Source organism: Galleria mellonella, unplaced genomic scaffold, assembly GCF_026898425.1.
Source record: "Galleria mellonella isolate WM207_F2 unplaced genomic scaffold, CSIRO_AGI_GalMel_v1 utg38, whole genome shotgun sequence".
NCBI classification, from domain to species: Eukaryota; Metazoa; Arthropoda; class Insecta; order Lepidoptera; family Pyralidae; genus Galleria; species Galleria mellonella.
In genome coordinates, this window is record NW_026442090.1 from 44,037 (window position 1) to 1,033,627 (window position 989,591).

Below are 989,591 nucleotides of genomic sequence, written 5' to 3' on the forward strand. Positions count from 1 at the left end.
GTGTTTTAATGGATTACAATGGAATATGGAATGGTAACCCCGCCTGCGCTAACAGTATACGCTGGCGGGGCACCAGTGAGGGATGATAGGTGAGGATGAAAAGGCTGAGCATGAGTATGGAAAAATATAGATGAATACAGTTGAATTCAGCACGATGGTTACTAGAGAGGACCACGTAGAGGTCGACCTGACAGAGTATATTGCTAGCAATGGGACTGCTAGTCCGCATTAATGACAATCCCTTTGCTCCCCAACAGGCTATGTTAGTAGCAATGGGGCCGCGAATCGCCATAACTACGAGGAATAAATTAATCCCTTGCCCCAATACCGTCAGTACGTGTAACTGGGGGAAAAAGGATTATTAGTATTGGAGACTGAGAATTCTATTGCTAGCAATATACCCAACTAGGTCGACCTCCTCGCGGTTCTCCCTGGAAACTATCATGGTTAATTCATCATGATGGGCTAACTGGCCTGTTTTCATTCTCATCTATCACCTTCACTGGTGCTTTGCTAGCGTATCCCTTTAGCGCAGGCGGGGTTACCACACCATTTTCACCCATAAAAAAAAGTACGTGTAACTACGCACCTAAGATCACCAGATAATATTTTTATCATCGTATGTTGGAGTTTATGTAACCCCCAAGAATTAAGTAAACAAAAAAGTACTAACATAATTTTATATATCCGCTTTGTTTATTTTTAAGTAATTATAATTAATTGTGGTTAAACACAATGAGTTCATTGACTGATAACGGCTTGTTTACAAATTACTGATAAACATAATTATAGTGTATTTTACCCGACTGTCGAAAAAGGATGTAAACGCCGCGTGCTCCCGGCATAGAATAGGCCACCCCTTCCTTTCCCGTGAGTGTAGTAATAGGTGACTAAGGAGGACAAGGGATGGACAGCAACGTCCCTCTTAAAACATACCTGAAAGCCTAACTGCAGTTACCAACCCGCCTGTCAGGCGTGGCAACTACTGGCAAAACTCCCCCTTATGGAGAAGGCTTATGTTCAGCAGTGGACAGCTAACGGCTGAAATAATAATAAAAAAAAACGAAAGAAGGAGGGTTATGTTTTTCAAAAATAGGAAAAATTGTGTAAAACGTGTTACTCCCCCGATACCGGTCAAAAACTACTGATTTTTTTATGCAACTTAGAATGGCAAACAAGCTGACGGCCCACCTGATGGAAAGTGGTAACCGTCGCCTATAGACATGAGCAGTATCATGGACATAACAGAGTACACTGTTTCGCTCATGGGGTACCCCCCATGCGTCGCCATTCCTGAGGACTCAGGTGTTATTACTCTGTACCCTGTAAATTCACTACCATACCCCACCCTTTAACCGAAGCACAGCCATGCAAACACAACTGCTTCACGGTAGAAACACGAATGGGGCAGAGGTACCCAAGCAATCGACTTTTGTACAAAGTCTCCCTCTAGTGAATAGCATAGCATATGTTTATTTGTTTTTTTATGCAACTTTGAATGGCAAATAAGCTGACAGCCCACCTAATGGAAATCGGTAACCGTCGCTAATAGACATAACAAAGTATGCTGTTTCGCCCATGGTACTCCCCATGCGTTGCTATTCCTGAGGAGTGAGATGTTATGCCTCTGTATCAGCATCTGACCATATAATTTGATGGTCGAGATAAGATCAGGTTCTTAAAACATCAAAGCTTAACTGCGTGGCACCTGATATGTATCAGGGCTCCGCAATAGGTCAGTTAACTGTAAAAATATTTATTAGGAAATTGTTTAGTAAACTCGAGGAGAGGTACCGTCGTCGTCAGGCGACGAATTCAATAGATAGATAGAGATAATCACTACGCTCCTCGTTGTCTTTAGTATTATAAAAAACCTATTTTTCTTTTCCTAAATTTTGGGACCTTACTAAATATTTTTGAGGGGGGAAGGGATAGTTGGTAATAGAGGCTAAGGGCCCCATTGCTAGCAATATACCCAATCAGACCTTCCCGTGGTCCTGCCTGGAAACCAACGTGCTGAATTCTAAACTTATTCATCGCGATGGGCTAACTGACCTATCTTTTCATTGTCACCTATCATCCCTCACTGGTGTCCCGCCAGCATATACCGTTAGCGCAGACGGAGTTACCATACCATTATCATACAGTAAAAAATTAAATATTTTTTACCAGGTTTCGTGGAATTATTTATATTGTGAAAAGTGTGTGTAAAGTGATCCGTGACTGTAAAATGTTTAAGAAAGCCTGTACTAAGTCTACCATAACATTTGGAAATCTTTAAAGGTAACAATAGTGAATATATCTGTCTATATATAACTATGGTAGATACACAAAACGAACAAAGATCCCCACGCCCATTTATTATTAGGAAAGGTGTAGACTTTATTTCACCTTAGAGGCCGATAAATGTATTTACTTTTAAGTTACCGAAGGAAATGTAATATATGTAGCGATTTAATTTTCTACGCAGCGTAAAAAGTATAATGTGTTTTTTTATTGAGCAAACTTCGGCCGTAAAATAGCAAATTAATGAATTGATTCTAAACTGCCGGCTTTGGGGCCTAAAATCGCCACTTTGGTGCGTCGAAATAGGATCTAATTGCGAATCATACTTGCAACTGAATTCGCAAAGATTATTAGGTTTGAAAAGTAGGATATTGTAGTGAAACTATAGAATACAAATTTAAACTCAAAGCTTCTCCAAGATATCTTCATCAGATATTTTATATACTGATTCACGCGAGTAAAGCCAAATTAATAATAGCTACTTGTAATTATTTTCCTTAATGTTTTCTACTTTTTTAATTATACAATATTATCATACCTAATTGTACAACAATTAGTCCATTACCCTAAGGTTGTCTTGAAAAGATTGCTCTCAGCAATAAGACCGCCTTACTCTACCTATACAACTGTATCGTTACATTTATCAATTGTCTTGTTTATTCCCTATATTGTATAATGCAGATAAAATATACTCACTTATTTATTCATTCAAAGTCGCGCACAACAGCTAGTAATATCTATATTATGAAATTGCACATATGTAAAATTCCAGGCCGCAGTATAGCGCGACCCCCGCTAAAAGGAATGATGACTTGAAATGCATTGCAGGGAGTCAGTAGATGCAGGTGGCTCAGGGCCGTTCTTTATGGCATTCTATGGGGAAGACTTATGTCGAGCAATGGACGGATGATGATGATAAAAATTCCAGTATTATTAAAAGAACCTAATTGCTAATTTATCAAAACAGTATGCCATTTTAAAATTCCTTGTAAAATTAGCTGAGTTGTAAATAAATTGTTATTCCGTATGATTCATAATGAACGACTAGAGTGGCCGTTTTATCTTCCGGTTCAAATTTTTTTTCATTAAACGTTTTATCAGTCTATAAATATCTTAATTGTTTACAAGTTACGCCCGTGATATTATACATAGATGGATATTATGCTTGCGAGAATGAGGTTTCAAGTTCGATTGTTGGTCGAACCATTTTTAAAAAAGTCATATTTGAGTAATCCAAATTTCTGTTCTTGTTATATACATATATACAAGTATCATACCATAACCATCAGCTGTTAACTGTCCAGACTGCTGATAGCAGATTTTTCCCATTGGTTTTAAAACAACACCCCCCTTGGTTTTACCAATAGTAACCACTCTTGGCAGGCGAGTTGGCAAACGCAGTTAAGCTTTGGTGATGTTTTAAGAAGGACTCTGCTGGTCTTCCCTCGACCATTAAATTCCCTTAGTCGTCTCTTACGACAACCACGGGAAAAGAAGGGGTGGCCACTCCTATGCCGGAATCACATGACTTATATTGCTTGCAGATTATTAAGGGTCGTGACTAGGTCACTGTAGGTAGGTCCTGAATAAGTGAGGAAAAACAGCAAAAGGAATGGAGGACTTTGAAGAGTCTTAGACATTCTGAAAAGTTCTTAAATGACAATGTTGAGGGATGGGATAAACTCATCTACAGCGGTGGCAGACAACAGGCAAGACTCATTATGGGTGCCCTAACTGGACATATGCCAATAAGGCATATACTTCACAAGATGGTTCTATCTTCGGACACACTGTGCAGACTGTGCGGAGAGAAATCGGAATCCATTGAACACTTGATGTGCAACTGCGATTCGTTGACAAGCATGCGTATGAGTCTACTGGGAACAGCTTATTCAGAGCGAGGGGACTACAGATATCTTAAACCGCGTTATATCGTTAGGGTAACACATAGGATCTATGAAATGATGGTATAAGGCAGGGGGAAGCACAAAAGATCCGTATGAGTCGACGTGTATCGGCTTAGCTGACCCCATATGCGAAAAATAAGATAAGAAGGTTCGTGACTAACTCGCAGCATCGACCTTTTTCTAATAGTGTTCCTCCATTTATGTCAATCTTTAGCATCATGGTGGGCATGATGGAATCTATTATATAAAGATTTAATTGGTTTATCTTGAAAGTGTCATCATAGTCGTTGGCCATTCACCCTAACAGTCACCATTAATTGCCCCAGCTTTCGATCTACTTTTCAAGCGATGAATCTAAGGAAAATTAAAATCCTGCGAAGCCATACAGAGGATAGTCCTCTCTATGGCTTAGCAGGCTACTAAATTTCCCTGATTGTTATTTTTTTCAATCAAAATTAAATAAATATTGCAAACTCGAAATAACATGTTTGTTTGTGGTTGTTCAAGTAAATATAATTGTGTATACAACTAACTTTCTCTATGTACATATATTCAGATGGTATTGATGGTACCAGAGGGAGATTTTGTACAAAAGTCGATTGCTTGGGTACCTCTGTCCTATTCGTGTTTCAACCATGAAGTAGCTGTGTTTGCATGGCTGTGTTTCGGTTTGAAGGGTAGGATATCGCGTGAATTTACTGGGTACAGAGGAATAACACCTGAGTCCTCAGAAATGGCAACGCATGGGGGGTATCATGGGCGAAACAGTACACTCTGTTATGTCCATGGTACTGCTCATGTCTATAGGCGACGGTTACCATTTTCCACCAGGTGGGCCGTCAGCTTGTTTGCCATTCTAAAAAAAACAATTTGCAACAGAAAATATATGGAAAACAAAATAGAAAATTAGGAGTTATGTAATAAGAAATAGAAAAGACGAGCGATCGATATGAAAAGAATGACTGCGAAAAGTAGGTGAAATACTCGCAACTATGTACAGTTTAATAAACCTACTTGAAAAGAAAAGGAAGTAATGATGTTTACAAGTAGCTGTGAGATGAATCTGTACAATATTTATTTACAAATGCCACAAAAAAAAGTATAATAAAGTATTAATCGGCATAGACATTTACTTATAGTGTAACACTACGCTACTAGGGAAGAACATATGCTTATAAGAAAGAGCATTCGGATTTTCTTTATTCTAAAATACATATCTAACGCTAATCAGTAATGTGGATAGACAATTTAACACAAGCACCTTGTTAATATCAGTGCCTGTGGCCAAAAAGATTGTTGGTAATAATATCTAACAGACATTTTTGTAATAGGTCGACTTCCACGTGGTTTCCCCTGGAAACCATCGTGGTGAATTTTAGATGAACTCATCACGATGGGCCAACTTACCTACTTCACCTTCACCTATTATTCCTCACTAGTGTCTCGTCAACATATGCCGATTGCGCAGTTAGGGTTACCATTGCATTTTCATCCATTGTAAAAAAAATGTCGGTGCCTACAGACAAGTAGTAGCAAATATGTTTTTTTGTAAAATTTATTGTTAAAATATATGTAAGTACATAATCATCATATCGTCATAGTCGTAGAATACTGACGGATCTTACAAAGATTACATATATAGATCCGTCAGTATTCTACGACTATGACGATATCAGGTGTTAACCGTCCACTGTTGAAAAACAATAAATTAACACATTACAATTTATGAACGAATTTTACCAGAGAGAGACTTTGTAGAAAAGTCGGTTGCTTGGATACTTCTGTCCCGTTCGTGTTTCAACCGTGAAGCAGTTGTATTTACATGGCTGTGTTTCGGTTTGAAGGGTGGGATATGGCGTAAATTTACAGGGTACAGAGGAATAACATGTGAGTCTTCAGGAATGGCAACGCATGAGTGGTATCATGGGCGAAACAGTATACTCTATTATGTCCATGGTACTGCTCATGGCTATAGGCGACGGTTACCACTTTCCATGAGGTGGGCCGCCAGCTTATTTGCCATTCTAAGTTTGTATAAAAAAAAAGAGCTACCTTTCCTTGTTCGTAAGTGTCTTTAGAGACGTTAAAACATCTCAAAAAGCCTAACTGAGATTGGCAACCCGCCTGCTAACCATGGCAGCTACTGACAAAGCAACTCTTATGGCGAAGCCTTATGTCCAGCAGTGGACAGTTAACGGCTGAAATAATAATAATAATAAAAATTTCATTATTAATATAACCAGATTCACTCGTATTATTTTGTTTTTTTTTTTATTATTCTTTATTAACCACATTACAATACATGTATGTATATTTTTTTATTCTAGAATGTTCAACTAGTTTCTATAACATTCGGACCTCATAAATAGAGTAGTTATAACATGAACACTAGCCTGTCTTGATCAAAAAAAAAAACTACACATGTGAACTTTCTATCAAATTTCTACGGAACTAATCTGAGAGTACCTATATCCATTCAGATAAAAAATAATTTTCCAAGTCGGTTTATAAATAACAGATTTCTCGATTCTTTATTTGAAGTCGATTAAAAAAAAGGTTACCATGATTTTATTATGATTTTAACTATGTATTAAAATTCAATATGTACAAAAATTGGTAACAATAAAATTTACAAATAAAAATATTTGCCACTACTTATCTATAGGCACCGATATTAACTAAGTTATCATCAGCCATTAACTGTCTGCTGGACATAATAGATAGGACTCCCTTTATGGGACAGGCTTATGTCCAGCAGTGGACATAAGCCTGTCCCATAAAGGGAGCTTCGCTAGTAGTTGCTACACTGATATGATAATGATGATATATATATATATATATATATATATATATATATATATATATATATATATATATATATATATATATATATATATATATATATGTATGAATATATATATATATATACATATGAATATAAACTACATATACATATATGTAGTTACTTTTATAGCATCAAGTGTTTTAGCCAGATAATATTGAGTTTCATCTTTAGCTGCACGGTTTTTACCCTTGAACATTCTAGAGTTTTTCTATTATATTCTCAAAGATTGGCTATAAGGACATCTTTTAATATTTCAATTTAAAATTATATATGCACAATAAAGATTTTACAATACAATACTTTATAGTCATTAGTTACGCCTTTAAGTCGCAATAAAGTAACAAACAAATTTTCATATTTATAATATTAAGTGAAAATTTTATTTTTAGTCGCAAAAGAGATAGTAATATAGCCTTGCAATCCTTAGAGACTAAATTAAACCAGTCTAGACATGTATTATATAAATGAACTCGACTCCGATATAAATCAATCACATGCAAAATTGAGTATTACAATTTTAGTACCTATTTACTGATAGAACACTTGTAATTTGTATAATACAGAAATCCATTTTTCAAAGATTGCATACTTTATTTATTTACTTTTATTCATTTTTATTTATTTGTTTATTTTACACACTAATAATACATAAAAAGTATGACAGTAATATAGTAGAGAGTTGTATGGTACATCCAAAACCCATCACGGGAAGAATGGAGACTGAGAGTGGGCGCGCAGCATATAGGGAGTCACCCTTGGATGGGTCTCTGGCGGTGTTCCGGTAGACTTCAAAGCGTGAACCCGCGGTACCGTCGCTATTATGAGACCCATCTACCTCCCAAGGTATATCGTCAGGTTATTTAGCCGGTAGGAGTCCGGCAGTACCCACACGGTCCCTAAGCTGTGTGGGTCTGCATGATGCATTTTTCCTTACGTAAAAAAAAAGAGAATTGTATGGTTCTACGAAAAATATAAAAGCATTCATTGACATTCCAAGTATCGTAATAAAAAATACAAATTCCTACCATCATTGTCTTGTAGTTAAAAATAGAAATCGCCAGTCTATTTATAAAACAAATTGATATTTTTCCGTTTGCGATTTCATACTTTATATACTAAATTTATTTCACTGCCCCACTTCACTCATCGAGATTTGAATCTCAACTTGTGTCCTAAATTGATTCAGAAATGATCCGCAGACTGTATAAACTCATTTCGTGCCGACAATCAGTCATTTTTAACGCTTTTTTTAATTCAAATATAGAATTATTTAAAAAAAAATGCGTCATTTGAGGTATTGCCAGTATTCACTGTTTACTAGTATTATTTCTTTTTTTTATGCAACTAAGAATAACAAACAAGCTAACGGCCCACCTGATGGAAAATGGTAACCGTCGCCTATAGACATGGATAGTACCATGGGCATAACAGAGTATACCATTTCGCCCATGATACCTCCCATGCGTTGCCATTCCTGAGGACTCAGGTGACATTCATCTATACCCTGTAATTTCAATGCCACATCCCACACTTCAAACCGAAATAGCCATGCAAACTCAACTGCTTCAAGGTAGACACACGAATGGGACAGAGGTGCCCAAGCAAAACGACTTTTATACTAAATCTCTCTCTGGTAAAGGTTCTTAAGAACTGTCATCATCATCATCATCACATCAGTCATTAATTTTTCACTACAAAACATAGGCTTCCCCACTTGGAAGGTTTTGCCACGCTTGGCGGGCGGGTTGGCAGCAAGGTTTAGGTGGTGTTTTTAGAGGAACACTGCTACGCAGCCTTCGACCATTCTCTTAGTCACCTTTTACGCACGGGAAAAGAAGGGATGGCCCATTCTTAGGCCAAGACAACATGGCATAGAACTGTGTATAATTTAATTTAAAAATTTAAAATACAATTAAAATATTACAAAAAAGAAAGTATTTTTGTGGTATTCGCGCACACACTGACGAATCATTTCAATGTGGTTTTATAATACAAATTCACTCACACAAGAATAAAAAGTAGGGCTGTATCTGGCCTGTCGTATTATATTTCGATTTAGCTTCTTCCAGTGTTACGTTAGATATGGATTAAGACGCCGAGAAAGCCTATTCATTACCGACATCTGGTCTCATTTAGCGAAATGTGTCGAACTCAGCTAATGGCGGCTAACGCTGTTATGGCATATAAAACTCGGATATTAACAGCCATAAGCTTTCATAACCCAAGATTGCCGTCTAAGTAGCTTTGGCAGAAGCGAATCCCGTCTGACCCGGTTGCTTTTGCATGACGTTAAATGTTATCATTATAATCTGCTTATATTACTCTAAATGGACGATGTTTTTTGTATATTACTGCGTATACTTTTCTTTTAATTTCGGTAATAAAATAATAATATAAACTTGATTACTTTGTTCAAGTTACTGGTATTTAGTAAGTCGAATTTAGAACAACCTGATTCGAGATTTAAATTACCATACAATACCACATTTTGCTTCTTAAAAAGAGGCTTCGATATTGAAAAGATTTGAATTTAGAATGCAAAAATGCGTAACCATAATTATATTTTAGTTAGCAACAAAAACTTTTTATTTCACGAAAAAAAAAAGATAATATTTATAATAATCATAGAATTAATATAAATCCAAAACGAAACTAAGTACTTATCATTTGCAAAAACAATCAATTAATCAAGCCTTCAGATAATCTGCGAAACCCTAAGCTATTTGGGTAATTCGAGGACAAAACTCAGTCTATTGCCTTGCCGTCGTTTCGCAACGAATAACTAAAAAGAATTACGAAAATCGGACCATAATCATAGTTGGCAACGTATTTGCGTAACATAGCCATAAAAATAATTAAAATTAGAAACTAGTTTCACATTTCTTCTTTGGAAAACTTTCCTCTTCTGTCAATTCTCTGCAATTTGATTAAATAACTGAATGAATAATGAATGATAATTTTATTTGCTAGAATTCAGGTTAATACATTAAAAGTATTTAATGTTAAAAGAAAAGACTCTTTGCAATCAATTGTGTGGCGTACAAATATTTTATTTGGAACTTGTTCTTAAAATTTTGTATTAAAAGACTATTTCAAGTGAATTAAAATATTTCTCAATAAGTCAATTGTAAAGTTTCTCGTTAAATTTTTTGTCGGTCAGACCTCTGTATTCTGTAATATTTAAATTGCCTTACCTATTTCCACCGTTAAGTAAATACATATATACGTACCTGTGATTTTTATCTGAGATAGATAACCAATCACAAATTATGATTAATTTACACAGTATTCTGTAATTACCATATTATTATTTGTTATTTAAGGGAGACTTTGTACAAAAGTCGATTGCTTGGGTACCTCTGTCCCATTCTTGTTTCAATCGTGAAGCAGTTGTTTGCATGGCTGTATTTCGGTTTGAAGGGTGGGATATGGCGTAAATTTACTGGGTACAGAGGAATAACATCTGAGTCCTCAGGAATGGCAACGCATGGGGGGTATCATGGGCGAAACAGTATACTCTGTTATGTTCATGGTACTGCTCATGTCTATAGGTTACGGTTACCACTTTCCATCAGGTGGGCCGTCAGCTTGTTTGCCATTCTACGTTGTATAAAAAAAATGTTATTATATATGTCTTTAAAAAAAATAATAAAAAAATATTTATATCTATTAGGTAATCCTATTTTTATTTATAGTAGGTCATCAACAAGTATGTCATATACTTAAATAGCAGTACAATGTTAATATACAGATATCAATTACGTTGTGAGAATTTCATTAAAACTCCTCAAATAATCTCACGAACTAATATTATTTTTTATGGAATATCCTCATGTGAGTCTAATGTTTTGTCATTTTTAAAAGACCATAAAATACCATGAAACTTCGTAAGGCCTTTCCCTGTTCTGTTCCATATGAATGACAATATCTCAACAAGGAAAAAATAAGGAAATAAAATACTAAAGTGTACGGTAATTATTTATTTTATACAAACACTTCAAACAATAATTATAAACGCTAAAAACGTTTTAAATATTCAATATACAAAAAAGAGTTTCTGCAATGGTTAAAGCAAAAAAGTTGGTGGAATAAGAAAAATCAAAATTTAACAATATTCTTGAAAAAGCTAACGTTATATAAACAAGCATATCTGAACCATCAAATAAATACGAGTATATACAATCGAAGCCAATGAGGTTAAAAAGTAATAATTTATGTACTATAACTCTCTTTCGTTTTGAATTCCTTTAACCACTTTTTACATCTCTGGGTATAAGCTTGACGTCCAAATTTGTTGGTCTCACTTGAACTTGTTCTTTACGATATTGAATCGCATCTCCATTTATAATCGATTTCACTGTAAAATGTCTAAGTAAATATATCAAACCAGTTTTCACTTGCAATCTTGCGAATCTAACACCAATGCATACCCTATTGCCTTTTCCAAATGACAGAAATGTGTTATTATTATGAGGACCCTCATTTGCAAACCTATTTGGATCAAATACATCAGGATTTGGATAATATTCAGGATCGTGATGAAGATCGTATATAGGAACTACTACACTGGTGCCTTTTTCGATTGGTATTTTACCCACAGGTAGTACTGTGTCACGTACACAGAATCTATTTAAAAATCCAATTGGAGGATGCATTCTTAAGCTTTCGTTTAATACGTTTTCTAAATATTCCATTTCCATTACTGCTTCGTAAGTCAATTTTCCGTTATATTTTCCAAATGTTGTATCTATTTCATCGTGGACTCGTTGAAGGTATTCAGGATGTTTGCCTAGTTCATATAAAGTACTAAATACCGCTGTGGCACTAGGTTCTACACCCGCATTAAAGAAAAAGAATGCTTGTCCTGCAAGCAGTTCATCAGTCGGTTCTAATTTGAGTCCAGTATCGCGATCTATCATGGTTCCTTGTTTTTGCAAACTCACAGCTTTATCAGCAAAGTCGTGCTTCTGTACATTTTCTTTTTCTCTTTGACGAATAATCTTTTTTATGGCACCGATAAAAAAATCCTCGTATTCTGCGAAAATCTTTATACCAAGTAGTTTCGCTAGCCACGGACTGAAGTTAAAAATAGTGAACTTAATATTAATCATAAACGTAGACCGGAATGCTTTCTTGCCGATCTCTAAGAATGGCGAATCAAATACCGATTCTGTTACGATTCCAAAAACAGAAGCACATATGGCAGCACTGCAGAACTGTAGCATCAATTCATATGTATCCTCATTCCGTTTCTGTTTATTCTTCTTTAGATAATTTATAAAGTCTACAGCACTCTTGTCCAGTATGTAAAACATGTTCTTTAATTTAGCACTTGTGAAGAGTGAAGTCATATTCTGCCTCATTAACTTCCATCTATTACCATTCATGAATAACAGATTGTCGGCTAGATGGTCATTCTCGTTCATATTGAGACCTCTGTCACTGAAGGATTGAAAGTCCGTTTGCAGAACATGTTGTATATTAGTTGGATCGATTACCAGCACAGTTGGTCTGAAAAGGGTACCTATGCCCACAGCTGGATCCTTGCGAAACTTATTGTAAAACTCCGATACCAACAAAAAGAATGGCCGTTTACCAATTATAAATTCTCCAATAACGCCGAAATATTTGTAATCGTTTTGTACTTTAATTCCACGTTTGCTCCAATAATTATTATACTTTATGTATACATAACAAAAGGATAATATTAGAACAATTATATATAACAATAATATTTGTAAGAACATATTGTTTACGTCCACTGCTTTGGAGCGTGAAGATAAAAATGTTCGATATTTGTAACATACACGAGTATTTATACATTTATCAGGAGACGATTTTGTAAATAACAATGATAATTAAATAATTTTTTTCTAAAGTCTCGATATTATTATATAGCTAATTAGCGACACTACAATATATGTTACTGTAACAATCCAATATTATTTTCTAAATTAATACTAACAAATATTAAATTGGCTAATTGAATTTTAATATTTTAGTGTACCTTTTCTGTAATGTCGTCGCCTATTTTAGTTTTGCTTTTTTTTCTTTTATTCACAAAATATATCGAATAACAAAATTATATGACTTAATTTAAATTAATAACGAAGTACTTTTTGCACGGAATAATTACAAATTATATTTAAAAATTTTGGCAAGAAACGAGACAGGGACTTGAGATACGATAAAATTAATATGATACAAATAGGGAAATGAGCAAAAAGAAATTTCGTAATTAAATTTATGAAAATCGATTTAAATTTATATTTTATTTTTATTTCACTTTTGGAAAATATGACTTAAACTGTACACAATAATTTTGATTTGGATTTATATAATCTTCTCATTTTTTAATATGTTTAAAGACAATAATTCAAAGAAACTGTCCATGACATTAAGTAGTAGTAATACACATATACAAATACACTACAACTTTATGTGTAGTGTATTTCTACTAATGTCCGAACGAACTCGGTTTCAGTTTCGGCTAATTTCGGCTAAAAATTAGCCGAAACTTTCAGACACGCCGAAACTTTGTGCGTCTGTTTGTGTTATGTGTGTAGATACACTGAAAGTTGCTAATTGAACGTTTTTTTTAAGTTTACTTCTAAGAGTAAGTCATAATTTTAACATGTTTTTACATATAAATATATTTGACATATTTGTTACATACTTTAATTAGTGTTTATTATAACCCTTTAACTATTTGTGTGTTTGTATAAATAATTGTGTAAAAATACACTAGATTTCAGTATAGAAGAGAAATTTTAAATATGTTTTAGTAAGTTTCGGTTTTGGCCGAAACTGAGACCAAAGCCGAAAGTTCGGTTTCGGTTTCGGCTGTAAAGCCTATTACGGTCGGACACTAATTTCTACAGACTACTAGATGCACTTCAAACACGTCACTTTATTGAATACAAACTGTATATGACCACTGTATACGCTTACCGCGTATATTATAAAAAAAAAAAAAAACTATTAACCACAGGTTGAAGGCAGAAAATGGGAAAACATCTATAAAGTATTAGAATACATGAAATCAAAAGTGGATTGCCTGGAGTACATCGAGATAAAACTTTACAAATACTAGGTACTTATTAACTGACCGCGATATCACAACGTCTAGCGGTAAAGTCGATCCAAAGTCATTTTCTCTTGAGTGTTAACCTCTAATTTGTTATCTACATATTGTACTATTACTATATTATCTTCAACCGACTTTTAAAAATACGAAAGTTCTCAATTCGGTTGTATTTGTTTTTGTTTATTGTCTCATAACTCCGTCAGTTTATTTGTGTGTTTGTTTATTTATAGAAATATCAACAACATATTGCATGGATACTATAATGACATGATATGTATTTTTCCTTCTGGACTTGTTCTATTCCATTATCGCTGTTATATCTTAGTTATTTGTTAATTAAAGTGTGAAAGATAATAAATTTAATTTATGTACATTTATCATGATAATATTAAAACGAATGAAGTTTTAAATCTTTAAGTCATCGTGAATTGTAGAACGTTCTTTACTTTGTTATATAACAATTGGTAAACGATTGCTATAGCATATTTTTTATTACTAGGTATCTAAATTTTAGATGGAGCGTCGAGTATCAAATATGACCCTAAATTGATGAGCCAAAATTATGTACATTAAATGTTATATTTATTTATAATTTTGTAGAAGTGGCGAGCTTAATGCTTAATATAGCATTATCTACCAGCTAACCATTAGGTAAAAACAAAGTATAATAATAATAATAATACACAAGAAATACACACACACATATATATATATATATATATATATATATATTATAGCCATATTAGTCATAAATCTAGTTACTACTCGAAGCCTAATGTTAACTGTTCGACACCTAAACTGCCGAATGATTAACACTGGCTCAAATATAGGCGCATATACCCTAAAATGAAGCATCGAGAATCAAACACATGTTTAATTCATACGCCTTAAATCTAATTTTACTTGATTTTAAAATGTTATTTTTATAGTTTTGATTGAAAATATGATGAAAAATGTATTAATGCTGTTATCTATTAAAATATTAAGATCATTTACAAATTAATTTTATTAATCCAATGCACCATCATTTACTCTCTCCGTTTGGTATGAAGGTAGCGAATGCCACCAGACACGAAATTCATCCTTTATATATATTTTAATGTGTGTAAAAAAAAAATAAAAAAAAAAAATTCCATCCCCCCTTAAAGTTTCTAAAGCAAAACATTTGAAATAATTAAAGTTATAAAGGTATATATTACTGGAAAAATAAAACGATCCTTCTGTCCAGCATTGTTTTTAACAAATTATTAAAATACCACCAAAACAAAGTTAAACGGTTCCAGTTTTTAACTACAATTGTTACTCGAAGTAAGAATTGTTTAGTAATCATTAATTCTGACTCGTTCGTTGCAGCTCTCTCGCCCCCGCCACTCAGCACGTATAACACGTCGTCACTTTATATATAGTTTTAAAATAATACCAAGTACCTTTGGACTTTACATCCACTATAACCTGCATACCATAGTAAGATATATAAATACTATACATTAATAATAACAACTATTAGTTCGCTATTTCGTTTGTTGAATGCAATAAAAGTAATTTTATCTCGTAATCTGAAATTTCTTAATTCGGTTATTTTTTTTTATTATATTTATTACCTCGTAACGTCGTCAGTTATAAACCAAATTGGAGAATTATTTTTATTTCTGAAAGGATATACTTACAGATTTGTTCCATTACAATTTTATCGAAATCAATTAAGTAGTTTAATTTTTTAAATAAAAATAACTGATCGTGCCACAATTGAAATCGGTTTTTTGTGGAAAACAATTTTATATTCATTTTTTATTTATTTATTTACTTGCTCTGTTTTGCATCACTTAAAGAAAAATTTTGGTTTTAGCATTGCATTTAATCTATGATTCTGCCCGTCACCGAGAAATACAAATCGTTCTTTAGAGTAATTAGGAATATTCATGAATGGAGTGTGAGTTAAACGTGTAAATTAAAACACGCGTCAGATCAAGGTTTTTTATCAGATTAAAAATTATCTGTATATAAGTGACTGACTATATTCGAATGGCAAACAAGCTGACGGCCCACCTGATGGAATGTGGTAACCGTCACCTATAGACATGAGCAATACCATGGACATAACAGAGTATACTGTTCCGCCCATGATATCCCCCATACGTTGCCATTCCTGAGGACTCAGGTGTTATTCCTCTGTACCCTGTAAATTCACTGCCATATCCCACCCTTTAAACCGAAACATAGTCATGCAAACACAACTGCTTCACGGTAGAAACATGAAAACGACTTTTGTACAAAGTCTCCCTCTTGTCTGCTCTCTGATATTCTTAAACAATTTACCTAGACATTAAAACGATAGTATACTTATATAAAAAAAAAAACAATCACTTTATGAGAGTAATATTTATTATAATTATAATATTTCAGATTCAAATTAGAAATAACGGTTTCATATCAATTTATTACAATCTTACTTTAGTATAATTATATTCAGATCAGCAATAGACAATTAACAGCTAATATGATTATGATGACAATTTTACTTATTAGGTCTGGATATGTGTGGATATCGCCGTGTAATCCCGTCATAGATTAGGCCATCCCTTTCTTTCCCATGGACGTCGTAAGAGGCGATTAAGGGAGAGCGAGGGATGGGCAACAGCGTCCCTGTTAGAACATCTCCGAATCCGAGACTCAAAAATGTTTCTCATTTATCAATCCCAGATCCTTAGTAAAAAGTACGTCAATTTAAACTGACAGAACAAAAATAATATCTTAAAAAGTGTACTATTAGTGTGTTGAATTATTAATTCGAACACATAGTTACAAATAAATTATTAATTCGTATTGAAACCAAAACGTATATATTTACAGACATGAACGAATGTTCAAACTGACGGCCCACCTGATAGAAAGTGGTAACCATCGCCTATATATATATGTATATATAACGTCTACAGCTAATACTCATGACCGCTATTTAATTTCTTTTTTGTATGTATCAATTCTATCTCAATTCACACATGTTGTCTAGGTATAAGTTTAACATCCAAATTACCAGGTCTCACTTGAACTTGTGCCTTCTTATATGTAATTTTGTCGCCAAGAACTTTTGATTTAACTGTAAAATTACGAAGTATGTGTACTAAACCAGTTTTCACTTGAAGTGTCGCATATCTCATACCCACACAAAGCCTATTACCTTTTCCAAAAGGCATATACAAAGTGCTACTCTGTAGAGAATCATTTTCAAACCTGGTAGGATCAAACACAGTAGGATTAGGATAATATTCAGGATCATAATGTATATCAAATACAGGAGTAATTATATTAGTGCCCTCCTTTACTGGTATATTACCCACCGGCAGTACTGTATCACGAACACATTTTCTAGTTAAAAATCCGATCGGAGGGTACATTCTCAGGGCTTCTGATAATACATTTTCTAAATATTGCATTTCCATCACTGCTTCATAAGTCAATTTACCATTGTATTTCTCAAAGATGGCGTCTATTTCATTATGAACTCGTTTAAGGTGTTCAGGATTCTTTCCCAATTCAAATAAGGCACCCAACATACCAGTGGCGCTTGGCTCAACTCCAGCATTGAAAAAAAAGAATGCTTGTGCTGCGAGCAATTCATCAGTCGGTTCCAACTCTAGTCCTGTATTACGATCTATCATTGTACCTTTCCTTTGCAAACTGACCGCTTTATCCGCAAAGTCGTGTTTCTGCATATTCTCTTGCTCTCGTTGCCGAATAAGTTTCTTTATGATACCAATAAAGAAATCCTCGTATTCTCCAAATAATTTTATACCTAATATTTTTCCTAACCATGGACTGATGTTAAAAATAGTAAACTTAACATAAGTCTTAAAATTCTGTCGAAAAAGTATTTTTGTAGTATTTAAAATTGGTGACTCAAACACAGATTCACTCGTGACTCCAAACACGGACGCACCGATAGCGACACTGCAGTATTGCGACATCAGTTCAAAAATATCCTCGTTCATTTTTTCTGGATATTTGTTTAAGTATTCGATGAAGTCCACAGCGCTCTTGTTCATTATATAGTACATATTCTTCAATTTAGCGCTCGTGAACATAGAAGTCATGTTCTGCCTCATTAGCTTCCATCTGTTTCCATTCATGAACAGTATATTGTCTGCCAGAAGATCATCTTCATTGATATCGACTCCTCTATGATTAAAGGATTGGAAATCTTGTTGTAAAACGTGTTGAACATTCGTCTTATCTATTACAAATAGGGCAGGATTAAGAGAACCACTCAAACCCACTGCTGGTTCGTTGCGATACTTTCCGTACAGTTCTGATACTAATTCAAACATGGATCTTTTACCAACTATAAATTGCCCAAAAATGCCCAATTTAAAATTATCTTGTAACTTGACTCCACGTTTCTTCCAATAGCTCTCATTATATTTCTCAATAAAATAATATAGAAGTAAAATAACAACACTTGTTAATACCAAAAATATTGGTGACATTTCGCAACCATTCACTATTAATAAGATTTAAGAATAATGAATATAAACAAATGCAATCGAGTATTTATACTGTAAATATATCTGTCTAGTCTTATCTTATTATACTAAAAAAATAATCATGATGAGTCTGTACATTTAACATTTTAATAGTCAGAATGAGTTCGTTAAAAATTATCACTGACCGCTGTGGGTTGACATAATTGTTACGTACTAAAAATATTTAAAAAGCCCCTTAAATATTTTGAGTTTAGAGCTACAAAATACTGAAGATGTAGGTGCTACAATTATAGATGTATTTAAGGGAATGGGGGATCAGGTAGATCATGAACACCCCATAACTATCTAGTATCTACCTCAAGATGCAAACGAAGCTTCAGAAGGACATGACTGAGAGCCAGAAATGTAGATAATTTTAAATACGTCCTTAATTACAGCTCAATCAAGCTTATGAAGCTTGATTGAGCCCCTCATCTCTAAAGTTTCTAAAGCAAAAATTCCAGTTATCTATATAAATTGAAATAATTACGGTTTATATATGTATACGTATAAATTACAAAAAATGACTAAACGCGAAAAAGAGAGTCCAATTTACATTATATTACATATTACAGAAAATTCCTTTTCTTTTTTCCTCAATCCTTTCCTCCATACCGCAGGAAACCACCAACAAATGCATTTGTGGGTGGTTTCCTACCTGACGTCAACCCTCTTAGGCATGCAATGCCAAAGAGGGTTGACGTCAGGCAGGTGGTCAGTCGTAAAACTAAAAAACCAAATCTTTTTGTAATATGAATAAAACCATATTATGCCGACCCCAAATAATAATTGGGGTAAGGGTAGGAAGATGATGATTACAGAAAAAGTAAAAGGTTTCTTCTATGTAGTACCGTTCTTGATAAATTATCAAAAACGTCCAAAAACAAAGTTATGCAGTTTTTAACTACAATTGTGCCCCAATATAAGAAGTTACGAATTTTATTATCTAAACTTATAATAAATCTGTAGAGAGGTCAATTCTGTACATGAAATATATTTCCAAAATAACTATCAGGGTGGTATCAAAAATGCAATCAGTAAAATTTTTGTGTCTGTCTGTATGTTTGTTATAGAAACAAAAACTAGTCAATGGATTTTAACTCCTGGGCAGGTTATATTATATTTTTCATCACGCTACGATCAATAAGAGCAGAGCAGTGAAAGGAAATGTTCGGAAAAGAGGAAAGTTACTCCGTTTTTAAGCTTCCGTCGCGTGTGCAGCCTAAATGGCCACTTTTTAAAATGTAAAAATGTCCACCCGTGCGACGCCGGGACGGGCCGCTAGTTGTTAATAATAACTGTTAGGTCTCTATTCCGTATGACGAATGCAATAAAGGTCATTTTATCTGCTATTCTGGATGTTTTTAATTCGGTTATTTTTTTATGTTTGTTGCCGCATAACTCGCTCAGTTGCAATCCGATTTGGAAAATTATTTTTTTAGGGATATACTTACATATTCGTTCCATTAAGATATTATCACAATGGGTTTATTAGTTCAGTTTTTTAATCAAAACTGGTTGTGCCACAATTAAAACCCCCATAAGTGTCGCAAGAGGCGACTAAAGAACCTTAATGATCGAGGAATGGGTAGCAGCGTCCCTCTTAAAACATCACCAAAGTTTAACTGCGGTTTCCGACTCGCATGCCAAGCGTGGCAACTGCTGGCAAAACATCCCTTTATCGGAAAGGCCTGTGTTCAGCAGTAGACAGTTCACGGCTGATGTGATAATGATGATAAAGGTAATAATACTGGCTGGGATTATAAATGTTACATTAAAAATATAGATAAACCTATTTCTACTTAAGTATAAAATCGTATATGGTAAGTATATATGCAAATGTATAATGTTATTGCTATAGAAAGATTGGTAGGCGTAACAAACATATATGTATCACGCCTGCCTCATATTGGGATGGTCAAAAACACTGGACCGATCCCAACAAACCTCTTTTGTTTCCTCCACATTCACCAATCTATTCATACACACAAGAAATGTAATAATTATGTTACCCACATTTAACTATGTTGTACGAATCTTGGACATTGCAAATATGAGTGAGTTTATATTCGATATTGTAACGTCTTTTATAAATATTTAAGTCAAATGAAGTTATTTAACTATCCACTGAGATATAGGCTTGGCCTAGTTCGGTGGTTAGTAGATGTAACTAAATGTAATTTATTATTCAATAAAGACAGATATTACCATTATTATTTGTTTTCTTTTCTTTTTTCTTAGCATTTTATTATTATTATTTTTATACATGCTTTCCAGTTATGGGTATTTTTTAGCACAGCATATGACCACATGATCCTGAGCAAACACAGAGACAATATGGTCCATGAATACGGTCAACCGAAAAGAGAATGATTTACTCACGATCACGGTTGACCGCACAATACGGGCTCATCGTCAACAACATATCAGCCTTTTACTCCTTCCCCCTGGGGGTTTTGCCAGTAATTACCACGCTCGGCAGGCGAATTGGCAACCGCAGTCAGGGCTTTAGAGATGTTTTAAGAGGGACGCTGCTGCTCATCTATCGCCCTCCTTTAGTCGTCTCTTACGACACCCACGGGATAGGAAGGGGTGGCCTATTCTATGCCAGGACCACAGGGGCATGCAGGCTTACTGAGTGCTTAATCACGCTACATTTGAAGGATCCGGGGTTATAGGATGAACACGTTGAAGACAAAGCCATTCCACATTTTTACCGTACAGTTCACGTAAAAGTTGGCAAACTTACTTGTAAGCGAACGCGGGCGGTCTACAGTGTATGTAATCGCTGGCCCATCCTCGTTGTGTGATATCGGAAAGGGAAAAGTGGAACAAGAGAATAAAGTTCTTCTGAGCACTCCCCATAGAATAAGCAGTAGAAGATACTGAGGGAGGCTACATCTCTATGTAATTTTAGACACTTTCCTTTAATTCTAAATACCTGTACTTTAGCTCTTCTTCAGCACATTGTCTATTTGGTCGACATACGTGCATCTAGGGGCCCTACCGCTATGTCCATTAATTCGTACTCAGTAAACCTATTTCGTAATTTTTCCTTCATTTATCCTGTACAAATGGTCAAACCAATGCAACGTCCCTTTTCGATCTTTGTTACTATATTGTTCTTCGGTCCAAATTTCTACCTAATCACACTATTTCTATGTACCCAAAAAAAGGAGAAATGACTTATTGTAAACACTTAAAACCTGATAGATTTACAGATTAAATTCAACTGGCTTCAATAGATACTAAAATGAAAAACAGAACAGGCCAGTTTGTAGTGATGTGAACTGAGTTTATCAAATTTTTCAAAGACTGCTATAAGTTCTCAAAAGATTTTTTTTTCTAATATGTACATTACGTAGTTTCTTTAATAACTCTAAACCAATTTTTATAATTCTTTTACAATCTGTAAGATTTAATTTTATCAAATTTAAAGAAGCTGATTTATTAATCAGCAAAACGAAATCCTTGCTTTTTAAATCAATCCGATAATAGCAGCTCTGTGGGGTTATTGAACTATTTATCAAGGTATTAAAATGATTATATACTTGTAAAAAAACAATCACTTTATGAGGGTAATATTTATTATTATTGTATTCTTTCTATACATATTACTGCCTAATATGATTAGCTGGATGCGCCATGTCCGTATAGGAAGCTCAAAAATTTTTACTACTTATCAGATCCTTAAGAATAATACTTTCATTTTACCTTTTTTTTATATAAAATTATATAATTATATAAAATTATGGTAGCAAATAAGCATACGGCCCGTCTGATGGTAAACGGCGTTACCGTAGTCTATGGACACCTGTAACACCAGGGATATCACGCGCGCTTTACCGGCCCTTAAGAAACTTTAATACACACTTTTCGAAAAATCCCATGCTGTAGTCTCTAGGGAAAGCCTCAACATGAAGATCATTTCACAACCTGAGTATTTGCGGGAGGTAGCTCCTCTGAAACTGAACAGTGCGTGACCATTCTGGTTCTGAGATGTGAAGATAGATAAATGACTAGTAGTGGTGATGATAGTGAAAGGTGGCTGTAGGCATCATATTGAAAAGTTCTTCAAACACAATCCGTTAAACAGGCAGTAGAAGTTGCAAAGAGAAGGAAAATCAAACTGATAGAACAAAAAGAATATCCTGAAAAGTATGCTAATAATTTAGATTTATCCTTGTACGAATGTTTACTTGTAAAATATTGTGATATTTCGAATACATAAATTCAAATTAATGATTAATTCGTATTGACAAACCAAAACACATGAATATTTATAGATTGATTAAGTGTAACTCAACAAGGTTATCGCCAGAATTGAACGAATGTTGTATAACGTACTAATTAATTTAATATTTACAGTGACATGTATATCTATATTACGGAGTACAAATAATCACAATTTTGAAAATTTTAATGTTTTCATCGATTTTTGGCTCTGACCGTACTTGATCAAAATTCTGACATTCCAAATAGACGTCACATCAATTAGAATGTACAAGAAAGTAGAAAACGTCTTCAGCGCATTAAACATAAGTGCATACTCGTGACCAGTATTTAATTTCTTTTTTCTATGTATCAATTCTATCTCAATTCACACATGTTGTCTGGGTATAAATTTTATATCCAAATTACCTGGCCTTACTTGAACTTGTGCTTTCTTATATATAATCTTATCATCAAGAACTTTTGATTTAACTGTAAAATTACGAAGTATGTGTACTAAACCAGTTTTCACTTGAAGTCTTGCATATCTCACACCCACACATAGCCTATTACCTTTTCCAAAAGGCATATACAAAGTACTATTCTGTAGAGAATCGTTTTCAAACCTGGTAGGATCAAATACAGTAGGATTGGGATAATATTCAGGGTCATAATGTATATCAAATATAGGAGTAATTATATTAGTACCCTCCTTTACTGGTATATTACCCACCGGTAGTACTGTATCACGAACACATTTTCTAGTTAAAAATCCAATTGGAGGATACATTCTCAGAGCTTCTGATAATACATTTTCTAAATATTCCATTTCCATCACTGCTTCATAAGTCAATTTACCATTGTATTTCTCAAAGGTGGCATCTATTTCATCTTGAACTCGTTGAAGGTGGTCAGGATTCTTTCCCAGTTCGAATAAGGCACCCAACATAGCTGTGGCACTTGGTTCAACTCCAGCATTGAAAAAAAAGAATGCTTGTGCTGCGAGCAATTCATCAGTAGGTTCCAACTCTAGTCCAGTTTCACGATCTATCATTGTACCTTTTCTTTGCAAACTGACCGCTTTATCAGCAAAGTCGTGCTTCTGCACATTCTCTTGTTCTCGTTGCCGAAGAAGTTTCTTTATGACACCAATAAAAAAGTCCTCAAATTCTCCAAATAATTTTATACCTAATATTTTTCCTAACCATGGACTGATATTAAAAATAGTAAACTTAACATTGGTCTTAAAATTCTGTCGAAAAAGTATTTTTGTAGTATTTAAGATTGGTGACTCAAACACAGATTCACTTGTGACTCCAAACACAGACGCACCGATAGCGACACTGCAGTATTGCGACATCAGTTCAAAAGTATCCTCGTCCAATTTTTCTGGATTTTTATTTAAGTATGCGATAAAATCCATAGCACTCTTGTCCATTATATAGTACATATTCTTCAATTTAGCGCTTGTGAACATAGAAGTCATGTTCTGCCTCATTAGCTTCCATCTGTTTCCATTCATGAACAGTATGTTGTCTGCCAGAAGATCACCTTCATTGATATCGATTCCTCTATGATTAAAGGATTGGAAATCTTGTTGTAAAACGTGTTGAACATTCGTCTTATCTATTACAAATAGGGCAGGATTAAAAGATGCACTTAAACCCACTGCTGGTTCTTTACGATACTTTTCGTACAGTTCTGATATTAATTCAAACATAGATCGATTACCAGCTATAAATTGTCCAAAAATGCCCAATTTAAAATGATCTTGTAACTTGACTCCACGTTTCTTCCAATAACTCTCATTGTATTTGTCGATAAAATAAGATAAAAGTAAAATAACAACACTTGTTAGTACCAAAAATATTGGTAACATTTTGCAACCATTCACTATTAACGAGATTTATGAATAATGAGTATAAACAAAATCAATCAAGTATTTATACTGTAAACATATCTGTCTAGTCTTATCTGTACTTAATTATAATAAAAATATAATAATGATAACATTTTAATAGTCAGAATGAGTTGCTAAAAAAATTATCACTGACCGCTGTGGGTTGCCATTTAAAAATAACTTTTAAGTTCAGTGCTACATGATACTGAACACGTTGATGTACTACTATATACGTATTTATGGGGATAGGGTATCGAATGGACCGTAAACACCTCAGATCTATCGGGGGGAAAGGAATTGTTAGTAAGGAGACTGAGAATCCCATTGCTAGCAATATACCCAACCAGGTCGATCTCCTCGCGGTTCTCCCTGGAAACTATCATGGTTAATTCCTGATGAATCCATCATGATGGACTAACTGGCCTGTTTTCATTGTCATCTATCACCCTTCACTGGTGCTCCGCCAGCATATCCCATTAGCGCAGGCGGGGTTACCATACAATTTTCACCCGTCAAAAAAACCTCAAATCTATCTATGTAGTATCTGTCTCTATATATGAATGAAGCTTTAGAAAGATATGTCTGAAAGTGTATGTATGTAACTTCCGAACCGATACGACAACATAACCTTCAAGAAAAGAACATATTCCTTTTTAAAAGGCCGGCAGCACAACAGCAATGCCGTTGGTGTTGTGGGTGATCGTGGGCAGCGGTAGTCACTTAACATTAGGTGAGCCGCATGCTCGTCTGCCCCCTGTGTTGTAAAAAAAATTCATATTCATAATAATAATTTTAACTCAACCAATCCCGTGAAATTTGGTATTCATGTAAGATTAAAGGACATATAACAATTTTTATCTGTCTCGGATCAATAAGTCTAAGTACAAGGACAAGGCGACAGCGTGGCTAGTAGTAGTTAAATAATTGTAAACATTTATTTTCGTCTTTGTAAAATATTGTTATCAATAATAGTATTTTTATTGTTAAAAGATTCATAAGTACATATTGTATTTTAAATACACGATCGGGACTAAACGAAAACCTTGATAATAAAAAAACCACTGTCGTGACCACGACATAATAGAACCCACGACGAAACATCGGCAATAAAGAAACAAATATGCAAATACTACTTACAACGCAAAAGTTTAAAATGAACTAGTACACATTATATTTTGTTGAGTACCATTTTAACATTAAATAACTACCAGTTTAACTTACATATAATTTGGTTGAGAAACCTAACTGTGGTAGGAGCTATGTAGTACGTAGTGCCAAAAAGTAACAAATAATCTTTGTAGATTTATGTAGGTATTAAAACGTTAAAATAAATTAAAACAATCACTTTGTAATCTTTCAATTCCAATTTATAAATATCAGTTTAAATCAATACAACTCTAACAAGTCTAACTGTGGTTGCCATTTCGCCTGCCAAGCGTGGCAACTGCTGGTATAATTTCCCTTATTGGGAAAACCTATGTTTGTCAGTGGACAGTTAACGGTTGACATAATAATAATTTACTTTTCCTGAAATATTCATTTTACATATTTGGGTATAAGTTTAACATCCAAATTACCTGGTCTCACTTGAACTTGTGCTTTCTTATATGTAATTTTGTCACCAAGAAGCTTTGATTTAACTGTAAAATTACGGAGTATATATGCCAAACCAGTTTTCACTTGAAGTCTTGCATATCTGACACCCACACATAATCTATTTCCTCTTCCAAAAGGCATATACATACTACTATTTTGTAGATTACTATCCTCAAACCTATTTGGATCAAACGCAGTAGGATTTGGATAATATTCAGGGTCATAATGAATATCAAATAGAGGAGTAATTATATTAGTGCCCTCCTTTACTGGTATATTACCCACCGGTAGTACTGTATCACGAACACATTTTCTAGTTAAAAATCCGATCGGTGGATGCATTCTCAGACTTTCAGACAATACGTTATCTAAATACTCCATTTCCATTAGTGCTTCGTAAGTCAATTTATCATTGTATTTTTCGAAAGTAGCATCTATTTCATCGTGAGCTCTTTGAAGGTGTTCAGAACTCTTTCCCAATTCAAATAATGCACCAAACATAGCTGTAGCGCTAGGTTCAACTCCCGCAATAAAGAAAAAGAATGCTTGTGCTGCGAGCGATAAAGTCTACAGCACTCTTGTCCATTATATAATACATGTTCTTTAATTTAGCACTTTTGAACAAAGAAGTCATGTTCTGTCTCATTAACTTCCATCTGTTTCCATTCATGAATAGTATATTGTCTGCCAGGAGATCACCTTCGTTGACATCGATTCCTCTATGGTTAAAATATTGGAAATCCTGTTGTAGAACATATTGAATGTTTGTGGAATCTATTACAAATAGAGAAGAATTAAGAGAAGCACTTAAGCCCACTGCTGGCTCTTTGCGATACTTTTCGTACAGCTCTGATATTAATTCGAACATAGATCGTTTACCAGTCACAAAATGTCCAAAAACACCCCATTTAAAATGGTCTTGCAGTTTGACTCCGCGCTTCATCCAATAATTCTCATTGTATTTATCAACGAAATAAATTAAAAGTGGGACAATAACGATTATTAACACTAAAAATATCGGTAACATATTAACACGGTTCACTTTTTTGCAGAATATTTAGAAAATTTGTCAAAACAGAAGACAATCGAGTATTTATACTATATCTGTCTAGTCTTATCTATAAATCCAAAATATATATAATACAAATGTGATAGTGTGTTTGTTTGTTTATTACTTAATGCTTTATTGACTTTACTAATCATTATAAAATTTAGTATACATATATTTTATTGGATGATAAATGACGTAGGCTATTTTTAGGTTCTTCAAAACCACTGACCATTATTGTCAGTGGTCAACTATAAATTTTTAGCGTTAAGTGTTATGGGCTTAGAAAATTTACCTCCTGAAACTGTTTTGTTTTTTTAGTATAAATCAAATTGGTCACAAATTTATCTCATAATATCATAGATAATAATAGTTTTATAAATGTTAATAAAACCTGAACAAATATAAGTTTAACGTTACATAACACAGATCTTTACTCGTATTTTACCTCAAATAAAAATGTATCGGAAGTTAATTCTTAATGTCGAGTACATCTTCAAAGATATATCTGTTACCGATCAATATGTAAGCCTTACTAAACCTTACTAACATTATAAATGTGAAAATGAGTTTCTTTGTTTAATTGTTACCTTATAGCGTCTTAACCGCTTAATCAATTATGAAATTTGGTATAGAAGTGCTATATTAGATGAAAGACAGTCACACGGATAAAGCCGCAAACTAAAGCTACTTATATATAACACGTGAAAGTAAGAGAATTTGTATGCTTTTGATGGCTTTACGACTTAGTAAATCTTCATCATAGGAAAAGAGGAAGACAAATTTTTATCCAAGATTAAATAACATAAGGTTACATATACAAAGTCGCGGTGTTAACTGGTACGTATATAAACATAGGTATTCCTAGTAGTCTTCAAAAACATTGTTATCTATAATTATCAGGAGACACTTATCGTTATCGTCTTGTCTATGTTTTGCTTTATCTATAACTGAGATAAAAATCAGTTTACCTCTTTATTTCTCTTTGATTCTGTTCATCATCATCGTCATATCAGCCGTTAACTTAACTAACCTTCTTTTTCATTCTCACTTATCATCCCTCACTGGTGCCTGGGCAGTTCTAATTATAATTCCCTTCTATCACGTTAACGCTGCCTGCGGTTTATCATTCCATTATCATCCATTAAAAGAAAACTGCCCACCGCTGAATCTGTCTCTCCTATAAAGGGGATTATGGCAGTATTTAGTACAAATTTTCGATACCAATTTATAAACAGTTTTATATCATTACACTACAACTTAACAACAACGATTCAATGTGTCTAAGATTCATGTAAAAATATTGCAATAGATTTGATTTGATTCATTTATAAATAAAAAAATTTACCAAATTTATACCGTTCTAAAAAAAATATCAGTCCAGTAATTAGAATTTATACAAAAATATAACACCTGGTAAAAGCATCAAGCACTTTGTTATAAAATATTACATATCTGGATATAAAGTCATCCAAATTACATGGTCTTACTTCAACTAATGCTTTCCGGTATGTAATCTTATCATCAATAATTTCTTATTTAACTGTAAAATTACGGAGTACAGTGAAAACTACTTTGGGATACCAAAGTAGTTTTCATCGAAGTCGTGCATATCTAACACCCACACATAAGCCAGTATCTTTTTTAAAAGGTACATACAAATTACTATTGTGTAAATTATCCCATTCAAATCTAGCTGGATCGAATACAGTAGAATTGATATAATATTCAAGATCATAATATACATCAATTATACAAATAATTACATTAGTGCCATCATTTACAGCAACCTTTCCCAAAGGGGGCGGTAACGCCCCCTTGTGGGCGCTGCAGGCCTAAAGGAGGGCGGTAAGAAACCCAGTGATTTGTTGATCTTGAAGTAATAATGGTTTTTAAATAGATGAAAAAATGGGGGCGCTAAAAAATAATTTATTCTCAAAGTGGGCAGTAGACAAAATAAGTTTGGGAACCCCTGATTTACAGATACCTTTTACCCATTAGTCGTGGAATCTTATGCATATTGTCTAGTTAAAAATCCGACTAGACGATGTATTCTCAGATTGTCAGGCAATACATTTTCTAAAAACTCCATTTCCATCACTGCTTCATAAGTCAATTTACCGTTGTATTTTTCAAAAGTGGCATCTATTTTATCATGAACTCGTTGAAAGTGTTCAGGACTCTTTCTTAATATAATAATAATAAATTATTTGCTCGAAATGTGGCGTGTACAAATGATCTTAACTGATAACAGAGCTACACATTTAGTCTTATCTAAAGGCATGCGAATTGTGTCACAGTAAATGTTAGTAGTTTTAGTGGCTTACATTTTTAAAATAAAAAATCAATTTTATTTTAAAAATGTAAGCCATTTTTAAAATAAAAATGAGCTACATTTTTACGCAAAGTATTACGTAGCTGTCTGTCATATACAAATTTATTAATTTTAGTACATAACATATTTGTATGGAGCTTCCAATTACTATTTTCATCCAATATGATATATCGGATAGGTATTTTACTACTTTATCTTAGGAGATTAATTTGTTTCCATATTTTACTGTTAGGTTTTTTTTTATAGAATTGTAATTAGAAAACTAGACATATTTTTTGTTTATATTTTCTGTGTATTTATACATGTTTTAATTGGCGCTAACTCTTTTAAATTCAATTCTAAATAACTACTCTTGTTAAATAATCCAGCAATGTTTTTGGTATAGTATGTTTATCTTACAATAATCATAACTAGTATTATTATCGAAAAAGGGGGTAGTTTGATTACAAGATAAAATAGTGAGATAAAAAGGCTACAGCCAAAGGGCGCAAAAAAAAACAAAAAATATTTCTGTACTAAATTTAATTAAGTAAAAATACAATTAAAATATTAATTATAACGTATAACATATTTTAATGTTTCAAATGATCGATATGTGTACCAAGAGTGGCGACAACGGCCGTTGGTTCTTTCCATGAATATTGCGAATCCCACGTTTCCGCAGATTCGACATCACGTGTCGATGGAAGGTATGATGCGCTGTATCCAGGCCACTGCTTAAGCAGCGGTTTCCGTGAATTATAGTATCGTAACGGGTATCATTAACACAGCGCTTATCTATCGTATCATGGCTAGATGGTCTTTTTGGGATTTTAGAGAAATAATAAGGAATTGTTCCTTTTACTGGTGGCGTTGCAGTGTTTGTGATATGTGGTAAAGTTTTGGTGTATAGTTGCTTTTACTTAAAATATTCCGTCGGAAGTAGAAAGGTATTGTACCCTTTTTTTCTATTTTTCTTTTTATATACCAGAGGGAGACTTTGTACAAAAGTCGATTGCTTGGCTACCTCTGTCCTATTCGTGTTTCAACCGTGAAGCAGTTGTGTTTGTATAGCTGTGTTTCGGTTTGAAGGGTGGGATATGGCGTGAATTTACTGGGTACAGAGGAATGACACCTGAGTCCTCAGGAACGGCAACGCATGGGAGGTATCATGGGCGAAACAGTATACTCTGTTATATCCCTGGTACTGCTCATGTCTATAGGCGACGGTTACCACTTTTCATCAGGTGGGCCGTCAGCTTGTTTGCTATTCTAAGATGTATAAAAAAAAATACTTTGTTTAGAATTTTTTTTTTCAAATTATGAATTTCCTGTCATAGTCATTACAGTCAATTGTAAAGTTTATTCTTTGAAATATTACAGATAGATAATTAATATTAGAATAACAATTTGTTAAGTCAAGAAAAATACAATTATTAAAGTATTGACTAGTATTTTTAAACATATAATTCAATCGACGTTCGTCAAGATATTTATTATAATTAACACTTAATGTTCTAATATTTATGTTTTTGAATTTATTTAATATTGGCATTAATTCTATTTGCAACTTCGTGGGATCGCTATTCTTTTCACTCAAGCAAAGGATAAGATAGTTATCTGAGGAATCCATGATAGTATTACAATCTTGGAGAATTCCTTCTATAGGTGCAAGAGATTGTGTCAATGAAGTTATTTTGTATTGCTTACATTGGGTATTTTGTCTAGAATAAATTAAACGTAATATTGACAGTAAATTTTTAATAAATAAATCTTTATTTCACTCTTTGTTACAATATAATGTGAAGTCCCTAACTCCCGAGGTAGGTATGAAAACACCTGTGTTTCAGGAGTTAACGCCCTCTTCCATATGTTGTTGTATTACATTTTTAGTAAGACAAATAATATGAAACAGAATAGTACTAAATACACAAACAAAAATTACAAGAGAGCCCACAGTTTTGGAGAAACAATAATTTATAGAAATTTATGCATTTATGCAAATTGTAATTAAACTAAAAAAAATAAAAGGTGATCACATTAACGTGAAATATGCATCTGTTTTGTGTTAACCAATTTCTCCAATCGCAGATTCTATGAAAATAAATAAAAATATACTAATTTCATATTTGTAATACAATAAAATTCATACAGGTTAAAAAACGGCGTAGGGTAGGGAATCACAAAATATGATTAAATACTAAGTAAGATGTGTCTTGAAAAAATTTGTAAAACACTATGCTATGAAAAAGAACATAGGCTAATTCCAAAACAAGGTTCATTTTAAAAACAATGATAAAATAATTAGTTGTTTTACTTTTAATACTAAATCACTTAACATATAATGATAAATAATGAGATACAACTAACAGCTGAAGAGATGCTTTCAAATCCATCTTATACGCAAACAGAGACATTGAAAACGATGCAGTAAATGCAGTTTAAATTTTAACTTTACCTAATTAACTCTATGCAATCAACACAATATAAAATAATATTAACATTAATTTTATTCGAAATTTAAGATTGATATGAAAAAATCAAATACTTCTTGCATTATTTTTTTTTAATTTTATTTACAGTTATCTACTTTTCACATTTTTGTCCAAACTTTCATCAAATGTTTTATTTGTGATCATTTTTTTGAAAGCACTTTCTGTAGAAGTATAATTATGTATTATTTTATATGATTCAATCGAAATATTTGGATCTGTTTTTGTTTTTATATTCATGCCTATAAATTGTTTCATTATTTCTAAACTTGTATTGTTTTGTTTTTCAATTTGTTTAGATAGAGAAGCTATCATATCACTGAATTTGTTTTTGTAGTTTTTTTCCCTAAATACATTTGTGTTATTAACATATTTACTTTCTTCCAATTCATTGGTGTAGTTGCTTACATTTGCATCAATAGTTTCATTTCTCAATTCAATTGTATTATTTTTCAGTATTACTTCAGTAGAATTTAGTAAATCAACATTTTTATCGTAGTGTATTGGATTATTTAGTTCTACATTCAAATCAAATTCAGTCTTATTTGTTACTTCTACGTTACTTTCTATCAAATTATTAATTAAGCTTTCCAGCGAAAAATTATTATTATTTGCATTGGAATCTTGTTTTTCTATTACATATAGAGTATTCATATTCATGCCGTCGTCGTCGTTTTTCTTTTTTATATCTCTTTTAAAATACTTTGTAGAATAAAAAGGTTTGGTTCCAAAATCAGAATGTGCTAGAATTTTATTTCTCTGCCTTTCTCCAAATTTATCTCCAAACTTCTTTTCATAATAGTATTTTTGTGTATTACCGTTGATATGTTTATTTAGAGGCCATCTTGTTTTTGTTACATCTATTGCTTCCACCTTATATATATTTGATTTCATATTATTCACTTGTTTTCTAAGGTCATATCTAAAATCTAATTTAGGTACTTTTCTGTTATTATAAAACATTTTATATCTTTTGTCAAAAGAATCTAAATGTAGATCTTTTATAAGTGTCTTATCTTTAGGTACTGTAAAAAATATAGAAAAAGTAGTTATATTAGAATAGATAGATAACAAAAATAAATAATATTTTAGTTTTTTATCTTTGTATTATTTATTTAATTACCTATTTATATATTTTTCTTATACTTATAACATTTTACATGGCAAAATAAATAAATATAATGGTAAATAATATTATAAATGTGAAAGTGAGTTTGTTCGTTAGTTATAGCGCTTAACCAATCACTATGAAATATATCATGGTATATATGGGATAAAGGAGGATATATGTAGGCTACTTTTTACTTTACTCCCCGGTCAGTAAACATTTTCCGGTCACGCTGATGACGTCTCAGATATGATCATCATCATCATTTCAGCCATTATCTTTCCACTGCTGAACGAAGGCCTCCCCCATAGACCACAAGAAACGGTCCTAAACCACTTTATCCACTAACTCCCTCTAATTGATAACTTAAGGTCATCACGCCATCTAGTGGAGGTCCTCTTACAGTGCGTTTGCCTGTATGCGATCGCAACTTAAGAACCTGTCGTCACGTCGTTTTCTGCAAATCACAAATAAAAGCTAGTTAATATATAAAATGTAATATAATACCCACCTAAGTTCTTTTCCATATATTTTTCTGACAGATACTGCGTTTTCGGATCATATTTATCAACTAGAAACATAACCGGCCTATTATTTTCAATCTGCGTTTCTTGGTATGGCTGATTGAGTGATCGGTCATTATTAACATTTTTCCTGTCTGCCTTTTTCAAACATCCGTTTGGGTAACAATACGTGGGTTGATCAATACACATTTGCACGCACACACAAACTGGCGGCGCCTGGTGGAATTCCGTGAAAATTATATTGAAGAAATGTTCCACTAATGCTGTTTTATTATTGTCGCAAGATACAGCATTTGAGACTAGCTTCCTGTTCACACTGATGTATTGGGCTGTAAATTTAAATGTATTAATAGTAAACAATTGATGAATTTAAATTTTACCATGTGGTCCCTGCATAGAATAGACCATATCCATACCGTTCCGTTCCCGTGGGTGTCGTAAAAAGCGAGTAAGGGAATTTAATGCTCGAGGAATGTGAAGGAATTCGTCATAAAAGATCACCAAAGCCTGCTAACTCACCTGCCAAGCAACTATAGGCAAAACCCCCTTATATGGGATGGAACTTAATGATAGAGGCAACAGTATCCCTCTTAAAACATCTTCAAAACGTAACTGCGATTTTCAATCCGCCTGCCAAGCATGCCAACTACTGGCAGTTAAAGGGTGATATAATGAAATAAAATTAAAAAAATCAAAAAAAGATTTATATTTAATCAATAGGTACTTACATTTAATAACTGTTGATAATAAACACGCTACTATAGCGACTAGCTTAGTCATCGTGACTTGTCTGTCAAATAAGTTATTTTCTTATCACAAAGTCTGAAATACATAACGTTTTCATTAGGTTTTGCTCGCAATTTAGAATGTGTTAGAATTTTGGAAATAGGCAACCAATTCTCTCTGATCTTCAACCAATTTTGATAATTGTGTAGTGCTAATTCCAAAAAAAAGTTGAAAGAAAAGCACAAACTTTTCGCTAAAGATGATCTACTAAACAGCGAAATAAAAAAAATTGATAACTGTATATTTAATGCAATGTAAAATGAAAAATAATCCAATAGCCCACCTGAGGGATCATGTTAACCGTCGCCTATAGATATAAATTACTCTATCACACAATACTACATCACAGAACACAATAATACATTCACATAAAAATCACAGAATACTCTGTAATGCCCACGGTAACGCTCAAGTGTTCCTTTTTTTATAACGAATTTGACAAGCATACAGCCCGTCTAATGGTAAACGGTCACTATACCCTATGAATGCCTTCAACACCAGTGGTATCACATGCACGTTGCCAACCCTGAAGAAACCTTAATACATCCTTTTTAAAGAACCCCATTCTCTTGTAACATTTAGGAAAACCTCGTTAGTGAGCTGCCTGAGCATTCACGAGAGGAAACTCCTTCAAAACCACACTGTACGCGACCATTTAGATTCGAACGTGTGAGGTTGAACTACCTGTCGATAGCGAGCGGAGAGATGATTAAAGGTGGCTGTGGGCATCATTTTGAAAATCTTCCAGAACACAATATGTTATACAAATGGATTGAATCTTTTGCTATTCCTGAAGGCTTTAGTATACTGTAACTTATCCTATTTTTAATATTATATATTATATACACTATACTCATAGGAAGTCTTTTTTTACCTTTTACCTGAGTAGTTACTATTTTTCTACGCACGTTGGTAAGGCATGAAGTCTCTGATGAAAATGGTGTTACTGAAACGAACCAAGCACCTCGGTATTTGGATAATAAAAATGCGGCAAATTCGAATCTAACACGAATACCGAGGGTTCCGTTTGTTTTTCTGTTTATACATATAATATGTGAATGTTTGCAAGGATGTCGGAAAAACCTCTATCCAACAACGAGGCGAGGGAGACATTTCATCCCTATGCAGTAAATACTCGTATTCCACTTATCCACATAAAGCGCATTACTTTTTTGTTTCTTAGACGTATCGACCTTTGAACATTGAAAGTCGTTCAGCGAGCTACGGAAAAAGCTATGTTTGGAGTTTCTCTTAGGTATCGAATCCGAGTAGAAACCGAGTAACCAAAATTACCGACATACATCAAAGAATTTGCAATCAGAAGTGCCAGTGAACTAGTCATATCTGTCGTAAACCGATGACCATTAGAGTAGACGTGTTTTAGAGTGGAGATCGCAAATCGACAAGAATAATGTGAAACGAGCTGCGGCTATGGACGAGCCGAGACGAGATGCGGCGGTGGAGCGACGAAACACGTAGGGCTACAAGTAATAACTGGCAGTGAAGAGCAGAAGATTGTGCTCATTGGCGTGCCTTATCAGGGGCCTATGTCCATCGGTAGACTGCAGTATTCTACTATTGTGAAGATGATTATTTGTGAATTAATGTGAATTTACAGGGTACAGAGGAATAACACCTGAGTCCTCAGGAATGGCAACGAATGGGAGGTATCATGGGCGAAACAGTATACTCTGTTATGTCCATGGTACTGCTCATGTCTATAGGCGACGGTTACCACTTTCCATCAGGTGGGCCGTCAGCTTGTTTGCCATTCTAAGTTGTATAAAAAAATACATCTATCTATCTAATTTTTCTTCTTAATATTACCCTTCAAGCAGGAACTGAATGAGGGAAAGAGATTGCTAGCAATAGAGATTAGCTGTATTGCCAGTAATGTTTCCTATTAGATCGACCTTCACGTGGTTCCACTTAGAAACCATCATGATTAATTCTTGTCGAATTTCTCACGATGGATAAATTGATCTACCTTCATCCTCACCTATCGCCTCTCACTGACAACCCGCCAGCGTATACCGATAGCGTAAACAGAGTTATCGTGCCATTTACACACATAAAAAAGTAGGTACTGAATGTATAAACGAACGCCTTATCATATCAATAAATAATTAAATCAACACTTAAGTTTACTAAGTTGTTAATAACAGATATATAGAACACAGTTATTAAATGCGTAACGAACTCTAAAAACGATCTGACAATGGAGGAATTACTGTAAACAAAATACCCATCCTGTTGCTAAAAAGTGTAGACATCAACATGTTTCATACAAACAACTTATGACTTGTGTATACGAATACATACATATGTGACTCTCCTGTCTCCCAATGGGGTAGGCAGAAACAATTGAACGCCAAATGCTTCGATTCAAACAAGCCTCGTGTATACGAATACTTTATATAATTGTTTGCAACTCTCGGCCGTTGTTCTTTGTACGCACCCCAACGCTGCATGCGATTGCGTGCTTGTCGATTACTATCGGCACCGCCGGTTCGCACATGTACTGCTCAGTTTGCTCCCACTTATCAGGCTATTTCTCTGCTCAATTCTCTGAATGCTCAGCAGCCGGATGCTGATATATTTAATGACAAAATATATATATATTTTTAAAATGTTGTTCAAAATTTTTAAATTTGTAAAATAAACCTATGGCTCAATACACGTTTTGGGACACTGTAAGTGTGGTGAGAGTACCTGATAATAGATGGACGTTTCAATGTACGAAATAGACAGGATCACGAGGTAAAAGAAATGTTGGTAGACCAATAAGACAATGGACTGATGATATAACAGAACATACAGGACAAGACTGGTTTATGATAGGCAGAAACAGAGAAAGATGGAGGAGGCCTTCACCTAAAGAGGGGTCTATATCCAAGAATCGAAGAAAGAATTACACTAACAATTAGTTATTAAGAAAAAATATAAAATAGATTAGATACTAACAATACTGTAAATATATTAGGAATATAGAAATAAATAAAAGGATTTATTATTTATTATTGTGGTGAGTAATTTATTTAAATAAATAAATACTTTGCTAAAAATCTCTTCAATATTATGTTATACAGAATAAATTATAAATAATAATTTCTTATTCATTTAATGAAACTGTACATTTTACTGTAAAAATATCTTAAAAAATTTTGAAACGGATTGAGCTAATCCAGCTGTACACACGTATAATAAAAGTAGGTAATATTTTTCTTTCATTGCATAACATACGGGTGCCTACACATAACGTGCAGAAAAATAGATAATCCTTTCGGAAGTCGTTTAATAATAAGTTTATTAGATGTTTAATGTTTAAATCACGGTCACGTTTAGTTTTTTTTATGACTGTCTTTTTTTTATACATAAAACGATGAATATTAGAGACGTGCTAATTCCATATAGCACTGTTTATTTTTCTATACAAATAAGAATGCCAAACAAGTGTTTTTTTAATGGATGAAAATGGAACGGTAACCCCACTCGCGCTATCGGTATACACTGGCGGGGAACCAGTGAAGGATGATACGATAGGTGACCATGAAGCAGGTCAATTAGCCTATCGTGGCGAATTCAACAAGAATTGTTCGCGATGGTTTCCAGGGGGAACCACGTGGAGGTCGACCTAATAGGGTATATTACTAGCAACGGGGCTGTCAAACACTATTGCTAACAATCCCTTTCGCCCCTACCAAACAAGTTGATGTTCCACCTAATACCTGTAACTGTTATTTTATCATCATCATCAGCATCATATCAGCCGTTAACTGTCCACTGCTGGGCCTCCCGCTTAAAGGGGTTTTGCCAGTAATTGGCACGTTTGGAAAGCGGATTAGCAATTGTAGGTAGGCTTTTGCGTTATTTTAAAAGGAACGCTACTGTTCATCCCTACATTATTAGTTCCCTTAGTCTCTATTTTGACTGCCACGGAAAAGCAAGGGATGGCCTATTCTATGCCGGAATAACATGATTATTATTTCGCTAAGTGCTATAAGTTTGCGGTCTAAAAATTCGATATTTTTATTTTTAATTCTTATAAAAAAAAATTACCTATATTTACATTATATTTTGAATAAATTATTGATTGGTTCAAACAGAAGAAGATACTTTTAAGCAATATGTGACATCTAGTCCAATTCTACACCAATTTTGACAATTATTTTGCATTAGATTAAATTTACTACCACGTCATAGAATTCTTACTATCCTGGTCTATATACCCTTATAATAATAATAAAGAGAAAAAAATTGATTTTTGTTTGTTTGTTATGAATAAACTTAAAAACTACTCCAATTAATTTTAAAAATTCTTTCACATATAGAAAGCTACATTATCAGCGATTAACATATACTATTTTTAGAAATTCTACCCGTGCGAAGCCGAGCCAAATCGTTAGTAACATTATAAATATGAAAGTGAGTTTGTTTGTTAGTTCTTAGAGCCTGAACGGCTTAACCAATCGATCTTTAGGCGACGGTTATCACTTTCCATCACGTGGGCCATCAGCTTGTTTGCCATTCTAAGTTGCATAAAAAAAAACTTTAAAAAAATATTAATTAGAATAATATACTGCACATCTCTAATAGTTAACAATTACTTTGTGAGTGTTTGTGACTAAAGTATATAAAAAGATATTTACATTATTATGACATTTGTTAAACATTCATCTACGTAGATATGTTCGTCGTAATTACATTACTAATTGTTCTAACAATTATAATTTATATAAATTTCATTGGAAAATACAATGAAAAGTATTGGAAGAAACGTGGAGTCAAACTTTACGAAGATAACAAAATTTTAGGGATTTATTGGAAATTGTTGACCAAGAATCGTGCTTTGTTTCTACAATTGAGTGATATCTACAAACAATATGCAGGTGATCCAGCTGTAGGTGTCGCCTCTCTGTTTACACCAACTTTGTACGTAATAGATCCTGAAAATGTTCATCATGTTATGCATACAGATTTTCCAGCATTTAACCATAGAGGTTTCATAGTAAATGAAGACGATCCCTTATCTGATAGTATTCTGCAAATGAATGGAGTTAGGTGGAAGCTAATGAGACAAAACATGACTCCATTGTTCACTAGTGCTAAGCTTAAGAACATGTTCTACATAATAGAAAAAAGCAGTCGAGACTTCGTTGAATATTTAAAACAAAACCCAGATAAATTAAAAGGTGATACTTACAACACGCTAACAATTTTTTGTTGCAAAGCGATAGGAGCAACTGTTTTTGGTATTGACACAAAACCTGAAATTATTTCACCCTTTTTTAAAGCAATCAGAGATTCTTTTCGTCCGTCCTTATGGAATAGCACTAGATACACTATTATGATGGCAAGCCCGCGACTTTTTACACTTTTACGCCTAAAGCAATTAGCAACATTTAAAACATTCTTTATTAACGCCATCAAACAAATACTACGACGGAGGGAACAAGAGAATTCAAGGAAATACGATTTCGCTGACATATGTGTTAGTATACAACAAAGAGGTATGATGACAGATCAAGATACAGGATACGAGTTAGTACCTACTGATGAGTTATTAGCTGCTCAAGGTTTCTTCTTCTTCTCTGCTGGCGTTGAACCAATAGCCACAGCTATATTTAGCGTTCTTATTCAATTAGGAAAGCATTTAGATATATTGCAACGTGTCCAATTAGAAATTGATGAGATTTACAGAAAATACGATGGACAGATAAGTTATGATGCAATTATAGAGACTGAGTATTTGGACAAAGTGATTAATGAATCTTTAAGGCTACATACTCCAATAAATTTTATAATCAGACATTGCGAAAGAGAATCAGTATTGCCAGTGGGAAATATTAAGGTCGAGAAAGGAACTAAATTGTATCTGCCGATACGCGATTTTCATTTAGACCCGAAGTATTTTCCAAATCCACACACGTTTGATCCAGAGAGGAATTTAATACAACATGGAAGTGAAACGGTTTATATACCCTTCGGAAAGGGTCCTAGAGGATGTATAGGAGTTAGGTATGCCCGGCTACAAATGAAAACCGCTTTGGTACATTTGTTGCAACATTTTAATGTTAAAACTATTACGAATGAAAAACAACCCAGCTTTATATGCGATATCTTTCAATTAAGGTTCAAAAATATTGATGTGAAATTATCTGCACGGATTTGAATATCACAATACATGCTGCAAATTATAAGCTGAATAATTAAGTATAATAATTAAGTACAATTTCAATGAAGATATTATGCGAATCAATTTTAGAGCTATAAAAATTATATGTAATATATAAAAATTAAATAAAATACTTTTAATATTTGTATCAATTTTCATTGCTACTTTATTAGTTAGCTGAATTTTTTTGTTTGTTTTTTTTGTTTTGTTTTTGTTTTTTTAATCAATACTAGATCATATTTTAGAATTTTGCTTTCCAATGAATATTCCTAATGAATATATATATAATAATTCGAATACCCCTTTTGAATCCCCTAAAAAGTAACTATTTCAAAAACTATTTCAAATTTTAAATCGATAGCATTAGTAGTAACAGCGATGTAGTGCTACGACAGACTGGCGAACGAACGGACAGACGAATAAAATCGCTCCATACGAGTTCCTTTATACCCGTTTTGGTACGGGATCCTAAAAATAGTAAAAAAGGTACAGGTAGATATTTCACTGTAGAATTAAAAGACGAGTAAAACTACAAAGACGGCCATCATACAAATTCTTAGAATAATTATTATTTTCTATTATCCTAACTAAATAACTCTTATCGTTAAAGAATAAAGAGATGTCATATTGCAAAGATTTCGTATGCAAATACGTTGTACACTTACATATACGATAACAACATTAAAACGATAATTTGTAGACAAATGTATAATTTGAAACAATTTGTTATTTTTTTATGCAACTTAAAATGGCAAACAAGCTGACGGCCCACCTGATGGAATGTGGTAACCGTCGCTTACAAACTTGAATATGGATGTAATAATATATACTGTGTCACTCATAATACCGATTATGTGTTATATAATCGTTCAATTAGTGATCTTCTAGTGTACATTACACACCGCTGGAGTCTTAGTCGCATACAATACGATTTAAGAGAAGTTTCCTCCTGCGAATGCTCAGGCAGTGAAATGAGCTTTTTGCTGAGCTTTTTTTTAGATACTACAATATAAATTTCTTCAAAAAGAGTGTATTAAGGTTTCTTAATACACTCTTTTTGAAGAACTTCAACTAAGAACCCAAACTAAGATAAGGGTCAACAATGCGAACGTCACATCCCTAGTGTTGCAGGCGTCCATAGCTTGCAGTAATCGTTTGTCATCAGAAGAGCTATATGCTTGTTTGCCAATTGCTTCGTCTTAAAAAATATAATATTACAGTAAAGATTCATTATTTATATGACTTAAATTTATTGCAATATTATAGGAATTTATTGCATTATACTTATTGAATAATAGATAGTACATTCTGATATCTCTATTACACACAACATTAATAAAGTCGACCTGTTTTTGGCAAAGCATTAACACAGTCTATCTATTTAAAGATATATTATGACGTATTTATTACTCATCATTCTAGTATTATGACTGTATAGTATAATTTTGGTGCCAAGATAAGCATAGATATTGCTTATCATTCCTTAGTTGAACACTGCTATGAGAGAGACGTGAATAAAACTAATTATAATAGTGATTTTGTGATATTTGTATATTTAACTGTAAGTACCCTATATATTATCATCAATATAAAAGGCCTGGGCTCTGATTATGTGATAAAGAAGATGAAGAAATAATATGAAATATCACTACTTTAAATCTTGTAGTAAAATTAAAAGAATCTCAGAAGAATACTTTATACCCAATATCTCTGAAGAAATAAAGCCAAATATGTTAGTGTAATAAAAAGAAAATACAAAATAAAATATATCAAGGTATCAACATGAAGTGAAAGTACCAGGGACATAGAAATTAAAGGCAGCAATTACTTGTCATGCCAATTCTAATTGGGTGGAATCTCTCCCTTTGGTACTGCTTGGGATTAGGAATGCATACAAGGAGGATCTTCATGCTTCATCAGCCGAACTTACACACGGAGAAACACTTAGGCTACCAGGAGATTTCTTCCAATACGAGGAAAGAACCATCCCAGATGTAACTGATTATTTGTCACGAATACGTTCATTCGCTAAAAGGTTACAGCCCACAGCCACATCGTGTCATGGCAAAAGATCTGTTTTTGTGTATAAAGACCTCAAAACAGCCACACACGTATTTCTTCGGGACGATACTTGTCGCAGACCTCTAACACCTGCTTACACTGGGCCACACGAAGTATTAGAAAGGACAGACAAAGTCTTCAAAATACTTTTACGTAATAACCCTGTCACAGTATCTATAGACCGAATAAAGCCAGCTTACATATTGCATGACATTAACACATACAAGAGTACAACCACACCAGACACACACACATCTAGTAATCAATCATCAAGCAATCACACACAAAACAATCATAACACAACACACAATACAAACACTTCTTCCACAAATTCGCCACAACACACTACGACAAACAAAACTGGAAGAAATGATATCCGCAAGACGAGATCAGGTCGTACTGTTCACTTCCCTAAATATTATCGCCCGTGAGACGGTCTCTGGAGGGGGTGATGTAGCATACTTATAAAATTATATATTTTATTTATTTTGTAAAAACACGCAGACAAGCGTAAATATTTTATATATATATATGTAATACGGTCGGTCGCGCACGCAGCTTGTTTGATGTACCTATGCGCGCGCAGGACGCGCAGGCGCTCGGCGACTACGGGTTGCGCGCGCAGGCCGCGCATGCGTATATCAAAAGAATTTTGTTGTTGGCGCCACGACACACATATCGTCTTAATATTATACCTTTTTTATATTTTCTATTGTTCTCCTTCTTTACAATTATATTACTATTATTACTGTATTAATAAACGTTTACATTCTACAAATATCATTCTCTTAATTTCATCCGCTTTAAACATATTATTGTAGGCTATTCTTCTCATAAGACAACAAACCCAGGCTCAACAATGAGTAAAAGTAGTATCCCAGAATTCTACTTTACTACTGGATGCAACATATGTCTTCATGCCAAATCTCTAACAGAGTACACATGGAAAAATGAGTATCAATAAATCTTTTGGCTCATCCGCTTTCGCCTTATTCGATATACCATATATACAACACTTTAACAATACTGAGCTTTTCATACTTCCTTGTTGTATTTGATAAGATTTTTGTATTCCCATATTGTTCTCACATAAAATTTATCACGACTAAAGTCACTGGTTTTTTTTTCTAATTTATCTAGAAATATAATTTTAATGGCTTGCAAGCTGATAGTCTGCCTTAAAAAAAGTGGTGCCCTTCACTTATAAGCGCATAGATTAAAGAGAAAGGCAGGCAATACACCTGCAATTTCTCCAATGTTGCGTGTGCTCATGGGCGACAGAAGTCACTTATCTCTATTTATACTCTTCATTTAAGCTGCATGCTCGTTTCCTCCCTGTGTTATATTACAAAAAATATACCACGACGTACATAATACTCCACTCAAATTGGCATCATACTATGTTTATCAAATAAACAGTTTTTTTACAATCCGTGATTCTTGATCAAAGAACAATATTACCAGATGGGGGATATAAGGTAAATCTTTCTCATTGTCTTCTTTCAGAGCAATGCCGTTCACGAGGCACTTGGACGCGTCGTTCCCCCGCGTATGGGACCGTTGGGAGGCAGACGGCACTAGCTGGACCATAGAGGACCTGCCTCCTGGTGACGAGGACGAGGCGCTAGATATACTGCTGAAGTATCAATGTCCGGAAGAAATTCTGTTGGTGTTAAATAGTCAGTTTATTCGATATCTATATAATAAAAAAGCTGATCCAACAGATGTCATTGGACTAGTTTATATGGGTATAAGAAACAGGGATTTATTATATTTTAGTCTACAATCATTCCATTTAGTCTCTTTATAAGAACCATCCTTGAATTTTTCAATATGATGCCTTCAATATGACGGCACCTTCTACCATCGACAAAGAGTTGACCCCCATACCTTAGTACCTAGCTGATCACCTACAGCACGATTTCCAAGATGTTTTCTCCCACAAACGCTCAGGTTATGGAGTGAACTCACTATCAAGATTTTTCTAAGAGACTCCAGCATGAGGTCCTTCAAAAAAGGGATAATGAGGTTCCTTCAGGGTCGACAACTCGCGCGTAATTTGTCTTTTTTATGATTTACATTAGAATGGCAAACAAGCTGACGCCTCTTCTGATGGAATGTAGTAATCGTCGCCTATAGACATGAGCAGCACCATTGCTGTATAAGCATCACAGAATATAATATTATAACTATGGTACCCCTCATGCATTGTCATTCCTAAGAACTAAGGTTTTAACCCCCGCACCATATAAATTCACTACCATATCCCACCCTTCAAACTGAAACACAACCAAACACAGCTGCTTCATGGCAGAAATACGAGTGGGATCAAAGTAACCATTGCGTACCAATACATACCAATTTACCACGTGATTCCAGCTTAGAACGGGCCACCCCTGCTTCTCCAGTGCGTGTCGAAAATGGCGACTAAGGTAACTTAGTCGAGATGGGGAGAAAGAGATTGTTAGTAATGAAGACTGAGAATCCTATTGCTAGCAATATACCCAACCAGGTCGACCTCCTCGCGGTTTTCCCTGGAAACTATCATAGTTAATTCCTAATGAATTCATCATGATGGGTTAACTGGCCTGTTTTCATTCTCTTCTATCACCCTTCACTGGTGCTCCGCCAGCGTATCCCGTTAGCGGTGGGGTTACCATACCATATTCACCCATCAAAAAAAACTTAATCGAGAGATGAGCAGCAGCGTCCCTCTTAAGACATCACCAATACTCAATTGCGGTTGCCAAACCGCCTGTCAAGAGTGTCAACTGCTGGCAAACCCCCCTTTTTGGAACAGACCTATGATCAACAGTGAACAGTTAAAGCTGATATGATAATGACAATAAATACATACCTACTTGAATGGGCCACCGTTTCCTTTCTCATGGTTATCTTTAGAGGCGACTATGGAAACTCAAAAGCCGCGGGATGGGCAGTAACGTCCCTTTTAAAATATCACTAAAGTCGAACTGCGGCTGCCAACCCGTCTGCAAAACGTAGCAACTACTGGCAAAACCTCCTTATGAGGAAGGCCTATGTTCACCAATGAACAGTTCACGGCGGATATGATGATGATGAATGACTACTTGGTGTATACATAGCTTTGTCATCCAGATATGCTTGGCGATCCAGTAAGCTTAGAAACATTATGCCAAGTATTTCGGTATTTCTTCCAACAACGTCTCACCCTCGCTTGCTACGCACAGTCGGGCGGTGATAAGAAACTAGTAGCGCTCAATGTGTGCGGGGTGAAGATCAAAGGAGAAGAACTAAATTTTGAGGTTAGCAATTGTTGAATATATATTATTTAAACTTTAATATTAGCAGTATTGTAGCTAGATTAATTATTGTTTTTTGTAAACTGTAAGAGTATATATTAATGTTTTGTCTTCTTGTGGCATTGATTTAGTGTTGAAACTTAAATTGTAATTTTATTTATATTGATTTTAATTTAACATACACATGTATGACTTTTCTATCATTCTTATTTATCTTATAATAGCTTTGTTGACTACCTATAATGCATGACCCAAAGTGTGCACTTGGTGCCAGTAATGATTATTGTGTAAAGTTAAAATTATATAATGTAATAAGTAGTTAAAATTTAACAAGTATATGTAAATTCAATGATTAATATTTGCATGCCATTTGATATGACGAAACATAATAGACATCATGTAAACTTGACAAATGCAACATCTTATCTTTTTTTTTATACAACTTAGAATGGCAAACAAGCTGACGGCCCACATGATGGAAAGTGGTAACCGTCGCCTATAGACATGAGCAGTACCATGGACATAACAGAGTATACTGTTTCGCTCATGATACCCCCCATGCGTTGCCATTCCTGAGGACTCGGGTGTTATTCCTCTGTACCCAGTAAATATCTACAATGTTTCTGGCAAATAACTTTCATTTTATTTAGACTATATCTGTTTATAAAAGAAATGTTCACAATTGTATTCCTGAAGATCTCGCCGTATGTGCTCCGGTATAGAATGGACAACCCATTCCCGTAGGTGTCGTAAAAGGCAACTAAGGAAGGGCGAGGGATGAGCAAACACGTCCCTCTTAAAACATCTCTAAAAGCCTAACTGCTAACCCAACCCGCCTGCCAAGCATGGCAACTACTGGCAAAACTCCCCTTATGGGTAAATCTTATTTCCAACAGTGGACAGTTAACGGCTGAAATAACAATTACATCTTTATGTTTCCAGTCTAAAGCAGATAACTTCATAAACCTATTACAAACATCATTGTATCTTGACGCAAAAGCAAATAGTTTGGAGTATTTGGATATAGATAAGGCTCTAATTGCTGTGGGACTTGTTGTGCGGAAAGAGTACAGAGGAGCTGGGCTTGGATGCAAACTTCTGGCTGCGAGGTATTTACTGCCTTACATAGAAATTCCATTAAAAATAACATTGCTAAGTGGCAATAGGCTGGTCACATAGCTCGAAGAACTGACAACCGATAGAGAAGAAAGCTTCTTGAGTGGCGAGCCTATACGGGCAAATAATATAGGACGATATCCGATTAGATGAAGTGACGACCTCTAATACATTGTAGGGAATCAGTGAATGCAGGTGGCTCAGGACTTCAAATGCAATCTTCCTTATGGCAATGTATGGGAGAGACCTATGTCCAGCAGTGGACGGATAATGGTTGAAATGATGATGATCATGATATAAATTCCATTATATGAAAATAGATGTTTTTTTCAATTGGTGATAATAGAATCTTTGGCCCTTCTGTACTAAAGATACACGCTGGCGACCAATGAGAAAGGATAGGCGAGGATGAAAAAACAGGTCAGTAGGCCATCGTAACAAATTCACTTGAAATTAAACACGATAGTTTCCAGAAGGGAATACGAAGAGTCCTAATATAGTGTATTGCTAGAAATAGGACTACAAACTTTCATTACTAACAATCTTTTAACCCCGTTATGCTTTCGTTTGCGAATACTTACCTTATAAACTAAACCTATGATTCTAATTCTAGTTTTAGCTATTTAGACTTAGTGGTATTAACTTTGTATTGACAGTCAATGAGGACAAACGTTTTTATTAGTATAATTAGGATTGGGTCCACAAAAAAACTTCATTTGGGGCATAATCTGTTATTTTGATTTAAAAATTAAACTACCAAACTGATTTTGATAAAACTTCTATGGAACCAATTTATAAGTATGTCCTTTCAGATAAAAAAATAGTTTTCCAAATCGGTTTAGAATTGACGGAGTTATGAGGTAAGAAACTTAAAATAATATAATAAAAACAGGGTACATAGGAATAACAACTGAGTCCTCAGGAATGGCAACGCATGAGGGGTATCATGGGCGAAATAGTACACTCTGTTACGTCCATGGTACTGCTCATGTCTATAGGCGACTGTTACCACTTTCCATCAGGTGGGCCGTCAGCTTGTTTGCCATTCTAAGTTGTATAAAAAAATAAAATAAAAAAAATAAAAATATACAACCGAATTGAGAACCTTTTGTTTGAAGTCGTTTGATAAATATATATTTATTTACAGAATGCCTCTATGCAGATTTCTCGGTATTAAAGGTACTGCCACTACGTTCACCAGCATACCGGCACAGAAATCTGCAGCGCGCTGTGGCTTCACAACTATATTGGAGTTGACCATCAGGGAACTAAGCGAAGCAGGATTCAATTATCCGAAAGACGATAATAGAATACTCAAAGTTATGGTGAATAAATATGAATGACGCTAAATTATTAATGTTATTCTATTGTATTGTAATTTTTTTATTGTATATACTTCACATTAGATATATTAAAAAGATTTAATAAACAATGAAGCTAAAAGAAAACTAAAAAAAACTCTATCATTCAATAGAAGACAAAAATTTTACAATTAAAATGAAACGTACCATTCCATAGCTATGTATATTACAAATTACAATAATAAATAACTAAATACACCTACATATATAAATATAAACTTACACTGAACATTTCTTGAAATAGTTTGTATCTATTTATAACAAGTTTACTACTATAATCTTTTGGAGGATACAATAAAGAGTATCTGTCTATTTACACACACACTCACGAACACACACACACACACACACACACACACGTGCGCACACACGCACGCACGCATGCACACGCACGCACGCTTCACACATGCACACATGATATTAAAGGAAATAGTAATAGATTAATACTACCATTATGAAATATGTTTCCAACAGATAATTTTATGGAAATCTCAAGTTGAAAGTGATTTATTTTATTTCTAACTAGCTTTAGCCGCAACGTTGTAAGCGTAGAATAACTCTTAAAATCATAAAAACTGAAACGTTCTATAGGTCTATTTTAACTATTACAGTATTTTGTCACTCTTTCAAATTGAGAAATTAGTGCGAAAGAAAAGGACAAAACAGTTCAATAGTTAAAATAGGTTTTTGAGAAATTTGACGTTTTCATGAATAAGAGGGTAGATGAATAAAAAGAAAACCAAGGAAATAGTTGCTTTTTTCATTGATTCTCCTAATTATTCACGACTACATGACGTATCATCATAAAATATACTCCAGGTTTTAAACCAGACCTTTAGAAATACAATTTTATAACCACGGCCAATTTGCATAGGTGTTGTTAGAGGAGGGGCCAAGTGGGCCTTATTCACCACCGAATCATCTAGTGCCCACCTTAGGATCCGTGCGAATATTCAAAAAGACATATGCGCTAATTTTAGGGACTAGTCTACAGTATGAGTTCTTCAAAAAGGATATATTAAGTTTATTACTAGGAAACAATAAAGAGTACCTATCTATCTATTTAAGGTCCATGTTTTGCCACGAATCTCAAAACGGACGACAGAAAGAAAACCGCTTTTTTTAATGTTCCTACTTTTAGCTTCCATGTCTTATACCTTCTTCTGTTTCTACCTTCATTCATATATTTACCTCTAAACCGTTAACAAGTAACAAAATTGCCAAAAATGTTTTCCAAAGTTCTTCATAGCCATTTTACTTTTCTCAAAAAAGTTCACCAAGAATTTCTTTTCTACTAAACGCCGCGAACAGAAAAAAAAATTACCCAAGATTGCGAAAACGATATCAAATTTGGCAACACTGTCTTTAGACATCCTAGATATAGAGGAATTATTTTCTTACCCCCTTATTCATGAGAATGACAAACGACTTAGAAATGACTCTCATAATCCAATTTTAGCTATAATCAATAGCTGTACTTTGTCTCTTTCTTTTACACAAAATTCCCAATTTGAAGGAAAGTGACAAAACGGTGTAATAGTTAAAGTAGGTTTGTAGAAAATTTTAGTTTGTATAAATAAGTTTTTATAATATGTCACCAGATGGAACTAGTAGTCAGTACAGAAATTAATTTTATTACTATAAATAAAGTTATTAAAACTACAGTAACAAAGTGTGATTTATTTAATCTTTTATTAGATAGCAATCCAAGATAAATTTCTCTTAAACATCACCCATTTAAAAAAACTTGTCAGAGGCTCTTGAGATAAAATTCGGTTGTATTTTTAAGGAATTCCAAAATAGTCGAATACTGTAAACAGCTGAATTGGCACGTCACTAGTGCCTGCTACTTACTCGCAACAATTAGTAAGATTCAGATGGGATATAGACTTTTTCCATCTCATTTACATAAAATTAAACTGAGCACTTCATCAAACTGCTTTTTGCGCCACAGAAAAAGCATATTCACAACATATAATTATGTAATACCCGGATTTGCTTTACAAAGACTTGCTCTGATAGATGACTTAATAAGTCTATGTAGGGGGGAAGGGATTGTTAGTAATGCAGATTATCAATCCCATTGCTAACAAGATAACATAACAGGGCGACCTTCCCATGGTCCCCCCTGCAAACCATCGTGCTGAATTCCAAGTGTATATCATCACGATGGGCTAACTGACCTGCCTTTCATCCTCACCTATCATTCCTCACTGGTGCCCCGCCAGCGTATACCGTTAGTGTAGGCGGGGTTACCATTCCGTTATTATCTATTAAAAAAAAGTTTATGTAAAAATAGAGAGATAACCCGCCTCCTGCCATCTATCGTTCAGAACACTGATACTTATCCAAATATCAATTAATTTATCCTTCACATTATTTAAACACTGTAATTACATCAATATGGATTCAATTGTATAAATTATTCAAGAAAAATATTCGCTACAATAAAAGTAATAAATATTAAAGATAGGCTAAAATGGAAACATCCAAAGCCGAAAAGCTATCATAAAAAAAAATATTCGCCGAGCAAACAGTTTGAATATAGTTCGTTAACAAAATTGTTTAATAAATATAAAACTTGTGCAGAGACGAAATAATACGTAGTGAAATATTGTGTAAGTTCTTTTAATTACTACAAAATAAGGTAGAATTATTTTTCATACGCTATGGGGACTTAACGCGAATAAACTGCACGGGCTGCCAGAGGACACCGCTTAGTTCAATCCTATCGTGACCACGACGTGATGCCACCCACGTCGAAACATCGACAATAAAAATTAAGTATGTAGGTACTATTTACCTGCAATCGCGTCGCGTAAAGTCCCGATAGTGTATTTAAAATATATAACAACAACGCGAAAGTTTAATATTAACTAAGGTAAAGTTTACATATGTATTTATTTATTTATTTTGTAATACTTTATTGTAAAGTCTTAAATTATAGAATATTGTAAATTGATGGAGACAAAATAAATATTAGCTAATTAATTTATATTATTATATGTATCACGTCTCCCATATTTAGAACTAACAAAATTTTTCATCGTGCCTCCCACCAAACTGTTTATAATTACTCCTCTCCATCCAAAGGTTGCCTGGAAGAGATCGCTCTTAGCGATAAGGTCGCCCATTGTTTTCTCATTGTGATTATTTCTTGTAATTATTTATATTTATAATAAGTTTACTATTGTAATCTTTTGGAGAAAACAATAAAGAGTATCTATCTATCTGTCTAAGAAAAAAATAGAAAAAACATTAGGTGCTACAATTACAACACGAGCAAATTGATACAGGACTGCTAATACATCTAAATGTATTATATGTGTACACATAACTTAAAATAGTATGTTATGTTAGTTTTGTTTAGCACATTAAATTATAGTGATATAATAATTATTTTAATAAATATACTATAATACCACAATATTGTAATATACAATTTTTTTATATTACATTAAATGACAATCTAATTGGCCACCTAGTGGTAAATACCAATTGTCATCTATTTAAAAAAAACTTTACAGAATATACGCACTGACCCTCAATGTGCTTCCATTATAAACTAAGGTATTATGCCTTTTTCCCAATAATTTTACTGCTATATTCCCACTCTTCAAATTTAAACACAGCCATGCAATAGTTTTTTTTAACGGCAGAAATACTTCAAGACTTTTATGTTAAACTACCCTCAATTGTGATGTTTTGTGGGTATATGTAACTTAAACACTAATAGATTCTTATGCTTAAAAAATTTATACGTTTCGTACGTAATATACTCGTTCTTTTTGTCATTACATAGTTTATAGTATTAGCTATTATACAAGTATACATATACCTTAGATTAGATAGTATCTCCATAGAAATGTTTCGAGAAAAACGGATCAACTTGTTCATACAATTTTACGTGATAATAGCTATGAGTAATTCCTTTATAGCGTCTATATTTAATTTGTCTTATAATTTCTGCATCTTCTTAATGTGTATAAACTCATTTTATTTATTAAATAATTCGTCAAGATACATTTAATACGTAAGTGTATAGAACACTGACAAAAGAAACGAGTCGGCTAATTTGACAATTAGCTGACAAAAAGTTGACCCGTTTTTCTCCCGAGGCTCGATGCTCATCTATATAATCTGAGATATATACATACTTAAATATAACAATTCAAGGTTATATATATATATATATATATATATATATATATATATATATATATATATAGAAATTTTTTTCCATATTATATTAAGTTGTTATTACTTTTAACCTTTTTTTTATACAACTTAGAATGGCAAACAAGCTGACGGCCCACCTGATGGACGGAGCGGTAACCGTCGCCTATAGACATAAGCAGTACCATGGACATAACAGAGTATACTGTTTCGCCCATGATACCCCCCATGCGTTGTCATTCCTGAGGACTCAGGTGTTATTCCTCTGTACCCACTAAATTCACGCTTAGTGTATGTAAGAGTTATAAATCATTGAAATAAATAAATAAATAAAATACAGTTTGCAATAACAAATGCAAAATTTCTGATGCGTAACATTCAAATCAATATGACGGTCATGTTTACATTTACAAAAATTGTAAGTAAATGTTAAGTTACTATATTACTAGTATTACTAATCTATTAAAAAAACTCTAACTACACTATGTCTGTAGAAGAATATTTAAGAAAAATTTATATAAGAGGTATTTCAAACAATCTAAACTGACCAGAAATGCCCCTCCATTTTCTATTCCTGTCGTTTCAACAAACTATAGACAAAACAGTTATATGCAGCAAGCAATGAACGAGTTTAATAAATTAAATAGACAGTTTATTTATTCATTAATTAATTTTTTTTTATACAACTTAGAATGGCAAAGAAGCTGACGGTCCACCTGATGTAAAGTGGTAACCGTCGCCTATAGACATGAGCAGTAGCATGGACATAACAGAGTATACTGTTTCGGCCATGATACCCCCCATGCGTTGCCATTCCTGAGGACTCAGGTGTTATTCCTCTGTACCCAGTACATTCACGCCATATCCCACCCTTCAAACCGAAACACAGACTTGCAAACACAACTGCTTCATGGTAGAAACACGAATGGGACAGAGGTACCCAAGCAATCTACTTCTGTACAAAGTCTCCCTCTGGTACTGGTTATTTATTACTCACATGGAATATACATGAGTATATTGGACCCCGCACTAGGTGAACCTGTATCGAGAGAGTCTATAAAGGGATTAGCAACACATGGGGGGTATCATGGGCGAAACAGTATACTCTGTTATGTCCATACTACTGCTCATGTCTATAGGCGACGGTTGTCACTTTTCATCAGGTGGACCGTCAGCTTGTTTGACATTCTAAATAGCATAAAAAATATTTTAAAAAATCAGAATAATTAATATACTATTATTTTTTATTTTAGTAAGATAGTATAATGTGTACAAGCAGATGAACCTTCCTGAAAGTATTCTAAAGGTGCTCATGCTCTTAATGGATCTTCCAGAGCGATGCCGTTCAAGAGGCACCTGGACGAGTCGTTCCCCCGTGTGTGGGACCGCTGGGAGACGGACGGCAATACTTGGACCATAGAGGACTTGCCTCCTGGCGATGAGGACGAGGCGATAGATATAATGCTCAAACATCTATGTCCCGACGAACCGTTGTATATATTAAACAGTTAGTTCACTTAGCTACTACATCACCTATATATATATATATATATATATATATATATATATATATATATATATATATATATATATATATATATATCCGATCCGATCCGCCCCAGCTTCGCACGGATACGCATTGCATCACATCGCATTAGAAACCTCTAAAATTAACAATGTTTCTCTACTATATTATGCATGTATTATACATATAAACCTTCCTCTTGAATCTCTCTATCAATAAAAAAAACCGCATCAAAATCCGTTTCGTAGTTTTAAAGGTCTAAGCATACATAGGGACAGACAGACGGGAAGCGACTTTGTTTTATACTATGTTGTAATTATTTTAATTCTCTCCTCAGAGTTACTGGACGACCCAGAAAGTGTACAAGAAATGTGCAAAACTTGGCGACTCTGCTTCAAACAGCGCATTAGCCTCGCTTGCTACGTGGAGTCTGGAAGTGAAAGGACACTGGTAGCACTTAACGTGTGTACAGTAAAGATGAAAGGGGATCGAACAAACACAGAGGTATGTTTTTGAATTGGTGATAATGGAATGGTAACCCTACCTGCGCTACCGGTATATGCTGGAGGGCTACCAGTGATAGATAGATGAGGTTGAAAGCAGATCAGTTGGCCCATCGTGAAGAATTTAACAAGAATTAATTACGATGGTTTCCAGGGAGAATGGAGGATCTATTAGAACCCATTACTCACAATCTTCCCCCCCCCCCCCACCCCACCCCAACACAGAGGTTAGCAACTATCAATATAGTTGACAATTTTTTTATGAAACATTTCTATATTAAACATATCCATGTCTAATCACCAGCTTGTTGCTATTCTTGGCAACAAGCTGTTGATTAGACATGGATATATCAGTGCCACTCCGATATCTATATATTGGATACCTCTAAACATTGATGGCAGAAATAATTAGATAGATAGATAGATAGATATATCGTTTATTTGTTTGTTACTAATCACACACAACATGTTCATAAGAATAGATAATACATAAAACAACATAAGATTTATAAAATTGTGTTATTATGTGTGATTAATTAAGATTGTATTCCATAAAAAAAATCACTTCAATTATAGCAATACCAGTTATTTTTTATTTTAAAATAAACTACGATACCGATTTTGTTAAAATGTCTATGAATGAATGAATGAATGAATGAATGAATGGTTTATTTTCTCTTCACAAAAGGTAGAATAAAGTGACAACTTGAGGTACAATTTGATATGAAGACCCATTTTGTGAGAGACTGGTGCTTGCGGTAGGTTTAGAAGAACCTGTGTTACAAGTCACCAAGTCTATGGGACTAATCTATTTAAAAAACGAACAGAGTTTCGTGCCTCCAGTCAAACTGTTTATAATCACTCTTCTTATAATTATTCAAAGGCTTTTACTGCGACAACAATTCATGAAAATATATAACATCAATAAAGGAAATAACAGTAATGGAATGATAAGACAAAAGTGAAGAATTTATCCGTCCACTGCTAGAAATAGGCCTCCCCCATAAACTGCCATAGGGAACGGTCCTGAGCCAAGAAACTACGAGAATAAAATCAGATCAGTTGACCGATCGTGGCAAATTCACTAAAAATTAATCACAATGGTTTCCAGAAGGAACTACGTGGAGTTCGTCCTGATAGTGTATATTACTGCCAATGGGAACCAAAACCCTAATTAATAATGGGAACCAAAACCCTAATTAATAATCCGTTCTCCTTTATTTTATCAGGTACGAGGTGAAAACTACAAAAATGCTCAGCAAACACGTTTATACCTGGAGTCAAAATTAGATATTCTAGAACATTTGAATGTGGACAAGGCTCTCATTGCTATGGGATTGGTTGTACGAAAAGAGTACAGAGGAGCTCGGCTTGGAAGCAGACTTCTGGCTGCAAGGTAAAATACCTAAAATAGAAAAACCTCCATAGAACTAACGTACAAATATCCTACACAGGGGGAGAAAGGGATTGTTAGCAAAGAAATTCGACATTGCTAGCAATATGCCCTATCAGGTCGACCTACACGTGGTCCCCCTGGAAACCATCGTGAACAATTCTTGTTGAATTCGTCACAATGGGCTAACTGACCTGCTTCATCCTCATCTATCATCCCTTACTGGTGCCCCGCCGGTGTCTACCAATAGCGCGGGTAGGGTTACCATTTCATTATCACCCATTAAAAAAAATATCCTACACATTCTCATACAAAAACTATAATTAAAACTGCTCCAAATTATATTTTCTAAAGATAAAAAAAATCTAGAAATCCTTATCATTATATCAGCATTTAACTGTCCACTGCTGAACATAAGTCTGCCCTTGGGGGGTTTTGCCAGTAGTGGCAACGCTTGGCAGACGGGTTGGCAACCGCAGTTAGACGTTATTGATGTTTTAAGAGGGACGCTGCTGCCCATCCCTCGCCCTCCCTTAGTCGCCTCTTACGACACCCACGTGAAAGAAACAGAAGGTCCTTTCTATGCGGGGACAACACGGCATGTTTCTATCTATATTTAGCTATAATATAATAAAACGGAAGTTTTTATAAGCAATTTAGAATGGCAAAGAAGCTGATGGCCCACCTGATGGAAAGTGGTAACCGTCGCCTATAAACATGAGCAGTACCATGGATATAACAGAGCATACTGTTCCGCCCATGATACCCTGCATGCGTAGCGACTCCTGAGAACTAGCGGAATAACGGAGTTATTCCTCTGTACCCTGTAAATTCACTGCCATATCCCAATCCAACGTCAATACAACTGTATTGACTTAATCTATTTGTTTACAGAGAGCCTCTATGTCGATATCTTGGCATTAAAGCTACCGTATCTACCTTTACCAGCATAATTGCCCAAAAGGTTGCAGTGCGAAGTGGCTTCACAACCATTCTAGAAGTATCCATCAAAGAACTGAGCGAAGCAGGATTGAAATATCCCAAGGAAGATAATAGGATAATCAAAATAATGATGAAGAAATATGAATGACGTCAGAACAAAAGATCCTGAAAAAAAATATTACATATATTTTATGCTTAAAACGAAATGACAATTTTATATAATTTAAAATTGGACACCACAAAAAAAGAAGATTTCAATTGTGGCAAAAAAATATTTTAGAATAAATTAATGAATTGAATGTGAAATTGAGTTTGTTTGTTTTGTAATAGTATCTTAACGGCTTAAGAAGTTACTATAAAATTTGTTATATAGGATGGATATAGAATACTTTACCACGAACACTCAGGTTGTGGAATGAGCTCCCTGCCGATGTTTTCCCAGGAGATTACAGCATGGGGTTCTTCAAAAGGGGGGTAAAGAGGTTTCTTCAGGGTCGGCAACGCCCGCGTAATACCTCTGGTATTGCAGGTGTTCATAGGCTACGGTAACCACTTACCATCAGGTGGGCCGTATGCTTGTTTGCCACCACAGTGGTATAAAAAAAAATCTTTTATCCCGGTCAGTGAACATATCCCGGTCACGCGGAAAAAGTCGCGGGTAAAAGCTAGTAAACGTATAAATCATTCGTTCACCTGTAAATATAAGACACCGGGAGAAAAGGGATTGTTAGTAATGGAGACTGAGAATCCCATTGCTAGCAATATACCCAACCAGGTCGACCTCCTCGCGGGTCTCCCTGGAAACTATCATGGTTAATTCCTGATGAATTCATCATGATGGACTAACTGGCCTGTTTTCATTCTCATCTATCACCCTTCACTGGTGCTCCACCAGCGTATCCTGTTAGCGCAGGCGGGATTACCATTTCATTTTCACCCATATAAAAAAAAAATATAACACACCAAGAGTCCTAAGATACACGGTTGTAACACATTTTTAAATCTTTTTCTCTCTCTTTCTCTCTCTTTTCGTTTGGCTTTTTGTTTGTACTTTTTGCTTCAGTAGGTATTTTCCTGTCTTATTTTCTTTTATCTTCTATTCTGATTTATCATCATTAGAATTAAGAATAATAATAAAATTATCTATTCAGCTACAAAACATAACAATATTAATGACAACTTTAAAATAATAATTCTGTGGCAATAACTGAAATGGTCACCACTCAGCTTAAGCTGCAGCGTGGTGTTACAGCGCTGTTTTTCAGTGGGGCCACCACTCGATAGGTAGCACTCGAGAAACAGGATTAAGTCTATAATATACTTTATACATGATATCAATATTATATATAAATATAATTATATATTATTTATTGTATAAGGTATACGATACAGCAAGATATAATGAAGATAAATAGAATAATTATGTATTCAAATAATTATAATGCAAATTATGTTATTATATTTGTGTAGCTAAGTATACACTGTGATTTGAAAAAACACAAAAGCTTTTATTAGAAATATTTTAAAGTATAACATTTTACAGTTGCGTTTGATTTTTAATGTTAGGAATAAAATTATTTCACTGCATAAATAATTTCGTGGAAACCTGATGGCTTTTTCACGGAACCCACTTTAGGAATCGATGAAATAAAATAAAGAATAACTGAGTAGAAAATTCCTACATTATAAAGTCACTTAAAATAATATCTTTTTTTAGTGTTTGGAAAATTGAGTTGTGGCGCATAAAATGTGTTGTGAATCTGGTTAACAATATATGTACGTCGAACAAAATTAGCCACTAATTATGTATCATTATCATTTATTACTTTATAAATGGTTGTGCCGTAGCATACAGATCTGTAATGTTTTACAACAAAAATTTGTTGTGTCCATTTAGATAAAAATAATATGCAAGATATATATTTATTTTTTTATACAACTTAGAATGACAAACGAGCTGACGGTCCACCTGATGGAAACTAATAACCGTTGCCTATAGACATGAGCAGTACCATGGACATAACAGAGTATTATGTTTCGCCCATGATACCCTCCGTGCGTTGCCATTCCTGAGGACTCAGGTGTTATAACTCTGTACCCAGTAAATTCACGCTATATTCACCCACCCTTCAAACCGAAACACAGCAATGCAAACACAACTGCTTCACGGTTGAAACACGAATGGGACAGAGGTGCCCAAGCAATCGACTATTGTACAAAGTCTCCCTCTGGTACATAGACTAGATTTTGTATTTCTAGTATATTGTCTTGCATAAGAGCGCTGATATTGATATTTTCTATGATTCAATAGATGTAATATTAAGGAAACTCACAAAGGCAGATCATGCTAGCTTTAATAAAACACAGCAATCATGAATAAACTTGTTGTTTAACAATTAACGTACATATATACATAACATGATTTGGCAGGAGTAATGCAAAACTGATTCTTGCTAGATTATGATTTTTCTTCTCTTCTTTTTTTTTTTTTTTGCTTCAATCTATTTTTCTTATGTAACGCACATTTATTGGATTTTTGCTATGTCTTGATTATTGTTAGTAATAAAAGTACGTCAATTAAATTCTGTATATTACGTTCGTTTTTTATCAGTACTTGTATCAGATCTAATTTTGTATTTTTTTTTATTTTGTAATCTTATATAGATAGAGGATCTCCATAGAAATGCTTCGAGAAAAACGGATCAACTTTTTCATACAATTTTGCGTGATAAATAATTATTAGTGGATTCCTTTATAACGTCTATATTTTTTTTAATGGATGATAATGGAATGGTAACCCCACCCGCGCTATCGGTATACACCGGCGGGGCACCAGTGAAGGATGATAGGTGAGGATGAAGCAGGTCAGTTAGCCCATCGTGATGAATTCAACAAGAATTGTTCACGATGGTTTCCAGGGGGAACCACGTGGAGCTCGACCTAATAAGGTATATTGCTGGCAATGGGGCTGTCAAACTCCATTACTAACAATCCCTTTCCCCCCCATAACGTCTATATTTATTTTGTCTTATAATTTCTGCATATTTTTTTATGCGTAAACACTCATTTTATTGATAATATAATATATAATAAATAAAATATATAATACGCCAAGATGCATTTTATGCATAAATATATAGAATACAAAAATAAATATAATAAAAAAGACGAGTCAGCCAATTTGATAATTATTATAAGGCTTTGAAGATGTTTTAAGAGGGACGCTGCTGCCCATCCCTCGCTTTCCCTTAGTGGCCTCTTAGGACACACACGGAAAAGGTGGCCTATTCTATGTAGACCACACAGCAATACTTTCAAATTGGTCCTATAGAAATTTCATCAAAACCGGTTCAGTAGTTTGAGTTTAATTCAAAATAACTGTTATTGCCTCGACTGTAGTCACTTTGTACAAAAGTCGATTGCTTGGGTACCTCTGTCCCATTCGTGTTTCAACCGTGAAGCAGTTGTGTTTGCATGGCTGTGTTTCGATTTGAAGGGTGAGATATGGCGTGAATATACTGGGTACAAAGGATAACACCTGAGTCCTCAGGAATGGCAACGCATGGGAGGTATCATGGGCGAAACAGTATACTCTGTCATGTCCATGGTACTACTTTTGTCTATAGGCGACGGTTACCACTTACCATCAGGTGGGCCGTCAGCTTGTTTGCCATTCTAAGTTATATAAAAAAAAACTTATTTTTGTGACAAAAAATCTACTTCTGTTATTTAAGTTCCGGATGACATCAAACTTATCATTCGTAAGGGAATTTAAATTCTATTTCTTACTTAAAACACACATTCATTTACCATCGATACATTGTAAGTAACCTATAATTCGCCGATATGTAGCTCTGTCCTAGTTCTGACAGTACACAGTCATTGTACAAGGTGAAACAAGTAATGAATGTACTATTATACAATTCAACACTGCAATCATTCGTGTGTACGACATCACTGTGGTCACCACTCGGCTATCTTATCAATACTTTTTTTGCATTTATTATATATATAATAAATGGAAATTATATTATTTATATAAATATTGTAGTAGTATCTTCATCAGTGTCGAGGTTACATATGTAAGTACATATAATTTTAATTATTTGTATTCATGTAATCGCTTTACCATACCAGCCGTTAACCCTCATACCCGGGGGGAAAAGGATTGTTAGTAATAGGGTCTAATTGACCCATTGCTATACACCCAATCAGGTCGACCTCCACGCGGTTCCCCCTGGAAACCATCGTGGTTAATTCTAGTGGAATTCGTCACGATGGACTAACTGACCTGCTTCATCCTTATCTATCATCCCTCACTGGTGCTCCGCCAGCGTATCCCGACAGTACAGGCGGGGTTACCATTCCATTATCACTCATTAAAAAAAAAACCTCATACCCTACAGCCTAAATGGTCGCGTACAACGCGGTTTCAGAGATGTTTTCTCCCACGAACACTCAGGTTGCGGAATGAGCTCCCTGCCGAGGTTTTTCCAAGAGACTACAGCATGGGGTTCTTCAAAAAGAGGTTTCTTCAGGGTCGGCAACGCGCGCGTAATACCTCTGATATTGCAGGCGTTCATAGGCTACGGTAACCGCTTACTATCAGGTGGGCCGTATGCTTGTTTGCCAAATCAGTGGTATAAAAAAAAAAAAGAAAATTACACTGCTGAACATTTGCCCCCACCATAAGGAGGGCTTTGTCAATAGTAGCTACAATTGGCAGGCGGGTTGGCAACCGCAGTTAGTCTTTGGTTATGTTTTAAGAGGAAGGCTACTGTCCATCCTTCGACCGTAGTGATTTATCATAACTCACTTTGAATGACTATTAATAAAATTCATATACAGCCAATTCGATGACCGGTCTAATAAATCATTTCAAATTTCGTTTTCACAAAAAAATCTATTTTTTATACGACTAAATTATTTATTTATTTAGTTTATTTAGGATAAATTAAATACATATTACATATTTACTAAATGCTAGCCAATTATATTTATCCCCTAATGTGGAAGTAAATCCTATTAATTGCAAAAAGAATTATCAAAATCGGAAAAGAATTGGCGATATAATAAGTAAAAACATACGTATACAAATAAAAAGGGTTCAATTGAAATACTCTTTTTGAATTGAAATTATCATTATAATTAAAGATTGTGGCCCAGAAAAAAAAACGACTCAATTGATCTAAAAACTAAATGACTGAAACAATTTTGATAAAATTTCAATGGGACCAATTTTAGAGTATAAAAATTCTTTGGTATATGAAATCAAAAAAAAATTTTAAATTAGTTCACAACTGACTAAATTTTACCAGAGGGAGATTTTGTACAAAAGTTGCTTGCTTGGGCACCTCTGTCCCATTCGTGTTTCTACCGTGAAGCAGTCGTATTTGCATGGTTGTATTTCGGTTTGAAGGGTGGGATATGGCAGTGAATTTACAGGGTACAGAGAAATAACACCTGAGTCCTCAGGAATGGCAACGCATGGGGTGTATCATGGGAGAAACATTATACTCTGTTATGTCCATGGTACTGCTCATGTCTATAGACGACGATTACCACCAGGTCGGCCGTCAGTTTGTTTGCCATTCTAAGTTGTATAAAAATAAATTTAAACTAAGTTTCATTCAAAATATTTGTATATGCAGAATTCTGCGGTGGGATCTATGTTATGTAAGTAAATTATACAAGTGTCTATAGGCGACGGTTACCACTTTCCATCAGGTGGGCCGTCAGCTTGTTTGCCATTCTAAGTGGAATAAAAAAAAAACATAAAATAACTACAACCGAATGGCGAAACTCCTTATTTTTGAAGTCAATTGAAAATAAATTATTTGAACTACTAATATTATAAATGTAAAAGTGAGTTTGTTTTCATTTGTCTGTTTCCTATTAATATCTTAACGACTGAAACAATCATCATAAAATTTTGATGATGCCATGTACCATTTGGGTCACTGCGACACACTTGTTGAAAACATATTTACATACTTCATTTTTTGTTTTATATTTAAAAAAATGTAAATAATCTGATTGTATAAACTCATTTGTTAATTTACGTGTGTCATAAATGGCTCAAATAAAGTGTTTATCTATCTATCTACCATTACGAATCGGAAAATGTATTTTTTTTTTTTTTATACAACTTAGAATGGCAAACAAGCTGACGGCCCACCTGGTGGAAAGTGTTAACCATTAACATACGTTATATTTTTTACATCCTGGTCGTGTGGACAGAGTCGTAGTTTAAAACTAATTAATTAAATATAATATCTAGATGTGTAATTTATAAAATTAAATTCGAATTGTATAAATACAAGGGTCGATCCTAAGGCGTCATTTCCCTAAACCTATCTCTAATTGAAATTTCAATTTGATATTCCAGCGAAATCTTTATTCTAAAAAGCGATATAAGCTAACTTTATAATAGATTTAAGTCAAAATTATCATAAATTTAGTTCATAATGGTCCATAAAATAGTAACTTCGCGAAATAATCAAATTAAAATATTAGATTAAAAGTTAGGTATAGAGAAATGGTGCGTCAGAATCGATTGCACAAGGTACATAAATAGAAGTTAATGCAGTTAAGTAACTTAATTAATTAAAGTAACTAAATAAACTAATTAATTAATTTCCCATGTATATATAGATATCCAAATCAATTTAAATATATTAATATATATATATATATATATATATATATATATATTAAAATTAATTTAAATAAATAAGTATATTTAAATATGTGACAAACAAGTAGGTATATTGCACCGCAAGAGACAAGCGACTTCTTCAATATGCACCGATAAACAACAAGATATTTCGTAAATTATTAGACTACCCTCTTATTCATAAAATCTAAAATGTGTTACAAACCTATTTGAACTGTTGGAATGTGTTGTCACTGTCTTTCATATTGAGAAATGAACGTAAAAGTAAAGGACAAAACAAGTCAAAAGCTAAAATAGGTTTATCAGAGGTTTGACGTTGTTTATAAATAAGGGAATAGTACTTAGTAGACATTGTAAATATTGCGTGTTTGCATTGAAATGTAGCTTTATAAAAGTCAATGTTTTACTTCACAGAGCATAATGTCAGTGGTCACAAAATTGCTATCAGTCCAACACAAGAGCAAGAGTATCTTTTTTTATATAGTTTTATCTTTTATATATTTATATAACATTTTAAGTATTTCTTTTTTATATTATGTGTTTGCTTTTAATGAATTACTCAAGCTGTGCACATAATGTAATTTGATTATAACCTAGCCGAATCACAAATGTAATTATTACTTAAGTTTTTTATGGTTGTAATCTGTTTTAGGTGCCAATAAAATAAAAAAAAAAACCCTAACAATTTTTAAAAAAGAATTACGTTTATTTTGCTAAGACTACTATTAGAAAGCAAACTGCGCACACTATTCATCGCTCTATCTATACTCAAATAATATTGTCTATAAACGTCTCATAATTTATCAAAGATAATTTTACTTTTAAGTATTATATAGGTACTTGTTTTGGGTCTAATAGTAGATCTATTTCATCCACAGCAATGCCGTTCATGAGGCACTTGGACGCGTCGTTCCCCCACGTGTGGGACCGTTGGGAGGCAAACGGTACCAAGTGGACTATACAGGATCTCCCTCCCAGTGACGAGGACGAGGCGCTAGATATACTGCTCAAGCACCTATGTCCTGATGAAGTATTGTGTGCACTAAGTGGTTGGTTATTTATTTATAAGTCATTTGTTCTGTCCCACTTGTTTCTGCTGCGAAACAGCTTTGTTTTCAAGGGTATGTTTCGGTGTATTTATTTATTTAGGTTTACCAACAATTGTTTCCATAAAATAATGTAAATATACAATTATGGAGCTTAGAACTAAGTGTAACAATTTTTAATAGGCAAACACAGCATATATTGATACATGTATAACAATAAGTACGGAGAAATATATATATATATATATATATATATATATATATATATATATATATATATATATATATATATATATATATATATATACAACTATTATTAAATGCTTAACAACTAACAACTAAAGCCATTATATCCATAAGCAGATCCAGCAGCACGTCTCTTTTTATATATTTATAGATATTTCGTACAAAAACAATTGGAGTATCAAAATTAATATCGACCTGGTCACTGCAGCTATTTATAATTTTACAGAACCTAAAGTAAGTAGTGTAAAAGGGAATATGGCAGTGAAACCACAAAATACTTGTCATAATACTATCATAATCATTATTAGCTGTTAAGTGTCCACTGCTGAACTTAGAGCTTTCCCATAAGAGGGTTCGCCAGTAATAACCATGCTTGGAAGGTGGGTTGACCACTGCAGTTAGGCTTTTGGTGTTGTTTTAAGAGAATTGCTGCTGTCCAACCCTCTACCATTGAAAGGGAAGAAATTGTTAATTATGCGCACTACCAGTCCCAACGCTAGCAATATACCCTGTCAGGTCGACCTCCTCGTGGACCTGGAAACCATCATGACTGATTTATTGTTCAATTTTTAATGACTTATCGTCACTGGTGCCCCGCTGGTGTATACCGATAGCGCAGACGGGGTTACCATTCCAAAAAACCTTTTTATTCCCACTAAATCCATTAATAAAAGCCTTCTACCATTAAATTCCCTTAATCACCTCTTACGTTACCCACTGCAATGGAAGAGGTGGCCCATTCTATAACGAGACCGCTCAAAAACTGAGTCCTGAGGACTTAGGTGTTATTCCTCTGTATCCTGTAAATTCACTGCCATATCCCATCCTTCAAACCGAAACACAGTCATGCAAACAACTGCTTCACGGTAGAAACACGAATGGGACAGAGGTATCCAAGCAAACGACTTTTGTACAAAGTCTCTAAATATTATCTAATATTATTCTATTATAACCTCCTACTAGATATAATCAACGATCCAGTCAGTGTGCAGTGCATATCCAAAGTATGGAGGTATTACTTCCAGCAGCGCACTACACTTGCATGCTATGCGGAGTCGGCAGGCGAGAGGAAACTGGTAGCACTAAACGTATGCGCAGTAAAAGAGAAAGGGGAGGAGCTGAGTATGGAAGTTAGTTACTCTAATTATTGTGCACCATGCATGGACGTAACAAGGGGCAGCGGTAGGGGGGCTAGTGGGTATTGAAAGGCAATGCCTAACCTTAAAAGGCCCAATGCCCTACCTTAAAATGAAAGAAAATTAAACAGATTCACTTTTTCGAAGTCACTTAATTATGGCTTTTGCCCTATCAAAAAGTTGTTTTGGCCTACCTTAAACTTGGATTTAGCTACGGCCCTAACACCATGAAAGTCACTGTATATTCTGAGGGGTACTCACTATCGATGTTAGTAATGCGGACTACCAGACCCATTGCTAGCAATTTACCCTGTCAGGGCCTTCACGTGGTCCCACCTGGAAGCCATCGTGTTGAATTCCACTTGTTATTCATCACGATGGGCTAACTAACCTGCCTTTTCACCTGTCATCCCTCACTGGTGCCCCGCCAGCGTATACTGTTAACGCAGGCGAGATTACCATTCCATTATCATCCAATAACTTATTTTGGGTGGTAGGGGGTTAGAAGGGATTAATAATCAGAAATTAGTAGACCTATAGCTGGCAATGCATCTTATTAGGTCGACCTCCTCGCAGTTCCCCTTGGAAACCATCGTATTTAATTCCAAGTGAATTCATCACGATGAACTTAATGACCTGCCTTTTCATTCTCACCTATCATCCCTCACTGGTGCCAGTTGAATTTTTTATGTTCATTGCCTCATGACTCCGTCATTTAAACCGATTTCAATAATTCTTTTTTTACCTGAAAAGATATCACATCATCATAACAACCTTTAACTGTCCACTGCTGAATATAAGCCTCCCTTTTGGGGCATTTTTCCAGTAGTTGCCACGCCTGGCAGGCGGGTTGGCAACCGCAGTTAGACTTTTGATGCTGTTGTAAGAAGAACGCTTCTGCCCGTCCGTCAAACATAAGTTATCTTAGTCACCTGTTACAACACCCGCGGGAAGGAAGGGGTGGTCCATTCTATGCCGGGACCGACAAGGAAAAAAGGATATACCTATACCCAGTTTATTTCCATAGACATTTCATCAAAGTCGGTTAAGTAGTTCGGTTTTTAAATCAAAATAAACTGTTTAATTCCATTAAAGTCCAATTTTTGTGGAATAAATTCTATTATCGGATTTACATACACTCACATATTAGTAACAATGCGTGAATCATACACAATCACACTTTGGAATCCACTTCTAGCAGTAGCACTTCCAAATACGACATCGTAACCTTCAACAAAAGGGCATATTCCTTTTTAAAAAGTCCGGCAGCACACTGCTATTACTCCAGTGTTACGGGTACTCACGGTTGCGGGCGACGGTATTTCCTTACCATCAAATAAACCACGTAGTCATTTACCCCGTGTGTTATAAAAAAAAACATCAATGTATTGACCACAGGTTGTAGGCAAGAAATGGGAAAACGTCTATAAAGTATTAGAATACATGGAATCAAAAGTGGACTGCCTGGAGTACATGGGTCTGGACAAGGCGCTCACTGCTCTGGGCCTCGTAGTCCGGAAAGAGTATAGGGGAGCGAAACTCGGGGCCAGAGTTTTGGCTGCAAGGTGAGTTGATATTTTGTTTCATGGTAAAATTATTAAACTAAAATTGCTCTCACATATTTATTTGTACCTCGTGCTGTTACTTGTACTACCTTTTGTAAAGAGATAAATCAGTCATTCATTAACATTCTTTTAAATTAAGTAGAACACTTAATTATTCGACCGAGTGAACTGAACCGAGTGAGTGAACTCTTTTCCCAAAGAAAAAAAAAGCTAAATATTTTGAGCCACCTATTATTATAAATTAAAATGGACAATTTCATATTTATAACGGCAGTAAATATATATATATATATATATATATATATATATATATATATATATATATATATATATATATATATATATATATATATATATATATATATATATATATATCTTATATATAAAATTCTCGTGTCACGGTGTTTGTTACCAAACTCCTCCGAAACGGCTTTACCGACTTATGAAATTTTGTGTGCATATTGGATAGGTCTGAGAATCGGCCAACATCTATTTTTCATACCCCCCAATGATAAGGATGGTGTAATTTTTCCATTTTTACTTTATAATCATTTAGCATTGAAAAATACACACAACTTTAAATTTTCATCGTTTTACGATCAACCCCTGTCTTTTAATCGCGATTTTTATATTTAAAAAAAAATGGAAATTAAAATATTCTGTGTTCTATACTCGTATTGTTTGAGAATCACGCCACAACGATTGAACCAAATTAGATGCGGTTTTCTCAGATTTATTCATGAACTTCTAACTTAAAATCGGGTTTATGTTTTACCTTGATACGCTATCTTAAAGTGATGACCTACTTCAAAAATCTAAGCATACGAAGACTCGGGCAAAAGCTAGTTAGTAATAATATGTTTCATAAATTCCTTATAGGGAGCCTTTATGTCAGCATCTCGGTATAAAAGGCACGTTAACAATATTCACCGGGATAGCTTCACAGAAATCGGCGGTTAGCTGTGGCTTCACATCAGTACTGGAGGTGTCCATCAGAGAATTGGCCGAAATAGGATTGGACTATCCGAAGGATGATAATAGACTAATTAAATTAATGGTGAAGAAGTACGAATGAAAGTGATTTACGAAATTTACTAGCTTTTTATTTCTTTTTCTATTCTTTCCCCATTTGTTTATTTCACATATATATATATATATATATATATATATATATATATATATATATATATATATATATATATATATATATATATATATATATATATATAAAGATTATATAAAATTCTAAATAAAAAGACGATGTAATATTTGTATATTGGAGAAAAATTTATTACGTGTATTTACATTATATTTTCTTTGCCTTCCTTCCTTACGTTTGAAAAATATTTCAATAGTTAAATGTATCGACTTTATGATGTAACTTTTAAATAAAATTAGTTAAAGATAAAATAAAATGAAAAAAAAAATATAAATAAAAAATTGTGATAAATTATGTTTATCGCTGTTTTGTTTATTTTTATATCTTATCTTTATGGTTTTGTCAATTTATGTAACTAAGATTGGGTCAGAATTCGCCAAATTAAATAAAATAGTATTAAAATTATCGGATATAAAAAGTATTTAGCGATTATTACATTACCGTTTGATTATCAGTCGTCTCTTACGACACCCACGGAAAAAGAACGGGTGGCCTATTCTATTCTGAGACCACATGGCAACATATATGTATGTATGTATAGTTAAATAAATGAATTTATTTACCAGAGGGAGACTACAAGTCGTTTGCTTGGGCACCTCTGTCCCTGTTTCTACCGTGAAGCAGTTGTGTTTGCATGACTGTGTTTCGGTTTAAAGGGTGGAATATGGCAGTGAATTTACTGGGTACAGAGGACTAACACCTTAGTCCTCAGAAATGACAACGCATGGGGAGGTATCATGGGCGAAACAGTATACTCTGTTATGTCCATGATACTGCTCATGTCTATGTACATAGGCGACGGTTACCACTTTCAATCAGGTGGGCCGTCAGCTCGTTTGCCATTCTAAGAGGTATAAAAACAATGAAACAAACCATAAATAATATACAATTTTCATTAACCTTATTTACAATAGCAGTCGCTACTTGTAACAACAACGCCATACAAAAAAATTATCATAATAATATACAATTATTAAATTATAATTTTAAAAATATCTGGAATAAACACAAAGATTTTTGACGCCTAACACATGGTGTGATATACATCACACCCTGTGTTCAGATACCTGAACGACAAGTGTATACAGGGTGTAATGGACAGGTTGGTCAAAACGAAAACAGCTGATTCAGATGAACGGTCTGAACGGTCAGATGGCGGATTACTTTCCCACCGCAAATGCACCACAGCCATATAATTAACGATTCTCAGTTTTGACGCCGCGCAATGTATTTGAAATTTTACGACGTACTGAAGTGCACGCGACCCGAGATACCTACACAGCGCGCACTAAATATTTCCCAACTTGCTCACACATTCGTGTTTCTTATAATAGTGTCTCGTTTTGATTATTATTGTCATTGAACATCAAATTTACTAACCCTTAAATACCTGAAGTTTCAAATTTGATACCGGCGTTTGCATTGTTTCGTTGTTAAATAAATTTAAATATTTGAGATTACCGTAATGCCTAAAACATCAAAAATGATACCAAGTGTTTTTTTTTTCAAAATTAATATTATATATAAAAATATCGTTTTGATTTTTTTTACTATATTTCCCCATTAGTAAACACAGTAAAGGGTACACTTGTATATTTTTTAATTTGATTTAAAAATCAGGCTTTTAAGGGTTAATACCATCATTACCTTTATCAGCATCATTTTATTAGGTGTACATATGTTAATATATAGCAATATCTATATATTTTAGTTACAATATACTATATACTAGTCCAATAACGAATAAATTAAAAGTCTCTTATTCAAAAAACAGTATTGCATAACAGATTTGTAACATATTAAAAAATAGATATCCGACCGATATAGACGATATCGAAATGGGTGATAGATAGATAGATAGATACTCTTTATTGTTTCCTCCAAAAGATTACAACAGTAAACCTATTATAAATATAAACAATTACAAGAAATAATCACAAAAAGAAAAACAATGAGCGACCTTATCGCTAAAAGCGATCTCTTCCAAGCAACCTTTGGATGGAAAGGAGTAATTATAAACTGTTTGATTGGAGGCACGATGAAGATCCTATTATTACTAAATATGGAGATATAATACATGTAATAATGTAAATATATATCCCTACTGTGACCCTTTCTTCCGCCATCAATGTCAGAGGAACCCAATATATAGATATCGGATCGATATGCATATTACCCATGCCTAGCATATATATATATATATATATATATATATGTATATATATATATACATATATATATATATATATATATATATATATATATATATATATATATATATATATATATATATATATATATATATATATATATATATATATATATATATATATATATATATATATATATATATATATATATATATATATATATATATATATATATATATATACATATATATATATATATATATATATATATATAATCTATGACGGAGAGTATTGGCACAATTTTGATATTACTGAACGTCACTCAATGGATAGTATAATACATACATAATGTATGGGACAATATCATTTACCGCTGACACTGGTCAGTGTGGCACATCTTCGCATATCAACACTTATGAATGCGTACATAGCTTTATATTTGTCGCATTGTAAACATGTGATCAGTGTTTTTTTTTTGATCTTTTTCATGACGCGACCCCCTTATTATGTAAAAATATCTTGCGACCCCCTAACCTCCACGGTTTCATATGTGTATTGTGTGTTACCTTTTTATTACTCTATGGGAACAAAGGGTCTACCATGAAATTAAATTCCGAATTTTCGAACTCCATTTCGTGTTATTTTGCATAGCGAAATCGGTGCAATAAATGGAACAAGTCATTAGTCATAAATCCTACCATGATAATCCAAAGAAGCATAATTTTAACATTTTTAAAAGATATGTATTATGTAATTTTAATATAAAAAAATTGTGTTACGTTCGACCCCGAAATTTCTGAAAATTTGACTGACTGACTAAATACGGGCGCATTCACGGTATATGTATAATTGCTACATTTAATACTTACTATCATTTTGTTAAATTATTTTTAATTATAACAGTTATAACACCTGTGATAAATGATAGGAGCGATTTTCACTCGTTATGACCTTTGATTATAATTGAAAGTGATTTATTAGTTTTATGATAATCAGCCTTTACGACCCAGTCGGCCATCTACAACGAATTTTATTTTACTATTAAGCGAGCCCAGCCGAAGAATCGCGAACAAATCCGAATTCAGTGACCATCTGTGATTTTATTTAGCGTTACTTTGTAGCAGTCAATATGAAGCGACTTAGCTATAGTGATGTATGATTTCGCGTATCTTATGATGTATTTCTTTTTTTACAAGGGAGTGGCAATCTACTATATATCATACATAATCTATAGCAGTACTATATGTAAGCCTTCGAATGTTTAAAGGAAACTCGTTCGTATCATTTATCACTTTAGGTCCAAATTCCAGTATACAGGGTACACACTGTACCTACTGTGAAACGCACGGATTACTGCATGATTGCACGGGATATCGACCAAGCAACATCATTTTAAGTTCTTTATCTTTAAATATGTTCGTTTTACAAGGCAGTGATGTATTCTGTTAACTTAATATTCTGTGATAGTACTGTACATAAACCGTCAGATATATGTACAAATAAAATTCATACATATCACTTAGCTTTTAGGTCTAAATTCCGGTAAACAGTGTTCATGCGGATCAGGCGGCGGGTCATCGGTAAGGTACGAACTTAAAAGTACGGGCGCACATACTGGAATCCCACGGGATACCAGCCAAGCGGCGTCCCGGGCCGATAAGGGATACCGCTTCAAGTCCGCGAAGCACACTGTGATATCCTCGTCGCTGTACGGGGGCCTGGAGAATGATAAAATAAAAATTATGTTCACGACTGTAATGTAAAATGTGGCAGTCAGAGGGATTAATAATTGTAATTCTTCAGCTGGTTTCAAAAGCTTGTGTAAAAATATAGAAGTGTCGTTGTATGCTATTACAGTATAGTGTAAATAATGTATTACATTTGTTGATCCTTCGAGCCGGATTATTTAATATTGGTCTAGCGATAAATTTTGTACCTTTATGTATATATTTCAATCTGTATTTATGTTACTGTATTTTGCTTGCATTACTCAATTGTCATTGTATATTTTTGTTTCTGGTACAATAAAGAGTTAAATAATAATAAAGTCAAAAAGCTAATATCACAATAATTTTATGGTAACTGAATGCCTCTATTTGCCATTTACTCTGCGCCGTGCTCCAGCAGCTGTGTAGCGTATTGTATAGTAGTGTAATGTGGTAAAGGGCTTTTTTTATTGATAATGGAATGGTAACCCCACCCGTGCTATTAGTATACACCAGCGAGGCACCAGTGAAGGATGATAGGTGACGATGAAAGCAGGTCAGCCCATTCTGACGAATTCAACTAGAATTAATCACAACGGCTTCCAGGGGAAACCACGTGGAGGTCAACCTGAGAGGGTATATAGCTAGCAATGGGACTGATAATCCGCACTACTAACAATCTCTTCTCGCCTGTGGTGCGGCGGTGAGGGTAGGGAGGTGAGTACTAACGAGTGGTCGGGCGCGGCGCCGCCGGCGACGGTGACGAGGCGCGCGAGCAGGCGGCGGCGCGCGGGCGGCACGTGCAGCAGCGCGCGCACGCCGGCCAGCGGTGCGGCGGTGCGGCGGTGCGGCGGTGCGGCGGTGCGGCGGTGCGGCGGTGAGGGTAGGGAGGTGAGTACTAACGAGTGGTCGGGCGCGGCGCCGCCGGCGACGGTGACGAGGCGCGCGAGCAGGCGGCGGCGCGCGGGCGGCACGTGCAGCAGCGCGCGCACGCCGGCCAGCGGTGCGGCGGTGCGGCGGTGCGGCGGTGCGGCGGTGCGGCGGTGCGGCGGTGCGGCGGTGCGGCGGTGAGGGTAGGGAGGTGAGTACTAACGAGTGGTCGGGCGCGGCGCCGCCGGCGACGGTGACGAGGCGCGCGAGCAGGCGGCGGCGCGCGGGCGGCACGTGCAGCAGCGCGCGCACGCCGGCCAGCGGTGCGGCGGTGCGGCGGTGCGGCGGTGCGGCGGTGCGGCGGTGCGGCGGTGAGGGTAGGGAGGTGAGTACTAACGAGTGGTCGGGCGCGGCGCCGCCGGCGACGGTGACGAGGCGCGCGAGCAGGCGGCGGCGCGCGGGCGGCACGTGCAGCAGCGCGCGCACGCCGGCCAGCGGTGCGGCGGTGCGGCGGTGCGGCGGTGCGGCGGTGCGGCGGTGCGGCGGTGAGGGTAGGGAGGTGAGTACTAACGAGTGGTCGGGCGCGGCGCCGCCGGCGACGGTGACGAGGCGCGCGAGCAGGCGGCGGCGCGCGGGCGGCACGTGCAGCAGCGCGCGCACGCCGGCCAGCGGTGCGGCGGTGCGGCGGTGCGGCGGTGCGGCGGTGCGGCGGTGCGGCGGTGCGGCGGTGAGGGTAGGGAGGTGAGTACTAACGAGTGGTCGGGCGCGGCGCCGCCGGCGACGGTGACGAGGCGCGCGAGCAGGCGGCGGCGCGCGGGCGGCACGTGCAGCAGCGCGCGCACGCCGGCCAGCGGTGCGGCGGTGCGGCGGTGCGGCGGTGCGGCGGTGCGGCGGTGCGGCGGTGCGGCGGTGCGGCGGTGCGGCGGTGCGGCGGTGAGGGTAGGGAGGTGAGTACTAACGAGTGGTCGGGCGCGGCGCCGCCGGCGACGGTGACGAGGCGCGCGAGCAGGCGGCGGCGCGCGGGCGGCACGTGCAGCAGCGCGCGCACGCCGGCCAGCGGTGCGGCGGTGCGGCGGTGCGGCGGTGCGGCGGTGCGGCGGTGCGGCGGTGCGGCGGTGAGGGTAGGGAGGTGAGTACTAACGAGTGGTCGGGCGCGGCGCCGCCGGCGACGGTGACGAGGCGCGCGAGCAGGCGGCGGCGCGCGGGCGGCACGTGCAGCAGCGCGCGCACGCCGGCCAGCGGTGCGGCGGTGGCGGCGGTGCGGCGGTGCGGCGGTGCGGCGGTGCGGCGGTGCGGCGGTGCGGCGGTGAGGGTAGGGAGGTGAGTACTAACGAGTGGTCGGGCGCGGCGCCGCCGGCGACGGTGACGAGGCGCGCGAGCAGGCGGCGGCGCGCGGGCGGCACGTGCAGCAGCGCGCGCACGCCGGCCAGCGGTGCGGCGGTGCGGCGGTGCGGCGGTGCGGCGGTGCGGCGGTGCGGCGGTGCGGCGGTGCGGCGGTGAGGGTAGGGAGGTGAGTACTAACGAGTGGTCGGGCGCGGCGCCGCCGGCGACGGTGACGAGGCGCGCGAGCAGGCGGCGGCGCGCGGGCGGCACGTGCAGCAGCGCGCGCACGCCGGCCAGCGGTGCGGCGGTGCGGCGGTGCGGCGGTGCGGCGGTGCGGCGGTGCGGCGGTGAGGGTAGGGAGGTGAGTACTAACGAGTGGTCGGGCGCGGCGCCGCCGGCGACGGTGACGAGGCGCGCGAGCAGGCGGCGGCGCGCGGGCGGCACGTGCAGCAGCGCGCGCACGCCGGCCAGCGGTGCGGCGGTGCGGCGGTGCGGCGGTGCGGCGGTGCGGCGGTGAGGGTAGGGAGGTGAGTACTAACGAGTGGTCGGGCGCGGCGCCGCCGGCGACGGTGACGAGGCGCGCGAGCAGGCGGCGGCGCGCGGGCGGCACGTGCAGCAGCGCGCGCACGCCGGCCAGCGGTGCGGCGGTGCGGCGGTGCGGCGGTGCGGCGGTGCGGCGGTGAGGGTAGGGAGGTGAGTACTAACGAGTGGTCGGGCGCGGCGCCGCCGGCGACGGTGACGAGGCGCGCGAGCAGGCGGCGGCGCGCGGGCGGCACGTGCAGCAGCGCGCGCACGCCGGCCAGCGGTGCGGCGGTGCGGCGGTGCGGCGGTGCGGCGGTGCGGCGGTGAGGGTAGGGAGGTGAGTACTAACGAGTGGTCGGGCGCGGCGCCGCCGGCGACGGTGACGAGGCGCGCGAGCAGGCGGCGGCGCGCGGGCGGCACGTGCAGCAGCGCGCGCACGCCGGCCAGCGGTGCGGCGGTGCGGCGGTGCGGCGGTGCGGCGGTGCGGCGGTGAGGGTAGGGAGGTGAGTACTAACGAGTGGTCGGGCGCGGCGCCGCCGGCGACGGTGACGAGGCGCGCGAGCAGGCGGCGGCGCGCGGGCGGCACGTGCAGCAGCGCGCGCACGCCGGCCAGCGGTGCGGCGGTGCGGCGGTGCGGCGGTGCGGCGGTGCGGCGGTGCGGCGGTGCGGCGGTGCGGCGGTGAGGGTAGGGAGGTGAGTACTAACGAGTGGTCGGGCGCGGCGCCGCCGGCGACGGTGACGAGGCGCGCGAGCAGGCGGCGGCGCGCGGGCGGCACGTGCAGCAGCGCGCGCACGCCGGCCAGCGGTGCGGCGGTGCGGCGGTGCGGCGGTGCGGCGGTGCGGCGGTGCGGCGGTGCGGCGGTGCGGCGGTGAGGGTAGGGAGGTGAGTACTAACGAGTGGTCGGGCGCGGCGCCGCCGGCGACGGTGACGAGGCGCGCGAGCAGGCGGCGGCGCGCGGGCGGCACGTGCAGCAGCGCGCGCACGCCGGCCAGCGGTGCGGCGGTGCGGCGGTGCGGCGGTGCGGCGGTGCGGCGGTGCGGCGGTGAGGGTAGGGAGGTGAGTACTAACGAGTGGTCGGGCGCGGCGCCGCCGGCGACGGTGACGAGGCGCGCGAGCAGGCGGCGGCGCGCGGGCGGCACGTGCAGCAGCGCGCGCACGCCGGCCAGCGGTGCGGCGGTGCGGCGGTGCGGCGGTGCGGCGGTGCGGCGGTGAGGGTAGGGAGGTGAGTACTAACGAGTGGTCGGGCGCGGCGCCGCCGGCGACGGTGACGAGGCGCGCGAGCAGGCGGCGGCGCGCGGGCGGCACGTGCAGCAGCGCGCGCACGCCGGCCAGCGGTGCGGCGGTGCGGCGGTGCGGCGGTGCGGCGGTGCGGCGGTGAGGGTAGGGAGGTGAGTACTAACGAGTGGTCGGGCGCGGCGCCGCCGGCGACGGTGACGAGGCGCGCGAGCAGGCGGCGGCGCGCGGGCGGCACGTGCAGCAGCGCGCGCACGCCGGCCAGCGGTGCGGCGGTGCGGCGGTGCGGCGGTGCGGCGGTGCGGCGGTGAGGGTAGGGAGGTGAGTACTAACGAGTGGTCGGGCGCGGCGCCGCCGGCGACGGTGACGAGGCGCGCGAGCAGGCGGCGGCGCGCGGGCGGCACGTGCAGCAGCGCGCGCACGCCGGCCAGCGGTGCGGCGGTGCGGCGGTGCGGCGGTGCGGCGGTGCGGCGGTGAGGGTAGGGAGGTGAGTACTAACGAGTGGTCGGGCGCGGCGCCGCCGGCGACGGTGACGAGGCGCGCGAGCAGGCGGCGGCGCGCGGGCGGCACGTGCAGCAGCGCGCGCACGCCGGCCAGCGGTGCGGCGGTGCGGCGGTGCGGCGGTGCGGCGGTGCGGCGGTGAGGGTAGGGAGGTGAGTACTAACGAGTGGTCGGGCGCGGCGCCGCCGGCGACGGTGACGAGGCGCGCGCGCTGGCGGCGGCGCGCGGGCGGCACGTGCAGCAGCGCGCGCACGCCGGCCAGCGCGCCCGCGCCGCCCGCGCCGCGCGCGCGCCGCCAGCGGTGCGCCGCCCGCGCCAGCGCCAGCTCCGCGCCGCTCACCGCCGGCAGGCTCGTCGCCGCCGGGTTGCCCCACTCGAACTCCTCCTCCTGCACATGGAAAAGGAAGTAAAGGAATTATTAGCAATGGAGTTTGACAGCCTCCTTGCTAGCAATATGCCCTATTGAAGGAAGCGGATTATTAGTAATGGCGTCTAACTGACCTATTGCTAGCAATATACCCTACCAGATCGACCTTCACGTGGTTCCCCCTAGAAATCATCGTAACTAATTTATCGTTGAATTCGTCACAATAGACTAACTGACCTGCTTCATCCTCACTTATCATCCTTCACTGATGCCTTACCAGTGTATACCGATAGTGCACGCGAGGTTACCATTCCATTATCACCCATTAAAAAAAAGCATGAACAAAATAAATGAAAGACAAGTTAAGTATAGACATGAACAGTATCATGGATATAACAGAGTAATAACAATAATAAATTTGCTAAGATTAGCTTATTTGAATCCCTAAACCGAAAGTGACACAGTAGAATGTTCCCGGACCGGAAGGAAACGTCCGGCGGCGCGGCTGCGCGGCACGTAGGCGGGGTGCAGCACCCAGCGGCCGGCCGCCACCGAGCCGAGCATCTTCTCGCTGCGGCCCGGCGCCGCGCACAGCAGGTGCGTCGCTGCCTCGTCCAGTTCCGAGCCCTCCGACACTTCGCCGCCCAGGCACCGGATCATCTCCACGATCTCTTCGCGGTTCTGGTTACAATTCATACTCAATTAATAAAATATAATCCCCACCTTAGATTATATAAATAGAGTGTCTCCATACAAATGCTTCGAGAAAAGCGGATCAACTTTTTCATACAATTTCGCATGATAAATAGTTACCAATGCTTCCTTTATAACATCTATATTTATTTTGTTTTATAATTTATACATATTTTTAATGTATAAAAATTAATTTTATTTATTAAATAATTAAATATGGATACGTCAAGATATAAAGTATCTTTAAAAGTACGCAAGTATATAGAACACTGACAAAAAACGAGTCAGCTAATTTGACAATTAGCTAACTAAAAGTTGACCCGTTTTTGGGATTCGATACTCTATCTATATAACCTAAATATACCCCACGGAGGGAATGGGATTGTTAGTAATGGAGACTAAAAATCCCATTGTTACCAACCAGGTCGACCTCCTCGCGGTTTTCCCTGAAAACTATCATGTTTAATTCCTGATGAAATCTAGTGGAATTCGTCACGATGGGCTAACTGACCTCATCCTCGCCTGTCATCCTTTACTAGTGATAGCGCGGGTAGGGTTACCATTCCATTATCACTCATAAAAAAAATCCCGCTCCCCCAGCGTACGATACGTATCAGCTCTTCCCCCAAACTATTGCAGAATGCCACCGTCTTCATCAATTCATCATCATATCAGCCTTTAACTATCCACTACTGAACATAAGCCCACCCTTGGAGGGCTTGCCAGTAGTTGCCACGCTTGGCAGGCGGATTGGCACCACAGTCAGGATTTAGAGATGTTTTAAGAAGGACGCTGCTGCCCATACCTCGCCCTCCCTTAGTCCATTCTTACGACATCCGCGAGAAAGGAAGGGGTGGCCTATTCTATGCCGGGACCCACACGGCCAAACTAAATATTATTACAACAGAAATGAGTCGTTCTTAGAGTGAGCTCGTATCAGTTAATTTTAAACTTTCGCGTTGTTTACACATATTTTAAATACACACTAGGGACTTGAAGGGTGCCCGAAGAGACTATGCGATCTGCCTGATAAAGACTCCGCTCATTTCAGTACTGTTGTGACCACGACGCAGTAAAATCCACGTCGAAACATCGGCAATAAAGAACAGACATGTAGGTACTATTTACCTCCGTCGGAGATGTGGTGAGTGCGAAAGCGAACCCATGTCTCCGACATATGGCACCTCGAGGGTATATCGTCTGGTTTTTGGTGGGTACACTCCCACCTTACGGGAGATTCCCACAGTACCCATTCACCTCCCACGAGGTGTATAGGTCTGCATAAAGCATTTTCCAGACAAAAAAAAAGGTACTATTTACCTGTTTTTTATCTTTTATATCGTGTTGTTAAGTCCCGATTGCGTATTTAAAATATGAGCTCGTATCGCTAACTTTCAACTAAAAATCGACTGTAAAAACCCATTTTTCTATAATACATTGAATAATAAACTTACATCAACATTGGAAGACAGCATGAATTTTTTGATTTTCGGAACAGGCGGTCCTTGCTGTGGTGGGGCGGAGTTAGGTGCGGACGCGGGGCCAGAGGCGGCGGTGGGCGTGGTGTCGTCCCAGCCCACCGTGTTGGGTTGCGACTCGGGACCTGCTTCCGGCTCTGGCGCTGAAAATGAACGAGTATGTATCACTCAATTTGCTATTTATACCTGACTAGGCCACATTATCTTTTTACTTGGGTTTTTAAACAATAGGTAGAGTGGCGTCCACTGAAACATTGTTACATTAACTTACATTACGTTCTTACAACAACTTTGTACAAAAGTCGATTGCTTGGGTACCTCTGTCCCATTCATGTTTCCACCGTGAAGCAGTTGTGTTTGCATGGCTGTGTTTCGGTTTGAAGGGCGTGATATGGCGTGAATTTACTGGGTACAGAGGAATAACACCTGAGTCCTCAGGAATGGCAACGCATGAGGGGTATCATGAGCGAAACAATATACTCTGTTATGTCCATGATACTGCTCATGTCTATAGGCGACGGTTACCACTTTACATCAGGTGGGCCGTCAGCTTGTTTGCCATTCTAAGTTGCATAAAAAAAATCACATAACAATCAGTTACAAGTGGATATACATTAGTAAGCAAAGGCAAGACAATTATGGACACTAAGACAGAAAGAAAAGAAAAAAATTTATAATAATAATTAAAGAATAAAGATTTTAGAAAGTTGGATGCATTAATGTTTTTAATTTTATCATAGTTAAGCTTCTGAAGCCACTCTGCAACTCTATTTTTTACACATACATAAAGATGCCGTCTTTAAAAAAAAAACGTTCACGCTCACTTTTTTACTTTATCCGAGCAGTAAGTACTTTATATTATTCTCAATTTCGTGTATAATATAGTATATGTCATATATGTGTAAGTATATTTGTTATTTATATATATTTATTCATTTATATATGTAATTTTAGTATGTATGTATATCAATAATTACTAGTACCGCATTCGAGTATTCTGACACTTTCCTATAGTTGACTGGGAGAGAATGCTTTTAGCATTAAGTCCGCCATGTACACATATTTGTACTAATAAATAAATAAACAAAAAATGCCTCGTTTAGAGGTGAAACACGTGTTCTAAAACGTGCGTGAACAAAACGTCTAATATATAAGGTCGTGGAACTTCTGGTAGTAATAGTGGTGGTCAATCTTCGAATGTTGGCAGTCACACACATACTAATGGTAGCGAAATTAAACAAAATAATTCTAATCAAATAACCAGTGATAAGGACTTCCGCAAGATAAAACCCAGTTCAGTAAAATAATGATAATAAATTATGCACACATTTTTTTTTCATCTGTTATAATTTCAGTTTTTTTTTTTTAGTGAGAGAAGTATTGTAACACACCTGGCGCTAGTGAGACCGAGTCTCTAGTGCGGCGCGATCGCTGCGAACTCAGTTTGTTGGCGAGTGCTGCATTCAACCGCTGCAACTGAGCATCCACCGCGGCAGGCAGCGCGCTAGAAGCACTCGTGGTGCTGGTCGCACTCGCTGCGCTTGCAGCGCTTTTTTCGCTGACATCCTGATCGTTGTTGACACCACTGCCAGCGCTCTAAGAGAATACGTTAATTATTTTTTTTTTATACAACTTAGAATGGCAAACAATCTGACAGCCCACCTGATGGAAAGTGGTAACCGTCACCTATAGACATGAGCAGTACTATGGACATAACAGATTATACTGTTTCGCCCATGATACACCCCATGCGTTGCCATTACTGAGGACTCAGGTGTTATTCCTTTGTACCCAGTAAATTCACGCCATATCCTACTCTTCAAACCGAAACACAGAATGCAAACACAGCTGCTTCACGGTTGTAACACGAATGGGACAGAGGCACCCAAGCAATCGACTTTTGTACAAAGTCTCCCTCTGGTATTATTATTGTATTATTGGAGGGAATTAATATTAAATACATTTCTGTAAATAACAAATGTATTTGTAGAAAGCTATAGGTATATTAATGTAATTTTATTTTTTATATATTGTTCATTTATTTATTAATTTAATTAGATAAATATATTATTGATACGTAATTTATTTGCATCACTTACAACACACAAGTAACATCAGCTATTGGTGCACCAGAGGGAGAATTTGTACAAAAGTCGGGTGCTTGGGTACCTCTGTCCCATTCGTGTTTCAACCGTGAAGCAGTTGTGTTTGCATGGCTGTGTTTCGGTTTAAAGGGTGGGATATGGCGTGAATTTACTGGATACAGAGGAATAACACCTGAGTCCTCAGGAATGGCAACGCATGGGGGTATCACGGGCGAAACAGTATACTCTGTTATGTCCATGGTACTGCTCATGTCTATAGGCGACGGTTACCACTTTCCATCAGGTGGGTCGTCAGCTCGTTCGCCATTCTAAGTTGTATAAAAAAATGTTTAAAGAAATAAAACAAAAAGTATACAAGAAAATTAAAAAACAAAACGAAATAACATAAAAGAGATTACACAATTTCTCGTGAATGATCCAAAATAACACAAAATGGTCACAACTCAGTTTATTGCTTTGCCCTCAAAAGAGCAAAACACATTAAATAAATTAATTAATTAGAAATTATCTTGTGATTTTCCGAAAGCGACTTCGCACATAAATTCAATCATTTAAAACCCAAAATAATATTGTTACGTAAATGAAGAAGGACAAGCTTACTTGATCCAGTGACAGTTTTGCCATTTTTGCTGGAGGTGTCTCTGCATTTTCCTGTAATGAAAAAAATGGAATACTTTCAATTATCATTCATACAAGCCGTTAACTGTCCACTGCTGAACATATGCCTCCCCCATAAGTACTAAAATCGCCTATATCTGAATAAACCCTATTAACTGCAAAAGTAATTGTGAGAATCTATTTATGTATGTAAAAATGTAACCAAACTGTACTGGAATCAATATCAATAGGAGCGCCCAGTAATTACGTGCGAGCACGTAGACGGCAATTATTCGATGTTCCATTACGAAGAACAGAGTTGGCTAAGCAAGCTCCCCTATCTCTTGCATTGAAACTACGCAATGATATTTTGAGCCAGTATCCGCAATTGGATGTATTTGCCTCCAACTTGCTGGAGTTTCGTCGAGTGACCACAGAGTATTTGTGTTCAGACGTTTTTTGTTTGAGTTAAATCTTTTTATATTATTTTTGTTATTTTTATGTAATATTCATTTTTATATGTTATTGTACTCATGCTTTCCTGGGTGAGCGTATTGGAAGACTGTAAGGCTCACCCAGTGGATGTAATAAATAAATAAATAATGGGTATATGGTAAATATAAAAAAAAAATCTAAAATCAATTGAAAATGTCAAATGGCTAAATAATTATGTATTTAATTATTTTAACAAATTGTTAATCTTTACAATCTGTATCATTCTTTGAAGAAAACAACAAAGAGTTTTAATTCATCGATAAAAAAAATTAAAAATGTACAATCTATCTTCTTAGATCTTTTTTTTCAGTAATTAACAACTGACTTCAAAAAATGAGGTTCTCAATTCAGTTGTATTTTGGCGCCTGATAAGGTATATTGCTAGCAATGGGACTGGTAGTCTGCATTACTAACAATCCCATCCTCCCCCCTCAATATTTATTTTATTTACACATACACTAAACAAACTTTTCGTTTAAATAATATCATTAATTAGATACAATGTCTCTTTAAGAAAAATAATATAAATTATACATGTTAAATATAACAAAACAACATAATAATTATTACTATTTTTTTTATCTTCTACTATTAATTATTGTTTTTTTTTTATTTTTATTTTTGGATTGCGTAATTTCAGTGGAATGTATTTTGTTTAATTATTTAAACACATATCGGTTGGGAGCCTGGTGATCTGTACTACAGGTTTTAACCTATTACAGACACCAGCTCCTCACAGCAGAGTTCCATATTAATTTTACTGTATCCTAAATACCTATGTGTAAATTTGTTTGTGAGGAGACATAAATAAATATATTATTTTTTAAATTTTACAAAAATTCTCATCTCCCCTCTTAAGGAGAGAAGATGGCAACTAACCCCCGGCAGCACAGTCGGCCGGGGTTCAGGGCCCCAGGGAGAGAAACCGGCGTACAATGCGGGCAGTATCTAAGAGCACCGCCTTCTGCATCTTTCCCGGGAGTGAGCCGCCTCGGAATCCCAACCGTCTGAGATGTTGTTCCAGACTGGTCGGGATAAGACCATTCACCGACAAAACGATTGCAATGATTTCGGTGGACACCACCCCCCACATTTCGGTCACCTCGTGAACCAGGTCGAGATATTTTCTCTTTTTCTCAGTTTCGGCTTTCACGAGGTTCTCGTCATTATTATTATTATTAATAATGAAGATTACACAATTATATAATAACATTACTATTTCACTTTAAAATTAGAAATAAAAAAAAACATAAAAAAAAAACAAAACGAATGTAGCAGTGTTTGTGCAAAGGACCTAACTAAGCATATGTCGCAGTTCCATATCTGAAGCTACGACACTGATTTTCAGTAGGCCCTAAATACGTGACTAAATAATATAACCAGTGTCTCATAGTTTGTACCTGTTGTTGCAGCTGCAGCTTGCGGGGGTGCGCGGTGTCGGCGGGCGCGGCGGGGGGAGTGGCGGTTGTGCCGCAGAACTGCTGCAGGTAACGGTTGCGGATCTCCGACAGCGGCTGAACACCAAACGGGATTAAGTAACAGCTGGCCAAGTGGGTGAGGTATTGTTAGTAATGACGACGCTAGGTCGACCATATGAGAGTGGTCTCTGCTGACAATGACGTAGAGCGATGTAAGAGTGGTCAAATAGTACGACAATAATTTGCCGATATTTTTTTTTATACAACTTAGAATGGCAAACAATCTGACGGCCCACCTGATGTATTCCTCTGTTACCACTTTCCATTAGGTGGGCCGTCAGCTTGTTGGCCATTCTAAGTCGTATAAAAAAAATAGTTTATCCATGTGAGAGTAATCTACCCATAGGATTCGCCTGTACTAGTGATCCGCTGATGTAAGACTTGTACTTTTATAATATAGCAACTCACGGTGTGTTGTTCGTGTTCGCGGTGAGCGGTCGCAGCGGGCAGCGCGTGCACGACGGCCCAGAGCCGCTTGCGGGCGGCGGGCGACAGCCCCGAGCCGGGCCGCAGCGCCGCGCCGAACGAGCTGTCCGGCGTCTGCGGCTGCGCAGCGACTGCACACCGCAACCGAACAAGGGGGAGACAGTTAGTAACTTAAAATAATTAAGCATTAATTAATTAATTAATAATTAATAAGTTATTAATTAATTAGATAATATTTAATTATTTACCAATTATTCAGATATCAATTAATTAGTTTAATTTATTGATTGATTAGTCGATAATTAAAGAGTCATTAATTAATTGGTTATTAATTAATAAATCTATATATATAGTCCTTAAAACCCTAATTAATATCATCTGCAGCGTTTTCTAAAGTGGGTTCCGCGAAACCTAGGGATTCCGTAAAAAAGTCACCAGGGCTCCGCGAAATTATTTATACAGTGAAACAAGCTCATTTTTCACTTTAAAAATTAAAAAAGACTATAAAATGTTTTATATTTTTAAAATATTTCTAATAAAAGCTTATGTTCTTATTTAAATTACAGTGTTTTTGATTTGTAATCATTTGATATGGGGTCCCATAAAATAAAAGGTATTTGGTGGCTTAACAATTTAGATAACACCTGATCTAATTAATTTATCACTATTGACCAGCTCACTTCTCGCACACACAAACAACCTACTTTTCCTCACTGGTGACCTGCTAGCGTGAATTCCAAAACGCAGTCGTAGTTACTAACAAGTAATACTTATATCTGATAACCCAATATAAAAGACTAAATGTTCGTAAAATAACTTTATTTAAAAAGCAGGATCATATTTCTTAACATAATCATCACCGTAATCAAGATAAAATTAATTTAAGTAAATATTGTCTATAACGATACGACGTGAGCTCCCTGCCGAAGTTTTTCCAAGAGACTACAGCATGGGGTTTTTCGGGGGGGGGGGGGGGGGGGGGGGATAAAGTGGTTCTGGTATTGCAGGCGTTCATAGGCTACGGTAACCGTTTACCATCAGGTGGGCCGTATGCTTGTTTGCCACCTCAGAGGTATAAAAAAAAGATACCAAAATTGACAAAGATATTACATAACATAATAAGAAAAAATATCTTTTGTAATTGTCTGAATAAAATATATACAACTTTTAACCAGACTCATACAAGCTGGTTGTTAAAAAAAAAAAAACAAGAATGTCACTCACATGGATCAACTGGGGTCCGTATGGGGTCGGAGGGCATCTCCCCGCGACGGACGGCCTGCAGGCGGCGGCGCGTGGTGGGACTGAGCGCTTGCAGGTTGGGCGTCGACAGCGCCTCGTCCAGCGGCGGCGTGCGGACCGCGCACTCACCATCTAAATATATGCAAACACGTTTAGAACTACCACCACATAAAGACACACATAAAGACATGGTATAACAAGGTTGCGGATGATCGGCAACTAAAGTGTCACCGATCATCCGCAACGGTACGCTATATATGTATATCAAATTCCATACTATTTGCTACTCTCGATCACACTACACGAAACAATGGTGGTATAAATGACCATTGTTTATTATATTATTTTATATTATTATTTATTATATATAATATATTGTATGTTTGTATATTCATGTGTATGTTGATGAGATTTCAGCAGAAGGTACGCTGAAAGATAGTAACTAAACTCAACGTATTGATGGTATACTAACCATTAGCAGCTAGATCCTTCAGTTCGTGCGGCTGCTTGGGTGTGTCCTGTGTGTCGCCGCCCAGCAGGCCCTGCCGCGCCATCGCAATGTACCGCGACGCCGGGGACAGATCGTCTGGGAACACAACAAGCTGGCTATATCTACCGGAGGAAGACTTTGTACAAAAGTCACCTGCTTGGGCAAGTACAACTTGTCCCGCTCCTATTTCGGTTCGGTTCGATCTACAAGTGCAAAATTAGGCCGAATCGCTATTAAACAATATAAGCCTTTAACTGTTCACTGCTGAACTTAGTCTCCCACTAGAGGAGTTTTCCCAGTAATTTGCCACGCTTGGCAGGCGGATTGGTAACCGCAGTTAGGCTTTGGAGATGTTTTAAGAGGGACACTGCTGCCTATCTCTCGCCCTCCCTTAGTCGCCTCTTACGAGAGTCACGGGAAAGGAAGGGGTGGCCTATTCTATGCCAAGAACACACAGTATACAGTAAAGAATGTAAAATAAACAAGTGACGTGCCAAAAAAGAGTCAATTTAAAACACAAGACCAAGTAAAAAACATCTATTTCAATTGGAGCATTTGGGATGCCATATCTTCTACCTATCCCAATGGGAGACGGGAGTGACGTATATGCATGTATACTGACCCACAGGAACCTTCGTTTTGGGAGTATCCTCTTTACTGAGGAGCGAGACCCGCCGCGGCGCCGCTGCAACTGGTGGCTGCATTACGTTCTCTTTGTCAACGACGGCGGGTTCCTCTCGAGTTGTCTCCGCCGCTGGCTGCTCTTTTGGTTTCTCTGGTGAGGGTGGAGCTGAATCAACAATAGTAAACCTTTATTATGGCACGTTAATGTATAGAATAGAGGTAAGTAATATATAGCAAACACCTGAGTCCTCCGGAATGGCAATGCATGGGGAGTATCATGGGCAAAACAGTATACTCTGTTATGTCCGTGGTACTGCTCATGTCTATAGGCGACGGTTACCACATTCCATCAGGTGGGGCGTCAGCTTGTTTGCCATTCTAAGTTGTATAAAAAATTGCCTTCTTCATAGTAAGTAGTATATGTATAGCAAATTTTATATTGATCGGTTAAGCCGTTATAAGGTAACAAACAAACTCACCTTCGCATTTATAATATGAGTAAAATTGGTTTGTCAGCTAACCTACCTTTTGTCTCACCAACGAGATGGTCCCTCTCGCTGACCCTCCGTCCGAGTTCAGCGCAGGTCAGCAGCCAACTGGCCTTCACAGCCGGCAGTCCCCACTTCACCGCCCCCAAGTATTTGTCCCCAGTGGGGGTGGGACAAATTAGGTGGGTAGACGCTAACGCGTTTGCGGTATTACGCCGACAGAAACGCAGTTGGGTTCTAGTAAATATAAACATACATTTTTGACAAACTTTTCCTTATAACGCAGAGGGCAACCGAGCATGCAGCTGACCTGGTGGTAACTACCGCCACCCACGAACACCCGCAACACCGGAAAAATTGCGGGTATGCTGCCGGCCTGTTAATTTAGACTATTATCTTGAAGGTTACGACATCGTATCAATTCGGAGAAATTGATTCCAAAACGTCGTTATGCGTGGAAGAAAGTAGCTTGACAAATGCACGGTAGAAGACTGCCACTCATCCAGATAGTTAGGATGAAACTTTGGTCCATGGCGGGTTTTTTTTTGATGGGTGTAAATGGATTGGTAACCCCGCCTGCGCTAACGGGATACGCTGGTGGAGCACCAGTGAAGGGTAATAGATGAGAATGAAAACAGGCCAGTTAGCCCATCATGATGAATTCATCAGGAATTAACCATGATAGTTTCCAAGGAGAACCGCGTGGAGGTCGACCTGGTTGGGTATATTGCTAGCAATGGGATTCTCAGTCTCCATAACTAACAATCCCTTTCCCCCCTGATCCATGGCGGGTTGTACGGTAGTGAAATTCAGCAGCAGGTATCCGAACAATTCCTCAGAACAGACAACAATCATCATCATCATATCAACCTTTAACCGTTCACTGCTGAACATAAGCCTCCTCCATGGGGGGTTTTGCCAATAGTTGCCACGCTTGGCAGACGGATTGGTAACCGCAGTCAAGCTTTAAAGATGTTTTGAGAGGGACGCTGATGCCCGTCCATCGCCCTGCCTCAGTCGTCTCTTACATCACCCACGGGAAAGGAAGGGGTGGCCTATTCTATGCCAGGACCACACGGTCAAACTTAATAGTATAGGGGTTTAACTAATAATAATTCATTTAATTTTCTTTTTTAATTTTTAAACCCTTCCTTGCATAATGGTGGAAACGTCCATCATAACATTGAATGACCAAAATTATATAAAAGAACAATTTCACTTTAAGTTGATCGTGTCTGGATACCTTTTTAATGTCCATTGCAGAAAAAAAAACATAGCTGTCAAATTTATTATTTTAACCATTTTTCCTTTAATTTTGAACATGAATTATATCACCTTGATTTATTTCATCAATAAAAAAAATCATACAAAGAAGGGTTAAGTTACTAAACTATTACTGATACCAGTAAGAAATTTTTTATGCAACACAGAAAAACAAACGAGCAGTAGCTATCTGAAGGAAAGTAGTGACCATTTAATACACATGAACAGCACAATAGTTGTCTATGGTGACAATTATGGGTTACCATTCCTAAGTACTAAAATGTGCTCAGAATTCCCTCAATTTACAAATCGTTCGACTAATAAAAAACAACTTACGTAGCACCGAGCAATTTGGCCAGTTCGTCAAGGAATGCCCTCTCCACCCCGCTGTAAGTGCTGAGGCTGGCCACCACTCCCTGTAAAGGAGGCGGTCCCGACCACTGCGGCAACTTCACGGGCCGGTGGTAGTACTGTATAGGCAGTAACTCTTGCTGGGAGAGGCAGTCTTTCTGTAAATAATATGTTGATATTTTTATCCTTAGAAATGGATGAATTTTGAACACTATTTAATATAATATGAGTACATTGTTAAGAGCGTCAAACACTAGATGAAAATTTGTTTTTTTATCCGTATCTGTCAAAGTTGACATTAATTAAAAAGTTTATGTGGAAGACAAGGCGCAATTTAATTTTTCGGCACAGCATCAGCTGAGCCGGTTTTTTTGCCTAATATGGGATACTTTTTGTATATGTTTTCTATATTTTATATTGTAATTGTATGTTTACTGGCATTAATGTTACTATTCTAAAAAAAAATCAAGTGTTGATAATAGAAGCTATACACGATTCCATTATTGTATGTACTCAATTCCTTTGCCTAAATAAATGTCCACATGGCCAGTATTTTTTTTTTGCTGGGTGGAAATGGTATGGTAACCTCGCCTGCGCTAACGGGATACGCTGACGGAGCACCAGTGAAGGGTGATAGATAAGAATGAAAACAGGCCAGTTAGCCCATCATGATGGATTCATCAGGAATTACCCATGATAGTTTACAGGGAGAATCACGAGGACGTCGACCTGGTTGGGTATATTGCTAGCAATAGGATTCTCAGTCTCCATTACTAACAATCCCTTTCCCCCCAACATGGCCAGTATTTAAACAGTACTCACGATCCAGAAGACGGTGACAGGCTCGGCGGTGCGTGTAAGCAGGTCGTTATCATCGAAGTCGAGCGGCACCAGCGTGTACGATCCACCCGCGCCCGCCGCACACAGCACACCGCCCGCCGCGGCCACCTCCGCGCCAACCTCGCTGATTGCCTCCTCGTCTAGCGCTTGCACTTCTATCTTTATACCTAGCCAGCAACAAATTCATTACATTATATATATATTTTTTTTTTTATACAACTTAGAGTGGCAAATAAGCTGACGGTCCACCTGATGGAAAGTGGTAACCGTCGCCTATAGACATGAGCAGTACCATGGACATAACAGAGTATATATATATGGCCGTGTGGTCCTGGCATAGAATAAGCCACCCCTAGGGAGGACCCTCTCCCTCTTAAACCATTTCTAAAGTCTGACTGCGGCCGCCTGCCAAGCGTGGAAACTACTCTACAAATTCACTGCTTCGGGGGGGAAGGGATTGTTAGTGTGTTAATTATGCAGACTACCAGTCCCATTGCTAACAATATACCCTACCAGGTCGACCTCCACGTGGTCCCCCCTGGAAACTATCGTGCTGAATTCCAGGTGTATTCATCACGATGGGCTAAATGACTTGCTCTTTCATCCTCACTTATCACCCCTCACTGGTGCCCCGCCAGTATATACCGTTAGCGCAGGCGGGGTTGAACACGAATGGGACAGAGTCTCCCTCTGGTGATTATATAGAAATATAAAAAATTCTATTGTAACCATGGCAAATATAAAAGCAAAAGAAAGAAAAAGGACGAAAGCCTTCTGTTGTGTGTTACATCAAAATAATCGTGTGTGTGTATGTGTATATATATATAATATCTTACCAGCAAATATCTGTTCTATCTCCTCTGTAGGATCCTCTGTCGCATCTTCAGTGATGTCCGGCTGTTCAGCACCTTCAGCGACTACTGGTGCTGGCTCAGGAGTTTTCTGCCGCGGGGGCTCCGGTTGCACGTTTTCTATTACAATAAACAAGTTTATAAAAATCATAACTATCCTTTTTGCTTCATCGTAGTCGGGTAAATAACATAATTTGTTTCTTAAAAAAAAAGTTTTTGATTAAAAACCCAAATTCAATAGTGACAAAACAAGTTATTTTTATTTAAAAAGTAAACTATGTATATATCTGTAAGTATATCTTTCCGCCGTGTCGGTCCCGGCATAGAATAGACCACCCCTTCCTTTCCCGTGGGTGTCGTAAGAGGCGACTAAGGGACCTTATGATGAAGGGGTGGGGAGCAGCATGCCTCTTAAAACATCTGCGAAAGTCTGATTGTAGTTGCCCATCTACATGCCAAATGTGGCAACTGCTGGCAAAACTTCCCTTATGGGGACTTATGTTCAGAAATAGACAGAATAGACAGTGGACAATAAAATAATAATAATAATATCCTTTCAGAGAAAAAAAGATTTTCCAAATTAGTTTATAGCTGACGAAATTATAAGGAAGAAAACATAAAAAAATACAGACATACAAATACAGGCGGGCCGTATGCTTGTTTGTGGCAAATGGCAAGCTATCGCAATAAACAAATGCTCACGGCTCAAATAGTGGTTGACGAGTTCATCTTCTGGTTGTGGATCGGGCGTAGGCTCGGGTCCCGGCAGGTGCAGCGCGGGCCGCCGCAGCAGCTGCAGGTTGCGCCGGGACATTGGCGATTCCGGCTCGGCGGCTGGTTTACTTGACTTCACCGGGGTAGTTGCTTCTGGATTTAATCGGTACTGAGGAGGAAATACGTGAGATTTTATAAGAAATTCGCTTAGATAAAACATTTCATAGGTATCACGACTAATGCGGTAGTCGTCATCGTATCACAATACGTTATTTGACTGATTTCTGGATAAGATCTCAGATTATTTAGTGGTATTTATAGATCCCCAAACCCAAAAAGTGATTATTTTTAATTCAAACAAACATTTTTTTAAAAAGCAGCAAATAAAAAAGTACAACTTAAATAGACCGCCAAAACGCAACTTTTTAGCAATATGGCGTCAGTGACGTCACAAGGAAGTAAACAAACATCTAGTGTGATACACGAGTTTTTATTTTTGTTAATCTTTACTGTTTCTCCAAAAAGAAAATGAATAAATATTTTGTACACTATAGTGTACACAAATATTATAAAGATTGGAAAAATGTTCTTTAGTGTGCCAAAAAATTCGATAACACGCAAAAAGTGGTTGCAACTTGTTTATAGAAAGCCTAATGTTATAGTGAATGATTAAAATGTATTCTTTTGCTAAGATCATTTTGATGTAAGTACATAATAAACAATTCGCTTGGAACCAACATTTTTTATTACATTAATATCAAACATTGATCATTTAAGATTATTTTCTAGGGTGAACCTCCCTAAAAAACCCTCAGAATATGTTTTCTCAGTGTATACGCCTTTAGTAATAAAGGACAAAGATTTAATAATAAAACAGTGGATAAATCAGTGTTGCCGTTCGATGAAGTTCAATCACTCATAAATACCTCTGTGCATAGCTAAAAGCTCTGTTCACGTTCGGGGGTAGATACCGACAATTCTGTAGTAAGTACAGCCTACTCTTAAACTTAAGGAACCTTATACATATACATGTACATAACGTAACACGGACACTTGCATAGTGACTGTAATTATACAGTTACATACCGGCGCCTCGTCAAGCGGACGGCCGGCACGCAGGCTGTGCAGCAGCCAGAGCGGTGACAGCAGCGCGGCGGCGGGCGCGGCGGCGGCGGCAGCGGCGGCGGCGCGCCGCGGCGCCAGTACGTGCGTCACTCGGCGCGCCGGCGCCGCCAGCCGCACGCCGCCGCCACGCGCCACGCATGCAGCCACGCGTTCACCGCACGCGCCTTCTAGCCCCGTCACCCAGAACTGATAATCAAACAAATCAATAAATAAATCTATTATTTATTTCACTCCAATTTTTTTTTATACAACTTAGAATAACAATCAAACTGACGGCCCACCTGATGGAAAGTGGTAACCGTCGCCTACAGACATGAGCAGTACCATGGACATAACAGTACACACACATACTGTTTCACCCATGATACCCCCCATGCGTTGCCATTCCTGAGGACTCAGGTGTTATTTCTCTGTACACTTTAAATTAACGCCATATCCCACCCTTCAAACTGAAACACAGCCATGCAAAAACAACTGCTTCACGGTTGAAACACGAATGGGACAGAGGTACCCACGCAAACGACTTTTGTACAAAGTCTCCCTCTGGTCTATTTATTTATACTTGTACAAAGTTGTAGCACTGGGATATGGCAGTGAATTTGCAGGATATAGAGGAATAACACCTGAGTCCTCAAGAATGGCAACGCATGGAAGGTATCATGGGCGAAACAGAATACTCTGTTATGTCCATAGTACTGCTCATGTCTCTAGGCGACGGTTACCACTTTACATCAGGTGGACCGTCAGCTTGTTTACATTTTATTGCCATACAGTCATGTCAAAATTACAGAGAGAAGGTGGAATCAAATAATACTTACACAAAATCCATCAAAAATGGGTCCAACCTTCTTTAATATACTCATATCGAAGTTTTCAAACTCTGTCTCTATCTCTTTATCTAGATCTGGCTCATCGCTTGCCCTTTTTAGATCTTGAGACAGCTGAAAGACAATTTTCAAATATTAGAGAACATCCTTTCATGTACATAATACCTATACAAATAATAATTAAAAATTCCATAAAAAAAAACACACCAACTTCGATCGCAGCAAAACCGCAACAAAAATTTCTATGGGACCATTTTAAAAGTATATTCTTTCAGATAAAAAAAAAAAGAATTTTCCAAATTTATAAATTTCAAAATTACGAGGTTACCTTATAAACATAAAAAAATCAACCGAATTGGGAATTTTCTTGTCTTTGTAAATCAATTTAAAGCTGGGAAAGTCGTGAATAATTTCATTTACCTTAATTTTCCCAGATAAACTGGTAACATCGGTAGCTCTCGATTCGTCGACAAAATTACTCGGCGGCCTCAAATTTGTGATACGTGAAAAGTTTAAACCTGTGAACAATTGGAGTTATATTTAAAGAGAGAAATATAAGGAGCCTTGGCCCAGGAAATGTACACTATGTACGAAAAAGCTAATTTGAAAGCTGTTCAATATTAATATTTTTTTTTATACAACTTAGAATGGCAAACAAGCTGACGGCCCACCTGATGGAAAGTGGTAACCGTCGCCTATAGACATGAGCAGTACCATGGACATAACAGAGTATACTGTTTCGCCCATGATACCCCCCATGCGTTGCCATTTCTGAGGACTCAGGTGTTATTCCTCTGTACCCAGTAAATTCACGCCATATCCCACCCTTCAAACCGAAACACAGCCATGCAAACACAACTGCTTCACGGTTGAAACACGAGTGGGACAGAGGTACCCAAGCAATCGACTTTTGTACAAAGTCTCCCTCTGGTATGTTTTCATGTTTTCTAAAAAATATAACTTTGTTTCTTGACACAACATAACTCAAAAATTTTGTAATTTTGATTAACCAATGTCTATATAGATATATAACGGGAAATTAACAAACTCTCTGTATATATAGACATAGGATTAAAAAAAACGTAAAAATAGTTTTAGTAATTTTGAATGACTGAATGAGAGGGAGACTTTGTACAAAAGTCAATTGCTTGGGTACCTCTGTCCCATTCGTGTTTCAACCGTGAAGCAGCTGTGCTTACATGGCTGTGTTTCGGTTTGAAGGGTGGGCATATGGCGTGAATTCTGTGAACATGAATTCTGAATGGCGTGAACAAAGTCTCAAAAATGAAATGGTATCCTAGCTTATACTATTGATATACATTGGCAGGCCACCAGTGAGGGATGATAGGTGAGGATAAAAAGTCAGTTGGAGTATTATCACTCACTCATGTCAGGCAGACGGTGCTCGGCGAGAGGTGAGGACGTGGAGGCGCCAGCCACCTTGTAGTTGACAACGGGCAGGGCCACCCCCCGCATCGCGGAGTCCTTCACCCACGACGGAAGCACACACGCCTTGCCATACTCTAGGGCAGCTTTATACTTCTCACTGCCTACCCCTTCCCTGTATAACAACCATATTATTACAACCTATTCTATTTTTTTTTTGTTTTTCCAAAAGTATACAGCATGGAGTTCTTCAAAAAAGGGGTTTTATTTTTTGATGGGTGAAAATGTTATGGTAACCCCGCCTGCACTAACGGGATACGCCGGCGGAGCACCAGTGAAGGGTGAAAGATGAGAATGAAAACAGGTCAGTTAGCCCATCATGATGAATTCATCAGGAATTAACTATGATAGTTTCCAGGGAGAACAGCGAGGAGGTCGACCTGGTTGGATATTTTGTTAGCAATGGGATCCTCAGTCTCCATTACTACCAATCCCTTTCCCCCTCAAAAAAGGGGTAAAGAGGTTTCTTCAGGATTGACAATGCGCGTATAATGCCCCTGGTATTAAACGTTAATAGGTTGCGGTAACCACTTACCATCAGATAGGTCGTACGCTTCTTTGCCACCTCAGTGTCATAAAAAAAACTTATTAAACTTCCATTACTCAGTACGACTTATTGCCCATTAAAGGAAGTTATTAATCAACTATTTTAATTTTTAATGTCAAAAATTAAAAGATTCCTAATTTAATAAATAAATTAGGAATCTTTTATTATTATATTTTAATGTAATAACTACCGATTTAACTTACAGAGTATACTGTTTCGCCCATGAAACCCCTCATGCGTTGCCATTCCTGAGGACTCAGTTATTCCTTTGTACCCTCTAAATTCACTGACATATCCCACTCTTCAAACCGAAACACAGCCATGCAAACACAACTGCCTCACGGTAGAAACACGAATGGGACAGAGGTGCCCAAGCAAACGACTTTTGTACAAAATATCCCCTCTGATAAAATTAAAAAATTATATACATTTTAATATTCCGTTGCGTATAATCGGCGGCCGAAGATCAACCTAATGTATGAAATAAGTATAAAATATTAAGTTCAAATAAAAAATCAATCTATTAAATTACTCACTTGGTCAATACAACTACATCTGTAGTCTCACTTTGAAAAGCTCCAGAGAATGTTCCACCGTAGTCGTTGACAAGCTTCATGATCATCAGTTTGTCCCGTTTAGTGATGCCGGAGGTGGTGACCTGCAGGTTGGCGAACGGCGGCAGTCGGTGGTGGTCGAAATCTGATGAGGAGCCGGAGATATTGGCGCTGAGGGACGCCTCCCAGACACCCTGAACCCAGCTCTCTGACATTATCGGTATGCCTTTCTCCACTGATTTCTGTAGTATGTAAATTTATTATTATTATTTCAGCCGTTAACTTTCCACTGCTGGACATAAGCCTTCCCCATAAGGGGAGTTTTGCAAGTAGTTGCCACACTTGGGAGGTGCATTGGCAACCGCAGTTAGACCTTTAGAGACGTTTTAAGAGGGACGCTGCTGCCCATTCCTCGCCTTCCCTTAATCGCCTCTTACGACACCCACGGGAAAGGAAAGCGTGGCTCGTTCTAGGCCGGGGCACACACGGCGAGTATGTAAATTAAATTATTGATGAATTATTAAACTAACTAAATACGAGTCAAGTTTGAGAGTTAAGAAAACCATTGTCCTTACTAACATTAGAAACATGAAAGTGAGTTTGTTTCCTCTTAGCATTGTAATGGCTCAAAAAATAGTCTGAGAAATTTTGTACACATGTACATAATAGTAGAGTTAGAAAAGGAGATAGACTATTTTTTATAATGGGCAATCAACACAATTCTGGTCACGCAGATAGAGTCGTAGCTAAAAGTTAGTTTCGGAGACCACTTTTGCATTCATGAACCTCAGTGGGTTCATGAAAAAGTACTTATAATAGATGAGCTTGTGTGAGTACAAGCTTGCCAGTTACATGTAACTTTTTAAACTAGGCCTAATTATGTAAACGTAAATTATTATATATCTATTTTAGTAAAGAGTGTATAAGATTTTTATATTCTCATATAAACCGTTAACTCCACTGCTGAACTTAGACCTCTCAGATGAAGAGACTTTTACCATTAGTAGTAATTTCAGTTTGAAGGGTGGAATATGGCAGTGAATTTACAGGGTACAGAAGCATTACATTATACTTTAGTCCTCAGGAACAGCAATGCATGGGTGATATAGTATAGTACGTTATATCCATGGTACTGCTCATGTCTAAAGGCGACGGTTACCACTTTCCATCAGGTGGGCCATCAGCTTGTTTGCCATTCTAAGTTGCATAAAAAAAAAGTGACAGGCGTGTTGGTAACCGCAGTTATGCTTTAGCGTATTTTAAGAGGAACGCTGCTGCCCGTACCTCAACCGTTAAGTTCCCTTAGTCGCCTCTTACGACACCCACTGGAAAGAAACAGATGACCTATTCTATGCCGGGACCACACGGCGAAGGTAGAAAGGGATTGTAAGTAATGCAAACTACCCATCCCATACCATTGCTAGCAATATACCTTCTCAGCTCGACCTCCATATGGTCCGCCTGGAAACCATCGTGCTGAATTCGTTAGCCCATCGTGATGTATTCATCACGATGGGCTAACTAACCTGCCTTTTCATTTTCACCTATCATCTCTTACTGATGCCCCGTCAGCATATACGGTTAATGCAGGCGGGGTTGCCATTTCATTATCATTTATTAAAATAAACCACATAGGGAAAAATTTAATAATACTCACAATGTATTTATCAGACAGTACTGTGTCCGATACGAGATGTGTGGTATCATCAGTTAATACTGTATTATAAATTCCTCCCATCCAGTGTACCTTCTTTTTTATAGTTTCCTGAAATAAAATTTGATATGTCAAATATTATTTATTTATAGCCATTTTACAGATTGGACATTTTTAAAAGTTGTATAAAAAAAAATTTTTAAAACAAAAATAAAAAAAAATTCTTTGAGTCTCTCCTATCATACTGCTACAGTATGTCTAGATGTTATCACCATCATATCAGCCTTGAACCATTCACTGCTGAACGTAAGCTTCTCCCTTGGGAGGTAACATCAGTAGTTGCCATGCTTGGCAGGCGGATTGGCAACCGCAGTTTTGGCTTTGGAGATGTTCTAAGAAGGATGCTGCTGCCTATCCCTCGACCTGCCTTAGTCGCCTCTTACGACACCCTCGGAAAAGGAAGAGTTGGCCTGTTCTATGCCGGGACCACACAGAGGTGTGTTATATACTAGATATTAGAAAACATATAAATAAGAATAGCTATAGCTATAGCTTCTATGTATGGCAATTAATTTCTATTCCGCAGTGTATAACAGAAAAGCAATATCTTATACCTTTTGTTGTTTAGACAGTCCACTAGCGGTCACAACCAAGCCTCTCATAGCCACGGTGAAAACTGGCTCGGGTCCAGACGGTATTGGTGCCCCTTCTGTTAAGCAGCATGATAAGCACCTTGGACCCACTAACCTAAAAAATCAGTTTTTTTTTAAACAATAAGCTATTTTACTAAATTAGGAATGTTATTTTGTGGAAGTCCACATCACAGGTTAAAATTAATTTGTTTAATTCTACTATTTTTATTATAATTTTGTTTATATCCAGTTTTATGACTAATGTGTCATAAAGGATCAATTGTGTCATCACGCAAATGTGAAAATGATTCATGGCTAAACATAGATATAAATTTGATTATGTATTGACTGTAATTCAGTTGTATGTTTTCCAAAAAATAAATAAATGTGCCATAATAATTTATATTGATTTGTAGAACTTCTACTAATGGTAATAGTATTCACTAATCATTTGTTGGCAGTCCCACGCATACTAAAGATAGCAGAATTAAACAAAAGAATCCTAATCTACTAAACAATGAGTTATTCCTGTGAAGGAAACCATTAATCCAGAATATTCATTCTGTACAAACATAGGCAAGTTTCTGGTTAATTCTTCTCAACTGGATCTATTCCATAAAGTAAATGGTAGAGTAAAAAAATTGTGGCACAATTGAGAAAAAAAATCCTACACAGAGATATTACCTTTTGACTGCCCTGATTAGATTTCTCTGACAAAATATGTTATGTCAACATATCAATTTACAAATTTAATTTTAAATTTGTAAATGTTATTTATTTTTAAATTTGTTAATTAAAAAGTTATATATTATATTAGTTTAAAATATATATTTTTAATTTAAGCCAAACGTATAAGACGTGCCTTGTTGTCTTGATCAGCCTTGTCATGATCAACGTCTATCACTATTATGTTAACATTAAATGATCTACATCTCTTAATGTTGTTATAACACTAATATTAAATTTATAAAAACATAAAATAGTTAAAAAATTAACATCCTATCACCGGGCTTTGGTGTGTCTAAAAGAAGGGCTTCAGCTTTCATAAGTTACCATGTTGAAATGCTATGTATCCTAATAATAGTTAAAAAAAAATTATACATTGAATTGAATATACAGTAATCCCCCCTATTAGACAATACCCTTATAACGCGTTTTCATTTTACGCGATTTCAATCCTTCGTATGACACCGATATTCCCCCATATAACGCGGGGATGAACCCGCGTTCTATGGATAGTTTCCAGGGGAAACCGCAAGGAGGTCGACCTGGTTGAGTATATTGCTAGCAATGGGACTCCCCCCCTTTCCCCGTTCCCCCCCCCCCCCCCCCGTACAATCGCATTATACGAGAATACCCCTACAACGCATTTAATGCGGAAGGAATTTACCATGTATATAGGGGGGGGATTAATATAATCCTACCATATGTTCTTATTCATAGACAATTAAAATACTTACAAACATTTTGTCATCCTCAGCCTATCATACAAATCGCCATCAAACTGAGATAACACAAACACATCCTTTTTTGTTAAGCCTTCAAATTTATTCCACTTGGTTTCATGCACCCATTGTGCTTGCAGACCACCACCACAATGCTGCTGGCAAACCTGTAATAAATATTTATACTTATTAGCTGATCTAATAGCTAAAATATCCCTTCATGGGATAAGTCTATTTTGTATTATAACACAGGTGAACTATGTGAGTTAAATAATAAGGCCACCTTTGAATTTTGCCATTAGCAAATTTTTAGGGTTCCGTGCCTCTAAAGGAAAAAAACCGAATCCTTATAGGATCACTACAGATGGACAAGCCGACAACTGGTCGGCTTATCCAGCTGTCAAGACTCTTTTTCTTAGATACATGTGGAGGTATCAAATTAAAATAATATGATATATTCAGATCTGCAATCTCTTAAAGCAGTAAAAAAAAAATCAAGATTCTAAATTGATACAATTTGTAGTTGAAATTTGATGATCTTGTACAGAACCCTGGAACCCTCATTGTGCAAGTCCCACTTGCTCTTGACTGGTGTTTTTATAACCTAATATTTGTGTGAAACTTTAATGTACAATAAAACAGACAAACATTGTTTAGCATCCATATATTTTTTCTTATCACAATAAAAACTTGTCTCAAATTGGAGCATCAATACAAATACTTACAAAATTTCATTAAAATTGGTTAGACTAGAAATTAGCATGAACAGACATCATTACAATTTTTTAATATATTAACTATTTTATATATTAACCATCGGGCTCATACACATTGTTACTAAAAGTGCCACACACGAATCAGTTGTTGTTTAGCGCACTATAGAAAAATTATTAAAATTGGATAATTTTTGGAGGAGATACAGTTTTTTTGTAAATGACATCAATAGAACAAAGATTTCTTTGGTTTGGTAATCCTAGTACCGACACCAATCTCTCACAAAGATTGTTTTTAAATTGCAACCTATATAGCTGTAAATTTTATTATGTTGTCATTTTGTGAGAGAAATAAATAAATAAAAAAATTTGCAAGCCAGTTTGAAATTTAAAATTCGGCACTTTTAAGTAGATATAAGTAAAAATCAATGACACTAAAACAGTTAATATGATAGAAATGGGATAAAGCCCAATGAGATAGCTAGAGAAGGCCATATGAGGTAGATACATATGTGTAATTGCTTATCTACAACAATTTTGAAATCTTTCACTGCATAATTAAATTTCTGTGCTGCTAAAGGTTGACTGGGAGAGAATGCTATATAGTATTAAGTCCATCTTTTGTACTATTTTTTTGTAAAATGATGAATAAAAAATAAAAAAAATAAACACCCATTCTTTTCTGTTTCTTAATGGTTAAGTTCCAATAGATAAAATTTTTAATAACATCTATTTATTTAACACTTTATTGCACCAACATAACAGGATTTGTTGAACATTTTTCAATACGTATAGTGTAGTACAAAAGGCGGTTTTATTGCCATTAATATGAGACCAATGGAGAAAAAAATACATTTCTAAGTTGAAGTTGATTCAGATTAAGGTTTATTGGGAGAGGTTTGAGAGATAACAACTTTTGCACTTTGTTAGAGAAATATTTATACATTATTCAATAAAATAGATAAAAAGAATATATATGTTACAAATAAAAATAAAATAATTTACTTGACTTGTTTATTTTATTCCCAGACATAATAAATAGGTAGATACATACATCAATACATATTAAGAAGGAATAATAAATACCACGCGGACAATGTCACGGGCATCAGTTAGTAATCAGTAAACATATAAAAAACGCGGAATTAATTGAACTACTATTAGAGAGAATAAGTTAGGAAGGACAGTAAACAGGCTGGCCAGGGATCAGTGCATTTTGTGTGCCTATTGCACCGGCATACGCTGTAGTTATGAAATGAATTAGAAGCCAAAATATACTCACTGTACCTCAAGTATGGAATTCATGTTACTGAAGAGTAATAAATAGAAATACTTACTGTGTAAGCAAGCTTTAACTCCGAATCGGTGCAATCATCTTCACTTCGACAATTTTTTGGTATTATAAAAGTAACTTGTATGTCCTCCGCCATATCGACTTTATGTGACAATGACTAATTATTGACTAACGATAATCATCATATCAGAAAGTTGATCAAAACAATTTATTTTAGGTTGGAAAACAACCAATATTGAAATTTTGTTTACAATTTCCCTCTATTTTTGAACATATGAATGAACGAAATGAACATATTTCATTGAAATGTCAATTAGTATGGTCGTCTAAAAAGAAGGGAGAGCACGAAATGAACTATAAATGAATGATTGAACAGTCACAATGTGAATGACATAGACTATGAATACAATTATTTCTTTCTACAGGAAATAAAACTAAAAAACAGAATTTTATCGATAAAAGTTTCGATTTTTAGTTGCAAATACTGTCGCCAGTTTATTTTTCTTATTGTTTTCGGCAAACTATTGATCACCAAGTAGCCGAATTGCTTAATATTTACTGTCAATCTTAATTTCTTAAATGACCTATTTTGGCTCCCATATTGATCCAATGTGAGATATAATATATATTAGTCCAATAGTCCACAGTTCTTTAAATTTTAGACAAGTATGCTACAGTCTTTCAGGCAGAAACTATGGCCATAATAAGATGTGCAGAGCTAAATCCATGTTTTAACTATATAATTAACAATATATTCTATATTTACTTAGTTAGTGAAGCAACATTACTTGCACTTGACTCATTTTACCAGAGGGAGACTTTGTACAAAAGTCGTTTGCTTAGGCACCTTTGTCCCATTCGTGTCTCTACCGTGAAGCAGTTGTGGTTGCAAGGCTGTGTTTTGGTTGGAGAGTGGGATAGATGGGTAGTGAATTTACAAGGTACAGAGGAATAACACCTGAATCCTCAGGAATGGTGACGGCGGGAGGGGAGAGTGTATTATAGGCGAAACAGTATATTCTATTATGAGCATGGTACTGCTCATATCGATAGGCGACAGTTACCACTTTCCATCAGATGGGCCGTCAGCTTATTTGCCATTCTAAGTTGCATAAAAAAATTAATTCAAAACTTTTTCAACAACTGCATAATATTATTAAGAGACTTGGGCAGTAGAAATAATCGTCAAATTTTTTTTTTTCTCTTAAAATTATTAAAAACACAGTCCTCTGGCTTTTCCATTACTGGGTCTCTTACTTATAAGTAATATTTAAAAAACCTTATTAACACTATATAAATTTGGCAATTAACATCTAAACAATGAATAGTGCATTTATATTTTTTTTACAAAACTAGATCTCATTAAGTCTTTTTTAAACTTAATAACATTATGTAAATGTTGTCTGAAGTTTTTTTTTAAAGAACTTTTTTCTCTGCGAAGAATTCTTTACTACATTTTAAAAAAAAACCATTATGTTTATAAATGTTGTCCGACGAGAAATTAAATATAATTGTGAAGTTGTTAAAAATGTTGTAAACGCCAGCGAAGCACGTTTTATTTTAATATCCGAGATTGAGAATAGTACTTATGCTGGGAAATCGTATTTTGGTCATTATGTATACATAACTGTATAGAGTACTCTGGTAAATGATTTTAAATATATTTGTTAACTTAAATATATTTCATACTATTGATTATTTTTATGATTTATGTCCAAAGTTATTGGTAGCTTCATAATGAATTGCATTTCAATAGTTTTTTAAATATTATATAACTAAACTAAAATAGACAGTTCTTTGGCTACAGTCTCCTGCCTGGCAAAACGAAAGGATATGCTAGTGGATTGTAGATTTCGTATATTGGTCGTTATGCACTAAAAATGATAGTTATTTTCCTAAACCAAAATATGATATTTTTACGAAAATAAGAAAAAAATTTGCCCGTACATAATTAGCATGGGCCATTACGAGTTTACAGAGAATAGACACATAGAGATTTACACTGACAATTCATAATGTCAATCAATTGTGACGCCGTCAATCAGATAAATTTTAATCTGGTCAATAGGTTATAAAATGTGTTTTCTACCAATTTCCTTTATTTAATAAATCATTTAAATTAAATTAAGATTATTATTAAATTAAACATTTTTAGTCGACAATAATAGTAGCCATGTTGTATGATGATTTCAAACCTATCGTTGATCTTGTACTAAACAACTGGACGGCTTTACAACTTGCTGTGGAACATGGAATGGGTGCTCCTGGCGGAGAAAAGGTGTGTCTTTTATTATTATTAATAAAAATAGGTAAAAAAACTTTTAAGTTAAACGGTTTTATTTTATGTGCACTGAAAAGTACAAAATAAATAAATAGTTACTTACCTATCAACCTACGTAGGTGATCTCGGTCATTAATATCTCTGATGATAGTGGTTGTCATAACATGAACCATGTCAGCGGCCGAAAGGCAGTTCATGAGAGAACACTAACACCAGGGTTTGCTTGGTAGGTAAACTAAGCAGCCCGCACTATAACAAGTAGGTATTTTGACCTTCTAGTTCAGAAATATTTTAGTACTAGGCAGAATAGCTTTTAGGCATATTAGACTAAAATAAAAACGTGGAGCCCATTAACTATTTCTGTATTACTTTCTACTATACTAAGTGTGGATTGCATCGACTTATTATAATCGTCATCATCATCATCCTAGCGGTTTATCCCGGTCGCATCCGAAACCTCATAGCTCCGGAGTCCAGGGTCCGCTGAATCGACTTACTATAATCGTAACTGAAGGTTTTGACCATCAATAACCAGCCGTTAGGACCTCACCAGCGAATGCTGAGCTCATGATCTATCAAAGTATAATATATGCTCTGCTATAGGTATGATTTCAGAGGGGCCCCACGTTTTTATTTTAGTCTCATATGCCTAAAAGCTATTCTGCCTAGTACTAAAATATTTCTGAACTAGAAAGTCAAAATACCTACTTGTTATAGTGTGGGCTGCTTAGTTTACCTACCAAGCAAACCCTGGTATTAGTGTTCTCTCATGAACTGCCTTTTGGCCGCTGACATGGTTCATGTTATGACAACCACTACCATCAGAGATATTAATGACTGAGATCACCTACGTAGGTTGATAGGTAAGTAACTATTTATTTATTTTGTACTTTTCAGTGCACATAAAATAAAACTGTTTAACTTAAAAGTTTTTTTACCGATTTTTATTTTCTTGTTTTTAGTATTTAGTGAAATTGTTTACCGAATATTCCTCATTCTATTTAATTCATTCAGTGCATCATTATTACATGGTTTCTTACCTGATAATTTAGTACAATCTAATTCCTCAATACATAGCCCTTCCAGAGACTTGACTCGACTTAGAGCCACGTATGCTTGTCCTTCCTCAAACCATTTTGAGCCCAAATATACTACTGCATGGTCGACGGTGCTGCCCTGCATTTTATGGACGGTGAATGCCCATGACAAAACTAAGGGCAACATCCTTTTTCAGCCGTACCATAATTGAATTTTGCTGGAAACTGTATGGCTTTAGGGTAAATAATGTGCATGCCGTCTGTGCCAAATAAAACTGATGATATATCTGTTTCGTACATTTGGGTTCGACGGAACTGAGGGCAAAAAATTTCTGTAATGTGGCCTATAGCGTCATTTACCAATCCTTTTGTAACGTCAATGTTGGACCGCAACATTACTTTTGCACCTACAAATATTTCAAGTACTGATGGTAAGCCTCCAGTCTTATTTATATTTGTTGGTATTTTTTGTTTATTGTTACCATGTTGTTCCCACGATTAAGGGGCATTTTGACGGTCGACCGCCCCCCCCCCCCCCCGTAGTCCAGTAAAGGGGCAAGGCTTAATATACAACAAGATGCGCCCAATCTTGAGGGGGAAGCGCTTACGACATTACATTTTTATCCACCCTAATGCCATACAGTCCTCGGCACGTTTTAACCTTTTAAAACGCCCGTTATAACTACCGCTTACTAACGAGGTATCTAATTACCTATTTTTTTTATCTGTCCCTCTAACGTCACACAATCTTAGACGCAACTGTTCTCGATACGACTAATCATGCCCCCACCTAATACGCCATTTTGTAACAGCGTCCATCTTGAATTTGAAATTTTGACATAATGACAGTATTCTGCAGTGTAGTCCTATTATTTGATACCCATATTGTGGTGGTTGTGGAAAAATATGTACCTAGTCCGCCATATTGGAACGGCGTCCATCTTGAATTTTAAATTTTGACATAATCATCGTGTTTTACTAGTGTAGCCCTTTCATTTGATACCCATATTGCGGGGGTTAAGGAAAAATATGTAATCCGCCATTTTGTATCGGCGGCCATCTTAGATTTATAATGTTATTGATTTTATTATATTGTATTGTCATCTAAATTAAATGTGTGTACCAAATTTCAGATCAATCTGACAACGGGAAGGTGCTTAAATTCCAATTTCTAATTTTGACCCAAATAAATAAATACCGTACGGGTCGAGCTAAATAAAACCGTTTAAAAATAGAGAATGCTCTCCACATCGTATGCTTGACTTAAAACAATACTCGGTTCAAAAAATCTATCTGTATTTATTTGAACGGGCAAATTTCATTAAAATCCATTCATTATTTAGGTCTCGATATTTCAAAAATGGTCGAGTATTCTCTACGAAAATATCCTTAATCCAGTTTTATGACAGTTAAAAGTTCTCCACTTCTAAACTGTAATACTGATTTTTAAACATATTTCACTGTTAGGTCAGTGGATATCCTCAAATATAAATTCATATTTAAATCATCTTTATTCGAATATAATTGTTTACAAACACTTTTAAATCATAATTTTTTGTAAATCTACTATAGGCTTCAGAAAATTGTTGTCTGCTTAGAAGAGTTCATAAGAAACTCAACAGTTACTCTTTTAAATCTCTGTTAACATTATGTGTATTTAAGTGTGCTATATCTAAAATTACATGATTTAAAAAAAATAGTGAGTAATAGGCTTTGTTCAATAAATGTTTTTAATAAGAGTTTTAAATTTATTTTGAGATCCAAAATATCCTTCATTATCTTATTATAATATTTAATGCCTATTTCTATGAAAGACATATTGGTCTTTTATCTAATGGTTAATAAGCTGTCTGTAAAAGATACTTCAGAACAGTAGCTTTGAATTTGCATCTGATGTTAAGATTATTGAGATGGCTGTTAGTATAATACTTATGGAATTATATATTTATACCCACAAGGTTTTTGGCTCGTTTACATGTCATCATGCACCTACCAAAACATGTCTGCAAGGTCCTATACTAATGGGCTTTTAAATGAAATGATAGCAGAGTGTAAATGTTTATAAATAACTTTATAAAAATATCAAGGAGAAATGTGTGCACACTCTATAATCAGCAAGAAGATTAGCCCGGAGTTGCCACCTTGCACTCTGTGTTTGTGTCTTCCCTCATCTGTCTGTCATGTGGTCTGAACATGTCCGTACATGTTATAAACTCAATGTTTTTTGGATTCTGGGGGATATGCCATTATACAATGGCAATATTAATATAACACTGAGTCAACCTGGTAGTCAAATGCCAAATGGCTATATTAGTGAGTAAAGGTGTCCCTGACGAACTGTTAAACTAGCTTTCAGACATTCCCTATGAGGCTGGCATAGTCATCCAGGTGTACTGAAACCTTAACAAACTTAGAATAAAAAAAAAATTCAAATTTTTATCTATGAATGCAATGTACTCTGTTCCCCTGCTTGCTTTTTCACCCTAAGAATGCAAAGAAATGGTGATGCATTGTATTCTTACTGTCACACAAATTCAATATATATCTATACACACACATTTAAATATAATGCCATTCCATATTTAAATTACAGACAGCACAGTTGATGGCAGTGTACATAGCTCGATACTGTGTGGAGAATATTGTAGACAGAGATGATCTCTCTGAACTCATTGAGGATTTGATGGACGAGGAGTTTGACACTGTATGCCATGATAATTCACCTAAAGGTATAATGAAATTAATGTTTAAGGAAACATTCGTTAATTATTAATTACATTATTTTAAATTATGAACGGGGGGGGGGGGGTCTGGCAAAATCTCACCAAATCTCATTAAATGGGTGAAATGAAATTTATTTGCTAGAAACATTGTAGAAAAGGTGAGAAGTGAATGCAAATCTAATGTCAAGTTTCCTACTTCTTGTTTCACTAAAATAATTAAATTAAGGAAACTGCATTATTATATCAAATAAATTTATCTAAAATGTTATTTGTATACCTTGAGTAAAGGATGTGAGAGTCTACATGACAAAGGAGGGTGGGGGGGGGGGGGGTCTGTATTAAATAAAAAATAGTTTATGCAATTAATGGATATCCCCTTATAGTATAATCATTATATTTATAAACATAAGGAATAAATAAAGTTATACTTATTATAAGAATTAATCCATTATTTGAATGGTTCAGAAAAAAAATAACAATTATATTTATTCCTTTGAGTATAATTAAAAAAGAAAAATATTAATTTATCAAATAATTGCATTATTATGGCATTGTTGCTTTAATTTCAGAAATAGCCTCACTGTTGTTATTGTTCCTTGGAATGTTGAAGAATGGCCAGCATGATGAGGTGAGAGCTCAAATTGACGCTCTGCCGAAGTGCCAGAAATGGCTAAGCCAACCAATTCATGACTCTGTTCCGCCACAGGTGAGTTATTTCTGTTCCTTCAAAGGTCTTGGTGTATCATCCATGAACATATTTAGTAGAGCTTAAGGGTGGGATCACTGACACCCTAAATTGTTAACAATTTTGAATTGGCTATTGAGGGAATAATTCAATAGTAGGGGAAGTAATTTGGAAGACTGATGGCTATTACTGATTGATTTTTATGAAATTCGGTTCAGTTGTTAGTTTTTAAACCAAAATAACTGGTTTTGCCACTATTGATTTGTCAAATGTCAATTGTTTTTTTATAGAACACACTTTAATTATGTATATATTAATATGTGAAGCAAAAATTTTGTACCCCTTTTTATGAAAATTGTGTGGACCAAGAAGTATTAAATTTCGCACACTTACAGTTTAAATAGAGAAGGAGTATAAAATGCAATTTTTTTTTATAAAAATACATAAATTAATAACAAAAAATTACACACACTACAATGTATTTACAATGTAGCCCCGTCTGCGCTAATGGGATACTCTGGCGGGGCACCAGTGAAGGGTGATAGATGAGAATGAAACAGGCCAGTTAGCCTATCATGATGAATTCATCAGGAATTAACCATGATAGTTTCCAGGGGGAACCATGAGGAGGTCGACCTGGTTGGGTATATTGCTAGCAATGGGATTTTCAATCTCCATTACTAACAATCCCTTTTCCCCCACTACCATGTATTTGATACACATATACATATATACTCTTTTGTTTATTGTTAAAGTCAATGGTCAAATTGAGAATAGATTAATATTGTTTGTCTTTAATATTATTTGTCTATAGTCTTACTGAATGTGAAACATAACCATAATAAAATCATTTATCACAATATATGTTGTGGTCGAATTTGGACCACTAGGAGACCAGTAGTTATTATAATAATGCACGTAAATTAAACAAGAAGTTACTATTAAAATATGTTTTCATTTGTTAACTTCATCCTTTCAGTGTCATGGAAACCCAGATGATGACACTACGAGCAGTAGCAGTGAAGAGGATGACTCTGAAAATGAACAGAATGACGATGAAGCTTCATCATCAAACATTAACCATGGTCAGGAACCAATGGATGAAGATGTACAAGTTGAGCCAGGCTGGACCGTAGTACGGACAAGAAGGAGGAAATAGGGATTGTTTATTTTTAATTGTTGTATTTTGTAACTATTATTATTTTATTTATATGTTGCATCATCTGTTAACTGTCCACTGCTAAACATAGCCTCCCCATAAGGGAGGTTTTGCCAGCAGTTGACATTTATATGAATCATGAAAATACCCGACCAATAAGTTAACCCAACAATGGGGAGTCAACTAACTTGACGTCGTAAGAATAAATGGATTGGGTAGATACGACTCTCGTGTATTTTACTTGAATATACAAATAAACATCTAATGTACAGGACTTCCAAGGTATGAGTTTTTCATTAAAAAAATTGAAGTTTGTGTGTACGTAGTCATATATACTATTGTCTGTGGAATTTCTGAGTCGATTGGTATTTGTATTTTTTTTAGTGAAGTTGAATCCAAGATGGTCTCGTGTAGTGTTGTTAGAATTGATGTTGGTTGTTATGTTTAAATAATATGTGTATGAATACAAGTCTATGAATATATACAAATATATAATATATATATATATATATATATATATATATATATATATATATATGGTGAATATTGTTTCTGGTGTGTAGTAGGTGAATGTCTATGTAATCATGTGTTACTATTATGGATATCTAAATAGAGGAGATGGATAATGTTGAGCATTTTGTATGGGAACCGGATATCACCGCTCACTTGTCATATGACAGATGTCAACTTGACACAATCCTTCAATCTAAGAATTACCATTGTAATTAATCTACCACTCGGTATGTATAACAGTTTTTATCGTCGGCGCAATTGCAATGACTACAAAATGCTTATTAATAGGGCTCATTATATTTTCAAAATCTATATTTTTTTTATTAATATTTAGAAATTTAGATAGGCCTAAGACTAAGTTCGGATATTTTTTAATATCGAAACAATCTGACTCGAACTTATTATATCGATATTCGATAAATTTATCAAACACTATTACGTCAATCACTAAGCTCGGTAATAAAACAATATTGAATTTAAATATGGAATTATTTTAAAATTCATTTAAAAATAGAAACTAGAATAAGATTGTGAAATTATCGGTGGAATGTAATTCCTTGTGTTAAGTTTAGAGGCTCTCTATAAATAAGGAAACATTTACCTACCGACATCAAAAAGGAGGTTCTCAATTCAGTCGTTTTTTTTATGGTTGTTGCCTCATAACTTCATCAGTTCTAAATCGATTTGGAAAATTATTTTTGTTTCTCTTAAAAATATTATTACAAATTGGTCCTATAGAAATTTTATCAAAAGTGGTTACTAAACTACTGAGTTTATTATTAAAATAACTAGTTTTGTCATAAATAAAGTAAATTTTTTTTGTATGACACGATCTATAATTACGTATTGTAATAATTTAAGAATTGCGGAGCATCTCAGACAACCTTTGCGGAAAGTAGATGGAATGTGTATGAGGGAACATCGGTCTATTCGCTCTTATAAAAATATTATTCGTTATCATCTATCTGTATATGTCTATAGTTACAATAGACAATATTAACTTGTAAGAAATCTCAAAGAGTTTATCAGATTATTTATTGTATGTATTTAGTAAGAAATGAGACAAATATTTATTCTTCTTTATCTATCTGCTAATTGATCAGCCTTTTTGAACAAATGGCAAACAAATGTATGGATATGTTTACGCTACCTGAGATATAATGAAACAGCAATCTCAGCGTCTTTTTTCCATATATGAGGTGGCGAAAACGTATCTACTGGTTCATATCCCATTTGTTTTGGAGTGTAAGTTAAGTAGACAAAGTAAAATTATCATGTGAACATATATGGAAAATATAATATGTATGAAATTGATTCAATAGTGGCATGGTCTCCTAGTCAATTGACATAATGTGTACTCATAGATAGAGGCAATGTGGATCCCCATGGTTACGACCTTGCAGTCTGAGGGACCTCGTTCCTTCAAGCTTTTTTTTTTTCACTTTTTTAATTGTTTTACGTAACCAAAAAGCTTTATTCCACCATTACCCATAGAAACCTAATCCGAATCTAAAATCCTCTAGGTTTTAGTCTACGTGTGTGTATGTGTAGGTTACATTTCGTGAAAAACATGTGTTGGATTAGAAAAAGAAAATTGAAATTAATGTTGTTGTCATTAAGGTTCTATTTTAGTAGTTAAAAAATGTATTAACATTTAAAAATGGACCTCTTAAAATAAACTACATTTATATTCCCAAGGAATTCCTTCCTGAAATTTTTGAATTTTTTATCCAATGTTCCATTCAAAGATAATATTCTATTTTTTATTACAATACTAGGTATTTTCCTAGTGTTTCTCGTGGTACTATTACCCACTTATCTACAGCTGTTTTAAGTAAAGAAATAACTCTTAGTTCTATGTATGGATGTTTACAAGAAATAAAAAACAATATAAATGTATAAGATCATAGGTAGTTTTTTTTTTCTTTCACAAACGTATACCGCTCGCCATAATGCTAAAGCTCCACAGAAATCTAACCATCATCACGCGACATTAAGCTGCAGTTTATTAATTTCGCCATCACATTATCTGTCTGTACTGACCCTTAGGATCTGAATAGATTGACAAGGTAACAACAGTTGTGATGTGATCCCATCATCAATTCACTGTGACACCAAACATTCATATACTATACCAATATCTGAGGAAATTTTAGTATTGTGATAGTTAGTAATCCCATTTTTAGCAATATAGCCTGTTAGGTCTATCACCACGCGATCACGAAAACCATCATAGTGAGTTCATCACGGTGAGTTAATTGTTCTATTAACATCTTGATCTATCATCATTCATGGATCCTCGCCAGCGCTGACGGAATATGCTGGCGAAGCACCAGTGCGGGATGATAAATGAGAATGAAAACAGGTCAGTTAGTCCATTATAACGAATTCATCAGGTATTAACGCATGGAGGTCGACCTGGTAGGGTATATAATTCTCCCCCCTTCCCCCCTCCTCATAAACAGGGTTACTATGCAATTTGCATCAAAAATAAATTTACTTAAAAAAAATTTGCACGTTCAAAGGAAGTAAAAATCACATATCATACTGTACATCCTTTCATACGTGCAGTCTATGGGACAGTTATACCTAAAAATACTATAGCGACCTTCGTATTCTATATACTAATGTATTCAGGGACCAATGGCATCCTGAATATGATTGTAAGCAGGTTGGACTGCTCTTATATTGGTCACTGTTGTGCTATTTCAAATGAGATGCATCAGTGGTTACCAAAAATTAGATTTTTTTTTTATTTATTTATTTTAATTTAAGATGTCCTAACAATAGGCTAAGATTATGTTATTAACAAATTAGGCAATTGTGGTCTGAAATAATAAAGATTATTATTGTTATTAAAAATAAAATTTACTTAATTTATTGATGAGAAAAATTATCAAATTTAATCCGACCCAGCTAATGGTTTGCCCCCTGCCGGATCTATTACTATATTCACAGAAAGGAAAGAAGTGACCCATTCTATGCCGGGGCCACAGGGCAATTCTTGTACATTGGTAATATGTATATGGAGGTATTTTGGAAATTTTGCGGGCAAAATAACAAGGAAAAATATTAAGATTTTCATGTTCCGTAAGTATGGAAACCTTAATCCTCAGGAGTAATAATGTATGATGTGCATATATCAATGGCGTCACAATTCATTTTATCATGTTCATGATATTGTTCATTCATATGCTATGTTGGCTATTTCAGAGTGAAATAACATTTTGCCTGCAAGTTGTTACGTGTCTCATCTAGCTATGTATATTGTGAAGATTAAACAGATAAACCTTCATTTGGCAGAATCACACTATAAAATGTATTTTTAGCAAAGAAAAAACTTCGACACCATTCATTTTATATTTAAATTATTACTGTTCTCCATAAACAGAAATAGAACGCAATAAAAAATTCATGCTTCGTAAACAGTCCCTCTAATGTCAATATAGTTGTCACGTTTCAGTTCAAGCTTAAGTCACTTCAGATAAAAACCGTTCCAAGAATCTATGCAATTAGCTCGTTAAATTGAAAATTTTACACTATAAATATTATCCTCTGGTCCGCTGTTACCATGACCGTACCTTGATCAGGAATAGCGGAGTCGCCGAGGATTGGGGGCTGTTTTCTTATGGTGTTTACCCGTAGAGGGGGTGCCAGTAGTACCTCAGCTTGGCAGGTGGTTTGGCAACAGCAGTCAGGCCTTTGGTGATATACGGAGGACGCTGCTGCCTATCTTCGATCATAAGTTCCCTTAGTCGCCTCTTACAGCACCCACAGGAAAAGAAGGGGTGCCCCATTCTATGCTTGGACCTATACGGCTAAATATAAATGGAAGTAAGGTTCTAGAGCGGCCACCCTTTACGGGCAACGCAGTGTAGTACGGTCACCACTAGATGAAGTTATGGCCTCAAATGCATTGCAAGGAGTCAGTGGATACAAGTAACTCAGGACCGTTCCCTATGGCAGTCTGTGTCGGAGGCCTTATTTCTAGTAGTGGACGAATAATGGCTGAAATGATGATAACACTATAAACTGGCTGACTATTCTATGATATCTATATATAGCGACATTTTTGAGAGGAACATATTATAATCTAATGTGTAGATGTAGCATAAATATTAATTCATTTTATTGTGTTAATAATTTTAGATGGTTGCATAAAATCAATTTACAGTTTTATTCATATGAGACTCAAACTATAGTGCTGACTCTTAAATGAATTAATGATAACTTAAAAAAGAAAAGATTGTCAATGTCAATCATTTGATGTCAGCTTTCAATTCCTTCGGTTTCATTTTTCATTTGTGGAAATTATACATTTTCATAATTATCTTTTCGCCGAAAATAATAATTGAACATTTATGTCATAAATAATAAGTAGAAAATATATTCCAATGCCGTTAACAGCCCGACAACGTAGTATTCATAATAAAAATGGAGCGAAAAGGAGTGCAAGTTTCAATAAAGGGAAACGAAAAGCGAGCGAAGGGTAACAATGAATTGTATTTTATTTATTTCCAATTTACATACATAATTACAGTGTATTCTCTTTATCTTTACGTTACGCTAGTAGATAGTTTTATAATTTAGTTAAAACTGAGGTTTTATAACTCGCTTTATATATGCTTTCTTTTGCGCTAAATTACCGCAGTTTGGCGCGTATCCAGGTGTCGACACGCTCCGAGCGAGGTAAAGAGCTTTTGCGTGACGTTATTTGTTTACTGTACCCTTTTATATACAATACACATAACTATTTTAGCTTTATTAATAGCATGATATATTATTCATATAATTTATAAATTGGTTGATTTTGTTTACTGTATTTGTATTGATATTGCAGCAGATATTTATCTCTGCATATTGAATTTGAATAACAAATGTGCATGGTGTTAGTTGATGATGTTTTGATAGACATAATAAACACATGTTGCTAACAGAAATTTAAAAGAGTAACTGTTTTTTGCTGGTTGTGCTAGTAGATGGCAACATTCCGAACCCAACAGTAGAATCATAAAAAAATATAATTTAATAGGGCTTGTAAATAAGTCTTATTGAATAAAAATGTTTAGGATTTGAATTACTATTAGATTTTATGTAATTTAGGATTATTTTTTTGATAGTGGTCATATTTTTATAATCATAATCATTTATAGATGTGAACAGTACCCTTATTATCAAAGAATAAACTGTAATACATTTGATACTGATATATAGGGATGTATTGCCTGTATATCCCTCTCTTCTGACTGAAACAGCATACAAGCATATGTTTAGCATCAAGATATGGATGGGATAGAAGTAACCAAACAAACAGTTTACATACATTTACATACAGCAATAGAAGGGGAAATAGTTATGGGGGAAAAGGAATTGTTAGTAATGGGGTTTAACAGCCCATTGCTAGCAATATGGGTATATTGCTAGCAATGGGTATGTTAAACTCTGTAAAACTGGGGGGAAAGGGATTGTTAGTAATGGAGACTGAGAATCCCATTGCTAGCAATATACCTAACCAAGTCGACCTCTTCGTGGTTCTCCCTGAAAACCTTTGTTATTACTTCTTGTGGAACTTGTCATGATGGGCAAACTGACCGGTTTTCATCCTTAGCTGTTATCTTTCACTGGTGCCTCACCACTATTATAGTGTATACAGATAGCATGGGCTGGGTTACCATTCTATTCTCACCCAATAAAAAAATATAATTTGATATCAACATATTGTATTTATATATTGGTTGAACAATGGATATATTAAATAGTAGTTTTCTAGTATATATTATTGAAATGAGATGAATACAGTTTAAGTGAATATAGATATCTGACTAATATGGATATTGTTGAAATGGATGTATCTTTTTTCCACCATCAATATCCAGTGCAGTATCCAATATATAGGTATTGTTTTGATGGGTGAAAATGATATGGTAACCCCGCCTGCGCTAACGGGATACGCTGGCGGAGCACCAGTGAAGGGTGATAGATGAGAATGAAAACAGGCCAGTTAGCCCATCATGATGAATTCATCAGGAATTAACCATGATAGTTTCCAGGGGGAACCGCGAGGAGGTTGACCTGGTTGGGTATATTGCTAGCAATGGGATTCTCAATCTCCATTACTAACAATCCCTTTCCCCCTAATATATAGGTATCAGAGAGGTACTGATATTACCCATGTCTGGTTTGTTTTATAGAAAACCCTCACAACAAAAGGTATTTTAGCTTCAGAAGATAAAAACAAATTTATAATGACCCTATAGTAGGTATATAGACATACTGGTTATTCATTGAGGATTTGTATATCAGTCTAGTCCTTTACTTTCTTATATTAGTCTAGAAAAATGTTCATTGCAGAGACAGACAGACAGAGAACGAAGTCATGTGATTGTCTGGAAGACTTATTATGATTATCTTAGATAATTTATTTTATATATACATTTTATTTCAGAGAGTTCCTCGTAACAAATGCACCTACTGATCTACGTAGTATTACTTACCCTGGCGGTGCAGTGGCATTGGTTTTGCTACTCACTGCCCGGCTCTTTGCTGCATATTGGGGACACATATCAGATTGTGATGAAACGTACAACTACTGGGAGCCATTGCATTATTTAGGTGAGATTCTATATTATCATTCAGTCTCCTATATTCAAGTATTTGCTTTTGCTAAATATAAGTGTTATATAGATGATAAATATTTTTATAATATCTGTTAATGACATATACATAGATAGATATATAATTTATTTGTATTACTTATAGCATGTAAATTACAACAGACAAAAAGACACAAAAAGCGAGGTAAAAGAAACACATAAAAAAGAGACAGCATGGGGTTCTTCAAACGGGAGGTAAAGAGGTTTCTTCAGGGTCTGCAATGCGCGCATAATACCTCTGGTATTACAGGTGTTAATAGGCTATACCACTGAGGTGGCAAATAAGCATACGGCCCACCTGATGGTAAGTGATAACCATCGCCTATAGACGTATACTGTTTTACCCATGATACCCCACGTGTGTTGCCATTTCTTAGGACTCAGGTGTTATTCCTCTGTACTCTTTTAATTCACTGCCATATCCTTCAAACTGAAATACAGCCATGCAAACACAACTGCTTTACGGTTGAAACACGAATGGGACAGAGGCACCCAAGCAAATGACTTTTGTTCAAAGGCTCTCTTTGAACCCTATTATAAATCCTTTTTCCCTTTAGTCGAGTGTATTGAGAGATTGATATAAATAAACTACAACTAACTGTACTTTTTCTTCATGCAGTATATGGCAGTGGCCTTCAGACATGGGAGTACAGTCCAGTGTATGCGATACGATCATACATGCCACTGTGGCTATTTGCTGTACCGGCCAAAATATTGTCACTGATGGTGTCGCCAGTTACAGTTTTCTACTCGATACGTGCCCTCCTTGCAGTGCTCACTGCATGTGCTGATCTCATGTTTTACAAGTAAGTTTTGAACTTTTTTGACTTAGAATGGCAAACAAGCTGACAGCCCACCTGATAGAAAGTGGTAACCGTCGCCTATAGACATGAACAGTACCATGGACATAACAGAGCATACTGTTTCGCCCATGATACCCCCATGCGTTGCCATTTTTGAGGACTCGGATGTTATTCCTCTGTACCGTGTAAATTCACGCCATATCCCTCTCTTCTAACCGAAACACAGCTTATTATACCTCAATGGTGGCCAACAATTATTAATTCCATCTTATGATTAAGGTTACTGATTAAATAAATTTTTAAAAATTGCCTATACTCATATTTAGCTAATGTTGCCTATAATTGGTTAAATGTACGACATCCAATTCTGGTGCTAATCATATTGACTGATATTTCTATATCATCATGTATACTATATATACTCATCATATCAGTCTTTAATTGTCCATTGCTGTACATAGACCTCCCCCTTAGAACAACTTAGAATGGCAAACAAGCTGGGCCGTCAGCTTGTTTGCCATTCTAAGTTGTACAACCTGATGGAAAGTGGTAACTGTCGCCTATAGATTGCCGTAAGTAATGATTAACCCACCTTTATTCACTAACTCCCTGCAACGCATTTGAGATCGTCGCTCCATCTTGTGTGGGGTTGTCCTATACTGCATTTGTCTGTACAGAGTCGTCATATATATGCTATGGTGTCTAGAATTTAGTATGAAACTGGTTAGCACTGTATTTTTTTTTAATGGATGATAATGGAATGATAACTCCGCCTACGTTAACGGTATACACTGGCAGGGCACCAGTGAGAGATGATAGGTGGGTACAAAAAGCAGGTCAGTTAGCCCATGATGTTGTGAGTGCGAAAGCGAATCCATGTCTCCGAAATATGGCACCTCGAGGGTATGTCGTCTGGTTTTTGGTGGGTACGCTCCCGCCTTACGGGGGGGGGGGATTCCCACAGTACCCATTCACCTCCTACAAGGTTTGAGGGGCTGCATAAAGCATTTTCCAGACATTAAAAAAAAAGGTCAGTTAGCTCATCGTAATGAATATATCTGGAATTCAGCTCGATGGTTTCCAGGGGAGACCACGAATGTAGGTCGACCTGACAGGGTATATTGCTAGTAATGGGACTGATAGTCTGCATTGCTAACAATCCCCTTTCCCCCACAGTTTATGACTTTTCTTTCTATTAGTGTATTGTGTTTTGCCACTAATGATGTAATGGTAAAAATGTGACAGGGCGGTGTGTCACGAGTTCGGGGTGCAAGTGGGGCGCGTGTGGCTATGTGCGTGGGTACCGGCGGCGGGAGCGTGGGCTTCCAGCGGAGCCCTACTGCCAGCTGCTTGGAGCGGAGCCCTGGTAGCTGCAGCGCTCGCCTGCTGGTGGCGCCGTCGCCTGCCTCCCGCCGTGCTGCTCACTGCAGCCACCACACTGCTCAGTAAGTTTACATAGTTTATAATTTTGAATTGCCAAATGTTATTTCGCCCTGTAGAGGAAATAAACTGGAATAAACAACACATATTTACAAAATTGAGTAAAAATCGATTGTGGGAATACGGAAAATAGCGTAAAATAAATATTGTGATATAGAATTTTTATAAGTTACGTTAGAGACTCACAAATAATATCATACTTTACGCAGTGTCAATAACCTCCGACTCAAATTTCCCACTCATTCTTTTTCCTTTTATTCTAAATCCTTTACTGTTCAGGCAGTTCATCTATGGAACTCACTACCTACCTCTATTCGGTGTGCTCAAACTCTTACTAGCTTCAAAACCTCTGTTAAATCTTACTACCTCTGACTTTAGTACTATTTTCGTGTGTTTTCTCTTCGTTTTCCTTCGTCATTTTTTTTTCTGTTGTATGTGTGCTGTTAAGTATGTGTATGTTATGTCTATATTTAATTGTGTATATATTATATATGTATGTGTATGTATGTATGTATATATGTTTGTATATGATAATATTTATATAATAGTGTGCCACCTACCCTTTGTCTTTTTCTCAATATCCTCTACCCAAAGGTTGTCTGGAAGAGATTGCTTAGCGATAAGGCCGCCTTTTGTATCACTTCTCATTAATATTTTCTGTATTTATTATTTCTCTTTTTAATTGGTGCAATAAAGTGTAAATAAATAAATAATATAATTACCTACGTGACGACAAGTAGTATTGCTTATGTACATACCATATATGGTTAATATTATGGATATCTCGGGATATAATCTATTTATGACTTCTCCTGTATCCTGGTCACGGCACCAAAATGTGTCTATCAACAAAAAATAAATAAAAAGCCATAAAATAATAATGACGTAGGTGTGACTCATAAAACTCATTAACCATTATACTAGAGGGAGACTTTGTACAAAATTCGTTTGCTTGGGTACCTTGGCGAATTTACAGGGTACAGAGGAATAACACCTGAGTCCTCAGGAATGACAACGCGTGAGGGGTATCATGGGCGAAACAGTATACTGTGTTTTGTCCATGGTACTGCTCATGGCTATAGGTGACGGTTACCACTTTCCATCAGGTGGGCCGTAGTTTATTTGCCATTCTTAGTAGCATAAAAAAACATTATATAATTAGTATGTAGGTGTGAAAGTACTATATACTGGACATTATTTTTCTAAACAGGTTGGCCATTCACTGCTCTCCTAGGCGTACCAATAGCAATAGACATGCTGCTCATCAAGCGTCAGTTTGTGGACTTCTTCAAATGGTCCATACTGTCCCTCCTCTTAATCCTGCTGCCGACCATCGCTGTGGACTCGTACCATTACGGTCGACTGGTGATAGCTCCGTGGAATATCGTCGCGTACAATATTTTCACTGAGCACGGCCCTGACCTGTACGGAGTGGAGCCGTGGACTTATTACTTTGTTAATGGATTTCTGAATTTTAACGTGATATGGGTGAGTGTTTTTAAATTTTCATATGAAAAAGGATATTTTATCATGTACAAGTATTATAAAATACACTCACGACTGCCAGAGGGAGACTTTGTACAAAAGTCGTTTGCTTGGGTACCTCTGTTCCATTCGTGTTTCAACAGTGAAGCAGTTGTTGGGATATGGCGTGAATTTATAGGGTACAGAGGAATGACACCTGAGTACTCAGGAATGGCAACGCATGGGGGTATCATGGGCGAAACAGTATACTCTGTTGTCCATGGTATTGCTCATGTCTATAGGTGACGGTTACCACTTTCCATCAGGTGGGCTGTCAGCTTGTTTGCCATTCTAAGTCGTATAAAGAAAAAAAAACCTTTTATTAAATGAAAAATTAGACATTTAATAAATGTTGCTTCTTATGATAAATATAACTGTCGTCTTTGGATTAATTTGGTTTCTTCATGGTTCATCATCAGAGAGTTGAATTGAAATTTTAAATTGTCACAAAATTTTCGATGTAAGTCAGATTCGAACTCATGAGCTTTGTCATAAGTCATGACTTACAGTCATCTAGATCACATAAATGACTTAGTCATTCTGCGATAATTTCTAAAAAAAAATAACTAATTTTGACTGTATAAAAGAACTAAATATAGAAATAGCAATGGTAAACATTTTTCTATAGTGGGCAGTACCTATACACTACACCTGTGTTTGTTATTTTATTAAGGTAAAATGATTTTTAATATCTTAACTTTAACGTCTATAATTCCAGGTGCTTGCTCTCTCATGCCCTCTCTTACTATTGGCGTGTACAGCGATCACGCCGCGGTCGACCGCGCGTGCTTCCTTCTGCGCTCCGTACTGGTTGGATCTGATGCCGTTGGTGCTCTGGTTAGGAGTGTTCATGATACAGCCGCATAAAGAAGAGAGGTTGGTATAACAATTCTTGATTAAACTATTAATCCGTCATACTCGAGAACAGATCTTGATTCCTCACAGCACATAAGCAAGTTATTAAAATTATTACCGTAATCAATTGGATATGTTGCTTAAAGTTTTACCTAAATGCCGTCTGCACAAAATCAGTAATTCATTCTATGGTAATTGCATAAGATTTTATAATAAACTGCCGGAATCTGCATTAAATCTGACAGAGAGGCAATTCAAATCTTATATTAAACAATTTTTATGTAAGAAAGCCTATTACAGGATAGACGAATTCATAGATGACAACATATCAAGTAAATAATTAGTTTATTAGCATACAACGTTATAATTTTATTTTCTCATTGCTTTCTTGATTTAATTGATTAATTTTAGAAATATGAAAGCGTAGCGGTTTTTTGTATTAATTGCCGCATGCATTCTTATGTAAAATGTGAATACTATAACTATCAGATGGCAATTGTGAGTAGCTTTGACGTGGTCTAGTGTTTTGAGTAGTCATGCTCACTAAAATGTCCAGACTTGTGGCGGCGTGGTGGGCCGGGTCATTGGGCTCCCTAAAATATGGTCGAGCGCAGTGATGGCTGGCTCATCCGTCATACTCGTGAACGGGTGCTGCTTGTAGGGACTGGTCTGCTCTAATCACTATGACTGATTTCCTCTTATTAATTGTTTAACCAGTTGGTTATGTATTCAATTTTTTTTTTCTTTTTTGAGTATTTAATTGAATTAGTGCTAATTGGTGGTTTGTATTCACACAATTAAACTTAAAAATGTAAAATAATAATAAAATTATTTAAAAGAGCATCACGCAAGTTTCTTGCTCGTTCTTCTTGTGATGAGACAGCTTTCCGAACGAGCGGTAAATTAAAAAAAATGTAATGACTTTTCAAAAGTGCTTCAATGTAAGTTTATTTGAATAAATGATTTCTATTCTATTCTAAAGAAATGTGATAACCAACAGTAAATAAATATATATATTTAATATATTTCACTAGATTTTTCAAATTGTCATTGTATATTTCTATTTTTTTGATACAATAATAAGTTAAATTGATAAATAATTCGCCTACAGCTAAATGTTAGTTGTTAAGTAAGTAAAAATAAAAGTCCAATTTTTAGACTTCTACCATAGACAATTTTTTTAAATTTCATTTTTATCATAATAACACGACATATGATCATACCATACCGAGTGAACACACGACATGTGGGGGAGAGAGATAGTAACAGGGCCTAGTAGCCCAATTGCTAGCAATATGCCCTAACAGGTCGACCTCCACGCGGCTCCCTTTAGAAACCATCTTACTTAATTATTGATGAATTGGTCACGATCCGCCAACTGATTTGCTTTCATCTTCACCTATCATCTGTCACTGGTACCCAGTCAGTATATACCGATAGTTTGTTTATAAAAAAAAAAACAAGACATGTGACCTCTTTTAAAAATTAAAACATTTTAAACCTTTCTTTCAGATTCCTTTACCCAGTGTACAGTATGATAGTGCTGGCTGGTGCGATATCGATGGACTGTATACAGAAGATGACATTTGCGGTCGGCACGGAGTTGTTCAGGTGGAGGAAGGAGCGAGAGAGACGCCATTACCTCGCGTACACCGGCCCGCTTATGGTCATGTGTGTTGCATTAGCGGCCGCTGGTGGTGAGTGCTTTTTGACTTTATTATCACTCTATGCGTGTATTTACTGTTCAATGTTTTATTTTTAGATGTCACTTAGAATGGAAAACAAGCTCACGGCCCACCTGATGGAAAGTGGTGACCATCGCCTATAGACATGAGCAGTACCATGGACATAACAGAGTATACTGTTTCGCCCATGATACTCCCCACGCATTGCCATTCCTGAGGACTCAAGTATTATTTCTCTGTACTCTGTAAATTCACTGGCATATCCCACCCTTCAAACCGAAACAAGCATGCAAACACAACCGCTTCATGGTAGAAACATTAATGGGACAGAGGTGCCCAAGCAAACGAGTTTTGTACAAAGTCTACCTCTGGTAAAATTCTCTATATAAATAGAATCTATTAAATTTCAAGGCCTTTATTTATAAAGTATAATTTAGAAAAAAGTTAATAGGTCTTTTATGGGAATGGGCATTAAATGTTATAATAAGATACCAAAGGATATTTTGGATCTGCCTTTTAATATGTTTAAAATTGTTATTAAAAAACACTTATTGAACAAAGCCTATTACATATTAAACGATTACTTGAATGACAAATGTGTATGGTGTTAGTCATTCATGCATGGGCTTTTAACGACCATTTAATTTTAGATTTAAATAAATACATATAATGTTAACAGAGATTTAAAAGAGTATTTGTTGAGTTTTTTGCGTTCTCTTCTCAACTGATAACGTTTTGAACCCTGCAGTGGATTAAACAAAAATGACGATTAAAAAAAAAAGTGTTTGTAAACAATTCTATTCGAATAAAGATGGTTTGAATTTAAATTTGAATATTAAAACATACATAGCTATATATATCTAAATTAAATAAATAAATAATAAAAAAACGGTGGCACTCCAGAAGTGTCTGACAGAAATAAAAATTTGAACAATTACGAATCGTCAGATGTGTCTGTTACGGTAACAAAGTCGCGAGTTCAATGGATTTTTCCCGTCTCAAAAAATACACTACGCGTCTAAAGAAATTTTCACTTCAAAAATAGATTACAATAAGTGTATTAAATGCATTTTAAAATATTTAATTATAATTATTCACATTGTTCCCCTATTCAACGTGTCTTAAGACATATTTATTAATAATCAGCGCCTTACTGTCCGGCTCGACCCACTGAAACTGCGCAGAGATGTTGCATCTTTGTGCATCTTCTATTCATCGGATGGTAAGTGACTACCGCCGCCCATGATCACCCACAACACCAGCGGCATTGCAGGTGTGCTGCCGGCCTTTAACAACATCTCTACGCAGTTTCAGTGGGTCAAGTCGGACAGTAAGGCGCAATCGTGTAGGATCATGTTTTGGTTCCATAAGTCATCATTAGCAACACGTACTGGTTAAAGAATGTAAATAGAAATATATAAATAATATATATTTGCAGGAATATCCCGTATAACGGCTCTGTACACCAACTACCACGGACCCATGCGGCTGCTGCGGTCGTTGCCCCCTCCACCGTCTTCCACGAACTCTCCTTACCTGTGCTTCGGTAAGGATTGGTACCGCTCGCCGTCCAGCTTCCACGCTCCTGGATACAATGTGAGATTCATACCGAGCGAGTTTACTGGGCAGATGCCGGCTCCTTATGCTGACTCGACTAATGGTGAGTGAGATAACAGTAATATTTATTTAATTACTTTATTGTGTAAATTTCACAGATTTATGTTGTGCCTTTATGTTTCTCTATTAAAGTAAAAAAAAAAAAAAAAATAACAGAATGGTTGAAAGAACGAATGTAGAGGGAGATTTTGTACAAAAGTCGATTGCTTGGGTACCTCTGTCCCATTCGTGTTTCTACCGTGAAGTAATTGTGTTTGCATGGATGTGTTTAGATGTTGATAGTCAACATCTAAAAAAAAAATACTTTTTACAAAGTAATTTTTTTACTGACGTATTAAAAAGAATAACACAAAAAAGGAAGGAAAAATATCATACACTTTTTTCCTAAATAAAATGGATAAATTAAAGAAAAAATATACACATGATATTCTTTTTTTTTTTTTATTTATTATATATTTTTTATTTAAAGTCAAAAGAACTTAGCCTATACAGTCTTTATGATAGACATTTATTACTTTAACACATCATACATGAATAACAAACAGCACAGATAATAAAACTTATAACTAATAGTATAGTAGATATAAAAAAGGAAGAATAAATGTCTATGTTTACTTGTTTCCACAGATTATAATCTCCAACTTTTGAAATTCGAATAAATGCTTCATGTTCTCTTTACAGCAACTCGACTCATTCACCCATACTTCAACGACCTGAACAAGGGTGACAACCGTACTTATCTCCGACCGTCGCAGTGCCACTACCTCGTCGACTCGGATATCGGGAACCCCACTAGCCTCGAACCTGCGTACCACAAGCAGTCCACGTGGGAGATAGTAGCCTCAGTACCTATACTAGACGCGCAGAGGTCGCACAGAATCTTCAGAGCGTTCTATGTACCCGTGTTGTCTAGTAAAAATAACGTATACGCCAATTTATATTTATTGAAAAATAAACTATTGGTAGGTTGATTAGAGTACAATTTCGATTGAGTATCAATAAATAAATATAGGATAGATAGAAGCGTTTGTTGGTTGTTCTTGTGGTGAACGTAACACTCGACTTTTTAATGTATTTCGTAAAAAATATAAACAGTACAGATCTCTTTAAGTCTGTACATGTCGTGACTATAGTTAAAGAAGTCGCTGTAAGAACTCTAGTCATTAAATTAAGCAAATATAAAGATATATAATACGATACAAAGCCAAACAGGATTTTAATTATTTATTTATTAAACTTTATTATACCAAGAGAGTGTAAATAGCGGACTTAACACCATATGGTGTTATCTATCAGTCAATTGTAGACAGGAATAACAGAAAATGTAATTGACGGCGTAACGTGATGAACAATATTAAAATAAAACAGTAATTCAACAATAATATACATATAATACATTATATACATATAAGATTTTTTTTATACAACTTAGAATGGCAAACAAGCTGACGGCCCACCTGATGGAAAGTGGTAACCGTCGCCTATACACATGAACAGTACCATGGACATAACAGAGTGTAATGTTTCGCCCATGACCCCCCCCCCCCCCCCCCCCCCCAAGCGTTGCCATTCCTGAGAGCATTTATTCATTCATCAGGTGTTATTCCTCTGTACCCAGTAAATTCACGCCATATCCCATCCTTCAAACCGAAACACAGCCACATTCTGTTTTCCTGTCCTCTCTTAGTGGTGTGGTGGTAACACTGCATCACTTTCCAGTGTTTACAAGTTCGAACCTCGTACGATACAGATATTTATCTGTTTGTATTTTAAATTAAACATATCAGTCATTAAAAAGTACAAGCTCTGTTTTGTTCAGCTCTAGATGTCGCTGTGTGAGGTATCCAGGATTTTTTTGTTTATTTATATGTGTACTAACAAAATTGAGATAATTTCTCTAGGTTTAGACTGTAGTTCAGTCTTATATACTACATTGAGACTTATTAAATTTGCAATAAATAAATCTATCAACTATAATGTTTTGTCACTTTCTTTCATAATTAAGATTTTAGGTCGAAAGAAAGGGACAAAATACTACATAGTAGATATCGTAGATTTTTTATATTTTTACGAATATGGGTAGTTAATAAATATAAGGGTAGAAGATTATAATTTTTAATTGTATGTGCAATATTTTTGTTACCTATTGCTATTGTAAGATTTTATTTAGCGCTTCCATTTTAATGCAAGCTTCCAGTGAAATAATTTCCATTAGATGGCGCTACTGGTAGTTGACTTTATTTCTAAAGTGGCCGATGGGCGAAAATTTTACCACCTTAAAAATAAAAATTAAAAGAGAGATTGTTTATTTTTTTTTATACAACTTAGAATGGCAAACAAGCTGACGGCCCACCTGATGGAAAGTGGTAACCGTCGCCTATAGACATGAGCAGTACCATGGACATAAGAGTATACTGTTTCGCCCATGATACCCCCCATGCGTTGCCATTCCTTCAAACCGAAACACAGCCATGCAAACACAACTGCTTCACGGTTGAAACACGAATGGGACAGAGGTACCCACGCAATCGACTTTTGTACAAAGTCTCTCTCTGGCCTTAAGGTGATTTAATTTAGGGCTCTATTACTTTTAAAACATAATTTTTTTTTTTTATATATATATATATATATATATATATATATATATATATATATATATATATATATATATATATATATATATCATCCCAAAATAGACAAGATATATTAAATTGGAATATTTCTGGAATTTTCTTTTTTTTTATATACACTGTACATTGACTGGCCCATGCTCTGTATATTTCTAAAGCATCTCTTATACGTTCTTTAGACTAGTAGCGCCATCTTGCTTATTATGAAGCCCCAATTGGCTTCCAACAAGTTGATTATTTATATTTTCAAAAATATGTACTTATTACACGTGTGTTTTTTATACATTTAGTAAATTATTGTGCAAATTATTTGTAAGATAATGCTTACAGATTGTGGATACGATTGTGCGGCAATAGAAATATAGAGGAAAGACCGCGTCCAGTGGGTCTACCATGAAACCTAATTCCGAAGTTTCGGATTTGAATTCACATTAAATTGAAGGTGATAGTCAGAAAGTAATGTTTCATTTGCTATACCAATTGTTCGGTTATTATAGAGTGTCTGAACAAACTGTATTTTTAGGTACTGTAACTGTATTTTTAAGTAAACTTTACAGTTTTTCTTTTATTCTTTTAAAGTCTTGTCTCGTTCGACTTTGAAATTTCGGAAAAATTTCATGGTATGCTGCATGGTCTACACGACAGTTGTCTATGGAAAATACATACATCAGCGAGACTTTATAGAGATACTAGCTGACTCGGCAAACGTTGTTTTACCATATACATTATTTCTAGAACTATACATGAAAATTTCTCGTACTACAATTATTATATTCGATTGCCATCTTGCAACCTTATTAAAGCATATAAAAATCGCGATTAAAAAACAGGGGTTGACTGTAAAAGCGTGAAAATTTGAATTTGTATGTATTTTTCAATGCTAAACCTTAATAAAATGAAAATAAAAAATATTGTCAAAAAAATAAAAAAAAAATTTAAGGGTGGGTCACTGTTATCATTGAGGGGCATGAAAAATAGATGTTGGCCGATTCTCAGACCTACCCGATACGCACACAAAACTTCATAAAAATCGGTAAAGCCGTTTCGGAGGAGTTTATATATTAGATGATTTTGTATCACAGTTGTATCAATCAATGAAAAAGTGACTTTTATACAATGAAAAGTCGAATAGATTATTCGACCCATGTAATCCTATTAAGGCTTACGATTAATCGTGTAATTCGTGTCGTAGAGTTGGTACAGGCATCCGAGTGCTTCTTGCAAGTTTTCAAACATACTCAATACCATCAGAGGGAGGGGAATTGTTAGTTATGTAAATTGATGACTCCATTGCTAGCAATATCTATCAGGTTCGGATTGATACCTGCTGCTGATTTTCACCACCGTACAACCCGTCACAAACTAAAGTTTAAAGTAAAACTAAATCGCTACACAAAACATCTTAATATTCCTGTCACGGATATGAATTAGCAGCGAACTTTAAAAAAGGGCGAGCATAAGAGATCGTCGAAAGGTTGTAGTGTCACAGGCTTAATATTATTTATTAAGACGTGTTTTAAAATTAAATAAACATATTTGATTACAATGTACGATTGTTGACCATTTTGAATTTCGACGACGTGTTTTTAACATATTTGCATTTTTATATTTACACTGAAATAATGTAATTTTTACTGTAGAATAATTTATTGTAATGCAAATGATCATTACTGAATTAAAATTAATTTATTAAATAATTGTGTTTTATTAGTGCCTGAGGTATGTTGTATTTATGTGCATTGTTTTAATACATATATAATGATTACGTTAAAAAAAAGTATAATTAGAACAATCTTTTACAGGGTACAGAGGAATAATACCTGAGTCCTCAGGAATGGCAACGCATGGGGAGTATCGTGGGCGAAACAGTATACTCTGTTATGTCCATGGTATTGCTCATGTCTATAGGCGACGGTTACCACTTTCTATCAGGTGGGCCGTCAGAAAGTTTGCCAGTCTAAGTTGCATAAAAAAAATCTAGGTCTTTTAATGCGATGGAAACTTAATGGGTTTTTGTTTTTATCGATAAAAATGCAATGGTAAACCTGCCTTCGCTATTGATACACGCTGGCGAGGTACCAGTGAGAGACGATAAGTGAGGATAAAAGCAGGTTCGTTAACTCATCTTGATGAATTTAACGATAATTAACCACGATGATTTCCAGGGGGAACCACGTGGAGGTCGACCTGATGGGTCATATTGGACTATTAGAATAGGATTTATGATGAACGAAATGTTAAGCTCCATTTACTGGGTCGATTATGATACGAACAAAAACACGAAATTGAGCCCGAAATGTCGGAATTTCATTTCATGGTAGACCACCAGGTCGTGGGTAAGGAGGAATCGCCTGCACGCGAGGAAGAAGAGCTATAGGGGTTCGGTAGAATTCGGAAGCAAACTCATGGCTCCGGCACTGTACTACAGCAAAGAGGCGGAACACCGTTGGATTCTAACCGTTAGGAGCCCGACAGTATCTAGTCTTAAAGAATGATGAATCTTTGTTTTTTAAAAGAAGTGTAAATTTAGGTTAATTTCTTAACCGTCTCGTTTTTTAATCACAATACTATTTGGTCACGAGAATCATGGCCAACAAAATTTTTATTATTTAGTTAGTTTAGTAGGTATTAGATGTAGTTAAGTAATTGATATTTTTTTTTAATTTTTAAATAATTTATTTTGTTATTATCTTTGATAACATTTTATTTATTTGTGTTTTTTTAAATTTCTTGTGAGTTTATAATGAGGGAAATAGTTCATATTCAAGTTGGCAGATGTGGGAATCAGATTGGGGCTAAGGTAACGTAACAGTCTTTACATAAGGCACCTACATTTTGAAATTGCAACCTTTAAGTATGGGGGGAAAGGGATTGTTAGTAATAGAGACCGAGAATCCCATTGCTAGCATCATACCCAACCAGGTCGACCTCCTCGTAGTTCTCCCTGGAAACTATCATGATAGGCTAACTGGCCTGTTTTCATTCTCATCTATCACCCTACACTGGTGCTCCGCTAGCGTATCCCGTTGGCGCGGACGGGGTTACCATTCCATTTTCACCTTTAAAAAACCCCTTAAGTATGTTGTTACAACTAATCAATGAGGGATATACTCGTAGTATCAGATAAAGATGTTTTATATAACATATCTGCAGTTCCATTCATGTTTTTACTGCCAAACAACTATTCTTTTAAGGTTTTGTTGCAATATGGAGGGGTAAGATGCTCAGGATTGTAATGCGTAACACCATTGACGTCATTGTATAATTTGTAATGTCTGGGGTGCTGTTTTATTTTTTAATGGATGATAAGGAATGGCAACCCCGTCCGAGTTAACGTTAACGGTATACGTTGACGGTATACGTTGACGGGGCACCAGTGAGGGATGATAGGTGAGGATGAAAAGGCAGGTCATTTAGCCCATCGTGATGAATACACCTGAAATTCAGCACGATGGTTTCCAGGGGGATCCACGTGGAGGTTGACCTGTCAGGGTATATTGCTAACAATGGGGGTGGTAGTCCGCATTTTTATCTATCCCCCCCCCCCCCTCCTCTGTGATACTGTTCATGCCCATGAGTGACACATCACTTTTTATCTGATAGTCTGTTAACTCTATCAGCTAGATTATTATTCCAAATTGCTTAAAAAATAAAAAAATAAAACTACTAGGAAATTTGTTAACAGAGTTCTATATAAACCTAGTTAGTTTGTTTACTAAGCGTACATTTTATTACAGTTCTGGGAAGTTATATCAGACGAGCACGGAATAAATCCACAAGGCTGTTACCAAGGAGATTCTGACCTTCAACTCGAACGCATCAACGTTTATTACAATGAGGGATCTGGTACAAAATACGTCCCTAGAGCTGTTCTAGTTGACCTCGAGCCTGGCACCATGGATGCGATTAGAGCCGGACCATTCGGGCAAATCTTCCGGCCCGATAATATAGTTTTTGGTGGTACGGGCGCAGGCAATAATTGGGCTAAAGGACATTACACAGAAGGTGCAGGTTTGCTTGAAGTGGTCCTCGACGTAGTGCGTAAAGAAGCTGAAGGTTGCGATTGTTTGCAGGGATTCCAAGTAGTGCACTCACTAGGCGGTGGCACAGGTTCAGGAATGGGGACGTTGCTGCTGGATAATTTAAGCGAGGAATATCCAGACAGAATAATGGTAACATACTCCGTGGTTCCGAGTCCTAAAGTTTCTGATACTGTCGTGGAACCATATAATGCGACTTTGTCTCTGAACCAGTTGATAGAAAGCTCGAATCAGTCGTACTGCATAGACAACGAGGCATTATACGATATTTGCTTCAGGACACTCAAATTAATGACGCCGACCTACGGAGACTTGAATCATTTGGTGTCTGCGACAATGTCGGGCGTGACCACATGTCTGCGTTTTCCAGGACAATTAAACGCTGATCTGCGTAAGTTAGCAGTGAATATGGTCCCGTTTCCGCGGCTACATTTCTTCATGCCAGGCTTCGCGCCGCTTACGTCTCGCGGCAATCAAAAATACCGCGCGCTATCCGTGCCAGAGCTCACGCAGCAGATGTTCGATGCTAAAAACATGATGGCGGCCTGTGACCCGCGCCATGGACGGTACCTCACCGTGGCCGCTGTCTTCCGTGGACGGATGTCCATGAAAGAAGTAGACGAGCAAATGCTGAACATTCAAAAGAAAAACAAGGATTTCTTCGTTGAATGGATTCCACACAATGTAAAGACAGCGGTATGTGATATCCCGCCCCGTGGTCTTAAAATGTCTGCTACTTTTATCGGCAATACGACAGCGATACAAGAGATATTTAAAAGGATCTCTGAGCAGTTTACATCTATGTTCAGAAGGAAAGCGTTCATTCACTGGTACACTGGAGAGGGGATGGATGAAGCAGACTTTACTGAGGCGGATAATAACTTGAGCGATCTTATATCTGAGTACCAGCAATATCAGGATGCCACCATTGATGACCAGGAATTTGAAGAAGAGGAAGAAGGGCCAAATGATGAGAGTGACGAATGAGAGGTTTTATGTATTCAATGAAAATATTATTTATGTATTTAATAAAACAGTATTCGAATTGAATATTTATATAGTAAATACCAATGCCAAGGTCTGTCTACATACTTAAAATGTGCTATATACCTATGTAATGTTGCCTTACGGTTGACTTTTCGTGATTATGTCCGTTTGATATTATTTGCTCCACAAAAAACAGCAACTCGCATACCTAATAAAGAATTAACAAGGCAGTAGACTATATATTAAGGGAATAAGGGAAAAAAGCAAAGTAATATGCCTTATTACGGAGTAAAATATCCATTGGGGAAGGGCGAGAAAGGGATCGTTAGTAATACGGACTACCAGTCCCGTTATTAGCAATATACTCTGTCAGGTCGACCTCCACGTGGTCCCCCTTGGAAATTATTGTGCTGAATTTCAGGTGTATTCATCACGATGGGATAACTGACCTGCCTTTCCATTTTCAGCTATCATCCCTCACTGGTGCTTCGTCAGCGTATACCATTAGCGCAGGTGGGGTTACCATTCCATTATCATCCATTGTAGGTGGTAGAGCCACGCTGTAATACCATATGGTATTGCAGCATGAATGGGCCGGCTCGACCGGGGAAGTACCACACCCTCACAGAATACCGACGCTAAGTGGTTGCACTTTCAGTGCGATCACATTCCGTACGGTGAGTGAGGGAGTCCGGAGGCCCATCCCATACCCATCCCATACCCATCCCTTTCCTATTCCTAAAATCCTTTCCCCAACCCCGTCCCCCTATCTTACAACACGCAACCATGGCAGTGGAATTAAAAAAAAATAGCATACCCCAGGGAGGTACCAGTAACCATGTTGCTGGAGAATCCTCTCTCGAGCAACCACGCTCGGGCTGCCCTGCGTATTCTGGGGGGGGCAAAATTCCGCTCTTTGGAACCAAGGGCAAACGGAGCAAGATTTCTACGGCATCCCCTTCGCTCAATGTGAGCTTCTGCAATATCAGGGGATTACATTCTAACCTAAACGCTGTCCACCACCACCTAGAAACGGCGCGGCCGGCATTGCTCTTTCTAACGGAGACACAGATATCCTCTCCAAACGAAACTTCATACCTGACGTACCCGGGCTATAAACTTGAACATTGTTTTGTTTCGCGTGCCGGTGTATGCGCGTATGTCAGAGAGGATATCTGCTGTCGCCGCCTTGGAACTCTTGAAGGTACGGACCTGTCTATTTTATGGCTGCGCGTAGACTGCAATGACCATCCTCGCGTCTATGCATGCCTATACAGGTCCCACAGCGGTAACATCGAAACCGACCAACTCATTGAGCACGTCCAAATGGCTACAGATTCCCTGCTCGAACAGATTCCTTCCGCTGAAGTCGTGATTCTTGGCGATTTTAATGCCCACCATACCGAATGGCTTGGTTCACGTACAACCGACTATGCGGGAAGATCTGTTCATGACTTTGCTTTGGCTTATGGTCTGACGCAGCTTGTTTCCTCGCCTACGCGAATACCTGATGTGTTGGACCATTCACCTTCACTGTTGGACCTTCTGCTGACCACCCACCCAGACAACTATGTGATTTCCGTCGAAGCTCCGCTTGGATCGTCGGATCACAGTCTGGTGCGGAGCGAGGTGCCTCTCATGAGTCCGATTCCACCACGTTCCACGGGTAGACGTCGTGTCTGGCACTACAGGTCAGCGGACTGGGATGAGATGCGGATTTTTTTCGCATCTTACCCATGGAGGCGGGTTTGCTTCACACTGGATGATCCTGACGCCATTGCCGATTCCATTGCTGATGTGGTGCTTCAGGGAATGGAATTATTTATTCCTAACTCTGTGGTGCCCGTCGGCGGGAAATCCCAGCCCTGGTATGGAGCCTCTTGTAGAACAGCATCTCGTCTGAAACAGGAGTGCTTCCTAACCTGGGCTAAAGGTGTGGCGTCGCGAGATCCTAACACCAGTGCTCTCAAAAAGAAGTATAACTCTGCCTCTAGGTCTTTCAAAAGAGTTATAGCCACAGCGAAGTCAGAGCATATCAGTAGAATTGGCAAGAGATTGGCTAGTTTGCCCTCTGGGACTCGAGCTTTCTGGTCTCTTGCCAAAGCTGCACAAGGGAATTTCTGTAAGTCATCTTTTCCACCATTGCGCAGGGAGGATGACTCGTTGGCCCAGAACGCTAAGGAAAAGGCCGATCTTCTTGGATCCATCTTTGCGTCAAACTCGACATTGGATGACGGGATGAAATCACCACCGACCATCACGTGTTGTAGGAGCTCTATGCCTGACATTAAATTCACGCATAGCTCAGTGCGTAGAGCACTTTTCTCCCTCGAAATCCATAAGTCGAGTGGGCCCGATGGTATTCCTCCAATTGTGCTTAGGACGTGCGCACCAGAGTTGGCTCCGGTTCTTACGCGTCTTTTTCGGCTTAGCTACTCATCGGGCATAGTCCCAAAGTTTTGGAAGACTGCTCTGGTGCATCCGATCCCTAAAAGGGAGATCGCTCAGATCCAGCTAACTATAGGCCCATAGCTATCACTTCCTTATTCTCGAAGGTTATGGAATCCATCATTAACCGTCAACTGCTCCGGTACCTAGAAGAGCACCAGCTGATCTGTGATCGCCAGTACGGCTTTCGACAGGGACGTTCGGCTGGTGATCTTTTAGCTTACTTAACACACCGATGGGCAGTGGCAATCGAGAGTAAGGGAGAGGCCTTAGCAGTTAGTCTGGATATCGCGAAGGCCTTTGATCGGGTGTGGCATAGAGCGCTGCTTTCAAAGCTACCTTCATTTGGGTTGCCTGCGAGACTGTGCATTTGGGTCGCCAGTTTTCTCAAGGAACGTAGCATTAAAGTCGTAGTCGACGGAGCATGCTCTGATTTAAAACCTTTGAATGCTGGTGTCCCGCAAGGCTGTGTACTATCTCCGACTCTGTTTCTTCTGCATATCAATGATATGTTACAGATAAGTAATATTCATTGCTATGCAGACGACAGTACAGGAGATACATTATATACCGGTCATGCAAAGATCTCGCGGGCACATACCGATGAGTGCCGGAATAGACTTGTGTCTGAAATCGAAACTTCACTCCATCAAGTTTCGATCTGGGGTGAACAAAATCTTGTCCAATTTAACCCCAAAAAGACACAAGTCTGCGCGTTTACCGCAAAAAAGACGCCGTTTGTCGTATCTCCTCACTTTCAGGGCACTTCCCTTGATAAAAAGTCGAGTCTAGGAATTCTGGGCGTTGATATATCTTGCGACGTCCAGTTTTGCGGTCATCTGGAGGAGAAGGCTAAGATAGCTTCCAAAAAGTTAGGAGTACTCAATAGGGTGAGACGATATTTCATGCCAGAACACCGCCTGAAATTATATAAAGCCCAAGTCAGGCCGCATATGGAATACTGTTCTCACCTGTGGGCAGGAGCGCCACAGTACCAACTCCTTCCGTTAGACCGCATTCAAAGTCGGGCGGCTCGAATTATCGATAGTCAACGCCTTACTGTCCGACTCGACCCACTGAAACTGCGCAGAGATGTTGCATCTCTGTGCATCTTCTACCGAATTTATCATGGGGAGTGTTCTGAGGAATTGTTCGGATTGATACCTGCTGCTGATTTTCACCACCGTACAACCCGCCACAAACTAAAGTTTCATCCCAATCATCTGGACGAGTGGCGGTCTTCCACCGTGCGTTTTTCAAGGCACTTTCTTCCACGCACAACCATTCTTTGGAATCAACTTCCTGCAGCAGTATTTCCGAACCGATACGACAACATAACCTTCAAGAAAAGAGTATATTCCTTTTTAAAAGGCCGGCAGCACACCTGCAATGCCGCTGGTGTTGTGGGTGATCATGGGCGGCGGTAGTCACTTACCATCAGGTGAGCCGCATGCTCGTTTGCCCCCTGTGTTGTAAAAAAAAAAAAAAAAAAAAAAGAAAAAATTATCCATTATAAATTGTCAAAATTGGTTCAGATTTAACAACTGTGTATCATATGTACCTAGCTACAACTACGATTTAGAATAAGAATCAAGAATTTAGAAACCAGAACTTAATCGATACAAAACCAAAAGTAAATAAAATTTGGTCAAATTGTTTACTAAAATTAAAAAAAAACAGGCACCAAGACATCTTACGCAAATTAATTGAGTGATGTCGACTAAGTGACTGTGTGATAGCAAATGTTCTTAGATAAAAAGATATATTTATTAAGCAAAAAACCTAATTACATTACAATTAAAAATTATAAAACATATCAAAATTCATTCAAATTGGTTTACTCAAGTGGCTACATTTTTCTCCTACCGATACATTTACCGGCCTATCTGATTAAAACTATGTTGGCATTTGCCATTTACCAGCAAGCGGATGTTACAATGCTATTTGTTACAGTTATATCAGAAATAAAGTAATTAAACAATGCAAATAAACAGGCAGAAACCAGGTACCAGTCATCATATCACAATAATCTGGAACATTAGACTAAGATAACTCAATATTTGAAATTATAAAATAGTTTATTCCAAACAGTGTACACAAAAACATGGTTACATTTACGACTTAACACTATGACAGAAACAATACATTGGACAAAACACGAAGACAATCATTCTTCTTCCACTTCCTCATCAAACTCCCCCTCGTCATCAGCCGTGGCCTCTTGGTACTGCTGGTACTCCGACACCAGATCATTCATATTGCTCTCTGCCTCCGTGAACTCCATTTCATCCATACCTTCACCAGTATACCAGTGCAGGAAAGCTTTCCTTCTAAACATAGCTGTAAACTGTTCGGATATCCTCTTAAACAGTTCTTGAATAGCTGTCGTGTTTCCAATAAAGGTTGCGGACATCTTGAGTCCACGAGGCGGTATATCGCAAACAGCTGTTTTGACGTTATTCGGGATCCATTCGACAAAGTAGCTGCTGTTCTTATTTTGGATGTTTAGCATTTGCTCGTCCACTTCCTTCATGGACATCCGTCCACGGAAGACAGCGGCTACTGTGAGGTATCGTCCGTGACGCGGGTCGCAGGCCGCCATCATGTTTTTAGCATCGAACATCTGCTGCGTGAGCTCTGGTACGGACAGCGCGCGGTACTGTTGGCTACCGCGAGAAGTAAGCGGCGCGAAGCCAGGCATAAAAAAGTGTAGCCGCGGGAATGGGACCATATTAACGGCTAGCTTACGCAAATCCGCGTTCAGCTGCCCTGGAAATCGTAGACACGTCGTGACGCCCGACATCGTGGCAGATACCAAATGATTCAAGTCTCCGTATGTCGGCGTCGTCAACTTGAGTGTTCTGAAGCATATGTCGTACAAAGCTTCATTATCTATGCAATACGTTTCATCCGTATTTTCTACCAATTGGTGTACTGATAAAGTGGCGTTGTACGGTTCTACTACAGTATCGGATACCTTTGGACTGGGAACTACTGAGAAGGTATTCATTATGCGGTCTGGGTATTCCTCTCTAATCTTCGAGATTAACAACGTTCCCATACCAGATCCAGTTCCGCCACCAAGCGAATGAGTCAATTGGAAGCCTTGCAAGCAGTCACAACCTTCTGCTTCTTTTCGAACTACATCGAGAACTGAATCCACCAATTCTGCGCCTTCGGTGTAGTGGCCTTTAGCCCAGTTGTTGCCTGCTCCGGATTGACCAAATACGAAATTGTCAGGCCGGAAGATTTGTCCAAAAGGTCCAGAGCGCACGGAGTCCATTGTGCCGGGTTCGAGGTCGACGAGCACGGCTCGGGGTACATATTTACCACCGGAGGCCTCGTTATAATAAACATTGATGCGTTCGAGCTGAAGATCAGAGTCACCTTGATAGGCGCCGGTGGGGTCGATGCCGTGTTCATCAGAAATCACCTCCCAGAACTGCAAATACATTTGAATAGCGCAATTATCGTGATTCTCTTATTTGTTGTAATTACTACGATTACTACAATCTTAAATGTTATATCTGTATTATACAAAATATTAAGAATTAAAAAAAAGTATGAATCTGTTGAGAATTGATAAAAAACATCAATATAGGCAATTTGAGAACTTTTCATACAGTTGATAATACATCGTAAGGGATAATTTTTTTCTCGATACTCCCCTGCTAGCCCAATTCATCCGTTTCGCCATTTTAAGATTTTAACCTAAAATTGACTGGGGGAAAGGGATTGTTGTCAATGGAGTTTGACAGCCCCATTGCTGGCAATATGCCCTAATAGGTCGACCTCCACGTGGTTTCCCCTGGAAACCATCGTGAACAATTCTTGTTGAATTCGTCACGATGGGCTAACTGACCTGCTTCATCCTCACCTATCATCCTTTACTGGTACCCCGCCGGTGTATTCCGATAGCGCGGGTGGGGTTACCATTCCATTATCACCCATTAAAAAAAAACCTAAAATTGACTATTACGAGATTTTTAAAATCCTTTGAATGGGTACCTCTGCCCGATTTGTGTTTCTGCCGTGAAGCAGTGGTGCTTTGCATGGCTGTTTTGATTTGAAGGGTTTGAAATAAGTCTTTGTACCCTGTAATTTCACTAAATTACAGGGTACGTAGGCATAACATCTTAATACTTAGGAATAACAATTTTTTTATTATTATTTCAGCCGTTAACTATCCCCTGTTGAATATAAGCGTTTCCATAAGAAGAGTTTTGCCAGTAGTTGCCACGCTTGGCAGGCGGGTTGACAACCACAGTTTGGCTTTTAGAGATATTTTAAATGGGACGGTGCAGTCCATCCCTCGCCCTCTTTTAGTTGCCTCTTACGACACTCACGAAAAAGGAAAAAGTGGCCCATTTTATTTCGGGGCGCATACGGCGTAGGAATAGCAATGCACGAGTAGTATACCGTGGGCATCCCAGCTGTGTATGTCTACAGGTGGCCGTTAGCATCAGCGGCGGCCTTACCCATTGCGAGGCTCCGGGCGATAGGTTTTTGCGAAGCCCTTTATCTTTCGTGAAAAATATGTGATGCGAAACTAGGTCTGGTTTTTTGATTTAGGACATTTGTTATGTTTGACGAGAAATGGTAATCAAATAAAATTTGAGATATTTAATTATTGGAAATTTTCCATTGACTCAAAAAAATCTTATTTTCCATTGTTTATTGTTCATTCGCGATTAAAATGCCTAATTCGGGAAGTTTTTACGACTTGTCACTAGACAAAATGCCACTCACTGGTTGTTTAAAATTTGCTTGGGTTGTTACGACCCTACAAGAGCGAGGCCCCGATCAATTGTCCTGTTCGCCACCCCTAAGACCGCCGCTGGTTTGCACTCAACCTCAAGTTGGCTGTCAGCTTGTCAGTAGCTATCATAACGAAAATTGAAATGCTAAAACATTTTAAATTAATAAATTTCCATTACCTTGGCTCCAATTTGGTTGCCACATTGTCCAGCCTGGATGTGCACGATTTCCCTCATCGTAAATATTTCACAAATAATTTAATACCAAAAATGTAGTAAGTTTGAATTTTGTTGCCGTTAAAACAATCATAAAAAAATACTAGAAAAAAAAACTTCTGTGTAATTTCAATGGTGCATAATACACGAAATTTTATTCAACAATGAAATAGAGAATATTTTTGTTTTTTATTTAAAAAAAATAAACAGTTCCATATTTGAAACGAGTGTAGTGCTATGCTGCCTGTAATATTTATTTAACACAAAAAAGAAAGAGATTAATTAACCTTTTTTTTAATCGACTTCAAAAAAGGAGTAGGTTTATTTATTTATTTATTTACACTTTATTGCACCAAGTTAAGAAAGAAATAACAAATACAGTAAATATTAATAAGAAGTGATACCAAAGGCCTTATCGCTAAGCAATCTCTTCCAGACAACCTTTGGGTAGGGGACATTGAGAAAAAGACAAAGGGTAGGTGGCACACTGTTATATAATATAAATACATATACATACACACATATATACACACACATATATTACATATATACACAATCAAATATATACATAACATACACATACTTAACAGCACACATACAACGAAAAAAAAAGGAAAACGAAGAGAGAACACAGGAAAATAGTACTAAAGGGAGAGGTAGTAGGATTTAACAGCAGTTTTGAAGCTAGTAAGAGTTTAAGCGCACCGAATTGAGGTAGGTAGTGAGTTCCATAGGCGAATTGCCTGAACAGTAAAGGATTTAGAATAAAAGGTTTTCAATTCGTTTGTATTTTTTGGTTTGAAGAATTTATTTAATTAGAATCTTGTCATTTTTTCCCATCAAAATTGGTTTAATAGTTTAGTTTTTGAATCAAAATAATTAATTCATGGTTGTGATGAATAAGTTTTTAAATTACAATAGTGAAGTCAACATTAATAGGCAGTATCAATAAAATGTCGGTGTTTTTTTTTGTGAAACAAAATTTCTTTTATAACACAGGGGCAAACGAGTATTTTTTTTTATACAACTTAGAATGGCAAACAAGCTGACGGTCCACCTGATGGAAAGTGGTAAACGTCGCCTATAGACATGAGCTGTACCATGGACACAGCCATGCAAACACAACTGCTTCACGGTGGAAACATGAATAGGACAGCCAACCCAAGCAATCGACTTTTGTACAAAGTAAACACCCATAGTTAAGTACCCATAACATAGTTAAGTACCCATAACATAGTTAAGTACCCTCTGGTAACATTGATTTAAAATGTACCACTAAATCCTTCAGCAAAATTTTTCTATGGGGATTAAAATGGGGGTGTCCATATTTAGTATTACGACTATAATCATAATGAAAATTTGTGATATTTTCGTCAATTCAAAACCAATTCTGATGATTCTTTTTGCAATTTTTAATCATACAAATTTGGCTAATAGTGTTTTATCGTGATAAAGTGTATGTAGTCGTTATACTTAGTCTATGAATTAAAGTAATTTTTTTCCAGCAAAATCTAAAGATAGGTATTATAATTATTACTACAGGTTTTTTCAAACTGAAAATCTGTAACACAGCGACCTTTGTGATCTTTTGTGCTCGCCCTTTTTTAAAGTTCGTCGCTGTAAGGCTTAGTTCCTTTGTCGTTCGCTTCATCTTTTAACCCTTAAAAGCCTGATTTTTTTAAATAAAAAAATATATTAGTGTACCCTTTACTGTGTTCACTAATGGGGGAAAAATAGTAAAAAAATCAAAACTATATTTTTATATTTATTTTGAAAAAAAAATTGGTTACATGTAAACAGCCAGCTATTAAAATAAAATCGATTGTAGGCGTCCAATGCGATTTATAACCCCGGTATCAAATTTGAAACTTCAGCGACATTTTTTTTATCTCAGTATATGTAGTGTTTTTTTCAAAAAAGATATATTGCTTATGTATAAGTGGGCTACAATTATGATTATTTGCTGTGGCATTTCATCCTCTGCAAACTGCTAACACTTTTTAACGATAAGCCTAGTTGGGCCATGTGCTTATTTAGTTTGCAGTGTCCTTTGAGAGCCCTTGTTAATACACTATTTTCTTTGCCTTAAGATACGTTATTGAATGTTGTCCGTTATTTTGTTTAATTACCTGCGCGAGAAATTTCAATGAAATTTTATTAAGCTAGTTTTGGCCACAACATGCATGCATTTTGGTTTGAAAAGCGGGATAACCTGAATGTTTGTTAATAGCGATCAGAAAGTTGGTTGAAATTTACTCGAGCTCATGGCGAAGTACGTAGGTACCAATCGGTTGCATAATTTAATTCAACTACTTAGTCATATGTACGCTAGTTACTGATGCAACGTCTTCACTATTATGATGAAAACGAGAAGTATGTTCGGATAAATTTTAATTAGGACAAACACAAGGACATACACAATTGAGTAAATAACCAAAAGGATCCTATTCCTCCTCCAATCCTTCGCCTTCTGCTTCCTCATCAAACTCGCCCTCGTCGTCTGCCGTAGCATCTTGGTATTGTTGATACTCAGACACCAGGTCGTTCATGTTGCTCTCCGCCTCTGTGAATTCCATCTCGTCCATACCCTCACCGGTGTACCAGTGCAGGAAAGCTTTCCTCCTGAACATCGCCACGAACTGTTCAGCCATCCTCTTGAATATGCTCTGAATGGCTGTCGTGTTACCAATGAATGTCGAAGCCATCTTCAAACCTCGAGGTGGTATATCGCATACAGCAATCTTCACATTATTCGGTATCCATTCCACGAAGTATGTACTATTTTTATTTTGAATATTGACAAGCTGTTCATCAACTTCTTTCATCGACATTCTACCTCTGAATATCGTGGCAACGGTCAGGTATCTTCCGTGTCGTGGGTCACACGCAACCATCATATTCTTGGCGTCAAACATCTGTAACGTCAACTCTGGGACTGTCAGAGCTCTGTATTGTTGAGCCCCTCTCGAGGTCAAAGGCGCAAAACCAGGCGTGTAAAAGTGGAGGCGGGGGAACGGTACCATGTTCACAGCCAGCTTTCTCAAATCCGCATTCAACTGTCCAGGAAACCGTAGACAAGTCGTGATGCCGGACATAGTGGCACAAACCAAATGATTTAAGTCGCCGTACGTGGGCGTTGTCAGCTTCAGTGTCCTGAAACAGATGTCGTACAGCGCCTCGTTGTCCAAGCAGAATGTGTGGTCAGAATTCTCCACTAGCTGGTTCACTGCTAGCGTGGTATTGTACGGCTCCACAACGCAATCCGATACTCTCGGACTGGGAAATACTGAAAAGCTTAGGAGAATTCGGTCGGGATACTCCTCTCTGATTCGGTTGAGTAGAAGTGTACCCAAACCAGATCCGGTGCCGCCTCCGAGCGAGTGGGACATCTGGAAGCCTTGGAGGCAATCGCAACCTTCAGCTTCTCGCCGGATAACGTCTAAAGCAGATTCTATGATCTCAACTGCTTCGGTATAATGACCTCTTGCCCAGTTGTTGGCTGCGCTGTTCTGTCCATAGACAAAATTGTCGGGTCGGTATAGACAGCCGAAAGGTCCAGATCTTACTGCATCCATGGTGGCAGGCTTAAGGTCAACAAGCACTGTTCGCGGGACATACTTGCCACCAGACGCTTCGTTATAGTAGACATTGATACGTTCAAGTTGAAGATCTGAGTCGCCGTGGTAACATCCGCTTGGATCAATACCGTGCTCATCGGATATCACCTCCCAAAACTGCAGACAAAAAAACAACTTTTAATATACAAAAGTCATCATCGTTTTCCTAACCTTATCCCAATTATTATTTGGGGTCGACGTAATGTTTTTCTCTTCCATTCTTCTGAATTCGCAGTCATTTTTGCATTCATTTTCATTCTGGCCACTTTCACACAGTCCGCCCATTTAATATAGAAAAGTACTAATAGAAAAAGTAACATGAGTCCTCAGGAATGGCAACGCACAGGGGGTATCATGGGCGAAACAGTATACTCTGTTATGTCCATGGTACTGTTCATGTCTATAGGCGACGGTTACAACTTTCCATCATGTGGGCCGTCAGCTTGTTTGCCATTCCAAGTAGCGTAAACGAAATACTACAATTAGTCACGTATTGCCAAGTATAGGCAAGAGCTAGAAATTGAAAGCTAATTCGATCTTGTTGCATATTGATTACCTTTTTACAAGCTTTTTATTTAATTTTTTTTTCATTGGAATAACGACGAGAGTCTGTTCAGATTTAGCGATTGTATCAGGTAACCCACATACAAGAAAAACAAAATATCGGGCATTTCCTTCCGACAATCGTTACTAATATATTACTAGAAATGTGAAATTGAGTTTACCTTATAAGACTAATGATTTAATTTCACTATGAAATTTGATATATACGAGACGTACTGTATGGGCTAGTCAGTACATATACTCGTATTCCAGTCATGTGGGCCAAGTCGCCGGTAAAAGCTAGTTAGTTAGTTAGTCTATAAGAAAACGTAGTACATACATACATATCTGTCACGCCTGTCTCCCATTAGGGTAGGCAGAAACAATGGAACGCCAAATGTTTCGCCAAAACGTAGTCTTCATTCGTATAGTCTTATTAAAATAGAAGAGGTTTCATTGATACTAGTTATGTCTTTGTGCAGCAGCATCCTTCTTAAAACATTTCAAAAAGCCTTACTGCGGTTACCAACCTGCTTGCCAAGCGTGGCAACTACTGGCAAAACTCCCATTATGGGCAAGGCTTATGTTCAGCAGTGGACAGTTAACGACTATAATAATAATAATAATTTCTTTGGGAACTAACCTTACCACCGATCTGATTCCCACACGCTCCAGTCTGAATATGAATGATCTCCCTCATCTTGTAAATTTATCTTCTAGCTTCGGTTACTTGTAAAATTTATCGGAAAATTTATCAAAAGTTTCTTATGCAGTTGAATCTTAACATTAGCTTATCAACTAATAAAAAAAAAATATATAAAAAATCTTGATTCGTATCACACTGCGCGCATGACGAATTTCAGAAAAATGAACTTGGAAAAAAGACGAGCAGCAGTCAAGAATTTTAATCTAGAATTCTAGAAATTTAAATTAAATTTAAGAATAAATAGATAATTGATTTTCAACCAGTATCTCATAATATATATTTTTAATTTATTTACAGGCTTAAATTACTTTTCGGTACACGAAGTGCATGTATGCATGTTTTTTTACTATTTTTTTTATTATATTCTTTATTAAAATTACATGTTTTTTTAGATTGTAATCTAATATTAATATTTTTATATAAATTGTGCCATCTTACACAATAGTTAGTTTATTCGTAAAATGTAATGCTACTGAAGTGTCACTTCAGGTAGGTACTGTCCAACAAATTCCGCGCGCTTCCGCAAGATGGCGCGCCGCTGTTTTCAGGGGGCTTGTTTTGTTTTCAGCGCCCGCACTATTGTCATGGCGCTCGCTCGAAATGTCAGCGAGGTAGCGACCCCGAATACAATGTAAATTCTTAGATAATTCTGTATGATGTAGTTATATTTGATATGTGAAGTGTGCATAGTGTGCGAGTGCTCGCGGAGTGATGTCAGTGGCCGACGGCGATGAGGTCGCGCCAGAGAAAAAAACACCGTTCCAAGATGACACGGACAGTGATAACGATACTGAGAGGAAACCATTGCTCCGGAGGATATCAACCAGTAAATGCGTCGGTAGACTGGTGAGTTGAACGCCTTTTATTTGTTTGGCCAATTGTTTTCTGGCATGCGAGCAAGGGCGTGCCAGACGAGACGGTGGCGGGGGGAGGGGGGCGCGACCCATGTGCCCGGGCGAGCGGTACAAATTTCGAGGATCAATTTTTTAACGATATTGTTTGTTTGGGCATTCTAGTTAATTGTATGTTTAGATCGTAACGAGGTGAAGATAGGTAGACGACCTATTTAGCGCCTAGCTACTGGAGTCTGGAGCCGGAGGTTTGCTGCTCTTTTGAGCGGGTAAAAAACTTAACTTACTATTTTTTGTTATGATTCTACCTATAGTATTGATGTTTACTTTTCTAAAGTTCCTTATAATTAGGAGTTCGTTTACCTCTAATTACATAATAGAAACTGTTATCCAATAGAAATCTATTTCAAAGATTAAAATTTAACTATCACTATAGTTAAATTTTAAGAGATTGCGAGAGATTTCTCTAGCAATTGTTTCTTTTTTAATTTTGTTTATACATATTCACCTTAACTATTAGACTAGAAATAGTGTAAATACTTAATAAATAGACAATATCTTATGTCAAATTCAAATGAAATTAAAGATTACGATATTTATTATAAATAGGTTTTCCCAAGAGACTACAGCATGGGGTTCTTCAAAAGGGAGGTAAAGAGGTTTCTTCAGGGTCGGCAACGCGCGCGTAATACCTCTGGTATTGCAGGCGTTCATAGGCTACGGTAACCGCTTACCATCAGGTGGGCCGTATGCTTGTTTGCCACCTCAGTGGTATAAAAAAATAAATAAATAAAGAATGAAAGGTATTATTAGATAGATAGGTAGATATTCTTTATTGTTTCCTCCAAAAGATTACAACAGTAAACTTATTACAAATATAAATAATTACAAGAAATAATCACAATGAGAGAACAATGGGCGACCTTATCGCTTAGAGCGATCTCTTCTAGGCAACCTTTGGATGGAGATTAGTAACGCGAGCTACCAGTCCTATAGCTAGCGACCCTATAGGGTATGGTCGACCTCCACGAGCTCCCCCTGGGCTAATTGACCTACCTTTTTATTCTCACCTATCATCTCTCATGGGTGTTCCGCCAGTGTATACCGTTAGCGCAGGCGGGATTATCATTCCATTATCATCCATTAAAAAAAGCACTCCCATAAAGAATGATCCTAAGTGATTTGCATCCACTGACTTGCAATGCATTTGAGGTCGTCGCCCTATCTAAGTGATAGGTCGCAACGCAAACTCAGGATGAGTTTGCGTTGCATTCAAGATATATTTTCTCCCATCGGTTATCAGTTCTTCGAGCTATGGTCAGCCCATTGTCACTTTTAACTCAAATACCGTTAAACGGATGAAATGTTTTTTTTTTATACCACCGAGGTGGTAAACAAGCATACGGCCCACCTGATGGTAAGCGGTTACCGTAGCCTATGAACGCATGCAATACTAGGGGTATTACGCGCGCGTTGCCGACCCTGAAGAAACCTTTTTACCTATTTTTAAAGAGTCTCATACTGTAGTCTCTTGGAAAAACTTCGACAGGTATTTGAATGAAATTTACTATGCGAGTAGGTTACATCTTATTTAATAGATAGAACGTGAATATCGTCATCATCATAATTTCAGCCATTATCCATCCACTGCTAGACATAAGCCTCCCCTATATAATGTATATAGAAAAAAAAACGCTAAAAACTGAGTCACAGGGATATTAGAAGTGAAATAGGACACATCCAGATTTAATTAAATTTTTTTGTTTCGTTCTATCTGTTTATCTGTTTGTACGGGCTAATCTCCGAAACTGTTTTTTTTAATGGGTGAAAATGGTATGGTAACCCCGCCTGCGCTAACGGGATACGCTGGCGGAGCACCAGTGAAGGGTGATAGATGAGAATGAAAACAGGCCAGTTAGCCCATCATGATGAATTAATCAGGAATTAACCATGACAGGGGTAACCGCGAGGAGGTCGACCTGGTTGGGTATATTGCTAATAATGGGATTCTCAGTCTCCATTACTAACAATCCCTTTCCTCTCCGAAACTGTTGGACCGATGTAAATGAAATTTTGCATGGTGATCTACATTTTTGGGTACTATTAATCACGGAAAATTAAATAGTTCCCGTGAGATAGTTAAAAAAATTGTAGTAACTTATACAGCTTAATACACAACCTACTTATGTAAAGTCACTTTCACCTAAGGCAAAGGGGGAACGACACGTCATTTGTTAATTTTGGTCCAGTATTCCCAGACATAATTAATAGGTAGGTGCATACATCGATACATACTTAAATACTAAACAGGAATAACAAATACCACGCGGACAAAGTCGCGGGCATCAGCTGGTTTCTAATATGCGTGGTGCTCTAACAATGGTAGGTAGGTCCCGTGCCGTCCGCCACCTGTCAATCTTTATGTTTGCACGCGTTCCATTTTCATTCAGTCCATTCATTTGACTACAGTCCATTGTACGGCCAGTAACAATAAGTAAATAATACTCACATATCAAACCGTGCTTTTATGTCTTTCGCTATTTTTCAATATTATTAAAAAAAAATATATATCATCTTTCAATTTGAGATACGAGTATATGTAATAAATACACATAATAAAATGGTACTTGGAAGGGGGGGGGGGGCTTTATGAACGCAATAGGACTCAAAACAATGATTTTTAGAATTTTTGTCTCTTTGTCTATATGTCTGTTTGTCTGTACGTTTGTGCACGCCAATCTCAGAAACAGCTTAACCGATTTGAATGCGGTTTGCCCCACTTAACATTTTGTGTTTGTTTTATTTCGATCGGTTTATAAAAAAATAATAAGTTATATTAAATCTAAAAGACCAAATATATAAAATGTTATAAAATAACTGTTCAGTTGAATTGGCTGAAACTTTTTTTTTATTTTAGGCATTGATTTTCGAAAATTCTGTCTACTTGTGCGAAACCGGGTCGGATTGCTAGTCTATAATGAGTTTACTATAGTAATGTTATGGAGGAAACAATAAAGAGTATCTATTAATCTATTTATTTATCAATATATATATAATATAAATCTATTTTAACATTTATACTATTTTGTCATGTTCTTTCAAATTGGGAATTTAACTCAAAAGAAAGGGACAAAACAGTTCAATAACTAAAATAGGTTTATGAGTAGTTTTTATAAATAAATTATAAGGGACAGTCTACATTCTATTTATTAGTATAATTTACTTTTTAATAATTTTAATTAATTATAATTAAATAAACATTACATAAATATAAATAAATAAATGAAATACAATATAATCGAAGTGCAGGGAGTCAGTGGATGCAGGTAGCTAAGGACCGTTCCCTATGGCACACTATGGGGGCGGCCTATGGTCAACAGTGTAGAGCCAACGGCTGAGATGATGATGGTGATGATGAAGAAGCAATCGAATATTAATTAAAATAATTTTATTATAAACTCCTTGTTGGTTTTATTTTATGGGTGAAAACAGCATGGTAACCCCACCTGCGCTATCGGTATACACTGGCGGGGTTCCAGTGAGCGGTGATAGGTGAGGTGTTGAGGAAAAGGAAAGTCAGTTAGCCTATTGTGACGAATTTTATGATAAATAAGCTATATATTGGTAGGGTATATTGATAGCAATGGGGACTTATCTCTTCATTACTAACAAACCCTTTCCCCCAATCCTTGGTGGTCAGGTACGCGTACCCGATGTGGTATACTGTTCTATTAAAAGGATTACATATTTTTATTAATCTGTCATGAAATTTTGATTTACATTTACGTACAATAACAAAGAAATTATTGTTCTATTCTCTATGAAGTATTTAATTAAATACGAGGGAAGGGGAGGAAACATTTTTTAATAAATGATAAATGGTATGGTATGCGTTGACACCAGTGAGCGCCTCATTGGTGCTTCGCCAGTATATATCAAAAGCGCAGGGGTTACCATTTCATTATCATCCATTAAAAAAAAACTATAGTCTACTAGACTGTAGGTTATTTTTTTAAATTTTAAACTACAGTAAGTGCCACAGACAGATTTACCAGAGGGAGACTTTGTACAAAAGTCGATTGCTTGGGTACCTCTGTCCCATTCGTGTTTCTACCATGTAGCAGTTGTGTTTGCATGGCTGTTTTTCGATTAGAAGGGTGGGATATGGCGTGAATTTACTGGGTACGGAGGAATAACACCTGAGTCCTCAGGAATGGCAACGCATGGGGGGTATCATGGGCGAAAGAGTATACTCTGTTATGTCCATGGTACTGCTCATGTCTGTAGGCGACGGTTACCACTTTCCATCAGGTGGGCCGTCAGCTTGTTTGCCATTCGAAGTTGTATAAAAAAACAGAGCAGTGCGTCCCGAATTGCCGTGTAATCTTTCGGTACATCCTATTCGCCCCTTACATTCTGTAAGTACCTGCGAAGTTTATATCAAAATCCGTCATCAAGCCGAGCTGTCAAAGTGATAGTACTCGTGTTCAGGGCACATTGTCCGCGTCAGGACGTCCGGCGGCCGTCAATCTGTGTGTCCCAGTTTTGGAGCATCTCCCAATCTCCAACCTATTCTGTTCGGTTGACGGATCGTTGAGTTAGGCACCCTATGTACAGTCGCTTTCATACACTACTTAATGGAGTAGTTTATAATTTAATATTTTGTTATTTAAATAATATTTTGTAAACAAAAAAAAAACACAGAATTTAGAAAAACCAGTTATTTTTATTTTAAAACTAAACTACTAAACAGATTTTGAAAAAAATTCTATGGACTTAGAAAGTAAAATTGCAATTGTGTTCCGCAAAAAAAAAATACTTCAATTTTGGCAAACCAGCTATATTGATTTTAAAACTAAATTTTTTTTTATGCAACTTAGAATGGCAAACAAGCTGACGGCCCACCTGATGGAAAGTGGTAACCGTCGACTATAGACATGAGCAGTACTATGGACATAACAGAGTATACTGTTTCGTCCATGATACCCCCCATGCGTTGCCATTCCTGAGGACTCAGGTGTTATTCACACCTCATTAAAACATAAATGAGTACAACCGAATTGAGAAACTTTTACATTTTTGATACGTTGAAATAATTATTAAGATTTGTTTATTTATTTATTCTTTATTGCATAATAAAATTTTGTACAAAAGGCGAGCTTAATGCCATATGGCATTCTCTACCAACTAACTATTCGGTAAAAACAGAAAGCGTATGAAGGGCAGATGTGGTGAAAAATATGACACACAATTATATAATAGTAATGTACTGAAATAATTTATTAAATAATCTATCTTATACTTATAATAAATCCGCCAACATTGAAACGTTCCAATGGCCTTGATATCGCTTTTCCATGTTGGCAATATCCTGATGAAAGCGCTGGCTCAATTATCGGAAAGAAATCCAAATGCGAATGTAAAAAGTGGATTTTCAAGGACATGTGCAACAGTTTTTGGAAAATATATTTGCAAAATAACTATCTTTACCTTCTAGAACCGAGTCGGTTATCATTATTTCTTATTTGACCTACAAATATCGATATCTTGGATGCATTTTTGTTCATTGCGAAATTTTTCATGCAATGGCGGAATAAGTTAACTAAAGGGTCATTTTTAAAATTTTTGTCTGTCTGTCTGTATCCCATTCGCAAATGAAGCAACAAAATTTCGTGTAGCCTAATTGTAGTCCGAGCAGCAGAGCTACGACTTTCAAATCCCCGCAGATTTGCCATTGGTGTTTATCATACTTAATCCGCAACAGAAGGGTTTTCATGTTTTCATAAGACTCTTTCATATGGACCGCGTAACCAATAGGAATCGAAGGTAAAATATTTCGGTTATGTAACAAAACAGCTTTCAAGCTTAACTTCGAGCTATCTATGAAAAGTCGCCATTCATTCTGTTTATACGTAATTTTAAAGCTTTCATCAAACCACTAACATCTATACAAAAAACTAAACTTTCAGCCATTTCAAAATATTGCGTTAAGTTTTTTTGTCTAGTACGGAAAGGTAATATTCACACCACTTTCTAATATTGTTAGTCTCGATCCTAAAAGTTCTGCTTTGTTCTTGGGCAAATCTAAGTCCCACAAGATCATTTAATTCGGCTTGTGTTATCCTGTGTGGCTGTGATGACGTACTAGGTACTTCGGATTCTGACATTGAAGAAATTGATGGTGAAGTAAGTGTAATTTCATCTTCCTCAATATGAGGACGTTTCGGAATTATTGCTGTGCGGCAGAGGACGAAGCCGATACATTCGGATACACTATAATGATTGATTCTCGCCACTGCATTGGCACTGCAAATCGAAATGATGGTTTTTTGCCATTCAGCCAATTTCTTAAGCCTGTAGCACACGGATTGCAACAAAAATGTGGAACCCAGCTTTTATCCTGATGTTTTATGCTTTCGTTAAAATAGTAATAATAAGCTTTTTTTATTGCAGGTGATATTGAACACTTTTGCTTATTAAATATCACTTCACCACAAATGTAACAAAAATTGTCGGAATTGTTTACACATTTTCGATACATTTTGCTATAAATTATACGTATTTTTTTTTATTTTTAATACTTTTATCACTTAGTAATACAGATCACTTTAACTAAACATAATATTTTTAACATTCGATGCCGACTAAGTAAATATAATCAGCATTATCAAGTTCAGTGAGGGTAGAATCATTAAATTCGGAAAATGTCAAGTATTGCAAAAACTCAAACTAATAAATCACTTTCACTTGTCAATTTGTATTCAGCATGGGTAGTTGAGTAGAAATTTGTTAAAATTATTTCGAATACTTTTCCGTTGTAGACCTGTGTAATCTATCTATACTTATAATAAATCTGTAGAGGGCTCAATTCTGTACATGAAATATATTTGCAAAATAACTATCAGGGGGTGATTAGTGATCGATACTGATGCCGAAAATGCAATAAGTAAAATTTTTGTCTGTCTGTCTGTATGTTCGTTATAGAAACAAAAATTATTCTCCATACTCCTGGGCAGGTTATAGTATACTTTTCGTCACGCTACGATCAATAGGAGCACAGCAGTGAAGGGAAATATTAAAATTGTTTACCCGCGCGACGCCGGGACGGGCCGCTAGTTATTTAATAAGATTGTGTTAACATTGACTTCAATTGTGGCACAACTAGTTATTTTGATCTAAAAACTAAACCACTGAACCGATTTTGATACAACTTTTATGAGAGCAATTGTAATATTATTTTTAAAACTTATGTTCATTTTTTATTCGTTGTCTAATATACATATTTGAGGGGAAAGGGATTGTTAGTAATGGAGACTAAGAATCCCATTGCTAGCAATATACCTAACCAGGTCGACCTACACGCGGTTCCCCCTGGAAACTATCATGATTAATTCCAGATGAATTCATCATGATGGGCTAACTGACCTGTTTTTATTGTCATCTATCACCCTTCACTGGTGCTCCGCCAGCGTATCCCGTTAGCGCAGGCGGGGTTACCATTCCATTTTCATCCAATAAAAAAAAATATACATATGTAACGGGAAATTAATGAACTTACTGTGTTTTTGTCGTTTCCGACAATCGTTTCGACTTTATCCGGTAGTCTTCTTCAGGGGACGTTTGGCGTTTTGCGTCACAGCGTCTCGCCTCGCACTGCGGGCCGCAGATCGCAGAGCCCGTGATGACGTCGATGCGGGCGGGGGTGCGGGCGGAGATAGCGGTGTTCAGAGACAATGGTGTTTTTTTGTTATGGGTGATGATGGAATGGTAACTTCGCCTGCTCTAATGGTATACACTGGCGGGGCCCCAGTGAGGGATGGTAGGTGAGAATGAAAAGACAGGTCAGTTAGCCCATCGTGATGAATACACTTGAAGTTTAGCACGATGGTTTCCAGGTGTGACCACGTGGAGGTCGACCTGGTTGGGTATATTGCTAGCAAATGGGGCTCTTAGTCTCCATTGTTAACCCCCTCGAGACAACGGTGTTGTCGGAGATGAGTAGCTGTATTTCGTATTTCGCGAAGTTATCGTTGACTGTGAAGGACTCACATCTTCTCTACTGCTCTCTTCTGTGTTGTCCAACAAAGTCTGTCACGCAAAGCTCACTCTATCTTCTTTCGACTACGCCAAAAACGCAGTGAATTCATTGTTTTTTCGTTACATATGTATATAAGAAAATTAACGCTATATAGGTACATCTCGCTGGAGGTACTATATATGCAAGCAACTGCTTAGGCGGCTCCAATTGCTTAAATAATTAAATTGATTTATTTTCTTTTTCTTGTTGGTAATTTTTTTTTTTTGCCTGTAATTTTTGTTATTGGTAATAAAGGATCTATCTATCTATGTATAAGGTCCAAGGACAACATAGCCATCAAGAAAAAAGTATATTCCTTTTGAAAAGGCCGGCAGCACACCTGCAATGCCGTAGGTGTTGTGGATGACCATGGGCGGCGGTAGTAACACTTTATTGCACCAATATTACAAGATTTGTTGAAGAATTTTCAATAAGTATAGTGTACTACAAAAGTCGGTTTTTTTGCTAGGCAATCTCTTCCAGACAATCTTTGGGTAGAAGGAATTCAAGAATAAATAGGTAGGTGGTGAGTTATAAAAATAGATCTAAATATGTGTAAATAAGCAAAATCATATTTATAAATAAATTCATACATAAATATATATACATACTAAAAATATACAACCATAACATTGGCTGTGTTTCGGTTTGAAGGGTGGGATATGTCGTGAATTTACTTGTCTTTGTCCAGGTATTCTATATTATAGAATACCTAAACAATACGTATTGCCAATAACAATTACATTGTATTCCTCCATCGTCACTTTACGAATCCAGTTTGAGGCCATTTCGTTATAAAATGGCGGTGTCGCGGCAATAAAAACTTTACGAGGTCGTTGCTCTCTTTCTGGGTCTATCTAATTATTATAGGTCTAGTCTTCCTAGATTGATAAGCTACATTTATCTAACAATTCGTATAAACTATTCAACGGCATGGAATTAATGTCGTATCGTTCTATCAATCGACCTCCAAGTATAATTATATATAGATAATTTCTAAATAAAAAAAAAACAGCGAAAGCGCGGTTAACCTCCAACTCAAAATCCCTACTCATTCTTCCTCTTTCTACTCCAAATCCTTTTCCTTGTAAACAGTTCATTTGTGGAACTCACTCCCTACCTCTATATGGTGCGCTCAATTTCTGGCTATTTTTAGAAACTTAGTTAGATCCCACTACCTATCCTTATAACCACTTAGTCCTCCTTATTTTCTACCATAATTGTGTGCGTTATATATGTATGCTTTTTTTTATACAGCTTAGAATGGCAAACAAGCTGACGGCCCACCTGATGGAAAGTGGTAACCGTCGCCTATAGACATGAGCAATACCATGGACATAACAGGGTATACTGTTTCGCCCATGATACCCCCCATGCGTTGCCATTCCTGAGGACTCAGGTGTTATTCCTCTGTACCCTGTAAATTCACGCCATATCCCACTTTTTAAACCGAACCACAGCCATGCAAACACAACTGCTTCACGATAGAAACACGAATAATGAATATTTATTATATAACTAGCGGCCCGTCCCGGCGTCGCACGGGTGGACATTTTTACATTTTAAAAAGTGGCCATTAAGGCTGCACACGCGACGGAAGCTTAAAAATGGAGTAACTTCTCCCGTTTTCCCAAAATTTCCCTTCACTGCTCTGCTCCTGTTGATCGTAGCGTAATGAAAAGTATACTATAACCTGCCCAGTAGTATGAAGAATAATTGTACCAAGTTTCGTTAAAATCTGTCTAGTAGTTTTTGTTTCTATAACGAATATACAGACAGACAAAAATTTTACTGTTTGCATTTTTGGCATCAGTATCGATCACTAATCACGCCCAGATAGTTATTTTGGAAATATATTTCATGTACAGAATTGACCTCTCTACAGATTTATTATAAGTATAGATATTTATTTATTAATAGAATAATGCATATTTATTGCTTGTTTACGTTTTGTCTTAATTATTCTTAGTAGTTAAAGTGCGTTAGTTAAATTTTAAATGCTATGCGCGCCTGTTACAGTTACTTATATCAGATCTAACTTTATATATATGTATTTCTAAAATATAATACATGTACTATTGGTGTGGCTTGATAAATAAACAAACAAATAACACCCTCAAGGTTAGTATTAAAGAAACAATACGCTTTTATGTAATTAAAAAAAATACGAACGCAAGAGATGAACAGTCCCCCGGGAGTCCGGGGCGGCGATATAGAAAAGATTCCGAAAACAAAGCGAGCCCCTCAGATGGGCGTCTGAGATAAATAAATAATGCAGCTCTCCCCGATATAAAGTTGTCTGAAATAAAGCTTTGACAATAGGGTAACTGGACAAAAAAATATTGTGATATAGCTGTGTTTGTGTTCGCGTAAATTTGGAAATATACTTGTACTTTTCAATTTTTCAACTCTCTTGTTGTATTCAAGTTTGGGACAAAAAGTATTCTGTTTTGTACAAGATGACTTTTGAGGCAATCGATTTGGGATTAAATAGAAATTTCGCCGAGTAATCCTCAAATGGATGTTACATGTTACTTCACCATAGATTACGACTAGATTAGATTTACCAGGAGGAGACTGTGCAAAAGTCGTTTACTTGGACACCTCTGTTCCATTCGTGTTTTTACCGTGAAACAGTTGTGTTTGCATGGCTGTGTTTCGGTTTGAAGCGTGGAATATGGCAGTGAAGTTACAGGGTACAGAAGAATAATACCTGAGTCCTCATGAATAGCAACGCATGGGGGGTATCATGGGCGCAACATAATACTCTGTTGTGTCCATGGTACTGCTCATGTCTATAGACGATATTTACCACTTTCCATCACATAGTAAGTGACTACCGCCGCCTATGATCACCCACAACATCAGCGGCATTGCAGGTGTGCTGCCGGCCTTTTAAAAAGAAATATACTCTTTTCTTGAAGGTTATGTTGTCGTATCGGTTCGGAAATACTGCTGCTGGAAGTTGATTCCAAAGAATGGTTGTGCGTGGAAGAAAGTGAAAGAATTCGTAAATAAATAAATTAGAATACGAACTCTTTAGAAAAAATAAACATAATTACAACACCATGTACCTATCACTCATATATGATAACCGCCTTCGCATGCAGTTACTTGTATGAAGCCCTTACATAATCAATCACACGACGTCTTATGTTCACTTTTGTTTAAAAGGGAAATTTTATTTTTCTAAACATATCATCGACTGACTTCGTAAAGAAGGTAGTTCTCAATTTGATTGCATGTTTTTTAAGTTTTAACATCATATCAGCCTTTGACCGTTACGGAACCAGACGTTTCATGTTTACCCACACGAAACAGTACAAAAGTAAATAAATGCAGCACTGTACATGAAACCATCAGGAGAACAATTGTTTATTCAGATGAATTTGGCAAGGATTTAGGTAGTTTATTATCGAACTGCCTCTCGCAACAAGTAATAAATAATTGTTTTCCGGGATCAGGTATATATAAGATTATAAAAAATATAGTAAATGAAAAATATGATATTCACACGACCCTAGTAATAGCGTTAGGGAATTGTTTGCATATGCGTAAATCTGATATAGTTAATTTAATAAAATCATTATATAATATAGTGGAGCTTGGTATAGGTAAAATATTATTATGCGCATTTCCCTACTCTCAATCCCTGACTAATGAACAGAATAAGTTCATTTATAGTATAAATAATTTAATTTATTCGATGACATATCATTGTAATGATATATTTTATTTTGAAAGTAACAAATTTGTTACAAATTATTATATGACGGGAGGTAATTTTTATCTTCCTAAAAAACAAAAAAAGACTATTGCTAGTTTACTAGCGTATAACATTTATGATCCCATTATAAGTAGTATAACGGGTTTAATTAGTAATATTAGTAATTATACTAATAATGTGACATGTGTTAATTTAAACTAACATCTACGACATTGGTTAAGCCACAGGATATGGTCATTATTCATCAAAATATTCGTGGCTTCTCCAGCAAAGAATTAGAATTAAGTCTTTTCTTAGAATCTAACAATGTACGGGTGTTATGTCTGACAGAACATTGGCTTAAACAATATGAAATAATTTGTCCTTTTGAACATTATAATATAGCTAGTTTTTTTGCTAGGAACAATGTCATTCATGGCGGGTCAATTATTATTTTAAAAAATGATGTAGAATATAAAAACCGTCAAGACATTGTAAATATTTCTATTGAGCAAACAATTGAACTATCTTGCGTAGAATTAGTTACTTGTATAATAATTTGCGTTTATCGTCCGCCATCGGCTTGTTTTGATTCTTTTGAACTGGCTATGGAGGAAGCATTGAGACGAGTCGCACGGAGGAATAAAACATTATTTGTATGTGGCGATTTTAATGTTGATTTATTATCGGAATGCTCAATAAGCTTAAGATTGATTAACTTATTTAAATCATTTAATTTGCACAATCTTTTTTTAGAACCCACTAGGGTCGCAGGAAATTCTGCCACTTGTATAGATAATGTTTTTTGTAATTGTGAAGTAAAGGTGAAAATGAATTTCGACTGTCTTGGATCTGATCATTACGGACAAAAAGTTATAATTGAAACTAAGGGATCCAAAGGGACTCAAACAATTACATGCAGACAAATAACACAAAAGAATTTGGCACGTTTTAAAAATAAAATTGAACATAAAATATCTAGTGTCATAGTACCTCAATATGACCCGGACATTGTATGTGAACATATTTTTAATTTAATTGAACATGAAGCTAGCAGTGAATTTAAAACAAAAACATTTTCAACTAGTGTAAAATCAAAGTTTTGTGACTGGGCCACGTTTGGTATTTATAAGTCTAGGGCTAATCTTTACGAACTTTACGAAAAACGAAGCTATATATCCGATCCCTTATTTCATGAACATGTAAAATCTTATTCGAAAATATTTAAAAAGGTTTGTCATACAGCTAAGTCTCTCTATTTAGGTAAAATAATAACTAAATCTAAAGATAAAATAAAAGCCACTTGGAAAGTAATAAATAGCGAAACTAGAAAAGTTAATTTTCAAAATAGCAAAATAGCTTTAAATATTAATAACAAATTGGTAAATTCCGACACAGAGGTCGCGCATACATTCGAATCTTATTTTACTAATATTCCATTAATTACGACACAGGCTCTAAAATCTTCCCCGTCTGCTGCTGAAACTTTACTAACAGACAATGTTAGCAAGTCATCAGCTGTATTTAACTTTAGACATACATCATCAGTAGAAATAATGAAAATATTCAAACAACTTAATAATAAAAAAACAGAGGATCTATGGGGTATATCTGTTAAAATACTGGATAGTATAATGGAAATTATTGCGCCCTCTCTTGCTTTTATTTTCAATAAATGTATAGATGAAGGTAAATTTCCTAACATAATGAAAATTAGTAAAATCATACCGCTTTTTAAATCTGGAGATAGGAGTGACCCAATAAATTATAGACCTATATCCATACTCCCAGCACTCAGTAAAATTTTTGAAAAAATAATCCTTATGCAACTTGTCAGTTATTTCAATTTAAATAATTTAATCCACAATAGTCAATTCGGTTTTTCCAAAGGTCGTTCAACTACAGACGCAGGTGCAGAGTTGCTTAGATACGTATTTGCTGCATGGGAAACTAAAATGGATGTGATAGGTGTTTTTTGTGACCTTTCTAAGGCTTTTGATTGCGTTGATCATAATACATTGCTAAAAAAACTTGCTTTTTATGGCGTCAAAGACAATGCTTTAAATTTAATAAAATCTTATCTATCTGATAGAATACAGAAAGTGAAGATTAACAACGCTACGTCTGACGGGTCACTTGTGCAAATGGGTGTACCTCAAGGATCTATTCTCGGTCCATTTTTATTCCTAGTTTACATTAATGATCTCCCATATGCCATGCAGGATAGATGCGGCATAGTATTGTTTGCAGACGATACTTCATTGATTTTTAAAGTTAATAGAATGACTAATAATTATGACGATGTAAATAGTGCTTTGCGGCGTCTCCTGCACTGGTTTACAACTAACAATCTTATGTTAAACGCTAAAAAAACAAAATGTGTTAATTTCTCTCTATCTAAAAGTTTTAATACTAATTGCAATATTAAATTAAATGACGAATCTCTCGAATTTATAGAATCTACTGTCTTTCTAGGAATCACACTAGATAATAAAACACAATGGGGTGCACAAATTCAAAGCCTTGCAGCGAAACTAAGTTCAGCAGCTTTTGCCGTGCGTAAAGTTAGACAGTACACTGATACTGATACTGCTAGATTAGTCTATTTTAGTTATTTTCATAGTTTACTCTCTTATGGAATATTACTATGGGGAAAAGCGGCAGATATTAAGAATATATTCATATTACAAAAACGTGCCGTTCGAGCGATCTACTGTATGAAGAGCCGTGACTCATTAAGAGAGAAATTCAAAGAGGCAAATATTCTCACCGTTGCTTCTCAATTTATATATTCAAATATTCTATATGTTCATAAAAATCTTGACTTATTTCCAAAAAACAGCAATATTCATAATATTAATACTAGATTTAAAGACAAACTTGCTGTCCCCAAGTATCGTTTAGAAAAAGTTAATAGGTCTTTTATGGGAATAGGTATAAAAATTTACAATAAGATACCAAAGGATATGTTGGAATTACCCTTAAATAAATTCAAAACATCTGTTAAATCATATTTACTGAGCAAAGCCTATTACTCACTAAACGATTACTTGAATGACGAGTGTGCATGGCAATAGTTGTTCATGCACTGAATTTTCATTTAATGTTAGACATAGACACCTATATAAATATACATTGTAAATAAACTGGCTTTAAAAAAAAAAGTAATTCAATTGAGTTTTTGCCAGTTCTTCTCAATTGGATCTATATACCGAACTGGACGGTAGGGTAAATATAAAATTATAATGTAAAAATTTGACGTTCATAAGCGGCTAAAATGTCCTACATGAATAAATGATTTTTGAATTTTGAATTTTTTGAATTTTGACTATTCACTGCTGAACATAAACCTCTCCCTAGGGAGGTTTTGACAGTAAATGCCACGCTTGGCAGCAGATAAGATACTCGTCAAGACGAATTAAACGAGCCCAAACTTGATGAGGTTGCGTCGTTTAATTACGGAGTTCCTATGGCCATCTTCCAGCTACAATATCAGATCCTGGTTACCATCTAGTATCGAAGTACTTGTCAAGACGACTAAAATGAGCCCAAACTCACTGGGGTTGCATCGTTTAATTGCGAAGTTCCTATGTCATATTAATTATGCATTGTCATCTGATTTGTACTTGTTAGAGTCCAGTTAGAATAAGCTAAGTCACAATTAAAATCGAAAAACAGAAATACACATAGTCGCTTATTAATCACAATAACATGCCAACATAATGTAGGTAGATCTCTAGCCGCAGGGTTGCCATTAAAATAATTAATTGTTACTCAAATGTTAAATATTTTTTCTTCAAGCAACCGCAGTCAGGCTTTGGAGATGTTTTAAGAGGGACGCTGCTGCCTATTACTTGCCCTTCCTTAGACGCTTCTTACGACACCTACGGGGAAGGAAGGGATAATTAGTTTTGCGTGAAAGAGTAACAAACATCCACTCATTGTTACAAACTTTCGCATTTATTTTATTAATAGGATATCAGCGTGGTCAGAAAGTGAGGGGAGGGAAAGGGATTATTAGTAATCTATTATCTAATACAAGTAAATTTACATAACATACTCTAACAGGTCACCGTGCGGGGAAAGGGATTGTTAGCAATGAAGTTTAACAGCCCCATTGTTAGCAATATGCCCTATTAGGTCGATCTCTACGTGGTTCCAGAGGGAGCCATCACCAGTGAAGGATGATAGATGAGGATGAAGCAGGCCAGTTAGCCCATCGTGACGAATTTATTGAAGAATTGTTTACGATGATTTTCCTCTGCTTCATCCTCATTTATCATCCTTCACTGGTGATGGCCCCGCCGGTGTATATATATAATTATCGATTTCTGTGAAATTCATCACTATTGGCTGATTGAGCTGCATTAATTCTTACCTATCATCATTCACTTGCCCCTAGCTAAAGTATAATAATAACACAGGTAGGGTTACCTTTCAATTTTCATCCATTTAAAAAATAAAACCGGAAAGTTACGAACGAATAAAAGATCAGAGTTTCATAAAAGAATAACACAAAAGTTTCACAAAAGAAAAAAATAATAAAGCGCCTTACCATTCAATTAATAATGTAATATGATCATGAAGTAGTTTGTCGTGCCGTCTTAACTTGAACCACGTTAGCCTCAAACGATCATTTATTCAGGTGACGCCTTCCCCGAAACTTGGCCATGAATGTTAATTAATTTTGGTCACTGCTTCTTAACTTGGCGAGTTTATTTTTCATTTACCATTTAAATACCTGAAACGGATATAGAAGAAACATTATTTTTCCAAGTAGCATCAATATGCAAGTAAATTATTACCTAGAATTCCCATTTTATAAACTAATTTATTCATTAATTTTAAACTTCTGGTGTTGTTGACAAATATTTTGAATATACTGTCGGGGCCCAACGCAACTGCAGGTAAACAGTAATAAAATACTATTAAACACTAGATGGAGCTGTGTGACCCGAAAATTCTGATGTATGTTGGTACACATGTTTTTTTTTACGCATATGATCATTTGTTTAAACGCAGTGCAGATACTGTGAGTGTAGTAGGGCTGGGTAATATATTGCAATGTCTATATATTTTAGATACAATATATACTGGTCCAATAACGAATATGTAAAGTCTGTTGTCCAAAAAATAATATTGGATAACAAACTTTTAACATATTTGAAAGTAGATATCCAACCGATATGGGCGATATCGAAATAGATGATGACCTTTTCTCCGCTATCAATGTCCAGAGGAACTTAATATATAAATATCGGATCAGTATCCATATTGTTTTTTTAAATGGATGATAATAGAATGGTAACCCTGCTTGCGCTAACGGTATACGCTGGCGGGGCATCAGTAAAGGATGATAGGTGAGAATGAAACGACCAGTCAACCTACCATAATAAATTCATCAGGAATTAACCATGATAGTTTCCAGCGGGAACCGCGATGAGGTCGACCTGGTTAGGTATATTGCTAGCAATGGGATTCTCAATCTCCATTACTAACAATCCCTTTCCACCCAGAATAAGGCATTATGCCTCCATACCTCGTACCTTCACTACTATATTCCACTATACAAACCGTAGCACAGAGAAAATCTCTCCTTCAGTAAATGGAATGACAGAGTTTCTCTTTTAGTTTTTGTTATTCACATAAATCAACATTTCCATCATTGATTGTTGATAAATGAGTCCTTTGATCTCACCACCGCGCATCATTACCGTTGCCCACGCGTCACGATAACCAAACTCCATTCACAAATGACAGTCATCAATTATAAACAATTTAAAACAGACATCAAACCGTTAAAATAAATTTATTATCGTCCCAAGACGTGTTGCGTCTTCTTTTAAACTCTTTTACGATAATGTGATAATTTGTATCTATCCACAAGATTGTAAATTCCATAGTGATGTAAATAGTTCTCTTCAGAGTTTTGTAGTCTATATTATAGATTTTTTTTTAATACCCAGGGGGCAAACGAGCATGCGGCTCACCTGATGGTAAGTGACTACCGCCGCCCATGATCACCCACAACACCAGTGGCATTGCAGGTGTGCTGCCGGCCTTTTAAAAAGGAATATACTCTTTTCTTGAAGGTTATGTTGTCGTATCGGTTCGGAAATACTGCTGCTGGAAGTTGATTCCAAAGAATGGTTGTGCGTGGAAGAAAGTGCCTTGAAAAACGCACGGTGGAAGACCGCCACTCGTCATAGATAATTGGGATGAAACTTTAGTTTGTGGCGATAGATAGATATTTAGATAGATAGATGCACTTGTTTCCTCCGAAAAGATTACAGTTTCAAAAATGTTCACACTGAGAAAACAATGAGCGGCCTTATCGCTAAAAGCAATCTCTTCCAGTCAACCTTTGAAATTATACTTTAGGATTCGATCCACAAAAAGACTAATTTTAATGTTAGCAATATTAGTTATATTGACTTAAAAACTAAATTACATAACTGATTTTGATAAAATTTCTATGGCATCCAATATGAAAGTATAATCTTTCAGATAAAAAAGGAATTTTCCAAATCGGTTTATAAATGACGGAGTTATGAGGTAACAAACAAAAAAAAAAAATACAAATTAATTGTTTTTTGAAGTCTATTGAAGAAGAAAAACATTTTTTTTATGATATAGGGGCAAACGAGCATACGGCTTACCTGATGGTAAGAGATTATCTCCGCTCATATGCACCTGAAACATCAGAGGGACTGCAGGTGTTTTGCCGATCTTTTAAGAAGGAATATGCTCTTTTGTGAAATGTTGCGCTGTCATATCGGATATGTTTAAAATTACTGCTGCTAAAAGTTGCTTCCATATTTTGGTTGTGGAGAACCGGTACTTAGCCAGATGATTAGAATGGAACTTTAGCTTGTAGTGGTACGGTGATGAAATTTAGTTGGTATTAATTCGAATAATTCTTCTCTGAACACTCCCCATGATGTGTGCGATAAAAGACGCAAAGAGATGCAACGTCTCTATGCAATACCAGGGGATCAAGTTGATAAATAAGTTGTTGGTCATCGAGAATCCGAATCGCCTGGCGTTGTATATTTTCCAGTAGAAGAAGCTGAAATTTTAGTTTCTCCAACCCAGAGTCGAGAACAGTATTCCACGGTTTTGAGCTTTATATAGTTGAAAGCAATGAGCTTGCGTGAAATACCGTCTTACTTATGCTGAGCACACCTAACTTTTTTAATGTTATAAAATAGCTTTTTCCTCCACATGATTGCAAAACTGGACGCCGCTGGATATATTAACGCCAAGAATCCCCAGACTTGGCTTAATATCAAGGAAAGTGTTCTCAAATTAGGGAGACACGACAAATTGAGTCTTTTTTGCTATGAACTTACATCTGTCACAAGTCTCTGTGTCTGCTTGGAGTTACATTGGACAAGATTGTCTTTGCTCCAGATCTTTATAATTTTGTTACGTCTATTTGATCATCTGTCTTTATGACACAACATCTGTTCTTATTAATCGATTTAAAAATATATATACATTACACATAAAGTGATTACTTTGTTAACTCAGAATCAATTTCAACGATTATACTATTTTTATTCTCAAAATTATCTGTCAAAATCTTTTAATTCCATTTTAACATAATACTTGATTGTTGTTTCTTATGTTCTTAAAACAGAATTAAATTTGAAATTAGGTAGCCTCACTATATAGGCTCACGATGCACATAGTTTATAGTAAGTATTTTTATTTATTTATTTATTCATTAGAATTTATTACACATATGTGTAGTACATGGCGGACTTAATGCTAAATGCATTCTCTCCCAGTCAACCATAGGTAAGTGTCAGAATACTCGAATGCGGTACTAGTAATAATTGATATATATATATATATATACAAATCGATATATATATATATATATATATAGGTGTATATATATATATATATATATATACACTGAAATTCACATATATAAACAAATAAATATATATAAATAACAAATACACTGACACATATATAAAATATATTATATTATACACGAAGATGAGAATGATAGACAGTACTTACTACTTGTATAAAGGATAAAAGTGAGCATATCTTTCTGTGGCTAAGAAAATCGTTTAATGTTATTTAAACGTGGAAAAGATCTTGATATGTTTAATTTACAACCTCAACTCGATTCGTAAATATAGATACAGCAATATCCATAGATGATCTCGTCAGCAAACAAACGTTCGCAACTTTTGGAAGCGAAATAAATACGCGACTCCACTTTTAACTTTGATTGAAGTAAATATTTATTTCTACTTTAGATGGGGACACATGGGGAAATGTAAATAATGCGGGACTTTCTAAATTCTCTGTCGCATCAGAAGGTGGGTATATGGAAAACGTGATAATTAGGGGAGTTTTGGAGGGAACGGTTGAGGAATTTAAATTTTTAAGCGTATACGTTGTGTGTAGCACGAAATTACTTTTTGAAAGTATTTTTTAATATTATTATGTTTTTAATATTCATAGATCTAGACTAGAATTTGTTTACAGGGACTCTGAATCATAGTTATAAAATTAAATTAAGCCAAAAACTCTTTTGCGTATATTGTAAACTCTAAAATAGGTGAAGCTTAGATTGTACAGATAAAACGTCGAGTATCAAAAAAGGGTTAATATTTAGTCAACTAATAGTTGAATAGACATTTTTTTTAATCAACTTAGAATGGCAAACAACTGACGTCCCACCTGATGGAAAGTGGTAACGGTCGCCTATAGACATGAGCAGTACCATGGACATAACAAAGTATACTGTTTCGCCCATGATATCCTCCATGTGTTGCCATTCCTGAGGACTCAGGTGTTATTCCTCTGTACCCTGTAAATTCACGCCATATCCTACCCTTCAAACCGAAACACAGCCATGCATAAACAACTGCTTTACGGTTGAAACACGAATGGGACAGAGGTACCTAAGTAATCGACTTTTGTACAAAGTCTCCCTCTCTCCCTCATATATTTTTATAGCCGTTTGGTGCCTGTCACCCCTTTCTTTCGTCGTAATATTTCGTCTTAAAACGTCACCAAAGCCTACCTACGACTGTTAAGCGTAACAACTACTGGCAGAACCCCTATAAGGGAGGTTTTTGTTCAGCAGTGGACAGTTAAAGGCTGATATAACATGATGACGATTTTTTTTAATTAACCACGCAATTTTTTTATTGTTGCATGTAATTATTAGAAATTACCCATATCAGTCGATTTTTAAATTTGAATTAGGAACTATTGGTATGAAGCATAAACGAATACAATTCGGTTGTTTGTTTTTTACCTCATAATTCCGTCAGTTAATCGATTTGAAATTTTTTATCAAAATCGATTGAGTAATAATAACAAAAAATTAAAAAAAAATTAAATTAAAATAACTGGTTTTGTCACGTTTCATGTTTTGTCGGATCATTTTAGGTTTCTTTTATGGGACTCAATCCTTATTTGATATAATATAAATATATATCTAGTAGCGTTGAGATTTAAAAGGGGCGCTACTGAGCGTCGTTAGAAATTTGCCCAGGGCCATTTCTATGTAATTGTAGTCGACGGGGTGAGAGGGTGTCAAAATCTTGCCCAAGGCGCCATGCATACTTAAGCCGTCCTTGATCTTAAGACAAACATGCGCTGCGATTTATTTCAAAAGAAATGTACAACGAAAGAGAGATATTTATTATTTTCTCTCGTGAAAGTCAAAGTTGATATTTGTCACACAAACAAAACTCTACATGATGTATTAACAATATTACAGTGAGAATGAATCATCAGTATCAATTAATGTCAATGTTTCTCAGTTTGGCGTCAAGCCAGCGTGTAAAAATGTCCATTGGTATTAGGTACAAAGAGTCGTCGGTCATTGAACTGCATTACCAGAGGGAGACTTTGTACAAAAAATTGCTTGAGTACCTCTGTCTCATTCGTGTTTCTACCGTGAAGCAGTTGTGTTTGCAAGGGTGGGATATGGTGTGAATTTACAGGGTACAGAGGAATAACACCTGAGTCCTCAGGGATGGCAACACATGGGGGGTATCATGGGTGAAACAGTATACTCTGTTATGTCCATGGTACTGCTCATGTCTATGGGCGACGGTTACCACTTTCCATCAGGTGGGCCGTCAGTTTGTTCTGCACACAACTGCTTCACGGTTGAAACACGAATGGGACAGAGGTACCCAAGCAATCGACTTTTGTACAAAGTCTCCCTCTGGTATTTGCCAACGATGGACCAGCTCTAATAAATTCTTAAAACGTTCTTATATTTAACGGTTAAAATTCAACCGTTTATCCGCCGCTTAATGTTGCTTGACAATAGTTTTACAAACAAATACAACTGATGGCGATATTTTGGCTTAATAGCAGCAATAAACAGTTAAAGGGTTTACTACTATTTTTAGTAGCACTTTAGAGCTTTTAGTGACTTAACGTAGATAAATAACAGTTGATTTAGAGATACTTAGCGGTAATCTCTGTTCTCATATTGACTGCAATCACTTAGATATGTTATAGATAGATAGATAGATACACTTTATTGTTTCCTCCGAAAGATTACAATAGTAAACTTATTATAAATATAATATAAACAATTATAAGAAATAATCACAATGAGAAAGCAATGGGCGACCTTACTGCTAAAAGCAGTCTCTTCCAGGCAACCTTTATGGTAGATGGAGAGGAGTGAAACAATTTGATCGGAGGCACGATGAAAAATTCTCTTATTTCTAAATATGGAGATGCGATATATGTAATAATATAAATATATATCCCTACTCATTATATATATATATATATATATATATATATATATATATATATATATATATATATATATATATATGATGCACATTTATTGGATAACAACATTTTGTCTTGATTATTGTTAGTAATAGGTAATAGTAGTATGCGGCATGGATTTTTTTTTAATGGATGTTAATGGAATGGCAACCTCACCCGTGCTATCGGTATACGCCGGCGGGGCACCAGTGTAGGATGATAGGTAAAGACAAAGTAGGTCAGTTAGCCCACCGTGACGAATTCAACAAGAATTGTTCACGATAGTTTCCAGGGGGAACCACGTTGAGGTCGACCTAATAAGGTATATTGCTAACAATGGGGTTGTCAAACTTCATATATATAGGTCAATAGGTCACCCCTATCTTTCCTGTGGGTGTGGGACGAGTGGGACAGAAGTGCCTAAACAAACGACTTTTGCACAGTCTTCCTTTGATAAACTACTACTAAAAACTAAAATTCTAATAATAGTTACTAACTTACTAACTATATAGAGAGAAATTGTAGTTATAAATGTCCTATTTAAGGGACGTATTCCAACCGTGAAGCAGTTGTGTTTGCATGGTTGTGTTTCGGTTTGAAGGGTGAGATATGGCGTGAATTTACTGGGTACAGAGGAATAATACCTGAGTCCTCAGGAATGACAACGCATGGGGGGTATCATGGATGAAACAGTATACTCTGTTATGTCCATGGTACTGCTCATGTCTATAGGCGACGGTTACCACTTTCCATCAGGTGGGTCGTCAGCTTGTTTGTCATTCTAAGTTGTATAAAAAAAAGGGAATATTTTGCTAGTGAAACACAAATTTAGCTAATAAGCATCTTTAGATATATAGCACTGATTACGTTTACATAGTACCGAAGAGATTCTTAAGAGGCCCGCCTAATGGACTCGGGGAGGTCCGGTCGTCCATTACTGTGCTGTGACGTCATCGCCTAGTCATATAGAGAAGTAGTTATAATGGAAAACGTTTCCGTTAATTATCATAACTTTACTAGTTGCCTTGGGGAGGACTCTTCAAGTGGATATATTTTCAACCGGCTCCAAAATAGGTTTTCAATTAAATTGTATTTTTTTTTCGTTATGTTTATTACCTTATAACTTAGTGAGTTCAAAACCGATTAGTAAAATTCATTTTTTATTCGATAAGACATACTTATAGATTGATCCCATAGAAATTTTATCAAAATTGGTACAGTACTTTAGTTTTTAAATCGAAATAAAGTTAGTTTTGTTGCAACTGAAGTCTGTTGTTTATTTTTAATTGTAATTAATTTAGGTATTCAAGACTCTCATGACCTCTTATCACGGATAATGGGGAAAGAATAGTCAGTAATGACGATTAGCAATTCCATTACTCTCAATAAGTCTTGTCAGATCGACCTCCACGTGACCTTCCTCTGGAAACCGTCATGGTTAATTCCTGCAGTCATTACTCTATTTGGTAATATATAGCTTTGAAATAAAAGTTTGAGGTTTATGAACTTCTGTAGTCTGTATGTTTGACATACATATATACTATACTATTTTTTTTATGGACGATAATGGAATGGTAACCCCGCCTGCGCTATCAGGATACGCTGGCGGGGCGCCAGTGAGGGATGATTGGTGAAGGTGAAAAGGCAGGTCAGTTAGTCCATCGTGACTAATTTAACGATAAATTAATCACGACCTGATAAGGTGTATTGTTAGCAATGGGGAGGTTAGTCCCCATTGCTAACAATCCCTTCCCTTCTATATACTATACTTGTTGTAGATGCATAATATATGCATCTAAAACAAGCATAGTGATTAATACGGATTAAGCCGCCGCATACAACTAGTATTAAATATATACTGTGGAAATTCGTCTATTTTTACGTACGACTGTAACACCTAAACTACTGAAAATCATTGTGGTTTATTCCTAGTGAATTGAGCAGAATGGGTCAACGGACTTTATCTTCCCCGACTATCCTCACTGGTACCCCACCATTAATAGCACAGAGTAGAGAATACGCAGAAGGAAAGCTTTTTTGATATGCCTACAAATTTTTAAAGGTTGTCACAAGAAAGGTAAATAAATAAATAATACGTATTTACTAGAGGGAGACTTCGTATAAAAGTCGTCTACTTGGGCACCTCTGTCCCATTCGTGTTTCTATTGTGAAGCAGTTGTGTTGGCATTGCTGTGTTTCAGTCGTCGTTTACTAGTTTACTTTTATAAATTTTAAGTCGTTTACTTTTGTACAAACTCTCCCTCTGGTGTCTTACGTGTTTTAAACATACATACCCACTTACTTGTAATGAATGTTTTGAAATATAATCAAATATAAAACTATACGGGTATTTTTACGGGAGTTTTTAGGTTAATTACAGAAAGATACGTTTTTATTTTATGATTGTTCTTGAGACTGTACAGTGCAGTTGAAAATTTTGTGCAAGTAGACGTGCGTTGTACAACCCTCGATTTGTCGTCACTGCGCAAGCCGGTATAAACCGGATTATTTCAACAGAGCTTGTGCGTTAGTAACCTATGTGTACAAGCATTGCTTACTTTTTTTATAGGTGAAAATGGAATGGTAACGCCGCCTGCGGTAAACGCTGGCAAGGCACCAATGAGATATAATAGGCGAGGATCTATGCAAGTCAGTTGGCATATCGTGGCGAATTTCAAAAGAATTACGATGGTTTTCAATGGGTTTAATAGAGGTTAACCTGATAGGGTATATTGTTAGCAATGAGGCAGTTAGACCCCATTACTAACAACCCGTTTTCCCCCATCATCGCTTGCTTATTGTACTGTTCTTATCCCAGCATATTTCCAAATATATTATCTTCTGGGTATTACCTACTCTATGCCAATAGCGCAGGCGGGGTGATCATTAATCAAAAGTCTCAGGCATAAAGATCCTACTTCCAAGATTTATTTACAACTCTTGTTTAATCTTAGAAAGGAAATTAGAACAATGTCTACGAAGGAATGGTGTTCTAAAATTATTTGATCACAAAAATTTTTTCGCGAACATTTCACCAAGAAGGAAAATCGAATGCAAATCGTGTCCCGCGAAAAACTTTTTGCGGAGGTATTAATTTTTGCGGCTTCTGAAGACGCGTCTTTTTTTATTCTTTTAATCCTTACTAACATTATAAATGGGAAAGTGAGTTTGTTTGTTACCTTATAGCGCCTTAACGACTTTATCAATTATTATGAAATTTGATATACATCTATTCGTTTGACCTTTAATAAAAATATCTGGCCGTTTTTTTTTTATATTCATATATACCTTTTTGAAAATAGAATTATATTTATCTTTTGTTTTACTTTCACTTGTGTCACTATTCTGAACAGAAATGCACGTCTTCTAAAACCTGATAGAGACCAGTGGTAGACTTTGTACAAAAGTCGTTTGCTTGGACACCTCTGTCCCATTTGTTTTCCTACCGTGAAGCAGTTGTGTTTCGGTTTGAAGATTGGGATATGGCAGTATATTTACAGAGTACAGAGGAATAACACCTGAGTCCTCAGAAATAGCGACGCATGGAAGGTATCATGGGCGAAACAGTATACTCTGTTATGTTCATGGTATTGCTCATGTCTATAGGCGACGGTTACCCCTTTCATCAGGTGTGCCGTCATCTTGTTTGTCATTCTAAATCGCATAAAAAAATCTCTTTTCATTACTGGTATATACTTACTACCTATATGGGATGGAAAAGGATACAAGCTATTTTTTGTCTCTATCATTAAATATATCCTGTCAGTCTACCATGAAATGAAATTCCGAAATTTCGGGCTTAATTTCGTGTTTTTGTTCGTGTCAAAATCGACCCAGTAAATGGAGCTTAACATTTCATTCATCATAAATCCTATTCTAATAGTCCAAAGAAACGATATTTTAACCTTTTTAATAATTTTAAACAGCATGTATTATGTAATTTTAACATTAAATTTCTGTTTCGTTCATCCCGAAATTTCGGAAAATACTTCATGGTAGGCCCTCTGGTTAGGTACGTAGACCAATTCGCAGGGAAAAGCTAATTTAATATAAAAATACAATATTAAAGATCTTTACAGATACTTATTATTACAAAAAATATTATTTTTTTGTACATTAGAAGATTTCTTTGTTACAGAATATTGATGAATATTCATATTTAAATACCAGAGGGAGGCTTTGTATAAGATTCGTTTGCTTGGGTACCTCTATCCTATTCGTGTTTTTACCGTGAAGCAGTCGTGTTTGCATCTCGGTTTGAAGGGTGGGATATGACGTGAATTTACAGAGTACAGAGGAATAACGCCTGAGTCCTCAGGAATGGCAACGCTTGGGGGGTATCATGGGCGAAACAGTATACTCTGTCATGTCCATGGTATTGCTCATGTCTATAGGCGATGGTTACCACTTTCCATCAGGTGGGCCGTCAGCTTGTTTGCCATTCTAAGTTGTATAAAAAAAATTAAAAATATTTCCAGAAGGAACACGGGTTGAAAAATGACAAAAAATTATGAGCCTTGTTATCTGAAAGTAGATATTTTATCAAAATTGATGCATCGGTTTAGTTTTTAAATCAATATTTGGTTTTATTATATCTCAAGTTGTTTTTTTTTATTAAACACCATCTTATTTATTTGTAATATTATTTGATAATAAGTGTTTCGATTTAGAAGAAAAAAATATTTTTCTAGTAAGCAATGCATGTATTGCGGTGTAGGTACATCAAATTTCTGTAAATATATAATATAACGGAATATTTTACTTCCTTTGCCTTAATTTCAAGTACTCTAATTAAAAAATGTTATGCAGCTAGTACGAGTAATTAAAGCGCTGCATCGCTAGCGGGCGTCTGTCGTACAGTTGTAACAAAAGTGCTGCAGCGAGAACTGCCTCTGGCGCTGACCATAGACTAACTTTTTGTATAGATATCACAATGTGTCTTTAAGTATTTTAAATATTTATTTATTTAAAAGGCGGACTTAACACCATATGGCGTTATTAACTAGCCAACCGTAGACAGAAATAACAAAAGATATACCTAATTGAAGGTACAAAGAAGTGAGCAAATAGAATAAAAAAAAATTGTCTTTAAGTAATTTAAATATGTTAGGTAAATAGTAATTTAATATTACTATGAACATAGGCCTTCCCCATTAGAGGCTTTGCCAGTAGTCGCTACGCTTGGCAGGCGGATTAGCAACCGCAGTTAATTATTCACCTGAATGCCTATTGTGAATTTTACAAAGATTTATGTCATGAGTGTTTTTTATGTTTACGTCAATAAATTTGGAAATCTTAGTTTGGTCAATTGTAATAATTGTAAATTTTTGCCTCTAATTAAGTTCCAAATTCTTGATCCCTGACTATCCCTGGTTTAATTTCTGTCTCTAAATAGGCTAAAAAGATTCTACTGGAACTTTGTCAATATATAATCTTAGTGCCGCGACTCTGCATTGCAGTTTGTCTGCAGCTTTGCGCTTTGAAAAAGGTACTCGTGCTGTACTCGTGTAACGCTGAATTTTTATATAGATTGTAATATTTTGCGTCGTCTATCTTGATCTACGTCTGTGGGCCTAACAAAAGAGCATATATTCAGCGACGCAAAAAAAAAGAAATGTGTAACTAAAATATATGTGAGGTTCCGTACATTCATTTTATAATAATTAACGTTTTACCAAAAACGATTGGCCGAATGTGACACTATCTAAACTGGTGAATCAAAAAAAAAAACAGGAAATTTTGTATGAGTATAAATAAGATAGCTAAATGAAAAAAAAAAAATTCTTCACGCGGTTGTATTAACCGCGTTTAATATAAATCGATTACATTACAAAAAGAACCCTAAATCTCTGGGAGTAACGGATATTTTTCTTATCAAGAACATGTTACCTTCCATCTTGTATTTTTAAACAATATTTTTCTTGTAATATTTTCACTCCGCCTCGAGCCTACGATAGCTATCTACTCGTATGTGTTTAGTGTAAGATATGTATCGCTCGCAACGAACATTTTCTATAACGCTTAATGCCTGTGTAGATATATATATATATATTTGTTATTTATTTATATATGTTTATTTGTATTTGTTATTAATTTATACTTGTTATTTATATATATTTATTCGTTTATATATGTAATTTTAGTATGTATGTATATCAATAATTAGTAGTACCGCACACTAATGAATAAATAAATAATATATATATATATATATATATATATATATATATATATATATATATATATATATATATATATGTACAACGGGTAATTTTATGAATTTACTATGTTTGTCGTCTCCGACAATTGTTTCTACTTCTTCCAGAGGGGGGAGGGATTTTTAGTAATGTGGACTACCAGTCCGATTGCTAGTAATATACTCTTGCAGGTCGACCTTCACGCGGTTGCCAATCCGCCCGTCTAAGGGGACCCTTATGTTTAGTAGTGAACATGCCATATGCCCTTAAACCGAAATATAGTCATGCAAATACATACATCTGCTTCACAGCAGAAACAAGAGTGGGACAAAAGTACCCATTCAAACTACTTTTGTACAGTCTCCTTCTGTTATATTAGTGGCATATAAAAGTATCTGCAAAGCGAATCCTATTATGATTCATGTACTTTTAGCTCCCAAGTTCTAGGATCAAACAAAAAGATGTTCTATGATTAGTGGTATAAGTGCGATTTTTATTCGCAGCCCGTGGTCAAGGAGGGTTACCTGATGAAGCAGACGCGCAGCTTCCAACGCTGGCAGCGCCGCTACTTCAGACTGCGCGGGCGCACGCTCTACTATGCCAAGGAGAAAGACGTGAGTACATATTTACAGGCATCTATCCCTTTCGGTATTTGGTTTTTTTTTGCGATGGGAGAAGGGGGGAGTTAATGGCGAGCCGTCAGGCATTCAGGGGTTTAGTCACTTTTTCAAGAGTTTTTGTATTGTATTGTATTATTAATTTACATTGGACACATTGAAAGATTTAATATGCAATTTTTAAATAAAGTTTTATTGACGTTCCGGTACCAAAGTTGGCGTGTAACGTAACATATAAATCAATTCGAAAAAAGAAAATTAAAATAAAGGATAAGAGAAAATCAATAAAATGGCAGCTTAATGCTGAGGTAGTTACTATTTCACTGTTGCGGCACATAAAACTACGTACAAGTTTCTGTTTCGCTTATAAATTCATTAATTATGTGCTTATGGTGGTGAATAAAGTGCTGTATGGTCTCAGCATAGAATAGACCACCCATTCCTTTCCCGTGGGTGTTGAAAGAGTCGACTAAGGGAGGGCGAGAGATGGGCAGCAGCGTCCCTCTTGAAACATCTCCAAAGCCTAACTGCAGTTGTGAAACCACTTGCGAAGCGTAGCAACTATTGGCAAAACCTGTAAGGGGGAGGCTTATGTTCAGCAGTGGACAGTTAAAGGCTGATATGGTGATGACGATGATGATGATATGTTACGCACGGTTATTATTATTATTACTCACAGTATGGACGCCGAACGGTCAACGCTAGGTTCTGAGTAGCGATCTTATTAGTCTAAAAATGAAACACGTGTCGCAACATGTGCGTGGACTAACTGCGGTTGCCAATTCGTCTGTCAAGTGTGGCAACTACTGGCAAAAACCCCCAAGGGGGAGGCTTACGTTCAGCAGTGGACGGTCAAAGGCTGATATGATGATAAATGATTAATAAAAATTACGCAAGCCTTGAATATGATATTTATATTCTTTACCTTGTAAAATATATATATATATATATATAAAATATATATATATATATATATATATATATATATATATATATATATATATATTATACAACTTAGAATAGCAAACAAGCCGACGGCCCACCTGATAGAAAGTGGTAACCGTCGCCTATAGACATGAGCAGTACCATGGACATAACAGAGTATACTGTTTCGCCCATGATACCCCCAAGCGTTACCATTCCTGAGGACTCAGATGTTATTCCTCTGTACCCTGTAAATTCACACCATATCCCACCCTTCAAACCGAAACACAGCTATGCCAACAACTGCTTCACGGTAGAAACGAATGGGACAGAGGTACCCAAGCAATCGACTTTTGTACAAAGTCTCCATCTGGTATTTGTATATATATGTATATAATTCATTGAAATTATGTCCACGTCACCTCATGAATCACTCCAGTGTCCGTTTCACTGATTCACAGCGTTCACAAGAGATTTTACGCGAAAATTGCAAAATGAATATTATTTTAATTTCACGGGAACAGTTCAATTTTTAGAGTGACATAACTGGAGCGACTGTTACGTGTATCAACTGATATGTATTTTGGTTAGTTCATATTTTTAAACACCCGTTTCCCGCAATTTCTCCAGTGATCTTCTATTTTCGAATGACTTCAAAAAGAACACGCTCAATTCGATTATTACCTATTTTTTTTATACCACTGAGGTGGCAAACAAGTATATGGCTCACCTGATTGTAAGCGGTTACCGTAGCCTATAAACGCCTGCAATACCAGGGGTATTACGCGCGTTGCCGACCCTGAAGAAACCTCTTTACCTCCCTTTTGAAGAACCCTATATGCTGTAGTATGAACGGCCGGATACTGCAACAAATGAGTATGCGGTCAGCCCCCGAACTGGCGACCTCTGCTATCTACCGGTCCCGAATTCGAGGGACGACCGATCACCGGCCGTATTTTTTTTTTTTTTATACAACTTAGAATGGCAAACAAGCTGACGGCCCACCTGATGGAAAGTGGTAACCGTCGCCTATAGACATGAGCAGTACCATGGACATAACAGAGTATACTGTTTCGCCCATGATACCCCCCATGCGTTGCCACTCCTGAGGACTCAGGTGTTATTCCTCTGTACCCAGTAAATTCACGCCATATCCCACCCTTCAAACCGAAACACAGTCATGCCAACACAACTGCTTCACGGTTGAAACACGAAGAGATGACACACGGCGCCTATGAAAGCACATCAATCACGTAGTTGCATTACACTGTGCAAAAATGAATTTGCATGTATTTTCACAGCATCGTGTGACACAGCGTTAAAAACAATATTAATATGGGCGTATATTTTTTCACCTCGTCAAAATCGTTTGCTGCGATAACATATTTTGCATAGAAATTGCTTCGTAAATCGTGTCAGCGAATAATATTGGATATTTTTGATATTAAACGCTTCGAGTACATAATTTAGGTGTGACGATTTAGTTTTTACATGACTGTGCGTGTAAGCATGGGTGATATTGGTACTGCTCCGATATCTATATATTGGGTCTTTTTGGACATCGATGGATCGAAAACAAGGTCATCACCCACTTCGATATTGCCTGTACCGGTCAGATGTCTTTTTTTTATGCAACTTAGAATGGCACTTGATGGAAAGTAGTAAACATCGCCTATAGACATGAACAGTACCATGGACATAACAGAGTGTACTATTTACAACACCCACGGGAATGGAAGGGTGGCCCCATTCTATGTCGGGGCTACACAGCATTATTAGTCTGTAAAAAAGGTACTAATTACATATTAAGTTTATAATTTCAAATAAGCGTTTCAGTATTGTTTAAATAATGTTTTTATTTAAATTTAAACAATTTGTCTGTTGTTCTCTGAACAATCTGTTTAAATAATATGGAATTAAATATAATAATTGGTGACTGGCAAATACGCGACACTGCGTTCTAAATCTGAATATTTATAATTTGTTTACAAAAGATCATGTCATTTATTTGAGTGTGTTCACAGTTAAAGTACCAGAGGGAGATTTTGTACAAAAGTCGATTGCTTGGGTACCTCTGTCCCATTCGTGTTTCAACCGTGAAGCAGTTGTGTTTGCATGGCTGTGTTTCGGTTTGAAGGTTGGGATATGGCAGTGAATTTACATGATATAGAGGAATAACACAACGTCCTCAGGAGTGGCAACGCATGGGGGTATTTTGGGCGAAACAGTATACTCTGTTATGTCCATGGTACTGCTCATGTCTATAGGCGACGGTTACCACTTTCCATCAGGTGGACCGTCAGCTTGTTTGCCATTCTAAGTTGTGCAAAAAAAATCCACTATAGGAAGAATACTTTAGGTAGTAAATTATAAATACATGATTATGCAAATAATCGACGAAAACCCGTGAGAAAAATAGGAAGAGAGCATTTATTGTCTTTCCAAATATTGTCTCCGCTCAGATCAGAAGGTACAACTTTTAATGGAAAAAAAGCTACCAGGGAGAAAGAAAAAGAATTCAGTGAAGCATCAAAGGAATAAAATACAATATAACGTCATTATAATTGTACGAAGTCGACAATTTAAGCGACTTATAACTTAGCTTATAACTAACTTATAATGTTGAAGATCAATTCTTAGTAATTTGAATGTAACCTGTATTTTTTTTGTGTTTATAACAATACTAGTTTTTGCACGCGATTTCGTTCGTGACTGGTAATTGTTAACTGATCGAAATAAAAAGTAGCCTATGTGCTTTTCTGTTATTGTTGTAAGAGGCGACTAAGGGAACTTAATTTAGCACACAGTAGGTATATTTATGTGCCGTACGTAAAAACCTCGTAGAGTATAACATGTCTAGGTATCATTGAGTCACAGATTTTTTTTTATACAACTTAGAATGCAATCAAGCTGACGGCCCACCTGATGGAAAGTGGTAACCGTCGCCTACAGACATGAGCAGCACCATGGACATAACAGTACACACACATACTGTTATGTCCCCATGATGCCCATGAAACACAGCCATGCAAACACACCTGCTTCACGGTTGAAACACGAATGGGACAGAGGTACCCAATCAATCGACTTTTATACAAAGTCTCCCTCTGGGTCTCCTTCCCGTGGCTGTTATCTGTTATCTGGTCGACTAAAGGAACTCAATAGTAGAGGATAAGGCAGTAGCACCACTACAGCATCACTACAGGCTAAATGCGGTTGCCAACCGCCGCTTTTTACCGTATATATATATATACAATTAACGGTTGAGAGGATTGGAGGATATAAATGAGTACGACAAAATATAGGGATAGTGTAAACTGTGCAGGAAAAGCCGCGGGCAACGGTTTTAATTAAATTCGCTTTCCAGTGATATGCCCGCCGGCAATTTCTTTTTTCTACCACATTAATGTAAATAAGAGAATAAATTGCTTGAATGGATATTACGTTCATGTTGTTTGTTCTTTTTTTTATTAACATAATGCCAGTGATTAAGATTTTGCTAAAAAAATGTTCATCTTCTTACAAAAATAATGTTGATACTGTGCCTTCAAAGTACATGTTAATGTGGGAATCTCAGAATGTTTTCTCTGTGTTTCAACCTGATATTCCTTTGAGAAAAATATGTAATTTCGCTAATAGAATACGCTTTATATTATACTAATGTTTTTGATCACACCGTGTATGGATATTGGCTAGTTCTCATGGTTTCGTTTACACTGATGAACGACAAGTCTTACATAGATTCCCTACATTGTAATTATTTTAATTTAGAACGTGGACGAAATATTTCGTAGATACTGTACATTGTAAACATTTGAATTTAGAACGTATTTCAAAGATATCCAATTTTGTAAGTATTGTAATTTTGAATGTGGATGAGATATTTCATAGATACTCTATATTGTAGATATTTGAATTTAGAACGCGGACAAGATGTTTCATAAATAGCCTACTAATATTGTAAATATTTAAATTTTGAAAGTAGACGAGATGTTTCGTAGATACATTCTATATTGTAAATATTTGAATTTAGAATGTGGATGAGATGTTTCGTAGATACCCTACATTGTAAGTGTTTGAATTTAGAATGTGGACGCAATGTTTCGCACATAAACTCTTATCAATAATATGAATATCGAATTTTGAACATGCGTATATTAGCTTAGCAGCTTAGCAACAAGTAGGTTTTTGTATTACAAAGCAAAATGGTAGCATTAATCGTCATAAGTTTAATACGGGACTAATACAAGGAGACACAAAGACCTATCAATTGGAAAAAGAATTATGAAAACCGATTTAGAATTGGCGACAAAAAAAAAAGAATTTAAATGTATTTAGAACCTCCTTCGTTTGAAAGTCGAATAAAAACAGACCACTTTTTTTTTGTAAAATTATGTAATTTTTAGAATTACATATTTTTTATACATACGCGGATATAGCTTGTTTACATTATCTTTATATACATATGGAGATATGATGAAACCATAGTTAAATTAATACACAATATCTAATTAATAGATAACCTTCAAGCTCTGAAGCGTTAGCACTACTTACTATTAATTTGTAATTTAATCAAATTAATATAACATACACATAATTGAATACGAGTCATTACATAATATATTACGTACATATATGTACATATATATATGTACATTGGTTTCTAAGCGGGTTTAATAGGATCATTATGAAATAGCTAAATCTGCTAATACCAGTTATTTGCATATATTCAGTTTCCAAATCATTACACAATTATTGATATTATAAATACAAAAGTGAACTTATTACTTTGTTTGTTTGTTTATTAGTTATACTACTGAGGTGGTAAACTAGCATATGGTCCACCTGATGGTAAGCGGTTACCGTAGCCTATGAATGCCTGCAATACCAGGGGCATTACACGCGTGTTGTCGGCTCTAAAGAAACCTCTTTACTCCTTTTTTTTGAAGAACTCCATGCTTAGGTCTTTTGAAGAAACCGTGATAAGGAGCTCATTCTATAATCTAAGCATTCTCTCTTATACGCGACCATCTAGGCTCTAAGGCATGGAGGCAAGCTCCCTGCCGATGGCGAACCGTGCAATGCTAGAAAGTGGTCGTAGGCATCATATTGAACAATTCCTCTGAACACAGTCCGTTGTACAAGCGGTAGAACTCGCAGAGTGAGGCAAAATCTCTCATAAGACTTAAGGGTTCGATACGACAATTCTCATAGCTCGTCGCTGCACTGAGTCGAAGGGTTCAAGCTGGTATCTAGGTGCTCCCGCCTAGGTATATTGCTAGCAATGGGATTCTCAGTCTCCATTACTAACAATCCCTTTTCCCCCTCCTTTGGGTTCAAACTAGTATCTAGGTGCTTTCGTCTATAAATGACAGCGATACTCCATGTGGGACATGGTCAGCCACTTGCGTAGTCCATAATAATCTAAATTTTAATAGCATGTAAACTATCATCATCATCATTACCATCACCATATCAGCTGTTAACTGTCCACTGATGAACATAGGCCTCTCCCAATTTTTTTTAATGGATGATAATGGAATGGTAACCCTCCTGCGCTAACGGTATACGCTGGCGGGGCACCAGTGAGAGATGATTTATTTATTTATTTATACATTATTCACCACACTTATCACACACTATCCCAAAACGTGTAGTGAGCCATAGGTTTAATTTACAAACTTAAACATTTTAAACAACATTTAAACAAAAAAAAAACATTTTAAAAATATATGACTGCTGAGCAATCAGAGAATTGAGCAATAAAATAATAAGTAGTAATAAATGATAGGTGACAATGAAAAGGCAGGTCAGTTAGCCTATCGTGATGAATTCAATTGGAATAGAACACGATAGTTTCCAGTGGGAACCGCGAGGAGGTCGACTTGACAGGGTGTATTGCTAATAATGGGGCTACTAATCCCCATTTTTAGCAATCCATTATCCCCCCTGACCTCTCCTTATTAGAAGGGTTTTGTCAGTAGTGATCACGTTTAGCGGGCCGGTCGGTTAGGCTTTGGAGATGTTTAAAGAGGGACACCGCTGGCCATCTATCGCTCATTCAGTTCCTTTAGTTGCATCTTACGACACCCACGGGAAAGGATTCGCCCATTCTATGCCGAGATCCCACGGCATTATAAACTATCTTGCATAAAATTTTATCACTTACAATTTTTTTTAAATGTAAAAATTAAGGTCCATAAGATTATGTATATGTAAAAATAATTAAAGGAATGTGGTCCCACAAAAAAAAACCGACTTCAATTGTAACAAATCCAGTTTTTTTTTATACAACTTAGAATGGCAAACAAGCTGACGGCCCACCTGATGGAAAGTAGTAACCTTTGCCTATAGACATGAGCAGTACCATGGACATAACAGAGTATACTATTTCGCCCATGATACCCCCCATGCGTTGCCATTCCTGAGGACTCGGGTGTTATTCCTCTGTACCCTGTAAATTCACGCCATATCCCACCCTTCAAACCGAAACACAACCATGTAAACATAACTGATTTACGGTTGAAACAGTAATGGGACAGAGGTACCCAAGCAAACGACTTTTGTACAAAGTCTGTCTCTGGTTGATCTAAAAATTAAATTACTGAACTGATTTCGATAGAGTTTATATGGGATCAATAAGTATATTCTTTCATATAAAAAAAGATATTTTCTACTTCGTTTAGAAGTGATAGAGTTATGAAGTAACAAATGTAAAAAAAAAATACAACTTCGGTTGTACACAATTCGTCGTGTATCTCCTTTTTGAAGTCGGTCGATAAAATATTATTTCGTATTTGACTGTTTTACTTTATAGCTACAGCGCTACGGCGTAGAGGGATTACGCACGTAACCTTCTACGTCGTAGTATACACGTATTTAGAATTCCTTGCTACGATGCATCTTAAACTAATGCTGTTTTGATAAACAACCTTGTTAAGTTTGTACTTAAAGGTGTTTACCATGACGTGTAGATTACTATACTTATTAATATTATATGTGTGAAAGTGAGTTTGTTTGTTTGTTACCTTATAGCGTTTAAACAACATAAATAATCACTATGAAAATTTGTACACACCTATGGTCTATGGGATTCTACTTATTAGTCAGTTATCATATTACGGTCACGTAGACGAAGTTGCAGGTAAAAGCTAGTATCAAATAATACTACTATTAATAATGCGAAAGTTTATAAAGATCTATAGATGGATGTGTGCTGTTCTTTCACGCAAGAACTATTGAACGGAATTCAATGAAATTTAAAAAAATATAACCTGTCAGTATATTGATAGGTTATATTTTTTATAGTAAGACCGATTAGGATAGATTCACACTGTAATACCGAATCGGTATTACTGATCACGGTTCGTTCCCGGTCCGAACTCGGTTTGGTAAAATATTATCAAACAAAAAACGGTGTGAACCTAGCCTTAAGCCAGATTCGCACTATAATGCCGGTGACAGTTAGATCCTGGTCTGGTGCAATATTATAGCTAATATATCCCAAAGAGAGTGACGTCAGGCAGATGGCCGGTCGTAAAACTAAAAACCAAATCTTTTTGCAATATGGATAAAACCAGAATAGAATAGAATAGAATAGAATAGAAAATCATTTATTCAAATAAACTTACATTGAAGCACTTTTGAAAAGTCATTACATTTTTTTTAATCTACCGCTCGTTCGAATATTATACCGACCCCAAATAATAATTGGGATAAGGGTAGGAAGATGATAGCTATATCCCGCGGGTTTGCTCGCGTGTATTAGTACGTACATATGGTATTCTGTGTGCTAAGTTAGAATATATTCTACACATGTATTCAATTTCAATTAAATCCATTTAGTAATTTTTGCATGAAAAAGTAAAAAAAAAATCTATTCGTCTATCTACTGATCGTTACAAACTTCCGCGTTTATTATATTAAGATTATCTATCTGTTCTCGATTATGAAAAGTTTGTCTGTAAGAGATTGCTCTAGCTATAAGCTCGAATTTTGTCTATAAATTAAAATGAATATTAATTGAATTTTCTAATTGTCATTATATATTTTTATGTATTAGATGCAATAAAGAATTAAGTTAATAAATATTACATAAGAAACAATATGTACATTCATATTACCCATTCAGTTCAGTTCCGTTCCATCTCGAAGTGTTTATAGTTACCGAACCGAAACCGGGAACGAACCGTGACCGGCGTTGTAGTGTGAACCTAGCTTTACATTGCGAATCTAGCTTTAATATTCGTCTGAAAACTGCCGAAGTGAGGATCGGGAGTACACCTGCCCGAGCCCAGACTGCTGGGCGCCATTCCCGGCCATGCCCGGCACTATTCGTCAGTCGCGCTTCAGGCGCCGGCCAACTCGGACGTGCTTATGTCGCTCGCTTTCGCGCGCGCAACGATCAAACAACCACAATCATTAATGAAACTCTCTATGAAAACTTATAATTTGCAATAATCTATGCCTTACAGTCTATGTGCGCTTATTCTAAGCCTTGTGTATGTTACTGTGTTCAGTGTTCCCCACTTGTTGTACGCTGACCTGGTTTTTATTCTGAAACTATTACACAATTCTGTAATATATACTCCCGAAACGGATATTAATGTAAGTAATAAATTATATGTATTATTATTATTATATGAAACGCAATAATTATAACACTACACGACTTAATATAAAACGTTGAAATGTCACGGTACATATGGAGTTTCGTAGTATTTAGTTCAGTTAAAAATATAATATAGGTGAACTATATAATCAAATGTAATTTTGAATGTCATAAGAACATGTTACGTCTACGATGTACATAACTGTTCAGAAAGAAATATCTAATTTGATTTTTCTAAAGTGTGATAAAAAAAATTATTTTACTATTACGTTTGTAATAATCGACGAGAAAAAAATAATAGTAATAAATTATTTTTTTAAATGTTTTTGGAATCATAAATGGAAGGGCCGAATTTAATGTGTTTTTTTTACATTTAGATTCTATTTCGTCGGGATAGTCATAATTATTAAAATTTTATTGCTATTCTCTGATTTAGATGAAGAAATAGGCGCCAGTTGTGCATATAGTAAAATGTTATTTTTAAATTAATCTTAAGTTATTTCTATATAACTAGCTTTTGCCCGCATATTCGTCCGCATGACCGGAATGTACCTATTGATTGACCGGAATAAACAGTAGCACATGTCCCATCTATCCCCTCTATCCCAAGTAGTACAAGTGATTCAGATTCAGATTCCTTATTTGCATTATACGTGGTTACATTAGATGTTCAGTTGTGTACACTTTGTTTCACCAAATTATTGGTATACAAAATTTATTATAATACTATAACCTAGTTTTGTACATAATATATGTATATTAAAAATAATTATCATATGATTAAATTAATAGACCATTATTATTTAGGCAGTAAAAATAAAATACAAAATTAATATTCATAATAAAAAATAAATAAATAAATATTGCAATTGATAATGTATACCATACTATATATATATATATATATATATATATATATATATATATTATAATTTTCAGTGAAACTTAAATATATAAGTGAATTTATTTCTTACCTTAAACTCGCTTAACGACTTAACCAATCATTTTGAAATTTACTATACACCTGTTATGGGATGCAGAAGGATATAAGTTTTTTTTTATCCCGGTCAGTAAACCTATTCCGGTTACATAGAGGAAATCGCGGGTAAAAGCTAGTATCTATTGGTAGTAGTATTTCTCGACTCGTAACACAGTCGGCTGACGTCTATCCCGGCTGGGAATATTTGTGAGCATTATTTACTTATTTATTTTTTATTGCTAAGTACAAAGCCTTCTAATGTGATAAGGGTTGAGTTATGACATTATATAGCTCATTTACTGTCGACAAAGACTAAGACTACATTAGCGTAGATAAAAGATTATTGTTTTATCTATGACATTAGCAGTTCAGTACACACTACTACACTGCCTTTAGAAAGGGGGGGGGGGAAGACCTTTTATAATAGATGAAAATGGAATGATAATAGGAAGGATGAAAGATGAAATGACTGAGCTACAGTTGGGCCATCGTGGTGAATTTAGTAGAAATTAACCACGATGGTTTCCAGGAAAGGCCATGTGAAGGTCGACCTGTTGAAGTATAATGGATGCAGTCGGGATGCTAAATTCCTAACAATTATCAATCATTATTAATGGGGCATACCCCAGGCACTTGGCACACATAGGATAGGGTACACCCTATCCTATGTGTGCCAAGAGTAAAGTCAAGTAAATTGGCGTTTTCAACTGACCTGACCTTGTACTCACCTACCATTTCTCATAACGACAAAGATATTGTACTCTTAATTGTTTCTTCCATAAGATTACCATAGTAAACTCACTATAGATACAAAAAAATACAAGTAAATATTACACTAAGAAAGCAATGGGCGGTCGTATCGCTAAGAGCGATCTCTTCCAGGCAACCCTTTGGTTGGAGAAGAGAAATTAATAACAATTACATAATACATACAAAAATAATAATAAAAAAAATAGGCAACATACTAGTTAAAAATATATTTTTATATATTCCATAAAATGGCGGCCATATTTGCACGAATGCAAATATGGCCGCGAAGATATCAGATTTGCGTTTAACCGACCACATGGTGAATTCTCATCATATATCATTCCTTATTCAATTAAAAAACGTTGGAATTTTTAAACGAAATACCCACACATGTGAATAATTTGTTAGGGCTGTCAGTTTTTTTTTAATGGATGATAATGGAATGGTGACCTCGCCCGCGCTATCGATATACGCTGACGAGGCACCAGTGAGGGATGATAGGTGACGATGAAAGCAGGTCAGTTAGCCCATCGTGACGAATTCAACAAGAATGGTCACGATAGTTTCCAGGGGGAATCACGTGGAGGTCGACCTAATAAGGCATATTGATAGCAATAGGGCTGTCGAACTCCGTTGCTAATAATTCCTTTCCCACCAGGGCTGTCAGTTACCCCGGCTACTCGTTACGTTAGTACCAGTTTGTGACAATGCACTAGGTACTTATAGTGCGATAATAAAACAAAATTTGAAAAAATTACGTCCTTGAAATATTATATATTTAATTTATACTATTAATAATTACCCGTTAGATTACACACTAGTTGTTTTCTTTCTAACTGCCTTGGGTTGACTGGAAGAGATCTCTTTTAGAGATAAGCCGACGCTTGTTAACAAGTTGTTAAAATAATCTTTATTATTTTGACAACTTGTTAAAAACGCTGTATCTTTTGTTTAAGTGCAATAAGGAATATACGTATATATAATTGAAGATTTTGTTTCGTAAAAAAACCGACTTGAATTTTAGTAAAATTTTGATTTATAAACTAATCAACTGAAACGATTTTAACAGACTTTCTATGAGACCATGTAAGTATATTTTTTCAGATCAAAAATAGGAATTTTCTAAATCGTTTTTTAACTAATAGAGTTATGAGGTAAAAAACATAAAATACAACCGAATTGAGAATCTCCACCTTTTTGAAGTCGGTTGAATGTCTGTTTCTATGTAAGGATATATACTCGTAACATAAACCGTAATATGTATCGGTATTTATTAATTTCATTCATTTACATCCAAACTTTCGATGAAAGATGATTCCTCCTTTGTTGCGGGTGGTCATGGACGGCAGTAGTCATTTACGTTACAGTTACGTTAGCCGCATGCTTGTTTACCCTCTGTATCATGAACATTCTTTTTATAATGAAACGGTGGATTATATTAAAAAAACTTAATTGTCTATATACATACATATAATAAACTAATAAGTTTAGTATATGTGAAGCAGTTGTGTTTGCATGGCTGTGTTTCGGTTTGAAGGGTGGGATATGGCGTGAATTTACTGGGTACAAAGGAATAACACCTGAGTCCTCAGGAATGGCAACGCATGGGAGGTATCATAGGCGAAACAGTATACTCTGTTATGTCCATAGTACTGCTCATGTCTATAGAGAACGCTTACCACTTTCCATCAGGTGGGCCGTCAGCTTGTTTGCCATTCTAAGTTGTATAAATAAAAAAAAGAAAATTAGATATGTACGTTTTAAAATAAAATAGTAAAATTCGTTTCAAAGTAAATGTATAACATCCTTCATCCACATTTACATACGTACATATCTGTCACGCTTGTCTTCTATTAGTATAGACAGAAATAATGATCAAAACTCTTCGATTCAAACAGATCTCTTTCGCTTCTATCACATCTATCAATCTTTTGATACACGCTCGCCGGTTACTTTTAATTTAGCCCTTCTTCAGCACGTCGCCTATTTGGTCGACATACGTCTATCTATCTAGGCGTCGTAATTGTACATGCATAATGATAGACCTTTGTCATAAAGCGAAACCGGTCAAGGATCTTATAAATAAAAAATTGTGGAATAGTGCAGTTATTTTTAAATGAATAAGCTCCCTGTCTACGTTTTTCCAAGAGACTACAGCATGGGGTTCTTCAAAAAAGGGATAAAGAGGTTTCTATGGGCTCGGCAATGCGCGCGTAATGCCTGTAGTATTGCAAGGGTTTATATGCTTTGGTAATCGCTTATTATTAGATAAGCTGTATGCTTGTAAGCCACCTCAATAGTATAAAAATTATTATACATTTAAATTATTATACAATATAATGTTTTTACACACACCCACACACACATACACATATATATTTTGGTATCTATCGTCTCCAAACTCATCCTGTGATGTCTATAAGTTCAAGCAAACATCTACACTACGTTGCTTGAAAATCCCTAATTATCTAGGGGATAGTAAACTGTTACTCGTTAGTGAATAGCCTTAGGAAATTGGTAAGATGTTGTTGTCTTGAGCTAACGAACGATATTGCATGTAATTATTCTTATTTGCTCACCTGTGATCTTGTCAGACTAATTTTATGCTATTTAAAAAATAGCCTAGCTTCTCGCTTAAATTGAATCTCTTTACTCGATTGCTAGTTAAAAGAGGGTACATTTAATGGTCAGTCAATTACCTGCTTGCCCAGCATGGTGACTTATAGGCAAAATTCCCTAATAATAAAGACAATGTTGTAGCTCCCAGTGCGAAAAGTTGAGGATAGCTAGTATAGAAGATAGTTTAGTACTTTACTATACGACCTTTATAAAGGGGGCCGGGAGGGGGGGGGGGGCTTTTACTAATGAATTATAATGGAATAATAATCTCAACTATGGCAGACGTGTACGCTGGCGAGGCACCATTCAGAGATGATGAGATGATATGAGAATGAAAGCCGTCACTTATCGTGACGAATTCTACAAGAATTAAACACGATAGTTTTCAGGAGGAACATACAGTAATATACCTTGTAATCTTACCTTCTTGTTATACCCTCCTCATTCCCTATAGATTTCAAAAATACGATGGACTTAACACTATGTCGCCCATAAAACCCTTCAAGCGTTTCCTTTCCCGAGGACTAAGATGTTAAGCTTTTATAACCTTTGTAATTTTATTGTCATATTCCATCCTTTAAATTGACACAGCCATGTAAATACAACTGTTTTTTTTATGCTACTTAGAATGGTAAACAAGCTGATGGCCCACCTGATGGAAAGTGGTAACCATCGCCTATAGACATGAGTACCGTGAACATAACAGAGTATACTGTTTCGCCCATGATACCACCCATGCGTTCAAAGTTTTTCTCTGGTAAATCTGCTTGGATATCTCTGTTCCACTCATATTTCTGGCCTTGTGGTCCCGCCATAGAATGAGCTACCTCTTTCTTTCCCGTAAGTGTTGTAAAAGGCGATTACGGGAACTCATTGATCGAGGAATGGGCAGTAGCGTCCCTCTTAAAACATCACTAAAGCATAAGTTTAACCATTAGTTATAAACCGACTTGGAAAATTCGTTTTTTATCTGAAAAAATGTACTTACCGATTGGTCCCATATAAATATTAACGAAAACAATTCAGTAGTTTAGTTTTTAAATAAAAATAACTGCTTTTACTATAACTGAAGTCGTTTTTCTGTGGGACATAATATTTAATTATATTTCACGTTTCCGACGTGTAACTTTAACAATATTATTGATCAGCTGAAATTTTCGCGAACACTTTTTTGTCAAAGTAGCAAGTAATAAAAAATTATCCGTGCAATCACAGCGAATTTTTTCTAACGAATCGGCTTCGTAATCCGATTAGTTGATTCGAATATTACGATATTGGCCTCTACAAAGAGTCGCCTGTGAGAAAATTGGATCATTGTTCATACTTTCATACCAGAAGGAGACTGTACAAAAGTCGTTTGCTTGGGCACCTCTGTCTTATTCGTGTTTCTATCGTGAAGCAGTTGTGTTTGCAAGGCTGTGTTTCGGTTTGAAGGGTGGGATATGGCGTGAATTTACAGGGTACAGAGGAATAACACCCGAGTCCTTAGAAGTAGCTATGCATGGGGGGTATCATGGGCGAAACAGTATACTCTGTTATGTCTATGGTATTGCTCATATTTATAGGCGACGGTTACCACTTTCCATCAGGTGGGTCGTCAGCTTGTTTGTTATTTTAAGTTGCATAAAAAAAACTTTGTTTTACCATACCAGAGGCAGACTTTGCACAAAAGTTGGGCTCAAATTTTCGGGTACCGCTGCCCCACCTGTTTTTCTCTCACCATGATCATCCTCCTACCTTTATCCCAATTTTTATTTAGGGTCAGCGTAATATGTTTTTCACTTCCATTCTTCTGTATTTGCAGTCCTTACCATTTTCATTCTCGTTCACTCCCATTCTGGCCATATCGTCTTTCACACAGTCCATCCATGTCTATTTAGGTCTTCCTCTATTTTTATAGTCATTTACATTCATAATTAATATTTATTAAAACATGCTCACACCTCAGAAAATAAAACGCAACCCTTATAGGATCACTTTGTTATCTGCCTGTCTGTCTATTTGTCTGTTAAGATATTTTTTCCTTAAGAAGGCGCATTTGATGATCTCATACTAATTTATTTCATTACGAACAAATGCTGATTTAGTGATGGCAGAAACATCAGACAGCAGGAGTCAAACCAGCTCCACAATACACTGGCTTACTGTATAGAAATGGGTCAACCAAAGATGAAAAATGATAAGGAATACAAAGTTTATCAAAGAATCATTAGAGACATTTAATCGATCAATCGATTTTTTATTTGTATTGCTGTTGGATATCAGCAGACCACAGACCAATAGCAATCTATTCGATGGGTGAAAATGGTATGGTCACCCCGCCTGCGCTAACGGGCTACGCTGGCGGAGCACCAGTAAAGGGTGATAGATGAGAACAAAAACAGGCCAGTTAGCCCATCATGATGTATTCATCAGGAATTAACCATGATAGTTTCCAGGAGGAACCGCGTAGAGGTCGATGTGGTTGGGTATATTGCTAGCAATGGGGTTCCTAGTCTCCGTTACTAACAATCCCTTTCCTCCCAACTAATAGAAGTTAGGTCGGAAATGGTCGGGTCTATTTTAATTATTAGTTCTATGGTAACATATTTTATTCTCTGTACAAAATCGTCAAGCCAGTTCCGTCATATACACAGATTAAAATTGTAACGTCCCATAAATTACTGAATCTAAATTAATAGCAATTATAATTTTAATTATTTATTTCTCTCCCACCCCGCGTAATGGGGATGCGTATCACTTTGATCCCTTAAATAATTGAAAACAGAGGATAAACAAATTACAACGCTCTAATGCCTCTCAATTAAAAATGTTTCGTTTATTTTAATTAGGAGAAAGAGTTTGTTGCGTACACCTCTTTGGTGTAATAAAAAATATAAATGTACTTAAATAAATATCACGTTTCGTTATACGTTTATATATTATATGTATATTTTTACATTAATCCCGTGCCGTGTCTCCGCGTTGTTTTGTGTGTGTGCGTGCGCGTGAATACGTGCGTGCATACGTGTGTACATGTGTGCGTGTATACATATGTGATAAGATGACGATTTAAAAGTGCTCGTAAACGAATCTATTTAAATAAAGGATGATTTGAATTTATACACACTCAGCACACATATACACTTTTACACATACACATATACACAAACGTGAGTGTGCACGTGAGAGAAAGAAAAAAGAGAGAGATAGAGATAAAGATTATCTGCATAAAACGACATAATTGACATTTCTTTTTTTTATTGTAGGTACTTATATTTGTTAATTATACTTCGTTTAATTGTATATTTGTACTATTTGGCTCTATGCTCTATTTACATAATCTAAGATTACAACTGATATGGAGCGTTTTTTTGATACATGTATATATATTTTCTTGCAATAACTTAGCAAGTGCAGTCTATTTTATTAGAACTTAACAGAAAAAAAAACAACTTTGATGAAATTGAAACACTTTTAAATAAAATTAGTAACATATCGAAACATTGGACATTAGCAGATTGTCTTATGGTCAGGTCAATTATTTTCATTAATTTATATTAAAATTAGATGTGAATAATAGTGGTACCGCTCTAATATCTATATATAGAGTTTTTTGGACGTTGATGGCGGAAAAAAGGTCATTACCCATTCTAATATGGCCTGTACCGGTCGGATATCTATATTTATTTCGATTGAATTCTTTATTTCGTCATTAAATTTGATATTTTTGTGCATTACACGTTTTTGTATTTTATGCACGAAAAATTATTAATTCACTCTTGCGCCACCTGCTCATTTCTATCTGTTCTCCTTTAACCAAAGGTTGTCTGTAAGAGATTGCCCTAGTGATAAGACCGTCTTTTGTAGCTTTATGTGTATATTTCAATCTGTGTTTATGTTACTATATTTCACTTGATTTATTCACTTGTCATTGTATATTTTATTTTTATGGTGCAATAAAGAGTTAAATAAATAAATAAATACTGGATAACCTATTCGTTAATATTCAATTCAAGATATTCGTTGTTGGGCAAATATATAGATATTGTAACTACTATAAAATATATAATTATTGCTATATATTGCTCATCCCTAATTGAAACACACTATAATTCAGTATAGGTACGCTTGATTTTCATATAAATTAGGGTACTTGCGTTATCTTTATTTGGTACTCCCATCGTCGTGACCAGAATATGTATGTTCATTAAATCGAATAAAAAGTAGCCTATTTCTTGATAAGTTGAGATGTTAAGGTGTTAAGAGGTAACAAACATACAAACTCAATTATACGTTTGTTATATTTTTATTTTAGTATTCCATAATTTCTTTATGGCAATGGTTCATTATTTATGGCTATTGAGGAACCTTTTAAAAAGTCGTTTGTTTCAAAGCTCATTAATTTGTTGCTGGCTAAGACAGTTACATTAACTTGAATGGCTCTTTGTTGGAAATTTATTTTAATTTAAAGCAGTTTCAAGTACTTCAAAGCACAGTAAAGTGTGCTTGTAAAAATAAAAATAAAATATATTTACTTGCACGAATTTTTATTTGTATAAAAATTTGATGTCTTCAATGAAAGGAAGCTTTTTTTCAAGTGAACATTTTTGAATAGTCCTTTAAGATTTAGCGCCTATTCGAAATGCAATTTTAGGTGTGAAGAATGAGCAAGGAACTTTTTTTAAAAAGTAGTTTTTTTTAATTATAAATTTAGCGCAAATACAAAACCATGCAGTACCAGATAATAAAAAAAAATGGCAAAAGAATATGAAACTATTTTTTTTTTAATTAATAATTGAAAAGAAATTGATGAAACAATCGGATAATACATACTTACACACAAAAAATATAATAATAATAATAATATTGTTTGTGTGAATGTTTTACATTCGTGTTTCAACCGTGAAGCAGTTGTGTTTGCATAGCTGTGTTTCGGTTTGAAGGGTGGGATATGGCGTGAATTTACTGGGTACAGAGGAATAACTTCTGAGTCCTCAGGAATGGCAACGCGTGGGGGGTATCATGGGCGAAACAGTATACTCTGTTATGTCCATGGTACTGCTCATGTCTATAGGCGACGGTTACCACTTTCCATCAGGTGGGCCGTCAGCTTGTTTGGCATTTTAAGTTGTATAAAAAAAAAACTCGATATATAGAAAATTCTACCGTGGGTTTGGAATTTCGAATATACGGAAAACTTCTTTTCCAAATTTCGAAGAAGCAATGTGTATCTTTGTGTGTGTGTAAATGGCTTCGCACGGTTTTATTTATAAGTAAATGACATTACTCGCTAAAAATGTGGTTTTACTCATAGACAAATAGAAAAATAAATTGGTATTAATATGGCTTCAGTAGGCAATTTTTTAATATTTTTTAATTATAATCGTAATTTTCATAGGAATCTCTATTTTTTAGAAAATAATAGTCTATATTCGTCATCATCATCATATCAGCTTTTAATTGTCCACTGTCAAACATACGCCTTCTCCTATAGGGGTTTTGCCAGTAGTTGCTATGCTTGTCACGCGGATTGGCAACCGCAGTTAGGCTTTAGAGATGTTTTAAGAGGGACGCTGCTGCTCATCCCTCGCCCTGCCTTAGTTGCCTTTTACAACATATATGGGAAAGGAAGGGGTGACTTAATCTATACCTATACTATATTACTTGTTAATAATGTAGCTGTAGACTATGCTAGGTGAAATAATTTAATAAATCAGTTGAGTAGTATTTGAGTTTATTCATCACAAATAAAAAAATACTTTCCGCTTTATAAACTTTATAAATAGGAAAGATTTGAGTTTAGAAAATTCTCCTTGATATTTACAGGTCATTTCAAATAGCAAAGTTCGTTCGTAATTAGGTAAAGTATGTAAGATGTTAACATGAATTAACCGATTGCTAAGAACGTAGGCTAATTGACGCAAAATATTGTTAACGTATTGTCGAAACACGTTTCACGGTGTTTTTTTAATGTATGATAATAGAATGGTAACTCCGCCTGCGCTAATAGTATTCACTAGCGGGGCACCAGTGAGGGATGATAGGTGAGGATGAAAATGCAAGGTCAGTTAGCCTTGGAATTCAGCGTGATAGTTCCCAGGGGGTCCACGTGCAGGTTGACTAGACTGAGTAAATAGTTAGCAATGCGACTGTTAGTTTGCATTACTAACAATCCTCCCCTCCCCCTCCCCCACCCCCGGTTCACGGTGTTAAGTGCCGACATCGAGCTCTTTCATGTTTAAAAGAAATCACGGAAGTATCTGTAATCACGTTATGTATCATGTTTAATTTAATACAGGATTTTATTAATACGTACAGGTATAAATGTTGACAATGGAATTGTTATCGGCTTATGCTGGCGGGGTACCAGTGAAGAATGATAGGTGAGGATAAAAAGGGAAGTGCGTGAATGCCGACCTGGTGAATAAACAGGTCACCGTGTTTATTTGAATGAAACCCAAAAAGTTTTTTAAAGGTTGACAATGGAATGGTAACCCCGCTTGAGCTATTGGTTTATGCTGGCGGACCACCAGTGAAGGATGATAGATGAGGATAAAAAATGGAACTGCGTGGATGCCGATCTGGGCATATTATTTGGCATATACCTGGGCGTAGGGCATATTGCTCGCAATGGGCCTGTTAGTCCCTTTACCAACAATCCCTTCCTTCCCCATCGGTTATCTGTTATTCGAGCAATAGGACCGGCGCATTACCATATCTGTAACGGGCGATAAATATCTCTAACTACGCCATTAGATACTACTGTCGTAAGCATATTTGTTCTTGTATTAATATTCTACTCGTGTACGCTAAAGTAATTAAGTTTCAAACGCAATAGTTTATAAAATAAATTGGCGTCTGAAATATTATTAATTGAATTTATTATCTCAAATGTCGGCACTTCATTTAAATTCTCTATAGTGTTCTATAACTCTTTACTATATTAATTAAAATAATTAATAAAATAACCAATGGTATAACATTGTTATCTATCTGTCCACATGTTATTAGAAAGAAAGAAAAGGAAAAAAAAATTAGTGACATACATAGATATTACAAAAGGTAACAAAAACAAATTTTGTACAACAATAAGTTAATAACAATGTTAGCAAAGGCGAACTTATCTCTAAAAGAGATTTCTTCCAGTCAACCTAACACAGTGGCATAGGAAGTAGTGAGTGGGCAGTAGTAGTGCTAAACAGAAATTAAAATAAATATTTATATAAATTACAAAGTACATTACCAAGTTTCGTTAAACTCCGTTGAGTAGTTTTTGTTTCTATAACGAACATACAGACAGAAAGACAAAAATGTTACTGATTGCATTTTTGGCATCAGTATCGATCACTAATCACCCGCTGATAGTTATTTTGGAAATATATTTCATGTACAGAATTGACCTCTCTACAGATTTATTATAAGTATAGAAGAAGAAGATTAATCGTATGAAAACTCATAATGTTCAGACGTATAGTATGGTATGACATTGAATAAATATATAAGTATTTCTGTAGTTGCCAAAATGTACTAATATATCATATAAAAATAACAATTGAAGGTAATTCTGAATAGTTATATTGAGTATACATCATTGTAAAGTTAACATCCTTTACTAAAATATTTGTTTTAAAATTTAAAAAAAAAAGAAAAAATGCGACTCAGTTCTTTTTTTCAGAAGGAACATGTATGTATGTAAGTGTTGAAATTTTATATTTTTCAACAATTAGTGTTATTCAAAAGTTGTGCTCGGAATAGTAATTGTTTATACAAAGAACTTTATTTGAGCAGTAAGTGCTTTATATTATTCTCAATTTCGTGTATAATATATTATATATCATATATGTGTAAGTATATTTGTTATTTATATATATTTATTCGTTTATATATGTAATTTTAGTATGTATGTATCTATCAATAATTAGTAGTACCGCATTCGAGTATTCTGACACTTCCCTACGGTTGACTGGGAGAGAATGCTTTTAGCATTAAGTCCACCATTTACACATATTTGTACTGATGAATAAATAAATAAATAAAAACGTGAGATTTCTGGTGTTCCGACTGCGGTAATATTTGTGAACTATTTAACTTTTAAGGCACAACTCTCAAATATTTATTTATTAAAATTTTTTTGCACAATTATATAATAGAAGTATGTGTATATATGGCGGACTTAACACCTATCAGCGTTCTATACCCGTCAATTATGAGGCAAACAGAAAATTTTGTAGGCATTTACTACTAAAATAAAATAAAAAAAAAATAATAATTAATATTTTTTTAGAAGATAGAAGATGCAGATGAAGATGTCTTTAAACGCTTACTGTTTCTACCTAATGGTTAGCTGGTATAGAATGTCATTCTACTTAGCTGGTAAAGAATGCTATGCATTAAGTTGGCCATTTGTATAAATTTTATTGTGCAATAAATAATAAATTAACAAACAAATAGACAAATAAATAAATATACTCTGTGAAGTTGTCCTCCACGCGGTTCTCCCTGGAAACCATCATGATTAATGCATCACGATGAGCCAACTGACCTGCTTTCAGTCTCGCATGTCGTCTTTAACAGGTGCCACGCCAGCATATACCGATAGCGCTGGCGGGGTTATCATTCTACTATTATCAATAAAAAAAATTGTCCTTTGCTTTTCTTGCACAAACATACATGTAGAATTGCATACAATAGATATTGGCCTTCATTATTCTTTATATATAATAAGTTCGTTAACAATTTTTTTTTGTTGGATAATAATGGAGTGGTATCCCCGCCGGCGCTAACGATATACACTAGCGGGGCCCCAATGAGAGATGACTAGTGAGGATGAAAAGCCAGGTCAGTTAGCCCATCGTGACGAATTCAATAATAAATTAGTCACTATGATTTCCAGGGAGAGCCGCGTGGAGGTCGACCTGATAAGGTATATTGATAGCGATGGGGATTAACCTCGCCATTACTAACAATCCCTTTCCCCCAATTTTTTATTCTATCTTATAGATAGAATAAAAAAATTGCGAGACGACATTTCGCAGCCCGAAAACTCATTTTTAGGTTCAGGCGTGTGAGGTTAAATTCTATAATACTTTGTTCTTTATAATATACGAGACGAGACAAAAGGCATCTGAATTATACAAATCAGAATTAATGTACAAAAGTTTATATATAATATATACATTCTGTTTGTGCATCATAAATTATACAAATGTATCAAACAGGGCCCTGATTTGCATGTACTTGAATACGTTCTATCTGTTATCTACAGATGCCCCTTTGTCTCCCATAAATTGTGTTTCAAACAAATTAAAATGTACGGAGTTTGCCTGATGTGTCACAAACAAATGATGTTGGAACAGAGCCCCTGTCAGGCCACAGGCAGGCAACTTTTTAAGGTAGAAATGTTTATATAAATTCTTTGTTTACAAACGTCCGTAAGAGTCTATTTTTATTTCAATACTAGCTTTCACTCGTGGTTTTTGTTTATGTAACTTAGAATGGTGAACAAGCTGATGGCCCACCTGATGGTAATTGGTAACCGTCGCCTATAGACATGAGCAGTACCATGGACATAACAGAGTATACTGTTTCGCCCAGGATATCCCACATGCGTTGCCATTCCTGAGTACTCAGGTGTTATTCCTCCGTACCCTGTAAATTCACTGCCATATCCCATCCTTCAAACCGAAACACAGCCATGCAAACACAACTGCAGAGGTCACCAAGCAAACGACTTTTGTACAGCCTCCCCTTCTGGTAAATGTCCGCGTGACCAGGATATGTTGTTTTAGTATTTTTTTTTTAATTGTTGTCATTGTTAACTTTATTTAAACTGCATATCTTTCATGTTGTATTAACACGTTTCAGGGTATCAATATTGTCCAATGTCTTGTATGTTTATAATTAACTATATAATTTTTTTATTATTATCTGTTGTGTTTTCCAAATAAAATAAATATATAAAATTTCTACCACAGCCATTACTGAGTAATGTACAGGTACCGTGAAGCAGTTGTGATTGTATGGCTGTGTTTCGGTTTTGAAGGGTGGGATATGGCGTGAATTTACTGGGTACAGAGTAATAACACCTGAGTCCTCAGGAATGGCAACGCATGGGGGGTATCATGGGCGAAACAGTATACTCTGTTATGTCTATGGTACTGCTCATGTCTATAGGCGACGGTTACCACTTTCCATCAGATGGGCCGTCAGCTTGTTTGCCATTCTAAGTTGTATAAAAAAAACATAATTATTCCAGCCATTAGTGCACCTCAAAATCCCAAATTTCCTGATCAGCAGTCTTCTAAATGCTGATCTGAAATTATTATAATGTCTTTGCAACTTCTAAAAGGGAATTAGGTAGGTATCTAATATATACGATGTCTCCAAGGTTAAGGAATCGATTTTGGTTCAAATGAGAACTTAAATAATCCCGCAGATTTCTTTTTTTGCTGCGGAATTGAGTTCTTTTATTATTGAATGGTATGCCATTAGCTAGACTAACTTTATCACTCGGTTATTCTTTTGTTGGGGACCCATTTATTTATATTTATCCATATGAGTAAAAATCTGTAAGTGCATCATTTTAGAACGGATACACCAATTTGGCTATTTTTTTGTCATGTTTGCAATTGTCAGAATAGGGTTTTTATTAAAGAAAATGTTTGAAAAATCATATGGAAAAGTAAAAAAAAAAACCGGGTTATAAATCGTCATATAAAAATTAGTATAGATATATCATAAATTAGTAAAAATTTGATGTCATTTTCTTCATTCACCCGTGCGAGACCGGGGCGTGTAACTAGTTTCATACAAATAAAAATATGAAGAGTCATTTCTGATACGACTGATTACAATAAAAAAGAAAAAAAAATATTGCGTCGTAAAAAATAAAATAAAGGATATTAAGTATATATAGTAGTAGATAATTAATTAATAAATGAATAAATAAATTAATAAAAATTAATTTGATGCCACTAAATAATTTAGTAATTTAATTCTATTTTAATATTTTTTAAACACAAAGCATGCTGTGTTTGCCTCAATATGTAGGAACAGTTAGCCGTTATCCACTACCGAAATGTTTCGCTAAACCTTATATTGGTGATTCTAAATAAATAAATATGTATATAAATAGATAATTTCTACAAGCGATACCAGAGGGAGACTTTGTACAAAAGTCGATTGCTTAGGTACCTCTGTCCCATTCGTGTTTCAGCTGTGAAGCAGTTGTGTTTGCATGGCTGTGTTTCGGTTTGAAGGGTGCGATATGACATGCATTTACTGGGTACAGAAAAATAACACCTGAGTCCTCAGGAATGGCAACGCATGGGGGGTAGCATGGGCGAAACAGTATACTCTGTTATGTCCATGGTACTGCTCATGTCTATAGGCGACAGTTACCACTTTCCATCAGGTGGGCCGTCAGATTGTTTGCCATTCTAAGTTGTATAAAAAAAAGCGAATAAAATTGTCATTTATTCATTTATGTATTACTAAATTAAGTGTTATATTAAGGAAGTCGTTATAAGATATTTATTAGAGAGATTATAAGATATATATAAAAAGAAGTTATTCTATTACAATTGTTTTGTTTAATTCCGCTACCATTAATATACGTGCGCCTGCCTGCAATTGACGGTTGACTACCATTAGTGGAGGGTCTACGACCTTCCCTACCGGTCATTAGCGTTAATCGCACTAGTTACCGCTCTAAGAAATATATATTTCAAGGGAATATATGTATATCTAAACTATATATTACTAGGTTTTACTCGCGACTTGGTCCATGTCAGCTAATTTGGATTTTTGTCTGTAATGAATAAACCCAAAGTCTATTTAATCTATTTTAGAAATACTTTCACTTAAGCTAGAATATTTTTTTTTTTTTGATGGGTGAAAATGGTATGGTAACCCCGCCTGCGTTAACGGGATACGCTGGCGGAACACCAGTGAAGGGTGATAAATGAGAATGAAAACAGGCCAGTTAGCCAATCATGATGAATTCATCAGGAATTGACCATGATAATTTCCAGGGAGAACCGCGAGGAGGTCGATCTGATTGGGTATAATACTAGCAATGGGATTCTCAGTCTCCATTACTGACAATCCCTTTCCCCTCTAAGCTAATATTAAGCTGTATTTAATTTTTTGTTTATAATGTAACCCAAAATCTATTTATTCAATTTTAGAAATACTTTAATTTAAGCTAATATTAGCTATACCGTCTTTAAAAAAAGCGTTCACGCTCACTTTTTATCTTTATCCGAGCAGTAAGTGCTTTATATTATTCCCAAATTCGTGTATAATATAGTATGCATCATATATGTGTAAGTATATTTGTTATTCATATATATTTATTCATTTATATATGTAATTTTAGTATGTATGCATATCAATAATTACTAGTACCGCATTCGAGTATTCTGACACTTGCCTATGGTTGACTGGGAGAGAATACTTTTAGCATTAAGTCCGCTATGTATACATATTTGTACTAATAAATAAATAAATAATAATAAATAATATTAAGCTATATTATTACCAACGGAGTAACATATCAAAATATCAGTTTTGAAAATTATATCTACGATTTAATTTCCGTGCGAAGCCGGGCCGGATTGCTAGCTTACTGTTGGAAACAATAAAGAGTATACAGATATTTGTTACAACCAATTACAGTTTACTAATGAAAACTATTCCAGGAGTTATCCTTCCCGGTATGAGGTAATACCCCGAAACGGATTCCAATTATTTCCACGTTCGACTGACTGCAGATTGTTGTGTTGGGTATGACAGTACGTATAGAAATCAGTTCCGTTTGTTATTATCTCTTCTAGACCAAGAGGAAAAATTTGATAGTTTTTTTGTTTGTTCGTTTATAATGGATAAACTCGAAAACCATTTTTTTTTTATTTATTCTTTATTGATCACATTACAAAAACATGTCTGGTACAAAAGGCGGACTTAATACTATATAGCATTCTCCCAGTCAACCTTTGGCAAAACAGAAATTTTATTATGCGGTGAAAAAAATTATAACATATACAATAGAGAAGTACTGCACATTATGATTTATATATATATATATATATATATATATATATATATATATATATATATATATATATATATATATATATATATATATATTATACAACTAACCTACATACTTATAGATTATATACGATAACACAAATACCGATTTTAAAAATTCCTTCGCCGATAGAAAAGTACATTAACGGCTAGTAATATAGGTTGTATATTATTTAAAAAAAAATTGAGATCGTACGAAATTTATAATAATGTGCAGCTCAAAGTATCAAAAATTTAATATTCAAACTACATATATATATAGACGAAACTTTACTATACTTACATATCATTAGATACATCTTGCGCCAAATAACTACCGTCATTTTCTTTTCTCCTCTACACAAAGGTTGCCTCGAAGAGATTGCTTTAGTGACAAGACTGCCTTTTGTACTTTATAAGTACAATCTTAAGTTTTACCAGTAAATCTTGGGATTTACCAACGTGAGTTGGTAAAAATGAGGATTTTATAAAAATAAGATCATTTTTGTATCTTTCACCAAACCAAATTTAACCTAACCTATCTTTCTGACCACACACACACACACACACGCGCGCACGCACGCACGCATGCACGCACGCACGCATGCATATATACTCTTTTGTTTATTGTTAAAGTCTGTAGTCAAACTGAGAATAGATTAATATTGTTTATCTTTAATATTATTTGTCTATAGTCTTACTGAATGTGAAACATTGTTTTGAATTTTTATTTTTCTTTTTATTTTTTTATTTGAATAAAGTTACATAAGTTTGATCTTACAAAATGTATTTACTTCCCTTATTTTGCTAAATAGAATTGTTGAAATAGTGGGTGCAATTATTTTTTACTGTTGTTTATTTCATACAAAATAGATACGACGATTCTTATGTATAGTACTTGCCAAATTGCGAAGCAGTTTCTTGGCAAGATTAAGTGCTAATATTAATTTATTACTTATGTCTTATATTGATGGCATTGTACTATTCACTAATTCATATATAAGAATATTAATATTATTAGCGCAACATTATTTATTTATTTATTTACCAGAAAACCAGGAATACATTAGTGTAAATAGAAATAGTCTAGGATTAAAAACTAAGCCACTAATAGGTTTACAAAAATAGTAACAGAATGGATTAGAGGCACTACACACGAAGCAACAAAACAGGAATAAACAAAAACAAAATGTATGAAAAAGTAAAGACTAAATATAAATACTTGACTAAAATGTGGCCTTCTCATCAATTTATTGTAAATACACACTTAAACAGTCTATGAATCAAAAAATCGCTTGCTCAGTTGGTCTCTTATCATCTAGTGTAGGATCTGCGAACTATGGCCCGCGGGCCAAATCCGGTCCTCCAGTGCCATCAATCCGACCCGCGACAGCTAACGTCTTATTATTGTAACTATTGCTTAGGTCACGCACTTTACGACTAGTCCCAAGTAATATAATAAATGGCAGAAAAATTAAAACTATTTTGGCTCTTGGAATATACTGGAAAAATCATTATAGCCCTAAGGAACATAGGCCACCCCAATAAGAGTGGCGATATATGCTAAGTTCCATAAAGTGGGCCGTTAGTATGTTTGCTGTTTAAGGTTGCATAGAATGAACAAAGTTGATGTTCGTATTAAATTCGTTCTCACGAATGCATTTGAATTCAAATCTCGAATATAATTTGTAATATTGAACGCCTCACAAAGTTAATGGATAAACAAATCCAATCCATCAGACCTGTCGTCGTGTAAGGAACAGAATGCTGGGCCGTAAATACGATGGATGAAAGACGAATACATGCGGACAAGAGGTGAATATTAAGATGGATGTATGGTGACAAGGAATGACAGAATAAAGAATGAGCGTGTACTAGGAAGCCTAAAGTCGCCTCCGAACAGAGAATTTGCAAATTAACTAATAATAATAATAATAACGCATAATAATCATTATTGCCAATTTTTTTTATACCACAAAGGTAGCAAACAAGCAATCCGTCAGATGGTAAACATGAACGCCTGCAACACTAGTGATGTCACGTGCGTGTGGTCGAATCTGAAGAAAGCTTAATATATTTTAACTTATTTAGTTGTAATCTTATTTATATTTTATCTGTTAAAAAGGTTGTTTAATTTCACGTATTTCTCAATAGTATTGTTTGTATTTGTGTATTTCCTTTGCTTGTACTAAGTATTAGTACAAACTTTACTAGCTGATGAAATATTAAATTTTTATTTAATTAGAATTATTTTGTTTAATTCCGCTATTATTAGTTACGCTAACGGTATACACTGGGGGGAAAAGGTATTGTTAATAGTGGGGATTAGTGGCACCATTGCGAGCAATATACCCTGTCAGGTCGACCTCCACGTGGTTCCCCCTGGAAACCATCGTGATTGATTTATTGTTAGATTCGTCACGGTAGGCTAACTGACCTGTTTTATCCTCACCTATCATCCCTCACTGGTGCCCCGCTAGCGTATACCAATAGCGCAGGCGGGGTTACTTTTCCGTTATCATCCATTAAAAGAAAAGGTATACACTGGTGGAGCACCAGTGAGGTATGATAGGTGAGAATGATAAGGCAGGTCAGTTAGCCCATCGTGACGAATATACCTGGAATTTAACGCAACGGTTTCCAGGGAAATCACGTGGAGGTCATCCTGATAGGGTATATTGTTAGCTGTGGGGCTGATACTACGCATTATTGGGGGAAATGGATTGTTAGTAATGGGGTCAAATAGCCCCATTACTAGCATTTTAATGGGTGATAAAGAAATGGTAACCCCGCCTGTGCTATCGGTAAACGCTGGCGGGGTAACAGTGAGGGATGATAGGTGGGGATAAAAGCAGGTCAGTTAGCCCATCGTGACAAATTCCACTGGAATTAACCACGATGGTTGCCAGGGGGAACCGCGTGAAAGTCGACCTGATAGGGTGTATTGCCAGCGTTACTAACAATTCCTTACCCCCCGCCCCATTACTAGCAATATATCCTAACAGGCCGGCCTCCACGCGGTTCCCCCTGGAAATTGTCGTGTTTAATTCTAGTTGAATTCGTCATGATGGACTAACTGACCTGTTTTCATTCTCATCTATCACTCTTCACTGGTGCTCCGCCAGCGTATCCCGTTAGCGCAGGTGGGGTTACCATACCATTTTCACCCATAAAAAAATATCTTTTTCAATAGATCAACAATCTATGTAAATTGTATTATTGTATCGGCCTTTAACTATCCACTGCTGAACATAGCCTCCCCCATAAGGGGGGTTTAGCCTGTAGTTGGCACGCTTGGCAAGCGAGTTGATGGGCTAACTGGCCTGTTTTCATTCTCATCTATCACCTTTCACTGGTGCTCCGCCAGCATATTCCGTTAGTGCAGGCGGGGTTATCATACCATTTTCACCCATCAAAAAAAATCCCATCCCCCCCTAACCATTTAATGGTTTGCAGCGGTTTTATCTACGTTAATCTACATCATCGATCACTGGAGATTTATTATAGATCGCTAAGCACTTTCTCGGTTCTGGGATTAGGTGTCCGAGTACTAATGGCCGTGCCCTTAATCGGCCGATATTAATTATGCGGCTTAGTTCTAACAAAGTGTAATCTATGTAAGTAGACTTTCTGAAACATATTTCAACTTTAATCTGTAACGTTTTTTTTTTTATTTTATAAAATACCATATACTCTAGTGTTGTTTCATAATATTTTTTTTTTCTCTTCGTGAATCCGGTCTTATATTTTTTTTTAATGGTTGAGGATGGTATGGTAACCCCGTCTGCGCTATTGGTATACACTGGCGGGACACCAGTGAGGGATGACAGATGAAGATGAAAGTAGATCAGTTAGCCCATCCTGACGAATTAAACTAGAATTAGTCACGATGGTTTCCAGGGGGAACCGCGTGGAGGTCGACCTGACAGGGTATATTGCTAGTAATAGGGCTATTTGACCCCATTACTAACAATCCCTTTCCCCCCACCGGTCTTATCTTGTATTGTATTACTTAAATGATAATTGCGTATTTTCATAAAATTTCAGCTGATCCAACTGATCGGTTATTTAATATGGTTATAGACTAAGATAAAAGAGGTTTTTCCTAAAGATTACAGTATGGGGTTCTTTAAAAGAGGCTTCTTCAGGGTTGGCAACGCACGTGACACCCCTAAGCAGTGACACCCCTATTGCAGGCGTCCATAGATTACTGTGATCCTTTACCATCAGACAGGCTGTATGCTTGTTTGCTTTTGCTTTGCGGTATAAAAATTACTATATATATATATATATATATATATATATATCCTTAATCCTAAGCATTACACTAAGTATATAATTATGAGAAAGACCTATAGGATCATTTAACAATCACAATCTTGAAGTTTTATGTAAGCAAGAATACAATATTAACTTAAATAATGGAACTTGAAATGACTTAAATTTACTAAGTAACAATAGCTAATAATGTGACTTGAATCCAGCGCCGTTATTATGGAGTTTTCCCTCGGGGATCTACCAAATTGCCATGCAAATCTCATAGCTATTATTCGAGAATGTGGCTTTATATTGACCTTGCAAATACCATTGCGAGATACAAGGCAGCCATAACTGAAATATAATATTATTAATACAAGCGCGGTTATACTATTCATGTTTATGGTGCCTAGCTGAATAATAATAATCACACACCGCGATAATCTTGCCTTATATTCGTTTCCCTAAGTGCTCTGTAAACTAGATTCATATTTGTCTATGCTTATTGAACTACGAGTATATGAGCGACATCACTAGCGTGTGTAGTACATCACTATTAATAGTAATTTATTTATTCTCCACACTATTAAAAGACTATAATTACATCATACTATGGATTCCAATATATAAAATTTTCGAAAAGAATATTTATTACAATAAAAGTAATGTAAATTAAAGATGGGCTAAATGGAAACATCCAAAGCCGTAAAACTATCATAAAAAAAAACTTAAAGAACGTTCTCGCGCCATTTTTAATGTCAAACTTTTTTTACAACTTACTTATTTTGTTACTTATATACTAAATAAAGGAAAATAAAAAAAAATATTTATCATTTTCATCACTTAATGATCATAAACCGATAATTTGGTTTTTTAAGTACCTACAATCACACCAATGGCCCGGATCTTAAGCTAGGTTAAATTTATTTACATAAATATATAAACATAGACAGATCGATCCTGGCTTTTGATATTCTATTAAACAAAATTATAAACTATATCATTAATTAAATTCGTTATACATTCCAAGAGAACGCTGTGTCTATTATTTTGCAAGGATTCCAAAAGCTTTGATAAGCATTCATTAAATTAATAAATTGTTTGACATTCTAAGTTGTATAAAAAAAAAAATTTTTTTTTAGTTGTTTTGTGAACCAAAATCTTAAATTCTTTATATCACAAATGTGATAAACATGTATAAAGCCCCTCCGAAAGCAAATAGTTGTCGAAGTTTACTACTGACGTCTTCGACTCGAGTAGGTCACGTGCGCGTATGCGACCTTGACTTTGAAGAACTCCATACTATAGTCTCTAGGGAAAACCTCAGCACCAAACTCATTTAACACTTTAGTCATTTCAAATGAATTTGTTTGTTCATCACCTCTTGATGCTTTAATAGATCAAAATATCGTCATAGAATTTGAAATATAACACGTATATCAAAGTAGGTGATGATATTTTTACTTTAAAGAACTATAAAGGTTACGTTTCATTTTATCAACACCCAACAATAAGTACTAATTTTACACACACAGAGACACACAGTATCTTACAAATTATGTCACATTTATCACCACATCTGCCCTTCATACGCTTTCTGTTTTTACCTAATGGTTAGCTGGTAGAGAATGCCATATGACATTAAGCTCGCCTCTTGTACAAAGTTTTATTGTGCAATAAAAGAATAAATAGATTAGTACATTTACAACTAGCGGTGTTTTGGGCTTCGCTTGCGTGAATCAATACATAAATAGTGTCCTATGTGCTAATACAGTATCTATCCTATCTATGTACCAAATATCATTTAAATCCGTTCAGTAGTTTTTGCGTGAAAGAGTAACAAACATCCGTCAATCTTTACATAATTCTTATTATTTCTAATACAGGTTTAACATTTTTTTTTTATACAACTTAGAATGACAAACAAGCTGACGGCCCACCTGATGGAAAGTGATAACCGTCGCCTATAGACATGGGTAGTACCATGGACATAACAGAGTATACTGTTTCACCTATGATACCCCCCATGTGTTGCCATTCCTGAGGACTCAGGTGTTATTCCTCTGTACCCTGTAAATTCACGCCATATCCCATAACGATCGATGTAATAGATGTAATAGGTTTGCAACATGACAATCGAATATAATAATTGTAGTACGATATATTTTCATGTATAGTTCTAGAAATAATGTATATGGTAAAACAACGTTTGCCGAGTCAGCTAGTAAATATATAAATAAATAAAAAAACATCTGTTGAAAGAGAAAACGTTATTTATTTTTAAATGAGTTTGAAAAAGGAACAAGGTTATAGGTAAATTGGTCTTATTATTTTCTATGTTATGCAATATCTTTGCTGATTGTGAAGGGATTTTTATGATTGTTTTTTGTTTTTCAATGTAAAGGAGATTAAGACTTTTATGTTATTTGAGATTTCATTCTTGAAGAAAATTTTAAAATTGGAACACACACTAAATAATTAGGTAACTTTCATAATTTTTACTACAAGATTTTTATTAATAACTAGCGGCCCGTCCCGGCTTCGCACGGGTGGACATTTTTAACATTTTCCTTCACTGCTCTGCTCCTATTGATCGTAGTGTGATGAAAGTATACTATAATCTGCCTAGGAGTATGAAGAATAATTGTACCAAGTTTCGTTAAAATTGGTCGAGTAGTTTTAGTTTCTATAACGAACATACAGACAGATAGGCAGACAAAAATTTTACTGATTGCATTTTTGGCATCAGTATCGATCACTAATCACCGCCTGATAGTTATTTTGGAAATATATTTCATGTACAAAACTGACCTCTCTACAGATTTATTATCATCAACATATCTAGTCCACTGCTGAACATAAGTCTCCCGAAAAAGGATGGTTTTGCCAGTAGTTGCCACACTTAGCAGGCAGATTGGCAACTGCAATTAAGATTTGATAATGTTTTAAGAGGCCTTAAAACAGATATCCAACTGATATGAGCGATATCGAAATGGCTGATGACCTTTTTTCTACCATCAATGTCGAAAGAAACCCAATATATACATATCGGATCGGTATCCATATTTTTTTTAATGGATGATAATGGAATGGTAACCCCGCCTGCGCTATCGGTATACACCGGCGGGGTACCAGTGAGAGATGATAGGTGAGGATGAAGTAGGTCAGTTAGCCCACCGTGATGAATACGTCTGCATTTCAGCATGATGGTTTAAAGGGGGAACCACGAGGAGGTCGACCTGACAGGGTATATTGCTAGCGATGGGGCTACTAATCCCTATTACTAACAATCCCTTTTCCCCCCAGTATCCATATTACCTATGACTAACTAATACAATTACCAAGATAATTTTACTATCTTAAAATAACATTTAATAACGTTAAATATTTAATATAAATTTACAATAATGTCTATTTATCTATCAACTAAATTTATTGCTTTTATTTAAATAAAATAATGTAAATTAAATTAATGGTCATAATTTATTTTTTATGTGTGTAGTATATTTTCTTCAAAGAATATTATGTAAACAAATATATTTGAAGAAAGAGTTACAATCTCATAATAAAGTTTAATCGCCCTTTAAAAGTTTTTATTTTAGTCACTTTTGAGGCCACAATGCTATTTGCGGTCGGACATGAGACTTTTAATATACCACAGTTATTTCCATCGGTGTTTCTAGAATTTTCTACAATTAAAAATAACGATTCTCTATTGTTGAATTCCGTTTAAATCCAAATTTACGAAGTTCTGTAGAACTGTACACAATTTTCGAATACTTACCCATTGATTTTATTTTATGATACAGTTTAAAGTGAAACAAAATTTATCTTATATATTATATAATGGAAATTGAGTTTGTTTGTCTATTTGTTACATCTTGGCGTATTTTTTTTTGATGGGTGAAAATGGTATGGTAACCCCGCTTGCGCTAACGGGATACGCTGGCGGAGCACCAGTAAAGGGTGATAGATGAGAATGAAAACAGGCCAGTTAGCCCATCATGATGAATTCATCAGGAATTAACCATGATAGTTTCCAGGGAGAACCGCGAGGAGGTCGACCTGGGTGGGTATATTGCTAGCAATAGGATTCTCAGTCTCCATTACTAACAAACCCTTTCCCCCCCCTCTTCGTGTTTTTTTTTTAAATGGATGATAATGGAATGGTAACCCCACCCGCGCTATCGGTTTACCTACACCGGCGGGGCACCAGTGAAGGATGATAGGTGAGGATGAAGCAGGCCAGTTAGCTCATCGTGACGAATTCAACAAGAATTGTTCACGATGGTTTCCAGGGGGAACCACGTGGAGGTCGACCTAATAAGGTATATTGCTAGCAATGGGGCTGTCAAACTCCATTGCTAACAATCCTTCCCCCCCCCCCCCCGTCTTGGTGTATTAACGAATAAATGTATAATACTACAAAAACACGAAATATAAATTGTAATATATAACGTGCTCACACGGAAGAAGTCATGGGTTAAAGCTAGTATGTCTATAAACATGCATTCCTCGTTCTAAATTCAAATATACAATATATTAGTATGTATCTTCGAAACGTCGTTTATCAGTATGCATTTATTTATTTATATTCCTTTGTACATTCTTTTAATATACATATTAGGTTATAACAAAAATGTATTACTTTGCAGTATGGTTCCGGCATAGAATAGGCCACCCCTTCCTTTCCCGTGGGTGTCATAAGAGGCGACTAAGGGAGGACATGGGATGGGCAGCAGCGTCCCTCTTAAAACATCTCTAAAGCCTAACTGCGGTTGCCAATCGGCTTGCTAAGCGTGGCAACTACTGGCGAAACCTCTCAAGTGGGAGGCTTATGTTCAGCAGTGCTCAGTTAAAAGCTGATATGATGATGATGATGATGATGAACCTTTTTTCCAATCTACTTCAAAAAGAAGGAGATTCCCAATTCGGTTGTACTTTCTTTACGTTTGTTACCTCATAACTCCGTCAGTTGTAAACCGATTTGGAAAACTATTTTTTAATCTTTTTTTTTATATAATACAACTTAGCATGGCAAACAAGCCGACGGCCCACCTGATGGAAAGTGGTAACCGTCGCCTATAGACATGAGCAGTACTATGGACATAACAGAGTACACTGTTTCGCCCATGATACCCCCCATGCGTTGCCATTCCTGAGGACTAAGGTGCTATTCCTCTGTACCCAGTAAATTCACGCCATATCCCACCCTTCAAACCGAAACACAGCCATGCAAACACAACTGCTTCACGGTAGAAACACGAATGGGGGCAGAGGTAACCAAGCAATCGACTTTTGTATAAAATGACCCTGAATGAAAATCTGAAAGGATATATATACTTACAGATAGGTCTCGTAGAAATTTTATCAAAATCGGTTAATTAGTTTTTAGTTTTTAGATCAAAATAACTAGGTTTATCACAATTGAAGACGGTTTTTTTAGGTGGGACACTTTTTTCTACGGAACAATATTCAATTCCATTATATGTATTAGTACATTACTGCAGCGGCCAGCAACTGAGACATTGATGGACGAACGACATACAAGAGTCCATCACTGCCTAGTTGTGCCCAAGACTTGTATAGTACTTTTCTCAACCAATGCGCGGAAATTAAAAACACAATTTTACTTTTTAAGTTCAATGACGAATAACGAACAATAATAATTTTTCACGCGCCATAATGTTCCTTTGTTTTTTTTTTTCAATAAATAGCTTTCTATTTGCAAGCCAGTTCGAAATTTAAATAAAACTTTTTATTAGTTGTACTCCTTGGTAGCCATGTTTCGAAGTAAAAGGTCATTCCATTTTTAAATTACAGGACAAATATGAGTTTACATAGTAATTTATCTGGCCGCAAAACACGACAGGTATGGATTTTCATACAACTTTTGCCGGCTGCTGCCCGCATGTATCTGGCCATTACGCCAATTTTGATTTATCTCTAAGAAGATTGTCAAAATAATGCTCATATTTCCAAGCATGTTTGAGAAAAGTATATATATTTATACTATTACACGTATAATATAATATATTTATACTGGTGAGTGGGTATAGTTATTGGAATGTTCATAACTCAAGCTCAACAAGTGCCATCTATCACGTGCAGATGTTCCAAGCTCCCGCAGAAGCCATAAATAAAATGGGACAAGACAGTTTCCTACCATATTACGACCTCGGTTGTACAGCAGTTAATACAATAACCTCACATTCTGATAGTCACACGTTCGATTTCGGTGTAATAATAATTTTAAATTTGTAATCAGAGGGGCTACCATGAAATGTTTTCCGAAATTTCGGAGCCGAATGAAACACAAATTTGATGTTAAAATTATATAATACTTACCGTTTACAAAACATTAAAAATATGAAAATATTATTCCTTTGGACTTTTTTGATAGGACTTATGACGAACGAAATGTTGAGCTCCATTTACTGGGCCGATTTAGGTATGAACGAAAACACGAAATTGAGTCCGAAACTTCGGAATTTCATTTCATGGTAGGCCCATAGGTCAGCCGTGTGGTCCCGGCATAGAATAGGCCACTTCTTCCTTTCCCGTGGGTGTTGTAAGAGGTGATTAAGAGAACGTAATGGTCAAGGGATGGACAGCTTCGTCCCTTTTAAAACAGTATTCCTTAAAAAAAAAACCCAGTAGAGGAAGGCTTATATTCAGCAGTGGACGATTAACAGCTATATGTTATGGTACTCGAAACGAGGATATCCGCAAAAGATCTAAAGGAACCGACATAGCCCGAAGGATAAGCAAGCTGAAGTGGCAATGGGCTGGTCATATAATTCGAAGAACTGACAACCGATGGGGAAGAAAGGTTCTTGAGTGGTGACTCCGTACGGGCAAACGTAGTGTAGGGCCCTCCACTAGATGGAGTGACGACCTGAAATACATTATAAGGAGTCAGTTAATGCAGGGGGTTCAGGACCATTCCTTATGGCAGTCTATGGGGGAGGCTTATGTCCAATAGTGGACGGATAATGGCTGAAATGGTGATGACGATGATGATGGTATGCTACAGATATAGTCAGGTTTTAATTAAACTCTATAAAAATACACATAAAAAATTTAAAAAAAATTTGGCTCGAGTTCAATCAATAAAAAGGGAATATATGTAACTATTACTTATAAAGGAAATTAAAGCAATTGAAATATCAAATTCTAAAAATGATGTGAAAATATTTTGCCTTCAAACAGAAATAAATGTTAATAAAATGAAAAAAAAAATAATAATAAAAGAGTTTGTTTCCATGAATCGATATAGGTTTTTCTCTTTTTTTTACGATAAAAAGGTCGCCGCCGTGTTCTGTCTTCCATCATTATTAAATGTACGCGAAATATTGAATTACTTACCTCTCGGATGAGGAAAATAAAAATTTGCTTGAGTGTTACAACCAGGACATTGGGTGACAAAGAATGTATGCGAGGAACGGTTCGGAATTTATCGGGCGATGCATTTTGATATAGCAGTTCGACACTAAAAATTAATTTAGTAAATACAAAATATTTATAAAAACTTATTCATAAAAACCAAAACGTTCTTGAAGTCTTATTTAAACTATTAGAGTATTTTATCATTGCCTTTCAAATTAAAAAATTAGAACAAAAGGAAAGGACAAGACACTTCAATAGCTAAAATAGGTCCATAAGAGGTTTAATATTTTTATGAATAAGGGAAAGAGTCTATTTCAGTAGAATTTCAGTATTGTAAATGTAAAACTAAGAAATGACTCGACTATAACGCGGCCTATGGATGTTCAATAATATAAAGTAAAAGTAATAAAGTATAAAATATAGTAAAATAAAAGTAACAAAGTAGAAAATCATGTCAAATAAAAGTGATATAGTATAAAATAATGTAAAATAAAAGTAACAAAGTATAAAATCATGTCAAATAAAAGTGAAATAGTATAAAATAATGTAAAATAAAAGTAATAAAGTTATGTAAAATAAAAGTGATAAAGTATAAAATAATAAAAAATAAAAATAATAGTATAAATCAAAAATCGATTAATTGGTTCATTCATATCAGCCGTTAACTGTCCACTGCTGAATATAGGTAGACTTTGGCAACCGCAGTTAGGCTTTAATGAAAATTCTTTATGCCTTGACGGACATACTTACAGATTGGTCCCATATTTGTTTTTAAATGTCGATTCAGTAGTTCAGTTTTTAAATCGAAATAACTGGTTTTGTTACAACTGAAGTTAATTTTTTTTATACAACACAATCTTAATTATTTTAATCGATCTATTAAAAATTGATTTATTTGAATGATTAGATAATGTAAGAAGAATTGATGGACAAATTTTACATTGTTATTAATTTATTTACATAACATTAATATAACATACTTACAACTAATATAACATACTTTCTGTTATTCTGTTTTTTTTTTTTGTAATAACAAATAAATAAAAATAATATATTTATTTACTTATATGCTTTTGTACATTCACGCAGCAGGTACGTATCCCTACTTTTAATATAGATATTAGGTTATATAAAAAATGTAGGTACATAGGCGGACTTATCCCTTAAGGGGATTACTTCTACAGTCAACCTTGAGAACTCGAATGGAGAAAATATCTATAGAGTTCATATATAAAGCATAACATATATGGTGCAAAAATGAAATGATAAATAGTTATTTGTTAAATATTTCCTAAATTCCGAATGACATGACAAATTAAAATGGATTCAAACTATTTTAATCTTCGCTTAATTAAAAAGGTTCCTTTTTGAATTAAATAGACTTGCAAAGCGTCCATTTAACTATATTAATGGCCACGATAAAGCCAAGGTCAACATGAAATTAAATGTCTTTCCGTTACATCTTATAGGGATACTCGTGCTTGGCAACAAGAAGAAAAAAAATATCCAATACATTAATAATAATGATTCTCATTAATAATTTTAATAATAATATATAATCATCAATATAATCTCTAATATATAAAATTCTCGTGTCACGGTGTTTGTTACCAAACTCCTCCGAAACGGCTTTACCGATTTATATGAAATGTGTGCATATCGGGTAGGTCTGAGAATCGGCCAACATCTATTTTTTATACTCCTCAATGATAAGGGTGACCCACCCCTAAATATTTTTTTTTTATTTATTTTGACATTTTTCTTTATTTTTATTTTATTATGATTTAGCATTGAAAAATACGTACAAATTGAAATTTTCACGCTTTTACGATCAACTCCTGTTTTTTAATCGCGATTTTTATATGCCGCAATAGGCGATCGAATATAATAATTGTAGTACGATAAATTTTCATGTATAGTTATAGAGATAATGTATGTGGTAAAACAACGTTTGCCGAGTTAGCTAGTAATAATATATAATTATTAATAAAATTTATGATAATAATATAACATCCTTATCATTTTCATCCGTTATCCGTCCACTGTTGGACATAAGCTTCCCTCATACACTGCCTTAATTATTAAACTGTCTATTAGACCTCATTACTAACAATCCCTTTCCCCCCAGGATGTATGGACTATGGAATTTGGTATACATGTACTATATAGGATGGAGAGGGGCATACGCTACTTTTTATTCCGATCAGGCATATCTATCTGGGTCACGCGGGCCAAGTCGAGAGCAAAACTCAGTACTTAATGATTTTAAATACATTTATATTATACAATATTCTATAATGATATACGACTTTGTACAAAAGTCGATTGCTTGGGTACCTCTGTCCCATTCGTGTTTCAACCGTGAAGCAGTTGTGTTTGCATGGCTGTGTTTCGTTTTTGAAGGGTGGGATATGGCGTGAATTTACAAGGTACAGAGGAATAACATCTGGGTCCTCAGGAATGGCAACGCATGGGGGGTATCATGGGCGAAACAGTGTACTCTGTTGTGTCCATGGTACTGCTCATGTTTATAGGCGACGGTTGCCACTTTCCATCAGGTGGGCCGTCAGCATGTTTGCCATTCTAAATTGTATAAAAAAAAGTCAACTTAAATGTATAAATTAATATATAACTTTTTTTTATTTCTCTAATTGTTAAGTGTCTTTTTTTGTTTTTTTTTTTTGTAAATTTTCTAACATTATTTCGCCTTCAGTTAACAGAAAAAAAAAGTTTTTACTCTCTGGAACTTGACACGATTTTATCATCGCGATATAATGGAAAAGTAAAATTTGGCCATTTTTATAGTCTTTTTTTTATAATGTTGCCATTTGGATAGAAAAATTAAACGCATTCAGTAGGTACATAAATATACATGCGGACGAAGTCGCGGGTAAAAGCTAGTTTGCCCGTAAATTGATGATTTGTTGTGTGTAGGTATTACATCAAAAGAAAGCAATTTCCAATAAACCGAACGAGGAGAAATAAAAAAACCGAATGTCACGCCACTAAAGAGACATAAAGATGCCTTTATAGATGTGTAATCACAGTAATGCGGGACACGGGGGACATGGTCCCGTGTGTTTGCCAGAATCATCCAATTTAATGATTAAGCAGACTCGAACGCAATTTAGATATTAGTCGCCGTTAATTAGAGAAGTTTCGAGTTATTAGGGGCAAGAGGGCGTTATTGTAGGTTCGTGGTTGTTCAGTCGTTGACAAAGAACTTGTCAATCAAATACATATACATATATATATATATATATATATATATATATATATATATATATATATATATATATATATATATATATATATATATATATATATATATATACTCATATACAGGGTGGAAGGGACAAGTTGGGTAAAACGAAAACAGCTGATTCAGATGATTGATCTGAATCAGATGGCGGATTATTTCCCACCGGAAATGCGCCACAGCTATACAATTAACGATTATTAGTTTTGACGCCGCGCAATGTATTTGAAATATTACGATTAATACGACGCGGTACCTACACCGCAACCAATGATGCTTCTTCGTAGGTAGTTTCGTACGCTTGTGGCGTTGGTACCACACAGCTGAACCCGCGCGTCGAGGTAGGACTTTAATACAAATATTAATTACATTGCTGTTTTTTGGTATTTCATAGTATTTCCCTATTGATGGTTATTATTTTTTTATATTATGATATGATATCATAGATTATATGATTTTAAGTGAAAAAAAAAGCAGGAAAAAAATTTAAATTTTCTAGAAAGAGTTTCCACTGATTTCCAGTTCAGAATAATGGTCTAAATTCCTTGTTCTAATTTTTGCCAACCTGTCCCTTTTACCCTGTATATGTATCTATAGGTTAAAGTATATATTACTAGCTTTTATTCGCGCCTTATTCCGTGTACCAGGAACAAATGTGTAGATAGACAAATTTTTTAAAAAATATTTTTCTGATATCTATTACTCTTATTAAGAGCTCGTTTTTATCAATTTTTCTTAAAAGTCTCCCATGTACATAGTTTAGTTATAATTTTATTACATTAAGGTACAAATTTTGCAAATATCCAATTCGAAGAACCGAGAACCCAGCAAACTTTTTTTAAATCGAATAATACAGTTTACAACCGTGTAGATTTCTGCATAGAATAGGCTACACTTATTTTCCCAAGGGTGCCGTAAGAGACGACTAAAGGAGCTTATGGTGGAAGGATGTCAACTCGCTTGCCAAGCGTGGCAACTACAGGCTAAACCTCCCTTATGGGGGAGGCTATGTTCAGCAGTGGACAGTTAAAGGCCGATACAATATTACAATTTACATAGATTGTTGATAAAAAGATATTTTTTTATGGGTGAAAATGGTATGGTAACCCCGCCTGCGCTAACGGGATACGCTGGCGGAGCACCAGTGAAGGGTGATAGATGAGAATGGAATCAGACCAGTTAGCTCATCATGATGAATTCATCAGGAATTAACTATGATAGTTTCCAGGAGGAACCGCGAGGAGATTGACCTGGTTGGGTATATTGCTAGCAATTGGATTCTCAGTCTCCATTACTAACAATCCTTTTCCCCCCTGAAAAAGATAATTCCTACCTTAACAATAATATCATTCCTACTAATATTATAAATATGAGAGTGAGTTTGTTTGTTACCTTATAGCGCCTTAACGGATTGGTTAAGCCGTGAATTTTGGTATTAAATTTGGAATACACGTACTATACGGGATGGAGAAGGATATAGGTTACTTTGTGTCACGTTCAGTAAACATATCACGCGGACGAAGTCGCGGGTAAAAACTAGTATAATATATTTCGATACAGTGATGTGCTTATTATTATATATTCAATATCGATACGTACGTGTAAATAGATGGATAGATAATTTATTTACATTGCTTACAGCACGCGAATTACAATACAAACATACACATAATACACAGTAAAAGAGATAAAAGAATGAAAAACAAAAAAAAGCTAAATATATAAAACAACAATTTCCTTTTTTTTATGTAATTATTTGTACATTTTTTCACCGCATAATCACATTTCTGTTTCGCCAAAGGTTGATTGGGAGAGAATGCTATACAGTATTGAGTCCGCCTTTTGTACCAGACATTTTTTTTTTAATGTGGTCAATAAAGAATAAATAAATAAAATAACAATGCTATCAAGATAAAAAATACTATATAATATTTAAACCATTTCATGCACCATGGAATGAGCTCCCTGCCGAGATTTTCCCAAGAGACTACAGCGTGGGGTTCTTCAAATGGGGGGTAAAGAGGTTTCTTCAGGGTCGGCAACGCACGCGTAATACCTCTAGTATTGCAGGCGTTCATAGGCTATGGTAACCGCTTACCATCAGGTTGGCCATATGCTTGTTTGCCACTTCAGTGGTATAAAAAAAAATAATTGACGTATACGAAAAAGGATCTGTCCAAGTACTACTGATTATGGGCTACTGTTCTACGAGTCGATGTACTAAATTCTCTTCAGAATGTTCCGCCAGCTATTATTCTATTATGAATTCAATCGTCCAATTTATCGGTGAACTTCCATTGTCTTTGTTCAACTTTACTAAGCTTCTGTTCGCCAACAATATTTACATTTTAAATTTGTTATAAATTCAATTAATTTCAGAACGCAAATCGTGAAGTGAAACAATACGCCAATTTGTGCTTTCATAAGAAATTAAATACATAGATACAGTGGTAAATTTATTATACCATAGATACGAATTTAAATACTACATTTCGTTGACAAAACGTAATGAAATTTTTAATGATAATTTATGTAAATTTATGTAAACTAAAATTTCATCCCAACCATCTGGACGAGTGGCGGTCCTTCACCGTGCGTTTTTCAAGGCACTTTCTCCCACGCACAACTACTCTTTGAAATCAATTTCCAGCAGCAGTATTTCCGAACCGATACGACAACATAACCTTCAAGAAAAGAGCATATTCCTTTTTAAAAGGCTTGCAGCACACCTGCAATGCCGTAAGTGTTGTGGGTGACCATGGGCGGCGGTAGTCACTTACCATCAGATGAGCCGCATGCTCTTTTGCCCCCTGTGTTGTAAAAAAAAATGTAATACATTTATTTAATTAGTACATCAATCAAAAATTTTACTAATTAAGTGATGTATCAGTGTTTTTTATTATTATTATTTCAGCCGTTAAGTGTCCACTGCTAGACATAAGCCTTCCCCATAAGGAGAATTTTAACAGTAGTTACCATGCTTAGCAGGCGGGTCGACAATCGCAGTTAGGCTTTAGAGATGTTTTAAGAGGGACAATGCTGCTCCTTTAGTCGGTTCTCACGATACCCACGGGAAATGAAGGGGTGGCCTATTCCATGCTGGGACCACACGGCAAGTACACATAGAGACGACAGTAAACGATCGTGCATCGGTCTAGCCAAATCAATTTGTAAATTAAATAAAGATTTTGATAATAACAACATTAATACATTTCAAAATGAACGAACATACATACAATATTTCGTGTTTTCAAGGTTGACTGGAAGAAATCCCTTTAAGGGATAACTTATCCTAGTTTTGTCATAACCTAATTAATATTTATTGCTACTATATTATATTAGTGAATGTACAAAAGCATATAAATAAATAAATATTCTTAATATTAATTCATTTCGCCTTGTGGTGCCGGTATAAATTAGGCCATCCCCTTCCTTTCCCTTGGGTGTCGTAACAGGCGACTAAGGGAATGGTCGAGGGATGGGCAGCAACGTTTCTCTTAAAACTTCACCAAAGCCTGACTGCGATTGCCAACTCGCCTGCCAAGCGTGGCAACTATTGGCAGAACCCCAAATAGAGGGAGACCTACGTTCAACAGCGGAAAATTAATAGTTGATATGGTAATAATAATTAATAACATTGTGTATTTAAATCTATGATAATCTATACATTCACCGCAGACGGCAACAGAGCTGAATTTACATTTTATCATACAGGCCAGACGCATCAAGTCAGTTCGGCGTAACTCAATAATTCTCCAAACATTGGCTGCTAGAGGTTTATCAGTTTTCCACGAAATTAGATTGTGGCTTATAGAAGCAATTTTCAATTAACGTTTTTATTTAACTCGTGAATTTATTATTATTTCCTCCCTATTCGTAATATGTAAATTTTGACAAAAAATAAAAAAAAATATGATCCATTCCATAAACAAAATGCCCCCATAAGATATAGTCTTGTCAATAGCTGTCGCGCTTGACAGGCGGGTTCGCAACCGCAGTTTTTTTTTATGGGTGAAAATGGTATGGTAACCCCGCCTGCGCTAGCGGTGTACGCTTGCGGAGCACCAGTGAAGGGTGATAGATGAGAATGAAAACAGGCCAGCTAGCCCATCATGATGAATTCATCAGGAATTAACCATGATAGTTTCCAGGAAGAACCGCGAGGAGGTCGACCTGGTTGGGTATATTGCTAGCAAAGGGAATCTCAGTCTCCATTACTAACAATCCCTTTCCCCCTCGCAACCGCAGTTAGGCTTTAGTGATGTTTTAAGAGGGACGCTGCTGCCCATCCCTCGACTATTAAATTCCCTTATTCGCCTCTTACAACACCCATGGTAAAAGGAGTAGTCCATTTTCTGCTGGGACTACACGGCAATGATTTTACGTTATTCTCATTTGTTTCTCGATTATAAAGCCTTTCGGAGTAGACATGGTTAATATGGATACCGATCCGATATCTATATATTGGGTTCCTCGGGAAAAGTTATCACCCATTTCGATATCCCATATTTTTTTTTTATACATTTTAGAATGGCAAACAAGCTGACGGCCCACCTGATGGAAAGTGGTAACCGTCGCCTATAGACATGAGCAGTACCATGGACATAATAGAGTATACTGTTTCGCCCATGATACCCCCCATGCGTTGCCATTCCTGAGGACTCAGGTGTTATTCCTCTGTACCCAGTAAATTCACGCCATATCCCACCCTTCAAACCGAAACACAGTTATGCAAACACAACTGCTTCACGGTTGAAACACGAATGGGACAGAGGTACCCAAGCAATCGACTTTTGTACAAAGTCTCCCTCTGGTCTGGTCTATCGGTCGGATATCTATTTTAGAATATGTTAAAAGTCTGTTATCCAATATTAATTTTTAAATAATAGACTTCTCACATATCCGTTATAGGGCCAGTGTATAAATCATCATAAGCATATCAGCCTTTACTGTCCACTGCTGAACATAAGCTTCTCCTTGGGGGGTTTTGCCAGTAGTTGCCATGCTTGGCAGCTGGATTGGTAACCACAGTTAGGCTTTGGAGATGTTTTAAAAGGGACGCCCTCCCTTAGGGTGGCCTATTCTATGCCGGGACTACTCGGCAATTTTACACATTTAGAATTTCAGTTTTAACAAATGCTGTAATTTAATTTAATTAATTTTATTTAAGAGTATTTCTGGTACATTATAAAAATTCAGTATATATTGTAACTAAAATATATAGATGTTACTATATATTACCTGCCCCTAGTTCGGAGTCTGGATTTTCCCCTTTCACAGAAATGAGTTGGTGGTTAAGATAACTGTAACTAGTTTTAGGTCACTTCGAAATTCCAAATTTAAACTTTTCCAAAGAGGCTTGCTAGTGATCGTCTGTCAGTGTTCTGAACTGTTTCAGTAACTGCCATTACTTTGGCCTTTTGTTGTCCGCAACTTGGTCCTAAATTGTTTAATTATTAGCGATACGCCCCGGCTTTGCACGAGTAGACCTCATTATCATTATCTTAGCCATTATCTGTCCACTGTTGAACATCCTCCCCCATACACTGCCATAAGGAACGGTCCTGAGCCACCTGCATCCACTGTCTCCCTGCAATGCGTTTGAAGTTGTCACTCCATCTAGTAGGGAGTCGTCCTACACTGATTTTGCCCATACGGGGTCGTCACTCAAGGATCAATCTTCCCCGTCGGTTGTCGGTTCTTCGAGCTATGTGATCAGTTCATTGCCACTTCAGCTTGCTTATCCTTCGAATTAAGGGTACGAGTACACATATATAAAGGTAAATTAATATTTTACATTTATTGTAAAGGAAAATTTTTGGTACTTTGGGTTACAGGGTTGTTGTAACTTTTATATTATTTTATTTTTTTTTTTTTAAATAAATATTAACCTATTTTAGTCTTTAGTAATGTACCTCCATGTCAAAGAATTTTAAATTCATTTGTGTAGTTTTTGAGTTTATCAATAACAAAAAAACAAAACTTCTAATCGTTTCGCTTTATAATATGTAAAAATGAGTTTATTTGTTTGTTATCTTCCAGCGCCTTAACGGTTTAACCAATCACTATGAAATTTGGTATACACGTATTATATGGAATAGAGAAGAGTATTGGTTACTTTTTGTCACGGCCAGTAAACATATTCCGGTTACGCGAACGAAGTCGCTGATAAAAGCTAGTAATTTTATAATGCACATCCAACTTTGTTTACAGAGGCGGGCATTTTGTAGGGAGGCACTCTATCCAGATATCATTGACCCCAAGTTCTACCTACCGCCCAATATAAAGGGTTCCTGTTTTCAGTAATGCTATGTAACCTTTTTCATAGCTCTATAGAGACTTGCCCTTTTTTTTGTGCCAAAATAAATAGGCACATTTTGCGTTTCGCCATATCAACCACTAAATGGTGTCGTGACCTAATTTGCATTGAATGAAATTGGACCGTAAAATATTTGGTCATTTATCTACACCGAAAGGAATTGGCGTGAAGATAGATAGATATCTACCTTCACGCCAATTCCTTTCGGTGTAGACAGAGAGATCCGAGTACCAAAGACCACTATCCTGACATATATCTCTTGTTTCCTGTACTTTTATAATTTGTCTTATACACGAACGCTGGATTCTGAGATATTTGAATCTTCTTTCAGAAAGAATATGAACTATCTAGGGATCTGTCGTAAAATGAAATTTCGAATTTTTGGACTCAATTTTGTGTTTTTGTCTATTTTGAAATTGACTCAGTAAATGGTACTTGACATTTCGTTCGTCATAAATCCTATCATAAAAGTCCTAAAGAACTCTATTTAAATATTTTTAAACAGTGTGAATCATGTAATTTTAACAGTAAGTTTGTGTTTCATACTCTGATATGTTATCATAATTTACTTTTAGGAGTGTGTAATATATATATATATATATATATATATATATATATATATATAGTATCTATATATTTTAGTTACAATATCTATATACTGGTCTAATAAGAAGTATGTTAAAACTCTGTTATCTGAAAAATAATATTAGATAACAGACCTTTAACGTATTTCAAAATAGATATCTGACAGATACATAAATGGGTAATGACATTTTTCCCGTCCAGAGGAACAAATATATATATATATATATATATATATATATATATATATATATATATATATATATATATATATATATATATATTGAATCGGTATGCATATTACCTATGCCTAAATTCGCATTCTATTTTCTTGATACTATTAATATCTATAAGGGACGGTTATCACTTCCTTACAGAAGGGTGGTTGAGTTTGTTTGACCTGATTTGTTATTATATAGTCCCCTTTATTAACCCATTCGTGTTTCAACCGTGAAGCAGTTGTGTTTGCATGGCTGTGTTTCGGTTTGAAGGGTGGGATATGGCGTGAATTTATTGGGTACAGAGGAATAACACCCGAGTCCTCAGGAATGGCAACACATGGGGGTATCATGGGCGAAACAGTATACTCTGTTATGTCCATGGTACTGCTCATGTCTATAGGCGACGGTTACCACTTTCCATCAGGTGTGCCGTCAGCTTGTTTGCCATTCTAAGTTGTATAAAAAAAAAACAGGTTAGAGCCCGTTACTTCGTCGCGTGGATTTCATAAGTAGTATATAGTATAGCCGTGTTCACTATACGCGGTAGTTATACAGTAGCCTGTCGACGCCTGTAACACCAGGGATGTTACACGCGCGTTACCGACCCTTAAGAGACCTTATCGTAGTTTAAAAACTATCTTAATACTGTCTCAGTGGTTACTTAGTTTATTTATTTATTTATAAACTCAACTAAGTTGCTCTATCACATTTTATGCGGTTTTGATGTTTCAAACTTCATAAGCTTTAACTTCTGCTATAAATGTATGTTATTTTTGCAATTTTGTATGTTAACCGACTTTCAATAGGAGAAGTTGCAATTCTAGTGTATTCCTCCATCAGTTGGGCCGCTAGTTTGCTTGTCATTCTAAGTATCATATAATAGGGGAGTTTTGCCAGTAGTTGCTATATCCTTATTTAATTTATACATTAAACATGTATGTCTACAATTTTAAGGCAATAAAACAAATGCCCTAAAATTCTGTCACATGGCCTTTATTATGTTAAGTGTCTCTTTTAAGCAAATATATATATATATAATTTCAATAGATGGCAAAAAAATATTGTTTAGATTGCTCCATCTATCTATCTGCATATTTGTTCCGGTATCACGCGAAAATTACTGTACTAAATTGGATACAGTTTTTACAATTGTGTTTCTGAAAATTTTACTTAAAATGTTCTTGTATATTGAATTTTGATACACCACCTGGAAGTTCTGAAATCTGAAATCCTACTTCTGAAATCCACACGAACGAAGTAAAGAGCAATAAGATAGTCGCATATAAAAATAAAAATACAAAAATAGCATGAAAATTTTAAATCCATCAGTATAATTACATCAGACGCGTCTCTCTCCACACAAATTAAATTCATGGCGACGTTTTTCCATTAAAGGCGTGTGATCTCCCCAAAGTTTGCTAAGTACTCACAAGTTTCAGGGTACGGTTTGATATGTTACGCACTTTACTCAATATATCGGCCTCTTAAACCGAGAAACAGTTAATAATTATAATTTTGTTTTGCAAATAATTTTCTTTTATACCACTGAAGTGGAAAACAAGCATACGGCCTACCTGATGGTAAGCGGTAACGTAGCCTATGAACGCCTGCAATACTAAGGTCATTACGCACGCGTTGCCGACCCTGATGGAAGCTCTTTATTCCTTTTTTAAAGAATCTCACGCTGTAGTCTCTTGGAAAAAGCTCGACAGGGAACTCATTCCATAATTTGAGCGTTCGCGGGAGGAAACATCTCTGAAACCGCATTGTACGCGACCATTTAGGCCGTACTATGATAGAAAGTGGCCGCGGGCATCATATTAAACGATTCCTCTGAGCACAGTCTGCTATACATGCGGTAGAACACGCAGAGTGAAGCAAAATCTCTCCTGAGACTTAAGGGTTCGTTACCGCTTGTAAGCTTGGGATCATCGATAATTCTCATAGCTCGCCGCTGCACCGAGTCGAAAGGTGAAAGCTGATTTAGTTCATAAATGACAGCAATACTCCATGTGGGGTCGGATTTGCGATTCGTAGAGCAATAATCGCTGATGTGACGTGACGTAATGTATGATCTTTTGTAACTACTATGTACCTAGCATACGATTTAATATATGTTTTTTTTACCACTGAGGTGGCAAACAAGCATACGGCCCACCTGACGGTAAGCGGTTATCGTAGCCTATGAACGCCTGCAATACCAGAGGTATTACGCGCGCTTTGCCGACCCTGAAGAAACCTCTTTATCCCCTTTTGAAGAACCCCATGCTGTAGTCTCTTGGGAAAATGTCGGCAGGGAGCTCATTCCTTAACCTGAGTGTTCGTGATACCTGATAACTATAAATAGACATTTTAATTAGTTATATAAATATAATTTTCTGTCTATTTTTATACTTAAATTTAACATTTTATTTTATTAATATATTAATGTTTATATTTTTTATTTCTTCATTCTGTATTTTTTTTGTTTATTTATTAATTTATTTGAAATTGTTTATGTGTAATTTATTTATTGTCTGTCTATAGTGTGCTGGAGTACCTACATTTTCTATAATTATAGGTATTATTGTATAATAATAATAAAAATAAATAAATAAAACTTAGTTAATAAATGAGTAATCGTCAGTGAAGGCTGCCTTTTAGTAGATTTAATTCGTCGTTTTGTTTCAAACAGACTATAGTTTCGGACTTGATAGAAGCCCCTATGCATGAGCACAGTTTATAGTAGTTTAAATAAGTCACGAGCAGCAAAATTATATGTGTAAAACCTATACTATATATATAAATGAAATTATAATTTTTTTTTTTATTATTACAACTATGATCACAGAGTAACTATTTTAAGCTTTCTAAATTTAAATTCGTATTTATAAATGGAATAACACTAGTAGTGGCTCCGATTCTGATATGACATTCTAAATTTATCTTGATATTTCACTATGTCGTGACATAGGTAAGTACCTAATCGTATAGAAAAGCATTTGAGATTTCCCACCCTTGAAATGTCATTGCCTCCACTTCTGAAATGAATTTAGACAGGTTTAAGCAATAATATTTCACAGAATTGGCACTTCGCGTTAAAGTAATCATCTCCCTACCCTTATACCAATTATTATTTGGGGTCGACGTAGTATGTTTTTTCTTGCATTTTTCTCTTATGTAGTTATTTCCGCATTCACTCCTATTCTGGCCATATCATCTTTCACACAGTATATCCATGTCTCTTCAGGTCTTCCTCTTTCTTTATAGCCTTTCACGTTCTTAATCCCTTTCTTAATATTTGCGTTGATGTAATATAAAAACTAACGCAACGAGGGTTCCGTACAAAATTATCAAGTTAATTTTTTTTTTTGTGAATTAATCCGAAAACCATAAATTTGTAATTTATGGTTTTCGGATTTTTCCGTTTTCTTGTGCTATATGACATTGCTTCTTGCCAAATTTCATGATTTTAGGTCAACGGAAAGTACCTTATTTTGATTTTCTTTGCGGAAGTCAAAATATGCAATACAAATAGCCGTATCGTTTGATTGCTTGATCGAAGCTTGATTTTTTCACTCCTTTAAGAGATTGCAGATTTGAGTTAGGATATTAATTTCAAGTTGATTTCTTGAAAAGGCTATCCCAAATATCTATAATACTATCTCAACTTACCACATTTATGGCGATAAATTTCATTTCATTACATACAGTCGTCTATATATATAAAAGAAAAAGTAGGTCGCCACCAAATGGGAATTGAAAAGCACTCTATTTCAAATTAATTGGGTTTATATTCGGACATCAATCGTATACAAATCGGAATAGATAGCATCTGAACGGTTTTAGTATCAATTAGACGGACCAATGAATTTTCAAACAGCCCATCCGATTAGGATCTACGAAATCCGCACGGATAAAAAGATTGGCAAAAAGTCCACCCTTTCTAAAACCACTTTCGTGTTTAATTCATTTATTTATCAACAGTCTGTGTCCCCGGGGCTACTTTGGGATAAAAGTATTAATAATGTAGCTCTGAGGCCGTTAGCTATGGAAATTGCTAGCAATTACCCCTTTGAAATAGAATGAAAGATATTTGCGACTAAAATTCCTGACCGGCACCGCACGGGTAAATAGAATTTTCGTAAATAATATGTAGGCTATTTTACTTTTTACTTTTTTTTATACAACTTAGAATGGCAAACAAGCTGACGGCGCACCTGATGGAAAGTGGTAACCGTCGCCTATAGACATAAGCAGCTTACATACTTGCTAATAATGTAGCTGAAAATGTAGGTGAAAATTTTATCAAAATCAGTCGAGCAGTATCTAAGTGTATCCATCACAAACAAACAATCAAATCTTTTATACCTATAATTTTAGTAATACAATAAATTTGTGAATAGACGATATCTGTACTTCGGAGGTATTTAAGAAAAATTTATATGAAATTTATTTATTTATTTACACATACACTGAACAAACTTTTTCCTTAATAATATCTGTTCAAAATAAAGCCTTAATCCCTTTGTAATAAAACACAGATTGTTTACAATATTGGAGTCCGTCATTATTATTTTTCTCCCATCTTAGATTAACGAATAAAAAAAAAATACTGATAGAATGGAGGCGTGTCCGCGGACGTTTACTTCTGTAAAACAAATGTAATTTGTGTGTTTTAAACTGTATGTGCCCTGAAGAAGCTGTAAGAAATTGTATGTGCGTGCATATATGTTATATGTTGAGGAAGAACTGCCGATCACCTACAGCAGAAAAACTCACGAAGCCGATGCCAGGTTAGTCCTCCTCGACAGACAGAAACTTTTTTTTATACGAGTAAAACGCTTCCACTGTGGTGTGTTACCTTAAACAATATCATTCATTACAACATAGATACACTCTCTTTTTTAAGATAAAAATAGAAATTATACATATTAATATGACAAAAAAAAAAACATATAAATTAAGATTACACAATTATACAATAATATTATGATTTTATTTAAAAATTACAATAAAAGAAGAAAAAAATACAAAAGATAAATGTAGCAGTGTTTGTGCAAGGGGCCTAACTCAGCATAGTATGTTGCAGTTTTATATCTGAAGCTACGACACTGATTATCAGTAGGCCCTAAATACGTACCAGAGGGAGACTTTGTACAAAAGTCGATTGCTTGGGTACCTCTGTCCCATTCGTGTTTCAACCGTGAAGCAGTTGTGTTTGCATGGCTGTGTTTCGGTTTGAAGGATGGGATATGGCGTGAATTTACTGGGTACAGAGGAATAAAATCCGAGTCCTCAGGAATGGCAACGTATGGGGGGTATCATGGGTGAAACAGTATACTCTGTTATGTCCATGGTACTGCTCATGTCTATAGGCGACGGTTACCACTTTCCATCAGGTGGACCGTCAGCTTGTTTGTCATTCTAAGTTAAATAAAAAAAAAAACGTAACTCACGGACACATATATGCACGAGATGTTGTGTATAAATATATAAGTATAATACATAACACAGTAATAAATATATAGGATAGACACGATAGATTAGTTGTGTAAGTCCCGGCGTAGAAGAAGTCACTCCTTCCTAATAATAGTAGTCAATTTTAAAATGTTGGTGGAATTAAACAGAATAATTCTAATCGGCTAACCAGTGATATGTACTTTTGCAAAATAACACCTAGTTCATTGGAATAAATTATAGTTTCCCTTATTGATCGTGTTAATCCCCTCTCTTATTAGCCATAAATATCTTTAAGGGTTTTGCATTTATGAACCCATAAACTCATCGACATCAGTGTCTAAAATATAATAAACAGTATCTCGTGGCGCCGTCCCTGAAAGGGCGAGATTATGACCTCGAAGTGTAACGATAAAGGTTTTGTGACCTGTGGAGCATTAATTTTTTATTGGGTTGACATTAAATCCCTTTTCCGAGTTCTATCACGCAGAGATATTTATTTTGTGTCGTGCTACAAGTACATTTTGTTATTCTGTGACATTTGTGAATAGGGTGAACGTATTTTGTTGCACAAACCCTTACATTTTGTGGGCGTTTTAAAGGGTTTAACCCGTTTTTGGGACCAAGTGATAGATAGACCATATAAATCTTTCTGGATCGTGACGTATTAGGTACAATTTACAATCGAGATTTGGAAAATATTTACTAAGTACAAGATTTAATGTTATATTACAAACGGTACAAATAATAAGCCTCATTGCTTTATCGTGTACCGCTGTCATCGACATTTGATGATGATATTATTAGCCCTTAATTGTTCACTGCTGAACATAAGTATCACCCTTTGGGGGTTTGGCCAATAGTTGCTACGCTTGGCAGGCGGATTAGCAACGGCAGTTAGGTTTTTAGATGTTTTAAGAGGGACGCTGTTGGCCTTCGAATATTAATTTCCCTTAGTCGCCTCTAACGACACTCATACAAGAACTTAATAGTCGAAGAATGAGTAGCAGCGTCCTTCTTAAAACATCACTAAAGGCTAACTGTGCTGGTCAACTCGCCTGCCAAGCGTGGCAACTGCTGTTAAAACTCTCCTTAAGAAGAAGGCTTATGGACAGTTAAGGGCTGAAATAATTAAAAAAAAAATTATTCAGCAATTCACTTAACTGTACAATTAATAATATTTCTTATTATTATTATTCTTTTGAGATATGGGTTGCTATATATAAATAACAATATGAATATCTTACTCCATAAGACTTTTATATTTACTAAGCCGAGTCAAGTACTTTTCTGAGTTCACATATTTAAATTAAATTTAAAAATGTATTTATTGGAACTATAAAAAAATTACAATTAAAACAATAATATGCCAAACAAGATTTTTCTCTATCTATCTCTGTGTATTTTTTTTTAATGGGTGAAGATGGAATGGTAACTCCGCCTGCGCTATCGGTATACGCTGGCGGAGCACCAGTGATGGATGATAGGTGAGAATGAAAAGGCAGGTCAGTTAGCCCATCGTGATGGATACACCTGGCATTCAGCACGATGGTTTCCAGGGAGGATCACGGGGAGGTCGACCTGAGAGGGTATATTGCTAGCAATGGGACTGGTAGTCTCCATTACTAACAATCCCTCCTCCCTCTTTGTGTATGTTGGATGCGGTTTACTCAATTGTATTACAAATCTGGTGAATATTTGTTTTGTCTGATGTATAATTTTATATTTGTTTATGTATTCTAAATATTATTAGTTCAGCTACCCGCTAACGACATGCTTTCCAACTGTACTGGGTTGACTGGAAAAGATCTATGTCAGAAATAAATCCACCCTTGCTCACAATATTTACAAATGCATTAAGAATGTAATTTACAAGTGCAATAAAGAATATATATATATATATATATATATATATATATATATATATATATATATATATATATATATATATATATATATATATAGTCTAAAAGTAGTCTCTTTCATTGATTTCCTTTTTTTTTGAAATCCAAGCGTACAAATTAGTTGGCAAAAAGCTATTTCATAGTAGTAGTTCATACTAGTAAGAATTTTTCGTCTATGTTTGTATTGTTATTTATCTTAAAGGGTATTTTTATACCTTCAAAATCTCACTAAAACGCTCACTTTGCAGAGTGCTTACAGTTAATGGTCTGTAATCGAGTACCAGTGCTAAATGACACCATTACCTCACCCTAGGCCACTTTGTTAGGGTCACTACCCTAGCTGGGTTTGAGTATCCACTTTCTATAGTATGATCGTATTGTACACTAGCTGTAGGCTTCGCTTGCGTGTATCAGTAAATAAAGTATTGTAGGTGCCAAGTTGAGATTTTAATTAATCAGTTTAACAAAGGTCGTGTGGTCCCGGCATAGTATGGGCCACCCCTTTCTTTCTCGAGGGTGTCTTAAGAGGCGACTAAGGGAACTGAATGGTCGACGTATAGGCAGCAGCGTTCCTATTAAAACATCACCAAAGCCTAATTGCTGTTGCCCATCCCTCGCCCTCTCTTAGTCGCCTCTTACGACACCCACGGAAAAGAAAGGGGTGGCCTATTCTATTCCCGGACCATACGGCGGAAAATTTATATTAATTTATATTTAATATAATTTTCGTTCTAACACCAACCCTATGCTGACAAAGTATTGTCTGTACATATAAATAGCTGTCACTGTCATAATAAATATGAAAGACAAAGAAAAAAGATGATACATTATACGGTGAACATTAAAGTAGTGATGTGCCTATTGCGTGCTCCGGCGTAGCGTCGTAACTTGTAATAGCCGCCCGTTATGGCAACACCCGCCGAGTTATTGCTATTATATCGTAATATACATACGGTTTTGCATGTCTAAGTGCCGTATTACACTGACAAAAAAATGTCCTTGACATGTGACACAGCGTCATCTAGTAGCAAATTAAATAAGTTGATAATTTATTTGTACTACTTACAAGTATTTGTTTTTTTAATTATTTTAATTAAAATAATAGAGAATAGAAGAGGCAAAATGCTGGGCCACCTTATACGACATGACGATTTTTTTAAGAGCATAGTAGAAGGAAAAATAGAGGGCAAAAGAGGTAGACGAAGACCGAGGAATAACTACACGGGACAGATAAAGGAAACACTAGGTGTCACGTCGTATAGGGAGATCAAGGATATGGCCTGGGATAGAGCTGGCTGAAAGAAGATGCATGAATTAGTTGCACCGACAAGAGGAAACTCTTAAATGAAAAGAGACAAATTATTTAACTATACAATAATATCATACTTTATCAATACATCATACGACATGTTTTCTAACTGCACAAGAATACAGATAGGTATAAGAATACCTGTATAAGAATACAGGTATTCTTATACCTATCTCAGGCACCAGTCTCTCACAATTATATTTATAATTTGTTAATTTTAATATTATATAAACATGTCTCATTGTATTTCACTGTGATGAATCGTGAAAAAAGAGAAAATAAGTCGATTTCTAATATCTATGTCTGTTATTATTTGTATGTGTGCTTTTTAATCACCCAGATAATGATAATGGTAACTCCGCCTCCGCTATCGGTATACACGTGCGGGGCACCAGTGAGGGATGATAGGTGATGGTGAAAGCAAATCAGTTAGCCCATCGTGACGAATTCCTCTAGAATTACTAACGATGTTTTCCAGGGGGAACCGCGTGGAGATCGACCTGATAGGGTGTATTTTTGGCAATGGGTCAGTTAGTCCCCATTCTAACAATCCCTTTCCCCCTATTATAATATTTGTGTGCTGTAAGCAATGCAAATAAATTATATATCTATCTATCTAAATAAACACATTTTAAACGAGCTTTTCCGTTCCTCGCTACAGTATCTAAATTAAAAAAAAAAAAACATCCACACCATTGTACATAAAAAGACAAGCGTATAAATCTGTTCTTTTGACATTCTCATTTTGAATAAAAAAAGTTGGCAAATAAAAGAGTTATTTTTAACATCATAGCCTTAACGGCTTTATGTGTTCCCTTTCAGTCGAAATGAAAGCGGTTAATATTATCTGTTGGGTGTGTTCCATAGTCCATTGTGTGCCAGTTGACATACATACACACCCCGTGAAAGCCGGAACACACAAACGGTACGTTTATTGTTAAAATATCTGCCTCGATTTGACAGTCAAAGTTCCAACTTCCAATCAACATTGTTGAGACAAAACGTTCATGACGTCAGCTCGTCTTTGTAAACATAGTGACAAAGGGTTGCTAGTTGGACTAGGAAAGGCGGAATTTAATAATCGTGTTTTAAGTGACTTGAAATTCAGTCAATCCGTTGTCTTTCCTAAGACGAACACTTTTATCCCGGTCAATGAAATGAGATTTAATCATAAAAACATAACTGTAGTTGCTTAAGAAAATTTACTATTATAAATATTATAATTTTAAATGCTAAAATATTCATTGTGTTTGTATGGCTGTGTTTCTGTTTGAAGGGTGGGATATGGCGTGAATTTACTGGGTACAGAGAAATAATACCTGAGTCCTCAGGAATGGCAATGCAAGGGGGGTATCATGGGCGAAACAGTATACTCTGTTATGTCCATGGTACTGCTCATGTCTATAGGCGACTGTTACCAATTTCCATCAGGTGAGCCGTCAACTTGTTTACCATTCTAAGATGTATAAAAAAAATATGTAATAATTATAAATGAGTATAATAACCTGTATTTAATTTAATTTTTATTTAATTTAATTGAGTTGAATTTAAATATTAAATAATGATAATAACCTGTGTTAAGGGGCCACAGCCCCAACCCCCTTTGGTATTATGAATATATTTTGACTGTGAAATGTTATTATTCTTATTTCCAAAAGCTTAAAGTCAGCCTTATCTATTTAAAACGTTGTTTATAAACAGTACCATAGAGCTCTCCGGAAAAAAATAAGGTTGGGCTACACAAAAAAAAACAACTCGATTCTTTTTTTGAATTGTTGCAAAACCAGTTATTTTATTTTAAAAACTAAATCATTGAACCAATGTGGATAACATTTCTGTGGAGCCTATCTGTAAAAATATCCTTTGAGGTAAAAAGATAATTTTCCAAATTGATTCACAAATAACGGAGTTATGAGGTAAGAAACGTAAAAAAACATACAACCGAATTGTGAATCTCCTTCTGTTTTGGTGTCGGTCGAAAAATCATGTTCACGAAGACAATCTCTTAGCGAATTGTCAAAGATGAAGTAACAATGTCGCCATAATGTAATGACTTTTTTAATTGCTCAAGTTTGTTAACTTTTTCCTGCGACGAAGTTCGCCACTCAAAGGAGCCATTGTTCAGGATTCCAGCTTTGAGATTCGGTGTTGGAGTCGATAAGGTTTGGAAGTTGGTAACGAAAGTGATTCGGCTGGAAAGGCATTTTTGACGGGCAATATTGTACGTTTTCTTTAGATACAGTAGAGTCAAACAGCGCCTGACATTTTTGTTACAAGTTTGTTAACGAGTCAATTGTCTTTCTGGCCTTTTGTTTCTAATAAAGTTACTTTTGTATTAAAAACTTTACATTGTTAGGCGTCTGATCGCTGACGGCTAATTGAGTAGGTGTATAATTTTTTTTTTTTTATTTAAATTTTTAATGATTATCGTTAAAATGAGATTTAAAAATAGAAAAAATTTAATTTTTTAAAGTTTTAGGAAACTTTTAATTGTAAGTGTAAAATCTATAAAAAAATAATTATAGAAAATATAGCTAATTTCTTTTGTATTTTGAAACGTAACGATCTTCTTATTTTAAATACTATACTATACCATTTTTTTTTGGATGAAAATGGAATGGTAACCCCGCCTGCGCTAACGGGATACGCTGGCGGAGCACCAGTGAAGGGTGATCGATAAGAATGAAAACAGGCCAGTTAGCCTATCATGAAGAATTCATCAGGAATTAATCAAGATAGTTTCCAGGGGGAACCGCGATGAGGTCGATCTGGTAAAGTATATTGCTAGCAATGGGATTTTTAGTCTCCATTACTAACAATCCCTTTCCCCCCTACTATACCATATTAGCTATCAACAGTCCACTACTAAACATAGTTCTCCTCCATAAGGGGGGTTTAGCCATTATTTGCCACGCTTGACATGCAGGTTGGTAACCGCAGTTAGACTTTACTGATGTTTTTAGAGGGACGACATTTAGTAATTTTACATATTTAGATATAAAATATGGCTGAAACCATATGGTAAAAATTGTTAATCACATCTTGAACTTAAATACCATAATATCAAAGATCAAATTCGTTTGATGGATACGAACAGTTTAATAACAGAGGTTGTATAGTACGTTCATTAATAATTAGTTTATTAATCAATCTTTATACATAAAAGTTGCAAGTCATCTAATAAAAGTACGTAGTCATGATTAAAAAGTATAGAAACGCCCCGGCCTCGCCCTTCAGCCGTCCCTGCAAATAATTCAGCGCCACAGCTGTGGTGGGGTGTTAAAAAACTCACTTCATATGAATCATACTGTGATTCATTATGCCATCAGAAATAAGAAGAAAATTCTCGAGGTTCGATTTTTTATTTATGGATATTTTATTCGTTTACAATGGTACAAAATTAATTCTGAACAGATTAAAAAAAAAAACATTTTTTTTTTAATTCGACGTGGTGCAACCCACGTCGAAATGTCGGTAATAAAAGTAGGTAGGTACATATTACATATTAACCTGTAATCGAGTCGCCTTAAGTCCTCATCGTGAATTTTAAATATGTGCAAACAACACGAAAGTTTAAAATTAACTGATCCATTTTTTATTTTAGATTTTTATTTGTATGTATGTTTGGTTAGCGACTTTAACTTCAGCCTGTGTATTAAATCTTTAAAGATAAACAGTTCTGTTAACTGAACACTGCTGAATATGGATCTCCCCTATTGGGGAATTTTGCCATTATTTGCCACGCTTGACAAGCGAGTTGGCAACAGTAGTTAAATTTGGTAATATTTTAAGAGGAACGCTGCTGCCCATCACTATACCATTAAGTTCCCTTAGTCGCCTCTTATGACACCCACGGGAAAGGAAGGGGTGGCCCATTCTACGCCGGGACCACATCAGAACTACCCTTATTAATCAAGTAATAAAATTTCACGTTACAGAGTACATGTGTATATATTAAGTCCATTTTTACATTTATCAAATCACAATTTCGACCAATTTGTCGTACAATCAGTAACATAACAATAGCGTGGCAGAGTAGGCAAAAGGGCCCAGCCTGGGTTTTTTTTTATGCAACTAAGAATGGAAAACAAGCTGACGGCCCACCTGACGGAAAGTGATAACCGTCGCCTATAAGCATGAGCAGTACCATGGACATAACAGAGTATACTGTTTCGCACATGATACCCCCCATGCATTGCCAAATGCATAGAGTGCGTCCCTGGTTCGAATGACCTTGAACACAGGAAGAATCTAATATATAGGTTATAATATAATAATATAGGTTATGGAATGAGCTCCCTGCCGAGGTTTTCCCAAGAGACTACAGCATGGGGTTCTTCAAAAGGGGCGTAAAGAGGTTTCTTTAGGGTCGGCACACACACTCAAATTCTCTTATTATTACATTTATCTTACAAATTCTCGATTCCCTTAATCTCCTCTTACGACACCCAGGGGAAAGGAAGGGATGTCCCATCCTATACTAGGACCACCGGCTATGACACTGTACAATTGAATGTCTATGCTAATATTATAAAAAGAAAATATTTGATTTTTTATATTTTTGTTTGTTATAGATAAACTTATAAACTACTTAATCGATTTTAAAAATTCTATCACCTGTAGAAAGCTATTACTATCAATGAGTAATATAGGATATATATTATTTAAAAAAAAAAAATTTAGAGATCCTACGAAAATTGCAGTATTGTAATTCAAAAACAAAATCCATTCTGAAGTGACGCGTTTATATACATTTGGCAATTGATTTATATTTATATAGACAGGAACTTCTATAAGTGAGGCGTTATTTGCTCTTTTGTTACCGTTTGTTTACGCTTTGACCGGACATCTAGTTTATTTTGTTGATCAAAGTTTAAAGTGATATGTGGCCTGTTAAGGGTTGCCCATCTATCCGAGTTTACCCGCATTTGCCCGTGTTTAAATGGTGTTCTGGAATTGTTTGACCGGAGTTTTGCTTGTACAGTCCACATTTAAAGTTTCAGTATCATATACTTACATACATATTTGAAAATATTTTTAAAACGTAAACCTGCTTTTGAGAATCCTAAAGTCTATTAATATTATTAATGTAAGAGCTCACCAGAGGGAGACTTTGTACAAAAGTCGTTTGCTTGAGCACCTCTGTCCCATTCGTGTTTCTACCGTGAAGCAGTTGTGTTTACATAAGTGTGTTTCGGTTTGAAGGATGGAATATGGCAGTGAATTAACAGGGTATAGAGGAATAACACCTGAGTCCTCAGGAATGGCAACGCATGGGAGTCATCATAGGCGAAACAGTATCAATTTATCAAATTTCATGGACATAACAGAGTATACTGTTTCGCCCATGATACCCCTCATGTATACGTTGCCATTCCTGAGGACTCAGGTGTTATTCCTCTGTACCCTGTAAATTCACGCCATATCCCACCCTTCAAACCGAAACACAGTTATGCAAACACAACTGCTTTACGGTTGAAACACGAATAAGACAGAGGTACCCAAGCAAAAGACTTTTGTATAAAGTCTCTCTCTCTCTCTCTATACATATATATATATATACGGTGATGTTACCCGAGTGTCTCTTTTATCCATTTCTTAATAGTTACTTCGACAGAAACACAATCAACAACTATGTAAATGTCACTCGGTCCCTCTGCTACTTTACTATTCAAATTAACTTGTCAAAACTAAGCGGAACGTGTCTATACATATATTTATATGCATTGTGGCAGTGCGACCACATAACTTCCGTCCCATCAACCCACAAAGCATAGTTCGGCCTTATTTCTGCGGAATAAGATGGCAATCCTGCATAATCTTATGGAGATTGACTGACAGATGGCTGGCTACCCTTAAATGCTCGTAAATAGGTTTTACGAGGCGTAAGATGGCGCCGGAATCGACAGGACCGGTGCCGTGAACTATATGGTCCGTCTATGTAAGTAGATATATATTCTATCTACATTTCTTGAGGAGAGAAGTTTGTTAGTAATGAAATCTACCGGTTCTATGTACATTCTTAATTCGAGCTCCACGAGGTCCCATTCGATGCAGAAAAAACCTGAATTCAATGATCTATGGATTTGTATATTCCGTGTAAAATGTGTGTGTATGTGTATACATATATGTGTGTATGGGTATACGTATACATATACATAAACTCACAGACGCTCAAACGGGTGTGTGCTTATGTATGTATATGTGTATAAGTGCGTGCGTGCGTGCGTGCGTGTGTGTGTGCGTGCGTGTGTGTGAGTGTGTGTGTGTGCATGTATGTGTGTATATATGTATACACACGTATTATATTATAACTCAATATCAGCCAAAGTGAGGCATAATACATTTTGCCTTTCCACCGTCGATTAGTGCCGTCCGACTGAGGCCGGAACTTCATTTATTTGCATACATTATGCCCTATCTGTTGTACTATTTCCCGCCCTTTTAAGTGATAAACAAACAAACTGTATCAAATTGACGTAAATATTGAACTAGCGAATTCGTTCGTGTCCATTGTATAAATGCTAGTAGTTTTTTTTTATGTGTGATAATGGAATAGATAGGGAAAAGCAATATATATATATATATATATATATACATATATATATATATATATATATATACACATATATATATATATATATATATATATATATATATATATATATATATCATCATTGCTCAGAACAACCCAATATATAGATATTGGTGCGCTACTGATATTCATTATATCAACTATTGACTGTCCACTGCTGAACATAAGCCTGCGCCTAATGGGGAATTTGCCATTAGTTGCCACGTTTGACAGGCGGGTTGACAACTGCAGTTAGGCTTTTGATGATATTTTAAGAGGGACGCTGCTATTCATTCCTTGGCTGTTAAATTCCTTAATTGCCTCTTACCTGGGCCACCTCTTCTTTTTCCAAGGGGAATTCATGGAAACGGGAGGGGTGACCCAATATATGCTGGGACTACATAATATCCAGGACTACAGCGGATCGGTAACTCAGCTTGTGCTATCGGTGTACGCTGGCAGGCTACCAAGAAGGAATGTTAGAAGAGGATAAAACAGAACGATTTATTATGGCGATATAATCATAAATTAACTACGTTAGTTTCTAGAGCAATCCACGTGGTGGACGAGCTGACAAGCTTATATTGCTGGTGTTTATTTTGTGCAATTTAGAATGGCAAACAAGCTGACGGCTCACCTGATGGAAAGTGGTAACCATCGCCTATAGACATGAGCAGTATCATGGAATTAACAGAGTATACTGTTTCGCCCATGAAACCTACATGCGTTGCCATTTCTGAGGACTCGGGTGTTATTCCTCTGTACCTTGTAAATTCACTATCATATATTACTCTTCAAACCGAAACACGGTCATGGAAACACAACTGCTTCCTGGTAGAAACACGAAAGGAACAGAGGTGCCCAAGCAAACGACTTTGTACAGTCTCCCTCTGGCGATACATCCACTATATGTGGTACATGTCTCTATTACAAACAATCCCCTCTCATATTCTTAACGCTAGCGTTATTCCCCCTAACAATAGGAAAGTTTTACATAATTCACGACATAGGAACAACGAGTCCATAAACTTCATCCAGAGGGCTCTCATAACATATTCATAATGCAAATAGAGTTATCAGAAGTTGCTTTCATGCAACTGAATTCAATCGCTCGAATAGCGTGTGTATGGGTGAATACAAATGCATCGTTTACAAATAAAAGGTAAAAAATTAATAAATATTTATTCATTTATTTAAACTTTAATGCACAGTAAAATTATATGTACATTTGGTGGACTTAACACCGGACGGTGTTCTCTACTAATCAACTATAGGACAAACCGAGAAATACGTAGGCGGTGCATTTTTGAATTGAGAAAAAATAAAGCAATACTTGATAAATTCATATAATATAAACATACACATAATATATAAAATAAATAAACATATACATACAATAAATACATAAAATATTACTTTATAAAACGATTAAATAAAACACAACTACAATAGAAGAGCAAGTAGTAATCTATGACTCAAACAGAGTAACCAGTAAGAGAAGCTTAAAGGAAAAGTTGTTTTTCTATGAAAGATACATATATAGATAGATACTCTTTATTGTCTCCTCGATAGCATTACAATAATAAACTTATTATAAATACAATCAAATACAAGAAAATATTACACTAAGAAAGCAATGGGCGGTCTCCTCCAGGTACTCCTATTTTTTCATAGGAACTACCTATGCAACCGCAGTTAAACTTGAATGATGTATGAGGGTGAAATTATATAATTGATATGGCGTGAATTTACTGGGTACAGAGGAATAACATCTGAGTCCTCAGGAATGGCAACGCATGGGAGGTATCATGGGCGAAACAGTATACTCTGTTATATCCATGGCACCGCTCATGTCTATAGGCGACGGTTACCACTTTCCATCAGGTGGGCCGTCAGCTTGTTTGCCATTCTAAGTTGTATAAAAAAAAATAAGGACTGTCCATCCTCGACAATTAAGTTACTTTAGTCGCCTCTTATGATATTTACGGGAAAGAAAGGAGCAGCCCATTCTATGCCGGGATCATATGACGGGACGGACATATGTCGACCAAATATGCGAAGTACTTAAAAGAGCCAAATTATAAGTACCCGTAACGCCATTGTCCATTAAACAAACATTTATATACAATAGGAGCCACAGACAGCCCTCAATATCGAGACTGTTTCGACGCCGAAGAAACGGCTGCTCACGTAAACCTGGAATGTGAGGCTGTGGCCCATCAACGTTTAGAAATCCTCGGAACGGTGAGGTCGCTCCGTGAGGCCTGGGAAGATCCCAGGAAACTTCTGTGCTTCTGGGCGGAGCTAGGTTGGCTGTACTAGCCACGACTCATACGCACAACGACCTAAATGAGAGGTTAAGCGCGGAAAATAGAGTCCTATTCACATCACATCACGTCAAGTACCCGCAACCAGCGAGCTTGTATGAATAAATTGATGAATGTGGGAAAAGCGAAAGAGGTCTATTTGCTCGGAGTATTTGGCATTTTATTGTTTCTACCTACCTCTTATGAGAGACGGGTGTGATGGATGTATCATGGTAAAAGTGGCTGTTTTATTTCATAGTAATTACCAATTTATCCTTTCATTTGCAGGGAATATTATATATTTAGGTGTATTACAATATTAACACGATATTCAAGGAACGATCACATATTGCCTTATGTCTATCACTTCTGACAGAGCGCAGTTTATGATTATTATTTTGGAACATTCGTGTGTTGTATGGAAAATTACAATGAAAATAAATATTGTTCTCTGAATTCTTTTTATTGAACGTAGCCTGTAACAGAATTGCTGCTAAACACAGAAATAGTTTCATGACATATGTATCGTGTTAGAAAAATCTTTATGACTTTGAGTGAGAAATTAATATTTATTTATTTATAGCAAGGCAACAAATTACAAATTAATACATTTATAAAATAAATATTACAAAAATCGGCATTAAATTTGCAGTCCAATAACTGCTGTAGGGCGGCGGTAGTCACTTACCATCAGGTGAGCTGCATGCTCGTTTGCCCCCTTAGTTGTAAAAAAAAAACTACTCTGCATAACATTCGATATTATATACATTAAAAGAATGACGGTTATAAATTTAAAGTAACGAACTGGCAGCCTTATTGTTACATTGCAAGGATTGGAAAATATCAAGATCCTTGCATACATTGTTATATTTTCTACACATGCGGATAATTGGATTATGATACGATACATTATTATTACAAATCGGTATATAAAATAATTTTTGTATTCTTTTATTACCTGTATGAAATGGAACGATAAATTATCACATTAATGCATGGTTAAATAGTTCTCGATTGAAATTATTTTGTTTGATTTCGCTACTATGTGTGCGACTGATAACATTCGAGAATATTGTTATTATTAAAGACCTGTGGTCCCAGCATAGAATAGGCCTTTCTTTCTCGTAAATGTTATAGGAAGAGAGCTTAATGCTTGAGGGATGGGCAGCAGCGTCTCTCTTAAAACATAGCCAAAAACGAATCTGCGTTTGTAGTTTATAGCGGAGGACTATGTCCAGCAGTGGGTAGTTAGCTGATATAATACTAATAATAATATTATTAGTAGAAGTTCCACGACCTTCCATGTTAGTTATCAATCTCCCACCATTATTAAGTCCACGCATATGTTGCGACACGTGTATCATTTTTAGACTAATAAGATCGCTACTCGGAACCTAGCGTTGACCGTTCGGCGTCCATACTGTGAGTAATAATAATAATAACTGTGCGTAACATCATCATCACCATCATCACCATATCAGCCTTTAACTGTTCACTGCTGAACATAAGCCTCCCCCTTGGGAGGTTTTGCCAGTAGTTGCTATGCTTGGCAGGCGGTTTCACAACTGCAGATAGGCTTTGGAGATGTTTTAAGAGGGACGCTGCTGCCCGTCCCTCGCCCTCCCTTAGTCACCTCTTACGACACCCACGGGAAATGAATGGGTGGCCTATTCTACCCTGGTATGCGTAACATATGCGTGAACTGAATAACATCTAGTTTCGAAGAATGTTTACAAAAGTTAACGTTGATAGTCTGTAAAGTATTAACTTCCTGCAAATAGGGCGTAAAACTTTTATGTCCGGATGACTACGAAGGCGAAGTTTGTTTTACGCAGACCCAGTTACGGTGATATATGGTCGGGTATAGAATAGGTCAGACGGGATGTAACGGCTCGTTCACACACACATAGTACTATTATTACGTGTATAAATGCGAGTTTGTGAGGATATATGAATGTGTGTTACTTTTTCATGCAAAAACTATTGAATGCATTCAAATAATGATATTTGATACACGGATAGACTAACTTAGTATATAGAATACTTTATATATTGATTTAAGCGCGCGAAGCCGTGGAATATGGTTAGTTTACTATTTTTATTTTTGTTTCAATTTTTTTTACTATTTTGGTGGTATTTTTTTTTATGGGTGAAAATGGTATGGTAACCCCGCCTGCGCTAACGGAATACGCTGGCGGAGCACCAGTGAAGGGTGATAGATGAGAATGAAAACAGGCCAGTTAGCCCATCATGATGAATTCATCAGAAATTAACCATAATAGTTTCCAGAGAGAACCGCGAGGGGGTCGACCTGGTTGGGTATATTGCTAGCAATGGGATTCTCAGTCTCCATTATTAACAATCCCTTTTTCCCTGGTGATAATGGTATTGTAACCCCGCCTGCGTTATGGTTTTTTTTATCTTTATTTATTTAGGGACTTTTGTCCTTTTAGGCACGTCAGTCCCAAGCGCTATGGTTATACACTAGCGGGGTACCAGTGAGAGATGACAGATGAAGATGAAAGCAGGTCAGTTGGCTCATCCTGACGTTTCTACTAGAATTAAACACGATGGTTTCCAGGGGAACCACGTGGAGATCGACCTGATAGAGTATAGTGCTACTAATGGGACTACCTATTTGACCCCATTATTAATAATCCCTTTCCAGCCTTTGTTAAGTATTAGAATGTCAGGTATAATTAGATTCTTTTTTTTTACTTGATTTATTTTGACTTTTTTTTATCTTTTTGACTGAAAGTTTATAGTTGTGAAATGTGAAGTATAGCATGTATTACAAATTATAAGCTTTGTTTAGTTTGATACTTACCAGAGGGAGACTTTGTACAAAAGTCGATTGCTTACAAATACAAATAACTTTATTTTGTTTGAAAAATGGTATAAAAGATGGAATATAATATTTAAATATTGATCACATTTTGGTGATCACACTTGGGTACCTCTGTCCCATTCGTGTTTTAACCGTGAAGCAGTTGTGTTTGCATGGCTGTTTTTCGGTTTGAAGGTTGGGATAAGGCGTGAATTTACTGGGTACAGAGGAATAACACCTGAGTTTTTAGGAATGACAACTCATTTATCATGGGCGAAACAGTATACTCTATTATGTCCATGGTACTGCTCATGTGTATAGGCGACGGTTATAACTTTTCTATAAATGAGTTTATGATTGCAATAAATTGTAGCTGTCGACATAATTAACGTAAATAGGCTAATTTTATTGTTTCATACTCATTAACTTTCATTTCAATAAATTTTATAACGTAAAGCAGGTATTGTATTGTATTGTAAAATCTTTATTGTACATAACTCAGATTAAACACTGGTAAAAGATTTAATATACAATTTAATATATTAAGTTTGTAACCTTTAGAGATCGGTAGGTATGTAGGAATACGTGAAAATTAAAAAAAAAAGGGTTTTGCTATTGGCAATGGAATTCTGACGACTGGATATAAAATTTCACAACTTGACTGTTATATATATTTTATTTTTATATATATGAACCTGCCGTATTTCTTTGCAATCTAAAAGAACAGTTTCTCGCAAAGTAAAATTTAGGTAGACACTTGTAGATAAATGATTTGTATTCTAAATTCAAATGGTTTCGACTAGCTTTTTGACTACTTTACGCTTCTTCGTACGCGTGGATTTCAGAAGTTGAAAAACCAATGAAATAAATGTCTTCTAGATGGCGTATCAAGATAAAATATAGCTCTTTTTAAATTTGACCTTCAGCAACACAACTGTGAAAACCGCATCCCATTTGGTGCAGTAATTTTTGCTTGATGCCAAAGTAAAGATACAGACAGACGGACGGACGAACGGACAGAGACGGAGTTTCTGAATTCCTTGGTTTTTTTTTATGTTTGTTACCTCATAACTCCGTCAGTTGTAAACTGATTTGGGAATTTTTTTTTTTATCTGAAAGGATATACTTGTAGATGGATCATCATCATATCGGTTCTTAACTGTCCAGTGCTGAACATAACTCTATACTGTAAGGAGACTTTTGCCAGTAGTTGCCACGCTTGGCAAGCGGTATAGCAACCGCAGTTGGAGTTTAGAGATGTTTTGAGACGGACGCTGCTGCCCATCCCTCGACTTAAGTTCCATTAGTTGCCTCTTACGACGTCTATGGGGAAGGAAGGGGTGGCTTATTCAATACCGGGACCACAGACGCCATAATTGTAGATTGGTTCTACAGAAGTTTACGTCTATACCACTTAAAAAACACTGGTTCTCGTCTGATCACCGAAGTTAAGCAACGTCGGGCGCGGCCAATACTTGGATAGGTGACCGCCTGGAAACACCGTGTGACGTTGGCTTTTTGAGATGCCACGTCAACATACACAAACCACCAGTGTATGTCGGCTTCAAATCCAGTTACCCGGAGGTTGTTGCCTCCGGAGTTGAAGCCGGGGTAATGGGGTACACTCCAAAGCCCCTACCTGGCTCGCCCACACCATCTGGCGGGCAATGAGATGTCTTGTTGTTGTTGTTAACATCGATTCAGTATTTATATTTTAGACCAATTTTATTTTTATCTGTTTTAATACAGAAAACCTCGATAGCATCAGGTATTATTTATTTATCTTGTAGAGTGTCTTGGGAAAAATAAACTTCTTCCACTAAGTTACATTTACGATCTCTTGTAAGATCTTATAGAGATCAACGGTCGAGTTTACTTCTTTGACCGTATTGTCCATTTATTTTTAAGTTAAAATAAAATGTCTGTCAAATGAGAAAGGTTCATAAATTATTTATTAATCTTCGTGTCAAGACATTTACATAAAAACGGAGAGAGGCGAATGTCAAAGGTCCATAGTCGTCTTACTGAAAATGTAATCGAATATATAATTGTCTCGACATTCTAAATAAATTCTTTCATATTTAATCTTTTTTTTATTAAAGAGGCAAAAGAGTAGGCGATCGACCTGACTGGGAAGCAACAATACCTATAAACATCTGCAATCCGAGAAAGTTGCTAGTGCGTTGCTAGCTTTTCAATTTTTGTAAGCACGTTTCTTTTCTTCCTTCGCTCCTTTTCTTTTTCTTTAAATCTTTCTATATTATGTATCGTGCGTTTTTCAAGGCACTTTCTCCCACGCACAACCACTCTTTGGAATCAACTTCCAGCAGCAGTATTTCCGAACCGATACGACAACATAACCTTCAAGAAAAGAGCATATTCCTTTTTAAAAGGCCGGCAGCACACCTGCAATGCCGTAGGTGTTGTGGGTGATTATGGACGGCGGTAGTCACTTACCATTAGGTGAGCCGCATGCTCGTTTGCCCCCTGTGCTGTAAAAAAAAAATATTCACGTAATACCATAATCATTACATATCTTCTTTAGAACTTGGTTTATATTCTTACATATGTCACGTATTAAGTACAACAAAAAAACTGTTTTCACCTATGGGCAGAAACGCCACAGTAGTACTGTTTTACTTTAATTCCATTCCTATTGAACCGCATTCAATGTGGGGCGGCTCGAGTTGTTGATGTTCAGCTCCTTACACCTTGAAACTGCATAGAGACGTTGCATCTCTGTGCACCTTTTATCGAATATGTCATGGGGAGTGCTCTGAGGAATTGTTCGGATTGATACCTGCTGCTGATTTTCATCGTCGTCTGACCGGTAAAAAACTAAAGTTCCATTCCAATCGTTTTTCAAGGCACTTTCTTTCACGTAATACCATAGTTTGGAATCAACTTTCAGCAGCATATGACATCGTAACCTTAAAAAAAGGGAATATTCCTTTTTTAAAGACCATTAGCATACTTGCAATGCCTCTGGTGATGCGGGTGCTTATAGGCAGCGGTAGTTGCTTACCGTCAAATGAGCCACATGCACGTTTGCCTTCTGTACTATAAAAACAAAAAACTAATTGTTTAACATTTTTTTTTTTACTGACAAAAGAAACTAATGGAGCAAACAAACGAAAGTTTGTAAAATCATGTATTGTTTAGTTGGAAATTCTTTTTACTATGTATAATACAAATGGAGGCACTTAGAACCAACCCTTGTCACAGGCACACAAAGGGTTATTGATTACGTACAAACCAATCTTCCATGAGATAGAAATCACTTTTTCAAAGGTCTCGGCTAAAGAAAATGTCCCGATCAAATACTTGTCTCTGGAGACGAGCAGGGTTACAACGGCTGAATGGTACTATTTCATCCGATAGTTGGCAATTTCATCCAAGATAAACTATTGTTCGTGATCTAAAATGATGTTATCTTAAAGAACTTTTGTAGTAAGCAGGATTGGATAAGACATATTATAAACTAGCAACTCGCCCCGGCTTCGCACAGGCCCAATATAGAATCTAATGTGGTGTCAGTATGGTAATAATGTCTATATTATACGAACTCTTTACATGCAATGTTTGTAATACGAGCATTGCTCCGATATGTATGTATTGAATTCCTCTGGACATCAATGGTAGAAAAAGTTCATCATCCATTTCGATTGCTTGGGTATCTCTGTTGCATTCGTGTTTCAACCGTAAAGCAGTTGTGTTTGCATGGCTGTGTTTCGGTTTGAAGGGTGGGATATAGCGTTAATTTACTGGATACAAAGGAATAACACCTGAGTCCTCAGGAACGGCAACGCATGGGGGGTATCATGGGCGAAACAGTATGTCCATGGTACTGCTCCTGTCTATAGGCGACAGTTACCACTTTCCATCAGGTGGGCCGTCAGCTTGTTTGCCATTCTAAGTTGTATAAAAACCTGTCGGATATTTATATTGATTTTGGTCGGCTGCTGCATTTTCATATTGTATATTGAATAATCGACATTTTATATATTCGTTATTAGACCGATATGTAAATAAGTAATAAATAATAGCAGTATCTATATATTATAGTTACAATATATATATTACCCACCTCTAGTTTGCAGCTGTTTTTTCCTGAGACAATACATACATGTCTTCTTTAAAGAAGCGGATATTTTCGATAGTGAAATGTATAAGGAACTAAGGTATTTAACATAAACAAATAACTTATTCGTCTAAATAACATTCCAAACTCCACATAATTTGTATCAATTTATTTAAACAATAGTTATAGGAAGCTGTCCTATATGGATAGACATATGCCATTTTTGTAGCCCTAATAAAGGGGAATAATTCCATCATACATTATTTTGTTATGTCATAAGTATTTTCGATGAAAATTCCCAATCGACTTGATTTCTTCCGACATCTTGAACAATTATCGTCATATTTCAACAAATTAACACAAAATAATATTAAACTATACGTATAAGGCTTCGGCTTCAATAATTCCATCTATTAATGAAAACTGTATTAAAATCCGTTGCATAGTTTAAGAGATCTAAGGGTATAGACGGCGGTAAGCAATTTCGTTTTATATTATGTATTAGAGATGCAGACTATAAATAAAATTCATGGAAGTGGAAACAGATAGTCTGTAATTAGCTGCGTAGGCTGAGTGTGTTCGGAGATTAGCAAACATTTAACAAAATATACAAACCGAGCGACATGCCCAAAAACGTCATCACAAGTGATATAAATCAACAAAAATGGGGGGGGGGAGGAGAGAATTGTTAGTAATGAGGTCAAATGGTCCCATCACTAGCAATATACCCTGTCAGGTCGACCTCCACGTGGTCCAGTTTATACCAATAGCGCAGACGGAGTTTCCATACCATTATCACTAACCTCACCATTATTTGCCACCGTTATGAAAATAAATATTATAGATTACGGTGGAAAAATATTGGAAAGGTAATGCTTAAAGTACTTATTTGATTGATCTGAATATATATATATATATATATATATATATATATATATATATATATATATATATATATATATTTTTGAGTTTAAGTTATAATACTGTAATTTTCATAGGATCTCTATATTTTTTTATAATAATATATATCCTATATTACTTGATATATATATATATATATATATATATATATATATATATATATATATATATATATATATATATATATATATATATATATATATATATATATATATATATACAATACAAAGGGCAAACGAGCATGCCAGAAGAATTGCAGGTGTGTTGCCAACCTTTTAAAAAGGAATGTGCTCTTTTCTTGAAGGTCGTTGTCATATTGGTTTAGAAATACTGCTGCTGGAAGTTAATTCCAAAGCATCTTGTACTTATATATATATATTTCTTGTAAATAAGGTTTCATTGGATACAAACTGCTGTCAATACGTCGTCAATAAAAACGAAAGAAATTAATTTCATTTCTCTATTCATTAAAAATAGATGCTTCTTTCTTAATAATCAGCATTTCATAATTAATTTTGCTAAGAAAACGTCAAAAGGAACATCGGCCCCTCGATATTATCTTAATTTCAATTTACTTTTCATAAATATACATGACAAAATTGTCTAAATGCACAGTAAATTTCCGTGTTCCCAACGAATTTTGTATAAATTAATATTTTCATTTAATGTTGACATTAAATTGTTTTAGAAGTGCGTAGCTTATGTTTATTTGAATATTAAAAGAAGATGAAACACTAATAGTATATTTAATATATCAATGCATTACCAAAATTATGATAATGATGATATCAGCCGTTAACTGTCCACTGCTAGACATAGGGTTTTTGCCAGCAGTTCCTACGTTTGGCAGACGGATTGACAACTGCAGTTAAGTTTTGGTGATGTTTTAAGAAGTATACTGCTGCCTATCCCTTGACCATTAAGTTCCCTTAGTTCTGACATGACATGACATCCACAGAAATGGAAGGGGCGGCCTATAATCCAGGACCAAACGGGACTAAAACTATAGTTTGTTTCAAGAGGACATAATGACAAGTAGATTTGGCTCTATATTGAATATGGTCCACAAAGAGCATTCTACCTTCCTAAAAGACTGGCAACACCTGCAGTTTCTCTTATATTGCGGGTACAAATGGGCGGCAGTAATCACTTATCATCAGTTGAACCGCATATTCAAACTCCCGAGAAGGATGCAGAAAATGGTGTTCTTGGACCGCATCGTACGCCGGTTTTTCTCCCGGGGTCTTAAATCCGGGCTCACTGTACTTCTATCGGGAATTAGTTTACCATCTCCCCTCTTTAAGAAGGAAGATAAGATTTTATATTGTTTAATTAATATGACGATCTTCTTTGCGCAGAGGGAGATGCATATTGATTTGCATAATGAAGTCCCTTCAAAAGTTTCGTTTCTCTGGCGGCCCAACTTAGGGAATGAACTTTTCTTAATTGGTACAGGTTTGGGAATTCGAAAAAAATCGTGTTGTGACACTAGATTTTGATTGTCCTATTTCCTTATCAACACAGACTATCCTGACTTCAAGACAAGACGGTCAGTGTGATTGTATAGCATTTATTATCATTACAAACGTCTCAAGAATTTGAACGAAAGCAATTACAGCGCTTTCGGCCGAGATACCAATTTAATTTTAACCCGCAATCAATTTACACAAGTTGAAAGCACAACGACAGATTCAATTAACGCTACATCGTTAACAAATACAATTTTGGATATTTTCAAACCTGGCACATTGTGAACCGCTGCTGTTGACTTGAAATGCCCTTCGATTTCCCGCACTCAGCAATCTTTGATGTGACAACTCAAAATGTCTTAAGAACAAATAATGGATTTCGAGTCGTCGACTTTACCTTATTTGTGTGGTGTTAAAGTTAGAAGAGATAGAACACAAAATGGCTGGCTTGTCTGTCATCTGTAACAATAATGGGGTTTGGTCTGTTCAGGATCACTATGTGTTGCTGATAACTTGGTCAAGCGGCCTTTTTATATACGATTTTATATTTGTTAATTTGTTTTTATATTATTTTTGATATTTTTTTACAAGACGGCAAAAAAGCATGCGACTCACTTACTATTAGGATAGTAAGTGACTACTGCCGCTCATGATCACCCACAATATCAAAGGCTTGCAGGTATGCTGCCGGCCTTTTAAAAAGGAATATGCTCTTTTATTAGTTGTCGTATCGGTTCGGAAATACTGCTGCTGAAGGTTGATTACAAAGTATGTCTTTTTGAAACCTTTTTTTAGGTAGATTAAATATACAAATTTAAGTGGCATATTGTTTTATTGCTCTACTGTCACACTGTAATAGATTGTAATTTTTAATACAATATAACTCTGTATAAATAGATGACATTGAAATATTTAAGAAGATTTAATGTGTTTAAATCTAGTGTACAGAAATTGACTGAACGATGTTTACAAAGCTGTTTATAATCTCTGTTTACATATAACGAACGATCTGTACTACTTTCAAATACCTCAGTTGCGAGGTGAATAAACTTTATTATTTACTATATTTACTACGACACGCCTAGCTAAATTAAGGCATGTTGTTTTACGTATTATTTATAGCATAAAACGGGAAATAAACTGACGACTTCCTTGATAAAGTGCTAACAGTTGCTCTATGTGGCATTGAATAGCCACATAGAGATCACAAAATATAATATGAATAAGGCAGACGGTATCCGTCTTTTTTTTTCTGATCGTGTTTGCTGATGGCCGTGGATGGTCTTTACAACTTTACCGAACGCGTATGCAGGGGCGAGTGCAGACGGCGCTCCAAGCCCGCGACGGAGGTATCGGCTCTTACTTATGAACTGCGGCGTGCGCCCAAGGGCGCCAGAGTGGCTCGGACCTCGGCTTAGGCTACTGCACTTCGACCCCCGTCTAGGGACGGCAAAGGGTCGGCCTTTGCCGTCCCTAGACGGGGGTCGAAGTCGTCGTACGTCGTGATGTGTGGAAACTCGGAGTCGTAGGGATGCGCTCGGGCTCTAACCTGATCGCGCGCGGACGGTATCCGTCATGAGTTGCCATTCCTAAATACTACAGTATTATGCCTCCATACGCTGTAATTTTATTGCTAAATATCATGTCTTGAACAACCAATAAAACACAATTGTTTACACACAAATGAGACAGAGATATCTAAGCAGACGATTTTTTTTGCAATCTCCCTCTGATGAAATTCCCTCCTTTTCTAAGTTCCGGAATAGCTCCATTTGAGTTTCATATCAGTTTTCCTTCAATGTATTCCATTCCATTAATATGATAATGAATAGATAAGAACAAATTACGAATCCAATATAAAAATAATTCAGTAGATATGCTGTTCATGCAACAGTCATCATTTTCCTTCAGCAAGGCCATCGGCTCATTTATTATTCCGATTGTTCATTTTAAGTTGCGTAAATAAAGAAGCGATATTTATTAATATTTTTATGCAACTTAGAATCGCAAACAAGCTGATGGCTCACCTGATGGAAAGTGGTAACCGTCGCGTATAGACATGAGCAATACCATGGACATAACAGAGTATATCTACTGTTTCGCCCATGATACCCCCCATGCGTTGCCATTCTTGAGGACTCAAGTGTTATTCCTCTGTACCTTGTAAATTCACGCCATATCCCTTGGGTATCGTAAGAGACGACTAATGGAGGTCGAGGGATGGGTAGCAGAGTCCTTCTTAAAACATCTCTAAACCCTAATTGTGGTTGTCAACCCGCCTGCTAAACGTGGCAATTATTGGCAGAACCCCCTAGGGGGGAGCTCTATGTTTAGCAGTGGACAGTTAAAGGCTGATATGGTAGTGATGATGAAGACGTTTTTAAAGGCCGGTAATGCACAGGTAACTGAGGTAGTTACCTGTGCATTATGTGGTTACCACTTACCATCAGGTGAGAGCTGCATGCTCGTTTGCCAACTTCTAGTAAAAAAAAAAAAATTACGAGTAATACACTAACAAAAATACTCTAAGCTTGATACACTTGTATAGAATCTACTAAAAGAAGCACTTACTTAAAAACACAATCAGCTCAGTGTATTGATTCAGAAGTTCAGATACCTCTAAAAAAATAGCGACGCGGCGCAACGCATCTTGTGATTGATGGGATGTTATTGTTTGCCCGAATGTTTTGTTCAGTTTCCTTTTTGTTGCTGCCTTTCATCTTTAATATCAAATGATTGGAAGTACGAAGAACTGTTACTTGTTGCCTTCTACATATTCTTTTGACTCGTGATGTCTTTATTTCTTTCAACTATCCATAATATAAAATAGCCGTGTGATCTCGGTAGCCGTGTAGTCTTGCCATAGAATAGGTCACCAGGTCATAAGAGGTGACGCAGAGAACTAAATAGTTGAAGGGTATGCGGCAGCGTCGCTCTTGAAATCTAACCAAATCCTAACTGCGATTTCCAACTCGTCTGCCCAGCGTGGTAACTACTGGCCCATTCGTGTTTTAACCGTGAAGCAGCTGTGTTTGCATGGCTGTGTTTCGGTTTGAAGGGTGGGATATGGCGTGAATTTACTGGGTACAGAGGAATAACACCTGAGTCCTTAGGAATGGCAACGCATGGGGGGTATCATGGGCGAAACAGTATACTCTGTTATGTCCATGGTACTGCTCATGTCTATAGGCGACGGTTACCACTTTCCATCAGGTGGGCCGTCAGCTTGTTTGCCAATCTAAGTAGTATAAAAAAAAAAAAAACTAAAGACAAGGCCTTATATTTAGCAGTTAACGACTGATATATTTTTCTTGATCTTTCAACGGATCTTTTATACCTTAGATACCTTTCATTGTTGTGGTTCCAATGTGTATCTATCCATTCCTGGACCTTTTCCGATACCTTGTACTTTTGATCATTTGGTTTGAACATCTTAAGTAACTAGAGGTTCTTTTTTGATTAAGAACTTTTGGTATAAACAAGTAGAAATCAAAGGATACAACTTTTGTTTTTGATGGGTGAATATAGTACGGTAATCCAGCCTGCGCTAGCGGGATACGCTGGCGGAGCAACACAGAAGAGTGATAGATGAGAATGAAAACAAGCCAGTTAGCCTATCATGATGAATTCATCAGGAATTAACTATGATAGTTTCCAGGGAGAACCGCGAGGAGGTCGACCTGGTTGGGTATATTGCTAGCAATGGGATTCTCAGTCTCCATTACTAACAATCCCTTTTCCCCAAGGATACAACTAGAAAGTGTTTTTTTAACTGGTCATAAACCATTTTTAGTTACTTTCATCCTGAATGTTAAGAATAACCATAGATAGACAAGAAGACATAAGAAGTAAGTAGTTGCAATCAATTGCAAAAGTATAACTAATTTGTTTGTTGAAAAGATACCTTTATTTCTAATTAAATCAATTCTAAATTAAAAAAAAAGAAAATTATTTCAGCAAAACAAATTACCATTTGTTTTTTGTTTTTGTAGTGTTTAATGGAAAATAGCGTCGATACGAATTGTCAAAAATGCTACCTTACCTCAGCTCTGGAATCACCGTATAATGGCCAATACAAAAAATAATCTCGAAATGCTTCCTAAATAGACCTTCAAATATATTTTAAGCCAATTACTGACGAAGATAAAGCGTTCTTGAGTGGCAGCTGTATACAAGAACAGCGAAGGCCGACCATCCACTCGATGGACCAACGACCTCGAAAAGGTTGAATCGATGAACAGTTACAAATGATTCAGGAAAAAGTATTTTCATAGTAACTGCTAGCAATTTCTGTATGTATGTGATTCACACATTCAAAACTGCCTTTTAAAGCGTCTGCCAAAAGAAGGGAATTCTCTATTTGTCTGATTTTTTTAGTAACTGCAGATAGATAGACAGATACTTTTTACTGTTTCCTCCATAACATTACAATAGTAAATTTATTATAAATTACAAGAAAATATTACACTGATAAAACAATGGGGGGCCTTATCGCTAAGAGCGATCTCTTCCTGTATTGTGTGATTTTATTGCCAGTCCTGATTTTTATATTTTTCGCAATCTATGGTGTTTACTTCTGTGTTACTTTGATGATGGATAATAGAATAATAACCTTGTCTACGCTATGGGTATTTACTGATGGGGTACCAGTGAGTGATGGTAGGAGGAAGTCAGGTCAATTGGCTCGTCGTGACAAATTAAGATGGTTTCAGGAGAGGGTCGTGTGAAAGTCGACCTGACGATATATTGCTAACATAGGGCCAACAGTTCCTATTATTGGGGGGAAAGGGATTGTTTGTGATAATATTTGACAGCTTCATTGCTAGCAATATACCCTCAGGTCGACCTCCACACTGTTTCTCCTGGAAACCATAGTGGTTAATTCTTATTCATTTGGTTACTATGGGCCAACTGACCTGCCTTCATCCTCACGTGTCACCCTTCACTGATACTCCGGCAGTGTATGCCGATAGCTCAGGCGAAGTTACCATTTTATCTTCACCCAAAAAGAAGTTCCTACTTTTTTTATACAACTTAGAATGGCAAACAAGCTGACGGTCCCCCTGATGGAAAGTGGTAACCGTCGCCTATAGACATGAGCAGTACCATTGACATAACAGAGTATACTGTTTCGCCCATGATACCCCCCATGCGTTGCCATTCCTGAGGACTCAGGTGTTATTCCTCTGTACCTGCAGGTACAGAGGAATAACACCTGAGCTAGGCAACCAAGCTACGGTAACCATTCAGCGTCACATGGATACTATGCTTGTTTATCAAATTTACTCGTAAATACACAAGTAGGTGTACACCAAATTACATAGTATTTTAAGACGGTAATAGGATGGTAACTTCGCCTTCGCTATCGGTATACACTAGCGGGGCACCAGTGAGGGATGATAGGTGAGAATGAAAATAGGTTAGTTAGCTTATCGTGAAGAATTCAACAAAAATTAATCACGATGATTTCCATGGTATTGATATTGCTATCAATGGGGTCTCTAGTCCCCACTGCTAACAATGCCATTCCTCCATAGTGATTGGTAAAGCCGTTAACTCTTAAATACCTGAAGTTTCAAATTTCATACCGATGTTATAAATCGCATTGGGCGCCTACAATCGATTTTATTTTAATATTTGGCTGATTACATGTAACCATTTTTTTTTTCAAAATAAATATATAAAATATAGTTTTGATTTTTTTTACTATTTTTCCCCATTAGTAAACACAGTAAAGGGTACACTTATATATATATATATATATATATATATATATATATATATATATATATATATATATATATATATATATATATTTAATTTGATTTAAATAATCAGGCTTTAAAGGGTTAAAGTGCTATAAACTCACAAATACACTTACCTTCATATTTATAATATTGGTAACACATTCATCATCGTCATACCAACCTTTAACGGTCCACTGCTAAACATAAGCTTTCCCCTTTGGGAGTTTTGCCAGTAGTTGCCACGCTTGGCTGGTGGGTTGGCAACCGCAATCAGACTTTAGAAATGTTTTAAGAAAGACGCTACTGCCCATCCCTCGCCCTCCCTTAGTTGCCTCTTACGACACTCACGGGAAAGGAAGAGGTGGTGGCCTATTGTATGCCGGAAACAAAAGGCCAGGCTAAGTAAAATCGAAATTATCTATTTGATAATGTAATATACCACTAACACCACGTTGATACGATCGTCAATTGTTACCCGATCGCAAATTAATGATGTTTACGTTGGCTCGCGCCCATTGCTCCAGTTACGATCTGTTATGATGTTCGCGGGGTCATCGACACCGTATGGAATCGCTGGTTCAAAACTGTGAACGAAATTGTTGAAATTTATTGGAAAACATGTTCATTTTAAATTTTTAATTGTATTCAAAATGTAAGTTGTTAATTCGACTTGTTTTTGTTCATAACACGAGTATGTACAGCGATATACTCGTATCTATTCCCCAATTGTGGACCGGAGTTTTTAAAGTTTTATACTGATATAAACTAGTTTTTTTTTTAATGGGTGATAATGGAATGGTAAACCCCACCCGCGCTATCGATGAAGCAGGTCAGTTAGCCCATCATGACGAATTCAACAAGAATTGTTCACGATAGTTTCCAGGGGAAACCACGTGGAGGTTGACCTAATAGGGCATACTGCTAGCAATGGGACTTTCAAACTCCATTGCTAACAATCCCTTTCCCCCCTATATAAACTATTAGTACGGTCGTGTGCTCCCAACATAAAAGATCACCTATTCCTTTCTCGTGGGTGTCGTAAAAGACGATTAAGGGAGGGCGAATATATAAAACATCTCCAAAGCCTGACTGCGGTTGCCAATCCGCCTGCCAAGCGTGGCAACTACTGGCAAAACCCCCCAAGAGTGAGGCTTATGGACATTTAAAGGCTGTTATGAATATGCACTATTATAATAATAAAGTTTATTCTCTTCACAATACCAGTTGTACATCTATTATATTCTAATACATTTATTTTTGGAGGTTACATAATTTAATGTATTGTGAAGAACTGGTGTCTGAAGTAGGATAAACCTGTGTTACAGATCACCAGGTCCTCACCCCACGGTGTTGGCACTATATTACAATTTGTTCTGGTTATGAATATAATAACAACATTAATACATATACACATACATAGACATATACACACACACATACATATACATATATACACACATATACACATATATATATACATATATATATATATATATACATATATATATATATATACATATATATATATATATATACATATATATATATACATATATATATATACACACATACATACACACATACACATATACATACATACATATACACACACACACACACACATACACATATATACACATATATAGTTAAGGTTATACAACCGATATATCCTACACACACTTACACAATATACATTATTTTAATAATATTTTCATAAGTTGTAATTTAATACGTAACCTTCAGTAATTTCTCCGTGTCATCGTACGTCAGACTCAATAACCATGTTTTAAGTGCAGTTTTACAATTGAAGTGTGAATATGAATATATGTTCAAAATACGGTTTATATTATTATAATACTAAACTATTAGCACACCTTATAAATCTTCGTTACTACCTACGAAGGTACACATGAACACTCTGGGCATATATAGAACCTAATCTTACTAAAATAATACAATTGTAAGCAGACCATACCTATATATGGGGTATTTTCAGACAATTTGATATTAGGGTCTTCATATGATCAATAAAGCAATATTTTTTAGAAATTTTATCTGTATATTTATTCCGGCATCATGGAAATGTAGTGTACTTTTTATCCTAATCAGTAAAACATATCCTGACCACTTTCCATCAGGTGGGCCGTCAGCTTGTTTGCCATTCTAAGGTGAATAAAAAGTCATAGTTAATAGTCAAGCGCTAACATTTACCAGTTCCAGATTTCAATTCTATAGACGCAATTAATGCTAGGTTACAACTTGAATAGAACTTGTGCCGATTCTACCTGCATTTCATATGACCTACTTGGAAAGATCGATAAACCCCAGACCAAAACCGCGAAGTTATTGAACAAAGTGTGCATTCAAAATGTATCCACGTATAATACATATTACATATAAATCCAAATAAAAGACGTCCGTGATTTCTTTTGGATTTTCAAGCATTTGTACCTCGTATACGATGGAAAGATGATTTTGACCGACTTTATAAGGACTAGTTCGGTTTGGCTAGCAATCGTGTGGGATGCATGCGGTTGTAGGAGATGTGGATGGATGCGCCTTTACCCAGCAATGGGATACCATGTATTATGATTGATTGATAGAATAAGTGCCACCCAACGATATTAATTGCCTCTTCCAACTAGGCTACCAAGTGTTATGGAATTAGGAAGCGAACATTTGTGGTCATGACCCAAAAACTCAAACCCAGATAATTCAGGAAAATTCGTTTCCTAAATGAACTGGGAGTCGAACTTGGGACCTTATTTATGCAATGTATCCGTCACTGTACCACAGAGGTCTACAAGAACAATCTGTATAACTTGTTTATGGCTTTAGAACAAAAGAAGCACTCAATTCGTCTGTATATGTCTTTGTGTGCACGCTGCACGATGTTTTCGGCAATTCTAATCCGATTACGATAATTGCATTTGATAGAGTTTCCTCTCGTACTCGTATTAGTCGCATGATCGCAAATAAATTTTGTCAGAATTGAAATAGCTGCTTGTTTTGTGCGACAAAATCTGGAATTATATTTTACTAGCTGTATTCCGCAGTTTCGCCCGCGTGAATCTTTATTCATATTCTATGTTTTAAGTTAGGGTATTGCTAAGGGATAGAAGTTAAGGGATAGATTTCGAGAAATAAAATATTATTATGTAATATTAGATTCAGAGATTCGATATATATCTGAACTTTGAATTAAGGTTTAGTGAAGTCTTGCCTCAGAATCGGGTCCATCATCGCCCATCAAAGCAGACTACCAATTATTGTACTCTAAACGATTGGCCGTGTGATCTCGGCATAGAATGGGCCAGCCCTTTCTTTTCGGAGGGTGTCCTATGAGGTGACTAAAGGAACATAATTGTAAAGGAATGAGTAGCAGTGTTCCTCTTAAAACATCTCTAAAAGCCTAACTGCAGTTGTCAACCTGCCTGCCAAGCGTGACAACTACTGGCAATATTTTCCTTATTGGGAAGGCTTATGTTCAACAGTGGATAGTTAACGTCTGGTACAACAAACGATTGTCAGCATCACATAATGTTGTTTTACATTACTTTGAATTGGTACAACTAGGGGGGAAAAGGATTGTTAGTAATGGGGTCTAACTGACCCATTGCCAGCAATATACCCTATCAGGTCGACCTCCACGCGGTTCCCCTTGGAAACTATCGTGGTTAATTCTAGTGTAATTTGTCACAATGGGCTAACTGATCTGCTTTCATAGTCACCTATTATGCCTCATTTGTGCCCCGTCAGCGTATACCGTTAGCGCAGTCGGAATTACCATTTTATTAAAATCCATTAAATTTTTTTTATGCAAACTTAGAATGGCAAGCAAGCTGACGGCCCACCTGATGGAAAGTGGTAACCGTCGCCTATAGACATGAGCTGTACCATGGACAAAACAGAGTGTACTGTTTCGCCCATAGTACCCCCATACGTTGCCATTCCTGAGGATTTAGGTGTTATTCCTCTGTACCCTGTAAATTCACGCCATATCTAACCCTTCAAACCGAAATGCAAACACAACTGCTTCACGGCAGAAACACGAATGGGACAGAGGTACCCAAGCAATCGTCTTTTGTACAAAGTCTCCCTCTGCCATAGCTGTACCTAATAATTACATATCATCATCGCATTATTGTTCATCATAAACTTCTTCATCATCTTTATATTCATGAATGTTTACAGAGTAAGTTGCAAGTTTTAGGTACATTTTCTTGGAACAACGGAAACTTAGCCTTAACTTAATCTTATCCGCAACACCATTACACTTTGGAAACTGCTTTTAACAAGTTACAGAACTTCGGGCAAGCGACTATTATTTTTTATACTCATATTCTACTTAATAGAGTATCTTATAAATATAAATAATGTATACAATATATTTGAAGTCGTTGATAATTATGTGGAAAGTTAACAAGTAAAAAGGAAATAAATATATTTTGTCCAAATATGCGACTGCATTATACGACTTTGTTGATATACAGAAATTAAAATACATAATTAAACATGGATGGAATTAAAAATTATTTAATGATTTATACTTTATTGTATACAAAAATTACGTTTTATAATTTATTTTAAACAATAGGCACATTATACAAAAATTAAGCGCCTATTATACAAAAATTACATTTTGTACAATAGGCGCCTAATGAGCTTAACTCTGTAAGAGTTATCTTTCAGCAAACCCTGTGTGATATAATTACCAACAGGCAGTGCAGCAGCAATAATAGGTTATATATATATATATATATATATATATATATATATATATATATATATATATATATATATATATATATAACCTATTATTATTATACTCGTATTATCGGCCATTATATATTCTCATAGTATCGGCCATTATGCACTGCTGAACATAGGTCTTCCCCAGTTTTGCCAGTAATTGTCAAACGGGTTGGCAAACGTGGTTAGGCTTTGGTAATTTTTTAGGAGGAACGCTTCTGTGCGCCCTTCAACCTTTAAGTTCCCTTAGTCGCCTCTTATGACACTCACGTAAAAATAAGGGGTTAGTAAGGGGTCCCATTCTAGCTGGGACCACACGGCAATATAATAACATAATACTAATAAAAAAAAAATTTTTTTTTTTTTATTAGTATTATGATTAATTAATTAATTCTGATTTTTATTATATCTATGTATGTAACGCATTCGTTTAATGTTAAAGCTTATGGTGCTTACTGTACTATAAGGAGAGGGGGTTGTCAATAATGCGTATTAGTCCCATTACTAACAATATAACCTGTCAGGTCGGGGGGAAAGGGATCGTTAGTAATGGAGACTAAGAATCCCATTGCTAGCAATATACCTAACCAGGTCGACCTCCTCGCGGTTCTCCCTGGAAACTATCATGATTAATTCCAGATGAATTCATCATGATGGGCTAACTGGCCTGTTTTCATTCTCATCGATCACCCTTCACTGGTGCCCCGCCAGCGTATCCCATTAGCGCAGGCGGAGTTACCATACCATTTTCATCCAATTAAGAAAAAAACCTGTCAGGTCGACCTCCGCATGATCCCCTCCGGAAACCATCATTCTAAATTCCAGGTGTATGCGTCACGATAGGCCTACTGACCCGCCTTTTCAGTCTCACCTAGCATCGCTCACTGGTGCCCCGCCAGCGTATACCGATAGCACAGGCGGGGTCACCATTCCATTATCATTCATTAAAAAAAAATACCGTACTATAATAGAGATCGATGATATAAATAATCTTGTTTCATGATATTATTACGCTCATAGTTTTACGACTCGGTTTAGAGCCGATAAAATATTTACGGCTTAGTAAATCAGAAATGATTGGACGTAATAAAAATTGGGCTCGTATCTTTATGCGATGGACCGACGACGTTGACGATTTGTTAATAATACGCAATTTAGTGGCTGTTGACTTATGTATTTGTGTTTTAAGAAAGAAAAAATATATTCATTTATATCTTCACATTATTGTACGTATGCATATCTATATATGTATTTACAATTTTTTCCCATTTCTCGACCCCATTGTTCCTTTGAAAAAAAATTCAGTTTTTCTATTAGACTTCATTTCTTTAAGAGTAATTAATTTAATTATACAGAATGAAATGGAAACCGTTAGGTTTTGGTTTCATCCCGTATAATTAATTCTATTTCCAACACAACTCTCGTGTAGTGGAGGATTAATAATCCTCTTATGTAGGTACCAACCGCAATCTCTTTGCCTTAAGTTTCGAGTGTTTCGTACACAGCACCCTATTCCTTTACAATGCACACGACCGTAGATTACCCATAAGCGCTTATTTTAGATGAGTATGCAGTGTTGCCAGATTGGAAAACTCTTCGAGATTCTCAGTTAAATTTTTTTGTATGTTTTTTTTATTGATATGCCGTCCAGAGGTGATTCATTTAATTGGTTTTCCTATTTCTGAAATCCACACTTTCGAAATAGCAGACAAAGAGTTAATACTATTTAAAAACTCTTAAATTTTTTTTTTAAATATCTCCTATGTACAGTCTAGCAATTTGTCTTTGTTTTATTATAAATAAGGACTTTATAAGGATGTATGTATGAACTGATGTTTATTACTCTTTCATATAAAAACTATTGAACGAAACTACCTATTTGAATAAAATTTGGTACATGAATAGGTTTTTTATTTTTATATTTTTTAAGGGAGGCAAACAAGGATCCAGTCTGTCTGGTAGTAAACCGGTATTTTAATGGATGATAATGAAATGGTTACCTGCGTTATCGGTATACACTGGTAGGGCACCAGTGAGGGATGATTGGTGAGGATGAAAAAGCAGGTCAGTTAGCCCATCGTGATAGTTCCACTAGAATTAACCACGATGGTTTCCAGGGGGAACCACGGGAGGTCGACCTGTTAGGGTAAATTTGCTAGCAATGGAGTAGTTAAACCCGATTACTAACAATCCCTTCCCCCCAGTAAACTGGTACTGTAGCCTATGGACGTGTGCAACCGACCCTGAAGAAACTTTTATATATCCTTTTTGAAGAACCCCATACTGTAGTCTCTAAGGAAAACCTCTTTTACCTTAGTTTATAATTAAATGCGGATGAAGCCGCGGGATATAGCTAGTAGTATATATACACGTGTCCAGTAGCACTCACCTGAGATAACTTCGCATCAATGAGAACACAAAGGCCATTGAACTCACCTGAATCCAGTCAAAGAGCATTTGCCGACAAAGAGGGAATCCGATTAAATTCTCGCGCAGCTAAACTGTAATGGGATATCGGAGCTATATATCGATACGGCTTCGGTCATTGTTATTGCCGTTGTTACCAGATTGGGTATTGTTTCCCCAATTTTGGATAATAATTCTCGTCACAAAGGAAATTTAGGTAAAAATTTTGGAGAAAGAAAATTCTTGGAGAGAATTTTTTTTTATACAACTTAGAATGGCAAACAAGCTGACGGCCCACCTGATGGAAAGTGGTAACCGTCGCCTATAGACATGAGCAGTACCATGGACATAACAGAGTATACTGTTTCGCCCATGATACCTCCCATGCGTTGCCATTCCTGAGGACTCAGGTGTTATTCCTCTGTACCTAGAAATTAGAAATTAAAGGGATGTGAAGAATATTCAGCAACTTTTTTAATGTTTTTGGTATTTGACCGATGAATATGTGTTCACCGTGTAACCCGGCATAGAATAGGCCATCCCTTCCTTTCCCGTGGGTGTCATAAGAGGTGACTAAGGGACGGCGCGGCATCAGCAGCAGCGACCCTCTTAAAACATCTCCAAAGCTTATCTGAAGTTGCCAATCCGCCTGCCAAGCGTGGCAACTACTGGAAAAAACCTCAAAAAGGAAGGCTTTTGTTCAGCAGTGGACAGTTAAAGGCTGATATGATGATATCAATGAATGTAGTTTTACCAGAGGGAGACTACAAAAGTCGTTTGCTTGAGCACTTCTGTCCCATTCATGTTTCTACCGTAAAGCAGTTGTGTTTGCATGGCTTTTGGTTTGAAGAGCAGGATATGACAGTGAATTTAATAGTAATAACACCTGACTCCTCAGGAATGGCAACGCATGGGGGGTATCATGGGTGAAACAGTATACTCTCTTATGTCCATGGTACTCATGTCTATAGGCGACGGTTACCACTTACCATCAGGTCGGCCGTCAGCTTATTTGCCATGCTAAGTTTCATAAAAAATGTAGCAACAGGAAGTGAAGAAGGTATGTGGAGAAAACGTGTTTTTTTTGTCATTATTGTAGTAGTCACATAGAGAAACGTAGGGAAAACTAACACAAGTAAATGTAAATATAAATTGGACATTATTTCCGCACTAAGCCTCTCATTTGGACGGTTGTGTGTAGGAGTCGTAGCTAGTACAGCCAGCCTGGCTCCGCCCAAAAGTACAAAACACAAACACACACACCTGGGATCTTCACAATCCTCACGGAAGTACTATAAAAAAGAACTCCTCGAGTAGTACTATAATATAATGCGGTTTTAACATATTTGAAGTCGGTTTTTGTTTTTGTGTAGAATACAATTAAATTATGTAACGATTCTAGTTGAAGCTTTTCTTTGTAAAACATAAGCTATTTGTTACGAAGCAGTCTAAATGTAATCACGCGATATTTACAATGTAATATCAACGATACATCTCGGCGTTTGTTTTATGTTGATTTTTTTGAAGAGCAATATACATATACTTGTCAAAACACCCCTTATTGTGATATTGCGTATTTCCATTCATTCATTTATTTCAGAAAAATAGAAATAAAAAGTAGATGGGAGATTTTCGTTGTTTCTATTCTATTCCTACAATTCGTTTTAAGCTCACCCTATCGTGTACCTCCACCACCATCACCAGAGGGAGACTTTGTACAAAAGTCGATTGCTTGGGTACCTCTGTCCCATTCGTGTTTCAACCGTAAAGTAGTTGCGTTTCGGATTGAAGGGTGGGATATGGCGTGAATTTACTGGGTACGGAGGAATAACACCTGAGTCCTCAGGAATGGCAACACATAGGGGGTATCATGGGCGAAACAATATACTCTGTTATGTCCATGGTACTGCTCATGTGTATAGGCGACGGTTACCACTTTCCATCAGGTGGGCCGTCAGCTTGTTTGTCATTCTAAGTTGTATAAAAAAACATGTTTTGTACTAGCTTTTACCTGCCATTTTGTCCATGTGACCAAGATGTTTGTGACTGCGATAAAAGTAGCCTATATACGTATATGCTTGTATTTTTTTTTGTGTATGCCTTTTTAAAAGGCCGGCAGCACACCTGCAATGCCTTTGGTGTTGTGGGTGATCATGGGCGGCGGTAGTCACTTACCATCAGGTGAGCCGCATGCTCGTTTGCCCCTGTGTTGTAAAAAAATACTAAATGTCATAAAGATTGATTAGAACTTTCGGTGAAGACTTGTTAAGGCGCTATAAGGTAACAAACAAACAGACTCACTGTTACATTTATAATATTAGTAAGGATTTTTTTACGTTAATTCTGACGTCAGGTAAACGGCCGGTCGTAAAACTAAAAGCCAAAACGTTGGACAATGTTGAAAAAAAAACTACGCCATCTTCAAAATTTATAGAATAGGAATGGATAATGGTAGGAAGCTGATGAGTTATGTAACTCAGAATCTGAAATTTATTGTTTGAAACATATAGAAACTGTAATTTTGCTATTGTAGATACCTTATTTGACTTTTTTTTTGCTTCTAACCATATTATGGGGTTTTTTATTTTACCCATTACTTGTAACCACAATTGTTAAATAATAACACAAAACTGTCTTAGTTATGGCCTTAATAACAATACAGTTAATTTCTATGTATTTAAAAGCGAGAAGAGCAGGAATGAATGGAAATGTCTGTAGAGGCCGTCCTAGACAGACGTATGTCGACCAAATCGGCGACGTGCTGAAAAAGGGCCGGATTAAAAGTACCTGTAACCGGCGAGCGTGTATGAAAAGATTGATGAATGTGAAGGAAGTGAAAGAGGTATTGTATTGTATTGTAAAATCTTTATTGTACCTGATTTAATATACAATGGCGGACTTATCCCATAAAGGGATCTCTTACAGTCAACCTTTGAGAAGCTGAAAGAAAACTGTAGAATGTATAAGGGTAATAACCGTACAATTAAAGATAAACTAAATAATACCCAGTAAAAAATTGAATATATAATACAATAAAAACAGCTCTATATACCTACATATGTAAATAATAAAAGTACATGAATAATTATATAACATTAATACATATATATACATACACACATACACATATCTACACACACATATACATATACATATATATATATATATATACTCATATATACACATTCATATATACATAACAAATACATAGATACATATATTGTTTGAATCGAAGCATTTGACGTTCCATTGTTTCTCCTACCCTAATGGGAGACAGGTGTGACAGATATATTCGTATACATACTCGTATGTATGTTAAAAGCAAGAATTGTTTGCAAATACGAGTACGTGAATAATTGCATACGAATTACTAACATTCGTATAAAGCGTAGCTTATCGATACGCTTCGGAGTGCATCGAGGCAGATGCACGCGAATAATACAGCAATCGAATGGATTCGTCAAAATAAAATAAAAGTAGGTATTCAATTAAAAATAAAAATTACCGATTCATGATATCAGCGATCTTTTATTACTATAAATACAAACACAGGCTTACTGTTCCTAAATATCGTTTGAAAAAAGTTAATAGGTCTTTTATGGGAATGGGCATTAAATGTTATTGAAAGATATTTTGGATCTACCTTTTAATAAATTTAAAACTGTTATTAAGAAACACTTATAGAATAAAGCCTAAACGATTATTTGAATGACAAACATGCATATTTTAGACATAGTACATTTAAATAAACACACCTATTGTTAACTGAGATTTGAGAGTAATTGTTAAGTTTAAAAGTTAAAAAAAAAAATGATATAAAGTGTAAAATAACAATATTTTGAAAAAATAAACAGTGTCAGCAACACAATGTCAAAAAATTTACGTAATTTTGTTTTGCTACAATTGAAAATTGTGTTTTTTTTGTGATTTAAAATCTATCAATTAAGGCAACATTTTATAACGTAACCATATTGTCGTGTACTTTAATTAGATATAAATGTATACTTTGTTGATTGTCCTTAAATAAATAAATAAAAAATTTGTTATCGCAATCGCTTCATACATCCCGACCACGTGCACGAAGTCACGGATCTAAACCAATTCTTTATTATTTTCCCTGTAATACTCGTACCGTTGCTCAGTAAAATGTAATAAATCCTTTGTAGATTACACAATGTTCTGTGAAGCGGAAATCGAGTGGTTATCTCTAGGAGGCTCGTAATTTATCAGGACTGTCATGTACACTGAACTACAATTATACGCGCTGCCGACCTACTTTTCTTATTTGCCTTTATATAACCAGCGATGAAAAACACAACGACCCACGTTTTTCATGCAACATGTAATTGCCAAGCTGATAGTCTATTGAGAGAGGCAACTGTCGTCTAAAGGCATGAACAGTATGTCACAGTGAGGTGAAAGGAAATAAAAAAAAAGTAATCGGATCTAATTCCCCTATAACAGAACACCCTATCAAGTCGATTTCCACGCGGTTCCCCCTGGAAACTATCATGATTAATTCTAGCGGAATTCATCACGATGGGCTAACGGACCTGCTTTTATAGTCACCTATCTCACCTCACTAGTGTTCTGCCAACTTATATCGATAGCGCAGGCAGGGTAACCATTTCATTTACCCATTTACCACCCATTTAAAGTATGTCATGGTATCATCACTATCATATATTTTTTTTAATGGATGATAATGGAATGGTAACCCCGCTCGCGCTAACGGTATACGCTGTTGGAGCACCAGTGAAGTATGATAGGTGAGAATGAAAAGACAGGTCAGTTGGCCTATCTTGATGAACACACCTGGAATTCAGAACGATGACCCAGGAGGAACCACGTGGAGGTCGACCTGATACCCCCTCATTATCATATCATCCATTAACTGTCCACTGTTGAACATAAGAGGGAGCCCTTAAGAAGGATTTTGCTAGTGGTTACCACGCTTACAGACGGGTTGGCAACCGCAGTTAGGCTTTTAGAGATGTTTTAAGACGGACGCTGCTGCCCATCCCTTCAGCATTAAGTTCCTTAAATCGCCTCTTAAAATCATACATATCACAGTATACATAAAACATTTCAATTTCAATTCTTTATTATAAAACATTTAGTTTCTTTTACGCAACTTACATATAATGGAAAACGAGCTGATGGCCCCACTGTTGGTTGGTATCCGCCTATAGATATGAACAGTACCATGGACATAACAGTATACTGTATCGCCCATGTACTCGTCATGGTTCATTCGTGAGATTATTAAGCTGTAAAAAATATTTGCCCCACTATGTCCTATCTTATCAGTATACGAATAATATTACAAAGAACAAGAAAAAGTAAATAAATTATTCTAATATTAAATTAAATATTGCGTGCTACACGCTAACATTGAGACTTCTTTCCACTTTGAGTTCTCCTCTGTGCATTTGTTTTTTATGTCTTACATGTATGTGTTATCGTTATATGTATATACATATATTAGTTATAAGTTTTATTATCTGTGTTTAATTTGTGTTAAAGTAATAAATGTCTATTTACCAGAGGGAGACTTTGTACAAAAGTCGATTGCTTGGGTACCTCTGTTCCATTCGTGTTTCAACCGTGAAACAGTTGTGTTTGCATGGCTGTGTTTCGGTTTGAAGGGTGGGATATGGCGTGAATTTACTGGGTACAGAGGAATAACACCTGAGTCCTCAGGAATATAACGCATGCGGGGTATCATGGGCAAAACAGTATACTCTATTATGTCCATGGTACTGCTCATGTCTATAGGCAACGGCATCGTTTTCATCAGGTGGGCCGTCAGCTTGTTTGCCATTCTAAGTTGTATAATATATATATACATATATATAATAAGTAGGACTATATCTAATCCAGCTTTCAGCATCAATAAGTTAAGAGCCTCATAAATTATCACTTTCGGCGTCTGAATCTTAAAATTGATTTACAACAGCTACGTAACAAGCTCATAAACTTACAGTTTACAAATGGAGATTGGTTTTATAATATAGGGCTGTAACAAGAACTGGGCGGAGCTGAAGCGAGCTCGAGTCAAAAGTTTATAACAATTTGATGAGAGGCAACCCCTACCAAGTTCTTATTAGATAGCTCTGCTCGCGATGCTGTTCCATTGACGAATTATTTTTTATTATTTTTTTTATTTTTCATTATTTTTAAAATAGAATACTTTATTTGCTTTGAATAGATAATGACAAAGTTTCCTCTACAATACATAAACAGTTCCATATTCAGTCAATATACAATGATATTTCAGCATGCAAATTACCATATAATTTAATTTTTTTTTCAACAATAATTAATTTTAATAACTTTAATAACAAATCGAAACATTCAGTCCACTAATATTTTTTTTATTTATATTAGTATTGTGGTCGGTTTAATTCTTAGTTTAATTACATTTTAATTCACTTACTAGTAAAGGAAGACTTTGTACAAAAGTTGTTTGCTTGGGCACCTCTGTCCCATTCGTGTTTACCGTGAAGCAGTTTTGTTTGCATGGTTATGTTTCAGTTTGAAGGGATATGGCAGTAAATTTACTGGGTACAGAGTAATAATACCTGAGTCCTCAGGAATAACAACGCATGGGCGAAATAGTATACTCTGTTATGTCCAAGGTACTGCTAATGTCTATAGGCGACGGTTACCACTTTCCATAAGGTGGGTCGTCAGCTTGTTAGCCATTCTAAGTTGCATAAAAAAAACTTCTATTGGAACGCAATACAAATATTTACCCACGTATGTTAAGAACTAAGAACGGCCTCGACCTACTTACTCATCTCTTCTTTAATAAATATACTTACCAAAGATAGTTCCACGCACTTGAGTATCTTTCATAGTTTCAATATGTCCGTAACAGTTTGCCAACTTTTTTTACTAAAAGAAACTACACTGTCTTATAAACAAACTTTCAGCCATCTGACTGTATTGTATTTCGTACAAAAATTATTTCTCAGTAAAGCAACTTGACTGCCTTTGTGGCGTAGTGATTCGATATGACCCGATAGTCTCGGGTTCGTTCCCGTACAAAAATGAACTAATTGAGAACATTCTTCTTCAATTTTCAAGACAATTCATCTTTATATCAGCCGTTAACTGTCCACTACTGGATATAGGCCCGTTAAAGGAAAATTTTGCCACAAAAAGCAACAAAGATATGGAATTAAACTTAAGCCCCTAGTAAATTGTCTTGCAACTAATTGTCGATACAATCACGAGAAAAACATACATAATATACATACATATTATTATTAAATATACATATTTTTAGCATCAGAAGTGGAAAATAATTAAAAAAAAAGAAGACGGTAGCAACACAAATGATTTAATACTTATTATTACAAAATTATAACAATTTTATAAAGATATTTAAATAATACATCGAACAAATCACCAGTCTTAAGTAATTAAAATAATAATAAACCAATTACAGCAAACCACGTCACACACACCGTCTGCGCTCCTCGAGAGTTGGCGAACGAAAAAGACCAATGCTATGAACTACCCGGTTTTTATAGGCTTGGCTCCCCACTCCTTGCCCCACTCCTTGTTTGTAGTAGTCTTAATATCTAACAATATTATTAAATATTTATACGACAACTCGGAACCAATTTCTTACGCGGCTCACAGCAAGAGGAAAAAAGAATGGACAGAGGAAAAGTTATAAAATCTAATTTACGGAGTTTTGTTTAACATTAAATAAGCCCCAAATGGCGGAGACATCTTTTTTTTTTCTTTCTATAATATTCTTTTTAACGGAGTTTCGAACGTATTCAATATGCCAATTCTAATATACGCTTATTTTATTATTGCTTAAAAAAAAAAAGAAAATTACTTCTTTGTAATAAGGAAAATGGTATGGAAACGTAATTATTGATATAAAATATATAGATTTCCATATAAAAGAGAAGAAAAGTAATGTGTAAGTACATACCTAAGTTACATTAGTTTTTTTATAATTGATAATGGAATAACAACCCCGCCTGCACTATTGCACGTTTTCGGGACGCCAGTTAGGAATGATAGATGAAGATGAAATAGTAGATTTTGTATTGTACACCTTCTGGATGTGTGGTCTTCCACCGTGCTTTTTTCAAGGCACTTTCTTCCACGCTCAAGCACTCTTTGAAATCAACTTCCAGCAGCAGTATTTCCGAACCGATACGACATCATAACCTTCAATAAAAGAGCATATTCCTTTTTAAAAAGCTGGCAGCACACCTACAATGTCTTTGGTGTTGCGAGTGGTAGTCACTTACCATCAGGTAAGCCACACCATTCATTTGCCCCCTGTGTTATAAAAAAAAATGTTTTAGATTACTTCTTTTATTATTATGGTGAAAGACTAAAAAGATTTCATGTATTAACATATCTTGCCCATAAGCGATAATTTATGATGCTATTTTATTTTACGCATAAAGAGTATTATGGACATCACGGTATAGTCTGTGACGTTTGCCACTTTCCATCAGATAGGCTGTCTGCTTGGTTGCCAATCTAGGTTGCATAAAAGATATCCTAAGATAAAATAGGGGAGAGGGATTGTTAGTAATGGTGACTACCAATCCCATTGCTAGCAATATACCCTGTCAGATCGACCTCCTGGAAATCATCATGCTGAATTCCAGGTGTATTCATCACGCTGAGCTAACTGACTTGCTTTTTCATTCTCACCTATCTATCATCCTTCACTGGTGCTTCGCCAGCGTATAGTGTTAGTGCAGGCGGGGTTACAATTTCGATATCATCCATTAAAAAAAAATATGACATCTTGTTCATTTTAACGCATTTATAAGTGCCTAGCATGTAATCTATATTATCATGTAATATATATATTTTTATACTACTTAGAATGGCAAACAAGCTGACGGCCCACCTGATGGAAAGTGGTAACCATCACCTATAGACATGAGCAGTACCATGGACATAACAGAGTATACTGTTTCGTCCATGATACCCCCCATGCGTTGCCATTCCTGAGGACTCTGGTGTTATTTCTCTGTACCCAGTAAATTCACGCCATATCCCACCCTTTAAACCGAAACACAGCCATGCAAACACAACTGCTTCACGGTTGAAACACGAGTTGGACAGAGGTACCCTTAATATACTTGTATATTCTTAGTACGGTAAATAGCGGCACCGAGAACTCACGTGTCGAGGGGAAACTCGAACCTATTGTTGATTTAGGATGGTTCACCGATGAGCAATATCCCAAGTCGGCATATGATCTCGCCTCCTACAAATTCATAGTTAGTAATGAATTCAAAGTGGCACCCGTCAGCCATCTAGTTTTCTTCATAAGTATAGTATTATAAACTTTATATTTACACTAGCTGTATACCGAAGCTTCGCCCGTGGTCGTGTCGTGATATTAAATAACCTATAACCTTAAGAAATGCGCTTTCGAAAAAAAAAATTTAATCCAACTAGACATTTTTTTATACCACGAAGGTGGCAAACAAGTATATAACCCGTCTGATAGTAAACGGTCATTGTAGCTTATGGACGCCATAACACTAGGGGTGTCACGTGCGCGTTGCCGACCCTGAAGAAACCTTGATATAACTTTTCTGAAGAGCTCCATATTGAAGTCTCTAGGGTAAACCTCGGCAAGGAGTTTATTCCACAGCCTGAGCGTTTGCGGCTGAAAATTTTAGAGATTAACGTGTATATACAAACAAATTCTTTTGTTTCATTATTATAGTACTAACTTTTATCCACGATAGGGATAAATATGTACCAATGTCTACCTCTATCACCAATAATGCTTGTATGCTAAACGTCATGTTGAAGGGGGAAAGGGATTGTTACTAATGGGGTAAAACTGGTAACCCCGCTTGCGCTATCGGTATACACTGGCGGGGCACCAGTGAGAGATGATGAAAAGGCAGGTCAGTTAGCCCATCGTGACGAATTCAACATTAAATTAGTCACGATGGTTTTCAGGGGGAACCGCGTGGAGGTCGACGTGGTAGGCTATATTGATAGTAATGGGGACTAACCTCCCCATTACTAACAATCCCTTCACCCCAAAACTATCATGGTTAGTTCTTTGTTGAATTCGTCAGGATGGGCTAATTGCCCCGCTTTCATCTTCACCTATCATTTCTCAAGGTTGCCCTGCTTGCGTAAACCGATAACGCAGATGGGATTACCATTTCACTATCACCCATTAAAATCAAATCAAATCATTTATTGCACGAATATGGGTACATACATTAGATGAAAATAATAATTACATGTCCATTATTCCACATTCTACCATATCGGCATGTACAATATAAAATTAAAGTAATAATAACTTATAACAATAAAAACAATATTAACAATAATAATAAAATGTAAAAAATGTCAATAAAAATAATTAAATTGTATATCTAATATTTATCATTGTAATAGTCATGTAACGTATAGTAACATTTGGCTGTCAAATATTCTTTTGCTTTTTTCTTAAATACATTTAAATTGTGTGACGGGTGAACACGTTATTTATTGAAAATTATATGTATTACAATATTAAACAACAAAACAGTATTATATCATATCACTAGGACACTCATCGCCTAACTACTCTCTCGTTCGTTAGTCGCGAACTTTCTCGAAGCGCGAGAGGCGCGCTCCTATTGGTCGGTCGGTCGACGCGCCTGCGCTGTACGTTTAGATGGGTCTCACGGCGTAGGTATTTACTATGCATGCGTAATATATATCTATACTTTTCGGTGTTACAATTGTCTATTTCCTTAAATGCCTTCAGGAATTTATTATATATTTGAGAGACTATACCAAAAACATTTTTATCAAATAATGCTGTAACGTGAGTCTGAACGCGAATTTTATCGGTATTACGTTCACTTTTTAACATTTCAAATAAAAGTTTATTCTAAAAAATGTCATGTTGATTGATTGAGCCGTTAAAATGCTAAGAGGTGACAAATAAACACACTTTCACATTAACAATATTAGTAAAGAGTAAGAATTTGGAATATTGGTAAAAATTTGTATAAATATAATTAAACCATAACGAAGTCAATAATGTCAAAACATGAAATCTTTTAGAAAACGTAGTTTATGGGTTTTTTTTTAATGATTACAGTGGAATGGAAAATCCATTTTGATAAAATTTCTGTTGGACTAATTTGTCAGTATAATATACTTTCAAATAAAAAAAGATAGAGAATACTTTCAAACAAATATAACTGAATTATAAATGCCCTTGTTTTTAAAATCGGTTAAAAATCGACTGAACTGATTGTGATGGCATTATCACATTTTCGAATCAATTTTATTTTTTTATTTTGCATAAAAATCCTTTACACTACAAACAAAGTTGCGTGCATAGCTAATTAATTAATAATTTGAAATAATATATGTATGTATATATGCACTCAGTAACAGCAAACATCAATAAAACTCAATAACAAAGTTTTTTTTATACAACTTAGAATGACAAACAAGCTGACGGCCCACCTGATGGAAAGTGGTAACCGTCGCCTATAGACATGAACAGTACCATGGACATAACAGAGTATACTGTTTCGCCCATGATACGCACCATGCGTTGCCATTCCTGAGGACTCAGATGTTATTCCTCTGTACTTTGTAACTTCACTACCATATCTCACCCTTCAAACCGAAACGCAGCCATACAGACAAAATTGCTGCACGGTAGAAACACAAATAGGTGCCCAAGCAAACGGCTTATGTACGAAGTCTCTATCTGGTAAAATTACATTAAAATTAATAAACTTAAATATATATTTTTAACCGTCGCCTATTTAGCTACATAGCTACGTTAAAAATATTTCCTATAAAATCTTGAGGAAATATTTCTGGAATCTTCAACTAAAAGGAAACAAAGATGTGTGTGTGAAGAATTTACCGACGGGAATTTGAGGATTTTCTAAATTGTAACGCCGACCCGAGAAATTTGATGTAAATAAATGAAATTAATACTAAAAAAAGGATATTAAGAAATTTTATTAATATAATATATATGGCAACCCATGGAGGGTATCATGTTCGAAACAGTATACTGTATTATGTCCATGGTACTGTTTATATCTAAAGGCGACAGTTACTGCTTTCCATAAGGTGGGCCGTCAGTTTGTTTGCCATTCTAAGTTGCAAGCGAGCCGTCGCCTAATGTAAAGTGGTAACCGTCGCCTATAGACACAAGCAGTACCTTAGACATAACAGAGTATACTGTTTCGCCCACGATACCCTCCGTGCGTTGCCATTGCTGAGGACTCAGGTGTTATTCCTCCGTACCAATTGGTTATTCTGTTAATTCACTGCCATATCCCACCCTTCAAACCGAAACACAGCCATGCAAACACAACTGCTTCACGGTAGAAACATGAATGGGACAGAGGTGCCCAAGCAAAAGACGTTATCATTCGTGAGGACTCAGGTTTTATTCCTCTGTGCCCTGTAAATTCACTGCCATATCCCACTCTTCAAATCGAAACACAGCCATGCAAACACAACTGCTTCACGGTAGAAACATGAATGGGACAGAAGTGCCCAAGCAAACGACGTTATCATTCGTGAGGACTCAGGTTTTATTCCTCTGTGCCCTGTAAATTCACTGCCATATCCCACTCTTCAAACCGAAACGCAGCCATGCAAACACAACTGCTTCACGGTAGAAACATGAATGGGACAGAAGTGCCCAAGCAAACGACGTTATCATTCGTGAGGACTCAGGTTTTATTCCTCTGTGCCCTGTAAATTCGCTGCCATATCCCACCCTTCAAACCGAAACACAGCCATGCAAACACAACTGCTTCACGGTAGAAACATGAATGGAACAGAGGTGCCAAAGTAAATGACTTGTACAGTCTCTCTCCAGTAAATCCCTTTCTCTGGATCGTTTAATACAATGCGATATAATTCTTTTCATTTATCGAGCCCTTTTGGTTTAAAACAACAGCTATTAACATATACAAGTAACTCTTATAAAATATCCTTGTTTAACACTCGTTTACAGAAACAATTATACGCTTAATTATATTTACGGCCCCTAAAACAATTGCACAGGAAACTGTAGCCACGATATTTCTCTCCAAGGGAAGTTTGGTATTACTCAGGTTGTAATAAAACCGGGTACGATGCCTTGGGATCTGAAAAACTCATTTACCGCAAGTAGGAAGTCATAAGCGGGAGCAGGGAAGAACTTTATTGGGTAACCAGGATATAGAATTAATTCGATGATTCACTTCCGTGTAAGAGAATATTAGTATTTTTTTTTGATTGGTGAAAATGGTATGGTAGCCCCGCCTGCGCTAACGGGATACGCTGGCGGGGCACCAGTGAAGGGTGATAGATGAGAATGAAAACAGCACAGTTAGCCCATCATGATGAATTCATCAGGATTTAACCATGATAGTTTCCAGGAAGAAGCGCGAGGAGGTCGACCTGGTTGGGTATATTGCTAGCAATGGGATTCTCAGTCTCCATTACTAACAATCCCTTTCCCCCCAGAATATTAGTATTAGTATTTTATATTTTTATATGCTCATATAAATACTTGATCTGGTAAAGCTGATTAAAACTGGTAAACGATATTTTTTTAAAATACCATAGAAATTACTCCTTACTTATTAAAAGAAAATATTTTATTCTTTATTGCACAATAAAACTTTGTACAATTGGCGAGCTTAATGCCATATGACATTCTCTACCAGCTAACTACGAGGTAAAAACAAAAAACATATGAAGGGCAGATATGATGAATAATATGCGACATAATTATAGTAACATACTGAAATAATTATATATATATATATATATATATATATATATATATATATATATATATATATATATATATATATATATAAACTATTATATTAATGAACCTGTTAACTGCTTTTGTTGTACAAATAATTATAATATATTCTTTTAAAAATATATTTATATAATGAAATACCATATAAACATATACATAAATATAGCTTAAGTTTAAAAATGAAAAATTTTACAAGAAAAGAACATGTTTAATTCCCCTTTGGGGTTAGTTTACATGCTGTTGCATGTTGGTCCATCAAGATGAACAGTCATAATACTAAAAATATACCACTCTAATAATAAAAAAGGCTTTCTGGTTATGTCTAATCTAACACTAAAGCTATCTTGCCGTGATTAAAGATCCAAAGACAAACTCATGACAAAATGGAATGGTTTAGTGTAAAAGCCATAGATGTGTGTGATGTTTCTTGTGACGAGTTCGAGGATAAAACAAAGTGACTAAAGAACAAGAAAATTTACGCCATCATCTCGTACAAAAATCGATTGCTTGGTTACCTCTGTACCATTCGTGTTTCAACCGTGAAGCAGCTGTGTTTGCATGGCTGTGTTTCGGTTTGAAGGGTGGGATATGGCGTGAATTTACTGGGCACAGAGGAATAACACCTGAGTCCTCAGGAATGGCAACGCATGGGGGTATTATGGGCGAAACAGTATACTCTGTTATGTCCATGGTACTGCTCATGTCTATAGGCGACGGTTACCACTTTCCATCAGGTGGGCCGTCAGCTTGTTTGCCACTCTAAGTTGTATAAAAAAAATATGCAGAAAGAAATTGGTCCTTTCACTCTTGATAGATCGACCAGGCTGTTATTTAATTTGAAAGAATCAAATTATTTTCATAACATTAATTCCAATTCATAATATACCTTAGAAACACTTCTTCATGTCTTGAATTTTATCTCTGGATTTCCATTACTATTAACAATGTCGCTATGAAATAATCTTTTCAACAAAAATTTAATTAACTCTCTGAGACATATTGTCCACTTTTGCCTTTGCAATATTGTAGCACGACTATGTAAGGAAACGCAATTTTGCCGCATTTTGCGGAGATTTGCAAACGTGCAGGAAGCAAGTTTACCGCTTACCCGTCGAATTAATTTTCTTTGAAAATTTTGTACGCAACGCAATGTTTTTGATGTCAGCCACAAGTGACAACAACCATGAGTAAGGATAGTAACCCACTATGCTACGATACTAGGACATTAAGGTACGACGAAGTAATTTAGCTGCGGTTTCTGTGATGTAGGCTGTACTTTGTGTATACAGAGTGAAATCAAAATCGTTAACATTCTTTTACATTAACTACCCGTGAACTTTTAACCAAAAATACATGGGTTATAATAATAATATACTTTATTACTCAGACTAGTAAAAAAGAAAAGCAAATTAATTAAAGCAGTTCACTCAGATGTGACCCAACTCACTAGATCAGTATCTGAATAAAATGCCCAATTATAGGCGAGTTATATTTCTCGCCTATTACTTTTAGAATGCTGTTGGTGCTTGTCCTAATCCTGTGAAGCAATGATGCAGTTCTCTTTCTCTTTATAGCGTAGTAATCATCTACGCGAGATTGAGCAAACATGCTAGAAGCGCTACAAAAGCGAGGTAGCCCCAACAGCACTCTAAAACTATTATTATACTGGATTCGTAGGGCACTGAGTGAGGCTTGTGTGAATACGGTTATGAAACGACAAAAAAATTTAATTCCTTTACTAACAGTGCGTGCAACTCTTAAGTTACTATGGGTTTAAAACTTAGTTCAATACAATAACTAGGAGTTAAGAATATTTTAGTCAAGAAAGTTCAACTAGTTTCGGGATCATCCGAAACCCTTAATCATGAGCGACTGTGACGCAAGCGCGAGCCGTAGGCGTTCGCGGCTTTATTGACGTATTTTTAATTTTTGATTCACAAAGCTTCTATCCTAATACGAGTACATTCTATAACATGGGTTGATTCTTACTTTTACGTACGATTAACTGTTACGGTATCACCCTTTATATCTATTCTATCAGTTCGGCCGAGGTGATCGACCCTCTCAATTACGCCTACAATCACGTGCGAAACCTATTTTTAACTTCTGACTTCCGAAAGTAGATTCTCTCTTCGCCTTTTTCTGCATGTTACACGATATCTTCAAGTGTTCTGAGTCGAGTTCAGTAATCTATTTGCAATTTTTACCGTGTTGGTCCAATAACAATTTCATTGTAACTGAATACATTTATTTTGATTGACCAAAATACTGTTGATTTCGCTTAAATTTTTTTACAAGGTTGAAAATTAAGTGTACCTTTATTCATTGATATCAGCTGTTAGTATTCAGTGTATAACAGTGATAAACGTAAGCCTCTTATTTTCCAGTACTTGCCACGCTTGGCAGATAGATTGACAACCGCAGTTAGGTTTTGATGATGTTAAGTTACTTTTCACTTGATGGTAATCAATCACTGCAGTCCATACTAGAGTTTTTAGTTGCACATCATAGAGTTTTCAGGCTCTATAATATGGAAATCTTGGGTTACAATCGACCACATCAGCGGTGCAGTTGTGGAGATCTTACTTTGCGTAAATAAGATCCCAGCTTCGATTTACGGTTGCGATTACTTATAAAATGAAATTTTCTGAATTACTTTAAATGTAGGTGTTTTAGCTCATGTCCTATATTCTAATAGACTTGTATGCAAACTACATATTATATATCGTAATTTTTTATGAGTCTACTGCTGGGTTCGGAATGTCGTTATCTGCTGAGAAGAACCCACAAACTTTACAGTTACTTGTCTAAATTTCATAACATTTATGTATATATTATTTATTTTGTATAAGAGTACATTATTAACTGTTATTTTATTTGCCTAATCGCCATAAGAAAGTACCGCTTTAGTGAGTCACTGTTCATCCCAAAGGTTGATTGGTAAAAAATGTCATTAGCATTTTTTTTTGATGGGTGAAAATGGAATGGTAACCCTGCGTGCGCTAACGGCATACGCTGGCGGAGCACCAGTGACAAGTGATAGATGAGAATGAAAACAGGCCAGTTAGCCCATCATGATGAATTCATCAGGAATTAACCATGATAGTTGCCCCCTGGCACCGCGAGGAGGTCGACTTGGTTGGGTATATTTCTAGCAATGGGATTCTCAATCTCCATCACTAACAATCCCTTTCCCCCCTGTCATTAGCATTAAGTCCACCGTTTGTACCATATTTTCTTTTGGACTACTAAAGTTATTTAATTAAATAACACAAAATAGCTTGAAGGCCAGGCGATTAATGTAATCGTGTAAGACTTGTTATTATTATAGTACCCAAGTATTCTATCTTTCCACTCTTCAATTTGATTAATCATTTATATTCTATACTAAAAGATTTGATTAAGGTTTCAATGACTATAACTTTTTTATTAGACTCCGGATTCATTGATGGGGCTATAAGGTCGGACCCTTTTAATTGATTGCGTTTTCAGCTTTAGCCGTTGTCGAGAAAAACGTCTTGGTAAATCGAAAAATGAACACGAAAGAAAGAAAAGTAAAAAATAATTTATTTAAAGAATCAACAGCAAATTCCGTTTATCCTATTAATATTATATTATAAATGCAAAAGTTTTTAACGATAAATGGATGGATCTTTGTTACTCTTTCATGCAAAGACTACTGAATGGATTTGAAAGAAATTTGGTACACGTTTATGTTTCTTTTTAATGAGTGAGCATGAAATAGTAACTCCGCCTGCACTATCGGTATACGCTGGCGGAGTACCAGTGAGGGATGAGATACGTAATGATAAAAGCAGTTAAGTTAGTCCATCGTGACGCGTTCCACAAGAATTAACCACGATGGTTTCAAGAAGGAACCGCGTGTAGCTCAACCTGATAGGGTATATTGTTACCAATGAGACTATTAGATCTTATTACTAATAGTTCTTTAATTTGCCATGTGCCCGACAACATGTGACCCCTTCCTTTTCCGTGGGTGTCGTAAGAGGCGACTAAGGTAGGGCAAGAGTTAGGCAGCAGCGTCCCTTTTAAAACATCTCTAAAGCCTAACTGTTGCCAACCCACTTGTCAAGCGTGGCAACTACTGGCAAATCCTCCCTAAGGGGGAAGCTTATGTTTAACAGTAGCAGTTAAAAGTTGATATGTTGATAATGATGATCATGATGAAATAAATCAATATTATCTTATTAATATAATAAAATTGTTAAAACGATGTCTGTATATAGAGAATATTTAAGAACATTTTATATAGGGGGCTTAATAAAGTGTCTGTCTCTCTGTATGTTTGTTTCGGTATCACATAAAAATTACTGCATCAAACTGGTTGCGGTATCTGATAAAATAAAATAGTAAAATCTAGTATATATTTCATCTCGATACGCCACCTAGAAATAGGTATCTCGTTGTTTTTCTTCTTCAGAAATCCATGCGTACGAAGTACCGAGCAAAAAGCTAGCAATGAATAATTCAGTAAATAGGTATCTTGCGGTCTTGTCGTACGTGGCGGAGCGCAGTTTTCCCTCGTTAGTAGGTATCCCGCGTCAAGGATACGCCGGCCGCCCACAATCAATGCCAAGGCTACTATTTTGTGTGACCTTGTAGGTGCGTACGTAGAACAATAAACAAGTTTCCTTTTGCTTTACACAGATGGCATAGTACTTGAAAGTTCGTTCAATATATTTAACTTTATGCGTTTAAACCAAATGGTCAAGGGATGGGCAGCACCTCTCAGGTCGACCTCTACACGGTTCCCCCTGGAAACCATCATGGTTAATTCTTGTCGAATTCATCATGGTGGGCCAACTGACCTGCATTCATTCTGACCTATCATCTTCCAGTGGAGCCTCGTCGGTGTACACCAATAACGCGAGCAGAGTTACCATTTTCACCCATTACAAAAAATCCATTATAAAGGTTGACTGGCAGTTTACTTCGCACTAAACTTTCATCCTCATCTCTTTCACTGGTGCTCCGCCAGCATATATAGTTAGGGAAGGCGGGATACTATTCCATTTTCATTCGCTAAATATACCCTACAATTGTTATTACAGTCTGCTTCAAAAGAAACTAATGAAAAAGTTATTAAACAAATGATTCATTCGACCATAAGACAATTTGTCAATATCCAAAAGTACGAATAGAAAATCGATTAATTGGTTTAACACTTCGATATGATATTTCATTTCATTTGTGTTTCTGTAAAAATTTCAACAAACTTTGGTTTGTTTTGTTGAACTAGGTGTTAACTTGTGGAAGTCGGGGGGAAAGAGATTGTTAGTAATAGAAACTGAGAATCCCATTGCTAGCAATATACCCAATCAGGTCGACCTCCTCGCGGTTCCCTCTGGAAACATCATGGTTAATTCCTGATGAATTCATCGTGATGGGCTAACTGGCCTGTTTTCATTCTCATCTATCACCCTTCACTGGTGCTCCGCCAGCGTATTCCGTTAGCGCAAGCGGGGTTACCATGCCATTTTCACCTATCAAAAAAAAAACTTGCAGAAGTCCATATCACTGGTCATATGATTAGAATTATTTTGTTTAATTCCGCTACCATTAGTATGTATGTGACCGTCAACACTCGAAGATTGACCAGCATTATTATTACTAGTTGTTCCACAACCTTCCATATTAGCCATCAATCTCCAGCTGCCATTTTGTTCGCGCACATTAATTTTGTAAATTTGGTTTCCCTTTAAGTTTTTTTAAAACATAGCGCAGTTTATCGGTACGTTCACAATAGAAATTGACTTTTTTTAAAAGCAATATAAAGTTGTTTATAATTCTGGGATTGCAAAGCTGTCAGGCCTACCCGGACAGTCATCCACTGGGTAAAGTCCTTTCTTAAAAGCATCCTTTTAAGGGAAGGGAGGGGGGTGTTCTAAGAAGGGTACGTTCAACTGTCAAGTTAATACGGAGGGTTCGAAATTTTTTTGCCGTTTTAGACCCACGTTTTTTTTGGGAATAACGTCCGGTATCAAAACCATTTCAATCAGTATATATGTATCTATAATAATATAAAAAAAAACTACGTCAACCGAAACAGTGGAATAAAGGGAAGAATATTAGTATTATTTGCCGCCATATGGTCCCGGCGTAGAACGGGCCACCTTTTGAAAGGTAAAAAAAACTGTAAAAAGTCGTTTGGGTACCTCTGTCATACTCGTGTTTCTACCGTGAAACAGTTGTGTTTGCATGGCTGTGTTTTAGTTTGAAGGGTGGGATATGGTAGTGAATTTACAGGGTAGAGAGGAATAACACCTTAGTCCTCGTAATGGCAACGCATGGAGGGTATCATGAGCGAAACAGTATACTCCGTTATGTCCATGGCACTGCCCATGTCTATAGGCGACGGTTACCACTTTCCATCAGGTAGGTCGTCAGCTTGCTTGCCATTTTAAGTTGAATAAAAAATAAAAACCGAAATCGCATATTATACGAAATATAATTTTCAATACCTTAGAAATATTTACGGAAACCCCAGTATATTAATTATGCAGAGTATAAGCTGACATGACACGTCTGATTGGGCCGATGTCAGCTAAGCCGGTTGGCGTTATTTAACGTCACATGGAAATATTTTGGTGGGACTTAAGCTGATTACGGACTTATTACATGCAATGAAATGTTATATTACGTTAGCGATCCGCCCTGACTTCGCACGGAAAGTAGATAATAATATACGCTTAAATTTTTTCTAACACCATATTATATTTATTGGGAACGAGGGGGAGGGGTGAAAAGAAATTAATAATTTTTATATAAGTTAAAAAAAATTATATATAAAAGAGAGTGAGGAGCAGCCAATACAGCCATACAAGCAACCAATTGCCTTCAAGAAGACAGATAAAGATGCCATGCCGAACTACACAGACCATCCGTGTATTTCGGCTCAAAACCAAGTGACCCGGATGTGGTAGCCTCCGGAGTAGTAGCGTGGTTAGTTGACTTTGATATTTGTTATTTATGCAAAATTGAAAAATTAGACATGATGATTACATTTAGCGAACCGTCAGCTTTCTAATTAAGATTCTTAACTAGATTATCTCTAATGACTACAATTTTTTCGACGCTCCGAAGTACCTTCGATATTGGTGTAAAAAGGTTATCCCATTTATTTATAGCAAGCTGTAGTCCGCAGCTTTGTTTGTGTAAATTCATTTAAATAGTAATAGATATTATACAGGTTGATATTCGAATCATTAATTTATTTATTTATAATTTTGCACACATTAAATATGACTACAGGGTGGACTAAATGCCTGATGGCATTCTCTACCAGTCAACTGTTATGCTAAACAACAAAAGCAAACGGCGGTGCATGGATTAAAAAAAAATTTAAATTAAATAAAAATTTTGAGAGATAACAACAATTTATGATAAACTAGCGGCCCGTCCCGGCGTCGCACGGGTGGCACGGGTCGCATTTTTACATTTTAAAAAGTGGCCATTAGGGCTGCACACGCGACGGAAGCTTAAAAATGGAGTAACTTCTCCCGTTTTCCCAACATTTCCCTTCACTGCTCTGCTCCTATTGATCGTAGCGTGATAAATATACAAACATGTAGAATAATATACTTACAAAAAATATACATACATAAATTATAAATAAATTAAAAACATTAATGGTACGTAAAAGTACATAAAAATATACCTATATAGTAACAACATATTAGAATTTCTTGAATAAAAAAAAACTAACTCAACTTTGAGTTGAGATAGTTTTTTTTTTTTTTTTATAATAGATGATCATGCTCAAGAAATCTAATTAAATTAAATGAAAATGAAATTATATTTATTTCCTATGAATGTGATACATAATGGAATGGAATTAACGACAATAATTAGCTTGCACATTCAGCCAGTTTGGCATGTAACATTTTTATACATATTTCATAATATTACATTTATCTAGTATTTAATTGTCAATTAACAGTTCATTATGTTATTAGCATATTATTCATTGTAATAGATGCATTAATTAATTAATAATTCAATAATGTCATTAAAATATGTCATCCATTTTACATTCAAATTAGTCATTAATGGAACGAAGTTTGCATTTATATAGCTCGCTCGACTTCTTTTAAAATGAATAAAGTTAATATAAATAATATAGCACAGAGATATATATATATATATATATATATATATATATATATATATATATATATATATATATATATATATATATATATATATATATATATATATATATATATATATATATATATATATATCTTGTCTGTGCTACTGTATAGCGTAGAGACGTGGATTCTCACACAGACACTTCATGCAGTTCCTCTGGAAGCTATCGTACTGAATTCCAGGTATATTCTAGGCAGGGCTCACTGCCCTGCCTTTCATCCTCACCTATCATCCCTCATTGGTGTCCCGCCAGTGTATATTGTTAGCGCAGACGGAGTTACCATTCCATTATTATCCATTAAAAACCTCCAATAGGAGTGGAACTCAGAGAAGAAGAAGAATGACTCAACAGCTGAGCGCGCCATGTTAATATCATAATTATCGTATCAGGCGTTAACTGTCCACTGCTGGACCTGGGCCTCCCGAGAGGAAAGAGATTCTGCCCCATTGCTAGCACTATATTATACCAGGTCGACCTTTTTGCGGTTCCCCCAGAAAACCATCGTGATTGATTTATTATTAATTTCGTGACAACGGATCAACTGGCGTCCTTCATCCTCACCTATCATCACTCACTGGTGTCCCGCCAGTGTATACCGATGGCGCAGGCGGGATTACTATTTCATTATCATTTATTTAAAAAAACTTAGTTCTCGTCCTAATTGGGGGGTTTTGTCAGTAGCTGCCACATTTGGCAGGCGGGTTGGCAACCGCGTCTAGGCTTTGGTGATCTTATCTCTCGAATATTAAGCTCCCTTAGTTGCCTCTTACGATATCCACGGGAAAGGAAGGGGTGGTCTATTCTATGCCAGGACCATACAGCAGTGGTGTGTTAGTATGGAATGCCGACTTTTTTATTATTTTTCAACCAATGTTTCTTTGATGAGAATTTTCAGTTTCGCTGCTTGAACACTCATACTCACACACAGATACTGTTTCACTCTTTATACGGTTGTAATAAGGTCAAATCTTTGGTAAGTATTATCTGTGGTAAAGTCGATTGCTTGGGTACCTCTGTCCCATTCGTGTTTCAATCGTGAAGCAGTTGTGTTTGCATGGCTGTGTTTCGATTTGAAGGGTGGGATATGGCGTGAATTTACTGGGTACAGAGGAATAACACCTAAGTTTTCAAGAATGGCAACGCATGGTTATATCCATGGTACTGCTCATGTCTATAGGCGACGGTTACCACTTTCCATCAGGTGGGCCGTCAGCTTGTTTGCCATTCTAAGTTGTATAAAAAAAAGTAGAGTCTGTCACAGTGACAAATAGAGTCTATGTCACTATGACATAGGCTCAACCTGTCTACTATGATTGCAACCATAGTAAAAATCTAATAACAAAGAATCATATAAAATAAAAACTGTAAATCACATGATTGCCTCCTTTCTTCTTATGCAAATATAATTAGTTAAAAGAGGACGAAAGATACACCATCAGTTACTATTTTTCTCAATTCATAGCAGGTTAGTGTATAGAAAATGTTTGATAGGTCAATTATTTGTCAATAACAAATTTTACATTGCTAGATTATATGTTCGACACAGTTTATGTAGAAAGTATGCAAGCAGCTTGTATATGAATTTTGTAGGGTTATAACATTTTCTATACACTAGCATGCTATGAATTGACAATTTTATCACTCCTTCTATGTAATTCCTTGTTCTTAGGTGCAAATTGCACAGGATTATGGTTACAATAATTTCACTAATAACAACAAAGTTGCGTTCAATATTTGTGTTATATACAGAATTACCATTTAAATTTGTTTAAAAATATTTACAAAGCACCCGTTTCAAAAACTTTCTTCCAAAGTATACCTAATAAAGATTAAATGCAGACCAAAGTTTATTCGCAGAAGCGTAGAAGAACGACTGTGGAGTCGGGTCGTGTAACAAAGTGAATAAAATTCATTATTTGTAAAGTCCTCACCGGCTCCGGGTCACCTGGTGCCCGTTTATGAAAACTCGGTTCGAGCTTTTATCCTTGTCGACAGAGGCTTTTAACGTTACATTGAAAATTCTATAGTCGGCACCTCAACGTCTTAAAGGCAAGTTATTGCATTATGTATTATTTACTATCTCTTATCCGCGACTTTGTCCGCGTAACCGGAATATGCTCACTGATCAGAATAAAATGTAGCCTATGTATATTTATGTATATGTATATGTATATGTATATGTATATGTATATGTATATGTATATGTATATGTATATGTATATGTATATGTATATGTATATGTATATGTATATGTATATGTATATGTATATGTATATGTATATGTATATGTATATGTATATGTATATGTATATGTATATGTATATGTATATGTATATGTATATGTATATGTATATGTATATGTACATAAATTTTCCACCCTATATAGTCTGTGTATATTAAATTGTATAGCAATTGATTCAACCGTTAAGGCCTTAAGAGGTAACAACCTTTTTTTTTTCAACCGATTTCAAAAATAAGGTTATTGTGCATTGAAATTTAAATAAAGAAATATACTTACAGATTGGTCTCATATATAGATGTTTTACCAAAATTAGTTCAGCCAGTTTAGTTTTTAAATAAAATAACTGGATATGCGACGATTGAAGTTGGTTATTTTTTTGTAAAAAATTTTTTTACTTTAATAATATTAATAATGACACTTATAGCTGAAGTTAGTACATAGCGATAAAATATAATTACAATGCTGGAAAAATATTCGTCATGGGAACAAACTCAATCAGTAACTAATTAAATAAAATAGCTAAAGATTGTGTCCCACATAAAAAGACTATTTTTTTATACAACTTAGAATGGCAAACAAGCTGACGACCTACCTGATGGAAAGTGGTAACCGTCACCTATAGACATGAGCAGTACCATGGACATAACAGAGTATACTGTTTTGCCCATGATACCCCCCATGCGTTGCCATTCCTGAGGACTCAGGTGTTATTCCTCTGTACCCAGTAAATTCACGCCATATCCCACCCTTCAAACCGAAACACAGCCATGCAAACACAACTGCTATACGGTTAAAACACGAATGGGACAAAGGTACCCAAGCAAACGGCTTTTGTACAAAGTCTCCCTCTGGTGGTGACTTCAATTGTGATAGAACCAGTTATTTTGATTAAAAACAAAATTACAAAACCAATTTGGATAAAACTTTTATGAGGCTAATGTAAGATGTATACTTATCCTGTCTGAAAAAACAATCCAAATCGGTTTAAAATTGACGGAATTATGAGGTAACAAACATAAAAATAATTACATTGAATTCAGAGCCTTCTTCCTCTTGAAGTCGGTTAAAAATAAACTCAATCATTAACTGTTTCAATAGAACAAACCAAATCACAATTAAATATAAAGCATCCCCTTTTCCAAGAATATGAGGGCTTATCGTAGTATAGTTATTGAAAATTAAACTTTATTCCAAATATCCCAGTTCTTAATCTAGTTCGCACTGGTTCCGCGAATTAGACCAGATTACGGAATACAAATGGAGCAGTCAATGAGTCAAGGATAAAGTTAGGCGCGTGACTGATTTAGATAAGCACCTATTATTCAAATTCTATCAAGAGGCAGGTACATTGTATTTGAAAACCTAGGTGAGGAGACATCAAAAACAAAGATTTTAATTTTATTGAAAATGTATATTTATTTAATTATCACATCAAAAACATAACCATATACAGTAACAATTTGAAAATTTAAATGAAATATAGACTAATGTACAATAATATACATATAAAGATAAAGTATATATCAAAATACAGAAGTAAAGATACGAAAGGCAATCTTTTACAGACCAGAGAACACATAGAAGTAGAAGTATAGGTAGATAGTGCAAATATACATATACATATTTGTTGTTGTTGAAATAATTACATATACGTCATCAGCATCACACAAATTATACTGCACATTACGTCACATTACACTTAAATTGGCAAATGTTACTTAATGGGATACACTTATCCCAGTATCTGATTTCATCATATCAGACAATGTTGGTGATACTAACACAATTATTCTTTATAGACCACGTCCCGAATTTATTTCTGCAGAATCTACTAATATTGTTTCGTAGTCACTATCATAATATTCAATGTACTCGTCAGTGTCATAATCACTGTCGTACTCGAAGTCATCCTCAGTATTATACTCAATTTCTTCGTTGCTACGATATTCGATCTCATCGTCAGTTTCACCTTCAATTACATTGTCCGCATTATCTTCAAAATCTTCTTCAAAAATTTCATCACTATCATATCCATCACATTCTAAACAATAATTTAAGCAGTCACCATAAAACATGTGATAGATCATATACACAATAATGCCACTTGTAAAATGAGAATAGTAGCTGGACAATAGTTCGTCGTAATACTCCATATTTTTTCACAGTGAGGACTTGCTGTTGTTAGTCCGACTTAAACTCTGGCTTGAATACAACTGTCAGTTCAAGTTATGGGTTTCAATACTTATTGCAATTGTAGTAAAGTATGCAATTTATATGTAATTAACATAATGGGAATATTATCTAATTTCGTTATCTAAGTGATATTCGTTAATTACTTTTTAAGTATTATTTCCTAAAATTTCTATAATTGTTATTTCCTTAATAATATTATCTCTAGTTAATTAATATTTATTATTGTTAATATTGTTTGTATAATATTTGACTCATATTGATTGCCTGCCGTGTAATCCCGGCATAGAATTGACCATCCCTTCTTCATTGTCCTCGGATACAGAAATATATTTTGTTACATTAACGCGTTTATTTGTTATGTCTATACTAATATAATCATCATCTTCTTACCCTTATCCCAATTTTTGGGGTCAGCGTAATATGTTTTTCTCTTCCATTCTTCTCTGTTCCCAGTCATTTCCGCATTCACTCCCATTCTGACCATATCATCTTTCACACAGTCCATCCATCACTTTTTAGGTTTTCCTCTGCCCTTATAGCCATCCACATTCATTCTTAATACCTTTTTTTTTTAAATGCTAATTGTCTATAGTAATATAATAATACTACAAATATGTAATGGATAAACTTTAAAAGTACTCAACCGAATTTAAAAATTCTATCACTCATAGAAAACTACATTGTCAGTGTCAGTAACTTAGATTAAATTGTCTTTCTATCTATCTACCCGTGTTAAGGTGAGGCGGACTACTTATTTTAAATATTTTTTAAAAAATATTTCACTACTTTTTTTATTATGAAGGTTCAAAACATTTATCGTTTACTAACCTACGTTTCTTTGGAAACAATACTCAGTTTTACTGTTAGAAAATTCTCTTCAATAGTTTGTTTAAAAGGTTTTTCTCCAAAATGATACGTTTTCCCTCACTTTTATGCAGTAACAACCTTCGATCATTTTCATTGCGTTTTATCAACTGCAAGCACCAATTAATATGAATCATAAGCAATGAAAAAAAATTGAGCAGTAAGACATCTTTGTTGCTTTTCCACTGCTTCCTACAATATAGATATTATATGACTGTAATACAAGTACATCATTGTACAGTTTACAATTTTAACATTTCTCCGACTATTTCATTTCTCCAAAATTTATCCGACACTTAAATTTTATGCAAAATTGCGAAATAATACCCAATCTAGCAACGCTGATTCTCTTAAAAATGTTGTAAATATATAGTTTTATTTGCTGTATTGTTATTTATTATGTTCATTATAAACTTTTTGCTTTTGCCCTTGGCAATCTCAGATAATGTAGCAAATAATGAGCTACATGTTACTAGAGAAAATGATACATTACACCGAGTAATTGTTGAATGGATCTCGTGTTATTTATTGAAGAGTCCAATGTCTAATGGTTATTTGTAATGTATTTCACTAATACTACTAATTTAATAATACTAAATAATAGTATTATATTATTATTTTACTATGGTTTTTTTTTGCAAAATAATTGTTGGTAGATTTAATTGAACTACGATGCTATCATGCGTATACTATATCACTGGTTATTTGAACAGAATTATTTTGTTTATTCCCTCTACCGCTAATATATGCGTGACCTTTAACCTTTCGGAGTTTGAGTGCCAAAATTAAAACTAGGCTCCCAGAAGCGATGAAATTATTTGCCAGCCGCCTCGTTTAGAGGTGAAATTCATGTCGCAAAACGTACATGAATAAAATGACAGTCGGAAAGTAATGGCTAACATAGAAGATTATGGACATTCTGGTAGTAATAGTGGTGGTCAATCTTAGAGTGTTAGCAGTCAGACCTAATCTACCCTTAGATCATATGCTAATTATTGTCGCCTGTCGCTTTTTGTAATGAAGTTTATTATTTGTTTTTTTTTTGTGTACATATTGCTTGGGTACCTCTGTCCCATTCGTGTTTCAACCGTAAAGCAGTTGTGTTTGCATGGCTGTGTTTCGGTTTAAAGGGTAGGATATAGCGTGAATTTACTGGGTACAGAGGAATAACACCTGAGTCCTCAGGAATGGCAACGCATGAGGGGTATCATGGGCGAAACAGTATACTCTGTTATGTCCATGGTACTGCTCATGTCTATAGGTGACGGTTACCACTTTCCATCAGGTGGGCCGTCAGCTTGATTGCCATTCTAAGTTGTATAAAAAAAAACATATTGTTAATCTTTGTCATATGAATAATGATACAGATCTATAATAGATATCTCTATGATGATAACTCTTATTGTTTCCTTCAAGAAATGCTTGAATTGAACAATATAATTGAATGGAAGTTATTCTTCATTTTCAAGGGTTTTCATTCATTTATTCAAAAACACGTTCACATTATTATTTACGTGTTGATAATGATAAATCTTAATCATCATATCAGCCTTTAACTATCCACTGCTGAACGTAAGCCTCCCCCTTGAAGGGTTTTGCCAGTAATTGCCACGCTTGGCAGGCGGGTTGGCAACTGCAGTTAGGCTTTGGAGATATTTTAAGAGGGATGCTGCTACCCATCCCTCGCCTTCGCTTAGTCGTCTCTTATGATATCCACGTGAAAGGAAGGAGTGGCCTATTCTAAGCCGGGACCACACGGCGAATAAATCTTATTAGTTAGAAGAAGTAATGGGCCTGACTCTGAGAGGCCGTCTCTAAAGCTATCTCTTAATATTGTAATATGATAGTGTAGCGAAGTTACTGTATTATGAATCACTTTAAACTTAATTTATAATAATTTATCCTTAAATCTATTTAGATTTTTAGTTTTTCTTTTTTATTGGTCTTTAGAACAAAGATTTCGCTATTCGCATATTTCGATGTTTCGATTTCGCAAAATCCAAATTCCCATAAGGGGGGCTATGCCAGTAGTAGCCACGCTTGACAGGCGGGTTGACAACCGCAATTAGACTTTTACAGATATTTTCAGAGGGACGCTGCTGCCCATCTCTCTACCATAAGCTCCCTTAGTCGCCTCTTTTTTTTTTTATACAACTTAGAATGGCAAACAAGCTGACGGCCCACCTGATGGAAAGTGATAACCGTCGCCTATAGACATGAGCAGTACCATGGACATAACAGAGTATACTGTTTCGCCCATGATACCCCCCATGCGTTGCCATTCCTGAGGACTCAGGTGTTATTCCTCTGTACCCAGTAAATTCACGCCATATCCCACCCTTCAAACCGAAACACAGCCATGCAAACACAACTGCTTCACGGTTGAAAGACGAATGCCTCTTACGCCACCCACTGGAAAGGACGGCGTGGTTAATTCTATGATATATGTATATAATGCCAACCGAAATAATAGAATAAAAGCAAGGCTGTAAGGTATTAATGGAAGATTGGACGTTTCACTAAATTGAACAAATCGTTGGTCGGAGCGGAGTCCTTTGTCACCGTTTTTATGGCGATTATAATAAGGCTGATGGGACAATTTTGATAAAATATTATCTGTCTATAGATTGGAGTAAGTAGACATTTTTGAGGTATATACAAATATCTATGTTGTTCTACAATCAAATATCTTAAAGAAGTTTATATTATACGCTAAAAAAAATAAAAAAAAAATATTCAAACATATCGACAGTTCGTACAGACATCTAGACTAGTCTAGAACATTCTCGACCAAATTGTGTAGTTAAACCGGTAGTTATTATATTAAAATGTGTAATTACGAAATATTAATAATTATGTCGACTTTTTAATTACATTAATGAGATTTATAATTAGGTTTTTTTTTTTTTAAGAATAATAATGGAATTGTAACTCCATTGCATGCGCTAACGGTACACTCTGGCGGGGCACCAGTGAGGGATGACAGATGAGAATAAAAAAACAGGTCAGTTAACCCATCGTGATGAATACATCTGGAATACAATACGATAATTCCTAGGGGTAACTGGAGCTCGACTTGACAGGGTATATTGCTAGCAGTGAGACTGGTAGTTCGCATTACTAATAACCTCCCTCCCCCTCAGAATAAGGTTAGGTTTTATTTACATTCAGTTTATTTTTGAAGGAATTTAGACTGACTACTCTGCCAATCTATTAGACCTTTTCCATTGAGTCATACCACCGTTGTAAGCATGTGGCTCTATTCTACTGAGCTACTCTCGATCTCATATGTACCTACCTACATATACGTGCAAACCTGTCACTGTCCATTTACTCAACGGAATATAAAAGTAAAAACATTTCGGATTGAAATGTTGGAATAGAAGTTGGTCGCACGTACTGTGTTCATGTTTTATTCATATTCAAGAAGGGACGAAATGTAACTGCATATGTTAATGGCACGTGTACAACCAACGATGGCAAATACATGTTAATATAATATTTATTTATATTTTATAATAGATCATTTGGTCGTGTGATCCTGGCATAGAAAAGGCTAGGGGCACACGACGCGTGCGTGCGTGCGTGAATGCGCTCGTGTCTACGTGCACACAATGTTACTGCATACAAATGTAATGTTTACAAGTATATGTATACACATATACTTGTAAACATTTACCAGAGGGAGACTTTGTACAAAAGTCGTTTGCTTGGGTACCTCTGTCTAATTCGTGTTTCAACCGTAAAGCAGTTGTGTTTGCATGGCTTTATTTTTGAAGGGTGGGATATGGCGTGAATTTACAGGTTACAGAGGAATAACACCTGAGTCCTCAGGAATGACAACGCATGGGGAGTATCATGGGCGAAACAGTATACTCTGTTATGTCCATGGTACTGCTCATGTCTATAGGCGACGGTTACCACTTTCCATCAGGTGGGCTGTCAGCTTGTTTGCTATTCTAAGTTGTATAAAAAAATATTACAAAATATAGATACTAGGTAGTACATGAACTATATGATAATTACACCATTAATATATTATATATTAATATTTGTATGAACTTGTCAACTAATGGAAAACAAAACAAATTAAAAAAGAAAGTTCCAATTGTTTTCAATCTGAAATTAAATATATTGCGAGATATTTTATTCATTTGTTCCATATAAATACAAACAAGCAATCATCTTGTTTGTTCGAGAGTCCGCCGATTGGTTTATAAACATCAAATATTGTCTTACATTATGAGGTATAACTTTGGATTGGAGTTTCTTAAAATATATTGCGCAGTATTGAACTAAAGATTTCGCAGGAAAAGCACAAGTAACAACCCTGAGCACAGGGGACGAAAGGGATTGTTAGTAATGGAGACTGAGAATCCCATTGCTAGCAATATACCCAACCAAGTCGACCTGACTTCCTCGCGGTTCTCCCTGGAAACTACCATGGTTAATTCCTGATGAATTCATCATGATGGACTGACCGGCCTGTTTTCATTCTCATCTATCACCCTTCACTGGTGCTCCGCCAACGTATCCCCTTAGCGCAGACGGGGTTACCATACCATTATCACCCATTAAAAAAAATACAACATACAATATGCGCTAATTTAAAAAATAACCTATCCGTGTACCGAATTTCATTTAAACTCGTTCAGTAGTTTATGCGTTAACGAGTAACAAACATCCATCCATCAAGCGTTATAAGTTTTCGCATTTATTATATTAAAAGAACGTATAACATTGTTATTAAGTCGTGACAGCCCTAGCTGAGTTGCACGCCCGGGAATATTTGGGTCGGCCGGAATGAGTTACACATGATAAATGAACCTCAAAACGAACCCACGTATAGTAGGACTCAGGGCTGTCGCAAAATTGCGGTCCTTAGATAAGTCATGTACTTAATGATATGTAATCCTTAAAATTAATGCACAAATTATCATACTTCTGTACTAGCTATATCTCATGACTTTGCTTGCAAGAATGAAATAAAAAGTGAATTTACTGGGTACAGAGGAATAACACCTGAGTCCTCAGGAATGGCAACGCATGGGGGGTATCATGGGCGAAACAGTATACTCTGTTATGTCCATGGTACTGCTCATGTCTATAGGCGACGGTTACCACTTTCCATCAGGTGAGCCGTCAGCTTGTTTGCCATTCTAAGTTGCATAAAAAAAAAAAGTAACCATAATTCATGGGAGGAAGGAAAGTAATTTGATTTAGTAAACGCATTGCATACAATGTACCCTGGCAAGTCGACCTCTACGCGGTTATCAATGGAAACGAGCCAATTCGTAGTGAATTCAATCAGATGGGCAAACTGGCCTAACTTTGCATCATCGTCCCTACAGGTATATCTTCAGCGTATACCGAAAGTGTAGGCAGGATTGCCATTTCATTTTCATCCATTGACCGCAACAAAAATGGCAAAATATCTAAACTTAGTACTGGCAATTATGAGAATAAAGAGTTACCAATAATAAAAATAAAAAAAAAATGCTGACAAAATTACAGGAAAAGTTAGTAACCAGCTAGTATACATTGGTTTCCAATTTATGTCCCAATACAACATATTACATTCAAGACATAAAACACATTGAACGACAGACGGATATTGTATGTCTGTCTGTAAAACAACGAACGTATTTCAAACACGCATTGTCACGGCCATTCCGGAAAATCAAATGCCACGGAAATGTGCGATGTTTTTGCTTAAAATAGAACGAATGGCGAACAACTGGGTATTGAAAGCTTTGCAGTATGTAAAAATATTACCACCGATGTTAGGAATTCGTGGATGAATGGAAGGCAATGTGTAAATAAATGGAATGAAAAATGAGAAACCTCTGATGTTTCATTCGATTTATTCACACATCATTCTTATACTCGCGATGCCTTCGAACATTTATAATTCAAATTAGGAACTTGGAAATATAAAATCCTCGTACAATTTATTTTTAATTTTTTAATTTATGCCAGCACGCCCGAAGTTTTGGCGGGAAATCATCGATAATTTTTTTTATATAGATATGATGTAAGGTATCTTTTTAAAAAAATATAAGCATCTATATATAACCATAGACAATTGTCATAACCGATTTAATAATATAAAATTGTACTCTAAAAAAACCCAAATTTAATGTTATTTCTTATAGTAGAATCGTCACGATGGTCCAACTGATCCCACTATATCCTTATCGTTAGCAACATTCCATTTTCATCCATAGAAAAATTGTTCTTTTTTTTTCATTTAAAAAAAAACTAGAAGTCATAATCTAAGACAGTTTCCATCTTATTTTAATAATCCTGTGTGTTTTGTTTCAGAGCCAACTATGGGACGAGTATGAACTAGAGGACGCCACCTTCGCAGAGTGCAGCATCAGTAACGCTTACAATAGCTTCCAAGTAAGCTGCTATAATCTATTTCTATAAAACATCATGAGAATTAAAAACAAATGAATAATTGCTTTTTCCAATAGACTACAGCATGGGGTTCTTCAAAAACGAGGTAAAGAGGTTTCTTCAGGATCGGCAACGCGCGCGTAATGCCCTTGGTATTGCAGGCGTTCATAGACTACGATAACTGCTTAGTATCAGGTGGACTATATGCTTATATACCAGTAGTACAAAAAAGTACCTTAGTAATATAAAAAAAATTAACTTCTAATGTCTAATTTTTTTTTATACAACTTAGAATGGCATACAAGCTGACGGTCCACCTGATGGGAAGTGGTAACCGTCGCCTATAGACATGAGCAGTACCATGGACATAACAGAGAATAATGTTTCGCCCATGATACCCCCCATGCGTTGCCTACATTACTGGAAATTGTAAGAATAGAAAGAAACAAGAAAGAACAGACGTAAGAGCGAATATAAGTAAGGCGATATATGTCGAACAATCATAGCGGCGAAATAAATCTAGTAAGAAATCGTCGTAGTATTATTTCCTGTGGCCATCGCCCACTCCCATCACAACGCTATTAGTACACAATCCGATTCGTATAGTTTGGTCTCGGATCGAATCGTCTTCATTTGGTCCTTCGAGCCGGATCGACTTCACTTGCTGTTTGACACTCTGCATAATCTTGGAGCTTTTCATTCTTACTCTTTCATCTCACGCGAGCAATGCCATATACATAATAAAGTGTACATATAAAGGTATAAATTAAAGAATAAAGTATTTTCACACTAAAATGCACAATTAATATGAAAGCTTTTAAAGCATTCATTTACATTTAAAAAACACATTCATTATATTTTTTTACGTTTAAATTTTTAAACATAAAATTCACGTTCTGTAATTAACCCCTTTGTATCTATCTTTTTTTATCCCCTAATTGGTTCCCAGCCCCTGTTACCCTAATGCCTGTCCAGTATTCAATTAGTGCGGCGGGGCGCGTTGTCTGATCCAACCGTGACTCCACCGCGACGTGACCCGAATGACTGTGACCCCACAGGGGTCACCAGAACAGGCCAGCGGTGAACTTTTCAACTAATTCTGCATGGCGGCTATTTTAAGACCCTTTACGATATGCACGGTGGCGAATTTTTGAACTAATAATAACATTTTAAAAGGCCATCATCGCACGCATCTCTGGTTTTGTTAGTGTCTTAAATACGTCTTTGACGTAATCGCGTCTCTTGAAATCAAGTTGTGCTTACTACAATGTCCTAATTGGTGCCGGGCCATTTTTTTTTAATGAGTGATAATGGAATGGTAACCCCGCCTGCGCTATCGGTATACGCTGGCGGGGCACCAGTGAGGGATGACAAGTGAGGATGAAAAGGCAGGTCAGTTAGCCCATCGTGACGAATTCCACTAGAATTAACCCAGATGGTTTCCAGGGGGAACCGCGTGGAGGTCGACCTGACCAGACCCTACTACTAACAATCCCTTTCCCCCCGGTGCCGGGCCATTAGACTATAATATGGTGGGCACAACGATGGCTGGCTCATCATACTCGTGAACGGGTGAGATATTTTTTTTATATAGATGTACTATATCCTAGATTAATACATTGATTACTCTTTATCCTATTTCACACAATCGAAACCGCACTATATAACTAGTTCTGTAATAAAACGTATCGAAATGTTGTCTCAAACACCTAAATATATTTTAATATGTCTTCTGACTTTGTAAATAAGATTACGCTGGTTTGCTTCATTTAAAGTTGTGCCCGTGGTGATGGCTTATTGGAATCTCGCTTGAAGGGAATTAGACAAAGTTCAAATAACTTTGTAAGTAGTTAGATTTATTGATAAATCTATAATAGACAATGTAGACTGTAAATGTCGTTAACCTATTTCGTATTAGGGGGGAAGGGATCGTTAGTAATGCGGGCTACCAGTCCCATTGCTAGCAATATACCCTGTCAGGTCGACCTCCACGCGGTTCCCCCTGGAAACCATCGTGCTGAGTTCCATGTGTATTCATCACGATGGGCTGACTGACCTGCCTTTTTTCATTATTCACCTATCACCTCTCACTGGTGCCCCGTCAGCGTATACCGATAGCGCGGGCGGGGTTACCATTCCATTAATCATCCATTAATAAAAAAAACCTATTTCGTATATTGTTGTTTTTTTTATTAATTAACTGCCTGTCCTCGTTTTGGACGGATGTACGAATGAAGAAAATGTCAAAAAACCAAATCTTTATTGCGCTTGTAAAAAAATACAGTGATTAATTAAACAACTTGTTAGCTTGGGTGGGCCAATCTCTGGAAGAGATCTCTTCCATTGAATTAAAATTATAAGATCCATTTGCGTAGTTTTAAAGATCTAAGTGTACCGATGACAGGGAAGCGACTTTGTTTTATACTATTCAGAGATACCGGCAGTTCAAGCGTCTCGTTGAAGATATTTAGAAGATATATTCGTCTCATTCAATAAATAAAATATAGTTTGCTAACTTCCGTAATAGATGGCGCTATACTTTTAAAGCAATATATTTATTATATTAAATAATAAATCCGATATATCTGCAGTTTTTCCTTAATGACATCCCCAAGTTAATGTTTCTGTCTGCAGATACACTCGTGGTTGTCCAAGCGACCTGTACTTTGGAGAGATTATTTGTATACACGCGTTATAACTTCCTAATCTCGTTAATCCATTATAACTTAACGTTGACATACCGTCACATGTTATCAACAATTTGCGGATAATTTTCGTTTATATCCTCCACAGTCTTCGTTCCACTTTTGTAATTGTGTTAGTCGACTTTGTTCGGGCTAGATGTGTTGCCGCGACTCCCTCTGGGAATTTCTGGAAGACTTTTCTAATTTTAGAGGTCTACTAGGTCTCTAAAGTCAACTTCCTATAAGGAACCTAACTGTCAAACTTCTATAGGTAATTTTCGAATGTCACGATGATTTTTAGTCCATTTTTGTTACTAAGTGTACTTAAAAACTATGTTAATACTTAATTACTAATAATGCTTTAGTCCTCTTGGTAAACATTCTCAGGAGTGGACTATCTTTTTTTTTATACAACTTAGAATGGCAAACAAGCTGACGGCCCACCTGATAGAAAGTGGTAACCGTCGCCTATAGACATGAGCAGTATCATGACAGAGTATACTGTTTCGCCCATGATACCCCCCATGCGTTGCCATTCTTGAGGACTCAGGTGTTATTTCTCTGTAAATTCACACCATATCATACCCTTCAAACTGAAACACAGCCATGCAAACACAACTGCTTCACGGTTTAAACACGAATGGGACAGAGATACCCAAGCAATCGACTTTTGTACAAAGGCTCCCTCTGGTATCTATCTAACTTATTTACAAACATGTTCAGATAACGTAACCTTTATAAACCCTAATAACATCATCATCTTTCTGCCATTGTTCCAATTATGTAAATTTGAGGTAGGCGCAATATGTTTTTATCTGCATTACCCAAGGTTTTGTCTTTTAGTTTTGGGACCGGTTACTTTCCTGACATCAATCATAAATCATCTTCGTGTTTCTACCGTGAAGCAGTTGTGTTTGCATGGCTGTGTTTCGGTTTGAAGGGTGGGATATGACAGTGAATTTACAGGGTGCAAAGGAATAACACCGTAGTCCTCAGGAATGGCAATGCATGGGGGGTATTATGGGCAAAATGGAACTTTTTTTTTTTTAATGGGTGATAATGTAGTAGTAACCCCGCCTGTGCTAATGGTATACGCTGGCGGGGCACCAGTAATAGATATAGTAATAGACGATGTAAACAGATCAGTTAGCCCATCGTGAAAAATTCCACGAGAAGTAACCACGATGGTTTCCAAGGGGAACCACGTGGAGGTCGACCTGATTAGTAACATTGCTAGCATTGTGGCTGTTAGACCCCATCGCTAACAATCCCTTTCCGCCCAGTATACTCTGTTATGCCCATGGTACCGTTCAAGTCTTTAGGCGACGGTTACAACTTTCCATCAAGTGGGTCGTCAGCTTGTTTGTCATTCTATGTTGCATAAAAAAAAATAAGAACACAAAATAAATCATAATACATAATAGATTAATGAGGCGCATTAATTCTACTATCTCCAGAATGTGGACAAGTGGATAGGTCGAGATCTAATAGATAATTAATGACGGCTACTAATTGAGCCAGTATTAAGTAATTATAGTAAGGAGACTCCATATTAATCATTTGTAATAGGTATGAAATAATATTTTTTTATAACTTCTATTACTTCTATTGTTAAGATATTTTTTCAAATGTCTCTTACATCGTTTAGGAAAAATTTTCTTAATATTAGTTAGATATTATAGGGCTTAGTTAAGTCATTAAAGCGTTAAAAGGTAACAAACAAACAAACCCACTGTTACATTTATAACATTAATAAGGATTAAAAATCCGTTACAATCCCAAGAGATCTCTTCCAGCCAACCCAATGCAATTAGAAAGAAAATAAATATATCATACTTAAAAAAAAATCGATTTCATTCGATCCATTCGTTTGGAAGCTATGATACTTCAGACAGGCACACAGCCAAAGGTACTAAATCTACATTGGTCTTTCATAAAGGGGATTTAAAGCCGACTTAGCTCTAACGACTATAGAAACTTCGTTTTCAGCTGGGATTTTGTTATAAGAAAAAAAATATAAATCAGACAGAAAAAAATTGACATTTGTGTCTGAAAAGATTTTTCCCTGTACTTATAACAGAAGTGTGACAAATTTATTCTCCTAAAAGAAGCTCGATAGATATACCATAATAAATATAAATCGGTCAGGATTTGAACATGAATTGTGGTTTTCTATGAAATGCTAGTAACAGTCTTTATACAAAAGTTTGCTTTGGCACCTCTGTCCCATTCGTGTTTCTACCGTGAAGCAGTTGTGTTTGTATGGCTGTGTTTCGGTTTGAAGGGTGGGATATGGCAATGAATTTACAGGGTACAAAGGAATAACACCTGAGTCCTCAGGAATGGCAACGCATGGGGGGTATCATGGGCGAAACAATATACTTTATTATGTCCATGGTACTGCTCATATCTATAGGTGACGATTAACACTTTCCATCAGGTGGGCCGTCAGCTTGTTTGCCATTCTAAGTTGTATAAAAAAACAAAAAAATAATCAATCACGATGGGCTAACTGACCTGCCTTTTTATTCTCATTTATCATCCGTCACTTGACAGCGTATATAGTTAGTGCTTATTGGGTTACTATTTCATTATTATCCATTAAAAACAGCTCCATTGTTAGCAATAGACCCTGTCCAGTCGACCTCCACAGAGTCCCTGCCCGGAAACCAATGCTGAATTCCAGATGTATTCATCACGATAGGCTAACTGACCTACCTTTTCATTCTCATCTATCATCCTTCACTGGTGTACCTCCTGCGTATACCGTTAGTGCAGGCGGAGGCTACCATTCCATTACCATCCATTAAAAAATTTACTAATTATTTTTTTGTTGTATTTGTAATTGTTAGGACATTTTATTTAATACAAACAGAAGATTTGTATTTAACAAAGTGTACGAAAAATCATACGGAAATTTGAATTAGAAAATTTTTGTATTAACAAATATCCATAATAAAAAAGTGAGTGAGGGTTAATATTTGATCATTTCATCTCAGTTTCTTCATTAATATATACATGCAAAGCCGAGGCAAGAGGCCAGTTATAGATAAAGTCGAGAATAATATGGAATTATAGAAGTAAAAAGCATTTTCTTTGTAGACGGTAACAACTAACAATAGAATGAAAGCTTCAAGACATTCAGAACAGTCGTCTTGTTAGTAGAGCTATGTTAACAGAGAATTTTAAAAGGTCGTATATCTTACAAATAGTTTTTACCAGAAACTTATACAATCTTTTGTCCTGACTGACTGTCTGTCTGTCTGGGGTATCATGGACGAAACAGTATACTCTGTTATGTCCATGGTATTGCTCATGTCTATAGGCGACGATTACCACTTTCCATCAGGTGGATCGTCAGCTTGTTTGCCATACTAAGTTATATAAAAAAAATAATTCAAATCGAAATATAGCTGTGTAAGCGCCGGTACTTAGCGTCAGAAAAAGTAGTGGAACAACTGATCTATGTACAAAGATGATTTTTATATAAATTCTGTGTTAAGTAAACGTTTTTCTAAATACTAAGTATATACTTAATCCGAACCGAAACGACTGGGTCTAAAAATGTGAAATTTTGCACAACGTTTTCTTTACAAATATAAGTGAGTACGAAGAGAATATTATGCAAAAATTCTCACGAGAAACGAAAAAGAGTATTCGCGCAAGTGATTCTGGGAAAAATAGTACCTCTTTATATTTATATAGACATGAAATACCACTCAGTCGTTGATCGCGAAATCTCAAAAACAACAGCAATTTATCTACAAAAGGAAGTGACAAATAGCATTAGAGTCGTGGATTGGAAGATGATACAAAAATAGGACAACGGGCAAATATCGAATAGGGAATATTGGTCATTTGGGAGGGATTGACGAAACAGAATTACTTATTATGAGATTATATGGAACTTTCATTTCATATTTATTAAACAAGACACGTAAATATTCAAGTGGAAAATTTGTCTATGTTTATATAAAATATATAGATTCTGTTATATATTATATATACAGATATTGTAACTAAAAAGTTACAATATACTGGTCTGATAACGAATATATTTAAAGTCTCTTATTCAAAACATAATATTTTATCGGACGATCGCAGCGCGCCTCATCTAGGTTACTGGTGACCCAAGAGCTGCCCAAAAGATAAGTTTGGCTATCCAATGATGTAATGCTGCCAGTATCTTGGGTACGCTGCCTCGGTGTAGTGCGTTGGGAGATTACTTAAAATTAGTATTAGTATTTAAGGAATTGTATATTAACTTTAATTTATTGATGTATATAGTATGTGATATTTAAATATTGTCGTATAATAAATATATAATAGTCTTAAAAAAACATAATATTGGATAACAGACTTCTAACATATTCTAAAATCGATGATGGCCTTTTTTGGCTATCAATGTCCAGAGGAACTCAATATATACGTAGATATCGAATTGGTATCCATATTACCCACGCCTAGTTTTAATAAATATTAATGAAAATTAAACAAACAAAAAATTTAGCCGACCACAGGAAAACCTGCTGGTATTCAATATTAATGAAATCTGTTAATTTATTTAATATTTCAGGTCGTTATTCTTCATTATATAATTTTCCTGTGATAATTTCAATGATATTTCGTTATCTTTTCATTAACTTCTATTGAAACATCTACCTATGTTAATTTATTTACAATATCTGTCTATTTAAATATGTATCTTGATAGTCATAAACCAATCTCTAAACCAGGAACTGTCTTGAGAATCTTATAAATTAAAATTAAAAAATTAGGATCCGTTAAATAAATGGGCAGAATCTACATTCGATAACCGCACAAACGACTTCTAATAAAGAATCGTCGAGTTGCAATTAATAAAAATAAAAAGACGATGAGTTTATATTGAGCGAGAATAATTGAAGACATAGATAAAGACCGCTCGAGACGAACACAAGCACTAACCTAACTAATTTATAAAAATTAATCTATTTTAATTATTAAACTGTTTTGTCATTTTAAATTGGGAATGTAGAATAAAAGAGATAAAACAGTTTAATATTTAAAATTTTTACCAGAGGGAGACTTTGTACAAAAGTCGATTGCTTGGGTACCTCTGTTCCATTCGTGTTTCTACCGTGAAGCAATTGTGTTTGCATGGCTGTGTTTCGGTTTGAAGGGTGGGATATGGCGTGAATTTACTGGGTACAGAGGAATAACATCTGAGTCTTCAGGAATGGCATATATATATATGCCATTCCTGAGGACATAGTAAGTAGTTTAATAAATTATATGTATTTGATATTTTTGTGCATTACAGATTTTTGTATTTTATGCACGAAAATATATTAATTCACTCTTGCGCCACCTGCCCATTTCTATCTGTTCTCCTTTAACCAAAGGTTGTCTGTAAGAGATTGCCCTAGCGATAAGACCGCCTTTTGTACCTATATGTGTATATTTCAATCTGTATTTATGTTACTGTATTTCACTTGATTTATTCACTAGCCATTGTACATTTTTATTTATGGTGCAATAAAGAGTTAAATAAATAAATAAATAATTTGTAAGTACAATGACGACAAAATATAGCGTTCTATAAATGTAAAATAATATTGTCTGTATGTACCTATCTTTATACAAATAAATTATTAATTGATCGATTCATTGATTACTACAACCCATCACCTTTAATGTAACTCTCTCAACACGGCTGTAAATAATTTAGCTGCATTAATTTGCCTATCATTAACAAGATTCCGTTTCAGATCGAACTATCTACACTATTAATTAATGGTTGCAACCTCGTATTGATTCACGTCGACAGACTTCCATAAAATCATATATGTACGTTATATGTGTAAGTGTATTTAAAATGTCATATTCTGATGTTAATTATTGCTTAAAACTTTATTTTTTTTTTAATTTTAACACGACATGGTCCGTGAATACGATCAATCGAAAAGAGTTTTTTTTTTTTTTATTTATGTTTTTACAACACAGGGGGCAAACGAGCATGCGGCTCATCTGATGGTAAGTGACTACCGCCGCCCACGGTCATCCACAACACCAACAGCATTACAGGTGTGCTGCCGGCCTTTTAAAAAGGAATACGCTATTTTCTTGAAGGTTATGTTGTCGTATCGGTTCGGAAACACTGCTGTTGGAAGTTTATTCCAAAGAGAAAGTTTCAGTCGTATTGTTTTTCATTAAATTGTGGTCTTAAACTTATCATCATTATTATCATCATATTAACCATCATCTTACCACTTCTGAATACAGGCTTTCCTCTATTGGAGAGCTTTTGCCAGTTATTACCACGCTTGGCAGGTGAATTTTTTTATGCAACTTAGAATGGCAAACAAGCTAACGTCCCACCTGATAGAAAGTGGTAACCGTCGCCTATAGACATAAGCAGTATAATGGACATAACAGAGTATACTGTTTCGCCCACGATACTTCCCAAGCGTTGCCAATCCTGAGGACTCAGGTATTATTCCTCTGTACCCTGTAAATTCACTACCATATCCCACCCTTCAAACCGAAACCTAGCCATGCAAATACAACTGCTTCACATTAGAAACACGAATGGGGTAGAGATGCCCAAGCAAAAGACTTTTGTACAAAGTCTCCCTCTGGCTTGTCAACCGCAGTTAGGCTTTGGGAATGTTTAAAGAGGGACGCTGCTACCCATCGCTCGGGTTATTATTCTTTATATGTATATAGATGTACCCAAATTATAATGGATATGAAAGCTAAAGCACTCTAAATTAATTAATGACCAACGACCCGCAGTAATACGATTAAATCTATAAATGTCAATAGATTTTATCAATTCGACCGTGCTGACCTTTTTGGGACTTCGCCTAAGCAGATCTGCATTTAATCCCTCGACGGTATAGCGATTTCGCACATTACCTCACTTTCAGAATGCAGCAGATTCGATTCTCGCAGATTATTACATTTAAATTCATGATTGAAAGAAAGAAAGAAGAAAGAAATAATTTAATCAAAAGAAACATGCGGCCCACACAGTAGCGCACAAAACAAAAACAAAAGAAATCAAAAACAAAACAAACAAAAGAAAATAATAATTATATACAAATAGATAGCAATTAAATTATAATGTACGCGTGCGCGCGTGTGTGTCGCAATGTTCTGTGATGTAGGTCCGTGCTCAGCATATTGCTGCAGCGCTTGAAGCGCTACAGCGCTGTTTTTCAGCAAGAACCATAGCGTCACAAGTAAAAAACAGTTATATAAGTAGTGCGTTGGTATTCTATACATATACAAATCTACATTATACATATACATATACACATACACGTACATACACAGACACATACACATACATATATATATACATACATACACATACATACACATATATATACACATACACATACATACACATTCACACACATATACAGAATAAAGAAAAATGAGATGGCAATATATAGTGTTCTATCACCTAACCTAGCCATACTATTACTGTTCAATCAGATCAGCGACGCGGGAGGCTGTGTTCATGCATTGAGTGCAAAAAAAACTCAATTTAACAAGTAATAATTATAGTATCTACCGTTATGAACATTAATGTACAATTTTATTTAACGAAGGTGCTGCCTAACCAGTGATTATTTCGCTGCACCTAGGCCATTAAACAAAGATATGTACCTTTATAATATGTGTCAATAGAAATATAAATTATATAGAAACAATAAAATTCAGTAATATATGTAAAATTATTTGTAAATATAAAAAATTAAAAACATTAAAAAAATAATAAAATATATGTATATGAAAAAATAAGTATTTTCCATTCAATCATACATATATGGTATCCTCCATTTAAACCAAATTAAATAAAAGCATAGTTGGACAGTGTGGGCACCTACTTACGAGTAAACATGATGATAAAATACTGAGATCTATGTACACTTTTGCTCTCGCAAGAAGTGTCTTTTTAGGTGATGTTTAAATGTAACTATCGCTTTCAGGTCTCGACATGGTGGAGGGATATTGTTCCAGCAATGAGTGGCTGCATATCTGAAACTACCCCTAAATGCAGCCGTTCTGTGTCTTGGAATTTTCAGCACATTCACGTTTGCACGCATCCCAAATATGTAGTAGTTTTGCCTCCACGTTAATTTTTGGTACAAGTAGTGGGGTTGATTAGATACTATCACACCGAAGAGCAAAGTAGAGAGATGCAACTTTCTCCTGGCTGCCATTTTAAGTACGTCATACCTGTTAAGGTATGGTGTCACATGATGTCTTCGTGGTATCATGAAACAAAAGCGGGCACAAGCATTCTGGACACGCTGAATTAAACGTTCAGTCCTTGATAACAAGCATGGGCCATACACTACATCTCCGTAATTTAATTTTGACAATATAAGTGTGTCAACTAGCCGCTTACGCAGTTCGACAGATAGATAGTCACGCATTTTGTACAATATTTTGAGCCTATAAAAACATTTTCGTACAATATCATTAATGTGAGCTTCAAAACGAAGCTCAGGATCAATTACCAGTCCCAAATTACGCGCTGTATCTATTCGTTCTATCATTTCATCCATTAACTTGACCATTGGTTGCACTAACCCAATTTTATTAATCTGTTTTCTGCTGCCAAGTATTAAAAATTTGGATTTCAGGGGGTTTAAAACTAAGGAATTTTTTTCGGACCAATTCGCAATTCTCGTAAGATCTTCGTTCAATTTTAATACGGCAGTGGACGTCTTCTCGGGCTCAAAGGATAAATACAGCTGAAGATCATCAGCATATAGGTGATACCTACAATGATGAATGCAATCAATAATATCCGCGGTGTATATGATGAAGAGTAAAGGTCCAAGTATAGAGCCCTGAGGAACGCCTCTACATACCGGAAGTAGCGTTGATGATAGAACGGAACCATCCTCCCTTTTAACCTCTACAAATTGATTTCTTTTTGAAAGGTAGCTATGAAACCAATTTATTGCCCCAGTGTCAAAACCATAATAAGCCAGTTTAGAAAGAAGCAGCTGTAATTGAATAGAATCGAACGCCCGAGAATAATCTAAAAGACACAACAAAGTACCTCTGCCATCATCCCGAGCCTCCAAGATATTATCTACCACATCTGATAAAGCTGTAGCTGTGCTGCGTTTTTTCCTAAAACCAGATTGCAAGTCAGGCAACATCCCATTTGTCTCTAGATACTCAAAGACTTGTAAGTAGACTACACGTTCTAAGATTTTTGACAGACAGGGCAGAATGCTAATGGGGCGAAGATCTTTAAACTGTGTGGGATCATTACCCTTAGGTATCGGACGTACAATAGCAGTGCGCCAGGCTTCAGGGAAAGTGCCACTTAAAATTGATTTGTTTATTATGGACGTAATTGCTTCCAACGAATAAGGCATAGTGAGTTTAATCATCTCAAGAGTAATCCCATCATTTCCTTGAGCATTAGATTTTAAGTTGTTAATAATTTTATGTACTGCGTCCTTACTGACTGGTTTAAGACCAAGAGTAGAGGGACCAAATCTACCAAACTCATAAAATGTTAGCTGCGATATATTTACATTGTTCTCTCCAGGAACATTAAGAAACCATTTATTAATTTCGTTAGGATCATCAAAAAATGAAGGAACTTCGCGTTCTGTTTTAGACGGCATAATGTCCGATTTAATGTTCTGCCATAGTTTTTTTGAATTATTAATGTTATTATTAATATACTGATTGTAATATGCCTTTTTTTCAGTAGATATTGCAATAGATGTATGGCGCTTTAGTTCCTTGTAATACTCTTTATCACATTCCAATTTTGAATTACGATATTTGTTTTGTGCGTCATTTCGCAATTTTATTAAAAACTATACATTATCAGTAAGCCAAGGTGTTGGTCGCGTTGTGAACCTTTTAGTTTTTATAGGCACATGGAGATCAAATAACTGTAAGATAATACTATTAAGCGTTAATACCATATCGTTGACATCACCTATGTCACATATGCTATGCCATGGTAAGAGTGCCAAATCTGCTTCGAACAAATGTGGTAATATATCCTTAAAAGGGCGATATTTTATTATTCTAGGGTGCGGCTTATTTTTTTTTAATAAAATTTCACATGACAGAAATGAATGGTGGCCAAGATCAATTATATGGTCCACAGAAACATTTCTAGTATGTGCATCTGTACAAATTATATCAATAAGAGTCTTACTGTCGTTAATAAAATGGGTAGGTGTGTGTATAATCTGTCTTAAATTACAGTAATTGAGAAAATTACAAAGTTTTTTATATTTGGACTCATTGATATCGATCAAATTAATATTAAAATCACCAAGAAGGACTACGTTGTCACAGTGAGCGAAAGAGGCGATACTCTCAGTGATAGCATCCAAAAATATGTCCGTGTCGAGCCATGGTGGACGATAAGCCGTGCCAATAAGCAATTTTTTTTATTTAAACTTAACGTCAGCCACATTTGTTCTACGGTGGAATGAGCCGGGTGCGCCCGCACGCGCGCGTTGACGCCCGCTCTGATGTAGAAAGCGACCCCGTCACCGCGGCCGCCGCACACGGCCGACGGCCGCGGTACGTGTCGCAGCTTATACCCGGGCACTGTGGGGGCACGACCACTCTCACCCGGTCGCAGCCATGTCTCATTAATAGCCATGATGTCGACCGAGTGTTGACCCATGGCCAGCAGAAATTCATCGTGATTAGTCCCTAAGGATCCTGCATTAAGGAAACCAACTTTTAAGTATTTATTACCTTTATCCATCGCGCAAATGATAAGTGTTTGTACCATTATTCTCATAATTCATCATGTAACTGTAACGATATGGTGAATAAGAAATAGAATAAATAGGTGGTGTTTTAAATATCTGAATATATAAATTAGTAAAATAATGGTAGGCGTTTAATCTTGTAACACACAAAGAATATACATATAGATCTAAAATAATATTTACGTAATGAATACCAGCACATATGTGTAAGATAATTGACCAACTAAAAATGCGGCAAGTATATAGATAAACGAAGCGATGATAATTGTATTGAGTTATTATTAATATAATTACATAATAAATTACATAAAAAACAAAAATGTGTATAAATAAGTTTTGAGAAAATTGCGACCACACACACCCACACACGCACAAACTCATGCAATGCGACATGTTACAAACAGCAAGACGTACATAGAAAACAGAACTAAAGCGTAAAATTAATATAATATACAACAATATGAATAACACATTTGGTACAAATATTTCACGATTTGCTATAAATATACTTTTGAACTTCACGATTTTACCCTCAAAATATTTAAAATAAAAAATAGTAAAATTATGTATGTGAATTTGGAATAAAAATTGCGTCGAGATCCGATTCACGGTGCAAGGAATGAAAGGGACTCCCAATATCCTTTCTAGCGTAAATACGTCCTCGGCGTGTCCACACAAATCTCCATCCGAAACGACGACCCATTTCCCGCGCTTTTTGAAATAGTGCTCGGTTGTACTTAGTGAGGCGCTCATTCACATAAAATGGACGCGATGTACCTGATACTCCAATGTCCGCTGTATTTGCACCTCTCCTTACGCGAGCATTGCGCAGAACTTCATCTCGCAAATCACGTCGAGCAAGCCTCACAGCGATGGGGCGCGGACGGGTGGGCACAGTACCCTCTGGATTCGCCGCGATTATACGACGCGCACCCACTCGCTCGGCACTCACTATGTCGCACGGCGCAAGGTTGATACCCAGTTTGGTTACAACTTGGGTGACAATGTGAATGGGGTTCTCACCTTTATCCTCCGGTATATTAATTATTTCGAGGTCATTTATAAGCGACTCCTGGTCCCTATCATTTAAGTCCTGCCTAAGTTGAGCTATCACGTCATTAAGATAAAGCATGTCGGAAGAGGATGATGACGGCGGCACATTAATGCGTTTCTCCAACTCCAGTAGTTTAACATCCATAGCATTCATGCGTTCATTACATGCCTTTATCGTCGCGCGTAAATCAATCAATTCGGTACGGAACTCCTGGAATTCGATTCGAATGGCACGAAGCTCCGCCAAAATAGCCCTATTCAGGTCCTGTTTCGACTCACCGACGGAATCATCCAGAATGCTGGTATCCATGGCTATGCTTTCCGTAGGGACAACTTGTGACACAAAGTGAGCTGGACCCCTGACCGGCGTATCAGGTTTATTATTCCGGATAACATTTTTATTACACTCAGGACACCGCCAAGAGGGAGCCACAACACCCGACGTGGGTAAGGCCACACAGGATCGGTGATAGACAATATTGCAGTTATTACACTTCGCTGACTCAGAAGCATTCAGAAACCTGCCACATCCCCCACACTTAGCCATATTATTCAATTGAACTGGTTTTGCACTAAGCCTTCCAAATGGCAGTAGATTATAATATCAAGACCGTAGTATGATAAGTGCACTTGAAAATATTACTGACTTGAGGGTAGTCAACAAGATTAACTAGATTGTAATTTTAATTTAAATAGAATTTACTCCCTTTAGACACTGCATCCAGACTGAACAATAATGCATGCACTATACCACAACTGTATCTATACTGAAATACACTTTTTGAGATAAATTGATTTGTTTTTCTAAGTATAAGCACAAAATAACAACACAACTACCATTCACGACCATTGCTAGCCTGCGTATGTGAGAACACAAAAACAAAATGATTGGGACTTAACTCGTCGCGATTACAAGGAATTAGTACCTATGTATCTGATTTTTAAGGATAAGCAAGCTGAAGAGGCTATAAGCTGGTCACACAGCTCGAAGAACCGACAACCGATGGGAAAGAAAAGTTCTTGAGTGGCGATCCTGTACGGGCAAACGCAATATAGGGGGAGGTAGGAATTAATAGTAATGGAGAGGTTAGCCCCCATTGCTATCAATATACCCTATCAGGTCGACCTCCACGTGGTTTCTCCTGGAAATGATCGTGATTAATTTATCGTTGAATTCATCGCGATGGGCTAACTGACTTGCCGTTTCATTTTCACCAATCATCCCTCACTGGTGCCCTGCCAGTGTAAACCGACAGAGCAAGCGGGGTCATTATTTTATTATCATCCATTAAAAAAAAAAGAAAAGTAGGACAACCCCACACTAGATGGAGAGACGACCTCAAATGTAGGGTAGAGAATCAGTGGATGCAGGTGGTTCAAGACCGTTCCTTATGGAAGTCAATGGGGGAGGCGTATGTTGAACTGTTGACAGATAATGGCTGAGATGCCGATGATCTAATTTTTATTGCTGGTGTTAACTCCCAATCGTAAATTTAAATATGATATACGTAAAAAACGCGAGAGTTTACAATTAGTTAAAAATTAACAATATAAACATTTCTATTCATGTAATTTTTTTTGTAATATTATATGTATAGGTCTATATTTGTTTACAAACAAAGAATAATTAGGTCTGTCTATTTCTGATACCCATTATACAAGATTTGTTTATTTATAATATATATTGATAAGATTTGTTAATCATTTTTATTTATTTATTTATTCATTCATCAAAAATAATTACAATATTATAACAGCAAAAGCCAAATCAATGTTATAAATCTAGTGTGCTAACATACAAAGTTATAATAAATGTATTTAACCCGACTCCGGATATTTCTGAGCCGCTTCTAATATCTTTGGCAGGCTACTACTAAATATATCAATGATGTTTATAAATAATATATTATTTAATAACCGTACTGCGTGAGTTAAAGAAGCGTGCTGAAGTAGGTTAGTTCTTACTGGCGGGACATTAAACGTAACCGGATGACGACGCGCGCTAACATAAGCATTCGGTACTCTCAGCTGCAATGTCTCTAGCAATTAGATTCCGCTATGTGATATATACGAAACTGTTTATTTATTGTATTCCGAGTTATTTAAAGCAAAAAGAAATTATAAAAGGAACACTAATCTGATCACTAAGTAGGAATTCACATGCTTCTACATCTTATTTTCGAAGCAATTTTCCCCGAAGGCCAATTGGTTTTGACGTTCGAATCCGCCGATCGTCGTAGACAAAGTAGCGACCGAGTGCTTCCTAAGCGCTTGATTGGTCGTTTCTTTTTATTAGAAGATGTACTTGCTTCGTTTCAATTATCTACCATTCTTCTGAGTTTATGCGATTAGAGAACGCCTTTAGTTCTGTATGGGAAGGTCAAATTAATCCCCTTCGGGTATTTCCCAGAATCGGAAATCTAAGTGTGTATAAGGGGAAAATGGAATAGTAGGCATCCATCCATCAGCGAGACTAAATATTATTCCCAAAGAAACGTTGGGTTGAAAAACCTAAATGTGCTTTTATGTCAGGCTCTAAATTTTTTGTCTTTAAAATAATGACGATTTGTAATTTGGAAATAATTTCATGTACTCGTATACGTACATATAGGTTTTATTTATTCAGTATTATACGTATATAGCCATGTGGACCCGGCATAGAGTAAACCACCCTTTCCTTTCCCATGGGTGTCGCAAGAGACAATTAAGGGAGCTTATGGTGGAGGGATGGGCAACAGCGTCTCTCTTAAAACAACACCAAAAACCAAACTGCGGTTGCTAACCCGACCGCCAGGGGGGAAAGGGATTGTTAGTAATGGAGACTGAGAATCCTATTGCTAGCAATATCCCCAACCAGGTCGACCTTCTCGCGGTTCTCCCTGGAAACTGTCATGGTTAATTCCTGATGAATTCATCATGATGGGCTAACTGGCCTGTTTTCATTCTCATCTATCACCTTTCACTGGTGCCTCGCCAGCGTATCCCGTTAGCGCAGGCGGGGTTACCATACCATTTTCACCCATCAAAGTGGTCAATTAACGGCTGAATCATAATATTATACACAGGAAAGTTTTCATTTTTACTATAATTGTTTATTTATAATGGATAATCTCAAAAATTACACAACTGATTTTAGAAATTCTTTCACCTACAGAAAACTATATTATCAGCGAGGAGGAGCATATATATTATTTTCAAAAAGATTAGAAATCCCGGCGAAAATTGTAAAAATTTAGTGTGAATTAAGAAGTAGGTACGTAGGTACTATTTACCTGTAAAAACTTTTTCATCGCATTAAGTCCCGATTGTGTATTTAAAAACATTACAAAGGCTGCCAAGGTATTAATAATTTGTCTACTAAAAAGCTTATGTAAAATTTTAATTTATGTCTATGTGTGACTAACCCGTGTGAAGGGGGGAAAGGGATTGTTAGTAATGGAGTTTGACAGCCCCATTGCTAGCAATATTAGGTCGACCTCCACGTGGCTCCCCCTGGAAACCATCGTGAACAATTCTTGTATGAATTCGTCACAATGGGCCAACTGACAGGTCAGTTGGCCCATTGTGATGAATGTGAAGCAGGCTTCATCCTCACCTACCATTCTTCACTGGTGCTCCGCCAGCGTATCCCGATAGCGCAGGCGGGGTTACCATTCCATTATCACCCATTAAAAAGAAACCCGTGTGAAGCCAGGGCTGATTGCTAAATTTAGATAATTGTTTTTCATAAAGGACTATTATTTCAATTCTTGAACAACAACTATCGTGAGTCATACTGTATTGTTTATTATTAAAAGCGGCTTTACTCACGTTTTAAATTTGGGAATGCCCGACTAATTTCGAACAGCCTTGAACCGCGCTTATGAACAAGGGCTCATATCGAGTTCTGTAAATAATTACAATATAATTGCTATTTGCCCTTCTATTAGAGTTAATTGTTTTATATAGTAATATTTTATGTATTTATTATATGTATATATTTAATTAGTCTAATTATATATTTATATTATATTAATTTATTTATTTATTCATTAGTACAAATATGTGTACATGGCGGACTTAATGCTAAAAGCATTCTCTCCCAGTCAACCATAGGGAAGTGTCAGAATACTCGAATGCGGTACATACATACTAAAATTACATATATAAACGAATAAATATATATGAATAACAAATATACTTACACATATATAATATATAGTATATTATTATACACGAAATTGAGAATAATATAAAACACTTACTGCTCGGATAAAGATAAAAAGTGACCGTGAACGCTTTTTTTTAAAGACGGTTTAGTCGGTAGTCTCTTAATGGCATCAGGAAGCGCCATGAAGAATGTAGGAGAAAAGAGTTTGAAGCGTAACCAGTACGGTGAGAGGGGAAAGATAATTATTGGAACGAAAGTTACGTTCGTAAGTTTCAAAAAGATACTGGAATTTACTCTTTAAGTAGTTAGGAGACTGGGGGTTTCGAAGAAGAGTGTAGAGGATATAAAGAGTTCTAACGTTTCTGCGTTGACGAATGGAAAGCCACTTGAGCTGAGACCAATATAAAGAAGTGTGATCGAACTTCCGGAGATTGAAAATAAAGCATATGGCTTGGTTGAGGAGACGGTCCAGCTTATCGAGAAGATCTTCATTAAGATCTGGATAACACACATCAGCATAATCAGTAATCGAAATAATTAGTGCGTGAACAAGATTAATTTTTGTAGCGATAGGTAAAAAGTTTTTAAAGCGGTATAAGGAGCGTAGCGTAGCAACAACTGAGCGACTCACCTCCGCAACTTGATGTAACCAGATGAGTGATGAGTCTATGTAAAGGCTAAGATCTTTAAAACAAGTTTTCAGTTTTATAACTAAATTCTTAAATGTGATTGGTGCCATTGTGTTAACATTAATTTTGGCTAATCGTCTAGAACCGGTTTAATGCAGAAGATGAGAACCCATTACTTTGCAAAATGGCAAAGAGAATTTTGTGATCCATATTAAAAACGTTGGAGAAGTCAATAAGAACGAGAATAGTGACCAAACCATCATCCATGCCAAATCGAATGTCTTCAGTGACTTTTACAAAAGCAGTGGTGGTACTGTGTCCAGGGCGAAAACAGAATTGAAAAGGAGTTAAAATTTTATTTTTATGAATGAAGCTGGACACCTGCTTATTTGCTACACTCTCCAGGATTTTGGACAAAAAGGGAAGAAGAGAAATGGGGCGAAAATCATTTAGGGATTGAGGTACTGAGACCTTTGGAAGAGGGAGAACAATTCCATTACGCTACAGAGAGGGGAAGTTATCAGACGAAAAGGAGAAGTTTATTATGTGAGTAATTACTGGAGTAAAGTGATCCAATAGAGCTGTGATCATATCTCGACTTACACCATCATATCCCATAGCCTTAGATTTTATAGACAAAATAGACAAAATAGCGGGTGAGTTATTGGAGAAAAAGAGAAATTATCTTCAGATGAAATCGATTGAACTATATTGGAGATAGTAGCTAATTTAGTCGATGAATTGATACAATTGGTGGATGAAAAGTGACGGTTAAGTTCATTTGATGTGAATGGGTAGGAAGTAAAATCAGATTTACTTTACCCAAGACCAAGAGAACGTAAAAACTTCCAAATGCTGGTTGAAGAAGCATTCGAAATATTATTGTGAAAATGTTGTCTCTTAGTCATGAATATATCAAGTATTACTTTATTTTTCCTCTATTCAATAATGCATCACCTACTTATTTCTTATTCAATGCCCAGTGGTTTACTGGTAGAGAACACGGTCCGGTATGAAGTCCGCCAAATGTACGTATAATTTTACTGTGCATTAAATAAATAAATAATTTCAATATTACTTTATCAAATTCGCCTTTTTTGTAGGCTGTGGGATTATTAAAAAGAGATGTTAAATTTCACAATTGACTCTAGTATTTTTCCGAATAAACGTAATTATTCGTTTTAAAACGTCTATTTAATAACACATAAAGCTTTTATAACAGTGTTCTCTTTTGATTCGATACAGTATTTTATTTTTTAGCAGTTTCAGTTATATACAGGTATAAATAAACAAACTTTATCATTGTAAAGATGAAACGGACAATGGAGATTTCTATTTTAGTTACTTTTATAACGTTACTGTAAAACTAATATTAAAAGCTTTAGTTTGACGAAGTGCAAGAACGTCAGGATTATCTGATTTTTTTTTTACAACACAGAGGGCAAACGGGCATGCGGTTCATCTGATAGTAAGTGACTACCGTCGCCCATGATCACCCACAACACCAGAGACATTACGGGTGTGCTGCCGGCGTTTTAAAAAAGAATATGCTCTTTTCTTGAAGGTTATAATGTCGTATCTGTTCAGAAATACTGCTGCTGTAAATTGATTCCAAAGAGTGGTTGTGCGTGGATGAAAGTGCCTTGATAAACACACGGTGGAGGACCGCCTCTCATCTAGATGGATGGGATGGAACTATAGAATAGAATAGAATTTAGATAGAACTTTAAAATCTTCAAAAACTATTTAATAATTTTTAATGTTTTCGGTTGATTGTTTAAAATCAACCGAAGTTAGAATAACGAACTAAAATGTTAACTAAGTATTAATATTTAATTTAACTGTTTATTTGTATATTTGTTTATGTATTAATTAGTGTTAATAGTTATTCGTATTCATAGTATCAATAGTTGTTCGTACAGCAGTCGTGCACTTCAGCTACCCGCTAACAACATGCTTTCCAACTGTATTGGGTTGACTGGAAGAGATCTCTGTCAGATATAAGGCCACCCTTGTTCACAATATTTATAAATTTGTAATTTACAAGTACAATAAAAAATATATAGAGAATATATTGATTAAAATAACATTGAAATATTGCATTTCTATAGCATAAATTTGATTTCAAGGCAAAATATGATGTAGATGCAAAGTTTTTAGTGGCATACTTATATGTAACATATCTTAGTCCGTTGTTAGAATACTTTTTAAATAATCAATCGGAAATATTGAAAATTGATAAATTATTTTTGAAAATTGATAGTTAAATAGCAACGTCGCCATATTTCGTTTCGAACCTAAGAACAAGGAATTACATAAAAGGAATGATAAAATAAAAACTGTAAATCATATGGTTGCTTCCTTCCTTCTTATGCAAATATAATTAGTAAAAAGAGGACGAAAGATACACCGTCAGTTGCTATTTTTCTCAATTCATAGCAGGCTAGTGTATAGAAAATGTTATACGGCCATATAACCCTAACAAATTTAGATACAACCTGCTTGCATACTTTCTACATAAACTGTGTCGAATATATAATCTAGTAATGTAAAATTTGTCATTGACAAATAATTAATAAAGAACGCTTCTGCCAATACCTCGACCATTAATTTTGTTCAGTCACCCCTTATGACACCTATGGGAAAGCAATGCGTGGCTCATTCTATTCTGAGACTAAAAGGCAAATTATATTTATATTGTACCACATTTAATAAAATATATTTCTATTTAAGTCTATTATTGTTTTTATTACGTTGATATTGCTATTTTGTGGCGCATAACGTCTTGTATTTTATTTGTTCAAACTAACAAACAACAGTTGCCGAGTTTATAACGTGTGGCTTGTTCTAACGTGACGTACTCTTACTAATTAGTATCACGTGTCACGTGACATTGCTTTGAACAAAATCTTATTTCACGTTCAACTTTGAAAGTTAAATTAAATTCAACGCTCGCTGCCGACGCTTTTCAAGATCGTTCGAGTGTACAGCATTGATTTGTCAGTTACAGACGTTGGCTTGTTTAGCTAAGAAAACAGTATTCATATTATTATAACTATAGATATAGGTAATTATGTTTTAATAAATGGAAATGTCTTTATCAGTAATTTATTTATTTATTCATTAGTACAAATATGTGTACACGGCGGACTTAATGCTAAAAGCATTCTCTCCCAGTCAACCATAGGCAAGTGTCAGAATATTCGAATGCGGTACTAGTAATTATTGATATACATACATACTAAAATTACATATGTAAACGAATAAATATATATAAATAACAAATATACTTACACATATATGACATATACTATATTATTCACGAAATTGAGCATAATATAAAGTACTTACTTAACAATTTTATCAAAATCGATCATCATCATTATCTTTATCACTTGGTTGGTTAAATTGGTTTTTAAATCTAAATTACCGATTTCACTAAAGATTGAAGTTTATTTTTTCTATTGTAGAAAAAATTGACTAAGCATATTTTCTAATTATGGTTATGTATATTTTAATAAAGTACCTATTTCAATTTTCTTACTTAATTCAATTAACAGATTTCTCTCTTTGCAACTGAATAATGTAAAGTTAATTAAAGTTTTACCTATTCAACTAAAAGACATAAAATTTATTACATTAATAAATATATAATATTATTTATGTAATAATACGCAGTATATTGTTTGGCAAAGTTCTGAGACAAAATTAAAATCTTAATATAAGTCCCCATAACAATATAATTTCATTCTATTATTAAACATTACGTGAATCTGTCTTGACACAAATGGCATTTATTTCAATTTATATTACAGTAATGAGAATTCTTAGTGTAACTTAAATATAAAGTTCGGTATTCAAATTTCAAGAGGTAATTATTTGATTCATAAACTTTTATGTGTGCCATTTCTCTCCAGGATTATTAAATATTAGTTTTTTCCACGACTTTGTACGCGTGACTATATTTACTGGCCAGGATGTGAAAAGTAGCCTATGTCCAGAATTATATTTAGTACAAGTACACCAGGTTTCATAGTGGTTAATTAAGCCGCTAAGGTATATATATGTTTATATTAGTCTAATTATATGTTTATAATATATTAAATATTAATTTTTATATTCTTTCAATTCAATAATGCACTACCTACTTATTTCTCAGTTGGCCCAGTGGTTGACTGGTAGAGAACACCGTCCGGTGTTAAGTCCGCCATATGTACATAGTTTTACTGTGTATTAAAGTTTAAATAAATAAATAAACATCAATTTGTACAACATATCCAATTATTCTAACATAATTATAGCAATATTAACTTCATAATAAACCGACTAATGATAAAGTTACACTGCATTTATATGCATACATGTTGTTGTATAGCAGGGCACAATATTCAGACCACAACGTTGTTAAAATATACTTATGCATACAGCCAATAGGCGATGGTACTCTGAAACAAGATCTTTGATTGCAATTTGCATGCAAATTGTGTTACTACAGTCCCAAGCCTCGTATATGATGCTATTATTCCATCGTGCATATATTCCTTGTTATGATGTACCTACCTACCGCGCCTTTGGTTTGCATTGGAGACAAAGTAATATCATATTACAAGTATAGAATCAAGAGCACCTACGAATATTCGAATTTGGACAATTTATAATCGTCTTCCCTATACCCCTTCCTTTCCAATGAGTGTTGTACGAGACTGCTAAAGGAATTTAATAGCCAAGGAATGGATAATAGCGTCCCTCTTAAACATTACCAAAAGACAAACTGCGGTTTCCGACCCGCCTGCTAAACGTGGCAACTACTGACAAAACCATTCAATAGGGGGAGGCTTATAATCAGCAGTGGACAATTAACGGCTGGTATGATGATGATGATGATGGTGATGATGATCATCATCATACATACATCGTCTTACCAGAGAGAGACTCCCCCCCTGTAATTTCGCTGTAGAGCTACACATATGTAAGATGAGGCTTAATGATATGAATAATAAATATGATGTAAGGTCAAGAGGAATATAAAGGTGATATAACAGAATAATACTGCCTTTTCATCCCCAAAGGTGTCATTACAGCACCTCTATTACGACTAGCACTTTTAGTCACTCTATATGACCTGCCCTGGAGTCTGCAATATATTTCAGGCCTACAACAATATAACTACAAGTTTGAACATGTTATAGGACATAAAACTACACTAAATGTACGTTTATTACCCTCATTATCATAGACTTTCAACCGCAACTTCGTATACGTAAATTTTGGAAATAGGTATAAGTTAAATTAACGGACGAAATGAAAACACTACCCTTGAATATATTTAAAGAGAAATTATAAAAGGTGGCTGATAGAAAAATGTTTTTACGATTAATGAATTAACCAGAGGATGACTTTGTACAAAAGTCGATTGCTTGGGTACCTTTGTCCCATTCGTGTTTCAACCGTGAAGCAGTTGTGTTTGCATGGCTGTGTTTCGGTTTGAAGGGTGGGATATGGCGTGAATATACTGGGTACAGAGGAATAACACCCGAGTCCTCAGGAATGGCAACCCATGGGCGAAACAGTATACTCTGTTATGTCCATAGTACTGCTCATGTCTATAGGCGACGGTTCCACTTTCCATCAGGTGGGCCGTCAGCTTGTTTGCCATTCTAAGTTGTATAAAAAAAAACATGTACTGAACACCCGTCTATCACAACTATTGACTTCTTTATAGTAAAACAGTAAATATTGTTTTAGGTAATAACAGCAAGCCGATCTCTGGTTCTGTGCGCCGAAAACCGAAGCGAGATGGAGTCCTGGGCTGGTGCGTTGCGAGGCGCCCTGCACCGCGGCGCTGATGTCGCCGACCTCGTCGCTCGACTGTCCTCTGGAGACCACCACTGGTACAGCATAAACTAACATTTAATTTATTAGCTCTTACTTTATTTATTTATTAAACTATGCTAAATCCACCATTTACACCTAGGTAAGGGAAGTCACCTAGGTAGGTGAGGGAGACTTTGTACAAAAGTCGATCGTTTAGGTACCTCTGTCCCATTCGTGTTTCAACCGTGAAGCAGCTGTGTTTGCATAGCTATGTTTCGGTTTGAAGGGTGGTATATGGTGTGAATTTACTGGGTACAGAGGAATAACACCTGAGTCCTCAGGAATGGCAATGCATGGGGGTATCATGGGCGAAACAGTATACTCTGTTATGTCCATGGTACTGCTCATGTCTATAGGCGACGGTTACCACTTTCCATCAGGTGGGCCGTCAGCTTGTTTGCCATTCTAAGTTGTATAAAAAAACCTAGATGATGTAAATGGCGGACTTAACACTTTGCTGACCAGTGACTTTTTCATATCCAAACGTTGCTGACTGGTGACGAGTAAATTAGTCATTGCATTTGCGTGTAAGTACGTCCTCCTACCACGACGGGCAACACCGTTTGGATCACAAAGGGAAAGTGTTAATAACCCAAACATTATATTTCTTTCCCCTCCCCTGTAGGCGACGGTTTTTTTAATGGATGATAATGGAATGAAAACCCCGCCCGCGCTATCGGTGTACACCGGCGGGGCACCAGTGAGGGATCATAGGTGAGGATGAAGCAAGCCAGTTAGCCCATCGTGACGAATTCAACAAGAGTTGTTCTTGATGGTTTCCAAGGGGAACCACATGGAGATCGATCTAATAGAGTATATTGCTAGCAATGGGACTGCCCAACTCCATTGCTAACAATCCCTAACCGTCCTGTAGGCGACGGTTAGCATCTTCAAGCAGGTGGACCGTCAGCTAGCTGTATCAAAGTGTATTCAGCAATGTTCGTATTGCCGGCTATATGTATAGGCGACGAATACCACATCTATCAAGTAGACCGTCAGTTTGGTTTTTTTTATACTACTTAAAATGGCAAAAAAGCTGACGGCCCACCTGATGGAAAGTGGTAACCGTAGCCTATAGACATGGACAGTACCATGGACATAATAGAGTATACTGTTTCGTTTATGATACCCCCCATGCGTTGCCATTCCTGAGAACTCAGGTGTTATTTCTCTGTACCCTGTAAATTCACGCCATATCCCACCCTTCAAACTGAAACACAACCATGCAGACACAACTGCTTTACGGTTGAAACACGAATGGGCAGAGGCACCCAAGCAATCGACTTTTGTACAAAGTCTCCCTCTGGTATTCTCAGTATCATAAAAAATAAATACAGCGAGGTTTTTATTTACCAGGTATACAGCAACACACGCCCGGCCGACATTCTGCAACGTGTGCCGAGAGCCACTTGGCGCGCTCGGTACCGCCCACGCGCTCGCCTGTGAATTGTGCAAATTCAAAGCACACAAGCGATGCGCGTCCAGAGCGCCACCTTCCTGCAAATGGAGCACACTCGCCTCGCTAGGACCACATCTGGTAGAAGACGCCGATGGGGTTAGTATTTATTTATTCATTAGTACATACATATGTACATGGAGGATTTGACCCTTCTTTGCATAGTGGTGGAAATTTCCATCATAACATTAAATGCCCAAAAATTATATAAAAGAACAAGTTCACTTTAAGTTGATCGTGTATGGATACCTTTTTAATGGAGTGCAATGGAGCAGAAAAAAAACATAGCTGTCAAATTTATTTTCTTAACCATTTTTCCTTTAATTTTGAACATGAATCATATCACTTTGATTTATTTTACCAATAAAGAAAAATCATGCAAAGAAGGGTTAATGCTAAAAGCATTGTCTCCCAGCCAACCATAGGGAAGTGTCAGAATACTCAAATGCGGTACTAGTAATTATTGTAGTAGTTAATTATTGTACTAGTAGCCTAAGTAGAAATACTTAGATTTTTTTATAGATAATAATGGAATGGTAACCCCGTCTGCGCTATCGGTATACGCTGGTGGGGCACCGATAAAGGATGGCGGCTCTGGTATTGTAAGCTTCCATTTTTTTTATACCATTGACGTGGCAAACAAGCATATTGCCCACCTGATGGTAAGCGGTTACCGTAGCCTATGAGTGAGTGCAATACCAGGGTCATTACGCACGCGTTGCCAACCCTGAAGAAACTTTTTTACCTCTTTTTTAAGAACCTCTTGCTGTAGTCTCTTGGAAAAACCTCGACAGGGAGCTCATTCCATAACCTGAGAGTTCGTGGGAGAAAACATCTCTGAAACCGCGCTGTACGTGACCATCTAGGCTTTAAGTTATGAGGGTGAACTCCCCGTCTTTGGCGAGCTGTACAATGGTAGAAAGTGGTTGTGGGCATCATATTGAATAATTCTTCCTTCCATACGAGTACCATCAGACGGGCTTTGCCACAATTATAATTAATAAATCATTTTTCTAGCGCACACGTGCGTGTTGAAGGCTTCCAGAGACTCGAAAGCGAACCTATAGCGTATTAATTAAAACTTATATAAATCTTGTTGAATTAATTATTTTTTACCCAATAAAAGGAATAAACCACTGAAGTGAAAAACTTTCAATCTTCTCAGAAATTTCACTTACTTTTTCCAAATTAATGGTTGTATTTTGCAAAATGTAAGTACAATTTGTGAGTTCTCAACATCTCAATAAGGACTTGCCTGCTCTTAGTATATTTACAATTATTAATAGCATTATTAGAATCTTACTAAAAGCCGATTAACCTGCTTACTTCGGGTGCTACGCAATATGTATTTGATGTTCATGTATATTTATATAATTTTAATGTCGCTTCAGTGGTTAAGTAACTGCGCCGCATCTAAGTATTCAAGACCTCAAAGTTCGAAAACAAAGATCTTTAATCAGTAATGACTTATGGAATCAAAACATGCTCCTAAGCAGTTAGTTAGTAGTATGAAGAAGCTCCAATTTGCTCAGCGAGCTATGGAGAGGACTATTGGAATTTCGCTACGTGATAAAATGCGAATTGTGGGTATTCGCAGAAGAACTAAAATGAGCGAAATTGTCTGTAAGATATGCAAGAAGGATAATTTAGAGTAAATTGATAATGATGTAGCAAAGTCACAGATACACTCCATAACTTATGATTTTTTTTTTTTTTTATTAATAAAAAACATTTCCAAAATTAAAAACAAAGATGTGATATTAACTGTTTTATCGCATTAGACTTTTATGTATTACCTATCATCACTTGTTTTGCCTTTACGATTCGTTTCGTTTTTTTTTTGTTCTCCTGTAAAATTAATTTACTTTTTTTTTATTTATTCAACTAGAATGGCAAACAAGCTGACGGACCACCTAATGGAAAGTGATAACCGTCGCATGATATAAGCTATATTATTGACATAACAGTGTATACTGTTTCGCCCGTGATACCCCCCATGCGTTCCTATTCCTGAGGACCCAGGTGTTAATCCTCTGTACCCTGTAAATTCACTGCCATATCCCACCCTTCAATCCGAAACACAGCCATGCAAATACAATTGCTTCACGGTAAAAACACGAATGGGACGGAGGTGCCCAAGCAAACGACTTTTGTACAACTTAACGACGGCCTGACGTTTTTGTTTTTCTAACATAGTTTTAAATCATTTTCAAAATGTCTAACAGATATGGATCACAGTTATCTGAAATAAAAATTAATTATTATTACTATTAATAAATTAAACTTTTCCAGCGTTGAAATAAAACCAACATAAAAGTAATTGTTGTCGATTATAATTTATATTAAAATTGCAAAGTCAGCTCGAAATGGGAAACGATATCGTATTACAATAAAAAAATAAGGAACATTTGAGAACTTTTTGTTAAAATGTGCCTTCAGGGGCCTTTTGCTTATTATGCTTTTTATAGACGGTTAAAAAATGTGTTCATTTTCCAACCGTTATAAATAATATAAACAGATTTGGATAATGTTTTTTTTATCTGAAAGGACTGTACTATACAGATAGGTCCCATAGAAATATTATAAAAATCGGTTTAATAGTTTAGATATTAAATCAAAATTGGGTGTGAAGTGTGCAAAAAAAAATATTTATATTGTATAAATATATATATTTTTTTTTATAAAATTTAATCTTATATTATATTATTTTTAACACAAATACATGTAGATATAGTCATTTTAGACATATTAGATTTTTAAAGAGTCAAAAGTAAAACGCGCAGATACTATTTACTAACAAAACGATAATCGTATACTTTGTCTATTACAAAATACCGCGAAAAACAATTACGTGCAAACATCAACAATAATCAATAGCATTTCGATTGTCATCGAACTATTGACAGCTGTCAAAGCTGTCATTATGTTACGGCTTTGGCTTCTCGTTCCACAATCACGTATAATCCATTTCAGGACACTAAAACAATCAACAAACTATTACATATTACATAAATTGTCTTAGAATAAAAGTCAGTAATTTATATAGGTGTCATTTAGATGTGTTACGTTGTCCAGTATTAATGTTGTGCTCGTGTTGTAACTGGTAACACCAATTATTTTTCTAGTTTTTTTTTTTTTTTTGTCTCCACCTATATCTATTAGACAGTCGAAGGTAGACTGGAAAAAATCTCTTTTATGGAATAAATCCGCCATTGTACTAATTCTTTTCATAAGAACTCTGTGTCTTATAATTTAAGACTTTACATACAAACATGTAAATGTTAGTTTTTCACGAAACTTTTCGAATGAGCCACAGTTTAATATTAAATGTGTTAGGCAACGCGTGCGCCCTGAATGGGTAGGTTCAAGGTCCCATTAGATATTCATAACTGACCTTACTTACCGACTTGCTGTCCGTCGGATGTGAGCGACGGCTTAACAAAACAATACCCTTCTAAGTAGAGTAACGGTGAATTATTACGTTTTCCTGTCGTATGTTTTTTGTTTTTTTAAGGTTCCGTACCTCCAATGGCAAAAATGAAACTCTTATAGGATCACTTTGTCTGTCCGTCCGTCTGTTAAGACCTATTTCTTAGGAATGCGTGAAGTTATCAAGTTGAAATACTCAGGTCTGCAATCTCTTAAAGCAGTGAAAAAATCAAGCTTCTAAATCAACGCAATGAAAAAATACGGCCATTTAGGTTGTCTAGGCTTTCCCAAGAAACTATAGCATGAGGATCTTCAAAAAAGGGGTAAAGAGAGTTCTTCAGGACGGGCCATGGTATTGCAGGTGTTCATAGGCTACGGTAATCGCCTACCATCAGGTGAGCCGCTTATTTGCTACTTCAGTGTTTTTTTAAAAAAAAAGCTGACGGCCCACCTGATGGAAAGTGGTAACCGTGACCTATATTCATGGAAATAACAGAGTATAGTGTCCTATTACAAAAGTGTATTACATCTCTTTATGTTTAAAAAAAAAGTAAATCTGTTTTACTATATAAGCAATGTTATTACAGTAAGACCATAACTGCCTATTTAAACAGTGTTTAATATTATTGAGTAGTGGAATTATTGGTGACCGATTATTTATTTATTTTATATATTTATTTAAGGCAAACAAACGGCTAGAACAATACCTAATTATATACTTAAATAGTAATTTGGCAGCCACTAAAATTTACATAAATAAAATACAAATAAAGGAAACACAAAATTAGACAATACTAAATTAAACAAAATTAAACAAATACTATTGAAAACTACAGCAACATTAAATTATAATAATTTAATTTATTAATAATTTAATTTTGTACAAGTAGTTGCACACAACCATTTTGCATATTTTCATTTCCAACGGCATTGGTGATACTAAAATTATTGATATTTAGATACATATATATATATATATATATATATATATATATATATATATATATATATATATATATATATATATATATTGTTATTATGTTTACTGTTTGTTGACCTGAATAAAGAGAGAGAGAAAAAAACATTATCAATAATAATGCTCAGAACTTCATAAAACATTTCTTCAGAAAAACTCATTTTTTGAGAATAATATCTGTATAACCATTAAAAAAAAGTAAAATTTGATAATTAATTAGAATAAAAAAAATTTGAAAATCTATTAAAAAAAAGTATCTCACCTAAAAAACCGACTTGAATTGTGACAAGCCCAGTTATTTTGATCTAAAAACTAAACTAATGAACCGATTTTGATGAAATTTCTACAAGACCTAGAATCTATAAGTATATCCTTTCAGATAAAAAAATATTTTTCCAAATCAGTTTACAACGGACGGAGTTATGAGGTAACAAACGTAAAGAAAGTATGACCGAAATGAGGACCTCCTCCTTTTTGAAATCGATTGGAAAATAGATTCGTCATCATCATCATATCATCAGCTTTTAACTGTTCACTGCTGAACATAAGCCTCTCCTTAGGGGGTTTTGCCAGTAGTAGCCACGCTTGGCAGGCGGATTGGCGACCGCAGTTAGGCTTTAGAGATGTTTTAAGAGGGGCGCTGCTACTCATTCTTCGCCCTCCTTTAGTCGCCTCTTACGACACCCACTGAAAAGGAAGGGGTGGCCTAATCTATACAGGGACTACATGTCACATTATCATATCAGCCGTTAACTGATCTCCCCTTGAGGGGGGGGGGGTGACAACCACAATTAGGCTTTGATGGTGTATTGAGAGGAACGCTGCTGCCCATCCCTTGATCATTAAATTAATAAATGGAAGGTTTTGCCAGTAGTTACCACGCTTGACAAGCGGTTTGGAAACTGGAAAAACAAGTTACAATGATCAATTAACGTTTATTGTCAAATCCATATAATAAATATCCATTAATTATAGCTCGAAATGTATTTAAAGATTTCTTGTAAAAGGCTTTCATTCTCAGGAATTGCGGTTACATAAACACAATAGGCGGCACAGTATAGACAGATACCTATATTATTCATATACAAGGCTACCATCCTACGGTCTAATTAAGCTTGTTCAGCAGAAAATTAATTAAATCCTTTGAAAGGCATTGGTGAATTTCTAAATTGCATTTCGCAAACGCGGACGATATCGGAGTTGTGCCTTTTTAATGAGATTCTATTATTTACGGGCTTTTACTTTTTATAATATCATTTATAATAATATTATTTATTTATTTATGCGTATATATGTATGTATGTATATATATATTTGTATATGTATGTGTATGTATATATATGTATATATTTGGATGTATGTGTTTATTTATGTATGTGTATATGACTATGCTGTCACAGATATTATTTTTTACAGATCTGTTTCTTCTAATGCGCCACCCACCTACTTATGCTTTAATTCCTTCTACCCAAAGGTTGTTTGGAAGAGATTGCTTAGCAATAAGACCGCCTTTTGTACTACACTATACGTATTGAAAATTGTTCATCAAATCCTGTTATGTTGGTGCAATAAAGTGTTAAATAAATAAATAAATAAATAAATGATATAGACGACGTGCTGAAGAGGGGCCAAATTAAAAGTACCCGTAACCTTCGAGCATGTATCAAAAGATTGATGAATGTGGAGGAAGCGAAAGAGGTCAGTTTGAATCATAACATTTGGCGTTCCATTATTTCTGCCTACCCTAATAAGAGACAGACGTGACAGATATGTATGTATGTTACATGTTGGCTATGGTAACCGCTTACCATCAGGTGGACTGTATGCTTGTTTACCATCTCAGTGGTATGTAAAAAAAAATTGAAATATATCAGTATTCATCATTATTAAAAATGTGGCTGTGTTTCGTTTTGAAGAGTGGGATATGGCGTGAATTTACAGGGTACAGAGGAATAACATCTGAGTCCTCAGGAATGGCAACGCATGGGGGGTATCATGGGCGAAACAGTATACTCTATTATGTCCATGGTACTGCTCATGTCTATAGTTACTGCTTTCCATCAGGTGGGCCGACAGCTTGTTTGCCATTCTAAGTTGTATAAAAAAAAATAGTACAAAATTCTGACGAATGTATTTGAAAGAACAATATAACTAATACATAATAAGCAAAATTGATTCTAATTCACATTAAAAACATTGCTTGTACCGATAAAAAGGTGTGTTTTGTTTTAATTTAAAAAAAAAGTGTCAAAACTTGTCAGTGAAACGTCAATTTAGCTAACACGGTTTTGTCACTCGATATACTAATCTACATAACCTAACTCTCTTATTCATAAAACCTTCAAATCTTATACACTTATTTTATCTATTGAACTGTTTTATCTGTTTCGTTTATACTACATACTCAATTAACTGAAAATCAGACTGACTTAGTTTTTTTGCCTTTCCCATTGTGGATAAATTAATAATACTACTACTTAATTTCTAATTTGATAAAAAGCTACAAAACAGCATTATGTTAAAACAGGTTTATAAAAGGTTTTAGTTTATATGAGGTATTTTTTATGGGTGATAATGATGAATGGTAACCCCGCCTGCATTATCGGTATACGCTGGCGAGACACCAGTGGTAGATGACAGATGAAGATGAAGGCAGGTCAAACGGCCCATCGTGAAGAATTCAGCAAGAATTAACCACGATGGTTTCCGGGGTACCTACGTGAAGGTCGAGGTATATTGCTAGCAATGGGGCTGTTTTATTTTTTGGGGAAAATAGCATAGTATCCCTGCTATGCATGGTATCCCCGCCTGCACTATCGGTATACACTAGCGGGGTACCAGTAAGCGGTGATAGGTGAGGATGAAAAGGCAGGTCAGTTAGCCCATTGTGATGAATTCAATGATAAATTTGTCACGATAATTTCCAGAGGGAACCGCGTGGAGGTCGATTTGATAGGGTATATTGCTAGCAATGGGGCTGTTAGAACCCATTACTAACAATCCCTTTCTCCCCTGAATAAAGAGTTAAAGCTCTTTGGATATACTCGGTGAAATTAGACACGTCCTATGTACGTTTATCACAAAGGCAACTGTTAACAAATGCCTACGACTTCTTCATTACAAATTATAGCCATGACTATATTTATATTATCTTACTCTTTAAATTGAAACACGGCTATGTAATTTGTATATAAATGGTGAAAAAAAAAACAATCTAAATACTAGACCTAACTTAGATATACCTACATTCGAATTATTTATGTACTAAAAGGAAAAGTTAACAAACTACCTTTCTGAATAAAAAATATCTTATTATAGCTTTACACGCAAGAGGTAGTCAAACAAACTGTGTATGCTCACCATTGGACGCCTCTCAAGTATATGTTTGCACTGTCCTAATGGCCATAATGGCGTCTAGTCTCTTGAATATTGTATGACATTCCCGCCAAAACTCTTCGGCCATCTTGGATTTCAAGATGTTCATAAATATCTATTTAATCGGTGAAGTGTTTGCGTTAACAGTATTTTTTTTTTAATTAAAAGAAAATCAGGCGCCTGACATTACTTTTAAATTAATAAAAAATTGTATAAATAATATTGTTATTGAGAAGTTATATCATCATCATGCTCTTAACCGTCCATAGCTGAACATAAGCCTTCCCATAAGGGAAGTTTTGCCAGTAGTTGCCACGCTTAGCAAGCGAATTGGCAACCATAGTTAGGAGAAATATTTTAAGAGAAACGCTGCTCCCCATCCCTCGCCTCCGAGAAGTTATATAGTCGTTTATTATTCCATCGAATTGACATTATAATTTTTCATTTTGTTCTACCACAAAATTTAATTCCCTTAAGGTATTTTCTTTATATTCTTCTATAAATTTTTGTTACGCTCAAAAATAAATACACCCTTAGTAAACGAACAACTAGAGATATTTAAATGGAATGGAATATTTTTTCATAGTTTTATTTTTTATATATTTATATAACATTTTATATAACATTGGCCATGTAGTCCCAGCATAGAATAGGCCACCCCTTTTTTTCACGTTGATGTCGTAAGAGACGACTAAACTTAGAAGATGATTAAAGCCTGACTGCGGTTGCCAATCCGCCTGCCAAGCATGGCAACTACTGGCAAAACCCTCCCAAGGGGGAGGCTTATGTTCAGCAGTGGTCAGTTAAAAGCTGATATGATAATGATGATAATTTTTTTTTTGTATTTTCTTTTTTATATGTCCTTACGTGAATCACATACTATTGCAAACTGTTTTTACATGAATTACTCACACTGTGCACATAATATAATTGAATTGTAACCTAGCTGTATCACAAATGTAAGTGTTATTTATGTATTTTTTATGATCATCGTCTGTTTTATGCGTCTAATAAATAAAACAAAAAAAAATAAGTAATAAAAAACATATTTCTTTAAAATAAGAACTAGGTATTTATAATCAAATAAATTACTATATGTTTATATGTAAATGATATGTACATACAGAGATATGTGCTATATAGCACATATCTCTGTATGTACATATTATTAGACATAAATACGTTTAAACACTTTATTTCTTTAAAATTAAAATAAAGTATTTAAACAAATAAATAAAGAAAACCTAAACATAACACAACGCCATGATTTCCAAACTAAACAGAAAGTGCACTAAGAATGATGCTGATAAACATACTTAAATGCATGTTTAGATTATTTATTCCACTCCTTACCAAATCGAATAAAAATCGAAGAAACAAAAAACAAACAAAACATTTCACTATACATATATCAGTCCTTCGAGCCCGATTGTTTCTGATTCCTCACAGGCTCTACATATTTGGCTTACGGATAAGCTCATCTCGTGAGAGAATGTGCTCTGCAGCACGATGTCAAGGTTATATTGTAACGTACGTTACTGCTACTCTAGACGTCGTGAAATAAAAACATTACGAGCACAGAAAAATAAATATAAAAAAAAAAGAAAACATAATAATCAAACTTGACGACGGTAGCACTCAAAGCCAGTTTTACATGAAGGAGCCTATTTCCAACGGGTTATAAAGTACTTTAATAAAACATTCCACACCTTGAATACAGAGCGTAGATATAAGCAAAAATACTTGGTAAGATAAATGAAAAGCAGGGTTTTGAATACAGCTGAAGACATTCCACGCCCGTGCCCCGAGGAAAAATGTTGTTCCCGATAGCGCCTGTTAAGCGAACCGGCATTTTAGCTATTCGAGGCGAAAATACCGGAATTCCGGTATTATAAAACGTGGAGGAATCTGAATTGAGCGTGCACGTAATGGGAATTGTTAATGCCACCAAATGGACCGGATAAATTGGGTCTCGCGGTGACCATGTGGTCGCATGGCGTAACATATTACTTAAGGGCCGTTCAGATTATTCGATCTGTCGCGCACTAGAAGTGTAAGTGTGTGAAATAATAGAACAATATATAGAATTAAAAGGCGAGAGGAGCATTTACTTATTTTAAAATCAAACTGATGTTTTGGTTTATTAAAAAGGACATTTATAATTATGATGAAATGCTAGTTAGCTTTTTGCCCTCTAACTTTTACACGTGGATTTTAAAAGTAAAAAAAAAAACAATGAAATAGACTACTTCTAGATGGTCTATCAAAATAAAACATACACTATAATTTTATTTACACCTTCAGGAAAAGAACTGTGGAAACCGCATCCAATTTGGTACAGTAGTTTTAGACGAACAGGCAGACAAAAATTTCTAAAAATGATCATTTTGGCTTCTGTTAGCATTCTTATTAAGAGTTTTCATACCATTTTGCTTAAACATCTCCCATGTACAGATATCGTTTATTTACAATTTTATTTTAATAATAAGATATTTTAATAAGTTACTTGTCCTCTTTGTTATTATCTAATAGGTATAAGATTTATATTAAATTCAAACGCAATTTTTACTTACATTGTATGTGAATAAATGATAAATTGGTTAATTAATTGATTGACTTACATACATATATAGTCGAATTACATTACCCTAATTTCTTCCTCAATAGGATAATAATAATGTAAAATATAAAATGTATTTTCTAATAATAAATATTAGAAACCTAGGAATAAGGAACCACCAATAAGGAGTCTATTCATTGCAGCAATTTACTACAATTGCTGTAATGATTAAATTTCTTATTGATAGCCATTGTTTTTTCCAACAGCAACAATTAATTACTACCTCTCGTGTGTGTATCACCCTCAATTATCAAGAATTTTCATTTAAATAATGCTAATGAACGTATCTTGTCACCAGAACATAATAATGCCGCACCAATGGTTGGAGGGCAATTTGCCGGTGGCGGCCAAGTGTGACGTGTGCGATAAGACGTGCGGCTCTGTGCTTAGGTGAGTAACGACCCTTAACTCTCTCGTCTCTAGACCTATTCTGTACTTAGGTAAGTAACGATCCTTAACTCACTCGTTTCGAGACCTATTCTGTGCTTAGGTGAGAGTCAACCCTTAACTTACTCCTTTAGAGACCTATTCTGTGCTTAGGTGAGTATCAACCCTTAACTCAATCGTTTAGAGACCTATCCTGTACTTAGGTGAGTATCAACCCTTAACTCATTCGTTTAGAGACCTATTCTGTACTTAGGTGAGTAGCAACCCTTAACTCAATCGTTTAGAGACCTATCCAGTACTTAGGTGAGTATCAACCCTTAACTCAATCGTTTAGAGACCTATCCTGTACTTAGGTGAGTATCAACCCTTAACTCAATCGTTTAGAGACCTATCCTGTACTTAGGTGAGTATCAACCCTTAACTCAATCGTTTAGAGACCTATCCTGTACTTAGGTGAGTATCAACCCTTAACTCAATCGTTTAGAGACCTATCCTGTACTTAGGTGAGTATCAACCCTTAACTCAATCCTTTAGAGACCTATCCTGTACTTAGGTGAGTATCAACCCTTAACTCATTCGTTTAGAGACCTATTCTGTACTTAGGTGAGTAGCAACCCTTAACTCAATCGTTTAGAGACCTATCCAGTACTTAGGTGAGTATCAACCCTTAACTCAATCGTTTAGAGACCTATCCTGTACTTAGGTGAGTATCAACCCTTAACTCAATCGTTTAGAGACCTATCCTGTACTTAGGTGAGTATCAACCCTTAACTCAATCGTTTAGAGACCTATCCTGTACTTAGGTGAGTATCAACCCTTAACTCAATCGTTTAGAGACCTATCCTGTACTTAGGTGAGTATCAACCCTTAACTCAATCCTTTAGAGACCTATTCTGTACTTAGGTGAGTAGCAACCCTTAACTCACACGTTTATAAACCTATTCTGTACTTAGGTAAGTATCAACTCTTAACTCACTCGTTTAGAAACCTATTCTGTACTTAGGTGAGTATCAACCCTTAACTCACACGTTTATAAACCTATTCTGTACTTAGGTGAGTAGCAACCCTTAACTCACTCGTCTGCAGACCTATTCTGTACTTAGGCAAGTATCAACACTTAACTCACTCGTTTCGAGACCTATTCTGTGCTTAGGTAATAACGACCCTTAACTCTCTCGGCTCCAGACTTATTCTATACTTAGATAGGTAATGACCCTTAACTCACTCGTTTCGAGACCTATTCAGTGCTTAGATGGGTAATTACCCTTATCTTCTTCGTTTCTAGACCTATTCTATGCATAGGTGTGTAACGACCCTTAACTTACTCGTCTCCAGACATACGACATACTCAAATGAATAACGACCTTTAAATCTCTCATCTCTACAGCGACGCAGACAGCGAACCAGTATGTTTTATCGTTTTAATAAATCTTATGTTTATATTCTTTATTGCACTTGTAAATTACAAACATTTATTATTATTATTGTAACATATATGACAGTTATAAATATGTAAATATTTTGTATGTTCATTCACATTAGAACTCGAAGCATGTAGCTACTTTATTAGATTTTTTTTAATTATGAAAACAGATTGTAATATAATAATGTCGCCTGCGCTAGCGTTATACGCGGCGGATTACCAGTGAGGGACGATACAGTGAGGATGAATACAGTCCAGTTGGCTCATTGCATCGTGACCATAGATACACTGGTATATAGACAGCTAATGGCTATGACTTGACGCTTATGTAAGAGCGAATTGACCAAACTTTTCAGACACACATGCCAGCTACTTTCCGCGAAGGTCGTCGAAGAAACTCCGCAACATTTTCAAAATACGTGTCATTTCTGTGAAACTGCTTAAACTTGTTTCCATACAAAATTTTTTAAAACACAAGGAATTCCATATCATCGACAAATTCAAAATCTTATTCTAGTTTCTATTTTTAATTAAATTTTATAAATATTATATTTAAATGTCAAAGTTGTTCTAGTATCGAGCTTAGTGATTTATCGATATATAAATTCGAGTCCCGTGTGGTCCCGGCATAGAATACCCCTTTCTCGTGGGTATCATAAAAGGCGACTAAGGAAATACGAGAGATGGGCAGCTTCTTCAAACATCTCCAAAACTTAACTGCAATTATCAACCCGCCTGCCAAGTGTGGCAACTACTGGCAAATCCCAAAGAGACAGCAGTGGACAATTGAAAGCTAATATGATGATGATGAAATTCAAGTCAGATTGTTTCTATATTAAAATCTGTCTAAACTTGAGTTCAAAGCTAAGCTAGACTATATAATACTAATACAAAAATATATATTTTGAAAAGATAATGAAGAATCCTATTGATAAGTATTTTATAGTCATTACAAGTGCGCGGGCGATTTTACCCAATGTATACAGATATCGAGTTGTAGATTAATATCGATGCTATCTAATCTCTAGATTGAAGGCTTGTGTCAAGTTGACATCTGTCACATGTCAATGATGACAGATGTCAATGATGATAAGCGGCGACATTCGGGCCCCATATAAAATGCTCGACATGTCCATCTTGTATGTTTAAATAATATATAATCGTGGTATATCCATCAGGAGGAAACAACAAAGATGTAAAAGAATTAACCTAAAATTCGATGTAACAGTGCTGAATTTACCAATAGGCCGTAAAGCCGCGACCAATGAACGGCAATTTCATTCAATTTCAACGGCGACCGGAAACGGAATTCCTGTTTCGTTTTATACTTTTACTATTCATTCGCCCGTTTACTTTGCGATACCTACCTTACCTAGCCATACATAAACACCTAGGTAAATTTATACAAGTGAAAGCCTCTCCGCTTCCTTCCTAGAAGGGCGCCGGAACGTGAAGTAGTTCTATACTTTAGAGAAATATCAATTTACTACTAATAGGGTATATTGCTCGTTACAGACCCTCTAGACCTCGACAACAATGCGTTTATAATCTATACATATAAAATCGTCTGTCCTGACTGACTCAACATACAACCAAAACAATTAAGTCTATAAAACTGAAATTTAAAACACAGGATTATTTTAGAACGCTAAGAAAGGATTTTTGGAAATTTCAACTTAAGAAGCATGACACCCTACGTGCGAAGCCCCGAAGAACAGCTTGTAAAAAAAAATGATACCTGATGTTCATATTTTATCTTTTTTTTTAAATATGTTTTCGACAATTATTTCGACTTCATTCGAAAATCTTCAGAGGGCATTTAGCGCTTTGCGTCCTTTAAAAAAGACTTCCGGATGAAAAATTAACGTAAGTTTTAAAAATAATATAATTTTACGATTTTACCAGTTTTAATTTAATGTCATAACAATCAATGTTTAATATAGTATTATACTTTTTCTTTCATCACCAGATTTTCTTTATTAAATGATTCCACACATTGGATTATTCGATATCTTCCAGGATTTCGTGATATCCCAAGATATTTCGTGAAATCCCTAATACTCACATTTCCCTGCGACATATATATGTGGTTAAAAATGATACTGTTAATCTTTGAACAGTAATATCCGCGGAAAAACGCGCGTATATCCGGGATTATCCGGGAGTGATATTGTAAGGAATACGACGCGTGTCAGTAATTCAGTATATATACCAATATTATATATATATATATATATATATATAAAATTCTCGTGTCGCGGTGTTTGTTACCAAACTCCTCCGAATCAACTTTACCGATTTTTATAAAATTTTGTGTGCATATTGGGTAGGTCTGAGAATCGGCCAACATCTATTTTTCATACCCTTCAGTCATAAGGGTGACCTACCCCTAAATATTTTATTTTTTGACAACTTTTTATTATTTTTGTTTTGTTATGATTTAGCGTTGAAAAATACATATAAATTCAAATTTTCAAGCTTTTACGATCAATCCCTGTTTTTTAATCGCGATTTTTATATGCCACAATAGGGTTGCAAGATGGCAATAGTTGTCGAAATAATGTAAATGGTAAAACGTTTGCCGAGTCAACATATATATATATACTTGGTGAAATTCCAAATTCAAGTACCAAGAATATTCAATATGAACAGACCATTTCCCCCTTATTCATAAAAACTAAAACGTCCTAACCTATTTTTTTAACTATAAGATTATTATGTTACATTTTGATAAATAATCATATTTATACAGGCGAGTGTACCCAGTGGGGTGGATGTAACCAGGGGGGTGACAGGAAAACAGCTGCCCCCTCCCCTGAATATTGTGTACCTTACTATTATATTATATGCCTTATTATTATTCGTTAACTTTTGAAAAAAAACCACAGTCGCCACAAATCTGATTTGTCCCCCTTGGATCAGAAGCTGAGTACGCCCATGAATGCATGAACCTTTCCAAATTCATTCATTAAAAGGCTTACACAAAGAGAAATTTTATCCAAAGACAAATTGTCCATTGTCTACACAGGTAATAATGGTCGTAATCAAGGGATTAGATGGATATTCGAGCGCAGAGTCGTATTGTGGGACGCGGTAGCTTTCATCTTCGCAATCAGACTTAAATCTTTAACCATTAGTTTTTTTTTTTTTATACAACTTAGAATGGCAAGCAAGCTGACGGCCCACCTGATGGAAAGTGGTAACCGTCGCCTATAGACATGAGAAGTACCATGAACATAACAGAGTATACTATTTTGTATTGAATTATTATTATTAATTAATTTAGTATATTTTCGTATTTACGTATCCTCGTTGTATATGTTATATAATTTGTGAAATACACACATGTATGTATATACATACAATTTTTAATATTTTTCTCTGCATAATTTTTTGTTTTTCTAAAGGTGAAGGTTTTGCGAGAGAATGCGTTATAGCACTAAGTCCGCCTTTTGTACCAAAAATTGCATCATTAAAACTGAATCTTAAGTCCTTATCCTTAAACCTTTACCATGTTCGATTTTAATAACTTCGAGGTACCATTCTTATGTTGTATCCGCCGTTAACTGTCCACTGCTGAACATAGGCCTCCCCCATAAGGGGGGTTTTACCAGTAGTTGCCACGCTTGGCAGGCGGGTTGGCGACCGCAGTTGGGCTTTAGGAGCAGTTAATAATTAATATAAACTCGGAAATGTTCTTAAAATTGTGTTGTTTGTGGTAACCCTAACAGGGTTTTTTACACCTACCTTATTACAAAGACTTACACAAATTCCCATACAATTATCCTTCGTCATACACCGAACTCAATGTTACAATAAACGCCAAAAATGTCCTTCCTTTATGTGACACATCTATTCAAGGTTATCCATTGATATACAATAAAAAAAAGAAAAGATTCACAGTTCCATACATTTACACTTAAAACTGTCCCGAATGTTGAATTTTTTTTTATATATATATAACAGAATGGCAAACAAGCTGACGGCCTACCTGATGGAAAGTAGTAACCGTCGCCTATAGACATAAGCAGTAGTACCATGGACATAACAGAGTATACTGTTTCACCAATGATACCCCTTGCGTTGCCTTTCTAAGAACTCAGGTGTTATTTCTCTATACCTAGTAAATTCACGCCATATCCCACCCTTCAAACCGAAACACAGCCATGCAAACACAACTACTTTACGGTTGAAACACGAATGGGGCAGAGGTACTCAAGCAATCGACTTTTGTACAAAGTCTCCCTCTGGTGTATTTATCATAGGACAAGACATACAATAAATGGAATCGAACATTTAACCATAAATACGAATAAATAACTACATATATGACCGTCTTTTTAAATAATATTCTTACAAATATTGAGTAAATGTTAAGAATATTTCGACACATTTGACTACAAACGTCACAAATGTTTAGAAACCTACTACTGTTAATCATTTAATATTTATAAACCTACTAATATTAAAGTGAAAGTGAGTTTGTTTGTTGGTTACCTTAATGATTTAACCAATAACTATAAAATTTGTTATACACATACTATATGGGATGAAGAAGGACATAGGTTACTTTTTATCCCGGTTAGTAAACATATCCTGATCACGTGGATAAAATCACAGGTATAGCTTAAATAGCTTGTAATAAAATAATTTAAAATTGTGTTACACAAAAAACAGACTTCAATTGTGACAAAACTAATTATTTTGACTTCAAGACAAAACTAAGGAATCGATTTTGATAAAATTTTTATACGACCAATCTGTCAGTATACTGACAGAAAAAAAAAGGAATTTTTCAAGACGATTTATAAATGACGTAGTTATGAGGCAACAAACATAAAATAGAAAAACTCTTTTTTGAAGTCGAGTGGTTTATTTAATTCACTGGTTGTATATCTTGCATTCTTTTTATATCTATGTGCGTGCTGGACTTATAAAATCTTTTCTTGCGAATGAATAGGCATTGTTAGTCCAGTCTTGGAGCATTATATGAATTTAATTCATGCCTAGTTATATATAACTGATGTCTATTCACGGCTCAGTACTATACTTATTCAATTAAGACTCAACGTATTTATTAATATGTCTCCGAAGCAATTTATGAATATATATTAAATAGATTTTTCTATTCAACTTTCGAAATTAATAGAAAAATAATTTAAATTAAATATGTTAATACATATTGTATTACTGTAATATTAAAAAAAATATTAAATATTTTACAGATAAAATACTTTATGATTCCGAAATATATTACGAGCTTCCTTTCAATTTTTTTTTTTTTTTTAATTTAATATTGGCAAAATTTATACAAGGCAAATACAAAAACGAACCCTATTGATTACAAAAAATCAAAATCCATCCGGAATTTACAAAGAAATCTCATAACATGCAGACGAATTGAGAATTTGCATAATAATTGCTAAAAAAAATGGCTATTTACAATACTAGTGATCCGGCCTGACTTCGCACGGATAGATAGAAATTTCTAAAATAATATTAATTCTATGTAATTCACTAATAATGTAGCTTTCCATATAAGTGAAATAATTTTTAAAATCGATTGAGTATTCTTGAGTTTATCCATTACAAATATAAAAATTTTTCATCTTTATAATACAGACGTATAATCTGTTTCTTTTATAATTATCTACATGGCAAGTTTAAAAGACTTAATCATTATTTCTTTGCGGCGGCGTGATAGCAGCGTGATAATACTAGGGTGATAGGGTACGATTGATGGTAAAAAGATAGGGGGGTGCGAAAATGGAAACTGTAGATTTGACAATGGAAACCAGCAAAAACGCGCTAAAATTCGAGACTGTTTTTCAAGTATAGAATTTGAGTACTGAAAGTATGAAGGGACCTTAAGCACGGTACAAAATTTTTTTACATAAGTGCTCAAAAAAGGTCAAGTGAAGTGTCTATGTATTCGGGACGGAGTGAAAAGCAGGAGAACAATACAAGAACAATTCCAAAACAGATAGGTAGGGAGAAAAGTTATAGAAAATAGCGAAAATTAGGTAAGAAAATTAGGTAGAAATCGGCCGGCTCATTGACTCTCCTAAAATACGTCTTGGCACAAAGATGGCTAGTTCATCCTTCATACTCATGAACTAATTACAGATGCCTTAGCGGCTCATGATTAAGGGTCTCAGATGGCCCGAAAACTAGTCCAGTATTCTCGAATAAAATACACGGAACCAGTTTTTCTTACAGTTTATTTACAAGTAAATAGATACTCGATCCAGAACCGATTCCTGAATTATTGAACAGGATACCCGTCTCTAGACAATCTTGTAAACTATATTAAAAATGTACACGTTTTGTGTACATAAATACAAATGGAGGTGTTTCATTTTAACGATCAGTGAACGGAACGATGCTCTCAGGCTTTCACCAGTAACAGACAGGCGTTACTTATCAAATATTCGAATGAATTATATAAATTACAGTCCAGAGGGAGACTTTGTAACTGAGCTCTATGCATGGGTGTTTCTATCTTCATTTATCGCACGAAATAGATATGTTTTTGTATTTCTACGAGCTAGGTAACTATTATTATTTAGCCCAAATGGTTTCGCTACAGAACAAGGGTCTCTCCTTTGTCTTTCTAGTGGGCAATAAGATGTAACTATTCTAAAGAGGGGGAAGGAATTGTTAGTTATGAGGAGATTAGTCCCCACTACTATCAATGTACCATATCAGGTCGACCTCCACGCGGTTCCTCCTGGAAAGCATCGTGACTAATTTATCATTGAATTCGTCACGATAGGCTAACTGAATTGCCTTTTAATTCTCACCAATCATCCCTCACTGGAGCCCCGCCAGTGTATACCGATAGCGCAGGTGGGGTATCATTCCATGTTCATCCATTAAAAAAACTATCCTAGAGAGTCTCCTGTCCCATTGCTAGCAATATGTCCTGTCAGGTCGACCGCCACACAGTGTTCTCTAGAAGCCAACGTAGTTAATTTGTTAGACTAGAATAGAAATATATATTTTTTTAAATTGGCATTTTGTTATAATTCTACTACTGGGTTCGAAATGTTGTCATCTGCTGAGATAAAACCGCAAGTAACTCTACAAATACTTTTTTTCAATTTATTTATGTACAAGATAATCTTACATTTGCATTTTTTTTATACAACTTAGAATGGCAAACAAGCTGACGGTCCACTTGATAGAAAGTGGTAACCGGCGCCTATAGACATGAGCAGTACCATGGACATAACAGAGTATACTGTTTCGCCCATGATACCCCCCATGCGTTGCCATTTCTGAGGACTCAGGTGTTATTCCTCTGTACTCAGTAAATTCACGCCATATCTCACCCTTCAAACCGAAACACAGCCATGTAAACACAGCTGCTTCATGGTAGAAACACGAACGGGACAGAGGTACCCAAGCAATCGAGTTTTGTACAAAGTTTCCCTCTGCATGGTACTATAACTGCTTTGACGTCCGTGTGGTCCCGACATAAATTAGGCCACCCCTTCCTTTCCCGTGGATGTTGTAAGAGGCGACTAAGGGAGGGCGAGGGATGGGCAGCAGCGTCCCTGTTGAAACGTCTCTAAAGCGTAACTGCGGTTGCCAATCAGCCTGGTGTGGCAACTACTGGAAAAATTCCCCAACGGGGAGGCTTATGTTTAGTAGTGGACCATTAAGGGCTAATATGATGACGATGATGATTTCTGTGTTGATGATGTGTTAGATTTTTTTTTATACCACTGAGGTGGCAAACAAGCATACGGCCCACCTGATGGTAAGCGGTTACCGTAGCCTATGAACACCTGCAATACCAGAGGTATTACGCGCGCCTTGCCGACCCTGAAGAAACCTCTTTACCCCCCTTTTGAAGAACTCTTTATTGATGTCCCACCAGTGTATATTGATACTGCAGGCGTAGTTACTGTCCTATAGGAATTGTAAAGTAAGTTTGCTTGTTTAAATAAGATCCTGGGGGTCTACCATCAAATGAAATTCCGAATTTTCGGACCCAATTTTGTGTTTTTGTTCATACCGAAATCGACCAAGTAAATGGAGCTTAACATTTCGTTTGTTATAAATCCTACCTTTATGGTAAGTCCAAAGGAACGGTACTTTAGCTTTTTGAATATTTTATAAACGGTATGTATCATGTAATTTTAACATCAAATTTGTGTTTCGTTTCGGACTCGAAATTTCAGAAAACATTTCAAGGTAGGCCCTCAGGTTTCTATACTCCGTCAAAACAATTTAAGTAATGATTTTTTCGGAATTAGACACATCTGAATGTTCATGGTCGTGCCTCTATTTCGATCACTAAGCGATCGGTAGGATTGTACAGCTAGTTAGAAACTTTTACATTTTTCTTTTAAGGCTTTAAGAAAAAAAAAACATTTTTTTTCTTCTTAAAGCCCTTATTATCATTTAAACGGTATTTTGCACTAGACAGCGTCACGGTTTTCTGTAGGGTTGTTATGTTCTTGAGACAGCGAGCAACTAAGATAAAAGTACTCGACACTTTTGTGAACCACTTACGTACTTGCCGTCAAAACTCAGCAGTTTACAACTAAAAGAGCAATTTAAACACGCGCTTCACGTTTTTGTCGTCGACTGTCAAATTCAGATGCTTTTATTTATATTAGGAAATATTGAAAAAGTCTTTTCTTTCGTTCGCTAAAAGAAAGAATGTAATAACAATAACATTATGAATTTCATACGATAATCTGAACTATATAGACCATAGACAAAAACGACGTCAATCACAGATGTCAACGACAATGACAGAATTAGATATCTCAATACAACCAAGATATATTTTAAGATAGATAGATAAATAATTTATTTGCATTACTTACAGCACACAAACAGCAAAAGACACAAATGCAAAGAAAAAAGATAAAAAAAAAGATACATGTACAAAAAAATAATAAAAAAAAAACAAAAACAAAATCAGAATGCCTAAAATTAGTAACAATTTTTTTTTTCTTCATGCGTGTGCCACAGTAATACAAAATGGCCACAACTCAGCTTTTTGCTTTTTGTTGTGACCAAAGGTGAGCCTCGAAATACCACTAAAAAAATAAAAAAAAAATTGAAAGAAAGAAGAAAGAAAAATATTTCTTAAAGAGTGATTGTATCTAATTAATGATATTATTTAAATGAAAACTTTGTTTAGTGTATGTGTAAATAAATAAAATAAATAAAAAAAATAATTAATATAATTTGATAAATTAATTTTCCACTACAGAGCGTAAAACGGAATTTGAATCAAGATGAACATAAGAAATGAGATTAAAAAATGAAGTCAATACTTCATCATAATCATCATCATCATCATCATATCAGCTATTATCAGTTCACTGTACAACAATACTTACTGTTAGAATACAAATAAGTTGACGGCTCACCTAAAGGTCAAATCTAAAAGTAACTTACGTCAGGAACTTGATAAGGATACACTACATATTATGTTACTGGTATATAATGGAAATGTGTTGCTGTGTGGTTTTGCCATAGAATAGTCCACCCATTCCTTTCCCGTGGGTGTCGTAGGAGGCGACTAAAGGAGGGCGAGGGATGGGCAGCAGCGTCTCTCTTAAAACATCTCTAAAGCCTAAATGCGGTTGTCATTCCGCCTTCCAAGCGTGGCAACTGTAGTGTATTATGTTCACATACTGGCCACTAATAATTTTGTAAATACTGGTCGGTAACAATTTGTTCTATTTATTCTTTCAATGAATAAATTAGTGTTTAACCAACTCGCTTGCGTATCACTACAGCAACTACTAGCAAAACCCCCCCAAGAGGGAGGCTTATGTTCAGCAGTGGACAGTTAAAGGCTGATATGACCAGTGCATAAATACTATAAAAAAATATAAATACAAACTATATATGATTAATGAATATAAAGCAATACATAGCAACACCATACGCGTTATATGTAATATATAATATGTACATCAGTCACATTTGAGCTTGATGCGCATTGTCTAAAGATTATTTGATATTCCAGGCTACAAGACTTCAGATGCGTGTGGTGTCGCAAATGTGTACACGCTGCATGCAAGCCCAACTGGCGAGCAGCGTGCATGCTCGGTCCGGCGCGTGCCTCCGTTGTCCCACCCACTAGACTACACTCCGTCGGCCCAGATGATGCCTGGGTTCCTGATAGGCCACCGAATGCTTCGCCGCTTATTGTTTTCGTTAACTCACGTTCAGGTGAGAACCTAATAGTATGTGCTCAAAGTTATTCTGTAGATATGAAAAGTTTTAGTACAGTAATACCTACTGTCTTTCTCAGTTTTTTTATCTTAGAAAACAAAATATATATCAACGTTTTTCAATGTCACAATGAAGCAACGACCTCATTTACTACCTTTCGTGCGTTGCCACTCCTATGTTAATGAATTACTTAGCTCTTTAACTAAAACAAAATAACTGCTTCTAACGACACAGCTTGAAATTTTATTAATTAAATCAAACTAGATGGACTAAATGATGATAAAACTTATTAAGGATTCGAAATTTGAAAATCTTACCATTTAAGGTGACAACCAAGGCGTGAAATTTCTCCGGCGCTTCAAGCAGCTGCTAAATCCAGCCCAAGTGTTCGAACTGAGCGGCGCGGGACCCAGACTCGGTCTGCGGTTGTTCAGGCACTTTGCGCCACTCAGGGTACTTGTATGCTCCGGAGACGGCTCCGTTGGCTGGGTGCTTCAAGAAGTTGATAAGTTGGATATGCATGTAAGTATATTTTAGCTGTTTTGTCTAAAACTTATTTCAACAGTTTAAACATTTTTAAAGAGATACTACAGCAATTAATCTCTTCATTAACTTTATAAAAAGTGATTACATTCACAAGTTGCCGAAGATCTGAGTATTATGAAGTATTATAATTTTATCTATGGTTATGCCTCTTATTAAAATACCTTAACCTATACCCTGGCTAGAATAGACACCTACTTCTTACATACATACATATCTGTCACGCCTGTCTCCCATTAGGGTAGGCAGAAACAATGGAACGCCAAATGCTTCGATTCAAACAAACCTCTTTCGCTTCTTCCACATTCATCAATCTTTTCATACACCCTCGCCGGTTACGGGTACTTTTAATTTGGCCCTTCTTCAGCACCTACTTCTTATTTATGTAATACTGAATAAGAGTTTAAAGTAGTCTTCTCAGAGTAAGAATTTTAATGAATTTGAGTAACCTTACTAGATCTTAAGTACGACAATCTTGTTCAAGAAGCATCGTTCTCAATCTAAGTAATACTAAATTTTTTTTTTTTATATTTAAATTTCTACTATCCTCTTGTTTCGTCGTTCAATACATATATTTAGTTTAATATTTAAATATCAGAAATATATCTTAAAGCGTCAAGTACAAACGGCTGTGCTACCTCTGGGAACTGGCAATGACCTCGCGAGAGTTTTGGGCTGGGGTGCTTCTTGTGACGATGCAGCGAACCTGCAACAGCTGCTCGAACGTTACGAACGGGCGTCTACCAAAATGCTTGATAGGTGAGTACCATGCTCATAACAACCTGAATAAATAAAGCACTGGAAATGGTAATTTCGGTTGGGTACTAATAAAAGCTAAAGTTTATTAGCTGACTACTAGAAAGTCTCTTCTCGTGGCATATGAATTATATGAAAAGTGTATAATATGTATATATTATAGCAATTTATGCCTTCGAACCAAATTTCTTAAATTGACAAAAATAAATACGTACATACACAATGACTTTCTTATCTCAAGTAAAAGACTCAGACTCTCAATCTGATAAATATAAAAAAAAGTAATGCACTAAAACTATCAAACATCAGGTGGTCAATAATGACCTTCGAGAGAGCGCTAACGGCACCGCCTCCGCCACCAGCACCTCCTGACGTCTTGGAAGAGAGCACACTGCTAAAAAACTTGCAGGACATTATGCAGGTAAATTGACACTTTGAGTAAAATTTCAATAAAAATGCAATAATTTATAGACAAACTAACACAAGTTACATTTTTTATCACAATGTAGCTGTGTGGAAAATGGTTCATAGTTTACAGTTAAATAACTGATGAAAGATCTTTTTATTTATTAAATTTAGAATGGCAAACAAGCTAACAGCCCATCTGATGGAAAGTGAGTACTATCACGTACAGACATGAACAGCACTATTGGCATAACAGAGTATACTGTGACATATATGGTACCCACATTTCATACGTTGCCATTCCTGAGGTGTTATGACTCCGTGCCTTATAATTTACCAGAGGGAGACTTTGTACAAAAGTCGATTGCCTGGGTACCTCTGTCCCATTCGTGTTTCAACCGTGAAGCAGTTGTGTTTGCATGGCTGTGTTTCGGTTTGAAGGGTGGGATATGGCGTGAATTTACTGGGTACAGAGGAATAACATCTGAGTCCTCAAGAATGGCAACGCATGGGGTGTATCATGGGCAAAACAGTATACTCTGTTATGTCCATGGTACTGCTCGTGTCTATAGGCGACGGTTACCACTTTCGATCAGGTGGGCCGTCAGCTTGTTTGCCATTCTAAGTTGTATAAAAAAAAAAAAAATTCACTGCCATATCCCAATCTTCATACCGAAATATAGACATACAAACACAGATGTTTTATAGAAACTATGAACAAATGACTTTTATACAAAATCTTCTTCTGGTAATAATAATCTTATATCTCTAAAAATCAGAATCTGAGATTACAATCAGGGATGTCCTCTTGTTACTCTGATTAAATATGCAAAAAAATTATTGACTTTTCTTAAAATTATGGGAAGAGGCTATTATAACCCATTATGGACATATATTACTCCCATACATTTTTAAAAGACAACTGTAAACCACAATTTTTTTAAGAGTTTTCGAGCTCGTGTTTGAAGAGACGTATTTGTGGCGCAAAAGGATAATCATGCCACATAGTCTGACATTTGTTACGCAATTAAAAAATATCTGAAAGGGTGTATTCAGATTTTTTGGTTGCGTAGCCCTGCATTCAGTAGCAATTCTCTGACAAGAAATCCTTTTTGACGCTGGGTAAACCTGTAGATGAAAGAATGATTAATGTATTGGTTTACTCGTATAATTTCAAGGCGGGGGAGGTAAGCAGCGAGGCATCGTCGTCGCTGCGCGCGGGATGTGCGCGGCTGGCGGCAGCGGGCGAGCGTGCAGGTGGCGGGGCTGCGCGCGCTGCACACCGGCTGCGACGCGCGTTGTCGCTGCTGCTGCATGCGCGCGCGCACCTCGCGCACGACCACGCCACCTGCAAGTAAGTGCTCGACAGAACCAGCAAGAGCCACTAGTGACTGTAGGAGTAAATAAAATGATGTCCCCGCATTGCCTACCTTTTTCACTTACAAATCTTGAACCTATTGTATATTCAATCTGTTTTCAGCTTTTCTATAACTCTGTTTTAAACTAAAACGTTGCTTAGTCTAACGCACCTGCGTTAAAAAGGGAACGACATTTATCACAGCACTTAGCACCACCTAGCGAAGTCTTTTATTTCCTTCAATTAATGTAAGTATTGTGATAAATTATAAAAACTACAGTGTGCTTCTGTTATTAGATCCTGGGAGCCGCTAGAGACGAGCGACAGTGAACCGGAAGCACAGCCTGTAGCTGAAAAAGGCAGTATTGAAAAGACTGAAAAAGTAAGTAAAAGTAAAAGGTAACAAATATTTAAATTAAAAGTTCTTGATTGAAAAAGTCTACATCCCATCAGAATACAAACCCGGAACACTCAGCTAACCAGACCCTATCTTTCAAAAGTCGTTACTTCTGATAACAATCACCCATCGTGTACACTTGTAACATTTGACGTCTAACACACTGTGAAGGATTTTCTGCATTTGTCATTGTCATCAGTCTATTTAATATTTTAGCCCGATATTAATAAGTTTGTCTAAAGCCAGTGATATTTTAGTAATTGTGAAACTGAATAACTGAGAGACCAATCCTCGTTATTTGATACAGATGATTGATCACCTCGAAGTAGGAGAGATAGAATTGGGAATGAATTCTAATCATTCTCAATTTTTACTCTGGTTATAATGATCGATGATGATTCCTTATCGTTTTTGGTCACAGCGACCGCTTTGACACCTCTATTATTAATCAATTGTCTGTATGGAGGGGTTGATGTTGGCGTCGGTATGCTTGGATGTAGCATAGCCAATCTTTTTAATAAAAGTTCTTGCACATAGCGGGCATGCAAACACAACATCGCTGTACTTATAAATATATTGTTGCTAGTTGTCGATTTTTCATCTCTCGTTTCTTTGCGTCCAGTTGAGATGTGACATTTCAAAAGTATTAATTTTCTATTTTGTTAGATTTCTATCTCTACGTAAATAATAAATAAGTCTTAAGTTGGTCTGAGGCTGGTGGTGTAGAGAGATGCGGTGTGCGCAGGAGCAGCTGAACTGGGCGGTGCGCGGGTGCTCGCTGGCGGGCCGCGCCGACAGCGTGCGCCGCGCGCTGCGCTCGCTCGTACGCACGCTTGCGCACGTCTACCCGCAGGTGAGCGACGGGGGGGGGGGACTATTTTAATGGGTAATAATGGAATGGTAACCCCACCCGTGCTATCGGTATACACCGGCGGGGCACCAGTGAAGGATGATAGGATGAAGCAGGTCAGTTAGTGTTAGTTCGTGACGAATTCAATAAGAATTGTTTCCAGGGGGAACCACGTGGAGGTCGACCTAATAGGGCATATTGCTAGGAATATTGCAACAAAGTCAGTATCTCGATCATTTAAAAAGGATTCTATCATTAAGTAAAGTTTTTGGCGTTTTGTATTTCCATTTAAAAGTCTACTATTTTAATACAAACACCCAGAAATCAATGAAAGATTTATAAAAATCTTAGTAAGCAGTTTTAAAACAAGTAATTATACATGAGTAGCGAATTTTAAACTATTACAACTCACAAACCAATAAATTGGTGCATTTAACTTATAGTTAGTAAGCTGAAAAACAAAAGTTTTGCAACTAACCATTGAAATGGTGACACGCCAGGAGGTGGAGTCGATAGACACGTGCACGAGCGGAGCGGATACCAGTACGGGAGCGGAGGCGGGCGCAGAGGCAGTAGCGGGAGCGGGCGGGCTCACAGTAGCGCCCGTAGAACTGTCTGCGCTGCCCGTGCCGCGAGCGTTCGCAGACAGCCGACGATCCTCTGCAGCCTCTGCCGTTTCAGCTACCTCTATGCACCCAGACAAGTAAATAATATATTTTATGTATATTGTTTCAACAGTCGACAAATTCCTTCGACTATTCCAGGAGAGATTATAGTCATAATTATATTTTTTATTATTAGTTTCTCTGAAAAAAACACAGCACATTCACACAGCTCCAAGCCCGAACAGTGTATTTTGTATAAATATAATCACATAATTCCGTGAAGCCCTGGTTCATTGTGAATAGCACTTTATACAGGCTATAATACAGTCTTAAATAATTACTAACAATCGTTCGGATTTGTACCTGTCAAAATCATTTTGGATTATTAATTATACAGTATTGACTGGCTGTCGCAAGTCTTGCTGTCTTTATACACTTTCTTGCCAGTTGTTCTCGACTGAATGTACTTCCTGAACTCATTAAAAATGACTAAAATAGGTGTTTTATCAAACATAATATAAACAAACATATTTTCGATTTTGATTTCTTTCATAGGCTTATGATTTTCTTTGACGCCAACTATATATTCTAATAATGCCAATGTCAGGGTAATCGATAGTAGGAATTACAATCGGAGCTCAACAAGAAATGATATTTTTTATATAAGAAGCTCTAATCTTTAATGTGTGTGTGTTCCTTAACTTAGCATCTCTTTATTATCATATATAGAATTCAGTTCGAAAAAATCCGTGAAAGTAGGTCCAAGTTATATCTGAATAATATGCAACATCCATTTTATCTAACCCCTTAGTTTAGTCGTCGCAAACTTTAGACGTCGAAATCATAAAGCAAATTATTGAACTGATCAAGCAATAGAAATATCTAATAAAAACAATAATTTAATTACAGCATTCCAGATGTAGATGAAGACATAGTGAAATTAATAAGCTCTAATCCTCCAGAACAATTTAATTTGGAGGTTGACAAGCCCGAGCGCAGCAAAACTAGTTCCGCTTCGCCCCAAGACCTACTGTCTCTCTCCAACCTCTCCTCCTGTGATACTAGCTCTTGCAGAAACCTCTTCAGGCCCGACACAGAGCGTGGCACTTATAATAGTAGTAGTCTTACCATACCTAACCTAGTTGTCTCAGATGATAGCGATAAGCGAGATTCGATAATACAGGGAGAAACTTATGAATCGGACCAATTGACTATAATAGACATCGACAGACCTTACACGGACGATGTACACTTCCATGAGATGAGCGTAAGGGACACACCGATTAGCGGAGAGTGCACGCCGGAGCGAAAGCTTTCTAGTGTAGATTTGGAGATAGACGCCATTAGTTCAGACGGGTCCAACATTAGTGACGATTTTAGTTTAATATCGGAAATCATAGATGCCAAACCGGAAGAATTAGAGGAAGCCGGTGGGATAGGCCACATCGACTCCCCCGAAGTATCGGACACGACTTATATGAATTCAGAAACGTTACACGGTGAATCCATCATGGACGATATTAGTTCAATGCTCGGACAAGAAGTACTAATGGCTATGATGGGGAAGAACGGCGACAATGAAACGTATACCGATGATACGACTCTGTTCACTTCAGATACAGTATCAGATATAGCCATGGATAGTAGAAATCCCAGTCTGGAAAAGAATGACAAAGTGAAATACATATCCAAAATGAAGGCAGCTAAAGAGGGCGAAGTGGAAAAATTTGGGTTCGAAAATAGAGTATTCTACATCGAAAACGCAACGAAGGTAGAAGAAAAAATTAAATATTGTAGCTTAGCACACTTCGAAGAAGGCAACGATATTGCTAGAAAATCTTTTAGAAAACAACTTAAAAAGAGTATGAAAAAACGCGTTACTGACGATGGAAGTGTAAAACACCTTTTGCCTAAAACAGCGGAAGAGCCAAGAGACAGTCAATTGCCTGTCTTCAGTAAAGAGTCACCAAAAAATTTGCCTCTTCACAGGGATACTGAAAACCACAGCGATGATAAAGAGGATGTACCATCGTTTCCTCAAGTTAGTGTTGTAGTCGAACCCCCATCTCCATCCCACAGCGACGATAAGAAAAGTTTAAAGAATGGAAGCCGTATGGCATCAGTTTTAAGCGACTTATTCGACCAAGCAACAGATACTCTAAGTGTTTATTCACCAGAGCCTACAATAGGGACAACAAGAGAAAGAAGGCAATCAGATAACCCAAAACTGTTAGGCTCAGATCCTGAATATGGAAAATTTTTAAGTTGTTCTCCAGCAGCAACAAGAAGGATATCATGTGGAAGTCTTTTCAAACCTGGTGAACCTGATAAGTAAGTTAAATAATAAATTCATAAATTTTTATAAGAAATTGAATAATTTCAGTCTCATAGAAAATAGTATAAAATATATGGATAGCATAACAGAGATTCTTTAATATCCATAATAAACCGAAACACAGTGATAAATTTTCATTAGACGTTTCCCAAGAAACATATTAATTTTATGTATATTTGAACAGTTACACCTTATATATAATTTATATACGTAGATGAGGTCATACATTTAAAATAGTTAAAAATAATGTAATTCGCTGTTTTATTACAAACAAAACTATTTTCTTCCAACTAGATTATCAACGTCAGTATCCTCAATATGGGGTGAAGGTGGAGCCATTGGAGTATCAAAATCAGATGCCAACGAAAAAGCTAGAAAACTGCCAATTATCAATCCACTAGTTCAATTACCAGCTTGGCCCCACGTCACTCAGGGCTTCATAAGCCAATGCTTGCTTGCAAATGCGGATGCTTTATGTGCTGCAGTCAGTCCATTGATGGATCCAGACGACACACTTTTAGAAGGATTCTATGAAAGAGCAGTAATGAATAACTATTTTGGTATTGGAATCGATGCGAAAATAACACTTGATTTTCATAATAAGAGGGAAGAACATCCAGAAAAGTGCAGATCAAGAGCCAGGAACTACATGTGGTATGGTGTGCTCGGGTCGAAGGAGTGGGTCAATAGGACTTACAGGTAAAATAATCAATACTCAATTATTTTATTTCCATTATTACATAGCAATTTTTCTCAGAATAATTAATATCCGGTAATGCGAAGGGCGCCATTATACCTAAAATGGTTTGGTAATATTATCCATCTCCATAGGCAACATTATAAAGTAAACTTGCCACTTCTGAGGACTAAGATTTCATAACTTTTTTATGTTATCTTTCAAACTGAAAGACAATGTATATATGTACCTAGTCAGTTTTTTGCTACACGGCAAATATAACTGAGATCTCGCTACTAGTCAGCTAAGCATTCGGAAACAAGCCCTCCTCAATCTACAGCCACTGCCACACACCAAGCCATGCCAGGAGGAGCGCTAAAGCCAAGCCAAGCATACGAGTGAAATCTCTAATATGTTATCAGTCTATGTTGAGACGAGCCCATATTTAATAAAAAAATATATGACGTAGATATCACCATATTTTTTGTGTTTCACAAAACTATTTCATTCTTATGACACATTTAAAAAGACGAGTAATAATACAAAACAAATGTATTCATATCAACCATGTTACGTTCCAGACATCTAGGTCAACGAGTGCAATTAGAATGCGACGGCCAAAGAATACCTTTGCCAGAGCTGCAGGGCATTGTGGTACTGAATATCCCGTCCTTCATGGGTGGCACCAACTTCTGGGGCGGAACCAGGGCTGATGATATTTTTCTCGCTCCTTCGTTTGATGACAGAATACTTGAGGTTAGTCATCTAGATTGCCATACCATATCAGCCGTTAATTGTCCACTGCTGAACATAGGCCTCCCACTATTGGGAAATTATGTTCGGCAAGTAGATTTGCTAGCACAGTTAGGTCTGGGAGATGTTTTAAAAGAGACGCTGCTACCCATCGCTTGACCATTATCTACATTAAATAAATACTAAAACATTGATACATAACGTAATTTCGATACATTTCAAACACGTTTATTTCTTTTTTTTATGCAACTTAGAATGGCAAACAAGCTGACGCCCCATGGACATAACAGAGTATATTGTTTCGCCCATGATACCCCCCCATGCGTTGCCATTCCTGAAGACTCAGGTGTTATTCCTCTGTACCCAGTAAATTCACGCCATACCCCACCCTTCAAACCGAAACACAGCCATGCAAACATAACTGTATTGCAAATTTTGTAGTTGTCAATGGCTTAAGGCCTTTCCTTCTGGTTATGTTCAATAGTCGATTATTGACAGCTCATATACGTGCTCACCGGAAGACTGGCCTATACTTTGGTTCGCGCACGCATTTTCATAGCTGTTCAGCGTGGAAATGCATCAAGTCTCCTAAGTACCCTACCAATTTGCAGTGATTTCATAGATTTTTTTTATCTTTAAGTAATTTTTTAAGGTCTTGTTTTAGATATTTATAGTACGTAAATGTACGGTACATTTGTATATATATATATATATATATATATATATATATATATATATATATATATATATATATATATATATATATATATATATATATATATATATATATATATATATATATATATATAATTATACTATATTATCTTACTAATATATATATATATATATATATATATATATATATATATATATATATATATATAAAATCTAGTAGTAATAATAAACCAAAAAATAGCCTAAGTATATTATTCTCCATCTCATATAGTACCTGTATATCACATTTAACAATGATTAGCTAAGCCATTAAGGCAACAAACAAACTCACTTTCACATTTATAATATTAGTAAAAGTATTCAATAGATATTTAGTTAATGATGATGTTGTTCACACTCTACAGGTAGTAGCAGTGTTCGGTTCTGCTCAAATGGCTGCATCCAGACTGATCAACCTCCAGAAACACCGTATCGCCCAATGCCGTGCCGTACAGATCAACATCCTCGGTGAGGAGTGCGTGCCAGTTCAGGTTGACGGGGAAGCGTGGCTCCAGCCCCCGGGATGTGTGCGCATCATTCATAAAAACAGAGCGCAAATGCTGTGCAGGTCGAGAGCGTTAGAGACCAGTTTAAGGTGAGTAACTTTTTTTTAATATTCAAAGGCAATGATGTATTGAGACGAAATTTTATGTCTATTTTTACTATGTCTTAATCCAGAAATATCTTTAAGGAAAATAAAGAAAATAGAGGAGTTCCTAAACAAAATTATAATTAAAGCAGCTAGTTTAAAAGTTTAAAAAAAATCATTACCCTCAAGATTTTCAATAATCTCATAATATTTTCAATTCTTTTACATTGAAAAATGACTGAACCTAAAATGAAATTTTTCCTTTATAATATATGAAAATGGTCATTGACATTGTGGTATCAAAGGTATTTCCTCCCGCGAACACTCAGGCTGTGGAATGAACTCCCTGCCGAGATTTTCTATCATTCCTCACTGGTACTCCGATAGCGTATACCGATAGCTCAGGCGGGGTTATCATTCCATTATCATCCATAAAAAAAAAACGACATGTACAAAGCTTAGAATAAATGAATCTGTCGTTCAGAGCATGGGACGAGAAGCAGCAGTTGAAGGCGCACGCGCAGGCGGGCGGCGGCGCGGCGGCCGGCGCCCCGCCGGCGCGCGGCGCGCTACCCGCCGCCGAGAGCGCGCAGCTGCTCGCGCTGCTCGACGACGTCAACACCCTCGTCAAGCAGGTCAGCAGCTCTTCAATACCTACTGTACCATACACTTTCACCAGAGAGAGACTTTGTACAAAAATCGTCTGTTCGGATACCTCTATCCCATTCAAGTCTCTGCCATGAAGCAGTTGTGTTTGTATGCTCGATTACCTCTGTCCCTTTCGTACTTCTGCCTTAAAGCAGTTGTGTTTGCATGCCTGTGTTTGGATTGAAGGGTGGGATATGGCAATGAAATTACATTGCACAGTAGCGTAACAATTTAGTCTTCAAGAATGGGGACGCATGAAAGTATGCATTTTCCATCAGGTGGGCATCGTCTTTTTGACGTTCTAAATTGCTTAGAAACATACATTACCGGACATATCTTGAATATCCCATTAGAGTAAGCAGAAACAATGGAAAGCCAGATGTTCCGATTGAAACAGATCTCTTACACCTTTACATTCATCGAACTATTCATATAAACTTGTCGGTTAAAGAAATTGATGGTCTGTGTGAAAATATATTTTCTCTGTCAGTCTGTCAATCTTTATTAGCTTTTTTTGCCAATTCGAGCAGCTTGAAATGGTAAAAAGCCAACGGTCTTACACCTTATAATAAATAGTAACTGTAGCATATGCAGCCATGTGGTCACAGACAGCATCATAAATATCACAGAATAATATTTAGGCATGCATACTACTTCTCACTTTACAGAGATTTAAAAGAAAGACTAGAGTTTCTTGTGAGTTCTTCTCAGCAGATAACAACATCCCAAATCCATCAGTAGAATCATAAAAATTAACGATTTAAAAGAGCTTGTAAACAAAGCATTATTTAAATAAGGATATTCTATATCTGTTCTGTTCTCATGCGTTGCCATTCTTAAAAACTACTATGTGACTTCTCCATACCTGCTATTTCACTGCTATATCCCAAACATCAAACCGAAACACTCCCCAAACACAACAGCTGCTTAACGACAGAAACACGAGTGTTGTAGAGATTCCTACGCAGACAAGATGTATGTGCAGTTTCGCTCTAGTAGATGAACCCCGTATAACATCGATCACAAATATGGGCAGGAAGCATGGGCAGGAAGATGATGGTCTTCTAAAATGTGATAAACAGGTGAAACTAGCATGTATAAGCGAGGGCAGCGTCTCGGGCGGCGTGTCGAGTAGCGTGAGCGTGGCGCGGCGTGTGGCTGCACAGGCGGACGCGCTGCAAGACGCCGATGGGAAATTGCTACCGGCACCGCAGCTGCGCAGACTGCTGGCCACGCTGGTAAGTTCTGATAGAACTGCTTACATAACGTATCAGCTTCTGGAATAAAATCTCTGTAGACCTACGCAGAGCACCCAATAAGCATATTTTTAAAAGAAAACTTTTTAATTATTTGTCGATTCAACAAAACTAGCTCTAGTTACAGGTTATTTAATAGTTTCTATGTCTCTGTGTCTATGTATATATATATATATATATATATATATATATATATATATATATATATATATATATATATATATATATATATATATATATATATATATATATAATTTATGCCACTTTTCGTTGTAATTTTATAACTCAAGAACGGGCTCACCTATTCAAACCAAATGTTTAGGTTTTGTTCGGACTATTTAGTAGATGGTTTATGTGAAGTTTGCACAAAATCGGTCGAGCAGTTCTTCATTTATCAAATTTTTTGTAACAAATGAATTCAATAAATGGTGGATCATTTTTTTAATGGGGATTTTTGTGTCAAATTCAAACTTTTTAAGATGCAAATTGATCTGTCAAATTGTAACTTTGTTCAGTGTTGACAGTACAAGCATGTTGTTATGTCGTTCATGCGGTCATTTTATTTTGGACGTGCTTCGTTTAAAGCAAATTATCAGCGATAATTATTGCTTTGTGTTTATATTTTTAAACATATTGTTGAGTGTTTTATCGTTATGCTACAATAACCACTTTTTTAAATATTGTAAAAATGTCCACCCGTGCAAAGCCGGGACGGGCCGCTAGTTATATATAATTATTTTAGTATGTTACTATAATTATGCTCCATATTTTTCACCACATCGGCCCTTCATACACTTTCTTTTTAGCTGATAGAGAATGCCTGTTAGAGGACGCTGGTAGAGAATTAATGTTTTATTGTGCAATAAAGAATAAATAAACAAATAATATAAAGTTGATAGAATTTTAATTACAACAGTGTACTGGAACTGGGAACCTCTCTAGGCACTTTGGTCATTTATAATGAAATCCTCAAATAATTCACACTTGAAACTGTCAACGATTATGACTGTTTAACAATTGACTGTATTAGTAAAAATTACATCTATCTCGGGTATTATAGTAATATAACTTGATTAATCGAGCTTATTGATCTGACTTATAGGTGGAGAGCTGCCACGAATTGGTGGAAAGCTCGAGTGGGACGGGTGGTAGTAGTGCCGGCGGCGCCGGCGCGGCGGCGGCCGTGCGAGCGCAGCTAGCTCGCGTGGAGGTGCACGACGGCCACGCATACCTGCACGCGGACGAGGTGAGTGGGGGGACAGGGACGGGCACGCGGACGAGCTGAGAAAAAGAGGTGGGGACGCACGACGGGCCTATACAAGAACTTGGTAATGGCTGATCATTTACCAAATTAATTGTTCTAAAATGGTTCCGCTTTACATTGCTTTTATATATATATTCTTAAGGACGAAACAATTGATTCTAACCTTCGAAATTTATTAATAAATACTAAATTAAATATTTTTTATATTATCCCTTACTTCGATAGACGGCGCATTCGGATCACTTTAACTTGGCATCTTGCTCTCACACTATAATTCATAGTTTGCTAAAAACTATATAATAAAACTGTGCAACAGAAGTTTTTGTTTATAAAATTGTTACTGCGCAAATCAAATTTTATTAAAATAATACTCGAGTTATTTCCCAATATCCGTAACATAAATTTTCCAGCAAGGTACCGAGTAAAATCAATCAAATTATAAGACTATCTATATATCTTCACTTATAGCTTCACATATAAAAAAAAACTATTTGCTAACAAACTAACGCGTTACTATTTTATTTTCCTCCACCCTTCAGAGACTCTTGAAAACCCGTAAAGCATACCGTAGACTCTCATTAGATGGCATCCGATTGTATTTCTAGCGAAAGTAGCTCCCTCTATACCCCAACCATGTAGCACACTCCACTTTCGCCCGAGTATCCTTACCGAAATCTTTCATACCCTCGAAACCCATAGATACCGAAGAAGGGCGGCGCCGGGCGCTGGCTCCGCGGGCGGCGAAGCGTCTCCGAAGGTGGTTCCACTTCGACTGTCACCCCAGCCCAAGTGCGCGGCTGGGGCGTGAAAGAAGTACAAACCTGGTTGGAAGGGCTTCAGCTGGGTGAATACGCGGAGGCTTTTGCGAAACATGACGTCACAGGCCGTGAGCTCCTGTCCCTTGCTAGAAGGGACTTACGAGACCTCGGAATTACGAAGGTGGGCCACGTGAAGAGGATACTTCAAGCGGTCAAAGACCTACAGTGACGAAGGCGCGGCCGCTCCGAAGGGGATGGCCATGGATAGTGAATTGGCGGTCTACGGACTTTAACGTGTATACCTAAATATATTTTATAGAGCAGTTTTAACTCTATGTATATTTTTTCTATTCCTGATTGCGCAGATTAATAACTGATAATATTCTTAAAATTTAGATCACTTAGTCTACGGTTCTCATTTTATCATCTATACCTAAAATTATTAAGAATGGCATTATCTGTCAGATTTCATAGATTCAAAATTAAACGATTCTACATTTTTCTAATAATTTTAAAATTACCCAATGGTATTTTGACTTTGAAATTTTTAAATATTTTACCACAAAATTCCAGAGAATATTATTACATGATAAACATTCCAATCCCTTACGGAACCACTTATAAAATTATTTATTTAATACATCTATATTAATATATATAGAAAAACATTACCGTTACATTTTGTTTGAAATTTGACTACTGATATAGTTTCCATTCTCATAGGAAACTCTCTTATATCTACGTTGGTTTTGACATAACCACCCAATTAACTAATCGATCGATCTAATTTATTATTCTATTCTAATATTAACACAGATATTTATCACCCATTAATTGTTTAACCCAACCTCTATTAAAACACATATACAGTTGTTAAAAAATTACCGCGAAATCAATAAGTTTGAAAATCAGGAATGAATATTTCAATTGTATAACGGTTTAAGATGTTAATATACAAGACTGAGAGTTGAACGTTAAAGATTATATCTACTATTGTTATTGAGCGCTTACATTCGGCTAGAAACTCGATATTATCATTAAAAAAGCCTTTAGAAAAAAATTGTGAATCGAACGAACAAAAAGAATTGGAATTGACATGTTCATAAATGGCGGGAACTTAGGGCGCGAAATCTTTGCAGATGTTTTGGTGACAAGTATACTTAATTCAAATTTGGAATTAAATTCATTGTACTGGAAATTGGATAGGATGCAACAATTTTTTTTTAATGGAAACAAATTTCTGCATAAAATGCAATTTTGATTTACAATGCGTCCTGCTCGCTTCAACCCATATATTAGACACATAGGTTGAAGCGAGCAGGACGCATTGTATTTATCAAAACGAAAGTTGAAACATAAATGTTAAAATATAATTTCTGTCAATAAATGTATAATTGTCTAATATAATTTTGAGTCACCTATCTATCCATAATTAAATATTTTGTGCCAAATTTAACCAGACATAAAGTGATAAAATTCATCAAATATTTCAATATAAATTAATTATAATATACAGCTTATATTGTCGTTTTACAGAAACAAAATCCCTAAATTTAAAATACATGATTGCTTCACTTATAAAATATCAAACTTTATATTTGTATCTATTTGTAACTATATACGATAAATAACTTAAACCATAGACAATGAAACTTTTACACAGATATTAATTGTATGCGCTTATGATTGTCTATGATTTATTATTTGATGCTAACTATACATGTTTAATAATTGTGAATTCACAATTAAGTTTGTAACTATATTATCCATTTCCTTAAAAATATTAATATTTTTTATCTACAGTTATAGATCTATCATGAGTCAATAAACTTATGACCCTCATTGGGATTATACCAGACGAATTTATTAACAAATGTCAAATGCCTTTTTCTTTTATATTCAAATTAATATTTTTTAAATACGAAATAAAACATACTGAAGAAATTAATCATTTAGTTTAAATTGTAATTTGTTGGGCATCTCATCCATAGACAAGTTGTAATTTAAATTAAAAAGTTTTCCATATTATCGGAACATAGAGCAATCCCGAAAAAAGTTTAGTAGCTACAATGCCACAAACAACTAAATATAGTTGCTAATAAGCAAAGATTTCATACTTATGACACACCTCTTTTTCTATTAATATTAATAAAATAGGACACGACGATGCCAAAATAAGTAATAATGTAATCACGCTAGCATAACTTAAACTCGAGAAAGGCGAGTAGATATGTGACAAATTGAAAACCTAACACCATGTAAATAAAGTTCAAATCTGCAAATAATTCACTAAGAAGTTACTACCTAAAATTCCCCACAGCTGTAGATAAATACGTTTATTATAAACATTAATTATAAGCTAAACTTCCCTACAAAATAACAGTCCTTACTAATCAGTGCTAGTTATTAATGGCAGAGAAAAATAGACGGTGGAACCGTGCATTTTCCTCTGCCATTGATAAATTGCTGCTTATTTGTAAAATAACCAAGGAGTGTGCAAAATAATTTCGACTCTAATTAATAAATAAGGTTATCTGTCTTATTGTAATGTTGAAAGTACAAAAAAAAAATGTCACAAAGTTCACAGAACACGAACGAGTTTTTGATGAATTATTTATCTTAATAACAAATTATTTACAGGGAATCACTAATAAACAGTATTATACTTATTATTATCTTTAGTAATTGTTTGTACTGAATGTGATTCGATCTCAAAATATAAAGCTGCCAATTTGCCTTCAATTCCACTTCGATATTATACAATTGTGTTACCTATGATTCTAACAACGAACATAGGTGTGCATTCAAGGTAATGTAGATATTTAGCAATTCGTTATTCCATTAGTTAAAACAATAAGCAAAAAAATAAAAAAATATAATCTAGGTCTATTCGGTGATTTAAAAAAAAAATTAAATACTCTATTTTGACAGCTTTACATGAGAATCTGTAAAATGGAAGCACTGAATTCTCATAACATACAGATAATACTCAAAATAACCCTGAGAATTAGTAAAATGGAAGCACTGAATTCTCATAACATACAGATAATACTCAAAATAACCCTGAGAATTAGTAAAATGGAAGCACTGAATTCTCATAACATACAGATAATACTCAAAATAACCCTGAGAATTAGTAAAATAGAAGCACAGAATAATATCAATAATATTTAAGTTGCACACCAAAAATTAATAAATGGAAACTTAGTCAAACAAATTAATAATAATTAATAAGCTGATATTATAGAAAATACTCATAATAATCAGTAAAATTCTTACTGGAACTGAAAAATAGTGATACCTAGTTAAATTCATAAAATAACGACTTACCTCTTCGTTTTACCAATTCTCATTTACAGTCTCGTAAAAAAACAGAATAATGTAAATTGTCAATAATTATATCGAGTCGTAGAATTATTAAAAGAGATTTTTTAAATAATTCTACAATTTCATATAATTTAACCGAATTCAGTCACATACGAATATTTTGTGAATTTTCACAAAAACTATCAATATGAATTACAAATGTGTATCATTTTGAGGCCCTATCATGAATCACCAAAGTGACCATTTTAGACCACATAGTAAGAAAATTAAAAAAAAAAAGAATTCTATGATGATGCTTTTCTTGTTGACAATTTTATTCAAGTTGTAAAATAGTATAATAGCAATAATAATAATTCGAAATTTAAAACAATAGTAGGCTCTAAAGTGTTACCAGGCGTAGAATCATACTAATTTAGTACTATTAGTTATACTGTGATCATACGTAGGCACGACTCACGCACAGATTAACTAAAATTTTTTTTAATACTTCAATATCATGTGTATTTAATTTCCGAACAGATGTTAAAGAACTTCCACAGATAGGACAATTTACACATAATGAGATAAATTAGTAATAAGTAAATTACCCTATTACGTGAAATGATTTTTTTGTAATCGAGGACAACAATCAGTTTTTAATGGTTTGATCAACGATTATGAACTATCGTAATTATCTAAGTTTATGGGATATTTATACGCGTGAGCTTCAAGTACCAACCTACCTATGCATAACTTTAAATACTAGTGATTTAGAATATAGATATTTCAGGATTCATAATAACGGCAAATAGATTACAACTTCTCTAATATTTTTCTGTGATATTTTATATAGCAAGTCAGATACTGATAGGAAGATTGAAGAAGGCAGTGGCAAGTTTACCTTAATATTTCTTGCTTATTAATTTTTTCTGCAGCATAAAATGACAAACAAGCTGACAGCCCACCTGATAGTGAGTGGTAACCGTCACCTATATACATGAACAGTATCATGGACATTACAAAGTATAATCTGTCGCCCATGATACACTTCATACGTTACTTACTATTCCTGACGACTAAAGTTTTTTTATAGTTATTTATTTTAAAATATTGCCATACCTTCTGACCTAGTTTCCAATCATATTTATTACAATTTGTTTATCAATGAAATTGTAACTTACGATTTAAAAAAAATATATATTTAGACACCAAATTTGCCAGTACTCAATTCTGCCGTCATTAACTCTAATCTATCACTCTACTAGTAAGTCTGTCACTGAATATAGGTATCATCAGTAATATACAATTTAATCCTGCAATACGTCATTACAAATAACTGTTTTAGTATACGATGTGATTTATATAATAAGTATTTAAAATAGTAGTTTTTTTTACGTAACAAACATTTTAACATCCAAATTTAAAATCCTGAAATGTAATTTCCACATATACCTAAATACTTTAATACATACAAAAAAAAATAAATGATAAAACATTCATATTTTGCGCTTAAGTGTTTTGAAACTGGGAATCTATTTGCTGTTACATAACCGTTTTTACATATAATGCACAGTCAATAAACTATTAAATAGTTGCACAGATATTGTGGCCGATTTAGAGGTGCCATTTCTATAAACTTATCTCTAAAAATAAAAATTTTATTAGATAACACAGCGAAATCTTTATTTTAAAGACCAATGTGAACTAAATGTCTAACAGATTAAAGTCATAATTATTATAAATTAAATTCTTATTCATATAAATCTACAATATTTGAGCTATCGAATTATTTTGTTTTTTTGTTACTAACCTTCCAATTTTAAAAAGCGAAAATACACTGTATTCCTTAAAATAGATTTGTATTAGATTGAATTGAATTTTTATTTTTAGTTTTCATGAATAAGGAGATTAGTTTATGATAATCCATAAAACAGTAATTTTACGAAACTATATAAATAAAAGGTTAAGAGATAGATCTAAAGAAATGACGCCTCATAATCGACCTTATGTATTACGATATACCTATAGTGATTGCATAGCTTAGACACTAGTATAGATTAATTTGGTATCTAGATGCATACAATACAATACAGCAATAATATAAACAGCCAGATATAAATTATTGAATTGTCTGAAAACTATTCTAAAAAGTTCCAAATGCAATCTTTTGCGCCATATATTTTTATGTAGAACGTAGTAAAGAATTAATATTGTATTTTTTTTTTATTTTTATTTGTTTATCAAAATGTCTGAATTTAAAACGACAGTCGAACGGTGATAACTACAAGAGTAATAAAATTGCCACTTCGTATTATTCATAATACAGAGTATCTCAAAAACTATTCATATTCCCAATAGATACACTTGACAATTTTTAAATAACCATAAAATTGGTATGTACTATAAATATAAATGGTTTAATTTAAATGCAAAATTGTTAAAAGAAATACTACGAATTCCATTTTAAAGTTTCTCGTTGAATTGTTAATTAATTAAAAATATGTATAAATTATTTTAAGAGGATATTATGAATAACTAAAGTGGTAATTTTAGACTACCAATTCGACTTCGAAGCGCTGATATTTACTATGATTCATTTGAAGGATTACTAATTAGATATTATTGACGCTAGCTTGCGAGAGAAAAGTTAATGTTGCTCTAATATATATTATTCGATATTACAATATAGAGAACAAGATTTTAAATGCTTAAAAATAAAAAAATGAAACAGTTCTAGTAGATTAAAACAAATATTTGGATAGTAGGTAAGTCGTAAACCAGACCAGCATTTTCTTATAAAATATAATATTCCGATTTTTTTTTAATGGATGATTTACCCCGCCTTCGATATTGGTACACGCTGGCGAAGGATGACAGATAATGATGAAGCAGGTCAGTTGGCCCATCGTAATGAATTCAACAATAAATCAATTACGATGCATTCCAAGGGGGACCGCGTGGAGGTCAACCTGTTAGGATATATTGCTAGCAATGGGATTGAATAGAAAAATTCTAAACAGAATTGAAAGCTATCTATAACAGTGTATGCAGAACTGTAAACAGCAATTTTGATAATTCATAATAAGACACGTATAGAATAGAATAATGTCTTAGAATAATAATAATAATAGTCTACCAATATATATTAAACTGTCTGAAATAAATAAATATTAAGAAATCTAGATTCTCGTACGAACGACTCAATCAGATGAATAGCAAATATATATCGTTATAGGACCCTGTTGCGAAGCGCATGCACAAAAGTAACAATTTTAAACACCCTAATTTTTTTTAAATAAATTTAATCACAGAATTCTTCGAAAGATTTCTCGTCATGTGATCTAGAATTTTAAGTTATTCTCGAGTTAGGTATATATATATGTATAGTCAGACTTTAGACAGCTTTAAATAGATGCCGCCATTTTTGCTATTTCGTGTCTTTGTATGCCCAATTTTGGGTAATATACTTGAATATCACCTAAATTTTTTCTCGAACTTCTTAAATTTTATGATCAAAACAGTTTAGATTTAGGGTCTGGTAGCAGACCGTGCAATTGCCGACGGGGGCAAAATTAGATACGATAAAATTGAAGGCTTAGCTTAAAATATTTGTCCACAGCGGCAAACTTGCTAGATCAAACAATGTTTACACGATTGGCAAAAACAGCATTATCACGAGGTATCTTCGATTTAATTTGGGGTTAATGACGTTTTTTGTCAGTACATAAATCAACGTCATCATATCGGCCATTATCTATCTATAGGCCTCCTCCATAGACTGCCATAAGGAACAGTCCTAAGCCACCTGCATTCACTGACTCCCTGCAATGCATTCGAAGTCATCACTCCAGGTAGTGGGATATCGTCCCTATAAATAAATGTTTCTGATCAAATCGCAAAGTTCGTCTGTTAAATTTTATCTTCATCTAACGACAAGGCTTCGCACGTTGCTTTATATATTCGTACATACAACATACACACATAAAAACAAACTATTATTTCGCAATTGGTCTACCCAATGTTTGTTTTTTTTTTTAAATATTGCCACTTAGCTTACATATTTTTTTTACCACGAGGGTGGCAAATAAGCATATAGCCCGTCTGAAGGTAAATACAACTGCAATACAACACTAGTGCGCGTGAGCGTCGCCGACCCTGATGAAACCTTAATACCCCCTGATGAAACCCTAAACTGAAATTATTTCACGCTTGAAAGCATCTATATAAATCTGTGTCTGGTTATTATAGTTATCATATTCAGAATATAATTATAGTTTATAGTAGGTGTCTTTCAATACTGTATTCTAAATAATACTGTATTCTAAATAAATAAACAAGCAATCCACCACAACTGTATTCTACGTATGGCGAGCATTTCGATGTCTACGGAATCTCTCTACGAAATGTGATCTCTTGTATTTTATTGCCTCTAGATAAAAGGACGGCCGCGTTTGCTGTGTTTATTCCCTCCTTTACTTAATACTAATTTTGTCCCGCGACTTGGTCGTGATCACGATTTGTTTGTTGATTGCCCAGAATAAAAAGTAGCCTATGTCCTTCTCCACCCCATATAATATATATATAGTAAATTTCATAACGATCAGTTGAAAAAAGAAAGTGACAAACAATCTCACTTTCTCATTTATAATACTAATAATGATTAATACTAATTTATTAGCTGATCATTATAAATAAAACCAATATGGCTGGCTCGATCTCTTAATTATAATTAGAATGAATAATCGAATGTTCATGACGTTGACATGATGGTAACACTTTTCGTATAATATACCTAAGTTTATTCTTTCTCTTTTAATTTTCAACAGGATTAAAAAAAAAAAGTTCTCAATACGATTGTACTTTTTTTTTATTGTTAGAGAAGCAAATGACCACAATTTTTATGTTTGTTACCTAATAACGTTTTCAGTTGAAAACCGCTTTGAAAAATTACATTTTATCTGAAAGAATATACTGACAGTTTGGTCCTATAGTCATTTTAGCGAAATCGATTCAGTTGTTTAGTTTTAAAATCATAATAACTGGTGTTGCCATAATTGAAGTCGGTTTTTAGTTAGTCATTATTTTTAATAAAAAATATTACCATTATGTAATGACAGATGGCGCGTATATTTTTTTTTCTCGCAGCAACACTGCCAACGCGGCCATGTCCTCCTTAAAGGATCTGCCTTATAGGTGTTTTTATAACTATATCTCTACAGAGTAACAATTCTTTATGAACTCGTGTGAAAATATGGTGAGTGCGTCTACTTACATATATTTATATGGATATTATTATAGTGTAATTCGTGAATGTTCGGAATAAAAATGTACCTATACATTTTAGCCGGTGTTGCCGGCAAGTATTGCCTTAGACAATTATTAGGTACTATATCGATATATGATTACGATATTAATTTACACATAAGTACATTGTAACCTGTATTTATAATTAAAACGGAATTATAGATATTCTTGTATCTAATTTTCTCTACGTTCACGACGTCTTCGATTAAATACCCAACTAGTATCTATTGCATTGTAAGAAACGTTCAAATAAGAACCGCGGTTATTTCTATTAATGATGGTTATAAATTGTAAACTTAAATTATTTCAATTATTCATAAGGGTTTTTACATTTAAATCCGTATGTAAATTTACAACGTGTGATATCGTGTGTTGTTCAGTTTTAAAACTTATTTCTAATGCCTGTAAGGTTTAATATTGATAGATGATATTTTTCGTGTGTGTGTGTGTACGTAATACGAGTTTAATGCGAACGTATTTCAGCTTTTCATTGTGTGAATACGTTAGTGTTGTATTTAATAAATATATCTATTAATACTATTACGAAAAAAAAAGCAATTTTTTCATATTTCGTTAAGAAATATAATTATATAATACTTGTCTGTTAACGATTTCATATTCGAATCGATTGGATGATTCCATTTATTAATGTATCTACTTAATTATATTTTATTTAAAATTTGAACACTGCTATACATAATATTTTCAATATTTTCCTTCTAAATATAATCATATCAATAATTTAAGTCATTTTATAGAGGTCTCGTTATAATATAATTAATTGTATACTATTTTACGATTAAGCAATAATCATCGATATGTCGCTTCGATTCCCTAATTAGATATACTGTTGTTTTGATTATCGACTAAAATAGAGGCTTTGTGAACGAATTTTAAAATAGATTTAAAAATACAATTTTATGTCATGAATGATAATGGCAATAATAAATATATAAAATACCTATAATATATACAGATTGTAAGGAAACAATATCGATTTTGAAAAAAACAACGATCTTGTATTTAAAATTATTAGTTGTTCTAGTTAAATTTATTTAAGAAATTTAAAATATTTCAGTTTTTAGAAACAATTTTCTGTCATTCTAACTGTATATTTAGTTTTAATACCTATCACATAAATTCTAAAAATGAACGAAATATATATATTTTTATTAAATTTATTATGTTAGTTTTATATTTGATGTCTATATAAGTAATGGGAAATTAATGAACTCATTGTGTTTTGTCATTTCCGACAATTGTTTCGACGTCATCCGGAAGTCTACTTCAGGCAGCATAAGGCGCTTTGCGTTACAGTATCTATCTCGCCTCGCATTGCGGACTTTTTTTTATACCACTGAGGTGGCAAACAAGCATACGGTCCACCTGATAGTAAGCGGTTACCGTAGCATATGAACACCGGCAATACCAGAGGTATTACGCGCGCGTTGCCGACCCTAAAGAAACTTCTTTACCCCCCTTTTGAAGAACCCCATGCTGTAGTCTCTTGGGAAAACCTCGGCAGGGAGCTCATTCCATAACCTGAGTGTTCGTGGGAGAAAACATCTCTGAAACCGCGTTGTACCCGACCATTTAGGCTGTAAGGTATGAGGGTGAACTCCCAAGCTACAGCTCGCATAAAACATTAATATCTCATTATAAATGTATTTTATATACAAATTAATGTTAATATTTTATTCCATATATTGATTTATTAATATAATAGTATTCGAACGAACTTCGATTTAATTTTAATGAATAAAAGTTACTCAATTAGCACAAAAATTTTATACACCTTTAATAACCTTGTTCAATGGCGTAACAATAGGGTAACAGAGCATACTGAGGGACCCATAGCGCAAAATGAAACTGTAATATCAAGTTTTTCTCAAACAGAGTGAGGACTCCAACCATTGAATTTACCACTGGCTTTAGGTAGTATAATTACGCCATTGAACTTGTTATAAAAAAAATCTACAAATTCTCTAAAAGAGCGATTGTAAGAGAAAAATGTTTAAAAATGTCATTTAAACGTATACTATTTAGAATTTAGGCGTTTTGTTTTGTATCTAGATATATTATTTGTAAGCATCTTGTAAACGATTCTTGCGTTTAAATAATAAAGAACTACGATAAAAAAAAAAGATAAATCATGAAAAAAAAAAACTTAGCTACATTTGTCTATGTCAAATATTATTTGGACTATAATCAAAACAACAGCTTTTATATTAGTGTCGTTTCTAGTCAGTCAATAACTATGTTCCTGAGACACGTTGTGAGATTATATTTTTAAAGTATACTTTTTTAATATCTATCTATATCTGACGGCTAAAATACTGAAATGGATGACTATTCTAGAGGAACATTTGACTAATGGATTACGTAAATTAGGTTAAGTTGGATTATTGAAATTTTTAAATTCCAATGGGATCAATTCAAAAGCGATACCATCTTTAAACTTATCTCTAATATTAAAATTCCAATTTGATATCACTGCAAAATCTTTATTATATAGACCGATATGAACAAATTTTCTAATAGATTTGAGTTAAAATTATTACAATTTTAGTTTACAGCGGTCCATAAAGCAGTAAGTTCGCGAAACTTATTTCTTAACCTAATGTTTTAATTAGATTAAAACATTAGGTTAAGAAATAAGTTTAAAGAAATGACACCTCAGAATCGACCCTAATTTTTTCTTTAGTTACTTACTTAGTACCCCTCTAGACAAGGTACAAACGAATCTATCAATATAATCTCTTCAGTCGGCGCTCACATAAGAAAGAACAAGACAACAAACATCTCCATCTCATTCTATCTCATAGGCTCGCTAACGATAACGATTCTATACATAGAATTCTTTGTACATTGTCTACGGACGCTGGTTTAATTTCGTTGTCGGTATTTTTATTCGACCTTAAAATAGAAAGGTACATTTTAGTCATTCATAACAGTATTTTTAGTCACTTATTTAACTTTTAAATTGATTTTAAATGACGTCAATTTCTTTTATTCCACAAACAGTGGAGTCGAAATGTTTCGAAATACAATTGTTTTATTAATCAGCTAAACAGAAATGAATACTATTAATTAGCATATAAGTCCAATTTTGTTAATTTAAACACAATTCAGTTATTGTATATCGTGTCTTATGATTTGTTTCGAAGTCTATGGCACTTTTTTTTAATAATCGTCACATTGGGCACAAATTTTAAATTTTTTCTCTTTAAATTATTATATTAACATATGATATTAACATAATTTCTATTATTCTATAATTATTAAATAGTATACATTATTTGCCAACCAACTAAGGTGAGAGAACTTTAAACGTACCCATTTAATTAGTAATTACTAAATTTAATTTAAAATTTTGCTCAATATTTTTTTAAATTGATTTCATACGATGTAATTATTTTCTATTAGACTAGGTATTTGTTAACATGTACCTAATAATAATATATTGTAATGATAAACGTGTGAAGGTTGCACATCATAAAAAGGAGAAACTATTGTCATAAAATGGATGGTAAAACATTTACCATCATAATTTCCGACAATCATTATTCACTAATTCCAAAAAGGAGTTTCATATTGGGCCCAATCGCTATTATAAAAATTGAGAAAAGTACGAGGATTATACGAAAAATATAATTAAGTTAATATATCTACTGCATAATTTATTGGCGCGAAAGCTTTTTAAAGATTTGTTACGTCATTTTATTTTTAAAATTTAATTTTAAAACGACGCCTATACACATGCATTTGTTACGTCACTTACATTCAAAAATTAAATACGCTCGATAGTGAAGCCATTAATATATAAAAAAATCAACACAATCACGAAATCCCACGTGTTCGAGAGTTATTCAGCAATCTTCCTACGAAGTGTTCATTAAATATATTTTAATTCGGATTAGTATTTAATCTAAGACCATAATTCCTTAATCGTTCTTAAAAGGAAAGTATTCGATTCATAGACAATTTTAGTTATTAAGAAAATATTTGGGGCCTAATGAATTAAGTCCATAAAAAGGGATAGCAATAGATCACCTAGTTGATCCAGTAAGTGTCATAGATACTCCTTTTACTGGTTGATAATTTATTTATAGGTACTTTAATATTATTGAAACTGTTTTTAACTATTCTATTCTGTATTAGGTACCTTTTAAAAATTAAAAATATGTATAATAAAAAAATATATACACAATAGGTACTCCTATATTCTACGAAACATTCCAGATGTGCAACCATAGATAAATTATATAAACTTCTTGAATGATTGCCTCTATGATGTAGAGCTAAAGTGACAGAATAATACTAATAAATTATAATATTAACAATTGAAATTATTATTAATTGAACAAATACATAATATGCTTTGGAATTATTAAATAAATAAAAAGTGGTATGTACTCCCTATAGTATATGTTACATTTTTGTTTATTTTTATTATTATATATTAAATTAGCTGGACGTGAACACTAATTATAATTAAATCCGCCATTTTCACTATACTAGTGCACATTATAAGTGGTCAAATTAAGTCATACATTATAAAAGATAATATTAATACTCCAGACTTATAAATGTAAATTGGACTCTTATTCCGTGCTAAGCCACTCATTTGGGCTATTGTGCGTATAGGTCGTGGCTAGTACAGCCAACCCAGCTCCGCCTACTCCAGACTTACTAATGTATAGAATTATTTTGTGCTATTATTATCTCATAATAGTATATTTATATGTTATATACTATATAGTACATTTATATACCTATATTACAAATATAGTAAAACTGTAACAAGTAATTGTCTGTACATGGGAGATATTTAAGAAAAAATAATATGAGGGGTTTTAATAAGACTCAAGAGGTCAAAACAATGATTTTTGAAAAATTTTTCTCTCTCTCCATCAGTATGGATATCGCACAAAATGTAGTAGCTGTAACGAATTGGATGCGGTTTTTACAGTTGTGCTCCTAAAAAACTTTCTGTTAAAACTTAAAATCTGGTGTATGTTTCATCTCGATACGCCATCTAGGAGTGGTCTACTTCATTGTATTCCTACTTTAAAATCCGCGCGTACAAAATTGGCGGGAAAAAAAAAACTTAGCTATAAAATGAAATTGAAAATATATTGTTATTTTTTATTATTCTAACCATATTTATTATAATAAAAATACTATGTTATTTTTGCTCTGCATCATGGATAGATATTTTATAGAATGTTGTTGGTATAACTGTATTTGGATTTTACCTTACAGCGAGAAACTCTTGTTTCGAGATTGTCTCTGATCGAACAAAATATTTTCTCTCGGTATTTATATTTGAGAATTCAATAAATTATACTGTTACTCATATTGTTTTGTTCTTTTTTTAATTAGCCCCCTAAATACGTTTTCATTAGCATTCACAAGAGAAAGTAGGCGCCCGACATCGCTGTCTCGTTCTATCATACATGCAATAGCGATAACATACCTATCGACAGGTACGTTTGTCTAATGTATTGATCATGACAACGCTTGGTACAGATGTTCTGGCACACAAGCACACGGCAGCGAGCAAGGGAAGGGGTTGGGGGGGGTGAAATATCTGTATCGCGATTAATCGCTGGTGAATTCGTCACTATGGACCGATTAACTTAACTGCATTCTCACCTATCATCCTCACTAATAATTACCTTCTTGAAATCATCGTGATTGATTTATTGTTGAATTCCCCACGATAGGCCAACTGACCTACTTCATCCTCACCAATCATCTATCACTGGAGATGACCAGTGTATACTGATAGTGCAGACGGATTTGCCATTCCGTTATCATCCCATTAAAAAACTGTACTTTTTATTAATAGAATAAATAAGAAACTAACCAGAGGGAGACTCTACAAAAGTCGATTGCTTGGGTACCTCTGTCCGATTCGTGTTTCAACCGTGAAGCAGTTGTGTTTGCATGGCTGTGTTTCGGTTTAAAGGCGTGAATTTACAGGGTACAGAGGAATAACACCTGAGTCCTCAGGAATGGCAACGCATGGGGGGTATCATGGGCGAAACAGTATACTCTGTTGAAACAATATACTTTCCATCAGGTGGGCCGTCAGCTTGTTTGCCATTCTAAGTTGTATAAAAAAAAACTTTTTAACGATGAATGGATGGATGAATGAAACGATGTAATCTTTCACACTAAAACTTCTGAATGGATTTGAATGAAATTTGATTAACACAGGATACTAGATGTATCACGCAGATGAAGCTACGGGGTATATAATAAATATATGAAGAAAAGTCGATAGGTACATACTGTTTAGTATAAATAAAACTCTGTATTACCGTATAACAGCCTTTATTCTTTCCAACGACTGAGCTTTGCCCAACAAGGCCATCATTTCAGCGACGCCCGGCCCTTCCTTGAGCCCACTAAGCACTGACCTGAGAGTTTTCATAAGTGTTGGAAACTTCACATTATTAGTTGACGAGAATTCCCTCAAGCGATCCTTAAGGTTTTCTTGATCAAACCTTTCTATTCTTTCCAGTGTGTCTAACAATTTGATTAACAGGTTCCTATCAAAATCTATCTCGGTGTTAGACGGTAGAATCCACAGGAAACCGAACTCTGAACTGGCTAAATCTTCTATCCTTGTCACCCTCGCTGTGGCCCAGTTCAGAACGGATTTTATGTGTTCTTCTGTGACATACTTCTTCTGTTCTGGATATTTGGTTTCGATTAATTTTTCTAGCTTACTCGATAAATCTTTCGAGAGTTTCTCATCTTGCAGTTGCCGCTTTATCTCCAACCTGTTACATTCTTCTAAAAGGTCTGGGTTGAGACGGCTTGGATGTGATGATATCTTGTCGATCTGGAACTGTATCCCAAAGGGAATATATTACAACCAACAGAATTTTCAGGTAAAGCATTGTACATTTCACAATAAACAACTCGAAAAATATTTTACTTGTCTTTTTTTATGCAATTTAGAATTGCAAACAAGCTGACAGCCCACCTGATGAAAAGTAATAACCTTCGCCTATAGTCATGAACAGCACCGTGGACATAATAATAGTGTACTGTGTCACCGATGATACCCCCCATGCGTTGCCATTCTTGAGAACTAAGGTATTATGCCTCTGTACCCTATAATTTCACTGCCATAATCCACCCTACAAACCGAAACACAACTATGCAAACACAACAGCGTTACCGTAGAATATTAAATGAGCAGATGTAGTCAAGTAAACAACTTGTAAAAATTCGTCCTCTAGTATATATATCAAGTTCTTAATTTTTTTTTTTAATAGAAATTGCGAATCTTCGGTTACTATTTCATTTTCACCTATTAAAAAAAATAATACAAACTATACATATATACATAGTAAGGGAAGTTAGTGGGTTTAATTCATACCTCCTCCGCCAACTCGTCCATGTCCTTCAACCTAACCCCCGCGCCGGGTACATGGTCGAAACCTCCACCGGACAATGTTATATAATTCACCAATGCCAGTGGATAAATTCCTGAAATTTAGGGGAGAAAAGTATTATTAATAATGGGTTCTAACAGCCCCATTGCTAGCAATATACCCTGCCAGGGCGATCACTATGTGATTCCCCCCCCCCCCCCTCTTTTTAACATCAGGAAAAATGCATCAGCAAATCCACACAGCTTAGGGACCATATGGGTACTGCGGAACTCCTACCGAGTAAACGACCTGACGATATACCTCCCGTCTCTAAGCGACGGTGCCGCGGGTTCCCGTTTTGAAGTCTACCGAGACACCATCACGAGGCCCATTGAAGGGTGACTCCCTGACTGTGGAATCAACTCTTCCGAACCTTAAGGTCTCTATCTTGTAAAGAAAAATATTTTACCTCTATACCTACTCTGTACGAGATTTAGTAAGAAATGTGCAAACGTAATATAAAAGAAAAAGTAACTCCATACCGTTCTTCTTGTAATCTTCCACTTTTACATCACTTTGCCTCTTGCTAAGTTTCGTACCGTCTGCATTCACTATCAAAGGCAAGTGTCCGAAGCGCGGTGGGGTCCAGCCAAATGCTCTGTCAAAACCAACAACAAATTTGTATTGACATAAAAAACATATTCTTGTAACATGCAATTGTAGCTGTACCCGATTGTATTTTGTTAAAGGAGGGGCTGGCTGAAAATCAATGCTGTTCAACTTTACACATTGCTCTGGGACACTCACAGCATTTTTTTTTATACAACTTAGAATGGCAAACAAGCTGACGGCCCACCTGATGGAAAGTGGTAACCGTCGCCTATAGGCATGAGCAGTACCATGGACATAACAGAGTTTACTGTTTCGCCAATAATACCCCCCATGCGTTGCCATTCCTGAGGACTCAAGTGTTATTCCTCTGTACCCAGTAAATTCACTCCATATCCCACCCTTCAAACCGAAACACAGCTAAGCAAATACAACTGCTTCACGGTTAAAACACGAATGAGACAGAGGTACCCAAGCGATCGATCGATCCTCAGGTGCCACATAGATATCTCATCATCATCATCATCCTTTTAGCTGTTAACCATCTACTGCTGAACATATGCCTCCCCTACAGGTTGCCACTAACAACGATTCCGAGCCACCTGCATCCACTGACTCCCTGCAATCCATTTGAGATCTATTAAATCTATAGTCGATTGCTTGGGTACCTCTGTCCCATTCGTGTTTCAATCGTGAAGCAGTTGTGTTTGCATGGCTGTGTTTCGGTTTGAAGGGTGGGATATGGCGTGAATTTAGTGGGTACAGAGGAATAACACCTGAGTCCTAAGGAGTCACAACGCATGGGGGGTATCATGGGTGAAACAGTATACTGTGTTATGTCCATGGTACTGCTCATATCTATAAGCGATGGTTACCACTTTCCATCAGGTGAGATGTCAGCTTGTTTGCCATTCTAAGTTGTATAAAAAAAAAGTATAAAGTTTACTCTGACTCTCTTCAGAGAAGCTTCCTCCCGCGAATACTCAAGTTGTGGAATGACCTCCCTGCTGATGCTTTCCCTAGAAACAACAGCATGGGATTCTTCAAAAAGGGCGTATTAAGTGCAAGCATAACATACCTGGTGTTACAGGCATCCATAGACTACAGTAACCCCGTTTACGGTCAGACGGGCCTTATATTTGTCTACCACCATATTTTTTAAACCAAATTATTTGTATACAAAAACAACTTACCTATAAATCAATAAATGTTTAGTTGTTGATATTTGCCATTCCACTCCTCTCAGCACGTGAGTCACCGCCATCAGATGATCATCAACAACGTTGGCGAAATGATATGTCGGGAACCCATCACTCTTCATAAGTACGGGGTCACCTTCATTCATTGATACATCATATGCAATCCCACCAAATATCAGATCTTCAAAGGCCTGGCAGTCTGATGTTAGCTGCAGTAATAATTATCATACAATAAATAAAAAAATATACAGATTTTGTTGCAATGAAATTAATTGAAATGAGTTTATTTGCAATAAACAATCTAAGAGAGACTAAGAGATCTAAGGGAGACTGTACAAAAGTCGTTTGCTTATGCACTTCTGTGCTATTCATGTTTCTATTGTGAAGCAGTTGTTTGCATGGCTGTGTTTCAGTTTGAAGGGTGGGATATGGCAGTAAATTTACAGGGTACCAAAGAATAACACCCGAGTCCTCAGGAATAGCAACGCATGGTATTATGGGTGAAACAGTATACTCTGTTATGTGCATGGTATTGCTCATATCTATAGGCGACGGTTTGCTTTTATAAGTAGCATATAAAAATCTGAAATTTTTTAACAAAAGCCCCTATTTTTACTAGTTTACTAGCTGCCTTAAGCGATGTAGGCATGCAAATATATATAATACATTTTATAATAAAGCGAAAACAAAATTATAAATCGATTTTATGTTATTTAAATATCATTATCATAAATCATTTCAAAAAAAGCTTCAGTGAATAATTTTTTTGTGATATCTTCCCCAATTCCTAACTGCTTATAATGAATACACAGCATTGAGGCGGGTGTGATCTGGCGACACCTGGAGGCGCTGATGTTCGAGACGCAATAGAATCAGTAAAGGAACGCATTAAATTCGTTGTTGGTGCTTTTTTAATGGGTGGAAATGGATTGATGCACTATCAAAATGCGCTGACAAAGCACCAGCAAATAATTAGAGGTGAGGGTGAATGCAGATCAGCAGGCCAATCCTGACGTATTCAACAAGAATCAATCAAGCCAACTTTCGGGGGGGAACCATATCGAGGTTGACCTGATAGGATATAATCGTTGGTATTTTATAAATAACCGTAAAGCAGTTGTTTGCATGGTTGTGTTTCAGTTTGAAGGGTGGGATATGGCGTGAATTTACAGGGTACAGAGGAATAACATCTGAGTCTTCAGGAATGGCAACGCAAGGGAGGTATCATGGGCGAAACAGTATACTCTGTTATGTCCATGGCACTGCTCATATCTATAGACGTCGGTTACCACTTTCCATTAGGTGGGCCGTCAGCTTGTTTGCCATTCTAAGTTGTATAAAAAAAAAGATGGTAATTTAATCTGACGCACCTCGTAAAATATAGCTTGGTAACCTTATTTTCGTCATCAGAGGGGTATCATGAAGATTAAAAATTTATCCAGAAGTGCTAGGTTAAGCCCATCCATGACCCCATACTCAATTTATTGTAAGTGAAATCAGTAACTAAAATATATTTGACATTATAAATCTTATTTGAGTTTTTAATGTATAAAGAAATTTAAAAATGTTAAATTTCAGAACCTTAAATCTAATACAATATGGAACGCCCGCCTTGATCTTGTCTTTAATCTCTTGTTCACTAAGGTTGCGGCATTTGTTGTCATACTTTGGTACTCTCTGACTCTTCACCGCATCTCTGCGGAGTACATTCAGACGGCGCTCTGTACAGAAACATTTGTATGCAGAACCATTCTCCAGCAACTTTGTTATGTGATCTCTGAAATATTTTTTATTTATTAACAAACAGAAATGTTCATAATTATAGAGAAAGTTCATTGCTTAAAACCTTTATGCAGATTTTCTTGTATATAAATCTATACACAGAAAAACAATGAAATACAAAAACTGAATATAACTATCATTTTGGTCTTTTATTAAAATTTGAACTACAATATATATTTTAGGTAGCCATTTAATTGTGATATAGAATGGGCCAAACCTTTCTTTCCCATAGGCATTGTAAGATTTAAGAAGTGACTAAGGGAACTTAGATTCTCTTAGTCGAGGTTTGGTTGAGAGATGGTGCAGTAGTGTACCTCTTAAAACATCACCAAAGGCAGATTGCGGTTGCCAAACCACCTACCAAATGTGGCAACTACTCGCAAAACTCCCCATAAGAGAACAGTCCCCAATAACCAGTTAACAACTGATATAAAAATAAAAAAAATATATACTTTAATATTTGCTATACAAAGAGGTACCAGTGCATACATATTTTTTCTTTCATTTAAAAGTTTCCTCTTGTCAGTACAACTAATTCATGCATTTTCTACCAGTCAGCTCTATCCCAGGCCATATCTTTGACCTCCTATACCCACATGTAATTATACTTTGATCTTCCCCTTCCAGATTTGCTCTCTATTTTTTCTTCTATTATTATTATATCATTATAAGGTGGACAAGCATTTTGCCTCTAAAAATACCTTTGAACAACTCGATCTAATGGGATTCGATCCCATATCTCTCTACTCTCCAGCTTATGTGCCTAATTAAATCGCTGAAGAAATACTATCAGTAAGTTATTGAATTTTAACCTAATAATAATTAGAATACCCAAGTGCTATAGGTATGTCATAAGTGCACAGGTTTCACATTAACAATATTTTCAAATAAATTATAAATTTATTTTAATTGCATAAATTGTGTAAAAAATATATTTGTATTAAATTGACTTACCACGACTATATTAAATGATCCTACAAGTAATTCCCACAAATACTATGAATACAATTAAAAATCTGTGAAATATTCACTTACTGGTAAATCTCTAATCTTTCGCTTTGTACATAAGGTCCATATTTATTACTCTTACCAGGGCCCTCGTGATATTCAATCCCAGCCCATTCTAAGTCCTTTATCAAAGCATCAACAGATCCTTCCACTTTTCTCGTCTGGTCAGTGTCTTCTATTCGCAAAATAAATACTCCGTTACGGGATTTAGCAAATAGATAATTATATAAAGCTGTTCTCAAACCACCCAGATGTAAGTAACCCGTTGGGCTTGGAGCAAACCTCACTCTAGGTCTCTCTGCATATCTTCTTTTACTAACATTAAGTGTAGGTAAAACTAATAAACGATTTATGATATTAAGTCGCATGATATCAAAATTAAATACAAAACTCATAAATAAGTGTGTATTGTGCCATTTAAAAGTGTATTAGTAATAATTATTAAATTTAATTTCAAAAATTAAAGAATTGATTAAGATATTTGAGGTTATATTACGCAAAGTTGGTATACAAAAAATAAGTAACTGTCAAAATGAGAGCAATCAGCTGTTGACTTCTAAGTTCAGAAATTTTATACATGCATCGCAGATCATTAACTATAACGTGTATATACAGTTATGTACATTTTAAATGTTGGTATATTTGTTGAAATACAATTGTCATGTCTATCTTAATATTATTATTTAAATAATACTTAAACTTGTATATAACATATAAAGTCTTGTATGTAAAAATAACACATCAGTTAGTAGCATCTTGAAGTCAACTATTTGCAAGACACAATTTTAATCAAATTATTATAAATCACTATAAATAGATTTCATTGTCAATAATTATTTAATCAAATTTCATTCAAATTTTTAATTATGTAGTTCCATTATCGGCGAAATTTGTAATAGCCGTATTAATTTTCTTAATTCTAAACGTAAATCATAGACAACGCGAACTATAGAAGTTAATGTTACAATCAGGTCGTTCTACCATTTTAATAGTTAAAATAAATAAATTTATTTTGTTATTATTCTTTAAAGGATTATTAATAATATATAACTCTGATATAAAATGTAATAATAGACATCATACAAATATAATATAGCAATATATTGTTAAATTTGTAGAAATATAAGCAAACAAAGGAGTTTTAGATTTTATAACAGAAACACTCCCATAAAATCTCTATGATTGTTATTTCACTTTGGTTCCGATGTCGAAATAACAGTGAAAGTCTTATAAAATAATAATAATCTATCAAAAATGGTGAGTAATCATGCCAAAATAATATTTTACTGTTTTTCTAAAGCAGGAGAAGAAATATAATCTCATAAAAAGTATATTATCTCCTTTTATAAAATGACAGCTGAACAGTGTCCTAGGTTATGACGTTCTTGCGTTTTCTTTCAGAATAAACTAAAATCGTCACAGAGAGACAAAGTAAAAAAGTTTGTGGCATTCACGCAGACAAGTGAGACCACTGCGATATACTGTTTGTCGCAAAACGACTGGAAACTCGATATCGCGAGTGACAATTACTTTCAGAATCCCGAAGCGTACTACAAGGACCCAGTGAAGTCTTCAGTGGATAGAAAAAAGTTAGAACAGTTATTTGCCAAGTATAGAGACCAGCAGGAGACCGACAAAATCACAGTAGATGGAGTTATGAAGTTCCTGGAGGATCTGAACCTTAGCCCAGAATCAATATTAGTTTTAATCATAGCATGGAAGTGTAAAGCGGCCGTGCAGTGTGAATTTACTAAAGATGAATTCACCACGGGCCTCCTAGAACTGGGAGCGGACAGTGTTGACAAATTAAAAGCAAAATTGCCTACTCTCGAAACAGAAATTAAGGATGCAAACAAATTTAAAGATTTTTATCAGTTCACATTCAATTATGCAAAAAATCCTGGACAAAAAGGCCTGGATCTTGATATGGCTATAGCATATTGGAATATAGTACTCAGAGGAAGATTTAAATTTTTAGATGCATGGTGCAAATTTCTCACGGTATGTACAAACGTCACTATTCTGTTCCATAAATCCTGGACTTAAAACAAAAATAACTCCATTTCTATAATGGAATTAAATTTTCTTAGCCCTGACTAATATTTTTCTGTATTATGTTATCAAGTTCTGCTTGAATTTGTAGAGATAAATGAATTATATAAACATTATATTCCAAATTTTAATTATCTTTACTCACATTGATTTCCAAATATACTCTCACTCCCCCCCCCCCCCCCCCTTCCTTTAAATATGCCTATATGCAATGTTTACATTTATATTTTTATTTTTGGCAAAAGAGTATCCATGCAGTAGATAAAGTAATTGAAACATGTTAGTACTCTGCCTAAAGTACAAATTTTCTCTGAGGTATAAAGCTATCCTATATGTAAATAAATTCCAAATTATACCAAGTACTAATACTTTCACCATCACCACTGTGATATAAATCATTTAATAGTGTAAACAAGTATGTATTAGTGTGCAAACAAAACATATTTATTGTATATTTGAAGATTCACAAGAAAATTATTTTTTTATTTAATTTATGTATGACAGCAAAACCCCCTTTTATAAAGGGGACCTATGTTCAGCAGTGGACAATTAACAGTTGACATAATAACGATAAGACTGTGGTTCTGGCATAGAATAGGCCACCCCTTCCTTTGCTATGGATGTCATAAGAGGTGACTAAGGGAGTGTGAGGGATAGGCAGTAGTGTCCCTCAAAACATCTCCAAAACCTAACAGATTGCCAAGCGTGACAACTACTGGCAAAACCCCCGAGGGAGAGGGAGAGTTATGTTCAGCAGTGGACAGTTTTTTTTAATGGAATGGTAACCCTGCCTGCACTATCGGTATATATTGGTGGGCCACCAGTAAGGGATAACAAGTGAAAATGAAAAAGCAGGTCAGTTAGCCCACTGTGATAAATACACCTGAAATTCAGCACAATGGTTTCCAGGAGGACTATGTGAAGGTGGACCTGACAGGGTATATTGCTAGCAATCGGACTGGTAGTATGCACAGCTAATTGCATCTCTTGTAGCGATAAGGTCGCCCATTGTTTTCCCATTGTTGTATTTCTTGTAATTGTTTATATTTATAATAAGTTTACTATTGTAATCTTTTGGAGGAAACAATAAAGAGTATCTATCTATCTATCTAATCCCTCCTTCCAATCAAACCTTAAAGGCCAATATGATGAAACTGTATGATTGTAGATGCATTTTCCTCTAATAGAAATTAATGTATTTGATTGTTTGCCAATTGGCAAGTACCAATGATTGATCCCAGGAATTATTATTATTGTGGAGTTGCTTCTGCTCGCATCTTAGCACATTTACAATTATGGAAGTAGATATCCACTTCAAGATGACATATTAAGATGAAATATACACCAGATTTTAATTTAGACTTTTAGAACACAACTATAAAAACCATATTTAATTTGCTTTAGTAATATTGATTTTTTTTTTATGTAAGAAAGAATGGCAAACAAGCTGAAGACATGAGTAGTACTTTGGACAAAACAGAGTATACTGTTTCATCCATGATACCGCCCATGCGTTGTCATTCCTGAGGATTCAGGTGTTATTCCCTATAAACTCACTGCCATATCCCACGCTTCTAACTGAAACACAACCATGCTAACACAATTGTTTCATGGTAGAAACATGAATGGGACAGAGGTGCCCATGCATACTACTTTTGTACCAAGTTTCCCTCTGATAAATGCAATAAATAAGTAATTCTGGAACAAATAGACAGGTGATATTTCTAGAAATTTGACTTCTATCTCATCTTATATAATTTTTTTTAAATATCTCCTATACAGCCTTCATCTAATTAAAGTTTTATTATATTATTAGTAAAAAATTTTAAAATAAGTTGAACTGAAAAGAGAGTAGGGTTATTTTTTAATTTTAATTTGTCACTATTAACATCATAACTATGCTTTTAATCCAAACGCAAGAACCAATAGCTGCTTGGGTATGACATATATATGTCATATATAAAAATTTTCTTTAATTCTGCATTTTTTATTTAAAAATAAACACTTACCACAATAAACTACTAAACTAATATTATAAACAGGAAATATTTGTAATAAATAAACTCGAAAAATACTAAAACCATTATAAAAATACTTTTTCCTGCAGAATGTTATATTATCAGTGATTAACAAGGTCAGTATTTTATTTAAAAAAAAATCTATCCTTTACCCATGCAAAGCTGGGGTGCCTCACTAGTTAAATACAGGGTGTCTGAAAATAAAGGTGACATTTGTTTTGGTTATTGCGTGAACGTAACTATTCTGAGGGGCGCGGGGGGGGGGGTTATGTCATTCGGTAGCCTAGCTTCTGGGAATTTAGTCGCTATGGAGCGTTTCTCGGGAGCGGACCGTGCGTTGTGCGTACACGAGTTTTACAAAAACGTTAATTCATGAAGCTAATTTCCATCACAATGGCCATATAAACGAACAAAATTGCCGATACTGGAGTAATCCAGAACACAAACATCAGAAACCCCTACATTCGCCTAAAGTGACCGTATTAGCTGCAATGTCGACGCGAAGGATTCTCGGTCCTTACTTTTTTATAAATGAAAAGGGACGCACAGTTACAGTAAACTCGGACCATTATGTGGAGATGGTAGACAACTTCTTCGTGCCTGAACTGCAAAACTTTTCTGGTTATAACCAAAGAACATAGTTCCAGTAGGATGAAGCAACTTCACACACGTCCAACAGGTCTTTACTACGAGTTCGTAAAATTTTTCCAGGCAAATTGATATCGAGGAGAGGTGACATAAATTGGCCTCCACGAAGTCCCGATTTAACCCCTATAGACTTTTTCCTTTGGGGTTACGTCAAATCTAAAGTTTATGCCATCAAACCGACTTCCTTGGCACAATTAAAAGGAAATATCCGTCACGAAATGGCAGCCATCACGGACAATACATGCCGAGCCGACATAGAAAATTTTAGAGCTCGATTAAATGAATGCTGTGAACGCAACGGTTTACACTTGAACGATATCATTTTCAAGAAATAAATTCACAAAAAGTGTATTTTAATATGTAATAAAAATTTTTTTAATAAACTCCTTGTTTAATTTTTTATCGATTTTTTAAAATGTGAACTTTCTTTTGAGTCACCTTGTAAAATGAAACAAAAATATGATACCTATTGATTTATTATCATAATTTTTAATTACAGGATAACCACAAAAGATCTATACCAAAAGATACATGGAATTTGCTATTAGATTTTGCTACACAAATCGACGATGGTATGAGCAACTACGATGCGGAAGGTGCATGGCCTGTGCTCATAGATGACTTCGTTGAGTGGTGTCAGAAACAGGGGCTCACCGCAGATGGCGTCAAAGCCCTAGAGCCTGCGTCGGGCTAGCTGACGCCCAATGGTTACCAGCAGTGCGACGCGAGGGTTCACACACACGTGGATATGGAATGCAGCCAACGCAGCGTCGCGTTTACCTTGAGGACTTACATTCTACTGCTACTCTCGCGTCTTGTACTGTACAGTCTAGAGCTGTGTACAGTTGAGTGGTTTGCTATATTAATCGTGTTCGAGTTGTGTAGCTGACTAAATTATGCGTCAACATGTGATCCAGAGATGCAGTAAAATACCATTGTATGTGCAAGTTTAGAAAATTTAGAGATTTGCATTAACCATATGATACATACATGACAATTGTGTATGAATGAGTACAAGAAAAGCAAACATAGTCGCCAGTCAGTTAAATTATATGTATGAGTACAGAATACACATCTGTGGCAGTCAGTTACAGCGTCCTACTAATGAATACAAAGTGGCAATATTGCGCTCCACTGTATAGTGCTCTTGAACTATTCGTCCGTTAGGTAAATTCTTTGTGTAGATTCTTGTTGATCCAACCTTCACTAGGATATAAATTTAACACAAGGAAAAATATTTTTTTCTTGTTAAAAGATATATAAGAAATATTTTTAACATTCTTTCAAATTTTTCAACAAGGTTCTTACGTTATAGGTTAGAGGATCGTAAGAATAATAAAATTAAGATGTAAATATGTATATACACTAATGATATTACTTATTTAGTATTAATGCTTAGTTTGTTTACACTTTTGTTTCATTGGGCCTGCTTTTGATTTTTTCATATTGAATATTTATCATTTTAATACATTGAAATCAATGGTCAAAACTAAAACTGTACCTATGTATTTTTTCTTTTTAACATTACATTCAACAATTAAATGTGCAACTTCTGTGTGCATCTTATTTTTGCAGAGCTAAAATTTTTAAAGCTGACAACCCTGTTAAATGTCGATAATAAATAGAGTCTTACATTTACCACAATGGCAACACTCGACAATTTCTTTTAACTAAAATTATTTAAATTGCATCTTCACTTATTTGGAAAATTCAAAACAAATATTTAAAAAAAGAGAGGAAACAGAAAATTTTCAATATTGTACATACTCAGTGCGCTCAAGCTTCAAAACCTGTGTTAAATCCTACTACATATTCCTTTTGTACTAATTTCGTAAATACACAATCGGGATTTAACGCGATGTAAAAATTTTTACAAGTAAATAGTACCTACATACCTGTTTCTTTATTGCCGACGTTTCGACGTAGATTGCACCACGTCGTAGTCACGCCTGTAAAAGCTTTTACATCGCCTTGAGTCTCAATTGTGTATTATTTACTGTAGTTATCATTTTTTTAAATAAATATTTACTGTGATTATATTTTTTTACTCAGTGCAATAAAGTGTAAAATAAATAAATATATTGCTGACTAATTTAAAATTTGGTAAAACAAAAAAATGTTTATTAATTTTTACCAAAATCAATCAATCTTTCCTCCTTATACACAGTATTAATGTACATCTATACACAATCTAAACTTTTGGAGACCACGCGGCGGAGGACTTTGTTTTGAATATGTAGTGATAAATAAATGTTGGTGGATTTATAACCACTTTTATTGAACCTAGTATGATCTTAAGCACTAAAAAAAAATGCATTAGAAAAGCCGATATACTGTAATTGTATGTATCCATCTAAAAACTTTTTATTCAAATGTTAATGTGAATACCCATCCTTAACTCTGCGAAATAAGGCACACATTTTGTATGTATTTTGTTTATAATGCTTAAATTGCACTAATATGTTTTCATAAAAGAAATTTTCGCGGATTGTTAAAATATTTACCTCCCATCATTTTCCATTGGTATCTTCTAGTTTGTTACTAATTATCTATAATAGAAGTGTCTTTAGATTCTGTATAAGATTTTTTAAACGACTAAACACAATCTGTGATTATCAAGAAATAGTTTCATTTGCTCTATTTAGAGTATAGTATATATGTATTATTTTACTTGTGAAATATTGTCATTGATTTTTAATAATTTCTCTGTTTGATGGATATTACTTAAAAATACTGTTGCCTTTAGAATAATGTTAAAAAATCATAATTGCTGTTTGGTACTTAGTTTTAATGTACAAAAGAAGAAATTGATGTATTAAAATACAATAAATTGTTAAATAAAAAAAAAATCTATTACTAGTTTTTATCCGCAACTTCGTGCTTGTTACTCGGATATGTATATTGATAGACCGGAATTAAAAAACTTCATCCCAAATACGTGTATAAATAAACGTATTTAACATCTGAGCGTGACCTTAAAAAGAGTATAATCTACTCTTAGAGATATTTTTGCGCATAACTGAAAGCTCCACTCATATCCATGGGCGCATATTAATAATTCTGAGATGAGCATAAAATAAGAATCAGGGATTGAACTGACAACCATGTGAAGGTAAGGCAATATTTTAAATCGTTGCACTACCAAAATTGTTATAACACACCTGAAAAATTGTGTAGGTATCTTAGAAATATTTCTTTTTATATTCTTTGAGAGGCTCATATTCAACAGACAACTTGGATATTTTTAAAGATGTTACTATACATTTAGTCGGTAATTTGCTTCCGTTTTGTGATTTACCTACAGAGCATATCGATATAGTTTTGGTAAAATATACAAAAGTACGTATTTATTATCTATATACAATGCCGGTCAACAAAAAAACAACAAAAACAAATGACAATTTTCAGACTGACGGCTTGATAGAAGTATTGTCAGTCATATCAATATGTCAACTAAACTTCACTGACATCATGTTTAGCGATGGGCCAACTCGTATAGTTTTGAATTCGAGTAAACCGAATTGAAATGGTGGCTGATTCGAATCGCAGCTCGAATCAGCTCGCATTCACTTCGTATAGTCAATACTGCAGTTGAATATGAACTCAGTAGGTCGGTTACTTAACTCGCTTTAGATTTAAATCGTCGATAGCGCGAACTCGCGGGTTTCAATCAATTCGAATAAAATATACTAGTGTAACGTAGTAAACACTCAGAATTCATATTATCAATCTATTTTAGTTATAGAACAGTTTTGTTCTTTACTTTCGAGCTATTAATTTGAAAGAAAAATACAAAATACTAATATTTAAAATATAGGTTTTTATTTTTAACCGACTTCCAAAAAAGGAGCTGGTTCTCAATTCGACTAATATTGTATGTTTTTTTATTTGTTTGTTACGCGATTACTCCGTCAATTGTAGACCAATTTTGAAAATTATTTTTTTGTCGGAAGGGGTATTATCTTGAGGTGGTCCCATTGTCACCATGTCAGGATCTGATGATGGGATCCCAGGGAAATCGAGAGCAACTCTATACTTTATAGACACCTACAATATTTTTCATGTACTTTCTAAAGCTATTCAGATATTTGCGTTTGGTAGTCATCATCTTATGTTGTTTAACTGATGATGGGTGGTACAACTCCTTAACGGTTAGGAGTTAAGAGGTAATTCCTGAAATATTAGGCACGTTTAGATCGTTAGTAGTTTTTTTCAAGTAATATTCAGATGAGCTGATGATGAAGTACAACTCCTTAACGGTTAGGTTTATATAGGAATTAAGGGATAATTCTATCGCAAAAAAGATTATGAAAATTCTTTTTTTGTCACCAAGTCAGAATCTGGATCCCATGAAAATTGAAGGAAATCCTAAAAATTTGTAATGTAAATATAAAAATATACTAAAAATGGAAAAATAAATAAATTTGAAATAAAATCAACAGACTTCAAAAAAAAAAAAAAAAAAACGTAAAAAATACAAAAGTAAAAAATAACAAAATACAAATTTAATCCCAATCAAATAAATTTCATTTCATTTTATAAAAAATTTAAATAGTTATGTAATCACCTAAAAAAATACATAAAAGTTTAATACTTATATTTTTACTATTTATTTTAACATTAATTAATTAACTAAATATTAAAAAACGGAACAGTAACATTTCTAAAAAAAAAAGCTCGTCGTCAGCCAATCATGAACCAATCGCCTTCTCTTCCTTTAACTTGCGCCTCATGTGATGTTACTATCTCATTCTGCTTCGCAGCTTGTTCGGTTGGTGTAGTTATGTCGAGTATTATACACCACACGCTATGGCATGGTGCAGTGCAGGTAATAGGTACATACACATATAAGTAAATAATTATAATATATTAATAATTATATAATTCAAAATACTTGTACAACGCAAACAGTAAAGCATAGATAATTTACGAAAGTTCATTGTATGCGACAAATCTATGGATTGGTAACAGTAACTTGCTTTTCCAGTCATATAAAAATAATAAATATATTATTAGATTGACTTTGACTCCATAAATCTCACTCAACACTATTCTGTTAATTTATAATAAAAAGTGCCAAAATCTCAACTATCACCGCACCATGATATAGCGCGCGGAGTGTAACTGTAAAACACGCTGACAGAAATATCACGCACACGAGAGTCTTGCTCGTTGTATAATGTTTCTGTTGCGTCGCACGCACACAGCCACACAGCATTCACAGCAACTGAATCGAGTTGACGTTATGACGAACACAGTCGGCCGAGTTGCGTGCTACAGTGATCCGAGCGTAGATCGCATTCATATCACGGTTGTAACGTAGGTAGCGCCGTATTGGCTTTATACGAGTTGATTCGAATTGATAGAAAAGCTAGTTCGAATTGAGCCGGCGGCAATGCAGCTCGAGTAACTCGAGTTTTTTGATTCGAATCGCCCATCGCTAATCATGTTCTGTGTACCGACAGTGACAATTGTTGGTTGATTGATAAAAATATATTTCTTTCTTTAATTGGATCATAGTTTCTCGAAATAATTTTAAATTATAAATAAAAATGTCTGTTCGTTTGGGTGGAGCTTTAAGAGAACTGAGAATCCATTTGTGTCAAACGGGCAAGCAATCTGCTGGTGTTAGGTACTTTTGATTACATAAACATTTTTATAACCTTACTTCTATTTAATAACAATAATCAATAAAATGTTAAAATTACAGAGAGTTTATTCAGCAAAACTATGTGAACATTAAGAAGGAGAACCCCAATTTCCCGATATTGATTCGCGAATGCAATGGCATCCAACCACGCATCTGGGCTCGATACGGTACGTTCCCAATCTTTAATTACATATGTACAATTTTATCGATTTTTATGATCTATTTATGTATTTAGCAGATAATAATTTATATCTTAATTTATACTTCTAAACAGGCCAGGTCACTCAGTATTACTTATCTACTTGTGTTACTGCTAGAACCTATGGTTTAGATTCATCTTCCTACTCTTATCCCAACTATCATTTGGGGGCGGCGTAACATGTTTTCCTCTTCCATTCTTTTCTATTCCCAGTCATTTCCGCATTCACTCCCATTCTGGCCATATCGTCGTCGTATATGGTTTAGATTACTAAAGAATATAAACATTATTTACAAATCAAAACTTTCAATCAATATTTTACAATTATAAGCCGACCGATTATATACACTAGTTGATTATATATTATTTATTAAGATAAAAAAAGGAAAAGATACAAAACATTTTTTTCTGTCTTTGTATATAGATATAAATGTAATTCAGAATTTTCATGGTAACTATTGTATAAAAAGTTTATTAATTCATAATGGACACTACCACTGGTAGTCATATGATGTAAGAGTAGAGAAAGGAGTAATCCAATATAATATTAGCATTACATATCCAGGTTTTTAGCTTAAAAATCTCAAGGTTGTGTCCTGATTTATTAACTTTACAAATGGCAACCCTAGTTCAATCGCCATATTCAATAATTGCAGACAGAGGTTGTGAAGTATGCATGCCTCTCACTGACAAGAGCAGCAAAGAAGTAATGGAAGTGTTGAAATCACTCATTAAATAAAGTATAGACAACTTCCATTACAGTATTTATATTTGTTGGTAATAATTTTATTTGTCATTACTTGAACAAACTGTTATTGTAATGTAGACTATCAGTATTAGAAGTTATGGCAGAAAATCACTTGAAGGCCATAATTATTTTTAAATCTTTATGGTATTTGCTCGTATGAAATTAATTCAAGTAGGTATTTTGGCTGAGCTATATACAAAAAATACATTAAGGCAGATCTCAATCTTATTAATATAATAAAATAGTAGTCATAATAAATATAATAGTTGTTTTTAGTAATAGTAGACTATTTTACCTATTGTAGCTAGACGAAAAAATCTAACTTGCACAAATAGCTAGATAGATAGATTTATTTGTCAGAACATTGTTTTTACAGATATTGATTTATTGTGAAGTACAAATGTTCGCCTTATAGTCTAAAGCATGCAAATTCATTATTGGGTAGGTTATGTTATTATAGTTTACATCAATTGTTCACTCGATTAATAAATAAAGTAATAAATATAACTAAATAAATAAAGTTGATATTAAATATGAAAAATATAAAAATATTCTAAAATTGCATGATTGAGTTCATTTTATTAGAAAGCTTTAATGTTTATTTTTTTCTATTAACTGTATATAACAATTCTCAAATGATCAATGGGTTTTATAAAAAACAATAAGATCACATTATGAGCAAAATTGTGTCTCATATTAATTATATATTAGCTTCATATAAAAAGAAACACGTAGCATAGCACATTCTTAGAATATCAACACATGAGTGTTTCTTAGAATATGAACACATTTGGATCATTTCTGAAGTACCATATCATTAAATCTGTTTCTAATATTAAATTTTGAATTAGACACCACAGCAAAATATTTAAGTTTCAATTTAAATGGAATTTCTAATAGAATTAAGTTAAAATTATTATTTAATTTACAATGGTCTATAAAACAGTAATTTCACAAAACTAATTGTTTTATTGGACGATAATGGAATGTTAACCCCGCCTGCGCTATCGGTATACCCCGGCGAGGCATCAGTGAGTGCTCATAGGAGAGGATGTAGCAGATCAGTTAGTCCATTGTGACTAATTCAACAATGAATCAATCACGATAGTTTCCAAGGGAAACCGCGTGGAGGTGCGTCGTCAATTTGTATTTTCGTATTTTTATTTAATGGGTGATAACAGAATGTTAACATCGCATACAATATTGGTATACACTGTCGGGACACCAATGAAGGATTATTGATGAGGAAGGAAGTAGGTCAGTTAGTCCATCGTGACGAATTCTACAAGTGTTAAGCAAGATGGTTTCCAAGGGGAACCGCGTAGAGGTCGACCTAATAGGATATATCGCTAGCAATGGAACTGTTAGATCCCTATTACTAACAATCCCTTTCCGCTATATTTTCGTATAGAAACTGTATTTTGTATTATTTATTATGATTACAGAGAAAGGCGTCGAACGCAGCGCACCACTTACCAACCTATCCGCCAGCGACGTATTATCCACACTTAGACAACTCGTCAAGTAAAATGTTTGTTCTTTTATTTGTTATGTAAATATATATGTTAGCAATTTATTGACATTTTACTTAAGAACATTCTTCACTACCTTGCCAAGACATAGTAAAAATATTTGGTACGAAAGGCGGGCTTAATGCATTAATATATATTATGTAGTGATTTTTTTTTAAATTGTCAGAAATAAACAAATACAGACGTATCTATATATTGACTCACAAATTATCATCATCATCATCATCATTTCAGCCATTATCCGTCCACTGCTGGACATAAGCCTTCCCCATAGACTGCTAAAAAGAACGGTCCCGAGCCACCTGCATCCAAGACTGCCTGCAACGCATTTCAGGTCGTCATTCCATCTAATGGGGGTTGTCCTATACTGCGTTTACCCGTACGTGGTCGCCACTCAAGAACTTTTCTTCCCCATCGGTTGTAAGTTCTTCAAGCTATCACAAATTATATAATATAATAAAATAGTTGTGGATATTTATTTAATCGACTAGGTATGAACTTTAGTCTCCCAATATGCTTACCTAGGAAAGTATCAGTACAAGAATAAATACTGAAAATATAAATCAATACATAGCAACCAATACACACAATAATATAAAAGAATAATAGAAATGAAATTCAATATTTTAACTCTCCTTCCAGTCCTATTCCCGTATCTACTTATTTGGAGTTAATGTTTTCTTCTACCATTTATCTCTATTTACAGTTATCTCACTAGTCACTCACTTTCTGGTCTTGTCATCTTCAGACAGTCCATCAATCTCTTTTTGGGTCTCTTAACTAACTAAACAAACATTATATGGCCATCCGATAAAACCACCAAGCTAGAGGCAAATATATCTACTTGTGGATACTAGTTCAAACCATTGTTGAATAGAGCAAAAGAGAGGGAAATTGCTTGGCGACTCCTTTGTCCATTCCATTAATGATGGAATAGTAAATGAAATCAGTTCACCAATAGTGATGAATTCACCAGGAATTAACGACCATGGTTTGCAATAAGGAGTGCATGGAAGTTGAAAGGGTGTATTGTTAGCAATGGGATCACTAGTCCCCATTGCTGATCTGAATAATTAAAAACAATGTATAGACAAATAAATAATTTATTACTTTTAAACATACTATAAACTAACAAATTTGTAAACAATTAAAACAGTTCTATAGAAATACAATGGTAAATATAAAATATTTGCATTTATATTACTATTAAGGCTCGACTTTATTGTTTTTTGTTATTTAAGTCGTACTTGACAGACCTAAACTGACAATGAGTATGCAGATGTGTCATTTTATAACAAAAAAGACTCCTCAAAATCGTTTCAATATCGGCGATGGCATCGCATAATAATGATAAAGAAAATTTTAAAGAACGGTCGAAATTAAAACTTTAATGATAATATTTTTAAGAATTAAAATTAGATACCTCATAATGGAAGCGCTTAGCTAGCAACAGTAATTGCCGATATTTACATGTTTTCTGTAATAACATTGTAATAAATGACAAATTATCACTAATACCAAAATCTTTACTGTTCTTTTTTAATATCCCGTCTCGTTTCCTGTTTATTAGTGGCATAATGGGCAACACTAGCCCTTTACCTATATTAAAAATAAAATAACAAGTTGTCATAATTAGAACACCGAAAATTACACCACCATCTATAACAATCTATACCAATTCTGTACTTAATCTAAACACGCCAGAGATCTCGTTATCTATTCGAGCCTTATTTTCCTAAAATATAAGGGGACGTTCAAGTACTCAGTAATGCAGTTTATGCAAGGTTTTTGATTCTCCTCCCTATCCCCATGTAACACACCGTAACATTTTTCTGAACACCCCCCCCCCCCCCCCCTTCCTCACTGCTCCTCCTTAAACCTTACGTAACACCCAAGTGAATACTTACCTAAAAGTCTAAAACATGACAACACTAACGAATACTGACAAAGAAAATAAAATAAATTTGATGTACTAATACGTACTTTAGTTTTTTTTATTTAAATAAAAAAAATGTTACGTAACGCTTTATTCGACCCGCACCCCCCCCCCCTCCTGTAACTCATACAAGACCTCCCTTCCTCCCAACTTACTTTGTGCAATACTTGACCCCTACGGAACAGGGGGCCTACCATGAAATGAAATTCCGAAGTTTCGGACTCAATTTCGTGTTTTTATTAATTACCTAAATTAGCCCAGTAAATGCAGCTTAACATTTTGTTTGTCATAAATCCTACCATAAAAGTCCAAAAGAATATTAATTTAATATTTTTATGTAATTTTAACATCAAATTTGTGTTTCGTTCGGCTCCGAAATTTCGGAAAACATTTCATGGTAGGCCCTCAGATTACACCTATGCGGGTGAATTTACAACACCAGTAATGGTTCAGGAACGACTGTCTTATATTTTAGCACTTTATTAAAATATTTGTGATTCAGATCAGATCAAATTTATTTAGGCACGTCGCCTATGTTGATGTTATTATTCATTTAAATAAATTCCTAAAATCAATGACTTAGGGGATTTTTGTTTGAACATGATCAAATTAAGCAAAATCGCTGCACACTACCTCACAATTCACTCGACAATATTTTTTTTTTATACCATAAAGGTAGCAAACAAGCATACAGGCCATCTGATGATAAACGATCCATAATATTACAAAGTCAATAATTGTAATAATATGTAAATCTTCGGAATACTTAAAAATAGATAAACTACTTCCATGCAATCATTTCACACGAAAACGCCAGCGTAAACCAAGGTGCTATTCCGTTTTCATCCATTAAAAAACTTACAAGAGTAGTTAGTAAACATTCTATACTATGTATTCTAAGTTAGTAAGTAGAGATGTCATAAATAAAACAATAAAATAAAGGGTACTAAGTACAAAACAAAAGACAGATGCCTTAACAAGACACGTCACTTAAAAGTGACGTGTCTTAACGCTAAAGCGTTGGCATTAATCATGCTTTTATTATTCAATTATTGTATATTTTAGCAAACAATATTTCGCGAACGCAGTATTATTTTGTATTTAAGAGCATAGAACTGTCTGGTGTCCATCTTAAGATGTTAGCGAACCTTCGAACTAAGCTTTTGCTTAAAAATGTTGCTTTACAAACAAGCCAGGCCAGACCCTTTAGACAAGTGGCAAGAAGCGAATCCATTGAAGGAATCGTAATCTGTATCGAGTTCATGAGACAGAACGAGATAGTAATATCCGACGTCTCATTTCAACTCGAGAGTTACTTGCAATGACAACTCCATTGATGGACTCTTGTGCCCAATATCTAGAGGGGCAGGCGTCAGGTTCCAAAATAATCTTAATTAGGCCGATGGCAAACGCTATTTTGTTTTAACAGACGGCGTAGCAAAACAGCATGTTTCAAAGAACATATATCTTATATATATATATATATATATATATATATATATATATCCGTCCGTTAAACCTATCTCTTAAACTAATATTTTAAATCAATATTTCGCAAAACTACTGTTTTATGTCCCAACTGCGGTTGCCAACCCGCCTGCCACGCTTGGCAGGTTGAACATAGGCGTCCCATAAGAGGAAACGCCTATGTTCGGCAGTGGACAGTTAATGGCTGATACGACGACTGTTTTATATACCATCATATACTAAAATTATAATAAGAAAATTAGTCCATATTGTTCCTTAAATAAAAATTTTGCTGTGATATCCAGTGACGTAACTACCGGAGGGCTAGACGGGGTAGTGTCTCTGAGCCCCCAAACTCAGGGACCTCCTCAGACTCTGATTAAAAACTATTAATTGAACTAGTGAAAATTTGTCCAACATTCTATGGAGTATAAAAAACCAGATTCCAGGAATATGACTTTAATAATGGCAACTTATTTAAAAAAAATACAGGGGGATTTCCAACAAGTCTCGAACATCTTTGTTTGAAACTTGCGGGGAACTCCCCTGTATAAGAATACAATACCATACAACACCCTAAGAAGGGTGGTGTATTTTTTGCCCAAGGGCCTTTGGTTGCCTAGCTACGCCACTGGTAATACTAAATTAAAATTTTAATTTTAAAGTTAAGTTTAAAGGAATGGCATGTCAGAATCAACCCCACTGTGTCGAAATAGTCATTGACGAGTATCTAGAAAACTGTTTGACCACTCCGACTACAGTTTACATATGATTTTAACCCTTAAATGCCTGAAGTTTCAAATTTGATACCGGAGTTTGCATTGTTTCGTTGTTAAATAAATTTAAATATTTTGATTACCGTAATGCCTAAAGTATCAAAAATTATACCAAATGTTTTTTTTTTCAAAATAAATATATAAAAATATCGTTTTGACTTTTTTACTATTTTTCCTCATTAGTAAACACAGTAAAGGATACACTTATATATTTTTTAATTTGATTATAAAAATCATGCTTTTAAGGGTTAAGCATTTGAGGTTACTAGAGCCATCGTGGCTCCTGTACGTCTACATTTATCAATGGTGCCAATATGTATGACAAATGGAATAAACACAAAATTAAATTAAATATAAAATGTTGACAATAAAATTGTTACAAATGTTTCACAAGTGATTATAAAAATTACTTATATTTGATGACCACTTTTCTTTATTATTTAATTTATATTTTCTTAATTTCTATGATTCAAATATCACACTCTTTGTAAGAACAGTGTTTAACACTACTCTATAAATTGTACAAAAAATGCGCCTCTAAAGTTTGTGGTAATAAGTCAGCCTCGAAGGTGTTTGTTTTTACTTTGAAGTCCCTATAAATTAATAATTACATTAAAACAATATGTATATTATAATGCTACAAGTAAATAGGTGTTAACAATGAACAAGTACCTACTTTTTATTTAGGTCCATGACTTTTAATATTTAGTATATTCATATTGTTCAGGTTTATATTTATAAATATATTTTTAGATCTAGTAAGCACACATTAAATTTTAATGTAATAACTACTACTAATGAATAAGGATCACGAATTGATCCCAAAACAAGTCGAGCTTTCTCAATCTAACTAAACATAAGTTATACCAGTAGTTGTTACATTAAAATATGTTTTCTAGTCGTCCTATTTTAACATTTTACCACCTCTAAATAATAAAATTTAAAACTTTGTATATTTTTATTTATTTCTACATAGATAGATAGATATATAATTTATTTGCATTACTTACAACACACAAATAAGAACATAAGAAGACATAGATAGACATACACAAAAATGAAATAAAAGAATACATTTACAACAAAAAAAGAGATAAAAGGATACATATACAAAAAAAGATAAAAGAATACATATACAAAAAAGATAAAAGAGAATACATATACAAAAAAAGATAAAGGAATACATATACAAAAAAAAGGAAAATACATAAAAGAAGTAACATAATTTTTCCTTTCGTGCGTGTGCCATAATAACACAAAATAGTCACAATACAGTTTATTGCTTTGTCTCTAAAACACTGACATTCTATTATTTAAATTATTACATGTCTAGACAAACTTCAGAAGCGCATTTATATTTGACGATGAGTATATTCATATGTAAAACATTAAAACTTACTCTAATATCACTGAAAGGCTGGCAACCCAAATATTTCGGGCTGAAATTTAGCTAAAGTTGGCAATACTATTGTGGCGTGCGTTGTCAGTCTCTTGTCTAGATGGGGGTCAGGCACCATGACGACCTGCATGCCAGCTGATATTCCTGCTGTGACTCCATGAGGTGAATCTTCAAAGACCAGGCACTGAAAAATTTATGTAATATATATATATATATATATAAGAGCTATCTTATATATCTTATATATATATATATATATATATATATATATATATATATATATATGAGCTATCTTATATATCTATATATCTTATATATATATATATATATATATATATATATATATATATAAGAGCTATCTTATATATCTTATATATAATATATATATAAGATATATAGATATATAAGAGCTTGAATACAAGCTCAGTAGAATAACAAATAACATTCAAACCTTTGAAGGATCAGGCTTATCAGGAAACCGAGCGGCTGCCACCAAAAATATGTCAGGATTCGGCTTTCCAAACTTGACTTCTTTATCGCTACTTCCCATCACCATGTGGTGGAAGTATTTGAAAAGCTCCTCGTGGTGAGCTATCTTTGTGCGTACTGATCTCTCGCTGGATGAGGTAGCCAGTGCGAAGGGAACCCGAGTTTTATGCAAATGTCGGATTAATCTTTCAGCACCTGGAGTTATAACATTTAAATAAACATATTAATAAAATTGATGGACAATCATTGACATACCTAATTGAATAAGTCTCTTATTTAATTATGCTCTGCCAATTTATATCAATAGAACAGTTTGGTAATAAGGTTTAATAAGTTGATAAAACTACAAACCATCTAAGAGTGGTGTGTTTGCCAGCATTGTATCACCAAGAACAAGTAGCTGATCTCTGAATTCCTTTGGAGAGATTGGAAGATTCAGCTCCTTGCAAAGGATTTCAGATAGACGCTGCTCAGTTCCACCGAGCACTTTCATCATTAGTTCATTGGTATACTTATGACCATATTTGGCACATAACTGAGTAATCATTTTCTCATACACTTGTTCTGTATCTGTAAATTAAAATTAAAAAAGGAATTATCTAAACAAAATAAATATTTCCGAGCTAACTTATAAAACCTGCCAAGTATGTAAATAAAAAACCTATTTTAGCTATGACAGTATTTTAATTTTTTCCCTTACCCACAATTTTCAATGTAAAAGTAAATTATGAAAGCAATAATATAAACTGTTTTCTTTTTCAGCAGCTGTCGAACTTATGTTTGTTCCTCTAGCTGATCTAGCATTAGAAATATCAGAATAAATATGAGGAGCATAGATGTCACATTTTATTTTATAAACTCCATAGTGCCACTGATGATTATGATTACAGTACATAGTTATTATCTTCGAATTTTTGTCTATTCAACTTTTATAAAAAAAAAAGTTTTTATTCCAGAAACAGTTTTAAAAACAATGTTTTTATGAACTAATAAATTTAATTTTATTTATGTATGATCGTTTACTGTTGTATTTATGTTACTTTTATCTTTAAATGTTAAAGTGCGATAAAATAATATGCCAAATGCATTGAAAATCGCAATATTATTATATAAGTATGATTGTTTACATTGACAATACAGTTTAAGGTCGTCTCCTCAGATATTTAAACTCACCTAAAAGTAATCCATCCATATCGAATATGCAATGAGTGACTTTTCTGTAATTTGCAGTAGAGTAACATCTTCGGGCGAACGAATTCGCTATTGTTTTTAAAAGATAAACCCTCATGATAACTAGGTTTCTGTTATGTAAAAACACTAGGTTAACACTGTGAAAAATATTATTAGATATGCAAAATAAGTGTAATTTAATAGCCGTAAAAAATTTCACAATTATATATTATATATTTTTTTTAAATCAATAACTGCTTTATTCATGCATACCAATTAATAGCAATTAATACTATTTAAAATAATTGAATATAAAAGTGCGTTAAAATAAAATAAAGGCACTTTGAACTTAAATGTCAAATCAGCATTGCCAGATGCATATTTTCATTTCTCCCCACATTTCTAATATATTTTTTGTAAATAAATACATTATCCATTTTCCCTATGAGCAAAGAGAAAAATTGTCCACATTTCTACACAGCTATTTATTTTTCTCTTTTTCTTTAAAACTTCTCCCACAGACAATCTTTTTTCAATAAAAAAAAATATCTAAAATTATGACGAAACTACTCAATCTTGAACAATACACGTCAATCGTCTCAAAAATATTATCTTTCATACAATATTTTATACAAAAATCATTTCAATTTAAGGAAAATAAAAATATTATCAATTTTGCCTGAAGAATTGTTATAATTTTGTACTACAAAATTGATTTTACTTCCTTTTATTACAGCTTTCACTTGCAAGTTCGTCCGCGTGACCGGGATATATTTTTACTGACCGGGATAAAAAATAGCCTATATCTTTCTCCATCACATATAACAGTCTTAACAGCTTAACTATTAAATTTGATATACTTACGTGTATATCAAATTTAATAGTTAGGCTGTTAAGACGCTATAAAATAATAAACAAACTCACTTATACATTTCAAATATTAGTAATCATTTCAATTTACATTAAATTAAAGCATATAAACAATTCTCCCAACGCAATTACTTCTACAATTATTATTGTTACCTGCAATAGCAGTGCAGGTAATAGTAAATCCAAATTACCTCTGCATGAAAATCAATGTAAGTAAATAAATATAAAAAATACGCAAGAAATCACTATGTTAAATACATTATTAGACAAGCAACACTGCATAAACTCGCTTTTAGCTTACTTCGGACGGCAAAAGCAGTCGGGTCGCGACCATCATGGATCGTAGTTAGGTTGCAGTGAATCGTGCATATGGCGTATATATTACCGCTTATTCAATTTCAATTAAAAATCTTTAAACGTTATATAAATTTACGAAACCTTTGAATAGTTAAGTGTTTAACTTTAACACAAGTACTCGTTATAGGAACATGGCTGTGAAAAAGTGTTATTGTGGTAAACTGTCCCATACCAAAAAATCGATTTTTGGATTAAGTATGAGTAGCCAAATATTGTATTTACTCTTTGGTCTTGCTTTTATTGCATCTGTATCTGCAGCTGAGACTAATTGTACCACTGTGAGAGATATTTTTAATAGACGAGGATTATTTACAACTTTGGAGCTACAAAAGGAGCCAAATTCAGGTGAGAACTTTGTTCCAAATGTGATAATGTTAAGTGATATAATATTTGATATACAAATTGATTGCACTAGTCACATACATACTGATAAATGTGTTAGTATACACAGGTATCATATTTCATTAGTTTGTTACCGATTTGCACGTTTTTGCTAGTCGTATTTATAGACCTGCTTCGTAGTGTTGTAGTAAATGTGTAGATAAATAGATGGTTTGGAATTTTAAGTAACTAGTATTAGAATTTATAGTAAAAATCTATATATGGTCAATATATACACTTTCATTCAGTTTCAGTATTTAACAATTAAAGTTATAAAGTATCTGATTTTTTTTTTAAATAAGTACTTACTTATATTTATGTACATTACCGGACATACATCCGATACATTAACTTTGGTGTAACTAGGTGTAAGTACCTACTTACAATTAGATCAAAATAAGATAGGAAAAAAATATTAATGAAAAATGCCATGGAAGTAGGTACTAGAGATAAAAGTAATCTACATTGATACTCTCTTCCTTCTAGTGTTATCGATGCCAAGTAGCAATGCTTGCATATTTCTTGCTTGCATATAAGTTTATAGAGACATGACATCTCAGTTGTCAGGAATGCTAACACGAGAATTGCATCAGAGTGTAATTTGTGATGTCCACAATGCATATATGTGGCTATATAAACGACGGTTACATCTTTCTATAAAGACAACCGTCAGGTTGCTGGCAATTTCAAGTTACATGAAAAGGCATGCTCTTATAAAAAAAAAATGTAGCATTTGTGACTGAAAGAATAACAGGCATTAACAATATAAACTAAACAATTTACATAAAAGAGCTATTTCATTTACGTATAAAATATATATCGTATCCTAATATACCTATAGAAGATAAATAGTTAAGTGGCAAACGTAAAATGGTGATAGAAAATGACTCCAGTTTACAGTTCGTTAACAGCTACCACTTAAGAAACACTTCACTTTTCCTTAACCAACAGCTGCTTATCTAATACAGAGGAAATGATAGTAAAAGAACCGGTAGCTATTGTTAAAACTTTGAGCGAAGGGAATGTTTCAAATAATCCCGAGATAAGAATGTACCAACCTTCTACCTGCTAAGTTACAAGTCCAGACAAGAATTCCTCTTTAAAATTTTACCAATAATACATACGAGTCCTTATGAATTTAATATTTTATTATTTCTATCAATTGTTAACAAATTTTACTTTAGTGTGACTTAAAATGACTATTTAAAATGCTTAAATTCCAGTTTACTCGAATAAGAATATTTCTTTCTTTGTTTCTTTCTGAGTTTGAAAGTTCGAAATAATTGTTTACTCTAAATTGTTGTATTTAAAGTGCATGCCTTATAAAAAGTGGGAGAACCCTTTTATCAATATTATCTCTATATTACTATAGTTGCATTTACCTGCACAGTAAAGATAAAATTTAACGTTTTGTTACATCGACATTTGTGCTACCTTATGGACTACAAATACTTATATTTAATCGGCACCATGGTCGAACTTCTAAACCCTGTTGTTTATTAACAAAATAAACATCATACATACAGCAGACGCGTAGGTGTGGTCGATACAGTAGGCGGAATTGTGAAATGCACAAGTTGCGCCATAACTATCGGATATACTCGAAGATGATTCTGCGAAGTAAACCTTACGAATACATCTTCAGAAATCAATTTCAAATGAATCTCTATAACTGCAGAGCCAAAGTTGAATTTACAGTGGTCGCGATGTCAATGTCAAAATCATCTTTGAAGTTAGAGCCGCAACTACGAGTAGTAAGCAGGCAGTGGTGTGTCGAGAGTGTGGGCGAAGTATCCGCTGCACGGAAGGTACAAACACGATTCGACATGGTTTTCAGACAGTTATTCCGATTTATGGGAGCATTAAAGCAGGAATTAATAGTCGTTTATGGAAAAGCTCTTTGAATGCTGTATTAAGTTAATTTGACTGACAGTTTTATTTAATATAATAACGTCATTACTTATTGATTTCATAAACATTCTCTGTTGGAAATGTTAATTCTTACCTAGTAAACTATTCCAAGACAATGTAAAATATCAAATAGTAAAATGTAATCCAATTTACTTTATCAGAAGACTATAGCTTATTCTTATATTTTTGGTTTTTAAACATATCATTTGATAAATGACCATTAAAGAGATAATGGCTATATTGCATTTAAAATTTAGCTATTGCAAGATGATAACGTCCAAATTCAATTCTAATGAGAGTACTTATTAGAATTGAATTTTACAAAACTCTACCTAAAACTATCAGTGATAATTTCTCTTTTTGCTTTGTGTTAGGTTCAGAATTACAATTTTAGTCTAAGAAAAACTCTTAAATGTAAAAACAAAATAGGTAAATGGTTTCTACATAACATTTTATCGTTGATAAGTTAACTATTAAAATAAGTACTTAATCACAGCCGTGAGCATATTTCTCAATAAGGACAAGGCTAATAAATTTATAAGTCCTGCCGAGACTTGCGAACTGATTAGCATGCAATACTTGATCTCAGGTACTTCTAACGGCAGGTTGTCGCGACAACTACCGGCTTTTATGCATTTGCAGACTTCTAATGTACATCGTCGGTATTATGAAGCGGCAGTTAGAATACCGGAAAGGAGTATAATAGACAATTCATTTGACTGTCTAGTCCAAATGCGTTTTAGAGTTTAATTCGATAGTTTTCCTGTAACCAGGGCTGTAGCTAGACCCAAGTTTAAGGTAAGGCAAAAAACTTTTTGGTAGGGTAGAAGCCATAATTAAGTGACTTGGAAAAAGCAAATCTACCTAATTTTCTTGGGGCATTGGGACTTTTAAGGTAAAGGCATTGCCCCTTAATGTCCTACCCCCCCCCCCTGCCCTAAACTACAGTCATACCTCAGCTCATACTCTGAGGATTCCATACTATGATCTTTTTATTGTGAGAGCTATAATCCAACCTTTCTATGTGAACTTGAATATAAACTGTATTGTGTGTCAATCTAGGATGTGATATATTTGTGTCTAAGTTTCGATACCGATATCTTCCATTTTTACATATAAAAAAAAATACTGACAAGTAATTTATACTATGTGTCTATGGTCGAGACCATTTAGTTATTTCAGTGTATTTGAATAACAAATTTTTTTTGTATGTAAACGAAGTTTCTCAAGATATTCAATAATCTTCACGAACGTTCATATTTATAATATTACTAGTTTATATTTGAAAATATACTTTCTTAATAATATAGAGAAGTTTTGAAACACAGATTTTTTAAATAAATATAATGTAATAATATTATCCGTCTTTGTCATTTATGTAAATAATTGTTAGAGGTCAGTTACCTCTATTATCCTGACATAAACTACCCCACCTTGTAACCGAAGAAAACGGGAGGGATGGATATTCTTATCGCTAGATTGAATATCCTGTTTGAATTATTTCAAACTAACCTATCTATCATGTCACTGCACTGATAGATAACAAGTTGCAGCAGGAGTTTAAACTTATGAAATCAAGAATGTAGTGTCACATTATAGTATGCCTTATTTGGTATTAGGTAATAAAAACAGTTTTTTTTTTACCAAGATTTTGTCATTTTTTATTCATATTAAAATACTTCATACATAATTTTTGCTTTTAGTTGTCTAAAAAAGGACCTGGTACAGGTAATACATATAAATATATCTTAATGTAAATTAAAACTTTTTCCGTCGGAAAATATAGTTCCAAATTAGGTACCATTACAGATAATTTACACTAATAATTACTACATATACAATAAATAATAAAACATACAATACATAAACAATAATTATTATTAAAATAATACTTTATAAATTAATTATTTAAAAATATTATATTCTTTACTTATGTCACTTTAGCACTGAAACATGTAATAGGGTTGTACACGATAAGGGCGACGCGAGAGCTAATCTCAAACTAATAAGCTAAAAATCAAATTAGTACATGTCTATAGTTTCTTTATGTACTAGGTGGAGCTAGCGGCTTCGCCTGTTTGACCCGCCTTCACTATCGATACTCGCTGGCGGGACACCAGTGAGTGATTATAGGTTAGGATGAAAACAGTTAAGTTAGCCAAGCGTGACAAATTTATTAAGAATTAATAAAGATAGTGTCCACGCATTTCTCGCGTGGAGGTTGATCTGAGTTGGTATCACAGCATAAACGCCTCCCCCTCCCCCCTTCCCCCATCATTCAAGGTAAAGATAAAATCAGTCAAAGGAATACTGAATTTGTAAATAAATTAATTGGGCATATTTTAGATTATAAATGATGTATACGTAATGAAATAACTTTCACCCACTTTTCTATGGATAGCGTACTGAATCGAGCAGTGGGTGGACAGGTTGACATTGCCCGCTGCTGTTGGGTAAACATGGGCAGGTCGACAACCTAGAGCAGGAATTTTGTTATTGATTAACCTAGGTACGATTACTAATTTATTACTTCACGTTTCATTGTGAAATATTCTGTGATAGTGCCGTTGTGTAGGTGCTAAAATGTTTGACTCTGTAGCAGTGTAACGTGGGAATTAAGTTGATAATTACTGGCAACACAGCAATGATAGTAGATGTCACGGGCTGCTATTTTTTTCTAAAAAGTTATTCCTTGAATCGTTATTATTATTAAAAAAAATAGGTGCCGCTTACGTGTTACTGTTATCTGTTCTGAGTTATTATAGATCTGTATTAATGTAGATAGATAGATAGATACTCTGTATTGTTTCTTCCAAAAGATTACAATAGTTAACTTATAGATATAAACAATTACAAGAAATGATCATAGTAAAAAAACAATGGGCGACCTTACCGATAAAAGCTATATGTAAGTTGAAGAAATTAAAATAATGCCGTTGTTACACATTGGCATCTAGTTTTAAATTAAGCAGTACTCGTATTATGAATGCCAGACAACTGATAGGCCTATTTATATACGTACTTGTTTTGTAAATACATAATAACCAAACCAATACAAACAGATGTGATTAATAATTGTATTATTATTGGTACTGCTCATGTCTATGGGCGACGGTTACCAATTTCCATCAGGTGGACCATCAGCTTGTTTGCCATTCTAAGTTTCATGTAAAAAAAAAGATTATAAATGTAGTGTAACGGGAATCGAATTTGCAACCATCAGAAAGTAAGACACTGTTTAACCGTCACATCAGCAAGGTTCTTAAATATTAGCAATACCTGAGCACTTCAAATACGCATAAAAAATACATAACCTGAGTTTGAATCAGTTTTATTCACGATCGTTTCACTTAGCCCTTTATCGTATAAAAACTCTTTGACAAATTAATACATACCTACCTGAGTATGAAATGTCATTATTCGGGCTTTCACAAAACCCTTTCAATCAAGTTAGCTGAATGGCGCTCCATCAGCAGCGGGTAGGGCTTTTATGTACGTATGTCCCATACATAACCTCTCATTCTGTAATTAGGCCCTCGGATTCCTTGGCAACAGGATGTTGTCGGTAATAAGCTTTTTTGCGAACCCTTGCCTGCATGTAGGCACTTTTAAATTGATAGGTAATTAAATAATCCCTTTTTTTTAACTTTTTTTTTTAATTGACTTCGGCTTTTTGGGTTGCCATTAGCCATTTTCAAGTATGAAAACGGGGAAATCAACGCGAATAAAAATAGCGATGTATTTACTAAAAAAAATTATGAATTCTTTTTTCAAAATTTGTAGTTTAAAAATAAAAGATAAAAAAATATTGATCTTTTTAAGTTGTAAATGTAATTAGATTAATATAAAATTACTAGTATTAATAATTAAGTAACACAAAACCTTTTTTTGTTGTAGTATACCTAGTTATTTATTATCTGTATTGTTATATTCCTAAAAGTAAAACAAGTATGTACTTGCAAAGATTGTATACTAAATAAAAACTTAGGTATATCAAGAAATGCACCTAAAGATTATTTACTTAGTAACGTCATATAAAAAAAAATAAAAACTAAAAAAAGAAGTCCTAGAACATATGCGAAATAAAGTTTAATTTGTAATCTTACACTACATATTTGATAACTTTACGGCAATTTTGTACCTAAATAACATACTATTTATATATAAATAAGACGTCAATCAATCTATTGAATGCGTATAACATAAAATAAAACACCTACACAATACAGATCAATAAGAAACTCATGCACGAATAGATTATGGATCGTTAAAATCGCCCCGTACATCCAATAAATACCTGTGCTATCGAAGCATATCGAGGTCACTTATGACGTAAACAATTAATACATAGAAACTGTATAAATAGAATCTATTGTTCAAGTTGACATGTCAACCGCTAAGCTAATTATAGCTTGAGTCGACGATTAACCTAGAAACAAAAAATCTAACGCATCAATCATTGAACTGAGTTTTACCGACTACAAATCTTATCTACGAAATGAAATTTCTTTTGCTTTAAGAATCAAAAGATGTTTTTTTTTTCTAATGCAACTTAGAATAGCAAACAAACTAATGGCCCATCTAATGGAAAGATAACCGTCGCCTATAGACATGAGCAGTACCATGAACATAACAGAGTATGTTTCGCTCATGATACCCGCCATGCGTTGCCATTCTTGAGGACTCAGGTGTTATTCCTCTGTACCCTGTAAATTCACTGCCATATCCCACCCTTCAAACCGAAACACAGCCATGCAAACACAACTGCTTCACGGTTGAAACACGAATGGGACAGAGGTGTTAAAGCAAACAACTTTTACAAAGTCTCCCTCTGGTGTTTTCCCCTCTGGCGAGTTTGTTGCATTCTTAAATCGATATTATATCACTAGTGATAAGACAGTAAAAAATATCTTGTCTAAGATACGAGATAGTCGACAACACAATAAGCGGTGCAATAAAGAGTTAATTAATAAACAAATAAACACACTTGTATCTTGGACAGACAAATGAATAAACATAAATTTATATTTAAATGCCTTTATAATAGAAACGCCCACAAGAAACCATCAATATCCACTTTCCGTACTCCATTATGGACAGAATTATATCTTTGCCAGAATTCTATAGAATAGAAATCCGGTCAGTTACTTCAGTGGTGTCATCGAAAAAATCTTTCAGTAAACGTCCTCCAGCAAAATGCATCATAGTAACGGTTCTTCTTTATATATCTTGACCTCTTGGCGTGAATTTACTGGGTACAGAGGAATAACACCGGAGTCCTCAGGAATGGCAACGCATGGGAGGTATTATGGGCAAAATAGTATACTCTGTTATGTCCATGGTACTGCTTATGTCTATAGGCGAAGGTTACCACTTTCCATCAGGTGGGCCGTCAGCTTGTTTGCCATTCTAAATAGTATAAAAAAAAAACCTCTCTATTTTTGACGTCACTTAGAACGTGAAGCTCTTATAATAGTATAGAGATATTATAAGGATAAACGCCGCAAATATCTTAGTTTATGTTGGTCTTATTCAATCTATATTAGTTGAAACTAAACCAGAAATTTTTGAACATCTCTGTAAATTATTGATGCCCATTAATTCTTCTCTTTCCGTGTCTAGGAAAAGTAGATGAAGCTTTATTTAAAGAAATCAGTTCAAAGTACGTTAGGGCTAATATACCTGAAGGAGGTAAAAGCCTTTAAAAAAAAAGGAAATCCAAGCGTTGATAATCGTGTCATGACTACCAAACTATTACTTACGCTAATACTTCTTCTAATTGCTATCTACTGTCTTTATAAAAGCTAACACATCTCCCAACACCTCTTAATAAACTCTTTTGAAATGCTTGTACCACATGTACACGCTGTTTTTGTGATTTGTCTAAACTTTTGTCGACGTAACACTAAGAACTCGAGATCAATATTTAGTTGGAATCAATTAGGCTTTATTGAGTCTAATTTAGGACTAAAATTGGACGTGCAGCTGTGGCATCTATATTATTTAGGTCGTAGTTGCAGTTCACTGAATTGACCCATATGTATTTCTACATAAAGGTCAATTCGGTAGCGTCACTACCTCTAAGGTTAGAATGTCCAATTGATATTACAGCTTAGTTATTATTTTAAGTACCAACGCAACTAGCTAAATTAAATTTATAGATCCTTTAACCTCATATCATTCTATCGTAAACGGAGAAATAAAGAAGACGAGGTCGCCATTCCATTTTTACTCAAAAAAAATCTAAAATTATATTAGAATCAAGGCAATTCATTTTACTTAAAGTTCTCTGTGGTCCTGACAAAACTATAAAAAATTTAATAAAATTAAAAAAATATTTAGGAATAGCATACCATGGGGTCAAGTTGAGAAAATTTACCCCATTGTATGTACTTCAGTGTTGCCGGTGATAAAAAAATCAATTTTAAAAATAAGTTTAACGAATGACGCTTCAAAACTGATCCTAGTATATCTAATTATGTACTGTAATCATTGTACCAAAGGAAATCGTTCCCATTGTTCTACTTTTATTGTTGCTGGTGGAATCTATTCTGAGGCACCGAGGTTCCTCTAAACCTGTCTCTAAAATTAAAATTTAAATATTGTATCATAGCGAAATATTTATTCGAAGAATCAATAAGAACTAACCTTGTAATGAATTTATAAAAAGTATAACCCACAAATCTTCTTTAACACTGTTTTGTTACTTTCCTTCGAATTAGAAATTTTGTGTAAAAGCAACGAGAAACAAACAATTTCAATACGTTTATGTGAGGTTTGAAGTTTTTATGAATACGGGGATAAATTTCTCATAAATTTAAGACAAAATTATTATATATTTAATTCATGACGGTGCATAAAAGAGTAATTTCCCAAAACTACCAAATTAAAAAAAATAGCTTAAGAGATTTGATTTAGAGAGGAGCTGCGTCAATATAAACAAAATTTTTAAGTTAAAATTATATTTAGTACATTATAGTCTATAAAATAGTTATTTCGAGGAACTATTAAATTAAAAGTAAGCTTAATGCATAGGTAGATTTCTCTAAGAAGGGGTGTCATAGACTCGATCCCAGTAATGAAATTAATATTTTTTATACAACTTAGAATGGCACTTAAACGGCCCACCTGATGGAAAGTGGTAACCGTCGCCTATAGACAAGGGCAGTACCGTGAAAATAACAGAGTATACTGTTTCGCCCATGATACCCCCCATGCGTTGCCATTCCTGAGGACTCAGATATTATTCCTCTGTACCCTGTAAATTCACGCCAAATCCCACCCTTCAAACCGAAACACAGCCATGCAAACACAACTGCTTTACGGTTGAAACATTTCCCTTATCTGCTATATTAACCTGGATACCAGCCAGTCTGGCTGGTTACTTGGCGGGCATTCCACCGGCGCGGCAGGTGCCGACCTGTCGCCGCTGGTCCGGACCGGTCCCCAACTTGAGTCGCCTTTTACAAAGTTTTGCCATAGCCTGAAATGTTGCAAATATTTACCGTATTATTATTTTAGCCAAAATGTTAATTAAACAGAATTATTTTTACTCCAGGAATATAGAATCACGGAACATCTATTGTTAATACTTACTTCTAAAGCCTAGATACATGCTATACTTTACTTTTATATTATACAGATAGTGTCTCCATACAAATGCTTCGAGATAAACGGGTCAACTTTTTCATACAATTTTACGTGACAAATAGTTATAAGTGATTCTTTTATAACTTCTATATTTATTTTGTTTTATAAATTCTGCATCTTTTTAATGCGTAAACACTCATTTTATTTAGATAGATAGATACATAGATAATTTATTTGCATCACTTACAGCAAAAGATACAAAAGCAAAGTGAAAAAAGATAAAAAACGATACATGTACAAAAGATTTAAAAAAAAAAACCAAAAACAAAATCAGAATGCATAATAAAATTTTTTTTCTTCATGCGTGTGCCACAGTAATGCAAAATGGCCACAACTCAGCTTTTTGCTTTGCCCTAAAAAGAACAAAACACTGATATTCTGTTGTGGCCAAATATTATTAAATAATACGTTATTTTATTAAATAATACGTCAAGATACATTTTATGCGTAAATATATAAAATACTGATAAAAAAGAGTTAGCTAATTTGACAATTAGCTAACATAAAGAAGGCCCGTTAATACTTCCGTTTTTAGGCCAATATGTAGATATCGTAGTTACAAAATATAAATACATATAGTTACAGGGGGGTAAGGGATTGTTAGTAATAAGGTCTAATAGCCCCATTGCTAGCAATATACTCTCTCAGGTTGACCTCCACGCGGTTTCCCCTGGAAACTACCAATGGTTAACTCTTGTCCAATTCATCATGGTGGGCCAACTGACCTGCATTCATTCTCACCTATCATCTACCACAAAATCCTTTATCTGTAATGCTACTTACGTCTGTTGTCTAAAATTTTCTTAATGTAATTATTTAGTAAGAATTTTCAATTGATGTTTCTCTCAATTCTGCTTAATTTATGGTTAAAAATTAACATGCAAAATACATAGACAGTAGCGACATCTGTTTACATCCATATCTGTGAGTGTACTCACACACACAGGCAAAGTTACATTCAGTTCATAAATGGTGATGATGCAGTGAATTCTTATGAAGTCAAATGCTATCACACTCGGTTATTGGCAGAAGACGCAGTTATCTTGACGAGTCAATGCCTATATGTAGTGTAAATGAACGCGTTTCAATTATAATTATTATTCATAGCCCATAGTGATGATAATGTTTTATTAACTATTACACGAACGCCACTTCCTTCGCGTTGTAGTATTTGTCGGTCGGTTATTCCCGACAATGTCATTGACGGATACATAACAACTGAATACAAACTCTACAAATACAAATATACTTGTATTCTTTACATAAAAAAAAAATTAGATTATATACCTTAAAATGGAAAATCGAGTTTTAAAAAACGAGCCAAAATTCAGTCGACTACAAATTACTTTTTTTTTTTTTTTTAGTACGTTTGTTCCGTTTGGAACAGGCTAAGGTCGGAGACCATGCTGCCTAGTCTTCAAAAAGATAATTTGTCTGGAATCTACAAATTACTTCTGGCTGACATATATTTTTTTTTAACAAAGCGCGCCAACTTTCTGTGTTGCAAGTAATTTAATTGAAAATTCCCCAAATTAGGGATATTTTTGAGTTGCAAATTATTTTTCTTGTAGGTATAATATAAAATATTTAGTTATATTCATTTTGGAAATTCCCATGGAGATGGAAGAAAGGTTCTACGCGACTATAAGTAGTAGTTAGTTTCTTCTAGTAACAAAGAGGGCGTGTGTTCTATATAAATTATGTTTGGAACAATACAACGGACTGGCTTAAATATAGCCCGTCGATTTTGCTCATAACTTATCTACATATATAGACCTAGCTCACGCCATAAAATTATTCGCACAAGTATTTAAATGATATTCGTATAACAATTTATTATATTGAAATATTCAAAGTTATCTAATAAAAATGTCAACTCATTAATACTTATTTGTATAAAAAACAAAAGTGGACATTAACAACGTTTTAATAATCGCAATTAACGTGTCTATCAAGATTTAATAATATTTATACTCTTAATAACATGTCGGTGCCCGCCGCCGAACCAGTTAACGGTTTACAGATGAATCATTAATTAGCAAATCGAAATTCGAATTTGAAAATCGAATGCCCACGGTTCTGGAGCGGACAGGTCGAACGAGTCGGGTATCGGACTTATGACGTGGCGAAAACAAAACGAGTTGAAATTGATTCTGTGCATTCCGACGCTTCACGGATTCTTCTTTAAGAATGCGAGCCCGCGACTCCGTATAATGATTATAATCTCGATTTAGTGAGCGATTCGTCATCGTCCGATTTAGTTAATGGAATAAGCAATAGGCGTGTGAATCGAGTGTGATGACTTTTGGTTCGTCTAAGCTATTGGTATAATAGCTTAGTAATGTATCCGTTGTGTTCAAACGATTAGTTTTATTGAACCTCCGTTATGATCGTACCCTTAAATGTTACAGCGGCTCATTTAACTAGTTATTCGTACCCATAAGATCCCATATTCAGTCCTGGATATTCGAACGTGAACAGATTTGCTATCAACCGTCCGTATTTAGTCCGGCAATTATGCTAAATTCTCTAAAATGTGTATGTTTAGATTCAAGACGCATACATAAGTAAATATATGTTTAAGTCGCATGCATAAATAATTTATGCAGTTTAAGAAAAAAAAATTGTGATACTATTAGAAACGTCTAGGACAAGTCTGTTTTAATTCAGGGATGCAAGGAGTTTTATGCATCCTAGCATAAAATCTTACATAACGAGCGCAACCAACTTTATTTCAAACCTTAGTCATAAAAAAATTAACAAGTTTTAAATGAGAAGTTACTTCTAGAAGGTTCTTTACGAACCTCGTGAAAAAAATTCAAAAGTTAACAGCTTGTTTTCGTAGAGATTGATATGCCTTGTGCCACCTGTCTTATAATTTGTGTCTATGCAGAAAAGGATGTATGTAGGCGTGTACATTTTTTTTATTAAAGCGCCAAAATATCTGCCAAAACAACTTCACATATATAATTAAGTTTTTTGTTTTTTGATGGGTGAAAATGGTATGGTAACCCTGCCTGCGCTAACGGGATACGCTGGCGGAGCACCAGTGAAGGGTGATAGATGAGAATGAAAACAGGCCAGTTAGCCCATCATGATGAATACATCAGGAATTAACCATGATAGTTTCCAGGGAGAACCGCGAGGAGGTCGACCTGGTTGGGTATATTGCTAGCAATGGGATTCTCAGTCTCCATTACTAACAATCCTTTTCCCTCCAATTAAGTATATTAAAACCGATCTTGATTGTTATATGTTATTCATTAACATATTAATTAGAATCCAAGTGTATCTACATATATATGGTATTATCAACAATAATATCACATGTTGTTAATTATTTTTATTTTTTATCACTCATTATGCTCTTTAATTATTAAGTTTAATGAGATAAAAATTATAAATAAATTTAATGATGAATTAAATTTCACTTGTGACGAGATTAAATCGTCGAGCTCCCTAACGTACGGTTGACTGCGAGAATTGCCACTCCGTCATACTCGTGAACGGGCGCTGTTGCAGGGACTGACTTACTACCACTAATTTGACTGTTTGTAATTAATTCTAAATTTGAAATTAACCTATTGAATTCAATATGTTGAAAATATTTATAAAACTATATTATTTTCAAAATCTTGAATATTTATTAAACCAATAACGAATATCAACCTACAAAAAAATATCGAATTGGTACCTCCTCTTTGGAAGGAGAAGGAGGGATTATACTCGTAAGTAATGGAAACTAACAGGTTTATTTGCTAGCAATATTCGCTGTCAGGTTGATTTCCTTGAACCCAGAAACCATTATGGTTAATTCCTGGTGAGTTTGGCATAATGGGCTAAATGACTTCACTTCACCCTCACCTGTCATCCTTCACTGGTACTTCATCAGTTCTACTCATAAGTATATATATATATATATATATATATAAAGGAAGACCGGGTGGGCCATCTCCAATCCAGATTTTTTTTATTGAATGATAATAGAATGGTAACCCCGCCCGCGCTATCGGTATACATTAACGGGGCGAGATGATGGGTGAGGATAAAAGCAGATCAGTTGGCCTATAGTAAGGTACGAATTCATAAAAAAATTAACCAAGATGGTTTCAAGGAGGAAACGCATGAAAGTCGATCTGATATGCTATACTGCTAGCAATTGGACCGTTAGTCCCAGTACTAACAATCCCTTCTCCCCTCCAGAATTATTTCGTGTCCACCAATGAAGCTTTCATTTATGAACAAATACATATCTAAGAGTACATACACTATACACCATATTTAAAGGGGTCAGCCCCCCTGGGAAATAATCTTAAATCCGTCAATACGTATACTGATAGTGCAGGCAGTTACCATTCAGTCTTCAACCATAAAAACCCCTTTTTTGAAGTCGGTTAAAAATGTGTTAATTATACCAACGCCCACATTTCAATATTTACGATAGTCATAATTTCAGTTCGTTGTGTCATTAGTAAAAAATGACGTTTAGGCTGTATCCTGAAGTCAGCGCTGCAGGACTCAGTCGCATGGGAGTGGAATGCGGTCCGGTCAGCCCGGCAGGTGGGCGGGGAGGGGCGGCGGGGTGGGGGCTGGAGTGCTGCGCCGGCGCATAGCCGGCCTATAAACTGCGACGGTGCGCTGGTACACTTAGTGCGAGTGTGCAGTGCGCGCATCGCCTTGTAATTATAATGACTGGCTGGTCGATCACCCCGCAAAATTTTTGTTTCAACAAAAAAAAAAGAGTAGTACTCGTGTACGGGTGTTATTGTTTAATAGGTGAAACTAAAATGGTAACCCTGCGCTATCGGTATAGACTGGTGGGTACTAGTTAGGGATGATAGGTGAAAATGATAATCATTTGATCCGCCAGGATGAATTCATTAGAAATTATGAGTATAAAGATCATTTGGTCCATCGTCACTAGAAATTAACCATGCGGAACCATGTGCAGCTAATCGACATGTAAATGGGCAAATACCAGAGGGAGACTTTGTACAAAAGTCGATTGCTTGGGTACCTCTGTCCCATTCGTGTTTCAACCGTGAAGCAGTTGTATTTGCATGGCTGTGTTTCGGTTTGAAGGATGGGATATGGCGTGAATTTACTGGGTACAGAGGAATAACACCTGAGTCCTCAGGGGCAACGCATGGGGGGTATCATGGGCGAAACAGTATACTCTGTTATGTCCATGGTACTGCTCATGTCTATAGGCGACGGTTACCACTTTCCATCAGGTGAGCCGTCAGCTTGTTTGCCATTCTAAGTAGTATAAAAAAAAGTCTTCATTACTAACAAATCTAATAATCAATGCCCCTCGTGTTTCTTCTTGGATTTTAATCTGGCGTTGAAAGTTTCTACATTTAATTTAATGGGCCTACAATTAAAAAACCTAGGCTTAAAAATGGACTTCAAAATATGTTCTCCTAAGGAATAACGATAGACATATTTAATCCAAATAAATGACTTTTAAATTTAACTTATTAAGTTTAGCAACACAGCCGTAAGACTGATACTGCTTCTCTTTACAAACGGGAAATGGATGTATTGATAGAAACGTTACCGCCACCGCATACATAAGACAAAACGAGACAGCAATATTTATCATTCCTACGCTAACTAAAACATATGTATGCTTATGTCATTAATGTCTAAAATGGGAGTATAATTTTAGATTTAGCAATATAATAAAACTCGAGAACTAAATGTGAAGTAGTTCTACTTATTACAAAGACACCCTCTTATTTACAAAAGACATAAAATCTCTCATAAACCTACTTTAGTTATTGAGCTATTGTCTCTTTCTTTTGTGTTGATTTCTCATTTTGAAAGAAAGTAACAAAACAGTATAATAGTTAAAATAGGTTTTCAAAAGGTTTCAGTTTCTATGAATACCAATATTCATAGAAACTGAAACCTTTAAGAGTGTTAATTTATACTGATCCTTTATTTAGAATAATCACTTCTTCTGAACATTTTTTCTTTTATAGCAGCACGAAATATGACCACTCCATCCTGAGTGTATATTGGGACAACATGATCCTATGATATGTATTATATCCAATACATATTAAGGATCATATTGTCCTATATTTATTTTGTCTTAAACTAAAATAATAATTACTTACAAAGTTAGAGAATGGCGCCTCAAAACCGATCCTATCTTATGAATAAAGGCACCCATTCTATCGATTGATAAGTGTATTTATTCTTTATCGACAAATAAATATAATCCCACTAATCCTCAGTAATATTATAAACGTGAAACTGAGTTACTACCTTTTTGTGCCTTAATCATTTAACAATCGTAGTATTTTGTATGGAGATGGATATAGGTTAATTTTCATTTTACCCAATCCGGGATATATTACGGTCATAGACAATGCATAGTATCTCAGTCATAGAGATATTCGGTGGCGTGTGGTACCGGCTTAGAATAAGCAGCCCCTTCTTTTCCCTTGGGTGTCGTAAGAGATGATTAAGGAAAGTTAATGGTCAAGGAATGAGCTGCAGCGTCCCTGTTAAAACCAGTCTAACTGCGGTTGCCAGCACGTCTGCCAAGCGTGGCAGCTACTTGCAAAATGCTCTTTATTAGAGGCCTATGTTCAGCAATGGATAAGGGATAATATAATAATAAATATAGTGCTTCAGGAGTGAACAGTGTATCTCTCTTATTCATAAAAACGTCAAACAACTCAAAAGCTATTAGCTATTGAACAATTATTTCTTTTTTTTTTTGCCAAATTCCTAATTTGAAAGACAGTGACAAAACAGTGTAAAAGATAAAATAATTTTAAACAAAGTTTTAGTTTTTATGAATATATTTCTTTACATGCTGAACCATGCAATTTGTAGTATCTGTTTTTTTTTTTAATGAATGATAATGGAATGGCTACCCCGGCCGTGCTAACGGTATACGCTGGCGGGACACCAGTGACGGATGATAAGTGAAGATGAAACAGGTCAGTTGACCCATTATGACGAATTTATCAAAAATTAACCACGATAGTTAGCAGGGAGAACCGCGTGGGGGTCGATCTTGGTTGGGTTAGGGTATATTGCTAGTAATGGGTTTACAATTCTAGATTACTAACAATTCCTTTCCCCCTTGTAGTTTGTGTTATGTATCAACACAAACAATAGTATGTAGGTAGGCAAAGTCAACATGGAATATGTTTGTATTTTATTACATTGCAGCCATAAAATATCTCCATTTACTTAGTAATTCTATGACCTACATAGTGCAAATGAGTAATAAAACCTATTGCAAACATCTAAACAATTATTGGGTGCGCCGATGATTTTCTATTTATTTGTATGTAATTTGTTTCGTACCCTCGAAGAAAAAGTTTTCAATTGGCCATAGATCAACAAAAAAAAAAAAAAAAAATATATATATATATATATATATATATATATATATATATATATATATATAATAGAATTAAGTACACTCCTTTTTGGCAGTTGTGTAAAATATATTAATTTTTATTTTATAATAATAATTTTAATATTTAACATGTCAAATTTATTCTCCATTATAAACATGTGAACAGTGTGAAGAGCTTGGTTAAAAAATCAAAAGTTAAAAAAAAAAAAACTGAAACGGTCAAACTATCAAATAAACCACTAATCTACCCAGTTGACAATGACAGATCATAAGTGTCATTACTCCATCAAGTTTCAGGAAACACCAATTTATAAATAGGGAACATGATGTCCTTCAATGTAGATTAGGCATTACTTTAACCGTATGAATGTACAACATAATAAATAATCCATCTTCTTTGAATGCATGGAGGTATAATACTATATTCCTCAAGAAATGTAACGTGACAGGTAACATTACAGTGTATTCTGTAACGTTTATAAGTAACAGTTGCCAATTTTCATTTGCTTTTTTGCTTTTTTAAGTAGCTTTAATAAAGTCTAAATATTATATAATATGAAACTATGTCCCCAATGACAAGAGAATAATATAGTTATATCTAAAAAGAGTGATAGATAGAGTGTATCGTTACAAAATTCTTTTATAAAAAAACCCCAATTTTTCTATTCTTGTATGAGGAAATTTCTATTAAACTACATATATTCAGACAATTTGTCAGTATGGGTAATAGATAATAGGGAGACCAAATTACTAATTAATTTGCAACACTGAAAAATTTAGAGCTTTTTTTAAACTGTAATATTTTGATCCTCCGTGCCGGATATCACGAGTGTTAACTACTGAAAATTAAAAAAATGTCTAAATAATATGTTACATTAAATCCTTTGTTTTCCGTGTCTATAATAATTTGTAAATATTATAAACATATTATGACGAGAGAACTATTTATTTAGTAAGTGGTAAATAGCCGTGCGAGTAACTTCATATTTCAACTGTGCTCCTTAGGGAAAATCTATTGTTGTTAAACTAAAATCCGTGGATTTCAAATACCCTTCTACACTAATCTGCAGGCACCAGTTAAACTTTGATCATTAAGGCAATTTATATTTAATTTGTAAAATATGATAACGAGTTTCTAATTCGAAATCTATATGCTGATATACGGCATTTAATGTTTTTTTTTTCTGCAAATGCAAGAGGTTATTCACCGTCAGATAGGTATATTGAAATTCCATCGAGATACTTTTTGCTAGTTTTTGCGTCTTGACTCGAGCAACATTTTTGGGTTCCCACGCAGAGGTCTAGATAATGAATATAAATATCTAGCTACCTCTATCTATCACCTAATGGTATTATGATCATGGTATAGTGTTTAACAACGTTGGTGGTTTGAAAAAAATATAACATCAATACAATACGTAACAAAAACAATTCAGTTGTTTTGTTTTCATGTCTATTTCCGGCTGGGCCACATGTGATACCATCTAAACGTGTAATAGACCTAATGCTAGCCCCGAGACGTGGAAGGCTCGCAACGGGCCAAGTTATGAATGAACGTGGACCCCCGGCGGCGAAAGCGCGGGGCAGGGAGCTATGGAATTCCAAAAACTTGAGTGGGCGAGATGTCGATGCGCTTGCATATAAAATAAAAACTCGATCCAACACAATAGCGCCCGGAGCGTCGCGCCGCCGCGCCGCCGCACCGCTAGAAACACAAACATAATTTAATCATCCAAAACACTCGTTTAATAACAACGCGGTTGCGCTATGCCGTGTTAAAATAACAGAATAACCATGCTGTTTGGTTAGCATGACAATGGATGGTGTCGCATGGAATTCGGTTCATCTCGCCGGCGCCACCGCCTCGGCCGGCCTGTTGATTGAAAACCCTGGTTTTCCATTCGATCTGGTGCCAGGTCACGTACGTTGAACCTCGCCTTTCTACGCGCCGAACCATTTAAGGCATAAATAATACGCACAGCTTGCAACTCGACGCTCGTTAAGCTCCAGATAATTGGAGATTAATCGGATGATTTCTATTCATGAATTGCTAACTTGTATTAGTAATTAATGAATAGAGGCGTGGATGTTTTAAAGTCGTTCAAGTCGGTATCGTTATCGAGTAATGTTTCCTAGAAAGAAATGATAGCATAACCTGTAAAGGTTAGGCGCCATTGAATCAGCAAAGTAGATATCAAACAGTCTAAATAAATAAAGTTGTATTCAAATAATTTTGATTATAATTTTTTAATCAAGTTTAAACTTTGTACAAGTGGATACCTACATAAATGATAGTGACAAAAGTAAATAAAAAAAAAATAGGATAAACAGAAAACTTTTTTCTTTAGAAGTCCATTTTATTTATTGAAATCGACACTTTGTACTTTCGTGATGTCTTAAGAAGTATTTAAAATTATAAGTGCAATACGAAGACAAATAGACAGAAGTTGTATATAGCTAACTTTAAACAAATTTGGAGACAGTTTTATTGCGGGCACCTAACAGAAAATAAGTTTGTTTTAGAAAGCACATCAATAAATGATTATTTGCAAGGACACGAATACTTTCAAACATTGTTTGTTAGTTGTAACAGTTTTATTTTCTGTTTTGTCTATTACTTTTTTTTTTCTTTAAAAGTAGAACGATGACGTCATCGTGCAATATCTCGGCTTTCATATCTCGTGTGAAAAATAACACGAAACAAAACTTTTGGTCCTTAGCACGGGTGGGGCAGACTCGCTGCACCGGCAATAAAAGCCTACCTGCTGATGTAGATATTATCTACCTCGGTCAAAGACGCCGACCGCCTTCGTGATCCAAATCCGCAATACGAAACTCAACTAAAACACTACCAGAATAAAGCACATTATGCAACAAATCAAAAAATGATACAAACATGTAACGGTGTGGAATTACAACACTTTGTTAGATTGTAAGCTTTTGTCATCGTTACAAATATATCTACTCCAGTCATAAACATCACTAGTGCTCGCATCATTGCTGATGACTCCGTCTATTACTGATACGAATGATGATTTGTTGATGACATTATATACACCACGTTCGTATCAGGCTAAAACGTTTTCCGTGTACCCCTAATTATTGTACATTAATTTACTAAAATTAAACTGGCCAGTGCTTTGTCGTAGTTATAAAGTTGCTTCGGTATCGTCCGTTTGCTTGGGCTTATGTCCAATAAAACAGGAATGTGGGTTCTGTATCAATTAACGTAGACATTAAATGAAGGTAGATAAATGGCTGGCTGCCTTAGTCCGGTATAAAATAAAGTGCAGTCACAGACGCAAGTTATTGGTTCAAAAACCGGTCATGCGGAGCTCACGCCAGCTCTATAAATGTGATGAATTCCGCACCTTATCGTAAGGGTTCAAAATATTTATTTTACGGTTCCTGGCCTACTTCTTATTTCTACAATCTGATTAGGTAAAAAGAATTAAAACTATTCAGCAAACAACGCATGAGCAGTACCATAGGCGCCACAAGCCGCAATGTATTTACCATATTCATGTCTGTTAGCCACGCGATGGTTGACACTTTCTATCTGGAGAACCATCAGCTTGTGTGCTATTCGGATCATTATAATTGTGCATAGTATCTTATAGTAAGTAGTTATAGTACATGTTAGTTGTAGATAAGCCAATTTTAGAATCAATACCTATAATACTATATAATATTTTTTTTTTTTTTTTTTTTTTTTTTTTTTTTTTTTTTTTTTTTTTTTTTTCGGTCGGAGGTAGTTGTGCGAACATTGTTAAAAACTGCTCCAATTCGATTTTCGTTTTATAAATAGATAAAGTGGTAAAACAGTATATTTTAATGAAAATATATAAACTATAATCACTTCACTTCACTTGCCGGAATAAATTACACTTTTACCTCTACTACAACAACAAAAATGTCTGTGGAAAAGTTGAGCTTACAGGAGACTAGAGACGAATTTGTCAAAAGGATGCAGGACTTTGAAGGACGACTGCAGAAGGCAACTCTTACAAGCCCAGGAGTAGCGGATATTGCTTCAGAGTTTGCCATTTTTAAACATATGACGCTGAAGAGTCTACAATCATTGCAACACCAAGTTGACCTGCTGGCAAAAGAAGTTGATTTACAGGAAATGCGTGGTCGAAGGAAAATATTGCTTCTTCATGGTGTCTCAGAGAGTGATCGGGAAGATGTTAACTCAGTGGTATGCAGTGTCCTTGTTGATCAATTGAAATTGGTGGAGTTTTCAACAGAACACATTAGCCGGTGTCACAGAATGGGACGCATAACAACCAATGAAAAGGCTCGTCCACTTTTGGTTAAGTTTCGAGATATCAACACTCGCGACATGATCTGGTCCAATAAAACAAAGCTGAAGGGCACAAATGTTTCCATTTCCGAGTTCTTGACAAAAACTCGGCACGATACATTTATGGCGGCCAGACAACGGTTTGGTGTCAGAAAATGTTGGACACGTGATGGGTTTGTTCACGTCCTTGGATCCGATGGGGTACGGCATCGTATTAGTAGCATGACTGAACTGGGTAGAATTGCAGTACCAGGATCCCAACAGCCAGCTCCAGTTGCGGCTAAGGTGGACGTCGGCGTCAGCAGAACGAAACGGGCTCAAACCAGCAAGAAATAAGTCTTGTTAGCTTTGAATATTATATTCTACGGTTTGGTGAGTGAGTTTGGTCTGTATTAACATTAATATCGTTTTACCCACTTTTATTTATATCAAATAATATCATTTTTAATATCATTTCATTCGCTTTTTCTATTTATAATTCAACTGTAATGCGACCTACTTATTAAATGTAAAATAGACGGTAGATTGATTGGTTAGTAGTAGAAGTTTAATTTATCCCACTCAGGGAAAGGCAAAGGTATTGAGCCATACAGCCTAATCTCCAGTAATGTAATTATTAATTAATTTATTAAAGCAAGTAATTATTCTAATTTACATAGATCAATGTCAATATGTTGGTTGACAGTTATCAGATAACATCTGAATATTGGCTACATATCAAAGTTGTATATAATCTATGTTTCTATATTTTAAAAAAAGATATGAACTGTTACCATCCTTAATCTATGCTCATTACAGCTCCGGCACAGATAATACTAGTAATGAATGGATGTAAAGGGGAATACTCAGTACTCAGTACTATTTTTAATGTATACAATTTTTAACATGAATATTCTTATTATTATTATATTTTTTGTATTCAAGTTTATATTTAGATTTTCTTTTTATTGTACTTTTTTTGTATTCAAGTTTATATTTAGATTTTCTTTTTATTGTACTTTATGATTAAGTCAAACTTATAAATTTTCTGTGCCGGGATAGCTGTAGCTGTTTTCATTCATTTTTCAGTTACATTTACCCTAACCATTTACCATATTATTGTAACCTTTTAATATATCTTTACTACCTGTATGTATTGACAGGCTCACTCACCAAACCTGTGGACGAGTTATTAAGCGAAGTAGTATTATTTTTTTTATTTTCTTTCCTGATAACCGGCAGGTGGAGTATGCATGTACTCGTATTATTTTTAGTAATTTAAATTATATAATATATATTTATATATATTATTATTATTCTAATATATTATTATAACTAGTGTATTTAATTTTTTATATTATATTCTATTTTTTAAGATATTCATTTAGTATTTATTAGATTATTTATTTATTTTTCTCAAAGTATGCACAATTTATTTTGCAATAGTGACGAGGACATTGATAATGATGATTACTTCTCTGTTTCTACACATAATTCCTCTTGCAGCACTAACAACAGTTTCAATAGTTTGCCATGCCTATCGGATTCTTTGGCTGCACTGTTTTCAGATGTACCTAATAATCTCAACATAATTCACATTAATGCCCAAAGTATTCCAGCACACCATTCTGACTTGATTGTTTCTCTTAATCAACATAACATACACGCTATATTAGTTTCTGAATCTTGGTTAAAACCATGTCTCTCCTCTGCTTCCTACTCCCTCCCAGGCTTCCAACTTATACGAAATGATCGAACTGGCGGTGGCGGTGGCGGTGTAGCTATTTATCTCCGTTCTCATTTCACTTACTCTGTAGTTAGTATATCTGCACAGCCGCCCCCAAAGAATGCTGGTGAGCACCTTTTTATTGAAATCTCTCTCTCCCATTCAAAATTACTTCTCGGAGTCTACTACAGTCCTTCCATGCGCAATGACTATTTTTCATCTTTTGAAAAAACTCTCGAATCCCTCACTCCTTCCTACAATCACACAATCATAATGGGCGATTTTAATACTTGTCTCCTAAAAAAAAAATTCACGTGCTTCCACTCTCGTATCTACTGTAAAAGCTTGTAATTTAAATATACTCCCGCTATCTGCGACACATCATTTTCCCGACTCTACTCCTTCACTCCTCGACCTAATTATGATCTCATCCCTGCAAAATGTCGCGAGGCATGGTCAGTGCGCAGCGGACTGTTTTTCTTATCATGATCTGATTTATTTGTCTTACAAAATACGTTCCCCAAAAGCAAAATCTAAAACTGTTTTCCAGCGTAGTTTTGGCAGTATAAATGTGGAGAGACTACGTAGTGACGCAAAAACAATTGACTGGACACCTGTTAAAGACGCAATATCCGTAGACGAGCAGGTCGTACAGTTTAACAAATTGATTGTTCAACTGTACGATGTGCATGCTCCCATTAAGGCCATAAAAATTAAACACACTCCGGCTCCATGGATTAATAATGAAATTAGGATATTGATGCACAGAAGGGATGTAGCAAAGACTCGTTACAAGCATCGTCCCAGTGACGATAATAAGACCAAATATTTAAAACATCGAAATCGCTGCAATAGAGTGTGTAGGGATGCACAACGACGCTACATTCATGATTCTATTGCAGAACGAGATTCCGGCAAAGTCTGGAAGTTTCTTAGGACATTAGGAGTCGGTAATACCCAACCGAATAACATATATACTAACTTAGATGTTAATTCTCTCAACTTGCATTTTTCAACATCTCCTATAGTTGATGTTAATAATAAGACCAAAACATTATCAGATCTTTCCTTGCTTCCGACTCCTAATTATTCGCCGTTTGTTTTTAATCGACTTACAGAGTGTGACGTTAAGAGCAGCATTAATTCAATAACATCGAATGCAGTAGGTACCGATTGTATCAGTCGTAATATGATTATTCTAATTCTCGATGAGATATTGTCTGTAATTTGTTTAATCCTGAACCGCTCTATTGAAACTTGTGTTTTTCCAAAGTGTTGGAAAGAAGCACAAATTATCCCCATTCCAAAAAAAAAACAATCCTATCTCTTTCTCTGACTTGCGACCTATCTCAATCCTACCATTCCTCTCTAAAGTGCTTGAACGCCTTATTCATACTCAACTGACAAAATTCCTTACCCAAAACAACCTATTGAATCCTTTTCAGTCTGGCTACCGACCCGGTCATAGCACAGTAACAGCACTAGTTAAGATCACTGATGATATTCGATCGGGAATGGAACACGGCCAACTGACCATCCTAACACTCCTAGATTTTAGTAATGCATTCAATACCGTCGACTTTGACATCTTACTAGAACTGTTACACTCTCTTAACGTATCTCCGCCTGTAGTTGAGTGGTTTCGTGATTACTTGTGTGGACGTCGGCAGCGAGTTCGAATTAACGATGTGTCTTCATCTTGGTGCGATACGTTTGCTGGCGTTCCGCAAGGTGGCGTCTTGTCTCCTCTCCTTTTTTCAGTTCTTATAAATACTATATCAAACCAACTAACTTCTCTCTACCATCTATATGCAGACGATTTACAAATGTATACTCAGGCTCCTTTAGACGACTTGAACGATGCTATTGCATTAACTAACCAAGATCTCAAACATATAAGTAAATGGAGTAAAGCTTTTGGCCTTAAAGTAAATCCTTCCAAATCTCAGGTAGTACTGGTAGGTAGTCCTAAGCTAATCCAAAAGGTAGATTATTCAACGCTTATACCTATAACTTTTGGTGATGTGGTTATCCCCTTCAGTGTATCGGTAAAGGATCTAGGTGTAATTATTGATAGTTCTCTTACTTGGCGGCCACAAATAGAATTTGTCAGCAGAAAAGTTTTCGGATCAGTATGCTCACTTCGTAGACTACGTAATTTCCTTCCTACTGCTACCAAAATTACGCTATCCCAATCTCTTTTACTTCCAATTCTTGATTATGCCGATACTTGTTATCTGGATCTTACGGAGGACCAGCTTAACAAACTTGAGCGCCTTCAAAATGTTTGTATCAGGTTTATTTTCGGTCTTAGAAAATATGATCATATTTCCCAGTTTCGCGCTAAGCTCAAGTGGCTTCCTATTCGTTTTCGCCGGAATACTCACATTCTTTCACTGCTCCACAATGTCCTTTTCAACTCTTCTTCCCCTCACTATCTGAAGGAGCGGTTTGAATTCCTGCATACCGTCAATTCTTTTAATCTTAGGTCTTCTGAGGGCCTCCAGCTGAAGACTCCGGTACATTTCTCAAACTTTTATGACAAATCGTTTACGGTGCAAGCTGTACGGCTTTGGAATGCTCTACCAGTTTCCATACGAAGTATAAAATGTCTGGTTACTTTTAAAACAAAAGTTAAGGACTTTTATTTAAGCAAGTTGTCATCTCCTTAATATGTTTATATGTCTGCTTAGCATACTTATTTCTTGCATATTTTTCGTGAACGTTTATATGCATGTATGTATATGTGTGTATGTATGTGTATGTGTATATGTATGTATATGTGTGTGTATGTATATGTATGTGTATATGTATATATATGTATATATAATAATAAGTAAGGATAATTTTTATATTATTATATGTATTACATATCCCATATCTAGAACTAACAAATTTTTTTATCATGCCTCCTACCAAATTGTTTATAATTACTCCTCTCCATCCAAAGGTTGCCTGGAAGAGATCGCTCTTAGCGATAAGGTCGCCCATTGTTTTCTCATTGTGATTATTTCTTGTGATTGTTTGTATTTATAATAAGTTTACTGTTGTAATCTTTTGGAGGAAACAATAAAGAGTATCTATCTATCTATCTATCTAATACGGCTCTGTACGAGAATAAATGGCGCCAAATAGTCGGCTGATGTCAGTATCTAATCCATACAACCTAACCTAACTGGCTTACATATTACGGAGTCGTTACACTATTTCTGGATATCTACTCTTCATATAAACGTTGCCAATAAACTGAACAACAATAAAAGGGTAAATGAATTCTTAAAACATCGCTTGATATTCTTGTGAGTTAGGGGAAACAAATAGTTTCGTCTCTAAACAGTTTTACCACTTTGAAGTCCTAATTCACGGAATGTAAAAATATTGATGTTTTTGGCCTTTATTGACCTTTATAGCTCTACTAGGCATTACCTGTTGAAGTGCTGAACAGCACTTAAATTCTAAACTGTGAAGAAAAATTTTTAATCAACTCTTGTTTTCTTCAAAGACTTGGTACTAGAGCTATATTCAAAATGGCCAATTATGTATCCGTGAATTAATACTTGCAAACAGGATCATAAGAATTTTTATCATGAATTAAATACTACTGATCATAGGTGCCCCCCAAAAGACTGCCATAACAGGCCGTCCTGCGTTACCTATTTTTACCTACTCTCAACAATACATTTAAAGTTGTTACTCTATATGGCGGTGTCGTCCTTACACAGGTTCTATACTGCCGTTACTTGTATAGATTTGCAATTTAGATCTGCAACTACTACATAAATAATAAAATTTTTGTTACTGTCAACTTAAATAGCAATGACAGGAGTTGACAGGACAATGCGCCATCTATTTCAAGCTTTCACCAGCCAGCCCCAAGCAGTTTTCTGTTAGAAACCGTAAAATGTGCATCTTTATGTGTTGAGAATTGTTAGAAGAAATTAGCGTAGTTTCCATACACTTAGTATTACGTACTACGTATTAAGTAGTTTCTAAATTATAACATTTCATCGTAGCCATTTTTCTTTAGCAGACTGAAAAAGAATATTAAAGACAAATGAGCAACTTTGATTGTATTGATTTAGATTACATCTTGCATACTTAACTGTTTAATCTGGGGAAAACAATTATTAGTAATGGGATTTAACAGTCCTATTACTAGCAATATTACTGAAAACCATCGTTACGATGGGCCAACGGACCTGCTTAATCCTCACCTATCATCCCATCACTAGTGCCCGCCAACATATTTTCATCCTTAAAAAAAAAATGTTTTAGCCTCATTTCTCTAGGTGTGCAAGCATCTAAAGTTGCATAAGTATTTACAAGCCAGTTCATATGCCAAAACTTTTATATGCGTATGTGATTCACCAGAAGGAATAGACAATAAATTGCTTGAGGATAATCCGTGAAGATGCACATCGCTTTTGAGCGTGTTCCAAATATCTCGGTTCCCTGAAAAACGGTGTTTACAATCTAAATAAAATTCAGCAAATTATAATACCCCGAAATGTGTTCACAGTCGTACCCTGAATCATAATGTTTATTGATTGAAAATCCTGTCACCTTTTAAAACCACCTGTTATTTTATATGCTGATATAATTTATGAGCGGCTTCCAAAATGAGCTGGTTAATAATTCGTTTGCATTTTTTATTGTGTGTGGGTGTGTTAGGTAATCTTTACCAAATATTGAATTAATTGATTATAAATTTTGTAATCGATAGTAGGAAGAGGAAGACCGAGGAATAACTACATGGGACAGATAAAAGAAACACTAGGTGTCATGTCGTACAGGGAGGTCAAGGATATGGCCAGGGATAGAGCTAGCTGGAAGAAGATGCATGAATTAGTTGCACCGACAAGAGGAAACTCTTAAATGAAAAGAAGAAGAATCGATAGTTAGGATCCTATGTTAGTGCCACATTAATTTTATCATGAATTAAAGCTATTATTAGAGCTATGTTTACCTTCTTTAATAACTTCATCACCATATCAGCGGGTAATTGTTCACTGCTGAACATAGGCTTCCCCCTTGAGTTGTTTTGGCAGTAGTTGCTACATTTGGCAGGCGAGTTGGCAACCGCAGTTAGGCTTTAGTGATGTTTTCAAAGGGACGCTCCTGCCCATCCCTCGACTATTAAATTCCCTTAATCGGCTCTTACGACACCCACGAAAAAGAAAGGAGGAAGGATATATTATTTTAACTTGAAAACTGAATTGTAAAATAACAATATTTTGCTTCAGTTACCTATATACTTATCTGTCTTTATGAATAGCTCTTATCACTTATCGCTACTATATAATTTACGTTTTAAATTGATAAGTTAGAATTAATTAATGTACTCGTAGGTAAGCATTTTTATCGTAGAAAGAGAATCAAATTTGAACACTTATGGCACAGTAAACCTTTTCACTATTTTTAACATTAATTATATATTTGATACGCTGTGTGGTCCCGGCATAGAATGGGCACCCTTTCATTCCAGTGAATGTCGTAAGAGGCAACTAAGGTAATTTAATAATCGAACGATGGGCAGGAGCGTCCCTCACTAAAGCCTCACTTTAAAACCTCACTAAAGCCTAACCACGGTTGCCAACCCGCCTGCCAAGCATGGCAACTACTGGCATAACCCCCCTTATGGGAGAAGCTTACGTTCAGCACTGGACAGTTAACGACTGATATAATAATAATAAATAATAATTTAATTTGTAAATCACGTCGTATCTTCATTCCATGTTTAATAATTTAGCCCCAAATAAATAAAGTCGCCGTATTATGTTTTTTTTTTCTTAATTTTATTTTAATTACCAGAACAACAAAGGTCACGCTCTATTCATAGAGTGAAGTCTGAAGTCCAATTCAATTGAAGGCACCAACAACTAATGACGATACGATAGGATGATGTTGCGAAGCAATTGCTTCGATTAATTGTTAGAAATACGTGGTAGCATCATCGAAAATGGTATAAAAACCATTGAAGCAGCTCGCACACGGTGAATGAACACGTAGCCATATATGATTGTATTCCGCGTTATGTATACTTCTTTGATTCGAGTTAATAATTAAAAAATAATGCCTACATTAATTGAGTAGGAAATAGATTCGATGTGGTATTCGTATTGTATTGTTTTGATTTGATATTTAGATTAGTTTCATTTTCATTTAAGAGTTTCCTCTTGTCAGTGCAACTAATTCATGCATCTTCCTCCAGCCAGCTCTATCCTAGGCCATATCCTTTATCTCCCTATACGACATGACGCCTAGTGTTTCCTTTATCTGTCCCATGTAGTTAATCCTCGGTCTTCCTCTTCCTCTTTTGCACTCTATCTTTCCTTCTATTATGCTCTTAAAAAAATCGTCATGTCGTATAAGGTGGCCCAGCATTTTGCCTCTTCTATTCTTTATTATTTTAATCAATGTTCTCTTCTCGTTTACTTTTTTTAGGACTTCCTCGTTCGTTAGTTTTTCTGTCCAGCTTATCCTTTCCATTCTCCTCCATGTCCACATTTCGATTTAGATTAGTATATATTTTATAATCATAATTAGTGTGAAGATTCTTTTTTTCTTTATACAACTTCGAATGGCAAACAAGCTGACGGCCCATCTGATAACAAAGTGGTAACCGTCGCCTATAGACGTGAGCAGTACCATGGACATAACAGAGTATACTGTTTCGCCCATGATACCTCCCATGCGTTGCTATTCCTGAGGAATCAGATGTTATTCCTCTGTACCCAGTAAATTCACGCCATATCCCACCCTTCAAACCGAAACACAGCCATGCAAACACAACTACTTCACGGTTGAAATACGAATGGGACAGAGGTATCCAAGCAATCGACTTTTGTACAAAGTCTCCCTCTGGTAAAGATGCCTGTGAAACTACATTCGCGTAGTAAAAGTACATTTCTATTTTTTTTAATTAAAGGACATGTGTTTGTGATATTTTAGTGTATGAAAAAGTTTCGGATCTACCTGTCATATTTTTATAATAATTTGTAAAAATATGATTTTTGTGTATAGATAGACATCAAATGGTTAATAAATTTAAGATTGTGTTCTACAGACATACTTTAATTTTAACTAAACTACTAAACGAATTTTGATAAAATTTCTATGAGATTGTTGGAATCAAAATACGCTGAAATTATTTTAATTAATTCATTTATTTTACAAGAATGAGAAATTCACAATGACACATATGAAAGTTGGTGGAGGAAGCAGGAACGGAAACAGATCGCCGTGTTACAATGCTACATTAATCAGTGTTTCCATATACAAAATTTACATTGTTACTTTATGGTTTTAAAATAAAAAATATTTTATGTTAAGATATAATATTGGATCTTAACAGAGATCAATCTGAAAGTATGTCCTTTTAGATAAAAAAAAATTCCAACTAGGTTTATAACTGATAGAGTTATGAGGCAACAAACAAAAAATAATATGCTGTGAAAAATAAGCACCCGAAACACTTATATATATATATATATTTATATACTATATATAATAGAAATATATTTTGATAAAAATAAATTACACGTGCAAGAATCAAATAGCTAGACTAGAGATTTATGCTGTATCAAATCGCAGCTTAAGTCAACTAAGATGCTTAAGCTAAATACTCATCTCACAATCGCGAACCAAATAATTATGAAAAAAAAAACAAAAAACTATACAAGTCTTTTTTTTTTAAATCGGATGAATATAACAGCATAAATTAGTCGAATACGCTCTATTTTTATTGCGCTGTATAGAGTCATATCTATATTTTTGCATGCAGTGCAGTAAAGAAATTGTTTGTTTATTAACAAGTTTAATAATTGTTAATTTAGCACTGCACATACTAGGTTAATGTGTCGCCCCACCATTTTTGTCTTATTTATTTATTTTTAAATACTTAATCTTAATTTCCTGTATTTGTATTTAGTATATAAGTTCATTTTTATTTGTTAATATTGTCAGTTATAATTCAGTTAAGAATCACAAGTTACTGGAAAAACACTTCTACCAACCTCGTCGTCCTAATATAATCCGCAACACGCTGTATTTCAATATTAGTTTTCGATTTTGATTTTTTTTGTAAATCAATGATTTTAACACACATATTAAAGCAGTGACCTAGTTTATTTAAAACAACATTGTTATTACAATGTCATTTTGAATAAATTACAATATATGCTATACGGATAAGAGATTAGAGTTCAAAGTGTCGGAATACAACAAATATATTTAGCTAATTTTTAGGGATGTTTACGAGTATATGCGATGGTTACTACTTTCTATCTTTTTATAAGGCCGGCAGCACACTACAATGTCTTTGGTGTTGTGGGTGATCGTGGGCGGCGGTAGTTACTTACCATCAGGTCAGCCGCACGATCGCTTCCCTTCTGTGTTGTAAAAAAAAAGTGAGACGTGAGCCTTGGCTATTCTGTTGCGTAAAAAACTAGGAATACCACATTGGGCTATACATCACACAAAAATCACTCACAAATCACAAAAATCTACATATCACAAAAAGTTATGAATGCTATAAATGAGCATAGATATAAAATAATATAATCTTTATAATCTGTCGTCGCGTGTTTTTATTGCTTTTCTAAACCCACACAAGGTACATTATTTATCTATAGAATTTTATATGCCAAGATAAAAATCGTCATAACATGTTTTCCATTAAAAGTAATTCTAGAGACTCTATAGGTCGTTTGTCAATTATTCACGTTCGAGTCCACTGGCCACTGCCACAACCCTGGATGCTGAAGTACGAATTCAGGAAGGTGTTAGAATAGTTTATTTAATTAAAATTATCATTAGGAAAGCAGTAGGTGCGCTGGCGCATAACGTATTAGTGGTAAACGAATCTATCAGTAGAATCGTTATCTTTACAGAGTTCATGAGAGAGAATATGTTTTTTTATGGGTGAGAATAGAATGGTAACCCCGCCTGCACTATCGGTATACGCTGGTGGGATACCTATGAGCGATGATAGGTGTGGATGAAAGCAGGTCAGTTTTTCCATTGTGCCGTTTAGTTTAATGAGAATCAACCACGATGGTTTCCAGGGGGAACCGGGTGGAGATTAACTCAATAAGGTATATTGTTATAAGGCTATCAGACCTCATTATTAACAATCCCCTTCCTCCCAAATATAATGAGGTAGCGTCATTTGGTGTATTGTTTTCCCAAATATATAGATAGAAATACGTCAATAGATTCGTTTGACTCTTGTCTGTGGAGGCTGAATCCGCATAGACAAGAATCAAAAGTATCTATGGATATTTCTTTTAATATAATTACCCTTTTTTATACAATGTAAACAGTCTAACAGACTGTATTTATTATTATAAAAAATATAGGTAAGGAAAAGTAGCTCCGTTTATCCCTACTGAACACACAATGATAGGGACAGGTGGAAAAAATCCACTTTTCCCCATCTTTCCCCACTAGGGGGTAACCCTAGTGGGGAAAGTTAGTAGGGACAAATGAAACGGGAAGTGACACTTTGCATCATTTACAAACTGCACTCTGTTCTTAAGTGCGTTACACGCAAATTCAATACATTCTAATCTACTCAGTCGTTATACTCAGATAAATAAACGAACAAAGTTTAGTGGGTGTCAACTATTTCGTTTGTTTCCACAAACTCGCGGTGGGTCCACTGCCGCAACTGCTCCGGCGCAGGTAGGGGTGATTCACCCCGCATCCATTATTCATCTTCCGACACTCCGCTATGCAGCGTTCCAATGCCTGTTCTAAATTGTTGTATTATTCATGTAGCCGCCCCGAACCAGTAACGGTCACTAAGAGTCGTGTATTATCGGATTTGTATCGTTTACCGCGACATTGCCGTGATTTATTTGCTGTCCGCTGGCGCCGACTCGTTTAATTCTCATTCTGGTACTTTATTAGGAGCATTCATACTGGTCCCATACTTAAGTGTGGCAACGATGGATATATCTGTCAATTCGGATTACAAAAATTGTTTTTTGTTTTTTTTTTTTATATATTTCCGATTGGTTAGTTGAAAAGTAGTCTGACAGCGAATTATAGTGATATGGCAACCTCAAATTAATCTTTCAATTTTTAAAAACAACCAATCAGAAGTAGAAAAAAAAAACAATCGGAAATATTAAAAATTCAATTATTTTTAAATATTGACAGATAATTCCGATATTGCCTGACTGGCACACTTTATTTGATTTTGGTATGAACTTTTATACCACTACTCGTCGACAGTTTCACAAATTATGTATTTTTATTATATCAATTTCAAATTTCGAATCCATTATGAAATATCCACTTTATTTTTGTTATGGTAAAAAATTAAATATTTATGCACAAATTGCCAGGTGTATTTTTAAAATGAAGTCTCTCATTAGATTGTTATCGTTTTTTTTTACCATGTTTTGAATTATACGGGGCTTGGTATGCTGCAGCTGAGTTTTAAAAATAAGTTAATGTGGATATCTATCATAAAATATATTACTTATTATTAGTGATTTTGTGTATGTGTGTGTGTTTTTAATGTTTACCCCTCAATTTTCATATTAACCTTTTGTAGAGATAATAGATAGGATTTATTTCCGTTTATTCTCAAAATCTATTTTTTTTCAAAAAGTAACTTTATGCAAAGGTAATAAAATCTTATTGAACTTGTCACAGAATAAGAAGAATTAATAGAATTTTTATTTGTACTACTATTGGGCATCTCTAGATGGTCTCATAATTGGGAGAATTATTCGTTTATTATAATTTTTTTTATACAACTTAGAATGGCAAACAAGCTGACGGCCCACCTGATGGAAAGTGGTAACCGTCGCAATTATTGGTTTATTTACATTTTTATTTAGACTAGTGGTCACCAGTGGTCGAAATTCGACCATGACATATATTGTAATAAATATATTTATTACTGTTATGTTTGACATTCAGTCAGACTATAGACAAATAATATTAAAAACAAACAATATTAATCTATTCTTAATTTAACCACAGACTTTAACATAAACAAAACAGACATATAGCCTGTTTGTGTGAAATACATGATAGTGTGTGTAATGTTTTTTTTTTTTTTATCGATACAAAGTATTTGTTATGCATAATTAAAAAAAAAATATTAGCATTCTGCACTTCTTCTTTATTTAAACTATAAGTGTGCGAAATTTCATACGCCTCTGTCTGCACAATTTTCTTAAAAAAGGGTACAAAGTTTTTGCTTTACGTATTAGTATAAAGATTATAATTTTTTTACGATTAAAGACTCTTCTGTTTCGTTAATCTAATTCTCGTTTAGTTTTTATTGTCGTAAAATACAAGTACAGTAAATATGTACTTTTTTTTTTTAATGGATGATAATGGAATGGTAACCCCACCCGCGCTATCGGTATACACCGGCGGGACACCAGTGAAGGATAATAGGTGAGGATAAAGTAGGTCAGACGAATTCAACAAGAATTGTTCACGATGGTTTCCAGGGGGAACCACGTGAAGATCGACCTAATAAGGCATATTGCTAGCAATGGGGCTGTCAAACTCCATTACTAACAATCCCTTTCCCCCCAGTAAATATGTACTAGTACGTTATACTAAATCTACGGTAGATACGAATTATTATCTGTACCAACATATGTGAGAGCCACAAGGCACTGTGAGGTGGCTTTAATGAATAATCCAGTGATTGTGTTTGAACAAGCGTTTCTCTTATTAGTACAGTTGTGTTATCCGGCGGTCTCGCGAGCTATTCAAAATTATATGACATTGTTTCACCAGTTACCAGTGAAATATAATGCTGGTTTCAATTAAAGAATGCATACTGTTTGATACACGCTGAGTTATTTCCATATTTCTATTCTATTTCTCTATGCTATAGGTACGCGTAAACCATAAACAAATTTTTAATCTATGGTTGTACCACAGATTAAATAGTTATGCGGTTGCATTGTTGAGGTTTTATTTATTAAAAAAAAATTCTAAATAGTTGAAATTGTATTTATTGTTAATTAGCTTTTGCACGCGACTTCGTTTCTGTGACCGGAATATATTCACTGACTGGGATAAAAGTATGGCCTTCGCAATTCTATACATATACATACATAGTGATTGATTAAGCCGTTAAGGCGATAAGTGGTAATAAACAAACTAACAGATTCACTTTCATATTTATTATACTAGCCATATCCCATGGTTAAGTCAGGATATAATCTACCCGTGTACCAAATTTCATTTTAATCCGTTCAGTATTTTTTATTGGTAGAATAAAATCTATCCATCGTTACAAACTTACGCGTTTTACAATATTAGTAGAGTTAGTAAGGATTAAGTAGATTAAGCATGTACTTTGGCAATCACAAATTTTCAAACATAATTGAAACTCCATCTTGTTTAAAATTAATATCTTGAATGAATGAATGAATGAGTATACTTTATTTGCATTATACAATATAGGAAATAAGCTAGGCAATTTACAAATACAACGATACAATTGTATAAGTACAGTAAGGCGGTCTTATTGCTGAGAGCAATCTTTTCAAGACAACCTTAAGGTAATGGACTAATCTTGTCAATATAATATAGTTAAAAAATGGTTAACTTAACATAATCGTTTGACTGATATATATAATATTGTATGTACAGTGAACGCTCTATATAAGCAACACATTTGAACCAATTTCAATAAAAAAAAATCTTATTGAGAAAAGTTGCTTATATAGGAAAAAAAGGTGTATAAAAATACCGTCTGGAAAAAAAGTTTTTATTTATTTATTTTACTAACAAATCTGAGTAGAATAAATAAAATATAATGTTGCTTATAGAGAGGTTGTTTATATAGAGAGTTCACTGTATTACTATTATTGTACGCTTATATAGCAAAACATGGAGATACTTTTTAACTCATGTAATACCTTAATTTAACCTATGATCCACAATAAAGTCTTTGTATTTGTATTTGTATTTATTAAAATGTTAATGAATATCACGGAGCGAATAAATAATTAAATTAATACTGACAAACTGAAATAATATAACAAAATAATGTAACTAAAATTTGTATCAAGGATCCAACATTTATAGTAAATTAAAAAAAAAACCCCAAACGTCGTTAGAAACTAGTGTTTTTTTTTATACAACTTAGAATGGCAAACAAGCTGACGGCCTACCTGATGGAAAGTGGTAACCGTCGCCTATAAACATGAGCAGTACCATGGATATAACAGAGTATACTGTTTCGCCCATGATACCTCCCATGCGTTGCCATTCCTGAGGACTCAGGTGTTATTCCTCTGTACCCTGTAAATTCACGCCATATCCCACCCTTTAAACCGAAACACAGCCATGCAAACACAACTGCTTCACGGTTGAAACACAAATAGTGTGCATTGTTTCCCAAGTTTTCAATAAAGTCGAATGCCTGAATAGGTAGGTAAATATAGGTAATTAAATTTTTAATGATAACCTCATGATAAACCGACTTCATGATAAACAGCGCCGATCATAATGATGGGCGCCGATGACATGAGCGTACGATGATTGAATCACGATGATTTCAGCTATCAAATATTAAAAAAAAATTATAATCTATGAATGTCTATGGAATTATTAGTATACAATTAAATTGATATTTTTTTTTTAATAAGGTTATGAAAGAAGGATGTTAATCTTTAATCAGGAAAGTACTTAAATGTATAATTAAATATTAATGTAAAAATACTATTAATATTATAAATACTCAAGTTTGTAACGAGGAATGGATGGATTCATAGTTGTTTGTTACTCTTTCACGCAAAAACTATTGAATGGTTTCAAATGAAATTTGGTACACGGGTAGGTTATAAATTAGTAATTGCTGGGCATAAGCCTCCCCCTTGGGGGGGTTTGCCAGTAGTTGCCACGCTTAGCGGGCAGATTGGCAACCGCGGTTAGGCTTTAGAGATGTTTTAAGAGGGACGCTGCTGGCCATTCCTCGCCCTCCTTAGGCACTTCTTAAGACACCCACGGGAAAGAAAGGGGTGGCCTATTCTATCGTAGGACTACACGGCAACTTAGTATATAGGATACTTAATATACTGATTCACGCGGGCAAAGCCGCGGTAACAGTTAGTTATGAGTACATAATCTGTATTTGTATTAATATTCGATTATAATAAATTCTAATGCCATCTCTTATTTTTTTTGGAACTAACTTTCACTCAATGTAAATTATTGTTAAGTTATAGGTAATTTGTCAGTAACAGCAAATTTGTACTAATTTCATTATATATTAATTAATATTTTTTTTTTATTATTCCTACAAAATCGTAATTTTACTTTGTAAAATAATGTAGTGTTCAATTTTTGATAAGATTTAGAAATACGAGTATGAAGCTGATGATATATAATATAAATTTTTGTAGACTTATTTGTTGCATGTTTTATATTTGAAAACTGTCTACTCATGAACACGACAGGTGTAACCTGACTCAAACATCGAGATAATTCAAACAAATTATTATACATAGTTTATCTAAATTGTCACGTTAATATCTGTCTAATATAAAACATATATTAATACAATTATTTTTTTTTTTTTATATTTTAAGGGCTTTTACCTTCTTCAGGTATATCAGTCCTATTGTACCCTGAACTGATTTCTCCAACAAAACTTTATCTACCTTCCCCAGACGCGGAAAGAGAAGAATTAATCAATAATATACACAGATGTTCAAAAATTTCTGGTTTAAGTTCAGCTAACATAGTTTGAATAAGACCAACATTAAATTTATTTAAGTTAAAGTGGCGCATAAATTCTTCTCTTTCCTTCGTGTTAATACGACACTCTAATAGAATATGATGCACATCAAATTATTAATTATGTATTCAATAGTTTGCTGCTACCGGAAATAAGCGTAAAGAAAATTTCTTAGCTGCTTTTCAAATATTTCTTTCCATATTATAATCCAGCTGATTGGTTTTTCAATGTTTCAAGTTATTAATATTTTTTATATAATAAAGGTGACAAACAGTCATTCAGTCTGATGACAAATGATTACCGTACCCTATTGACCTCTGAAATAAGTACTAACTTTTTGCGTTAAAAGAAACATGCCTTGGACTCCCTGAAATAGAAAAAAGAAATGTCGAGGGTTGACAAAACATTTTTAAATAACACATAGGTTAAGAATAATATCTGGGGAAATAACAGGTTTTGAGAGTTTGGTATGAAAGAGAGTTTACTGAAAAGAGTATACCGTGAGTACTTATTGCTGACCAAAACAACACTTGATTACGCTTGTTTTTAAAAACTCCACAATCTAATCTTATAAACAGTAGGATTTTGTTATTGTTTTCAGATAGATATTTTACCTTGCGTGTTACTGAATCGTTTAATGTCACTCGATACCGCGTGTTTCTAACATTGTTTGCTTAGTAAATTCCAACGTAGATACGAGCATTTATAACAGGCGAGAACACATTGGAGGAATTAACTCCAGCGTACACTGGCTGACTACAATTGCTTGTTTAGCGCAATAATAAGGATTTAACCGAAAGCGGCGTGTTTCAACGAATCCCGTGCAGTTTGTAATGACAACGGTATCTAATCTACCTACGTCTAGTTGTTTGTCGGTGGCTCGGTGCATTGTTCCTTGGCAACCGCTTTTGAGCCCATTGCAAACAAGTATAGCTGTACGCGTAGTTTCCTGAACCACAAGCCGGCACTACGTGTTTAGTTTTTTTTTTTTTTTTTTCATTCTTTACGTATTAGAGATGAAATGTTATTTATTAGTATATATATAGTCACGTTTAAATGTAGATTAATATATAGACAATGACATGGAAAAAAAATGTAAACGTAAAAAAATACCTAATGCTAAATTCTATTGGGTTCTGAGTCTAACAATGATATGAACAATCTTACGAACCTAATACGCATATACATGTAACGTTTCTGATGCGCACCTGATTATGATTAAAAAGTAAAACATGCATACATTACAAAGTTATTATGTAAATTACGATAGTCGGATCACAGATTTTTAATGATAATTTTATTTCACGTCCATGGCACACGCGCAGTAATAACAAAACGCTATCTTTAGCCGTGCCCGGTGTGATCTCGCTGGGTAAAGTAAACAAAGGTGCTCCACAGCGCGGTCAATATCCTACCGCAAATAGGCGGGAAATGCGTTTGTCGTGCCGCGCTCAAAGAGTTGACGGATCTGCTGTGTTGGCAAAGGAAAGGGTGATAGAATGCCATCACATGACTGACCTATTACGAGTAAAAAAATCAATATTAATGGGCAGCATGGTCTCCGACCTTAGCCTGTTTCAAAACGGAACAAATGTACTAAAAAAATCAATATTAATGATAACCACAAACTGTTATTTTTTTTATATATAATATTATATATGCTTATGATACAAATAGTTATTTCAAATGTCAAACATGTTATTATAAGTTCAAGAGTCTCCAGTGAATCACATTTTTCTATTTGTTCTTCGGGCTGTATGGTTATTCTATTACCAATGTATGCTTTTAGCCAAGATTATTTAATAATACCCATTGATTGCTTTGATCTTTCTGTAAATAACTACAATTTTGAGAGATTTGAACAAAACTCTCTTAATACTTTGATGAACCTTATTAGGCTAGAAGATTGTGACCATGTTATCACTGATCGCGTTTCAGTTTTGTAAGATATCACTAGAAATACGGATTAGTAATAAACTATTTGAAAGAGATTTGTGATATTAGGGCAAACTTCCTATTTCGCCATTTTAATTAAAGTAAAATTAAATTATGTATGTAAAATTAAATTAAGTGGCCAAACTGAGTTGATTAATAAATATTTATATAATAATTTGAGAAATCGTGGGAATACTTTTATACTAAATACATAAGTACAATACGTATTTACTTTGTGGTTTCTTTAATGTAATAATCAAATAAAAAAAAAACTTGCAATAGGCAGGTACGTCAGTAATTTGATAAAAAAGATACTAGTATTTGCAATGTAGAATAAAAGTAATATGAAACACGGTTTTTTGCAGTTCAGCAAACACTCAAATTACGTAGCAATAGGCCAATAAATGCGATGTAAAGCCATTCTTCAATCTTCCCAATTCGATGTCATGGACAATGTAACACCGGGCTTACGGGACTCTTTCCTGTTTGAACAAATATTTTGTAACACCGCCCCAGTCATGGCTGGTTGTATACCGACGTATATATTGTTATTGAAAAAAAAAACATTGAGGATTCGAATTTCGAAGATTTTCGAAATTTATTTCTTTATTATCTATCTATCAGATTAGATTTTTTCTATTATATTAGAGAGTTATTTATCTAATAGACTTAAAATTCTATTATTCATAGCAGGAATCAATATAATTACTAAATAAATAAAATGTAAGTAATAAATGTAAATAATATATTTTTTTAACACTTCATAAAAGTGAACTATTTTATTGAATTGTATATATTTTTTTTTTATTTATGACATTACGTATGAAATTATTATTTAATAGTCTAATATTTACAACAAAGGTGTGGAGATTGATGGGCCAAGTCCCAATGACCATATGGCAGAGACAACTTCTGTCACCATTGACCTTTAAATTGGCCTTCATAGCAACACTGAAAGTTTAAAGATAGCAACACTTGTTATTCTACAACTGCCGACGATCCTCGCCTACGATACTGATATATCGTATCAGATAGTTTATTATTATAAAATTCAAACATACTTTGAAGGTGACTATAAACAATGGATATATTTACGCGTATCTTTTATAGTCGATTGTTATTAAACTTCAGCTAGATATATCATAGGAAAAGTATGAGGTACTAAAATGTGAAGAAATAAAACAAATAATCCGACTATAAGACAATGGGTTGGATTCGGGTGTGCTATTTCTTTAAACTTATCACGTAACCTAATATTTAAATTTATTTATTTATTTAAACACATTGCACAATAAAATTTGTAAAAATGGCGAGCTTAATGCCGTATGACATTCTCTACCAACTAACCATTAGATAAAAACAGAAAGTGTGATGGTGAACACGCATTACGTAAAAAATTTAATTAAAAAAAATTTACTATTTATTTAGTCGATTTATTAAATTTTATTAAATTTAATAAATCGACTAATATTTTAATTCAATTGTTTCGCGAAATGGCTGTTTTTTGAACCAGCATAAACTAAATTTATAACAATTTTGACTTAAACTTATTAAAAAAATTGTTCATAGTATAAATATTTGAGCATGGTATTAAATAAAATTTTTAATTTCAGTGATAGATACTCTTTATTTTTCTTTTTCAAAAGATTACAGTAGTAACTTATTATAAATACAAACAATTACAAGAAACGATCATAGTGAAAAAACTATGTGCGACCTTATCGCTAAAGAAAATGTCTTCCATACAACCTTTAAGTTTTAGGGAAATGGCACCTCAGAATCAACTATACAAATAAAAAATCGATTAATTAATCGATTTATTACTATTTTCATTTAAAAAGTGTTTCAGTTCAAATCTCAACAAAACTAAGATAATATTAAGATTTCTTGAAACAGTCTATTGTTAAATTGTGTGACTATTAGCAGTATAAGAAGGGAAGTAGTCTATCGAAATCGATCTAGCCACTTTCAGGAATTCAATTAATGAGCACACAATGAAATTAAGACTTTTATGTCACAATCACTTTCATTTATTTCTTTATGTAAAACTTTGTTAACCATAAAATGTGGTACAAAACGCGGACGCATTTCTGTCAGTCAATCTTTGAGAAGTGCAAAGATACATGGTTAAGTATTTCCATTATTACATTGCCTTGAATTGTCTAACATTAGATTTACACGGTCTACGTGTTTTATTGTTATATTCCACTTATGTTACGATTTAATGCCCCACATGATAAGCGATGGAGACGTCCAAATCGATTGTTAGCACATACCTTCGTTCTTAATCCCGTCTTAGTCCTCGGTCCTTATAGATAATATCTACTCGTGTGTTCAAATATCGAATGCTATTGAATTTGAATCTAATTGTATTTTTCTTTTTTTTTTCAGGTAAATTCGCAGTGAATCACGAACTTTTTGTGAAACTTTTATAAATGGCCAGTAAGTAGGATCAAGGACGAGTCTTGGGTCAAGAACTTCTTTTAAGATATAAGAACATAAATAAAAAAAAAAAACAGACTTAGTCGACATTATCTAATAGACATATAAACTCTTACACATAATAGATAAAATGGTAATTATTAGATTACATACAAGCTTTATCAATACTCTGGATTGATAAAATTAACATGTTAGTCATGGATATGTATTTAAATAGAAGTCACAGCCACAATGAAAACAAGTAACACTGCTCTACGTCCAATTTTTTTTTTTTTATATTATGATAAATAGACTAAAAAAACTTATTTCATTCCAGTTAATTATGTATTCCTACATAAAATTTACATCGAAAAAAATTTAGAAGACAGCATTACGCTTGGTACTTTCGAAAGGGTTTAGCGTGGGAGAGATTTGCTAATGGCTTGTTTAGTAGTAGTAGTTTAGTAATGGCACAGTTTTATATGAATTAAAAATTGCGTCATCTATATTGATCTATATCAGTGACAATATCTGAACACGAGTATTTGATAATGGACAATTTGCGAACTTATCTATTTGCCAAATGTACTAACGCTGTCTCCACGAGCCATGAACTTTAATTACTCTGTTTATATTACAGATAAGTAGTTGCGTAATTCAAAACCTCTAGAATAACATAGATTAAAGAAATGTAGGTATTTTAGTATACTTCTACCAAATTACATCAGTATTTTTTTTTATACAATTTAGAATGGCAAACAAGCTGACGGCCCACCTGATGGAAAGTGGTAACCGTCGCCTATAGACATGAGCAGTACCATGGATATAACAGAGTATACTGTTTCGCCCATGATACCCCCATGCGTTGCCACTCCTGAGGACTTAGGTGTTATTCCTCTGTACCCAGTAAATTCTAATTATAATACTAAATACTACATAATACTAACTGTAAAGTTCATTGACCTAAGGTAGCTTCGAAATATTTTGTTAATTATATATCAATTTAATATATATCTACTAAAACAACCATCAGACCCACCAATAAACAATTACTTTTACCAGTGTGGGAAATCGTACGAAATAAAAATTGGGTCCACTTATATTTTACTATGCTTGAAAAATTGTTTTTCGGTTTGAAAATGAAATTATAGGCTACGAAGACATAACACCTCAGTTCTGGAGGGAAAGGAATTGTTAGTAATGGGGATCTAACAGTCTTATTGCTAACAATATACTCTATCAGGTTGACCTCCTGCAATTCTCCCTGGAAACCATCTTGGTTAATTCTTAAGGAATTCGTCACTATGAGCGAACTGACCTGTTTCATTCTTATACCGATATCGTAGACGAGTTATCATGCCATTATCATCCATTAAAAAAGCACCTTAGTCCTCAAGAATCGTGGTGTTCTTGTCTATGACAGTTTCCACTATCATGAAGAAAGACGCAGCGTTTTTGAAGAAATAAGTTCGCGTAAATTTATTTTTTTAGCTTTTGTTTGATTCTATGGTTAAAATAACAGTAGAGGAGATTGCCTGAAATGTTCATAAATATCGATTTTAAGAATATATTTTTTTTATCTACTCTTCAATTAAAAAAAAAACTAGTATTATTATCTATGCTTTAATGACGTAGGACGCATTTATTCTGGTCACTAGTGAATTTAATAAATTAATCTATTGCACATTTCCGTCCGAATCAAAACCCACGCTAAAAGCACGTTGCATTACCTAACAAAACAAAATGGTTTCTTTCGAGGAATAAACACAATTAAACCACATTAGGCCAGTGGAAGGTCGCCACCTACGCGCACCGTCGTAAAACATAACGACTGTTTCGATGTCTTGCTGTTTTTAACCAACTTAAAAATTAAGGTTTTCTGTTCGACTATGTTAAATTACTTAATTTTTTTGTAATTTCAAATTATGGATTGATTTTGATCGAAAGGATTTATTTTTGTGATGATACTATTTTTGTCAATATACAAATCAATGTTTTTAGTAAAACAACATTTTAAATTATTAAAGATAAAGCTCATATTTACTATCATTTGAAAATAATTCAAACCCTTCACATAGCGGAATCTTAAATATTAGCACAATATAAGTAATAGTATTACATTATATTAATAAATTAATGATTTAAGATATAGTTCAGCAAAAAAAAAATGTCGATTACATGAATTCATTTAGAAAAAAACAAAGACAATATGTTTAGGTACAATTTTTTTAAGTAGGTACAAGGCCAAACTCCGTAATGCCTTAGTTTCTTCAAAGAAAACTCAAAGCAGATTTCATGTGACCAGCATTAAAGATTTACACAGACGTTATGACTACAGTATTATTTTAGATACTGACCTACTTCTCTTTCATAAACTGAACGATACTCGGTTGATGTATGTGCGATATTATATTTTATGGCACACCTACGTTATGCCTAACAAAATATTCGAAAGTACGCTATGTTATGCAATCAAAAATCTATTATTTTAATTTTGACTAAAGTGCGTGGCAGGAACAAGGAATTGCATTCATTGATCCTATTTAATGTCACAGTCTTAAACATTTTTTGTCTCATGTGAAAATTAAATAAAAAGTACTTAGATAAAGAACTCTTTTTTGTTCTCTTAAAAAAAAATACAGTAGTGGTTTTTGTTCTCATTTTAAATTGAGAACCTCTTCCATTTTTAAAAACAGTTAATAATTTATACATACGAGTGCCAATGATATTGGATTACACAGAGTAATTCATCTGAGATACAGAGGCAATTGTGAAGTTATGATAGGTAACAATAGACTACAACGACGGAACCGTGCAATACCATTAGGTGACGAGCGATCGTATATCTGACATCTAAATAATAAATCATTTCTCATAGCAGCATATTTATTTACACGGTACTAAACGGTACGGTATGCCACACCATACCGCCTATGTATGTATCGTTACCTCGTATGGTAATAACGACCCTAACGTAAACAGATGGGCACCACGACGATAGATACATTCCAAACGATGCATCCGCATCCTTTACTCAATGAAGTGGTATGTCGCAGATGATTATACGAGTAGATTTAGATATCGCACCTGAATTTATTTTATAGGCCCAAAATAAACTTAACAATCATTGAACTCTGGTTACTAAATGGAAATATCAAAATTTTGTCTAAACACAAAATTATTAAGGGTTATACGCAGGTTTTATTGCAAGAAGAGTTTGCTAACAATAATTGTAACACCATGCATAATCATGGTAAATAGTTTAGTAGCCTTTCTTATGAAGTGAGAAATACCTAAAGTATTATACTTCGTCTGCACAACACATATTTATATTGAATTGAGTAAATATTTGTCAGATAATTTGCGTGGTCTATTTCTAAGTAATTAGCTAGTTAGTCTATGGTCGCATTAAAACATTTAGAACGGCATAAAATGACAGTTGATTATAAAACGTAGTTCCAATATTTTATGATTATCAATTAACTGTGAATGGAAGTATAAATACGGAAGTAAACTATATGGATTGTAAAAGTATTGAAAAAATCGGTTCTAAGTTGCCGAATGAGAATCCCTTTTGGACGTTGATTATACTTAAAATTGATTACATTTCCTAACTCAATCAATCAATATGTTCCACTCGTATACCTCGAAGCCTTGAACGAATCATAACAATGGCGGTGATTCTAAGTATGAAAATATTTTTTAATCTTTCGCGATAGGCACCTAAATCGATCACGAACGTGATAATGCGAAAAAAATCAAATCACACCTGCTCTGAATATGGGTATATCCTTCAAATCTGGAGAAAAAAATATATCCTTAATAATTTATGAGAAATTGTATAACAATTACACGTTTTTCTCTTATTTCGAAATTATGCAGCCAGCCTTGATTTGAAATCGGTACTGATTGCGCGCCAAAACGAAAATTCTAATGCATAGAGATATACATACAAGTTGTGATTCCAAATTCAAAATGTTTTAACTTTTTTTACTGTATTTCATAGTGATGTAATCTCCAAATTATTAAGTTCCAGTTAACTTCCGTACTCTATACACATGTACATTGCCTTTTATACTTTAGTTAGTTCGATCAGGTGTGGAAACAAAGCCTAGTGTAGTGGCCACTTCACCTACATGCGCTGATAGTGCATCGACCCACATACTCATTTAAGATGAAGTGATCCTATAAACTACATATAAATATTTTCGTATATTTTTAGTACTAACAAATGTCTATAATATTATTCGTTTCTAATTTAACTAATTTTATGTCATTATATTTTAAATATTTTCTATTATTTCACGTTATTTTATAATTAGCTGTTATTTTTCTTTCTCTTTATTACCGATTCGTTAATATTCAATACATTACTTTTTTCTACTATTGTAAAAAACTACTACTGTAAATTCTACTATTGAATTTCTTCAATTCCTTTTTATAATGCGGTATAAAAGTCATTGCAATACTTTCATGCAATGCGCAAAATTGTGTTGGTATGTAACAATAATTGGTAACGAAATAATGAAGATAACCGAATAAGAACTTACCAGAGTATGAACTTTCGCAAAATAACACTTAGTTCAATAAAATGATCGGAAAAAACTAACCTTTTTTTTTGATGGGTGAAAATGGTATGGTAACCCCGCCTGCGCTAACGGGATACGCCGGCGGAGCACCAGTGAAGGGTGATAGATGAGAATGAAAACAAGCCAGTTAGCCCATCATGATGAATTCATCAGGAATTAACCATGATAGTTTCCAGGGAGAACCGCGAGGAAACTAATCTGTTAGGTAGGTATAAGTTTATTAGACGGTAGTAATCAGTAAAATTACTAATGAATGATATTGTGTTGATTATATATTAAAAACAATGAAAAGTACTTACAATTAATTAACGAAGTTATTGACACAAAAACGTTGGCACTAAGCAGATATTAGTGTCAATTAATCTGCTCAACTGATTTTAATGAAATTTTATGAAAGTTTAGTCGCTACCCGGAGTGTTGCCATTCTTGTACGAATTTAAGCTCTATTAATTGCATAAATAATTATCAATATCAATTCAGTGGCAATCCAGTCAGCTTGCTTTTATTTTCGATTGCATAAAATCGCTTAGAATATCAGATATTATATTAAAGTATTTGAAGTGAAATCTAGTTAAAATGTAAATAAATACTATTATTTAAGTACTAGCTTTTGCTTCCGACTTTGTACGTGTGGATTTTAGAAGTTTTAACCGTTTTGGAGTTGTTGAAGGTAAACATCTAATTATGTAAATATTGATAAAATATGCATTGCATCTTCTAAAGTGTATGGGCTTCCTCTTAATATTAACCTCCTACGCGGTTAAAGTTAAATCCTACCTACGCGAAACTTAATTCTTTGGCATAGTTTTAAAACATTCCGTTTCTTTTTCAGTTTAAACGCATCAGAATGCTGGCCAATCTTTTTATACATTTTTTTTTTGTTCAAGACTTTGTACTAAACAGCCCATTTATTTTTAAATATGCTTATTTTCTTCTGATGATCCATAAGTACATTCATTTAAGCTTATTTAAATGTTATATCATGAAACATTTCTCGTGACGCTACGATGTTATTCATTAGCGAGGTTCCCATAAAAAGAACGTTTTCGCAATCTTCATTATTTTAATTGTGCAAACTCAGAGATTTATGCAAGTTATTCAAACATTTTCCCTTTTTATTTCCCCGTAGACAAGACACGAAGTATGCGGGAATCGTAAAGTCCGCCTGGAATGTCGTAGGTACAGACGGACGAACTCAACTTACTTCTTAAACAATTTCAATTTGTTCCACGCCATCTTTTCTTACACGCGTATTCTTAATTCAAAGAACTTACTACTCTATTCAGTTTGTGTTCTGGCACAAATTTGTATAAGCATCAAATTATTGTAATGAAATTGAACTCTAAAACGCTAGGCTTAAAGTTTCTCGTTCAATCCTAAAACATAAAATAGTCGTATACTCTGTGGTATTTCTAGTTATCCTAGGAAATTATAATTACATTTGGCGCGAAAAAGGAACGTTGCAAAGTTCATGTTTAAATAAACGTTTTTATTGTTACTCTTTCTTAGAAATTTTCTGTATGATTGTTCTGTAATATTATTTTTGATACTGGCCTTTAAAATTGGGTATTTTATCCTCTTTATCCAGTAAAATGATTATGAGTGAAAAATTTGTAATTTCACCCCAAAATTAACAATTAAGACTTGAGATTATACAAACAAATAATTACCAGAGGGAGACTTTGTACAAAAGTCGGTTGCTTGGGTACCTGTGTTCCATTCGTGTTTCAACCGTGAAGCAGTTGTATTTACGTGGCTGTGTTTCGGTTTGAAGGGTGGGATATGGCGTGAATTTACTGAGTACAGAGAAATAACACCTGAGTCCTCAGGAATGGCAACGCATGAGGGGTATCATGGGCGAAACAGTATACTCTGTTATGTTATGTCCATGGTACTGCTCATGTCTATAGGCGTCGGTCACCACTTTCCATCAGGTGGGCCGTCAGCTTGTTTGCCATTCTAAGTTGTATAAAAAAAAAAAACCTACAATTACCCCAAAAATATAATGTATTTCGTAATATTTTTTCGACCCTTTATTCAGGATACTGTATCGTGTTCTCAGTACGTTAACTTAATTTGCTGGTCGGCATTAATTATTTTTATATACTCACGCTACTACGTCCGGGGTGGCCAGAAATCATGGCATCCGATCGAAACGATTATTAGTGTCAAACATGCAACGTTTGACAAATTGAAGGCTGCCGGCAGGAAAATGTCGTTTTCACGACATTTTGTGATATCTTCTTTAAATCTTTTTATTTTTGAGGCACGGATGAATTTAAATTTAAAAGTTACAAACTCTGAAACAAACAACAACTGAAGATGAAAATATAATGTGAAAATTTATAAAAATATTTGGATATTTTTGTTAATTATTTTATTATAAGTTAAGATGTCGTTTTAATTCATACGACATCTTAACATTCAAGAAAAGAGCATATTCATTTTTAAAAGGTCAGCACTATCCCTGCTTGCAAGACCAATAAGCGGCAAGCAATAGGCTCATAGGCGGCGATAGTCACTTACCTCAGGTTCACCTGAACCGCATGCTCGTTTACCTCCTACATCATAAAATAAAACTCAGTCACGCTTCAACGTTTCATTGGAATTGAATGAAATTGTACATTAGATTAAGTCATGCCTTTGTTACTTTTTATATGTAAATCTGACAGATATCAACTCAAGGTGTTCTTTTTGTTGGAACGTAAAGAAGGTAAAGAATTAGATCGTTAGTGTTCAAGTCTGTTAACTAAAATTTTAACTACTAACTTTAACTTGTTAACATTCAACAAATCAAGATCAAGATTTCTCGCATATAAAATCACACACATTTGTCTTTTTATTATCTGTGTTAATTTAGTTGAAATAATAAAATGCATAGTATACAAGTAGTTGTACAAGTCGCAAATTCGGCCCTTCATGGAGTACTGCTCTCATTTGTAGGCCAGGCACCTGGATGCCAGCTTGGTTGTAATGACTCGGTTCAAAGACAGGCTATTAGAATTGTCGATGATCCCAAGATCACAGTCGGTGTCGAGCCCTAAAATCTAAGGCGTTCCTTTGCCTCCCTTTGTATGTTATACCGCTTGTATAACGGATTGTGTTCTGAGGAGTTGTTTGAAATGATGATGAACCTACAGTCATGTTTTATCATCGCACCTTTTACCATCGATAGAAAATTTATCCTCATACGCTAGAACCTAAATGACCGCGTACAGTACGGTTTCAGTTTTCTCCCGTGAACGCTCAAGCTGTGGATGAGATCCCTGTGAAGGTTTTCCCTAAAGACTAGAGGATGGGGTTCTTCAAAAAGGATGTATTAAGATTTCATCAAGGTCGGCAACGTGCACGTGGTACCCCTAGTCATGCGTCCGTCCATAGACTGCAGTAACCGTTTACCATCAGACACTTCGTGATATAAAAATAATATTTATATATTTATTGCAACTTTAATACACAATAGAATTCTATGTACATTTGGCGGACTTAATACCAGACGGTGTTCTCTACCAGTCAACCATTGGGCAAACCGAGAAATACGTAGGCGGTGCATTTTTGAATAGAGGAAAAATAAAGCAACACTTGATAAATTCATATAATATAAACATACACATAATATATTAAATAAATTATCTTTCTATAACCACAGACAACATATTACATTTTTACTAAGCACTAAGCACTCCTTAGACACATTTTGCTTAGTAAATGACGAGATAAAAAGTTAGTGAATTGACATTTCCGTTATAGTTAGTGTTGCTGTCGACTTCACGAACCAATAGATGCTCCCTCAAGTGTTTAGCAGTAGATATAATTGGAGGGAAGAAGGGTGACGAGTGACGACTGAGAATTTGTACGGATGCGGGTATTAGTATTACTTACTAGCTGTTTCACGCGGCTTTGTCTGCCTGCATCACTATATAAACTATCCTATATAATAATATACTCATATATAAGTTAGAATATAACCTACCTATGTACAAATTTTCATTCAAGCTCGTTCAGCCATTTAAATGTAATTGAGTATGTATATTATTCACTAATATAACAAAATTACAACCAGACATTGTCTGTATATGGGAAATAGTTAAGAAAAAATAGTAGGAGGGGGGAGGGGGGTCTTAATGAGAGCATTAGAATCAAAACAATATTTTTTTAGAAATTTTGACTTCCTGTGTGTATGTTCTATAATCCTGCAAAAATTACAGCACTAAATTGGATATGAATTTCACAGCTGTTTTTGCAAATTTTACATGCCATCTAACCTGGAATTTGATATCCGGGAGAAAGCGCGCTCCACAGGGGGAGTCATATAAAAAAAATACATACCATCTACATGTAGTTTATTCCATTGATTTACCAACTTCTCAAATCCGCACGTACGAAAGAGCAGGCAATAAGATATTAATAATATGTTTGCATTCAGTACATATATAGTTAGCGAACTGGCGAACCGAGATAAGCGTGGAACAATACTCAATAAACCTCGTCTGGGTATGACTGCGCTCCTTGTGCACTCCGGTACTCGTTTTATGATCATAGCTTGCTCTAAAACATATCGTGCGAGAATTTTATTACTATGTAGTCTCGATTACGACTGAGTATTCGTTATTTTGTAATAATAGTGGATAGATGGATGGATATTTGTTACTTTTTCACGCAAAAACTACTGAACAGATTTGAATGATCTAAGAACAAGAATGTTTAGGACCGCAGGGCTAACCTTAGTCTATATCTTAGACCATAGATCACAGATTAACGATTATATTTTTTATCTATGCCAAACATGATTAAATAAAAAAAAAATATCCTAGTGTGAATACTAATATAATTGTAAGCATATAACAATACTGAATATATAAAAGTACACGGATAAGCTATATCCTTAACTTAGGATATAGGACACTATGTATTGATTCCCGCGGGAGAAGCCACGGAATACAATCTCGAATATTTTCGAAAATCGATTCAGATTGTACATACATACACACACACATACATTTATATATATAAGTAAAATTATAACTTAACAAGGTCTGTCTGTATCTGAGTTTAGATTGCAATGATATGGGCACGTCGTCCTACGAAGTGATAAGCATGTCGTGATAAAGTGTTTTTCTATGGGTACAAAGAAAAGGGGAAGGAGAATATCTATCTCAAAAGACATGGGTAGCAATTAGTCATATACCCCATATGATTATTTCGGTACCATGCATGCTACACCAAACTGGATGCAGTTACCTCAATTATATACTTGAGAGCGAAACTTCAACTTCACTTCTTTTTTTATTTAAGTGTCTCCTTTTGTCAAAGCAACTAATAAACTTCAGTGATAATTTAAAATTTATATACCACCTAGAAACTACATATTTGGTTAGCCTTTCTTCTTACGCGACATACTTTTGAAATGCACGGAAAAGCTAGTAGGTACGTAATAAATATATATATATATTGTATAATATCGAATAATTCGAACTCCAAATATTACCAAATAAATACAAATATAACTGGAAATATATCCAAGGACCAAACAGGCATGCGTAGCACTGTCTTATAACAATATCTATGCTTTTAGGCCACGCTGCCGTGTTAAGGGAATTCGTGCGGCTGTGATACGTGACTGGAAAATCAAACGCGTCGGCGTCTAGGAGATGGCCCTAACACCTGCCTCGACCTCGTACAGGGATAGTATCTAGCGAGATCACTATGGAATTTAATGCACGGTAGTCGACACAATGTAAAATTTTACGAGCAACCGTGCTCACGGACGGCGGAGACGGAACGGGCACGGTTTCCTACCATTTTCGTCCGTGTCTTTGTGGTTCATAAGAGACGAACTTTATGTGTGTCCAAAGCATAGATGTGTTACGTACTCAAGTAATTATAGTATGAATGTGTATTGGCCATAAATTAAAGATTGTACCTGCACTTCTAAAACAGTAATAAAGGTTTTTTTGTTTCAATGGATGGAATGGTGCCCCGCCCGCACTATCGGTATAAACCGGCGGGGCACCAGTTAGATATGATTGGTGAGAATGCAAATATAGTTCAGTTAGCCCTTCATTACGAATTCAACGATAAATTAGTCACCAGAGAGAACCGCGTGGAGGTCGACCTGATGGGGAATATTGATACCAATGGGGAACAACCTCTCCATTACTAACAATCTCATCTCCCAGTAACAAGGTTAGTGTCTAAATTCCGACATAAAATTCAAAGAAATAGGACCGCATCTATGATCTAAGAACAAGAATGTTTAGGACCGCAGGGCTAACCTTAGTTTATATCTTAGACCATAGATCACAGATTAAGGATAATATTTGTTATCTATGCCAAACATGATTAAACAAAAAAAAATATCCTAGTGTGAATACTAATATAATTGTAAGCATAAAACAATACTGAATATATAAAATTAATGAAGATAAATAATAGCAGGTTATCTACTTCCATTTATTTCAATTTTATAATTTTACGTATTTGTAATATAATTTTCTTACTATAAATTAGAGAAATTTAGAAATAAATTTATAGACTGACATTTCCAAATCGACCCCTTCATATTTGGGTTGAAATTCTTCTCAATGTACTTTCCCCAGGTTACCATTGTCGCCCACGAGCTGTCTATTATATTTAAATGCATTACTTTCATTGTAGTCGGAAGAATGCCAAGCAATAAAAATGATAGCCCTAAAATGATACAATAGCTAAATAATTAGAGGTGTTGTGTACAAATCTATTGTTAGTAAACGTGCAGGGTCAAATGACGCACCCGATGGAAGTAAACTTTTTTAAACAATTGAGGTACCAAACATTCATACGGCCCGTCTGGTAGTAAGCGATTACTATAAAGAATATACGTTTGAAATACTTGGGGCATGGAGTCGCATTGCCAACATAATTTTTTTTTTATATCTTTTAAAACGATTTGTTAGTGAAAACGCAAAGGACAACACTAGCTCCTTGCTAAAATAACAAAAAAAAAAATTATGTGAGGTCTTTGTCTTTGACAGAGGTCTTATAAAAAATACACTATTAAAATTTCTGCTTTTCTTATATAATACATGCGAAATTAAAGCAAGTTATATTTTAAAGTTGCTCAAAAAATAACTAACAATATCTGGCCAGCATTGGCCAGTAGTTGCATAATAAAAATAAAAAAATGTCATCAAATTGTGATACTCCTCCTTTTTAAATATACTCAAGAAATTTTTTTGTTGCTCATTTGATAATAATACTTGTTGCTATGCGCGAGTATGAAGTGTCTGGACTCTGGAAACAACAGATTCTTATTTTGAATTTAATTACTTGGAACACATTTGAATGTTGGTAATTCGGTTAATTTCGGTCACGACTGAATTAGCATACTATGCTCATACCGCGTCCGTGTGAACCACGATCAATCTTCGTCCGCCGTGCATTTACACCATCTAAGGCCAATTTGAACGAATGCCTGGAAGATCAGGTCGACCGGTCGACTAATTATAAAAGAATTCGCGCATGCGTCATCCTTAATACATCCGATGCTCTGATGATGTAGGTTTATAAATTCCCTTAGGGTTGCTACCTACATCTTCTTTAATAAGCATTTGCAACAATGCAACAATTGGAAATTATGAGGTATCTCGTTTAATGTTTTCTGCAGAGATAGAGATGGATCTCACTTCGTTTGTATTTTTTTTTTATGTTTGTTACCTCATAACTCCGCCAGTTATAAACCGATTTGGAAAATTACTTTTTTATCTGAAAGACTATACTTATAGATTGGTCCCATAGAAATTTTATCAAAATCGGTTGAGTAATAAAATTTTGAACAACAAGCTAGCCACAATTGAAGTTGAAGTTGGTGTTTTTTGTAAAACAAATTGTTAAAATAGATATTAATTTTTTTTTTGTTGCTAATTCTTATTTCAATTGGAAATCCATTAAAGACATTGTTTGTAGATTATGGAGAGAGTTTTATATTTATCTTTCATCGAAATAAGCTTTCTAGAGGATTGAAATTGTCTGAAAGTAGTAAAAATGCTATAAAGCAACAGGCGAGTGTTATAAAATTGTTTTCATTGTCCAATCTTAGTGTTGTGGTGAAACGAAACTACGAAAATGTTTTAAATGTTTCTCTCTAACTTATTTATGTTTGTTTTACGGATGAGAGAGGTAGTTACAAATTGTGCTTACAGAAATTCATTGCCAAATGCCACATTTCTCTTTATGTTTATTATAATAACTTGAATTAAATTTAGAACACAATTTTTAACACCATCTGTCATCTGATATAGTTAATAGTCTAACTGACAATGGGAAACTTGACACTGAAAAAACAAAATTAACCCTTTCAGGAAATAAATTTCGTAAATGTAGGGTGCATTCATAAAATTACCTTTTATCTAGATTCTAATGGTTAACGTCACAATAATCCTTAATGTTTTTATTATCAGTTATAATATAACAACATTATATTTTAACTATAAGATTAACTAATTTAACTAACATTAAAATACACGTAGTGTTTTGCTCGAAAAAGCTCGACTAATTTCAAAATCGGGTACAGAGGAATAACACCTGAGTCCTCAAGAATGGCAACGCATGGGGAGTATCATGAGCGAAACAGTATACTCTGTGGGCCGTCAGCTTGTTTGCTATTCTAAGTTGTATAAAAAAAAAAGTATCTTTTATAATAATATCAATATGTATTCAAAATTATACCAACCACTGTAATTAGTGATTAAACGAACTTACCCAAGTGAAGTTCTATCACAATTATACGAAGCGCTTCGTCCGAAGAGATTATTATTTGTAGAATATAAACAACATGTAGTAACGCACAAGTGACACCGCCCCTGCACTATTGTTGAGAGAGGGATTCCCCCTTTTTCCTTTTTCTTTTTATTCCCCGGTAGGTACATAGTCTACTTAGCCCGTTCATTTCATTTCCTGTTCATTAAGTTCAGAGTTAAAAATTATTTAAAACTTATGTTTGACCATTGAAATATTTTTTGGTACAGTTCTGATGGGTATAATTAAACTGGGTCGGGAGGGAGTACGTACTAATCTCTTCGGACGAAGCGCTTCGTATAATTGTGATAGAACTTCACTTGGGTAAGTTCGTTTAATCACTAATTATACTTCGCGCTTCGTCCTCGAGATTATTATTTGTAGAATATAAACAACATGTAGACTTTGAGAGTTCCAACCAAAAAATATTATCAATGAAAACACTTCTTTTATGATTGTATGTTTTATTGGATTACAAAGTGAACAAATAGAACTAAAAATTAATCGACATTATGTTATTCTACTATTAATCTATAATAGTACATAATCTTTTTTAATCATCACACAATTCGATAAACATAATATTATTTTTGATTATTATTAATTATCGGCTTAGCAAAGGACGAATTATCTGTATTAATCATAGGCCTACTGTAAAATTTGGCGAAAGCAGTGGAGTTGGCATTCCAGCCGCAGCAGCTCCATTTAAGTATTGTATCTACACTGACACCTAGAGAGCGTGCCCGGGACGCGGCGGCATGTCGCGTGCTGTGCGCAGAGAGTACAAATATGTACGTCCAGTCCACATTCGTCTAATATCAGTTTCACCCATCGGCTAATAGTTTGTCTACCGCTTTGTGAGGTCGACAGACACCAATAAAAAGATTATCAGAATTCCTTAGAAGAATTGTTCTATTTAAATGACAATCTGAAGTTTTTGCTGGACTGATAGCAGAGTTTTCTAAGAAGAAAGGAAGAACAATAATCGGTTGCTTAGAACCTCTTTGTGACGTTTTAAGGAAGTCAGGAATTTTAATTACTATATGGTCATTGAAAAATTCTATATTTTTTATATCAATTTTGGATAGAGTTTGTATTCTATGAGCTATCGTTATTGCTATTAAGGTAATGGTTCTCTTTGTTAATTTATCTAATGATAATTCTTCATTAGGCCACAATGTGCTTAAATGATCTAAAACAGCATTGGTATCTCATGTAGCGTTATACTTCGGAAGAGGAGGTCTCAATCGATATACTCCATTGAAAAATCTTTCTATACTATTATCTTTTGATAAAATAGGACCTAAAAGCAAGGATAACGCCGAACTTTATTGAATTTAATGTTCCATATTGATAACCGTCATGGAATATCTGAGTAAGAAAAAAAATTATGATAGGAATCGAAGCTTTATAAAAATAAACTGAATTGTTTTTACAAAAATTCCACCATTTTTTTAAACAAGTATCATATTGTCTAATTGAGCTATCAGAGAATGATGCTAACATTATATCTAAAGAGGCTGGTGGAAAAATTCTCCTGGATAATGCTTTCCTGATAACACTCCTGTAACCAAGGTAAGCGTTGAGCCTACACGTTGATAACTGGAACTAAATAATAAAACATTATCCGCAGGATAAAAAGTTATTAATTCAGAGACAAGGAGGTTTCTGAATAGTGGGTACCACGGTTGTGTAGGCCATAGAGGAACAATAATTATACCGCAAGCTTTATCAGAAATGATCTTTCTAAGTGTCTTAAGAATCACTGCAAATGATGGAAAGGCATAAAAGTAAAACTTTTGCTCAATTGATTGTGAATGAATTAATAGCAATTACGTCCGGATCCCTATGCCATGTGACATAATTTCACATTTTTTGTTTATGCGATTTGTAATTCAATCAACCTCTGGTACATAGATTTTTTTTTTTTTTTTTTTTGTCAACTGGTTAAAGGCCCAATCCGCCAGTCCCCACTCTATATCTGGATGGATTTGCGTGATTGATCATGTATTATTGATGCATGATCTGTACACTTAATATAGGAAGCGAATATAAAGAGCCTTCTGTTCTCACACCATTGCCAAATCTCTCTACTTATTCGAGTAAAATGAGGAAATTGAATGCCATCCATACGATTAATGTACGATATTACAGTAGTATTGTCTATTTGTATTATTTGACAGTATCTGGCAATTATGTGAATACCTGGCAAAAACTTTTAAGGCCAGAAAACGCAGCGAGAAGCTCCAGATAATTTATATGATGCTTTAGTTCATCATCTGACCATTGGTCGCTAGCAATACTATTACCATAATTAACCCTCCACCCCGTAGTTGAGGCGTCAGAGTAAATTTCAATGGCATACGTATCATCTCTGATACGATGATACACAGAGCTATCTATATTATTTAATCACCATTGAAAGTCAGAATATACGGAACTAGGTATATTCCTATACTTATCATAATCGTTATGATTTTTTAGATTAAGAAATTTTGAACGCTCCAAATCTTTAGTGCAAAATCATCCATACTCAATGGCTGGACAAGCCGACACGAGTAAAGCTACCAGTTGAGCAAATTCCCTGATTAAAATACGTTCATATTGACAAAAACTTTCTGATTGAGATCGAATTCGTAATCTATTTTCGAATGGTAAGCTTAATTGTAGACTGTGTGAGTCTACAACTATTCCCATAAATTTACAAGATAATGAAGGCTCAAGGTTACTTTTATCCTGATTAATTGTAAAACCTGAGGAAGATAGTAGTTTGGAAGTCATCTCAATATTTGTCAAGCATTGTTGATAAGAATTACCCAATAAAAACCAATTATCTAAGTATAAGGTAAATAAAAAATCGCCAGTTTTTAAAAGTCTAGTAATCGGCTTCATTAATTTAATAAACATGTAAGGTGCGGTAGCTAAACTAAGAGGCAAAACATTAAATTGATATAATTTATTGTCAGAAATAAATCGGATATATTTTTTAGATTCATTATGAATGTTTATTAAAAAATAAGCGTCTTTAAGATCTAATGTTGCCATATAGAAATCTTTTGATATTAATTTTAATGCAGTTCGTAAATCTTCTAATTCTTCGTAAATAAATATTATTCGTATATGATCCGTTTGGATAAATTTATTTAATCTTTTGAGATTCAATACGAGCCTCATTTTGCCATTAAGTTTTTGTATTATATTAAAAATATTAGATATAAACTGCCCTTATAAGGTATACACTCTGAAACAGCGTCAATTTGTAGAAGATTATTAATTGCATCAATATATTGATATTTTTCTGAATCTGTATGATTCTTGATAAACAGGTGACGAAAAAATTATTTTGTAACCCTTAATCCATGAAAGGATCAAGTGAACATTTGTGATAATAGACCATTGATCATAAAAGTGTGTTAAACGACCTGCATACTTAACTGGAATATACGTATCTAGTAACGACGTACGTAGTAACGACGACGTAGATGTTGTGTCGGAGGAGGTGGCGACGGCGGCTGCGGTGGTGGTGGAACCCACGACGTCGCTATGTGCCCAGCCGGCTGCGTTGGGAGAATCAAGGGTCGTGCTGCGGCAGGCTGACGGAATCTCGCTCCCATGCCCGGCTGCTTGCGTGCCGGTGCTGGAGCTCTCCGGTTTAAAGGCCTTGAAGGAAGAATGTCGGTTCTTCTTGGCAGGTTTTTGGTACCATCAGAAACCACCTTTAGGTCTATGTCTGATTTATTAACAGCTTCGGTCGATTTTATTGTTTCAGCCAATTTATAGCCAAATAAGAAGGTATCAACTTTTGTGTTTGTAAGATATTCCTTCATATCCTTCTTTAAAGCACTTAGAATGAAGTGTCGTCTAGTCACGGAGTCGCTATGCTGTATGTCACACATTAGACGGCTGAGATCCATAAGTTTTTGTAAGTTCTTTATCTTTTTGATTACAATTAAGCTATGTTGAAATAGCTTGACCTAAACAAGATATGGCTGAAGCCATTGGTTTCTTTTTTATCTCAATACCTTTATCACGCGTAGTAGCTAGTTCTGGAAGCTCTGCTTTTTATCTCGGGATTTATTGTGGGAGCACTACAAGTAAACAGTTAGCTGGTAGTGGGTATTTATTTACTAATTATTTTTTAAGCTCTTTACTAATTCCTTCTTGGGCGATGTGTTGAAATCGCAATGGCATTTCTTTATGGACATCGCTACCATAATTATTAGTACACGTTGGATCGACTCCAAGAATTTCTAAAGTCTCAGTATCTAGCTACTGAGGCTCCATATTTGACGGGCCTGGACAGTTTTGACCAGCGTCTTGATCCGTAATCGGATTATTTTTTACTACAGACTCCCTACCGTCTGGATACGTTAACGCATCGTGAATCACATCTACATCGTCTGATGGAAGGTTTACAGTCTCTGGTTCTAGTATCTCTTCCTCAGGAGGATCTATTAACCAGTCTACTGATTCCGCTATTAATTGAGGCGTCTCTGACATATGCATCGTATAATATATAAATATATGATGTGTATATGCATAAATTTATGCAATTGTATAAAAAAGTATAGTATGTGTCGAGTTCGTCCTGATAACGGCTCTGGGTACATACTAACATTGTTAACGTGGATACGTTAAAACCTAATATTTTTTGTCTCCAATAAGTATTATTGTTTATACAATACACCCCTATAATAAAATATTCTCTATAACTGAAATCAAAAGTAACGACTTCTCTTTTATATATATATATTGCCAATAATTTATTTAAAAATATTTTATTAAAAATGAAATTCTATATTTATATTTGTTATATCCTTTTATGGGTGTTATTTGAAAATGCGATAACGAAAGTTATCGAAACACGGCTGTTGTGTACAATTCCCGCTGAATTGCACGTCAACCATTTCGTTGAATGCGGTGATATAGCCCATATGACTATCTCGATTGCATTCTTCTGGAGACAAAAATTACTTTTGTGTATAGATATAGTTTTGAAAATAAATACCTGGTCTACAACGACACTATGTAATGTTGAATGTTGGGTCGTTGAGATCACTACTATTCCTTTTTTGGCATCTTTTTTTTTTTTTTTTTTTAATAGCACGACAACGCGATGTATTATGTGCGGAGCGGTGAAGCACTAAATTGCGAATGAACAGGAAATGAAATGAACGGGCTAAGTAGACTATGTACCTACCGGGGAATAAAAAGAAAAAGGAAAAAGGGGGAATCCCTCTCTCAACAATAGTGCAGGGGCGGTGTCACTTGTGCGTTACTACATGTTGTTTATATTCTACAAATAATAATCTCGAGGACGAAGCGCGAAGTATAATTAAAATAATACTGGTCCTTGTACATTGCACTCGGAGGCAACCTTATCCAACGCTTACTCACTCACCAAAATGTGTAAAAAAACCAAAGTGTTATAATTACATGCGTGCAGTTAGTGCATTCTTCGATGGTTCGGGCTGCTCTTGGTGTTATAGTTAAAATAGATTACTGATTTATGGTTATTGTGTAGTTTAAACGAGGCTCAGTGTTCATTATTTTGTGTTGTAAATAATTCTGCCAATAAATCTAGTCATAAACAGAACAATTTTCTAGGAATCATCGATGCCTAACTTGGGCACATTTCGCACATTTCGCAGAAAGTATAGTAAGTAGACATAATTTTCCGCCTCTAACATCAAGTTTTATGACATTTGTTTATATATATGTATATATATATATATATATATATATATATATATATATATATATATATATAATATTAAATAATATATTAAATATTTTTTTCTGTCTCTTAATAACCTTAATCATACTAAGTATTATTAACTATAATTTTATATTTTAATTTATAATAGTATTAGTAATTAAAAAAAATCCCAATCAGTCATCCAGACCTTCTCAAGTGATGCACAAAATTGCACAAGTAGTGAACAATCAACATATATATATATATATATATATATATATATATATATATATATATATATATATATATATATATATATATATATATTATATAAATATATAATTCTTGTACGAGGCAATTGTTGTACATATTTTTGTTGTATTTTGTCAAGAGAGAGACTGGCTGAAAACCCGCGGTGAAAACCCCAGTTGTACACATTGCACTGGGACACTCTCAGCATCAGCTGAGCCAGTTCCTTTTATGAGAGTCCTTCTTATATATGTATTTTCTGTTGTAATTGTGTTTTTCTGACAATAAATATTTTCAATTCTATTGTTTTAAACAAAAGTAACTCCGTTCATTCATCCGTTATTGTTAGTTACCTAAATATAGCTGTAATAGAGACTTTGCGTGTACTGGCGCGATTTTATACTGATTTATTGCAAGGAAATAGGTTCGAACGATATAAAATGTATGCAAATACAATCATTATTGTTCATATTGTATTTGTTTTATTTGCCGACGATAATATTTGCATGATCATAGACATTTATTTATATTTTATTTTATGTTTATTTAATTATATTTTATTTGCATACCACATGCTCACCGGGTGGGATATAGTAGTATTTTTTTAAGTACAGAGGAATAATACCTGAGTCCTCAGGAATGGCAACGCATGGGGGGTATCATGGGCGAAACAGTACACTCTGATATGTCCATGGTGCTGCTCTGTCTATAGGTGACTGTTACCACTTTCCATCAGGAGGGCCGTCAGCTTGTTTGCCTTTCTAAGTTGCATAAAAAAATAAAAATAATACTCTCCATTCGATCCGGTGGTCCCTATGGAAACCAGAGCTATTAATTCCTGGCAAATTCGCCGCTAAGAGACGACTTTATTTTCGCTTACCATCTTTCACCGACAACTCATCAATGTAAACCATTATTACTTAAAAATTTCATCGGTAATTGACCTCTTTTGCTGGGAAAATATCTTCAGACATCAGCTTTGAAGCCTAACCATGGACTTGGTTAGCTATATTATAAATAAACAAAATTTACTCCCAACGAAGTCAAGAATAGATAATATTTAGTTTCTGATTTTAGAGCCGCGTCTGTATAGACTGTGTTACATCGATACAATACATATTATAAAATGTATAGAAATGGGGCATAGTAACAATTTGTGTACTTTTAACCTTTAAATAAAATAAATGTACGATTTACATCAAACGGTCCGCATTGAAACGCGTGCTTGGACGGCTTTAGTCCACATCCGTCGACTGCTAACCGCGTTCGGTTGAAAAAGAATGAAAATCTGCTCCAGGAATTCCCACTCATTCAGCCGACTTCGACATGTCATGGAATGCAGCTGTTGCCGACAGCATTCCGCGGAATGCGCGCACATCTGACGGGTCCTCTAAGTGTCGTACAAATATAAAATAAACATTACTGAAAAAGTAATTTCCTTCAACACATTGTAAAATGCGCTCTAATGCGCAACGTTTGGTGTAAATCGTACATTATAATCTACTTGTCTCTAAAATGTAGCGGCCTCGGCCTCAGCACTGACCTGTAAGTTTGTTGGACGCCTCGGATGGGTTTAATGTCTGTTTCAGACTTGTTGAGGCAGTTTATTACTGCGTACCTACCTCATGTTTAGTGTTGGACACTTGTAACAGTTCGCGAACTTTTGGTACTTTTGATATGGGTAGTGTCTAATTCTATATACAATTGTACAAAGTATTAGGTTTTATTATGAAAATCAAACTGAGTATTCATTTTTTTAATATGTAGTTAAATAACAATAATTAATGTCTACATATTATTTATATATTAATATCTGTATATAAAGGTATTTACATAAATGTAGTTGCCTAGATAGAACTTATTTATAATTATATTTATATCATTATAGTTAGGTATCATCATCATCACCATCATCATATCTGCTGTTAACTGTCCACTGTGTCCACTGCTGAACATAGGCCTCCCCATAAGGAGGCTTTTGCCCACGTTTGGCAGGGGAGTTGGCAATTGCATTTAAAACTTTGATGATACATATTTTGAGAGGGATGCTGCTGCATCCTTCGATCATATAATTCTCTTAGTCGTCTCTTATGCTACTCACAGGAAAGTAAGGGATGGCCCATTCTATGCCGTGAACATACCATATTCCTATGTAGTATCCAATTTAAGTAATTTAGACATAATATTATATTTTGTTTACTTCCATTTATGTCTTGAATTTTTAATAATAAATTTACATAAAACCGATTACAAATTTGACAGCATCTATACACAACACGGAGAAAATTCTTAAATTAAAAAAAAAAATTAAAATCAACTCACAATTGAGGTGATGAACGTCTCTTAAATTTTATATAAAAAAAAATCGTACGAATTAAAAACAATCTTCATTTAGAAATAGAATTTATCCTTAATTGAATAATAACTTCTATTTTTTTTTTTCTATTATTAATTCAGTCTAATCGCTCCAAATCATCATTATACCTCGGATCTCTTCCATTATCCATAGATAATAAAATTCTATAATTGTGTATCCTTTTTCTTGTTCTCACACACCCGTTCCACAGCACAATGGGCTAGTGTTGTGCGTTCCGGAAAACTGAATCGTCCGTAACGGTAGGGAATTGCGATGGTCACAGACGGACAACTCTTCCGCTGAGGAAATGCGCATTGCTCGAGCTAATTTAATTTTTTTACTCTCGTTGATATCTTAATTTGTCTTTTATATTGTATACAATCTGAAAGCAAACCGCAAGCTCTTTTGTACTAGTAAAACTTCACATTTCCCAAAAAAAAAAATAATAATTGGAATAAATAATTAAGCCTTACTAATTATCTACAAATATGACTTTGTTGTCTAGAAAAACTGAAAATTTGTAAAAGAAAAAAGTACGGAAAAATATTCAATGAACATATATCGTATATATGATATTAATTCATCCATATTAGATTGCTTAACAATAAGACCGACTTTTGTACTACACTATACTTATTGAAAATTCTTCAACAAATCCTGTAATATTGGTGCAATAAATTTATTTTTTTATTCTTTATTGTACACAAAGAATTACAAACATATAATATATATTAAATAAAAAAAAAAATAAACAGGCGAGCTTCACTCTATAAGAGTTCTCTTCCAGCAAACCCTGTGTGGAAAGGAGCATTAATTACTAGCGGGCAGTGTGCGTACAATAATAGGAGGAAACAGTGTAGTTGTTTCTATTAAGAAATAATAAATATGTTGACATATATACAAAGTAACTCATATAATTAAAATCAAAATACATACATATCTGTATACAATAATACATATAAAGTGTTAAATAAATAAGTAATGAATAAATAAAAAAGTATTTATTAGTAAATATATACCTACAATTAATAATTATTTACAAATATGGAATGATATTCGGTTAAAAATCTACCTATGATTAGATACAGTTTATAGTGCAATAAAACAAAAAAAAAACTCCACGATGTGAAAACATGATAAAAATAATGCTGGTACCAAATATGGGTATCTTTTGTGGCTAAAAGTGTTTTTATTAAACATTAACTGTAATTTATGACTTCCTACGTCATCAATACACATTTCCACTAGTAATCGATAGCCAATCGATACTGTAATATTATCTTAGATTAATTTAATCGATTACGTAGACATTAGCAGCGCCAAGGGCCACTCGCGGTGTGTCCGTGTTTCGTTTGATGACTTCATTGTGTCGATTATTATTTTCCATAAAAAATCCCTCCATAATGGACGGTGCGAGCGAGATCTCGCGGGTGGTCTATGTAATTACGTAGGGCCATTACGATTTCACTATACCTGTCTCTGTCACACGTTTCACATTTGTTAACGTGTACGATTTGAAATTTCGTTTCATATATTTTTTTATATGGATGACATTACTTAGTTCATAATTATAATAGATTAAAAATATATATTTTAAAACTGGATAATGTGGGTATTTGTGTATAGATTTTTTTTTAAATCAACACAACCATTTGACGGTGCTTTGAGTAATAATAAACAAATAACTTATTATTCAAGTAATTAATTGAATAACAATAATTTTAAAAACTTTTACATTACGTATTTATAATAACAATATATTAAAAGATATAGTAAAATTTTATAGGTTTTTTTTATAAGTAAGTTCCAAAAGGAGAAAGTTTTTAATTCGCCTGAACTCTTTTATGGTTATGGTAAGCACTCGATTGCGTTGCCTTTTTAACCGACTTCAAAGAAAGAGGAGGTTCTCGATTTGATTGTTTTTCTTTTATGTTTATTACCTCATAATTCTGCCATTTACAAATTGGTTTGAAAATTTCTCTTCTATCTGAAAACATATACTTTCAAATTGATTCTATATAGTATTTAGTAAAATCGATTGAGTAGTTTAGTTTTTAAATAAAAAAAAAAATATGTTGCCATAATTGAAGTTTTTTTTATAAAACGAATTATGGTCGTTCTTTTTGCAATGGCCTGTCCATAACTTTTAAACAGCCCTATGAATTGTCAAAAAATTTCTCAAATTCAATTTAAAATTTCCTACTTGACCGTGTAACACAATTTTATCGAGAACCTTCTTTCCGAAATTATTTTCGTAATATTTTTTTACTATGCGGTGTAAGAACAGACAATTTTCTTATAATCTACCTACCTGGTAGATTATATATATCTATCTATACAGTTGATTGTTGAATCATTGCCTACTAGCTTTTTACACGTTACTACGTACACTTCGTTTTCAGAATTGTTAAGACCACTTTTAGATGGTGTATCGGAATCAAATATACACCAGTTTTTAAGTTACATTATCAAGAACACAACAGTGAAAACCGCATTCAATTTGGTTTAGTACTTTTTGCGTGATGTCTAAACATATAGACAGGCAAACGAAATTTCTAAAAGTATTTGTTTTGGCTACTATTGCTCCTAAGCATCTTACAATACCTGTGAGCGAATCGACGAGCGATGTTTCCATACTTATATGCTGGTATGGAAACACGGTGTTTTTAGAAAGATAATATATTTATATATAAAAAAAAAATAATCAAAGCAAATCAAGAGAGCAAAAAAGCGAACGAAACAAAAACTAAACTGACACAGACTTCAAATTATAAACAAAAACTTATTTTTAATAAAATTAAAAAGGATACTAAAAAGGTGCGTCGTGTATTAAATAAATAATCTTTCCTTCCTTTTCTTAAATATTTTCCATGTCCATGTGGTGTCGACATAGAATAGACTAACCCCTTCTTTCCCGTGTGTGTCGTAAGAGGCGATTAAGTGAGAACGAGGGATGGGCAGTAGCGTCTCTCTTAAAACATCATCGAAGCCTAATTACAGTTGCCTATTCATCTACCAAGCTTGAGAACTACTGGCAAAACCTTCAAAGGAGAGGCTTATGTTCAGCAGGTAATAGTTAAAGGCTGATATGATGGTATAATGATTTTCCATGTACAGACATCGTTCAATTAATATTTTATTATATTAATAAGATTGAATAGTGTGTTTAGTCTGGCTAGAAGTGTGATGAATGATGTAAAGTTGAGATAGAGCGTGCGCAAATGTATCTATTTGTGTTTCAGTATCTATGCTGCGTAGATACTTGTTTGTTATAGAAAAAGTCTAGGTGCAAAAGTCAAGCTTACGTCATATTGAAGGGGAGGTCACGTGATCCATGCCTACCCCATAATTGTACCCCAGAACCAGGAGAGAAGCTTTCAGCTAAAGGCAAAGGCATATCTGAGAGTACATATGCACTGTTTTTAAAGAGTCAAGCTCCCTCTATAAATAATCTAAAGTACGTCAATAGGTAACTGTTACCTATAGACACGAACAGTAGAATATATACTGTGACACCCATTGTATCCGTTGTTGTCATAGACTGAATGCGACTTAGAACATTGGCGACAGTATGTTGCCACGCATGGCAGGCAGATTGGCAACCGCAGTTTGGCTTTTGGTGATGTTTTAAGAGAGATGCTGTTGCCCATCCCTCGACTATAAGCTCCCTTAGTCGCCACTTCCGATACCCACGGGAAAGGAAATGGTGGCCTATTCTATGCCAAGACCTACATCTACACAGATCATCATCATACCAGCAATTAACTATCCATTGCTGAACATAGACTTCCTTCATGAAGGAGGATTTTACCAGTAGTTGCCACGCTTGGCAGACGGGTTAGCAACCGCAGTTAGGTTTTTGGTGATGTTTTAAGACGCTGCCGATCCCTCAACAACTACTGGCAAAGCCCCTCGTAGGGGAAGCCTATGTTCACTAGTGGACAGTTAGAGAAAGACTTTGTACAAAAGTCGATTGCTTGGGTACCTCTGTCCCATTCGTGTTTCTACCGTGAAGCAGTAGTATTTGCATGGCTGTGTTTCGGTTTGAAGGGTGGGATATGGCGTGAATTTACAGGATACAGAGGAATAACACCTGAGTCCTCAGGAATAGCAACGCATGAGGGGTATCATGGGCGAAACAGTATACTCTGTTATACCCATGGTACTGTTCATGTGTATAGGCAACGGTTACCACTTTCCATCAGGTGGACCGTCAGCTTGTTTGCCATTCTAAGTTGTATAAAAAAAAACTGATACCATACATATATATTGGTATTTAATTTTAAAACTACTATAATAAATCTTCATACGTACTTATACACAAATATATGTATTTATATATATAGCAACAGCTAAAGTTTTTACCCGGTCTTTCCAGCCGAAATTGCATTCAAAACTAGGCAGTACCTACACCATAGCTTGCACTGTGAATAACTGTTTACCATTCGGTGTAGCCGGCAAACCACACCATGATTCGTGTCCCTTGTAATTTTGTATCCAATCTGTTCGCAGGTGGTCGGCCGGTGGAACCCTGTAATCATTGTTTTCACAAATAAATACAATTTAACGGGCCATTCCTTTTGACCATTAAATCAAATATACTTCATTTGTGTGCGGTTACTATGGAACGTCTTAATTTTTTTTAATGTTTTTTTTTTAATGGGTGAAGATGGAATAGTAACCCCGCCTGCGCTATTGGTATACGCTGACGAATCACTAGTGCATTGTGACAGGTGTAGATGAAGGCAGATCAGTTGGTCCATAGTGATAAATTGAACAAGAATTAACCACAAATGATGTCGACCTGATCTGATGACAATCGCTTCCCCCTTTTTTAATGTTTTTTTTTTTATGGTTGTTAATGGTATAGTAACCCCGCCTGCGCTAACGGAATACGCTGGCGGAACACCAGTGAAGAGTGATAGATGAGAATGAAAACAGGTCAGTTAGCCCATCATGATGAATTCATCAGGAATTAACTATGATAGTTTCCAGAGAGAATCGCGAGGAGGTCGACCTGGTTGGGTATATTGCTAGCAATGGGATTCTCAGTCTCTATTACTAACAATCCCTTTCCCTTCAACCTTTTTTTGTTTGAATATAGAATACTATCCCTGCATTACTGATTCAAGCTGGCAAGGTACCTTAGTGAGGATTTATAAGTAAGGTTGAACTAAGGTCAGTGGGTCCATCGTGACGAATTCACCACGATGACTTCAGTATGACCATAAGGAAGTCGATCTGCTAAATTACTTGCAATAATCGCCGTCACTAATCTCTTCCCTCCAATTAATTTGTTATTTAGATAGTTATGGACCGTACTTAAGACCGAAGGTATCTTTAGTTTATGGTATGAATATTAATGTACCATAGACAAATATACGAGTACCTCCAAGTTAGAATTATCTTTTATTTGAATTAATTTATAGGACCTTGAACAATTTTTTTACCACTAAATACGAGTATATTTTAATAGATAGATAGACACTATTTATTGTTTTCTCCAAAAGATTTAATGTTGTTTATTTAATTATCAAAACATTCATTTATGTGGATATTTATTTATAAGAGATTTTGCATTTAAACATCGTTTGACGAACTAATTTTAAAAACGGCAGAGTTGTTTGAGGGAAGAAACCTTAGTTTAGTCTTTTGTGTTCAAAATTCGCAAGGAACAAAGGATACCATAGTATTGTTCGTACTTCGTATAGGCGAAGGGGGACAATGGATCGTTATTAATGGGCACTAGTAGCCCCATTGCTAGCAATGAGAGATAGAAATCGATCCCCATGCGGTTCCCTTTGAAAACCATCGTGGTTAATGTACATAAATTTGGCACGTTAGATGAATTAAGACGATAGTTACTACTTTCCATCAGGTACTTTCCGTCAGCTTGTTTCCCATGCTAAGTGATAAATAAAAACTTTAAGACAAAATTATTAGATTATACTAATAATTTCAAATTTCTTTATTAAAATTATATAAAAAGAGAACAAAAGGTTATTTATTGTCTTGTCACTATTTCGAATCTAACGAACAACCGTTCCCGTGTTCCCTTTCAACACGAATAATTTAATTATTTCTCTCATTAACACACAGTACCTGCCTTTTCTTTATATTTCACTCTATTGTAAAACGTCGACAAAAGTTGCAAAGTCTAAAATTGCTTGACTCTTCCCCTAAAAACAGTCCCAATATTTCGCCAGAACAGAATAGGTACAATTAATTGTGTCGCTTAATAATTATTTTGAAATAACAAATCGTTTATTCGACTACACAAAGCCCCTTTGCGAATCTGCGCAGTTCTTTATAATCTGTTTGAATGTTAAGTTGGCGCCAATCTCGCACCGGAGGGCTCTTGAGGGGCGCGCGAAAATATTAACGCTCAGCGCCTCGAGAAGTACCATGAAATGAAATTATTACCCCACTTGCATTGGACGATAAGGGGGCGATTCATTCGTACTATAGAGTTCGTAGTATGGAATGAATCATTTTTATATTAAGCTCAGAAACTACTATTTTTAAACTACTTCCTAGGTCGCGTACAATGCGGTTTTAGAGATGTTTTCTACCACGAACACTCAGGTTATGAAATGACCTCCCTACCGAGGTTTTTTCAAGAAACTACAGCGTGAAGTTCTTCAAAAGGAAGTAAAGAGGTTTCTTCAGGGTCGGCAACGCGCGTATAATACCCCTGGTATTACAGGCGTCTATAGGTTATGATAACCGCTTAACATCAGGCCGTATGATTGTTTGCCACCACAGTGGTATAAAAAAAAACTTTTTATTATACCACACGTTACTTAAAAAGCTTAACTCTTAACGCTAATTAGTACTTGAAATATTTATCAAGTGCGTAAAATTCGAGATATGTTATTACGAGTAACACGTGTACGCGATCTGTCGTCGAAATGACAAACATATCGACACGTTGTGTGATCAGTTCATCGCGTCTTGACAAAATCGAGTGCAATTGATGGGCCAACGACGGACATCGACGTCTCGAAATGTTAGGCACACGTCTAAACTATCTGTCCGTCTGTCTGTCCAACTGCGCACTTTATGAGTGAAAATGGAATGATAACCCCGTCCGCATGAGAAATGATACGCGAGGATATGAATAGGTCAGTTAGCCCATCACGACGAAATCAAGGATTAATCACGGTGCTTTCTAGGAGGAACCACGTGGAGGGTTTTTTTTTACCACTGAGGTGGCAAACAAGCATTCGATCCACCTGATGGTAAGTGGTTACCGTAGCCTATGAACACCTGCAATACCAGAGGTATTAAACGTGCGTTGCCAACCCTGAAGAAACCTCTTTACCCCCCTTTTGAAGAAGCTGATAGTGTATATTGCTACCATTAAGGTCGTTATACCCCATTACTCACAAACGTTTTAATTGAATACTTTACAACACAATCCCAGTTAACCACAACTGAGAATAAACATTAATTTAAATTTGTTTTAAAACAATGTAATTACTCATTCAAGGAAAACGATTCTGTTAAATAAAATTTAATTTTATAAATGGTGCAATAAAGTGTAAAATAAGATAAAAATAAATATACTGTAATATATTTTAGTGAATTAACTGTTATCTTGAGGAAATTCTAAAGTCCAAGTAAAAGTTTAACCATAGAGTATTTAACAAAATTGATATTTAGTGATAATAATAAACCATAAACATAAATGTGTTGGGTTAGCTTCATTTTTCACATTTAATTAAATAATTAATTTAATATTTTTTATTAATTAAAAATTAAATGATTGTCAAATTTTGTAGATAATCATGTAACAAATAAATTAGTGATAATAATTAAAGATTTTTTCCCCACAGAAAAAAAACAACTTTAAACTAAACAAAACCAGTTATTTTATTCTAAAAACTAAACTACTGACTCGATTTTAATAAAATTTCTGACACCAATGTGTAACTATACACTTTGAGATAAAAAAATGATTTTCTAAATCAGTTTAGAATTAATTGACTGAATTAATGGATGACAGATACAAAAAAAAATTCAACCGAACTGGGAACCTTCTTTTTAAATTCGATTGAAAACTGATTTAATGACAATAATAAGTGGTGATCTTCAACTTAAAAGCCATTAAATTTTGATTCTTTAAACTTTTCTACATGAATGTAATTTTAATGGCAAACAAGCTGACGGCCCACCTGATGAAAAGTGGTAACCGTCGCCTATAGACATGAGCAGTATCATGGACATAACAGAGTATACTGTTTCGCCCATCATACCCCCGCCCCCCATGTGTTGCCATTCCTGAGGACTCAGGTGTTATTCCTCTGGACCCTGTAAATTCACGCTATATCCCACCCTTTAAACCGAAACACAGCCATGCAAACACAACTGCTTTACGTTTGAAACACGAATGGAACAGAGATACCCAAGCAAACGACTTTACAATACGAGTAAATTTTACATGTGATCGCATGTTGTACGTTTAATACCCAAAGAATGTGTATAATCGAGACGAAGCTTGTTCAAACAACCGTCCGGGGAAGAGGTGTGTTTATTTGTCTTACATCAACCGAGATTAAAGCGGACTGAATTATGTTTTAAGAATAGCCGCGACATGGCTGTACAAAAATATTTCTCTTCTATACAAGTGCAGTATAATTATTAGAACTCGCCATCAACAGGGAATTCACTCTCATATCTTACAGCCTAAATGGTCGCGTACAAGGCCGTTTCAGAAATGTTTTCTCCTACGATCACTCAGGTTATGGAATGAGCTCCCTACTGAAGTTTTCCCAAGAGACTACAGCATGGGGTTCTTCAAGGAGGGGGGGGGGGGGGGGGGTTAGGGTCGGCAATGCGCGCATAATACCCCTGATATTGCAGGCGTTCGTAGACTACGGTAGCGACTTACCATCAAGTGGGCCGTATGCTTGTTTGCCACCTCAGTGGTATAAAAAAAAATAGAATCTACATACATTTTAGAAATAAATCTAATAAGATGTGTCAAGGCACATCATCATCATCGTATCAGCCTTTGACTGACCACTGCTAAACATAAGCCTCCCCTTGGGGAGTTTTGCCAGTAGTTGCCATGCTTAGCAGACGGATTGGCAATCGCAGTTAGGCTTTGGAGATGTTTTAAGCGCGACATTGCTGCCCATCCCTCGCCCACCCTTAATCGCCTCTTACTACACCTACGGGAAAGGAAAGGGTAGCTTATTCTATGCCGGGACCACACGAAATAACAGGTGTAAAGGCATAGTAACGCTATATAACCTTAGAGAAGACAAATCCTTTTTCTATGCAACATAGAATGACAAACAAACTGACGGCCCACCTGATGGAAAGTAGTAACCGTCGCCTATAAACATGAGCAGTACCCTGGACATAACAATTTATACTGTCTCGCCATGATACCCTTCAAGCGTTGCCATTCCTGAGGACTAAGGTGTTATGCCTCTGTATCCTGTAATTTCATTGCCATATCCCACTCTTCAAACCGAAACACAGGCATGCCAACACAACTGCTTTACGCTAAAAACCCGAATAGGACAGAGATACCCAATCAAACGACTTTTCTACAAAGGTTCCCTCTGATATTTAAATAGAAACAAAAAAAAAAATTAAGACCACCCGGAAGAAATAGATATCCCGCATAAAAATATTTTACTTCAGTTAAAACCGTTAACGATTCGAGATTAACGCGCGTCGCATTGTTATGCCCTCAGTAGTCATTTGTAGAAAGGTTCAAATGTTCGATTTTATCACTAATTAAAGCCTGCTTGTTCACCAACCCCATTTGAGAATCACGTGGGAGCAGATGTGTGTAACACCAAAAAACCGGAGTTGAATACGTTTTGCTCGAACATCAGCTATGTTTCATCATATCGGGAGGAAAGGGATTGTTAGTTATGGGTTCTAACGGTACCATTACTAGCAGTATACCTTATTCGACCTCCACGCGGTTCCCCCTGGAAACCATTGTGATTAAGTCTTATTAAATTCGACACAATGGACCGACTGATCTTTCATCCTCACCTAACATCCCTCATTGGTACCCCACCAGTGTATACCGATAGCGCAGGTGGGGTTACCATACCATTTTCACCCATAAAACAAAAAAAAAACGTTTAATCATATCAGCCTTTAATTGTCCACTGCAGAACGTAAGCCTCCCCCTTGGGGGGTTTTATTTTATTTGATTTCATTTATTTGGCGCACATAACAGAAGTTTACAAATACAAACTTAAACTATAACATGCAAGTACATTAATGTATTGATCAGATAAACTTGCCACCACATGTACACACAGTTTTGTCAGTAATTGCCACATTTAGCAGGCGGATTGGCAACCGCAGTCAGAGGGACGCTGCTGCCCATCCCTCGCCCACCCTTAGTCGACTTTTACGACATACACGGGAAAGGAATGAGTGGCCTATTCTATTCGGGGACCACACGGCCACACCATCGCCTACGTTTAAAGCTATTGTATCTCACTTACGCTCGAAATGAATAATCAATCCTAATCCAAAATTTCCTATCTGCGATTGATGTATCAATCCATTTTTGAGATAAGCGTCTTAATAATCAATCTGTTGATTGAAACTGTAAACTTTCAAAACAATCCATCGACGGGAGGACGCTTTACAGATTAAAAAATTATAATATTAAAATGACACTGCAAAGTGATAATATCAAACCGTCTTACGAATTAATAATATGCATTTCCCGTACTAAATGCTGGCAGTAAACATAAATATAAAGATGCAATGAGTCAAGTTAAAGCCAGTGTCAATAGACACGTCGCCCCTAGTTTAGCGTTGTTCCTTCTTAACATTTGCTTCGTGTTATAAGCGACTGGCGTGGCTGAAAGCAATAAATAAACGCTTACGCTTATACAAGAGTCTTAAAACTAAATGTGAGATCTAATTGTTGAAATTGAATAATTCAGTCATAAAACCCAGTTCAGTTTTGAAAAGAGTCTATTGACGGCTTCTGGAATGCAAAATTTGAAAAATAAGATTGGTAATGGCGTCGTAGCTAACAATTTAATTCCTTTATTGGACGACCAGACAGAAGTTCGGTCAGAAAGACATAAAATATTTTTTATGCAACTTAGAATGACAAACAAGCTGACGCTCCACCTGATTGAATGTCGTAACCGTCGCCTACACACAGTATGAACAGTACCATGGAAATGACAGAGTATACTGTGCGCGCATTATATCCTTTATGCGTTGTCATTCCAATATCTAATAACAGTATTTAGTTTTACGGCAGAATTACTGCAGAATTACTGCAGAATTGAACAGCGTCAAAGACTTTTATATAAGCATTTAACATTCGCTTCTCATAATTCTTACTTAATGAGTAGGGATTCGTACCTTTAAATAAAGGATACTTCATTTTTAAATTTTGTTTTGTTTTATTATCTACTTCAAAGTATTGTTATAACTATTAAAATGTTACTATTAATACTAATTAAAATTCAAAGTGGACTTTTTTAATGAACTTGCCACAGCTACGTCTTAACATTTGTACCACAATATTAATTTTAGGTAGACGGATATAAGAATTACAAAAGTATAATTTATATCGCTGTGACATAATGGCTAAAATTGTTTGACACCTCATATGGGATGTAAATCAGCAATCTAAGTTGATCCTGTCTCAGCGGTAGGAAGCACGATTGGAACTATGGAATTGAAATTCAATGAGTTATTTGTTTGTTTAGGCATTGTTGTTACTTATTGAAGTATGGGTATACACTATACAACGATGATTTAACAATAAACAACTTTATCTGTTATAAGTTAAGGTTGAAACTTAATAGGCTTATTTTATACTGTTAATAAATATATGAAATAAATACTTAAAGTTGAAATTTTCAAAAATCCTTTCTTAAGCGATGCCCATGTTATTAAATAAACTATGTTTCAAATGTCAGTTTTATTAGACTTAGTAGTTTGGGGCATTCGTTGATAGTTAGATAGACAGATAAACGATTATATATATATAGATATAGATAAATATACATATCTATTTTTGTATCGAAGTTTAATGATATCTACAGATAAGTATTTTTTTTATTTATTCATTTATTACATCGAAATACAATAATGAACTTTAAGATGTATTTCTTTATTTCTAAAATTCATTGCGAAGCTATGTAAGTACTATTATATATTCTGTGGCGCAACTGCCATCCCTCTATGAAGCCAGTAATGCAATAAAGCGAGTCCTATGGATGTTTAAACTCATTTGTGTCCCACTCGTCTACGACCCTCCAGAGGGTGCATGTCCTCCCGCCCTTCACCTTCGATCTGTCTGCTTCAGATAGGTTATATTTATTTGGCATGTGCTTAGTCTTGAATTTTTCTTTATTGTAGATATTTGATTTTGATTTGCAACCAGTGCTACACACGTCTCTCAATTTAAATTATGTCCGACCGCAGGTATCCTTAATCTATGGTTCTCAATTTGAATTATCTTTTTTTTTAATATTTGCAAATGGCTATTATGCCACTAACAAACAGGAAACGCATTGTTAAAAAAAAAAACTTTTAAGCTACGTAAGAATGCAAATAAAATAAAGAATTCATTCGCCTTTCTATGCTATGCTAATATTTCGAACTTTTTTATGCCGGCTGAAGAAACCCAGTGACCCGGAGGTCGTCGCCTCCGGAGTAGAAGCCGGGGTAGTGGGGTACACCCCGAGGCCTCTACCTCGCCCGCCCACACATCATCCGGCGGGCAAGAGATGTCCATGTTGTTGTTCGAACTTTTTTATGGACAAATTCGTATGGCATAATGAAAACTTAAATATTTAGTTAATATTTATAGATTTTTTTATATTATTACTAATGTATGAGTTTAGCTACTTAGAAAGTAATAAAAGTTACCCATTTACACAAAAAAATTATGTCATTTGCGAAGTAAAAATCTTAAAATTGCATAATAATTTTCGCTATATAAAATATGAATATTGCAGTGTGGTGTTATCGTGTTTTTGCAAATATAGAAAAAAAAAGTGATAAAAATTCAATTTATCGTGCACCTGTCATGCACCGATAAACCTTTTTATGTTGAAATTACACAATAGCACAACCTTATATGTACTGTAGGTATCAAATTTATTTTTACATCCATATTTAGCATTCGCAGGTAATTACACTTTTTTTTTAATGGATGGTAATGGAATGGTAACCTTGCCTGCGCTAACGGTATACGCTGGGGGGAAAGGGATTGTTAGTAATGAAGACTGAGAATCCCATTGCTAGCAATATACCCAACCAGGTCGACCTCCTCGCGGTTCCCCCTGGAAACTATCATGATTAATTCCAGATAAATTCACTATGATGGGCTAACAGGCCTGTTTTCATCCTCATCGATCACCCTTCACTGGTGCCCCGCCAGCGTATCCCATTAGCGCAGGCGGGGTTACCATTCCTTTTTCACCCAATAAAAAAAAAGGTATACGCTGGCGAAGTACTAGTGAGGGACAATAGGTAAGAACGATGTCTTTTCATTAAGTCAGGTCAGTTAGCCCATGTGATGAATACACCTGGAATTCAGCGCGTAGGCGTCACGGGGCCGGAGGGGGGGGGGAGAAGGGATTCTTAGTAATGGGGATTAGTAGCCCTATTGCTAGCAATATACCCTGTCAGGTCGACCTCCTCGTGGTTCCCACTGGAAATCATCGTGATTGATATATTGTTAGATTCGTCACGATGAGCTAACTGAGCTGCTTCATTCTCACCTATTATCTCTTACTGGTGCCCCGCCGGTGTATACCGATAGCGCGGGTGGGGTTACCATTTCATTATCACCCATTAAAAATTAAAACAATGAGACTGGTCCGCATTACGAACTCTCTACTCAACTGTTGTTGATATAGATTGGCTTGAAAAGATTGCTCTCAGCAATAAGACCGCCTTACCATACTTATACAACTGTATTGTTACATTTATTGTCTTGCTTATTCTCTATATTGTATAATGTAAATAAAGTATACTTATTCATTCATTCATTTTTAAACAGAAATGCAAAACATCCATAAAAAAAAATTAGGCCACGGTTACCACTTTCCATCAGGTGGGCCGTCAGCTTGTTAGCCATTCATAACATAACTTTGTATAAAATGTTATCGTAAAAAAATCTAAATGACAGTGAAATCTTTATCAAAATCTGTTGCGTGTTTTAAAAGAAGTAAACAAAGAAACAGACTCGAACAGTATTTTTTTTTTTTTTTATTTTACGTTTTATTTTAAAACTTAGAAAAGATTTTTATATTTTTTGTTTGGATGACAATGAAATATTTAATAAAGAAACACCAACTACGTTGACCGTTTATGCTGGCTACATCATGCACGTGGCTAAGTTAGTTGGCATATCGTGACGAATACATAAGGAATTAGATAACAAATTACGCAGAAATGCCTTTTTAATATTTATTTTATATAACATAAATAGATTTTTATTTTTATTTATTTTTTTATTTCACAAAAATTCTCATCTTCCCTCTTAAGGAGAGGAGATGACAAGTAACCCCCGGCCCGGGCCCCAGGGAGAGAAACCAGCTTACAATGCGGACAGAATCTAAGAGCATCGCTTTCTGCACCTTTCCCGGGAGTGAGCCGCCTCGGAATCCCAACCGTCTGAGATGTTGTTCCAGACCAGACATTTTTATTATTTAAATATATATTGTATTTAACATCTCCCTTTTTATGGGGGTAAATGTTCAACCATGCGGGCCTTAGCCAAGCATGGTTGTCTTTAAATTATATATGAGGACGATGACAATGATGAGGAAAGAAATTTCCTGACTATGCGGCAGGTATTGAGGATGACCGCTTTCTGTAGCAAATCTATTGTATTGGTAGGAATTTGTACCATATCTAACTGCTTGTGAAGATTTTTGGGTATGATTCCTTTAGACGATAGTATTATTATAATGTTTGATTTTTTAATTTTTAGTGAGTGCATTGGTAAAAACTGTAAAACCCACCAAAAATATGTATATAAATAATAAAACCCCTCAAATAAATAACTACGATGGTTTCCAAAGCCACAGTTTTACCCCATTAACAAAAAAAGACTGTGTTTATGCCTAAACCAGGTAGTTTAATTTCAAAACGAAACTACTAAACTGTTTGTGATAAAATTTGTATGAAATCTATCTGTAAATATAGGATATATACAGAAAAATAATTTCCAAAATCGGTTTAGAACTGACGGAGTGTACTATATTTGTAAAATCTTTATTGTACATAATTCAAATTAAGCACTGATAAATGATTTAATATACAATGACGGACTTATCCCATAAAGGGATCTCTTACAGTCAACCTTTGAGAAGCTGAAAGAAGACTGTAGAATGTATAAGGGTAATAACCGTACAATTAAAGATAAACTAAATAATACCCAGTAAAAAGTTGAATATATAATACAATAAAAACAGCTGTGTGATGTGTGAGTGATGAGGTAACAAATACATATAAAAAGAGAACCTTCCTTTGGAAATCAGCTGAAAATAACTCTCCTTTCTTCTGTAAACTCATATTGTTTATGCAAGACGATTAGCAGTAATAATTGTTATATGAATTAAAAATTAACACACACAGGTCGAAGGTCGAACATTCTAGAATTATACATTGGTACTAACTATGTACTATAGTTAGCACTTTACGTTCCTACTAATATATGAGCTAATCACAACATAGTTGCAATTGCCACTGGCATATTTCTTCTCTTGTTCTTTTCACTTGTTTCGTTTTTTTACTGTTGAAGGGTCTTTACTATTTTTTATTACTATTGCTTCTCGGAATTAAGAGTTTTTTATTACCTGACTAGCTTTTTACCTGCTATTTCGTACGCGTAGATTTCAAAAGTAGGAAATAAAATATTTTTTTTTATATCACTGAGATGGCAAACAAGCATACCACCCACCTAATGGAAAGTGGTAACCGTTGCCTATAGAGATGAGCAGTACCATGGACATAACAGAGTATACTGTTTCGCACATGATACCCCCCATGCGTTGCCATTCCTGAGGACTCAGGTGTTATTCCTCTTTTAACTGTAATATATAATATACCACTTTTTTTCTAATCTTTAATTCTAAAAAATCTATCCATTTAGTATTAATTTTACGCTGAAAATAACTCGTTTCGGGGACTTCCCTTGTATTATGTGTAAATAGTAATTTCACAAAAAATATTCTAAATTTGCACAGCTTATCGTTTTATAACTGCCTTATCGATGATATAATACGCATTATCAAAACGCACATATCTATTCCAAATATTGTGTACGAATCTAGCTATATTTATTTATTGACAGTGAATTGACTCATTGATTACATTCATTGAAGACCAGAGGGAGAGAGGGAGGGCCATATTCAGTCTAAAAAATATATACAAAGTTGTCTTTTTTTTTTATTTATAAAATATTTCTCTTCTATTTCAGATGCAGGAGGTCTATGCCTAAATCGAGGGTGCTGTAGTAAAAAGGACGGGGACTTATTTGTAGCCAACGCCCGGACACAATTGCAGCAGTTGTTAAGGAATGAACTGGAGAAACTAGCGTCTACCCTCGCAAGCAGAGCGAAGAAGGTCGATGGTGAGTACTGTTCTTAAATAGATTTGATAAAGAGACTGTGCTATATTCTATTGGTATTTTACCATCAATCTAACGCCAACTAACAGAATACATTTTTAATTAACTTCTTATGTAATGTGATTTTTCATTCAATTGAATGGCATTGATTTGAATTTCATACAAAACATTATTATTATTTCCTGTATTTCGGTTTGAGGCATATGAGGATATGGCAGTAAATTTATAGGGTACAAAGGAATAATACTTAAGTTCTCAGGAATGGCAACGCATGGGGGGGGGGGTATCATGGGCGAAACAGTATACTCTGTTGTGTCCATGGTACTGCTCATCAGGTGGGCCGTCAGCTTGTTCGCCATTCTAAGTTGCATAAAAAGGTTAATACTTTATTTTACACATAGTTATAATTTATTAAAAAATATATTTAGAAATAAAGATGTACAACAGGCGAGCTTAACTCTGTAAGAATTCTCTTCCTGCAAACCATTAGTTAAATCTATCTTACACGTTAATTTCTCTACAATTCGGTATTTTCAGATTTTTTTTTATTTTCTCTATTCAATTTTACAAATTGCTCTGAATACTAATAGTATGAATGAATCAACTTTGTTCTAAAACAATATAAACTGTTCAAACATATCGAAACGTTATTGTGACTTTTTTTTTAATGTATGATAATGGTATGGTAACCCCGCCTGCGCTAACGGTATACGCTGGCGGGGCACCAGTGAGGGATGATAGGTGAGAATGAAAAGGCAGGTCAGTTAGCCCATCGTGATGAATACACCTAGGAATTGGCACGCTAGTATTTGAGGGAAGCACGTAGAGGTAGACCTAACAGGGTGTATTGCTAGCAATGAGACTGGTAGTCTACATTACTAACAATCCCTTCCACAAAACGTTATTGTGTATAACTGCGTATCATAGTAGTAGTAGTAGTATCATAATTACACATTTATGGGGTCAAATAATTCTGAAATAAAATAAAAAAAGTCTTAATATTGACAGCAATATACATATTATGTCTAATTTAACATTGCTTGGTACTTCGATAAGCTGCAAGTAGTCATGCTATTTATATCATCTTGCCACTTACTCACTGTAATGTTCTTAGCAGATATGCGCTATGTTACGAAACACTCACGCGCATATGGTCAGCCAAGATTCAATTTGTGTCTTCGATATACGAAGCCGTTGTGCATGATTTTGTTTCTTTTTTCAACTAACTTCAACATTCTTTATTGCTTTATTTATTTTATTCCTTTATTTTTATGTCCTTAAAGGATATATCCCTATTCGATATGGTGCAACAAACAACATCGGTTAGATTTTACAATAACAAATAGTAAACATTACAGTTCTTGTGAAAAGGGATTGGTAGTAAGGAAGTCTAATTGACCTATTCCTAGCAATACACACTGTCAGGTCAACCTCCACGCGGTTCCCCCTGTAAAACCGTCGTGGTTAATTCAACTGACCTGCCTTTTTATCCTCACCTATCATCTTTCACTGGTGCCACGCCAGCGTATCCCGATAGCGCAGGCGAAGCTATCATTCCATTATTACCCATTAAAAAAAAGCCTTTGTGAATTCCATCAGAGAACATGAAGGATATTATCAATTGGATTGGTTTCTTTTTACGTTTATTACCTCATAACTCCGTTAGTTGTGAACCGATTTGGAAAATTCTTCTTTTATCTGAAAGGATATACTTACAGATTGGTCTCATAGAAATTTTATCAAAATATGTTCAGTAGTTTAGTTTTTAAATTTCGAACCGATACGATATATAGGGATATATACGATCGTATAGGGAGGTCAAGGATATGGCCTAGGATAGAACTGGCTGGAGGAAGATGGAGAAATTAGTTGCACCGACAAGTGAAAACTCTTAAATGAAAAGAAGAAGGACCTCATAACCTTCAAGAAAAAAGCGTATTCCTTTTTAAAAGGCCGGCAGCACACCTGTAATGGCGTTGGTGTTGTGGGTGATCGTGGGCGGCGGTAGTCACTTACCATCAGGTGAGCTGCATGCTCGTTTGCCCACTGTGTTCTAAAAACAAATAATAAAAATATAATAACTGTATGTAGGTTTTTATTTTTTGTGAAACACGATCATAATTATTGCGAAGCTGTTTCTTTATAACTGCAATTGACAGAACCAGTATGTGCCGAAAATAACAATTACGTACGAATCAAGAAACAATTTCGTCACCATCAAAAACTTTATAAGCAATAAGCAATATATTCGTAGATAGGTAGCATTGGATGATTTAAGATTTTCAATATTAGCATCATCATATCAGTTGCCACGCTTGGTAGACGGATTGACAACCGCAGTTAGGCTTTGGTATTTTTTTTTTATTTTTATTGTTAGGGAGGCAAAGGAGTAGACGGTCCACCTAATGGGCAATGGGTAACGTCGCCCATGAACATTGCAACATGAGAGGAGTTGCTTGTGCGTTGCTTGTTGCGTTAGGTTTTGGTGATGTTTAAAGAGGGATGCTGGTTCTAATCTCTCAACCAGGAGGGAAAGGGATTGTTAGTAAGGGAGACTTAGAATCCTATTACTAGCAATATACGCAATCAAGTCGACCTCCTCGCGGTTCTCCCTGGAAACTATCATGGTTAATTCCTGATGAATTCATCATGATAGGCTAACTGGCCTGTTTTCATTCTCATCTATCATCCTTCACTGGTGCTCCGCCAGCGTATCCCATTAGCGCAGGCGGGATTACCATACCATTTTCACCGACCGAGTTCTGCGGTAACGACCATAAAAAAACCTATAATTATTACACCTATATTGTTATAGTCGTAGAATACTGACGGATCAATATAAACATGTAATATTTGTCAGATCCGTCTGTATTCTACGACTATGACGATATACCTAGCACTCTATCTGTTAGTAAACTTTTAATTAGGGAGGAGATGGGATTGTTAATAATATAGATTAATAGCCCCATTACTAGCAATACTCTCTATCAGGTCGACCTCCTCGCGGTTCTCCCTGTACAATTCTGGCTACTCGACCTGCCTTTTCATCCTCACCTATCATCCCTCACTGGTGCCCCGCCAGCGTATACCATTAGCACAAACGGGGTTACCATTTCATTATTATCCATTTAAAAAAAAAAAAAAACTTTCAATATTAATTGAAAGTTTTTTTTTCAAATTTCAATTCAAGGTCATTTAATCAAAGAATAATTGAAGTATTTTTAGTGAACACAATGTATGATTCACATTGAATTCGATCACTCTTCGTAGGTATCAATTTATTAGATTGATTGTTGAATTATTGTCCATTGTGAAGCAGTGTGTTTATTCTGACTGGCAGTGTGATGAACGATCCAGTACCGAGCGATCGTACGCAAAAAAAAAAACAATATTTTGTCTATGCTATAATGTACTGAAAAAGGATAATGCGATCGTAACGCAAAAAAAAAAACAATATTTTGTCTATGCTATAATGTATTGAAGAAGGATAATATTACGTAGTAGGATTAAGATTTATTTCAATATCTCAGAAGTGCATTGTAGCAACCGCAAGCGTCTCATACGGCTCCACCCACGCACGTTTCATTATTAGCCACTTTCCCGTTAACTCGCTTCGATTTCTCATTTACAATTAATGAAATAGCTTCTTCATAGAGATAAAGTTGTGTAATGAGTGTAGATTAATAACCAGAGGGAGACTTTGTACAAAAGTCGATTGTTTAGGTACCTCTGTCTCATTCGTGTTTCTACCGTGAAGCAGTTGTGTTTGCATGGCTGTGTTTCAGTTTGAAGGGTGGAATATGGCGTGAATTTACTGGATACGGAGGAATAACACCTGAGTCCTCAGGAAAGGCAACGCATGGGGGGTACCATGGGCGAATGTCTATAGGCGACGGTTACCACTTTACATCAGGTGGGCCGTCCGCTTGTTTGCCATTCTAAGTTGTATAAAAAAAGTCTACATTTTTAGGAATTCCAAAATGTAATTTAATCTTAAGTAGCCGTTTGGTCCCGGCATAGAATAGGCCACCCCTTCCTTTCCCGTGGATGTCGTAAGAGTCGAGTAAAAGTGGCCGAGGAATGGACAGCAACGTCCCTCTTAAAGCATCTCTAAAAGCCTAACTTTAGTTGCCAACCCACCTGCCAATCGTGGCAACTACTGGCAAAATTCCCCTTCTGGGGAAAACTTATGTCCAGCAGTGGACAGTTACTTTGCATAATCCGCAGGTTTTTTTTTTTAAATTGGTTTCTCGTGCTGAAGGCGTAATATTAACGAACTAGTGTATATAATTATTTAGTGATTTATATAAATTAAATCAGCTTTCAAAAAAGGATTCAAAATACTACAGTATTGGGTTCTTCAAAAAAAGGGTAACGAGGTTTCTTCAGGGTCAGCAAAGCGCGCGTAATGCACCTGGTATTGCAAGCGTTCATAGGCTACGGTAGCCGCTTACCATCAGACGAATTTCGTGGTATATAAAAAAAATGTACTCCTAAGAATCTCACACGTATCTCGTCTATACAAAAATTAGTCCTTCGAGCCGGACAAAACCCTAATAGAACGTGTAATTAACACATCTGTCTTCACTAATTTCACATCCTCCGCATTCACTCGGAATAAAATCAAATTAGAATTGACACTTTAACGAAAATGTTACAAATTAAGACGTGAACATACAATCAACGTACCGTGGGATCCGGGAGTTTGAAATGAAAGGTTTGAAAGTGGTCAAGTCAATATTTACTGTGGCGGCCGCCGGTGGCCATTAGTGATGTGCCGTGTCAGGCTAACCCGAGTACTGACTCGAATACCTTAGAAATATTCAAGTACTCTAATACTCCCTGTATAAAATGCAATCGGATGCACGATTATTGAATACAGTTCTCGAATATAGTCGCGTCTCTATTGTAAGTTTTATGTTTCTATTACATTGTAATTTTTTTTTTCTCTGAACATTTATTAATCTTTATTAACAGCAGAACTTCAGAAATCAATTAGAAAAGTATTCGCGTCCAATGAAATACTAGAATACCTATTCATGCATCTATTCAAGTACATGTCTGAATTCTCAGATGTCGAGGATCGAGTCAGTATTCAAATCGTTTTTATCGAGTAATTACCAAATACTCGAATACTGAAAAACTCCGTTTCGGCACATCACTAGGCTATTGACCAGTCGACAAGCGCGGCACTGGGTAATTAAGGTTTAGTTGACGCACTCAATCTTTCGATGCCAATGGCAGTATATAAGGGGGAACAGTCGAAGAAATTATGAAGTGTAGATAGATACCTAATTACCTTTCACATTTTATAATTTTTATTATTTCTATATAGCTGTTCCGGTAGACGTTGTCCGGTCTAAATTCCAAATAGGAGGGAAAGAGATTGTTAGTAATGGAGACTGAGACATATATACCTATAGACATGAGCAGTACCATGGATATAACAGAGTATATTGTTTCTCCCATGATACCCCCCCCCCCCCCCCCGCGCGCGTTGCCATTCCTGAGGACTCCGGTGTTATTCCTCTCTACCCTGTAAGTTCGCTGCCATATCCCACCCTTCAAACCGAAACACAACCATGCAAACATAACTGCTTCACGGTAGAAACACGAATGGGACAGAGGTGCCCAAGCAAACGACTTTTGTACAAAGTCTCCCTCTGGTAAAGTATCTATTCGAGTACATGTCTGAATTCTCAGATGTCGAGGATCGAGTCAGTATTCAAATCGTTTTTATCGAGTAATTACCAAATACTCGAATACTGAAAAACTCCGTTTCGGCACATCACTAGGCTATTGACCAGTCGACAAGCGCGGCACTGGGTAATTAAGGTTTAGTTGACGCATCAATCTTTCGATGCCAATGGCAGTATATAAGGGGGAACAGTCGAAGAAATTATGAAGTGTAGATAGATACCTAATTACCTTTCACATTTTATAATTTTTATTATTTCTATATAGCTGTTCCGGTAGACGTTGTCCGGTCTAAATTCCAAATAGGAGGGAAAGAGATTGTTAGTAATGGAGACTGAGACATATATACCTATAGACATGAGCAGTACCATGGATATAACAGAGTATATTGTTTCTCCCATGATACCCCCCCCCCCCCCCCGCGCGCGTTGCCATTCCTGAGGACTCCGGTGTTATTCCTCTCTACCCTGTAAGTTCGCTGCCATATCCCACCCTTCAAACCGAAACACAACCATGCAAACATAACTGCTTCACGGTAGAAACACGAATGGGACAGAGGTGCCCAAGCAAACGACTTTTGTACAAAGTCTCCCTTTGGTACTACTAATGCTCCGTCAGCGTATATCAATAGCACAGACGGGGTTGGTAACCCCGATTGCAACCAATCCATTTTCACCTATCGAGAAAAACGTAAAATACAGGTAATTCGCTAACAGTTTTATATTTGTTGCAGTCGAAACTCTTAACCAGTCAAAAATACTATTGACTAGCAAAATCAGTCAAAAGTATTTTTGACCGTATGCTTTAGTCAAATCTTTTGATTAAAATAACAGTTAAAAGTACCTAACCTAACCGCAAATTTGCAGTCAAAAGTACTAATAACCAATAAATTTTCAGTCAAAGCCACTTTTGACCAACCTGTTCAGTCAAAAACACTTTTGACAGGGGGGAAAGAGATTGTTAGTAACGGAGACTGAGAATCCCATTGCTAGCAATATACCCAACCAGGTCGACCTCCTCGCGGTTCCCCCTGGAAACTTTACTTTACCAGAGGGAGACTTTGTACAAAAGTCGATTGCTTGGGTACCTCTGTTCCATTCGTGTTTCTACCGTGAAGCAGTTGTGTTTGCATGGCTGTGTTTCGGTTTGAAAGGTGGGATATGGCGTGAATTTACTGGGTACAGAGAAATAACACCTGAGTCCTCAGCAATGGCAACGCATGGGGGGTATTATGGGTGAAACAGTATACTCTGTTATGTCCATGGTACTGCTCATGTCTATAGGCGACGGTTACCACTTTCCATCAGGTGGGCCGTCAGCTTGTTTGCCATTCTAAGTTGTATAAAAAAAAAACTATCATGGTTAATTCCTGATGAATTCATCATGATGGGCTAACTGGCCTGTTTTCATTAACATCTATCACCCTTCACTGGTGCTCCGCCAGTGTATCCCGTTAGCGCAGGCGGGGTTACCATACCATTTTCACCCATCAAAAAAAAAAAATACTTTTGACTGATTTCGCTAATCAATAGTACTTTTGACCGGTTAAGAGTTTTGACTGCAACATATTCATTACTTCACATAACTAATAGGTACGTATTAATTATCATAAAAAAACCTACCGCAGTGCATTTATATGTTACGCTGGACCTGCAGAGTAAATAGACTGTTATATGAATTATACAATGAACGTTACATACTGTTTGGAACAACATTATAGTTATATTAATACATCACATAATAATGGACAAGTTATAACAACTATTCGAATACAAATTTAATATTTAAATACGCCTGACAATGACGTTACAAAACCAAAGGGAGACTGTTCAAAAGTGTGCTTGGACACCTCTATCCCATTCGTGTTTCTACCGTGAAGCAAGGCCTCTAGACAAGTGGCAAGCGAATACGTCGATGGAATCGACATCGCTAGCGAGTCCGTGAGATAGAATGTGATAGAAACGCCGGGTGACACATTCCAACTTACAGACTCGCTAGCGATGTCGATTCTATCGACGAATTCGCTTGCCATTTGTCTAGAAGCCCAGTTGTGTTTGCGTGGCAGTGTTTCGGTTTGAGGGGTGGGATATGGCAGTGAATTTACAGGGTACAGAGGAATAACACCTGAGTCCTCAGGAAGTGCAATGCATGGGGGTATCATGGGCGAAACAGTATACTCTGTTATGTCCATGGTACTGCTCATGTCTATAGGCGACGGTTACCACTTTCCATCAGGTGGGCCGCCGTCAGCTTGTTTGCCATTTTAAGTTGCATAAAAAATGTTTGCGTGTTTAAATAATAAAATCATATATTTCGCAATGAAGACAGCGGAACTGAGTAACGAATAAGTATTTTAAGTAAGAAAATAGGAAGAGTAATCAGTTAAAAAGAAACATCTAGAATTATAATTTATTCCAATTTTAAATTTAATTATTTATTTTAAATCGTACGGCTCGCCATCGCCAGGAAGTTCACCTTCATACCCTACAGCCTAAATGGTCGCGTACAACACGGTTTCAGAGATGTTTTCTCCCACGAACACTCAGGTTATGGAATGAGCTCCCTGCCTAGGTTTTCCCAAGAGACTACAGCATGGGCTTTATCAATAAGGGGGGTAAAGAGGTTTCTTCAGGATCGGCAACGCGCGCGTAATACCTCTGGTATTGCGGGCGTTCATAGGCTACGGTAACCGTTTACTATCAGGTGGGCCGTATGCTTGTTTGCCACCTCAGTGGTATATAAAATTTCTAATTTTAAATACATATGTAAAATTGTAATATTAATAGGTATATAATAATATATTAATAATTAATTGCATGAATTCACTCGATTTTATTTCTTTAATATAAATTATCGACTCGATTTAAATTTCGATTCATCGTATTGATCGAAATTAACGATTTAATTTAACCAATGTCGATAACAAGAATTATCAACGTTCGTTCAGAATTCACAGAGATCGCTATCAAAAAGCAGAACTGCATTGAAATCTTCCTTTTTTGAAATCGGTTATGTGGGGACAATTCAAAAGAAAAGAGGTCCGAAACAGGAAAAGCTCGTGATTAATATCTAGAATGACCGCGATGTCGGTGCATTTATCTAATTGGCGGATTTTTCTGATCGGCGCCGAGCCCGACGGCCGGACCATATATGGGAAAACGGGTCCCAGTACCGTTGGCAACAGTTGGCAATTACCGCACGGGACAAGTGGAGTGTTCACATCGACAGATTTCAATCGACTCGATTCCATATTATTGCAGGATCGTCAATAAACTTTAGGAGATACATTGAAGGATATCGATTAATTATATGACATTCTTTTTTTCAAATTAAAAAAGTCTTCTCTCGTACAATACTATATATATATATATAGACATAATAAAAAATTTAATTTATTTATTATTAATAATACAATGGCGACTCTAGTGAAAATTAGAGGATGTCTATTAATCATATTGATGTTTTTTTTTTTATAATTTAAAATAGGTTCATACTTTTTTTTTAATAAAAAAAATGTGTGGGTATATACTGTAATGAACAATTGAATTTATTTGTCGGTATATATTGCTTTTTATTTGAAATAAGTAAAACATTTTTAGTGAAGTTGACATAAGATTTATTTATTTATTTAATTGAAAGGCAAAAGTTAGACATTCCAGCAAGTTACCTCTATGTTCCATTTCCATCTGTCTGTTTACTGTATATCTATCTGTTTACTGTATAGATGATCTGGTAGTAGTTTTATTGTTACACTATTCCCTTTGGCCGCAACAGAATATCAATGCTTTGCTCTTTTGAGGGCGCAGCAATAAACTGAGTTGTGGCCATTTTGTATTGCTATGGCACACTCACAAACGAAAATTGTATTTAGCTTTAGCTTAGCTTTATGTATTTTTTTTTTTTTTATCATTTATGTTATCTCGCTTTTTTTGTATATCTATGTTGTAATTTGTGTACTGTAAGTAAGTAATGCAAATAAATTATCTATCTATCTATCTACCTGTCAACTTTTGGGATGAACAGTGACTCACGAACACGGTATTTCATTATTGGAAATTCTCGGATACCTTCCAAAGTCGTGAAGCCGTGATTTACAATACTTATAAATGAGATTTGTTGAAATTTTACTTTAAGTTCATGTAATTTCTCTTACAAATTCAACGTTTTGTTTATGGTTATCAGGAATGTTCTCAGAATTTTTTTGGTAATCGTTTCATATTCAAGATCCCAGTATGGTTTGCGGTGTACAATTCTGCAAAGCATTACTTGGTCAAGCATTAGCAATGCAATTGGTAAAAGTTGATTTATAATATTGAGCTCCGATAAGTCATACATATTGTTACATCAAAATATGTGATAATGAAATAGTGTGTCTTTAATCCATCTGTATGTAATAATGAAAAGGTAATAGGCAAAAAATATAACCTGCATATAATTGGGCATTTCATTCAGATGCTGATCTAGTCGGCTGGCTCACATCTGAGTGAACTGCTTTAATTTGCTTTTCTTTTTTACTAATATAAATTGTAAGAAAATTGTTACTAACAAAATGGGCCAAATTGTAGTCTGAGTAATAAAGTATATTATTATTATTATTATCCTATAATTGTTTTATATGAATTTTCAGTCGACTTTTAAAAGAAAAAGGTTTCGACTATATTTTTTTTTTATGTTTGTTATTTCATAATTCCGTCAGTTGTAAACTGACATTTTATCAAAATCGGTTATGTAGTTTAGTTTTTAAAACAAAATAACTGGTATTGTCACTATAGAAGCTGCTTTTTTTTGGAAGAAAACCTTAATTGAAAATAATAAGCGTCACCATTTAGCGGTACTTTAAACAGAATTCGCTGTTTGTCCTTTCAGATAAAAAAAAAAATTCGAATCGATTTTTGAATGACGTAAAAAATACAACCGAATCGAGAACCTGCTCTTTTTTTTAAAGTCGATTAAAAATACAGATGAATTAAAATTACAGCTTCCTTTTTTAAATTCAATAAATGTGTATAATTCGATAATACTGATAAGTAATGTAATTATTTAGCGTTAGATGGCGTTACGGACTGGATCATACCGTTCATCGTGAAAGAAGTCTTAATAGCAAATACTCGATTCAAAGACGAAAAGAAACTGATTAATTACAAAGCAGTTAATAATACACTTCCGTCTATATTTTCCGCGTTTTTTTTTTTTGACGTACCGATCTAAACGTACGTGCATTATTGATATTCGACAAGTAAGTAAGTAATAAATTAAATGAAGTGGTTAATACAATGTCATTAATATTGGACCTAAACGAACATTTTTTTTTTTTCACTTATATACTTTCCAATTTGGAAACAGACATTACCCTGTTTAAGTGTTTAATTTTATAATGAAATGGATGATAATGAAATGGTAACTCCTCCCGCGCTATCGGTATACGCTGGCGGGGCACCAGTGAGAGATGATAGTTGAGCAAAAAGCAGGTCTGTTAGCTCATCATGATGAATTCATCAGGAATTAACCATGATAGTTTCCAGGGGGAACCGCGAGGAGGTCGACCTGATTGGGTATATTGCTAGCAATGGGATTCTCAGTCTCCATTACTAACAATCCCTTTCCCCCCTAACCCGTCACGTATTTATACGTGTACATTCATAGTAATTAATTAATGGATTATTAATAAGTTAATTGCTATTTATTGATACGTTTCCAATTACGAGGTAAATAAACGGTATGCGAAAAATTATCACTAATTGGTTTATCAAACAAAATAAACCGAGGCATGTAGGTTCGTGCAATGGAGATTCCGTATAACTATGAAATCCGGTAATTGAAATAATACAAAAACAACAACATTTTGACCCACCAAAAAAAAAATATAACGGGGGGTGGGGGAAGAGATTGTTATTAATGGAAATCTTAAGACGCTAAGTAAGAGGTAACAAAAAACAAACTCACTTTCACATTTACAATATAATATTTTTAATTAAAACAAAATTAAAAAAAAAAGGCAAAGCGTCAATCTGAAGAAAACTAGTAAGTACATTAATCGACATTTTCAAATTTCAAAATAATTATAGCCCTATCCAGTTTATTTTGGCTTAAAAAGTATTTCGTTTCTAAACTAAACTCTGCTCCTTGTGCTCATTTGATCCATATTAATTTAATGGGCGGTATGAAACAATATCCTAATATTTAAAAACGTACACTTCTCGTAACACGAGTCGGGGGCCATTTAATTTTATGTCTCACACCTCCGAGTTAACGACTAATTTGCATCATTTTTATTACGGCGGGAACAAAATATCGGTTTGTTTTGTTGACAACGGATTAAGATGTTGTTAATGTACTATTTTCGTTTTGGACACTTTTATGAGTTAAATGCGGTTATGTATCTGTTAGAAAAGGTAACCAAGTGTTGTTGAAATTATCACCGAAACACTCTCGGAACAAAATTAATTAAAGAATCTAAATATTTAATCAATTCTTTAATTATTTCATCATCATCATATTAGAGATTTACCAGAGGGAGACTTTGTACAATAGTCGATTGCTTGGGTACCTCTGTCCCATTCGTGTTTCACCCGTGAAGCAGCTGTGTTTGCATGGCTGTGTTTCGGTTTGAAGGGTGGGATATGGCGTGAATTTACTGGGTACAGAGGAATAACACCTAAGTTCTCAGGAATGGCAACGCATGGGGGGTATCATGGGCGAAACAGTATACTCTGTTATGTCCATGGTACTGCTCATATCTATAGGCGACGGTTACCACTTTACATCAGGTGGGCCGTCAGCTTGTTTGCCATTCTGAGTTGTATAAAAAAAAACAGACTTTAATTGTCCACTGTTAAACATAAGCCTCCTCCTAGGGGTTTTGCCAGTAGTTGCCACGCTTGGCAGGCGGATTGGCAACCGCAGTTGTGCTTTGGAGATATTTTAAGAGGGACTCTGCTGCCCATCCTTCGTCTTCCCTTAATCGCCTCTTACGACACCCACAGAAAAATAAGGGGTGGCCTATTCTTTGCACATCGGATATTAGCAAACAGTTTTTATGGTGGGGTCGATTATTTTTTCCCGATTACGTCACATTGATAAATCTTTTTGTAACAGACAGTGCGATCGATTCGGAGACGTCCTTTCTCTATACGTATTGTTTTAATTCGATAGTTTTACGAAAAAAATGTTTTATAGACTATCATAACATAATTTTATAATATTTTAGATTTTAATCTATTCCAAATTAGTTCATATTAATTCTTATAATAAAGATATATATCAAATTTTAATTTTAAAGAAAGGTTTAGAGAAATAGCGCTTCTAAATCGACAACAGTTTTTATTCCAGTGTAAGTCTTATAATAATTTTGTCAAGTTCCCGTTTTTACTGTCCTTCATTAATATAAAAAAAACCTGTATCCAGAACTAGAATGTTAGTTGCTACTATTATTGTTAAGAAATCTAAAAATATCTTGGTATTAGATTTATTTCAATAACTAACAATATCCGTGATGTATGTGCGTTCATCTCGTATTATATCCATAAATTAACCCCAACGATACGTCCGTAGATTTAAAACATTTTCTAAATATAACATTTTGACGTATTGCCCCCTCCCCCCACGAATAGCAGCTGTGTAGAATGCGCGCGCGCACGTGCGCGGGGAACCGCCGCCGGAAGGACGTTTGCGAAATAGCGTTATTCCAAGATTTCAACGTTAAACAGTTGGTAGCATATGCAAACGTTTAATGCATAGTTATGCATAACGCATGCAAGTAATAGTGTTGTGTAGAAAACAATATAATTCGAAATTTATACTTTTGAAAGTTTGAAATCAGAATACTTATTCTGTTCACACTGTTCATGCTTATTCTGCGAACACTTGTTCTAACTGAAAAAAAAATTCTAATGATTTGTACTGATTAATATATTCGTCACTAACTATTCGCCCCAATTTCGCACGTATATTTTGTATATACGCTTATATTTTATATATGTTTTATACGCCATCTAAGAGTGGCCTAATTCTTTTTTTTTTATACAACTTAGAATGGCAAACAAGCTGAGACGACCCACCTGATGGAAAGTGGTAACCGTCGCCTATAGACATGAGCAGTAACATGGACATAACAGAGTATACTGTTTCGCCCATGATACCCTCCATGCGTTGCCATTCCTGAGGACTCAGGTGTTATTCTACCGTACCCAGTAAATTCACGCCATATCCCACCCTTCAAACCGAAACACAGCCATGCAAACACAGCTGCTTCACGGTTGAAACACCAATGGGACAGAGGTACCCAAGCAATCGACTTTTGTAGAAAGTCTCCCTCTGGTTCATGGGTTCTCCTACTTCTGAAACTCACAAGTACGAAATAGCGGGCAAACAGAAACAAATGGTTCAGTTTTTGTTTATCTGTAATAGGATAAAAAAAAAATTGTCATGCATTAATTATGAAGACATATTACGGCCGGTCAACGCACAGCCATAGAATGTATTTACTGCATGTAGTGTTATGGATTTCGTCATTTGGAACATTAATCTTTTTTTTTTTGTACTACAGTACAGTGTACTTAGTTTTTGTTGTCTCTATTATTGTTACTAACGTTTACCTGCCAATTTGTTTGTTTATACTTGTTACTAGCGACCCGTCACGGCTTTGAATAAATGAATGAGTATACTTTATTTGCATTTTACAATATTGGCAATAAGCAAGATAATTAACAATTTACTAGAGGGATACTTTGTATAAAAGTTGTTTGCTTGGGCACCTCTGTCTCATTCGTGTTTCTATGGCTGTGTTTCGGTATAAAGAGTGAAATATGACAGTGAATTTACAGAGTAAACAGGAATAACACCTGAGTCCTCAGGAATGGCAACGCATGGGGGTATCATGGGGGAAACAGTATACTCTGTTATGTCTATGGTATTGCTCATGTCTATAGGCGACGATTACAACTTTCAATCAGATGGGCCGGCAGTTTGTTTTCCATTCTAAGTTGCATAAAAAAAAGTTTATAGAATTGTATAAGTACAGTAAGCCGGTCTTATTGCTGAGAGCAATCTTTTCAAGACAACCTTAGGATAATGGACTTTGCACGGGTGGTAGAGTATATATGCTTATATTTTTGCATCAGCTTATTGCGTCGAGTATAAATTGGATGGGTATAGTGAACTATCCTTAAAAGATAAACATATTCCATCGCAGACTTTTTTTAGACCTATAAAAGAGAAGCAATCTCATCATACATTGTTTCGTTGTATCTCAAACGGATTAGTCAGCGTTTTCAATGAAAGCTCTCAATCGACTTGATTTCTTCCGACATCTTGAACAATTATCGTCATATTTCAAGAAATTAACACAATGCAATATTAAATATACGTATTAACTTTCCTTTATGAATCACTCTATTAGGTTAAAGTTGCATTAAAATTCGTTGCATAGTTTTAATGAGCTAAGCGTACAGACAGCGGGAAGTGACTTTTTATACATATAGAAATAGATATATAGAGATATACAGAAATTATCTTCTTATTAGTTATTATGAATAAATAAAACTCAGTAAAATCAGATTTTAGATGTAGTAGGTACTTCATAGTCATGTAAATGACAAATCTTAAGTTAAAACAATAATAATACAATTTCTTCAGTTAAACATTCTATTAACTTCGGAATGATTTAATTTAAGAATGCAATTATAAATCTTTCACATTTTATAAAATATCCACATACAACATTTTCATCCAAATCTATTTAACCATACAAATAATCACAAATTTGTTTGCTTTGTCTAAATTCGCTTTAGAATGCTAGGCATCCATTAATTGCATAAAAACACGTGCGTGTCTGCATCTATACGCCGATAATTTGTTGGCGAATTTACACATTCAGAAGGCGCGGCTTTCCTGATCGATTACAGCGCGTTTGAGTGCAAAACATCTAAGTTTCCTGCTTCCTTGTACCAGACTTATACTCTACTGCATTAGATAACTAATAGCCTAGTTATACTACAGCTATTTATACTAAAGTAAATATTCCTCATAGATAGATACTCTTTATTGTTTCCTCCAAAAGAGTGCAATAGTAAACTTATTGGGGGAAAGAGATTGTTAGTAATGGAGACTGAGAATCCCATTGCTAGCAATATACCCAACCAGGTCGACCTCCTCGCGGTTCTCCCTAGAAACTATCATGGTTAATTCCTGATGAATTCATCATGATGTGCTAACTGGCCTGTTTTCATTCTCATCTATCACTCTTCACTGGTGCTCCGCCAGTGTATCCCGTTAGCGCAGGCGGGGTTACCATACCATTTTCACCTATCAAAAAAAAAAATAGTAAACTTATTATAAATATAAACAATTACAAAAAATAATTACAATGAGAAAACAATGGGCGGCCTTATCGATCTCTTCCAGGCAACCTTTGGATGGAGAGGAGTAATTATAAACAGTTTGATCGGAGGCACGATGAAAATTCTATTATTTCTAAATATGGACTTAGCAACTTAACGACTCTATAAATCGTAATCATTCGAAATGAAGAAGGAAAGTACCCTAACTTTTTACCGAGTCAACAAACATAACTTAAATATTAGAATGTCAAACTTTACATCTGTTATTCATGTTATGAAGAAGAAAGTTTTTTTTTGTTTATAATGGATGACTTTAAAATTACTCCGAACACCGAAAGCTACATTATCAGCCAGTAACATAAGCATATTATTTTTAAATAATATGCCTATGTTACTATTCGGGGGATTTTGCCAATAGTTGCCGCTTAGTCTAACCCGTCTGCCGGGTTAGGAACCGCAGTTAGGCTTTGATCATGTATTAAGAAGGTCGCTGCTGCCCATCCCTCAACTATAAAATTCCCTTAGTCCCCTCTTAAAACAGCCACGGGAAAGAAAGGTTTGGCCTATTCTATACTGTAACCACACAACCAAAATAAATACATACATGGTATAATCTCTGTTTCTTTCCCGTGGGTGTCGTAAGAGACTAACTAAGGGAACTTAATGATCGAGGTATGGGAGGCAACGTGCCTCTTAAAACATCACTAAAGGCTGCGGTTGCCAACTACTGATAAAAGCACCGACGGGGGACGACGGTTCAGCAGTGATCAGTTAACGGCTGATATGATGATATCATGATGGTGATGATGATGATATAACTTGTATATAGATTGCTTAATTACCTACAAAGTACACACCTGTCTTTGTCTTTCACTAAATACGTGCCATATACAACACCAACTCTTAATATTGAGGACTCCAATTTGGTAATGGCCGTGTCAAGATGATTTATGAACCAAGATAATGACTGTCTTATTATAAACTATACACCAACTAATAGATATAAGTTTATGATGCCCAATATAATTGCCCTGTATTTACATCACATCTCAACTGCACTCGTCCGTATCAATCGATTAGGTTAAGTATTATATGGTCATTTCATGGATGGGTGATCATATATTATGGTGACCGTTGTTTGGAGGGAGCACTTAGTTATTTACACTAATTGTTCTGCCGATATTAGGAATGTATACAATAATTCGCGGCGTCTTTTGAACAAATTGGAAACTTTTAGTATCCATTTAAGACTTAATCGGATTTAGTCATAAGACAAAAGAGAGCGTTAAGGTATTGCAGGTGTTCATAGGCTACGGTAACCACTTACCATCAGGTGGGCCGTATGCTTGTTTGCCATCTCAGTGGTATAGTGGTGAGGTATGGGCAGCAGCGTCTCTCTTAAAACATTTCCAAGGCCTAACTGCGACTATCAACCCAACTGCCACCAATAAAGAAAGGCCTATGTTCAACAGTGGACAGTTAACGGCTCATATGATATGGTATGATATTATTGCCCTTTCCTTCTTCATTCACAGGTTATATAAAATGAAATTTAATATTATTTGTTTTTTTTTTTTAATTCTTCAAGTAACTGACATTAATAACTAATAATGGCAAACATATGGTATATACATTTCTTGTTTGTTTCAGATTATTTTAAGAAATTGTTGGAAATGTCGAAATACAGTTTCGACAACATGTTCAAACGGACCTACGGCATCATCTACGAGCAACATTCGTACATCTTTATTGACTTCTTCGACCAACTAGAAAAGTAAGCTTCCTGTTTTATCTTTTTTCTCTTGTTGAGATTGCAACATTAAATTTTAGTTACTTTTAAAATGTTGTTACTGAAAATGGTAATTCACTTAGGTGTATTTTAATCAATAATAATTGACTAGTTTCAAGACCATCCGGGATTCTTAATCATGAGCAATCTGCCGCCATTTAACTTTTTACATAATAATATTGTGGTGATTTTTATGCAATTTGGATAATCTCTTATTCGATAGAAAGTGTCTACTATATCTATGAACATCCTATCAGCCTTTAACTGTCCATTGCTGAACATAAGCCTCCCCCTTGGGGAGGTTTGCCAGTAGTTGCCACGCTTGGCAGGCGATTTGGCAACCGCAGTTAGGCTTTGAAGATGTTTTAAGAGCGACGCTGCTACCCATCTCTCGCCCTCCCTTAGTCGCTTCTGCCAGTAGTTGCCACGCTTGACAGGCTTTTATAGCAATCGATTAAGCCGCCATAATTTATAATATGAATAAGGATTTGTTTTCTGTTTTAGTTATTATACCAAAGGAGACACAAACTTCGAGCAGATGATGGATAAATTCTTCTCCATACTATATGAGAAAATGTTCACCGTGTTGAACTCGCAGTACAGACTTGATGAGGGGTGAGTGTTCTGTTCATTAATACATTTGGTTGATTTTTTTTATGCAACTTAAAATGGCAAACAAGCTGACGGCCCACCTGATAGAAAGTGGTAACCGTCGCCTATAGACATGAGCAGTACCATGGACATAACAGAGTATACTGTTTCAGCCATGATAACTCCCGTGTGTTGCATTTCCTATTAGGGTTATTCCTCTGTACCCTGTAAATTTACTGCCATATCCCACCCTTCAAAACGAAACACAGCCATGCAAACACAACTGCTTCACGGTAGAAACATGTATGTGACAGAGGTGCCCAAGCAAGCGACTTTTGTAAAAAGTCTCCCTCTGGTAAAAAATATAAATTAATTACAAATTATATATAATTTTCATAACGCCCTTTAGATAGCTTATAGGTTAGGTATATGTTTCAACAGAAAATGACAAGGTAGATAAGTGTTATACTACATTACTGCAGCGGCCAACAACTGAGGCATTGATGGACGAACGTGCAAATGTGGGCCGAGGCGTAGCCGAGGCACACATACGTGAGTCCATCAATGCCTAGTGGTGGGCATGGCTTGGATAGTACTTTTCTCAAACAATGCGCGGAATCAAAAACACAATTTTTCTTTTTAAGTTCAATGATGAATAACGAACAGTAATAATTTTTCACGCGCCATAATGTTTCTTTGTATTTTTTTTTCAATAAACAGCTTTCTATTTGCAAGCCAATTTGAAATAAAAAAAAAACCTTTTATTAGTTACCTCCTTGGTAGCCATGTTTTGAAGTAAAAGGTCAATCCATTTTTAAATTAAAGGACAAATATGAGTTTACATACTAATTTATCCGGCCGCAAAACACGACAGATATGAATTTTCATACAACTTTTGCCAGTCACTGCCTGTATGTATATGGTCAGTACGGCAATTTTGATTTATCTCGAAGAAGATTGTCTAAATAATGCTCACATTTCCAAGCGTGTTTGAGAAAATGAAATTATCAAGCAAACACATACAGAAACATTCAATCAAATAATCGATTTTTTATTTGTACTACTTTTGAACATCAGCATACTGTTTTATGGTTGAGTCGATTATTTTGTTGTTTACATTTCCATAAAGATCTCGACTATAGTTACATTTCATGGATTCTTATATAAAATTTTAACCACGAAGCCCTAAACTTAGGCCTTAAAAGTTCTATTATCATAAACTAAACATTGTATTATCCCATCACCGGTCGGTAGCCACTTAATTATGTTATCATAATGCATTTTTTCATGGCCATAATAAACGTGTTATCGTACTTAATCGTTTGTTTACGTGCCAGTAACAATAAAACTGTCCGCTCAAGTGTTTTATGGATCTGTCTTCATATAGAACGCGCGGTCAGAACCCAAAGCCCTCGAGCTTATATTGTGTTGGCCAATTCAAGCGGATTTTTATGTAGGTATCGATTTTAATTACCTACATAAATATAGAATAAATTTTTCTTCCTTTTAAATTTATGTTTTTAATATAAACACAGATAAACATTCTCGCGCCTTTTTTAATCCTTTGAAAAAGTGACAGAGACAATTAATTGTTATGTCATAGAAAGAGAGATACTATTCTTAGTTCTTAATCTATGTATTGCACTATATTCAAGTATTCGTTTCTTTTTCTTTCGAACCTTTATATATGTACAAACCTAACCTCATATTATATAGATAGGATTTTATTCACTGATAATATAGTTTTTTATAGGAGAAATAATTGCTAAATATTAAATTTTTGTAATATAGTCTTAATTAAAATAGCTACATTGTACTACCTATCTCGCATGGAAACAGAACAAGTGTTTAAAGCCAACGTTATCTCGGCGAAACGACCTATGAGCTCGTAATATCGTCTGTATAAGTAATTGACTACATAGTTAAAGTACACAAGTAATAAAAAATTTTATACTTCACATTAATATCGGAATAAACCCACCAAATATTCCCACCGTTATGGCGCCAAAGTGCCATACCATAGTTATCAATAAAGCAGTGAAAGTAAGCAATTCCAGGCGAAAATCTAATACTGTCTTGGAACCATAATGAATTTAATTAGAAACAAACATTGATATATTTATTTATTTATTTATTCGTACAAATATGTGTACATGGCGGACTTAATGCTAAAAGCATTTTCTCCCAGTCAGCCATAGGGAAGTGTCAGAATACTCGAATGCGTTACTACTAATTATTGATATACATACATACTAAAATTACATATACAAAAGAATAAATATATATAAATAACAAATATACTTACACATATATGATATATACTATATTATACACGAAATTGAGAATAATATAAAGCACTTACTGCTCGGATAAAGTAAAAAAGTGAGCGTGAACGCTTTTTTTGAAAGACGGTTTAGTCTGTAATCTTGATTATTGTTTGTTTTTATTTATATAATTAGTTTGCGCCTGCGATTTTCTTCGTGTTACCAGTAGATATGAATTGTTTCATTAGGATAAAAGTAACCTACATCCTTTTCCGGCCCAAATATTATCCCCCCTTATTCATTCATAAAAACGTTAAACCCCCCCATAAACTTAATTGATCTATTGGAACTGTTTTGTTTCTTTCTATTCTCAATTCTCAATTTAAAGAAAAAACTTGACAAAACAGTGTAATAGTTAAAATATACTTGTAGCTGGTTTTTTGTAATGGATCATAATGAATCATCGTTGGTTTGGTCATTTGGAGAGGATGGATGAAAGAAGAATTACGAAAGAGATTTATCGAGCAAGAATGAATGGAGATGTCGGTAGGGGCCGCCCTAGACGGACGTATGTCGACCAAATAGGCGACGTGCTGAAGAAGGGCCAAATTAAAAGTACCCGTAACCGGCGAGCGTGTATGACAAGATTGATGAATGTGGAAGAAGCGAAAGAGGTTTGTTTGAATCGAAGCATTTGGCGTTCCATTGTTTCTGCCTACCCTAATGGGAGACAGGCGTGACAGATATGTATGTATGTAATCATAATGAAATGGTAACCCCGCCTGCGCTATCAGTATACACTGTCGGTCACCAGTGAGAGCTGATAGGTGAGGATGGTGCAGGTCATTAGCTCACGATGGTTTCAAGGAGGAACCACTTTGAGGTCGACCTCATAGTATATATTGTAGCTCTTAAACTCCATTGCTAACAATCCCTTTTCCCCCTGTATACGTTTTAACGCCTATATCGTTGAATACCTCCCCCCCCCCCCCCTAAGTTCTTCCCATAAAGTTTAATTAATCTTATCAATCGAATTTAATAAATTCTCCCCATTTAATTCGTACCTATTTATTTTGAATCAGTATCATGGTACTGATAACAAGTTATTGAACTATACAGACTATCTATAGACGCAAGTAATTATTACGCTCAATATTTATTTAGCCGGTTTATGGAAACAAAAAATGTACAAGAATAAATAGAGTACATACCTATACCTACTTAGTAATTACAAAAGAATTAAGTATGTCGATTTTATATGCATCTGAATCAATATACAACTAGTTGATATGGTTAAAATTAATGGTATGAGCTTAAAAAATGGCATCTGTTGTTATGTATAAGATATACTTAGTTAGTTTTTTGTAATGGATGATAATGGAATAATAATCCCGCCTGCGCTATCGGTATACACCGGCGAGGCACCAGTGAGGGATAAGTGAAAATGAAAGCAGATCAGTTAGCCCATTGTGATAAATATACCTGGAATTTAATACAATGGTTTCCAGGGGGGACCACGTGGAGGTAGACCTGACCATATACCCTATATTGCTAGCAATGGGACTAGTCTGCATTACTAACAATCTCTCCCCCCTATATAGACAGACTGTATCCATACAAACGCTAAATACTAGTTAAGTTTTTTTATCCATGTGTACGTGAATAGGGTTGCCATAATGTACATTTATTATTAAGTATATGGAAGAAAATTGCCGTGTGATCCCGGCATAGAATGAACCACCCCTTCCTATCTCGTCGGCGTCATAGACGAAAGTGAAAATGGTCGAAAGATGGGCAGTAGCGAACCATTTAAAAACATCACTAAAGACTAACTGCGTTTGTTATTCTGCCTGCCAAGCGTAGCAACTACTAGCAAAAAGGGAGTTTCCTTAGAGGGAGGCCTATGTTAAGTAGCAGACAATTAACGGTTGATATAATGACGGCACGGGAGAAAATATATTGTAAGTTTAAATTGAAAAATAAAAACGATATAAAATTTATTTTTCCATTATTAGGTATTCGTAATAATCCTTATCTTTAATGAATATATAAGAATTAAATAAAATAAATAAATAAAGATAATTTTGAATTATTCTTATCGTTATCATTTTTAAATAATAGAAAATGGGCGCCGTTTTATTTAACACATGTATATTAATTTGTAAGCATTACGTACATTTGTATACTTATATCAGAAAAATAGATAGATAGATACAAAATATAGATAAAATAGTTCCTAATTCAAATTTTAATCTAATTGCTTGTAACACTGAAAAAGAATTAGTTTGTGTTGGTTTAAAAAAAAGCATGTGTCAGCCAATTTGACGTTTGGCCGACTAAAAGTTGACACGTTTTCTACACCCGATGCTCTATCTATATAATCTAATCTTTATGTATGTATAACGGGAAATTTTATGAACTCGCTATGTTTTTGTCGTTACCGACAATTGTTTCTACTTCTTCCGGAAGTCTTTAGGGGGCGTTTGGTATTTTGCGTCACAGCGTCTCGTCTCAAAATATTCCGTTATACATATATACAGACAGCGTCTAAAATGAACACAAACTTTAGAAATAAAAATCTTATCCATTATTACTATAAAATATTATAATAATACTAGCTGACTCGGCAAACTTTGTTTTACCATATACATTATTTCGAAAACTATGCATGATAATTTCTTGTACTACATTTGTTATATTCAATTGCCACCTTGCAACCCTATTGCGGCATATAAAAATCGCGATTAAAAAACGGGTTGATTGTAAAAGCGTGAAAATTTTAATTTGTATATATTTTTCAATGCTAAATCATAACAAAATTAAAATGAAAAATTTTGACAAAAAAATAAAAAAAATATATTTAGGGTCACCCTTATGATTGAGGGGTTTCATACCCCTCCAAATAGATGTTGGCCGATTCTCAGACCTACTCGATATGCACACAAAATTTCATAAAAATCGGTAAAGTCGTTTCAGAGGAGTTTGGTAACAAACACCGCGACACGAGAATTTTATATATTAGATAATAATAATATTTTATTGTGGGTACTTAACCCATAGAATGATATCAGCACCATTTACGCTTACGTTTAATGCATACTCGGATAACATATAAAATATAATAAAAAATAAAATTGTAAACAAAACAAAAGATTGTAGAGAACATTTTTTTTTTTACTTCTACAGAAAATACGTAACAACCAACCTAAGAATAAAAAGGAATTGATATTAAAAGCCTAGGTCCTCCAGAGAGGCTATAATTTGATTTTATTAACACTGAGTGGTTTGCCTTTGTGTCGATTCGTTTTGAAGCTGAGAAAAGTAACTTTTCTAAGCTCTATAAATGTCATTTTCTTTATTGCTAGCTAACAGACACTTTGTTCTATCTAAATTTCCTTTAAAATCTCGTATTATTCATCATGATTTACCAAGTGGGTAGTGTCTACCCCAGAATTGTCTGGTGCCCGTCCCAGGACTAGAAGCGAAGCGTCTTATATAAGAAACCAAGTCCTAATAATCCGTGGGAAGGGATTATTAGTAATAGGAATCTAACAGTTCGACTGCATACTCACCCTCTTCAAAAAATCTCAAATTTTCTCCAAATTTTTCTATCGACTCCGTCAACTGCGTAACTTGTAAATCGTAAAATCCACAACGATAACTCACCGCCCATCAATCCGCATCAGAAAGGTTATCTTAAAACTCATGCTCTCAGTACCCACTTAATGATGAAGCCCAAATTCTTTACCCATATAATTACCTAATCGACTGCAAACCTTGGCATATGCGAGCGTACACCAAAAGCGCAACCGCAAATGCTTGGGGATCCAAACCCAGTACATAGAAGCAAAAAAAAAAACAGTTCCATTGCTAGCAATATGGGTATATTTTATGGGTATATTTATTTTAACTTTAATGTACACAAAAAATTACAAAATATATTAAATAAAAATGTCCAAAAGACGAGCTTCACTCTATAAGAGTTCTCTTCCAGCAAACCCTGAGTGGAAAGGAGCATTAATTACCAGCGGGCAGTGTGCGTACAATAATAGGAGGAAACAGTGTAGTTGTTTCTATAATATAACAATAATTGTTTGATAATAGGCCAACTGACCTGCTAATAATTTCCGAACCGATACGACATCATAACCTTCAAGAAAAGAGCATATTCTTTTTTAAAAGGCCGGCAGCACACTTGCAATGCCGTTGGTGTTGTGGGTGATCATGGGCGGCGGTAGTCACTTACCATCAGGTGAGCCGCATGCTCGTTTGCCCCCTGTGTTTTAAAAAAATACCTGCTGTATCAAATTACCGATTAAAAAAGTCCTAATAATCTTACTTGACCATGTCATTCTATTTGCAGATACTTGAAATGCGTGAATAGCAACATGCGTGACATCCAGCCGTTCGAGGACGTCCCCAACAAGCTGTCCGTACAGCTGCGGCGAGCGTTCGTCGCCACGCGTACACTTCACAAATCACTGAGGGCCGGCGCCGATGTCGTCAGGAACATGATGAGAGTGAGTATTTTCAACTTGAAGGTGCTACATCCCTCATTTTTAAGACGTTATTCCCGAATTCGCCAAATTCGTTATCTCGTATTGAACGGTGTGGACTGCCGTTCGGTGAGCGTGGACTGTAGGGGCGTTGGTTCAGGCTGGAGTGAAACACGGCGATTACTATTCTGAAGCCTCCGGTACCGTCTGAAGAGAGTATTTTTTCTTCTTGTCCTATTTCTTCTCGAGTGTAGTGCGTCGCTGCCCGGAAGCGAATGCCGCTCGACGAGAGGCGGCCTATCTTTATACCCGCCCGCTCGCATGATAACGTTTCCAACTCGCGTTAGCGAATCTGCGCGAGCGGGACGGGGCGAGAAAGAACGAGACGCGTGTCTCTTCAGATCGGTACTCTATAGCGTTTATTTATTGCAATTTACAAGTTCTTAATTCTATTTATTGTTACAATTTCTATTTCTATTCGTAGGTAATAATGACAACACACAAAGGAATACTTTATTTAACTTACACTATCTTAAATCTATGTAAATCTATATAAAATAACAGAATACAGAAACGATTAACTAGGGACTTAACAACTATAAATTACGATTACATATATACAAATAATGTCGCGAACATAATCTCCCGCCGCAGCTCTCGTAGCTGGAGTTAACTCGTGTTCGCGTCGCTCGATGTCGATGTGGGCAGTATGATCAACTTCTTAGTGGGTCGCCGTAGGATGCCCTTGTTCGTCCGCACGTCGACTGCTCGAACCTCGCCGTCTGGTCCAGGGTAGGTCGCCACCACCACGCCTCGCGGCCACGTGTTGCGAGGCAAGGTCCCATCAGCTATCAGGACCAGGTCGTCCATTTTGATGGCTCCGTGTGTAGCTCGGGGCTCCCGCCGGTGTTGCAACTCGGGTAGGTACTCCTTCACCCACCGGTTCCAGAAGCAGTCAGCTAGCCTCTGGCTGGCACGCCACTCCTTGTGTCCCGCCGCGTCGCTCTCGGTGAAGCTGCCTGGCAGTGGGACGCGCGATGGACCGCCCAATATGAAGTGATTGGGGGTTAGGGCGCTGTCGTCGTCTGCCGATGTTGACACGTGGGTTAGCGGTCGACTATTGAGGGTGTGCTCGACCTCGACCAGCAGAGTGTGGAGGACCTCTTCCTTGGGCGCCCGCTCGTTCAACGTAGCGGCTAGTGCGGTCTTCACGCTACGCACCAGCCGTTCCCACGCACCTCCCATGAAGGGTGCGCTCGGGGGAATGTAGCGCCACCGGATGAAATGGACTGATGACTCTTCTTGGATGGCTTCCTCGGCTGCTTTCTTCAGTTCGACGTCAGCACCTTTGAGGTTGGTGCCTTGGTCGGACCATAGCTCAGTGGGACACCCTCTGCGGCTTATGAAGCGCCGCAGGGCCATTATGGCGGAGTCCGTGCTGAGGCTGCCGGCGATTTCTAGGTGGACTGCGCGCGTCGTTAGGCAGGTGAAGAGCACTCCGTATCGTTTCTGGTGAGTGCGGCCCACTGTCACGGTCATAGGCCCGAAGTAGTCTAGGCCGGTGAACGTGAACGGTCGTTGATGATGCGCCAACCTGCTATGTGGATGGTTGCCCGTTGATGGCTGCGCCGGTCTTGCTCTTCGTAGGCGGCACAGCTGACACCTCTTCAGTTCACTGCGGACGGCGTGTCGTAGGCGCAACACCCACAAGTGTTGTCGCACCTCGTTCGTGGTGATCTCGAAGCCGCCGTGGTGAAGTTTCCGATGCACCCATGCGATGTATAGGCGCACCCAGGTGTGGTTTCCGTCGACGATGGGGGGCTCTCGTTGCTCGGCTGACAAATCGGCGGCGGCTGCTATTCTCGATCGAAGTCGCAGAATGTCGTCGTTGTCTATGACGACTGACAGCTGTATGAGTCGACTGGATGACGGCAGCTGTTTCCCATGTTTCAATGCTGCGATTTCGTCGCCGAACGCCTCTTGTTGTATCGCGCGAATCCATAGCCGTCGCGCGCGATCGAGGTAGTGTGTGTCTATGGGGATGAAACACACAGATGGACTATTGCTGTTCTTGATTTTCATCTTCGTCTTCTCTCTATCGACTTTCTTCGTGCGGGTCCAAGTGGGGTCGGCGCTCTCTTTCTTCTTGTTTCTCTTTCGGATGGCGGTACAGCGTTGACTGGTCGGTCGCAGGAGGTCGATGAACTGCAACACTCGTGCTGAACTGCGAACAAGTTTCAACCAATTAGAAAAACGTGACGGATCGGGTAATGCTATAGACAACTGCGTCGCGTTCTGTAGCTTGTGTACGCGTTCTTCTCCCGTTTCCGCTTGACTATCGTCGCTCGTACTATCTTCACGCGGCCACTGCTCTTCATTTTTGTCGAAATTCCTTTCGACCGGTCGGAGACGTCGCATCGTCGAGTCGTAGTTGTCCGGCGGCACAGGGTCGTCCTTCTTCCATAATAACCCCGTCTCGTATCCTCCCGCCGGTAACGGACGAGTTTTCTCCTCTAAGATGCGTAGGGCGCGACGTTCTTCTTCATTGTAAGATCTCTTCGGTGCGATTCCTAGCGATTCGAGCGCGAAATGTTGCTTCATCATTTCTTCCATCGATTGTTCCTCTTCATGTGTCGTCACTATGTGGCTGATTCTATGCACCTGCTGTCTTGTCCTGCCGCGACTCGTACCGTGCAGTACCCATCCCAGGTCGGTGAGTGATGCGACCGGCTGCGTGTCGGATCCTCTTCTAACTTCGTGGGCCAGCAGTAGGTGCCAGTTGTCTTGCCCCAACAGTACCGTCGGTTTGCCCTTTTCATAGACCAATTCCCTCTCTATGTCCCGCAGATGTGGACAGCCCTTGATGACGCTGCGTGGTACCGACTGCGGTGATAACTGCAGTCTGTCCATCGTCCGTGCCCCCACTGTGTATTCTTGTGAATTCCGCCCGTGGATCTTGAAGTGAACACGCGTCGATTGAGCTGCGTTGATCCGTGCCCCGGCCACACCTTCCATGTAGAATGGTGCGGGGGGACCCGTAGCACCGATTCGCTTCGCCACCGTCGTCTCGATGATGGTGCAAGTCGACCCGTCGTCCAGTAGCGCGTAGGTGTCGCACGTTCCCGTGGGACCGGTGACTCGTATCGGCAGGATCTTCAGGAACGCGATCTTGTCGTTTTCCCTTGCCGATGCGGTGACTGCGGCGGACTTGTCCTCGACGACGTGTGTTGTTACTTCATTCTCCGGCTGTTGTCGCGTGGTGTGCAGCAGAGGGTGATGAGTCTGCGTGCACTCATCTACTCCACATCTCTTGCTCTTGCAGGCGTGGCGAAATCTTCTCACTTTGAGGCAACGGAAACACAGCCTATGAGTCTTCGCTAGCTCCCATCTCGCCGATGTGTCCGCTTCCTTCATCGTCTTGCAGTCCGATGGAGCGTGTCCCTCTCGTCGACACATCGGGCACGGTGGTGTAGCGGGTTTCTCCTGCGTCGTGTATGTCTTCGCCGTCTTCCTAGGAGCGGACTCCCGCCGGTCTTCGGACGGTATCTCCTCGGCGGGGGCGAAGTTTCCACATCGTGCGGCGGTCCTTTGCAGGAACTGAGAGAGTGTTATGAGGTCCGGTTGTCCCTCCGGTTGGTCGTTGGCGAAATCGTAGTACTTGAAGCGTAGTACCGACGGCATCTTCTCTGTGACGTTTCTCACTATTTCTTCATTGTAGAGGTAGTGACTCTTGTTCAGCGCTCGTATCGTGGCGACGACGTTCTGCACCTTGCTTGCGAAGAGGCAGACGTCTCTTGCGTTGTCCGAGAGTCGTGGTAGCGCGCGGAGTTTGTTCAGTTCGGCTGTGACGAGTGCTCCAGGGCGGCCGAACCTCGCGGCTAACATCTTCATTACTTCTTCTGCGGTCGTAGACCCGACGAATAGGGAGCGTGCCGCGTCCTTTGCGGCCCCCTTCAAGCTTCTGCGCAGTCTTGCTAGGTTCTCTTGTTCTGTGAGTTGACTTGCGCTCTCTTCATAGGCCATCTTCCATGGTAACCACTCGCTCGACGATCCATTGAAGACTGGCAACTCGGTGACTCTTGACGCTGTGGAGGGCAGTATGTTGCGAGCGGCCATCTGCATGGCGATCGCAAACTCATTACAATCGATGCCCACCTTCAGCACCGGTTCTTCTTTCTTCATCGACTGCATCGCTGCTGCTATCGTAGGCATGGCGGCATGTGGGTCAACGTGGCGTGCGTGGTCCCGGTGAAGTGCGTCGCTGCTCGGCTGTGGCGGCGGCGCTCTCGAATCCTCTTCAACGGGTCTCGATGGGACGAACCCCTGACGCTTGCCGGTGACTTCTTCTATCTCTGGTACATGCGGCTCCATTGTGAGTGCCAGCGTGCTTCGACGAACCCAATCCGACGTTCGTTCTCTTCTGACGGTAGCGTCGTCGTCTTCTACTTCCTCGTCGTCCTCTGATTCGGCTTCCAGGGCGGCGACACGTGCGGCGGCCAATTCCACCTCCTTTCGAAGTAGCTCCTCCCGTGCCTTGGCCAGAGCCTTCTTCTTCTGCGAGGCCGTGGTGCGAACCGTGCGTGCCGTGCCGTGCTTCGGTTCCTTCTTCCTTGCTGTCTCCTCTGTCGTTCCTGTGGCTTCGGTAGTCTCCGTGGCTCCTGTGGTCGTCGTATCGCCGGACGTGTTCGTAGTCGATGTGGTGGCGGCGGTAGACGACGTGGCAGCGACAGAAGGCATTCTGACAGCCGCAGACGACGTGGTGGCAGCAACGGACGGCGTGGCAGCGACGGACAGCGTTCCGGCGGCCGTAGTCGACGTGGTGGCGGCGGACGTTGTGGCTTCGGTGACGGCGATTTTTTGTTGCGACGACTTCATGTTTCTCGTAGTCGGCATTTCAGCGATCCGGCTTCAGAATGGTCTTCCTCCAGCGATCCGGCTTCTCGATGTACCAACGGTGTTCCTCCAGCAATCCGGCTTCTCGAAGGACCACGATGAACGGTGTGGACTGCCGTTCGGTGAGCGTGGACTGTAGGGGCGTTGGTTCAGGCTGGAGTGAAACACGGCGATTACTATTCTGAAGCCTCCGGTACCGTCTGAAGAGAGTATTTTTTCTTCTTGTCCTATTTCTTCTCGAGTGTAGTGCGTCGCTGCCCTGAAGCGAATGCCGCTCGACGAGAGGCGGCCTATCTTTATACCCGCCCGCTCGCATGATAACGTTTCCAACTCGCGTTAGCGAATCTGCGCGAGCGGGACGGGGCGAGAAAGAACGAGACGCGTGTCTCTTCAGATCGGTACTCTATAGCGTTTATTTATTGCAATTTACAAGTTCTTAATTCTATTTATTGTTACAATTTCTATTTCTATTCGTAGGTAATAATGACAACACACAAAGGAATACTTTATTTAACTTACACTATCTTAAATCTATGTAAATCTATATAAAATAACAGAATACAGAAACGATTAACTAGGGACTTAACAACTATAAATTACGATTACATATATACAAATAATGTCGCGAACACGTATGGTCTCGGCATAGAATAGGCCACCCCTTCCTTTCCTGTGGGTGTCGTATGAGGTGACTAAGGAGGGCGAGGGATAGGCTGCAGCGTCCCTATTAAAACATCTCCAAAATGTAACTGCGGTTGCCAATCCACCGGTTGCCAAACGTGGCAACTACTAGCATAACCCTAAGGGAAGACTTATGTTCAATAATAGACAATTAATGGCTGATAGAAGACATATTAAGATATGATATAATTTGATACATTAGGTAAGCCGTGTATCAAATTTCATTCAAATCTGTTCAGCTGTTAAGTGTGAATGAGTAACAAACATTTACACATCCAAACATATTCACATTACAGGTATATTAGTAGGTTTTTTTTTTATTTAATATAATTAATTATATTCGTCGACTCATAAGTAGTTGGTTAGCTACCGAGATTTTCCCAAGAGACTACAGCATGGGGTTCTTCAAAAGGGGGGTAAAGAGGTTTCTTCAGGGTCGGCAACGCACGCGTAATACCTCTGGTATTGCAGGTGTTCATAGGCTACGGTAACCACTTACCATCAGGTGGGCCGTATGCTTGTTTGCCACATTAGTGGTATAAAAAAAAGCTTAATAATTTGACATAAATATGATATGACGAAGTGTAATAGTAACGATTGATTGTCTCTTCACCATTGGTCACCACTTAGATACAGATAAATTGAGAATCTCGTCCTTTTAAAATCCATTAAAAAAATACTATTTATATAACTGGCGTTAAGTACCAGGAGATCAAAAATACCGCGAAATATACATATTCCAGGCACTCGCTTAACATTTATACGACTGACACAAATTCCTATAGAGTACCAGGAGATCAAAAATACCGCGGAATATACTATTCGAGACGAGGCGTGTCTGGCGAGTCGTAATTTAGTCAACTCGGACAGGTAACGTCTAGTAGCGGACATATTGAATAAATGGACTTCGCGTATTAAGGATGCAAATTATTTATCGAATCAATATTCGAGTCGCGTCTTGCCTCCGACTCGATTCTCGGTTCTGACATCAACTTTTATGACTCATAACTCGGAGACAAGCGAAGCAACATTTTGTATTTTGTCGTGCAATGATCCCATATGGCGCCTGTGAATTATCGTTTCACACTGGCAGGATGGAAGCGATTTTATGAAATTTAACATTTTTTTAACTCTACCGCTATTCCCGTTGTCACGTGTCGTTTAAAAAATAGATAATAGATAAAAAAAATATCTGTTATTCTGTATTTGCAAGTTCATATATGTATTCATTTATTATTATAAAAAAAAATATAGATATATAATTATAATAAAACACATCTATTTATGTATTTACAAATAATGCAATTTTTTATGCAACTTAGAATGGCGAACAAGCTGGTGGCCAACCTGATAGAAAGTGGTATCCATTGGCTATAGAAGGCTATGTCTATATAAGTATATATAACAATCAAATTTGACTTTAACATTTTAACTAAGCATGGACATTATAATGCAAATGGGCCCAAAAATCTTAGCAAAATATATGTTATTTTTAATTTTAATTTCATTTAATTACGTAGTTAAAAAAAAAATCATTAAACACAAACTTCCTTTTTCGTAAAAAATAGAACCTTCTACAAACCTATTTTAACCATCTGTTTTGTCACTTTTTCTTAAATTAGGAATTTAGCGTAAAAGGAAGAGATAAAACAGTTCCATAGCTAAAATAGGTTTATGAGAGTTTGACGTTTTTATGAATAAAGGAGTTTTTAAATCTTAAACTCCCTTTAAATACTTTTGTCTCCTTTTTTTAAATCTTAAACTTGCTTTAAATACTTTTGTCTTCTTTTTTTAAATCTTAAATTTCCTTTAAATACTTTTGTCTCCTTTTTTTTTTAAATCTTAAACTTCCTGTAAATACTGCAAATCTGACATCAAATCGCGACAGAACTCATATAAAAGTGCCAATTTTGTTTAAACTAAACCTGCCGTCTTGTCCGTTCCATATAAATCAATCCATATAAATAAATTACGCGCCATGATTAATACATACATAAATGTGGTGATTATTTTAGAACTGACTAAGGGCATGAAGTCATTTACACAGATATGTACCAACATAATTATTATGTCTCACTATTAAAGAACAAAGAAATATTAACATCTGACCTAACTTCATACAAAAAAATAACATTAAATATTGTATTCCACAAACAAACCTTCACAGACTTTAATTGTGTCAAAACCTGTTATTTTAATTTCAAAACTGAACTACTGGATTAATTTCGATAAAATTTGTATGGAACCAATCCGTAGAATTACCTAAATAGGTTTCGAACTGACTGAGTTATAAAGTAATAAACATAAAAAAAAATACAACCGATTTGAGAATCTCCATCTTACTGATGTCGATTGAAAAAACGTGAAATTATCATGATCATGGAATTCATGTAAAATCAAGATTTTACTATACAATATGCATAATGATCAAAACATAACATAACATCGTCCCTCTTAAAATATCACCAAAACCAAACTACAATTGTTAACCCACCTACCAAGTGTGGCAACTACTGGCAAAACCCTCTTATGGTGGAGCTTCATGTTAAGCAGTGAAAACTTAACAGCTGATATAACGATGGTGATGAGATGATGATGATGATACCTAACTATAATCATCATTAACGGTTGATATGTATGTATGTAATACAATACAGTTTTAGTATCAGAGAAAAAATTCCCAAAAAGAAATAATCACACATCAACTTTTTCAAATTAAGAATCAACAGCGTTTCTTATGTAAATAATACCGCCAAACAGGCGTCAATAAACATAATAAGGTAAACACCGTCTCGCACATTTATTATATAAGTGATAATCAAACATGTTATTCCTATGTAACCTATCTATATGTTTTCATTTAGGACAAGATAAATTCACCCAAATAAAAACCAATGTAGACTTTTTTACATTTTATTAATTCTCAATGTCAGTGTCGACTCCGTATTAACTGAGTTTTTTTTTCTTATTCTTTTTTGTCTACTGTACACAGACTAACCTCTTAATATTCTGATAATGCAGTTTCTTTTTATTAGACTTTAATATACACATCATTATTTTTTACGAGTCGACTTAAAAAAGATAAAACTTCTCATTCGATTCGATTTTTTGTGTATTTCACGTTACTACGCAAATGTCTTCATGACTGTGAATAATTTTTAATTTTTATTGAATACAAGGATAAGTCAAAATTCACCTTAGCTTAAAACTACTAGAAACTTTAAAATGTTATAATTAGACCATAGAGTAAATGCACAATGTGGTAGTGAGGGCTGATTTTTTTTTATTGGATGAAAATTAAACAGTAACCCCAGTACTACCGGTATGTAACTATCGGTATGTGCTGACGGGGCACCAGTGAAAGACAGATGAAGATGAAAGCGGGTCAGTTGGCCCATCGTGACGAATTCAACATGATTCAATTAACCACAGTGGTTTTCAAGGGGAACTGAATGGAAACCGTCCTAATAGGGTATATTACTAGCAATAGAATTGATAGATAAATAGATCTCATTACTAATAATCCCTTACTCCCAGTGAGAGATGATAAGCTAGAATGAAATCAAGTCAACTGGCTCATCATGACGAACTTAATAACCTCAATAGTTCTGTTATTGCTAGCTGTAAGACGACTAGACTCCATTACTAGTAATCACCTCCATCCAATAATTCATTATTGTCATCAATTCAGCCATTAACTGTCCACTGCTGAACATAAGCCTTCCTCATAAGGAGAGTTTTGCCAGTAATTGCCACACTTGACATGCGGGTTGGCAACCACCATTAGGCTTTAAAAATGTAAAAAGGACGGTGCTGCCCATCCCTCTACCATTATGTTCCTTTAGTCGCCTCTTATGACACCCACAGGAAAGGAAAGGGTGGACTATTGTATGCCGGGACCACAAGGCTCCAAAATTAAACAGTTAATAATTTAGACAGATACTTTTTATTATTTCCTTCAAAAGATTACAGTAGTAAACTCATTATAGATTGATACAAACAATTATAAGAAATGTTCACATTGTAAAAACACGGGCGGCCTTACGCTAAAAGCAATCTGTTCCTGCAATCTTTGGATGGAGAGGATTTGTTCCCAGTTCTGCTTAGAAGTGGACCTGACAGTATACTCTATATTGCTAGCAATGAAACTACCTGACTCCATAATCAGCAATCCCCTTAACCTTTAGTTGGATAGTTAATAATTTAGGCACAATATATCAGGTGGGAGTAAGCGACGAGTGCGTGAAGGCGTGGGCTCGCCTCAGCTACTGCGGTACGTGCGGTGGTGTCACGGAACCCGCGTGCAGCCGGTACTGCCACAACGTGGCCCGCGGCTGCCTGCCCGTGCACGCAGACCTCAGTGAGCATTGGGACGGTTATGTCTGTGAGTTGGTAGACTTAATCTCTCTTAATTAAATTATCCGTATAATATACTCTGTCACACTGATTTTTTTTTTAATTGATGATAATGGAATGGTTACTGTAGTATATTGGAAATTATTGTTCCTAAGGTTGGCAACATTGGAAAATGTAATTAAGCAAGTGTCATGGCGTCCTTCAATAAAAGTGTGCATTCATTTCAAGCAGTTTTTTTTTTTATTATTATAAAGGCAAGTTATTTAAGCGTGCAAAGTATATCAAATGTTTTACAACATTATAGTTACCCCACCCGCGCTAATAGTATACACCAGCGGAGAACCAGTGAGGGATGATAGGTGAGAATGAAAAGGCAGGTCAGTTAGCCCTTCGTGATGAATCCACCAAGAATTCAGCACGATGGTTTCCAGATGGGGGGGGGGATCGACCTTATGGGGCATATTGCTAGCAATGGAACTGATAGTCCGCATTACTAAAAATCTCCCCCCCCCCCCCCCCCACCAACGCTCATTTATTCAATCATCAAGCATAATGAAGTAGCACTCAAAGACGCTGCTGTCGTGCTCCCATATGTTTTATGTGGCAGTGATATTACTGGGATCAATATCTTTGTGACACTATGAAGATGTACAGATCTTTATCTCGATGGACTCCAAGATTTACCTATATACCCCAATTCTTATACGAGAGAAACCTTTAAGAAAAGAGTATATTCCTTCTTAAAAGGTCAGCAGTATTGCCTCGTATTCGAGGCAGAGAAATTGCAGGTGTATACCTGCAATTTCTCTGAAGTTGCAGGTAGCTATGGATGACAGTAATCGCTTACCATCAGATGAACTACATACTCGTTTGCCCTTAAAAAATATATCACTGAATTTTTCAAATTCAGTTTTGTATCATAAAAAAATACTACCATTTATCATGTCAAAGTCAACGAAGGTGGTATAACTTTTGACTCTAGATGGCGTCTCTCTCGCATAAGCACTAATGACAATAGCTAACACCAATCTCTAAATTTGTATTTTCAGACGCCGTAGACAAAGTGGGCGATCGCTTGCTCGGACCGTTCAACATTGCTATGGTCGTCGAACCGATTGATATCAAGATATCAGAAGCCATCATGAGTTTCCAGGAGCACAACCAGGACATATCGAAAAAGATATTTACAATCTGCGGGCAGCCAAGTTTAGGAAGTGGCGGCAGCACCGGCCCCTTCCAAGCGCCGGAACGGAGTCGCCGATCAGTAAAATCAATACCAGATTTCGATTGGAATCCAAAGACGAATGACGTTGATGACTTTGAGATAGAAGCGTCATTCGAGAGCATCCTCAATGAGGACCCGTCTCTGTTGGGTTTGAAGACTCCCGAGGATATTAGGAAAGCGACAAAACAGATGGCTGAGCAGGCCAAATCGAGGGAGCGGTTCCTCCAGTATATGAAGGGGAATATAAATCTGGACGAGTATGAAGAGTATGAAGAACGCGAGAGGAAGAAGAGAGATGCCGACCCACAGCCAGATGAGGACAGCGTGCCCCTCGAACACGAGGAAGACTACGACATTTACTCATCAAATGTAGTTTATACGAAAAAACCAGCAGCCAAAATAGACGAAGGTCGCGGTAAGTAGCCCTTTGTAAATATAAGCCGTGCCACCATTTGACCATAATATTCTTATTGTACGATTTGCAACCAAAACTGTTAAACGGTAATAGAAAAAGTTCATCAATAGATACGTTTTCTTTCCAACCAGCATGAGAAAATTTAAGATGCACATTATTGTCACGTTCTTTTTATGCAGATTGCAACGAAAACTAATTTTTTTGATAGATTTTTCTGGCATGGCCAAGGATACAATGGAATGGTTGATAAATGAGGAGATGAAAGCAAGTCAAGTAGTCCATTGTGATAAATTCGCCATAAATTAACTATGATGGTTTCCATAAAGTACCAAAAAGTAGTTACCAGAGTGTACTTGTCAGGATATTATGCTAGCAATGGGACCCCATTACTGATATTTCTTCCTCTCCAAATGTCCAGGATATAGTTTTACAATTTGTTTCTACCAAAGCAATTAAAGATACATAATGAAGCAGCAAATAACGTGAAAGAAGCACGCACTTCTTCCAGCACAACTAGTGAATAAAAATAAAAAATATATACGTAACGTGTACTTAGGAGAGGATTGGGGCGCGCCAGCCCTGGAGAAGCTGGTGCGCGACACCCGGTCGCGGCTGCGCAGCACGCAGCACTACTGGCTCCACCTGCCGGCAGTGCTGTGCGTCCACCTGAGCATCACCACCGCGCCCTGCTCTAACGGCACACACGTCGCCAGGTAACCACACCTTGGACTCTCTGCATGTTGTCCTTATGGTATAATAATGGTGATAATTGTAAAGTCAGATCAGTTGGCCCTATATGATAAATTCACTATGAATTAATGACATTGGTGATCGACTCTTTTTTTTTTAATGCCATATGTCGGAGACATGGGTTCGCTTTCACAATCATTACATCTCCGAGAGCAACGACCTACCCCCTGTTGGTAAGGGCAGGTGTCCTCTCTCAAGATAGGGTGGCTAGTGCTCACCCTACCACTCGGGGGACTCGAGTATATTGTTAGCAATGGAACTGTTAGACCCCATTACCAACAATCTCTTCATCTATTCTCTTGCCCCCCCCCCCCCATCTGTCTTCAAACATACCTCTCGCCATATCCTCCTTTATGAGTCGGCAGAGACATACAAGCAGCTCTAGATATGTGGCAAAGAATTCTGTGAATAGATACAGTTTCGCTACTACATGCGATAGAGAGAACGTCCGCACCATACTTATCAATTGCTCCCTCTTTCCCACCAGTTATACAAGGAGTCCAGCGGGCGAAGGCAGCGTAGCCCTCGCATCGAACCCCGAGGTCCGCGGCGAGGTGTCGCCCAGCAGCATCGATTTGATGCGAAACCAACTCATCACGCTCAAGTTCCTCACCGGCCAGCTGAAGGATGCGTACAATGGAGTCGAGGTGCAGTGGGTAGAGGAAGGTCAGTATCAAGGAATTTCGTTTTTTTTAAGTGATACAAATGGGATAACAGTCCTGCGTGCGCAATCTTGAATCATAATGAGCGTAAATTGCATGTTCTCAGTGAGTAATGATAAGTAAGAACGCCAGATCCATTGATCCCTCTTGCTATCGCCAGATGATCACGTGAAGGTTGACTTGATAGGATATTAGTGATTGGGTACCTCTGTCCCATTCGTGTTTCAACCGTGAAGCAGTTGTGTTTGCATGACTGTGCTTCGGTTTGAAGGGTGGGATATGGCGTGAATTTACTGGGTACAGAGGAATAACATCTGAGTCCTCAGGAATGGCAACGCATGGGGGTTATCATGGGCGAAACAGTATACTCTGTTATGTCCATGGTACTGTTCATGTCTATAGGCGACGGTTACCAATTTCTATCAGGTGGGCCGTCAGCTTGTTTGCTATTCTAAGTTGTATAAAAAAAACCTAATCAGGTGAACCTTTAGAGAGACCCCCTAGACCTCCATTACTGACAATTCGTACATTTCACGAAGATTGGCCGCTGTTGTGGCATAAATTATTCTCTCAGGCTTAACTATCAGGCTTACTATTCACCAGCTTAGCTGAATAAAAGGTTTAATATCGCAAACAACAAATCTCAAAATAACACATGAGTTACAAAAAGTATATATTTTTTTTATTTTACAAGTTTTGATGTATTTTTTTTTGATGGGTGAAAATGGTATGGTAACCCCGCCTGCGTTAACGGGATACGCCGGCGGAGCACCAGTGAAGGGTGATAGATGAGAATGAAAACAGGCCAGTTAGTCCATCATGATGAATTCATCAGGAATTAACCATGATAGTTTCCAGGGAGAACTGCGAGGAGGTCGACCTGGTTGGGTATATTGCTAGCAATGGGATTCTCAGTCTCCATTACTAACAATCCCTTTCCCCCCAGTTTTGATGTATTAACAGTGGACAGGAAACGTCTGATATAATTATGATGATAGTTACAGATAAGCCCCGGGTGTCCCCTTATTGGCTCCCCGACCGGCAGGACTTCAGAGGCTCCGGCTCAGGCTCCGGTGACGACGGCACCTACGACACGGAGAACATCGACGACGATGATGACTATCCAGAAGGTCAGTAGCATTAACAGTTTTAGAATAGTATGTATTTTTCAATGCTTAGTCATAATAAAATACAAATGTAAAAATTTGCCAAAAATATTCAAATATATATATATATATATATATATATATATATATATATATATATATATATATATATATATATATATATATGGGAATCATCCCAACGGATATTCCAGTGATTAAAAACATTGTTAACGAATCTAATTAATCAGATATCAACAATGGGTTCACTATCTGTGACAATACCAAAATATCTGAAAAAACACAGGCAAATCTATTCATTAAATGTTTATGTTCATTTTGCCAAAATCTTGCACGTGAAATTTAAATTATACATAGAATATGGATTTGGATGAAGAAAATAGAGGCATTTGGAGGCCCCTCAGGAACAGGGGCCTGGCCGCCTCCACTCATCGTTTGCCCGCCCAGTGGCACCGCACTGCACTGCAGATAACTGCACATACAGTTATGTACAGTTTAACACTTTCGCCTTCCTGCCTATGATTGCGGATCCGATCCTCTCACTATCAAACACTGAGTGTTTTCTTTCTTTTTAAATATAATCGTACATCCGTTACTTACAAACGTACGAGTATTTAAAAAAAGTATTTATATACGTCGTTGTTGAGAACTCATTGTACACGTTATTTTTGGGATTAGAAAAAAATTACAATATGAATCTCTTTCCCACAGGTGGATCAGGCGAGAGTCCGCCCAAAGAGTCCACGGTAGACGACAATGAAAGACGGGTACCGGCATCCGAGCCGCCGTTCATACCCAACGTGGTGGACGGGCCCGGCACCAACAACGTCAACGTCCGGGGCCGGAGCGAGGAGACGCCGGCGGAGTCCGAGCCGGACGCCGCGCCAGACAGCCGGGCGCCGGCGCCCACCGATCCGGTCGCCGACTCCGCCGACCGGCCATCACTACAGAAGGCACTCTTCACGTACGCCTTACCCGTTGTGTGCGCGTGGTTCGGTACCATAGTCACCGATTTGTTTTAAAGTGTATTCGCATTATTCATAAAAACTGTTAATATTATATTAGGGTCGCTTCCCACTACGCCGCTCCGACTTGATTCACTAAAACCTTTGCCAAGACGTTTTCACACAAACGGATCCGTCACGAAAACCGTACCCGGATTTTTTCTCGATCCGTTTAAATATGAAAAAACTTTCTGTAACTGGCACTCTAGCTATTGGTTAGTTCATCAAACCGTAGTGGGAACCAAGCCTATTTGCATTTTGTCACTTTCTTTCAAATCAAAAATTTTACTGGAAAGATAGAGACATACTACTCAAATTTCAAAAAATATATCTATTAGATATTTGACGTTTTTATGAATAAAGGGATATACATTTATTACATAAGGTGTTGTCACTGCCATTGATTTCTGGGGATCTAGTACATACATTAAAAATAGCTAAATGTATAGTTCGTTTAGAACCTGAATTCCTATGGATAAAAAATATAAATTTAAACTGTTTCAGCTTAAAATAGAACCTTAATGTGAACGTCATTAAATCCAAATTTATTTTTTATTCTTAGGATGAACAGACGGTTTCTTTCTCGATTGATCGCTACGTATGGCGTTTCATCATGTCATGAGTCATGCGTTCAAAAATTCCTTGTATGAACCGAGAAAAAACAAAATTGCTACTTGAAACGAATACTTTTTTTCTAATTAATTGAGCGATATCTAAGTCCTCAACTAATTTTTCCCAGAAATCAAAAGCGACTGATGTTTATACAACGCGCGATTAATACGTAAATTAGGATGGAATGAATTGTAGATAGACTAGTCAGTGCGAACGATGGCCGGTCGGAGTATGGCGCTTTGCGCTACTGTGATATATATATTCTGGACTTTATACTGGACTTGTGCGGACGATGGACTCAAACAAATTGCGTTTACACACACGTGTGTATATTAATTTATTAATTTTATATGCAATCTTCATTTCGTGGGTGACAATAAAAATGGGCTTTCGTTTTGGGCACATATTTTTTTTTCAACAAAAATATTATTATAGAAAATTTCTGCCAAATTGACATATTTATTTAATGATAATTTTTTTTTGTAAATATTAAATGTAATTTAATGTACTTGATAGATAGTGAATGTATGATTTATTCTTTCAAGTTTATGTTGATGTGTGGGTGATCAGGGCGGCCTCTGCGATTTTATTTCTATGAAATTTTGAAATTATTTGTTGAAACAATTCTATTTATTTGAATCAATAAAATCTTTCTAAGATTATTACGTTTCTAAATATATTCTATTGTTTATGAATATTTATTATTAAGATGCACAAAGATTCCGACACTTCACCAAGGCCGCCGTACGTGAATATATGTTTATAACAATAAATGTAAATAACAATTAATTAATCATAATTTCTAAACTTAAGAGACTGATTTGTTTCGGATTAATTTGTTTACGTGAATCATTCGAACCTGATATTGAATATTAACATTTAACAGACTGATATATATATTTATAGTTCGCATTTTAGTTTAGTCTGTGGCTGGGCGGCCATTACTCTGTATACAAGTAGCTGGTGAGATATATCAAATTTAGAGCGTTTGTACCAAATTTTACCAAAGTGTTGCAATGTCACAATTAACCGTCAATTTACAAAAACAATTGAACTATTTTCAATATATCTAGTTGATCATTTAAAAGGTGTTCTCAAATGTCAATCATGCAAACTCGCATTAGAATACCTTTTAAAAAAAATATTTTACATATTATTAAATCAATTGTTTTTAAATTAACGGTCAATTTCGATGTTGCCACAGTTCAGTGCGATCGCTCTTAATATTTATAGGCATCTACTTACTGTTTTAGGCATTGTGCTACTGTATACATTCTAAAATAATTTTAAAGCAACTTAAAAAAGTAAATACTAGACGTATTTATTGTATGAAAATTGTTAATATTCAACAATCGCCCGTCACATATTATATATTATTGTAATATTTATCAATTTGGCTTCAGCTTTACTTTTGCTAGTGATTTTAATTCGTTTTATTTAAAATATACAATTTATTTTGTATATACTATGTGTTAGTTAAAAAATGAGTCTGAACGTAATAAAAAAATACATCAAATTCAAGTATATCAAAGTTAATTATAAATAAATAATCACTATATGAATTGTTGGAAAATACTAAAAACCTCTCAACGGCGTTTTTTACACTTACTCCCCTGAATTTTACAATTACACATGTTTTTTTTTTTTATTTTTGTAACCTAACACTTTATAAAAATATATACCATTAAGGAAGAGGTATTTGGTATTTTTACAATTAAAACTTAGGTCCTGTTCCCACTAAGCCGATCCCAGTTTCGTAACCGAATTCGTTTTATTTATACGGCCGGCATGATAGGAATACGACTTTACCGGATCGATTTACGCACAAAACATACTTAATAATTTATTATTAACAAATATCTCATATCAATATTGTCCCAAATCATATTTACAGAATAATGTTTAAATATTTAGAGAAAAAAAAATTAAAATTGTATGTAAATTATACCTACTTTGTAGATATTACTTACATTACGATCTGGACATTATTGATATCAGTACAATGTTATACGTTTTATTATAATGGTCTTATTACTTGACATATTTAGTGAAATTGCCATATTTATTTTTCTTTTAAAATAATGTATTTAAAAATTAGATGACCCAGTGAACTTCGTATCGTTTACAACGCCATCTAGTAAGGATAATACCAAGTAAGGACTCCCATTAAAAATTATCCATTTTTAAATTTGAAATTTTCAACTGAACTATTATTATATTATTTGGTTATTCACTTGTTTCTCCTTTTTAATCATCCTTGTATTAGAACGAACTAAACTAAAAATTTAAATCGATCAAACCTTTTATGTTCTAACGACACTAAGGAACAACAAATGAATATATATATATATATATATATATATATATATATATATATATATATATATATATATATATATATAAAATAATCTGAAATAATATATATTTAATTTACGACGTTAATGCTGCAGCGGTAGCAACAGTGTCTCACCCGATGATCGTGGATTCAATCCCTAGACAATGCAAACATTTGTATTCAAATTTCTGTTTGTATTGGCCAGCGTGTCTACATGATTTATTTTAAAAAAAAAAAAGTATGCCTATCAGTTATCTAGCTCCCATAAGCTTATTCTGTATGATAATGATGTCCAGTGATTATTATTTATTAACTTTGCCTTCAGCAACAAAGTTACGTTATACACTTTTATCAAATAGCAAAAAGATACTAAATATGTCAAGTGAGAACGATTCTATACCTATATATTATATAATGCAGTTAGATTATGCAGACAACTGGTTTTAGAAATTTTACCCGTGTTTAATTATGAAATATTTAATTTATCAATTTCATTTTAATAGTACTCTGTTTTAATGGTACTGAAACGTATACAAAAGAAGACGCTTCCAAAAAATATATGAAACGAGCGAGTTTCGGGGACCAAATTTTATTATTTCTGTTCGACGTGCCATCTACTTAGCTTTTATTTAATCTATGAACATGCTGTCGTGTGTAGGGTTACCATCCGTCCAAATTTCTCCGGGCATGTCCGGACATTCGGCCTTCCGTTCGGTATTTCAGCATGTCCGGATTTTTTACTTAATATTCCTGTCCCTTAAAAAGTGCGCTACGCGTATTTATTACTTCATTTTATAAATATCTAAACCTTTTTAAATGATCAAGTTTTTTGTAGTACTCTTTAATTTTTTCTAAATGGTAACCCTAAACATATGTCACTTCGAATTCACGCTTGCAATAAACGTTAAAAATGTAGCGTTTTAGTAATGTGACTTATTAGAAACGTGTGAATGAGTTTCAATGGTCAGTACAGTTATATTTTGTCACTTTCTAGTTGACTAACATAGCATAATAACATTATTGTAACCCATTTTATATATGTTGTAAATATTATGTTTAACATTAAAATATAGATAAAAAAATAATTATCAAAATAATATTGGACCGATGATTTATTTTTTAAAAAGTTAATTTCTCATAGACAATACTTGTATAACCATATTTTAATTGTAATTATATAAATTAAGATCTGATAAATCTATGTTGGATAAATTTAATTCGAGAATCGTATCGAATAACGAGTTATTTCTTATCTCTTCACTGCCTAACCTATAAGAGATATGGCTTAAGGATAAATAAATAATCTTTCAAAATCTGTCTGCAAGGTATCTGTATCTTGCACTTTATCTGTTACATAAAATTGTTAGATTTATTATCAAAAGCAAATGCAATATTTGTAAACAAGTGCCTAATTTTAGTGCACTGTCGACTATTGTAATTGTATTTTATTCTTTTATAATTATTTGTCATTGTTAATTATTAGCACAAATAAAATTTATAAATAATGAATTATATCTGTAATAGTTGATAAACGCCTCTAACTGCCCTTTTACTATAGTGAGTATGTCTATTTATATTATTTTTACAATTATTTTTTTATATATGCCTTATATGTATAAAAATGTTTTTATGACAAAATCAGTCATCGGTCCGTACGATAATGAATGTTGCTAGAAAATGTAGTTTTTATACAGATGAACGAATAACAGGGTAACTCGTTGAAAGGTACATGAAAGGTTATTCTATGTAAACTGATAAAAAATAAAATAAAAACACATTATACCTAAATCAGAAAAAAATAGTTCTTTTTTTATTTTCAATTACTTTTTAAATTTGTAAATAAGTCTTGCGTGTGTCGGGAAAAAACCTAGTCAGCTTTCTCGAAGTTATATCGTGCTTTTTTGGCGCGTACTGCAAATTTTTTTCTCATACACGTGTGACTAGTGACGTTAATAATCCTAACTGGATGCTTATACTCGATTAGTGATTCGAAATTTCATAAAATCAACTGATATAATAATGAGGTATACTTATAATGTATCTGTTATTATATAGATATCTACTGTATGACAAATCAAGTAAGTATTTTTTTTAATATTATCACATGATCATATAATTAAATCCTTGAGAATTATAACGTTATCATGTTTAGAATCAAAATGTACTTATATATATTTTTGTTCACTCTTAAGTGATATGAAGTTATTTAATTTAGATAAATTAGTTTTAATATATAATATAAAGATTCTGAATCCCATACAAGATAAAGATTCTGAATTGGGTATAAAAATGATCAAATAATTTAGACAGAAATGAAAAATTCATTGCTGTGACAGTGACATATATTTTTCAAATAAAGAGAGCCACCTGTTGTTGTTTACCGTGTTGTAAAGATAAGGAGGACCCAAATCAGGAGGACTTTTTTTCAATCTAATTAACAACTTTTTTTTTTCTCGTAAAGATAATATAAATTGTACATAATAAAGTTGGACTGTTTTTGCGGAAGCGTTTGTATTAAAACGCTGTTATATTGTGGTATCACATATGATCTATAATACCCTGTATAAAAATATGTATTTAGACGAATCAGTGTGCAGAATTAAACATTACTTATATTATGATTTTATGATATTTGGAATTACTCTTTTGATATTATTTCTCATCCGTGTGAGTGGAACAGTGTGACTAGTGTGAGTTGACGGCTACGTTCACGACATGACAATTTGTGTTAAAAACTTAGCTGTTCCTCAGCGGATGTTTTTAGAAACTTAGATTTTTATACAAACTTGATGTAAACGTGAAGGTAGTTGGAACGTAAATCTTTGTGCAACTCACACTGTGCACTTTGGTGTTTTATTGTATCCGATGTGTCAATGTGAGCCAGTGACGAACGATTGCGACCGAATGTTTGTTTGTAGGTTAATGAATTTTTTTATAAAGATATATTATTATGTAGGCATAAAATTTGTGTACATAAATAAATCGATAACATGTGTAATTGTGTTGTTTCATTTTAGTTGTGTTGGTGGCATTTTATTACTGTGTATTGCATAATAATTATGGACTGCGCAGGCGAAGATCTATTTTTACTTTATATCCTCAGACAATATCTTTCGTTTGAAACGTTTAAGTAGATCCATCTCAAACTAATATTAATTATAAAAAAAAAAATACTAAAGTATTAAATAAATAAATACATTTATAAATTTTCTTAAAATAAAAAATTTTAGAACTATAAAAATATGTAATTTATTATATATAATACAAGCATATAAATATCATACAATTTGCTTACATACTACAATATTTCTTAAAACTATTGTTCGGAATTATATAAACAAAACACTATACCCATTGCTATACCGTATCAGTTGCTAATTTAAACAACTTCTTATTTATATATTTATTTTATGCAACTTAGAATGGCAAACAAACTAATGGTCCACCTGATGGGAAGTGGTAACCGTCGTCTATAGACATGAATAGTACCATGGACACTACAGATTATACAGTTTCATCCACAATACACCCCATGCGTTGCAATTCCTGAGGATTCAGGTGTTATTCCTCTGTACCCAGTAAATTCACTGTCATATTCCACCCTGTTTTACGGTAAAATCACGAATGGGACAGTGGTGTCTAAACAAACGACTTTTGTACAAAGTCTCCCTGTGGTAATTATCATTGCAACAGTATATTTTTCTATTAAAATATTTGGTTTTTTTTTTTTTAAAAAAAGTATATCATGAGTTATTTATTATGATTCTTTACTATGTTCTAAATAAATATCACTTAATCTCTTGGCCAATCTAAACATTTAGCGTTTTATAACTTGTACCTATTCTAATGGGAGACACTTATATGAACATATAATATATATACAATACAATTATAATACTAGAGTATTGAACTACTACTGCTCGTAGAGCTATGGCCCAGTGAGTCACGTCAAAGCTCTTTGTGTAATAATGAGCTATAAATTCTCAACAGCACAGGGCGACAGCATCATACGAGTTGTAATGCAATTTCTAGAAGTCGATATGTTCAGAATATTAACTGTTGAAATGCTGGTAACAACTGAGCAAAGAGTTGGACAACTCCGGAATCTATAGGCAGAAGATTATTGAAGGTTTTATAATATATTACATATGTATGTATATCCAATGTTCTTTTCTCTGCCTACACCATAATATATTTTGATTGAAGATGTATAGATAGTGTTTTATTCCTCATCTGTATCTTCGGAGTCCTCAGAGTCACTGTCGGAACCAGAATCTTCTGTCTCCGAATCGGAGCCGAGCCAGTCCGGTAATGGTGGCTGTTCTATTATTGTTTTCCACTCATTTAATTTATGTAAATCTGTAAATACAATTATTATTATATATTTTTTAATTATTAGAACTTAAAATTTCTCAATTCAAGAGTAAATATTGCAGGTTAGCATTTAGATTTTGCTCTGCAACAGCTGTTTTTTGCTACACAAAAAAAAGCAACTTTAATCGCCACAAAATAAAAATGGGACCAACACGAGAGTAAAGCACGATTGCAAAAATAATTATGAATGCCGACGCAATTACATAACAATGTCGCAAAAAAATCAAATAAATCGAGACTTTAAAAATATATTCTTATATTTACTAGGTACTTCTCTCCATGCAAAGGTTGTTTGAAAGAGATCGCTCTTAGCGATAAGGCTGCCCATTGTTTAGTGTAATACTTTCTTGTAATTATTTTTTATTTTTTTTATTTAAGGAAACATTAAAGATTATCTATCTATCTATCTTTAACAAATATCTTGACAAAATTTCACACAAAAAATACTAAATAGATTTGAATAAAATTTGGTACACGGATAAGTTATATCCTTACTTAGCACATAGGTAAATTTATGTACTTACTGATTTACACGGGCAAAGCTGTGGCATATAGCTAGTTTCTAATATCAAATTAAAGTACGATAATACAAGTAAAAATGGTTGTAAAACATAACTATCACAAACCTAAACTGTACATGTCGCTGAGATAGAACTGTTTGTCGTCTCGCTCTAGCACGCCGCCGTACAGGTAGAGCGTAGAGCGCTGCACACACATCATGGCCGACATGCGCGGTGATGGACCGCCGCGTCTCCTGGCCGCCGCGCATGCGCCGCCGACAACGGGATCCGAAGGGGTCGCGGCCCCCCCTAACTTCATTGTGAATACCTCGTCGGTCACCACTGAGGAAGCAGCGTAAGGGAGGAAGAGAATTATTAGTAACAGCTACTTTTCATTTTTCTATATTTTTTCTATTTACCATACCGTATACTGTTAGCGCAGGCGGGGTTACCATACCATTTTCACCATAAAAATACTAAGAATACATTTCATCATACATAGGAACTAGTTGACCTTCGCAAAATCCTCACTTGAAAAACCATCATGGCATGATGTACTAACAGAACTGATTGGGGGGAAAGGATTGTTAATAATGCAGACTTTTTTTATACAACTTAGAACGGCAAAGTGAAGTGGCTTAGAATGAAGAAAGTGGTAACCATTGCCTATAGACATGAGCAGTACCGTAGACATAACAGAGTATACTGTTTCGCCCATGATACCCCCTTGCCATTCCTGAGGACTCAGGTGTTATTTCTCTGTACCCAGTAAATTTACGCCATATCCCACCCTTCAAACCGAAACACAGCCATGTAAACACAACAACTACCAGTCCTATTACCAATGGTGGTGGTATTTAGAAGGAACCAGGTCAAGTCAACCTCCACATGGTTCCTTCTAGATACCACCATTCTGAATTCCGGGTGTGTTCATCACAATATGCTAACTAACCTGTCTTTTCATCTTCACCTATCATCTCATTGGTGCCCCGCCAGCGCATACCAATAGCACGGGCGGAAATAGCGCTCTATGGTCACCAAAAAAAAAACTGTCACCTATAGATACGAACAGCACCAAATAAATTACGATAACACTGATATTGTTTCTAAATTCAAAGTGGATAAAACTCAAGTCCCTTACCAGTGACCTCTTCTTTCTCCTCATCTTTAACAGCTTCTTCAGCGGGTGCAGGCGATTGTGTACTCTGTTGCTCGGTACGTAGGGTGACATTATGCCATTTGGCCGTCTCCAGATCTATCATTAGTAACTCGTCACTCATCTCCCCTTTGAGCTCTTCCTCGGTTTCTTCTACATCCTGAAAAAGGAGTTATACGTACTAATTTTCCGTGTGGTCCCGGCGTAGAATAGATCACCCTTGTCTTTCACGTGAATGTCATAAGAGGCAACTAAGGGAACCTAATGGTAGAAAGATGGGCAGCAGCACCCCTTTTAAAACATCTAATTCCTGCTATCTAATGCCTGCCAAACTTGGCAACTACTGGCAAAACTCCCCTTATGGGAAAAGTTTATATTCAGCAGTGGACAGTTAACATCTGAAATGATGACTATGTACTAGTTTTCACCCGCGGCTTTGTCTGCGCGAATAGGATAACTTGATTTATTAATGTAACGTATTTTATTCCGGTCACACGGACAAAGTCGCGGATAAAAGTTAGTATATGATATTTTTTTTAATGGATGATAATAGAATGGTAATTCCACCCGCGCTATCGGTATACACCCGCGGAGCACCAGTGAGAGAAGATAGGTGAGGATGAAGCAGGTCATGGGCTAACCATCGTGACGAATTCAACAATAAACCAATCAAGATGGTTTCCAGGGAAAACCGCGAGGAGGTCGACCTGATAGAGTTTATTGCTAGCAATGGGATTGATAATCCCTATTGCTAACAATCCCTTCTCCCCCTAGTATATGATATTAGTAAGGATTAAGAAACCACAGACCGTGACGCCCCCGAAGACGTAGGCGCGGCCGCTGTGCACGTTGACGGCGGCGGCCTGCCCCGCGCGGGCCGCCGGCGCCGCCGCGCCGCCGTTCACCGCGCGCCACGCCGCGCTGCCGCCGCCGCCGCCGCCGCCGCCGCCGCCGCCGCCGCCGCCGCCGCCGCCGCCGCCGCCGCCGCCGCCTCGCGCCGCCAGCCGGAACATGTCGGTGTGCGTGTGCGTCCGCTCTGTACGCCCGTCGCGGACGCACGAGAATCCTCCATATATTATCAACTGAAATATACAGGAAGAAGGGATTATTGATAATGGGGTTTAACAGCTCCATTGCTAGCAATGGGATTCTCAATCTCCATTACTAACAATCCCCCTCCCCCCCGGTATACATGTATTGAAACTAACCCCGTCTCCGCCGACGGGCAGCATGACGCAGGCGGAGCGGGCGGAAGGCCCGCGGCCGGAGGGCTGCAGGCGGCTCCAGGTCCTGGTGTCGAGGCAGAAGCAGTGCAGGTCGTCGTGGTAGCGCGCGTCGCGGCCGTCGTCCGTGTACCCGCCGAACACCACGAGCCGCCGCCCCACCAGCGCCATGCGGTGCCCCGACCGCGCCGACGGCCCGTGCGGTGCTGACACCTGTCGGGAATTTAATTTTTTTTATTTTTACAAGCTTTTATCAAACACTATTGACTTCATATGAGTGGATAGAAAGATAAATTCGTGTAATTTTTAGCTTTAACATGCATACTTTTACTAGGTATTTTATTAAATCTTTATTTGGTCTCTTAGCTCACTGATACCATTTAATATTAAGATTACTATGTATTTATACATAGTGTACTGATTGTACAATGTGTTTTAAGGTACCTTGGATTACATTGTTGTAATTTTTGTAGGGACCTCTAATCTATCTATACTTATAATAAATCTGTAGAGAGGTCAATTCTGTACATGAAATATATTTCCAAAATAACTATCAGCGGGTGATTAGTGATCGATACTGTTGCCAAAAATGCAATCAGTAAAATTTTTGTCTGTCCGTCTGTATGTTCGTTATAGAAACAAAAACTACTCGACGGATTTTAACGAAACTCGGTACAATTATTCTTCATACTCCTGGGCAGGTTATAGTATACTTTTCGTCACGTTACGATCAATAGGAGCAGAGCAGTGAAGGGAAATGTTGGGAAAACGGGAGAAGTTACTCCATTTTTAAGCTTCCGTTGCGTGTGCAGCCTTAATGGTCACTTTTTAAAATATAAAAATGTCCACCCATGCGACGCCGGGACGGGCCGCTAATTTGTTTTAAAATAATATATCTAGTATATATTCCGTTATTATCTATTAAAAAAAAATCTCCTCCAGATCAATTCACAGAGCTAACCACAGAATGTGTAACAAATTTTACCTTTTCCCATTTTTTGTCGGCAAGTGAAAAACACCACAAATCCTTGTAATGATAGAATTGCGTCTCTGATGGACTTGTGAACTCGCCGCCAAACACCCACAGCTCACCCCTGCAAATATAACAGTAGATACATTAGCATAGATAAATTTAAATACCTTGGTCACCTGGTGACCACCAGCCTTAGAGACGATGTAGATATGGAGAGGGAGCGTAGGGCTTTGTCAGTCCGAGCCAATATGTTGTCCTGCCAATTTGCGCGCTGTACAAATGCAGTAAAAATAACACTATTTAAAGCGTATTGTGCATCGTTGTATTCGGCGAGTCAGTGGTTCCGGTATACTCCTCGGCTTGCAATGCCTTGCATATCCAATTTATTAATAATTTCAGGTTGCTGTTGCGGCTCCCGCGCTTCTGTAGCGCCTCAGCGATGTTTGCCGACGCTCGCACAGATAGTTTTGACGCAGTCTGGCGTAAAAAAACAGCTTCGTTTTTACGTCGAATACGCGGGAGTAACAACAGGATCCTGAACATGTTTGTTAATAAATTAGATAGTCCTCTCGTGAAAATGCTCGCCGAGAGGACTAGATCATTATTAGTGTATTAAGTATTAACATAGTTTTTAAGTACACTTACTAACAAAAATGGATCCAAGTAATCTAAAAAGAAATAAATAAAAAAAATAGATAGCAAGAAAAAAAAATTTCACTCATCAGACCAGTGAATATTATCCGCCATTTATAATGAACTATCTACTTTGCCCGCTACTTCGTACATGTGGTTTTTGGAAGCAGAAAAACCAATTAAATGTGCCATCTCTAGATGACATATTAAGATATACAAGACATACAAGATCTTGAGTCAATACCTTCAGAAGCACACAACAGGAGCAAGCAACAGTGAAAACAGCATCAATTTTGATGCAGTAGTGTTTATATAACGCCAGAGCAAACATACAGACAGACAAACAAAATTTCTAAAAATCGGCTTATCATTCACCACATAGGTGAAAATGGAATGATAAGCCTCCTTGCGGAAACTATTGTGGTTAATCCTTGTTGAATTCATCACAATGGTCCCAAATGAACTTGTTTCCACCCTCACTACAGCCCCGTTAACATATATGAATAGTCCAGAGAGCCTTACCAAGCCATCCATTATAAAAAATTAATAATGAAATGAAATTTTAATTTATATTATTATATAAATAAATTATGCCTTATAAAAATACCTTTTATGACCTCATAAAAGATTATAATAGTAAGCACATTTATTTATTACAATATTAAATTGAATGGGTACCATATAGGCATACTTATTGGCAGGTGTGGCAACCATCTGATGGGCGCTGCGTGGCGGCGGGGCCCCAGGCGCCTTCACTTGCTTCCATGTGTTGTTTACAGGGTTATAAAACAACAAGTCATTGTAAACTTCTGTCTGAAATTAATATTTTATTTTTTTAATGGATCGACATTTCTATGTGAAATTGTTGTTACTTTGTATAGGCAATGGTCCTCGTTTCAAGTTTATGTGGAGCATTGAAAATATTATATTTGTACAAAAAAAATCCAAATGTGGATTTTATATTTCTCAAATTTATTAGCATCCTTTTAAGATAGTGTTTTATCAGGAAAATAAAATTATTTTCCAAAAAGAAGGAGTCAGTAAATGACAAAAAAAATGTTGAGCGACCAGTTGTTAAATGGTTTGAGAAACTCAAAATTTTTTGTTTTTGCATTTTTGTGTTTATAATGTAGATAAATTCTTAGTTTTAGATACTAAGACATAATTTTACCTTATATATTATTTAATAAATGTTTACATAATAATATAAAAAGACTAAATTATTATTCATGTATTTCTAATCCCTCTTCATAACTAACAAAAACCAAATTTTTTAATGTTTATAAAAACAATTACCCTTTGACCATTATGGTATTCTCCACCAAACATAATAAGCTCATTATTGGTGGGATGTGGAGTGAGAGACGCATATGCTCTTGCAGATGGTGGCCCTTTGAGAGTTTTCTCTGTCGCTGCAGCCCGTCTTGCTTCCTCTTTCTCAATTTCTGCTATCACTTTAGCTATATCTTCCTGTTACAAATTAACTTAAATAGAAAAATTTTTACTTTAACTTTAAGAATTTGTGTCCTGAGTTCATTACAAAGATTAGGATTTTTTTAATAAAAAGAGTGAATTAATTTTTTTAGGAATTAATAGATAGATAAAAGGGGTTTTGTAGTTTCCGTTTAAGTACTAAGTAAGCACAGAAGTAAAAATACTTGCATGTTTTTCTTTTTTCCGGTAAGTAAAAGCATGCTGACTTTTCTGCTATAACCCTCATATATTTATATTCTTATTAGCATTTTGCCGGTAATGATATTTTTTAAAAGTAATTTAAATAAATAGTATAATAATAGGGTCAGGATTATTATATTGAAATTAAACGAATAAATAATAACAGCATGGACTAACCTCTCCTAAATTCGCAAGCTCTTTTTTAAGTTTATTAGCTAATTTTTTTTCAGTCTTAGCGGCAGTTTTTACTGCACCGCTAACCTTATTTTTATTCTTTTTCTTTCCCATAATTGAATATTATTTTTTTAATAAATAAATGATTTGACTTTTTAAAAGGTAGATAAATTTTTTAAGAAAACAAAACAATAAAATGTAGTCCCTCTATTATTGTACTTATATATTACTCTGTACATTTGACATTTAACTATTTAAGATTGGAATGTCTGCAATAGATTCCTGTTACTTCAAATAAAAAACATGTTTATGAAGACTATGCATCTCGTTCATTAAATAGAAAAATGTAATATTGTAACATAGCTGCATTTTATGACTATTTCTGTTGAAATTTTGAACTAAGTTTTATTATAAATGTCTTCGGCAACATATATGCATAAATAAACACGAATAACACTACGATTGCTCATTTATTATACTACTAACTGTTGCCCGCAACTTCGCGTTTCCGTCGTTTTTCGTAAAATAAGTAGCCTATGTCCTTCCTCACGGTTCAGGGGTTTTGATGTAACAGACACATTTCCCTTCATTGATCGTAGCGTGATTAAAAGTATACTATAATCTGTACAGGAGTATGAAGAATAATTGTACTAAGTTTCGTTAAAATCCGTCCATTTTTGTTTCCATAACGAATATACAGACAGACAGACAAAAATTTTACTGATTGAATTTTTGCCATCAGTATCGATCACTATTCATTCCTTGATAGTTATTTTATATATATATATATATATATATATATATATATATTTTAGAAATATATATATATATATATATATTCTTTATTGTACACAAAAAATTACAAACATAATATATATGAAATAAAAATGTACAACAGGCGAGCTTAACTCTGTAAGAGTTCTCTTCTAGCAAACCCTGAGAATTTGCCTTTCTACAGATTTATTATAAGTATAGATGTTGACAGGTACTTTTAAATGGTTACATAAATGATTTTCCAGTTTTATATATATAATGCAACGCCAACTCTTAAATAACTTTGTTATGACATTGTCATTTATATAATTACTTAAGTAATTCCTCTATTATTGTTGCCTGCTCTGTGAAAATTAAAATAAATGTCTATTCTTTAGACATCTCTATAGTAGTTTATTCCTGTCTGTTTCTAAGTGTCTTTATCTTTTGTTATTTTCTTATACATCTTGATAATTGAACATCCAATATTGCTTAAGCATGAGAATAAATATCAATGTGTAAGACTAGTCATATCTATTTAGAATTGTAACTTTTCAAAGATGACGACTGCAGGTGGCTCATCAGTAAGTTATTTTTTTTCTTTTCACCTTCTACCAAGGTTCTATGTGTTTTCTCCTTGTTTCTTATATCAGCACTTGTAGCTAGAATCTAGCTATCGGCTTTTTATTTTTTCTTTATCTAGTTACAACACGAATTTATGTGAATTAAAAAGTACTTGTTCTAATCCAGGTTATGAATTGTCCGTATACCAAATTTCAAATTTATAATATTACTAAGGTCTCCACTGCTAGGAGCTAAGACTAGGATAATGCTTCTTATAAATACTAAAACAGCAATGGTTCTATCCATCTGAAATGTGTTCTTTTTAAGTCATAACATTTCAATGTATACCAAATTGACCTGTTTGATATGAGAGAATTTTATGAAATTTCTGATTATCATTTGACAAATAAATCAAGATAGCTTTTATATTGTAACATCTATAAAACAAACCATGACTACTGATTAAATAGGTAGAAAGATATAGATAGAAAGTTAAGATTGACAGGCCATTGCCCCTTAAATAAACATTTATACACAATAGGGGCCACAGACAGTTCTCTGTGTAGAGACTGTTTTGATGCTGAATAATTGGCTGCTCACATAATCCTGAAATGTGTAGCTATAAGTCCTTGATGTTCAGAAATCTTTGGAACAGTGAGGTCACTCCGTGAGGTCTGTAAAAGTCCACAGGAAACTTCTGTGCTTCTGGACCAAGTTTGGCTGACTAAGCATGACTCTAATGAGAGGCTTAATGTAGAAAACAGATTCTCTTTTACATTTAGGTAGATATTGTATTGCAGCCTTTATAAATATAATAAGTAGCTGGGGACCTTTCTGTGGAAGAGATATTTAGCACATTTAGTTATACCTACATCAATTTGTTTAATTATATGACTAATTTGAAATGTTCTTTTAATTTAAAAAAGAAATAAACTCATAAACTCAACTCATAGACAAAGATGAGATTTTTTTTTCTTTTCATTTTTTTATTTATTTGGGAAAACTAACAGTTACAAATTAAAGAATAATACATAATATTAATCAAAGAAAACATTGAGTAAATTTGTCACCATCACCGTTTACCACAGTTTCAAATAATAAGATTGGAAGGGTTGTAACTTTATTTAACAAATATTTTTATTCTATGATGTAACACATATGCATGAGCAAGACCCGTAACCACTGTTGTTTAGTCTGGTGTTGGTTTGGTGGCATAACCTTGACTGATTTAAATCATAATAGAACTTGAGCTGTCAGCATACCAACATAGTTATTATTATTAAATTCACAAGAGTTTCAGTTCTACCTGGACATTTATTCTTCTATAGTAATTTTATTAGGAGGAAAGTGTTTTGTATGTTTGTTTGTTGTAATATTTCTCTTTAGTCGTACACTCTTGACAGAGTTGTCATGGTCTTTATAATGATAGTGATCTGTATAATGATGATGATCATCGGTGAGGCTCTACTTTACAATTGAGGTCCTCGCAATGCATCTCCATTCTATCATCATCTATATATATATATATAATTCTGCCTTGTCAGTAATGTGGCCTTCTTGCTAGCAATATTCCCTGCCAGATCCACGTCCCCTCTGGAAATCCCCTCTGGAAACCTTCATATTAGATTCATATGCACAACGGCCAAAATGAGAGGCTAAGTGCAGAAAATAGAGTCCAACTTACATTATATTTACAACCTTCATATTTTTTTAATGGATGATAATGGAATGATATAAAAATAGCGCAGGTGGGGTGCGCTATCGGTATACACCAGCGGGGCACCAGTGAAGGATGATAGGTGAGGATGAAGTAAGTCAGTTAGCCCATCATGAGAAATTCAACAAGAATGAATGAATGACTGAGTATACTTTATTTGCATTATATTGTAATATAGAAAATAAGCAAGGCAATTTACAAACACAACGATACAATTGTATAAATGCAGTAAGGTGGTAAGGCAAGAATTGTCCATGATGATTTCCAGGGGGAACCACGTGGAGGTCGACCTAATAAGGCATATTGCTAGCAATGGGGCTGTCAAACTCCATTGCTGACAATCCCTTTCCCCCCACACAACCTTCATATTAATCACGGTGGGCTAACTGACCTGTCTTTTCATTCTCATCTATCATTTTTTACTGGTGTCCCGCCAGTGTATACCATCACCATAGGTGAGGTTACTACTCCATTATCATCCATTAAAAAGTCACAATCATGTATCAAAATTTTTACTGTTAAAGTTAATATAAAATATTAATTTATCTATCTATTTACCCATCCAAAGCAGGGGAAGATCTAGTATATTATACATTAGTAACAATATTTTTGTTACAGCAATCAAATGCAGCCGTGCAAGAGTTTAAGATCAGAGTTCCAAAGAATGTAAAGAAAAAGTACCATGTAATGAGATTCAATGCCACGCTCAATGTAGATTTTGCAAAATGGACACATGTCAAGATGGAGAGGGAAAACAATATAAAAGAATTCAAAGGATTGGAAGAAGAAATGCCAAAGTATTCAATTTTTATGTTTATATTTACCAAGTATTATTTAGTACTAGCGGCCCGTCCCGGTGTCGCACAGGTGGACATTTGTAACATTTCCCTTCACTGCTCTGCTCTTATTGATCGTAGCGTGATGATAAGTATACTATAACCTGTACAGGAGTATGAAAAATAATTGTACCAAGTTTCGTTAAAATCCGTCGAGTTTTTGTTTCTATAACGAACATACAGACAGACAGGCAGACAGACAAAAATTTTACTGTCCTCAGGAATGGCAACGCATGGGGGGTATCATGGGCGAAACAGTTTACTCTGTTATATCCATGTTACTACTCATGTCTATAGGCGACGGTTACCACTTTCGATCAGGTGGGCCGTCAGCTTGTTTACCATTCTAAGTTGTATAAAAAAAAAAAACATACATAAGTCTGTTCAGCTGTCTAAATATAATTAAGTTATACATAAGTAATACTAATACACATTAAGTTTTAGTTTATTTTTTTTTTAATTATACAATATTATCATATCTACTTGTACAACAATTAGTCCATTAAAATTGTCTTAAAAAGATTGCTTTCAGTAATAAGATGCCTTAAAACTTATACAACTGCATTGTTAGGGTCGGCAACGCGCGCGTAATACCCTTAGTATTGCAGGTGCTCATAGGCTACGGTAACCACTTACCATCAGGTGGGCCGTATGCTTGTTTGCCACCTCAGTGGTATAAAAAAAAATATTGATATGTCTTGCTTATTCCCAATATTGTTCGTTCATTCGTTTATAAGTAGTAAAACATGTTTACAATAATTATAACTGGTATAGAGATAAACAAATTTTGTTTGTTTTTTACTATATTTAAAATGGCAAATAAGCTACAGTCCATCTGATGGAAAGTCGCAACTGTCTGTAGACAAGTAAAATCATGGACAAATACAATGTGATGCCTATATGTTGGTACCCCTTATATGTTGCCATTTTTGAGGACTTTTTTTTTAATGGATGATAATGGAATGGTAACCCTACCCGCGCTATCGGTATACACCGGCGGGGCACCAGTGAAGGATGATAGATGAGGATGAAGTAGGTCAGTTAGCCCGTCGCGACGAATTCAACCAGAATTGTTCTCGATGGTTTCCAGGGGGAACCACGTGGAGGTCGAACAGCCCCATTGCTAGCAATACGCCTTGTATTGCTAGCAATGGGGCTGTCAAACTCCATTGCTAACAATCCCTTCCCCCCCATTTTTAAGGACTAATATACAATATTAAATCCATATCTCTGTCATATTCTACCCTTTAGACCGAAACACAGTTATATCTGCTTTACAGCAGAAGCTCAAATGAGACAAAGGTATCCATGCAAACAATTTTTGTACAGTCTCCCTGTAGTAGTGTCTGAATTGTTTATTATTATAGGTTTGGTGCTGGCTCGGAGTACGGCCGAGATGTAAGAGAGGAAGCGCGACGCAAGAAATTTGGTATTATATCGCGCAAATACAAACCTGAGGACCAGCCGTGGATCCTGAAAGTGGGCGGCAAGACTGGCAAGAAGTTAGTACATTATTTACACTACTTTTGAGTTTGAGAGAAAACTTATGTATGTCGGGAGGAAAGAGATAGTTTAATAACAACAGCCCCATTGCTAGTAATGTACCCTATCAAATTGACTTCCACACGGTTCCCCCGGGAAACGATCGTGGATTCCTGTGTAATTCTACACAATGGGCTAACTGACCTGCTTTCATTCTCATCTATCACCTTTCACCTTATCATTCTCACTGGTACCTCAATAGTGCAGGCGGGGTTACCATACCATTCTCACCCATTAAAAAACTTATCTATGTTGTTTTCATAGACAATATCCAACTGAAATCCACTGGTGAACATAAGCCTCCCCCTGGGGGGGTTTTACCAATAGTTGTCATGCTTGGCAGGTGGATTGGCAACCGCAGTTAGATGTTTTAAGAGGGACGCTGCTGCCCTTTCTTCACACTTCCTTTAGGCGCTTCTTACGTCACCCACGGGAAAGGAAGGGGTGGCCTATTCTATGCCGGGACCACACGGCTATTTAATAGACAATATAACATATTATATACTCATAAACTGGAAAAAAAACGTAAGGCTTTTATCTATTTTTGTGCAGATTTAAAGGCATCCGCGAGGGTGGCGTGTCAGAGAACGCGGCGTATTACGTGTTTACGCACGCGGCAGATGGCGCTATAGACGCGTACCCACTACAAGAATGGTAATTACAATAAACATATATATTTCACTAAAGAAATATTCATTATTATACTTATATTTATATTATGTATGTATTTTAAAAATGAACAGGTTTTCGTGCCTCCAATCAAATTGTTTATAAACTCTTCTCCATTCAAAGGTTGCCTTTTTTTTATACAACTTAGAATGGCAAACAAGCTGACGGTGCACCTGATGGAAAGTGGTAACCGTCGCCTATAGACATGAGCAGTACCATGGACATAACAGAGTATACTGTTTCGCCCATGAATTGCCATTCCTGAGGACTCAGGTGTTATTTCTCTGTACTCAGTAAATTCACGCCATATCCCACCTTTCAAACCGAAACACAGCCATGCAAGCACAGCTGCTTCACGGTAGAAACACGAATGGGACAGAGGTGCCCAAGCAATCAACTTTTGTACAAAGTCTCCCTCTGTAGAGATTGCTTGTACAATAAGGAGACCCATTGTTTTTTCAATGTAATATTTTCTTATAATTGTTTATATTTATAATAAGTTTACTATTGTAATATTTTGGAGGAAACAATAAAGAGTATCTATCTATAAAGATGTTTCCTTAGATTAAAAAAAAATTTTTCAAGATTATGAAATTGAAATTTCAATTATTCTCCATTCAGTCCACAGTATTGTCCATACTTGTTATAAATGTAAAAAGTATTAATCTAATTTTAGGTACAACTTTCAGCCTATCCAAAGGTACAAAGCGCTATCTGCCGAGGAAGCGGAACAAGAGTTTGGAAGGTAATGTAACAATTTTCTTAAAACTGCATGCTGAGAACTTAAAACAGAATTAACATTCTACTGTTTTTATTTGCATTAATTACTAGCACTTAAAATGAGGGATAAGAGCATCACAGTATGCTACTAAAATGTTTATAAACTTTCTCAGAGAAAGACTATACAAAGTTATATAACTTATATATATATATATAAAAGCACTGATATTTATGTACTATTTATTTTTTACCACCATCCATTTATGCTTATACAGTTGTATAAGGTTGTGTTTCGAGAGACAAATGAAAGCTCTAGATTAGAGAATACACTGTCCATTTATTATATAATATTTAAACAGTTTACGGGGTATTTAACTCCCTAAACTGAATTAATGATATAGAATATGTAAGGACAGAAATTTAATAAATCAAAATTTCTAAACCTGCAAAAATTTTTGAATTTCCTATACTAACTTGACAACTAGTCAACACCATGTCAGTATCGGAGACCTGAGCACACCATATCAGTATGGATGGAAAACCAGTTATTTGATTTAAAAACTAAACTACCGAACCGACTTTGATAAAATATCTATGGGAAGAATCTAATATCCTTTTAGATAATAAAAAGTTTTCCCAAATCAGTTTACAACTGACGGAGTTATGAGGTAACAAACATAATAAAAACAAAAACAACCTAAATCCTTCTTTTTCAAGTCAGTTAAAAATTACTTCATACTAAATGATATCAATTTTATCCTGTATGTAGTAAAGAAATAACATGGTACAGAGGCATATAATCCGAAATTTAAATTCCGAACTTTGTGTAACCATATTTACCACCAGAGATTGCCATAAGGTTTTATTTACATACATTTATTTGTTTCAGACGAAATAAGGTAATGAATTACTTCTCGCTGATGTTCCGTAAGCGAATGCGCGGCGACGAGGGCGCCGACGAGGCGGAGGACCCTGATGAGAAGAAGACTAAAGGAGCTAAGGCAAAGAAAGGTAAATTCTCGAATTTAAATTATTTACTACATCTATTTTTTATTTATAAATCCATTTCGTCACAAACTCAGTTGTAAACAGGGTTTGTTATAAACTCAATTCATTGAAACTTATTTTGTTGCAAACTCAGTTTGTTCAAACAGGGTTTGTCAAAAACTCGGTTCATTGTAAACAGGATTTGTTAGAAACTTAGTTTGTTGTACACAGGTTGTCACAAACTCAGTTCGTCATTAAAATTTGTTTGTCTGTCTGCTGGAATCCAAAATAATAAAATATTCATTTGCACTTATATTAAAACTACATCTGATACTCCTGCAAGCACTTCATCACCACATATTTATTGCCAGATTTAAAAATATCTGATATGGACGAGTGGATAGAGTCCGGCGAAGATTCATCAGAGTCAGAAGCCGGTGAGAAAGAAGACTCCGACTCTGGGAGTAAGAAGAAGAAAGACAAAAAAGGTAAGCAACCTGTATACCTATCTATATTATAAAAGCTCTTATAAATTTACTTATCTTCTATGCTTATAAAAACATTTGTCCTGACTGACTTATCAACGTACAGCCGAAACTGCTACTTCTGGGAAGCTGAAATGTGTCGCCGGTAAAATCTACTAAAGTATTAAATATTTATAGCTGCAGCGAATAAGAAGAAAAAGAAGAAGGTGGAAGACGAGGCGTTCGAGGAGAGCGACGATGGGGACGAGGAGGGCCGAGAGAAAGACTACATATCCGATTCTTCAGACAGGTATACCTTACTGCTTTGTAATAAGATTCATATTTGTGTGTGTAGCCATAGAATTAAAAAAGTAAAATAAACAAGTAAACAAGTGGCAATAGCACTAAAAATAATGGAAAAAGATTTTTAAAATTTAACGGCCTGTGCAGACGAGTTATTTAGTTCACGGAGGACAAAGCTTCTTGTTGTGTTATTCGATAATTTAATTAAAACTTAATAAAAACTGGTAATGGTTAATAAACGAAGGACTCGTGTGCATTGCGCATCTTTGATCTGAGGAATCGTTTATCTATTTTCAACTGACTTCAAAAAGAAAAAGATTCCCAATTTGTTTGTATTTTTTTTTTATCTGAAAGGATATTTTTATAGATTGTTCCCATATTTTTTTTTAATTATCAAAGTCGTTTTAGTAGTTTAGTTTTTAAATCAAAATAATTGGTTTAGCCATAATTAAAGCTGTTTTTTTTTTTATTATATAAGTTATAATGAAAAAAAAAAAGTAAGCCAGAAATTGTCCCTCATGTGCGCAGGCGCTTAGAGATACGTTTCAGAAGTTACACTACATTAATCGACTAAAGAACTTGTTCATCACCAGTGGTCCAACAGACACGTTCAGACAGAACAATGCGTCACTAACTGTCGTGTTATCGTTCAGAACATTCTTTTTACCACTCGTTTTTTTTTTTAAAGTGGTACAGTTTTTTAACATTATGTTTTACTATGCAGTGAATCAGACCACGAGACAAAGGCTAACAAGGAACTAAAGGGAGTCGCCGAGGAAGACGCGCTCAGGTAATATTAATTAATTTTAAATCAACTACCTCCTCCATTATATTTCAAGAATCCTCCACTAGATGGAGCTTAAATCTGTAATAAGTTATGTATACGATCTATATTCGAGCACGATTTATACTTACCTAATAAAATTTACTTGTAAACCTGATTTAAACTTGTACTTTCATTATCCAGGAAGCTGTTGACCTCAGATGAGGATTCGGAAGAGGAGCAAGAGCAGAAGCAGGAGTCGGAGCAAGAGGACGAGCCCACGAAGGAAGGAGAGGAGCGGGCCAGCAAACTCACCAAGAAGAAAAAGAAGAATGAAGAAAAGAAAGGTGGCTATTTTGACCATACTAATGTAAAAGTTAAAGCCAAGCAACTCTGTTAGGTTTTTTCTTCTTTTAATGGATGATAACGGAATGTTAACCTCACCTATACTAACGGTATACACGAGCGAGGCACCAGTGAGGAATGATAAGTGAAAATGAAAAGGCAGGTCACTTAGTCCATAGCGAAGAATTCCATTATAATTAACCATGATGGTATTCAGGGGGAACCGCGTGGAGATCAGCCTGATAAAACAATCCCTTTCCCCCCAATAAAAGGGGGTTAGACTCTTACCAAGTCTCCTCGCTAATGTGAACAATATTATATCTGTTTCGTGACAAGAAACAATTAATTTGATCTTTTATTTTTAAATTGACTAGGTTATAGCCAATTTGCCTAATATACTTACTATGTATGCAATATGTCGCAGAGTCGAGCAGTGAGTTCAGTTCGGACTCGGACACCGACCCGGAGAATAGCAGCAGTAAGAAGCCCAAGAAAAGCAAGAAGGAGGACAAGAATGGAGTGGCCAGCGGTGCTTCCGGTGAGACAGATTGTTAATACATTACGGTCGATTGTGCTGCAACACAAACTAAACCCATCACTAAAATATTTTCTTCCGCAAATTAAAAAATAGAATATTTTTTTATACAACTTAGAATGGCAAACAAGCTGACGGCCCACCTGATGGAAAGTAGTAACCGTCGCCTATCGACATGAGCAGTACCATGGACATAACAGAGTATACTGTTTCGCCCATGATACATACCCCCCATGCGTTGCCATTCCTGAGGACTCAGGTGTTATTCCTCTGTACCCAGTAATAGATCTCTGCCAAAAACTAACTATTGTAAAAAAATATTGCCAGTGTCAAATAATTTTAATATAGACAACCATTGACCGTAAACAGGTAACTTATATGTTTGTTTGTCTGTCAATCAGCACCGGGCAGTGCGAGCACGTCCCGTGCAGGCTCGCCGGCGCCGGCGCAGGGGGCCGCCCCGACCGCACCTGCTACACACAGTGGCTTTCCACCCGCTAAACGTGCCAAGCTCGACCCTGCATATGTGTTCGTACCATTACTTTTGTTTTATCTAATGTTTATTTCTTTTTTTTTTTTTGTAATAGCGTATTCGTTCGCTTATATTAATTAGGCATAATTAGTATACCTATATATTGGGTTCCTCAGAACATTGATGGTGGAAAAAAGGTCATCACCCATTTCGATATCGCCCATGTCGGTCGGATATTTATTTATTTAGGATCACTGACATAAGATACAGCGAAACATTTCAATACATTACACTAGTGGATTACGGCTAACTGTTCCTACATATAGAGGCAAACACAGCATGCTTTGTGTTTAAAAAATATTAAAATAGAATTAAATTATTATCTATATATAATAATAATAAGTAGGAATAATATTTATATTATTATATGTATCACATCTCCCATATTTAGAACTAACAAAATTTTTCATCGTGCCTCCCACCAAACTGTTTATAATTACTCCTCTCCATCTAAAGGTTGCCTGGAAGAGATCGCTCTTAGCGATAAGGTCGCCCATTGTTTTCTCATTGTGATTATTTCTTGTAATTGTTTGTATCTATAATAAGTTTACTATTGTAATGTTTTGGAGGAAACAATAAAGAGTATCTATCTATATATCTATTTTCGAATATGTTAAAAGTCTTTTATCCAATATTATTTTTTGGATAACAGTCTTTTAACATATTTTTTATTTGATCAGTTTACATATATTGTAACTAAAATATTGCTATACATTACCCATCCCTAATACTAATAACGGGGGGAAAGGGATTGTTAGTAATGGAGACTGAGAATCCCATTGCTGGCAATATACCCAACCAGGTCGACCTCGCGGTTCCCCCTGGAAACTATCATGATTAATTCCAGATGAATTCATTATGATGGGCTAACTGGCCTGTTTTCATCCTTATCGATCACCCTTCACTGGTGACCCGCTAGCGTATCCCATTAGCGCTGGCGGGGCTACCATTCCATTTTCATCCAATAAAAATACTAATGACGTGCAACAACAAGGCATCAGTGGAGTATAAAACTATGATGATAATTTGAAATCACATTGTGATATGGCTACCGTAATAGTGGGAAACTAGTTTTTGGTTTTTTTATATAGGAAATGTTCCACTGCTGTGCAAAGACCTCCTCTGTTTTTACATGTCAACACGCAAAATGCAGGATAATTCAGTCAATCGTTCACTTAATCATTTTTGTGTCGTCCACTATATTTATCTCAAGTTGAAATCACTAATTAAAACAGTCTTTTAAATGGATACTCTATTTTGATATCACTTGAGATCAATTTAATAATTTATCAGTGTATATAAGTGTGTCCACTTTACCAAGGGAATTAGGTACTTCTATTCCAATTGTGATTATGTCGTGAAGCAGCTGAGTGTACATGGCTGTGTTCCGACGTGAAAAGTGGGATATGGCAGTGAAATTACAAAGTACAGAGGCATAACACAATAGGCCGGGGGAAAAGGGGTTGTTAGCAATGGAGTTTGACAGCACCGTTGCTAGCAATATGCCCTATCAGGTCGACCTCCACGTGCTTCCCCTTGGAAACCATCGTGAACAATTCTTGTTGAATTCGTCACGATGGGCTAACTGGCCTGCTTCATCCTCACCTATCATCTTTCACTGGTGTCCCGCCGGTGTATACCAATAGCGCGGTTGGGGTTACCATTCCATTATCACCCATAAAAAAACACAATAGGCCATAAAAATAGCAAACCATGAGGAGTACCATAGACATCACAATGTATTTCTATATTATCTGTGGTACTGTTCCAAGTCTATAGATGGCGGTCACCATTTTTCATCAGATGGACCACAGCTTGTTTGCCAATTAAAAAAAAAAACTAATAATTATTATTAAATTTGTGATGCAGCAACGAGTGCGGCGTGACAGAGGAGGCGGTGCGGCGGTACCTCGCGCGGAAACCGATGACCACTACGGAACTGCTCACCAAATTCAAGTCCAAACGGACGGGCGTGAGCAGCGAGCGGCTCGTGGAAACGATGACTCAAATACTGAAGCGGATCAATCCGGTCAAGCAGAATATCAATGGAAAAATGTACTTGAGTATAAAGCAGACGTGATCTTTGTAAATAAATATTGTATTTATTTAGATGAGTTTATTATTTTTTTTATTATTATTATTTCAGCCGTTAACTATCCATTGCCGGACAAAAGCCTTCCCCATAAGGGGACTTTTGCCAGTAGTTGCCACACTTGGCAGGCGGGCTGGCAACCGCAATTAGGCTTTTAGAGATGTTTTGAAAGGCTCCTACCCATCCCTCGCCCTCCCTTAATCGCCTTTTACGACACCCACTGGACAGGAGGGGTGGTCCATTCTATGCCGAGACACACACGGCGAATTATTATTTTCTTATATTTATTGGAAAATATGCTATAATGCACCAATAATAAAAACTGTCCGACTCGAAGGACCATATAGTTGACTAACTATAAATACTATATTCCACTGCAATTATATACATCTCATATGCAACGAAATATAGAATTATATGATATCTACATTAAAATGTCCGGCTCAAAGGACCACAGAAAAGTGACTAAACTTGAGATCGTATACAATGCAAAGAACGTATACGTTAATAATAATGATAACCGAAATGTGGGGGGTGACATCCACCGAAATCATTCTAATCGTTATGTCGGTGAACGGTCCCAATCAGTCTGGAACAACATCTCAGACGGTTGGAATTCCGAGGCGGCTCACTCCCGGGAAAGATGCAGAAGGCGGTGCTCTTAGATTCTGCCCGCATTGTACGCCGGTTTCACTCCCTGGGGCCCTGAACCCCGGCCAACTGTGCTTCTGCCGGGGGTTAGTTTGCCATCTCCTTTCCTTAAGAGGGGAGATGTGAATTTTCTAGAAATTTAAAAAATAAGAAATGTCTGTCTTCATAAAATAGTATCCGGCACAAAGGACCATGATTTAAAATTGAATTCGTATGTAATAAAAATTAATATCTGTCTAATATTCTATACAAGCTTTCGTGATACGATTACAAATCATAAGTGATGAAATGCCTCTATAAAAGAATCAGAGTTGTAATACATAAAAAGAAAAACAGTGTAAATATAAAATTTTATTATAATCTCATCGGGTTTATCACTTTAGTAAAAGTAACATCTTTATTTTTATTACAATGGCAATCGAAAATACGGTCTTCCTGATTGCAAGCAGTTGATGAACGCTTGCAATCTATGGCATCACAGCACTTTACCACCCCTATGTGGTATGAAGAGATAAATATTCCTTCTAATTATTTTGCAGGAACAAAACGGAATTGAAACACAGTTGTTGCATAATTAAAGTCTTGTACAAACCACAGACAACCCTATTATCAGTCAATATATAGAAACTAAACTTCATGCCGCAAGGCACGTGTTTATGTAAGTAAACGTCTAAGAATGGAGAATTTCACCTACGGACAAAATGTCCCTCGTCTATGCAGCTTTTTATTATTTACAGATACACAACAAGTATATTGTTTCGCAAAAAAAGCAACTATTTCTGAAGGCACTAATGAATATAAAAAAAAAATAAACTAAAAATTTTTCTATAACATTGTAAATAATTGAATTTAGAACTTTCAATTAGGTGTTTACATGTAGGTGTAATAACAAGCAGCTTTCATCGAGAAAAAAGCAATTTAAATCATTACAAAATTAAAATGGGACCAATGTGGAAATAAAGGCTATAGATTACAAAAAGAATTGGGAAAATCGGTTCAAAATTAGTGACGAAGTCACAAAACAACAGACGGATCGAGAACTTCCTTTTTTGGCTTTCTTTTCGCTAAGAATCTATTCACATGGCAACACTTGACTAGATTTAACTCGAAGACTAATGTATTACAAAGTCACTATAAATCAATAACTAATACTTATTATTAAGTAAGAAAGCCTGTTCATTCATTTACACGTAGCAACTGAATAAATTTATTTAGCGTTTATAAGTTAGAAGGACCTTTCTTTTCACAAATTTTGTAAAGTTCTTTAACATTATCCAAAATTAGTCAATTGTTTAACCCTTCTTTGCATTTTTTTTTATTGATGCAATAAATCAAGGTGACATAATTCATGTTCAAAATTAAAGAAAAATGTTTAAAAAAATAAATTTGACAGTTGACAGCTATGTTTTTTTTTTCTGCAATGGGCATTAAAAAGGTATCCAGACACGATCAACTTAAAGTGAAATTGTTCTTTTATAAATTTTTGGGCATTCAATGTTATGATAGAAATTTATACCATTATGCAAAGAAGGGTTAAGAATTTAGATTTAATTTATTTATTGTATATGATAAGTGGGATTTCTCTGTAGGTATCTTCTCTCGTCCGTTTTCTGTAACAAACGATATTTAAAATGTTTAAATAGAACAAATCGTGTCCACGGGATAAAATGTAAGCAAAATATCGAACTGGCCAATCATTGCTAACATACCAGTTGACCACACCACATAGTGCACAAAATCTTTTTTTGTTTATATATTATTTTTGTTGCCTATAAACATGGATATAACAGAGTACGAGTATACTTTGACACCCATGATACCCTTTATGCGTTGTCATTCCTGAAGACTAGTGTTATCCTTCTATACCCTGTAAATTCACTGCCATATCCCACCATGTCTACCATATGGTCCATGGTATTATTCATGTCTATAAACAGCTAATATCACTTATGATACGATATTAGTTTGTCGAAAATTTCCAGGAAAAACCACACTTACGCGCATAATACTGTTTCTCTGACCAGCCTCTCTCCCTCAGCGATTGTCTGTGGCATGGCGCGCCCTTTGGTCTCTGGCAACAGCAATGCAATAGCACCGCTAACGACACACATCAGGCCAAATAATAGAAGCGGTAGGGGCTGCCAGTACCGACCCTGTAATTAGAGCATCGAAATATGCAGTTTTATGCATCCATTATTGCCTCTTCATCTTGCTTTTATGTAATGATGCCATATTCGAGATACCAAGATCAGACAACTCTTATCCCATTAGAGAGATTTTTCATATTTAAAAATTTTGTAATGTCATTAAATTAGTTACAGGCACGATAGCCCGACCATTTCCCCAGCCCTGAAACCATGCTTGTTACACGGGCTTCGATATTTATTATTTTAATGGATTGTAACGATAAACTCACCAAGAAGACAATATAAGACGAGAAGATTGTCCCTATGTAGAAGGTGACGTGTACGAGAGAGTTGCCGCTCGTGCGTACCGCTGTGGGCAACATCTCGGGCACAATCTGCGTCTCGGCGCTCATCGCCATATTCACAAAGAAACGCATTACCACCGCCAGGGTCATTTGTGCGGGACCTGCAGAAGGAAATCTGTTTAATCATTCACTATTTGTGTAAAACTTCCAATGGAAAACAAACTGCCGAATCGAAGTCTAGAATACAAAGCAGAGGGTGTTATTTGTGAAAATCATTCATTCATTGTTGTGACAATTTTTTTTTAATGGCTAATGGAATGCCCCTCCCCCCGCCCCCTCGCCCCTGTGTTAACAGTATACGCTGGCGGAGCACCAGTGATGATAGATGAGAATGAAAAGGCAGGACAATTACCTTTGTGATAAATTCACTTGGATCACGAGGAGGGCGACCCGACAGAGTATCTTGCCAGCAATGGGCTTACTAATTCCCACTATTAACAATCCCATTTCCTCCCTTTTATGTTGTCATTAGTACCGATAAGGAGGCAATATTACATTACCCAAAAATCTGTCTTATAAGGAGTGAATCCTTTTTTTCGCCATCAGTACTAGAAGAACCTGATATATATATATATATATATATATATATATATATATATATATATATATATATATCGACACGAATATCCGTCATTAAAACGAAATCAGTAAAAATTCATCATCAAGTGGGGAGGGGACAAAACTTTGCCAGGAGAATCAGGTACACTATGGCCTAGTTTGGTTGTCATTAGAATTAACAGAATGGTTGTTGAAAATCCAAAAAAAAAAGTTTTAACTAAAAATACCCAAAATTAATTTATAAAAAAAATTTTACTACGTATCTAGGTAGATAACTTGGTGTGTACCTTTTTGATCTAAATCTAATAATAAAAAAAGTATTTACCTCTTGCAAAAAATGCACATAAAAATGAAAACATGGCGGCAAGTAATAAGGTCACAACAGTGACGGTACGACGGCCAAACCTGAAATAATTTATGATTTCATTGTACAAAAATCCCAATTTCCCGGACAATATTACTACAACCGAACAAATGTATTACTACGTTGGTTTATCACTCTTCATGCATTGTAAAATAATTATAGAAATCGATTTTGATTTGGAGGAAATGAGACGAATTGGACATTTTGTTCGTGGATAAAATTTCCCTACACATCCTATGTAGCTATATATAAAACCAATATATTATATATATGCTTTATATACGAGGTCTGTTAAAAAAATAACCGTTATTTTCATATTTTTCAAAAATTAATGCAATCCCCCTCAGATATAATACACTTATGCCAGCGTTTTTTCCTATCCTCGAATCACTTCTGAAGCGCGTTTTTTGGTATCGCTAACAGTACCTTTTTCGATTTCGATCTCAAACCCTATAGATACTTTCTACTTCCGGGTTTTCAAGGTTGAAGAAGAAATTCTTTTAAGGGATAAGTCCACATGTGTACATTTTTGTTATAACCTAATATCTATAAGTGAATGTACAAAAGCATATAAATAAATAATATTTTTTTAATTGGTGTCAATAAAATGGTAACCATGCCTACGTTATCGGTACACATTAACGGGTTACCAGTAAGGGGTAAAAGTATAGGTAAAGATGAAACTAGACAATTTAACTTCAGTTAGCGTTATCGTGATGCATTCATCGTGAATCAACCATATTAGTTTCCAGAATCCTTTCTGAAATTCCGCGTGGAGGTCACCATGTCGGTAAATTGCTTTTTTTTTATACAACTTAGAATGGCAAACAAGCTGACGGTCCACCTGATGGAAAGTGATAACCGTCGCCTATAGACATGAGCAGTACCATGGACATAACAGAGTATACTGTTTCGCCCATGATACTACCCATGCGTTGCCGTTCCTGAGGACTCAGGTGTTATTCCTCTGTACCCAGTAAATTCACGCCAACAAATTGCTACCAACCCGATCGCTAATTCCCACTACTAACAACCTCTCACTCTCCCACTGTATTTCAATTTGAAGGGTAGTGAATTAGAATACACGGAGGCAATAATATCTTAGTCTTCATGAATGGCAACGCATGAGGGGTACCATTGGGTACAGAATTCGCTGTGATGCCTATGCATCACAACGAATTCTGTCATGTCTGTTTATATCTGTAGGCTGTATATGTATATATGTACGTCCGGTCAAACTGTTTACAATTAATCTTCTCCATCCAAAGGTTGCCTGGAAGAGATCGCTCTTACCGATAAGATCGCTCAATGTTTTTTCAGTGTATTATTTTCTTGTAATTGTTTGTATTTACTATTGTAATTTTATGGAAGAAACAATAAAAAGTATCTATTCTATATGCAAAAGCTACTTTTCATTAGGTGAACCACCTACTTTTTTTTAATATTATTTTAAGGGCTTTTACCTTCTTCAGGTATATCAGTCCTATTGTACCCTGAACTGATCTCAAACAAAACTTTATCTACTTTTCCTAGACGCGGAAAGAGAAGAATTAATAAGCATAAAAATTTTTACAGAGATGTTAAAAAATTTCTGGTTTAAGTTCAGCTAACATAGATTGAATAAGACCAACATTCAATTTATTTAAGTTAAAGTGGCGCATGAATTCTTCTCTTTCCTTCGTTAGTCCTGTTACATAAAAAAATATGGTAGGCATTAAAAAAAAATAATGCTCATCTTACCTATCTAAGGTCAACACAACAACACCTAAAGCTGGTATCTCAGCCATAGACGACAGTGCAAATGTTACGAAGAAATTATCCCCTATATTCTCAGATAGCCTCAAAATGCCATCAAAAGCGATGCAAGTCAACATCGTCACTAAAATTATTGCGATCATGCTGTTTCTCAATGGAGGACTTTTTAGGAGCGCTTTCATAGACTCGTCTGAATTACTTTTTATTTTAGACGAGGCCTGAAAAAAAATAAAGTGTTAGTTTTTTTTTATAATAACATGACATGAGACCATTATCATCCTGAAAAAAATAAACAGAGACAATACGGTCTATGAATACGGTCAACCGAAAGAGAATTTTCTACCGATAACGATTGGTCGCACTATATCAAGTCACTAAGTGCTATTTCATGCTATGTTTAAAAGATTCGAGGATAGGTTGAGAAAGTGTTCCTTTTTCAACCACTTCTGTTCCTTTTTAATAGCATCCACATCAAGAAAACTAAATTTTTCTTTCTTGTACCTTTCCTGCACTAGATTACCTGCTAATCGTTCTCTCTCTCAATGTACTGGAATGGATGGAAGACATCTCTTTCAAAGATAAGACCACCCTTAGTAACAAGTTGTTAAACTAATCACTGTATCTTTTTCTACAAGTGCAATAAAGAATATATAAAACGATAATGTATTACTTTCTCGAAAATTTAATAAAATCCGAATTTAGTAATACGGTAATTACATACCTAATACTATCTTTTGGTATTTGCCTACAAAATAAAAAATAAATAATAAACATTATTCTTTTAGTATTTATGTGATATATTTTATATAACCAGAGTTCTTGGTACATTATCAAAAACAGCCCTTTTGTAGCCAACGAATCTGTCCGTAGATAGGTACATTTTTGCTACTGCATGTATGAGATAATACAAAGAAGGACCGTCTTGTTCTTTCTCGAATTAATTTACTAAACCATCTAAGAGACAGAAGTTTTAATTTACAGAATTTACTCACAATAAATTCGGTGTAGACATCCTCCGGTATTTGTTTCTTGTTTACCTTCTCGAATTTTCTAAGGACTGTCGTGGCTCTCTCCATTTTATCAGATGATGCTAGCCATCTGTATTAAAAAAATATAGGGAAAGAAAGACAAATTATTTTATATTTATATATCACTTATCGATCGCCTTTGGCAGCTAATAAAAAAAAAAGTCTACAAAAATTTTATGTATATTACAATAACGCCGAGTACCTTATCATGAGATACACAGCAAGAATTTGAATGCCAAAAATCTTATTTTTTTCTCTCCAAAATACTTACATTTAATTAAATTTTAATAGAATATTTGTCATCGTGGGCAGGCGTTTGTAAATTGTGAGGAAAAGATATTTAGTAATGGGGAGGTTAATTCCCATTGCTAACAATATCACCAGACTAGACTTTGTACAAAAGTCGTTTGCTTGGGTATCTCTGTCTCATTCGTGTTTCTACCGTGAAGCAGGTGTGTTTGCATGGCTGTGTTTCGGTTTGAGGGGTGGGATATAGCGTGAATTTACAGGGTACAGAGGAATAACATCTGAGTCCTTAGGAATAGCAACGCATGGGGGGTATCATGGGCGAAACAGAATACTCTGTTATGTCTATGGTACTGCTCATGTGTATAAGCGACGGTTACCACTTTCCATCAGGTGGGCCGTCAGCTTATTTTCCATTCTAAGTTGTATAAAAAAAAATATACCCAGTCACGTCAACATCCACACGGTGCCCCCTAAAAACCATCGTGATCTTACTTCACTGTCATCATTTCGTCCTTTACTGATCCGCCATCATGGTATATCATAAGCTTAGGCGGAACAAGGCGGAGTGGCATTTAACACTCATTTACTGGGGGGAGGGAATTGTTAGTAATAAGGATCCAATAGATCCATTGCTAACAATATAAATACATGAACATATACATATATAGTTCAACCTCAATCATCTTAGTTAATTTTTGAAGCCACAATCAGGAATTAACCAAGATGGTTTCCAGAAGGAAGGAAAAAATAGGGAGGGAGAAAAAAATCATGATAGATCAACTGACCTCATCTATCATCTCTTACTGATACCCCGCCAGCATATACCAATAGCGCAGGTGGGGCTCCATTCCGTTATAGCCCATTCAAAAATAAAAACACTTATTTGCCAAGATTTAACACACCTTACACTCTCTGGCACTGTCCAGGGCGTGCCTAACGCAAGTAGCATCGGCAGTGACGTGACGAGCACGAGCTTGCGCCAGTCCTGCACCCACAGTGCCAACACTGGCGTCAGTACTGCCCCACCACCGCAGAATAACGCCATAGTCATGTTCGTCACCCAGGTCCGATGTCCTGGACCCACGTACTCTAGAACTGAAATGTATACCTATAAGTATTCAAAAAAAGGGAAAGCTCATTACAGTGGAAATTAGAAGACAAAATGGATAACAAGGGAATGGTAATTCCTGCCATCACTTCTTTTCCCGTTGCGTGTTGTAAGAGGCGACTAAGTGGTTTTAATGATCTTGGAATGGGCAGCAACCTTTCTCTTAAAACATTACTAAAGTCTGATTGCAGTTGCCAACCCACTTGCTAAGAGTGACAAGAATTGGCAAAGCACCCCTTATAGAGAAGTCCTAAGTTCAACAGTGGACAGTTGACGAGTGATACGATGATCACTAATGGATCGGTGATGCCGTCTGTATTGTCGGTGTACGCTAGCAGGATAAGTGCATAAGTTTCCAGGGAGAACCTCGTGATGGTCGACTTAAAAGATATAAGAAATATTGACCGCTAGTTCTCTTTCACAATAATTCTCCCATGAGTATCGTATACATATAACAACATCAAATCTCTTTGGACATAAATGAAAACGTGTAAATGATTTCGAACAAAGGCGTAACATCTTTGGCCACAGGAAAGGCAACGCATGAAGAATATCACGAGTATTACAGAGTATTCCATGTTTTCTATGGTGCTGCTCATGTCTATAAACAACGGTTACCACTTTCCACTAGGTGGTCCATCAGCTTTTTCGCAATTCTGATAAAACTAATTAAAAATAAATAATAATTTGGCGTCAATAAGTTGAAAAACGATCTCCAGACGTACCTAGAATGTATAACATCACATAGCAGCTATCGTTTGCCATTCCGCACAGAAATTTACTTGCTGTATAGTCCCAAACACCTTTGCTGACTATACTGGCGATGCTACCCACAAATCCAACTATATTGGCCGCTGAAATAAAGGAAAAATACATAAATTAAGGTCGCAATTGAACTAAATCTTGAATTGAATTTTATTTTATGAAATTGTATATTTAACCGATAGCAAAGAGAGCGATTATCAATTTGTTTGTGTATTTGTGTATACGTTACAAGATCTCATCATCATTCAAATTGTACTTACCTATAAATGCTGGTAACCTGCCATAAGTGTCACCCATCCAGCCGAAGAGACAGCAACCGACCAGAGAGCCGACGAAGAATATCGCCTGAGATAATGGCACATAGCTGGCCTGGTCGCAGACCCATCCGCGCTGAAAGAGAACATATTTTGTCTATAGTTACATAGGTAGATACAAAAAGAAATAGAAATTATTAAGGGAATGTTATACTAATGAGAAACTGAACGTTATTTACAAAGAAACAAGATCATGGAACTCTACCAGTACACATCCGTGATGGTCTATCGCTGAATATCTTCAAGATCAAATTAAAAGAGCATCTGTTTAATTAATAACTGGTATGTAAACTCGTTGTTAGCCCTTTATAAAAAAAAAAAAAAAGAAAAATAATGTTATTATCTGACACTTTCGATTATGACGTTCTTGTACAAAATTAATAAACACATTCAAGATCAAGATTCGACTTTATTTTTGTTCAACATCTGTTACTTTTTTTCTTATTAAGAGAACTCTTACAGAGTCTAGCTCGCTAGGTATACATTTTTGTTCAAAATAATTTATAGCACTATAATCTTTGTGTGCAATGGTATATTTTTTTATACAACTTAGAATGGCAAACAAGCTGACGGCCCACCTGATAGTAAGTGGTAACCGTCGCCTATATACATGAGCAGTACCATGGACATAACAGAGTATACTGTTTCGCCCATGATACCCCCCATACGTTGCCATTCCTGAGGACTCAGGTGTTCCTCTGTACCCTGTAAATTCACGCCATATCCCACCCTTCAAACCGAAACACAGCCATACAAACACAACTGCTTTACGGTTGAAACACGAATAGGACAGAGGTGCCTAAGTTACCTTTGTACAAAGTCTCCCTCTGGTAATTACTGCTGGATTTAATTTAGACCTAGCTTTATTATTATAAATTAACAATAGTCATGGTCACGATAGCACGTAATGCAATCCACGTTGAAACGTCGGCAATAAAGAAGCAAGTAGGTAGGTACTATTTACCTGTAAAAGTTTTTACATCGCGTTAAATCCCGATTGTATATTTAAAACATGTGAAAACAACGCGTAAGTTTAAAATTTTTTTTTTTTTTTATACTACTTAGAATGGCAAACAAGCTGACGGCCCACCTGATGGAAAGTGGTAACCGTCGCCTATAGACATGAGCAATACCATGGACATAATAAATATACTGTTTCGCCCATGATATTTGCCATTTGAGGACTTGTTATTCCTCTGTACCCAGTAAATTCACGCCATATCCCACCCTTCAAACCGAAACACAGTTATGCAAACACAACTGCTTCACGGTTGAAACACGAATGGGACAGAGGTACCCAAGCAATCGACTTTTGTACAAAGTCTCCCTCTGGTAAAATTAATAATAATTATTGTTACACATAAAAAGAAATTGAAAAAATAAGACTTTGTCTCAATTTTCTTTTTCTATACGAGCTAATATTATGAACAACTTACCTCGCTGGCAACAGTTTCGTAAGGTATGTCATCATATAAGAACTCCCAGCCGTATTGGCATGGCACCGTCGGCGTCTCTGGAGGTGGAGGCTTTAAAGTTTCCAACACTTTTGTCCAATTTGTGTTGTACACCATACATCGGTTCCAATCAGATCCTGTTGCGGCGCCCGGTATTGATAGATTTCGTCTAAAATACATACAAATAAGACTTAAATTTACCCCCTTATTCATAAAAACGTCAAACCTTGCATAAACCTATTTTAGCTATTGAACTATTTTGTCTCTCTCTTTTGTCCTAGTTTCTCAATTTGAATGAAAGTGACAAAACAGTGTAATAGTTAAAATAGGTTTGTAAGAGGAGGTTTTATTTTTTATGAATAACTAGCGGACCGTCCCGGCTTCGCACGGGTGGGCATTTTTACAACATTTAAAAAAGTGATTATTGTGACAACAATAATCGTTAGACATATAGTATCGAGAAGTTTTTTTGTAGTTATTGATATTTTCTTCAATATTGTAGAACATACTTTTGTTCTATCACTAATAATTTCCGCAGCGCACGTGACGAAAGATAGCATTTTTTTACACCTTGAGTTACGTTACTAAAGTTTTAGTAAGGACCCCTAATCTTTTCTAGCAATTAATATAGCCTATGTTTCTCAGGGTGAATGTAGCTTTCTAATGGTGAAAGAATTTTTGAACTCGGTAAAGTAGTTTTTGAGTTTATTCATTACAAACCTACATACACACAAAAATACAAATCTTTCCTCTTTATAATATTAGTGTTGAGTTAGAGTTTAATAGATGAGTTACAAACAGAAAAAAATGCAAGAAATTTCAAGGAAATCATAACCTCTATACATCAGCGATTTATACACCTAAGATTACTTATTTAATTTTAAGTTCAATTAGCTAGATAAGTACTTTTTTTTTATACAACTTAGAATGGCAAACAAGCTGACGGCCCACCTGATGGAAAGTAGTAACGTCGCCTATAGACATGAGCAGTATCATGAACATAACAGAGTATACTGTTTTGCCCATGATAACCCCCATGCGTTGCCATTCCTGAGGACTCAGGTGTTATTCCTCTGTACCCAGTAAATTCACGCCATATCCCAGCCTTCAAACCGAAACACAGCCATGCACACACAACTGCTTCACGGTAGAAACACGAATGGGACAGAGGTACCCAAGCAATCGACTTTTATACAAAGTCTCCCTCTGGTAAGTACTACGTATGTAAGGAACTGTCATGGCGTCTAAACTTCCTAATCATCCAAATAAGGTTTGAAACTACAGTTGAACTATGACTGGCTTGCCTTTTCATCCCTATTGATCGTCTCTCACTAGTATCCTAATACTAGTAGTAGTTATAACAAGAAATGATATAAAAAACTGTATTGTTTTTTATCATTTATTTCACTTCTATGTAAACTGAATTTGTGTGATGAAGCACGAAACAAAAAAAATTATCTAGATATTTTATTATCATCATCATCATCAACCATTAACAGTCTATTGCTGAACATAGACAATAGCTAGATAGAGATATCTACCTAGCTCTATCTATCTCTAGCTCTCGAGTTATTTAGCTATCTCACTCACCTCAAATCAATGTCTAAATGTTGAAGTTCAGGCACCCTACACCAGTGCTTCTGTGGTGTGGCTGTCGCGAACATTGGTACACAATAGATAAATGACAGTGCCATACCGAACGGGCACATTGCTAACACTAGCCAGCGTTGGTACGTCCCCATCTCTCCCACATGCTGGATGATGCGTTCCATAACATCATCCTTTGAAGCTTTTATGTTCAACGCCTCTGACGCCTAAAAATATATTTTAGTCATAATAGAAGAATATTTGATGCGAGACTGTTTAATGAACGAGACACCGTCTATATTTACAACATTACAGAAATTAAATGAGGCAGAAATATCTAATACCTAATAAATACAAATATCTCGCATACTTATTTTTTTTTTAATGATACAATTTTTTTTATTTAATTGACTTTATTGGTATAAAAAAGGTACAAAAGGCGGACTTTTTTTTATGGGTAAAAATGGTATGGTAACCCCGCCTGCGCTAGCGGTATACGCTGGCGGAGCACCAGTGAAGGGTGTTAGATGAGAATGAAAACAGGCCAGTTAGCCCATCATGATGAATTCATTAGAAATTAACCATGATAGTTTCCAGGGAGAACCGCGAGTAGGTCGACCTGCAATGGGATTCTCAGTCTCCATTTTACAATCCCTTTCCCCCAAAAGGCGGACTTTATGCCAGTAGCATTCTCTACCAATCAGCCTTTGGAATGAACAGTGAGTCACGAACGCGGTACTTTATTATTGGGGTAGGTCAAGAAAATAACAACTGATTAATAATTATTTATAATTATTATAAATATTACAGTTATTTGTTTTAGTGAATCTAAATTAATTATAATTAATTTAGATTAATTAAAACAACCTTGTAATATAGTTTATTTCTTTCATGAAACTGTATATGCTATCTTTTAATAAAATATTAAAGTATTATTTTCAAATGTGAATTAATATTTCTAAATTCAATATTTGACTATAGTATTTTTTTGTTATTTGGCAACTAGAAAGTTTTTATACCGGATGGGTGTCTGCTTGGGCACCTCTGCCCTACTCGTGTCCCCGCCGGGATGCATCTGTGCTTTCAAGTTTATATCGATTTGAAGAGTGAGGTATGGCAGTAAAATTACAGGGTATAGAGGTATAACACTGTAGTCCACAGGAATGGTAACGCATCTGGGCAACACAGTATATTTTGCAATATCCATGGTGGAATGGAGACCTCGCCTGCGCTATCAATATACGGGCATTAGTGAGAAGCAGATCATGAGGCCCATAGTGATGAATTCATGAAGAATTAACCAAGGTGGTTTCTAGGGGGAACCGCGTGTAAGTCGACCTAATAACTTCCCCTCTATTTACATCTACAGGCGACGGTTAGCACTTCCCACCCAGAAGTCTGAATAATGACATTTGAAATCCTTTTCAATTATAAATTGCATACCTCAATATTCGCCGATTTTTCTGTCATTCTATGTATGTTTTGCACACGTAACTACACTATCACTTATAATAGCGGACTGCAGACTTCATAACCAGATGTGATATCTACCGATACGTATAGCTAGATATGAGATTTGGTTTCTACTATAGTAGTAATTGTGAATAATTTCGATTATATAATAAGCTAATCGGCTTTGCTGTTTTAACGATAGATACCCCAAATATATTGTCTCTTATCGTTATCGTTATCACCAGAGAGAGATTTTGTACAAAAGTCGTTTGCTCGGGCACCTCTGTCCCATTCGTGTTTCTACCTTGAAGCAGTTGTGAAGGGTGGGATATGGCAGTGAATTTACAGGGTACAGAATAATAACACCTGAGTCCTCAGGAATGGCAACGTATGGGGGGTATCATAGGTGAAACAGTATACTCTGTTGGTATGGTACTGCTCATGTCTATAGGCGACGGTTACCACTTTCCACCAGGTGGGCCGTCAGCTTGTTTGTCATTTTAAGTTGCATAAAAAAATTTTTACGTCGCAGAAAAATTAGAATAAAAGTGATTTCTTTATATTCCTAATGGACATTACAAAATTATGGAAGATTCAAATCTACTATTTATTCTTGCTGAAAAGAATCTAGTGATATTTCTATCAGAAGTAAATTTTGCTCCACAAAAAAACGCCACGTTCAATCGTAACAAAATCAAATTTTGATGTGGCAATTTGAGTGGAATTATTTTGTTTAATTCTATAATAATGACAATAACTTAATTCTATATCAATTATTAAAATCATCGTGTGTTCCTGGCATAGGATAGGATAGAATGGATAAAACCTTTCCTGTAGGTGTCGTAAGAGTCACCTCTTAATCAAATTTAATGGCGAGGGATAAGCAAATAAAGATAAAAAAATCTCTAAAAGCCTAACGCGGTTGCCAACCCGTCTGCCAAGCGTGGCAACTACTGTATATATATATATATATATATAATATTAGAAAGTATTCTTTGCGGTTTACACAGAAATTTACTATATCACAGCGCCAGGCAACCGCGTGGATAAAGCTGGCAGCGTCTGCTCGTTGTATCTGTATTGATAAGTCACCTATCAGCTCTTAACAATGCCTTTTTGAATCAATACGCCCAAATTTACAGACTTGATAGTAAACATGTTAGATAACTGCGCTATCAAGCATATGTGATCAGTCTAGTCTATCTGTACTTAATTCTAAGTGTATATTATATTGTGAAATCTTGATTGTACATTATCAGACGAGTTGACAACCGCAGTTAGGCACAATACTCACCCTCTTCAAAAGGTCTCAAACCTTCTCCAAAAATTTTTATCGACTCCATCAACTGCTTAACCTGTAAATCGAGAAATCCACAACGATAACTCACCGCCCATCAATCCGCATCAGAAAGGTTATCATTAAAAGTCATGCTCTCAGTACCCACTTAATAGGGGGAAAGGGATTGTTAGCAATGGAGTTTGACAGCCCCATTGCTAGCAATATGTCTTATTAGGTCGACCTCCACGTGGTTCCCCTGGAAACCATCGTGAACAATTCTTGTTGAATTCGTCACGACGAGCTAACTGACCTGCTTCATACTCACCTATCATCCTTCACTGGTGCCCCGCCGGTGTATACCAATAGCTCGGGTGGGGTTACCATACCATTTTCACCCATCAAAAAAAAAAACCTACCCATACCTAAAATTTACCACGATGGTAGAAACCATTTTAGGTATATTCGTCACGATGGGCTAACTGACCTGCCTTTTCTTCTCACCCATCATATCTCACTGATGCCTCGCTAGCGTGTTCCGTTAGCGCAGGCGGGGTTACCATTTCATTATTATCCATTATGGAAAAATCCTGTTGTGTATACCTAATAAAATAAAAAATACTATTAACTTTGCTTCAATTCCCGTCACACGCTCATTACATTTAGGTGCAAAAAAAAAAACAACAAAGTAAGTAAAATTAATTATTTATATTTCGCGCTCTTTCAATTAATTGTACTTGCAACTTTTTGTTATAAAAAAATATTATTAATAACTCTGATTTCATCCGTTCTATCTCAACACGTATCTGATACCTAATACTTATTCCACCTTAGATTATATATAGTGTCTCCATACAAATGCTTCGAGAAAAGCGGGTCAACTTTTTTATACAATTTTGCGTGACAAATTTATTTATTTATTTATATATATTTTTTGGAAAACGTACAGCCGAATTACAGTCAATACATAATCAAATTTATATCTATGTTAAGCCATGAATCGTTCTCACATTTGCGTAATGACATAATTGATCGGTTTTTATATAATATATAAATACAAACATAATACATACATAATAGTTATGAATGATTGCTTTATAACTCATATTTATTTTGTCCTATAAATTCTGCGTCTTTTTAATTCATATAAACACTCATTTTATTTATTAAATAATTAAATATAAATACATCAAGATAGGTTGTGTGCGTAAGTATATTTTTTTTATACAGCCTAAAATGGCAAACAATCTGACGGCCCACCTGATGGAAAGTGGTAACCGTCGCCTATAGACATGACCAGTACCGTGGACATAACAGAGTATACTATTTCGCCCATGATACCCCCCATGCGTTGCCATTCCCGAGGACATAGGTGTTATTCCTCTGTACCCTGTAAATTCACTCCATATCCCACCCTTCAAATCGAAACAGACATGCAAACACAACTGCTTTACAGTTGAAACACGAATGGGACAGAGGTACCCAAGCAATCGACTTTTGCACAAAGTCTCCCTCTGGTAAATAATATATAATATATTGATAAATAAACGAACTAATTTGACAATTAGCTGACAAAAAGTTGACCCGTTTTTGAGACTCGATACTCTATTTATATAATCTAAGGTATCTACATGCATAGTTAATAGAATGAAGAGGGCCTACCATGAAATGTTTCCCGAAATTTCGGATCCGAACGAAACAAAAATTTGATGCTAAAATTACATGGTACGTACCGTTTAAAAATATTAAAAATGCTAAAATATCGTTCCTTTGAACTTTTATAGTAGGATTTATGACAAACGAAATGTTGAGCTCCATTTACTGTGTCGATTTCGGTACGAACAAAAACACGAAATGAGCCCGAAAATTCGGAATTTCATTTCATGGTAGACCCCCTGATCACGTTGGAATATGTTTAATATTATAAATACATATAAATACATAATTACAAAAAAAAAGAAAAAAAAAAATTTACCATTAAAAGTAATTAGTAAATTCATTTCGAACAATTTTTACTTAAGCAAAGCCTCCTCATTTCATACACTTAATTGATAGATTACTCAGTATAAATTCACATAAAACCTTTGTTACTTAAATACATATAAACGCAGAATAAATTAATTAAAAACAATTTCAAGCTTCAAATCTCGATCACTTTGAAATTTTTCATTCACACAATTTTATTGCAATATAATATTTATATTTCTAAATTCATTTACAATTGATGTGCCAACATACTAATCATTAAGTAATGAATATCGTCCGTCGAATAACATCCGTCAAACCTTAGGGCCTTACTGGAGTAGAGTGGCGGAGGATAGAGTTCAGTGGAGAGAGCTGGAGGAGGCCTATGCCAGGAGGAACACCGAATTGATATATATATATATATATATATATATATATATATATATATATATATATATATATATATATATATATATATAATAAATAGAAAGGGAAAATATGTCTTATATATATAGTGAATTCGAGTAAAAGGGCTTATATATAATACAATTGTAACCAAACGATGTTTGTACGTGGGAGAGATTTAATGAAAATTCATATATAAGGGGTCTTTAAAAACCAATAGAAGCCAAAAATAATATTTTTTAGAAATTTTATCCGTTTGTATGCCTGTGGTATTCCGGCATCAGACAAAAACTAAGCACTGCACCAAACTGGATGCCCTTTTCACAACTGTATTTTTTAAAGTCTTACTTAAAATGGAGTATATATTTTATATTAAGACGTCATCTTCATTCACACGTACAAAGTAGTGGACACAAATATGGTATATATATATATATATATATACTACAAAATACCCAAGGGGAAGGGCTATATTCAGCAGTGGCTAGTTGTATTGCAGGTGTTCATAGGCTACGGTAACCACTTACCATCAGGTGGGCCGTATGCTTGTTCCTCAGTGGTATAAAAAAAATAGTGATAAATACCGAAATCAGCGTAACAGGCAATGCCACACCACAAGTTGAATAACTCGCTATATAATATATATTATAGTTGTACATCTGAAACAAAATTAGATACGCACTAGTTCTAGTACGTACTATTCAGTTAGCTATGTATTTTATAAAAAAAACAATGTTTACATAAATTTATATCGTAAACAGATAATAAATATCCTTTTTACAAATAGGTACATAAGTAATATACCTATTAATAAAAATCGACAAACGAATTTCAATCATTACTTTAATGAAAAGGTAGCATTCAATATACAGGGTGTAAAAAGCAGGTTGGCATAAACTGAAACAATAAATTTGGACCATTATTCTGAAATGGAAACCAGTGGAAATTCTGTGCGGAAAATTTCAAACTCTGTTCCTCTTTTATTTAAAATCATGTAACCTATGACATTATATCACAATATTAAGAAATAATAATATTTTATAGTGAAATACTATGGAACATAAAAAAAAAACAACAAAGTAATATTTGTATTACGGAGGAAAGGGATTATTAGTAATAGAGACTAAAAATCTCATTGCTAGCAATATACCTAATCAGGTTGACCTCCTCGTAGTTCTCCCTGGAAACTATCATGGTTAATTCCTAATGAATTCATAATGATGTGCTAACTGGCCTGTTTTCATTTTCATCTATCACCTTTCACTGGTGCTCCGCTAGCGTATCCCGTTAGCGCAGGCGGGGTTACCATACCATTTTCACCCATCAAAAAAAAATATTTGTATTAAAATCTTACAGTGACGTACGGAATGAGCTGTGTAAGCTCAACGCCATAAGCCTACGAAAATTACCTACGAAGAAGCGCCATTATCTGCGTGCTATAGATGTAGATATACGTCGTGTGGATCGTAAAATTCAAATACATTGCGCGGTGTCAAAACAAGAATTGTCAATTATATGGCTGTGGTGCATTTCCGGTGGGAAAATAATCTGCCATCTGATTCAGACCACTCATCTGGATCAGCTGTTATCATTTTGGCCAACCTGTCCCTTACACCCTATATAGGTACTTAACGGCATGCATCCACTTATTTATAGTACCTATGGTATTTTTAATATATAAATCACCAGATTCTTTATCACGTATTAAATTCTAATTGAATTGTCAAATCTTAAAATCATAAAACGAAATTTCTAATGGAAGTAGTATATTCATTTATTTTAACATTTATTATATAAGTAGGTAGGTAATATTTTATTATATATTTTAATATTTTATTTAACTGTATATTTGTTTATGTATTAATAGTTGTAGCACTTCAGCTGCCCGCTATCGAAATGCTTTCTCACTGTACTGGGTTGACTGGAAGAGATCTCTGTCAGAGATAAGTCCACCCTTGCTCACAACATTTATAAATACATTATTTTATATGTAACTTACAAGTGCAATAAAGAATATATATATATATATATATATATATATATATATATATATATATATATATATATATATATATATATATATATATATATATATATATATATATACCTTACGTTACGTAGCACCTTTGCCTTTTCTGCAATAAAAACAGTTAAGTATCTAAGCATATAATTATATTTTGCAGAGTGATTATTTATAATTTTATTTATTATATTTACCAAATAAGGGAGCTTTTCACAATCCATCCTATAAGAAATTACAATATATATAAAGATTAAATTTATTTATTGAGCAAGATAAGTAACAACCATTTTTTTTAATGCAAAACTTTTAAAAAAATAATACGTACATATGTACCTTATATATTGCCATTTCAATTCGATCATATATTTACACGATTTTAAATTATATAGATAGAGCGTCTTCACATAAACGCTTCGCCAAAAACAGGTTAACTTTTTTATCCATGTTTGTCTGAATTAAACTGAACATTACGGTAACCCTACCGTAATGATAACGGGGCGAGAGGGATTGTTAGTAATGGGGACGTTTAAATTCAGTGCAAGCAAAATACCCTGTCAAGTCAACCTCCACGCGATTTACCCTGGAAGCCATCGTAATAATTCTTGTTGAATATGTAATAGTGTTCTATGACGTATACCGATAGCGCAAGCGGTGTTACCATTCAATAATCATTCACTAAGAACTATAATGTTAATGTATTACTCAGAATACTAGTAAGATTGAAATAAAAACGATATAAAAATTTTCCAAATATTTTTTATAATAACAGCGTGAAAAATGCATAAAGATTCACAATTATTTTTATCTTTACTAATTATTTTAATTTATAACTGGCTTAAAATATGTTTTCGTTTAAAAATTATTAAATGCCATATTAATTAATACATATATATTAATTTGTAAGCAACACGTACATATTTTATATTTATATTATATCACAAAATATAGTTTCCAATTCATATTTCAAAAATCGATCTAATCTGGGCAATTTAGCTGCCTAAATGTTGACGTTTTTAACACTCGGTGCTCCATCTATATAATTTAAGATCACAACATATTTATTCGTACATAATTGACATAAAAATATTCAAAGTTATAGAATAATTAGACTTAATTAAACATTAAAAAAATAGGTATACATAATTTAACATTATAGATAGATCCTAACAATCTTTTGTGGTAAAAACATTATTGTTTTTATGTTATTATTATTTTTTTTTATTTTAACAATGCGGTCAATTCTGATGCACCACTTTTCTAAATCTTTCTCTAAACTTAAAATTTCTATTACCTAACATATATCCTACTTTTCTTTCTACTTTTTTTTCTTCTAAATGCAAATAGCTCATGTACTCATAATACATGGCCTAGTTCACATATAACATAAGGGCAGTAAATGTATTATTTCAAACTAATATTGTTGTTATTTATATTTATTATTATTGTTATCTATATATGTAAATAACATTTATCATTCGTAGTTTAACCTTAATTTGTATAATTTCTGTTATTCCTTAAACTTATATAAGAAATTTAATTATGTAAAATACGGTAGCCTGACCTTCATAATACAGGATTTTCGGGGGAAATGGAAACTATCATGGTTAATTCCTGATGAATTCATCATGATGGGCTAACTGGCCTGTTTTCATTCTCATCTATCACCCTTCACTGGTGCTCCGCCAACGTTAGCGCAGGATTTTTCATCAAAAAAAAATACAGGACTTTCCTAGCATGGAGACCAGAGACACTTACTGTGAATCAATATGTAATCTATATGTATCTAGTAATTGCATCTGTATATTTTTATTGAATAAATTATTATTATTATTTATAAACAGAAAAAAAAAATTGATATCACAGCGAAATCTTTATTGTAAGGACTATCAATTAATTTTCAAAATAACTAACAGATTTAACACAAAATTATTATAATTTTAACTTCTGATGGTCCATAAAATAGTAATTTTGCGAAATTATCAATTTAAAATATTAGATTAAGAGATAAATTTAGAGAAATGACACTTTAGAATAGGCCCTTATACATACATTTAAAACTAACAATTTATTTAATAACAAAACGTGCTTCTCTCTCTCTGTCTCTCTCTCTCAATATTATTTAAAGCTAAATTATATAGATAATTGAGTGTTTATATTAAAATTGACAACACTAACTGAGCAGAATTAAACACTTTACTATATTTGATATAGTAAAGACCTAATTATATTAGGTTATAGGGCTCAACGTAGTAAGTTTTAGACAAAAAAATTGTGGGTAAAAAATATAAAAGTAATTTAACTGATAGTAAAAACCATATTTTGACTGAACCCTTCTTTGCATAGTGGTGGAAATTTCCATCATAACATAAGATGCCAAAAATTATAGAAAAGAACAAGTTCACTTTAAGTTGATCGTGTCTGGATACCTTTTTAATGTTCATTGCAAAAAAGAAAACGCAGCTATCAAATTTATTTTTTAACCATTTTTTTTCTTTAATTTTGAACATGAATTATATCACCTTAATTTATTTCACCAATAAAAAAAAATCATGCAAAAAAGGGTTAAAAGTAAAAAAAAAGAAAGAAAAATATATTTATTCCTTTAGGAAAATTTATATAAATTTTAATGTACAATATTACTACACTAAGCCCAAAGTATGTCCTAACAAAAATATTTTTAATATATCACGAAAAATATGCACTATCTGGGAGACTGGTATAGAGACTAAACGGTACCTAAATAATAGGTAGCATACTATGTAACCTGGAGCTGGCAACACCAGCGCTACGTGATGAGTGAATTCTCCTTGTTCTTCCATTCTTCCGCATCCACCTCTTCAGGTTTCCTGGGAACAAACAATTACAGTACAGTTATGTATTACGTTTGTTTCTCTTAATTTCATTGTCCTCCTTTCTCTTTTAAAAATTAGATTTAGATAGATTTTCAGTTTCCTCTCCCCATGTCTCCTTTCCCAGATATATATATATATATATATATATATATATATATATATATATATATATATATATATATATATATATATATATATATATATATATATATATATATATATATATATATATATACTTAGAATGGCAAACAAGCTGACGGCCCACCTGATATAAAGTGGTAACCGTCGCCTATAGACATAAGCAGTACCATGGACATAACAGAGTATACTGTTTCGCCCATGATACCCCCCATGCGTTGCCAATCCTGAGAACTCAGGTGTTAGTCCTCTGTACCCTGTAAATTCACGCCATACCCCATCCTTCAAACCGAAACACAGCCATGCAAACATATATAATATATAAACGTCATGCTTTACTTTCAAAGGTACTACTTTTAAAAATTGCTTCGGGAGAATGTTGGTCATGAAGAAATGTTAGAAGAACCAACTGACAATAAAGTACAGATAAATATAATATCATCATCATTCTATTAGCCGTTAAGTGCCCAATGAAAAACATAGGCTTCTCCATAAATAAAAATCTTTACTAATATTACAAATAAGAAAGTGAGTCTGTTTGTTTGTTTGCTGCCTTATAGCGTCTTAACGTCTTGACCAAACACTATGAAATTTGGAATAAATATACTATATGCAGTGGAGAAGGACGTATTATTTTAGCCTTTAACTGTCCACTGTTGGACATAAGCCTTCCCTATAAGGGGAGTTCTGCCAGTTGTTGCCACGCTTGGCAAGCGGGTTGGCAACCACAGTTAGGCTTTTAAAGATGTTTTAAGAAGAACGCTGTTGCCCGTCCCTCGCCCTCCATTAGTCGCCTCTTACGACAACCACGGGAAAGGAAGGGGTGGCCCATTCTATGCCGGGCCACATACAGCGTTCCCCGGCGTTGAAGTTAAGCTTACATTCTATCCCAGTCAGTAACTATATCCTGATCAAAAGCTCATAAAAATGCTGACCCGCACAACGAGTGTTCCCTGACGAGCCGCTCGCCGTCCGCAATGGACTGCGGCATGGGGCGGCCCATCGTCTCGGGCAGCAGCACGCCGATAGAGGCCGCCACCAGCGCCGTCACGCCCAGGAGCAGCAGCGGCAGGGAGCTCCACAGTCGCTCCTGTCATAACCATGCCGACATGATGTTATAACAAAAAAGTACATAGCAGGCATGGTAATATCTGACTTCTATATATTGGGTTTCTCTGAACATTGATTGCGAAAAAAAGGTCATCACCCATTTCGATATCGCCCATATCGGTCGGATATCTATTTTCGAATATGTTAAAAGTCTGTTATCCAATATCATTTTTTTGCCATATTTGTTATTGAACCATTATATAGATTTTTTTTTTAATGGATGATAATGTAATGGTAACCCCACCCGCGCTATCGGTATACACCGGCGGGGCACCAGTGAAGAATGATAGATGAGAATGAAGTAGGTCAGTTAGCCCATCGTGACGAATTCAACAAGAATTGTTCGCTATGGTTTCCAGGGGGGACCACGTGGAGATCGACCTAATAAGGCATGTTGCTAGCAATGGGGCTGTCAAACTCCATTGCTAACAATCCTTTCCCCCTATTATATAGATATTGTGCCCATCCCTAGTATCTTAATATGAACAATCTATTCTATTTCCAATCTAGTTTACTATCTAATATATTATCTTGGCTAGGGTACTTATTCTATATTTTATTTACATTTAATTTTTTTTTTTAATTTACATTTAATTTACTACCAGTTTTCCTATTTCTTTACATTACGACATCACATTAGAAACCTCTAAAATTATCAGTGTTTCTCTACTATATTATGCATGTATTACACATACAAAACCTTCCTCTTGGGGGAGGGAAAGGGATTGTTAGTATTGGGGATCTAATAACCCCATAGCTAGCAATATACCCTATCAGGTCGACCTCCACACGGCTCCTGGAAACTATCGTGACTAATTTAACGTTGAATTCGTCACGATGGGCTAACTGGCCTGCTTTTATCCTCACCTATCACCTTTCACTGATACCCCACCAGTGTATACCGATAGCGCAGGCGGGGTTACCATTTCATTATCAGCCATTAAAAAACCTTCCTCCTGGATCACTCTATCTATTAAAAAAATCCGCATCAAAATCCGTTGCGTAGTTTTAAAGATACATAGAGTAGAGACAGACGAGAATCGACTTTGTTTTATACTATGTAGTGATTTAACCCTTCTTTGCATAATGGTGGAAATTTCCATCATAACATTGAATGCCCAAAAATTATATAAAAGAACAAGTTCACTGTAAGTTGATCGTGTCTGGATACCTTTTTAATGTCCATTGCAGAAAAAAAATACATAGCTGTAAAATTTATTTTTTTAACCATTTTTCCTTTAATTTCAAACATGAATTATATCACCTTGATTTATTTCACCAATAAAAAAAATCATCCAAAGAAGGGTTAACACAGTTGGGTAAAAAGTGCAGATTATACAACTCACAGAATAGACGATGAATGGCGAGACCACAGTGGCGATATAGCCGCTGACGTGTATGAGCGAAGTGCCGGACGCTCGGACGCCGGTCGGCAGCAGTTCCGTGGACCATTGTATCGCGGCGTTGTACGACATGTTGATGCAGAACCGCGCCATAATCGCGAGCGACACTTGTGGTATGCCTGGTAAGAGACGAACACGTGTCATTTTCAATAAATGCGACCTCAGACCGTGCTCAATGGACCTATCAACTGTGCTTTGAACTTTGTCCACTTTCCAAAAAGGCGATGTGAACGAAATATAGAAAGAATAATACTTTTCGGACACATCAACTATTCTGAAGAGTCAAAACCAAAAAATTACACTTAAATTCTACTAACATTGATTCCGCCTCTTGTACCATATTTTTTCTTTGATCAATAGAGATAATTAAATAAAAAAAAAATAAAAAGAAAAAGAAACATGATTTATCAGTATCTTTAAGTATTTAAATGGAGTTATCTGACAGTCTCTTCTTTTCAAAATTTTTAATTTCACTGAGAGCAAAGCCTAAGGGAAAGTAGATGATCAGCAAGTATCCTTTGCAGCCGACTTTAAAAAAAAAGGATCTCAATTGAGAAAAGAACTTCAACGAAATAAGTCGACTTCAATTCTAGTAAAACAAGTTATTTTGATTTAAAAACTAAACTACTGAATCGATTGTAGTAAAATTTCTATGTAAGTAATCTGTAAGTGTATCCTTTCAGATAAAAAAGAATTTTCCAAATAGAATTACAACTGACGAAGTTAGAAGGTTATAAACATAAAAAATACAATCGAATTGAAACTTTATTCTTTTGGAATTCGGTTGAATAATAATAATAATAAAATAATAATTATTTATTGATTAAACTGTCATTGCTTTAAAAATGAATATGTTTGTTTTAATTTAATATTGTGATAATTTACTTAGCTTTCGTTTTGCATGCATTTTGCATAAGGCAGTATAAAGTGGGACAATTATAAATTGTTCATTGTACTCAAAAAAATTGACAGAAATAAATAAACATTATTATTATTATTAGTTATTCTATTATTTTTTACTAATGTACGATCCACAAAAAAAAAAATTGATTAAAAAAAAAGGAGTTTTATACCAGTGAATTAAAAAAAAAAATGTCAAAGATACATCGGACAAAAAATTTAGTACTTACTGAACATACTGAATTGACAGCTGCACGCGCTGTGTTAGAGGCTTATTATGTTCAGATGGTGACAGTTAACGCCTGATGAGATGAGATACTCGTAGAGCAAACGTTTTTTTTTTTTAACTATAATATACAATTTGTAAGCATTGTACCTTTGGGAACGAAGGCGGCTATTAATGATAGGACACCAGCAATGGCCATAGGTCCACACGTCAGCACTCTGCGACCCCACCTGCATCATAATATACGAATATTTAAAGCAAAGAATGTACCCCCGTTATAAAATAAAATATATCAGAGCAAAAAAATTATGAATCAAATATAAAATAATTAAAAACAATAAAAAAAATTGGGTTTTTTCATACTTAAACGAGCATGCCAGTATGCTATTATTGTCGCCCATTGTTATCTCATTGTGATCATTTCTTGTAATTGTTTGTATTTATAATAAGTTTACTATTGTAATCTTATGGAGGAAACAATAAACAGTATCTATCTATATATTATCTAATATATAACACGTGTGAAATACATTTTCAAAATGGTTTATCAAAATGAAACATACATCAGATTTTAAGTTAGACCTTCAGGACTGTAAAAATCGCGTTCCATTTGGTGCAGTTGTTTTTGTGTGATGCCAAATAAATATGTCTTATTAAGTAGGGATTGGTAATATATAGCAATATCTATATATTTTAATTACAATATCTGTATTCTAGTCCAATAACGAATATGTCAAAAGTCTGTTATCCAAAAAATAATATTGGATAGCAGACTTCTAACATATTCGAAAATAGATATCCGACCGACGTGGGCGATATCGAGATGGGTGATGACCTTTTTTCCGCCGTCAATGTCCAGAGGAAACCAATATATAAATATTACATATTGGCTATGTTTCGGTTTGAAGGGTGGTATATGGCGTGAATTTATAGGGTACAGAGGAATAACACCTGAGTCCTAAGGAATGACAACGCATGGGGGGTATCATGGGCGAAACAGTATACTCTGTTATGTCGATGGTACTGCTCATGTCTATAGGCGACGGTTACCACTTTCGATCAGGTGGGCCGTCAGCTTGTTTGCCATTCTAAGTTGTATTTATTTATTTATTAAAAACCAACGGTGTTACAGTTAAGATTTACATACTAGTATTTAAAATATTAAGGCTAATAACAGGGTTTAAGTTGTATAGTATATATATATATATAAATATCGAATTGGTATCCAAATTACCCATGCCTATTATTAAGTTCCCTTGTATTTTTTCCTAAATATCTCCCATGTTGATGATGTTGTCTGTCATCTGCAATTTTACTATATTAGTAAGATACTGTGACATTACTTACCGCACGCAACATAACTAACCTACCTGTCAAGCACCAACGCCAGTAGAGTGACCGACGGTATCTCAGTAGCGGACGTCAGTGTGAACGTGATGAAGAAGTCCAGCCCCAGGCCCTCGGACATGCGCACCAGCCCGTCGAAGATGACCGCGCACGCCATGTACACGATCACCATGAAGATCATTGCGTTCCGTAAAGGCGAACTCTTGAACACCGACGCTAGAGACTCGTTGGTTTGTCTCGTTTGACGCGACGACACCTTATAAATACGAAAGTCTCAAAATATTTGCAACTTTATATCTTCAGGGTTGGCAACGAGCACGTAACACCTCTCTAGTGTTTGTTGCAGGCGTCTATAGGCTACAATGACCGTTTACCATCAGATAGGCTGTATGCTTGTCTGCTACCTTTGCCTTCTTGAAAAGAAAAAACCCCAATTGACAATTTTATATGAAAATATTTAAGTTCCCCCAAAGGTCAACTGGGAAAAAATGCTTATAGCAGTAAGTTCGCCTTTTGTACCAAATATTGTTTTTGTAAATGTGATCAATAACAAACATAATATATCCTCCCCCTCCCCCCAACACCTCTTTTTTTTATACAATTTAGAATGACAAACAAGCTGATGGCCCACCTGATGGAAAGTGGTAACCGTCGCCCATAGACACGAGTCATGGACACAACATGGATATAACAGAGTATACTGTTTCGCCCATGATACCCCCCATGCGTTGCCATTCTTGAGGACTTAGGCGCTATTCCTCTGTACCCAGTAAATTCACGCCATAGCCCTTCAAACCGGAATAGGACAGAGGTACCCAAGCAATCGACTTTTGTACAAAGTCTCCTAGATAAAATAAATACACAAAAATAGTCTCTCTTTATAAAGACGTCTACAAACACATTTTAATATAGGTAGTACTAATATTTTTCATAATATAAAAGAAAATAGTGACGTTCTTGACAATCTCCTTGTCTTAGGAATTTTACCGAACAATATTTTGTATCGCGACTTATTATATCTGGAATTATTTACTGTAAATATTATAAATTATACAATCTCGTACTAAATCTTTCTTTTTCTCACTCCTTCTGAATCTAATATATAAATATCATCAAGCCCACATCTACACCTCTACATATTTAATGAATTGCTTTTTTACAATTCTCAAAATTTTTTCACTGCATAATTACATTTCTGTTTGGCCAAAGTTTGACTGGGAGAGAATGTTATATAGTATTAAATCCACCTTTTGTACCAGACATTTTTTTTTATAATGTGGTCAATAAAGAATAAATATATAAATGAAAAAGCACTTACGACAAATTCGTCTAAGACATCCTGAGGTATTTTTGTGCCGTTGACCCGCTCGAACCTCTTTAGCACATCCACGGCTCTATTGATCCGGCCGCGAGATGAGAGCCATCTGCAAATATTGACTATTACAATCCATGTTTACACAGACTAATGAGGGGCCCCGCGTGACCCCACATTCGCGTCTAGTAATAATAAATTATAAAGATAAATTGACTCCTGTAGAAGAGGTACATATACTTTTACGGCCATTTTTTTATACAACTTATAATGGCAAACAAGCTGACGGCCCACTTTATTATCACTAACCAACAAGAGAATTTCAGGATTCACATAAAAAAAATAGAATTTCAAACTCTCAATCTCTTGCAATTATACCTCACCTAGCGCTCTCAGGTACTAAGAATGGAGCTGCCAACACTACCAGCATGGGTAATGAAGTCACCAGCACAAGCTGCCTCCAGTCAGCTATCCACAGCGCGAGCCAGGGCAGCATCAGGCAACCGGAGCCGAAGAACAGCGCAATAGACATGTTGGCTACCCATGTACGGTGTCTGGGGCCTACGTATTCTAAAACTGGAAACAGAAGTTTGGGAACATTAGATATGAGATGTTTTTATATTTAATTTTTAATAAAATGATTGAAAACTCTTTATTGTTCCCTTCAAAGAATGATATCTCTCTTCAATCGTACACTCTTGACAGAGCGGTCGTAGTTTTTATAATGATAGTGGATCGTCGATAAGGCCATCCTTCGCGATTGAGGTCCTCGCTATGCATCTCCATCTATTTCTGCTCACAGCCGAGCGAAAGCATTCCACAATAGACTGCTGTGTAGCCGTTTTGATGTCAGTCTATCGCATTGGTGATCAAGTTAGTGATTCAAGAATGATATATTTGATACATTAAATAAGTGAACATTTTATTACACTACATTTTGTTTTAAGACTTTCTGTTATTCCCAGACTAAACGAACCGAAAAAAGTAACGTGCGTGCGAATATGACTCCTTCATGGGTGGACTTTTGGACGGGGATCGGGTAGCTTATGCCCATACCAGAATTGTCTAGTACCCTATCTAGGAAGTGAGCGAAGCTTCGGAAAGACATGTCTGGGAGTACATTTGTCACCTTTTTATAAAAATCCAGACCATTTTTAAGGAAAGGCCTTACAGACAAAAATTCCCTCTTCTCATTTAACCAGTGTGACTTTAAACGATTGAACTTACCTAAAATGTACATCATCATGAAGCAGCTATCATACGCCATGCCGACGAGGAATCTGCAGAAAGCAAAATCCCACAGCCCAGTCGTGAACACGCTGGCGACCCCGCCAACACATCCGATGATGTTCGACCCTGGCGAAAATATATATATATTTCTATTGTGATTAAAATTGCCTTGCCTTTCTTATTTCTTTCTTATTTACATGGGGTTAAGGTACGTCTTCCTTCTTCACTGGTCCGTATCAGAAATATCCCTGTCATACATAAGTTATTTATGTCATCTTCATATCAACTGTTAACTATCCACTGCTGAATATAGGGCTCCTCTATAAGGGGGAGTTTTGCCAGTAGTTACCATGCTTGGCAGGCGGGTTGGCAAACTCAGTTAGACTTTAGTAATGTTTAAAAAGAGACACTACTGCCCATCTCTCGACCATTAAGTTCCCTTAATCACCTCTTACGACACCCACGGGAAAAAAAGGATGGCCCTATCTATACCGGGACTACACAGTAACTTTTAAATAGAAAACTACTATTAGGGACTTCGGCTGCGTGCTCAAATATCTTTAGCCTTCTTCGTTGCTAGATAATAAATGTACTAAAAACGTTTAAGACAAAATTCAAGTTTAAGTGAACTTTCTCAGTTTCACCCTTGAAAGAGAGTCAGAATTTGTTTGCCAATAGACAATGGTTTGTTTGCCAGTAGTTAACATTCTTACCAACCAATGCGGGCACTCGTCCGAAGGTGTCGGCCAGCCAGCCGAAGAACAAGCCGCCCACGAAGGAGCCGGCAAAGAACACCGACTGCGCGATAGGCCCGAAGCCTGCATTCTGGCACACCCATCCACGCTGTTTGAAAGAACATTGCCATAATATTTTTTTTATACAACTTAGAATGGCAAACGAGCTGACAGCCCACCTGATGGAAAGTGGTAACCGTCGCCTATAGACATGAGCAGTACCATGGACATAACAGAGTATACTGTTTCGCCCATGATACCTCCCATGCGTTGCCATTCCTGAGGACTCAGGTGTTATTCCTCTGTACCCAGTAAATTCACGCCATATCCCACCGTTCAAACCGACATTGTAACGTCTTTTAACGTCGCCGAGCCTACATAAGTATACTTTGAAAGGTCTAACAACAACAAGCATTCTAAAAAGTTCTTAAACGACAAGACTGAGGGATGGGATAAACTCCTCTATAGTGGTGGCAGACCACAGACAAGACGCATAACGATTGCCTTAACTGGACATATACCAGTAAGACATATACTATACAAGATAGACCTATCCTCGCATACACTCCAGATTGTGCGATGAGAAATCGGATTCCATGGAACATCTGATCTGATATCCCATATAGTACGTGGTATAGAATATAGGTTACTTTTGATCCCGATTAGTAAATATATCCCCGTCACGCGAACGAAGTCGCGGGTAAAAGCTAGTATTAAATAAAGAACTCATCATCATCATATCAGCTCTTAACGGTCTAATACTAAACATAAGCCTTCCCCTTGGGAAGGTTTTGCCAGTAGTTGCCACGCTTGGCAGGCAGATTAACAACCGCAGTTAGGCTTTAGAGATGTTTTAAGAGAGACGCTGCTGCCCATCCCTCGCGCTCCCTTAGTCGTCTCTTTCGATACCCACGGGAATGGAAGGAATGGCTTATTCTATGCCGGAACCACACGGACCAAATAAATAAATGAAGAAATAAAGCAAGTTAAATAAAAACTTGTAAAAAATAAGTTAAACAAAATTTCGTAAAAATCATACAACCTACTGTTGTTGTAAATATGAAAAGTTGTAAAAATGTTTGTATGTTTGTTACTCAAAGACGCTTAAACAGCTGAATGGATTTAAATGAAATTTAATATATAAGTAGGTTAATTAAACATAACACATAGGGTGCTTTATATACTAATGCATGCAGGCAAAGTCACGGGAAACAGCTAGTAATTAATACTGAAATAGAACTGTTTCTCACCTCGCTGACAACAGTGTGATAAGGTATATCACTGAGCTCGAACTCCCACCCGTACTGGCAGGGCACCGTGCTGTTCAGGGCCGGTGGCGCCATGTTCTCCAGCACCTGGCTCCAGTTCGCGTTGAAGGTGGAGCACTTGTCCCATGGATCGCCTACCGCCGTCGCTGCTGGCACCGACAGATTGCGTCTACAAATTTTTTTCATCTATATGTTTTAAGAAGAAATGGCAATGAACTGGTCATATAAAAGAACTAACAACTAATGAGGAAGAAAGGTTCTTAAGTGACGACCCCGTCCGGGCAAACGTTGTATGGGACGACTCCCCACTAGATGTAGTGGCGACATCAAATTCATTGCAGGGAGTCAGGACCTAGGGACAGGCCTACGTTACCGTGGACAGATAATGGCTAAGACGATGATGATATGTTTTAAATCGTTATATCAAAACTGGCAACTTTACCATATTATAATAGCTCTAATGGTTACCTCTCAAACATGCTTGGAAGGGGGGAAAGGGATTATTAGTAATGGAGACTGAGAATCCTATTGCTAGCAATATACCCAACCAGGTCGACCACCTCGCGGTTCTCCCTGGAAACTATCATGGTTAATTCCTGATGAATTCATCATGATGGGCTAACTGGCCTGTTTTCATTCTCATCTATCACCCTTTACTGGTGTTCCGCCAGCGTATCCCGTTAGCGCAGACGGGGTTACCATACCATTTTCATCCATCAAAAAAAAAACATGCTTGGAAATGTGAGTATTATTTTAACAATCTTCTTAGAGATAAATCAAAATTAGCAGTAAGTTATTTTGTTTCAGACAAATATGTACCTAATTATTTCTCGATTATTAAAGTTATAAATATAGATATAGATAAACAAGCATAAATGTACATACTACTGTAATCAATACCAATTTTATAGGTTAACTCTGCCAGTTACCATGGCAACAGTTATTTATTATTGTAATTATTATTATTAAAAATCATAATTTAACGCGCGTTTATATAATAACAATATTTATATACCCAATGACGGAAGAACATAGCTCTTTACACATCCTACTACATCAAATTTATAACTGTACCTATGTTTATGCACATAAATGATTTATTGAAAAACAGTCTATTAATGCCTCCCACTAATCATCTACAATAGAAGTCGTGTTTTTGAAATCCGAAAGAGAGCGACCTGTCTGTACCTTTCTCTTGCAACTTTTAAAGTAGAGGTTCTCGATTCGCTTATATTTTTTTATGCAGGTGATATAGTAATCTTTTTTTTTATATACAACTTAGAATGGCAAAAAAGCTGACGGTCCACCTGATGGAAAGTGGTAACCGACGCCTATAAACATGAGCATAACAGAGTATACTGTTTCGCCCATGATACCCCTCATGCGTTGCCATTCCTGAGGACACAGGTGTAATTCCCCTGTACCCAGTAAATTCATTAGCATTCTTTGACTTTTTCACTAAAAAAGATGAGTGCGTCTAACAAAAAGACTTATTTGATTTAGATAAATACAAGCTGAAGCAACCATACTAACACGACGCGGCCAGTTGTTTATTTAGTTAGTATGGAGCGTTCAAAATATTTTGTCGTTTCTATATTTTTGGTACACGAAATTTTGAGCTGGGTTTGGTTTGGTATTTTTTTGTCATTTACATTACTTTGAAAACTAAATAAATGGGAAATAAATTCTCTTAAAAGAATGAATGTTTAAATAGAAGAATATTTAATTATTGAAATAATAAAGTGTCATGGAAACGGATCAGGTCACCGCTCACGTGAGAAAGAAGAAGACAGGGTATGTGCCCATCTCATTCTATCGCATGGACTAGACTAACAATAAGACGATTAATTTATAGCGAATAAACAAATAAATTCCATAGGACCTATCTGTCTAATTTTGATAAACTTTTACGATTTCGAGTCTTGAGAACAAATGTTGATGTCTCTAGAGAGTATTTTATAATAGATTCCTTCCATAATTCGGAGATATCAACTTTTCTGGGCATACCATGTATAAACCACAGTTAAAAGGTCCGCCTAAACTCAACCGGGGTCGCACTTGCTGAAAATTACCCCTATGTATTATTGTCTGAGACAGAGTAGGTAAATCAGTCAGTAAATGTACCAATTAAGTCTAGAAGGCATAATTCTACTCTATTTATCCCACTAGTGTCATCGAATTATAGACAAAATTCGTTCCTTTGGCGAGCTAGCAACAACTTGAATATTATTTCTAAAAGTCTTAATATAGATCTATTTTCGAAAAACATAATATCAGTGAGAGACCAACTGAGTAGGCAATTTTTTATTCATAGTCAGTTTGAATAACTATTGTATGGACAAGAAGGCCATATTTTAATCAAATACTTGTAATAAATTTTTACTTTGTATTTTATTCATAATTTTTTTTTTTGTTTTCGTTCTTGTTTGTTCATATTACTTCTTTGTTAACTCCTACTTTTGTTGCTTTGTGTACTTAGTGCCTTGTATCTATATTGTTGCTACTTGTGAAAACCTATTAGTGGCTTATTTTGTGATCCTAAACTGTATTTTTTTGCTCTAGTGTAGCCCTGGTTTTCCTATAAATAAATATATCAGCCTGTCAGCTCGTTTGCCAATCCGAGTTACATAACAACCCCCATATTTAGCTTTCCTGAGAAAATGAAATATACAAACCTCAGTTCCCAGTGTAGGTGCTGCAGTTCAGGCACGGTGCACCAGTGCCGCTGCGGTGTGGCCGCTATGAACATTTGCACGAAGTACACGTATGCGAAGAACAACCCGAACGGCATCATGCCAACGAATAACCACTTCTGGTAGCGACCCATCTCGCCCACGTGCGACAATATCGTCTCGAGGATGTCCCCGTCATCTTCTTTCTTCTTGTTTAATTCTTCTTTCACTTCCTGTAAAGTAAGGATCCATTACAATTATACTGTTCCATAAAAAACACCAACTACAATCGTGGCAAATATGATTGTTTGGTTAATATGGATACCGATCCAATATCAATATATTGAGTTCGTCTGAACGTTGATAGTGGAAAAAAGGTCATCAGCTATTTCGAAATCGTCCATATCGGTCGGATATCTGTTTTCGAATATGTTAAGAGTCCAATCCAGTGGCAAAACGAGTTATTTTTATTTCCTAAAAACTAAACTACTGAGTCATAATTGATAAAATTTCTATGGAAACATCACATGAAAGCATATCCTTTCAGATAAAAAATAGGGCCGCTGGCATTTATTGACCTGTTGCCATTGTATTGAAAGAGTTGACTTACTAAAAACTTAACTTTTTTTGAGTTTTAGGAAGTTTTCAAATAGTTTTGAAAAGGACTCATAATTAGGATATGTTGATTGACCGACGTGAGGAGTAGACTACCAAATTTCATGGCAATTAGTTGAGCTGTTAGGTAACAAGGTGCGTTACAACATAAGGTAACAAACTCCTTACACATTTACAATATTGAATAATAATATATCTGAATTAATCAGCATATTCAAATGTTTAAGAGATGGACTGGTTGAAATCCAGCTGTACACATTACACTGTGACACTCATACCAGCAGCTAAGCCATTTCCTTTTGCCTAATACGAGATATTTCTTATATATATAATATTTTTATAATTTACAAAAGAAAAGATAAGGACACAAAAGATAAAAACCGCCTTACTGTACTTATACAAATGTATCGTTGTGTTTGTAAATTGCCTTGCTTATTTCCTATATTGTATAATGCAAATAAAGTATACTCATTTATTTATTCAATGATTTTTATTTCCTACTGTAATTATGTGTTTATCTGGCAATAAATATTTTCTATTCTATTTCTTATTGTTTTTATTTTTGATTAATTTAGTTTGTTAAAGGTACTATTCACGGAGTCGTCGAACATACAATACACAACCTTTCAAGCCGGAATAATAAATTACTTAGTCACGACCATAACAAAAGATGATTAAAAATAAAGTTCTTATTAGTTTGCTGTTTTGAAAATAGCATATTATTAATATTGATTCTGAAGCGTCATTTCTCTTAACATCATCGTCTCATCATCAAATATACAATTAAATAAAATATAAAATATATAATAAAATTCCATACATATGTATTTATATACATATTGGGACCTACTTATATAATAAATGTTTAAATAAATGAATATACTACTTTCATTAGCAGTTTAGTTTAATGATTTTAAGATTTGACAGTTCATTTAGAAAAATAAAAAATTATTACTCAAGGGAAAAAAAAATGTGATTTTAATATGTTTTTTGATTTGCATATTACTAAAGTATTTGGACTCAGGTGTTATAGTTTTACCCTTCAAACCGAAACACAGCCATGCAAACACGCCTGAAACCGAATGTCAATCCTTTCGTACAAAGTCTCCCTTTAAGAATTTTTCTGTAACCTATTTTAAAATTTAAATTTAAATTTTGGATATAAAATAATATTTATTTTAAAACGAAATCATTATTTCAAGGATTAAAATTATCCCTATATTCATATATGAATTGTGGATTCCATTAAATAATGAATCCACAAACAGTCAATTTATTCATTTGTTCACATTTACATTAAGATCTATTGAAGCAAACATATAAATTTTTTAGAAGTAATTACTTAAACGTACCTCAAAATACTGTAACTGTCCTTTGCCATTCTCATTCATGTTTTATAAAAAAAAAAAAGAAAAAAAAATATTGCACAGCTCTTGATCAAATATGACAAAGCACGTCTAATACGTACGAATGCTGGCCACTAAGTGCTGATAACGTCAATACTATCGTTTTAAATAGCCAGGTCTCTGATAAAAAAGACTGGATGATTAAGGTATATTGCACTCAAAAGATATAGATAGTAAAATAGTTTATCTTTCTGTATATTCGGCGACAAAAGTGGACGCGACGGTTTCAAGCGGGAGCCGCGTGGAGGTCGATCTGATATAGTACGCAATTTCGTCCGTGTGATCGAGATATCTTTACTGACAAGAAATATATATTAATAGTATAAATATTAATAATTGTAGCACTTCAGCTGCCCGCTAACAACATGTTTTCTAACCGCACTGGGTTGACTGGAAAAGATCTCTGTCAGAGATAAGTCCACCCTTGCTCACAATATTTATAAATGCATTAACAATGTAATTTACAAGTGCAATAAAGATATAATAATAATAAAAAGTACATGTATACCAAATATAGTGATTTCTTAAGCCTTAACGAAGGCGCTATAAGGTAACAAACAAACTCACTTTCACGTTTATATTTATTTATTTATCCAAAGCACAAACATACATTGTATAGGATAGATACTACATAATAACGTCACAAAAATTATTATACGTATATTAGTAAATATAAAGAGACGAGATTTTTTTTTTAATTAATAAATGCTAAAAAATTTTAACCGACTTTTAAAATTCATTCACCTATAAAATAACTACATTATCATCGAGTAATACGTATTGATAATTTTTTTGAAAATATTTTATTAGTGTAATACATATTATACACGATTTCACACGGTTATTTTGACAACCGAAGCTAAAGCGGGTCGCTAGTAAGTAATCAAATGAATGTTTGTTATGTGCTTACATTATATAGATAGAGCATTGAGCCTCAAAAAACAAAAACGGATCAATTTTTCGTCAACTAATTGTCAAATTAGCTGACTCGTTTTTTCTATCAGTATTCTATATATTTACGCATAAAATGTATCTTGACGTATTATTTCATAAATAAAATGAATATTTACGCATTAAAAAGATGCAGAAGTTATAAGACAAAATAAATATAGAAGTTATAAAGTAATCACTCATAACTTTGTTTTTTTTTTTAATGGGTGGAAATGGAATGGCAACCCCACCCGCGCTATCGGTATACACCGGCGGGACACCAGTGAAGGATGATAGGTGAAGATGAAGTAGGTCAGTTAGCCCATCGTGAAGAATTCCGTGAGAATTAACCATGATAGTTTCCAGGGGGAACCGCGTGGAGGTCGACCTGTTAGACATTGCTAGCAATGAAACAGTTAGAACCCATTACTAACAATCCCTTTTTCCCCAATCAGTCATAACTTTTTTTTTGGTGGATGAAAATGGAATAGTAACCCCGCCTGCGCTAACGGGATACCCTGGCGGAGCACCAGTGAAGGGTGATAGATGAGAATGAAAACAGGCCAGTTAGCCCATCATGATGAATTCATCAGGAATTAACCATGATAGTTTCCAGGGAGAACCGCGAGGAGATCGACCTGGTTGGGTATATTGCTAGCAATAGGATTATCAGTCTCCATTACTAACAATCCCTTTCCCCCCAATCACTCATAACTATATTGTATGAAAAAGTTGATCAATTTTTTTCGAAACATTTCTATGACACTGTCTATATAATCTAAGTTTACGTGGTTGGCGTAGAACATCTAACCTTTGTTTACATAATTAAAAGCATAAAAAAAAATTGGAATTATCATCAAAATTATTCATGCTCCCAACTATATAGACGATTGTCACGCACCGACGCTAAATAATTAATTCGGCTTCTCTAAACCCACACAGTAATATCCGTACAATAATTTGGACACGGCTCCTAAGACATCTAGGTAGTTGATATAGTTTGTTAATTAATCTTTTTCGTAATTCTTGTTAATCGTGACTGGTGACTAATAGTTACTTTTAGTTGTAAATAACTACGTACAACGTCATTTATTTTTTTGGATTTCATAACATTGTCGCATTTGTTGAATACAATAAAATATGTGTATGTCAAATGTATATATTTGATTATATATATATATATATATATATATATATATATATATATATATTTGTATACATTAGTATATACAGGGTGTAAGGGACAGGCTGGCCAAAACAAAAACAGCTGATCCAGATGAGTGGTCTGAATCAGATGGCAGATTGTTTTTCCATCGGAAATGCACCACAGCCATATAATTAACGATTCTTAGTTTTGACGCCGCGCAATGTATTTGAAATTTTACGATCTACACAACGATACGTTTGCTGTTACTGTTTTTTTGATATTTCATAATATACATATATATATATATATATATATATATATATATATATATATATATATATATATATATATATATATATATTCATAGTAATAAAATATTATTATTTCTTTATATTTTTTTTTAATGGGTGATAATGGAATGGTAGCCTCACCCGCGCTAACGGTACACACTGGCGGGGCACCATTAAAGGATGATAGGTGAGGATGAAGCAGGTCAAATGGCCCATCGTGACGATTTCAACAAGAATTGTTCACGATGGTTTTCAGGGGGAACCACGTGGAGGTCAACCTAATAAGGCATATTGCTAGAAATGGGGCTGTCAAACTCTATTGCTAACAATCCCTTTCCCTCCTATTTCTTTATATTATGACACAATGTCATAGATTACATGATTTTAAATGGAAAAATTGAAATTTTCCATAAAGAAATAGTTTAGAATAGTGGTCTGAATTCACTGTTTCAGTTTTTGCTAACCTGTCTCTTACACCCTGTATATAATTGTACGCCACCTACCCTTTGTCTTTTTCTCAATGTTCTCTACCCAAAGTGCGCACCACTACACCACGAAGATCGTCATTAATTAATTTATGGTAATTAAGTAATAATAATAGGATCTAATTTTTTTTTCACAAAAATTTCAATTCAAATTATTTATTATATATTTTAATTACTTTTCTATTTAACAGTACCTGTAAGATACGTTCACACACGGATTAATCTAGAAGTGTTTTATTTCATTTCTTCAATAAATTTGTACTTATTATATTATTTGTTATTGTAATATTATATATCGTAAGATATAGGCAAAATTTTATTATTCTGCTACCAATATGCTCTCAGCAGGAACCAATAGCAAAGGCAAAGGTTACCATTCCATGTTGATCTATTCATCATCATCTTCCTGCTCTTATCTCAATTTTTTTTATACCATTGAAGTGGCAAACAAGCATACGGCCCGCTGATGGTAAGCGGTTACCCTTCTATTAGAACCATAAAAAAATATAAAACTATCTTGTATTGCAGGCGTGAGGGGGAACGCGGGATTGTGCCGACTAATGAAGAAACCTCTTTATCCCATTTTGAAGAACTCCATGCTGTAGTCTCTTGGGAAAACCTCGGCAGAGCTCATTCCATAACCTGAGTGTCAATTGGGGGAAAAGGATTGTTAGGAATACGGACTACTAGTCCCAGTGCTATATACTTTGTCAGATCGACCTCCACTTGCCCCCCTCCCCCTGAAAACCATGGTTCTGAATTCCAGGTGTATCACGATGGCTTATCTGACCTGTCTTTTCATTCTTACCTATCATCCCATACCAGCGTATTCAGCTATCATTACATTATTTATCCATTACAAAAACACCCTTATTCCAATTATTATATGGGGTCGGCGTAATATGTTTTTCTCTTCAATTCTTCTCTATTGACAGTTATTTCTGCATCCACTCCTATTCTGGCCACATCATCCATGTCAATCTATTTAAAACTTATAATACTATTTATTCTTTATTTGGAACAGAAACAATATTTATAATATAATTGAAAAACGATGATAGCCGCCGAAGAATAACTCCTTTGTCTCCTTTGTGGCCTATTTGGCTGATTGCATCGAATAAGAGTTGTCGACATGGGACCCACTGTGCCAAAATAGCTAAGTAATAGTATATTATCTGTGGTAAGGGTTAAAAATGATGTTGGATGAAAAAAATATAAACAATTTAATAAATAGGAGGTACGCACCTTTTTTTTTTTTTTTTATACAACTTAGAATGGCAAACAATTGACGGCCCACCTGATGGAAATTCGTGTTTATACACATGAGCAGTTGTGTTGTACATAACTGTGTATACTGTTTCGCCCATGATACCCCCTATGCGTTGCCATTCTGGGTAAAAGGACTCAGGTGTTATTCCTCTGTACCCAGGAATGGCACGCCATATCCCACCCTTCAAACCGAAACACAGCCATGCAAACACAACTGCTTCACGGTTGAAACACGAATGGGACAGAGGTACCACAATTGATTTGTATAAAGTCGTCCCTTGTAATTATTCGTGTGTACGTTAGTATATTACTCGGTATTTTTCCACTTTTGTGAACATTTTCAGCAGACTTCAAAAAGAATGGAGTTGTCAGTTTGGTTGTATTTTATTTTTGTTATATTTGTTACCTCATAACTCCGTTAGTTCTAAACCGATTTGGATAATTCTTTTTTTATCTGAATGGATATATTTACAGATCAATGTTACAGATGTAATTTTTATTAAAATCGGTTTAGTAGTTTAGTTTTTCAATCAAAATAACTGATTTTACTACAAATGAAGTAATTTTTTTTTTCTCTTCAATTATATTCTCATCCATATTTGTTTTTTATGGAACACAATCCACCTGATGGAAAGTGATAATAATTGTGAAAAGCATTCCATATCTCTAGATATCTTAGAATACATTATGAAGCCTATATACGTAACTCGACACGCATTGCCGTTCTTGAGAATTAAGTTTTTTTTATTGGTTGATAATAGAATAGTAATCCCGCCTGCGCTATCGATATACACTAGTGAGGCACAAGTGAGAGAGGGTAGGTGAGGATGAAAGCAGGCTATTTAGCCCATCGTGACAAATTCTACAAGTATTAACCACGATATTTTCCCAAGGAAACCGCGTGGAGATCGACCTCATAGGGTGTATTTGTTAACAATAAGGCTCTTAGACCCTATTACTAACAATAAAATAAATTATATAATAAAAAAAATAATAAACTCTCTTTTTTTCAAGTTATCTTTAATTAGATAAATTGAAATCCTTGTATTTTCCACAACTTTAAATGAACAACAAAAGGAAAACATACTAAAATATTTTCTTTTAAAAATGTATTTAGCTTCTCTGTGCTTTAATAATACCATAGATACATATGTTCTTATGTTAAAGATAAAAAATAATAATATTTTTTATCTGTAGCAAATCTACCATAAAGTATTACGCGGATAATTACCGCATGTTATCAAACAACGCACATGGGAAACATATGAAAACTCTGGAAATGGCGTGATTATGTGCGCACATTGTATCAACCAATTGGCGCTTCCATAGCTCACCATATCAGAGTATCGTATGATATATTTTTTATTATTTTAGCCCTTAACTGTCCACTGCTGAACATAAGCCTTCCCCATAAGGGAAGTTTTGCCAGTAGTTGCCATGCTTGGCATGCGGGTTGGCAACCGCAGCTAGGCTTTTACAGATATTTTAAAAGGGACGCTGCTGCCCATTCCTTAAGTTCCCTTAGTCGCCTCTTACGACACCCATGGGAAAGGAAGGGGTGGCCTATGCCAGGACCGACACGGCGTATATCGTATGATATAATGGGAGAGCAAACGAGGCTGAGGTCGTCACATCTTTCAAATGAGAAGTAGCCATACACTGCGTTTAATATACAAGAGCGCTACTATAGAAACTATTTTTCCTACTCATTGTCGACTCTTCGAGCTAAATAAATGAGGGGCAGGATGGGTTGTGCCCAAATCCGAATTGTCTGGTTTTTAACGATTGAAAATGGAATGGTAACCCCGCCTGTCCATTCAGATAAAATAGAATTTTCCAAATCCGTTTACAGTTTACGGAGTTATGAAGTAACAAACATAATTTTTTTTGAGTGTGTGTAAAATTTAGTTTTTTTAAGTGTGTGTGTGTGTGTGTGTGTGTATGTGTGAAAACAATACATGTGTTCTGTCTAATAAAAACTTAATAATTCCATTTTATTATACATCAGATTTTTTTTGCTGTGGTTCTTTTTTTTTGTGTTCAAATAATACTTTTTTTTTTATTTTCAATTGATTTTCACTCATATATGCATACTTTTGATAAGCAGGGGCTGACAGTGACAGCTTTCTCGATATATCCATTAAAATGATTAAATATTTTTAGGACATTTGATTGGATGAAATCCTTTATCATATCAATGAACAATTAAGGTCCTTCCTTTTCCAGTCATAATGTATTAAAAAAGCTTTAGTCGATACATTTACCCTTATCAAATATTGTATATTAGGCAGGTATGGCATATCTCCTTTTTTATTATTTTTATTTTCTTAAAATTTAATTTTTATTAGAATTATTTAATGTCAACCGTTGACTGTCCACTGCTAAACATAAGTCCTTAGGAGGAAAGAGGGAGGGCTATAATTACCACGCTTGGCAGGCAGATTGGCAATCGCTGTCAGGTTTCAGAGATGTTTTAAGAGGGACGCTGCTGCCCATCCCTCGCCTTCCCTTAGTCGGCTCTTACGACAGCCACGGGAAAGAAAGGACCTGTTCTATGCCGGGGCCACACGGATATTTTTGCTTACCTACTTGTAAATAAGATCTAAATAAATAAATAAGACGTAATTATCTAAAAATATCTTTGGGCAAACTGACCGGCCTTTTCATCTTCACCTATCATTCCTCACTGGTGCCCCGTCAGCGTATACCGTTAGAGCAGACGGGATTACCATTCCAATATCATTGCATAGGGGGGAAAGGGATTGTTAGCAATGGTGTTTGACAGCCCCATTGCTAGCAATATGCCCTATTAGATCGACCTCCACGTGGTTCCGCCTGGAAACCATCGTGAACAATTCTTGTTGAATTCGTCACAATGGGCTAACTGACCTACTTCATCCTCATCTATCATCCCTCACTGGTGCCCCGCCGGTGTATACCGATAGCGCGGGTGGGGTTACCATTCCATTATCATCCATTAAAAAAAAATATATATCATTACATAAAAAAATCTACCTACATATCAAATAATAAAAATCTATTACATTTACTAGTTCAATGCTTACAATCAAAACGTAAGTATATAAAAACAAATAATTGGCATAGTAAATACAAAGCAATAACCGTAGGTTCGAAGAAACTAACCTACACATATACATATAGTATGTGATTTGATTCATTGTACGTAGCGAAGGCGGTACCAGCTATTCATGTTTGCAACAAAGCAAACTTATTGTTAATGCTAAATAATCGAAGTTTATATTATGTACGTACCTCGAAGTATATGTAATTATTTAATTTAGAGGATGATAATGGAATGATAACCTCGACTGCGCTAACGGTATACGCTGACGGGGCACCAGTTAGCCCATCGTGTGAATACAGAATTCAATGTTTATATATATATATATATATATATATATATATATATATATATATATATATATATATATATATATATATATATATATATATATATATATATATATATATATATATATAGAGACTACAGCATGGGGTTTTTCAAAAAGGGGGTAAAGAGGTTTCTTCAGGATCGGCAACGCGCGCGTAATACCTCTGGTACTGCAGGTGTTCATAGGCTACGGTAACCACTTACCATCAGGTGGGCCGTATGTTTGTTTGCCACTTCAGTGGTATAAAAACAAATATGTAATCTATATAATCAAATTCCCCACAAAAAACGTAAGTTAGAAATAAATTGACCTCTAATGGGAACAATGGGAAATTATTAATTTTTTTGTATAGATATTTATCGTAATTATCTATATTTAACGCTACCAAGGATATTGAGAACATATTATTACAAAAAGTCAAGGTTGATAAGATAAAAAATGACTTCTAGGTATTCTCAGACTTTAATCATAGACAAAAGTAGATTATTTTTTCTTTGAGGTCTGTGAGTTCTGTATCATCCTTTGTCTATGCTTCAGCCTTGACACATGTTCTATAAGGACATAAATTGTTATTTAGATGTTTTATCTTCATCCTGACAAATTTAATATTGTATTTTTGCTAATCCGTTATTTTAAAACACAACGGAAAAATCGTGATATTTTACATCAAAATATAGGCCGAATCGTGTATCTAAAAGTAAATTATGTATTTAAAGAAATTAGAAATATAAATATAATACATGATTATTATTTTCAACCAAAAATATATTGTGGCAAGGTCAACTTGAATAAAACAAGCGACACGCAACTCTTAGTAGTAAAACGTAAAAGTTTGTCAAGATGTTGGTACATTTGTTATATATATATATATATATAGATTTATATATATATATATATATATATATATATATATATATATATATATATATATATATATATATATATATAAATAATCTTTATTCAAGCTTTTTTAAATCGTCAATTTTTTATGATTATATTACTAGAGATATCGTTATCTGCTGAGAAGAACCCGCAAGGTGGGTATGGTACTTGTAAGGTATACATATGTTTATTTGTATATGTTTTTTTAATCTTCTTGTTCCAAAGGCTACCGTCTTTTTCTTTTCTCCTCTACCCAAAGGTTTTTTTTTTGATTGGTGAAAATGGTATGGTGACCCCGCCTGCGCCCCAACCAGGTCGACATCCTCGCGGTTCTCCCTGGAAACTATCATGGTTAATTCCTGATGAATTCATCATGATGGGCTAACTGGCCTATTTTCATTCTCATCTATCACACTTCACTGGTGCTCCGCCAGCGTATCCCGTTAGCGCAGGCGGGGTTAGCATACCATTTTCACCCATCAAAACAACCCCGCCTGCCCTAACGGGATACACTGGCGGAGCACCAGCACCCAATAAAAAAAATGGTAAGTAAATAGGTAATTGACAAAACTGCAAACATATATATATAAATTGATTATGAGTAAATTTTTTTTTTATACAACTTAGAATGGCAAACAAGCTGACGGCCCATCTGATGGAGAGTGGTAACCGTCGCCTATAGACATGAGCAGTACAATGGACATAACAGAAGTACATTGTAGTTATAATAGTGGGTAATACAATGTAGGTATAGTAATATCGTACTAATATCTACTAGTATTTGTAGTAATTTATTAGCTAATAGGTTATGTTCAATTAATGTACAAGTGGACGGCATTAGTCACTCGTATGTTCTGTCCAATGTTTCATAAACATTTCCGTTCCTCACAATACAACGTGAAACTACACTAAAACTAGGTACCTTCAATTTTTAAGTGGCCTCCAAGGAATATTTTCAAAGAGTCTGTATTTTTGTTGGTTATTTTATTGAACTAGAAAAACCTATCAAATAGGGTTACTATTGATATATTTAAAATTATTTTAAAGTGAAGACCTTAGAAAGCTTACCATACATGTGCTTTTTAAGGTAAGCTTAAAAAGCACATGTATGGACCTGTCTTTTTTTTTTATACCACTGAGGTGGCAAACAAGCATACGGCCCACCTGATGGTAAGTAGTTACCGTAGCCTATGAACACCTGCAATACCAGAGGTATTACGCGTGCGTTGCCGACCCTTAAGAAACCTCTTTACCCCCCTTTTGAAGAACCCCATGCTGTAGTCTCTTGGGAAAACCTCGACAAGGAGCTCATTCCACAACCTGAGTGTTCGTGGGAGGAAACATCTCTGAAACCGCGCAGTGCGCAACCATTGAGGCTGTAGGATATGATGATGAACTCCCTATCGATGGCGAGCTGTACGATGATAGAAAGTAGCTGCGGGCATCATATTGAACAATTCCTCTGAGCACAATCCATTGTACAGGCGGTAGAACACGCAGAGTAAGCTATATTAAAATTTCTGCCTACAGGAATTACTTATTCTCTTATTCTAGGGTGGGCATGAAACAATTATGAGGTGGGCACAGCTCACGGCTCCCTCTATATATATCTCTCTCTTCAGTCGTACACTCTTGATAGAGATGTCGTGGTTTTCATGATTATAGTAGATTGTCAATGAGGCCCTCCTTCGCGATTGAGGTCCTCGCAATGTGTCTCCTGTCACAGCCGAGCGAGAGCATTCCACAATAGATTGCTGTGTGGCCGTTTTGATGAGGTCAGTGCATCGCGTTGGTGATCTACCCCGAGAACGTTAGCCTATTTCTACATATGCCTATGCTTTATACAATCGATAAAGTTTACTCCTGTGTAGATCTCATGAAGTCGCTTATACCTTACATTTTACAGATTTTTGTATTTTAGGGTTTCGTAGCTCCGAAGGAAAAATAACGGAACCCTTATAGGACTTCGTTGTCCGTCCGTCCGCCTGTCAAGATCCTCTTTCTTAGGAACGTGTGGAGGTATTAAGTTGAAATTAATATCATATACTCAAGTCTGTAATCTCTTAGAGTGAAAAAATCAAGCTGTTCTATTTATAGCATATGCATATTTTGTTATTCGCAAAGAGAATCAAAATCAGAAAAAAAAGAGGGTTTGATAGACCGTTGACCTAAAATCATTCATTCATCATTTTCAATTTGGCAAGAAGCAATGTCATATAGGACAAGTAAAGGAAAAAATCCGATAACCTTGAATTTGTATTTATTTCACACAAAAAAAATTAAATTTGATGATTTTGTACGGAACCCTCGTTGCACGAGTCCAACTCGCACTTGACCGGCTTTTTATAATATATTTAACTGCTTAACAATCTATAGCAAATATCACATTGAACTCATCGAATTTTACATTTACCTATAGTCGACAATATAAGTGGAAATATTGGATGAAATAAAATCTAATAACCCAGATAAACTGCGACCTAGAACAAGTGAACTGATACCGCGACTAATAAACATAACACGCTTTTAAACGTTTTATGGCTATTATTTATCTCTAAGGAAAAAAGACTCTATTAATACATAGTTAGTTGCTTAGAATTTATTTTATTTTATTCCGCGACTGCCAATAGTCGAAGGTTGACTACCATTATTATTACCAGAATTTCTATAACCTTCCATATACACCATTAATCTCCGACCGCCATTCAGTCCACGCATGTTTTGCGACATGTATTTCACGTCTGAACTCGGAGCCTACTGTTAACCATTCGGCGCCCAAACTGCTAATAATAATACCCAGTTTATAAGTATGTATTTAATAACATAGATTTTCTTTTGTTTAGACATAAACACTCTTTTGTAATAAATCGTCTAAATATGTACTGAGCATCTGTTTATTGTAAGTTTATTGTGGTTAGACGGTTAAAGTGACGTTTTCGTAAACTACCAGAGGGAAACTTTATACAATTCTTAATATAAAATATTTTTGTTCGTATTGAAAAAGTTTACTATTATAATCTTTTGGAGGAAACAATAAAGAGTATCTATCTATCTATCTATTTTTGCGCGGGTAGATAGAATTTTTGACCATAATATATAACCTATATAATAACTCAATGATAATGCAGTTTTCTATAGTATTTAAAAGTTTTTTTTTTAAATCGTTTGAGTGTTTTTTGAGGTTATCCATTACAAACAATCAAATCTTTCATCTTTATAATATTAATATAGAAGACAGATCATATAATACTATACTAGGTATAGAGTGAGGAATTACTTGTGTATATGAAGGCGTTGGTATCACACGGACACGATAGAAAAATACTACGATCCGTGCTCGTCACAATTATAAAAACAAGTAACATCCATACACGTGACATTGTATATGTTACACGTGACGTGTAACATATGCGCGGGAAAATAAAGTTTGGACACAGAATAGATATTAGCATATTCCAAACATACTTCGTAGTATCATATTTTCTGAGTATAATATCTATTCTGTGGTTTGGGTGTGTTTGCAAGAGGGTGACGTCAGATCACAGCGGGCGGCAGGGAGTGTCCAAAGTGTACTCCTACTGTAGTACTATTACTTTTTTTTAATGGATCATAATAATAACCCCACTTATGCTATCGGTGTACGCTGGCGGGGCAACAGTGAGGGATGATAAATGAAAATGAAGACAGGTCAGTTAGTTAGCCCATCGTGATCAATACACCTGGAATTGAGTGGGGGGAAAAGGATTGTTAGCATTGGAGTTTGACAGCCCCATTGCTAGTAATATGTCTTATTAGGTCGACCTCCATGTGGTTCCCCCTGGAAACCATCGTGAACAATTCTTATGGAATTCGTCACGATGGGCTAACTGATCTATTTCATCCTCACCTATCATCTTTCACTGGTGCTCCACCGGTGTATACCGATAGCGCGGGTGGGGTTACCATTCCATTATCATCCATTAAAAAAAAACCTGGAATTGAGTACGATGGTTTCCAAGTGGACCACGGGAGATCGATCTGATGGGGGATATTTTGTTTTACAATAACAGGAAAACTCATAGCTAATTTGAAGAAAACATTCGGTACAATAGTTAAGGGCCATTTAAAAAGTTTTAACAAATAGCAAGATTTATTTTTTAGAAGATATTATTATTTCAGCCGTTAACTGTCCACTGCTGGGCATAAGCCTTTCCCATAAGAGAAGTTTTGCGAGTAGTAGCCACACTTGGCAGGCGAGTTGGCAATCACAGTTAGGTTTTTAGAGATGTTTTAAGAGAGACGCTGCTGCCCATCCCTCGCCCTCCCTTAATCACCTCTTACGACAGCCACGAGAAAGGTAGGGGCGGCCCATTCTATGCTGGTGCACACGCGGCGAAGAAGAAGAATTTAGAAGATATACAATACATTCTCTTCTCTTTTAATTTAAGAGTTTCCTCTTGTCGGTGCAACTAATTCATGCATCTTCTTCTAGCCAGCTCTATCCCAGGCCATATCCTTGACCTCCCTATACGACATGACACCTAGTGTTTCTTTTATCTGTCCCATGTAGTTATGCAATACGTTATATTATATTAAATTCATCTCCAGTACCAGTCCTATTGATAGCGATGGAACTGCTAGTCCGCACTAACTATCAACTAACAATCTCTTTCCCCCTCCCCTAATACTATTACTTAGGAGGAAAGGGATTGTTAGCAATGGAGTTTGACAGCCCTATTACTAGCAATATGCTCTATTAGGTCGACCTCTACGTGGTTCCCCCTGGAAACTATCGTGAACAATTCTTGTTAAATTCGTCACGATGGGCTAATTGACCTGCTTCATCATCACCTATCATCCTTTACTTTCCATTCCATTGTCACTCATTAAAAAAAAACCTTCCTGTGATTGTATTAACAAGTTGAATCGCTTGAGACAATGAGAGATAGGCAATCTGCATTGACATACCTATCAACCTTGACCTAGCTGACTAGCAATTTTCCTTCTTTAGAGATTACATATTATCGTTGAAACGCATGGCCTACTCGACTGTACAATAACAGTACCTACATTTAATTCTAGGATAACACTTAGTGCCCGAGACGAGACCAGAGCTTTTCAAATATTTTGAGACGATAAAACAATTTTGTACACTAATAACACACAATTTTATATAACTTGAAAATTATTTGTATTGGTGTACGTGTGTATTTACGTTTGAAGTCGCTTTTTAACAGACAGGGGAATAACACCTGAGTCCTCAGGAATGGCAACGCATGGGAGGTAACACGGGCGAAACAGTATACTCTGTTATGTCCATGGTACTGTTCATGTCTATAGGCGACGGTTACCACTTTCCATCAGGTGGGCCGTCAGCTTGTTTGCCAGTCTAAGTTGTATAAAAAAAAAACTGACCTGTTTTCATTCTCATATATCACCCTTCACTGGTGCTCCGCCAGCATATCCCATTAGCGCAGGCGGGGCTACAATACCATTTTCACCCATCAAAAAAAATCTGTAAATATTGTTACAATTTAAATCGATTTTTATGGAAAACTTATGAATTACTAGCAACCCGCCTCGGCTTCGCACGGGTGCAATACTTCTTTGTTTAACTTTTAAACCGTTTAACACATTTTGGTAAGATTGGTATGTTAGCGTGTGAAAGTACTGCACTAATATTTTTTAAAACATTAAAATGTAAAATGTAAAATGTAAACTTGTAAAATTTATTTTACTTTTAACATAAAAATATAAGGTTAGATATAGGGCGTCGCGGACTTTTCTGTAATGCTAAAAGTAATTTTTTTTTATACAACTTCGAATGGCAAACAAGCTGACGGCCCACCTGATGTAAAGTGGTAACTGTCGCCTATAGACATGAGCAGTACTATGGACATAACAGAGTATACTGCTTCGCCCATGATACCCCCCCATGCGTTGCCATTCCTGAGGACTCAGGTGTTATTCCTCTGTACCCAGTAAATTCACGCCATATCCCACCCTTCAAACCGAAACACAACCATGCAAACACAACTGCTTCACGGTTGAAACACGAATGGGACAGAGGTACCCAAGCAATCGACTTTTGTACAAAGTCTCCCTCTGGTAAATATATCAGCACGCCCCATATTATAGTTTTTTTTTCTTAATTATTAAAAATATATATTTACCAAAATAAAAAGTAGTCTATAGCACTCAGGGATAATATTTCTTTCTAACAGAGAAAGAATTTTTAAAATCCGATGAGTAGTACCGGAGATTAACCCGAACATCCAAACCAACAAATTTTACTTCTTTATAGTATTAATATAGATTTACGTAGCAAATTTATCTACTTGTTGTTCTGATTAATATAATCAAGTTTTTAATTAAATTTACATCATGACGTCAAAATACAGAAAGAAGGCCACATTATCACCCTCCTATAATATGTACAAAGTGTTTCAAAGAGATTTTATAACTTGAACCCAAAGCCAGCAAATAACAGGGTAAAGAGACTACAAAAGAGTTGCCAGATTAGGTATTTATTACACAATTTTGGGTAAAATATTTTATCTTGGAAAAATAGAATTATTGGGTAAAATTAAAATCGATGCACCAAATTTTGACTAATTCACTTGAGTATCTATTTAATATAGTTTTAACCATACATAGAAGACAACGTTAAGAGGGTAACGAAAAGAGTCATTCATAGTAATGGTTACTTGTTGAAATATGGTAAGAACTAGTAAAAACGTAAAAAAAGAAAATGAGGAAATTCCTGTCAGTTTGGAGAAAAACAATTTTGAATTTGGAAAGAAATAAACAAGAATATCTGGCACCGCTACTCCAACGGACACGCTTCCAAGTTAAACCCCCATATATAAATATTTTATATACACTAGCGGAAAAAATTAAGGAATCAAAAAATCTATATTTTCGGCGCCGTCATCTATCCGTTTTTTGTTTCGTTCGACGGAATTTAAAAAAAACAATACAGGAACACGTTTTTTTTCCTTTAAATGCTCATAATCTGTAAAAAAAAAAAAAAAAATTATTTCTGATTTTTTACATCCTTATTGCAGAAAACGTTTAAAATTATGAAAATTAAAACTTATTTTAATTTTTACGAAAATATTTTTTTGAACCAATTTTTAAGTATTTTGCAAGACCGCCAGCATTAGCATTACCAAAAGCGTAAGCACATGGAGGTTGCCCGATCGGACTTACACGTGTGCATATGTATGTGTGTGTGTGTATGTTTATATATATAGTATGAACTGCAAAGAGTTCAACATATGGGGTTATCTAGTGATACAAACAGACGGGAATGCTTCACTAATGAAACTGTATATTTCTCCTAAAGAAACATGATTCATGCTACATTATCTGTGGTCGACATACGCCAAATAATGTCGATCCTCTACTTACTAATTAATCTTAGTTAATACTAACACGGCGTCCATTGCTGACCATAATCCTTCCTCATACGGAGAGTTTTGTCAGTAGTTGCCAGGTTTGGCAGGCGGGTTGTTGGCAACCGCAGTTAGGCTTTCGGAGATTTTTTAAGAGGGACGCTATTGCACATCCCTATATCATTAAGTTTCCTTAGTCACCAGTTAAGACACCCACAGGAATGGAATGGGTGACCCATTCTATGCCGGGACCACACAGCCAAGTTGTATGGAAAGCTCTAGTTTATTTTCTTGTTTTTCGCTTTATTATAAAAGGCAAAACGCAACCGCTTTGGTTTCTTAAGTACTGGTAGGTTTGTTTCTCATAATTGATCGCTTTTTTGCTTGTTCACAAATTCACGATAAGAAGTCTCTGTTGCCATGGCAAATGAAGCCTAACTTTCGCGTCACTTGACACGCACTATGGACCTTGAACTTAAAATATTATACTATAATGACCTCAACACAAACCTACTCGGCATTCTACGATTGCATCATACGAGTAATCGGAGCCTACCAGAGGGAGACTTTGTACAAAAGTCGATTACTTGGGTACCTCTGTCCCATTCGTGTTTCAACCGTGAAGCAGTTGTGTTTGCATGACTGTGTTTCGGTTTGAAGGGTGGGATATGGTGTGAATTTACAGAGTACAGAGGAATAACACCTGAGTCCTCAGGAATTGCAACGCATGGGGGGTATCATTGGCGAAACAGTATACTCTGTTATGTCCATGGTACTGCTCATGTCTATCTATAGGCGACGGTTACCACTTTCCATCAGGTGGGCCGTCAGCTTGTTTGCCATTTTAAGTTGTATAAAAAAAAAACAACCGAATTGAGAACTTTCTTCTTTTTGAAGTCTTCTTTTTGTACAAAGTCTCCCTCTGGTTTTTAATATTTGTTGTCCCAAAACTTCGTCAATTACAAACCAACTGCTTATTCCCTATATTGCATAATGCAAATAAAGTGTACTCATTTATTCACCAATTTGGAATATTCCTTTTTTTTTAAAAGATATACTTTCAGATTAGTTCCATAAAAAATTTATCAAAATCGATTCAGCACCTTTGTTTTTCAATCAAAATAACTGCTTATGTCATAATTGAAGTCAGTTTTTTTGTGGGTAACAAATAATCTTTGTTAGTGAGTGTCAAAATACCAAAAAATTACTCGAATAACAAAAAAGAACTACTCGACACATCACTATGCGCAGATTAAACACACTTTAAGCATAATTGTCATTAATTGATTCCTCTATGCACAAGGTACGTAAATAAGTGCATAATATCACATAATACGCCTCTATTACATAGCAATCTGTGTATTTAATATTAAATGGACGCAGTCACGGCCTTGCCCCACACGCAAAGGGATCCGACATTTATTTGCACTACTATACAAGTACTAATTTATAACTATTGCTATTCGTGTGTGTCGTCCTTTAGTTGCAAGAGTTTCTAGGCCGCCTCCATACACGACAACCTTTGAGGTGGCTTACAAATCCTACTTGTCGTCGAACAAAATCTACTACGCAGTGGTTTTTTTACTGTGAAGCAAAATCTACTATTTGTTTTTTTTTTTATTTATAACTACTATATACTATTATTGTAAAAAAGAAAGACATTGTTTTTTTGTATGTTTGTTTGTAATGGATGAACTCAAAAACTACTCAACCAATTTTAAATCACAATAATTACAACCTAAAGTATCAAAAAGTTGACTGTAATATAAATGTAATATAAAATACTTATTTGTCTATCTCTCTAACCATGTATATATATATATATATATATATATATATATATATATATATATATATATACTTTTTCACCCCTCACTGGTACCCCGCCAGCGTAATTACCATTCCACTATCATCCATTAAAAACAAATATGAAGTCAAAATTTATTTAATGTAGCTTGTATGAATTATACCTACAGATGCAACCAGCATTGTCACAAGCGCTTAATTTGTGACATTGTCATGTCATAAATATTGTACGGACCGCGGAGTCACGTTGTGAATAACAATAGTGGGCTATTAATATTTATGTCAAACACATGTTAAACTACTGTTTAGCAGCGAAACATGCTTAATAGCGAGCCCTTTTGACGCATTGTTTTAAATATTACCATTTTATATCAATTTAAAACTACTAACTCTCTGGTGATGAAAGATACTGTTAACAAAACGTGATAAGGGGTATCACGTCGGTTTATGCTCAATTATGCTCGATGAAACATGGATATGTCCAGTTATAAATAAATAATAAAGTAAATTCATACAACAAAAAAACGATTATAATTAACAAATGCCTCTGGCCGGATACCCCGTTAGAAATTATAGACGTGATCATATTTTATAGAATACAATTTTTTTAATAAAACAAAAATCTAGCGATATTTGGTGATCAAATTGTGATCGAATTTCTTAAATTCATGTTCGTATAATTTTTAGATGACTTTAAAAAAAGACATTCTCATTTTGATGGTATTTTTAGGATTTCCGTACCAAAAATGTGAAAAAATAATATATATATATATATATATATATATATATATAATGATTTATATTTTATGTAAATATTTATTTTAATTTCTGCTTTGCACTACTACATACTGCCCACTCACTACTTCCTATGCCACTGTGTTAGGTTGACTGGAAGAGATTTTAGAGATAAGTACGCCTTTGCTAACATTGTTATTAACTTATTATTGTTACTGTATGTTTTAGTGCAATAAAGAATACATATATAAGGAACTCTTAAGATGTGACTTTGTCCATCCGTACGTCCGTTCGTTGATTATGACATAAAATTTTTTAGTTATGGTCGAAAATGTTAAAAGACTATCCCCCCCCCTCCTCATCTTGAAATTTTTGAAGCGAAAACTCTGAAATAACTGCGGTTTATAGGGTATATGTGAATATCGTAGGAAAAATAAAACGATGTTACTAATTTGATAAATTTAAAAAAAACCTCCAAAAACAATCTTAGTTATTCTGTTCACTGCTTAATATACCTAAGACTCCCCTTTTGGGGGGTATTGACAGTAGTTGCCACGCTTGTCAGGCGGATTGGCAACCGCAGTAAGGATTGGAGATGTTTTAAGAGGGACGCAGCAGTGGACAGTTGACGGCTGATATGATGATATTTACAATATAGAAAAATAAATAAATAATAGTACAGTACTGCAGCGACCAGCAACTGAGGCATAGATGGACGAACGTGCAAATGTGGGCCGAGGCGTAGCCGAGACACACATACGTGAGTCCATCCAATGCCTAGTTGTGACCAAGGCTTGTATAGTACTTTTCTCAAACAATGCGCGGAAATCAAAAACACAATTTTACTTTTTAAGTTTAATGACGAATAACGAACAATAATAATTTTTCACGCGCCATAATGTACCTTTGTTTTTTTTTTTTCAATAAACAGGTTTCTATTTGTAAGCCAGTTCATAATTTAAATAAAACCTTTTATTAGTTACCTCCTTGGTTTCGAAGTAAAAGGTCATTCCATTTTTAAATTACAGGACAGATATGAGTTTACATAGTTATTTATCTGGCCGCATAACACGAGACATATGGATTTTCATACAACTTTTGCCGGCCGCTGCCCGCATGTATCTGGCCAGTACAGCAATTTTGATTTATTTTGAAGAAGATTGTCAAAATATTGCTCATATTTCCAAGCATGTTTGAGAAATATAATTTTTATTAAGTGCATAATTTACTTAAGCAATTTATTTGTGATCACAGCTCAAATAATCTATCTATAATATAATCGATATATAAGATATCTCACTACAAAAGCGTGTCTAACATCTGTATTTTTGTGTCTAAACAAAATAAAGTCTATCTTATTAAATATAACGAGATATGTTTACTGATCGGGATAAAAGTAGATGAAGAAAATCAGTTGGCCCATCGTAATGAATTTTACAAAAACTCAATTACGATGGTGACCTGGGGAAACCGCGAGTAGGTCGACCTGATGATGATGGAGCCTATATTGTAATGAAGTTGCTAATCCCCATTATTAACAATTCCTGGGAAGGCGGGGGGAGGGGGGCATACCATATAATACATATATAGTAAATTTCATAGCCTTTAAGACCTTAAAACATAACAAAATCAGGGGATGAGAATACGATCTACCAGTCTCATTGCTATCCACCCTGCCGCTGTCCACCCTGGAAACCATCGTGCTAAATTCCAGATGTATTCATCACGGTGGGTTAACTAAGCCATTTTTACATTCTCGCCTATCATCCCTCATCTTTTTTTTTATGATGAAACTGAAATGGTAACCCTGCCTGCGCTAACGATATACGCTGGCGGGGCACCAGTAAAGGGAGACAGATGAGAATGAAAACAAGCCAGTTAGTCTATCATGATGAGTTTATAAGTAATTAACCATGATAGTTTCCAGGGGGGACCGCGTGGAGGTCGTCCTGGTCGGGTATATTACAAGCAATGGGATTCTTAGTCTTCATTACTAACAATCTCTTCCCACCAGATTATACCGTTAGTGCAAGTGAGGCTACAATTCCATTATCATTCATAAAAAAAGCAACAAAATTACATTCACATATATAATATTAGTAAAGATAAAAGATATTTAAAATAACAAATTAAAAAAAAATAGTTTATAGATTTTCGCACGTAAATTACAAATAAATATTATTACACCCATTTGCCCCTTAAAAGAGACACATGTGTACTCTTAAACATCTCTGGCCGTGGCTGAAGTCTCTACTCGTGATTCTAGCGCGGGAACCAGACATTTTTGGGGTAGGAGCGACTCATCCTCTTCCCCTTTAAATATTCCTAACTAAACAATATTTAAAATATGTAGTTTCCAAACGAGCGTGTATGAAAAGATTGATGAATGTGGAAGAAGCGAATTTGAATCGAAGCATTTGGCGTTCCATTGTTTCTGCCTACCCTAATGGGAGACAGGCGTGACAGATATGTATGTATATATGTAGTTTCCAAATGACTACAAAAATAAGGTTCTTAATTCATTTGTATTTTTTTATGTTTGTTGCCTCATAACAAAACAGTTATAAACCGATTTCGAAAATTCTTTTTTTTTATTTCAAAGGATAAATTTAGAGATTGGTCTCATAAAAATTATTATAGTAAGACCGAAATTACCTGTAATATATCTACCATTTCGGTGTCATAGAAAAATAAATACCAATGGCCTTTATCCTTAAGATATAGGTATTGTTAAGGATCGTCGTTTTATTTCGTATTTCGTCCTCATGTACTCGTATGTAAGTAGGTAATCGTTTACCGTTTTTACTGTATGTAGTATACGTACCTATACATAAATATTCCGTAACCGGTTTATACACTCGTAATGAAAGTAAATTAACTAAATCTTTATGTGCTATTTACGAATACATTACGTTATCAAAATACAGTACATTTAATTTTGTTGCTAAACAAGTATTCATTAAAACTAAGAACGTAAATAGTCATTACATACAAATTTAAATTTATGTAGTTCTATAAAATCTTTATACTGTAAAATCGTCTGTAGGTATTGTAATATAGATAAATTATTTAGATAATGTGCGTACATTGATAAACATAAATTAACAAAACAACAAAAACGGGAACATGTGCCAACTTACCATTTCAACGCGAACTTGCGTTTAAATATAGAACAATACACACGTGCAATAAGTACACGTACTGCAAGACAATTTGAATTTAATATTCACTGTTCATAAAAGTCAAATTTCACTATTGCCTTAAAAAAAAAAGTTACTGGAAGTGTTCGGAATTTAATTTCAATTTTAACTTTTCCAGCCAGCTGTTTGGCGCGACCACTCCACATCAACACGAGTGTACACTGGCGGATGGCACATCATATGAATGAACAGATGGCTTAACCCGATCACTGTTTATAAAATTAACTTTATAATGTATGCGTAAAAGTTTAATTTCAAATGTTTGTAGCATAATCCGAGCGAAATCTTTCTCGGGAAATCGTATTTTTTTTAAGTTGTTTGGGTGAAGTGTGAGTTCTCGTTAGGCGCAGTGCGGCAAAGTCGGCGAATATTGACCAATGAACTTACAGTCCGCAATTTTATCGACGAATCAACATGTAGGCGCTTGTCATATTTTAACCTTTTAATAACACTAACAGTATGATGTTATCAATTAATTAACTAAATATATTTTAATTATTCACTGCCCATTCTGTAACCGACTAGCGTGATGTTGAAGTCAGGATATAAGTGGTGCCTATAATCATTAAAAAGTGTAAGAAACTGTAAAACTGTTTAGTAAATCATTAAAAAATCATACCAATATCTCTTTCATAAACAGATTCAAGGAAAAAGTTTTCAATTCAGTTGTATTTAGTTGTTATGTTTGTTATCTCGTAACGCAGTCAGTTATAACCCGATTTGGAAAAAACTTCTTTTTATATCTTAAAGTATATATTGTCAGATTATTCCCGTAGAAGTTTTATCAAAATCGGTTTAGTATTTTAGTTTTTAAATACATATACCTGATATGACCGCGATTGAAGTCGGTGTTTTACATCGACTTTTCTATGGAACAAAATCTTAAATTATGAGAACCCTTTACGTAAGTTTAATTCCAAATAAAGAAAAATTGAAGTAATATTAAAAAACAAATTCGATTGTGACAAGAGCAGTTATTTTGAATTAAAAATAAACTATAAAAATAAATTATATATATATATATATATATATATATTGGCAAAACAGTATACTCTGTTATGTCCATGGTACTGCTCATGTCTATAGGCGACGGTTACCACTTTCCATCAGGTGGGCCGTCAGCTTGTTTGCTATTCTAAGTTGCATGAAAAAACCTACTGAACCGATTTTGATTAAATTTCTATGTAATCTATAAGTATATTCTTTCAAATAAAAAAAAAAAGCAATTCGATTTACAACTGATGGAGTTATGAGGTAATAAATATAAAAAAAAATACAATCGAATTGAGATTTTTTTTAAGTCGATTTAAAACCAATTTTTTTTTTCTTCGGCAGATTCTACATGGTCTAACAGAATTATTCGATCACTGGTTTTTACCCCGCCCGCGATTTCAACTCCGTGACCGGGATACGTTGGTTGACCGAGATTAAATGTAGCGCATAACAATTAAATGAGCCATATTGGCGCCAAAATGTAACAGACAAGCAAACTCATTTCCGCATTTATAATATTGGAAACAAAAAGAAGTGAATAGCTTATGTACATGTTATTTATAAGATTATATACAAGTATCAATTAAAATGGCAGCCTTTTTCAATCATTTGGCAAACGAGATGCGTTTTAAATTATATTTTAAATTGTCCTCCATATTTATTTATTTATTTATTTACAACTTTATTGCACCTAAATGATAAAATTGTACAAAAAGAGCAATAAAATAACAAATTATAAATCAAATACACAAACATATTCCACATTCTTTGTCAAACAAATAACTAAATTATTATATTATAGTTTTAATAAAGGCTGGATTGTCATTATTATATATTTTGTCAGGTCGACTCACGTGGTACGATACAGGCCTGCGAACCTAGTGAAACCATCTGTATAAGAAATTCCGATTTTTAGTATTTATTACGATGGGTATTATTTTATTTTATGTTTATTCATTCATTTATTCTCAGACATTATCAATATTAGTGGCTCCATGATGCCACGCCAGACATCTTCTTTTTTTTTTTTGCAATGTATTTGAGCATCGGCTCACCTGATGGTAAGTGACTACACTGCTGCCCATGATCACGCCCACAACACCAGCGGCATTGCTGGAGGTCGTCGCCTGTTGAAGCCGGGGTTAAAAAGGAATACCTCGCCCGCCCACACATTTTCTTGAAGGTTGTTGTTGTCGATATCGGCTATATCGTTGGCGCAGGCGGCTTACCATTCCATTATCATCGATTAAAAAAAAATACAGTCTATTCGTCTCCCATTATAAAATAGTATGTTATACTACGTAAAGTAATAATTAAACAATTTTTTTCAAAGACAAAATGCTTGTTTAGAACCATAGTAGTATAAAAATACGACTGAATGCCATATGTCATTGTCCATTTGTACAAAGTACGCAATAAAGAATAAATTAATATAATCGTCTAAAAATATAAAATCACACAATGTTATAACCATTTAACATTTTCGAAACTAATAATGTTCTTGGACAAACAATAAACTATTTGTAAAACAATGGGTACATGAGTTTTTTTAGAACACAGGGGGCACAGCTATCAAATTAATTCTTTTAATTAAAGTCAGTGGTCAAATATGCCATAGTCATTTTAAGTGCTGGATAATAACACGGACTACCGATAAAGAGATTATTAACGCCAGTCTCATTGCTAGCAATGGAATAGCTGGAAACATCGTGCTGATTTCGGGTGTATTCATTAAGATGGTCTGCCATTTTATTCTTACCTATTAGTAAGGCACTGATGCCACGCCAGCTATATCGTTGGCGCAGGCGGCTTACCATTCCATGATCATCTATTAAAAAAAATACAGTCTATTCGTCTTTCATTATAAAGTAGTATGTTATACTACGTAAAGTAATAATTAAACAATTTTTTTCAAAGACAAAATGAAGCGGAAACGACAGGTACCTACTGTCCAGTGAGTACGCTTTTTATAACGTCTAAAAATATAAAATCACACCTACTAATTAGTTCTCACTTCCGAACCGAAACTAATAATGTTCTTGGACAAACAAAAACTTGTGTTTAAAGAATGTTTGAGTTAGACCACATTAGGCACAATATATGTATTTTGCATTTATATTAAAGTTATAATAGAATATTAGATATTTTCAAGGCATAACGACTTAAAAAGAAGGAATTCTTAGTTTGACTGTATTTTTTATTGTTACTTCATAACTACGTCAGTTCTAAACCGATTTAAAAAAATCTTTTTTTATCTGATAGGATATAAACCTACAGATTTGTCCTACAGAAATTTCATCGATTAAAATTAGTTCAGTAGACATTATTTCGTTCATTCATCAAAATCATCATTAAAATTAGTAGTTTAGACCTAAGAACAAGGAAATCTTTGTTTTAAACTTAAAATAATTAGTGATGTTACAATTGACACTGTAATTTTTTTTTATTTAGTTTAACATCTGTCGATGAAGTAAATCCAAGCTGGAAGTCATCGTTGCTTTTTTGTGATCCTATATATGTAGTGATTAGTTTATAATCATCTCTGATTACTTAATATATCTAATACTAGCTATCCTACCCAGCTTCGTACGGCTTTTTTTATATTAAAATATTACTCGCTAATAATGTAACTTACTATAGATAAAAATTTTCAATTTTATTTTGTAACATAGGAAGCAAACGAGCACGCAGCTCACCTGATAGCAATTCATTTGCGATATCAGTGAAATTGCAGGTGTGTTGCCGGCCTGTTAAGAAAAAATATGCTCTTTTCAATGTCATATTTATTTGAAATAATAATACCGCCATCTCACCTGGCAATGTCACATCACAACTCCTCAAAAACGGGGAAAAGGGATTGTTGATAATGCAGTCTAAGCATACCCAATGTTGTTACTCTATCAGGTCGACCTCCACGCGGGCCCACTTGATCGGCATCATGGTTAATTCCCAGCGAATTCGCAACGATGGGCCAACTGACCTTACGTCATGAAACATTTCTTACTCCATTGGTGCCTTGCTACTGTATCCTGTTAGCAAAGGTTTTTGGGTGAAAATGGAATGGTAATCCTGACTGCATTATCGATATACGTTAAAGGGGTACCTGTGAGAGATGATAGGTGAGGATAAGAACAAGTCAATTAGCCATCGTGACGAATTCCACAAAAACTACGATGGTTTCCAGAGAGAACCGCGTAGAGATCTACCTGATAGGGTATTTTGCTAGCAATGGGGCTGCTAGACCCTATTACTAATAATCTCTTAAGGGGGAGGGGCCCCCTCTGTAAACAAAGGCGAGTACATCATTTCTTCTTCATACATAAAAAAAATAAAATAAAAACACAGCTGTGCATGCATAGCTGGATAATGGTACAAACAACTCCAGTATACAGACAGAGTACCTAATATAATTAACTGTTTATATTGCGACTTCTTGATGAAACTTCATTGGAGTACCTAATGTTTTTAATCACGTAAGTACGTCACGAATTCCTATGGAACAAATTGAACCATGAGCGTTAATTGACCTCATCCTGCAATTAACTCCTTATCTATCCATATAAAGCGCGTAGTAGGTACGCAATTTTTATAATCCAACGTATACCTGTTTTATTTGGATTAAACCAAATTCATAAGTTTTAAATGTGCTCGACAAATTTGAACGGCATTTGGTATAAAGATGGACGATATATCTTGAAATATAACACATACGCTACTATTTGTATGTTAATATATGTATATATACAACCCTTAGATTATAGTATAAATATGTAAATAAAAGCTTACACGATACGGACATATAATTATAATATATAATTATAAACTACCGCATTTAATTTTCAACTAAAATATACACTTTGATACAATGGAGCCGATTGTAAGACGCCATTTCTCTATGTCTAAAATTGAAATTTCAACTTGATATCATAACAAAATCTTTGAAGATGGTCCTTTGTGATACTACCAAATTTAAATATTAAGAAATAAGAATAGAGAAATAGCGCCTTAGAGTTAAGCTCATTGTCATGAAATAAAACATTTGCTATCAAATCTTAATAGGCGCTCTTTACCGAATTTTAAATTAGTTCTAGAAATATTGTGTTTGTTATATATTACGTTTATTATAAAGTTTCTTTCTTTTTTCTTACCTACCTAAACTTACCTGTATTTAAAATAATTAAAGATTATGTTCCAAATGATTTCAATTTTGGCAATTTAAAAAATAAAGTACTAAAACGATTTTAATATTATTTCTATGAGACCAATCTGTAAGTAAGATATATTTCAGATAAAAAAAATCCAAATCAGTTTAGAATTGACAGAGTTATAAGGAAACAAACATAAAAAAATAACTGACAGAGTTATAATTTGTTGAACAAACTATCTAGAACACATAGTGGTACTAAAGTAACCTTAGTATTAATAAGTTTTCATAAAATGAACGAACCATCAGATGGCAACCATCAGATGAGAAAACATATTGCGCTTCTACTATAAAAATAAATGCGTCAATAACAAACAGAATAAATGCATATGACGGAATAAGAGGAAGAAGTAAATGAAAAAAGAAGACACCTAAACCAGACCATTGGCGTCAATAGATAGATACTTACAACAACAAACATAATAAATTTGGTATAAAAAGTCTTTATTATATATATATAATGTGAGAAATACAGAGTGAATATACCTCATACAGCTAAATTAAGATTATAAAGTATAACAAAGTTTAAATAAGTAGGTATTTCACACTATTCATTCTTAGCAAAAAGCAATAAACGCAGTATTGCCTCTGCCGAACAATTTAGGAACTAAAATTATAGTTTTGATCGTCTATGAAGCATAATAATAGATTTAATCTTTACAGATTCAAGTATGACGGATTCGAATTAGAATATTTATCTGTGATATTTGCTTTGACAACTTTTGAAGTATGCGATTTTATTTAGTCGTAATTATTTTTTTTCTTTATTTCATAGCAAAATTATAATCTAATTCAATAATAGAACTTTTTGTTTATAAAAAATTGTTATTAAGTGCTCCTGAAACTGTGAATAGTTTAACTCGTGAGTACTGTCTTTTTGTAATTTGTTATTGAAACATTTTGCAAAATTCACTTTATAAAACCGAACATGCTCATATGTAATCATACATTGTCTACTAAAACACGTGATTCAAGGACTATAATATCCATTTGACACGATTAATCAAATTAACTGGTCTCTAATAAATATAAACAATGACACCTAATAATTACTAGTTTGCGAAATCGCCCCTTTATCAGCCATTTAAAGGTTTCCTTGTGTTATGGTCACTATCTGATATTTGACGCAAGGTGCAATCCACTTTACTTGTAGGTACTGCATTTATTTTGATAAAAAAAAAATACCTATGACTAAAGAGCAATTTGTACATGAATTGGTATCAATTATTTACTTACTGGTATGGTTTAATTTTAATCCTTAGGACTATTCCAATAAGAATACAAATGTTTTACTTTGTTTCCAAATAGGATGTAGGAGTACACAGACAAGTATGTGTATGTAGTACATTTTTTCATATGATTAGAATAAGTTGCATGAATACAAATAGAAATAGGTTGAGTAACTAATATTAGTAATTATGAACTGTTATTAACACATCCAGTTGGAATAAAACAATAATAATATGTTACTGAGTTAGGTGTTATTTTATGGAAGTCCATATCACTGGTTAGTTTATTAAAATTATTTTGCTACCATCAATATGCATGTGACTGTCAACACTCAAAGTTTGATTACTATTATTATGACCAAATTATAAATAATAATAATAATATATTACCAAATAAAAAAATCATCAATTTATTGATACAAGCTTAATAGTTACAAACACTTAATTTAGCATTCAGCATGGTGCCTATTATTTATTTACATATGTTCATCTGTAGGTGTCACCTACCTACTTTTTAATTTACTAAATTGTTTTAAATTCCTGCTGTTGTATTAATTCAATTATATTATGTTTAGGTTTAATTTCACAAATCAAAAATTCATGATAGTATATGTAATGTTTTAATGTTGATTTTCAACCTATATTTCTTTAGTGAAAATGATAAGTGTTGCTAAAAGAACATGGTCTCAAAAATATGTTTACAATTTTTATTTCATTCTTTATATATATATAAGTTCACCATCATTTTTTTTTTTATTTTCAAAATAATATATTTGCTATCAATCAAAAGATTTATAGTCAAATAATAATAATTTATATTTCTGCTATGAAGCAGTTGTGTTTGCATGGCTATGTTTTAGTTTCAAGTGTAGAAAATGGCAGTGAAATAACAAGGTACAGAAGCACAATACTTAGGACTGGCAATTCATGGAAGGTTTCATAGGTAACACAGTGTACTCTGTTGTGTATGTCTATAGGTGATGTTTACCATTTTCCATCAGGTAGGTCATCAGCTTGTTTATCATTCTAAATTGCATGAAAAATGTAATATATTGAATGATTTATAGTTTTTTTTAAGGAAAAGGCCAGTGCCCGAATCTAATATCTATAATAGCTGAATATAATCTAAGATCCATTAGTTTAAAAAAGCCTTTATTAATTGATCTTATATTCTACATGATTATAATTATGCTGCACAACAGTTGCTGGGACAACATATTCTTCAGATACAAAGGTCTCCTCCAGTATCCTGTTGTTTGTAAAATATGCTGGTTCTTGTTATGTATATATTATTTATTAATTATATTATTGTATGTAAAAATGCCATCTGTTGACTTGATGTATTGTATATTTTTGTTTTATTCTATTGTTTATAAATATTCTTTTTTATAAAAAAAAAAAACTATAATTGTCAAAGTATATAAAAAGGTTAATTTTGAACATATTGCACCTATTATCTTCTACTAGAAATAAAAGTAAACAATAATATTTGTATATATAAAATTAACTATCATGTGATGATATCAGGTACATCAGCTTATTGATAGGCTTTAAAAAGGTACCTCTAATATAATTTTTTTCTGACTTGTTTATAAATATTCTTTTTTATAAAAAAACTATAATTAGTAATTTTATATACTTTGAGGTTAATTTTGAACACCTGTTTTTTCATATCTCTTGCTGTCATAAGCCACAATGCATTCACAACTCTTTGGTTATCATCGTCATTATCAGCAAATATAATTTTTTTATCGTATATTTCTAGTATATATGAATAATTTTTTGAGCTAGATCTATAAAAATATTTTTCATGTTTGTATCATGATTTCTCAGTAGCTTTATTACAGATGTGTTTATATAGGCATGTTAACACTAATTACTATGATTTCTTATCAATAATTATTGAAAACTAATTATTTATGTTCATCCAGATTAATTAATAATTTTATTATCAACTTAAATAATTATGTAATAACTGTTTCAAATATATGGAGATGACATGCAATTTTATATGTACATAATAAGATCGCTTTATAAAAATTAAATTATTATAATATTTTGAATACATGACTAGTATAGATTTATTCAAGTAGGAATCTGTACCGTTTTTTTAATCTGTCATAAACATAATTCATTTCCACACATATGTATTTTAATGTAATCACAATTGGATTAACTTCCGAGTATTTTACTGCGAGCTCGCGCTCTCGCTCCCATAATGGCCGCTCATGACTAAGGGTCATGAATGGTTCGGAAACTAGTCAAGATTTCATGAATAAAATACATGTAAGTTAATCCCGTCTTTGTTACATTAAAATATAATGTGTACTTACGAAACTTTACAATTCCATATATGAGTATTGGCACTCCCTCCCTAAAGTCTAACAAGACTCTTGTCGGTGGAGCTCTTGCCGCTCACTACGATTTTCAGCGACTCTTCACCTCTTGATACGACACGACACCAACTCCTTCCTTGATCTGCCTGATGTAACTATGCCTTGGTCTCCCTCTTCCCCTCCTTCCTTCTATCTTACCTTCTATTATAATGTTCATAAGTTTGTCGTGTCGTATCAAGTGTCCCAACATTTTTTCCCTTCTGTAGTCAATAGTTTTTATAATTTGTCTCTTTTTCCTTAACCCTCCTCATTACCAATTCGATCTCTCCAGTAATTTTTTTCCATCCTTCTCCAGCACCATATTCTCCTAAGTTTATTTATTTATTTTTTTTCATTAGTACAAATATGTGTACATCCTTAATGCTAAAAGCACCATATTTCAAAGCCTCTAATTTTGATATACATTCTAAAATTACATATATAAACGAATAAATATATATAAATCAAATATACTTACACATATATGACATATACTATATTATACAAGAAATATAGAATAATATAAAGTACTTAATTATCGGATAAAAATAAAAAGTGTGCGTTAACAAAACTATAGTCTCTTAATGGCATCAGGAAGCGCGTTCAAAGCTTCCGAGTTAATGTCCAACTATATAATACATACATAAGCAATAAGTTGATTAATAACAAGACCAGTTTGGCTAAATTGCCATGTGGTTCCAGTATGGAATGGAAACTCCTATCATCCCCGTGAGTCACGTAAAAGGCGATTCAAGGAACTTAATAATGAAGGAATGGGCAGCAGTGTCCCGACGCTTAATTACAATTGCCGGGGGGTAAAGTTAGTTATTAGTAACGGAGACTGAGAATCCCATTGCTAGCAATACACCCAACCAGGTCGACCACCCCGCGGTTCTCCCTGGAAACTGTCATAGTTAATTCCTAATGAATTCATCATGATGGGCTAACTGGCTTGTTTTCATTCTCATCTGTCACCCTTCACTGGTGCTCCGCCAGCGTATCCCGTTAGCGCAGGCGGGGTTACCATACTTACTTGCCAAGTGTGGCAACTACTCCCATATTACTTATGGGAGAGGCCTATGTTCAGCATTGGATAGTTAATAATGTTATAATGAAATGTAGGTCACCTAATATCATAGTATATAATAGATAACATAGTGCTGATAACGGACTTGTGCATAACATTGCATATTTACAAGTCATGTTTGTTTTTATACTAGTATAATGGCAAACAAGCATATGTCCCGTTTGATAGTAAACGGGGTTACCGTAGCCTGTAACACCAGGAATGACCTTTAAGAAACCTTAATACGCCATTTTTTAAAGAACCCTATGCTCAATTCGGTAAAATTATTTTATTTATGTTTGTTACCCCATAAGTCAGTCAGTTGTAAACCAATTTGGAAAATTCTTATTTTATCTAAAAAGATATACTTAATTGTTAAAAATTTCGTAAGCACTCATTATATTTTAATGTAACAACTACCGGTTTAGCTTACGTGTAATTAGATCGAAGAAGCTCGACTAGTTTCGGAATCAATTCGTGACCATTAATCATAAGGCACTGTGACGCAAGCACGAGCCTGACTGCTCTAATTCTAATTACACGTTGGTTCCGTAGTTTAATTTAAAAAAAAAAATATTTTTTTTTACTTTATTTGAAGTAAGGTTTTTTGTGGAACGTAAAGTGTTACAATCAATTTACCCAATGGCCTACCATCGTACGGCTCGCCATCGACAGGGAGTTCATCCTCAAATCCTACAGCCTAAATGGTCGCGTACAACGCGGTTTCAGAGATGTTTCCTCCCACAAACACTCAGGTTATGGAATGAGCTCCCTGCCGAGATTTTCCCAAGAGACTACAGCATGGAGTTCTTCAAAAGGGCGGTAAAGAGGTTTCTTCAGAATTGGCAACGCGCGCGTAATACCTCTGGTATTGCTGGTGTTCATAGACTACTGTAACCACTTGCCATCAGGTGGGCCGTATGCTTGTTTGCCACCTCAGTGGTATAAAAAAAATTAACTGTATGTTTTCGCAATCTCTTACAGAGGTCAAGATCTCCTAAAGATGCGACAGCCTCATACACCTACAGAAGCGAGCGTAGGTACACATGAGACGTGAGACGTGGCCAAGGTGAGCAACAGTATCTGACCGCATGCACCGGGCGGCACCATGCTCGGCGCAGTGTTCGCCAGCGTGCTCGGCCTGCTCGGCCTGCTCGCGGTAGTCAACGGGAATATAATCATTTACACAAGGGAGACGCCGCACTCGGTGAGTTTTTCTTAATAAATTATTATTAGTCGTAACTAATATATATATATATATATATATATATATATATATATATATATATACGCATGGGGGGTATCATGAGCGAAACAGTATACTCTGTTATGTCCATGGTACTGCTCATGTCTATAGGCGATGGTTACCACTTTCCATCATTAAATATATAAGTTGTATAAAAAAAAATGCACAGCCAGAACTGCTGAATGTAGAATCTTGAAATTTTACAATAATATTAAATATATAATTTTACAATATCGTCATAGTCGTAGAATACTGACGGATCTTTATATGTAATCTTTGTCAGATCCGTCAGTATTCTACGACTATGAAGATATATAAATTTATAAAATAAAGACCTATTTATACATATAGCGTAGGTAAACAAAAAGAATTTTGAAAATTCTACCCCCAAAGGGGTAAAACAGGCTTTGAAAGTATATAATATCGTTAATTTAAATGTAAGACGCGAACATCACACGCAAGCGAAGATTGGTAGATATTGGACAAAATTGTATAAAATAGCTAGTGCTTCTAACAACAAAGCGCCATTTTTTTATTTTTATAGGAATATGACTAATAAACTGTCAACACAACGTGACGCATCAGTTTAGATGCGTCAAGCTAGTTCATTGGGTTCAACAATATACCGCCACCGTACAACTCACAGATAAGAACAATACAAATTAAATTCTAATAAAATTATTGTGTACTATTCAAATTGATATAAATTACATACATATGTTACGTATCTGTCACGTTTGTCTCTCGTTAGGGTTGGCAAATTTTAATATATTTTTTATGCAACTTAGAATGGCAAATGAGCTGAATGCTCACCTGATGGAAAATGGTAACCGTCGCCTATAGACATGAACAGTACCATGGACATAACAGAGCATACTGTTTCGCCCATGATACCCCCCATGCGTTGCCATTCCTGAGGACTCAGGTGTTATTCCTCTTTACTCTATAAATTCACTGTCATGTGGACTAAGGTGTTATGTCGTCCCTCTTTAATCATTAAAGGCTAACTACGGTTGCCAACCTCTTCTGCCAAGCGTTACAACTTCAGGCAAAATCCCTCTTATGGGGGAGACTTATATTTTTCTTTTTTTTTATGCAACTTAGAATGGTAAACAAACTGAGAGGATTCAGCAATGGATAGTTAACGGCTGATATGATGATGAAAAGGATATGGTTAGGATGATGAGGAGGAGATTAAGAGGTGATACCCTGTAATTTTACAAATGAATGTACTCGTATAAGAAATTTGTTTCCTAAAACAAAGCGCTTGTCATGATTGTAACGCTTGCGCTCTGGAGATTGTTAGTAATGGGGTTTAGCAGTCTCATTTCTAACAATATACCCTGTCAAGTAGACCTCCACGCGGTTTCGCCTGGAAACCATTATGATTAATTCTTAAATTAGTCACAATGGGTTAATGATTTGCAGTCATCGTTACCTATCATCCCTCACTGCCCCGCTAGTGTATACCGTATAGTGTAGCGCAAGCGGGGATGACATTCCATTTAAACCTGTTTAAAAAAAAACGCCTGCGCTCATTTCCATTGCTACCTATAGCTTGTGATACAGGGCCGTAGCCAAGTTTAAGGTAGAGCAAAAAAACTTTTTGGTAGGGCAAAATCCATAATTATCGAAAAGGCGAATCTTTCTAATTGGAGCCTTTCATTTTAAGGTAGAGCATTGCTCCTAAATCCCCCCCCCCCCTCGCTACGGCCATGTTCCGATAGATTTGTAAATTATCAGTATAGCACTAACATTGGTGAAATTTAATTACGCTAACCGACTGTGATTCGGATGATTAAGTTGTTGCGTACTGAATTGAATGCAGTTACGTGATGAGAACGCCGGCCACTAGTTATTACCTGACTGTTAAAGAAAATAGGGTAATGTATCACGAGTATGCATAGAGTGAAATCGAAACCGTTTGCATTTTAAGGGTATTATTATACAACGCTATCGAGCCGGGGGGGAAAGGGATTGTTAGTATTGGAGACTGAGAATCCCATTGCTAGCAATATACCCAAGCAGGTCGACCTCCTCGCGGTTCCCCCTGGAAACTATCATGGTTAATTTCTGATGAATTCATCACGATGGGCTAACTGGCCTGTTTTCATTCTCATCTATTACTCTTCACTGGTGCTCCGCCAGCGTATCCCGTTAGCGCAGGCGGGGTTACGATACCATTTTCATCCATCAAAAAAAAAAACGCTATCGAGCTTTAAAAAACGGGTCAACTTTTTGTTAGCTAATTGTCAAACTAGCTGGTTTTCTTTATCGATATTCTATATATTAATGCATAAAATGTATCTTGACGTATTATTTAATAAATAAAATGAATATTATACGCATTAAAAAGATGCAGAATTTATAAGACCAAATAAATATAGAAGTTATAAAGGAATCACCCATATCTATTTATTTCGCAAAATTTTATGAAAATGTTGACCTGTTTTTCTCGAAGCATTTGTATGGAGACACTCTATCTATATAATCTAAGACGACGCCGTATGGTCCCGGCTTAGAATGGGCTATCCCTTCCTTTCCCATAGGAATCATAAAAGGCGACTATTTCACCTTGGCTCTAAAAAATAAATCGAACCCACACTTACCGTTGTAACTTAATTAAACAGGGGGAAAGGGATTGTTAATAATGGTTTCTAACAGCCCCATTGCTAGCAATATTACCTATTAGGTCGACCTTCACGCGGTTCCTCTTGGAAACCATCGAGTTCATCCTCACTTATCATCTATCACTGGTGTCCAACCAATGTATACCGATAGCGCTGACGGGGTTACCATTTCATTATCATTCAAAAAATAAAAAGACTAAATTTAGGCGTTCGATTGTATGTTATATTGTAAACAATCTGTAATCTTATCTATTAACGCATGCGACGCATTCTTTCGATAACATGATTAACCGCTGCTCATTGACAAATAGCCGAATGATCAAAACGTATATATATAATGGATGATAATGTAATGGTAACCCCGTCTGCGCTAACGGTATACGCTGGCGGGGCACCAGTGAGGGATGATAGGTGACGATGAAAGCAGGTCAGTTAGCCCATCGTGATGAATTGCACTAGAAATAACCACGATGGTTTCCGGGGGGAACCACGTGGAGGTCGACCTGATATTGCTAGCAATGGGGCAGTTAGACCCCATTACTAACAATCCCTTTCCCCCCAAACGTATATATTCGAGATTGATAATTACAATACATTAACACAAACTCAATATTGCCATGCTACTAGATTAATACATTTTACATATTTTTAGACATAGTAAATTTAAATAAATACACATAATATTAACAGAGATTTAAAAGAGTAACTGTTGAGTTTCTTGCGGGCTCTTCTCAACAGATAACAACTTTCCGAACCCTGCAATAGATTAAAAAAAAAATTAAAATGATGACGATTTAAAAGTGCTTGTAAACAAGTCTATTTGAATAGAGATCACTTACAGGTGAGCCGCATTCTCGTTTGCCCCCTGTGTTGTAAAAAAGACAGATAATTTGAATTTACTAGGGTGGGTAATATATAGTAATATGTATGTATTGTAGTTACAATATCTATACATATATTGGCCTAATAACAGATATATTAATTATCAGTTATCCATAGTATCCGACCGAACTTTCGGTTTTTGTTTCAACTAGTTTCGGCCAGAAATTCTACTTTCAGCCTTAATTTCGGTTTCAGCCAAAAATTAACCGAAACTTTCGGCCGCGCCGAAACTTTGTGTTTGTGTTGTGTGTGTGTCTAACTGAAAGTTGTTTTTTTTTTAATTTACTTCCAAGAGTAAGTTATAATGTTAACATGTTTTTACATATTATTGTATATGACATATTTGTTACATACTTTAATTAGTGTATTACCCATTGACTATCTGTGTGTTTGTGTGAATAATTGTGTAAAAAATACACTATATTTCAATATAGAAGAGAAATTTTAATTATGTTTGTTTCTGTTTCAGCCGAAATTGAGACCAAAGCCGAAAGTTCGGTTTGGGTTTCGGTTTCAACTGTAAAACCTGTTTCGGTCGGACACTAATTATCTATATAATATATAATACCGAAAAGAAGAACCCACTCGTAATTAATATTGATATCCAACTGGTATGGGCGATATCGCAATGGGTAGTCATCAATATACAGATGAATTGAATATATAGATATCAGATATTACCAATCTCTACATGCTAGTGTTGTTTGTTGAAAAATTTTATAGAATTTACATAGCAATAAAATAAGTTATTTTTTGTCATTGTCATTGACAAGCGAACACTTCATTTGAATTCTACAATATCATGTGTTTTGTTTCTGTTACGAACACAAGCTTTTTTTTTCTTATGCTGATTAATACAATCTATTTTGCATTTAGAAAATAGGTCATTTTTCTCCCTGTAACGTAAATGATAAGAAATACTTACCTATGTCGTTGAGCTTCCAATATTATCGTAATCCTAATAATATTATAATATAAATACAAAAGTTTGTAAGGTCGGATAGATGAATAGATGGATGTTTGTTGCTCTTTTACGCAAAAACTACTCAACGGATTTGAATGAAATTTGGTACACGGGTAGATTATATCTTCTCTACCTAGGGTACTTTATATATTGATACGCGAGTAAAGCCGCGGGACACAGCTAACATCAAATAATGTAATACTACGTTCAATACCGATAAAGATAATATTTTTTTTAAACGAGGCAAACAGACAAACCTACTTTTAGAAACCCCAAATATATCTTATATCCTATCTTACTTGGTATGGATAATATGGATACCGGTCCGATATCTATATATTGGGTTTCTCTGGAAATCGATGGCAGAAAAAAGGTCATCGCCCATTTCGATATCGTCCATATCGGTCGCATATCTATTTTCGAATATGTTAAAAATCTATTATCCAATATTATTTTCTCAAACGTGCTTGGAAATGTGAGCATTATTTTGACAATCTTCTTAGAGATAAATCAAAATTGCCATACTGGCCAGATACATGCGGGCAGCGGCCGGCAAAAGTTGTATGAAAATCCATATCTGTTGTGTTTTGCGGCCAGATAAATTAATATGTAAACTCATATCTATCCTGTAATTTAAAAATAGAGTGACTTTTACTTCGAAACATGGCTACCAAGGAGGTAACTAGTAAAAGGTTTTATTTAAATTTCGAACTGGCATGCAAATAGAAAGCTGTTTATTGAAAAAAAAAACAAAGGAACATTATGGCGCGTGAAAAATTATTATTGTTCCGTTATTCGTCATTGAACTTGAAAAGTAAAATTGTGTTTTTGATTTCCGCGCATTGTTTAAGAAAAGTACTATACAAGCCTTGGCCACAACTAGGCATTGATGGACTCACGTATGTGTGCCTCGTCTACGCCTCGGTCCACATTTGTACGTTCGTCCATCAATGCCTCAGTTGCTAGCCGTTGCAGTAATATACTATACAGTACATAGATATTGCTACATATTACCCACTCCTTAGTCCTAGTCCTAATTCGTCAGGATATAGACCGATTAAATCTTTAATATAATATTAATCCTTAATACAAATCGACACAACGTCCTTCATTTCGACTTTATCGCACTACATATCTCATGTTTTTGTCTACTGTTTACAGCGTTGAAACTCAGAAGTCACAGTATTTTTCCTTTTCATTTATTATCATCCACTTAATCAGTTATCTTTAAGAATTATCAATAAGAACTCATAACTGGTCACTATACAGTCCCCAGTTAGAACTGAGCCCCCATACATGGAAAACGGTCGAGTGACAAATATCGGAAAAAGTGGCATAGGATGAACATTTAAATTGTAATATATTGTAAATAAATTGTAATACTGTAAATTAATTGTAACATTGTAAAATATTCTGTTTTTTTTTTTTGTAACGAGTTCATTCTAGAACTAAAAATGTAAACTAATTGGATTACGGGAACTCTCCTTTATGGAAAGTGATATAATTGTGTAACGCCCTAAAATGTGAAGAGTGGAATATAACGTGAAAGATGTGGCGGAAATTTACCATAAAAATTTTCTACATAGTGGGCTTACAGCACTTCGTTAGTATTGTTTTTTTCTTTATACAATTTAAAATGGCAAACAAGCTGACGGCTCACCTGATGGAAAGTGGTAACCGTCGCCTGTTTGTTTTACGTTATGCATTTTTACTAATTTTATGAATGTGATAGTGAGTTCGTGTCCTCTTGACCTCTTTATCACTCAATCATTATCATCATCATAATGATGATGATGATGATGATTATATCAGCCTTTAACTGTCCACTGCTGAATATAGGCCTCTCTCGTGACGGGCTTTGTCAGTAGTTGCCACGCTTGGCAGTCGTATTGGCAACCGCATTCGGGCTTTAGAGATGTTTTAAGAAGCTGCTGTCTATCCCCCACCCTCGTTTAGTCGGCTTTTACGACACCCACGGGAATGGAAGGGGTGGCCTATTCTATGCCAGGACCATCCCACGGTGTGTTTGTGTATATATATACCACTCAATCATTTAATATAAAATTGGGTCGATATATGTACATTGTCTTATCAGCCGTTAATCCATTCACTGCTGAATATAGGCCTCTCCCGTAAGGAGGACTTTACCAGTAGTTAACAGGCGAATTGGCAACCACAGTATGGCATTTGGTGATGTTTTAAAAGAGACGCTGTTGCCTATCCCTCGACCATAAAATCACATTCGTCGCTTCTTACGACACCCACGGGAAAGGACTCTTACGATGCCCAATCTATGTCGGGACCACACTGCATTCATACACCTACTTTATTTTAAATGGAGAAAGATATGGGTTACTTTTTATCATCAAAGTGTAATTGTATCTTTTTAAAAAAAGAACAAACTGCGGATGGTGTGATGACCGCTCAGTCAGTCGGACAATGCTTGACTGCAGTTCAAGGGTTCCAAATTTGAATTCCAACTCATGTTTGGATCGTTTAAAAACGATTATCACTTGCTTATTGCTTCAGAGGGCACGTAAGCCGCCGTCTGATAAGCTACGTCCAAGGTTTTTATGTTTAACCAAAACGGTTTAGAAACTCTTGACAGAAAAGGGTGCCACCTTCACACGAATAGTATTTTTTTTAAGAGTGATAATACAATGGTAACTTCGCCTGCGCTATCAATATACACTATGGGATATATACACTGTGGGATATTATTGCTAAATAATTATTATATTATTATTATTATATTATATATAAATATAAAGTATTAATAAGTAAGGATGAAAGCAGGTCTTTTTTTTTGTTGGGTGAAAATGGTATGGTAAACCCCGCCTACGCTAACGGGATACGCTGGCGGAGCACCAGTGAAGGGTGATAGATGAGAATGAAAACAGGCCAGTTAGCCTATCATGATGAATTCATCAGGAATTAACCATGATATTTTCCAAGGGGAACCGCGAGGAGAGCGACCTGTTTGGGTATATTGCTAGCAATGGGATTCTCAGTCTCCATTACTAACAATCCCTTTCCCCCCGATGAAAGCAGGTCCGCCCATCGTGACGAATTCCACAAAAAATAACCACAATGGTTTCCAGGAAGATCGACCTGATAAAGTATATTGCCAACAATGAGGCTGTTAGACCCCATTACTAATCCCTTTCCCACCGAAGAGGATGAAGGTATATTAGTTGGCCCATCGTGATGAATTCATTTGGAATTAACTACGATAGTTTGCATGGAGAAACGCGTAGAGGCCGACTTCAACCATTGCTAACAATCCCTTCTCTGGGTGGAAAGGTGGATCCCATTGCTAATTATATACCCAACCAGGTCGATCTCCTCGCGGTTCCCCTGAAAACTATTATGGTTAATTCCTGATGAATTCATCATGATGGGCTAATTGGTTGTTTTCATTCTTATTTATCACCCTTCACTGGTGCTCCGCTAGCGTATCCCGTTAACGCAGGCGAGGTTACCATTCCATTTTCACCCATCAAAAAAAAAACAATCCCTTCCCCCAAATACACGAGTAGTAAAAAGGTAGAGGATCAATTATTAATTGTCATTCATCCATTTGCAGATAGCGGATGAGTTCCACGACATACCGGCCAGTTTTGGTGGCGAGATCCCGTCGGACGGACTCCGAGGGTACCTGGTGGCCGGCAACCCGCCAGATGGTTGCGGCAACCTCACCAAGCCGCCCGTTATACCGGACCCATTTGTCAGCAATTGGATAGTGCTTGTAGCCAGGTAATTATTTCTACACTAATATTATTATATTACTATATAAATATACGAGTATATGTCGCCGTGTGGTCCCGGCATAGAATAGGCCACCCCTTCCTTCGAAAGAGTCGACTAAGGGAGGACGAGGGATGGGCAGCAACGTCCTTAAAACATCTCTAAAGCCTAACTGCGGCCAACTACCAAGCATGCCAACTATTGACAAAACTCCCCTTATGGGGAATGCTTATGTTTAGCCGTGGACAGTTAAGGGCTGACAATAATATAATCGATACTGGCAAAACCCCCCAAGGGAGAGGGGAGGCTAATGTTTAGCGGTGAACAGTTAAAGGGTCATATGATGATGATAATGATGATGACTATATATAAAAAAATCCGCGATTTTATGACTTTCTAACCGTATTCAGTGTGTGATCACGCAAATGTATGATATACTTTTTTTTTATATATAACTTAGAATGTCAAACAAGCTGACGGCCCACCTTATGGAAAGTGGTAACCGTCGCCTATAAACATGATATATATATCCTATTAATATTATAAACAAGCGGCCCGTCCCGGCTTCGCACGGGTGGACATTTGTACATTTTAAAAAGTGGCCATTATGGCTGCACACGCGACGGAAGCTTAAAAATGGAGTAACTTCTCATGTTTTCCCAACATTTCCCTTCACTGCTCTGCTCCTATTGATCGTAGCGTGATAAAAAGTATACTATAACCTGCCCAGGAGTATGAGGAATAATTGTACCGAGTTTCGTTAAAATCCGTCGAGTAGTTTTTGTTTCTATAACGAACATATAGACAGACAGACAGACAAAAATTTTACTGATTTCATTTTTGGCATCAGTATCGATCACTAATCACCCGCTGATAGTTATTTTGGAAATATATTTCATGTACAGAATTGACCTCTGTACAGATTTATTATAAGTAATAGAAGATGTATAGGATGTAAGGTGGAATGTGTATTACTTTTTTACACAAAAACTACTAAACTACATGAATGAAATTTGGTACACATGCATGCGCAGAGCTGAAAGCCTGCCAGACAATTCTAAGAAAGACAATAGACAAATAAATAGGTTTATTAGAAGTTAGACTTTTTTTTTAATAAGGGCCTTACTTATATAATTGCAGATACAACTGTAGCTTCGAGGTGAAGGTGCGAAACGCGCAGGCAGCCGGCTACGACTGCGCGATCGTGCATAATGTGAACTCCACAGATCTTGGTGAGTGTAACCACAGTATAACTAATACCAGCTTACTACCATGGCTCAGGCAAAGAGCCGACTTTAATCTGCCCCTGGGATAATTTTTAACTACACCTCACAAATGATAAAAAGAAAAAAGTCACCGAAGGATCGGGAATATCAACCAGCCAACGTCGAAATAGTTGTGACTCTTTAATCAAATCCTAATGGAGCGTAATCTAGGTCATATAAGATTTAAATTAGGATCATCATTATAATTTACTTATTATCATTATACTTTGTACAAAAGTCGATTGCTTGGGTACCTCTGTCCCATTCGTGTTTCAACCGTGAAGCAGTTGTGTTTGCATGACTGTGTTTCGGTTTGAAGAGTGGGATATGGCGTGAATTTACTAGGTACAGAGGAATAACAACTAAGTCCTCAGGAATGGCAACGCATGGGGGGTATCATGGGCGAAACATTATACTCTGTTATATCCATGGTACTGCTCATGTCTATAGACGACGGTTACCACTTTCCATCAGGTGAGCAGTCAGCTTGTTTGCCATTCTGAGTTGTATAAAACATAACAATTTCATCCATTATCCGTCCACTGCTGGACATAAGTCTAAAATTAGGATTTTTTTCAGCTCGTAAACAAAGCCCCAAGTTTCTGTTCATCTAGGGGTGAGTAACATATAGCGATATCTATATATCGTGGTTACAATACCTATCTATTAGCCCAATAAAAAATATAGATAATTTATTTGCATTACTTACAGCACACAAATAGCAACAGACCTACACAGTAAAAAGAGAAAAAAAAAAGCATATACAAAAAAAAAAACAAAAATATACAAAACAAGTAACATTTTTTTTAATAATTCTAGTAACAATTTAATATATTAAATATCGATTAACCAATATAAACTAATAAAATGACACACCCGATTGTAATTAATATAAATATCCGACTGGTACGGCCCATATAGAAATGGATACGGCGTGACTGACACAGCTTGTTTCCTCGCCTACGCGAATCCCTGATGTGTTGGACCATTCACCTTCACTGCTGGACCTTCTGCTGACCACCCACCCAGACAACTATGTGATCTCCGTCGAAGCCCCGCTTGGATCGTCGGATCACTGTTTGGTGCGGAGCGAAGTGCCTCTTACGAGTCCGACTCCACCTCGTTCTACGGGTAGACGTCGCATTTGGCACTACAGGTCGGCAGATTGGGATGAGATGCGGATTTTTGTCGCATCTTACCCATGGAGGCGGGTTTGCTTCACACTGGATGATCCCGACGCCATTGCCGATTCCATTGCTGATGTGGTGCTTCAGGGAATGGAATTATTTATTCCTAACTCTGTGGTGCCCGTCGGCGGGAAATCCCAGCCCTGGTATGGAGCCTCCTGTAGAACAGCATCTCGTCTGAAACAGGAGTGCTTCCTAACCTGGGCTAAAGGTGTGGCGTCGCGAGATCCTAACACCAGTGCTCTTAAAAAGAAGTATAACTCTGCCTCTAGGTCCTTCAAAAGAGTTATAGCCACAGCGAAGTCAGAGCATATTAGTAGAATTGGCAAGAGATTGGCTAGTTTGCCCTCTGGGACTCGAGCTTTCTGGTCTCTTGCCAAAGCTGCACAAGGGAATTTCTGTAAGTCATCTTTTCCACCTTTGCGCAGGGAGGATGACTCGTTGGCCCAGAACGCTAAAGAAAAGGCCGATCTTCTTGGATCCATCTTTGCGTCAAACTCGACATTGGATGACGGGGAGAAACCACCACCGACCATCACGTGTTGTAGGAGCTCTATGCCTGACATTAAATTCACGCATAGCTCAGTGCGTAGAGCACTTTTCTCCCTCGAAATCCATAAGTCGAGTGGGCCTGATGGTATTCCTCCAATTGTGCTTAGGACGTGCGCACCAGAGTTGGCTCCGGTTCTTACGCGTCTTTTTCGGCTTAGCTACTCATCGGGCATAGTCCCAAAGTTTTGGAAGACTGCTCTGGTGCATCCGATCCCTAAAAAGGGAGATCGCTCAGATCCAGCTAACTATATAGCTATCACTTCCTTATTCTCGAAGGTTATGGAATCCATCATTAACCGTCAACTGCTCCGGTACCTAGAAGAGCACCGGCTGATCTGTGATCGCCAGTACGGCTTTCGACAGGGACGTTCGGCCGGTGATCTTTTAGCTTACTTAACACACCGATGGGCAGTGGCAATCGAGAGTAAGGGAGAGGCCTTAGCAGTTAGTCTGGATATTGCGAAGGCCTTTGATCGGGTGTGGCATAGAGCGCTGCTTTCAAAGCTACCTTCATTTGGGTTGCCTGCGAGACTGTGCATTTGGGTCGCCAGTTTTCTCAAGGAACGTAGCATTAAGGTCGTAGTCGACGGTGCATGCTCTGATTTAAAACCTTTGAATGCTGGTGTCCCGCAAGGCTGTGTACTATCTCCGACTCTGTTTCTTCTGCATATCAATGATATGTTACAGATAAGTAATATTCATTGCTATGCGGACGACAGTACAGGAGATACATTATATACCGGTCATGCAAAGATCTCGCGGGCACATACCGATGAGTGCCGGAATAGACTTGTGTCTGAAATCGAAACTTCACTCCATCAAGTTTCGATCTGGGGTGAACAAAATCTTGTCCAATTTAACCCCAAAAAGACACAAGTCTGCGCGTTTACCGCAAAAAAGACGCCGTTTGTCGTATCTCCTCACTTTCAGGGCACTTCCCTTGATAAAAAGTCAAGTCTAGGAATTCTGGGCGTTGATATATCTTGCGACGTCCAGTTTTGCGGTCATCTGGAGGAGAAGGCTAAGATAGCTTCTAAAAAGTTAGGAGTGCTCAATAGGGTGAGACGATATTTCATGCCAGAACACCGCCTGAAATTATATAAAGCCCAAGTCAGGCCGCATATGGAATACTGTTCTCACCTGTGGGCAGGAGCGCCACAGTACCAACTCCTTCCGTTAGACCGCATTCAAAGTCGGGCGGCTCGAATTATCGATAGTCAACGCCTTACTGTCCGACTTGACCCATTGTAACTGCGCAGAGATGTTGCGTCTCTGTGCATCTTCTACCGAATTTATCATGGGGAGTGTTCTGAGGAATTGTTCGGATTGATACCTGCTGCTGATTTTCACCACCGTACAACCCGCCACAAACTAAAGTTTCATCCCAATCATCTGGACGAGTGGCGGTCTTCCACCGTGCGTTTTTCAAGGCACTTTCTTCCACGCACAACCATTCTTTGGAATCAACTTCCAGCAGCAGTATTTCCGAACCGATACGACAACATAACCTTCAAGAAAGAGTATATTCCTTTTTAAAAGGCCGGCAGCACACCTGCAATGCCGCTGGTGTTGTGGGTGATCATGGGCGGCGGTAGTCACTTACCATCAGGTGAGCCGCATGCTCGTTTGCCCCCTGTGTTGTAAAAAAAAAAAAAAAATACGGACTTTTTTCCCGCCATCAATATTCTTTTTTTTTTATACAACTTAGAATGGCAAACAAGCTGACGGCCCAACTGATGGAAAGTAGTAACCGTCGCCTATAGACACGAGCAGTACCATGGACACAACAGAGTATACTGTTTCGCCCATGATACCCCCCATGCGTTGCCATTCCTGAGGACTCAGGTGTTATTCCTCTGTACCCAGTGAATTCACGCCATATCCCACCCATCAAACCGAAACACAGCCATGCAAACACAACTGCTTCACGGTTGAAACACGTATAAGACAGAGGTACCAAAGCAATCGACTTTTGTGCAAAGTCTCCTTCTGGTATTGGTACTGGTATAAATAATTTGGGTAGGCATAATAGGGTTAGTTTGATATGGGTCCCTGGACATATTGGGATTAAAGGTAATGAAATGGCCGATGAGTTGGCGAGAAAGGGATCAGAATCAAAAATGATAGGTCCCGAACCATATGTTGCACTTGCATCAAGTGTTGTTAACTCTGCCCTTGAGGAGTATGTGAAAAAAAAACAGCAAAAGGAATGGAAGACTTTGAAGGGTCTTCAACATTCTAAAAAGTTCTTAAATGACAATGTTGAAGGATGGGATAAGCTTATCTACAGCGGTGGCAGACAACAGGCAAGACTCATTATGGGTGCCTTAACTGGACATATGCCAATAAGGCATATACTACACAAGATAGGTCTATCTTCGGACACAGTGTGCAGACTGTGCGGGGAGAAATCGGAATCCATGGAACACTTGATATGCAACTGCGATTCGTTGGCAAGTATGCGTATGAGTCTACTGGGAACGGCTTATCCAGAACCAGGAGACTACAGATATCTTAAACCGCGGGATATCGTCAAGATAATACAAAGGATCTATGAAATGATGGTATAAGGCAGGGGGAAGCAGAAAAGATCCGTATGGGTCGACGTGCATCGGCTTAGCTGACCCCATATGCGAATATAAGATAAGATTGGTACTGGTATTCAAATTCAAAATATTTATTCATTCAATATCTAAAGAAACCCAATATATAGATACGGAGCGATACCGATATTACTCATCCCTAATCCATGCACACAATAAGTTCAAACTTCCGAGAAACATAGTTGTGATAATTTAGCGGAATAAGAAATGTGTTTCTATAAATAAAGAAATCATTATTTCATTGTTATCGATGACTACTGTAGACGTACACTCGCATACAGACGCTTTGAACATTTCTTAAGTCCGGTGTACATTTATTTATTTATTTATAGGATTACCGACATAAGATACAGCTAAACATTTCAATACAATACACTGGTAGATTAGATCTAACTGTTCTTACATTTATAGGCGACCATAGCGTGACTTGTGTTTGATAAACATTAAAATAGAATTAAATTATTAAATGTCATTAAATGAGTAAAGATATTAACAATATAAATAATGGAAATTGTAATTAAATTATTATAAATTATAAATAAATATAATGCAATGGCGAGGTACATCAACATTTTAATTTAGCCATGAATACAGAGTGACTATCGTTGTGAATATCAAGTTCAGGATTGGTTTTCACAATATCGTTATACAGACGCGTTATGCGGACGATAGGTGATTCGCGCCCCAAGTTTGTTTGGCAAGCTGCATTTTTAAATAGATTGCAAGGATGCCGCGGCACTCTAGTAGGTACATTGTATTCAAGTTTCTCCAGTAGAGGCGGGCAATCAATGTGATATTTTTTTTTGATAGATGAAAATGGTATGGTAACCGGATACGCTGGCGGAGCACCAGTGAAGGGTGATAGATAAGAATGAAAACAGGCCAGTTAGCCCATCATGATGAATTCTTCAGGAATTAACCATGGTAGTTTCTAGGGGGAACCGCGTGAAGGTCGATTTGGTTGGGTATATTGCTAGCAATGGGATTCTCAGTCTCCATTACTAACAATCCCTTTCCCCCCCAATGTGATTATTCACTAACTTATGAAGATATGAGTAAGATCTACGCAGGCATAGTTCATCAAGGTGAAAATATTGAATTTTGTTTTTGTAGGTTTTAATATTTCTTGATATTTTAAAACAATAAGCTACTAAACTACGAACGAATTTCCTCTGTATTTATATAATAATTTGTGTAATGTAATTTTTTCATCCGTGTGGTCCCGGCATAGAATAGGCCATCCCTTCCTTTCCCATGGGTATCGTAAGAGGCAACTGAGCGAGCTCGAGGAATGGGCAACAGCGTCCCTCTTAAAACATCTTTAAATCTTAACTGCGGTTGCCTGCCAAGCGTGGCAACTACTGACAAAACCTCCCAAGGGGGAGACTTATGTTCAGCAGTGGACCGTTTTTGTAGCACGAACGTGATGAGTCTGATGCAATACGGCCCGTCTGATGGTTAACAGTCATTAGCCTATGAACACCTGCAACACTGTTTGTCACGTGCGCGTCGCCGACCCTGAAGAAACCCCATTACCCCATTTTTGAACAACCCTATGCTGCAGTCTTTTGAAACCTTTCTTTAAAGTTGATTTAATTCTATAAATTACTAATTAATTATACCCTTTTTAAAGAACCCCATACTGTACTCTCTAGGGAAAACCTCGGTAATAACTACGTCACATTTTTTTTACCACATCTTCCTATCACCTTCATACGCTTTCTGTTTTTACCTATTGATTAGCTGGTAGAGAATGTCATATCGCATTAGGCTCACCTCTTGTACACAGTTTTATTGTGAAATATAGAATAAATAAATAAATAATTGACCCGACCATAACACAGTCTGCTGTTGTCCAATAAATAGTAGTAGAATAAAAAATCGATTGAAAAAAATATACTTTGTTGGCATTATCCAATATAGCGAATAAGCGAGACAATTAATAAATATAACGATACAAATAAAATTATTAACTAAATACAATATATAAACCTATATATATTTATGTTAAATATGTACCTAATACTAGAACAAATATATACAATTACAGGTATAAGAAAAACTAATTTATCTGTACTTATAATAAATCTGTAGAGAGGTCAATTCTGTACATGGAATATATTTCCAAAATAACTATCAGCGGGTGATTAGTGATCGATACTGATGCCATAAATGTAATCAGTAAAGTTTTTATCTGTCTATCTGTCTGTATATTCGTTATAGAAACAAAAACTACTCGACGGATTTTAACGAAACTTGGTACTAATTGTACCTTCTTCATATTCCTGGGCAGATTATAGTATACTTTTCATCACGCTACAATCAATAGGAGCAGAGCAGTGAAGAGAAATGTTAAAAATGTCCACCCGTGCGACGCAGGGACGGGCCGCTAGTATAAATTAAATAAATAAATAAAACATAAAGAATGCCAATTTATCAAATGAAAATAAAGAAATATTTTTGTTTGAATGAGCTTCGATTTGAGCATTTTTGAATATTCTTTTTTTTTATTTTTGATCGATTAAATGTTTCGATTTATTACTAATTTCATTTAGAAAGTGTTTCTCTGATAATTTCCACAAAACTTGATTACCTTTTTATTTTATTCCATTGAAATAGGATATGTATAGACGATTTTGTACAAAGTATCCCTCCCTCTAAGACACTTAATTTTTTTTTTATACAACTTAGAATGGCAAACAAGCTGACGGCCCACCTGATGGAAAGTGGTAACCGTCGCCTATAAACATGAGCAGTATCATGTACATAACAGAGTATACTGTATCACCCATGATACCCCCCATGCGTTGCCATTCCTGAGGACTCAGGTGTTATTCCTCTGTACCCAGTAAATTTGATTCCACGACATTACAGCGCACACTAATGGTGTGGGCTGTAATGTCGTACATAAAACTCTTAATATTATTGGAATTAATATCATTGTTATATAAAACTGTTGTTATCAATACATAATTAAGAAGTAAACAAGTGATAATAGTTCAAATCTGGCCAAGCGCTAGTCGAATTGCGCTCTAAGGACCCCTTATTAAAATATTAGGTACATTTAATACACAAAACTATACAAAATTTAGGATTTTGTATATTGAAACAATCTGACGGCCCACCTGATGGAAAGTGGTAACCGTCGCCTATAGACATGAGCAGTATCATGCACATAACAGAGTATACTGTTTCGCCCATGATACCACCACCCATGCGTTGCCATTCCTGAGGACTCAGGTGTTATTCCTCTGTACCCAGTAAATTCACGCCATATCCCACGCTTCAAACCGAAACACAGCCATGCAAACACAACTGCTTCACGGTTGAAACACGAATCGCGAGCAATCGACTTTTGTACAAAGTCTCCCTCTGGTGAATTACTTTAATACCACTATCTTTGAATACGGAACCCTAATAATCAATTACATTGATATTTACGTGCGCGGGTGTACATTATCTAGTCACGCATTCACCCTCTTCGTAAATAACCAGTTTGTTGTTGTGAGAACGTTCACTGTGTTCTTTTGTTGTGTATTCTAAATATATTGTTTAAATATTTATTAATTTATAATAATTTTCCTATGCTTTTGATACAAATGAGTTAATAAAGGTGAAATTGTGAAGTGTATTCTAAATTTAACCTTTTTTATGGTCGGTTCGTTTATATTGTAACAAAAATGATGGACATAATATTCGTAAGTATTCAATTTTTTTTTTTTATTTCTTTTTAACAACACAGGGGGCAAACGAGCATGCGGCTCACCTGATGGTAAGTGACTACCGCCGCCCATGATCACCCACAATACCAACGGCATTGCAGGCGTGCTGCCGGCCTTTTAAAAAGGGATTTTTTTTTTAAAGGTTACGTTGTTGTATCAGTTCGGAAATATTGCTACTGGAAGTTGATTACAAAAAGTGGTTGTGCGTGGAAGAAAGTGCCTTGAAAAACGCACGGTGGAGGACCGCCACCTAATGTACCTCATCATCGTCATATTTGTCTACTGCTGGACATAGGCCTTCCCCATAAACGGAACAGAACCAAGTCACGTGCATCCGCTGACTCCCTGCAGTTCATTTGACCTCGTCACTTCATCCAGTGGAGGGTCGCCCTTTTGCCTGTACTGGATTGCAACTCGGGAAGCTTTATTCCCCATCGGTTCTTCGAACTGTGACTAGTACATTTAGCACTAGCACCAGAGGGAGACTTTGTACAAAAGTCGTTTGCTTTGACACCTCTGTCCCATTCGTGTTTCCACCGTGAAGCAGTTGTGTTTGCATGGCTGTGTTTCGGTTTGAAGGGTGGGATATGGCGTGAATTTACAGGGCACAGAGGAATAACACCTGAGTCCTCAGGAATGGCAACGCATGGGGGGTGGTATCATGGGCGAAACAGTATACTCTGTTATGTCCATAGTACTGCTCATGTCTATAGATGACGGTTACCACTTTCCATCAGGTGGGCCGTCAGCTTGTTTGTCATTTTAAGTTGTATAAAAAAAATTATAATAAATATACTTATTATAAGTACTTAGATGTATGTAAGGTATACATATGTTTATTTGTATATGTTTTATTAACATAAACGTTTTTTAATCTTCTTGTTCTAAAGGCTACCGTCTTTTTTTTTTCTCCTCTACCCAAAAGTTTTTTTTTATGGGTGAAAATGATATGGTAGCCCCGCCTGCGCTAACGGGATACGCTGGCGGAGCACCAGTGATGGGTGATAGATGAGAATGAAAACAGGCCAGTAAGCCCATCATGATGAATTCATCTGGAATTAAGCATGATAGTTTCCAGGGGGAACCGCGAGGAGGTCGACCTGGTTGGGTATATTGTTAGCAATGGGATTCTTAGTCTCCGTTACTAACAATCCCTTTCCCCCTTCTACCCAAAGGTTGGCTGGAAGATATTATATTATTCTTTAAGTGGTAAAGCTACATAAATAGTAAATAAATAAATAAAAGCGTTTGTTTGTTGCAGAAACGATGTCGGCAAAGAATGCTGACGACATACTGATCCCGTCTGTGTTTGTCAACAACGTGACCGGCTACCTGTTGCGGGAGAACTACCTGTATGATAGCGGGTCAGTTACATTGTATCAATTTATAGTATACGTTTTAAAATATGTCACTTGTGAAATCCCATAATACGTTATGGGATTTTAAATAACATGGTAATAGAGATTTATTGCACATAATCTATACTTATAATAAATCTGTGGAGAGGTCAATTCTGTACATGAAATGTATTTCCCTAAATAACTATCAGGGAGTGATTAGTGATCGATACTGATGCCAAAAATGCAATCAGTAAAATTTTTGTCTATCTGTCTGTATGTTCGTTATAGAAACAAAAACTACTCGACGGATTTTAACGAAACTTGGTATAAATATTCTTCATACTCCTGCGCAGGTTATAGTATACTTTCATCACGCTACGATCAATAGGAGCAGAGCAGTGAAGGGAAATGTTAAAAATGTCCACCCGTGCGACGCCGGGACGGGCCGCTAGTAGTACGTAATTATGGTCTACACCAGGGGTTCCCAAACTTATTTTGTCTGCTGCCTACTTTGAGAATAAATGATTTTTTAGCGCCCTCATTTTTTCACCTACTTACCCCTTTAGTCCTGCAGCGCCCACAAGGGAGCGTTATTGCCCACTTTGCGAAAGGCTAGTCTACAGTAACTACAAAGTTACACCCTAACAGATCGACTTTTACGACCTAGCAGTTCCCCTTGGAAACCGTCGTGGTTAATTCTAGTGGAACTCGTGACGGTGGGCTAACTGACCTGCCTTTTCATGCTCAACTATCATTCCTCACTGGTGCCCCGCCAGCGTATACTGATAGCGCAGGTGGGACTACCATTCCATTAGCAACCATTAAAAAAAAACAGGTAGCTTCGTCATTAATCATACAGCGTCATAATGTTCATGGTATTGTCTCGTTGCAGGTTCTACTTGATGGTGAACGGTGATATGCCGTTCAATATTAACACCAACCTGCTGGTGCCGTTCGTGGTGGTGGTGGCGCTGTGCCTGGTCGTCATACTCATCAGCATGGTGAGATAATCAGAGCACATAACATTGTTGAACAATGCTATCCGACACATAACTTTCTCGATAAGTCATGGTAAAATTAGAAAAATGCTCCAAATTTACTTTTTCTTTTTTTTTTTAGTATAAAAGACTAAAAAAAAAACAAAAAGTAAAAATAAAGACTTAAGCTCTATTTACCCGTAAGATATTAATAAAATTGTTGATATATATATATATATATATATATATATATATATATATATATATATATATATATATATATATATATATATATATATATATATATATATATATATATATATACGAGGTTTGTCCGGAAAGTACGTATAAAAGTTTTTTAAAAATTTTATTTTACAATTATTCAGGTAAATCAATTTTATCCCCTTCAAAGTACTCCCCCTGTGACATAATGCACTTGTGCCAACGCCGTTTCCACTGTGAGAAGGCTCCTTGAAAGTCCTCTGGTTGTAGGTTTCTCAGCTGCCCCGTCGTAGCTTTTTTTATCTCATTTATGTCCCCCAAATGCCGCCCCCGAAGTACCAATTTGGTTTTTGGGAACAAGAAGAAGTCACACGGGGCCAAATCCGGCGAATAGGGGGGGGTGTTCGGTCACCGTAATGGAATTTTTACTCAAAAACTCACGGACAACAAGAGAGGTGTGGGCAGGGGCATTGTCGTGGTGAAGAATCCAACGCCCCTCTCGCGCCAATTCTGGACGAACTCGTGCCACACGAGCTTTGAGGCGTCTGAGCACATCGACGTAGAATTTTCCATCAACTGTCTGGCCTGGAGGGACGAATTCTTGATGGACAATCCCCCGAACATCGAACTCTTTCTCGGCCCTCTCTGAATCTTTTTAGCCACTTGTGGACGGTTGGTTCCTTCACAGCATCATCCCCATAAACTGTTCTGAGATCGGCAAAAATTTCACGGCCATTCTTTTTTTTCGAGAGAAACTTGATTACGACGCGCTGCTCTTCAACGGAAGCGGGCTCCATGCCGACGGGGTTTCGTTAAGAGGTAACTTCACAGATGGCGTGACAAAAGTTCGCACCGCACGGCGGTCAGACCAGAACTGAAGCATTGTTAGGGACATAAGGAAGGGGTCCTGCGCTTACCTGGCCTCCCCACTCCTCTTTCTCCCATTCCAGAACACTTTTATACGAAATATATATATATATATATATATATATATATATATATATATATATATATATATATATATATATATATATATATATATATATATAGGTTTTTGGGTAAATTCGTTGAACAATTTAAAATTGTGTTCCACGAAAAAATCCGACTTCAATTGTGGCGAAATAGTGGCCAGTTATTTTTATTTTAAAACTAAACTTTTGAACCGGTTTTAATAAAATTTCTACAAGCAAGTTTACATCCTTTCAGTTGAAAAAAGAATTTTCCAAATCGGTTTGTCACTGACGCTGTTATAAGGTAACAAGTAGAACCAAAAAAATGCGACCTAATTGAAAACTTCATTTGTTTTTGAAGTCGGTTGAAAAGACATAATTTTCTAAGAAAAAAAAATATTTAAGTTTCAATATGATCATACAATGCCGTGTGGTCCGGGCGTAGAATGGGCCGCCCCCTTCTTTTCCCGTGGGTGTCGTAAGAGGTAACTAAGGAAACTTAATGGTCGAAGGATGGATAGCAGCGTCTCTCTTAAAACATCACCAAAAACCTAACAGTTGCCAACCCGCCTACCAAACGTGACAACTACAGACAAAAATCCCCGTATAATGGAAGCCTATGTTTGAAGATATTTTTAAGAATCAATTATTACAGTGGACGTGTGTATAAACGGTATTTACCATGTTGGTATTGCACAGGTGCTGAAGTGCACGCGCGACCGGCGGCGGGCGCGGCGACACCGGCTGCCGAGCCGCGCACTCAAGAAGATCCCCACGTGCAAGTTCAGCAAGGTGGTGCCGTACGACACGTGCGCCATCTGCCTCGACGACTACCAGGACGGCGAGCTGCTGCGCGTGCTGCCCTGCGCCCACGGTTAGTGCACGCACGCCCACGCGCACGTACACACACGCACGTGCACGCATACAACCATACTTGTACACTTACCGCTGTTGGAGAAAGCTTATTAAAATAATATGTAAGAGGAAAAAGATAGAGTAAGAAACAGTGTGATTAGAGAGAAGTGTGGACTGAAAGTCGATGTAGTGACTAAAATCGAAAAAGGAATGTTGCGTTGGTTTGGTCATTTGGTGAGGATGGATGAAAGAAGAATTACGAAAGAGATTTATCAAGCAAGAATGAATGGAGATGTCGGTACGGGCCGCCCTAGACGGACGTATGTTAACCAAATAAGCGACTTGCTGAAGAAGGGCCAAATTAAAAGTACCCGTAACCGGCGAGCGTGTATGAAAAGATTGATGAATTTGGAAGAAGCGAAAGAGGTTTGTTTGAATTGAAGCATTTGGCGTTCCATTGTTTCTGCCTACCCTAATGGGAGACAGGCGTGACAAAGATGTATGTATGTATATGTGTATGTATGTATGTAGGAAAAAGGCATCGGTCTTCAAGTTTTATTAGTAGACAAGCGCACTACAATAGAACGTCGATAATAAAAAAAGAATTAATATTTTTACCACTGAGGTTATCTACTCTAACGACGTCCACGAGTCCACCCACGCACATGTATGCACTTCCACGCGTACACCCGTACTCAAGTACGTTAACATATACGCGCGTATATATACACGCACGCGACACTCATTCTTCGTATATACGATAATGTTGTTAAAATTGTACCCTTTACTTATTATCCACTAATATAAAGTTTTTAGCCGTGTGGTCCTGGCATAGAATAGGCCATCCCTTTTTTACCCGTGGGTGTCGTAAGAGGCGACTAAGGAGAGCGAGGGATGTGCAGCAGCGTCCCTCTTAAGACATCTCTAAAGCCTAACTGCGGTTGCCAATCCGCCTGCCAAGCGTGGCAACTAGTGGCAAAACTTCTCAAGGGAAGGCTTATGTTCAGCAGTGGACAGTAAAAGACTGATATGATAAGGTTCATTATCGACTAATATAAAATAAAAGATTTTGTTTCACAAAACAAAAAGAGATCAACTTAAATTGTTGCAAAACCAGTTATTTTTATTTAAAAACCAAACTGCTGAAGCATTTTTGTAAGCATAGTCCCCCCCCCCCCCCTCCCCCTCTAATAGTCTCCCCCTTAAATACGCCTATACCAAGCGGACGACTTTTAAGTCTCTCTCTGGTGATTTTTCAAAGTGAGTGCATTCTGAGGTGTGTGGTGGTGCCCGCAGCGTACCACGCCAAGTGCGTGGACCCGTGGCTGACGCAGAACAGGCGCGTGTGTCCCGTGTGCAAGCGGCGCGTGCTGGCCGCCGGCGAGAGGCCGCGCGGCCGCCGCGGCCGGGCCGCCCCCCGCGCGGACACCTCCGACCGCTCCGACTCCGACTCCAGCGACACCGAGCCGCTCATCGCCGACTCGCCGCCCGCCACGCAGGTCTGTCCATCCACAATAACACCATATACTCTTTTAACTTCTTTTATTGGCTTATGGGGTCATCTAAGCCTTTGCACGTGGAGGGAAGGGGTTGTTAGTAATGGAGTTTAATGAACCCATTGCTAGCAATATACGCTATCAAGTCGACCTCCACGCGGATCCCCCTGGAATTTGTCGTGGTTAATTCTAGTGGAATTCGTCACGATGGGCTAACTGATCTGCCTTTTCATTCTCACCAATCACCTCTCACTGGTGCTCAGCCAGCGTATTCCGATAGCGCAGGCGGGGTTACCATACCATTATCACCCACAAAAAAAACCTATATTTGTATGTGTAACTTAGTACCCCTTCTGTCTTTTATTAAATATGGATTGAAAGAAAAGCTAACGGCCCACCTGATGATAAATGGTAACCGTCACCTAACCACTAACAATACCTAGATATTACAGAATATACCATAATACCCATGGTACATCATACATGTTTATTCGAATAAGCAATTTATGTAGTCCAAATCAGTGTTTCTCAAACTTTGTCAGGGCGTGACCCCTTTAGTATATTAAAATAATTTGCAACCCCCTACCCTACGCGGTTCCTAATAATTGTTATTTACTTAAACACGGTGAAATCAAAGATGTTGTATTAGTCAAAGAACATTCGTGCTTAGTTAACAACGTGATAGCATGCATGCAAATATATATTTTATTACATTATAAATGTCAAATCTGCACATTTTTATTTATATTCATATTTAGTTATCGGTTAAATACAATAAATAAATAATGTATTATATGTATTAATTATATTATTATATATATCACATCTCCCATATTTAGAACAAACAAAATTTTCCATCGTGCCTCCCACCAAACTGTTTATAATTACTCCTCTCCATCCAAAGGTTGCCTGGAAGAGATCGCTCTTAGCGATAAGGTCGCCCATTGTTTTCTCATTGTGATTATTTCTTGTAATTGTTTATATTTATAATAAGTTTACTATTGTAATCTTTTGGAGGAAACAATAAAGAGTATCTATCAATCTATCTATCTAATACATAACGAAGTAGCTTAAACAGACATCGATTACTTTGCGAAACTGTTGTTTTTTTACGGCTTTACGACCTTCTGCGACCCCTTTGTAGAAGTTTGGGGACCCCCTAGGGGGTCGTGATTCACACTTTGGAAAACACTGGTCTAAATAATGTGTCTTTTGTACCAGGGTGGTACGTTCGAGCCGCAGCGCGAGAACCCGTTCGTGCGCGCGGCGCGGCTCATGGGCCGGCTGCGGCGCGGCCGCCAGCCGCCGCCGGACCAAGCGGCGGACAACCCCGAGGAACAGTATGTAGTCTATATGTATTACACAACAAAAAAGCAATGTCTCACACAAATGTTTCACGACGTACACAAAACTTAGTTAATTCAAGTATAAACTCACAAAACATGGTTGTTTTTTGGGTCTATTTCTAATGTATATCTCTTATCTTTATTCCCGTGTTTACCTTATATATTTATCACTGTTTTATATATTATTCTTATATATTTATACATTACATCTCTTGCACGCATGTGTCCGTGAGTTACGTATTTAGGGCCTACTTTGCACAAACACTGCAACATTCATTTGTTTTTTATATGTATTTCTTTTTATTCTAAATTAAAAAAAAATATATGGTAAATTAATTATTAGATTTATTAGTTGACTCTTTAAAAATCAAGGAATCTAGAGCAGCGTTGTTTAAACGATTGTCTTGACGTCTATGCAGCAACGAAATATATTTTTAATGTACAATGTAATCCAACACGTGTAAAATTTGATATTTTAATATACAACACACTTAAAACAGTTTCATTATCTTAGTCACCAGAGGGAGACTTTGTACAAAAGTCGATTGCTTCGGCACCTCTGTCACATTCGTGTTTGTACCGTGAAGCAGTTGTGTTTGCATGGCTGTGTTTCAGTTTGAAGGGTGGGATATGGCGTGAATTTACTGGGTACAGAGGAATAACACCTGAGTCCTCAGGAATGGCAACGCATGGGGGGTGTCTTGGGCGAAACAGTATACTCTGTTATGTTCATGGTACTGCTCATGTCTATAGACGACGGTTAACACTTTCCATCAGGTGGGCCGTCAGCTTGTTTGCCATTCTAAGTTGAATAAAAAAAAAACTCTTGTGTAGCACTGGTCGTATGAAAATAATGCCAACCAACAGGAGTAGATGACGTAAATCGTCCGCTGAGTTTAGTATATCACATAAGTAAACGTAGAGTGACCTCGACGATCTTCCGTCTATCGAATAGTCTCCTGGTGCGAGCACTCCGCAAATTTATAGGGTTACGTGGGTACTTTTATCGAAAAATCAGGCCCTCTAGACAAGTGGCAAGCGAATTCGTCGATGGAATCGACATCACTAGCGAGTCCGTGAGACAGAATGAGATAGCAACATCGGGTGACTCTCTCTCTCTTTCTTTCTCTCTCTCTTTCTTTCTCTCTCTCTTTCTTTCTCTCTCTCTTTCTTTCTCTCTCTCTTTCTTTCTCTCTCTCTCTCTTTCTCTCTCTCTCTCTTTCTCTCTCTCTTTCTCCCTCTCTCTCTCTTTGTGTGTCTCTTTCTCACTGTATCTTTCTTTCTTTCTCTCTTTCTGGGGGAAGCTTATGTCCAGCAGTGGACGGATAATGTTTGAAATGATGATGATGATGATATTGAAGCGATGCGTTTCGCTTGTCCCGCAGCGGCGACGCAGCGGACGACACGGAGCGGCTGCTGCCGGCCACGCTGGCGGCGGAGGCCGAGCGCGAGCCGCGCCGCCGCGCGCCGCGCGAGCGCCGCCGCCGCGCACGCTCCGCTCACTCCGCGCCCGCCGCCGCCGCCGCCGCCGCCGCCGCCGCCGCCGCCGCCGCCGCGCCGCCGCCGCCGCGCCGCCGCTGCAGCCCGAACGACACTCCATCAACTCGGAGGACCGCGGCGAGATCGGTACGTGCGCGCGCACTGAAGCGGTTTATAATGCTAGTACGCAATTAGCTAACTCGGCAAACGTTTTTATCATCTACCGCCACCTATCGGCTCCATTTTCTCTTATCGGAATAAAAAGTATTCTATCTTTCAAATTGGAGCAATCAATCATCATCGTATCAACCGTGTACTGATGAACGTAGATTTCCCCCTAATGCTAATGGCTGCATGCCACACTTAACATGTGGATTGGCAACAATTACAATATTTCATTCAAATCGGTGTTTGTATTTCATTCAAATTTCAAAACGTGAACAAACACCATTATACATATTTTTTTATATTTAAAATAAATAACTATATTTCTTTGTGGGATAGTCAAAGATTACTTCAATAAATACCCATCTGAAATTTTAACTGGAGTTTAATTTTCCTATTATTTTGAAAGAATAACACAGAGAATTTGAAACCTGCGGTTTTTTCTAATACTCGATCATACTTTGTTTTCTTTCCTAACAATTCTGCAGTATATTTTAAATAATATATAACTAAATCCATTCATTTTTCGCCAATCGTTATCCCAATTTTGTCTATTAATATTGTATTTACTTTCAAAGTTGATACTAAAGTTTCTCCGTGTGTCCGTCAGGTGTGGCGGCGCTACCGGCGCAGCACCACGTGGCCTTATGAACGCACGGCCGTGCGCCGCCCGCGACCGCTCGCAGCAAGCTTCACGCCATAGTCTAGACTACCGGCTCAGGCTTCAATGACAACTTTACATTGGACAATTAATAAGTAGAAACATTTCTATTAATAAACCAAAGTGTAATAAGTTTCCGCTGTTTATATTGTTTGGTTAAAAACTAGTTATAGCTTTACTCTCGTTATCAACCGACCGGCAACTGTCTCACTTCACCCAATTGAATATTTGTTCAACACTTCATCAGAGTTAAGAGACGCGAGCGTTTATTGAAGACGCGGGGTCTTTTCTGAACTGTCATTATGTCATGTTTGATAATTCCATCTGTGTAGAAATATATACCATAGTATAGTTTAATTTAAAAAAATATAAACCAACATGAGACATTTGGGCGAGAAAATTGGAGGTCTGCTATCAAATGAAATTTCGGACTCAATTTCGTACTTTCGTTCATACCAAAATATTACCCATAAAATGGAGCTTAACATATCGTTTAAAAGTTTAAACAACGGATATTTTAACATTTTTAATAATTTTAAACTGCGTTTGTTATGTAATTTTAATATTAAATTATTGTTTCGTTCAGCCCCGAAATTTCAAATTTTTGTAGTAGACTTTCAGTATTGCCATTTGGAAAACTAAATTAAATAAAATCGCAAGTACATAATAAAAGTATTTAGGATATGTAATAATTTGTTCTAAATCATTTTGGACTGCAAATTTGAATATATTTGTAAATTTTATCGTATGATTTGATATAATAAAAAGTTATGTCGCATAATTAAAACAGTATTTCTATTATTAAAAAAATAAATTTCACCAAAGAGAACATACTGTTTGACTTATATGAAAACTGTTGTCTATGGCATTTTATTGAAGGACCCCTATTTCTGTCGACTATTATTAGTTTAAAATGTTTAAATGATAATCTTGTACGTACTATTAGACATTAGATTTATGTGGGTACTAGCTTTTGCCCGCGACTTCGTCCGCATGACCAGGATAAAAACCTATGTCCTTCTCCATGCCATATGGTACGTCTTTACCAAATTTTATAACAATCAAATAAACTCACTATAAAATATGAAATTTTATAATATTAACAAGAATGAAATTGAAAATAGATTCGGAAAGAGAATTGGAATGAATTAAAATTATATTGTGTCGCTATACGGAGCTTCCGATTTGTAAATTGTATATGACAATTAAAAAAAGGCTAATATTAAAAATTTACGTAAGATTTTGCATTTTCATCAGATTATGCAGTTATGTTTGAAATTTAATGAAGTGAGGAATTATTTTGCTCATAATTATTTTAATCCTGTCTCGAAATAATTTATATTATAGAAAATTGTAACCAAAGTAGATGCAAGTAATAATCAAAGTAATTATCTATTTTGTTGTAAAAGCCTATGTTTTAAATTAAAAATACATATGTCATTAATTATTTTTTACGTTGTAATTTTAATGGGGCGTAAACAAGTAGCAAATGACGGGTAGGGGGTTACTCCAATCGCTCGCAAGCAACTGTAAGCACAATCACTCGCGTCTCGTCGATCGTCTTTTGCCTTTTCCCCACAGCTGTACATTTGCGGTGTTTACTGTGCATCAATATGAAATGCCTTAAAAATCTTTTGCTACTTGTCACAAGCAAATAATACGTTCGTATTTTAATAATGCGACATCTTAAAAGCAGTTTTATCAGTACCTTATTTATATTTAAGTTCATGATATAACTTTATAATACTTGCTCTCACTGTTGATCAATTTTATTGTAATTTTTTTTACTCCAACCACTCAGTTCTTTCAAAGGATTAATCGTCAAATAGAACGGAATTAACTTACCCGTTCTAGTATATATCTCTTGATATCGTTCAATGATGCAGTATAGATAAAAAAAAACTTTGTACTAGAAATGGGTAATATATTATCTATATATTTTAGTTAAAATATTTATATACTGATCTAATGACGAATATGTCAAAAATCTGTTATCCAAAAAATAATAATGGATAACAGACTTTTAACATATTCGAAAATAGATATCCGACCGACGTGGGCGATGACCTTTTTTCCGCCGTCAGTGTCCAGAGTAAACCTTTGTACAGATCCTACGAAGGAACTGAGAGTGTGGCATTTTTTATCTGTATAATAAAGCATAATATATTGATTATAAATATTCACATAAATATTTATTCATTGGGTAATTTTAGTTGCGGTTGATAAAGTAAGCGGTTGTGAGACGCGACCGCAGTGTTTCAGTAGTGGGCTTACTGCGTATTAATACTGTATATACGAATAGATGTAACTGGTATTTTAAAGGTGACTATTATAGGGAGGATAGATGTGAAAATACTAATTGACAGACTAGTTTAATGTGTTGATAATCTCGTTGTATAGGCACAGAGGAGCTACGTACAGAACGCACGGTTTTTAATCAAATAACCGATAGCCAAATAAATGTAATAGAATTGTGACGTCCTCAGTATTTGTCTTATTTATAGGTGACGGTTTACAGATTAATTATTGATTAAAATGTGCATTCTGTACGTTATTGCTCTGAGATATATATAGGTTAGAATAAAAAAGTTTCATACAATGTTCTCTCCAAATATACTATAAATTTTTGGACCTCAGGAGCTGAGCAGACGATGTACAATGCCAGCATTCGCATTATTTGTATATCCCGCGACGATGCCTTTGAAATCATATGCATTAGCCAACATTGGAGAAAAGACTTGAGCACAACTTGGGATTACATTCATTCATTTCAAACTAAACTTTCCAAGTTACCTGCTGTGTCCAGATATTCTGTTTATTCATTGTCTGAAGGTCGATTAGTTCGTTCTAAAAACCGTAGTGTTACTCAGATGACAAAAACCAGTAAATTATTTTTCGGTACTGGCAACATGTAGTGTTTTTTAAAAATACAAAAATTCAATCTGTATTTTTTAAACTTCAGTCAATAATATATATGTTTAAATATGTAACTGACGTGTATAATTTTTTAGTAAGATTTGATGTATGTTTAGTTTGCGGGGAGCAATTTTAAATTTTCTGTAATGACGGTCGTGGTGAGAGGAATGTTAGTGTAAAATCAAGTAAATTTTTCAGTCTAAATATAATGAAACCTACGTCAAAATCGGTCCATCATCAAAAATTTTACAACACAACACATGTAAATGAAGCAAGACATTGCGTAAGAGTATGTACCCCTTAGTATTTTTAATACAACTAACATAAATATTAAGTATGTAAACCACAAAAACATGAGTTAACTTTGATTATATCATTTTGTATATTATTTATAGACTTAGAAACATGTATATATAAAACAGATTAATAGATTTACCTACATGTTTTTCATTTTCGGGAACGCATTGATAAAGAGTTATTGTGAATAGAGAATTGACATATTTTGTTGATCCTTTAAACCGGATTAACTGGGTGTTACTTAAGAGTAAATACGCACTGAAAAATTGTATCGAGCGAATTTTCGCATATTCTCTGCGTAAGATTTGGAACTTGTATGAAGTTTTACGTATTGTATTTTCTACACACGTGAAAATAATCTATACTTGACACTTATCCATACATAACTATGTGAAAAAAAGTCCCAGTGCGTATTAACCCTGATAAAAATAGAGGAAGTTTTTTTCTGTTGCTTAGATAAACTCACTCGTATAGAATGCGTTCTCCTTTTGATGCCATATTTATACTAAAAGCATAATAAATGTTAATTTAATAATATTGGAACGAATTCATAGTGTTATCAGTTAACCGAGCCGGTTTTTGATCTAAGGTCTTGGTGTTGTTTTTTAATCTGTCCTGTAGGCAGGCAAAGATAGACAATACAGCTTATTAAGCTGTGACTATAGTAAGAAAATATTGCTCTCTCGCTCGCCTATAAAGCACTTATTACACGATCATAGATTAAGCTCAATTTTGTTTTGAATATAACCAGAGGAATTAGAAATTTTATTGTATCATTGTAGAATTGGTGACAATGGGTAATCTTAACTACAATATGCACAAGTCTTAGCTCAGGAACGGACTCGATTGTATTGGACCTCTTAGTTTTATTACTAATCATTGTGACTACATCCGAGTCGAAACTTTTCTGATTGTATATATCTGATAGTTCTCTTATATCACTTAAGTTTTTGGCTTCGGGAAAAAATGTGTCAAGCGACACTTAGTTATAAAAATCAAAACAATAAAAAATATGACACTATTTCACTTGTTTTATTATCAAAAAGCCATCCATCCATTATTATATATTCTCACTGGACTTCTTTTTTACAGAATGGTATCAAATAAGTTTTATAACGTCGATTATTTTTATCATTTTAAACGAAAACTTATATTTTTAAATACATAGTATGGATCAGCCTAAAAAAATCTTTATCATTAAATTACGTTCACAATTGGCCAAGATATCGCATGGCGTAAAACTTTTTGAAATAGCTTAATAATAAATTCGTGATTGTAAATGACAATGGTAGAACAGTGACGTTGTATATTTAGGAGGGATTAAGTCTAATTAATATACAGTATTTTCATTGGAAGTCCAGTCTACGTTGTGTCATTCTAACGCGCGGGCTTCTGCTATCAGATTTCTGGCCTGTTCAAGAGCTTTCCTGCAAATAAAAGAACACAACAACATTGTAAGTATCGACTTAGAAGAAATATATTCTTGTAAATTACATAAATAATACATTTATATTTTTTTTTATACAACTTAGAATGGCAAACAAAATATTGTAACAAGGGTGAACTTATCTCTGACAGAGATCTCTTTCAGCCAACACAATACAATGAGAGAGCATATAGTTAGCGGGCAGCTAAAATGCACGAGTACTGTACAAACAAAATCAATACTAATTTATTCATAATTCACAGAATTTATCGGTTTTAATGAAACAAAAACCTATAGAATTAAAAAAAAAACTTTCTGAGTACCAGTCACCGTAAATGGATAACGTTGTTATCCATTTTTATCTCATAAAAAAGTAAATGATGTATATACACGTCTTAGATTATATAGATAGATTTGTCTCCATACAAATGTTTCGCTAAAAATAAGTCAACTTTTTGTCAACTCTGTGAATAGGGTTACTATAATGCACGTATTTATTACTCAATATACGACAGAAATTATATTGTATGGTTAAATTAACAAAAAAAAAAAAACAAAATCGATAAAAAAAAAATTACGACGTTATTTGAAAGAACAAAATTAGTAGTGCATAATGGTTCGTGATGATTTATATGAGTATAGACAGAAAATAGGTTTTTATTTTTAATTATTGAAAATAATCGTCATTTTAATTAATATCATGTATATCAATTTGTAAGCAACATATACATATGTATATTTATATTATAATAGAAAAAAAATTGTTTAATTCTTATTTCAAAAACTAATCTGGGAAAGTTTTAATCCAATAACTGGCAACACTGGAAAAACAACCATACCTCATATTAGCAGATTAAATTTGGGACACGTTTTTAAGACTCGATGCTTCGTCTACATCATCTAAGATAAATACAACGATATAAGCATACGTGATCGCATAGAGGGCGCACGGCGGATACTCACAGGTGCATGGGGTTGTCGGTGTGCAGGTGCTGCAGCACGAGGTGCGCCAGCGCGGCCAGGCGGGCGAGCGCGCGGTCCCGCAGCGCGCCGGCGCGGGGCAGCGACGCCGCCAGCGCGGCCGCCGCGCCCGCCGCCGCCACCGCGCCCGCCGCCGCCGCCCGCCGCCGCCGCCGCCGCCGCCGCGCCCGCCGCGCAGCACACCGTCTCTGCAACACGCACTTCGTCAACATACCACGCTCCTCAGACTTTTTACTTCAATGTGTACTGACCACAAACAGACGTGATGATCTACTTATTGTGAGGAAACGTCTTCAATCAGCGATTCGGGCAAAAATATTATATTTCTTGGCCGACACCTTGTATAGTATATTACTGCAGCGGCCAGCAACTGAGGCATTGATGGACGAACGTGCAAATGTGGGCCGAGGCGTAGCCGAGGCACACATACGTGAGTCCATCAATGCCTAGTTGTGGCCAAGGCTTGTATAGTACTTTTCTCAAACAATGCGCGGAATTCAAAAACACAATTTTACTTTTTAAGTTCAATGACGAATAAATAAACGAATAACAATAATAATGTTTCACGCGCCATAATGTTCCTTTGTTTTTTTTTTCAATAAACAGCTTTATATTTGCAAGCCAGTTCGAAATTTAAATAAAACCTTTTATTAGTTACCTCCTTGGTCGCCATGTTTCAAAGTAAAAGGTCATTTCATTTTTAAATAACAGGACAGATATATCTGGCCTGGATAATTTATTTGGCCGCAAAACACGACAGATATGGATTTTCAGACAACTTTTGCCGGCCGCTGCCGCATGTATCTGGCCAGTACGGCAATTTTGATTTATCTCGAAGAAGATTGTTAAAATAACGCTCACATTTCCAAGCATATTTGAGAAAAATATTTTTACTCATACATTTTTAATTATTCGGATGTTGGAGGGGTGTGTTATGTTATCATAAACAATCTATATAATCGACATTATATTATAAAGAATACGATTAAGAGTTTTCATACTTAAGTAAAATAACAGAGTACTTTCCATCGAATTCCAAAAACAAACATTTTTCAATATTTCTCTGTAACATTTTTTTTTTTTCTAATTATATATCATATTTTAATTTCGAAATCTGCCTATAATAGTGCGTAACCAATTATGTGCCCTTAGATCAAGTAATCACTTGTGTATCTGTTAGTGAAAATCAAGCGTCTCCTGCCAAATATTTTGTCCACCTAAAAAGATTACGTAACAAAATTAAATTAGGACAACTCCTACTTAGCTTTCAACCAAAGACAGGTAACACCACTACTCTCTAGTAACAACAATCCTACATCCTAAATCTCTGTGCTCCTACTCTGTACACTAAACATATATAGATTACCTACCATAAATTATGAGAGAAGTGCTCTAATAAGGAACTAAATTTAAAAATGGAATCCAATACAAAGTGTTACTCACCAATGAGCGAGAGCACGAGTGCGTCGGCGCGAAGAATAGCAGGCGGCGCGGCCAGCGCCAGCGAGCCGCGCAGCAGCCGCACGGCGCCGCCCGCGCAGCGCCGCCAGAACACGCCGCCCGCGCCCTCCATCGCCCTGCGCACGCGCACACGCATACAGCGACCAGTCGCATCACATTCATACCACACACATTTATACCTCAGCTAAAGACATATCCATAACAAACGTGTATTGTCAGAAATCATCGATAACAAAACAAAAACATACAAATAAGTTTTCAAACATAATATCTTTGTAGTCGCCTGCGCGTGACAGGAGAATTCGTATTTCAAAATTATATTCTTTTTTTTTTATTTTCTTCGTTTGTAAAAAAAGGTAGGGTGCGTTGAAGCGGTTAGGATTAACAGTATGTTTTGTTGGAAAACTTATTCTGAGTTTGCTTTTTGAAAACTACATATACATGATATTTTTAACATCGGAATTTTCATAATTAAACCAAGCTCCCTAGACAGATAACAAACGAATCCATCGATAGAATCGTTACTGAAAGCGAGCCCATTAGTTGGAATGAAACACCCGACTTTGCTATCTCATTCTACCTCACAAATTCGCTATCAATGTCGATTCTATCGATAAATTTACTTGCCGCTTGTCTAGAGGACCAATTCTTCCAAATCTCCCATTATAGACATAAAATGTAACTAAAACTTTTGTACCAGTATACTATGCAGTAAATCAACTTTATTATATATTTATTTACAACATTAATATTCTTGATATTTTGTAGTACTGTACAAGTGTACATTTGCGTATGTATTTTCCTGGTGTACCACAAAAAATACGACCAATACGTCATAAAGACACTCGTTATTACGATCGAGTTATAGATGTAGACAGATAAACAATTTAATTAATTACTACATAATAAGAGTATTAACAAAAAAAAAAATACAAACCATAAATACATATATACACATTAAAATAACCACAATAGAATGTAAGCATGTGTGCAGTACAAGAACACAAGATAGTCGTAGGTCAATAAGGATGTATGTTATACTAACTGCGGCGGCAGCGTGGGCAGGAAGACGTCCGCGTTGAGCGTGGCTTGGAGGCGCGCGCGCACGGCGGCGGCGAGGCGGCGCAGCGGCGGCGCGGCGCCGGCGGTCGGCGCGGTAGGCGCGGTCGGCGCGGTCGGCGCGGGCGGCGCGGGCAGCGCGGCGGCGCGCAGCAGCAGCTGCCGCAGCCGCACGCACGCGCGCACGCACACCGGGTCCCACGCATGCTCCACCAGCTCTGCGGACAACAGCACAATTACAACTATCAGATTATCCTATGTGAGAAAGACTCTGTTTTCCGCACTTAGCCTCTCATTTGGGCCGTTGTGCGTTCAGATTATCCTAATCCAATGCTAAAACAGAATACAATAATTTGCACTTCACGCTACTGTATTTCAGTTGTATTGTTTATATGTCATTATCTATTGTTATGTTTTTGATGCAATAGTTAAATAAATAAATTGCTAAATAAGCAATTAATATCTTATTTGGTTCTTAACATTGAGGCTTCTTTCCACTTTGATGATTTTCTACTGTGATGCAACTGTCTGTTTTATTAGCGTGTGCAAAAAGTAAATAAGGTTTGCTTTGGTCCTTCGAGTCGGATACAAATTTTTTGTATAGCACTTAAAATGACAAACGTGCTGGCAGCCTACCTAACAGAAACTACTAAGTCCCTAATATCGCAATAAGATTTTACTTACCTGTGAGCTTGGGCAGCACTAGTTTGTTAATAATGGTGGGCACGAGGTAGAGATCGGGGTCCTCCCGCACGGAGGTCTCTGTCACTGTAGGCGCCTCCCCATCTGCCTCGTCGTCGTCATCAGACTGCTCCGAGTCGCTCGACAATCGCTCGGACCGGACGCCGTACATCATCAGGCATCTGACAATAATACATGACAGTTACCTTAGCGACAGTGTAAAAAAAAAAATGCAGAAATTTGACAATTCATTTGTATTTTTTTTTTGTATGTATGTCGTCATCCATTTTGAACAAATATTTTTTTTTTCAATAATTAAAATTTAATCTCAAGCAACCATTTTATTTACTGAGAAAGGCAAACTTTATCCTAAGACAATAAATCCACTATACGAGGTCTGTCCGGAAAGTTCGTATAAAAGTGTTCTGGAATGCGAGAAAGAGGAGTGGGGAGGCCAGGTAAGCGCAGGACCCCTTCCTTATGTCCCTAACAATGCTTCAGTTCTGGTCTGAAACTGGCTTGTCACGCCATCTGTGAAGTTACCTCTTAACGAAACCCCGTCGGCATGGAGCCCGCTTCCGTTGAAGAGCAGCGCGTCGTAATCAAGTTTCTCTCGAAACTTTTGGAAGACATCCGGGGAACCACGAACAAAAAAATCAAGAAAATCCCGCTCAAATGTCAAGACAATGTTGATTGTTTTTTTCGATGTTCGGGGGATTGTCCATCAAGAATTCGTCCCTCCAGGCCAGACAGTTGATGGAAAATTCTACGTCGATGTTTTCGTGTGGCACGAGTTCGTCCAGAATTGGCGCGAGAGGGGCGTTGGATTCTTCACCACGACAATGCCCCTGCCCACACCTCTCTTGTTGTCCGTGAGTTTTTGAGTAAAAATTCCATTACGGTGACCGAACACCCCCCCTATTCGCCGGATTTGGCCCCGTGTGACTTCTTCTTGTTCCCAAAAACCAAATTGGTACTTCGGGGGCGGCATTTGGGGGACATAAATGAGATAAAAAAAGCTACGACGGGGCAGCTGAGAAACCTACAACCAGAGGACTTTCAAGGAGCCTTCTCACAGTGGAAACGGCGTTGGCACAAGTGCATTATGTCACAGGGGGAGTACTTTGAAGGGGATAAAATTGATTTACCTGAATAATTGTAAAATAAAATTTTTAAAAAACTTTTATACGTACTTTCCGGACAAACCTCGTATACACAAATATCAGAGTCTTCTTGTCAATGTTATTCATCAATTTAAATACACATATTACTTCTAAACTTCTGTTCCCGTTTAACCTTCAAAACGTCCTACTCATGCACCTAAAAATAAGCAAAGAAATATAAACAATGCTCACTTGTACCAGTCCATTTTTTCATAGTCCTCGTTGTCTTCGTCTGCTAATGGATTCCACAATATAAGCTGCACAAATAAGAAAAATTCATTCAAAAAACATTCTCCAAATTATATTAGTATCCTATACAGCAATAACTAGTTTAATATTTATTTATTTTATTTAAATTTAACACACTACTCGTCGTCTGAGACTGTCAACGGTCGCCAGAGACGAGAAATAAATAGTTTTCATACATTTTTTATGAACTTGTTCGTACAGTCGGGGGGAAGGAGTTCGGATTTTTAATCCTGGAGCATGCACTAGTATGTATTCAACAGCTCGAAGTATAGAAAGCAAAGAATCTAAACTCGCTCGTTCGCAGGCGGTAAAACATGCTCACCGTCGTCGTTGGTCTTCTCATTTAAATGGGGGGCTTCGGGGTGAACCCTCTTCTCTCGTCTTGAATGGTCATTTATGTTTACGAGCTTACCTGATGGCGCCAGAGCTCACTGGTGCTCACCTGGTGGCGCACGTAGGGCGCGAGCAGCTGCGGCAGGTGCTGCGCCACGTACGCGTCGCAGTACAGCGCGCGCGAGCGGCGTCGGAAACGTGCCAAGCGTGCGCACACGCCGCGCACGCTGCGCCACGCCGGCAGCGCGTCCGCGAACAGCGACTGCGACTGCTGCCGGATCGCCTCTGCAACGTAATTCAATTTAAATTAAATGAACAATGTTGACTGTGACTATCAAGTAATAGACACAAAAAAAACTCGTCAGTTATTCCTCGTTCAAAGCGGGCGGTACCTCTCTCCTGCTGGTAGTGCTGGTGCTCTGCGGGCGGCAGCTCGTCGTCGCTCGAGTCACCGTCGCGGTGGCGCGGCGTGGCGCCGGCCGCCGCCGCCGCTGCCGCGCGCTGCAGGCGCCGCGCTCGCCTCCTGCCTTCCCGCTCGGCCGCCCGACGGATCTTCTCCTCAGAGTCCACGGGCTTCGCAGCGCCGGGACGTGCTATCGAAAAGTGTTTTAATGAATTGTTCGTTTACAAACTACACGTCACGACATGGACTTTATCCAAATCTACATTATCTGCGAAAGCCTATACAAGTATTTCTTTTATGCAACTTGAAATAAACGAGCTGATAATCCAACTAATAGAAAGTTGTCTATATACATGAATAGCTACATCAATATCACAGCACTGTGATGTTTCGTTCCATCACCGAAGATATACAATGGAAAGTAAATCTAACGTGGCGCCAGCCTAAATGCTAGTACGGTGGTGAGCAGAGCGTAAGGATCGATGTTTACCGGCGAGTGCCAGCGCGTCCTGCGCCTGGTCACGCACGTCAGCGCGGCGCCGCTCCACCAGGTACTCGCAGCGCCAGCGGTGCAGCGCCAGCGCACGTGCCTCCAGCGCCTCCAGCTCCGGCATCTGCCGACGGCAGAACATACAATGCTAACCCCGCCTGCGCTATCGGTATCACCAGTGACAGATTATTGGTAAGGATCGAGTCAGATCAGTTGATCATCGTAGCGAATTCACTAGAAATCAACCACGATGGCTTCCAGGGGAGATTGCGTGGGAAATGACCTGGAGATCTCTTGTCGACAGGACATATTACTAGCAATAAGGACTAACCTGTATATTTCTTATAATTCATTCCTTCGTGGATCATCTTTATTTATACCATAAATAAACGTTCTATAGGACACGGGTCCCCAATGTCGATGGCCTCTGTAGCCTGTCATATTCACTGCCATATCAGATTGTCAAACCAAAACACATTCATGCAAGACCAGCTGTTTCACTGCAGAAACACTAGCGGATCAGAGACCCCAAACAGACGTACAAAACCTTAGGAAGTCTTTAGTGGCAACATGACCATTACCTTCTCGTCGAGGCACTCGATGAGGTCAGTGAGGTACCCACGGGCGGCTTGCGCGCGTCTGTAAGCTGCGTCCAGACCGCTGCAACGCGCGGCCCGCGACTCGCGGGTCCTCGCCGCCGCCACCAGCCGCGCCATCATCTCCTCCTTGCGCGCGCGGGTCTGATCGCGGTCTATTTGTAGCTCCTCTAGCCTGCGGACAATCGAAAGGGTTCCTTCTCTTTAACTAATTCATACTAACACAATAATAATAGACTAGTATAGAAGTGACACTCGTATACTTTATGAATGCGACAATGGCGCCAAAATATTACCCTTCCTTTCTTCAGACCCGACATCAATTGTCACAAATTTATTCGTATTTAGTAAATGAACGTGAAACACACACTGCTTTTTGCGAGCCTCGACATAACGGGGGGAAAGGGATTGTTAATAATGAGATTTATGTCCCATTGCTAGCAATACAACCTATCAGGTCGACCTCCTCGCGGTTTTCCCTGGAACTTTTTAACTATCATGGTTAATTCCTGATGAATTCATCATGACGGGCTAACTGGCCTGTTTTCATTCTCATCGATCACCCTTCACTGCCATTCCATTTTCACACATAAAAAAAAACTATTCCATTACAGCCATTAAAAACTAACGACATTTGTAAGACAAACACAGTCTGCTATGTAGTTATATTACCTACAAGTTAAAACTAATAGTTGAATATGGGGGAAAAGGGATTGTTAGTAATAGAGACTGAGAATCCCATTGCTAGCAATATACCTAACCAGGTCGACCTCCACGCGGTTCCCCCTGGAAACTATTATGGTTAATTCCTGATGAATTCATCATGATGGGCTAACTGGCCAGTTTTCATTCTCATCGATCACCCTTCACTGCCATTCCATTTTCACACATCAAAAAAAACTAATCCATTACAGCCATTAAAAACTAACGACTTTTGTAAAACAAACACAGTCTGCTATGCAGTTACTGGTATATTACCTGCAAGTTAAAACTAATAGTTGAATATGGTTTAAATGATATCAACAATAACTTCTAAATATTTCTTGTTAACTCTTATTTTGGTAGCTTTGTGTACAGCGCCTTGTATTTATATTGTTGCTATTTGTGAAAACCTATTAGTGGCTTATTTTGTTATCCTAAAATTGTATCTATTTGCTGTAATGTAGCCCTGGTTTTCCTATGAATAAATAAATAAATAAATATAATGAACTCATTATCATTATTCTAATTATCGATGATTACTACGTACACATAGTTAAAACTTTCGCGTTATTTACACATATTTTATTTATTTATTTATTCATAGGAAAACCAGGGCTACACTAGAGCAAAAAGATACAGTTTAGGATCACAAAATAAGCCACTAATAGGTTTTCACAAGTAGCAACAATATAGATACAAGGCGCTAAGTACACAAAGCAACAAAAATAGGAGTTAACAAAGAAATAATATGAACAAACAAAAATGAAAACAAAAAAAAGTGATGAATAAAATACAAAGTAAAAATTAATTACAAGTATTTGATTAAAATTTAATACACAATCGAGATTTAACGCGATAAAATACCTATGTAGGTAAATAGTACCTACATACCTGCTTCTTTATCGCCGTCGTTTCGACGAGAATTGCACCAAGTAGTGGCCACGACAGGACAAGGTTTTTCATCGCTTTAAGTCCCAATATTATATTTAAAATATACATACCTATAATTATAATAAGGTTAAAATACACCACGAAACTTCTGTTAATTTTTTTATTAATTTTTTCTGTTAATTGTCCACTGCTGTACATAAGCCTTCCTCATAATAAGAGTTTTGCCAGTAATTGCCACGCTTGGCAAACAGGTTGACAACCACAGTTAGGTTTTTAGAGAGAGACGACGCACCCTCCCTTAGTCGCCCCTTACGACACCCACGAAAAAGGTAGGGGCGGCCCATTCTATGCCGGGGCACACTCGGCGTAGAAGAATTTACAAGATATACAATACGTTCTCTTCTCTTTTCATTTATGAGTTTCCTCTTGTCGGTGCAACTAATTCATGCATCTTCCTCCAGTCAATTCTATCCCAAGCCATATCCTTTACCTCCCTATACGACATAACACCTAGTGTTTCTTTTATTGGATTGGCAACCGCAGTAAAGCTTTTAGAGATGTTTTAAGAGGGACGCTGCTGCCCATCCCTTGCCCTCTTTTAATTACTTTGTTAAATTATAATTAAAAAAAAAAACATTTTAATAGCACCTTTTTCTTCAATTTAAACGTAACTTACATTACACATACAAAGGGCCATGAAATATTTTCCGAAATTTCGAAGCAATGAAAGACGTTTATGTATGTATATGTATATGACTATGCTGTCACAAATATTATTTTTTACAAATCTATCTTTTTTAACGCGCCACCTACCTACTTATGCTTTAATCCTTTCTACCCAAAGGTTGTCTGGAAGAGATTGCTTAGCAATAAGACCGCCTTTTGTACTACACTATACGTATTGAAAATTGTTTTAACAAATCATGTTATGTTGGTGCAATAAAGTGTTAAATAAATAAATAAAATAAATAAAAGACAAATTTAATTTTAAAATTATATAATACATACCGTTTAAAAATATTAAAAATGTTAAAATATCATTCCTTTGAACTATTGTGGTAGGATTTATGAGGAACAAAATGTTAACATCCATTTACTGGGCCGATGTCTGTATGAACAAAAACACTAGAATCCAAAAAATTCCAATAAATAAATTAATTAATTGCAATAAACAACACGTGTCACCCGAAACTTAATTAAACTATTATATAATGAAAAATCTGCATGTAGTATTCTATGTTACACATCTATTTTTAAATATTAACACAATAATGAATACAAGTAAATAAAAAAGTGAACGTTTCCACATTTGTTGTGTGACCAATAAAATAGTGACTACTGCCACAGATAATATAATGCTATAATTATCAAACAATGCCCAAAACCTACCCACATTGTTTGTTAATTTTTCATTTATTTTATACACATAATTGCAATTTCAACAATTACTTAATCTACATTTTGCACAACTTTAATTGTAAGCCAAAGATATAGAATCGATAAATTTTTTCGTATACACATTAGTATTTTTTTTTTACATTACATTTTTTATTAATTAATTTTAAGACATAATTACATACAAAAGAATATTACCTATTTAATCTTACCTTATTTCAATACCTATCTAAATAAATGTTTCTAATGGAATATATTTAAATAGTTAAAGATAAAAAATTTCTTTGAGATCACTGCCAGCTGGTAGGGTACCTAGGAGACTTGCTGCATTAGTATATTTGAATTTGGAACTTTGAAATTTCTTTTAAAAATCGAGGGTCTACAATAAGTAGATTTATTTCAAAAGTAGTTTTCTACTCAGCAGAAAAGTTTTTACTGTCACAAAATATGCTACCAATATATGGGAATTAACAAAAATTTAATAAACTATCAGCTTCAAAAAGAATTATCAAAATCGCTTTAAAATTGATGACTTAATCATGTAACATCATACAAAAAACACACACACACACAAGCATGATAGACAAGTGTCAGCTATTTGTACCCAGTTATATGTGTAATAACAACACAGATTATAAATTTTGTTATACGAAGTGATTATCTTAAAATGTTTGTGTCATCAAAATATATTTATATTAATTTTTAACAAAGCGACGGTGCCATGTACCAGTTATGCTGAGTTTACACACTTGTCTCTTGCCGAATAACCAAGCGAATAGAAAAGGTTTGAAATAGAATGTGTAGTCGCAAGTGCTTGTCGCAAAATTTTATTTTGTGCGATTCAATCACAACGATAAATACTTGTGATCGAGTACTAGTAAAATTTTTATCAAATACCGGTTCTATTTGTGTGTGGCTATGAATAACAATTCGTAGCTGCGTGTACGCATGTAGTCATTATACAAGTGTGTAAATCTGGTATTAAATAAAAATTGCTAATCTCACTTAAACGATACTACCCTCAATATGCTAATAAAATAATACATCATTGTTTTTGTTTACCCGTGACAGGCTAGCTATATACATAAAAGGTACAATTGATATTATACTACGTTATATTAATAAAAAATTAGAAAGTTACAGAATTTGTCATATTGTGATAAATACGAATCGTAATGGAGAGCGCACATTGGCGCGAAATAATCAAAGAAGCGAGACAATTGGAACAGACCAAGCGGTATAATGAATCCATAGAGAAATACTACGCAGCATTCCAACAGTATCCTAATATAAAGGAAAATTTTGAGCGTGAGTTTCGCATTACTTTCACAAAACTTATAGAAGTTATGAGCAAAAGCGAGAACGAAACGGATGTATTCCGTCACTTTGAGAAAGCGAACGAAGTGTTCCCCGGCAACGTGCACCTACTGAACGAAATCGGTGAATATTTTTTAAAATACATGAACGCGCTCCCATTCGCGATGTTGCACTTCAAGAAAGCACACAATATAGATTCCAGTTTGGTCTGCATCGAGAGGAACTTGAATTATAGCTTGACAGCATTATTTCCAAAAAGATGTTATAAAGCACTCAATGACAAGCGAAAAAACGAGGCCTACCGAGCCGCTATAAGAGAATTGATAATACCCAAGGTAGATGTTGTGGTGTGTTTGAACGCCGGCCCTGGACTGTTGGCGCTTTACGCAAACGAGTGTATGCCCAAGTCGGTCACGACCTACGATAGCTCCATTTTCATGGAGAAAATAGCCAACGAAGTTATGAAGGTGAATTCAGCAAACAAGGTGATTGTAGCCAATAACCCGTGTTACTCGGCAACTCCCGTAGGTATGCGGGACAAGTGGAACCTTGTAATCATCGACACATTCGACCACTGCATGTGTAATAATAGTGTGTTGATGTCACTGTTACACGCGTGGAATAATATGGACAGTGAAGCCCGAGTCATCCCCTATAAAGGAGAGCTCTTTGTCATCGGCGTCAGTAGCGCGCAACTAGAACGGAAGCATCGGTTGTGTGAATCCATCAAGATATACCTGAACATTCAAATGTGCAACGTGGAATTATGCCAAGTTAACCATCTAGAGGAAGACTTAAAATATTACACAGACTTAGAGTACGTGACCGAACCAGTTTCAGTGCTCAAAATCAACTTTAATAATTACAATGACATTATGAAATACAATAGTGTAATAGCACCATCAGGCCATGCTCAATTGAAAATTAAAGAAAATCATAAAATTACATCAATCATTGGATTTTTTAATTTGCATTTGTCTGACAACGTGGTTATCACAACTGACCCGAGGTCGGAGCAGAGAATCAGCTGCTGGGACCAAGCCCTAATTCTAAATACTATAACTGAAATTGTTCCTGAGCACAATATCGTCCACGTTAATTTCGGTACATATAACGTCGGCTCCGACATGAAAATATCTTCCTCAATTTTAACGTTCCTAAATGACACGCCATTTATAAATGTTATATTGAACGCAGTATCCACCGCCTGTATATATCTAGGCCAGACAGTAAGCATTTCCGAAATCGACATCTTAGACTTCTCTCCGTTCCCTATATTCGGACTAGAGATGCTGAAGCGTGGTGCGAGATCGCTCCATTGCTGGGCTATGTCCCGTTATGATGAGTCATTCTTGAGGAACGTATTCGAAGCGAACGGCATACCAGCGGAGAAAGTGAAGATAATACGAGTATTCAATAAACAGTTGCAACGCAATATGCTTTTAATAGCGGAATTTCACGTCATCTTCTTTAGCGTACTGGACACAAGCGGAGACATAAGTGTAAACAGGAGATCTATAGTTAACACCTTGCAAGAAGCTCATATAGGTCATGGTAGCTTATTTCTTCCTAACAGGATAACTCTAATAGGGCAACTGGTTTATACTAAACACTTAGACAACGAAAACGGACTGTCCGATAAGAACGTTGGCTTTAAATTGGCCAATAGCATTAAACAGTATCGAGTATCACACATGACCAATTTAAATTTAGATCGTATAGAGTATAAAGCTTTATCAGACCCAGTGGTGGTATCACATAATTGCAACCACATGAATTCCGTTGTGGTGCAAGTAAACGTAACAAATGATGGTGTGTGCAATGCAATTCTCTGCTGGTACGTGTTTTATATAATTGATGGGAGTGACGCCATATCGACATATCGATCAGAGAGCCACGTGAAAAATGAAGCCTTTATAGTCAAGCCAGGGGCGACTGTGTTTAGAGGGGACGTGGTCAATATAATACGTTGTGTCGACACAGATGGTGCGTTTAAATTGGACCTTGATGCAGAAGTTTAAACTCTTGTATGTTTAACAGACTATTGTATAAAAAAAAAAAAACTACATAATTAAAATTAATGTCCTAACTGCAATTAATTAACTGTATATTAAAAATAACTAATTTTATTTTTCTGCTGATATATATTTTTATTGTATACGAAGACATCACTTATAAAGACAAATTTTAATTTTGTTACGTAACTTTAGAATTATTTCTATTTGATATACAATGACAACAAATATACTGAAAAATAAATCTGTACTGTAGTGACGAAAATTAAAACAATTGATGAAATGCGAAAATGAGTTTTTTTGTTACCTCTTGACACCTTAACAGCTTAAACTATCGTCACAACAATTGTAAAGATATTTTATATATTTATAAAATACTTATATCAATAATTGATTTCAAATTATTTATATACATTCAAAACATTAATGTGATTATGTGGCCTATTCTATGCCGAGTCCCGGCATAGAATAGGCCACCTCCTTACTTTCCCGTGGGTGTCGTAAGAGTCAACTAAGGGAGGGCGAGGGATGGCCAGCAGAATCCTTGTTAAAATATGTCTAAAAGCCTAACTGCGGTTGCCAACCCGCCTGCCAAGCGTGGTAACTACTGGTAAACCTCTCCATAAGCAGTGAACAGTTAATGGCTGAAATAATAATAATAATATACATGTGGCTAAGTTGGAAAGAAGAAGCCATCTCTCTTGATCGACCCAGTTAGTACTGTAATTGGTATATTTAGTAATATATTTTTATCTATCGTTGCATATCAGCCCTTTACGTATTCATTTTCAAACATAGACTCCTGTCTTAATCTTTCCTTGTCTATCCTTTACTATCCTTTACCATACACAGTCCTACTTATTAGCAAATGTGTTCTGACCATTTTTGGATGGTCATTGGATGAAAAGGAAATAGTAACCACGCTTGCACTATCGGTATACGGTGGATGGTAACAGTGAGTGATGATAGATGAGAATGAAGTCAAATCAATTGGCCCATCGTGATAAATTCGCCAGGAATTAACCACAATGGTTTCCAGAGGAATCATGCGTAGTTGATAGAAAAAATATGCCTTTTTCTTTAATGTAATAGAATGGTAACCCCGCTTGCGCAATCGGTATACGCTGGCGGGACACCAGTGAGGGATGATAAGTGAGAATGAAAAGACAGGTCGGTTAGCTCATCGTGATGGATACACCTGGAATTTAACACAACGGTTTCTAAGGGAGGCCACGTGGAGGTCGACCTGATAGGGTCACAATCGTACTAACAATCGCTTCCCCCAACTATGGTTGTTAGGTCTTCCTCTTATCCCCCCTCCGCCTTTTCCTGTCATTTGTCTAAAAACCTCGCTGTATACGAATCATAATACGATATGATAAGCATAATATATATGTATAAGCCGCCAATATAAATGCACATTTTCGTTAATATTACACCCTCAGCGCGAGAGACCTACTGAACTCGGAGGATTGTAATAAGAAATAATAATGTGATTAGTATAAAGGAAAATTTTAGCCTCAGGAAGTGAAACGAGCAGGATGTTTTTACATAACTTTAATACTTTTACAACTGAATAAATCTAACAATTATTTAATCTAATACAATTAACAAAACTAAAAAATTATATAGCAATCGAGAATCACAGATTCATTATTTATATTGCCGTTACCGCCTTTTTTTTATCAATTTTTTTATTAAATCAGGAATGGCCGACAAGATACAAACTCGAAAGATGTCTTTAATCATGAGCTCGATTCACGGCTATAACGTTTACGAATTTAACGAATTAAAAAAATGCCAGTAAAGCCGATATAAATAACTTGAATAGAGTATGACTCACAATTGATCGTGTGGTCCACCATAATAGAATAGGCCACCCCTCCCTTTCCCGTGGATGTAATAAGAGGCAACTATTGGAACTTAACGGTAGAGAGATGAGTACCAGTCCCTCTTAAAACATATCTAAAAGCCTAACAGCGGTTGCCAACCCGCCTTGGCAGGCTTGGTAACTACTGGAAAAATCCCGTTATGGGGGAGATTATGTTCAGCAGTGGTCAGTTAACGGCTGAAATGATGACGATTCACAATAGTCATTATTCAAAGGAATTATATTTTCTTAAAAGAATAACAGCTGTCCAACTCAAAATTGTAATTTTTAAATTAACATTTTTTTATGCAACTTAGAATGGCAAAAAAAGCTGACGGCCCACCTGATGGAAAGTGGTAACCGTCGCCTACAAACATAAGCGGGATGAGAGGGAAACTGTACAAAAATTGTTTGCTTGGATACCTCTGTCCCATTCGTGTTTCAACCGTAAAGCAGCTGTTTGCATGGCTGTGTTTCGGTTTGAAGGGTGGGATATGGTGTGAATTTACAGGGTACAGAGGAATAACACCTGAGTCCTCAGGAATGGCAACACATGGGGGGTATCACGGGCGAAACAGTATACTCTGTTATGTCCATGGTACTGCTCATGTCTATAGGCGACGGTTACCACTTTCCATCAGGTGGGCCGTCAGCTTGTTTGCCAATCTAAGTTGTATAAAAAAATATTGTTTTACAATTAATTTAATAATATCTAGTTGTACAAATCAAGTGCATCAAGTCTCTGCATGTGTCAATATGTCCCGCTTATTTCTATTAAACCACTTTCATTGTCATTTGTTTGTATATACAATAGCATTTTAATTTTGTATAGAATTTAACTACGAAACGGGCGACCAGTTGAGAATACTGAATAATCCTGAGAGCGAATAGAATTACACTAATGGAAAAAATTAGGGATAAAAAAAATGCAAATTTTTGGGTGATTTTCAATAAGCTGTAACTTGGAGAAAAATCATCTAAGAGACACTTTAGAAAAAGCTAATTGTAGCTCTAAGTGTCTAGTTTTTAGGTCTAAACTCGAAAAATTATTCATTTCAATTTTTTTCAGGTAATTTTGAAAAAACCACTGACAAAAAAAAGTTAAATGATTTTTGTTTTTTTACGTCTACGGTCTTTAACAAATTTTTTGACATAAACACCATATGGATCAGGTAACTTGTTTATTCAGCTTCTAATTCCTTTTTTTAAATCCTCGATACGATCATTTCTCGCGGAGATATCGGACTTTGAATGAAAAAGGATAATTTTGTTTTTGATTAACAATATCTCTGCAACTAATGATTGCGCAGAAAGTTGAAAGTGGATTCCGAAACTTAAATAAATTCCCTACAAGGATGAGCCATTGTTTTTGAAAAAGAATTTTTTTTTCATTATTGGCATGTTTTTGAAAATACAACAAAAATAAGGCTTTTGATGGTTTTTTGCAAAGTAAATCGCTAAATGGAAAATATTGAGGAAACCTCTAATGTTAAATGTGCCTTTTACAGTTCAATATACCCACAAAAACTCCACAAAGTTTCAAATTAATCCATTCAGCCGATTCTTTGTTTTACACGATCAAATATTTGAAAAAATTGAAGGATCACATTTTGCGTAACAAAAAACTTAAAGAATCAAAAAAAAAGTTCTCGACTTTTTGCACATTTTTATTGCAGTGTTTAAAAAGTGTTAATTTAATTATGAAAAACAATTAATAATTTTCTGAATCATTTAATTTTTTTTTTATTTTCTTTAAATTAAATGATTCAGAAAAATATTATTCAAACTACTTTCGGGGAAAAATAACACAGAAGGAAAAATAACACGTGTTCCTTTACATTAACTAAAAGCAGATACTTATTAAACGATTACAAATAAATTATTATCTATGCACATTATCATTAGTTGTAATATTCATTAATTGAACACTCATTAAAATAAAGAGCAATTAGCTAATTACACGCAATTTAGTCATCATTTATGAAAATCACCATGCCTTCCACCACCCCCATTATCGCATATAAAAGGACGGCCACTCATCCATAGGCTCACATTATCAAGTGAACGACGCGATAGACGATTACCCTCGCCTAGAGTATATTTACTTATTAACATTCATTCTCGTATTTAGAAAAATATTTTGACCGCTGTAAAACGATTTATCCAGCGCAAAATATCTAATAAAGTAAAATCAATTTGAGAGTTAATAAAGTGTCTGTGAAAATAACAATGGACAAGTTACAACTGCAACGATTGTTGGCTGAAGCTCGGACAGCCGCTGCTAATGACTTCTACAAGAAGTCATTCGATCTGTACCTAAGCATATTGGAGAAGCATCCTCGCAAAAAGGAGCAGCTGGAGTACGAGTTTCATTCCGTACTCCTCAGACTAAATGAAACATTGGATATAACCGATGACAGAGGAGACATATTCACCAATTTGAAACGCGCCATCCACTTCTATCCTGAAAGTGTCAGCCTGCTCAACGTAATTGGAAAATATTTTTGGAAGTATGAGTATTACAATGAGGCGCTGTGTTACTTCGAGAAAGCGTTCGACATCGACAATAGTAAAGTAAACGTCGAAAAAAATTTGAACAATGTCAGAAGAATATTATTTCCCAGCTACTATTTTAAAACTATAAATGACAAAAAATTAAACGATGCGTACAGGGAAGCTTTAAAAGAATCGGTCAACGAAAATTCAGACAGCGTGCTGGATGTCAACGTTGGGCCTGGGATCCTAACGTTGTACGCCAACGATTGTTGCCCGTTGTCAACGGTGGCGTGCGACGACTCGCCGACTATGGTCCAGCTGGCAAAGAGAGTATTACGAGAGAATTCGGTGCGAGAATCGATTGTCACCAACATGCCCTCCACGTCGTTGGACCAGAGCCTTATGAACGGCAAGAAAACGCTGCTTGTAACGAACATGTTTGAAGCGGGATTGTTCGGCGACTATCTACTGGATACGTTGAATGACGCGTGGACAAATCTACTATATGAAGGAGATCGAGTACTGCCAAAGAGAGCAGAGTACTTTATTATCGGCGTGAATTGTAATCAACTTCAGTGCAAATATCAACTGCGTAAACACATACGGAAATTTTTAAATATTCCAACGATACATGTGCACACGTCGACATACTACGGTACCCCGTACCACGAACAAGAGATCAATTTGTACAAAGATTTAAAGTACGTAACGGAGGCGGTGCCACTACTGAAGATTGACTTCAACGACGGTTTCGATATAAGTGACAAACTCGATCCAAAAACTGAACAATTTGATTACACGATAGATATTAAGGTAAGAGAGGACTGCGAAGTGACCAATCTAATCGGTTTTTTTAACTTGTTTTTGACCGACGATGTGATGGTCACAACCGACCCTAGGTCACAAGACAGAATAGAAGCATGGCATCAAGCCGTATTCTACGACTTTTTACCTGGAAAATATACTAAAAGTGAAGTTTTACAAAAGTCGTTTTCATCTTACAGCGGAGTGTTGGAGCTTATTGAACCAGACTTAGTGAAAAGTCGATTTGGTTACAGAATCTCCCGTGCCATGCTAACGTTTTTGAACGACCAACAATATACTAAAGGGATCATGAATAGTGTGCCAATAATTTGCCTTTACGTGGGCCAAATAGTGGACATCTCCGACACTGAAATCGTAGACTTGTGTCCGTTTCCGATATTCGGATTGGAAATGCTGAAGCGCGGTGCTAAACATCTCACTTGCAACCCGAGTAATTCTGACGACCAAACGTTTATAGAAATCGTACTCAAAATGAATAACATACCACTGGATAAAGTAAAGATCCTGCTCGGCGACCGATGGACGAATACAGATTTCAAAGATAACATGTACCACGTTATCTTTAATAATATTCTCGATTTGAACGGCGACATTGACGTTCAGAAAAGGAGACTCGCGCTGTACTTGCAACACGCTCATCTAGTGGATGATGGGCTGTTTCTGCCGCATAAAATGACCATCATGGGACAATTGGTGAACTGTAAACGTTTGGACGTCCAAAACAGAGTGTACGACGAAAATGTCGGTTATAAAATAGCCGCACAAGTGAACAGGTACCAAGTATCGCAAGTGAGTAACTTGAACCTTACACTATTGGATTATGAAGCTTTGTCGGATACAATAGTGATATCGCCAGATTGCTACCGCGTGAAGTCCGACGTGGTGAAGGCGCCGGTGACAAACGATGGGGAGTGTAATGCGATTTTCTGTTGGTACGAGATGCAGTTGTTGGATGAATCGGAGGTTATATCTACAAACAGAACGGACAGTTTTGTAGAAAATAGTGCATTTCTGGTGCATTCTCCGATTTCTTTGCTCAAGGGTGGCCTTACAGATATTATAAGCTGTGTAGATTTAGATGGATCATTCAAGTTGATTCTCGATAGAGAAATATAGATAAAATAACTAAAGTGATGATAATTGTAAACATATTTTTTTCTTTGTTCTGATTCTTTTTAATTATGTACATACTCGTACTTTTTTATTTACCTGTTTCGAGAATTTGATTCGGAAATGTTGTTATTGTAATTATTCTATTATTAGTATTATTTCGTAATTTTTGTTTTGTATTACGAGAGAATTCGGTGCGAGAATCGATTATAACCAACATGCCCTCCACATCGTTGGACCAGAGCCTTATGAACGGCAAGAAAACGCTCCTTGTAACGAACATGTTTGAAGCGGGATTGTTCGGCGATTATCTACTGGATACGTTGAATGACGCGTGGACGAATCTACTATATGAAGGAGATCGAGTACTGCCAAAGAGAGCAGAGTACTTTATTATCGGCGTCAACTGTAGCCAACTTCAGTGCAAATATCAACTGCGCAAACACATACGGAAATTTTTAAATATTCCAACAATACATGTGCATACGTCGACATACTACGGTACCCCGTACCACGAACAAGAGATCAATTTGTACAAAGATTTAAAGTACGTAACGGAGGCGGTGCCACTACTGAAGATTGACTTCAACGACGGTTTCGATATAAGTGACAAACTCGATCCAAAAACTGAACAATTTGATTACACGATAGATATTAAGGTAACAGAGGACTGCGAAGTGACCAATCTAATCGGTTTTTTTAACTTGTTTTTGACCGACGATGTGATGGTCACAACCGACCCTAGGTCACAAGACAGAATAGAAGCATGGCATCAAGCCATATTCTACGACTTTTTACCTGGAAAATATACTAAAGGTGAAGTTTTACAAAAGTCGTTTTCATCTTACGGCGGAGTGTTGCAGCTTATTGAACCAGACTTAGTGAAAAGTCGATTCGGTTACAGAATCTCTCGTGCCATGCTAACGTTTTTGAACGACCAACAATATACTAAAGGGATCACGAATAGTGTGCCAACAATTTGCCTTTACGTGGGCCAAATAGTGGACATCTCCGACACTGAAATCGTGGACTTGTGTACGTTTCCGATATTTGGATTGGAAATGCTGAAGCACGGTGCTAAACATCTCACTTGCAACCCGAGTAACTCTGACGACCAAACGTTTATAGAAATCGTACTCAAAATGAATAACATACCACTGGATAAAGTAAAGATCCTGCTCGGCGACCGATGGACGAATACAGATTTCAAAGATAACATGTACCACGTTATCTTTAATAATATTTTCGATTTGAACAGTGACATCGACGTTCAGAAAAGAAGACTCGCGCTATACTTGCAACACGCTCATCTAGTGGATGATGGGCTGTTTCTGCCGCATAAAATGACCATCATGGGACAATTGGTGAACTGTAAACGTTTGGACGTCCAAAACAGAGTGTACGACGAAAATGTCGGTTATAAAATAGCCGCACAAGTGAACAGGTACCAAGTATCGCAAGTGAGTAACTTGAACCTTACACTATTGGATTATGAAGCTCTGTCAGATACAATAGTGATATCGCCAGATTGCTACCGCGTGAAGTCCGACGTGGTGAAGGCGCCGGTGACAAACGATTAGGAGTGTAATGCGATTTTATGTTGGTACGAGATGCAGTTGTTGGATGAATCGGAGGTTATATCTACGAACAGAACGGACAGTTTTGTAGAAAATAGTGCATTTCTGGTGCATCCTCCGATTTCTTTGCTCAAGGGTGGCCTTCCAGATATTATAAGCTGTGTAGATTTAGATGGATCATTCAAGTTGATTCTCGATAGAGAAATATAGATAAAATAACTAAAGTGATGATTATTGTAAACATATTTTTTTCTTTGTTCTGATTCTTTTTTAGTTATGTACATAGTTTTTTTTTATTAACCTGTTTTGAGAATTTGTTTTAGAAATGTTAATCAATGTATTATTTTGTAATTATTTTTTTTGTGACTCGTGCGTTTCTAAACGCAGTGTCGGTGTAGCGTAAGTCAAGCTATTACTGTACTTTATAAGATGTGGTAATATATAAATATAATTAGGCTTTAAGTAATAATAAACCTATTTTTACCTTAAAATATATCTTTTTATCCTACACATAACCCATCAATACAATTGTGGAGTCGGCACAATTATTTTTTCGTATAGCTATTGTCAAGGCTACTGGATTTATTATTATTTATATTGGATACTTGTTTTATTTTACACATTATTACGGTCGAAAACTGTTTTTGTTCTTGTTTTTCTTTGTTTACTGATATTTTTGTTTTTTACCTTTTGTTATGCGCATGTTTGTGTATTGTGTTACTCATTCATGATCTTGATGTATATATATATATATATATATATATATATATATATATATATATATATATAATTTGTTATTACTTATAATCTAAGTTTATGTAAGTGTTATGGTTTTATTGAAATAAATTTTTATTCATTCATTCATTTGAAGTAATTATAATGTTAGTCATTTACTAGTAACATTTTTTAGATAAAGAAAAATATAATACACTAATAAAGTACACGAGGCAGTCTTGTCGCGCTACGTCAGTTCTGTATCTAACTACAATTAATAATACAATTGTAATTCCCATCTCACAGAAGACCAACTTAATAAACTCGAGCGACTTCTAAATGTTTTATTAGATTTATCATTATATAAATTTATGGTATGTATCGTCATATAAATGTATGTATTATTTATTTGCATTTATTTATGCATGTAAGTATTTAGATTAGAGATTTTACACAGGTTACACTCTGGATTTGTTGCACGCGTCCGTGTAGTCTAACTTCAGGTTGCAGCTGAAAATCAGTGCTTTGCTTTTAAGCAAAACTATCATTGAGCTGTAGCCTATTTGGGTCACTGCGACACACTTGGTGAAAACATATCTCCAATATTCATCTTTTGTTTTATATTAAAAAAAAATGTAAATAAACAGATTGTATAAATTTATTTATTAATTTACGTGTGTCATAAATGGCTCAAATAAAGTGTTTATCTATCTATCTATTTAAATAATATGACATGCGAGTATATTTATAATTATATTGTTTACTAGCGACCTGCCCCGGCATCGCAAGGGTGCAACACTGATACTAAATAGCGCCACATTATTTGCCCCCGAAATTATTTTAACCTATCTCATAGAATTCAACCAGCATTTGCAATGTAAGCGTAAAAAAAATGTGTTTATGTACGACATCACATTAGAAACCTCTAAATTTATCAGTGTTTCTCTACAATATTATGCATATATTATACATATAAACATTCCTCTTGAATCACTCTATCTATTAAAAAAAACCGCTTCAAAATCCGTTGCGTAGTTTTATAGATTTAAGCATACATAGGGACGGACAGACAGCGACAGCGACTTCGTTTTATACTATTGTCGTCCTCCGTGGCGCAGCGGTCAACACGCGTGCCTGCGACGTGGAGGCCCCGGATTCGATCCCCGGCCAGGTCATGATGGAAAACGATCTTTTCCTGATTGGCCTGGGTCTTGGATGTTTATCTATATATGTATCTATTATAAATATAGTATCGTTGAATTAGTATCCCATAACACAAGTCTCGAACTTACTTTGGGGGCATCCATTAATTACGTGAGCTCAGAACAGGGGGGGAGGGGTCTAATGAATTCTCACCAAATCTCATTTAAACCTAGGGGGGGGGATAATCAATAATCTCACGTCAACTTCAAAAAATATAAAATATTAAAGATATTACTAAAATATTAAAGATAAACGTAGATGTTTCCAGTGATTGTCTTCCTGCACTACTAGAAATCCCAGATGATATGTGTCCAATTATTTCGATTGAAAAAATACACGAGTCTCCATGGATTGAGTAAAAATTTAAAAGAAAGTGTTGTTTTTATGTTTTTACTTTAAATTTTATTTAATTTAAATAAATTAATTATAGTATACCTGAACGATTTATTATTTTGCCGAATAATAAATATAAATTAAGGTTAAAATATTTTTTGCGTCAATCTCACGTAAGGGGAGGGGGGGTCAAGGCAAATCTCACTAAATCTCACCTAAGGGGGGGGGGAGGAGTCTAAACTGATCGAAAAAGAGCTCACGTAATTAATGGATGCCCCCTTTGGGGCTAGCTCAATCTGTGTGATTTGTCCATATATATTTATTTATTATTATTTATTTATTTATTTATCTATGTAGTGATATTGCGTTTAAATTTCTCTTTAGCCTTTTTTTCTCGCCCTTTTTAGTCTTATTATTTTTCTGTAACGCCTTGACCAGACACAATTTTAATCATTCCTCTCCAGCCTAAGGAAGTAATCGCTATATTGTGTGCCTATTGTTAATCTTCATGATCTGTATCACTTATTGAAGGGAACAATAAAGAGTTTTAATTCATTCATTCATATTTCTAATTTTTAAGACAATGTTCCAGAAATCTCCAATAAATCATGTCATGTGTCTATCGGTCTATCAAATTTCTTTTTTACCGTAAAACCGGCTATAAATAAAAAGCGTGAAGCCTAAAAACATATAAACACCCAATTTGAAACCCGAATCAAAGTACATTGCGTAGTTCGGTAGAAATAAGCGGGACAAACGGACTAAAGACGCGGACAGCGACTTTATTTTGTATTACTTAGAGACTACCCAAATTTTTTTTAATGGGTGATAATGGAATGGTAACCCCGCCGGCGCTAACATCATACGCTGGTGGGGCACCAGTGAGAAATGATAGATGAAAACTAATGCAGATCAGTTAGCCTATCGTAGCTAATTCAAGAATTAACCAAACCACAATGGTTTCCAGGGGGAACCGTGTGGAGGTCGACCTTACTAGCAATATACTCTATTGCTAGTATCACACACAGAGAGACACAGATGTCGCTAGTTACGAATTATTATTTCACCAACTAAATATTACGGCGTTATGGCACGTTCATCCATCACATCCGTTCCTATATAACAAAGTAACTGGAATGTAATGAACTTACACCGGTTTACCACAAAAAAGATAAACTTGCGATAGACACCTGTCAATACATGTTTAGACATCTACAAAAGTTCTACAAAAGTGTGTCTAACATTTATGTCGAAACAAAAGAAAGCCGGTCGTATTAAAAATAAAAGGTATTTGAAGTAATAAATTTTATTCCACATTTTATCGATTTTGGCACATAAAAATAACAAACAAACATTATTTAAAACATATGTTTAAATGTTTAATCACTTAGACAGTTTAGTTAAACACTGTGTAGTAGTAAGATCGACTATTCTTTTTTTATATTACTATGGTAATAAACAAGCATACGACCCGTCTGATATTAAAAAGAGTGTGTAATTTCCGACAATACATTAAAGTCACATTATCCAATTATGTATAACTGTTTTAATACAATGAACATAATTTTTAAAAAGAACATCCATTCCTGTGAATTTAGTACAATTCATAAACGCTTGCACGGTTCCACGACCCGGAAGGGAACAATCGGTCGGGCGTGACTGGGCCCCTATAGAGATAACATAATGGTGGGTACTGACCGGTGATGAAGCGCGTGCACGAGGTCCTGCGCGGAGGCGGGGTGTCGGCCGGGCGCCGCCAGCGGCCGCAGGTGCGGCGCCTCCATAATCCGCGGCGCGGGTGGCGCCACCGCGAACGGGTTCAGTTCCACCTCACCTGCACAGCCAAATGAAGTCACAGACATGAGTGGTGTTGAACTCGCAAACAGGAGTAATTGAGTACATAGGCATGGACTATTAAACCTAAAGACATAAGAGAGACAGCCCAAATACATGAAAATTGTTAACATATTAAGTAATATTTATTTAACACTTTATTGCACCAATATTTTTATTTTTTTTTTGATGGGTGAAAATGGTATGGTAACCGCGCCTGCACTAACGGAATACGCTAGCGGGGCACCAGTGAAGGGTGATAGATGAGAATGAAAACAGGCCAGTTAGCCCATCATGATGAATTCATCAGGAATTAACCATGATAGTTTCCAGGGGGAACCGCGAGGAGGTCGACCTGGTTGGGTATATTGCTAGCAATGGGATTCTCAGTCTCCATTACTAACAATCCCTTCCCCCCCCCCCCCCTGCACCAATATTACAGGATTTGTTGAAGAATTCTCGATAAGTGTAGTATAGTACAAAAGTCGGTCTTATTGCTAAGCAATCTCTTTCTTTTGGGTAGAAAGAATCAATGAATAAATAGGTAGGTGGCGTGATACAAATATAAAAATAATAAATATCTGTGTAAGCACAATTACATACATACACAGTGTATATATACACACATACATATATAACACACATAATTCTGGTAGGAAATAAGGAGGACTAAGTGATTATAAGGATAGGTAGTGGGATTTAACTAGGTTTTTAAAAATAGGTAAAGATGTAATAGACAAAGTATTAATTATTAATCGATTATTCAAATATTAATCGATTATGTAATCGATAATACGATATTATCAAATATTAAGATTTAACGAAGTATTAATAATTAACGGATACTATTTTGAAATACCTATTAATATAAATTATAGTACTGATAGATTTATAATCGATCAAATTACGTAAATCTTTTTTATGTAATTAAATTCAAACTATTTATTCGTTCTCCACAATACTGTATGAACAAACTATTTACTTAAGAGTACACAGTTTATGTATTGTGGAGACTGATGGGTGAACTAGGAAAACCTGTGCTACTAGTATATACTATATATATTGACAACTAGCGGCCCGTCCCGGCGTCGCACGTGTGGACATTTTTAACATTTCTCTTCACTGCTCTGCTCCTATTGATCGTAGCGTGATGAAAAGTATACTATAACCTGCGCAGGAGTATGAAGAATATTTATACCAAGTTTTGTTAAAATCCGTCGAGTAGTTTTTGTTTCTATAACGAACATACAGACGGACAGACAAAAATTTTACTGATTGCATTTTTGGCATCAGTATCGATCACTAATCACCCCCTGACAGTTATTTTGGAAACATATTTCATGTACAGAATTGACCTCTCTACAGATTTATTATAAGTATAGATAAATATAGATTAGAGGACATACCTCAGGTCCTTTCAAAGATAAAAAGGACCTGCACATACTGGTATACGGACTTATAGACTATGCACTGGGCTATTATTATTTTCATTTTAAGTCCACATATAAAAATCTGCTAGAAGTCGCATTTTCTGATCGTTATTTAACGATATGGTCGCCCACTGTTACTTCTTTATCTTACTTTTATGTATTTTTTTGTATGCATATTGTTAATCTTTATAATCTGTATCATTATTTTAAGGGAACAAAAAAGACTTTTCAATCATTCATTCTATGTATTAGTCAAATATAATATGATTTATTTGTATTTCAATTATCACGAAAACTTTTAAATACACAATTGGGACACAACGCGATGTAAAAGGCTTTACAGGTAAATAGTACCTACATACCCGCTTCTTTATTGGCAACGTTTGGACGTGGATTGCATCACGTCTTGGTCACGACAGGACAGCTATATAAGTACTATTTATCTGTAAAGGCTTTTACATCGCATTGAGTCCCAATTGTGTATTTAAAATATGGATAAACAACGCGAAACTTTAAAATTAACTCCTCCTCCTTCTTCCTTTCAATCGTTACATGTTATAGAGTAACAAACATCCTAAATTGTTTACAAACTTTCGCGCCAATTCTACTAACCAGTGATATCCGCAATGGCGGGCATTGCCTTCTGCATCTGTTGCTCCACCCACGCCTCAGCTTCGCTGTCCAACTCGTCCTCTGACGCGGCGGCAGCTGTACCACCTGCAAAAATAAATTAAAAAAAAAACCCATTTTATTAACAACAACTGGCCTGATAGATTATTATTTTTATTTTTGAGAGACGGCCTTTTTAGGTAAAAAGAAAAACCTACGTCACTGCAACCTTTCCGTGACCTTTTGGAGATGTAGCGATGTTTTTTATCTCCTCAGGATATGGGCCTTTTCATTTATGATAATCAACTTTTTTTTATTTACTGTAATAAATAATAATAATATTGTATGACAAAGGAAAGGAAATATAATGTAGAATATATATATATATATATATATATATATATATATATATATATATATATATATATATATATATATATATATAAATTTCTTATATTGACAAAATTTGCACGCCGACATAGAGGCAGTATGTACACGGGAAATATAAACCTCTATCATCTAAAATTACATGCATTCTAGCAAAATAAATTCATTTCATTTCAAATTTTTATTTAGTGAGAACTGGCATATATTGATTGACAGAAATAAAAAGTAACTTAGTTCTTCTCCATACCCAATAGGAAATAAAAAATAAAATACATTTATACATACATACATATCCGTCACACCTGTCTCCCATTAGGGTAGGCAGAAAAAATGGAACGCTAAATGCTTCGATTCAAACAAATCTCTTTCGCTTCTTCCACATTCATGAATCTTTTCATACACGCTCGCCGGTTACGGGGACTTTTAATTTGGCCCTTCTTCAGCACGTCGCCAGTGTAACAGTGTGATTAGAGAGAAATGTGGACTGAAACACGATGTAGTAACAAAAATCGAAAAAGGAATGTTGCGTTGGTTTGGTCATTTGGAGAGGATGAATGAAAGAAGAATTACGAAAGAGATTTATCGAGCAAGAATGAATGGAGATGTCGGTAGGGGCTGCCCTAGACGGACGTATGTTGACCAAATACATATATATATTATATTTCCTATTGGGATTATATAATATAAATTGATGATTAATAGCAAACTCACGTTTACATTTATAATACTAGTAAGCATAAGAATAATAAAAAAAAAATACAGTTTGTTCCAATAGAACTTAGTGGAAATGTAAACAACCTAATATTTGACCGAACGTTAAGTTAGTCTGCTGACGTCAAATTGAAGTATAAATAAAAAATAGTTTAATTAATTATTTCAATTCAATACTAATATAATGGGGGGAAAGGGATTGTTAGTAATGGAGACTAAAAATTCCATTGCTAGCAATATACCTAACCAGGTCGACCTCCACGCGGTTCCCCCTGGAAACTATCATGATTGATTCTTCATGATGAATTCATCATGGTGGGCTAACTGGCCTGTTTTTATTGTCATCGATCACCCTTTACTGGTGCTCCGCCAGCGTATCCCGTTAGCGCGGGCGGGGTTACCATACCATTTTCATCCAATAAAAAAAAAATACTAATATAATTCAGTTTGAGTGTTTCTGTGACAATATCAACAAAACTGTATTCACACTTTTAATTCTATTGAAACATACTACAGAAATATCTTGAATAAAACTTGTTTGTGGTGCGAGGTAAATAACAGCATAAACTTATCATTTCGTCATAGTCGTAGAATACAGACGGATCTGACAAATATTACATATGTATATAGATCCGTCAGTATTCTACGACTACGACGATATTGCCTAGGCAATTTGAGACTGAGTTTTATGTTAAAATAAAAAAAAAATAGTAATTTAATCTTTGGCCATCACTCGATATATAAGTTAAAAAAATCTAATTCCCATTTGTCTGGAATCACCATAATAATATATTTATTTATTCATTGAACTTTAATACACTTAGATAGTGTAATATATCTGTATATCTCTATATGGTATAAAACAGACATTTCCCGACATCTGTACACTTTTTTTTTTAATGGGTGATAATAGTATGGTAACCCCTTCGAACCTATGGTTATTGCTTTGTGTTTACTTTGCCAATTATTTGTTTTTATATACTTACGTTTTGATTGTAAGCGTTGAACTAGTAAATGTAATAGATTTTTATTACTCGATGTGTAGGTAGTTTTATTTTTATGCAATGATTTTTTTTTAATGGTAACCCCACCCGCGCTATCGGTATACACCGGCGAGGCACAAGTGAAGGATGATAGGTGAGGATGAAGCAGGTCAGTTAGCCCATCATGATGCAATGATGCAAAAAAAAAGTAAGCATATATTTTTTTATTTTATTTATTTCTTATTGCATTCCATAATATAATTTGTAGATAACATTTCAATTATGGACCCTGTTGGGCACAGCAAGTAGGAGAGAGGAGGACAACACTTTTTTCACTTTAGAAATAGTCTAAGGATCTGTTACAATATTATCCAGTCATTAAAATTGTATCACGATAGGTACGTATTTCCTTATTACTATTATTTTTATGCATTATTCAAGTATTGGTGTGTATCTATCCATATCGTAATTGTTATTAGTATTATATAGTTATTTAATATATTCTGTAGTTTATAATTGTTTATATTCATATTGTAAAATTAATTAATAAATAGTTTAATAATAAAATTTCTATAAATATATTGCTCTACTACCCGTGTGAAGCCGGGGAGGGCAGTAGTTAATCATATTTCTCTATTAGCCGACTGTCCTACTTACGTTTAGGCTTGTCACTTGGCAATTCGAGTCCTCTGACATGGAGGCGGCCCTCGTCGTCGTCATCGTCGCCGGAGCCGTCGTCACGGACCAGCCTGGAGCCCGGCGCGGACTCCGTCTGCAGGGGCACGAAGTCACCTAACTCGCGGGCCTGTAAACAGTATACTGTGTTCAACTATATGACTTGATTAATAACTAGCTTTTGCCTAAAGCTCCGCTCGCGTGTGATGTTCGCTTTTCAAAAATGATGAAACACTAACTCTTTTAGCAAATTTACATTCATATTTTCATTTAAATCAAATCATCATCTATTTCCAAAAGCTACAGAAAAATATTTTGTTTTAAATCAAAAACCTAATAAGAAACTTATTTCTAATTTCAAAAATAGTAATATTTCTATACATAGTTAAGATTATAGATTAAAAAACATTAATAGATTAAGACAATATATTTTTAGATGCAGAATCCATCATTTCAACCAAAGTAAATGTCAGTAAACTGTTTAGTTCACGAAACACTTTGAGACGTGTATGTTTGGGGAAGCAATTCGGTTATGAGGTAGGTATATATTACACAAATTTATGTTTAAGTTACTGATGAGATTGTATTATGGCATATACATATGTATCACAACATCAGCAACTTCTTTATAAAGTTTCATTCCCATATTTCTTGACATTTTAAAAAGTAATTGATACAAACTGTTTTTAAGACTCAAAAAGTTTCTATTGTATGATTTGTACCATAACTCCCATAGCAGAAGCTGACACCATGCTGTTTGAAGCAAAGGTTTTCTCTTCTTTAAAACACTGGATGGGTACATGGATATTTTTCTGATGTTATTGAATTTCAGCACAACAATATCTTCATAAATCTACATCAATTTTCTCAGGTTTCACCAAGCACCTATTTTATTGGATATTCCAAGAAAAACACCCACCTGTTTATTATTATATTGACCGAAAAACAACACAAATGTGGAATAAAAACAAAATCCACTACAATCAAATATGCCAACACTATTCTCTATTTTCCAACTACCGAACACTGAACTGAAATTAAACATTTGTTTGAAACTTGTTCATAAGTTTATCGAACATAAAAAATTAACAGCTCGTAAGTAGCATAACAATGCAGAATTTTAACTTCCTTTAAACAAAATTTTACCAACAGACTTAAGCTTAAAATTGTTTATATGAAACTACAACTATGGACCTGCAAGAAGTCAAGTTGCAAAAATTTTATAATATTAAATTAAGCAAGCAAGTCTACCTATAAGTGAAAAACATGACAAATGATGTATAAGACGAGAAAGATTCCCTAGTCTACATTTTTGATGGGCATCCTTTTGTTCAAATAAGAAGAAATTTAAAAAACTTAGATACAGAATCCTATTATTGTAGGAATATACATTCACAGATCAAGAACCAAAACCTACACTGTTCAGTGACTCTCCAACTGTACTAAACAAAACATATCTTCCGAACAACTGTTTCTCCAATACAAATTAGTTTACCAAGGACGAGAGTGAATAATCTTCAACAAGACGGGTGACAGCCAGCGCTAGTCCCTCACCTCTCATACCTGCTGTCGGGTCTTGCGAGCCGCGTGGATGAGCGCCGCGTCGGGTATGTGTCCGGGCGCCACCGCCAGCGCCGCCCTCACCGACTCCGGCCGGTACTGGTGGAATCCCCTACTGTCTTCCTCTTCCTCTGCTACACTGTCATCTGACACATCCCCCGCCCCGTCAGCAGCCAGAGCTTCTCGCCCGGACAGTATCAGCCCTTCTAGCGTTACTTTCCGTTTCGGCTTCTGTTTTGGTTCATTCTCGGTGTGGTTTGGCTTGTCCTGTGTGAAATAAATGCTTTAGCCATATTCCCATAAGTTTCACATAGTCTATTGCTGTTATGTATGTATGTTAGTAAAAATACAGGACATGTACAATGTGATTTAATATAAGACTACTAATTTTTTTATGTAAGATCACATGGATAGAGCAGCCTTCAGGTTATATATAAGCGACTCAAAAAACAAATTCTTCATGCAAAAATAAATATGCACAAAGTAAAATTTTCTATATATATAAAATATATATTAATATATTAAAGAAATCAGCTATTCCCCTTCTTTAACATTTATTAACACCTATTTCTGCAATTAGTACAATCTGTTTGAAAAATGAGTGTATTCTATATATATATACTTTTATTTACAATTGTTTTATACATATTAAGGACTAATACATCTTATTGAATAAAAAATTAAATTATTTATTATCTATTAATGTTAATAAATATAAATTTTCATAATCGTTGAAATATGTCCATGCATTCCATTACCTCGGTAACGTTATTGTCATTTTTATTACTATCACCCTCAGGGGCCCGCCGTTTCTCCTTCTCCCTGAGTTTAGCAAGTCTCTTGCTCTGGGATGACTTCTTCACTTTGAATACTTCACCATCCTCCTCTGAAAATCATTCAATAATCAGTATACCACCATAACTGATTATAAATTCAGCTTGAAGCTAAATAACATATTGATTATCAACATCACACCATTTCAGATTAACCACATTTCAGCAGAGGATGAGTTTGTACAAAAGTCGATTGCTCTGTCCTATTCGTGTTTCAACCGTGAAGCAGTTGTTTGCATGGCTGTGTTTCAGTTTGAAGGGTAGGATATGGTGTGAATTTACTGGGTACGGAGGAATAACACCTGAGTCCTCAGGAATGGCAACGCATGGGGGGTATCACGGACGAAACAGTATACTCTGTTATGTCCATGGTACTGCTCATGTCTATAGGCGACGGTTACCACTTTCCATCAGGTGGGCCGTCAGCTTGTTTGCCATTCTAAGTTGTATAAAAAAAAATCAATACATAATCAACCATGATATATAGCTACACTCTGTTTTATGTTTTTCTTATACTACCAGATAATTTGCTTTTCCAGAATGATACTATGTAATATTTGATTATTTTATTGGGTTGAACAAAATTTCAAAGGATGATGAAATATTTTTTTTTACATGAATGTTACATGATGTATTCCTCTATTGTATTACATCTTAATCATATCAGAAGAGAAATTAATGGCGAAAACAATACCACATATCTTTATTTTTAAATAATTAGGTCCATATCTCTCACCTTCGTCAACGAAGCTAAGAAGTGACGTGATCTTCTTGCTTGACTTGTTCTCCTTCTTTTCATAGCTGATAATCGGCGGCGGTGGCGGCTCTGGGTCAGCCTCTACCTCATCATCATCGTCAGCACAAAACACACGCCGCTGTATCTTCTTCGGTTTGCGAAATAACGACATTTTCGGTACTGACCACTTACACTTCTAACGATTTGCACTCTATTGTACAATAATAAAATGATAACAAACTTAATATTTAGTGGGATATTAACGTCACAAATCAGAGAAATAAATTAAAAGAAAATAAAATAAATATTGAGAAAGCTATTAATATTTTTTTTTTTTTATTTTTGCAATGGTATTAATATTTGGCCAACTCTGACTATTCAGGACTAAAAAGTCAGTTTTATCAGTCAGTCAATCAATTGTTATTCGTCCATACAATTAATCTACATCAATCCAATCCTTGAAGTAGATAGTTACGTGTCTTTGAAAAAAATACTATTTTTATTTACAATTTTTACTAAATTATTACGTTAACCAAACATGATGACATGAAATAGGGTTATATTTCAAACTTTGTTTCATTTGCATAAATATATTATACATTGTTGTATTTATTGCCTTTTACATATTAGAGATGGAAGCCACTTAGTAAGACCATTACACTATTAGAGTATGAAAGGATTTTTTATAATGGAATGGTAACCCCGCCTGCGATAACGGTATACGCCGGCGGGGCACCAGTGAGAGATAATAGGTAGATAATGAAAAAATAAGCCCATCGTTATGAATAGATCTGAAATTCAGCACGATGGCTCAGCTTAGTGTAGAAGTCAATGATAAATTCTATGCTAATACAAACATACTTTGTTAGATAAATATATCTTTATCTTCTTCATTGTTATAAGTTTGTGGATGCTCCATAATACCTTAATTTATCTAATATATAAAATTCTCGTGTCACGGTGTTTGTTACCAAACTCCTCCGAAACGGCTTTACCGATTTTTATGAATTTTTGTGTGCATATAGGTCTGAGAATCGGCCAACATCTACTTTTTATACCCCTCAATGATAAGGGTGACCCACCCCTAAAATTTTATTTTTATTTTTTCGACAATTTTTTTTATTTTTATTTATATATTGTTGAAATAAATTCATAAGGCGGTCTGATTCCAGATCCATCAAATAGCGAAACAAAAAACCACTATTAGACATTTTGACAAATTTGACATTTGTTGTGACATAAGCAATGTTACCAGTGACTATGGTACATAATATGTTACTTTTGCGTTACGTTTTATAATGAAATTCAATAGAAAAACTCAATCACTTAACCGGTTTTTAAAATTCTTTCATTTACAGAAAGATATATTATCAGCAACTAATATAGGCTATATATTATTTTCAAATATTTGTCTATAATAATATTTATCAAGCATAAAGATATTTATTGATACAGTTTTTATGTTTATAGGAAATTATTTAAATAAAAATCTATACTTATAATAAATATGTAGAGAGGACAATTCTGTACATGAAATATATTTCTAAAATAACTATCAGGGGGTGATTAGTGATAGATACTGATGCCAAAAATGCAATCAGTAAAATTTTTGTCTGTCTGTCTGTCTATATGTTCATTATAGAAACAAAAAATACTTGACAGATTTTAACGAAATTTGGTACAATTATTCTTCATACTCCTGAGCAGGTTATAGTATACTTTTCATTACGCTATGATCAATAAGAGCAGAGCAGTGAAGGGAAATGTGTCTGTTATATCAAAACCACTGAACCGTGAGGAAGGACATAGGCTACTTATTTTACGAAAAACGACGGAAACGCGGACGAAGTCGCGGGCTACAGCTAGTTTATAATAAAGTTGTTGAAAAGGTGCTTTTATAGACACTAACTAAAATAACTTACTTGATAATACATAATCTCACAATATTTTGTAGTGGAAGAATTACGTTGCCAGCCTTTAATATGATTTGCATTGATAAAGTGTGAAATATTGATATTTGAATAAATGAAAGCAGTTGATTATTGAATGCTCAAATATCAATAAACTTGCGTTTTTTAATATTTGTCAGAAAGTATTACTTTTAGGATTAAAATGTTATATGTGCTGTCTCGTGTAACTTTTTATTATCGAATATTGGCAACACTGAATACCGGTACGGGATCAGCCATTTTGAATTTGATCCCGCACACGTATTATGTGTGTTGAGTCTTGGTGAGTAATATAATCATAAATTCTTTCAAATATCACTACATAAATTGAATCATTAATACAACATTTTAATGATCTTATATCTTATCATTAATATATCACCCTTATTTTTGTCTATTAATATATTTATTTAAAATTATATCCATCATAAAATTTTGTTTTCAGTCCTTAAATTTCGTAGAAGTCCCTTTCACACGTCAAGATGGTTAGGGAGGACAAGGCCACCTGGAAAACCAACTACTTCACCAAACTTATTGTGAGTATAACATAAAACATTCAGTGTTAACCTCAATGTTTTTCCTGATCAAAATTCCTAACATGTGAGCTAGCAGGACTAATTTTCTTGAGAAGATAGTTATTTATATTAAATGTACATCGAAGAACTTTTGCTTTTTGTATTATTTATTTTCTAGTCATTTCATTTCGTCTGTTCTAATACCAAGGGTCATGACGTTGACCCTTTGGCTTCGCTTTCAGACAAAATTAATTCTTTAAATTTATCCTGGTGTTGTTTTCCTGTTTATGAATATTACGCCGGCCTTTTAAAGATACAAATAAATAATTCTCATGTTAACTTCTGATTTGTTAATAAGAGAAAGTATAATATTACCATTGTTTTTTTCAGCAACTTTTGGACGAGTACCCAAAATGTTTCATTGTGGGAGCAGACAATGTGGGCTCACAGCAAATGCAGCAGATCCGCATCTCGCTCCGAGGTCACAGTATTGTAATGATGGGCAAGAACACCATGATGCGCAAAGCCATCAAGGACCATCTGGAGACTAATCCGGCTCTGGAGAAGTTGTTGCCCCATATCAAGGGCAATGTTGGCTTTGTGTTCACCCGTGGAGACCTTGTTGATGTTAGTAGCTAATTCTAATTATACCCTGCAATATTGCCTGTTTGAATTCAGAAAGAAATAGCTGGTAGCAATAAAAAAAATTATTTTTTGTGTACTGAACTATACTAAATTCCATTAGCTAACAACTTTCTAAACTTTTACATTTATAAAATCTATAAGGATAATATTGTAAAATAATGATTAGATATTATTGATGGAGAGAATATTCACTGATCTTGATATACATAAATGCATATGGGTCATACCTGTCTCCCATTAGGATAGGTGGAACTCCAAATGCTTTTATTTATTTTTATGTATTTATATACTTTTATGATCTAGATAAAATAATAATAATCCTATATATTAACAAGTAATATACTCCGTAGTCTAGCCATTTTAATTGAATCTCTGTAAATTGGATACTCCTCACTAACTAAATCTGTTATTAGCTGAATACTTTAATTACTTTCCTAAAAAGTTTGTTCATATCCTTTTGTAAAATCCCTGTAATATAGAGGGCAATACGTATGCTAATATTATACAATTATGTATGATTATAATAGATTTTTTACATTTTTTATATTCACTTCAGATCTGTCTAGCCATTTTTTTTTTCCTAGTCTAGCCAACTTTAATGATTGTATATTTGTTATTGGTCTGGATGTTTTACAATATGTACACATTTACAAAAAATATAGAACTAGATGCTGTTGTATCATTTGTCCAGAGGTATTATGATTTGTGTTATTGTAGGTGCGTGACAAGCTGTTGGAGAACAAAGTCCGCGCACCAGCCCGTCCCGGTGCTATCGCACCCCTCTCGGTCGTCATCCCCGCACACAACACCGGTCTTGGCCCTGAGAAGACCTCCTTCTTCCAGGCTCTCTCTATCCCTACCAAGATTTCTAAGGGTAAATTATATTTTTAAATCTAAATTAATATAAACTTTCTTATATACTGCTTATATCAAATCTTTACCAAATTTGATTGTAATGGTGAAACTCAAAAACTACTCGATTAATTTTAAAAATTCTTTCATGTATAGAAACCTACATTATCATTTAGATACATATGCTATTTAATATTTCCAATAATTCTATCTACCTGTGTAAATCTGGGCTTGATCTCTAGTTTTATATATTTAGAAAAATTAATCCTTAATATAACTGTATTGTGCCTTCTTAAGTATTGCTACTCTCCCTATCTAAAAGCTTAATTATATAAATACTCTACAAAACCGGATTCATACATCAATTACACATTTATTTGGTGTTTGTTTTAATTCACTTTAAAATTAAGACATTTTACAATATCCATGTCTGTTCTAATACCAGGGGGTGTAATATTAGTCCCCTGGCTTCGCTTTCAGACTACAGTGAATTTTTCAAATTTATCCTAATGTGATTGGTCCAAAGTGGATATTGCATTGGCATTTTGAAAATACATTTTTCAAAAAATGTTTACTTTTATTTTTTCAATCTATTATAATCCACTAGATATATTACACAATGCTTTATAGCCTTAAATAACCAGAAACTTGTTTTGCATAAGGGTACTAGGTAACCGATAAATTTGATCATCAAACACCAGTTCCTTTGAATATTGTCTGCTGCCATATCTAATGAATTGATTTTGTGCAGGTACTATTGAAATTATCAACGATGTCCACATCCTGAAACCTGGTGACAAGGTGGGCGCTTCTGAAGCCACCCTGCTGAATATGTTGAACATTTCACCATTCTCGTATGGTCTTGTGGTCAAACAGGTATATATATTGTTACTTAATTGGTATAGTTTTAGGATAAGTTCACACAAAGATTTGTAAATAATTTTAAGAACACAAAAAATATTAAAAATATCACTTGCAGCTATGAGAGGATCATGCTTAGTTCGCTTTACCTATTGATCAATTTAATAGTGCCAAATTACAATTTACTTTTTAACATAAAATAAATAAAATAGTCATTTATTCAACTCCCAACATAATTAACATTTCATACATCATACTTATTTAAATTTTAGTCGCCTTTTTACCGTAGGCCTCCCCTGTTTCCTTCCACGTGCCTTGAGAACAACTCAAAATAGTTTTTATCATACTATTATTAAAACTAAACTTTTTTTTTTTCGGTTTTTGCATCTCATTGTACGTTTATTCTAGTGTTATCCCCAAAGCGTTGAGTACAGTTTGCATTATCTATGCATTCTGATAATTTGCCTTTGGGAAATAAAGAGCATTGTTGTTTTTATAAGATAGTTTACATTTTGTATTATTGTAAATTCACATGCGACAATTGTCTTCTTCTCTACAGATATTACCTTACAGAGTAGGCAAAGAAAAATAAAATTTAAACGTAGAATTAATTGTATAATACAGGTGTATGACTCTGGAACCATCTTCGCACCTGCCATCCTGGACATCAAGCCAGAGGACCTACGCGCCAAGTTCCAAGAGGGTGTGGCTAACGTGGCCGCGCTGTCGCTGTCCATCGGCTACCCGACGGTTGCATCCGCGCCGCATTCCATCGCCAACGGATTCAAGAATCTGCTGGCCCTCGCGGCTGTCACAGAAGTGGACTTCAAGGAAGCCACCACTATCAAGGAGTACATCAAGGTACTTTCATTTTTTTAACTGTACATTATGTACAGTTTCTAAAATTACAACTATAACACACAAATGTTATAATTTAATTTAGACTATTTTGTGTCATTATTCTCTAGAATTTCTAGTATTTTTTTTTTATACAACTTAGAATGGCAAACAACCCACCTGATGGAAAGTGGTAACAGTCCCCTATAGACATGAGCAGTACCATGGACATAACAGAGTATACTGTTTCTCCCATGATACCCCCCATGTGTTGCCATTCCTGAGGACTCAGGTGTTATTCCTCTGTACCCAGTAAATTCACACCACATCCCACCTTTCAATCCGAAACACAGCCAAGCAAACACAACTGCTTCACGGTTGAAACACGAATGGGACAGCGGTACCCAAGCAATCAACTTTTGTACAAAGTCTCCCTCTTAATAGATTTACCACATAGATATGCAGTGAGCTTGCCTAGTAATACATACTGCATGGATAGATCGGGAATTTTTATTAAAATTTTGCAAACATTTTGCATTCTACTCTAGTGCAACATACCTTTCTAATTACATCATATTTCACTATTATTTTACATTAAAAAAAGCCGTGTTATACAATAAATAAAATCAAATGATTGTCCTTGAATTAACTCTATCAAAATGAAAGCATAAGGAAAGAGTGAATATTCACTTGTATACCTGCAAACCTAGTTTTACTTCACCTTTACATATTACCCCCAGGACCCGAGCAAGTTCGCAGCCGCTGCGGCTGCCGCTGCTCCGGCTGCCGCCGCTCCTGCTGGCGACGCCAAGAAGGAGGAGAAGAAGGAAGAAAAAGAGGAGTCCGAGAGCGACGACGACATGGGCTTTGGTCTGTTCGACTAAGCTCCTGCAATATGGAAACAAGATCCGTACAGCCGGCTGATGATAACACCTTAGTAGCCGGTCTTTCTTGTCTCCTGAAGCCCTCGTCTCGCACCCACGTGGAGGAAGTGTCAACGCCGCCGGGCTGGATCCCCATATGGCGGCCGATACTTTTTTACATGGCTCGTGCTTGTCAATAAAACCATTTGTGGTACATTTGTTTTTTTTTTTTTTATATATGCTCCATAGATAAATTTCTACCCAAGGAAGATGTTTTTTTATACTTAGTATATTTAATGAACAATCTGGGCATAGCTTTTATCAGAATAGAAGTGCGAAACCGAACAAATAACTAATATTGGTATAAATTGTTTTATTGCATATATTTTTTTCAAAAATTAATATTTATACTTGTTTACTAAATATATCAAATATAAAAAAAAATATAAGGGTGCTCATTTGTAATTTAGAATAGGATAATTTTTAATATAATTTATACAAGCAAAAGCGCGGTATACAGTTAGCGTACCTAATTAACTTCATATGGCGATTATGTACTTTACAGATGACAGATATATCTAAATAATACCTGTGAAATTTATCCTTACTAATATTTTAAATGTAAGAGTTTGTTTACCTTATAACACCAGATTAACCGATCGCTATGAAATATGGTATACGCATACCATGTCTCAATATCTTTCTCATCGTGAGTTACACAAAAGTTTTACATACATTATGGTTCTGTTTACATTTGCCGCCTCTAGTGGATTGTTTCGGAAACTCCGATTTCCATACATATTTTATCGACGTAGCGGGTTACATAATCCTCCGGACGGTCGCCCCTCCAAGGATTTGGGCACGGGCATGGGTGAAGTTCCCTTCCGTTTCACGACATCCCTTTCCTTATCCCCCTTTCCCATTCTCTTTTTTCGTCCTATTTTCCCCCCTCTCCCTGTGTGTGTAATCAATCCCTTCCAGCAGCGGCCTTTAATGCGTATTTATCTCAAATTACTTATTACACTAACAGGTGGCTCAATTCTGATGCATTATTTCTATAAATTTATCCCATAATTTATTTTGATAGCTTCGCGAAATAATTGTTTTATGTAGCATTATAAACTAATTTTATATTTATTTTGTTTTGAATTTAGTTCATATTGACCCCAATAAGCATAAAGATGAAATTTTTATTTTAGGCTTAGAATGAAATGTTGCCCAAGAATCGATCCGAGTATTGGTGAGCAGAGCTAAAGAGACAAAAAAATGAACAAATATATATAAACTATCGATTATTTCCAAAGAACTTCGCCAATTCCTGATCGATTTTGATTTTTTTTTGTAACCTACTGTTTTTATAAGTTTATAATAGATACGTACGTACGTATTTATCAATAAGGAAAATAAAAGAGAAGAATACAGCTCATCAGAAACTTCCTTATGATATCAGCCACCTAAGATATTGATACCAGCAACCCGAAGGGTGAGGTAAGGTGTGGTAAGGACCGCTTCTTATTAAAGTTCCACAGCTTTCAGCAATAAGCAGACATGTCGGAGGGTGTATAAACATTTATTTTTTAAGGAGCCAAGCCTTTTCTGGAAGGGTGAAGGGATTGTTAGAAATGCGAACTATCAGTCCCATTGCTAGCAATATACCCTATCAGATCGTCCTCCACGATGATTCCCCCTGGATACCATCGTGCTGAATTCCAGATGTATTCGTCACGATGGCCTAACTGACCAGACTTCATGGCCACCAATCATCCCTCACTAGTGCCCCGCCACCGTATACAGTTAGCGCAGGCGGAGCTGTCATTAGGTACATTATGATGCATTAAAAAAAGCCTCCCTGGAAATAAATCTTAAATAGGTCAATGCGTAATCATGAAAGCTAACATTTTATACATAAATGTTAGTACAACTCACACTAGCCACCCTATTTTCACTTATTGAATATTTTAGTTTCATATCGGTTGTAATCGATTATTTAATTAGAATTATTTTGTTTAGTTCTGCTACCATTAGTATGCGTGTGACTGCCAACACTCGAAGATTGACCACCACTATTAGTACCAGAAGTTCCACAACCTTCTTTATGAGCCATCAATTACCGACTGCTGTTTTGTTCACGCACGTTTTGCGACACGTATTTTGCGGTATCTTTAGTCAAATTATTAGATTGCTGATTAAAAAATGAACAAAATGGCAATCGGAAGTTGATGGCTAATATGGAATGTTGTGGAACTTCTGGTCATAATAGTAGTGGTCAATTTTCGAATGTTGGCAGCCACACACATACTAATGGTAGCGGAATTAAACAAAATAATCAGTGATATGGACTTCCACAAGATAACACCTAGTTCAGTAAAGTATTCAATTATAATTGTTTTACGGGTTAATTCATAGGTTAAATAAAATTCCAATTTTGACATTCAAAAGTAGATACTTTATTTCAATATCATTTTTCAAAAATATCACATCAAATTCACTACTTGTTCACATTGAGACATTGAAACGTTAATCACATTTAACATTTATATTCTCATTCTAAAGTGAATTGTGATCATTTAATAGTGTTTGATATTTCCGAACAAGCGGAGTTTTGTATTTTTACTACAGGTAATGGTAACGGTTATATAGAAAAAATTATAAATAAACTGCAAATAAAATGTACAATTTGTAGATAGAATACGAGAGCTCGGATCCCACAGCCTAGCTTCAAATTAGAAGGTCGTGAGAACGATCCGCGTAGACATTGCTAGATTAGGCGACTTTCCCCCGTTTAATGACCGATCGCCGTTTTGACTATTTCGAAAATAATTTTTGACGATTGGAGGCTATTTAGTGTACAATTTTTGGCGAATTCCTTGTGAATTTATCTTGCAACATTAGTTCGCGTTATTCTTTGACGTTACAGGAATGTATATGCGTCTTACCGTAGACGAAGGTCATAGTTCGTACACCCACGTATGCAACTGGTTGTTTTATAATTGGTCTATATGACGCGTCTGAGAGAGGGTCTGCTGCCCGGGGTCTCCCTGTCTCGAGATTCAGGCCATGGGTTCGAGCTCAAGTCTTGACAATGGAGACAATTGTAAATCTACTTGATGATTAAAAGAATTTTGCTACTTACAAATATAAAAATAACGCTACATAATACGTTTAAACAGCACATCTTTGTTATTATATTAATCTACTCACAGGTAACACTCACTTATATATTATGCAATATAAATGTCAATAAATGCGAAGTAGTCATGTGTGAAGATACGACCGGTCTCTAAAAATTGTGTCAGCCGTATCATATGAAACATAAGAGAAAACAATCTTGGTCCTGATACAGATTCACAGCCTCATGCCACATATTTTATAGCAATAATTTAAGACGGTAATAATACTGTCAAATTCACTATTCTGATTAATACTTAACAGGTTAATAATCAATGTTTGTAATTCTTATTTTAAAATCTGAGCTAACATGTGAGGATCCCGACCAATCGAGTCCAATATTAGGCGAGACGCGGTCCGCGCCACGTGTTAAAGCGTCGGAGCGCAATAGATGCTTCGGTATATACTCAAAGGGCGCAGGCAAAGTGAATCGTCTCGGACGGACTATCCCATTGTTATAGGCCTTCCGTGCTATGGTGTTTTGTGACTCTGATAAGGTCTTATACAAATACAATAATCACACACATAAAACATTAACTATATTTTTTTTTAAACTAACAGCAATGACAAACAAGCCTACGACCCACCGATGTAAAGTTACAATCGTCGTCAGGATGTAGGTACATGACTACATGAGCAACACTATGGACGATAATATATGCCGTGAATCCCTCATGCGTGCATAGAGGTTATAAAATAATAACTATGGTGTTTCATGATAGATTCCTAAAATATAATAAAATACTACGAAAATCCGCAAGCTGTATCTGCTCATATGGCAATACAGAATTTTCTTTATCGATATTTCTTAGAAAATTGCCAATTCTATGAATTGCAAATATGAATCGATTCAGCATCCTATTATGAATAGCTAAAATGGCTATTTTAAACTGCACAATTTTAATATATCTACACATATTTGACCATTTTACATCAGTGGTGTTTATAATATTTCTAATTCTACTTTACCCAATCTAAACTGGTATATTTAATTGAATAGAAGCATATTACATTATCAAATATACATAATAAGGATCAGATGTAATAACGTGAGTAATGAAAGAAAAGAGAGCCCAAAAATATAGATGCACTGTGTAAAAGATATGAATGTATATGTTAAGACAAGTGGCAGATAAATCCATCGATAGAATCTCTTCACATAAGAAAGAACAAGACAGTAAACATCGCTATCTCATGAACTCGCTAGCGATAACGACTCTACCGACAGATGCCGATTGGTATCCCGCCAGTGTACATCAATACACAGGTGGAGTAACAATGTCATTTTCTTTTGCAAAAATAATAACTAATATATATATATATATATATATATATATATATATATATATATATAATTTAATTATGTATTGACTGTAATTCAGCTGTACGTTTTTCAAAAAATAAATATTCCTGAGTCATATAAGATTTATATTATTGAAACTTCTTTGTGGCCATGATGTAAATTTAATTCTGGCCACATATATATGTTGATATTATTTTTCTATACGGTTTTTGTTTCTATTCAAATGGTTGTCTCGTCTTGTATCTATACGTATTATATATATATATTGTTGTTTTAAAGAATATTATCTTTCACTGTGACCCTCTACATATATAACTTTTATAATAACATTCAGAATACGTTAAAAGCTTTATAAATAAATAAATAAATGTATCTACGTATGATCCTATATAATTTAATAATGTAATAAGCATCTAATGAGGAAACTGAAACTTGATGTATATTGACTGACATTGATAATGTGACAGAAAATAACGTCATTTAATTATTATAACAAAATTAAATTGAGCAATAACATTGTAGGAAATATTCTATTTTACATTAATAACGATTATACACGTAGACCTACACATAATACAATACAGACCGATCAAAAGAGGCTTCCGCCATATAACAGCACCTGAGAATACATTTTAGATTCAAATGGCACACATAGATTATTTGAATAATATTTGGCCTGGAACGTGTATACGTATTTTTATAAATCCTACAGTAAACGTGGTGTTCACCTAACAAATATTTTAAATTTCAAGACACAGATACATTTAATTAGTTTAAATAGTAGATATTAAAATGGCCACTTTAAACAAATCATACCATAATTCATTTCGTATAATCCAATCTATTGAAAATGTAGGCACAGATAGCACAAAAACTCGACTGATTCTATCGCACATGTTACGCGATATTTACCCTAATTTCTGATAAATCGTCATAGTCGTAGAATATTGACGGATCTGACAAATATTACAAACAAAAATTCGTCAGTATTCTACGACTATGACGAAGTTTGTAAAGGTTTTGATGATTATTATATTATTTGCGGGGATTTACCGCCGTGTTGTTCTCTTGCCAATTTGAAATAATTTGTTCGTGGGAAAAATTCTTATGATTCATATAAAGTGGCTATTTTATTTAAATGTGCTACAAATAATGAGTGGTGATTATGAATTGTCTAAATTCACCATTCTGTTGCATGTGACATTAGTGATAAGTAGATATATGTTTCAATTTTCTTTTGTTTTTGGATAGTAGTAGTTAGTCCAGTTGATTCTTAAGTAGAGTAAATGACAATTTGACCGTTAGCTTATGAGTTTACAAATAACTGTTAACACTCGTGATAACACTGACATAGACAAGTACAGTCAAGTACAATAATATGTTATTGATGTTAACCATTTAGTTTTACCACAGAACAATTAATAAATACACAGTTTAAAAATTTTAAACCTTCAAAACAAAATGGCAGAGAGTTGCGTCTTTGACATTTCTGATAATATTATTATGACATAGAAACGACATGTACAACAATGTTCAGAATATATTATTGTATGTGACTGTACATAAAAATTTCTTATACGAACATGTACTTATATCTAAATACAATAAATTCAATTAATAAATAGGCTTCATCAACACCCTGTGACTTTATTCATAGTTAATATGCGCAACACAGTTAATTTGAATGAATACATTACATTTAAGTTATACTTGTATGTAATTTAATGTAATTACAATACATACAAAAGTATAGTAACCAAAATATATAAAAGATATAATGTCAGGGTCAATTCACATAGAGATGACGAGCAGGAACGAACACTTGTTAAATGAAACTGAATAAAATGACCCTGGCTTCTGCTGTAGCAATACCAAGATAAACTGTACGAACTTCCGACGTTCTCAAGCCGCAGCCTTCTGCATGAAGCTATGAGACTTTGATTGTACATATATACAGTTCTAGGTATTGCCATCTCTTACTCTGAATTGATCCTTATTTACTTATAAAAATATACAATTTCGAATATCGAAAAAACAGAACATTTATTTTAGATTCAATTTTTTTTTTTAATAACTTCAAACAGTTTAAAAATACTTTGTATAAAATTCATAAAAAAATAACAAACATGATGCCATAGTGCCAACATTTACCAAATGCTTGTCAACAAATATTTAAGTGGTGTCAACATCAATCATCAATTTAAATGAGCCATCAGGATCAACACAATGCAACACAGTCGCAAACTTACCACTAATCATTGGCACCTTTGGACTTATCAGGAACACTGTACCATCAATGAAGCTGTTTTTACGATTAGTTGAAATTTCTCCAAGGTGTTCCATCAACTCTAAGCTGTACCAGCAAAGGATGGCATTCAAGTAGCCATTGTTTACCACCGGCACATTCACCACATGTGATCTTGTATCAGTGCTGCATACACCCAGCACAACTGGCTCTGATAAAGGTGTATATTCCAAATGAGAGAAATCAATACAGAAATTCTGTGACACTTGATATTTGTTGACATGTTTTGCCATCTTAAAGTTGCTTACATTCTCATCATATACTCTATTGTTTATATCCAGCCAGTGACTATTGATGAGCTGACCCATGACCTTCACATTCGACGGCATAAACAGCCCACCCTGCAGAAGGTGTGACTGCTTCAAGTGCTGAGCAATTTCCATATTACGGAGCTCTACATCACCCCACAAGTCAAATATGTTACAAAATATAGCATGGTACTTCTCATCTCTGAATACTTCTTGGCCCCATTCATCTCCAACCAAGATATGCAGTTTCGATAATGGTACATTATTAGCTTCAAATACTGTCTCAAAAAATACTCTGTCTACATCAGTTTTGGCACAACATATCAATGATTGAGCACCACGCCTCAGCATCAGCAAGCCAAATAATGGGAAAGGGCACAAATCAACAATATTAGTTAAAGATATGTCAGCAATCTGCCCCAAGTAGATACATGTCATGGCAATGGAACCTTTTATCATGTTTACAAACTCTGTGTCATTGAGATATCTAAGAGTTTCAGGAGAGATTCTTAAAACTTCACTGTTCCAGTTTGGCAACATTGTAAGTTTACCTCTGTTCAACAGAAAATGGAAATCCACTAGTTCCCCTTGTGTCACTGTTTTTGGTATGTTATCAAAGAACACAGCTTGTTGCCATGCATTTGCTCTTTTATCAGATCTAGGGTCTGTAGTGATAGTTATGTTGTCAGTCAGATACAGGTTGAACCAACCAATTACAGCATTGATTTCACCATCTTCCTTAACTTTAAACTGAAGTGTGTAAGGGTCATTCCTATTCAATGTTGTATAGACATCTTGATAATCATTGAAGTTCACTTTAAGAAGGGAGAGAGGTTCCGCCATGTATTTTATATCTCGATAAAGGTGAACATCTTCACAATCATATGTCTCATCAAAGGTTAGAATATGAACAGTATAATGTGGAATATTCAGAATACTCTTGGTAGTGGAGCACAATTGATATCTCCTGTTGAGATAATCACATTTGACAGGAGCAATAAAAAATTCAGCTTTGTTTGGTATCACTTTAGCAGAATTCGACATCAAACATTCATGAGCATGTGCCAATGTTTGTAAGACATGTTCTCCAAATAAACCAGCATCAAACATTTCAGTGACCACTAGAGTTCTACGTCCACCAACATCATGGTAATTCATTGATGTGGACATCTTGTTTATTATAATTATCTCTTGTCGATAATTCTCTTGTGTGATTACTTCCGCTAAGCTCGTCATTACAGCAGATCCATCACATGCTGTTATGGTTCTAGGAGAACACTCGCATGCATACATAGCTAACAGACCTGTTCCTGTACCTATATCCAGAATGCAATCTCTGAAAGGAACTGCAGTTGCGTGAATGGCATCACGGTAGGCATCATTCCGGGTCTTATCATTCAGCATTCGGAAATGCCAACGTTCCATCAACAGGTTTTTAACAGAATTAAGATTTTTTTCTGGATTCACAAATCCATTATCCAACTTTAAAGCTCTATGAAAATGGCACCAAGCCTCTGCATAAAACCCAAATTTATATAGGTATTTGCCTATATCGTTCAACAGGTGTACGTTGTTAGGAAATGCGTCAATAGCACGGCCGAAATTTGAAAAAATATCTTCAATTTTGTTTGCTGTGGCCAGCACTTCGTTTAGTTTGATTAATATGGATCGAAACTCTGGCTCAAAAAGATTTTTCAGTCGCGGATTTTTATCGAATGATAACACATACAAATCGAAGGCCTTGCTATAACAGCCACTAGATGACAGTTGTCTCGCAACAGTAATGTATTCCCTGGCGATTTCTTCCATTTTGTCCTTGCAAAATCTAAAAATCAATGCAATGCGCCGTAAGTTTAATTATAGGTCTATCTATGTAATCATGACAAATATCCAGTCAAATTATTAAAAAATCCACCTTACCTCTTCAGTTATGAAGCCCGATGACCATCAAGTGTAATGCGTAATATATATCGTGGGTGACAAAAATCAATAAATTACGAGATAGTTTACAAAACATTTCAATTCACATCCCAAACAAAAACATGAATTCTACGCATATGACAATTTTGACATAAGGCAAAATACAGATTAAAATTGTTACGTAATGTTTGTCGAAACGACCACAGAGAAAAAAGAAATAATCAGCCATATATACACGAGCGTTATTTTTAAATAAGATAATAAGAGATTTTTTCTCTATACGTAGACTTTTCATTCTTGCTCATCGAAACACTACATAAAATATAATAGTGTCCATGCAGTCTACACTTTAACTACCGACAATGGCAGAAAAAGATAGAGGATACAATATTTACGAGGTTTAAAGACAATAACTAGTTAATTCCAATACTGTGACACCCATGGCACCAATCATACGTTGCTATTACTGAGAACTAAGTTGTTATGCATGCATACCTGGTAATTTTAAACTCACTAAAAATAAAGTTCTACTGGTAAATAGTAGCAGTGATCTATAAAGAGAACATGAAATACTGTTATATAATGATTTATATCATGACATCTACTTATTTCACTGTTGCAATAGATTAACAAAAATTTATGCTTATATTTTTATTAATAACTATAAGTTACAAAATATGTGTAAATTTAATTAAATATTGATATCATAACAATTGGAAGTATGTTATCTGAAGTACATCTTTGTTGTTTTCTAAAGATTCGTTTATTGTACAATAAATACTATATAGTTTTTTATAATCACAGCTTCAGTCCATATTCTGCAATAAAATACAATATAAACATGCTCTTTTCACGCGCTAAATATGTACACACTATCACATGTACAGATGTTGTTTCTATAGTTGCAACACAGATAATGGCATTTTTGTATATTTTAAGTTTAGTAGTAAAAGTAGTTAAACAAATAGAATTAATTTCTAAATCAAAACAGTCTTTAATTATAAATATAAAATATTTATTTATTTATCTACATTTCAATACATATATATTGCAATATTGACCTTGAATCTGAGGTATCACTTCTCTAAACATATCTTTAAAATTAATTTAATATCACAGCAAAATCTTTATTGCAAGGACTAATATGAATTAAATTTCTAACAGACCAAAGTCAACATTATTATATTAAAATATTAGACGAAGAGATAAATTTATAGAAATAGCACTTTAGAATCGGCCCCACTATTTAAACAAGGTTTATTTAACTTAAAAATGACATTTTAAAACAAATAATATGTAATATAACATATTCTACAATACTTTAGTAAGTACCTTTCTAAAATTCACAAATCAATATCTTGGTAGAAAAAAATTTTAGAGTATTTCATAAAATACACTATTTACATTTTAGCACTGTGGTCCACGGACCACACATCAGATCTACATTACAGTCACACTGATAGGATTTTTTAAAATGATAAAGATTTTCATAAATGTCTGTAGGAAAACCTAACTGTCCATATTTATTATTTCCTGTGGTCCACACCGTATTATCTTCAAGTAGCAGTGCTGTATGTCTAGAACCACATGCCATATTTGTAACATTTAAATTGACCTGTTGATTTTTATCATCATAAATATCTATGACTATTGGCAAAGCATAGTTTTTAAAATTTTCTGGTTGTAAACTTTTTTTCTCCTTTACATCATGTTTTATGCCTAACTGGCCAGTATCATTCCAGCCCCATGCATAGAGGTCTCCATATTCACTGAGAGCTAATGAATGCCAACCACCAGCAGAAATTTTAACTATCTTAATTCCAGCTAATGCTTCTACTTCAGTCGGTAAATCCAAATTCTCCAAATCCCCATGGCCTAACTGCAACCTTCTGTAAAATGTAATATAACATATTTTACTGTAGAATTTCATACTTCCTTCTTATATATGATTTTAAAAAAATTGTATCTACTTAACACCTAACAATATAACAATTATATTTCTTATAATATTTCTTAACAGTATTTATTAAGTATTTAGTATTTTTTAAGCATGTGAATTGCTGTAAAACATTCACCTTTATTCAGTGGAAAAAAATAAATCTATGGGCCCGTCTATTAAGTGTTAATATAAATGATAAACACTGAATATAAAACTACATGTGCTGATTGTTTACATATAATTATTGGTATATGATTCATATTTTAATATGTCTATAGATCTCTTTAGACTCTTAACAAACATGTATTACTAAATTTATTGCAATAGTATTATAATTTACACTTGGCGCCACTTCTGACCATAATATTGATATAATAAGCAAAACCCTGACAAAGTGATAAATTAAAATTTTAATATTCAAATACTAACCTTCCATTGCCCCAAGTATACACTCTACCAGTATCAGTGAGCAGCATGAAATGTTCATAACCACATTGTATATCACATACGACTCCCATATAATGACTAGTGTCTAATAAACTTGGAGGAAATCCACAATATACAAGACCATCTTCAGTTAAACAAATAAATTGGTCATTTGTTGTTAAAACTTTCTTGATATTGTAGCCTTTTCTAGCCTTTTTTGGACTACTTTCCAATGGTGTTTCATTGAATTTTAATTTCTTAACATCACTTTCATTCTCTAAATCAATCACCCATAATGTTAAACTTGTCCCATCAATTAAGATCAGCTTGTAATCATTCCCGGTAACAATAAGGTTTTTAAATTTTGAATCATCACACTCTTTAGGTAACAGAACACTAATATACTGGTTTTCTTTACCATACCAAGCCCCTGATATGCAGATTGTTTTATCAGTTTTAAAAATATTATAAGACCAATTAACTTTTACCAAATCAACTGAAGTAATATCAAAAGGTATTTCCTTTGCATTAAATCCAGTTACGCGTTGAAATGGACTAATTATAGGTTCAAGTAAAAGCCATTGTCCAAATAAATTAGAACCTGTAGCTAAATACATGTCTTCAGTCAAAAAATAAATAAAAAATTAGATTTAAGTAATATTGTGAACAACTCGATTTTCTCGGTAGATATTTCATCTTCATGTGAATTAGTAAATATTAATATTGCTACAAGGATACATTTTTAAATTATACTCTCTGTGCTGTATCAATTTAAATGTTTCCAAGTACAAATCAAAATACAGGCTTAAAAAATTTTAAGTGGATACCTAAATGAGTACAAAGAAATCTGCACCTATTTTATTATTTCTAAGAACAAATCCAATTAAAAACTTTTCTATAAATAAAAACAAGAATATTTCCATCTCACCGGTATCAAAGAATACCTATGTATCTTTTCTCTTTCTTTCTGTTCAAGGGACATAGTACTAGAGATGCGTGACTTTACTAATCCGAATACTAATTATTCGATTGAGCTAATCATTCATATTATTCATTTGATTTTCAAATCACTCGACTACAAATTTTATTCAACCGGCTAATAACGTCACCCGACTAATGTAGTAAAAATTACCAATTTTCGATAAAAGTAAGTATAGTTTTTACAGGAAATTGCGAAAGTATTACAATACGTATTACAAAATTGATATTTTAGTAGCCGGTGGCATTTTATTCTTTATTCTTTCGTTGTCATTTTTAGTACTAAACAGATTAAGAGAAAGGACTATGTTGTAATTAGTTACTAATTAGTAAAAATATTTAAATATGGAAATTAGGATATTACTTATTTAGTAGTTAAATAATTAAATTATAATTACTAATTATTCGAATAACAAAATCACATGTATTCGCTAATCTTTACATAGTACTGATCATATTTTGTTTCATATATAAGTTCATATAGCACAGAACACCTTGTTCTTAGCACGGATGCATTTTTAGTCTCTCTTATCAGTGACGTACCTGTATAATCATAACAGCTGACAGTAAAACTGACAGCCCAAATTAAATAAATAAAGACCAACATACACGCAGTAAGCAAACTGATTGGACGATCAACTCAAATAACGCTGTACTGTAGTCATATAAATTGTATTTAGCAATAAATACGCACAATTATATAAAATTCAAAAATTCAATGAATATTTCTAATGTAGAATTTTAATTTGCTCAAGTTTTTTTTTGTATTAAATATTTATTGGGAGAAATATATTTAAATTTAATTATTAAATTATTATCATTCATAAGTGACTATAATATTTATAAATGACATTTAACAAAAAATAGATCATATTAAATCAATATATTATATTAAATCGAATACCTATATATTCTCTGATAGGTCTGCCAACAATTAAGGCCGTGAATATATCTATTTACTATTTTAATATTGGCAACAATCGATAAATTTCACATTTCTCTTTTCCCTATGCTCTCCAAGTTTGAGTGGTAATAATGCCGGTGAAGAAGGTAGATTTTATAAATTTCCTGATGTTGTAATCAATACAGTGATTTAGATATAATAAGCGAAATTCCTTGCACAATTTAACTATCGAGTGTTGAGAAAAAATATCCTTACATTTTCATATTGTTGGCAGATGTGATGATAAAATGATATGAAGTTTTTGAGAGCAAATCAATATGGCCCTCAAATTGGGAAAGTGCAGACTTTGTCTGAAGCTTGGGGATTTCTACTCCATCTTCACCGTCGACAATGCTGTTCAGTTGGCCGAGATGGTGATGGAATGTGCGCGGATTAAAGTGAGTACAGTTTACCTCAAAATATGCTTAATATTTAAATGTCGTGTCGTCATTTGAAACCAGACATGCTACATAAGCTTCGACTACGTTTGATTTAACATTATATTTGTTCTTTGTTTGATTCGTATTTTAAACATTATTAATGTCATTTATTTCGTAATTAAATGTTGAATCTCGTCCATTTATCAGTGAATACGATACATCAATTTCTATCAAATTGATAATGTCTTCTAAAGCGTGTAGTGAAAATCTCTGTGTACATACATATTCGCCATTGTTATTGAAATGAACTTTGACCATGAAATATACTCTTATTTCTCAGAATCTGCTCAATATGTGATTAAAATTAAAGCTCACTCACCTTGCACCACTTATTAGTGACCTGAACACAATACTACTCCATATTTATTGTATGTTAGCATAAGTATATAACTATTAATATATTTAGGGTTTTTTTGCTGAGCAATATATAAGCAATATATTAATATTTCTATATTTTTTTTATTTCTTACCTTACTTGCAAATGAAATCATTTATTCAGTTTGTTATTTCCAAAATTCTATTTATGTATTGACTTTATTTTTAATTAGCAATCTTTAAACATGATATTGTCATAAACACTTTCTTAATTAGTAATTAACCTACTTTATTTTAAAATCATTGCATGTTATTTTGCTTTTGCTTATTATTTATAATTATATTATTTGGTTAGATCTGCATTTAGTACAAGATTTTATATTATGTATTTTGCTTTCATTACTGCTTATTTTTAGCTTTCATTGTCTGTATGTTGTTTATTGGTTTCCTTAACTTTAACTGTCCATGTATTATATTATAATTCTTAACTTCTCTATCATTGTCTATTTCTTCTATCACTATCCTTCTATTTTGTTTTACATTACAGATCTTTACATCAGATGTCCAGTTTGTTACCAGTTTTTGCATTTTTATTGTGAATTTGCTTTTTCATATTTCTATGATTTAAAATTTATTCTACGAGGTTTGTCCGGAAAGTACGTATAAAAGTTTTTTAAAAATTTTATTTTACAATTATTCAGGTAAATCAATTTTATCCCCTTCAAAGTACTCCCCCTGTGACATAATGCACTTGTGCCAACGCCGTTTCCACTGTGAGAAGGCTCCTTGAAAGTCCTCTGGTTGTAGGTTTCTCAGCTGCCCTGTCGTAGCTTTTTTTATCTCATTTATGTCCCCCAACTGCCGCCCCCGAAGTACCAATTTGGTTTTTGGGAACAAGAAGAAGTCACACGGGGCCAAATCCGGCGAAAAGGGGGGGTGTTCGGTCACCGTAATGGAATTTTTACTCAAAAACTCACGGACAACAAGAGAGGTGTGGGCAGGGGCATTGTCGTGGTGAAGAATCCAACGCCCCTCTCGCGCCAATTCTGGACGAACTCGTGCCACACGAGCTTTGAGGCGTCTGAGCACATCGACGTAGAATTTTCCATCAACTGTCTGGCCTGGAGGGACGAATTCTTGATGGACAATCCCCCGAACATCGAAAAAAACAATCAACATTGTCTTGACATTTGAGCGGGATTTTCTTGATTTTTTTGTTCGTGGTTCCCCGGATGTCTTATCGAATTAGATCGGCAAAACTTTCACGGCCATTCTTGCCGAGTTTCGAGAGAAACTTGATTACGACGCGCTGCTCTTCAACGGAAGCGGGCTCCATGCCGACGGGGTTTCGTTAAGAGGTAACTTCACAGATGGCGTGACAAGCCAGTTCGCACCGCACGGCGGTCAGACCAGAACTGAAGCATTGTTAGGGACATAAGGAAGGGGTCCTGCGCTTACCTGGCCTCCCCACTCCTCTTTCTCGCATTCCAGAACACTTTTATACGAACTTTCCGGACAGACCTCGTATATTCCTGCCTTTTCTATAGTTGATTGTTAAAATTGTAATTTGTTAATCTAATTGTTTCACCACTTGTATTTAACTCCCATACATCTATGTGTTCTTCTTTAGATGCTTGTCTTTATAAATTCTTTGAAAGCCCAAATTTTTTTCAACTCTATGAAAATTTATTCAAAATATTGTCTATAGCTATTATGTTTGATATATTTTGTTGAAAAATATGTGTATTTATTTCATCTACAAATTGTCTATTAATTTGCACTAGTATAATAGGATTTAATATAGCATTACTTTTCTTGTCAACTAGAATAAAAAAGGTTTAATTAACATTTTTGTCATGATTGCATTTCATTGTCTAAAATTTCTTTCTGACTTTTGACATTTTCTCTTTTTTGTAACTCGATTACTTTTTCAATTATCTTATCAAGATCGACTACAAATACTCTTCTTTATTCATCTGCAGTTAACTTTGAATTTAGAATAACATTTTTTGTAGTTTTGTGTAAAAGTTAGTGGCAGTTAATTTTGGTTATTGACTAGTTAGTTTATTTAATTTGAAGTTCTCTGCTGCTTGCCTTGTCATATGGATTGCATGTTTTCTTTAAACTTCTTAGTAACATTTATTACCACATGGATTGGTTATTCTTGATTATAATAGTCATTTGGCAGATGGTTTTTTTATTGACTTTTTGTCTATTTCAAAATGATTTTGCAATTAATGTTATTTTCTAATTTTCTTTTTTTATAATTCAATTGATTTTCAGTGTTTCTGTTAAGAATTATAGATGTTCTTCTTCTACTGTCTTAAGCTTATGACATTTATTATTATATATCTATAGACTTAGTAAATTCCAAAAAAGTCGTGTTTGCTTCATTAAAATACTAGTTTCATCTTTAATTTTTAGATAAAATATTTTCCAATAGTTATACAGACTCTATTTGTAGATTTTGTTGCTCTTTTTCTGTTTGCTATTGTTTTATATAATATCTTGTTTTTAGATTTATTTTCATATTCAGTACTAATCTTAGTTCTTTAGTTATTTATTTTGTTACTTTTTTTATGTAAAACATTTGCTCTTTCCTTTGTTTTAATATTTGTATGTGTCTTTCTTGTCAGTAGATATTTCGGTTAAGCTTATCAACCTGTTGTATTTCTTTTCTGTTTTCAAGATTTTAATCTCTTCATTATTTTTAAGTTTCCTAGCTTTATTATGTATAAGATAGTTTCATATCGTTAAATTTTTAAGTGGCTGATTTTTATAATTTTCTCTATGGTTGTTCATATATTAGGGTTTTCTATTTTTTTAATTGACAGTGATACATTTCAGTTTCATGAGTAATTACTATAGGTTTTGGAGTTATATGTATTTATATATAGTCCCCGTATATCATTCTCATTGGAACTCTTAATGAATCAGGTCTTATGTGTTATATATTTAAATGATAATTACGTACCTATTATGTACCTTCATAAAGTTTCAGCCAATTGAACTCTGTTATTTATTAGCATTTTATATGTGATAGAAATAAAATAAACACTAAATGTTAAATGGAGCAAACCATTCAAATCGGTTAAGCTGTTTCTGAGACTAGCATGTACAAATGTACAGACAAACAGACAAAAATTCTATAATCATTATTTTGGGTTCATTGCATTCATCAAGCGTATAATTGTTTTTCAATTTATTTTTACGCACGAAGCTGAAATAACATGATAGTGAGATTCTAAACCAGCCAATAAGAAATCATTTTAGCGGTTAGGTGGTGCAGTAGTCTCGTGCGTGCCGGCAAGATGGCTTGGCTCCAAAACACGAAAATATATTTAATCTGAAAGAAAAAAAAATCTTGGGTCTGAAAGGGTTATATATTTTCCATGTACAGACAGGGACTACTTACGATTATATTATATGTATGCTTCAAAATCATTCAAAACTTATATATGTATTGATCAATTGAATATTTTACTTTTTAGTCACACAATACATGCACACAAATATTTTTCTTACCAACAATAATATTGTTAAGTGCTAAAAAAACAATTTAACGTACACATAACAATTTCAGGTGTTCGAAGGCGATGGGTTACCAGACAAGATTTGTTCTGAATGTATCCAGAAGTTAAGCAGCGCCTATATATTCAAACAACAGTGCGAAAGATCAGATCAAGAACTACGACGGAACTATGTCCCACCGCCCGGTATTACGCCTATTGTCTTGTTTTATGCTAGTATTGAAATCGCAAACAAGCTGACATGGAATAGAATGGAAAATGACAGTTATACGTTATAAAATACGTTTATACATATAAATAACACCCTAGAACAGTGATTCTCAACCACTGTGCCGCGGCACTTTTGTGTGCCGCCAAATTTTAAAAGTGTGCCGTCAAATTTTGCAAATATTAAAAATTTTTGTCGTAAACTATTTATGCAGTGTGTTGTAGTAAGTAAATAATTTTTATCTTTTTCTTTGTGTGCCGCCAAATTTTGAAATCGTTAAATATGTGCCGCAACAAAAAAAATATTGAGAATCACTGCCCTAGAGTATAGTCTTTGTTATTAGTGTAATTTTTTATTCTTCTAAGAATTGCAAACAAGCTGATGGTCCACTTGATGATGATGATTGCTTCAGGGTAGGTACACGAATGGACAGTACCCAAGTAAACGACCGGGCTTCATCTTTACTGGTCATCTCTCACGCCCCGTCAGTGTATACCGATAGCGCGGGCGGGAATACCATTTCATTATCATCCATTAAAAAAAAAAATTACATATCTTATTAATCATCGCACAGGCGGAATTGCCATTCTATTATCATGCATTAAAAAAATGGGACTAATAGCGTCCGTTACTAATAAAAATGTTTCAAATAATAGTTAAGGAATTTATCTTTCTGAATATCGTAATCAATGGTTTTCTTTACAGGTTTCAGTGACACCCCTCCATCGACCAACAGACAAAGCAGTGACTCTGCATTTTCTGGACACACCGAACACTCTGGCCAAGTCAAACCGTCTTCATCAACCGATAGCAAAACAACGCCCAATCGCAAGCGAAGTCACGGCAGTATCGACAATGTTTCGGTCACAAGTCGGTCGCACGACAGACCCAGTAGCACCAAACGGGTCGAAGAACTCAGGAAATCGCAGAAAAGAGCTAGGCTCAATTCAGAGAATACCGATTCAGATTTCGATTACAGTGCCTCGCAGTTCTCGGCCGAAACTGACTCTGATGAGCCCTTGTTAAGGACAGACTACAAGTGTGAAAAATGTGACAGGTCATTTAAATCGGTTAAAAGTCGCTCTGCACATATGAAAACACATTCCGGTGGAAAAGCATCTCTCGGTGAAAATGCAGTAGTCAACATCCCAAAGAAGAAGGTTTTGGAGGACGCTATGGACTCGGATAGTAAATTGAATTGTGAAAAGTGTGGGAAAACATTCAAATTGAAGATTATGCTGAAGCGGCATTTAGAGACATGTGAGACTAGTCCCCACAAGATACTAATGGAGAAATTAGACAAGTCACCGCAGAAAGAACTGTTAGTGTCGTTACAACCGATCGACATGTTACAGGCACGGAGGCTCGACTGTGAAATATGCACGACGAAATTTAAAACTATAGACAATTTACGCAAACACATGCGCGTGGTCCACGCCGCTGTACTCAAAAGGGATCGCGCCGAGCCAAAAGAAGAGAAAGAAAACGGACTAACCACTGTTCCTTGTTTATTTTGTCAGAAGCCCTTTCAAGATTACTATGGGCACAGTGAGCATTTTTTGAAATGTCCACAAAAGAGAAGTTTAGAAAGTTACAGTTGCCCCATATGCCATAAAGTGTTATCAAAAATCAATGTATATATTCTTCATATGAAAAGCATGCACTTTGGAGAACGGCTATTGGATGAACCAATGGATGAATCGACTTCAACGCCTAAGGCAGAGTTTTTTGAATGTCGCATGTGTAGTAAGAGATTAGCGAGCCAAGAGTTGCTTATTACACATTTAGCAAGTCACATGTCCAATATGGATAACAATGCTGCTGTGGATGATGACTCAAGGTGAGATCTAACAAACTATAACACAGTTGTCGTCAAGATTATAATTAATAGAGTCCTCACTTTTTAGTCACAAGTTAAAATCTTTGCTGTCCAGGCAGTTCGCCTGTGGAACTCACTACCTGCGTTTCTTTGGTGCGCTCAAACTTTCAGTAGCTTAAAACCTCTGTGAAATCCCACTATTGCATGTGTGCTGCCAGTGATGATTTGTGGAACCGAAACATGGTTCTGCATGATTGCCTATATACAATCTTCTATTAAAAAACTTCAAGTCACTCAGCGGGCTATGGAGTGGGCTATGCTTGGAGTTTCTTTGCGTGATAGAATTTTACTAGAGGGAGACTTTGTACCGTAAAGCAGTTGTTTGCATGGCTGTGTTTCGGTTTGAAGGGTGGGATATGGCGTGAATTTACTGGGTACAGAGGAATAACACCTGAGTCCTCAGGAATGGCAATGCATAGGGGTTATCATGGGCGAAACAGTATACTCTGTTATGTCCATGGTACTGCTCATGTCTATAGGCGACGGTTACCACTTTCCATATAAATAAAAAATGAGTATATCCGTAAAAGAACCAAAATAACCGTCATAGCTCAAAGATAAGCAAGCTGAAGTGGCAATGGGCTGGTCACATAGCTCGATGAACCGACAACCGATGGGGAAGCAAAGGTTCTTGAGTGGCTACCGCGTATGGGTTATAAACAGAATATGTAGAACTAAAATGGAGTGACGACCTGAAATGCATTGCAGGGAGTCAGTGGATGCAGGTGGCTCAGGACTGTTCTTTATGGCAGTCTATGGGGGAAGCTTATGTCCAGCAGTGGATGGATAATGGCTGAAATGATGATGATGAAAGTTTAAATAATCAAATAAATAGGAGCAAAGCAGAATGATTAAAACTAATAATAAATATTTTGTTTCAGAGCAAGTACACCAATTGACTCGATATCTGTCAATTCATCGTACAGCAACACATATGGACCAAAAGGAACACTGAATTGCTCACAATGTGACAAGTCGTTTAAATACAAAAAAGCTCTCGAAACCCACGAATTAAAACACTCAACTGGAGAGATAGATATAAAAGTGGAGCCGCCAGATAAGTCAGCATCAACAAGCCTTTTGTCCGAGTCACAGCTACAACTGCCGCGAGCTGAGAATTCAGAGTCAGAGTCTAGTCATGATGAAGCCGAGGATAATACGTGTGATATCTGCGAGAAGCAGTTCTCGTATAGACGCTTGTTACTGCAACACAAGCGTACCAAGCATAATATGAGTTCGGGCACAAAGCGAGCGAAGATCACCTTAAAGGACTGCATGGTCCGTTGCTTGATATGCGACATCGAGATGAAAGTGAGCGCAATCAACGAGCACAACCAGAAGCACATAACTGTAAACATCAAGCCAAGAAATATGTACACGTGTGGAGTGGTCGAGTGTGCGGAGAAGTTCAAGAGTTGCAGTGCACTAGCGAATCACATAAAACTAATACACAGGTTGAAACAGCAGCCTAAACAGTCACAGAAGCTCCCGAGGCTAGAGGGTGGGTCGGATCTGGCGGATTTTTGCGAAGTCGTTGTGACTAAAACGGAACCCCTGGACACGCTCCAGAGTCACAACGGCTTTGGAGAGGTTCCAGTTACAAATGGCGAACAGGCGGCCGGACCCCTGGTCAATATGAGTGGGTTCACATGCACGATATGCGGGAAGGTGATGGGCACGCTCATATCATTGAAGAGACACATCAACTGGCATACCAATGTTGGGAACAATATAGAGAAAATGATAGAATGTTTTGTTTGTAAGGAGGTAAGTTTCTAAACTATATAAAAGCTTGCCATTACATATTTCGTTAAAGACGTGATATTCTGACATATTGTGGGAAATGGCTGTCTGTTTCCTGCAGCTTTCACTATGCGGAAATCGGTTAATACTCATTTTCATGGCGATTTCAACAAATCTCTTCATATTTTATGGTCGATGTCAGTTTTGTTAAGTATCTATCTATAATAATAATTTATTTATTAGCTCGAAATGCGGTAATAATGGTCTTAAATATTATTGATCTACACATTTCGCCTTATGTAAAGGCATGCAAATTTAGTATTATAATTTAGTGGCTTACGTATATTAATAGCCTAGTAGGAGTCAATCCATGAATATTGGCAGCCGCACACATACTAATGGTAGCAGAACTAAACAAATACAAATACAAACATAATGCTCATATACACTATAAAAAGGCCTACTACAAAATATTTCTTTAGAATAAACAGTGGTGATAATCAGTTGGTTTTTCTTTATACAGAAAAATACTTCCACATTAATAAATTAAATAATAATTTGATTTCAGAAATTCCGCTTCCAATGTCACTACAAACTGCACATGCGTGAACATTACCGAGACACAAATCTGGATCCCAAGTTCCTCACGTGCTCCATCTGTAATCGCAAGAGCAAGCATCTACGTGCCGCGCAAGCGCACATGAACTTCCACAAGCAAACGCGGTTCAAGAACAAAGACTATCAGTGTTCCATATGCAAGAGGGTGTTCCAGTATAGGAAGGTGTATCTATCACACATGGCCATCCATTACAAACGAGGTGAGAGCGTCCAGAACACTATTGTAGGTGATGTAGTACCAAATAATCTCGATAGAACTATTTTTGATGGTACACACACATGCCATCTTTGCAAGAAAGTTTGCGACTCTGAAACTTCCCTAAAACATCACATCATATGGCACAAATCGAAAACTTCGCTCTTTGGTGCTCGTCACGAGTGCTATGTTTGTCAATTAGTCTTCACAAATAAAAGGCGATTGGAACTACACATCAGAAGTCACTATGAAGATGAGAATGGACCGTACAAATGTCAAATTTGCGGTAAAGGCTACATAGACGAGGAGTACTTTAAAAGGCACGTAAAAGGTCACAACTTCGACCATCAATCGCACAAGAAGAGAATAGAAAAACTTAGGAAAGACAAAGTGAAATGTCCTATTTGCGCTCGTTACTACCCAGACTTGGTGAAGCTTATTCGCCACCTGAGGCGAACTCATCCAGAGAGCAAGATGATTAAAGAGGACCCTGATGCACCACCGCCCATTTATTATTCTTGCAAACTATGCGCAAAGGTATTCATGGATGAAAGAAGACTGCAACATCACGAGGAAGCTCATTTACGGAAACCAGAGTTCTTTAAGTGTAAATTCTGTGGTAAGAAAACTATATCCTTGAAAAACCATCGAATTCACATCAAGGGACACTTGTGTGAAAAACATTTGGACAATCCACTGCAGTGTCCTCATTGTGAGGAGACATTTATTAAAGGGTACGGTCTCCATCATCATTTGAGGGACGCCCACGGTATCAACGAAACTTGGATCGCCGACCGCAAGGAGCAAACCCTGGATGGACCACTGAAAGAATTCCAATGTTCTATTTGCTTTAAAATATTGGCCAGTAAAGGAAACTTTGAGCGGCATATCGACTACCATAACTCCTTAAGATGCAATTACTGTTTTGAATATTTCAGCACACTTCGATTCCTAGAAGGTCACTTATCATTTAGTTGCGATAAGAAAAAATTGATAGGGGATAGTGAGATCTATCCAAAGAAAGTGAAATGTCATGTTTGCTATAAGGCGTTCCATTTACAAGTGAAATTGGATTGTCACTTGCGAACACAACACAATATTAAAGTGAACAAGGAAGCATCTTCGGGCAGAAAAGACATAGTGTGTGACTACTGCTTCCGCGTATTCGAAAATGAAGACGCGTTAACCACACACAAACTGTACCACCGCACAATTGGCTACTACGGTTGCCTTTACTGTAAGAGAAAGTTCAATACAATGACTCTATATCGGAAGCATAAGAACTACCATTACTCGCAACTGAACGTGGACAATCCGACCAAGTGTGAACACTGTGACGAGACATTCGTGGCCTTCCGAGAAATGATATACCATATGCGGGATGAGCACGGCGACAATAAGGAATGGATAGTCATGCCCAAGGAGTCAATAGAAGAGAAATGTCCCATTTGCAACAAGATATTTTACAATTTACACAAACATCTAACTTACCACGAGGAGAACAGGTGCAAAAAGTGCGGTGAATACTTCTACTCGAGGATAGACTATGATAATCATTTGTGCGCCATCGAAAGCGACGATGATGGTGTGGAAATCGTCGACGGTACGTTCCAACCGAAATACGAAGAGTGCAGGTTCTGCTTTAAACCTGTTACAAGGAAGAATAGCAAGCGACTCCACAATCAGATACACCAAGTATCCGGCGCCATCTCTTGTCGGTTCTGCACGTTGAAGTTCAAGACAATGGAAGCGTTCAACATCCACGCGTTCTCGCACAGAAGTCGAAAGTACAACAAGAAACCCATAAAGTGTAGAAAGTGTGGCGAAAAGTTCGTCAAGTACGGTGTATTTATTAAACACATGAAAAATGAACACAAGTCCTTGAAGAAAATGCATTATCGAGCAGTAGTGAAGGCGGAACGATGCGTCGTGTGTGGCGATGACTTTCCGAACCTACACAACCACTACCGCGCACACCTGCAGAACCAGTGTCACGGTTGCAATAAGTACTTTACTTCATATAAACTGTTCTCACAACACGAATGCGGCAAAGAGGACGCCGATCCGTCGAAAGTGTTCACTTGCGATGAGGATCTCGTCGCGCTCATCAATTCTTACATTCCAAAAGATGAGAAGGACGATGAGAAGTATTACGGGTACAATGATGACGAAGAAGAAGGAGAGGACGAGCCTTTTGAAGAGAATAAGTCCCAACACTCTCAACAGAGCGAACCGATTGATGATGAGCAGGAACATAAGAATGTTAAATTTTTCACCGAATCTCAAGACGAGGAGAGCCAAGACGAGAGAATATTGCATGATATGGTACAGTCGCCCATAATATCGGACGTTCTTTCACTGTATCAGAAAAAAGAAGACAATGATTGTGAAATAGTTAATTTAACAGATGATGACTCTATGGATGTGGATGTGAGTGTCCCTGTCATTACAATCGATGATGATTAATTGTAAGTTATTGATTGATCAATGAAAATGTGGTGTATATTTATACGTGTAAAGACTTTAAATTATTAATAAGTCAGTAATGATGTAGTAAGACGAGATAGGCAACAAATTAATATTTATAGTAGATATTTTATATTGATTTATGACTATGGTGTACTGTAGAAAGTAAGCATTAAAATTATTGTTTTAGGTCTTGTCTGTATTATTTGTTGTATAAAAATTATGAAAGCATAGTGTAATGAGTAAATGTGATTATGAATGCTGGATATAAGAGGAGGCCAGGGTTTTTATGGACGACAGAGGCGTGCTCACGAAATTGTTAAACTTTGACGCCTCTTCGTTGATTCCTCTCTTAATATTACATTTGAATGTTTTAAAGCGGAAATATTTGATCTTCAAATTTGAAGTTAATTCCAATGAAAATTTTATAAATCATGATAGATAATGATCTGGCACTTTTACTTATGAATAGGTGTATAAACTTACGATGTTCCCTTTGCTAGCCACTGCTAGCGTGCATTTGTTCGTATTTTAATAAAAACAAAATTATGTGAATAATTAATTTAGTCCAATAAATAACGAAATTATATAATGTGTGTAATAAATAGTTCGTTTCCTGAAACGTAAATGCATGAATCTGTATATAATAATTAAGTTTTAATATAAACAAGGAATTATACCAGCTAATGGGCTGCCATATGTGTAACATATGTTATTATGCCATAAACCGTTATTAGTTCCAATAAATGACGTGAAATATGAATGTACTCTGATTTATAATTAAAAGTGAATAAATCTTATCTTTATTTATATGCATTTTTATCAATTGTTTTCTATTAAGAATTCGATACAGGCAGCATTATTTCTACTGCCAGCTCACTGCGGCGCCTAACTGACACTAGATCTGTCTCATCACCAATGTAAAATATATAAGGCGCCCATTAGACGATTCATTTTCTTATCGATTTTGCCAAGCTCTTTATTAGTGCTGAAATATTGAACGTGTATAATGCTTAGATAAATATTTATAAATTTGATGGATGTATGATGGCAGTCTAGATATGTTCATGATAGAAGCATTACCTGATAAAGTCTTAAAGATCTGTGAACACGAGAGATAATCCGGAATCAAACTGAAATTTGAAAACTTATATAAGTACAAATAGGACTGGAGATCCGTTAGGCATATATGCTGCAATGCTGACTGTGAAAATCTACTGCGTTTAGAAACATGAGTATTTAGAAAAAATATGGAATTCTCAAAACTTGGTCGTCACACCAAATCACTATGTTGCTACTTTCCTTTGCTTCTACTATTCGAAACATGAACATTTGCGTTTGTAAATGATACATAATAAAATAAAGGTGGGAATTCAAAAGCTCCAGATGCCCGTCCTGTCTCGTAACGAAAAAACTTATTTCGGTTTGGAATAAAATTTGTGGACTTTTGAATATGCAAATTAATATACGAATCAGGGGTAAGCATGGTCTAAAAATGTGGATAAAGTATTTGATAGATGTATGTATAAAAGACGTGTATACATATCTATTGGATGTGGCAATCTAGCATGCATAGGACTGAATTTTTATATTTTATGTAATCAACTTCAATTTTTAGTTGGTAACTTCACCACTGCCTCAAATAATTGCTATCAATAAATTTACAAACTTCATTTACTCATAAAAAGATGGGTTACCATTTATATTTTACTAGGTATTAAAGAAAGTAAAGACTGTTGGAACGTGGGCAATCCAGAATATAAATTTATATAAGTTTAGAATACTGAATTTTAATTGAAAATAACGAGAAGACATTGTATATACATGTTTGTGTAACATTCGTTATACATTTTATCCCCTCATTACATGTACAGGAGGGAATAAATTTATAACTATTTTACAATGGGGTCGATTCTTAGGTGTCATTTCACTTGCCTATTTTAATTCGATATTTTTGCGAATTTTTTTTTAATGGACCATCGTATACTAAAATTATAATAATTCTAAGTCTATTAGAAACGGGTTCATATTGGTCGTTAAAATAAATATTATGATTATGTGATATCAAACTGGAATTTTAGCTATTGAAATATTTTTAGACAAATGACTCCTTAGTATTGATGCTAATGTATGTATTATAAAATTAAAATAATGTAATTTTTAATTAGGTAGTGTGGTCTGGTCACATTTTATAAAAGATTGGATAAGGTGAGTTGGGTCATGTTAGGGCTTATACAGACGAGTAGTACTTTGTCAGAGGCAATTCTATTTCGTTTGTTATTAGCCGTTGGCAAGGGACCACTCGTCTGTTATACCCTTACAAGTCGATGCATTGTTGGAGCGGACAGCATTATTGGCATGTCTAGCTAAATAGCTTGCACAGACCCGGGACAATTCGCAAGCGAGTCGGTGACAAGATTCCGGCAAAATATAATTTTATCCACTATGCACAACAAGCCCTCGTCTGTGCAAGTCTAAAATAATACTTGATAATTCTTTTTTAAGAAATAGATAATTTTGTAAATGTTTTTTTATTACGACGTTTAGTTATCACAGAATAGGTACCTTTTGTCACTGCTCCTACAGTGTGATCAAGAGCGATTAGATTTTGCCAAAGCGTATGGATAGCTTGTATAAATCTCTTATGTACCTAATATGTGGTAGGACGCTAAGAACTTGTTACTTTCGATTTTATTGAAGGATAAAAATTTTTTGCTTGTGATACATAATGTTGCTAGAAATTTATTTTATTTCGAACTTTAATCTTTCTTTTATTGATAGATTTACTTTTTTTTGTAACGATGTAAGTTGTTGAAAATAGAAAATAAATTATGACTACTATAAATCGTTTTATTTTGAATTAGCTTTCGAAAATTTATTGTAAAATAAATAAAAAAATACTTATATTACTTGATATGAGTATCTGCCAGCTGATTATGCCAAAAACAATTAGCATGTCCTAAGTCTAGTATAATTTTTTTTTAAATCATGCTGTTTCTTTAGACGAAAAATTCCGTTTTAGTAATAAAACAAGGACACTATTTTTTTTATGCAACTTACAATGGCATACTGACGGTTTATTTGATGGAAAGTTCTAACCTTCCCCTACAGCCATAAACAGAACCATGGACATAATACTACATCATACTAAGTCTATGAATAGTGTGTAAATGTGTGCGCGTATGCATGTGTGTAATAATTTCGATTTCACCAATCAAAAATTAGGAAATCATTTCTGAAAAAAAAAAAACTATAGTGTTTTATAATATTTATTTAGCCAACGTAGTGTTACAGGTGGTAATAACATGATTTAGTTAGTCAACATTTGGCATGTATGGTACATTGAGACGATAACAATAAAAAACATAAATTATAAAAATAGCTTTTCGCCTTTTTACAATATACAAGTTATATGCTAAGAATAATTACATGCCCTATATTAATATATATTTAACAGAGCTAAAGCGATATTTATTAGCACGCATTTGTGATCTGCGTTAAATCTTTGGCCGTCTCGAACGTTTGTTGATCTTATTCCATTTTTGAAAATGTACTTCACAAAATTAATTTAAACATATAGATGTTCATATTTTACTATTTTTTTTTATGACTGATCGATTTTCAACGGCCAAATTATTTAAACCACGTGCTTCAAATAATATTGTAGGGTAAGTGCTAAATTAGTTTTGTAATTAAACGTGCTATGTGTGACATCGAATTGAAATTATTTTTGTATTAAATAAATTAGGTCTAATTCATGACACGACAGTTGCATAACTTGAATTAATATTTTTGTTCATAGCACTCAGGCACAAACTGAAAAAGTTGGGCGATTGAATGGATTTAATAAATATACTTTAATGTAAGCTTACACATACAAGAGTCAAGACGATCGTATAAAACAAATATGGCGTCTGTAAATTTAATAATTTATAAAAAAAAATTTTTCTACTTTAAAGTTTAATTAATAAGTAGTAAAGTTTTTGTTGTGACATCGTCACTTGTTGCGTCACTATCTTATCATGAATTAGACTCCATATTAAACCGGGCTTCACCACATTTATACGAAATCACAATGAAAGTCATAATTTAAAATTATAATATTTGTTACATTAGATACGATTATGAAATAACTTTCAATAACTATAATAATATTATATACACATATACAGTCATTAATATGTAAGCATTCAATACAATAGAGTCGACAAATCACGTATTACTTATAATAAAAGAAAAAAGTCAAATATATTTAAATAAAGTGAGCCTTAACAGTGACTCCTAATTTCACATAAACGAGGTGGTCGCTTGAAACATTTCTCTTAAAAGTTGTAAAGTCTAAGGAATTATTATTCACAATTTAATAATTATTTCTGATATTTCAGCAATGCGTAGATTTTACAACATTTAATAACAAACACAAGTCTAAATAAATACATTTATGGTCATTTTTAATTAAAAAACTATCGGTGCCATTCCAACGTATAAATCCAATAAAATATAATTGTCTATGCATACATGCATACTAGCGGGCACGTTGCTATTGCCCATTGCCTATATTGCATGTTGCCCAGTACGGCAAACTGAATATTTGTTGCTGGTTTAACGTTTTAACACATTTTACCATTAGTTTGCCTGGCTGGCGCCTCCTAAATCGGGCCCTGAATTAACAACCAAGTTTTTACTGTTTACAAATTTTATTTTGTTGACTATATGTACTTGAATTGATGCGTTAGAATGGATATTAGTTATAAATAACCTTATAATATTTTGCAGTTCCCTGAGAACACTGTTTTTTTTTTAATTACCATATAAAAATATGTGCAATTAAATTAATATGCAATCAACATACAAGACTATATAGTAATAGAAGTAAAACAACAAACCATAGAGAACTGCAAAAAGTTACGGATGAAATATTTCATTACCCCCGTTACTTCTAAACGCTAGTTTAGTCAGGCATTAATCAATTAATATATAAATCCTGTTTACCCGCGTAAATGTGTTAATACTGGATATGCTATTTTGTATCAGATTTTACTAAAACCTGTTTAAACGTTAACACCTAAATGTATTTCATACTAGCTTTCAAATTTATTATAAGTATTAGCAGTGAAAAAAAAAAATTTCTAACCAGTTGTCCAATAGACACGTCTAAACGTCAATGCGTCCCAAATAATCATGTAATTGTTTGGAACATGCAAGCCGTTGGACCACTGGTTGTTTTTTACACTATGATATTATGAATATTGCCATAACCGGCGCGATTTTAAGTAAGGGGGCAATGCTTTAAGAACGTCGTCAGATAACGCGCGCAAAATTTTATTCATACGCCTTCTAATTGTAGCATTAATTTGACTAGTTAATCCCATCAACACCTTATCCCAATAGGCACTGAACACTAGCGCTAACACTTGGCACACCAATCACTCATCTTAATAGCTAAATACTCGAACGGTGTTGGCGAGAAATAGTTGAGCAGTGTCTGGAACTTAATATGTATGATTTAGTACAAATTTGTCTAAAGAGGAAAAGTTCAAAGACTTGCAATTATTAAATTTACTATTTTATATTGAGCACAGTCTGAAGAACTCTTTCCTACTATACGCCTAACAGACAAGTTAAAGCAGATTAGTGCGTTTTGAGATGTACTAAAGGCGCTGGACCACTGGTTGTTCCTTACACTGTGGTAACACACGTGATTCGTGCAATATGTATTAAAAAAAACATACAGCACAATCTATGGTTTTACTTGTTTTTTCCCGCGACATTTACGCGCGAAACTGAATAAGTATAATCATAACCTCTGTAACATAAGATACAATTCGAATATTCTATTCATTATTATACTTTTTAGAGTTGACAGGTTTTTTGGTCTGTACTGTACACTACCATTAGATATGCTTTATTAACATTATTGTTTATAAGTTGTATCATAAATTATTTAATTTATGAATTTTATCTACCATTTTTGTCCAACACCGTTCTAGAATATAAATTTTCACAATTATTACTTCCACACAACCATATGTCATAGAATTTATTAAAATTCTGTATCAAATTCTGCCATTTACGGTGGAACGAATTGGAATTTTCATAAGACAGAAATAAATTATTGTCAGGTCAGAGGTTAACTAAATCTGATATCTACCATTCGATATCTGACTTGATTTTTATAAATTAAAAAATCAATTTCCGCCATCTAATAAATTAAATAAACAATAATTAATCTGTCCTTATAACATCAATCTGTACTTTCGTTCAAAACACAATTTAGAATTCTTAAAAGATAATAGAAAAAATATGCTTATAGGTGGATATAATAATAAAATATATGATTCTTTAAAATTTAGGTTTAAACATTTTTTTTATATTGAATAATTTTTTTTAATAATTTATCCTTTTGGACAGGCTACGACCATAGGCCATTCTGCCTCGTCTTTAGTAATTATATTGTATGATTATAGTGTATTAGTAGTAAGAATTTACTAATAACGGATAAAGCGGAGGTATAAAACCATACAGCCTAATGTTTTGATAGTACATCTCAATTGAAGGCATTTAAAAAAAAATTATTAAGGGATAAAAAGTACACATCTAATAGAAGTGTCAATTAATAAATTTAAATGTTGTAAATAATTTTATTTTTTATTATAAACGTTTATTTTTATTTCCACAAATTATTTTATATTACTTTTAAGATAATAAAGCGAATCAGCAATATAAGAATATGTTGAAAGTCCATACAAAGTACTGCTTACTTGTAAAATAAAAACAACAGATACAGTTGCCATATTGCATGTAAAATAAAAAAAAAAATACTGACCACTAAACCATTATACTTATAACGTTTGTCAATATATAAAGATAAACATTTAATAAACCTAGTTTTGTTATGGAACTCGAAACTTTTGAGCTAAATTTTTAATTTGAGAAAATAACGTCAAAATATACTAATACGAATTTATTAGTGGTTATTTATTGATTTACATTATTTGTAGTTTTCATTTTTACTATTCCGGCGCGAGTATCTTTTCACGTAAATTCCAATTAAGATCGTCTATAACTTTAGTTTTTTTTTTTATGGATTTGACATTTTGTAATTTTTCATCTATCTTAGTAAGTAGCAGTGATTTTTATAGATAGTAATGAAATAGTCCTACTTGTGTTGTGACGTCATTTCCTTGATAATTTAATTAGATACATTAGTATATTTTTTTGTATTTGTCGAGTATTTTTAATAATAAATTATTTTTAAATACAAATTTTAACATTGAAGAGATTTAATCAAAGCTATCTTGGTATGTCCTTGTTTTTTGTGTAAATGGTATTTACAGATAATTTTACAGACATACTTAATAGTAGATTTTGTTAGACGTAATTTTTATCAGACTTATTAACTTTCTGGTTTTTCGAATTTCTTATTTGTATGTAAATACGTTTTAAATAAATTATTAATAATCGTATTATTCATTTATTGTTTAAAATGTGTTCAAAATTTTAAATCCGTTATCTTTATGAATTATTTTTGAAAATAAAAAAAGACAAAAGTTTAAAATTTGTTGTATTTTTTGTAATTAATACAAAATATCGAGCTTCGTTTTTATATGGAATAAAATCTTTAGAGTTGAAAATTTTATCTATGGCTTTCTATCTCTAAAACATGTTATTCTCGTTTACATTTTCCATATTTCCTTAATAAAGAAGTGTCATTTTTCCCGCCAATTTTTATACGAATTAAATTTCGAACACAATTTTGATGACAAAATGCACTTACCGATTTGTAGTCTTCATCAATACTAGTAATTATATAACTTTTCTATAACAATATACATAATAAATAATTAGATAAATGTGAGCTTTAAATTTTGAGCAGTAGATTTTTATATCAAGTTTCATCTGTCATGTTGATTATAGTGATTATAATCTTTGCATTATAATATTATACTGGTGACTGGACAACAACACCATAGATAAAAAATTTACTTACAGATTCACTAAACCGTTTAATTGTAAGAAGGTAATAATTAGTTATTTAACTGACTTAGACTCTAAAAATCCCTATATAGTTAGTTCTTTTACAATCAAATGCCAAGTGTCACCTGCACCATACTACAGCCCACAGACAACAGAAGCATTTTTTTTTTCATTTATATTATAATAAACGCATTATTTTTCTCTGCTAAAGCCAAATTATATGTCATTATCTTATTGCTCTTTTATGACTTCACCACATTCTGTCTTTCATAACTAAGAGATTTTTGTTTAGTACACCACAATGTACAGTTAATCGATCACAATATGAATACATTAGCTTTATAGGCACATATGGGTTCTTTAGTTATCCTATACGTATCGACTTTCGTTAATTGTCGCCATTGGACAAGGTAATATTATTAAAATAACAAACTGTTTACATTAAACACCAATTTACAATAGAGGGCATCAGAATCGGCACAATTGAAACTAAAAAACAGTTGTAAAATTTTTTAAGGCAGGGGAAATGTTACTCAGCTCACACTAAATATATTAAAAAAAAAAAAAGAAAAGATTGTTTAGTTAATACAAGGTGTACTATTGTCTTGTTATATACAAGACAAATTTTTACATTTGGACCACATTACCTGCTCACCATCAGGTGGGGTGTGGTCATTTTGACTAGCCCTTATAAGAAAAAAAAAAAGTTGCAACTAGGCTTTTGCTCTTAATACCTTTACAGAAGTTTTCCGTCTACGTAAAATGCCTCCTATTGTAAACGAATCGATATTATAAACAGACTTGATTAAATTCCAAAGTCTTCAATTATATTGGATAATACACATTTATTTCCAATTTTGTAGTTTCGAAATGTTCGAGAACAATCTAGACGTATATTACATGTCATATAATATAACGCTAGTGCAGACGCATGCGCATGCATATCTAAATCAGTAGAAGTCCAATTTTATGTGAACACGAAATATTTGGTCTTAAACCGCAGTAAAACTGCGTACTTTGGAGGTCTATCTTGAAACCATAGATGGTCTATGGTTTAGTGATAAACTTTGTGTTGCAATAACAATTGTTTTACTCTGTGGTTTATTTCAGAGCTTTTATATTCAGTCTGTATTTTGTAATAAGATAGAAAGATTCTAAATGTCTATAGACTATTCGCATTAGATTATAAGATAACGACTGGAAGTGGCTTCATCAGTCCTCCACACGTTGACCCACGATATGTCAATACAAGCCAGCACCGGTGTGTTGATTACATAAATAATGCACACACACGCAGTGAACACACTACTATGAATGTTTATATTTAGTAGGAGATATAATATTCTTTTTTTAAATTGCAATTTTCTAATTTTTTTTTTATACAACTTAGAATGGCAAACAAGCTGACGGCCCGCCTGATAGAAAGTGGTAACCGTCGCCTATACACATGAGCAGTACCATGGACATAACAGAGTATACTGTTTCGTCCATGATACCCCCATGCGTTGTCATTCCTGAGGACTCAGGTGTTATTCCTCTGTATCCAGTAAATTCACGCCATATCCCACCCTTCAAACCGAAACACAGCCATGCAAACACAACTGCTTCACGGTTGAAACACGAATGGGACAGAGGTACCCAAGCAATCGACTTTTGTACAGTCTCCCTCTGGTAGGAGGTAGTGTGTTATAAATTTCTACTATATAAATTGTATTTATATGTTAATTAAAATATTGCTTTACAAGATTCGATTACATTAAATCTGCTTGTTCGTACATATTATGAATATACGTGTGTTAGACCATCATGGATGAATGTGTAGTTATAAATTGTAATCATAGACATGCATTTAAATAGATGTCGCAACGTACTCTTGACTTCCACTTTTTCTAGTCAAGTATTTTTTTACGTCATAAAGTTTTAGCAAAATTTTACATCAAATTAGGTGAAAGATATGGCACTATTGACACATTCGTACAAATTCCGTAAGTAAAACCTGTCGCGTTATTCAAATATAGAATTCATTCGTATCACAATCAACTTTAAGTTTTATGACAAATAAATCATTAGCATCTTTTCAAAGGAGTTTCTATCGGTGACATTGAACATTTTTCCCAAAGCAGCATGTGTTGAAAAACGACAAGCAAATGTCGAATTTCAAAATAGCAGCTGGACATGTATTAGAAGCAATTGACTTTTTTTAACCCATGTACCTTTTTTTTATACAACTTCGAATGGCAAACAAGCTGACGGCCCACCTGATGGAGAGGGGTAACCGTCGCCTATAGACATGGGCAGTACCATGGACATAACAGAGTACACTGTTTCACCCATGATACCCCCCATGCGTTGCCATCCCTGAGGACTCAGGTGTTATTCCTCTGTACCCAGTGAAAAAATATTTAATATTATTCATTGATCATTATTTTAAAATATATACAGTTGGTGTCTGTTATTTCTTTTTGTTATAGATAATCGTCAACAAAAACACACAAAGAAAAAGAAAAAAAAAAAAACAGTAAATCGTTACCAAGTGAAAAATGCAAACAATTGAGTTGGTTAGTTTTGCGTGTACGCCAGCGATAGGATGCGGGGTAGCGGCGCGGGCGCTCAGTAGTCCCACTCGCCGTCGCTGGACTCGGGCTCGGAGGCGGAGTGCGAGTCCGAGTCGGAGTGGATGGCGCCCGAGCGCACGGCCAGCGCGCGCGCCAGGGCGCTCAGTAGTCCCACTCGCCGTCGCTGGACTCGGGCTCGGAGGCGGAGTGCGAGTCCGAGTCGGAGTGGATGGCGCCCGAGCGCACGGCCAGCGCGCGCGCCAGGGCGCTCAGTAGTCCCACTCGCCGTCGCTGGACTCGGGCTCGGAGGCGGAGTGCGAGTCCGAGTCGGAGTGGATGGCGCCCGAGCGCACGGCCAGCGCGCGCGCCAGGGCGCTCAGTAGTCCCACTCGCCGTCGCTGGACTCGGGCTCGGAGGCGGAGTGCGAGTCCGAGTCGGAGTGGATGGCGCCCGAGCGCACGGCCAGCGCGCGCGCCAGGGCGCTCAGTAGTCCCACTCGCCGTCGCTGGACTCGGGCTCGGAGGCGGAGTGCGAGTCCGAGTCGGAGTGGATGGCGCCCGAGCGCACGGCCAGCGCGCGCGCCAGGGCGCTCAGTAGTCCCACTCGCCGTCGCTGGACTCGGGCTCGGAGGCGGAGTGCGAGTCCGAGTCGGAGTGGATGGCGCCCGAGCGCACGGCCAGCGCGCGCGCCAGGGCGCTCAGTAGTCCCACTCGCCGTCGCTGGACTCGGGCTCGGAGGCGGAGTGCGAGTCCGAGTCGGAGTGGATGGCGCCCGAGCGCACGGCCAGCGCGCGCGCCAGGGCGCCCGCCAGCCCGTCCGCGCCGCCCGCGCCGCCCGCGCCGCCCGCGCCGCCCGCGCGCACCTCCGCCCGCGCCGGCCGCGACACCTGCGCACGCGCACACACACGCACGCTCACTACACTACCGCTCTCACTATTTGTATGCTACTTAGAACGGCAAACAAGCTGACGGCCCCCCTGACGACTGGAATTGGCTTCATCAGTCCTCCACACGTTGACCCACGATATGTCAATACAAGCCAGCACCGGTGTGTTGATTACATAAATAATGCACACACACGCAGTGAACACACTACTATGATTATTTATATTTAGTGAGAGGTGTTATTATTATTCTTTTTTTAAATTGCAATTTTCATATTTTTTTTTTATACAACTTAGAATGGCAAACAAGCTGACGGCCCCCTGACGGAAAGTGGTAACCGTCGCCTATACACATGAACAGTACCATGGACATAACAGAGTGTAATGTTTCGCCCATGATACCCCCCCCCCCCCCCAAGCGTTGCCATTCCTGAGAGCATTTATTCATTCATCAGGTGTTATTCCTCTGTACACTGTGAATTCACTGCCATATCCCATCCTTATTTATTTATGTATTTACTCTTTATTGAATCACTTAAAGAATGATGCAAAAAAAGACAGTACCTAGTACATATTAGTATATTTGTCTTTATATAAGTTTATATATGTATTAGTTTGCATCTATTTATATAAGTATATGGTAGTATTTTATTACTACTATATGCAAGTAAATTACTATAATATATAAGGTACATTACTATAATGCATATATGTGAGGGTTTTCCTACGTAAAAATAACATCTAAGCTCAGCAAATGTGTAAAATAGATTTATTAGTATGTACAAAAGTAAGACAGCGAAATAACAAGAGAACAAAAAAAAAAATGAATAGACGTTGACATGACGTTATTTCAAATATGACAATGTGCTGTACCAATTCTAACAATATATAACGTATTAACTTATTAGTAATATTAATCTAGCTGTTGAAATATCACTGTCAAACTTTCTATAAATTTGCTTATAAATATATGAAGTTTGGGGGGGAAAGGAATTGTTAGCAATGCGATTTAACAGCTCCATTGCTAGCAATATACCCTATCAAATTGACCTGCATGCGATTTCCCCTGGAAACCATTTTTGTGAATTCGTCACGATAGGCTAACTGACCTGCCTTTTCATCCTCACTAATCACCTCTCACTGATACCCCGCCAGTGTATACCGATAGGGCAGGCGGGATCACTATTTCATTTTCACCCATTAAAAAAAGCTATATAGAAATATCACTTTATTTTTATATAACTTTATATAAATTTGCCTGTAACGTTATGGGCATGTATTTTATTAAAAAAAAAAAAAAAACGTGCGAAGACATCGAGTATAAATAGTATAGGTAGAAATTTGTTACTTACGGAACGAAGCTCAATTCCTTGTCTAATCTCGCTCAGTAGATTACTCCTGCTGTCATCCGATTTGGAATTGACCTCGACATGCTGGAAGACAAGACGTATACAATTCATTAAAAATTATCTGAGCGAATATAAATTCAAATATAATTCCATTATTTTTTTCAAAAATAAACAATTGAGAAAAGATATTCGGTGCTAGTAATCACCACTTGTCCTATTACTACTCAAAACTGCTTAAGTTTACATAAATAACAATTATTTTTATAATATCTTAGTAGTTATATTTCTATCTTCAATTTGGTATTTCTGGGGGGGGGGGGGGAGGTATAAGTGATTTGTGAATAGCTTCTCACGTTTCAACAAATGATCCTTCGAGCCGGATGAGTACTAACGACCTTTTATAGTGAATTAAAACTTGACGAATCAATGTTGAATGTAAGTGATTACTGTATTGTAATTATTAATATTGGCTTCTTTATAACATCGAGATAGAAACGAGTCGGTCATTTTTGGATTTAAAAACGAGAGTAAAGCCAACATAAATTATAATTGATATATCATACTCAGTCAAAGATTAGATCAATTCTATCAGAAAGTGAGTCTTTAATTTTAAGGAGTGAAACACTCTAGGATCGGAAGGAAGCAGTAGCTGTCCAATCAACGATCTCCAACTGATTATTCATCGCTGTAGTAGTAATTAATTGTCCTCGAAGGCAATTTCTGAATTCAGTACATTATGAAATATCTATTCCGGGATCACACAGCATTATGGTTTCGACATAGAATGGACCAATTCTTTTTTCTAAGCTTAACTCGCACCGTAAAGATGTTATAAGGATCATTGATCTTTTTAGTAGTAGCCCACCAAAGATTTTAGAAGCGGCTTAGAAATATCTGGAGTCGGGTTAAGTACGTTTATTATAATTTTGTATGTAAACACAATAGGTTTATAATATTAATTTGTTTTTCACTGCAATAATATTATAATTACTTTATACAAAATATAATAACAAAAGTCTTACCTTCAAATTCTTGTTGCCACTACGTATGCTCTCCATAAGGGCGGCACGAGCGTCTCCCGGGACCGATGGTGCGATGTCGGCCGGCGGCGGTGGCGGCGGCGGCGCGACTGGCGCGGGCGGCGGCGGCGGGGGTGCAGGCGGTGCAGGCGGCGGCGGCGGCGCCACGCCCACCGGCGGCGGGGGAGGGGGAGGCACCGACGGCGGTGCTGACGCCGGAGCTGAACAGTTCCATTTTTAAAATTAATTAATTATATTTCGCGCCAAACGTGCGAAAGCAATAGCAATAATAGCAATAAAATTATAGTGTATGGGAGGCATATAAACTCATAGTTCTCAATCATCACATTATGCTCTATGATTTCGATGCTGTCCGTATCTAAAGGCGACGGCCATTATCCCATGAGGTGGTACGTGAGTTACATTGCCAACATAAGCGTAAAAATAAAGCTTGAACACACAGATTCATACTACTTTCAGTACTGTAAAATATGTGTCTAACTATAATGACACATTTTTTTTAAACTTATTAAACAACAGACTTGTTTTTTGTATGGAACTAATATTATTTGCGTGTAATAAAGTATAATAGAAATATATGGTATACTAACGCTGCATTGGTCTCGGCGGCGGCGGGTTCCTGGGCGGCGCGGGCGCAGCGGGCGGCGGCGGCGGGGGAACTGCTCGCGCCGGCGGCGGGGGAGGGGCGCGGGACGCTGCCACATACAATCGTACATCGTACACAAACACTTATTTACTATTTATTGTTAAAAGTTTCGTAATCACATTATATTTTATTATAATAATTACCGGTTTAACTTACGTGTAATTAGATCGTGAAAACTCGACTAGTTTCAGAATCAATTCGTGATCCTTAATCATGAGCGGCTGTGACTGAGCGCGAGCCTGACTCAGACATCTAATAAGACTTAAGTTAAACCAGTAGCTACACATACTACACATACGTTCAAAGTTTTTGGGCGAAAGCTTTACAAACTATAGCATTTGTAATATTAATCAATAATCAGCCGTTAATTGTCCATTGCTGGACATAAGCTTTCCCCAGAAGGGGGTTGCCAGTAGTTGCCACACTTGGCAGGCGGACTGGCAACCGCAGTTAGACATTTAGTGATGCTTTAAGAGGGACGCTGCTGCCCATTCTTCTACCAATAAATTCCTTCAGTCGCCTCTTACGACACCTACGGAAAAAAAACGGGTTGGTCTAACCTATGTCGGGACTTACACGGCTGTTACTTGTAATATTCATAGGATATTGTAATACATAATTATAATCACGCAGTACGATAATTTAAAAATATAAGCATCATTGATATATTTAGTAGTAGCCTGCCAAAGATATTGGAAGCGTCTCAGAAATATCCAGAGTCGGGTTAAATACATTTATTATAACTTTGTATGTTAGCACACTAGATTTATAACATTGATTTGGCTTTTGTTATTATAATGTTGTAATTATTTTTAATGAATAAATAAAAAAAAAAAAAAAAATAAGACAAAGTTTAATATTCTATTTTAATTTTTTTTTTTTATGAAAATGCGGGTATTTGCTCAAAGTGCATATATAATAAAGTGGTACATACGTGGATGTGGCGGCGGCGGCGGACCCCGCGCCGGAAGCGGAGGTACTTCCGCGGCCGCTGCTGTGAATCACAATTTTTTTTTTATACAACTTAGAATGGCAAATAAGTTGACGGCTCACCTGATGGAAAGTGGTAACCGTCGCCCTTAGTCTCCTCTTACGACACCCATGAGAAAAGAAGAGGTAGCCTATTCTATGCCGGGATTTACACGGCTATTATTGTAATATTAATAGGACATTGTAATATATAAGACGTAGTTTCATTCTATTTTTTTTTTTTATTAAAATGCGGGTATTTGAATAAAGTGCTTGTAAGGTGGTACATACGCCGGTGCGGCGCCGGCGGCAAGTCCCGCTGCCGGCGTGGGCTGCTGAATTTACTGCTGAACATAAGCCTTCTCCAAAAGGGGGTTTTTTCAGTAGTTGCCATGCTTGGCAGGTGGATTGGCAACCACAGTTAGGCTTTGGTGATGTTGCTGCCCATGTCTTTATCATAAAATTTCCTTAGTCGCCTCTTACAACACCCACGGGAAAGGAAGGAATAGTCCATTCTATATCGGGACTACATCGCATTACTAGAGTGTACCTTTGTTGGGTTTCTTGGTGTCGTGCATCTCCTCCTTGACGGCGTCGTAGCCGCCGTGCGTTTGTATGAAGTCGTATATGAACTGCCTGGTGGCGTGGTCCTGCAGTTGCACGTCCGACACGCCGGCCAGCGACAGGAACGACCGCATCTCCTCTTCTGGTAGTGACTCCGACACGTCAAAACCTGTACAAAGTTATATAGGAGTGATAAAATTGTCAATTCATAGCGGGTTAGTGTATAGAAAATGTTATACAGCCGTATAACATTTTCTATACACTAAACCCTGTCTTGTGACTTTCTATAGACCCTGTTAGGTCGACCCCCACGTGGTCCGCCCTTGAAACAATCGTATTGAGTTCTTGATGTATACATCACGACTGACTAACTGACCTGCCTTTTCATCTCACCTACTATCCATCACTGGTGCCCTGCCAGCGTAGGCTGGGTTACCATTTGATTTTTATCCATTAAAAAACCTCTGGACATCTTACAGTTAGGTATAACTCGCTTATATTACTACATATACACACCTACCAATATATATGTTCTTGTAGTGAAGCAATAATATCTCTGTTTGAGCTATAATACCATGATGCCATTCATATATAGATGTGTCAATTATTACCTTTTTTTATACAACTTAGAATGGCAAACAAGCTGACGGCCCATCTGATGGAAAGTGGTAACCGTCCTCCATAGACATGAGCAGTACCATGGACATAACAGTACACACACATACTGTTTCGCCCATGATACCCCCCAATGCGTTGCCATTCCTGAGGACTCAGGTGTTATTCCTCTGTACCCTGTAAATTCACGCCATATCCCACCCTTCAAACCGAAATACAGCCATGCAAACAGAACTGCTTCACGGTAGAAATAAATACCTTTTTTTTAGTGTTTCTTTCTTAGTTTTAAGTTTACCCCAAAATGTAAACTCTTTTGCGGGGTTACCATTCCATTGTCATCCAAGAAAAATCCTACAGGCCTAAATGTAACCATTCATTCAGTCAACCAACCTGTTTTTGCATCCCAGCCCACGTGCGATACGTGTTTGAAATCTTTCGGCGCACCAATATCAGCTTTTGTGAGTTTTCTATTCTTCGGTTTTTTATTTGTAGCTTTCAGTGTGTACCCAGCTGAAATGATATAATAATAGTAAATTACTGCAGCGGCCAGCAACTGAGGCATTGATGGACGAATGTGCTAATGTGGGCCGAGGCGTAGCCGCGGTACACATGCCTGAGTCTATCAATGCCAAGTTGTGGCCAAGGCTTGTATTGTACTTTTCTCAAACAATGCGCGGAAATCGAAAACACAATTTTACTTTTTAAGTTAAATGACGAATAACGTACAATAACAATTTTTCACGCACTTTGTTTTTTTTTTTTCAATAAACAGCTTTCTATTTGCAAGCCAGTTCGAAATTTAAATAAAACCTTTTATTAGTTACCTTCTTGGTAGCCATGTTTCGAAGTAAAAAGTCATTCCATTTTTATATTACAGGACAGAGTTTACATAGTTATTTATCCGGCCGCAAAACACGACAGATATGGATTTTCATACAACTTTTGCCGTCCGCTGCCCGCATGTATCTGACCAGTACGGCAATTTTGATTTATCTCGAAGAAGACTGTCAAAATAATGCTCACATTTCCAAGCATGTTTGAGAAAAAATAATTAGTATGTGTTCTATTTCACTTCTAACATCCCTCTGACTCGGTTTTTAGCGTTTCATTTGACCTTTACAGTTTTATTATATGTATAGATTAGAAAAATACATACAGGTGAGCGCCGCCGACTTGGGCGGCAGTGGTACGGGCGCGAGCGCGGGCGCAGCGGGCGCGGGCGCAGGCGAGGGCGCGGGCTGGTGCGGCAGGCCGTTGTGCCGCGGCGCCGTGTTCTGCGACGACGTGTTGTTGGCGCGCGCCGCCAACATCGACCTCTGGCGGCGTTCTGTGGAAGAACAACAATGCTATAAATTACACAACAATTAGGCTTTGCACGGGTGCAATTATCTATTTATACAGGGTAGAAAAAACAGTTTGGACAAAACGAAAACCCAGCAAATTATTTCTCTTTAATATCTCTCTCATACAGATATCATTTATTTATTTATTTATTCATTAGTACAATATATGTGTACGTGGCGGACTTAATGCTAAGAGCATTCTCTCCCAGTCAACCACAGGGAAGTGCCAGAATACTCGAATACTCATTACAATGAGATGAGATGAAGGTACAGCTTAATTAACTATTTCCTAAGCTCTGACCGTGGGAATTGGAGTGAAAAATTAATAATAATTTCACTGTCTATTCCCAGAATACATATGTATACATGTATACTGGGAATTTTCTTATCTCACTACGTTTGTCGTTTCCGACAATTGTTTCGACTTCTTTCCGATGTTTCCTCTAGGGGGCGTACGGTGCTTTGCGTCATAGCGTCATAGTAAATTTATAAAATTCCCCGTATATAGATAGATAGATACTTACAAACAATAAACAATTAAAAGAAATAATCACAGTGAGAAAACAATGGGCAGCTTTATCGCTAAAAGCGATCTATATACATGTATAGGTGTCTGTCCCATAGACTGTCATAAGGAACGGTCCAGAACCACTTGCATCCACTGACTCCCTGCAATGCATTTGAGGTTTTCACTCCATCAGTGACGCATCGTTCTACATTGAGTTTGCGCGTACGGAATCGCCACTCAAGAACCTTTGTTTTTCATCGGTTTTAAGTCCTTATATGTAAACATAGCTGAAGAATGGGGTGGGGTTACACAGCTCGAAGGACTTAAAACCGATATATATATATATATATATATAGATAGATAGATAGATAGATGACCTTTATTACCATTATTAAGAAAATAAATATTAAAACAACAAAAATAAAAAAAAAAGAACAATTAATGTTGCTGGTAATAGGAGCCGCCTCAGCTGTTGCTATATATGTACAGCTCCAGCGAGATGTACCTATATAACACATGGATCAATAAGTCCCGAGACTAACCCAGAGATGGCGCTCGTAGTAAACCAGTAACCAGGTCTTTCTAGAGTACTAACCTTTGCTTGAAATGTGTCGAAATTTTAAGTTGATCGGACCAGAAACAGCTGAGTTATCGAGGTTGGAGTAAAGTCGTTTCGTAGTTTGTTTAAAAAATGGAAAAAAACGAGTTTCGTGTTCTGATAAAACATTGTTTTTTAATGGGTAAAAACACCGTGCAAGCGAAACAATGGATTGAAAAATGTTACCCGGACTCTTGTCCATCAAAAGCAACGATTTGTCGGTGGTTTGCTGAGTTTAAACGTGGTCGTACCGACACAAATGACGCGGAACGCTCGGGTAGACCTGTGGAAGCCGTTACACTGGAAAATGTGAGTGAAGTGACAAAAATTATAATGAAAGATCGTAAAGTGAAGCTCCATGAGATTGCTGAGATGACACAGATATCATATGGAAGTGTATTTACTATCCTCCATGAAAAATTGAGCATGAAAAAGGTATTTTCCAAGTGGGTGCCGCGATTGCTTTCGATGGAACAAAAACAGCAACGAGTCGATGATTCAGAAAGCTGTTTATCGCTATTTACTCGCAACAAAAAAGATTTCTTACGTCGTTACGTGACCATGGACGAAACATGGATACATCACTACACTCCAGAGTCGAAGCGGCAGTCATCTGAGTGGCGTACAGCTGGCGAAAGCCGTCCGAAGCGTCCGAAAACGCAGCAGTCAGCTGGCAAAGTCATGGCGTCAGTTTTTTGGGATACGCATGGCGTGATTTTCATTGACTACCTCGAAAAAGGTAAATCGATTAACAGTGATTATTATATTGACTTGCTGGTGCGTTTGAAGGAGGAAATAGCAAAAAAACGACCGCACATGCAGAGAAAAAAAATCCTTTTTCACCAAGACAATGCACCCTGCCACAAGTCGATGAAAACAATGGCAAAATTGAACGAATTGGGCTTTGATCTGCTTCCCCACCCCCCATACTCGCCAGATTTAGCCCCCAGTGACTACTGGCTCTTTGTTGATCTTAAAAAAATGCTCCAGGGAAAAATATTTGGCTCAAATGAGGAGGTCATCGCTGAAACTGAAGCTTATTTTGAAGCGAAAGACAATTTTTTTTATAAACATGGTATTGAAAAATTGGAAAAGCGTTGGAACGATTGTATCACCCTAAAAGGTGATTATGTTGATGAATAAAAAAAAAATTTTGCAAAAAAATGTTGTTTTCATTGTTAGTCTCGGGACTTATTGATCCATGTGTTAGCGCTGATTTTCAGGCGGCCCCTTAACTCCTTTACCTTTAGCATGCGTGCGGGTCGCCAATACCTATTTCTCGGATGGGAGACTCAACACGCTTACCAACAAATATATATATATATATATATATATATATATATATATATATATATATATAAAATTTAAATGTACATAAGTTTTAAAAATAATAAATACATGAAAAATAGTAAATCAATTACAGTGTGAGTAATATCCTTATATTAATAAGATTCATACCTTGTCTTCTTTGTTTTCGAAGTTCGATTTTTTCTATAAGTACCTTCTTAAGGATGTTTGCTTCATCTTCGTTGGCGAAATTGAATGCGGTCATGTAATCCTGAAAACGGTGATGTAAATTATAATTTATAACTAACTAAATTTATTCCATCATCACGCCCATAGAATAGAACAGTCTTTTCTGTTCTAAGATAAACACATTTACACGAGATGCTTTAAAATTTTCATATTTGATTTATTTATAGAAAAATATTGTTACATACCCTCAAAAATAAGTATAACATTGTTTAGTATTTAAACTACTGAATCCAGATGTAAATATAAAATAAAAAAAAAGTACAATAGAGCAAAAAAAGTTTGTAACTAATTTAATTAACATTTCACCAGAGGGTACAGAGGCATAACACCTTAGTCCACGGGAATAACAAGGCATGAGAGGTACAGTATACTCTGTTATGTCCATGGTACTATTCATGTCTATAGATGAAAGTGGGACCCCACTTTCCATCAGGTGGGCCGTCAACTTGTTTGCCATAACCGCAAAAAACACACAAACAAACGAGTTGATATAAACAGAATTCATCTATCAAGTTAGTCTGGGAGAATTTTCTGTCATTTTGCGATACATTTTTCATTGGTAAAAATGTTCAGTTTCATCACTAGCTGAATACTCAGTCAGCATTCTGCTGACAATTTAATTGCTTACAAATTTGATTTCACCCTGTATAATGTCACTTCGCCGTGTAGTCACGGTATAGAATGGGTCACCCCTTTCTTTCCTGTGGGTGTCGTAAGACGAAATTTAGGAAATTTTACGGTCGAGAGATGAGCAGCAGCCTCCTTCATAAAGCCTAACTACAATTGTCAACCCGCCTGCCAAGCTTGGCAACTACTGGCAAAGGTCTCCTTATGGGGAAGGCCTTCGTTCAGTAATGGATAGTAAACGGCTGATATAATAATAAAAAAAATGTCACTTAACGTTACATAAGAATTTAACTCTAAAAACTTTGCACCTATATAATAACTAACCTACTTCAGCACGCTCCCTTAACTCACGCAGTACGGTTATTAAATAATATTATAAACTTAATTGATATATTTAGTAGTAGCCTGCCAAAGATATTAGAAGCGGCTCAGAAATATCTAGAGTCGGGTTAAATACATTTATTATAACTTTGTATGTTAGCACACTAGATTTATAACATTGATTTAGCTTTTGCTGTTATAATGTTGTAGTTATTTTTAATGAATAAATAAATAAAAAATTTTGCTTTGAAATTGTTCAAATACTTTTTTTGCAGTCAAGATTCAAATTTCAGTGACAGCTTAATGAGTATACTATTGCGTGATTGACGATTTAGTTCGTAGTCAGAGCCCTTTCTAAATAATAAGTCCGAAATATTGAAAAATTTCAAATGTTTTTGAAAACGCCACAAGCTTCACGCGTCAAGTTATGAATGCTCATAAAAACGGTTGAAAAATACAGGTAATTCACACTCACCTCTGCCTCAAACGTGTGCAAATATGGTCTGGGACTCTTGTACTCTATCTGGAGGTACACCTCGTGCTCCCATATCATCGCCTTCCGACATAGGCAGTATATGCGAAAAAAGTATGAGCGTTTGCCGTTGTCCTTGATTAAACACAGTACGCCCGTATCTTTCTTCTTCCATTCCGAGTGTGCCGGTCCCTCGGTGGTGAACAATTGGACTACTGCTGTTGCCAGACTCTGTAACGATATGAGACATATTAGAGACTAGCTATATCACGAGGCTTTGCTTGAATACATTCAATTTAAAAAGTGTCCTATGTTCTTTTTTTAATGGGTTAAAATGGAATGGTAACCCCGCCTGCGTGTAGAGGAGAAAGGGATTGTTATTAACGGAAACTAAGAATCTCATTGCTGCAATATACCCAACCAGAGCGACCTCCACGTGGTTCCCCCTGGAAACTTTCATGATTGATTCCTAATGAATTCATTATGATGGGCTAACTGGCCTGTTTTCATTCTCATTAGGTTTGTATGCAATGCATTAGGGTTATAGAAATCCTAATGCATTGCCAGGGGGGAAAGGGATTGTTAGTAATGGGTTCTTACAGCCCATTGCTAACAACACACCCTTTCAGGTCGACCTCCACGCGGTTCCCTCTAGAAACCATTGTGTTTAATCCTTTATGAATTCTTCACGATGGGCTAACTGACCTGGCTTCATCTTCACCTATCATCTATCACTGGTACTCCGCCAGCGTATACCGACAGCGTAGGCGGGGTTACCATTCCATTTTCACAATAAAAAGAAAACCTGTCTGCGCTATATACCCTCACTGGTGCCCCGACAGAGTATACCGTTAACGCAGGCGGGATTACCATTCCATTATTACCCATTAAAAAAAACAAGCTGTTCCGCTGTATTATATCGTCATAATTGCAATGTAACATTAATAACTTAGTTTGTGCCTATTGCCATTTATTAATATGTATATTATTAATATGTATATTATAATATTATTTATTAATATGTATATTATAATTTCTGTACCATATTTGTAAAGGAGGGAGACTTTGTACAAAAGTCGATTGCTTGGGTACCTCTGTCCCATTCGTGTTTCAACCGTGAAGTAGTTGTGTTTGCATGGCTGTATTTCGGTTAGAAGGGTGGGATATGGCGTGAATTTACTGGGTACAGAGGAATAACACCAGAGGAATAGCACAACAGTATACTCTGTTATGTCCATGGCACTGCTCATGTCTATAGGCGACGGTTACCACTTTACATCAGGTGGGCCGTCAGCTTGTTTGCCATTCTAAGTTGTATAAAAAAAATGGCAATAAATTTATTATTATTTTTACAAAAATTCATTATTATTAAATAGTAAGTTTTATTTTACATGATACGTAATCCTGTGCATATAGATCGTGTATCGAATATTTAGATGTATCCATCTTCATTTTGTGCGCGACGTTTAAATAAATATACGAAACACGTATACCCAAGTGATGTAACCAAAGAAAGTACACTTTTACCAGGAAATCATGCGATTAAAAGTACAGTGAAACGTTAGATCTGTATCACGTTCATGCCTAAGTAGGTTTTTATTATTTCCAACCGACGACAAAAAGTTTTTTTTTTTATGGGTGAAAATGGAATGGTAACTCCGCCTGCGCTAACGATTAGCCCATCATAATGAATTCATCAGGAATTAACCATGATAGTTTCCAAGGGGAACCGCGTGAAGATCGATTTGGTTGGGTATATTGCTAGCAATGGGAGTCTCAGTCTCCATTACTAACAATCCCTTTCCCCCCGAAAAGAAGGGGTTATCAATTCGGTAGTCATGCGATTAAATGTACAGCGAAACGTTAAATCTGTATCATGGTTATTCCCAAGTAGATTTTTATTACCTTCAACCGACTTCAAAAAGAAAGAGATTCTGAATTCGGTAACATTTATTGATGTTTGTTAACCTCACAACTCTGTCAGTTCTAAATCGATTACGAAAAATTCTTTTTTTTTTATCTGAAAGGACATCCTCGCAGATTGATCCCATAGAAATGTTACTAAAAATCGATTTGGTTATTAAATCAAAATTATCGGTTTTGGCACAATTGAAGTCAGTTTTTTTTTTTATCTATATGGATATTATTTTTTATGCTATTAGAATGGTAAATTACCTGTCGGCCCACCTGATGGAGAGTGGTAACCGTCGCCTATAGACATGAGCAGTACCATGGACATAACAGAGTATACTGTTTCGCCCATGATACCCCCCATGCATTGCCATTCCTGAGGACTCTGGTGTTATTCCTCTGTACCCTGTAAATTCACGCCATATCGCACCCTTCAAACCGAAACACAGCCATGCAAACACAACTGCTTCACGGTAGAAACACGAATAGGACAGAGGTGCCTAAGCATATATTGACAGATTAGTCTCACAGAATTTTATATCAAAATCCATTCATTAATTTTTTTTTTATTTAAATTTGAAATAAATTGACTAGTTTTGCTATAATGGAAATTTGTTTTTTTTTTATCTGTGGAACACAATTTTTATAATACATACTTTAAAATTGTATGAACGCGAATGTATTTACAATAGACACTTAAATATGTGTATAACGTTTATGTTACGACTTATGCGAGTGTGTTAGGTAACACATAAGTTATATTAGAGCTATTTTGCTAGTTTCCTACATTAAATAACAAGTATACGAATTAATTTATTAAAAACTAAAATATATATTTAAAAGCGATTTTTACGTAATATTATAACAATTTTATTTAAATAAAATAAAAGTGATAAAGTGGAATTACGTAAGCATAACACGTATGCCAAGCGATAGATAGTTCAAAATTAAGCAGTGAACGATTTAAAACAGGGGTCCGATGGAGCGGGGCATAGGGTACTTTAATATGAAGACTTAACGGGGGCGTTTAAAGTCCAAAAGGGATGCTTAAGTGAGGCGTAAAAGGATTTTTTTTAATGGATGATAATGGAATGATGACTCCGCCTGCGCTATCGGTATACGCTGGATGGGCACCAGTGAGAGATGATAAATGAAAATGAAGCAGGCCAGTTATCCCATTGTGCAAATGAATCAATCATGATGGTTTTCAGGGGGAACCGCGAGGAGGTCGACCTGATAGGGTGGGTATATTGCTAGTAATAGAGTTGCTAATCCCCATTACTAACGATCCCTTCCTCCCCCCCTCCTCCAGCGCAATAGGATTAGTACAGGATTACAAATTCAAAGTTGGAGTGAACAGCGCGGATCACTAATGACCAATTTTCGTCACCAGAGGAGGCGACGGGCACTGCCTAGGAGTACCTCATTAAAAGGTTATTTTTGTCATAAGCCTAGCCCTATATTTGGGGGGAAAAGGGATTGTTAGTAATGGGTTTTAACAGCCCCATTGCTGGCAATATATCCCATCAGGTCGACCTCCACGTGGTTCTTTTTGGAAGCCATCATGGTTGACTCTTGTCGAATTCTTCACGATAGGCCGACTGAACTGCCTTCATACTTATCATCCCTTACTGGTACCCGCCAGCGTATACCGCAGGTATTATAACTCCATTCTTTTTTCACCCTTCAAAAAAGGAAGCCTTATATCTGGAGGGAAAGAGGTATTTATTATCTCTTATTGCTAACAATAAACCACCTTGGTTAATTCTTGTGGAATTTGTCACGATGGGTTAACTGGCCTGCTTTCATCCTCACCTATCATCCCTCACTGGTGCCTTGTCAGTGTATATCAATAGCGCAGCTATCATTCCATCATTATCATCATCGATAAAGAAAGCCTTGTAACTTGCCTCCTTTCAAATCTAAACGCCTTAGCCGATCAGTTAGGAGTGATAAACTTTATTACTTCCAGAAAATCGGATACGCTTGTACGGACGACGGGAGGAAGTGGAAGCAATTGAGTTATTTGCATAGCAATGGGTCACTATAGGTTATGAATAATTAAATAGTTAGAGCGAAATTTCTAAATAATATAACTTTGGTAGGTACTAGGACATAATAGATTCCTTTGCCTGTACTTTCGACGATTAAAAATAGCTAAACAGCATTTCATGAACTAACACATAACTTCAAAATCTATCGTCTGATTATAACATTAAAAATAATCCTAACAGTAGGTATATAGGGGGGAAAGGGATTGTTAGTAATGGAGACTGAGAACCCTATTGCTAGCAATATACCCAACGAGGTCGACCTTCTCGCGGTTCTCCCTGGAAACTATCATGTTTAATTCCTGATGAATTCATCATGATAGGCTAACTGGCCTGTTTTCATTCTCATCTATCACCCTTCACTGGTGCTCCGCCAGCGTATTCCGTTAGCGCAGGTGGGGTTATTGTACCATACCATTTTCATCCATCAAAAAAAACGGTAGGTATATTAAACTTTAATTACTAATAAGTAATCAATCTACAAATAGGATGTTATTGGCTCGCATTGAGGCTTTTCAAAACTATATAAATAAACGATACTTGACTAACTACATTATATGACTACAGTAACATGCATACAGCAGGAAAATTCGGCAGCGAAATTACTAGGCACTAGAATTAAAACTCTGCGTGTCGGACAGGGAGGAAGATATTATTAATAACGGGTCTAGTTGCCCTATTGCTAGCAATATACTCCATCAGGTGGCTGTGGTTCCTCCTGGAAACAATCGTGATTAATTCTTGTTGAATTTGTAGTTGTGCGAAAGAAATAAGTATAACAACTAACTTTATCTATTCACATATATACAGAAGGTAAATATTATATACAAAGGAATACGTAGAAAATACTATATAAAAACGGAAATTAGAAGTGTAAGAGACGAGCGATCGAGATGGAGAGAATGACAGCAGAAATGAATGTAAGAAGTAAACGTCGCTGTCATGTCTGTACGGCCAGTCCGAAAGATAGAAAGAGGTGAAATATCTATGTACAATTTAATTAATCTACTTAATGGAAAAGAAAGTAATGATGTTGACAAGTGGATATGAGATGAATATGTACAATATTTATTTACAGACGCCAAAAATTCATTACGACGAATCAATTGATCTGTTTTCATCCTCACCGATAATCTCTCTTTGATGTCCCACCAGCGTAGTATATCGATAGTACAGACAGTGTTTTTTTTTTTTTTTGATGGGTGAAAATGGTATGGTAACCCCGCCTGCGCTAACGGGATACGCTGGCGGAGCACCAGTGAAGGGTGATCGATGAGGATGAAAATAGGCCAGTTAGCCCATCATGATGAATTCATCAGGAATTAACCATGATAGTTTCCAAGGGGAACCACGTGAAGGTCGATTTGGTTGGGTATATTGCTAGCAATGGGATTCTCAGTCTCCATTACTAACAATCCCTTTCCCCCCGTACAGACAGGGTTTTCATCCATAAAAAAAACCGTTACCAGTTTCTATCATGTGGGTAATGAACATTTCGCCATTCCAGTTTTCATAAAAAGACATTAACAAAAATAATATTCCCCCGACTGGAATCCACCCAACTGTGTGGGTATTTTTCGCTCTATTACGCATTAGATACATTGGGCATCTCGGCACAGGGGTTTTTTTTATATGATCCTTATATGAATGACCTTTATGTCCAGTGGTGAAGCACCACCATCATTTTTAAGCCTGAATAGACATTCTATTTACGTTGCCTTTATTTAACAGCTGAGTCAACACCGCTGGTTTGTGCATTCAAATGTGATAGATACCATCGTTGAGTGATGACTAATATACATACATAATATTGTTTATTTATAATTCTATTATATGTATTGTCAGCTTATTTAATGTCACCAAAATACTATTGAATGGTACCTAATTATAAATTAATTAGCCCGGTTTCTTTTTATTTGATGATAATGGAATAGTAATGTCGTCTGCGCTATCCATGTATATGTGTATATATATATATATTTAGTGTTCCACTGCTGACTTCTGTAGATATAAGATTTAAAAAATACTTGAATTAGTAGATAAACAAACGAAAGTTTATTCTTTTCTATAGACAGTAACATATAGTTACATATTTAATAAAAAAAAATTGGTGCAAATAAGGCTTGTCAACATTTAAACTTTTGTTTTAGATGATAATACTGTCATCATTATTATCATATCAGGCATTAACTGTCCACTGCTGAATGTATGCCTCTCCCATAGACTGCCTTAAGGAATAGGCCCGAACATGGTGCAGTAATTGTGTTATTTTTTTTTTTCTATAAATTAACATAGGGTTGTCTACAAAAATATAGCCACAAATAAAGGTTGTCACCCAGCAAGCTTATGTATATCCAATTATTATATCCAAATTCTATATATATTCTAAATATATATATATATATATATATATATATATATATATAATTCGGATAAGGGTAGGATGATATTAGAAGAAAAATAAGGAAATATTATGTTGGTTTACCTCATTTTATTACTGTAATCAAAAATAGTAACAAATACCTATTAGGTATATAAATAATTTTTGTTGTAATATTATTCCTTTTTTTATCATGTGGTCCCAGTATACAGTGAGTCACCCAGGAAACTTAATGATCAAGGGATATGCACCATTCCTCTAGATAAATAGCATTCCTCTTAAAACATCACCAAAAACTGTGGTTGCCAATCTGCCTACGAAGAGTGGCAACCATTTGCAAAACTCCCTCTTATAGGGCCTATGTTCAGGCTAATATAATAAATATTGTTTTCAAAACCGATGGTCTGAAACTGTCTAGAGAGAAAATGTCTAAGAGTATTTATACCAAACTTTAGTGAGGTGTGGCAAAGTAGTTGATCCTCAAATGTTGGCAGTAGCACACATATTAATGATAGCAGAATTAAACAAATAAATTGTAATCAAGTATCCAATACTGAAAATTACTTAAAAAGTACAAAAGGATTCTACCTTTTGTACTTTTTACATGTTATTTTTATATTTTTAATAACAGTATATTTTTGAATGAGCAATTCAAAAGAAACAACTCTCAATATGATTTTAAAATTGAACAAATATTCATCAATTATACATTATAACATCATAAACAATATAATTATAAAGTGATAATTACTGAATATTATTATTTATAAGTTATTATTATCATAAATTAATAATAACAAATCATGGTATATTCACATATAATTATTTCATTATATTTATAACTAGCGGCCTGTTCCGGCTTCACATGGGTGGACATTTTTACATTTTAAAAAGTGGCCATTAAGGCTGCACACGCGACAGAAGAAGAAAAATGGAGTAATTTCTCCCGTTTTCCCAACATTTCCCTCCACTGCTCTGCTCCTATTGATCGTAGCGTGATGAAAAGTATACTATAACCTAGCCAGGAGTATGAAGAATAATTGTACCAATTGTAATTAAAATCCGTCAAGTAGTTTTTGTTTCTATAAGGAATATACAGACAGATAGAAAGACAAAAATTTTACTGATTGCACATTTGACATCAGTATCGATCACTAATCACCCCCTGATAGTTATTTTGGAAATATATTTTATGTACAGAATTAATCTCTCTACAAATTTATTATAAGTATAGATAATACAAAATTTTAACCACATTGCTTAGGAGTTACTGGCAGTTAAGTACAAAAATGAGAAATTGACTAAAGGGGTGAACAATTATTTTTTATTCACAATGAATGGAAACAGAGACCAGAGGGAGACTGTACAAAAGTCAATTGTTTGGGCTCCTCTGTCCCATTTGTGTTTCTACCGTGAAGCAAGTGTGTTTGTATGGCTGTGTTTCAGTATGAAGGGTTTTTTTTTAATGGGTGATACTGAAATGGTAACCCTGCCTGTGCGGGTGCTGGATGATAAATAACGATGAAAGAAGGTCCATTAGCCAATTGTCTATATATATATTTTTTTATACAACTTAGAATGGCAAACAAACTGACGGTCCACCTGATGGAAAGTGGTAACCGTCTCCTATAGACATGAGCAGTACCATGGACATAACAGAGTATACTGTTTCGCCCATAATACCCCCCCATGCGTTGCCATTCCTGAGTGTTATTCCTCTGAACCTAGTAATTTCACGCCATATCCCACCCTTCAAACTGAAACTATATATTGGCCCAATAATATTAGTAATCCAATATATAATATTGAAATTAAGAACCTGATTTAAATTAATATAAATATCTTACTGGCATGGGTAATATCAAAATGAGGGGGGAAAGGGATTGTTAGCAATAGAGTTTGATAGCCCCATTGCTAGCAATATACCCTATTAAGTCGACCACTACATGGTTCCCCCTGGAAACCATCATGAACAATTCTTGTTGAATTTGTCACGATGGGCTAACTGACCTGATTCATCCTTACCTATCATCCTTCACTGGTGCCCCGCAGGTGTATACTGATAGGGCGAGTGGAGTTACCATTCCATTATCACCCATTAAAAAAAAATCTAAATGAGTGATGCCCTTTTCTTCCACCATCAATATCCAGAGGAACCCATTGTATAGATATCAAACCAGTATTGATATTAATTAAGCCTATACATAATACATAAAGTGGAGGTAAAAATAACCAAGATATATAATTTTTTTTGATGGGTGAAAATGATATGGTGACCCTGCCTGCGCTAACGGAATACACTGGCGGAGCACCATGGAAGGGTGATAGATGAGAATGAAAACAGGCCAGTTAGCCCATCATGATGAATTCATCAGGAATTAACCATGATAGTTTCCAGGGAGAACCGCGAGGAAGTCAACCTGGTTGGGTATATTGCTAGCAATGGGATTCTCAGTCTCCATTACTAACAATCCCATTCCCCCCAGATGTATAAATTGTTATTGTGTAAAAAAAAAACGAAAATAAGAAAAATATAAATATATATATATATAGAAAAATATTTCAATAGAAGATAAAAGGTAAATATTGATATAACTTTACATTTGATAAATATATATAGTGAAAAACACCAATAACTTAAAGAGATAAGATTAAAAGATTATAACAATACTGAGATAGTATTTTCTACTGTCTTCGAAACAGTGCACCGCCTCAGTACCTACTTCACTATAAAACTAATTGCAACTTTCACCCCATAAAAGTAAATGGCAGTGAAATTATGCACCTGATCCGTACAGTATGATTTCATTGTACAAACATTCATATAAAATGCAATGGAAACAGCGCTATTAAGTAACTTCGATAAATGGGCTAATTTATGAATTTATTAACAATACTAATTAGATTGTGCATTCAATTATAATTGTTCTATTTATACAATATGAATGCGAAAACGATTATCGGGATCACAAAATTTGGGCTTTTATCGTGATATTATCACAAATACTATGAGATATGTAATCTAGAGGTGGCTGAATCATGTGTGGTAGACAAGGTATAGAGCGTTACACAAACCTGGCATTTTGGTCCGATGAGGCTGAAGACTTGATCGTTTTCCTCTCGGGACAGTAGCGTACTCGGTCTATTCTCTCCCCTTGGCATTTTTTCCGTTAAAATAAGAAAACACACATAGAATTACACGAATAATAGATATTAAATACTAGAGGTGTCAGTCGATAAGGTCTTTAAACATTTTACTACTATAGGATCTGTATTTTGACAATGTACACATTTTCTTAGAGACAATAATAGCATTTCTCACAACACCGAATCATTCATTTCACAAAGTAAAATTGAAAACCACGGATAATTTGTAATTTACTTTCTCTACATCCGTATATGATACATCACTCATCAAACTGACACAATTAGTGATGTTATTAAGGTAATAGCTATTGGTCACAAACAGAATATAGCCGTTATTAAAAATATAACAAATAAATAGCCTCAACACAATAGCTGGTATTCGTATATAGTTTTATATCCAATAAGATTATAGCGCAGCTGATAAATGTACTCTATTGTATTATGACACGGATAACACGTAAATTAAACTTTTTAAAGTTGTGAACGAAATCTTTGATCGTGAAGAATAATTCATCACTAATAGATTGATTAAAGTCAACTACAAAACTTTAACCTAATACAGTTTTTTTTAGAATAAAAATTGTTAAAACTTCAATTATCACCGAATTTTAAACTACCATCTTTAATGCATTTTTGTTCAAATTTAATTTAGCTAGACAATAAAAAATATAAAAGCTTTTTATGTTATAAAAAAAAGTAAAATAACTATACTTAATACAGTAGCATAAAAACTTATTAGTGCTATAAAAACTGAATACAGCAAAATAGTAATCAATATATTTGAATCTAATTTTACAAAATAATAATAATAGTATAAAGTAATGGACCTCCCATTCTTTTCCCGCGGATGTCATAAGACATGACTAAGGGAACTTAGTAGTCGAGGACTGGTCAGCAGCGTCCTTCTTAAAACATCATATTACCAATAGGTTATTACCTAACTGCGGTTTCCAACCTGCCTGCCAAACGTAGCAACTACTGGCAAAATCGCATTTATGGCGAAGGCCTATATTCTGCAGCGAACAGTAACTGCTGATATCACGTCGTCAAAGTCCTAATGGATTAAAGGTTTCTACGCTATTGATATCTATCTAGTCATATAATCAAGAGCTAATAACTGTTTTTTAAACTAGTTAACAACACTGGCTAATATATTTGTAGTGACAATTACGAGTGTTACCATTATCGCATTACTGCCGTTTGCAAAAATTTTAAGCCAGGCGAAGTTGTAAACAAATCTATAAGTTGCCATATAAGAAATTAACGAATCTTTTCAATTTAGGCTCCAAGAAATGTTCATACTTTGTTTAAAAGTTTCCAACCCACTTAAAAAGGAGGGCTTTCAAAAACGTTTAGATAAAGAATAGTTTATATACCTCATAATCATCATCTGTCCACTGCTAAATAATAAGCCTCTCTCTTGAGAAGTTTGCCAGTAGTTGTCACGCTTGGCAGGCGAATTGGCAACAGCAGTTAGGCTTTAGAGATGTTTTAAGTTCCTCACCCTCCCATTGTTGCCTCTTACAACACCTACGGGAAAGAAAAAGGTGGCCAAAACTATGCCGGGACCACACGGCCGTATACAATATATACTTACGAGTTCTCAATTTAATAAGAACTATTGTAATACTCTGCAATTGCTGAACTGATTTTGGTCATTAACCTATAAAGCTAACAAATGCAAAAGTTTGTAACAATGATTCATTTACATTTCGATGCAGTTTTTTTTTATTGTATAATATCGACCCACATAAAGGTTGATTTTTTTTTTAATTTTTGTACCTTGTGAAATGTACTTAAGCGTAATGCACTTCTAATATATTCCTATTTGTAAAACTTTGTATTATCTTTAGTAAATGAACTGCAATTCTTTGAGAAAATAAATAGTTGGGTGTGGTCGATGGATCAACTGAACTTTTCAATCTCACCCATCTCTCACTGGTGCTCCACTAAGGCATATCGATAACGCATATGGGGTTGCTATTTAATTTTCATCTAATAAAAAAACTGACCTGTGAACACTCAATGCCAGCGTTTACCGATAGCACAGGGAGATTATTTTATTTATTTATTAATTAGTACATATATGTGTATATAGCGGACATATATTACAAACATTCTCACATTCTCTTTTTTTTATACCACTGAGGTGGCAAACAAGCATACGGCCCACTTGATGGTAAGTGGTTATCATAGCCTATGAACACCTGCAATACCAGAGGTATTACGCGTGCGTTGCCGACCCTGAAGAAACCCCTTTATCCCCTTTTGAAGAACCCCATGCTGTAGTCTCTTGGGAAAACCTTGACAGGGAGCTCATTCCACAACCTGAGTGTTCATGGGAGGAAACATCTCTTTCAGTCAGCCATAGAGAAGGATTACCATTCCATTGTCGATCATAAAATCTTTGTGATGTACCATCTGAATAATAATAGAAATGTTAGTTTATAAACTTCTTAACGAAAACTCTTGTTGGGTCTGTTAAAAGGGTTGGCTACAAATGAAAAAAGTTAAAAAATTTCCAAAAGTTTATTTCTGTTTGTTTGACGACAAACTAGATACAAAACGATACAAATTCGTTAATACTATTCGCCCTCTAACTTACATGTGAAAGCTAAAAAGTACGTTTATTTAGAACTAATACGACAATTAAAAAAAAACTGTTGACTAATTGAGTGTAACTAATTTTATAAAATTGCAAATCGCTTTTTCGTTTCTACTTTATTTTGATAAAAAAAAAATAAAAAACTACCTAATTAGATTCCTAATCGTCGTATTTGAAAATTTTACGTACCTATGTGTTACCTGTTTAGTTAAATATATAATTATTATTAAACGTAATAGGATAAATGGACAATTATGTTTAAGAAATGTACAAATAATGCCAACTTAAAAGCCGTTTGTAAATTGGCGCGGCAAAATTATACCTATCTCGGAATGTAAGCAGAGTTCCTGCCAATATTCTAGATATGAATGTTTCAATATTTGTTATTGCATCTAAATAAAACAGATCAACGTATTTAAATGAAATTTGGTATATAAATAGTCCGTATTTGTAATAACAGGGTAACTTTTTAATGGGATATAGCTAGTGACAATGAGCTCGCTTATAAGGCATCCATTGCTCTAAACTTATCCATTATCCTTTTTTTTTAGTACATTTGTTCCGTTGTGGAGCAGGCTAAGGTCGGAGACCATGCTGCCTAGTCTTCAATATAATTTGTCTGGAATTTATCCATTAACCTAATATCTTGACAGAATCACGATATTTTTTTTTTAATACAAAGTGCAAAGGGGCAAAGCGGATTACCTGATGGTAAGTGACTATCGCTGCCAATGAGCACCTATAACATCATTATTGGTGTGACTATTTTAGAGGCATTGCAGGTGTGACTATTTTATGGATTATTGTAAACTAAATTTATAATAATTTTAATTTAAATCTATTAGAAATTTAGTTCATATTAGTCCTAAGCATACTGATAGTGCTCTATATAAAATTGATTATTTTTAAAGAGACAAGTTTAGAGAAATGGCTTTTCAGAATCGATCGCAATGTGTTTATCCCAGTAACGTAGCTAGCTGTGAACAATGACCTTCGTAATAATAAACAATAGCAAATCTATATATGGAAATACAATACACCATTTTAGAGTATTAAAATGAAACTTTACTAATAATATTAAAGGTGTGAAAGTTACCTCTGTATTAAAAAACAATTGATATAATTAAACAATTATTGTACCACAAATGAATAATAATTGACGATAGAGAATTTATATCCTATTAATTATTGTACTAATAATTTTGTTCTTAATGAAATAAAGACGCATTTCTTTACCTGTTATTGGCATATATGTGCACGTAAATTTATATAGAATAGACATAATAGTTATTATAATAGAATTATTTTATCGATTCTTTTAAATCGTAAATTTTTTATAATTCTACTGCTGTGTACGGAATGTTGTTATCTGTTGAGTAGAAAGTCAACAATTACTCTTTTTATTTATGTACGAGATAATTTTACATTTGTATTGGTACTGTGACTTAAATTAGTATCGAGTGCTATTTGTATGTACTATTCAATGCGAAATAAACAAGTAAACATGAGCGGACCAGTCTCCACAAGCAGCATCTTATTCTCGATAAAAAATAGAAATGATTGGCCTTCTTCTAAGGGAATGTTATACAAGTGAAACTGAATTATTTTCCCAAAGAAACATAGATTAAAATACAACAAAAATCTTTGAGCTGTTATACTAAAACAGCGCCTGTAACAGTCAATTTAGTATGGAGGCTCAAAATATTTTATTATTTTACAAAAACAAACAGACAACTGGCTCGACTCTGATGCGAGTTATTTCTCTAACTCTCTCTTACCTATCTCTAAAAATCTCTAAAATTCAAATTTCGATTTGATATTACAGCGACATCTTTATTGTAACGAAGAATATGAATTAATTTTCTTTCAGATTTACGATGACCCATAAAACAGTTATTTTGCGAAACTATCAAATTTAAATATTAGGTCAAGAGACAAATTTAAAAAAATATCACCTCAGAATCGGACCCATTGTAATGTACAGTAACTACGTGTATGAAATACATTTCATTGTTATAAGTGAACTGTAGGAGTAGGAGTAGGAGTACTTCATTACATTTATATGACAATATAATAGATGATAGATCTGAGATCACAGCTTTATTAAATTTTCAACTTACCCTTTATAAAATCAAATTGACTATCTCAGAACTATACGTTGAATATACTAAGCATAAGGGGGTTGATTTTAAATAAAACACAAACCAATCTTCATAATTAAAATACGGACTAAATTTAAATCTGTTCTGTCTCAGATTTATTATGAATTTAGTTTGTGAATAACTATCTTCTGGTTAAGCGCAGATTTCATCTTAGATCTTGCCGTTACGTTCAATCAAAATCCATCGTTTAATAAAAAAAAAAACTCAGTTTTAAAAATAGAAAATGTCGCATTGACACCAAATATGTGCCTTGAACAACTACTATTCTAATCTCAAACACTTCACAAAACAAAATTGGCTGGTCAGAGGACTTTCCTATACATATAAAATGTTTATACACATAATATGTACATAAACTATTTATTAAACGTTTTATAAACGTATAAAAATGTAAAGGCTCAAATCTGCCACCAGAGCGCGCCACGGACACCGACACATGTATAAAGCTTTTAGCCAATAGCAACACTATTATTGTCCACTGTATGTTACTGGCTGTCAACACATTTTTTTTTAAAGAATTATCGCAGCCATACATATATAATATACATTCATTTGTTAAGGACAAAATAAATATCCCTATGTGAGTGGGACAGAAATATCGCTCTAGATTTAATACTTCATTTCATTGGAACAACATAAGTAGGCATGGCCTCATAGCTTGCCATTCTAGAGATAGAATGAAAACAGAAAAATTTGCCCTTATACAAATTTAATATCATAAAAATGAATAATAAACCTGTTAATAATAATAAGGAGGCACTTTCGCCTGTAATTGCACCTACATGTTGCCATTAACATTTTCACATGTAAACACATGTTTACAGATACTGTGTAGTTAGAAAATTTATTGATAATCATATATCTCAGAATAGGGAACAAACTAAATGGCGTGAACATTACTCTGTATATAATGAGAAATTAAAGCCATTTTCAGTTTGTTTATTGTGTTGTCATTTTTTTATGTTTGGACATGACAAGTCAAATAGTTTCCAAGCTAGGCGGTATTTTAAAGGGATATGGAGTGGGCCATATCCACTCCAGGGTGCAAGACAAATTTCACAAAGACATACAAGTATTTAAAAAATTATACCTCCTTTTTCAAAATGGAACAAACACATGTAAAAAATTTCATTAAAATCAGTAAGCACAGGTTTCCGTGTTTGGCTTGAATCAACATGTTACACGATATTCTGATATCATTTATGTTACTTGCTGTTTTGTAGTTCTGGTTTGTCCCATATTCTGAGAAGCTAAATACCAGATACATTTGTGCGATATACATAGTTCGTTCCCCAATTTAGTTGTACGTTACTTTTTACATATATTACCTCTAGTTATTACCACTTGAGCGTTGCTTGCGTCAACCAACGAATATCAAATTATAATTAAAAATCAGAATACATCGAAAATAATAAATTAAGCCACAATTATAGTAATAGTAATGTATGTATGTTTTAAAAATCTGAGCCTATAAGAGTTACATGACATTTCAGTTGTTTTTTTTTAATTTTATCCTTTTGAAGGATAGTCAAAGAGAACGAAGCCTATGTACATTGTGTGCAGAGGACGTACAAAACAATTATAGTGGCCAATACCATCACAATTTAAAGGGGAATATTGCGAGAAAACCTCTCCAATGAAGGATTTAAAAGACAATTTTAAATCCTAGTTATCTTATATCTCAAACATCGTTCATGTGGTATCTACATTGACTATAAAGAATTGACAGAATGATCTAATAGAAAAATTTGTAACTAGTGACATTCGAGAAACACACTGACACGACACAACACATATACACCGAATAGGCCCCAAAAAATTTGAATTAAATTCGATGTTTCCAACACTAGGAAGATATTAAGGCAAGTTGTGTATCGAAATTGTATGAAATTTTTGACAGTAAAATAAATTAGCCGATCGCTAAATGAAGAGGAACTTTTAATGATATGAACTCGTGGACTTCGTGCATAGCACTCTTGTAGTGTGATGTGTTCGGAGAGGAGAGCACATTTTGATCGCATTTAAAATAGAGTTTTAAGATGATTAAAATAAGATTTATTTTTACATCTCATTTTTTTTTCCTATATGAGAATGCTTGTGGACCGACAAAGTGAAATGTAAAAATAAACTTTATTTTAGACGATCTAAAACTCTGTTTTAAAATTTGACCTCTTTCGGATCTGCAGAATGCTTGTGGACCGACAAAGTGAAATGTAAAAATAAACTTTATTTTAGACGATCTAAAACTCTGTTTTAAAATTTGACCTCTTTCGGATCTGCAGAATGCTTGTGGACCGACAAAGTGAAATGTAAAAATAAACTTTATTTTAGACGATCTAAAACTCTGTTTTAAAATTTGACCTCTTTCGGATCTGCATCACCCTGTTGGTGTTTTACCTTACCACACCCTTGGATCTGCTAGTGACTGCCATGCACGAAGCTGAGTATTGCAAATAAGTAGCACAACATTCAGCTGAATAATAGATATGTGTGATATGAGAATTACGTATAATCTCTAATAGCTACAGTTAAAATACAAAGTAAATATGAAATACTACAAGTGTTACAAATAAAAGCTTCAAAGTAAAAACACTGGTATACCTTATAAACACTTCTAGTAAAAGTACTTGATTTTTAGTAAACAGCCTGTTAGTCGCTTGGACCAATCAAGAAAATGATACGTAAATATTACGTATCAAACTTACAGAGACGTCATAATTGTTCTTTGTACCTCTAAACTCCACATTAGAACTCGTCAATTTAATTCACAACTTGTAATTATGGGTAGGTAAAGAGAGGGGGCTAGGGGTAGTAAGGGTACTATTGTTGATAGTACCCATATTTCTCCACCATATTTTCCAAGTCTGTTTAACATTTTACATTACAGTTTGCACACATACAATAGTGCCGCATACGAATTTCACGATAATTAATTTCGAATTTCAAAACATGAGAAAAATTCAAATTATTAATTTAATGCTGGCCAGTAACATAATTATAAAAAGTCTTAAGTTTCATCTCACACACATAAGTCATAAAATTAATCAAATTTATAAAATCAAGCGTAATTAAAAAAAATATATGAATATTTATACCCATTTTATTGATTTAGATATACAAAGAACAAAAGCGTGTTTTAATTGACACATCATTGAAATTAGTTACTCTATTATGTCAAACTAACATGTTCATCTGTAAGGCTGGTAACATCTGGATTACCTGTCAAAATTATACATCAAACATTTCTGAATGAGACACATACACTAAACTACAAAATCATATTTAAGTAATAACTTTAATCATAGATTAAGACTTTCTAACCTATTCTAAAAGTTTTTTATTTAAAAATTTCATAAGCATAATATGGAATTAATATAATAATAATTAGTGATTTTATGTCAATGTTGTTCTATGATGAACATTCTAGTACACTCTAGATGCTCCTTATTCAAATATGCAATCGTTTATTTTTCAGTGTTTGACAGGTAATGCATAATGTTGCCAGTTGCCAATCTTATATATATAAGTTGTACTACATTTTTAGGGAGCATTTTCTATAATAACACAATTTTAAGTCGTAAATTTGTAAACACCTTTATTTTTCTCTCTCTACAAAAAAATATCAGACCAGATATGAGAACGTATTATATATCCTATTCCAAATACAAAATCCCAGAAATACATCGAAATTCAACTGAATAACGTTGAATTAGGGTCCCATTTTAAATATCAAGAAGATTTCATAAAATTTTATTAACTGACAAAGAATATTGTATTTGGAATAGAGTGTATTATTTCAATTGAATTATGCTAGCTGCTTATGCAGTCTTTTCGGTTACTAATCTCACTGCAGCTAACTGCATTTAGATATTATACGAACAATATATACACATATTAGGGTAACCTTTGTGTTTCAGATGGCATTTTGTAGTGATGGATTGCTATACCAACATCCAGCTACATAGCGACTATGCAAAGTATATACGCAGCTAAGTTATCTATTGTCGTCGTAGCCAGCTATTGGTTATAACCATCCTCGAACGCCATCCAGCTAATATCCAGCTAAATAGGTTGCGTTAAGTGTGACGCAATTGGGTCGATTATAATGAGCCTTTCACACAATAGCTGATAGTCAAATAGCTGGCTATTTAGTCAGCTATTACACCATAAGTAGCCAGTTAAGTTATTACATTTTCGGCTAGTTATTATCGCTGATATATTACAATTTTGTACAGGCACATCTTTTATTTGATATTAGAAGTGCAATTTTTTTTTATTAATTAATACCATTAGAGATTACAAGTGCTGACGTAGATGATCAGTATGAAATAAAAAAAAAAAATTACTGTCATAGTTACAATACTACGAGTATAAGTTAATAATGATGTTTTTTTTTAAATTGTCATTTTGGAATGTCTCATTTAAATTGCCATTTTAAGTAATTATCATTTAAATATCTTGAAGTTACAACAAATTAAATCATGCTTACTAACTGCTGTTAACGTATATATATGTAATTGCCACAGATTAAAATACATTTCTTTTTAAAATTTTGCATTCAATTTTCTTATTTGTTTGTTCTTGCAATAAATTTAATTTGAATAGAGCTTAATCGCTTACATAATTTTTTTTAGCCACCTGTTGTCACTGCAGATAACTTACAAACATGAAACATACACATGACACGTTTTGATTATCTTGGTACTAAATATAGAAATAATTATACGATTTGTATCCAACTACGTGGTATCTACGACTATGTACATAAAAACTGTACTTAAAAACATCTCACTCAAATTATAATAAAATCAAATTGTACTCTTCGATAAACTTCAACTAATTTTAAATATCTATAAATAATAAATAATGTTAAAACACATCGTGTAAACTCACTAAGCGTATGTTTGTGTTTTATAACTAATTATTAGGAACATAACTAATTTATTTATATCGGTAAATAGATGCACTGTAATACACAGAAATTTTTACCACTGGACACGTAAGTTTCAAATATTGGACTGAAAAATTATACCTTTAGATAGAACCCAAAAACTCCACTATCCAAGCTGAATCTTGTAAATTTCTTAGAATGTGCAATTTGGCATTCCACTCAGCCTGGATAACGGAGGTTTGAGTCCTGTCAAAAAATTAAACAAAAAATAATCAATCAAATATTTGAAAATGTAAAGTTAACATTACTTTTCAATGTATGGATAATCGGATTGAAAAGTGTCATTAAATACATCTGTAATAATTGCTCATAAAATTTATAAAATTAAAAAAAAAAAACTTTTCGACACAATTGCACATAAAATAAAAAGATCCGCATCAACAAACTTTTAGTTCTTGAAGCGGAAACTTAAGTCTTAAATACGATTCGTAATTATAACACTTAACAATCAGAACAATACTTTCCCCTGTTTTAAAAACCATACATCAACGCCAATATTGTCTAGCATTACGCCATTATTCATAAAAACGCCAAGCGGTCACTTTCTTTCGAGTTAAATTCTTAATTTGAAAGAAAGTGACAAAATACATTAATAGTATTTGACCCCCCCACGCGGGATTATCCCTCACGTGTTATCTCACACGCGTGATTACCCTACAAGCGAGAAGGCCTGCCAAATCCCGCGTTAGGGAATCACGCTCGATAGTAAAATTTGTATGAAATTATAAAACGCGTGGTGAAACACGCGAGCGGGTTTTAATACGTATCTGACGAAATACATATCCATGACTCTCTCTATCTCTCTCTCTATAAAAACAAGTGCACACATATAGATATTACGTTTTTATGAATAATTAGACGATATTTCTTCTACAATTTATAGAAGAATGTATAACTAGAGCGAAACGCGACGTAATCTTAACATACATCCTATTATGTCAATATAAAGGTAAATGACCAATAATTTATCGTGGCGTAAGTCTATGACTTTGACGTTAACAAAGATTATTACGTCACTCGATTATCAACGTCAATTGTTGATTTTATTACCAACTTAAGTACAATGAGATTAACAAATGGCGGTAAACGTTCACCTTGCGGGAACTGATTATTTGTGTTAGCAACATAGTGTTCGTTCTACGGTACCAATGGGCACCTTATTGTTAACAACATAAGAACTATATTTGCACACCTAAAATTAAGGTGGGACTACATTATTCAGTGCTTACAATTACCTGATTGAGATTACTTTTGCTTTGGGCAAGTCCTGCGTCCGTTAAGACGTGAGTGAGTGAGACAGCTCAACTGCAGCTGTCCTTTTTGGTTGCGTCGTCGCACTTTTTGACGTCGAGATCTGCTTTAGATGTACCGGGCTGTGGGTTGTCTAAATCTGAAAATGATAAAAGTATTCGATATTAAGAGCTCGCCCTCTAGACAAGTGACAAACGAATTTGTCGATGGAATCGACATCGCTAACGAGTTAGTGAGACAGAATGAGATAGCAACGCCGGATAACTCATTCCAACTCACAGACTCGCTTGTCTAGAGGCCCTGCTATTCACGAAATCGTCGTTCTTACTATAAAACATAGTCAGAGTCGATGATCATATAATCATCACCATCATCATATCAGCCGGTAACTGTCCACTGCTGAACATTGGTCTCCCTCATAGATTGTTCTGGTATTTATCAATTGAGGAGAAAAGGTTCAATAGTTGCCACGCTTAACAAGTGGTTGGCAAAGGCAGTTAGATTTTTATGATGTTTTTATAGCTACTGCCCATCCTTCGACCATTAAGTTTCCTTAGTCGCCTCTTATAACACTCACTGGAAAGGAAGGGATGGCCCATTCTATGCTGGAACTACATGGCAAGATCATGTAATAAGTAAAAATATTAAACTTATATGTTGTAACAAAGAAATTTATATATAGACTGCATTTAGGGACTATTCGGAATTAAACAAACAAAGTATATAAACGCTCTTAAATAAATTCAACAACACTAAGACTAACAACACCATTATACTTTCTTGTATTTATTAAGATTTTCTCATATAATAGAAATGTTCATTGCTTTCTAACATCTGGATCCTGTCTAAATCCAAATGCCAATACATATTATTAAAAGATACACTATTTACTGAATGAACTCAGAATATTTTTCCTGTTACAATTTAATAAATAAGTAGCGGTGAGCAAATTAGTTGAGATGTTTCAACAAATCACCAGTCCTAATGTTTTGCCAGAGAATGGTGGTATTTTAAAGAGAGGTAATTTTGAAAGTTCTAGATTTCTCATTTCATACTTATCATACACGAAGTAATTGGTAAGAAAAGATTTTTGCAAAGTTATAACTACATATAAGAAAAAGAATTAAAGATCTGTGTTCTATGTTCAAGGAGTGAATATTTATTAACTTGAAACCAAAATCTTAAAACAATAATAAAAAGTCGTTCGGGCTTGTTCTGCATTGCTAAACAGATTTGGATAAAGTTTAATGTGAGGATTCGTAGAACACTGCGTTCTGGGAAATGTAAGCTACTTTTTTTTATTAAAATCTTTTATTTAACTTGCATATATAAGTCTTTTCGTTCAAAATTTGCATTCTATTTTTTAGCCATTTACTAGCGTCAGGTTATGTCGAAATTTGGCATGCTTATATAAGTTCGAAGACAATATCATGTTATGGTATCATTGAACTGGTTTGATCATAAAGACGGAAGGTGGCCTTAGGAATTCGCGAACTACACAAGATAAATCCGCCATATTTGGACTTGTTTGATTTGTTGAAAAACTATAGGCCTGTGTGGAGTCCAGTGGTGAATTTACTAGCAGCCTGCGTAAGCTGGACTATAGGCAGGCAAAATTTGGCACCAAAGTTTATAAACTGTAATTGGCAAAAAAATTATAATGTATATTGTAATTTATATGACTGTGAATTATTGAATCGAACTTTGCGAGATCAAAATCTTCAGATAAAAGCGTGTGTTGATGTTCTAATCTACTGTCAAAATCGACATTCCAACCGTGATTGCGCAGTAGGCTCGATATTTATAGAAATTACGAAAATGATCTTTATATCATCCATCACGCGCGCGGATGCCATCTGACGTATAACGATATTGTAATTCGATAATTGCAATTCACCGATTTGTGTTGTCATAGCAGCTATTCAACTTCTAAGCCCTCCTCGGAGAGCTAAGAAGACCTGCGTAGTAGTCCTTTGTCGTGGGTCACTGCATGACAATTTTACGTATCTTTCAAAAGAAGAAATAGGTGACAATGTTGCAAAAACCCCCCTTATGCTAGAAGCTATGTTCAGCAAACTGTTCACTGCTAAACATAGCTTCCCCCCTAAGGTGGGTTTTACCTGTAGTTGCCAAGCTTGGCAGGCGTGTTGGCAACCGCAATTTGGCTTTCAGTGATGTTTTAAAAGGTACTCTGCTGCCCATTTCTCAACTATAAGCTCTTTTAATCGCCTCTTACGACACACACGGGAAAGGAAGGATGGCTATCAGGTCAATGATAATCAAATAAGTGAAATCCTAACATTAATTTAAAAAATTTAAAGTTTTTTTTTATGCAACTTGAAATGGTAGTTTAGTTTCTGTTGATAGTATTATATTGGTAGTTGAGATTCTATTTTGGATATCTCGGACTGCAGTTACGCGTTGTCCCACTAAGCTGTCATCACTTTAAATCACTTAAATCAGTTATACTAGATAGTAAAGTGTTAATAAACTGTCCAAAAATTGACAGTCTGTTTTTAACTGAGAAGTTATTTTTCACACTCTTGGCCTAAGCTGTTTACATTTGGTTAAATTTCAAATTTTCGAAGTATTAGTGGGCCGCGGAGACTTCGTCCTAAAATAGACCAATTTCATCTCTTCGGCTTTGTGAACTGTTGACTATAAATAATATTTTTTTTATTTCATTATTGTTTCATCATTGTCTTGTCTTTTCCTATTTATCTGAGGTTGTTTGTTTTGGGCATGTTCATTTTCAAGAAAAAACGTAAAATAACAGATTGAAAGGGATTTCTATTATTTTATTTTTTACGCGGAGTTACATTTTTCCCCTTTGTTCCTTATTATAGTTCATACGATAATAGAAATAAAATAACTAGGGGTTATCCATCAAGCAGCAGCCCAGCAGTTAGTCTATCTGCCTTTCAACTATTTAGTAAACCTATAGAATTTGCTGGCAAAGAGCGATTATTAACTTAGAGCTTTTTTAAACAGTGACATGATAATACCTTTAGAATTTATTATATATTTGATTATGATGATAATCTAATGTAATTCGCTTGTATCTCATCATTATCACATACGTCAGCGGAATGACGTTGCAAAGGATGGTCCAAATTGAACATTGTGTATCGTTTCATAAATTCGTGACAACGTTACGTCACGCTTACACTTGTTTACACTTCTGTGACACTTTGGACGGCACGAGACACATGCATGAATTTTGTATGAAGTATGTTGTGAACAAAGATGGGAGTGATAACGAGATAAATTCATGCGCCGTTTACAATTAGGTTCGATGTCTTATCCAGCGTACGTACGTATGATGACCCTAAATCTGTCAATTTTAAATAATAAAAAATAACATCTATAGAAAAAAAATTGTCTGCCTTTACATAAAAAAATTTTACTCGCGTAAATATAATCTATTTATGATAACTTTGCAAATATAAATATTAATCAAACTGACAATACTTACGCAATTTACTTACGCGAGTCAAACTTACAGATATGAGTGTGTTTACAGTTAGTCGTTATTTTAAAATCTAATCTAACTTAATTATAATACGATAAAAACACATTTTAATAAGGATTGATCAATCAAGTCTTTTGCTGCACATCACATTATTAAACAAAGCCCACGAAGAGTTAACACGTAATACGTATTTACTCATTGAAGACCGAAATCGGAAAGATATTGCATTGAGATGCGTTATTATGAATATGATGATGATGCCCCTTGTGTATTAGATCAACGTCAGCTGATTTCGTTCGTATTCATCTTGTAAATGAACAGAAAGGATCCCCTACGCTACGCTACATCGAATGTTGAAGAAAGAATTACACGATGACTTCTTTAACCTAGGCATCAAAAGCCCGAAAAAGAAATGTTTGCAAAAAACTTAAAAAACACAATGCGTCTAGCGGTTAATGGCTATAACTGGTGCTCACGTCCAGCCATTAACTGCGACTAATGATCGATCGCTTACACAGATTCTCTTTTACGACAGAAGTAGGTATTTGCGAGGAAGGTCAAAACTGTGTGCCCCTTAGAATTTGCTGGCCGAGAATTGATTAATTGCTCCATCGCCATTTTTTGAGAAAGCATTTTGACCATTTTGCGTCTCCTAGATATTAAGACGACGGGGACAAGAATGTAATGAAAAATTTTGCGCCTCCTAGCATCCTTTATCCAGAAATTTAATAGGACGGGCCTAAAACAGCAACTTGTGCAGTCCTCGAAAGCGTAAGAACAACACACATATCTATAACTTTGATTATTATTTCGGACAATGACTTCGGGTATTATATATATATATATAGGCTATAGAGAGTTAAACCCAATAGAATATCATTCATCAGTAAACTATCGAAATGAAATATAATTCGAGCAAACTATCCACTTAATGCACGGGGCATTAGCTAATTAATGCTATAGAATTCCAGGCTCTGTTTCTGCTTTTTAGCGGAACATTTCGATTGTTAATTTTTGTCTTTCACAGACAAAATAAAAAATGGGGTAAAAGCTTATGAAAAATCCCAAATTCTTTACGTAATACTATCGATAATATAATCTCAAATTGTCAACACGCTATAAATATTAAATAATTTGTATTTATTATGATTAACATAATGATATAGCTTCTGTGCAATATACAATTTTACGCGTCATACATTTGATCGATATGTCATGAGATTAAGATAAGGTTGGCCATAAATATGTATAGGTATACTTTAGATATAAATTGGAATTTATTTATTCTACATTACACTGTTTGATATTCTCCCGAGTCTCGACCCCCGTGTCATTGATTCTTCATTCGATCTCAAGGTTTTGCGGGTAATGCGGTCACGCGGTGAATACAATTGTACAGTCTACATGCAGGATTACTTTTTTAATTACCTACTGGGAATAGCAAACAAGCTATCAGTCCGCCTTATGGAAGATAGATTTACGTTTAAGACTAGAACGACAACGAAATAAAGAAAATGAAAACAATGAACTCGATAATATCACAATATTCCTATTTTGAAAACGAATGCTCGTAAGACGAGATAATGGCTGCGCTTGACTGATCTTGAGATTTAAGCTGTTAAGGTTTGGTGTTGAGTGACAGATAAACAATACATAAAATCGGTGGATAAAGTATGTACAGATGTTTCTTCGAAAATGAGCTAAAATTTATTTTCAAAGATTTAAATGAACCCATGACGCAACGTAATGGCAAAGTAACGGACAACGGTTAGTTTCTTTATCATTCAAAGGTACAACTACCCACATATCTACGTAAATAGGTTTTATAACAGTTATAATAACAGTAGGTGTCTTAGTGCGCAAACAATAACATTCGCCCCGCATATAGACGTTGAAACCGAAGTCGTTTGGGGGAACAAAACCGATGTCTCGCTTGGAAAAGTATTTGTATGGTAGAAAAACATAAACACTAAAGCCATTGAAATCTGATCTCACGTCAAGTGACTTAAGGATCATTTTCCTTGTACTTGTAGATAGTTCTGTTTTCACAAAATAAGTGTCAACGGCCGACGTCGTCTAATTATATCGGATATTAAAACTAAATTATATGTGAACTATGAGCACATACATCGTGAGATTGTATCTGCTAAATAAGATTTAATTTTACCAGAGGGAGACTTTGTACAAAAGTCGATTGCTTGGGTACCTCTGTCCCATTCGTGTTTCAACCGTGAAGCAGTTGTGTTTGCATAACTGTGTTTCGGTTTGAAGGATGGGATATGGCGTGAATTTACTGGGTACAGAGGAATAACACCTGAGTCCTCAGGAATGGCAACGCATGGGGGGTATCATGGGCGAAACAGTATACTCTATTATGTCCATGATACTGCTCATGTCTATAGGCGACGGTTACCACTTTCCATCAGGTGGGCCGTCAGCTTGTTTGCCATTTTAAGTAGTATAAAAAAAAAAAAGATACATTTACTTGTTTATATTATATTCTGCCATATTTATGAAATAGTTTTAATTTGTATGAAATTGGCTCATGTTTACGAGTTCTTTTTCTATTTATTGATTATTTATCTATTTGCTGTTGGTTTCTACAATGTTTTATTTACTTGCAACTTTTGAAGTCACCTTGAGTCTCTGTAATCTAGTAAGTCACTGTCTTGGGTGACTCTTCTATCTAGGTAACTAGATATCTCAAGTGATATTTATCGGTAATTTATACTTTTATACTAATATTATAAAGAGGAAAAGTGTGCGAGTTTGAATGTTCAGGGTAATCTCTTTGAATTTGGAAATTCTTTCACTGTTAGAAAGATATATTATCCTGGAATGCTATAGGCTACTTTTTATTTTAGTAAATATATATTTTTAATAATTAATCACAGTAAATATAATTAAAGTCAGCAAAAATTCGATAGTATTGCTTTACAAAAAAGTCCGCGACACCATATATCTCAATTTAATAGCTCAGCTAAAAAAGATCGGTTTTATGTTAAAAGTAAAATAAATTTAAAAAGATTAAATTTGGATACAGGTTGCACGCATTCTTTTAGAAATTCTTATAAAAACAAATAAATAAATCAAAATAGAAATTTTATGGAGATAAAGTTCACTTTTTACAGCATGTTAATTGATGCTGTCGGTCAGAAGATAATGCGAAATAAAAACAATAAGTAAGTAAAATTATTGCATCGTTGCTACCGCTGGCCGTGCGAGAATATTAAGCGGGGCGCGGACTTGAGGGACGTAGCAGAAACTAAACGTACATCAAATTGCTAAATACTCCAATTATTTTAAACTCTTAGAGAATATAAGTAAAGTACTTGCACACACGCTTAAATATCAGTCTTACTAAAATATATTGTTTAAAAGTTACACAAAAAAATATTGCATGCGTATGAAGCCGGGGCGGGTTGTTACTCTAGTATTATGTTTTTAGTAATAGGATTACTATGTCTGCAAGACAAAAGTCCCTGAAAAAATTGAGGTTAAAAAAAAAATCTTCATCAATCTACCCAATAGGCAGGCTATGCATTCCTTTTTGTGGTACTAGTTATCACGGTCCTATCTCATCTCATCCACTGCTTCGTCGCTATTCAAAACATACCTTACACCTATGTAATAAGGCATAGATACCTATAATATTGGAATTCATTAATTCTATTTGTACACCTACATTTTCATAATATTACGCTTCCATTACAGTTTTTCCTACACTCGAAATCCGCACTATATCATCCGACCATCGACCGATGTTTATTTTCCGTTTTCTAACCCACGCTTGGTTTGGGGGAAAAGGGATTATTAGTAATGAAGACTGAGAATCCCATTGCTAGCAATATACCCAATCAGGTCGAACTCCTTGCGGTTCTCCCTGGAAACTATTATGGTTAATTCCTGATGAATTCATCGTGATGGGCTAACTGGCCTGTTTTCATTCTCATCAATCACCCTTCACTGGTGCTCCGCCAGCGTATCCCGTTAGCACAGGCGGGGTTACCATTCCATTTTCACCCATCAAAAAAAACCCACACTTGGTGGAGAAAAGGAATTGTTACTAATGAGGCCTAACAGCCCCATTCCTAGCAAGAACAATATACTGTCAGCAAAAACAATATAAAATTATATGATTATGATACCAGTCATTGTCTGTCTACTGTTAATCTGTCCAGTAGTTGCCACGCTTGGCAGGCGGGTTGGCAACCACAGTTAGTGTTTTAGTGACGTTTTTAAATGGACGCTGCTGTCCATCCCTCGACCATTAAGTTCCCATAGTCGTCTCTTACGACACCCACGGGAAAGAGAGGGGTGGTCTGTTCTATACCAGGACCACATAACAGTATATACAATTATATATAATTATATACTTCTCATAAAATGTACTACAAGAGTGCGAGTGTGTGTGTGTGTGTGTGTGTGTGTGTTGCGTGCGTGCGTGCGTGCGTGCGAGCGAGCGTGCGTGCGTGCGTGCGTGCGTGCGTGCGTGCGTGCGTGCGTGCGTGCGTGCGTGAGTGCGTGCGTGCGTGCGTGCGTGCGTGCGTGCGTTGGTGCGTGCGTGCGTGTGTGTGTGTGTGTGTGTGTGTAAGCTATGATTAACACAGCCTTACGCAAAGTATAGGACTATATACACGAACGGTAATATAGGAAAGTTATTTCAAAGAGATATTAAATTCTTGTATCTTTAGAAGCTCATAATATTTATACTCGTATACTGTAATAATCGCTTTTAAAATCCGCGACTTATTAAAGCAGGTTCCAATTCGGCCGTGTTATTTTTGTTTATGTATGTTAAAGCAATACCTTCGTAATTTCTAAAACGATTTTGATAATTCTTTTTGAAATAGCTAGTTTACTTTCGCGTTGTTCAAATATTTTATAATTAGACTAGCGACTCAACCCAACTTCGTATGGGTAGACAAAATTTTTGAAAATAATACATACTCGTAGGCTATGTTACTCGCAGATTTTTAAAACCAGTCGAGTACTTTTTGAGTTTATCTATTAATCTATTACAAACAAATATACTACATAGTAGTAGTTATACTCGTAGATAGTATAGACGTTACGACTTAATTCGCGTTTTTTTGTAGACGAAAATCAATCACAGAGACGACCTAAATAGATGTCGCATGTACATGTTATACATGTATTATAGTAGCAGTTGTGTTTGCATGACTTGAAGGGTGTTTCGGTTTGAAGAGTGGGATATAACAGTGAATTTACAGGGTACAGAGGCATAACACCTGAGTCCTCAGGAATGGCAACGCATGGGGGGGTATCATGGGTGAAACAGTATGTGTATGTACTGTTATGCCCATGGTACTGCTCATGTCTATAGGCGACGGTTACCACTTTCCATCAGGTGGGCCGTCAGTTTGTTTGCCATTCTAAGTTGCATAAGAAAATAATACACTTGCGAATAAATTGGTATCATTATACCAATTTATTGTTACTAAATCATTATAGGCTTAGTTTCTTATTACCTATGATAATCTTAATTAACAATTACTGGCAACAGACTTGAAAATATTCTGGTGTTGTGGTTTATACCACTGAAGTGGCAAATAAGCATACAGCCCACTTCATGGTAAGCGGTTACCGTAGCCTATAAACGCCTGCAATACCAGGGATATTACGAGCGCGTTGCCGACACTGAAGAAAGCTCTTAACCCTCCTTTTGAAGAACCCTATGCTGTAGTCTCTTGGGAAAACCTCGGCTCATTCCATAATGAGTGTTCGAGAGAAAAAACATCTCTGAAACCGCGTTGTACGCGACCATCTAGGCTGTAGGGTATAAGAGTAAATTCCCTGCCGATGATGTCCTTGTGAATGCTTATGAATAGTGATAGACCGTTTGCCATTCCGAGCTGCATACAAAATACAGTTAAACCGCATACTAACCAGTGGTGACCAACTGCTGCAGCCTCGAGGGCAGGTCGGCCGTTGTCACCTCGGCGCCCTGCGGGTGCAGGATGTCCGGCATGGCGTTCCTGCGGCCCGTCCTGCCGGTCTCGAGGAATTCTTTCGGTACCTCCTCGCTATTCCTGTCCTGCATTATGGCCATCATTCTCAGTACTGAAACGTGGAGGAACATAGTGTTATTTGACTTTAATAATATTTAATACTATAATAATAAAAAAAAAACTCCTTATTTAAAAAAATTAAAACCTGCTACTTTAACTATTACAATGTTTTGTCACTTTCTTTCATATTGGAAATTTAATGTAAAAGAAAGGATTGTCTCTTTCTCGACAGTTCAATAGACAAAGTGGGTTTGACGTTTTTATGAATAAGGGGGTATATAACTACAGGATGAAAGCGCAATCATTAATAACGTTTCTAAGTGTCTCCGTTACTAACTTGCCAGCTAAATACAGTGCGTTAATATGAAAGGGTATTTTTTTTTTTGTTTTTATGGTATTCTTTGTTGACTCGTTTTTTGTTTTTATGTTTCATTTGGAAAAATGTTCAATTTCACAATAAAATACCATTAAAAAGCTGTTAATGACTTAGATTTCATCGTGTACATAGTGTATGAACTAAATTAAGTAAAAAAATTAAGTGTAATGTGTTTGTAAGAATAAGTAGGTATTGGCATGTCGGTTTCTTTTTTCTAAATTAAACAAAAGAGTTTACATATGGGTGTAAGCTTGAAACTAAGAAAGTAACACTAAAAAAAAGATAATATTTGGTACATCTATATATGAATAGCATCATGGTATTATACCTCAAACAGAGATAATGCTTTATAACAAAAACAGATATGTTGGTAGGTATGTATATGTAGTAATATAAGTAACTAACCAATAATTCTTTATTCAAAATGAGTACACTTTACAAGTATATATATATATATATAGGTGAAAAAAAAGAAGAAAAAACAATAAAAACTTTATTTTCTTTTAAAAACGTATTTTTCTTCGGAGTGGATTTTTTTTACTAAATGAGGATGTTCGTCTAATAATGTAGCCACATCCGAACAACTTTTATTTTGCATATTAAACTTGACTGTCAAGACGGCAGATAATGTTTTTACAGAAAGTTGCGACTTCTCACTGTTTCAATAATCATTCCCTAGTGAAAATACCCTTTCAACAGCAGCATTAGTGCCTAGTGGACAACATAAGGAAATTTCTATTAAAACTTTTAAATTTTCATACGGGATATGTTCTATTGAAATTCAAATCACTGTCACAATAATTTTAAATATTTAATTAATAAAATTGAAATAAAATAATCTAAAAAAATGTTTTAGAAATACAAATGAGTATAAAATTATACAAATAAGTACTTTCAGAGTACAGGATTTGAAAAGAGTATTAGTTTGCGAAAAAAGAGTACCAAACTCAGTAAATGAGTATAGCTGGTAACCTTAAATATAAGCCAAATTCTAAAATCATACCAAACTCTAAAATGTCCAGGGGTTAGGTGTTATATCAGTTTCACCATTATGACGCGTTGATGACGGTAAATTTAGAGCATGAAAAGTGGATTAGTAGGTGGTGTTGATTGCCAATATTCCGTCAACCATTAGTGACGCAATACCCATCATCTGATTGACGTCTAACACTTACAGTTTGGTTACGTTACTACTTTTACACTATTGGCCTTAAAATACCAGTCAATTTCTTTTATAAATAAGTATTTATCATCATCATCGTCATATCAGCCGTTAATTGTGGACAGTTAAAGCAGTGGACTGCTGAATATAAATCTGCCTCTGAACGAGGGTTTTGCCCGTAGTTGCCTCTTGGCAGGCAGGTTGGTAACTGCAGTTTTTTTTTAGTGAGTGATAATGGAATGGTTACTCTATCTGTGCTATCGGTATACGCTGACGGGGCACCAGTGAGGGATGTTTGAGGGATGAGTTTTTTTTTTTATACAACTTAGAATGGCAAACAAGCTGACGGCCCACCTGATGAAAAGTGGTAACCGTCGCCTATAGACATGAGCAGTACCATGGACATAACAGAGTTATACTGTTTCGCCCATGATACCCCCCATGCGTTGCCATTCCTGAGGACTCAGGTGTTATTCCTCTGTACCCAGTAAATTCACGCCAGTTAGCCCATTGTGACGGATCCGACGAGAATTAATCACGATGGTTTCCAGGGGGAACCGCGTGGAGGTCGACCTGATAGGGTATATGGGGCTGTATAGGCTAGAAATAGGGAGTGATGTCCTCGTTACAACAATCCCTCTCCCTAGCAACTGCAGTTAGGCTTTAATAATGATTTAAGACGCTGCTGCACTTCTCTCGAATATTAAGTTCCTTTAATTGCCTTTTACGGCACTCATGGGAAAGAAAGGCGGCCCATGCTATGCCGGGACCGGCAAATATATGTTTATAGTATATTATATAATAATATTACATATACTGTGGTATAGCTAAAGGAATTTTAGAAATACGTTTTTTTATATATTGTAAGGTTTCAATTTAAATATATAAAGTAGGTAGGTAAATACATTATATTTAGGGGAAACCAAATATTTGGTGGCACTTAAAATTCAATTAGGTAGATATTCTAATCTTATTACTACTCGCGAACACGCGACGACGTTCGCTCGGCCATAATTGTATATTTCCATAGAAATAAAGACTTTTCCAGAGTAAAAGCATCGGATCGTGTTCCGAGGAATTGTTTGAAATTATGTTATCACAGCTATCTTTCATTTATACTTTTGCACACATTAAAATATGTCTACAGGGCGTACTTAATGCCTGATGGCATTCTCTACCAGTCAACCGTTACGCTGAACACAGAGAGTAAATGACGGTGCGTTGATCTGACAAAAAGAATTTTTAAACAAAATTTTATCCTCGTACCGCTGGTCAGCGAGAAGGAATTCATTCTGACACGCTTAAAACTAAATAGTCGCGTAGAGTGCGGTTTTATAGGAGTTTTCTCCCGCGAACGTTCAGGCTGTGTGATCTGAATTCTAATCAATCAAAATCTAAATTCTCGAAGTTTCGGAAAACATTTCATAGTACCCTCAGCTACCTACCAAGGTTTACCTTAGATACTACAGTAGTAGAGTACCTTCGTGGTATTAAAGAAAAACCCTATAACTACAATAAAATAAAGCAAAGAAACGAATAATTGATCTGGTCAAAAAACAGTCTGCTTATGACCAATAGTAGTAAAAATAAAAATTAACTGAATTAATATTTGGATTTGTTATAATTCGATTTAAATAATTTTTCTGTGATAATCAACAAAATATGCTTACGTTTCTATTAAGTTCTATTATAAACAGACTATGAAATATTTGCTATATTACCACTAAACTAAATTTTACTAAAATCTATCCTGCTATTGATACGTGCATAAATTTCGTCTCATTACACTATAATTTTATTTATTATAATGTTATATACAAATGTTTTTTACTACGTATTGTTGACGTTACTTAAATAGATAGAGATAACCACAGATAAAGACACACGTATCTAAGTATTAAGGTAGCTGTAAACGAGTTCTTTTAAGTGCTGAAGGCAGTCGTTACGGGAAATGTTACTGGCCTCTAAAACCAGTAACAACGTGAGGGTTTTAATGATTTGAAAATGGAATGGTAACCCCGCCTACGCTATCGGTGTACGACGGTGGGGCGCCAATTAGACAATCACGTCGTAGTGAATTCACCAGGTTTCCAGAAACCATATGGAGATCAACCTAATAAAATAATATATATTGCTAGTAATGCAGCCGTTAGATCCCATATGCTGTAGATATTCTAAGGAAAGTGTCTAAAGAAAGCAGGTTCCTCAACTTAAAATTTTAATTAGAGGTCACTCGTCTGAAGCCATACCGTAGGTTGTAAGATGAATTATGAAGTGCATTCAGGAGTATTAAACATTGGCGTATTTTCTCAAAGTGAGTGCGGCCTCTTAAAATAAGACGTATATATATTCTCAGATATGCCTTTGAAGTTTCTTTCGGAATCTGAGGTGGGCACGGCCTACCCGCTTTCCCACTTAAATACGCCTACGGAAACCCCCTTAACACTAAACGATGAAACTGTTCTAGTCTGTTTATATTATACACTCGGCGTAAAAGGCTTATTAAACTCAGTAGGTTATGCAAAATGGATCTTTTTACTATTCGTATACAGTGGCTTTTTAAGCCTCCAATACATAGCTTTTGCGCTCTATTTGTACATACTCGTAACTACCACAAACGACCCGTGTTTGGGTGTCCTATCAGGTAGATACTGAAGTGGATATAGTGTGGTTAACGCGTCATAAACAACTTTTATCAATGTTTAAGTAATAGAATTAAAAAGATAAGATAGTGCCATGTGCAATACAAAATTGGAAATTAATGTAATGACTGGCTTAATTTTACGTAAATGTGTCAATGTAACGTGCAAAGTATCCATTGGTCAAGGTCACGGGTACACTGAGTGACTTTTTATATTAGAAGGTTGAGTCTCAATGGAGATTTTAAAAAATGATATTTTCAAATTGAAAATTCTATACCACTAAGTTAACCGGCCATTAATATTCATGTTTACAAACATTTTTTAAAAAGATCGTGTTTTAATATTATTAAAAAGTAAATACTTATTTGATGATTAGTTTTCATATTATGAAATATTATACAACTGTACAGAGAGATTTATTTACAGTTTACAGTATATTTCATTTTTTTAATAACTTCATATTTTGTTTCGCAAAAAAGCGCCTTCAACGTAAAAAATATCAATATAGAATAAACACGAAAGCAAACCTTATTAGAGTATTAATAGAACTATTAAAATATGTGAAAAGAAATGGCATAATATATTCGTACACATTAATAAACAATAGAATTAAAAAGTTTTTCTTTAAGATCCTTTCGCATACGTACGTATGAGAAAGCATCTTAAAGAAAAACTTTTCATATATCATACTAATTATTAAAGTATTTCGTGTTTCAACCGTGAAGCAGTTGTGTTTGCATGGCTGTGTTTCCGTTTGAAGGGTGGGATATGGCGTGAATTTATTGGGTACAGAGGAATAACACCTGAGTCCTCAGGAATGGCAAGGCATGGGGGGTATCATGGGCGAAACAGTATACTCTGTTACTGCTCATGTCTATAGGCGACGGTTACCACTTTCTATCAGGTGGGCCGTCAGCTCGTCTGCCATTCTATGTTGTATAAAAAAAAAGTAACACCTTAAATATGGGCACAGAGTCGCATACGTATAAATAAACAACATACGTACAGATACAATGTAAAATAATACTTATTAATAAAATAGAATGGCAGGCAGATTGCCCGTAAGAGATTTGGCATGAGAAAGGTAATAAGGAAATAGACGTAAATAATATATGATATTACAAATAGATACAAATTTATTGAGACTACATTTAACATATTTTTTTACTAGCGAACCGACCCGGTTCCGCACGGGTGCAATATTACCCTGTACTATACAAACAAGCCTTCCGTAAAAAATCCTTTTATTATTATGAACGTGAAAATTTGTAAAGATGTTTGTATATTCAGACATTTATTACTCAATTACCTTTCAACGGCTGAACGGATTTGTATAAAATTTGTGACATGGATAGATTATATCTAAACTAAACGCATAAGATACTTTATAATAAATAACTAAATATATTGATCTATGTGGACAAAGCTGAAGCAGCTAGTATTTTAATAAAACCCATACCGAAATTGGTTGACGAAGTTCGCGGAGAAACAGATATGCGAATGGCGACTTTGTTTTATACTATTCAGGCACCTATGGATAAATTTCATCATCATCATCATCATCATAACAGTCGTTAAATGTTCACCAATGGACATAAATTTCCCCCTAATTTTACCATCTGTACTGGTACTTCTCATGTCTATAGGCGACCGTTACCGCATTACATCAGGTGGGCCGTCAGCTTGTTTGCCATTCTAAGTTGTATAAAAAAAAAACAGTAGTAGCCGCGTTTGACAGGCGAGTTAACCGTAGTTAGGTTTTTAGTGATGTTTTTAGTAGGATGCTGCTATCCATCTCTCTACCATTTTCTTTAGTCGCCTCTTACGACACCCATGGGAAAAACAGGGACCATACGGCGATAAATTTCATACATATATTGTAATAAATAATTTATCTATTTATTCAAATTAACTCAGCCAAACAGAGTATGTAGTTGGTTTTTTTCAACATATAACATGTAATCTGTATAAATAAAGATAAGTCTAAGGGAATGTAGTCGTATTGAAGATAACTACTTCGAGTAACTATTAGTTCAATAAAGTTCGTTAAGATAGGAAATTTCCCGGTAGACACATTTCGGAGATGTGGCGACCTTGTATAATAAACCCTATCAAGTATAGGTTATATACATCTACAAAATCATAATATATATATATATATATATATATATATATATATATTATATATATTATATATATTATATATATATTATATATATATATATTATATATATATATATTATTATATATATATATGATTTTATATGTGTATATATAGGTATTATATTTTTTTTTGATGAGTAAAATGGAATGGTATCCCCGCCTGCGCTAACGGGATATGCTGGCGGAGCACCAGTGAAGGGTGATAGATGAGAATGAAAACAGGCCAGTTAGCCCATCATGATGAATTCATCAGGAATTAACCATGACAGTTTCCAGGGGGAACCGCGAGGAGGTCGACCTGGTTGGGTATATTGCTAGCAATGGGATTTTTAGTCTCCATTATTAACAATCCCTTTCCCCCTGGTATTATATTAAAAGACGAGGGATGGGCAGCAGTGTCCCTCTTAAAATATCTGTCATGAATGTCAACTACTGACAAAATCCCTTCTTATGGGGGAGGCCTTTATTCAACAGTGGACTTGACTTGACTAAACTTTGTTGATCGTTTTAAACATATGAATAATATAGTCGTCTGCACTCAACATTTGTCCCAAAGTGCTTTCTTAAATTCGCGAGAAAGTTTAGTATTCAAGTTTTATATTAAAACTGCGTATCCAAATTTTTTCGTTATATCTATATTTTAATAGTAACAAATGTAACCATAGTTACTTTAGATTTAGAAATACGTAAAGTCATGGAACTAATCTTGGTAGTGGCCACATAGGGAGCAACAAACCACAAGTGAGATTTTTTATTGAGCGCATTTATGAGCGTTCAAAACGGACTGGACCAACAAACGCCTGTATTATCTTCCAAATATCCAAAACATAGGATTATTTGACGATATTATTAGTGTTTTATAATTGCTTCTGTATCTATATTGTTGATTTTATTACTTTTTTCACTGTTTCGATTTTATATTCCTTTTTATAGTAATACCCGCCCACTATGTACTTTTTATTACAACACATTTGTGTTAATCCTTGTCGGGTGCCCACGATACAGGTTCGCCTAGTGTGCGGCCCATTGTATCTAGTTTTTGTAACTTTTTGTTTTTTGTCAAATAAACAAATAAATAAAATTTTATTTTTAACAAGTAATACAGGCATTGTCTGTCCTCACTATGAACCTATTTATATTTTTATTCTGCATTGATTTGAATTAAATTCACGACAAGTATAGACAGCTAGCTATATTTGATATTTGGTTCCGGCATAGAACAGGCTACACCTTCCTTTCGCGTGGATAGGCGATTCGTGAAAGGCGATTGATAGAACTTAATTGTCGAGGCAGTAGCGTCCCTTTAAAACATCACTAAATACCTAACTGCAGTTGCCAACTTAACTGCCAAACGTGACAACTACTGGCAAAACTCTTCTTACGGGGAAGGTATATGTTCAGCAGTGGACAGTTAACGACCGCTAGCAATGACTTGACAATCTACGTTACGATATATACCTACTATTTTGTCTAGTATAACGAGTATATATTTTTATTGAGTGATAATGGAATAGTAACCCTTTTCCGCTATCGATATACGTTGGCAGGACACCAGTGAGGGATTATAAGTAGAGGATTAAAGATTTTCGATCGGACCTTGCGTTGGCCTATCGTAACGAATTAAAGTTAATCACGATTCGTTTCTAGATAGAATCGCATGGAATTCGACCTTAATCTAACCCGAGGGTATATTACGAGCAACAGGGCCTCTAGTCCCCATTAGTGACAATCCCTTTCTCCGCCTAACGAGTAAGAAACGAGCAGAAACGGATGTCGCAACATCGCTCGTGTTATTTATAACTAGTATTGATTTAGGCGTTAAACTAAAGGGGCAACGATAAAATCGTAGCATTGACTCTCGAACGAGAAAAATCTAATAAAACGCCTTATCACTTGTTTACGATAGATCACAACCGAATACAGCAGTTATATTTTTTATGGTTAAATTAATATTTTACTAGTTTAACATACATTATTGTTAATATCTGACCAGGAAAAAGCTACAACATAAATATCCGAATGATAACGGATAGAAATATAACAAACAATTTATTATTCTAACTATATTATAATCCCGCGGCTTCACTCGTGGTCCTATCGTGACGTTGAATGGTTGTCTGTATATAATATTCCTTAAAAATGTGATATCAAATGTAAAAAGAAATTCAAATCCTACTGATAGGTAGTTTCAAAGATTAACACGTTCAAGCGAAGAAACAAGCTCTTCCTCATTTTATGCGTGTGCGTGTGTGTGTGTGTGTATGTGTGTAATATATTTTCAAATATTGGCGATACTTTTTTTTATGGATGAAAATGGTATAGTAAGGGTAACTGCGCCTGCGCTAATGGGATACGCGGGCAGAGCACCAGTGAAGGGTGATAGATGAGAATGAAAACAGGCCAGTTAGCCCATCATGATGAATTCATCAGAAATTAACCATGAAAGCTTCCAGGGGGAACCGCGTGGAGGTCGACCTGGTTGGGTATATTGCTAGCAATGGGAGTCTCAGTCTCCATTACTAACAATCCCTTTTCTCCCCGGTTGGGTATATTGTTAGCAATGGGATTCTCAGTCTCCATTACTAACAATCCATTTCCCCCCAATTGGCGATACTAATAGTAGCGGAAATGAACAAAATAATTCTAATTAACAAACCAATCATGTAGAAACCAATATAAATGTTTTTCTTCCAAGAATACAATGTCAAAGACAATTTCGTGACTTAATTTCGAATATTATACCGAGGAGTTCATTCGTAGCCATAATTAGGGTAACGAATTACGAATACGAACGAAGGGTCTGACGAATCACTGTTGTTATTAATATAACTCGCGTTCAATGGCATCCATCAATCGATTCGAACAACAAAATGATTTATATCTATCGAAATTGGTCTCTAACCTCGTCCTGTTTACCATGAAACGTAGACGTAATTCAGCAATAAGTCGATTGTCACTTTTAGTATGACAATTGTCGATTATAATATCAATCGGTTACGTTCATAATACAGAGGTTTAAATTACAAAATTTCGACTTGCTCGTGGCGCGTGCTTTAGTCAATTCTACTCATATCGTGCATGCTTTGAGTAGGTTTTATCATACTATATTGTTGATCCGACATGACAGCTAATAATAATGTTTGGCTCAATAAAGTAATTGGCTTTCATTCTTCTACGGAAAGTACGTATAAAAGTTTTTTAAAAATTTTATTTTAAAACAAAGTCGCTTACTGTGACATAATCTGTACGACTAGATCAGCTGCCCCGTTTTAAATTACGAACAAGAAGAAGTCAACGGGGCCAGATTTTAATGCGGACAACAAGAGAGGTGTGAGTTTTTGTCATCGATAGATAAGTGTGATTCAAGCCAGGACGGTTGGTTTTTTTATATCGGCAAAAATTTCATTCACGGCCATTCTTGCCGAGTTTCGAGAGAATGACGCGCTGCTCAGGTAACTTCACAGATGGCGTGACAAGCCAGTTCGCACCGCACGGCGGTCAGACCAGAACTGAAGCATTGTTAGGGACAAGCTGCCTGGGCATTCCAGAACACTTTTATACGAACCTGATGGAAAGTGATTTAAATGCGGTTTTTGTCAATAGATAAGTGTGATTCAAGAGGAAGGTTTTTTTTTTATACATCTTAGAATGACAAACAAGCTGAAGGCTCATCTGATGGAAAGTGATAACCGTCGCCTATAGAGATGAGCAGACATGGATATAACAGAGTATACTGTTTCGCCCATGATACCCCCATGCGTTGCCATTCCTGAGGACTCAGGTGTTATTCCTCTGTACCTTGTAAATTCACGCCATATCCAAACACAATTGCTTCACGGTAGAGACTAATGGCAGAGAAATTAAACAAAATAATTCTAATCTACTAACCAATGATGTGGACTTCCGCAAAATTACATCTGGTTCAATAAACGATTCCTTCATAATTACCCAATAATATACTAATTATTTGGTATTTATGAATATATTTATTTATCCTTCTTAAAACATCACCAAATGCTTAACTGCGGTTGCTAACCTGCCTGCCAAATGTGGCAACTACTGGGAAAACCCCCCAAGGGGGAGACTTATATTCAGCAGTGGACAGTACGGCTGATATCATCACCATCATTATACTAATTATTGAAGTAAAACCTTAATTTCATTTCATTATGCTATTTCATTGTGCCTCCAATCAAACTGTTTATAATTACTCCTCTCCATCCAAAGGTAGAAGAGATCACTTTTATCAATAAGGTCGCCCATTGTTTTCTCATGGTGATTATTTCTTGTAATTGTTTATATTTATAATAAGTTTACTATTGCAATCTTTTGAAGGAAACAATAAAGAGCATCTATCTATCTAAATACGGACACAGTTCGAAATTAATCGTCACCAAAGTGTAAACACAAATGTGTGACAAAAAGACATTACTTTAAAAATGTCGCACCAGAGTTAATTTTGTTTTCTGCAACATGCAACTTCAATATATGAAATCCCTTCTGTCCATAACGCTCATTTTGTATACACGTATTCGCATTAACGCTCAGTGATAATAGAACCAGAGGAGCTAATTATGTGAATACGTCAAGGAATAAATTATGCAGGTCTGCAACTAAGTTGCAAAACTGCATCATTAGTATTCTAGCATGTACTCATAAATGTATACTGTAGCTAGCACATGTTATTATCTAAACTTGGTTATAAAGCATACATGTGGAATCTCTGTTAATAATTTTAGATTTATATTTCAATTTTAGATTATACTTTCGTGCCAATCTGTGGGTAATTTCACTTCTTTTATCCTTCTTTACATACTCGATATAAATATCAAAGTAGCTCCCCGCCATTTGTACACTTAGATCTTTTAAACTACGCAACGGATTTTAGAACAATTTTCATTAGTAGATAGAGTGATTTAAAAGGAAGGTTTATACGTATAGTTTATAATTGTTCAAGACATCGAAAGAAATCGTGTCGACTGAGAAGTTTAATCGAAAAAGGTGAAATATAACAAAATTATAAAATATCAGTAAAGGTATATCCTCCACTTGCCATAAAGATTAAAAGGCATGCAAAAATGTATTTTAAATAATTATCACCTTTTCCGTCACTAATTGCAGGAAATATGGTAAGTAGGTAGCGAGGCTCAAGATGGCTGCTAGCACTCAGCTCAATTGTTTGGTAGGTAGCTCATACAAACGGTTCGGATGTGTGTCAAGTATCTAGTTAGGTAGTTGCAAGCAAAGTGAATGTTTCTCATAATTGCTTGCCAATTAAATATAGTCATTATTAACTATTATAAACATGCAATTACAGTTATTTATTGCACATTTTAAAATATATTCAAATGCGTAACCCTGCTTATTTAAAAAATGTATCTTTAAATTTACCTACGCCAGGAATAATGTTATAAGTAGTTCTTGAAAAACCAGAGGGAGACTTTGTACAAAAGTCGATTGCTTGGGTACCTCTGTCCCATTCGTGTTTCAACCGTGAGGCAGTTGTGTTTGCATGGCTTTGTTTCAGTTTGAAGGGTGGGATATGGCGTGATTTACTGGGTACAAAGGAATAACACCTGAGTCCTTAGGGATGGCAACGCATGGGGAGTATCATGGGCGAAACAGTATACTCTGTTATGTCCATGGTACTGCTCATGTCTATAGGCGACGGTTACCACTTTGCATTGGGTGGACTGTCGGGTTGTTTGCCATTCTGAGATGTATAAAAAAAAATTTGCCAACTGATAGTATTCCTTTAGTGATGTAACTGGAACCACAATCGGCCTGAATAGCAGAGATGTGGGTTTAAATTCTATTGAATCAACCTTTTGAGCTATTATTGCGTTTTATTCTTAGGAAATATATAACCTTTTTTGTGGGGAGAGATCAGCAGCTAGCAATGGGACATTCATATCAATTATCAGGCTTAAAAGAATCTAGAAAAACAATTTGTTTACTTATAAATTATATTTGAACTTCTACGATATTATATTTAATATCGATGACAAATACAAACTCGCTGTGCCGAAGTATAATTGGAAAAGTTATTAGGACCTTTATGGGAATGGGCATAAACTTTTTCAATGAAATTCCGAAGGATGTATGTGTAGTATCTTCTAATAAATAAATTTAAAAGTTTTATTGAGAAATATTTTGTTAAATAAGACCTATTATTTACGGAGTGATAGGTATAAAATTAAATAACCAGGATTTTCTCCTAACCTGAGTTATCAATTGTATGCATATTATGTATGCATTTACAGTTAACTAACGACTCGCAGGAATTTGATAATTACAAATTTACAATTTTTTTTTTTTACTAAAAGAGAATACACTTAAATTATTATATTTCTTTCAAAATGCTATTTTTAGAACGAGTTTCTTTGTGATTCCATTTAGCAACGGTTCACAATTTTTTTCTAAGAAACTAAAATAAAATAGTGTATTCTTTTTATTTTTAATGAAACCTTTTTTTGGTAACTTTACAATTATCCGAAGTGATTTTAATAAATAAAGTGTCGTTAGAATTGACTTATTTGAAAAAAAAAACATATACTCACGTAATCCCTAATAGGTAAATGTCGACATACGCATTTGTCGACTGTTATTGTTGTGGTGAAGGTAATACTCGACATGCCCGCAAGAACCCAACACAGCTGATGATGTTACCACCATGGTTTAGAGTAATTTAATTTGTTATCGGTATTTTCCATTAATGGATTAGTCGGAAATTTAAAGTCAACAACTTTCCGGTGTCTACCAGATTTAAGCTCAAGACCTTTGCGTTCTAGAAGTCGGGCCATGACGCTTTCAAACTATTTCTAGGATTGAACGAGTTTTCATTCCGTTATTTAGGCTATACGACGATTGACGCTCTTAATTAAATATGGAGGCCAGAAACGTTTCGAGACTAAATTAATTTAATTTTTGACAGCTGCAACGAAAATATTTTTATGAAGAGAAGGATTTTATTAACAATATAAATATTGCAAGTACCTACAAATATTATATTCCGTCAGTGCAAAAACAGAGCAATTACAACTACCAAGTTATGTGGACTGCAAGATGATTGTAGACTCCATAATACAAATATGGCGGCTAGAAACTGTCAAAAACTAAACTATAGGATTTTCGTTACTACGTCCTCTAGCGTAAATATTGGCTGGTACATAGATTATATGCGGTCAATACAAACAACAAAGCAATAGACACGCTCATCATCCCCGTCGCGGTCACATCAATTGTGAAATCCATTTACAATTCCTGAGGAGCAACCGTCAACGCTTTGTATGGCTGAATAACTGTTTTAATTACTACTAATGACGCGTTATGATGGTAATGAAACGAGCCATTGACAGACTCGAGTTGTGGCGTCAATCGGACCGAAAGTGACGTAAACTTCACCTTGCATATATAATTTCAATACTATTTTTACATGTAACAGTTGAGTAAATGAATCACATCCGTGTATTTTTAAATATACCAAAAACTGTGTTAAAAAAATTAAAGTTTTTATTATTGATTGATTAATTCCATGGTTTTTCAATGCCGAAAGAAGCTGGACTAAAATAACATCTAAAATTTCAAAATTTTATTTCAATAATAATCTCCAAGTGCCCATGTTATTAGCCGTGTAGGTTCCGGCATAGAATAGGTCACCTCTCCCTTTCCCGTGGGTGTCTTAAGAGGCGACTAAGAGAGGTTAAACTCAAGGGTCGGGCAACGTCCCTCTTAAAACATCACCAAAAGCTAAACTGCGGTTGCCAATTCGCCTGCCAATCGTAGAAACTACTAATGTTATGTTAATGGACGTGCCCGTGCTATACTAGCAATCTTCCGACCTCTACGGGGCCCCCCTTGTAATAAATCGTCAATTCCTGATGAATTAGTCAATAGATCAATTAACCTGACCTTGCCCTCGTCTATCATCAGTCATTGGTATTATGCCAAAATAAACCGACAATGCATGCAGGATTACCATTTTCTGTCCACAAAAAAAGTCCATGCTAAGAAAGAATTTCTCCAAGATTCCCACGTAAACGAGAGATACTTATATCGTGAGAGCAATAATACAAATAATAGCTAATGTGCATAGATAGGTACGAGTGTAAGTGCATTACTGTATTGTATATAAAAGCGAAGTACCAGTCTATGGCTAATTACGAAATTTCTTTTTATTTAAAAATTTTAAGAGATTCTTCATATGAATGTTATTATATATTATCCCTCTATCCTAGTCACTATCTATTCTAGCACTAACCAAGAATTATTGTACAAATAAGTGACTTTATCTGTTATAATACGCATTTTCTTTTATTTTATTTTTTTCTTTATTTATATTTTTTTGTGTAGTTTCTTTAATATAATTCTTAATCATTTTTTGACCCCTGTGTGGGTGTAGTCGTATATTTTTTGTAAAATAAAGTTTCTAATTTTTTTTTATCTTTATATCCCAGTCACGAAGACAAAGTAGCTTCTAGCTAATAGTCCATAAATATGGATTTGGCTCAGGAATGGCAATGCATGAGGGGCGGTTGATTAGATATCAGTCTTACTCATTTTGTGATATCCATGATGCTGTTCATGTCTATAGGTGACAGTTAGCACCTTCCAATGAGTGAGCCATCAAACTTATATACCAGTGCATGTTATAGAAAAAGAATTTTGTTGACAGATTATTAAATGATATATTTTCCAGTTGTGAATACATTTTAATTTATCTGTATTTTATTTAAAAAATGTAATATCATGTTGGTCTCATACTGATTTAGTTAAAATGTAAATTGATTTTTTTTTACAGGGCAATGTAAATTTTTTACTGTATATCTTAAGCAATTTTAAAAATTCTTTTAATCAAAAGGATTTATGTTTTATTTGTACCATTATAATTTATCCACAGTTGAAATCAGATATTTTTTTAATCTTAAATTAAGTAATCCATAAATAAGCATACTTATTAAGGCAACTATTAGCATTAAAATATAATTAAAATAAAGTTTTTTCACATGCAATTAATATTAAATATTCAAAAACGAAATTCAAAGCATGCAAGATGTATAAAATGTGAACTGTTTGTGTGTGGACCAGATATTTTAAAATATATATGTGACAGTAATGTATGTATATAAGTATAGTGCAAATTGTAAAGAGTAACATGTGAGTTTCAATGTAATGTTTTCATTAAGTTCTTGCTTCATTTTATTATTTTTAAAACAATAGTTAAACAGAAATAATTATAATTATTTATGTAGTGAACATTAAGTTTATACAGTGTATTTATTATATTAAAGAATAATTTCTTACATAAATATGATGAAATAAAAAAATATTCAAATAGAAGTATTTTTTTATAAATATTATAATATAGTTTGAATTGGTTTAGTTCAGAATTTATACAACCTTCAAACTGCTCCTATTTCTTATATTTACTCGGTAATTGATTTGATATAAAATACAATAATTTAGTCTTATTAAAATTTCTTTTTATTTCTTATGTAAAATCTAGGGGTATCCACTAACCAAATATATAAGTGTATAAAGTCACTATTCTAGTCAATGTATAAAGCACTTTTTGTATATAAAATTACCACTTTAATAATAAAAAGTAAAACAAACAAACCCACTTTTACTATTTGAGAATTTTGTCACCTTCTTACAAATAGAATATTTAGGATAAAATACTTTTTATTTTCTCTTCAAGAACTAATTAGGTTCATTAGATATATGATGTATTTATGAAAAGGAAGACTGGATTTTATAAATAATAATAATTAATAAATAAATTTGCAGAGTAGCATGATTTTATATGTGTGTGTGTGTATTTTAAATGAGATAAAACTATGAATTGAAAAAATGTAATGTGTTTAGACATTATAGTATACCATTTCATCCCAAAGATATCTCTGGTGGTGTTGAGGCTCGATTGTTGATGACTGAAGTCAACAGATTGTCACTCTCATACACATCATGCACGTTACAATCCTGGATCAATGCAAGTTACATGTTAGTATTGTCAACATTGGCATATTGAAGGTTATTTGCCAGGTAGGATGTGGATTTTTTACCTCTCGAGTGTAATAAACACTCTGTGGTATGAAAAAAAAATTGGTCAAAATGTTTTTTATTTTTCACTATGGTCAAATAAACTATTGTTTATAAATTTGATCCTTATATTTATGACATTAAGGTTGACAGAAAATATTTGTAATACAGTAAAGAGAATGTAAGGCATTGAGAACTGACATTTTAGGTGTGCTGAAGGGTTTTTAAATAACGTGTGGATATATTATGACATATAAACATGTCTTTGTGCATTACGGATGAGGTGGGCACCAGACTTTTTTACATACACCTATTTTAAAGTTGCAGATTACAATACATTGCTATATAGCCATATGGAAGGTGTGTTCTACTAATTTTTTTGCAAACTGTATTATTCATATCTGAGATAACCATAGGCATATTAAAGGGAGGCTAGGTGGAACATATCTGCCCCAGGTTCCAAGCAAAGGTTTACAAAGACTGAATGCAAATATGTGACTTTTTAAGGGCTCTCCTGGAAAATAACCTTCAATAGAACAATGGAGATGAGTAAACAGCAAATGAATATTAGTTTGTAGATTAAGAATATTTAAAATTTACCATAATACATGTCTTAATCCATCAAAATTATTCTTTTTTCTTTAAACCATGTATTCCTAAAGTGTAGTATTTTATTAATAAATTATTAAAATTATATGTTATGTTTATATCAATACACATGTTGAGCTTTGATCAAATAAATATGTTTGTTTATATAATAACTGTCTTTGATAAAGTAATATAACACTTGTTTATAGTAATAAACATTCAATCTCATGATATAACAATGAATTAATAATTAATATTTTTACTTATTGTTATTTAATATTTGCAGATATTTATAAGTTATTCCAGTTGAAAGAAACATTTAACAATATATTATAAATTACAAAAAAAAATACTATAATGATGAGTACATATGTTTATGGATTTAGACATGATACAAGGGAAATATCGTTAGATTTTTAGATTAAATATGTATCAAGCTCAGATCTATTGGAAATTAATATTTTCAAGCGAAAACCTGCATTCTAATATGAAAAGCCACAACGCGATACCATACCTGATCCACTCCTCAAACGGCGCCCTCTCCTATGTTTACCCACTCTGCCGGTCCTAACGCCGGACATCCCGTAATCCAGATTTCACTATTCCAATACGAACGTTATACAACAAATTTATTGATTCGTAAACTCTAAATCTGTACTCACAATCACAATTATTTTGTTTGTCAGCAGTTACATTCCCGTAACACGTGTAAAATATTCACATAATTACACTAATACGTAGAACGATTTTATTTAGATAATAATATCAATTAAAAGTGTTGAGTTTTTATTTCCTTTCGAATTCAAAAGAAGTATATACAATTATAAAGAGACAAATGAGAAAACACATTAGAACGACAATGCGAATTGCGAATGCGAGCGATCACGACCGATAAAACACAACGTCACTGACAAATATGACAGTATAATTGACATTGACATGAATGTCAATGATAAATGTAATGGCGTAAGTTATAGCTAAAAAATGAAGAAAATGTAAGATAAGAGCTAGTAGGCACATATTTAGAACGCTCTTAAAACCACAAGATAAGAGCCAGTAGGTACATACTTAGAAAGCTATCAAAGTAATTAAATATAAATTACTAATTCAATTTCTATTATGACACAAAAATCACGCAATAACCTTTATTCCATAATAAAATAAAAAAATCTATTATAAAATAAATTGTATTTCTAAATGGCAACAGCTTACGTAACGTCAATTGTTGCTGTCAAGCAGCAGCTGATCACCTACTATTTTATATATCTTAATATAATATTTATGTAATTTTTCAATATAACATCTCTTCAGAGGCACGTATTATTCTTAACACAGTATTTTTCCTTCTTTCGTTGCATATATATTTCTTGTAATATATTTTATTCATTACGTTTGTAACTTTGTAGATGCTCCGAAAAGTGGTGTTCGGGTCTGGCCTAGTATCGCTGGTGCCAACTATTAGTGCTGCTTCCCCAGTACCGGGTGAGCCTGCAAAACCTCCTCCGATGAGACCCTCTGATTTGCCAATATACGAAGCCCCACACGCAGATTATGCAGAGTAAGTTTTTGGGTTAACATCCTAGATTATATAGTTCAATCCAATATATATTTTCAATGAAATAGGAAATAAACTTGCAAATCGTTTGCGCATGTTTATATATTATAGCAATAGACAATAAATAAATTCATCACTTAAAGATTTATATAAATGTTGTGTTCTTACAAACAGTGTGTATTATATTTTTTTTATTGTCCTTTTGGGATTTTTATACAATTCAGTATAATAATTATAATGAATCTATGAATTCTATGTAAAATATAATCAGACTATCCAAGAGTATTTTCTGCAGTAATATTTGATTGGATATACATATTAAATAGATAGTCTTTATTACCAACAACAATATTAATAACAGACAAAAATAACAATAAAAAAGAAAAATAATATTTTGCTGGTAATAGGAGCCACCTCAGCTGTTGCTATATATGCATACCTCCAGCAAGATACATTTTAATTTTATAATACATAAACAAAATAGAATTATCTTTCTATAAATAAAATATACTAAATAATACAAATAAAATCATACAATGCAAAAGTAATAAAATTACTGTAAGAAGTTACCTATCTCTCTGATAAATAGTTTGATATATTTATCTATCAAATAATGATTGATGTAAATAATTCTATGAATGATGAAAGCTTGTTTCACAACAGTGTGTAAGTATATAATTATTACATGACCAGTATATCTCTTTTGGTCTTTATCAAAGGTTCTTATATGCACAATGCATTAATATAAATATATATTTATGTAACTTACAATATGATAAACATGATTGAATTCTTTTTTTATTGTAATTTATTTTTAATATTTACTTCAGTTCATCAAGGTGACTTATTTTGTAACTGAGTAGACTAAAAAGGAGAAGTTTCTGATTAGACTGTATATAATGTATGTTATGTAAATATTTATTGCTATTTGATTCTCTATTGGAATGTGATTATTTTTTCAAGCCATTTTGAAAATGAAAATTAAAGTTTTCATTTTAAATAATTTTAATTATCATCCTACATTAATATCATAGGATTTGATTCCAATTATAGTCACAATACCCATGCAAATGTAAAATTATCTTGTACATAATAATTTGAAAAGAGTAACTGTTGAGTTTTTTAGTAGGTTATTCTCAGCAGATCTGTAGATAACAGCACAGCAGTATAATTATAAAAATTGATTATTTAAATGATTAAACAAGTCTATTTGTATAAAGATTATTTCTATTCTATTCTATCCTTTTCCTAATTATTATTAGGGTCATCTCAATATGTTTTTTTTCTTCCATTGCTCTTTATTTACAGTTACTTCCATTCACTTCCATTCTGGTCATATTTTTCGCACAGTCCATTCATGTCTTTTTACATGCCTTTCTCCTTATAATCATCCACATGCATACTTTGCATATTAGAAAACTTAAAACATGGTTCTCATCTTATGCATATCATATCAATACCAATAGTCGGAATAACTACCTTTTCCATCACTGGTATATCAGAGAAAATTTAAAAGTGCTACTTTAGTTTACTAAGTAATTACTAATTTTGTTAGTTCTTGTCACACCACCATATTAAATGAAATTATTTTAACATTACATATTATTGTAGATACATCCAATCAAAGAAAAATTCAGAGAAGAGCAGCTATCTGAGATCAGCGCTGCAGCAGCCGGTGCGGGCGGCGCGCGAATGTGCGCAGGTCGCGTACGCGCAGACCGAGTCCGTCACCAACGCCGTGCAGGACAACTACCACCAATTCCAGGATAAAACAGATTGTTAGTATTTTAATTGATTACCAAAATTATAATTATCAATTTATATTTTTTTAGTAACTATACTAGGTGTACATTAACCAATTCTTTTTGCAACTGCAATAATGAGGTGTTTTTCTTGTTACATTACTCGTTTAGTCACAATTGAAGCTGCTATTTATCGAAAGATTTTTCTTTGTAGATCAAAAGAAAAATCTTCATGTAATCTTTATATTTTACTGCCATAATAATTTTGTGACTATTAAAACTGTTTTTGTTTTATCATCGTCATATCACTCTTTCACTATTCACTGCTGAATATAAGTTTCTCTTTTGGGGGGTTTTGCCAGTAGTTACCATACTTGGCAGGCAAATTGACAACCGCAGTCAGGCTTTAGAGATGTTTTAAGTTTGTTTTTTTTTTGCACATCAATAAACTGCTTGTTGCTTTTTCCGTCTTTCCCCATTGTTTCATAAAAAAAAAATATGTAGGACATTAGTCAAGACAAAATTATATTACCCATTAATATATACTGGCCAGAGAGTTAATTATTGCTTTATATTGTTATATTAAATTTATGTTTCAGGGATAGTAAAATATCTACGTGAGGAAGAAAATAAAGATATCCGCTATGGCGCCGTGGCTATGGGCGGTCTCACAGGGTTCATATTTGGACTGAGAGGTGGATTTATCAGGGTAATTAATCATTTTTGTCACTAGTGAATGATTAGGTTTATGTCTTTGGTATGTACCAAATACATGGACAAGACATGTTATATCTACATAGATACATACATACATACATATCTGTCACGCCTGTCTCCCATTAGGGTAGGCAGAAACAATGGAACGCCAAATGCTTCGATTCAAACAAACCTCTTTCGCTTCTTCCACATTCATCAATCTTTTCATACACGCTCGCCGGTTACGGGTACATTTAATTTGGCCCTTCTTCAGCATGTCGCCTATTTGGTCAACATACGTCCATCTAGGGCGGCCCCTACCAACATCTCCATTCATTCTTGCTCCATAAACCTCTTTCGTAATTCTTCTTTCATCCATCCAAACCAACGCAACATTCCTTTTTCGATTTTTGTCACTACATCGTCTTTCAGTCCACACTTCTATCTAATCACACTGTTTCTTACTCTATCTTTTTATTATCTACATAGATCTAGTTCAATACATAGAGCTCTCGCAGTTTTTCACGCGTACCTTATGTGTTAATCCAGGACTATGTATTAGTCCATCTATGTACAAAACATAAAAAACTATTCAGTTGTATAAGCATGATTGAATAATAAACACACATTACTCTCTCATGTTAGAGTTCCATAATGATTGGTAAATCCATTTTATTGTGTACTGACATAAGTGTAATTAAATATATATATATATATATATATATATATATATATATATATATATGTAGTTATTAAATGAAAGTAAGAAATCAAAACTTTTTTATGTCTATAGGATTTTTTTTACTTAAACACAATTTTTTTTATACTCTACCCTCCAGTTCTATAGGTAGATTAAGCTATGAGGAAGTGGTAAGATAAGGAATTCGGATTCTTATTGTATTTGTATTAGAAAATAATTAAAATAAAAAAAATATATGTTTTCAGAGGGTTCTGTACGCGAGCGTAAGCACCACGGCCATGGGATTTGTTTGTTTCCCAGACGAAACAAAAGAGCTAGTGAAGAGCAATGGAGCACTTGCCAAACAATACATAAATATTGCGTACAACTTTTTATATGGAGGTATGTATTGATTTGTAGCCAACATTTAGGAAGAATAACCTCTACTTTGATTTTCTCCATAAATATATGATACCAAAAAGTTTTAAAACAAAAGGAGATTGCAGTACGAATATTTTTCCTATGAATTACGAGCACTAATATCTTTCCCTTTATTCTCTATTTCGTTTACACTTTGCAATGGTATAAAGGTTAAATTCATTTTCCTTCATTTTAGTTTTATATTGAAATCACTATTTTGTTCTAAGCTTCCCGGTATCATACAGGTGCCATTTTTTTTAAACAAATTAAAATTAGTATGACCCATTATTACGGGTCGTATTAATTCTCACCTATTACTCGAATAAGTTTTGTATAGAAAATTGTATTTCCTTCAGTGAAACCTGGGGATCCACAGCTCGAGGTGAAATTCCCCGAGCTCACTGTGCCCAAAAACTTCTCGGAATTCGTTGACTTGACCGTCTCTTTAGCGTCGTCAGTGAAACAAGCAGTGATGCCCCCACCAGCAAAGGAATCAGCCGATTCTAAACCTTCAGACAAGAAGGCTTAGGTACAATTTTGTGTAGGTGTTGGATCATGGTCTCTGCATGGAATCGGCTTTGGCATATTTTGTGTTTTGGTTAATTCTTATGTTCGTGCTTGGCTTATGTTTTATGTGTATTTTCATATATTTCTATTGAATAGATACTAACATGTTACATAACATTTTTGCATGCAAATATACCAATAATATATACTAATATTATAAATGTGAAAATAAGTTTGTTTCCTTATAGTGCCTTAATGGCTTAAACAATCACTTTGAAATTTGGTATGCACGTGCTATATGGGATGGAAAAGGATGTCGGCTAATCTTTATCCTGGTTAGTAAACATATACCGGGCACGCGGTCAAAGTCGCGAGCAAAAACTGGTACATAATTATCACATAACCTAGATTACTACTCAGTTCGAAATGTTGAATCATGATTTTTATTTACTAAATAATATATACCTACATACAAACTATTTATATATGTATTTTGAAAAGGTACATCAGCATCGGTAGTGTAAACACAGATTTGCATCTTGCATGTACGCCAATAACAGACGCACACGACATTTTCTTAAGACATCAATTTCACATTAATAAAATCAATTAGTGACATTATTGTTCTCAACAGCCAAATTCACTTAACGATTTAAGATATTAAATTATAGTTTTTTTTTTGATGGGTTAAAATGGTATGGTAACCCTGCGCTAACGGTATACGCTTGCGGAGCACCAGTGAAGGGTGATAGATGAGAATGAAAACAGGCCAGTTAGCCCATCATGATGAATTCATCAGAAATTAACCATAATAGTTTCCAGGGAGAACCGCGAGGAGGTAGACCTGTTTGGGTATATTGCTAGCAATGCGATTCTCAGTCTCCATTATTAACAATCCCTTTCCTCTCATTAAATTATAGTTACTTATTGGTTCTTAAATTGTTAATTTTATTTTCAGATTATTTCTTTAATGACGAAGTAGATGACCGAGTACCCAGTAAGTATAAAAGAACAGCCAAAATAACCACTTTGTACGAATGAACCATTTTGTACCAGAGAGAGACTTTGTACAAAAGTCGTTTACTTGGGCACCTCTGCCTTATTCGTGTTTCTACCGTGAAGCAGTTGTGTTTGCATGGCTGTCTTTCGATTTGAAGGGTGGGATATGACAGTGAATTTACAGAGTACAGAGAAATAACACCTGAGTCCTCAGAAATGGCAACGTGGAGTATCATAGGTAAAACAGTATACTGTACCATGGACATAATAGTCTATAGGCGATAATTACCACTTTCCGTCAGGTGGGTCGTCAGCTTGTTTGTCATTCTAAGTTGCTTAAAAAAAATCATATTACAGTCAATTTTATGTAAATTAATGAAATTTTACTAGTGAAATAATAATAGGCTCTTAGTGCAAGATGTTAAACAGAGTTGAATTAATTATGATTAATTATTAATTAAACTAACCATTTTATCCCCGAAGATTTACATCAATAAGACTGGTTATGATGAACTTCTTTTGAGCTGTACAAAATCAGACTTTAATTCCAGTAGCTTTCATTTTAGTATTCACAAACACCAGAGCCAAATGTACGCATCTTTTTTTATACACAAGCATTGAGCAGGTCTGTTCCAATACCAATGATTACTGTAGTCTGCAAAAGTAGAGTTGTGACGTGCGCGTTGCCAACCTTAAAGAAACTTTTTTATGAGAAAGAAGTAATACGACTGCATCGAACTTTTTTTTTATACAACTTAGAATGGCAAACAAGCAGACGGCCCACCTGATGGAAAGTGGTAACCGTCGCCTATAGACATAAGCAGTACCATGGATATAACAGAGTATTCTGTTTCGCCCATGATACATAATGAATTTGAGCTCATTTACCTTAATGAGCAGCACATAACCTTCATCACAGGATTTATATGGCTTAAAATGTTTTTTCTTTTTTTTTCCAGCTTCAATGTGAATGTGTGAGAACTCTTACCGCATTTCCACTACACCCTTAGCGACGTCTTATTTATTACCGGCTAGTTGAATTCAGTGTAAATTACTTACGAAATGTAATTAATTAAAATGTATATTTTTATTATTGTGAGATTTATTTTACATTGCATCTGTTTACCTTTAATTATGTCATTGTTAAGTTTTTAAAAAGTGGAGACATAAACTAAAATACATAACAAATTTTGAAGTATTATTTCCCATAGTGACACTAGCACATGCCGTCTGCTTGGGTATCTATCCCATTCGTGTTTCTACCGTGAAACAGTTGTTTGTATGGCTGCGATTCATTTTGAATTAATAAAATTACAGGGTACAGAGGTATATCTTAGTTCTCAAAAATAGCACCGTAGACACTTCATAAAGCCCTTATTATGGGCTACACAGTATATTCTGTCTATCCATGGTACTGTTTATGTCTATAGACAACGGTTACCACTTTCCATCGGTACAGGCGGTCAGCTTGTTTGTTATATTAAATTGCATAAAAAAATTTACATATTGTAATTGAAACGAAACAAATCATCTTCAGTTTATTTTATTGAGGTATAATTATATGCTGCATCTATAAAAATAATATTTCATTTGAGATGTTTTCAGTCATGCATTTTTGTGGAATTATCCTGCTAGCGTAAAAAGTCTTAGAGAATTTTATACGATTGGTTTGTGAAGTGTGAAGAAGAGAGCACACTTGACTTATGAAAGTAGTTGACGAATGAGAACACCTGACCACCTGAACACCTGACTGAAAACACCTCTCAGGTATTTTTTTAAACAGTACACAATATTATGCAAATTTTATCATAATAATAAAAGTCCTGAAAACAAAAATATTACAATTGTTATTATACCATTTACAACAGTTTGCTTATTGCAAGTAAAAAGTAGGTATCTACAAAACTTGATTGTTAGATGATGTTTATAGACATTTTAAGCAAATATCATTTCTTCCCTCCTCTTTTTAGTAACCACTGTACCAGGTTTATGCTGTGCTTCTGGATGATTCATTAGTTCAGGTGGGCACGTTGATACAGAACTACTAAGTAGAACCTGCTTAAGGTCATAAAACAATGCAGAATCTTCTTTGGTAACAAATGAGACTGCTTTACCAGTTTTGCCAGCACGGCCTGTACGACCAATACGATGAGTGTAGTCTTCTATAGTCTTTGCCATGTCGTAATTTATTACCATACTCACATCTTTGATATCTATACCACGACCAGCGACATCTGTAGCAACGAGTATATCTTTAGAACCATTCTTAAGACTGGCCAACGCAAAGTCACGCTGCTCCTGCCCTTTGCCACCATGCAAAGTGCAGGCGTTGAACCCAAGCTTCTCCAATCCCTTTGCAAGAACATCTGCACCTTTTTTCTGATTGACGAAAATGATAATAGGGGGTTCGACACCACGTTGTAGAATTTCGGTCAATTTCCTACGTTTCTCATTCTCACCAATCATGTAAACAACTTGTTCAGTTCTGTCTACTGGTTTTCCAACAGAGCCTATGTATACAATAGCTGGTCTCCTAAGGTAGCTTCTTGCTAGACGTTCTACTGCCGGTGGCATGGTAGCTGTAAACATCACAGTTTGTCTGTACTTCTTCTTTGTATTGTAATTGGCTAATAGAACTGAAGCATCCTCTGCGGCATCTGTGTCTGGTTTTATATTTGATACTGGCATGTATTCTAAGATCTTTTGCACATCGGGCTCGAAACCCATGTCAATCATACGATCTGCTTCGTCTAAGACTACATATGTACATCTATTCAGTACTAAATACCTGTTTTCCAATACGTCTATTAGACGTCCTGGTGTAGCAATGACGATTTCACAACCCATTCTTAATTTAAAACCTTGCTCTTCTCTTGAAAGGCCACCAACAACAACAACTGACGTAATACCTAATGGAACTCCAAATTTATTAGTCTCTTCTTCAATTTGTTGTGCTAATTCACGTGTTGGAGCCAGTATAATAGCATATGGGCCTTGATCAGCATCTTCCAAACGCTCATTCTTTGGAAGAGATTGTATCCATGTCAGCAAAGGTATGAGGAAAGCCAAAGTTTTACCAGAACCAGTTTCTGCTACACCAATAATGTCTCTATTCTGTAGTCCTATAGGAATGGCTTGCCGTTGGATGGGAGTGGGACTCTTGTAGCCTACTTTAGTAATTATATCCATAATATCACTATGGAAGCCAGCTTCTTTCCATGACCTAATGGGGTTGGGAATTTTGCCACCCTTGATTGTAATATTGTAGTCTTCTCTGAAAATACGCCAATCTCTCTCTGTCATTTCATCTTGATCTTTCTCGGACCAATGTCTGTCATCCCACTTCTGTTTGTCTTCCTTTTTCTTTACTTTTCTCAAACGCAACTTTTCTTGTTCCTTTTCCAGTTCTGTTCTGCGTTTTTCCAATAGATTTCCATAAAATTTACTATGGTCTTTCTTTTGGGCTTTGATATCAATACCAGCAATATGTCCTCGACCAAAAAACTGCACTTGGTGTCTCTCTTTATACAATGCATTGTAATCATTTGATGTGTCCTCTGAAGCATCCCAATCAAAAACAAATTTCCTATCATTTAACCTCCTCACTCTCCGTTTCTTTTTTACAATTCCTAAGTAACGAGCTTTTATGGCTTCTTCTTCTCTTTCTTTGTCTTTCGTTTTGGAAAACTCTTCGTTCTTCTCTTTTTTATCATCACGCCGGTCACCAGTGGACTTTCTGTCATCATATTTTCTTTCCCTCTCTCTGTCTTCTCTCCTTTCTCGTTCCTTTTCTCTATCTCTGTCTTCTTTGTATTTCTTATCTTCTTCTTTTTTTGTAGGACCTGTTAAATCTATAGTTGTTATAGACGGTTTATCAACATTTGCTCTTATAGCTGCCACTTGTTCCCGGCGTCGTTCAAGTGCTAAAGCAGCTCTTTGTTCTTTAGTCAAAAATACAGGTTTGCTCCTAGCCTCTTCTTCAGCTTTTTTCTTAGCAAGCAACTCTTCCAAAGAGAGTGGTTCTCGTTTCACAGGTTTAGGTTCCTCCTTTTTCGACTCTTGTATTTCCTCTTCCGCCTGTTTGTTTTCCTCATCTCTTTTACTCTTGCTCTTGTCTTTCTCGTCAGTTCGTCTATCCTTACCTTCACGCTTTTTCGGACTTCGAGAGCGCGCGCGATCTTTCCTTGTTGGGCTACGAGACCGTTCCCTTTCTTTTCTTGTCGGACTCCTGGATCTGTCTCTATCTTTTCTAGGGCTCCTAGACCTGTCTCTTCGTTTGGCTTTATCACGATGAGATTCACGATCATCGTATCGATCCCGGTCACGTCTTTCTCTGGAACGCGATCGCCGTCGATCGGGACTTCTATCCCGTGCCATAATCCAAATGGATTAGATAGTAATATCAGGATTATTAAATCCTTTTTTATTAAGAAAAGTTAATTTAGTTTTACTTGAATAAAAATCAAATATGAAAGAAAGTACAAACAAGACTGCGTATTAGTCCTTTGGACAATTTTGACATTGGTTGTCAAAGTGGCTGTCAGGTATTTCAAATCTGCTCCATATTTGCCATAGTAAAAAAAAACAAGGAATAAAATTATGCAGACTTAGTAGTAAATAGTCTCACTGCTGTTATTCTTCAAATATACACAATGGTATAAGTGGAATTAAGTACGTTATAATTTTATATAATTGTCTCTAACTTCCAGGCAATAAATATTAGCTCAATATAAAACGACTGTTTAATCGTTTATAATAGGTAGGAAGGGACTATTAGTAATGTGAACTACCATATCAATCATATTACTAACAATATATCCTGTTAGATCTTCGTCGTAGTCCTCCTGGAAACCATTGTGATGAATCCCAGTTGTATTCATCACAATGGACTAATTGACATGTCTTTTCATTCTCACTTATCATCCCTCACCGGTGCACAGTGGGAACTCGCCTAAGAAAGCCATCTCATAAATACTTTTTCTAAAACTCTGTGGATATGCATGTATAATACCTCAAATTGTAGCTAACGAGTTACTCTATCATTATAAGTATGATTCAAATCTATCACTATTCATACTTCATAAAACAGAGCATCTAAAGTCAAGGAATGAAAAAAATACAAAAATAATTATGAAACTTAAATTTCGTTTGGTATAATTTTATAGTATCAAAACAATAGAAGTCATATAGTGTGATACCATTTTAAAATGCTTAGAATGTGTACTTTACTATAAAATAAAAATATATTTAGTTTAGTACAATATTACTTAACCAAAGATCCATATATCGTTATATGTATTATTTTCTTTTCTCAAACTTTCAATTGGAGATTTGACAGTTGCCGAAGCTTGCCGAAGTTCTGATTTTGGTTTAATTTATTAGGAAATATAATGTAATTTGAGGGCAAAAGATTTTTTTTTGCAGTTTTACTGCGTAATATATTTAAATCTAGTATAATATCATGGTGAGAATGTTTTTTTCTAAGTACGTATATTAAGATTTTTTTTTCTTTATTTGAGATTCTCTGTCTGGACACTCAAAAAAATACTTTTGTCTCAATTATTACTTTATATTTTATCTTTTACGTTACTTTTAACAAGTATTTCACACAGTATTTAGTTCCCATTTCCATACAGACCTATTCTTTACCGCATAACCACATAATGATGAATTTTTTAAATCAAGTAATTTTGCACACGTCTATGATCATTATTAAGTATAAAATAGTGCATTTACATATGAAATATTACAGTTCTTTATAAGCATTTGTCATTTCTAAACAATTGTTAATTACTTATCTCTCCGCAATGAGTGAAGTCTCGTGTACCGGACGCGACTTAAGTCTCTTATTGTTGAAAGTGATACAAATTATATTGATTATATCTCAAACTATGTACGAAATAATATTACCGAATCTTCAGATGCGAATATAGCAAAAATTATCGCAAGTATTTAGAAGTCCTTCATAACTCAGTTTCGTCAACGCTATACGAAATGTGGTCGAAAGAAAGAACAGTTTTTAAATCAAAATAGCAATTGGTTTAATGTCATTTTCACTGTAAATCTAGAAAAAACTACATGCGAACCTGAACCTTCTACTTTGACAGAGAAAAGAGGAAGACCTTCTAAAAGATACGATGACAGTTCAGAGAGTACAAAGAAACGGAAAAACAAGGGACTGCTTGATACCTGTGGACTTGATTTCATACTGAACTCATATGTACAGGGTTTAAGGTCACGTGGTGAAGTAGATGAAGCATTCATCGTTGATATTTTACGAGCATGGCCGTCAAAAAAAAGAGTAAAATACGCAGTAATCTTCTTAATGAACCGGCACATATAACAGCATATTCAAAAGATGAAGATCTTAGCATTTTTGTAGAATTGGATCTGAACAAGGCACAGTATGAAAATATGATGAGTTGTTTGATAGCAAAGAATTGCTTATTGTTTCCATCATACAAGTTGATTCGTGAAGTTACAGAATCTTGCTATCCGCCAAAATCACAAGGTGTTGATTCATTGTGAAAGTGTGATACGTTACTTTTTCTGTCTTGCCTCTTGGGTAACTTTCAGAAGATGCTCAAGAGTCACGGAACAAAGACTATAAACAGTTCAGGCTTCATCATGCAAGACAATGTTCGAGGGTAGCCACTAACGAAGATGTTCTACACGCACTTTTATATACCTCTGACCCATACATAACAAGTTTAAGAAAACCTTCCAATAAAAAATATTTAGAACTTTTTGATGAAGTAAAGGAGCTCTTGAGTGACTTCTAAGTTATCTTTATAAGAGTTTTTGTTTTTTACGCAGATACTTTTACTTATTCCTATATAAACTTCTTAGGACATAAATGTAAGTCTACAAATTTTATATTTCTTGTATTCCTATATTATTTATAACTATTAGAAATAAATTTTTACTCACAAAGCATACATTATTTAAAAGAATATATATTTAAGATTATCAGGAAAAAAAATCATGTACATATCTTTATTAATACGGAAGATATAGATTTATGAGATGAAAATGAGTCAAAGTTCCCACTGTGCGGTGCTCCGCCAGTATACATTATTAGCACAGGCGTGATAAAAATTAAAAAGAAACCATTTACAGAGGTCAGAAAAAAAATAGGCATTGAGTTGCCATTTCCATTAATAAAAAAAAAATACAAAATAAATGTTTTTGTTTATTTGTTTTCCTATTGTTTGTTTTTGTTCAATTACAGGATATTTTTATTTAATTGAAAATCTGTAAATATCATGGTATCAAAGTAATTATTATTTTATTATAGAGTAACTAAAATAATTATGCAGTTAGATTCATATCTTAAATTGTATATAACCTCTACTACTTTGCTAGTGGGTTGTGTAGGTTTTGTTTATTTAATTTTAAAGTTTAATAGGCGTTTTCGAAACGCTACAGATGCTCTAAATTATTTAACAATTGTAACTGTAATCACTGAAAGCGATTGTGAAGTCGTTATAAAAGAACTACAGAGGTAATTACAAATTTTACTATTGCTTAGTAGTACATAATTTTTTAAATTATGATTTAGATAATTTTATTTAAAAATGTTTTAGAAGATGCAAAGTTTATCGAGCGGTGGGTTTTGATTGTGAATGGGTGACAGAGCATGGAAAAAAGCGGCCAGTTGCATTAGTGCAGTTGTCTACATTTGATGGGTACTGTGGCCTATTCCGACTAAATATGCTGCGGACTGTACCCAATTCTTTAAAGGTATCATTTGTTTTTATCTTTTATTATATTATTTTCAGTTGTATTTTCTGTTTCTGTGTGTTAAATAATAAACAAATTATTTTTGCTACAAAGTATTATACTTTGTTATGGATTGTACTTTGAAGATAATTTTGCAATTATAAATTTTAATTATCTCCTTTTTATTGTATAATAAATTATTGCATACTTAATAATTGTAAACATATTACAACAACCCTCTATTGAAGTAAATAGAGATTTAAAATAATAATTTGTTACTTAACTAGTCTAAGATCTATACTTTTTATTGTTAAGGAGGCAAATAAGCAAAATCTTGACTTGAGACTGAGAAAAATCTGATTAGAAAGCAGCTACTCTTACCCATGAATACCTGCAACAGGAGAGGAGTTGTTTGTGCATTGCTGGATTTTTAAATGATTGTAGGTACATTTTCTGCAATGGTTCATATTATATTGTAAGAGGAAAATTGAAGCAGTTTTTTTATAGATGTAAATGAAGTAATGACAAGTGAGGTAGTATCCCATCAGTATGTATGGTGATGATGGAAGTGAAATGAAGTTTTGTTGAGTGTATTAAAGTGTCTACATATTTTCTAGGAGTTATTAGAAGATAAAACCATATATAAGGTGGGAGTTGCACCAACTGATGATGCAAAATACTTGTTTGCGGATTATGGCATCAACCTCAACTCCTCCCTGGATATCAGACACATAGCAGTGCTGTGCGGACATCAGCCTGGCGGCTTGGCTTCCTTGACAAAATCATTGTTACATATTATTTTGGACAAAAGTTGGAGGGTATGTGGAGGTTTATGTATAAAATATATGTATAGATTTTTACTGATTTTTTAATTTAAAATTCTTATATAGTAGTTATATAGTAGATAACAGCATACAATTCTATTTAAAAAACAGTAGAGTATTTGCCAGTGCTTTGACATTTTCACTTTTGCTTGAAAATATCCCAGCTCCAGTATCTGTCGCCATTTAGTAGCCATCCATATACCAATATAGATTATGATTATTTAGAAATCAGTCTATTGGCTGTCTCTTCTATAATAGGTCCGTTGCAGTAACTGGGAAGCGGAGACATTGTCAGATATGCAAGTGAAGTATGCAGCAGCAGATGCCCATGTGGCTATTAAGATATTTGTGAAACTTATAGAGGAATTGAATAAACCTAGCATATACAAAGTGCTACAAAGGAACAAGAAAGATATATGGAGTAATTTGGATGAAGTGTGTCTAAAATATGCTAATTACAATTTCACAATGAAACATGGGAACAAAACTAAGGATATTGGAGTGTAAGTTTCTTATAATACATATGTGTATAGTTTTTAATTGTGCTTTTTTTTTTTTTAAAGATTAAAAATAACATAGAAATTCTTAATCTTGAAATAAAAGTATAAATTGTTTGTTTAATAAAACTTGTTTTGTTTATTATGGTCTGGCTGTTTGGCCGAAAAATTTTGAGCACCTCATACTAATTAAAAAAAAAATATTGTCTACTGTTCAAAACTCATTTTTTATTATAATATTTCATTTTTAACTTGCAATTAGTTGTAATACTGTGTAATTTTTTTGTGTGATATATTGTGATGACTTCAAAATGCTAAGAATAATTGTGTTTCAGTAATAACTCAAAAAGAAACAAAGAAGTTTCCAAGACATATTCGAATTTGACTCGCAGCAAACCATTGTATCACAACTGCTTTCTACAGGCGCCTGATGGGGAGTTGCTGTGCACGTGTGACAACAAAAAGGCATTATGGTAAGTTACACCATGGTGCTTTTCATAACATCTTTTGCATTTTATTTAGTATGACCTTTTACAACAGCTGACCTTTCACTTAAAGAAAACCATTGTCTATAGATGCAAACAGTATCATGGACATCATAAAAAATACTGTGATACCCATGATCCCTCTTATGCGTTGCCATTTCTGTGGACTAAGACGTTATGCCATCCACATCCTGTAACTTGCAAGACATTGTTTTGATCTGTTACCTCAAAACTAATTTAGTTCTGAATCAATTTGATTTTTTTTATCCTAAAGATATACTTTCAGATTGGTCCCATAGAAATTTTGTTAAAATCGATTTAGTAGTTTAATTTTGAGACTGAAATAACTGGTTTTGTCACAGTTGAAGTTATTTTTTTTGAGCGACACAATCTTCAATTATTTTCAAACAGGTTTTCTTTTTTTTTAATGGATGATAATGGAATAGTTACACCCGCCTGCGCTATCGGTATACACTGGTGAAGTACCACTGAGGGATGATAGATTATGATGAAGCAGGTCAATTGTATCATCGTGACGAATTCAACAATAAATCAGTCATGATTTTTAGGGGAAACTGCGTGGAGGTCGACCTTATAAGGTAGCAAGGTATAGCAATGGGATTACTCATCTGCTTTATTAACGATCCCTTCTCCTCCCCAAACAGGTACGTCGAGAAACAGCTAGCTGATGTAGTGACAGAAGAACCTTTAACAGTGAGACTTCGCTTCGAGCCCGCGGGCAGGTCGGTTGGCGAGGTAGGACGCTACTATCAGCTCACCAAAGAAAACAAATGCGTAGTCTGTGGCAACGCGAACTCGTACATACGGAAGAATGTCGTCCCTAGAGAATATAGGAAGTACTTCCCTGGTAAGTAAAACGGCTTTGTTTCTTCGTTTTACAGCCGTGTGCAGTACAGAAATGCAATTCTTAAATTTTGATGTCTATACTCCGACATCACGGGGTTTTTCAAAGCTGAAGAGAAAAGGTGTTATTTGAATTTATACATAACTAAACATTAGTCCATGTTGTCATTTAATATCTGCTAAGATTGTGCTCACAAGGAAAATGGCGGCGTGCAATGACTTGGCAGGAGCACTGCCGTGTTCCCTGGAACTAATTGTGTAAAAAAAATCGTTGTTATAACAATACTATTTAATATTATAAATGCGACAGTTTGTAAGGATGGATGGATGTATGGATGTTTGTTACTCTTTCACGCAGAAACTGTTAAACGGATATGCATGAAATTTAGTATACGGGAAGGTTATATCCTAACTTAGCACATAGGATACCTTTGTATACTGATATACGTGGGCAAAGCCGCGGAATACAACTAGTGTGTTATAATTTTAATTGTTTTACCAGAGGGAGGCTTTGTACAAAAGTCGTTTGCTTGGGTACATCTGTCCCATTCATGTTTCTACCGTGAAGCGGTTGTGTTTGCATAGCTGTGTTTCGGTTTGAAGGGTGTGATATGGCAGTGAATTTATAGGGTACAGAGGAATAACACCCGAGTCCTTAGAAATGGCAACGCATGGGAGATATCACGGGCGAAATAGTATACTCTGTTATGTCCATGGTACTGCTCATGTCTATAGGCTACGGTTACCACTTTCCATCAGGTGGACTGTCAGCTTGTTTGCCATTCTAAGTTGAATAAAACACTCAGAAAGAGTCTGAGGTAGAGTCAAAAACAGATCAATAAGGCAACTAAACTTTAGTACTAAGTGTTAGTACTTTAGTTTTAGTACTTAGTGCTATAGTGCAGTAGGTACTCCATTCTTCCTCCATAAAGTCCAATTTGACTTGTTACGCGTATATTATTTACCTCCCAACGGGCGTCTTTATCAGCACGCCTCACTGACTTGCTATGGAAACTGTGTTTTATATACCACATAGGCGTCAAATAAGCATACAGCTGTTATTAAATTGAAGAGTTTACAGTCATTTGATTGCGTTCCAGACATAATGAAGGACCACTCGTCACACGACGTACTGCTGCTTTGCGTGCAATGCCACCAGCGCAGCAATATGGCCGATCAACGGGTACGCGAGCAGCTCGCGAACTTGTGCGCCGCGCCGCTCGCCTGCAAGGACTCCAGCAAGTACGTGGAGGACTCGATGCGCAAGTACGTTGCATTTGTACCTTTCTCTACTTTAAATTTATTTAATTATTTACGATTAATAACTGACCGAGATATGTGCATTTTTTTCAGTCTTTTTTTATGTTTTTAACCTTTTATTGTCCACTGCTGAACATAAGACTTCCCCACAAGGAGAGTTTTGCCAGTAGTTGCCACGCTTGGCAAACGGGTTGGCAACTGCAGTTACTGTATTTTAGTATTATTATAACTGTGTGGTCCCGGCTTCTTTTCCCGTGGGTATCGTAAAAACGACTAAGGTAGGGCGAGGAATGGGCAGCAGCATCCCTCTTAAAACATCTCCAAGGCCTAACTGCGATTGCGAACTCGCTTGCCAAGTGTGACAACTACTGGCAAAATCTTTAAAGGGGGGCAGTAGACAATTAATGGCTGATATAGTATCATGGTAAATACTCAAATAGTCAGGAATGGGTACACTTGAGGTGTACCTGTGATGTGTATGTATTCTGTAATATTCATGTCTATAGATAATGGTCAATCAACAAATAAACTAGTTTCATTTAAAAATATTTTATAAACAAACTTCATGGTTTTCATCAGAAAAGTCCGCTCCGCCGCTCGAGCTTTACTCAACCTGTCGGCCAAGCTACCAGAAAAGCGAAGCAGATGTCTAAAACACGTTCTACTTCAGTATTATACAGAGCACACCGAGATAACCACGGAACTCCTGAAGGAGGCAGCGGAACTCCATGTTTTGTGAGTATATTTATCTTATCATGATATTTCCGGCTCCTCTCCAGACAAGTGGTACAAAAAAATCTATCGTTATCGCTAACAAGTCCGTGAGGTTGGAATGAGATGGCGAAATATGGCGTCTTGCTCTTTCTTATCTGAGCACTAATTGAAATAACTGGATAAATTCATTTTATACTTTCCAACCCCTTCCCTTTTCCAAGGGCTAAGTCATTCGTTATCTGTGTTTATTGTTGAACATAGGCCTCCCCCATAGACTGCCTTAAGAAATGGTCCTGATGTGCATCCTGACTGTAATTCATTTGAGGTCGTTACTCCATCTATGACGGTCGTCCTACATTGTTTTTGCGGGTATGGAGTACTTAGGAAACTTTCTTCCTAATCTGTTATCAGTTCTTTGAGCTTTATGATCAGTCCTTTGCTACTTCAGCTTGCTGATCCTTCGGGCTATGTAGGTGACTTTGATTTTTTTGCAGATATCCTCATTTCGGATTCTGTCATTCAAAGAAAACATAGCCCTCTCCATAGCTCGCTGAACACTTGAAGCTTCTGAATATGGACAACCGTGTAGCACCATAATATACCTAAATAAGGGGGGAAAGGATTGTTAGTAATGCGGACTACTAGTCCCATTGGTAGTGATATAACCTGTCAGGTGAATCTCCACTTGTCCTCCTCCACTTGTCTCACTGGTCCCCCTGGAAGTAATCATGCTGAATTCCAAGTATATTCGTTGGGGGGAAAGGGATTATTAGTAATGAGGTTAAATAGCCCCATTACTAGCAATATACCCTGTCAAGTCGATCTCCATGTGGTTCCCCCTGGAAACCATCGTGGCCAATTCTAGTTGAATTCGTCAAGATGGGCTAACTGACCTGCTTTCATTCTCATCAGTCATCTATCATTGGTGCCCCGCCAGTGTATACCGATAGCGCAGGCGGGGTAACCGTACCATTGTCACCCATTAAAAAAAAAATTCGTCATGTGGGGCTAACTGACTTGCCTTTTCATTTTCATCGGTCATCCCTCAATGATGCCCCACCAGCGTTTACTGTTAGCGCAGGCAAGGTTACCATGCTAATATCATCCATTAAAAAAAATAAGGGCACTAGGAATTGTTTATAATAGGATCTAAGAGTATGTAGGCATAATACCTTGGCTTTCACTAATTCAAATATGATGAAGATGATCGATGGCTTTGGTGATAAAAGTGGTGCAATTAAAGGCGATTGTTACATTTCCTATGAAGTGGACCGTCAGTTTGCCTTTCTATTCCATTCATTACCATGTCAAATAATTGTTAGGGACAAAATAGTAATTATTTTTTATTAATTTTCAACAGATTTGAAAATACAGATTATGAATCCCACGGTTTGAAAGTGGTTGAATACTTTCTGGGGCAGGAAGGTGGTTTGCTGAGACTCGAAGAGGTATGGAGAGAGCACTTCTTAACTATCATGCACCCACAATATATGCCTGAGCTGTGGTCCATTAAACATAATGAAGAGAGGTAAGAAATAATATTTATTTAATAGATAGATAATAAATTTATTTATATCTACAGTATGCATTTGAAGAAAAAAAATCTGGGTATTAATATTATTAATGTGAAAATGTGTTTATCTCTTAACGCCTTAAAGAGTCAACTAGCCATCATGGAATTTGGTAAACATGCACTATTACGGTGGACAAATATAAGCTATTTTTATCCTAGCCAAACAATATATGACAGCCATGGGGAACAAACTAAGGGGGAAACTAGTTGAACTGTAAAGGGAATGAATGATTTTTTTAAGGGCTAATTTAATGACTCTTAAAACTTTTTACTCTTTTTTAATCTACCATTTAATTAATAAAGCAGTTTCCTTTGCGAATCATGTAAAGAAACTTAAAAAAATAAAAATTTATGTTTTAGATTATTTATAACCTACAAAAATTTTTCTCTTAAAATGTGGGTGTACAAAATTAGATTTAAGCGAAAATTATATAGTGTATTTTTAATTATTTTTTTCCGTTGCCAGATTACGTGTGAAATTCAAAGAAGGGCGATTGAGTGAAAAAAGTCTCAAGTCTATTGGTGTCTCCGGATGGCATTGATATAAAAGTTTATATCGGCTGAAGTAAATTACATTGCAATCTATAGCAAGCAAATGTCTTATATGATCTCATTTATTTTCGTCATATCTCACATTTGTTTTTCTTTAAAATATTGTTTGTATTATGCGTAGTATAAGTAAGGCTGATATGTGCGTCATTATTGTTATGGACAACTAATATAAACTTACTTATTCTAGGCTAAATGCAAGCCTAACTTATGTAACATTATGCTGGGTGTACCATATGATGTATTTAAGTTAAAATTAGAAATATATTTTCGAAATAAATACCAAATTGCGTATGATTTTCCTTATGCATTTCCTTTTCTTTTTATTATGCACCGATAATAGTTTATCAATAATAAACTGAAAAGACAATATTCAGTGTAATTTTATTTGTAAATAAATGGTATATTACTGATAAGTTTTATAAGATAATACCATAAACTTTTTGTACCTAAAGCACAAACAGATTGATTTTTAAGAAAAAATTATCTCTTATAGGCGTGTTTATGTGTAGATTGAATTATTAGCATAGACAGAGAATGTGGGTTACCATCTTATATCTATGACAGCATGTCTCAGCCTGTAGTCAGCACGTTACATCAGTTGCCTGTCAGTCAATTTACCTTAAATTTGTCATCTCAGTCACGCACTTGACAGTTGTGTTTAAAAATCTTTTTCCGTTGTTTCAAAACTTTTGTTTACTACAAAATATATTTTCATTCAATTAATGAAATAAATATTCATTTTCATTCACTAAATAAAAATGTATGATTAATTTCATTGTTTGATAACAAAATAAGTACAGAATAACACATACAATCAAAATGGTTATCAATAAAAATATAAAGCAACAGAAGATAACGAAAATATTTCGTAAAGGATGTAAGTTTACACATTAAAGTGACAAGAGTAACGATTTATTAGCAAACTGTATCTCGCGGGTTCATCCGCGTGAATTAATATGTATCTTTTGTGCTAAGTTAGAATATAACCTACCCGTATACCAAATTAATTGAAATCTGTTCAGTAGCAGTTACGTGAAAGAGTAAATAACATCCATCCATCCTTCTTTACAAATTTTCGCATTTATAATATTAATAGAATAAGCAATAATAATTATTTTTTTTTTATTTCAATGCGTTTAATTTTTTTTTTAATAAAAATTGTAACTAATATTCAATGACATTCTTAATTTAAAAATTATCAATGAAAGAATTGTTTTTTTTATAGTAACTGTACCAAAACAGTCTGATCATCGTGACGAGGAACATGAAGAGATTTTAAAGTTGCAACAGGTACTTAAAGGGAAACAGGATGAGTTATTCCAGCTGCAAAGGAATAGTTTTAGATGTAAAGCATCACCACCAACAAAGAGAAAACCAGATCCATTTGTTAGACCGCAGGTATTTTGAATTTTAATAAAAGAAAACAATTAGCTTTATTGCAAAGCTTTTCCTCTACGCATTGATAAATAATATCAAATGAACATGTCAAGTAATTCTTGTTAGTGTTCACATGGCAAAGAAAAGACAACATTGTCATCACATTGTCATGAACTTAGTAGCAGTAACAATTATAGATATTTGTATATATTATATATGTTATATTATATATAAAACATAGTCTAAAACTGCTTGCATAGCTGTTTCAATATCAAGAGTGAAGTTATTGGGTACATAAAGATAACACTCTCTTTAACATGGGGAAATCCATCATAGACTTCCACATGTATTGTAGGAGATATGTCAGCACTGCTCATCTACTACTCTTTAAAACTATAATGTTATTTGTTGTATCATATGCTACACTACAGTTAGGATTTAACCATGACTTCAGTAGAATGGTACAGCACCCTAGTTTTCAATAAATACAATACATGAGCACCATGGATCTCTTCTTGTACTGTCAGCCAGTATAAGCTGATGTTCACGGGACCATCAGCTAGTTTATTATTGACAGTTGCATATTAAAATAAAATTACAAGACGAGTATGATTTTTTCTACAGAAAATAGTTCTCGCTAATTCAGTGGCGAGCTTAAAAAGAGATCTAGAGCTAATGGCAATGTTATCCAGTATGGAGGTTCAGTCTTATGTGGCTAATGACCACTGTAGTATAATATACCACATGCAGCATGATTCCAAAAATGAAATCAAACATGGCCTCAGGATTGAGATGAAGCCTGGTAATATATTTTATTTATTAATATATTTTAGTAAATCCATGAGAATTAAATATGGTGTTTATAATTTTTAGTTTTAATTCTTGCAATTTAGACAGTCTTTATGAAACTCATTATAAATATCTTAATTTGAAATTTTTTATTAAGCTTTGTTTAATTGGAAAGTAAATGAAGAATGCACAGTACCATTTGATACATTTCCCATGCATTGCATGTCTAAAGTAAATTGCAGAACTGGATCCTATTAATCCAGTTTTGCAGTACTATTTATTTTATAAAGTATATCTTGTTCAATTTTACTTGTATTTTTACACAAGTAAAAAGAATGCCAAATGATTAAAAAGAGATAATATAAACTCAAATTACTCTTCAAACCTCAGTTTCTCGAAACAGCAGATATGATATTCAGAATCCAACTGTAGTCATAAAAGACAATTTTAAAAAACCAAAAAATAACTCTAGTAAAATAAAAAATATTTAGATTACTAATTGCCTTATATTCCTTATCTCCTCTGTGTTACCTAAAAAAAAAAAATAAAGTTTAAAACTTAACAACACCTGTTATTGCATGCTGTTTCATAATAAATATGTTTAAGATAAAAAGATACTCTCTGATCTAAGACCTGTCAATCATCATAGTCTTAAAATATTAACTGTTATGAGATATCAATTTTTAAATATTAATAAATTGTTGCAGGCGCGAAAGAAGTATCCAAGTTTTCCCTCCCTCTGGGATTCAATTTCGATGGGGTGATGGAAGACTTCAACAATATAATGATGCCAGACTGCCTGGGCGCTATTAGGAAGGCACTCGTAGCATATTATGATAGGCTTGAGCAGTATGATGCTCTAAAGGTAGGTGATGTAAACAAATAGTTGTATATTATAATAAAAATAGATTGTTTTATTAAAAAAATAAATATATATTTTTTTTTGTTTTATACAACTTATAATGGGAAACAACTGACAGCCCACCTGGTGGAAAGTGGTAACCGTCGCCTATAGACATGAGCAGTACCATGGATATAACAGAATATACTGTTTCACTCATGGTGCCCTCCATGCATTGCCATTCCCGAGGACTCAGGTGTTAATCCTCTGTACCCTTTATTTCGAATATTACTTATATTTCACACATGACATTTGTTTACTTTTCATTACAGTATTTATACTACATTCTTGCCTGCATAGATTTTAGAAGTGGAAAAATCAATTAATCTATCAATATATGTATATATATCAATACATATAATATGTAAATTATTTTTCATAGTGTTATATATTGCAGGTGTCATGTCATACAGGGAGGTCAAAGATATGGCCTGGAATAGAACTGGCTGGAACAGAATGTCCGACAAGAGGAAACTCTTAAATAAAAGGATAGAGAAATTTATTAAATATTATTTAATTTATATTTTACAGAGGCTATTAAATGTAGAAGCTGAACTTTTCAAGAAAATTGATGGCTCCCATATAGAGATAACATTTGTGGTCAAGAGTAATGATCCGGAGGAGGAACAGATTGGTGTGGTGCTTATGTTGGATTATAGAATCTATGATATCAGACCAAAAACTTTCAACATTAGAGAAATTGGTTTGTACTCACTTGCTCTTTATTCGATACTAGCTTTTACCCTCGAGTTTGTTGACGTGACCGCGATAACAAGTAGCCTATATCCTTCTACATCCTATATAGTCATAGTAAAACATAGTCCCTATAGATAAGTGGCGAACATAGGCGTATTTAAGGAGTGGGGGGGGGGGGGGGCATATCCACTCCAGAATTGTTTAGTGCCCACTCCATGATAAAAACAAGAGCTTATAGCTATACATAAAGTACATACATTTACATGTACATTTGCGAGTCCTTATTTGCCGTTTTAATGATGTTTTATACAGTGAACGCTTTATATAAGCAACTCATTTGAACCGATTTCAATAAAAAAAGTTTCTTATTGGGAAAAGTTGCTTATAGGGGGAAAAATATGTATTGTCTGGAAAATATTTTTTCTTATTTCTTTTACTAACTAAGCTGAGTAGAATAAACAAAATATAAACAATGTTGCTTATATAGAGCGTTCACTGCATTATTTTTTTATACTTACAACTTAGAATGGCAAACAAGCTGACAGTCCACCTCCTGGGAAAGTGGTTGTTTTCTTTTTAATGGTGCATTTCTGTTTGCAAACTGTTATTGTAACTTATAACAAATAAATAAATAAACGAGACGGCAACATTCCGCATCTTGTTCTTTTTCACGCACGTGGTACGAAAATATATTAATATATTATTAATAGATTTTTGTACAAAAGTTCTTTACAACTAATGGATCCATTAGACTAATTGTATTTAAATAATTTTATAGACTTTTTTCTTAATGGATGGCAAGGTAATGGTAACACCTCGCCTTTGCTAACGGTATACGTTGGCGAGGCACTAGTGAGGGATGATAGGTGAGAATGAAAAGGTAGGTCAGTTAGCCTATTGTGATAAATAATATACCTGGAAATGAGCACGATGGTTTCCAGGGGTGACCACGTGGAGGTCGACCTGACGGGGGTATATTGCTAGCAATGGGACTGGTAGTCCGCGTTACTAACAATCTCTTCCCCCCTATTTTATAGACTTACCTGATGGTGCTGCCGAGGCATTGCAACAACAGTGCATCGTGTTTAGACGGAAACCATTGAGGAAGGCGTTCAAAGAAGCGTTCATTGATGGCGTTGGACCGTACAAGTTTGTGCGTCAGGTCAGTAAAAATGGTCTCTAATTGTAAAATTGTCAGTTTCCTTTGATTTCATTTGTAAATACATATATAGTAGTGTTTTAAAATGTTAGTAACTTAGTTGTAAAATCTAACCAAAGCGCTATTACCTACTTCATTTATCTATCATCACTACCTCTGCCTACCATTTCACTATCACTGCATAGTATACACCAGGGGTTCCCAACGTTTTTTTGGTTAGGAACCAATTTTATATTATTGTTGTTAGTAGGGACCACTATGTAGGTGTAATAAAAATATACTGTAATAATCAAATTCAATCAAAATTCAAAAACTCAATAGGAAATTACATAAGAAGAAATAACTCATTGCACGGCGACCAACGGCTAACCGCCCGCTAAATTTAAAATCATTCGCGGATCATGTTTTAGCTTCTGCGGACCACTTGTTGGGAACCACTGGTATACACAAACATAGTCGCTTTCCATCTATCTGTCCCTATGTATACTTAGATCTTACAACTACGCAACGGATTTTGATGCGTTTTTTTTTTAATAGACAGATTCAAGAGGTTTATATGTATAATACATAAATAATATAGTAGATAAACACTAATAATTTTAGAGGTTTCTAATGTAATGTGCACCCGTGCGAAGCCGGGGCGGGTCGCTAGTTGTTCATAATTCGCTAATAATAGATTCTAGCGGTCCCATTAATCCCCATCCTGGTTAATTTTTGGTTTCGTCACGATGGAGCAACTGATCTGACTTCATCCTCGTCTATGATCTCTCACTGGGTACCGCCACCAGCGTAAACTGATAAGCATAGAGTCGTCATTCCATTTTCAATTAATAAAAAAAATAACAGACAATAATCTATAATTTATTCTTTATTGTAAAGGAACATAGTGATAAAAACATTTAATTTTAGATGTAATGTACATAGTCGCTTTTGCATATCTCTAATAAGCGATTTCTTCTAGCAAACCTTATTTTTTTATATTCTCGATCAGGTGGGAGAGGACCGTCCAGATCGTCCGCAGCACGCACACAAGCGACGGCGCGTGCAAACACACGCACACTATAACAACGATGACACCTTCCGGCCCGAGGAGTGCTCCGACCGCAGCGACGATGAGGACAATTGACGGCTTATTTTTTTTTATTATTAAAATTCATTGTACTATATTTAATTCGCTTTTTATTTCATAAATCTAAATATAGTACACAATATTTACTATATAAATCAATTGACGAATTTATGTAAGTCCATTATTTTAATGCCGTGCGAAGCCGGGGCGTGCACCTAGTTTTCAAGAATTAACATAGTACACCCAGCTGTCAAGTTAAATTTCTTTGGGAAAATTTTTTCAAAGAAATTTAGCAGTTTCATTAGCTAACGTTGTGAAAACTGTTTCCTACTAATATAGTTATAAAATCTATAAATATTCACATAATTAAACGTACGAGGAAAATAATAGACACGTTATTTATTCATAAACTTTATTTAGAATGAAAATAAAAAATGAATTTATACAACTTTCATTGTCTACAAATGTCCTGGTATCATGCTCTGGTTGTGTCACTGACTATATAATATATACATGGAAAGATGTCTTGTGAAACTAATTTGTGCGCTCATTTCATATAATATTTAGAGGTAGACATTGGACTCAATTCTGAGGCGTCATTACTTCAAATCTATCTTTAGATGTAAAATTTCAGTTTGATATCAATGCAAAATCTTTATTGTAAAGACCATTGTGTACTAATTTTATATAAATTTAGCTTACGACGGTCCATTAAACTATAATTTAATTTCATTATATATATATATATATATATATATATATATATATATATATATATATATATATATATATATATATATATATATATAATTTTAAGAGACAGGTTTAGAGAAATATCGCCTTAGAATCGACTCCATTATAAATTTACTACTGCACTATGTCTCTTTTAAAAGACTTATTTAAATAGATTTTAAAAATACGTGCAATTAAATAAATCAGTCTATTTGTGAATTTTACTTTTGCACAATGCATGATGTTTACACGCTTTTCCTTGATGACTTTTGTCATTTAATAATAAAATGTATGTGAATAGAATATAACAACTCACATTCAATTTGTTATTAAATTAACTGATCAGCGCTAATTTTGTTGTAGTCGATATAAGTCGGTTTCACTAAGTAAGCTATTTATTCAATACAATTGTTTTAAAATTTACAATAATATATTAAACATATGCACAAATAAGGGTCAACCCTCGACGTACTTATTTGTCCATTATAATAGAATTTTAAAATAGGCCTCTAAAAGTACAGAAGTTAAATAAAAATAAACATTTGTGACTCATAAATAACTTATATAAAAGTAAATGGTACAAAAGGTAAAATAAATGATAATTGTTTTTTAAATATTTTACTGTAATCGGAAGTCTATATCACTGGGGATTTGAGAAAAAAAAATTTAGATCACAATTGTACATTGTATCTAATATTTAGTGACATCACAAATTGGCGAACATTTTATTAAGAGAGCAAAATTTGTGACAGTGTAATCTGTCTGTAAAATCAAGAATTATCATATTTATTTGTTTCGCTGGATTCACATGCTTGCCACTTCGTAAGCCTCGAGTTTTTGTAACCGCAAATATTACCTTATTCAAAGAGACGGCACGTTTGTTAATTGCTAATTTATAGGTAACAAACTTTCAACCCCCGTTTTACCTTTTTACCTACGCTGTAATATAGAACCTTTTTGCAAAATTTAAGATTCTAGATTTAGCTATGCTATATATATGGGCCAGTCAATCAATCTGCATCCCCTTTTATATAATATAGATTAGACTGCGGATCTATGACAACCATTTGCAAAATTGCAAGCGTACGCAACCCAAGCTCAAACCATGTCTACACGTTTGGACTTACGGGCACTTGCTGTGGTTTGTCAAGCGTGTAAATCCGGCATACAAAAAAAAAAATGATCACACATCTACAGGTTGTATACAATTTGTGACATGCCAACTTTTAGGATACCTTTAACACTCGAATCTCTTCGTTATAAATATAAAATTATAAAACATGGCTGTTCATAGCACATTAAAATAGAAGAAAATGAAGGGTTTGACTAAGAAACTATAAGGCAAGTTGAGATTGTAGAGCGATATGCAAATACATAGTTTGGATCCTCAAGTGAAAACTTAACAGAGAAAAAGCCAGTGAACATTTATCTATATTTCACTCGAGTGTACAAATTGAGATTATTTATAAAACTTATGCTAATTTTGAAATATAATAATGTAATGGGTGTTTATGTGGCCAGCACTTACAGATGGTAAAACTTAAGGTGGTAGTGTACACTGATGTCTTCGTTTACTTCATTAGTATATCAGGGTAGATTCTGAAGCGCCCTACTCTATTATCTTTATAACTAAAACTTTAATGTTTAACAGAGACATCTTTTTAGTGAACTAGTATGAACTATATTTATAACGGATTTGTGAACCCTCAAAATAATGATAGGGACAACAACAGGCCATCGTCCATTAAACAAACATTTGTACACAATAGGAGCCACAGACAGCCCTCTATGTCGAGGTTGTTTCGACGCCGAAGAAACGGCTGCTCATGTAATCCTGGAATGTGAAGCTGTGGCCCATCAACGTTTAGAAATCCTCGGAACGGTGAGGTCGCTCCGTGAGGCCTGTAAAGAACCCAGGAAGCTTCTGTGCTTCTGGGCGGAGCTAGGTTGGCTTTACTAGCCGCGACTCATACGCACAATGGCCCAAATGAGAGGCTAAGCGCGGAAAATAGAGTCTTTCACATTCATATTCAACAAATTTGTGTTGGAATTACTTTTTACCTTATGGTCTATAATTTTCGTTATCAATTTAAAATTTTACTTTTGGCGCTACATATAAGGAATGGAGTTTCAGAATCAACCCTATTATCAATATAGTTTGTCGGGTTGTACACGAATTATTTTCAAATAATATAAAACAGTGTTGATGTCTGTCTGTTTCTCTACTCACTGCTAAAAATCACGATTTTAATGAAAATACGATGCGAGACGCTGTGACGCTAAGCGTTAAAAGCCCCCTGAAGAAGACTTCCGGATGAAGTCGAAACAAATGAAATGACAAAAATACAATGAGTTCATTAATTTCCCATATATAGACATTGATTTTAATGAAGTTTTTTAAAAGTTATATATGTATACATAGGTATCATGGGCGAAACAGTATACTTTGATTGATTTTAATGAAGTTTTTTTAAAAGGTATATATGTATAAGGTATCATGGGCGAAACAGACCACTTTGTTATGTCTATGGTACTGCTCGTGTCTATAGGCGACGGTTAACACTTTCCATTAGGTAAGCCGTCAGCTTGTTTGCCATTCTAAGTTGCATAAAAAAAAAAATGAAAATTATACCCTAACCTGTATTCGTGCGAAGCTGGGGCAGTATAATATGCGGTTAAATAAAGTATTCACTTAATTCAGCATGAGTCAGCGGTAGAATCACGAAAAAAAAAAACTTTCCATGCATGCATAAATGCACGAATTAAAATTATTATTATTATTATTCGATACATGTCAAAACCCAATAAACTATATTGTGTACTAAACGAGAAAGCTTCACTATTGAAGAGTACAAACGGAAATACAGTTTAATGACTATACAACATACCAAGTACGTATCACCATGCCTTGAAGCGTCCACTTATTCACTGGAGTCACAATTTTTAATGTGTTATGAACAATTACAATGGTCTATCTCACACACCCCGGTTGGGTAGTGATTTCACTTTGTAGATGCGAACGAGCCAGTGCTCGGTCGTGTACGCCTCCTCTAGAACGTCCAAGTTGAAGTCTTTGTTCCCGATCTCGGCGCCGCGGACGCGGTCGAAGCCCGGCGGTCGGCCTGTACAGTGATATTTATTTATTTAATTTAGTAACATGTCTAGATAACAGTTACCATTTTATTTATTTATTTATTCATTAAAACAAATATGTGTACATGGCGGACTTGATGCTAAAGGCATTTTCTTCCAGTCAACTATAGGAAAGTGTCAGAATACTCGAATGCGGTATGAGTAATTTTGAAATACTGAAATTACATATATAAACGAATCAATAAATAATAAATATACATAATTAAAATACTATACTATACACGAAAATCAGAATAATGTATAGTTATATATACCTATATAAATATATATTTATATATTTGGTATAAGGTAGTGATATCACAAAGCAAGCTGTGTGACGTGTACGCACCGCCCTCGGTGTAGACGAGGCCGAACTTGTAGTAGCTCATCTTGTACATGAGGCAGTTGAGCAGCGTGCTGGAGCCGTCGCCGTCGACGCGGAACTCGCCGGCGGCCGTGTAGTAGTCCGCCTCGCGGATGTGTGCGCCACGCTCTGTGCTGCCGCCGATGCGCACCATCCACAGGAACTTGTTGATATCTGACAATATGCAATAGGCATTTATATACTAGCTTTACCGGCAACTTTGTATGTTTTCGGAAGTATGTAATCACTAGATGGCGTATCAATATAATCGTAAAGAAAACTTTAAGTTATACTTTTAGGAACATAATTATAAAAATTGCATTAGTTAGTAATGGAGACTGAGAATCCCATTGCTACCAATATACCCAACCAGGTCGACCTCCTCGCGGTTCTCCCTGGAAACTATCATGATTAATTCCTGATGAATTCATCATGATGGGCTAACTGGCTTGTTTTCATCCTCATCGATCAGTCTTCACTGGTGCTCCGCCAGCGTATCCCATTAGCGCAAGCGGAGTTACCACTCCATTTTCATCCAATAAAAAAAAATAACTCACCGTCGGACGAGTAGCCGACCAGCCCGCCGAATATGACGAGCACGTAGTCCACGTCTAGCTCTCGCATGATCTCGTAGGCGCGCTCCTCGCTGGAGGCCATGGCCTGTCCCACGCGCGATATGTGCGTGTTGTTCCACGTGTTGTTATCCACTATCACGGTGCGGTTTGCCATCGCCGTTATCTGGTAGCCGTAGTCCCACCATGACATCACCTTTGCATCCTGCAAAATTGAGTACCATATGCTTGTTACTACTACGTACAGTATTATGTTATTTGAGAACAAATGGTCGTGGTGCTGTTATATGCACTTTCTCCCACGCACAACCACTCTTTGGAATCAACTTCCAGCAGCAGTATTTCCGAACCGATACGACAACATAACCTTCAAGAAAAGAGCGTATTCCTTTTTAAAAGGCCGGCAGCACACCTGCAATGCCGTAGGTGTTGTGGGTGACCATGGGCGGCGGTAGTCACTTACCATCAGGTGAGCCGCATGCTAGTTTGCCCCCTGTGTTGTAAAAAAAAATGTGACGTTTATTTTGACAGATATACGCTTTTAGCTGTTAAGAACTTTCACCTTCTTTGCTGCGCTATTTACGTCTGTTTTGCAGATTCAATACAAAATTGACTTATAGCAGTTAATGCGTACTTATAGACATAAAAATCTGAAAGTGAAGCCTTATCGTTTAGCCCAGGGTTTTTTTTTGATAGGTGAAAATGGAATGGTAACCCCGCCTGCGCTAACGGGATACGCTGGCGGAGCACCAGTAAAGGGTGATAGATGAGAATGAAAACAGGCCAGTTAGCACATCATGATGAAATTTATCAGGAATTAACCATGACAGTTTCCAAGGAGAACCGCGAGGAGGTCGACCTGGTTGCAGGTGCAAACTAATTAAAAAGGAATTTAGCATTTAACAAACTTTTTTGCCTACTTAATGCAGTGTATTGAATTTGCTCTAATAAACAATGTTGACAATGCGCACCTCAGCGGTGTTCATCTTGAGCCAGGTGTATGCCTCGCGGAAGTCGTCGAAGATGATCCTGGCGCCGTCGTGCGCACGCGCAGACAGCACGATGGACGGCGATGAGTACGCTTCCGATGTCACCCACGTGCAGTGGAACACGTACGAGATCAGCAAGCAACCCAACACGCATACGAACAGCGCGCCCACCTGTACACGATAAACCACCGTATTTACATATATGTTAAAGTTTAAATTGTATTGCGATATTAGTTGAACGGAATTAATTTCTAGAAACTGCTTTCTATATTGAAATTATGATTAGATTATGAAGTATATAGTTTCATCACCTTTCTGTCCTTATCCCAATAATATAAATTTTGGGGTCAGCGTAATATGTTTTTATCCATATTACTCCAAGGTTTTGGCTTTCAGTTTTATGACTAGTCACCTGCCTGACATTAATCCTCCTTAAACTATATAGATTGGTTATTTAAAAAAGAAAAAACATAATAACATAAATATTAGAGTGAGATAGACATGTGGACCATTCTCACTTATACAATATAAGCTCGAAGCGGATTTGGTGGAATTATAAATAAAATAAATTCTTATATTTTGAAGTTTAAAAGAATACCCGGTTGAAGTACGCTGTTTCCCAATATTTATACTTTAAACATTTATCTGTTTAAATGTCATATTGTAGAACTATCAGAAATACTTTATAGAAAGATTAAAGACAATTCAGTATCACAATATGATCATGACGAAACCGCGGGATACAGCTAGTATACGATACACACCTCAGATCGGAACACAAGATTGTTCTCATGTTTCTTCTTCTTCTCATGCTTCTCCACTTTCGGCTCTATGTCCTTCACGTGCAAGCTGAGCAGACTGGACGCGGCCACACCTGACACTATGCACATGACCGGCGCCAGCACAAGCATCAAACGAACCATCACACCCTGGTGGTCAGACGTGAACAGAGCTCTGAGTATACTGGTGATTGGTAGTTGAAGTTATATGTTGGAACAGTATAATCAGCGATCAAAGTGTAATTGGTCATTGCGCGGAGTCAACGGAGAGTGCTCGACGTTGTCTTCGACGCGCTCAAGCTTTGATTGTCATCATAACAGTATACAGAATTTCAAATAATAATGTCTATTAACACTCTACTTTAGAGCATAGACAATAGAATTTAATTTAGAACATTGTACAGAAGATTTTTTCTGTAAATATGAATGTCCAATTAAAAAAGACCTATCAAGCTGTACTTTACGATAAGCCTGACTGATTCTTATAAAAGAATTAATAGTTTTTAAGTTCAGTTAAACATTTCTTACTTACAAAACTGTATTTCGTTAGTCATTTTCTAGAGATGATCCTATTAATATAATACCATCAATATTATATTAAAATAATTAAATATAAAATAATAATATAATAAAAATATAATAAAATATAAAATTAATATAATACATCCAAAAGTTTGTAAGGATGGGCGGATGTCATGTAAAAACTACTGAATGGATTCAAATAAAATTTAGTACATAGATAGGTATATAACCTATCTATGTATGTATGTGTGTGTATGTATTTTATTTAATAACTTAGCACATGTGTGCTTACTAATTAACGCGGGCGAATCCGCGGGATACAACTAACATAAAATATTTATACAAACATGAATTCTAAAATATGTCCGTGTTGTAATAGTTATTTCAATGTAATATTCACAAAATAAAATTTAATGCCATATGAAAATGTCTATTGAATTTTCATTTAATACATGCGACAATTAGTTTAACAACTTGTTAGCAAGGGATGGCTTATCTCTGAAAGAGATCTCTTCCAGCCAACCCAGTGTAGTTAGAGAGAAAATGATTTAATTTGGGTAATTCAGTGCAGGAAAGGTACCGGTGAAAATAATGTAAATACAACAAAGAAACACAAATTGTGAATAAATAAATAAGTAAATAAATAAATAAAAATATGTATAAGTGCATAGAATTATCATGTACAATTGGTTAAAAATTTATTTATTGAAACTTTATTGACCAATAAAATGTGGTACAAAATGTATACTTAATGTTATAGGCATTCCTCTATCAGCCAACCTTTAAGATGTGCAGAGATATTCGATGGCGGTTAAAAAATATATAAAGTTCATTGCCCCGTCATAAGAGTATATAAATAGGTGTATAAATATTATTATAAATTTTGATTGTAAAATGTCGACTTACAGCAAAGTATATACTGAGCACTCCATACAGTATGATGAATATGTTCGCGTCCGTCAGCTTGCTGAAGCAGAAGTACAGCCCGGCGGGGAACAGGAACACCAGCACTTGCAGGTCGAAGTAGAAGGACGACCACGACGTAGGCTGGTGCTCCGATACGGATGCTGCAAAATGAAGTGTTTAAAGAGGATGGGAAGAGGTTTTTTATGGATGATAATGGAATAATAACTACGCCTGCGCTCGGTATACGCTGGCGGAGTACCAGTAAAGGATGAAAGGTGAGGCTGAAACCAGGTCAGTTGGTCCATCATGATGAGTTCAACATAATTGTGGAATTAATCAAGATGGACTACAATAACTTCCAGGTAGAACCGCGTGGAGGTCGATCTGTCTAGAAAAGGTATTGCTAGAAAAGGGGATTATCGTCCCCAATACTAACAATTTCTTTCCCTCCATATGCCATATCAGATTGATCTCAACACAGTCTTCTTTGGAAATCATACAGTCATGATACCCCTCATGTGTTGCTATTCCTGAGAACTACATGTTGTCTCCATACCCTGTAATTTGATTGCTGTATTTTATATTTCAGTGGATGCAGGTGGTTCGGGTATGTATTCAGGCAGAAAACTTGTGAAAAGTCTTCCTTTCTCTACAGTACATATAATTGATATTTTTTATGTACAAAAATATGGACATATAATAAAATGTCACCTACCAATAATTGGAATGTGGTTTTTGGCATACGACGGATCAAGTAGAGAGTAGAATCTTCCAGTCCATGGTGAAATTTTTCCTGTAAGTAAACAATGCTCAATTTCATATCAAGGTCTTACTAAAGAATGCAACGCTAAAGTAAGCTTATTACATTTACGTTATAGTCGAAATTTTATTGCAGGGGATTCCTAACATAATCTATACCAAATATAAATATTAAAAAAAAACATCTTTACGCCCTACTCTCAACCACCTTTCTCTCGTATGTGTCACAAACGTAGTTGCACGGATCAACAAGTATATTTACCTATGCTGTATGAATTTTATTACAATTAATTACTACGTAAAATAATGGACGCCTCCTAGTAAAACAAATAAGGAAATATACTATAAATAATAAATTCCAGTAAAACAGCATGAAGGTAGGTGATACCTGTAAGCGTGAGAGCGAGCGCGGCGCTGCCGAGCGTGGCGAGCAGCGCGAACACGAGCGAACGGAACAGCACCTCGAAGTTGGCGGGCGATAGTCTCGCGCGCAGGTACTGTGTAAACGCCACCAGCTGACATAGGCCGAACGTGCCCAGCGCCTGCGCACACAAGGTTTCTGTCATAACCCGCACAGTGTTACCGTATTATATACATCCCATAAAAGTTAAAAATATTCATTCAGTGATCCTATGCGAACGCCCCTTCCCAAAACTTGGTACAAAATGAAGAAAGCCGGGGGAGAATAATATAGAGTATATTGCTTTCCCCCGGCTTCTATCAGATCGACTTACATGTGGTTCCTCCTGGAAACCATCGTTAATCGGCTAATTGACTCGACTTTTTATTCTCACCTATCATCTCTCACTGATGCTCCGCCAGCATATCTCGTTAGCGCAGGCGGAGTTACCATACCATTTTCACCCATAAAAAAAAAGTACTCCACGGGGGGGAAGAGATTGTTAGTAATGCAATCTACTAGTCTCCTTACTAGTAATATACTCTAGGTCGACCTTCCTATGGTATCCCCTGGAATGCATCGTATTCAATTCTAGGTGTATTTATTTATAACAATAGGCTAACTGACTTGCCTTTTAATTATCAGCGCAGCGTATATCTATAGCGTAGGCGGTGTTTCTTTGATGGGTGAAATGTAAGGTAGCCCCGCCTACGCTAACGGGATACGCTGGCGCAGCACCAGTGAAGGGTGATAGATGAGAATGAAAACAGGCCAGTTAGCCCATCATGATGAATTCATCAGGAATTAATCATGATAGTTTCCAGGGAGAACCGCGACGTCGAGGAACGAGGAGGACCTGGTTAGGTATATTGCTAGCAATGGGATTCTCAGTCTCCATTACTATAAATCCCTTTCCCCTCGCGCAGGCGGTGTTACCATTCTATTAAAAAGAGAATCAGTAGCGCAATGGCGTTATCATTTAATTGTATCCATTAAAAGTCCTCAAGAGTGGCTTACACCACTCACCAGCATATGTTCCGAGCTTTGCACGGGCTGGAAGCCGACGAATGGTATCTGCATGGAGAGGATGGTGCCTACGCAGTACAGCGTGCTGTACGCGACGTACACGCGCGCCGAGAACCGGCCCAGCAGCATGAGCGCCAGCACGTGAAGCGGCATCAGGTTGATGAGGAACACGTAGCCACCCCACGAGGACACCTAGTGAGAAAAAAAAATATCACAAATTGTCAAAACAAGGTCTTATTATTATTATTTAATTGTATTATATCTTTTTTTTTAAAGGACTCTATTTTCCACGCTTAGCCTCTCATTTGGGCCGTTGTGCGTATGAGTCGTGGCTAGTACAGCCAACCTAGCTCCGCCCAGAAGCACAGAAGCTTTCTGGTATCTTCACAGGCCTCACGGAGCGACTTCACCGTTCCGAGGATTTCTTAACGTTGATGGGCCACAGCTTCACATTCCAGGATTACATGAGCAGCCGTTTCTTCATCGTCGAAACAACCTCGACATAGAGGGCTGTCTGTGGCTCCTATTGTGTATAAATGTTTGTTTAATGGACAATGGCCCGTTATCCCTATATGGTCCCTATCATTATTTTGAGGTTTTTTCAAGTTTTGTATAGAAAGTAAATAATAACAATATAAGTAATATAAAAATGTATGAAAGTGCAAAAGCCAACAAGTCATATAAAAAATGTTGGTGTGAAGCTTTCATCTAAATGTTCTATGATTAACGTTCAGATCACTGCATAGAAGCTGTGATCATGTTACTTGAAAATTTTTAATTGTCAATCAATAGAAATTATTTTCAATCATTTATCTTCATTAAACAAAATCAATGCGAATCATCATCATCATCATTTTGGCCATTACCTGTCCACTGTTGAATAAAGCACCTTTACAAATGTAAAATATTATTGTACACTAGCGGCCCGTCCCGGCGTCGCACGGGTGGACATTTTTACATTTTAAAAAGTGGCCATTAAGGCTGCACACGCGACGGAAGCTTGAAAATGGAGTAACTTCTCCCGTTTTCTCAACATTTCCCTTGACTGCTCTGCTCCTATTGATCGTAGCGTGATGAAAAGTATACTATAACCTGCCCAGGAGTATGAAGAATAATTGTACCAAGTTTCGTTAAAATCCGTCGAGTAGTTTTTGTTTCTATAACGAACATACAAACAGACAGACAAAAATTTTACTGATTGCATTTTTGGCATCAGTATCGATCACTAATCACCCCCTGATAGTTATTTTGGAAATATATTTCATGTACAGAATTGACCTCTATATAGATTTATTATAAGTATAGATAATAATTTGAAGAGACTAACTGTTGAGTTTCTTGAGGGTTCTTCTCAGCAGATAACAACAGTAATGACAAAGGCTACATCAATTTACAATATATGTAATTTAACCACGAACGGCTAAGCTTAGCAACACTTACTTATGTCTTACTCTTAAAATGTGAAATGACTTCCTCTTATGTTGAAATATTTTTCCTCGAAATTACGATCTTAGGGTCTTTAAAAGACGCACACAAAAGCAGCTAGGAAGCCAACACAGCGAGGTCAAGTGGTGAGTTAGGTTCACCAAGCTGACGGGATAATCCTGTTCGTGGAATATGCACGGAAACTTACTTCTGCAGATGTTTATTGTACCACAACAAGACGAGTTTTGTAAAAAAAAAAAAAAAAAATACACACACACATGTGCAGACACATTCACATATACCCAAAAAAACATGACCAGGCCAGTAAGGTAGAAAGTGTTTAGTTTATTTGTTTAGTAAACTCACCATGTAGAAATAAGCAAGAGCAGTCATGGTCGCCCAAAGTATGGTGCCGGTGTTGATTGCTTTGATCCAGAAGTAGTAAGTGAGCAGCATGCAGAATATCGCTATACCCTCGTTGTCGTAGCTGCCAGCGACCGACCGGCTGATGTAACCTGGTACTATGGCGATCATCGCAGCTGCCACTAGCCCTGCACCTTCATCCTGCAGAGGGTAACATCATCTTACTAATATATAAGAACAATTTATATGAGAGATCTTAATAAGACTAAGTCCCCAAGATACAGGTCTGATCTAGTTTGGGGACTGATGGTAATGCAGGTATATCCTCGTTGAATATAAATTGTAAAAATTGAAAATTGTACCTTATGCAACTGTATCTTTCTTGAATAAAAATTATTATTATTATTAAAAAAAAAAAATGAATAATATTTACAATTTATAATAATATAAATAAATTAATACCTTTAAATTATTTAAATAATATTGTAACATACAAATAATTTTACACACTCTCCCACACACATTTCAAATTTCTGGCATTATTTCACAATTTTCATTATTGCCAATTGTTATAATTAGATAACTAACTTTATATAAAATCAATATTCTATATGTAGCACTAAAAATTTTGAACTAACATTATCTATGTAATGAGGGTGAGCGCTGTTGTCTAACAGGTTTTAAAATTTGAATATGCTGATCAAATGTACAAATGAAGTTTTGTATTTCCTACTTTTGAAATCATACATAGGAAGTAGTGAACAAAAAGCTAGTTTAAGGGGCACCAGTGTTTTTAATGAATGATAACAGAATGGTAATCCCATCTGTGTTATCAGTATACACTGGCAGGCACCAGTGAGGATGAAAAGGCAGGTTAGTTGGCCCATTTGTGATAAACTCCACAAGAATTAACCACAATGTTTTCCAGGGGGACCGCATAGACATCGACCTGATACGGTATATTGATAACAATTGGGACAAACCTCCCTATTTATTAACAATCCCTTCCCCCCAGGGGAAGGGATTATTAGTAATGGGGGACTAGTGAGGTATGGTAGGTGAGGATAAAGTAGGTCAGTTGGCCCGTCATGACAAATTCAACATTTATTAACCATGATGGGAGCAACCGCATGGAGGTTGACCTGTTTTTTTTTTGTGGGTGAAAATGGAATAGTAACCCCACCTGCGCTAAATTAATCAGGAATTAACCATGATAGTTTCCAGGGGGAATCGCGAGGAGGTCAACTTGGTTGGGTATATTGCTAGCAATGGGATTCTTAGTCTCCATTACTAATAATCCCTTTCCCCCCAGGTTGACCTGTTAGGGTTCATTAGTAACAAGGAGGCACTTTAATAATTCATTACTAACAACTCCTTCCTCCTTATTAACATAACATTTGGATCATAAAATTAAACTTAATGATATTTTACAAACCTTGAGCTCCTTGGTGAGTAGGTATGTAACCAGTGTGGTGAGAGAAGAGAAGAATGGCGCCAGGAACACACACACATTCCTGATATCGATGGTGATGTTCAGGAACTGCATAATGTTGTATAATGTGGCAGAGGTCACCATTAGGCCAGGGTATATGGTTCCTGTTGGAAAGAAACTTTTTATAGTTCATACAAGGAACATATTAATAAGACAATAATTTCTAATTGGAAAATGTTGTGAAACTATTATTTATCCATTCTTTTTTTATCGAAAGAAATAAATCAGTTATTTATTTACTTATCCATTCCTTTTATTATAGTTTTTTGTTAAGTTTACAAGTAAATTTATAGGATTTTTTTTTATTAACTTTAATAAATGTGTAAACATTCATAATATGTAAAGTATTACCTCCAATGATACGTCCAAGTGGGTACCATGCTCGATCATCAAACCAGTTGTGAAACTTATAAAATCCCTCTTGTGTGAGAAAACGAGTTGTTCTATAGTTGAAGTATGGATCAAACTCATGGATGACACTCTCGAAACGTAGGACAGAGAATAATCGTGTTGCAAATGCTGAAAATAAAGAGATATATGAAATATTTGTTTTATAAAATTAATAATATTTTAAATAGTAATCAGAGATATGAGCGTAAATAATAAATTATCCCACTTATACTACTATAAATAATGTTTAACTTTTTTTTTCTTTTACAACCTAGAATGGCAAACAAGCTGACAGCCCACCAGATGGAAAGTGGTAACAGTCGCCTATAGACATGATCAGTACCATGGACATAACAGAGTATACTGTCTTGCCCGTGATACCCCCCATGGCTGAGGACTCGGATGTTATTCCTCTGTACCCTGTAAATTCACACCATATCCCACCCTTCAAACTATTATGGATGTTTCGTTACTTTTTTTTTTAATACTCCAATTAAATAAGTCTTTGAAAGACTACATAAAAACTATGATTGTTAGTATTTTGGTCTAAATCAAAATACACATATGGGTTGCATTATTGACATTTAAGGGATTTATTCCAATTAGAATATTATATTTTCAAAATATGAAAGACTGAATGAAAGATATGAAAGTTATGTATAAGCAACACAATGCATCAAAATTGCCCTCAAAAAATAAGAAAAGGTCGGAAGGTTGATTACATTTTGAAGTCCTAAATAAAGTTTAAAATTAGTATGGGTAATATTTTTGTTCATAATCTAAACTAGTATTATAAAGAGGAAATATTTGATTGTTTGTAGTAGACAATTCCAAAAATAATTAATTTTTAAAATACTTATTGTTATTAACATGGGCTGTACTATATTTAAAAAATGTTTAAAGCATTGTAGAAAAGAGGGTGCTAATTTATCTTTGTGTTGATTTTAATCATTGAGCATTAATTAATATTAAGAGTGATTTTTCATTTTAAACAAAAATTCAGTATTGCAACTCAATTTTTATATCACAAAGTAATAAATATTTCAGCTAGTAATAAAATTATTTAACATATCTAAGTAAGAAAAAACAGAAGTATTTACTATACATAAGTGTGTAAACAATTTATTATTATTTTATTTAGTTTTATTTTAGAATTTTCAAAAATGATCTACATATTTTTATTTAACTCCTCGAGTGTTTATGCATCATGTGCTGTACTGAACAAAAATGTGGTACAGCACACTAACGCAACAGCATCTGTTGTATAACTCAAATTTGCAGCACCATTTTAATTACATTTATGTAGGTCATTAATTTAGATAGGTAATAAACCTATTTATATATAACCTCTAATCGAAATTTGGTAATTTAAAAAATGGGTGACACAGTCAGTGTAGCAAGCTAGCCTAGAGCCAATCACTCCACGGGTTAAAGAAAATCAAAGCTTTTAAAAGTATATTATTATTTTCCTGTTCATTTTAATTATCCACCTTGATCATCCTTAAATTTGAAATCCTTAAATTTAAAACAAAAAATTATTTACATATGTACAGTGAAGTACCTACCCAAGTTTATTTAGCAGTATTCAGGCATATAAGTGGTATTTATTAATGGTAGCTACTTTACCTATATTATACTACTGTGAATAATTGATAGACATAACACGAGTTTTAAACTCATAAAATATTATTGTAATGGTAACGTTTACACTAAAAGTATAAAAACAGTATTTTATAGCTGAAGTCAGCAGTTTACGCAGCGGTATCTTATCATAAAAAACCACGTAGTCGTTGCTGTAAATGAAAAATATTCTGAATAGTGGAATAGTTACTGGATAGATTAAATCGTAGGAGATGTGTAGAATATTAGATTTTTAATTAAAAAAAGCTTACATAGGATTGCTGCCATTGATAAAACAGCTAACTTTAGAAATGTTAGTTGTTTATCGGACGAAAGATGAGGCAGTCTCGCCTTACTCTGGACCTCCGCCGTCATGTTTGTTGCTCGTTTGTAAATATTTTTAATGAAATTTTACATAGATAAACGTAGTAATAATTAATATATTATTATAATATATTCTTCACCGGCAACCTATTGAAAATTTTCTAACATCACCGCGAACAACTAGTTCGGCTTGACAATTTGACAGCTCACGAGCGGCGTGGCAGAGATTGTTGCTACTATATATTTTTAAAAATCATCTATTTACACTATAATACGATATTTCTACTAATAATTCTATCTCCACTGTACTAGTATACAAAATTAACCGCTTATTACCCTAAGACAGACTTAAATTTATAGTTGTTTGGTATCTTTGATACAAAACGATATAAACCGTAGGGAAATATTTGTTTAATTCAACTAAAAATGACGATACAGTGGTATTATAATAGATATTAATAGTTAGATATGTAATGTCACAATCTTAAATCAGTGATAGAATAAAAAAACAGTATTTGTAAAGAGTTTTGTATACCACAATCTTTGTACTTCAAAAAAATATCTATTTCTACTATAATTAGTGTGAGACAATATTATGTTTCACTGATCAAAAAAATTATATATTTATTTAGAGTAAAATATAGTCGAAATTGTATTCTTCCTGAAATAGAGTTAATAATTAAATAATATTTAATACAAAGAAATAAATTGTTAAGTTAAAGAAGTAGGAAGAAAAGAAGAAGTGATAACATACATACATACATATCTGTCACGCCTGTCTCCCATTAGGGTAGACAGAAACAATGGAACGCCAAATGCTTCGATTCAAACAAACCTCTTTCGCTTCTTCCACATTCATCAATCTTGTCATACACGTTCGCCGGTTACGGGTACTTTTAATTTGGCCCTTCTTCAGCACGTCGCCTATTTGGTCGACATACGTCCGTCTAGGGCGGCCCCTACTGACATCTCCATTCATTGTTGCTCGATAAATCTCTTTCGTAACTCTTCTTTCATCCATCCTCTCCAAATGACCAAACCAATGAACGACCAAGAAGTGATAAATGAATTATAATAAAGATATATATTTTTTTTTAAGTTAGAGCTAATAAAAAGTAATTAAAAATATCTTGTAAAGACAAAGGATCAATAAAATTCAAATAAGTAAACTATTTTTACCGGTTGGTAGCCAAAATTTAGATTAAATGATAGATTTTGAGTGTTGTACCATCTTATTACTACCATTTAAATAATCTATGATTACTAATTATAGTCTCTTAGTATAGTCATATGTTTAACTGTCATATTTTGACATGATTGACGTTTGGTATCATATTTGACATCTGTTGACTGAAAATTTCGCAAAACCAAAAATATTTCTTTTATCCATCCATACTCCTCCACTTTTATCTTCACTTTCTATTATATATATTCCCAAGATTTATTTAATATAATTGGCGGGTATTTACAATAAACACATTTTATAGCCACCGTACTTGTAATTACAATAGTTGGAAAATCAGATTTTTCCTTTCTTGCCGATCAGTGACTAATACAGTAATCGCTCCGAACAGGCTACGTATTCGGATATGACTATGTGTTAAGTGCTGTGGGGTCTAAGATATTGTACCTCGGCGTGTAATGTCAGACGGTGACCCATCACTTGAAGAGGACGTTCCGAAGCCTCTGTTGGAGAGAGCAGAGGAAAATGTGTTTACGCCGAAGATAGCTACTCCGATATATACTGGTGGAGTGAAGCTTCATCATAAAAGGTCTGACGCGGCGGAGACCGAGTCGTTCCTGAATGACTCGCAGCGTAACGATCTCGCCTTCAGACAGTTATTCCAGGATGGAGATGCGGAATTTCAACAGGTGAGTGCTTATATTATTTATATTGTGTAAAAATGAACTAAATTTTAGAGCAAGCTTAAGGAAAGACTCACAGATGATAAATTTTCTACATAAACTTTTTTTTACAGTACTTAAGTACTAGGTTCAATAAATACACTTTTGTAAGCTTTGTTTGTAGTTTTATCCATTCTTTATTAATAAGTTTAGTTCAGTCTACAGGTGTGGACAATTAATATCTAAAATAAGGATGATATTTGTTTTTATATATTTCCAATATATTCCTCTTAGTATATGGTATTGTCTATATTTACTTTTGTATTTAGCTGTGAATGAGTCAGATCGAATGTTAGATTCACATGTTAGTGTTACCTTAAACTCGATTATTTATGTTCATCAAATTGAGTTATGATTCTATTAATATCTATGATACAAATATTTTGAATACAAATTGAGGTAAACCACTAATGTCTATGGTACTCAACCATTGTTTCACAATATGTTTTTCAAGAAAAAAATAATTTATTTTTTAATAAATCAATGGTGGAGGTATTATAATGAATTTGTTCATAATAAACTATGTCTAATGTACAAGTATATTATCATGTTATTTAAAACCTATTATCTAATGGTACATACTGATAATGAGGGCACAATTGTTATAACACAGGGTATTTACAAACTTGTGAACCAAATTATTGTTGTGACTGTGTGGTATTTAATAATGAAGATTTATCAAATTAAAATAATCTGCAATAATGATATATAAAATATTCAGCAATGAAAGAAAGAAGAAAGAAATATTTATTGATACAATGTTGTTGAAATAATGCTAAATCATATGGAGTGGCATACCTAATTGTATTTTTTTTATGCATCTTAGAATGGCAAACAAGCAATGACATACCTGATGGAAAGTGGTAATTGTCAGGGGGAAAGGGATTGTTAGTAATGGAGACTGAGAATCCCATTGCTAGCCATGAGTAGTACCATTGTTACAGTGAAAATTAACTATAATCTCAATAGTTTTCCAAATACTATATAAAATAGTAGTTGCAAGTTTTAGTAAATCTGATTATACTGTTATTTTGATACTAGTGATCCAGCCTGGCTTTGTCACAAGTAGATAGAATTTTCAAGAATAATACTCATTGAACACTTCTCATTGGCAATAGAGTTGTCTGTAGGTTAAAGAAAATTTAAAATTGTTTGAGTTGTTTTTTAAATTTATCTATTTCAAACAAACAGTCAAATCTTTTATCTTTATAATATTATTACAGAAAAAGGCACACTGAGATTATTTATTATTGTGATTATTTATTATTGTGATAGATTGTTGATAATCATAATGAACAAATACAAACGTTATCACTTGAATGAATATAATGTGATTGAATGAAGTTCACACAGAGTGCAACAATGCGGAATGACCTTAACTGATCCTACATCAGATAAGTAGTTTATACATACTGTTAGGGGACTTATATATTTCTTATATGACTCATAGGAATATTAACAACATTTATTTATTTATTTAAATAACTAATTAAGTTAAAAAGAAAACAATTATGGTACAAAAGACAGACTATTAAGTCTACTTTAACAGTGTACTGACTTTGTACAAAAGTCTATTGCTTGGGTACCTCTGTCCCATTTGTGTTTCAACTGTGAAGCAGTTGTGTTTGCATGGCTGTGTTTCAGTTTGAAGGGTGGGATATGGCGTGAATTTACTGGGTACAGAGGAATAACACCTGAGTCCTCAGGAATGGCAACGCATGGGGGTATCATGGGCGAAACAGTATACTCTGTTATGTCCATGGTACTGCTCATGTCTATAGGTGACGGTTACCACTTTCCATCAGGTGGGCCGTCAGCTTGTTTGCCATTCTAAGTTGTATAAAAAAAAAACTGCTAGTAGCATTCTCTACCAGTTAACCTTTAATGTGAACAGTCAATCATGAATGCCATACTTTATTATTGGGATAGATAAAGAAAATAACAGTTGATAATGTATACCTATACACAATACATAATAAATTTATACTTTAGAATGCCACTACTTTATGATGAGATAAGTATAGGTAATATTTGGTTTTATTAATAATCCTTTTCCTATACATCAATATATGACTAATAACATATTTGATTGCTTCCTGCATCAAACTCAGTTATTTAAGTCTTTTAAAAATAAATTACATAAATATTATATTTATTTTTTTGATCCATACAATGTACAAGGTGTTGTGGTGTGACTCAAAAGAAAGTTCACATTTAAAAAATTTATAAAAAATTAAACAAGGAGTTTATTAAATTTTTTTTTATTACATATTAAAACACACTTTTTGGGAATTTATTTCTTGAAAATGATGTCGTCCGAGTGTAAACCGTTGTGTTTACAGCATTCATTTAATTGAGCTCTAAAATTTTCTATGACAGCTCAGCATGTATTGTCCATGATGGCTGCCATTTCGTGATGGATATTTCCTTTAAATTGTGCCAAGGAAGTCGGTTTGTTGGCATAAACTTTAGATTTGACGTAACCCCACAGGAAAAAGTCCATAGGGGTTAAATCGGGATTTCGTGGAGGCCAATTTATGTCACCTCTCCTGGATATCAATTTGCCAGAATAGTTGCGTTCACACAATAACCAAAGCAAATGTCACCTTTCTTTTGAGACACCCTGTAGTACCATATGATAATCTTAGAAAAAGTCATAATATTGAATAGATTTTTTTAGCCACATAACTAGTTAATAGCTAACATTGTGGAGATTTTTAGATTTATGTAGCAAATAAAATTTTCATTTGTTTTGCTGTTTCTGAAATTATTATCCTCTAGACTCAGATTTTGGAGTTCCAAATTTAAATCTATGTATGCATAAGCTGGTGATGATCAGTGGTCAAATAGATTTAAAAAGTAGTATTTATCAAGAATTATTAGTGATCTGCATTTGTAATCAATAGAAACAATACTCTATTTTTAGTTTTATGATAAACATAGATTGGCAAATAAGCTGATAAACCCACTTGATGGAAAGTAGCCACTTACAAAAATAAATAATAAATGAATAAAAAAATAAATAACGGCTACAGAAACCTAAATATCACTTAATTAGGTGACACATGTATAATTTATAGTTGTGACGATAAAAAGAGCTGGGAAGCCCTGACATCGTACAGATCGGCTTCTTGTAGCGTGTTACATCTATTGTTACTAAACCTATACCTACTGTACTGGGACCTTATTCACACGAGCGTTATTTTATTGCAAGTACAGTAATTTTTTTTGTACTACTATGTACTATATTATAGCAAACTATTTAATACCCCATCTTATAATAAAAAGTGGTAGACGCCGTTTCTTCACCTAATTTAGTCACACAATGTACTTCTACCTTATACCTTAGACAGTGCATTACAATGGTTCTAGTACCAGATTCTAGGCCAGATGCCTGGTATCGGGTTTTTCTTTTTAATTTTCTTACTATTGTACTGGTATATTGTGCTTTGTTTCTACAGTCACCTCTTACGACATCCTGGAGATAAAACATTGTGTACTATGTTCTGTTAGTGTAATAATAAATAAATTTATACTAATATTAAAAAGAAGAAAGATTCGATTGATTGTTTGTTTGTGATTCACAAACTATTCAACAAACGAAGGCTACAGTATCATCGAGTAACATATATTATTTTCGAAAATCATATCTATTTGTGCGGAGCGATTCCGCACGAATAGATATATAATAATTTAATAAACAGGAAAATCCTTCACCAGTTCTATGGATTTTGACTTATATACTATGCAGTATGTAATGCCTTTAATTGATTAATCTTGTCGAGGGTGTATTCCACTCAATTCAGTATATGATAAAAAGCATTGTGTCTAGAGAAGAGGGCAGTTAGTAATATTCCCTATTAATTGACCTAAATGTGGTTTCTCTAGTAATCAATGTGGTTACCTCCCGGTTATTAATACCTGGTGAAATGGCCATGATATGAATTCGCCAACTGATTTAACTTCATTCCTATAATTTCATCGTCTAATAGAGCTCCCCCGTTGTTCGCCAAAATTATAGAGATGTGCACAATTTCCTCTTAATTAATTAAAAAAAAAAAACACTGTACACTAGGGTTTATCGCCGTTTATTCGTCTTTGAATAGAAGTACCTATGAGTAGTCCATTAGATTCTAATTGGTTATACAAAGGTATAATTTTATATCAACATGAAAGATGCTGACCATTGTACATTTTCCTCTTTTAAAGGAATAGTGTTGTTTTCTCTATTATTCTATAAACATATTTCAAATGAAATCGTGTATTTTTTAAGGAAAATAACGTGAAGATAGATATAATATAGTGTTTTTTTTTTTTTCTATACAAGTGTGCAAGTTTTCATAGAAAAAGTGTAAAATAGACGACTCTAAATAGAAATCAATAAATAATTCATAATTTAGTGGTTTACTTAATACATTTCTGCAAATGATAAACATTTGACTTGTGTATTTGAAATTGTGTTGAACTTTTATTGCGTATTTTTAATTCTATTTTCAAAAGCTTTTGTATTTTTGATGGCTACATCACGAGTTTTCAACGTGAATACTGATAAATAATAGTTATGCGGCAAACAGTTATCTTTTATATTATACTAGTTTTTATCCGCGACTTCGTTCGCGTGACCGGGAATATTCGACGAACGACATAAATAGTGGCCTATATCCTACTCCATTCCAAATAGTACGTGTCTACCAAATTTTTAACAACCGTTAAGGCGCTATGAGGTAACAAACAAACTTAATTTCACATTTATTATATTAGTAAGGATTATAGTATATTTCAGATAATAAGGCTGTTCTCTGCTTAACTAGCTCCAATTGTTCTTGCAATCGATAGAGTTTACTGCCATGGTGGTCTTATATTCATTTTGTGAATTGAAGTTGCCATTTTACCTTAACGGAGCAAATTTCTACTAGTTATAAATTTATTAAATGTTGTCAATGTTGAGTACAAATCTACGGAATATCTTTTTTGAACTAGGTGTTATTTTGTGGAGTTCCATATCGCTGCTTATTTGATTAGAATTATGTTGTGAAATGTGTTTCACCACGTGCAAAAGTTCCGCAGTTTGGACGCCGAATAGTTAACACTAGGCTCCGAGCAACTATCTATTAATTTGCCTGAAGATACCTCGTTTAGAGGTGAAACATTTATTCTTAAACGTGCTTGGACGAAATGGTAGTCAAAGATTGATGGCAAATATGGAACTTCTAGTAATATAAATAGTAATCAATCTTCGAGTGTTTTTCTTTAATGGATGATTATGGAATGGCTATCTTACTCGCGCTAACGGCATACGCTGGTGGTGTACCAGTAAGGGATGACAAGTGAGAATGAAATGGCTGGTCAATTAGCCCATCGTGATGAATACACCTGGAATTCAACACGATGGTTTCCAGGGAGAACCACGTGGAGGTCGAACGGACCAGGTATATTGACAATGGGACTAGTAGTCCGTATTACTAACAATCCTTTCCGGGGGGAAGGGGATTGTTAGTAATGGAGACTGAGAATCCCATTGCTAGCAATATAGCCAACCAGGTCGATCTCCTCGCGGTTCTCACTGAAAACTATCATGGTTAATTTCTAATGAATTCATCATGATGGGCTATCTGGTCTGTTTTCATTCTCATCTATCACACATATCATATTTCTCACATATCACCCTTCACTGGTGCTCCGCCAGCGTATCCCGTTAGCGCAGGCAGGGTTACCATACTATTTTCACCCAACAAAAAAAAATCCTTTCCCTCAATCTTCTTTTGTTAGCAGTCGCACACATACTAATGGTAGCGGAATTAATTAAAATAATTGTAATCAAATTACGTAATATCTTGTCGACTATCGTGTGCGCTTTGACACACACTGACATTACCTCTACCAGTATGATGTTGACTACGAAAAAAGGTCATCACCTATATCGATGTGGTTCATACTGGTCCGATATCTATATACTCATTGAGTTCCTCTGAAATTTGATTGCTGTAAAAAAGGTGATAAGGTATTTTAATAATATATGAATATGATTTTTATCTTTATTTTTAACGGGTGTAAATGGAATGGTAACCCCATTTTGCTATCAGTATAAGATGGCGAGGCACTAGTGAGAGATGATGGATGAGAATGAAAGCAGGTTATAGCCCATCGTGATGCATTCTACAAGAATTAATCACAATAGTTTTCAAGGTAATTACGTGGAGGTTGACCCGGTAGTATATTACTAAAAATTGAGCTGTTGGGACTTTATTACTGACAGTCCATTCCCTCCTATATGATATGTGTTTTTTTTATGGTTTGCTGTACATTATTTAAGGCATCCCGTCCTCGCTATTGGATACGGGTGACGGAATGCCTGTACACGAGGGTACTTGGTGGGCGCAATTTAGACGCAATATTTGAGGAGTTATTTTTTTTTTTTTTTTTTTTTTTATATAGAACTTAGAATGGCAAACAAGCTGACGGCCCACCTGATGGAAAGTGGTAACCGTCGCCTATAGACATGAGCAGTACCATGGACATAACAGAGTATACTGTTTCGCCCATGATACCCCCATGCGTTGCCATTCCTGAGGACTCAGGTGTTATTCCTCTGTACCCAGTAAATTCACGCCAGAGTATTAGAAAGATAAATGAATGGCCGGATACTGCAACAAATGAGTATGTGGTCAGCCTCCGAACTGACGATCTCTGCTGTCCACCGGTCCCCAATATGTGTTACCCACCTCTAGGAGGGGGGGGGGAGGGGATTGTTAGTAATGCAGACTATCAGTCTTATTGCTAGCAATATACCCTGTCAGGTCGATCTCCACGTGGTACCCCCTGGAAACCATCGTGCTAAATTAAAGGTGTATTCATTACGATGGGCTAAATGACCTGCATTTTCATCCTCATTTATCATCTTTCACTGGTGCCCCGCCAGCGTATTCCGTTAATATAGATGGGGGTACCGTTCCATTATCATCCGTTAAACCCTAGGAAGAAGCTACTTTTTATCCCGATTTCGCAGACGAAACCGCAGGTAAAAATTAGCTTATTAGTCGTCGATTGTTGTCATAGGCCTCAACTCCAGTATTAGAAGTAATACATACGTACGTATACTCGCGCGTCTCTTTACAAAAGCATATTACGACGTAATTTTGGTGTAAAAAGGCAATGTTCATTTGTCATGAAAATCCCTGAGGTAACGAGCCAATAAAGATAATTAACAGCAAACAACGCTATTGCTCATACCATAAGCATAGGTATTCACACTTCACACTGTTACCAACTTTTATAAAAACCGTAATTTTTATGCGGCTATGTTCCATTATTAGTTTCGTTCAGCTCTCTCTAAGTTTTTGTGGTTTGTCAACAGTCTTTGTAGGTTTTATTATTTAAAGTTCACAAAAGCAAAAAATGTCTTTCGAAGGAAAAGCTTCGTTCCTCATTTGGTGATGGAGGTTTTTTTTATTGGATGACAATGATAATACCTCCCGCGTTAACGGCATACGTGGTGATGGAGTTAGAACAGGTACAAGTGCAATGTGCGACTAATATTTATCCAGTGGTTAGTCTGGAGCCTAAAATATTGAAATAACTCGACTAAGGAACAAAAATATAAATGGAGTGGATAATTTTAAGAATTTGTTCGACAAATGAAAACGCCAATCGTCACAAAATTGGCGTAAGACCAACACGGAATAAATTTTATTGATTGCCAAATACTAATAAAAATCGGTTTAGAATTGGCGATGACATACCTGTTATAGGAAAAAAAGGTCGAAATGTGACTATTCTTTTTGAAGTCGCCTAAAATGCAGTCCTATTGGGAACTACCTTCTTTTTGAAGTCAATTGAATAAATAAAAGAAATGGCCAATAAACTTGTGTAGGATTTTATTTATTTATTTATATGCTTTTGTAGATTCACTTACAGTATAGATATTACGTTATGACAAAAATGTACACGGGCGGACTTATCCCTTAAAGGGATTTCTTTCAGTGGACCTTATTATTTTATGTAGATCTTTGTTGCTTTTCTTTTCACGAATTTATGTAGAGTTAATTATGTATATTTTCGGTCGATCGTCAACTACAGTTCGCTGTTTTTGCAATGCGACCTTGAATCACAGTTACTCGGTCGTATACGTGATTATTACAAGTAAACAAGATAGAGGAGACAATCTGGAATTAGTTTTTAATTGAATTATCTGTAAATGGTTACCATAGGTTACATATAAACTATTATTATAAAGAGCAATTTTTTTTGTTATTTGACTTTAAAAAGAAAGAGGTTTGGTTGGTTGGTTGGGTTGGTTGGGTTGGTTGGGTTGTATTTTTTTTCACGTTTATTACTTCATATCTCCGTCAGTTATAAACTGATTTGGAAAATTCTTTTTTTTTATCTGAAAAGATATAATTTTATTATAATCGTTTAGTTAGGTTTATTCAAAATTGACGTAGACTTTTTCAATAGATTAACAAGTATAATCAAGTTTATAACATTTGCTTCAATTTGCAGAAGGTTGTAACTTGACGCGTGTTACAATGCACTAACAAAGATGATATCCAATCCTCTTACCTAGTTAAAAGAGTGAATAATTTTCAACGTTTATGTAGAGTTCATATCAAGTACACCTAAACGTCGCTCTGTTTGTACAGAGCCTATTCCCAAGACATTTCGTACATACCGGATAAACATAGTTGTTCGTGAAACTTCGGAAAATGTACACGTAAATTTTTTTGTAGCCGTCTATTATATTAATCGGACATCGTCGCTTTCTTTTTGACATCAATAATTTCGCGTCTGTGATGAGAAAAATTAAGTGCGTTGATTTTTACGCTTGCAATATCTCAAATACCGTCAAGTCCTATGAATCACTATGTGAAACAGTAGACTAATCAAGGTCAGTGACTATACTCGGCATTTTTAGTTCGCCACCGTTCTTGTCATTGTAACTTCTATAATGATAGCAAGATGGTGTATTGATGTGATGTTTTACATTATGTCTGACTTGGCATTGTTGAGAATGAACAAGTCGAGCGCTGCGCACAGGAGACGTAAAGTATGCATGTGTCATTATTTGTTTAGGATAAAAACGTAGGTTCTGCGTCTGCAGGTATTAAGTATTTATGTTTATATTTCAATTCGAACAGTCGTTTATTTAAAATTACTTGTATCGACCAAATTAATACGTGTTACTTAAAATTTTTAAATTGATTTTAAATTTTAACTTGAAATTATGTTGCTTATTAAATACATACCTGTTTATTTTGTTCCTCAAACCTTCCATTTCAATCGGTCACTTCTCTCATAAAGGAAAATAGAAAAACAGCCAAATGTGCGTATAATTTTCCTGGAAGAGTTACCTCATTGTGAACACAAAAATGACTTAGGAGAGATAAAAGTATATAAAAAAATATTTATTTCCGTTACTTTATTATTCGATTTTTATTTCGTATTATATGAGAGATCTGACTGACTTAGTATTCCTGTTATGTCAGAAGGAGAAGGAGGAGCAGGAGAAGATACCCGACCTGCAGGCGATGTCGGTGCTGAGTATGTACCAGGACAATATGTCGCAGGACATGAACACCGACCGGTGAGTGCTGTGGTCATGTTAGTTCATTTGTACTAGCAGCTTGGTGGGCCATTCCTGATACCAACCGTAACAAATGAATTCCCGCCAATTTTTAAATTACGTTTGCTTTTTTTTTTCTAGAACACATAACATGACCATTATAAGGCACCGCTATGTATTCTGCTTTAATTATACTCGTAATAGTGCAGTATATCGTTGTATCACTTATGAAGAAAAGCAATTAGTGGGGGACATCTATGCGTAATCTTCATTCCAATTACCTAATTCGATTAAATTGAATTACTGACACATCGCAATTAAGCTTCATATCAACTGTAATTTTGTTACATGCCAGTTTTATTGCACCACACGAGCAAGTGTTTTATTCTTTTTCTATTATTTTATATACATTCTGTTACATTTCAATGTAGGTATATTTCCCTAATGCATGCTTATCTCTATAACGATGTTGCTTTTGTGAACGCTGCCCTTGTAATGCTCTGATATGGAGGAAGGCTATCCATCATCTTCCGTATTCGGGGGCATTAGAATTACATTAACTATTCGATGTAGTATTATACAACTGCAAATCTGTGCTGACACTACGTAAAAATAATAAAAAGTGCTTCACTTCTTTAAAGCTGTAACTACTGATTGCTTCGCTTTCATAGTGTTTTTAAAAATATATGAATAATGCCTATTGGAAATGCCCTCAGTGTTAACATCGTAAAAATAATTGTAGAGCCGTTGAAATGCTTTAATTCTTTAGTTTATTTATTACTCTTTTATTCGCCATGTAAAAGTATAGTCATTATTTTACGTGATCGCTTTAGAACTTCGCTTTAGGACATTGCGTCGAATGTGCTTCATTCAAGCTGCTAGGGCAAATTGATAACAATGTGTTTGTCATTGTGATTTTATCTATTTTATGTACTCGTTGACCCTTGTGTTTACTGTTTCATATATTATAATTGTTGTGTTCGCTTTATGTTGTTTTACCTGTATAGAATTTAGATAGATAGTTTGATAGATACTCTTTATTGCTTCCTCCAAAAGATTACAATAGTAAACTTATTATAAATATAAATAATTACAAGAAATAATCACAATGAGAAAACAATGGGCGACCTTATCGCTAAGAGCGATCTCTTTCAGGCAACCTTTGGATGGAGAGGAGTAATTATAAACAGTTTGGTGGGAGGCACGATGAAAAATTTTGTTAGTTCTAAATATGGGAGATGTGATAGATATAATTTAATATAATACAGTCTCCCGTAAACTAGACTAGACGTCTTCATGTACAACGATTTGGTTTATAAACTTTAGACTCTGCGGTCATTTTTATGGGTCGTCTTTGTTAATTTTAATTTTTTTTATACAACTTAGAATGGCAAACAAGCTGACGGCTCACCTGATGGAAAGTGGTAACCATCGCCTATAGACATAAGCAGTACCATGGACATAACAGAGTATACTGTTTCGCCCATGATACCCCCCATGTGTTGCCATTCCTGAGGACTCAGGTGTTATTCCTCTGTACCCTGTAAATTCACCCCATATCCCCCCTTCAAACCGAAATACAGCCATGCAAACACAACTGCTTCACGGTTGAAACACGAATGGAACAGAGATACCCAAGCAATAGATTTTTGTACAAAGTCTCCTTCTGGTAATATAAAATATATATTCATACGATTAATATAAAACTTATAGTTCTTTTTAAGGTCAATGTAATTATGTATTCGGCACAATGTATTCCAAATACGAAGTACCATTAAGATTTTATTATACAAATTTCTATTTTATGACCTTAAAATAAGGGTAATTTATGTACATTAATTAACATATTTACTAGAGGAAGACTTTGTACAAAAGTCGATTGCTTGGGTACCTCTGTCCCATTCGTGTTCCTACCGTCAAGCAGTTGTGTTTGCATGGCTGTGTTTCGGTTTGAAGGGTGGGATATGGCGTGAATTTACTGGGTACAGAGGAATAATACCTGAATCCTCAGGAATGGCAACGCATGGGGGGTATCACGGGCAAAACAGTATACTCTGTTATGTCCATGGTACTACTCATGTCTATAGGCGACGGATACCACTTTCCATCAGGTGGGCCGTCAGCTCGTTTGCCATTCTAAGTTGTATAAAAAAAAAATTAATAGTGTCTACTATATTCGGTGTTTGACAGGACGTTCAAATTGAATCGTATCAGCAGTAGGACATGATAAACTTCGTATCTCGACAGGCAATTTGGCCAATTGTAACAATTTATATCGGTTCCTTTTGTAACAAATAAGTTTATTAGATAGCTAGCTACACATCGATGAGTCTTTAGAATTTTTTTTTTAATACCTCTAAATGAACGATATCGAATCATAGACGATGCATTAATTTAGCTATTCTATTTAAATAAATAACTATATTGATCAAAGAAAATATGGTAGGTACAATAGATGGACCTAACGCTAGTAGTATTCTCTGCCAGTCAACCTATCAGCAAACGAAAACTATCCCCTGGGGGTCTACCATGAAATGAAATTGAAATTCCGAATTTTCGGGCTCAATTTCGTGTTTTTGTTAGTACCAAAATCGGCCCTATAAATGGAGCCTAACATTTCATTTGTCATAAGTCCTACCATAAAAGTAAAAAGGAACGATACTTTAGCATTTTTAACATTTTTAATCGGTATGTATCAAGTAATTTTAACATCAAATTTTTGTTTCGTTCGAATCCGAAATTTCGGAAAACAAATTAATATAAAAATATATTCGAAATTTCGGAAAACATTTCATGGTAGGTTCATTTCAAGCTTGATTTTGAAAGAGTTCAATTTTAGTAAATTGTAAACTTGTTTAAGGAACAAATAAAATTATTATTATTACTTAATTAATTTATTAAAAAAAATCTATTATGTTGTTACTGGTGTTACTAGTGGGAGTAGAGATAATAAAATAAATAATAAAATAAGTGCTTTCAGTACTAAAATTTACTTTACTTATTTACTTACATATTTATATTTGGCATTTGGTCATTTTTTAGTTTTTGTATGATATATTTTTATATTAATTTAGTGCAATCTTGTATTTGTTAATAAAGGATTATTATTATTATATTTTAAGTTTATATATTTTTTATATGTATGTTTAATGACCTATTTGCTAATTCGAAGTTGACTTTCTTTACTTTTTTTTTATAATACATAATTAGGGTTTAATTCCCAAAGAACGTTGATGTCATGTAGGCGGCCGATCGTAAAACTAAGCCAAATTTTTTCTGTAATATGGGTAAAATACATATTACGCTGACCCCATATAATAATTGGGATAAGGATAGGAAGAAGAAGAATTTGGGTTTATTCTCGTATTAATGGTGATTTTGTCATAATTGTTATATATATATTTATTTTAATTATTTGTGTTGGCTCGATTTTTTTGCTCGCCACATTAGTACCACTAATTAATTAAATATTAATATTGCATGTTAAGAATGTGTTTTCGTTTATCGGTTTGAATATTTTTGCATCATACTACATTGTGGAAATTAATATTGGTGTAAAAGAAGTAATGTTGTGAAGTGAATAATTATTTAACCCAAGCGCCATATGTACCTATACGCTAGGGAATACAATAATTTCATATGAAGGTGATGGACAGCTGATACAAATATTCATTAAAATGGGATTAAATACTGGTCTCCTTGTTTTGTATGCATGTACGGTATATACAAGACAAAATCAAGTGTATTAGTGGTATTTAAAATTAAGCTGTCATCCGTTCTTTCTTTGCCTATCGTCATAGTCGTCCGATATTAATGCTTTTAGAAAAAAAAAAATCAAATTTTCATTCCATATTCTATCACTTAAAATTTAAAACGAATGAAATGTTAAATTTCATATTCCATATTCAAATAGTAGGTATCTACCACGCGTCACAATTTTATAATAACAAGTTCGCAATTACAAGGTCAGTTGTGCAGAATTGCCATTGACCTGGCGCTGGTGTGCTTCCTGTTACGTAATTTTATTCCTAATGCATCCTTTAGTTTTAATTCTGTGATATTATGGATAGAGTTTTAATTTTAAATACCTTATTATATATTAATGTGTAACAGGATTTGTTCACACCGTACACTGTGTTAGTTCAATATAAAACTGCAAATTACGTTAATAGCATATAGAGTAGAAGTAAAAAAACCATTGTTGCACCGACACGGTTAGATTTGTTCAAACAATTGGCACACTTACAAGCGCATTGTCCCCAAGCAAAGAATAATTTCAGGGACAACGGTAGCGAAGCATCAACGAGGCCGGCGGAGGAATGCTCATTCGACCCGGCGGCCACTCTGCCAGATGTAGCTACCAATGGCAATGGCAAACCGAAAGCCAACCATTGCTCGTGAGTAGTTAGTTATGTGGGCATACATTTGATTGTATATTTGGCCAAACTTTTTCGACAAACATGGAGTTAGTTATGTGGAAAACGGCCATAATATATGGATATGCCAGGGAATATGGGTGTTTTCTACATAATCAACATCAATTTGCAATTGTCTTGTAATCAATGTAATCGATATTTCAGATTTGTATGTATTTTTTTTATACAGGGTGTAACGGACGAACAATCTTAAATCAAGCAAATGTGTTAGGAAACTAAATAATTTGCTCCAAGAAACAGGGCAAAATATGTATATGTTTTTTAATGGATGAAAGTGGCATGGTAAACTCGCCTGCGCTATCCGTATTCACTGGTGCGGTACCCGTGAGAGGTGATAGGTGAGGATGAAAAGGTAGGTCTGTTAGCCCATCGTGACAAATTCAACGTTAATTAGTCACGATAGTTTCCAGGGGGAACCGCGTGGAGGTCGACCTGATAGGGTGTATTGATAGCAATGGTTACTTACCTCCCAATTACTAACAATCCCTCCCCCCAAATATGAATATATAAACATTCGTATTATATCCCGTAAATTGTGCAGCCCTCCCTTAAATACAATACAAAAGATTTAATAGATAGAATCGTTATCGCTAGCGAGTCCATGAAATAGAATGAGACAGCGCTATGCGAAAACTTATATATGACAACTTAATAATGCAAGTAGGTACTTGCATTATTAAGTTATGCTTTCACATGCACCTTATACGCATACAATTTTGGTAACAATAAATTAGTGTACGAGCGGCGTTTAATCAGGGCGGTTTTATTTATTAAAATCTCTAACAGAATAATCAGAGAGTAATATCACGAAATTTACCCTTAAAATTTTTTGGTCCTTCGAACCGGATGCAACAAAATAAATTATTGTGATGACAAGACCTACAAGACAAAATTCCTGATATAAGATAAATATTTTCATATTTCGATCCAGGTATCTTAGGGAAAATTGTTCAGGGCTACTAATACTACCGCTGGATTTTAGTTTGTCCGTTACACTAAAATAGAAAAATATATATAATAAAATTTGTTTAAGAAGTAATACTAAACATAAAAAGTATAATGTATCTAATTTTCGCAAACTATTATAATCGTTTAGTACATTGATTTGTAAGTTGGGTCTAATATACAACAGTTATAGACGTTTGGCAAACGTTCAAAGGAACAACCTCTGAATGTTTGACGACTCCTTACTCATATTCATTGTGAATGTCCTTTTATATATATATATGTATATAAAATTATTCATTATTTATATACTTGTGCTGTCCTTCAAAATATATGTATCCAGGTAACTGTATTTCTTGTCAGTGAAACATTTTCATCTGGAGAATTATTTGGTGTTTGTGATGATAAATTTGCATTTGGCACGTTACTAATACCTTAACGACATTAATAAAGTTTCAATAATCATAGCACTAATTTTATTCTATTCTTTAGTCTTAATTTTTATTTCTTATTTAAAAAAAGAATTGGTTACTTTTATTATAACTTGTCAACTTCGTGTGGGGCTTGCGGGGTGTTTGACGTACCGGGAGACGGTATATTCTGTTTCAATAGATTGAATGAAAATGTAAACAAACTAGTAATTGGCCGGAACATAAAACGATCTACAGATGTCCAATATTGCTTCAAATAAAAAGTAGTTTAAATTAAATAATTTGGAGAGTGTTTCAGTGATAAATTCGGTGACATAACTTGGTGATATTTTCATTTAGATCTGTTGAAATACACTAGCTTGCAGACCTTATATTTTGTTACCCACGTGAAGTGCCCCACACGATGTTGTCGGGCTATAATATTAAAAATTATTTCGCCGTCTAGTCAGTCAAACTTCTATATGCATTTATGTACTCATTTCTATTTTCATTGCACTTCATTATAATAATGAGTCGATACGAAATTATTTCAAATATGTCTCTTTGTACAGGATAATAATGGGCGGTGTCCTCAACAACCCATCGTTGACTTTCAACGATGGTGTTCGTACCATAGATTATGTGTTGGTATGGGAGGCGGGTAAAGTCGACGCAACCACACCGCAAGCTATCGAGCAGAGGAGGATTTTCGAAGAGAACTTGGAAAATGAGGGTTTGCAACTGGAGAGGGAAGCACCGAAGGAGTTACACGGGTTAAATTTTACAAAGGTAAGTCTTATTTGTTACTTGCAATTTTACCACGTCATTCGGGTTTGGGGATCGAGTCCCAGCCTAAACCTATAGATATTCAAATTCATGTTGGAATATAATAATTAGAGGAATGGATAATTTGAAGAGAAGGATAGAGGGTATGCTGTATTTACATCACATATCTTCATCATCATCATCATATCAGCCGTTAACGGTCCACTGCTGAACATAAGCCTTCTCTATAAGGGAAGTTTTAGTAGTTGGCTTGGCAGGCGAGTTGGCAACCAGTAGTTGCCACGCTTGGCAAGCGGGTTAGCAACCGCAGCTAAACTTTTAGAGATATTTCAAGAGGGACGCTGCTGTCCATCTTTCGCCCTCCCTTAGTCGCCATTTACGACATCCGCGGAAAAGGAAGGGGTGGCCTATTGCCAATGCTCAGATCACACGGAGTTACACCACACATATGTTTTGAGAATTATGACAGTAATGTCGATTCCGATTTGATATCGCAGCGAAATCTTTATTTTTTTTTATGGATGAAAATGGAATGGTAACCTGCGGGGGAGAATGGGATTGTTAGTAATGAGACTGAGAATCCCATTGCTACTAATATACCCAACCAGGTCGATCTCCTCGCGGTTCTCCCTGGAAACTATCATGGTTATTTCCTGATGAATTCATCATGAGGGGCTAACTGGCTTGAGTTTTTTTGTGTGGGTGAAAATGGAATGGTAACCCATAAATAATGCTTGCAGAGCACCAGTGAAGGGTAATAGATGAGAATGAAAACAGGCCAGTTAGCCTGTAGTTGTTTGGACGAAATAAGTAACAACCAACTTGATTATATTATTGATTTTCATATAATGAGAGAATGACAGCAGAAATGAATGTGAGAAGTAAACGTCGCTGTCATGTCTGTACGGCCAGTCCGAAAGATAGAAAGAGGTGAAATATCTATGTACAATTAAATTAACCTACTTGATGGAAAAGAAAGTAATGATGTTGACAAGTGGCTATGAGATGAATATTTACAATATTTATTTACAGACGCCTCAAGCCCAACATGATAAATTCATCGGGAATTAACCATGATAGTTTCCAGGGGGAACCGCGAGGAGGTCGACCTGGTTGGGTATATTGCTAGCAATGGGATTCACAGTCTCCATTACTAACAATCCCTTTCTCCCCGCGAAATCTTTATTGTAAGGCCTTAATGAATTATTTTTTTAATATATTTAATCGTAAGTCAAAATTATTATTATTTTAGTTTATGATGGACTGGTTAAGGCGTTATGAGGTAAAAAACAAATAAAAAAAATTAGTAAGGTAAGGATGTCAAGTGTGTCATTATTAAATATATTTTTCCTTTTTTCAGATCCATGCACCGTACTCAGTTTTAAGAGACTATAGTGAGATATTAAAACTTAGGATGCCAATGAAGGTACGTGTAATAAGATAATACTGTTTTATTAATATAGAAATTAATATCACTCTTTTGATCCCTTCTCTTTTTGTTGAACGCGATTAGATAGAGACGGCACGTGTTTTCTGTTAGAACACTTGTCTTATAAGGTGAATCGCTTACTAAATGTATATAATGTGTAACGTACTATATATATCGTAGTGGTGATACAGTTCCTCCTTCTGTTCCCGTACAATTCCAAAGCTTAGCTTTTAATTAAATGTAAAGTCGGTTTGGAAGTCTATAACAATTCGTAATTCAACGATAGTGTTTATATGAAACTCAAAAATTTTTACCAAGGAATAGAAATAGATAAAGAATTCTGTATACGTGCGGAAATTGCAATGACAGTTAGTATGTTTTCAATTGACTTCAAAAAGAAGGAAGTACTGAATTCGGTTGTATTTTTTTTTATGTGTGTTACCTCGTAAACGGTCAGTTGTAAACTTTTTAAAAATGGTTTGTTTAGAAAATTATTTTTTAACTGAATGGATATACTAGATAGATTGGTCCCATAGAAATTTTGTCAAAATCGGTTGAGTATTTTTTTTTAGATCAAAACAACTGGTTTTGCTAGCAACTAAAGTCAAAAACTTTTTTATATAAAAGGATAAACGTACAGATTCGTTTCATAGAAATATTATGAATATCGGTTCGGTGGTTTAATTTTTAGATAAAAATGTTTTGATATAATTAGGATCAGTTTTCTTCAATTTCAATCTTTAATTATTTTTTTATACGATATACTTGTATAATTATGTGTACAGTGAACGCTCTATATAAGCAACTCAATTGAACTAATTTCAATGAAAAAAAATCTTATTGGAAAAGTTGCTTATAGGAAAAAAGGAGTATAAAATATTTTTACTTATTTCTTTTATATAATATTTATATTTATAAAATATAAAGTATGTTGCTTATATAGAGCGTTACTTATATATATATATATATATATATATATATATATATATATATATATTTTGACGGAGTCTAAGTAGGCTAAGGTAATTGACACTCAAACTCAAAATATATACGTTTGCGATGTCTATTTAAATATACATCTATAGGCTCGGCAATATATATATATATATATATATATATAGAATACGAAATAGTGTGCCGATCTCATGTCCCTAAATACGTCGAGCAAGGGGCTTGTGGCCTCAACATTTTTACAAATACATACATAGTTTATTCTGTGTTTTTCAATAATTGTTCTATTGTTATTCGTTAGTAAATAGAATAAATGTTTGATAAATGTCAATGGAAGCAATGTATCTACATATGTAGTCATCGTATTGTGAAAGTGTATTTATTTATTTATACTTTTCTACATATTAAAACTTATTTATTTATTCATTAAAAATAATTATAACATTATAACAGCAAAAGCCAAATCAATGTTATAAATCTAGTGTGCTAACATACAAAGTTATAATAAATGTATTTAACCCGACTCTGGATATTTCTTAGACGCTTCCAATATCTTTGGCAGGCTACTACTAAATATATCAATGATGTTTATAATATTATTTAATAACCGTACTGCGTGAGTTAAGGGAGCGCGCTGAAGTAGGTTAGTTCTTACTGGCGGGACATTAAACGTAACCGTGTCAACAGGGTGGAATTAATGCCTGATGGCATTCTCTACCAGTCGACTGGGCCTCTAGACAAGTGGCCAGCGAATTCGTCATTGGAATTAACATCGCTAGCGAGTCCGTGAGACAGAATGAGATAGCAACGCTGGATGACTCATTCCAACTTACGGACTCGCTAGCGATGTCGATTCCATCGACGAATTCGCTTGCCGCTTGTCTAGAGGCCCTGTTTCGCTAAACAGAGAGAGAGTAAATGGCGGTGCATTGATTTAACAAAATCAATTGTATGTGTGTGAGCTTTTGACACTTGTCCTATGAGGGTTATCATTTCGTAAAATACATAAATAAAATTACTTTTAAATGTCGTAGTTTTATATATATTTTTTTAAACCCTTAATGTACCAATATCTATAGATATGTGATATATGTATTTATAATAAATATTTCTTGCGATATTTTCACAATACGTTGACGATATAATAATCTTGCAATGTGCAGCTATAATGAGTTGAACTTTGGCCTGTGTGTTGGAAATTATTGATCGTAACCATTGTCGATGTTCAGACGTATTCCTTGCCAAGAATTGCAACGCGCCTCCTCGCCATTTGTTCGCCAATTTGTGTTTTTATTTTCCCCTTTAATATTACAGACATTATATCTACTTTAAAAGACTATAAAAAATGATGACTTCCGTGGCCCATCTTTAGGCACACTGTTTTGTGTAATGAGGTCCTTGATTCGATTTTTGCCTGGGCCGATTTAAGGGTGGGATATAGCGTGAATTTACTGGGTACAGAGGAATAACACCTGAGTCCTCAGGAATGGCAACGCATGAGGGGTATCATGGGCGAAACAATATACTCTGTTATGTCCATGGTACTGCTCATGTCTATAGGCGACGGTTACCACTATCCATCAGGTGGGCCGTCAGCTTGTTTGCCATTCTATGTTGTATAAAAAAAAGCTGATAAATAGGGCGTTCATTTTAAAATTTTAGTGATGTTAGTGTAGTACTTTTACACACGCCAAAATGCCAGCCAAAATGTGTTGAACAGTTTAAAAGATATACAAACAAATATTGCATCCGTGCGAAGACGGGTCCAGTCGCTAGTTCATTTATAATACGACGAATTAGAAACATAAACTTATTGTTTACTTAGTTACTTGACGACCTCGGTGGTGTAGCGGTTTAACACACTACCTTGCCTTCCTGTTGTTGCGGCTTCGACCCCAATACAATACGCATTTGTATTTATTAGTATGTTTGTTTGTTTTGGTCTAGTGATTTTCTATATATCATATACTGTTTTAGATATTTTTTTACTCATAAGATTGATAACGGGTACATATATATTTACAAAAGAAGTATTTCTATCAAATACCGAGTACTCATAGTGTGGGCGAAAGGACTGTATGCTGGTATGGAAACACGGTGTTATAGAAAAATATAATATAATTATATAAAATATATACAAAGAAAACCAACGGAGTAAAAAAGCGAACAAAAAACAAAACCTAAACTGACACAGACTTCAAATTATAAATAAAACATCTTTTTAATAAAATTAAAAAAGAAACTAAAATGATTTAGATGAATTAGATGGCGCACCTTACCTAAACCTTGATTAAAATGTGTAGTGAATATTTTTTTTTTTGCTCTGTGATAGACTGTTCTACATCTATCAATCATAATGGTCGTTAAATAACAATTTAATATATACTGTTGCTGTTGTATTCCTAAATGTAGTAATTAAAAACATATATTTTTTTATGCACTGGTTACTTTCCTACCTTTCGATTTTTAAATAACGGCTTGTATATATAAAATAATAATAACAGGTTAATTTGCCACGTTATCTCTTTAAAAGATATAATTTTGAATAATAATAATAATAAAAAGTACTCCGTACGCATACCGAAGAAGATTTACCAGAGGGAGACTTTTGTACAAAGTCGATTGCTTGGGTACCTCTATCTCATTCGTGTTTCTACCGTGAAGCAGTTGTGTTTGCATGGCTGTGTTTCGGTTTGAAGGGTGGGATATGGCGTGAATTTACTGGGTACAGAGGAATAACAATATGTATGTTTCATGGGCGAAACAGTATACTCTGTTATGTCCATGGTACTGCTCTTGTCTATAGGCGACGGTTACCACTTTCCATCAGGTGGGCCGTCAGCTTGTTTGCCATTCTAAGTTGTATAAAAAAAAAAAAAAAATTCGGATGAAGTTGAAATAAATGTCGGAAACGATAGACACAGTAAGTTTGTAAAACTCCTGTGCATGTATATAGAGACCGTTAAAAAAATATTTCAAAAGAACAGTAGGTCGTAGTTATTAGTAAGAAGGGCCTCGTTAGGTGGAAATCATCAATATTGAGCACAAACTAATTAATGGAATAAACTGCACCGCTTGTGTCTAATTGCTCCCATATTCCGTAATCAGTTCTTAATTATTGTAGCAAATCCTTGACATGTGTTATTAGAAAATATTTAGGCGTACCGCAAACTCTGACACTTTTTGTCGCGTCACGAGACGTTATTTTGGATTATTGTTGTTGTGATGTGGCAACAGTTATATTCGCCCGTTATTTCGTCTGAAAGACTAAAGTAGTGAATTTACGAGTATTGTTTTATTGATTTTTTTTAATGTCACACATCTGCCTCTTTAGTTTTTTTTAATGTCTATTAATTTTATATAACAAAATTATCTGTAAAACATTAAAATAAAAGAGGAAAATTTATGAAATAAATAAAGAATCAGCATTTTTTTTATATACATATATAATACACTTATAAAGTATCTTTTTTTATCATTCGTTTCAACCGTGAAGCAGTTGTGTTTGCATGACTGTGTTTCGGTTTGAAGAATGGGATATGACAGTGAATTTACAGGATACAGAGAAATAACACCTGAGTCCTCAGGAATGGCAACGCAAAAATGGGTATCATGGGCGAAACAGTATACTTTGTTGTCTATTGTACTGCTCATGTCTATAGGCGACGGTTACCACTTTCCATCAGGTGGGCCGTCAGCTTGTTTACCATTCTAAGTTGCAAAAAAAATTTAATCACATAGATATTATAATAATGGCATATGCATACACAGTTTAATAGATATCTCTCACTCAAGATGTTACCGGTTGCTTATACCAACGAGTACACTGATGTATCTACGTTTGCGCAAACCTTAAAATCATTGCTTAGAGGTGAATGTTTATTTCAAATGGAATTCTAGTATGTATGTATATCGATAATTACTAGTACAGCATTCGAGTATTCTGACACTTCCCTGTGGTTGACTGGGAGAGAATGCTTTGAGCATTAAGACAGTCATCTACAAATACATATATTTATAATAATAATATAATTTATTTTCAAAAAAAATTAATGAATAAATAAATGTGGTACCAGTAATCCTTACTAATATTACATTACAAATGTGAAAGGGTGTTTGTTTAACTCTTGGCACTTTAACGGCTTAATGAATCACTATAAATTTGGTATACGGGTATTATATGGGATGCAGAAAGACATAAGCAATTTTCTATCCGCGGGCAAAAGGTGGCCTTAAATTTAATTTTAATAAGTTATATTACTCCTATCTTATATCCTTCACTTAATTTACTGATTCTATAGCGCATCGAGTGACACAATGTAATTTAGTTTGCATAGGCCTAAGTTCAGCTAATGTCTGTTGTGATTAGAATGTTCTAGATGTTCAATAATAAATCAGTGAAGCTTTACAGTCACTTTTATTAATATATTACACGATATTCATTATTTTGTAACTGCATTTATTATGTATTGACTATGTATTATGTATTAATAGATCGCTGTTGATCGCTATACAGGGTGAAACAGAAGTAGTGTCTTTTGAAGTATGTATTCTAATGATGAAATTATACATTTTTAATAAAGATGAGTCGAAAAACTACGAAAAAAATTGAGTCTTGCATACTAACACGGTACATTCGGTTATTCAGTTATCTAGTCAAGGAGACTCACAATTTATTGACGTTTTTGAATTTTTTGAATCAAAAATATTCTGTCCTAATATGTTTTATAGTATAGCTAGATTCTTAGCTTTACGTACCGTTATTTTGATTTCATCCTGTATAGTTTCTGAATTTCAAATTAGAAATCTTTGCATGGAGGGTAAAGGTAAGGAGAACTGTTTCTGTGTTTGAAAAAATGACCGTTAAAATGTGTTAATTTAGGATGGCGTTACAGTAGCAAGTGGGTATATGTTAAAGGGAGGCACACATGCACAAGGCAAGCAAAAGTTCCGCTTTTAGTAAAACACTTTTTAAAAGAAAAACCTAAAATACAAAAATAGTGATATGATTTGATATGTTAAATATTATTGTTACAGTTTTATTTACGTATTAAATTAATTTAATAGTAAAAAAGGAATTAAATATTTTAACTCGACGCACTTCACTCCATCAATAACTGCTAAATTAATTGTATACTCTCTCGCTACACTAGCGCCATTCTGGAGGGATTTGGAACGGTTATTTACAGCTTACAGCTGGACACTGTTCCTGTGCAACTGTTTTCCCATATGGGATAGTTTCCCTTACCTCTACCCCCCATAATCTATTGTCTATGTAAAGTTTCGTTGATTAGTTTCGAATAACCTGTAGTTACGTGACGTGCGTACCACGAGGCACAGTAACATTGTCTTGTATACGTTCATAGGAATGCAGTAAAATAAGAAAAGGTGGGCGGACAAATGCCATACTGAATGCTGCCATGTATATGTCTAAGGTATGCCGATGTCGTGGTTGCTACGCATGGCCGCTTTACTAACAATATTGCGCTTACGGATTCACTAAACAGTTCCAGCGCTTATATGTTGTGGCCAACGAATTGGTTTTTGGTGGCGACATGTGTCAGATTATGGTCCGTGTAGTAATTGCCATTTGGGCCAGTATGATCGGTTTTAAATTAAGCTTTATGGCATCGTCTTAAGGTTTAATTAGATTGATCATGTTAAACACGAATCGTAAGTGTTGCACGCACCAAATAACGTCTCATATATATACTTTAATTAATTAATGTTTATCAAACTTGAACGCGTTTCGTTTCCATTAACATAAGTCTCGATTGATTTCTTATAATATCTGGGGGCCTACCATGAAATGAAATTCCGATGTTTCAGACTCAATTTCGTGTTTTCGTTCATACCTAAATCGGCCCAGTAAATGAAGCTTAACATTTTGTTCGTCATAAATCCTACTATAAGTCTAAAGGAATAATATTTTAATATTTTTAATGTTTTTAAACGATAAGTATTATGTAATTTAAATATCAAATTTGTGTTTCGTTCGGCTTCGAAATTTTGAAAAACATTTCATGGTAGGTCTTCTGTTCTTTAAAGGTTCTGGGAACGTAACTTGAGTCAGAAAATAATATCGTTATTCTTATATAAACACATTTCTTCTTCCCTTCTATTCTATAGAATGAGTGTTAATGTATTTTTTTGTGTTTTTTTGGTGTTCTACCTAGGAATAGTACATGTTAGTAAAAATATAAGATTAATAACTACTTATCGATCAGACAAATTATGAATGTTTTTGAGAGTTCTAAATAATACTTTTCCATCTATCCTGCTCTACATCCATCACATACTTTACCAGTGCATTATAGATGCGCCTTTCCACTTTGGGTTTGCTGGAAGAGAACTCTTTTAGAGTAAAGGTGGTTGGTCACTAAACAAAATTAGACAATACTAGATGTCGTTGGAATCGAGATTTGTGGTTTATATTGATTATTTTTAATTAAAGATAATTTGAAGTGAAATTTCTGAATCGGCAAGTGATTTTTATAAGTATAAATATCACGTGAATCGATACATATGATCATATGATGTGATACATAATCTTTTCTTGAATGAATAATTCATTAATTCACACAATTGCTATGTTTCTTGCAAGTGTATGTTTTTTTTACAAAATTGTACAATACAAGAGAATAAAGACAAAAATTATGATAAATTATTACTATATCTGTAAAAAAATAAATAAAACCACTCGCCAATTTATATATTTTGTGTTAAATTATCTTTAATTACGAAATAATAAAAAAAAGCACAAGTGACGATTCTAACGCCATCTAGTATTTCATGTCTATTTGTGTTTTATGATCAACCACCTTAAACTCGCCTTTGTACATTTGCTTACCTCTATCATATTTTATATGTATTTTTAGTGTGTACAATAAAATATAAATAAAAAAAAAATACAAGTATGGACATTTAATATTATGTAAATTTATAATAAAACTGACTCAATGAACAATGTGGTAAGTAGGTAATACAATGAATATGTGGATTATTGTTACAATTATGATTTAAAATAAATAAATTCGATTACATTAATAATGTTAACAATACCCATCAGATATTGTTAAATTCTAGACCGCTATGAGGTATTAATACAAAAAATATTGCTTCGAAATTTGAATTTTTAGCGTAAGTAGGCTGTAACTGCTTAATTATATTAGCTAAATACGATGCAGTACTTATTAAGGTCAAGCTTTCCTTATTAACTGTATAATTTTATTACAAGTGCTTTTATTATGAGATAAATTTATTTTTCTTAAACATGTTTGGAAATGTAAGCTTTATTTTGTCAATCTTCTTAGAGATAAATCAAAATTGCCGTACTGGCCAGATACATGCGGGCAGCGGCCGGCAAAAGTTGTAATCTGTCCTGTATTTTAAAAATGGAATGACCTTTTACTTCGAAACATGGCTACCAAGGAGGTAACTAATAAAAGGTTTTATTTAAATTTCAAACTGGCTTGCAAATAGAAAGCTGTTTATTGAAAAAAGGAACATTATGACGCGTAAAAATTATTATTGTTCGTTATTCGTCATTGAACTTAAAAAGTAAAATTGTGTTTTTGATTTCCGCGCATTGTTTGAGAAAAGTATTGTATAGTACTTTTATTAGTAGCCTTGGCCACAACTAGGCATTGATGTATGCATTGACTCACGTATGTGTGCCTCGGCTACGCCTCGGCCCACATTTGCACGTTCGTCCATCAATGCCTCAGTTGCTGGCCGCTGCAGTAATGTACTATTAAACTTATTTATTATAATCTCTGTTCATTTGTTTATAGAATATTAGTAAATTTCTATAGTTTTTGTAGGTATTCTATCCAGTTAAATTTTAAAGGAAAACAGTGATTACAAAATACAATTGAAATATTGGCATCTGATTTGTGTTATCTAAAAAAAAACTAATTATGAATATGTATATATACTAACCTAATATAATGTTATTTGAAATAATTGGCTGTGATGTGTTTAAAATTAATTATGTAAAAATATGTATATATTATTGGTAATTTATTCATTTCTGTCTACTAATGTGAGGGTAGTTGCGCGTTTAACATATCATTGTAATTATTTAATATTTATCAGCTAACATTACTAAATATCCACTGTATTGGGTTTGATTTTGAACAGCCATTTCTATAAACTTATCCCTATACAGGATGTAAGGGACAGGTTGGCAAAAACAGTGAATTGAAATTCACTATGAATTCAGATCAGTTGTGTTTATTCGGTGTGAAGTGTGTGTCTGTGAATATGGGGGTATCATGGGCGAAACAGGAACTCTGTTATTCTTTTCGGAAAACTTTCCATTGGGCCTATATAGTTGTTTTTTTTTATGCTGTTTCGTTTTTGTTTAAAATCTGTAAAAAAGTAATCTATGATCTTCTGATATAATATAAAGATATAATAATATTTTTTTGTGATATATAATGAAATACCAAAAAAACAGCATTGTAATATTTGAAATCAGCTCTGTAAGGTTAGCGTCGCAAGCGTTTAAAAACTATCTACGAAGAAGCGCCGTTGACCGCGCGCTGTAGATGTCGGCGTAGCGAGCCACAGCACGTGGTAAAATTTCAAATACATTGCGCAGCGTCAATACTAAGAATCGTTAATTATATGGTTGTGGTGCATTTCCGGTGGAAAAATAATCTCCTATCTGAGTGAGGCTATTCATCTGAATCAGCTGTTTTTGATTTGGCCAACCTGTCCCTTCCATCCTGTATATTAATTAGATTGTTTCGCTAATTTACTATTTTCTGGATCATTACAAAATTAATTCATATTAGTCCTTACTGTAAAGATATAGCTGTATTATCAAATTGAAAAAGTTTAGTAAAATAGCACTTTAGAATCGACCTAATTGTCATCGTTGCATTTAGAACAAAAGTTCAATTCTGTAGACGCTTTATGGTATCAGAGATCTTGGGATTGGTCAATTAGTTTTTAAATAACAGAGTACTACTAAATACTATGAGGATTGAAAATAAAGGTATTATATACTAAATATTATAATAACAGCCGAGCACTGCGAGTGCAATCTAAAATAGTCCTTATTATTATATGGGTAGAGTTAGCGTTTTGTAAATTAATCTGTTCGGATAGGTGATTGGGTCTGTTGGATAAAACTTGCTGTCTATTGTTAAAGTATTCTATTCTCTATCCATATAGTGTTAAAGATTATTTTATATTGTACCAAGTTGATATCTAGAGTTCCGTAGTTCACTCTCAAATGATCGCAGTATTCACAGCTTGGCTCGTCCATTCAACCAATACATCATGCTTACGTATTTGAGGGTAGCGGAAAAAGGCTTGGGTTGTGCACGGAAATTTGCTTGATTAATACCAATAATGTGTTATATAGACATCAATCGATAATAAAATTATTGGATTGTATTTATTTAAAAAATATGTCCTTATTTAATTCTTTGATTGTATTAATTCAGTGGAAATGGAACTTTTTGGTTTTGTTAATAAGGTCCTATATAATTAATTGATAATGCAACAGTCGTGTGCGTTACTAAAACAAATTTTGAATATGTCGTCGGTGAGTCTTATTGTTTATATATCAAGGTTGATTTTTCAGTTTTCAGCATTGAAAGATGTCCACGAAAAGACCAACAGCTTGGTCGACAAAATGGACGCGTGCTGGGAGCAGTTCATGGCAAAGATCAGGGTTGATCCGGATTTGTTTCCCGAGCGGAAACATCGGCTCACTGCCATATACTCCAAGGATAAAGAATATTTGTAAGTATTAAGTATTTTAGGCCAGTTGTTTCCTACGACTTTAATTGTGTAAATCAATATGTATAGTTTATATTGTTCATCTACTCCCTATGTACCAAATATCATTCAAATATCTCAGACGTTAAAGCCACTACATACACCATGACATATGCCATGTACCTAATTAAAGGTGGTATATATGTTTTAAATGGATGATTTTTTTTAATAGATGATTACATTTACGTGGCACCAGTGACGGGTGATAGGCGAAGATGAAGCAAGCCAGTTGACCCCTCGTGACGAATTTATAAGAATTAAATCCAGTAGTTTCCAGGTATCATGGGCGATACAATACACTCTGTTATGTCTATGGTACTGTTCATGTCTACAGGCAATGGTTATCACTGTCCATCAGGTGGACCGTCAGATTGTTTGCCATTCTAAGTTACAAAAAAATATATAATATCCTTATTGTATGGCAGATTCGACACAACAGCGGAGTGTTTCTGGACGCCGTCGATCAGGTCGCGCATCGTGCAGTTCATACTGGACAGGAAGAAGTTCTCGTCGGCCAGCAACGACGACTTCGCGTTCGGCATCACGCGGCTCATATCGAACAGTACTTACAGCGCGGCGTACCCTCTTCACGATGTACGTGCCCATCTTTTCATTCATCTTATCACCATATCATCGTTCTCTGTTCATAGTTGAAGATAAGCCTTCCTCATAGATTGTTATAAGGAACGGTCACGAGCTACCTGCATCTACTGACTGTCTGTAGTATATTTGAGGTCGTCACTCCATCTTTTGTGGGATCATCTTACACTGCGTTCGCTGGTACGGGTCTCGGGGTGAGGGGTAGCAAGGATTCTCTTAAAATCTATCTGTTCTTACGTATTTCTAAATTCAAAATAAATATTCGAACATGTTTACGAACTTATGACTGAAAGAATTTCAAATATCTTAGCACGCTCTGTCCAAAAACTGGCGTCTGATCGGGTTTACCACATGATATCATCATCAGGTCATCCTTTAACTGTAGCTACAGGTCTACCCCTATTGTGGGGGGAGGGGAGGGATTGTTAGTAATGAGATTTAACAACCTCATTGCTAGCAATACACCCTATCAGGTTCATGCGGTTCCCCCTGGAAACCATAGTGGTTAATTCTTGTTCAATTGACAGCTATGGGCCAACTGACCTGTCATCATCCTCACCTATCATTTATCATTGGTGCCCCGTCAGCGTATACTGATAGCGCAGGCGGGGTTACCATTCCATCTTCATCCATAAAAAAATCCCTATTGTGGGGCTTTGCCAGTGGTTGCCACGATTGGGAGGCGGATTGGCAAACGTAGTTAAGCGTTGACCATGTTTTAAGGGAGACGCTGCTGCCTATCCCTTGACCATTAAGTTCTCTTAGTGCTTTTTTACGATACCCACGGGAAAGGAAGGGGTTGCCTATTCTATGCTGGGACACGCAGCAAATGTAAGACACCACACGATATATTATTCTTAAGATGCTGTTTTTAATCTACACACAGGGTGATCTCAAAACACCAGGCTCCATGAGGCATCTGTTGTATACCGAGTGGGCGAGCGTCTCCAAGTGTATCAAATACCAGCCATTGGACTATGTTAAGGATTATTTCGGTGTTAAGATAGGTGAGAAATATCTATTTTTTTTTTACTTTAGTTCTCTTTGAAACAATTCAAACCATAGACATTTTTTTTTCAAAATCGTTTCAATAATTTTTACAATAAAAATAACTGGTTTTAATAATAATAATAAATCATTTATTCAGTCACAATATAACAATATTAATTATAATTTTTTACATTATAATAATAATTATGTAGTAGCAGCTGAAATGGTCGCCACTCAGCGTAAGCTGCAGCGTGGTGCTACAGCGCTGATTTTCAGTGGGGCCACCACTCGATAGGTAGCACTCGAGAAACAGGATGAAATTTATAACACACTGGATATGAAGATATGAACACTGTATATGTATATAATAATATATTATTTATAATTAAAGTCGCTTTTTTTCTGTGGAAAACCATCTTAATAAATTTGAAGTCTACTAAAATATATGTGTATATACACATATTAACGTGTGCACTTGTTATAGGTCTGTACTTCGCGTGGCTCGGATTCTACACTCACATGTTGATCCCAGCGTCTATAGTTGGTCTCATTTGCGTCATATATTCCGCCTCTACAGTGTATTCTAATCAACCAAGGTAAGCGATACAAACGCGAATAAGAGAAGTAGAGACAATCTAAGTCAGTGTTTTCCAACCTTTTATGTGCCATGCCCTACTTGAACATTTCTAAATTTTTATGCCTTCATACATAATTTTTCCCGATAAAGTTTACTTGACGACTCTAATCGCCCAGTTGATATTTTGGTAATGTCAAATAAAATTATACCTAATAAATATTTACAGCAAATTTTTTAATTTACTTTTTTTTGTTAAACTTGGCACCGATGTCTACTCGTAGCATTTACATGGGTCGCAGCAAGAGGGTTAAAATCGCTTCGTGTTCATTTTAATCCCCCCCCCCCCCTTCACCTTCCCCCCTTAACTATCAAATGGCACTTCTGTGGGGCGTGGGCTCCACGTTGGGAAACACCGATTTAAGTAGTAATAACAGGGAAAGTTTTATGTATTTATTTATTTTAAATTCATTGACTAATATGATTGTACGACCAAATAAAATGGAAAAAAATAAAATGACTATAAGGCGGACTTAATGTTATAGGCGTTTTTTAGCAGTCATCCTTTAGGACGACTGGCAGAGAGAGTAAGTTATGGGAGACATAGTTAAGGGCGGTAGAGATATGGATGTAGAGATAAGAGGGAGGGACATTGAGATAAGAATTTTTTTTATGGCCTTTATTTAGATCAACTAAACGTAATAACACTGCTTTAAAACAAACATTAAACTTTAAAAATCTTAAAAGCAAAAAACAAGAAAACTTATTCTTGTAATTGATTCTTGTTTATTTTCTTCTTGTTTGCTAATTGGCAAAGGCCTCTTCCAACCGTTTCGATTTTCGTCTTTCTTGAGTCACTCTATCCCACATTACTTCTGCCACTTCCCTGAGAGGTAAGACGTAATAATTATAATATTAATACACTATAATTTCAGTGAGCAAGTGTGTAATTACAATTCATCGATCAAAATGTGTCCCCTTTGCGACTACTTCTGCGACTATTGGGATTTGAAGGACACCTGCTTACAATCTCGGATCACCTACCTCTTCGATAACTCCACCACTGTGTTCTTCGCTATATTCATGAGTTTTTGGGGTAAGTAATAAAGTCATTGATAAAGTACACCATCAGGTTATGGGCCCAGTGAATATCATTAAATTTAATCTTTTACTTTTCGTATCTTCCGTCTCACTTATACCCTATTTGGAGTGGCCAAGATTAGCTGATTGAAGAGTGTACTTAATAAACAGTAGGGGTGCGTAATATATAGCAATATCTATATATTAGTTCAATATCACCCACCGATGTAAGGGATAATATTACTATTAGCAACATCAAGTGTAAATTAAAACGATACTTCTTGCATGATTTTAAAACAAAGTAGTATGAAAAAATAAATTACGTCCTATTCGGTTTTAAGCTTCGGTTGTGAAAACAGGTATTTATAAAATAAAACAGAAGCAGTTTTGATCTTAATCAGATTTGGTGATATCAAGATTAATAATTAATTAATTAGGCCTTGTGAAAAAAAAAAAATGGTAAGTTAGTCTGTCCAAAACTGTCAACCCTAAGGTTATGTATTGGTGGGTTTGAGCTTTTTTTATACAACTTAGAATGGTAAACAAGCTGACGGCCTACCTGATGGAAAGTGGTAACCGTCGCCTATAAACATGAGCAGTACCATGGACATAACAGAGTATACTGTTTCGCCCAAGATGCCCCCCATGCGTTGCCATTCCTGAGGACTCAGATGTTATTCCTCTGTATCCTGTAAATTCACGCCATATCCCACCCTTCAAACCGAAACACAGCCATGCAAACACAACTGCTTCACGGTAGAAACACGAATGGGACAGAGGTACTCAAGCAATCGACTTTTTTACGAATATATTTTTTATCACAGCGGCTTGCTTTCTGGAGCTGTGGAAGCGGTACTCGGCGGAGATGACGCACCGCTGGGACCTCACCGGCTTCGACGTGTACGAGGAGCACCCGCGGCCGCAGTACCTCGCGCGGCTCGCCCACGTCAAGCGCACGCAGGTACTGCTTGCAATTAGCGGTAGATAGTATACAGCTCTATATACATTTTTTTTTGATGGGTGAAAATGGAATGGTAACACCGCCTGCGCTAACGGGATACGCTTTCGGAGCACCAGTGAAGGGTGATAGATGAGAATGAAAACAGGCCAGTTCAGCCTATCATGATGCCATATAATATATATATATATATATATATATATATATATATATATATATATATATATATATAGTTTCCATGGGTGGGAAACCGCGAGGATGTCGACCTGGTTGGGTATATTGCTAGCTAGCAATGGGATTCTCAGTCTCTAACACTAACAATCCCTTTGCCCCCAATATTGTTGTTGTAGGATACAATATATATTGATCCAATAATGGATAAGCATATTAACTATATAGGTTATATAATATATCGAATGAAGTACCGACTGGTTTGGGCGGTGTCTGATGGGTAATGACTTTCCGCCATCAATGTTAAGAGGAATCCTATGTATAGATATTGAAGCGTACCGATATTACCCATATTTAGGTTCTATGCCCATTATGCCTGCCGTGTGGTCCCGGCATAGAATAGCCCACCCCTTTGCTGTAGGTGTCGCAAGAGGCGACTAAGGTAGGTCGAGGGATCGACAGCAGCGTCCCTCTTAAAACATAACTAACTGCGGTTGCCAGTCCGCCCGCCAAGCGTGGCAACTACTGGCAAAACCCTCCAAGGTTGAATCTTATGGTCAGCAGTTGATAGTTAAAATCTAGAGTGTGTTACAAAATAGTTATTTGCAATAGATTGCTTTAAAATTAGGATTGGATTGAAGAGTAAACTTGTTGTAAGATTTTAATGCTATTATTGTTACATTTCTTGTAATATAATTCCTTATTCCTTTTGTATGTTACTCTCATGTCATGTTGTTTTTTTTTATACAACTTAGAATGGCAAACAAGCTGACGGCCCACCTGATGGAAAGTGGTAACCTTTGCCTATAGACATGAGCAGTACCATGGACATAACAGAGTATACTGTTTCGCTCATGATACCCCCCATGTGTTGCCATTCCTGAGGACAGCTGTTATTCCTCTGTACCCTGTAAATTCACGCCATATCCCACCCTTCAAACCGAAACACAGCCATGCAAACACAACTGTATTACGGTTGAAACACGAATGGGACTGAGGTGTCCAAGCAAACGACTTTTGTACAAAGTCTCTCTCTGGTAAACTGTTACTGTTTGGGACATACCAAAAGTGTCGGATCACCGGTTGATTGTTTGCACACAGCTGAACGTGGTGACGGGCGAGCGCGAGCCGATGGTGCCGTTCTGGCGCATGCGGCTGCCGGCGACGCTGATGTCGTTCAGCGTGGTGGCGCTGCTGGTGCTGCTCGCGCTCGCCACCGTGCTCGGCGTCGTGCTCTACCGCATGTCGCTGCTCGGCGCCACCATCCTGCGCCACAACTCCAACGTGCTCATCACTTACAACCCCATCATGTTTACCACTGCGACCGCGGCCTGCATCAACCTCGTGCTTATATGCTTGCTCAACTATGTGAGTATCGGATTGGAATAGAATAGAATGAAATGAAATGGAACAGAGAAAGAGATAGAGGTTTTTTTATGGCAGACAAGCTGATGGTATACCTAATGGACAGTTATAATTATCACCTATATACATGAACAGACCACAATGTATTACCCATGGTATTCCTCATGCGTTGCTATTCTTTAGGACTATGGTATCATGTCTCTGTAAATAGAGATAAAGAAGAAGAAGAAGGAGAGAGAGAGAGAGAGAGAGAGAGAGAGAGAGAGAGAGAGAGAGAGAAATAATTTGCTTTATTTGTACTTAACACATATTTTGATAAAAATTACAGTATCTCATGACACATGTGGTATGTGTCTTGCAAGGCAGCCTTATTGCAAAATTATACTATAATAAAACAATATTTTCTACGGAAACTTTGTATAACAGATTCGTTTATAGAGCGGCTAACGCAACAGAAACAAAATAAAAAAAAATGTGGTTGTTTACATAGCGTTTTTCCAATTTTTTCATGGCGTGACCTCTCCCTAGCGTGTAAAAATATTTTGTGATCTCACGCCTTTCGCGATTCCTAACCTGTGGTTTTTTTATTTATTATATGTAAATATCAAATCCGTATATTTATTTTCGTAGTTAGGTATCAGTTAAATACGACATCGTGACCTCCTGTGACCGCCTTGTAGAGACTTGGGGACCTCTCGGATTCACGATCCAGGCTTTGAAAAACACTGGTTTACACCATCTTGCACTGATTCGGAATATCGAGACACTAAAATAAATAATTATTGTGACACTCTTGATGAGTGCTTTTTAGTGAATTTAAGGGTAAAGACAACAGCCGGCGTTTAAAAATTTATTATGCTTCTACGAGGACAGATTAAAAAGTAGAACAACATACTCCTTGGTAAGAAAAAAAAATACTGGCAGGCATAGCTCAGATACATATTTGTAATATTAATAAAGAAAAAATTCTTCGATTCTCTTTTGTTTTTTTTTCTGAATGTAATCATTTGTGTCTTTGAATCAACAGATATACCAGTACTTAGCGGAGTGGCTCACGGAGAAGGAACTGCTACGCACACAGACGGAGTTCGACGACTCACTGACGCTCAAGATATACCTACTACAGTTCGTGAACTATTACGCGTCTATATTCTACATCGCGTTCTTTAAAGGGAAATACGTGGGTCGTCCCGGAGACTATGTGCGGTTTTTTGGCCATAGACAAGAAGAGGTATTTATTATTAGTTTGTTTTTTTTTTTTATATTTTGATTACTATATACTCAAGTAACTGTCAAGAATGGCTTTAAAATCTATAAAACGAAATGTTTTAAAAATATTTGTTTGTATTTATAGGAGTAGTTTTTGAAATTTTTTAACTACCTAACTGTATTTTCTTTTAATGGGCAATGATGGAATCGAATGTACCAGTGAGGGATTACAGATGATAATAATGATGAAGTCATGCCATCATGGCAAATTCACTGGATATATTGCTAGTAATCACTAATTCCCATACTAACAATCTGCTAACCTCCCCTCCTTCTTAGTAATGGAGCCTTTCGTGTTGATCTGAGAGGAGAAGGAATTGTTAGTAATGGAGATTAGCAATCTCATTGCTAGCTATATCCCCTATCAGGACGACCTCCACGCGGTTCGCCTAGAAACCATCGTGACTGATTTATTGTTGAATTCGTCACGATAGGCCAACTGATCTGCTACATCATTATCTGTCATCGCTCACTGGTGCCTTACCAGTGTATACCGATAGCGCAGGCGGGGCCATCATTCCATTATCATCCAATAAAAAAAAAAAAAAAACTGTCGCGTTGATAGTAACTATCACTGTCATGTCACTATCAGGATGACCTCCACGCGGTTCTCTCTGGTGACCACCATGGTAAATTATTGTTGATTTAGTCACGATGTAACAACTGACCTGCTTTCATCCTCCTCTATCATCACCCATTTATCCCCCCCACCTCCCTCTAAAGAAGGTATTAAATTGAACCTATCGTTTCTCAGTGCGCGCCCGGCGGCTGCTTCCTCGAGTTGTCCATCCAGCTTGCCATTATCATGGTGGGCAAGCAGTTCATCAACACCATAGTGGAGATGCTGATGCCGTATTTACTCAAGTGGTTGTATATCATACGCACTATTGGCAGGAAAAACACGTGAGTTCAAATAGTACTTGGTTCTAATTGAGGAACAGGGGGGGGGGGGCTAAATTAATAATTAAATATATATTATTTTAGTAATTTATTCTCTAAGAGTTATAATTTTGATTGATGATGATAATGATTTAAAAAATATATTTATTTAAACATTTATTTATGACTAGCGGCCCGTCCCGGCGTCGCACGGGTGGACATTTTTACATTTTAAAAAGTGGCCATTAAGGCTGCACACGCGACGGAAGCTTAAAAATGGAGTAACTTCTCCCGTTTTTCCAACATTTCCCTTCACTGCTCTGCTCCTATTGATCGTAGCGTGATGAAAAGTATACTATAACCTGCCCAGGAGTATGGAGAATAATTGTACCAAGTTTCGTTAAAATCCGTCGAGTAGTTTTTGTTTCTATAACGAACATACAGACATTTTTGGCATCAGTATCGATCACTAATCACCCCCTGATAGTTATTTTGGAAATATATTTAATGTACAGAATTGACCTCTATACAGATTTATTATAAGTATAGATTAGGCAATTGGCATTGTACCAATTTGCAAATTCCATTAAAATTTTCGAAGCTATGATTAAAATTTAGTATTAATTAATGAGTTTATTATCATATTATTTTATAATTTTCAGGATTAAAAGCCCATTGCAGTGGGTAAAAGATTTTAAACTAGTCGACTTTGGTAATATGGGATTGTTTCCGGAGTATTTGGAAATGGGTAAGTTAATTTTACCGTCTACTTATTGTCTAGTAAATAGTGATAGAATAAAATATATATATTATTCAACATCATATATATATATATATATATATATATATATATATATATATATATATATATATATATATATATATATATATATATATATATATATATATATATATATATATATATATATATATATAATATGTTAGTATAATATCCTAGACTTTACGTAAACGTAATTATCTTATTGCAATTAACTAATTGTAACCTTTATGTATAATATTTAATTGTGGAACTTCTCATAGTAATAGTGTTGGTCAATGTTCGAATCTATCGGCAGTGCTCCAGTACGGGTTCGTGACGATCTTCGTGTCCGCGTTCCCGCTGGCGCCGCTATTCGCGCTCATCAACAACGTGCTCGAGATGCGGCTGGACGCGAAGAAGTTCCTCTCGTGCTACCGCCGCCCGGTGCCGCAGCGTGTCAACGACATCGGCGTGTGGTACCGCATCCTCGACTCCATAGGAAAGCTCAGCGTCATCACCAACGTCAGTATACACTTCACTATATCATTTTTCTCAAACATGTTTGGAAATGTGAGCATTATTTTGACAATCTTCTTTGAGATAAATCAAAATTGCCGTACTGGCCAGATACATGCGCGCAGTGGCCGGCAAAAGTTGTATGAAAATCCATATTTGTCGTGTTTTGCGGCCAGATAAATTACTATGTAAACTCATATCTGTCCTGTAATTTAAAAATGGAATGACCTTTTACTTCGAAACATGGCTACCAAGGAGGTAACTAATAAAAGGTTTTATTTAAATTTCGAACTGGCTTGCAATAGAAAGCTGTTTATTGAAAAAAAAAAAAAACAAAGGATCATTATGGCGTGTGAAAAATTATTATTGTTCGTTATTCGTCATTGAACTTAAAAATTAAAATTGTGTTTTTGATTTCCACGCATTGTTTGAGAAAATTACTATACAAGCCTTAGCCACAACTAGGCATTGATGTATGCATTGACTCACGTATGTGTGCCTCGGCTACGCCTCGACCCACATTTACACGTTCGTCCATCAATGCCTCAGTTGCTGGCCGCTGCAGTAATGTACTATAACCGCTTATGTTTTTTTTTGTCCAACGATTTTCTTACAATTTATGAGTTTTTACGAACGATCATTTGCTGTGTATCTAAGATTATTTTCCAGGGAGTGAGGGTCTAGGTTTTTTTAATAGGGTGAAATTTTTATGCAACTTAAAATGACAGACCAGCTGACAATTCACCTGATGGAAATAGATTGGTAAAATCGTCAGTACTATCGGTATACACTGGCAGAGTGCTCGTCGTGACCAATTCACCACGAATAAACCTTTGCTAACATTGTAATTAACTTTACGTTGTTACTGTATGTTTTAGTGCAATAAAGAATATATATATGTATATGGTTTCCAGGAGATCCCTTCTGGAAAGCAAAGTTTGGTGGTCCACATTACTGACAACCCCTCCCTTTCGGGACTGAAGTATAACATTTTAGTTCCGGGAGGGAGGGATTCCGTACATTGGAATTTTACTATGGTCCGGTCCTCTAAACTATCCAAGCAAATTTTTTTTGGGACAAAAAGAAAAGGAATAGGATAGAGGTATTAATACAGATATGTTTTAATACAAAGTCTCCCTCAAGCCTAGTAAGATAAGAAGACTGAACTATCACCACCATATTATATATCATGAAGCTTTTTAAATATTAATTTTCGTGTGTTAAACACAAACGATAATTAACCTAAAACACTGTGAATAAGGTATATTTTAATATATCTCATATATTGTCATTGTAGGGTTTTATAATAGCGTTCACGTCGGACTTCATCCCGCGGCTCGTGTACCAGTTCGCGATGGAGAGCAATCTGAACAACTACGTGAACTACACGCTCGCAGACTTCAACATCAGCGTCATAGAGTACAAGCCGCTCAAGTCCACGTACAAAGAGGAAATGTGCAGGTATTGACCACCTCGCGGTTCCCCCTGGAAACTATCATGGTTAATTCCTGACGAATTCATCATGATGGGCTAACTGGCCTGTTTTCATTCTCATCTGTCACCCTTCACTGGTGCTCCGCCTGCGTATCCCGTTAGCGCAGACGGGGTTACCATACCATTTTCACCCATCAAAAAAAACAAAAACAGTGAATTATACCTTTTTTTGTCCTATGTTTCACTACACGTTTTGGCAAACTGTAAGTGAAGTGAGCATATTATAAATAAATAAAATAAATTATCGGTCCACAGCTACCCCGGCTACTGGTATTACAAGCAGGGCGATGATTACGAGCGCAGCAACTGGTACTGGCACGTGATGGGCGCGAGGTTGGCATTCATAGTCGTGTTCGAGGTACTGTTATATTTTATATTTTGATGGCTGTTTTCTCGCGACTTCATATGTGCTTCCTAGATATGTTTACTGATCGGGATAAAAGTTGGCTATATCTTTCTACATCTCATGTAGTAGGTGTATACCAAATTTCATAGTGATTGGTCAAGTCGTTAAGGCGCTATAAGGTAACAAACAAACTCATTTTCACATTTATGATATTAGTATGGATATTCTATTACATAAGTTTACGACTGTGCCGTGAACTGTCGTATGGTCTCGGCATAGAATAGGTCACCCCTTCCTGTCCCGTGGGTGTCGTAAGAGGCGTCTAAGGGACAAAGAGGGATGGGCAGTAGCGTCTTAAAACATCTCCACAGCCTAACTGCGATTGTCAACCCGCTTGCCAATCATGGCAACTACTGGCAAACCACTCCTTATGGGGTAGGCTTATGTCCAGCAGTGGACAGTTGACAGCTGATGTTATTGATAAAAAATTTAAAAGCTTCATTTTTTGAGCCCAAAAAGTGATAATAAAAGAAGAACGGAATTGTTCTTTAAAGATTTTTGAATTTATGGCACCTGAATAAAAAGAGTATTTTTTTATGCAACTTAGAATGACAAACAAGCTGACGGTCCACCTCATATATGTATTTTTTGTATATGTACTTTCCTTGCCAATATCCTTGATCGGTTTTCCCACTCTGCCACCAGAATGTGGTGGCGCTAGTGATGATAATCGTCCGCTGGGCGATCCCGGATATGTCCGGTGAGCTGCGCGACCGGATCCGCCGTGAGGCCTACGTAATCAACTCGTTCATACTGGACGAGACGCGGTCGCGATCTTTAGGGTCCACCCGGCAGGGGACCAGCTGCCGGGCCGGACCTACTGGACCCGGCGGGCCCGCGGGGGGAGACACAGGCGAGGGGGGCGACGGCGGCGCAGGTGTGGCCACCTCCACGCCCGTATAGCTAACGGTTACGGTAGGCTGCACTCGCTTCTTTCTTACCTTGGTTTTACTAACAGCGTTTTCGGTTCACTGGTCTACGTCGCGGGATTTCGTGGATTTTGCACCGGGATTTTGTGGTTTTATTGGTGGGATTATGTGGATTTTTCGCGGGATTTTATGTATATTGTCACAGGAACTCGTGAATTTTTATATGGAATTTTAGAGATTGTGGTTTTTGGGTTATCGATAAATCAACAGCGACTATGTCTAATAAAATGGATAATCAATCATTATGGAGACCATGCTCTCGTATCCACAATGATTGGATCAAGGTCCACTATGATTGGATCGAGGTCTATAATATTTGGATCGAGTTTTATAATGATTGGTATAGTTTTTGTTTTATTACATTTAGTCGTTGCGGATACTGCTTTATAGTTGTTATGTAATAAAATTGGGGTACTCTTATAAACCTATTTTAGTTATTGGAGCGTTTTGTCCTTTTCTTTTGCACTAATTTCTCAATTTGTCAGACAGAGATATGACACTAATAGTTAAAATAAAGTTTGTGGGACTTTTTAGTGTTTACGAATAAGGGGGGGGGGCAGTAGGTGTATAATCGAACATGTATCAATTGTATCCGTATCGGAAAGATATTTAGGGTCTCTATAGTATGTATTGATCAGTGAACTGGAAACGTCACGAGGACTGTGTTGTGTGTGTGCGTTCAATGAAAGAGTTTATCGATGATTCCCAGCTGTATAGTTTTAATAGTGCGTTCCTATTACTTTATATAGTTTTAAATATACATATTAACAGAAATAGATTGAAATTATCTAAAAAAAAAAAATAAAAAATAAATAAAATTGAGCTACAATGATAATACCATTTGCCAAAACTCATTTTTGTGTGATCAATTAACAAAACGACGGATTTCCTACCACACTATTGAAAATTGACGAAATAAGCGGAATATGGTATATGTAAAGGGCGAGCAGCACACCTGCAATGCCTCTGGTGTTGCGGGTGCTCGCGAGCGGCGGTAGTCACTTACCGTCAGGTGAGCCGCATGCTCGTTTGGCCCTGATGTTTTAAAAAAAAGTTTATAAAATTAGTTATTATAATTTAGATGGCAAAATTAATTATATCGTGTATATAAAACGTAATTGTTAGATACGCTGTGGTAGGAAGCCTTTAAATATAGATATGTTGATGAAAATATACTAGCAAATTTACATTGATTTAAATGAAACAAGATATTTTTAACCTACTTCAAAAAATAATGTTCTCAATTCGGTGGTATTTATTTTTATGGTAGTTACATTATAACTCCATCATTTATAAACTGATTCGGAGAATTTTTTTTTATCTGAAATAATACACTTACATATTGGTATCCATCCATACAAATATTGCAAAAATAAATTCAGTAGTTTAGTTTTTAAATAAACATAACTGGTTTTGCTATGATTGAAGTCTTTGTTGTGGAACATTTGTTTTTTTTTGATGGGTGAAAATGGTATAATAACCCAGTCTGCGCTAACGGTATACGCTGGCGGAGCACCAGTGAAGGGTGATAGATGAGAATGAAAACAGGCCAGTTAGCCCATCGTGATGAATTCATCAGGAATTAACCGTGATAGTTTCCAGGGAGAACCGCGAGGAGGTCGACCTGGTTGAGTATATTGCTAGCAATGAGATTCTCAGTCTCCATTACTAACTATCCCTTTCCTCCCTGTCAATGTATATAAGACAGATATATATTTTCGTCAACATATAATTTTCTAGTAGATTAGAATAGAGGTTATGGTATTAAATGCTTGTATTATGTGCAAAGCTTTAAGCAGCTTAAAATTCACTGCTGAAAATTGAATGGTATATTTTATCACCTTTTGATATTTGTTAATGATATTTGGGCTTCAATTTAGAAGTTATAATAATCTGGTAACTATAGTTTTTTTTTTAGTGACGTGAACTTACTGGGTACTGGGTGGGAGAGGAATAACACCTGAGTTCTCAGGAATGGCAACGCATGTGGGGTATCATGGGCGAAACACTATACTCTGTTATGTCCATGGTACTGCTCATGTCTATAGGCTACGGTTACCACTTTCCATCAGGTGGACCGTCAGCTTGTTTGCCATTCTAAGTTGTATAAAAAAAGATAGTTATTTTAAATTTCGAAATTGAAACATTATAAAGGGGCAAGGGTAATTTTGTATCGGACCAGTGACTTCTTCTACATATATATTACATTTATAATTTTATGATTACTACATTTTTTTACCGATTTAAAAAAAGAAGATTCACAATTTGGAGGTGTTTTTTTTCATGTTAGTTACCTCATAACTCCGTCACTTATTTGCTGATTTGCAGAATTCTTTTTTTTTATCTGAAAGGTATATTATTATAAATTATAAATTGGTCCCATAGAAATTTTATCAAAATTGATTAAATAGTTTAGTTTTTAAACCTAAATAGCTGGTTTTGTTACGATTAAAATCGGTTTCTTTATTTTAATTTAAAAACTAAACAGTCGGCCTGTCCCGGCTTCGCAGGGGTGCACATTTTTAACATTTCCCTTCACTGCTCTGCTCCTATTGATCGTAGCGTGATGAAAAGTATACTATAACTTACCCAGAAGTATGAAGAATAATTGTACCAAGTTTCGTTAAAATCCGTCGAGTAGTTTTTGTTTCTATAACGATCATACAGACAGACAGACAAAAATTTTACTGATTGCATTTTTGGCATCAGTATCGATCACTAATCACCCCCTGATAATTATTTTGGAAATATATTTCATGTACAGAATTGACCTCTATACAGATTTATTATAAGTATATATATAATATTGAATAATTGATATTTACTATATCCGATTATAATATATATTATACATATATTGTAACAACAATACATATATAGATATTGCTATGTAAACATCCAACTCTACTATGTTTTAAATTTATCTCTAATTAATACAATGACAAAATGTAGTATACGTTACACACACAATGCAGTCTATGAGCCTTCGTTAACGTCCATAATGTATTATTTGATTTGTTTTTATAATAGTCTATGGAAATATCTAGATTTTGTCTTAGATAATAATTGTCATAAATTTTTTTTTAAACAGTGTTTCCCTTTTAAAAATATACTTCCATATTTAATTTGAAACTTTTCTCGGTGTATATATTTAAATACACTATCGGGATTTAAAGCGAAAGGTTGCCAATAAAGAAGCAGGTATGTAGGTAGGTACTGTTTATCTGCAAAAGAAAAGAAAAAACATCCTATTGAGTTCCGATAGTGTTTATAAAAATATTTCGATAAATTTTTGAAAGCGAACAATATGCATCTGCAATTAAATACTGGCTGTTTTTTGTTTGTCAATTTTTTTTTTTTTATTAATATACATCATGGACGTTTCCGTACGGTTATATATTTTCTATTTACTACAACGCCGAGCTTATTATAAGTATTTCTAAGTACTAAGCAGGTGCGCTGTTGACAGAAACGGCTGCTATGTGAGTGATTTTGAACTCGTTTTTTTTTAACAATAACAGCATGTTTGGAAAATGGTTTGGGCTCAAACGTGACACTTTCACAATACACCACAGTGGTACTGTTTGATAAATCACAATTCACTTGTAGGATTCAGCGAGAACACATGAGTACGCGTAGGCATAGTCCAACTAGCACACTATCTGTTCTAGCAGTTTGTAAAGCGATTAAGACTGTTTAATAGTCATATAAGAGTGCCTAATAGTACTTTATGTATAGTACTTTCACCAGTGGGAGGCTTTGTACAAAAGTCGATTGCTTGGGTACCTCTGTCCGATTCGTATTTCTACCGTGAAGCAGTTATGCTTGCATGGTTTGAAGGGTGGGATATGGCGTGAATTTACAGGGTACAGAGGAATAACATTTGAGTCTTCAGAAATGGCAACGCATGGGGGGAATCATGGGCGTAACAGTATACTCTGTTATGTCCATGGTACTGCTCATGTCTATAGGCGACGGTTACCACTTTCCATCAGGTGGGCCGTCAGCTTGTTTGCTATTCTAAAAAAAAAGTTGTATAAAAAATATATATATATATATATAATATATATATATATATTAACTAAAGGTTGTCTGTAAGATATTGCTCTAGCAATAAGACCACCTTTTGTACCTTTATGTCTATATTTTGATCTGTACTTTATGCCATTGTATATTTTTATTCTTTTTTTGTGCAATAAAGAGTTAAATAATTAAATATGGCATATAATGGAATATGTGCGATATGGCTTTGAAATTACAGAGTACAGAGGCATAATACCTTAATTCTCAGGAATGGCAACGTATGAAGTGTATCATGGGTGGCACAGTATACACTGTGATATCCATAATACGTTCATATTTCTAGTCGACGGTTACCACTATCCAACAGGTGGGTCGTCAGCTTGTTTGCCATTCTAAGTTACATAAAAGAAGTACTATTAAATTTCTGTAGTAAATTTTTCATTGTTATAAATCTTGTAATGACAATCTGACGGGTAGTGTGCTAGTGGAGACCAGTTTTGTCACTAGTTTTTTTTTTCATTCATTTCATTGAAAATCAAAATGCATTTACAAATTGAACAATAAATACATATAAATATTAATAATGTCCTATATACATGCACAATTGTTATTTTTAGGGAATTTTATGAATTCACCGTGTTTATTGTTTTCGACAATTGTTTCGACTCCATTAGAAAGTTTTCTTCAGGGACTGAACAAATTAAAATACAATAATAAAAATATTATAAAAATGATTAATTATATAAATAATAAAGATATTATAATATAAATATTTGAAAATATATGGTAATGGTTAATGAAATGGAACATAGCTTCATAATAGGTACGCAATAATCCTAAATGCCATGGCAATATTGAACACTAGCTTTTACTCGCGACTTTGTTTGCTGGGATACATATCCCAGTTAGTAAACATTTACTGACTGGAATAAAAAGTATCCTATATTCTTTTCTATCTTGTATGCTAACTTGTTTGTTACAAACTCACTTTAACATTTATAATATTATTAAAAACATGTAAATACAAGCTTTCTGTTTAGAGATATCGCTTAAAAGTGTTTTGTAGACTAGAACATTAAATTTTACAGTAAGATATGTACCGAAGGGCACATTGGATGTACATATCTTTTATGGGCTCTTTCAAAGCTGCAGCGAGTAAGCATTATTTTAGTTTGCGTATAAACACCTTAGACTTCGTCGTCAAGAGATGTAGTCAAATGCGCTCAGATTATATGTATTTATATATTACAAGTAGATAAATAATAGTTTTTTTTTACTTGGGAAGTGTCTTAAGTATATTTATATGTATAAAAAATTTATTGTATTATTTAAAAAAAAAAAAAGAAAATACGTAATATTAGTAAGTTCATAACATTTACACCCAAATTAATAATTACACACAGATTTTAAAATTGTCGAGTTTTTTAATTTCTTACAATACAAATAATATACAATAATACAAAAAAGCGATTGAAAACGGTTATTTTTTCATTTGTGTCGTAATTAATAGAAGGAGATTATAATTTTATCGGAAGATAATGTTATAAAGATGTATAATTTGAATCCAAATCAGACATTTAATATCTCTGTAAATTATCGATACCCATTAATTCCTCTCTTTCCGTAAGCAGGAAAAATAGATATAACTTTATCTGAGAAATCAGTTCAGGATACAATAGGGCTAATACACGATACAATACATGACGAAGGTAAAAGACCTTACAAAAAAAAAAAAAGAAAAATTTACTGTTAAATTTATTTACAACAAAAAATGGAAGAAAAAAGTAGTATGTCAGGACTTTTGCGAAATAAAAAAAAATAATTAGATGTTTAGTTCTCTGCTACGCTACGCTACGATATAAACAGACCATAAATTAAAAAAAAAGTAATAATAGATATAATAACCATTATAATAATATATAAATAAAAATGACGATTACATTACATACATAACACCTTATAACACGCGTGATTTTTTTTTTAAATAAATTAACACAAGCATGCGAAACAGCTTTGTACTAAATAATAAATAAACTAATGCATTTTGAATTTCCATAACGTACTGACACTTTTAGTAGATAATTTGAAGTGAACAATATTAATATGCCTAATATAAGTTTGCATATATTTTGCCTTAACGACAGTAATACAAGCAACTTCGAGAATTTTCCACATTTTGTGTTCTCATCACAGATGTCTAATTCCGTCTCATATGTTACATACAATGTATCCCGCTACTACGCCTGTGGTTGTTTTTTTTTTATACCACAATGGTGGCAAACAAATACATAGACAGCCCGTTTGATTGTAAACGGTCACTGTAGCCTATGGACGCCTGTAACACTAGGGTTGTCACGTGCGCGTTGCCGACCCTGAAGAAACTTTAATATACTCTTTTTGAAGAACTTCATACTGTATGAATGTGAATACCATCCTCAATAAATAAGCTATCAAATGCAAAAAAGAATTTTCCTAAATCGACTGGTACTTCCAGACATTCAATTAAACATCTACTTTATTGCATTAGTAATAGATTTGATTGTTGTTATTGAAGATAAGACTTTCGTGCCACAAGGGTTGGCAACCGGCGAGTGGTATCTATACCTTTCTTGTGGGTCTCTTAAGAGGCAACTAAGGGGATTTTATGGTCAAGACATGGATAGCTGCGTCCCTATTAAAACGTCACTAAAGCTTAACTGCGGTTGCCAACCTCTATGTCAAGCGTGGCAATTACTGGCAAAACCCCCTCCATAAGGGGGGTAAGCTTGTGTTCAGCAGTGGATAATTATTGGTTGATATGATGATGATGATGATGATAAGTGGTATCTTTGGTTACCATTTACCATCAGGCGGGACGTATGTGTGATTACCATCTTTTTATAAAAAAAAAATCCGTCGTTATTTTTATCGAGCAGCTCCTATTACTGTTGTGGGTAGTTAACGTAACGTAGGTGAGAAAACGCAAGCTTTTGTAACTAATTTGAGATAACATTTAATGCAGGTATAATAAAATATCTGATTGGCTTAAAAATTTTTGTTTTTATTAATGATAAAGCTTTTTTAAACATAGATAATGGCTTATTATTATAAATTTTTATTTTAGTTAATGATTTAAAAGTTCAATAGTTATTTAAAGCTTTTCGTGTATTTAATACTAAAGTATCAAATATTGTTAATTTGAAAGGGAAAATATATACTAAATAGTGAAATAAAAGAAGGCAAAGTGCCTAAGTTCATACAGCTTTTGGTCTTATAATTATACTTTCAAATTTTTAGTACATTAAAGTCAAGCAAAGAGGGTACATTTTACAGAACTACAATTTAATTAATAGTTTTATGCAATTGCAATATTTAATTACATAATTTAATTAGTAAAATGCTTTTTGATCATAATTAATAAGTTATAATTTTTTTATATTCAGTGACTGAATTCCAAGTATACCAATTTTTTTTTCTGATATTATTTCAAACTTCATTTGTTAATACCATCCTTTTTTTCCTAAATCAGGTGAAGAAATAACAGACTCCAACTGGAATCACATCGCTTCCCTCTCCGGTTCCGACTTCGATCTTGCCGCCCACGGGGAACATCAAGACATAGCGGATCTAGGGAAACACGTCGTCTCGAAACATAGCTTCAACGAGAACGAACCGGGCCCTGCGCATGTATAACTGAAACGTACTATTAAAGGTTTTTGAAAACAAAATAAATAAGGTACCAATTTGGTGCGTTATGAAAATCTCCAAAGTTGAGGTTTGCATTTAATTAGTTAAGGGAACGGAAACCGTAAAGTTACCGATAGGGTTTCCGATCTTGGTAAAAATATCGATCTTTGAATCGATTAAAATTAGAGGTTCTCATTCTTATTTAAAAATCGATGTTCGAAAAATTTATTTCGACTTTCATTTCCTTTAATGGAAAAATTACAGAAAGGAATAATTTTATAAAGAAAATGCTAGTTATATAGCAACAATAAGGTTACAATTATATATTGAGAAAAGGAAAACTTCCATTTTAATTTTGTATCGATTTATAAATCGATCTACGTCACAAAGATCGATATAAAAAATCGAAAATAGCGGTCCAAAAATGATTGATGTTTCGAGTCGACATCGGAAACCCTAGTTACTGACGTAAAACAACGTATGGAATAACTGAAAATTTAATTTTGAAAACGTACTTAAATAGATCAATTTCATACGCATATCATTCATTCGCTTACATCAGTCATAGGAGGTTTTCCATTGGCCGGCCCGGTATAGATAGATAGATAGATATATATATATATTTTTATACATCTTAGAATGGCAAACAAGCTGACGGCCCACTTGATGGAAAGTGGTAACCGTCGCCTATAGACACGAGCAGTACCATGGACAACAGAGTATACTGTTTCACCCATGATACTCCCCATGCGTTGCCATTCCTGAGGACTCGGGTGTTATTCTTAGATAGATAGATAAACACTTTATTTGAGCCATTTATGACACACGTAAATTACACAAATGAGTTTATACAATTAGATTATTTACATTTTTTTAAATATAAAACAAAAGATGAAGTATGGAAATATGTTTTCAACAAGTGTGTCGCAGTGACCCAAATAGGCTACAGCTCAATGATGGTTTTGCTTAAAAGCAAAGCACTGATTTTCAGCTGCAACCTAAAGTTAGGCTACACGGACGCGTATAACAAACCCAGAGTGTAACCTGTGTAGCCAATTTAACAGCCAGTGTTTAATGAGTGGGCCATAAGTCTGTTTGTCATTGCAAGGTGCATAAAGTATATGTGTTTTTTAATGCCCTTTGGATGTCAGTACCGGTGCCGGCACATCGAAACCACCTGTAGGGAACCAATCACAAATCTTCTTACAGGTAAGCAATGATAATAACTTTTTATACTTTAAAATATCATTATATATTTATTAGCAAGAATATATGGGATTTGATATGTTTTTTTTTAATGGCTGTAAATGGCAGGGTAACCCCGCCTGCATTATCGGTATACGCTGGCGGGGCACCAGTGAGGGATGATAGATGAGAATGAAGCAGGTCAGTTAGTCCATCGTGACGAATTCAATGATAAATTAGTCACGGTAGTTTTCAGGGGGAACAGCGTGGAGGTCGACCTGATAGGGTACATTGATAGCATTGGGGATTAACATCCCCATTACTAACAATCCCTTCCCCTCAGATTTGATATGTTAGGGTTCACCAGTTAATGTGAATGTATTGCCAAACGATTGCTTCCTTGTTACTACTAAAAGTGGATAGGATGATAATGGAATTAGCATGGGGTATTTAGCAATTGATTGGGAAGTAAAGGTTTTATAGAATGTGCATTTTTAATATATTTAAACTATATTTATTATTAAAATAATTTATTAGTGTAGTTAAATTGCTCGACAATTAAACGCTTTGTAACACTTTATTTGAGTTGTTAAGCTATTGTCTTTTAATACTAAGTAAATATGCCAAATTCATTTGCAATATTTTAAGACTAAAATGAATCTCATCGTTTTCGAGATTAGCTATGCCAAAATATTCTTTATGCTTTTGTTGTTATTTATTATAATTAATTAATGTCAAGTTTGCTGTTTTTATAACAGATTTTTCAATTTAAATACATATTTAATATTTGTTTATTCTGATTTTTATAAATATGGAAAGTATGGAAACTTGCACGTTTATTATTATTAAAAAAAAAAAAATAAAAGATTTGCTATGGTCACGTCAGTAACATAGATTTTTCATCAAATATACATGACAAACACTGTGTTTGTGATGGGAGTATTTTTGGACGCATTCTACAAGATACATTTTTGATTCGTATTCAAATGGTTTAGGGGCTTTTCAGATACATGCAAATGTAAGAACGATACTGACAAAAAAAAAATAGCCTTATTTTTGGTCTGTCACGAATGAAAGTAAATATGAATAGTCCCTAAATCGTGCTGAGATTGTATAAATTAAAATAAACCTATCTTAAGTATTGGCGTGTTTCGTCACTTTCTTTTTAGATATATTAAAAAGAAACGAAACATTTCATTAGTTAAAATAGGATTATTAGAAGATTCAAGTGTTTACAAAGAAGGCGTTTAGATTGATAGCTATCGCCTAAACGTGTTCAATAGTAAACATAACAATACGAACAAATGTGAGCACTCAGTAAATATGACAATTAAAAAAGCTTTTTTTTTTCTATATACTTTACGGCCCCGATTTTCTGTCCTTTTTAACTTTAATATTGTACTACAATAATCGGTAATAGAAGCGACTGACTGTGATTTAAATTTGTGACACGTCATATTTATCGTGTGCAGTAATAATTTAGGGTTTAAACAGTAAGAGGGACGCGGGTAGTGGGAACGGATGCGAGAAATGTAGATTTCTGATTGTAGAGTCTAAGTAAATTAAAACTATACCGAATTAAAATTAAATAAAAACATATGATAAGGCTTTAACACTTATCAAAAATGTGGAACTCTATAGATATTATATTTTTAGTAAATTTATAAGTATCTAGTTACAACCTGCTTAGGGTCGAGTCCATTATTTGACTGAATCCCCTCTATTTTGTCTTTAATTGTATATTTTATATGTATTATATACTTTATATATTTGACATAGTGTATATATAATTATATACATATATATTTGATATATATATATATGCATGCGTGTATACGGACTATGCACACATTTATGCGGTCTTACGGTCTACGATCTTTGGCCGCTTGTCTGAAAACACAAGTTTATCAGTTTCCGACTCTTACGAATTCCATCCGTGTTTCTCTTACTGTATTTTCACATTTAGGTGTAAGTGGCTTGTCTGTTAACCTCGCTTAATATTTACAAGGTTGTAACTTGACCATTTTACAATGGAGGATTGTAGCAAAAAGAGTTCGCAGCAAATATTTTCATGTTGTGGAAGTAGTCAATGCTTGATATAAGCACTTAAGCATAACAATATGTAATGCATTGTTAATTTCTATATTGTGCATAAAAGGTTTTTTTTATATATACAGTTATTTATAAAGAGTAATCGATCAAATTGTTTATCAAATGTACGTAAAATTTAATTATGTTTGTTAAAATCAGTGTTACCAATCGTCAAAAAAGATTTTCTATAGATATATGTAATGGATAAAATGTTTTCAGCATATGTTCCTTTAAAATCATGTATCGATATTGTGGAAAAATATATTCCTTTAAAATAATGTAGGGATGTCCTTAAAGTTTATATATGTAATCATGATTTAACGTAATAGTTGTTAAATGTTGTTAATACAGTAAGTACTTTTTTTTTTATTTCATTTATAAATTTACAGCTTGTACAAGCACCAATTTTCATAATACTGTATAGGTGTTACCTATCTTTTATGTTGTAAGTGATGTTTCCTTATATTTAAAATATGTTTAACATAATTTTGGTGCTGTGTTTAAATCCTTTATAGTCTATAAGGCTTGTGCCGTTAATTTGGCTGTTCTTATTTTATGTAAACAATCAATTGCTAGTCAAGTAAGAATTGATTGCGTCGTTTGAACGATTGTTTTAATATTTAGCGAGTACTCATTTTTCATATACTGTTACTTGTCTCACTGATTAGATTTAAATCACTGATTAAATAACCACGTGGGGCGCCAAGAATGGTTTTGGCGCCCAACGTGGGACTAAGATTTTAAGTTTTTTTTTTTATATGAAAATCATTACCTTATATATACAGGTTTTAAACTAAATATATTGAGTTCAAAACGCACACAGTTTGAAAAAAAAAATTGTGATAAAGTAAAATTTTGTTCTATCGATTGCTGATTCGTTATTATTGAATGTTATTCTTAACACGATAGTTTGCTCCATTGTAATACTTTTAAAGACCAATCTATAGTTTATTATACACTGGTATTTCTACAGGTTTTATATCAAATATTTATCTATACATTGTTGTAGTGCAAGATAATGGCTATAGTATATTATCATAGTTACCTTTAATCAAATTATATAAATGGATTATTTTTTAAAAGATAATAATTATGTTCCGAAGATTGTTTGAGAACATTTACAAAGAGATTTCCACATGTTTCTGTATCAGTATAATTATGAGGCTATTTTGTACCTACTCCACGTGGAATCAAAGACAATATTACTTATTTTTTAATTTATAAATAAAACAGAGTAATGAGTTTGATGACAATTAGAAAAAAAATCTGTTTTAAATTTTTTTTTTTACCATAATTTGAATTTTCTAGCTCTGGTTAGAATCACTAAAGAATTTTAGTATGAGTGGGGGAAATAAATTTCAAACTGACGTAAAATGTAGGGTAGTGGATATAGCTATAGATTGGTGATCTTAATTATTTATACTAGAATTTTCTATAACTTTTGTTATTAGTAGAAATAAAAACTGCCACAAACAATCAAATTTTTCATAATAATTAATAAGCTTAAATAACTTTTTTTTTTAAATATATTTTTCAAGATATCCCAAATGGTCTGGTATGTAAGTGAAATGTCTGTAATATTATCTATACTTGTGGCAAATATAATATTTATAATAAACGTAATATACCTCTATGAAATGAAATAACTTCATAATTTTTTTAATTTTATTTCTAAGTAATTTGAATGTATACAGACACAAATTACATAAAATGAATTAATAAAAAGTTACAAGTGTTTCTTTTTTTTTTCGTTAATTTATATTTCCATTCGTAATATGTCTAACAGTTTGCCTTACATGTACTTTTGTTATTTCTTAATTTATTTTTAAGTGTCACTTTAATTTTTTTTTAATTCACTATCGAGACTAAACGCAACGACATAACGTTAAGTTCCAATCGTGAATTTAAAATGTGTAAAGAATGTGAAAATTTGAAATTAACTCGTTTCAAATTCTTTGAAAAACTTACATGTTCATGGCATAATTATATTCAATAGGTACTTATTATTATAGTAATTTAATCACATAAATAGTTTTGTCCTTAAAATTACTTAAAGAATTATTTTGGATAAATTTGTTGGTTCATATACGGTTTATTAGTAAATAGAAAGTTTATACAGTTGATAATTTGCGTAACCCATCACTTAAAACAAATATTAGTATTTAGTATTAGGGTCACAAGTTTTTTTCTAATAGAATTCTTTTTTTATTACTAAAAATTAAAAAGTATTGAAAATTTTTAAAAAAGGGAGCAACCTGCATCTGTGTCGACGGTACTATATATAAATAGGTATGTACATATCTTACACTGTGTATTACCATCGACACAGGTTCTTTTTTCTATTTTTTTGTTTAGTTTTAAGTGCTATAAAAAATTACTGAGATTTTTTTTTCAGGCCCTATTCATGAAACACTAACACTAGTTTTAATGAATGGGCTACGTCAATTAACATACTGTATATGTGGATTATGTACCAACACGGTTTAAAGACTAATACTTGTCACAAATATAGATTTGGTAAAAGAACGGCAGTGTTGCCATTGTTGTGACCGCTTTATGTGTTTGTAATGTGTGGGTTCATATATTGTTTATGTGATAATATATATGATGGAGAGTTGTGATCGTAGTTTTATTTAAACTATACTAGCACAGAAAGTCTTCCCACATTCACAGGGGAACTCGACATTTTTAACGCCCTTTTAAGGTAGTGTATGGCAACAATTTAGTCTTATTCATTTACTATAATGAAATCACGTATGGAATACTGTTCTCACCTATGGGCAGAAGCGCCACAGTACCAACTCCTTCCGTTAGACCGCATTCAAAGTCGGGCAGCTCGAATTATTGATAGTCAACGCCTTACTGTCCGACTTGACCCACTGAAACTGCGTAGAGATTTTGCATCTCTGTGCATCTTCTATCGAATTTATCATGGGGAGTGCTCTGAGGAATTGCTCGGATTGATACCTGCTGCTGATTTTCACCATTGTACTACCCGCCACAAACTAAAATTTCATCCCAACCATCTGGACGTGTGGCGATCCTCCACCGTGCGTTTTTCAAGGCACTTTCTTTCACGCACAACCACTCTTTGGAATCAACTTCCAGCAGCAGTATTTTCGAACCGATACGACAACATAACCTTCAAGAAAAGAGTATATTCCTTTTTAAAAGACCGGCAGCACACCTGCAATGCCTTTAATGTTATGGGTGATCATGGGCGGCGGTAGTCGCTTACCACCAAGTGAGCCGCATGTTCGTTTGCACTCTGTGTCGTAAAAAAAAATCAGCTGTTATAGCCTACCTGCTTTCAGTTATTAACTTGAGAGCTGACAGCTAACAAAGCAGATAATTCGGGTGCATTATATTTTAGCGCATCTTTTACTTAAACCAAATTTAATAAAATTTTAATTTTATTATTTTTAATTTAATTTAAGTCTTACACTGGCAGAACTTAGCAGGGTTTTAAGCTATTAGGAACTTAGTATATATTAGTCCTTTAAAGTCTAATTTCGTAAGGATCGTTGATTTTTTAAAGTAATATATAATCTATACGTATACCAAAAGCTAAACTGCGGTTGCCAACTCGCCTTCCAAGCGTAGTAACTACTTGTAAAATCCCTCTTATGGAGGAAAGGCTATGTTCAGCGGTGGTTAGTTAACGGCTGATACAATGACATGGGCTATGTTATTCGCTGATAACATAGTTTTGTATAGGTGAAAGAAACTTTAGAATCGAGTTTGAGTTTATCTATTACAAATTTACAAAAAAAAAAAATTCCTCTTTATAATATTTATTTAGAAATGGATTATTGAAAGTGATTGACAGATCAGATTCGAGTTATGTCATTGTTGCTGCAACAATTTAGGTTACAAGTGTCTACGTGGTTTGTCTGTTAACTTCTATTATTGCAAGGTTGGTAACGCGATCATTTTACAATGCAGACTTGTAATAAAAGGTCTTCGTTGCGAATACTCAGTTTAGTATTCTAGAAGTGTTACACTAAGCATGTAATTTGAAAGTGTAATAGGTATCCACCATATAGTAATACAAATATAATATTATTATACAAGATGCCAAATAGTAATACAAATATTATACATGATGAAATGCAAGTCACTAGACGTAGGTAGGTATAATAAACTATAATGCCAGAGGGAGACTAAAAAAATCGTCTGCTGCAGTTGTGGTTACATCGCCGTCTTTCGGTTTGAAGGGTGGGATATGGTAGTGAATTTACAGGGTACAGAGGAATAACACCTGATTGCTCAGGAATGATAACGCATGGGGGGCATCATGGGCGAAACAGTATACTCTGTTATGTCCATGGTACTGCTCATGTTTATAGGCGACGGTTACCATTTTCCATTAGGTGGGCCGTCAGCTTGTTTGCCATTATAAGTTGCATTAAAAAAAATAGGAATCTTTTCACGCTATAGATTGTTTGCACAGCATTTCTTTGTATTAAATATTCAGGACGTCAAAAAAAGTTGAATAAATATAATTAAGCCTCTCAATCCCATACTAACTTAACAACTGTATGGACTGTGTTATTAGTACCTACGGGAAGCTTTTTTATATATGATACTTTAAATGCCAAATAAGCTGACCGCCCACCTGTTGGAAAGCGGTTACCGTCGCCTATATACATGAACAATACCGTGGACATCCCAGAATACACTGATTCTCATGGTACCCTTCATTCAGGTGGGAAGGCATTGTTAGTAATGCGGAATACCAGTCCCATTGTTAGCAATAAACCCTGTCAGATCGACCTCCCATGGTCCCTCCTGGAAACCATCGCGCTGATTTCCTAGCGTATTTTTTACGGTTGGCTAACTTTTCATGTTCTTTATCATCCCTCACTGGTGCCCCGCTAGCGTATACCGTTAGCGTAGGCGGGGTTACCACACCATTGTAAAAAAAAAAACCAGGGTGGAACTGATTTTATTTCCCGACATAAGAAGATTTCTATCTAATTTATAAGTAACATAGGTTATAACATTATTTTTAAAAGTTCTATCTACCTAAGCAAGGTCGGGCCGGATCGGTAGGTATTAGTACTTAGTTAATACGCATAACTTGCTATTTGTATAGGTACACGGCATATAAGAATATATATTATTCATTGAGATATGTATTTTGTTTACACAAGTAGATTACATAGAGAGTAACAATATGATTTATCTGCCCTACAAACGCTAAAGGGCACGTAAGAGAAAAATTACAAAAATTTTCTTTATAATATAAATGTAATTAAATTTTCCGAGAATAAGATGTTTCGACTATGATATTCCGTTCTGCTGTTCTGGAAAGATTCGCACTTGTTTCGCAGCTCGCTTCACTTTCGCTGTACCTAAATTTTCTAGTTTTGGGCGTGATGTGAATGGTAAATGAGTAGGTACATGAGTTTTGAAAACTGAAATGAGTATGAATAGCGAAGAATTGCTAAGCCGCCATCTTAACGAAATAGTGCTGTCGTCGATTTTACTTGTTACACCATATTGGCCGTTAAGTTAGGGTTTTGCAGTAGTCGGCAGGCGCAGTTATAAAATTGTATTTAAATAAAAGTGGAATGAAAAATGAGGAATGAAGGGGACATGGTAGTAAATAGTGAGGAAAACTTAGAAGGAAATTAAATTAGCTAAAAAACCTGGAAATTAATATCCGGGAACAAGCTGCACTCCTACGGGAGGCTAAACAGGCGTTAAAGGGAGACGTTAACTATCCACTGCTAAACAATGCTATCCTCTATTTAAACGTTTCGCTAGTAGTTGGTAGTCGGGTTGGCAACCACAGTTAGGCCTTGTGATGTTTTAAGAGGGACGCTGCTGCCTATTCCTCGACCATTAAGTTCTAAAGAAATTGTGGCTTAACTTTTTTTTTCTAACCGTTAGTGCTGTTGGCCGCAGATGGCTTTTGCAGCTTCACCGGACTCGTGGCTCAAAAAACAAATGTTCATGTATTTTTGAAAATTGACAATTATTTGCGACGCTCTAATATTTGGTCACGAACGCTCTTAGATTTATATCTTAAAGTCAGTTGAAAGCTATAGTGAATTAGCGCAATTATCGAAATGTGAAATAAGAATAAGGTAAGAAAGAATAATAATAAGGTAGGAAATAATAATATAATAATATAAAAGAAATAATAAGGTAGGAAAGATAATAAAATATAGAAGAAATAATAAGGTAGGAAAGATAAGAATAAGGTGAAATAAGTTTAAATTCGAATTATATGTATAACGTTCTATTGTAAAAGTAGATTTGCCTAATAATTCTATTGTTATAATTATTTAATTGCCGCGCGACAAATTGCTTTAGATAAATCCCTTAGCCATCGAGTTAATTCAGACTTGTGTATAAATATAATTAGATCAAGCTGCGAATAGAAAATAAATTATAACCAACTCGAGTATACAAATTGATTAAGGCAGTAATTATGTTATACTGGTGGGTGTCCAAATGTTTATTATTACCTTTTTTTATGCAATTTGAAAATACAAATAATTTGACGGCCCATCTAATAAAGTAACTATTGCCAATAGACATCATAGAAATTACAGAATATACTGTGATACTCATGGTACTTCTCAATCGTATTTGGGGCCAAAATTAAGTAGGTTTATTTATTTATACTTTACTATATACAAAACCTAATAAATTAAAACTATAATTTATTTCGTATATCTTTTCTGGTTGCATGGATATTTTTTTTAATGTGTGATAATTGAATGGTAACCCCACCCCTGCTTACGGTATACCCCGGCGGGGCACCAGTGAAAGATGATAAGCGAGGATGAAAGGTCAGTTAGCCCATCGTGACGAATAACGATTAAAGGTCGACCTAATAGGGCATATTGCTAGTAATGGGGCAGTTAAACTCCATTGTTAACAATCCCTTTCCCCCCTGGTTGCATGGGTAGATGTAGCATTTATCAAAAGATCTAGAATAATTCTTTACCAGTTAATCTTTTGAAAGAGTAGAAATAATCGCGGTTTAGAGATGAAACATATACATAACATTTTACTATAATATTTATTAATAATATATTATTTAATCGCAGTTTTTAACAAATAATAATTATTTATTACTTACACAGTGACATTATATATACGCGAAAAATACATAACTGTGCTTTCTGTAAAGACCGATCTTATTTTTAGACGACCCTTGTGACCTTAAGATTTTGAGGCACACAGTAATTTCATCTAACATTTTTTATAGTGCAAATATTTAGTTTAATTTAAAACCGGAGGCCCATACAATGGTTAATTTTAAATTTTCTCGTTTTTATACCATTTATCTCTGTCCTAATAGGGACTTGGTGCTTATTTTTATATGTACCACGAAGATGGTAAACAAGAATTCAGCTCGTCTGTTTGTAAACGGTAACTACAGTCTAGAACAGGGGTATCTAATCTTTTAAGATAACGGAACGCCCACCAAATACCTTTCATTTTATGGCATCCCATATCAAACGATTACAAATCAAAAATACTGTAATTTAAATAAAAACAAAAGCTTTTATAAGAAATATTTCATAAGTATAACACTTTATAATTTCCTTTAATTTTTAATGTGAAGAATGAAATTGTTTCCCTGTATAAACAATTTCACGGAACCCTGGTGACTTTTTAACGAAACTCCTAGGTTACGCGGAACCCACTTTAGGAGTGGCTGGTCTAAAATGCCTCTAATACTAGGTTTTTAACAGATAATAAAGAAATGGTATACTATATAACGTCTATGTTATCGGTAGATACTGGCGGGACACCAGTGAGTGGTGATAGATGAAGATAAAACCAGCCCCCTGTGATGGATTCAACACGAATTAATCACGATGCTTTTTAGGGGGAACGCGAGGAAGTCGACCTGACAGGGTATAAAATAACTCCCCTCCACTTGTATATAATATCTCTAGGGAAAACCTTGGCAATGAGCTTATTCTATAGCGTGAGTGTTCGCGGTAGGAGACTCTTTTAAAACTATAAGTAATTTGTAAAATTACATTTAACTTTTAACACTTAAGAATGCGAATATGGTAGCTTTTAGTCAAATAATACCTATCATCATCATCATCATCATCATCATATCAGTCTTTAACTGTCTACTGCTGAACATAGGCCTTTCCTATAAGGAGGTTTTGTCAGTAGTTGACACGCTTGACAGTTGACACACCCCTAATCCCTTTGGGATTGGCAACCGCGGTTAGGCTTCGAGGATGTTTGAATGCTGCTGCTGCATCCCTTGACCATAAGTTCCTTTAGTCGCCTCTTACAACACCCACGGGAAAGGAAGGGGCTGCCTGTTCTATGTCGGGGCCATACGGTGGTATAGTATCTACAATCTTAGTGCATTATAATTCCTCATTTTTTTTTTTAATGGGTGATAATGGAATGGTAACCCCACCCGCGCTATCGGTATACACCGGCGGGGCACCAGTGAAGGATGATAGATGAGGATGAAGCAGATCAGTTAGCCCATTGTGACGAATTCAGCAAGAATTGTTCACGATGGTTTCCAGGGGGAACCACGTAGAGGTCGACCTGATAGAGTGTATTGCTAGCAATAGGTTCATTAGACCCCTTTACTAACAATCCCTTTCCCCCCTGTAGTTAATTCGTCATATTGTTGATTACATAATCGATTTATTCGATTAATTGTAATTCAAATCGAATTGTCGATTAATCGATACCTTAAGAGAGTTATAGGTAAGAAAATATATTCACATATGCCCGAATAATACCGCATTATTGCCTCATGTTATTACGGATAAAAGTACCTCAGGCAAATATGGCGGGCGGTTTACATTACAAGTTTATAATAAGGGTGTGTAATTTAGCTCTACTGAAGGGTATGAGAGTTATTAATCCCTTGAAACAGTTGAGCCTTTATAATTTTGAATATTTTATAACACTGGTTATGTTTTTTTTATAGTTTTCTAAGCGGCAAGCAAGTCGAATGGAAAATGGAAAATATTTTTTTTCCAGCAGACGAGTTGTTATTACACCTATTAGATAGACACGAACAACATGACATCCCTCTCTGTTAGTCTCTTTATAACCTGTTATCATTGACATATTTTTACTAGCCGACATTAAAAAAGGAGATTCTCAATTCGGTTATTCTTTTTTATATTTGTTACCTCATAACTCCGTCAGTTATATGCAGATTTGGAAAATTTCCTTTTTGTATCTGAAAGAATTACACATTGGTTCCATGGAAATTTTATCAAAATCAGTTCGGTCATTTAGTTTTTATCTCAAAATAATTGATTTTGCCAAAATTGAAGTTGGTTCTTTTTTTGTGAAACACAAGTTCGCCTTTGTTAACATTGTTATTAACTTATTGTTGTTACTGTATGTTTTAGTGCAATAAAGAATATATAATAATATATAATAACTTATTAATGCCTGCTATTGATATTTATTTAATTATTATATTTGACATAAACATGACTCCTTCTCTTTGAAGTCGGTTGAAAACCACTTAAGAGTCGTAGGTATAGTAGTGAGACTAAGTACCTTACTACATATCTAATAAGGTAATTGTTTACACGCGTCAGATATTCTGGATCTTTTTATTTTATTTATGTAATAAATTTTTGAAATTGTTATTTTCAAGGCAGACAGGATAGATGCTTTCATAAAATATCCAATTATAAGCAACAAACACGAATGACAAATGTAAACTGTATCTGGTTTATGTCCAAACGAAAGAAAGCAAAGTCTGCGCGTTCACCGCAAAAAAGACACCGTTTGTCGTATCTGCTCACTTTCAGGGCACTTATAATAGAAGTAAGTAACTTATAAGAATAAGAAAAGTATTCCGGTAGGTAATTGTAAAAACTTTGTATTGTAAAAACTTTATTGTACATAATTCACATTGAACACTGATAAATGATTTAATATACAACGGTGGACTTATCCCATAAAGGGATCTCTTACAGTCAACCTTTGAGAAGCTGAAAGAAAACTGTAGAATGTACAAGGGTAATAACCGTACAATTGAAGATAAACTAAATAATACCCAGTAAAAGGTACCACAGGGCTAACACAACAAACAATACATACATTTATACAAATGTACAATAAAGCTAAGTATATAATTTTCGTTCGGCAATTTTTAGTATAGGCATTTTGTTTTCCGCTGTTTGTTTCTGACCAAAATGATTTACAAATGAGGTTCCCGATTTGATTTGCAGTAGAGACTATTTATAGGAAATTATTTTTCTAAAATATTCACATAGATCCGAGATAAGTTGAGAAAAAACCTCGAGCTCAAAACATTAGATTTGTCTTTTTTTTCTTTACAAAGATTAGTGTAATTTAAAATCGATGATTAAATTAGGGACCTTTTATTTCCCTGTAAAGTGAATTTGATTGTATATAGGATTATATTTGAGGGGAGGGGGACTGGTTTTTTGTTAATGAATGACAATGGAATAGTAACCCTGCGCTTACGGTATACGCTGGCGGGGCACCAATATGAGAGAAATGATATATGAAGATGAAAGCAGATTCTTTGGCTCATCCTGACTAATCCAATTAGAAATAACCGCACGGAGGTCGAGTTGATAGGGTATATTGCTAGTAATGGGGTTGTTTGACCCAATTACTAACAATCACTTTCCCTCCGTGCACTGGTTTTTGCGGCACCAGACAATTTCAGGGTAAGCATATAAGCCCGGCCCACTCTTAAATACTCCTATGGTGTTGATTTTTATTACCTTTTTTTATACAACTTAGAATAGCAAACAAGTTGACGGCCCACCTGATGGAAAGTGGTAACTGTCGCCTATAGACATGAGTAATACCATGGACATGACTGTTTCGTCCATGATACCTCCCATGCGTTGCCATTCCTGAGAACTAAGGTGTTATTCCTCTGTACCCTGTAAATTCACGCCATATCCTACCCTTTAAACCGAAACACAGCCATGCAAACGTAACTGCTTTATGGTTGAAACACGAATGGAACAGAGGTATCCAAGCAAAAAACTTTTGTACAAAGTCTCCCTCTGGTGATACCTAACATGTATTACCAACAATGGACAGTAAACAGCCAAACTAATCACAATAATAAATGGCACATACTCGTATATTATCAAAAATATCCTTTACAAGAACAAGGAAATAAGTCTTATCTCCGTAATAATAAGATCAAAACTGATATCGAATTATAGAATGTGACGGCGATCGTATGCATTGGCATAACAAGTTGCTTGAAAATAAAAATATTTGAACTGGTTTTGGTTGTTTATATAATTACGCAAATTGCAAATATATATATATATATATATATATATATATATATATATATATATATATATATATATATATATATATATATATATATATATATATATATATATATATATATATATATATACATACATGGATTGTATTCATGCATTGCTCAATCAAGGAGTTTATCATGAAATGAAATTCCGAATTTTCAGGCACATTTTTTTGTGTTGAAATCGGTACAGTAAATGGAATTTAACATTTCGTTCATCATAAATCCTAACATAATAGTTCAAAGGATATTTTAATATTTTTAAATATATACCATATTTATGTAATTTTAACATCACGCGTTTCGTTCGGCTTCGAAATTTCGAAAAATATTTCATAGTAGACTCTCTGACTCTTAGATCCTGTAAACAAGTGAGTTCAAATGTAAAAGGTCACATTTTATTTATTTTTTATACAACTTGAAATAGCAAACAAGGTGACATCATATATATGATGGTAAGTAACAGTGTTGTGGTTATCATAATTGCAAATAATATAATACGACAGTATAAATAACTCGCTGTAATAGACTGATGTCCTGTGGATGATTGCCGTGTGGTCCCGGCATAGAATGGGCCACCCCTTCCTTTCTCGTGGGTGTCGTAAGAGGCGGCTAAGGGAACTTAATTAATATATAGAGATATTAAATTAATATAGAGTTGCAATTACAATGTTCTCAGGAATGGCAACGCATGTCTATAAGCAACGGTTACCACTCTTATTGTTGGAGTTTCCAACATGCTCGCCACACCAGCGGTTTATTAGTGGATAAATTACCAGAACAGTAACATGTGCTACACAACATATAACATATAACAGAAAATGTCTTTACTTCATACTAATACAACTTGCATAAACATAACAAAACCATAAAAATATTACAGTTGATGGTTATATTAGTAAATCCAATATTGTGGGTGATGCCCAATTACATTACAATAAGTATAACAATAACAAATTGTATAAATAACTAAACAATTACAAATAACATATTCTTACTTCTCTTTATCGTTATACATTAAAAGAAGAAGAAAAAGAAAGCAGTTTAAAATGAGCAAATAATAATTAAATCTAGGCATCATTTATAGGAAGAATACATATACCAGATAAGGAACGTTTATAAGTTTTACCATTAGGTGTTACAACTTCGAAAGCTCTAACCTTCCCATCTCTACCTGGAAAAACCTTACTTATTCTAGCCATAGGCCAGTGCAAAGGAGGATTGTTTGGGTCCTTGAGTATCACCAACATTCCTACTGTTACATTTGGATAACTCTTTTGCCATTTGGATCTAAACTGCAAAGCATTTAAATAGTACTTATGCCATATTTTCCAAAAACATTGTTTTAAATGTTCACATTGTTTCCAAAAACTTAGTCTATTAATAGGTAAATCTGATACATCATTTTCAGGATAAGCTACAATAGCATTACCAGTCAAGAAATGACCGGGAGTTAGATAACTAAAATCCGTTATATCAGAACTCATAGGTAAAATAGGCCTTGAATTTAAGACACCCTCTATCTGAACTAAAATTGTATACAATTGCTCATATGTTAACAAAAGCTTTTGTAAAATCCTTTTTAAATGAAATTTGGTACTCTTGACAGCAGCTTCTGCCAGGCCAGCAAAAGTAGGTGAATAACTGGGTATGAAGTGAAATTTCACCCCTTGCTGCGCTGCATACGCTTGTATTCGCGTTTGATGACCCTTGGAAGCTTGGAGCCGGTAAAGTTCAACAAATTGGTTCGCCGCACCCTTGAAAGCACCTCCATTATCAGCGAAAATTTCACTGGGAAGGCCACGTCTCGAAATGAACCTTTTAAAACAGGCGAGAAAGGTTTCGGTGCTCAAATCTGAAGCTAGTTCAAGATGAACCGCCTTCGTTACGAAACAAACAAATACACATATATAACCTTTAGTTTCGATTGCACGTCTGACTCTAGAATTCTTAACTCGAAGTGGACCGCCAAAATCTACGCCAACGGTCTGGAAAGGCCTACAGGCAGTAACACGTTGATATGGTAGCGAACCCATCAGTTGCTTTGCCGCCTCTGCCTTCAATTTAAAGCAAACAAGACATCTATAAGTTATTTTCTTAACTTGTCGCATGCCATTAATCAGCCAGTACCTTTGATTAAGACTCGAAAGGAGCAACTTCGGACCTGCATGAAATAATCTAATATGTTCATTCTGAATTATAAGTTCGGTTATTCTCGATTGCTTCGGTAAAACAATAGGATGTTTTTGATTATAAGATATTTCAGCATTATGAAGCCTTCCACCTACCCTTATTAGACCGTGCTTATCCAGGAAAATATGAAGAGGTTTTAAAATACCCTCTACATCTTTGCTTTCAGTCAACGATTTTATTTCCTTGCTAAAATGGATACTTTGTTCGTGTTTAATAATGTTTTGCGATGACTGTTGCAATTCCTTTGTAGTTAAATAATTACATTTAATCTGATCATTTTTATTTTTAAGATTATGACAAAATCTTAATATGTAGGCTAACACCCTGATCATTTTATTTATATCCGAGTACTTATCTATAAACTGATAGATATTACACTTTATCTGTGTTGAGAGGGATACTACCTTTGAAGAATCTACAGCAGCACCAGAATTCTTCAATTCAGGTAAGTCAACTGGTAAGGAAACTTTGTTTGTAAAATTGTACCTATTGTCTTTTAGAAACTCTGGTCCGTCCCACCATAGAGAGCAGGATGGTAATTCTTTTGGATCTATACCTCTACTTATTAAATCGGCTGGATTTTTCTTTGTATTAACATAGTCCCATTGAAATTGTACAGTTTTTTCTGTAATCACTTTTACTCGGTTAGCCACATATGCTTGTAAATTAAAAATATCAGTATTCAACCAACCTAAAACAATCTTAGAATCGGTAAAGAGATAAACATTATCAATTGAAAGTTTGAGCTGTAACGTTTCATATGTCCTCCGTACTAGACTTGATAGCAATAAGGCCGCATTCAACTCTAACCGTGGTATCGTTATTGGTTTCGAAAACGAATTAATTCTGGACTTCGCACATAAAAGAAACATGCGCACATTACAATCAGAGTCTACCGTTCTAAGATATACACAGCATCCGTAGCCTATTTTACTTGAGGCATCGGCAAAACCGATCAATTGAACAGCCTTAGAACCTAATGGAATTGGTATATTTCTATTAATATGAATCGGTTCCATTGCCTTGAGACCGTCAATAAAAAACAACCATTCTTCTTTAACATGATCGGAGGGAGAAGCATCCCAACTAATACCTTCAGCCCACAGTTTCTGCATAATAATCTTAGCCTTTACTATAATTGGACACACAAATCCAAGTGGATCATAAAACTTAGCAATACAGCTTAAAATTGACTTTTTTGTTACCGATTTTATATCAATAGTTTCTGGGCATGTGATATTAAACCAATCATTCTTTACATCTAGATTTAAACCTAATACTTTCATGGTATAATTATCCTTTTGCAACTCTAGCTCGTCAAAATGTTGTTTACTAATTGGAACATCAGACAAAATTTCTGGATCATTAGTTGACCATTTATGTGTTTCAAAACTTCCTTTTTGTAGCAAAGACTGTAATTGTTGCTTAGCTTCTTTTATTTCACTAAGATCTGATGACGAATAGAGGATATCATCGACGTAAGTACAGTTTCGCAATATAAATGAAGCTATACGCTTCTTGACCAAATAGTTCAGTAAGTTCGAGTAAACAACGAGTTGATAAATAACTTGAACTTTTCATACCGTACGTAACAGTATTTAAACGTATACATTTTATTGCCTCATCAGGATTATTTCGCCAAAGAATATTTTGAAGAGCCCTGTGTTTGGGATTCACCAGAATATTCCTAAACATACGCCTTATATCCGTGGAAAACGTATATTTACCAATTCGGAACAATAAAATTACATCAAAAAGCTCTTTCTGGACTGAAGGCCCATTCAGTAATAAATCGTTTAATGAAACCTTTTTATCCGTCTTCATTGAGGCATCAAAAACGACTCTTGTGCGAGTAGTTTTACTCGATTCATTAATGACCGCATGATGCGGTAAAAAATATACAGCATCTTTGTCAAAATCATAGAAATCAAAATTAATAAAATCGCCATGACCTAGCTCTACATATTCATGAATAAATTTATTATATTCTGACAATAGATTAATATTATTTTGTAAACGCCTTTCCAAACTTAAAAATCGATACCAAGCTAAAACAAAAGAATTGCCCAAATAATTATGAATTTCATTATCCTCGACTTTAAGAGGTAAATTCACCTGGAATCTATTATCAATCAATTCTACAGAATTCTGAAAGATAGTTTCAGCTAACTCTTGTTCACTTTGATTCTCAGAAAAGGTTTGTGGTACACTCTCAGCTTCCCAAAATAATTTGATATTATCATTGATTTCAGGATCGCATTTAATACATAATAGTGATGTTACCTGTTTTGAAGCTTGCTGATATTCAAGCATTGAACCACCAATAATATGTCCAAAACGTGTATTGATAATGCAGGGCGTAATGTCATCTTGACTAGGTAGCGGCCGGTGCAGATTTCGAGACCGCTGTCGCTCAGGCTCATTGGGCATTGTCACATGGAAAAATATGTCAGCACCCATTAAGAGATTTATTTGAGATGGGACATCAAATTGATCATCTGCCAACACTATATTGGGAGGTAATTTCAATTGCCGAATATCAAGTTTTGTTTGTGGATGCTTGCAGGTAATTTTTTCGACTACATAAAAATTGGCAGTCATATTAAAAGAAGAATTCACAGAGTGTATGTTTAATGGAATATAATATCTTGTATTATTCTGAGCATTGCCTACACCTATTATATTTGTATTTTTGGGTGTTGGAGTTAAACCCAATTGTTGGATTAACTTGCTCGTAGCGAGGGAGGCTTGTGAACCTGTATCTAAAATCGCCTTCACTATTATCGTCTTTTTATCCTTTGTGAATAATTTCACTTGTACTGTGGGAAGCAAAACCTTAGAATCGTGGCCCTTGGATAATAAGGAAACAGGACCTTCGTCACATTCGTCATGATGAACTAGTGAGTTGTGTGCCTTTTTGCACTGATCGCATTTGAAATGAAATTTGCATTTTCCATTGTGCTTATTCAAACAAATCAGACATAACTTATTGTCTTTACAGAATTTATAGCGTTCCACAGAAGTTATTAATTTGAATGTATTACAGGAAAATAATTTATGATTGTTAGACTTACAGTAATGACACGTCACCACTTTCTCACCAGCAGCCGCTACGTTGACTGATAAACCCTTGGCCTTGTTAGATGGCATCGCAGTTGACGGCGCAGCGTTCTCCAATGCAAGTGCCCTCTTCTCAAGATACTCGATGAAGTGCTCGACGCTGTGTTCCTCGGCAATATCTCTTTCCATTTGATACGACCGAGCCGTGTATGTATCTAACTTACGATTAAGAATACAAACAATTATTGGATCCCAAGTTTCAACCTTCACATCTAAATTTTGCAGAGCAGCCAAAGTCTGCTTAAGACTCGCTACAAAATTTCGAATGTTTTCAGGGTTGATTTGACAAGCGCAGGTAAGTCTAGTAATTGACCAATATGTTCATTTACAATACGATACCTATTGTTATATCTCTCGTCTAATAATTGTCTAGCTTGATCATAGCTACTGGCTGTTAATGGTAAGTTCTTAATAAGATCATACGGTTCGTTTTTTAAATAAGACCTAAGATAATACAACTTCTGAACATTATCTAGTGTTAAGTCATTATGAATCAATGAAGTAAACAATGATTGAAACGCTACATATTCAACATAATTACCAGAAAATATGGACATTTGAATCGCGGGCAACTTAGTTTTTGATCGTGCAATAGTACTAACATGACCTTTAGAGTCCTCTACACTATAAGTCTTACGGCTAATCACTTCATTAAGAACGGTAAGAGTATATAGATATTTATCTTCAACAGCTGCTACGTCCTCGTCATCATCTGGTCGCATTGAAAGAATCCGCATATTAAATCCTTCATATTCACGGAAGGCTGTGAGCAGTCTTTCTTTACGCGTTGTAAGGGCCTGTAAGGTACTTTCTTCTAATTCAGACTGGTTGCTAACAAAACTGTGAAGACGAGTAATCGCCCCTTTAACATAGCCTCGCGAGGCGCGTAGTGAAGTTTCACTATCAGTGGCCATTGCACGACGATTGCCACAAAATTAAAATATGTAGATGTTATGGAAAATGTTCAAATGTATTTATTGAATATAAAAATCGTAGTTCCCACCTCGTGTCATGAATGAATTTGCCGTTGTTCGATGTATATTTTTCTTGCAGGCCAACTGCGATAATCGTTTGTCGTCGTCTATATAAATCTCTTAATTGACAACTAAAGAAATTGTAGTTACCACTCGGAGAAATATATAATATTTACTTGTAGACTTCAACAAAATTGCAATCGCCTGTCGAACGCACGGAGGAGAATAGATTTCATATATGTTGTATTCTTGAAACAATGGCGCTTCTCGTATCCACGTATATTGAACTGAGATTTTTTGTAATTCGCTGTTTCTTGCCTTACGATGCTCGAAATGGACCAAAATTTGTATTGTACTCAATATAGATACATGGATTTAATATATAAAAGGCCAAAGTTAATTAGGAATACAATTTTTTATTCTCCATTTTTATGACAATTTTATTTTATTCTTTATTTGAAATTAAAAAATATAATAAAAAGTTTTTATGCTAGTATTAATTTTTGTTGGAGTTTCCAACAACTATCAGGTGGGCCGTCAGTTTGTTTGCCATTCTAAGTCGTATAAAAAAAAAGTATATATATTTGTACTGCTATATACCTTTAGTAGAAAGTAAATGTTCCCTAATATTTTTACAAATCACTACACACCTATAAATTACATATGCTGTCGTAAACACCTATAGTAACTTGGACGTGCTCTAACTTTGTTAACTTGGCAGCTAGCCAGCCGTTCCCAATAACAATATAAATGACGAATATCCACCAGTATTGAAGATTATTTATAATAATAGTTCCGTAAAACTAACCAACTGTTTAAGACATAGATTAATAGAACTGGCAGTCATTGTTATTTTGACAATTGGTTTCTGATATTGGAATAGAGGGAGGCATTGTGTAAACTCCCACTTACATTCCTATTTCTTTGCTCAGTTTCAGTTGAATGATTTATGGATATTGCACCTTATATATTCATTATTAAATGTCCATTGTTGAACATAGGCCTCCTCCTAATGGGCGGTTATGTCTTTTTTTTATTTAAATACATTTACATATGTCAATATTTATTAATATTCATTTTATAATAAACATAAAATAAATTCAAATGCCCAATGTATTAGCAACAAAATAGAAGATATTGAATTGTTAACTGAACGTCTTAATTGCCATATATATATATTTGTATAAGTAAAACTTAGTTATCGGAATTACAAATTCATGTTTTACATATAAATAACTTTATTTTGGATACATATTTTTGTAAGAAAAAATAATAAACGTGGGGGTGTGGCTATTTTTATTAAAAATGGAATAAAATTTCGCCTTCGCAATGATGTAATTTGTCAGTCACAGAAATTATATGTTGAAGTTGCAGGAAACGAAATAAAGTCACAAAAAGTTGTAATAATTTATATATATAGTGCTAATTATGATATAAATATATTTTATGATATAATTTTAAACATAATAAACAAAATTAATATGGAAAATAAACAAATTATTTTAACAGGCGTATTCAATATAAATTTTCTAAAGAAAAATAAACACTTAACAGATTTAAAAAATTTATAATACAACCTTAGATTATATAGATAGGGTGTTTCCATAGAAATGTTTCAAGAAAAACGCGTCAACTTTTTCATTCAATTTTGCGTAATATATAGTTACAAGTGATTCCTTTATAACTTATATATTTATTTTGTCTTATAATTTCTGCATGTTTTTAATACGTAAACACTCATTTTATTTATTAAATAATACGCAAGATACATTTTATGTCTAAGTATATAGAACAACGAGTCAGCTAATTTGTCAATTAGCTGACAAAAAGTTGTCTCGTTTTTGAAGTTCGATGCTCTATCTATATAATCTAAGAATATAACAAATATCTTGTTCACCATTCCCATTCGTGTAATGGGTGACAATGCCTCATGTATTGACAATTTTATTAAAAAATTTTGTGACATTGATACTCGTAGTATAGAATTAGATTATAAGATCTCAGATCATAATGTTATTGAATTAGTTTTTAATACATATAAAAAAAAAAACAAATTTAAATAAATACACATAAGGGTCTAAAAAGGCGAAGCCAAAAGAAGAAAAAAAAAATACACATAATGTTAACACAGCTTTAAAATGGAATGGCTATTTAAAAGTGCTTATTAACAAGTTTATTTGAATAAAGGTAATTTGAATATGTTTGTTTTATATTTTATTATATTTATATATAAGCTAATAAATAAGCTTAGTCCATCGTATTATGTATAAAATTATCCATTGTTAAAATGCAAGAATAGAGGGAAATCAATAATACCTACTGGAGTACAAATAAGAAGAAGGATATATTGTTTTTAAATTGATAAACGTTAGTTCATAGTCTGTAACATTGTTAGCATATAATTATTTTCCTCAATATATTTTTATTAAATATTAATACTTGTAAGTACGTACGTGTTCGCGATTTAGTTTCTGTGATCAAGAGAATTGTTTCAAATCATAGATTTTTTGGTTCTGTTTTTCCTAATAATAGAGAAGGCAAAGGTTCTAAATCTACACAGTCGTAAACCATAGAGTCCAAATTATAAAAATTTACAGATTTAGGTTACGTCTCGTTACGTCATTACAAGTTGATGTGTTTTGTCTATACTTTTAGTAACAATTTGCAGAGTAGCTGAATAATTGGAAAAATTGTCAAGTGTTACGCGCGATTCATACTTCAGTGTCGGTTTCAATTTGCTTTCGGTCCACTCTCGGTCCTCTAAAGTACAATATTATTACGTTAAAAACAACGTGTGTATTCACACTATTCTACTATACTACAATCCAGACCCATTCTGATCAATTTCGAACTGTTTAATTGACTATACCAAGAATTGAGCGAGAGCGAACCGAGAATGAAGCGAGAACGAATCGAATATGGTACTATCGGACCATATTATAGATTGACAGAATTAAATGAAAAGTACGTAGCTATTTACTATCTTCATATAAAATTTTATGTGTTTACTACAAATTTCATGAAGATGGATAAATTTTTTTTTTAAATTCGCACGAAGCAACTTGTGAATTTTTCTTTACAAAAAAGTACCAATTAAAAATAATGTTGAACAATAATGTCACTATTATTATATGAATTATTATATTAAAATAAATTGAATGCATTAGGGTATTAGCATTTGAGGGTAACAAGATGTTTCATTTAAAGTTAGAGACATTAGATTAAATGTAGTTACTTGTTTAATTAATACGTAAAGTATGTAGTATTAAAATCTACTTGTAGACATAAGTAGATTTTGATTCGCAAATGCTTGTTGCGAAACTAAATTTACTACGTTGCTTCGCAAAAAAAAAAAACATTTCAATTGTGATAAAATTAATAAATAAAAAATTGTATAGATAAAATACGATTTACATGGGTATAAACGCGATGTAGTGACAAAAATCGAAAAAGGAATGTTGCGTTGGTTTGGTCATTTGGAGATGATGGATGAAAGAAGAATTAAGAAAGAGATTTATCGAACTAGAATGAATGGAGATGTCGGTAGGGGCCGCCCTAGACGGACGTATGTTGACCAAATAGGCGACGTGCTGAAGAAGGGCCAAATTAAAAGTACCCGTAACCGGCGAGCGTGTATGAAAAGATTGATGAATGTGGAAGAAGCGAAAGAGGTTTGAAACGAAGCATTTGGCGTTCCATTGTTTCTGCCTACCCTAATGGGAGAGAGGCGTGACAGATATGTATGTATATATGGGTATAAACTCTATAGATCGCAAAAAGAATTAGTTATGAAAATCGGTTGAAAATTTAGCGAACACTGCGTGTAACATACATAAAAAAAAAAAACCATTTTTTTGTAATTTATGAAGATGAATCGAGAAACTTCTTTTAGAAGTTGTTTTAGATCTGTAGGTAGGTACTGTTCTAAAATTTGCCAGTCATTTGTTGGAGGTTTGTGTCAAATTTCATTGTAACTGGTCGAGTCGTAGAGAGTGTGTGTACTTAATGAACAAATAAATAACTCTCTTTCATATTTTACTAATATAATAAAATTGTAACTAGGTGATGTCTGTGCATGGGAGATATTTAAGAATAAATAATATGGGGGGTGTTAATAAGACTCAATTTTTTTTTTTAAATTTAGTTTCTCTGTATGTTTGTTTTAGCATCACATAAAAATTACTACACTAAATTGACGATTTTCTCAGTTGTATTATACCCGAAGGTCAAACTTAAAAAATATTGTATGTTTTATCTATTCTTGATGGGCCATTTAGAAGTAATCTATTTCACTGGTTTTCCTACTTCTGTAATGCACGTGTACGAATTAGCGGGTACAGAGTAATGTATTAGGGAAACAATTGTCATGTGGTCTTTTTTTTTTTAATGGGTGATAATGGAATGGTAACCCTACCCGTCAAAGAGATTGTTAGTAATGGAGACTGAGAATCCTATTGATAGCAGTATACCCAACCACGTCGACCGCCTCGCGGTTCTCTCTGGAAACTATCATGATTAATTCCTGATGAATTTATCATGATGGCCTAATTGGCTCGTTTTCATTCTCATCTATCACGTATCCCAGCGTATCCCGTTAGCGCAGGCGGGGTTACCATACCATTTTCATCGATCAAAAAAAAAAAACCACCCGTGCTATCGGTATACACCAGCGGGGCACCAGTCAAGGATGATAGGTGAGGATGAAGCAGGCCAGTTAGTCCATCGTGATGAATTCAACGAGAATTGTTTACGATGGTTTCCAGGGGGAACCACGTGGAGGTCGCCCTAATAGGGCATATTGCTAACAATTGGGCTGTCCAATTCCATTACTAATAATCCCTTTCCCCCCATTGTCATGTGGTCCTGCCACAGAATGGGCCTCACCTTTCTTTCCCATGAGTGTCGAAGAGGCGGCTAAAGGAACTTATTACTCGAGGGATGAGCAGCAGTGTTCCTCTTAAAACATCGCCAAACGTCTAACTGTGATTGCCAGGAGGGAAAGGGATGGGGTCAAATAGCCCTATTACTAGCAATATACCCTGTCAGGTCGACCTCCACGTGGTTACCCCTGGAAACCATCGTGATTAAGTCAAGTTCAATTCGTCAGGATGGGCTAACTGACCTACTTTCATATTCTTTTGACATTCCTCACTGGTGCCCCGCCAGTGTATACCAATAGCGCAGACGGGGTTACCATACCATTATCACCCATTAAAAAAAAAAAACTGATTGCCAATCCGCTGTCGAGCGTGTCGACTGCTGACAAAATCTCCTTATGGGAAAGGCCTATGTTCAGCAGTGGACAGTTAACTATTTATATAATAATAATAATAATAACCCCCCCAGGGGATTGAACCTTGACGTGGTGGGGGGGCTTAAGGGAAGGAGGTACAAATTAGTAGTCAGCACATCTAGACTAAATACCCCATTCGGGAGGAACTAAGCTACAAAGCCTGCACAACAAGGCTACCCTTCCTACTAATCATCCCAAATACAAAACCCTTATGGAGCAGAATATTAAAAAATACAATTTACGGTCGCTGCCCGGGGGTCGCCGGGGCGCACCTGGAGCCGGTGCTGGGTGCTACAGTTTACGGGACACCGGTGACGAGGCGCTGAGCAGGCGGGCACTCGTTACACAAGATGCTACAGCCGGTCGTCGGGAGTTGAACAGGCGGACTCACGACGTAGAAGCTACAGCCGACATTATAGACGACGACTCTACCTCTTTATACTCATCCATTCCTTCAACCCCTCCTTCGTATATTACAAAACGAACTTCATCATCTAGTACACTTGATAGTGTTGTGCAAGAGGCCAATACTGACCATGTACTTGCACCCACATCAAGTATCCCTCGTAAGCGCAAACGATGGACAGTTGAAATGAATAAATTCATACTGCGCACTTATCTTTTATTAACATCACTAGATACTGACAAAAATGCCTATTTAGAAGCACTCCATCTGAGATTTATAGAAAAATACCCACATATGCAAGTCAGCCGTCAGAGAATAGGTGATCAGCGCAGAGCTATTTTACGAAACAAACTTCTTCCACAAACAACAATAAATGAAATTTATATGGAAGTGACAGAAAAATTACAGTGTAACCAAAACAATATAAACCAAATCACCAATGAACATTCACAAGTATCCAATAACATAAATCAACAAAATACTACACAACAGCCCACGCAGACATCTCAAATAAACTCAGAAACAGGAAATAAGCAAATTAAACAAACCCGATTAAAATGGACAACTGAGCACAATGAAACCCTAATGCGATTTTACTATCGAATCACACTTTTGGAGACAAATAAAACTGCTTATAGGAAGAGCTTACATGAGAGTTTTATTACCCACTTTCCATCACTCGCTCATTTAAGTGAACAAAGAATAGCTGATCAGAGAAGGGCTATCATAAATAATAAATATATAAGTGAAAACAGATTAAATACAATAAGACAAGAAGTGTCTGAAGAGCAACTCACTCAATCAAATCAAATTAACACAGATAATCTAAATCCTGATACAAACACTACACATAATTTTGTCAATGATAATATTGAAATAGAAATAAATAGCATGTATAATATAGAACAAAATGATCAACAACTATCATCTCCAATGAATACAAGAAACCTAGAAAGAGACTTGAAAATTGACCAACTTTTTGAACAAGCATTACAATACTATAAATTTACTAACCCAACATCCAGAACATATATACCTAAACAAAAATCATCATATAAATTTGCGAAAATAGTTGATTACATAAATACAATAATTATCCCTGAAAACATCAACAACAATACAGACTTTAACACTTTACAGACTATTATATATTGTGCAGCCTGGACGGCCTCTAAAGCTAATGGGGCAAAATTAGAGCTGAGATCAACAGATAAAGAAAAAATTACTCAAAAACAATACAAACCGAGCTGGCAGAAACGACTAGAGCATAAGGTAAATGACCTCAGAGCAAAAATAGGTAAAGTAACACAATTTATTAACGGAAATAGAAATAAAAAGCTTAAGATACAAGTAAATAAAATAAAAGAGCAGTACAAAATCCATTCCATACATGAATCACCAAATACATGTTTTACACATATATTAGACACACTGAAACAAAAACTTTCAGTTACATCGGGTCGGCTAAGAAGATATAATGCATGTACACTAAGAAAACAACAAAATAATCAATTCGACACTAACGAAAAACAATTTTACCGAAACATTAAACAAAATACGACAAACACACAACACAATAATAGCAATGAGATTGACACACCCAACCCCGAAGAATTACAATCTTTCTGGGCAGGAATATGGGAACAACCTGTTCGACACAATTGCTCTGCTGATTGGATCCAAAAAGAAATTAACAAAAGTGATATAACAATAGAACCAATGGCATTTGAACATATTCCGACAGATATATTTGAAAAGGTACTTCGTAATTCATATAATTGGAAATCACCAGGTTCAGATTATATACATTGTTATTGGTATAAAAAATTTACAAATACTCATATCCATTTACTTAACTACATAAACAATTTTATCCAAGACTCTAATACGATGCCTTCCTATCTAACAATGGGAATAACATTTATGATACCAAAAGACCACAATGACCGTAAAAATCCGTCCAAATATAGACCTATAACTTGCCTACAAACACTATACAAAATACTTACTGCCTGCATAGCTGAATTAATATATCAACATGTTGACACTAATAATATTTTGAACGAAGAACAAAAAGGATGCCGGAAATTTTCTCAAGGATGTAAGGAGCAATTAATTATAGATTCAGTAATACTAAAACAAGTTCATAAAGCTAAATCAAACTTACACACTATGTATATTGATTATAAAAAGGCATATGACTCAATACCTCACACTTGGTTAGTACAAATCTTAGAAATGTATAAAATTCATCCAAAAATAACAACTTTCTTGAAAACAGCAATGGCAAACTGGACAACACAATTACAACTTAAAACTCTCACAGCTACAATACAAACTATACCGATCAAAATACAACGAGGCATATTGCCCTCAGCCCACTCTGGTTCTGTTTGGCTCTAAATCCTCTCTCAAATATGCTTAACTCTTCTTCAGTAGGATACCCTTTAAACTATAAAGAAACTGATGATCAGTCTTCAAATATGAATAAAAATGTATTAAACCATTTATTGTATATGGATGATATAAAATTATATGCCGAAACCGAAAACCAACTGAACCAATTAACTAAAATAGTAGAACAATTTACAAATGACATAAAAATGGAGTTTGGATTAGAGAAATGTAAAATAAATTCCATTAGGGCAGGAAGTCAACACCCATATAACTACACATTAGAATCAGGAGAACAAATAACATCACTTAGCGAACAAGAAGTATATAAATATTTAGGTTACAACCAAGCACTTTTTATAAACCATAAAGAAATAAAACTAAAACTACAGCAACAATTCCGGCACAGACTGAATGCGGTATTAAAAACCCAACTTAATTCCAAAAATATGATTAAAGCGATAAACACCTATGCTATACCCATACTAACTTATTCTTTCGGCATAATAAACTGGACCAAATCAGACCTAAAATCATTACAGCGCACAATCAACATAAATATGACAAAACATCGTAAACACCACCCTAGATCTTGCATACAAAGATTAACTCTACCTAGGAGGCAGGGGTTTGATTGATATCGTAAACTTACACAACACACAAATTTCAAGTTTAAGACAATATTTCTTCAGCAAAATGGAATCATCAGCGCTTCACAAATCCATAGTACAAAATGACAATAAATTGACACCTTTAAATTTGAAAGATGGAAGTACACAGACAAATGAGATGCTCGTCAACAATCAAACTAAACTAACGGCGTGGTCTGAAAAGTCCTTACATGGGAGACACCGACACGACTTATGTCAATCCAATGTCGATAAAGAAGCATCGAACGCATGGCTAAGTCGAGGAATTTTATACCCGGAGACTGAAGGTTTTATCATAGCTATACAGGATCAAGTCATTGAGACCAGAAACTATCAGAAATATATTACAAAAACACTCACCTCTGATACATGTAGAAAATGCAATAGCTCTCCAGAAACAATTCAACACATTACAGGCTCATGCAAGGCAATAGTACAGACAGACTACAAGCACAGACACGATCAAGTAGCTAATATTATTCACCAAAACCTAGCACACAAGTACAATCTAATACAAAACACACATACTCCATATTACAAATACACTCCACAAACTGTGTTAGAAAGCGCGACACATAAGCTATATTTTGACCGAGCCATACTCACTGATAAGACCATACATTACAATAGACCAGACATAATCTTACAAAATAAAACGAATAAAATAACTTACCTAATAGATATCGCCGTCCCCAATACACATAACATCCAGAAGACAATAGCAGAAAAAATAAGTAAATACACAGAACTGAAAGACGAAATAACAAGACTTTGGAAACAAGAAAAAGTTTATGTGATACCCATTGTCCTCTCAACCACAGGTGTTATACCCAAACATTTACACCATAGCCTTAGACCTGCGTAAAACACTATATACAACACTACAAAAAGCTGTAATATTGAATACATGCAGAATTGTTCGAAAATTCCTGCAAATAGAAAACGAAACATTTAATAATACCACAGTGACATAACATGTAATAGTTGCATACACATAGCCATAGGTGCGCGAAAAGCACATGCATATGCATGCATGGGCGCGCACACACACACTCACAAAAACTCACACACTGCACTTAAGGCAAAGTAGCGTATATACCAGCTATAGCTGAGTAATAAAGTTTGCATAAGTAATAATAATAATAATAATAAATACAATAAAGAAACAATTAGATGGAGAACATAATTGTTATATATTTTTAACAAGCTATAAAGCATGTTGGATGGATTAAAGCAATGATATCATGTTCTTACAAATTCAGTTTGACGCCGTAAGCGTTCGCGGACGGATGTCGGTGTGACTAGCACGTTGTGAGCGATTCGATAATTCGAGAAAAGTTTGCGATATTAATATGTTGTATTAGGACTTTGTAAGGATTATGCAATTAGACGGTAGTGTTTGGTGGGTCGTGTGACGTCAGCGGTGTGGTGAGTTAGTTTCCTTTATCAAGTTTATTTGCCCATTTTTTGGTGAGTTTTTATATGGATTAGCGATTTGCCGGAGAGGTTTATCTGTACGGTGATGTTCACATTATCAATGGTTAATACATTTTACCTGGTTTATTAATAATGAGTTTATACTTACAAAGTGTTTTATAAGTAGATTTTTATTTACAGTTTATTTTTTCAGTAGATTATACCACGATTAAATAAATAATAATTGTGTTCAACAACCATAAAATATGCTGTTCCCCATGGAAATCATTGTGGTTAATCCCTAGTGAGGAAGGAAAGGGCTTGGTAGTAATGGGAATTAATAATACAATATACCTAGCTAGCAATATACCTTGTCAGGTCGACCTCCACATGGTTCCCCCTGGAAACTTTCGTGCTCAATTCCAAGTGTATTTATCATGATGCGCTAAATGCTGCTTTTTTATTCTCACCCATCATCTTTTACTGGTGTCTCGCCAGCGTATACCGTTAGCGCAGGCAGAGTTACCATTCTATTGTCATCCATTTCTACTGGGAACGGCTTATCCAGAGCCAGGGGACTACAGATATCTTAAACCACGGGATATCGTTAAGGTAACTATGGTAACCATAGGATCTATGGTTGACTGGGAGAGAATGCTTTTAGCATTAAGTCCGCCATGTACACATATTTGTACTGATGAATAAATAAATAAATAAAAAAAAATTAACCCTTAAATACTCGAAGTTTCAAATTTGACACCGGAGTTTGCATTGTTTCATAAATTGTTAAATAAATTTAAATATTTTGTTTACCGTAATGCTTAAAGCATCAAAAATAATACCAAATGTTTTTTTCAAAATAAATATATAAAAATATCGTTTTGATTTTTTTTAATATTTTTCCCATTTAGTAAACACAGTAAAGGGTACACTTGTATGTTTTTTAATTTGATTTAAAAAATTCAGGATTTTAAGGATTAAAAAAAAATCCTAGTGAGTTCGCCACAGTAGGCCAACTGACTGAAATATTGATGTCAGAGCAGTTCGTCACTTGATACCAGTAGGGCAACCAAAATTACCATTGAATTAATTAAAATTCCTATAACTCGCTTATTATTTCACAATTTCTTTTTTTTATACCACAAAAGCAAACAAGCATACAGCCCGTCTGCCGATAAACGGTCACTGTAGCCTATGGACGCCTATAACACTAGGGGTGTCACGTGCGCGTTGGCTACCCTGAAGAAACCTTAATATACACTGGGAAGAACTCCATACTAATATTATAAATGCGTAAACATTGTAAAGATATATGGAAGGACATTTCTTACTTTTTCACGTTTAAATGGATTAGTGGATTTAAATGGAATTACCTACACGATTAAGTTTTATTCTAATTTAACATCATCATCATCGTATTATTAATTGTCCATTGCTAAACGTAAGCCTCCCTCTTGGGAGTTTTGCCAATAGTTGCCACGCTTGGTAGACGGGTTGGCAACAGCGTTTAGGCTTTAGAGATGTTTTAAGAGTAACGCTTTTGCCCATTCCTCGCCCTCCCTTAGTCGTCTCTTACGACACCTACGAGAAAGGCCTATTCTATGCCGGGACCTGCACAGCACAACTTAACATATAAAAATCTTTATACACGACTTCGTATAAGCAGAGCAGCGGAATATAACTAGTATAATATTTGGGGGAAAGGGATTGTTAGTGATGGAGACTGAGAATCCTATTGCTAGTAATATACCCAACCAGGGCGACCTCCTCGCGGTTCGCCCTGGAAACTATCACGGTTAATTCCTGGTGAATTCATCATGATGGGCTAACTGGCCTGTTTTCATTCTCATTTATCACCCTTCACTGGTGCTCCGCGAGCGTATCCCGTTAGCGTAGGCGGGGTTACCATACCATTTTCACCCATAAAAAAAAAAACTAGTATAATATTATACTAAGGTGCAGACGAAAAGCAGTCGTATGTTGACACATTACTATTCACACTCCGTCACCGCGACATCGTTAGATAATATTACATTATTACTATTAATTTATTTATTATATTATATTACTGATTCATACCACTCGTTATAATTCATATTCAACAATGTTGTACCATCAAATAATAGTATTTGCCATGTTATTTCTGCAGAAGGAAATTATTCGCGGATTCCCCGCGCGGAATCAGTTTTTTCCCCATTTCCGTGGATATATATTGTATAAATTCCCTTACTTAGTAAATTTCCAAGTATTTTAATTATACATCACAAGAAATCCTTGATATCGGTGCAAAATATTTAGTTGCTTGGCTTTATAGGTTGTTTGACCGCGCAAATGTCGGTGATCGAGTTAGTATTGAAAGGTTTAGAAACTCATTTATCGTATTTTGATTCCATATTGTGTGACTGGCTGGAGGAAGATGCATGAATTAGTTGCACCGACAAGAGGAAACTCTTAAATGAAAAAAAAAAATTGTGTGAGTATATGTGATGTGGTCGACAACAAGAAATGTATGTAAATTTATTTATCTACTAGCTAATGCCCGCGACTTTGTCCGCGTGGTATTCGTTATTCCTGTTTAGTATTGTGGGCGACAAAGGAAACCAGGAATGGAAATTGGAAATATGTGTATAATAGTCAAAGGAACTTAGAAGACTAGGGCCGTAAAGGCAAGCCAAAAGGAAACAATAGATATGCGTGTCAATATCGAATTTAGTAAATAATAATATATAGCTATAAATAATGTATGTGGCCTGTACTCCACAAGTATGTATCGATCTATGTACCTACCTATTTATTATGTTTGGGAATACTGGACCAAAATTAATAAATGACGTGTCGTTCTCACTCTTTGGCTTAGGTGAAAATTACTTTATTTAATTCAGTTGTGGGGACTAAGCTGTATAAGTTACTATAGTTTTTAACTATCCCACGGAAACTCTTTAATTTTCCGTAATTAAAGTATCCAAAATGTTGACTGGGGATGTAAGGTGACCACCTTACAAAATTTCAACCCGCCAACCAGCCAGATTAGCCCAGACAAACAGATAAACAAACAGAGGAGTAAAAAATTTGGCAAGTTGGCGGCTCACCTGATGGAAAGTGGTAACCGTCGCCTATAGACATGTCCTTGACTGGGGGGGGGGGGGGAGGGATTGTTAGTAATGCGGACTATCAGTTCTACTGCAAGCAATATGCCCTATAAGGTCGACCTCCACGTGGTCCCCTTGTTTCTCGTGGTCGTGGTGGTAGTCTGCATTACTAATAATCCTTCCCGCCAACTGCTGCATTTGAAAGATGTTATATATGCAAGCAGTGGTTTCTGCTTGTTTATGATTCAGAATAATATTGTAAATATTTTACTATTTATACAAAATAATATAAACAAACACGAACCTTCGAGATTATTCAATATCCAACCCTCAACAACTTGGTACAGAGGTGGCTACGGTACGGTGCCTAATTTTAAACGGACACAGAAACCAAAGTTAAAGGTAAAATTAACAATATTTTGCATTTTACAGTGTTTAGATATATTGTTTATTTATGTAGGTTCATTATAATTTGTACCTTATATAAAATATGTAATTGAGAAGACTGTTTGTTTGTTTGTTTGTGAACATATCACACATTGTTATTGTATTTATTAGACATGAATGTAGACTTATTAGAATTTGACAAGACTAAGACTTTGTACAAAAGTCGTTTGTTTGGGCACCTCTGTCCTATTTGTGTTTCTATCGTGAAGTAGTTGTGTTTGCATGGGTGTGTTTCGATTTGAAAGGTTTTTTTTATACAACTTAGAATGGAAAATAAGTTGAGAGCTCACCTGATGGAAAGTGGTAACCGTCGCCTATAGACATGAGCAGTACCATGGACATAACAGAGTATACTGTTTCGCCCATGATACCCCCCATGCGTTGGCATTCCTGAGGACTCAGATGTTATTCCTCTGTACCCTGTAAATTCACGTCATATCTCACCCTTCAAACCGAAACACAGCCATGCAAACACAACTGCTTCACGGTTGAAACACGAATGGTACGAATGGAACGAATGGAACGAATGGAACGAAATGGACAGAGGTACCCAAGCAATCGACTTTTGTACAAAGTCTCCACCTGGTGATAAAAGTAAAAAAAGGTGGGATATGGCAGTGAATTTACAGGGTACAGAGGAATAACACCAGAGTCCTCAGGAAAGCATGGGAGGCATCATGGGCGAAACAGTATACTCTGTTTTGTTTATAGTACTGCTCATGTCTATAGGCGACGGTTACTACTTTCCATCAGGTTGGCCGTCAGCTTGTTTAAAGTTATATTAAAAAAAAAGAATAATGCAATACGCTAATCAAGTATAAGTAATATTTGTAAGTAAAAAGTCTGTCTAATTAATTTCTAAAATGACAATTTTACTAAATTTTACTAAATTTTTAACAGAATTTCTTCTTATAGGCTAAATGTATAAGGACAATGTTCGTTACTTTTATTAAAAAAACACTTTTTAAAAAATTAATTAATTTCATTTCACGAATTGATGAGTACGTGAAAATACTTATAATTTCTGATATCGTAGAATGTTAAAATTCTAAGTAGGATTGAAACCTAGTTCCTAGTATACGTTAATAAATTACATTTATAAAGTACCATACTACTTAATATGTACATACATAGCTGAAACTAGTGGAGTTGGAGGTATTAAATTTAGATCATGCCATTTCAGATATGTAACCATTGGTATTTTTACCTATCGACTTAAACAGTACCATGAATATTCCGTAAATAATATGCAGACAGATAGGTCAAAATTAAAAAATAATGACTTTTGGTTTCTATTGCCTTTATGCGACATATTATTTTTAATATTATATTTATATTATTTATTTATTACATCCACTGGGTGAGCCTTACAGTCTTCCAATACGCTCACCCAGGAAAGCATGAGTACAATAACATAAAAAGGAATATTACATAAAAATATTTAACTGAAACAAAAAACATCTGAACACAAATACTCTGTGGTGGGGGGAAAGGGATTGTTAGCAATGGGGTTTGACAGCCCCATTGCTAGCAATATGCCTTATTAGGTCGACCTCCATGTGGTTCCCCCTGGAAACCATCGTGAACAATTCTCGTTGAATTCGTCACGATGGGCTAACTGACCTACTTCATCCTCATCTATCATCCTTCACTGGTGTCCCGCCGGTGTATACCGATAGCGCGGGTGGGGTTACCATTCCATTATCATCCATTAAAAAAAATACTCTGTGCTCACTCGACGAAACTCCAGCAAGTTGGAAGCAAATACCTCCAATTCCAATAATAAGTCACCTTATATCAGTTTTTTTTTTTAATTTGCTATGTACAGGCATCGTCTAGTTAAAATATTGTTACTCTTATAATGTATACAGATATTCGTCCAACTCTTATATGAATTCGATATTTTAAAAATTTCCTAATGCACCTTCAAAATTACTATAAAATATTTGTTGTATTGTAATTAGCAATTAATTCAAGGACTGGGATTACATGTGAGTCATCAATAAGCCTACATCATTACATAATAAACCCAGTGTATATTTTAAATCTTAGGCAGGCAATGATAAGAGATGAGTAATTATTTACATGGTAGCCTTCGTCATGGGTTCATTCGGTGAAGATATTTCTTTAATATTTGATTTAACTTGATTTGTGTGACGATAGAATACAGTACAGCGGTCTCGGGGGGAAAGGAATTATTAGTAATAGGGTCTAACAGCCCCATTGCTAGCAATATATACCCTATATTGGTATATGTCAAGCTAATCTCCACGCCTTTGCCTGCCCATTTTTTTCGACACATGTTTCTTTAGTACAATTTTTTTTATACAACTTAGAATGGCAAACAAGCTGATGGCCCACCTGATGGAAAGTGATTACCGTCACTTATAGATATGAGCAGTCCCATGGACATAACAGATTATACTATTTCCCCTATGATACCCCCATGCGTTGCCATTTCTGAGGACTCGGGTATTATTCCTCTGTACCCTGTAAATTCACTGCCATATCCCATACTTCAAACCGAAACACAGCCATGCAAACACAACTGCTTCACGGAAACACGAATGGGTCAGAGGTGCCCAAGCAAACGACTTCTGTACAGTCTTCCTCTGGTTTACGAATATTCGGTTTCTTTGATAGAACATTCTCTAAAAATAATGCTAATTCGGTTTCCACCTTTATAAATCACATCCATAGATTTTTTTACTCTGAATCTCGTGGCCTACGTTATTAAGCTATGGAAACAAGAGTTGGTATCACCTAATGCATGTTTTTATCACGCACTGGCTTATCAGATAATACGACTATGTTTTGAAAGCTTCGCCAGGTAGGTCGAACGGATGTAAGTACATAGGTATGAACATAATGTTAGTTAATATTATTTTTATGCTGATAGACTAAGTATTTTTATAACAGGAATAAACTTGCAATAAATCTTCCCTTAACATTTGATCAAGCCCTTATTCGCGCGTCCACGAGTATAGACACGTTTTAATTTAGGTTTCAATAAATAAATACACCTTTGAAATATATTAGACGAATTTTTCTCTAAATTCCGAATATATTTCTGAGTATATATACTCACGTTAGAAATTTTACCATCGCGTTGTAGCACACAAATATACTAAATAACAACACCATCTAGTGGTCAACCTGAGAAGTATTTCTCTAGTTTCCATAATTACTTAATACGGATTATACAATATTGTTATAAATAAATGTAATTTAGATTACATTAATTTGTACATTGTACATTGCAAAAATTAAACACGTTCAAAATAAAATAACGGGGGAAAAAGGATTGTTAGTAATGGAGACTGAGAATCCCATTGCTAGCAATATACCCAACCAGGTCGACCTCCTCGCGGTTCTCCCTGGAAACTATCATGGTTAATTCCTGATGAATTCATCATGATGGGCTAATTGGCCTGTTTTCATTCTCATCTATCACCCTTCACTGGTGCTCCGCCGGCGTATCCCGTTAACGCAGGCGGGGTTACCATACCATTTTCACCCATCAAAAAATAAATAAATATAAAATAATTAACAACCTTTACGAATAAATTGAAAAAAAGAATTGTGATAATCAGTTCAGAAATGACGGAATTGAAACCCTCCTATTTTTTGGGATCGTTGAGAATAATTACATTGTCATGCCAGCTTCCTTACAAAATAGGGACCAGATGTCTACAGTATTTATTATCATAGGTATCTCTTGCTTCATTCTAGTTTCAAATAATTAAATGTGTTATTGTAGATAGAATACATTTAAAAGTTCTGTTACCATTATAAACTTATTTAAAGGAATAGCTTTTGTGTTACTTGCGGGTTATTCTCAGTAAATTAACACATTCGCTTCTATTTTATGCCTTCATCAAGTCACTATTTTTATCAGACATTCAAAAGATGACTGGAAGAAATCCCTTTTTATGGGACAAGTCATTGTATTTAATCTTTTCTTAAGAACTCTGTGTCCTATAATTTATGATTTTACTGTACAATACAATGTTACAAACAAACTAACATTCTGTACTCAGTAGTAGAATCAGAAAATATAAATATATAAATAAATTTATTTCATGAACTGTTCATTGCTGAACATAAGTCTTCTCCTTGAGGGGGTTTTCCAGTTCCAGTCTCAAACATTAAATTCCCATAGTCGCCTCTTACAGGACGGGAATGGGTGGCACATCCTATGTCGGGATCACACGGTAAGAAATTATAATAATTTTGACATTTTGAAAACTACTTCACAACGGTCCTTACAATATTTTTTTTTTTATACAATTTAGAATGGCAAACAAGCTGACGGCCCACCTGATGGAAAGTGGTAACCGTCGCCTATAGACATGAGCAATACCATGGACATAACAGAGTATATACTGTTTCGCCCATGATACCCCCCATGCGTTGCCATTCCTGAGGACTCAGGTGTTATTCCTCTGTACCCAGTAAATTCACGCCATATCCCACCCTTCAAACGGGTTATGATATCAAATTAACATTTTAATTTAGAGATACGTTTAAAGAAATGGCACCTCAGAATCGACCTCATTGTTTACAAGGAATGTGATATAAAAATGCGATTATACCAAAGGGATCTACCCTCATCAATGAAATTTAAATCTTGTATGGAGTATCATTATCTACATAATCTCTTGAGAGTAACAAACAGACACGTGTAACGAAGAGACACCGAGATAATTGTTCCTTTTTTGTGATTATTAAAGGTTTGAAATACGAAAATAACAAGGAACAAAAAAAAAAGGTATCATGTTTTCAAGTGATTTCATAAAGATTCTCGCCTGTATTTTTAGTAGGCGAATAATATATTCATGAATAAAATAATAATAAATGGTTACCTATAAGAGATTGCCCTAGCGATAAGCGGTTTATGTTATTGTATTTCTTTATCAACTTAGAATGGTTAACAAGCTAACGGTCCACATGATAGAAAGGGGTAACCGTCGCCTATAGACATAAGCAGTACCATGGACATAACAGAGTATACTGTTTCGCCCAGGATATCCTCTTGACAGTCAGCCAGGATCAGGACAAACGATTTTATATGTATAGATAGCTTTTTTATTTTATCGCTACATAAAGCGTAATATTTTAAGCGATGTATTTAAAGTTACTTAAAGTTTTAAACGACTATAGTTCGCAAATTTGGTAGGACACTTTACCGCAACTTTCTTCTAACAAGGGTCCTGACGTTTAGATCAAGTGTTCAAGTTAACCCGTATTTTTAGTAACATACCCTTTCTATGAAATATGTTATTCATTTTATATAACATTGAATAGAAATAGTTCATTATATAAAACGTACGTTTCATGATACATGTAAATTAAACCTTTTTTTTAAAAGAAAAAGAATCTTCATAAACAGCTAGGTATCATAAAAATTGTTTTAATTGTGGAATGCTGTAAGCTACATGAAAATACTATCTATAAACTAAACTAAATAACTATAAATAAAGAAAATCTCTTAAAACTTAATAATTTGGTTAAAAAAAACATTTATACACCGAAATAGTAAATATTGCTGAACAACTATAACTTAAGATACTGGCAATCACCAATATTTTGTAAGTAATTATTATTATTATTACAAGATTACTTAATAATTAAAAAATATGCCCCATAAAAATAAAGCCAACTTCAATTGTGACAAAACAAGCTATTTTGGTCTAAAAATTAAACTATTGCACCGATTTTGATAAAATTTCAAATGGGACAAATCTGTAAGTATATCCTTTCAGATCCAAATCGGTTTAGAACTGACGTAGTTACGAGGTAACAAACATAAAAAATGCAACCGAATTAAGAGCCTTCTTCTTTTTGTAGTCGGTTGAAAAAGGAGAGACTTTATTATACTTTAACTTTTGTCTTAATAGATTTGAATGTTTTTCTCTATACTCGAATATATATACAAGTACATACATATTACTTAACAAATAAAAAAAAACATGATTGTCCATAAACTGCATCCTTACACCATTCCGATTGATAATGACAATATTTTTTTTAAATGTTCATGTTTTGATAGGGGAATCGTACATACATACATATACATATCTGTCACGCCTGTCTCCCATTAGGGTAGGCAGAAACAATTGAATCGTGTCTTTTTTTATTTGTGGAATAATATATACTTGTTTTTTACTCACCTACTTACTTGTATCACAGTATAAGTAATAGTACTCAGTAGTTGGGGGGGAAAGGGATTGTTAGTAATAGAGACTGAGAATCCCATTGCTAGCAATATACCCAACCAGGTCGACCTTCTCGCGGTTCTCCCTGGAAACTGTCATGGTTAATTCCTGCTGAATTCATCATGATGGGCTAACTGGTCTGTTTTCATTCTCATCTATCACCCTTCACTGGTGCTCCGCCAGCATATTCCGTTAGCGCAGGCGGAGTTACAATACCATTTTCACCCATAAAAAAAAAGTAATAGTACTAAAGTACAGTATGGACACTCCCTGCCGCCCACTGCAATCTAACCTCACCTCTTCTTAAACACGCGTCAACTACCATACTCTAATGGATGTCTCTAGTCTACGCTTCAATAGCCGCTAATGTTAGAGAAGGAAAGAGGATACAATATATACGAGGTATAAAGAAGATAACTTCACAGCTCAATCCACATTATACAATACATCGACGCGCGCGTTTTTCCCGCGCTATCCCTAACTACACACGCACACAATTGTCACATGTATAGACATCACTTGTTTCTGTAGTTGTGACAATCACAGATCGTAGCATTTTTGTATGAAATGTTCGGATTGTGCTTTTTTTTAATAGATGATAATGGAATGGTAACCCCGCCCGCTATCGGTATATACAGGTGAGGCACCAGTGAGGGATGATAGGTGAGGATAAAAAGGCAGGTCAGTTAGCCTATCGTGAAGAATTCAACGATAAATTGGTCTCGATGTTTTCTAAGGGGAACGGCGTGGAGGTCGACCTGATAGGGTATATTGATAGCAATGGGCACTAACCTCATTACTAACAACCCCCCGCCCCCCGAGTGTGCTTCTACATATACAAAGTTAAAGATATCAAATCAAGTTGTGTATACAAAGCTTAAGTTGTTGCTCTACGAAGCGTTTGCGTGCTACGAGGATATATCTTTGCATCCGGTTAGTTTGGTGTCCATCGGAGTTACAACCAACTTTACAGTTTAGATAGTACAAGTTTGTTTAAAATCTACGTAGTTACATTTACTAGATATATACAGGATGTTGTGGTTGTGAGCTCCCTCAAATAAAATGATTTTGAACTTGAAAACATTTAATTCGAATTTTGAATTTAATTTGAAGAAAATCGTCGTCGTTATAAAATATCGTCGAGGTTTTTCCTAGAAGCTATAGTTTTTTTTTATACAGCTTAGAACGGCAAACAAGCTGACGGTCCACCTGATGGAAAGTGGTAACCGTCGCCTATAGATATGAGCAGTACCATGGACATAACAGAGTATACTGTTTCGTCCATGATACTCCCCATGCGTTGCCATTCCTGAGGACTCGGGTGTTATTCCTCTGTACCCAGTAAATTCACGCCATATCCCACCCTTCAAACCGAAACACAGCCATGCAAACACAACTGCTTCACGGTAGAAATACGAATGGGACAGAGGTACCCAAGCAATCGACTTTTGTACAAAGTCTCCCTCTGGTAGAGGATTCTTCACAAAGGATGTACATATTAAGGTTTCTTTAGGGTCAGCAACACGCACGTGTCACCCTTAGTGTTGCAGGCGTCCATAGGCTACAGTGACCTTATCATCAGATGAGTTGTATGCATGTTTGCCTCATTTTTGTTACAAAAAAAAAATAATAATAAAAAAGCATATCAAAAATATATCCTTATTAATAAATGTAAAAATGAGTTTGTTTATTAGCTTTATTACTTCTAGGAGCTTTATTGACATAAATAATCGTTATAAAATTGCAGAGTGGCTATTTTATATCCTGCTCACTCAACATGTCCCTGTTGCATGGGCGAAGTAAAAAACTGGTAAAATTATAAAAAAAAGATCGGAAAAAGATGATGTTAGTAATAAAAAGAGAAATTAAAATTATTAGCTTTCTTTTAAATGTTTTATCTATGAATGAAACTGAATACAATACGTTTCCATAGAAATACGGTGTTTAGAAATCCTGCCAAATCTACCAACTAGGTGGTAAGGGATCAGGTGGACCGTCAGCTTGTTTGCCATTCTAAGTTGCATAAAAAACTTTTGTATATATATATATAAAATAAGATATATATATACATATATATATCTTATATATAAAATTCTCGGTGTTTGTCACCAAACTCCTCCGAGACGGCTTTACCGATTTTCATGAAATTTTGTGTGCATATTCGGTAGATCTGAGAATCGGCCAACATCTATTTTTTATACCCCACAGTGATAAGGGTGACCCACCTCTAAAAATTTTTTTTTATGTTTTGGACAAAATTTATTGTTTTTATTTAAATTTGATTTAGCATTGAAAATACATACAAATTCCAATTTTCACGCTTTTACGATCAACCCCTGTATTTAAATCGCGATTTTTATATTTCGCAATAAGTGGTAAAACAACGTTTACGGGGTCAGCTAGTATATATATATATATATATATATATATATATATATATATATATATATATATATATAATATGATTACAACTTTTCATTATATGATTTTAGTATAGTTAATACTTACTAATATATAAAATATTGTTAATAATACTTATATATTAAATATAGAACATGTCTACATAATATTATTGTGAATACAGTGAGACAGTATTTTATCTGATTAAATAAAATTCATATTTCTTAAGGACAAACTTTCAACAAAATATGAAAGTAATTCTTTAGATGGTTATCGATCTGATGGAATTGTAAATAAAAAATTCTCATTCTTGATATATATATATATATTTTCATTTACAATAATATCGAAAATTGGATAAAATTTCCTCGAATCGAGATGATATAAGTACATAGTTAGGTATAAAAAGGTTTTTTATGATAATTCCATACGAATTCATCGGATTTAAACGTAATGCGGCGTAAGGAGCAATTTTTTTCATCCTTCGCATATTCTGGGTACAGAGATGGTCCTGTTGTCTGTACACAAAAAAATATTTCTAGTCGAACAAGCATGAGAAATATCATTGGAGCATTTTCCAGTCACGAGTGAATGAGAGGATGAACACAATGTAGTATTTATGTAAATTTATTTTATTCCAATGACCATCTCGGTTACTTTTTTTTTGTTTCCGCGGCATCTAAATTCCGTCTAGTTGATTGTTTGCACTAATGGTTATGTTAACGAGAACTCGTTTATTTAACAAGCTGTGTTACATACGAATAACATGTATTTTATTTGATCGATTTCACTAATAACCGATTCTACAGATTAAAATTGCTAATATTGCCTATATGTGAATAAAAAAAACATACTACGCTGACCCAAAATAATAATTGGGATAATGGTAGGAAGATATATGACGATTGTCTACATGTGATAATATTCAATTTTTTTTAAAACTAATTTCATATAATTAAATTTGTTAGTGGTAGAAATGAGAAATACTAAATTAAAAAAAAATCGAATAATTTATTTTAGTACTACACACTTAATAATTATTATATTGTACTAAGAGCAACCAGGCAATGAATATCTGAGGATTAGAAAATAGTTTTTCTTCTTTACTTGAACAGATTTAAAATTCAACCCAAACTTCATTTATATAAAGTAACACGCTTATTATAACATTACGGATGCAAACAAAGTGTTTTTAATGTTTTAATACAGGGTTAGCAGATGCGATTTTTTTTATTTTTATTTATTTAACTCTTTATTGCACCAAAAACAAAAAAAAAATAAACAATGGCATATAAAGAATTCATCTGAAATACAGTAGCATGATGTACAGGTTAAAATATACATATAAAGGTACAAAAGGCGGTCTTATCGCTAGGACAATCTCTTACAGACAACCTCTGGTTAAAGGAGAACATATAGAAGTGATATTTTACCAAAATGTCAATTTTTTTTTTTCAAATCAATATGATTGCCTTCTCCTTTACACAATAACAGACTTGTACCCATTTTCACTACGTCTTGCCAGGTACCACACACAACCCGAACGAAGGAAAAAAATTACCTTCCCTATGTTTCTACGTTTATCTTCTCTTACTCTCTCTTCATATTCCATCCTCTCTCTTCTTATATTCACATACTTTATTATCTTGATATATTTTATTGTAAATACAATAATACTATATTATATACAAATATGAAAACTGTTAAAATATCTAAATGTTTCTAATGCCACTTTACTTTTTTTCAACAATTTCTCCAAGAATTTCATTTCTCTAAATTTTGACAAAATTTTTACCCAATACTGCGAAAAAACATAATCTGGCAACGCTGACTTAAGACGACAAGGTGACCAGTTTACATTTCCTTCACTTAATTAAATATCTATACGGCTATAAAGAAATTTTTGACATTTAGTTTTCATTTCCACGTATTTTTCTTTTTTATTTATGATCAGAATTTCTAGTGTATCTTCGCGAAGGTATATTTTGTGTACATCCATTAAGAAATACCGAAATACCTACACAAAATAAGATTATGTGCGTCCACTTTTTAATTAAATTCTAAAATTTCAAAGCTAAATTCTATGGACGCTTACAACGTCGACGGTGTCATCTGCGAGTTTCTGACCCTGAAGAAACTGTAATGTCATTAGGTTTTGACAAATCCTATACTGTCTCTAGGAATAATTTCGGCAGCTCATTTTATAACCAGCGAATTTATATTTTGATTCAATAGATGTTGTTTTAAAATTCGTCCAAAATTGGACAGGCAAAGAACATGGCCCTTACAGCCTACCGTTTCAACAGAATTTAATGAAAATGTAAAAAAAATTAACTGATCCAACCATAGACAGATTACTGATGTTCAATAGCGAGTAGTATAAATAATTAATTAACTGATTAAATCTAATCTAATGTCATTTGAAGAGTGTCTTTGTGATAATTTTAATAAAACTTGTTCTTTCATTAAAATATTGAAATGCACTGTAACCATGCAACCTCATTTCGAAGTTTCGTACCCGAATTTCGTGCATACGAATAAACCCGCTCATATTGAAATTTATAGACGTTGAATAATTTGTCATATAACTATTTTACTATAAACTTTTGTTTGGTTATTTTGAAGTAGATATAAAAAAAATATTTATGTATATTTATACTTTATTGTACATAAAATTTACATTTGTTATAATTTATATAAAATAAAGACGTACAACAGCCGAACTTAACTTTATATATATATATATATATATATATATATATATATATATATATATATATATATATATATATATATATATATATATATATATATATATATATATCTACATATACAAAATATGAACATGTACTATTATATAAAATTTTATTATGTTACTGTTTTATGTATTTCACTTTTTTGTGTTTTTTTTTCTCTCGTTTTGTGCGTGACTGACACATCTGTGTTTGTTTTTATCTTTGTATTTGTAACTAGTACAAATAAATTATCTATCTATCTAATAATGAAACAATTGTTCGACTCTGAAATTCGGAAAAAAATAATTGTAAGTAGATAAGCTGAGAACACTGCGAGGAAAAAGATTTTCTTTATTATTTTTTCTTTATTGTACGATATTGTTTTTAAGTGTAGTAGCGTATTTATAGCTAATTGGATAAAAAAGTGTACGCCCAAATACAAGTTCCTGATATTAATTGAGAGTAATGTCAATTGTTTGGCGCCCATTTCGTTAGTATTATTATGTTGGCAGCACTGTCTGACTTGTCAATCAGAGCGTTCTTATAAAAGATTATTCCTTGTTCTTAGGTTCTTATTCTATCAATTAGATACAAAGGACTAAAGAACTAATCTTTCTTAATCTAAGTTGTAAAAATTCTACAAAACCGCACCAAGCGATTCGCCTCTTCGTTTCTATTGCGAACTGGTAAGGAATAGATGATTTACCTGTTTCTAGGACTTTTTAAGTATTTTCTGGGTAATCGTGCTCCGTCCTAAATCTTATCATTATTTACTATTAGGTGTGGTCAAGCGCAAACCGGTTTTGTAATAAAAACCTATTATTACCGCCCGTCATCGACATAGAATTCATTCTCACACGCCAGAAACTAAATGATCGTGTAGAGTGTGCTTTCAGAGAAGGTTCCTGTTGAAAATGCTCAGGCTGTGGAAGGAGTTCTCTACCGAGGTTTTCCTAAAGACTATGGGGTTCTTCAAAGAGGATGTATTAAGGTTCCTTCAGGGTCGGCATCGCGCATTTAACACTCCTAGTGTTGCATATGTCAACAGGCTACACTGGCTGTTTAATATCAAATGGGCTATATATTTGTCCACTTTCATATAAAAAAAAATACGTGGATCTACATGGTGATTGTGAATTTAAATGAACGGAGGTTTTTTTATACAACTTAGAATGGCAAACAAGCTGACGGCCTACCTGATGGAAAGTGGTAACCGTCGCCTATAGACATGAGCAGTACCATGGACATAACAGAGTATACTGTTTCGCCAATGATACCCCCCATGCGTTGCCATTCCTGAGGACTTAGGTGTTATTCCTCTGTACCCTGTAAATTCACATCATATCCCACCCTTCAAACCGAAACACAGCCATGCAAACATAACTGCTTCACGGTTGAAACACGAATGGGACAGAGGTATCCAAGCAAACGACTTTTGTACAAAGTCTCCGTCTGGTAGGTAGGTAGCAGAAAATATAAAAATGAAGTTTAATATTTAAAATATGAATATTAAAACTGTAGCCAATATTGAACAAACTATTTAGCTAACAGAGTAATCTTCTACAAAGCTCGTTAGTGTTAAACCAGTTAGAGTTTGAATCGAGAATTCGCCCCTTAATTGAATAGAGCTTAACTAATAAACGAGGTAAAGTTCGCGGAACTGGCACCCCTCGAATAGTTTGCATATCACAGTTTACCGACAGCCATGGTTACACCTGAACACATGAATAGGTTACGCCGAATGAAGCTTCCTGCAATAAATGTGACAGTTTGTAAACTAATATAGAAATAGTAATTTATATTATTGTGTCTGTGTTATGTATAAGCATACCATAATTGTGTAATTCCGCGATATGATTTTATGGATAAATAAAATCAAGAACATACATACATATTTGTCACGCTTGTCTCCTATTAAGACAGAAACAATGGAACGCCAAACGCTTCGATTCAAACAAACCTCTTTCGCGTCTTCCACATTCATCTCAAGAACATCAATCAAATTTTTTTTTTGTTGGATGAAAATGGATTGGTAACCCCGCCCGCGCTAACGGGATACGCTGGCGGAGTACCAGTGAAGGGTGATAGATGAGAATGAAAACAGGCCAGTTAGCCTATCATGATGAATTACTCGAACGAATATCGTACATATAGGATTTTTATATGTATTAAGAAGATAATAAAACAATTACTAGCTTAAATTATTAATTAGCCGTGTAGATCCCGGCATAGAATAAAAAAACACCAAAAGACTAACTGCGGTTGCCATCTTGTCTGCCCTACGTGATAAGTACTAACATCCACTCACACTTTTACCAGAGGGAGACTTTGTACAAAAGTCCTTTGCTTGGGTACCTCTGTCCTATTTGTATTTCAACCATGAAGCAGTTGTGTTTTCATGGATAATACATGGTATTTTGTCTATAGACGACGGTTACCACTTTCCATCAGGTGGGCCGTCAGCTTGTTTGACGTTCTAAGTCGTTTATCCACAACACATTTTAACTCGGTGAACAATAGTAATAAACTAGTTAAATAGACAAAGTACGCGAACAAATTCCTGTATTACAGCTGAAAAAGAAATTGCAGTAAAGATAGATAATATCAGGAATTAACCATAATAGTTTCTCGCGGTTCTCTCTGAAAAAATATATATATATATATATATATATATATATATATATATATATATATATATATATATATATATATATAAATATAATATGATGTTGCAGTTTGTTTTTTAATGTTCAGTATGTCGTGTTTCGCCATTAACATCTCTAGAAGGGATGTTTTCCATTTACAAGACATCGTTTTGGTTAATTGTTCCGAAATTTATCTTCTGCTGTCTATTAGATCACTCTAATGGAAAACATTATTGTCTACATGATTTAATACGACACCCGTTTGTCTTGTAACTGTATGTATTTTGTGATACGGTACATTATCTAAGTAGGTATGTGGGTAGTATTTTTTAACCGATTGCCCGAGGAAAGAGGTTCTTAATTCATCTGTTTTTTTTGTGAGTCCTTACGTTACTTCCTTCCGTGAACGCTCAGGTTGTTGACCTTCCTGCCGAGGTTTTTCCCAGCGACTATAGCATATAGTTATACAAAAATGGCGTATTTATATATATTTCTTTATGGTCGGTAACGCGCACGTGGCATCACCTATGTTACAGGCGTCCTTAGGATACGGTAACTGTTAATCATCAGATAGGCAGTATGTTTGTTTGGAAGTATAAAAAAAGAACCTACATTACGCGATTACGTCGCCAAGTTAAACTAATTTTCGCAATTCTTTTAACAATATAACATATACTTCCATATTAATTTTGATTGAAACACGATTCCGCGTTCTGATTTAAAATATCATCAATATTAAGTATATCGAATACTGATATATAACTACATTTTTCTTCAAAAAGTCATTGCTTTAAACTATTACAACAATGAATCAATCTATACCATTACATGTTTAGCCATGGCTTATATATTAATGTATTTCAAATTCATTCACAAATAAATTAAATCTATTATAAAATATATAAGACAGAAGTGTAGACGGAAAGACGATGTAGTGATAAAAATCAAAAAGTGTTTGTTGCGTTGGTTTGGCTATTTCGAAAGGATGAATGAAAGAAGAATTATGAAAGCGATTCATAGAGCATGAATGAAAGAGATGTCGGTAGGGGTTGCCCTAGATGGACGTATGTCGACTAAATAGATGACGTCAAATTATACGTACGCGTAACCAGCGAGCGTGTATTTACCAGAGGGAGACTGTACAAAAATTGTTTGCTTGGGCACCGCTGTTTCATTCGTGTTTCTACTGTGAAGCAGTTGTGTTCGTATGGCTGTGTTTCTGTTTGAAGGGTAGGATATGGCAGTGAATTCACAGGGTACAGAGGGACAACACCTGAGTCTTCAGGAATGGTAACGCATAAGGGAGATCACGAGTGCAACAGTATACTCTGTTATGTCCATGTTACTGCTTATGTCTATAGGCGACGGTTACCACTTTCCATCAGGTGGGCCGTCAGCTTGATTGTCATTCTAAGTTGCATAAAAAAAATGAAAAGATTAAATAAGAATGTGGAGGAAGCGAAAAAGGTCTGTTTGAATCGAAGCGTTCCATTGTTTCTGCCTACCCTAATGGAAGACAGGCGTGGCAAATACATATGTATGTATATATGTAAAATATACACGAATTTAAATTCATACTCTTGTATATTTCCAATAATTCGTAAGTAACAATCAGCTATATTGATGGCATGCTATTCTCTCACTATTCATTGTTCAAATATGGGCGCGACGGTGATTAATTCTAGTGGCTGATTAGAGTTATTAAGCATTTAGAAGAAAGTAATTGCGCACCCTAGTTTTCCATGGTGCATTATTTTAGCCAGAGTCACTTTTTTTAATGCATGAAAATTGAATGGTAATCCCGCCTGGTAATGGTATACGCTGGCGGGGAATTAGTGTGGGATGATAAGTGAGAATGAAAAGTCAGATCATTTAGCCCATCGTGATGAATACACCTGTAATACAGCATGATGGTTGGAAACCATGGAAACCAGGGGGGACCACGTGGAGGTCATCCTGAGAGGGTATATTGCTAGCAATGAAACTGGTAGCCCGCATTACGAACAATTTCTTTCTTTCAGCCAGTTCCACTAGTTCCTACCAACTTTCCCTCCTGGGTGGTAAGTATGAAATTTCTTTTACCACCTGCCCCTATGACGTATTTCTTACAGTTTAGCTACTGTAAGCCTATTTTTTGGTGTTTTCTTTTTATTACTCCACTGCTGAACATAACCCTTCCCCATAAGGAGAGTTTTGACAGTAGTTGCCACGCTTGGCAAGCGGGTTGGCAACCGCAGTTAGGCTTCAAGAGATGTTTTAAAAATGACGCTGCTGCCCATCCCCCATTTTCCTTTAGTCGCCTCTTACGACACCCACGGGAAAGAACGGGACGGCCCATTCTATGCCGGAACACACACGACGACTTTTATTGGTGACTTCATTACAAATACATAGAATTGAAATACTATTATTACAAGATTTTACATAGCGCCAGTTTTAAACTAAGCAAAACTAAAGGTACTATATAACTGATAGAAAGATAAATTTAAATACTTTTTTTTTATAAATACATCTTCGTACATATTACCTAGACTAATATTTATTTATAAATTACTCACGATACTTACAGTATCCCAAAACGTGTAGTGAGCCATAGGTTTATTTTGTTTCATTAAGGGTTCCAAATAATTGAATTGAATTCTAAAACGCTTCGTACAAATGAATAATATAATAATAATATTGCACCTTTATCTTGAAGTTGTGCCGACTGTCTTATCACAAAACCTAACGATTTATATGCACGACTACAAACGATGGTATAAACAGTATTGAACCCACTACTATTGGCAGTGAGCTGCCGTGTAAAACTGTTACACCATCAAGGTCGTTAACTGTCATTTACTTGTACAAAACATAAATTGGGATATCATCATCATTGTCATCTCAGCCATCATCTCTTCACTGCTGAATATAGACTTCCCCCAAAGACTGCTATAAGGAACTGTCCTGAGCCACCTGTATCCACTGACTCCCTGCAATGCATTTGAGGTTGTCGCTACATCTTGTTGGGGGTCATCCTTCATTGAGTTTGCCAGTATGAGGTTATTAAATTAGGACAAATTAGGATGTACTTATTTATTTTTTATTTATTTATTTATGCTTTATTGACCACATTACAAAAAAATGTCTGGTACAAAAGGCGGACTTAATACTTGTACCTATACAATAAACACTTTCCTAGAAAAAATATCTAAATGAGAGCGAAAGACGTGTCGAAATTCATCATATGGTTTAGAAGAAACTGAATATGTTTGTTTACAGACAATTAAATGTACCATCAATTCAAGGGAATAGTTTGGAAGTGAAATTTGGTCCATCTAGTAATAGTTCCTATAGTTTTATATAGTTCATTTGATTAAAACGTAACCAAACAATTTCGCGTTGATAGCTCTAAAATAGGCTCTCTTATTGCTGATCGTTTGTCCAATTTTTCTTGGCCTTCGAAAACAAAACAGATAGAGTGTTATTTCGTCTCGCAAAGAACAGAAGAGGGCAGCTCTTTTTATGTTGGTACTTAAAATGACCAGTCCTGTGGTCAGTATCCATTAAGGGAGTTATTTCTCTTTAATTACACTCAGAATGAAAGCCCGTTGGGGCGAGAGACAATAATTAGTAAATGCACTTGTTTGACAAACTTTTATAGCCGATATTCTCTCTGTGAGATTTTGTATTTAAGTGCTTTCGTAAACTTTAAAAAATTGCTGAAATATTAAATACCAAGCCTATAGGATTAAAAAAAAAAGAGATTCATAAATTAGTTGTAATTTGTTGCGGCTATTCTACACGATTACATCGCCATTACTGAATTGATTACGTAAGTAATATTTTTTTGCCATCGGTAGATTTTACTCCAATAATGGTCCCATATTAATTTTGTAAAATGAATTGAACTCTTCGATTAAAGAAGATTATATCTCAACCTTATATTTTATTCAATAATTATGCAAAATTACTACTCGTATTTTATTGTCCATCAGAAATTAAATTTAGAACGATTTTGGTTTAAATCTTAGAAAATTTGTTTATATTGATTCTTTCAATAAAGATTTTGCTGTGACGTTAAATCGAACTTTAAATTTAACCAGTGGGTTCCGCAAATTAACACCTAGGTGAGTGTAGTATTTAAATTTTAGAGAGCATCATCATCTTACCCGTTGTTATACATCCACTGCTGAACATAGGCATCCCCCATAGATTGCCATAAGGAACAGTCTCAAGCCACCTGCAACCATTGACTGAAATTTTAGATATAGGTTTCGAGAGAAGACATAGAAACATTAGATAGATAAAAACATTACAAATTCAAATTTCTATCAATTTATTTTTTATGTTTATTGCGATTAAGATAATTAGTTGTTTTTATCATAATGTTACTTGTATCATAGGTGTTATTCTAAGAAAAGTAAATATGAACAATTAATTTGTATAAACTATATTAAGTCAACAGTAAGTGACGATCGGATTGTCTTTGACATGTTAGATTGTCGCTCGTATTACAAATAGAGAGTACTCTACTTATATTTGTCTGCTTTTGTCATATTAAACCCCAATTATGTATGTAGGTTTTGGCTTGGCCCTTGATAATTAGTTAAATTTGATCGCAGGTTGTACCCATTTCGATAAAATATTTTGCCTTCGTAGAAGGATACGTTGTGATTCGTGTACATAAAATAGTTGTAGTTTGTTTCAATAGAATTTAATGAAAAAGTAATTAGGTGTTATTGGAATTATCACAGGAACACTCGTTAAATTACTATACGATTTTTTCTTATTTTGATTTCTTCATTAATTCATTCAGTCAAGTAATCGATTTATTCATTTGTACCATATTGGACTTTTGCAGACTATTGTAATCGTCGGGCTAATTATTTGTTTGTTTACATTTTCATTGAGTACTATTGAAATCGTGTATTTGCCGTGTAGTATAGGAGGTACTTCTTAATTTTAAAATTCACTTCATTATTTTTTCTCAAATACTCTCCATGTACAGATTCCGTCTAGTTAGGATTTTATTGTATTAGTAAAATTAAACACATATTTCGGCTTTTACAATTCGTTACACCCGATTAGAGTTGATAGACATCTGACCGAGTTTTTCGTTACCATTTACGCATTTTGCTTCCCCAATGTGCGCTAATGAAATCCTTTTCAATGGAATTAGTGATTTTGAAAATTGTGGAGTTTAAATTATACGAATTTGTTCGTAGGGTCATAGAATAAATAATAGCAGGGTAAAAATACATACAAGAGGTCATCACTTTTCTTAGTTCGTTATTTTAGTACTCTTTTACATTTCAGTTCTTTATGGAATATTTTTTTCGTTTTCTAGAACAACGAGGATAAAAGTGGACCAACGTTTCTCGAATTGTAATCCGGTAAGATGAAGTACACATAAATGGAAATTTTGTGTACGGACAAAATATTGCTCGTCTACGCAGACTTTTTCAAGAATTAGACATTGAGGCACAACTCAAAGAATTTAGACCCTATTTTCATTCTGATATGGTTTAATTTACTTCTAAAAATTTATAAAGAAATCTAAAAACTGCCAACTGTCAGCAATTACCAGAAACATTAATATTCGCTCGTGATTAACCCGATAATTAACGGGAATTTTGTAACAAATAAATGAATAAATTAAAACAGTATCTTTCAATGCGCCACCAGGAGTTATCCTTGATCCGGTCAATATACCTACAAGGGTAGATCTCCCAGACAAGTTCTGAGATTAACAGGCTCATTTGTCTCCATTTGTGAAATACATTCGGTTTCGCCGACTATCGATGCTCTTTGTCATGTTCTATTTCGATAAATACTGTCGATGAGAAAGCTACTTGCCCATGTTGATACGTTTTCGAGCCATATTATTATATATATAAGTATTATATATTATTATATTTTACTTATTATTACTTTATATATATATATATATATATATATATATATATATATATATATATATATATATATATATATATATATATATATATATATAGTATGTATGAAGTAAAGTAAGTAATAAGTAAGTAATAGTAGTAGTAAATCAAACAACTTATAACTAACTAGCTTACCCGCGGTTTTGCATGCATGGTATCGTGTTAAGTTGAAATTTTTAATTTTTTTATATAATAAACTTTTAAACTTATGTTCTAAATTTTTTATTTTTTGGTTACTAAAGTTTCGACTGTGCGTAGATAGTTAGTCAGAACACACGATTGTATAATACAGATAAATCGGAGATATGGGTTTTTTTTAATTCGTAGACACAGAAATATACTCGTATTAAAGAACACAGTTTAAAGAACGGAGTAATGCGTCCGAATTATTATATATTTATTCGGCGCTAAAGGCACTGGACCACTAGCTATTTCATTACACTGTGATAAAATGACGTAGTTTTATCGATTGCCGATTAATTATGTTTATAGTCACCAAGTAATTAGATTTGTGATCAAACAGACTTATCTGTTACAAGTTGAGTGGTTTACTGGATGGAGCAAATACAAACATTAGATTATTTTTAGAATACGCCAAATCCTTCGATTGTTTCTTGGCTGAACCTTAATATGTAAGAAAATATATGAAGTTAAGGGGTCACGTGGAAGTGGTTCGGTACATATCTTGCTGACGATAGCAAATAATGAGTCTGTTGATGAATACCAAAGTGATCCTTTAACCGTTGAATATGGTGTGTCTCAGGGCAGTACATTGAGCCCTAGACTGGTTTTAGTTGTATATAAGGATATATTACACGGCAACGAATCTTAAATGAATAAAACAAGAAATAGCCTAAACTACAGTCTAAATCGACTTATTAAAATATTCCTCTTGAATAGTTCTTCTAAAATTAAAAGCAGCTGAAATATAACTCATAGCTCATATTGTTAAAAAAATGTACTTGCCCTATCTTTGAACAAGTAGTCAGTAAGTATTTGAGGATTTTACTAAAGAAATAAATTAATTTTATAATTTTCTTGATTGAGAAAACCTGCGTATATTTGTAGAATACTCGAAACAAGTAACAGGACCTTATAATCCAGTTTCTTGTAACATAATTGTATCCTCGTGCCTATAAACTTCACTTTGGAAACTAGAAAGTTCAGCGTTCCCAGCTAATTACTGAAAGTCTAAAACTTTTCCGCTATCCACCAACCTTCTTGATAAAAACTACTAAGTTATAAGAGTACGACAATTATTTATTTATTTATTCATTAGTACATATATGTGTACATGGAGGATTTAATGCTAAAAGCATTTTCTTCCAGTCAACAATAGGAAAGTGTCGGAATACTCGAATATATAACCGAATCAATAAATAATAAATATACATTATAAAAATACTATATTATACACGAAAATCAGAATAATATATAGTTATATATACCTATATAATTATATATAGTGTATAGTAATTTATCTGAGGTATATAATGCACTATATGAGGAATATATTATCTCGTTCAGTCAGTCATTCCCATATCTCGACGAAAAAATATTTCTTTTATTATATTCTTTATTGCACTTGTAAATTACATTGTTAATGCATTTATAAATGTTGTAAGCAAGGGTGGACTTATCTCTGACAGAGATCTCTTCCAGTCAACCCAATGCAGTTAGAAAGCATGTTGTTAGCGGGCAGCTGAAGTGCTACAACTATTAATATTTAGAGTACATAAACAAATATACAGTTAAATAAAATATTAAGATACATAATAAAATATTATATAAATACATATACTATGCAGATATAAAAGTTTATATCTTTTGTTTTGTGTGTCCTATATCCTTTTGTGTAACTTTCTTGAGTTTGAGTGGCCCAAAGACCTCATATTTTTGTATTTATTTGCTCATTACGTTGCACTGTCCATTATATTTTCTGATATTCTTGTCTAAGTACTGTATTAAGATTCAATAAAAGAATAAAATAGTGAAACCGCTTACACAAAATATCTAAACTACATGTTGTTATTGCCAGTCGTTCGCTAACAGTGATGTAACTAATTAAAGAACGACTTTATTATTATTATCAGAAGGTTCAATATAACGTTTTCCACTTGTTTACTAATTGGATCATTCACGCCGTAATGTTGCCATACTATTACGTATTCTGTGCCGTAGGTGAAAATTGTACTAATAAAGGTCGTATGCTGTATTGCAATGGGTGTGGAGGAGTAATATATATTATGTTATAATGTATATAGGTAGTTATTCTACATAACTATCAGAAACTGTAGAAACCGCCTACATGAGTAACTTTGTCTCATTTATTTCTATTAGCAATAAATTTATTTGTATTTTAATGTAAAATATAATAGGCCTTAGGGTAGATGCGGTTAGACGATGCCCTAAGGGCCTGAGGTCGATGATAGCACCGGAGGTTTAAGGAGAAACGCTACAGGTGCTAAGTATCAGTAAAGAGTTTTTTTTAATAGGTGAAAATGGAATAATAACCCTGCCTATGCTATCGGTATATGCTGGCGGGACACCAGTGAGCGGTCGGTGAGAATGATAGCAGATCAGTTGGCCCATTGACGATTTCAACAAGAAATAACCACAATGGTTTACAGGGGGAATCACGCGAAGATCGACCTGGAAGGCTACATTGCTAGCATTGGGACTTTTAGACCTCTGTTACTAACAATCCCTTTCCCTCTAAAGTCGGTTACATTAAATTCGACATTGTTACTTTTGACTACTGTACTGAGTCGCTCCCCCAGTCACTGTTTTTAATCGTCACGAGGAGGGGGAGTAAGAAAGGAGCGCCGCGGTTAAACATTTGCTCAGAAGGGCAACCATATACGCTATGGCCGGTCTTGATTTGAACTGTAAGTTGTGATAGTGAAACTACTGGCTATTGTTACTTAAGATGTTTATATCACAAGGGTCGATAACGCGCCAATGATGCCTTTGGTATTGCAAATATCCTTATTGGATTATATGCTTTTTTATCTGATCTCTTAATAGATTAGATTAGGGTCAAACAACGCGCACGTGACACCTCTGGTGTTGCAGGCGTCCATAAACTACAGTGATCATCAGACGGGCTGAATGCTTGTTTGTTATTTTTTGGAATGAAAAAGGACGATTATTCAGAAAATATTGTCTCTGTGCATCTTCTACCGAATTTATCATAGGGAGTGCTCTGAGGAAATGTTCGGATTGATACCTGCTGCTGATTTTCACTACCGTACACCGCCATAAACTAAAATTTCATCCCAACCATCTGTACGAGTGGCGGTCTTCCGTGCGTTTTTGAAGGCACTTTCTCCCACGCACAACCACTCTTTGGAATCAACCTCCAGCAGCAGTATTTCCGAACCTTCGAAAAAAAGGCATATTTCTTTTTAAAAGGCCGGCAGCACACCTGCAATGCCGTTGGTGTTGTGGGTGATCATGAGCGGCTCTATTCACTTACCATCAGGTGTCGTCATGTGTCATGTGTCAGGAGTCGCATGCCCGTTTGTCCCCTGTGTTGTAAAAGAAAAAATAACTATATATCATCAGTTGGATGAGTCGTAGAATATATTTATCCGGAAACAAGGATACAGAGATACGGCATTAGCTAGGACACACCAAATTGTCTTACAAAACATTGAAACAGCTTCATAAAGAAAAATGCCGGACTTCTGTTTGCCAAGTTATTATAGCAAATGTTTATTTACGAAACACAATTATTGCGCGCCAGGCCTCGTCAGGGCCGCGCTCAGGTAGGGTTACCAGTATCAAATGATGGAATTTCCTGGCAATGTCCCAGACAGTTCAGTAAATATTTTCATATTTGTCTGGAGACAGTGAGGTTTTAATAAATTATAAAAGAAAAGCAGTCGGTAAAAGCAATATCAAATAATAAAGAGAACAAAATTATTTTATTGAATAGTTGATAATGGTTAATTCAAATATAAATAAATCTAGACTAAACTACAATTATACTATGAAGAAAAAAAAAAAGATTTTAATTCTTCTAAATCTTTGTAATTGATAAACTAAATATTTTTCACCGCATATTTACATTTTTGTTTTTCCAAAAGTTGATTGAATAACTATATAGTATTCAGTCCGCCTTTTGTACCAAACATTTTTTTATAATGTCTTTAATAAAGATTAAATAAATAAACTCTAATAATAATAATAAAAAATATATAACTGTAACACTTAAAGAGATTAGTTTTTTTTTTTATTAGGGAGACAAACAAATTGTCGTTCCACCTGATGGGAAGTTACCGTTGCCTAATACAATATAAAGGAAGTCGCTATTGCATTAATGACCTTTTTAAACTCTGTACCTTTTTTGTTTTTTTTTTTTTTACAATACAGGGGACAAACAAGCATGCGGCTCACCTGATGGTAAGTGACTACCGCCGCCAATGATCACCCACAACACCAAAGGCATTGCAGGTGTGCTGCCGGCCTTTTAAAAAGGAATATGCTCTTTTTTTAAGAGTCCCGTATGAGAAATGAGTTAATTTTACAACCCTGATAGATGAGGAATATTATTTTAGTTTTAGAAGATTCTTATATTTTTTTGACAGAAAGCCGAAACTCCCGTCATATTAGGAAAAGTCCCGTCGACTGGTAACCCTACGCCCAGGGCACTGAATACGCGAAGGCATCGAAATATTGTCCTATAGTGACGTTTAATCAGATAAAGTACTGAAGCACTTACTTCTATTATATTGACCGAGTACGTCGAGCCGGGAAGGTCCGGCGTATGTTTGTATGTATGTATGTATGAACATCAATTAATCAGGCTGGGGGAAAGTGAATGGGACGCGTATGGAGTGTGTCAATATTCAACACAAACAAATCAATTAAGGTGAGCGTACACGTGCATTTTTTCGTAACACTCTGCAATGTTTAAATTTTAAGCGGCTTCTCAATGAGGAAATTTATATATAAGGCCTTTTTTGATGGGTGTAAATGGAATGGTAACCCCTTTTGCGATATCAATATACGTTGGCGGGTTACCAGTGATAGGTGATAGGTGAAGATGAAGGTAGATCATTTGGATCGTCGTGAAGAAATTAAACACAATGGTTGCCAAGAAGAATCGCGTGGAGGTCCACCTGATAGAGTATATTACTAGCAATGATGTATAAGGAGTTACGTAGACATATTTTTTAAAATGTGCCATGTCTATTTACGAATATGTTAAAAGTCTGTTATCCAATATTATTATTGGATATAGATATTGTAACTAAAATATATAAATATTGCTATATATTACCTATCATAACTGGGAACACAACCCAGGCACACAGACCTGAGTCAAATGAGCAAAGCTCATTTCCTAAGAAAAGCAAAACAGTATGTCTACCGCTGTGCCATAAGGGTTATCTTATTATATTAAAAATACTTATTGGAAGCGTAAAGGATAGTGAAACCATAGAAAATTACGCGAACCGATTGAGTTTTGATACGAGCCAATTCCAGCATATTTGATAATACAATATATATGTACACACATATATATAGATTTTTATATATTATTAAGTCACAATATGTCTGCAAATAAATTGTGCTGGCTAGTAAACAAAGTTTTGCTCCTTTAAAAAAAAAGTTTAATTGAATATAAAAGGAATTTTTAAAGTTGGTATAAACATAACCGCCGTAACATTATCACGAAAAAAAAAACAGAAAAATTGTCATGCTCGTCTTTCTGAAAGTCACCTAAAAGTTATTAGTGTGGTCCAGTAACCTTAAAAAGATATAATAGACTAGATATTTTAAATATAGCAACACTTTTCATTAGGTGGAGCGTAGTGTGTTTGTAATTCCAAGACGTGAAAAAAGTAAAAGAAAAAAAAAACAATTACTTCGCTAGAATTCCCTTTGTGGAAGCGCAAGGGAAAACGAACTGGGTAGTTTATTGAACAAAGCTAAACTATAGCTGCGGTGTATAGTTTTAATGAAATACTAGTTTCTCGGGAATTTCATGTTACAAACAGGTGTTTAACTATTGTAATGATGGAATAGAAAGTGGAAAGGTCCAACTTGATATGTAAATTATTATCTACTAGCGACCAGTTCTAGCATTACACGGGTAGATAGTGCAGGGATATCGATTTTTGTAGAAATATATTTTTTTTTAATAAAATACAGCTCACGCTGCTTGCTGTCAACATTGTGGTTTTCTATGGGTAAATGTTAAGAATTTTTAAAATTGTTTATTACAAACCGTAAATTACATCTAAACTAGAGGGAGATTTTGTACAAAAGTCAATTGTACAAAATCTCTTTGTCATTTGGTACCTCTTACTCTATCTTTTAATGTATGAGTTAGACTGCACACACTTCTCAGGACTCTCAATTCGTTTTTTTTTTATACAACTTAGAATGGCAAACAAGCTGATGGAAAGTGGTAACCGTCGCCTATAGACATGAGCAGTACTATGGACATAACAGAGTATACTGTTTCGCCCATGATACCCCCCATGCGTTGCCATTCCTGAGGACTCAGGTGTTATTACTCTGTACCCAGTAAATTCACGCCATATCCCACCCTTCAAACCGAAATACAGCCATGCAAATACAGCTGCATCACGGTTGAAACACGAATGGGACAGAGGTACCCAAGTAATCAACTTTTGTACAAAGTCTCCCTCTGGTAATTTTCTACTGGTAAATTCTAAATCTTCTGGTAAATTCTACAGCATTTATCTTAGTTTCATGCTTTTATATGAGTGTTAGTTTCAGTGCTCCCTGAGCTATGGCAAGACGAATTTTGCTCGACTACTTTCGTATAGGTCCCATTATTAACTTTGTAACGACTGATGTATGCGAAGCTGCTTTTTTTAATAAGGGAAATTTTAAGTCAAACTAGGCTGTATGGGCTTCGTTCTCTTTGCCTATCCTTTTACAATCAGTATAAATATATATATATATAAAAAAAATACACTTGTTGAAAAGTCTGCTTCAAGTACACAATTTTGCATTCTAAATTCAAATATTTTCGATCTATTGTCTACGACGTTTATCGATGTGTGTGTTAGTAATTAAACTTTTTATACGACTGTCAAAAAGGATTGTTTAATTCTCAGCGTTGATATAAGTGATTTTTTTTTCATCATAAAATCTAAATGCTTGAGTAGATTTGTATACATGATGTATTGTAAAATCCTCGCATAATCCCGAGTGATAGTGGCTATTTTTTTTTAATTTACAGACTAAAACATACTCGTTTTCGAAGTTATTATTTGTGTTATTTTAATTAAAACTTGAACAAACCTTATGTTACTCTCACTTGTTTTTTTTTTTGTAACCCGGGACATAGAATAGGACGACTGTAATTAACAGCAACATAAACTATTATTTATCTGTGGACATATGCCACAATGATACAGTGTGCGCTGTGGTTTATCTATCCCCAAACCTAAAACTTGGAACTTAGAATTAATTTGTTGAGTACTGTTAATAACTTTTAGGAGATAAATCACTAAATTATGTTATTATAGAAGTTGTTATATCTAAAAGCAATAAATTATAGACATCTAGAATCTAGAAAGAAGGACGAAAGTAAAAAAGTCCTATAAATGGGTCAATCAACTGTTAGGTGACTGTCTATAGGATTATGAATTAAAACAGATTCATTTTACTGTAATAACTTATGTATAATTTGATCGAGAAAGGTCGATTAAATTCAGGACCATTCGGGACCTTTAATCTTGAGCGTCTACGACGCGAGCATCATCATATCTGTCGTATCATATATATATATATATATATCTGGCGTGCAAATTATAGCTTTAATAAAATATCTAGAGATATCGATTTAGATTTATTTCATTCTAAGATAGAATCCACAAGACGCGAGCTAAATCAGTGGTTCTTTAATAATTTATCTTTGAACGTGTGAGATTCAACTTTGTATTTTGCATAACTGCCTACCTACAATCTTAGATTATATAGATAGAGTGTCTCCATAGAAATGCTTCGAGAAAAACGGGTCAATTTTTTAATACAATTTTGCGTGATAAATAGTTATGAGTGATTCCTTTATAACTTCTGTATTTATTTTCTCTTATAAATTCTGCATCTTTTTAATGGATAAACACTCGTTTATTAAATATTACGTCAAAATATATTTTGTGTGTAAATATATAGAACATTGACACAAAAAAAACGAGTCAGCTAATTTGACAATTAGCTGACCAAAAGTTGACCCGTTTTTGAGGGACGATGCCAATTTTTTTTATACAACTTAGAATGGTAAACAAGCTGACGGTCCACCTGATGAAAAGTGGTAACCGTCGCCTATAAACATGAGCAGTACCATGGACATAACAGAGTATACTGTTTTGCTCATGATACCCCCATGCGTTGCCATTCCTGAGGACTCAGGTGTTATTCATTTGTACCCAGTAAATTCACGCCATATCCCACCCTTCAAACCGAAACACAGCCATATAAACACAACTGCTTCACGGTTGAAACACGAATGGGACAGAGGTACCCAAGCAATTGACTTTTGTACTATTACTTTAATTTAGTTGATTCTACGTTTTAGCCATGTTATACTGTTGTATCAGCCGTTAACCGTCCACTGCTGAACATAGGCTCTCCCATGAGGGGGGTTTTGCCAATAGTTGCCATGCTTGGCAGGAGGGTCGACGACTGCAGTTTGGCTTTTGGTGATGTTTTAAGAGGGCCGCTGCTGTCCATCCTTTCACCATAAGTCTCTTATGACACCCATAGGAAAGACAGGAGTGGTCTCTTCTATGCATTTTGTTAAATCTTGTTTTTATTAGCGAAACCTGTAATTGGCTTTTTGTCTTTATTGCTTTTTTTTTTATGAAATTTATAATTGTTGGTTTTTTTTTAAATAAAAAATAAATAAACCAATTTATGTTTTTGTCATATTAACATTTTTATAGGGACACACTGATGTATTTAATCTAAGATTGAAAATGAAAATCAAATTTATCTACTATCCTACCCATAAAGTTATGCTAAACGGATTTGAATTCTCGGTATAGAGACCCTGAAATAACATTTGATAGTTTACGCAGGTTTTCCCTGCATGAGTGAAGGAAGCGAGTTAGAGTCAATTGTGCATAAAACTTCAACACATTACGCCGACCCCAAATAGATAGATAGATAGATAGATCGTTTATTTGTTTGTTACTAATCACACACAACATGTACATAAGAATAGATAATACATAAAACAACATAAGATTTATAAAATTGTGTTATTATGTGTGATCTGCAGCAATACAAAAAGGTTGAAGCTCAGCGTGGAACATTGTTCAAGGAACAAAACACTGATTTTCAGCTTTAACCCATTTGAGGGTACGTGAAAATAATTGTGTTAAAGGCAAGAAGATCTTGATGATGCAGTTAGATACCTACTTATTTGTTGGGGTCGCGAAATAATAATTGTGGCTGGCGGAACAAATTACAAAGAAGTATCCCTCAACACTATTACAATAACTTTCTCCGGTTAAATAGGCACGTAGACTGATTATTGTTACTTCAGTTAACGGAAATAAGTGATAATTAACGGATGGAAAAGTATAAAGAGAATATACCTTATCAATCGACTTCAAGAAAGAAGGAAAAAAAAATACAATTCCGTTGTACTTTTTTCTTACGTTTTTTACCTCATGACTCCATTAGTTGTAAACCGATTTGGAAAAAGAATTTTATCTGAAAGGATATAATTACAGATTATTTCCATAGAAATTGTATCAAAATCGACTCAGAATTTTAGTTTAGTCAATTTTTTTCGTGAAACATAATCTTAGTATAAATAAAATAAAGTGTAAATAATCTTATTATCCATTCTATTATTAATCTAGCCATTATAATAAAATTGTAACTAGGCGATGTCTGTACATAGGAGTCATTTAAAAAAACATAAGAGGTTTTAATAGGACCAATAAATGCCTATAAAATATTTTAGTATTTTTTTAGAAATTTTGTCTGTCTCTAAATTTGTTCTAATTTTATATTTTTTCTCAAATATCTTCCCATGTACAGATATCATCCAAGTTACAATTTTATTACATTAGTAAAATACATATATCTTAGCTTATTTATTATTGAATGAAATTGAAACAGTGGCATTGATATAGCCTAATATATTGGCGAAATCTGATTCTCTTCTGCTTCTATCGCATACATTTTTCCTATTTATTCTACTTTATATAATTCTTAAGAAATAGAATTTTCCTTTACTCAATTACGTTAAAACAGCTGAGATTTCAATGAAATTTAAGGAACTGTGCCATCTGTTAGATGGGATATTTTTTTAATGTATGTATTTTGATGTAATTACTAACGGTTTAACTTACGTGTAATTTAGTTGAGAAAGCTTGACTAGTTTCGGGACCATTCGGTACCCTTAATCTTGAGCGGCTGAGCACGTACGCCATTAATTTTACTTCTTGTACACAAAGTCAAAAGGGGGTTACGACTAGTATATTATATAGAATAGAATAAAGTAAACAAATAAAATAATTATTAAATATTGTATTGGCGAAGGGCTGTCTGGTTGCCAAGGTCTGGGTTGAATATAAATCGCTCACTTGGTGCTCGAAAGGGGCGAGTGGGCAATTTAAATATCAGCGGTTCACTCGACTAGAACACAGCATTTATTTTTATGCCCTTGAGCAAAACTTAACATTTCAACAGATTTCTATACAAACAATAATGCGTCAGTAGATTAACAAAGTCTAATATGATTTTATTAGACTTTTTTAATTCAGCTTAAGGACGTTTTTTTATGTACATTAGTTTAAATTAAATTAAAAATTAAATTATAAGATAAGCTTTCAATTGGTTTTTCTTTATTATTTTCGAATTTTCTAAAATAATATATAGCCTCTGTTAGGCACTGATAATGCCACTTTGTATACTTTAAAATAATTTTTAAAATCGATTGGGTATTATTTGTATTACACTGTCGGAACTTAACGCGATGAAAAAATTTGCAGGTAAATATTACCCTATTATAATAAAATATCTATATACCTGTCTTTATATTTCCTAATCTTTTGTATTCCTTTTTTGAACTTAAAATATGTGTCAACAACGCCAAAGTTTAAAATGAACTATTCACAAACAATAAAAAAAATGCCAATGCATGAAGGATACCATGGGGGTTACAGGATAACCATGGCACTGTTTAGGTTTATAAGAGACGGTTATCATATTCAACCAGGAGAGCCATTAGTCTGTTTGCCATTCTAATTTGCATAAACTGAAATTCTATGAGTTAGATGATTAACATTTCCATTTTCTTGAATGAAAATCCATACGGTAGTAAGCAGTTAATTTATTAATTGAAAGCTTTTATCTGTAACTTTGGGCAATGGGAACGTATATATTCCTTGTTGCACTTATAAATTTTAATATTGTACATACTCAATAGATTTATAAATAATGTGAGCAGATAAGAACACTCCACTCTACTCTACTTATTTCTGAAAGAGATCTCTTCCAGTCAACCCCAATACAGCGGGAAAGCATGTCATTTATCGACCGATATAAAAAGTAGCTTATATTCTTCTCCAATACTATAGTACGTTTATACTACATTTAATAGCGATTGGTTTCTTTTTTATACCACAGAGGCAAACGAGCATGCGGCTCACCTGATAGTAAGTGACTATTATCGCCCATGATCACCCACAACACCAAAGGCATTGCAGATGTGCTGCCGGACTTTTCAAAAGTAATACTCTTTTCTTGAAGGTTATGTTATCGTATCGGTTCGGAAATACTGCTGCTGGAAGTTGATTCCAAAGAATGGTTGTGCGTAGAAGAAGGTGCCTTTAAAAATGTACAGTGCAAGACCGCTACTCATCCAGATGGTTGGGATGAAACTTTAGTTTATGGCGGGTTGTACGGTGGTGAAAATCAGCAGCAGGTATCAATCTGAACAATTTCTCAGTACACTCCTTAGTTTAGCCGTTAAGTTGCTGTGAGTTAACAAACAAACAAACTCCCATTCACATATATAATATTAGTGAAGATAATAATAATATACTTAACGTATTGCGTCAGAGGCAAACAACAAGGAAATAATAGGTAATAACAATTTTGTTGTGTAATGTATCCGAGCGTAATTCATGCGTGCGTTGAACGATGTCGTATCCTGGGAACATTATCGTTTGAGGAAATTATTTGTACAGTAACATACTAATTTGTAATGCATGTAATATATGTACAGCAATTATATAATATATTGTATCTATCTTTCATCTGTATTAAGCGGTAATAAATCCTAATTATTTCAAAAAACTACTCTCGAGTTTCTTGCAGGTTCTTCTTAGCTGATATTGTGTTCCGAACAGGGCGGTAGATTCTTTTAATAAACGATTACTAAAAATGCTTATAATTAAGTTTACTTGAATAAATAATATTTTTATTATTATATATTTATCATTATTTAAATAACACCTCACTTTTTTATACAACTTAGAATGGCAAATAAGTTGGCGATACCTACTGGAAAGTGGTAACCGTCGCCTATAAACAAAAGCAGTACCATGGACATAACAGAGTATACTGTTTCACTCATGATACCCCCATGCGTTGCCATTCCTGAGGACTCAGGTGTTATTTCTCTGTACCCTGAAAATTCACTACCATATCCCACCCTTCATATCGAAACACAGCCATATAAACACAACTGCTTCACGGTAGAAACACGAATGGGACAGAGGTACCCAAGCAAACGACTCTTGTACAAAGTCTTCCTCTGGTCTAAGAATATACCAGACTAGACGTACCAAAGTCGGTACAGTCTTCCTCACTTAAGCATCGTGATTTAAAAATTTGTATTTTTTTTTTTATAGAAAATAGAATAGAACGTTACTCTGGCTGCGCCGTTAGTCTACGCTCGCAGAGTATATTCGAAGAATAAATTCGTCATAGTCGTAGAATACTGACGGATCTTTATATGTAATATTTGTCAGATCCGTCAGTATTGTACGATTATGACGAAATGTAGTAATCGTAATAAGTGAGGATAAAGAAATTGAGTTCAGTTATAATGAATTTGTAATTGTTTTGTCTATAGTTTGTTGAAACTATGGAAATAGAAAATGTAGGCGTAAATTGGTGGTCTGGTCAGTTTAGTATAGTGGTACATTGAAATTAAGTTTAGTGAGTAAATCAGGACTATCAATTATACTAGAATCTAATTTAATCTAGGTCGAGTAAATGCTATTTTGTACAGAAGTTTATGTATTTAAATTACGATGCTTAAGTGAGAGAGGACTGTACCGACATTGGTATAGTCTAGACTGGTATATTCGTAGACCAGATGGAGTGTACAAAGTCGATTGCTTGAGTACCTCTGTCCCATTCGTGTTTCAACCGTGAAGCAGTTGTGTTTACATGGCTGTGTTTCGGTTTGAAGGGTGGAATATGGCGTGAATTTACTGGCTACAGAGGAATAACACCTGAGGCCTCGGGAATGGCAACGCATGGGGGGTATCATGGGCGTAACAGTATACTCTGTTATGTCCATGGTACTGCTCATGTCTATAGGCGACGGTTACCACTTTCCATCAGATGCGGGGTCAGCTTGTTTGCCATTCTAAGTTGTATAAAAAAAAAATAACGGATAATTTTTTTTCTAGACACTTGTAATTCTAGAAGTATTCTCTCTGTGTGTTCAGTCCATATTACTCCATTGCTGGGCATAGGCCTCCTTTATGTCGCGCCACTTGTAACTCCTGTGCTGATCTCATCGACAGTTTCCCCGCTGCACACTATGTTATCCGACCTTCGGGTTGGTGGTATCCGACTGTCCTCTATCCCTCTCTTGGACACCATACCGTCACGGCCTTAGTCCACTGTCTATGTTTCCTCCTAGCCAAGTGTACTAAAAACTGAATATTGATCAATTCTAATAATAACATAAATAATTAGATGTTAGCCATAAATTGCGATAATTTTAATTTCAGATCATAAGAATAAATTTATTATAGAAATATTATTAAAAATATGAAAGTCATATTCTAAGAAACGAGTGATTGAAAAATATCGAAGCGGATTTAAAATATATTTATTAACTTCTTTGTACTCGTACACCTACATAGACTAAGAAATATAATAAAAATCTAAACCAGTAAAGGCGTCGCGAATTGAAAAAGTTAAGGAACACTTTTTTTTTGGTGCCACAAATATTACGAACATGGGGGGAAAGGTATTGTTAGTAATGCAGACTGAGAATCCCATTGCTAGCAATATACCCAACCAGGTCGACCTCCTCGCGGTTCTCCGTAGAAACTATCATGGTTAATTCTTGATGAATTCATCATGATGGGCTAACTGGCCTGTTTTCATCCTCATCTATCACCCTTCACTGGTGCTCCGCCAGCGTATCCCGTTAACGCAGGCGGGGTTACCATACCATTTATACCCATCAAAAAAAAAATATTACGAACAAGCATATAGCCTATCGACTTTGCAACACTAGGGGTGTCACGTGCGCGTTGCTGACCTTGATGAAACCTTAACACATCTTTTGTGAAGAACTTCATACTAATTTAGATGGATAGTTCTTCAATGAAATTATAATAAAACTGCCAATTACTCTCAATAGGTAATCGAGACATAATCGATCACGTACGTACCTCTCAGTCAGACGCCGGCCGCTTGAAACATCGTCTACAAATTAATAATGATTTATTGTAGTTAGCAGCAGTTTATGTCAAGTCTCTCGTCTACCAGTCAAGTTATTACACCCTAGACAATTTATTTTAACACACTGACCTTTTTTATTGGAGACTTACTTTTGTCTGTGACATCGTATGCGTAAATTTTGAAAGAAAGAAAACCAATGAGTAAAATCATATCCAGATAGCGTATCAATGTCTATATAAAAATGGGAGATTAATAAATCAAAACATATACAGGGTACAGAGGAATAACACCTGAGTCCTCAGGAATGGCTACGCATGGGGGGTATCATGGGCGAAACAGTATACTCTGTTATGTTCACGGTACTGCTCATGTCTATAGGTGACGGTTACCACTTTCCATTAGTTGGGCCATCAGCTTGTTTGTCATTCTGAGTTGTAAAAAAAAAATGATAAAACCGATACTGGCCGCTGTCTGTACATGGAAGATATATAAAAAAAAAAACTTATAGGGGAACTTTATGAAACCAATAGAACTCAAAACAAATTTTTTTTAGAATTTTTATCTGTTTGTCTCTACGTTTGTGCACGGTAATCTCAGAAAGGGCTTAATCGATTTAAATGCAGTACTTTTATTTAAGAGAGCAATTCTTGAGGGCGGATTACAAATATTATTAGAAAGAAAGAAAAATGGCAACTCTTTTAAAATTATACTCTATTAACGTCAAGTCAGGCATCATAGTTTAAATATGGAGGTGACACGGAGGGAAAAGGAAAATAGCAAATATAAAAAGCACAATGGATTTTATTCATTTAAGTATGTTATTATAACAAGATAAACTGCCATTCTAAGTTGAATAAAAAAAAAAAAACTGGACTTGGTAAGTGACGTAGAGGCAAAATAACGTTTGCCCGATTAGCTAGCAAATGTGTAAAAAAATTACTTTTTTAGGGGTTTCATACCACACTACATGATAGATAGAAAATTAATTTTTAAAAGAAGGACAAGAAGGATTGTTAGTAATGGGGCAATTTAATCTCCATTGCTAACAATATACGCTGTCTGATCGACCACTACGCGGTTTCCTCTGAAAACCATCGTGATTCCATCCTCACGTATTATCCTTTACTAAAGAACTGCCGGTTGTCATCTATAAAAAAAAAATGGTAAATAGCACTGTACTAGTTATCAAAAACATATTTGAACTTAATGAGTTAAAAAAGAATATTTATTAGGTAAGCAGGAGGTGTGTGCAAAATTGAAAACACGGCAAGTGATCTACGAACAAAAGGTTTAGGGGCTTCTTTCCTAGATGGTTGAATGAACCGTTTGGAAATTAAGCAACATCAGCTTAGAATAATTAGATTTTGTTATTGTTGTCCTTTACAAATATTGGTCCTTGGGGTCCCCCCTCCCCCGCTCAAGGAACATATTAAACTCCCTTTGACATTTATAAAAAGTAATTTTCGTAGATATTATAGTTAAGTTTAAATTCTACAAGAAAACCGACTTTAATTTTAAAAAAAGCAGTTATATTGATTTAAAAAACTAAACTACTGAATTAAATATAATAAAATTTCTATGGAACGAATTTGTAAGTATATACTTTCAGGTAAAAAAAGAATTTTTCAATTGGTATGGTTCGGAAATACTGCTGCTGGAAGTTGATTCCAAAGAATGGTTGAGCGTGGAGGAAAGTGCCTTGAAATACGCACGGTGGAAGACCGCCACTCGTCCAGATGATTGGGATAAAACTTTAGATAACATACATAAGTTGATAGCTGTGTGGTCCCGGCATAGAATGGGCCACCCCTTCCTTTCCAGTGGGTGTCGTAAGAGGCGACTAAGAGAACTTAATGATCGAGGGACAAGCAGCAGCGTCCCACTTAAAACGTCATCAACACTTAACTGCGTTTTCCAACCCACCTACCAAGCGTGGAAACTACTGGTAAAGCACTCCTTATGTGGGAGGCCTATGTTCAGCAGTGGACAGTTAAGGGCTAATATGATAACGATGATAAAGTATTTTAGTATTAAGCTAATTTTCAAAATCATACATTATTTTTATATTCACCCAGATGTTGTTACATCCAACATCCGCGCTTACACCGCCGATTCAATGATTCTCGTATGTTTTTTTTTATTGAAATACACTAAATTTATATTCGTATTCCGTCGCTTGTTTATTTTGTATTCAGAGATTATCCAGTTGGTTATTTGTTCAGGAGCCAGACATCATGTGAGTGCGTCGTTGGTTTGGAATCAATTCTTAGAATTCATTGTCTCCAGTCTACAGTCATTAATAGTCATATACATCGTAATAGCATAGTTTATTTATTTATTCTTTATTGCACAATAAAACTTTGTACAAGTGACGAGCTTAATGACATATGGCATTCTCTACCAGCTAACCATTAAGTAAAAACAGAAAGCGTATGAAGGGCAGATGTAGTGAAAAATTATGTGACATAATTATAGTAACATACTGAAATAATTATACCTAATAATACTAATGTTAATAATTATGGTAAACATTATAAAATATAGTTTCTTTAATAAATAAATAAATAATATGCAAGAATTACCTATTAGGAACAAATAATCATCTAATCATCATCATCTCATCTGTTAACTGCCTTTGTTGAACATAGGCCTCCCCCATAGACTGCCATAAGGAACATGTGAGGTCGTCGCTCCATCTAGTGGGGATGGTCGTCCCATAGTCTCCTATTTACAAGGAAGTTCAAGTATACATATTTTAAATTGGACCTAAGAGTAGAGTTTAGAATGGACTAGTGGTGGCAGTAATTTAAACTGGGTGCGGAGGTACGATGGAGAATTGGGATCATTAAATATGTTATAAAGGAAAGACTTAATGATAATCCCTTCTTGTAAGACCCATGATTTTGGAAACTCCTTCACATTTCATGCTGCGCAACTGTGGAACAGGCTACGTGCTGACATACCTACGGGATAGTCCTTCCATTACTTCCTTCAAGAGAAGACTGAAATCACATCTTTTAATCAATTGTACATGATAATTCTATGCACTTATACATATGTATATATATTTATCTATTTACTTATTTATGTATGTATTAATTTATTTTTACTAATTATTTATTCACAATTTGTATTTTTTTGTTGTATTAACATTATTTTTACCGGTACCTTTCCTGCACTGGAGTACCCAAATTATTTTCTCTCTATCTACACTGGGCTGGCTGGAAGAGATCTCTTTCAGAGATAAGCCCTCCCTTGCTAACAAGTTGTTAAACTAATCACTACATGTATTGTTCAAGTGCAATAAAGAATATATATAAGATATGCATATCACGGGATAGGGAGTTACTTTAACTGCGAAAAATGGAGACGACAAACCAATACTAGAGAAACACCAAAGGCATTGCAGGTGTGCTGCCAGCCTTTTAAAAAGGAATATGCTCTTTTATTGAAGGTTATGATGTCGTATCGGTTCGGAAATACCGTTGCTGGTCAAGTATCGAGAGTAGGAGATTGTGCGAGCATGATTTTGGTTTTTATCGGGGGAAAGTATTTTTAATGGGTGATAATGGTATGGTAACTTCGCTGTCGGTATATGGTAGGGTATCAGTGAGAAATGACAGATAGGGATGAAACAGGTTTTTTTTAATGGATGATAATGGAATGGTAATACCGCCTGCGCTATTGGTATACACTGGCGGGGTACCAGTGAGGGATGATTGGTGAGGATGAAAAAGCAGGTCGATTAGCCCATCATGACAAATTCAACGATAAATAAGTCACGATGGTTTCCAGGGGGAACCACGTGGTCGACCTAATAGGGTAAATTGATAGCAATGAGGACTAATCTCCCCATTACTAACAATACCTTCCCCCCGGATGAAACAAGTTAGTTAGCCCATAGTGACGAATCCATTAAGAATTAATCAAGATGGTTTCCAGGGGGAATAGCATGGAGGTCGACATGATAGGGTATACTCGTATTGCTAGCAATAGGGCTCTTAGATACCCATTACTAACAATCTCTTTCTCCCCTGGAGAAAATATTGGAATTGCTGGAAAGAATGAAATGAAAAGTGCATGCGGATACTGAATTCACATATATGACACGCTCAAGAAATAGCGCCGTCAATTATTTATAAAGAAGAGTAAGGATGAAAAAATAAAAGAAGAATAGAAAATAAAGATACATAGAATATAAGTAGGCATTACTATTGTAAGAGTTTCAAATCTTGATCGTTAGGCCAATGGTCAAAAGGTCAGGAATTTATCACTGACGTGTAAATCTGTGTTTAACACTCTAAAGTTTGACACCAAGAGGTAACAAACAAACAAATTTTCACATTCATAATAATTATAATATTGACAAGTTCTGCGTATATATTTTTGTGTATGACAGGAGTTTGTTTGTTTATGAGTTATTTATGGTCAATAAGATAATTTCTCTTCTTTGTACTTTTATGTAGGTAAATAGTCGTACATAATTGTATAATCATGTTTAATAAATTCCATACAATGTAAATATTTTGTTCATTTTTCTACATATATTTTCCAAAATGTAGTCAATACATTAAGTATTTAGGTATTACGTAATTACATATCAAATACTGAGAATTCGTAATTATACTAAGTACCTGCTTACTTTGTACATTTTCCTCCTACGTGAATTCTCTATAAGCTTAGTACAACTCGATTTATATTTACTTAGATAATATGACTGCGACTTCCTCTATTTTTTTTTTTATCTAAACTAATCCCAAGTTTTTTTTATTCCCAAATACTGTATGTACATTAAATTTCATGATGGTTGGTATTTTTTTAATGGGTGATAATGGAATGGTAACACCGCGCCGTTAGCGCAGGCGGTGTTACCATTCCATATACTCTAGCGAGATACTAATGAGGAATACTATATAGGAATGAAAACATTATATTTTGACAATTGTGGCGAACATACCTAAAAATCGACATGCTTATATTTTACTTATTAAACACGCGTGATGTCTGTAGCGCTTCCAAACCTATATATTTAGCTTCGGTATCACCTGTACAAATATATTCATTTCGATCGGGTTCTTCGTTTCGATATCATTTAACCGGTATTTAATATATATGTATGAGGGCAATATATAGATAATTCAAGTGGAATATATAGATATTATTATATATTACCAACCCTATTAAAAAAGAGTAAGTGATAAGTGACAAGGAGGAAGTTTATGGCCAAAGTAAAGATACTTGGTGAATGCTTTGTTTTGTACAGTGTTTTCCAACATCGGAAAGTCCATCAGAAATTAACATACAAAATTATTAGTGTTGCCTCCAATCGAATCCACAACCCTCGTGGTTCGAGAAGGTAATCCTTGGTTGAGATTTTCATCAAGTATTGCAACCTAGTATATTCACACTCATGTAATAAGAATGTTTGGTAAAATGAACACGTATAAAATTAATTCCCGTCGTGAGATGCTCACAGAATTAAATCAAAACGCCAAGCTCAATTCCTTTGCCTCTGTTAATAGAAAATTTTACAAATTTATATCTTTTTATTTTTTATTGGTTCATTTCTATGGAGCGATGTTGTAATGGTACTCCGCCTATACTATGGTATACGCTGACGAAGTACTAGTGAATGATGATAGGTGAGGATTGAAGGAGGTCGGTTAGCACATCGAAACGAATTCACCAGGAATTAATCATGATGCTTTCTATGGGGGACCACGTGGAATTCTGACTGATTTTTATATGCTAGTACTCATAATGGGGCCCTTAATCATAGCAATTAATCATGGGAATTATTCCATGATTAACAATCGCCATCCCCTTCAGTTTACACAGTAGAAAAGTAGGAACACAGTGTGCCATCATCAAAGATTTATTATTTTGAACACAACAGAAATTTAGTGTTATACCGTTTTGAGAGCAAATTAGTAAAATGAATTGTGACAATCTTGTGTTACTGTGGCATACACATGATACAGTCTGTTACTTTTTTATGTAATATTTTTTAATTTTTCCCTTCATTTAGTTTGTTTATTCTATATTTGTTGTTATTTGTGTGCTGTAAGTGGATAAATAGATATTTTGTATTGAACAATAACACTAACTGCGGTTGCCAGCCCGCCTGCCAAGCGTGGCAACAGTGGCTATGTTCAGCAGTGGACAATTATTTTGATAAGCCATGTAGAGGTAGACTATGTTATAGGTTTTCCTACTTTTGAAGTCCACGCGTAAAAAAAAAATTGTGTAAAATAAAGTATTCTATCTTCAAAATTAATATTTTAATAAATTTTGAAAATAGAATTTGTACTTATTATAATTATTATCAACTTAGTTATTGTAATTATATCTATACTTTTCTTTAGTGAATTCCTTTATGACTTCTTCGTGTCTTCTTCTTCGTAAATATTTCTACAAATAACTGTTGACAGAACTAATATAAAAAAACATATATTAATGTCTTAATTGATAGAAATATTATATTTACTTATACGAGGTATGATATAAAGGATTATAGGTAATAATCCATTCAATATTCATGGTATTCATGAAAATGAAGAATTTCCCCCAAGGAATGTGGTTTGAAATTGGAATCACATACAACAACAACGTTGCTATTGTACACATACATACATAGTCTATTTCACTTGAAATAATACAAAAATAATTAAGTTTTGTTGAAATTATTATAGAAATTATTTTATCGCCAAAGCGGATATAGATTGTCTTATTTATGGTCGAACCTATTTTATTAGGCTCGTTCACATTTCTACTAATTTCTATTGAAATATACTGTAAATATGTAGCTTTAATACGAAAACTAATCAGTAGTTATAATACATAGAAAAATTGTGTACCGTGTGGCATAGAATGGGCCACCCCTTCATTTTAATGGCCTTGTGTGTGACTTAAGAGACGACGAAAGGAACTTAATCGTCGAGGGATGGGCAGCAGCGTCTCTTTAAAATATCATAAAGCCTAACTGTAGTTGCTAACCCGCCTGTCAAGCGTGGTAACAACTGACAAAACACCGCAATAGGTTCATTAGTGGATAATTAACGATTGATATAATAATAATAAATAATACGGAAAAACTCTAAAGACGACTCTAGAATTTAATTTAATTTACTTTTAAGTAAACTCTTAGGTATATCTATTGCAAATAAAACCTTTTTTAATTGAATTCCGCCCTTGGCCTTCAAAGGGCTCTCGTCAGCACCGTTTAATAAGACTAGTTATTTATATGTAAAAGTGTATTGTATAATTGTACTTACTACTAGCTATTCGAGAAATTTATTTACGAAATAGAATTATTGAATTGAGTATTTTTTTTTTATTATGTAAAAGGAGACAGGAGACTTCTAAAAGAAGGTTCTTAAATCGGTTGTAATTTTCAATATTTGTTTCCCCATAACTTCGTCAGTTATAAACCAATTTTGAAAATTGTTTTTTTTAAGAATATGCTTACACATTGGTTCAATAGGAATTCTATCAAAATCAGTACAGTACTTTAGTTTTTAAATCAAAATAATTTGTTATGCAAATTATTAATTATGTTGTATTCTATGATGTCTATTATAGTGTTGTTTTTTTTCTATAGACGACGGTTAAGACTTTCCATAAGATGGGATGTCAACCGTCTATTTCTATCTTTGATATATGCGATCTTAATATAATGCAGTTTAGTCCTTTAAAGATAGATATCTGTATATATGATAGAAATTTTATTACTTGCATTACGTACAGCACACAAATAACCACAGAAAAACTGTTGTAAATTTTTAAAGGAAAAATTTATTCAAAGAGAACTATGTATTTTAATTAGAACAATGAAGAACAAGACATAAAGTAAAATCGAACAGTAATTTTAAATTATGGCCAAGTCTATCTATTAAAATATTTTCAGCTATTATCAACAAAAATGGGTAATGTACTCATTACGAGCACAGGTAGCATAAAATTCTATGTTGTTTTCTCTATATTTCACATCTATCAGGGATAGTCTATCTTATTAATGTAATAGATACGAAAGTTTATAATGGTGGATGAAAGAATGGATGTTTGATACTCATTCGTTCGTCATAAATTCTACTATTAAAGTCCAATGGAACGATATTTTAACATTTTTAATATTTTTAAATCATATATATATCGTGTACTTTTAACATCAAATTTGTATTTTGTTCGGCCTTGAAATTTAGCAAATCATTTATTAGTAGACCCTCCGATGTAAACTAAACATTCTGGCCAAACAATGAGATACTTGTATAAACGTAAGCTCTTTTTCAGCACAGCAATGGAAAGACATCAAATCTGAAACGAACGAAACCGCACCAAATAGCTTGTAGTAACATAAAAGTGATTGATGTGAGAGAGGGACCTTTTTATGGTTTATAATCTGTGATAAGACCTTATGATAAGTGTAGGGATAGTCGACATGGAAAAAAAATGTTTTTATCTAAACCCATTTGCAGTAAAAGTTATTTCCTTTCTGTTATTATTAAGTTAAATATAACTTTAAGTTATATATAATTTAAAAGATGCTATTCTATGTAATTTGCCGCCCAGCATAGAATAAGCCACTTCTTCCTTTCTCGTGGGTGTCGAAAGAATCGACTAACGAAGGACAAGGAATGGGCAGCAGCGTCCCTCTTAAAACATCTCCAAAGTCTAACTGCAGTTGCTAACCCGCCTGCCAGGCGTGGCAACTGGTAAAACCCCCCCAAAGGGGAGGCTTATGTTCAGCAGTGGACAGTTAAAGGTTGATATGATGACAATGATGATTCTATGTATGGATGTAGGATGTTTGTTATTCTTTTAGGCAAAAACTACCAAACGGATTTAAATGAAATTTAGTATATTTTTTTAATGGATGAAAATGGAATCGTAACTCCGCTTCACTATCGGTATATGCTAGCGGGGCACCAGTGGGAGATGACTAGTGAACGAAAGTAGATCAGTTAGATCATCGTGGCAAATACAAGAAACACGATGATTTCCAGAGAGAGATCAACTTGATAAGGTCTATTGCTAGCAATAGGGCTTTTAAACGTCCATTCTTCTTCTTGAAGGTTTTGATATCGTATCGGATCGAAAATACTGCTGCTGGAAGTTGATTGTAAAGAGTGGTTGTGCGTGGAAGAAAATGCCTTGAAAAACGCACGGTCGAAGACCGCCACTCGTCCAGATGGTTGCGATGAAATTTTAGTTTATGGCGGGTTGTACGGTGGTGAAAATCAGCAGCAAGTATCAATCCGAACAATTCCTTAGAGCATTTCCAATGATAAATCCGGTAGAAGATGCACAGAGATGCAACATCTTTGCGCAGTTTCAGTGGGTCGAGTCGGATAGTAAAGTGCTGATTATCAATAATTTGAGCTGTCCGAGATCGAATGCGGTCTAATGGAAGGAGATGGTACTGTAGCGTTCCTGCCCATAGGTGAGAACAGTATTCCATATGCGGCCTGACTTGAGCTTTATATAATTACAGGCGGTGTTCCGGCATGAAATACCGCCTTATTCTATTGAGCACTTCTAACTTTTTGGAAGCTATCTTAGTTTTTTCCTCCAGATGACCGCAAAACTGGACGTCGTTAGATATATCAACGCCTAGAACTCCTAGACTCGACTTATTATCAAGTGAAGACCCTGCCACAGGTGATCACAGGTGCCTTGGTGTTACACACGTTCATAAGTTACGGTAACCCCGTTTACCATCAGATGGGCCGTATGCTTGTTCTATTTCCATTCAAAAAAATTCAATTATTAGAATATTTTTTTTTCATTATAGTACGACATGTGACCGCACCATCTTGAGTGAACCCAAAAACAATATGATCCATAAATGCGATCAACCGAAGTTACCCAGGTTGGTCGTATTATGCCGGCTCGCTAAGTGCTTTTTCACGCTACGTTTGAAGGATCCGAGATTATAGGACATTACGTTACGTTCTCTTAATATTGTGTTTACGAATTGAGTGGCTGATTAAATACCTACGGCGGTAATATTAGAGATATTTCCATTTCGTTTCAACTCTATGCTTAAAGTTAGTCTTGAAAATCTGGTGTTCTCGTATACCGTAAACAAACTTGCCTTTTGTGCATATCTTTTGTTTGTTTCAGAATGGTTATCTAGTTTATTTTTATTTTTGTATTTATAAATATTAACACACTAAACGATTACTTGAATGACAAATGTGCATGGTATGTTAGTCGATCATGTACGGGCTATTAACGACCATGTAATTTTAGACATAATACATTTAAATAAATACACATAATGTTAACAGAAATTTAAAACAGTAACTGCTGAGTTTCTTGCGGGCTTTTCTCAACAGATAATAACTTTGCGAACCCTGTATTCATAAAAAATTACGATTTAAAAATGCTTATAAACAAGTGTATTTGAATAAAGATGATTTTAATTTGAAATATTTATACAAATAACTATTAAATGTGGTTTATTCGTGAGGCACTACTTAAAAACGACTGGATTGATTTGGTTTTAGGGAAAGAAACAAAAATCGTCATAATCACGTGTGTTAAGATAGCATTTTTTTAGTTATTTTAAATAAAATACTTAATTGTATAAGAATTTTAAATGTTTTTTTTACTGAGGTAGTTTTGCGACCCCTACCCTCTCTATAAAGGCCTTGAGACCTCCCAGAGGGTAGCAACCCACACGTTGAAAATCACTAACCTATGGGAATTAAAGATTGTCAAGTAACGACCGTATACAAGCAAATGCATAATAGGACGACTCCCCACTAGGTGGAATGACGACCTGAAATGAATTGCAGGGATTCAGTGGATGTAGATGGTTCGAGACCGTTTCTTATGGCACTTTATGGGAGAGATTTATGTTCAGCATTGGACAGTTAACGGACGATATGATATACAGTACAAAATATTACAAGTGACAAGAATTTAAGAAAAAAAGTAGCATTATTATAACGACGAACGAGAGAAACACCAAGATATTTACATCTATAAATTTACTTATTCATTTTCTACAGGATAAAAATGGAATTGTAATCCCGCAGAAGAATGACATATGTTGGCGAAGTATCGGTAATAAATGCGTTTCCTTCACTAGTACTCTGCCGTAATGTAATCAGCATTGTAGAGTTGTCGAAAATTGATCACATGTAGGGATTACGTGGGAGTCGACCAGGCAAGATATACGGAGCGAACGGGGGTTGTTAGTAATTATTAAACCCATTGTTAGCAATAAACCCTATCAAGTCGAACTCCTCGCGATTCCCCCTAGAAACCATTAGGTTTTTAAATTAATTTGATTGATTGTTGAATTTGTCATGACGGACTAACTGGTCTATTCCATCTTTCACAGTGCTCCGCCAGTATATATCGATAACTTAGGCAAGGTTACTATTTGATTATCGTCCATTAAAAAAAAGACCTGTCAACATTCTACTAGCAATGGGATCGCTAGCTCCGATTACTGCCAATCATTACCCGGGTCAGCTAGTTATAAGCAAATGGGATGGGATTTCTGCCTATCATAATGGAAAATACAATACGTGACACAAGATGCATAACGCCTTCGAGGGTCAACGAACGCACGATGCAACTGGCGACATAGTATTTTCTGTGACGTATGTGATTATTCATATTTATAGGCGACTGCTGTTATTACGTGTCATATCTCTTTTATAGTCACACATAGTCGGCAGTAACAAAACAACTCAAAGCTAATTTTCGATGTCGATTCGATTTAATCGAAGATCGATTATTTGTACCTCGATTCGATCCGAAACATTAAAATTGAATGAAATGAAAACGAACGATTGGAGATCGATATATTCATGCGTTATTATTTTTATAATAAAAATCTTAAAAGAAAGACAATCACTTTTATTTTTTTTAGACTTTTATTTTTCTATACCTCAACATACACATGAGAATATAAAGATAATATTTTATGAGATCAACCTTTTGATAAATCGATCAAAACTCTTGGATAGATCTCAGACTATTCAATTCGAATCGATTCAAAAGATCGAATTTTCTTGACTGTGATCGAAAACCTTAGAAATAAATAAATATTGGACTTGATCTCGTGTCAAATGCTTTTGCCGTGTACGGGAATTCTCAAACAAATGAGTCGCCGCTTCTAAATGTATTGTCGGTATTCGAAGAACGCTGTGAGCGTTTCAATGGAACTGGAGAGGGCTTACTGCGACACTTTTGTCTACTGTCCATTGTAAGCATCAGGAATGAACAGTGGGTATGTACTTCAGAGGTAATCATAAACTTTAATGAATATTTGTGAAATGGATTAAGAGGAAATGGATGTATAAGGAAAACTTATTCATTATTAGGTGATCTTATTACGAAAGTTTAAGAAATAATAGGTTATCTCATTACAAAGGTTTGGGAAGGAGACATTACTAGGATTAATAATAAATTCTAAATTGACACGGAAAGAACAAATAGAAAAGGTATGTGCAAAGATTAAAAGATTCCCTTTTGCATTCTACAAATTAACAAAGATAGCCAATAAAAATACTGCTATTACAGCATATTTTTCATATGTTGAATCCATGATTGGATATGGATTGCTGCTCTGGGGTAATGACGTTGATATTGGGAAAATTCTAGTTGCGCAAAAAAGTTGCATACGTGCTATATGTAATATTGCACCTGATGTTTCTTGTAGACCTTATTTCAAGTCTCTAAATACAACCTGTTTCCAGTCTATATATATATATACTTGAAGCGGGTATATTTGTTAAATTAAATAAGCACATGTTTGCAGAAGCAAAAGAGCAAATACAAAGAAGCGCAAGATACCCTAAAAAACTAGTGACCAATACAATTCCTAAAACAAGCCGTTTATTAAGAAATTCCTATATGATGTGTTTAAAAATCTTTAACAATATACCTATGGATATAAAGGAACTTCCATTAAATAAATTTAAAATTGTATTACGTAAATGATTACTTAGCAAAAGCTTTTACTCTGTTGACGATTTTTTCAAAAAAGAATAGATAAATATCTAATATAGTTGCCGATGCATAAATTAATCAGTTCCTATCAAAATGGGACATTTGTATGCTATTCTGTAATGGCTAAATAGGTACGAAACTTTATGTAATATAAGACCACCGATACCTACCCTATTTATTTATTTATTTATTTATTCATTAGTACAAATATGTGTACATGGCGAACTTAATGCTAAAAGCATTCTCTCCCAGTCAACCATAGGGAAGTGTCAGAATACTCGAATGCGGTACTACTAATTATTGATATACATACGTACTAAAATTACATATATAAACGAATAAATATATATAAATAACAAATATACTTACACATATATGACATATACTATATTATACACGAAATTGAGAATAATATAAAGTACTTACTGCTCGGATAAAAATAAAAAGTGTGCGTTAACGCTTTTTTTGAAAGACGGTTTAGTCGGTAGTCTCTTAATGGCATCAGGAAGCGCGTTCCAGAGTCGTGAAGAATGTAGGAGAAAAGAGTTTGAAGCGTAACCAGTACGGTGAGAGGGGAAGGATAATTGGAGAGTATTATTGGAACGAAGGTTACGTTCGTGAGTTTCAAAAAGATAATGGAATTTACTCCTTAAGTAGTTAGGAGACTGGGGGTTTCGAAGAAGAGTGTAGAGGGTACAAAGAGTTCTAACGTTTCTGCGTTGACGAATGGAAAGCCACTTGAGCTGAGACCGATATAAAGAAATGTGATCGAATTTGCGGAGGTTGAAGATAAAGCGTATAGCTTGGTTGAGGAGACGGTCCAGCTTATCGAGAAGATCTTCATTAAGATCTGGATAACACACATCAGCATAATCAATAATCGGAATAATAAGTGCGTGAACAAGATTAATTTTTGTAGCGATAGGCAAAAAGTTTTTAAAGCGATATAAGGAGCGTAGCGTAGCAACAACTGAGCGACTTACCTCCGCAACTTGATGTGACCAACTGAGTGATGAGTCTATGTAAAGGCCAAGATCTTTAACACAAGTTTTTAATTTTATAACTAAATTGTTAAATGTAATTGGTGCCACTGTGTTAACATTAAGTTTAGCTAATTGTCTAGAACTGCCAATTACAATAGCTTGACACTTAGAGGGGTTAACAGCTAATCCATAGTTAGACGACCATGCCAGAATGCTGTTCAGATCATTATTAATATTCGCTACAGATTGATTGATATCATCTACAGTGCTCTGAGTGTATATCTGAAGATCGTCTGCGTAAAAGTGGTAATGACAGCCAAGGACAAGAGAAAGAAGATTAATAAAAATAGAGAACAATAAAGGAGAAAGGATCCCACCCTGAGGCACTCCGGCAATCAATTCCTGCCAGTCTGAGAGTTTATGGTCAATGCGAACTGCCTGTTGTCGACCACTCAGATAGGAGGAGAACCAGTTTAATGCAGAAGATGAGAACCCATTACTTTGCAAAATGGCAAGGAGAATTTTGTGGTCTACCATATTAAAAGCGTTGGAGAAGTCAATAAGAACGAGAATAGTGACCAAACCATCATCCATGCCAAATCGAATGTCTTCAGTGACTTTTAGAAGAGCAGTGGTGGTACTGTGTCCAGGGCGAAAACCGGATTGAAAAGGAGTTAAAATTTTATTTTTATGAATAAAGCTGGACACCTGCTTATTTGCTACACTCTCCAGGATTTTGGACAAAAAGGGAAGAAGAGAAATGGGGCGAAAATCATTTAGGGATTGAGGTACTGAGACCTTTGGAAGAGGGAGAACAATTGCATTACGCCACAGAGAGGGGAAGTTACCAGACGAAAAGGAGAAGTTTATAATGTGAGTAATTACTGGAGTAATGTGATCCAATAGAGCTGTGATCATATCTCGACTTACACCATCATATCCCATAGCCTTAGATTTTATAGACAATATAGTTTTACGGGTTTCGTCGTGAGTTATTGGAGAAAAAGCGAAATTATCTTCAGATGAAATCGATTGAACTATATTGGAGATAGTAGCTAATTTAGTCGATGAATTGATACAATTGGTGGATGAAAAGTGACGGTTAAGTTCATTTGATGTGAATGGGTAGGAAGTAGAATCAGATTTACTTTTCCCAAGACCAAGAGAACGTAAAAACTTCCAAATGCTGGTTGAAGAAGCATTCGAAACATTATTGTGAAAATGTTGTCTCTTAGCTGCCCTTACCATTTGGTTGCATCTATTCCGTGCAAGTTTGTAGAGTACCCATTTATCATCACACCTATCACGTTTAAAAGCCCTAAAAGCTCTATCACGTCGGGTCATGGCCATACGTACCCCCCTGGTAATCCACGGTGCTGGAGGCCGCTTGACACGTACCATACGCAAAGGCGCATGGTCATCAAACAATTTTAAGACTATATTATTAAAGTTAGATACTTTGTCATTCATTGTTGATGCCACATGCACCTTGGCAAAGTCTAGCTTGGAGGCATCCTCTTCAAACTTAATTGTATCTACACGGGAATAGTTACGCATCCAAATTAAGGTAGGTTTAACTTTAGGCGATTTAAGTTTATAGGTGACGTATAAAGCATCATGTTTTGAAAAGCCAGGAGCAGGTAGTTGGCCGTACTTGATGCAGAGATTAGGAGAGGAAGTGATTATTAAATCAAGCCATGTATCTGAAGAAGAAGGATTAACATGAGTGGGCCCTAGTGGGAGAATATTAAGATGAACAGACTTGATAAGATTTTGAAGTTTTCGGGAACGCAGGGAATCTGTTATAAGGTCAGTATTAAAATCACCTAAAATTATGTGATGTGTATAATCCGAACAAATTGTTTCTAAAGTTGATTCAAGTTGATTGAAGTAGTCAATAGAAGGTGGACAATAAACGACTCCAAGAACGGCTTTAGCGTTTTTAATTTTAATTTCAATAAAGAGGAATTCAGCGCTTGCAGAATAGTTAGAAGGAGAGGAAGAAAGAATTGTGTAGGGAATATCACTGCGTAGATAAATAGCCACACCCCCGCCGCCCTTACCAATTCTGTCGTTGCGGATTAGAACATACCCCGGGAGACAATAGGATGTGGAGGGCAAGGAAGGTTTGAGCCAGCTTTCAGAAATAAGAATAGAATGTAGAGTAGAAGAGGAAAATGTGTCAAGAAGTTCAGAGTAGTGAGAAGGTATACTTTGAGCGTTCAGATGGCACACGTTAAAACCATGAGGAATATTTAATGCAAATAAATTTATTATTATTATTAATTGATAATTGGATAGATTTAATTTTATCTTTATTAATTTTATGAATGTGAGAGTGAGTTTGTTTATTAACACTTTTTTTTTAATGGATGATAATAGTCTGCATTACTAACAATCCTTTCTCTTCGTTTATTATCACTTAACAGCTTAAAGGTTTAACGCATTGTGAAATTTAATAAAAATCAACTAACACTATGCACTTTTGTCTTTCAAGTAATCGTTAAGTGTGAAGACTTTGTTCAATAGGTATTTTTAATAACAGTTTTAACGTTAATAAAAGACAGATTCAAAATATCTTTTAATATCTTATTATATAAACGCTTACACATAAACACACACACACACGCACGCACGCACGCACGCACGCACGCACGCACGCACGCACGCACGCACACACACACACACACACACACACACACACACACACACACACACACATACACACACACACACACACACACACACACACAATCTAGTAACTATTGTTATGATGGACTATACTGTAGTTTTTTATTTTTATTTCCTTCTAAATTTTATAATTATTCTAGCCACGACAAATTTATATCGCTAAGTCAGTGAAAACCTGTTATTGGCTTTTTATATAGATAAGTTGTTGTTGTTCTAAGCTTTAAATTGTAATCTGTTGGTTTTCCAATAAATAAATAAGTAACATTTAAAGCCTATTCCCATGAAAGTACTATTAACTTTTTCTAAACGACCATCTTTGATAATGATACAGACTTTTTATATAAAAATTACAATATTTACCATATTATAAATACTATACTTTCAGACTTTTCAAATTTTCTTACACCCTAACAAGGGATTGCACAATTGAACATCGAGTATGATATCTATGCACTTGACTGATTTTGACACGTCTTTTAATACTGATTGGCGTGATATTTTTTACAGTGAACAGATGTTTTTGCGTGAAAGACTAACAAATATACGTCCATCGTTACTAACCTTTGCATTTAGAATATTATCATGGTAATTTAAGAGTTAATTAAACAAATAACAACATTTATTACGTATTTAATAGAAAAAAATGTAAACAAAGAGTTTTTGTAGTTTTTTTATTAAATGGAGGCAACGCTATCACTCGAAAACGTACTATGTGCGTCGACACACATAGTATGTTATCGTTTATCGATACTTCGTTATGTTTCTTCTACATGGGTATAATAAGTGTACACGTAATATACAAAAGCGTCATTATTATTTATTATGGGAACTACGGACGGACAACACAACAATTCAGCACTCAGCAGTGAGTCGCGCGTCGGCCACACGACCGGTAGTGTTTCAGTGGCGTACGTAGATTTTTTTAAAGTTTTCAATGGCAAAGGAATCGTGTGCAAAGTGCTTTTATTTGACAAAAAGGAATAAAAATATTTATTGTTCTTTTTTTTTAAGTTTTTCTAAAGTTTCAGTGCAGTGATTAGAGTTTTCAATTTAATTCCAAACATCTGGAAGCCTGGATAGTGGTTATGGATGTTTTTATTTAATTTACTTGTTATTTGTTTCGGTGAGTTTGCAACTTTTATATTGTACAGTAATAAGAAATTTTTGTTTCTAGCAAACAAAAAAGAAGTTGAAATGTGAAAGTTTTAATGTGGTTTATTTTAATTTTTTTTTTATACAACTTAGAATGGCAAGCAAGCTGACGGCCCACCTGATGGAAAGTATAGACATGAGCAGTACCATGGACATAACAGAGTATACTGTTTCGCCCATGATACCCCCCATGCGTTGCCATTCCTGAGGACTCAGGTGTTATTCCTCTGTACCCTGTAAATTCACGCCATATCCCACCCTTCAAACCGAAACACAGCTATGCAAACACAACTGCTTCACGGTTGAAACACGAATGGGACAGAGGTAGGAGAGAGGTAAGTTTGCATAGCTGTGTTTCGGTTTGAAGGGTGGGATATGGCGTGAATTTACAGGGTACAGAGGAATAACACCTGAGTCCTCGGGAATGGCAACGCATGATCATATCATGAGCGAAACAGTATACTCTGTTATGTCCATAGTACTGTTCATGTCTATAGGCGACGGTTACCACTTCCCATCAGGTGGGCCGTCAGCTTGTTTGCCATTCTAAGATGTATAAAAAATAAAAAATAAATTATATCATCACAGTCACAGGTTATGGCTACACAGCCATAACCTGTGACTGTGCCTTCGTGGATTAGTTTATAAAGTGTCCTATATATTAAATCAGGGTGAATCCTACCTATGTATTAAATTTTATTCAAATCTGTGCAACCGTTTAGCATGATTGAGAAATAAATTTTCATATTTTTTTAATAGTATTTTTTAATTTTTTTTAAAAGACTGGCAACACACCTGCAATGCCGTTAGTGTTGTGGGTGATCATGGGCAGCGGTAGTCATTTACCATCAGATGAGCCGCATGCTCTTTTGTCCCGTGTGTTGTAAAAAAAAAACAAAATATTCATAACTAGCTGAATTCTATGAGTTCACTCGTATAATTTAGTCTATAAAATATTCTATATTTCAAGTTACAAAATAACCTAACCTATTCGTGTACTAAATTTAATTGAAATTCATTAAGTAGATTTTACGTGAAACGGTAACAAATCTCGATCCATACATTCTTATAAACTAAGAGACAAAACAGTTTAATAGCTACTCGTAGTGTAAAACTCGTAGATGCGTTTTCGTAGTGTTTACTGTCGTAGCAATTGCAAGTGAAATCTGCTACGTGTGTCGTAGATCGTCTACGTGAATTGTACGAATGAAACTCAATATGCAATGTTATAGAGACGTGGTTATTTAACCCTTAAATACCTGAAGTTTCAAACTTGATACCGGGGTTATAAATCGCATTGGGCGCCTACAATCGATTTTATTTTAATATTTAGCTGTTTACATGTTACCAAATTATTATTTTTTCAAAATAAATATATAAAAATATCGTTTTGATTTTTTTTACTATTTTTTTCCCATTAGTAAACACAGTAAAGGATACACTTATATATTTTTAATTTGATTTAAAAAATCAGGCTTTTAAGGGTTAAGAAATGGAAAGAAAGGTTCTTGAGTGACGTGTAGGACGATGTCTCACTAGGTGGCGTAACGATCTCAAATGCATTGTAGGGAGTCAGTGCATGCAGGTGGCTAAGGACTGTTCCTTTTGATAGTCTATGAAGGAGGTCTATGTTTAGCAATGGACAGTTCATAGCTGATATGATGATTTTTTTTATTTATTTTTTTTTACAACACAAGGGGCAAACGAGCATACGGCTCACCTGATTGTAAGTGACTACCGCCGCCCATGGTCACCCACAACACCAACGGCATTGCAGGTGTGCTGCCAGCCTTTTCAAAAGGAAATATGCTCTTTTCTTGAAGGTTATGTTGTCGTATCGGTTCGGAAATACTGCTGCTGGAAGTTGATTCCAAAGAGTGGTTGTGCGTGGAAGAAAGTGTCTTGAAAAACGCACGGTGGAGGACCGCCACTCGTCCAGATGATTGGGATGAAATTTTATGATGATATCTGTTTAAAATAGTCTTTATACAGTGCCAAAGGTATATTTCTTACTAGTTGTTTATCGTAGTTTTACTTGCGTGAATTATAAGAAAAAGTACTCCTAATGTGAAACCCATTAGTATAATAAATGCGAAAGTTAGTAACCATTAGATAAGTTGTATAAAAAATACGCTTGTGGGAGAGAAAGGCGGCGTTAATAAATAAATATATATTATCTTTTGTTGTATATTTTAAAAAGTGTAAATAATCTGCGGGTCTACCATGAAATGAAATTCCGAAATTTCGGACTCAATTTCGTGTTATTGTTTATACCAAAATCGGACCAATAAATGGAGTTTAACATTTCGTTCGTCATACATTCTATCATAAAAGTCCAAAGGAACAATATTTGAACATTTTTAATATTTCCAAACAGCATGTATTATGTAATTTTAACATCAAATTTCCGTTTCGTTTGGCTCCGAAATTTCGGAAAACATTTCATGGTAGGCCCGCTGATTGTATAAACTCATTTGTAAATTTACGTGTGTCATAAATGTCTCAAATAAAAAATTTATCTATCTATCTATATACTTTTGTTATATTATGGCTCTATTGGGGCTCCGATGATTTTGTCGATGTCAAGGCAGAAAGAGGCACTGGAATTTTATCGATGATAAGTTTTCCTTGTCCGTGTTCGCTGAGTGTCTACACCAGGGATTTCTGAGGATATGGTCACGTACAGTGCGGTTTCAAAGAAATTTTCTCCGGCGAACACTCAAGCTGTGGAATGAGCTCCTTGACGAGGTTTACAGTATGCCCTAGAGACTACAGTATGGGGTTTTTCAAAAAGGGCATATGAAGATTTCTTCAGAATCAGCAACGCCCACCTGACTTTCCTATTGTTGCAGGTTTTCATAGGCTACAGTGACCGTTTACCATCAGACGGGCTGTATGTATGTTTGCCACTTTTGTGGTATAAAAAAAATGTACCAGAGGGAAACTTTGTACAAAAGTCGTTTGCTTGGTTACCTCTGTCCTATACGTGTTTCAACCGTAAAACAATTGTGTTTGCATGGCTGTGTTTTAGTTTGAATTTACAGGGTACAGAGGAATAACATCTGAGTCCTCAGGAATGGCAACGCATGGGGAGTATCATGAGCGAAACAGTATACTCAGTTATGTCCATGGTACTGCTTATGTCCATAGGCAATGGTTACCACTTTCCATCAGGAGGGCCGTCAGCTTGTTTGCCATTCTAAGTTGTATAAAAAATAAAATTATAGTGTAGCCATAACCTGTGACTGTGCCTTCGTGGATTAGTTTATAAAGTGTCCTATATATTAAATCAGGGTGCATCCTACCTATGTATCAAATTTTATTCAAATCCGTGCAACCGTTTAGCATGATTGAGAAATAAATTTTCATATTTTTTTATTAGTAGTTTTTAATTTTTTTTATAAGACTGGCAGCACACCTGCAATATGACGACAGTATATCACGACAGTAAAATCATAGTATATCGTGTCGTGCGACGTCAAATTGTAAAAGCACCTATTGAAATATGAATTATTGATAGGATCCGGTATTAAGCATTTGGCTGAGACATCGCCGGTCCGGATATTGCGCCGTTAATTGTATAGGAAATTTTTCTTCCAAAGTAGGCATAGGTAATATTATTACTGCACCGATATCTATATATTGGGTTTTTTTTTTTATATTGATAATAGAAGAAAGTTCATCACCTATTTCGATGTCACCTGTACTTGTCGATTATATTATTTTAATTTCGATTGGGTTCTTCATTTCGACATGAAATATAAGATAACAGATCTTTAGCATATTTGTTATTGGAACAATATATACATATTGCAATATAATATATATATATATATATATATATATATATATATATATATATATATATATATATATATATATATATATATATATATATATATATATATATTTATATTTATAGGTAATAATGAAATAGTAACCCCACCTGCGCTATCGGTATACACCGGCGGGGCACCAGTGAAGGATGATAGACGAGGATGAAACAGGTCAGTTAGCCCATCGTGACGAATTCAACGAGAATTGTTCACGATGGTTTCCAGGGGGAACCACATGAATATTGACCTGATAGGGCATATTGCTAGCAATGGGGCTGTCAAACTCCATTGCTAACAATCCCTTCCCCCCATTGCTATATATTATCCACCCCTAGTCTAGATTGAACGTTTTATCTTATTATCTGTGTCATTTGTTTTATGACTACACATTCGTACACAAGTTGGACGATTTGTTTACATAGTAAGCTACCTTCTAATGGTTTCGGATTCGATCAACGCACAATACAGACATATGTATTAATGTGTATGGATGTTTGTATTTGTCTGAGTTTTAGATGTTCTCTATGCATAATATTTATTTATTTATTTAATAATTCACCCTGGAAGAAAGTTCTGGCAGAAGGCTGGCCTATACTTTGGTTAGGATTTCTCCACAGCCATTCAGCGTGGAAAAGCAGCAAGTCTCCTAGATAGCCTAACTGTTGGCGTGACCTCAAAGAAATTTTTACCTTTAATTAATCTCTTAAATCTTTCTTTTCACATTTCGTCGTGTGGTCCCGGCATAGAATTGGCCACCTCTTCGTATCCCGTAGGTGGCGTAAGGTTGCCAACCCGCCTGCCAAGCGTGGCAACTATTAGCAAAACTCCCCTTATGGGGAAGGCTTATGTTCAGCAGTGGATAGTTATTTCGACAAGTATTATACTTTTAAGGAACGGCTAAAATGATGATGATGATGATGAAGAAATTATGCCTCCATATTCTATAAAAGTAAAGGAAAGTTTTCGAAAAATATATAAAAAAATTCCTAATATACAATATCTTTGTTTCAGATAATTAAAATGATGGTGTACCAGTAACTTGGAATGACAAACAAACCGATAACTCTACTAATGGGAAGTAATAATCACCAATATATACGAACAGTAAACACCATTAATATCACGGCGTTTACTGTTCGTGATAATATCATCAACAATGCAATATCCCGTGTGGTCCCAGCATAGAATAAACCACCCCTTCCTTTCCCCTTTGTGTTGTAAGAGGCGGTTAAGAAAGGGCAGCAGCGTCCCTCTTAAAACATCTCCAAAACCTAGCTGCGGTTGCCAATCCGCTCGCCAAGTATGGCAACTACTGGCAAAACCCCCCAGGAGGAGGCTTATGTTCAGCAGTGGACAGTTCAAGGTTGATATGATATGATATATTCAATTTACTGGGTACAGAGGAATAACATCCGAGTCCTCAAGAATGGCAATGCATGGGGGGGTATCATGGGCGAAACAGTACACTCTGTTATGTCCATGGTACTGCTCATGTCTATAGGCGACGGTTACCACTTTCCATCAGGTAGGCCGTCAACTTGTCTCCCACTAACTTTGTTTTTTTTTATACAAAATTAAGTTGTATAAAAAAAAAGAAATTTTCCTCTTAAACCCTTATGTAATAATATTTCACGTTATTTTAGTGTTTGAAAAGATTGAAGGGTTTATACTAGAATGTTGAACGAGATTAACTTTAGGCCTTTTCTCTGCGAACCTTAGAACGTACTTCAAGGATAAGTATGTAAGATAAATGTATAAAATTAACATATAAATAATATACGCGAACAAATTTACAGACAAAGCTAATCAGATATAAAAAAAAAAAAAACTACAGTAGCAATATATCTCCCCCGTCGATCAGAGCTCGTTAATCTTGTAATGGACAAGACCACCCGTTGACTTCAACAGTCGTCGGATAGGTAGTACTATTTGTATTAATTAATTCGTTAGATCACACGCAGTAGCGAGTTGCCAACTGTTTGTTTATTTGCTCGCTAAATAATTGTAGCAATTAGTTATATAGCCCTTATGTGTATATACGTAATGGTTGAGTTTTATATTTGTACTAGCAACTCGCTCTGGCTTTGAATTACAAATTGTATATAAAATGGCAACGCATGGGGGTATCATGGGCGAAACAGTATACTCTATTATAGCCATGGTACTGCTCATGTCTATAGGCGATAGTTACCACTTTCCATCAGGTGGGCCGTCAGCTTGTTTGCCATTCTAAGTTGTATAAAAAAAAAGCTTCTGTAAAATGACAATGAAGCACTTATTAAATTGTGTGGTTTATAACATCTAAGAGAAGAGACAGAGAGATATAGACAGCGTCAGTGGCGTTCTTACCCATTGCGAAGCTCCGGACGGTAGGTCGTATATTTTAGGTAGGTAGGTATATTTTAGTGTTGGTAATTTTGTTCATTCGCGATTAAAATGCCTAAATCAGGAAGTTTTGGCGACTTGCCACTAGACAAAATGCCACTCACTGGTTGTTTAAAATTTGCTTGGGTTGTTACGCGTGGCCCCGGGCAATTGCCTTCGCTACCCCCTAAGGCCACCATTGGACAGCGTATTCTTTTATACTATTTAGAAACTATCTCTGCTCGCAACTTCTTTTGCGTAATTACTTATACATGTGTTACGTTAATTTTCTGCATCATTTTTATCAATTTATAATTTTTACGCCATCTATTGTAAATACTCTGTGATAATAAATGGCTTTGAAAAAATAAATATTAATTCGACACCTTTCAGAGGTAATTTTCTACCTAAAATTTTGAATAATATTTTAATTAATATACTGTGGGAATTTAATTACGACCAGTCTATATTTATATATAAATGCTGACACATAATCTTCATTGCAGCCATTATTTGTCTATTATTGAACATAGGTTTCCCTCATAGACTGTCATAAGGAACGGTCCTAAGCCACCTGCTTCTATTGACTCCCCTACAATGCATAAAATAGATTATTTTATAAAAAAAGGTGTTTAAAATATAATAATGAAATCCTTTTATTACAACTATTGATGAAAAGTTACTTTTCTACCCTTTTCGTATGGAATCCTAAAAACTGTAAGCCGTTATTGAATGTCTAAATATACTACGCTTTAATTTTGCGTAGTCTTTGAAGAAATTCAGATATTATAAAATATACAGAGAACAGGTCTAAAATTATATTTCATCTATCTAACATACATAAAATATAAGTTCGATATTAAATCTTTGTATAAGATCTAGCTACTCAATTTAGGATTTATACATATGTATATTTTAGTGATAGTATAAATATATCATTAATTTATTTTATTAAATGAGATATATTATTATATTGCTGACGTACTGGCAGCTTTGATAGCCAAATATTTTAATATACATATTGCTTTAAATTCCATTTTTGACTCTTGTTATAAATGTCTAGAAATAACAATTGTGTGGATCCCAATTGATAATAATTATACCTCCACTTATCAAGTGGTAACCAAATATATAAAATGTCATTTATTTATATATGAATATTTATATATTTTGCAGCGTAATTAAAACTTTGCATAAAGCTTAAGATATTTTATGTTTGTTATTCTGCACATGGCACCGAGTAAGCTTATCAATATATTAATATGTGAAACAAAAACTTTGTACTCCTCTTTACCTAAATTGCGCGGACGGAGGAGTATTAATATAAATAAATAGTAAATTTCGCACACTTATAGTTTATATAGAGAAGGAGTGTGAAATGCTATTTTTTTTTAATTATGCATATAAATACATTAAATCAATGATACAAACATTACACACACTACCATATATTTGATACATACACGCATATACATATATTCTTGTTTATTATTTAAGTCTGTGGTCAAATTGAGAATAGATTAATATTGTTTGTCTTTAACATTATTTATCCATAGTCTTGCTGAATGTCAAACATAACCATAATATATATATATATATATATATATATATATATATATACACATTAAGTTTGTAATATGTACAAATTTTATTGTGCAATAAAGAATAAATAAATACATGTTTGCATATTTGTTACGTGAGGTTATTTTGCACTTTGTTGTGTTAATAAAAGAAATTGTTTCTATCAGTTGTCTAGTATCCATAGTTTCGAATTAGATGGCGCAATGTAACATATCATAATAGCATTAATTTATTTATTTAAATGCCACTAAACAAATAAAAGTAATTTATTCGCATAAAGATGCTTGAAATAAATTCTAATTAGTATTATAGAATCACATATTTAGCTACATTGTTTTCATGGCGTACAATTTTTTTTTATTTATACTATCTAACTTGTCAGCTACTTCTACAGTCGCTACATTGACTCAACAATGCAGAACACCATTATTTTCTATGTACTACATTTTCTCTTTGAGTTAAGAGAAAAGCAGAATTTAAATTTAGAAATAATAGAATTTTTATCGTGCCTCCGATCAAACTGTTTATAATTACTCCTCTGCATCCAAAGGTTACCTGGAAGAGATCGCTTTTAACGATAAGGTCACCCATTGTTTTCTCATTGTGATTATTTCTTGTAATTGTTTGTATCTATAATAAGTTTACTACTGTAATCTTTTGGAGGAAACAATAAAGAGTATCTATCTAAATAAAAACATATACATTCTCTCCGTCCTGTATATACGAGATTTGGTGTATTGTCCGAACCCTCCTGGTTAAGCTCATTTAATTAATGGTTTCCTTCTTATCCTAATTCACGTGGGCAAAGCCGTGGTACTGAGCCGATAATTAATATACAGCACTGTTACGCCCCCTTCTGAGAGCTCAAAAGGTATAGATATTGATTTTTATACTACAATAGAAGAAACTTAATAGTCGAGGAATGAACAGCAACGTCTCTCTTAAAACATCAATCCGCTTACCAAGCAAGGAAACGCAACCCCCCCCCCCCCCCTCCTCCCAATAGGAGAAGGCCTATGTTCAGCAGAGGTCAGTTAACGGTTGATATAATAATAATTATAATTTACAGAAATTTTGTCTGTCTGTGAGTTTGTTTCGGCATCACGGAAAAACTAATGCACCACATTGGAAGGTTTTGCCAGTAGTTGCCACGCTTAACAGATCCTGCAGAGCATCCCTTGGCCATTAAGTTCCCTTAGTTGCCTCTTACGACACCCACGGGAAAGAAAGAAGTGGGCTATTCCATGCCGGGACCACATTTCTCTATTTCAATAGAATTTAATGAAAATTTCAACAAATGAATAATTAATTCTCTCTTAGATTATAAAGTACAGTATACTTAGTCTATGAATGCAACCATAAGACACTAGTGATGTCCAATATGTAGTATAAATAAAAAATCGATTGATTGATTGAACGTTTCGATTTGTTACTAATTTCATTTATAGACTGTTTCTGTAGACAATTTTAAGAAAATTTGCTTATTTTTTTATTAAGTTCTATTAAAACCATAGACTTAGTATAACGTATTAACATAAGTTGTCTATGCTATTTTTGGAACTGACGTGAAAAATTTAAAGGATCTCTTTATTTTATCAATCGATTTAGTATGAAAATGGCCCGCGCAGATGAGGGGCGTTTTGTCAACGGAAAAAAATCTTTTATATTTGCCACATTTTTTCAAGACTTTTAAGACCGGCATAAGACGATCTAGTGAGTTTGAGTGTTTAAGATTAATTGAGAGACAACATTTTAAAAATATTCAAATATACATTAGTTATTTATTTATTAATTTTTTTAAATTTTTTTTTTTTGCATGTTTGGACCTGTTACATATATCTCCATATCCATGGTATTGCTCATGTTTATAGGCGACGGTTACCACTTTTCATCAGGTGGGCCGTCAGCTTGTTTGCAATTGTAAGTTGCATAAAAAATATCATAGAAAAGACGTTTGGAGAGTTCTATATTCGTACCATACGCCAATAGAGCACTCTGTTTACATACCTGCATTGCTGCAGGGACCTTGCCAACACATAAAATATTCATGACTGGTTTATTAATATAATATTCAATAACGTCAAACAAATATATGTATTTACATCATTGCATAGTCGAACATTATTCTAACACATACCTAAATACTAGAATAAATCGTAGATACGGATATAATCGAAACTACAAACAAATTTATTAAAGTTTTTTTTTTTAATCAGTCAATATTAGCTTGTATTTTCTTTTTGGGTATTTATTTTATTTATTTATTTAACTCTTTATTTTACCACTAGAAACATACAGTGACGATTATACAAGTGGAATACAGTAGCGTAAAGTATATATATATATATATATATATATATATATATATATATATATATATATATATATATATATATATATATATATATATATATATATATATATATATATTATACTTTCGTCGCCCGTAACTATGTCAAACACAGAATTTGAGTCACCTCCGTGAAATCTTTCATGCATTTCACGGCACCAATCAACACGACGGAGTTTTTGAGCCTCGGTCAAATTATGAGGTATCCACCGGCCACAAAGCTTCCTGACCGCCAAATGTTCATCGAGGATTTTGTGCACTTGACTCATACCAATTCCTAAGCTTGCCCGGATCTGCTGATAGGTCACTCTTTTGCCAGTCTCTATCATACGCTGCACAACACTGATGTTATCTTCAGTCGTCGCCGTAGAAGGCCGGCCCCCATATCCCCCATGCGTCGCCATTCCTGAAAACTCAAGTGTCATTCCTCTGTACTCTGTAAATTCACGGCCATATCCCACCCTTTAAACTGAAACACAACTGCTTCACGGTAGAAACACGAATGGGACAGAGGTGCCCAAGCAAACGATGGCATATTTACAAATCATCTTATTAAATAAATAACAAAATAACGATTTAAAAGTGCTTGTAAATAAGAAACACATTTAAATCGTCATTTTTATGAATCTACTGCAAAGCTATATTATTATTTGGTGATTATAGTAAGAGCCCACAAGAAACACAACAGTTACTCTTTTAAACTTCTGTCAACTTTATGTGTATTTATTTAAATGTGCCATGTCTACAATTATATGGTCATTAAGTATCTTTTTTGTTTTTTTTTTTTAATGGATGATGAATGTAGTGATAACCCCGCATGCGCTATCGGTATACGCTGGCGGGCCACCACTGAGGGGTGATAGATGAATAATGAAAAAAGGCAGGTCAGTCAGCCCATCGTGATGAATACACCTGGAACTCAGCACGATGGTTTCCACGGGGAACCGCGCGGAGGTCGACCTGACAGGGTATATTGCTAGCAATGGGACTGGTAGACCGCATTACTAACGATCCCTTCCCCCCGGTCATTAAGTATCATTAATAAAAATAGTATGCCTAAGTTATAAGGCAAGTTCTATCGTTTGTCTGAGTGAAATTTTATTAGATAAAGGTTCAAAGCAAATACTTATCCGTCAAAGTCATGCGGCCTTTTATAAACCTTCAAAAGAGGGATCATTGGTGTGGAAATGACGTGGTCTTGTCGTGTATTACTTTTTGCGATGGGACCCAAGTTTTTTTATTACACCCTAGGATATGTTTTAAGGCTGATTATCAAGCAAATATAGTCGAATTGTGATTTTAGGTCATATATTTTGGTTGGTTGTTACAGGTCAAATAAAGTGAGTAAAGTGATTTTAAATGGTAATATAAAAAAGCGGGAATTTCATTATTGTTACCAATTATATATTTTAATATTTTAATTATTATTTTGCTTTACTATTTAAACATGAAATATACTGACAAACATCTCGTATTTTTCATAAATATATTTAATTAACAATAATAGGAACTTCTATCTATAGATATTAAAATTTATATGAGAGATCTTAATTAACATAATAGAAGCCGAAATAAAAATTATTAAAATTTTTGTCTGTCTGTCTTCATGTTTGCTCTTGCACCACGCAAAATTAGATGTGTTTTTACTATCATGTTCCTGGAAGTGTAACTAAAAATCTTATATACCTATGTTTTATCTTAACACACCATCTAAAAATGTTCTATTTTATTGAGTTACTTTGAAAATCTTATGCATGAAGCACTGGGCAAAAGCTAGTCTATAATAAAAAGACCGTATACAAAAGTGATAAAGTGCTTCAGGTCGTAAAATAAATGCTGTACCTACAGAGTGGTTACTCCCTAAAGTGGAATTAGGTACATCGCATTACATTGGTTTGCTCGTTTGGCCCGTGTGTATTATAAAAAAAAAAAACATATAATTGTACAAATATTTATCGTTTATAATAATATGTAAAATCCGTTGTAAAATATTTTATTTACTTTTATATTTTTTTTTATAATACTTAGAATGGCTTCTGACTGAAAATGGTAACCGTTACCAATATACATGAGTAGCATCATGAACTTTACAGAATATACCGTGATGCTGTTACCATACATTGCCATGATGTTTTGCGTTCCATCCCCGTAATTTCACTGCCATATCTCAACCTTCAAACCGAAATACGGCCATGCAAGCACATTGCTTCACAACAGAAACACGAGTGAATAATTAAGTATAAATAGTAAACACAAAATAGGTTACATATTTAATAGTAATTTAAAGGTACTTTTTCATAATATCTAGTTAAAGTTTTAACGCATAGATTATGAATAGTACTTTTTTTTTTAATGGGTGATAATGGAATGGTAGTCCCACCCGCGCTATCGGTTTACACCGGCGGGGCACCAGTGAAGGATGATAGGTAAGGATGAAGCAGGTCAGTTAGCCCATCGTGATGAATTCAACAAGAATTGTTCACAATGGTTTCCAGGGGGAACCACATAAAGGTCGACCTAATATTGCTAGCAATGGGGCTGTCAAACTCCATTGCTAACAATCCCTTTCCCCCCTATGAATAGTACTTACGTACCCATAGATGAAGGATAGGATGTTTATGTTGTGAACAGTTAACTAACAAAGATTTTTTTATGTTCTATATTTAAAATATTTTTATTACTATTTTGTTTTATTACTGGCCTGCAATTTTTACGATAAAAATCAGAGCGTGTTGGTATTATAACATTGACACTGTTGCGGAAAATAAGTTTTGAAATGGTGAACGCTCGGCCACACATTGGCGCACACTGTACTGTGCTCTTCTTTTCAGACCACTTGCGCTGGGTAATTTGATTTTGTGTCGGCCATATTAGATACCGGATGACGTTACTGGACGTGGAATTTCAAAGCGCATTCCATTGCAATAACATGATTAGGCTGACCAGAAATATACCACCTAATATTTGCATTCAACGTGTTACCTTTTGGCCTAGTATTATATTTATAACTAGCAATCCGACCCATCTTCGTACGAGTAGACAGAACTTTTGAAAATTAATACGTATAAAAAAATTCAGCCAATTTGTCTGATCGATTATTTTATAGCATTTTATATGTGATTCTTTAGATTGATATAACTTTTTTATTTATAAACCGATTAAAATAAAACAAATCAGTATTACATCATTATTATATTTTTAAAGTAGGAGTTATACTTAAAAATTGAAAATTTACTACCATGAGCGAAATATAATAGCAAATGAGGTTTCGGGTTCGATTCTTAGTCGGCCAATTAAAGAAACAAACTTTTTTAACTAGCACAGGTCTGTGTGTACTGGATATTGTCCTCAGACATTAGTTGCTTTGTTCCTCATAACATAATTTATCCTAACTTGAGAACAGAGGTGGAAAGGGATTGTTAGCAATGGAGCAATGTGCCCTATTAGGTCGACCTCCACGTGGTTCCCCCTGGAAACTATTGTGAACAATTCCTGTTGAATTCGTCACGAGGGGCTAACTGACCTGCTTCATCCTCACCTATCATCCTTCACTGGTGCCCCGCCGGTGTATGCCGATAGCGCGGGTGGGGTTACCATTCCACTATCACCCACTAAATAAAAAAACTTGAGAACTGGGCCAATGTAATAGTGCAGGGCTTGTAAAAAAAACATCATAAAAGTAAACAGAAAAATATGACAAGCTTAGTTTTCGCGTACATTTATCTTCATTTACGTCTGTATAGTTACTTAGAATTTGGCCAGAGTGCTCGTTTCGAACATAATGCTTATTCGTGCTTAGTACTTGCTGCTATGACAAAGTAACATCCTTTTACTCACGTCTTGACGTTAATGAAAAGTGCAAAATATATATAAGAAATAAATTCATGCGGTGTATAATTTTTTATATATACAATAATTGTTATTTATAAAAAAAAAGTTATAGACAAAGAATTTTTTAAGATTGTGTTCCAAAAATAAACTATTTTGACATAATTGTGGCAAAACCTGTTGTTTTTCAAAATTAAATTACTGAATCGATTTTGATTAATTTTCTACGGAATAAAATTTGTGAGCATATCCTTTTAGACAAAAAAAGAATTTTCGTAATCGGTTTATAATTTATTTTTATTATTTACTTAATCTTCTTGCACTGTATAATTATGTTAAAGTGAATGCTGTGAATACCTATAATAGGCATGTGCATTAATATTGTAGTATATTTAATGTTTGTTATACCTATATGTTATAATGCAATATGCTGTTGGTGTTCCTTAAATAAATAAATAAATAAATAATTGACGGAGTTATGAGGTAGAACAACATCTATACATATAAATAAAATTAAAGTGTCTGTTTGTAATATTGAAATAACCGTTTTTTACTACATGTATATGTAAAAGGAACTTCGCCTTACTAGGTTTGTAACATCCATACTCACATCATATCACGTCATTTATTACTCAGTATGCAACTTAATACAGTAGTAGTAAGAAAGAAAAAAAGTAAAACTTGGAAAATATTATAATGTAAGTCTTTTGGGTGCAAGGAAAAGTTTACAACAATGCGAGACCGAGCTGTAACTACCATGAAAGTGGACAACTTTGTCAAAAGGAAATGAGTCCATTATAAGATTTTGCTACGCAATATAATAGTAGGTTTAATCGTAGCAAAATTACTAATATACACACATAGGAGAAACATTACATTAAACACTGGTGATTACAAAAGAATTATCAAAATCGGTTCAGAATTGGCGAAGTATTTCTAATATTTATTTACTCAAACCTTATCAATATCATATCAGCCATTAACTGCACACTGCTGAACATAAGTCTCCTTGGGGGGTTTTGCCAGTCCCCCCCAAGGGGAGACTTATGTTTTGTCAGGCTTTAGAGATGTTTTAAGAGGGACGCTGCTGCCCAATCCTCGCCCTACCTTAGTCGTCTTTTACGATGCCCACGAGAAAGGAAGGGGTGGCCTACTCTATGCCGTGTGGTCCCGGCATACTTCAACTTTGATGACCTATAAAATGTAGTACAACAGACAGATCTTATGTTGTAGGCATTCTCTACCAGTTAACCTTAAGAATGTGTAGAGGTATTCGATTATGGTTCAAAAAAAATATTTAAATTTTACTATAATATGATAAATTACATATATATCGTTATAGTCGTAGAATACTGACGAATCTTTATATGTAATCTTCGTCAGATCCGTCAGTATTCTACGACTATGACGATATAATACAATACATATGGCGTAACTGATATGTGAATTCATCAAGAATATAATAAAATATACACCAGATTTTAAGTATGACCTTCAGGAATACAACTTCCGGAACAAAATAATTCAATAGTTTTTGTATGATGTCAGAATAAACATACAGCGGAGAGATAGACAACATTTTTTTAATATTTTGTTTTGGCCTTTATCTATTGGTCTTATTAAGACGTCTCAAATTTTTTTTTTAAATCTCCATATACAGACATCGCCTAGTTACAACTTTATTATATTTGTAAGAATTATATTATAGTTAAGTACATATATAGATAATTTAATAAAAGACTTAAAAAATTCTTTCTTTTTTTATTTCATTTTTTGTTATCTCTCTATTTATCTTAATTGTTATAAAGAGAAAAGATATGATTATTGTTTGTATGTTTTATAATAAATAAAGTTAAATAATACTTAATCGATTTTACAATTATCAGCGAGTAAATAGGCATAGTTTAATTGACAAAAAAACCGTGTGAAACCGATGGAGGTTGCAGGTGGTAAATATAAATAAAAACTACATAGGCGAGACGAGTACCTATTTTTGGATATTTCTTAAAAAGATTCTGTATTTTTTTACTAATCTAAATTTATCAAATATACAGACGATGTTTTCACATTGACACCTTTCAAACGCTTTGAATTCATAATGTTATTATTATTGGCAAGAAATATAGGAATAATAATGATCAATTGCAATTTATATCGATTGTTAGTTTTAAATTATTTATTTACTCAGTAATGAGTATTATTTATTTACTGAGTTATGACTTCATCCACGTAAATTCTTACTGTTTAAACGCCTGATTCTTTTTTGTTAGCCAAGAAAGCGTCAAAAATAAGTTGATTCATTTTTTCTATTCATTTGTTGGTTATTCGTTATAAAAGTCATACAAATTAGTCTCCGTCTTTAATTTGATTATTTCCAAAATTACATCATAATAAATCCTAAACATGGTCCTAGATCGAAGCCGGATGTGAAACTGATAAGGATTAGCTATTATTTTATGGAATATAATTAAACTAGAAGAATAAAAGACGAATTTATTAAAATCAAGATAGTGTCTACCTACAGCGGATGGATTGAGTGTATTTTCAGTGGTGTTAAGTCTTTATTTATTCATATTTAAATATAACCCAGCACTCGACAGGTAATATTTAGTGTAAATAAAGGATTTTTAAAAAGGTTAGTAAAAAATAATTACACTATTTATCTGTACCGTTCATTTTACTTACATAAAGTTTCTACCTATTGTAGTGTGAATAATTTTTGTTTAACTTAAGTTTTGCTGTAATTAAATCCAAATAATACTTAAATTAAGTATAGTAAGCATTAATGCTACATTGTTTGGATTATTAAATGAATAATTATAGTGTAAATTGTAATAGTTATTCACGTATAATTATTGTGTAGGTAGATATATTTTACTATTGTATCTGATTCTATTGTTCTATTATAGTAAAATTTTATACGATTCTATAGGGTTATAATATACACATTTAGCAGATTAGTGAACTATTTACTGTTTGTATGATTCTATTAATAAACTGAAGTGGATAAGTTATACAGTCACGTATCAAGTATATCTCTGTAACTACGTAGTGCATAATTCAATAATTTGAATTTGTCCGATATTAAATACTTTTTAAATGTTATTCCTATATACCTATTAACATCTGTACCTATACTATAAATATAACATATCGTATTATAAAGCTATTTAATTGATTGAAATATTATTTGCTCATTGTACCAATAATATAGTAATATAGTACCAATATAGTAAGGATCTATTGTGTGCCTTGTTTATTACATTTATTAATTTATTTTTTATTTGTATAAATTCCAGGTCGACAACACGCGAATCCCAGAATGGCCGAAGAAAGGGAATTAGTTAAGAAACGTGGTAGTTTTAAAGGTCGTTTAACTGCATTTATTAACTATTTACATTCGCTAACTGACGAACCGTTAAGTCTTTCGGATGCTAGAGAATTACAATTGCGTATGGGTAAAATTGAGTCGTTGTATGAGCAATATGATCAGGTACAGTTGCGTTTAGAGTGTATTGTTGATAATATTGAAGAGCAATTTAAAGAACGCTCAGAATTTGAATCACAATACTTCAAAGCAATTGCTCAAGCTCAAGGTTTGCAAAATATTAATGAAGGTTCTATGAGTAGTATAGGAAGTGACAAGGGTACTCGCATGAATAATCATAAGCTCGTTAAACTACCCACCATCCAGTTACCAAAATTTTGTGGGTCGTACGACAATTATCTTGAATTCAGGGACACTTTTACTAGTCTTATACATAATAACGATGAAATAGACGAGATAAATAAATTCCATTATTTACGTGCATCTCTGGAAGGTTCTGCTGCTGTGGTAATCCAATCAGTTGAGTTTTCATCTAAAAATTATGCCGTTGCGTGGAAACTCTTGTGTGATAGGTTTGACAATAAACGTTTACTAATACAAAATCACGTATCGTCTTTATTCAATATTGAAGTTATTACAAAGGAGTCATCTGTAACTTTAAAACGTTTGATTGATCAGGTAAATAAAAACCTACGAGCACTTGAATCATTAGGTGAACCTGTAAAACATTGGGACACTCTTCTAATTTATATTATTACTCACAAATTAGACAACAAAACCTTTCGGAAGTGGGAGGAATTTAAAGGACGTATGGAAAAGGATGCCTCAATAACATTTGACATCTTTTTACAATTTATACGTAGTAGCGCTGACTTATTTGAAACATTAGAGCTATCACGTGTTAGTCAAATTAATTCAACTCATAAATCTACTGGTAGACTAAAATCTATGGTGTCGATACAAGGTGGACATACTAATCAAAATTCCAATACAGCTGAATCACATCAACGTGTTTGTCCTAAATGTAAGGGCGACCACAATTTAGCAAATTGCCCTCAGTTCCTTGCCTTAAGTATTGAAGCGCGACTAAAATTACTACCAAGCTACAAGGTATGTTTTAATTGTTTCCGCGCAGGCCACTTTGCCAATCTATGCAAAAAATCAGGCTGTAAAATATGCAAGCGAAGACACAATAGTCTCATTCATGTAACTAGTGATCAGCCGGTACGTAATGAAAATAAAATTACCACTGTGAATACACCCTCAGCATCTACATCATCTGTGGCTTCACATAATGTAGCTTTGACCACACACATATCTAATTATAATAAAGTTCAGTGTGATGTGTTATTATCTACTGCCTTGATTAAATTATATGACGACAACAATCGCGAACACATTGTTCGTGCTATACTAGATAGTGGTAGTACATCGAGTCTCATAACTGAGACACTGTGTCAACGTTTAAATTTGATGACTTGTAAGGTAGATAAGTCAATTTTGGGTATAAATAACGCAACATCATGCGTAGGCAAAACTTGTCATGTACAAATGACGTCATTAAATAACAATTATTCCTCTGAGGTTCAGTGTTATGTTTTGCCATCTATTACTAGTAATATACCTAGTCACGAAGTGAATATTTCTAATATTGACATACCAACTGATATTTGTTTAGCGGATCCTACGTTTTTTATACCTGCTCATGTTGACATTTTAATCGGTGCTGATCTCTTTTGGGATTTGGTAGGTACGCGAAGAATAACATTAGGCAAGAAAAAGCCTGTTTTATGTGAAACAAAATTAGGATGGATAATTTCAGGTCCTATTTTTAGTCATCATGTCACAACTACAGACGTAAGTGAATTAAGATGCAATTTAAATAAAATCGATTCTACTTCAAATCAGGATTTCGATGATATTCGAACTGATCTGACACGGTTTTGGCAGCTTGAAGAAATAAACTCCAAACATAATTATCTGCCAGAAGAAAAGAAATGCGAGGAGCACTTTATCGCGAATACAACTCGTCTCGATGATGGTCGTTTTTGCGTCCGTATACCACTCAAGCAAACTTCTTCTGTCTTAGGAGAGTCAATTCAACGAGCTGAACATTGTTTATATTCTTTAGAACATCGATTAAAGAGTAAGCCTAATTTAAGTGAAATGTATCACAGTTTTATGTCAGAATATGAGTTGCTTGGCCATATGTCAAAATGTGAACAACCTAAACTAGAACAAGATGAGTACTTTATACCCCATCACGGTGTTATGCGTGATAGTAGTACAACTACGAAACTTCGGGTTGTATTCAACGCTAGTAGCCCTACCACGTCAGGTGTTTCTTATAATGACATCCAAATGATAGGTCCTATTATTCAAGACGATTTGGTGTCAATACTACTCCGTTTTAGGCAGCATAAATATGTTTTGTCTGCAGATGTAGAAAAAATGTACAGGCAAATTATTGTCCATCCATCTGATAGACATCTGCAGCAAATACTTTGGCGTAGTAATACAAACAAGCCGATACAAAAATTTATATTAAACACGGTGACATATGGCACATCTAGTGCACCATTCCTGGCTACACGGTGTCTTAAACAATTAAGTATCGAATGTAAAAATGACAAAATTGCAGAGATCATCGAACATGATTTTTACGTTGATGATCTTTTAACAGGAGGTGATGATCTGACTGAAGTTCAAGCTATCCGTAAGGAGGTCACTGATGTACTTGCTTCGGCTTGTATGCCATTAAGGAAGTGGAAATCGAATGAACCTCGATTGATTATGGAGTCTCCAAATAATGATATTTCTTCAATTGATTTAAATATCGGGCATAATGATGATGATCCAAATAAGTTATTAGGTCTCAGTTGGCATGCTAATTCTGACGAACTATGTTTTCCAATAGGTTCTTTAATCCCTGATGGCAATACTAAACGTGATATTCTTTCATCAATTGCACGAATTTTTGATCCATTAGGACTTTTGGCTCCTTGCATAATTAATATGAAATTGCTGCTACAACAGCTTTGGATTCAAAAATTATCTTGGGATGAACCATTAAATTATGACCTTAATAAGAATTGGAAACGTATTCGTGAAGCTTTACCCCTTTTAAACAAACTTCGTATTCCAAGAATTGTTATTTGCGACTCACACAAATTGCTAGAATTGCATGTATTTTCAGACGCGTCAGAACGTGCGTATGGAGCTTGCATTTATGTTCGTAGTGTTAGTGATTTTGGAAAGGTTTTAGTTCGGTTGTTGATGGCTAAGAGTCGAGTAGCTCCGATCAAACCAACCACAATCCCAAGGTTGGAATTGTGCGGTGCATTGATAGCAGCTCGACTTTATGACAAAGTCGTCACTTCGTTGAGGTTGAAAATAAATAAAGTTTATTGCTGGACTGACTCCACCATAGTTTTAAGTTGGTTACGTATGCTACCTTCTAGACTTCAGCCGTTTGTACGCAATCGCGTTGCCGAAATCTTAGAAAGGACAGAAAACTGTACCTGGCGACACGTACCAACTGATGAAAACTCAGCAGACCTAATATCTCGTGGTGTGGATATTAGTAATCTGCAGAGTTTGGAACTATGGTGGTCAGGTCCTGCATTTCTTCGTGATGACTTTGTGAAGTGGCCCCCTCAACCAAAGCATGTCGAAGTTTTACCCGAGATTAAACAAGACCATTCTTTAAACGCTATTGTACACGACGCAAGCCCAAGAAGGCTCATTGAATTTAATCGCTTCTCCAATTATTTAAGACTCGTGCGATCGGTAGCCTATGTTTTAAGATTCATAAATTCATGTAAAAGGCTGCCAGAAGTCTCAATATTTTTAAGTGAAAAGGAATTGCGAGATTCCTTAATTTTAATAATTTCAAATTGTCAATACGAATCCTTTCCCGAGTATAAATTACTTTTGAATAAAGAAAGCTTACCTAAAAAAAGTCCACTCTTAAAATTTAACGTGTTCCTAGACGAAAATAATATAATGCGTGTTGGAGGTCGTATTGACAACTCAAATTATTCTGATGACAAAAAACACCCTATTATTTTACAGTCCACTCACATTTTTACAAAATTATTATTCACATTTGAGCATAAAAGATTATTACATGCTGGTCCTCAATTATTGTTGGCGTCCATTAGGGAAAGTTATTGGCCCATAGGTGGTCGAAATTTAGCAAAGACTTGCTATCATAATTGCATCAAATGTACACGCATAAAGGGTAAGGTCGTTACTCCTTTGATGGGAAATTTACCACAGCAGCGTCTTCTTTCCGGTGGTTATCCTTTTATGACTGTTGGTGTTGACTATGCAGGCCCTATTATGTGCGCAAATCGTCAAGGTCGCGGTTGCAGACTAGTAAAAGTGTATATTGCGGTTTTTGTGTGCTTCACGACTAAAGCCATTCATTTGGAGCTGGTGGGAGATCTAACGAGCAATAATTATTTACTGGCTTTACGACGATTTATTTCACGAAGAGGGAAACCCGTTAATATTTATTCTGATAACGGTACGTCATTTGTTGGTGCATACAACGACTTATCAAAATTTCTAAAGGCTAATTTTAATTCTTTAGGTGAAAGTGCAGCAAACGACGGTATTAATTTCCATTTTATTCCGGCGTATGCGCCACATTTCGGAGGCCTCTGGGAAGCGGGTGTCCGTTCGACCAAGTACCATTTACAGCGAGTGTTGGGTAATTGTACATTAACTTACGAAGAGCTTAACACTACACTTGTACAAATTGAAGCCGTATTAAACTCTCGACCACTAACACCACTTTCTTCGGATCCAGCAGACTACAATCCACTGACCCCAGGTCATTTTCTCATTGGCCGATCACTCACATCCTTACCAGAACGAGATTATCGATTATATTCCACGAATAATCTTACACGGTTCCAACGCATTGAACAACTTCGTCAACATTTTTGGACTAGATGGAGTAAAGAATATATTGCAGAATTACAACAACGCGTTAAATGGCGTTCCTGCAAGGATAATTTGAAGTTGGACACTTTAGTAGTGATCAAGGAGGATAATCTTCCGCCGTTGAAGTGGAAATTGGGAAGAATTGTGGAAGTTCATCCTGGACCTGACGGCATAGTACGGGTTGCTGATATAAAAACGTCCACCGGAGTGATTCGACGGGCTTTTAGCAAGATTTGTCCATTGCCATCACTGTCTGGTTGAAGCCACGGCATTCAACGCCGGGGGGCATGTTTAAACGCCTGATTCTTTTTTGTTAGCCAAGAAAGCGTCAAAAATAAGTTGATTCATTTTTTCTATTCATTTGTTGGTTATTCGTTATAAAAGTCATACAAATTAGTCTCCGTCTTTAATTTGATTATTTCCAAAATTACATCATAATAAATCCTAAACACTTACTAATATTATAAATGTGAAAATTAGTTTGTTTGTTACCTTATATCACTTTAACGGTTTAATCAATCATTATGAAATTAGGTATACACGTGCCATATAGGATGGTAAAGGATTATATAGGATGGTATTATCTTGATCAGTAAAGACATCCCGTTCTCCATCAGTTGTGAACTGATTTGCAAAATTCTTTTTTATCTGAAAAAATATACTTACAGATTTGTGCTATAGAAATTTCATCAAAAATTATTATCGCTTTCTAAATTTTTAAATCAATATAACTATATATATATATATATATATATATATATATATATATATATATATATATATATATATATATATATATATATATATATATATATATATATATATATATATATATATATATATATACATAAGATAGAAAAATCAATGAAATAAACCATTTTTAGATAATGTATTAATATAAAACATTATCAGTTTCGTGCGATGCTTTGGCTTACGTCGTGTATGCCCCAACATAGAATGAACCACCCCTTCCTTGGGTGTTAGTAAGAGGCAACTAAGGGAGGGCGAGGAATGAGCAGCAGCGTTCCTCTTAAAACATCTCTAAAGCTTGACGGCGGTTGCCAATCCGCCTGCCAAGCGTGACAACTACTGGCAAATCTCCCCTTATGGGAAAGGCTTATGTTCAGCAGTGGACAGTTAACGGCTGAAATAATAAGACACTTTATTTCAATTTTTCTTAAATATCTTTCATCGTCCAGTTATTATTTTATTAATATAATAAAATAAAATCAGTGTATTTTATAAATTAGTGTATTTTTAAAATTACTTGAAAGCAACCGGGTAAAAGTCCTTCTAACTGGAAAAGTGAATGTAATTTAAACTTATATGAAAACAATCTTAAGAAATGAACTTTAAGTTGGAAGTAAGTAATTAAGTTACCTTCGCACTACGTGTCGTGAGTTTCAATTCAAGGTATTTGAGAACAATACAGTCATTTACTGAAAGCAGTGCAAACGGGGACTGTAACGTTTAATTGCTCTAGGGGACATCTGTGACATCTGATACGATTCATGGCAGAATTTTCTTTCTTTTACTAAGGAAATTTAATAATAAACTTAAATAACCTTACCAGAGAGAGAGAGAAAATTTGTACAAAAGTCGTTTGCTTGGGCATCTCTGTCCCATTCGTACTTCTATCGTAATCAGTTGTGTTTGCATTGTTGTATTTCGGTTTAAAGGGTGGGATAAGACAGTAAATTTACAGGGTACAGAGTCATAACACTTTAGTCCTCAAAAGTGGCAATGCAATGGGGAGTATCATGAGCAAAACAGTATACGAGTACTCTGTTACATCCATGATACTGCTCATGTTTCATGGACATAACTGAGTATACTGTTTCGCCCATGATACCCCCCATGCATTGCCATTACTGAGGACTCAGGTGTTATTCCTCTGTACCCAGTAATTTCACGCCATATCCCACCATTCGAACCGAAACACAGCCATGCAAACACAACTGCTTCACGGTTGAAACACGAATGGGACAGAGGTACCCAAACAATCGACTTTTGTACAAAGTCTCCCTCTGGTTTATCAGATGAAGGTCGCTTTCGTTGCGTAAAAAGTGGGATTTTATTATAAATTTTCCAGATTAAGAAGTTGTTGATATTTTTTGAATAAATTATGCAAATCCATGACCCGCCTGTATATGTAAATGAACGTTGAGGTCTCTTAGGGAATGGACGCTGGACACGTCTATTTATAAACATAATTCAACAATATCTGGATCATTACTGAAGTGCTACTTAATATGTATATATGAGTAGATAAAGAGTATAAATAGATGGAAAGTGAGCTCTCATTACCCCTCTTCTAATGACATTTATTATTTATTCGTCTAGAATATTTTTTTATACATCTTAGAATGGCAAACAAGCTGACGGCCCACCTGATGGAGAGTGGTAACCGTCGCCTATAGACATGAGCAGTACCATGGACATAACAGAGTATACTGTTTCGCCCATGATACCCCCATGCGTTGCCATTCCTGAGGACTCAGGTGTTATTCCTCTGTACCCAGTAAATTCAAGCCATATCCCACCCTTCAAACCGAAACACAGCCATGCAAACACAACTGCTTCACGGTTGAAACACGAATGGGACAGAGGTACCTAAGCAATCGACTTAGGTAGGTTTATAATAAATGTAATGGACACATACAGTGTTTTTTATCTATATTTCTTTTTTTATTTCTATTAAGGAATTTCGCGGCTGGCTTTTTGCTGAGTTGTGGCTATTTTGTGTTACTGTGACACACGCATGAAGGAAAAAATTGTTACTTCTTTTATACATTTTGCTTTTTTTTTGTGTATGCATTCTTTTATTTTTATTTACTGTGCATGTCTATTTATGTCTGTTGTTATCTGTGTACTGTAAGTAATGCAAATAAATTGTCTATCTATATTAAATTTTTTTTTGATGGGTGAAAATGGTATGGTAACCCCGCCTGCGCTAACGGGATACGCTGGCGGAGCACCAGTGAAGGGTGATAGATGAGAATGAAAACAGACCAGTTAGCCCATCATGATGAATTCATCAGGAATTAACCGTGATAGTTTCCAGGGAGAACCGCGA

The 989,591-nt window shown here is 35.2% G+C and overlaps 40 protein-coding genes, 2 long non-coding RNA genes and 2 pseudogenes across 61 annotated transcripts; 23 read left to right on the plus strand and 21 right to left on the minus strand.

The window, feature by feature from the left end:
• Positions 1-11,003: 11,003 nt before the first annotated feature.
• On the minus strand, positions 11,004-18,646 carry LOC113522427 (uncharacterized). Its single transcript, XM_052897905.1, has 2 exons — positions 17,122-18,646; positions 11,004-12,896 (listed from the first exon to the last, which is right to left on the minus strand). Exons 1-2 carry the CDS (start codon positions 18,607-18,609, stop codon positions 11,286-11,288), a joined length of 3,099 nt encoding a protein of 1,032 aa, XP_052753865.1. The 5' UTR covers positions 18,610-18,646; the 3' UTR covers positions 11,004-11,285.
• Positions 18,647-22,214: 3,568 nt separating this feature from the next.
• On the minus strand, positions 22,215-24,749 carry LOC113523079 (cytochrome P450 6B5-like). The gene has a single exon (XM_052897690.1). It carries the CDS (start codon positions 24,734-24,736, stop codon positions 23,246-23,248), a length of 1,491 nt encoding a protein of 496 aa, XP_052753650.1. The 5' UTR covers positions 24,737-24,749; the 3' UTR covers positions 22,215-23,245.
• A 1,544-nt stretch (positions 24,750-26,293) lies between these two features.
• On the minus strand, positions 26,294-27,401 carry LOC116413633 (cytochrome P450 6B4-like; annotated as a pseudogene).
• Positions 27,402-31,461: 4,060 nt separating this feature from the next.
• Positions 31,462-35,545, minus strand: LOC113523081 (uncharacterized). Its single transcript, XM_052897850.1, has 4 exons — positions 35,500-35,545; positions 34,568-34,661; positions 33,827-34,168; positions 31,462-33,232 (listed from the first exon to the last, which is right to left on the minus strand). Exons 2-4 carry the CDS (start codon positions 34,617-34,619, stop codon positions 32,298-32,300), a joined length of 1,329 nt encoding a protein of 442 aa, XP_052753810.1. The 5' UTR covers positions 34,620-34,661; positions 35,500-35,545; the 3' UTR covers positions 31,462-32,297.
• A 3,743-nt stretch (positions 35,546-39,288) lies between these two features.
• On the plus strand, positions 39,289-40,944 carry LOC113523082 (cytochrome P450 6B5-like). Its single transcript, XM_026908949.3, has one exon. The coding sequence runs from the start codon at positions 39,313-39,315 to the stop codon at positions 40,795-40,797; it is 1,485 nt and encodes a 494-aa protein (XP_026764750.2). The 5' UTR covers positions 39,289-39,312; the 3' UTR covers positions 40,798-40,944.
• Positions 40,945-42,214: 1,270 nt separating this feature from the next.
• On the plus strand, positions 42,215-49,367 carry LOC113522587 (uncharacterized). The gene is made up of 5 exons (XM_031914128.2): positions 42,215-42,361; positions 44,368-44,540; positions 45,979-46,145; positions 47,085-47,251; positions 48,406-49,367. Exons 2-5 carry the CDS (start codon positions 44,372-44,374, stop codon positions 48,599-48,601), a joined length of 699 nt encoding a protein of 232 aa, XP_031769988.2. The 5' UTR covers positions 42,215-42,361; positions 44,368-44,371; the 3' UTR covers positions 48,602-49,367.
• Positions 49,368-51,123: 1,756 nt separating this feature from the next.
• On the plus strand, positions 51,124-57,461 carry LOC113523083 (uncharacterized). 2 transcript variants are annotated; one of them, XM_026908950.3, is made up of 5 exons: positions 51,124-51,237; positions 54,130-54,302; positions 54,658-54,824; positions 56,053-56,219; positions 57,111-57,457. In XM_026908950.3, the coding sequence occupies exons 2-5, from the start codon at positions 54,134-54,136 to the stop codon at positions 57,304-57,306; spliced, it is 699 nt and encodes a 232-aa protein (XP_026764751.2). In that variant the 5' UTR covers positions 51,124-51,237; positions 54,130-54,133; the 3' UTR covers positions 57,307-57,457. The 2 variants fall into 2 exon arrangements, with proteins under 2 accessions (XP_026764751.2, XP_052753811.1); XM_052897851.1 differs by lacking the exon at positions 51,124-51,237 and adding an exon at positions 51,398-51,500 and having other exon boundaries at positions 57,111-57,461.
• Positions 57,462-61,074: 3,613 nt separating this feature from the next.
• LOC113522888 (uncharacterized) lies at positions 61,075-68,952 on the plus strand. Its single transcript, XM_026908729.3, has 5 exons — positions 61,075-61,240; positions 64,713-64,883; positions 66,090-66,256; positions 67,661-67,827; positions 68,707-68,952. Exons 2-5 carry the CDS (start codon positions 64,715-64,717, stop codon positions 68,900-68,902), a joined length of 699 nt encoding a protein of 232 aa, XP_026764530.2. The 5' UTR covers positions 61,075-61,240; positions 64,713-64,714; the 3' UTR covers positions 68,903-68,952.
• Positions 68,953-69,863: 911 nt separating this feature from the next.
• Positions 69,864-102,360, minus strand: LOC113522772 (DNA topoisomerase 2-binding protein 1). The gene is made up of 25 exons (XM_052897800.1): positions 102,075-102,360; positions 100,040-100,191; positions 98,562-98,694; positions 97,951-98,058; positions 96,276-96,535; positions 95,132-95,307; positions 94,167-94,264; positions 93,738-93,860; positions 92,881-93,105; positions 91,783-91,963; positions 91,066-91,200; positions 90,212-90,396; positions 89,375-89,547; positions 87,813-88,012; positions 87,286-87,453; positions 86,646-86,759; positions 86,156-86,305; positions 84,914-85,062; positions 84,428-84,541; positions 82,536-82,586; positions 81,222-81,426; positions 79,807-79,973; positions 78,140-78,340; positions 77,457-77,680; positions 69,864-72,854 (listed from the first exon to the last, which is right to left on the minus strand). The coding sequence occupies exons 1-25, from the start codon at positions 102,165-102,167 to the stop codon at positions 72,656-72,658; spliced, it is 3,984 nt and encodes a 1,327-aa protein (XP_052753760.1). The 5' UTR covers positions 102,168-102,360; the 3' UTR covers positions 69,864-72,655.
• Positions 102,361-104,059: 1,699 nt separating this feature from the next.
• Positions 104,060-112,336, plus strand: LOC113522709 (uncharacterized). Its single transcript, XM_026908492.3, has 4 exons — positions 104,060-104,309; positions 107,943-108,078; positions 108,642-108,778; positions 109,737-112,336. The coding sequence occupies exons 1-4, from the start codon at positions 104,205-104,207 to the stop codon at positions 109,914-109,916; spliced, it is 558 nt and encodes a 185-aa protein (XP_026764293.1). The 5' UTR covers positions 104,060-104,204; the 3' UTR covers positions 109,917-112,336.
• A 2,347-nt stretch (positions 112,337-114,683) lies between these two features.
• Positions 114,684-126,419, plus strand: LOC113522629 (alpha-1,2-mannosyltransferase ALG9). The gene is made up of 9 exons (XM_026908382.3): positions 114,684-114,918; positions 116,875-117,041; positions 117,702-117,888; positions 119,131-119,330; positions 120,536-120,813; positions 121,568-121,725; positions 123,217-123,401; positions 124,828-125,049; positions 125,688-126,419. Exons 1-9 carry the CDS (start codon positions 114,824-114,826, stop codon positions 125,975-125,977), a joined length of 1,782 nt encoding a protein of 593 aa, XP_026764183.2. The 5' UTR covers positions 114,684-114,823; the 3' UTR covers positions 125,978-126,419.
• Positions 126,420-130,051: 3,632 nt separating this feature from the next.
• On the plus strand, positions 130,052-132,721 carry LOC113522729 (tubulin beta chain-like). The gene is made up of 2 exons (XM_026908521.3): positions 130,052-130,436; positions 131,374-132,721. The coding sequence occupies exons 1-2, from the start codon at positions 130,380-130,382 to the stop codon at positions 132,661-132,663; spliced, it is 1,347 nt and encodes a 448-aa protein (XP_026764322.2). The 5' UTR covers positions 130,052-130,379; the 3' UTR covers positions 132,664-132,721.
• A 4,449-nt stretch (positions 132,722-137,170) lies between these two features.
• Positions 137,171-140,263, minus strand: LOC113522728 (tubulin beta-4B chain). Its single transcript, XM_026908520.3, has 2 exons — positions 140,049-140,263; positions 137,171-138,553 (listed from the first exon to the last, which is right to left on the minus strand). The coding sequence occupies exons 1-2, from the start codon at positions 140,103-140,105 to the stop codon at positions 137,279-137,281; spliced, it is 1,332 nt and encodes a 443-aa protein (XP_026764321.1). The 5' UTR covers positions 140,106-140,263; the 3' UTR covers positions 137,171-137,278.
• A 2,195-nt stretch (positions 140,264-142,458) lies between these two features.
• On the minus strand, positions 142,459-145,111 carry LOC113522517 (tubulin beta-4B chain-like). The gene is made up of 2 exons (XM_026908221.3): positions 144,888-145,111; positions 142,459-143,818 (listed from the first exon to the last, which is right to left on the minus strand). Exons 1-2 carry the CDS (start codon positions 144,942-144,944, stop codon positions 142,529-142,531), a joined length of 1,347 nt encoding a protein of 448 aa, XP_026764022.2. The 5' UTR covers positions 144,945-145,111; the 3' UTR covers positions 142,459-142,528.
• Positions 145,112-145,563: 452 nt separating this feature from the next.
• LOC113523077 (diacylglycerol kinase delta) lies at positions 145,564-362,040 on the plus strand. 2 transcript variants are annotated; one of them, XM_031914019.2, is made up of 22 exons: positions 145,564-145,796; positions 175,061-175,171; positions 297,485-297,565; positions 322,590-322,735; positions 324,075-324,273; positions 334,873-334,964; positions 346,385-346,590; positions 346,919-347,115; positions 347,750-347,895; positions 348,202-348,313; positions 349,476-349,651; positions 349,952-350,036; positions 350,797-350,904; positions 351,402-351,604; positions 352,416-353,837; positions 354,136-354,540; positions 355,099-355,273; positions 356,350-356,579; positions 357,058-357,208; positions 358,304-358,459; positions 359,580-359,723; positions 360,441-362,040. In XM_031914019.2, exons 1-22 carry the CDS (start codon positions 145,662-145,664, stop codon positions 360,726-360,728), a joined length of 4,968 nt encoding a protein of 1,655 aa, XP_031769879.1. In that variant the 5' UTR covers positions 145,564-145,661; the 3' UTR covers positions 360,729-362,040. The 2 variants fall into 2 exon arrangements, with proteins under 2 accessions (XP_031769879.1, XP_052753869.1); XM_052897909.1 differs by lacking the exons at positions 145,564-145,796; positions 175,061-175,171 and adding an exon at positions 184,377-184,705.
• LOC113523110 (5S ribosomal RNA) lies at positions 245,894-246,012 on the plus strand (annotated as a pseudogene).
• Positions 362,041-375,412: 13,372 nt separating the features above from the next.
• Positions 375,413-381,638, minus strand: LOC113523073 (probable glutamate--tRNA ligase, mitochondrial). 2 transcript variants are annotated; one of them, XM_052897911.1, is made up of 6 exons: positions 381,184-381,638; positions 379,893-380,032; positions 378,306-378,520; positions 377,046-377,161; positions 376,509-376,618; positions 375,413-375,971 (listed from the first exon to the last, which is right to left on the minus strand). In XM_052897911.1, the coding sequence occupies exons 1-6, from the start codon at positions 381,494-381,496 to the stop codon at positions 375,435-375,437; spliced, it is 1,431 nt and encodes a 476-aa protein (XP_052753871.1). In that variant the 5' UTR covers positions 381,497-381,638; the 3' UTR covers positions 375,413-375,434. The 2 variants fall into 2 exon arrangements, with proteins under 2 accessions (XP_052753871.1, XP_052753870.1); XM_052897910.1 differs by having other exon boundaries at positions 375,415-375,971; positions 379,893-380,088; positions 381,129-381,637.
• LOC128201304 (uncharacterized) lies at positions 375,887-380,232 on the plus strand. 2 transcript variants are annotated; one of them, XR_008253174.1, is made up of 3 exons: positions 375,887-376,014; positions 379,124-379,289; positions 379,956-380,232. It is a non-coding gene; the product is annotated as an uncharacterized LOC128201304 (long non-coding RNA). The 2 variants fall into 2 exon arrangements; XR_008253175.1 differs by lacking the exon at positions 379,124-379,289.
• A 564-nt stretch (positions 381,639-382,202) lies between the features above and the next one.
• Positions 382,203-388,652, plus strand: LOC113522987 (DCN1-like protein 1). Its single transcript, XM_026908844.3, has 3 exons — positions 382,203-382,358; positions 382,503-383,102; positions 386,319-388,652. The coding sequence occupies exons 1-3, from the start codon at positions 382,356-382,358 to the stop codon at positions 386,511-386,513; spliced, it is 798 nt and encodes a 265-aa protein (XP_026764645.1). The 5' UTR covers positions 382,203-382,355; the 3' UTR covers positions 386,514-388,652.
• Positions 388,653-391,262: 2,610 nt separating this feature from the next.
• Positions 391,263-393,990, plus strand: LOC113522989 (NADH dehydrogenase [ubiquinone] 1 alpha subcomplex subunit 2). Its single transcript, XM_026908846.3, has 3 exons — positions 391,263-391,451; positions 391,530-391,636; positions 393,862-393,990. The coding sequence occupies exons 1-3, from the start codon at positions 391,372-391,374 to the stop codon at positions 393,942-393,944; spliced, it is 270 nt and encodes an 89-aa protein (XP_026764647.1). The 5' UTR covers positions 391,263-391,371; the 3' UTR covers positions 393,945-393,990.
• Positions 393,991-395,035: 1,045 nt separating this feature from the next.
• LOC113522988 (probable pseudouridine-5'-phosphatase) lies at positions 395,036-401,538 on the minus strand. The gene is made up of 4 exons (XM_026908845.3): positions 401,189-401,538; positions 400,367-400,585; positions 399,978-400,210; positions 395,036-399,710 (listed from the first exon to the last, which is right to left on the minus strand). The coding sequence occupies exons 1-4, from the start codon at positions 401,301-401,303 to the stop codon at positions 399,534-399,536; spliced, it is 744 nt and encodes a 247-aa protein (XP_026764646.1). The 5' UTR covers positions 401,304-401,538; the 3' UTR covers positions 395,036-399,533.
• An 813-nt stretch (positions 401,539-402,351) lies between these two features.
• Positions 402,352-529,332, plus strand: LOC113523072 (uncharacterized). Of its 2 annotated transcripts, none has more exons than XM_052897785.1 (11): positions 402,352-402,757; positions 482,954-483,106; positions 500,788-500,911; positions 501,431-501,541; positions 508,145-508,301; positions 518,073-518,235; positions 519,257-519,847; positions 520,404-520,560; positions 521,085-521,263; positions 522,258-522,389; positions 523,095-529,332. In XM_052897785.1, the coding sequence occupies exons 1-11, from the start codon at positions 402,544-402,546 to the stop codon at positions 523,403-523,405; spliced, it is 2,292 nt and encodes a 763-aa protein (XP_052753745.1). In that variant the 5' UTR covers positions 402,352-402,543; the 3' UTR covers positions 523,406-529,332. The 2 variants fall into 2 exon arrangements, with proteins under 2 accessions (XP_052753745.1, XP_052753747.1); XM_052897787.1 differs by having other exon boundaries at positions 522,264-522,389.
• Positions 423,487-424,901, plus strand: LOC113518715 (uncharacterized). Its single transcript, XM_026903682.3, has one exon. The coding sequence runs from the start codon at positions 423,655-423,657 to the stop codon at positions 424,381-424,383; it is 729 nt and encodes a 242-aa protein (XP_026759483.1). The 5' UTR covers positions 423,487-423,654; the 3' UTR covers positions 424,384-424,901.
• LOC128201285 (uncharacterized) lies at positions 461,222-463,140 on the minus strand. Its single transcript, XM_052897789.1, has one exon. The coding sequence runs from the start codon at positions 462,112-462,114 to the stop codon at positions 461,650-461,652; it is 465 nt and encodes a 154-aa protein (XP_052753749.1). The 5' UTR covers positions 462,115-463,140; the 3' UTR covers positions 461,222-461,649.
• On the minus strand, positions 465,942-479,550 carry LOC128201286 (uncharacterized). Its single transcript, XR_008253154.1, has 3 exons — positions 479,389-479,550; positions 470,869-471,034; positions 465,942-466,885 (listed from the first exon to the last, which is right to left on the minus strand). It is a non-coding gene; the product is annotated as an uncharacterized LOC128201286 (long non-coding RNA).
• Positions 529,333-529,564: 232 nt separating the features above from the next.
• On the minus strand, positions 529,565-537,274 carry LOC113522984 (kelch domain-containing protein 4). Of its 2 annotated transcripts, none has more exons than XM_026908840.3 (9): positions 537,045-537,274; positions 536,490-536,663; positions 535,885-536,006; positions 534,573-534,681; positions 533,573-533,800; positions 533,174-533,446; positions 532,350-532,524; positions 531,335-531,550; positions 529,565-530,693 (listed from the first exon to the last, which is right to left on the minus strand). In XM_026908840.3, exons 1-9 carry the CDS (start codon positions 537,153-537,155, stop codon positions 530,557-530,559), a joined length of 1,545 nt encoding a protein of 514 aa, XP_026764641.2. In that variant the 5' UTR covers positions 537,156-537,274; the 3' UTR covers positions 529,565-530,556. The 2 variants fall into 2 exon arrangements, with proteins under 2 accessions (XP_026764641.2, XP_052753748.1); XM_052897788.1 differs by having other exon boundaries at positions 536,490-536,677; positions 537,045-537,182.
• An 889-nt stretch (positions 537,275-538,163) lies between these two features.
• LOC113522985 (general transcription factor IIF subunit 1) lies at positions 538,164-549,880 on the plus strand. Its single transcript, XM_026908841.3, has 13 exons — positions 538,164-538,378; positions 540,694-540,872; positions 542,279-542,413; positions 543,006-543,107; positions 543,799-543,867; positions 544,732-544,853; positions 545,201-545,317; positions 545,492-545,603; positions 546,321-546,386; positions 546,564-546,706; positions 547,129-547,242; positions 547,641-547,767; positions 549,641-549,880. The coding sequence occupies exons 1-13, from the start codon at positions 538,355-538,357 to the stop codon at positions 549,849-549,851; spliced, it is 1,521 nt and encodes a 506-aa protein (XP_026764642.1). The 5' UTR covers positions 538,164-538,354; the 3' UTR covers positions 549,852-549,880.
• Positions 549,881-550,856: 976 nt separating this feature from the next.
• On the minus strand, positions 550,857-563,787 carry LOC113523074 (organic cation transporter protein-like). The gene is made up of 12 exons (XM_026908942.3): positions 563,631-563,787; positions 562,191-562,414; positions 560,583-560,769; positions 559,093-559,222; positions 558,793-558,921; positions 557,862-558,054; positions 556,675-556,780; positions 555,668-555,900; positions 553,889-553,968; positions 552,931-553,106; positions 552,513-552,667; positions 550,857-552,124 (listed from the first exon to the last, which is right to left on the minus strand). Exons 1-12 carry the CDS (start codon positions 563,655-563,657, stop codon positions 552,067-552,069), a joined length of 1,698 nt encoding a protein of 565 aa, XP_026764743.2. The 5' UTR covers positions 563,658-563,787; the 3' UTR covers positions 550,857-552,066.
• Positions 563,788-571,165: 7,378 nt separating this feature from the next.
• LOC113522627 (organic cation transporter protein-like) lies at positions 571,166-608,329 on the minus strand. Of its 2 annotated transcripts, none has more exons than XM_026908380.3 (12): positions 607,995-608,329; positions 584,504-584,733; positions 581,811-581,997; positions 580,540-580,669; positions 579,824-579,952; positions 578,980-579,172; positions 578,603-578,708; positions 577,308-577,540; positions 576,088-576,167; positions 574,755-574,930; positions 573,234-573,388; positions 571,166-572,154 (listed from the first exon to the last, which is right to left on the minus strand). In XM_026908380.3, exons 1-12 carry the CDS (start codon positions 607,995-607,997, stop codon positions 572,094-572,096), a joined length of 1,683 nt encoding a protein of 560 aa, XP_026764181.2. In that variant the 5' UTR covers positions 607,998-608,329; the 3' UTR covers positions 571,166-572,093. The 2 variants fall into 2 exon arrangements, with proteins under 2 accessions (XP_026764181.2, XP_031769721.2); XM_031913861.2 differs by lacking the exon at positions 607,995-608,329 and adding an exon at positions 586,468-586,613.
• A 5,617-nt stretch (positions 608,330-613,946) lies between these two features.
• LOC113523075 (E3 ubiquitin-protein ligase RNF167) lies at positions 613,947-650,444 on the plus strand. Of its 2 annotated transcripts, XM_052897943.1 has the most exons (11): positions 613,947-614,113; positions 618,906-619,128; positions 627,230-627,399; positions 628,531-628,622; positions 637,981-638,083; positions 638,952-639,060; positions 640,908-641,082; positions 642,360-642,562; positions 643,781-643,899; positions 645,291-645,531; positions 646,160-650,444. In XM_052897943.1, the coding sequence occupies exons 2-11, from the start codon at positions 619,030-619,032 to the stop codon at positions 646,250-646,252; spliced, it is 1,404 nt and encodes a 467-aa protein (XP_052753903.1). In that variant the 5' UTR covers positions 613,947-614,113; positions 618,906-619,029; the 3' UTR covers positions 646,253-650,444. The 2 variants fall into 2 exon arrangements, with proteins under 2 accessions (XP_052753903.1, XP_052753905.1); XM_052897945.1 differs by lacking the exons at positions 613,947-614,113; positions 618,906-619,128 and adding an exon at positions 624,903-625,246.
• LOC113523076 (PAX3- and PAX7-binding protein 1) lies at positions 650,435-684,886 on the minus strand. The gene is made up of 16 exons (XM_052897942.1): positions 684,471-684,886; positions 683,660-683,787; positions 682,905-683,168; positions 681,324-681,471; positions 678,589-678,693; positions 676,412-676,547; positions 658,251-658,440; positions 657,670-657,793; positions 657,169-657,369; positions 656,886-657,061; positions 656,387-656,451; positions 655,035-655,213; positions 654,337-654,568; positions 653,274-653,407; positions 651,813-652,018; positions 650,435-650,850 (listed from the first exon to the last, which is right to left on the minus strand). The coding sequence occupies exons 1-16, from the start codon at positions 684,640-684,642 to the stop codon at positions 650,839-650,841; spliced, it is 2,472 nt and encodes an 823-aa protein (XP_052753902.1). The 5' UTR covers positions 684,643-684,886; the 3' UTR covers positions 650,435-650,838.
• Positions 684,887-686,548: 1,662 nt separating this feature from the next.
• On the plus strand, positions 686,549-691,206 carry LOC113522585 (60S acidic ribosomal protein P0). The gene is made up of 7 exons (XM_026908319.3): positions 686,549-686,702; positions 686,865-686,955; positions 687,325-687,561; positions 688,297-688,453; positions 689,183-689,307; positions 689,917-690,153; positions 690,870-691,206. Exons 2-7 carry the CDS (start codon positions 686,902-686,904, stop codon positions 691,011-691,013), a joined length of 954 nt encoding a protein of 317 aa, XP_026764120.1. The 5' UTR covers positions 686,549-686,702; positions 686,865-686,901; the 3' UTR covers positions 691,014-691,206.
• A 2,209-nt stretch (positions 691,207-693,415) lies between these two features.
• Positions 693,416-700,097, minus strand: LOC113522764 (protein arginine N-methyltransferase 9-like). Its single transcript, XM_026908572.3, has 2 exons — positions 699,937-700,097; positions 693,416-699,841 (listed from the first exon to the last, which is right to left on the minus strand). The coding sequence occupies exon 2, from the start codon at positions 699,823-699,825 to the stop codon at positions 697,636-697,638; it is 2,190 nt and encodes a 729-aa protein (XP_026764373.2). The 5' UTR covers positions 699,826-699,841; positions 699,937-700,097; the 3' UTR covers positions 693,416-697,635.
• Positions 700,098-700,929: 832 nt separating this feature from the next.
• LOC113522776 (uncharacterized) lies at positions 700,930-703,295 on the minus strand. The gene is made up of 2 exons (XM_026908585.3): positions 702,305-703,295; positions 700,930-701,825 (listed from the first exon to the last, which is right to left on the minus strand). The coding sequence occupies exons 1-2, from the start codon at positions 702,916-702,918 to the stop codon at positions 701,333-701,335; spliced, it is 1,107 nt and encodes a 368-aa protein (XP_026764386.2). The 5' UTR covers positions 702,919-703,295; the 3' UTR covers positions 700,930-701,332.
• Positions 703,296-704,230: 935 nt separating this feature from the next.
• Positions 704,231-716,427, plus strand: LOC113523109 (zinc finger protein 729-like). The gene is made up of 6 exons (XM_026908994.3): positions 704,231-704,329; positions 704,458-704,620; positions 708,561-708,693; positions 709,421-710,555; positions 711,476-712,361; positions 712,906-716,427. Exons 2-6 carry the CDS (start codon positions 704,501-704,503, stop codon positions 715,615-715,617), a joined length of 4,986 nt encoding a protein of 1,661 aa, XP_026764795.2. The 5' UTR covers positions 704,231-704,329; positions 704,458-704,500; the 3' UTR covers positions 715,618-716,427.
• A 2,443-nt stretch (positions 716,428-718,870) lies between these two features.
• Positions 718,871-747,380, minus strand: LOC113523071 (actin nucleation-promoting factor WASL-like). The gene is made up of 11 exons (XM_052897692.1): positions 747,038-747,380; positions 737,624-737,851; positions 736,123-736,222; positions 733,372-733,542; positions 732,606-732,725; positions 731,587-731,769; positions 731,002-731,061; positions 730,012-730,116; positions 729,404-729,621; positions 728,385-728,465; positions 718,871-727,035 (listed from the first exon to the last, which is right to left on the minus strand). Exons 1-11 carry the CDS (start codon positions 747,122-747,124, stop codon positions 726,847-726,849), a joined length of 1,542 nt encoding a protein of 513 aa, XP_052753652.1. The 5' UTR covers positions 747,125-747,380; the 3' UTR covers positions 718,871-726,846.
• A 2,244-nt stretch (positions 747,381-749,624) lies between these two features.
• Positions 749,625-785,444, minus strand: LOC113522624 (uncharacterized). Its single transcript, XM_026908372.3, has 3 exons — positions 785,069-785,444; positions 767,461-767,634; positions 749,625-758,217 (listed from the first exon to the last, which is right to left on the minus strand). The coding sequence occupies exons 1-3, from the start codon at positions 785,133-785,135 to the stop codon at positions 758,129-758,131; spliced, it is 330 nt and encodes a 109-aa protein (XP_026764173.1). The 5' UTR covers positions 785,136-785,444; the 3' UTR covers positions 749,625-758,128.
• A 282-nt stretch (positions 785,445-785,726) lies between these two features.
• Positions 785,727-792,340, plus strand: LOC113522751 (MICOS complex subunit MIC27). Of its 3 annotated transcripts, XR_003402418.3 has the most exons (8): positions 785,727-785,867; positions 785,961-786,112; positions 787,721-787,887; positions 788,451-788,560; positions 789,493-789,628; positions 790,003-790,187; positions 791,112-791,150; positions 792,112-792,340. XR_003402418.3 is itself a non-coding variant. In XM_052897808.1 (7 exons), exons 2-7 carry the CDS (start codon positions 785,961-785,963, stop codon positions 792,120-792,122), a joined length of 615 nt encoding a protein of 204 aa, XP_052753768.1. In that variant the 5' UTR covers positions 785,727-785,867; the 3' UTR covers positions 792,123-792,340. The 3 variants fall into 3 exon arrangements, 2 of the variants coding, with proteins under 2 accessions (XP_052753768.1, XP_052753767.1); XM_052897808.1 differs by lacking the exon at positions 790,003-790,187; XM_052897807.1 differs by lacking the exon at positions 792,112-792,340 and having other exon boundaries at positions 790,003-790,175; positions 791,112-791,153.
• A 339-nt stretch (positions 792,341-792,679) lies between these two features.
• On the minus strand, positions 792,680-795,686 carry LOC113522434 (probable ATP-dependent RNA helicase DDX23). Its single transcript, XM_026908109.3, has one exon. The coding sequence runs from the start codon at positions 795,527-795,529 to the stop codon at positions 793,088-793,090; it is 2,442 nt and encodes an 813-aa protein (XP_026763910.2). The 5' UTR covers positions 795,530-795,686; the 3' UTR covers positions 792,680-793,087.
• Positions 795,687-798,315: 2,629 nt separating this feature from the next.
• On the plus strand, positions 798,316-805,942 carry LOC113522435 (exonuclease 3'-5' domain-containing protein 2). Its single transcript, XM_026908110.3, has 10 exons — positions 798,316-798,656; positions 798,739-798,895; positions 799,492-799,692; positions 799,957-800,201; positions 800,531-800,668; positions 801,346-801,548; positions 802,645-802,810; positions 803,384-803,539; positions 804,879-805,046; positions 805,558-805,942. Exons 1-10 carry the CDS (start codon positions 798,466-798,468, stop codon positions 805,631-805,633), a joined length of 1,701 nt encoding a protein of 566 aa, XP_026763911.2. The 5' UTR covers positions 798,316-798,465; the 3' UTR covers positions 805,634-805,942.
• A 342-nt stretch (positions 805,943-806,284) lies between these two features.
• On the plus strand, positions 806,285-811,731 carry LOC113522845 (uncharacterized). Its single transcript, XM_026908688.3, has 7 exons — positions 806,285-806,520; positions 806,869-807,041; positions 807,645-807,822; positions 808,517-808,674; positions 809,242-809,413; positions 810,444-810,568; positions 811,557-811,731. Exons 1-7 carry the CDS (start codon positions 806,463-806,465, stop codon positions 811,689-811,691), a joined length of 999 nt encoding a protein of 332 aa, XP_026764489.2. The 5' UTR covers positions 806,285-806,462; the 3' UTR covers positions 811,692-811,731.
• Positions 811,732-814,562: 2,831 nt separating this feature from the next.
• On the minus strand, positions 814,563-827,641 carry LOC113522501 (dolichyl-diphosphooligosaccharide--protein glycosyltransferase subunit STT3A). Its single transcript, XM_026908200.3, has 13 exons — positions 827,378-827,641; positions 825,447-825,614; positions 825,039-825,199; positions 823,607-823,804; positions 821,816-822,007; positions 820,778-820,931; positions 820,346-820,423; positions 819,631-819,791; positions 818,188-818,352; positions 817,406-817,594; positions 816,420-816,639; positions 815,848-816,036; positions 814,563-815,488 (listed from the first exon to the last, which is right to left on the minus strand). Exons 1-13 carry the CDS (start codon positions 827,478-827,480, stop codon positions 815,343-815,345), a joined length of 2,124 nt encoding a protein of 707 aa, XP_026764001.1. The 5' UTR covers positions 827,481-827,641; the 3' UTR covers positions 814,563-815,342.
• A 1,112-nt stretch (positions 827,642-828,753) lies between these two features.
• On the plus strand, positions 828,754-883,220 carry LOC113523070 (anoctamin-1-like). Of its 10 annotated transcripts, none has more exons than XM_052897949.1 (21): positions 828,754-829,301; positions 838,817-838,914; positions 843,174-843,290; positions 845,257-845,473; positions 846,831-846,896; positions 853,217-853,285; positions 857,449-857,609; positions 858,071-858,239; positions 859,132-859,252; positions 859,720-859,831; positions 860,745-860,905; positions 861,714-861,850; positions 863,120-863,386; positions 864,411-864,614; positions 865,407-865,555; positions 866,194-866,279; positions 866,608-866,813; positions 868,105-868,268; positions 868,557-868,659; positions 869,353-869,584; positions 877,168-883,220. In XM_052897949.1, exons 1-21 carry the CDS (start codon positions 829,071-829,073, stop codon positions 877,329-877,331), a joined length of 3,234 nt encoding a protein of 1,077 aa, XP_052753909.1. In that variant the 5' UTR covers positions 828,754-829,070; the 3' UTR covers positions 877,332-883,220. The 10 variants fall into 10 exon arrangements, with proteins under 10 accessions (XP_052753909.1, XP_052753910.1, XP_052753912.1 ...); XM_052897950.1 differs by having other exon boundaries at positions 838,820-838,914; XM_052897955.1 differs by having other exon boundaries at positions 828,755-829,301; positions 869,353-869,622; positions 877,168-877,307.
• A 97,048-nt stretch (positions 883,221-980,268) lies between these two features.
• LOC128201290 (uncharacterized) lies at positions 980,269-986,911 on the plus strand. The gene is made up of 2 exons (XM_052897810.1): positions 980,269-980,869; positions 981,534-986,911. The coding sequence occupies exon 2, from the start codon at positions 981,557-981,559 to the stop codon at positions 986,774-986,776; it is 5,220 nt and encodes a 1,739-aa protein (XP_052753770.1). The 5' UTR covers positions 980,269-980,869; positions 981,534-981,556; the 3' UTR covers positions 986,777-986,911.
• Positions 986,912-989,591: the final 2,680 nt, after the last annotated feature.

Excerpts from the sequence above, each read along its gene's own strand:
- LOC113522427 (XM_052897905.1), bottom strand. The coding sequence starts at position 18,609 with ATGTCACCAATATTTTTGGTATTAACAAGTGTTGTTATTTTACTTCTA. Across the intron at positions 12,897-17,121 it reads TTATACCTAGACAACATGTG|TTATCATTGTTATTTACAAA; the intron begins TGAATTGAGATA and ends AAAATTATTTAA.
- LOC113523079 (XM_052897690.1), bottom strand. The coding sequence starts at position 24,736 with ATGTTACCAATATTTTTGGTACTAACAAGTGTTGTTATTTTACTTTTA.
- LOC113523081 (XM_052897850.1), bottom strand. The coding sequence starts at position 34,619 with ATGACTAAGCTAGTCGCTATAGTAGCGTGTTTATTATCAACAGTTATT. Across the intron at positions 34,169-34,567 it reads ATTATCAACAGTTATTAAAT|CCCAATACATCAGTGTGAAC; the intron begins GTAAGTACCTAT and ends TTAAATTTACAG. Across the intron at positions 33,233-33,826 it reads ATATATGGAAAAGAACTTAG|TACCTAAAGATAAGACACTT; the intron begins GTGGGTATTATA and ends TATTTTTTACAG.
- LOC113523082 (XM_026908949.3), top strand. The coding sequence starts at position 39,313 with ATGTTCGTCGTAATTACATTACTAATTGTTCTAACAATTATAATTTAT.
- LOC113522587 (XM_031914128.2), top strand. The coding sequence starts at position 44,372 with ATGCCGTTCACGAGGCACTTGGACGCGTCGTTCCCCCGCGTATGGGAC. Across the intron at positions 46,146-47,084 it reads GAGAAGAACTAAATTTTGAG|TCTAAAGCAGATAACTTCAT; the intron begins GTTAGCAATTGT and ends TTATGTTTCCAG. Across the intron at positions 47,252-48,405 it reads TGCAAACTTCTGGCTGCGAG|AATGCCTCTATGCAGATTTC; the intron begins GTATTTACTGCC and ends ATTTATTTACAG.
- LOC113523083 (XM_026908950.3), top strand. The coding sequence starts at position 54,134 with ATGCCGTTCAAGAGGCACCTGGACGAGTCGTTCCCCCGTGTGTGGGAC. Across the intron at positions 54,303-54,657 it reads ACCGTTGTATATATTAAACA|AGTTACTGGACGACCCAGAA; the intron begins GTTAGTTCACTT and ends TTCTCTCCTCAG. Across the intron at positions 56,220-57,110 it reads AGCAGACTTCTGGCTGCAAG|AGAGCCTCTATGTCGATATC; the intron begins GTAAAATACCTA and ends ATTTGTTTACAG.
- LOC113522888 (XM_026908729.3), top strand. The coding sequence starts at position 64,715 with ATGCCGTTCATGAGGCACTTGGACGCGTCGTTCCCCCACGTGTGGGAC. Across the intron at positions 64,884-66,089 it reads AGTATTGTGTGCACTAAGTG|ATATAATCAACGATCCAGTC; the intron begins GTTGGTTATTTA and ends ACCTCCTACTAG. Across the intron at positions 66,257-67,660 it reads GGGAGGAGCTGAGTATGGAA|GTTGTAGGCAAGAAATGGGA; the intron begins GTTAGTTACTCT and ends TATTGACCACAG.
- LOC113522772 (XM_052897800.1), bottom strand. The coding sequence starts at position 102,167 with ATGGCGGAGGACATACAAGTTACTTTTATAATACCAAAAAATTGTCGA. Across the intron at positions 84,542-84,913 it reads GCGAACACGAACAACACACC|CCGCTGTCGGAGATCCGCAA; the intron begins GTGAGTTGCTAT and ends TTTGGTGTTCAG. Across the intron at positions 78,341-79,806 it reads TGCTGTCTTCCAATGTTGAT|AACCGCGAAGAGATCGTGGA; the intron begins GTAAGTTTATTA and ends AATTGTAACCAG.
- LOC113522709 (XM_026908492.3), top strand. The coding sequence starts at position 104,205 with ATGTTGTATGATGATTTCAAACCTATCGTTGATCTTGTACTAAACAAC. Across the intron at positions 104,310-107,942 it reads GTGCTCCTGGCGGAGAAAAG|ACAGCACAGTTGATGGCAGT; the intron begins GTGTGTCTTTTA and ends TTTAAATTACAG. Across the intron at positions 108,779-109,736 it reads ATGACTCTGTTCCGCCACAG|TGTCATGGAAACCCAGATGA; the intron begins GTGAGTTATTTC and ends TCATCCTTTCAG.
- LOC113522629 (XM_026908382.3), top strand. The coding sequence starts at position 114,824 with ATGCCGTTAACAGCCCGACAACGTAGTATTCATAATAAAAATGGAGCG. Across the intron at positions 117,042-117,701 it reads GGAGCCATTGCATTATTTAG|TATATGGCAGTGGCCTTCAG; the intron begins GTGAGATTCTAT and ends TTCTTCATGCAG. Across the intron at positions 121,726-123,216 it reads CAGCCGCATAAAGAAGAGAG|ATTCCTTTACCCAGTGTACA; the intron begins GTTGGTATAACA and ends CCTTTCTTTCAG.
- LOC113522729 (XM_026908521.3), top strand. The coding sequence starts at position 130,380 with ATGAGGGAAATAGTTCATATTCAAGTTGGCAGATGTGGGAATCAGATT. Across the intron at positions 130,437-131,373 it reads GGAATCAGATTGGGGCTAAG|TTCTGGGAAGTTATATCAGA; the intron begins GTAACGTAACAG and ends ATTTTATTACAG.
- LOC113522728 (XM_026908520.3), bottom strand. The coding sequence starts at position 140,105 with ATGAGGGAAATCGTGCACATCCAGGCTGGACAATGTGGCAACCAAATT. Across the intron at positions 138,554-140,048 it reads GCAACCAAATTGGAGCCAAG|TTCTGGGAGGTGATTTCTGA; the intron begins GTAATGGAAATT and ends ATGTATTTGCAG.
- LOC113522517 (XM_026908221.3), bottom strand. The coding sequence starts at position 144,944 with ATGAGGGAGATCATTCATATTCAGACTGGAGCGTGTGGGAATCAGATC. Across the intron at positions 143,819-144,887 it reads GGAATCAGATCGGTGGTAAG|TTTTGGGAGGTGATATCCGA; the intron begins GTTAGTTCCCAA and ends TTTTGTCTGCAG.
- LOC113523077 (XM_031914019.2), top strand. The coding sequence starts at position 145,662 with ATGTCAGTGGCCGACGGCGATGAGGTCGCGCCAGAGAAAAAAACACCG. Across the intron at positions 175,172-297,484 it reads ACTATGCCAAGGAGAAAGAC|AGCCAACTATGGGACGAGTA; the intron begins GTGAGTACATAT and ends GTTTTGTTTCAG. Across the intron at positions 359,724-360,440 it reads CATACCTGCACGCGGACGAG|ATACCGAAGAAGGGCGGCGC; the intron begins GTGAGTGGGGGG and ends CGAAACCCATAG.
- LOC113523073 (XM_052897910.1), bottom strand. The coding sequence starts at position 381,496 with ATGAGTTTTGTATTTAATTTTGATATCATGCGACTTAATATCATAAAT. Across the intron at positions 378,521-379,892 it reads CATATTGTATTAGATTTAAG|CTAACATCAGACTGCCAGGC; the intron begins GTTCTGAAATTT and ends TTATTACTGCAG. Across the intron at positions 377,162-378,305 it reads AAACATTTATTGATTTATAG|AGCATTTGGCTGGACCCCAC; the intron begins GTAAGTTGTTTT and ends TGGTTTTGACAG.
- LOC113522987 (XM_026908844.3), top strand. Across the intron at positions 383,103-386,318 it reads CATGGTGCAAATTTCTCACG|GATAACCACAAAAGATCTAT; the intron begins GTATGTACAAAC and ends TTTTAATTACAG.
- LOC113522989 (XM_026908846.3), top strand. The coding sequence starts at position 391,372 with ATGTCTGTTCGTTTGGGTGGAGCTTTAAGAGAACTGAGAATCCATTTG. Across the intron at positions 391,452-391,529 it reads AAGCAATCTGCTGGTGTTAG|AGAGTTTATTCAGCAAAACT; the intron begins GTACTTTTGATT and ends TTAAAATTACAG. Across the intron at positions 391,637-393,861 it reads ACGCATCTGGGCTCGATACG|AGAAAGGCGTCGAACGCAGC; the intron begins GTACGTTCCCAA and ends TTATGATTACAG.
- LOC113522988 (XM_026908845.3), bottom strand. The coding sequence starts at position 401,303 with ATGAGGGTTTATCTTTTAAAAACAATAGCGAATTCGTTCGCCCGAAGA. Across the intron at positions 400,586-401,188 it reads TATGGATGGATTACTTTTAG|ATACAGAACAAGTGTATGAG; the intron begins GTGAGTTTAAAT and ends TTTAATTTACAG. Across the intron at positions 400,211-400,366 it reads AAACACACCACTCTTAGATG|GTGCTGAAAGATTAATCCGA; the intron begins GTTTGTAGTTTT and ends TTATAACTCCAG.
- LOC113523072 (XM_052897785.1), top strand. The coding sequence starts at position 402,544 with ATGGCTGTGAAAAAGTGTTATTGTGGTAAACTGTCCCATACCAAAAAA. Across the intron at positions 402,758-482,953 it reads ACAAAAGGAGCCAAATTCAG|ATGCAGGAGGTCTATGCCTA; the intron begins GTGAGAACTTTG and ends CTTCTATTTCAG. Across the intron at positions 483,107-500,787 it reads CAGAGCGAAGAAGGTCGATG|ATTATTTTAAGAAATTGTTG; the intron begins GTGAGTACTGTT and ends TGTTTGTTTCAG.
- LOC113518715 (XM_026903682.3), top strand. The coding sequence starts at position 423,655 with ATGTCTGTGGAAAAGTTGAGCTTACAGGAGACTAGAGACGAATTTGTC.
- LOC128201285 (XM_052897789.1), bottom strand. The coding sequence starts at position 462,114 with ATGGATCTCAGCCGTCTAATGTGTGACATACAGCATAGCGACTCCGTG.
- LOC113522984 (XM_026908840.3), bottom strand. The coding sequence starts at position 537,155 with ATGGGAAAGAAAAAGAATAAAAATAAGGTTAGCGGTGCAGTAAAAACT. Across the intron at positions 533,447-533,572 it reads TGCCCGTCGGCGGAGACGGG|TTGATAATATATGGAGGATT; the intron begins GTTAGTTTCAAT and ends TGTATATTTCAG. Across the intron at positions 530,694-531,334 it reads CAGCGACATGTACAGTTTAG|ATTTACATAAATTAAATGAG; the intron begins GTTTGTGATAGT and ends TTGTATTTACAG.
- LOC113522985 (XM_026908841.3), top strand. The coding sequence starts at position 538,355 with ATGACGACTGCAGGTGGCTCATCA. Across the intron at positions 542,414-543,005 it reads GGCGGCAAGACTGGCAAGAA|ATTTAAAGGCATCCGCGAGG; the intron begins GTTAGTACATTA and ends ATTTTTGTGCAG. Across the intron at positions 546,387-546,563 it reads GCCGAGGAAGACGCGCTCAG|GAAGCTGTTGACCTCAGATG; the intron begins GTAATATTAATT and ends TTCATTATCCAG.
- LOC113523074 (XM_026908942.3), bottom strand. The coding sequence starts at position 563,657 with ATGACAGAAAAATCGGCGAATATTGAG. Across the intron at positions 555,901-556,674 it reads ATGTCTACACCGAATTTATT|GCCTCGTCTAAAATAAAAAG; the intron begins GTGAGTAAATTC and ends ATTTTTTTTCAG. Across the intron at positions 553,969-555,667 it reads GTTGTGTTGACCTTAGATAG|GTTTGGCCGTCGTACCGTCA; the intron begins GTAAGATGAGCA and ends AAATTATTTCAG.
- LOC113522627 (XM_031913861.2), bottom strand. The coding sequence starts at position 586,506 with ATGAATGAGAATGGCAAAGGACAGTTACAGTATTTTGAG. Across the intron at positions 581,998-584,503 it reads CACCTACACTGGGAACTGAG|ACGCAATCTGTCGGTGCCAG; the intron begins GTTTGTATATTT and ends AAAAATTTGTAG. Across the intron at positions 580,670-581,810 it reads ATCACACTGTTGTCAGCGAG|CGTGGATGGGTGTGCCAGAA; the intron begins GTGAGAAACAGT and ends TCTTTCAAACAG.
- LOC113523075 (XM_052897943.1), top strand. The coding sequence starts at position 619,030 with ATGCTCGGCGCAGTGTTCGCCAGCGTGCTCGGCCTGCTCGGCCTGCTC. Across the intron at positions 641,083-642,359 it reads CGTGCTGCCCTGCGCCCACG|CGTACCACGCCAAGTGCGTG; the intron begins GTTAGTGCACGC and ends TGGTGCCCGCAG. Across the intron at positions 642,563-643,780 it reads ACTCGCCGCCCGCCACGCAG|GGTGGTACGTTCGAGCCGCA; the intron begins GTCTGTCCATCC and ends CTTTTGTACCAG.
- LOC113523076 (XM_052897942.1), bottom strand. The coding sequence starts at position 684,642 with ATGTCGTTATTTCGCAAACCGAAGAAGATACAGCGGCGTGTGTTTTGT. Across the intron at positions 681,472-682,904 it reads CTCGCAAGACCCGACAGCAG|GCCCGCGAGTTAGGTGACTT; the intron begins GTATGAGAGGTG and ends TACTGTTTACAG. Across the intron at positions 655,214-656,386 it reads GAAAAAATGGACTGGTACAA|ATGCCTGATGATGTACGGCG; the intron begins GTGAGCATTGTT and ends TATTATTGTCAG.
- LOC113522585 (XM_026908319.3), top strand. The coding sequence starts at position 686,902 with ATGGTTAGGGAGGACAAGGCCACCTGGAAAACCAACTACTTCACCAAA. Across the intron at positions 688,454-689,182 it reads CCCTACCAAGATTTCTAAGG|GTACTATTGAAATTATCAAC; the intron begins GTAAATTATATT and ends GATTTTGTGCAG. Across the intron at positions 690,154-690,869 it reads CTATCAAGGAGTACATCAAG|GACCCGAGCAAGTTCGCAGC; the intron begins GTACTTTCATTT and ends TATTACCCCCAG.
- LOC113522764 (XM_026908572.3), bottom strand. The coding sequence starts at position 699,825 with ATGGAAGAAATCGCCAGGGAATACATTACTGTTGCGAGACAACTGTCA.
- LOC113522776 (XM_026908585.3), bottom strand. The coding sequence starts at position 702,918 with ATGTATTTAGCTACAGGTTCTAATTTATTTGGACAATGGCTTTTACTT. Across the intron at positions 701,826-702,304 it reads TATACTTGGGGCAATGGAAG|AAGGTTGCAGTTAGGCCATG; the intron begins GTTAGTATTTGA and ends TACATTTTACAG.
- LOC113523109 (XM_026908994.3), top strand. The coding sequence starts at position 704,501 with ATGGCCCTCAAATTGGGAAAGTGCAGACTTTGTCTGAAGCTTGGGGAT. Across the intron at positions 704,621-708,560 it reads TGGAATGTGCGCGGATTAAA|GTGTTCGAAGGCGATGGGTT; the intron begins GTGAGTACAGTT and ends TAACAATTTCAG. Across the intron at positions 710,556-711,475 it reads GCTGTGGATGATGACTCAAG|AGCAAGTACACCAATTGACT; the intron begins GTGAGATCTAAC and ends ATTTTGTTTCAG.
- LOC113523071 (XM_052897692.1), bottom strand. The coding sequence starts at position 747,124 with ATGCCAAGGGGAGAGAATAGACCGAGTACGCTACTGTCCCGAGAGGAA. Across the intron at positions 737,852-747,037 it reads TCATCGGACCAAAATGCCAG|AGTCTGGCAACAGCAGTAGT; the intron begins GTTTGTGTAACG and ends ATATCGTTACAG. Across the intron at positions 729,622-730,011 it reads GCCGCCGAGACCAATGCAGC|CTCCGGCGTCAGCACCGCCG; the intron begins GTTAGTATACCA and ends GGAACTGTTCAG.
- LOC113522624 (XM_026908372.3), bottom strand. The coding sequence starts at position 785,135 with ATGTCCGGCGTTAGGACCGGCAGAGTGGGTAAACATAGGAGAGGGCGC. Across the intron at positions 767,635-785,068 it reads CCGTTTGAGGAGTGGATCAG|TACTGAGAATGATGGCCATA; the intron begins GTATGGTATCGC and ends TCCACGTTTCAG. Across the intron at positions 758,218-767,460 it reads GCAGCAGTTGGTCACCACTG|ATTTAGACAACCCACAGCCC; the intron begins GTTAGTATGCGG and ends TATCATTTTCAG.
- LOC113522751 (XM_052897807.1), top strand. The coding sequence starts at position 785,961 with ATGCTCCGAAAAGTGGTGTTCGGGTCTGGCCTAGTATCGCTGGTGCCA. Across the intron at positions 788,561-789,492 it reads TGAGAGGTGGATTTATCAGG|AGGGTTCTGTACGCGAGCGT; the intron begins GTAATTAATCAT and ends ATATGTTTTCAG. Across the intron at positions 789,629-790,002 it reads GTACAACTTTTTATATGGAG|TGAAACCTGGGGATCCACAG; the intron begins GTATGTATTGAT and ends TATTTCCTTCAG.
- LOC113522434 (XM_026908109.3), bottom strand. The coding sequence starts at position 795,529 with ATGGCACGGGATAGAAGTCCCGATCGACGGCGATCGCGTTCCAGAGAA.
- LOC113522435 (XM_026908110.3), top strand. The coding sequence starts at position 798,466 with ATGCAGTTAGATTCATATCTTAAATTGTATATAACCTCTACTACTTTG. Across the intron at positions 798,657-798,738 it reads GTTATAAAAGAACTACAGAG|AAGATGCAAAGTTTATCGAG; the intron begins GTAATTACAAAT and ends AAAATGTTTTAG. Across the intron at positions 800,669-801,345 it reads GACAACAAAAAGGCATTATG|GTACGTCGAGAAACAGCTAG; the intron begins GTAAGTTACACC and ends CTCCCCAAACAG.
- LOC113522845 (XM_026908688.3), top strand. The coding sequence starts at position 806,463 with ATGGTTATCAATAAAAATATAAAGCAACAGAAGATAACGAAAATATTT. Across the intron at positions 808,675-809,241 it reads AGCAGTATGATGCTCTAAAG|AGGCTATTAAATGTAGAAGC; the intron begins GTAGGTGATGTA and ends TATATTTTACAG. Across the intron at positions 809,414-810,443 it reads TTTCAACATTAGAGAAATTG|ACTTACCTGATGGTGCTGCC; the intron begins GTTTGTACTCAC and ends CCTATTTTATAG.
- LOC113522501 (XM_026908200.3), bottom strand. The coding sequence starts at position 827,480 with ATGACGGCGGAGGTCCAGAGTAAGGCGAGACTGCCTCATCTTTCGTCC. Across the intron at positions 825,200-825,446 it reads ACTTGGACGTATCATTGGAG|GAACCATATACCCTGGCCTA; the intron begins GTAATACTTTAC and ends TCTTTCCAACAG. Across the intron at positions 815,489-815,847 it reads CCTCGTCTACACCGAGGGCG|GCCGACCGCCGGGCTTCGAC; the intron begins GTGCGTACACGT and ends ATCACTGTACAG.
- LOC113523070 (XM_052897949.1), top strand. The coding sequence starts at position 829,071 with ATGTCAGACGGTGACCCATCACTTGAAGAGGACGTTCCGAAGCCTCTG. Across the intron at positions 861,851-863,119 it reads CCCACGTCAAGCGCACGCAG|CTGAACGTGGTGACGGGCGA; the intron begins GTACTGCTTGCA and ends GTTTGCACACAG. Across the intron at positions 866,280-866,607 it reads TCCGGAGTATTTGGAAATGG|TGCTCCAGTACGGGTTCGTG; the intron begins GTAAGTTAATTT and ends ATCTATCGGCAG.
- LOC128201290 (XM_052897810.1), top strand. The coding sequence starts at position 981,557 with ATGGCCGAAGAAAGGGAATTAGTTAAGAAACGTGGTAGTTTTAAAGGT.